The 1,153,433-nt window shown below is 45.1% G+C and overlaps 7 protein-coding genes, 1 long non-coding RNA gene and 1 other non-coding gene across 9 annotated transcripts; 5 read left to right on the plus strand and 4 right to left on the minus strand.

The window, feature by feature from the left end:
* Positions 1-101,733: 101,733 nt before the first annotated feature.
* LOC133762414 (large ribosomal subunit protein eL6-like) lies at positions 101,734-102,649 on the minus strand. The gene has a single exon (XM_062195412.1). It carries the CDS (start codon positions 102,634-102,636, stop codon positions 101,764-101,766), a length of 873 nt encoding a protein of 290 aa, XP_062051396.1. The 5' UTR covers positions 102,637-102,649; the 3' UTR covers positions 101,734-101,763.
* Positions 102,650-166,540: 63,891 nt separating this feature from the next.
* Positions 166,541-166,644, plus strand: LOC133762633 (U6 spliceosomal RNA). Its single transcript, XR_009866305.1, has one exon. It is a non-coding gene; the product is annotated as a U6 spliceosomal RNA (small nuclear RNA).
* A 9,412-nt stretch (positions 166,645-176,056) lies between these two features.
* AMER2 (APC membrane recruitment protein 2) lies at positions 176,057-178,117 on the minus strand. The gene has a single exon (XM_062195413.1). The coding sequence runs from the start codon at positions 178,115-178,117 to the stop codon at positions 176,057-176,059; it is 2,061 nt and encodes a 686-aa protein (XP_062051397.1).
* Positions 178,118-247,526: 69,409 nt separating this feature from the next.
* Positions 247,527-251,987, plus strand: LOC133762142 (large ribosomal subunit protein eL30-like). The gene is made up of 2 exons (XM_062195191.1): positions 247,527-247,872; positions 251,866-251,987. The coding sequence occupies exons 1-2, from the start codon at positions 247,527-247,529 to the stop codon at positions 251,985-251,987; spliced, it is 468 nt and encodes a 155-aa protein (XP_062051175.1).
* Positions 251,988-254,112: 2,125 nt separating this feature from the next.
* On the minus strand, positions 254,113-297,738 carry MTMR6 (myotubularin related protein 6). The gene is made up of 14 exons (XM_062194565.1): positions 297,560-297,738; positions 283,417-283,533; positions 277,488-277,650; positions 275,686-275,843; positions 275,100-275,228; positions 269,497-269,631; positions 266,352-266,484; positions 265,083-265,192; positions 264,166-264,291; positions 261,888-261,937; positions 261,273-261,473; positions 257,965-258,096; positions 257,757-257,883; positions 254,113-254,885 (listed from the first exon to the last, which is right to left on the minus strand). Exons 1-14 carry the CDS (start codon positions 297,581-297,583, stop codon positions 254,625-254,627), a joined length of 1,866 nt encoding a protein of 621 aa, XP_062050549.1. The 5' UTR covers positions 297,584-297,738; the 3' UTR covers positions 254,113-254,624.
* Positions 297,739-314,144: 16,406 nt separating this feature from the next.
* Positions 314,145-354,394, plus strand: NUP58 (nucleoporin 58). The gene is made up of 16 exons (XM_062194566.1): positions 314,145-314,427; positions 320,565-320,704; positions 323,101-323,136; positions 326,304-326,453; positions 328,130-328,267; positions 328,682-328,792; positions 331,065-331,089; positions 332,689-332,754; positions 335,082-335,256; positions 336,909-336,988; positions 339,758-339,876; positions 340,282-340,364; positions 343,907-344,108; positions 349,356-349,454; positions 351,043-351,138; positions 352,269-354,394. Exons 1-16 carry the CDS (start codon positions 314,321-314,323, stop codon positions 352,436-352,438), a joined length of 1,797 nt encoding a protein of 598 aa, XP_062050550.1. The 5' UTR covers positions 314,145-314,320; the 3' UTR covers positions 352,439-354,394.
* A 44,222-nt stretch (positions 354,395-398,616) lies between these two features.
* Positions 398,617-914,032, plus strand: ATP8A2 (ATPase phospholipid transporting 8A2). Its single transcript, XM_062195192.1, has 34 exons — positions 398,617-398,692; positions 504,863-505,004; positions 568,093-568,192; positions 568,652-568,750; positions 569,574-569,619; positions 570,228-570,268; positions 575,042-575,115; positions 577,593-577,662; positions 578,678-578,805; positions 580,005-580,116; positions 587,770-587,935; positions 591,501-591,628; positions 592,337-592,414; positions 593,985-594,073; positions 594,331-594,375; positions 596,228-596,303; positions 600,598-600,703; positions 601,354-601,436; positions 604,977-605,026; positions 607,186-607,255; positions 609,143-609,227; positions 610,553-610,692; positions 612,587-612,725; positions 621,939-622,003; positions 717,156-717,328; positions 803,546-803,729; positions 808,755-808,865; positions 882,190-882,264; positions 886,144-886,266; positions 889,396-889,474; positions 907,353-907,414; positions 907,878-907,934; positions 913,042-913,149; positions 913,922-914,032. Exons 1-34 carry the CDS (start codon positions 398,617-398,619, stop codon positions 914,030-914,032), a joined length of 3,291 nt encoding a protein of 1,096 aa, XP_062051176.1.
* Positions 914,033-1,087,045: 173,013 nt separating this feature from the next.
* SHISA2 (shisa family member 2) lies at positions 1,087,046-1,093,066 on the minus strand. Its single transcript, XM_062195414.1, has 2 exons — positions 1,092,730-1,093,066; positions 1,087,046-1,089,162 (listed from the first exon to the last, which is right to left on the minus strand). The coding sequence occupies exons 1-2, from the start codon at positions 1,093,064-1,093,066 to the stop codon at positions 1,088,609-1,088,611; spliced, it is 891 nt and encodes a 296-aa protein (XP_062051398.1). The 3' UTR covers positions 1,087,046-1,088,608.
* A 40,355-nt stretch (positions 1,093,067-1,133,421) lies between these two features.
* Positions 1,133,422-1,139,623, plus strand: LOC133762419 (uncharacterized). Its single transcript, XR_009866275.1, has 4 exons — positions 1,133,422-1,133,496; positions 1,134,074-1,134,220; positions 1,135,291-1,135,403; positions 1,139,586-1,139,623. It is a non-coding gene; the product is annotated as an uncharacterized LOC133762419 (long non-coding RNA).
* Positions 1,139,624-1,153,433: the final 13,810 nt, after the last annotated feature.

The raw sequence follows: 1,153,433 nt of genomic DNA on the forward strand, positions 1-1,153,433 counted from the left end.
GGAAAGCCTTTCTCTGTGTCTCTTCTTCTCTCTGTCTGTAGCTCTGCCTCTCAAATAAATAAATAAATAAATCTTTTTTTAAAAAAAAGGTAAAAATTATGAATGAAAAGATGATATGACAACAGTATAATGTAAAAAAGGCAAAAGCATAGTATAATCAAGTTGTTTAAAGTATGTGTTTGAGAAAATACATACAAGAAGAACTCTTAAGTCTTAAATGCAAGGGCCCAAGCACTTGGGCCATCTTCTACCACTTTCCCAGGTGCATTAGCAGAGAGCTGGATCCTATAAAGAAAACCACTGATTACATTAATGACATCTGTTCATCAAGATGCTATAAAAATAGGTAGAAAATGGAGTCACACACTGAAGAGAAGATATTTGCAACCATATAAACAACAAAGAATTAGTATCCAGTATACATGAATAAGCAACTCAATTAAAAAACAGGCAAAGGCTATAGTCAGGTATTTCAAGAAGAGAAATGTGAATGATGGGAAAAGGTGCCTGGCCTCAACAGAAACCACAAAAAGGAAAATTTTATTTTTTATTTTATTTTTTTAACAGCCCCCCAGAAGCTTTGCGGGCAGCCTGGGAGGCCCGCGAGCTCTAGAGCAGGGCCTAGGGCAGTGAGTTAGGTGTCGGGTGGGAGGCACACACGCACAGTGCTGCGCAGCCCAAGACGGCACGTTGGGGACAGGGCTGAGCTCAGGTGCCCGGCCGAATGCAGGGCAGAATGCAGGCCGCAGCTTGAGAGAGGCCCGCGGTGAGGCCAGTAGGCCTGGCTGGCCACGCTGGTCTTGGTCTGCCTCTCGCCCGCCCCAGGGCACGCAAGAGCCAGCTGGGCACTCCAAACAGGCCCCAAGTCCTATCTAGAGGCTGAGGCCAGCCTCTGGGCGCCTCAGGCACACTAAAAAAAGGAAAATTTTAAATCACAATATGAACTATTTAATGTTCACCAACCTGGGAGAAATTTGAAAACTGGGTAATTATGGTAAGGATTTTTAAACTAGTACAACTACTTTGGTAAACAGTTAAAGATTTTTTTTTTTAAGATTTACTTATTTATTTAAAAGGCAAAGTTACAAAGAGGCAGAGGCAGAGAGAGAGAGGTCTTCCATTCGCTGGTTCACTACCCAGATGGCCACAATGGCTGGAGCTGCTTTGATCCAAAGCCAGGAGCCAGGAGCTTCCTCTAGGTCTCTCATGTGGATGCAGGGGCCCAAGGACTTGGGCCATATTCTACTGCTTTCCCAGGCCATAGCAGAGAGTTGGATTGGAAGTGGAGCAGCCAGGACTTAAACCAGCACCCATATGGATTAATGGCACTGCAGGTGGTGGCTTTACCTGCTACACCACAGCACTGGCCCGAGGACTATTATTTAAAGCATAACATTCTATCACATTACAATTACATACTATTATAATAATTTTTAATACATTTTTTCATGAGCCTTCTAAGTATCCCCATATGTACATAGGTTTGTAAAATGCATAACTGTATGTTGTTCAAACTCATATATAAATGATTTTGATCCTTAAAAAAAGGTCATGGAAAAATGGAATTAAAAAGATGAGTTTATGTTGGCACCAAGGAAGTTTGAAATCCATGCCCAATTTTTTTCATAATATGAATTTCCATAAACTTTTTGAAGATCTCTTCTTACATGCATGGATTTAAAAATAAATTCACCAAAATAAACTTGTCTTTCAACTCCACTTTCCATGACTTTTTTGAAGTGTCTTCATATTATGCCAATGCCAATTTTTCAGTTTTGACAAAGTCAACATTGGTTACAGTGGCTGTTAACATTAGAGAAGGTTGAATGAAGGGCAAATAGGGTCTTTGTATTTATCTTGGCAACTTCTCTGTAAATCTAAAATTATTCCAGAATTTATTTTTTGAAATATTAAAAATATAATCAGTCAAGGGTTAAAAAAAATACTCTCCCCCTCCTAAGCAAAAACCCTAAACAAGATTGTGCTAGCAGGTACATGCAGACTGTTCCCAGGAGGCGAGATTTTTAACTGGAAACAGGCTGGCATCGGGGTGCAGTGGGATAAGCTGCTGCTTCTGAGGCCTGCATCCCACACAGGAGTGCTCGTTCAAGCCCTGGTTGTTCCGCTTCCCATCCAGCCTCCTGCTAATGGTCTAGAAAGGGAGTGGAAGAGTACTTGGGCCCCTGCCACCTGTGTGCAAGACCCAGATGGAGTTCCTGTCTCCTGGCTTTGGCCTGGTCTAGCCACGGCTATTGTGGAGAATTTGGGGAGTGAACTGGCAGGTGGAAAAGTTCTATGTCTTCATCACTCCCTCTCTCTCTGTCACTCTGCCTTTCAAATAAAAAAACAAAAAAACCTGAATGTCCATTTATAGGAGAATATACCCACATATACAATCATTTTGGTGTACAATTACAACAAAACACTTTAGAGCAATTGAAATGAATAAACTCTAACCCTAAGCATAAAGATAGCTAACTTTTTTAGGAAAAAAAGAATGCATATACTATGATACAATTTTCACAAATTTTATTTAAAAATAAGTAAAAGTAGAACTAATCTTTGACAAATGAGCTAAAATCATTCACTGGAGAAGGAACAAATGGTGTTAGAGAACTGAATTTCCACATGCAGAAGACCCATACCTTAAACCCTCCACAAAAATCAGCTCCAAATGGATCAAGGATTTAAACTGAAGACCTGAAACCATCAAACTACTAGAGGAAAAACTAGGGGAAATCCTTCAAGACACAGGCCTAGGCAAAGACGCCACAGATAAGACCCCAAAAGCACAGGCATTAAAAGAAAAAAACAGACAAACGGGATTCCATCAAGCTGCGAATCTTCTGCACAGCAAAGGAAGCATGCAACAAAGTGAAGAGGCAACCAACGGAATGGGAGAAAATATTTGCAAACCATTATTCTGCTTATTATCACGCACGAAACATCCTTCATTGTTTCCCCATTTTCTCTTAAAACACACACACACAAAATATTAGTCACATTTCCCATTCTTCAAAGAAAGGAATTCGCTAAGTAGTGCCTTAATTTAAGGTCTACAGCCTTTATAGAGGATCCAAGTATATTTCAACAGGGTCCATGTGGTTTTTCCCAATAATAATTGCAGTAATTGTTCAGCATGTTAGTGTTCCTTTGCTATCAGAGCCTCCACTGTGCATTTCACTTGAGGTGAATTCCAGGAAAACTATCTGGGTAGGTGCCTTCAACCCTGAAAATGATGGGGCCCAGGGAGCTACCCCCTTGCTTGGGTGTCAGAAAACACAGAGGGAAATTCTTTCCTCGGTCTCTGGATAGTTTCTTTTCTGTCTTAGCTTGGAAAATATTCTCACTTAATTTTTAAAAATTACTGTGAAAAAATCATTTAAACTTTACGGTGTTAACCATTTTCAAGTGTGCAGTGCAGTCACATTAAGTAGATTTCCTTCATGATGAGAGAGTTCCAGAACTTTCCATCTTTCAAGGCAAAAGCTCTGGACCCATGAAACATCATTATTCAAAAGCAGTAAGGCTACCACCAATGCTCTAAGCAGTAGTCTTTTCCAATTTCATAAAGAAAAAGAAAATGACTTCCAACAATTTTTGAAGATTTTACAGAGACTCTATCAGGTTCAGGATAGCACCTTTATGAATGGGAACTGTCTGCATTACCACTTCACAATTTTTGTTTTGTAAATTTAAACTATTGTGAAATAAAATGTTTATCTTTTTTTAAAAAAGAACCATTAAGATTTTCTAAAAACCTTCACATCACATGAATTCGATAAGACTTTTGCTGGATGGTACCCAATGCACAGAGTGTGAGATGGAGTCTTCTCTATTAGCGACCCCTTGGAACACTGTGAATTTGTTTTGGCTTTGAGGCCCAACGCTGTCCCCAGAAACCACAGATCACAGAGAGTTTGCTTCCCACTCACAGGTCTGCATCCTCAGGTTGAGGAGTCATAAGGACAACTTTGGAAATTCCCAGCACTTGGGAATCATAAGCCAAACCCGGGGGTGTTTAGGCACCCGTCGCCCTGCAGCCCCATCCACATTTTCTGCCAGACTTCCCGTCATCACCTTCAGTACCTGAGCTTCGAGCATTGTTCAGGGCTCTGCAAGCCTCCCTTGCCTCTGCTGTGCCCTGCACCCATCCGTCTCTCCTCCAGGTGTCCAGCTCCCAGAAGCTCTCCAGCCTGTCCACCACCTGCCTCCTCCCGCCTGTCCCAGTGCTTTCTCCCTCTCTGGATACTCTACTTATTTTCTCTCCTGTTTCTCTTAACAGTGTGCCCTCTTTTGTAACACAAATGTACACACACACACACAGATACACACATGTTGACAAGCCACTAGAATTATTTTGTCTCTTCTTTTAGAATAAAGTGCCTTAATACGTGCTCAGAAGTATTCGTTGCCTCTAACTGCCGTAATCTCTTACTGATCTGCACACCTTTTGTTTTACTAGGAATGAAATCTATGCTATTGTTCATGATATCGCAAATTAGATTTTGTTGGCCAGATTATCTGAATAGTTTACCCCAAGATGTACTGTTCAAATACGCTTAGTTTAAAGTCAACCAGCTCCCTCTTGTGGCCTCTGAGAGAAACTGGGTTTGTGAGCCCTGAGCCTTCAGAATTTCAATTTATTTTAGAACTTAAATTTGCATTGGCTTTCAACCAATGCCCATTTTTGAAATTTCAAACCAATTGCCACTGAATGAAAAATTTCATTTAGCACAGAAATAATATTTTTACACCAAGGATAAATATAAGAAGTTATTTAAAAATTCAAGCCAATCATTTTCCATCACAAATGACTGCAGATCCACTTTTAAAATATTAACATATTTTCAGTGCTAATAGAATATTTTTTATGGCTAAAGGTCACATATACCTTTTCAGAGCTCAAAAGTGAATGCATAAGTACTTAAAAAGTTCATGGAAAATAAAATTAAAAGATGCGTTCATTTTGATACAAAAATATTTTATATCCATGTATAGTTTATTCATAATATGTATATTCAACTAACTCCTTGAAGATCCCCCATATGCATGGGTTTTAAAAATCCTCTAAACCTATCTTCCCTTGATCTTAGCCAAAAGGCCAAGAAGCAATAAATAAACCTATCTTTAAATTCCATTTTCCATGAGTATAAAGCTGTCAATCTGCAGACAGACTCACAGAAGGAAGGAGGAGAGGCCACGAAGCCATTCTTACCAGGTCTGGAGCGCTGGCTACTCTGGGAGACACAATCTGGAAAGGAGGAAAAAGAAGTGCTGTTAGGGCACAGAGGTGTGAAAACAGGTTATCAGAAATGAAATTGGGATGACCTGAAAAACACATATAAAGATCAAATACATCCATACATGTGTGCATATCTTACATACACATACACCTGTACATTTCAGAAATAAATGGCATCTGTACTGTACATGGACAGACACGTCATCATTTCCTGCACAATATAGCACATCGATGATTTACCCATCCTTCACATGGAAGTCATTAGAAGTCATCTGAACATGTTGTAAAGCCTATGCTCCCATGCAAATAGGAAGTTCTGTGCAAACACTACAGCATTTTATACAAGGGACTTCCACTTCCACAGATTTTGGTATCTACGAGGGTCCTGGAACCAATCACACACACATGCAGATTTTCATAGCCTGACATTGGGACCACACGTGAGCCCCACAGTTAGGCTGCGCACTGATGACCATGAGCCCTGCGTTTGAAACCCACTGGGTTCCGGCTGTGCACACGTTCTAAAGCGGCACTACCTGGGCTCACATCCCAGCAGGCCACGTGCTGCCCCACCCCGGGCAAGTTATCCGAGGATTTCTCTGATGGGGATAACAGAGAAGTGTAAGGACTGCCTGAGTTCATGCACGTGCGCTGTGAGCACATGTGAACGTGTGTTGTTATTCAATGGGGAATTTCTTCCCGGTGGGTGAAAACTCAGACAATTTCTCAGGAATATTCCAGATGTTTGGCTCTTTCCCAGGACACTGCTGTCCCACCCCCACCCCCACCCCCACTCAGCCCCAGACTCCCTCTCGCCTCGCGATGCCTGCACCTTCAGGACACACACCTCTGCAGAGTCCCAAAGCAGTGCAGTGTACCACGTTGGTGTGGGGTTCGTGAGAGACAGCAAAACTGGCTTTTATAACAGACCCACTCTGCTGATGACCCATTAATCTGTTTATCCATGAATGCAGAGACAGGCGTTCGGTAAAGCAGTTAAGCCACTGCTTGGAACACACGTATCCCATATCAGCAGAATGTCCGAGTTCAAGTCCCAGCTCCACTCCTGCTCCCAGCTTCCTGCGAATGCACACCCTGCAAAGCAGCAGGCAATGGCTCAAGCAGCTGAGCCCCTGCCACTCAAGACCCAGACTGAGCTCCTGGCTCCGACCTGGCCAGCTGGTTGCTGGGGGCATTTGGGGGAGTGAACCAGTGCATGGAAGATCTCTCTTTGTTTTGCATTCTCTCTCTCTTTCTCTGCATTTTAAATAAAATAGCTAAATATTTTAAGAAACACATCTCTGAGTCACCTGCTAATAAAATAGAGATTTCAGGGAAAGAGATGTGCTTGGAGGCGGGGTCATTCCTTACATTTCTGATTTATTGAAGAGAGGTTCTCCTTAAAACCTACGCTCCACCAGTACCTCTCTGGGAAAGATAAATTCATAAGGCTTTACTGATACTCCCATAATATTTTGGGAAAGGATCACTGTCGTGTGTCTATTTTTAGAGTAAGCGCTCCCTCTCAGCAGACTGATTGATTGATTGATTTTGTCTCCCAAGGCCTGTCTGGTTAAGACTCATAGAGGTTATTATTTAGAAGTGACAGGCCTCATTCTGTCGAGAAAGCATTGCTGTTACCATAAAAATCCAGAAATGTCCAAAAAGGAAAGTGTCCCAGAATTGCAATAGTCCCATGGAAGCATTCAGCTGAGAGGGAGGCAACACGAGGCTAAGCCGAGGAGTGGGAAGCACAGTCTTAACCAACCGGGACAGTAAGGCTTTCCCAACCTGCAATAACCAAGTTTCAGGGGGAAGACACACACAATTTTGTTCCAAACTAAGAAACCAAGGAAACAGCTAAACAGGCTGTCAAAATATTTTGCTACGAAAATAAGAAAAAAGGAGACCTTGTGGTCAGGAGAACCCCTCAGAGAAAATGAACTAATTAAATGTTTCACAGAAATGCACTGAAAAAACTGTTTATAGGAAGTGAAAATTTCTAAATATATTCAAAAGTAAGAGCCCAATAAAACACTGTTGCACACCCACAATCTGCACATTTTCCTATTCTCATTTATTTTCATTTATACAATTATTTTATATATTTATTTTCTTTATACTAGATTTTTTTAAGATTTATTTATTTATTTGAAAGTTAGAGTTACAGAGAGAGAGAAGAGAGATAGAGAGAGAGAGATCTTCCATCCACTGGTTCACTCCTTAAATGGCTGCAACAACTGGGGCTGGACCAGGCCAAAGCCAGGGGCCAGAAGCTTCTTCCGGGTCTCCCATGTGGCTGCAGGGGCCCCAGGCCTTGGGCCATCTTCTGCTGCTTTCCCAGGCCATTTGCAGGGAGTTGGATCAGAAGCAGAGCAGCTGAGACTTGAGCAGAAGCCCATACAGGACGCCAACACTGCAGACAGCAGCTTACCCCAGTGCGCCACACAGCCGGCCCCTGTGCTGGATCTTTTCTTTTTTCAATTTTTATTTTACTTATTTGAAAGACAGAGTTACAGAGAGAAGTAGAGACAGAGACAGAGATCGTCCATCCACTGGTTCACTCTCCAAATGGCCACAGGAACTCCACCAGATCTCTCAGGGACTTGGGACTTGGACTTCTGCTGCTTTCCCAGGTGCATTCGCAGGGAGCTGGAGCAGACCTGGAGCAGCCGGGACTCAAACCAGCACACTGGCATGGGATGCTGGTGTTGCAGGCCACGGCTTAACCCTCTGTATCACGATGCTGGCCCGTCTCCCTATTTTAAATCACTGCTCAGGACAAATTCTCATCCTAAGTGAACTTCGTGAATATTGAAGATCATAGGAATCTTGACTCCTGCTACCCACCTCCTTTCCAGAAAGTGCTAGAAACCTGCAACTTTTGCACCTGAGCACTGGAATCACTGAGCATCTCATTTGAGTGCAAATTCTGCTTCAGGAGGGTGTGGGGAAAGGCTCCCAGGCCATGAGGATATGCCCGGCAAATGTTGAACTGTGTCCCCCAAAACTCCTATGTTGAAATCCTAAATGCCAGCTACTCAGAATGTGGCCATCTTTGTAAACAAGGTTGCTGCAGATGGCACTAGCTGGGATGTGGTCGTTAGGGTGGAGCCTGACCCAGCATGACTGTGTCCTAGCAAAGGGAGACTGTGGACATAGACACGAGCATGAGCAGACCCCACTGTGGACAGAACTTAATGCTAGCAGAAGTCACGAGTGCGGCCTGGAGCAAACTCCTCCCTGACACCTTCCGAGGGCAGGAGCGTGGCCCAGCCTACACCATGACCCAGACTGCACCTCCAGAACTGAGCGACGCTGAATTTCTGCTGCGTGAGCCACCACTGCGTTTGATACGGCGACGGCAATGCTAGCAAAGGAATCCAGCCCATCTTGTGCAGGCCGGAGTTTGGAGGATTCTCTAAACACACACCACCTGGCGTAAGTGGAGCATCTCTGCAATGCGACCTGCTCTGAAAACCACATAAGCGACTTAAAACAAGCTGACCCTTGATTTCCCCCTGGGTGAAATATTCATGACCTCATACACACACACACACACACAGTTCCTGCCCCAAAGATTTTGCAAGGATTAAATGCAGTCATGCAGCAGACAACCCTAACACTGTGCATGTCAGCGAGAGGCATTTCAGGGACAAAGAAGAGGAGGAACACAAGAGATGGGGAAGGAACCAAGTAGCAAGCAGGTGGTAAGGAGTGAAAGCAGTGTGTGCACATCCCACTTGCCAATCTTTGTGGCCACTGGCAGATTTGGGATAAAGAAGATCACGAAAGACTTGCAAAGTCAAGGAGAAAGTACCTTTCTGGGCTAAGCAGAACCTAAGCTCGCATCTAAGGATCTTGTCCCTGTCATAAGAACAGGTGGAATCCGGGGCACCGTCCCATAGCATTGTCCCAAAAGGGAAGCAGGGTAGCAAGTGGGATGGAGCCGCTCATCTAAAGGGGTCAGCAGGGGGAGGGCAAGCCAGGTGGAAGGAGTAGGATGCTAGGGATATCAGGCAATTCACAGGTGAGGGGTTTCCATTCCAGGGCTTGGATGTGGGATCTAGAGAAATCCACAGAGAGAAGCGTGTGTGGCATGAACAGGGAGAAAACCCAGGCTCAGGTGCTGTTGCTTGCGCAGGATCACAGAACAGTAAGGCAGGAGTTTCTCCAGGTCGGCAAAGATTTGCTGCCCACCTTTGTACCAGCCTCCCACTCTGGCTCTAGGTGCAGCCACAGGGCCTGTGGCCCAGGGCGCATCAGCAAACAGGACTCAGCACGGGCTTGGAGAGTACTTGTATGGTTTGGACTTGCCCGCTCTTCCCTCTGCCAGCTGGCCTGCTGGGTGAGGAGAGACAGTTGGCCAGGTGCACCAGCCCTGCAGCCCACGGCCAGGTGTCGGGGAGCCCAGACAAGGGCAGCAGAATCACCAGCCTAGGGGCTGGTGAGCTGAATGAACACTATTGTCTCCAGCCACTGGGAACTGGGGTGGGGTGTTATGTGGTATTACTGGGACAGTACTGATGGATGTAGTGCCCATGGCGGCTCCTCTCCCTGTATGATCCCCAGGAAGGCAGCTACAGAGATGATCCTGTTTCAGTTTAAGCTCCTCCCTGGTACACATGCTGGTCACGGGAGACAGCGAGGGAGCAGACTCTAGGAGTTTCTGGAGCAGAGCAGATGGACCACGGGAGCCATGGAGGTTGATCATATGGGCCAAGTTGAAGGGTTGGGAATCGAAATCCAAGAGGAAGCTGTCAGACCTTTCCACGTGGTCATCCTCCTTGGAGCCAGTGGGTGCAGCCAGCTCTGGGTATCCCTGAGGGATGTGTTCTGGGACTCTCCACGCAGAGCAAAATCCACATATGCTAGGGCCCCTGCTACTGAATGGCATGGTGTTTCCAGAGAGCCTGCACACACCCTCCTGGACACTGTGACTCACATCTAGATGACTCACAACACCCAGTGCAAGGTAAGCAGTGGCTACACTGCGTCGATTAGGTAATACTGACAGGAAGAGGAGTCTGGACAAACAGCGTAGGTGTACTTTTCCCCCAGTATTTTCAATCTGTGCTTGGTTGAATCTGCAGATCTGTAGCTCACGGATGGGGGAACCACTGCAAAGTCTTTGTCTCTGTCCCAGGTGTCACGGAAATGTCAGGGCATTTCTGGACAGCCTACAAGGACATCTGCAGTACTTGTCCTCCTGCCAGGACAGAAGGACTTTAGAAGGACAGATCAGAACTTTGTCCAGGAGCTGCAGTGTCTGTTTGCCCTGGAAGGGCTACTAGGTCCCCCTGCCATGACGGAGGGTCCAGTTGTGATGCCAGGATGCCCCCGGCCCATGATTGGCTCCTCTCACTGGGCTTGTTGGCTGTGGGTGTGCCAGCGACATGGGTGTGCCCTTGCCTCCCTGCTGGGCCCCCTGGTCAGAGACAAGGGCACCAAGAAAGCATTGCAAGACCTCAACATGGTGCCCTTCTCCTTGAGTCTGCGTTTCATTTGGGGAAGTGACAGTAAGCAAGACAGGTCACTGTTCTGTGACTTTCCATCCCTGGTGTGGTGAAGCCGGTCTGAGAGCGCCGGGTGAGAGAGTTCAGGACGGGCAGCTGCCAGGCTCTGGATAGCTCTTCCCCCATGATGTCCCTGAGGCCTTCTCCAATCTGTTTGAGACCCTCCAGTTGCAGCTGCTCAGCCCAGAAGGGCACTCCCAGGTGCCTAGATCCCTGGCTGCTTGGCCAGGGAAGCAAGCGCCTGGACACTCGCTCTGCTGGTAGTTAGCATCTAGTGTTTTCGGCCACAGATGAAGAAGGCGGCAAGGCAGGGTCAGTCCCTTATTTGCACATCTGAAGACGCTGCTGAACTAGCCAGCACACCTGCTCCATCGTGGGTCTGAGCCGTATGTGCAGGCCACAGCTGGGACACCCTGGATGGGGCAAGGAGGCAGAAGCAGGAGTCCAGGGTTTGTCCTCACCAGCAGCTATGCTCAGGCACCACAGGCTGGGTGTCCATGCTCCCCAGGGAAGGGGCAGCAGCAGCAGATCCCCTGGGGACTATCTTGGGGAATCCTGAGCAGGGAGTAGCCGCTGGGCCTGGGTGCACTGCAGAATGGTCAGAGCGGGAAGCAACAGAGACAAAGACAAAAAAGAAAGTGGTTCCTGCGGAGAGGGAGGTTCCTCCAGGAAAATCCAAGCTGTCTCTATCCCTGAGGATAGAGCAAATCTTTGGGGAGCTGTTTGCAGAGGATGCACTAGCCAGGCTGTGGGTGGCGTTAAGTGACACCAGCCAGGCACACAAAGACAAATCCAATATGATCTCACTCGTACATGTGGAATTTAAAAATGTGGAATTAAAAAAAAACAGAAAAGGACTTAACTTGGAATGGTGATGATTAGATGCTGGGAAGGGTGGGCGTGGTAAAAGGAGGCGGGATAACGACAGGAAAGCAGTCAGATGAAGTAACAGGCTCCAATGTTGCACAGCACAGTGAGGTGCCACAGTTCACAGTAACATGTTCTGTCCTGTGTGAAGAACTGGAAGAGAACACGGGGTAGGCTCCAAGCTCAAGAAAAGATAACGCTAATGTTGCTAAACGCCTGGTTTGATCAGTTCATCCAGTGCCATTTGTTGAAATCATGCACCGTGTCCCATAAAAAATGTGCAAGTGTTACATGTTGTCCAACCGTTAAAGAAAAATAAATGAGCAAGCAATCAAGACAAAGCGACAGCAGAATCACGGCTCCACCCCTCCTGACCCCAGTGAGTACTGAGCTGAATGTGTCTGCTCCTACAGGAACTGGGGCCAGATCTGGGAGGAAGAGGGTGTGCCAGCTGCGGTGTGCCCAGCACCTACGGCAAAGTCAGCTCCAGGAGCTCCCCTACGACCCCCGGGCGGGCTAGTTCGGCTACCTCTGATTGTTTTTCTGCTGTGGGAGAAGCCTGCCTGCCCCAAGGACAGCATGGGAGGCAGCATGGGAGGAGGGGGAAGGAAGGAGGCCTTTGCTCCTCTTGGGCTGACCCCAGCCTGCCCCTCACCCCCATGCGGATCCGTGTTCTTTTCCCTTCGCACAGAGCCCAGCTCCATCCCACAGTTTGTCCAGAAACCTTCTTGGCGCTCGCCTATTGCCTCCTTGACAGGTGCGCTTATCAGGACAATGGAAAGAAGATCTCTTCAGCCTGCAGACCTCAGGAGTTCATCCAGACGCGTTTTGCGCCGCCACAAGACAGTGACCAAGGCCGTACGGCACTGGGATGTTCCTCCCCAGCATAGGATAACGTCAGTCCAGGCGGCACCGGCTCAGTTTGCGCAGCCGCACTTCCGTTCATTCAACAGCCCTGAAAGGCTGAAGAGGCGCGGGAACAACCAAGGCTCCGGGAACCGATCATTCCCAACCTTCTCCTTGGCGAGAGGGACTCCTGTCCGATACCTCAGCTCCTCCAGCGCAGGAGCCCAGGCACGAATGGTTGGGGCTCAGCACACCCTCCCAGGCTGGTGCGCGTGCTGGCGATGTGACCTGGACAACATGGGGGGGCCTCAGAGTCTCCTTATGACCTAATCCTGCCTCTTCCTCCTGCTCCTCCTTTGCCCCCAAGGTGGCTCACAGAAACCAGAATTCCTCCTCCCCAAAATGGGTCATAGAAACCAGAACCAGCCAGCACCATGGCTTAGTGGGTAAAGGCACCACCTACAACTCGCATCCCATATGGCCTCTGGATTGAGTGCCGGCTGCTCCACTTCCCAGCCAGCTCCCTCTTCATGGCCTGGGAAAGCAGTAGAAGATGGCCCAACTCCTTGGGCCCCTGCACCACGTGGGAGACCTGGAAGAAGCTCCTGGCTCTTGTGTCCATCTGGGGAGTGAACCAGCAAATGGAAGATTCTCTCTCTCTTTCTCTCTCTGTCTCTGTAAATTTTCCAAATAAATAAACAAATCTTAAATTAAAAAAAAAAAAAAAAAGCTAGACCCCATTCCTGCCAAAGCCAGCCATGAAACCTAGACACACCACTCTACCTTTCCCTGCCTTTCTGCCTCAGAGGTGGCCAAGAAGGAGTCCTCTGACCACCTGTGGGCAGCAGATCCTGAGCTCCTGGCTTCAGAAGGGACCTGCACCACAGAGGCCAGGAATCCCAGCAGACCAGCCTTGCCAAGTGGGGAACTGGACGTCCAGCTCATGGGCCGTGTAGGGCTCACAAAATCATTTGGTCTAGCCCTGCCAAGCCAACGGCAGGTGGGACCCAAATTCAATACATCTATAGCAGGCTAATTTTTGAGCTGATCATTTTCTATGGCATATGAGTGATGTTACAAACATCCAAATTGGTCCTTGGCAAAAAAAAAAAAAAAGGTTCTCTAGCCCTGGGCCATACCTTTTGTCCCATCCCATCTCTTAGGTTGTCCATACTTCATCCAACCCAAGCTTCAAAATGGCCAGGTCTCCATAGTTCTTTTGAGTCACCTAACACTCGGACTAAATAAATCTGTTAGGCTCCCCACTCATTAATTTACCATCTGAGGACTTTCCACTTATACTTCATGACTTCAAGGAGAAGTACTGTTTGCCCTTTCTGGAAGGATACGCACACACAGATGGTGATAATAAAAAAGTTCAATAAGTCTTCATATGATATTGATGTCACACACATGTAATATTTCATTTAATCCCCACAATGAACATATGATGTAAGTAGTACTATCATTCTTCCATTTAAAACTAAAAACCACTGGGGCCAGCGCTGTGGTGTAGCAGGTAAAGCCATTGCCTGCAGTGCCAGCATCCCATATGGGTACCTGTTCAAGTCCTGACTGATGCACTTCCAATCCAGCTCCTTACTAATAGCCTGGAAAGCAGTGGAAGATGGCCTAAGTCCTGGGGCCTCTCCACCCATGTGGGAGACCTGGATAAAGCTCCCGGCTCCTGGCTTCGGTTTGGCCCAGCTCCAACTATTGCAGCCATTCGGGAAATGAACCAGTGGATGGAAGACCTCTCTCTCTCTCTCGTTCTGCCTCTGCCTCTCTGTAACTCTGACTTTCAAATAAATAAATAAATAAATTGTTAAAAAAACCAAAAACTAAAACTAAAAACTCCAGAGCCTTAAAAACATCCCCAAGATCACACAGCTTAGTCTTAGGAGTTTGATCCCTGCAGAGGGCCATCTCCTCACCCCAGCTACTGATTACAGGCGCAACAGCCTCACACAGCCCCCGCTGTCTCCACCAGCAGGCGTCCTGCAGACAGAGACAGCAAGACCTGGCCAGGTGGTTCCTTTGATCAGAGCCCGGCCCCAGCCTCAACTCTGCTGCAGGGCTACCAGGCAGCCAGGCACTAGCCCTTGACAGGTTCAGTGTCAGATGAAGGTCAAAGGAAGGGACAAGAACATGGGAGGGGCAGCTAAGAGCCAGGCAGGAAGATCACTGTTAGCCACCGGGAAGTGAGCGAGGTTTCTCTCCAAGGCAGAAAATGATGGAACTGGATGCAGAAGGAAAGGTGGGCTTTGGTATATAGGGATGGAGCAGGTGCAGGGGAGGCAGCCTTCTCCAACAGGCTCAGCAGGGAGAAAGCAAGCTCAGGCCAATGCTGCACCTTGGCACCAGCTTTTCAAGAGGCAGCTTTGTGTTTGTCACACAGCAAAGGAGTCATTCCTTTACAGCCACTTACACGGCTTCCCTTAGCTTTTGGAATAAAATCCTAGAAGAGCGTCCCTCATCGGGAGCTGACAAGGCAGGACACAGTGGCAGTAGTGTTTGGCATTGGAGCCATTTGTCCCGATTGCTCTGCTGGCCTCACCGCGTGACTGTGGGGCCAAGATTGCAGTAACTCAATTCCACGGCTGTAAAACGGGATCATATTGTACACATCTCAGGGATTACTGTCATGTTCACCTAAGCTGATTCATGTCAAGAGTTTAGATGAACAACTCTTACAGTCAGAACTCACTGAATGATGGCTGCTATCATTATTACTATGAATTAGCATGAGAGCCACCTGGCCTAGCCCTTCTGCCCTATGTTGCTCCCCCAAGCGCCCTCAGTTGCTGAGTTCCCTTCTGTCATCTTCTGGGCCCTTCACAGATCACAGTTCAGGCCAGGGGAACCTGCTGGGGCGCCTTTGTTGTACATTGTCGGAAACCGTGGCTCATTCATATCACTTACAGATTTCCTTCTGCCTTCTTTGCAGTCTAAGGCAAAGTGCTGAAATGCTGAAGGGCCTGTGAAGACCCTGTGTGTCCCATTTCCCTGCCAATCAATTAATCAATCTCTCAGGGACTCAAGGAGGACAGCTCCTACGCACACTGGGAACATGAACCCCTTTACTACAAGGAAACAGCTCCTAAGGACGTTAAAGCCGCCCTCTATCTCTGCCAGATCCACTGCCATCCGTTATTTTTTCACCTTCACCTAAGAACAAAATTATGAGGGGGTCTTCAAAACATTCGTGGAAAATGCAATTTATGAGAAACTATGCATGGATTTAAAATATTTTTTTGCACCAAAAGAAACATCTTTTAATTCCATCTTTCCGTGAACCTTTTGAGGCCCCCTCGCTTGAACGTTTATGCACGAAATCTCTGTCTTTTCTCTGCGGTTCACACTGCAAACCTTTTGTGTCTACTGCTGTGATGCCGGGTTTCTCAGGGGAAAGTCTTCTGTCCAGAAGTGCAAGTGCACACGGGGCCATTGTGTAGCCGAGCAGGTGAGGATTATGCAAGAACCAGTGCGCTGCCCTTGAGAAGGTCAGCTCTAAAGGTCAGGGGGTGGAAGTCTTCATTAAGGAGGGGGAAAATGTCAGCTATGCTGCTGTGTGCAGGAAAAGGAATCCACTCCTCCATTGGCAAAAATGCCTCGGCTGCCTCTTGCTGAGCCTGGGATCCCAGTGTTATGGTTTGTTGGCAGATCAGAAAGAATGCGCTTTCTTGGGGAAATGCCCTCTACAAAACATTCACCAACTGTTCTTCTTCACATTGATTTTATTTGAAAGTCACTTTCATGAGCTAAACTTTCTCATCCCTCTTCTATCACTATACCAAGATGGCCAAAACTACTGTTTTCACTGTATTATTATTTTTTCCAGAATTTATTTCATTTATTTGAAAGGCAGAGTGACAGAGATAGAAAGAGATCTTCCATCCACTGGCTCACTCCCCAAATGGCCACAACATCTAAGGGAGCAAGGAACTCCGTCTGGGTCTCCCACATGAGTGGCAGGGTCCCAAATACTTGGGTCATTTTCTATTGCTTTCCCATGTGCATTAGCAGGGGGCTGGATTGGAAATGGAGCAGCCAGGACTCAAACCCGTGCTCCACTATGGGAGTATCACAAGCAGTGATTTAACTCACTGCGCCACAACGTTGGCCCCTACTGTTTTCACTTTGTATGTGCACCCACTCTTTCTCTCCCATACTTCAATATGCCCTCCCGCCCCAGGCCTACCCTGCTGAGCTACACATGAAACACCACTGAGATCTGCTTCCATGGTCTAAGATGCTGGGCAAATGGCCGGCGCCGCGGCTCACTAGGCTAATCCTAGGCCATTGTGAACCAACGGAAAAAGGAAGACCTTTCTCTCTGTCTCTCTCTCTCTCTCTCACTGTCCACTCTGCCTGTAAAAAAAAAAAAAAAAAAAAGATGATGGGCAAATGCCCCAGGCCATCTGAGATCCCTGGTTGTTATCTCTAAACAGATGCACATCTTTTCGGGATATGGTTTCATCCACACACCCAGATGTAGCAAGCATTGTAAAAATCTAAGAATGAAAACACTCGTGAAATATGAATACTGTATACAAGCTTTGAATTTATTTGAAAGGAAATGATGATGTCCTCTTCTGTAATGCGTTAACTCCTCCCCTACTGAGTCAGAAAAGGCAGAGTTCTTTGAAATTAAGAAATTATTTACTTTGAGAAACTCTTGGAACTTTAACATTGAAAACAACTTGGCAAAACTAAATTATACCTCATTAAAAGGTAGTGGCCGGTCCCGCGGCTCACTAGGCTAATCCTCTGCCTGCGGCACCGGCACACCGGGTTCTAGTCCCAGTTGGAGCGCCTGATTCTGTCCCGGTTGCCCCTCTTCCAGGCCAGCTCTCTGCTGTGGCCCAGGAAGGCAGTGGAGGATGGCCCAAGTGCTTGGGCCCTGCACCTGCATGGGAGACCAGGAGAAGCACCTGGCTCCTGGTTTCGGATCAGCACAGTGCGCCGGCCGCAGCGGCCATTAGAGGGTGACCCAATGGCAAAGGAAGACCTTTCTCTCTGTCTCTCTCTCTCACTGTCCACTCTGCCTGTCAAAAAAAAAAAAAGTTAGTAATATATGGGGCAAGCACTGTGGTGCAGGTGGTTAAGCTGCCACTTGGGACATCTGCATCCCCTCCTCTACTCCCAATCCAGCTTCCTGCTAATGTGCATCCTAGGAGGCAGCAGATGATGGCTTGAGTTTTTGAGTCCCTGTCACCCACATGGGAAACCCAGATGGAGTTCCTGGCTCCTGGCTTCAGCCTGGCCCAGCCAGCTGGTGCAGGCATTTAGAGAGTGCAGCGACAGATGGAAAAGCTCATACATGTCTCTCTCTTGGCTTTCAAATAAAGAAAAAAAATTTTTTTAAAAGCAGTAATATAAAATGGAAGGTAGGTGCATTTTCAAATATTTATCAATTGATTTGATTTATCCTCACATGTAGTAGATTATCATATGACCAAAAAAGCTAGAGCCAGGAGATGAACTTTAAGTTTTCCCTGCAAAGCTAATGGTAGGAGGTGTTTCTTGTCTAATTTGAAGATCTCTGTGTACTTGGCAATTTGTCCTCTGAGCACCCATTTGTGTTCTGCTTGTAGTCTTTTCTTACAATAGACTCTGATAGGCTCCACTGATCATTTGACTGAACATAATTGGAGAGGTTAGAGGATAGAAAGTGAATTTGAGTCCTGTGTACACGGTAGTCCTGGAGTTATTGGATAAACTGATCCGTTCCAGGGTCTTTTGTGGACAATGTTTACCTTGCCCACTATCCATTCCAGGAGGAGGCAAATGTGGACATTTATATTTAAAAACTTTAGTGATAATAATTAAGACCACTTATGTACACACAGTAGAGGACTCATCACAAAGTTCATGGAGAACGAACTAGGCACAGTTTTCAGACATTTTTTTCACCCAAATAAACATATCTTTTAATTCCATTTCCCATGACCTTTTTGAAGTCCCCTTATATCTGTGGTAAATGCAAAAAATGATGCCTGGGAGAGTGGGGAGAGGGGTTAGTGTGACTACAGTGGGACCTCAACTGCACTGGGTCTGCTTTAATGGGCTTTGTGTTCACAGATGTAGCCTGTGGTTTTTCTCATGTATCTCCACATGTCACTAACATTCTATTAAATGTGTAAATTACATTATATGTAGAACTAAAAAGATATTTTTAAAAATCTTTAATATAATGGCTAGTGTATAATATATATAAAATATAGAATGGATAGTATATAATATAAAAACATATGTAAAACATAGAAAAATATAACAATAAATATTTTCCAAATATTTTACATTAGAAAAAATAGACTTAGCTTCTACAGTCATGTTATTAGTAATTAATATTCTGCCTCAATCCAAAATTGCATGAAATGGAATGAAACCCATGTTACCTAATTACCACTGTGGCATGTTAAGACCTGATTACATAATGAAGATTCTAACCTTAACTCTGTTTTTTTTTAAATCCTAGGTTTTCTCAAAACCAAAGCCCCTTCATGCTTCCCCAGAAAAATTATACAGTGACGCACAGCACTGCAGCCTGCTTAATCCGGGTTCCTCATGGAGACGCCCGCCACTCTGTCTTTTCTGTTTCATTACTGGAACTATCGATCTTCCTTAATGTCTGATTGCCCCCTTTTGCTTGTAAACCCCCTGCCATCTCAAAGCTCCATAATGAAGTCGTTAGCAGTATGCTTAGTTTGGTATGTCCATTGCTGAAACAGCAAAATGACTTAATGAGATGTTTCCCTTGAGTTATCTGATACAGGTAGTCCAGGTACTTCTAAGTATCTATCCGTAGACACACACACACACACACATGCACATGTATTTATGCATTTATAGACAGTATGGGGGAAATGCTATAAACAGAGCAATCTAAACCCAGGCAAGTGGGACTTTTGAATGACTCTGCAAAATCTGCTGTTGTTAGGACTAAAACCAACAGACACAGGGAATGAAAGCTGCCCACACATCCCTGGTTGGAGTTCACAGGGAGAATCAACAGAAGAAGAAACGGCAGCAATTTTCCCTGCTTACTCCCACATCCAGAAAAATAGTTAGCTGTGCTGCTTCTGGGACCATCAGAAGCAGAAGTTCCACTAGGGCCCGATCACGGTGCCTTTCCTGCCCTCACCACCCTGCTTACGGCTGAGGAATCAAGCACTGTGGAGCTGTAGCAAGTTCCCTGAGCCAAGAGCAGGCAGCCTTGCTTGGCGGAATGGAATGCAGAAGTATTAGGGACTCTTCACCGTCTGCAGGAAGCAGGCAAGACTCGGGGTGGGCTTCCTTCAGGGACCCTCGGGGGAAACTGACACATTGGCTGAACGTTTTGCTTTGTAACCAGTTTAACATGGAGAGGTTGAGGAATGCCAAGGGGGCAACACAACAGGCCCTCTGTCCATGCCTGCAGCCACTGAGGCTGCTCCCATGTTTTCCAAAGCCCAGAATGTTTTCCTGCAAAATCCATTCCCCCGCCCTCAGTATGTCACTCTTTTCTCTCTCTCTCTCTCTCTCTCTCTCTCTCTCTCTCTCCCTCTCCCTCTCCCTCTCCCTCTCCCTCTCCCTTAGCACTAGTCCTATGAACACCTAGAGAAGGGAAACCAGCCAGAGTGTGACACACACTAGCCATGCAATATATTCAGTACATGTTTGGAAGACTGCTCGATCAGGGGCACAGTGCTAGGGTGGGTTATTGAACGGAAGGTTGCTTTAACCATAGTGATCTCTTCTTATAAGCAACCTCACAGGACAGGAAGCAAGCTATGTGCACTGCTTGTTTGAAGCTCATGCACCTGACCCCTAGCTCCTCCCTCTCAGCATCTGGCTCAGCCACCCCTGATCCCACCATCCCCTTGGGTGAGTTCACCGTCTCCACAAATAATCATTTGGGCTGCTCTGCCCCCTCGTCACCACACCTCCCATGATCTTCTATTTATCCCAACATCCTAGGCCTCATCTTCTTCCAAAATCAATGCTCTAATCTCCAGAATGAGCATCTGTAGCCCTCCCCCAGCTGCGTGTGCAGCTTTCCAGCTGTTCCCTGCACCATGCTGTTCCTGCCTCCCTGCCTCCAGCTCACCTGCCCTCTCCTTTCCTCATTCCCCTCCCTATCCTTGGGCTGTTGCTTCAACAACAACCTTGCCCTGTCCCGACAGCCTGGCCCTCGGAAGGGTAAATGTGTGGACAGCCAGCTCTGGAGGGATGGGCTTGCTTCAAAATCAGCCTTTCAAAGCCTTTAACCCTCCTGCCCTTCTGAAGCAAGCCCTTCTGTCTTCTCAATAACCTAGGCAATTATTTTTCCTCTTTGCTTTGTGCTTGTGACAACATCCTTTCATCTCCAATGTTCCCATCGGCATCGGCACAGACTAAAATCTCTCCTAGCTTAAAAAAAATTTTTTTAGGAGATAGCGAGCAAGATAGAGTGTGAGAAAGCGCGCGCTTCCATCCACTGGTTCACTCAAATACTCACAGTGATTGAGGATGAGCCAGGAGCCAGGAATTCCATCAGTTTCCCACCTGAGTATAGCAGACACTTGGCTACTTGAGTGACACCTGCTACCTCCCAGGGTGCACATTAGCAGGGAGCTAGAATGGGGAGCAGAACTGGATCTTGAACCCAGGTATTTTGGTATGGAATGAACCTGTATCTTAACCACTAGGCCAAAAGCTCACTCCTCTTCCATTTTCACAAGGCTTTCCAGGGTGAGCATTTGACCTAGTGGTTAAGATACTGGTAGGGATATCTGCAAAGCACACTGGAGAACCTGGGTTCAGTGCCCAAATCCAGCTCCTGACTCCAGCTTCCTGCTAGTGCAGACCAGGAGAGGCAGCAGGTGATGGCTCAAGTATTGTGTGAGAAATGGATAGAGTTCCTGGTTCCTGGCTTTGGCCGGACATAGTTCTAGCCGTTGCAAGCATTTATGGAGTGAATTAGCGAAAGTGAACTCTCTCTCTGCCTCTGTGTGTCTCTGCCTCTCAAATAAGTAAATAATTTTAAAAACAAAACAAAACAGCAACTCCTCCCCGAACCCCATGTGCTCCCTGGCTACCAGCCTGCCCCCTTGAATAGCTGGGGTATGACACAGAGCCTGCCTCCCTTTCTTCTCTTCTTCTTCATTCTCCACCTGGGTTCAACTGTCATCCCCAAACAGCTCCTGAAAAGGGCACTGATGCTGGTTGTGCTGTGCAATAAGCATGAATTGTAGCCCTCAAGCTACAGCAAAATGCTTGCCCTTTCAACAGCATTAAAACCCACTGCTCAGAGCTCCTCCACCAGCCTCCTCTGCCTTTTGTTCCAGGACTCCAGACTCTGCCTGGCCTCCTCCTTGACCACCCCTCCCTCTTCTTTTCCGGCTCCTCTCCCCTCTCCCTCATTTGTCAGGTGTGGTCCCTGAGCCTCTTCTCTTCTTACCCACACTCTCTCCCGAGGGGGTTTTACCTGGGGTTACAGCCGCTTCACCATTTGCTAAGGATTGAATGATGCCCCCCAAAAGAGGCTGACGTCCTAATAAGGGCTTTGCAGGTGATACAGTTAAGATCAGGTGATTTGGGCAGCCCCTAGTGCAGCCCAACTGTGTCCTTCTACAAGTGGAAAACCTGGGCAGAGGCCCACGGGGAAGGAAGGTGACAGGGAAAGAAGGGCTATCTGCAGGCCCAGGCGTGCTGGAAGCCGCCAGCCGCTAGGGGGGCGCTAAGGAGCAGATTCTCCCCGCAGCCTGCAGAAGACATCTGCCTGTTGACTCTAGCCTCCAGAACCGTGAAACCCCACTGTATTCCAGGGCCTAGCACATTGACACGTTAGTAATATTTGTTCAGTGAAGGAATGAAGAGATTATTCCCCCAAAGTCACATAAACCTTGTGCGTGGTGCATATGCAAAATGGATTGCACATCAAAAATGTGCAAAACATGTATGCACAATTTGTCTTTTAAAGGTATTTCGCCCCACTTTACCTGAACGTCAAGGAAATAGAGAAAGGCAGATAGAGAGAGCTTGCGTCTGCTGCTTCCTTCCCCAAATGGCCACAATGACAAGGACTGGGCCAGGTGGAAGCCAAGAGCTGGGAACTTAATCCAGGCCTCCCACATGAGTGGTAGGGATCCAACTACTTAAGCCATCACCTGCTGCCTCCCAGGGTATATCTTAGTAGGAATCTGAAATCGGGAATGTAGCAGGACTCAAACCAGGCATTCCGATATGGGATGCAGGCATCACAAGCAATGTCTCAACCACTGCACCAAACTCTCATCACTATCCATACAATTTAAAGAAAAAAAAATCCCATCTCTCAGTTTCCAAAATAAAATATCACTGTTACCTGTGAAGCTTCCTGAATGCCTCTCGCCAGTGGCACTCACTCCCTGCTCCCAAAAGTAGCAGCCATTCAAACAGACTAACTAACTATGGGTTGTGCTTTTTGTTACAAGTACATGTAAGGGAACTTCAAAAAGTTCATGGAAAATTGCATTAAAAAGATATGTTTATTTTTGTGCAAAAACTTTTGAAATCCACATACAGTCTTTTCATAATAAGCATCTCAATGAGCTTTTTGATGTACCCTCAAATCTCTAAATAATATATTACTTAAGTGAGTGTGTTTTTACTCTATACAGATACAACCATACTGTGCATGTTCTGCAAGTTGTCTTATCTCATTGTTGCTTAATATTATGTGATTGATTCATTATTTATTCATTTATTTTAGAGAGCTTCCATTGGTTGGTCCTCTCCACAAATGCAATGACTGGGGATGCCCAGGGGCCAAAGCCAAGGGCCAGGAAAACAAGCTGGGTCTCTCACATGGTGGCAGGAAGCCAATTACTTGAGCCATCACCCAGGATTTTCATCAGCAAGAAGCTGGAGTCAAATGCTAGAGGCAGGAATTGAACCCAATTACTCCGATGTGGGACGTGAGCATCCTAACTGCTAAAGGCCTGCCCCTTACAATCGCATGTCTGAGGTTCACTCACAGTGACGAATGTAGTTGGAGGTCACTTTCACTACTGCAGAGCTAGACCACTTTATGAATACACCACAATCTCTCTATGCCTTTAACTGTTTCTGATTTGTGACCATTATGAGCAGTAGCGCCCTGAGCATCCTGTACTTATCTCTTGGAGTCTATGTGTGTTTCTGTGGGTCTAGACCTAAGACTAGCTAGGGTCCACCTAGGCTAGCTCATCAGACACCTCTTTGTGACAGCTCAGATATTCTCAGCCTCACCCAACTCCAGGAACCCTGGCCATATGTTTTGCCCTGTCCATTCCTGGAGCAGTCGGCTCTGTGGGTCTCAGTTGCACCTGTGGGGCCAATTTTACACAGTACTGGAGGCATCATGATGCCACCTTGCCAGCTGTTGAATAGACCAGAGTTAACCTGAAAGTGCAGGGGAGTCCGTAGTTAACGGGGGGGAGGCCAGGAGGGGAGAGAGAACCAGCTGGGAAGTCCTCTCTCCATGCCCAGCAGGACCACACAGGCCTCCCTCCAACATGCAACACTCTCCTCACTCTCCCTTCCCCTCTATCTTTCTTCCTGGGTCTGTGCCACCCTCAGAGAAATGGGAACAAAGGAGCTTTGCCCAGGCTCCATTTTTTGATGAATCTGGATTAAGCCTCCAGGTAACACCAAGGTCTTTCTGCCATGGTTGTACCAATTTTCACCTTTCAGCAGCAGTGAATGAAGCTCATCCTCTTCAACACTTGGTATTATTCAATATAATTTTATGCCAATCTGGAATGTGGGGGAGTGCCATCTTTTTGTGGTTTTAATTTGCACTCGGTGATTACTAACGAGGGTTAGCATCATTTTTTGTATTTATAGAGTGACTCATTGTTGAACACGTTCTCTACCACAGTGCCTGCACTGTCTGCCTTCTAACCTTGGCAGACTGACTGAGTAGTGCTGTTACAAGGCAGATATTTGGTCCAGGACAATTAACAGCAACAGAGCTGCTTTGGATTTGCTTTGTGTAAATACCAACACAGAGGAGAGTCTGCCATTTGAAGTGCAAAGAAGGAGCTCTGGGAGGAAAGTGGAGTCATAGAAACCAAATTTGCTTCCATCTGAAAAAACTAGAAGCAACCTAAATATATAAAAGGACAGTTTTCAAATGTAAAACACCTACCAACACCTGACAATGACCCTAAGAACAAATGAGGCCAGCCCTTAGGTCAGCCCCCAGTTATTGCCTGCAGGGAGTTTCCTGGCCACAGCTCAAGAAAGAGAAATCCAGCCAGAACCCAGAGATTGCTCTACTCGAGATGGAGCCAGGAGGCCAGGAGGGACAAGTTCTGTACACTTCAAACCTCCAAATCCTGCTGAGACAAAATGAAATGAGAGATACACTGTGCTGATGAGTTGGAAGTTTCGGCAGTGTCAATACCGTATGTCAAGCCTCCCCAAGTGGATCTATTATATTTTTTTTTAAATAAAATATTTATGTGAAAGAGTTACAGAGAAAGAGAGAGAGAGAGAGTCTTCCACCAGCTGGTTCACTCCCCAGATGGTCAGAATGACCAAGACTGAACCAAGCTGAAGCCAGGAGCCAGGAGCTTCACACAGGTCTTCCATGTGGGTGGCAGGGGATCAAGGGCCATCTTCCAGTGTTTTTCCCAAGCCATTAGCAGGGAGCTGGATCAGAAGTGGAATTCCAACAGACTTTTTTTTGGAGGCAGGAAATGAGAATCTGTTCCTAAAATACATGGAAATGTAAAATATCTAGAATAGCCAAAACAATCTTTAAAAAAAAGTTGGAGAACCTGTAGTATCTGAGTTTAAGAGTTACAAAGCTACAATTGTCAAGATAGTCTGGTATTGGTGGAAAGATGAAAAACTGATTGCTGAAAAGAATGATCTAGAAATAGACTACAAACACATGGTCAATTGATTTTCAACTGAAGTGCAAAGGCAATTCAATGGAGATGGATTTTTTTCCCCAACAAACGGTACTGGAACAGAGGATATTTATGTGCAAAAAAAAGAACAATAATTCATATTTCTGAATGTCTATAAAATTAACCCAAATTGTATCATAGTCCTAAATGTAAAATCTGCATATATACAACTTTTGTAAGAACACATAAGAAAAAGGTCATTGTGACGCTGGGTTCAGTCAAGATTTCATAAACACAACCACAAAAAGCATAATTCATAACAGCAAACATCTCATAAACAACAATTATAGATTTTATAAAAATTAAGAACTTCTGCTCTTGGAAAGACTTTATTAAGAAAAGAGAAGCAGGGCCTGCACTGTGGTGTAGCAGGTTAAGCCACTGCCTGCAGTGCAGGCATCCCACATGAATACCTGTTTTGAGTCCCAGCTGCTCCACTTCTGATCCAGCTCCCTGCAAATGCACCATGCTTGGGCCCCTGCACCCATGTGGAAGACCAGAGAAGCTCCTGGCTCCTGGCTTCAGCCTGACCCAGCCCCAGCTATTGTGGCCATTTGGGAAGTGAACCAGCAGATGGAAAATCTCTCCATCTCTCTGCCTCTCTCCCTCCCTCTCTCTGTAGCTCTGCCTTTCAAATAAATAAAATAAATCTTAAAAAAAGAAAAAGAAAAGAGAAGCATCAGACTGGGAGGGGACACATAATTGACAGGAACTTATTCTAAAAACTCTGAAACACAATAATATGAAAGCAAACTGATAAAAATGATCACAAGATTTGCACAGACGTTTCATGAAAGAAGGTACACAGATGGCAAATAAAAACATGGAAAAGCTCCACATCTTAGTCATGAAGGAAGAGCAAATAGTATGAAGAAAAAAAAAAAAAAAAACACTGTTCCTCAACAGAAGAGACAAGGTCTGTAAACAATCATCGAATCTCAAAATGTCCATTTCATTCCAATGCATTACATTTTAGGTACTCTATTAGTTACTTCAGATCAGAGGAAACATACAGTATCTGTCTCTTGGGGACTGGCTTACTTCACTAAATATTCCAGTTGCATCCATTTTGTTGCAAAAGACAAGATTTCATTTTTTTTTACAGCTGAATAGTACTCCATAGTGTATATATACCATAATTTCTTTATCCAGTCAACAGTTCATGGACATCTGGGTTGATTCCATATCTTAGCTATCGTGAATTATGCTACAGTGAACATGGGGGTACAGATATGCTTTCATATGTTGATTTCCTTTGGTTTGGGTAAATTCCCAGGAGTAGGGTGTCTGGATCATATTCAGATTTCTGAGGTATCTCCATACTGTCTTCCACAGTGGCTCTACCAGTTTAGACTCCCACCAACAGTGGATTAGGGTATCTTTTTCCTCACATTGTTGCTTGTTGATTTCTGATGAGAGCCATTCTAACTGCAGTGAGCTGAAATTTCATTGTGGTTTTGATTTGCATTTCCCTGATGGCTAGTGATCCTGAGCATTTTTTCAAGAGTCAGTTGGACAAATGGCTAAAATTTTTAAAACTGGGAATACCAAATATTGAGAATGCAGAGTAACTGGAACATTCATTCCTTGCTGGTGAGAAAAGGAGATATTACAAAGTCTTTGGGGGAAAGTGGCAGTTTCTTAATGAGTTAAAACATGTCACAAAAGCTTACACCCACATAGAGACTTGTCCATACTCACAAGAGACCTAAACAGAAAATAACCCAAATGTCCTTTCACAGGTGTCTGGATAAACAACAAACTAGGAAAATAAAGCAATAAAGAGGCATGAACTAGTGATACACAGGACAAAACAGATGAATCGCAAAGGAATTATGTTGGATGAAAGGAATCAAACCAAAGAAAAAAAGATTTCACACTGTATGTGTCCTTTTATGTAAAATTCTAGAAAATACAGACTGATCTACAGGGATGAGAGGCAGATCAGCACTTGCCCAAGACTGGGGGTATCACAAGAGGGTATGAGTTCTGCTTGTGGTGGTGCTTGTGGCTTGTGGCCATCACTGGGGCGGTTGCTGCATGGGTGCAAACATTTGTCAAAACTGACCCAATGTTCATGTTAAATATGTGCAGTGACTGTGTGTCCATTATACCTCAACAAACAAAGAACAGCAAAGAGAAAACAAAAGTGGAGGCCATTTCTGTTCACGATATTTTTGGTTTAAGTCAATGGTTGTAATAAATAGGAGAAATTCATTTTTAAGAACTCAAGATTTTTGTATTAATTAAGACTGATCCTTCCAAGGGAGCTTAGAACTCGGAAGAAACGTGTGTTCCTTAGCACATTTTACCTTTCAGACACAACTTCTATCACAATTAGAAAGAAACAGTTGTCAGATATATGTTTAGATTAAGATTAGTCCTAAAAAAAACAAATCTAATCAAAATGTGGTAAATAGCAGTCAAAAAGAACATAATAATCATTTTACATTACTTAATTTGTTCAATTAGTGTCCCTTATCAAAGCAATTTCTTTGATATTACTTGGCTATTAAATAAAGAAAAATTGGATGAAAGACAATGGAGGAACTACTTAAAACTAAACAGGAGTATCCTTTGTTCTTAAATTGGGATGTGTCCAGCAACTGAACCGAATGTCCATAATGTCTAAAGGTAGAATGTGAATATTGCCACAAAGTTCATTGCTCTCAGTATAAGATTTTACTTTATTAATGCAAAAGGAATATGGATATATTTCTTTAACTCTGCAAATTTTTTATTATGGTGCAGCTTTTTTTGAATTATGTTTTTAAAATTATACAAATGAAAAAATATGCCATTTCATGAAATCGGGATTTCCATCAGCCTTCTGAAACACATTGGTGCTTTCATCACTGGAGGTCAAGTCGTTCAGATAATTATTCAGTTAACTTGCCAAACACTTTTCATGGTTCTCAGTGTAGCCTGTAAGATTCTTCTATTTGACACAGCCTTGGAAAGGTTTTCATTCCTCTCAGTTTTTCACTTTTGTTTTAGGATGACTGTTACAGTTTTTATTTGGCTGTTTGAAGCCAGATTCAGCTATTGAATTATGATTTCATGGTCACTGTTGGGCAATGTGCAGTGTATGGTGTGCTTACCTGTCCACTTTAGAGCATTGCTTACAGGTGTTTTTTTTTTTTTTTTTAAGATGCTGTGCTGTAAAATACTGTCAGATTTGCTATTTCCTGGTACAGTGTAGTTTTTCCCCTTTCATTTGAATAAAAGCATGGCACCAAAAAAAAAAAAAAGAAAGAAACGTGTGTTCCTCCATTATTCACCATCCTTAACAGGAATGGGGCACTGGAAACAGCAAGGACTCTGCACTGTGCTTTCCCACCCATATGATGGGAATAACAGCACTGTCCTAGAGATGATCTGGGTGGGGCCAGAGCAATCACACGGCTCTGTCTGAGGGAGCAAGGGAGGCAGGAAAGTCAGAGATGTGATGGCAGAAGCAGAAGCTGGGGTGATTAGGTTGCACACTGCAAAGACAGAGGAAGGGCCACAGGGATGAGGTCCCCTCTAGTAGGTAGAAAAGGTACCAAAGCTGAGGCTCCTCCCCTAGTGCCCCCAGAAGGATCACAACTCCACCCACTCCTCAAATTTAGCCCAGTGACACCCAGTTTGGACTTCTGACACCTAGAATGGTGAGATGATAAATCTGTGTTGGAGGCCACTGATACACATCCCACCCATGAACCCTTCATTTCCTTGAAGACTGCCAGTAGGGTCTGTTCATGGTCCCCATGCTGACTTCCGTGTGTCCCCCAGGCACATTTCCAATCTGCTCGGTTATCTTTGTCCCTCTCCCCACACTTCAAGTCCTTCTCTAGAAAGCAAGCTTTCAGCGGTGGACGTCACACACAGCAGTTACCATGCTGCCTCCCATATTTGAGAAACTGGGTTCAATTATTGGGCTTCATCCTGATTCCAGTTTTCCTGCTAAAGTTCACCCTGGAAGGCAGCAGGTGATAGCTCAAGAAATTGGGTTCCCAGGGCTGGCGCTGTGACTTAGTGGGCAAAGCCGTCACCTGCAGTGCCAGCATCCTATATGGGCGCCGGTTCCAGTCCCAGCTGCTCCACTTCCAATCCAGCTCTCTGCTGTGGCCTGGGAAAGCAGTAGAAGATGGCCCAAGTTCTTGGGCCCCTGCACCTGCGCCGGAGACCCAGAAGAAGCTCCTGACTCTTGGCTTTGGATTGGCTCAGCCCTGGCCGTTGCAGCCATTTGGGGAGTAAACCAGCAGATGGAAGACCTCTCTCTCTCTACCGCTCTTCTCTCTCTGTGTGTGTAACTCTGACTTTCACGTAAATAAATAAATATTAAAAAAAAAAAAAAAGAAATTGGGTTCCCGCTGACCATGTGAGAGACCTGGATCAAATTTCCACTCCCTGGCTTTGGCTCCAGTTCAACCCCAGCCATTGTAGGCACTTAGGGAGTGCATCGGGGAGCTCTCTTGCTCTCTTGGCTGTTCTCTCTCTCTCTGTCTTCTTGTCAAAAAATTAAAAAGTAAAATAAAATAAAAATGAAACTCAAGAGTTGGATAGAGCATTAGTATGCAACCACTGCTCAGAGTTATGGACCACTTCCTCCTCCTCCCAGTTCAAGTCAGGCTCCCCTGGCCCCTGTCTCACTACCAAGGGTCTGAACACTTGAGCATTTCCATCTTGGGACAACCAAGTGCCCTATTTGAATCTCTATGCCCTTCTCACCATCCTCTACACTTCTCAAAGACTTAAGCCCTCTGATCTCAGTTGCAAATTAATGCACAGATTAATAGCATTTCTGTAGTTCTCTGCCCTTTGTGATTTTTTTCAGCAACTGTCTGGATCACAAAAGCCAGTTGATTATACACATGAAAATATATATCAGATAAAGATGCAAATACATGACCTCTTTTTATGCTGAAGGTAAAACCTCAGTTGGCAAAATTTCAAGATTTCATCTCTTTTGAGTTGAAAATTGTGGCCTTCAGAGGACTTCAAAGGGCCACCTGCCAAAGCTGACCACTCTCCATCAACCCATCTGTGCGTAATTCAGAATCTAGTTAGCTGTATGAGCAGTGGTCTAAAAAAAGCTCAGAAATAATAACGAGTTCAGAAACTAGAGGACTGGTGATGCTGATGTTAACATCAAATCCAGTTCAATGGGATTCGTGGGGATAGTATTGTAGCTCAGTGGGTTAAGCTGCCACCTGTGACCCTGGCCTCCCACATAGGCACTGGTTCAAGCTCTGGCTGCTCTGCTTCTGATCCAGTACCCTGATAATGCACCTAGGAAAGCAGCAGCAGATGGCCCAAGTGTTTGGGCCCCTGATAGCCGCATGGAAGACTCAGATGAAACTCCTTGTTCCTGGTTTAGGCATGGACCAGCACTAGCCATTGCAGCCATCTGGGGAGTGAAAGAGCCAATGGAAAAATCTCTCTCTCTCTCTCTCTCTCTCTCTCTCTCTCCCCCCTGTCCTCTGTAACTTTTACTTATTTTTTAAGATTTATTTATTTATTTGGAAGTCAAAGTTACACAGAGAGAGAAGGAGAGGCAGGGAGGGAGGGAGGAAGGGAGAGAGAGAGAGAGAGGTCTTCCATCCGCTGGTTCACTCTCGAACTGGCCGCAATGGCAGGGACCATGCCGATCCGAGGCCAGGATCCAGGAGCTTCTTCCGGGTCTCCCATGTGGGTGCAGGGGCCCAAGGACTTGGGCCATCTTCTACTGCTTTCCCAGGCCATAGCAGAGAGCTGGATTGGAAGTGGAGCAGTCAGGATTCAAACCAGCGCCCATATGGGATGCCTGCACCGCAGGTGGCAGCTTTACCTGCTAAATCACAGAGCCAGTCCCAACTTTGACTTTCAATAAAAATAAATAAAACTTTAAAACTAAATAAATAAATACACTTTAAAAATGAGATTCCTCACAAAATGACACTGAACTTTAGCTTAAGTGGATCCACTTAAGCTAAACTCAAAAAAATAAAATGATCTTTGATTTATATGTGTACAAAGCTCACACCTTTCTTCATGTTCCTAAGGATAAAAATATGAAGATCAGTTGCATCTGATAAATAATTTCAACATATGACTTCTTGGTAGTTTTCTGTAAACAAAGAAAGAGATTGCCATATATTTTCAGGATTCCAAAGCTACTGAGGTTTCTCAACCTTGGCGATGTTGAACTTGAGACAAAGCAGTTCTGTGTCTGGGGGCCAGCGGGCCTGTGCACTGCAGGGTGTTAAGTGGCATCCCTAGCCTCCACCCCTTCACCAGGTGCCGGCAGCACCTTCACATATACAGTGTGACAATCAAACCCCTCTACACATTGCCAAATGTCTCCTGGGAGACAAAGTCATCTCCAGTTGAGAACACCTAGCTACACAAACCCATTTAGTTAACAGATAAGGCAAATACTTTGTAATGGTATTCTGATATAATCTTAATTTTTCATCTACCTTTGTCTTTTTTTAAGATTTATTTATTTATTTGAAAGTCAGAGTTACACAGAGAGAGGAGAGGCAGAGAGAGAGAGGTCTTCCATCCAAAGGTTCACTCCCCAGATGGCTGCAATAGCCTGAGCTGTGCTGTTCGGAAGCCAGGAGCCAGGAGCTTCTTCCAGGTCTCCCACATGGGTGCAGGGGCCCAAGGACTTGGGACATCTTATACTGCTTTCCCAGGCCATAGCAACATCTACCTTTGTCTGTCTTTCTGTCTGTCTTTCTTTCTTTCTCTCTCTCTCTCTTTTTTTTTTTTTTTTTTCAGACAGTGGACAGTGAGAGAGAGAGAGAGAGAGAAAGAAAGGTCTTCCTTTTCCGTTGGTTCACCCTCCAATGGCTGCTGTGGCCGGTGCACTGCGGCCGGCGCACTGCGCTGGTCCGAAGGCAGGAGCCAGGTGCTTCTCCTGGTCTCCCATGCGGGTGCAGGGCCCAAGCACTTGGGCCATCCTCCACTGCACTCCTGGGCCATAGCAGAGAGCTGGCCTGGAAGAGGGGCAACTGGGACAGAATCCAGCGCCCCGACCGGGACTAGAACCCGGAGTGCCGGCGCCGCAGGTGGAGGATTAGCCTATTAAGCCGCGGCACCGGCCTCTACCTTTGTCTTAAGATGCAGGGCTTGGTTACCAGTTATTTGCTCCATGTCTCCATGGAGCTGTGGAGCAGGAAAAATCTATTGCCTATTAAAACCTGCTCTTCTCTTTACAAAAACTTGTGCTATTTATATCTTTATACTCTGAGACTTCAATTTTGCAAAGCTGATAAAGAAAAAAAATCTCTGTATTCACTTTACCACTCTCACTATTGTAACTCACTGAATGAAGAACAGGAAACATAAACATTTTCCACCTGCAGTCATTAAAGACAGAGTTGCAATCAAGGATGAGAGGGACATAGCCACCACTTAGGGGGGTACCCAGGAGTCAGAACCAACAGAATGAGATTAGTCAGTCCCACCCATGACTCTCCTCTACCAAGATATATTTTAGTTCTAACAGGAAGCTCTGGCTTTATTAAAGAAGACTGCATGGCCAGCTTGCACCCTAATTCTGCCCATGGGCACAGCGGTAGGATAGGTCTAATTCCTCCTTTACACAATAATTCTTCAAGACACTGAAGTTCCCTTCATTCTACCCTAATACATGCATCATATTCTTGACTTTTAAAAATTTATTTATTTATTGGAAGGGTAATTAGAGAGATAGAGGGAGAGGTCTTCCTTCTGCTGATTCACTCCCCAAACAGTCAGAGCTGGGCCAAGCTGAAACCAGGAGCCAGAAACTCCATCCAGGTCTCCCATATAAGTAGCAGGGGCCCAAGCACTTATACCATCTTCTGCTGTCTTCCCAGGTACCTTAGTAGGAAGCTGGATTGGAAGTGAAGCAGGTGGGACTCTAAAAGGCGCTCTCAAATGGGATGCCCGTGTAGCAGGCAGTAGCTTAACCTGCTGCGCCACAGTGGCAGCCCCTTGCTTCACTTTCTCAACAAATGACACGAGTTCTCACCAGAGCCTTTTTAGCTGTCATTTTCCATAGGTTTTTGTCAAAGGTGCTTTTGTGGCCTAGAAAGCTCTGAATACAAGGGAACTTCAAAAATCTCATGGAAAAATGGAATTTGAAATCTGAGCTTATTTTTGTGCAAAAGAAATTGGAAATAGTTTTTTATAACATGTTTTCAACACAGTATGAAAAGATTTTTTGCACCAAAGTTTCTGAGTTTTAACTCCATTTTCCACGAACTTTTTTTGAAGTATCCTCATTTCCATTAGAAAATTTTTCTGAGTAGGAATTTAGATGGATGCCAGGAATGCATCTCTTTTACCCCAAAACTGCAAGAATGACAAAAACACCCTAGCTTGGCAAGAATGGGTTCTGACTCCAAGTCTGGCAGTCACTTCGTATTTGAGAAGAGAACATTTCGTTCTAAGTCCCTTGGTACTTGAAAAGAAAGAAAAGAAAAGAAAAACCGAAGAAGCCTGAAATAGTCTGTGGGGCAGGCATCCCTGACCCCCTCCCACCTCCAGGATGTCTGTCCCCTCACACACTGTTTGAACACAACAGGCGAGTTCAGTTTCCCAGCTAAATCTGTTGTTCACATATCCAGTGCCTGAATTCAGGTGCCTGAATCCCTACTGCTGTGGGTAGGGTTGGTCTGTGGCTTTCTCTCTAGGAAAGCACCTTAGATGCTCTTAAAAAGTCAGCCCCTCTGCTCTCGCCCTCTCCAGCTGAACAATAGGCTCTTCTAGGTAAATTCTGACTCATCTCAGCCTGTAGGTGACGCGGCCGGGCTGACCAGGGCAAGGCACCTGATTTTTTGCATGGCACATGGTGAGGAAGCATCACACTTTAATGCCAAGTGTACATCAATCACAGACTGGTAGTAGTGGATCAGCTAAAACCGTGAATGAACATGTAGTCATCTACATGAATAAAACCGTTGAACGGTGCCGTTCAACTTAAGCTGCAGAAGTGAGCTGATCCACATGTAGTGATCAGCCGCAATTCTGCGGGTTCCAGGAAGCCGAGACAACCTCCTGGACCAAGCTCAGGGACTCTACTCAGGGCCCTGCATGGGCCCTGCAGGAGAGTGGATGCATTACTCTCTTGTGGGCAACACAGACCACTGCCTTTTTAAACCCGACCTTTTGGGGCTGATGTGGCATAGCAGGTAAATCCATGGCCTGCGATGCCAGCATCCCATATGGGCACCAGTTCGAGTCCTGGCTACTCAGTTCCGATCCAGTTCCCTGCTAATGTGCCTGGGAAATGCAGCAGAAGATGGCACAAGTACTTGGGACCCCTGCCACCCACGTGGGAGACCCAGATCAAGCTCCTGGCTCCTAGCTTCAGCATGGCTCAGCCCACCGCAGCCACTTGGGACATGAACCAACAGATGGAAGATGTCTTTCTGCCTGTTTCTCCCTCTCTGCAACTATACCTTTCAAATAAATAAATAAAATCTTTAAAAAATAAATTGAAAAATAATAAACCCTATGTTTGCAGATGCTTCCATCCTATCCTGAAAGCTCAGGGGCTGTAACACCCCATCCACCCACCAACACCTACCCTGCCCCAGAACATGTTACAGTGCCTGGAGCATGTTAGAGAAAATGGTAATGATAAGAAGCTGTCAGAGTGGCCGGCGCCACAGCTCAATAGGCTAATCCTCCACCTGCAGCACAGGCACTCCGGGTTCTAGTCCCGGTCGGGGCGCTGGATTCTGTCTCGGTTGCTCCTCTTCCAGGCCAGCTCTCTGCTATGGCCCAGGAGTGCAGTGGAGGATGGCCCAAGTGCTTGGGCCCTGCACCCGCATGGGAGACCAGGAGAAGCACCTGGCTCCTGCCTTCGGATCAGCGCAGTGCGCCGGCCGCAGTGCACCGGCCACAGCAGCCATTGGAGGGTGAACCAACGGAAAAGGAAGACCTTTCTCTCTCTCTCTCTCTCACTGTCCACGCTGCCTGTCAAAAAAAAAAAAAAAAAGCTGTCAGAGCAGCTGGTCTCCATGGAATTCTCCAGCTACCGTTTTTAGCTCTTGCCTCTGGCAGGGCACTGTCAGAAGCAATTTGGGGCCAGGTGGTTCTGACCACCAGCAGTCTTTTTTCTTTTTAAGATTTATTTATTTATTTGAAAGGCAGAGTTACAGAGGCAGAGAGAGAGAAGTCTTCCATCTGCTGGTTCACTCCCCAAATGACCAGAATGGCCAGAGCTGAGCCGATCCAAAGCCAGGAGCCTGGAGTTACTTCCGGGTCTCCCACGTGGGTCCAGGAACCCAAGATTTGGAGACATTCTCCTGCTTTCCCAGGCCATAGCAGGGAGCTGGATCAGAAGTAGAGCAATTGGGATTCCACCCAGCACCCATATGGGATGCAGGCACTGCAAGCGGCGGCTTCACCCACTACCACAGTGCCGGCCCCTCGCCAGCTGTCTTCTAACTCAGGGACTCCAGAAAATGTTTTCCAGCACCCTGCAGCCAAACGTGGCCATGTCCTCAAGGGAACATGACCTTCAGAGGTGAGTTTGCCATGAGGCTAAGGAAACTTGAGCTGCATGATCCCACCTCTGCAGAGTCCCTGCCAAGCCCTAGGAAGGGGTGCAGTCCTCTAGCAGCCCTCCTTGTATTTTTTTTTAAGATTTATTTACTGGGGCCAGTGCTGTGGCATAGTAGGTTAAGCCTCTGCCTGCGGAACTGGCATCCCATATAGGCACAAGGTTCAAGTTCTGACTGCTCCACTTTTTATCCAGCTCTCTGTGAATGGCCTGAAAAAGCAATGGAACATGGTTCAAGTGCTTGGGCCCCTGCACCCATGCGGCAGACCCCAAAGAAGTTCCTAGCTCCTGGCTTCGGATGAGCAGAGTGATTGAGAGAGAGAGAGAGAGAGAGAGAGCTCCTCCACCTGCTGGTTCCCTCTCCAAATGGCTGCAATGGCCTGGGCTGGGCCAAGCTGAACTTGGAGCCTGGAACTCCATCTGGGTCTCCCATATGGGTAGCAGAGTCCAAAGCATTTGGACCATCCTTCATTGCTTTCCCAGGCACATTAGTAGCAAGCTGGATCAGAAGTGGAGCAACTGGGACCTGAACCAGCAGCCACAGGGGATGCCGGTGTTAATAGGCAGCAGCTTAACCCACTAGGGCACAAGGTATACCCTCACCCCCACCTCATCACACCAGTATTCTTTTCTTAAACAGCACCCCTACATTGCATTCTCTTCAGGACTCAGCATACCTGAACCACCCCTATAATTCTTCCTGGCCTTGGAGGTGGGATCTCAGGGCCCCAGTGGGCCCTGAAGATGCAAAGCCTATATTAGCCTGGATGCCTGCAGAGAGCCAAGCCATTCACATTGCTGCTGGCACCTGTCACCTGCACTAGGCTATGAGCAAGTGATAAACAACTGTGTTAATCCACAGAAATGTTGCACCTTGTTTATTACAGTGCCAGTGTTACCTTAACATACATGGCCTCATTATTTTACTTAATGTTCACAACAACTCTGAGTGCCTCATGTTACTCTGAAACACAGTTTACACACAAGGTTGCACAGCTCTCAAGAACAGAGCTGAAGGCTGGTGCCGTGGCAGAGCAGGTAAAGCCACTGCCCGCAGTGCTAGCATTCCATATGGACACTGGTTCAAGTCCCAGCTGCTCCACTGCTGATCCAGCTCTCTGCTATGGCCTGGGAAAGCAGTAGAAGATGGCCCAAGTCTTTGGGCCCCTGTACACTCATGGGAGACCCAGCAGAAGTTCTTGGCTCCTAGCTTCGGATCGGCCCAGCTCCAGCCATTGTGGCCATTTTGGGGAGTGAACCAGTGGATGAAAGACCTCTCTTTCTCTGTCTCTGCTCTTTGTAACACTGCCTTTCAAATAAATAAATAAATCTTAAAAAAAGAAAAAAGAACAGAGCTGAACTTATTTCTCCTGGACCAACATAGGCAGCACACCTGCAGTTAAGAGACCATGGCTGAGGAGACCTTCTCTGAAACGCTTAGGGCCAGAAACATTTTACATTTTGGATTTTTTCGGATTTTAGAATGTTTGTATATACAAAATGAAATATCTAACAGATGGGTCCCAAGCCAAAATATGAAATTCATTTATGCTTCTTTTACACCTAGATCATAGTCAGAAAGTACTTCCATACACATTTTTTGTGCACCTGTGTTTTGACTGCAACCCATCACATGAGGTCAGGTGTGGAATTTTCCACTTGTGGCACCAGTTGTGTTGGCATTCAAAAAGTATCCAATTTTGGAGGCTTGGGGATTTTGGGACTCAGATTTGAGGGATGTCAGGGAGCATTCTGGGCATCAGTAATCTCACCGTAAATGGAGCTAATTATCCTACCGACATCATGGGTTGTTGTAAAGGTTAAATAGAATGAGCTACGTAAATGCTTAGCAGAGTGCTGGGCATCTAGGGAACACTCAGTGAAGAGCAGTTCCTACCATTACCCTAACCCTTACAGTAACCCCGTGATCATCATCATTGCTTCTTCTCCCTGCTTGGTAGCTTTCCACCAAAGCCTTCCTTCCAGGGGTTGGTGCTGTGGCACAGTGGACTAGGCTGCCACTGGGGACACCTGCATCCCTGAACAGAGTACTTGGTTCAAGTCCCAGCTACTCCACTTCAGATCCAGCTTCCTGCCAATGCATTTGGTGGCAGTAGATAATGGCTCAAATACTGGGACCCCTACTGCCCACGTGGAGTTCCTTGGTTTCTGGCTGTTGCGGGCATTTGGCATGGGGCGGGGGGTGGTGGTGGTGAACCACTGGGTGGAAGATCTCTCTGTGTCTATGCCTTTCAAATAAATAAATCTTTTTTTTTTTTTTTAAGATTTCATTCTGAGTAAAGTTTCTTATTTACTATCATTCTCCATGGAAAGATTTTCTTCTCAAAACAAAACAAAACAAAAAACTAGTCTACCCTTCCCCCCCTAAAGTCTCCCTGGTCTGATTTTCTATAAAGAGATCATGGAGGGAGAAATCATTCATTTTCTTGGTGCTCTAGGCTGAGAAGCGTATTTACTCTTGAACAGTTTTTCTTAGTGGACATTGTCTTTGGTAACACAAACAACACACATTATCCTGGCACTTCTAGCCCTTGCCTTTTCCTTCTTGACCTTGCTATGAAAACTCGTCTTATCCAGAGCTGGAGGGAGAAAACACAGTTATACTGCAAAGGCAACTGATCGGGGGGTGCCTGACCTTACTCAGTTTGCCTTGTGACGATCAACAGCAGAAGAGAACTTTCTCAGGACCATGGTAGTCACCGTAAATTCCCAAGGACAAAAGTGCATGAAAGGAAGCCATCTGGGTGTGACTCAAGTTCAAGGGTTCTTTGCTTACTTTAGCAAAGGTCTACTCAAAATGTGGCCTTCATATTGTTGGTGTATTCCACACTGATTAGACCCTAAGTCCAAAACTGATGACTGCATTTTGCAAATATATGATTTCCACCCTGGATCAACCCCAAACTATGTTCCCAACTCAAAGTGAGGAACACAAATGTATCAAAGAGAAGAGGTTCTCTGATGTCCTTTGAAGGCAGTTTTGACGCATGTAGAAAGGTGGCCAGCAAGGAGCAGAGGTCGCTGGCACCTCCCTGCAGCTCCACCTGCACTGCCCCGACCCACCCCCTAATAGGATCTTAAGCTCATTGTAATATCAGTTAAATTGCCATGCCTGGCAGTCCCACTGCCATCATGCACCTGACACATGACAGGTCAGATTTCCAAAAGAGGACAAGCCCCCTCCCAAACTCCACCCAACTCTGAATATTCAGTTAAGCTCTGCCCCACACACTGTCTCCCCTGCCTCCAGATTATGCAAAGGGATGGCCCCAGACTCTGCTGAGTGCAGTTCTCCCATGAACATGCCCTACTCCTTCCCAAGTGAGTATTTTCGATTTGCATGTCAATAAACCTTGCTTCTCTGCTGATCGTCCCTAAATCCAGTCCTTAATTCCTTCTGAGACAAAAGCCTGGACCAAGCCCCGCCTCAATAATTTGAGTGGTGTTGAGCCCAAAACCTGTACCTGCACCACTGATCCCGACCATACACTGCCTGAAACTTACATCCCATGGCTGTCCTGAGAGAGCTCCTGGCCTTTCTGGGACTTTGTCAAGACTGTTAGCAGGTGGCTGCTGTTTTTGCAATGCCTGGTCTTAACCTTGAGCAAACCATGTCTTTCTCAGAGGTTAGTGGAAAAGCAAGCAAGTAAAACTACAGCCAAATTATTCCTCTCTTCTTGCCATACAGAGTTCAGGAAAGACACTGAGGATCTTAACCTGGGACTCTCACTACGTAATATTCTCACAACCCACACATAGGCAGCAATTTCCCCTTTCCAGGAGACATCCTCCTTCAGTTCTCCATCATAGTTTACCAAATGTTCATCAACGGGTGTTTATAAGTAATCAATATCTTAGGTGCTGGGAAGATCATGGGAAACACTGTGGTTGTGTCCATGCTTGCTCAATACATACAGTCCTGTAGCAGGTCACTGTTTGGACAAGAAGACAGGCAGTCACAGAACAGGGGGAATTGTGTAAGATGAGAGAAGCCACTGGGGATTGTTGGGCAAGACTTGCTAGAGGAAGAGTGAGTATGAGTTGTCCAGGTGAAGAGGGTGAGTGGAACAATCCAGAAACAAAGATAGATTCAAAAGTTTTGAAACAAGACTGTACACCCTGTTTCAGGAATTGAAAGGTCGCTACGGGAACAGCTGGGTATAGGAGGAGTGGTAAGCAATGAAACAGTGTAAGTGTGGCCAGGGCATGCTGGCCTCAGTGGCTACGTCAGGGAGTTTAAGCTTTAGCCCAAGGAAACGGGCATTTTATAAACTGCTCTTGGTGACAGATCAGAGAAGCATTGAAAGAACCGGTCTGGAGGCAAAGGATGGGTTGGAGGTGATTGAACTAATCCAGAAGCACTTGGAGGGGGGTCTGGACGAGGCAGCAGTAAGGGGTGCAGGGACACTGGAAGGAAGGTTAGTAAACAGAACTGTCGTCATCTGTTCAGGCAGCTACAGCAAAATACCATCAACTGGGAGGCTGATGAACAACAGAGATGCATGTTTCAGAGTTCAAGAGGCTGGAAAGACCAAGATCAAGGCTTTGGTAGGTTTAAGGTCTGTGAGCGTGAGCTTTTGGGTCTTAGCTGGCGCCATCTCACTGTGACCTCGCAGGCTGGCAGGGGCAAAGCAGCTTTCTAGGACCTCTTCCAAAAGGACATTGACCCCACTCATGAGGTCTCTGTTCTCATGAGCTCATCACCCCAAAGGCCCGCCTCTAACACCATCCTCTTGGGGGTTAGGGTCCAGCATATGAATGTGGGGGAGCACAGAATTCAGACCCCAGCAGTGACACAGTGCATGTGGGGAACAATGGAGAGAGATGGTGGCAAGTCAAGACAGCGACGTCAGGTACTGGGGAGCTGCGCTGTGAGTCAAAGCACACGTTCAGAGCTGGCCACGCTGACTGAGGTTTCCAGAACATAGTTAGCTATATTGGCTTAGCAAAACAAAATTTCATGATATTCTACTTTGGGGTTTGTTTTTAGTTCATACCGTGTTTGCTATCTTGGACTTAGACATCCAACAGAATAGAAATTTTTATAATAGTCTCACAAAGACATCTTTTCTTATTCTGAATCTAATCACTTCAGTAAACCTCCTCACATCAGACCAGCCCCTTAAGAAAATGAACTGTCACTGAGCCAGGACTTGATCAATGGTGTTGAAAGCAGGTTTGACTATTCTCAGACAAAGCTCCCGTTACACAGGCGAGCTCAAAAAGACTCCCACAGGCTGTGTTAAGGATGCCAAACAAAAGCACATTTTTCAGCAAGAGCCAATTTAAAGAAGAAGGAGGGGGAAAACCCAGTAGTCCAACTGAGAAATGAATACAGGAAATGAATGGTTAGTCACAGCGAAAGAAATACAATGGCCCCAGAACACTCAGAGTTCACTCCAAGTGAGAGAAATATAGATTAAATCTATCCTGAGACACATTTTCTGCCATTGAGATGAGCAAGACTGAAGGAATTGGTCAATATACTGTATTAATGAAGGGTAGGGAAACAGGAGGCAGAAATCGACATAATCACCAGAGATGGCAATTTAGCAACATCCCCAAATGTGGCATGCCCCAAACACTTTCTTTCAGCAAATCCATATCAAGAAATTTGACTAACAAATATATTTGTACATAAGTGAAATGGTTTAAGATCATACTTATTCACTGAAGTATGGAAAAAATCTGAAGGTCCGTCAATAAGGAACTGGCTTACATCATACATGTGTTATAACTGTAGAACAGAGCACTACATAGGCATTTAAAACTATGAAAAGGGGACAGCACTGTGGAGCAGCAGGTTAAGCTGCCACCTGCAAAACCAGTATCCCTTATGAGCACTAATTCAAGTCCCAGCTGCTCTATTTCTGACTTCCTGTTAACATACCTGAAAAAGCAGCAAAAGATGACCCAAGTACTTGGGTCTCTGCGACCCACGTGGGAGACCTAGATGGAGTTCTATCTAGCTCCTGGCCTCAGCCTGTCCCACTGTGGCCATGCAGAGAGTGAACCAGCATACGGACAAACTCTCTCACTCTCTCTCTCTCTGTCTCTCCCTCCCTCTCTCCAACTCTGCCTTTCAAATGAATAATATGTATCTTTTAATAAAACTATGAAAAAATGTAGAAATAACCCAAATGTCCATCAACAGATGAATGGATAAACATAATGCCGTATTTTCATACAATGGAATGTTATTCACCCATAAAAAAAATGTTCTGGGGCCATTGTATTTCTTTTGTTTGGGGCTAGTGCTGTGGCGTGAGCAGGTGAGACCACCTCCTAAAGTGCCGGATCCCATATGAGCCCTGGTCGAATCCCAGCTGCTCCACTTCTGATCCAGCTCTCTGCTATGGCCTGGGAAAGCACTGGAACATGGCCCAAATCCTTGGGCCCCTGCACCCAAGTGGGAGACCTGGAGGAAGCTCCTGGCTCCTGACTTCAGATCAGTATGGCTCCGACCATTGTGGCCAATTGGGGAGTGACCAGCGGATAAAAGACCACTCTCTCTCTCTGTCTCGACTTCTCTCTGTGTGTGGCTCTGACTTTCAAATAAATAAATCTTTTTAAAAAAATGAAATTGACACTAGTCCCGGTTGGGGCGCCGGGTACTAGTCCCGGTTGCTCCTCTTCCAGTCCAGCTCTCTGTTGTGGCCCAGGAAGGCAGTGGAGAATGGCCCAAGTACTTGGGCCCTGCACCCGCATGGGAGACCAGGAGGAAGCACCTGGCTCTTGGCTTCGGATTGGCACAGTGCTCCAGCCGTGGCAGCCATTTTGGGGGTGAACCAAAGGAAGGAAGACCTTTCTCTCTGTCTCTCTCACTGTCTAACTCTGCCTGTCAAAAAAAAAAAAAAAATGAAATTGACAGGCACTGCAACATGTATAAACTTGAGGACATTATACTAAGTGAAATTAGCTAGACACAGAAAGACAATGAGTGATCCCACTCATATGAAGCACCTGGAGTAGTCAAATTCCCTAGAGACAGGAAGTAGAATGGTGGGTGCCAGGGGCTGGGGGGGAGGAAGCTTGGAGTTAGTGTTTAGTAGACATGGAATTACCATTTTGCAATGAAAAGAGTTCTGGGAAATGAATGGTGGTGATGGCCACAAGACAATGTGAATGTGCTTATGCCACTTAGAAATGCTAAACAAGATAACCAGACTTTCCAGGACCTTCATCTCTTAATTTGGTGCCATCAAATTCTCACTGGCCAAATCAAGTCTTTTACAGAAAAAATAAAAATGTTTAATGTGGTGACTTACTACCTGAGTTGGCTAAACATAAACATAGGAAAAATGATTTATCTGGGCAGATTCCAGTGCTAACAGTAATGACTATAACAACCTTAAACTTTTCTCCAAAGAGTATGTTCCCACAACCAGGGGAACTGCTGATTTTCACACCTTTCAAATGATAGATATATTCTGAGAGCTGGACATGAAAAAATATCCTACACCACTACATTTAATGTGTAAATAGAGAAATAACCATTAAAAGGTATTTGATCAACAAGATCCTAAGATTATGCATTCAGTAAGCTAAGAGAACTGCTTTCAAAAATGAATGTTTCATTTTACTAACAAGTTCAGTTAAATTTCAGCTAGTTCAATCCCCTAGTTCATTTCTAATATAAATCCAAATACTCCAAATCAGAACCTTTCAAGATTTATGTATAATTTTAAGTGATGGATAATTGTGTGTTACTTTATGTGTGTTTGTGATTCATTGTACAAGGGAATGCTGCTCTGTTTCCAATCAAAGGAAGCTATAGGCATTTGGGTCAGAGATGGCCATTGTTTTCTGATGCTTTCCTAAAATACCTGAGAACAAGTCACTTACACAGAACAGTGATTTATTTACTTAGCTCCGGGTTCTGGAGGCTGGGAAGTCCAAGTGCACAGCACTGGACTTCGGTGAGGATGTTCCAGTTGTATCATAACGTGGCAGAGGGCTCCACATGGTGAGACAGAGCAAGTATGTGTCCGCTCGGATCTCTCTTTCTCTTCTTGCAAGGCCATAAATGCCAACATGGGGTTCTACCCTCATGACCTATAATCCTTATTGCCTCGGATGCTCCCATTTCCAAATACCATCAAGCCATGAATTTGGGGCTTAAGTTTTCAATACATGAAATTCGGTCGACATATTCAAACCATAGCCAGAGGTCATCCTGTGATATTCAACTTGAGACAGAACGCAGCCACACCAAAACCTGCCTGGAGAGATGAGCACACTCTTGTGCCAACCTGACTTGCTGTAGGGTCCTCATTTCTCAAGACCGAAAAAAGCTCACAGTCAAGACACTAAAGCCAGCGGCATCTGAAGACAACTCTACATGACCCAGGCAAGGGCCAAGAGAACAAACGAAGAAAATCTGAGAAATCCTCTCCTCTGAAAATGTTCGGAGGCTTTCTCAGTCTCGTGCAAGCCAACAGGGAGGTAACCCTGATCCTTACAGCTTCACGGGGAGCCCAGAAGGCTCATCAATCAAAGGCAAAGACATTGAGATTTGAGAAACATTGAGATTTTTAGAGAAGGCATGTTCTATTTCAGTCTGGTTTTTAGAAAGAATAGAATTCAAAAAACACTGTGGGACCTAAGCAAATATCTCCTTTTGCAGATAACACATCTAAATCTCCAGGAATTTGGCTTGCTAAGCATATGTTAATTTGTGCTAGAGTCAAGACTTGCATATAGTCCTCTCCAGTCTATGCCAACCAAATAAAACTCTCAGTTGGTTTCATCTTCAAGTTACCAAGGCTTTGTGAAGCAAAAATATATTTCACTTCTTCGAAAATTGGCATACATTTTCCTTAAAAACAAGATAGATAATGAATAGGCTAACTCCAAATACCTGATATATGCTCATGAAACAGTAGCGCGCGCACACACACACACACACCCTGCAAACCTAACACCCCAGAACGGAGTTTATCTGTCCATCTAGAAACACCAGGAAGGATGGAATAAGAGACAAGATACAACCTTCTGGGGATTCCTCTAGGTGCAAATTCTTATGGGAGCTGAACTCCATGATACTTCCATACTCCAGGACAGGTTTCCTGGTCACTATATATTTCCCTCCATCAGTCTCACGATATAGGCAATTGGCTGTTGCCTTGTCTTTTGTAGCCATCTGAGGTTACTTTACTTTTTAATTTGAAAGAGAGGCAGATACTTGAGAGCTGCCATTCGCTGGTTCACTCTCACAGAAGTCCTGGCTCAGGCTGAAGCTGGGAGTCTGGAACTCAATCCAGGTCTCCCATGTATGTGGCAGGGACACAATCACTTGAGCTATCACCACTGCCTCTCAGGGTCGCCATCAGAAGGAAACTGGAGTCGGGCATCAGAACCTGGTTACCCTAATATGGGACACAAATAACTAAAATATCTGTTCCACATTCTGGAATTTCAGACCAGTATTTTTCTCCTCTCTGCCTTGCTGTCGTCCTCAACACAATACAGGTTATTTTGTTACCTAAACACCCTCTGTCCTAAAAATAAACACTTACCCAGTCTTTTTGTGGTTTTCCAGCGATTCATAGCTATTATCAGAAATGCAGAAAGAGAGTAAAAAGGACTCTCTCTCTCTCTCTCTCTCTTCTGCTCCCTCAGACAAGCCCCTTCCTTTATTTCCTTCACATGGAGGAATTCCTTCAGGAAGGTAAAGACTTCCAGTCCTACAGTCTGCTTCACCTTGGTTCACAGAGGCAGAAGTAAGATTTCTTGACCCATCCTCACTGGATCAGGTAGGATGCTGCACTGAAAAGCAGGACAGGACCTGGTCTGGGGGCACTGGGGTCATGAAAACATGCAGGGGGCCGACATCAGGAAAGCAGCCTCATCACGGAGGGGAATGTGGTGCCTTGGCTTGCTCCAGGACACTGGGGCATCTCAGGGAGTATGTACTGGACTTGGTCTTTCACTGTGCACTCCTGTGTTCACATCCATCTACCACGAATCTGATGACAAACTACACAAGGAGAGCATCCATGATGTACCTTCTCATGCCCCCGTTGGCACAGAGAGTAAGAAGTGTCTTCAAAAAGTTGGTGGGAAAGTAGAATTAAGGGCTAAGTTTATTTTGGTGGAGGAAAAATACTGAAATTCTCATGCATGCATGATCTTCAAAAAATTCATGGAAACTGTGTATTATGAAGAAACTAAGTGTGTATTTCCAATTGTTTTCTTGAACCAGAATAAATGTACCTCTTAATCCCATTTCCCCATGAACTTCTTAAAGTACTCCTGGCATTGTAAGTGATTGACAAATCCATGCCGAGTGTAAGAGAACCTGCAAGCCACTCCAGTGCCATCACCTTCTCCAGCAGCTCATGGACACGAGGAGTGTGAAGTCCTCAACAGCCAGGAGCAGTCAGTTTTCCTTGCTCTTTCTCCATTTGCGTTTGGTTCTTCCATTCCTTCATCTCAGGGGCGTGCAATGAGGTGAGCATTTAATTAAAAGGTGTTCGAGAAGCAGCTACTGAACAGCCAACCCACACCTCCACGTGTGCCAGCTGATCTGCAAAACTGACCTCTTAGACAAATGTCTGGCTCAGCTCCAAAGGAGCAAGCTAGCGTTCTACCGTTCAGGGATTTGCACTAACCCCAAAACTGACTTCTCAAACTCCAGGTGCTGGCACCAATCCCTGCACTAATTAAGTATGCACTGCTCTAAGAACTAAGCATTCTTTTCTGGCTGGTATCACAATAGCTGCTCCCACAGAGCCTGTTTCTGATTCCACCCATCCAGGGGAGCTGTTGGATTATGTCCAAAGAGCACATTTTGAAAGCTTTTGAGATTCTTTGGGGGGAAAAAAGCCCACCAAATGGATGGGCCCCACATTCCTTAGTGGAGACCTTTCAGAATAGACTCCAAGGCCTTTTACTTAGAAGCAAAGAGGAATGGCCACAAAAACAAAAATTAAAAATCCACAATTCGAGATGGTGGAGAGTAGGCTTTGTGAGACTGAAGTAAAAATCAATGCCTAAAACCATGGGCAGAATTTGAATTCAGCTTGCAGGAAGGGCCATGAAGTGGCATCTTAAACCTCTCAGCAAATGGCAAGATGTGAAATGAAAAAGAGTAGACCACTCCATCTTTTCTGCAGCAGATACGAAGTCTCAAAGGAAGTTAAGGAGATAAACTCAAGCATTTTGAGATTCAAAGATTTATGGAAACTTTTATCGTGGAAGTCTCTAGAACCTTCTTCTTTGGCCGTGAAACAAAGTATTGATTCCTACGCTGACTAAGCAGGTTCTGTGCAGTCCAGCCAAGGGCCAAACACTGGCCACAGATTTGCTGCCTTCTCTCCAGACCCTGCTATTTTATGATCACATATTTTAACAATTTGAATATTTGTTTAACACATTCCAATTATAAGCTTGTTACTCAACACCTCAGAGAAAACCTCCCAAGTCTTAGAGCTACCTTTCCCAGTCGGAAACACTCCGCCGAACATAGCTCATGATAAGCAAGCCTGGAAAACGCCATCCGGGTAGAGTCTGCCCTCACTCATCCTCATGGCTATGATGCTCATAAAATCTGTGCTCCGTTGTGCCTAGGGCACTGCAGTTCCATTTCTATCAGACTTCTCACACTGCACAGGCAGTGACTACGCAGCAAATCACCTCACAGTGCCAAAAAGGCAGAAGGACAGGTGGGGCCTGGCTGGAAATGGGACCGTCATCAGTTTCATCTTCCTTGTCAAAAAGTGACAAGGTCTGGAAAGGTGAGAGCAAAATGTAAGGAGCAAGTTAATTATAGAATTCGCTTCCAGATATCCATTTTAAAAATATACATCCAGTGGAATATACGGATGTAAACAATGGCCACAATTCACTCAACCATTTAATGTGCTAGGAGAGAATATTAATAGGAACAACAAAGCAATTGTGATCAGATCTTGTCTTCAAAATTGTAGACCACTGTGACCTTCCTTATTCTCTATTATGGACTCAATGTTCACATTCAAATCCCAACCCCCAGCATCTCAGAATGTGACTGCATGTGGAGCCAGAGCCTTTAAAAGGGTAATGGAGATAAAATGAGGTCATCAGGGTGGGCGCTGCTGTTCACTATGACTGGTGTTCTTATAAGAGATTAGGAGACAGGACGGCCTCTCGAGGACTAGGGAGAAGGCGGTCATTGAGAGAGAAGCCTCAGAAGGAACCAACGCGGTCAATCCTTGGTCTTGGATTTCCAGCCCTCCCAAAGTGTAAAACAAAAACAACCTGTTATTTAAGCCCCCACACCAGGAGCTGTGTTAGGGCAACCACAGCTGACTAATCCACTTGGCCTCTTCCCTCTTTCCTGTTTTTGAACATCAACTTTTTTTTTTTTAAATCAACTTCATTCTCTCCTGATTTGTTTTCTTTGGCTCCACTGAGCCCTGCTCCAACTCCTCCTGTCTGCTGGCCTCCTCTTTCTTTATTTGTCTTTTTTGTTGTTGTTGTTAAATATTTATTTATTTGAGAAGCAGTTAGAGAGAGAGGGAGAGACACAGAGAGAGGTCTTCCATCTGCTGGTTCACTCCCCAAAATGGCCGCAACAGCCAGGGCTGGGCTGATCCGAAGCCAGGAGCCTGGAGCTTCCTCTAGGTCTCCCACGCAGGTGTAGGGGCCCAAGGGCTCCGGCCATCTTCTACTGCCTTCCTGGGCCACAGCAGAGCTGGATCAGAAGAGGTGCAACCAGGACACGAACTGGCACCTCAGGCAGATGCTCAGCCCCTTTACTTGTCTTTCAAAAGAAGTTCTTCACATTCTTCCCAGCCAGAGGTGGAGCTTTGGGAAGGTGAGAGGGAAAGGAGCCATCTGCACCCAGCACCCTAGGTCTGATGAGAGACCCAGTCTGCCAGAGCTCACAAGGGTGTCTGGTTTGTAACAGTACAACACAGAACTGTTTGACCTTATCAGAAGGTGTGTTTCTCCCTTTCTGGATGACCCTGACCAAGTCACTCAGCTTCCCTGAATTTCTGTTTCCTCAGATATGGAAAAATAATAGTAAAATAATACGGTGGGCATTTGGTGCAGCGGTTGTCAATGCCTGGGACACCTCGATCCCATATCAGCGTTCCTGGTTTGTGTTCAGGCTACTCTGCTTCCAATCCAGCTTCCTGCCAAGATGTACTGTGGGAGTCAGCAGATGATGATTCAAGTACTTGGGTCTTTACTGACTAGGTGGGAGATCTGTTCCAGGCTCCTGGGTTTGACCTGGTCCAGCTCTGCTTTTACAGCCATTTGGGGAGTGAACTAGCAGATGGGAGATCCCATTGCTGAGTGCTTGAGTTGAATCCTGGCTACTGCATGCTTCTGATCCAGATTCCTGCTAAGGTACCTGGAAGGCAGCAGATGATGGTCCAAGTAGTTGGTGTTCCTGCCACCCGCACAGGAGACCAAGATGGAGTTCCTGGTTCTTGGCTTCAGCCTGCCCCAGCTCCGGCTGTTGCAGGCATTAGGGGAGTGAACTAGAGAATGGAAGATTCTCTCTCTCTCTCTTTCTCCCCCTTTGTTACTCCCTTTCAAATAAATAACTAAATTTTAAAAATAGAAAGCACTAACTGGTAATGTTTCATCAATGTCTTTGTAAAACACTAACTCTGGAAAAACAAATTACAAACACCAAAAGAGGAGAAGGCATTACACACAGCAGTTAAGTCGCTCCTTGGGACACCCTCGTCCCATACCTGAGGGCCAGCTACTCTGTTCTGGAAGGCAACAGGTGATGATTCAAAGACTTGGGTCCCTGTCACTCTTACAGGAAACTTGGGCTGGTCCAGACTCCTGGCTTTGGCCTGGCCCAAGCCAGGCCATTGTGGGCATTTGGGGAGTGAACCTACAGATAGAAGATCTTTCTCTCAAGTAAATTAAAAATAAATAAGTCAATTTTTAAGATGTCATCTAAAAAAAACACCAAAAGTTGTCTTTAGTTATAGGAAAAGAAAAAGAAAAAGCGGGTTGGGTGAGGGGGCGGTGAATATTATCACGGCCACCAATCATTGCACTGGAAAAGATAATTCAAAGTCCTTGCCATCTTTTCCCTGTAGTTTGCGGCTGAAGCAAACAGGCTGGCATATTTACATGTAACAGAATTCCCAGTGGATTCTCCCACCCTTGTGAAAAGCACATCTTAAACACTCTAACGGAACTGTGTGGCTTATTGTACAATGCCTGCTACTCGCTGCATGTACTTTTCCAAAAATTCGGTAAATACGTGGGACAGCTTAAGACCAGTTTGCATTCACGGATGCAAACACGGCTTTGTATTTTTTCTGATACCAATTCAGGAATGGCCTGTCAGCAAACGCTGCCTTGAAAACAAGGAAGTGGAGTATCTTTTTTTCCTAACTTTAGAAAAGCTGCCTTCTTTTCCATCTCTCTCGTCAGACGGTAATCCAAATACTTTTCCAGAAAGCACAGCATCATGGCGGCAACGAGGCGGTAGTCGGGACGCCCTAATCTCTAAACAAGGGACAAGCCGCTTGCCAGCACCCAGCGGCGCGTGAGGAAACCGCCGGCCACCGAACGCCGGCCCCGCCCCCGCGCCCGCGCGCCCTCGGTCGCCTGGCAACCCCGGCACGCCGCGCTCGGCCCGCCCCCGTTGCCAGGGCAATGCGGCCGCGCCGCCACGCCGGCTTTGTGTTGGTCCGCGCGCTCAGCCTCGGCACCTGCTGGGGCGCCGCCACTTTTCAAACGCTCGCGCCGCCGGCTCCTCGGTTCCTTCTCTGACCCGCAGCCGCCGAGCCGCGAACCTAGGATTTCGGCCACGCGCTGCTTAGGTGTCCCTGCTGCAGATGTGCAGGAAGGGTGACCGGCGGCAACGCGTGGACACCACTGACCTTGCCCAGCATTCCTCTCACGTTCGCGGCGCGGTCCTGGAGGGGGACGGGACAACCCCGCGCACAGCCCGCCGCAGGAGAGTCACGGCGCGGCGGACCCGGCGCTCAGCCCTGGCCGCGCGCCGTCCCGACAGCTCGGAGAGCTCCTCATGTGCACCACACAGGCGGGGACCTCCTGGCCCCGGGCGGCGCGGTGCTAAGTCCCTCGGGCCGCCGCCTGCCCGGCTCAGGAGTGCCGTTCGGACGCCACCGGCCCCAGGCGAGGAGCGGCTCCGCGGCCAGAGCGGCGGGCGAGACCCGGGCCCTTACTGCTGTCTGTCGCTGTTCGAAGGACGCGGGGCAGGCGGCGGCGGCCGGGCAGACTCGGCTAGTTTCTTCAGGGTGTTCTCTCGGACTGCCTCCCAGCCCCCTTGCTGTTCCATATTCATGAGAAGGCGGAGTCGCTTTGCAACTCTTTGGCGTCGCCTAGAGTTGAGCCAGCAGAGGAAAAGAACTGGGAAACAAGGCTAAGAGGAAAACGGGAGAAGAGTCTTGACGCCAGCGAACCTAAGTCTTCCCCAGCTTCAGGCGGTGAGAACTCCCACGCACGCACGCACACGCACCGTGTCTTAAGGTCCGATTGCGCAAAGAAAATTTCAAACAAGTCCTGACCAACCTCTCCGGTTTTGATTACAGTATTAGACTTAAATTGAGAGAGGTTTAAAAAGTTGATTTGTTTTATTTGAAAGGCAGAATGACAGAGGAAGACAGAGGAACACAGAGAATCTTCCATCCACTGGTTCACTCCCCAAATGGCTGCAACAGCCAAGGCTGGGCCAGGCCAAAGCCAGGATTCCATCCTGGTCTCCCAACAGGGGAGGCAGGAACCTCAGAAAGCCAAGTACTTGGGCCATCTCCTTCCACCTTCCCAGGCACGTTAGGGAGCTGGAAGGGAAACATAGCAGCCAGAACGGAATCAATGCCTGTAACATGCATCTGCTTAACCCACTGTGCTATACCCAGTCCCTTGCCCGTTTTTGGTTTTTTGTTTTGTTTTGTTTTGTTTTTTAGATTTATTTATTTATTTGAAAGAGTTACACACAGAAAGAAGGAGAGACAGAAAGAGAAGTCTTCCATCGGCTGGTTCACTCCTCACCCAAATGGCTGCAACAGCTAAAGCTGAGCTGATCCAAAGCCAGGAACCAGGAGCTTCCTCCAGGTCTTCCCACTCAGGCAGGGGCACAAGGACTTGGGCTATCTTCTACTGCTTTCCCAGGCCATAGCAGAGAGCAGGATTGAAAGTGGAGCAGCCAGGACTCGAACCGGAATCCCTATGGGATGCTGGCCTTGCTGGAGGCAGCTTTACTCACTACACCACAGTGCCAGTCCCTTGCACATTATTTTTAAGCACAATTTGAACCAAGTCTCCTCATATGTAAAGCAGTTTAAAAAGTATACATGCAGGCCGGTGCTGCAGCTCACAAGGCTAATCCTCTGCCTTGCGGCGCCGGCACACCGGGTTCTAGTCCCGGTCGGGGCGCTGGATTCTGTCCCGGTTGCCCCCCTTCCAGGCCAGCTCTCTGCTGTGGCCAGGGAGTGCAGTGGAGGATGGCCCAAGTGATTGGGCCCTGCACCCCATGGGAGACCAGGAGAAGCACCTGGCTCCTGGCTTTGGATCAGCGCGGTGCTGTGGCCGCAGCGCGCCGGCCACGGCGGCCATTGGAGGGTGAACCAACAGCAAAGGAAGACCTTTCTGTCTCTCTCTCTCACTGTCCACTCTGCCTGTCAAAAAATTTAAAAAAAAAAATTGAAAAAAGTATATATTCAGACCTCACTAATAGCAGTGACTCTATTGATTTTCATTTTTAGAAATAGTTCTTTTTACTTGAAAGGGAAAAAGACAAAGACCTCCCATCTGCTGGTTCACTCCATAGATGCCTGGAAAGGCCAGGGCTGGGCCTGGGAAGGAGCCAGAGTTGGTAATAATCCAGGTCTCCAAGTGGATGGCAGGGACCCACCTGCTGGAGCCGTCACCACTGCCGACTGAAGTCTGCATTAGCAGGAAGCTGCGGTTAGGAGCTGGAGCCAGAAATTACACCCAGACACTCTGATGTGGGCCTTCGGCACCTTAACCCCCCACCAAATGCCAAATGCCTACTCCCCTATTGAATTCTATAATTCAATTGAATTTTAATTTTTAATGTGATCCTGCCCTCCACCATTCCCAAGTAACCCAGGATTGAGGTTTTTAAACAGTCAAGCTGCTACTGGAAACTCATTTTTAAAAAATAACAAGAAACTGGTGTACGAAAAACGACAGGCCTAAGGAAGTTCACGGAGGGAACCAGGTGAGTCTGACTGAAAAGCACAGGCAGCCGCTGCCCTGAGCCAGGCCCCCCAATTGTAACACGTGCTCCCATAGAATGTGCTCATCCAGGATGGGTTCTTTCCCCTCCTTGAAAACTCCCACATTAAAGACATCGCTAGGTGACACCGTGCAATGCAGTTGCATACTGTCACCTGCAGTTCACCTGAGAAGGCGATCTGCAGGGCTGCAAAGATGCTTCTATCCAACACCCTACAAACAACCCACCATGGCTCCCACTGTATTAAAGTCCTACAGAGGGGCCGGCACTATGGCATAGTGGGTAAAGCCACTGCCTGCAGTGCTGGTGCTGGCATCCCAGATGGGCACGCTGGTCCCAGTCTCAGCTGTTCCATTTCCAATCTGGCTCTCTGCTAATGTGCCTGGGAAATCAGCAGAAGATGGCCCAAGTGCTTGGGCCCCTGCACCCACATGGGAGACCCAGAGGAAGCTCCTGGCTCCTGGCTTTGGATAGGCCCAGGTCTGGCCATTGCAACCATTTGGGGAGTGAACCAGCAGATGGAAGATCTCTCTTAGTTTCTCTCCCTCCCCACTCTCTGTATCTCTGCCTTTCAAATAAATAAATAAATCTTTTAAGAAAAGTCCTACAGAAATGTCCCTGCCAAGATACAAATGTATTAACCAGAGAGGTGAACCACCCTCACACTCACAGGGGTTAGCCTTATGGACTAGAAAAATCCATTCATTGGACAAATCCTTAGAGGTGCCAGGAAATGTTGGTACTGGGGTGACAAAGAGCAGAGCAATACCCCATGGCACTTCCCTTCTAGTTAGGAGCAGACCACAAACAAAAAGTCAGTAATCACTATCACAAAGAAAGTTAAAGGCTATCACATTTAACATGGCAAGTGCATGAAGCCCCAGGGATGTAGAGGAGCCATGATCTCCCTGACACAATCTATTGGACCAAGTCCAAATTTTCTAACTGGGTTTTAAGTCCCATTGTACGGTCTTTGGTCGTGTGACCTTAGGTGTGTGGTGTCCACCTGGGTTTCTTTTCCCTCATCAAACAGAGGAATTGGGTTACATATTGCAGCTGTGTTGAGATTGGACAGGAAAAGTTTAGTGTCTGTTATGTGCACAGGGAGGCCCAGAGCAACCCACTTGTGGCTCAGTGATCAGTTGTAAGTGCTGATGTGAGCTTAGGTTCCAATGACCTTGGCTGGGTGGTTCTCAGCTTAGTCTCCTGAGCTATCAACATGGGTGCTAATTCCTACCCCAGGGTTGCTGGGAATGCTAAATGAGATAATATACAAAAATCACAGTACTGGCTGTTGCAATCATCTCTCTCAATTTTATTTGATAAGCAGAGAGACTTTTCAGAAGTAGACTGAGACAAAGATGAGAGAGATCTACCAGCCCACCCCTGAATTGCCCCCCAACAGCTGGAAACTGCCAGCTAGCCAGGAACTCAATCTAGGTTTCCCATATGCCTGGCAGGGACCTAACTACTTCAGCCATCACCTGCTGTGTCCCAGAGCATGCACCAGGTGTGCACCAACAGGAAGCAGGGCTGGAGCCCAGAGCCAGACCCAGGCCTTCTGACATGGGATGAGGGCATCCCAAGCAGGGACTTAACCTCTATGCCATCACCATCATCAGGTATTCTGGAAGGCAGCCACAGGGCAGGATTCTTTGATAGTTTTGGTGACTGGATTATGGGGACTAACTTTGCTTTCTAAGCTCACTACTCACCTGTAATTCTTTCCTACAAAAGGCCGTAGAGAGGGAGTTTAATGTCTATGAGACAGAGTTGGCCCTCTGCCTATGTTATCTCACCATGGAAACTACCAGGAGAGCCATTTACAGGTCTGAGATCAATGACATGCCACATATTGCACGGGGACTAGGATCCACAGGCCTCTGTCCCAGCACCTCGCTGTTTCTTACCACCCTTCTTCAGGGCATCTGCAACTTTTGGCAACAGCAACTCTCTTCAGAGCATTTGGGAAAGATCCCTGTCTTTGGGGCTGGCATTGTGGCACAGTGGGTTAAGCTGCCACCTGCAACACTGGCATCCCATATGAGCACCAGCTCCATTTCCAATCAAACTCCCTGTTAATGCAACTGGGAAAGCAGCAGAAGATGGTTCAAGTGCTTTGGTCCCTGCCCCCTAACATGAGAGACCCAGATGGAATTCCAGGCTCCTGGCTTCAGCCTGGCTCAGTCCAGAGGCCATGACTCTCCCTCTCTGCAGTGCTGGTGCTGTGTAACTCTGCCTTTCAAAAAATTTTTTAAAATCTTAAAAACAAAAAACAATGAAACCCATTGTTTTCTGAGTCTTTGGTCATGGCCTAGTAGCAAGCACTTCATTCTTCTCTTACACAAAATGAAGAGGGAGTACGTCCTGTAGCTCCTGGGCTCAGGCCTGGTGTGTCTCTTAGTTACTGCAGGGACACAGAGAAGAGAAGAGCTGTGTGGAGCCACCTGCCTCCTTGGCCAGGGCCTCCCGATTGTGCAGGGAGAGATACACTTCTCCCCAGAGCTGGAGCCAGTGTTGGAAACGAGTGCTGAGGAGGGCCTCCCCTAGTGCCACCTCCTTCCCATCCCACCCTTTCTCACGGCAAACTTACTCCCCAAGAAGGTCCTGGCCAGTTGTCTAGCAGAAAGTCCCTGCACTGTGGAGGTTCCAGCCCCACACAACAGCTCCACCCACCCTGCCACTTCCCAAATGCAAAAAACCCAGAAGCCACCAGATGTCTTTATATAGACACTACCAGGTTCTAAGGCCTTTAGGTCTTCCTGAATGAGAACTTACAAGGAGCAATCATTAAAATATTCCAAGGTTCCGAAGGCAATTTTTAGAGCAATCTCACTCTATGAAATATGCTGTACAATGCATAACAGTAGCTGAGCATGGACGCCTTGGAGGACCAGGAACAATAAACTGTAGGCCCTGAAAAGAAGGGGAAGAACAGTTTGGAGGCTGGACTTGTGCAGACCCCAGCGTTAGTCTCTGAGGTTCCCCTTGGATTGAGAAAGGATAGAATTTGCTGCCTTTTTTTTCTGGAATCCAGATCTGTAGGCTCACGTCTAAAAAGACCCATTCTGAGTCCTCTGGGAGATTTTATTGAAGGTGCATAATTTTATCCTGAGCATATCAGAACTCATTTGTACTTTCAATTGTTTGGAAGTGCTAATACTCCGTGTCATCAAAATTTCATAAATATGCTTATTTTATTGAAATCATACTTTGGTATGGGAAAGTTTTAGATGACGTTTATAAATACATTCCACTCAGTAGCAAGAAAGAAATCCAAATAGGCAGACTAGGGAAGTAAGAGACAGGGAAATGAGGACAGAAAGACTAGGAAACATTTACATATTTGTATTTAAGTAAATTCACACGTTTATGTGCATAAAGACCCTCTTAGGACTAATTCTGAAAGAAATGTAATCAAATAAAAAATCTTCAGTGCAGCTGAAATATTTTAAAAATATTTTATTTATTTGAGAGGCAGAGTTACGAGAGGTCTTCCACCTGCTGGTTCATTCCACAAATGGCTGAGCTGATCTGAAGCTAAGAGACAGGACTTTCTTCCAGGTGTTTGACGTGGGTGGAAGGGTCAGAGCACTTGGGCTGCCTTCTACCGCTTTCTCAGGGAATAAGCAGAAAGCTGGATCAGAAGAGGAGCAGCCGGGACACAAACTGGTACCCATATAGGATGCTGGCACTGCAGGCAGAAACTTAGCCTACTATGCTGCAACATGGATCCTGTGCATTTGAAATTTTTAAATGGTGTATTTCATGTAAGGATATATTGTGTGTAAAGGCAAAGGGTGGCATTATGTGAGAAACAAAAACAGCATTTTACTTCGCAGGCCATTTTACAAAGTTAAATAATCCATGGAAACACAATTTTGCAGGAATAATCACTGAAGTATACTAACAAAAATCATGTGTGTATAGTGTAATAATGAGCATATAAACTATATTCACAATCAGGTCAAAAGTGAAATGTATAAATGCATATCACCATGGTTGGTGATTTTGTGCACCCAGCTTTATAATTGTGATCATCTGGGGCTGGTGTTGTAACATAGTGAGTAAAGCCACCACTGCAGTGCTGGCATTCCATATGGGTGCCGGTTTGAGTCCTGGCTGCTCCACTTCCAATCCAGTTCTTTGCTATGGCCTGGGAAAGCAGTAGAAGATGGCGCAAATCCTTGGGCCCTTGGACCTGCATGGGAGACCCAGAAGAAGCTCCTGGTTTCAGATCAGCCCAGCTCCGGCCATTGCAGCCATTTGGGAAGTGAAACAGCAGATGGAAGACCGGCGCTGCGGTTCACTTGGCTAGTCCTCCGCCTGCGGCGCCGGCACACTGGGATCTAGTCCGGGTTGGGACACTGGATTCTGTCCCAGTTGCTCCTCTTCCAGGCCAGCTCTCTGCTGTGGCCCAGGAGTGCAGTGGAGGATGGCCCAAATCTTTGGGCCCTGCACCCGCATGGGAGACCAGGAGAAGCACCTGGCTCCTGGCTTTGGATCAGCACAGTGCGCCGGCCGCAGCGGCCATTAGGGGGTGAACCAACGGAAAAGGAAGACCTTTCTGTCTGTCTCTCTCTCTCACTGTCTAACTCTGCCAGTCAAAAAATAAAAAAGAAGACCTCTCTCTCTCTCTCTCTCTCTCTGCCTCTGCATAACTCTTTCAAACTCTCTGCCTCTGCATAACTCTTTCAAATAAATAAATAATTTTTAAATTTTTAAAAATAATTGTGATAATTTGAAATACCACAACATATATGTGTTTTGAGAATGTATGTCTTTTGAGAAAACTGATCAAAAATTACCATTAACTGGACAAACGTTGTGGTGTAGTGGTGTAGCTGCCTGTGATGCCAGCATTCCATATGGGTACCAGTTTGTATCCCAGTTGCTCCATTTCCAATCCAGTTTGCTGCTAATGAGACTGGGAAAGCAGCACAAGATAGCCTGAGTGTTTGGGCCCTTGCCACCCAATTAGGATATCCAGAAGAAGCTCCAGGCTCCTGGCTTTCGCCTGGCCCAACCCTGGTTGTTGTGGCCATTTAGAGAGTGAACCAGCATGTGGAAGATCTCTCTCTGTCTCTTCCTCTTTCTCTAACTCTTCTTTCAAAAATATTATCTTTTTTTAAAAAAATTTGCCTTGAGTTCCCACTACATATGGAGTCCTCAAAGAACTGAGAACTGGAGAAGTCTTATCTTTCCAAGTGCAGATGTACAAAAGGACGTCTTTTCATATTGAGGAAGTCTCAACATCCTTTGTAGATGCACAACAATTACACCCAAGTCAGTGTCATGATAATGCAGTTTCTTAAAATCTAATTTGCTGGCCGGCACCACGGCTCACTAGGCTAATCCTCTGCCTACGGCGCTGGCACCCCAGGTTCTAGTCCCGGTCAGGGAGCCAGATTCTGTCCCGGTTGCCCCTCTTCCAGTCCAGCTCTCTGCTGTGGCCGGGAAGGCAGTGGAGGATGGCCCAAGTGCTTGGGCCCTGCACCCGCATGGGAGAGCAGGAGGAAGCACCTGGCTCCTGGCTTCGGATCAGTGCAGTGCGCTGGCCACAGTGGCCATTGTGGGGGTGAACCAATGGCAAAGGAAGACCTTTCTCTCTGTCTCTCTCTCTCACTGTCCACTCTGCCTGTCAAAATAAATAAATAAATATTTTTAAAAATCTAATTTGCAAAAAATTCATAAAACGAACTAGAAATCCTTAAACAATTTATACTTCCAGTACTGGAAATGATACAAAAATAAAATACTTAGCATAGTGCTGACGTGTTAGTAGTGTACACATTACCAAAAAAATCTATTCAAATCCACATATAAAATATTCATTTGAAATTCTACCAGAAAGTCAAGATTTGTTGTTAGGAATAAAATGAGGAAAAGAGCAGAGATGAGGCATTCTCCTTCATGGAGACTATAGTTCAGAGGAAAGACGAAAGGGTCAGACTAACGCCATCACAAAGATAAATACATCATCACAACCCATGATGAACCCCGTAAAGAAGAATTGCAGGTTGCAAAAGGGTTGTAAAATATAAGAACTGGCCTGCACATTAACGTTACAGCAGTAAAATGTTTTCATAAATTATCTACTTCATTTTCTTCAGATTTTCTATTCCCCTAAATTCACATCAGTGTGCATCATAAATACAAAAATAGTGATTTAAGTTTCTCATGTCAGTTGAAGAATACATTTTAAGTGACTTCTTTTGTTAAGATTTTTGTCTTTATGACAAAGTACATAATAAAAATTTACTCAGATAAATTGCCGTGGTGCCAGTCATCATCCTGAAAGACTTTATCCCAAAGATTAGCCCTTATTCCCATGGAAATTGTAGGATTGCTTTTAAAGATGTATGTATGTATTTATTTATTTGAAAGGCAGAGTTCCAGAGAGAGAGAGGGAGAGACAGAGAGAGATATTTTTCACTAACTGAGTCACTCCCCAAATGGCCATAACAGCCAGGGCTAGGCCAGGTGGAAGCCAGGAACCTATAACTCTATCTGGGTCTCCCACTTGGGTGGCAGGGGCCCAGGGACTTGAGCCATCTTCTGCTGCTTTCCCAGGTGCATTAACAGGGAGATGGATGAGAAACAGAGCAGCCAGAACTCAAAGTGGTGCCCATATGGGATGCCAGCATTATAGGCAGTGGCTTAATTCACTATGCCACAATGCTGGCTCCCAAAACTGTAATTTTTAAATTTTAGCTATTAGAATTTCAACATTTGGCATTTTAATCATTCCATATTGCGACTGGATCTTTGGGGATGTCAGTATTTGGAATTGTGTCATTGGGGACTGTGATCAGCCCCAGACTCTTATAAGTGTTTTCTGGATACAAGTTTCCCCCTGGCCCAACAGAACTAACTTTAAGAATGCATTGAGAAACAGGTCTGATGTTGGTCATGAATTTGTCTTTGAACACATTTAGATAGTGCTTCTGGGTTTAGTATCAACCTTCACGCAAAGAGCAAAAGACTGAAGCAGAAGAAGAGGAAGAGGTGAGAGTGGGGGGAAACCTGGCCCTAGTGAGTTGGCAGTGCGGGAGTGGGGGAGCACAGCCCCATGCCTCAGGATGCCAGAAGGGGTGATGGACCCTACTACTCCTTCCCAAGCAGTCATCTCACAAAGCCTGGCTGATCACTAGTCATGCCTCTCACTGATCTGAGGAGCTCATGGAAAGTGTAATTACAAGATAAATTTGGGGCTGGTGTCGTGGCACAGTGGGTTAAGTTGCCATTTGCAAGACTAGCATCCCATAGAAGAGCAGTGGCTGAGTCCTGGCTGCACCACTTCCCATCCAGCTTCCTGCTTATGAACTTGGGACAGCTGCAGAAGTTGGCTGAAGTGCATGGGCTCCTGCCGCCCATGAGAGGGACCCAGATGGAATTCCTGGCTCCTGAACTTGGCCTGGCCTCAACCTGGCTGCTGCAGCCATTTGGTGAGTGAACCAGCAGATGGAAGCTCTCTCTCGCCCACTGTAACTCTGCCTTTCATATAAATAAACCTTTAAAATATAATTTTATTTTGGTGCAAAAAGAAGTTAGAATCCATGCATATGAAGGATCTTCAAAAAGTCTATGGAAAAATATGTATTATGAAAAAGCTGAACAGATTTAAACATTCTTTGCACCAAAATAACTTATCTTTTAATAACATTATCCATGAGTTTTTGAAGTACTCTCTTATAGTACAACATTTGTTCTCTGCTCTGGAGATTTAAGAATTTCATTATAAGGGTGGGCATTTGGCACAGTGGTTAATACATCACTTTGGATGCTTGCATCCCATACTGGAGTACCTGAGTTTGAGTCCTGGCTCCGCTTCTGATTCCAGCTTCCTGCTAATGTGCACCCTGTGAAGCAAAAGGTGATGGTTCAAATAGTTGGGTCCCTGTCACCCCTGAGTTCTTGGCTCCTGACTTCAACCTGGCCCAGCTTCAGCTGTTGTGGGTATTTCGGAGGCAGACTAGAGGATAGAAGAATCTCTCTGTCTCCTTCAAATAAATTTTTAAAAATTAAGGAAAAGAATCTTGTTATAGACATATTACTTTATTAGATATTGCTGTCCATAAGGTTTAATTCAGGTACCACTATGGCTAACCCTGTTCTCAGTTTTTGTATTACCCTCTAGTTAACTAATTTGGATAAAAAATTTCTTGTGCATTTGAAATACACATAAATACATTCTATCCCCTTCCTGGGTCCCAATTAAACACACACCAGAAAATTAGGCTAATTATGTGGGAAGTTTTTCAATCCAGGTAGTACAGACACAAATATTTACTTCAAAATATTCCTCTATTTCCAAATGTAATATTATTTCCATGAATTTCTCTCATGTGTCACTTGGCCTTGAATTACATGAAAGAAAATTAAGAAGGTGGGTGGTAGAGACTCACTCATGTCTACAGCACTAAATTCTTCTAAGCATCAAACTAGTGTTTCACCTTGGGACCCTAATTAAAGTCACCTTCTATCATTTTCACTGTGTATCTCAGAGAAATAGGCATTTAAACAAAACTGACACAAGCTGACAGCCTTATTAACTGCCAGCATCAAGCCTGATGACCCCAACCCAGAATCCCCTCTCAATCTGCTGCTGCATAAAAAAAACCTCCTGGCCTGTGATTGACTAGATAGCTATAGAGGGAGGAGAAGGGAAATTGAAATCGAGGTTTTGTAGTAAATTTGCCTCTTCCTAAGCCCTTGAGAGTGAGTCAGATTCCTCCCCACCAAGCATTAGTTGTAGCCAGCTGTGCACATTGCTCTATCATTGTTGAAGTTGTACCAAACTGTTATCCCTCATTTTGACTTCTGTTCATGCATTCAGTTATTTACCACTAAAAATTATGCAGGGCCCTTTATTCAGGACTTTTACAACAGGTGTCAATGGGTGAGAGATTGGGCTCAACTCTGAATATGGGAATTTCCAGGCAGCAACCACAGGAAGAGGATCGGGAAGCAAAAAATTGCCAAGAGGAGTTCAAGGGTAGGGGACTCCTGTTCATCTGACTTCACAGGCTTCCTGCTGAAGGCCGGCCAGCGTGATCAGATGTCAAGAGTGAGCAGATTCATGCTACAAGTATACTAGGCAAGACAAAGATTATGCCCAAAGAGGAGGCCTAATCAAAAAGAGGCTCAGTGGTGGGGTTGGCGTTGTGGCACTAGGAGTTAAACCTTGCTGTGACACTGCATCCCAAATGAGCATCAGTTTGAGCCCCAGCTGCTTCATTTCTGAGTAAGCTCCCTGCTAGTGCGCCTGGGAGAGCAGCAGAAGATGGCCCAAGTGCTTGGGTCCCTACCACTCCCATGGGAGACCTGGATGGAGTTCCAGACTCCTGGCCTTAGCCTGGCCTGGCACTGGCCTTTGTGACCATTTAGGGGCAGAACCAGGGAATGGAAGATCTCTCTGTCTCACTGAAACTCTGCCTTTCAGATAAATGAATGAATAAATCTTAAAGAGAAGAACAGGCTTGGGAGAGGCTGCTGACTACATATTGGTCAAGCAGAGAACATTTTTCCACTCAGCAACTATCTATTATCCATGTATGAGGTATTATGCTGGACACCTGGAGAGTAAAAAACAGAACAGGATCCATAAGGACATTAAGGTGCAATGGAAGATAACATGTATGTATACATTGAATTCCTGTAAACTAAGTTATTGTTTAAATGTGGCTTCAAATGACATGATTTAAACATATTACTATTGCTTCTATTTACTTATATTTTAAAAATTTTATTTATTTGCAAGGCAGAGAGAAAGAGAGAGGGTAAGAGAAAGCCAACCAGTCAGATAGATAGACAAAGCTTCCATATGCTGGTTCATTCCCCCTAAATACAGCCAGTTCTGGGCCAGGCTGAGGCCAGGAGACAGGAATTCAGTCCAGGACTCATGTGAGTGGCAGGGACTCAAGTACTTGAGCCATAACCTATTTCCTCCCAGAGTATGCTTTAGCAGGAAGCTGAAATCAAGAGAGGAGCTAGAAATCAAACCAATCAAACTCCAGGATGGGATGTAGGATTTCAAAAGGGTCTTAACCACTACACCAAATGCTCACTCCCTCCCCCAAGACACAACTTGAAGACTATTGTGGCACATTCTCATTTAAAGCCAACAATGCCATTGTGATACAAATAACAGCTTTGGTTTGTTGCTGTGGATTCCTTCTGAGAAGAGGATCCTGGTGGGGGCAAGAAGTACAGAGTCACCACACAGACCCTGGGAGCCAGGTGAAAGCGGTCCAGAGGCGAGCAGCCCGCAGACTCGTTTATTTCAGTTGGTATAGCAGCTTATGTAGCAGAGGCAGTCAATCCAGTCAAGGGGCGGTTTATGCCCTAACCAATCACAACCTGTTGCCAGGCAGACTCCATTGCCAGGTGGTTTCCCAGAGGTTTCCAAAGCCATTCCTGAGTAACTGATGCTCACTTGCCAGCAACCATCTTGACATGGCCTTCTCATTCCACCACATTGGTTAATGTGTAGATGGAAATTTGGGGAGAACACAAGTAGTGGGGAGGGTGCATTGGGTCAAGTCACTGGTTGTGTTACCAAAACCTTGGTCCCAGTCCCTGGTGCTGAATCTTGTTAGCACAGGTTTGAAGGTAGAGGAACTGGAGAGCTAATCTATTCGTGCATGAGGAGGTAACACTTCTCAGTCTTGAAAGCTACAGTCCTGCTCAGTGAGGATGGTCTTTGTTTTTTGAGGAGACTGAGCTGCCACACCAATGCTGAAGTCAATTTGATAACAGTATCTCGGACTCTCGGACAACAGCACAGTTCCCTGGGAAACTTGGTTTTTGGCTTGACTTTATCATGAAGAGAACATAGCAGGATATTCTATACAAGTAAGTAGCTACAAAACATTATTTGGATAAGATATCTGGTCAGCCAAGCTTGTTATAGAATTGCTGCTCAGTCCTTGAGAAGGCTGCTAGGTGGAGAGGTTAACCCTTTCTCTGCAGGATTGCTCTGCTCTGGCTGCCTGTAGGAGAAATGGCAATAAGGATTAAAGCATTCTCAGGACATGATCAAAATGGAAACCCAATGACTAAGCCTTGAAGCTAAGTCATTAGATTTATAAAAGTGGCCTGAGAAACATCATTTGGCTTGAATTAATGAGAATATGGCTATATACTGTGGGAAGTTACCACCTTATATTTGATCATGGCAAGAACCAATTTTTGTAATTTTTATATCACCCTGTACCCAGTTACACTTGGGATGCCTGCATCCCATATTGGACTGGTGATTTGAGTCTTAGCTCCTCTGCTTCCAATCCAGCTTCCTCCTAATACATCTGGGGGGGGGGGGGGGCAGCAAGTAATGGCCCAAACACTTGGGCCCCTTCCATTCACTTAGGAGATCCTGATGGAGTTTGAGCTCTCTCTCGCTCTCTTTCTCTCTCCCTTCCCAACCTCCCCCGTCTCTCCTTTCAATAGATAAACACAAATAAATAAACATAAAAAAGAATGCAAGTTGCTACAGTTGAAGGTCCACTGAGGAATGGTGGATTTTGTTGTGAGGTGCTTTGATGATGTAAGTGGTGAGGAAGATGTTGAATACAGCAAGTTTGTAGAACGGGCAAACATTGTTGCTCAGTGGGTAAAGCAGCCACCTGGGACTCTCACATCCCATATGAGAGAGCTGGTTGGAGTCCTGGTCCAGCTTCCTGCTAATGTGTATCATGGAAGGCAGCAGGTGATGGCTCAAATACTTGGATTCCTGACACCCATGTGGGAAACCCAAATGGAGTCCCTAGCTCTGGTTTCAGCCTGACCTAGCCCTGGTTATGCTGTTGTTCTGCATTTGGGGAAACAAGTGTATGTCTCTCTCTCTCTCTCTCTCTCTCTCTCTCTCTATCACTTTGCCTTTCAAATAAATTTTTGTAATGCATGGAAAAAATGGAGTTTAAAGATTAGTTTATTTTGGTGCCAAAAAAATTTTACATCCGTGCATGGTTGTTAAATAATGCACATTTTGCAATGAACTTTTTGAAGTTCCCTTGTATGTTAATGACATAATTTATCTTTTCTGTTCATAGTTGCCTTCAAATAATCCTTTGGGGAAGCCATCACCCATTAGCTAATTAAAATCTTTTCTGAACAAGGTCTTTTTTTAGCCTGCACGTATCCTTGAGAATGATGAGTGGCATCTATTTTGCACCGGTTTTGAAACAGCACTTTTGTTGTGCCTGCTTTGCCACGGGGCATACCCTCCGTTCAGTGCTTTTTGTTCACCACAGCCCTTCACTCACTCATTTGCTCACTGAACTTCGATTCAGTACAAATCTTGAACTAGGCTCTGTGCTGTCACAGGAGATCCAAACAGCAAGCTGCCTACCCTTGAGGAAGTCACAGTCTAATGGGAAAAACAGGCTGGACAGCATGATGCTGTAGCTGGAAGGCAGGGAAAGTCTCTGAGCAAAGTGTTCTAGAAGCACCCAAGGAGAATGCCCACTCACATAGGTGGAATGCTCCTGGAGTTTGCTTATCACTTCCATTTTTATAGAATTCTATAGATTTTGTAAATCTGGTAGTCCTCCTTTGTAGTCTTACCTTTTCAAATTAAATGGTCATTTTCTTTTTTTAAAAAAGATTTATTTATTTATTTGAAAGTCAGAGTTACACACAGAGGAGAGGCAGAGAAAGAGAGAGTTTTCCATCCCATGGTTTACTCCCCAGTTGGCCACAACGGCTGGAGCTGCGCTGATCTGAAGCCAAGAGCCAGGAGCTTCTTCTGGGTCTCCCATGTGGGTGCAGGGGCCCAAGGGCTTGAGCCATCTACTACTGCTTTCCTAGGCCCTAGCAGAGAGCTGGATAGGAACTGGTGCCCATATGAGATGCTGGCGCTTCAGGCCAGGGCATTAACCCATTGCGCCACAGCGCCGGCCCCAAATTCTTGAGTTTTTTTTTTTTTTTTTTTTTTTTAATTTAAGATTCTTTTACATCCTTCTTGGCATTTGGTCTAAATTTAAAGAATGTTTCAAACTTGCATACAATATTATAAATAGTTAAGATTATGCCCTAAGACTAAACACCCACACCACTCTCTCTCTCTCTCTCTCTCTCTCTGCCTCTCCTCTCTCTGTGTAACTCTGACTTTCAAATAAATAAATCTTTAAAAAAAAGTCAAGAATCTGAGGTGTGGGGGTTTATCTTATTGTTAGATGTCAATATAATAAATTATATAAACCTTAGCAACATGTGCTTTAGAAAAAAATGTTTTACTTTTAAAAGCCACTTTAGGGGCCAGCATTGTAGTACAGTGGGTCAAGTCACCAGTTACCATGCTAGCATCCCATGTTGGCACTGGTTACAATCCTAGCTGCTCCATTTTTGATCCACCTCCCCGCTAAAGCACCGGGTAAGGCAGCAGAAGATGACAAAGTACTTGGACCTTTGCCACCCATGTGGGAGACCAGAATGGAATTCCTAGAACTTGGCCTAGCCCTTTATGTTGCAGCCATTTAGAGTGAACCAGCAGGTGGAAGATCTCTCTCTCCCTGCCCCCCCCCCTCTTTCTCTGTCTTCGCTCTGCCTTTCAAATGAATAAATAAATGAATCTTTAAAAATACACTTTAATCGTGTTAACAGCTTCCCACTCCACAAGAGGCTGTTCTCATGATGAACTGTGTTTGTTTTTCATTTGCTGAAACTGAAGTTACTTAGATTCTTCCACAAGTACTAAGCCTTCTGTCCCGAACACACAGTGCTACGATGTAGTCCACGACAGCCAGTTGTTCCCAAGAGATATTAATGTTTCCACATAAGAGATCTGAGTAGATAGAAAGAACATTCATGGCAGTGCCAGTGAGAAAAATCCTTGGCCTGCCCATAGCCAACTGAGTGCCTCCAACTTTAGAAAGTGCCAATTACTTTGGGGTTTGCCACCCCGGGTGTTGAACATCTAATGCTCCTTGGTTTCCCTGGTGGGAGGAAGCTTCACAAGTGCCTTGAGTCCCTGGATCAGAAGGTAGGGAAGCCTGAGGTGCTTTGCCTGCCATGGCCTGTGAAGGTATTATGGTTTCCTTTTGGAAACTGATAAACCACATGTGAGGGGCCGGTGCTGTGGCATAGCCAGTAAAGCCACTGCCTGCAGTGCCGGCATCCTATAGGGGCGCCGGTTTCAGTCCCAGCTGCTCCACTTCCCATCCAGCTCTCTGCTATGGCCTGGGATATCAGTAAAGGATGGCCCAAGTCCTTAGGCCCCTGCACCTGTGTGGGAGACCCAGAGGAAGCTCCTCGCTCCTGGCTTCAGATCAGCACAGTTCTAGCTGTTGCAGCCAATTCAGGAGTGAACCAGTGGATGGAAGAATTCTCTCTCTCTCTCTCTCTCTCTCTCTCTCTCTCTCTCTGCCTTTCCTTTCTCTGTGTAACTCGGACTTTCAAATAAATAAATAAATCTTAAAAAAAAAATCACATGCAAGAAATCTGCCCTCACACCTTGACAGGGAACTCTACAAAATCTCACAGCACAGAGGAGAATGGACTCAGTTCAGAAGTGTTTGTGTCCTAAAGAAAGACAAGGCAATGAAAATATAAAACTTAAAACTGTTGTGCAAACTGTTGAAATCTTTACTTAATATATGCTAAATGATCTTCTGTATATAAAGATAATTGAAAATCAATCTTGATGTGAATGTAAGGGGAGAGGGAGTGGGAGAGGTGAGGGTTGCAGGTGGGAGGGAAGTTATGGGGGGGGGGGGAGCCATTGTAATCCATAAGCTGTACACTGGAAATTTATATTCATTAAATAAAAGTTAAAAAAAAAAACTAGGGCCGATACTGTGGTATAGTAGATTAAGCCTCAACCTGCCACCTGCAGTGCTAGCATCCCATGTGGGCACTGGTTTGAGTCCCACTGCTCCTCTAATGATCCAGTTTTCTGCTTATGGCCTGGAAAAGCAGTGGAAGGTGGCCTAAGTGCTTGGGCCTCTGCACCCACATGGGAGACCCAGAAGAAGCTCCTGGCTTCAGATTGGCCCAGCTCTGGCTGTTGTGGCCATTTTGGTAGTGAAACAGCAGATGGAAGATCTCTCTCTCTCTCTCTCTTTTTCTCTGTGTGTATGTGTGTGTGTGTTTCTCTCTGTGTGTGTCTGTAACTCTGCCTTTCAAATAAATAAATGAATCTTAAAAAAAAGACACTAAAACTGTCTTAAACTGGATGTCATACAGACAACAGGAGTTTGTTGCTCACAATTCTGGAGGCCTGGGAGTCTGAGGACTAGGTACGGGCCAATGGAGTGTCGGCAAGGGCCTGCTTCCTGGCTGGCTGCATCCTCCCACGGTGGAAGAGAAGAGCTTGGACTTCTTGAGCCCCTTGAAATGACACCAGTCCTGCCCCAAGAGCTCCAGCTGCATGACCCAATAACTTCCCAAAGGCCCAGTCGTCTTCTTCTCCCCCCGCCCCGACTTCTTCCTTTTTAAAGATTTATTTATTTATTTGAAAGGCAGAGGGAAAGAGAGAGAGAGAGAGGTCTTTCATCTGCTGCTTCACTCCCCAGATGGCTGCAATGGCCAGAGCTGCACCGGTCCAAAACCAGGAGCCAGGAGCTTTCCATGTATCTCCCACTTGGGTGCATGGTCCAAGGACTTAGGCCGTCTTCCACTATTCTCCCAGACCACAGCAGAGAGCTGGATCAGACAGGAGCAGACAGGACTCAAACCGTGCCCATGTGGAATGCTGGCACTGCAGGCGACAGCATTACTTACTATGCCACAGAGCCAGCCCCAAAGGCCCAGTCTTCTAATTCATCACCTTAGGGTGATGTAGTCTGGTGGGGGAGGTGGGGAGGGACCCAGTAATTCAGTCCATGACAAATACATCAATTTATATGCTTTAACTAGCAACCTGGGTGCTTGTAATTGACTGACCTGTTTACTTCCAGCCTCACAGTCTGTGCACCTTCTGGCTCTACCCACAAAGAGGCCAGAGTCCTATTTCACTGCCTCCAGACCTGAGGACTCTGATTAACCAGTGTACAAATAGCAACAGAGGGGCTGACATTGTGGCATAACAGGTTAAGCTGCCACCTGCAACACCAGTATCCCTCATGGGCACCAGTTTGACTCCTGGCTGTTCCACTTCTGATCCAGCTCTCTTTAATGTATTTGAGAAAATAGAACAAGTTTCCATGGGCCCCTGAACCCATGTGGGAGACCCTGAAGTTCCTGAATCCTGGCTTCAGCCTGGCTCAGCTCCATTTGTGGCCATTTGGGGAGTGAACCAGTGGATGGAAAATCTCTCTCTCTCTCTCTCTCTCTTTCTCTCTCTCCCTCTTTCTCTAACTTTGCCTTTTAAGTAAATAAAACAAATCTTTAAAAAAAGATTTTTTTCACACATTCACACATGCTTTCACACACATACATGCTCAAACACACACTCAAGCACACCCACACCCTCTCACACACAACCATAAACATGCTAACACACACAAACACGTGCTCACACAACCCACAAACATGCTTACACACTCCAACACACATGCACACATAGTGTCCCACATGCTCACATATACATCACATGCATAATGTTTGCATATATTTTTCTCCCCATCTGTTTCACTCTGTTTTGTGTTATCATAATAAAATACCTGAGGTTACGTAATTTCACAAAGAAAATAGGTTTATTTCGTTCACAGCTCTAGATGTTCTTGCTGGAAGAGGCCTGAGGCAGGACAGGGACTGCACCTGGGTGTGTGTCCTTCAGCATCTCTGTCTCTCCTCTTACAGATTACCAGGATTCAGTAACCTCATCATCTCCTACAGACGCCGCCTGTAGGCTCTGGAGTCCTATTAAGTTTCCAGCCTCTTAGTGCCTCACAACGGGACTTACATTTGAACACATGAATCCAGGCAGCCCTCTAACCACATGCAGACCACAGCTGCACCTTGCACATCTTAGGATCCCTTTTTGCCCAAGGCTTCTCCCCTCCAGTAGAACCTAAGCTTCCTACAGGCCAAGTTCTTGTCGTTTCAGTCTCTGTTACGTCCGCAGCAGACAAAGAACTCAGAACGTGGGATGCACTCCTCTGCGCTGAGTCTCAGAAGCTGGTGAAGAGCAATGCTCTGTGCCAGAGCCTGGCTCCTGGTGAGGTCACCTCAGATGACAGCAAGTCCTTGGAGGAAGTGGGGATAATGGGTCCATGTGTTTATGGTCAGAAAGCGATAACATTGTAGGGAGTGGGAGGGGAGGGATGTTAGGTGGAGCAGATTTCTCTGCCTTTGAATGCTATGATTTGAATTTGCACATCAAATGCCCTCAGCTCCCACCCAGTGACCTGGGGCCCCTCAGCCCCACCCCCACTACCGCTCCCCTCCCAGGACCTGCAGTTATGAAGTCCCCTGGCTCAGCACTGGGGAGACTGGCAGAGTGGCCATCGCGGTCACAGTGTCTCCCATTCCCTCCTAGCCCATGTGGGAGGTGCCACCTCCAGGGAGGCCAACAAAGGGGCTGGCGAGGAGTGAAGCTAGGTGCAGCTGTAAGGTATCAAGTCTGCTGCTGTCCCCATGCTTTGGTGTAGACAACCTGAGAGCCATCCTGTGTCCCAGGGTGTGGCAGGAAACGGATGGAACCAAGAAAAGCATGAGTCTACCTGATGGGTTTCTGCAGGATTTGAGTGGCCATGGGTTCTGGCCACATCTTCCTCACTGCCCCAAGCAAGAGTCCCCTAAGGGAGCTAGCTGGTCCCCCTAATCTCCCCTGCCCAGCAGTGCTCCCCATCCCCACCTGCTTCTCAGCCAGGGGGAGCACTGGATGGCCTTGGCCTCCTGCTCTCTGGAGGTCTCCATCCTGAGTGAGGCTCCATGAGGTCAGCCCATGCCAGTTGCTGCCACACAAGCCAGACTCTGCAGTGAATACACAGCTGAGGAGCTCACCCTGACCTCTCCCTGTGCTGACTTTGCTGCAATTCCCCAAACCTCTTGGCCTGGGAGTCGCAAATCTTCATCCAAGAAAACCTTTCAGTTCTACAACCACTGACTTGGCTGAGCTTGAACGCATATAAAGCAACACCTCCTCCAGGAAGCCTTCTTGGGCCTCCTCAGCCTGGGACCTCCTGTGCACTCAGTGCACCTGTCCAGAGCTCCAACTTAGCACTGCCCCCATTGGATACAATCTGTTGGCTCAGTTGTCCAGCTCCTCAGATGTGAACCACTTTCTTTCTGTTTTTAAGATTCATTCCCTTATTTGAAAGGCAGAGTGAAAGAGAGACAGAGAGAGAGAGAGATCTTCCATCCACTGGTTCGCTCTCCAAATGGCTGTAACAGTCAGGACTGGGCCAGGCAGAAGCCAAGGGCCAGGAACTCAAGCCTGGTTTCCTGCTAGGGAGCCAAGGACTTGGCCCATCTTCTGCTGCCTTCCCAAGTGCATTAGCAGGGAGATGAATCAGAAGCAGAGCAGCCAGAACTTAAAACTAGCCCTCTGAAATTGGATGCCAGCATTGCAAGCAATGGCTTATCCCACTGTGCCACAACACCAGCCCCTGGGAGCCACTTTCAGGCTACCCAGGGGTCACAGGTCTGAAACACATCAGGGACCTTGAAAGGGTAAGTGGAAAGGGAAAGAGATGGGTACAGGAAGTGATGGGGAAATGCAGGAAAAAAAAAGAGGCTCGTGTTTCTGCTAGCGTTTCTCAAAAGGAAAATATGTTTGAACTACGCCAGGCCAGGTAAGATTTAGCTTAAGCAGGTGGAAACTGGACATCCCCTCCTCTGAAGGAGGGGATGGTGGAAGAGACAGGAAGGTGGAAATGCAGAACACAGACCCTGCCTGCTGCCACCTGCCAGCTGTGTGTGTCCTTGAGCGAGTCCCCTTAGCCCTGTGCGAACGGGAAGACTCAGCACCTGTTTCCTCCTCGAATCCGTGTGAGCCCAGGGCTCGGAACAGTGCTCGGTGTATGCAGTACGTTACTAACACTGCTGCTCTAAGGTCCAGTAAGAAATGGAGCAGAAATTCAGAGTCAGAGGAGTGGAAAGGGAGCAGCCAGACCTTTGTTTTGAATGCACCTATTCCCATCCCAGAATTCCCTGGCACTGTCAAGTAGGGCCTTCCAGTGTTCCAGTGTGAAACTTTGTTGAACAATAGAGTAGCCTCAAAAACTCACTAAACCTCTTCATTCAAGTGTCTAAAATGATTTGTATTTTGACAATGAGTAAGATTCCTGTCAATTTCATTCTTGATTGAAAAAAAAAATACAGAGCATAGATAAACTATATAAGCAGTGAAAATACATACACAGAACCACAAACGCTCAAGAAGGGATGCCAAATCATATTTCTTTGAAAATGGTAGCTACATAAGATGTATAAGCTGGCTAATTAAAATGTTCACATCTATTTATCTGGTGTTTATTCTCTCTGGCTTTGCTGATTGAAGTAAGCTTTATTTGAGTTTACATTGTCATAAAATCACAGAGAAAAATATTAATATGGAGAGACATAAGTATATAGGATTAAAATATACAATAGTATGTCTGTGTTGAAATTACTTGCCTTTAATTTCTGTTAGTCATTTATGTATCAATGTCTCACCTTCTTCTTTGGTTGTTTTTTCTTTTCAAAAATAAAAATAGGGACCAGCATTGTGATATAGCGGGTAAAGCTACCATCTGTGATACCAGTATCCCATATGAGCACCAATTCATGTCCCGATCCAGCTGCCTGCTAATGGCCTGGGAAAAGCAGCAGCAGATGACCCTGCCACCCATGTGGGAACCCCAGATGAAGCTCCTGGCTCCTGACATCAGCTTAGCCCAGCCCTGGTCGTTACAGCCATCTGGGGAGTGAATCAGTGGATGGGTGATCTCTCTCTCTCTCTCTCTCTCTGTTTCTCCCTTTCTCTCTCTCTCTGTAACTTTGACTTTTAAATAAATAAGTAAATATTTTTTAGAAAAATTAAAAAGGAGCAGGTCCTTGGTGCAGCAGTTAAGACGCTGCTCGGGACATCTGCATCCTCTACTCCAGCTGAGCGCCTAGATTTGAACACCAGCTCCACTTCCAATTCTAAAGTCTTTTGATGTGAACCCCAGGAAGCATCAGGTGGTGGCTCAAAAACTTGGGTCCCCAATACCCATATAGGAGACCCAGATGGAGTTCCTGCCTCCTGGCTTCAGCCTGGCCCAGCCCTGGCTGTTGTGGACATTTGGGGAGTGAACCAGCAGATGGAGGATATTCTCTCTCTCTCTCTCTCTCTCTCTCTCTCTCTCTCTCTCTCTCCCTTTCAAACAAATATAAATACATATTTTTTGAAGTTTGTGAGGAATTGAATTAAAAGATAAGTATAAAAATACTAAAGTTAAGCCACATAGAAAAGAGTTGCCACTAAAACTCTTCCTGTGTTTGTTGAACCCTCTAGAGTCTCACTGGTGGCCCCCCAGACTCACATAGATGATGAACCTAAAGCCCAGAAAAAGGAGAGGAAAGGATGCCACAGGCTGACCCAAAGCAGGAGGCTCAAGAAGGCATCTTCCAAGTTGACCATGTCCAGGTGGTCCCCAAGTGTCCAGGTCTCCTCCTCCCACACCAGGGTGGAGACTTCCCCTCTTCTCTCACTTCTCTTCTCACCCTCTGTGTGCTGCTGTGGGGTGTGTGTCCACCAAGATCAGCAAGTTAGTCTGTCATTTACATTTGAGACTTGGAGCATTCCTTTGGCTATGGAGCCTCAGTTTCCCTTTTTCTAACCACAATGCATGTAGAAAGTATCTTATGGGTGTCTTCCACTAAAATGGGGAAGTAAACTAGAAAAAACTGGGGTCCAGAGATCTGGAGATCCAAAGGAAAAGCACAGCAAATGAGCTCTCCAGGGTGGCTGAAGGGGGTGCAGGATGACAATTGGGCACAAGAGCAGCCAGTCCAGCCAGGAGAACAAGCCTCAGAGACAGGAGTGGCAGGCATGGGGTGGGCCAGCAGGGAGGTGGGGGGAAATCTATGTCCCAGTCTCTGTGAATCAGAAAGAACATCTGAAGGATGAGCTCCTGCAAAACAAGGGAGTAAACCAAGGAAGAGGAAGATATAGGAACAGGGAAGTCACATGGGGAAAGGGTAGAAGACCACAGATGACAGCTGCAGCAGCCCAGACAGTAGCCACCCCAACAGGAAGAAACGAGACCCCAGAAGGGACTCACCTAGAGAATCTGGATCTGCCTGGCCTTGGGAGGGGTGGCTGCAGGGTATGTGGGTAGTCAGGAATTTATTTATAAGCAAATGGTAGAATAACAGAATTACTGACTTTAAGAAAACAGTAGGGGCCAGCATTGTGGCACAGCTGGTAAAGCCACCGCCTGTGATGCTGGCATCCCATATGGGCTCCCATTAGCGCTCAGCTACCCTACTCCCAATCCAGCTCTTTGCTAATGTGCCTGGAAAAAGCAGCAGAAGATGGCCCATGTGTTTGGGCCCCTGCCACCTACATGGGATACCTGGATGAAGATCCTGGCTCCTGGGTCCTGGCCCCTGGCCCTTGGCTCCTGGCTTTGGCCTGACCCAGCTCTGGCTGTTGCAGTCATTTGGGGAGTGAACCAGAGGATTGAAAATAAGTCTCTCTGTCTCTCCCTCTCTCTCTTTGTAACTCTGACTTTCAAAATAAATGAATATCTTTTTTTAAAAAAAAAAAGGAAAGAAAGCAGAAAGTAAGAAAACCATCACAGTGCATGAAATTCTTACCTGCAAATGATGCTTGCATCAGCAGGATAATGTGAACAGGGAAACTGGGTTTATCGAAATATTACACTCTGGGGAAGGGAACAAGAAGAAAGGGCAGACAATGTGATGATGGATGAGAAGGGTAGGACGTCAATAAATAGTGCTTAAGTCGATAAGGTGACATGAAAACAGCATCAGCACATAGTTTAGAACCACGAACTTATTGAAATGCCAACAGGAACAACAACGAGAGCTGAAAGTAGTGGCCTCTGAAAAGGGCAAGGACAGGAAAGGGGTAGGCTGGGCACAGGGAACTGCTGTGCTTTGTGCTTCCACACTTGAATCATTAAGCTTTGTGTATTTACTATTTTGATAAAATGCAAATACACATAGGGCCAAGTATTGTGGCACAGTGGGTCATGCTACTATTTGCAATGCTGGTAACCCATATCAGAGTGCTGGTTTGAGTCCTGGCTGCTCCACTTCCAATCCAGATTCCTGTTAATGTGGCTGGAAAGGCAGCAGGAGATGGCTCAAGTACTTGGGCCCCTGCCACCCATGTGGGAGACCCAGATGGAGTTTCTGGCTCTTGGCTTCAGCCTGGTCCAGTCCTGGCTGTTGCGGCCATTTAGGGAGAAAACCAGTGGCTGGAAAATCTCTCCCTTCTCTGTCTATCTGCCTTTCCCTCTCTCTCTCTCTGTCTCTCTTACTCTGCCTTTCAAATAAATAAATACGTTTAATAAATAAATAAAAACAAAAATTGCAGTAGTGAATATATTGATATTGTAAGTTCTGTATATTGCAACAAGAGTACAAAATGTCTCAGAATTGTACACTGTAAGAAGATCCACTTGTGATATGGCTCTACTTATGTAACATATTTCCATAAATCTACTTCTTTCTGGGTCACACAACAAAGAGAAGCTAATAAAGGCAGCTTTTCTTAGCAGGAGTATTAAGTAAAGAATGAGAAAATCCCAGACACTCACAGCTCCTATAAAGAAAGAAATTCATAAAAAAAAGTAGCATTTGTTCACGTCCATGAGCGTGGACAAATGACGGGAGTAGAGGGGAAAGCAAAGAAGGGAGAAGAGAGGAGATGAAAAGCATTTAAAATCGCTTAAATCCCAGATTTTAATTCTTCCCAACCTTTTCATCTTCTATTTAAATATCTGCCCTTTCTCAGACAGATGAATGTTCATTTATTCTAAAAAATCTTTTGTCTGCTTTTTCCAGATTCTCTTAGGATTCTTTCTCCACCCATCAGTGTCAGAATCTTCACCCCAATGTAGTTGACCTTTCATGCCCCAAACAAATTGTGGTACAAAATCCAAGGCGGCCCTCATCCAACAAATACGCAGGAGGCACTGCACATATGCTAGGCATGACCGTAGGAGCCAAGGATTCCATGTGGACCAGGAACAGTCGTGGTTTCCACTTACAGTTCCTGGCAAAGGCAGCAGTGGCTCAACCAGTCAAACAGCTGTGACATCACACGTGTGAGAAATGCAGGAATCCGGGCTGAGCAGGTGCTCAGCATGCGTGATGCTCCGGCCAAAGAGGAGGACAGGGTGTGTGTGCCCAGGCCTGCGGCTCGTGCCAGGCGCTGAGCATTGGTGCTGAACCCTCATTGCTTTGGCGAAGTTCAGTGACGTGGGGGAAGGGGGAGTATTTAGCCTCCTGGCGAACACAACAGCCAGGCAGGCCATGGAGGGCGGGTCTCAGGGCCGAGGGGGATGTCAGGGCTGGGGGCCCGAGCCCTTACCGCAGCTCCCAGGGCGGGGAACGCACGAGGGGCGAGGTGGTGGCCCAGGCTCGCACGCTGAGCTACCCCGAGGCGGGGCCTCGACGACTTCCTGTCCACGTGACTGTTGACGCAAATGGTTTGGCGTCCTCTCCAGTCCGCCCAGCGCTCTGGCGTGGGCCAGGGTCCACGGCAGTTCCGTGGACCGTTGTGTACATGGGACGGTATCGACTGACAGGAATCAAAAGAGCGAGGAGAAGCAGGAGAGGCGGGCAGGCCCAGCCCAGCCCACCCGTGCGCAGGGCCGCGGCCCCGGGGCCTCTCTGAAGAGGAGCCCGCGGAGAGGGAGGCAGCCGGACATTTTGCAGTTCGAAAGGGACAGTCCGGCAGCCGTGGGGAGAGGGGCCGGAGGGTTGAACGAGGCCGCTGAGGAGGCTTTGAAGCAGTCAGCGAGAGAGAAAATGGCACCCCCACACCAGGAGGGCTCAGCAGTCCGAGGCGACAGCTCCGTGAGAGGACCGGGTGTCCGTGTCTGTGTGCGCAGCCCCTCCTGAAGCCTCGCAGGACCTTTCGGGGCCCAGCCGCTGCCTTTGGGAGGTGAGGAGTCACGCAGTGTGGCCGCTCCTCCCAGGCCCGGGATTCCCGTCACCTGTGTGACACTGGGGCGCCGCTTGCCGTCTCTGGTTCACTCCTAAGACAACCAGCTCTCTGGACGGGTCAGTGGAGGTGGTGACCAGGTTCGCGCAACTGGTTGAAACTGGCCGGCCTCCCTCCAAACTTGTGAATTTTTCCTGCTTCCTGTGAAGGTGAGTAGTGGTAAGATACAGTAAGCAGAAATTTCTGTGGGAGGAAAAGTTGGCTAGTAAGCCTGAGATTCCCAGAGGAAGCCTGGAAGCAATGAAGTTATCATATTAAAAAAAAAAAAAAAATCCTGGGATAGTTACATAGATAAACACACAGGTTTTTTCTTTTTTTGTTTTAAAGATTTATTTATTTATTTGAAAGGCGGAGTTACAGAGAGGCAGAGGCAGAGAGAGAAAGACAGAGGGAGAGAATCAGCCGGTCTTCCATCTGCTGGTTCACTCCCCAAAAGGCTGCAATGGCCAGGGCTGAGCTGATTCAAAGCCAGGAGCCAGGAGCTTCTTCTGGGTCTCCCACATGAGTGCAGGGGCCAAAGCACTTGGGCCATCTTCCACTGCTTTCTCAGGCCATAGGAAGGAGCTGGATCGGAAGAGGAGCAGCCGGGACTCGAACCAGCACCCATGTGGAATGCTGGCACTGCAGGCGGCAGCTTCATGTTACTGGCCCCAACACACAGGTCGTATAAGTACAGTTCAATAAGCTCTGAAAATAGAAGGTACCCATGCACTTAGCACCTTGATACAGAACATTTCTCTCATTTTAGAAAGTTCCCTCCTGGCCACTCCCAGGATGTCCTCCTCCCCCACCCAGAGGCAGCCTCTCTTTTGGTTTTTTCTTTTTTCTTTCTTCCTTTCTTTTCTTTTTCTTTCTTTCTTTTTTTTTTTTTTTGTACTTATTTTAATTTTTTTAATTAGAAAGGCAGGCTGGGGACACACACATCTTTCAACTGCTGCCTTGCTACACAATCTGATAGATCTCTCACCTTGGAGGCAGGGAGCTGAGCACTTGAACCATCTTCCACTGCTTTCCCAGGCCATGAAGAGGGCGCACGATTGAAAGTGCAGCAGCTGGGACTTGAACCTGAGCTCACATGGGTTGCAAGCATTGCAGGCAGTGGCTTAACCCACTGCACTAGTATGCTGGACCCATTTCTTTTGATTTCTGTTCCCATGGATTAGTGTTGATTATTGTTGGGCTTCATAAAAATGGAATCCCATGGTATGTGTTCCTATGTGTCTGGCCGAGTGGGACATTTCTGAGATTCATCCACACTGTGTCTGTGTTGGGACCTTGCTCCATCCTTTTGCTGAGTGGTAGCCACTTTTAAGTGGATGATTACTGTGGTTTCTCAGGCTTTGCCATATTGTCAGTAATATCTTATGGATTGAAAGAATATATTTTAAAATTTAAATCTCATGGGTTTGCTGTGATCTTATTTCTCTTATACAACAAGGGCGTTAGAACTGAGAGAGAAAATATCTCTTTCTCCAAGTCACACATCAATAAACTGACAACGTCCAAGACCAGAATTTCTGACAGTAATTGGTGGATTCCACTCCCAATGTTGATAATTAAGGCCATCTGCTTCCAAGTGTCACCTCAGAGGGAAACGAAATCCCCATGGCAAGGTAAAGTTTCTACAGGCTTAGCTGATGTTGACAGATTGTGGAAGTGAGGAAATATTTTTGTGGAATTGCAAATGAAGAAGACACACTGAGGAAAATGAAATGGTTTTCCCTCAAAAGAGAAGGAAATGTGTTTTCTGAAAGTAAATGTACACGTAGTCGTTTAAAAGGGCGTTTGACCCCTGAAAATGGTATGGCCACGTAGAAACACTGACCGCCACCCAGGTGCCAAGTGAAGATGAAGTTGCAGAAGACTGAGTGGGCAGGAAGACAGGACAGAAGCTCCAGGGTAACGCAGAGATGGAAGAGTAGAAATCATAGTCTCATCCTCACACATCCTGAGGATGTGGACACAAATGAGTGCCCCTACCCTTTCTGTGAATTTTGATTTCACAAAAAACATGAGTACGTTCAGAGGAAATGAAAGAGAAAATGCTCTGAGTTGGCCAAACATGCATGAGTTCTAGGAGTGTGAGTAATTAGGGTTGTGAGTGACGAACAAGTTTCCTGTACAAGCCCCTTCAGAAAATCTCAGCTCTCTAATACAAACATTGCTACTGTATAGTTCCTGAACATTTGACTAAACATTATAATTTAATTTTATAATTTAAATTTAAAACCACCCAACATCCATTTTCAGCAGATTTAGTGGCAGATAATCTCTGTGTATTCCAACAAAAGAGTTTTAGAGCGACTGAAACAGCTGGCATTGGGCCAAAGCATCCTGCGAGGGACAAAGAAAGGAGGCAGAGAGTGGTCACCAGGCCCTGCAGCCACAGAAAGCAGGTGGAGCACAGAGTTCCAGCCCTTCTGAGCAGCCGTATCTGCAAGGGCTGTCAGCAGAAGCCTTTTTGTGGAACTGGTTTGATTTACAGAAGCAGGGTAGGCAAGGGTCCCTGAGAAGCCCACAGATGAGCCATATTTGCAAGCAGGAAAGCCGGTCTCCATGACAACAGAGAAAGAGCCCGGATTGTGAGTCCTGAAAGGTTTCTCTGGCCCTTTTCCTACTCCCCTCCACAGGAACCTCTGAAAATGCCCCATCCTTCAAGTGCCTCGCCTAGGACAATTCAGTGTATTCCATGATGAGTGAGGCTAAGAAAAGAAAAACAGGAGAAGGCTTGACCCAGTTGCAATACAAAGATGCTGTTTAAACCATGTGGGAAAAGCATCAAAACTTATCAACAAATGAAAAATGTGAATTTAATGACCCTGAAAATATATATATGGAGCTAATTCAATTATGACTAAGCAACAGCATGAATTCAGAAAACTGATGTCACAGCCGGGAAAGTCACACAGTAAATGTCATCTAAATTCGTCTTACTTCCAGCAGATAATCACAAGTACACAACTAAACACCAAAAAATATAATGCTATAGACTTAAAAACTGGTGGATACTATCATTAATGCAAAATTTCACATAGTAAGAAACTAATATATATCATCCAAAAAATCAAGGAAATGGGGTATTATTATATAAGCTGATCATTTTAAAGTTATTTCTAGAATAGAAACAAACTTTCTTGAATTTTATTAGAAACCCACAGAATACAAAATAAATAAAACAACTTCGTGAAAGATTTTCAAAAATTATGAAAAGATAAAAGAATTGGCATAGAAACTCCATATAAATACAGATAAAAGAAGATCAGGGCTACAAACTTCATAGCCATATGATGGAGTTCAGGTGAAAAGTGTTACCCAAGAACTAAAGGGGCAGTTTGTGATACAGAGAGTACAATTCACAAGTTAGTTATTGGTTTGTAAAAGAAAAACAGCTTTGGATCGTGCATTGTGATTAAGCTGCCACTTGGGATTCCCACATCCCATATCGGAGTACCAGTTTGAGTCCCAGCTGCTCTGATTCCAATCTGGATCCCCACTAGTGTGACTGCGGAAGCAGAAGATGGCCCTAGTGCTTGGTTTACAGCTACCCACGAGGGAGGCCCAGATGAACTTCTTGGCTTCTGGCTATGGACTGGCCCAGCCCTGGTTGTTGCAGCCATTTGGGGAGTGAACCAGAGGATGGAAAATCTCTCTCTTTCTCACTCTGCCTTTCAAATAAATAAATAAATGCTTTTAAAATCCCTAGTGTAAATAAACATATATATATATATCTTTTTTCAACTAAAATTTAAAAAAAATTCTCAGAAGTGCTTTCATTAAGAGTAAATAGAAGCCACCATTGAAGAATTTTGAGAAAACAAAAATGAGTTTGCTATACAGGTATATTAGAGTCTGGCTGTAGGGTTGAACCAAAGCAGAATCCAGAATAAAATCCATAATTTTATATCAAAATAAATTTAAACAAAAGTAAGAATAAAAGTACTCAAAATGTTAAAAATAAAGAATTTCAAGGAAACTCAAAGGACTAAAGATAAAAATTAATGAACTTGAAAGCAGAAAAACAAAAATAAATAAATCTAGAGGTTGATACTTTTTTTTAAGAATTTTTTTTTATTTGACAGATAGAATTAAACAGTGAGACAGAGAGACAGAGAGAAAGGTCTTCCTTCTGTTGGTTCACCCCCAAAATGGCCACTACGGCCGGAGCTACGCTGATCTGAAGCCAGGAGCCAGGTGCTTCCTCCTAGTCTCCCATGCGGGTGCAGGGGCCCAAGCACTTGGGCCATCCTCCACTGCCTTCCCGGGCCACAGCAGAGAGCTGGACTGGAAGAGGAGCAACCAGGACTAGAACCTGACGCCCATGTGGGATGCCAGCGCCATAGGTGGAGGATTAATCAAGTGAGCCACAGCGCTGGCCCCAGAGGTTGATACTTTTAAACAAACTAGTACAATAAACAAATCACTAACTGACCTAACCAAAAAAAAAGAAGAGGAAGAAGCAAATACACAAAAATAAGAAAAAAGGAAAAAATAAGCAAATACGATGCTGAAATCTGAAAACACTACACGAAAGAGAAAAATTACACAAAAATATTTATAAATATTGACTTTTTTTAAAGATTTATTTATTTACTTGAAATTCAGAGTTACACAGAGGATAAGAAGAGGCAGAGAGGGAGAGAAAGAGAGAGATCTTCCATCTGCTGGTTCACTCCCCAGTTGGCCACAACGGCCAGAGCTGGGCTGATCCGAAGCCAGGAGCCAGGTACAGGGGCCCAAGGACTTGGGCCATCTTCTACTGCTTTCCTAGGCCATAGCTGAGAGCTGGATCGGAAGTGGAGCAGCCAGAACTCGAACTGGCGCCCATATGGGATGCCAGCACTGCAGGCGGTGGCTTTACCCGCTGCTCCACAGAGCTGGCCCCATAAATATTGACTTTAAAAATTTTAAATAAGAGCTTAATAGAAAAGTCTAGCATTATATTAAAAGAGTTACAACAACCTATTGGAGTTTACTTCAGCATCAGGATGGTTCAATAGTGGAAACATTTTAATGTAATAATTAACAAACCATGTAATTATCTTAATGGATCCAGAAAATTGTTTCAAAATAATTGGCATTTTTTTAATTTAAAAATATTAAAACATAAATAAGTATGTATTTTTAACATGACAAAATGTATTTCTCCCTCAGCTCAAAAACAGTATCAGGTTGTTTTTGGAGACAATCCCCACCAAGGTCAAGGTAAGTTGAGAATGCCTACACTTTCTGGGGTTATTTTCTGGGAATTTTAATGCATTTAGACAAGAAAAAGAAATCAAAGATATAGAAACTTTAAGGTTGGTGCCTTAATCTATTTTGTGCTGCTATAACATAGTATCACAGACTGGTTTATAAACAATAGAAGCCTATTTCTCACAGTTCTGGAACCTGGGGATGTCCAAGGTTGAGGGGTTGACATCTGACATGGCCAAATCATCCCATGGCCAAAGGTGGAAGGGAAAAAAGGATGAGAGGGAACACAGAAAGGGGCAAGCTGTGTTTTTTTCTTTACAAGGAATCAACTCGTGCAACAACAAACCACACCCATATGACAGCATTGTTCATTCACACAGATGGTCCCCCCATGACCCACAGACTCTCATTAGGCTCTCTTCTCAGCGTCATCATCTTGGGATCACGTTTCCAGCACGTGAACTTTGGGGGACCCATTCAGCAGAAGGCAAAATTATCACTTTTTTTTAAAAAAGATTTATTTATTTATTTGAAAATCAGTGTTATACAGAGAGAGGAGAGGCAGAGAGAGAGAGGTCTCCTATCCACTCCCCAATTGGCCACAATGGCTAGAGCTGCGCTCATCCATAAGCCAGGAGCCAGAAGCCTCCTTTGGGTCTCCCATGCAGGTGCAGGGGCCCAAAGACTTGGGCCATCTTCTACTGCTTTCCCAGGCCATAACAGAGAGCTGGATCAGAAGAGGAGCAGCTGGGACTCGAACCAACTACCATTTGGGATGCCAGCACCGCAGGCGGCGGCCTTACCTGCTACGCCACAGCACTGGCCCCAAAACTATCACTCTTACAAGATAAGGTGATTACCCCAGAGGATTCATTGTTAACCTCTTAGAAACAATAAAGGGCATTCAGTAGATAACAGTGTATAAAATTAATAGACAGAGAAGGACATATTTCTGGTGATGGAGACATAAAAAGGATAGCAACGCCTTCCCCAGAAAATGACCAAAAACTGAACAAAGTGATGAAACACAACCACTCGTGAGCATTAAAAATGTTGAGAAGCGTTTACAATAACAAGGGAAAAGTGGGCTTGGTAGCAGGAAAAGGTGGTAGGGAAATTAATAAATAAGCCTAAATGAGTGAAGTGAGTATGCAACAATGTCAAGAGGCTAACGTACATGTAACTGGAATTTTAGGAAAATATGGATGATGGACAGAAAGATAGATGATAGAATATTTGAGGAAATAAATAACATAAAGAAATCCAAAATTTTATTTAAAAAAGTCAACAAAACCATGAATTTGCAATGGTACCTGTTGTTACCCACATTGTGAGCTGAGCCTCCCCCACCCCCGCCACCCTTGTTTCCTCTTTCCCAGCATGGCCAATGGGATGTGGTGATGCTTGCTGCCTTTTCAGCTCCCTGGCGGTCTTGCAGGACTCTGATCAGTGAAAACTGCCCCAAGTGTGATGCTCTGTAATGTCTGAGTTCCCATGTACCTTGATGCTGATAGTCTCAAAACTGTGTGATTTGTGTCCTTCTCTATTTGGACAAGTACAAAAGTATAATTTTTGTCTTTCTATCTATTTGGATGAGTTAATATATGCAATTGTATCATTTATAACCTCACCATACAATTCAGCATTATCACCCACAATAATGTACCATCAGGTTAGCTGGACAGCCTGTGTTTAATACTACCCATTTTTAATTCTTTTGTAACATATGAACCTACTTTATTCTGCCTTGTCTGTAAGATTGCCTTAAGTGGGGCATCCCACATGGGTGCCAATTCAAGTTGGCTGCTCCACTTCTGATCCAGCTCTCCGCTATGGCCTGGGAAAGCAGAAGAGGTCCCAAGTCCTTGGGCCCCTTTACCAGCATGAGAGACCTGGAAGAAGTTCCTGTCTCCTTGCTTTGGATCTGCCTAGCTCTGGCCATTGCAGCCATTTGGGGAGTGAACCAGCAGGTGGAAGACTGACTCTCTCTCTCTCTCTCTCTCTCAATCTCTCTCTCTCTCTGTCTCTCTCTGCCTCTCTGTAACTCTGCCTTTCAAATAGATATGTAAATCTAAAAAAAAAAAAAAAAAAGAAAAGACTGCCTTAAGTTTTATATGCAGACAAACCTAAGACTTGTTGTTGTTCATGGATTACTGGCTCTCCACAGATGAGAATTCAAATGTTTAATGGAGAAATTCATGAAGCGGAAACACTGGGGCAATTGTTTAACCTAGCAGTTAAGATGCCCCATCCTCCACTGGACACAGCTCCAGCTCCTGACTCCACTTCCTGCTGATTCAGACCTTGGGAGGCAGCAGTGATAGCTGCCTAAGTCCTTGCCACCTACATGGGAGACCTGGATGGCGTTCCCCTCACTGGCATTTTAGGATTGAACCAGTGAATAGGAGCATTTTCTCTTTGTGTGTGTGCACGTGAGTGTGCCTGCTTCTCAAATAAGTAAAACTTAAGGAAAAAAAAGAAAGAAAATACCACAAAAGGAAATGAGAAAGAAGTAAAATTAGACATGTGAATTTATTTTCCCTTTTATTTTGGAAACCATGGTGACTGAGATCTCCGAATGAACCATGGAATATGCCAACACAGACCCAGATGCCTCTCTGAAGGAACAAATCCCTTTGATGTATTCGGTTCCTTTTCCTACAGGATGGTTTTTCCACACAATTTGTTTGCCAACTGCAATTAAGGTTTCGTATAAACCATAATACAATGAACAGACTGGTTGTCCAGTGGAAATGACCTTCTAATGTATGGTCTAGCCTTTGTCCAAATGCCTGGCTGTTGCTGGGTTTGGGATTACAATCCTCAAAACTTCAAAATTAGAATGATAGGCCTCGAAGAAGCTCAGAGTTTTGGCCAATCCCTCCCAATTCTAGTCCCCCCAAGTGTGTATTTTGCGGGCACCATCTGTAAGGAACAAGACCCAAGTCTGCACCCCCACTTTTCTGCATCTGCTTTCCTGTGCATCTACTCATGGAAATGGTTTTGTTGTGGTGCCTTTCTTCACAGAGCTTTTTGCAGTTGTTAATGAGGCAGAAAATTCATCACACATTTCAAAGAAATCACACCCATCTTAGCACTTGCTTTTTACAAGCCACATCCTTGAAATAATGGATGTGTTCCTAAAAAGCTATCACTTTAATTTTTGAATCCTGAACTGATTTTGTATTAGTGAAGAACACTACTTAAAGGAGGCCCAGTGTGAATTATTTGTCATTGATTTTTTTCTGTAGGCTTGTACTTATAAAAGGATTTTCTTAAACAGGATTAATTCAGATTGCCCCAACAACATTTACAAGGAAGATGTTTTTACCATAAAAAGATGATAAATATTTGAGGAGATGGATATGTTTAGCCTGATTTGAACTTTATACACAATGTACATATCTATCAAAATTTCACACAGTACCCTATAAATATATACAATTTTTATGTGTCAGTTAAAAACTTATAAAAATACATGTGAAAAATAATTATTTCAAATTGTGAATTACTTAGAAATGTAGATTTCAGCATTAAAGTTGTGTACCAATAGTATAAAACTGTTGTTTAACATATGAACTCAACTTGAGAGTATATCATAGATAAGATTAAATTATATTAACATATATTTATTATTTATATTTCATATGATTATCTTACCTCATAATTATATACTCATATATAACTATAACAGAAAATAGAAATATAAAATCTAAAAGTAGAATATATTTATACATAAATACATGCAGTATGTATTATTAAAGTAGAAAGGAAATTTTTCATTCTATTTAAATTTTCCTAGACATTTTAAATTTGAACTCTGAAAACTATCTTAGAAAAATCATTAATTTTACCTGTCCCTTTCTCTACTTTTTCTGAACTGTTTGTACCTCCCAATATAATTCAAATATGAAAATTAGTTTTTCCACTGAAAATTTCAGGCCTTCATATAATAATGTCTATTTTTAATATTCCTAACCTATTGATATAATAGTCATTATAAATTCAGCAGCATTTTTAAGGTGGTAAAATCATCATTATTGAGCTAGCATTGTGGTGCAGCAGACTATGTTGTGGCTTGCAATGCTAGCATCCCATATCTAAGTGCCAGTTTGATTCCCAGCTGCTCCATTTCCATTCCCGCTCCTTGTTAATGCTGCTGGCAAGGCAGTGGACCCCTTACACCCAAGTCAGAGACGCAGATTGAGCTCCTGACTCCTAGCTTTGGCCTGGCCTGGAACTGGTTGTTTTAGCCGTTTGGGGAGTGACTAGCAATAGAAGATTTCTCTATCTCCTTCCTTTCTTTATCACTCTATCTTTCAAATAAATAAATACATTTTTAAAAAGTAATTATAGCTTGGCCGGCGCCGCGGCTCACTAGGCTAATCCTCCGCCTGCGGCGCCGGCACACCGGGTTCTAGTCCCGGTTGGGGTGCCGGATTCTGTCCCGGTTGCCCCTCTTCCAGGCCAGCTCTCTGCTGTGACCAGGGAGTGCAGTGGAGGATGGCTCAAGTGCTTGGGCCCTGCACCCGCATGGGAGACCAGCAGAAGCACCTGGATCCTGCCATCGGATCAGCGCGGTGCGCCGGCCGCAGCACGCCAGCTGCGGCAGCCATTGGAGGGTAAACCAACGGCAAAGGAAGACCTTTCTCTCTGTCTCTCTCTCACTGTCCACTCTGCCTGTCAAAAAAAAAAAAAAAGTAATTATAGCTTTTAAATGATTTTTTAAAAGGAAAATGCACATACAGTTTTAAAAATCTAATTGCAGAACCCCTGGTTCTGATCACAGAGGTAGTCACCTTTAACAATTTGTTCTTAGTGGTTTTGGTATGTGGTTTCCCTGCAAGCATAATTGTACTCAATTATTTCACTGTTGACTTCCCGCTATGATAGATGAAGATGCGTTTTTATTTACCTCTTCTCACCACCCTTTTCCTCTTCCCAGTATAACATATCACTACTTTTAATGTGTTCTGGTTCACTCCCCAAATGGGAATTCACTCTGGGTCTCTCCCTTGAATATAAGGGCTGCAATTACTTAAGCCATCACCAGTGGCCTCTCATTACATATTTTAGAGGTAAGGGAACAGATTAGAACATGGCAGTTACTCAACCAAGGAAGAATGGGAACCCAGATCCTCTCTCCAGGGACAAGCGCTGGAGAACTCAGATCCTCTCTCCAGTGGCACAGTGGGTTAAACTGCCGCCTGTGACACCAGCATCCCATATGAGCACCATTTGGAATCCCACCTGCTCTACTTCCCATCCAGCTCCGTGCTAATGTGCCTGGGAAAGCTGCAAAAAATGGCTCAAGTGCTTGGGTCTCTGTCACCCACATGGAAGATTCAGATGAAGCTTTTGTGTCCTAGCTTTGACCTGGCCCAGCCCTGGCTGCAGGGGCCATTTGGGGAGTGAACCAGTAAGTGGAAGATCTCTATCTCTCTCTCTCTCTATCTCTGTCTTTTTTTTTTTTTCTCTCTCCCTGTGGTTTTGCCTTTCAAATAAACAAGTAAATAAAACATTTTGTAAAAAAAAAAAAAAAAAAAAAAAAAAAAAAAGCCCTCTTTCCTGAGTCATCCCTCAGAGCTCTCTACAGTACCCCATTATCCACATGCATACCACAGAAACGGATCAGGAGATGAGAAGTTCATTTTAATGCCTTTGCCCTCTACCGTTCAACCCTGGGTTTCCCATGGTTGGCTTCTCCCATCAGATACAAATGCAATTCTTCCTCTTGCCCCTGAGTGCAGGAGCCAAGCGAAATTCTATGTGAGGACTATTTTGGTCTTAATGAAGACAGCCAGGTAGGTTGAGAAGTTACGTCCTGTTCTGATACGCGATTAATGAACTTGAATAAGGGTATAGTTAGTTGTTCATCTGGTCCTGACCAGACAGTTTGGCTGTGCAGCAGAATTTTAATCAGGTCTACGGATTGTGCCAATGTAATAAAAATGGGCCAACTTTGCAGGTTAGATGTTTTCCTAGGTGTCATCAGTCAGCAAGGAGTTCTCAGATGGAATGTGCTAAATCAACGAGGCACAGAAAAGAAGAAGAGTTCAACTCTCTGGGGCCCCGGTGCTGTGGCGTAGTGGGTAAGGCCACCGCCTACAATGCCGACATCCCATATGGGCACCGGTTCGAGTCCCAGCTGCTCCACTTCCATCCAGCTCTCTGCTGTGGCCTGGGAAAGCAGTAGAAGTTCTTGGGCCCCTGCACCCGCATGGGAGACCTGGAAGAGGCTCCTGGCTCCTGGCTTCAGATCAGTGCAGCTCTGGCCATTGAGGCCAATTAGGGAGTGAACCAGCGGATGGAAGACCTCTGCCTCTCCTTCTCTGTGTAACTCCAACTTTCAAATAAATAAATAAAACCTAAAAAAAAGAGTTCAGTTCTCCTCCTGCTCACCTCCATACCAAAAGACTCAGGGAAGAGGATGGGTCAAATATCTAATAACAACAATAAGCAACAAATCTAGAGAGTCTTTTTTTCTAGTGAAGCATATACCTATGTCTTAAGGATTTTTTTTTTGCAGTGATTAAGAATAGCTTTTAAAAAAAGAACCCTATGTGTTTGAAGTACATATTGAGGTAGTTACAATGAAAATATATAATGTGTGGATTTGCTTTAGAATAATCCACCAAAATGTGAAGCGACATGCATATATGAAACAAGACTGAAGGAAAATTGATCATGGTTTAAGTTGGTCTAAGAAATTTATTATATTTTTTGTTTTGTGTATGTTCAAACTTTTCCATGATAAATATATGGTTTTTTTTTTTTTTTTTTGGACAGGCAGTTAGGCAGTTAGACAGAGAGAGAGACAGAGAGAAGAAAAAAATATGTTTTAATGTAGCTACAGATTAAAGAGTATGCCTTCAAGTTAGCCCTTTGTTGGTACTGTATTTATATATTATTTTTTAAGACTTATTTATTTGTTTGAAAGGCAGTTACAGAGAGGCAGAGAGAGAGAGAGAGAGAGGTCTTCCATTCGATGGTCCACTCCCCAGATAGCTGCAATGGCCGGAGCTGGGCCGATCTGAAGCCAGGAACCAGGAGCTCCCTCTGGGTCTCCCACACAGGTGCAGGGGCCCAAGGACTCGAGCCATCTTCTACTGATTTCCCAGGCCATAGCAGAGAGCTGGATTGGAAGTGGAGCAGCCGGGACCCAAACCAGAGCCCATATAGGATGCCGGCATTGCAGGCAGCGGCTTTACCTGCTATTGCACAGCACCGGCCCCCGTATATTATTCTTTAAAAAAAATCCCTCTACCCCCTTGTGCCATACCTATCAGTTCATATATTCACCATCCATTCAGGACAGGATCTGCCAACCTCAGCACTACTGATATTGGAAGCTGAATAATTCATTGCTGTCTCGTGTACTATACAGGGGTCTTCAAAAAGTCTGTGGAAAATGGAAATAAAATGTTTATTTTGGTACAAAAATATTTTTATTTCTCTCTCTCTCTCTCTTTTTTTTTTTTTTTTGACATGCAGAGTGGACAGTGAGAGAGAGAGACAGAGAGAAAGGTCTTCCTTTGCCGTTGGTTCACCCTCCAATGGCCGCCGCGGCCGGCACACTGCAGCCGGTGTACCGCGCTGATCCAAATGCAGGATCCAGGTGTTTATCCTGGTCTCCCATGGGGTGCAGGGCCCAAGCACTTGGGCCATCCTCCTCTGCACTCCCGGGCCATAGCAGAGAGCTGGCCTGGAAGAGGGGCAACCGGGACAGAATCCAGCGCCCCGACCGGGACTAGAACCCGGTGTGCCGGCGCCGCAAGGCGGAGGATTAGCCTAGTGAGCTGTGGCGCCAGCTGATTTGGTACAAAAATATTTTTAAATTCATGCATTTGTTTTTCCTTGAGACTTGTTTTATTTATTTGAAAGACAGAGAGACCAAGAGAGAGAGAGAGAGACAGGGAGAGATCCTCCATCCTCTGATTTGCCAGCTAATTGCCTGCAACATCTAGGGCTGGGCCACACCAAAGCCAGGAACCGGGAACTCCATCCAGGCATTCCATGTGGGTGGTAGAAACCCAAATACTTAGGTCATTATCTGCTGCCTCCCAGGTGCATTTGCAGGAAGTTTAATCAAAAGTGCAGAGTATACATAATTTTTCTGTGTCCAACTTATTCCAGTCCACATGATGTCTTCCAGTTGCATCCATTTTTATGTAAATGGTAGAATTTCATTCTTTTTTATAGCTGAATAATATTCCATATCACATTTTATTAATCCATTCATCTGATTATGGACAACTTGGTTGATTCTACATCTTGATTATTGTTGTTTTTTTTTTATTTTTTTATTTTTTTGACAGGCAGAGTTAGACAGAGAGAGAGAGAGAGAGAGAGAGAGAGAGAAAGGTCTTCCGCTGCGCCGATCCGAAGCCAGGAGCCAGGTGTTTCCTCCTGGTCTCCCATGCGAGTGCAGGGCCCAAGGACTTGGGCCATCCTCCACTGCCCTCCTGGGCCACAGCAGAGAGCTGGGCTGGAAGAGGAGCAACCAAGACAGAATCCAGTGCCCCAACCGGGACTAGAACCTGGTGTGCCAGGGCCACAGGCAGAGGATTAGCCTAGTGAGCCACAGCACCGGCCTACATCTTGATTATTATAAACAGTGCTGCTATAAACATGGTGGTGCAGGTATCTCTTTGATACAACATGTTTATGTCTTTTGGTTATATACCAGTAGTGGGATTGCTGGATCATATGACTATTTCTAGTTTTTAAGAAACCTCCATACTGTTCTCCACAGTGATTGCACTAATTTACATTCCCACCAACAGTATACAAGTTTTCCCCTTTCTCCACATCCCCATCCATCAGTGTTTGTCACTCTCTGACTTTTGGATAATAGAGGTTCTAATGGGGGTGAAGTGATATCTTGTGGTTTTGATTTGTATTTCCCTGATGGCTAGTGATGTTGAACTTTTTTAAAAAATATTTATTTTATTTATTTGAAAATTAGAGTTACAGAGAGAGAGGTAGAGACAGAGAGAGAGAGAGGTTTTCCATATGCAGGTTCACTCCCCCAGATGGTCACAACGGCTGGAGCTGTGCCGATCGAAGCCCAGGAGCCAGGAGCTTCTTCTGGGTCTCCCACATGGGTACAGGGACCCACGGACTTGGGCCATCCTCTACTGCTTTCCCAGGCCATAGCAGAGAGCTGAATTGGAAGAGGAGCAGCTAGGACTAGAACTGGTGCCCATATGGGATGCCTGCGTTTCAGACCAGGGCTTTAACCCAAACTTTTTAAATTTTTTTTTACACATTTGTTGGCTATTTGTATTTCTTTTGAGAACTGTCTATTGAGGTCTTTTGCCCATTTATTTTTCTTAATTTATGTTTTTAAAGATTTATTTATGTTTTATTTGTAAGACAGAGTTACAGAGGAAGAGAGGGAGACACACACACACACACAGATCTTTCATCCGCTGGTTTGCTTCCCCAAATGGTTGTTAATGTCTGAAGTTAAGCTGATCCGAAGCCAGGAGCAAGGAGCTTCCTCTGGGTCCTTCATGTGGGTGCAGGGGCCAAGCATTTGAGCTATCTTCTGCTGCTTTCCCAAGCACACGAGTAGGGAGCTGGATCAGAAGTGGAGCAGCTGGCCCTCAAACCGGTGCCCATATGAGATGCGAGCACCACAGATGGTGGCCTAACCCACTACATCACAGTGTTGGCCCCTTTGCCCATTTCTTAACTGGATTGGTTGTTTTTTTTTTTTTTTTTTTTGGTTTTTTGTTTGTTTGTTTGTTTTGAGTTGCTGACATATTCTGGATATTAAGCTTCTGTCAGATAGGTAGCTGGCAAATAATTTTTTCCATTTTCTTGGATGTCTTTTCACTCTATTGATCATTTCCTTTGCTGTTTAGAAGCTTCTGAATTTTATATAATCCCTTTTGTTTAGTTTTGCTTTTGTTGCCTGTGCTTTGGGGCTCTTATCTGAGAAGTCATCATCTAGAGCAATGCCTTGGAGTGCTTCCCCTATATTTTCTTCCAGGAACATCATAGTCTCAGATCTTAAATTTAAATCTTTGACCCATCTTGAGTTGATTTTTTATATAGTGAGAAGTGTGGATCTAATTTCATTCTTCTACCTATATACATTCAGTTTTATCAGTGTCATTTATTGAAGAGATTATTGTTACTCCAGTGTATAATCTGGATACTTTTGTCAAAAATCAGTTGGCTGTGTGTACATGGATTAACTTTTGGGCTCTCTATTCTGTTCCACTGATCTATGTGTCAGTTTTTATATCAGTACCATGGTGTTTTAATTACTATAGCTTTCTTGTATGCCTTGAAATCAGGTATTGTGATGCCTCCAGCATTTTTTTTTTTTTTCCTCCTCAGGACCACTTTGGCTATTCTGGGTTGTATGTCATTCTTGTGAATTTTAGGATTGCTCTTTCTAATTCTGTAAAGAATGTCATTGGTATTTTGATAGGGATTGCATTGAATCTGTAGATTGCTTAGGTAGTATAGACATTTTAATGATATCGATTCTTCCAATCCATGACCAAGGAATATCTTTCCATTTTTTTGTGTCCTTGCTGATTTCTTTCATCAATAGTTTATAATTTTCAATGTAGAGATCTTTCACTTCTTTGGTTAAATTTATTCCTAAATATTTGATTATTTTTGTAGCTATCATGAATGGACTTTCTTAATTTCTCTTTCAATGAGTTTATCATCAGCATATTAAAAAATCTGGTTTTTGTACACTTATTTTGCAACCTGCAACTTTACTGAATCATTTTATCAGTTCTAACAGCTCCACATGTTCTCCCTTATATGTGGGAGCTAAAAATAAAAATGAAAAAAATTTAAAAATGAAAGCAAAACAAAAAAGAAATGAATGTGTATCAATATTGCAAATATATTTTTGTCAAACCTTATTTTATATCTTTGTCAAATCAATGGTTAAGAATTTTATACTACTGTGGTTTTAATGATTTGTGATTACTTTAAAATTCACTGTATATGTGTCAAATGGTCATCTTTTCAGTTGATTATTGTTTATATTACCCTTGCCTCTTATTACCACTGAACTACAGTATTTTTACTTTTTATTTGTTGATTTCTTTGTTTAGTGGAGAATTAAGTCCTTAATTGTAAAGTTAATACTATGTTATCTCAAAAGCTAAGAAAGAATGAAAGAGAGTTAGAGGGAGAGAGAGTGGGAGGGAGGAAGGGAATATCATTATATTCTTAGAATTGTATCTGTAAGGGCCGGCGCTGCGGCTCAATAGGCTAATCCTCCACCTTGCGGCGCCGGCACACTGGGTTCTAGTCCCGGTCAGGGCGCTGGATTCTGTCCTGGTTGCCCCTCTTCCAGGCCAGCTCTCTGCTGTGGCCGGGGAGTGCAGTGGAGGATGGCCCAAGTGCTTGGGCTGCAGGGAGACCAGGAGAAGCACTTGGCTCCTGCCTTCGGATCAGTGCGGTGCGTCGGCCACAGCACGCCGGCCGCGGCGGCCATTGGAGGGTGAACCAATGGCAAAGGAAGACCTTTCTCTCTCTCTCTCTCTCTCTCTCTCACTGTCCACTCTGCCTGTCAAAAAAAAAAAAAAAAAAAAAAAAAGAATTGTATCTGTAAGGCTGGTGCCACGGCTCACTAGGGTAATCCTCTGCCTGCGGCGCCCGCACCCTGGGTTCTAGTCCCGGTTGGGGTGCCGGATTCTGTCCTGGTTGCTCCTCTTCCAGTCCAGCTCTCTGCTGTGGCCCGGCAGGGCAGTGGAGGATGGACCAAGTGCTTGGGTCCTGCACCTGCATGGGAGACCAGGAGGAAGCACCTGGCTTCTGGCTTCAGATTGGCGCAGCGCGCCGATCGTAGCAGCCATTGGGGGGTGAACCAACGGAAAAAGGAAGACCTTTCTCTCTGTCTCTCTCACTGTCTAACTCTGCCTGTCAAAAATAAACAAATAAAAGAACTGTATCTGTGAACTACATTGAATCTATTCTCTTTGTATTAATATTACATTAACATGAAAATAAAATATCATTTAAAAAGTACAGAATAGCCAGGACTCCAACTGGGCATTCTGATGTGAGATGTGGGCATCCGAAGCAGCACCTTAACTCACTGTGCCACAATGCCCGCTTCACCATGCAGCTTTTCAGAACATGAATTTTCCATGAACCTTTTGGCGTACCCTTGTAGAATGTTTAAAAGCACCCCTTGATGACAGGAGCACACATAAGCCTTCTTCTTTCCCACTTATGATAACCAAAAGTATATGCAGACATTGCCAAAGGTTCCCAGGGGAGAAGAGAGCACACAAAATCACCCAGATGTGAGCCAATGAATTAGACGGAACTCTTGAAGAGTGTTTTCTGTGTTATGTTCCTGGTAACAAAAACAAGGACTGGGACATTTGCAGTTAGTGTTTAATGAAAGTTTGGTGAATGATTAGGTTGGAAACCTTCCCAGTAGCTGTAAGTAAGGCAAAGTACAAAGGAAAACAAACTTACAAAGAAAGCAAAGCAAGGTGATAGCTCAGTTTGGTGACAAAGGCATAGTAGTTTATTCTTGAGAAACTGTATTTTTTAAAAAAATCTTTCTAACTAATGCAATGTGTTGTTATAAGTAGATTTATTAACTGAATTCATACACTATAGTTTTATGTATTAAATGTTGATGTCTTAATTATAATTTTTTTGAGATTTATTTTTTATTTATTTGAAAGGCAGAGGTACAGCAAGAGGAGGAGAGACAGAGAGAGATCTTCCATTCACTGGTTTATTCCCCAAGTGGCCTCAACGGCCAGAGCTAGGCCAGGCTGAAGCCAGGAGCCAGGAGCTTCTTCTAGGTCTCTCATGTGGGTGCAGGGGCCCAAGGATTTGTGCCGTTTTTCACCACTTTCCCAGGCCGTTAGCAGGGAGCTGGATTGGAAGTGGAGTAGCTGGGACTCAAATCAGCAACCATAAGGGATGCCAGTGTTGCAGGTGGAAGCTTAAGCTATTACGCCACAGCACGAGTCCTATTACAAATGTTTTTATATGAAATTTATATCCTACTATGTTCTGCTAAAACATTATTATTTTAATTGGTCAAGCATGAATTAAGTCCCACCTGCCTGGTCAGTGACATGTTAAAATGCCGTAATACTTATTTATCTAACAATCACTGAGTAGCTTATAATCAACAGAAATCTATTTCTCACAGTTCTGGGGGCTGGGCAGCCCAAGCTCAAGGTCAAGGTGGATTCAGTGTCTGGTGAGGGTCCACTTTCCAGTTCATAGACAGCTGTCTTCTCATTGTGTCCTCGTACAGTGGAAGGGCTCAGGGAGCTCTCTGGAGCCTCTTCTATCGGGGCACTGATTGCATTCATGGAGAAACTGCAGCCATGGCCTAATCAGCTCCCAGAGGTCTCACCTCCTGATAACATACTGGGAGTCTGAATTTCAAACTATGAGAGTAGGCATTTGGAACAATGGTTAAGGTGCCGTTTGGAGCATCTGCATCCCATTTCAGAGTGCCTAGGTTTGAGTACCAATTTTCTTCCACTCCCAGCTTCTTGGTAGGCAGTAGGTTATGGTCCAAGCACTTGGGATCCTGCCATACACATGGAACAACTGGACTGATTTCCAGGCTCCTCGCTTGGGCCTGACCCAGCTCCATTGGTTGCAGACACTGAGGGTATAAACCAGTGGATGGAAGTTCCCTCTCTCTGCCTGTCTCTGTCACTCTGCCTTTCAAATAAAGTGAAAATAAGTAAATAAATATATTTTTTAAAATTATAATAATTACAATTTAAATATAATTTATGTATTATATTTTAGTGTAAATAGTATAATTTAAAATCATAATATAAATTTGAGAGAACATAAATATTTAGTTCATTGCATCCACTATCTAACACAAAATGGCAAACATGTACATAAGCAAACAAGGGCCTTAAGCAGCCAGAATGAGTACTACAATGGTCAAGACTCTTTTCCTTTTAGAAGTATCAAATGTGCTCTCGGTTAGAACCAAGTCACTCTTAATGTACATTCAAATCTCACCAAGTTAGTCAGCTGTTTCCTTCTTATTAGAAAATCAAATTGAGAGAAAGAAAGATGACCAGAACAAGTACACTAAAAGCAGCAAGCAATAATATTTGGTATGCAGTTGGCAAAAAATAGGAAAAAATGTAATTATTCATCAAAAATACCATCAGCAGCAGCAGTGAAAATTAGAGTGTGCAGTTATTGAACATTTTTAACCCTCTAGCACATTCTTATCAGCAGCCATTATTTTATCAGTCACAGCACAGAATAGAAGTACCTGCGTGACCTCTGTGACAATGATAGCCCTGAGTCAATAGGAAGAAAATGCCACTGCTTTTAGTGTATTATGATTGAAGGGCATAATATCACATGAAACAGTTTAGAAATAGCCCTCCCCACCCCACCCATATGGGATGCTGGCGCCACAGATGGAGGATTAACCTACTGTGTCACAGCACTAACTCCTAAAACATATTTTTAAAACTTTACATACTTCTCTCTCTTTAGGGCGATCCTTTTCGGCTACTTTCCAAAAAGTGTATTTTTTCTATAAATACCCTCTGCTGCTACATTAGAAACTTTGATAGCCTAACAACTTGCAGTTTTGTTTTTTTTTTTTTTAAGGTTTAGAGAAGGAACTTCATCCACAGTGAGCTTCCTGTCACTGTGAGTCAGTGACAAAGATGGACTGTGGTAGTGGCTTGGAGTCCCTGTGATGCTCCATTACAACTGGAGCTCAAATGAAGTAGAAAGACGCTCACAGTGCTAGAAGATCTGATGTGGGAGGCCTGTCTCCCTGGACGTCAATGTGAATGTGAAGGGTTCTTTTCTGTTCCTGTTTATAGGGAGAGGTCCTTGGAGGCCAAGGCCACATGCTTGTGTTCACCATGGGTCTTCCTGTCAGGCTCCAGCATGGGTCTCAGTCCTGGGTGCCAAGGGCACTCATGTTGAGCAGGTGCATGTCTGTGTGTTATAGGATTGGAACATGCCTGCTTACTCTAAAAAATTGGTGTCAGGTTAAATTTAAGTTTAGAAGAAAGAAATCTGAATCCATGTTATGAACAGTGTTCAATCCTGAGGGTCGTTGATGTGCTGCTCTGGAAGTGAGGGGTGGCCTTTGAGCCGTCAGGTTATGGTGACCTGTCATAAGTGGCACTGCCCTTCCCCACGTGTATTTCCTGTTTGTCACGTGCCTCTTCTCACTCCCCTTCCCTTAGCCAGCACAGTTTTTTTTTTTTTCATGCATATGACGACTCTTTAGTGTCAGTTATATAATTTTCACTGTATTACATTTATATATAAAAAAGTATATTTGTAGGACTGATGTTGTGGTGCAGTGGGCTAAGCAATGATGACATGCCACACTGGAGTGACAGTTCAAGTCCTGGCTGCTCTGCTTCCAAACCAGCTCCCTGCTAATGTGCCTGGGAAAGCAGCAGAGAATGGCCCAAATACTTGGCCCCTGCCACCCTCATGGGAGTACTTTTTGTTTTTGAAAGATTTTTTTTCATTATTTGCAAGGCAGCGATGGTGGGATGGGGGGGTGGGGAGAGATATCTTAGACCTGCTGGTTCACTCCCCAAAGTTGTAGTCAGGGCTGGGTAAGGCCAAAGTTAGGAGCTAGGTCCGCCATCTGGATCTCCCACTTGGGTGGCAGAGACTCAAGTACATGAGCCATCACCTGCTGCTTCCTAGGTGCATAAGCAGGGAGCTGGACTGAAAGCAGAGTAGCCGGGAATCACACCAGCACTCTGATAAGGGATGTGGGCATGCCGAGTGGCAGCTTAACTCAATGCACTGTGGTGCCCCCTCCACCCCTGCTGCCATGAACTTTTTCAACACTCCTTGTATAGAACAGTATTTTCAAGAGAATGGATAGATGAAGAATTTTAAATTTTAAAAAAACAGGACACAAAGATAATAGCTATAGCAAAAAATATTAATAAATCAATCTTCATTAAAATTAAGAACTTTTGTTCAACAAAAGGCCACATTGAAAGCACAAAGGCATGTCAAGGACTGGAAGGAGATATACGCAATCCATGCATCTGGCAAAGGATTCACTCCAGATGTCTAAAGAACTGCAAAACAACAATTGCAAAACTCTACTCAGTGTGAATCAATTTTTATTTTATTTTTTGCTAAATGGAAAAAGGGCTCATACAGGAAGTTAACAAATGAGGATAACCATATAGGCAGTAAACATGGCAAAGGCGTTGAGGATCCTTAGTTACTAGCACAGCACAGTGAGGTGCTCTGGTGTGGATGCGGGCATCCACACACGTCTTAACAATTAGGCCAAATGCTCACCTAGGTGTGTGTACTTTTATACCAGTTTTATAGAGATATAATTTACTTACTGTGAGCTTCTCCCTTTTAAAGTATACAATGCAATGATTGTTTTAGTCTATTCTAAGAGCTGTACAACCATCTTCACTATCTAATTCTAGAACATTTCCATCACTACAGAAAGAAACCCTACTCATGAAAAACCACTGCTCATCCCCTCCTCCCCTCGGTCCCTGGCAATCACTGATCAACTTTGTTTCTCTATGGAGATGCCTATTCTGGACATTTCATGTATATAGAGTCATAGAATGCAGCCTTCATAACTAACTTCTTCCATATGACTCAGTGTTCTCAAGATCCATCTTTGTTGTAGCATGAATTAGTATTTCTCAATCCTCTCTAATGCTGAATATTCCACTATACAGATACACCACATTTTTTCTATTTATTTATTTTTAACATCTTATTTCAGAATAGTTTTAAATTTATAAGGCAAAAATTGCAAAGTGTTCCTATAGATCCCTCACCCCACTTTCCTTATTATTAACATCTCATATTAGGATATTTGTCACAATTTATGAACCACACCCAGTTCCCCTACTTTTTATCTAAACTCCTCTGTCCCTTCCAGCCTCTAGTACTCAATATTATGTCTTCAGATTGAGGTTTTTCTTATGTTTTAACTCCCACTATGAGGGAGTTAATATATAATATATGTCCTTCTGTGTCTGGCATATTTCACACAATATTATGTCTCCAATTCCACTCATTTTGCTGCAAACGTCAGTATTTCATCATTTTTATGGCTGAATAGTATTCCATTGTGTGTGTGTGTGTGTTCATTCCATTTTCTTTATCCATTCATCTGATGATGGATGGATCTTGGGCACGTCCATATTTTAGTTACTGTGAACAGTGCTGTGATAACCATCGTGATACAATGATTTCATGTCTTTTGGAGATATACCTAGTAGTGGGATTGCTGGATCATATGGTAGTTTCATTTCTAGGTTTTAAAGAAACTTCATACTGCTTTTCACAGTGCCTGCAATAATTTTCATTCCCATCAACAATGTATAAGGCTTCTGCTTTCTCCACATCCTCACCAACATCCATTACTCTCTGTTTTTTTATTATAAGAATCAATATTTCGCCAGCGCTGCGGCTCACTAGGCTAATCCTCCGCCTTGCGGCGCCGGCACACCGGGTTCTAGTCCCGGTCGGGGCGCCAGATTCTGTCCCGGTTGCCCCTCTTCCAGGCCAGCTCTCTGCTGTGGCCAGGGAGTACAGTGGAGGATGGCCCAAGTGCTTGGGTCCTGCACCCCATGGGAGACCAGGAGAAGCACCTGGCTCCTGCCATCGAATCAGTGCGGTGTGCAGGCCACAGCGCGCCAGCCGTGGCGGCCATTGGAGGGTGAACCAATGGCAAAAGGAAGACCTTTCTCTCTGTCTCTCTCTCTCTCACTGTCCACTCTGCCTGTCAAAAAAAAATAAATAAATAAAATAAAATAAAAAGAATCAATATTTCATTATGGTTTTGATTTGCATTACCTGATAGAGATGTAAAGCATTTTTTCATGTATTCAATGGCCATTTATTTCTTCTTTTCCCATTTCTTTACTGGATTAGTTGGGCTTTTTTCGTGTTTTTGTTGTTGTTGTTCTTGATATGTTCTGGATATTAGTCCTTTGTCATATAAGAGGCTTGCAAACATTTTCCTCCCATTTTGGGGGTGTTTCTTCACCTATTGATGGTTTCCTTTACTGTGCAGAAGCTTCTCAGTTTGGTATAATCCCATTTGTCTAGTTTTGCTTTTGATGCCTGCACTTTTGGGGTTTTATCCAAGAAGTCATCACCTACACCAATGTTTTGAAGGGTTTCACTCATAATATCGTCTAGGAATTTTGTAGTTTCAGGTCTTATATTTAAGTCTTAAATCCATCTTGAGTTGATTTTTGTATGTGGTGAGAGGTAGGATTCTACTGACATTCTTCTGTAATAAGTCCAGTTTTACCAGCACCATTTATTCAAAAATCTGTCTTTTTCCAACATATGTTCTTGGCACCTTTGTCAAAAATTAGTTGGCTATATGTATATGAATTAATTTCTTGTTTCTGTGTTATGTTCCACTGATTTTTGTGTCAGTTTTTATGCCAATATCCTGCTATTTTAATTACTGTAGTTTTATAGTATGTTTTGAAATTTGAAATCAGCTATTAGGATGCCTCCAGCTTTTTCTTCCTTTTATTCCCTCAATCAGGATTGCTTTGCCTATTCTTGGTCTTTTGTGGTTTCACATGAGTTTTGGGAGTGTTTTTTCTAACTTTGTAAACAATCTTATTGGTATTTTGATAAAGATTATGTTGAATCTGTAGATTGCTTTAGGTAGTATGAGTATTTTAATGATTCTTCAAATTTATGAGCAAGGAATAACTTTCCATTTTTGTATCCTTAATGATTTATTTCATCAATTTTTATAATTTTCTTTGTGCATATCTTTCACTTTTTCAGTTGTATTTATTGCTAAATATTTTATTTATATACCTAATGTGAATAGGATTTCTTCTTGATTTCTCTTTTAGCAAGATCATTTTTGGTGTATAAAAATGCTACTGTCTTTTGTATGTTGATTTTGTATCCTGCAACTTTACTGAAGTGGTTTATCGGTTCCGCCAACTTTTTGGTCGAATGTATAGGTTTTTCCAGATACCTCATCATGTCATCTGCAAACATAGATATTTTAATGCCCGTTATTTTTTCTCCTCCTTAATTGCTCTTGCTAATGCTTCCAATACTATATTTAATAATAGTACTGAGATGTGTTCCAGATCTAAAGAGAAATCCTTTCTACTTTCTACACTGTTAATGAATTTGGTGCTATCATGTGTTTACATGATGACTACTTCTAATCTAGGACCCCCTTCAGGATTTTGTGTAAGGCTGGTCTGATGGTGATGAATGAACTCAGTTTTTGCTTGTCTAAGAAACACTTTATTTCTCCTTCACTTCTAAAGGATGGTTTCAGTGGACACAATATTCTTGATTGGAATCTTTTCTCTCTCTCTCTTTTTTTTTTTTGTTGTTGTTGTTGTTCGTTATTTAATGAGTTTCCCCTCCGAAATCAGAACACCAGTTTGTGAGGGTAAATTCCGTTCGTTAGAGCAAAGACAGATCGCAGGTATCCCTGGAGCTGCGGCACAGCCTTGATCTTCGGCAGTATCTGCGAATCCACAGCTTTCTGATCGACCTTGCGCTGCTCTGTTATCTCGCATTTCTCCTTCTCTGTGTGGAAGATCTCGCCTTCTTGGTGTCTGGGTTTCCGCAGCTTCTTCTTCTTGAAATAAGCATCGGTGAGATGCTTCGGGATTTTCACACCGCTGATGTCAATTTTCGTGGAGGTGGCGATGACAAATTTCTGGTGTGCTCTACGCAGAGGAACCCCATTCAGGGAAAGAGGCCCAGCCACAAGCAGCAAACCACTGCTCAGCTGCTTCAGGAAAACCACCCTCTTGCCCCTGTGGCGCCCCGTGAGGATGACGAGGATGGTCCCAGGGGTGATGCTGGCCCGCAGCTTCCTCACGTGCTGACTGAAGGGCTTTTTGCCGTGGCTCAACAGCTTCCGAGGGACATCTTCGGTGGGATAGTATCGTGGCATTTTGCGGAGCTTGACCACCCTGGTGCCACCATTCTTGTCGCCACCAACTGGTTTCGTGACGGTAGCCAGCACCTTCTCCCTCTTCTTCCTTTCAATCCTGGACTTGGGAGCCGCGTGCTTCCTCTTGTACAGGGCTTTCCTGGAGGACATGGCGGACCGGGAGTACCTGCCAATCCCTCTCACCAGGACGGGGTTCCGGCTGCAGTGGGGCTTCCCCTTCTTGGGCTTCTTATCGGTGAGGGTCTTCTTCTTCGCCTTGCCGCGGGCATGATCGGCTTTCTTGGCTGGAGATTTCTTCCCAGCGTCCGGCTTTGGGGCTGGAGCTTTTTCACCCGCCATCTTGCAAGACGGGAAAAAGTCTCTTTTAAGACCTTGAAAACATCACCCCACTCTCTTTTGGTCTATATGGTTTCTGCTGAGAAATCTGATGCTAGCCTAATTAATTTTTTCTTACATGTGAGTTGACATTTTTCTCTCACTCTCTTTAGGATTCTCTCTTTGTCTTTAACTTTTGACAATTTGACTATAATATCATTGGAAAATATCTTTTTTGGTTGATTCTGCTGGGGTCTCCAGGGTCTCCATGTCCATATCTTTCTCAAGACTTGGGAAATTGTCAACTATTATTTCATTTAGCAGGTTCTCAATGCCTTTTTCTTCCTCTTCTCCTTCAGGCATCCCCATAATGCAAATATTTGTTTGCTTAATGGTATCCCATATGTTATTCTTTCTTCATTCTTTTTAATTATTTTCTGTTTACTTTTGTCTGGGTTATTTCAAGTTTGATCCTTCAGATCAGAAACTCTGTGTTCTGTTTAATCTATTGTTTAGGCTCTCAATTGTATTTTGTCTTTCACCGACGTAAGTTTTCAGCTCCAAAATTTCTGCTGGATTCTTTTTAATGATTTCTATCTCTTTGTTGATTTTTTCATTCATATCATGTATTGTTTCCCTCATGTCTTTAAGTTGGGTACCTGTATTCTCTTGCACATCATTGAATTTCCTTGAGATAATTATTTTGAATTTTATTTCATGCATTTCATAGATTTACTTCAGATCAGGATTTTCTTCTAGAAAATTATTGTGTTCTCTTGGCTATGTCATGCTTCTTTACTTCTTCATGTTTCTTGTGTCTGTATGTTGATGTCTTTATATCTGGTATAAAAGCTCCTTCTTTTTATGGAGTAGGTTTCACTGGGAAAGACTTTTTGTCTAGATGGAATGTGTAGTGTCCATTGGGTTGTTTGGCTTTGATTCTAGGTGAGCCCAGAAATGTAACCTCTGAGTGATTTCTTTAGTGTTAATCCATGTAAGCAGTATCTACAAGTTCCATAGTTGTGTAGTCTGCAGAAGTTTGTAGAGGTAGTCACATGACTTTGAAATGGATGTGAGCTTGCTAGTTCCTTCAGGACATGCAAGGGTGAAGCTGAGGTTTGCACCTTGGTAACCCAGAATCCTGTGCTAAGAGCTGCAGAAAGGACTGCCTCAGGTTGGGTCCTCTGGCATTGTGTATGGGCTTCTGCTGGAACTAGCTCTAAGTCAAGGGTGTCTCTCTTAGGTGGCACAGAGTGAGCAAGCACAGTTCTAGGGCTATGCTCAGAATTCCCACAGCTACAGGATTCAGAAGGGCCTTATCTCTGCCCTGGGAAGAGCCTTTGCTCTGTCTGGAGGCTTCAGGTAGTGACAGGGCTGCTTGCTGCCCCCTAACACAGGTGGAGTTCAGCAGCTTCTCTGTAGCAGCTTAGGTCTGGGGCTTGGGGAATGGAAGGAGGCAATATGGGTTCTTTTGTTGCAGCAGAGTAGTCATTTGGACCCCAGTCGGCCCTCTAGACTTGATTTAAAGTCGGTGAGGACTCGAATTCTCCCACAGTTAGGGCTGCCCATCTGCAGCAGTGTCAGGGGTTGCAGCACTTCCTGCCTCCCTCTTCCTGGCAAGATGGTGTTTACGGCCCAGCGAGCCACGGTAGGAGTGGTGGGCAGCAGGTGACAGTGGCAGCGTGCTTTGTTCCTCTCTTCCTACTGTCCCTCAGAGTCACCATGCTGTTTGCAGTTCCCATCACTTCTTTACTGAAGTTTTCCTCCAGTCATTTTCCTGGAAATGCTGCTACTCTCTTGTTCTGAAACTTTTCTCTAGCTGAAGTGGATGCCATCTTGAACTTAGAAGCACACCATGTTATCTTTTTATCCATTTATCAGTTGATGAACATTTGGGTTGTTTCCACTTTCTATTATAAGTAATGCTGATATGATGTACAGGTTATTGTGTGGATGTGTTTTCAGTTTGTTAGCAGTAGAATTGCTGTGTCAGATGGTAAACCTGTTTAGCTTTTTGAGGAACTGCCAAACTAGTTCCCAAATGGTTGATAAGGCTTCAGTCTCTCCATAACCTCATCAACACTTGTCATTGTCTTTTCTTTTAGCTTTTTTTATTAAAAGGTTGTTTTATTTATTTGAAAATCATAGTGACTGAGAGAGAGAGAGAGAGAGAGAGAGAGAGCTCTTCCATCCACTGGTTTACTCCCAAAATGACCACAACATCCAGGGTTGAGCCAAGCTGAAGCCAAGAGCCAGAAACCCCAGCCTGGTCTCCCATGTGGGTGGTAGGAACCCAGGCATCTTCCTCTGCTTTTCCAGTCATATTATCAAGGAGTTGGATAAGAAGCAGAACAGCAGAGACTCAAACCAGCATTCCAGTATGGGACGCTGGCTTTGCAGGTTGCTTAACCTGCTGTGCTGCTATTATTGCTAGTCCCTGTACTTTTAACTCTAGTTTCATGGTTCTATGATATGTGGTGCTTCATTGTGATTTTGATTTACATTCCTTTAAAGTCATTGAGCATCTTTTTATGTACTTATTGGTCATTTGCATATCTCCTTTGGAGAAAGATCTACTCAAATCTTTGTTGTTACAGGACCTGCGCTGTGGCACAGTGGGTTAAAGCCCTGGCCTGTGCGCTGGCATCCCATAGGCGCACCGGTTCTACTCTCGGCTGCTCCTCTTCTTATCCAGCTCTCTGCTATGGCCTGGGAAAGCAGTAGAAGATAGCCCAAGTCCTTGCACCCCTGTAACCACAGGGAGACCCAGAGGAAACTCCTGGCTCCTGGCTTCGGATTGGCGCAGCTCCAGCTGTTGCGGCCATCTGGGGAGTGAACCAGTGGGTGGAAGACCTCTCTCTCTGTCTTTACCTCCTTCTGTAACTCTGTCTTTCAAATAAATAAAAATGAATCTTTAAAAAAAAATCTTTATTGTTTCATTATAAACATTCTTTGCATATTTTAACACAAGTCCATATCAGATATCATTCTAAAATATTTTCTTCCATTCTATAAATTCTGTTCATTTTTAAATTATATTTATTGAAGCACAACTTTTTTGCTTTTGATGAAATCCCATGTATCTACTTCTCTCTTTTGTTGCTTGGAAGTTTTTGTGTCATCTCTAAAAACTATTGCTTAATTCAAGGTAACAAGATTGACTCTGGAGTTTTCTCCTAAAAATTTTAGTTCTTACATGTAGGTCTATGATTCATTTTGAGTTAATTTTTTAAAATGCTTATTTTTTATTTGAAAGGAAGAATTACATAGAGAGAGAGAGACAGACAGACAGAAAGAGAGAAATCTTCTATCTGCTGATTTACCCTCCAACTGGCCACAATAGCTAAACCCCAGCCAGGCTGAAGACACATGGGTGGCAGGGGCCCAAGTACATGGGCCATCTTCCATTACTTTCCCAGGAATGTTAGTAGAAAGTTGTATTGAAAGTGGGTCAGCTGGGACTCAAACCAGCATTCTATGGGATGCTGGCATCACAGCTGGTGACATGACCTGTTAATGCCACAATGCCAGCACCTTGATTTAATTGTTGTCTATAATGTGAAGCAGCAGTCAAACCTTTTGTACGTGTATGGATATCCAGTTATCCCACCACCATTTGTTGAAAAGCCTATTGTTTCCCATGGAGGTGTTTTTGAACTTTTGTCAAAAATCAATTGATTGGGACCATTTCTGTGACACAGCAGATAAAGCTGTGGCCTACAGTGCTTGCATTCCCTATGGGCGCTGATTCAAGCCCTGGCTGCTCCACTTCCAATCCAGCTCTCTGCTGTGGCCTGGGAAAGCAGTAGAGGATGGCCCAAGGACTTGGGCCCCTGCACCCACCTGGGAGGCCCGGAAGAAGCTCCTGGCACCTGGTTTTGGATCAGTGTAGCTTGAGCTATTACAGCCATCTGGGAAGTGAACCAACAGATGGAAGACTTCTCTCTGCCTCTCTTCTGTAACTCTCTTTCTGTAACTCTGCTTTTCAAATAAATACATCTTGAAAAACAAAAAAGGAATTATCTAACAATGAATTATTTTTAAAAAATGCATCATAAATGTACAGCTTCATTTATTTTTATTAAGATTTATTTATTTACTTATTTGAAAGTCAGAATTACAAAGAGAGAGAGACAGAGGCAGAGAGAGATCTTCCATCTGCTGGTTAACTCCCTAAATGGCCACAGTGGTGGGAGCTGGCTGAAGCCAGGAGCCAGGAGCTAGAAGCCAGGAGCTTCATCTGGATCTCCCACATGAGTGGGAGATCCTGGGCCATCCTCCGCTGCTTTCCCAGGCCATTAGCAGAGAGCTGATTTGGAAGTGGAGCGGCTGGGACTTGAACTGGCATCCATATGGGATGCCAGCTCTGCAGATGGCAGCTTAACCTGCTGTGCCACAGCACTGGCCCCAGAGTTTCATTTCTAAAATCCCTATTCAATTCCACTAACCTATATGTCTCCTCTTAGTCTAGGCCTGTAATGTATTGGTTATTGGTGCTTTAAAATAAGTTTTGGAATCAAAATATGAGAGTCCTTCAATTTTGTTCTTCTTTTTCAAGATTGTTTTGACTATTTCGAGTCTTAAAAATTTCCATACAGATTTTCGGATGAAGTTGTCAATTTGCAAAGTAAAGCAGCTGGGATTTTGGTAGGTCGTGTTAAATTTGTGGATCAATTTAGAAAGAATTGCCATTTTAATAATATCATGTTTTTTAATCCATGAGCATAGGTGCCTTTCCTCTTTCTTAAGAGGATTCTTAAGGTATTCTTTGAATTTTTTAAAATGGTTTTATAGTTATCATGTACCTGTCTTAACTTCTAAAACTTACGGATAAGGGTTAGATGCTTAGTCTAGCAGTTAAGACATTGGGTAAGAGAACTATCTCCCACATCAGAGTATCTGGGATTGATTCCCAAGCCTGGCTCCTGACTCCAGATTCCTTCTACTTTAATAGAGAGGCATCAGTGATGGCTGTATTCCTATCACCCACGTGGTAGACTTAGACAGCATTCCTGGCTCCTGGTATTGGCCACTCATCTGCTAGTGAACTAGTAGATAGGGACTCTCAAATGAATAAATTTTTTAAATCATTAATCAAATTTTATTTATAAATTTTTATTACTTTTGATGTTATTGCGAATTGAGCTGTTTAATTTTCTTTGCAGTTTTTCAGTTGCTGGCATGTAGAAATTCAGTTGATTTTTATATATTCATCTTGCATCCTACATAATTACATACATTTTGTTGGAAGGCATTGAATGCACTTAAGTGCATTTCCCAGCTTGTAAAGTTTCTCTCCATAAGAAAGTAATGTGTGGTTTAGAAAAATAAGCAGGGCTAGTTATTCTTAGAATGTGACTGTTTTAATAACTGCTTTTTAATAACTGTTTTAATAACTGAAAATACTACAGGTTAGTGTGACTGGACCGCTGTATCCTTAAGCAAGGTCCCGCTCAGAGAGAAAGGTGTGGTAGTGCTCAACAGAGCATAGCTAATGGGAATAAATGGAAAAATTATAACATTTGGTGTTTGACACCCCGAAGAGTTAAGACAAGTCACTACATCAGTAACTATGGTGAGAGAGGATGGCGTGGGCTGTAACTTGTGTTACCCTGACATTTACTGTCAGAGCAATCCTGCAAACAAAACAGCACTTGTTTCTGTTTCTGAAAGAATCCCGTGTCTTTGTCAAATGCTCACTGAATTGGCATGTCATGATCAATGAGTACCCAAATGTCCCATCCTTGGGGTTGGCGTTTCTCTCTGTTGTTCACATCTGGACCCAGCTGAGGGTAAGCAGGGCTCTCTGCTGTCTCAGAAATCCCCTCCCAGCAGCAGAGCATCTGCTCTGTGGGACATACCAAGAAAAGCCTCAGTTGTCAGCAAAGAGATAAGGCTCAGCTTGGGGACAACTTCTTGTGAAAGTGTAACAATGCCTGGCAAGTTTCCCTAGCTCCTGGGGCAGGCAGGCCTGTCCCTGGCAGAAGTAAAGCAATTTCTACCACTAGAGAGTTCATGCCAGGAATAAACCTAGGGAACAGTTGTGTGCTACCTGCCAAGATTCCCCATAACTTCCAGAGTTCACAAGGACAGTTTCAGAACCAAAGCCTCCTGAAGACATTGCTCTTTGAGCTTTTTATACCCCACAAATGATGTTATAAATATCCAAATGGCCTTTGCCAGAAAGAAAGTTGGCCACCCCTGAACTCTAGTAGTTGACATCGGCATCCCACATTGGTGTACCTGGGATCAGTTCCAACTCCAGGTCCTGACTCCACCTTCCTGTTAATGCAGACTCTGGGAGGGAGCGCTGATGGCTCAAGTACCTGGGTCCCTGCTACCCATGTGGGAGACCTGGATTGTGTTCTAGTTCCCAACCTTGGTCCTGGTCATAGGGCTGTTGTGGGCATTTGAAAAGTGAACCAATGAATGCTAGTGTTCTCTTTTTTTCTCCCTCTTCTCACTGACAGAATGATTCAACTCCAAAGCTTCTAGGTATCACCAGACCCTGGCTTGAGAAAACCCTGAGTGAAATTCACCCACATTCTTTAAAGACAATGTGCTTCTCTTTAGTATCTATGTTTGAGCTGCTATCATGGAAATAATCTAGATGTTCCTGAGATGATTCTAAATAATCACCTTTCAAGTGCACGCTGTAAAAAGTGGTATTAACATTTGCTGAGTGACAGCTCCACGCACTGCTCTGAAACATTTACACACCAACCTCAAGTTAATTAAATTTGTTAGGAAGAATTTTAAAAATCACTTTGCCTCCCAAATCGATTCAATACATTGTGTTCATTAAACAGATAAGGAAAACATCATTCATATACAATAATACTTCAAAAAATTTGTAAAGATGGAATTAAAAGTATGAGTTTATTTTAACTCAAAAAATTCATACAATTCTTTTTTCCAGTGTGTGGAGAATGTAAATTGTGAAAAAAAAACTATGCATGAATTTCAAAAAAGTTTTGGCATCAAAGTAAACTCACTTTTAATTCCATTTTTCCACACACTTTTTAAAACACTCCCATATATATTTTTTCTCCAATTTGTTTTCCTAACATTGTTCTGAGCTTTCCTTTTCCAAAGTGACCACAAAGGCATCACGACCCACTATCACAGTTCTGTCCTTCTGATTTTCCCACTGTAGGACTAGAGAAACAAAGTCCCAATCTGTCATCTCTACTCTATTAGGAACGACTTTGGCTCAGCCTTGAGTCTGAGACATCACATATCAATTGCACAGCACCGGGCTGGCATTTGTTTCTGCCAGCAACAATGCACACAGATCCAGAGAACTGCTCTTCTGGATGTAGCTGCAAGAAAATACAAGCTCTCTCGTTGTGGGGGTCTGAGGCTTAAGAAGCTAGAACTAAAAGCTGCCCAGGAGTGCATGGTCCCCAAAGCGCGTCTATCATAATGTGCAGGCACAAAGAGAATGTCTGTCTCTCTCTCTCTCTCTCTCTACTCGCTCTCTCTCTCTACTCTCTCTCTCTCTCTCTTGCTTTCACTCTCGTTCTCTTAGTCTCATAAATAATAAATAAACAGCAAAATATAAAATTTTTAAAAAGTTTCTGGGAAAGTGAAACTTGAAAGTTTATTTTGGTACAACAGTTTTTTGAAATCCATGCATACTTCAAAGTGTCTTCAAAGTGTTCATGTCAAATGTGCATCATGAAAAAACTCATCCTGGATTTCAAAAATGTGGGGGGGGGGCATCAAAATAAGTAGATGTTAGCTCCGTGTTTTCAACAAAAGTTCTAGGAGGCCCTCATCCTGACACCCACCAGGACAGACCACAGATAGACACCACTACACAGCTTAGCACCACAGAGAGTGGGAACATGTTGAACCCTGAGAACAGCTGGTCCTGTCCACCACAGGCTCTGGGGAAGGCTGGGTACCTCCAAATGAGCAGGCATCATCCTGAGTGCCAACACAAGGTGCCCTGTGCTTCAGAGTCGGCTTCAGGCTCTCCCAGTTCAAACAGCTACACACAGACTGGCTTGCTTTAAAGTACCACTTAGCAGGGCCAATGTTGTGGCATAGCCAGTAAAGCCGCAGTCTGTGACACCCGGAACATACACAGATGCTAGTTCATATCCCAGTTGCTCCACTTCTAATCCAACTCCCTGCTCGTGGCCTGAGAAAAGCAGTAGAAGATGGCCCAAGTGTTTGACTCCTGGTTCCTGGCTTTGGCCCGGCTCCGCCCTGGCTGTTGCAGCCACCTGGCAAGTGAACCAGCAGATGGAAGATCTTTCTCTTTCTCTGTCTCTCTCTTTCTCCCTGACCTTCTCTGACCTTTCTGACCTTCAAAATAAATAAATAAGTCTCTTTAAAAATTAGAAAATAAAATGCCACTTAGCTAAAGCAAAGACCTCAGCATGCAGCTTACAGAACTTTTCCACTATGTAGGAATGGGATCCATATATATGCATCACAGGTTTGTAGAAGATAAACGAGTCTGTGTAAACAGGTACCTAAGAAAATTCTTAGTAAATGCATGTTGTGAAGAAAAAAAACTGTGCATGGATTTCAAAATGTTTTTGCGCTAAAATAAAGGTTCAATTCCATTTTTTTCACAAACTTTTTAAAGTGCCCTCATAGATATAGATGCTTATCTTAAAAATTCCTAAATAGAAAAATATTTAAGCTATAAACACATACATTTACAAATATGTGTGCTCATATGCACATGTATTTAAGGAACTTTGCATTTCTTATTGTATAGTAATTAGGTTACTTCAGTCTGTTTATACGAAGAGCATATGCAACCCTCCAGAATGACATTTTTCTAGGAATAAAACTAATTCTTAAATTATCACTAAAACAACTAAGTTCACTCTTCCCCATGAAAAGACTGATGTCCTTTCAGAGATGCACAAACTGCTGGCAGCCACTCCTTCCTACCAGAAGTCGACATTAGGTAGGAGAAACTCCAAATTTCATATCTCCAGCTCTGTAGCAACAGCAGATTTTGAAACAACAGATCCTATTCCTGATTGAGGTTAAGAGATCCAATAGCACATACAATAATTATTCTCTGGAAGTAAAAGTGCTCTTTCCTACTTCTCCACCATATGATTCAACAACACTGAAAGGAAGGCTTATCCTGTTATTTATATTCCATGTATAGTGAATATTTTACTAGTAGTGCAAAGTAATACAGGTTCCACTAAGAGGAACTGGTAGCCTCAACCTATGAATGTTGGCAGTGCAATGTCCATCATTACTATGGTGCTAATGTCTCACTGCTGCCACCTTCTGGGGATCCCAGTCTCAGCAGTGTTGATCAGATTATGTTAAAATGCAGCTTATCTCCAAAAACTTAACCCCACTTATTGACAAGGCCTGCGCTGTTAATGTGTGTCTAGGTGTGGTCACCCAAGAAAGAGGTTTGGTTTTCTGAAATGGGAAGATGGTAGGAGGGAAGGCATCGTGCGTGCCTTGTCTGGACTGAAGACTATCATACGCAATGAGTAGATCCCATCCTAAGATGTCAAAACACTGCACAGTCTCCCCCTTTCCTTTGGCCATGGTAAATCTGGACACAGAGTCCACAGAATCCATCCCCAGGGACAGTAGTCTGCCAATCTCCTTGATGGATCAGTTTCAGAACCACCAGCAGATCCTAAAATTCATGACTTTCATTCATCCCTCAATTATCACATCTAATACAATGTAAATAGAATGTATAAATTCCAACAAATACAATGTAAATGTTATGGAAGTTGTTGTACTGTATTGTTTAGGAATAATGACGAGAAAAAAATGCCTATACATGTGTGATACAGATAGCTTTTTCCAATATTTTCCATCTGTGGGAGGTTGAATCCTCAGAGCTGGAATCCACAGACACAGAGGGCAAGCTATGCAATTACTGAAACAAGTGGCCCCTGCCCATCAGCCATAAGGGAGAGTGTGCTATACACCCTACACCTTGGCAGGAACAGAGTCTGTTCCTTGTAAGATTGTGTCTTCCACAGCTCTCATGACGTCAGAGTGCTTTACAGAATTCTATTGCCAAGTAAATGAACAATAAAAATAGTCACCAGTGCTGCTCCCTTTTCTTCCCTCTTTCGGGGCTCATTTACCATGAGCTCACTGGGCAAGGATTTTGTGGCCTCCTCCAGAGGCTAACCCTGACAGTTGCCTTCTCTGTCTGGCTTCTCTTAATTCAGTGATGCCACAGCAGATGTCACCCTCAGGGGTCCAGCAAGTGATGCCTAATTGGCCTTGTGAACCCTGGACAGTGACTGAAGGCAGCTCTCTCACCAAAGGTAAACACTGGGTAGAATTTCCATCACAAGAGGCCACAGCAGTGCTCTGGAAAGAAACAGAAATGCTTCTTGATCTATCAAGTCATCATTCTCAAGGCTCACAAGACCTCAGTGACCTGAATAAATCCCAAGGGGGTAAGTATGTGAGAAGGGCAGAGCTTGTTTGTTGACCTCACTCAATCCCCTTGTCCAGTCTAGTCGCATCCCCCTTGCAGCCACTCACCACAAATATCCATGTGCACACACACACACACACATCTCAGCTTTCTCTCTGCCTTCAAGTCAAATGCATGAGTCCTCAAATGCCAAACAAAGGGTTTATCCACAGGGAACAGAAATGTTTGTTTATTTACGTACAGAGTTACATGAAAGGGAGACAGAGAGAAACAGAAAGAAAGTTCTTTTTTTTTTTAAAGATTTTTTATTTATTTAACAGGTAGAGTTATGGACAGAGAGAGAGAGAGAGAGAGAGAAAGATCTTCCTTCCGTTGGTTCATCCCCCAAATGGCCGCTATGGCCAGCGTGCTGCGCTGATGCAAAGCCAGGAGCCAGGTGCTTCCTCCTGGTCTCTCATGCAGGTACAGGGGCCCAAGCACCTGGGCCATCCTCCACTGCCCTCCTGGGCCACAGCAGAGAGCTGGACTGGAAGAGGAGCAACCAGGACTAGAACCCGATGCCCATATGGGATGCCGGCGCTGCAGGCAGAGGATCAACTAAGTGAGCCACGGCGCCGGGCCCAGAGAGAAAGTTATTAATCCCCTATTTACTCCCCCAAATAACTACAATGACCAGGACAGGGCCAGGCTGAAGCCAGGAACCCCAGACTCAGGTCAGGAATCTCACATGCGTGGTAGGGACTCAATTACTCGAGCCGTCCCCTGCTGCCTCCAGAGTGCACATTAGCAGAAAGCTGGAATTAAAAACAGAGACAGGACTTGAACCTGGGCACCCTGATAGGGGATGCAGGTGTCCATACCCAGCGTCTTAACTACTAGGTCAAATGCTCACCCCCAGAAAAACAAAATTTTGAAGAAGGGAATCATCTGAAAGTATGAAATACTCATGAAAGCTCAATAGACTGGATGAGCAGCAGCAGAGATTGGAGAAAGGCCTAGTTGGTGTCTATTCATGCTTCTCCTCCAGCTAACATCCAGTTAGCCTGTCTGGAGAGCCTTCTCTGTGCCAACAACTTTGCCAGACACTGGGGAACATTCATACTTTTTCCCTGACTTCTGGTTACTCATCCTCTAGTGGTGTTTCCAAAGGAGTGGCCTCTTTCTTCCATCATTTCTCCCAACATATATTTGCCTGTTGACACTGTGACTTGCCAACCATGAGGAAAAGAAAGAGCCTGAATCCTTGAGACAATTTGGTTTCAAGAAGGAAAAAATCTATTTGGAAAGGGAAGTTTTACAGGATCAGGTGTTGTGGTTTGAACAGGGTCCGTCCTTCCCAAAATTTATCTTGAGGCTTGGTCCTCGATGTCACGGTGTGGAGAGGTGGTAGGAATTTTAAGAGGCACTTGTATCATAAGGGATCCTCCCTTACAAAGAAGTTGAATGAGTTCTTACTCTAGCAGGTCTGGGTAAGTTACTGCAAGAGTCAGTTATTTCAAAGGAGAAAATTACCACAGTTTAGTGTAGTGATCTCCATGGGCCTTCTTCTAGAATCAGCCCACTCTTCATTCCATAAAATGGAGGAAATGTTCAGATGGGATGAGCAGAAAAGATTGTTTTTTAAGACAGAGAAAGGCGAAGAAAGCAGAAACAAAACAGCAAAAAGCGCCGGCACCGTGGCTTAACAGGCTAATCCTCCACCTTGCGGCGCCAGCACACCGGGTTCTAGTCCCGGTTGGAGCGCTGGATTCTATCCCGGTTGCCCTTCTTCCAGTCAAGCTCTCTGCTATGGCCCGGGAAGGCAGTGGAGGATGGCCCAAGTGCTTGGGCCCTGCACCCGCATGGGAGACCAGGAGAAGCACCTGGCTCCTGGCTTCGGATCAGCGATATGCGCCGGCCGCAGTGGCCATTGGAGGGTGAACCAACGGCAAAAAGGAAGACCTTTCTCTCTGTCTCTCTCTCTCACTATCCACTCTGCCTGTCCAAAAAAAAAAAAAAAAAAAAAAAAACAGCAAAAGGTGAGCTGGTCATTTCAAAGTAGGGACAAAGTGATAGAAGAATCCTCACAGGTTAACATCAAGTTACTCCAGCTTATCTCTTTTGTACAAGGATTAATGCAGAGCCAACTGTGTGTCCATGTCAACTGAAACTGGCATGTTTGAATCATTTGGCTATTACCTCTCTAATCTTGGTTTCTCTGAAGGTCACAGGAGTGGCTTAGCTTCAGATTGGTGACATGTAACTGTAGCCTGGGTGTCTCCATTTTCATTTTCAGCCTGATCTGCAGGGACCCAGTACAGGAGCTTAGTCCAAAGCAACATCCTTGTGGTTTTTACTGACTTGTCATAAAGGAAGGCCATCCTTCATGTCTCCTCTCGTTCACATGCCCCGGCTTCCCCTCGATTTCCCTTCCATGAGGCCCTCAATAAAAGTGGCCTTCGGATCTTGCACTTCTCAGCCTCCACAATTGTGGTGCACCCTAAACCTCTTTTCTTTTTAAAGATTCCAGTCTCAGGTGTCCTATTGTAGAAACAGAAAATGGACAAAGCCACCAACTAACCAAGAAACATGCTAAGTTACAAGGAAAGAGAGAATAGAAAATTATCTATCAGTGCAGACCTAGATGACTTGGAGAATAAGGATGGCTGTGTATGGGAGGAAAAACCATTTCCCCCTCTTCCCTTAATGGTTCCTTAGCCAGGACTCCCTGTAACAAAAGACAGACTAACAAGAGAAAAATTAGCAGTAGTTTATAGGCAATAACCCAGAGAAATAATATATTATATTATATAATATATATTATATATTATTATTATATATAATATATAAATAATATATTATATTATATTATATTATATTATAATAATATAATAGATCTCAAAGATGCCATTTAAACTTTAAGCTTAACAACCATCTTTGTTTCTCTGAAGCAAAGAAGAGGCTGTTTATTAAGAGGTGTTATTAAGTGTCAAACAAGGTCAGGTTAGTTATGCAGATTTAAGTCAGGGTCTTCCTCATGGACAAAAGTCTCCAGTGATCCCTGCTAGAGAGCACGCAGTCATGGAGATTTCCTTCACAGAGGTAGTAACTTTCTCTTACACGAGAGTCACTTCTCAGAACTTCTCAGAATAATCCTTAAGCCAAAGTGGCGTATTTGGGGGTAGTGTGTTCTGGTTTCCTACAGTCATATTTTGGGGCAGTGTGCCCCAAGCCCCTATCACTGTAGTGGAAATAGAGAAGTCAGCATTGTTCATTCGGTGAAGGTAGTGGTGCCTTCACATTGAAGCCCAGGATGTCATGTGGCAGGGAGAGGTGGTGTAATTGGGCTGCAGGCCGTGAGACATGAGGACTGGGTCTGGGTCAAGAGGGAAAGGCGAGACTAGAGATGCCCAATTGAGAATAGTCTTCACAGATGTGAATTAAAGCCAGGGAAGATAAGGAGATCAGAAAAGACGCACCAGGACTGCATTTGGTGGCGAATATCACAGAGTATCATAAAGTAAATCGCGGGACCAAACCCCTTCCTTCCGAGCCACCGGCACAGGAGAGAAGGCTGGAGAAGAAGGAGGTGAGCATGCAAAGTCTGGGAAAGTTCTGGCAAAAACTGGGGCACCTTCTCAGCCGAGTGCAGGAGGGAAAATCTGTGGGCCTCTCTCCTGAGTCCCCCTGTCCTCCCCGCCCACACAACTAATGTAGTTTTGCTTTCTTCATCTTCCTCTCCTGGGAGCTCTCAGCCAGCCTCATTCTCCGTGTTACAGTTTAGAGGCCTTGTGAACTGAGACCAAGCACTTCAAAGGCAGAGAGAGAGCAGTCTTCCATCCACCAGTTCACTCCCCAGATGGCTGCAATGGCCAGAGCTGAGCTGATCCAAAGCCAGGAGCCAGGAGCTTCTTCTGGGTCTCCCACGTGGGTGCAGAGGTCCAAGGCATTTGGCCATCTTCTGCTGCTATCCCAGGCCATAGCAGAGAGCTGGATCAGAAGAGGAGCAGCTGGGACTCGAACTGGTGCCCGTATGGGATGCCGGCACTGCAGGCGGAAGCTTTACCTGCTACGCCACAGTGCTGGCCCCTTGTTTCTATATTTTTAATGCAAAATCAGAACTTTAGTGCCTTTTCCCATTCTCGTGCCCCTGTTTTGCCAATGTCCCAGTGAAGAGCCCCATCTGCCTCCTGGAAAGCCCAGTGCCACCTTTGCAGCATGGCACCGTTTCTCTTGCTTTCCCTGAGACTCCCGAGTGCTGCGCTTGGCTTTCCCCTGTCACCTCAGGCTAGCCCTCATGTTTTCATTACAGGGTCAGGCATCATGGGTTCCGTGTTTCCATCCAATGCAATCAGTGCTACCTGAATGCCTGAGTGGTCTCAGCATGCAGGGCAAGACACCAGGCCATGCCTTCGTGTGACATCGCTGGCTGCTACAGACAAGCCATGACCCTGCTGCCCCAGCTTACACCACCCCCAGGCACTCTGGGACAGGTTTGCTGGAGTGGCTCAGGCCTTTTGTTCAGTGCAACTGCACGTTGCTCAGCAGAGCTGAGTGTGGGCCCCCTATTGCCCAGATGACGTTTGCCTTTGCACTGCCCATGGATTCCTCATGGTCGTAAGTCCTAACTCAGCTGGCTGTCTGTACCCACTGATTCCACCAACCCCAGACCAAACATAGTTGGAGAAAAAATTGTACTGTAACTGTGGAGATGTTTTTTCTTTCATTGTTCTCTATAACTACTATCTATGTAGCATTTACCTTGTTGTATGTATAATAGATTAACTGGAGATGAAAGTATATAGGAAGGGGGCCAGCGTTGTGGCATAGCAGGTGAAGCCGCTGCCTGCAGTGCCGGCATCCCATATGGGCACCAATTCAAGACCTGGCTGCTCCACTTCCAATCCAGCTCTCTGATGTGGCCTGGGAAAGCAGTAGAAGATGGCCCAAGTCCTTGAGCCCCTGTACCCACGTGGGAGATCCGGAAGAAGCTCCTGGCTCCTGCCTTCAAATCGGCACAGCTCGTTGTCACGGCCAAGTGGGGAGTGAACCAGAGAATGGAAGACCTCTCTCTCTCTCTCTCTCTCTCTCTCTCTCTGCCTCTCCTTCTCTCTCTGTGTAACTCTTTCAAATAAATAAATAAAATCTAAAAAAAGTATACAGGGGGGCTGGCGCAGTGGCTCACTTGGTTAATCCTCTGCCTGTGGCACCAGCATCCCATATGGGCGCTGGTCCTAGTCCTGGTTGCTCCTCTTCCAGTCCAGCTCTCTGCTGTGGCCTGGGAAAGCAGTAGAGGATGGCCTAGGTTCTTGGGCCCCTGCACCTGCAAGGGAGGCCCGGAGGAGGCTTCTGGCTCCTGGCTTCGGATCAGCGCAGTTCCGGCCACTGCGGCCATTTGGGGAGTGAACCAACGGAAGGAAGACCTTTCTCTCTCTCTCACTGTCTATAACTCTATCTGTCAAATTAAAAAAAAAAAAGTATACAAGAAGAAAATGTGTAAGTTCTTTGGAATACCATGATGTTTTATATAAGGGACTTAAGCATCCTTGGATTTTCATGACTGCAAGGGATTCTGGAACCAATCCTTCCTGGATGCCAAGGGAAACTGTTCTCCTTCCCAGGGAAGTCTTCCATTCTCTGTTAAATGCTCCACAGGCACTTCTCAGATCCTGAGCCAGTCCTTATGCTTCACAGCCTGCTGTCCCCTTACCTTGTATCTCCCTGTCACTTGACATCATGGGCTTCAAAGGGAGTGCACCACTTCCCCAGTGGACAAGTTCTATGTCAGACTGAATCTTTCCAGTGGGGGACTCTGCTCCTATAAATGCTGATGCCTTCATGGAAGCAAACATTACTCTTTTTTTAAAGATTTATTTTATTTAGTTTAAAGAGTGACATACAGAGAGAGAAAGAGATTTCCCTCCGCTGGTTCACTCCCCCAAATGGAAGCAGTGGCCAGAACTGGAGCTGAAGCCAGGAGCCTGGAACTCCATTCAGATCTCTAACATGGGTGACAGGGGTTTAAGAACCTGGACTATCTTGTGCTGCTTTTCCAGGAGCATTAGCAGGCAGCTGGATTGGAAACAGATCACCCAGAACTCAAACTGGTGCTCTGATACGGGATGCCAGCATTGCAAGCAGTGGCTTACCACCCCGTGCCACAATGCCGGTGACAGCAAACTCTATTAAGTGTAATTTGTAAGCAAAAATATAGAAAGTCTCAATTATGGGGGCTTTAAATTTAAATTATGGGAATGTCTGGACACATATTTACAAGTCATAAGGTACATATTTTCCTATACAACTTACTCAGGAGAAGCAACAAAACAGAAAGAAGCCCACACTGGGGCTTCTAGTATTACCTCCACCCTCTAACTACAGGGCCTTTCCACATCTCTGCTTCCTCCTCTGAAGATGAGAGGTTGGACTAGATTTTTCATGAAGGTTCCCTTAAGTTCTACCCCATTGGCATTTTTTTAAATTGCTACCTTCTTAGGTGATGTGGATTAGCAAGTAAGAATGCCCAAGGTCCTCGTTGCCACTGGTGTCTGAAATGTGAGTAATGGAACCCATCCCCCTCAGACCATCTTTGCAGATAGCTTGCGAGTCATGGAGAGACATCGTGCGTGTCACAGAGACATCAAAACTGGAAGTGCTGTGCTGGAATATTTGCCAACGGTTGCCATCTCTTTTTGCACAATCATGATGTTCTGCATGCTCCTGGGGCCTCTTTCACATCTGTAGGAGTTTTATTTGGGGGCTGGTGCTGTGGCACAGTGGGTTAACCCACCACTTCTGACATCAGCATCCCATATCGGAACGCTGTTTCAGGTCCTTGTTGCTCTGCTTTCAATCGGGATCCCTGCTAATGCACCTGGAAAAGCAGTGACTGATGGCCCAAGTGCTTGTGTCCTTGTCATCCACGTGGACAACCCAGAGGGAGTTCTGGGCTCCCTCTCTCTCTCTCTGTCACTCTGCCTCTCAAATAAATAAATAAACCTTTCCAAAGCATTTTATTTGTGTTTATTAACCTAGCAGAGGTGGGGAAATGTCTGGTCCATGGACTATATAAGGCCTGCAAAATCATTTAGTCTGGCCCTGCCAAGGCAACCACAGGTGGGACTCAAAATTCAATAAATCTATAGCAGATTCATTTTCCCCCCAAAGAAACCTTTTATTTAAGGAATGCAAACCTCATGCATTTCATAAGTACAACTTTAGGAATACAGTGATTCTTCCCACCATACCTGCCCTCCCACCTACTCTCCCATGCCTCCTCCTCCTCTCTCTCCCATTCCCAGTCCCATTCTCCACTAAGATCCATTTTCGATTAACTTTATACACAGAAGACCAACTCTATACTAAGTAAAGCGTTCAACAATTTGCATGAAAAAAAAAAAAAAACTGTTCCTCAACAGTGGAGACAAGGGCTGTTCAAAGTCATTGCATCTTGAAGTTAATTTTGCTTTTAATAAAAATTTAACTTTAAAGAAGCACCCAAGAATGATATGTCTTTTTCGAGCACCTAGACATAATTATAATACAGCTCTTTGAGGACAGAGGTCCTGCATGGGAAGTTAGTACACAGTGACTCTTGTTAATTTAACAATTAACACTTCTATGTATGATGTCAGTAATCACCCAAGGCTCTTGACATGAGCTGCCTAGGCTATGGAAGCCTTTTGAATCCTCAAACTCTGTCAGTATTTAGACAAGGTCATAAGCAAAGTGGAAGTTCTCTCCTCCCTTCTGAGAAAGATACCTCCTTCTTTGATGACTACTTCTTTCCACTGGGATATCACCCACCAAGGTCCTTCATGTAGGACATTTTTTTGCCACAGTGTCTTGGCTTTCCACTCCTGAAATGCTCTCGTGGGCTTTTCAGCCAGACTAGAATGCCTTAAGGGCTGATTCTGAGGTCAGAATAGCAGGCTAATTTTTAAGTTGATAATTTTATATGGCCCCTGAATGATGTTATAAATATCCATTTAAATATAAATATTTAATATATTTATATTTAAATGTTAAATATAAGTATGGCCCTTGGCAGAAAAAAAAAGGTTCCCCAACCCTGACCTGGGGTAATGTGGTAAACTCACTTCTGAGTTAAATGTTTTGATTCCATGCTGCTTCCTTCCTCAGCAAACTCTCTACATGTGGATTTTGAGAGATGTTTAAGAATTAAAAGCAGGACTGTAAGTGAATTCCAGACCCAAGAGAGGGAGTGTCTACCCCAGCTCCCACAGTGGGAAGGGGAGTCTCTGTGAATCCTCCCCAGAACCACCATGAGTGGGAGCCCAATCTGGCAGGGACAGACGTCACCCATCCTGTGTTCCTGGGCCAATGTGCCAAGCAGCAGCTTCTAGACCAGGTGTTGACAAGGGCACTGTAGCATGTCCTTTTTCCAAAAAGTCTGTCTTGATCAGTTTTCTGTTACTATATCTGACAGATACTGTATGATTTATGAAGGAAAAAAGTTTATCTTGGCTCTTTATTTATTTAAAAATATTTACTTATTTGAAAGACAAAGTTACAAACAAAGAAGAAGAAACAAGAGAGATCTTACATATGCTGGTTCACTCCTCAAATGACTTGCAGTGGCCAGGGCTGGGCCAGGCCAAAACCAGGAGCCAGGAGCTTCTTCCAGGTCTCCCTTGTGGGCGGCAATGGCCAAGCACTTGGGCCACCTTCCACTGCTTTCCCAGGCACATTAGCAGGAAACTGGACTGGAAGTGGAGCAGCCATGATTCAGATCAGCACACATACGGGATGCCATTGCAGCAAGCAGCGGCTTAACCTGCTATACCACAGCACTGATCCCGTTGGTTCAGTCTTTGAGGATGTGAAGTCCAAGAGCATTGTGCTGGCATTTCTTGGTTCCTGGTGTTGGCCTCTTGCTGCTTCAACTCATGGTGAAAAGCAGAAGGGCAAGTAAGCATGTACAAAAGAGGCCAAACACGGAGGACAGCCTTGATGTAGAACAACCCTCCCCTCATGTCAACTAACCTAATCCTGCAAGAATGAGAACTCATGTGAAAAATGTGGGAACCCAAGAGAACTCTACCCTGTGACTCAAACACCTCCCAACACTGCTGCATTGAAGACCAAGTCTTAACATGAGCTTTGGTGGGTACAAACCCTGTTCAAACCCCAGCACAGTCCTGCTGGCTCCTGTGCGGGGACAAACACTGACACCCAGGATCTTGCTCAGAATTGGTGCAGGCCTCAACCATGCCTCTCTCCTTATCTCCTCATCATTTCTCAGTTTGGAATCACTTCTGTTTTTGGAACCATATTCACCTTCCTGGTCAAGAGAGATTCTGACCTACCCACCACCTTCCTGCTACAGGTTCTTCCTTCAAGGCCTTCTTAGGACACCTCCTTCTCTATATCAAGAAATAAAATCCACACATTTAATTTCTACTTTTTAAAATATTTATTTATTTACTTGGAAGGTGGAGTTACAAGAGACAGGGAGAAACAAAAAGAGGCCCAAGTACTTGGACCATCTTCCTTTGCCTTCCCAGGCATATTAGCAAGGAGCTGGATTGAAAGTGGAACATCCAGGACCTGAACCAGTGATTAACCTGCTGCACCACGATGCCAGCCTCCAAAGAATAACTTCTAAATACTCAGAATTTTGGCACCAGTAATGCAGAATGTGAACAACATTTAAAAACTTCATCATCCAAGCATAAAAAAATACATCCTAGGACCTGTTGAAGGTGGTATTTGTGTCCATTTATTCATTCAACAAACATTGACTGAACTACGACTGTATGTCAGACTTTGAGGTTTAAAAGAGAAGAGTTAATAATGGTGAAAGAGTAAGGCATAAAAATTAATTCTACCATGTAAGGAATGAAGCGCTAATTGTTCTCTGTTCTCTCTATTACTAGTTAGTGTTTTGTGCTCTGTACTCATTCTGAAATGGGAATGTAGGTCCATTGCACATGATAGCAGCAGGTGGACATGTTCAGGAGTATTTGAAAAAACTTCACTGGAAAATGGAATTAGAAGTTAAGTTTATTTGGGTGCAAAATATTTTGAAATCCATGAAAGATATTTTTTTCATAGCATGCATTTTTGTGAGCTTTCTGAAGATTTCCCAAATGCATGGATTTCAAAACTTTTCACATCAAAATTTATCCCTTAATTCCCTTTTCCACAAACTCTTTGAAATATCCTCATATGAGCTCAGAGATGAGGTTACCTGACTAGTTTTTCTGGCTATTTGAATATCCAGGCAGCTTGAGGAGTTTTCAGTGGGAGGATGACGTGGGGCGAGCTTGTGACTCTGATGACTCACATGTAACGTGTGGGGAGGCACAGAGAATGCCCACCTTGACCTGCTGCGACTTCAGACTGAATGTGACCAAAACTCAAAGAACCGGGAAAGCAACTCAGAGATGTATTGTGCTGGAGAAATCAGAACACCCGGCTTCCCTGGGACTCGGGGGCTATTGTGCATGCCACCATTCCTTGTCTCTCCCAACTTAGTTGATATTCAAGTGTCCTGAGTTTGTTAGCAAAATTGGGAGACTACATAACTTTTTAAGTTAAGACCACTAAACAAGATCAAAGAAAGGGAGGGAAGCCAGAGGAAAGAGTGCGAAGGAGACTGCTCTCAGACCAGCCTGCACACAGTTATCCCCTCGAATGGTCAATGCTGTGGGCGCCATCTTGGCCAGCCTGAGTTCCTGCACTGTTTTTTGGTTTTTTATTGTTGTTGTTGTTTTGTTTTTAACAAGGGCTGTTTGTTGCTGGATGCTTTGCACACAGGAAGGAGGCTCAGGGCTGTCACAGTTCTGCTGTTTCAGTAACAGCAAATAATGTTCAAGCACAAGTCTTGGCCCAACTAAAGCAGCTCCTTGTTTAATTAGACTCATTAAAACTGATGCACATTTGGGACCTTTCAAATCGCTCGGTCGGTGTGCCGTGCTTCTGTTTCACCGGAGCTCTGGAAAATTTCTTAGTGGCAAGGGAGAGAAATTCCATTAAACACAGGTAATCCAATTCAAACAGTGAGTGCGGGCCGGTGGGACCCCAGCGTGCTACCTTTATTACAGGTGAATTCATTTTCCACTCCTGGGGAATGCTGTGTCTGTGGTAGGCTGGCCTCCTTAGGCCTGACCCCCGAGAGACAGCTGTGCTCGCCCTGTTAGAACTGGCCCCAGGAGCCTCTCTCCTGAGTGACCTGCTCTGAGTGCCCCTCTGAGCCAGCACGTCCCCCAGGGAGCCAGCCATCAAGGCGGGAAGAGACAGGGCTGCACTGCTGCTCCCCAAGTCACTTACCAGGGGCTTTTGTAAAGTGCATTCTCCCAGTAGTCTGCTTTTCTTGCCTTGGCTGAGTGCCACCCACCCGGTAACTTAGAAATAAGAAGCGTTCTTGGGATCATGGCTCGAGTCAAGGTCTGCATCTGTGGAGGCCTTCTTGCTGGGGGCGCAGTGCGCTGTGAGACCAGAGAAAGCCTGTCCCACCCTAGTCTCCATCCCCAAAGCACCCCCCCACCCGCTTCCAAATACCATTAACATATGAATTTGAGGATTAAGTTTTAGTATGAATTCTGGTGGGAATGTTCAAAGCATAGCACCCATGTAGGAGGGGCCTTCAAAAAGTGCATGGAAATATATATTATGAAAAGACTAAGTGGGACTTCCAATTTTTTGCACCAAAATAAACTTACCTTTTTTAAATAAAATATTTTTTAAATTTATTTATTTTATTTGAAAGATAGAGTCACAGAGAGGCTGAGACAGAGAGAGGTCTTCCATCAGCTGGTTCACTCCCCAACTGGCCGCAACGGCAGGAGATGTGCTGATCCACAGCCAGGAGCCAGGAGCCTCCTCCAGGTCTCCCATGTGGGTGCAGGGGCCCAAGGACTCGGGCCATCCTCCACAGCTTTCCCAGGCCATAGCAGAGAGTGGATCAGAAGAGGAGCATCCGGAACTAGAACTGGTGTCCATATGGGATGCCAGCGCCACAGGTGGAAGCTTATCCTGCTATGTCATAACTATGTCAGTTTCATAGGGGCAGCAAGTGCTCCACTTGGAATGCACTGCTCACCTCTGTGTCTGGCCAGTGCCTTGCTTCTTGTGGCGAAAGACAGCCAAGAGATCTGGCTTCTGGTGCATCACTTGGCAAAGCCACAGGGGCCTTTCAGTGTGAACACGTTTCTCTTAGGAGTCACTCATCTACTACCTAGGAGCTGAGAAACCCCCAGAATCCTGCTCCCTAGGAAAGAGGTGTTCCTGATAGGATGAAAGTTCCTAACAGGTGTCTCAGAAACTCCACAGTGCGTGTGGGATGGTGATGAGTGCCAGCCTTAGTGAGACACAGAGGGCTTAGTGAGAGGGAGCTGGGCCAGAAGAGTGGTGTCCCAGGCTTCGCTCCACACTTGTGCGTGTGTAAGTGTGTGAGTGTGTGAACATCTGTGTGCACAAGCATTGCGAAGGTGTGTGGTATGTATGTTTGAGGGTGTGTGTGCATGAATGCCTGTGTGTGAGCCTTGTGAATATGTGTACATTGTATGTGTGTGAGCACATGTGTGTAAGCATGTGAGTGTGTGTGTGTGTAAGCATGAGCGTGTGAGCATGTGTGTTAGGGTGTTATGTGTGTGAATGTGATATGTGTAAGCATGTGTGCGTAAGCATGTGAGTGTGTGTGAATGTGTGTGTGAGCATGTGTGTTAGGGTGTTGTATGTATGTGAATGTGTGTGTATGTGTATGTGAACGTGATGTGTGTGAGCGTGCATGTAGAAGTAGGGGCAATTCTAGACAAGTTCCTTAACCTCTGGAGCTGGCAGTTCTAACTCAAGTGTGTTAATAATTCACGCCAATCCCTCTGCAGCAATGACTTCCTCAAGGAAATGTGTATGGAGACATGCCACTGTGCACCTGCTATGGTGTGAATGTGGTTATCCCCTCTGAACTAAAATTGAAGCGTGACTCCTAGTGAAGCAGTGAAGAGAGGGAGTGGCACCTTTAGGAGGCAACTGGGTGGATAAGAGGAACTTACGTAGTTCTCTTGATACTGGGCTAGTTACTGCCAGAGCTGATTGTAGTAAAGGGAAGCCACATCTCAGGTTTTTTGTCTTCCGTGCACCATGCTATTTTCCCAACGTGGTGCAACACCACACGCAGCCCCTGCCAGAAGCCGAGCAGATGCTGCTGCCCTGCCCTGGGACCATCCAGCCTCCAGCACCAGCAGCCAAAGCAAATCTCTGTTCATTGTACATCGCCCAGTTTCAGATGCTCTACTGTTGCGACAGGAAATGGACTAAGGCAACACCTTCAATGCACAACTTTTACTTGTCAATTAGTCCTCAATAAAGATAAAAGAAATAGTCAAATTAGAAATATTTTTCTAAACTCCATCCCAGCAATTCTGATTCCATGGGGCTGATTTTCAAATAAATCCTCCCTCTGTGACTCTGATGTGGTGATCAATGGACCACGATATGAGAAAAACTGGGATTGGTTCCTCATGAGTAAACTTACAATAATTCCTCCCCGTGTTCCTCCGAGTGCCTCAAAGGGCAGGGCAGAGAGAATCTGGTTAAAATCACATTCTGTTGAAGATAGGATACACCTGCAGGATCACTCTCTAAATAACATACATTGTTCCCATAAAACCTTCCATATCCCCTACTAAAACAATCTAGATTCTTCACTAGGTAGCATCTTTTATTATTTCTAGGTCACACTCTGCATTCTAATTTTCACCATCTTCTCCCTGCCTTTGTCCCTCCATTTCTTCCTCAAAGTCCAAGGTTCCCCTGCGTTCAGGTTTTATGAGAGGTTGTCAGTCAATCTCCATCCAGTTGCATTTCTCTGGTGATAGATTCTTTCCAGCATCTGTACTGTCAATCTCGTCATGAAAATCATCACTCACAGGCTCAGAGCTATCAGGAGCACATGTTTGCAACAGATTTGGGACATTGCAGCCACACAGTGTCCACTGGAACTTCCCAGGCCCCAGAACTTGTTCCAACTTTGGTTGGTGTCACTTTTATTTCTGAATTCACAGGTGCTATACTCAGTGCCACAACACTCTCCTACCCTGGGCTAACAGTCCCTCAACACATGGCAAGAGACTATGCCTACAAGCTGGTCCTCTTGGAGGCACTGCCCCGAGGGTCTGGCTGGGGAGTGGGATTCCTAAAACCCTCATTTTTGTCCTTCCCAAACTCCCCAACACCTCTCACACAAGTCACCTGTGTTTTACTGAGTTGTCATCCTGTCCTCCTGCGCAGACTTGGACAGGCTGCACAGCTCCATCTGTTCTGGCATATCCGTGAGCAGGCTGAAAAGAATTTGAGTCTATGTATACATGACACAGCTAGGAGAGAGTCACTGTGTGGTAGCCAATTCCTGAAGCTGTGTGGGGCAGGGGTGAGGGTGCAGCCGTCGAGGGTGCCCGTGGCCCTAACAGCAATGCAAGTGGCACCAGGACCAATTTACATGGGGACATTGAAGAGCTGTGTAACACTGCTGTGTTTAAGTTACTATCACTTTTCCATTTAAAAATATATATTCAAAGATGATTCTTTTCTTTAATCATACAGTTCTTCCTCTGCATCCATGAGGAATTCATTCCAGGATCCCCCAGAGACACCAAAATCTGCAGAGGTTCAAGTTCCTTACATCAAATGGCTCAGTACTTGCATAGAACACACACAGAGAATCCTCCCACATACTTTGAAACATCTCTAGATGACTTATAATACCTAATACAATGTACATGCTCTGTAGATGGTTCTTCTGTTTTATTGCTTAGAGAATAATAGCAATGGGAAAAAAAAGTATACACATGTTCAGAACACACACAATTTTTTCCTGACTATTTTTGCTCTTTCTCTTTGGTTGAATCTGTGTATGGAACCCACAGACATGAAGGGCCTGCTGTACTAGCTTCTGCTCCTTGAGGCTGGGATGCCTGCCAGCCGATCAGTTGGTGCAACATACAGAGAGAGCTAATGTTCCCAATTTCCTGGATTTTAGGAGGGATTTGAGTCAGAAGAATTGCAACATCCTCATACATGAATGGGATATCTATGACTTTGTCATCTTGGAACAAAAGTGAGGTGTGGAGCTTGGCCAGTGTGACAGTGTGTATATTGCATCCTTCTACAGTGACATTTTAAAAAAAGGTGTCTTTACTTATTAGAAAAGCAGAGTTACAGAGAGAGACAGAGAAGGAGACATACACACACACACACACACAGAGAGAGAGAGAGAGAGAGAGATATCTTCCATCTGCTGATTCACTCCCCCAAATGGCAAAACAGTCATGGAAGGATCAGAATAAAGCCAGGAGCCTAGAACTCCATCTGGGTCTCCCACATTGGTGGCAGGAACCCAAGCACTTGGGCCATCCTTCATTGTTTTCCCAGGCACGTTAGGAGGGAGCTGGATTGGAAGTGAAGCAGCCAGGACTCAAACCAGTGCTTAAACGTTGCAGGCGATGGCTTAACCCAATGTGCTGCTTCTGCAGTGATTGAGGATGGACTACACTCAGGGGTATAACAGAGCCAGAGTGAAGAGGGTTCAACTGTGAGGAAAGCTCTCTTGCCTTTGTAAGGTTATTGTCTTATGAAAAAGGTAGATGAGTCAATAGGAAAATACAATAACTTAAAACAAGAGGTTCCATTTTGTTGTGTTTTAGTGTTGGTGTTGTGAAACTGGAAAATGATTTTGGAAACTTTGCATTTTGTGCACTTACTAGAACACTCCCAAGGGAGGATGTGCATTCCTAAGTCACAGGGAATGCAAGGAGGCAGGTAGAACTGAGAACAAGAACTGCAATATGCCGTGAGTGCAGGACCCCCTCTTCATCACTGCCACGTGGTGGGGCATATACTTTACAAAGCAAGGTTTCAAGACTGGCACTGTGGCACATCAGATTAAGTCACTGCCTGCAATGCTGATATCCCATATGGATGCCAGTTCAAATCCTGGCTGCTCCACTTCTAATCCAGCTCCCTGCTAATGTGTCTGGGAGGTCAGTGGAAGATGCCTCAAGTGCCTGGGCCCCTACAAATCACTTGGGAGATCTGGTGAAGCTCCTGGCCCCTGGCTTCAGCCTGGCCTGTCCCTAGTCCTTGAAGCCATTTGGGTAGTGAAACAGTAGATGGAAGAGCTCTCTCTCACTCTATCTCTATCTCTCTTTCTGTCCCTCCTCCTCTCTCTCCCTGTAACTTTGCCTTTTAAATAAATAAATCTTTTAAAAAAGCAAAATTTGGCATAGCAATTGCTTTGGAAGAGCATGTTCAGGAAGCAAGTTCTTTAGTTTCTAGCTCTTCAAAGTTGACAAAACCTGGAGGGCTTGTTAGAACTGCCAAATCTGGGGGATAAATTCCGGAATTACAGGATTAGGATACGCATTTCAGCAACATCTGCAGTTGATTCACATGCACATAACAGGTGTGGATCTAGACCTGTGGGGAGATACAGCCTAGGATGGAAGCTGGAGTTGGAGGAGAAAGAATGCGAGCACCATTCAAGGGTGCTCTCCCTATCCCTCTCCCTCACCCTCTCCTTCCCTGTCTCCCTCTCCTTCTTTTTCACCATGCATAGATATCAAGTTCATGAAGGTACTGCCACTGAGGACTGTCCAGAGAATGAGCCCTTCTTGTGCCAAGCAAATTTCCTAATTTCTTTTCTGGGTTCCTTCTTTAGAGTCTGATAGGGTTTGAATGGTTCCCCCCTCCAAATCCTAGTGCTGGAAACTTAATCTCCAAATTTGTATGACATTGATACTTGGAAATGAAGCCTTTGGAAGGTGCTATAGTTTGAATATGATTTGGCTCCTGAACCCATGCAGGCATTTAAGCTCTAGAATCATAGTTCTAAGTACTAGGTCATAGTTCATGGTACTAAGAGGGTAGAAATTTAATCCAATCATAATGTTTATCAGGTGGACCTATTTGGAAGCCTTAGGTCACTGAAAGCCCACCCTTGGAAAATAGTTCTTTAAAAAAAAAGATGTATTTATTTTTATTTGAAAGTCAAAGTTACACAGAGAGAGGAGAGGTAGAGAGAGAGAGAGAGAGAGAGAGAGATATCCTCCATCCGATAGTTCACTCCCCAATTGGCCACAATGGCCAGAACTGCACCAATCTGAAGCCAGGAGTCAGGAGCTTCTCCCAGGTCTCCCACGCAGGTGCAGGGGCCCAAGGAAATGGGCCATCTTCTACTGCTTTCCCAGGCTATAGCAGAGAGCTAGATCGGAAGAGGAGCATCCAGGACTCAAACTGGTGCCCATATGGGATGCCAGCACCTCAGGTGGTGGATTAACCCGCTGCACCACAACACCAGCCCCTAGAAAATAGTTCTTGAGGGAGGGTTGACTGTAAAAGCCTGAGTTAGGCCCAGCCACTCTCTGCTTCTTGGCTCGCTGTGATCTTCCTCTGCACGTGCTCTGCTCTTGCCATCCACTGCCTTCATCAGTGGTCAAACCAGTGGGGCCCTCTGCTATTGGACTTGACTCCCCAAAACTATGAGCTAAGTTAGCCTTTTCTCTTTATAAAAATAGTTGCTCTAGGCATTCACAGTAGTAATGAAAAGCTGGCTTGTAGAGGAGATGCTCAGCATTAGGTGGGGCCCTGAGGGTGGGACCCCTTTGATGGCACTGGTGAGTTACAAGAAGAGGAATAGAGAGGTTGATGATGTGGCCTGGTAGGTTAAGCTGCCATTTGCATTGTTGGCATCTGATATGAATACCAGTTGGAGTCCCGGCTGTTCCACTTTCAATCCAGCTCCCTGCTAATGCTCCTGGGAAAGCAGTGGAAGATGGCCCAAGTCATTGGGCCCGTGCTGCCCACATGGGAGACCCAAATGGAGTACCAGGCTTCTGACTTTAGCCAGGCCTAGTCCTGCAATTTAGGCCATTTGGAGAGAGAACCAGCAGATGGACTCTGCCTTTCAAATAAATTTTTTAAAAAGTATTATAAAAGGGGCTGGCACTGTGGTGTAATAGGTAAAGCCACTGCCTCCAGTGTCATTATCCCATGTAAGTATCTGTTCAACTTATGATCCAGCTCTCTGCTATAGCCTGGGAAAGCAGGTAGAAGATGGCCCAAGTCCTCAGGCCCCTGTACCCACGTGTAAGACCTGGAAGGAGCTCCTGGCTCCTGGCTTCGGATTGTTGTGGCCATTTGGGGGGTACACCAGTGGATGGAAGACCTCTCTCTCTGTCACTGCCTCTCTGTAACTCTGCCTTTCAAATAAATAAATATATCTTTTTAAAAAATCTTTATTAAAAAATAAAAGGAAGTCAGACCTTAGCAGCACACTTGTTCTGTCTCCCCAAGTGGTGCCCAGTGCAGTATAGTGATGTAGCATGGGGCCCTCAACAGAGGTCAGTGTTATGCTCTGTACTTCCTAGCCTCCAGATCTGGGATCCCAATACATTTCTGCTGTTTGCAGCTTCCCAGTATGTGATATTCCATTAAAGCAGTGTAGAAGGGACTGAGACAGTCTGGAATCAATGATCTTTAATAAACCCAAGAGTTGCTGACACATATGATACCCAGCACTTTACCTATATCAACTCATTTAATCCTCCCAAGACCTACATGGTGGTTGCTAGGACCCCACATTCCACAAGTGAGAAAACCAAGGCTCTGAGAGTGAAGTGACTGCCCCTAAGGCCACACAGCCAGACAGAATCAGAACTGGGATTCAGACCCAGCAGGACCGTGCCCATTCCACAGTCTTCATCACCGTGCTCTTATGGCCTCTGGAATCTTTTTCTTTTTTAAATTTTATTTGAAAGGCATAGAGACATAGAGACACACAGAAAGAGAGCTTCCATCTATAGGTTCACTCTCAAAATGCCCCCAACAGCCAGGGCTGAATCAAAACAAGGAGCCAGGAACTTCAACTAGGTCTCTGCCATGGGAGCAGGGACCCAAGTAATTGAGTCATCGTCTGCTGCCTCCCGGGATGTACCTTAACAGAAAGTCGGATTGGAAACGGGGGAGCTGGGACTTGAAGCAGGTGTGGTGATGTGGAACGTGGATGTCCCGAGTGGTGACTTAGCCCCTGCCCAAGTGCCCGCCTCACCTTACAGAATCTTAACCTGCTCCTGTTTGCCTTTTGCACTCCCTGTTTCCTCGGAGTGCCTGGTTTTTTCGTTTTGGTGACATTACAACATCCTGACCCTACAGATTCAGAGAGTAATGAGGGAAGGGGCAGGTGTAGCCAGTGCTACCCTCTGCCCCGACCTCTTGTCCTCTCACCTGTCACTGGGATGTGCAAAGTGGCAGCCTGGGGGCCGAAGTGAGCCTATGATGTGTTTCCAACCTTTGAAAAATCAGAAATTTCAGCGTCAAAATCTGCTGATCTCCTCAGCTTGTTGCAGTGCCCACCACTTCCTGGGGTCTTATTTCTGGCCTCTCTACTTGTCGACACTGTGCCTCTATCACATAATGGTCTCTTTCTCCCATTTGTTTCCTCTTCTAAACTATGGGCTCCAGATGACTTCGTGTCCCCTTTTGTCATCGATGTCACCCCTGAGGCTGGCACCGTGCCTAGAACTGCAGTCGATCATGCTGTGCATGCTGCAGTAGGAGCAAAACGCAGAGTAAGAAGCCGTGGCCCCGAGCAATGGCAAAACATGCGCGCTTGAAAACGCTCATGGAAAATCTGTAGTAAGAAAAAAAATGCGTGGATTTCCAAAATTTTGCAACAGAATAAACTTATCTTTCAACTCCATCTTCTACCGACTTTTTGAAGCCCCGCCGTGGTTGCCGTGAAGGAGACTTTTGTAAAATCTCTGTAAATCATGGCGATCCAAAGACAAGTCCTTCCTTCAGAGCAAGCTGTTGGGAAATCCCTCTGCTCCATGAGTCAGATCCCCTGTACTATGCCGTGGAAACTTGCCACGTTCTATCCATTAGTTGATTTCTTAATAAGCTAATTCATCTCCTTTTCTACTGAAGCGTTCTCTCGCCTTCATTCACCATCTGTCCTTTTGAGTATATATTAATGGATCTCTTCCAAGACATTTGCAAGCTCTGATGTGGGATAAATATGTGCAAAAGCTCTCTGCTGCCAGAAAGACTGTTTGGTTCCCCACCTGCCCCCTGCCAATAAAGATGCTCTCCCCGTTCTCTGTGTCTCAGGAATGGAAGCGCTTGTGACTCACTGGTGCCACACAACGTCATCTTTTTTTGTAAAGATTTATTTATTTATTTGAAAGGCAGAGTTATATAGAGAGAGGAGAGACAGAGAGAGAGAGAGAGAGAGAGGGAGAAAGAGAGAGAGAGAGCTTTCATCTGTTGGTTTACTCCCCAAATGGCTGCAATGAGCAAGCTGGGCCAGGCTGAAGCCAGGAGCCTGGAGCTTCTTCCGGGTCTCCAACAGGGGTGCAGGGGCCCAAGGACTTGAGCCACCCTCTTTTCCCAGGCCCATTAGCAGGGAGCTGAATCGGAAGTGGAGCAGCTGGGACTAAAACTGCTGCCCATATGGGATACTGGCACTGCAGGCCATGGCTTTAATCCACTGTGCCACAGCTCCAGCTCCACAAAGTCAACTTTTCAGGAGAAGAGAGTTGTGCCTTCTTAAAGGACAATACCAATGCAGTTGGCTGCACCACGACTTGCTCTTGGGAAGACAGAGAACTCCTTATTGTCCTCTAGTCATTGTGATCCTGGAATACAATTATGACAGGGAAGGATTTAATGTTATTGGCAACTAGTTCAAAAAACAAATTTCCATTTAAAGAAAGCCATTATTTTAGTTCACATGAGAGAATTTTATATTCTTGCAGCTTTTTTTATCTACTAGGAAAATCTCCAAAGGGAAAATCAGTCAGGCTATCACTTGTGAAATGAAGAAAAATAGACCCCTGTTTTGAACACATTGAGCCTAAAATATGAATATGAAATCTATCAATTTTGTCTATCATTCTCCTCCCTCTCCCCCCTTACTCCCTCCTTTCTCTCTCAAGCACATCTTGCTAAGTTTTAAACCTTGGATTTGGTAACATTCATGCTATTAAATTTTATCTTCTTTCCAAGTTCTTCCAGTGTGGCTTTACCATTCATTCTATCTACACACAGTCTTGCTTCCCACGGTTTCAGTTACCTGCAGCCAACCACATTATGAAAACATTACATGGAAAATTCCAGAAATAAGCTATCCATAGGTTTTAAATCGCACACCCTCTTGCTTAGCATGATGAAACCATACGCTGTCCCACTCTGTCCTGTGCTGGACATCCTGTTGTCCAGCACATCCACACTGTATACACTACCTGCCCGTTACTAGTAGCCATCTTGGGTATCAGATCAGCTGTCACAGCATCATCATGGTGGTGTTCAAGTTAATTCTCACATAGCAGTCTAATGGCTATGTGCCAGCACCTACATCATTCACCTCACTGCATTGTGCCATTCTACATCACCACGAGAAGGGTGAGGATAGCACACTGAAATATTTTGAGAGAAAGTAAGATGCCACAATCACACTTTAACATTTTTTTATTATTTCATTTTATTTGAAAAGCAGAGAGACATAAAGAGAGAAAGACAGCTAGAAAGAGAATCTTCCGTCTCTTGGTTCACCCCCAAATGCCTGCAACTGCCTGGGCTGGGTTGGGCTGGGCTGAAATCAGGAGCTTAGAACTCCATCTAAGACTTCCATGTAAGTGGCAGGGATTCAAGTACTTGAGCCATCATCGCTACCTCCTGGGTGAACATTAGCAGGAATCTGGGCCAGAAGCAGAGTAACTGGGGGCTCCAACTGGGCATTCCAACATGGGTTGTGGGCATCCCAAATGGTGACTTAAATGCTGCATCAAATGCCTGCCCCTCACATAAGTTTAACTACAGTATATTGTTATAATTGTTCTATTTTATTATTAATTATTGTTAACCTATTCATCATGGTTATGTGTATATAGTATAAAGCATAGTAAGAGATTAGCAATTTATATTAAAAATAAAAATTACAATAATTATTGTAGAAAAATTGTCAGCATCACTACCCTTGCACTTGGAGTCATTAAGTTAAAAAAAGAATGACTTGAACACAAGCACTGCAATACATCAGCAATCAATCTGGTGACATCCAAGACAGCTGCTAAGTGAGTAACAGGCAAGTAGCACACGCAGTGTGGGTACCTGGACCAAGGGATGATTCACTTCCCAGGCAGGTGCAACAAGAGAGTGGCACAGCAGAAGACTTCAACCATGCTATTCAGGATGGCGTGCAATTTAAAACTTACAACTAGTTCATCTCTAGAGTTTCCCATTAAATATTTTCAGCCTGTGATTAACTGCAGGTAACTGGAACCCCAGAGAGGTTAGTACTGTGCACAGTTTCAGACATCCACTGTAGGGTCTTGGAGTGTATCTCCATGGGTAAAGGGGACTAGTAATTCCCTTTCCATATCTTCCTAAATGCCAATGACTTAGTCATCCCATTCTTGCCTTCACAAGGCCCCATCAAAGGCCTCAGTTGTTTGACCACTGGTTTGTTTCTCTTACTCTAGTAGTTTACAAGGATATAGAAAGGAATTGAAGTTTGTTTTCTTTTTCTCTCTCTCTCTCTTTTTTTTTTTTTTTTTTGACAGGCAGAGTTAGCTAATGAGAGAGAGAGAGAGACAGAGAGAAAGGTCTTCCTTCCGTTGGTTCACCCCCCAAATGACCGCTACGGCTGGTGAGCCGCGCTGATCCGAAGCCAGGAGCCAGGTGCTTCCTCCTGGTCTCCCAGGTGGGTGCAGGACTCAAGCACTTGGGCCATCCTCCACTGCCTTCCCGGGGCCACAGCAGAGAGCTGGACTGGAAGAAGAGCAACCAGGACAGAACCGGTGCCCCAACCAGGACTAGATCCCAGGGTGCCGGCGCCGCAGGCGGAGGATTAGCCTAGTGAGCCGCGGCGCCAGCCGAAGGTTGTTTTCTTAAGTGACAGGTTGCATTAATTCCTCTGGAAAAAGACTGATGTTGTCAAACAAGACAGTGACAGTGCAAGACTCTGTCTTAAATGTGTCATACTTGTTCTTGAACAAGTGTTTTACAAGCTAATTCAGCAAGAACGCTATTTGGAAATGTGTGAGTTTTACTCACACAGTTCTGAAGAACTGAATGATTGCATAGTCATTTGTTTCAGTGCATCTTAGGGAGGTGTATCTGTCATTACTCCTCTGCCTTTGCAGCTGCCACATCGTCCCTGCTGTCATCCTCGTGCACACACTAGCATGGCATTGGAGAGGCTCCACCCAGCTCTCCTGGGCTTCAGCCCATGTCATCCCCTGAAGCAGTCTGGGAAACAGGAAACTGACATGCAGTAAGATCAAAGGTTTGTATGGAACAAATGGTGGGCTTGAGCTTTGACACCCTGAGCTTTCTTCCATGGTGGAGCATTGTGCTATGAGCAGGGCTCTGCACTAAGACTCCCTAGATGTGAATGCTGGCCCTGCCATCCACCACCCAGGTAACCTTGGGCCAGTTACTTACCTCTCTTGTCTTGGTTTATTCATCTGCAAAATGGAAATAGAATAGCTGAGTCAGAGTCATTGTAATTATAGAGTAAGTGGGCCGGCGCCGGTGGCTTAACAGGCTAATCCTCCGCCTTGCGGCGCCGGCACACCGGGTTCTAGTCCCGGTTGGGGCGCCGGATTCTATCCCGGTTGCCCCTCTTCCAGGCCAGCTCTCTGCTGTGGCCCGGGAAGGCAGTGGAGGATGGCCCAAGTGCTTGGGCCCTGCACCCCATGGGAGACCAGGAGAAGCACCTGGCTCCTGGCTTCGGATCAGCACGATGCGCCGACCGCAGCGGCCATTGGAGGGTGAACCAACGGCAAAAAGGAAGACCTTTCTCTCTGTCTCTCTCTCAGTATCCACTCTGCCTGTCAAAAAAAAAAAAATTATAGAGTAAGTGAACACACATAAAGTGCACAAAGCGACGTGGAAAGCACTGTGCATTAGCCTTGATACCAAATGAGGGCTTGCTGTTCAATTTGGGAGGCCAGTCAGCAAGGAGACAGGAGCCAAAGCTCAGGTCCGATCCCTGATCGGAATCTGGGGTGGGTTTTGTGGTTTAGGGAAGAAGACAGGCTGGTATGCCGCTGATAAGGTGAGTTCTGCCTGGGGGTGTTCAGCACTGGCTCTTCCTATTCAATGGAGCCACCATCCCTGCTCCTGGTGCCCATCATGCTCTGGACTGCAAGGCTCTGTGGTGATGAAACATTGGTTATTTAAGGTCAAACGCAGCTTGCTCCTACAGGCATGCCCAGGTTCTGTTGGCTAGAGGCCCATCACCTGTGTTAAGATCTTTGCCAACAATTAAACATGGCTCAAGTGCTTAGCCACACCCCCTCTCCCGTGTTTCCAGTCCATGAGGATTGAAGCTGGAGGTGCTTCAGATCCAGGTGAAACCACACAGAGAAGAATCTTATTCCAAATCTCAGCCTGGGAATCCTTCGACCGCATAGAGTATGCTCCAGACATTCCAACCCAGGCACACTCTCTGGAACCCAGAGCACCCTGAGCTGAGCTCCATCCAAGCTGGGGGAGCCCCCTCCACCTGTTACTGACAGAGCAGGCCCAGTTTGAGCTGGTTCTGTGGTCACAGCCTTAGTGAGAGCATAACACACTGCCTCTCCCCTGTCTCTCCCGACCATGTCTCCCAGGGAGTGTTCGGCATGAAAACTAAGGGACTGCTCAGAAAAGTCACATGATCGGGGCCAGATTTAACAACAAGGGAAGACGTCTCAGCGGTAATTCTGGGTACCAGTTTTCTTACGCTGTCTTTAAAACGCCACCCAGGCTAGAAGTAGTGCTGGTTTGGCATTCAAGTGTTTAAGAAAGCTGGTGAGGGTCTCCTGTCGACTGTGCATGGGAACAACGCACAGATGGAAAAGCGTCCATTACTGCCGGCTCTTATCTCTGGCAGAGCTTGGAAGCTCTCTGCCTCCCCTGGTCTCGTCATTAGTCACGGAATAAAAGGCAACAATGGATTATATTTCCATTTCAACCTTCCCACAAAAAAAAAAAAAATTAAATCTGATAAGACAAAGCGCTAACATATTTCAAAGATCCCATTACATAATTCAAGGAGAGTTTAGAAGCTTACTTTATTTCTCTTAAATTATTCATCACATAAATCTTTAAAATATTTAAACTCCTTTCTCTAGTAGTCAAAGGCGAATGCTGATGGAAAGCTCTCTGTGCATGGCTGAGACAGGATCGATGCTGGGGGCTTGGGGGAGGGACTGGAGCCTGGAGGTGAATGGCCTCCCCATAGGAGCTTCAAAGGATTGCATTCTGCATGCTCTACTTTCCGGAACGGGAGCATTTCTCTTTTGAGATCAGGGTTTTTCCAAATGGGATTTACTTTGTCGAATGTTGCTCCCAAGGAGGAGCCTTTAGCAAAACACAAGCAAAGATGTGAAGATGTGGAAATGTCCTCCCACAGCAGATGGAAAGTCGCTCATTAGCAAAACACCGGGGTGCTACTATCGAGACACTGGTGCAGCTGACACTAATTCTGAGAGAAGGATGATTCATTCCCATGGTTACTGATGCCAGAAATATTACCTTCTGCAATCGGCACACACAGAGATCCTTTAAAGGGAGTGTAAAAATTAGAGCACTGTAAACAATTCGTGAAAATTGCCAGCAGCACAGGGGCTGGCTTTACACAATGCTGCTTTCAGGGCATTTAAAGCAGAGAGAAAGCACCGTTGCAGCACCAGCGAATCTCGCCGAGGGCAAAAAACAAGGAACAGCCATGCTCAGAGCTGTGCAAGTTTGTTGTCTGTCACATGGACAATGCCAGAGCAAGACCCCTCTTTTGGTAATATTTGCATGGTCAAGTTCTTGTTCATTAAACCCACAGACAGCCTCTGCAAAGGGTCTTGGAAAATGCTGCATATTATATAGGACTGGAGCCCAACACTGTTTCTTCTCAGAAGCAAGCTAGGGAAAAAGGAGTTCAAGGGGAGAAAGTTTAATTAAGTGACATGTAGTTATTTTAAAAATTGGAAAACATCCCATTTATGAATGCATGACATTTCTTTTAAAAGTTTTTGATGAAATTGCAATATTTACATATTGTTATGAGTACAGTGCACTATTTCAACACACATGGACAACATAAGCTGATCGAATCAAGCAATTAGCTGTTTTATTTCCTTCTCTCTCCTTTATGTTTGCAACCTACCAGCTCCACCCTTCCATATCTTTGTACCACGTAAAATACATTACTGTGAGCACTGTGCTGTGCAACACTAGATTCTATTAATTCTATCTAATTCAGAGTCATTATGTTAAGTGAAATAAGCCAGACACAGAAAGACAAATACCACATGTTCTCTTGTAGGTTGAAATTTTTTTTAAGAAGTGTTTGAGATGAACTTAGAATTAGTAGTTACTAGAGTTTGTGAAGGTGGATAGAGGGAGGTGGAACATGAAGTTTTTATTTTTATTTTTTTGACAGGCAGAGTTAGAGAGAGAGAGAGAGACAGAGAGAGAGAAAGGCCTTCCTTCAGTTGGTTCACCCCTAAATGGCCACTACGGCCGACGCACTGCGCCGATCCGAAACCAGGAGCCAGGTGCTTCCTCCTGGTCTCCCAGGCGGGTGCAGGACCCAAGCACTTGGGCCATCCTCCACTGCCTTCCCGGGCCACAGCAGAGAGCTAGACTAGAAGAGGAGCAACTGGGACAGAATCTGGCGCCCTAACCGAGACTAGAACCTAGGGTGCTGGCACTGCAGGCAGAGGATTAGCCTAGTGAGCTGTGGAGCTGGCTGAAGTTTTTATTTTTTACAAAAAATATATTTATTTATTTGTAAAACAGAGCGACAGAGAGAAAGAGGGAGAAGGAAAGAGAGAGAGAGAGAGGGCACTTTAATTCACTGCTTCACTCCCCAAATGGCCTCAACAGCCAAGGCTGGGCCAGCACAAAGCCAGGAGCCAGGAACTCCATCCAGGTCTCCCAGATGAGTGGCAAGGACTTGAGTACTTGAGCCGTCACCCGCTGCTTCCCAGGAACATTGGCATGTAGCTGGGTCAGGAGCAGAGTAGCAGGGACTCCCACTGGTGTTCCACTATGGGATGTGAATATTCCAAGCCGCAGCTTAACCCACTGCACTGCAAAGCCCACCTGACCCGCAGTTTCGAATTTTGTCTTCAGTGGGAGATTTCCCAAGTTTTGAAATAGGAAACCAGGTGAATGTCCATGAGAAGGTTTTGACTGCATAAATGAGTCATTTATATACATAGTTTCTTCTTTTTTAAAAAACAATGTCAGTGCCTTGAGGCAATCCATAATAAACCTTCATAAACTCAGGTCCAAACTCAGAAAATCCTGCAGAAAATGACCTCAGCAAAACCTGTCATTCAATCTTCTCTCATTTCTAAGTCATGATCACTTGAGTGCACATGAGCTGAAGTTTACCTTCTGCAGCATAATTTCAGAACCAAAAGGTTGCTAAATCAATTAGTGCTATAAACAAGATAATAGTAGGGGATGGCTCATCTGCTTACAAGGAGAAAGTGCTTCTGCACTTTACAACATAGTTTGCAAAGAGCATGAAAATACTATAGCCTTCATGTTCATCATCTGTTCTTTAAAGAAAGACTAGCAGTTTACCGGGACCCTACCAGCCACAGTATGGGTTCAAGTGGGTGAAATTTAATAAATACATACATAAAAAGTAGAGATGTCAATACAGATATAATGTGATCTCTACACGAGCATTTTTTTTATATATATTATTCTACTGTTTATCCCAAACACCTAGAAAAATGCCAGCACATCAGTCACTAAGCTTTGTTTTCTCTGTTTAAAGAAGTCCAGTTCTTCTTGAGATTCACAGGCCTGAGGACAGGCTTGTGTTTGGACTCCAAGGCAGACAGGCTGAGAAGCACTGTAGGAATCACAAGGAACTCCATGAGACAGACTAGCACCTGGGGTCTGCCATCCCCGCAGAATGAAGCTGGGGTGAACCCTCTGTTAGGACCCTTCCTTCTCTGCCTGGGTAGAGTACCCACCTCTGTCCAGCAGAGAACACATCATCCTGCTCTTCCTCCATCGTGGGCAGGTTGATGTCACCGGTAGAGCCCTGGCTTGCAGCCCATCTCACAGGGACTTTCTGCTTTACTCTGCTGCTTCCCACCTACTTGATCTTGGGGAAGGAGCATAACTTCTTTGAGCTTTGGTTCCCATAACTAAAATGGCAAAGGTAACCACCTACCTCATGAGCTATGATGAGAACTGGTTGCCAATAAGCGTGGAGTATCTGGTACGTGGGAAGATCCAGGTGATTCTGTCCTGACTCTTGTGATTATTTCAACAGCTCAGATGGGCCAGCTCATATCCTATCACCATGACCAGCCACCTCTGCTCACTCCTGTGCCCACCCTGAGCAGGCTTTGCCCTTGAACTCACCTCCAGTAGCTGACCCAAGTCCATGACGCAATCATGGGGAAGGCATGTGATACTCAAGATGTCTTGAGGATTCAGTAGAGAAGACACTGAACCTAACACACAGGAAGCAGTGAAGTTCCCCGGTAAACATCTCAGTTCTTTCTTCCAAAGTTTCTCTTGCCTCCTATCAACCCTACTCTTTCCATGCAACACAGAATCTAAAGGTCTTGCTTGATGCCCTGGGCAATCAAGTCCCCACCTCCACTGGACCCCACACTGTAAAGCACAAGTAGAGGTCAGTAGATGACCGCCTCACCCACGGCTGGGTGCCCCATGGCTCTGGCCAGACCATGTCTCTCTGAGCTTCTCCTGTCACCACTGGCCTCAGGAAAGGACCAAAGACAAGGCAATCCCAGTGTGAGAAGTGGCAGTGTCACTCATTTACAGTTTGTCTTGGGCAGTTGTGATTCACACATCCAGGAGGTTCAGGGACCTCTGGCTCCAGGTCTTCCCTCCCTCAGCCCTCCCCCTGTATTGCTCCTGTACTTTAAGGGGATGACTGGGGGGTTCTGACCTGCTCTGCCTTGGTGCAGTTTCACAAGTGTATGGGAGATGCCCAGGTAAACCCCCTGCACAGTCATGATGTAAAGTGGGCTGGACTAGGAAGCCCTCGACACCCTTGCAGTAAATGAACCAAAGCCTGACTTCCTGGTAGAACAGAACTCCCCTCCTCCAGCCTCCTTCCTCCCTGAGGGTGGACAGGTGTGGGCCCCACTCCCGCCTGCAGATCTGGAACACACATAGCCCTTCTCTGTATAGTAGTAATAGGTAGAATAGGAGCTTCCCTGTCCTACTGCTCAGAGTTTGAATCTTGGATTCCCCCTTCCCAATGGGCAATTTGCCTACTTTTCCTGGGCCTCAGTTTCTCTGTCTGTAGCATATGGATAATAATACTGTCCTCAGGGGATTGTGGTTAAGATCCAGAGCCTGGCACAACATTCCTGAGAGAGACAAATGAACTCATCTTGAGTGTGCAGAGCAGAGTGTGGGGCTCCTGTACCTGCCTTTCACTTCATTCTGAGGACAGCTCTCAGAAGGCCTGCATGTCCTCCCCCAGAGGCTGACACTCCTGCAACCTGGAGCCAACCCCTTCCTCTTCCTGCCTGGGCCATGGGATTGCATTCTCATATGCTTTCCTAAAATACGACAAACATCAACCTGTGGTCCTCATCTGGACCCACCGTGGGGTGACATTTAGCAATGCCTGGAGGTGTTTTGGTTGTTACAGCTGGGGAGGGGGCTACAGCTGGCATCTAGAAGATAGAAGCCAAGGATGCTATTGAACATCGACAGTGCACAGAACAGCCCACTACAATGAAGAAATATCCACCCCAAAATGTTGGCAGAGCTGAGGTTGTGGTGAGACTTAAATAAGATGTGGCTCCCAATATCATGCTGATGATTGAATCCTGGGGTCACAAGTCGTACTACAAGGGTGAAAACTTACTCAAGTTATATGGTATGTCAGGTGGGCCTAGTGGGCAGTCCTTGGGCCATGGGGGTGTGCCTTTGGAAGGTAGCTCTCCCAAGAGGGGTGATTATAAAAGCCTGAGGTAGGCCCCGCCTCCTGCTTCTGATCACCATGTGGCGCCTCTTCTGTACACGCGCCCCCATTGCCATCGCCAGCCTCCCCAGACCACCGCACCAGAACTTTGACTCTCCAAAAACCTGGATCCAAAATAAACTGTCCTCCATACACAGCTTGTCCCACGTGTTTGGTGGTAGTGATGAAAGGCTAGCACAGGTCACAAGCCCAGAACTCGCCAAGCAGGGGCTTTGGTTTTCCCTGTATCCGCAGCATCTGTATTCATGGATCAGTGGGCATTGTTTAGTAAGTGGGGGAAAGAAGCTGTTACAGGAAACCATGCCAGAGGTGTGCTTGTGGACAGATTGTCTGCCTAGAGACTAAGAATGGTTTCGGGAGAGTAAGAGCTCAGATGAGTGTTCTTATATTTTAAATCTTCCTGTAATGTTATTCAGGCAACAGATAAAGAAAAAGAAATGAGTGATTCTAAGATTCAGCTGGTAATGTAAACATGCCAACGAGCACTTGGAGAAACTCCCTCCATTTACCCAAATGGGCCAATCTGCCCACACCCAGTGCACTTTGAAGATGCATGGGATAGAATTACACCAAGAGAAATCAGCATTTGGAAGAGTCTGAAAATCCATCCATGTGAAAATAATTTAAGTTGGGTTTTTATATTCATTTAATTTTCACTTCATTGTTCATTAAACCAGAAAATGACAGCAACCATCGGGTAAGCCAAGACAAAAAAAAAAAAAAAAAAAAAAAAGACTGGTTTGACTGGTTGATAATTTTTAAAAAGTATTTTTTGCCAGAAATGACCTGCTAGGTCATTCCAAATTGCCAAATCAATGTGTGTATATAAACAGAGCTGAGAGGAAACAGTAGGGCAGAGGGTACAAAAAGGGGTCACTCAACTATAAGACCAGTACCTTCCATAATAACAAAGGAAAAATACATTCGTAATGAAATGAAGTGGCTGCATATCAGAAGACGTAATGAAAATGAGGCAGAAAAGACTCCAATGAATAACACAAAAGGTTCATTGGGGCGAGACGCCTAACTGTCCTGCTTATTGGAGGCCAGAGAATGGCTTAGACTCTGAAATACTATTAAAGAACTAGTTGCTTCCACATTTCTTGTTAGCTGAACATGTGAGATACAATAAATGCTTTTAAGTCACTGTCAGCACAGAGGGGATAATTTGCATATGATTTACATATAATCTTTTTTTTCCAGGCAGATTATAGTGTTCACAAATCTAAGCTTTATTTTTCCCAAAGAGTAGGATCCATTGACTAATGGATTTCTTTCAGATGTGTCAGAGTTATATCAGCTTTTGTTGTTTCTGCCTCTAACCACTGAATATTCCCAAGCTCATAAAGTGTCCCTTTGATTTATGTATGAACACTCTGATCAAGACAAGGCGCCATGACCATCTCACCTTTACCCTTTGAAGTGGTTAGATAGTGTGGGGTTGAGCTTCATTCCCGAGTAATAAATGCCAATTATGAAATTATAATTTCCGTTATTTATGAAAAGGAAATGTGTCTTGACAGAAATTAGTTTAAAGGCAGAATTTTGTAACGAGGACAGCTTATTTCATCTGTCCATTCTACTCTGTCTAGTCTTGCTCTAATCATTTGTTTACTCATTGATGCATTTATGCTGCAATCCCCAAATGCTTTAGAAAGCATTCATGTCAGAGCACACACACACACAGTGGAAGCTCAAGAGAAAAGAAGCAGGAGAGATTAACACACAAAATACAGCTATACAGAGCTACAAACCTACCAGAATAAGCTATAGATTTGGTGCCTAGCTTCTTAGCAGCCCAAGCAAAAAAGTATACCCCCAATTATTACCAAGTTTATAGGCAGAAAAAAGTTGTTCAAAAATGAACATTTTTTGAGATGACCTGAGAGAAAGTTCTCTACCATGTCTGGTGAAGGCAAATTTTCAGGGATTTGTGAAGTTACAGTGGAATTTGTGTTTTCTGATTCATTACCTTCTGTACTTCTCTGTATTGTTTCCAAAATTTGAGAAGAGAACATAATTTCACTAAAAATGCCTTAGAGAAACTCACATACATGCATAAGGAAGCAAGCACTAAGGTATCTGTTACAGCAGCATTCATCAGTAGAAGAATGGATCCATAAATTTTGATAAGTTGTGATTTTGGAATGTAATATAGCAGGATAAACTAAATGAATCACATCTAATTATCATAGTGGGTAAATTTCAAACATTAAATAAAAAGAAAAAAGTGAGTTGTGATACATATAGAATGATTTGAATGATATGGAAGTTTAATCTTCTCAAATAGTACTATATATTATCCATATACAAATGTACTATTAAAAAGACAAAATTACAACTCTAGTTTTGCAGATCTTGATTGGCCTTTATTTGTGATGCTAGAATAAGGAGGCAGCTCTCAAAGCAACAACATGTTTAGGCATTCCACTGCATGACTGGGAAGCATTTATGGACAGAAAATAGAGAAGAGGTATAGAATGGAAATGAAGGGCAGATATAGGCCAGTTGGTTACCACTCCACACTTGCCATATTTGAACATTGTTTTTATTTAAAAAAAAAAATATTTAACCACTTGGAAGGCAGAGTTTCAGACAGGCAGAAAGAGAGAGAGAGAGAGAGGTCTTCCATCTGCTAGTTCACTCCCCCAAATGGCTGCAATGGCCAGTGCTGAGCCGATCTGAAGCCAGCAGCCCGGAGCTTCTTCTGGATCTCCAACATGGGTGCAGGGGTCCAAGAAATTGGGCCATCTTCTACTGCCTTCCCAGGCCATAGCAGAGAGCTAGATTAGAAGTGGAGCAGCTGGGACTCAAACCAGCGCCCATATGGGATGCTGGCACTACAGGCAACAGCTTTACCTGCTACACCACAGTGCTAGCCCCTGAACATTGTGGTTTTTTTTTTTTTTTAAAGATTTATTTATTTATTTGAAAGTCAGAATTACACAGAGAGAGGAGAGGCAGAGAGAGAGAGAGGTTTTCCACTTGATGGTTCACTCCCCAATTGGCCACAACAGCCTGAACTGCGCCAATCCGAAGCCAAGAGCCAGGAGCTTCTTCAGGGTCATGTGGGTGCAGAGGCCCCAGGACTTGGGCCATCTTCTACTGCTATCCCAGGCCATAGTAGAGAGCTGGATAGGAAAAGGAGCAGCCGGGACTAGAACCGGCGCCCATATGAGATGCCAGCACTTCAGGCCAGGGTGTTAACCCACTGAGCCACAGCGCCGGCCCCATGAACATTGTTTTTAAACATTTGTCCACTTGCAATTGACTAAAGTTCGGTAACTGTAATTGGCTAAGCCTGTTATTTGTTACAAGAGAAGACTCTTTATTAAATTACTTTTTAGATTTATTTACTTATTTATTTGAGAGGCAGAAAGAGAGAGTGTACTTCTACCCACTGGTTCACAAATACCCACAACTTCTGGGGGATCAAAGCTGAGAGCTGGGAATTCAATCCAGGTCTCCCACGGAGCAAGCAGGAACCCAACCACGTGAGCCATCACTGCTGCCTCTCGGGGGCTGTGTTAGCAGAAGCTGGAACCAGGAGCAGGAGCAGGAGCAGGAGCAGGGAATCACATCTAGGCGCAGGAGTATGCTCTCGGGCTTCCAGCTGGACTGCGTAGTAAGATAGGTCGCAACTCATTACATAAGGACTCAAGTGTGGGGACATCCTCAGGCCAAATCTAGTTAGATTTAGCACTATAATTAACAAATACACATAAACATGGATGGAAAGATGTCTCACGATAGTGACTCCCTCTAGGGCAGCAACGACAGGAATGCATGGCCATGACATTATTTGACTCCAGATGGGGGTGCAGGGTAGCAGCAAGCTTCCACCAGGCCTTGAAGACTTTCTCTAAATAAAGATACGAAACACATGGCAAATCAGTTAACAGTATAATCTCAGTTGTAGAAACTTGGATGTCTACAATACTCTTCCCAGAACTTCTCAATGCATTCGAATCTTTTATATTATTTTTAAACAGAAAGAAAACAATGAAAAGGAAGCTTACCAGCAGGTTTTGAAAGATCTAGAAGACCATGGATTCAGACTCCCTGGGCAGTGGGAGTCTTTGAGCAAGGTGCATCCTTCTCAGAGAAACTTCTCTCCCCTAGCTTGGGATGGATAGGAATTAGGATACATTCAATGGGCACAGCTGACCCAAGACATTGCTTAGAGGGCTCTGCTAGAAGTATAGCACAACTGGCCAGCGCCGTGGCTTAACAGGCTAATCCTCCGCCTTGCGGCACCGGCACACCGGGTTCTAGTCCCGGTCGGGGTGCCGGATTCTGTCCCGGTTGCCCCTCTTCCAGGCCAGCTCTCTGCTGTGGCCCGGGAAGGCAGTGGAGGATAGCCCAAGTGGTTGGGCCGTGCACCCGCATGGGAGACCAGGAGAAGCATCTGGCTCCTGCCATCGGATCAGCGCCGTGCACCAGTCGCGCCACGCCGGCCATTGGAGGGTGAACCAACGGCAAAAAGGAAGACCTTTCTCTCTGTCTCTCTCTCTCTCACTATCCACTCTGCCTGTCCAAAAAAAGAGAGAAGTATAGCACAACCAGTGATATTAGTTAGGGAAAACACTCACAGCTGTTTAAAGAATATTAAGTGAATCTCTCACTGCTTGGTTCCTGTGAGATGTAATTAACCACGTCTCTACTCCCCAGAGTCATAGTCTCAAAAGCTGTCCCGAGGGGATCATTGTAGCCCTCACTGTCCATTCCCCTCACCGGGCTCAATGTTTCTTCTGTTTCAACTACAGATTTGTGGTAGAGAGCCCTTTGACCAGTGTAGAGAATAAATGAAGATGGGGCTGTGGGTGGGGAGGGTCAGGAATCTAGAAACATTTCTATTGCTATTAAGAACACCCTCCAGGGAGCAACACAAAATTAAAAGTAGGAGCAGATTTCATGCAACTCACATGCCAATTCACTGGCAGCCCATCTATTTTAAGCACTGGCTTGGTTACATGTGATTAACATGAGCACATCAAATCCAAGAAGGCACACCACTCGCAGCCCCTCCCAGCCATGTGCTGTGTTCCTGCCTGTTTGGGGATTATCCCAAAGCATGCTGTCCCATTTTCCCAGGAGACAATCTGCCTGCATGAAGAGCCTGGGACCGAGTCTGCCCCTGGACGGTGGCCTGCAGATGCTCTGAATCTGCCCCATCCAAGTGCCCTCGGGATGTCAGGAATTCCCCATGAAGCAGTGCGCTGACACAGCACCCTCAATCCGGGCCACAACTCCCATCTGCAGCAGAGAAAGGCATATGGAGAGTCACGCTTCTGCTTCCCCTCCTCACACGTCAGGGCTGGCTCCCAAATGCTTCTCAAGTAAATAAATAATAGATAGACAAATAACTCAAGCCTCACGACAGTGCTGACTCAGTTATGGAGCTGTGCTATCCAACCTCAGCTGGTCCTCCGCATAATCTTTCCTTCCTATTTCATGGCCTCCTCTTCTGGGTCTCCCCGGGGCCATTTCAGACTTTGCCCCTCCCACACGACTGTTGCACCCTCCTCTTCCTGAAGCTATGCCTATAGCCCCCAAGTATCCCCTGAGCCTGCCCCGCATCAATTTCCTCATCTTCCTTCTGCACTGGGGAAATCAAGTGAGGGGTTCAGGTGACCCAGATCTGGCTCTTCAACACTGGGAAATGCCCCCATGTTTGGGCACAATGATTGGGTCAGAAGCAACCATGGGTCTGAGGAACTGGCCAATCAGAATCATTCAAATCCCTGATGGCATGGTTGGTCCAAGGATGAGCTTAAGGAGGCAGGTGCTGTCGCATGGTGCATTAAGATGCCACTTGTGGCTGCCCGCCGTATTGGAGTGCCAAGTCAAGTCCCAGCTCTTCAGCTTCCTACCCAGCTTCTTGCTAATGTGCTCAGGAAAGCAGCCAGTGGTTAGGCCCTAGCCACCCACGTGAGTGACTCAGATGGAGCTCCTGACTCCAGCCTCTGGCCTGGCCTAGCCCTGGCTATTGAAGAGCTTTTGGGAAGCCAGCCTGCAGGTGGAAGAGATCTCTGTTTATGTGTCTCTCTACTCTCTGCATTTTAAATAAATAATACATAAATCAATCTCTTTTTTTAAGTGATGCACTCAAGACCAGACTGGGGGCGGGGGGCGGCGCTGTGGCATGGTAGGCTAAACCTCCTTCTGTGGCTCCAGTATCCCGTATGGGCGCTGGTTCATGTCCTGGCTGCTCCACTTCCAATCCAGCAGTGGAAGATGACTCACGTGGGGGAACTGAAAGAAACTCCTGGCTCCTGGCTTTGGTCTTGTCCAGCTCTGGCTGTTGCAGCCATTTGGGGAGTGAACCAGTGGATGGAAGACCTTTCTCTCTGTCCCTCTCTCTCTCTCTCTCTCTCTCTCTCTCTGGAACTCTGCCTCTCAAATAAATAAATAAATCTAAAAAAAGAAAAAAAAAAAAAACCAGAATGAGTCTAGCCCAGGTCATGACCCACAGAAGGGAACCTTCCTCCCTTTTCACTGTCCCCCTGCCCTTACCCACAGAGACTGCATTCCAAGGAACTCCACAGATGCCCGAAACCATGTCTAGTGCCAGCCTGGAGCCTATGTTTCCTATATATCTATATACACTTACAATAAAGTCACAATCTATAAACTAGGCAGAGTAAGAGATTAGTGACAAGAACAATAAAACAGAGTAACTGCAACAATGTACGGTGAAAAGAGTTAGTGGAAACACGAATTGTTTATTTCTGAAATTCTCCATGTAACACTTGTGGACCACAACGGACTGCTGGGAACCAAAGCCACACAAGGCAAACCAGGAACAAAGGGGGACTTCTGTATTGATCCTAAGAGGCTGACACAGTGGTTGCCAGGGATTGGGCTTGAGAACTGGAGCCAACAGGACAGAGAGAGGAAAGAAATCAAGTTCCAAGGACGTTGTTTGAACCCCTAGATGCAGCCCTGCCCTTGACTTCTCTCTACAGGAACACTGAATTGCAGTGGTTCTGAGCAGGGTTTTTGTTCCCTAGTGTTGGGAAGTCTGAGTTATCCAGTGTGCACTCTCATTCTCCAAAGCAGCTTCAGCCATCCTCCTCCTCCTCCAGGCGGCACAGGGACCCTGTAGTAAGTAGGGGAGACAGATTAAAAAAAAAAAAAAAAAAAGAAACATTGGCTCTTCTGGAAAATTACTCTTCCATCCTCTTCTCTCTGTGGCTTCACAACTTGTTCTGTGCCTAAATAATCTGTATCTGCTGCATTTTCTCATTGTTCACTCGCTCCGCAGCCTGCTGCAATTAGGGTTAAGCCCCTCCACTCTCTGGAATCTGCCAAGTGCAGTAGCCTGCTTTCAGCATCCACTCCCCTTTCACAGTTGGTTCTGCTGATTTATCCTCATCCTAACAGCCTGGCAAATGCTCCCCTCATAGATCTTTCTGTGCCTTTTCTCTTTTTTTAAAGATACTTATTTATTTATTTATTTGAGAGGTAGAGCTACAGACAGTGAGAGGGAGAGACAGAAAGAAAGGTCCTCCATCCGTTGGCTCACTCCCCAGTGACCGCAAAGGCCAGAGCTGTGTCAATCCAAAGCCAGGAGCCAGGCGCCTCTTCCTGGTCTCCCATGCGGGTGCAGGGTTCCAAGGACCCAGGAAATCCTCCACTGCTTTCCCAGGCCATAGCAGAGAGCTGGATCGGAAGAGGAGCAGCCGAGATAGAACCGGCGCCCACATGGGATGCCAGCATTGCAGGCGGAGAATTAACCCGCGGCACCGGCCCCTCTGTGCCTTTTCAGTGGTTCTTGCTTCGCTTTCCATTCCTTAAGTCAACAATGCATAGTCTTTTTCAGATTACAGGACCTGGTCAAAGTTTGATGATGTCAGTGATCTGTTGACCTAGAAACATGCTGTTTGCATGGTACTGGTCGAGGTTGTCAGTGACAGATGCAAAATATACTCCAGCACATTTGATGGGCAGTTCACATAACAGTGGGGAGGGCAGAGCACTCAGAACAAGAGAACTGTCCAGGCTTCATCCAGGAAGGATAAAAGAAAAGCCACCACCCAGCTATTGGCACAAACAGATCTGCCTTTACTTGGGTCTGTGTACCCCAGACTTCTCACCTCCTCTGTGACTCCATCCCAGGTCAACTCTCACCTGACATTCACTCTCTTCAGGTGACCTGATTTCTGATGAAGTCTCTTGGGAGCTCATCTTATGGGCACAACCTGAATCTCATCCAGAAACAGCTTCCGAGGGGCTTGGGAATGTCCTGTCCACCTTCTTCATTCCAGAGAGGGGTTGGCATTGGAGTTATCAGTTATTCAATTCCATCATCACATGTAGGTCAACACAGAATGCAGACTGAAGTTATAGAGAACCACATCTCAAATTTTTACTGTGATGTAAATTTTTTAAAGATTTATTTATTTTATTTGAAAGAGTTACACAGAGAGAGGAGAGGCAGAGAGAGAGAGAGAGAGAGATGTTTTCCATCCTCTGGTTCATTCCCCAATTGGCCACAATGGCTGGAGCTGCACCGATCCGAAGCCAGGAGCCAGGAGCTTCTCCCGGGTCTCCCATGTCAGTGCAGGGACCCAAGGACTTAGGCCATCTTCTACTGCTTTCCCAGGCCATAGCAGAGAGCTGGATGGAAAGAGGAGCAGCCGGTACTCGAATTGGCACCCATATGGGATGCTGTCACTGCAGATGTCGGCTTTACCCACTATACCACAGTGCCAGCCCCACTGTGATGTAAATTTAAAATATGTTATCTCAAAAACTAAAAAATAAAGAATGGGAGAAGGAGGAGGGGTGTGAGGGGGGGAGGAAAAGAATACTAGTATGTTCTTAGCATTGTGTGTACAAATCACCTTGAATCTGTTAAAGACTAACAGAAAAGAAAATAAAATGAAAAATTTAAATAAAAAAATTTAAAAAGCCAACATTCCCAAGTGTGTTAGTTTTTTTGTTACTGTAATGAAATACCTGAGGCAACCAACCTGGTAGAGAAAGGGTTTATTCAGCTCACAAGTTCACAGTCCAAGGCCAGGTGATGATGATGACCCTGTTACTGGTAGAGTCTAGAAGTAGCACAGGGCATCACTTGGCAAGAGACAGGGAAACCAGGTGTCTGTCTACGTCTGTTTGTCTGTGTCTGTGTGGTTTGCAATAAATCATCAGAATTTAATCATCGGGCTCCACACTAATGACCCAATCCAATCACCACCAAAAGCCCCACCTTTAAACACCATAACTGGATTTACTTTCCACTCTCTCAATTCCATTAACATAAGACTTTAAGGACCAAGCCTGTAACACATGAGCCTTTGGGGAACATACAACATCCAAACCAACATCCAAATCATAGCAGCAGGAGAGGGAGCTTATTGATTCAGACAGTTGGAAAGTCCAAGAACTAAGCTGCCTTTGTCACTGTGTTCATGAGAGTGGGCTTCAGGGTTGGCTCCCTCAGGGTCTCTGCACCCACACAACTTTGCTTACCACCTCTCCCCTCTCAGACAGGATCTCTCTGCAGTGACTAGATGAACAAAGGCAATTTCCAGTTCTTATTCCTACCAGGACAGCAACCCCAGCAGACAAATATTTTTAGCAAAAGACCCCGGGAGATGGCTCATTGGGCCAATGGCTCGGGTGCCCCTCCTTTGAATCAGCCATGGTGGTCAACAGGTTGCTGGGCTCTGATGCACTGTAACTGAGTTGTGTGCCCAGCCCAGTTGTGTGCCCACAATAAGGGGCTGTGCCTACGCAAACAAGGTAGGCAGAGGGGGTACAAGCGAAGGTGTCCCCCGGTGAAAACACTGTTGTTACTTAAGGAGAGGGACGGGGTGCTGAGAAGGCAGATTCAAGACTGTGCATGACTCCAGGGTTTCTCTCTCTTACCTCTTCCTCCACGGATTGCCCCTGCACAATCTCAACAACTTGGTGATTTCGACAGCTGCTTTGGCTTACCCCTTCTCCAGGGTTAATCTCTCTTGATTATTTGCATCCCGTGAAACAGAAATCTCGGGCCACCAAAAGACATCCAGTTGAAAGGGATTTTTAGTAAGAGGAGGGGAGCTGTCCGTTTTATTCCTTATTCAAGACAAATGTAGAGAATGTTCTAGGCAGCTCTGGGTGCCCTGGCTCTTCTGCTGAAGACAGAATTGTTCATCATGGGATAACCCGGCTCATGTTCTCAGAATGATGGACACAGACATGCTTGTCCACAAAGTGGGATTTTAAGGAAGATACCTTTATTATTGCTCCCCCGGGCACAGAACTGGGAATCCTTGCAATTTTCTATTGAGATGTTTCCACAACTCACTCATCTCATTTAAGGAAGACTCAGTGTTCACATCTAATCCCAATTCTGTTAGTCCCAGGCAAGCATGATTTTGAGCAGTTTTGAGGCCTTGTGTTTCTCCTCCCTTTGTGTAGTTTATCTTCTGGGATATCTTCCTAAACATGGTCTGTGCTACACCCACATTTGCTTATCTTTAAAGGATATTTTATCTCAAAGTTATCTCAAAGTTCTAAAATATTGCAACTCAGCATATTCTAATTTTCCTTCCAACATTGGCTTTCTATTCAGTATTACCTATTTGTACTTAATCACTCTTTGCCCTAATTAGAAACATCTGCCACTCTCTCTCCCTCTCCCCTCTCCCCTCTCCCATACTGTTTTTCTGCCAGTTGATCTGCTATTGTCACTAGCTTCTAAATCTCTCCCAAACTGCATCTTCACCTCCTCCTTGGCACCTGCCTTAATTAATAAGGCCTTCTCAGGAATTATGGACATTTCACCTGGTGTGACAGCAAAAGCAAACTGATGTCCCATCCCCAGTGGCCCTTCTCATCCAACCCATTGCTGGAAAGAGAACCAGACAAGGACCTGACTGTAGGCTCATCCCCTCACTCACTGTGTCGTCTTGAGAAAAAAAAAATCCTCTCATCCTTGAACCTTAGTTTGTTTTTTTTTTTTTTTTTTTTGAAATGAAGTGTTTGGAGGACACAATCTCCAGGGCCCCTTCCAGCTCCAAATCTCTGGAATTCTAGTTCCAAAAATCCTACCCTGCCTTACCTGTCTCATAGGGCTACTGTGAATATCAAGAGCTACTGCGTGTGACCATGCTAGGACCTTTAACTTACCAGGTTTTCTATCTCTAGATATAGGATTAATTCCCAGTCATTTATCAGTGTCATCCCCAACAGTTATCATATATTGAGCACTTACTGTGTGTCTGGCATTGTGCTAAGCCTTTCGCACTCATTGTCTCATTTAATTCACCAGCATAAAAGAGGGAGCCCAGTATCCCTTCCCAGCTCCTGGACTGTGTTTTACCCATTACCTAACAAGCCGGGTTTGCGGTACTGGCTCTCCGGGTGAGTGGAGCAGATGAAATGAACACAGCCAGGGAAATGTCCTCCGCAGGGGACAACGGAGGCGGGCAAGTCTCCCTGGCATGTGACTCACAGAAACCAGGGCTTCAGGAGGCAAAGCCGCAGCCCCAGATGCTAAGGTGAAAGCCTAACCCCAGCATCTCCAGGTCCCATCAGAGGTCGTGGGCTCAGGAACCCACCCACCCATGGTCTTGCTCACCAGTGTTCTTCTACCCGCCCAGAGGCACAGCATACACTGCTCACAACTTCCTGCTGCTCTCTCCTCTCTGTGCACAGTGGCCACTCCCAAGTCAAGACCCTCGCTCCCATTCACATGGACCCACCAGCCTCATCACCCCCTTTCTTCTTGTCCCCCTATTCTGAGTCTTAGAAATCTCAAGCTCAGGGTCAAGTTGGGCTCCCTGGAAGCAGAGCCGAGGTGGGCACTCCTGGGCCAGTGTCCTGTTAGAGGAGCAGCCTGTAGGGAAGGACAGGATGAATGGAAGGCAGGAGGACAGCTGAGCAGGGCTGTGGTGTCGGGGACAGCTGCCCTTGGCCTGGTGCCACAAGGGGCTGGGGAATGCAGTTCTCCTCTACACCTGTCTCACTGTCAGCCCAGGGGGCAGGGCTTCTGCAACCCCTCCAGACACACCTGGAGGGAGGGCTCCCTCCAGGAGCAGAAGTTTCCAGAAGGGTGCAGTGGTCCCTGGGTATCCATGGGGGATGGCTCTAAGACCCCACCCCCAAGTCCACCGATGCTCTTATATGCAATGGTGTAGGACTTACATAGAACCGACTCGCATCCTCCTGCCTACTTGACATCATCTTTGAATGATGTATCATGCCTAAGACAATATAAACGCTGTGTAAACAGGTATGATCCTGTATTGTTTAGGGAATAATGACAAGAAGATAAGCCTGTTCACATTCAGTAGAGATGCAAATAGGGGGATCTGCAGACATGAATCCTGCAGCTTTGGAGCACTGGCTGTCTTAGCAGCAGCATCTGAACGTCCAGTGACACCCTCCCTGGAGACCTGGGCAGGCCTCCAGTGGCTTCTGCAGCCACTTTCCTTCTTCACTCCACTCCATTTATCTTGCCTGTTTTCTCTTTTGTTTGATTGCTTGGGGAACAAGCATGGAGAAGTTTTCTTAATAGCTGGTACCAGATTTCCTCTAGGAAAACACCTGACTTGGCTTGTCATCTGGGCAGGCTGAGAGCAGGGGCAGTAAGGCGATGGGTGAAAGCGGGGAAAGTAGAAACAGGAGTGCACAGTGCAGAAACCCAAGTGGCCAGTACAGAAAAGATGCTCAGCCTCATGGCTCCTGGCTGATGGGAGGAGATCCAAAGTCCTGCTGCCTGAAGTCTTGCAGATGAGACAAGTTCACCAGTGTCCCCAAACCACATCTCTGGCATTGGAAAGATGGGGGAGAGGGGACATTGTCTTAGCAGGTGAAGCCACTGTCTGTGATGCTGGCATCCCATGTGGATGCTGGTTCATGCTTTAGCTGCTCCACTCCCTATCCAGTTCACTACTAAATGCAGCAGAAGATGGCCCAAGTGTTTGGGCTCCTGCACCGACATAGGAGACCTGGATGAAGCTCCTGGTTCCTGGCTTCAGCCTGGCCCAGCCCTGGCCTTTGCAGCCATCAAGGGAATGAACCAGCAGTTGGAAGATTCTCTCTCTCTCTCTCTCTCTCTCTCCAACTCTGAATTTTAAATAAATAAATTAATTTTTTAAAAAAACCTAGAAGGATGGTATGACCCGAACTGTCACTCATGTTGCACTATTCACACAACACCGCTGCATTTCTTTCTGGCTTCCTACACCATGTATTCAACCTGTGTATTGATCTGTGTTCACTAATGCATCTCATTCTAGAATCCACTGAGACTGTCTATTTTACAGCTCTTGGGATGGGGAATGAGAGGTTTTTCCAATGTAAACCAGGGAGGATAACTGCAGCAGAGAGCACTGTGGAGGCTCTTGTGGAGCCACCTATGGAGCGAGCCTCCACAGTGGAGCATCCCTAAAATATGAGGGAAGTCCACCTGAGTCTGGGGACATCATAACCGTGATGGGAGCAGGGCTGGCCAAGCTTTTCCTGCTGCAGTCCTCATAGAAAATAGAGATCTGTGCAGAAACCCACGAGGCAAAGTGTAGGGGACCTGGGAAGAGGTACATGCATGTGTCGCTGAATGACTGGGATGCTGCCTGACAGCTGAATTGTTGGGCAGGTCTGCCACTGTGCAAGCATCCAAGAGGGTTAGACACCAAGCTAGACAGCCGAGAAACAAGGTAATCATGCGATGGGGGAGACTGCTTCTGGCTTAACACAGCAGACTGCTTTACGGTCAGCTTGGTTCTGTGTGAGTAGAAGCAGTAAACTCTGACACTGATAAGAAGTGTAGTAAATACATAGGTCAGTAACACAGTCATTTATTATTATTATTATCAAGTACTGTGTTCTGTACGTAGTCATGCGTGCTGTGCTTTCACACAACTGGCAGTGCAGTAGGTGAGTTTATCCCACCACTACCCTACACATGAGAAATGTGTTGTACTGTGGCATTAGGATGGCTGTGACATCCCTAGGAGATAGGAAATTTTTCAGTCTCATTATAATCTTATGGGACCATCATATGTGTGGTCCACTTTTTACCAAAATGTTGCTTTGTAGCACATGACTATATGATGGGACTTCAAAAATTCATGGAAGATGAGGATTATTTTTTTTTTTGACAGGCAGAGTGGACAGTGAGAGAGACAGAGATAAAGGTCTTCCTTTGCCGTTGGTTCACCCTCCAATGGCCGCCGCGGCCAGCACGCTGCAGCCAGCGCACTGTGCTGATCCGAAGCCAGGAGCCGGGTGCTTCTCCTGGTCTCCCACAGGGTGCAGGGCCCAAGTACTTGGGCCATCCTCCACTGCACTCCCAGGCAACAGCAGAGAGCTGGCCTGGAAGAGGGGCAACCAGGACAGAATCCGACGCCCTGACCAGGACTAGAACCGGGTGTGCCGGTGCCGCAAGGTAGAGGATTAGCCTATTGAGCCTCGGCACCGGCCTGAGGATTATCTTTTAATACAATTTGCCCATGAACTTCCTTTTGACATACAGAGTCAGAGAGACAGAGAGAGCCTCCACAAGTGGTTCACTCCTCAAATGCCCACAAAATCTGGTGCTGGGCCAAGCCAAAGCCAGGAGCCTGGAACTCTTTCTGGATCTTTCATGCATGTGGCAAGGATCCAGTCACTTGAGCCATCACTTGCTGCCTTCCAGGGTCATATTAAGAGAAAACTGGATTGGAAGCAGAGCTGGACTTTAACCAGGCACTCTGATATGGGGTATGGTATCTTATCCAGTGTTCCAAACAGGTACACCTGTGTCTTATTTTTCTTGGCATAATGATGTAATATGAAGAAAATGTAATATTATTTGTCAGGTTTCATACATGAGGGGGCTTCAGAAAGTTTGTGGAGAGGTTGGCCCAGCAGTTAAGATGCCACTTGGGATGCACTTGAGTTCTGGGCTCCTGGCTTTAGCCTGGCCCAGCCCTGGCTGTTATGGGTTGTGAGAAGTAAGCATTTGGTTCATTTTTCAAAGTAAAATATTTAGCTGTGAGTAGACTACTAGCTAGCATGACAGCTAGGTTACATGCACCTGAAAGTTCTCAAACAGAATGTTAGTGGCCGAAACAGCTGAAGCAAATGCTGGGAAGATTGTAACCCCGTAGTCACTCAGCCAATAAGGAACTGGAAGAGGGACTTGCATGCTAGGAAATAAATAACTTGCTGTAATCTCCCCCGGGTTTGCTGTCCACCAGATACCCATCTTGCAAGATCGTTATTAAAGTCTTGCTTTCATTGCACATCATGAGTCTGAGTCCATTCTTTGAGTGGACTAGTAAGGCTGTTTCTCACAGGTATTTGGAGAGTGAACCAGTGGATGGAAGATCTCTCTCTCTCTCTCTCTCTCTCTCTCTGCCTGCCTCTCCTCTCTCTGCCTCTCCTCTCTCTGTGTAACTCTGACTTTCAAATGAATAAATAATTCTTTAAAAAAATAAAAAGAAGACACAATGTATCAGAGAGAGGACTTAATATGAACTGTCTATAAAACTTTCCAATACAATTGTTCTGAAAATTGTGAAATGTGAGTTGGCTATCCTGGGTGGACCTGTCTTGTTCCTCACAGGTTTCCCACCTGGTGGGGCTCCACCTTTCTGTTCTGGCTCTCCATAGTCACCATCAAGGAAAAAGCATGTTCACATAAATGGATAATAAAAAATTGAAGATCATTTTGCAAATCTTTCAAACATTTATAACAGTTGAAATTAGGTTGAGCAAGTCTTAACAGTTCTTTTCTTTTGTCACTATGAGTTCTTCAAAAAAGGGCAAATGGATTTTGAACCCAACTGGAACTTTGACAGCAAAAATTCCACCAGGGACCATTCTCTTTCACTTTTGCCACGTGTATTAGAGCAATTTCTTGGGAGCAGTGCACATCAGTCAGACCCAACGTGCACATCAGTCAGACCCAGATGAAGCAGGCTGAGGGGAAGGGAGAGATTGGGACTGGACCCACCAGCCTCCTGTGCCCAGCCAAGCCCTCCCCACCCCACATGAGGCTGCTGTTCACTGTGAAAACCTGCTCCTGGGACACATCCAACTCAGGCTGCACCAGCACTTCCAGATCTTGTCCACTGGATGAGCCGCTGGTGGCTGAAGTCAGTCTCCAGATGCTGGATCACTTGGCTTGCCCTTCCTGGTGTTTCTCATCCGTGCTCAAACCTATAGTTACCCTGTTGCCAGCCTAGGCCAAGCCCTGGATTCTCCCCAAACCAGGGTGTTGGACAGCCCCCCTGCCAGGCTTCCCTGGGGGCTGAGGAGATCAGATCCTCAAAGCAGTCAAAGCCATAAACAGGACTGGAAAAGAAACTCAAGGTTCAGAGAGCAGCACCTCATAAAATATTGGGCATGAAAGCTATGAGAAAATAGTCGCAATTTTTATTTTATAGAAAATGGAATAAAATGTATTATATATGTAAATAAAATGTATCTATGAAAATAAAATAAAATGTTTGCTGTTATGTTGGGCCTGAAAATCTAAGCCTCTCTGTCACTGTATCCATGCATATTGCAATTCAGGAGGAACCCCAACCACCCAGAGTTAGCATAGACTCCACAAGGTTAAAGGTGCAGTCCCCAACAAGACTGTGCTCACTTCAGATGCCAGGCACATGTTTTGGGGGCCACAGTTCACCTACCCTTCTGCACTGACTTCAAATTCAAGGGTCCCATGACCTTTTCCAGTTTGATGACTCCTAGAATGACTCTGAGAACTCAGGAAAGCGCCGAACCTACCATGATCATCATTATGAGGGGTACAAGCCCAGTGAAGAGACACACAGAGTGAGACCTGGGAGAGCATTGGTCACAGAGCGTCCCCTGTCAGGCTTGGCCTTGCTGGGTTGATGTGTTGTGGAGGATTCAAACCTGGCTGGGCTTGTTCCAGGTTCCTACCTCCACTCAAGGAAAGAACTCAAGGGGGAGGCATAGAGGTGTGTGGGAAAGCAGGATTTACCTAAAGGGATAGGACACACTGAGACAGGAGTGTGGCAGGCTTGGGAAAGAGAATGAGCTGCAATTTGCAATATTTGGGGTCATCCTTTGATAGGGTAGGGGGTAGTGCCTGGGGTGACCCCTAATTGAATCTATGGATGAGGTAGAGTTTGGAGCAGGGCTGGAATGCACGTGGTGATTTCCAGGAGAGAGTCCTGACATCAGGGGCGTGATGAGAGGTGTGGCTCAGGTACCGATGGAGAGTGATTGTGCTGAGCCTGCAGCCACATTGGATTGTCCTGGCACAGGATGGGTTTGGGCAGTGTGGGGCTACAGCACAGATGCTGCTGACAGTGTCAGTTCCTCATCGGACACTAGCTGCCTGCCTACATCAGATGGGGTTCTCAACTGGAAGAGAAGAAGTCCACCTGCCCTCCAGCAGGCAGCCGCATGCCGCTGGGCAGTCATGCCCCAGGCCCAGTGCATATCCCAGGACTCAGTCAACAAGATGAGGGGCCAGTCTTCTGAAGTGCAATCCCACACGCCCAAGAAAGATTTAGAAACTCATTCAGAAGCAGGCATCCGGCCTGGTGATTGAGATGCCTCCATGAGCTTCAAGTCCCAGCTCTGCTTCCAATTCTGGCTTTCCACTAATGCAGATCCTGGGTGATGTCTCAAGTACTTGACCATCTGCCACCAATGTGTGGGAGACCTGGACTGGGTTCTGGGGTCCTGGCTTCAGCCTGGTCCAGCTCTGGCTGGTTTCAGCATTTGGGGAATAAACCAGTCTCTCTCTCTCTGTCTCTCTCTCTCTCTCTCTCTCTCTGTCTCTCTCTCTCTCTCTCTCTCTCTCTCTCTCTGTCTCTGTCTCTCTCTCTCTTCCTCTATCTCTGTTTCTCTGCTTCTCAAGTAAATAAATTAATGTTTTTACCAACACATAGCTGAGGGCCAGTGTTGTGGCACTTGTGACTCTGGCGTCTTATAGCAGACTGCCAGTGCGAGTCCCAGCTGCCCTGCTTCCCATCCAGCTCCCTGCTAACGTGCAAGGCAAGACAGTTGATGACGATTCAGGTATTTAGACCCCTGCCACCCATGGAGGAAGACCAGGCTGGAATTCCTGGCTCTTGGCTTCAGCCTGGTCCAGACCTGGCTGTTGGAGCCATCTCTTTGTGTGTGTGTGTGTTTATGTTGCTCTGCCTTTCATATTAATAAAGCTTTAGTGCACGCCCCCCCCCCGACACCTCACACATACACCCACTGCCATCTGGAGAGACATACAAGACGTAGATCTCTGAGAAACGGTTGTCTTCCGGGAAACACAGAAGTGCCAGCCACTGGCAGGGAACGATGACAGAGCGGCACCTCACTTTGGCCTGCCAGCCTGGGAGGTCTGCTAGATGGAGACAGGCCAGAGGCAAAGCCATCAAGCACGCAGGCCTTCATCTTCTGCAAAGCGAGACACTTGTAAGATAACCCTGTACACATGGGAGCTTTTCTGGGGCTCGTTTTATGAAAAGCATGCAATTCCACACAAAAGTAAATATCTAACTTTCCTGAAGTCCGCGACCTCAACTGTGCCTGCCTGGCGCATTCCTCACTAATTATTCGTTGCATCCAAATATCTGGACATCTGGTATCTGTAGATCAAAACCTTCTTCTCCCTGGTAGTGAAGAGGAAGAATGTTGCTGTTAAAGAAAACAACAGTGCATCCATTCTAAGTTGTGTATTTTCACAGTTTTACATCTCTGTAATTGGATCTATTTTTTGACCAATGCTGAAATGATCAAGGTCAGCATGTTTTCCTTTCTTTGTTATACCTAAAGGCGGGATGCATTCATAGGAGCCAAGTCACTTTTAAGCATTTTTGTTTTTTGGAATATGTATTTTGTGCCTGCCCATGCTTTAAGATTTATTGGCACTGCCATTTCTAACATTTTAGTTGTACTTTCTGTCTCTCATGTTGCAACTTATGTCACTTCTGTTTTTTTTTTTTTTAACAAGTGTTGGATGTCTTTCAAAAGAATTAATTTTTGTTTTTGTTAATCTACTTTAGGTAATATTTGGTTTCTGCTTTATTACTTTCTACTCTTATCCATGCTCTTTCTTGCTTATATTTTCTATGAGTTTATCCTGTTATTCTTTTTCTAACTTCTTCCATATAATTAAAATTCATTCTTAACACATTAATCCTCAGATTTTTTTAAAGAATTATTTTATTTATTTTAAAGGCAGAATGACAGAAAAAGAGGGAGAGATGGGGTTGGGGGGAGAGAGAATATCTTCCATCCACTGGTTCACTCCACAAATGGCTGCAAAGCTCTGAGCTGAGCCAGCCTAAGCTAGAATCCCAGAACTCAGTCCGGTCTCCCAAGTGGGTAGCAGGGGCCCAAGTACTTGGGCGATATTCTACTGCTTTCTCAGGCACATTAGCAGGAAGCTGGATGGGAAGTGGAGCAGCCAGGACTCAAAGCAACTCTTATATGAGATGCTGGCATTGCAGGCAGTAATTTAACCTGCTGGATCACAATGTCAACCTTAATTCTCAGCTTTTTTATTTTTTGTAATCTAAACACTTGAAACTACAACATTCATTCTTTTTTTCTTAAATATCTGATTTTTTTAAAGATTAATTTATTTATTTCAAAGTCAGAGTTACACAGAGAGAGGGAGGGAAAGACAGAGAGATCTCCATCCACTAGTCCTCTCCCCAAATGACCACAATGATGGGGACGGGGCCAGGCCAAAGCCAGGATCCATGAGCTTCATCCAGGTCTCCTATTGGGCTAACAGGGGCCCAAGCACTTGCTCCATCCTCTGCTTCTTTTCCAGGCCATTGTCATGGAGCTGGATTGGAAGTGGAGCAGCCAGGTCCCGAACAGGCGCTCATATGGGATGCCAGCATTGCAGGGGGCAGTTTTACCTGCTATGCCACAACACTGGCCTCTATAACATTCCTTCCAAATATAGCTTTAGTTACATTCCACAGGTCTTAATAGATAGTACTTTTATAATTGTGCAATTCTAATTATGTTCTAATATCATATTAATTTTTATTCTTTGATCCATAAAAATTCCAATATATAGAATGATTTTAGCTATCTTCTTATTCCTGGAATAGTTGACTTGTGGCAAAAGAACATGTTCTGTGTGGAATTGATTTTTCGAAATGTGTTAAGACTTACTTCATAACCTATGGTATAATCAATTTCCATAAATGATTTACTGGTTCTTTGAAAAGGATGTGGATTCCTAGGTTGTTTGGTCCAGGGTTACATTTGTGTCCAAACATATTGTTCAAAACTTCTTCGTCCTTACTTGCTTTGTGGCTGCTTGACTTAGCAATGACTAAGAAAAGGGATGGAAAAATGTTCTTCCCCTCTGTTTGTGGATTGAACTACCTCTCCTTAAGGATCCCAGCCCGTCTGAGGACCATGATATTTGGCCTACTCAGCTTCTCCTTTCTGCAGTGAACCTGAGACAAGTTACTTGTGGGAGAAACAGAAGTTGCTTTCTCTTACGGTTAGCAACATTCAAGTCCAAGCTCAGGCATCCCCCATTGGATTGGTTTCTGTGAGAGCAGCAGACGGTAATGGTGGAGCAGGTGCAGTGAACAGATCATATAGTGAGCCAGGAAGCGGAGAAAGAGAGGTACTGGTCCAACTCAGGCTTTTAAACCGGGGGTGGGGGAAGGACTATCTTCCCAGGGTAAGCCTCCAGTGACCTCAGGATCTCCAACTAGACCAGCTCCTAAATCCTCATAGCTGGATTAGTTTTCCGTCCTCTCTGTACCATTAACTTAAGACTTTTGGGTTTAAACGTCGGCATGAGGTTGCAGGCTAAGTAATAGAGCGTCACGAGTCCTAGGCCTCCAGTATCAGAACTGCCCCCCAGAGGTTTCTGCTCTCCTTCCTTGGTAGCTCAACTCGGTCTTTAAAAAATTAAATAAGTTTTGTCTGGCATTTTAAAGTGTTCTATACCACAAGTTTTTAAACTGTTTCAAACCTTTTGTAATGCTGCAAATGCTTAACCTCTCTAAGCCTCGTGTTTTCATTGGAAAATGGAAATAACAGTACAACAGTATCTTAGATCCGGGGTTCTCCGGAACATAACACTGAGATAGAAATCTGCCCCAAGACGGTTATGGGGAAGCGTCCGTAGCCTTGGCTGAGGGGTTAATGTCTTACTTCACCTCCCACCTCCCATGCATAGTCCAGAGTTTAATGCACCAACTTCTCCCAGCCAAAAACTGTGAACCTTCGCTGGCTCAGAGTGTGAGCTATCTGAGGACCAGGCCAGTGCCCTTCAACCACCAGAGGCTGAAAACCATTCAAGGGTAGTTTATCATTGCTTTGTTCTATTGGGTTCCATCTGTATCATTAAACTCTCCCTTCTGAGGACGTGCATTTTTCACTCCCTCTGGTTCGTGGTTACTTCCTTAGGACTGTAAACAAGGGTTAATTGTCAGTGCTGTGCTGTAGTGAGTAAAGCCACCACCTGCGACACTGGCAGCCCAGATAGGCAGCAATTCATGTCCGGCTGCTCCACTTCCAATCCAGCTCCCTGCTAATGGCCTGGGAAAGGCAGTGGAAGATGATCCCAGTGTCTGGGCCCCTTTCACCTATATGGGAGACCTGCATAAAGCTCCTAGTTCCTGGTTTTGGCCTGGCCCAGTGCTAGACGTTGCAGCTATCTGGGGGAGTGAACAGGTGGATGGAAGATCTCTCTATGACTCTTTCAAATAACTAAAATAAAATAAAATAAAATATAACTCTAGGGTTAAAGTCATATACACAGCGAAAACAGCATAAGAGGTTCAAAGTATATGGCTCCTTAAGACTTCTCGAGAATGCTCCCGTTGCAGACCGACATCTGTATTAGTCAGGTTTTCATTATACAATGAAATACCCAAGGCAACTAACTTTATGAAGAGAAAAGGTTTATTTAACTCACAGTTTCGACAGTTCAAGTTCAAGAACTGACATCTAGTGAGGGTGGCAAATGGTAATGGTGGAGTGTGTGCAATAACAATCACATGGAGAGCCAGGAGATGGCTGGGGGTGGGGGGGGGTGACAGCTGGGCCTGCACAGTTCTCTCTTGAGAACTACCTTCCAAGGGCAGGCCCCCAAAAACCTGAGGACTTCTCACTAGGTCACCTCCTAAACACCTCATTGGAATCCTTCCACCCCTTAGGATCCCAAGTGTATGGCTTTGCAGTTTAAGCATCTGCATGAGTTCCAGGGACAAATCACGTTTAAGCCATGGGAGCCACCAACCCCTCATAGTCAGAATAGGTGGCATTTCTCTGACAGAGCGGGTGAGGCTGCCTTGAGTTTGTCTCGTAGTACAAAAATGGTCCTGTAATTAAGTTCCAGAGCCCCATATCTCACTTGAGGCTGAGGGATGCTCACTCTGTGAGGCATGCTCAGTGGCTGAGATCAACCGAGGGAGTAATAGATTCACAGAGCAAAGACCTTGCTCATTCATTGCTTAAAGTAACAGAATAAATTACCTTCCCATCTACACTGTTTTCTCTCTCTCAAGCCCATTAAGTTACTCATTTTTCAGGTTAAAGACACCAATGATTTATCTCCACCATACTAAACCCCCCATCTATCTGCCTTTAGTTATGGCTGCATTATATCTCATAGCTCATTTTCAGATTCTGGAAGCATAAACTCCATTCATTCCGATTTGACCACCATTGCTCTTTAAGCTTCCAGCTACCCAGTCAACTCAGCCACTGCCTTCAACTTCTTCCACCAACACTGATCTCTCTGCATTTTCTTCCTTTGAATCTTGCAATAATATGTCTCAGAATAATACACACTTATGACCACTTATACTCCCACTTGCTTCCCTGTTTTAACACAAGCACAATTCACCTCTCTACAACTGCCCTTCCACCAACCAAATCAAGGAATTCTGTGTCTATCTCTACCCTATACTGAAGCAAGTTTCACGCTGAAGATATTTCTACACCAACTTATGAAATTTTGTTTTATAAATGTCCTGTATTTTTTTTATTTGAGAAGCAGAGAGACAGAAACAGGGACAGCTGTCATTCTCTACTTCACTCCCCCAAATGCCTACAACAGCCAATCCTGGGCCTGGTCAAAGCTAGGAGATAGGAAATCAATCCAGGTCTCCCATGTGAGTGGCAGGGACTGAACCATTTAAGTTACCATCTAGTGCATCCCAGGTTGTGGATATGAATGCTATTTTTAAATAAAATAAGCCAAGTTAATGCATATAAAATAAATACCATGTCTTGGAAACATATATTTCTGAACGTTACTAGTGGTACAACCACCCTATAAATTAAATCTCATGGTCTTCATTTTAAACTGTAGGAAATTGTGGTTTACAGAAGTGAAGAAATTTGCTTTGGCTCACAGAGTTGATAAAGTTCAAATCAGGATTCAATTTGAGGTTCTGTTTGGTTCCCCAACGTGGTGCCATGGTTTGGATGTTATTTGTCCCCAGAGGCCCATGTATTGGAGATTTGGTCCCCTTCATGGTGATGTTGAGATGGTGGAAGGGTAATTATATCACAGCCAGGCACCACCCTTGGAAGAGATTAGTGGAATCTCAGGAGACTAGATCAGTTCCCACAAGAATAGATTGTCAGTGCTCACTTCGGCAGCACACATACTAAAATTGCAACAATTCAGAGATTAGCACAGCCCCTGCAGGAGGATGGCAAACAAATTCGTGAAGTGTCCCACTTTTTAAAATACTAGAAATAGGGGCTGGTATGATGGCAAAGCTGGTGCATCCCATATGGGCACTGGTTCAAGTCCTGGCTGCTCCACTTCTGATCCAGCTCCCTGCTAACGTGTCTGGGAAAGCAGAGAAGGATGGCACAAGTCCTTGGGCCCCTGCACCTGTGTGGGAGACCTGGATGGAGTTCAGGTTTCTGGCTTTGGCCTGACCCAGCCCTGGGTGTTGTGGCCATTTGGGGAGTAAACCAATAGATAGAAGACACCTCTCCCTCCCTCCCTCCCTCCCTCTCTCTCCCTCCCTCTCTCTCTCTCTGTCTCTCCCTCTCTCTCTCTCTCTCTCTCTCTCTCTCCATCTTGCCATCTCTCTCTGTATTTCTGCCTTTCAAATAAATAAATCTTTTAAAAAAAGAAAGTTTATCCCCATCATGACCTAATGATAAATATGAATTTTAGTTGATATTTAAGAGAATTGTAAGCAACTACGGTTTGAACAAACCCATTTTAAGGCAGATATACTTCAAAACAATTTATTCAGGCTTTAATTATACATTTTGCATTCGAAAGAAAGAGACAGAGAGACAGAGACAATCTCACCAAATGCCCATAATGTACAGGGCTGGGCCAGACCAAAGCCAGGAGCTAGGAACTCAACCCAGGCCTAACCCCCGGGTGTAAGGGACACAACTACTGAGCCACCACCTGCTGCCCCTCAGGGTGCACATTAGCCGGAAGCTGAAGTGAGGAGCTAGAGCCAGGCATTGTAACCAGGCCCTTCTATATGGAATACTGCCATCCCCAGCAGCTATGCCAAATACCTGTTTCCTAATTCTTATTTTTCAAATAAAAAAGACACAACCTCAATGTTTTTCACATTGAGATTCAGTATACGATGGATCTGAACCTGTTTCATGCAGAAAGTGAAACATACCACAAAAAAACAGGGAATGAGTCTTTAAAAAACTAATCGCCTTCCCGACCTCTCCCCGACAGTCCCAGCAGATTAGCTGGCCTCACGAGGGATTATATGCTATGGAGATTTTCTTAGTAAAGAGCTCAGAAATCAGAGTCAGAATAACAAACAACCTTTTCAAAAGGCAGCTGCTCAAAGCAAACAATCATTTTTCACTTGTTTACTTAGTGTGGAAGGAAATAAGAGCTTCCCTCTGCTCTGCCCACCCAGCAATATACTCACACAGGCACAGATCAAATCACGACACCATTATCCCCATAATTAGTACAATCTATAAAAACTGAAAGGCGACATATGAAATTCATCCTGGAGAAATGACGACCAACAGAATTCACTTTAAATGCAAAGGAGCAACAAAATTTATTGACTGAATTAAACACAACAGGTAAAATGGCAGTGCTGTATTTTCATTTTAAGATGATCAATTGAAACAAGAAAAGTGCTATTAGTCCAAGCTTCTTACATTCATTAAAAGGGTGACTATCAAAAACAGCAACATGCACAGTGGAACGTATGCACAAAATGGAATTATATCAACAAATATACAAAATACCCAAAATAAAATATTTACAGGTTTAAAAATATAAACATTGATTCATCTATCCCGTTAAACCATTGGAGTGGAGAAAGGAGCAAAGACCCTATTGCTATTTAGAACCATTTTTTAAGACAAGTTTTTAAAACATAGAGTTAGTTCTAGGAGACAATTTTTGATGTTTTTCAGGGGTTTAACATTCTATTATAAAAATAATATCTATAAACCTACTAACAATTTTCCTCCTGTGCACAAAAATAATACAGCCAAAAGCTTTCCCCAAAGACACGCCTGACTTTCAGGAAAACTAATTACAGAAATGGAGTTTCTTATTTGTGTTTTCTTTGCGCTATTTTCAAATAACCTGCAATTCTTTATATTATACTGAGATACTTCGTATAAATAATTTGGGCAAAACCTGAAGTTCACAGTGAGCCTGCAAGGGAGCTGGTTACAAGTAAAACTGGCAGGAATATACTTTACCTGTAACACCAAAGCTATTTTCCCTGATATTTTTGATAAATCTACCACTCTCAGATAGTGTTCTGTGAAATTTATCCTGGAAGCAATGGAAATGTTGAATATTACTTTGTTAGAGTTTCTCCTCCTTTATTTCGAAGCAAATGTGTAGGAGGGGAACACATGTTTGTGCTGTGAATATTTGAGAAAATTCATTAACTCTTTCAGGCTACCTGGTTCTGTTGCATGTCATGTGAACAAGTATTTACTTGTGTGTCTATTCCATGCTTCTATGCTACCTGATCAGACAATCCTAGTATTTCTGCCTTAGTGTATTAAATGATCCAAGTGCAATAGTGTCTAAGAAAGTCCATTATGTCTCCAGGAACCTAGGCTATATTTTATTAAACGCTTTATTAAATAGAGTATTACCTCACTCTATCCACTTACTGAATAATTTCCAAAAATTACTCTGGTTTACAATCTGATAGAATAATCACCTGTTATTGAATTCTTCCACTGTATCTCATTAAAATAAGCTCTAAAATTCAGAAAAATTGGACCAAATGTTGGTAATCCATATATTGGCAAAATAATCTCATTAGTTGTGGCAGCAATGAAATTTCAAACTGATTTTCCCTAAATACTGGGAGAGGCATCTTAATAGAATCAGAGTGAAAGAAATCTCAGGTTGCGATCTGTTGGATTTACTATTGAAATTGCTTTTCTGGTTTTTGCTGTTGACGAGGCAGTCTTAGATTATAAAATCCTATGTAGACCCACTAGTATGGAGCTCCAAAATAACTTGTGAATATGGTCCAGATTTGGAAAAGCTAGGGTGAGAGAAAAGCCCGCTAGACTCTGAAATCTGCCTTTTAGACTTGCCTGTAATTTAGATGATAAAACAGCCATCAAGTCATTTTAAGTTCATTTTTAACTAAAATAGTCATCCTCGTCATTTTAATGGTGTCCACAATCATAAAGATCTCACTTAATTCTTGCAGTTCAGAATTTTGATCAGTTTCTTACTTAAAATAAGTTCTACAAAAACTGAGTCTTATGGCTAAAACAGGATTTATAATTAAAACATGAGCAGTAGAGTTAGATTTCTGGTTCAAATTCCATCCCTGTAACTAAATGGGTGGCTTTGGGCAAGGTACTTAATCTTTCTAGAGTAAGAAGCCAGTCCCAACTCTACGTAGTTCTTGTGAACAGTGAAGATCAACAGTATAAAACCAAGCACAGAGCACCACCCCTGGCCCCACAGTAAACCCACAGTCTGTGGTAGTTACTAGAATTAAATGTAAGACACATTCATGGCGACTGACTCATAGAAGATATTCAGTAACTGTGAATTGAATGAATTAGTGAATCAGAAAATACAGGCCAGGAGTCACTGACTATAGCCAGACTAGAGCACTACTTTTGAAAGAGCCTGGTGCTTTTTTATGGAATTCAGAATTCTATCAGGGCAAGGGATAAATCAACTCGCTACCAGTGAAACAACACAGATGCCTACTGTTGCTGAAGACAGGGGAGTATCGGAACTCTTATGCACAGTTGGTGGCAATATAAAATGGTAGAGCTGCTATGGAAAGCCCTAAGGTGATTTCTGCAAAAACACATTTTAAAAGAATTACCCTATGAGACAGCAATCCCACTCCTGGGTATTTATATTGAAATAAAATCTCTGAAGAGGTATGTTCAGCCCCATGTTCATTGCAGCACTGTTCACGATAGCCTACCTGTGGAAACAACCTAAAGTCTGTTGATGGATGATAAAGCAAATGCGGTGTATTCATACAATGGAATATTACTCGGTCTTCAAAAAGGAAGGGAGCCCTGCAGCATGTGACCATATACAAAGACCTGGAGGACATTAAGCTCAGTAAAAAGAGCCTGTCACAGGACAAAGGCTCTGCAGTTCCTCCAATATGAGGCACCGGGAATGGCCTAACCCTCACCAGCGGAGACCAGAGTGGTGGCTGCAGGGGCTGGGGAAGGGGGTTGTGGGGAGTTGCTGTCATGAGAGATGAATGAGTTCTAGAAATCTGCTGTACATCATTGTGCCTGTAGTTAACAACACTGTATTGTGCACTTAAATTTTGTTAAGAGGGCAGGACTCCTGTTAAATGTGCTTACAATTAGAATACACAGCCAGAACACCCAGAACAAGCTGAGACCGGGCATACTCTAGGAAGGCACCCAGTAGATCATGCTCAGAGTGAATGAAACCCTTATCATGGAAGAGGGATGGCCAGGCAGCAGAGGCGACTTCTTCAGTACTTTCAAGGGAGAGGACACCTGGGAAGAAGGCCAGGTGCTTGCCTACCAACTGAACAACATGGCTGCTTTCCCCGGAAGTGATTCTGGGTTCCTCATCTCAGACATAAACCCAGTTTCAGCTGTATTGGCATGGCTCATGTTTTTCTACAAAAGTAAACCATTAATGATATTAAGCAGTTAGCTCTTCCACACAGGTACTTCAACAGTTTTGGGGAATTACAAGATAAATTTAATCTAGTGCAAAAAAAAAAAAAATCCATGCATAGTTTCTTCATAATACATATTTTCAGGAACTTTTGAAGACCTCTCACCTGCATGGGTTTCAAAATTTTTTGCACCAAAATTAACTTATATCTTTTGTCTATGAACATTTTCAAGTCCCAATGCACTGCCATCAATCACTAGAGTTCATACATCTGTCCCAAAGAATAGGAAAAAAAGAGAGCAAGAAAGACAGCAATCAGGAGGGGACAGAACAAACCATGAGGATAAGTTGAAGATGTCACACCAGGGAAATACAATGACCTACTCTAGATGCTGTGAAGAGCAAATATTTGTAAATCTCCTAGCAGAGTCTGGCACATGGTAAGTATTCAACAAATGTTAACCATTATTATAATTGCTATTATTATGTTTAGAGAACTTTGGCCTAATTCATACAACCCGTCTTCAACTTCACTTCATAAACTATAAGTAACAAAACAAGTCACAAAAAAAAACTGAAAATAAAGGTATTTTGAATTAATATTCAGAAAATCCAATTACAGCCCAGCTGTGTGGGCGCTGCAAACAGAATGGCTTTTTATTAACCATTAGATACAGTAGACACCCTGATAAATAAAGTGATGTGCTGTATTCAAGCAAGTAGTAATCATCCGAGAGAGCCAGCTTCAGCTCTGGACGCTTTGTGACTGTGGAAATGTGCCCAGGATTCAGTCTGAGAAGGAACTCCTTTCCATAATCATGAAACTCTCCCTCTGAATCACCCCTTAACCACCGTCTCCACCCTGAGATCAAGACATTCCTCACCGGTGGCTAGTGCTACAACTGGCTTCTGGAAACGAGAGCCACAGGGAAGAAGCTTCTGAGAGGCATTCCACAGCCAGCGGAACATCTGCAGAGCACAACACGGTCACCAAACCAACGGGCACTTGGAGGAGGAGCCGCACTCACACAGTACACCGACAGCGCACCACTCAGCGCTTGCCTCTTGCTTCCCCACCTACCCAACAAGACTGCTCTGCCATACTCTGGGCCCAGATGTTTTATCCATAAGTTGTGTGATGGCCTGGGAATGTCCAAGGCCAAGTTTACATGGTGAAGAATTAAAAGAATTATATGGAGGAGGGAAAAGGAACACTAGGTGAGCTGAGGCCTTTGGGTTCCTCCTCTCATTTCATCCAAGACACTTGTAACTGGCTGTCCACAGTGGTGGGAAGGGCATTGAGATGCTTTTTCCTTAGGGATAAGGAAAAATTCTTGGATTCACATCTTACCAAGGATAAGGTAAGCCGAGTATGATTATATGGGAGTGTACTAAATGTGTCTCAGCAAGAGCCACACATTTCCGTGTACTTGCAGTTCGAGAGAAATTTAGAACAACGAAAAGCAGGGAATGAGTTCGACCATGGTGATGGTCTGAACATACTAACAGCACGTGGAGTGTCCCATCCGTGCTGTCAGAGCGCCAAGCAAAATACGATGAAAGCAAAAGAACAGACAAAAAGCTACAAGCCCATCTCGTCACAGAGAGCAAATGAACTTGATAAAGATGTAAAAGAGTGAAAACTCAACAAAGGTCAAAGCGATCCTGCTACCTGATAACCTCTTTTTGCCTTGACACATGTGTTCAGCAAAGAGCTATCTGCATGTTCATCTAAATGCAAACACTGAAAGGCTACTTCAGAGATTAAGAAATACATCCTTTAAACTCAATAAGTCATCACCTTCATAGATGTTAAGCCATGTACTTAAATAGGCAGAGATTTTATGGAAGTCGTATCAAAAGGAAATCCTTAATATTCTATATCCCATTGTTGTTATTAGGTAAAATAGTAAAAAATATATTTCCTCTTGTAATTATTTAAAATGCTGTCATAAAACTTCTTCCAGTTGTTTCAAATGGAAGAATAAAGGTACTAACTACAATCAGCAGTAGAGCAGAGTGTTTCAAGTAGCATTTATGTGTAATGTTGATTAAAGTCAGGGTGTCTTCGTGCAGAGCTATTAAACTGACTGAGACACTTAAGTCCACTAACTAATTTGGCTTTTTCCTCTCTAATTTGGGCAGCTGTATGACCAAACGGAGTTAACCAACCAAGTGAGTTAGAGTCATACAGACCCAAGAAAGGTATCATTAGCTTATAGCCAATCCTTCCACTAACGATCAACAAATATGGGCCCGTTTAATCCTCACAAACTTATTTGACAATGCATTGATAAAAATCAGAATGTAAATCCATGAATATTCTAAGACACAATCTCTACAACACAAATGAGAAAAAACTAGCCCTTGGCACAAGGAAGCACCTCTAATCCCTTTTCCATGATCGGGAAATGCTGACAGTGATTCCCCATCATATGAATTCATTGCCCAAGTCCTTCCTTTGACTGTTATGGGTGCAATTCCTAAAGGTATAGGGTTTAAAAGGGAAAAAAAAAAAAAAAAGACTGTGTGTGAAAAATACGGCAAAAAGAAAATATCTTACATCTCTAACAACCGGTTAATTGGCAGACCAAAGGAAATTATGGTAAATGTGGCTACCATTTCCTCTTACTTAGAGAAAACACATCACAGTGGTGTGATCCCAAAAATCAGCCCCAAATTGTAAAAGCAAAAATAGTTTCTTCTAGTGTTTAAGAATAAATTGCCTTTACAGTTGCAATAGTCTCATTGGTTCTTCAGATGCTCTTTTTAACTTTTCTGTACAGTTGAACAAAGGAACAAATAAAACTTGGTGATTGAGTCATGCAGAGGAAAAATATAATCTTTGCAGGAAAATGCAAAAGGAAGAAATAAAGATCCTTTGTTTTATAGCTAGGAATGGAATTTATGTTCTTTCCATTCACCAGGGAGAAATGAATCTATTTTGAGTCTAAATAGTACTATCAACATTAAATCAAATTTAACTCCCTTTCTCAAGGAGGGAATAATTTCTAAAATATTTCCAAATCTACAGCAGCTGTCTTTTGTTTTTTAGTTTGTACACCATTGAGTGCATGAGCACATGTGAGTGTGAGATGCTTGTATGAATTTCTGGTAATGTGTTCAGAATGCTTAAGGCTATGTCTGTGTAAAGGACCTCATCTATAGACGTAAGGAAATTAAATATTAAAACCTTACTTTGAAATAACATTAAGGATCAGAGACAATGCAATAAGAGCCATTAATCTGACTAATAAAGGCATTCAACAAATCTCTGCCACCTCTTCTGATCAAATCACAGCACATTTAAAATGGGGAGCAACCTGCTTTATGTTCCTGGCTCGTTTATTTTGTTACTTCCTTCATCTTATTAAAATAAATTTTCATATGTTGAACCTGCCCTCTTCTTCCCGTTACAAAATGGAAAACAAATTTAAGAACAAAATAACACTTCATTAGTTAAGCAGTGTCTCTGGGAAGTGGGAGTTCCACAGAAGCATCGCTGCCATTTACATGCGTGTAGTTTCAGTTGAATGTGTGTCATCTTCCTGCTATGATGAACCAACTCCTAATTAGAAGCCCGGGCCTTTTGATTAAATACACCGAAGTGCACTTCAAAAAAAGGATATTAATTCAATCATGAGATGCTAAAAGCATTCTAGGAACTGCTTCCATTTATCATTCAAATGACCAAGGCATACAATAACTCCTTCTGAAATAAATGTTGCCTCTGAAATACTAGAAAACATACGTATCAGTAAACAACTTGTCAAAAGATTTCTGAGCAAAAAATGTTCACCACACACAAGTTTGCCAAATGTCATATTCTGACTACACCTGTCTAGGAATATAAAGCAAAAGCACAAAGTCAAATGATATGCAAAACTGTATTTTTTATGGTCTTAAGTATTGCTCCTATTGGACTCCCGATATTGAGGAATGACTGGGTCTAGAATTTTATAACCAAGCTCAAAATCACCGAAAAACCAGGGTTTGGAGAGAGAAACAAATAGGCTCTTATCCAAGACACAGCCCAGCCGTTCCTCTGGGACATCAACACAATAGAATTTTTTTTTTTTTTTTTTTGAGAGGGAGAGAGAGTGAAAGCAAGAGAGAGAGCGAGAGAGCGAGAGAGCGAGAGAGAGAGAGAGAGAGCGCCAGAGAACCCAAATAAAACAAAACCAACATCAATGGTTTGGGATAGTCATCAAATCTAGCTCTCAGGCCAGATTTAAAATGCTAGGTTATTAACAGATTATAAAATGTTAACAGTGGGATAAACTGTAAAAGATGCATTATCTACACATGAGAAGGTTACAGCTTGTAAATGCTACAATACTGTATCTGTTGGTATTGAGTGAAATCTTTCCCTGATCCTGATGTCTGTACTGGGTAGGGGAAAAGAAACACCAAGAACCTGCTCTTCTGTGCCTTTCATTTCTCCCCAACCAAACCACAACTCCCCTTTTTCTCTTATTTTCAGCTGCATACCTAGCAACTGAAAGTAGCGAAGTTTTTCTGCCCATCAACAACATCCCCTCTACTCATCAGGTAAATATCTGGCCCTTTCAGCACTGAAGGTGATATAGCAAAGGGTCTCCCCCCACCCCCAATGGAAAAAGGACAGGAAGGGAGGAAGGGAGGAGTCCTGGGAGAGGAGAATTCCTCTGCTTCCGCAACCTAGGCCCTCTGATTCCGGCACAGCCCAACAGCCTGGGGTGACTCTTAGGGTTTGGTTCCATCCTGTTTTCTGCAAAGGCAAGTGAAGGTGACTTAAGAGAAAGAAAAAAAGGGGAAAAAAAAAAAAACATTGTAAAAAGAAAAAGTGCTTGAAAAGAACTCTCAGGGACTTATCTGGGGAGGAGGATGGCAGGTGCACCCTGCCCCTGCCCACAGCACAAGGATCTAGACGGCCCGAGCTCAGGAGCAGGGGCGGTCTTCCACGACTGTCTTTAGGGGAAGCAGGACTTCCTGTAGGGGGTGTCCCGAGCGGAAGTAGTGCTCCTTGACCTCGGTCTGGCCGACCTTACAACTTTTTGGCACTGTCGTGGCACGCGGCCGCCGCGCGGAGAGTGGTCCCAGCCAAGGCCCGGTTGCTCACCCTGCGGACCAGCACTTTGGAAACAGGGATTTTGGTTCTGGGCACCTCGCTCCTGGCTGGTGGCTGGTGCGCCACGGGGTGGCTGGCTGGCAGGTTCGCGAGATGCTTGATGCTAATGGGGATTTTGGAGTCCTTTAGCAGACTGCCCGGCGTTCGCAGCGGGCAGGTGATAGTGCCTGGGGACACGGGCTTCAGGCGGGATGTGCAGGACGTCTCCTCGCTGGCAGGCGCAGCTGCTGGGCTGGCGTCCGGGTCAGCGCAGAGATCGTAGAGGGCATCGCCGCTGTATCTGTCCCGGGGCAGGGCCGCCTTTTGCCCGCTGCCCGCGCCGTCTCCCTCGGAGCCCCGGGTGGTGGAATCCCAGTAGCCCTCGTCGCTGTTGGGGACTCCTTCCTGCGGCGGCTGCTGTGGCTGCTCCTGCGGCTGCTGTGGCTGCGGCTGCTGCGGCGGCTGCTGCTGCTCCTGCTCCGGGCGCTTGGGCTCCTCCTTGGGCTGGAGCTCGGTGGGGATCCGGCTGAGCTTCCTGCGCTTGACGGAGGACGCGTCCTTGGCCGCGTCCACGCCGCCCCGGGCGTCTGGACAGGTGTCGGGCCCCGCCTTGGTCTCCGGCGCAGGTGCCGCCTTGGCCGCCGCCTCGGGGGCCCCTGGCGCTGGCTCCTCCGTCTGGGACAGCATGTCCCAGAATTCCTGCAGGTAGGTGTCGTCCACCTGGTCGGGGCTGGCCATCTCCTCCCCTCCTCCTTGGTAGGCCACCACGCTGGGGGTCTTTCTAGGGAGCACTGGCTTGCCCGGCCCGGGGCCATGCTTGTCGCAGCTGGGACCTGCCTCGTCCTCTTGGTCTGCAATAATATCTCCACAGCCTGTAAGAGAGTCAAAGCTTTTCAGTGAAGTCACGTCAGAAAACATCAAACAAATACGATCGGCCGACGGGTCTGAGGGCGGATCGGCAGAGGAAGGGTCGGGGACGGCGGACGCCCGGCCGCTGCCGCACTCGGAGTCCGCAAGCGGGCCGGTCTTTCCCGGAACGTCACCTGTCCTGGAAGCGTGCTCGGCCGCGTGGACCTCGCCGGTGCCCGGCGAGGCGGGTGCCCCGGGCTTCTGGGCGCGCCGGTGCCCCGCGGCGTCCTCTCCCCGGGCGCTCGTGTCGGCGGGGTCCCCGGGGCTCGGGGCCTCGCGGCAGGGGCGCGCCGGGGCGGGCGCCTGCTCTCCCCCTCCGAGCTCACCTGCTGCGTCCCGCGGGGCGTCCTGGCCCGGGCTCGGCGGCTCGCGCGCCGCCGCCGCTCGGGGCGTTGCCTCCTTGACGCACTCCAGGCTGGCGGTGAGCGAGCCGGGCAGGATGAGGCCGCCGGCGCCGGCCGCGCGCGCCCCCTTCTCCTCCTCCTTGCCGCGTTTGTCCTTCCTGGGCCAGCGCATGCTGCTGAACAGCCCTTTCAGCCCCCTCTTTTGTTTGCCGCCGGCCCTGCTCGCCTCCGCCGGGTCCCCGCGGCCGGGCTCCGACCTGCCGTTCTTCCGCAAGAGGGAGAAAAAGCTGTGCGACTTGGCCACCGAGCTGGGCGCCGCGGAGCCCCCGCCGCCCCCGGCGGCTCTGGGGGGCGCCGGGTTGGGCCGAGCCCCGCCGCGCGGCTCCTCCTTCCTGCCGCCCTCCAGCACCACCACCTCGGCCAAGCCGTCGTGCGTCCTGCTCCGCACCATCCCCGTCGTCGGACCCGAGCTCTTCCCATCCCCTTTGTTTTTGACCCCAAAAATGCTGGGCATGGTGCCACCCGATTTCCTCTTCTTGAATAATTTGAAGGCAGCTTTATTAATCTTGCCCGACGGCTGCTCCGAGGCCGGCGTTTCGGCGGCACAGTCACAATGCAAGTCCATGTCTGTCGCGAGGGTCCCGGCCCCGGCCGCCTCCTTGCTCCTGCAGCCCCCCGCGGACGCGCGGTGCCCGCCGCGCGCGCTGACAGCCCCGCCGCCGCCGCTGCTCCTGCTGGTCTCCATGGCAACCGAGCGGGATAAGCCGCTGTCGTCAGCCGTGGGCCCGCGCCAGGCCACTGTCATCCGCGCTCTAAATCAGCCTGGCCGCTCTGCCGCCGCCGCCGCCGCCGCTGCCGCAACGCGAGCACGCAGGAGGCACCGGCTCCCCGCCCGCTCAGCGCTTATATAATCCCCTAACCCACTTCCACGCCGCGGGGCCGGCCGCCGCGGAGCTGACTCGGGTGTGCGTGGCCGGAGAGGGCGGCAGGGCCTTGAGTTGACCGCACAAAGAGGGATCCTCCTTGCTGAATCCAAATCCCACTGAGTCCTCTTTGAGACCGGCTCCTTCTCGGAGCCCACCCCTGGGGTCCTGGAGGGCCCCCGCAACACACACACACACACACACACACACACGGGCAACGCAATTCAACCCCACACACAGATTCGTACTCCTCCGATCGTGCATCTCGGACTTCACGCATTCTTCATGCGGTTCCAGAGCCCCTCTTGTCTGTCTCCAGCATTTGGGTTCGCATCCCAGAAGGCACGAAGTTGGTCGACTTCCGTGTCTTGTCCAGCGCTGACCACAGGCGGCGGTTGCATCCTTTGTTACTGTAGTTGTGATTCTGGTTACACATGGCAGGTAGCAGCAGTCAGCTCCATGGAGTGGAGGTTGGCTGGTCCTTTGGGACAGCCGTGGCTGGTGTCTTAAGACTCCAATGACAAGGGCTGAAGCCACAGAAGCCGCTGCCTGGCCATCATTGGGCCACAAGAGAGGCGTTGCCAGAGAACATGGTGTGGACAATCAGATTCACTCCACAGGTGGGCCACAGAGTCCCAGGATCTTCTCTGCCCTTTGCCAACCAGCAGGACACTGGCATCCTAACTCCTCCTGCTGCTACCACCAGCCCGAGGGAGGGACTTCCCCAGGGCTGTCCTTCGGTTCTCCCCCTATAGGGCAGGAGAAGCCTGCCAGGGGTCCCTGGGTGCCCCCAGGTCTCTGCCGCTGCTCTGACACCATCCCCCACCCCACCCAGAGAAAAAGAAAAACCTTCTGCCAGGGAAGAGCCCAGTCTGGGGATCTCCTCTGTGTTCTGACTTTGAAGGTGACAGCTCATATTGCACACTTGACCTCTGATGTCATGAACTGGCTGAGGGATCCCCAGCAAAAGAAGAAGCAGGTACAGCCAAGGGGTCTTCAGAAGGTGAAATAATGGAACAGATATTAAGAAAAACCATGCCCGGATTTCAGAATTTGAGAGCGAGACTCAATCCAGGTCACCTGCTGCCTGCCCTGGTGCACACCAGCAGGAAGCTGGAATCCGAAGTGAAGTAGCCTGCAACCCTTGTGCTCCAATATAGGAAGCAGGAGAACCAAGCAGCATCTTAACCACTGTGCCCAATGCCTTCCCCAAAACCTGATTTTTAATTCCATATTCCTGTGGGCTTTCGGAAGTACCCCGTATATAAGTTCTGTTTCATATTAGCTAATAGTATTGTTAAATATTATTTAAGCAGGCCAGCGCCATGGCTTAACAGGCTAATCCTCCGCCTTGTGGCGCCGGCACACCGGGTTCTAGTCCCGGTCGGGGCACCGATCCTGTCCCGGTTGCCCCTCTTCCAGGCCAGCTCTCTGCTGTGGCCAGAGAGTGCAGTGGAGGATGGCCCAAGTGCTTGGGCCCTGCACCCCATGGGAGACCAGGATAAGCACCTGGCTCCTGCCTTCGGAACAGCGCGGTGCGCCGGCCGCAGCGCGCTACCGCGGCGGCCATTAGAGGGTGAACCAACGGCAAAGGAAGACCTTTCTCTCTGTCTCTCTCTCTCTCTCACTGTCCACTCTGCCTGTCAAAAATAAAAAAAAATATATTATTTAAGCATATGTAATATTACATAGACCCATGAATGTCAGTCTATCCCCTACTCATCACAAGCTCCACTTTTATGTGCTTCTTACATTATGCCAAGAAATCACAATTCCCACCCATCTTAACCTGCGGTTTTACTAACAACATGTATTGGCCATTGCAGCATCCGCAGTCAGGAAATACGCTTGGCTTAAATTTAGCCATTGGAGTTAACAGTTGCATTCTTGCCCTTCTTTTTATTTTTATCAAGAACATTGCTTCCCAAAACTAATAAATCACTGAGTTTAGGCTTAGAAGTTTTTATTCCCAGGTTTCTAAGCCCACTCATTCTCTACCTCAATTAACAGGTGTCTCTGCTGTGTGGCAGGAAAAGCTGAGACCAAAGAGAAGCTTCTCCTGAATTTTTTTAATTGAATGCATTTCTCTCTCTCTCTCTCTCTCTCTCTCTCTCTCTCTCTCTCTCAATTTATTTTAAACATTTGAAAGGCACAGTGACAGAGAGAGGGGGAGAGATAGAGAGGCAGAGAGAGATCTTCCATCCACTGGTTCCCTCCCCAAATTCCCACATGGGTCAGACAGAAGCTGGGAGCCCAGAACTCCCTCTGGGTCTCCCATGTGGATGGCAGGGGTGCAAGTACTTGAGTCATCTGCTGCCTTCCCAGGCTACATTAGCAGGGCGCTGAATTGGAAGTAGAACAGCTGAGACCCACAAGTGCACCGACACGGAGATGCCCTTGTCACAGGCTGGGGCTTAACTTGCTAAGCCCACCATGGCCTTAAGTTCTCTTGATTCTAAGTGACTACTGGATGCCAGGACTCAGACTCTCCGCATTGCTTTGCTCAGAGACCAAGTTCGAGGAGCTATGTAGAGAAATCTACTTGTTATTTCCAACAGCCTTCGGGAGAACAACTGGAAGTCTCTTGATTCTTGTAGACAAACAGACACACAAGACTGTGTTAGTCTGAAAGACTTTATGACTGGAATCAAGGCAGGGAGGGTGGGAAATGAAGTAATCTATAAAAACCCTACCTTCTCTGTTGACCTGAGCCTGAGCATGGAGAGCAGGTGACCTGCTTACCCTCAGAGGACAGGCCACAGGTGAGATCTGATTTACATGAGAATCCTTGGGTCCCAGGGACACATTCAGCCAAAGACTTTGGGATAAATATCATTCCCCTGGGAAAATCTGCCCTGGTGACTAGTCATTGACTATGACGTACAAGAACGTGAGGACACCTAGAATCTCTGGAGGAGTTGGCAAGGCACACCTTAAAGCTGTGATGAGAGTGAGGACCTTCCCACTGCCTCCCACCCAAAGTCCTTGCTAGGGGAGCTATTGGGAAAAGGGGAGTGAGGCCGGCTGACGAGGAGCTCAACGGAAACCTCAGACAGGTGCAGGGCGAGCCTCCTCCTCTCCTGCAGGGGAGGGAGACAGGAGTGGGATGGTGTGATGGTCAGAGTCCCAGCCGAGCCAGAGCCACTGGGTGACACATGGAAGTGAAAGAACATTGTGATCAGCCATTGGTCCCTACAGTCACGGGTTGGGGAGATGCGGGTTGGGAAGATGCAGGTTGCATTTGCACAAAATGGGAACTTTTCTTTCCTGAAAGACAGGTGGAGGCACCCCACCTTTCTTTGTGGTTTCTTCTTTCATCCTCCACCGCCCCTCCCCGCCCCAGTTTAGGAAGTGAGCAGAAAGCTAGAGTTGAAAGCAACAGATAACCAGGACTTGGATGGCAGGGGGTGTGGGGGGGGGGTACATTTCAGGACAGAGCTGTTCGAAAACAATGCAACGCTTCACACATGTGAACAGCAAGTGAATTTTGGCTGAGACACACGCATGCTTTTCTTTTTGGGCATAAGAGAATGCTTGTCATTTAGTCAGGGCTTCTTTCTCTGGGCAGCTGTTTTGGAAAAACCCGTTGCACAAGAACTGGCCTCCCACAGCAAAAGGTGCCACCATGAGGTCAAAGAAAGAGGGTGAATCCATGATTACAGAATGCAATTTATTGGGAGAACTCACAGACAGAAGTGTGGTCTTGGGCAGCCATGTGGACCTGGGTGCATGAGGCAGGAGATAAAAGGTTTTAGAGACGAAGGGGGTCTGTGGTTAATCACACTGCACCTGCACTTTCTCAAAAAATATTAGCATTCATAAGACGCATTCCAGAAATCAGATAAGAGGTACTCTGGGCAGCAGATAAGAGCTTTGGAGAAGAGCAATGAATTATTTCAAAGACTTTGTTTATCCCCTAAGGTTTGGGATGACCATTAGGGTCACCTAAAGGACGAGTCGGCAGTTCCATCCAAGATGGCTATGGCCAAGTCAAGATGAATGCCTACATCAGCAGGCCTCTCTGGAGAAGAATATTCAACACACGAAGAAAAGGGAAGAGAAACACACAAGGAGGAGTCATTTGCAGGGTTGAGCTCATTGTCGTGTCCTGGTGAGAGTGTCTTCTAACCTGTCCAGCCCTACCTTTGTTCTCCACTTACCAGTAGTAACGTGGAACTTTCTGTCTTAGGCGAGCTGCCCAGAGGTGACACAGATAGGGCAGGGTGAAGAGTTGCTCTTCCAACCGTCATATGGCTCCTGCTGGGGACTCCCCAAGTCACAGCACTTCCACTTGCAGAGCTTGCTGGCTTTGATTCAAACTTGCCGTGGGGTTAAGGTTAGTCAATGTGATTTGGAAGTGGTACCTGAACTGGGACACTGCCTCCCACCTGCAGACTGCTCCTGGCAGTTCTGGACCCCAACCCAGTTAGGAAGGTCCAGCTCCCTGTTGCTGGTCTTTCTGGCCTGGGGCTATCCCCCAAGGTTAGCTTTCGAAGCTCAGATGCCAGTGAGGATGCTCAGATGCCCAGTGCAAGCCTAGGCTTTACCAGCCCCCATCCTGCCCCTGTCCTCAGCTCTGCCCACAGATCCAAGTCCTATCGTTGTCCTCCTGAAGGTTCTGTGAAACCACAGTGTGGAGCACCCTGGTGCCAGGAGAGGAATGTGGGGTGCTCCTTGCTGGGAGCCTGGCCCAGGGCCACCATGCTACAGGGGCTTCCCTGTGCCTTCCCTGCCTGGAGGACGGGGCCCGGGGTGGGGTCAGCAGGACGAGTCCTGAGCCGGACTGAAGCTCCCAGCTTTTCTTTAGCATACTCTGATTCCTGATTTTTCCTAAACTTCAGCTTCCACAGTGAGTTAATGGTTATTTTGTGTATACATTTGTTCAGAGGAGAAATTTGCTTCTAATTAGTGACGTGCATGAGTAAGAGCCCAGCACAACTCAAAATTTTCCACATTAACCCCGGGGCACACTTGAGGCTGCCAAGGGAAGGGGCTCATCTCAGGACAGCTCCTACGATGGCTGTGCAGTCAGTCATCCAGCAGCTCAGGGAGCGAGGTGTTCTGTGGGCTTAGGATATTGTCTGTTCCCAGCCTGCATGCACCCTCGGTGGGAGAAACCAAGCCAAAGCAAAATGAGCACCGCTCTGGAGCGCTGATGGCACTGGCGTTTGGCAGTCAGTAGAGGACCCCATTTCCTGGAGCTGCGAAAACCAGGTGTCACACACTGGCTGGCATAGTAAAACAAGAGAAACCATTGCCTTACAGCTCCAGAGGCTGGAGGTCCCAAGATCCAGGTGCTGGTTGCCGCCGTTTTGGCCCCAAGGGAGAGTCTGTTCCTTGCCTCCCCGCTGGAGTCTCGCTGTGGCCGGCAGCCCTTGGCTTCGAGACACATCATTCCCATCTTCCTCCATTTCTCTGAGATGTTCTCCTCCAGGCAGTGCTTTTGGATTAAGGCCCACCCTACTCCAATACAACCTCATCCTATCTGACATCCTGGTTTTTTTAAAGATATATTTATTTATTTGAAAGTCAGAGTTATACAGAGAGGAGAGGCAGAGAGAGAGAGAGGTTCACCCCCTAATTGGCCACAACGGCCAGAACTGCGCCGATCTGAAGCCAGGAACCAGGAGCTTCCTCCGGGTCTTCCCATGCAGGTACAGGGGCCCAAGGACTTGGGCCATCTTCTACTGCTTTCCCACACCATAGCAGAGAGCTGGACCGGAAGTGGAACAGCCGGACCTTGAACCGGTGCCCAAGTGGGATGCCGGCACTGCAGGCAGCAACTCTACCCACTACACCACAGCGCTGGCCCCTTAACTGACATCTTAAGTACACCTGCAGTGACCCCATTTCCAAACAAGTCCCACTCACAGGTACCAGGGGGCTGGAATTCAACACATCTTTTGGGGCACACAGTTCAGCTCCCAACAGCATTCGGGGGCAGCATCCACCTGACCATCCTTCCCTCAGTTTGGTCATCCTGGCATGGACAACTGATGCCCTTGGACTCAGGCTTTGGTGGGGCTGGTTCAACCTGGACAGAAGCTGCTCCAGTGAGTAGGGCCCTGGACAGATTTCTGGGTCACAGATGGATTTTCTGGGGCTGCCTGCCACTCAGTCAGTACAACGGCTAGCCAGGGAACCCACGTGGTCTTGGCCAGGAAGAGTGGGCCTTGGCATACATATGTGAGACTATCAGGGAAGAGTGTGACAGGGTGTCAGAGTTCCCACGTAAAGGAGAGGGTGGAGCGAGAGACACGAGGCTGTTGTGTGAGGCCCTGCACATGAGCGAGTAGCCTGAGAAACATGCCACGCCATATGCACCAGTCTGCTGGTGCTGCTAATTCCCTGTGCTCTGCTATTCAGCTAGAGCCATGCTCAGTAAGTATCCTATCCTGTGCTGCAGAACGGGACGGGGGTCTTCAGCTGTTGGCATGGAAGTGAGCACAGTGAAACCGACCGCGGGGCAGAACGAGGTCAGATAGCAGTGGGATGAACGCAGCATCAGGGAGCAGCCAAACTAGCAGTGAGTGTCGTCCCTTCCTAACCGTGATGCAAACAAGAATCTAGAGTCCAAGAGGAGGGCCCAGGGCTGTGAAGGAGGAGGCAAGCAAGGCCCAGGCAGCCAGCACTGGGAGGCTGGAGGGGGCTGCACAAACCATCTGTGCCCCAGCAGAACCTCGACCCAGAGCCAGGCAGATGTGCAGCCGGTGTCCCACCCAGGCCTGGGGCCAGCCGCTCAGCATACAGACAGCAGGCGGGAGCCATCCTGTGAAGCCCAGCTAGGCCCTCTGGCCAGCTTCCCATTCCTCCCAGTCTCCAGCTGAGGGAGCAAGCCACTTTCTGCCCCAGTATCCCCCTCCCCCACAACCCTGAGATCCTCTGGACCACTGGCCCCTTTCCCAGTTCCTTCTACTTCTATCTAAGAGAAGCAGGAAGCTCCTGTGGCTTTGTCATTGCCTCTCTGGACCTGCCCCTGCCCCTTGTCCTCACGTCACCTCCACTGCCCCTGCCATGATGGTAATGGAGACACACACAAAGACATCAGACAGTGGCAGGGGACTCTGCCCTCCCAAAGCTCATGGTGGCAGAGATGCACCATGGTGGAGGGTGCAGAGCCTCTTCCGAAAGACCATGGGCAGGTTCTCAACCTTCTTTCTGTGAGGCATGTTTGCTGTGTGCAGGTATCAATACCAATCAGGGATCCTAAACACTGAGCCAGCCCCATGCACTGGTATCAGTCCACCCACGTGAGCTCAGTAGGAGAACACTCACACAACTTAAGTGCAGTACCCTTATCACTCACAGATGGGCAGCCTGGGATCCAGAGTGGGACAGCACCCCCCACACACACCTGCCAAGACTCAGGAAGGCTGTCCATGGATGAACGACTATCATCAACATGTCTTCCATGTTGCACCATAGCCAGGGGACCCCAAAAGCTCACCTTGCCCTGGGTTTTAGGTCCAGGCCCCCGGAATCTCTGGACTAAAGTGTTGTAAGACATTCTGTTCTAGGAGGGACAGGAAGGTTGAAGACCTCCTGGGCTGTTCCAATCTTATCTGATGGGGCCTCCCAGCAAATTCTGTAGTTACTCTGGAACCTGCAGGAGAGAAAGTGGGAAAAGAGCTGGTTCTCCATCGTGTCCTATACTTTCTTCCTCTACAACTTCTTTTCTCCCATTCCTCAAAGCTGTGGGGTCTTAACTCATCTTCACAAGCAGACAAAATCACATTCAGACCAATTATGTATTCTTTTAAACTTGTTGCTTAGATTGAGATGTTGGATCTTGAAGCTCACATAACTATGGCTTTTACGAAAAAAAAAAAATAAACACTTTTTTTCCCCCAAAGATAATGCCACAAGCTTCAAAATTTTATTTTGAACTCCAAAAGCTAGGGTTTTCCTGAATCTCTGCCTCCCTATTCCATCTAATTTCCAAGCCTTCCCCCATCCCTAACCCACTGCATACAACACACAGATGTACCTGTTGTCAACGTCTGTACTCCAATGATTCTGACCATATTCCCGGACTATGTCCTGGTCCTCTTGTTTTTGTCCACATCACAGCTACTACCAGGGAAACGATTGCCCTATCAGTGCAGCTAGAGGGCTGGGACCCCGGATTCTCCAAGGCCCAGCAGATTCCTATGAATTGTCATAAGCCCTCGGGCCATTTTTTAGATAGTGTCAATCATCAGGGTACCCATCTCAGACTCCCCTCTCATACTTGACCCTGGCATTTAAGAAGGGTTGTGTTGAGGGAAGTGTAGTTCCTCACTCTTGTAACAGGGACAGCTCCATCCTCACCATCAGAGGCAGGGAATTCATTCCCTGGGACCATGATCTTCCCCTTTGAGTCACATGGGAGGGTGGGCCACTTCCCTTGGTGGTTTAACGTGTTACTTAGGACTGTGCTAGCACTGTAATAAGTAGATCCCAAAATATAACGAGTCAACTCAGCAGAGGTGTCTTTCTTACTGTTTTAGTCTACTCAGGCTGCCATAGAACACACAGACAGAGTGGTTTGTAAAAGGCAGAAATGCTTTGCACAGTTCTAGAGGTTGGGAAGTCCAAGATCAAGGCAGCAGTAGATTTGCTTTTTGATCAGGGCTCACTTTATGGTTCATAGCTAGCACCTTCTACCAGCGTCTTCAGGGTGTGAGAGGAGAAACACTCTCCCTTAGGCCTCTATTATAGGGGCCCTAAGCCCATTCACAAGGGCTCCACCCTGGTGACTGCGTCTCCTCCCAAGAGACTCCACTTCCTAATGTCATCCCCTGAGGGGTTAGGAGGACACAAACATGCATCCCATAGCAGTCACCCACCAGTCCTAGGCAAGTACAGAAGGTGGGGGAAGGAGTCTTTTCCATGTGATCGCTCAGGATCTCAGGCTTCATCCCTCTGCATCTCCCCTGGGGTCTTGGTGCCTCCTGCACCTAGTAGTGGAGAGGGAAAGAGATCCTGGAAGGAGCCTGCTCATTCTAAATTTTAACTTTTTTATTGATTTATTTTTGCTTGAAAGAGAGAGAAAGGAAGAGAGAGGTCTTCTATCCACTGGTTCACTCACTAAATGTCTATAGTAACTGAGACTGGGCCAGGCTGAAGCCAGGAGCCTGGAACTCAGTCCAGGTTTCCCACAAGAGTGGCAAGCCCTAAGCCATCACCTGCTGCCTCCCAGGGTGTACATTAACAGGAAGCCAGAAGCAGAAGCAGAACCAGGACTCAAACCAGGCGCTCTGATATGAAATGCAGGTGTCTCAGGCACTGGCTCAAACACTGCACCAGACATCCTGATGGTGAGAATTGGATACACACCCACATCTGGCTACAAGAGAGAAATATGGGAAATATGGCCCCACCAAGTGTTCTCTCCTGCCACGTTCTTAATATGGAAGGAGAGAACAAACAAAAGCAGACAGCTAACAGAACGTGCCACACATCAGCCTACTGCATGACTATGCCAGGAAAGGGGGCATTCTGTATTGCCAGCAGATTCACCTTCCTCAATGCTTCCTCCTCCTACAGGGCGTGTAACAGATCCCAAGATGTCACAAACCAATCTCTACTCCCAGCCATCTCCAGGCTCTCTTCATAGCCTTTAGCCTTCTCCTTAGGTGAAAGGAGTTGGGGTTAAAGCAGAGACTTCAAGTTAATGTTTGAAATAGACTCAATTAAATATTTGACGTAGTTCCTGCCACTCCAGGAAGGACCTCCGTGTTGCCAGCTCAGTTTGTTTGGCACTTATGGAGTGCCTAGTGTGTGCTGGGTGTTGCCAGGACTAAGCCACGGTTCTTGCCCTTGTGGAGGACAAGCAGACTTCATTCCTGGGGAATCCCTCCGGCTCGTCAGGCGACACACTTTTGTTCCTTCCCAGGCACTAAGCCAGCATGCTCGGGCCTTAGTGGCTGGGATGTCAGTGTTTCGTCCTTTGAAAAAACATCACTGTTTTCCTCCATGATGGATTAATCCCCAAATAGCCAGGCTTACTTCTGTCCCAGATCCTAACCACCTACCGGGTTTTCTTCGTGGGCTTTGGGTTAAGTCCCTGATCCGGCTTCGTGCGGCTTTCGTTTCTGGTTCCTTTGCTGTCCACCACAGCAAGGGGACTTGTTTCAAAGGACAGAGATCCCAGCAGATGTATTCATTCTGGGTTGTTTCCTGGACTCACACCAGTGAGCTCATTAGCCCAAGCTAACCATGGGGCTTTCCTTTTCTTTCTTGTTCTTTTTTTTAGTTTGTAGCCAAGAGCGGGATCATGTGCTCTGCTTCTAGCCGCTCTCACTCCTCTGTGCCCAGCGAGCAGTGACTGAAATTCCCCCTAAGAAGGAAGGCTGTGCTTTCTTACCATGCATACTTCTTAGGAGCGTCTGCTTTTGTTTAGCACAAGGCTGAAGCTCAATCAGGAAGTTTCTAGGTCAGCTACAATTTGCTCTAGGAAGGGAAAAAGTCCAGCCAAAAAGAACAGCACAACTATGGCCTAGGCTCTCCGGAGCGTCTTGTCTGATTACCCAATTATTATAGCTCAGATTAGGAAGGGATTAACCCCCAAGGTTGGACAGATGGAGAACACTATTAAAATACCCCATGCAGGGTTTGAGAATGAGTTGCAAAGTGACCACCTGTTCCCATTTCTTGTGCCACTCTGTCCTCATTTGCAGTCCCAAGACCTCTGTCTTGGATGCCTGTGTCTGGAGAGGCTGAGGGACACAGGAAGCAGCCTGGCTGCCCCTCCTGCTCCTTTGTCCCCACTTTGTCCTTTGCCCTAGATTGACCAGGTAACAAACTCTCAGCTGAACTACAAGTGACTTCGGAGTTTTCTCCCAGTGACCTTGAGAACAGGTCTGGGACATTTGATGAGACCATAACAGACAGGAAGTTTCCAATTCCAGATCTCCTTTTAACTGTATAAGAAATGAGCATTGCTTCCTCCTTAAAGCTTCCGCAGTTCCTCAGAGCAGTTTCCTTACACTGTTTTCAGACACTGGAGAGGAGCAAGGTACTCGCCATGACTTTGCACCTGTTTGCTCCTGCATGTTGGGAGGCTGGGACAGTCTTTGCATCACCCTGCTGGGCAGGGAGGGTGAGTGGTTTGGGTCTTGTGTTCCAGTCTTGAATTCACAGACAGAAAGCTGTGATAAGCAGCCTCTTCAATAGTTAATAAACCACTTAGTTCTTCTGCTTCAAGTCCCTTTATCTTACAGAAGGGGTGATACTGTTAGAGATGCTTTAAGGATTGTTCAGGAGCACTAATGGCTGATGAGAAAACATTATGCCAACCAAAATTTGCTGAGTAACCTTGAAATTGCAATGATTGAGCTTTGTGGGCACTTCTTTCCTGTACATCTAACTGAAGTCAATTCTAGAAAAGTGTATCAAGCACACTGAGAGCCTACTCCATCACAGACAAGGCCCTGGCACTAGGGAAACAGAATCTCAAGGTTAGCAGGACCATCGGTTCCCAAAATTCTGTAAGTAGCTATCCACTCATGATAGGAATACTTCCAGGCAAAAGGGACATCACTACAGGCAGAGGCAGCTTACTCCACTGTGCCTGGATAATTCTACTACTTTTTAAAAATAGAGCTGCCTGCACCCCATGGGAGACCAGGATAAGCACCTGGCTCCTGCCATCGGATCAAACGCGGTGCACCGGCCGCAGCGCGCCTACCGCGGCGGCCATTGGAGGGTGAACCAATGGCAAAAAGGAAGACCTTTCTCTCTGTCTCTCTCTCTACTGTCCACTCTGCCTGTCAAAAAAAAAATAAAAATAAATAAAAATAGAGCTGAGTTGACTTTTTTTTTAATCCTCACAGCATCTACTCCTTAGTCCCAGTCCTAGTTATATTCTTGTACTGAGCAGTTTTTATGGACCAGGTACTGTTACAAATTATTTTCGTGCTTCAGTCATTTAATTCCCATGGTAGTCACATGAGGCTGGGTCTCCCCTTTTCACAAATTAAAAAAAAAGCACAACAAAGTTAAATGATCTGCTCAAGATCAACCTACTTAATTAGTTGTTTGATTATCTATTGTCAAGCAATATACCACCCCAAAACTGCTGAACATGATGAAGATGGTGTTGCTCACAAGTCCACAGGTCAGATACTTAGGCAGGGCTCAGCTGGATGGATCTTCTTGTAGACTGCAATGGGATGTCAGTAGCCAGGCCTGTGATGTCCAGAATGGCTTCACTCACACATCTGAACCATGGCAAAGACAGATGGGTGGTTCCACGTGACTCTCCCCCACCAAAGGGCAGCCTTGAGCTTCTTTCCATGACTGCTGACCCCCGAAAGCAAGCATTCCAATCAGCAAAGGGGAATGCTGCCTATCTGATAAGACCCAGCCTCAGAAGTTACACAACTTCACATGCACCAAATTCTACTGGTCTGAATAAGTCACAAAGCCAGCCCAGATTCAAGGGTAGGGGCGCTGAGTCCCCCGTCATTACTGGAGAATGGTCATGTCCCATGCAAAAGTGCATGTGGGATGGGCGATACCAGTGTGGCCATCTGCAGAGACACCATCTCCTGCTACAACACCAAACTGCCCAGCTAGAAAACAAGTGCCCGTGCATTTCGAAATGCACTTCTTCAGATATTTGCAGCTAGTGCTGAAATATTTCTAAGTCTGCAGTTTTTCAGGTTAGCCTCTTTGTCGTCAACTATCCCTTAGGAAATATGGACACTTCTATCCACTCTTCTACTGTGCCTCAGAAATAGATACCATATCAAGAAGGATCCTGGGCTGGTGCAGAACGGAAGGACCAACACTTCTTGACTTCTGGATATGGAGATTGAATCAATGGGAATTTCTGACTGCCAAATAGCTTCTCAAAGAAATTCTATCTCCTAAAACTCTGATTCTCCCCCACCATCCTGCCACTCCCTGTACTTGTGCAGTGGTTTGAAGGGTCTATCACTCTGTCTTAGTCCATCTTCTGCTCCAATGACAGAATAGCTGAGATAGGTCGATGTATCAAAAGCAGGCACTCATTTGGTCAAAAAGCATGGCACTGGCCACAGCTGCTTGGCATCTGGTGCGTCGTCATGCAGCAGAGGGCATCACATGGTGAGACAGAGCAAGTGTGCTAACCCGTGTCTCTCTCCCTCTTCTTCTAAAGACACTGATGTCATCATGAGGTCATGAGCTCCACCTTCATGACTTCCTCTAACCCCAGTGACTTCTGGAAAGCCCTCACCTCCAAATACTATCAACATATGAAGCTGGGGACCACATTTGCAACACATGAACTTTTAGGGAACACATTCAAACAGGAGAACACTTTTATTCATTGATTTTATCTTCACTGCATTCATAGCCTTCCCACCTTTCAGTCAAACCCACACTTGACTCATGACCTACCGACTCGCACTGCTTCTTCCAAGTCACTGATAAGACCATGGGCTCACCCTCTTCCAAGAGCAAAGCTCTGAGGAATGCCACCCAGTGCAAAACCTCTTGCCACATTAAAACCCAGCCTGTGATCTGCAAGTTTCGCAAGTTTGTAGGGCAGTTATTCGATGGTCCTGGATGCCCCAATTTATCTGTGCATCCAATGCACATTTTCACACTTGTCTTAGGAGTGTGATAAGAACCATTTCCAGGGGACCAACACTGTGGCATAGCAGGTAAAGCTGCCACCTGTGGTGCTGGCATCCCATGTAGGCACTGGTTACAATCTTGGATGCTGCACTTCTGATCCAGCTCCCTGATAACGCACCTGGGAAAGCAGCTGAAGATGGCCCAAGTACTTGGGCTCCTGCACCCATGTGGAAGATCCAGAAGAAGCTCCTGGCTTGCTCCTATCATCCCAGCACTGGCTATTGTGACCATCTGGGGAATGAACCAGCAAATGGAATCTCTCTCTCTCTCTCTCTCTCTCTCTCTCTCTCTCTCTCTCTCCCTCTCTCTCTCTCTCTCTCTCTCCCCTCCCCTCCCCTCCCTCTGTATCTCTGCCTTTCGAATAAATAATATAAGAAAAAAGCTGGAGCCAGCACTGTGGCGTAGTAGGCCAAGTCTCCACCTATGGTGCCAGCATCCCATGTGGGCTCCAGTTTGTGTCCTGGCTACTCCTCTTCCAATCCAGCTTCCTGTTAATGGCCTGGGAAAGCAGTGGAAAATGGTCCAAGTCCTTGGGCCCCTGCATGCAAGTGAGAAACCTAGAAGAAGCTCCTGGCTCCTAGCTTTGGATTGGCCCAGCTCCAGCCATTGCAACCATTTGGGGAGTGAACCAGCAGATGGAAGATCTCTCTCTCTCTCTCTCTCTCTCTCTCTCTCTGTGTGTGTGTGTGTGTGTAACTCTGCTTTTCAAATAAATAAATAAATCTTTAAAAGAAAAAAAAAAGTCATTGCCAGCCCACTGATCAGGTTCTAGGGATCTCTGCTCTCTGCATTTCCTCTGTGCCACATCCATGATGCAGCGAAAGAAGTGAAGCTGGTCCGAACATGCCTACTGAGCCCCTGTAGACTACAGGTGGTGACAACTTCCCTTTCCCAGGTCACCATTTAACCCTTTGAGCAGGGCACGCTGGAATCTCACTCCACATCACACACCTTCCCCCAAGCACCATTCACCCATTCCCAGCCTTCTCTGTCCCCCTGAGTGACTTCTCTGTCCCCCTGGATGTGACTTCAGAGGTACAATCACAGCACCTCTTAGAACCTGGCCCCCTGATGAAACCAAGTCAGGAGACAAGAGGCCAGGGCAGCAGGGCTACCCACTCCCTCCAGCAAGCGTGGGCTTCTGCTCTCTAGTGTACAGTAAGTCTCTGATTGGCCCAGCGCCCACCTTCAAGCTGGTTACAGTAGGGTTCAAGGGGGCGGTATGCATGCCAACAGTGGTGAAATACAGTAGAATACCATCACTGTCTTAGGGGAGGGGTGAAAGGGAGACCCTACAGGGTTTGTAACTCAAACTATTTCACTTGGGCACGTCACAACAGGCTTCACAGAGGCCATCGCACATGGATGGAGTAGACCCTAAATTGCAGGTAGATATTGCAAGGATGCAGAGAAATAACTCTCACGACACTGCTCAGGGCCCATAAATTTGCAGGCACTCTTGAATGCACTAAGATAACGAGCTGCGGGCTGGCTCCACGGCTCACTTGGTTAATCCTCTGCCTGCGGCACTGGCATCCCATATGGGCACCGGGTTCTAGTCCCTTTTGCTCCTCTTCCAGTCCAGCTCTCTGCTGTGGCCCAGGAAGGCAGTGGAGGATGGCCCAGGTTCTTGGGCCCTGCACCCACTTGGGAGACCAGGGGGAAGCACCTGGCTCCTGGCTTCGGATCGGCACAGCGCCAGCCTTAGCGGCCATTTGGGGGGTGAGCCAACAGAAAGAAGGCCTTTCTCTCTGTGTGTCTCTCTCTCACTGTCTATAACTCTATCTGCCAAAAAAAAAGGTGATTGGGTCCCTGCCACCCGTGTGGGAGACCCCACCCAAAACACACACACAGACACACACACACACATAAGATAACAAACTGCTTTACGTTCTCAGGCCATGTGGCCTCTGACTCTCAAAGTCCAAGGAAATAATCCAAATTCAAAGTCCTTCCAAGAGCTCTTCAAATACTACTGTGTTTAATGGAATACCGAGACATCATCAAACATCAACCTAATGCCAGCCCGGGGACCTGGGAGGCCTTTCCTGTGGTCTCTTGCATGTCTGATTAACATGCCCTGATTCCTGATTCCACCATTTATAAAAAATGCAAATCTTTCCCATTAATTTTGTAGATTACCAAGAGCTGCTTTCCAAGTGCTTTTCCCTGGCTGTGCCCTGCCCAGGGCTACCCTCCACTCGACGTCTGTCTCCCTCAAGTATTCTGTGACTTGGGGGATTCACTGTAGCTGCAAGGCTCTGCAAAGGGGCTGGGGCTCCATCCTCATGCACCCTGTCACTCACTTGCTCAACGCCCTGGAGCAACCGACAAATTATCCCCCATGCTCTCCCCAGAGTTTTTGTCTCAAAAAAGCCGAGTTTTTCCCTAAAAGGAATTCTTGTATCAGTTGCTAATAATATACATTTTCCCTTCGCTTTATTGTATGAAGAATTTTTTGTGGCATGGGAGAATGCTTATGATAACATGAACTAAGCAGGAAAACAAGCAGAACACACTCTGAAAATTGAACCCAATATAGTCTAGTAGAACAATGTGCATCAGAGAAAATGTAACCAAAAAGTAGCAGCAGGCAGCATTGGTAACAGGCCTTTGGGAGATTTTTGCTTTCCTCCATGACCACAGTGGGTTTACCAAGTCCCGAGAGATAGCACAAGTGTTTGGAGCCCAGGCAACCGGGAGAATGGCATCACCATTTGGAAAAGTAAAAATCTCAAGAAACGGGAGCAGTCAGTGTGGGAAAAAGAAAATGTGGATTTCCTTCCTTCTCAAGGCACCAACAGTGTTGCGCCGAGAACCTCCAGCCTCGAAGTAGAAGCTTGTTGGTGGCAAGGTTTTTAAAAGGCAAGTCTAGTTTTCTGACTTCTCATCCTGCTGCTAGGCTGCCTTTGTGACACACTGACAAGGATCTTAGAAAGATCCTAGGAGCCGGCACTGTGACATAGTCGATAAAGCCGCCGTCTCCAGTGCCGGCATCTCATATGGGCGCAGGTTTGAGTCCCAGCTGCTCCATTCAGCTCTCTGCTAAGGCCTGGGAATGCAGTGGAAGATGGCCCAAGACTTTGGGCCCCTGCACCTGTGTGGGAGACCCAGAGGAGGCTCCTGTCTCCTGACTTTGGATCGGCTCAACTCCAGCCACTGCAGCCATCTAGGGAGTGAACCAGTGGATGGAAGACCTCTCTCTCTCTCTCTCTCTCTCTCTCTCTCTCTCTCTCTGCCTCTCTATAACTCTTTCAGATAAGTAAAAAAGAAAAAGAAAGAAGGAAGGAAGGAAAAGAAAGAGAGAAAGAAAGAAAAGAAAAAAAAAGAAAAGAAAGACACTGAAGGCACTATGTTGGGGGCAGGGAGATGAGGGGGTGACAATCTTGTTGGAGAAGAATGCACACATGGTGTGCACCTGCTGGTTTGGGACCTCAGCACGCCAGTTGACACTCATCTCCAGCGTGTACTTGCTTAGAGGAATGGGGTCTATAATACAGATTGGTTCCTTTCTTTCCTCGGCCCAGCAAAATGAAGAAAATTATCCAGGGAAAGCACTCATCTTATTACCTGTGTTAAACATGTAGACTCTGATGAATCCGAAACCATCACCTTGATGAAAACAACACATATGTGCAGCACACATGCCCTTGTGAGGATGGGGAAGGGGCACTAGTGTTTTAGTCTGAAGCGATTTCTCTGTGTTTTCATGGATGCAATCTGCATGTGCAACATGTGTGCGCACGTGCACACACACACACACACCTTACCATCGAGGCTGTCTCTGAAGCACCCAGCTAATCACAGCTCATCTCAGGACAGGCAGAGAGCTTGTAGGTGGGTTGCACTTGAATAAGCTTCTTTCTTCTCTTCCTCCTTCCATCAGTGTGAAGCATTAGAAGAAAATGTTTTTCCCGTTAATAATGTGCAAGAAATTTCTGGTAGGTGGTGTGGGCGGCCACTATTCTTTAACTTCTTTCAATCATCACAAGAGGTCGGTTCCCTGGGTACGCTGAGATGAGTTTCCCCTTGCCCCGGTGAAAATGATCCATGCTGTCATTCTGACTGCAGAATTGCCTCATTCATGTGTGTGGCGGGTACGCGGAGCACAACCCCCTGATGCTCTCATTTTGTACTTAGAAGGCTGGAGATGCAGACACTCCTGGGTGTGTTTCTGTTTCTCTCCCACTCTCAGCAGGAGCAAAGCCAAGGAAGGGGGATGGGGTAAGGCCTGGGGGCCAGAGATGGAGGGAAAAGATAACCCTATGTCTGGCAGATTTTGAAACAGGGCAATCCAGACCCAGACATGGGCGGCTTCCACCTCCCTTCTTATTCTTCCCACGTAAACACACTCTAGGTGAGAACCAGGCACCGGCAGTGGGCTTTGGGGAACACATCAGCTTCCCTGTCAGCAATTCCAGAACAACTCCAAGTTGTATATACTCTGACCAAGAAGCGGTGTCCTTGGTGGCAAATACAGAGCTAAACAATCCTCCAGGTCTTCCTTTCCAACCTGATTATGACCCTGAGCTCTTCCTTTGTGGAAATTCTAGAAGGTTCTAAACAGAGGGAGGGTGATGAGAATGGGCTGGTATTTTAAGACTGAACCTGGCTGCTGTCTGGGGAGGAGGGGGACACAGGGAACGCAGTTAGGAGGTTCTGATGACCCAGGGAGGGCTTGGGCTGGTGTACGAAGGCTGTGGTAACAGACACAAGGATGGGCTGGGGTGGGGGGTGGCAGAGTGTTCAGGCTACATCATTAGCACGATTTCCTCTCTAAGTTAGCATTAAACACGGTGCTTAGAGTACTGCTTATGAAGCTGGATGTGACATCTAGGACAGCTACTTCCGCATTTCACCACCAATATTCAAAGCGATTTACTGAGCTCAGTGAAGCAGAACACAACATATGCCCTGGATGCACATAGCTTATAAAATCAAGAAAGGGGGCTGGAATGTAACACAGTGGGTTAGGCTGCTGCCTGTGACCCTGGCATCCCATACCAGAGTGTCGGTTCAAGACCTGGCAGCTCTTCTTCCTCTCCAGCTCTCTGCTAATTCACCTGGGAGGGCAATAGATGATGGTCCAAACGCTTGGGTCCCTGCCATCCACATGGGAGACTTGGATGGAGTTCCTAGCTCCAGGATTCAGCCTGGTCCAGCCCCAGACATTGTGGCTATTTGGAGAATGAACCAGCAGATAAAAGATCTCTCCTCTCACCCTCACTCTTGCTCTCTCTCTTTCTCCATTACTTCACCTCTCGAACAAATGAGGATAAATCTTTAAAAAAAAAAAAAAACACCTATAAAGGAGGACTGGCATTGTGGTGTAGCAGGTTAAGCCATATGAGTGCCAGTTCAAGTCACGGCTGCTCTTCTTCCAATCCAGCCCCCTGCTCATGACCTGGGAAAAACAGAATAGGATGGCTCAAGTTTTTGGGCACCTGCTACCCATGTGAGAGACCCAGATGGAGCTCCTGGCTTCAGCCTGGTCCAACCTGGGCTGTTGCAGCCACAGCCACCTGGGTGGTGAACCAGCAGATGGATGATCTCTCTCTCTCTCTCTCTCTCTCTCTCTCTGACTTTCAAATAAATAAATAAAATCTTTCTTCAAAAATTTAAAAAATCAAAAACCTAAAAATGAAAATTCTGTCCATGAGCAGAAGGCACCAATGCCATTTGAATTTGAGGGCTCTACACAGAGGGGTTCAGACCCTCCAGGAAGGAGAGCACTGTCTGGGGGAACCCGGAGTGCCACCATGGGCTGGGTCCTGAGGACTGACCCCCCTAAAGGGTAAACAACATCCTTTGAGGGAATGTAGGTAGTGGGGTCCTTTCCAGACCCAGCAGTGGCACATGGGACAGGACAGACAGCAGTGGGACAGTAGAGTGTGCTCAGAGGTCATGCGTGCTGGCTTGGGCTGGAGGGAGAGACTCACAAAGGAGTCTTGAATTAAGACTTGATTAAGATCGCATAGGGAAGGCCATTAAGGCTCAATGTTGGGGTTTATTGCGTGCTCAGAGTTAAAGGTTTTTGCATAGGAGGGGGATTGGAGCTTAGGCGAGAGGACTGCTGTCTGCATGCAGGTGGATTGGAGAGGTCAAAACTGGGGCTTGGAGATCAGGCGCAGGTGTGGCACTCAACAGGCAGAGAAGCCAACGTGGAGAAACACTGTAGGCCTAGAGCCACGTGGGCACAGGTTGAGTGTGAAGGGCCAGCCGAGTAGAGCAGAGGGCGCTCACTCGGAGAGTGGGGAGTCGCTGTTCATTTCTAACTGAATCTCCGTGCATCTGGCGCACAGAGGTCGAGGGACCCCCCTGGCACAAGGAGACGCTCAGCAAGACCAGGGTGGAATTCCTCCTGAGCCTCGTCATCAGAGTTAACAGCCACTGCAGTGGGAGATTGTGGAATTATCAGGAGAGAATAAAGAGGAGCCGGAGAGGAGGAAAGGAGAGGGAGCAGGGGCCTGAGGTTCATTGGGAAAACACAGAGAAGGGGCTAGAGGGAGAGGGGAAGGTGGGATCTGGAAGGAGGGCCTGGGAAGAGAGCTGACGGCTGTACAACTGTGCGACTGTGCAACTGTGCGCCCCGCACCTTTCACTTGTCTGGGACCCAATGCCTTCTTGGGGAGTGGCTTTGCTAATGCTCCATGCAATCTGGCGGCGTCCTTGTCTCTACTCCCCTGGACACCACAGTGCCAAAGTATCAGAACTGACCATGGCTGAGAAAGACGTGTGACAATATTGCTGTCTCAGAATTTGGTCCATGAACTTGTTTATGTTCAAGTGTTTCATCAGACCGTTGTTCTGCATTTGGAGGCTTCCAGAACTAGAAGTAGTTATGTCTTCCCGGCTGAATATCTAAAAAAGCACTCACGAACACTTGAACCCTAGCCTGGTGGATATGTGGTACTCTTGGTTGGCATTAGTGTACTTCCTCTCGTGCAAAGCCATTTCTAAGGATTACATCGTGCGCTGTATTTCTGGGCATCGAGGTAAGTGAAAAGGCCCCCGCCTGGCAGATGACCCATGCAGGCGTGTGCTGTGTACAGAACCACAGTATCCACAGCTTAGATGGTTAGGTGTGGTTCAGACGGTAGTGCCTGGCCGGCGTCACAGCAGGAGACTCCCAGTTGCACAGGGCCCAGGCTGGGCTAATGACCTGCTGCTGCTTTTTAAACTGCGTAACATTTTTTTTTTTTTGATCAAGGAGCTTTGCATTTTTATTTTGCACTGGGCCCTGCAAATTATGTGGCCAGACCTGCAGCAGAATGGGAACATGTGTCTAAGCAATAATAGAGAAAGGAGAGAGAGTCTCTCCTGGAAATAATGTTTGAAGCAGCTCTAAGGGTCAACACTGGGGCCCCATGGGCTTCCCCCACAGTCCTTCACTGAGGTCAGCCTGGGAGGGGCCAGGGCTTGGTAGACGCAGCACTGGGGGCTACCTTTGAGGCTGGTGCCTGGGCAACAGCTGCTCACTCTGCTTGACCAAAGAATTTAGCTGCAGAAATCTAATTTGGAACTCCCTAATTAAGCTAATGAAGTCAGATCATTTTAATCTGCTCCTGGGCCAGCTCTGTGTCGAATCTCAGAATAAACAGATAATTGTGACTCGGTGGCATATGCGTCCTTTGTGACATGGAAGTCAGGCAACAGCTTTATGTGCCTTTTTTTGTTTTGAAACTTGGGAAGGGAAGTGATTTTGCTCAGCCAAATGAATGTTTGAAATGAGGCCAATGGTAATGCCTTTAAAAAGAATCAACCTCACTCCCACGTCACCAACTCTGACGGACGACCATAGCAAGGGGTGCTCAACAGTCCCTTATTCCTGAAAGATCCTGCTTGAGCCTCCAGTATTCCTTGTTTGAAAGAACGCTTATGAATAATACATGTGATCTCACACAGCCAGCTGCTGACACAGGCTGAGGTTGGAGCAGTGCAAACCCCCTTGTTCCATCCTTGGGCCTCAATTTCCTTAAATTAGGAAAATTTCCTGGAGACACACACATTTCCCTAACAGTGGGGGAGCCTGTGAAATCCACAAATTCAAGGGACAGTTCTGCTGGATGCTTCCATCTTCCAGCCAGTCAGGCCTGCTCCTGTGAGATATTTCCACCTTCCTATCAAATTCCTGAAATGAAGTCACTCTTCTCCCTTTCGGAGTCAATTGATTCATTCCCTGAATCTTTTAAATCCCAATCCAGATGATTGGGAATTATCAAGTGTGACCTATTCCCCTCTTAAGGGGAGAGGGGTTGTTTCTCTCTCTCTGCTTGTAATTTTATTTAAGATTTATTTATTTATTTGAAAAGCAGAGTTACAGAGAGAGGGAGAGACAGAGAGAGAGAGATCTTCCATCTGCTGGTTCATTCCCCAAATGGCTGCAACAGCCAGGGATGGGCCAGGCCAAAGCCAGGAGCCTGGAACTCCGTCCGGGTATCCCACGTGGGTGCAGGGGTCCAGGTATTTGAGCCATCTTCTGCTGCTTTCCCAGGCACATTAGCAGGGAGTAAGATGGGAAGTAGAGCAGCCGGGACTGGAATTGGCGCCCATATGGGATACCGACACTGCAGGCGGTGGCTTAACCTGGTACACACAACGCCGGCCTCTTGTAATTTAACTGCCAAACATTATTTACAAAATCCAGAAATACATCTACGAGTATCCTGTTTGGTTAATAATAGCAATAAGAGGGGCTGGTGCTTGCGGCATAGTTGAACAATGGTTCAACTTTGGAGTTTTGCTCTGCAGGGCTTTTTTTTTCTGTTTTGTTTTTGTTTTTTTTTTTTTTTGAGAGGCAAAGAGAATTTGCATCTGTCTCCTGGTTCACTCCCCAAATGCCCACAATGGCCAGAGGGCTGAAGCTGGGAGCCAGGAAGTCAGTCCGGGTCTCCCACGTCTGGGGCAGGCACACAAGTCCCCGCGCCATTGCCTCCCCAGGGTGCAGATGAGCAGGCCTCATACTGGCATCTTCACTGCCACGCTAGATGCTTGACTTAGAACGGTGCCGCACGGCAGAGTGTTGGTTGTATCCCCCTCATGATGGGGGCGGGGCTGATGGGCTGAGAGAGGACTGGACTAGTATGGCGCTGGCTGGGAAAGATGCAACTTCAACCTTCGGAATTTAGCATAAACAGCCGCTGTGTGCCCACGCTCGCCAGGACAGACACACCTGGGAGACCTTTTTCTCCAAGGCAGATGCTGCAGCCTCCCTCCTGAGAAGCCTTCAGTAGGGTGGAGAGTTGTCGTCACTGCTTGTACAGGAATCCCTGTGAGCGCGAAAGAACAAGAGAAGGACAAACAGCTTTTCTTCACTCTTGTTTTTATTTTGATGTTTGTGGCTGAACAGGCCCTTGTTTATGATCCCGTGGGCATACGTTCAGCACCCCCATGACGATGCCCGTGGCTGAGCCAAAATGTGAAATGAGACTTCATTGTCACCCACAGATGTGCTGCTGGGGTCTGGGAGGGGCCAGGGTGAAGGAGGGGCTGCGTCAGCTGAGCCCACAACAATGGCAAGCCCTGTGTGTTGTTCACAGGCCACTCGAGGACCTCCAGATGGGGCTTCTCACTGGAGGTCCGGCCCCCTCTGCAGAGCAGGTTCCAGGGAGGGAAGAGGCGAAGGCAGGTGCGCTGGGACAGGTGCAGTGGGTTTGAGCTCTATGCTGTTGTCAGCAGCATTTGCTGAGCCAGAGATAAGGACTTGTTGTCGGACAATGGGCGTAGACTGAGGCCATCAGGAGACAACAGATGCCTGAATGGAATTAACACTTAAGCTGATTGCAGATTTCTATTAGCTTGGTTTAAGTGTGTCACTAGAATAACTTCTTTTTAACTTCTATTTTAATTTTGAGGTGGAAATGGGAACAGTCGTGAAAACAAGCATGAAATTAATTCCTCTCTAATCTCTCAGTAGGAATATGACATCAGTGTCCGCATTCATGTTGAAGAGCTATTAGAATAAAAAAAAAAATTGAATGCCTGACACTAAGTTAATCTTACAGAATTAACATAGGATGCGCCTAATAATTTACTACGAATCTCTTAGTGATATAAGCAGTCCATGTCATTTTTATTCAGTTGTCTGCATTGCTAACTGAACTGAAGACTTCAGAATAGGAATCAAATCTCATATGCCTTGCACAGGGTCGAGCAAGCACATAGTAGCCACTAAATAAACACTTGATGAACACCTGAATATGTGCGTGAACATGGTTCATAGGAGGCAGGATTCCTGTTCTTACACTGGATAAACTAATAAAGGAGACAAATACAAATTTTAAAAAATTCATCTAGGGGCCAGATGTGGCGCAGTAGGTTAAGCTGTCACCTGCAAAGCCAGCATCCCGTATCGACAAAGTGCTGATCTGCTGATCCCTGTCCCAGCTGCTCCACTTCCGACCCAGCTCCCAGCTACTGTTCCTGGGAAAGTAGCCACAGAAGACCCAAGTGCTTGGCCCCTGCATCTATGTGGGAGACTCAGATAGAATTTTTGGCTGCTGGCTTTGGCCTGGCCCAGCCCTGACCATCAGGCATTTGAGGAGTGAAGCAGCAGATGGAAGATTTCTGTCTCTCCCTGTGTGTGTGTGTCTGTGTGTGTGTGTGTGTGTGTGTGTGTGTGTGAGAGAGAGAGAGAGAGAGAGAGAGAGAGAAACTCTGCCTTTCAAATAAATAAATAAATCTTTTTTAAAAAAAATAATGACTTGGGCCACCTTCCACTGCTTTTCCAGGCCATAGCAGAGAGCTGGATTGCAAGTAGAGCAACCGGGACATGAAAAGGTGCCCTATGGGGTGCTGGCACCACAGATGGGGGCTTAGCCTACTACACCACAGTGCCAGCTTCAAAAATAAATCTTTTTAAAAAATCATATAAGGCAGACTGAATCAATTGACAGAGGTATTCATTCATGGTCACTCATTTATTCAGTCAACAGACTTTTAAAAATTATTTTTTTATTTGCGTATTTATTTGAAAGACAGAGGGTGTTCCCATCTCCAGGTTCACTCCTCAAATGCCTGCAACAGCTGAGGTTGGGCAGGAACTCAATCCAGGTGTCTGACGTGGGTGGCAGGAACCCCATCACTGGAGCCATCACCACTGCCTCCCAGAGTCTGCATTAGCAGGAAGCTGGAACCAGGGGCCGGGGCAGGGATCAAACCCAGGCGCCCCATTTGGAATGTGGGCCTCTTAATCCACGTCTTAACCAGGAAGCCAAACACCCTCCCTGAAAGTTATAACATTTTAAAATGAAATTACATTTTAAAGATTTAAAAATTAAAACATAATCTGTGGGGCTGGCACTGTGGCATAGCAGGTAAAGCCGCCACCTGCAGTGCTGGCATCCCATATGAGCATGGGTTCAAGTCCCAGCTGCTCCACTTCTGATCCAGCTCTCTGCTGTGGCCTGGGAAAGCAGAAAGAAGATGGTCTAAGTCCTTGGGCCCCTGCACCCACATGGGAGACCTGAAAGAAGCTCCAGTCCTGGCTTCAGATCGGCTCACCCCAGCGGTTGCAGCCATTTGGCGAGTGAACCAGAGGATGGAAGACCTCCCTCTCTCTCTGCCTCTGCCTCCCTGAGACTCTGCCTTTCAAATAAATAAATAAATCTTAAAAAATATAATCTGTGAAAATCAGAATAATAATATTCTAACACTTACTTTCACTGTTCCAAATGTAATCCCCTCAACCCCACAGTAATCACGCTGACACAAACAACTTTTCCCCAAAACACTGATACCAGCCCTCATGGGCCAACCACATTCTCAGGGTTCCCTGCTCGGGGAACCCCCAGGGGAGCCCTCACCTGAGTCCTTGCTTCCTTTGGCCATGGCATGAGCGAGATTTCTGGGTGCTATAAATGGTGGATTACAGGGGCAGACACAGCTTCTAGTAGCTACACTTGCTTGGCATTCGTGTTCAGGGCTCTTTGGACTGGTGCGCAGGACACAGTCAGCTGGGCTCCCCATGGGGAAGGCACATGGTGGGTTGTGGTTTTACAGGGCTTGGACAATAACCAGGCCTCTGTGTCCCACCTGAGCTCCAGATGCCCAGAGCACCTCCCTGGCCCCCACCATGAGCAGGCAGTTCTATCAGAGCAACTTTGTTTCCATCCCTCCCTATGCCATTGCAGCTCCCTGCTATGCGCTGCTCACAGCGCCTGGGGGCTGCATGGACTCGGCTCTGTGCCAGCAAGTCACTCTTTCTCCAATCAGTAGTCCTTCTCCTATCCTTGGCACCATTTAGTTTCAAAGCAAGTGGATCCTCTTCTTGCATCCGTTCTTTCTCTTTCTCACCAGGGCAGAATGTGTTTGCGAATAAACATCTTGATCTTGCCGTTGGCCACTTTGGGCTGTGTGTGCGTGTGCTTCAAAGATCTGTAGCCACCCAGCACATCACCGCAAAACAGAGTGCCCTGAACCATGCCTGATGGTTTCTGTGGTCAGACTGGGTGATGTTTCTCCTGTTCACGCTGTGGGCTGCCTACCTCAGTGCGTCCGTCTGGGTGCTGGGCCTGCCGGGGAAGCCTGTCAGGTCTCTGGTGTGTCTGAGGGCCAGGAGCTGACTCTCCACTGGAATGAATGCCTCAGCTTCCCCCTGCCAGATCCCTCTCTCCATGGGGTATCATCCTGCAGGGCTTCCCTCTGCGGCCCCTCTCTCCAGCACAAGAGCTCGGGCTACCTTAGAACACGACGGCGGGGTCGGCACCGTGACTCACGTGGTTAATCCTCCGCCTGCAGCACCGGCATCCTGTACAGGCACTGGTTCTAGTCCCGGTTGCTCCTCTTCCAGTCCAGCTCTCTGCTGTGGCCCAGGAAGGCAGTGGAGGATCTCCCCATACACCACCGTGTGCCACAGTCCTGTCGTCCAGCCACCAAATTTCCCGTTTCTGGTGTCAGCATGTCTTCCCCAGACACTCCTCCTGTCCTCTCAGGCACTCATAGTCAGGTCAGTGGCAGCTTTGAGAAATTCTACGGGAAGTGCACAGAGTGGGTCTTTGTCAATGCCAACACAGAAGCACCCCAGTTCCTAAGGAACGCCTTGGTGTCTTCCCAGAAGGCTGCTCCTTCAGGGGATCGACAATTTCATCAGCGACAAGGCCCGGGCTCATCCCCAGCTCAGCATGTGTTGGGGCTGGAGAATGGCTGACGTGTTATTGGCTACAGGTGTTCCAGTCACCTTTGCTTGTCCCATAGGGACAATTCCTCTGAGACTCGCGGCTGCCACTCTTGTCACTCCAGGAAGGCCTTGTGATGGTCATAAATTTTTTATTTATTTTTTTAGCTTTTATTTAATAAATACAAATTTCATAAGTACAGCTTTCAGAATATAGTGGTTCTTCCCCCCATACCCACCCTCCCACCCCCACTCGCATCCCATCTCCTACTCCCTCTCCCATCCCATTCTTCATTAAGATTCATTTTTAATTATCTTTATATACAGAAGACCAACTCTATACAAAGTAAAGGTTTCAACTATTTGCACCCACACAGACACACAAAGTATAAAGTACTGGTTTTTTTTTTTAAGATTTATTTATTTACTTGAAAGTTAGAGTTACATAGAGAGAGAAGAGGCAGAGAGAGGTCAGTCTTCCATCCACTGGTTCACTCCCCAATTGGCCACAATGGCCGGAGCTGTGCCGATCCAAAGCCAGGAGCCAGGAGCTTCTTCTGGGTCTCCCACATGGGTGCAGAGGCCCAAGGACTTGGGCCATCTTCTGCTTTCCCAGGCCATAGCTGAGAGCTGGACTGGAAATGGAACAGCCGGAACTCAAACCAGCGCCCACAAGGGATGTTGGCACTGTAGGTAGCGGCTTTACCCGCTATGCCACAGCGCCGGCCCCTAAAGTACTGTTTGAAGACAGGTTTTACTGTTAATTCTCATAGTACAACTCATTAAGGACAGAGGTCCTACATGGGGAGTAAGTTCACAGTGACTCCTATTGTTGATTTAGCAATTGACACGCTTATTTATGACATCAGTGATCACCTGAGGCTCTTGTCAAGGGCTTGAAGACATATTTTAGATGAGATTAATATTGAATTCAGTTGTCTTTGGAGAAAGCAGATGACCGACTACAATGTACATGTCAGTTAAAGCGCCACTGAGAAAAGACTGAGCCCCCTCCCGCCCCACCCCAGCCACAGAGGAAGAGGGAATTCTGCTTCCAGACAGACTTTGGACTTGAGCTACAGCAGCTCTTGCCCGGATTTCCAGACTGCTCTGCAGATTTTGAACTTTTTAACTCTCATAATTAATTTCTTTAAAAAAAAAAACACTCAATTTCTATTCAAGGATGCATGTCATCATGGCACTTCTGTCAGCAACAGAGGACATAAATAAGACTACTTCATAAAGTTCATGGAAATTAAAAGACCAGTATCATTTGATCAGAGAAAAATTTTGAAATCCAGGCCCAGTATTTTCACACCATGCGTTTTCCTGGATTTTAAAGACCCCCTTATATTTTTAGATTTCAAAAATTTTCTCATCAAAATAAACTTATTTTTTTCATTCTACTTTCCAAGAACTTTTTTTTTTTTTTTTTGACAAGCAGAGTGGACAGTGAGAGAGAGAGACAGAGAGAAAGGTCTTCATTCCGTTGGTTCACCCTCCAATGGCCGCTGTGGCCGGCGCGCTGCAGCCAGCGCACCACACTGATCCAAAGGCAGGAGCCAGGTGCTTCTCCTGGTCTCCCATGGGGTGCAGGGCCCAAGCACTTGGGCCATCCTCCACTGCCTTCCCGGGCCATAGCAGAGAGCTGGCCTGGAAGAGGAGCAACTGGGACAGAATCCGGTGCCCCGACCGGGACTAGAACCCAGTGTGCCGGCGCCGCAAGGCGGAGGATTAACCAATTGAGCCGCGGCGCCGGCTCCAAGAACTTTTTGAAGTTCTTTTGGAGGTGAGAAAGCCCTATGGCCTGGTGGTGTGGCAGGGCACATTGCTCACGTGTGTGATAGCGTGATGCTGGCACAGACGCCCTGCTGTGCTGCCAGTCCTAGAAAGGTTCAGCCATGCAATTGATGCAAAGCACATAACCCTTGATGAGGATAACACGTGACTTCCTGGTTTACATGCTTACATATATGTGTTAGCATAATTTTAGAGTGTACTCCCTCTACTTACAAAGACAAGCTGACTGCTGAGTGAGTCAGCTTTTCATTACTTTTTTTTTTTTTACAATTTATTTATTTATTTGAAAGTCAGTTACACAGAGAAGAGGGAGGGAGAGAGAGAGAGAGAGAGAGAGAGAGATCGTCCATCTGCTGGTTCACTCCCCGTTGGCTGTAACAGCTGGAGCTGCGCTGATCTAAAGCCAGGAGCCAGGAGCTTCTTCCGTGTCTCCCACGTGGGTGCAGGGGCCCAAGCACTTGCGCCATCTTCTACTGCTTTCCTAGGCCATAGCAGAGAGCTGATTGGAAGTGGAGCAGCCAGGTCTTGAACCGGCGCCCATATGGGATGCCGGCAGTGCTTTGGGCCAGGGTGTTAACCCACTGCACCACAGCACCGGCCCCAGCTTTTCATTACTTTAACACACCTGAGAGCAGCTTCCTAGGAAGAAAGTTTATTTGGGCTTAAATGAAGCTTTGGAGGTGAGCAGCCCCATTAGCCTTCTGTCTGATGGGTAACCAGTCCTCTCATGAGAAGTACCTTTGCAAAGCAAGCTCCCAATGAACTAAACACCTGCCACTAGGCCCACTCCTAGCAGCCATAATTAAATCAAATCTCCTCCCTTAATCCACTAACCATTAATCCTGTAAGCATTGACGTAAGACTCTGGGGCTCAAACATCTGCATGAGTTTGGGGAGCCAAATCCCATTCGAACCATCACAGCTGTGAAACAGGATGGAGCGTGACACGGCCACTGCCATAGACGTCTCATGTCTACCGCATCGCTCCTGGTTACACGTACGTGAGTCTACGCCGAGTGATGTGTGTAAGTGCTGAAATCAACCGCTGCTGCAGTTCTGAGAACGTGTTCCCGAGCCTGTGCCTCCCACCACTGCCTCTGCTTCTCAGTGCCCAGGCCTGGCAGTGCCGTTCCCATTCCCACCTGGAGAACTGGACTGGAGCGTAAGTCAGAGATATGGCTCCAGGCTGTCCTCCCAAGGCTCTGGCCACCCCAAGGCAGGAGCGCAGACAGTCCTGGCCGGAAAGAGCAGCTCCAGCCAAGAAACTGCCGATGCTAAGGAGAGCCAGAAGGAGGGCGGAGCCTTCAGCATCCCAGGCTTCCTGCCTGAGCATTCTGGCTCCCGTCTCATCCAACGTGCCCAGAGCATCTCTCTTCAGAAAGGAACATTATTTAAAAAAAAAAAAAAAAACTAAAAGGGATTTTTTAAAAAAGAAAGACAAATTATTTGGGACAGATGTGTCTATAAGGAAAATTTGAGTGACTAGAGAAGATATGCTATGTTGGCATCTGTGCTGTATTATTATCTTTAAACAACAACATTTGTTACTATAAGGGCCAGTCCTTGTTCTGCACCATGTCACCTGTCAGGTAGAGCTTTTTTGCTGCAGTAGAGTTTAGTAACAAGCAAGCCTGAACCTCCAGGAGCACCCATTTCTCCCTCTTGATCATGCTCTTAAAAATAAAGATAGCATTGTTGGGGCCAGTGCTGTGGCACAGCGGGTTAATGCCCTGACCTGAAGCGCCAGCATCCCATACGGGTGCTGGTTCAAGACCCGGCTGCTCCACTTCCAATCCAGCTCTCTGCTATGGCCTGGAAAAGTAGTAGAAGATAGCCCAAGTCCTTGGGCCCCTGCAGCTGCATGGGAGACCCAGAGGAAGCTCCTGGCTCCTGGCTTTGGATCGGCACAGTTGCAGCCAACTGGGGAGTGAACCATCGGATAGAAGACCTTTCTCTCTCTCTCTGCCTCTCCTCTCTGTAACTCTGACTTTCAAATAAATAAATAAATCTTTAAAAATTTGTTGTATTTATTTGAAAGTCAGGATGACAGGAAGAGAGGGAGATGAAGAGAAAGACATCTTCCATCTGCTGGTTCACTCTCCTAAATGGCCATAAAGGCCAGGGTGGGTCAGGCCAAAGCCAGGAGCCTGGAACTCCATCCGGGTCTCCCATGTGAGTGAGGAAGGCCCCAAGTACTTGGACCCTCTCCCTCTGCTTTCACAAACGCTTTAGCAGAAAGCTGGCTGGGAAGTGGAGCAGCCAGGACTGGGACCAGTGCGCATCACAGGCAGCAGCTCAACCCACCACACCACACCCGCCCCAACCATACTCTTTCTCATGCAGTTTTTCCTGTGAGAAGATTCCTGGCACTCAAAAGTGCTTTGCATTCCTGGCGGATGTCCCTGGGAAAAGCCAGGAATTTGGCTTCCACTCACTTCCCAGCATGCTCGGGGGTCTCTGAGCAGCTGCGTGCAGCAGCAGCGCAGGAAGTGATGACTGAAATCCCAGCCAAGCTTTCCATGAGGACAGACAGGTGGCGTTCCTCCCTTTTCTCCCATTGCCCGATGCAGTCACATGCTCATTCTCCAAAAGGCTGGCTGCTGTACGGGGAGAGAGGGCCGTGGCAGCAGCTCCTGCACTGGGTTTCTGTGTGATTACTGCAATTAGCACTAATAGCAGTGCGGACATCCGAACGCCTGGCATGCCGTCACATGCTGACTGTCCATCCTGCGGTGCGGGGCGTGCTGCCACGGGGCTGTGCACACGTGTGTGTGTCTACACATCAGCACGTGTACATGGCCAGCCACTGGTTTTGCACCCCCCTACACCCTGTCCCTGTCGTCCTTTTGGATCCCTCCATTCTCTGGTAACTTCCTGTCACCCAGGCCTGGTGTCTGGCAGGGTGGTCTTTGGGTTTCAGAGATAACAGCTCTGACTGCTCCCACCCCCGGGTGAGCTGGTGTTCGAGTAAGACTCTCCGACTTCAACCACCCCCTCCAGCTCATTGAGATCATTTTCAGATGAGAGCACCTGAGGCTAGAAATGCTCATTCAGCTGCCAGGATGTCAGTTCACCTGTCCAGATGTGAGTTGGGGCAGGCACCGTAACCCCTAGCAGCTTTAGAAAAAGGTGTCTTTTCCCCCATTTTAGCTCAGTCTCATTGCTGTCGTTAGAAATAGCCAATTTCATGAATATTAAAGCCCCACATTCATATAGAGTACAATGCTTGTGTGTGTATATAGAGTACAATGCTTGTCCATGCTGATTTGTGCTCTAACCACAGTGTTCCATGGGAAGAAGCCCAGGCACCTTGGAGAAATGACTGATGTCAGAGTTGGGGATAGAAGTGTGTAGGTGCAAGTGAACCTAGGACATCTGGAAATTACGCAACCACGGACAGCTCTCTCGTCAACACAGGACCCAGCCTGGTGCACCAGCCCGCCGAACATGGGACAGCCTGAGCACCCTGACCAGAGGGATGCTCAGTCAGATTACGAAAGCGCGCCAGCATTTGGGCCAGCCGTTAAGATGCCTGAGTCCGTGCCTGAGGGCCTGGGTTCAACTCTCAACTCCGACTCCCAAGTGGGAGGCACTGGTGATGGCTCAAGTAGCTGGGTTCCTGCCACCCATGTGGAAGACCCTGGATTGGGTCTCTGGCTACTGGCTTCAGTCTTCCTGGCCATGGTGAGTATTTAGGGAATGAACCAGCAAATGGAAGTTCTAGCTCCTGTCTATCATGAAAATTATATACATAATACATATACAAATATATGTGTGTAAATATATATATATATTACACACAGAGAGACACATACTTGTTCATGGTAATACTAAATCAAGAAACAAACAGGGGCCAGTACCGTGGCACAGAAGGTTAAGCCACCACCTGCAACACCGGCATGCTATGAGAGCGTTGGTTCGAATCCCAGCTGATTCACTTAAACACCAGCTCCCTGCTCAAGTGCCTGGGAAAGCAGCAGAAGATAACCCAAGTGCCTGGGCCCCTGCCATCCACATAGGAGACCCAGATGGAATTCCAGGCTCCTGGCTTCAGCCTGGCCCCGACCTGCTCTTTGTGGCCATTTGAGGAGCAAACCGTGGATGGAAGATCTTGCCATCTCTGTTTGTCTCTGCCTCTCTCTGTGTAACTCTGCCTTTTAAATAAAAAACTAAACCTTAAAAAATAAAAAACAAGCCAAAAGCCCAGTCCTGTTGGCTCCCATCGCAGACCACTGAGGCACCTGCAGAACCTAGCAGCTACATCCACCGTCTCTCAGAGTAACCAGCCCACGGGGGAAAGTCTCCAGCTAATTAATAGTGGAGTAATTCTACAGCTAGAAAAACACAATTTTGCAGGCCCCCGAAGAAATGGTGGCACTTGCCAACAATCACGAGCGGCTGTTATAAACCATCAGGAGAAGAGGGAAGAGCCCGGAGGCCTATCACCCAGGCAGAAGGTGGGAGAAGTCGGTGTAGATCCTGATGTGGGCAAATCCACTGAAAAATTCACTTTTGAGCCAAGTGGGAAAATGGAATATGGACTGCCTGTTAATCTCTGGTACTACGGGGATGCCATTGGCTTGATTGGATGTGATAGTGGCTTTGTGATTTGCTGTTGGATTTTTTTTTTTTTTTTAATGTCCTTATCTGTTAGAGACACAGACTGAAGTACATACCAGTAAAGTGATACAATGTCTGGGATTGGCTTTAAAATACTTCAAGAAAAATGGGAGGCCGGCACTGCAGCTCACTTGGCTAATCCTCCGCCTGTGGCGCCGGCACCCCAGGTTCTAGTCCCGGTCGGGGCGCTGGTTCTGTCCCAGTTGCTCCTCTTCCAGTCCAGCTGTCTGCTGTGGCCCGGGAAGGCAGTGTAGGATGGCCCAGGTGCTTGGGCCCTGCACCCACATGGGAGACCAGGAGAAGCACCTGGCTCCTGGCTTCGTATCAGGGCAGCACTGGCTGTAGTGGCCATTTGGGGGGTGAACCAACGGAAGGAAGACCTTTCTCTCTGTCTCTCTCTCTCACTGTCTAGCTCTGCCTGTCCAAAAAAAAAAAAAAAAAAAAATGGGAGTGTGAATCCAATAGGCTTAAATGGCAGGCTACTCATAACTGTGAGAGTGGGGGATGAGTGAACGGGGGTTCATTACTCAACTCTTTCCACTTTTGTGCACCTGTGAAATTTCCCATAATACATTTGAAACCTTATTATAAGGTGAAAGCTTTTCCCTCCAGGCAGGTTCTTCTTTTGGGCTCCACAGGTGCAGAGAGAAAAGAGAAGCTCCTCTCCCTCCCCGCTGCTCCTCTCCTGCCGGCTGCCGGCTGGGGAGAAGTGAGCAGGCAGTGGCTCAGCAGCCAGGCGCCCTCGCCACCTGACGTGGGAGTCTCCTGGGACTGGCAGATGTGCAACGCTGATTTCTCTCTGGCACTGGGGCAGATTTCATTTATGTTTTACAGGCTCTCCTTCGCTGGGCTCTCCTATCTACAGGTCCCTTACTGTGGGCCAGGGGTGGGGAACATTTGTTCCTGCCAAGGGTTATTTGGATATTGATGACATCATTCACGGGCCATACAAAATGATCAACATAAAAATAAGCCTGCCACAGATGTATTGAATTTCGAGCCCCGACCTGTGGTTGCCTTGGCAGGGCCAGACTAGATGCAGTCCATGGGCCTTGTATTGCCTGTGGACCGAAAGTTCCCCACCCTTGCTAGTCCTCCCCAAGCTGGCCACTGTAAGCTCTACCTTAGCCCCAGTGCAGTCCCATACACACACACCCAGCGTCCATGCCCATGGCCTTGGCCATGAAGTATGCCTCGGGTGGGGCAGGGGGTCCTCTTCCACCTGGACCACGCCTCATCCTGGCCCAATGCCTCAGCGACAGGATTGACTTCAAGATCTCCTCATTGGTTTCCTTTACAATAGAGACCCTATTTTTAAGATTTTTTTTTTTTTTTTTGGGCCGGTGCTGTGGCTTAACAGGCTAATCCTCCGCCTTGTGGCACTGGCACACCGGGTTCTAGTCCTGGTCGGGACGCCGGATTCTGTCCCGGTTGCCCCTCTTCCAGGCCAGCTCTCTGCTGTGGCCTGGGAAGGCAGTGGAGGATGGCCCAAGTGCTTGGGCCCTGCACCCGCATGGGAGACCAGGAGAAGCACCTGGCTCCTGGCTTCGGATCAGCACAATGTGCCGGCCGCAGTGGCCATTGGAGGGTGAACCAACAGCAAAAAGGAAGACCTTTCTCTCTGTCTCTCTCTCTCACTATCCACTCTGCCTGTCAAAAAAAAAAAAAAAAGATTTTTTTTTTTGGAAAGTCAGAGTTAAAGAGAGGGAAAGACACACACACACACACACACAGATCTTCTATCCACTAGTTCACTCCCTAGATGGTGGCAATGGCCAGGGCTAAACCAGACCAAAGCCAGGGGCCAGGCACTTCTTCCGGGTCTCCCACATGGGTAGTGGGGATCCAAAACTCCATTTTCCACTGCTTTTCCCAGGCCATTAGTGGAGAGGTGGATCAGAAGTGGAGCAGCTGGGACACGAACTGGTGCCCATATGGGATGTCGGCATTGCAGGTGGCGGCTTAACCCACTTGCCACAGTGCCAGCCCCACAAATAGAAACTCTAGTCTGAGTTAGAATCTGGGGTGAGGGTGGACACAAAAGCAGGTCCTGGCATTTCCTGGGAATGCGTGCTGTCTCATCTCCCCTTTCTTCTCTGCCGGCTGTGCCACAAACTCTTCCAGATGAAACCCATCTCTGTGGGCCCCTCGCAGAGGTCCTAAGGCATGTTGGTGTTTGGACATCTGGCAGCAAGTAACAGAATGCCTGACTTAGAGAGGCTTAACAAATGAAGGTTTAATATTACATAGGATGAGCAGGGAGGAAGACGGCCCCATCCCGGCCCAGTGGTTTGATGATATCAGGACTACGAATCAGCTTCTCTGCTTTCTTTGTAGTCCTCCTCCTGATCACAAGATGGCTGCCACAGTTCCAAGCATCACATCATTGTACAATAATAGGCAGATGCAATAAGAAAGGAGTAAATTCTTTTGGTTTGCATTGGAATGGAAAATCTTTCCCAAAATTCTTCAACAGGTTTTCCTTTACAATTCATTGGGCAGAATGGGGCCACATGTCCCTGCTCCAACCAAATTACCAGCAAAGGAGAATTGTGTTATCGAGACTGGCTTAAACTGATGCTGACTCATCCAGTGGAGGTGGTTCCATCTTCCCTTAGTCAGACAACCCTGGAGCAAAATTGGGATTTAATTAGCAAGGCATGGCGGGGGCTGGCTGTTGGTGCGTGTATTAATCTGTTTTTCATCACTATAATAACTACTTGGGAAGAGCTACTTGTAAAGAAAGGAGGTGTGTTTTGGCTTACGGTTTTGGAGGTTCACAGTTCAAGATAAGGGAACCCATTGGTCTGGAGTCTGATGAGGGCAGTGGATGGTGGGAGGGTCCCCTGGTGGGCTGGGAGGCAGAGGGAGACAGGGAACCTGCTCATCCTATGTCTCTGTGGTCCCTCCTTAGAAAGCCACCAGGATTCAATCCTAGCAACTCCACCCTAGTAACCTAAGCTGATCTAATCACTTCCCAAAGCCCCCACCTGCAGACCCCAAAACTGGATCAAGTCTCCATCCATTCAGTATGGTTAACTTCCGACTTTAGTGTTCAAACATCTGCATGAGTCTGGAGCCAAATCCTGTAGCAACCAGAGCAGTGGCCTCTCCACTGTCACCGTAGGTACCAATGACAAACACCGCCTACTTCCACTCCGTGACTCTGCCCAAGGCAAAGTCCACTGAGGTGGTCAGCAGTCCTGACTTGAAACCTGTCACACATGTGAGTGTCCCACAGGGGGACACCCATGTGAGGGCTGCAACGGACAGGCACCTAGCTGAGCTCTCCAGTCTAAGGGGGTTTGTTATGGGGGCGAGCATGCAACTCAGCCGTTACGTCACTGCTTGGGACAACTACATGCCATGTTGGAGTGCCTGATTCACCTCCCAGCTCCAGCTTCCTGCTAACGCACACCCTGGGAGGCAGCAGGGGATGGCTCAAGTGCTTGGATCCCTGCCACTCACATGGGAGACCTGGGTGGAGTTTTAGACTCCTGGGTTCAACTTGGCCCATCCTTGGCTATTCCAGGCATTTGGGGAGTGAACCAGCAGATGGAAGGCTCTCTCTCTCTCTCTCTCTCTTGCTCTCTCTGCTCTCTCTCTCTCTCTGTGTGTCTTTCAAATATATGAAAATAAATAAATTTTTAAGGATGCTCATTCTTACAGCATGCCCCCTGTTGACCCTGAACATGCCGAATCAAAGAGTGGGAACCATGCTAGGGCGCCACACGGGCTGCAGAGGGCCGGGGCCAGCCAAGCAGGCGCCATCCCCTCCCTCTTACGCGGGAGCTGGAACACCCCAGTCCCGCCCCTGGGCAGCCCTGCCAGTGGGACTTCAGTCTTGCCTTGTGACTCCTCCGCCTGGAAGCCTGGGTTTCCTCAGCCAGGGCAGGCACAGGAGTGGGAGGCAGAAGCACAGGGAAGGGCGTAGATGTGATGCAACAGCAAAAATATAAGCTGCATCTAGGGAGTGTGCAGGAGAGAGCAGGAGAGACAGAACGTGAATGTGCACCTGAAGGAAGGTGAAGGGGGCTGGGGTCTTGGCAGCACGAGGCAGGCGTGCAGACAGCGGCGAGAACAGCCGCAAACCCGTCACAAGTGAGAGGGAAAACGAACAGACAGAACAGGAGGGAAATCGGAGAATGAGCCTCTGCGTTTGTAGATTAACTTTTTTGTTGAGAGGCAGGGAGGGGGGCAGGTTGGAAACAGTCAGGGAGAGAGAGAGAGAGAGAGAGAGAGAGAGAGAGAGAGAGAGAGAGGCGTCCATCCTCACTTTACTCCCCAAATGCCCGTTTGGACAGGAACTCAATGCCGTTCTCTCCCCTGGGTAGCACAGCCCCAGCTGCTTGAGCCGTCACCTGCTGCCCAGTCTGAATTCCTAGGAAACCAGCATGGAGTGTAGAGCCAGGACCTGGACCCAGGCACTCTGCTGTAGGACACCCCCATCTTACTGGGTGTCTTCACCACCAGGCTGGGCACCTGCCCCTGGGGATGAACTTAGAGTGACTGTGTTTCTGTTTTCTGTCGGTTTCCGGTTCCTAGTTAACGTGTAAGCAGGTTACAGTGCGGCTTGTGGTAAGTCATGCTCTGGACCTGGGGTTAGTTCTCATCACTGTAACAGGCTGGTCAGAGGCTCCTCTTGCAGAGTCTGAAGGTGAAATACAAGGGGGAGAGAGTTAGCAAACAGCAGAAGTAAAGCGAAAGAGAAGGCTATAGCACAGAGACTAGGAGGCAGCAAGAGCTACACACACAATGCAGGGAGAAGTCACGGCCTTGGACCCAGGGGAAAAGAAGCCACTCCCTGGTGGAGAGGAAGCCGTGGAATCAGGGGCCGAGGGCGGTGCCCCCCTGGATACGGAGGTAGCAGAAGGAAGCCTGGCAGGTGCCTGCAGCTGCGGGAAGGCCCCACGGTCCTGTCCTGAGAGCTGCTTTACATCCGGAATGAAAAGCCCAGCTTTCCCACTCTGTCCCCAGGAGGCCCCTGCCAGGTGTTGCAGCCCTCAGCCTTCGACTTCTGGACTCGCAGACCCCCTAACAAACCCTCCCCACTCAAAGGAACGAGATAGGCACCTTTCCCCTGCACTGAGAGAGTGCCTTAAGAGCCTCAGGTGGGACTTACTGTGCCCTGACTGTCTTCAGTATACTGCTTCTCAAGTTTGATCCTGAACCAAAAGGAGCATATTTCCCACAGTGAAATGTGTTCTAATTCTCAATTCATGAACAACGAGACTGCTGGGGTTTGGGTCTGTGTGAGTGATGTGTGCCCGTGTGGCCACAAGTTAAATGCATTCATGAGCTCATATTTTATATGCTGTCTGTGCCAGGTGAGGAGAGATGACCACGCTGGCCTTAGAATGCTACAGTTCTATCTAGAATTCTTCGAAAGGAGGGTAAGAAAACAGGAACCAAAGTCAGGCAAATTACAGAAGACGAAAGATTAAAATGATGTCCTCTGAGGTTGGTGCTGTGGTGTAGCGGGGTAAGCCAACATGTGGAATGCAGGCATCCTGTATGAGTGCCAGTTTGAGTCCCAACTGCTCCATTTCCAATCCAGTTCCCTGCTAATGCACCTGGGAAAACAACAGAAGATGGCCCAAGTCCTCCACGTGGGAGAGCTGGATGGAGTGCCAGGCTTCAGCTTTACCCTTCCCCAACTGTTGTGGCCATTTGAGGAGTGAACCAGTGAATGGAAGATTCTCTCCGCCCCCCCACCCCGTGTATAACTTTGCCTTTCAAATAAATAAATTTGTTATAAGATGTTCGCTGGCTTAGGGAAAGAGATGGGAGAAAGGAACCCAAGCTCATCTCTCTCCTGTGGGGATGGGAGAGAAATGCAGGGGCCACACAGGCGGGCACGGTGGGTACTTGCCAGCAGATGATGGCTCGTGGCCCTCACAGCCACTTGATCCTTTCCAGGCCAGTGGCCTGTCCTCAAAGGTGACATGAGACTCTCCAGCCAGCACCACAGTGCACAGCCCCTGGTCCCCAGGAGCTTCCCTCTTCGTCTGGAAGCCGACGCCAAGGCCAGCTCTGCCTGCCCCGGGGGTCCTATAAAGCAGATTCCGGTCAGTGCCCACGCTCTGCACAGCGGCTGCTGTGTGCTTGGGTTTTAAAATTGAAAGGTAATAAAAGGTGCGTGAAGCCGAGTGTGATGATCACAGTGTCATAAGCGACTCATCCCAAGGAGCCCTCTGGCGGTGCGCGTGTGCGTGGGCCAGGTCTGCAGCCGTAGTCCAGGGACGGGAAATGGGACTTCTGTGTCAGGCGCCAGCTTGCCTCTAATTAGAGATGGAGCACAAGCAGGCACTGGCTACATTTTGAACAAGGAGGAGAAGGAGACACTGTGGCTAATTGGCTAGCTGGTTCAAGGCCAAGAGCGAAGGCTGCATGCTGAGCTCCTGGGACGACAATTTTTTTTTTTTAAGGAAGTGGCATCCTGCTGAAGTCCAATCCACTCCAGTGTTCTTTCAAAATCCTTCAAAGCTAGATGTGAGAACTGTACTCTAAGCATATTTTTAAAGGAGTCGAGACTGATTTTTCTTACTGATTGCAACAGTTGAACTTCACAAAAATTTATTCTGTGCTCCTGCAAGGGTCCTTCAAAAAGTTCATGGCAAGTGGAATTTAAAACACAAGTTTATTTTGATACAAATAAAAATTGAAATCCATGCATGAGATCTTCAAAACTTCATGGAAAAATGAGTATATCATGATAAAACTATGCGTGGATTTTCTTGAAGTAGTGCTAGCAAAATAGTAAACACACGTTGCGTGGGACCTGCTCGAGGATGGTGGTAAGCACTGGGATACTTTGTGGGACGCTGCACTCTGCGTCTTCCCCAACAACCCCATTCTTGGGGCTGGTGTTTTAGCACAGCAGGTGACATATTTCAGTGCTCATTCGAGTCCTGGTTCCTTGGCTTCCAATCCACCTTCCTTCTGATGCATCCTGGGAGGAAGCAGGTGATGGCTCAAGTGCTCTGGCCCCTGCCACCCACATTGGAAATCTGGATGGAATCCTGGGCTCCTGGCTTTGATCTGGCCCATCCCTTGCAGTTGTGGGAATATGAGAAGAGAACCAGTGCATAGAAGATCTCTCTCTCTCTCTCTGTCTGTCTCTCTCTGTCTGTCTCTCTCTCTCCCTGTCACTCTGCCTTTCGAGTAAATACAAATAAGTAAATAAACATTAAAAAAAAAAACTTTCTTAGTACACATGAGAACAATTATACCCAACTTGAATCCACCTGTGAAGTAGCATGGTCCCTGAAGGGAAAACTCTCAGCAAGAAACAAAGCCTTGACTTTCAACTCGCAAACCAAGGGCCTTAAAGGAAATTAGTCTAATAATGGGATTTTTAAAAAGTACTGAAATGGAACTGTGGGGAAAAGGCGTCATGGAGTTTTGGACTCTCAACACTCTTCTCCTCTTGGTTGAGTTAATTTGGCCTTAGAGTCTGCACTACTTTGCTTCACGTCCTTCCAGAACTTCTATGCAGGTAGAGAGAGGTGTTTCATGGGTGAGGAGGCCAGGGCCAGGGGATTGGCATAGCTCTGTCTCCCTTGATATTTTGGATATTGACTCCCCAAACACTTCTTTGTCAAAAGGAAACAGGTGCTGGTCTTCAGGGACAAGAGCCCCTTTTCCTCTCTGGAATCTCTACTTGATGCCCATAGGTCCCCAACCATGAGAACCTCAACAAGAGCCCCGTCCCCACTGGAGGGTCCAATTATCTGAGTGATGAGCAGGAAACATACTGCCAGCAGTCCACAAAACAGAACTTCCAGCTGATGCTATTGAATGAGCTCCTATCCTTTGCCTGGTTGGACCCATGGCCACGTTCCCAGCCACCATGCCCATCCTAGAGTGTGGGGGAACTTGGCAGGAATGCATGTGTCCAGTGAGCAGCTCACTGTGCATGGTGCTGCTCTCCCACGGGTGGCTGCCTTGGCCCACTGCACCTGCACTGGCTCCTCCAAGTGAGACCGCCTGTACAGAGGGCAGGCTGGGGTGTGGAGGTCCTTGGAGAGGAGTGAGCTGGCATGGGTCACAGGAGCTCCACATAGGCCACCCTGTATCTCCTCTTGGAAATGTTGGGATTTGGAGAATGAAGTCCCTCTCCTGATTAAAATCTTCCAGCAATTTTCCCTTTTCTTAGACCAATCACATCTGAAACCTGTCTACATTCTCCTGATGGCCTGGCTCTAGGATCAGGGTCCTGATCCAGCACCAGCCACTGTCTGCTTCACCCACTGGGCTCCAGCCCCCAGGCCCCTGTTTCCTGCCTTAGCCTCTGCCCCATCTCACCTCCTGCTCCAGCTGGGTCAGGAAGTCCCTCTAAGAGGTCCCTGCCAAGGCCTGCACGCGCCTTCCCTCAGTTAGAAATGAATGCTCTTTGGTGTAGTCCTCTGCCTTTAGATGGTGGGCTCCTAAGCCAAGCTCGTCCGCCTTGTTCACTGTCACCCCAGTCAATCCAGAAAGGAGGAGGCTGCAGGGGAGGGAGGCCTGGAGGGTCAGTGAGCAGAAGGGGACAAACCCCTACACCCAGGTGGCCCCTGCTTCTTGCCACTGACTGCAGGTATCACAGGGGAGCTTCCACAAGGAACAGCCTCCCACAGACGTCTCACTGCATTACAGCCCACGCCTGACAAAGAAATCATCATTTCAGGAATTTTTCTCGTACGACGACTGGTCTTACCACATTTGATACTAGTCCACTTCACTAGAGATGGCTGTTCACAAGGCTCCCCGACCCCTCCACCACCACCTGGCGGTGCCCCGGTGTGGATACCGTTCTACTGAGCATTGAGCGGCTCCTATACCCTCAGCCAGCCCATACCCTGAGCACAACGATGGAGACTCCGGCAGAGGCGAGAGCCGGGCCTGTTGGAACCGATTTTTTGATAGGTGTTTGTTGAGAGACTGCTTCTCATGTGTGCTGGCCAGGGCCTGTTCCAACCCTCCTGGTCTGTGTAGAAGGCGAAAGCTACAAAGACAGCAATAACTGCTGGCACCAGCAGAGGCCGGATGCAACAGGGTGACAGCATCTGTGGCTCTGCTGACCACAGGGGACCTCAGCAAGGACTTCCCCTCCCTGAGTCCCAGCTCCCGCCTTCACAGTGGGAGACTCTGCTGGCACTGATCCCAGAGGGTACGGGTCCGGGGACTGCGGGCATGGCAAGCGCTTGGCTGTGGAAAAGCCTTTCCTGGTAGCTGGCAGTGGACGTGCGCGAGTGGCCTCATGTGTGTGTCTCTGCTTTATTAGTCTCACGGCACAGAGGAGGAGCCTGCGGTCGGGAGTGGGGAGATGCTGAAAGGCAACTCCGAGAAGTCACCCCACTAATGTCAGCTTTCTCCCGCAGGTTGCTTTGTCCTTCAAGCCCACGCTGTCCCTCCCACCACCATCTGGAAGGAGAAACAGCCGCAGCCTACAGAGCTGCTGCAAGCTGGCCTTGGCCCACACAGGGACCCAGGTGTGAGATGCCGCAGCAGAGTCTCAGCCAACCTCTCCCACGACCAGGGGTTACTCCGCTCAGTCCCAAAATGAGCACCATGCGGGGAGCCAGGACTTCAGCACCAGCTCCAAGACTTTGAGCCTTCAAGAACGTCATCTCCTCTCTCTGGAGCTTCAGATGCCTTAATGGTTAAGTGAGAATACAGTCATGGGGCCGGCGCTGTGGCGTAGCAGGTAAAGCTGCTGCCTGCCGTGCTGGCATCCCATACGGGCGCTGGTTCTAGTCCCGGTTTCTCTACTTCTGATCCAGTTCTCTGCTAATAGCCTGAGAAGGCAGTGGAAATGTCCCAAGTCCTTATGCCCCTGCACCCACATGGGAGACCTGGAAGAAGCTCCTGGCTTTGGATTAGCGCAGCTCCTGCCATTGTGGCCATCTGGGGAGTGAACCAGCAGATAGAAGACCTCTCTCTGTCTCTCTCTGTCTCTCTCTCTCTCTCTCTCTTTCTCTGCCTCTCTATAACTCTGCCTTCCAAGTAAAATAAATAAAATCTTAAAAAAAAAACCAGCCATTCCCTCCCCCCTTATCCCTGGGAGATCTGTCCCAAGACCCCAGTGGATGCCTCAACCACAGATAGTCTTGAACCCTGATACTTACTATTCATAACGTACTTACCAACAAGCTTAATTTATAAATTAGGCAGACTAAGAGGTTAACAACTACTGCTACTACTAATAAAATAGAATGAAATAGACATACTCTATATTGTATTGTTTGCAACTCGTGAACTGTTTATTTCTAGAATATTCCATTTAATCTTTTCAAGCTGCAATGACCACAGTAGTTCATGGGAAACAAAAACTTCAGATAAAGAGGAACAACATAATATTTCCTGCTCTATATGGTCTAGACAATTGTGGTGAAGATTGAATGAGATAATAAATGGTATGATTTCTTTTATTTTTTTTAAATTTATTTGACAGGTAGAGTTATATAGACAGTGAGAGAGAGAGAGACACAGAGAAAGGTCTTCCTTCCATTGGTTCACTCCCCAAATGGCCGCCACAGCCAGCGCTGCCCCTATCAAAAGCCAGGAGCCAGGTGCCCCCTCCTGGTCTCCCATGCGGGTGCAGGGGCCCAAGCACTTAGGCCATCCTCCACTGCCTTCCTGGGCCACAGCAGAGAGCTGGACTGGAAGAGGAGCAACCAGGACCAGAACCCGGTGCCCTTATGGGATACCGGCGCCACAGGCGGAGGATTAACCAAGTGAGCCATGGCACCTCTTTTTTTTTTTTTAAAGACAGAGTTACAGAGAGAGGTACAGACAGAGAGAGAGGTCTTCCATCCACTGGTTCACTCCCCAGATGGCCACAGCTGCCGGAGCTGTGCTGATCCGAAGCCAGGAACCAGGAGCTTCTTCTGGGTCTCCCACGTGGGTGCAGGTACCCAAGGACTTGGGCCATCTTCTACTGCTTTCCCAGGTCATAGCAGAGCCGGATTGGAAGAGGAGCAGCCGGGACTAGACCCAGTGCCCATATGGGATTCTGGCCCTTCAGGCCAGGGTTTTAACCCACTGCGCCACAGCGCTGGCCCCAAATGGTATGATTTCTTATAAATTTTGAAGGATTGCACACATAAAGTCTTTGGGAGTTTTGCTTTGTCCAGGGACCTTTGTGTGATCATGGAAGTCCTCAGCAGCAGCCCTGGTTCCCATGCAGTGGCCACAGGACCTTGACACAAACCCTCAGAGCCTCTCAGTGAGGAGTAAGCTCACCTATAGCTGGGCCATTGTGAAGGTTGAATGAGAAGAACCATGAGGAGCTCCATGAACCATAAAGCTCCACCCAAATCTAAAACGTCATTTTTCCCCGCTTAAGGGAGAGTTTTCTGTCTTCCCCCTTCAGGTGGCACTGAGAGTGGCTTCACTGTGGCCCCCAGGGCAAGAGCGAGAAGCAGACCAAGGCCAAGGTCTCGCGTCACCTTTGAATCTTCCCGGCTTCCTGACCTCCATGACAGTCCTCACCCCCTCACCCCTGGGGAACAGAGCAGAAACCTGTTCATCCTGTCCCTTGCAGCTCTCAAGAGCCCTGCCCATGGCTCTTAACAGGATATCCCCGTGCAATCCCACACAGACCTCTGACTGGATGAGGGCCATTGCAGGGAGAGAACATTACGACTGACAAAATATTTCTGGACTAGTGATCTTGCAAATTGGGACATAAAATAACATTTATGAGATAGTCCAGGCTTCGGGTTGAAAGTGAATCATGAGAGTCATGAATATGTCATCACTCTCATTAGGCAAAGCCTTGGTCCTCGGGCTGCCGCAAGCATATCTGTAGCTCTGGGCTCCATTCATCACAGGATTCCGGGATGATCTTCAAGCTAAGTCCTTGGCATAGGGGCGAGGCTGAAAGCTGGCGTTGATAACTTGGAAGTGCAGAAGTTCATCTCTGCTGCCAGTCTGTGAAAGAAGTGCTGGGTACATGAGAACATAGGCAGTTCTCTGCTGGATTTGGCCCAGCAGCTACGGACAGGATAAACGCTGGGAAAGGCGGTGGCGTGTTGGAGCAGGGTCCCGTATATGCCCTTTTCCCCAAGTCAGCAGGAGACCAAGGCTCTGCTTTCCCCATCTGTGAGCAGCTTTTCCCCAGGAGCCCCCAGCACTGCAGGGAAGTGGGGACTGGGATTCGGCCAGTCCGGCCTGATGGGCTCATCTTAGCATTACCATTAGGCATGAGTACAGTCTCGTAGGGCAAAATGCTGGGGCTCTCAGTCAAGCCCCGTCTCCCTGCTCTCCTCCAAGATGACAGTGAGTGTGGGGCAGAGCGGGGTGCTGGGAAGCCTCGTCTCCTGACATCTGCCACAGACCCTTGGAGGAGACGTAGAGTGGCTGGGCTGAGTGGGATGACCCCTGAAGCGCTGGACAGTGAGTGAGCCTGTCTGGAGTTCAGAGGAAGCTCTACCCACGCCTTCTGTGGCATGGGGTCTTGGTTACTACCCTCATGCTCCCCCAGGCTGTTAGGGCTCATCAGGATCTCTGCACACCACAAAGGAGAAGCCAGCACTCCCAAAAGAGCTGCCAGCCGGGCAGTCGCCACAAGGCCACCCCATAAGGGAATGCCTTGGGACTGTCGATAATTACGAAGATAACTTCAAAGCAGAGGCATCTCTCAGCAACCACCCCCGGGAGACTGCCAGTCCACAAGGCACCACCTCCTGCAGCAGATGGTTTATCAATAAACTGCTGCAAATAGGCACAAGCGGGGGGGGGGGGGGGGGGGGGGACACACGACCCTGCTTCACGTCGCAAGTGTGGCCCTTTCACGCGCACAGAGAGGGAAGCCATTGATTTACTGTTAAAAGAACACAGCAGGTGAGAGATTCCAGATAGCAGCTCTCCTGGGAAGCCATCCTCAACCCTGTGGGCAGACAGTGAGAAGCCCCCCTCCCCCTTCCTCTGTGCCCACGGGCCTGGGCTCAGCCGCCTGACACCAGCGCTCAGGGTCCACATGCACCACGAGCCAGCCAGCTAGAAGCCAGGAGCCAGGAACTCCATCTGGGTCTCCCACATGGGTAGCAGGGGCCCCAAGCACTTGGGCCATCTTCTGCTGCTTTCTCGGGTGCATTAGCAGGGAGCTGGATCAGAAGTGGAGCGACCGAGACTCGAACCAGTGCCCATATGGGATGCGGCTTACACAGCACCAGCCCCAGGATCATGTCTGCGTAACAGGTTCAAGACTACCAGGACTCAGTCCCTGAACACCACTGTTTGGTTGTGCTCAGCGTGAGAAGGGCATGGTGGGCAGTCTATCTCCGACCCATGGCGTCAGCTGGGAGCTAGGGCTGCAGGAGGGCAGTCTGTCTCCAACCCATGGTGTCAGCTGGGAACTAGGGCTGCAGGAACTCCTTCCCTCCCACAGCTGGTCCCTTCTGGGCTTTCCAGCATCACTTGCCCTACCTAGCAGCTCACCGTCCAAGGCCTCTCCCCATGTTTTGGCTCCCCCGGCACGGTGGGCTCAGGTATCTCTAAGGCTTCTTATGTGGCCGCTGCTATTCCTGAATGAGCCTCCCAGGAGGGCCAGGAGAAGCGCAACGCTTCCTATGACCTTGACGTAGAAGTCCTACCTGTCATTTCTGCCTCATGCTATTGGTGAAGCTGGACACCTCGGCCAGCGCAGACTCAAGGGCAGGTCCGGCTCCCTCCTTGTGTGACCGGGGAGGGAAGGAATTGTGTCTTGAACCAAAGCCCCTTCTCCTCCTGCTAGTTGCTTAGAGCCTTGTTGGCTTAGGAACTAATCCCCGGGCTATTGGCTTCTCTCTGATTTGCATTTTGAATTTCACAATCATTTTATGTTTTACCTAACAGTAGATGAGTTTTTGCCTTTGTCTACTTTATGTAGCTATAGCCAAATGCTTGAGACTGGAAGTTTGCTTGGCTGGTGGTGCTGCATCTGAGGAGGGCCTCACACTGCATCATCCCACGCAGTCAGCATCCGTGGTGAGAGACAGCAAGGCTGTGCCAGCTCTCTCTCCTCTTACAGCTGCCACTCCCGTGGTAGGGGCTGTACCCTGGCAACCTGACCTAACCCAGTGACCTCCCCAAGACCCCACCTCCAAACACCATCAACAGAAGAATTTGAGGATTTGAGTTCCTACACGGGAAATTTGGGAGACATATTCAAGCCAGAGAGATTTCCAAACTGAAATAACTCCAAGGGCCATAGCTCAAACCATCTGAGCAACAAATCAAATAATACAGTTTTCATTTTGGCTCAGAATCTCAATAAATAACTATGATTCTTTTTTTTTTTTTTTTTTTTACAGGCAGAGTTAGACAGTGACTGAGAAACAGAGAGAAAGATCTTCCTTCCATTGGTTCACCCCCAAAATGGCCACTACGGCCAGTGCACTGCGCCGATCCGAAGCCAGGAGCCAGGTACTTCCTCCTGGTCTCCCATGGGGTGCAGGGCCCAAGCACTTGGGCCATCCTCCACTGCCTTCCTGGGCCACAGCAGAGAGCTGGACTGGAAGAGGAGCAACCAGGACAGAGTCTGGTGTCCCAACCAGGGCTAGAACCCGGAGTGCCGGCGCCACAGGCAGAGGATTAGCCAAGTGAGCCACGGCGCCGGCCAATAACTGTGATTCTTTACTGATATAAATAAATGAATGAATAAACAAGGGAAGAGAAGACAAATAGCTCCGACAAAAGAATTCCAATTATGTAGATCCCATCCCTCAAGGAAGTGGGGTGTGACTCCCCATTCACTGCGTATGAGTTTGCTTAGCGACTTGCTTCCCAAGAGTAAAATGTGAAAAGGAGGGGTGGGTGTTGTGCAGCAATGGGTTAAGCTGCTACTTGCAACACCCGCATTTTATGTTGGAGCACCATTTGAGTCATGGATCCTCTGCTTCTGATCCAGCTCCCTGTTAATGCACCTGAGGAAACAGCAAAAGATGGCTTAAGTACTTGGGCCTCTGCACCCACATAGGAGACCCGGATGAAGCTCCTGGCTACTGGCTTCAGCCTGGCCCAACACTGGTTGTTGTAGCCACTTGTGAAATGAATCAGAGTTTGGAAGATCTCTCTCTCTCTCTCTCTCTCTCTCTCTCTCTCTCTGTTTCTCCCTTTCTCTCTCTGTCACTCTGCCTTTCAAATAAATAAGTAAATATTTTATATATATATATATATATATATATATATATATATATATATATATATATGAGGGGGAAGGAACTTGATGGTGAAGAAACCTGGCGAACAGGACCTCAACATGTAACCAAGGTGCAGAGTACGAGTGGTGAGCCATGTTGATAACACGGGCCCCCAACACAATGGATGAAAAGGGCATTTCTCTCCTTCCCAAGAACTCATAGTCCCAGTGTCATCTTTAAAAAAAAAAAAAAGATTTTATTTATTTATTTGAAAGGCAGAGTTATACAGAGGCAGAGGCAGAGAGAGAGAGAGGTCTTCCATCCGCTAGTTTACTCCCTAGATGGCCGCAATGGCCAGAGCTGTGCTGATCCGAAGCCAGGAGCTTCTTCCAGGTCTCAAGGGCTGGGGCCATCTTATGGTGGAACAACCGAGACTCGAACCGGCACCCACATGGGATGTTGGTTCTGCAGGCGGCGGCTTAACCCGCTATGCCGCAGCACCCCCTTCACACACCCCCAGTGTCATCTTGAGGCATAGCTCCACAGAGGGACAGTCTACAAAACACCTGACCAGTGCTCCTCTAAGCTATCAAGGTCGTGAACCTCAAAGAAAGACTGAGAAATGTCAAAGCCCAGAGGAGGAGGGGTGGGAGCCCGGAGGAGAACAATAGGGAAGCACTGACGCCATGCGAATGAAGAATACAGCTTAGGTAGGAGCACCGTGCCAGCGGCCAGCGCTGTGGCGCAGTAGGCTAACGCCCTGCCTGTGGTGCCGGTATTCCATATGGGTGCTGGTTCGAGTCTTGGCTGCACCGCTTTCTGGTCCAGCTCCCTGCTAATGGTCTGACAGCAATAGAAAATGGCCCAAGTGCTTGGGTCCCTGCCACCCACATGGGAGACCCAGAGCGAGTTCCTGGGTCCTAGCTTCAGACTGACCCAGCACTGGCTTTTGCAGGCATGTGGGGAATGACCCAGCCCATGGAAGCTGTTTCTGTCTTTCTGCCTTTCAAATAAAATGAAAATAAATAAATGAATGAAAACAAATAAATAAAAACTTTTAAATAAATTAAAACTAAAAATTTAACTAAACCAGACGGATGAATCTAAACTCAAACAGAACTAAGACTAAAGAACAGAAAACTGAGAAAAAACAGTCCATGCCTCACACTGAGACCTTGGTAACTTGAAAGAGCAGCTGAGACGACACAAATGGAATCAAGAGTGCATAATGATTTTAGCAAATTGTGATATTCTCAGAGCTGGGATTTAGGAATTGGAAATGATCAGTGCCTATGTGCCGAGTAGCGAATTATAAAAGATTAACCAGACTGTGATTTAATTTAAATTTGGAGTTTCAAATTTGGCTCCCTTTTCTTCTGGGTGATCCCAGCTGAACACATCTCTGAACTGCCATTTGCATTTGCAAGGACAGCAAAGGAATTTGAATCCCAGTGTCCTCCTCCCATATCAGCACTATGGACCCGAAGAGAAGAGAAGCTGGATCACTACCCAGTCCCCCAGTGAAACTTAACCCACCACCGCCAGCAGCAACTGGACCCAGGTGATGGGCCTCCGGGAAGCTTCAACTCCCCAAATGCTGGTAAAGATGTGGCTTGTGATACTGCTGACCCGGCTGCATTTTTCCACCGTTGTTTCAATGGAGATGGCCCTTGGATGCTCACTTGCCCATGGCAACGGGACTGTCATTTGAGTGGCAGCTCAGCGGGAAACCCGCATGAGCACAACGAAGGGTCTGCTCTGGAAGGCCAACTCAGCAATAAACACAGCTCTTTTCCCAGGCCAAGGGCGCTGCGGAACAGCCCTCACTTCCTACACCCCACTGTTTGGTTTCCCTTCGCGGTCTTTTTCAATAAGCCCGCATTCATACACACAACGTGGTGATAGCATGGTTTTGATGGTGTATCTGATTTTGTCTTCCTAAGAAAGGATTCATGAGAAGGACAAAGGTTCCTTTCAGGGTCTTCTAGCATGGCCCACGATGGGAGGCTTGCCGGGGACGGGGATGGGGGCGGGGGCCGGTGATGGCTTTATCCAGGAGCTCTGGGAAGTCACCGAAAGGTGCAGCCACTCATGGACAGTGTGTGCTGGCGAATGCAGGTCACCTGCCTGGCACTGGGGCAAGTCTAACAGCTCTGTCATCACCCTCGTAATGGTAGAAAATTGAGGGGCTGAGGTGGTAGCACATCTGGTTAAGGTGCCTCTTGTGATACCCGTTCAAGTACCAGCTACCCCACTTCTGATCCAGCTGCCTGCTGATGCCTCTGGGAGGCAGCAAATGATGGCCCAAGGCCTAAGGTCCCTGTTACCCATGTGGGAGACCAGGATGGAGCCTGGTCCAGACCTGGCTGTTGCAAGCATTTGAAGAGTGAACCAGCAGATGGAAGATTCTCTCTCTCTCTCTCTCTCTCTCTCTCTCTCTCTGCCATTTGAATAAATAAAGAAATGTCTTTTTATAAAAAAGGTAGAAAATTGGGTTCAAACAAAACAGTTTCCCAAAGTCTTAGTCTCCTGAAAGCATTTCCTTATCATCCTGTGTTCGTGGGATCCCTCCATACAATGGAACCGAGTTTTAACTTGGAAAGGGGAGCTTTGAATCCTGGGCCCTCCGGCGGCCAGTTTCCAGTCGGTAAATTAGTGGACACTTACTTGGCACTGGTGGTGCACAGGCACAGTGCTGGGCACCTGGAGTCGGCCCCTGCCCTGAAGACATTTGCAGCCCCATGTGGGAGAGGCAGGCGGCGGGCACTGGCCAGGGAAATCAGCTCCAATTACAAAAGCTTTTGTAAGCTTTATAAACTCACCCAAATTTTCTACGGTACAGAAAACCTCCAGTCATCTGTGAGATGTGCATGATTTAAGAGCAGCTTTTGTGTTGGCATAGATAAATGTACCAGAGTCAGGAGCCATCTGTTCTAATGCTTGAAAAGTTGGGACTTTGGGCCCGGCGCTGGGCTGTCATGGGGTAAGCCGCTTCCTGCAGTGCCGGCATCCCATGGGTGATGGCTCAAGTCCTAGCTGCTCCACTTCCAATCCAGCTCCCTGCTAATGTGCTTGGGCAAGCTACGGAAGATGACTCAAATGCTTATGGACCTGCACGCACATGGAAGACCCGGATGAAGCTCCTGGCTCCTGGCTTCAGCCTGTTCCAGCCCTGACTTTTTTGGCCATTTGGGGAGTGAGCCAGCAGATGGAAGGTCTCTATTTCTGTCTACCTCTGTCATTCCTGTTTTGTAACTCTGACTTTCAAATAAATAGATCTTGAAAAAAAAAAAAAAAGATCAGACCTTGACAAAGTTGAATTTAGTGGCCTTCTGTTAATTTTTCTATATCCTTTCCAATCTCTTAATCACTCATTCTTCCCACTCAATCCATTCAAGGGGAAACAACAGGGGCCAGCTCTGTGGTGTACAAGGTTAAGCCCCCGTCTGCAGTGCTAGCCAGCATCCCATATGACTACCGGTCATGTGTTCAGTTACCCAGCTTCCCATTTCTGATCCATCTCCCTGCTAATGGGCCTGGGAAAGCAGCCGAAGATGGCTCAAGTGTTTGGGTCTCTGCACCCATTTGGTAGACCTCGAAGAAGCTCTTGGCTCCTAGCATCAGTCTGGCCTAGCTCCCGTCATTGTGGCCATTTCAGGAGTGAACCAGGAGATGGAAGGTCTGTGTGTGTGTGTGTCTGTCTGTCTGTCTCTCTTTCCCTTTCTCTCTAACTCTGCCTTTCAAATAATAAATAAATCCTGAAAAAAAAAAATAAAACTTACCAGCACTTGGGCAGACATTCTGCCTAGTGGTTAAGATAACGATATCTGGGGGCCAATGCTGTGGTGTACCGGGTAAAGCCACCACCTGCAGTGTCAGCATCCCATATGGGCACCGGTTAGAGACCCGGCTGCTCCACTTCCGATCCAGCTCTCTGCTATGGCCTGGGAAAGCAGTAGAAGATGGCCCCTGTACCCACATGGGAGACCTGGAAGAAACTCCTGGCTTTGGATCAGCACAGCTCCAGCCGTTGCACACATTTGGGGAATGAATCAGAGGATGGAAGACCTCTCTGTCTCTCTCTGCTTCTGCCTCTCTGTAACTCTGCTTTTCAAATAAATAAATAAGTATTTTTTTTCTTTTTTTTTTTTTTTTTTTTTTTGACAGGCAGAGTGGACAGTGAGAGAGAGACAGAGAGGAAGGTCTTCCTTTTTGCCGTTGGTTCACCCTCCAATGGCCGCCGCGGTAGCGCGCTGCGGCCGGCGCACCGCGCTGATCCGATGGCGGGAGCCAGGTGCTTCTCCTGGTCTCCCATGGGGTGCAGGGCCCAAGCACTTGGGCCATCCTCCACTGCACTCCCTAGCCACAGCAGAGAGCTGGCCTGGAAGAGGGGCAACCGGGACAGGATCGGTGCCCCGACCGGGACTAGAACCCGGTGTGCCGGCGCCGCAAGGCGGAGGATTAGCCTATTGAGCCGCGGCGCCGGCCAAATAAATAAATAAGTATTTTTTTTTTAAAAAAAGTGCTATCCCACATTGGAGCACCTGGGTCTCAGCCCTAGTTCTGACTCCTGACTTCCTGTGAATGTAGACTCTGAGAGATAGCAGGTAATTGAGTCAAGTAATTGAGCCCCTGCTACCTCTTTGGAAGACCTGGACTGAGCTCCTGGCTCCTGACTTCAGCCTGGTCCAGTCCTGGCTGTTGTGGGCATTTGGGGAGTGAACCAGCAGGTGGAAGATGGCACTCACTCTCGTTCTCGCTCTCTCAGGTTCTCTCTCCCTGGTCTTTCTCTTTCTCCCTTTCTCCCACTAAAATTACAAAATTAAAACTTACCAACACTAAGGTTTAAGCAGCTGATGAAGCCCAGACTTCATCGCTGTTTCAGTGGGTGCAGAGTTGGCTTTATGGTTTTCAGATAAGCTCTACTAACTTTCACTGCAAATGGTTAACTTATGTTGAAGAGAAGGAGTGAATATGCTTAAACAAAAAAAAATAAAATAAAAATGAAAGATAATGCACTGGCCAGCACAAAAGGGGAAATAGAGTTAGGCAGATAACAGAAGGTCACATTTCATTCCTCAAAGCAAGTTCATTCATTGGTCAACAAACAAAAACAAAGGCTATTATAATGGCAAAAGTGTAGCACTGAGCTCTGGGAAGCAAGAGAAGACAGCAACCAGCCTCGCCCATCAGTGCTCGCGGCACTGTCCTTGCTTCTTCAGTTCGCCAAACCTGGCAGAAGTTTAGTGTACCTGAGGCCAGCTGCAGCCCACAGGCCAACTTTGATCTCAAGTCATCAGGCCAGAAAATGACCACACCAGCAGCCACTGTCTCTTTAACTGGAGAGCTGGGAAGTGAGACGCGGAAGTGGTGGAAATTTGCATCCTGGGTGGGCTGCTCTTCCCTGGGGAGCAGAAACCTCTGGGTGGGCATTGTTCACTCCTGTAAGAGACAAGGACCAAGTCCTTGAGCCCCTGCACTCACATCGGAGACCTGGAGGAGGTTCCTGGCTCCTGGCTTTGGATCAGCGCAGCTCCAGCCGTTGCGGCCATCTGGGGAATGAACCAGTGGAAGACCTCTCTCTCTCTCTCTCTGTCTCTCTCTCTCTCTCTCTCTCTGTCTCTCTCTCTATCTATCTCTTCTCAGCCTCTCTGTAACTTTGCCTTTAAAATAAATAAATACATCTTTTAAAAAAAGGGAGACGAGGACCATTAAACCCCTAATGTCCTGGAGCCTTTGTCCAGAAAGAAGGTGCCACCTCCCCTACCTTGATTCTGCCGGTCAAGTCCACTGCCGCTGCTGATGCATTTCTTTCCCGTGATCAATTACCTCTCTATTTCTTTTTCCAAAAAGGAACACTTAAAAGTCTTAAATTATTCACTTCACACAAGTCGATACTGACTCCTTAGATACTTTTCTCAAGCCATCTTTTAAACAGCACACACACACACACACACCTACGTCATCTACATGACTCTGTACTAAGATGCGTTTGAAGTCAAGCTTCCTGCAGACTTCTCTGTGGCTTGGTGCAGTGTGATAGACTCTCCAGAGCAAGGAAGATGAAACCACAATTGATGTGGTAACAGTACTTAGTGAAGGAGGCCCTGGGTCCACCTCCGACTTACAGCAAATTGTGTATTTCAGACCAAGTGGAGAACGCAGCGATGTGGGGGCGAAAGCAGGCTAGCGCGTTCAGGTTTTATCTTGCCTTCAGCCACTTTACTGAATCTTTATCAAATGAACTACTTTCCCAACTGATTATCTCGTGTTTATTTAGGAAGACAGCAATATTGGCTGCAAATTTGGTTCTTCTTTTATTTTTTTTTTAACTTTTATTTAATGAATATAAATTTCCAAAGTATAGCTTATGGGTTACAATGGCTTCCCCCCTCCCATAACTTCCCTCCCGCCCGCAACCCTCCCCTTTCCCGCTCCCTTTCCCCTTCCATTCATGTAAAGATTCATTTTCAATTCTCTTTGTATACAGAAGATCAGTTTAGTATATATTAGGTAAAGATTTCAACATTTTTGGTTCTTCTTTTAAATGTTTACCTCTGTTACTTCTATTTGGTATCTAACAGCATTGCCCGGAGAGTCCCAGAAATGGTGAGGAATCACAGTTGAAGGCATGCAATCCATGGGTCTTCCTCCTAGCACTGCCAGGATTTCACACTGACGCCGGCTTTATTCAGGAGAGTTATAATTCCATCCCAAACATGCACCTTCGTATTCACAGTGTTGTAAGCATTTTTCTGATCCTAATAGGGTTAAAGCCTCAGATTTCATCAATCTCTTCAGGATCTAATGAAAGAATATTTCTTTCCTTTTTGAGTTATTGATTTTATCTATTAATGCATTTAATACAGTTATTTTTGTGTTCCTGTAATAAATCTTACATGATCTTAGCCAATTAGTCTTTATAAAAATTATTTATTCGAAAGGCAGTTACAAAATTATTTATTTATTTGAAAGGCAGAGTTACAGAGAGAAGGGGGAGACAGAGAGAGAGAGAGAGAGAGAGAGAGAGACAGAGAGAGAGAGAGACAGAGAGATCTTCCATCTGCTGGTTCACTCCCCAAATGGGCCACAGCAGCCAAAACCAGGAGACTAGAACTCCATTGGGATCGCTCATGTGGGTACCAGGGACCCAAGCTTTTGGGCCATCTTCTGCTGCTTTCCCAGGTGCATTAGCAGGGAGCTGGATCCCAAGTGGAGCAACAAGAACTTGAATCCCTGCTCATATAGGATGCCCACATTGTAGGCAGTGACTTAACCAACTGCAGCACAGTGCTGGCCCAATCAGTTAGTCTTTAAACATAGTATTAAATTTAAATAGTAGTAATGTTATGTAAGATTTTACCTCTAGGAAGGGAAGGAAGTATGGCTGTCTTCTTAGAAATGTGTTGATGAAATACATGAAATCTGCTCTATTTTAATAAAAAAAAATTTTTTTGACAGGCAGAGTGGATAGTGAGAGAGAGAGAGACAGAGAGAAAGGTCTTCCTTTTTGCCGTTGGTTCACCCTCCAATGGCCGCTGCGGCCGGCGCATCTCGCTGATCCGAAGCCAGGAGCCAGGTGCTTCTCCTGGTCTCCCATGCGGGTGCAGGGCCCAAGGACCTGGGCCATCCTCCACTGCCTTCCCGGGCCATAGCAGAGAGCTGGCCTGGAAGAGGGGCAACCGGGATAGAATCCGGCGCCCCAACCGGGTCTAGAACCCAGTGTGCCAGTGCCGCAAGGCGGAGCATTAGCCTGTTAAGCCACGGCGCTGGCCTAATAAAAAATTTTAAAAACAGATTTTAATATGTTTTATAAATTTATAAATATATAAATATGTTTTAAAAATGAGGCTGATATACAATATTCCAATGAGGAATTTGGTGAAAATAAACCTTTCTCACAATTTTTAAATGAATTTCTTATATATTTGTCTCTTCAAGTTTCCCGTTTTTGTCTAGTTACTAGAATGATTTTTATTTAGTAGCACTGTTGTGTTTTATAATCTTTTACAGCTTCTCTGTACATACTTATTCATTCTTTCCTTCAGTCGGCAAATAGCAACTGAATGTATTTGACTTCGTAAGTTCAATTCACAACAAAGTGTTTACCCTGGAGACTTCACCTCTTAAGGATTTAATCGCTGTGAGTGGAGAAGTCCTATTATCACAAAACCTGCATCTTAGTGGCAGGGAACCAGAGACAAAGAAAAAACAAACGAACAAACTTGATGGTGGGCAGTGGAAAAGGGCCAAGCACGGCTCCCTGGGGCAAGGTGGTGAGGAACAGGGCCTCCCAGAAGACAAGGAGCAGTGTTCCTGGGCTGGAGGACCAGCAGGTGCCAAGATTCCCAAGCCAGAAACAGCGGCGCAGGTTAAAGAACAAAAGTGAGGGCAACAAGAGGAAAACAGGCAGTGATAAAGGAGGCCAGAGAGACAGGCACAGGCGAACTCGGAGGCCTCGGGCGATCGTGCAGAGGTTGGATGTGTTCCATGGGCACCAGGAAGTTGCTGGAGGAGTCTACGAAGGCAGTAGCGTGACCCAGTGTACTCTGGATGGTTAGAGGGTCAGGGCAGTGTCTGTTGAGGCTGCTACAACAAAATACCTTAAACATCAGAAATGTACTGCCCACCGCCCTGGAGTTTGAAGGCACCGGCAGATGCTGTGTCTGGTGAGGGCGCTCTCATCCTCACTGGCGCCTTCTGTGTGCCCCTCCCTCTTCTGTGAGGGTGCGAATCCTGTCCATGCCTTAATCACTCCTCAAAGGCCCCGCCTCTCAACAGCATCACACATGAGGTCATTAGGTTGCAACATACGAGTTTCAAGAGGACACCAACATGCAGCCCAGAGCAAGCTGGGAATGAGAGTGGCAGCTCTTGTTAGGAGGGTTCCGTTGTTACGCAGGAGAGAACTGAAGGTGGGTGGGTGTTTGGTCTGGCAGTTAAAGTGCCCTCATCCCATGTCAGAGAACCTGAGTTCCAGTCCCAGCTCTGAGTCCCAATCCCAGCTTCCTGCTAATGCAGACCCTAGGAGGCAGCAGTGACGGTTCAAGTGGTTGGGTCCCTGCCACCCACATGGGAGACCTGGATTGAGTTCCTGGCTCCTAGATTTGGCCTCAGGCCATTGCAAATAACTGGGGAATGAACCAGCAAATGGGAGCCCATGTGCTGTCTCTCTCATTCTCTGTCTTCCTGTGTGTGTCTGCCTTTCAAAGAAATAAAAACTTAATACATACAAAATTTTAAAACACACATGTAGAGAGTTTGGTATACCCCTAAATCTGATAGGTAACCTGAGTTTCACCAGACATGGCCAGTTTGGGCACTGAAGGCATTGCATCAGTGGCCCATGTGTCCCCAGGGTCAAGGTGCCATGTGAAAGTTGTCATTCCTTTTGAACCCTTTTTATGTTTGAAGCAGTAAAGCAGAAGCTGCTCACCCTGTACTGACGACAGTCCCAGATACTGGTCCAGCTCCCTCGCGTTTGACCTAAATTAGACTCCAATGACAAGAAAAGCCGCTGAGTAGGGGCAGCAAGGGCTATAGCCACACACAGTAGGAGAGGAGCTGTGGCACCTGAAAGCCAACAGCAGGAACAGTTCCATGGGAGAGAGAGAGCAAACGTGCAGATGTCCTAAATGCACTTAGACGAGGGAAGCCACGACAACTGGCTGTGGAAGGTGGCAGCAGGGAGACAGCCAAGAGTGTTTCTCAGTGAACAGGGAAGAAAGGCCTTCACCTGGTGGGGGTGGGCCAAGGGGAGGCTCGAAGTCAAGGGAAAGAATGCTGGGGCACACATTGAAAGACCACTTGGCTGGCGCCGTGGCTCACTAGGCTAATCCTCTGCCTGCGGTGCCAGCACCCTGGGTTCTAGTCCCAGTTGGGGTGCCGGTTCTGTCCCAGTTGCTCCTCTTCCAGTCTAGCTCTCTGCTGTGGCCTGGGAAGGCAGTGGAGGATGGTCCAAGTCCTTGGGCCCTGCACTCACATGGGAGACCTGGAGGAAGAAACTCCTGGCTCCTGGCTTCGGATCGGCGCATCATGCCGGCTGTAGCAGCCATTTGGGGGGTGAACCAACGGAAAAGGAAGACCTTTCTCCCTGTCTCTCTCTCTCACTGTCTAACTCTGCTTGTCAAAAAAAAAAAAAAAAAAAAAAAAAAAAGCTAATGGAGGCTATTTCAAACCTGCTCACTTTTGCCTTCACTGAATAAAACATAACCCCAGCCTCCAGTGAGTTCACACTCTAGTGTTCTCCATTCTCTTATGGCTACACATGCTCCTGTTGCCCGGCTGCGTGGGAAATAAGTGAGGCACATGAATATCTGAGATGGCCAGAGCGGGCTTTCCCTGTCAGAACAACTGGGCTTTGCCTCCCACAGTGAGCCTTTAGCGTGTAAGCCCCACACAACACTTTCCCACCTTGCCTTTTGGCTGCCTCACTACTTTCACTTTTTTTAAAAGCTTTGCTTAATTTAAAGTCTGAATTATGGAAAGACAAAGAGATCTTCCATCCACTGGTTCACTCCCCAAATAGCTAGACCAGATCAAATCCAGGAGCCAGGAGCTTTTTCCAGGTCTCCCACACAGGTGCAGGGGCCCAAGGACTTGGGCCATCCTCTGCTGCTTTCCCAGGTGCGTTAGCAGGAAGGTGGATCAGACGGGGAGCAGCCAGGACACAAACTGGTGCCCACACGGGATGCCAGAGCTGCAGGAGGTGGCTTATTCCCCTAGGCCATAGCTCTGTCTCCTACTTTCACATTTAAAAGAGTAACAGATTCTCCACCTGTGTTCCGTACAATGTTAACTCTCCATGCCAGACCACTAATTGCAGATTGGATTACAAAGGCCCAATTAAAATTATCAATATAAATTGCAAATTAAATTTTTACTTATAAAACACAGATGGTCCCTAACTTACAAGAGTTCAACTTAACAATTTTCTGGCCTTATGCACATTCAAAAGAAACCAAACTTCAAAGTCTGAATTCAAATGCAGTCCAATGCTTTCCCCCAAAATGCTGGGCATCTGTAGCAAGTACAGCTCACAGTCAGCCCCACAGTCACAAGGGACAGCACCGACACTGCAGTGTGCTGTGTGGCTAAGCTGAGATGCTCAGTTGGTGAGGTGTATTAAATGCTTCGTCCATTTCGTGTTGTCAGTTTACAAAGGGTTGGTTGGGATTTTGCCCACCATAAATTGAGGAGTCTCTGTATTACAAAATTTTAAAAATAAATCATAAACTGAATCTATATTACTTTTTTTTAAGATTCATTTACTCGAGAGGCACAGTTACAGAGAGAGGAAGAGACAGAGAGGTCTTCCATCCTCTGGTTCACTCCCTAAATGGCCACAACGGCCAGGAGCTTCTTCTGGGTCTCCTACGTGCGTGCAGGTGCCCAAGCACTTGGACCATTTTCTACTGCTTTCGCAGGGCATCAACAAGGAGCTGGATCAGAAGTGGAGCAGCCGGGACTCAGACCAGTGCCCATATGGGACGCTTAAGCTACTACGCCACAGTGCTGGCCCTTAAACTAAATCTATAAACTTGAACTCTACAAAAACTGTAAATTGAATGCCAAATATCACAAATCCTAAATTAAAGGATTTTTGTTTTAGTATTATTTATAAAAGGATGAGTACCTGACCTTCATTCATTTTCACATCAGTGTTAAATGAGTGACAAGTCCAAAAAAAAAAATTTAAAAAAAAATATGAGTGACATGTAGCCACGGAGAAATTCAGTCCATATTCCAAACAGGAAATGCTGGATTTGACCTTGGACGTGAGGCTGCACTGCTGAGTGAGGATGCTTTCTTTCCTTGGCTGTTTTTGAGCCCTGACACAGGACTCCAGGATAACCCTCTAGCTCATTCCTATTTCCCAAACACACTAGTAAAATCATTGTGGAGAAACACTGGACACTACAGGTCCACTTCTGAGGCACAAATAAATCCGAGATGATAAAAATAAATAAATAAGCACAAATTCTTTATACGCTTCCTTAACAGGGCCATAGGCTCTCAAATCCGGGGACAGAAGCCGCAGGATAGCCTGTTGTGAGTGAAAAATTGACACTGGAAGCTGAGCATGGCTTTCACACAGAAAATGAGGCTTCTGTTCAGTTTGCCTTTTCATACCGACCCATCACCATGGCGGGGCTAGCAGAGCCCAAGGTTCTTTCAGTCTGTATTTCCTTCGTCTCTCTGCTGCCCTGCAGTATGGACCGCTCTCCTTGCCAATGCTTCCCCCACTTGACATCTCATATTCACTCATTCAACAGATCTCCATGGAGCACCTGCTGTGCCCGCCGGGAGCCCCTGAAGAGTTACATCTCCTGCACTTCTGCATGCCCTAACTGGAGAGCACCTGCAGCAGAGAGCAGCCCTGTGAGTGAGGTCCACTCTGGAGACCAAAGCTTCAGTGCCAGGTGTGTCAAAGTGTTGGAAGGCCTTGCCCTAGGCGGGATGAAAGGGTGGTGAACCCCCTTCCCCCAACCCAGTCCACTCTCCTTCCAAAATGTCTCTCTAGAATAAATCTTCAATAAACATGGGAGTGCAGGTGTCTCTTTGAAAGACTGACTTCATTTCCTTTGGATACATACCCAGCAGTGGGATTGCCGGGATATATGGCAGATGTATGAGTCTTCTGAGGAAGCTCCGTACTGGTTTTCCCAACGGCTACACTACTTTACATCGCCAGCAACAGTGTGCATGGGTTCCCTTTTCTCTTTTCTGCAAGTTTTGAGAGTCAATGAAAAATGAACTCCCCGACAAAATAAATAATATATAAAATAGGGAGCAGGTGTTTAGCCCAGTGGTTAAAATGTCTGCATCCCCAAGAGGCGGCAGTAATGGGAGTTCCAGCCTCCCATGTTGGAGACCCAGATGCAGTTCCCGGCTCCTGACTTCAGCCACCTCCGTCCTGGGGCCATTGTGAGCAAGTGGGGAGTGAGCCAGTAGATGGAAAGATGGGAAGACTTACTTATTCTCTAATAAAAATTTTAAAAGAATTTTTAAAAGCCCCCAGCTCACTGAGGCTTGCACCCCAGCACCCACACGTGATGGAAGAAAGTCTGCATATCCGGCCACTGCTTGCTTCCCATCTTCATGGCCTGCCCACTGTCAGAGACCTGCTGCCCCCAGGACTCATCAGGATGTCTCATTCCTTTCCATTGGTCACCGGTCTCTCTTGAATGCTCCCTCTCCCTTCTTCTCCCCCTGGTGAGTTCCTGCTGATCGTCTGAAGCTCAATCCAATGACCCTTTCTCCTGTGGAAGCTTCCTGATTTCCCACACACCCCTCTCCTTCACTGACGCTAGTACTGAAGTCGCCTTCTTTGTCCCCATAGCAAATCATGACAAGGAAATTCGGCAAGTAGAATGAAGTGCACAGCCTATTGTTTTTCTTATATTACATGCCTGTCTCTCTCCTCACTATCTTATGGAACCTTCTAGAAAGTGAGCTACTATATTTAATTTACTTTTACATTTCCAGTGCCTTAACCAATGTTTGACCCATGAGGTCCTTCACTTAATATTTCCTGGATTGATCACTTTCAATGAGCGAGCCACTTTGCTAAGTATGTAATGTGAATATCAGGTGACTGCTTGAAGGAACCAAGAACCTGTCCAAATAAAACAGACCTGAAGCTCTTACAGGTATGCGGTCAGGCAAAGGGGTTAGATGAACACAGAGTAAGATATGAGAAAATGAAGGTTATTCCGATCCCCCACCACTCACTGTTCCCGGCCATAGGGAGCCAATTTCTCTTTTCCTTTCCTCTTTTACTCTTTAAAAATACGATCCTGGAGAGCAACTGCCATAAATGTAACTGGTCCAAGTCAAAACCCCCAGGAACTTGCCAATGGACATGAACCAGAGGATCTGGAGTGAGATGCATCTGGGAAGGGTGAATGGAGACCACGGCAGTTGGGGGTGAGAAACTGGGTCAAAACAGTCACTGGGAATAATCGAGGAAAGCGGCACCAAGCCCCAAGCCTCTGCAAAGAGGAAAGTGCTTCTCTAGCAGCTGCATGGGATGGAGGAGCGTGACGCATTTATTAGCATTGTGCATTTGCAAAAACCAGCTGGCTAACAGCCACCTGGCCTAGCTCCTGGCCATGGCTCAAAGCCTCCCCACCACTCTCCCACCCCTACTCTCACGGCTAGGAAGCCGTGGCAGAGCACGTGGGCCCTGTTAAGTGCAGTCTCCTCTGTCAAACCACTCTTAGCAAGGTTAGAGACATCTCCACCAGGACTGATGTTCTTATTGTTCAGTAGCAACACGCAAAGTTTAAAATCCTAACTCACTTCCGACTCCATAAAGTACTAAAATATTTAAATACTTTCCTGCAATGATGAGGAAGGGAATAGAAAGCATATTGTGTGGGGTGTGTGTGTGTGTGTGTGAGAGAGAGAGACACACACAGAGAGAGAGAGAGAGAGAGAGAGAGAGAGAGAGAGCGCCATTCTAACAAATTGAACAATTACAGGCTATTTGGAAATTTAAAGAATCATCTTGTTAGGTATGACTATTTGAACATGGTTCATTTTAATTCTCTTTTAACTTCATCTGAAACTAGAAAAAAAAATCCTAAAAAGCCTGGAGCTGTATATCCATCCACCCACCCATCCATCCATCCGGTCAATGGCGATCTTCTGAGCAAATGCAGAGTGCTTGGGCCTTGGTCCAAAGCACCAAGCACAAAAAGAAGACACTTGCCGCTACTGAAGAGCTATCGTCCAAGGCAAAATATCTCCCATGAAACACGTCTTTTAATCTATCCTGTCCATAGAATATACTGATTCCGGTTTTTGAATTTGATGATCTTTCACTTATTTCAATACTTTTAATGAAAAGGTTACACCGTTTTTTTTCTTCCTATGAACTAGTCTACACGTGTGGCCTCAACGTACTCTCTGCTCAGAAAGCCACTGGAATCTCATTTCTGACTCTTTTCCTAATCCTGAAACTGCTCATCCAAGTGTCACTGACATGGACAGTTTATGTTCCTTAAGTGACTGTGTGGCAGGTGACATAGCTATGATGTTCTCATCATACTGTCTTCCGGGAGCAGGCAGTTTAGACACCTTTGAGGAATCCACAGCCCACATCTGAGTGTCTGCATGCAAGTGCCAGCCCCGCTCTCCGCTCTGACTCCAGCACCCTGGGAGGCAGCAGGTGACGGCTCAAGTACACGGTCCCTGCTGCCCACGTGGAAGACTGGATGGAGTTCCTGACTCCTGGCGTTGGCCTGGCCCGGCCTCAACTGTTGTTTACTTGGGGAGTAAACTAGTGGATGATTCTCCTCTCTCTAAACAAAACCCACCATTTTTTAAAAAAAATTAAAAGGTAAAAACAAAACAACTTTCTTCCTCAGGGAATCTTAATGTGGGTGATCTTAGATATCAGGATTTCATTCTAAGACCTCTTATATTATTTTAAGACTTCTTAAAATTCTTATACACACCCTTAGCTTAATTCTCCACTACAAATGGATGGCTCTTTAATTGAAGTCTCTCCCCTTAATACCAGCCCCATATTCCAATTTTGGTAATATATATATTTTTAAAATTTTTTTTATTTATTTGAGAGGTAGAGTTACAGACAGTGAGAGGGAGACAGAGAGAAAGGTCTTCCTTCCGTTGGTTCACTCCCCAGATGGCCGCAACGGCTGGAGCTGCACCAATCTGAAGCCAGGAGCCAGGTGCTTCTTCCAGATCTCCCACACAGGTGCAGGGGCCCAAGGACTTGGGCCATCTTTGGCTGCTTTCCCAGGCCATAGCAGAGAGCTGGATTGGAAGTGGAGCAGCCAGGACTAGAACCGGTGCCCATGTGGGATGCTGGTGCTGCAGGTGGAGGAATAACCAAGTGAGCCACGGCGCCAGCCCTGGTAATATATTTCAACTTGTTTGTCCCACAAACATTTCCAGAGAAATACACCTAGAAGCAAAAGCATCTTTCCCCCACATCCCTCTCTTCAATTCCCTCCCTCAGTCAATGGCAGCCCCACCCAACCCAGTGAGAAGTCTAGAAGCCACCACCAGGCTGTGCCTATGCTCACTCCTGAGCTTTCTGAAACACAAATCCAACCTTATCGACTTCTTGCTAAAAACGAAACCTTCAAATTCTCACTCATCTTCTTCAATATAATACCCAATGTCAACTCTTGTGGTACTCTCATCCCACTTTATATTTTGAACTATTCCTAGCCCTCCAAAAGCCACGCCCCCCATATTTCCAAGCCTCCCTCTCCAATCCAAGCGGATGACCCTTCTCCTTTCTTCACTGGGATAAAGCCTACACATTCACCCCAAACTCACTCATCTGAGCCAACAGTTCACATGCATGCTGTTGGGGGCTTTTTCTCATTTTTATTTACTTATATGAAAGGCAAGAAGACAAAGACATTTATTCACTCCTCAAATGCCCACAGTGGTCAGGGTTTGGCCTAGCATAAGCCAGATTCGGGGAACTCAGTCCAGGCCTCCCACGTGGGTGGCAGGGGCCCAAGCACCTGAGCCATCACCTGCTGCCTCCCAGGATGTGCAATCTTAGCAGAAAGCTAGAAAACTGAGAGTGGAGCCAGGACTCAAAGCCAGGCACTCTAACACAGGATGTGGGCACTCCAACCCAGTCTCTTCATCACTATTCCAAATGCCCAATCCCAAATGTAAGCTTTCAGTGAGTCACCACTAGCTAGGAAGTCCTAGACTTCTGTATGCTGGGATAGCATGAATTAGGAACCGCTGTCACAGCAAAATAGAACAGCCACAGGATGTGCGTTTTGGTGCAGCTGGTTGTCACTCGGGATGCCCACATCCCATATCAAAGTGCCAGTTTGAGTCCCAGCTGCTCTGCTTCCAATCCAGCTTCCTGCTAATGCATCCTGGGAGGCAGCAGGTGATGGCTCATTGCTTGGGCCCCTGCCACCCACCCGGGAGACCCAGATGGAGTTTTATGCTCTTGGGGTTAGCCTTGCCCAACCCTGGCCATTGCAGCCACTTGGGGAGTGAACCTATGGATGGCTGTTTCTCTCTAACACACACAACAAATTTTTTTTTTAATTAAAGCCAAATGACTGGAAGAAGTCTGGCAGGAGATAGCAGGGTGGGGGGCAGTATGGCAAATGAGCTATAGGAAAGCTGAGGAAGAAAACTAGTCTGGCCGGCGCCGCGGCTCACTAGGCTAATCCTCCGCCTTGCGGCGCCGGCACACCGGGTTCTAGTCCCAGTCGGGGCACCGATCCTGTCCCGGTTGCCCCTCTTCCAGGCCAGCTCTCTGCTGTGGCCAGGGAGTGCAGTGGAGGATGGCCCAAGTGCTTGGGCCCTGCACCCCATGGGAGACCAGGAGGAAGCACCTGGCTCCTGCCATCGGAACAGCGCAGTGCGCCGGCCACAGCGCGCTACCGCGACGGCCATTGGAGGGTGAACCAACGGCAAAAGGAAGACCTTTCTCTCTGTCTCTCTCTCTCACTGTCCACTCTGCCTGTCCAAAAAAAAAAAAAAAAAAGAAAGAAAGAGAAAACTAGTCTGAGTGAGGGAGGCAGAGAGAGAACAGACAGAACGAGGTGCTCAACACCATGTGTGCACATGTCACACACACACACACATACACACACACGAAGCATCGGGAAGGGCATATATTTGATCCACTAAATGACTGTTGAGAGGGCAGTGGGACAGGAGTGAGGAGAAGTGGAATCTGGAGCAACACTGGGCCTTATGTGAGCTGCAGCTGCTGGACTCAGGACACTTAGCCCCACAGCCTCACTCGGTCGCCCACAGATCCCCTTCCTCATGCTTAGATAGCCCAGGGAAAGTGATAGGAAAGGCCCACTCTCTGACTTCTCCAGCGGTCCCCAAACCGCTGATGTTTTGTGCCCTATCTGCCAGCTGCTCACAACATCACCCTCCTGCTGGCTCCAGTGAGCCTAAAATCCCCGCCCACTCACCCGGGCCCTCACCTGTCACGGCAAGCCTCCTTGCCCGCCCCAGTCGCCAGGCCGGCCTGCCAAGGACTTGCTTCCCACAATCTGTCTGATGCCTGCTATTTCTGGAGAATATAAATAAAAAAAGACTTCAAGGTGTTTGTGTTCCTGCGAGAACAGTGTTGTATACAAGCATACAGTAGGATCAATTAAGAACAGAGGGCACAAAAAACTGACCACTTCTTCTGTCAAGCTTTCAAAAAATTAAGCTGAGGAACAGATAAGGACAAGCAGAATTTAACTGCCTGGCTCTGTGCCACACAAGGCGGTAGGCACGTGTGTCAATTGAACACTCAGAGTGGGCAGGCTCAAACTGAGACAGGCTGTCAGTAAGAAGTTTGCCAGGTTTTGAAAACTTAGTACAAAAAATATGCTAAATACCCCTGGATTTTGCATTGATTCCTCATAGAAATGATATTTCAGATATACTGGGTTAAATAAAGCTATGATTACAATTTTGCTTGTTTCTCTTTACTATTTTTAGTGTGGCTTCCAGAAAAGTTAACCTCACATATATACCTTGTATTACTTTAAAAGAGAACTGGTCTGGACTTTCTCCAACATTGCTTTTCACTCACTGCTTCAATCCCAGAACAACCACTGACAATAATGTCTGTCTGATGATCTGGTAATCTGAATAAGATCTTCTCATTCATACAATTTCATATTCAAGTGTGCTATTGGATTCAAGCATACTTCAAAAAGTTCATGGAAAATGGGATTAAACGATAAGCATTTTGGGGGCTAGTGCTGTGGCGTAGCAGGTGAAGCCGCCGCCTGCAGTGCCAGCATCCCATATGGACACCGGTTCGAGTTCTGGCTGTTTCACTTTTGATCCAGGTCTCTGCTGTGGCCTGGGAAAGCAGTATAAGATGGCCCAAGTGCTTGGGCCCCTGCACCCACATGGCAGACCAGGAGGATGCTCCTGGCTCCTGGCTTTGGATCAGCTCAGCTCCAGCCATTGCAGTCATCTGGGGAATGAACCAGCGGATGGAAGAACTCTCTCTCCCACTGTCTCAGCCTCTCTGTAACTTTGCCTTTCAAATCAAATAAATAAATGTTTTTAAAAAATAAGCATTTTGCTTAATTAGAGCATTCCTATTATAAAAAATTTTATTTAAAAGGCAGAGCCAGAGAGAGAGAGAGAGAGGATGGAGGGATTGAGAGACAGAGAGATCGAGGTCTCTTCCATCCACTGGTTTACTTCCCAAATGCCCAAAAAAGCCAGGGCTGGACCAGGCCGAAGCCAGAAGCCAGGAACTCTACCTGGGTCTCCCAAAGTGAGTAGCAGGGGCCCAGTTACATGAATCCATCTGCTGCCTCCCAGGGTGCACATTAGTTAGGAGGCTGGACTAGAAACAAAAGTGAGGGGCTAGTGTTGTGGCAGAGCAGGTAAACCCACTCATGTTCTGGCCGCTCTATCTGATCCAGCTCCCTGTTAATGGGCTGAGAAAGCAGGGGAAGATGGCCTGAGTGCTTGGGCCCCTGCCACTCATGTGGGAGACATGGATAAATTCCAGGCTCCTGGCTTCAGCCTGGCCCAGACTTGGCCATTGTAGCCATTTAGGGAGTGACTCAGTGGATGGAAGTTCTCTGCCTCTCTCTGTTATCTCCTTCTATCTATAACTCTGCATTTCAAATACATAAAATAAGCCTCTAAAAATACATTAAAATAGTAAATTTCATAAGATACAGATTTTACTATGATGTTAAAAAAACCTATGGGGGCTGGGCAGCCCATCAACAGAAAAGACAAATGCTGTCAGCCCTGACACACACCTGCAGGATAACAGAAAGGTGTGAAGGGTAGGGTCCCATAAGATAAAGGGGGACACAGATTCCTCAGCTCTGCCCAGAAATGCAAATCACCTACCTGGGAAACCATCTTGTACTATAGAAAACTGCCCTAACTAGGGAAATACCACAGTCACAAGTATGCTTCTTGGATTGGGGTCCGTATAGTGACAGATCTCCCTGGCTGTCCCACCCTCTGCTCCCTTGCTAAGCATATGGGCACAGTCACCCTAAGGGAGAAGGGACTGCCGCCACAGGTAAGCACCCAAGATGACAACAGTGTGAACCCCTGACTGGCTTACCTGCGCTTTGCTTCCTTCCAGTGTGTTCAATCAATGCAGCTTTTGTGTTCCCTGGTGGATCCTTTCACTGCCTGGGACACTGGACTAAAAAGAATCGTTCTGAGTGAAGACATTGATCAAAAGGAGAAGTAAGGAAAGGTAGAGGTAATGGGAGAGAAAAAAAAATGGTTAAAGGTAAGCATCCTACTGAGATAGGACAGCGTCATCAAATCAGGAGCCAGACAGCAAAGGAACCACCTGCTGCTACTCCCACCAGGGAAATACAACACAAAAAGGAACAAAAAATGAAAAAACAACCAAACAAGCATCCCTGTGAAGTTATTATAGGAAAATAAAAAATGGATAACTGAAACTTTTCACTAGATGAAACCCAAAAGAGAAAGGTTTCAAGCAAAGGCAAACAGCAAGAAAAATAAAACATGTGTAAAAATGTATGTAAAAGGTGAAGGCATTTGAGCTAGCGGTTAAGTCACTGGTTGGGACACCCACACGCTCCATGGGAGTGTCAGCACAATGCCGGCTCCAGTGCCTGGCTCCAGTTTCCACTTGGCTCACACATGCCACCTATGTGGAAGGCCTGGTGTGAGTGCCTGGGTCCTGGCTTTGGCCTTGGTCCAGCGCCGGCCATCACGGATATTTGGAATGAACAAGCAGGTGGGAGCTCTGCTCTCAGATAAATAAAGTTTAAATAAATTAATTAAATATAAGTAAAGAACCAAGCGCTGTAATGATAATCCATCACTAATCCTAAGTACAAAAGCTCAGAACAGAAATGGACAAAAAGAGGTGGAACAAGAACTCCTGAACTCAAAGAAACCTGCAGCCGCCTTTTCCTTTCTCATTGCCGGGCCATCTTTGCCGCTGCACTTGGTTGGAGGCCGTCCCATACCTAAGGCAGGAAGATGGTGACCGCAAAGGCCAACAGGTCGCTGGAGTCCATGAACTCTACACTCCAGCTTGTGACGAAGAGGGGAGAACACGTGCTGGGACGCGAGCTGTCTCTGAAGGCGATCAGACAAGGCAAAGCGAAACTGGTCATCCAAGCCAACAACTGCCCAGCTCTGCGGAAATCTGAAATAGGGCATTACACTACGTTGGCCAAAACTGGTGTCCATCATGACAGTGGCAGTAATATTGAACTGGCTACAACGTGTGGAAAATACTGCAGAGTATGTACTCTTTCTATCACTGATCCAGGTGATTCTGGTATTATCAGAAGCATGCCAGGGCAGGTGAAAACCAAATCATGCAATGTTTTCTTTAATAAAACTTGCCAGAGCTTGTTCCAAAAAGGGCGGGGGGGGGGGGGGGAGGAGAAAACACAAGCAAAAGAAAAATCTCAGAAATAAAGATTAAATTTTAAGCTTTCAAGTAGAGAGATGAATATGAGAAAATACAAGAAGTACAGAGAAAAGAAATAAAAAGCATCAAAAGAAATCAATGGGGCAGGTATTGTGAAACAGTGGGTTAAGTCGCGGATAGGTACGCAGGTACCCCATGCGGGAGTGCTAGTTTCAGTCCTGGCTGTTCTTTTTTTTTAATTTTTTTTTTTATTTGACAGATAGAGTTAGACAGTGAGAGAGACAGAGAGAAAGGTCTTCCTTCTGTTGGTTCACCCCCTAAATGGCCGCTATGGCCAGAGCTACGCCAATCCGAAGCCAGGAGCCAGGTGCTTCTTTCTGGTCTCCCACGCGGGTGCAGGGCCCAAGCACTTGGGCCATCCTCCACTGCCTTCCCGGGCCACAGCAGGGAGCTGGACTGGAAGAGGAGTAACTGGGACTAGAACCTGGCACCCATATGGGATGCCGGCGCCACAGGTGGAGGATTACTCAAGTGAGCCACAGCGCCAGCCCCCTGGCTGTTCTACTTCCTTTCCAGCCTCTTGCCAATGCGCCTGGGAGGCAGCGGGTGACGACCCAACTGCTTGGACCCCTGCCACCCACGGCGGAGATCCAGATGGAGTCTGGGAAATGAACTAGAGGATGGGAGATCTTTGTCTGACAGATCCTCCCTCTCTCTCTCTCTCTCTCTCTCTCTGCCTTTCAAATAGAGTGAAAACTTCATAACGTAGATTTTCAAAAAGACAAGACTGGACAGGGAGAATGCAAGATGCTCTGGAGACAGAAAACAAAGACCTGCTCCAAACTAAGAGGGGCATATAAAAAGTCATGGAAGGAAGTGCAGGGGTTCCCGTGACCAGGTCTGGAATAGTTGCAGCATAAGGGCACTTATTATAATTGATTATGAAAATCCATATCCCTGAAGAAAAACAGAGAAAACTAGTATTTGGAGGGGATTCTTACAATCCTTGATTCTAAAAATTAGTGATTAGATCAGTAGTAAGCATTTTCCATGTCTTCATGTTCTCAATTGACAAGAAAGCTCTTCCTTATAAAATGCTGGCAAGTAAATGTAAAACAGAAGAAAGAATTAGGAAATCACTATTTTATAATACCTGCTGAAATAACTGATTAGTGGAAAGGTTGTATGGGGATGAGACACTCAATTTGATGTCAAAATGCTACCCCACAGAGCATTTTCTAAGCCCTAAGGGGAAAGATGTACCCTTGTAATGGAGATCACCATGGGATGAAGCAGCCTCACTACCAGTGGAACAAACCAACAGGATACCCTTAAGTGCACAGCTCAACCTTAATCTCATCTAGTGCCTGCTCCATAGCAGCTACAGCAGACAGAGGAATGAGCTAACGTGCTCCACAAGGGAACAATCACAACCGCAGTAAGTGGGATAACTACAACGGTCGGGCTCTAAAGTTAACACCGGGAGGAAAGGTGGAGGACCTACAAGCCAAAGCCAATGCATGAACCTAGGCTGGACACGAAGTCGGTAAGGAGACAGCCAAGGATCAGAGAAAGAGCAGGAGGAACTATGTCACTACACCCTCCCAGAGAGTTGCTGCTCCCAAGGCCGGCAACCTGAAGTCATTATTATAGCAAAGCTGCTGCCCAGAACCAGCAACAGCTGAATTTATCCAACATGGCTGCCGACCGCATCCCTGCAATGACCTATAAACTATTACATCATTGCAATAACATTACTGTGGCTGACACTTCCATTCCCACCATGCACCTGACACCATGACACTTCCGAGACTTCCTTAAAAGGCCAGAAAATGGGCCATCAGCAAACTCCTGGAAATCTCTGCTCTTTCCTGAAAAACTCTGCCCCAACCACAGCCCCTAATGCCTCCAGATTACATCCAAGGGATGTTTCTGAATCTTGGGAGTTCCAGCTCACCTTCAAGCATGCCTGGCTTTCATTTTGCCAATAAATCTTTTTTAAAAATTAATTTGAAAGGCAGAGGGATATGAGGGGTAGGGGAAAAAGAGATTGTACAGCTGCTGGTTCACTCCCCCAGATGGTCACAGCAACCAAGGGCTGGTCCACGACAAAGCCACGAGCCAGGAACCCCATCTGGTCTCCCATGTGAGTAGTAGGGGCCCGAGCACATGGGCCATCATCCACTGCTTTCCCAGGCACATTAACAGGGAGCTGGATCAGAAGCAGAGCATCCAGGACTCAAACAAGTACTCCAATATGGGATGTTGGCATCCCAGGTGGTGGCTTAACCCACTGCACCACAATGCTGGCCTGCTAATACATCTTACTCTTCCTGCTAACCTTTCTCAAATTCTTTCACACACTGGAGACAAAAAGCTGGACCCCTGCCCCGGCCAACAGTACTAGTACAAAATAGCAGGTCAAAGATGATTCAGGGACAACTTTGTGCCAATGATCTCATTCTTCAGGATGAAGTTATGTTGCCGAACAAAGATGCCAAATCTTATTGGCTTAAAACAAAGATTAATTTCTCTCTCCCATTTGTCTGGTAGAAGTGTGATGCTCTCCAATTTGATGCTCTCTGTATTAAAGTAATTCTGCATTCCTTTAGAATGAGAGGTTTGCTGATCTCATGAATGGTTGAGGGCAGTGTTTCTCAAAGTGATTCTCTGACCATCTGAATCACAAAATTTCTCAAAAATGTTGATAAATGCAAATGCTTTATTGCTATGCAAACACTTCTGTAACTCCAGAATTACAGCCCATAACTTCAGAAACTTAAGACCAAGGCTTTAGAGTCTGATACAAGCTTCTAGAAATTGCTTTTAGTTATGCATGCCACCATTTTATAAAAGTTGCCATGCCAAGGGACAGTTACTATAACTCCCTTAGGGGGCAGTGCTGCAGTGCAGGTTAAACCACTGCTTGCAGGGCTGGCATCCCATATGGGCACTGGTTCCAGGCCTGGCTGCTCCATTTGCAATCCAGCTCCCTGCTAATGCACCTGGGAAAGCAGGAGAAGATGGCCCAAGTCCTAAGTCCCTGCACCCCCATGGGAGACCTGGATGAAGCTTCTGGCTCCTGGTTTCAGCCTGACCCAGCTCCTGTTAATGCAGCTATTTGGGAAGTAAACCAGTAGATGAAGATCTCTCTCTCCCCTCCTCTCTCTGTAACTCTGCCTTTCAAATCATAAATAAATAAATCTTTAAAAAAAACTAGAATAGCATTATAGTGCTTATTAAAATTATATAATTTCATATATCAATACAATGGCATATATACTCTTTTGAGATGGTAGTCTAGATTCTAGCTAACTTTCTTACACATGTGAGTAAGCTTTAAAAACTTAAATCTAAATGCAGCCTAGAATCTTTTTATATTTTCGTACTTACATTTACAGGCTTCACAGTTTAATTAGTCAAGGGATGCTAATGCCTCTTGGACTTCTACACAGTAAAGGCAACAGAATAAAAACTGGCTAATGAGAATGGGTCAATGTCACCAATAAAAGTCCACAGCTATCCTATAGTTTTGTAGATGATCAGCACTTAATCCAATTTAGAATGACAAGTGGCAATTTTTCAATATTCTAAACCTGGCCTTCCACAAAAAAATTTTCAAGGAAAGTTAGACTAGCACCATCCTATTCTGCTATTCTACCAAATAAACATAATAGTAATCTTTTTAAAAAGCACCCTTCACTTTCATTAACTTGAGAATCTCTGAGCTTCTTCTAGCCTACCTGTCCCATTCAAAATATCTTTAACAATAATAATAACAAGAAAATTTTCTTTTTTATATATCCAGATCTACCTTGCTTGGAAAGACATTTTGATGTGGGATAGGCAGGGAGTCAGGTAGAGAACAATGGAGTGTGGTTTCCCAGTTTCCATTTCAGACCCTGAACCCTAACTCCACCCCCTTGTGTGCCAATTCAGCGCACTCTCCCATGGTACAGCTAAGTCCCCTCCATGACAAAGATACCACCGTGACGAACACATGTACACTGAGCTCCAAGCTGAGATACCATGACAACCTTCTCAGACATCACCAGCACTGAACTCTGCCCAAATCCCACTCCATTTGTATATTCAATTAAGGCACCACCCTCTATGCAACAAAGGGGACCACTGACCTGGGGGGACAATTCTTGCTCCCCCTCCCCATGGCATGCATCTCTCCTGGTGGTGGCCTGTATTCATGTCTGAATGTGTATTCTCACTCTTTCTTAATAAATCCCACTGTCTCTCTTGCAAGTTACTTGTATTTCTGCTTTAAATTATCGTGCACAGGAGCAAGAACCTGGAATACAACAGCCAGGGAACAATAATTTCACCTGGAATGTATGTACTCATTAGAACCTCCCTTCTATCAACAAGTTGGCAAAGGCACAAAAAATACTGGTTATACAGTTATCAGCAAAAGGAAATTTTAATGACCATTATTAACTACAACTGCTGAACCTTTTAGCCCACTATGCCTATTTTAAATATTCTAGAAACTGTTTTTATATACAAAAGTTACTATTTATCAACAATCTTTTGGAAAATGAACTGTTCAAAGCTTATGCTGCTATACTAATGTAATGCACAGGTCTCTTTGCCTAGGTAAGGGGAAAAATTTATAATCATTTATAACAAATGATCCCATTTGTTTTTCCCAAAAGAAAAACATTCAAAGTAAAACATGAACATTTAATTACCTTTAAATAATATATGAAATAATTTACATGCTATACGTATCCAACACATTGAACATAAATCCATTTCTGTAACACATATACATTATACAACCTGCTTTTTTGCCAACATGTACTCTGTAGGTCATTTAGGATGCTAACTGATTTCTCAGTACATGTGTGAGCACAGAGACATAAATATATATATATATATATATATATATATATATATATATATATACACTTAAAGGTGAAGATTATGATAATAATGCAAAGAGTAGAATATTAGTAGCCTGCCCATGGAAGATTCTAAAGCCATGGTCAACATCTAGAACCAAGGCACAAAAGCTTCTCTTCCTGGTCATGGAGATTAAGTTTCCCTTCCCAGTGTTTAAATATGGAAATAGGATTGATTAATCACATACTATTTTGTATAGTACATTTCTGTAACTACTTAAAAAGAAGCATTCTTTCTTATTACGAATGTATTTCAGAAAAACACTGGAAAAATAAACAAGATTAGATAAGCTCTCATACAGTAAAAGCTTTTTTTTCCACTTGAAAAGATGTTTATGTTCAAAAGTAATGTAAAAGACTTAGGTATAATAAAGAGAAGCATGAGGGATCCTATGCAGATTTCCTACAACCCTTGGATTGTTCCTCACGCCACCCATGCTACTCCAAAATTTTCAATTTTAAAGCCAGCTGGGTGATACTGCCAATTACAAGTTATCTCTTTTTTTGTAATTAAAAGATATTTATTCATACATAGAGTAGACAGTTCAGATAGCATGGCAAAGTGAAACCCCTCCTGGAGTTTAAGTAGCTTTTAGTAAACATTAACTAGGTACTATACCCTCTGTAATTTCCTTTTTTTCTTCTATATTTAACAGAGAAGGAAAAAAAAAAAGTTCCACATAGAAATGACTGCTTTAAAATTCATGCATTCGAGCAAAATCTAAACTATCAGTACTTCCCTTTTTATTGTACTGTACTCAAAAGTTTCTGGGTAAACAGAAAGTCAGAAATTCTAGGGACAGCAATGCACTGAGAGATAAGGCAGTTTAAAACATACATATATATATATATAAAATATATATTATATATATATGAAAATGTACTATTGTTATTAAAAAGTTTTAGAGCTTTAGCACTTTAAACTTACACAGTTTTCAAAGAAATAAAGCCAACCACAAGAATCAATAGAATGCAGTACTCCATATAAAAATACAGTCGAATGTGCTATACATATTCAAGAAATCAATAATCTGTTCAAGCTGCAAGTCCTCAAATGTAGCACTAAACTATAATCAGAATAAAACCTTGAATTTCATTAATTCTGAATATGTACATGGGGCCAGCTGAACATGAACAGCGTACTTCTGCAACTGTTGTACCAGAGTGTTGAAGCATGCAACCCGGCACTAATGACAGCGCATTCTTTCCAAAGTTGATCAAAGAAAAAAACAAAACAAAATCTTTTTCCAGACTATATAAAACGTAAGGGTAAAGAATAAACTGACAATTTATTTTAAGGCTTTCTTAGAAATGTTTCATGGCACTTCAACATTAAACAGCACTAAAAGGCAAAATATGTAAATATTCAGTTACAGTTACATAATTGAAAGTACATGCCATGTCAATTATTAAGGGACCATTTTGTCAAGTTTTGTTTTCCTGTAGTAAAATTATACTTAAAGAAGGCGATTCATGTTAGGCTGTAATTAACATACAAATCACACAGAAATGTCAGCTCACTAAGTTATACAGTGCAAATTGTGTTTTGAGTAAACTCACCAAATACCACTCATTTCTTGCAAAACTGAATGTCATTCCTTGCTACAATACAATTACATGGACTTATTTCTCTCACAAGGGCAGTTATCCTTTCTTTAATAATTAACCTACTGTTAAACCTAAGATCATTATTCAACAAATCCCTTTTGGCCATACACACAGACCAGCCTCACAATAATCCATTTCTTGCACTAGGGCCAGTTCAGAAAATACTCAACAAGTCTAACAAGTCATTCTTGCCACACCATACTCCAAGCTGACCACAGCAGGTTCTGCTTTGGAAAACTCTTCGGCATAGTCACTGTAACGATTGTCCGTGGGGTTGCTGCCCTCTATAGTTCGAAGAGCATCATTCACAGGAAGCAGAGTCTGCTCTTTAAAACAGAGGGAAGTTTTCAGAGTCGGGGATTCCGGACGAATTGAATGTAGTAACTCCTTGGTGAGGATATCATCTGTTTGCTTATTTTTGCATTGCTTAATTTTCTAGAACAAATAAAAATTGAAAGAAAAACTACTTAATGGCACATATTACATGGTCAATATGTGATAGGTTAAAAAACCATGACTGAAAATGTTTGCTTTATGTATGATACAAATTAAATCTCAAAAAACTAACAAAACCTAGTGCACATGACATAGCTGAAAATCCTATTTAAACTTTTTCAGAGAAAAAGGTTAAGCTTTCAATCTCGTAAACAAACAATCCAGTCCCACTTGAGTGCAGAAGATCACTAGGCCTTCACCTTTGACAATGGCACACCTTACCTAGAAAGTATAACACACATTTTATAATGAAGGAAGTCTGTGAGATGCTCACCCTGAAATTGTACCTGTGTAATGTAACATCCCCAACAGTCTTACTCACTATGAAGAGTTTTTTTTTTACTAGGTTTTCCTACAATGATTTGCTAGGTAAACTAACAGGATTTAGAACACAACAGAACTTTTTCTTTTTCTAACAGAACAGAAAATAATTTTTTAAAAAGATTTTATTTATTTATTAGAGAGACAGAGTTACAGAGAGAGGCAGAGACAAAGAGAAAGGTCTTCCATTTGCTGGTTCAGTTCCCAAATGGCTGCAATGGCCGAAGCTGGGCTGATCCAAAGCCAGGAGCCAGAAGCTTCCTCCAGGTCTCCCATGTGGGTGCAGGGGTCCAAGCACTTGGGCCATCTTCCACTGCTTTCCCAGGCCATAAGCAGAGAGATGGTTCAGAAGAGAAGCAGCTGGGGCACAAACCAGTGCCCATATGGGATGCTGGTGCCACAGGCAGAGTCTACTACACTACAGCGCTGGCCCCAGAACAGAAAATTTAAAAAGTGTTTTTTCCAGATCACCACATAGTCTTCTACTACCAATATCTTGGATTTAACTCTCTTTGACATATCTTCCCTACAGTTCACTTAAGCAGTCCCTTTATCTAAGCATGACTAAGGGGCACTCCAGCCTGAGACAGACAAGACAGTCTTCCTGAGTGATAGCAACTGTTTAGGATTCTTAAAAACATACACGTACTCCTGATACTTTTGGTTATGCAGGATGGCAAAGAAAAGATTAAACAAAGACTTAGGGGAGGAGAGGAATTTCTTAGTACACAAAGAAAAAACAAAATATTAATACTGATTATTTGACTATACAAAAATTCAGAACATCAATATAAAAAACATTCCATAAAGAAGAAAAGATAAAAACAGGCTCAAAAGAGCCATTTGCAAAATATATAACTAACAAAGCATGTCTTGTATATAAAGAGCTCTCAAAAATGATTTTTTTTAAAAAAGCAAATCTATCAATAGATAAATGAACAAAAATCAAACAGTCAACTAACAGAAAGGGAAAATTAAATGGTCAACAAATATATGAAAAGTCACTGAACTTCACTTGTAATCAGGGAAATCGCAACTGAAAATCATTTAAATATTCACCAGCAGCTGTCTAGATAGATATATTCATACAATAAAAAGTTATACAATAGTCATTAATAAAACCAATGAATTAAAGTTACATGTATCAACATGAATAGATTACAAAACAATGTCACATAAAATGACAACCTTTATATAATTTTTAAAAATGCAGTTTTTTAGGGACCAGTGCTGTGGTGCAGTGGGTTAAAGCCCTGGTATACAATATGGGCATCAGTTCAAGTCCTGGCTGTTCCACTTCCGATCCAACTCCACTAATGCACGTGGGAAGGCAGCAGAGGATGGCCCAAGTCCTTGGGCCCCTGCACCTGTACATGTGGGAGACTTGGAAGCAGCTCCTGGCTCTTGGCTTCGGAGTGGCTCAGCTCCAGCTGTTGTAGCTATTTGGGGAGTGAACCAGTGGATTGAAGACCTTTCTCTCTCCCTCTGTCTCTACCTCTCTCTGTAACTCTGTCTTTCAGATAAATAAAATAAATTTAAAAAAATAATAACGCAGTTTAAGCAGAGTGAAGGGTATATGTGCATATACGTTGCTTGATACTCTTATTTTGGTAGTTTTTCAATATAAACAAAAGTAATATTTTAAATCATGGAAAAAAAACTGCTTGTGGAAATAAACATATAGTAAAAGTATTAATAATAGCTACAAGGATGATTAACACAAAATTCAGCACAGTGAATCTGCCCACCTCAAAACTGATGGGAAAAGGCCAACCAAGAGTACAAAAAGTCTTAAAATACGCTTATGTTTTATTTTTAAAACAAGCACAAGAAGGGCCCACGTTGTGGCGCAGCGGGTTAACACCCTGGCCTGAAGCGCTGACATCCCATATGGGCGCCAGTTCTAGTCCTGGCTGCTCCACTTCCAATTCAGCTCTCTGCTATGGCCTGGGATAGCAGTAGAAGATGGCCCAAGTCCTTGGGCCCCTGCACCCGTGTGGGAGACCCGGAAGAAGCTCCTGGCTTCGGATCGGCGCAGCTCCAGCCGTTGCGGCCAATTGGGGAGTGAACCAGCGGATGGAAGATCTCTCTCTCTCTCTCTCTGCCTCTCCTCTCTCTGTATAACTCCTTCAAATAAATAAATAAATCTTAAAAAAAAAAAAAAAAAACAAGCACAAGAAAGATCTAAAGCACATATGGTAAATGTAAAAAATCTACAAACCTAAGTGTTGGGTACCCAGATATTTACTATGCTTATCTCTTCACTTTGCAATATACTTCAGATACTTTGATATTTAAAAAATATTAAAATTCAAACTAATCTATTCAATCAAAGTAGAAGAGATCCAATTTTGAAGCAACCATTGTGTACTTAATAAGTTTTCATTATGTACTAATTTACAATGACCACACACATATTATTGGTTTAATAGTAAATCAAACTAATTTAATATTCCAAATATATTACATTAGATACTTCATAATACTTACAGATTCTAGCTCTTTAATATCTTTCTCCAATTGTTTATTTTGTTCATTCATATTCATAATTATATTAAATACAGACTGCCTAGGATGCAATGTTCGATCAAACTGGTGGTACATGTTTCTCCAAAACCTTTATGACAAAAAGAAAAAAGTTTCAATAAATTGTGTTGGAGACAAAGCACAAAAAAATAATTCAATGATGCCAACTTACTTAAAATTGAATGATACTGTATTTGGCTCCAAAACTGTGAATCTCTGAGACTGGGAATTGTAGATAGGATTTAAGTACTTCTTTAGGTCATCCAAAAGAAATGGCCACAGGGAGTAAGTCTTCTCCTTCAGCCTTAATGCAATAAGAAAAACATAAAGATGTTTCTTAGAGATACAAAGTATTACTGCTAACACTCTTTTTTACAAATTAGGCAATTGCTTCCAAAGTAGCTATAAGCATTTTTGTCTATTCAGTCTAACCTCTTGTCTCTGAATTCTGTATTCTCTCTTTCCTTTTTCATTCATGATCATGTCCTAAAGGCATGTCACTTGAAGACAATACAAATATGCCATTTTCGCTCACAACCATATACTTTTTAAAAAATATATTTTTTATTTGAAAGGCAGAGTTACAGAGTGAGAGGGAGAAACAGAGAGAAATAACTTCCATCTCAGCCGGCACTGCAGCTCCCTAGGCTAATCCTCCGCCTGCGGTGCCAGCATTCCAGATGCTAGTCCCAGTTGGGGCGCTGGTTCTGTCCCGGTTGCTCCTCTTCCAGTCCAGCTCTCTGCTGTGGCCCGGGAAGGCAGTGGAGGATGGCCCAAGTACTTGGGCCCTGCAACCCGCATAGGAGACCAGGAGGAAGCGCCTGGCTCCTGGCTTCGGATTGGCACAGCGCTGGCGTAGCGGCCATTTAGGGGGGTGAACCAACGGAAGGAAGACCTTTCTCTCTATCTCTCTCTCTCTCTCTCACTGTCTAACTCTGCCTGTCAAAAACAAACAAACAAAAAACAAAAAACAAAAAACTTCCATCTTGATTCACTTCCCAAATGGCTGCAACAACCAAAGCTGGGCCAGACCAAATCCAAGAGCCAGGCACATCTTCTACATGGGGACAGAGGCCCAAGCACTTCAGCCATTCCTGGCTGCTATCCCAGGTGCATTAGCAGGGAGGTGGATCAGAAGTGGAGCAGCAGGGCATCGAACCAGTGCCCATGAGATGCCAGCACTGCAGGCAGAGGCTTAACCCTCTGTGCCACAGTGCTGGCCCAACAGTCACACACTTTTAAGGGATTCCTCTCATTCAATTCACACAATTTAAAAACTCTGATTCTACAGCCAACATTGTGGTGTAGTGGGCTAAATCCACCACTTGGGACACCAGTATCCCATATCAGTGACAATTCGAGTACTGGTTGCTCAGCTTCAATCCAGCTCCTGGATGATGCATGTGGGAAAACAGAAGATGACCCAAATATCTGGGCCCCTGCCACTCAGGTTGGGGAACCAGTTGGGGTTCCAGGCTCCTGGCTTTGGCCTGGGTCAGCCCTGGCTGTGGCAGCCATTTGAGAATGAACCTGTGAGTACACAATCTCTCTCTTCCTTTCTCTCTCTCTATCTCTCTCTCTCTCAGTGAATGGACAATCTCTTTCTCTCATTCTGCCTTTGCCTTTCAAATAGATCAATCAATCTTAAGAGCAAAACCTGACCTCGAGGGTCAGTGCTGTGGTGTGGCAGGTAAAGCTGCCACCTGCAGTGCTGGCATCCCATGTGGGCACCAGTTCCAGCCCCAGCTGCTCCACTTATGATCCAGCTCTCTGCCATGGCCTGGCAAAGCAGTGGAGGATGGCCCAAGTACTTGGACCTCTGCACCTGCATGGGAGACCCGGAGAAAGCTCCTGGCTCCTGTCTTCAGATGGGTGCAGCTCTGGCCATCGCAGCCATTTGGGGAGTGAACCAGAGGATGGAAGACCTCTCTCTCTGCCTCCCCTTCTGTCTCTGTGTAATTCTTTCAAATAAATAAATAAATCTTTAAAAACAAAACAAGTAAACAAAAATAAACCTGACCTCTGTTCCATCTATTTCAAATCACCACATACATATGTACACAGAACAAGATACCTAATGTATCTGGTTATGCTATCTTACCCCCTTATCTGGACTATGGTAGCAAGTATTACAGGGCAGGAAGGACCACATCTAAGGGTGCACGGGAACAAAGGTGGAAAGGCACAAAACCAAGACAATTATGTAAGAGTTTTAAATGCCAGTTACATCGCAAATCTACAAGTAGATGGGTAAAGGATAGAAATGGTTTTGGATAATATTTACCAAGTGGGCATAACGATAGGGATCCATGGGAAAAGAGGAGATGCCACTCATTTTCCTTGATGCCCAAAGATGACCCACTCCTAGGAAATATCTATTTTTATTTCCATCTTGTCATTTTTGAGGATGCGTGGCACTGAGAACAATGTTTCCTATTCGTCCTATAGCTCTGTCCTCTAAGAAAGAAAGTCACCTGCTACAAATTATGATAAACTACTGTGAATTCTGTAGCACAAAGCTAAAGTCTTTTTTATTTTTTCATTGTCCATTTCTGCAGTACTGTTTACTTGTTACTCCCTTTATATACCTTTAGGAGTTCCCACATGCTCTCAGTTCTGTGTCATCTCTGTTGGGAGGGTGAGTATGTGGCTGTCTTCCAAGTACTACTAGATCTAGCTTCTCTAGAATGGCACGTGGGTGATTAAGAATCTGTAACAGCTCTTTATTGCCTACTGTAAGAAATCTAAACTCAGAAGCCCAACCTAAACATTTTTATAGGCCCTCTCAGCCTCACTTCAGATCTCCCTTACATCAGAATTCAGGCAAAATTCTTCTCCCCTGAAGTCTGGTTAGGAAAGAACCAGTGAATTAAGATCATGCATAGTATCTCTGCTTATCTGAGATTCTGCCTTAGGAACACAGGACAGACACATTGTAGCCAACAGATTTTCCCCACAGAGATGTCTGTTTAGAAATGTGAGGAAAGCTGAAAGGCTCTCTCTTACGTTAAAACAAATGAGCAGTTTAAAATCTTTTACCACACTTTAAAACTACTGATCAGTATTTTCTGGGAAACAAAATAATGTGAAAACTTCTCTGTTCCACGACGTGTATTCAGACTGAGAAGAAGCAGGAAGTGAGGTTCCAGGATGCTGGCAATGTTTCCTGTCCTGGGTGCTGCTTACAAGATGTGCAAGGCAGGTACGATTCACCTGACTTCACACTTGTTGTATATACACTTTTCTGGATCTATACTACACTTCAAAGCACATTTAAAATGCATTTCTACTATTACCTTGAATGGCTGGGGGCTGTCACAAGGCTACTTATTTTGAGAAATACAGACAATAAGATATTTATAATAAAATTCAATTATATTTCATATTGTTAAGACATTTTATTAGTAAGTTCAACCATAATTTATGTTAGACCTCAGCTAAACAGAAAAATAAGAGCCCATTTGAATAAGATCATCTTACTTGAGTTCTTCTCTTTCCTTCTGACAATTTCCAAGGAAGTTTCCAAATTGGCATGAATGAATATGTTCATGGATCTGAAGAAGAAATGCTTCATTGAATTCAAAGGCTTGTGGGAACTGTTCAGTCAAATGCCATACACATTCCAAGAACTGAGTAAACACTGGTGAGACTTCCTTTGGATCACCATCCAAATGGCCACACCTAACCCCCCAGAAAGCAGAGCTATTAAAAATGCCTCTGAAAGAAATCTATTGTTCAGGTATCCTGAAACTTGAACACAATGACAAAAAAATCATCCTAAAACACTGTTAAACTAACACAAAAAAAGATATTTTACTAAAGCCATTTACACCTGTGAGTTTTTAAACTATATTTTAAAGGGTTTGTTATGCTCTAAATACTATAGTCCAGCTCAAACGAAAGATAATAAGTAGCCATCAAAATTAACTAAGGTATTAAAATTGAAAGAAATGACAAAAAATAAATGAATTTTCATACAAAATACAGGATTCTCACCTTCCATCAGACATTTGAAATCAGGAGAAAAGAAACATTTTGGTACCCTCATTTATTAATTTTACTTAATATATAATTGAATGAGTAAGTGTGACTCACCTCTCTGAAAATTTATGTCCAAAAGAGATCCAATCTTTTTCTATTAAAACCTTAATGAGAAAAAGTAAAATCCACTTTATATCTACTTTTCAATGTTTTTATTTAAAATGGACTAAACCCTATTAGCCTTAATTTATACTTTTAATACAAACAAAATAAAAACAAAACCCAAGAGCTAAAGGCAAAAAGTCAGCCAGAACCTTGACTAGAGGTGGCTTAAGGAAGAGTGAAAAGTACATAAAAAGGAAGAGTAGTTTTGCAACTTAAATGATTTTGGTTGTAACTATTACATTTTCGATTGAAAAGTTCATATTATTAAAGCAGTATTACATTAAAATTTGTGTATGTATAAAGATGATATGTCAGAGAAAAAACACAAGGAAAATACACATCAAAGGCTAGAGATGGTTAACTCTGGGAGACTAGAGTGGATGTTTTAATCTTCCAGTTTACTTGTTTATTACTTATGTGATACTTTTTTCAAGAAAAAAATAATGATGAGAACAATGGAATTCTATTCAGACCCAAATGTTGCTATCTATCGTCTTGAATGGACTGTCTGTCTGTATCTATCTTCTTTGTCATAGCTTCTCTATTTACCAACTCCACTAAAATAACAGCTTTCTAATTTTTTCATTCTAATCTTCTAGTACTTAGTATATTTTATATCTTCTAGTAGAATAGAATATCTTCTAGTACTTAGTATATTTTATAATTTCATCTACAATCTTAAGAACATTCTTTTCACAGTGTCAAAATTGCCACTTTTAGTATCTCTGATTTTGTCTTAAATCTCTGATTTGGGCAGAAGGTCATATATCCTAATAGTTAAGGAAGCAGTTTCTAGACTGCATGCAAGGGCTAAATCCTGGCCTTAGGCAACCTTGAGCAAGTGATCTTAAGGCCAGAGCCATGGATTTTAATCAGGACTCTTTATCCTTCTTTTATATACCGTATCTAAAGCTTAACATCTTTCTCACCAAACGTGTTCCTTGGCTTAGCTCAGTGAGGAACAAGAGAGACAGCACCATCCTCTCTGGGAACCAATTTGGAAATGTGGAAATTCTCTTAAAGAAGGACCCCCTCATTCTTATGAACCCTACTTTCTCTATACCCACTAGAAAGAACCCCTTATCCACTCCCTGCCCCCATCTACTTGTGTGTTGCTGCCTTAGTTCTGGACCTCTTTGCTCTCTTTGATTATCCTAACTGTTTCTACACTGGCCTCCTGACCCCCATTCCCACTCCCCTGCTACCTTCAAGATGGCACAGTATTTAATAATTCTCAACTAATGAAAACTTTCTAACAACTTTTACTTGTCATGGGTTAAAACGTAAATTTTGAAAACCCAAGTTAATCTGATCTTATATTAACAAGCAAACAAAACAAAAACCAGGAATCAGGGCTTATCTTCACAAAGCAAAAAAAATGGTCAATTAGAAATTTATCATATATAAAACATGCCTAATACATTATCATCAAACTTAAATGAAAGTATTTTAAATAGGAAGTTCCTCAAGAATATAGTTTTATGTACTCTTATTTGTGTCTTGTTTTACCATATTACAGCTGTTAGCTAAAAATCAGAGAAAATACTGAATATTCTAATTATAACATTTTAGAAAAAAAAATCACTTTCAATTCGAAGCCTTTTGTCCAAGAGGAAACACAGAAGAAATCAGTCTAACTCAAGGTCTCTCAACCTCAGTATGACATTTTGAGCCAGACAATTCCTTGTGGCTGCTGCCCTTTGTACCACGGGCTGTTCAGCAATATCCCCGGCCTCTACCAGCTAGATGGCAGTCACACCATTTGCTTTAGTGCTGAACTGTCTCCTAACATTGCCAAATGTCCCCTGGGGAGACAAATTATTTATACTTAAGAACCACTGGTTGGGGCCGGCACTGTGGCATAGCGGGTAAAGCAGCCAACTATAGTGCCAGCATCTCATATGGGCAGCAGTTCGAGTCCCAGCTGCTCCACTTCCAATCTAGCTTTCTGCTATGGCCTGGGAAGGCATTAGGATATGGCCCAAGTCCTTGGACCCCTGCACCCATGTGGAAGACCCAGAGGAAGCTTCTGGCTCCTGGCTTCAGATCAGCGCACCTCCAGCCATCCTGGCCAATTGAGTAGTGAATCAGTGGATAGAAGACCTCTCTTTCCCTCTCTCTCTCTGCCTCTCCTTCTCTCTGTGTAACTTTGACTTTCAAATAAATAAATAAATCCTTAAAAAAAAAAAAAAAAAAAAAAGAACCACTGGTCTAACTAAGTTCTTACCATGAATCCTTTGACTGTGCGGTAGTAGGAATCCAACAGAAGAGAGCCAAGGGAACACACCTGGGAAGTCCTATCCCAACCATCAGAACAGTGTACCAACACACTTGCATTTTCAACCATTATTGCCTGAAGAGAAGATTACATACTTAGAGCCCAGCAGGATACATTTCAGGTTAATCAGTAAGTTCTAGTTACCAGCAGACAGCACACACTGTAAAGAAGAGCTATGCCTACAACGGTAACATTATCACAGCACAATTTAAAAGGAAACCCAGAAAAACACAAAGCAAACAAACAATTTAAAATGTTTCAATGAATTTAAGAACTTTCTTTTAAAGTCTTTACATCAAGCACTACAAGATAGTTTTGAACCTCAAGTTAAAGCGATCCTTATTTAAAAAGTAAAACATTAAGGGGCCAGCACTGTGGCACAGCAGGTTAAGCCGCTGTCTGCAGCTCTGGGATCCCATATGGGTGCCAGTTCAAGTCCCAGCTGCTCCACTTCTGATCCACCTCTCTGCTAATGTGCCTGGGAAAGCAGTGGAGGATGGCCCAGATGTTTGAGCCCCTGCACTCATGTGAGAAATCTGGAAGAAGCTCTTGGCTCCTAGCTTTGGCCTGGCCCAGGCCCAGCCATTGCAACCATCTGGGGAGTGAATCAGCAGATGGAAGAACTCGACCTCTCTCTCTCTCTCTCTTACTTTCTCTCTCTCTCTCTCTGTAATTCTGACTTACAAATAAATAAATACATCTTTAAACAAAATACTTCCTGGAAGTCCAGGGACAAACTCTTAAAAAAAAAAAAAGTGTTAATAAAAGTTATGTGATTGGAATAGATAACTAGCACCCAATGGAATAAGTCCACTCCTCCCCTACCATTATGATCCCCAAGCCAAATATAAGAGAGAAAGAGTTACCTTGGCTAAGAAGATTGCAGCATCCATAACAGCTTTGATATGGCGAAGCCAGCCTGAGCTCTCCAAACCAGAGTAGAAATCATTGACAGAAAGTCCTTTGGTACCATTGACTGAAACAGAAGAAAAGACATTCCAGTTAGAATGGGGCTACTGTCTCCATGCTTTGTTTTCAAGATTTCTGCATGTGAGTGAATTCTGAGAAACAAGAGGACAAAATAAGTGGGCAAGACTCTATAAATGAAAAAGATGCTCAATAAAGGATTTGGGGGTACATTTCTCTATTAATTCCTTGCGCTTAAAAAAAATACTCCAATCTCCTTTAAAATACTGTAGCAGATGGCCGGCGCCACGGCTCAATAGGCTAATCCTCTGCCTTGCGGCGCCAGCACACCAGGTTCTAGGCACACCGGGTTCTAGTCCCAGTCGGGACGCCGGATTCTGTCCCGGTTGCCCCTCTTCCAGGCCAGCCCTCTGCTATGGCCCGGGAGTGCAGTGGAGGATGGCCAAAGTCCTTGGCCCCTGCACCCGCATGAGAGACCCAGAAAAAGCTCCTGGCTCCTGGCTTCGGATTAGAACAGCTCAAGCCACTGCGGCCAATTGGGTAGTGAACCAGCAGATAAAAGACTCTCTCTCTCTCTCTGCCTCTCCTTCTCTCTCTGTGTAACTCTGACTTCCAAATAAATAATCTTTAAAAAAAAAAAAAAAGTATGACTACTAGAAAATTCTAAATTACATGTGATTAGCATTTTATTTCTATTTTATTTTATTTTATTTTATTTTATTTTATTTTATTTTATTTTATTTTATTTTATTTTTTGACAGGCAGAGTGGACAGTGAGAGAGAGAGACAGAGAGAAAGGTCTTCCTTTTTGCCGTTGGTTCACCCTCCAATGGCCGCCGCGCTGCGGCCGGCGCACCGCGCTAATCCGATGGCACGAGCCTGGTGCTTCTCCTGGTCTCCCAAGCGGGTGCAGGGCCCAAGCACTTGGGCCATCCTCCACTGCACTCCCTGTGGCCAGGTGCTTCCTCCTGGTCTCCCATGTGGGTGCAGGACCCAAGCACTTGGGCCATCCTCCACTGCCTTCCCAGGCCACAGCAGAGAGCTGGCCTGGAAGAGGGGCAACCGGGACAGAATCCGGCGCCCCGACCGGGACCAGAACCCGGTGTGCCGGCGCCGCAAGGCGGAGGATTAGCCTAGTGAGCCGCGGCACTGGCCAGCATTTTATTTCTATTGGACAAAACTGCTGACAAGGTAATCAATAATCATACCTTCCAATAATTTCTGAAGACTGGATCTCATGACATGAATATTTTCAATTCCAACAAACTGAAATCTAATGTTAGAATAGTTGTCTTCATTTTCATAACCTTTTCCAGCTGCTCTGTTGGCCATGGCATTCAGCTAAAATTAGAAATTTTAGAAACTTAGAGACAAACTATATTTATCTCTTACATTAATATGGCGAAATGTCAAGAAAACACTAACTAAGCCATCTTTTAGCTAGGAGAGAGCTTAAATGAACTCATCAAAATCTAATTAGCTACAGTCCTTCAACAGTAAAACGCCGCCCATGTTATTAACACTGAAGAAGGGTACTACAAAGCAACACTACTATTGCTGTATAATGGAAAGGTCCACACAGACTGTCCCCATAAGTACTTCATGAAGGTACTTCATTTATGTTTTTAGTCAGTTTTCCATATGTTTGTAATATTTCAAAATTAAAAAGAAAGAAATATTTCCTGTCTAAATCCCAAATTCAGAAGGGAGCAAAGCTGGTGGCTTTTCTTTCACAGAATCAAACTCCTGGAGATTCACTTCAGAACAAGCCCCGAGAACCTGCTCACTCAGAAAGCCACAGTGGCCCTGAAAATCAGACATGAAGTATCCTCAGATTACTTGGTCCTCCATACTAGAGATTCTGGAGACCCCTAACTGCACAATATGGCATATAGTCCACTATCCTGCTACACCTCTAGGAATCAGTCCCAAAATCAACTAGGGGAAAATAAAAGACTGTCCACAGCCCATGGTCTTTGGTTATTGATCAAATTTTAATGCAGCTTCACTTAGATTTTCGCATGCTTAACTCTTCAGACCAGGATTTCATACAGTATATTACTATACTAAGTATTCTTATGAATTTGGATAAAACAGAATCTAAGTGGAAAGAAAAAGTGGCTTTTCATTCAATGGACTGGGACCCCAAAGTAACAGCAAATACACTTTAAGTCCACTGGTGTATAGGACCTATGAGGACTACAGTAAAATTAAAATTCAGATATTAAAAACACTTCCACATTATTACTACCTGATTTTAAGTTTAACTAGTAGCAATCAAAGAAAACAAACATTTTCTGTGTAGAGGACAACTATACACATAAGAGCTGTTAGGCCCTGAAAAATAAATTACTAGCACAGCTCATTTTCAGAACGTCTCATTATTAAAATTATCTTTCATGTCTAATATTACTTAAAAAGAATTCTATCCAATTAATTAACCCAGATTACACAGCAAAGTAGAACGAAATTTTTCTTATAGGAGACAACACCAGCACTAGTGACTCCTAATGGAAAGTCTGTTATTTTTAACAAAATATTATGAAATTTTCAATTTTTAGTTTTTAAATGTTTCTCCATTTACTCAAATTAACATCTTTTGGTTTTCTCCATTATCTTTTATGAGACTGCATAATGATGAGAATTACTTCAGAAAGAGCTACCATTTCTTTCACAAAGCTGCCTGAATTGCTTGTGTTCTATAGTGCTCACTCGCTTTTTCTCATCGCTTTCTGTTATTCTCTCATCACTCCAGATTTTTGAAGAAATCCTCACTATAATTCTGCCAATGTCCTTTTGTGTATCCCACCAGCTCTGCATGCGATGCTATAATAAAAATTAAAAGTAATGTTAGCTATTACCATTGAGGATTTTAATTATTTTAGCTTCAGGATCCTACATGAACTGGTTAAATGCTTATTAAAAAAAAAAGGATTCTAGCATTTGAATGATAAAAATTTAGCTTTGTACTACAGATGCATGAAAGAACAGTTTTTTGTTTATGATTTATACATGTTGAATATCACTTATCAAAAATACTTGGGACCAGAGTGTTTCAGATTTTTATGATATTTGGAATGTTTGCATATATACCTTGGCAGAAGGACTCAAGTCTAAGCATGAAATTAGTTTATGTTTCATCTATACCTTACACATATGACCAAAGGTTAATTTTATACAAGATTTTAATAATTTCATACAAGAAAAAAAGTTTTATGGTATGGAATTTTCCACTTGCGGTGGTGTCATATCAGTACCCAAAAGGTTTTTGGATTTCAGATTTTCAGAATAGAGATGCTGAAAGTATAACTCCCTAGTGAATGTTTCCTAAATTAACTTAGTTTAGTTTTCCTTATTTTCTTGAATATTTGAAATTAAGATCCATTATTTTAACACAAAATGTTTTGCCAATTTAAACTTCTAAAAAGAGTAATAACAATTTCTAATTTTTTACAACACACAATTTAGTATTTCTTCATAACAGACTTACATACCATCAAGATTTTTCAATATAAAATTCAGCTTTCCTGGGGCAGGCATTTGGCATAACAGTTAAAAGCAGACTAAGAGACCTGTGTCCCATATCAGAGTGCCTAGTTTAGATTCCCAGCTACGGTTCCTGTTCCCAGCTCCTAGCTCTAGGCCAGCGCCAGCTCCAGCTCCAGCCCCAGCCATTGTGGGCATTTGGGGAGTGAACCAGGGTACTACAGTACTCTCTCATTCCCTCTCTTTTGTTCTCAGCCTCTCAAATAAACAAATTTAAGAAAAAGCAACAAAAAAATTTAATTTTCTTAAATTTTCTTACATATCAGAAGACAAAAGAAATCACCAACTGGGGCCAGCATTGTGGCATAAAGGGTTAAGCTGCCTCATGCAATGCTGGCATCCCACATGGATACTAGTTCCTATCCTCACTGCTCCACTTCTGATCGAGCTCTCTGATGATGCACCTGGAAAAGCAGTGGAAAATGGCCCAAGGACTTGGGTCCCTGAACCCACATGGTAGACCTGGGAGAAGTTCCTGGCTCCTGGCTTTGGCCTGGTTCAGTGCCAGTCATTGCGGTCATTTCGGGAGTGAACCAGCAGATGAAAAGTCTCTCTCTCTCTCTCTCTGTAACTCCGCTTTTCAAATAAATAAAATAAATCTTTCGAAAGAAAAATGAAATGAAATCACCATCTGTGTTACTGGGTAAATGGTCTTCTAAGTTGACACACATTAAAGAATGATTTCCTTAGTATGATGAGCCTTGGCTACTTTAAAATTAGGATTCCTGTATCTTAAACATGGGCAAATTTATTAACTCCCATTAATTAAAGCAAAAAAATGTACTAGACTGTATTTAAGACACATACTTTGGGCCTGGTGTCCATGACATACATATAGCGATTGACTGGGTTGGCTTTACTAATGGCTTGAAGCAAATGTTCATCCTCCAGACACCTGGCACTGAATCCGGACAGTGGCTGACTACATCGACAAATGGCAGCCTAAATTTAAAAAGACAGAAAACAGATGATGCAAAGATCTTTGAAACTGTCTCAAAAATCTGTTTAAAAGAAAGAAAACCAAAAACATTAAAATCAAATATTCAATCTTTAAAAGTTGGCAAGACCATTAGAAGGCATTAACTTTGAAATCCTACTTGAATTAAATACTATTTCAATATCTTGCTCTACAAATTTTCTCAATATTTACTTCTTCCAAGAAAACTAAAAGAATCCTTACCTAATTAATGAAAAAAACTTGGGTCCTAAGAAGCAATATTCAGTCAACTCTCTATGAAGTAATCTACTATTAAATACCTACATTCTGTGCTCTAGATTTTGGGGTACTTTCAATTCAAATTCAAGTAAAGAATTAGTCAAAACATGAAGAATAGGATTTTTAAAATAGTGACATTTGAACTTTTACTTTCCAAAGGCTTTCAGATCTCTAAATGGAAATCAGCAAGATTTATAGAAAATGAGACAAACTAAAAAAAAAAAAAAAAAAATGAATTTCAATTGAAGTATAGATTAAAATATAGTGATTCTTGGTGCCGGCACTATGGCACAGCAGGTTAACATCCTGGCCTGAAGCGCCAGTATCCCATATGGGTGCCAGTTCAAGTCCTGGCTGCTCCACTTCCCATCCAGCTCTCTGCTATGGCCTGGGAAAGCAGTAGAAGATGGCCCAAGTCCTTGAGCCCCTGCACCCGTGTAGGAGACCTGGAGGAAGCTCCTGTCTCCAGATTGGCGCAGCTCCAATTGTTGCAGCCCATTGGGGAGTGAACCATCTGATGGAAAACCTCTCTCTCTCTGCCTCTCTTCTCTCTGTGTAACTCTTTCAAATAAATAAATAAATAAATCTTAAAATATATATATATATAGTGAATCTAAGAAGGCAAGAATATCTCTGAGAAGTAGTGAAGGATGAGGCCAGCGCCGCGGTTCAATAGGCTAATCCTCTGCCTGCGGCACCGGCAGCCCGGGTTCTAGTCCCGGTCGGGGCGCCGGATTCTGTCCCAGTTGCTCCTCTTCCAGTTCAGCTCTCTGCTGTGTACCGGGAAGGCAGTGGAGGATGGCCCAAGTCCTTGGGCCCTGCACCCACATGGGAGACCAGGAAAAGCACCTGGCTCCTTGCTTCAGATCAGCGTGGTGCACCGGCTGCAGTGCACCGGATGCAGCGGCCACTGGGAGGTGAACAAACGGAAAAAAGGAAGACCTTCCTCTCTGTCTCTCTCTCTCACTGTCCACCCTGCCTGTCAAAAAACAAAAAAAAAAAAGAAGAAGAAGTAGTGAAGGATGGCTAAATATTTTCTATTAAGTTGTGAAAAAGATAAAAAGACTTAGACCAGTATACTTTTTCTCCAATCTCATCCATGCCAACTCCAGTTTAACTCTACTCAAACACCCCAACTACAATATCATTAAGGGGAAAAAGGCATATATAAATTCAGTTATACATTTTAAATTCACACATATAATAAAACCATGAAAACTTACCAAAATAGAATAGTAAAAGGAGTACTGACTTATTAAAATCTTGTTAGAACTATTTTGTGATTTCTTAAACTGGGCACTGAATGTCTATTTTCAGCCCAGCTTTCCAATAAACAATGTCCACAAACATGGGTGTGTCAGAACCCATAACCAGGTAACCCTCCTATGACTTAGCATATGAAACTTCTGTTTAACTTCTACGTCTGCTCCATTCCAAAACTCAACTAGAGTTGCAATAAATAAATTTAAAATATATAAGACCACAGGGATAAGAAAATGGGAAAGGAAACAATGGAAATGTCAATAAAATTTGGGGTGGTGACAGCAGATTGGCAAATGATAGTAAATTTAACAGAGTAAAGCAAACTGACAACTCCCTAAATCAACAAGAAGCAAGGAATTTTGAGCAGAAAAATTCCAGGAAGGTTCAGGAATTAGTACCTCTGAAGGCCTAAGTGAGGATTTTCACTGAAAGAAGAACTCACTCGAATGCCATTTTAAAGAGTAGTTAAGACCCTTCATATCCCCCCTCACTCTAATGATACCCTTTGAAGAGGATTAACCTGAATACTCCAGGCAACAGGCACCACTGTGGGCAGGATGAAGCCCTATACCCATAAAAACAGAAGGATTAAAAAAGTAAAGCCTATCTAACAAAACATGAGACCCTCTCCTCCCACAGCCAGAGTTACATACACATTATCATGAAAATCAGAACATTCCTCTTCAATGAAACCAACCTACACAACAGAAAGAATCCAAAGATACAGACTACTCATGCACATAAACCTCTAAACAGCTTCAATATGAGAGGCCAGCCAAGGATCAGATATTTAAAAGACATGAAAAACAAAACAGACAAAAAAGAATTCTGAGCAAAAAAGAAGGCTAAGTATTCTTTACCAAAAACAAAACAAGCAAACAAAAAAACTTAATATAAAGAACTAAGACATTGCTTCTGAGAAAACTGTCTAAAATATTTTTGGAAAATAGGAAAGAGCTCTTGAACACAAGAAAAATTATCACAAAAATGGATTATTCCTGAGATAGACTAGAGATAAGGTTGAGGAAATTGACCAGAAAACAGAGAAATGGGAAATAGAGAAAGCTAAGGCAAATGGAGGTTCATGCTAGGAAGCCCAACTGTCAATCCACACAAGTTACCATACAAAGAAAAGTAATAAAAAGAAAGGAGATTACCACAGAAATAGAGAAGACATTTCCAAAGCTGAAATCTAGTTTCTAGATAAAATTTAAAGATATGCCAATGCACATCATCGTGAAACTTCAGAAAACTAGGGAGAAAGAAGATTCTAAAGCTTTCCAGAGGGAAAATAAAAACCAAGCCACAAAGGATGAGGAGTCAGAAATGGCATTAAACTGCTCAATCTGCTTGCTATAAGACACAGGGAAAGTGATCTGCTCCTCTGAACTTGTTTTCCCATAAGACAATTACAGGGTGGGGCAGGCATTTGGCCCAGAGATTAAAGATGACAGTGTCCCACATTAGAGTACCTGAGTTCAGTATCAGGCTCTGGTTCCTGATTCCCACTTCCTGCTAATGCAGACTTTGGCAGGCAGCAGTGGAGACTCAAGTAACTGGGCTCCTGCCACCCATAAGGGAGACCCAGATTGAATTTCCAGCTTTCGACTCTGGCATGCACTCTCTCTCTCACATACCATGTCCTTCTGCCTCTCAAAAAAAAAAAAAAAAGACCACACACAAAAACAACAATTGTAAACAAGAAAGGCCTAAGTAATTAGCAGAGCCAATCTTTTTTTCTTTTTTTTTTTAATAATTTCCAAAGTACAGCTTTTGGATTACAGTGGCTTTCTCCCCCTATAACCTTCTCACCTGCAACCATCCCATCTCTCGCTCCCTCTCCTATCCCATTCACATCAAGATTCATTTTCAATTATTTTTATATACAGAAGATCAATTTAGTATATACTAAGAAAAGATTTCAACAGTTTGCACCCACACAGAAACACAAAGTGTAAAGTACTGTTTGAGTACTAGTTATACCATTAATTCACATAGTACAACACATTAAGGACAGAGATCCTACATGGGGAGTAAGTGCACAGTGACTCCTATTGTTGATTTAACAAATGACACTCTTGTTTATGGTGTCAGTAATCTCCTTAGGCTCTAGTCATGAGTTGCCAAGGCTATGGAAGCCTTTTGAGTTCGCCAACTCCGATCTTATTTAGACAAGGCATAGTCAAAGTGGAAGTTCTTTTCTTCCTTCAGAGAAAGGTACCTCCTTCTTTGATGGCCTGTTCTTTCCGCTGGAATCTCACTCACAGAGATCTTTCATTTAGGTTTTGTTTTGTTTTTTGTTTTGTTGTTTTTTTTTTTGCCACAGTGTCTTGTCTTTCCATGCCTAAAATACTCTCATGGGCTTTTTAGCCAGATACGAATGCCTTAAGGGCTGATTCTGAGGCCAGAGTGCTGTTTAGGACATCTGCCATTCTATGAGTCTGCTGTGTATCCCGCTTCTCATGTTGGATCATTCTCTCCTTTTGAATTCTATCAGTTAGTATTAGCAGACACTAGTCTTGTTTATGTGATCCCTTTGACTCTTAATCCTATCATTATGATCAATTATGAACTGAAACTGATCACTTTGACTAGTGAGATGGCATTGGTACATGCCACCTTGATGGGACTGAATTGGAATCCCTTGGTACGTTTCTAACTCTACCATTTGGGGCAAGTCCAATTGAGCATGTGCCGAACTGTACATCTCCTCCCTCTCTTATTCCCACAGAGCCAATCTTAAATATGAAGATATGCATGTAAAGCACTATACATGGGCCGGTGTTGTGTTGTAGTAGGTTAAGCCTCACATGCAATGCTGGTACCCTATATGATGCTGGATCAAGACCCAGCTGCAGCTGGCGCCGCAGCTCAATAGGCTAATCCTCCACCTTGCGGCGCCGGCACACCAGGTTCTAGTCCCGGTCGGGGCACCAGATTCTGTCCCAGTTGCTCCTCTTCCAGGCCAGCTCTCTGCTATGGCCCGGGAAGGCAGTGGAGGATGGCCTAAGTGCTTGGGCCCTGCACCCCATGGGAGACCAGGAGAAGCACCTGGCTCCTGCCTTCGGATCAGTGCAGTGCGCTGGCCCCAGCGGCCATTAAGGGGAGAACCAACGGAAAAGGAAGACCTTTCTGTCTCTCTCTCTCTCACACTATCCACTCTGCCTGTCAAAAAAAAAAAAAAGACCCAGCTGCTCCACTTCCAATACCAGCTCCCTGCTAATGTGCCTGGGAAAGCAGCAGAAGATGACCCAAGTGCTTAGGTTCCTGCATCCAACTGAAAGACCGAGAAGAAACTCCAGGCTCCTGGCTTCAGCCTGGCCCAGCCCAGGGAATGAACTAACAGATGAAAGATCTCTCTGTCTCTCCTCCTTTCTGACTCTGCCTTTCAAATAAATAAGAAATAAATCTTAAAAGAAAAGAAAAAGCACTACACTCACAGACACAGACCTTCCCGGTCTATTTGTTAGGCTACAAAAGTTAAGTTTTATTGTAATTAGCAATCTCTATAAGTATGTCAGTATGAAGATTCATGTTCTACCTCCTCATATTGCAGAATCTTGAAGAGCAATGATAATGGGAGCCTGAAATGCCCTTGGTTCCCTCTCTCAACAGTTGGCTTGTCAAACTCTACTATCCCAAAATATAAGCAGAATCAAAAGAGAAGTACAAGGGGAAAAAAACAGTACTTGTTTTCAAGCCACTACTGGAAGGAAAGGAGGGATGGAAAAGGAAAATGAAAAGAAGAAAGTTTCTATGTTTCAAAATAGTTTTGTTTAAAAATTTCAAAAATGCAATTAGTGAAAAGCCAGCACATCTCTACTAGCAACATTAAAATAATGACCTACGTAAAATTTAGCGTTATTTTGGATATCTAAATCTAAAGTGGAGTTAAAATTATATTTTTAAATTCAAAAGAAAAGCTTCTTACCTCCTTATCTTGATGATAATAGGAAAGAACTGGGAATCTTCCCTTGCTCCGGAACTTGGAACTACCAACAATTATTGGTTTGCTTGCTATCCGAGGAACATAAAGCTCTCTGGGGTAAGTTTCACAAATCTGTAAATATCAAATTAAACATAAACAGTCTACTCATAATTTAAAAATCATGACATAGAGCCAGCATCATGGCAGAGACTGGGGCATCAGTTGAAGTCCCCACTGCTCTGCTTCCAATCTAGGTTCTCCCTAATGAGCGTGCAAAGGCAATGGATGATGGCCCAAGTACTTGTGTCCCTGCCATCCAATTGGGAGACAAGGATGGAGTTCCTGGTTCCTGGCTTTAGCCTGACCCAGTCTTGTCTGTTATATCCATTTGTGGAGTAAACCAGTGGATGGAAGACCTTTCTCTCTGATCTCTCTCTCTCTCTCTCTCTGCCTTTCAAATTAAAAAAAAAAAACTTTAAACTTACTGCAGGCAAGCACATTGCAATACACAGACAATTCTCTACCATAAAACTCTCTGACACTCTGATACTAACATTTTCTCAGTTTCTCCAAAAGATGGCTAAGTTACCTTGTATTCTCGGTTGGCATCAGACAGCTGCCAGTTTGAATTTGGCACTCCCATCCTCTTATATTCCTCAGCGAGGTCAATGAGCTGCCAACCTTGTAGTCGTTCTGAGTCATTTTGTTTAGGATTATAAGAGAATGCATAGAGATCTTCATATTTTGCTATAGAATACAAAACACAAAAATGTTAAAAAGCAATTTATAAAACTTCATTTGCTACAACTAAAAGCAGTTTTTCAGTTTTCCTCCATTTTTTTTCTTTAAAATCTTCAGAGATGGCTAATACTGAACATATTTGAACTTAATCTTTTCTAAGTTCTTTGGTGCAAATGACTAGATCTGAAGACAGATCTATTAATCTGAGATTCAATTTATGCCATCAACAAGCTATTTATTTTTATTTTCTTATTATTAAATAAACAAACATATATGTTAAATCATATTAAAATACTTTTTCTTAAAAGTAAAATTTAGGGGCCAGCGCTGTGGTGTAGAAGGTTAAGCCTCTACCTGCAGTGCCAGCATCCCATGTGGGCACCGGCTCAAGTCCGAGCTGCTCCACTTCTGATCCAGCTCCCTGCTAATGCTCCTAGGAAATAAGCAGAAGATGGCCCAAATACTTGGGCCCCTGTACCCAACATGGGAAACCCAGAAGCAGCTCCTGGCTCCTGGCTTAAGCCTGGTCCAGCCCTGGCCATTGCAGCCACTGGAGAACGAACCAAGAAATGGATGATCTCTCTCTCTCAGCCATTTGGAGAATGAACGGAAAATCAATGGATCTCTCTCTCTTGCTCTCTCTCCCTTTCTCTTTCTGTATTTCTGCCTTTCAAATAAATAAATCTTTTTTAAAAAAGTAAAATTTAAAAAACAGAAATAGGTATCTTCTCTAACTCATCACCTTTCCCAAATGAGATGTAAAGTGGAAAGACTAATGTTATAATGATAAACTACAGAAGACACATAGAACATGAATGCTTATTCCTACAGAACATCAATGACCAAACTGGCAGTGGTGGCACAGAACTCTGGAAAGCACTTACTTCTGAACAATGAAGAGACCTGGAGTCACAGAACCATGTTTATTACAAGCTCTGGCTTAACTTGGTACAATGGGACATTACAGTCTCTGGGTGCCGAGAGAAAAGAATGAACACAGACAGACCTGGTCTAGACAAACTCATACAGGCTGCAATCCAGGTTGTACAACTGAAATGCAATTCAACAGATAATCCTAGCTCTGCTAGGGAAGGAAGCCTCAGATCCTCAGGGTATAAGCAGCGAGGACACCTCTTTGCAGGCTGTATCCTTTTCAACTCTACCTCTAGTAAAACAGATTCACTCTGTCCTTCTGTTTAACTTCCACACTTCTCATCAGAATCCATTAAATATTTTAGTCCTACTGCCACTGGAGGGACTTCAGCTTCCTTCATTTTTCACATAGTAGCATCAATATCCATGTCATTCCCCTTGATTGTGGAATATTCACTTTTAAAAAATGTTAAGCTGCTAAAAAAATTAAAACATTAATAAAACTCTGTGCTTGCTTAAGTTTGACTGAATGTTTTACTTTTCCCTTATTATTACCCCTTACTTGGACACCATTCTTAAAATTCAGACCACTAGTTTCTAATTATTTCTAAACCAATGTTTGGGAGCATAGAACCTGACTATAAGAGTAAGAACCATAGTAAGAATATAAGAACTTGACTTCAAGAGCAACCTGATGTATACAGTATCAATAAAGAGTCATTATGTAAAACAGCCATCTCAGACTGAGCCTTTAATTTTGGTTTCTAAGAACAATACCTTGTTTTGACAGCTGTAGCAAAGAGTTGTAAATATCATGGCAATCTCTTTCTCTGGGAACAATGAAATGCACAATCCTGAAGTTCTTGCATTGAATGACAAGCGGACATCCAGAAGTAGTCAAAGCGAGTTTCTCTACTGAGGCAATATGGTGGTGCAATATCTACAGTATAAAAAAAATTCAAATCAGCAATCTAGACAGCACTAAATATGTATTCTCTTCCACAACGCGTAGATGTTAGGAATGTTGGCCTCAAAGTCTAAATGTAAAATACCACATGCTCAAACTTAAGTTTTAAATGACTGCATGCCTGAAGCAGAATAAGGGTGTGACTTCAACCCTTCCTCCCTTACCTCACATATTCAATACATCATCAAACTCTGAAGATTGCATCTCCCAAAAAAATCAGTATAACTTGTCTATTTCTCTCCATCTCAATTGTCATTTCCATAGTTGCAATGTCCCCATTGTTCTTCACCTGAACTACTCTAAATAGCCTCCTAAATTCTATGTATCTACTATGATTCCTTTAATCTATCTCCTACACGAGAGTCATATGAACATTAAAAAGCAACCTTAAAAAAAATAAACCAACCTAGTCACATTTTTTTAAAAGATTTATTTATTTACTTTGCAAGTCAGCATTACAGAGACAGAGAGAGATCTTTCCATCCACTAGTTCACTTCCCAAATGGCAGCAATGGCTAGCACTGGGCCAGGCTGAAGCCAGGAGCCAGAAGCTTCATTCAGATCTCTCCCATGGGTGGCATGGGCCCAAACACTTGGGCCATCTTATACTGCTTTTCCCAGACCATTAGCAGGGAGCTGGATTGGAAGTGGAGCAGCTGGGACATGAATGAGCACCTGAGATGCTGGCATCTCAGGCAATGGCTCTACCTGCTATGCTATAGTGCCAGCCCTCTATTTACTATTTCTGTGGCCTCATTTCAAATCCCTCAGCCTATCACTGCCTATGTTCTAGTGATAACAGCTCTCTTCTGGCTCCTAGTATGTTCCAAAATCCTTAGCATTACACATGCTAAGTTACTCCCATTAACTGGGATACTGCAGCTCTACTTCTTCACCCAGGAATTTTGAGTCATATTTCCAACCCTTGCTTAAAACTCACAGTATCACCAACACACCTGACATCTTCCACAATCCTTCCCAAGTAAGTTTTCTCCATTTTTGTACTGTATTTCCACTTATACTTTACCTCCATAGCATTCACTACAAGAGTAGTTAGTTGTGTGGTGAATGTCTACTTCTCCAGCTAGATTGTGGGCACTACTTAAGGAACAAGAATAGATTTCAGATAATCAACATTATACCTTCAGAACCTAACACAATACCTGAACCATTATAATTGCCCTCCTCAAATTAAAAAACCTATAAATATTATATATTACACATTCCAACCTAAAAATAAAAAAACTACTGAATGCCCAAATCAGAAATTAAGTGCCATCCCTGACTTCTCCTCCCCATCCCTGACTCCTCCTCCACAATAAAGGTTTACTGAACAAATGAATTTTTTTTTTTTTTTTGACAGGCAGAGTGGACAGTGAGAGAGACAGAGAGAAAGGTCTTCCTTTTTGCCGTTGGTTCACCCTCCAATGGCCGCCGCGGCTGGCGCGCTGCGGCCAGCCCACCGCGCTGATCCGATGGCAGGAGCCAGGTGCTTCTCCTGGTCTCCTATGGGGTGCAGGGCCCAAGCACTTGGGCCATCCTCCACTGCACTCCCTGACCACAGCAGAGAGCTGGCCTGGAAGAGGGGCAACCGGGACAGGATCGGTGCCCCGACCAGGACTAGAACCCGGTGTGCCGGCACTGCAAGGCAGAGGATTAGCCTGTTGAGCCGCGGTGCTGGCCTGAACAAATGAATTTGAAAGTCCTACTATAGACTCAATATCTGATAGCATTTAAAACACATGATTATTACTTTCACCTGCTACCAATATTTTGTTTGCTACTAAAAAAGTCTACCTTTTCTCAATACCATTTCTATTAATGTAAAATATTTATAGAAATTTTTGGCATAGAACAGAAGATCTTAAGTTCCTGATTTGGGCCAGCGCTGCGGCTCACTAGGCTAATCCTTCGCCTGCGTTGCCGGCACACTGGGTTCTAGTCCCGGTCGGGGCACCGGCTTCTGTCCCAGTTGCCCCTCTTCCAGGCCAGCTCTCTGCTGTGGCCCGGGAAGGCAGTAGAGGATGGCCCAAGTGCTTGGGCCCTGCACCCCATGAGAGACCAGGAGAAGCACCTGGCTCCTGCCTTCGGATCAGCACCATGCCTGGCCGCAGTGCGCCGGCCACGGCAGCCATTGGAGGGTGAACCAACGGCAAAAGGAAGACCTTTCTCTCTGTCTCTCTCTCTCACTGCCTGTCAAAAAAAAAAAACAAAGTTCCTGATTTAGAAATCAATCATGACAAGAGATCAATACACCCAATTAATCTAAAAATTTAACAAAAATTTCAGTAAAAAATTCCAACCTACTTTTTGGTATTTTGTGGCAGGGAGAGAAATGAATGATAATTCTATAAATGTATTATATAATTATGATATGTTAACATTATCAATTATAAATTCTAAAGTTCTCATACAAGATTAAATACATATAAATAATCATGAAAAGCTCTAAAAAGAAGCGTAATGAGAGAACTTACCCTTTGGAAATTAAAACTATATGTAGCATAGGCGATTAACACCCACCTACATAGTCAGAGCTAAGATCTAGCATCATTAACTTTTATACTAGTGAGTCTGTACCCAGGTACTCAAAAGTGATCTAATAGTGATATCTAAATAGAGAGTGAAAGACAATTTTAACTGTAATAGTGTATCATTATTATAATTCTAACTAAAATTATTTGCAACAAGGAAATGATGAAGGGACCCAGGTCTACCTCTAACTAGTTATGGGATCCTGAAATAATAATCATCTGTAAAAAAGAGAATAAAGATCATTTGGTAAGGTCCCTACTGGATCTAAAATGTTTATTTCTGTGGCTCTAGAATACAGACTTCATTCAGGAGAGACATATGGGAATAGACTGATAAGAAAGCATTTTAAAGCTAGGAGAGAAGAGACAACATAATGTTTTTTTTAAGATTTATTTATTTATTTATTTAAAAGGCAGAGTTAGAAAGGCAAAGGCAGAGAGAGATCTTCCATGTGCTGGTTCACTCCCCAAATAGCCACAAAGGCCAGAGCTGGGCCAATCCGAAGCCAGGAGCCTGGAACTTCATCCAGGTCCCCCACATGGATGCAGTGGCCCAAGGACTTGGGCCATCTTCTACTGCTTTCTCAGGCCATCACCGAGAGCTGAATGGGAAGTGGAGCAGTTGGAACTCGAACTGGCGCCCATACGGTATGCTTTATCCACTACACCTCAGAGCAAGCCCCAAACATAATAGTCTTTTTTTAAAAAAAGATTTCATTTATTTGAAAGTCAGAGAGGAAGAGACAGAGAGAGAGATCTTCCATCCACTAGTTCTTTCCCCATATGGCTGCAACAGCCACAGCTGGGCCAGGCTGAAGCTTGGTTCCTGCACCAGGAAACAGGAGCTTCCTCCAGAGCTCCCATGTGGGTAGCAGTAGCACAAACACTCAAGCCATCTTTTGCTGCTTCTCCCAGGCCATTAGTAGACAGCTGGATGAGAAGCGGAACAGCTAGAACTCAAACTGGCACACATATGGGATGCCAGCATTGCAAGTGGCAGCTTTACCTGTTACACCACAATGCCAGCCTCCACAGTAATCTTACTGCACCCAAACTACATTCCAAACCTCAGAAAAGAAATTGTCATTTGTATCTCTAGGAGATGGGTAAGATGCGGAGAAGACATGAAGGTAGAAGGACAAAGAAGGGAAGATACCGTGGATGATAATGTGACTAATAAATTTACAAGGCATTGTGAGGTAAAACTCCTGGCAGCTCTTGGACAAGCACTGGGTGAGAAGGGGGTCCAGCTCCTCCAAAATCAATGTCACAGCTGACTACTTTCACCTCCTTGCTGCAATCACACATCAACTAGACGGCCTTCCTGGGGAAATCAAAAGAATACAATCAAGAGAGAAAGAGAAGAACGCAGCATGTGCCAGAAGGGGTGTACCCAGAGCAACAGGACTCCCTAGACTGGGTGGCATAACCATCTCCAATCTTGATTCTATTGCTGAGAAAAGTAGCAAGAGCAGCTGCGTTGTACTGAATTGCTACTATGCTTTAGGCACAGACACTTCTCCTATTTTCTCTCATTTAAGAGTCACAAAAGCCCAACTTGAAACAGATGTTATACTCATTTTATGTTGGTACTAAGCTCAAAAACCGCACACCTGGATAGAAGATACTGATCTGATTCCTCTCCACCTGCACTACTTGCAACATCATTTCCCTCAACAGTCCAAAAATGCCAGACATCTTCCCTCCCTATCTCTTTGTAAACACGGGTAGCCAAGTGTTCCAATGTCCAAACAATTAGATATTTAGAAAGAATCAGGAAAGATTCCTCTCCCTAACAAAAGAGAGGTGGGTAGTGAGGAGAGCCCACCCAGCCCTCCTGCTCTGGGAGGTTTGGCACCACCTTCAATCAGGTATTTGTCTATTTACAGCAGACAGTAGACAGAACCCTGACAGTCACCCAACAGGAAGCAGTACAGTGAGCACCTGAAGCCAAAGTTTCCCACCAACATGCCTGAAGTTCCCTTTACTACTTACTCTGCGCTGCCTGCGTTGTCACTAAACAGGCCCACCACCCACTGGGCTCCAACTTCTTCATCTACAGATTGAGGGATGAACTCTAGCATGGCCGATGGCACAGAAACAGGCCCAATTCTCTCAAGTACCCAGACTCAAACACCATTTTCTATTCCCCCCTTTCCTACTTAATTTCTGCTAAATATTATGTATTTTATTTATTTATCCTGTATATTCTCTATCTCTTCTCTCCCCCCCGGGATGTGGGCTCTCTGAGGACAGAATTTTTATGTCATTATTGGTCACTGCTTCCAAAAGAGAAAAATACAGCATATAGTAACTGCTCAATAAATGTGTAGCAAATGAAACTGTGAAAAAATAAGTGAAGAGCCGGCGCCATGGCTCAACAGGCTAATCCTCCATCTTGTGGCGCCGGCACACCAGGTTCTAGTCCCGGTCGGGGCGCCGGATTCTGTCCCAGTTGCCTCTCTTCCAGGCCAGCTCTCTGCTATGGCCTGGGAAGGCAGTGGAGGATGGCCCAAGTCCTTGGGCCCTGCACCCCATGGGACACCAGGAGAAGCACCTGGCTCCTAGCTTCGGATCAGCGCGGTGCGCTGGCTGTGATGGCCATTTGGGGAATGAACCAACAGTAGGAAAACCTTTCTCTTTGTCTCTCTCTCTCTCACAGTCTATAACTCCACCTGTCAAATAAATTAAAAAAAAAAAAAAAGGAAGAAGGAGAAGAAGGAGAAGAAGGAGAAGAAGGAGAAGGAGAAGGAGAAGGGAGGCCAAGGGCAGATACTTGGCACAGTTATTAGGTTTCTACTTGGGACACATTCCATTTCACAATTCTTGGTCCCAGCTATTCCACTTCCTGCTAATGCTCACTCTGGGAGGTAGCAAAGGATGGCTCAAGTACTGGGTCCCTGCCTCCCACGCGGGAGACCCGGATTGAGTTCTGGACTCCAGGTTAGCCTAGCCCAGCTCCAGTTGTTACAGGAATTTGGGCAGTAAAACAATGGACATCTGTCTCTAGCTGTCAAATAAAATGAAAATAAATATTAAAGAAAAAAAAGAGAAGGGAGGCAGGAGTGATCTGATAACTGAAAATGACTTGGTGGAGAAAGGTAACCAAGAATTAAGAGCTCTGTTACACGTGTAAAATATAAAACACAGTGAAAGGCCAAGTTCATTACTAGCATGTAAACAGCGCAGCTACAGTCCTGCTTACCCAGGTCTCTTTTTGATGAGAGTCTATGAATAATAGATGTGTGGCCGTAAGATACAATGTTCCTGTTAATGACTTGTTGTTGGTACTGAATCGGTCAAGTAATTTCACTTGCTCAACCTAAAAAAGAAAAAGATGTTATTTCTCATTTCAAAAGCAGTATAAATTCTCTTTCTGTTATCCCAGGATGCACATGTACCATTTTCAATTGTTCCCTCCTTCTGTCCCTAAAGTTAAGAGCTTATTTAATATTGAATAGTAACTTCATATATCTTTTGGGAGAACATGTAAGTCACAGAGTAGGTATTACTAATAGTGTCAAATATATCCAACAGAAAAGATTTAAAAACATTAGCACAAATATTAAGGCAAGCAAGTTGGGGGTGTAGTACAAATAAGTAAAAACATTTTGCAAACCCAAAAGTTACCCTTTTGTTCTAAAGCTGGAAAATCAAATGATAAATATATAAGGTTATTATCTAGAGTTATAGAAGCAAACTACCAGAAAAATTAAACCAGGAAGCAGTTAAATAGTTGCAAACTCCAATTTCATCTCTATATTCTCCTCACAATCCCATGCCAGGACAATGGTTGTTTTGTGTCCAGCTCTGTGCTTTTCCTCACACTGCTCTCGCTTAAAAAGGGTTTCCTCTGTTTAGTTGAGTGCAAAGCGTCCTTCAAAGCTCACTGATACCTGCCTCCCTAATATGAAGCCTTCTCAGAAATTCATTCTTCACTTAGGTCTTAGCTTTGTAGTCCTTTCTAACTGAATTCCCTGGCATGGATGATGCCCTTCGATGCCTGGGCCTCCTCCAGTGCCTAAGGCAGTGAGGAACACGGAATATCTTCATTAATATGCATAGACACACACATACACAGAGCTGCCTGGAGAGGGATTAGAGTTGGGTGGGAATGTGCAAAGACCAACTGCTTTGAAATTCAGTGATTCACCCTCATGGGGGGAAAAATGTAACAATGTAACATAACTACTACCTACCTTAAAATATTTATTTTACAGCTATAGCAGCAAGGTGGTAAGTAGTTCTTTAAAATTGGGTAGATCATCAAAATCAGAGAAATATGTCATTCATTCTATAGTTTGCTCCATAAACAATACAGTTCCCCTTGCTAATCATAGAAAGAATGCCCCATTATAAAATTATAACTTCCCAAGTAATCAATAATCACTGCTTAAAAGGCTGATTAGCTTCTTCTTCCCTTTCCCACTCCCAGAAAAGTACTTCCAAGGAGTTTATGCTTATTACAGCATTAGGTCAGATGTTAAACTTTAATGTAAAATTTTAAAATATTTTTGCTATGAAACTTTATTTGTGAGAAAAAGACAAATTCAATTTTTAAATATTTCTTATTTATTTATTTGACAGGGAAAGTTACAGATAGAGAGACAGAGAGAAAGATCTTCCTTCCATTGGTTCACTCCCCAAATGGCCACCACGGCCAGCATTGTACCGATCTGAAACCAGGAGCCAGGCACCTCCTCCTGGTCTCCCATGCCCTCCCAGGCCACAGCAGAGAGCTGGACTGGAAGAGGAGCAACCGGGACCAGAACCCTGTGCCCATATGGGATGCCGGTGCCGCAGGCAGAGGACCAACCAAGTGAACCACAGCGCCGTGCCCAACAAATTCAGTCTTAACGTTAAACTAATTTATATCGTTAGTCTGACAGCTGATTTGATATACAAAAGCTGATCATTATACACAGTCCTTCAAAAAAATTGGAAGATTTCCCATAAACCTGAATGAAGATGTCTCTTGGACACCAACATTGATTTCATTGTTTAGGATATTCGCTCCATAATTAAATATCTAATTTCTTTATAGCACATACTGTCAATCAAAACATAAATTTGAACACATTTTTAAGAGAAATGAGATTAACTACCATTTACTTCTCTTTAACTGCGCTAGACCCAGCTAGAAAAGTACACCATAAGGCTGGCGCCGTGGCTCAATAGGCTAATCCTCCGCCTTGCAGCGCTGGCACACGGGGTTCTAGTCCCGGTTGGGGCACCAATCCTGTCCCGGTTGCTCCTCTTCCAGGCCAGTTCTCTGCTGTGGCCAGGGAGTGCAGTGGAGGATGGCCCAAGTTCTTGGTCCCTGCACCCCATGGGAGACCAGGAGAAGCACCTGGCGCCTGCCATCGGAACAGCGCGGTGTGCCGGCTGCAGTGTGCCTACCGCGGCGGCCATTGGAGGGTGAACCAACGGCAAAAAGGAAGACCTTTCTCTCTGTCTCCCTCTACTGTCCATTCTGCCTGTCAAAAAAAAAAAAAAGAAAGAAAGAAAAAAAAAGAAAAGTACACCATAGCCAACCACAATAAAGAGTTCATCTACCTTATTCCTTATGCAATTCAATCAAAGTTTTTAAGAAGAAAAATTTTATTTAGAAGAAACCTAATGAGTATATATGGAAATACAGGTTACCATAAAGTATCAACACTAGAGCCTACTTCATTTTGTAGCACTTCAGAGAAAAAAAAAAAAAACATATCTGTAAGTAAATGAAAAGGGTTGCAGTATTAATTAAATAGAAAGTTCGTTTAAAAAAATTACAAAGTATCTAAATATAAATGTTTCTAGTTGTGTTCCAATCATAAGCCTTATAATTCCTCTACAAGGCACAATTATCTACAAAGCTTGTAAATATACATGGAAAACTATGACAACAGTTTTCATTTGGATTTTAATCTTCCTCTGCCTGTCCCCTGTTCACTACTACACTTTCTCAGGGTCTACCCTCTTTAAGAATTCAATCCACAGGGGCTGGTGCCGTGGTTCATTTGGTTAATCCTCTACCTGTGGTGCTGGCATCCCATATGGGCACCGGGTTCTAGTCCTGGTTGCTCCTCTTACAGTCCAGCTGTCTGCTATGGCCCGGGAAGACAGTGGAGGATGGCCCAAGTGCTTGGGCCCCTGCACCCGCATGGGAGACCAAGAGGAAGCACCTGGCTCCTGGCTTCAGATCGGCATAGCTCTGGCCATAGCGGCCATTTGGAGGGTGAACCAACGGAAGGAAGACCTTTCTCTGTCTCTCTCTCACTAACTCTGTCAAATAAATTTTAAAAAAAAAATTGTTAAAAAAAAAAAAAGAATTCTATCCACTAACACTATTTCAGACTATATAAATATTAATGACTCACAAACTATACATCTAGCTATGATTTCTCCTGAGTTCTCACTGTCTGCTGTACATACAAATACAGTAATAATTCCCAACATACTACTGAGGTCTTATTTATATTACAGTACTATGCTAAATGCATTCTTTCTCTTAATTTTCACAACTTCTATTGATAGATACTATTATAATCCTCGTAGAAACTGAGCCTAAGAGAGGTTAAGTAATCATTCCAAAGTCCGATAGCAACTCCTAAGTGGTATAGCACAGTTATAACCCCAAGTAGTTTGACTACAGAGCTGGAACACCTTACCACAATATTATACTGCCTCCTCTTGGATGTCTTTGAGTAATGTTGAAGAAAAGGAAAACAGACTTCCCCTTTCATCCCTCACAGATATGTCCCTAATTCTGTATTTTGGAAATGAGTTCATACTACTCCACCCTCATCAAATCACTCACATTGGAAATCTGGGAATCATCCTATGACTTCGTTTTTTATTATTTATTTATTTGATAGGTAGAGTTACAGACAGTGAGAGAGACAGACAGAGAGAAAGATCTTCCTTCCATTGGTTCACCCTGCAAATGGCCGCTACAGCCGGAACTGCGCCAATCCGAAGCCAGGAGCCAGGTGCTTCCTCCTGGTCTCCCATGCGGGTGCAGGGACCCAAGCACTTGGGCCACCCTCTACAGCTTTCCCAGGCCACAGCAGAGAGCTGGACTGGAAGAGGAGCAACTGGGACTAGAACCGGCGCCAATATAGAATGCCAGCGCCACAGGCAGAGGATTAACCAAGTAAGCCACGTGCTGGCCCCATCCTATGACTTCTTGACCCCCAACATTCAATCACCAACTTGTACCCATTTTATCACCTAAATATTTTTAAATCTTCCCCTTCCACCACTATTAAGTAACTCCTAATTATAATGGAAGATTATAACATATCCCAGGGTAAGGTCTATCTATTATTTATGACTGAGTATCTTCTAATGGTTAGTATTGTGTCTGCCACAGCAAATGTTTGCTGAACTAAGATGAATTGACACAAAGAAATTATTTCCCACAGAAGTGAAGCAGAAGGTGATCACAATTTGCCAATAATCCCTTTTACTGAAGTCATCTGAGGGATGTATTAACCCTTTACACAGTCTTTTACCCATCACATTAGTTCTCATTTCTCTCTGCTACTTTTTTCCTACACAGTGAAGGACAGGCAATTAGTAATTCATGAATAAATGAGCAACACATAAAAACCAGTAGACAAACTAGAATACACAGTTACAGTTCAGCTTTAATTTTTTAGAAGTACATTTCTAGACTTTCAGTCCTGTATCCCCATCCCATCTCACAGTCAAGGCAAAAAAAAAAAAAAAAAAATCCCTCTTCCTCTAGAACTGTATAATACTACAATATCAGGATGGAAAATTTGAGTTGAAAATACTCTTTCCAATGTTCAAAGGCTATTTCCTAATTTCCCCTAGTTTTGGATCCAAAATTATATGAAATTCCCTCGGTCAGAACTTCTAATTTTGGTCGACTACAGAAGAAATGCAAAGTCCAAGCTGTTCATCTGAATCATTTCCAAAATGAGGCTAAAATACAAATCTTGAGGCTCTTCTCAACTCCACTCTGTCATCAGAGGAAATGGAGATGAAGGAGTTGTTAGGAACTCCCCTTGTCCATTCCTACGTACTGATATTCCTTCTAAAATTCTAAATTAATTCCTCTCACACTTACTTAAGCTAGCTTCCTTCTCTACCTTTTGGTTCTTTTCCCAGGCAATTAAAGCCCTAGTTTGTCTGGATCTCCCATCTTGAAAAGGAGTTTATTAGAACTTTGACCCTTTAAAATATACAAATGCATTGCAAACATGTATACACATACACACAAACACACACACACACATCTTTGACGAGCATGCACATAAATACACAGTGTCAGGAAAGAATCTACTAATTCACTCAACACAAGTTTACTGGCTGTCAACTGAAGGCCACCCTGTCCGGGTCTCATGTCCTCATCTGTAAAATAAGGACAATAATCTCTCCCTCAGAGGGATAATGTATGTCACAAATTTTGCCTCCATTTTCCTGAAAAATATAAATAATGTGCTCAAATTAATATCTCAAAAATTACTATAGTTAGGGATGGGCACAGTAGTTACAAAGCCACTTTAACCACCCGTATCCCATACCAAAGAGCCGGGGTTTGACTCCCAGCTTCACTTCCAATTCCAGCTTCTAATGGCAGCAGATGATGGCTAAAGTATTCGAGTCCCTGCCACCCATGTGGGTGACCTGGATTGAGTTCTGAGCTGGCTTTGCCCTGGCCCAGCCCTAGCTGTTGCAGGCATTTGAGGTGTGAAATCAATGGAAAAAAGCTCTCTCAAGTAAATAAAAATAATACTATAGTTAGTAATCTGGTAAAGCAGGGTGAGCCCTGATAGTCCTCTGTGCTAAGATAATGTCCTGTTACGTTCAAGTGGAGAAGATGTATGTGAAGTTCAAAAAGAAAATTCAAATTTCTAATGCACTCTAGAGTTGGAAAAAAACACTATTTTCTAATATAAAAGTTGAAAGAAGAATCAATAAAATTTTCACCACTAACAGAGAAATTACAGAATTTTCAATCAAGATATAATACCATGTATCAGTAGAAGAGGAACAACATTTTATTTAATAAAAAAAAAAAAAAAACACGTTAAGGTAGAGAATCTGTGCTGTAGATAAAAGGATACAAATAGAGGTTTTCAGCACAGTAGTCCATGACCAAGCAGTTTTTTTTCTGTTTTGTTTTTAAAGATTGACTTATTAATTTGAAAGGCAGAGTTTAGAAGGGGAGAGAGAGAAAGAAATCTTCCATCCGCTGGTTCACTCCCCAAGTGGTCACAATGATCGGAGCTGGGCCAGTCCAAACCCAGGAGCCAGGAGCTTCTTCCAGATCTCCCATGTGGGTCCAAGTGGTCAGGCACTTGGGCCATCCTCTGCTACTTTCCCAGGCACATTAGCAGCGAGCTGGAAGGGAAGTGCAGCAGCCAGGACTCAAACCAGCACCCATATGGGATGGGTGTTGCAGCCTGTGGCTTTACCCTGCCATGCCACAATGCAGTCCACAACCTGGTAGTTTTTAAGATCATGCCAGTTTCAGTGCTGGGTTGGTAAGGGAAACCAGGTAAGAGCCTAGTGAAGTAATCTAGAGGTGACTGGGAGAGTCAGTAGGGTCGGCCATAAGCTGTGGCAGAGAGGAAGCTCATCTGGAGGTAATCATAAAACTGAAGGAAGGAAGAAATTAGGAAAAAGAAAGTTTTCTTAAAAATATAAAGTTTGGGGGCCAGCACTGTGGCGCAGTGGGTAAAGCTGTTCCCTGTAGTGCTGGCATCCCATATGGGCACTGGTTCCAGTCCCAGCTGCTCCACTTCCAATGCAGCTCTCTGTTATGGCCTGGGAAGGCAAAGGAAAATGGCCCAAGTCCTTGGGCCCCTGCACCCGCATGGGAGACCCAGAAGAAACTCCTGGCTTCGGATCAGCTCAGCTCCAGCCATTCTGGCCATCTGGGGAGTGAACCAGTGAATGGAAGACCTCTCTCTCTCTCTCTCTCTCTCTGCCTCTCCTTCTCTCTTGTGTAACTCTGACTTTCAAATAAATAAATAATAAATCTTTAAAAAATATATAAAGTTTGTCAGACTAGTTGTCATTCACTAAAGTGACAGAGAAGGAAAAGTCTGAGAAAAAAGAAAGTTATGTCTTTAATATAACAAACTGAGGATTATTCATTGCCTTAGTAAATGTAAAAAGACATTCAAATCAAGAAAAATATAGTAGAAGATCATTATAGGGACCGGTGTTGTGCCGTAGTAGGCTAAGCCTCCACCTGCAGTGCTAGCATCCCATATGGGTGCTGGTTCATGTCCTAGAGGCTCCTCTTCCAATCCAGACTCTGATTATGGACTGATAAAGCGACAGAAGATGAACCAAGCGCTTGGGCCCTTGAACCCATGTGGGAGACCCAGAAGAAGCTCCTGGCTCCTGATCTGCCCAGCTCCAGCCATTGTGGCCATTTGGGTAGTAAACCAACAGATGGAAGACCTTTCTCTCTGTCTCTCCCTCTCTCTGTCTGTAACTCTGCCTCTCAAATTTAAAAAAAAAAATTTTTTTTAATATTATTATATAATTGCTTCAATACTGCAATCTCTACATGGATACATCATATAATAAAATTAACCTGAAGTTATTACAGAACATTTATTTAGTACTTAAACTAAGGTTCTGGAGAAAATAAAGAGAATTTCTAAAATGAATCTGCTTTTTGCTACAAGTCTCCCCTCCTTAAAAAAAAAAAAAAAATGGGAAATGAGATGCTTCCCTTTGTTAAAATCATTAGCACATAAATTTCAAGCCACAGACTTAGCCAATTTCTAAAAACCACCTGCTTTTTTGATAGTTCCCCTTTTCACCAAGGAACCAAAAGTACTTAGCAACAGATTTTCCCCTGACTTTTCTTGGAAATGTTTTAAGTCAGATGCTTAGGAAGCAACTCCAATCCTTCAAGTCACTATCACAGAGGCACTGAGTATCATTAAGATTCCCAAAATCAGGTCTTTGGGGCAGGCATGCAACATAGCGGTTAGGCAGCCTCTTGGAACACACATTGCCTGTCGGATGCCTGAGTTCAAGTCCTGGCTCCACTCTCAATTCCAGTTTCTTGCTACTGTGAACCCTGGTGGGAGCAGGTGGTGGCGCAGGTATTTGGGTTGCCACCACCCACACAGGAGACCCCCAGCTTGCACTGCTGTCTCCTGACTTCAAGCTGGAAGCACTGAAGATATCTGAGAAGTGAACCAGAGGATAGGAGCATGTTTCTTTCTCTGTCTCTGTGTGTGAATGTGTGTCTACCTTCCAAATAAATAAAATAAAATAAATTTAATTGACTTTAAAAAAAAAAAGAAAGAAAACTATAAGTCTCAGCACAGGAAAAAAGTAAGTGGGGAAGGGGAAAGGGCTTTGGAAAAAGAATAAATCATGGCTGGCGCTGCAGCTCAGTAGGCTAATCCTCCACCTGCGGTGCTGGCACCCTGGGTTCTAGTCCTGGTTGGGGCGCCGGATTCTGTCCCGGTTGCCCCTCTTCCAGTCCAGATCTCTGCTGTGGCCAGGGAGTGCAGTGGAGGATGGCCCAAGTGCTTGGGCCCTGCACCCGCATGCGAGACCAGGAGGAAGCACCCAACTCCTGGCTTCAGATCAGCGTGCTGCGGCCATTTGGAGGGTGAACCAACAGAAAAAGGAAGACCTTTCTCTCTCTCTCTCTCTCCCACTGTCTAACTCTGCCTGTCAAAAATAAATAAATAAATAAATGAAGGGGGAAATTGGGTTGAGGAGAAAGGAATTGAAAAGCATGGTCACTCTGGTGTGGGATGGTAAATTCCAGTATACTATATAGACTTTTCAGTCAAACTGCTGTCGGCCGTGAGTCTACACTAAAAGGTACCCTAATGGTCTATATAAAAAGCTCAAATTTCAGCTGATTACAAAATTGGAGATGGAAAAACAGGGAATCACACATACAGAACATTTATTCCCAGGAGGGAAAAGTGACCTCTGGGACAGAAAGTGACCAATGCCCTTCTTCAATCAAGCTGTGACCGACTTGCAGCAAAGCACCCATTTGGGACACCTAGAATCATTATTGCCACTGGTATTCTGCCAATAATAAATTATCTGCACATCAAGTTGCCATTCAGAGGTGGGAGGGCAGAGATTATCTTGTTCATGCATCCCCAGTTCCTAGAACAGTGTCTGGCTATAAAATATCAAAGGAAACTGTCATGGACTTGTTAAGAGGGAAACAGAGTAACCAAACCCAGCTCATAAATTCAACAGACATTTTTCACTTTGCTTTTCTGCAACACTGAATACAGCTGACTTCCTATCTCAGAGCAACTGCGAAGATTTTACAATGGCCTTCAAGTATCTACAGTAACTTTCTCCTGTCTCCCAACTTTTACTTGTATCCCCGCTCTCTTTCTAACCTTGCTGGTTCTTAGCAACCAGGACTGCCCTGGGAAAGGATTTCATACCTCACTGGGCCCTGTATTCAAGGTGAGCATGTTTCAAGCCTGTGTTCAAGAGTAACTTTCTGCCAGCGCCGTGGCTCAACAGGCTAATCCTCCGCCTAGCGGCGCCAGCACACCGGGTTCTAGTCCCAGTCAAGGCGCCGGATTCTGTCCCAGTTGCCCCTCTTCCAGGCCAGCTCTCTGCTATGGCCCGGGAGTGCAGTGGAAGATGGCCCAAGTGCTTGGGCCCTGCACCCCATGGGAGACCAGGATAAGCACCTGGCTCCTGCCTGCGGATCAGCGCGGTGCACCGGCTGTGGCGGCCATTGGAGGGTGAACCAACGGCAAAGGAAGACCTTTCTCTCTGTCTCTCTCACTATCCACTCTGCCTGTCAAAAATTTAAAAAATTTAAAAAAAAAAAAAAAGAGTAACTTTCTAAAAAAGAAAAAGTCATCTATCAGACATGTAACTATTGCCTCCAACCCCATTCTGAGAGGCCCTGTTTGTTTGCTTGCTTTATTTTGTTTTATATGAAAGGCAGAGAGAGAGACAGAGAGATCTCTCATCAGCTAGTTCACTCCCAAAATGCCTGTAACATCAGAGGGTGGGCCAGGCCAAAGCCAGGAACACAATACAGGCCTCACTTGTGGTAGCAGGGACCCAAGTACTTGAATCATCATCTAGTGCACTTTGGATACTCCATTATGAGATGGGGGCATCCCCAGTGGTATCTTAACTACTGCACCAAATGTCCACGTTTGTTTGCTTTATTTTTATCCATGGCATTTACCATCATCTAACATATATTGGACTGTTTTGTTTATTATATATTTTCTCCAACTAGAAAATAAGTTTGACACAGGAAGGAGTTAGTGTCTGATTTGTTTACCTCCACTTCCCTAGACCCTAGAACAGCACCCAGCCAGTGAGAGGGAAGAAGCAGAGTAGATGAGGGTGCAGGGAAGGGAATTAGGACATGGAAGACCATTCCCTCTCATTCATGACTTACCTCTATCAATTTAGCCACACTACTCTTTCTCAGAGCTCCTCTCCCTCACCTGCCCCCTTTTAAAGGTTACCAAAGCCCTAATACACACACTGTTCTCTATAGATTCAACACGTTCTCCTTGCACAAAGTCATCCACAATAGAAAATGCCAATGACCACCTAAATCTGGACCACTTCCAAATCAACTTTTGTGGGTCGGACCTTTTCCTTGGCTGTAGATCTTATACTTAGCCCACTATTAGACAAAACCTTAGCATCTACGTTTCTCTCAACCATTCCCTCCTCTTCTGTCTCTACCTCATCTATTCAAATATTTTGATTACATAATTATTCTGTGAAGCAAAAGAGAACAAGGTTCTGTTTTCAGAAAGACCTGGATCCAAGTTCCCAGTTCTACTTTTTCCTCAGTAGAGCTGGCTGAGTGGGCCAGGGCAAGTTATTTTAGTTCAGTTAGTTCAGCAGGCTTCAGTTTTCTCACCTGTAAAATGGGACAATATCAGCAATAGTCAAAATAGCACATTACTTGGGGAAAAGCTTTCAGATATTCCTGAAAACTTACTGGCACTTATTCCCAAGAAAATTAAAACAAAATCAGTTTCTCTTTAATTTTATATCTCTTTCCTTCTTCATAAAAGAAAACATATATTTAGATACGATCTCATCTTCTAATGAGAAAAAGGAGTAGCAAGCAACAGATTGAGTCTGGCAACACTTTTGGAATAACATAGTTTGAGCCCTAGAAAGATGATTTTTACAGGATTTTCCAGTCTATAACAAAGTCTAGAAAACAATCTTTAATTTACAGCTCAGGGAAATGTTTTCCATTTCATAAAGTTCCACTCACAGACAGTACAATATCATTCAACATCAATATATGATGTCAGCCAAAGTCCTGCAGCCTGGCAGGGAAAGGAGCAAGAGCATAAAGAAGAACTGTCTGCACATTTCTCGTCGTTTCTTGGCAAGACTATCTCATTATGGCAAAATCAGAACTCAAAGTGACAGGCAGTAGCTACACAGCTGGTAAGTATAGCTGTGTGCTCAAAGAATATACTATACTCTGAGAAATTCTAATTCCAGGACTTGACATATCTATTGATGCTATACAGTCAGTAAACCAATTGTGACCAAAACAGGATGTGATCTATCTGTTCTTCAAGTTTAGAACTAATTACTAATCAGCTAAATTACTTAATCTGGTTAGAAAGCCATAAAACAGTGACTCTCAACAATACAAAAAACAATAATAGCACATAAATATTACCTACTTTTGACAAGACAAGGCTTGGAGAAGAAAATGATCTTGGAATTATTACAAGAATTTATTTCTGAATTAATATTAATACAAATTTAACCATTAGATTAAAACTGGAGAGGCACTGGAAAACATATACATAGTCTTTGGAGTTAGACAAAACTTAGTTTTAAACCCTGACTACCGTGCATGAGTTAATTAGGCAGGCTACTCCCTAAGCCAGGGATGGGGGATCTTTTTTCTGCCACCTGGATACTTACAACATCATTTGCAAGCCATACAAAACTATCAACCTAAAAATCAGCCTGCTATAGATGCACTGAATTTCAACTCCTGACTGTGGGTTGCCTTGGCAGGACCAGAACAAGTGATTCTGTCGGCCTTCCCCGTTCCTGCTCTAGGCCTATTTCCTCCTCATCTGTCAATGGAGATAAGAATACCCAACTGACAGCATTATTTAACATATTAATGATAATACTGTATTACTGGGAAATCATAATATTGTATTACTGGTTATATTGACACCTAAATTGCTCAACAAATGGTAATGATTAGTTCTCAAAAACAACTGTCTGCAAACAGAACACGTTACTAAGTAGTCATATCACATTACACAGGCAATCCTTGACCCAACTACACAGAATTCAAAAAGGTAATAAAGCTAAAGCAATTCATTTTGGGTTTTGAAATACTTACAATTATTTCTGCAGCAAATAACTATGTCCAGGTGAAGGTTAGGTGTAATGGAAACAAAAAGTTGACTAGCTTCAGCTCAGTATTTTAAGAATAAGTTATTTTCCCAACAGATCAACTTTTTAAGGAAAAAAGTTACAGACCACACAATTATCAGAATGCATTAGGAGGTCCACACCCTAACTTGCTGTAGACCCAGTGTCTGTACAGTACCTGACACATAACTGGTACCTTTCCAATATTTGTTTAATTGTAGTCTACACACACCCACATGAGATTATTCCAGAGTAGCGATCTAATGCTAGAGAAACTACCCACAGTAATAAAGGAGTACACTTGAAGATTTTAAAAGAAAATTAATTTAAAAATCTCTTAATCTTTATAAAGGTACAGAAGAGCCTCCCTAAAGCACCAACATGGGCCCCCTGGAAAAAGACAAGGACAAATCAGAGTTGACTGAAGAAAAATCCAACAATTGGTACTTAAAGAGGAACATCCGACCCATGGAAAGTCACCAGTGACCATCTTCAAGGAGTTGCTAAGAGGCCACAACTATCAAAATAAAAACAAAGATATATTTTCCTCAGAAGTTGAGGGAGGAAAGATTCAATAAGGGGGCCTAAAGATTTCCCAGCAGTCTGGGCTCTCATATCATTCACCTAGGAATAGGCTCTGTTGAAGTTGACTGCATTCAATTCACTTTTGTTGGCTTTCTATTGTGTGCTGTGCACTGCAGCAAGCACATGAGAGATGCAAAGACGAGGTTCAGACAGACAGATGAAAATCAGCGGCACACAGCTACTGCAAGACGCACACCTGCAATCCTGAGACCAGGATGCCGACTTGATCCGGGCTCACTCTATCTAGTCTTCATTTCCACCTTCTCACTCTCTACTGGTTTGGTCGCTTACTCAATCACTCTGCTACCTTCAAATTTTAAGTGCTAGCAACTTGAATGCTAAAGTTACTTTATCTTGCTTCTCTTAAAAACAAAGCTTTTTAATGGGGGGGAGGGGAATTCGTTTGGGGCATCTAATTTTACTAGGTATAGTATACTCAACGTTGAAAACAAGCCCTAATAAAACTCCATACACACCTTAGAGTAGAAGAGTTTCTGAAGATACAGATTTCAGATTCTCCTTGGAACAACGAAGACAGCCTACGCCCGCTAGTTCCCTGAACGCAAGCTAACTGTAAGATGCGCAGCACCCGACGGCCAGTTCGGGCTTTGGCGACACACGGAGAGTCCAGCACTCGGGCTGCGTCCTCCGCCGCATTTTGTCACGCTCCCTGCCATCTTACAATAATGACATTCAATTCTTCTGCCTTTGATGTCTGTGTTTCTCCCTCCCAAGGCTGAAGCGCATCTTAAAACGTTGCTGGAAAAAGAAATCGGGTCATATTCTGACGCTATTTCCTTCGAAAGGAATCACAACGAAGACTCGCTCGGTCTCGACAAATGCACGTTTCACACACAAAAGTTGAGCGTGGGATTTAATGAGCTCCACGGAGTAACACTGTCCCCTCCTGCGTAACCCCCACTGCGGACACCAAGGGCGACGGCTGAAGTTCGCAGCACAAGACACGGGGACACCAGACCTGAACGACCCGAGACCGAGGCACGAGAGCGAGGTGCGGCGCAGAGCTGCTCCTGGCTCCGCCGAAACGCACAGCACCACCCATCTGTGACACGGGACAAAGAGACGGGCAAGCACAGGCTCTCTCCCGGCACCGTGAGGCTGATTCGGGGACCCACTGGGTCTTCCGGTACCGAAGGCGGCGAACGGCGGAAAGCCCCCAAAGCTGAGGCGGACCCAGCTCCGCCCAGGAGACTGTAAAAGCCAAGAAGGTGGCGACCGATTTTCTCGCCGGAGTGCTGAAAAACAGCCCTCCGCACCTCCTCGGCCCAAGCTGACCCCGTCCTCCCGCACCAGGCCCCGCCGACTCCGGCCAGGCCCCCGGCCGTGTCAGCCTGGTCAGACCTGGGGCAGCGGCCAGTTACCTTGGTCGTCCGGATGTGCTCCATCTCGAGGCGACGTCTGCCGGCAGCGGGCCTCACAGGTGCACCATGAGCCGACAGAAACCGGGCGGCAACAGCTACCCAGGGCCAGCAGGAACTCGCTCAGCCGGCCAGCGCCTACATCCGTCAACCCGCCCGGGGCGGGGTACACGGCGCAGGCGCGGTCGGCGAGCGCCGTCTCCTAGTAACGCTTCCCCATACCAGGCGGCCGCCGAAGAGACCGCGGGGCGGGAGGGCGGAGCGGCCGCTGGAAGAGAGCGACGCGCTGGGTCGTTGGGGGCTTCAGCAGATTCCACAGCGCCCCCTTGGCTCGTGGAGGACTGACACGCTCTGCAACCCCTCCCGGGGTGTGGTTCGTTGTCTGGCCGGAGAAGCCCCCGCCAGGACCCACGCTTCTCCCGGTTCGAGGATGGATCCGGAGGGAAGGGCATCGGGGACATGAGGACGAGGCTGGATGTCTCTGAAATCCGTCACCGTGCCAGCGGGCAGCACCAAACGGAGAAGCTTTAGTTCGAGTTGCGCTTCTACTCACTGGCATTTATTTGAAGGCAAATCAGGTTCAACAAATGCTCCCATGTGATAGGATTAATTACGTAAGGCTGTATTCATTCAGTAGTAATAGCATCCCATAAAGATCATCCTACAGGACTATCCCTTAAAAAACGCTGGGGCTGTATTAGTGGGGGATGGGGGCCTCTCGGCTACAGTGTGATGGCACTTGGTAAAGTTTACGTTTTGAGATGGTAGGATGGACTGTACATGACTGCTGTAATTCCTCTAACAAAGTGTTTCTCGGCCTGCAGCAAGATCTGAGGACAGTTCTGGTTGTCACATGGTGGGGTGGGTGCGGCCAGACCTGCTGCCGAGCACAGAGCAACGCCCCGGACCCAGAGCTGTCCTGCCCAGGAGGTGACCGGTGCAGACGTGGGCGATCCCTGCTGCGGACTTCCTGGGTGTTCTGCACCCAGCAGTTTCACTTTTGTGATTTCAAAATGTGAGGAAGGATGTTACCACACCATCTTTCTTTTTTAAAAAAGAAAAAGTTTATTTATTTATTTGAAATTCAGAGTTACACAGAAAGGAGGAGAGGCAGAAAGAGGTCTTCCACCTGCTGGTTCACGCCCCATTTGGCCACAATGGCTGGAGCTGTGCCCTGTACTGATCGGAAGCTAGGAGCCAGAAGCTTCTTCTGGGTCTTCCACGCAGGTGCAGGGGCCCAAAGACTTGGGCCATCTTCTACTGCTTTCCCAGGCTACAACAGAGAGCTGATGGGAAGCGGAGCAGCCGGGACTCAAACCAGTGTCCATGTAAGGATGCCGGTACTGCAGGCCATGGCTTTAGCCACTACACTACAGCAAAGGCCCCTACCCCATATTTCTTACTATAGTTGGTGTTACCAACACCTCTCTAATTTTTACATTCTAGGTAAAAAAGATTTTTTTGTTTCATTTTACACCAAGTGTTCTTGGTATTGTCTTGTTTTGAGTACCTCCATGGAGATGCCTGATAAACACAACAGGTTTTTTGGTGGTCTAGCTGACCCCTGTAAGGTAAATGTGTAACAAGGATAAGACTGAACTACCTACAGTTTCTGCCTAGTATCACATCTAAAACATACACACACACACACACACAAATCCTGCTTGGTGGAGGGTCAAGAGAAACACTGAAAAATAATCTTTTCAGAAACAAAATGACATGAATTCTATTGTATAACATAGAGAGTTCTTTGATAAAATCTCTCCCAAAAATCTGTATGTTCCTTTTGCCATGTATGTCATATATGCCAGGCTCCTCTTTCTCATCTTTTGCTGTTCTGTTGGTTTCCTTCCTCTGACCAGTTCTCACAGAGAGGTAATGATAACTTGGTTCGCTAACAACAAGTGATTATCAAGTGACGATAAGAGTACCAATGCATATGAGGAAATACCATTATTTTCCTCACTTTAAAGACGAGAAAAGTGAAAGGCAATGGAGTTAAGTAACTTGCACAAAGCCTAGATCCATGATATGAAAACAGACAATCTGACTCTAGAATCTGTATTTTTTTAAGACTTAATATAGTATTTATTTTCTTGATACGACCAGAGGTTTATATTTTATGACAAATCAGCTCCATACTGTTTTGCTGGGTGGCCCCTAAATGCATGATGTGTGAATTTTCCCAAGCAAGCTTTTGCATAATACTCACTTGTGATTCATGTGTGTTTCTTAATTTTTTAAAATTTTATTTGATAGGTTATAGACAATGAAATAGAGAGTTATAGACAGTGAAAGAGAGAGACAGAGAGAAAGGTCTTCCTTCCGTTGGTTCACTCTCCAAATGGCCCCTACGGTGGGCACTGCGCCAATCTGAAGTCAGGAGCCAGGTACTTCTTCCCGGTCTCCCATGTAGGTGCAACGACCCAAGCACTTGGGCCATCCTCCACTGCCCTCCCAGGCCACAACAGAGAGCTGGACTGGAAGAGGAGCAACCGGGACCAGAACCCGGCACCCATTTGGGATGCAGGCACCGCAGGCAGAGGATTAACCAAGTGAGCCACAGCGCCGGCCCCAAATGCTTTTTTTAAAATTTTTATTCATTGCAGGCAGAACTGTAAATTTCTTGTTAGAGATGCCCCCTGCCTTTACCTGGCCAGCTCTCCTCCAAGGCCAGCCAAGTAATGAAAGTCAACAGAGTGCCTTCCCCTAGGAGGTTCACACCTCCCTTAGGATATACCCCATGTGAAGAGATAGATAGGTCTGGGCCTCTTAACTTACAAGGCCTCAAGCCCAACAGATTATTATCAAGCCCCTTCTGTCAGGTTCTATTTGCCTCTCAATCAGAAAACTTAATTGTAGCTTAGACAGCACCTTTCTTAGCTCCTCTAATAATGACTCTGTCCTTTGTTCTAGACCCTGTCTAGCGCACTTGGGCCTCATTCCTTTGTAATCATAACCTCTACTCTACCACCAATGGCTCTACTCCCAACCTGTGTGTACTGATGGTCCTCTTCCCCACTTCATGCTATATAATTGTTCAAACCTGGTAAATGCCACTCTTAGAATCATTGGTTACTATCCTCACTCTGTCTTTTATGACCTTGTCTAAATATGATCAGAGTCGGCAAACTTGGAAGGCTTCCATAGCCTTGGCAACTCATGACAACAGCCTAGGGTGGTTACTGGCGTCATAAACTAGAGTGTCAATTTGTTGGGTCAACAACAGGAGCCACTGTGCACTTGCTCCTCATGTGGGATCTCTGTCCTTAATGTGCTGTACATTTTGATTTAATGCTATAACTAGTACTCAAACAGTATGTTTCACTTTGTGTTTCTATGTGGGTGCAAACTGTTGAAATCTTTATACTAAATTGATCTTCTGTATATAAAGAGAATTGAAAATGAATCTTGATGTGAATGGAAGGGGAGAGGGAGCGGGAGAGGGGAGGGTTGCGGGTGGGAGGGAAGTTGTGGGAGGGGGAAGCCATTATAATCCATAAGCTGTACACTGGAAATTTATATTCATTAAATAAAAGTTTAAAAAAAATTTTTATTCAATAAATATAAATTTCCAAAGTATAACTTTTGGATTATAGTGGCTTTTCCCATCATAACCTCCCTCCCACCCGCAACCATCCCATCTCCCACTCCCTCTCCCATCCCATTCTTCATCAAGATTCATTTTCAATTATCTTTACATACAGAAGATCAACTTGGTATATACTGAGTAAAGATTTCAACAGTTTGCCCACACACAGATAAACAAAGTATAAGTACTGTTTGAGCAGTAGTTTTATCATTAATTCACATAGTACAACACATTAAGGACAGAGATCCTACTTGAGGAGCAAGTGTACAGTGACTCCCATTGGTGATTTAACAATTGACACTCTTATTTATGACGTCAGTAACCAACCAAGACTCTTGTCATGAGTTGCCAAGGCTATGAAAGCCTCATGAGTTCACACATTCCGACCTTATATAGACAAGGCCATAATCAAAGTGGAAGTTCTCCTCCCTTCAGAGAAAGGTACTGCCTTCTTTGATGGCCTGTTCTTTCCGCTGGGATCTCACAGATCTTTCATTTAGGGTTTTGTTGTGTTTTTTTTTTTTTTTTTTGCCAGAGTGTCTTGGCTTTCCATGCCTGAGAAACTCTCATGGGCTTTTTAGCTGGATCTGAATGTCTTAAGGGCTGATAGAATCTGTATCCTTAAGAACCATTCTGTTTGATTTGCTTTCCAAAATCCATACCAAAGTTCCATTTATGGTACTATGGTAAACCAGGAAATCTCTCTGCCTTCATGAAAACTAAAATAATGGGCAATATGTAAATCAATCAATTCTATAAGCATCAAATAACTGACAAGATAGTGAACAATTGCAGGTGCAAAATAAAAAGGAAAGCATATGCCCAGAGATTAAGCAAGCACAAAGCAGAAGCTGATGCTTTAAGTGGGCCATTTCCAAGTCAGGTGAACTTATTCTTTTTTTTTTTCCAAGATTTATCTATTTATTTGAAAGGCAGAGTTACAGAGAGGTAGAGGCAAAGAGAGAGAGAGAGAGAGAGAGGTCTTCCATCTGCTGGTTCACTCCCCAGCTGCAATAGCTGGAGCTGTGCCGATCCAGAGCCAGGAGCCAGGAGCCTCCTCCGGGTCACCCACATGGTTGCAGGGACCCAAGGACTTGAGCCATGCTCCACTGCTTTCCCAGGCCACAGCAGAGAGCTGGATCAGAAGTGGAGCACCCAGGATCTGAACCGGAGCACAAATGGGACCCTGGCACTGCAGGCGGCAGTTTACCCAATACGCCACAGCGCCGGCCTCTCCTGTCTTGATACCAATCTGGGATACGAAGTTCAGAAGTCAAAGTCATGGAGAATCCAATGGGAGATCCCTCCCACACATGGCCAGAGCCAGAAGGAAACTCAGCCAATCAGATCCCACCTGGTAAGATGGCAATGAAGTCAGCCTTGATATTGAGAAAAGTGGGATGTCTAGGAGATTTTACAATCCTGAAGAGGCCTGTAGACAGATTTGCAACCTGGAGTCTTACCTGTGTAATCTCAAAACCTCAATCTGGAAATGTGGTTTATGTGGTTGGGATTAATCTTTCCTAGCTACTTTACAGCAGCAAATACAAATCCTTTTTGGTAGAGTATGCTTTTATAATAGGCCTCAAATAACTCTCACAATTAATTTTCTAAGGAAAATTAAAATTAAGTCACAAAACTAACCAGCACAAAAGGAAGCAATTCTTAAGAGACAGTCAGCAGGAATGATATGATAACAATAGAGATTTTATAATTATGAAGCTTAGTTTATAGAACAACCTTGCTTGTGATCTTTAAAGAAATAAATGACAATCAAAATACCTGCAATGTACAGGGAAATTTTTAAAAATGATTTATCAGATATAAAGAGGACCCAAATAGAATTTTATAAATGAAAATATAGTCAGCCGGTGCTGTGGCTTACTAGGCTAATCCTCCACCTGCGGCGCCAGCATCCCAGGTTCTAGTCCCAGCTGGGGCACTGGATTCTGTCCCAGTTGCTCCTCTTCCAGTCCAGCTCTCTGCTGTGGCCCGGGAAGGCAGTGGAGGATGGCCCAAGTCCTTGGGCCCTGCACCCACATGGGAGACAAGGAAGAAGCACCTGGCTCCTGGCTTCGGATCAGCGCCACTGCGCTGGCCATAGCAACCATTTGGGGAGTGAACCAATGGAAGGAAGACCTTTCTCTCTGTCTCTCTCTCTACTGTCTAACTCTTCCTGTCAAAAAAAGAAAAAAAGAAAAGAAAAGAAAATATAGTCAGCACTCTGCCTTTGTGGGTTCCACATCCAAAAATATTCAGAAAAAATTCTGTTTCTACTGAACACGTGGAGTCTTTCTTGTTCATTATTCCCTAAACAGTACAGTGTAACAACCATTTCCATAGCATTTGCCTTGTTATTAGATATTATAAGTAATCTAGAGCTTATTAAAGTATATGGGAGGGGTCAGCGCTGTGGCGCAGCATGTTAACACCCTGGCCTGAAGCGCCAGCATCCCATATGGGTACCGGTTTGAGACACAGCTTCTCCACTTCTGATCTAGCTCTCTGCTATGGCCTGGGAAAGCAGTAGAAGATGGTCCAAGGCCTTGGGCACCTGCACCAAGAGTCTCCCCTACATGGGAGACTCGGAGGAGGCTCCTGGCTTCAGATCGGCACAGCTCCAGCCATTGTGGCCAATTGGGGAGTGAACCATTGAATGGAAGACCTTTCTCTCTCTATGTAAATATGACTTTCAAATGAATAAATAAAATCTAAAAACAAATAAAAATAAAGTATATGGGAGGCTTTGTGTTGGTTCTATGCAAATTCTATGCTGTTTTATATAAGGGACTTGAGCACCTATGGATTTTGGTTATATGCAGTGTCCTGAAACAAATTCCCCCATGAATACTGAGACAAAAGTACAAAAATGGAAATGGAAAACATTCATTGGATAGGCTTAGCAAATTAGACATAGTTGGAAAAGGAATTTAAAAACCCAAAGTTACTAAGAAAAAAGTCATGCAGATAATAATATAGAGAGACTAAAGACTGGAAAGATGGCAAATAGACTACAAGAAATGGAGGCTACAGTCTAAAGGTCTAATATAAATCTAATCACAGTTTCACGAACATAGGAGAGGTGAGAAGAGACTGGGATTAAGATAATAGTTTTAATAGTTTGAGGAGCTGGCACTGTGGCGCAGCGGGTTAAAGCCCTGGTCTGAAGTGCTGGCATCTCATATGGGTGCTGGTTCTAGTCCTGGCTGCTCCTCTTCCAATCTAGCTCTCTGTGATGGCCTTGGGAAGAAGTAGAAGATAGCCCAAGTCCTTGGGCCCCTGCACCCACTTAGGAGATCGGGAGGAGGCTCCTGGCTCCTGGCTTCGGGTCAGCACAGCTCTGGCCATTGTGGCCATTTGAGTGTGAACCAGCAGATTGAAGACCTCTATAATTCCTGAGACAAATCTACTGGTTTACTGCCCAAATGGCTCCAATATCTGGAGCTGGGCAGGTTAGAGCCAGGAACTCCATCTTGGTCTCCGAAATGGGTGACAGGAGCCCAGTTACTTGGGACGTCATCCGCTGTCTTCCTGGGGACATTAGCAGGGGGCTGAATCAGAAGGGGAGAAAGCAAGGCTCAAAATGGCACTCTGACCTGGGATGCTGGTGTTGCAAGCAGTGGCTCAACATGCTGTGCCCAATGCTGGACTCTGGAATGATATTTTTAATATGTAGAAAGAAAACAATATGCAGCTCAGTTCACAATAGCTAAGATATGGAATTAACCCAGATATCCATCAACTGAAGACTGGATAAAGAAATTATGGTATGTGTACACTATGGAGTACTACTCAGCTATAAAAAAAACCAAAATCCTGTCTTTTGCAACAAAATGGATGCGACTGGAAACTATTGTACTTAGTGAAATAAACCAGTCCTAAAAAGATAGATATCATATGTTTTCCCTGATCAGGGGTAACTAGTAGAATACCTAAAATGTAATGTATTGGAGTGAAATGGAAATTGTTTACAGCCCTTGTCTCTTTTGTTGAGGAACACTGTTTTTTTTCTTCATACTATCTGTTGAACTCTTTTACTTAGCGTAAACCTTATGATCATTAAGTAGACTGAACGTAGATCTCTGTAAAAATTAAGAGTGGGAATGGGAGAAGGAGGAGGAAGAAGGGTTGAAACATAGGCGGGAGGGAGGGAAGTATCACTATATTCCTAAAGTTGTATAAATGAAATACACGAAACTTGTATAACTACATAAAATAAAAAAAATAGAAATGGCTCCAGAACATACAGGAAGAAAAAAAAAAGAAAAAGAAAAAGCTAAAAAATTTTTCAAGAAAAAAAGAGTTGGGAAAATAAATTTTTTTAAAAAGGAAAGGAAATTTAAAAGAAAAAAAAAAAAACAGAGTTTCCCATGACTTATATTAAAGAAATTCTAAAAGCATAGGTCAGAATAAGGAAAGTGATCACAATGGAAGACCTAACATACAAAAATAATGAAGCTTTTTAAGATGGAAGGTAATTATTAAATGTAAGCAAATATTGACTGCATAAAGCAATAACAAGGTTTTGCAAGGTTTGGGAAAAAAGAACTCAAATATACAAGTCTAGAGTGAGATAAAATTTCCATAAAATTTCCTGGGATCCTTGTTGGTCCTGGAGGAGAGCAGGAGTGCTGGTTAATTGTCACCTTTATGGCGCTGCGGCTCAATAGGCTAATCCTCTGCCTGTGGTGCCGGCACACTGGGTTCTAGTCACGGTCGGGGCGCCCGATTATGTCCCGGTTGCTCCTCTTCCTGTCCAGCTCTCTGCTGTGGCCCGGGAGTACAGTGGAGGATGGCCCAAGTCCTTGGGCCCTGCACCCGCATGCGAGACCAGGAGAAGCACCTGGCTCCTGCCTTCGGATCAGCACACTGCGCCGGCTGCAGCGCGCCAGCTGCAGCAGCCATTGGAGGGTGAGCCAACGGAAAAGGAAGACCTTTCTCTCTGTCTCTCTCTTTCTCACTGTCCACTCTGCCTGTCAAAAAAAAAATTGTCACCTTTAAATGTTATGTTTACATTTTAAGACAACCACTAAAATAATATAAACAGCACATAAATTCCAAGTCAGTAGAGGGGTGAATTTTGAAAAGATATATTTGCCAAAGCATAAAAATATTATCCAATGTCAATGACTAAGCTTAACAAAATATGTGGAAGATCTTTATAGAGCATGTTATAAAAGCAGATAGTAGATGGATTGGTAAAACCTACACAAACGTAAAGAGATATATACTTTGTGAACTGGAAATTATTTTTAAGGGCAACTGTGCTCCTGGGACAGAACTGAAAGTGTAGAAATTGAAACACATGTAATGGGTATTTGATTTATGAAAATGGTGGCATTTCCAGCCAGTTGGGAGAAATTTTCAGTAAGTGGTGCTGAGGCGGTTTGGTATGTGTATGTGGGAAAAAAATGAAATGATTCTTACTCCACACTGTGCATTTCCGTGTTGATTAAAGACCCAAACATGCAAGGTAGTTAATTAAAACTTTTGAATAATATGTGAAAATCCTCATAACTGCTTTACAGGAAAATATTTAAAACCAGCCATTAAAAACATTAGACATAGTAAATTGAATTATATTTAAGTTGTGAATTGCTAATCCTCAAGAAGGGGTGGGCACTGTAGCCCAACAGGTTAAACTAAGGGGACGCCTTTATGGTATATCAGAGTGCCAGTTTGAGTCCTGTCTATACTGCTTCTGATCTAGCTTCCTGCTAATGTGCCTGGGAATCATCAGATGATGGCTCAAGTACATGAGTTCCTGTCACTCACATGGGAAACTCAGATGGAGCTTCTGGCTCCTGGCTTCAGCCTTGCCCAACTCAGGCTGTTCTGGTCATTTGGGGAGTAAACCAGCAGATAGAAGAATCTCTCTCTCTCTCTCTCTCTCTCTCTCTCTGTTACTCGCCTTTCAAATAAAATAAAACAAAAATACAACAGTCAGTCAGTCAAAATTTAAGCCACAAAGTGTAAGACATTTTTTTTTTCTTTTTTTGATAGGCAGAGTGGATAGTGAGAGAGAGAGAGACAGAGAGAAAGGTCTTCCTTTTTGCCGTTGGTTCACCCTCCAATGGCCGCTGTGGCCAGCGCATCTTGCTGATCCGAAGGCAGGAGCCAGGTGCTTCTCCTGGTCTCGCATGCGGGTGCAGGGCCCAAGCATTTGGGCCATCCTCCACTGCACTCCCAGGCCATAGCAGAGAGCTGGCCTGGAAGAGGGGCAACCGGGATAGAATCCGGCGCCCCAACCGGGACTAGAGCCCGGTGTGCCGGCGCCACAAGGCGGAGGATTAGCCTGTTAAGCCACGGCGCCAGCCGAAAGTGTAAGACATTTTTAACACATGTAATACAAGAAGTAGGCATATTCAGAACCTATAAAGAATTCCTACAAATCCAAAAAAAAGGAAAGACTCAACAGAAAAATAAGTAAAACACTTGCACAGGGACTTTAGAAAAGAGGATATCCAAAAGTCTAATCAATATATTGAAAAGTATTTAACTTCACTCTTCATCAAGAAAATGGAAAATGTTAACAGTTAACAGGTAAGGATGTGTATCAACACAGACCACCCGACATTGCTGGTGGGAATGTAAATTGCTAGAATGTCTTTGGACAGCAGTTTGTAATCATCTGATAAACTTGAATATGCACACATCCTGTAAACTTACTATTAAATGTGTCCTCTGGAGCATCCTATACATCTGTACATCAGGACACATATGTAAGTATGTTTAGAGCAGCCCTGCTTGTAATAAAGACTAGAAACAAAGAAATATCAACAATAGAATGAATACATTGATACAAGGGGAGACTATGCAGTAATGAAAAGCTCTTAATCACTTGTAACAATGGAGATAAACCTCATATAACTAAAAGATACAAGACACAAAACAATACATATGGTGAAACTGCACTTACATTATACTCCAAAGTAGGCAAAACCCAAGTGTAATGTTTAGTGGTGAACATGTACATACGAAAACTATAAAGAAAGGTAAAGAGTGCATCCTTCCAGTTGTCAGGTAACAGTTATTTTGGGGTAAAAAGAGGAGTCTGGGATTGAGGAGAGCTCTACAGGGTACTTCCAAGGGGCTTTAAAAAAGATTTATTTATTTGCTTGAAAGTCAGGGTTATACACAGAGAGAAGGAGAGGCAGAGAGAGAGAGAGAGAGAGGTCTTCCATCTGCTGGTTCACTCCCCAACTGGCCACAACGGCTGGAGCTGTGCCGATCTTAAGCCAGGACCCAGGAGCTTCTTCTGGGTCTCCATGTTGGTGCAGAGGCCCAAGGACTTAGGGCATCTTCTACTGCTTTCCCAGGCCATAGTAGAGAGCTGGATGGGAAGTGGAACAGCTGGGACTCGAACTGGCATCTATAAGGGATGCCAGCACTGCAGGTGGCGGCTTTACCCACTTGGCCACAGTGTCGGACCCCCAAGGGCTTTTAATGTTAGTTTTCCTGACTTGGGTGGTGGTTACAACTCTTCTTTTCATGCTTAGCTTATTATATAGTTCACCAGTCTGTCATTTATTAGTTTAGTAGTAGTAACTAGATACTTTATATATTTATTTCCAAGTATACTTCTGCAATTGAGAAACCTCTTTGAAGCAGGACAATTTTGACTTCTTACTAAAGTAATACCTAATAGTTTAAAAACTTACACGGTGGTATAAGACTTATCACAGAATTCAGGTAGGCTCTGCTCCACTCCATTCCTCCTTTTTTTTTTTTTTTTTAAGATTTATTTATTTATCTGAAAGTCAGAGTTACACAGACAAAGAGAGGCAGAGAGAGAGAGAGAGAGAGAGAGAGAGTGAGAGAGAGAGAGGTCTTCCATTGGATGGTTCACTCACCAGTTGGCCACAATGCCTGGAGCTGCGCTCTGTGCTGATCCGAAGCCAGGAGCCAGGAGCTTCTTCCGGGTCTCCCTGTGGATGCAGGGGCCCAAGGACTCGGGCCATCTTCTACAGCTTTCCCAGGCCATAGCAGAGAGCTGGATCAGAAGTGGAGCAGCCGGGACTCAAACCGGTGCCAGCTTTAGCCGCTACACCAGAGTGCTGGCCACCCCCCCACCCCCATTCCTCCTTGTGAAAAGCAGTCCTTTTGCCTTTTGTTTCTGCATTTGCTTCTAGGTATCTAAACAACATGGTCATACTGCTGTTTCCTGATTTACTTTTTAGTTTTTGATCATTTCTGTTCACGCCCCTCATTGCTGGTCAGGATTTAGCTTTTATTTATTTATTTTTTAACATTATTCCTACTCCCAAACTATTTTATTTCTTTTTTTTTTCAAACTATTTTCTAATCCTTTCTCTAAAGAGAGTTTTCTAACACATTTAATAATAAGCAAATGAGCACCCAATGTTTTCAAAGAAAAATTTATTTATTTATTTGAAAAAGTTACAATGAGAGAGAGAGAGAGACAGAGAGAGAGACAGAGAGAGAGAGAGAGAGAGATGCTGGTTCACTCCCTAGATGCCCACAATGAAGCCAGGAGCCAGGAGCCTTATCCAAGTCTCCAACGTGGGTGCAGGGGCCCTGAGCTCTTGGGCCATCTTTAGCTGCTTTCCCAGACCATCAGCAGGGAGCTGGATCTGAAGCAGAACAGCAGGGACCCAACATGGCGCCCATCTGGGATGCCAGTGTCACAGGCAGTGGCCTTACCTGCTACTCCTCCTCTTCATTATTCTTACCACTGAACCAAATAAAGTATTTTACTTAGATTTTCTTTTTCATGTTTTTTTTTTTTTAATTTCAGGATCTGTTGCTTTGAATTATTCGCCCTGCCTTGGATTCTCAAGTTACATACTTCACACGAGGAAGAGAGAGGAAGGGAGGAAGGGGATATTATTATTATGTTCTTAGAATTGTATATGTGAACTATATTGCTTGTTAAAAACTAAAATACCTAAAAATAAAAGAAAAAAGCCAACTGAGTAAAGACTAAAACCTAATAGGGCTTTCTCACACTTTCTTTTTTGAAACTTTTTTATTAATATAAAGAGAACAGATCGCACGTATTTCAAAGATGCAATTTTCAGCACATAAGGATACTTCCCCTCCTTCACCACTTTTTTTTTTTTTTATCTTTATCTACTGTTGATTTAGTTAAGATCAGCCCTGCCAGGTCATTTCCTAGCTTCATTTTGCCAAGCAGCTGAAGGACAGTGTAAAATTATCTGATGTGAAAAATTTTAATGTCTTCACTGATTTAAGAAATTTAAAATTCTTCCAAAGGAAAAAAAAAAAGCAAAATACATCACCCTGGAACCAATCTTCCTCTTAAATTATTTAAATGCAAAAACAAACTAGAATTTAAGTTCTGTTGTCTTTTAGATAACTAGATTTGATCATGACACTAACAACCTCATCCCACTAGCAAAAAAAGGAATTTCTGAACAGAATTTTCATAATATATTCTAGAAACAAGGGGAAACAAACCGGCTTGCCACAAAATTCAGCACCTGCTTCCTCCTGGGAAAGCATTAATTCAAAGAGAACAAGTGAGTTCAGGGCCCACAATGTTAAAAAAAAGAGTAATATTTGGGGGATCCTTTAGAATAGCATGTGTTACACACACTAGACTTGGTAAGAAAGGTTAAGTTAAGCTGAACCGAGGTGCTCCGGGGTTCTGCCTGTCTGGTGGAGTGGCTTGAGGCCCAGTTTAGGTAGGCATGATGCTTGAGTTGTTGTCACTTTACTGTCAAGTTTTCAGTTGACTAACCAAACAATCAAGCTTGTTGAAATTGTTTCCTTTGTAGTTCCATTTCCACAAAGCTTAGGGATGTAAACTGTTTTACTTTCTTTCCTTTTTGCCATTAGGAAAAACAGAAAAAAGACATCCAAGATGAGAAAGTGCCTTTGAAGTCCAACCTTACACTTGATTCCTCTGGAGGCATGGGAGGCGACAATGCCCCTCATCAAATACTCCAGAATTTCTCTCTGCAGTGCTCCTCCCTGTGGGACTTTGGGTTTATTTGTTACTGCAGCATAACCTAAACTACTGTGTCAGACACAAGGCAGAAATATCATACCAATATTTTTATGAAACAAAGTTGAAAGAGTAGTTTGCTTGTCAATCTGAATGGCTCCTCAACAACCCAACTCTCTCTCTTTTTTTTTAACTCTAAAATTTATTTCTCTTAGAAATTTCTTACTTCAAAATAATCAGAGTTACAAAATTCTTACAGGTTGTTCCATAGACCACACACTCAATTTCCCTTATTAACATCTTACATGAGTCCTGCATACATCTCTTTCTTGTCCAGCAAATCTTATGTCTCTTTAATTAACGTACATTTCTTAAGTGCCAGATACTTTGTTCTTCATTTTTGTTGGTATTCTTCAAAAGTTTTCAAAAGCATACACTAGGGAGTGAAGACATACAGAGCTGCCTTATAGCTTCCTTCCCAAAGTCACTGGTGTTTTAGTTGAAAAGAAATCCTCTGGGGTTACTACCCCTTGCTGGCGCCGTGGCTCAGTAGGCTAATCCTCTGCCTGTGGCACTGGCACCCCGGGTTCTAGTCCTGGTTGGGGCGCTGGTTCTATCCCAGTTGCTCCTCTTCCAGGCCAGCTCTCTGCTGTGGCCCGGGGAAGGCAGTGGAGGATGGCCCAGGTGCTTGGGCCCTGCATCCGCATGGGAGACCAGGAGGATGCACCTGGCTCTTGGCGGCCATTTAGGGGGTGAGCCAACGGAAGGAAGACCTTTCTCTCTGTCTCACTTTCTCTCACTGTCTAACTCTGCCTGTCAAAAAACAAAACAAAACAAAAACAGTACTATCCCGCAGTCATCATTGAAAATAGCATTCTTTAGATCACTGAAGCTTGAGACCCTACAATAATTTTTATTTTTCTCCTCCTGTTCAGGAACTGTAAAATTTCCCTTTATGTACAGTTCAGATATGCCCCTTTTCTGTCATTTCCATTGTGCCTTCTACATTGTTTAAAATGCTGTTTACTTAGTTTTAATTATTAAAGCAAGCAGATGGTGTATGAGCTGTTGTCACAAAACTCCTCAATCCACTACAATAAACACTTATTTCGCACAGTTGCAGAGGGTGGCAAGACCAAGATCAAGGCGCCTGCAGATAAGGTTTGGGACGTTCAGAGGCCCCTTGGTGCTATGTCCTCAGGCAGTGGACAGAACAAGAACACTAATCTCACCTTGGGGAACCCACTTTCCTGAACTCTGTTGCCAGTCTCGGAGGGGAGGGTGGATGCTGGAGGGAGTTGCATGCATGGGTTCTTTTCCTCAGCTCAGTATAGAAATAAAAAGCCAGGAAACAATTGCAAAGGAGCAGACACTTTTATTTGATGGGCAAGCGACAGAAAAGCATCCGGTCCAAGAGGAGACCAGATGGAGTGCCCAATTGGACACCGGCTTTTGTGAAGTGTCCGGGGTTTTTAAGGCATTACCATCTGTTCATTGGGTCATTCTATTGGGGGTGCCCATTGGATGGGGGGTTTCACATACTATGTTGATTGGCTTGGGGCTCACGGAGACAGCAGGGGTCTCCTGGAGACAGTCTGGCTCTCCCCAGGGGCTCAGCCTCTTCCTCTGCCAGTTCTGGGTGGAAGATGGCAACCACCCTGAAAATGTGACTTAAAACCACAGGGTCACACATGCAGCACATGAAGCTATTCGTGGGGGAGATGCCGGCTGGTCTGGAAACAAGCGTTTTAGCCACAGCTTGGCAGCCTGCTTGTGAAGGACATTCTACCTGCGTCTGAGGGGTCCACAGACCCCCCAGCCCCACTGGACGGCCTCAAACTCACCTAAGTTTAATTATCCTCCAGGGTCCCATGGTTGGGGGGGCAGGTAGGACTTCAACATATGCATGTGGGGAGGGTTATAATTGAGTCCATAGCCCGTGGCAACCTACAAGCTCAGCAGCAACCACTGTTGAACTAAGGGGAGCACCCAGATGTGCCATTATCAAGATCGCTCCTGTTGAGGTCGTCTTTGGAGCTACGGGGTTTGGGTCAAGGCACTGCCTTGGCGGGAATTACGTTGTAGGAGAACAAACCCAGGCGATGCTCACAGGATGGATTTTCCTGAAAGAGACCATAGGCAGGGAAAGCATTCGAGAGACTCCCTCACTCATCTCCGACATAAAAATAAAATGCAGGCCCACCTTATGACCGCAGCCTCGCAAGGCACCCAAGGCAGGACGCCCTTCCTGATGCCCAATGGGATCGCTTCTTCTAACTGCGCGGTGTTCTAATGCTGCTCACGGAACCCTCACATTTCTCCGCACAGAGTACTTAGTGTCATACCGGAAATAAAAATTCCCTTCCACTTGGCAGTTCCCGGGCACCAGCAGCGGGTGTGGGCGCCGCGCACCGCAGCGGCCGAGGGGGATCCCCGCGCGCAGGCCCCGGGTCCCGCACTCCTTCGCCTTCGGTCCTGTTTGTTCACTCAGCCACAAGTCAGGACTCGGCCCCGGGGACGCCGCAGCCACCGCCGAGCGCCCCGGCTCGCGCGCCGGACGCTCCTCAGAGGTCGCTCCCCTGTGCGGCGCGGCGGCTTCCGCAGGTCCCGGAGCGCAGAGAGCGGCGCACGTCGTGGGACCGAGGAAGGAACTGTTAGCGACTGAGTTCCCAGCCGTCAGGAAGCTGACCAGCTCCGCTTCTCTCTCGGGGCTGTGGCTGCAACGCCCCGAAGCCAGAGCCGCAAGCTGCCCTAATCCTGGGATTCTGCGCCATCATGTTTGGCAGGAGGCAGGCTAGAAGCAGCACTGAGAGTCATCAACCATAAAGTATAGAGTTCGTCAGCACGAATACAAAGAGAGAAGAACTAAAAAAGAGAGAGAAATGGTTTTGTGACGTGTGGTGTGATTTTTTTTTTTTTAAACTCTAGGCGCCTACCCCTTTAAGACAGCCGGCGGTGCCTCCACCCCACCGCATCCCAGGGTGCCTTGCGCGGCGCGGCCAGCCCGCTCCCGTCCCAGGGTTCCCTGCGCGCGGCGCGCTCGCTTCCGGCGGCTACGGGCGCGCGGCGAGCGTCCGGCGTGCCTGCCCCACCCCCCTCGGCCTCGGTCTCGCAGTGGCTGGGGTTGAAGTTCCCGCCAGGTCAGGGCTGGGCAAAGACGATGCTGCCTGGCCCGCCCTGGCTTTGAGGCTGAGAAAAACGCCCATCTCGAGCTTGCTGACAGCTTCCAGCCCCGGCAGCCATGTCCACAGGGTTCTCCTTCGGGTCGGGGACGCTGGGCTCCACCACCGTCGCGGCCGGCGGGACCAGCACCGGCGGCGGTTTCACCTTCGGGACCGGGGCGTCTAGGTAACCGCGCTTTCTCGCCTGTCCGGGCCCGGCCCTCGTCCGCTAGGCTCCCTGGTGCCCCTGCCCTCTCTCTCTCCTGGGTAGGCCTGGAGACGAGCATTTGCGGAGCCGGAGGCCTGCCGCTCCCCCACGCGCCCGGGCCGTGCCGGCGGCCGTGGTGGGGAGGAGGGCGGATGCTCTGTGTGCCGGGAGGACCCCAGACTCCACGTTTGGGTCATTGTTCCTGCTGCGTGGAATCTCATTCCCGAGCCTCAGCGGTGTCAGTCTAAGGCGTGGGAAGAATGTTGAGCGAATGAATGAAATGGTTGCATATTGTGGGGTTTTAGAGACCAACAGCTAGTAGAAAATCCAAAGGACAAATAATAGCTCCTTCCCCCCTGATAATTCGGATTCCATTGTATTTTACGGCTTTGAACATGACCGTGTTTTGCAGATCTCTTAGTTATTTTTAAGGAGCTCTCATACCTTCGTGCCGCATGGGAGCCTGCTTATCTGGTTTGTTTTGTTTTAAACAAACAGCTTGAACAGCGTGTGTTGTGGTAACTTCCTGGCGAATGGGTACGTTCGTGTGTCCTAGGTCCGAATGTTGTGTTGTGAGGAATCACATTGCTACCTAAATTACCAAATGTAGATAGCCCGTTCACCCGTTTGCTCAAGTGGTGACAGAAGTAACTAGCGGAGCTCCTAACAGACTGGTGAGAGATCATTAACGAGAGACTTAATCTTTAGGACTCTTGTCTTTTGACAAGAGAAGCTCAGAAAATCAAGAAGGGTGCATCCCATGGGCAAGATGGCTCCTGAGGCTTGTGGGAGGTCATTGTAGATTAAAAAGGCACACATATCGTCTGCTCTGCTTGTGTTTTAAAGGGGAGGGGAGAGGAAGGGCGGACTACACAGTCCCGGCCAAAATCTGTTTCACTCTTCACACTTAATCCGCAAGCCCTGATCATCCTCTGCGTGTGCCACCTGTGCCCGTTTCCGTGCCACCACACCTGGCTTCAAGCTGTTGTAATTTATGTAGGTTAAATTCCTGCGTGTTAGGCTCTGTTTTTGAAGGTGGGGTAAATGAGAGACCTGCCCTCCTGACGCATTCTTGGAAAAATAGTGATTCTTGTTAAGCTTGCAACCTGCCGTCTTGTGAGGGACGAAAACTGCTCCCGTAAAGCCGTACTTAGATCAGTTCAGGGGACTAACTGCCGTCTCAGAACCTGCTGTTACAGTAATCTTTTCTAACACATTGGTAGATGTTGTAAAAACGTCCATGCTTCACATTTCGGTCATTTCCCACTGGCTTAAAAAGAAGTAAAAAATGAAAAAATTTTCCCAGTGGTTCCCCAGGCCCAGTATATTCTAGAACTTCTCCAGCTCATCTTGGGTCTTCTCATTTCCACTGTTAAAGGTAACATTGACATTACCAGCCAGTAGGTGCCCAAGAATAAATACTTGAAACAAAATTTCAGAGAAAGATACTATACCCTTGCTTGATGGATGGGCTTTGATGTTTTCTGTTCTGTTCCATTTCCTTAAAGAAAATGCTGCTTGTAACTTGCTATACTCCGCCCCTAGAGCACTCACCACAGTTTTAATCAGTTGATTATGTTTGTTGTTTTCTTGTTTGGTGTCTGATCCCAGTTCTAAAACATAAGTTCCTTGATGCAGCCGGCACCGCGGCTCAATGGGCTAATGCTCCGCCTGCAGTGCCAGCACACTGGGTTCTAGTCCCGGTTGGGGTGCCGGATTCTGTCCCGGTTGCCCCTCTTCCAGGCCAACTCTCTGCTGTGGCCCGGGAGTGCAGTGGAGGATGGCCCAAGTGCTTGGGCCTGGCACCCCATGGGAGACCAGGAGAAGCACCTGGCTCCTGGCTTTGGATCAGCGCAGTGCACCGGCCACGGCGGCCATTGGAGGGTGAACCAACGGCAAAGGAAGACCTTTCTCTCACTCTCTCACTCTCACTCTCTCTCTGTCCACTCTGCCTGTCAAAAAAAATTTTTTAAATAAATAAATAAGTTCCTTGATGCTAGAGACCTTTTCATAGTGTTTTTCCAGTAAACACAGTGACTGGAGCTTGAATAAATGAGCACTTAGCATCTGTGCCTCCTCCTGATGAAACCTCCTGAGGGCAGGATCTGGGCCTTGATTTACACTCCATCATCAGTCCTTTGGACAGTGCCTGGCATAGAAAAGGGGCTTTGATAAATACTGGTTCAATGACTGAATTATTAGCAACAGACTCAAAAATGTACTCAAGTTGTCGAAAGGCTTGCATAGATTAGTTAAAGAAGACAGTTCTAACAACTGCTTATTAAAGTGCTGCTGGAAGGCCCGATGGCCTCGTGCCTCCTGGGGACTTGGTCTCTCAAGGTTGCTTCCCAAGCTTCAGATCCCACGTCTGGAAGAGGGCTATACTAACATTCATCTCAGAGTTGTTGAATGAGAAGAAATGAAACAAGCAAGGTATTTAGCATCATGTCTGCCACTTGCTCACTGCTTTTGTGTGTTAGCTCCCAGGCCCACATTAAAGCCAACTGGGGTGACAATGCTTACATGATGGAATCAGCTGCTCCCCTCCCCTCCCCTCCCCTCTCTGTCCTCTCTCCCCCGCCTGCTTTGTAATTTTATTTATTTTCAAGGCAGAATGACAGACAGATCTCATATTTGCTGATTCACTCCAGAAGTGCCCACAGTAGCTGAGGCTGGGCTAGACCAAATCCAGGAGCCAGGAACTCAATCCAGTCTTCACTGGGTGGCAGGGGCCCATGTACTTGAGCCATCACCTGGTGCCTCCCAGTGCATATTAGCAGGAAGCTGGAGTCAGAAGCGGAGCTGTGACTGGAACCCAAGCACTCTAGAGCACGTGGGAGTCCAGGAGGTGTCATAAATGGCTGCCCTAACTTTTGCTTTTCTATAACAGACCTAAAGGAGTCCTTGGATAAAGTAATAATTGGTCAGGCCTAGGCTGCCTTTTCTTTTTCTTAAAGTAGGTTAATTTCACTCCTTAGGGAAATTCTCCTCCTATGGTGGAGTAAGATTTCATTTTGATGTATTTGTTTAGTAGTATTTTCAACTTCAATTGTATAACACTTAATAGTGTCTTCAGTTATCTTAAGTTGTAAAGAAATTTTAAATGTTTTAGTTCATTATCTAAAAACACTTTGTTCTTCCTTTGTCTTTAACAGCAGCTAAAAACAATGGAATCACTGCTTTGGTAGTAAAGGGAGCATAATAATTATTTTCCTGGAGCTGGCCCCTGGCCTGCAGCGCCAATTCTAGTCCCGACTGCTCCTCTTCCGATCCAGCTTTCTGCTATGGCCTGGGATAGCAGTAAAAAATTGCCCAAGTCCTTGGGCCCCTGCACCCACGTGGGAGACCCAGAGGAAGCTCCTGGCTCCTGGCTTCGGGTCTGTGCAGCTCTGGCCGTTGCGGCCATCTGGGGAGTGAACCAGCGGATGGAAGACCTCTCTCTCCGTCTCTACCTCTCTCTAACTCTTTCAGACAAATAAAAAAAAAAATCTTTAAAAATAATTTTTAAAAATTAAAAAAATTATTTTCCTAACTGAATGTCTTCAAATTTTATTAATTTAAAAAAATCCTAAAAATACTAATTTATTCTATACCATATTATACACCTAGCAATCCTAAAATAAAACCAGATTACCTTGGGCTAAGCCAAATATCATCCTTTTTCTCCCTCTTTAGTTCTACTACCATGTCTGGACATGTATATTCTGTACTTTCTTTTAACTCTCATTTAGTTTTTTTTGTTTGTTTTATTGTTTCTCACTTGGTTTTGATTGTAGCTAATAATGTTTCTAAAATGCCATTTTAATTCAGCTAATTGAATGTTGAATGATTTGTGCTTTAGTTGTCAGTAAGACCTTGCAGCCCTGCTCTGCTTCCCCCCTGCCTTTCATATGCCCAGAGGCTCACATACACGTTTTTAAAATTAGTGGTCAACTAGGACAGGATTAGAGTACCCCCTGTCCTTTTGCTACTCAGGGTTGGTGACCCATCTCAAGTTCTGCCTCGTTAATAAGCCATTCTGTCACTTTGCCCCTCACAACAATCAGCTCTTTGCCTCAGATTTATGCCTCACTTGGTATTTAGTTATAATTGGCCCTACAGTGGTTATAAATCTTTTGAAGGCATACATTTGTACTGCTTGAATCAACCCCTCTCCCAAGGCCTCAAATGTATGCAGAATGGCTCTTTGGGCTGATACAGAATTGATGCCTGGACCTGTGTGACTTGGAGAACTATTCTAGCCTGGATTCCAGGTGTCATTTTATCCCCTGGTAAACAACATATTTCTTGAATAGCCGCTTAGTGGTAGTTCTGTCCCTTTGCTGTTCTGGCATAAAGCCCTGTATATAATGTGTTCAGTTGAATTTGTAACTATTCTTAATGATAACAGTAGCTATAACATTTACTGAAGCCCATGTGCCCTGGCTAACTTTATTTTTAAAAACTCTCTGAAGTTGTGTATACTGTTATTCCCATTTTACAGATGAGGAAACAAAGGCTCAGAAAGGATAAGTAACAATAAACAGGTATGAGGACATGAGAGAGCTGATACTGGAGCCCATCCACACACTGTTGCCATACACAGGACTGGCCCTGTGGCACAACTGGTTAAGCCAGACAGCTTGCAGCCAGCTGCTCCATTCCAATCCAGCTCCCTGCTAATGTGCCTAGAAAAGAAGCAGAAGAGGCCCAAGTCCTGGGTCCCTGTACCTACACGGGAGACCCGGAAGAAGCTCCAGGTTCCTGGCTTCTGCCTGGCCCAGCCCTGGTTGTTGTGTCCATTTGGGGAGTAAGCCAGTAGTTGAAAGATCCTTGTCTCTTTGTCCTTCCTTTTCTTGCTCTGTAACCCTGCTTCAAACAAATATATCTTTAAAAACATTTTTTAAATGCTTTCTCACATGATGATTATGTTTTTATGAGGGAAACAGTGAGTCTTCCCGTTATATTATGTATGTTTTTATACTCTCTCTGGACTCTTCTGTAATTCTGGAAGTATCACCTTGTCAGATTTTTTTGTTATATTTGTGATTTGTCCTCAGCAAATCTGAGCCCCTGAGATTTGATGATAACAGTTGAAAAGTGGTGAACTTTGTTCACATTTACTTGTTTTTAATCAGTTGCTCTTTTTAGGTTTTTCAAAACTCTCTGAAGAGGTTTCTACTGATGAATACATGGATAGAAGATAATGTCACTTAACCTTTAACTTTTGTCAGTATGTACACCCCATACACACCAATTCTATTTTGCCTTTTTTTTTTTTTCCTGTCAGGATACCACACTCCCTTCTGTCAATCTGATTATATATAGCAAACAAGAGGTGTTGAAGACGTCTTAGAATAGCATTTCTGTTTTTGGGTATGTCTTTTTTAGAATTTGTTTATTTGAGAAAGAAAGAGAACGTGCATTCACGTGTGTCCACGTGTGTTCCCATCTACTGGTTCACTCTCCTAATGTCCACAGGTACCAGAGCCAGCCTAAAGTCAGGAGTTGGGAACTCACTCCAGGTCTCCCACATGGTGGCGGGAACCCAACAACTCCAGCCATTCCTGCTACCTCTCAAGGTCTGCATCAGCAGGAAACCTGAGTGGGGAGCCATCGCTAGGGATCAAACCCAGTCATTGTGATACGAACGCAGGCTTCCTAACTCATTGTAACCACTAGGCCAAATATCCACCCTTGTCTTTTCTTTATATTAGCAACTGGGAAAGAGCAGTTGAGTTTAGTGTGAACTGTGCTTTAATTGTTCACGAGGAAGGTGATCCACATTAATAGGATTTCCTTATGTCCTTTAAAAATAGGTTTTATATAAAAATGAGGAATGCAGAATATGTGTGCTCCCTGTTTCTGATTACCTTGAGGTCTGAAGTTCTGACTGTTCTTTTCTGATTCCCTGGTTGTGTATTTTTAAAGCTAATTTTACATGCAGATTTGATTTTTAGGGGGATAGAAAAAATATTTGAGCTTGGTTAAAATTTAATTTATTGTGGGATCCTCTTGGATCCTAGGAACATGCGTTAGATATGTTAGACAAAAGGAAATAACCCTGAAGAATTTCTATTTTTTTTTTAAGTAATATTGGCTCTAGTAGACCGTGTTTTATGTTTTTCACAAACAAGCAACCCTTCTGTGGGACTCAATTTTGGAACTCTCGGAAGCACTGCGACTCCAGCAACTACATCTGCTACAGGTGGTTTTGGAACTGGGCTCTTTGGATCTAAACCTGCCACTGGGTTCACTCTAGGAGGATCAAACACAGGTAAGGAGTGATCACATTTTGAGAGAGTATACTTGGGACATTTATTTTTTACTGGGTTCTCTGATGTTTCTCCCTTTATAAGGGTTATCATTGGTAGCAGACCTTAAAAAATGGTAAATACTGGGGCCAGCGCCGTGGCACACTAGGTTAATCCTCTGCCTGTGGCACCGGCATCCCATATGGGTGCTGGGGTGTAGTCGTGGTTGCTCCTCTTCCAGTCCAGCTCTCTGCTGTGGCCTGGGTGGGCAGTGGAGGATGGCCCAGGTGCTTGGGTCCCTGTACCTGCATGGGAGACCAGGAAGAGGCACCTGGCTCCTGGCTTTGGATCGGCCCAGCTCCGGCTGTTGCAGCCATTTGGAGAGTGAACCAACAGAAGGAAGACCTCTTTCTCTCTCTCTCTCTCTCACTGTCTGTAACTCTACCTATCAAATAAATAAATAAGAAATGTGGGAATTTGGAAATAAGGGCTAGTAATAGCTCCAGTCATTGGCTGTGATCTAGTGTAAGGAAGGTTATCACAGTCTCTTTACTCTCCTTCACTTTTATTCATTCTCTCAAAGGGTTGAAGATCTTTTTAAATATAATGAATTAAGATAATTTAAATTTGCAGAGTAATTATATTATGCAGTGTCTCATCTTAGTAAAGATTGCTGTTTAAGCCAATTTCACCCATTTGGAAGTAATTAATGTAACGTGGACAATCAGCATCTTTTGCTATAACATAATTTGCATTCTTTTTTTTTTTTTTTTTGACAGGCAAAGTGGACAGTGAGAGAGAGACAGAGAGAAAGGTCTTCCTTTGCCGTTGGTTCACCCCTCAATGGCTGCTGCGGCTGGTGCACCGCGCTGATCCGAAGCCAGGAGCCAGGTGCTTCTCTTGGTCTGCCATGCGGGTGCAGGGCCCAAGGACTTGGGCCATCCTCCACTGCCTTCCCGGGCCACAGCAGAGAGCTGGACTGCAAGAGGAGCAACTGGGACAGAATCTGGCGCCCCAACTGGGACTAGACCTGGTGTGCTGGCGCCGCAGGTGGAGGATTAGCCTAGTGAGCCATGGCGTCGGCATAATTTGCATTCTTAAGTGTATCAGTTTTTGTATTATTAAAACTGGTTTCGGCCGGCGCCGTGGCTCAACAGGCTAATCCTCCGCCTTGCGGCGCCGGCACACCGGGTTCTAGTCCCGGTCGGGGCACCGATCCTGTCCCGGTTGCCCCTCTTCAGGCCAGCTCTCTGCTGTGGCCAGGGAGTGCAGTGGAGGATGGCCCAAGTGTTTGGGCTCTGCACCCCATGGGAGACCAGGATAGGCACCTGGCTCCTGCCATCGGAACAGCGCGGTGCGCCGGCCGCCGCGCACTACCGCGGCGGCCATTAGAGGGTGAACCAACGGCAAAGGAAGACCTTTCTCTCTGTCTCTCTCTCTCTCACTGTCCACTCTGCCTGTCAAAAAAAAAAAAAACTGGTTTCGGCCAGTGCCATGGTTCACCAGGCTAATCCTCCGCCTGCAGCGCCGGCACCCTGGGTTCTAGTCCCGGTTGGGGTGCTGGATTCTGCCCCAGTTGCTCCTCTTCCAGTCCAGCTCTCTGCTATGGCCCGGGAGGGCAGTGGAGGATGGCCCAAGTGCTTGGGCCCTGCACCCGCATGGGAGACCAGGAGGAAACACCTGGCTCCTGGCTTCAGATCGGCGCAGCACGCCAGCTGTAGCAGCCATTTGGGGGGCGAACCAATGGAAGGAAGACTTTTCTCTCTCTCTCTCTCTCAATGTCTAACTCTGCCTGTCAAAAATAAATAAATAAATAAAATAGTTTCAGTGGAAAAAATAAAAGAAGTAAAGGACCTGAAGGTTTATGGTAGACATTGCAGTAATGGAAAGTGTTTTTTTTTTTTTTTTTTAAATACAGCTTAAAAAAATAATGTCTCATTGGTGCTGACAATTTAAAAAGTTTCTTATTTCCATTTTGTTTCTTCTCTATCCTCAGAGTCTCTTGTTGGTCTTTGTTACTACCCTTTGTACCTACCTTCCAACTTTGAGGGCAGCACATTTCAAGCCTCCTAGAAAATGAAAGAATGGGGATCGGTGAATGCTAGTTCTTAAGTCAGTTCTGTGTGCCAGTGTTTAGCTTGGAATAACATTTTTCTCCTTGTTTAATTTTGTAATAAGCAATAACTATTTGTATTTTACGAATTTTATATTCCCTGATTAAATTACACACAACCCATAATGCCGGTGTCTTGGGAAAAATGTCGGGTTACTGGTTGTGATAACAGCTTTTGTATGTATTGGTCTTAATAGAAGTATTATCACTTCCTTAGAGGATTCCAAGTCTATCCTTGTGAGAAATAAACCATTAGAAATGCCATCTTCATTTTTAATTGAATTTTATTTCTCTTTTTGTCCCCAGGAATAGCAACAACTTTAACTACAGGATTAACTCTGGGTAAGAATTTTTGAGGAAAGATCCCAAATGTGTGATTTTTTTAATAAGCTAAATAAATAGAGTGGTATTTCTAGTCTTTTCTGCTGTCTCACAGAGCGGGGGTACCGAGGAACACATATAAATGTTAAAAATAGATCACAGATACTGACATATCAAAAAACCCTTCCAGTATTTGAACATTTAAAAAAGTGGATAACTTTAGATAATGTTTGTCAATTCAGAAAAGTATTTTAAATACCAAAATGAATTTTAGTGTGGAAATTTATTTCTTATTACTTTCTAGTCATCTCATTTCCTTTAGTTGAAAAAGTATAAGCCAGAGGTCTTGGAATTAAGCCCTGGTTGTACCTGTACATAATTGTGAGGCCATCGACAATGGGTTTAAGGTCTTGAAGGTGAGGATGTTGGACTAAAAACTTTTTTGGTTCTCTTCCAGCTCAAAAACCTGATAGTGTCTATAGTGGTTTGCTGAAGGGAATGTGAATGGCTAGTGTTTCAGCCTGCGTGGAATCTGGATGACAGAGAATACTCCCTAAAAATAAAGTGAAAGGAAATGAAAGATGAAAGGATGTTGAAAAGCCCTTAAATTGAGATTCAGTTAAGGATTGACAGACTTGATGCTCTTACTAGTTAGCAGCAGAAGAGGTAGCATGTCTGTTTACCACCAAAGTCTTGGACAGGGCTGGTTATAAGGGCAAGCAGTTGAGTCCTCTTGTTTTCTAAAGTTGTAGAGTCCATGCTCCTTCCTGACTGTGTGGCCTTGTGTGTACATAGTGCGTTGCACATTCAGTATTAGGAGCTGGTGCTGAGGATGCGGTAAGGAACCACGGAATGCCCCAGCAGAACATTCAGTCTGTTGTGAGGTGAAGGAGGAGTGTCGGTATTTTAACATGTCTTTGTGTAATCTGATAAATATTAGGACAGATGTGGGAAGGCACCGAAAAGGCAGAGAAAGAAGAGTAGGATGTATTTGGAGGCCAGGTTACATTATTCCCGACAGAGGAGTGGAAGGGGCAAATGCCCAAGCATAAAAAGTCCTAGGAAGATATGAAAGATACTTTGTTCTTAAAGCTGAGGATTCAGAGATGGGAATGGTAAAGGAGGTTCAAGGAGCCTGTTGGGAGCAGATAGGAAAAGGATATTATGTGCCAAGTCTTCAGACTGTTTTATTTTATTTTTAAACTTTTTTTTTTTTTTTTGACAGGTAGAGATATATATATATAGAGAGAGAGAGAGAAAGGTCCTCCTTCCGTTGGTTCACTCCCCAAATGGCCGCCATGGCCGGCACTGTGCCAATCTGAAGCCAGGAGCCAGGTGCTTCCTCCCGGTCTCCCATGCGGGTGCAGGGGCCCAAGCACTTGGGCCATCCTCTACTGCCCTCCCGGGCCACAGCAGAGAGCTGGACTGGAAGAGGAGCAACCAGGACTAGAATCCGGTGCCCATATGGGATGCCGGCGCCACAGGGAGGATTAACCAAGTGAGCCATGGCACCGGTCCCTCAGACTATTTTATAAATAGTCTAGAGCTAATAGGAACCCTAAGTTGAGCAAAATCTCCAGGATATCAGCTGTTTTTAAAGTAATGGACATAACTCTAAGAGTAGATTAGAGGTTAAGAGAGACCAGTGTCATAGAAGTAAATTAAGAGGTTGTTGTAATAATTCTTGAGAGAGATGGCTTGAACTAAGGTTTTTGAAGATGCCTATTATCAGGGATATTTCTGATATAGAATTGACCGGATTTGTGACAAAAGGCTAGACTAAAGAAAGGGATGTCAGGGAGACTAATTTCTAGTGTCAGTGATTGAATTGGCCAAGATGAAGAATTTAGCAAAGTTTTGTGAAGTTGTTTCTTTACTTAAGTATTTATTTATTTTTAAAAGACTTATTTATTTGAAAGTCAGAGGTATATATAGAGAGAAGGAGAGGCAGAGAGAGAGAGAGAGAGAGGTCCTCCATCTGCTGGTTCACTCCCTAGTTGGCTGCAATGGCCAGAGCTGCACCAATCCGAAGCCAGGAGCCAGGAGCTTCTTCGGGGTCTCCTATGTGGGTGCAAGGGCCCAAGGCCTTGGGCCATCTTCTGCTTTCCCAGGCCATAGCAGAGAGCCGGATTGGAAGTGGAGCAGCTGGGACTTGAACCGGCGCCCATATGGGATATTGCACCGCAGGCAATGGATTTCCCCGCCAAGCCACAGTGCCAGCCCCTTAAGTATTTTTTTTTTTTTAAAGATTTATTTTATTTATTTGAAAGAGTTACATAGAGAGGTAGAGACAGAGAGGCCTTCCAGCCGCTGGTTCACTCCCCAGATGGCCGCAATGGCTGGAGCTGTGCTGATTCCAAGCCAGGAGCTTCTTCTGGGTTTCCCATGTGGGTGCAGGGGCCCAAGGACTTGGGCCATCTTCTGCTATCCCAGGCCTTAGCAGAGAGGTGGATTGGAAGAGGAGCAGCTGGGACTAGAATGGGCACCCGTATGGGATGCTACGGTTTCAGGCCAGGGTGTTAACCCGGCGCACCGCAGCGCCAGCCCCCCCTTAAGTATTTTTGTGCAAAAATATGTAGAAGTCCAAAGAGACAACATGGTAGAGCTAGCCATTGGGGATTCAGGTAGATACACTTTAGATTAATGTTCTTGTAGAAATGTTGAAAATGAGTAAGAGCATCTGGGATGTGAGGACGCAGGAATGGAACCATAGGGAGGATCGTTTAAGACTTGAACAGAAGAAGGAGAGCTGAAAAGAGAACTGAAAAGGAGTAGGAAGAGAGCTGAGAGCTGTCAGAGACTCAGGAGGCAGCAAGCGGAGGATTCTCAGAGTAGAGAATGATTGTCGCCGTGGTCATAGAGAGAAGGGACTGTTTGTCCTGAGAATTAAGGGAAGGAAGAAGCAGCAGCAGCATTTGCTGTTCTTGATAAATCTAGGGGAATTGCGATTGACTGTTGTCTTGTATTGATTGTGCTTTCTTTTGCTTCTCTTAACCAAAGAGTTATCTGTCTCTTCTGTATTCACGACTTAGTCCCAGATTCTGTATTTTTTCTCTCACACGTACTTCTGCCTTCTGTCAATAAAAAGTAGGGTCACAAATATTTAGGGATCCTGTATAAAATCAGTACAACATGCTATGTATACACTCAGGTAAAAAGGGATTTTATTTATTTGTCTTTTAAAACAGGAACACCAGCCACTACATCTGCAGCTACCACAGGCTTTAGTTTAGGATTCAATAAGCCTGCAGCATCTGCCACACCATTTGCTCTGCCTGTTACATCTACCTCAGCCAGTGGTCTCACTCTCTCATCTGCTTTGACGGCAACTCCAGCAGGTGAGGCGGGATGGAAGAAAATTTGTATTTATGGTTAAGTTTAAATTTTATTTGCTTAGAAAACACAGATATTTTCCTTTATTAAACACGACTCAGTTTTGGAAATTTTCATTTTAAGCGTTCAGCATTTAAAAATTTTTTTTCTTGTTTTCATTTTATTTGAAAGGCAGAGAGATACATATAGACAGACAGGTAGGTAAAACTTCTCTCTGGTTCATTCCTCAAATGCCATCAGCAGACAGGCTGGACCAGGCTGATGCCAGAAACCCAGAGCTCAAGCCAGGTTGCCCACATGGGTGCCAGAGACCCAAGTACTTGAGCCATCACCTGTTGCCTCTCAGGGCGCACATTAGCAGGAAGCTGGATCAAGAATGGAGGACCTATGGGGCTGGCGCTGTGGCGCAGTGGGTTGAGCCACCAGCTGCAGTTCCAGCATCCCATGTGAACACCTGTTTCAGTCCTGGCTGCTCTGCTTCCGACCCAGCTCCCTGCTAAATGGCGCCTGAGAAAGCAGCAGAAAATGGCCCAATTCCTCCTGTGCAAGCACGTGGGAGACCTGGAGAAAGCTCCTGGCTTCTGGCTTTGACGTGGCCCTGCCCTGGCTGTTGCAGCCATTTGGGGAGTGAACCAGCATATAGAAGATCTCTCTCTGTAACTCTGCCTTTCAAATAAATAAATAAATCTTGCTGGCTCTGTGGCGCAGCGGGTTAATGCTCTGGCCCAAAGCGCCAGCATCCCATATGTGCACCGGTTCAAGACTCAGCTGCTCCACTTCCGATCCAGCTCTCTGCTATGGCCTGGGAAAGCTGTAGAAGATGGCCCAAGTCATTGGGCCCCTGCACCCACATGGGAGACCTGGAAGAAGCTCCTGGCTCCTGGCTTAGGATCGGCACAGCTCCAGCCATTGTGGCCAATTGGGAGTGGACCAGTGGATGGAAGACCTCTCTCTCTCTGTCTCTCTGTCTCGCTCTCTCCCTGCCTCCCTGCCTGCCTCTCCTCTCTATGTAACTCTGACTTTCAAATAAATAAATAAGTCTAAAAAAAAAATCTTAAAATATTTTCTGTAAAATTGAAGGAGGTGGAATTTGAACCAGGTATTCCAAAGTGGGATATGGGTATCCTAAATGGCAACTTTACTACTGTACCATATACCCACTCCTGTTCAGCAATTTTGACCTACTTAATTGTTGATTTGTAAGGGTCAGAAGTCAGCACTAGGCATTAAAGCAGCAGACCCAATGGTCTCCATAGTTAGAGTACAGCAGGGCAGGAGAGGGTCAGAGAGATAAAATGTAAAGCTACTGATGTCTTGTTTTCAAGGAGCCATTTGGTGACAGAAGGATAAACACTTTGCATAAGCCTTGCCTGCTTTAAGATTCATTTAATTTTGAAGATGAAGGTGGTGATCTGAATTGAAACATTTTTTTACTGCTTTCTGGAATCAGCTATTTGGTACCATTCTAATAACGATCCAAAGCCTTTATTTCTGCCAGTGATTTTTGCTGTGAAGTTACTATTTCTCTTTATTCTTACAAGTATGTATAATTTTATTTTTAGCAAGCAGTTTTTCCAAAGTCAGTTCTTACAGAAATAATTTTTTGTTTTGTTTCTTGGATTTTTCTATGGTATTCTTAAATACTGTTGCCTGTGGAAGGCTTATTATTTCAATTTTGTAGCATCCACAGGGTTTACTCTGAATAGTTTGAGTGGAACAGCAGCCACAACTACAACTGCATCCACAGGCCTTTCTCTAGGCGGCGGCTTAACTGGTTTGGGAGGTTCGCTTTTCCAGGGCACAAACACAGCAACATCAGGTAATTGATGGTACTTATTCTTCAGAATGGTAAATTTTTATATTTAAGTTTACTTTATCCTTCTCTTGGCCTTTTGTGCAGATTGCTTGTTCTTTTTACTGAGTTATGAAAATGTTTTTCATATATAATTCAACATCTTTGCTGTATTTTAGAAATACATTTTACTGTTTTCTTAGTATTCTCTGATTGATTAGGAAGTGAAAAGAGCCTGTTTAATAGGGAGCCTGTAAACTGTTCCAGAGAATCTTGTCTTATATATTAAAATAAGTGGCAGTTAAATAATCTTGGTACATTTACAGCCTAACTCCCTTGTCAGGCAGCTTGCTTTTAAGCCCCAGATCTAGGAATGGCTTTCCATTATGGATGTTTTAGATCTTTCAGTGAAACTGGAAATGATGTCTGTTTCATGTGTAGGACTTGGACAGAATGCTTTAGGCTTGACTTTGGGAACTTCAACAGCTACTTCAACTGCAGGCAATGAAGGCCTTGGTGGAATAGATTTTAGCAGTTCATCAGATAAAAAGAGTAAGTAATTTTATGTTCTAACAGTTTGGGAACTTCTAGGTTACTAAAAATTCCTGTTTTGAAGAACATTTGTTATTCAGTAGTACAAGTTTTACATTATCTTCATGTGTCACAGATTGTGTGTTGACTGTTTAAGGTTTTATGTTTATAGATAACTTAGATTTGTATGTACATGTGGTCTTTTAGCTATCATAATATGTATATTAATGTATATTTTAAATAAGGATCATAGTATATATATTGATATGTAATCTATTCTTTCTCATATAGTATATTAGAAGCATTTGTCCATGTCAGTAATTCACTTAGGTGTTTGTTCCTATTTTTTTTTTACTTTGTAGAAAAGTAAGAGAAATGAAGAAATTAAGCTCCCTCTCTTTCTTCCCTGACATCATCGTCCTGTACTCATAGCGTGCCTTCGGTGGTGTTGAACAAAGAGAATACATAGGATTGGATGGTCCCAGTTCTCCTTAATCTGTTACTCATGTCAGGGAATTCTCTTCCTTTTCTCTCTTCTCTTTTTCCATAATATAAACAGTTCCTCTTTTTCTCTAGTAGCTCTGTGTTAATCAGTTAGCTTTGGATGGCAGTTATCATTGGGATTTAATCAGTAAACAGTGGTAGGAAGCAGCATTAGAGGTGAGAATTGTGGGTGTGTCCAGGGACCAGAAAGGTCACTTTCCAGAAGTCCTGAAGAGCTTTGTGTGGTAGTTCAGTTTTGTCATTATAATGAGGGCATTTGGAATCTACTAAAGGGTTTTTATATTGTTTTATTTGAAAGGCAGAGAGAGAGAAAGAGGCAGGCTAGAATATCTCATTTGCTGCTTGATTCCCCTTATGTCCACACAAGAGCCACGCTGAAGTCAGGAGCCAGGAACTCGATCTGGTCCCTCACATGGGTGACAAGGACCTAACTACTTGATTCATCACCTGTTGTTTTCCAGGGTCTGCATTAGTAGAACGCTGGAATTGGGCAGCTGGGACTAGAACCCAGACACACCGATAGAGGATTTGGGGGTCTTAAATGATATCGTAACTGCTATATACCAAATGCCTATCCCTACTCAAGGATTTTAAAGAGATTTATATTTTAAGATTAAGAATGTTGTGATAGTCATGTAGAAAAATGTACAGGAAGGCAAGAATAGATGTGGGGAACTATTAAAAAGTTTTGTAGTAGTTCATGTGTGTTACTGAGGCAAAACTAGATTAAGTTCTATTAATCCAGAAACAGGCCCAAATTTTATATATACATACTGTGAGCACATACATTTATAAAGTATAATAAACAATATTAAGCAATACATTAATTTAGAAAATGATGAATTATTTTGAAAAAATTAAATATTTTTATTACTGTGTCTTATCAAATCTAAAACATTGCTTATAAAAGATGGCTGCCAGTTTCAGAAATATAGAAAAAAACATTAAAATATAAAATACAGAAAAATAAATTATAGTCAGCTGAAAGAGGTAAAAACATGAAATTTCACATACAAAGGTGAAACGTAAAAGATTGAAAGTAAAATGCTTTATTTTTTTATCCATGTTAGCATTGCTGAAGTCAAGATGTTATTAGTCTATTTTAGAAATTACAAATATATGAAATTGATATCTGAGAGAATTAATCTGTTGAAGTAGTTCATGGAAATCAATAATAAAAACTTAAAAGTCATGTGAGTAGGCAGTTCACAAAAGGAGAAATATATTTGCCTAATAAGCATTTGAAGATAATGTTTTACTTTACTGGCACCATAAAAATATGAATTATGATTATGTTGAAGTGACATTTTTTACCTACATGACCAGCAAAGTTGTTTTTTCTTAAATATGTGCATTTTTGTTCAGGTTGTGATGCAAAAGATACTCTTACTCAAGACAAATGAGAAAGGTTCATTGGGACAATTGTTTAAATAAATTGTCAGGTTGGAGCAGTTCGGTATACAGATATGGTATTCTGTTCTAAAAGGACCTTAAAAATTGTCAGGTAAACCTACCAGGAGTTCAACTGGGAGTCAAGGCTGTTTCTTCATGGAGTATAGTTGAGAAAGGAAGATTCTTGCCCTTAAAAGTAGTAGATGCAAATGAGTTATACAGCCTGTCTGCTTATGTGGACAGTTACCACCATATTATGCTATATTCTTGGTTGATGGCAAGTCAGGACATTGCATGATGCATAAGAGGCTAGGTAGGAAATAGTTAATAGTTTATACCTTAATTTAAAACTTGTATTTGGAATACTTCGTTAATATGAAACTTTTGAATTTTCTAGGTGATAAAACAGGAACAAGACCAGAGTAAGTTTACATTTTAAGATATTTTAATTAAACAGTTTGAAAGTTTTATTTATCATATTGTAGGCAGATGGTATATTTGTAAGTAAATGTAACTGTGCATACATGTAGGAAAAAACATTTTAATCAGTGTTTGTCAAAAATAAAATAATAAACATTTGCCATGGAAAGATTATAACTTGCAACCATTTCTTTCTAGAAAGGTGGTTGCTGTTTCCCCAAATAATTCAAATAAATGAAATATGTGTGTTTATAATTTTGACTTACTAAATATTAGGCAAGTCAAGGAACTTTCCTCTTGGAATATATATATATATTTTTTAATTTAAATTTACTGTGCCAGTGCCTTTTTATTTCATGGTATTTTCAGCAAAGGGGGAAGAGTAGCCTCCATATTCATTACATATGTTTGAAGATAATCATTATTTTTATTACCAATCATATTTTCTCATTTAGTTTGTATTAACATTAAATAAAGCATTTGTAAATAAATGATCAGATTCACTCCTCACAGATAGCCTCTGTGTGTGTTGGCCTGTTACAGGTTGACCTTCAGATTTTGGGTATGGGAATATTTGCATGGAATCTACCAGTCAAGCATCTCTGATCTGAAAAAGTTCCAGCATTTCACATTTCAATTTTTCAGACTAGGGATGCTCAACTTGCTTGTAATTGAAGACTCTAAGGGAGACTGAGATCTGCCTAGGGATATGAAGTGGAGCTCATGATTCCATTATACCATGCTACATTGTTCCTGTCCTCATTAAATATTTGTAGATTCCCATAAGCTATTAATTACTAGGTCTTATTTTCTCATTCTAGTACATATTGAAGAACAGATTAAAGTTGTAAAATAGTGAAGTATTGGCCGGCGCTGCGGCTCACTAGGCTAATCCTCCACCTGTGGCGCCAGTACTCCGGGTTCTAGTCCCGGTTGAGGCGCCGGTTCTGTCCCGGTTGTTCCTCTTCCAGTCCAGCTGTCTGCTGTGGCCCAGGAAGGCAGTGGAGGATGGCCCAAGTGCTTGGGTCTTGCACCCGCATGGGAGACCAGGAGGAAGCACCTGGCTCCTGGCTTCGGATCGGCACATCGCCAACCGTGGCGGCCATTTGGAAGTAAACCAACGGAAGGAAGACCTTTCTCTCTGTCTCTCTTCTCACTGTCTAACTCTGCCTGTCCAAAAAAAAAAAGTGAAGTATTTTGAACGACTCATGAGAAGTTTTATAGCCTTTGTTTAATGAATCCTTTAGTATTTTTGAACTATATAAAATGATAGTCGTCTCTGAGTCAGAAGGAACTTAGTTCAGTGTATCTTCCAGTCTAGTAATTTTGGATTTCCTTTCTTAGACATTTAGTTAAATGTTTTTATGCATATTTATAATAGATGCCAGTCTTCTAGACAAGGAATTTCCATATCAATGAATTACTAAATCTTCTTATAAGAAATTTATTATTCTTAATAGAGAATTTTGAAGTCATCCAAAGAAGCTATGAGGGGGGAACATTTGCTGTTTTTTTGTATCTTGACACATTCTGTGGTAAAACTCAGTTGTCAGCTATTAAAGATCCCAGTGGTTTTAACACATTTGTGGCATTTTTCCTAGGGACAGTAAAGCACTGAAGGATGAAAATCTGCCTCCTGTCATCTGCCAGGATGTTGAAAATCTCCAGTAAGTGTCAAATATGATTAGATAAGAAATACTTGATGAATTCTAGAATACATTTTAGGGGGGACACCTCTTCCTCCTAAACATTTTAACTCAAAAATTCAGTGCTAGATCTGGTGTTGTATTGCAGCAGATTAAACTGCTGCCTGTGACCCCACTTCCCATATAGGCACTGGTTTGAGTCCTGACTGCTCCACCTCTAATTCAGGTCTCTGCTAATGTGCCTGGGAAAGCAGTGGAGAATGGTCCACGTGCTTGGGCCCCTGCTACCCATGGGGGAGATCAGGATGGGATTCTTTTTTTTTTTTGACAGAGTGGACAGTGAGAGAGAGACAGAGAGAAAGGTCTTCCTTTTGCCGTTGGTTCACCCTCCAATGGCCGCCACGGTAGCGTGCTGCGGCCAGTGCACCGCGCTGATCCGATGGCAGGAGCCAGGTGCTTCTCCTGGTCTCCCATGGGTGCAGGGCCCAAGGACCTGGGCCATCCTCCACTGCACTCCTGGGCCACAGCAGAGAGCTGGCCTGGAAGAGGGGCAACCAGGACAGGATCGGTGCCCCGACCGGGACTAGAACCCGGTGTGCCGGCGCCGCAAGGCGGAGGATTAGCCTAGTGAGCCGCGGCGCCAGCCAGGATGGGATTCTTGACTCCTGGCTTTGGCCTGGTCTAGTCCTGTCTCTTGCAGCTATCTGGGGAGTGAACTAGTGGATAGAAGATCCTCTCTATCTATCTCTCCCTCTCTCTAACTCTGCCTTTCAAATAAATAAATAAGTAAATCATTAAATAAATAAATTTAATGCTTTTTAAGGAGGCCAGTGCTGTGGCGCAGTGGATTAACCTGTCATCAGTAGTTCCAGCATCCCATGTGGGCACAAGTTTGAGTCCCAGCTGGTCCACTTCTGATCCAATTCCCTGCTCATACACCTGGGAAAGCAGCAGAAAATGACCCAAGTCATTGGGCCCCTGTACCCATGTGGAAGCCTGGAAGAAGCTCCTGGCTTCCGCCTGGCCCAGCCCTGACTGTTGCACCATTTGGGGAGTAAGCAGTGGATGGAAGCCTCTTTTTCTGTGTATCTCTCTCTCTCTCTCTGTAACTTTGTCTTTCAAATAAATAAATTATTTTTTAAAAACAAATTTAGGCCGGCTCTGCGGCTCACTAGGCTAATCTCTGCCTGCGGTGCCAGTACTCCAGTTCTAGTCCCGGTTGAGGTGCTGGTTCTGTCCCGGTTGCTCCTCTTCCAGTCCAGCTCTCTGCTGTGGCCCAGGAAGGCAGTGGAGGATGTCCCAAGTGCTTGGACCCTGCACCTGCATGGGAGACCAGGAAGAAGCACATGGCTCCTGGTTTTGAATTGGCGCCGCTGCGCCGGCCATAGTGGCCATTTTGTGGGTGAACCAACGGAAGGAAGACCTTTCTCTCTCTCTCTCTGTCTAACTCTGCCTGTCAGAAAAAAAAATAAAATTAAATTAAAAAAAAAAACAAATTTAAAAGTCAGAATAAAAGCACTGGAGGAATTGAAATTCTGTCCTTATATAAAAAGTGTTGGGAACTGTTAACAGATTTTTAGTTTTTGTTTATTAAAATACTTGAACTCTCATCAGCATTTTTTCTTAAGATTTATTTATTTGAGGGGCTAGTGTTGTGGCGCAGTGGGTTAAAGCCCTGGCCTGAAGTGCCGGCATCCCATATGGGTGCCGGTTCGAGACCCAGCTGCTCCTCTTCCGATCCAGCTCTCTGCTATGGCCTGGGATAGCAGAAGACGACCCAAGTCCTTGGGCCCCTGTACCAACATGGGAGATATGGAAGAAGCTCCTGGCTTCAGATCAGCGCAGCTCTGGTTGTTGCTGCCATCTGGGGGGTGAACCAGCAGATTGAAGACCTATATCTCTCTACCTCTCTCTGTAACTCTGTCTTTCAGATAAATAAAATAAATCTTTAAAAAAAAAGATTGGTTGATTTGAAAGGCAGATATACAGAGAGAAGGAGAGAGAGAGAGAGAGAGAGCTTCCATCCACTCCCCAAATGACTGCAACATCCAGGGCTAGGGCAGGCCAGAGCCAGGAGTCAGGAGCTTCTTCCAGGACTCCCATGTGGGTGCAAGGGCCCAAAGGCCATCTTCCACTGCTTTCCCAAGCACATTTAGCAGGGAGCTGGATCAGAAGTGGAGCAGCTGGGACTCGAACCTACACTCACAATGGGTTGCCAGCACTACAGTTTAGTTTCTGCGCTGGCCCCCTGACCAGCCTGTTTTAAATATCCTTTATTCCCCTGTTGGAAACCCAAAGATATATATATATATATATATATTTTAATCAATTTTATGTGTTTTTTAAAGGAAATTTGTGAAGGAACAAAAACAAGTCCAAGAAGAAATTAGTAGAATGTCTTCGAAAGCAATGCTTAAAGTCCAAGAAGATATTAAAGCTCTGAAGCAGCTTCTGTCATTGGCTGCTAGTGGATTACAAAGAAATACTCTGAATATTGACAAATTAAAAGTAGAAACTGCTCAGGTATACTAACTTACAGCCATTTTACCATAAGATATTTAGTTTTTACAGAATGGAAATGGAAGTTTGTTTTGTCACAAAGTTTTATATAGATATAGTATAAGAAAACCATATAGTTCAAACACTTTAAATTACCATAATGATTATTTTTATTGTTTACTCTGTACAAAACAGTCTCCTAAGCAATTTGTATTTTCTAATCCAGTTTAATTTTCATGATAGCCCTGTGAGGTAGGTGTTGTCTTCGTTATATAACTAAGAAAACAGGCTTAAAGTTTTATCAGTAAGTTGAAGAGCCTAGATTTAGACCCAGGTAATCCAATTCAGAGCTTATGTACTTAACTACTTTTTTTCTATTAGAGAAATTTAAATTAAGAATATTCTTACAGTTACAGACTTAATAGCTTGGCAATTTGATGAAGGAAAGGTTGCTACAGGGAATGAAGTTAAGGTACTTTTTTTTTTAAAAAAAAATGAAGGAATATTCAGGTAGAGTTTGTAAAAAGAGTGAAAAGGATTTAACTGGAAGTAATAACAATGTTTATCTTCAGAAACTCTTGGCTAGAAAATAGAAATGGCATTGAGGAATAGTAGAAGGCAATATAAGAATGGTTAAGTGTGTATTAGCTTTAAAAGAATTGGACTCCTAGATTCAATTCTCAGGTCGTCTAGCAACATGGCTTTGGGCAAGTTACTTAATGTCTCCATTCCACCATTTCTTTTTCTGTTAAAAGAAGAACACTACTTACTTTATATAGTTAGATTGAGCTTGTAACCAAGATGATACGAGTGTAAGTGTAAAGCCTTTAGCATAGTGTTTGGTGTATAGGAAGCACCCAGGTTTTTTTTAATAACCTTTATTTTTTCAAAGCTAATACATGCATTACAGGAAACTGAAAAACACAAGAAGCAAAGAACAGAGTCAACCACAATCACAAGCAGTTCAACATGTCCTGGGTCCTGTGCATGCACACTCATCTACTTGTACACCACTGAAATCGTATGGAATGTGCGGATCATGCTTTTTCACAATTAATGTTTACTGATTCATGATCCCACAACCGTATGAGTATTTTGATAACAAAGTATACACTACACCAAGTTAGTCTGTTAGGGAAAAAATGTAATTCTGGTTTTCTTGGGGACAAAAATTTTGTAAAAGAAAAGACATCAACAGGCCTTTAAATACAAATTTTGGCTGAGTTACAGTTAAAAAGTTGCACTCTCTTACTGCCTGACTTCAAGTAACACACATACAACAGGGAAGCACCCAGATGTTAATTGTTGCCAACATCAGCTTCAACTTTATATTTTGCCTTTTTGTAAAATGGTATTTTTCGCATTGGTGTATTGAAAATTTTTAAATAGTAGCATAACCTCACTGTGAATAAATAAACTTTATGGATCCTATACATGAGTCCTGCAGAAATCTGTAGTTCTTAAAATAGATCAGCATCTTGTTAGGATTTTATCACAAAGTTTGTTTTTTATGTTTTCTCAGAAGAAATTTCAACAGTTTGTTGAGCAGCAGCTTCATCCATAGTTAAGTTCTTTCAGTGTGAACCTCCAGCAGGGGCACTGTTTGAAGTTCCAACCCAGAGATATTTGGTAATTTTAGCCTCGCTCTAAATTGGCCTCTTTTTTCCCCTCTTTAGGAGTTAAAGAATGCTGAAATAGCTTTAAGAACCCAGAAAACACCTCCTGGACTTCAACATGAAAACACAGCTCCTGCTGAGTAAGTTACTGGAGTTTCTTAAATCATTCTTGCTTTAAGAAGGCAGAAATGCAAGTTAAGGATTTTTCACCATATTCCTAAAGTTGTATTTATGAAATACATGAAGTTTTTATTCCTTAAATAAAAAGTTTCTGGGAAAAAAAATTAGGTGAACCAGTGGGACAACTTAAGACACAAACTCAAATTTGAGGATATTTCTGTGCTACAGCTTCCTCACCAGGTGCAAATGTGCTACGAGTTAAAATAATGAAGCAAATGGAATTATTAAAAAAAGAATTCTAGGGGCCAATGCTGTGGCTCATTTGGTTAATCCTCCACCTGTGGCGCTGGCATCCCATATGGGCACCAGGTTCTAGTCCTGGTTGCTCCTCTTCCAGTGCAGCTCTCTGCTGTGGCCTGGGAAGGTGGTGGAGGATGGCCCAGGTGCTTGGGCCCCTGTACCCACATGGGAGACCAGGAGGAAGCTCCTGGCTTCAGATTGGCGCAGCATGCTGGCCATTGCGGCCATTTGGGGGTTTAACCAACGGAAGGAAGACCTTTCTCTCTGTCTCACTCTCTCTCACTGTGTAACTCTGCCTGTCTAATAAAAAAGAATTTTAGTCTCATAAAAATGTCAGGTTAATAAGTACTTTGCATAGATTTTTAAATTTGTGACTCATAATAACCCTAAGGGGATAGTTATTGCCATTTTACTGAAGAGTAAGTAAAGGCTAAAATATGAATTTAACTACTAATATGCAGTTACACTTCATGTAAATGTTACTTTAATAAATTTTACAGGTAGTAGTAACTTAATTTTTACCCATTAGGACTTTTTAAATTAAAAATAATCTTGTGATAGTCTTATCTTTAAACAGGTCATCATGCTACATATAGACTAAGCTTTTTATTTATTTGCATAGCTTTTAATTATTTATATAGGTATTTTTTTCAGGAAGGAAAAAGAAAATGTGGAGACATAAAAACCTACCTAAGTAACTGCATCACTCAGCTTGTCCATCTAGTTTCCATAATGTGATATGAATCTTGACTCTATTTTTCCATGTTAATAAAGATAAAATGGCTAACGTTTAGCAAGTGCTAACTAATTGCCAAGCAGTATGCTCAGTGCTGTATATGCTCTCACTCATATTTTTTATAAAACCCCAATAGCTGCTTTTGTTGGCAGTTGCATTTTAAGAAGTGAGGAGCCCGAGGTGCACAGAGGTGAACCAACGATGTAAGTTGGAACTGTGTGACTCCTGCTCCCTCACTTTACTTTTCCCATTAACTTTCTGTCAGGATATCATCTCAGACTTCCCAAACATTTCCAATGCTAGAGCAAAAAATTCTTACCTACTTTTCATCTGGATTTCCTACATATTAACATTTGTATCATGAATGTTTTGTTTGCTTTTCTTTATGTTTTTTTTTCCAGTGCAGTTTATTTACGGTCGGGATACTTGTTTTGCATACTTTAGTGTATGTATTTAAAGATAAGGATATTCTCTTATAAAACCACAATAGTATCAAAAATCAGGCAATTAACATTGATATTCTTAATATGTTAGAATATGTTAGTTGGATGGCTTTCTTCCCAGACTTCCTCTAGTATTTTATGCCTCTGGCCTGTTCTTCACACTGCCAGCACAACTCATATTGCAGAAAGCTTTCGTAATTGCCCATATCTTAGACAAAAACAGTTGGATGTCTTTATGTGCTTTTCAAGGTCCCTTTCTATCTTTTGTTTGTTTGATAGGCAGAGTTAGACAGAGAGAGAGAAAGGTCTTCCATTGGTTCACCCCCCCAAATGGCTGCTACCGCCGGCGCGCTGCGCCAATCCGAAGCCAGGAGCCAGGTGCTTCCTCCTGGTCTCCCATGTGGGTGCAGGGCCCAAGCACTTGGGCCATCCTCCACTGCACTCCCGGGCCACAGCAGAGAGCTGGACTGGAAGAGGAGCAACCGGGACAGAACCAGCACCCCAACTGGGACTGAAACTCGGAGTACTGGCGCCACAGGCGGAAGATTAGCCTAGTGAGCCGCAGCGCTGGCCGGTCCCTTTCTATCTATGCACCACTCTTGTAATTAAATTTGTCAGAATGGTACTAGTAATTACATGTATTTTCTGAGTACTCATACACAACTCCTGGTGTTCTTGGAATTATAACTTTTATTAATGTAAAAACTGTAAATACTTGGTTATAAAATTTGGATAACAGTTGTACTTTTTTTAAACTTTATTTTAAATTTATTTTATACCTACAGAAAATTTACAAAAACAATAGTACTAAGGATTTCCTTATGTCCTTTACCCTATTTCCACTAATATGGAAATATATATGTTCATATATTGTATAACTATTGCATAATTATCATTAATAGGAAACTAACACTGCTGTAATATTAACTACAGCGCTTACTGGAATTTTGTTGATTTTTCCACTTCTGTATTTTTTCTGTTCTAGGATCCTTTTTGGGATTCATGTCGCACTTAGTCTCCCTAATCTCTTCTCATCTCTAGTAGTTATTCAAGTTTCCTTGCCTCAGATGACCATCATGCTTTTGAAGATTATTAATCTATTTCATAGATTACTTAATCCTTTATTGTGAGTTTGTCAAATATGACTGGAATAATGATACCTTTATAATTTGTTATATTTGGGTTTTTGTTATCAATTATAATATCTCAAACTAATTAAAAAACCCTCTTCAAGAGGAGATTATATATATAGTATTTTGGATATAAGAAAATGTTTTTCTAAATTTTACTTTAAATTTTTTTTTTAATAGCTACTTCAGAATCTTGGTTCAACAGTTTGAGGTACAGCTTCAACAATACAGACAGCAGATTGAAGAACTAGAAAACCATCTTGCCACTCAGGCAAATAATTCACATATAACCCCACAAGGTAACGTTCTTTCTGTGGTAATTTTTTGATAGCTCTATTTTATTGTCAGGAAAGAAATTAAACTGTGGTTGTATAGTAGATATTTTAGATTATTAGTAGTTATCTGAAGCTGCTTTTAGAAAATTTCCCATGAAGTCCTTATTTATATCTTTATTGCCTGTAAACATAAGATGCTTTATTGTGAATTGTTGCTATGCTAACAAGGACAGAAATCTTCCTCGTTGTTCCCCAGATGCTTGGGTAGATGTCCTCTGCCTAGTCCCCACAGCCCGCCACCTTCTGTAGCCATGAGAACACTGATAGAGTCATTTTCTTCTACACATTAACCATACCAAACTTTAGACTCAAATAATAAAAAATTGGTTATGTTACCTATTTGTATGATACTTTAATTTTCTTTTATAGATTTGTCAATGGCAATGCTGAAAATTTATCAAACATTTGTAGCTTTAGCTGCACAACTTCAGTCTATTCATGAAAATGTAAAGGTAAGTTTTCATTGCCAGTAAATCTATCTGGATGCCTAGTCTCAACTATTAGTATTTGTTGCTTTGGAGATAAATGTGTCCGTACTTATTATAGAAATAGCTCACATTACAAATAAATTTAATTAAAACTACTAAAATTCATCATCATTCCCAGATACAACTGTTGACAGTATCTGTTCTCTTTAAAGACCTAGGTGCCCTCTACAATCTGTTGTTTTACTTTTTTCTCATCAGGATATTGTAAATAACTTCCTTTTTAATATATGTGTTTCCTCAACATCATTTTTAGTTGTTAAAATAGGAGTTCATGGCCGGCATGGCGGCTCGATAGGCTAATCCTCTGCCTGTGGCGCCGGCATACCAGGTTCTAGTCCCGGTCGGGGTGCCAGAGTCTGTCCCGGTTGCTCCTTCCAGGCCAGCTTTCTGCTGTGGCCCGGGAGTGCAGTGGAGGATGGCCCTTCACCCACATGGGAGACCAGGAGAAGCACCTGTCTCCTGGCTTCGGATCAGCGTGGTGCGCCGGCTGCAGCGGCCATTGGGGGGTGAACCAAAGGAAAAGGAAGACCTTTCTCTCTGTCTCTCTCTCTCTCTCACTGTCCACTCTGTCAAAAAAAAAAAAAAAATATATATATATATATATAGGAGTTCATTATCTGTACATGGTGTCCCCAGCCCATCCTCTGGTGAGGGACATCGAGGGTGTTTCCATCTCTTTACCCCATACACAGCACTACCAGAAGGTAACCATTCTTAATAGCAAGGTAATTTTGCACAGCCTTAATTTTACATGTTATTTTAAATATCTATTGGCAACAGCATTAAAAAAAGCTTTCTTGTAACATTCTAAATGCAAGCAACTTTATTAATTAATGTAAATAAAATAAATTAGTGATGAAATTCTTAGAATTATGTAGACTTCTAACAGATACCTTTAAAATCCAAAGTAGCCAAACCAGTAAAAATAAATTGAATTAAATCAAGATTACCAGTAGTTTCACTTTTAATCTTCCATTAAAAAAGTTTTTTAATTCAGCTAAGCTTTTTAATAGAATTTACATTTTTTTTTTTTTTTTTGACAGGCAGAGTGGACAGTGAGAGAGAGACAGAGAGAAAGGTCTTCCCTTTTGCCGTTGGTTCACCCTCCAATGGCCGCCGCGGTAGCGCGCTGCGGCCGGCGCACTGCGCTGATCCGATGGCAGGAGCCAGGTGCTTCTGGTCTCCCATGGGGTGCAGAGCCCAAGCACTTGGGCCATCCTCCACTGCACTCCCTGGCCACAGCAGAGAGCTGGCCTGGAAGAGGGGCAACCGGGACAGGATCGGTGCCCCGACCGGGACTAGAACCCGGTGTGCTGGCGCCGCAAGGCGGAGGATTAGCCTGTTGAGCCACGGCGCCGGCCTAGAATTTACATTTTTTTTAAAAAGTTAAATGACACCATTTTTGAAATGATAGTGTACACTTTAGACCTTCTGCTTTAAAATATTGTTTTAAAGGAGGGATTTTTATCAGATTTTCTGAAAAATTTAGTCTAATAAATGGTACTTTAATTTTCCAGTTGTTAGAGATGATTCTGTGTTGGCCCTTTGAAGTCTGCTGTGTGAATATTTTTCCTCCTTAATTTCTGTTGTGATGTTTTTCAAATATACACAAAAGTAGAACACTATTGTAATGAATGCCCAGGTGCCACCACCTAACTTCAACCATTATCAAGACCCTGCTGAGTCTGTCTTATTATCCATTCTTCACCCTGGGATGCCTTAGTTCTCCTGAAGTATTTTAACGCAAATTGCAGGTGTAAATGTGTAAATACACATGTTTATCCAATGATACTCTCTTCTCTGGTTTTAAAAAAATACCATTTTTTGGTAATGTAAATAACTGTAAAATCATGAGGTTGAGAGTCTCATAAAACAATCTCAGATTATGTTGAATAAATTTAACATGAAATTTTGACCTACTTTTTATTAATAGCTTCTCAAGAATCAAAGATGTTCTGTGATCCGATTTAATAGTTGTCATTTGTTTTCACCTCGATTTAGTAAGCAAACTAAGTTTTTTTTTTTTTTATTTTAAGATCTATTTTATTTATTTGAAAGAGTTACAGAGAGAGGTAGAGACAGAGAGAGAGTTCTTCCATCCGCTGGTTCACTTCCCAGATGGCTGCAACAGCCGGAGCTGCGCCAATCTGAAGCCAGGAGCCAGGAGCTTCTTCCAGATCTCCCACGTTGGTACAGAGGCCCAAGGGCTTGGGCCATCTTCTGCTATCCCAGGCCATAGCAGAGAGCTGGATCGGAAGTGAAGCAGCCAGGACTAGAACCAGCGCCCATATGGTATGCTGGTGCTTCAGGCCAGGGCTTTAACCCCCTGTGCCACAGCGCAGACTAAGTTCTAGGCTTGTTCAGTTTTAAAAGAAACCTCGGGGTCTGCGCTGTGGCACAGTAGACTAAGCCTCCATATGGGTGCCGGTTTGTGTCCCGGCTGCTCCTCTTATAATCCAGCTCACTGCTTATGGCCTGGGAAAGCAGTAAATGATGACCCAAGTGCTTGGGCCCCTGCACCATGTAGGAGACCTGGAGGAAGCTCCTGGCTCCTGGCTTCAAATTGGCCGAGCTCTGGCTGTTGTGGCTATGTGGGGAGTGAACCAGAGGATGGAAGACCGCTCTCTCTCTCCTTCCTCTGTCTAACTGTGCCTCTCAAATAAATGAATAAAAAAACTTAAAACTCACAAGAAATATTTTTTTGTTGTTTTGTTTTGTTTCTCACTAGATAATCTGTTTAGATAGCCAGACCTCAGTAACATTAACAAATTTGTTAATTTTATCAACTAGTTATAATAATCATGGCTGGTATCAGGTCTTTTTAATAGTTTATCTTTTTTGAGTCAGTAAAGTAGTTCTTTATTTCCCATTATGTGAAGTGGAGCTAAAATTAAAGTGGATGGGATACTGATGCCAAACAGTGTATAACTGCGGCATGGAATTGCACAGGAGAAGGTAGGATGGATTTGAGACAGAACAATATGTTTTAGATTTTTTTTCTTACATTGTGTATCCTGTTTCTGACTCCACACTTTCCTCAGTTTTCAGTCCGTGGCAAGCTCACTTAGTTTATTATAATGGTAGCAAAATTTGGAGCTGAAACACCAAATACTGACATCCACACCAAAGGATAAAATAGCTTTTAATTATAAGTTTCTTCTAAGAAAGGTAGGAAATATGAAGACGCTGTATCTCTTGAAAAAAAGTTGCATGAAACTTGTCTAAATTAGACTAAATAAAGTATTTAACAATTCTGGTTTAAAACAGAATAATTCTTGCTAATACTTTAATCAAGGCAGATATTGTCTTGTATAAACCAGACCTCTTTATGAACCTGTGATTCTTCCTGCTGTGGAACTATAAACTTTGTTTATATAATATTGACAGTGTCTTTTCTGTCTTTGATAACTTATTTCATAGTTATATTACAAAAGTCAACAGAGAACTTGATTGGCCATTTTTTGATGTTGTTGTTTATTTATTTACTTATTTTTGCTTTCCTTTAGGTGCTTAAAGAACAGTACCTTGGCTACAGGAAAATGTTCTTGGGAGATTCAGTAGATGTGTTTGAAGCCAGGCGAGCAGAAGCCAAGAAGTGGCAGAATGCACCCAGAGTTACTACTGGACCCACCCCTTTCAGCACCATGCCAAATGCAGCAGCCGTTGCCATGGCTGCAACACTTACACAGCAGCAACAGCCTGCTACAGGTCTGAATGCATTCAAGTTATAGCTTCTTACCATTCAAATGCAGAACATTTATGTGCATTTTCATAAGTCTTCCTTTTGTGTGAGCACTGAAGAAATTTCTATGAATAGAGATTCCAATACAATCTAGAAATTGTGATGGACACAATTAGAAACATACCTGATAAAAACCACAGGGTAGTTTAGCAATAATTATACATCAATTAGATATTGAATATTGTGAACTAAATGTTATTTGCTGTATTGCTATAAATGCCCTTTAGAATATGGTGTTTCACTACTGAATTACATTTAAGAATATCAGATTCTAAAATCGTGATTGTATCATTTACTGTTTTAAAGTCAGAGATCATCAGTCCAAACATTGCATTTTTCATATATGATACTGATAGATGGTGCATTCTCATTTTCTTCATATATAAAAATTACAAAGTACCCTCTTTCAGGATGTAGTAGGTTTTTATTGACTAAAGGTACGTTGAAGATCAGTAGGTTTGTTTGTGTATTGACCAAAAACAGTATACAGGCCCTCTTAACAATTTGAAGAAGACGCATGCTAAAGTTGTTTGTACCTTCTCAAAACAAACCAGTAGCAAGAGCAGAAACAAGATATTTTGAGATGTGGGAGCTGAAAATATTTGGTGAAATACTGGAAAGCAGATCCTTTTAGTCACCTGTGTAATTCCACTTCTAATCAAAGGAACATTTTTGAGGTCTAGTTCTATAGTATTTCCTGAGGTATTTCCAAGCTTATGCCTTGGCATCTTACTCATCTAGTACCTTTATCAGGCTTGAGATTTGTCATAGAAAAGGATAGCCTTAATGGATATAGATTTTTGTTTAGTCATTTGTAAATTTTTGAGTGATGCTTATTGGTTATGCTATAGCATGTGTTTTTTTCTGAGAGTTCCATATAGTCCAGTAGTAAATTATAGTACACAAAAAGGGAAAAAGTTTGTATTTAGATTGCATTTAGGCTGCTTTTATTAGGGAAGCAATCTGTGTTTCCCTATCGGCAGTTTAAAAAATTATTCTTCACATTTGGAGATGACGGAATTGACTTTCTGTCCGTAAAGAATTGATGGATTTATGCCAAACCAGCCATAATCCATGGCTGGAGCCATGTGACTGGTGGCTCACATAAGCACTGTCTAGCAGCCTTTGAGCTGGCTGGAGTATAGGGTTGCAATCTCAAGTTATAGAGGGGAAAAGTCATGAGTTGGATTCCTCTGAAGAATCAATCCTGTGATACAACCATTTGTTCTCATGATTATTTAACCAGCTGATCAAACCAATCATGGTGCCAGTTTACTTTTTAGAGCCAGTGTTAATCCTAAAGAAGTAGCTCAGATAAATGTGGGTGTGGTTAAGTATTCTTTAAGTATAGTTGATTTCCACTGTAATAAATAAAACTTGAAAAAAGTCAGTTACCTAAGATGTTCACTGTAAGTGAGTATGGTAAATAAGTAAACTTGAAGCAAAGCTACCTGTTTTGTTTTGTTTTACTTTCTTAATGTAGACAGTCTTATCTTGAGAAGTTGTGGACTTTCATGTATTTTGGGATCATGGACATGTGATAATATATGTTCATTCTATAAATAAGAGCTCCTACTATGTGCTGTGTTTGAGAGGATACAATGATAGACAACCTAGATTTGGTCTTTGACCTCTGATTGTCAAGAACATTAACTTAACTTGGAGTCATCAAGCCAAGGAGCCCTTTTGCTCATGTGCTTTGTCTGACTTCTGCCAGGCCTTTATTGCCAGGGGAAATTTTGGTTGCTTTTAGTGTTCCTTGCAGTTTTTGAAGTCCACATAAGGGTTTTCTAACCAAGCGGCAGGTTGCGATTTATGTCTAAGCAATCTTACAGTGTTTTCATTTGGAGTAGTATGAATTTTTAAAACTGAGAAGTTAGCCAATAGTCATAACAATTTTGCATTGTCTTCTCTTTTCCACTTTGTTTCTTGAAAGGTCTCTTGTGCTCTGTAGTCCATTTCTTTCTGCCCTCTCAGAATCTTTAGTATTTTAGTCTTTAGTTATCATCATGAATGTGACATTTATGAGTTCTGTTATATACATATGTAATGATTTCACAAGTTACTGCTGGGCAAACAGGCTAACAGTGTCCCTATTTATTGCATTGTTTTGTACTCGGCGAGTTATCCCTTATGCTCTGTAACATGAAATCTTTTTAAAGTGCTAATAATTAATAATAAGTTTTATACCATCTATAAGAAGCTAGATACTGTACATTACTTTTACACTTCACTGTTGACTTGTACAGATTTCGGTGTTTTGCTTTTATGTGTGTATAGATTCTTGACTGTGTTTACATAAATATGGGCACAGACCAGCTAGCTTCTTAGATTGCTGCCTTCTGAAGGTGGTTTCTATATTGTCTTTCTTGGAGGTGGAGGAATGGACCTAAATGCTGAAGAGAATTGTTGAAAAACCTTGTGTATGAAATGAATGTCGTGCATGGATCATTTCTGTTCTGGCAGAGCTTGAGTACACTTTTCCACCAGTGCTTCCCATGCTTCCTAAAAATTTAGTGTAGGTTTTTAGGTTTTTTCTTTTTCTTTCTTGCTCTTTTTCTTGCTTTCTTTTTTTTTTTTTTTTTTTTTTTGATCAGTGTTTTGGTATTGAGTTTTGCTGCTGTGTTTTGACACTTAAGTTAAAGTTGTTGATGTTTACATAGTAAGACTTTTCTCATGTGACTTGGCTGCTGTTTTAAAGGAGAGCCTAGACATTTGTTAGGAATTCCTCTTTTGTAGCTTTTAGTGTAGGTTTGGACATTTAAGATGTAGTGTTAAATAGGAAACCTTAAGTATTTTTTCTCAGTTTCTTGTGGTTCTGTGATTCTGTGTATTTAATAACCAAAGGAACATTCCCCCATTAAATCAGTATAAGTAAAATTTTTCAGTCTGGGGAAAAGGCATTTTTTGTTTTTCTTTTTTTTAAATCATCACTTTAAAATATGATTTAGGAGTTAACCATACTAATTACATTAGGCATTTTGAGTGATCATGGAAAATTATAAAAACTTTAGCACTTTAGTCCTTTTCCTGTGAATACAGTTTTACTTTTTAAAAAGTAGAATTTATTCTGGTAAATATGAATTACAGTGCTAAACTTGATTTTTGTTTTGTGTGAACATATCATATGATAACTTTTGTAAAATGTTACTCAACATGAAGATTTCACTCTGGCAATCATTGGTATCTATTACAACGAACTTGTTTTTATTTATGGAACTAAGCCTCTCATTGAATTCATGAAGATTTCAAAGCAGACTTCTTGAATTGTTTACGTAACTTTGCCTGAAGGGTTTAGATTCTGCTTTCTAACCGTGAAACTAATATATATGGTGGCCAGAGTGTAATATGGTAATACTTTGGCATGGGAGATATTTATCATGAGTTTTTACTATTTAAAAATGTTATACATTTGCCTACTAGTTTTATAAATGATATTACCTTCAGAATTTGTGTGAAGGTACAAAACTCAAATTATGTATCTGTTGTGCAATGGAAAGTCTTGTCATTATTAGATAATGAGTTCTTGGTTACATATATCCTGAAGATTGATGATTAGAGAAATTATGTTCTGTTGCTCTTTTAAAACAGACCCACACACAACAAAAAACATGCTATTTGAGTAAACTCTTATGACTTAGAAGGCTGAGGGCTGTGGTGTGCATTATTATTTTGGGTCTTCCACCAGCAGTGCCTCCTATTAACATGTAACACTTAAGTCTCTCAATGTTAAAGAAACTGGATATGTGTTTTTTAAATATTTTTGTTAGAAGTAAGAAAGTAATATGCTTAGTTTCTTTTTCCTATGGTAACATTTTACAAAAGAGCTGCTAGGCAGATATTTTATTCTCAAATTGATCTCAAACTGGATATAAAATTGTAAATCCTTTTTTAACTTATTTTTATTTTGATAATAGTATAAGAACTCTGGCTGCTATTAGTTATGTCCTTTATTTTCTGGGTAGAAACTATTTGAAAAGTCCAGTTTCTTTCCCAGTGTAGCAGAATGTAGTTCCTCAGCTTTTTTTTTAAAATGTTTTATTATAATTTTACACTACCATTTGAATATACAAACCTCATTCTTCATTGGACAATTTGAAGGCTTTGATTTCTTTGCAAATTTAAATTTTAATATGTATATTACTTTTTCCCTCAATTTTGAGATGCACTGATCACTGTGCTTGAAAAAGACAAGACTGAAGATTGTACTATGAAATTTATTAATTTTCATAAATTATTTATCAAATGAGAGATTTTTAGATTTTTGTATTCTACTTAGTTTAAAAAAAATAGGTGATAGAGAGGCTAGTAAGTTTGATGCTATTCTTGCCAAACAAACTCAGCCAAAATCTTTAAAGTATCAATGGGAAAAGGATGACTAATCATTTTGCATCTGAATACATTTTCCAAAATGTTGGGAAGAAATTTCTGAATTGAAATCTTGAATGTATTGAATCTGTCAAGGTACACAGCGGTGCCTTTGTAAATGTTCATTATCTATCTTATTTAATCAGGTGATAAGTGGTGTAATGTAGCAGAGCTTAAGAAGAGAACTCAATTATCACTTTTTGTGAACAAGTTGGAATTGTCATGTTACTGTGTAATTGGTTTGCTTTAAAATGAACAATAAATTTAATAAAATAAAACATTGTCTTGTTTTTTATCTATTTATTGTATATATCATTTATATTTCATAAAAAAATAAGTTTTTTGGGTATTAACTCTTATGAAGTAACATGATAGTTTTCCCGTGTTAGTCTCAGTCTCTTTTGATCAATTGAGACTTGACTCTAACAACTAAGAAGTTTTTTTTTTTTTTTTTTAAAGTAAACCCCTTTACTCATTGCACCAAACAGTTTTATTCAGGAAACAAGTGGGGAGATCTAAAATAAGTCTAGAAGTAAATCTAAAAGAAATAGCATTTATGATACATTAAAGATTTCAAATTACTTAGTAGGTTTAACTAATATCTTTCACTGTGGTAAGCCTCTTTTAACGTCTAGTTCTGAAAAGGTTAATTAAAAAATTTTTCTTACTGGTTAGGTAAATCATTTGGGACAGATTAGTCTGGAGAGATATCCTGAAAACAGTTTTAATAAATGGAATTTGTTAAAAGTAATCACTGTTCATTTAAAATAATTTCATAAAGAAACTTTAATCTTGAAAGAGTAAGGCAAATTTGTTTTTTTCCCCCCATTTTTTTTTTATACCAGGGCCACAGCCATCTCTGGGAGTTAGTTTTGGAACGCCATTCGGCTCAGGTATTGGCACTGGCTTGCAATCAAGTGGCTTAGGTTCTTCAAACCTTGGAGGTACACTTTAACTTTTCTAATATTTCATTGAACTCTTAATACACTTGAACTGATACTAGGCTTTAAAAAGATTTCTAAGAGGATCTGCTGCTCTTTTGGAAAGTGAAGTTCCCATCTGGCAAAAATGATTCTCCAAACACAGTCATTGCTTTCTCATATTAGATTTCAAACTTGAAAGGATCATTCCTTCTGTGAATAGTAAATATAAAAAGTATTAAAAAATAAGTGGTAGGGATATTCATCTTTTCAAAGCAATATACTGAAATATGAACTTGAGAATTACTTAGTTTTAACAAGTTTGATTTAAAGTATAAAAAGTGGCAGTCTTAATATTAGTTTGGAATCCAAACTGTTCCATGGATAATAATATTTTTATCTGAAAATAAGCACGTTAAATGGGGAAATGATTTTATTATAAATTAAACACCTTCTGTCCATTTCTAAGTATTTTTGGCCTATTTACCTATATTTATACTTGTATCCATAAGCAATTAAGCTTATTTTAATAGCTTCAAAGTTAACTGTAATTGGTAAGGTAAGTCCTCTGCAGAAAACACCGTGCTAAATACTAATGCATTCACAATCCTTTGGTATGGATAATTGCGAGTTGGTTATATTTTGCCAAGCACCTTATAGCATGATGAGTAAGACTTTCTTATTTATTTCCACTAAAAGAAGAAGGAAGCATATAAAGTATTTTGGTTATTTAATATAGAGTTTGTTCTTCACTAAGAGTTACAAGAATCATGGCAGACAGTATAACTCCTGCAATCTGTAATCCAGTTTGCCATGTATTCCTCAGTAACAGGCTATGACCAACAAACTCAGTAATTTTAGATAAGCTGTTGCAAAGCAACATTCTAAAATGAATTTCACCTTTATTTCAAGAGCATCTTGGATACCAGTCATCAAGCACTGAGAATTATCTTTATGAACTCTGTGTGATGAAAAATACTTCTGTTTTTTTTTCAATTGTGAAAATTTGTTAAGAGGAAAGACAACACCTCAGTCCCGATATTTCATTGTTGCATTGGCTGGTAGTGTAGTGGGAATCTACTGTTATTGAGTAGTTTAAAAGAAATTGACCATTATGTGGTTATGCAGTTTTTCAGTGGTAGAGATTTTTGATTAGCCAAAAATGGTTTAGTAAAGAGCAGAATAAAATTACTTTTTGTATGTTTCTATTGTACCTTGCTGTACATGTCATGTTTATTAATTAACCTAGTGAATCTTTGTTTTGTAAAATGAAATACTCCTCAAGTAGATCTGCTTATAATTTTTTCAAATTTGTTCTTGAATGGTCAATAAAATTTTACATTTGGGAGAGACACTGCTATTATCGTCTTATTTTTATATGGCCTTCTTTAAAAATTGCTGAAGGGTCATAAACTTAGTTTAAATACTTATGTTTTACTTCAGAATTAATCTTGTTCTTATAGAAGTCTTATGCAACAGGACAAATAGATTTCATTAATAAGGTCATGTTGTTCAACACTGTTTTTCTTATACCTTTGATAAATTTGATGTAAGCATCCTTTAACCTGTGTTTTATGTACCATTGTATATTTCTCTATTACCCTTCCACTAGGATTTGGAACTAGCTCTGGTTTTGGATGCAGCACCACAGGGGCCTCAACATTTGGATTTGGAACAACAAATAAACCCTCAGGAAGTCTTAGTGCAGGTTTGTGTGTTTCTGCCTGAATTTCAGGCAAATTTAAAGTTGCAAGTTATTTAATTTGAAAGTATAAGTGTTATTATTCCAGTAACTCAAAAAGATTCCTACTTCAGTTTATATTTCCTGGATGAAGCATGCAAACCTACATAATCATACAGTTTTTATATCTTCTCTTAACTAGTAGAGATTCATTTTGAACCCAGTGATTAACTTCATGGTTCAATGTTTTCTTCCTTATTGGAAAAATGAACCCATTATGATGAACATTTAACCCAGATTTTATCACTACTGATGCAGGAGAACCTTTTCTGTTCCAAACAAACACTCTTCAACTATAAGTTCCTCTGGCTTTAAGAATTCCACAGCCTTACAAGTGATGATTAATTGAGTCCTTGTTTAATTTTTGAAATAGGCATTGTCTTTTGACTCCTCTAGGAGAAAATTCCAGATTCTGTCTCTGCTTGCATTTGTTTTATTTATAGATAACAGCTTATTTTAATATGCAATGTTTAAGGATAGGTAGCATGTCTGAAATGATGTAATATTGTTAAGATATGTTTAAATTTAGGGAATTAATATTAAATGAAAACCAACATTTCCAGAAAACAGAATTCAATGATACTAGGATTATAATCTAAATATTGTATTAGTTAAGTAGGATTTGATCTTAATTTTGCAAGTGCTTTTACGAATTCAAAACAGGAAGTGCTGCTCTTTGTGCCCTCTGCCCAGAGCCTGGCAAGCTGAGGCTTTTTGGAGGAACTGGGATTGCAGGACTGGGTCCAGGATGTCTTGAGAGTATCTTCTGCTTGTTGCTAAGATCTTTTGATAGGGCTGAGGAGGAAGGTGCCTTGACATGGAGCAAAGCTCCTGGTAACTTGAAGTTCATTGCAGATTTATTTGTACTAATGTATCTCTCTGTGCCTACATCACTAAACTTCTTTCAAGGTGCCACTTGATTGCTGGATAAATTATTTTCCTGTAAAATTCCATGTTAGAAATTCAGGAACCTGAGATACTTGCTAGTCTTACACATTATGTATTCTTTCAGATAGAATTTTACCACTCAGCCCAGTTTTTGTATTTGTTTCTGTGATTTAACTTCTGATATGAATATTTTCTTCCCTAATCATAAGGCTTTGGCAGCTCAAGTACATCTGGGTTTAACTTCAGCAATCCTGGCATCACGGCATCAGCTGGTTTGACATTTGGGGTGTCCAATCCTGCCTCTGCAGGTTTTGGAACAGGAGGACAACTCCTTCAGTTGAAGAAACCTCCAGCTGGAAACAAAAGAGGAAAAAGATAAACATATGGGTTGAAATATTGAGAGAATCCATAGCAGTGCTGTTAATTTGATGAGTCTATTTTTCTAGTGATGCGGTAATTAAACTGCATCCCAAGAGATTTATAAAGTTTTGATATTTTTCCCTACTCTGGAATTTGAACTTTGTTCATGTTTGCCATACTTAGTATCTTTTTTTCTTGTGAATTTAAGACTCAGTTGTGTTTTTTTCATTATTTTGATTCTCAGTGTTAGAAATGTTCTAATTCCATCACTGATTGATAATAGAAGAAACCATTAACCTAAAACCTATTTAACCTAGTGTTAATAGAAATGTTTTTGTTGATAAGGTTTACATTATGTGAATATATGCACATTTGTTTCTTACACAGGTGGTATGAACTCTAGGGCCTATATTAGAAACTGATCCTTGATAAAGGCCTTTTGAACTACACTGCAGGGCATCTTGTGAATATGAATGTAAATATATACAGAATAATACACACAATTGTGTGTACACATAAAACATATTTACAGATCTACAATTTTTGCCTCAGACTGTTCCCTTTTAGGGGTATTCAATTTTTCACCTTTTAAAAGCTTCAGATCCTCAGTTCTTGTAGAATAAAAAGTTAGAGGAACTAGATATTTGCAGCTATTTGTTTAAAAACTTAGGGAAATGGTTATTTGACCGGCTCAACTTCATTGCCCCTACTCTTTCCCATTTTTTACTCCATTTTAACCTTTAGCAGCTACTCCACATGAGGAATGTTTTAAGATTCATCAAACAGATTTAACCAACTTTATTATCCTATATATCCTTAGATGGCTTCTGTGAAATATTTTTTTCGTAGCTGAGATGGACCTCCAGGAGCGCATTTGAACTCCAGACTGGTGTTCTGGGGGGCAAAGAGCGATTGAGCCAAATGGATTCTATGCAGGTGAAGGATGCACTATTACTTTAGTGAGAACTTTTCTAGCTATTCCAACACAGAATTCTTTGTTATAGGGCTATTCATAGTGACACCAAATGGAGTGGCTTCTTAGCCTCTTATTGTCTTAAGTGCTTAATTTGGAATAGAGAAACTGTATATTTTAAGAAAGAAAAATATTCTTTGTAGCACAACAATAAACTCTCCCCTCTTTTAACAGTGAACAGAGCTCCAGGAAATAATGCTTAGGCATGTCAGGCTGCATCTGTGTAGTGTTTGTCTCTACTGGTTAGTATTAGTGATGTTGCGTGGGTAGAACCCTTGGAAAGAACTGCCTTAGCCATGATTTCAGAAAGAAACCATTAGGTAGACCTATTTATCTTTCAAGTACAGTTTTCAGGTGGATGTGAACATGAGATTTCATTGAAAATAGTTTAATTTTTTATATAGAAGGGTTTGTACATAATGTGCATCCATGAATATTTTCAGTCATTTTCACTAAGTCACCTTTTTTTAAAAATAGGTATTGCATATATAAATACACACACACACACATGTATTTATAGTATAATGTTGGATTTTGTTATGAAAGTATTGCTGAATCTCTTATTTATCTGCATATGGTAATGATTGGCTTTTTTTAATTGAAATTTTTGCACCTTGATGCATTAAAATAAGGAAAATTATTTGTCTCTGAGCACTAAGCTTATTTTTGCATATTTCTTTAATACTACAGTCCTCACATCCAGATCGTAGGGAAGGTTAGGAGAAAGGTGTGATTTTTGTGTTTTGAATTACTGTCAGAATTACAGAAACAGTTATGACAAACTTTTTTTTAGAAAACATTGTGTTGTGCTATAAAAATCTGAATATTTATATTTCTTGTGTTTTTCTTTATGTATTTTACATTTACTATGTTGAACCACTGGAAATATGTGAGATTAATTTGTGACAGGAGTTTACATGTGTTGTCATTGTGCCCATTTTCTTCACCTTGTCCAGAGTATTATTATGGAAACAATAAATTTATTGCATCAGTTGAGTTGAACGTAGGTGTCAGTGGTTATTCTTAATTTGTAACATTCTTAGTACTGCTCTTTCATTCTCTGGTTGTTCTTTAGTGTTTTTCCTTCATTTATTTACCCATCTTGCTCTTTTTCTAAACAAAAGACTAAACATAAGATAGTGACTTTGACACTTGCATTTGCGTTCTCAAAATTACAAAAGCACTGCACATTTTTACAGAAAACTATTAACTAAAATGCAGATGTCTGCGTCAACTCATAGGCCCCAATCCCACTTCCACCCCTGGAATGTCCACTCTATAAAAACTGTCTTTTTCCAATATGTGTATTTGCATGTTCATTTCCCTTTCTCATTTTCTTTTGTATTCTTTTGACATTCAACTTTAGATACTCCCTCTCTTTTACCAAATGAATATTTTAAACCTATGGATTCTGTAACTTCTTTCCCCCCCCTTGAATGGTATGCCATCAACATCTTCCAAGTCAGTTCTTATTGATTTCCTTTTCATATACTTTATAAATGGATGTACAGTGATCTATTCCAGTGACTCTCCCTGTTGATGAACAGTTAAGTTCTTACCATTATTTTGATTTTGTGGAAGAGCTTGGAGTGAGTAGTCATGTATGTGACTTTTTGTGCTAAGGGTTCAGTGTTTAGAGGAAGAATTGCTGGAAAGATATATAGATCTTAGGTTTTGATATCAGATTGTCTTCCAAAAATGCTTTGTAAAGGTATATTCTTATCAGCATGTGTGAATATCATTTCCTAGCATTCTCTATAGTCCTACTTATTAACATCCTAATAGTAAGTACTTGTAAGGTTGAGCTTTTTAATGTATGTATAAACTGTTTGCATATTAATGTATTTGCATGTTACATACTTCCTCCATTTTTATACCAGGTATTTTAGGTTTTTTTTTTTTAATATACCTATCATTTTTAAAGAGGTTTATTTATTTGATAAGGCAGAATTAGACACACAGATATTCTGTCCATCCACTGCTTCATTCCCCAAATGGCAACAATTGCTAGGGCTGGGCCAAGCAAAGCCAGGAATCTGGAATTCCATCTGGTCTCCCATGTGGTTGGCAGGGGACCTAGGACTTGGGCCATCTTCTGTTTTGTTAAGCACATTAGCAGTTAGCTGGATTGGAAGTAGACTAGCCAGCGCTTGAACCCAGGCTCATAAGGGATGCTAGTGTTGCAAGCACCAGCTTAGCCTGCTGTGCTGCAGTGCCAGTCCCGGGTTCTTTGTTAATGCTGTATAGGAACTCTGTCAGTAATGAGCATTACTGTTTGTTCAGGGAGATAAGTCTGGAGTCAGCTGGGCTTAGAACCCTGCCTTGGCCATATTTGGCCTGGGCAGTTTACTTACCTTTTAAAATCTTGGTGTCATCATCCCCAAACAGGATAAGATACATGGATAGGAACAGATATTTGACACGTTGGTTAAGATACTATTTGGGAGACCTGCATTCCCATATCAGACTCTGAGTTTGAGGCCCGTCTCTGCTTCCAGTACAGCTTCCTGCTAATGTGTATCCTGGGTGGCAGCAGGTGATAGCTCCATTGAGTTCCAGGCTCCTGGCTTTGGCCTCGCCCAACCCTGGCTGGTGCAGACATGAGCAGTGAACCAACAAATAGAAGACGTTCTCTCTCATAATTTTTAAAATGTTACATGGGGAGTTGTATTGATAATACCATCTACTGTAAGGCACTTGGATAGCATGACCCTGAACACACTACAGCATCTGCTAGTCCTGTACCAGTGCTCCACTGCTTTAATCATTGTAGCCAGTTGCTTATTTTGGTACCTGAGAGGGAAGCTACTGTATCTTATTTTGTTTTGTGTAAGGCGGTGGTTCTAGGACTTTTGCTCTTTTTTTTTTTTTTTTTTTAAGATGTATTTATTTGAGAGGCAGAGAGAAGGAGAGACAGAGAAAGGTCTTCCACTGGTTCACTCCCAAAATGGCTGCACTGACTGGAGCTGGGCCAATCAGAAGCCAGGATCCAGGAGCTTCTTCCAGGTCTCCCACATGGATGCAGGGTCACTTGAGCCATCTGCTGCTGTTCTCCCAGGCCATTAGCAGAGAGCTGAATCAGAAGTGGAGCATCTGGAACTCAAACTGTTGCCCATATGGGATGCTGGTGTTGCAGGTGGAGGCTTAACCTACTGCACCACAGGGCCAGCACCAGGACTCTTACTCTTTAAGGTGAATTTTAGTATCTATTTTATGAAGTTTGATTTTCTTTTTTAAAAAAAACTTGTGGGGACCCTGATTGCATTTTCTTACAAAACAGTGTGATCTGTAGAAAGCTGACATTTTAGGCCGGTGCCGCGGCTCACTAGGCTAATCCTCCGCCTTGCGGCGCCGGCACACCGGGTTCTAGTCCCGGTCGGGGCACCGGTCCTGTCCCGGATGCTCCTCTTCCAGGCCAGCTCTCTGCTGTGGCCAGGGAGTGCAGTGGAGGATGGCCCAAGTGCTTGGGCCTTGCACCCCATGGGAGACCAGGAGAAGCACCTGGCTCCTGCCATCGGATCAGCGCGGTGCGCCGGCCGCAGCGCGCCTACCGCGCCGGCCATTGGAGGGTGAACCAACGGCAAAGGAAGACCTTTCTCTCTGTCTCTCTCTCTCACTGTCCACTCTGCCTGTCAAAAAAAGTAAAAAAAAAAGAAAGCTGACATTTTAAAAAATAACTTACTTTTCATTTGCTTGAAAGGGTGAAAGAGATCTTCATCCACTAGTTCACTTCCCAAATTCCCACAACAGCCAGGCCTCATGCAAATTGAAGCTAGGAGCCAGGAACTCTGGTTCTCAAGCCCTTGAGCCATCATCTCTTGCCTTCCCAGACTCATTAGCAGGAAGCTGGATATGAAGTAGAGTAGCCAGGACTTGAACCTGCACACTGATGTGGGATGTGGGCATCCCAAGCAGTGGCTTAACCTGCTCTGCCAGAATTCCCACCTTGAGAGTTGACATTTTAAAAACATATAGCATGGTACATCTTAGGTGTTTTATTCTCAGGGTTTTGTGGCTTCTATTTTTTTTTTTTTTCTTTGTCCTAGCAGCATTTGGTTTTATTTCTGAGTGTGGATCTTTATCCTGCAGTAGATACATGCTCATTTGCATTATTACAAATGCCAATTAATTGTCCTTTTGTGATAATAGAGGAAGTACAAGTTAATCTAATCCCGAATATCTTTTGCAAGAAGAGAACTTGAATGGTACCTTTGTAAATACTGATACAGCATGTGTGTTTTTTGAAATACTTGGGTTTGAGTGGTCTATCAAGATATTTGCTTCAGGGGCTTGTGCTGTGGCATAGTGGGTAAAGCCACCGCATGCGGTGCCGGCATCCTGTGTAGACACTGGTTTGAGTCCCAGCTGCACCACTTTTGATCCAGCTCTCTGCTATGGCCTGGGAAAGCAATAGAAGATGGGCCAAGTCCTTGGGCCCCTGCACCCACGTGAGAGACCCGGAAGAAGCTCCAGGCTCCTGGCTTCGGATCAGCACAGCTCCGGCCGTTGCAGTCAATTGGGGAGTGAACCAGTGGATGGAAGACCTCTCTCTCTCTCTGCTTCTCTTTCTCTGTCTGTGTAACTCTGACTTTCAAATAAGTAAATAAATCTTTAAAAAAAATATTCTGCTTCGGCATTCCTGTTTCTCTGTTGACACCCCAATCTCTTACTGTGAATAAACTTGGTTGCACTGCACTCTGGGAAGCACACACCAAGACAGGCCTATTGGGTAACAAGACCCTGAGGCTCGCCAACACTGACCAGTGTTTGGAAAATCAGGTGAACAACCTATTTCTGTCTCTCACTATCCACTCTGCCTGTCAAAAAAAAAAAAAAGAAGTCCCTAATTTATGGGTGAAATAACTGAGGCTTAGGTTAAACAGCTACTCAAGGTCATTTGGTTGGTAAATCACAGAACTGAGTTTGAACCCACATCTGCCAATGTGCAGTTAGACTGTCTGCCTGTGATACAGGAACAGCACACTGATTTTCTTTCATGTGACTACAAAGGCTCTGAGGACAGTGCGGTTGCAGTTTTTATGGGGGAGTAAATACACAATAGACCACAGAGCAGGGCAAGGGAAAGTAAGTACCAAGAGCTATGGGGCATCAAAGGAGGGAAAGTAATGTTGACAGCGTAAAGGAATTTATGAAGAAGTAAGAGCCAGATGGTGCAACTTGTCTTTGACCTTCTACTGTTGACAACCACTCATCTCAGCAAGTGGGGTTGGGGAGTGTCCGTCCCTGTGCTAGAAAGAATAAGGCAGGAATCTTAGGAACTGTTTAACAAGCCTTCCTAGGAAGGTTTGCCTAAATTCTGTAACTCTGGGACTACCCTTTGCTCAGGCTCAGTGAGACCAGATCTTTTTCTTTCCAGCACACAGAGAGGAAACCGACCAGTCCCTTAAAGAGCCCAAGAAAACCGTGGAACAGAGGCAAGAAGCTTCAGGTGCTGAGAAACAGCAGAGAGGAAAGAACAGGGGTTATAGGAAAATTTGGTCAGGGTCCAGAATGGTTTTGCCTTTTCCCACTCATTCAATCTAATGCATTTTTTTTACTCTTCTAATTTATTTGTCGATTAATAACCAAAAACCTGTCAGGCTCACAATGGTTTTACTTGAAGACAACTACTTGTCATTCCCATTCCCCTTTGCAACCCATTAGCAAGTCAGTTGAGTTCAGCAAACGTTCTTTAATCATTTGCTGTATGCAAGCCACCACTGGACACTTAGGAGAATATAAATATGGGCAGGATGTTGTCTGCATTCGATAATGTTAGCTAGCACTTAGTGCTAACCTAGAGCCAGGAGTTACTCATTTTTTTTTTTTAATTGTATTTATAAACATGGCTACTCACAAAACCAGACTTGTAAATTCATGAATTTAATAAACATGACCTCTGTCAAAATTTTACTTAGAAATAACATTGTATCCTATGTTATTAAAACTGTAAGTAGAAGGCCGGCGCTGCGGCTCCCTTGGCTAATCCTCCACCTGCAGCACTGGCAGTTCTAGTCCCAGTTGGGGCGCCGGATTCTGTCCCGGTTGCTCCTCTTCCAGTCCAGCTCTCTGCTGTGGCCTGGGAAGGCAGTGGAGGATGGCCCAAGTGCTTGGGCCCTGCACCCGCATGGGAGACCAGGAGGAAGCACCTGGCTCCTGGCTTCGGATCGGCACTTGAGGGGTGACCAACGGAAGGAAGACCTTTCTCTCTGTCTCTCTCTCACTGTTTAACTCTGCCTGTTTAAAAAAAAAAAAAAAAACTAAGTAAATTAGATATACATGGGCAAAAATTGATAGATACTATGGAACTGAAGATCAGTTGTTGTGGAGTCTTTCATTTATAAAACTTTCATTATTTCCATTATTTTTTTCTTTTTTTATTTAATGAATACATTTTTACATAGATATTTTAGGAATATAGTCATTCTTTCCCCATGCTCCCCACCCCCAGCTCCCTTCCCACTTCCCATTCCCTCTCATCTCCTTCATTATGGATCATTTTTAGTATATATACAGAGGACTATGCTAATCATAGATTTCAACAGTTTGCCCCCACACCCACACACAACATATAGAGTACAGTTTGGGGAGAGAATTTGCAATTGATTCTCATATTACAAATCAGTAGGAACAGAGGTGCTATCTGGGGAGCAAGTGCACAGTGACTACCGTTGTCAGGACTTACTCTTAAGAACTTTCCATGTGAACTCATTTAACTCTCAGTTGTGGGAGGTGGGTACTTTTTTACTCATTTTTTACAGAGAGAAAATAGGCACAGAGATGTTAAGGAACATAATAGCCCTTCACATAGTTAGTGGATGGATGCAGATTCAAGCAAGGCCATCTAAATAGAAGCCAGGCTTTTAACTCTTCCCAAATGCAGATTAGAAGGTGAGAGTTCTTGTTTACTGATGTGATGAACATACATTGGAAATTCTTGAATGTACAAGGAAAAATTAATTTGACAGAAAAATTTAAAAATAGGCAGTTGTTATAAATATGAACATGACTTTTATGAAGAGCCACTTATTTAATTTTTAAAACATCTTAAATTTTAAGCCTAGACTTCTAACAGTGTTGATTGTCTATTCTCAGAGTTATGTCCTTATCTGAATGACCGGGTGTATTTGCATTCTAGCTCACAGAAAGAAGGAACATCCAGAAGTTGCATACTTCATTTCTCCTTATATCATGTTGGCCAGAACCAAGTCCTAAACTTCAAGTAGGGCTGGGAAATGCCTTTTTGACAGATATTATGTACTCTTCTATAACGTATAGTGCAAAGAAGGAGAGAGTTTTTACTAGAACTGGCCCAGGAGCCTGGATCTTGGCTGATCTTCAAAGCACCTCCTGGAACATCTAAGCCTTTGATTACTAGCAGCCACTAGTCTCAGTGTCCTGCCTTCCTCACACTTTCACCTCCTTTTTGGCTTCCAAGAATTTATCTTTTTTTGCTAACTCAGATATGCATTTAAAAAGTGTTTTTACAAATTGTAATCATCATCTTCAGGTGTTTTGTAGCAGGGCTGTACTCTAATACAAATATAGCTTTAAATAGAAGCCTTTAATTAAAGTTCTATAATGGGGCTACAGTGGGGTGTATTTATAAGTGCATTAATACAAAGAGAATTACCTCTGAATTCACTGAACAAAGAATCTATCTCAAGAATAATATTCTTTCAGTAACTCAGCCAAAACTAATAATGCACCTGGCACCTATTCCTCTGGTCTCAGGAGTTCCTTTTGCTCCTATATCTTATGTTTTATTTGCAGTTGGTTTAGAATTAGTGACTCCCTACTTTTAAAATCCCATGCCCACTGATAATTGCACACATACTGAAAGGATACCCATCGTGAGCCAGCCAGGGGTGTTTGGGCAGTCTTTCTTCCTTAGCTGGATGGTGGTGCAGTCTGCTCTGTCCAACATGGCAGCCACTAGCTGCATGTAGTGACTGGGCATATAAAATATGTCAATTTAAATTTAAAAACTGATAAATATTGGGCAACATTTATGGGTGTTTGGAACAACATGGTGTGTAAGACTACATCTTCAATTGTTATAAAATCTAAGTCATGTAGTTTCAAGGAAAATTTAGCATTCAAAATGAGAATTGTTTATTTATAACATTTACTCTGGATTTCAAAGATTTAGTGTGCAAGAAAAAATGCAAAATAATTATTATTTTTATGTTTATGTCATGTTGGAATGATAACATATTTTTTAAGTAAAATAAAATTAATTTCACAAGTTTCTTTCACTTGTTTGAATGGGATTAGTATAAAACTTGAAATTTTATATGTGGCTCTCTGATGGTACGGCTTTTGATGGTGCTGTCCATGGTCCTGAAACCATTTATGGCTTATCTAAATAAATTGCAGATTTTTAAAAAATATTTATTTTATTTATTTTAAAGACAGAGTTACAGAGAGAGGTAGAGACAGAGAGAGGAGTCTTCCAGCTGCTGGTTCACTCCCCAAATGGCTGCAGTGGCCAGAGCTGGACCTATCCAAAGCCAGGAGCCAGGCGTTTCTTCCTGGTCTCCCACGTGGGTGCAGGGGCCCAAGGACTTGGGCCATATTTTACTGCTTCCCAAGCCATAGCAGAGAGCTGGATTGGAAGAGGAGCAGCCGGGACTAGTACCGGAGCCCATATGGGATGCCGGCGCTTAACCCACAGCACCGGCCCCAGAAACTACAGATATTTAATTTGCCGCTGCTTCAAAAAAATCTCGTGTCATTTGTTGAGACAGCCTCTTATCTGGTATTTCAGATTTCATTGTCTCTACTGATGCATCATCAGCGTTCTTGTAGTTATCTTTTCAAAATGCAAATAGGGTCATATTAAGCCCATACTTATTAGAGTTCTTTGTTCCAAACTCCTTAGCATAATATAGAAGGCAACTCATAGTCTGGTTTCTAGTATTCCTATCCACTCCTGATATTTCACACTCCAAGGCCATCTGGAATACTACCCCCATTCATACCACATTGCTTTCTTCTCATACCACAGATTTTTCTCCTTTTATAAAAAATATTTTTACTTATTTTATTTGGAAAGCAGAGAGAGGGAGAGTCAGAGACTGAGAGATCTTCCATCCACTGGTTCACTCCCCAGTGGCCACAACAGCCAAGGGTGGGCCTGATCCAAAGCCAGGAGCCAGGAACTTCTTCCAAGTCTCCCATGTGGGTCCAAGTGGGTCTCCCATTTGGGCTACCTACTGCTGTTTTCCCAGGTCATCAACAGGGGCTGGATGGGAAATAGAGCAGCTGGGACTCAAACTGGTGCCCATATGGAATGCTGGCTCCACAGGCGGAGGTCCAACTTACGATGCCACAGTGACAACCCCTTGTCTGACACTTTTACCATTCTTTCCTCATCCTCTAATTCCTCCATCAAAGTTAGTGTGCACCTCTTCACTCAAATTGTACTTGAGACCTTATGATACTTACCATTGTTGTTGGATTTATTATTTGATGGTACATTTGTCTCCCCTACTAGACTGTGTAGTCCCAGGACAGAAGTCCTATTTTGTTCTTGTATCCTCAATTCTTAGCAACATATTGAGTTCTATAAATATTTCTTAATTGAATAATTAAAAGCAGTGAGAGAAGGGTTAATTTGGTACGTCCCTACCTCACTGCCCCACTGACCTTCTTCTATATGGGCAATGAAGTGATTTCAGTTTTACCACTCTGTAACTGTTTGACCTTAGGCAAGTTATTTAACATTATTGTTCCTCATTAGTAAAGTGGAGATCACAATATCTATGTTTTAGTTGACTGAAATTTAAAACAAGTTAGCATATGCAAGATATTTAAATATGTGCTTTGTGCAAGCTAAGCATGCACTAAATATGAACTATTATAATTATCATATAGTAATACAGTATAAACTATTTTTCTCTTTCAGGGCACAAATCACAGGTTTTAACTGGATTTCGAAAACCTAGTGTTACAGAAACCAATGAAGTAGGAAGAAAAATCCAGTTCTGAGTAGGCATTGAAGCAGCAAACATCTGCTTTGCAAGGAACCTCTGATGCTTATTTTGTGAATCTCATTATTTATGAAGACCATTATAAGACTGATAGTGAGTTTGATCAAGATGTTTAGAATTCAGAAGAAAACTTGGCCTTGATGTTTAGGGATGTTCTAATAATGAATATACCAGATCCTGGGCTTGTTTAAAGGAACTAGGAAGTAGATCACTAATTCAGGGTATATAACAAGTTGTGGAGAATTCACAAATGGAGTAGGAAAAGTTAATAAAAAATAAAATTGACCAAATATACTAAATTAAACATTTGTTTGTTTTAATTATACAATTCACTTTAAAATAGGTTTATTGAGATATAATTTGCAAACCATGCAGTTCACTCATTTGAAGTATACAATGGTTTTAAATATCTTCATAAAGTTCTATATATACAGTCTCCACAGTTTAGGTTTAAAATGTTTTTATCACCCCCAAGGAAATTGTATGCATTGGCAGTCACTCCCTGTTCCTTATCACTACCACTCTAAGTCGTAGGTAACCATTAATCTGCCCTCTTTCTCTACTGATTTTCCCACTATGGGTATTTCATATGACTGTGCCTGCTTCTTTTACTTAGCATAATGAGCTCAAGGGTCGTCCATGTTGCAGCATGTAACAGCGCTTTGTTTTATTAATTTATCCATTCACCAGCTCATGCACATTTCCATTGCTCCCACTTTTTGGCTCTTGTAAGTAATGTTGCTGTGTGCAGGTTTTCGTATGTTCAAGTTATTTCGGTTATCTTGGGGTATATACTCAGGAATAGAATTGCTGCATCAGATGACAACTCCATATTTAACATTTTGAGGAGCTGCCAATGGTTCCTGAAGTGGCTGCTGCATGTTACATTCTTGCCAGTCATATATGAATGTTCGAACTTGTCCATGTCTTGATTTTGGATCTATTTTATTATAGCCATCTTAGAAGGTACAAAGTAGTATCTCATTGTGGTTTGCATTTCCCTAATGACTAACAATTTTAAATATTCTTTTCCTATCGTATGCTTTTTGCCCATTTGAAGTTGGAGTTGATGGAAATTGTTGATATGAAATGTAAGAGAAGGTTCAGTGATGATTTCGAGGACATTTGTCTAATTGTTAAGAAAAAACGGAGTTGGGATTAATTGAAAAGGGTTAAAATGAAGGAGGAATCAGTGGAGAGAAGCCTGCAGAATCATGGGTGTGATCAGACACGTGAAGTTTAAGGTATCTTTAGACATACAAGTGGGCATGTTGAGTACTGCATTTCAGAAAAAGGTAGTGATAAAAATTTGGGAATCTCATTAGGTAAGATGATAAACAAAGGAGGGACTTAGCAAAGTTCTGGGACTTTCCATCATGGGGAAATCAGGGCCATGAGGAGACTTAAACCATCCAAGGAGAAAGAAACAGAATGGAGTTCACTGTCAAGTAGGAGAGAACCTCTTACTGGTCACCTTGAGAAGTGTAGCTGGCTGCAGTGCTGAGATGGGAGACCTGGCTACAGAGCAGTATCAGGAGAGTGAGAGACTCTCAGTCTGTTCCCCGCAGTAGTCCATCCCTCCTGCTGATTACAAATATAAATTCTGGACAAAACACAAAAACAACTAATTGAGGATTTTGAAAAATGTCTTACCAGGCAGCTTGTGGAAGACAGTCAAAATTTACAGAACTCCACAGGGGCTATTTCCCACATTTTTGTGGGGATGTTTTTTCCTTGCCTTTACACTTTTTTCCCTCAATGTTTTGCCCCAAGGCCAATCCTCAATGCCTGACTGGTGCAACTCAGTTGACCAAAAGTCCAACAGGGGCCTGGCATAGCAGGTAAAGCTGCTGTCTGCAGTGCCGGCACCCTATGTGGGCACCAGTTCAAGTCCAAGCTGCTCCACTTCTGATCTAGCTCTCTGCTAATGGCCTAGGAAAGCAGTGGAAGATGGCCCAAGTGGTTGGGCCCCTGCACCCACATGGAAGACCTGGAAGAAGCTCCTGGCTCCTGGCTCCTGGCTTCGACCTAGCCCAGCCCTGGCCATTGCAGCCATTTGAGGAATAAAGAAGCTGACAGAAGATTTCTCTCTCTTTGTCTCCCTCTCCCTTTCTGCAACGCTGCCTTCAAATAAATAAATAAATATTTTTTAAAAAATAAAAATATAAGTCCAATAGATACTTATCAGTCTTTCTGGCCAGAGGAACCAGATAAAGAGCCCCTTTGGCCTACAGATTGTGTATGGGGGTAGGGAGAGTATCTAAAAGGGTATAAAACCAGAGAAGGGAATTCTGTAATTCTGTGTATGCACACATGTAAGTCTCAGATTAGCCCTGAACCATGTATGTGCAGCACAGACCCAAATCAGGGCAGCAAATGCTTGGAAAACTGAACTGAGACTTGAAGTCCTGAAGGCAAAACAGAGCTTCTAGTCTAAATTTAACCAGAGGGGCCAGCACTGTGGCACAGCGGGTTAAAGCCCTGGCCTGAAGCGTCGGCATCCCATATGGGTGCCGGTTCAAGTCCCAGCTGCTCCTCTTCTGATCCAGCTCTCTGCTGTGGCCTGGGAATGCAGTAGAAGATGACCCAAGTCCTTGGGACCCTACACCAGCATGGGAGACTCAGAAGACACTCCTGATTCCTGGCTTCGGATTGGCTCAGATCCAGCCGTTGTGGCTATCTGGGGAGTGAACCAGCGGATGGAAGACTCTCTCTCTGCCTCTCCTTTTCTCTCTGTGTAACTCTGACTTTCAAATAAACAAAATAACTCTTTAATACATACATACATACATACATACATACATACATAAATTTAACCAGAGTGATTATATACTAAAACAAAATCATCAACATTGTCTAAGGATTAGAACAGAATCCAGAATCTATATGACTTAACACTGACAATGTCTAGGCCACAATAATAATTAAAAAAATAATTGCATGACATACACAGAACCAAGAAACTATAAATCCTTCTCAAGGATGCTCTGGGAAGTAAAAGAAAACCAAACTGAGATGACAAAACAATCAAATGACAGGACTGTACTGAAGAGTTAAATGAACATTTCAGAACTGAAAACTACAATATCTAAAATTTTTAAATTCACTGAATTAAATAATAAAATAGTAATGACAGAGGAGTCAGTGATGATCGAATCTGGGATGGGCGTTATGACACAGTAGGGCTAAGCCACCCCTTACAAGTCCCACATCCCATATCAGAGTGCCTATTCGAGCCCTAGCTGTTCCAGTTCCAATTCAGCTCCCGGCTATGTGTCCCGCGAAAGCAGCAGATGATGGGTCAAGTACTTGAGTTCCTGCCACCCATGTGAAAGATCCAGATGGAGTCTCTGGCTGGTAACTTCAGTCTAGCCCTGCTCCAACTGTTGTAGCCGTTTGGAGAGGGAAACAGCAGATGGAAGATATATCTCTCTCTGTCACTGTGCTTTTCAAATCAATCAATAAATGTTTTAAAAATTATCAAATCTAAAGAACAGACAGAATAAAGATGGAATAAAATGAGTATAATTTTAGGGTCCTCTAATATAACATCAAAAGTCCCTTGGGGTGGTTGTTTGGTATAGCAGTTATGACAACACTTGGGATCCCCCATCCCATATTGGAGTGCCTGGGTTTGAATCCCAGATCGCTTCCAATTCCAGCTTCCTACTTCTTGCTAGTGTTCATTCTTGGAGGGATCAGATGATGGCTCATGTCCTTGGGTCCTTGCCATCCACACAGGAGACCCAGATGGAGTTTCAGACTCTTAGCTTCCACCTGGCACAGCCCCAGGCTAGTGTGGGCATTTGGGGAGTAAACTACAGAATGGTTGAAGATCTCTTTGTCTCTGTCTCTTTCTTTGCCTCTCAAATAAAATGAAAATGAGGATAAATAATGAATAGGTATCTTTTTTAAAAAATCCAAGGCATAGTATGTATAAGAATCCTAGACAGAGTGGAGGTAGGTACTGAGTCAGAGACAACATCTGAAGAATAAAATAGCCAGACATTTTCCAAATTGGGTGAAAGTTACACCTTTACATATTCAAAAGGACCACTGAACTCCAAGCAGAACAAATTCAAAGATACCATGCCCAGATATATTATAATCAAGTTTCATAAGACCAGACATAAAGGAAAACAATATTTGGGATTAGTGTCATGGCGTAGTGGGTAAAGCCGCCACCACTTGCAACACTGGCATCCCTTATGGGCACCAGTTTGAATCCCCACTGCCTCACTTCCCATCCAGCTGCCTGCTAAAGTACCTGGGAAAGCAGCAGAAGGTGGCCCAAGTGCTTGGGTCTCTGCACCCTCGTAGGAGACCCAGAAAAAGCTCCTGGCTCCTGGCTCCTGGCTCCTGGATTCCATCTGGCCCAGACTGTTGTGGCCATTTGGGGAACAAACAAGTGGAGGAAAGATCCCTCTCTCCTTTTCTCTCTGTCTGTAACTATGCCTTTCCAATCAATAAAAATAAATCTTAAAAAATAAAAAAATTTGAAATTACCACAGAATAATGACAAATTGTGCTGAGGGGAAAACAGTTGGAACAATCATAGAATGTTCATCATAAACCTTGGAAGACAGTGGAGCAACATCTTTCAAGTGCTAAAAGGAAAACGTATCTGTTGGTCCAGAGTCCTATAACCTGTAAAAATACACTTTCAGGAATGAAAGTGAAGTATAAAACATTGTCACATAAAGGAAAACTAAAAGGATTCATCTCCAGAAGACCTCTGTAAGCAATGCTGAAGGAATTGCTTCAGGATGGAAAGAACATGATGTCCAATGACATCATTTCAATTAAGCCAAATTATAACATACCTTGTAAGATTTTCCAAGTAGATAACTTGTCTCAAAGGGCATTTGGGGAAGAGTAAAGGGGCCTCTATGGTTTCAGAGTCCCTAAGGTTTATGAAGCCGAAGTAGATTTGAAAGTTTAAGTGTGTAGACTGTAATCACGCCCCACCAGCAACAGTAAAAATACAGACACATGTGTAAAAATGCCAATAGATGAATTAAAGTGTAATTCTGCGTATGTTCAAAGAATCTAGGACAGAAAGGGGAGCAGAGCAAAACTCTGGACATGAAGTAAATGCATATCTTTGTTGTGATTATGAGGTTTATACATATGCCAAGTCTTACCACATTGGAACTTTGCTACACCAATTTTGCCTTTAAAAAGTGTATTTTTTTTTAAGAGAGTAAAGGGAAGAGATAAACTGAGGCAGCCAGTAAAGGCATCTCTTCTGAAGAGATTGTCAAAAAGTGGGGTAGGTAAAGGATGGCAAATAAGAATGAAGTTTTTTTTCTCGGGATGAAAGGAATGATGGTTTGTTGGTATGTTGATAAGTGGTCCAAGGGAGAAGGAAAAACTGACGATGCAAGAAAAAGGAGAGAGTTGCTGGAGTGATATCTTTGGATGGAGGAAAAATTAAATAGAAAAGAAGGTATTTATTTGAAAGGCAGAGTTACAGAGAGAGAGAGAGAGAGAGAGATCTTTCATCTGCTGGTTCACTCCCCAGATGGCCGCAATGGCCAGGGCTGGACCATGCCAAAGCCAGGAGCCAGGAGCTTCTTGCGGGTCTTCTACATGGGTTAAGGTGCCCAAGGGCTTGGGTCATCTTTCACTGCTTTCCCAGGCACATTAGCAGGGAGCTGGATTGGAAGTGGAGCAACCAGGACTCAAACTAGCTCCCATATGGGATGCTGGCATTGCAGGTGGCAGCTTAACCCACTATGCTACAAGGCTGGCCCCAGTAAATATATTTTTAAAAAATATTTATTTACTTGAGAGGCAGAGAGAGACAAAGAGAGAGATAGCCAGGATCCTATCTTCTGGTTTACTCTTCAAATGCCTGCAAGTTGGGAGTCAGGAACTCAATCCAGTTCTCCTATCACTTGAGCCATCACCTGCTGCCTCCCAGGATCTGCATTAGCAGGAAGCTGGAGCTGGGGACAGAGTCAGGACTAGGACCCAGGTACTCCCACATCCCGCAAAAGCATCCTCACATGCATCTTAACCACTCGGCCAAAGGCCCACCCCTGAAAAAGGGTTGTTTTGTTTTGTTTTTCCAAGATGGAAGGAATAACGGTATACTCATATGCTCACGGAAAAGAGCCAACAGAGAAGGGGAAAAATGGCTATGCAAGAGGAAGAAGAGAGAATTGTTGGAGATGGCTTTGGGTAAGTGAGGGGTGGTGCGATCTTTAAAACAGGGCTGGTCATTAGGAGCAGAGACAGTTGCTCTGTAAGAACAGAGAGAGTGCAATGAGACATGGAAGGTGAGAGATGTGGTGGGAGCCTGTGGGAGCAGAGAGGGGCGGTGCCCTGGAGAAGCGGAGGCCTGAAAAGAGGGAAGACACAAACTGGGGACCCTGCGGCAGCGGGAGAGTGAGGTCAGTTTGCCCAGCAACGGCAAACGCCCTCTTGAGGCGGATAGTCCTGATTGCAAGGAAGATAGGCGAGCTGTGGGTTTTTCTTCTCGCTCAGATAGGCAACTTTCAGCACGCAGGTGGCAACCCCTTAGCTCAAATCAGCTTTCAGGTTTTGCCAAGCGAGACAGCGAAAATAGGAAAGGACAAGGAGTTTGAGATTATAGATTTCGAACTGCGTAAGGAAGGAAATGAGAATTTGAAGAGCACTGAAATGGTTGAAGAATCGTGTGTTTTGGGTCCAACATGGATGGAAGGATCATTAGAAGTTGACATTTGAAAGAATGTGGTGGCAGAGGTGGGCGTTTGGCCTAGAAGTTAGCTGTTGCTTGCAATGCCCACACCTCATTTCAAAGTCTTGGGGTTCGAGTCTCAGCTCCACGGTGACTCCAGATACCTGCTAATGCGCACCTTGGGAGGTGGCAGGTGACAGCTACCTGACTGGGTTCCTGCCGCTCGCAGGAGAAACCTGGATTGAATTCCCAGCTCCCAGCTTTCAAGCTGTGTCATCTGTCCCTTTCTCTCTGCCTCTCCCTCTCTCTCTCCTTCAGAAAGAAAAAGAGCAAGCATGCTGGCAGTAGAGTGGGATGACTGGTGCTGAGGGTGGGAGAGGAGCTTCCCAGATATCGATAATGACAAAGACTAGACCTGTGCTTTCCAGCACAGTGGCCCACAATAGCCTTGGGCAGCCATTACGATTTAAATGAACAGAAAAGTAAATCAAAATTTTAAAATTCCATTTCTCAGTCCCAGTAGCCACATGTTAAAAGCCCCAAGTGACAAGTGGCTGTCTTAGAGAACCCCACATATATGGAACATCTGTATCATCACAGAAGGCCCCACTGTACAGTACCGGCCGTATGACCCTGGGGATGAATGCAAAGGTAGTGGGAAGATAAAAATCAGTGGAGAAAAGGAGGCATGGCCTGGAAGCAGCAGGCAGAATAAGAAGGACATCTCCATGCCAGGTGTGGGAGGGACACGAGGGAAAAAGCAGCGAGCTCCTGAGAAGGCTGCAAGGGAAGCAGCACCCTCAGGGGAGAGCGGGTTTCCAGGGCAGTGAGAAAAGGTGGGAGACACAGCAGCTCTGCAGGCGACAGAACTTGGATCCCAGGACCCAAGCAGTGGGAGATGTCACAGAGAGGTCTGTGTGCAAAGGTTTAAGGGATCCGCGCCAGATGAGTGGTCAATGGGGAGCCCTGGGGATCTTGGGGTTTGAAGGTGAAGAATATGATGAGCCCAGTTTCTGACGGCTTTGGGACTCTGGAGTTGGGAGGGAGCTAGGCTGGGAATCTTGCCTGAACAGGGCGAACCCCAGTGCCTCCTTTTAGGAACTGCTAACGGAGATTTAGGGCTCAGGACAAAGTTGTTCCTAATTTGAGCTCATGGAGTGTTCTCTTGACTCTAGCATGGGGAAACTTGAACCCAGTTTGCAGTTTCTTTCACTTTAAAAATGTAGTGCATGGTATCTGATATATATACAAAGAAGGAAGTAAAAAAATGCAGGATAATAAAAGTATTGGTATAATGCAAGTGTACTTTTATAATAATAAAAAGCATAGAAACAATAACAAGCACATAAAATATGCAACTACAAATTACAAGGAATGCTGATAAACACTTGTGAAGTCACTAGCCAATGTGAAAACCAGAACATGATCAATATTGTTGAAGACACCTGTGTGTTATTATCTAATCTCTTCTCCCTGGCTTCCCACAGAAGTGAACACTGTCTTAAATTCTATTTTCTTCTTTTACTTGATGTTTTAAAAATAGTTCTATTGCAATGCATAGTTCCCTAAACATTTTTTGTTGTTTTTGACTCTTAAAAAAAAATGGCATGTTGTGCATGTCTTCTACAAACTGCTTATTGCATCTCCACATCGCACTTTTTTTTTTTTTGTAATTTTTTTTTTATTTGACAGGTAAGAGTTACAGGCAGTGAGAGAGTTGCAGAGAGAAAGATCTTCCTTCTGTTGGTTCACTCCCCAAATGGCCACCACGGCCAGAGCTATGCCGATCTGAAGCCAGGAGCCAGGAGCTTCTTTCCTGGTTTCCCATGTGGGTGCAGGGACCCAAGCACCTGGGCCATCCTCCACTGCCTTCCCGGGCCACAGCAGAGAGCTGGACTGGAAGAGGAGCAACCGAAACAAGAACCCAGCGCCCATATGGGATGCCGGTGCTGCAGGCTGAAGATTAACCTAGTGCACCGCCCTGCTGGCCCCTACATCGTACTTCTAAGATGTGTCTGTGTTGTGTCTGGCTGTGGCACGGCAGTTTTCACGACAGTGTAGTCATTCGGTGGATTCCACTTGGTTTCCCAATATGAACGAAAGAGCCGTCACGAGTATTTTTGCACGTGTTTCCTGATGCATGATCTAAGAAGTTCTCTCAGAGCTCTTTTCAAACTCTTGGTCACAGGTCATTAGTGATAAAGCCGGTAGACTACAGCCAGCATCCCTAAGGGAAACCAGGGTGGGAGTGGGGTGCGAGGGAGGGACGGGAGAGAGAGAAAGGGTCAAGGGAAAAGCATATTTTTGATTATCACCAGAATGGTGAATGGCAGTGGAAGAAGAAAGGCCCCATGCCATTTTGTAGGCCCTTTTTTTGCTGTTGTTAAAAACATGGAGCTGTCCCCCTGGCTCCCTAATGGGAGTCCATGAGGAAGTGATGTAGTCATCAAGAGTGTGATGTGAACCTCACAGACGTTACCATGGCAAAGCTGGAGAGACTTCTAGAAGGTCAAACAGCATGCTGCTGAAGCCGTGGGAGCTGGGAGCCACTCGCCAGGAGCATCCGTGTGCAATCTGAGTGCGTGAGCCACTGTCATGAACTGAGAGAGCCTCCTGAGCCGTCAAGAAAAATGACAGGAGGAACACGGAAGTCAAAGAAGAAAGACTTCCGCGTTCACCGGAAACACCAGTGTGCTGGCCCCTGTAAATGTTCCCTCCTGAAGCCCCAAGGTAAGGGAGTCTGAGCTGCAAGGCCTGACTCTATAAAAGTCTATGCAGGATTGGTATACAAGAAATGAGACTTTATTATAAAAATCGGAGAATGGCACGCATCTCACGTAGTGAGAGCAAGCGCTATTTCTTTAAGTGAATTTCATGTAGAAGCATGTTGGTGTTCCGGAGTGGGCTGTAGGGCATATTTCATATTGTGGCCAATGATCCAAAAGTTTAAAGCCACTCCTCAAGAGTATTTGAGGGGACGGTGCTGTGGTGTAGTGGGTGAGGTCACGGCCTGCAGTACCGGTGTTCCATGTGGGCACCAGTTCAGGTCCCAGCTGCTCCACTTCCAATCTGACTCTCTACCATGGCCTGGGAGAGCAATGGAGGATGGCCCAACTCAGTCCTTGGGCCCCTGCACCCATGTGGGAGACCTGGAAGAAGCTCCTGGCTCCTGGCTTCCAATCGGCGCAGCTCTGGTCGTTGCAGCCAGCTGAGGAGTGAATCAGTGGGTGGAAGACCTCTCTCTCTCTCTCTCTCTCTCTCCCCCCTCCTCTGGTTCTCCATCTCTCTCTGTGTGACTCTGACTTTCAAATAAATAAATAAATTTTTGAAAAAAAAGTATTTGAGTATGCAGATGTTCAAATTGTTTTTCTTTTCTCTTTTGGTCAGGTTGTTTTTTCTATTTTTGTTATTACTTTTAAATAATTATTTTTGTATCCATTATTTATTTGAAGAGAGAGAGACAGACAGACAGAGTAAGATTGTCCAACCATTGGTTCACTCTCCAGATGTCTTCAACAGCCAGGACTGGGCCAGGTTGAAACCAGGACCCAGGAACTTCATCAGGGTGTCCCAGGTGGGTGACAGGGACCCAACTACTTGAGCCATCACCTGCTGCCTCCCGGCATGCACAGGAGCAGGAGGTTGGGTAGGAAGCAGAGTTGAGATTCAAACCCAGGCACTATGGTGATGGGATGTGGGTGTTAACCCCTGTGCCACACATCCAGGCCTCAAATTGTTCTTCATAGTATAAGCTGACACTCTGGCCATCCGTACATGTGAGTTTCTAGTCTTCTTTATCTTCACCAGTGTTAGCAATGAGAAATTCCTTAATTTTTGTCAGTCGAATTGGTATTAAGCGATATCTCCTGGTGGTTTGAGTTTTCAGTTATTAAATGGCTTAGTTACTAAAAGGTTGAGAATATTTTCATATGCTTTTGGCAATTTATGTTTTCTTTTCGCTATATACTTGTGATATCTTTTGCTCATTTTATTACATCATTTTTTCCTACGAACTCAAAAATGTTGGCTCTTCATCTTTTATTGGTTATCTACATTACAAACATTTAATCCCACATTATGGTTTGTTTTTTTCTACCTGTGATATCATTTTAGGGGCATAAGTTCTTGGTTTTAATGTCATTCAACCTAATCATTTTTTCCTCTGTAGTTTACATGGATCTTATTTATTGTTTAGGTATTTATTTATTTATTGCACTAGGTTCTCATACCTAGAAGTTATAAGGTATTCGCTCATATTGCACCATTAGTAGTTTTGGTCTTTCCAGCTGGAATTGGCTCTCGTTCCTTGCTTTAAGTGAACCCTGCTTTCCAGTACTCCTTGAATTTCTCCCGCCATCTTGAATTCTTTCACTTGTGGAGGGACGAGCCTGGAGTGGGTCCAGCCAGTGGCTCCACTGCCCACAGTACCTCGACATAGACCCTGAAAGAGCTGGGCCTTCTATGTGCGTGTGTCCCACATATCAGCAAAAGGAGCTGCCACTTTTGGTTCTCTCAGGTTGTCATGAATTTTGCCACTTTGAAGTAATTTGCTGAATGTTTCCAGCAACCAACAGTCATTATCTGGGGATCTTCCTTGTGAACTGATGACTTCTGACCCGCCATATTCCTTTTAGTACATTTCGTACTACTAAAATATTTCTTTGTGAAATAAACAGAAGGAATTAAATATCTCCCTTTAAAAAGGCTGAGTGGGGCCATTTCTAGTGCAGGTGCCAAATGGTCCAGTACTTGTTCCCCAGGAACCGTGTGACCTTGAGTGTAGGAGAGGGTGCTATACTACACGTCTGATACATCGGAGGGTCCAGGTGTGCACTGCGATTCGGATTCTCTGTGGTTAGAAGGTGAAGATTTAGACCCTGGTTTATCTATTTTCTTAGTCTTTAGAGAATAAATAAATTTGTTGATCCTCTGTATCTTTTGTCATATCTCTTTAATTTCTGTTCTCATCTTCCATATCCTCTGTATTCTTTGGATTTATTCTGTGACTCTTTAATTTCTAGAAATGGACATTTAACCAATTAAATTTTTGACTTCTTTTTCTTTCTCTTTTCCCTAATAATAACATGAGACCTGGGCCGGCGCCGTGGCTCAACAGGCTAATCCTCCGCCTTGCGGCGCCTACACACCGGGTTCTAGTCCCAGTCGGGGCGCCGGATTCTGTCCCGGTTGCCCCTCTTCCAGGCCAGCTCTCTGCTGTGGCCCGGGAGTGCAGTGGAGGATGGCCCAAGTGCTTGGGCCCTGCACCCCATGGGAGACCAGGAAAAGTACCTGGCTCCTGCCTTCGGATCAGCGCGGTGTGCCGGCCGCAGCGCGCCGGCCACGGCGGCCATTGGAGGGTGAACCAATGGCAAAGGAAAACCTTTCTCTCTGTCTTTCTCTCTCTCACTGTCCACTCTGCCTGTCAAAAAGAAAAAAAAAATATGAAAAAAAATGTAGTTTCTATGGTGTCCTGCTTTATCAAAGTGACTGATATATTTTTTGGTGTGTATATATTCGTAACAGTGTTTTTAATTACGGCTTTTAGAATTATAAAATGAACTGCTTTGTCACATTGGGTTGAAATACTACTTTGATATATTCTCAATATTTGCTTTTTTACTGTTTTAATGTACCCCTCCCTTTTTGTTTAACATTTCTGGGTCACCATATGTTATCATAGCATGTGGTTGTTTCTGCTACAAAGCAGAAACAAAAAGCCAAATTAAGAGTCCTTTTTCAATATATTAAATTGGACCCATCACATTTGTTGATATGATTAATATATTTCATTGTAAGTCATAGTTATTATGAATATTTTTTCTATTTCTCTGCATATTTTTAGTTATGCTTTCATTTTCAAAAAATGAAAATTTTATTTAAGGTATATGAACTTCATGCATTTCATAAATACAACTTTAAGAACATAGTGATTCTTCCCACTGTACCTACCCTCCCACCCTTCTTCATTTTCAGATTTTGAAGGAAGGAGGATGTAAGGGAGAGAGGAAAAGAGAGGGAGGGAGGGAATATCATTGTGTTCTCACACTTGGATCTACAAATCACATTGATTCTGTTAACTAATTAAAAATAAAAAATTTTTAAAAATTACATATAAAAAGGATTTTAATTCCTGGTCCAGTGTATTACCCATTTTCTTAAATTTTTATTGTCTTTTTATTTTTATTTTTTATTGTCTTTGGTCTTTGTTTGCTCACTTAACCCTTTACTATCTGATTTGTTGATTTTTTAAAAAAATATTTATTTATTTGAAAGGCAGAGTTATGGAGAGAGAGAGAGAGAGAGAGAGAGAGAGAGGTTTTCCATCTGCTAGTTCACTCCCCAAATGGCCGCAACGGGCGGAGCTGCACCGATTGGAAGCCAGGAGCCAGGAGCTTCTTCCAGGTCTCCCACAGGGGTGTGGGTGCCCAAGCACCTGGGCCATCTTCCACTGCTTTCTCAGGCCATAGCAGAGAGCTGCATCAGAAGTAGAGCAACCGGAACTCAAACCAGTGCCCATATGGGATGCTGGAGCTGCAAGCTGTGGCTTTCCCCGCTAAGCCACAGTGCCGGCCCTGGTTCATTGATTTCTAATGATATCCTTTGGTTCCCACCAACTGCTTGTATAATAATCAATGAACAGGCTGGCTCCGCGGCTCACTAGGCTAATCCTCCGCCTAGCGGCGCCGGCACACCGGGTTCTAGTCCCGGTCGGGGCACCGATCCTGTCCCGGTTGCCCCTCTTCCAGGCCAGCTCTCTGCTGTGGCCAGGGAGTGCAGTGGAGGATGGCCCAAGTCCTTGGGCCCTGCACCCGCATGGGAGACCAGGAGAAGCACCTGGCTCCTGCCATCGGATCAGCGCGGTGCGCCGGCCGCAGCGCGCTACCGCGGCGGCCATTGGAGGGTGAACCAACGGCAAAAGGAAGACCTTTCTCTCTGTCTCTCTCTCACTGTCCACTCTGCCTGTCAAAAAAAAAAAAAAATCAATGAACACATCCTTCTTCTCTTTTCCTGCTTGTAGTTTTTCACTGCAATTATTTCTACCTAGAGAAAGCATACTGTTTATATACTATTCTTCTACCCTAATCACATTTTTGTTTTAGTCTGCGATTTGCCTGTAAGCATATTCAATATTCACCACCAGTCTTTTTGCTTTTGACTGGGATGAGTTCGTCCTCCAGCATCCTCCTCCCGAAGGACTTGTGAGCACCGCATTCCCTGCGCTGTTGCACATTTCAAACTGCTTGTCTGTAGCTTTTGTCTTGGAAGAGCTTGGCTGTCTCATTCTTGGTTCATGTTCCCTTTCTCCTATATTTTGGTTCCTTCTGTTTCTTGAACATGTTGTCCTGTTACTGCTTTGCTTTGCTTGTTGGTTTTAGTGAGTCGTCTGATTTCTTGACCTTGTAAGTAGGTTTTTTTTTTTGTTTTATCTTTTGGCCTGGAGATGCTGAAGGTTTTCCCCTTCTATCTTTAAAGTCTAATAGTTTTCCCAGGCTATGTCAATTTTTCCAGGTATCTAGCTGACATTTTCAACACATATACTCAGATTTTCTGATACTTCAAGAGAATTTTCTTGGATTATGACTTATGTGTTAGTTCCATTATACTGTTTGCTTCTCTTACTCCCCCTCTGTCTTTTCTTTATATTCCTACTGTTTATTTTTCTCTTCCTTCCATTCTTCCTCCTGCATTTCCTTGTTTTTCTGCAGGAGTTCTATGTGTGATACTATGAGATCTAATATATATATAAGTTTTCACCCATGGTTCCTGGCTCCTAATTCCCATAGCCCTTTTCTTTTCTGAGTCACTAGAACAATGAGGTGAAAACGTTTGGCCTTTTGAACTTGATCCCTGCAGAAGCTCTGGAAGAGCCTTGGCGTGATAAAGGTGAGAGGCAGTCTTTTGGGACCACATCAGAGGCCTCAGAAGCGCCCCGGAAAGCAACGCCTCTTTCTGTCTCCCCCCCCACACACCCACTTCACCTGCTCCTTTCTCTCTCTAAGAAAGTCTAGAGAAGCTAGAATGCACTCACCCAAGGCAGGTCATCGTCTCCTCCCCTGCCTTTCTGTCTTGGAGCCAGCCATAAGGAACATCTGTGACCCACCCATCTGCTAGTAGGTCAGAAGACCCCATTTCAGAAAAGGCGCTGCCCCCAAACCTGGGAGGAAGAGAGGCCGAGAAGAACCTGGGCACACAGGTCTTGCTGCTTTTGCTACTCTGTTAGCATAGGCTCAGACGTTTTTGTCCAATCTCATATCTACCTGGTTTTCCATGTGTATGTGTCAGCTGGCGCCGTGGCTCACTAGGCTAATCCTCTGCCTGTGGCACTAGTACATCTGGGTTCTAGTCCCAGTTGGGGTGCTGGTTCTGTCCCGGTTGCTCTTCTTCCAGTCCAGCTCTCTGCTGTGGCCTGGGAAGGCAGTGGAGTCCTGCACCCACATGGGAGACCAGGAGGAAGCACCTGGCTCCTGGCTTCGGATCAGCGCATCACGCCGGCTGTAGCAGCCATTTGGGGGGGTGAACCAATGGAAGGAAGACCTTTCTCTCTGTCTCTCTTTCTCACTGTCTAACTCTGCCTGTAAAAAAAAAAAAAAAAAAGCACCATGTGTATGTGTTGACGTTTCCTTAACTTAAGTGTCCCAAAGCACAGGGTTTGGAGAGGTCCCAGGCAGCTCAACAGTGACTTCATCCAGGTGCGGGGAAGGAGCGCCCCCCCCCCCCCCCGCCCCGCTCCCTGGGGACAGAAGCTCCTGTGCTTGGACCTTTCTGGACGTCTGTTTCTCTCTTCCTCCAGCCACTTGTGTCCTTCAGAATATCCTCGTGGTCAGCCAGTGAGCAAGTTTCCCGGAGTTCTCTGAGGTCCTCCAGCAACTTGGTGGACGCTGAGCAGGGTTGGCGGGGGCCTCGGGGTGCAGCTGGTCAGTCAGAAATTCTGGAGGCCTGCGCTTGACTGGCGTCTGGAGGGGGAGGCAGTTCTGTGGGCCTGAGCCCTCCGCACAAGGGGTCTGAGTTGTGTGAATGAGAAGACCCCCTGCTGGTGCTGCTTGCCCAGGCAGGATAATGCCCTCTGACCTTTGGGGTCGCAGAAGCCATCTGTGTTGAGTGTGGAATAGGAGAAACCACGCTGGAGTTAGTTTCTCCTTCGATAGCCTCCATTTCTTTGTTTTTGTTAATCTGTTTTATTTTATTTGTTCCCCCCCCCCCCCACATTTATTTGACATCCCTTATTAATTTTTTTTTTTTTGACAGGCAGAGTGGACAGTGAGAGAGAGACAGAGAGAAAGGTCTTCCTTTTGCCGTTGGTTCACCCTCCAATGGCCGCCGCAGTAGCGTGCTGCGGCCGGCGCACCGCGCTGATCCGATGGCAGGAGCCAGGTGCTTCTCCTGGTCTCCCATAGGGTGCAGGGCCCAAGGACTTGGGTCATCCTCCACTGCACTCCCGGGCCACAGCAGAGAGCTGGCCTGGAAGAGGGGCAACCGGGACAGGACCGGTGCCCCGACCGGGACTAGAACCCGGTGTGCTGGCGCCGCAAGGCGGAGGATTAGCCTAGTGAGCCGCGGCGCCGGCCATCCCTTATTAAATTTTAGTTTGAGTCTATTCTTTCTTAGGCATCTGGAAATCTTCATGTTTTATATGATTATATCATTTTACTATAATTTCTTTCCACATTTTTGTATTTTATTTCTCCCTGTTTAGGTCCTTTTCTGTTTTTGTTTTTTAAATAATAAGATCTCATAAAAGATCTTTTTGGTTTTGTTTTCTGGTTTTTTCCCCCCTTTTAAAAAACATATGCCTCAATGCTTGTTTGAGAATATTGAATTCTGTTTGGAAAATCATTGTGAGTTTTCTTGTACTGTTCGTTGGGGTGGGAGTTCATCAAGTCCATCAGTTGAAATGTTTTGCTTCTTATTTTCCATTTTTAGGTTTGTTTGTTTCTTTCTTTTAGTAGCTTTGTGTGGATGAATACCCATACAAGTGGGGTCTGCATTGAGCTAAATTAGAATGACACTGCTAGTAGCTCTTGCTTTTGACAGTCTGTGCATTTTGAGGGCACAGCTACTTGTCGTATGTATCAGTTATCTGGCTTTTTTTTTTTTTTTAATTTGGATTTTTTAAAATTTTCTTTTTATTTGGAAGACAAAAAAACATATAGATGGAGATCTTTCATCCACTGGTTCACTCTCCAAATGCCCTCAACAGCCAGGGCTGGGCCAGCCGAAGCCAGGAATCAGGACCTGCATCAGGTCTCCCCTGTGAGTGGCGGTAGCTGAGATGTTACTGCTGTCTCCCAGGGTGTGCATTTGCACATCCGCTGGATCAGAAGCAGAGGATGTGGAACTTGAACCAGGCAGCACCTTAACCACTGCACCAAACACCTGCCCCTAGCTACCTATTTTTGCACAACAAACCACCGTAACACTCACTGGCTTTGAACAGAAGCTCAGTGGCCTATAAAGTGTGTATCAGCCAGGTGGTTCTCCAGCCGCCTCGGCTGGGTTCGTTCACGAAGCTACATTCATCTGGAGCGTTGGCTGGGGATGGGCCCAGCTGAGGCGGACAACTTGGACTCTCTGCTATCAGGTTTTCATGCTCAAGGCGATGATCCGGTGGGGTAATGGTGGAAGCTGCAAAGACACTTGAGGCCTGGGCTACTTGCACTGCAGGCTATCCATCCAAGGAGATAATAGGATTCACCCAGGTTCAAGGGGCGGGAAAAGAGTGTACAGGATCATTTTACAAAGGGGTGTGTGGACAGGCAAGGGGGTCATTGATCAGTGTTTGTGAATCATCTACCACATGGAAAATCCTAGTTTAAGAGCACACTATTCTGTCTGGTAGCCTAGTGGATGTATGATAAACAATGTTTGTTTTTTTTAAAAGATTATTATTTACTTATTTGATTATTTATTTATTTGAGAGGAAAGTTACAGGGAAAGGGAGAGACAGAGAGAGAGGTCTTCCATTCGTTGGTTCACTCCCCAGATGGCTGCAATGGCCGGAGCTTGGCCAGACCAAAGCCAGGAGCCTGGAGCTTCTTGCAGGTCTCCCACGTGGGTGCAGGGGCTCAAGCACTTGGGCCATCCTCCACTACTTTCCCAGGTGCATTAGCAGGGAGCTGGATTGTAAGTGGAGCAGCCGGTACACAAACCGGCGCCCGTATGGGATGCTGGTGCCACAGGTGGAGGCTTAGCCTTCTACTCTTCAGCACAGGCCCCGCAGCTGTTTCTTATCTGTTGTTGTTGTTGTTGTTGTTTTTTTTTTTTTGAAGGATGCGAGGGAATTTGGAGTCATGTGCCCCTCGACTTTTGCTTCTCTTTTGTTGTTGAGGATTCTAATTTTCCCCATGCACTTCATCCCCAAGTCTCAAAGTGGATCTTGCTTATCTTTCTTTTTTTTTCTTTTTTTTTTTTTAAGATTTATTCATTTATTTTAAAGTCAGAGTTACACAGAGAGATAAAGAGAGGCAGAGAGAGACACAGAGAGAGAGATCTTCCATCTGCTGGTTCACTCCCCAGATGGCTGCAACTGCTGGTTCACTCCCCAGATGGCTGCAATGGCCGGAGCTGCGCCAATCCGAAGCCAGGAGCCAGGAGCTTCCTCCGGGTCTCCCACGCGGGTGCAGGGGCCCAAGCACTTGGGCCATATTCTACTGCTTTCCCAGGACATAGCAGAGAGCTGGACAGGAAGTGGAGCAGCTGGGACTTGAACCGGCTCCCATATGGGATGCCAGCACTGCAGGCGACAGCTTTACCTGCTATGCCACAACACTGGCCCCTTTTGTAAATTTTTAAAAAGATTTATTCGTTTATTTGAAAGTCAGAGTTACACAGATAGAGAAGGAGAGGCAGAGAGTTGCTTGTCTTTCAAAGCCTCTCTTCCTTCAGGATACTTTTATGTGACTACACCCACTTCAGGCCCTGAACACTTTTTTTTTTTTTTTTAAAGATTTATTTATTTACTTGAAAGTCAGAATTACACAGAGAGAGGAGAGGCAGAGAGAGAAATCTTCTATCCACTGGTTCACTCCCCAGTTGGCTGCAACAGCTGGAGATGTGCCGATCTGAAGCCAGGAGCCAGGCACCTACTGCGGGTCTCCCACGTGGGTACAGGGGCCCAAGGACTTGGGCCATCTTCTACTGCTTTCCCAGGCCATAGCAGAGAGATGGATCAGAAGTGGAGCAGCTTGGATTTGAACTGGTGCCCATATGGGATGCCAGCACTGCAGGCGGTGGCTTTATCTGCTACACCACAGCACTGGCCCCCCGTCCTTGAAGTTGGTACTTTGATGTAATGAGGGACCTCAAGAAGTTCCTGGGGAAATAGAATTAAAATATAAATTTACTTTGGTACAAAACATTTTTTTAAGTCCATGCATAGTTTTTTCATAATGTGCATTTTCCATGAGTTTTTTTTTTTTTTTAAAGGTTTATTTATTTGAAAGGCAGAGTGAGAGAGGGAACAAGCAAGGGGTGGGGGAGAGAGCAATCTTTCATTGTTGGTTCACTCCCCATAAGGCTGCAATGGCCAGGTCTAGGCCAGGTCTAGGCCAGGTCTGGGCAAGCCAAAGCCAAGAATCAAGAACTCCACCTGGTTCTCCCACATGTGTGGCAGGGGCCCAAGTACTTGGGCTGTAATTTGCTGCTTTTTCAGGTGCATTAACAGGGAGCTGGATCGGAAGCAGAGCTGCTGGGAGTTGAACCAATACTCTGATATGGGATGCGGGCATCACAAGTGGTCACTTAACCGGCTATGCCACAGCGCTGGCCCCTCTGTGAATTTCTGAAAGACCCCTTATAAGTATGGAATTTGGTTTTGCACTGAAATCAATTTATGTTTTAATTCCATTTTCCATGAACTTTTGAAGTTCCCTTGTATGAGGACTCTCTTCCAACATTTTCACTCTTAAAGGGGAGTTTTCTTCCTTGAGCTGCTTTTAGGCAAAACGCACACCCTTTCTTCCTTTATGTTCTCCTCTGTGGCGCTCTCCCCAAAGACGGGTCACGGGAGTTTGGGGTGTGCCTTCTCCTGGGCTCCCTGTTTATTTTCCCTGGCAGGTGATTTGAGGACGGCAGCCTCCGCCGTCTTCTGGCCACGGTGAGAGCACCTGCTGCAATTGTGCTCTTCTCGTTGAGCTGTGGGTTTCAGCTGAGGATGTGCGGGGCCACGAGTGTGTGCCCAGTGACCTGGGGCTCTGCTCTGTGCATGGCCCCATGACCATTTCTTTCCACCTCCTTCTCTCCATGATGCATGCTATTTGGGACCTTTTCTTCCCACCCAGACATGTGCATTCATTGCTTTCTTAGCTGAAGTTGCCATTTGCCCTGCAAGTTTAATTTTCTCTTTGAAGGGCTCAGCTCATTGGTGGTGGTGGACGCATTTAAGGTTCAACTCTTCTACTTTGGATTGGATTTGAGGATGCCAGGTTACCTCCAGAGAAAAATCTGTCTTAGAAGTTTTCTTGGGGCTGGTGCTGTGGCGTAGTGGGTAAAGCCTCTGCCTACAGTGCTGGCATCTCATATGGGTGCCGGTTCGAGTCCCAGCTGCTCCACTTCCAATCCAGCTCTCTACTATAGCCTGGGAAAGCAGTAGAAGATGGCCCAAGTCCTTGGGCCGCTGTACCCACATGGGAGACCTGGAAGAAGCTCTTGTCTCCTGGATTCAGACTGGCACAGCTCTGGCCATTGTGGCCAATTAGGGAGTGAACCATCAGATGAAAGACCTCTCTCTCTCTCTCCCTCTCTCTCTCTCTCTCTCTGCCTCTCCTTTTCTCTCTGTGTAACTCAAATTTCAAATAAATCTTTTTTTTTTAAAAGTAGTTTTGTTGCTAACTATGCCCATTTCAGCATACTGTTCTTTTTTATTTTGCATAAACTTTCCCTCTGTCCACCCTACCTCCCCCCAACAAGGGCTTTGGAGACAGACTTTAGCTATTCCTGGGAGTCTTTCTGCAAGTGTGGCCTGTGACACAAGGCTGCGGGGGAGGGGGGCAGGGAGGGGCTCCAATGAGGACTGGAAGATGTGCCCTGGGGCGTTGTCTCTGCGAAGCAGCAGCACGCGGAGATCAGGTCTGGGAAGATGGAAGGGCTTTCCTTACTCTGTGCATTTGTTTTCTTGATACCTGAGGCTGGTGAGGAGCACAAAGCTTCATCCTTGACTCCGAACTTCTGTGTAGCGGTGATGGCGCCTTGTGACTCCAGCGTTCACATCTCCAGCCTGGGTCCCCGGAGGCTGTCCTTTGGAGTGCAGCCATTGTGCTGAGTCATGCTGACACAGCGCCAGCTTCCTACCTGTCTCCATGACTCGATGCCGTCTCCTCCTGCGTTTCAGGCCACGCTGGGAGTCCTTTCTCTTCCACTGGGTGGGTAGGGCCCCTGCTTGTTCCCACCGTCCTTGATTTCCGACTTTGCTCCTTCTTTCACGGATATTGATAATTTACCTTTTTGATATTACTGTTATATTCATGATTTAAATCAATTTGCCTTCAGGATGGATCATTCTTGCTTTGACCGGAAGTGGAATTCAATGACTTGTCTCAGTTTGCTAGCTGCTTTTCCATCAAGGTCTTTCACTGAGATTAAATGGGAAGCTTCTGTCTTTGGAACCACTCTGTGTGTTTGCAAAAACACCCTTTCTGTGGTATGGAGGAGGGAGAAGAAGGGACAAGATATAGAAAATGCAAAAACAGTCTCTTATCTTAAGGATGCTTCCAGAAAGAGGCAAAACAGGGCAACAGAAATGTAGAGTGGGGGTTGCCAGACTGCCTGGGAGCCATCCCCAGGCCAGCTTTCAGCGAATGCACCTGTCTTCTGGCTGCTTGAGCTATCTCCAGCCAGAGGAAGGCGGCCACTGAGTAAAAGTCAAAGCACTCCGGGTGGAGGAGCTGCTGTAACTCACTCTACCTGGCTGAGGGGCTCACTCCAACTTTAGTTTAATGCTGACAGAGAGCAGGGCTGCCTGTGCTGAATTGTTTTCCAGGAAGGTCAGACCCACTGGCCACTGAGAAGGCCAAATGCACATTTCAGATGCAGGTATTTGGCCTGGCACTTAAGACACCTGCATTTCACATCCCGATATCTGGGTTTCACCCGTGATGTCAGCTCCTAACTGCAGCTTCCTGCTAATGCAGACCTGGGAGGATGAGATGATGGCTCAAGCCATTGGGTTCCTGCCACCATGTGGGAGACCTGGATTGAGTTTCTAGTTCCTGGGTTCAGCCCCTGGGCTGTTGTGGACATTTTGGCATGAACCAATGAACGGAAGCTTCTCTTTGTCTATTGCCTTCTTTCTCACTGTTTCTGTTTCTCAAATAAATAAAATAAAAAGCAAATAATATTTCTCTTTTGAAAAGACTGGTTTCTGGTAGCTAGTGGTAGTTAACACTGCTGAGTGTTAGAGAGACTGGAATTTTCAAGGAATTATTTCTGGAATTAAAAGACATTTATTTTGGTGCAAGAATTTTCTGGGGGCCGGCGCTGCGGGACAGCAGGTAAGTCCGCTGCCTGCAGTGATGGCATCTCATATGGGCACCAGTTCAAGTCCTGGCTGCTCCACTTCTGACCCTGTTCTCTGCTATGGCTTGGGAAAGCAGTAGAAGATGGCCCAAGTTATTTGGTCCTGCACCCAAGTAGGAGACCCAGAAGCAGCTCCTGGTTCCTGGCTTTGGATTGGCCCAGCTCCAGCTATTGTGGCCATCTGGGGAGTGAACCAGCGGATGGAAGACCTCTCTCTCTCTCTTTCTGTCTCTCTGTTGCACCCACATGGGAGACCAAGCACTTGGGCCATCCTCCACTGCACTCCTGGGCCATAGCAGAGAGCTAGCCTGGAAGAGGGGCAACCGGGACAGAATCCGGTGCCCCGACCGGAAATAGAACCCGGGGTGCCGGGCAGGCGGAGGATTAGCCTATTGAGCCACAGCGCCGGCCTTCCATGAACATTTTCTGTACCCTCATATTTTTACTGCACAACTCAACTAGGAGCAATGGTTTTTGCCTTTGTCTTGAAGGAACCATAGAGAGTGAATAATTTCCATCTCATTTCTCCCACTTCCCTGTTTTCCATTCCCAGTTTGTGTTAGCTGTATTGTTTCTACTTTGACATGGTTTATGTCACCAATTTTTCTAGAACAATCTTTATCTAGTGACACAGTTGTAACTCTAATCTGTAAGCTACAGATGGAGTATGACGCCAAAGCCAGACCAGGTGCATTCAGAAGAACAAAGCCTGGGAGGGGCTCACTCCCAGGTGAACGCACAGCAGAGTTGCCAGCGAACACCTGGCGGAGAGAGCGAGAGCACTGCCCTTCCAGACTAGCATTTTATGCAGTACAAAGTGGCGGCAAGGGACTTGGCGGGTCTGAGCTAAAGCTGAGCTTCCAAGATAGACGGAGAGCTCAGGCTACTTCTAAAGGTCCTGCGAGATCACAGTGTGGGCTGGGAGGAGTTTGGGCTGAGGCTGCAGCTGTACTCTGAGGCTAAGCTGCCGAGCTGGGGGAAGGGCTCAGGCTGGTGGCTGGACTCTTCAGATAGGGGTGTGTCCAGCAGTCCAGGCAGGGTGGAGCTGGTCAAGGCAGGGTGGAGCTGTAGTAGCAGGCCAGAGAAATGGGGGACTGCTTGCTGTATGTAGCTGAGAGGTCAATCTGGATCCAAGGCTTTTTGTCTTTGCTCCATCACCTACAGTCATTCAAATTCCAGTCTTACCACCAGTCTTTGGTAGTGTACATTCCATTTTGATCCCACATTGGTTGGCGGGATTGCATCTCTAGAATGTTTTTCCAGAAGACTCTGTTGGCTCCATGTTACCAAGTTCCTTTTCTTTATATTTTTATTTTTTTGACAGGCAGAATGGACAGTGAGAGAGACAGAGAGAAAGGTCTTCCTTTTCCGTTGGTTCACCCTGCAATGGCCGCTACGGCCGGCGCACTGCGGCCGGCGCACGGCGCTGATCCAAAGGCAGGAGCCAGGTGCTTCTCCTGGTCTCCTTTGTGGGTGCAGGGCCCAAGCACTTGGGCCATCCTCCACAGCACTCCCGGACCACAGCAGAGAGCTGGACTGAAGAGGGGCAACCGCGGCAGAATCCGGCGCCCCGACTGGGACTAGAACCCGGGTGCTGGTGCCGCAGGTGGAGGATTAGCCTATTGAGCCATGGCACTGGCCGCCAAGTTCCTTTATGTTAATTGCCTTATTTTTCTTTAAACTGTATGCCTTTATTGCTTCCATATGCTTTTTTCAATTTCCCAGTTGCTCCCACAGGCATCCCTCCTGAAGCATCTACCCAGTGGCCATAACTATGGAATTAGTCCACAGTGTGCTCACTCAGTGTGCGCCTGGTGGTGCAAATCAGGTGGCTACCACGTGGTCAAGGGTGCATGTATTCAGTGTGTCCACTGGGTGGCGATCTTCTTCCAGGTGTATTTTCGGTGCATTATGATAGAGTGTAATTTACCTGGTTATGTGGAGGTGCTGATGTTATCGTCTAAATTTAACTACGATAACCCTCATGAAGTTAAACGAGTTACGTTAAAAACAGGGTCAGGATCAGGGAATCACCTGTAAGCGGAGAGATGATGGTGGGAGTCAATTACCAGTGTCTGTGCCAACTGCTCCAAAATCCACATCAATCTCCATCCATGGCAATCTCTCCTGGCTGCTGGCCACCCAGGCTTTCCTTTGTGCTGCACATGAAGGCGGAGGGAACTGCTCGTATTCCCGAGAGGAAGCCAGTGACGACACAGTGGGGGAAAATTGCCGCCCAGGCTGTGTGTGTAGACAGGCGGGCGGATGGCATGGGGAGGCAGCTTCTTTCCCAAGTCTGTTTTCCAGGGGCCTGTGCTGTGATTGACAGGTGTTTTAGCCCAATCCCTCCTCTCGTGGCCTCTAGGGCTTGGCGCACTGCAGTGAGTGTGGGAGCCAAGAAGATGCCCTCTGCTCTGCCACCTGTCCCGTCAGTTTAGGGGCACCGTGCTGGAAGCAGGCGTGGGTTCAAGATGCTGCCCATTCTTGGGCACACACGTGCCTCACAGTGCTCCCCTCCCCCACCTGGATGCTCTCCCTTCCCTGTGTCTGCACACACCCCCAGCCTCGTGGTTGCCCTGAGGTTCTTTCTGCCCACGCCCATGTGTGGCAGTTTTGACTCTCAGGTCACTGGGTAACAGAACTATGACCACACAGGTGGCAATCCATCCATCTGGGGGCCCATTCTGGCTGGATCAATGAAATGCAAGTTCCCTGCTCTCTTCTTACGCAAAACATGCAGGATTGGACTGAACCTAAGGCAGTTTTCCCAGCATGGATCATGCATATTAGCATCAACTTGAATTCTTACAAAGATTCAGATATCCTTGGTCATCTAAGACTTACCAAATCAGGTGAGGACAAGGAGTGGAGGACCTGCAGTTCAATAAATGCCCCGTTTAATTTTGGAGAAACTTCTCTTACCCTTGATATTTGGCAACTTCTGGTCCAGGAAACAGAAGGGAAGGCTGTGTGTGTGCTCCTGCAACACTGCATATTTTGTAGCAAATGGACTTGGTTGTTTTTGTCATCATTGAATTTCAGAGTTCCGAGGGACCTACTTGCTCATTTACATATGGGAAAAATAAGGCCAAGAGATGTGTAGTGATTGGACAGGATGTGTGTGTGTGTGTGTGTGTGTGTGGCTCCTTGGATCACATGATCACCTCTAGATACAACAGGCCTCTGGGTAGACTTACTCTGATTGGTCAGCTTGGCTCCCTGGCTACTCCTTGGTAGGAGAGGCGGGAACTGTGATACTACTAGGCTCCTCCCCCAAATCACAGGGAGTGGAGGGAGAAGTTCATAAAAGATGAACTAGGAACAGCTGTCCGGTGACCAGGGGCTTGATGAGAAACGTCATAATTTAGGACCACACGGGTGGTTATTCAGTTGGTGTAGGAGAGTTCATGTGTAGAGTGTAATTGCCTTTGTTGGTCTTGGGCCAGCAGGTGTGAGAGAAAATGCAGAGGTTTTATGAAAGCCTTGCGTTTTGTTGATATAAACGTGTGCCTCTTGGTTTGCGCAGCTTTGTGCAGAAATACTTTTGTTTCTTTGACCCCTACTACTCTGTTGAGAGACCTTTGTGGAGATGTTGAGTACCTTGATTACATCATGGTCACTGATGGGCTCACATCCTGACTCCACTTAACCTACCTGTGGGTTCTTGGACAAATTCTTTAGCTTCTCTGATCCTGAATTTCCTCACCCATCAAACAGAGATAATAAGGTACTCATGCCTTTGCATTGTTTTGGGAATTAAAGGAGAAAATGCAAGAAATGCAGTTAGGTGATTTCGTGACACAGAGTAAGCAATCTAAATGTTAGCTGTTCTAATCATGCTTATAAGACTGGTTCATCTGCTTTAGACCTGTTGGTTTGTCGTCAGGTGGCTGCGTGGGTTGTTGAATGTCCCAGTGCTCTGCATCTGTACTACATTTGCTGAAAAGGTGTTTTATTCTGCTATTAGCCATCGCTCTTCCTCTCCCAGTTCAGCTTGTCAACCTACACTTGCCTTGGTCCCTTGCTGTTGTCCATCCTCTGGACATATTCAGCAAACCAGTGTTAGATCAAAGAAATAAGTTTGAGCTGTTGGACTCACTATATTCCAACACTTCATTTAAGAACATAGGGGTTTTTATTGTATTGTAAAATATTTGAAAGATCCCAACAAAAGTATAAAGGAGGAGATAGAAATCACCATCCAGAAATAATTACTGTAAACATTTTAATATTGCCCTCTAGATACAAATACATACATGAGGGGACTTCAAAAAGTTTGTGGAAAATGAAATTAAAAGAGTGAACATAGAAATATAAACCTTATTTCTCTCTCTTTTTTTTTTTTAAGATTTATTTTATTTATTTGAAAGAGTTACAGAGAAAGGTAGAGACAGAGAGAGAAGTCTTCCATCTGCTGGTTCACTCCCCAAATGGCTGCAGTGGCCAGAGCTGGTACCTATCCGAAGTCAGGAGCCAAGTGCTTCTTCTGGGTCTCCCATGTGGGTGCAGGGGCTCAAGGACTTGGGCCATCTTCTACTGCTATCCCAGGCCTTAACAGAGAGCTGGATTGAAAGAGGAGCAGCCGGAACTAGAACCAGCGCCCATATGGGATGCGGGCGCTTCAGGCTAGGGCTTTAACTTGCTGTGCCACAGCGCTGGCCCCTAAACCTTATTTCTCAACATAAACTCCATCAAGTCTGAGACAGTTTTGTAAGCGGTAGTATTATTCATTTAGTCCATCTCTGAAGTACCTGAGGATCACGGGAGTTTATCAGGAAGGAGATATTTTGTTCAGAAATGTGCCTAGAGGGACACCATGGGAAAGGGAGGTAAACATAAGACTGGGCCGATCTCCATGGTCTGTTTGGGTGGAAGACAGGTCAGGCTCTTGGGCTCTCTTACCCAGATGCCAACAAGAACAAAGATATCACTTGAAGAAGGAACACTCTGATGGAGCAGCCAGGTCTCAAACCGGTGCCCATATAGGATGCTGGCACTACGCGGTGGCTTTACCTGCTACACCACAGCACTGCCCCAATATTGCCTACTTTTAAGTTGGATTATTGTATTGAGGTGTGGAGATTAGCTCCGGCCGTTGCAGCCATTTGGGGAGTTAACCAGTAGATGGAAGACCTTTCTTTTTGTCTCTACCTTTCACTGTCTGTAACTCTACTTCTCAAATAAATGAATAAAATCTTTAAAAAAAGACATGTATTACCATAATCAGTCACCTACAAGGTACTGAAATACAATATTCTTTCAAGTTTAAAGTACCTCTCCTAAGAACTGCACTATAGGTGGCTCTTTAGTTCAACTGAAATAAAACTGTAAAAGTAGTATTTTCCATTATATTATAGCTATATGACTCAGAATTCAATAAATATTGAGAATTCAAACTTTAATCAAATCCTAATAACCACTACTATTTAAGTGTAAATTATCATATAAAAAACCTGTTCTGATTAATGTATCTTAATAGTAAGGGAAAGAACACAAAGAAATAGACTACGAAGAGATCTGGTAAGTGCCTTTATTTTACAGTTTAGGGACTGACTCTCAAGCTTGAATATCCACTTCTTTATCAAGAAGTAAACTATTTCCATTGCCCTAGAGAGTTCTCTTAAGTCTCTCCTTTTTTTAATTGAATGACTTTTAAAAAATTATTTACTTATTTGGAAGGCAGAACGATGAGAGAGAGAGAGTCAGAAAGATCTATATCTATATCTATATCTATCTATCTATATCTATATCTATATCTATATCTATATCTATATCTATATCTATATCTATAGAGAGAGAGAATCTTCCATCTGCTGCTTTACTCTCCAAATGGCCACAACTGTGGTTGGGTCAGGCTGAAGCTAGGAGCCAGGAGCTTCTTTGGGGTCTCCCATGTGGCTGCAGGGGCCCAAGCATTTGGGTCATCTTCTGCTTCTTTCCTAGGTGCACTAGCAGGGAGCTGGATCAGAAGTGGAGCAGCTGGTACTTGAACCAGCACTCATATGGGATGCCAGTGTTGCAGGCAGAGGTTTAACCTACTATGCCACAGCGTTGGCCCCAAAGTGGTGTCTTTTCATGAGTGGAAGTCTTATTTTTGATCATATATAATTTATAAATATTTTCTTTTATGGTTAGTGCTTTTGTATCCTGTGCATGAAATCTTTTCTCCAATGTTTTCTTTTAGAAGCTTTATATGCTTAGTTTTTTTCACATTTATGTTTATGGCCCTTTTTGAGTTAATTATTGTGTTATAGTTAAGGGGTCAAAGCTTATTTTTTTCCCATACGGACATCGAGCTGTTGCAGCACCATTTATTGGAAAATTTTTCATTTTCCTATTGAATTCTTTAGTGCCTTTGTCAAAAGGATTTAACCATGTGTGCGTGGGTCTATTTCTGGGCTCTGTTCTGTTGCAATGATCTGTTTGTTTATTCATAAGCCTACAACACACTTTTTTTTTAAGATTTATTTATTTTTTTGAAAGGCAGAGTAAGAGAGAGGCAGAGAGAGAGAGAGAGAGAGAGAGAGAGGGAGAGATTGAGAGATTGAGAGTCTTTCATCTGCTGGTTCACTCCCCAAAGGGCTGCAACAGCTGGAGCTGGGCTGACCCGAAGCCAGGAGCCAGGAGTTTCTTCCAGGTCTTCCACATTGATGCAGGGGCCCAAGGACTTGGGCCATCTCCTACTGCTTTCCCAGGCCATAGCAGAGAGCTGGATCAGAAGTGGAGCAGCTGGGACTTGAACAGGTGCCCATACGGGATGCCAGCACTGCAGGCAGCGGCTTTACTGGCTACGCCACAGCGCCCCAACACACGGATGAGTCTTTTTTTTTTTTTTTTTTTTTTTTTTTTTGACAGGCAGAGTGGACAGTGAGAGAGAGAAAGACAGAGAGAAAGGTATTCCTTTGCCGTTGGTTCACCCTCCAATGGCCGCTGTGGCTGGCGCGCTGCGGCCGGCGCACCGCGCTGATCCAATGGCAGGAGCCAGGTGCTTCTCCTGGTCTCCCATGGGGTGCAGGGCCCAAGCACTTGGGCCATCCTCCACTGCACTTCCTGGCCACAGCAGAGAGCTGGCCTGGAAGAGGGGCAACCGGGACAGAATCCGGTGCCCCGACCGGGACTAGAACCTGGTGTGCCGGTGCCGCTAGGTGGAGGATTAGCCTAGTGAGCCGCGGCGCCGGCATGGATGAGTCTTGATTAGTAGTTGGATACTAGAAGACTTGAAACCCAGCAAGACTTTCTTTCACCTGTATACTTTGGGAGCCCAAATGCCTTGTTTCCAGTGTGGAAGTCTTATACAGCATTCACTAATTTTTTCATAAATAGTATACAATGAGAGGGTAATTAAAAATCATATTTTTTTAAAACTGATTGTTGCTATTGCTAATGGACTGTATTATAGCTGCAGCAATATTTCCAGCTCTCCAGCTCTTCCAGAAAACTTCCAGTTTCCCATCAGGAGATGGAGTCTACTCCTTTCCTGTTGGACAGACGGGGCCTTTATGACTGCTTCAACCAATAGGATATGGCGGAAGTGACGCTGTATACTTTGCAAGGCTGGGTTAGAAAAGGAGATACAGCTCCCACCTGGCACTCCCTCTAGGGACATTGACCCTTGGACCTCAGCCTAGGTGAGGAAGTGCAGGTGGAGAGGGCAGCTGCCAGCTGGCATCCAATGCCAGGTGTTCATCCCACACTTGTTAATAAATGAGTGAGATAATGGAGGGGGAGGTGGCCTGGGACAACCGTGACTTTGGTCATGAGGAAGATGGAGATTCACAGTGCTGCTGAATATTTCTTCAATGTCCAGTCTGGCAAACTGCTCTCTAAGAGCAGTATGTAGAAATGATAACAATTCAGAGATGGGGCCAGTGTTGTAGTGCAGGTTAAGCTACTACTTGGGACACTGCCATCCCATATTGGAGTGCTGGATTGAGCTTCCTGCTAATGTGCCTGGAAAGACAGTGGATGATGGCCCAAGTACTTGGGCCCCAGCCACTTGTGAGGGAGGTCAGGAAGGAGTTCCTCTCTCTCGGCTTCAGTCTGGCTCAGCCACAGCCATTGTAGCCATTTGGGAAGTGAACCAGTGGATGAATGATCTCTCTCTCTCTCTCTCTCTCTCTCTCTCTGTGTATGTCTCCTCTGCCACTCCTTCTGCCTCTGTCACTTTACCTTTCAAATAAATAAATTTTTAAGAAAACTGAGAAGAATTAAAAGTCATCAAAATGCACTTATGGAATATTTAATAAGAACCCCATAGAGGAATAAAGATTTCCATTAAGTTATCTTCCATCTTGGATCCCTTGCCAAATATTGTCAGGGTTGATTTTTCACTTGTTAGTTTGTAAATAATAACAGTGGTACAAGAAAGAAGCTCTATGTCTCTGGGGAGTAGGGACATGGATGATTGCTGTATAGTCATCTCTACTTTTTTTTTTTTAAGATTTATTTTATTTGAAAGGCAGAGTTACAGAGCGAGGAAGAGACACAGAGAGATCGTCCATTTGCTGATTGACTCCCCAGATGGCCACAATGGCCAGGGATGGACCAGGCTGAAATCAGGAGTCAGGAGCTTCTTCTGCATCTCCCATGTGGGTCAGTGGCCCAAGCATTTGGGCCATCTTCTGCTGCTTTCCCAGATGCATTAGCAGGGAGCTGGATTGGAAGAGGAGCATTTGGGAATGGAACCAGTGCCCATATGGGATGCTGGTGTTGCAGGTGGTGGCTTAACCTGCTGTGCCACAGTGCCAGCCCCACTCATCTCTCTTTTGACAGGCCATTTCCGTTAATTAAAAAATATTTTATTTATTTATTTGAAAGACAGAGTTACAGAGAGTGGTAGAGACAGAGAGAGAGGTTTTCTATCCACTGGTTCACTCCCCAAATGGTTGCAATGGTGGAGTTGAGCCAATCTGAAGCCAGGAGTCTCTTCTGGGTCTCTCAGCTGGGTGCAGTAGCCCAAGCACTTGGGCCATCTTCCACTGCTTTCCCAGATGCATTAGCAAGAAACAGGATTGGAGGTGGAGCAGCCAGGAATTGAACCAGTGCCCATAGGGTATGCTGGTGTTGCAGGAAGAGGCTTAACCTGCAATTTCTTTTTTAAAATGTCTATGTATGTACATATGTATGAGATGCCTTCAAAAAGTTCATGGAAAATGTATATTATGAGAAACTATACATGGATTTCAAAATTTTTGCACCAAAGTCAGCTTATATTTTTATTTTTATTATTTTTAAAGATTTATTTATTTGAAAGTCAAAGTTACCCAGAGAGAGAAGGAGAGGCAGAAAGAGAGAGGGAGAGAGATCCTCCATTCACCGGTTCACTCCCCAACTGCCCACAACGGCTGGAGCTGTGCCGATCTGAAGCCAGGAGAAAGATTCCTCCAGGTCTCCTGTGTGGGTGCAGGGATCCAAGGACTTGGGCCATTCTCCACTGCCTTCCCAGGCCATAGCAGAGTGCTGGATTGAAAGAGGAGCAGCAGGACTAGAACCGGTGCCCATATGGGATGCTGGCACTACAGGCAGTGGCTTTACCTGCTAAACCACAGTGCTGGCCCCAGCTTATGGTTTTGTTTTTTTGACAGAGTTAATGAGAGAGAGAGAGAGAGAGAGAGAGAGAGAGAGAGAGAGAGAGAGACAGGCAGAGTTAAACAGTGAGAGAGGGACAGAGAGAAAGGTCTTCCTTCCATTGGTTCACCCCCCAAATGGCTGCTATGGCCGGTGTGCCATGCCGATCCGAAGCCAGGAGCCAGGTGCTTCCTCCTGGTCTCCCATGCGGGTGCAGGGCCCAAGCACTTGGGCCATCCTCCACTGCCTTCCCGGGCCACAGCAGAGAGCTGGACTGGAAGAAGAGCAACCGGGACAGAACAGGTGCCCCAACCAGGATTAGAACCTGGAGTGCCGGCGTCGCAGGCGGATGATTAGCCTAGTGAGCCGCGGCGCCGGCCCCCAGCTTATGTTTTAATTCCATTTTCCCATAAACTTTTTGAAGTATACCTTCATATATATGAAGTACCCACTCTCTCACTATCCACTCTGCCTGTCAAAAAAAAAAAAAAAAAAAGAAAAAGAAAAAGAAAAAAAGAAGTACCTAAAGTATGAATACAGTATATATGTGTGTGTGTGTGTGTGTGAGTGTGTATACATATGCACACATAAGTGTAATAAAGAGGATATGGGGCTGCTTTAGTTTGAGGAAGATGAAGGTTAAGAGAAGGCAGAAAGCCATTTTTGGTATAAAAGAATTTCTTGGGAAGGCGTCTGGCTAGGACTATGAAAACTAAACAAGGAAGAATGGGCTTGTGATTAAACAGAAGATTAAGGTGGCCACAGGAAGAACGGCTGGCAAACCCTAGCCATAGATATGGGGGCAGGCTGCCAAGGACAGCCCTGCAGCCTGGCTCCTTGGAAATCTCAGAGCAGAGCAGAGCGAGACTCTGTGTAGCCATAGTGCGAGGTGGGGGCTCCAGCACTCTCGGGAGGCTGGCCTGTCTCTGTTGAACTCATTGCTCAGGGTGGAGACAGGTGGCTTCCAGCCTGTGGCCCCCCCCACTTCATCTCCAAGGGCAAAAGGGCTGCCATGGCTTAGTTAGTGCAATGTTGACCTCTGTCCTCGTGGGACCGTCCTCGAGGGACCCGTTCTCCCTCTGCAGGCTGCTTCCTGACTTGTGAGCACCTGCTGGCTTTCACAAAGCTAGACAGAAAACCTCTTTCTCCAAGTGGCCCTGCTGCTCTGCGTTTTGCATCTATTTGTTCTTCCTTCTTCTTGTCGGGCATCTTTGTCCCCTTTGGTTCTCACGTTCGCTGCCTCCAGCGAGGGTGACAGGATTTCTCCCCAGAGCCAGGTGTAGGTCACAGGGTGATGTGACCAGCACTTGGAGGCTAAGTCTAACAATAAACACCAGTCATTGCCAGCTGCTGTGCCTTTGGAACCTCAAGGTGGCCTGGGCTCTGTGCCCAGTGTCAGTCTAACCCCTCCAACTTCCCGAGAGGCCGACAGATCAGGAGCATTAACTGAGGCAAACGAGGAGGTAACACAGGTTCAAGGAAATGCCTGTCTATTGCTCCTTGCTGTCCACACCGAGATCTTCAAGGTGTGCCAACTGAATTACCTCAACCCTCCAAACAAGCTGTCAGACCAGCTGCGGTGACCGGAGGGGAAACATGCAGAGCAATGCAGCAGTCCCATTCACGACTGGGTTCCATGCCATCGAGCAGGACCTGGGGAGGGGTTGGGTCTTCGGTGGTCAAGGCACAAGTTCCATACTCAACATTAAACATCGAGACAGAGACAGGCACTGTGGCACGGTGGATCGGGCTGCTGGCTGGGATACCCACATCCCACACTGGAATGCCTGGGATCCTGCCTCTGCTTCCTATCCAGCTTCCTGCTACTGTGCCTGGGAAGGCAACAAATGATGGCCCAGGCACCTGGGTCCCTGCCACTCTCATGGCAGACATGGACAAAGTTCCTGTCTCTTGGCTTCAGCCTGGCCCAACCTGTTATTGTGGATATTTGGGAAGTGAACCAGCAGGTGGAAGATCTTTCTCTCTGACACTCTGGATTTCAAACAAAACTTAAATTTTTTTTAAAATTGAAAACAACTTTTATCTACTTTTTCCATTCTTGTCTCATAGTTGTGGCCAAAAAATAGTTTCCTATTTGCCTTAAAGTTCGGGATGGAAAAAAATCCTTATTTTCTCTTTAAGTTCCTTTCAAAATTCTGCTAAGGTCCTCAATGAATTTCTACAGATAGAAGTTAGGAATCCTCCTTAAAGCTGAAATTTACTGTACTTGTGCCAGCCGGGTTTTCCATGCTCATCCTGTCTGGATTCTCCGCGAACATTTGCAGCAGAGGCTGGCCGTGAGGAGCCCATGGTCTCCTCCCCCCACCCGGTGCTGTTTCAGCTGGCCTCTCTCCTTGCCAGTCCCTCATGTTTAATTTAACAGGGAGATAATGATCGCAGCGGTCAGTGCGGAGTCAGGCTGTAATGTGAACCCATTCTGTATTTTTATTCTACTCTGCGGTCAGAATTGCATCAGATATGATAAAGATTTAGCTTCTATTCTTCTCTATGGGACTGTGCCACAGAACCAAGCAGCCGGTGAACATGACCTGACAAGCAGACAAAAATAGATGGAGTGACCTTGGATAAGTCACCTTACCTCTCAATGATGTTGCGAAAGTGTGTGTGTGTGTGTGGGGGATGGTTCCAAGCATTCCCCGGGGTTTTAGATAGATGACAGAGACAGTCTATATTCTGGTTCATTCCCCAAACACCAGCAACAGTCAGGACCGGGCCAGGTCCAAGCAAGGAGCCTGGAACTCAAATGGATCTCCCACGTGCATAGCAGGGAACCCAATACTTGCACCATCACTTGCTGCCTCATGGGATGTATCTGGAATCAGGGCCAGCATTCGAACCCACGCAGGAGGGTTCTGACAGCATTAAGACACACCTAGGTAGGATTCTAGAGAGGTGGTGGGGCGTAGGGGGCAGAGGCCAAGGACCTGGGACGTCTGTGTGTTCCAGGCCACGCGTCTGCCAGCCTGGAAATCCCTGTTTGGTGAAGCGGCTTCGCCAGCCCCCACCTGAGAGTCAGGAGTCCCGGAAGGTTCACAATGCCTCGGTTTGTACACACGACGCGCGCCAGGCGGGTAAACAGGAAGCCCGCGCGTCTTGCAGGGCACGCAGCGAGCCCCGGAAAAGCAGCTGTCCAGCCCCCACGCGCCGCCGCCGCCGCTTCCCAGCCTCGCGGGCCCGCTCCTCCTCCTGCGGGGCTCCCCCGCCGCAGGCCGCCCCCCCACGCCGCAGCCCGGCCCGCGGGGCCCGGCGCGCCGGCGTTCGCGGGCGCTGCCGCATTGGCCGCTGCGGCACGGACGGCGCAGCCACGCGCGCGGCGGGCACAGGCGCCGGCGGCCCCGGGCAGCCCGCAGCGCGGCCAGGCGGCGGCCCACACATGGCCCTGGCGCCGCCGCGGCCCCAGCGCCTAGTGCTGCGCGCAGCCTCCGCCGCTCGCCGCGGGCCGCCGAGCCCCCCAGACGGGCGCGATGCTGAGCGGCGCAGGCCTGGACAAGGCGCTTAGGATGTCCCTGCCGCGGAGGGCGCGGATCGGCTCGTCCGTGGGTGAGCGGGGAGGGTGGGCCGGCGGGGCGGGGGGAGGGCGCGCCCCTGGTTATGTGACACCGCCCCGCTCTCTGCGCGCTGCTCCCCATCTCCGGGCTCCTGGGGCTGCTGGAGCCGTGGACGCCAGGGGCCGCCTGTGCCTGGGGGCACCTGCCGGGCCAGAAGGCCGGTGTCCCCGGCGAGGGTCCGAGACCCCCCCGCTCTGCCCCCTACCCACCGTACACGTGTGCGCGCGTGCGCGCGCGCGTGAGTGTGTGCTCCACGCGCATGTCCGTGCGCCTCTATGCGGCGGTGAGGTGGGGGCACGCGACCCGCGGTGGGCACAGTTGGCTGGGCGCGGAGGACTTCTCCCTTTCTTCGGCTGTCGGCGCGCTTCGGCCTGTGAGGCGCTGCTGCAGGGCTCAGAGGGAGCCAGGGGGTCTTCCTCGCGTTTCTGGTCCCCTCAGGCCCTGCGAGAGCACAGTAGCGACACTAGCTGAAGGCCACCTGCGCTGCCTCCGCTTAGAGAACACACACACACACACACATGCTGCCTGCAGGTGCAAGTGCTTGGGACCAGAACCCATGCAATACGTTCCCTCCCCCCACTCCTTTCCCAGGGTTTCAAATGCGCCACCCCCAGCATTGTGGTCTGTGGAAGCCCGCGGTGCGTCCTAGGAGGTATTTAGGAACCAGGTTCGAGTTGAGCCGGGTGTTTATGTGGTTATGACGTATGTTGGGTTCCCTAGACTCTTAGGTGGTGCGGAAGTGAAAGATGTGTTTCTGGAACGGGCTGAATTCTTCACTATTTCAGAACTCCAGGGAAGTCTGTAGGAAGATCTATGACTCGAGGATGGTTTTGGCTTTGTAGTTTAGAGCTGGGTCCACTTGCCATCTCGTGTGATTTTTTGCATGTCTGTGTTGAAAAATACGAGCATAAAATTATGACTTTGACATTTCTGCAGTTGAGTAATGCGACAGGGAAATGGGCTTCTCAGAGGAGTAGTTTAGGCCACTGTTTGGTAAAGTTGGGTCACGTGGGGCTTCTTCATATTCACTGAAGGGGGGACTCCTTTGTGTCGCGGTGAAGACAAGGTGGTGGGAGCAGAGCTCCAGCAAGGAGACAGTCGGGGTGCAGCAGTAATTCAGGTGTGTGTTGGGGGGGCAGGGTAGCCTGCCAAGGTGGGAGTGGTGGGCAGAGGAGTGGGCAGGCAGATCCTCCTTTGCCTGAAGTTAGATCAAAGGTTTTCACTCATGCCTTTTGGAAATGGGGCATAGGGAAACAAAGGAAATAAAATGTGGCAAGGTTATTGGTCTGAGAAACTGGAAGAATGCACCTGCCTTGCAGGATTCTCTCAGAGGGAGAGGGGGGCCTGAGACATTGCAGCTCTGACCTCATGGAGGTTGAGGTGCTTTCTGGAGAGCACCGTGGAGACGTGGAGACGTTTGGTAGAGAGCTGGGTATTTGAGCCTGGGGCGTGCCAGGGCGGTGTTCAAGGTCAGAGATCTAAATTCAAGAGCTGTGCTCAGGACTCCCTCCAGGGGCAGGTGCACTGCAATGGCGCAGGGCCCCACTCTTAGAGGAGGCCTGTGCTTGCTTGACCACTTGGCCGTCGCTGTCTTGGGAATCTTAATCACTAAAAGTGTTTTTAATTTTTTGTTTATTTGAGAGGCAGAAAGAACATTCCCGTCGTAGTCTGCCCTGCCTTGCTTTAACTAAAATACCTGGGAGGAATGTCACGGGAAAGAGGAGGTTTATTTCAGCTCACAGTTTGGAGTTCACAGTGTAGGATCGGGTGGTCCCATAGATCGGCGTTGCCAGAGGTCGGGCGTGGTGAGTACATAGGTATAATAACAAAGTGAGCCAGGGAGAGCATCGAGGCAGAACAGGGACTCAAACCTCAAGCTCCTTGTGAGAAATACCCTCCCAGGATACGCCCCCAATGGCCTAAAACCCTCCCACCAGACCCACCCCTCAGATGCCATCATAGATCAATGTCTCTACCCTTGATCCATCAAGCATTAAACATCAGAGTTTGAACATCTGAGTAAGCGTTGGGGAGACAAATCCTACCCAACCCCTAACAGCTCTCCTTCAGCTGTTCACTTCCTAGATGCTTGCATTGGCCAGGAATGGGCCGTACCAAAGCCAGGAGTCAGGGATGCAATCCGAGTCTCCTATGTGAGTGGCAGGAACCCAATCGCATGAGCTATCCGTGCTGCCTCCCAGGATCTGCGATGGCAAGAAGCTGGAGTTAGGAGCTGCAGCCAGACGTGGAACCCGGGCCCTGATGAGCAATGTAGCATTCTTAACCAGGCTAGGAATCTTACCAATGTACGAATCTTAACCATTTAGCTGGGCTAAATGCCCACCCCAAGTCTTAATTTTTGAATAAGGGGCCCGCATTATCATTTTACTCTGGGCCTAAAGATTATGTCACCACTCCTGGCCGTCAGTGTTTACAGATGTGGCCTAGAAAAGAGAGTCCCCAGTGGAGTCCCGAGCACATTTGGGTGCTGGGAGATTAATGGGCAACAGAAAGGGCCGGAGTTTGGCTCGTGAAGCCATTGGCAAACCACAAGAGATGCTGGGAGGCCCAGTGGGGCAGACATTCAGGAATGGAGGGCTGTTTAGTTGTGTCGAATGCCGCCAGGGCTTGGGAACCATGAGGCGTGGGCCCTGACCTTCAGTTCAGCCGTGTGGAGGTTACTGGTGACCTGAAAGGAGCTGTTATTATGTGCTTGTGGGGAAGAACGTCTTCACTGGCAGCTTGGTATTAAATATATTATTAAGCTTTTCAGAATTATATTGACTATTATAAAATCTGAACACATAGACACATAAGTGATAGGGCAGGTGCAGGAGTGACCAAGTGGACAGGAATTGGAAGACAGCAAGTGCAGAACTCTTGGGGGTGACCTTTGCAGAAAAGACAGGGAGGGGAAGGAGGGTGTGAGCTCCTGAGAGGTGGTTTGGCTTTGATCTTCCAGGTGTCAAATCTGATGGCAGGAAGGACAGGCTCAGGGAGTTTTAGGGGTAGGGAGGGCAGGGTCATCAGCAGTGCAGGTAAGGCATGGAGGTCCAGGAGTAGTGGGAGAGGTGCGGGCCTGGGGGTCCTGCTGCTGACAGGCTGAACTCCCAGAAGACAGTGGCAGATTTGATCGGGAGGGGGTCTGTTTGGAGTGTTCATATGATGGCTGGGGAAGAGGGAGGGCCTGGGTAGTGAAGGTTTCCAGGTCTCACTCATGTCCACCTGGGGAAAGGGCGCGGTTGGCCCCACCCATAAACATTTTCAACACAGGTGTGTGCTTTTTCAGTGCATCTACTGCTTCTCATGATTTTGTAGACTAATAGTCCAAGAGTAGGAGATTACCGCCTGCTTCAAGATGATGTGCTCAATGGTGTGTAGTATTTGGTAAGACAATTCTGGGGCTACTATGGCTCCCCAGAGACTTCTTTCTTAATCTGGATATCCTTCGTCAGTTCTGTTACTCTCCAAAGACCAGTTGTCTTTCAGTGCATCTCAGACATTCGATCTAATGGTGGAAATCTAAAAGACTTGTCAGAGAAGGGAAGTCTTCCTGCCCTGGTTGGGCTTACACTCTGCTCAAGGTGGAGCCTGTTAGTCTAGTGAGGGAGAGAGAGCAGAGACAGTGACGGATTTCACACGTAGACCCCAGGTACCTACCGTGTGCCAGGCTGTGTTCTGGCTGCTAGAGATGGAAAAGTGTGCAGCGCAGGTATGCTGCGGTGGAGCTCCTGGTGTAGGGCTTGATTCCAGCGCATGCAGTGAGGACTGTCAACTCTGGTATCCAACCTGCAACCTCAGACTCACACACAGGCAGTGCACACTGGGCAACAGGGAGATTAAGCAGATGTGTGGGTGTACACACATCAGAAAGGAATGGGGAGTTGTTTTCTGCAGTCTGTGACATCATTACTATCTAGGGCAGAATGTTCCTCTATATCTTACTGAATTTCTGGATGTAGCTAGATAAATGATGAGCAATAAAGAGTGAGCAGGCAGTAAATGCACAGACCAGATACAGAACCCGGACAACTATAGATCTCCTAAGAGCTATCCCTGGAGTTCTGTTCCAAATCCCACACCTGAGCCTTTTATCCCTCCAGGCTTCTCCTGCTCATCAAAGGTTTTTTTTTTTTGTTTTTTGTTTAATGGATTCCTACATGGACCTAGTTTTGCCATAACAAACAGCCTAAAGTTTCAAGGAGAATTAGGACAGCTGAAAATACTAGGAGCTCAATGTTAGAATATAAAAGCTGAAAGATAGCTCAGAGGTGGTTTAACCCTGCCCCCCCTCCACTTCACAGATGAAGAAGCCAGAGAAATTCTTTGATTAGTGGTGAATTTCCAGCAGTACCAGCTAACGCCCAAGTCCAGTGTGCTTCCTACCATCTCCAACCTGCAGAGTTTGGTAGTAGATCTAAATTGAACAGAACAAGTTCATGCTTCCTGTTACTTTCTTTTTCTTGTTAGGAAGTAAAAAAAAAAAAAAAAAAGGACATGGGTTGAATTCCTTGTGCTTCCATTTATGTAATACTTTGTGGGTACTCAATAAGTAAAGATTTGACTGAGCTCTGATATGGGTCATTTTTTGACTTTGTATAATGGACTAGATTATGCTTAGATATTTCTTAGAGGCAGTAGTTGTAAAAGTTAAAACACTAGACTTTATAGGGTAAGAGAATTGGATTCAGATTTTGACATTGTCTTTTGTTACCCATATGACATTCAAAAAGCTCCTTTATTTCTGTTACAGATGAGGAAGAAAATAAAACTTTTGTATGTCATGGAGTTCTTATATTAGTTTCTAATGTGCATGGAAATGTATGCATTAATTATTCATTCTTGGTGAAGCTCATATAGACAATATGCTCTCATTCGTACACATCATCATCCAAGGCAGACTCTTCCACCTTATTACGTTCATTACATTTATCCTCCATTAGAGTAGACTTTGCAAAGACATCAGTTGTCATTATTTCCCTTCTGAATCTAATGATGGAGACCAAGTGTATTAATCTCTTTTCCATTTCCATAACAAAATGCCCGAGATTGAGAACTTTATAAAGAGAAGAGATTTATTTAGCTCACAGTTTCAGAGGCTGAAAGTCCAAACAGCATAGCGCCGGCGTTGATGAGGGTTCTGTTGACTGTGTCATCTCATAGCGGATGGCGTCATGGCAGGCCGCAGGTGAAAGAGGGAAAGAGAGAGAGCGAGCGAGGGAGCACACGGTGGGTGCCACAGGAAGCCAGGCAGCAGAGGGGGGCTCCTTTATCACAGCTCGCTCTCGTGAGAACTCATGGTCCTACGAGAACTACTTTAATCCCTTCCGAGAGCAGCATCCCCAATGACCTAAGGACCTCCCACTAGGCCCCACCCCTTAAAGGTCCCACAACCTCTCAACACCACCCTCCTGGGGACCCAGTTTCCAGCACATGAATTTTGCAGGATTCATTCAAGCCATATCCAGACTATGACACCTGACTAGGAGATGACTGCATAGGTTATTATAGAAGAATCAAGCATTCCTTGAGTGCCGTTGTCCAGTTGTGTACGATTACACCATGGACTCTGATTCTAGAGAGAGTGTGCATCCTCTATGACCTTCTGTTGGAAGTAGTCCTGCTTTAGGGCCATCTTCTACCCTGCAGCTGGCCAATATGCACCTCAGTTGATGACTTCAGTTGTTTAATAATTGATTTTATTTTTACAACAGATGCTTTGTCTTAAACTTCCATCTGACAGAGGTGCCAGCTAGACAAATGGATGAAATTAAAATTATTCTCCCCAAAATGTTTTCAAACATTTATGAGAGGATGTGTGCAGGGCGTCTCTTGAAGACACGTCCTACCCTTGCTTCTTGGATCTTTATATCCACCAGATATAGCCGCTGGTCAATACCACACTGGATACAAGATGTTATTTACATCCATTTAGGCCGATAAAAGTGCTTAGAGCAAATGTTAACAACCATTAAGAAAGGCTAAAAATAAAAGTGATCTCATATTCCTGCCCTGGAGTTTCTCCCCATCATGGTCAAGGACAAACAGAGAGACAGGGCATGCTGCAGGCCCCGAGAGGGCCCTTGAGAGGAGAGCGCAGCTCTGAAGTGGGGAATGCTTGGGTCCTTCTGCTGCCTGGGTCTCCCTGTCCAGGTGTGCTCATCAGCATGCATGACTAATATTTGCTCACCAGCCTGGCAGGTGGAGACTCACCTTGTTGACTGTAAATGGGCCTGGGGGCTGTTGATGCTCTGACAGTTCATCTCTTAGCTCTGGCCCTGCCTCTCTGTAAGAATCATAATCTGTCGTCATAGTTCATCCTCAGAAATGATCTCATTCTCATTAGTTTTGGTTCAGAGGTTTTGCATTTACAAGTAAGTTTTCCAGTCTTGTAATCTATGTCAGACCACCAGCAAATGGGCCAGTGGACATTTCCCACGTTTCAGAGAAGTATGTGGGTGCTCCTTGTCCCTGCCCTGCCTCTGGGATCCTTGTGCCGGCCGTCTGCAGCCATGAGCATCCCAGGATTACTGTCACTATTTTAAGCCTGTTACCCAGACTGGTTATGTGGGAAACTAGGGTAAGCAAATGTGAGGGCGTGTCTGTGCTGATATTAGGCATCTCAGTCCAGATATGAAGTTCAAAGACAGTTGCTGTTTTTCATGGTCATGATGCTGTAACAGCAGAGAGCAGCTTGTTCAATTCAAAGGCCAAAACAGAGCACGGCCTGCTGCAGGAGTCTGTGTGCTCGCCAGAGGATCAGGCTTCTTAGCAGCTATTTTTAGCTCCGTGCTGATTATCCTTATTTAAGACTCCTTTCCATTTTCCTTACTCGAATGCATTAAGGAAATGTAACTTTGGCTTTACAACTGCAGAAATTTTGCCCTTGAATCCCCCACAGCAGTAATTACTGGATAGGGAGCTGATGGACTAAGCCATCTTGGCCCCTCTGGACCAAGCTCAGGACCCTCTCAGCAGCCGGGTTTGAGCTGTGCAGGTATTGGGGAAGTGTCTGTGCATTGGACTTCCCACGGTTACTCAGATGTGCATTTGTGCTGGGGAGAATCACAGGAGTAGACATTCCAGGTGCACCTGAGGTTCACATCCATGTCGCCCCTTGCTGATACTTGGAACTACATGTCTCTTACGTTCTGTGAAGCTCTTAACATTGTCTGATTTTGTGATGGGTGGATTGGGGCACAGTTTTTGGAAGGCTAGACCCTAGTGTGGACAGGCAACTGAGGCAGGTCCTCAGGGAGGAATATCTGAGCTGGATGCAAACACACGGGGTAGGGGAAAATTGTGAATGCAGCACACTGTGAGGATCTAGAAATAATGCAGCCAGAACGAGGGCAACGTTGGGGAAAACGGTGGTTATGGGAAACAGCTGGGTTGGAGTGGGCAGGCCACAGAGAGGGAGATCAGGGAGACGAGATGAGAGAGGAGCATTGCCTGATCACAGGCCAGTGGAGAAGTGGTATTTATACCTCCTTGTCTAACATCTGCCCTTTCGAAAGGCCGAGGTCCTTAGTCCAGAGCAGGCAGTATATTGCAGTCAGAAATGAGGCAGTGCTTTCTTGAGTCAGACACTGTCCAGGTTGAAGGTGACTTTATTTTATTTTATTTTTTGACAGGCAGAGTGGATAGTGAGAGAGAGAGAGACAGAGAGAAAGGTCTTCCTTTTTACCGTTGGTTCACCCTCCAATGGCCGCTGCAGCCGGCGCATCATGCTGATCCGAAGCCAGGAGCCAGGTGCTTCTCCTGGTCTCCCATGCGGGTGCAGGGCCCAAGCACTTGGACCATCCTCCACTGCCTTCCCGGGCCATAGCAGAGAGCTGGCCTGGAAGAGGGGCAACCAGGATAGAATCCGGCGCCCCAACCGGGACTAGAACCTGGGGTGCCGGCGCCGCAAGGCAGAGGATTAGCCTGTTAAGCCATGGCGCCGGCCTGAAGGTAACTTTATTATAGATCTGTGCCATTGAGCATGGTGGCCCTGAGCTGTGTGACTTGCAGAATGGTGAGTCTGAATCCAGTTGTGCCATAATGGTAGGATACACACTGGATTTCTTGGACTAAAGGAATGTGAAATAGTTCATTAATAATGTTTTATGTTTATTACATATTGGAGTAATATTATTTTGGGTCTATCAGGTTAATAGGATGTATTTTTAAAAATATTTATTTATTTACTTGAGTTACACAGAGAAAGAGAGAGAGAGAGAGAGAGAGAGAGAGAGAGAGAGAGAAAGGTCTTCCATCTGATGTTTCACTCCTCAATTGGTCGCAGTGGCCAGAGCTGTGCCAATCCAAAGCTAGGAGTTTCTTTTGGGTCTACCACGCAGGTGCAGGGGCCCAAGGACTTGGACCATCTTACACTGTTTTCCCAGGCTATAGCAGAGAGCTGGATTGGAAGTGGAGCGGCCGGAACTGACGCCCATATGGGATGCCAGCACTTCAGGCCGGGGCATTAACCCCTTGTGCCACAGCACTGGCCCCAATAGGATATATTATTAAAATTATTTTCTGGGGCCAGTGCCATGGCTCACTTGGTTAATCCTCCACCTGCGGCACCGGCATCCCATATGGGCACTGGTTCTAGTCCTGGTTGCCCCTCTTCCAGTCCAGCTCTCTGCTATGGCCCGGCAGGGCAGTGGAGGATGGCCCAGGTGCTTGGGCCCCTGCACCCGCATGGGAGACCAGGAGGAAGCACCTGGCTCCTGGTTTCAGACTGACATAGTTCCGGCCTGAGTTGCCATTTGTGGGGTGAACCAACAGAAAGAAGACCTTTCTCTCTGTCTCTCTCTCTCACTGTCCATAACTCTACCTGTCAAATAAGTAAAAAAATAAAAAATTATTTTCTGTATTTGTCTCAGGTGTCACTGCTAGAAAATTTAAAATTATATTCATGCTTTGCATTCTATGACTGTATGTCAAAAAGTCCATGGAACAATGGAAGTAAAAGGTAATTTCATGTTGGTGCAATTGTATTTTTTTTTAGAAATTCATACAAAGGTTTTTTTTAAAATCTATAATATGTGTTTTTCCTGAACTTTTTGAAGTACTCTCGCGTAGAGATCACATAGTACAGACGGCTTTGATTGTGTCCCATGGAATTGCAGACTTTCACAAATATCTGATGAGAGTCAGCGTCTCCATTTCTAGGTGGGGAAACCAAGGCTGTGAAAAGTTACGTTCTGAGGAGCTGCTTTTTGTTCTAAGGACAGTACAGAGAGAAAGGAACTAGAGCCTGTGCCTTTTACCTTCCTCCAGGATTCTTTCTAGAGCTTTGTGTTCCTGTTTCCTTGAATGAAAAGCTCTCTTGAGGTCCAGCTAAGAAACCCAGCTTCACCTTGATAAGGAACGAGGTCGTCATGGTACTATGATACTCAACTCTGTTTCTTTGAACATAGTCTCTAATAAAGTCTGCTTGTTGAGTCTTTGATTATTGTTGATGTCATTGGTCAATATTTGTGGAGAGGGCCTTCAAATAACAGTATATGATTAAATAAAAATTTTAAAAAGTTTTTTTTTTTTTAAATTCAATTCAGGAAGAGAGCGCTAGACATAGATAGTGAGATAGATGATAGATAAATATGTATCTAGATGATACATAGATAGAAAGGAACAGATATGTCTACTGGTTTATTCACCTATTGCCAACAACAGCCAGGACTGGGTCCAGGAACAAAGCCAGGAGTCAGGAACTCAGTTCAGGTCTACCACTTGGTAACTGGGGTCCAATAACTTGCACCATCACCTTTGCCTCTTATGGACTGTGTTAGCAGGAAGATGGCATCAGGAGTAGAGCTGGAACTCAAACCTAGCTACTCAGATATGGGAAGTAGACGTCTCAGTGGGCATCTGAAATGCTGGGCCAAGCACCCTCTATGAACTTTGAGTTGCATGCTGTGAAGTCCAGGGGATAACAATGCTAAGCCTTAATGACCTGGGCACCAAACTTCTTCAAGAATCAGTAGCATCTCAGCAACACTTTCTCATTCTCAGAGGCCAGTCATTAATTGGAGTTGAACTGATGTGAGTTGTTTTTTTTAAAAGGAATATTTAAAACTGCATCCCTTTTCATGTATATTTCTCTGTAACGTATTGCAGTCTGAAATCAGTGTGTCAGAGAAATGGAAGAAGTACAAAAGAAAATGCCTGGGCTGGTGTTGTGGCACAGTGGGTTTCGGGTGCTGCTTGCCACACTCGCATCCCATTTCAGAGCTCTGGTTCATGTCCTGATGTTCCACTTCCAATCCAGCTTCCTGCTAATGTGCCTGGAAAGCCAGCAGAGGCTGGCCCCAGTTCTTGGGCCCCTGCCATCCATGTGGGAGACACAGAAAATGTGTCTGGCTTTGGCCTGGCCTAGCCCTGCCACTGAGGGCATTTGGGGAGGGAACCAGCAAATGGAAGTTCTCTCTCTGTGTCTCTCCCTCTCTGTCCCTCACTCTGCCTTTCAAAGTAAATAAGTAAGTAAGTAAATCTTAAAGGAGGAAAAATCCTGTAGTGTCATTGCATTGTTAGTAACCCTGAGTCTCATTGAGGAGACACAGGTTTTATTTCCAGGATAACGGTAGACTCCTTTAAACTGTCCTGACTTTGATATTTTAAAACATTGATAAAATGTTGGGCTATGTTGGTAAATACATGATGGTAGCCAAGATGATAGTTGTGTAACTGGTAGTAATCTGATGCTTTATATCAGGAATCATGGTTACATGGGTTTCTCTCACAGTCTGTGCATCCATGTGTGGTGAAGAGCTAGGCCATCTGTAGGCTGTGATATTTCCAATGGAGACCTTGGCTTTGAGTGCAGGGATAGCGTGTGACTGAATAGGGCAGGAGAGCTAGTGAGCTAGTCCCTGGTTCTAAGTCCATCCTAGACAGGGAATGCGATGACAAAATACACCCAGCAGAGCCGGCAGAATTACACGGCGGTGGTGGGGCTGGCATCTCGGGTAACATCTCCGTGTTGCACTTTGATTTCAGCTCTGTAGTGTCCCACCATGGGAGTCTCATGCAGGAGCATCTCACTGCCCTAAAAATCCCCTGCACTCCACTGACTCATCTTTTCCTTCCTGCCCAACCCCTGCTAACCCACGGATCTTCTTTTACCGTCTCCATAGTTTGTTTTTCCTGAGTGTCATACAGTTGGAATCATACAGTTTGTAGCCTTTGCAGATTGGCTTCTTATACTTAGCTTTGCATTTCAGGTTTCTCTGGGTCTTTTCTTGGCTTGGTGGCTCATTTCTTTTAAATTTGAGTGAATGGATTTTAATCTGTTTGGAAGACAGAGAGTCAGAGACAGACAGAGAGTGCCTATCCCATGGATTATTCCCCAGATCCCTTTTACACTTGGGGCTGGAACTGGGAGCTAGGAGCCTGGGATTCAATCCAGGTTATCTGTATGTGGGTGGCAGGAACTTAGGTACCTGAGCTGTCTCCTACTCTGATAGAGTATGCATTTGCAGGAAGCTGGAATTGGGAGCAAATCTGGGATTCAAACCCAAGTTAGTCTATGTACATGAATTTAAGAGAAAATGGGCAGAGGTTTGGCACAGCATTAAGATACCATATTTGGATACCCATATCCCAGAGTGCTTGGGACACCATCAAACTATCTTCCAAAATGACTGTGCCATTTGACATTCCCACGAGCAATGAATGAGAGTTTTTATTGCTCCATGCCTCATCAGCATTTGGCGTTGTCTGCTTTGGGTGTTGGCCATTCTAATACATGTGTAGTGGGTTTGTATCCACTACACTGTTGTTTTAATTTGCAGTTTTCTGATGACATATGATGTTGAGCATATTTTCATGCTTAATTGGCTTAATTGCCATCTCTCTGTCTTTGGTGACATATCTGTGCAGATATTTTGTCATTTTTAAATTGAGTTGTTTTCCTTTTATTGAGTTTTAAGAGTTTTTTGTATATTTGAGATATAAGTCCTTTATCAGAGTTGTGTTTTCCAAATATTTTATCCCAGACTTTTGTTCTTTTGTGCATCAGGAGTTTTTAATTTTGGCAAAACCCAACGTATCAATATTTTCTTTAATGGATTGTATTTTTGGTGTTTCAAGTTTTCCTTGATAATTTTTTCATAACCTTTTGAAATTTGTAAATGTACACTTATTCTTCTAGAGTGTACTTTTCAATTATAAATGCACATAATCACTTCTTTTTGCCTCTAACAATGCATCAAGTTAATTACTGTAGATGCAAGAGAACTTTAAAAAGTTGTTAGGAAAATGGAATTAAAAATTAATTTTGATGTAAGAAATATCAAAATCCTTGCATATGAGTGGTTTCATGAAAAATGCACATCATTATGGGAACTTTCGGGGTGCTCCATGTGTCTTTTCTGTCTCCAGAGTGACCACTCCCAAGCATAAAGGAGACAAAAGCCTTGGTACAGTTTCACTCTCTGCTCCCCACTCTCCTCTCTCTCTTTTTTCTTTTCATGATCACCCCCAGGGAGCAGCTTTCTGGCCTTGAGGTTAAGATGCTGGTTGCCATTCCTGGCTCTAGATCCCAATTCCGCTCTCCCACCACTGCAGCCCCTGGAGGCGGCAGGTGATGGCTCAAGGGAGACCTGGACTGAGTTCCTAGTTCCTGATACACCTGGGCCCAGTCCCGGCCATTGTGGGTATTTGGGGAGTGCCATAGTAAATGGGAATTCTGTCTCTCAAATAAGTAAATAGAAAGTTTTAAAAAAGTCATCCGAGTTAGTTCTGAGAGTAATTTTTTCCCCATGAGCTGATAACTACAAATTTCTTTGTATCTGTTCTTCCTTGTGTTTCATTCCTCTTCGTGGATCATCAAGGGAGCATCCGATTTTTCTTTTTGTCCTTGACAATGTTTCCATGTCATCTTCATGGTGAAGCAGTCGTTTTGCTGACTGTGGAATCCTAGATTCTAAATTCCTTTCCTTCAGCACTTTAAAGATACTGCTTTGTTTTCTTCCTGTATCCAGATTTGCTGATAAGCGTTGATGTCAATCTGATTCTTGTTCCCTTGCAGCTGAACTATTTTTTGTTTTGACTGGTTTTTAATGACATAGTCATCCTGGATGGTCTAGGTATTTTTTTCACCGTTAGTTATCTGCCCAGCACTGGACATCCCCTTCAGTTTGAGAACTGTGCCTTTCTTTCCCCTCTGCAGTAGGAATAATTCTCCAGTGTGATACCTTCAGCCTGGCCTCCCCTGGCCTCTCTTCCTTCTCACTACAACTCTGGAATGGGACTGCTCTTGCCATTGCTGTCTTTCCTGGCAATTCTCTTATTTTCCTTTTATACATTCTTCTCCTTATGCCCTATTTTTTGGGTCAGTTTCTTCACATTGTCTTCTAATGCTGCCGTTCACTCTCTTTTTTTTTTTTTTTTTTTGATATGCAGAGTTAGCGAGAGAGAGAGAAAGACGGAGAGAAAGGTCTTTCTTCCGTTGGTTCACCCCCCAAATGGCCACTACGTCCAGCACACTGGGCTGATCCGAAGCCAGGAGCCAGGTGCTTCCTCCTGGTCTCCCACGCTGGTGCAGGGCCCAAGCACTTGGGCCATCCTCCACTGCCTTCCCGGGCCACAGCAGAGAGCTGGACTGGAAGAGGAGCAACCGGGACAGAATCCAGGGTGCTGGTGCCACAAGGCGGAGGATTAGCCTAGTGAGCCGTGGCGCCGGCCGCCGTTCACTCTTGAACTTTGGTTTGTTTGCTTTTTTTTTTTTTCCTTCAGTTTTTAGACTCCATGGAGTTGGATCAGTATTTTCACACTTGTGTGTTTTTTTTTTTTTTTTTTTTTGACAGGCAGAGTGGACAGTGAGAGAGAGAGACAGAGAGAAAGGTCCTCCTTTTGCCGTTGGTTCACCCTCCAATGGCCGCCGCGGTAGCGCGCTGCGGCCGGCGCACCGCGCTGTTCCGATGGCAGGAGCCAGGTGCTTCTCCTGGTCTCCCATGGGGTGCAGGACCCAAGGACCTGGGCCATCCTCCACTGCACTCCCTAGCCACTGCAGAGAGCTGGCCTGGAAGAGGGGCAACCGGGACAGGATCGGTGCCCCAACCGGGACTAGAACCCGGTGTGCTGGTGCCGCAAGGCGGAGGATTAGCCTGTTGAGCCACGGCGCCGGCCCACACTTGTGTTTTTATTTGAAATATCTCCGCTTCTTTCTGTAACAGTCTAGTGTTGCCTTGCATGCTGAGTACTCACTCATTTCCTGGAGCACGTGGATTACACCATTTAGAAGTCTTTTTCTGATTGCTTTGTTGTTTGAGTGTGAGTTCTGTTCGCTTTGTCCTTTTCATGTCTTAGATTCCAGAATTATCCTTTTCTTTTCCTCCTCACAGTTAAGAGTAAAGCTGTAGGGACTGTGCATACTGCCTTTGGTGAGCACAGGGCTGGGAGGGACATGCCACCTGTTGGGCTGTGCTAGTGGCTATTGTGCAACATCTCTGCCAACTAAAGAGCTCTCTGTGCCCATGAACAAAGGGAAACTGTTGGTGGTTGGACCCTTACCTGGTGTTGGTAGAGACTGTATCTTTAAAAGAACCTTTTGATGCATAGCAGTTGTACATGTATATGGGATGCAGCACAATGATTCAATACAGGTATATAATGTCTTGGTTAAATTAGGTAATTAGCATTTCCATCTCCTTAAACATTTTTCATTTATTTCTACTTGGAGCCTTTGAACTTCTTTCCTCTAGTTCTTTATAAAATATATAATAATAAACTCTTGTAAATCACAATCACCATACAGTGCTGTACAACATCAGTCCTTATTATTCCTATCTAACTGCATCTTGGTACCTGTTCCCCAACCTCTATCCCTCCTTCTTCTCCTCTTCCCAGTGGTGACCATTATTCTACTCCCTAATTCTGCTAAATAAACTTCTTTAGCTTCCACATAAGAGAGAGAACATGTGGTATTCATCTTTTTGTGTGTTGCTTATTTCATTTAACATAATGATCTCCAGTTCCATCCGTATTACTGCAAATTTCGGGTTTGTTTTCATTTATTTTTTATGGCTGAATAGTATTCTATTTTGTATTTGTACCACATTTTCCTTATCCACTCTTCCATTAATGGACACTCCTGTTGCATCCCTGTTGTAGCTATTGTGAATGGAGCTGCAATATACATGGGTGTGCAGGAATCTCTATGATACACGGATTTCATTTCCATTGGATTTGGATTTCATTTATTTTGGCTATCCAATATGGAATAGCTGCATCACGTGGCACTTCTACTTTTAGTTTTTTGTTTTTTTTTTTAGGAAACATGGGTACTATATTAGCCATACAGGAGGTTTAACTTTCTCTTTCCATCCCATTGCTGAGATTCATGCAAGCTGGTCGAGAAGGGGAATCCAAACAAGCTATGTTATTTTCATTTGATTTGTGCTACATTTTGGTCTGAAATCAACCTTTTCTTTAGGCAAAGATATAGCCCAGAGGACACAAGTCTGACCTATTTTTTGAGTTTTGACCCTTGACACTTGCTACCTAGATATCCTGGGGAAAATTACCTAATTCTCTGAGCTTCAATTTTTTCATCTATAAAATGTAGGTGACAATACCTCCATCACTAAATAATTGAAACTTAAACAAGATAACATATATAAGCACTTCACAGTACCTGAATAGGTAATTAAAGAATTACCTATTACAAAATCAATACTTAAAGCAGGAGCAGTTACTATGCTCACGATAATTGTTTCCATAATAATATATAGGGATATCAGGACATGGGTCATCTCATTTTATTTGTCTATAACTGGATTGGCAGCTTCTCTCTGTTTAATTTGCTTCATATGGATACAGTGTCTTCGGGCAGTCTGCTGGCCACCATAGAGAGTTTACGTTTTAAAGAGCATTGGGAAAGTCTGCTCACAGCAGTGAGTGCAGAGGAAAATTTATTATGATGCCTTGTTAAACGTAGAGGAACACAGCGGTTATGCAGGGTCCTGTTAACCAGTCCTCCCACCCCAGTCACTGAGTGGGCCATTAAGGCAGGCTGAGTTGGCACCTATTGCAAACTTGCACGTCAGCAGAACTGCCGTGTGGTGGTTTGAGCATTAATAGGGAGATATCTTTCTCCCTTTGGGATCCAAATTGTCATTTCCTCTCCTCATTAAGAATGAAAGCCATGACCACTACATTAACTCCAGATTCTAACAATTTAGTGGTATCACTTTTTTTTCCCCTGCCAAAACACATAGGGATCTTCTGCCTTGTCAGCTTATTCCATAAATACAGGATTCAACCTCTCTCTCCCTGGACTGTCACAGGGATAATTTTCCCCCTCCTTTAGCCTTGGAAATAAAGAGAACACAGCTCATTCTGTGCTTGAGGCTAAGGCACTAAATTACTGGAGAAAACATTACCGAGGTAGCTCTGTCTAGAAAATGATGGAGGATTTCCAGGGCGAGGGGAGGGGCCAGGCGCTTCAAAGTGCAAACTCGAGCTGGAATGAAAATGGCACTCTTTGGGGCCTGCAGTGCCGGCATCCCCTATGGGGCGCTCCCGGTTCGAATCCCGGCTGCTCCACTTCCAATCCACCTCTCTGCTATGGCCTGGGAAAGCAGCAGAAGATGGACCAAGTCCTTGGGCCCCTGCACCTGCGTGGGAGACCTGGAAGAAGCTCCTGGCTCCTGGCTTTGGATCGGCACAGCTCCAGCCATTGTGGCCATCTGGGGAGTGAACTAGCAGATGGAAGACCTCTTTTTTTCTCTCAATCCAGTTTTCCCACGCTGGAGACAGGAACCCCATTACTGGAACCATCACTGCTACCTCCCATGGTCTGTATTAGCAGGAACCTGGAATCAGGAGCTGGAGCTAGAGCCAGAGTTGAGTATTAAACCTAAGAACTCTGATGTGAGACACGGGTGTCCTAATGCTGACTTAACCGCCACTCGGCCAGATGCCTACTCCATAATGGGAGTTTGTAATGTTAAAGCAGGGATGTGATTTTTGTTGAGTCTGATGAGCTGTCCTGTTTTCCCCTAACATACAAAAACTCTGGGCTTAATGAGGCCAGTAGTCGTCAGCAGCGGGAACAGCGCAACAGACTCAGCAAGTTGTCAGCACAGATGCAGTCTTAGCGCTTTCCTTGAGCTGTGTTGAGCTGCTCTAGGCTGATTTGGATATCTGCACCTCATCTCCTCTGTCAGTGATAAATCAACCAGAGAGGCAATAACCGAGGGCGAGATGTGTGAATACTTCCCTTAGACAACCCAGGGGGCTTTGGGCAAAGCTGAGTGTGGTGACAAGTGGAAAGAGACATTTGTGAGCATGTTGATCACTCCGGCATTGGATTGAGGAAATATAACATCTTTGCTTGGCTGTCCTGAGTCAAATCCACAGATATTTGCTGAGCTCTCCTCATGTCTAATGGTCAAGCAGTGACCTGCCCACGTAATATGGATAAAGGATGCACAGTACCACGTAGTTCCTGTTTCCATTCAGTTTACCATCTGTTTGGGGAGATAAGACTGAGGCAAATGAAATGGAAATAACAGAAAATAAATGATAATCTCAGACAACAATAGAAGAGTTGCCCACAAGGCATAATTAATTGCTCAGGGAGGAGTTATAAAGATGATAAATGAATGCTTCAAGCAGAGAGTGGTCATGGTGCACTTTTAAGAGGAGGATTTAAGATAGATTTTTTTTTTTTAGTCTTAAAAAAGTGGTTAAGATGGAATTTACATACAGTGAAATTTGTTCTTTTTTAGGTACATAGTATGGCTTGATGATTTTGACTAACATACTCAGCTATGTGCCATCAAGCCTTGAAACATTTCCATCACCCCAAGAGCTCTCCTGTGTCCTTTTGTGGTCAGTTGCCTTTTCCCCTGTTAGCCCCTGATAACAGATCCTCTGACTTCTGCCCCTGTAGTTTTCCTGTTCCAGAATGTCATTCAGACAGAATCAGGCAGTGTATAATCTTTTCAGTTTGGCTTCTTCCGCTTACCATACTGCTATTAAGATGTTAAATTATAAATATTGCTTGTCTGAATCACACCATTTTAATGACAATACAATATTGTTTCCCCACATTATGGTCATTGTTTTGAATCCCTCACTCTGTGACATTAATATCTGTTTTCAAGAAAAAAAATAGTATATATATATGTAAATAATGTTTGCATTTGAAGTAAATGTGACAAAATGTTAGACAATTATAAAGCTAAAAATTTAAAAGGATATTCATGTCATAGCATCTTTTGGTAGTTTTTTTTTTAAAGATTTATTTATTTATTTGAGAGGCAGTGTTACAGACAGAGATGAAGAGACAGAGAGAGAGATCTTCTATCTGTTGGTTCACTTCCCAGATGGCTACAATGGCCAGAGCTGGGCCAATCCAAAGCCAGGAGTTTTTTCTGGATCTCCCACGTGGGCGCAGGGGACCAGGGACTTGAACTGTCTTCCACTGCTTTTCCATGCCATTAGCAGGGAACTGGATAGGAAGTGGAGCAACTGGGACTTGAACTGGCGTCCATATGGGATGCTGGTTCGGCAGGCAGAGGCTTAGTCCCCTACACCACAGCGCTGGCCCCTGTTGGTAGTTTCATTCCTTGGTATTGCTAAGTGTGTTCCATTGTGTGGCTGCCTTTTGCTTATCCATTCATGTGGGCCTTTGAGTTAAGTTTGAAAGGATGTAGTTCTAGATTGAGGTGGTGGTGGTGGGGATGAGGCAATTGGGAGGAAAAGTGGCCTGAGTTAGACTAGAATGAGCCACTGAACTCTATGCTGATGCTGGGAAGAACCAGAAAAGCAGCAGGGAGGACTCCTGGATATGAGACTTTATCTGCTTTTTATTATAGATGAATCCAGCTGAAGTCTTATCTCCTCCTTTATACTCCAACTCGCAGTAATCTCTCCCTTCTCGGAACTCCTGTTCGTCTGTCCCTCCTTTGCCTGTCTATTCATCTGCTCACCCATCATTCTTCCATCATCTATTTATTTTATTTATTCATCATTTAGCAACAGCCCTGATTAGCTTAAACAAGTCAAAATTCATAATCCTGTGTCCCCCAAAATTCTTAGGAGCTTAATGGACAGAATAGCAGGAAAGTCAACAATGAACACAACAGTTCCATGTCGTAATAACTGCTCTACATAATTATTTCACTTTGCAAGTGGGTTCTTGTGGGCAGGAAACTCACCTTGCCCTGTTTCAGAATATTGTAAGAATTCAGCAAGTACCAAAAAAATTGCTTGAGAGTTGAAGACTGATAGAATCATTTTGGGGAAGAAAGGGAACTCATTTGTATGGATATTGAGGATTTGCTCTTGCAGAATGCTGTATGAAAGTTGTTCAGAAATTTCTTGGAAGGGCAGGCCTCCGGCACAGTGGTTGAGACATTGCCTGAGTTTGTGTCCCGGCTCTGCTTCTGATTCCAGCTCCCTGCTGATGCACACCCTGGGAGGCAGAGGGTGATTACTCAAGTAGTTTGGTCTCTGCAACTCATGTGGGAGACCCAGATTGCATTCCAGGTTCCTAGCATCAGTCTGGCCCAATCCCAGCTGTGGTGGGCATTTGGGGAGTGAGCCAGTAGATGGAAGATCAATCTCTTCTGTTTGTCTCTGTGCCTTTAAAATAAGAATTTAAACATTAATCAAGGAGCCAGCACTGTGGCATAGTAGGCTAAGCTTCTACCTGCAGCACCCACACCTAGCTGCTCCTCTTTCTATCCAGCTTCCTGCTAATGGCCTGTGAAAGTAGCAGAAGATAGCCCAAGTCCTTGGACCCCTGCACCCATGTGGGAGACCCAGAAGAAGCTCCTGGCTCATGGCTTTGGCCTGGCCCAGCCACGGCCATTGCAGCCATTGCGGCCATTTGGGGCCATTTGGGGAGTGAACCAGTGGATAGAAGATCTCTCTCTCTCTCTCCCTCTCTCTCACTCTGTTTCCTTCTCTCTCTGTACCTCTGCCTTTCAAATACATTTTTTTTTTATTTGACAGGTAGAGTTATAGACAGTGAGAAAGAGACAGAGAGAAAGGTCTTCGTTCCGTTGGTTCACTCCCCAGTTGGCTGCTATAGCTGGCACTGCACCGATCCGAAGCCAGGAGCCAGGTGCTTCCTTCTGATCTCCCATGCGGGTGCAGACCTCAAGCACTTGGGCCATCCTCCACTGCCCTGCCGGGCCACAGCAGAGAGCCGGACTGGAAGAGGAGCAACCGGGACTAGAACTCGGCGCACATATGGGATGCCGGCGCCGCAGGCGGAGGATTAACCAAGAGAGCCACAGCGACGGGCCTCAAATAAATCTTAAAATAAGAATAAGACATAGTGATCTGCACCCTAGCATGTGCCCCAGGCCCTAGAAAAGTGTTTCTTTCCCATGAACCATACCTTTCCTTTGCACAGCAGCACACGTGCCTCCTTTCTTTGGTGCGAACCTTCATGGCTGCTCAGGATGGATGAGCTGTTCTTTCTGAGCACTGTAGCACTTTGTGCTGCTTCTTAGTTCACGTTTTAAAAACTCATCTAAAAGTTGTTTCCATACTTTGACACTTCTGTGTGACTCTCATTATCTTGAGGGAAGAATCTGAGAATTATTCATTGTGTACATGTCTTGACTGTAACACAGGCTCTATACATATTCATTGACAACTTTACATAAAGCAGTGGGGTTAACTGGGAAGAGTCTAGGCAGTCACATGAAGCAGACTGAGGTTGAAATCCCGGATGCTGGTTATGAGATCTTGGGAAAATTGAAACTTCTCAAAGACTGACTGCATCAACCTATGAAACAGGAATGCAGTCTCAGGATCATTGGGAAAAACTAGACCGTCTGCAAATTGCCTAGCTTTTAAAATTTAAACTGGTTTACAAATTTTTATTTATTTTACATGGAGAGAAAGAGAGAGAGAGAGAATGAGAATGAATGCTTGCTCCTGTTCACAGTTTCACTCCCCCAAATACCCACAATGACTGAATCAAAGCCTAAACTGGAGCTGGGAGCCAGTTCAGTCTGCGTCTTTCACGCTGGTGTCAGGAGCCCAGCTGCTTGATCCCACACTGCTGCCTCTCAGGGTCTGCACTGGCAGGAAGCTGGAACCAAGAGCTGGAGCTGGAGATCCAGTGAAGGCATCCCAGTGTGCAATCAGGTGTCTTAACCATTAAGCCAACGCCTGTCCCTTTCCTAGCTTTCGATAGCTAGGCCATACATACTGTTTTTATTATGTAGGTTGTTGTCAAATAGCTAAGGGAATTAACAGTGTTAACTGTCAGCACCTGAACCCAACAAAACTCAATCTTAACGTAGAAGAGTAGTTACTAGAGGCTAGCAGGGGAGAACAGTGGGAGGTTGGATAGTGGGAAGTAAATCAGGTAGAAGGACTAAGTTCTTGCTTACACAGCATAGTGGGGTGACTATAGTTCACGTTAACCTTTTATATGTTTTCTGAGCAAACAAAAGAGAGGAGTGCCACGGTTCCGATCATAAAGACCAAAAGGGTGAAGGGTTAATCACCCCTATTTTATTAGTTTGCATTTTATACTGCTATTAAAATGTTGCACCATACTCCATAAATATATACAATTATTGTTACTCAAAACAAGTTTATTGTTTTAAAAAGTCAGTATATTAATTTTTTTAAGATTTATTTTATTTATTTGAAAGACAGAGTTACAGAGAGACGTAGAGAGAGAGGTCTTTCATCTGTGGGTTCGCTCCCCAAATGGCCACAATGGCCAGAGATAAGTCAATCTGAAGCCAGGAGCCAGGGGCTTCTTCTGGGTCTCCCACACAGGTGCAGGGGCCTAAGGACTTGGGTTATCTTCTGCTTTCCCAGGCACATTAGCAGGGAGCCGGATTGGAAGTGGAGCAGCTGGGATTTGAACCACCCCCCATATGGCATGCTGGCACTTCAGGCCAGGGCTTTAACCCGCTGCACCAGTGCCAGCCCCAATACAATAAAATTTTAAAACAAGAAAATAAAACAAAAAGGGCAGGTTACAGAGATTCTGGTGGATGGCTTCACTTCTCTAGGTCTGCTTTATATTGGCTTACAATTTGGCCAGGCTTGCTGTCCACAGTGTGGCCAGATGTGACTTGTGCTTGTTCTGGTCATTGGGTGGTGAGAATGAAGTGGGATTGGTACAGGGGCAGGAGAGCTCAGTGGAGGTTGGCAGTGATGCAGAGAAGTTGGGCTTAGGCAGGCATCAACAAGGCTGTTGCTTTAGGATAATTCATTAAGCCACACATTTGCCTTTTGGAGTTTTTTCTGTGTTTCATTTTACAGTGAAAAACAAAAGTTAAAAAAAAAAGTAAAGCAAAAACCAAAACAAGGTAAAAATCCAAGTCTGACCAGGATGCAGGAAGCTTAATCTATGCTATGCCCTCGGAGCCCGGGGGTCACATTTAGAACAGGCAGGGGAAGGGAAGATGGGAGGCTGCAGAGACCAATGGCTGTTGTTTCTAGGCTTGCCAAGTCTGTGGAGGAGATTGGAATAGGCCACACTAAAATATGCCTCTTTGGCATAAAGAGTATTTTGAATTGAAAGCGATTAAGAAACAGCGACAGCGGGGAAAAAAGCTGTCTGGCCTCCCCTTACCTGGCTGACACAAGACATAAATTTCCAGTTGTCAGTGTGTCTTCCTTTTGCACTGGGAAGTCCTGAGAGGACTCTAGATTTAACAGCCCAGAGCACTGAGCGGAATCTGCAACCAAGCCTTACTCAGCAGCCCTGTCTTCCATTGGTCTCCCCATGTGCTTACATTCCCACAGTTTACTGCCCCTGGAAATCCTCCCTTTCCCTTTTTCTTTTCATAGCTCCACAATTTATCATTCTTTGTTGAAACAGTATAGAAGCTCTCTGCCTGTGCACTTCTTTGGGTCTTCATTTTTTGGCTTTTGTATGGAATTTTTTATATAAACATTAACATAGAATAACCTTTGTATGTCTTTTTTTTTTTTTCTGTCAGTTTCTCATTCTTTCATTAATTTAATTGGCAGGGCCCCCGAGTTGCTGAACCCAGATGGGTAGAGGAGCAGTGTTTTTCCTGCCTTACACTTGGCATTCTTTTGGCCACCTCTCGGTCAGCTCCTGGCTCACCTGTCAGGTGTCCACTCCAGCCCAAGCCAGAGGCCCTGTCTCAGGCCTGAGGGACTTCATCTTCTAGAAGAAAGCTTTGGTGCCCTGCTGTCTTCCTCATCCTTAGCTCTGTGGCTGCTTCTTTGGCTTCTGCCTGGAGGAACATGGGTTAATTTGCCCTTGACCCCACGAGGAGGAGCCGTGAGAGTGCTCTTGGACACGTGATTGCCTTCCTGTCCCCTTGTCTTTGCTCTTTACTAACTCTGCCTTGGGGCTTACATTTTGGTGTTTTGAACACAACTCTGCTGTATGGGTGAAAGCCTGCTCTGTTTTCTTTCTTTTTTTCTTTCTTTCTCTCTCTCTCTCTCTTTCTTTCTTTCTTTTTAAGATTTATTTCATTTATTTGAAAGAGTTACAGAGAGAGGTAGAGACACAGAGAGAGGTCTTCCATCTGCTGGTTCACTCCCCAGATGGCTGCAAAGGCCAGAGCTGAGCCAATCCAAAGCCAGGAGCCAGGAGCTTCTTCTGAGTCTCCCACATGGGTGCAGGTGCCGAAGCACTTGGGCCATCTTCTGTTGCTTCCCCAGGCCATAGCAGAGAGCTGGATCAGAAGAGGAGCAGCCAGGACACAAACTGGTGCCCATATGGGATGCCAACGCTGCAGGCCAGGGCTTTAACCTGCTGCGCCACAGCACTGACCCCTAATGTACATGTTTAGCCAGCTCCCAGAGCCACCCCAGAGACCGCCAGATGGGGGCCCTGCTGGTGCACAGCGGTCATTCTCAAACTGAACCCTAAACCAAGCATTCACTCCGAGTCTTATTGAAATGCGTATGGCTGGGCTTCAGGGCGTCTGGGGTGGGACTGAACATTTGGCATTTTCTAGCACAAATATTTTGTCAAACATGAAAGTTTCTTTGAATTTTCTGCAACTCAATGGTCTCTTTTGTGAGGTGGCTCATCTCTGGCCCTCTTGAGGGATATAAAATAATGAAAGAATGTCACTGGATGCAGCTAAGAATTTCAGCTAAGGGCAAAGAGGAAGTTAAAGATATTTTCGTGGCCGGCGCTGTGGCTTAACAGGCTAATCCTCCGCCTTGCGGCGCCGGCACACCGGGTTCTAGTCCCGGTTGGGGCACCGGATCCTATCCCGGTTGCCCCTCTTCCAGGCCAGCTCTCTGCTAAGGCCCAGGAAGGCAGTGGAGGATGGCCCAGGTCCTTGGGCCCTGCACCCGCATGGGAGACCAGGAGAAGCACCTGGCTCCTGGCTTCGGATCAGCGCGATGCGCCGGCTGCAGCGGCCATTGAAGGGTGAACCAATGGCAAAAAGGAAGGCCTTTCTCTCTGTCTCTCTCTCTCTCACTATCCACTCTGCCTGTCAAAAACAAAAAAAAAAAGAGATATTTTCGTAAGAACACCCCAAGGTGACAGTCAGAAGAAGCAGGTGCTGCATGGTCAGACGGTCTTGCTGGAAGAACCAGAGCTGAAGCCGAAGCTGGGGAGCAGGTTGGGGGAGCGCAGTGCCAGAGCTGGCTTTGGCATCACCTAGGTAACCCCTATTGTTTGTCAGAGGTGACTGTGATAATAGTGCTGCTGTTAGCAGATGCAGCGGTCTGTTGGCCCATAGTCAACCTCAAGTGAGAGTGGCTCAGGGGGAAGCACTATCATCTCCTGCGTGGCAGGTGGAGGAGACGCTGGAAAGGTAGGATTCTCTAAAGAAACTGTCTCCCTGAGAAGCACTTGGCCAGGGCTTTCCCGGCAAGGTCAGGGGTGAGACCAGGAGGTAGGAAGAGGGGAGTGGGAGGGCCTTACCTGGTTGCCAGGTGCTGCCCTATACACTGTGCGAAGGCAGGCCTCTGGCTGGTCCCCTGCAGCTGTAGCTTTTCCTTGTCTGGGGCCCTCTGGCCTCCTGAGTACAGTGTTCCAAGACAGGCTTTCCAGGAACAGCCTCTGGAAACCGGACGCCATGGGAGTGAATCCTCTCAGGTCCCTGCCCTGATCCACTGCCCTCCTGTTGGCCTAAATCCTGCACTGCTGGCCACACCACTGGTGCAAAACCAACTGAGACATCCCTGGTGCGGCTGCTGGCGAACGACCACGCTTCGAGAATCCCTGCTGGCGATTCGGAGCTGGTCGTGACAAAAGGGCTAACAGCAGCAGGGTTCCGAAGAGGGGGGGCCTCGGTTCCTTTTAGATTTTGATTTCTTGGCAGGCTGGAAACACACAGTGCTCCACATCATGTCTTACCCAGGTAACTAGAGCTCATCTCCCCCTATGCTAAGCCTTTGCTTCTTAAAATCTTATTAAGGAACGTGTTCCAAGAGGAATTTTCTGGAGGATTTGGAGCATCATCACATCCTTTCTCAATGACTCAGAAGTATCCTAATGGATAGCATGTGGGGTGATATTCAGACTGGTTAACACCAGGCAACCTGAGGCTGTGCCACCCAGCACTCCCTCCTGCGGCAACAGTGTAAGAAGGTCCTGGGGACCTTGCAGTTGCTGGCTTGTGTGAAGACCCTGGGAGTCCTGGGAGTGGATGGATCTAAGGAGGCCAGGCCAGGCCAGGCCACATGAGACCATGGCCGTGCACGGGTGGGTGCAGGGGGTGTCTCAGTATTTCAGCAACACCAGACTGTACTGTGCCTGTCAGCCCTGAACGCACACTGGAGTGTGTTGCCCAGTTGAATAACGGGTGATATTTTGTTGTTTTAGTCTTGCTTCCTTGCTTGTTGTCAACCTCTGAGCTTTTGCTTTTAAAGATTTATTTTATTTATTTGGAAGGCAGAGTTATAGAGGGAGAGGGAGAGGAAGAGGGAGGGGGAGGGAAGGAGGGAAGGAGGGAAGGAGGGAGGGAGAGAGAGAGGTCAATCTTCCATTCGTTGGTTCGTTCCCTAAATGGCTGCAGTAACCAGGGCTGGGCCAGGAACTCAATGCAGGTCTCCCGTGTGGGAGGCCCGGGTAATTTTCTGCTGCTTTCCCAGGCTCATTAGCAGGGGTTGGATGGGAAGAGCAGCACTTGAGACTTACATGGGCGCCCATATGGGATGTTGGTGTCACAGGCTGTGACTCAACCCACGGTGCCACAATGCTGGCTCCCCATTTATTGTTGACTTTTATTCATTCAGCAGCTGACTGCCAAACAGCCTGTGTATACAGAGATGGATCAGGCTTATAGTGAGTGTGCTGCCCGCTGGGAAATGAGGCAGGGTCCTCAGTGACCCAGGACTATCTGGGTATTTGGATACATTTTTGCCTTTCCATATTGCAGAATAGTGAGGATAAAAATGAAAAAAAAAAAAAGTCTGTAAAAGCATGTTACAGTGGTTCAGTATGACATACACCAGAGGGATTGTTGTTCTTTTTCCTAAAAGTGCCAACAGGAAGTGGCATTTCTGAGATATTGTCATCCTGGGATACTATTGCAAATGCTTGTATCTTTCAAGGTATAAACTGAATCTGAAAAAAAGGCTAGCAGCAATATTCCTGATAAAGGAGGTTCTAGTGTTAGGTGGCAGCTGAAAACCTTTTTTTTTTCTCTCCCAAAATAACGGCTTGTCATCACTGTTTTCTGGCTTCAGGCTGTTCTTTTAGCGGTGAATACAATTTTAGGGAGATTGTGAGTGGCAGAGATAAGTGCTACTTGGTTCAGGGGAAGAGTGCAGTGGATGTGTGTGTAAAAGCAAGGTGTCAGCCACAGGCAGATGTCACTGTGGTTGGCCCTGTGTGCGCCGGGCTGTGGCTCTCTTTCTCGCATGGGAGGAAGCACAGGGCTTCTCCTCTTTGCTTCTGTGCCGGTTTGCCACAGCCCCCAGACAAGCCTTACGCTTCTGGTTCCATCTGATTCTTTCTTTGGCTGTTCAGTAGGATGTGGCCGAGTCTGGCCAGGTGCCAGTGCAGAAGGCCCTATGACCATGTGGTGGCTACGGTTGGAGTGTTTTTGTCTCTAAAATTCATGGAGAAAATTAGCCCCCAGTGCAGGCAGAGTAAGATGTGCAGCATTCGGGACATGATTGAGTCATGAGGACAGAGCGAATTTACCCCATCTCCGTCCGGTCAGGCTGCTGTGACACAGTACCGCAGACTGGGTAATTTATAAATAACAGAGATTAATTTCTCATAGTTGTGGGGGCTGGAAAGTACCAGATCAAGGTGCCTGCAGATTCAGTGCCTGCTGACTGCTTCCAGGATGGTACCCTGCTGCTTTGTCAGGATGGGACACGAGGCACAAGGGATGGAAGGGAGGGGGTGTGGCCCTTGCTTCTGTAGCCCCTTCTATGAAGGCACCAATGCCATCCATGAGGGTGACACTTTGTGACCCACACAACCCCTGCCTGCTCCACCTCTCTCTCTCTTTTAAATCAACAACCTTTAAGAAGTGATTTATTTTATTAATTTGAAAGGCAGAATGACAGAGAAAGGGAGCTACAGAGAGATTTTCCATCTGCTGGTTCAATCTCCAACTAGCTGCAATGGCTGGGGCCTGGCCTCGGCTGAAGCCAGGAGCCAAGAGCTCCATCCAGTCTCCCATGTGGGTGGTAGTGGGACACCCTCTACTGCTTTTCCAGCTGCATTAGCAGGGAGCTGGACCAGAAACAGAGCAGCTGGGACTGGAACTGGTGCTCTGATACGGAATGCTGGGGTTGCCAGTGGAGGTTTAGCACTCAGTACCGCGTCGGCTCCAGGCCCACCTCCTAATATAGTTGCCCTGGGGATGAAGTTTCAACATGAATTTTGGAGAGGGCACAGATATTCAAACCATAGGATCCCCTTTCTGCCCCACCCATTTTTATTAAGATGCAGCAACAAGGCATGGTTTTGGAAGCAGAGAGCTCTTCCCCAGACAGTCAGGGTGCTTTGATCTTAGACTTCCCTGCCTCCAGCACTTTGAGAAATAAGTTTCTATTATTTGCAAATTACTTGGCCTTTGGGGTTTTGTTACAAGAGCAGGAACAAGTCTGTTGGGGAACTTTGGGGTGCCAGTACTGTTTTTATTTTAGTGGCTTTTGGACAATGAAGCAGTGATGCAGCTCTGGGGAGTGTGTGTGGGGGGGGGGGTGAAAGGAGGGAAGCATTCTCAGGTGGAGCTGCAGACTGCAGGAGCTGGGAGTCTTTTTATTTTTATTTTATTTTATTTTATTTTTTGACAGGCAGAGTGGATAGTGAGAGAGAGGCAGAGAGAAAGGTCTTCCTTTTTACCGTTGGTTCACCCTCCAATGGCCACTGCGGCCGGCTCATCGCACTGATCCGTAGCCAGGAGCCAGGTGCTTCTCCTGGTCTCCCATGCGGGTGCAGGGCCCAAGTACTTGGGCCATCCTCCACTGCCTTCCTGGGCCATAGCAGAGAGCTGGCCTGGAAGAGGGGCAACCGGGATAGAATCCGGCACCCCAACCGGGACTAGAACCCGGCGTGCCGGCGCCGCAAGGCAGAGGATTAGCCTGTTAAGCCACGGCGCCGGCCGAGTTTTTTTTTTTAATTTTTTTAAAGATTTATTTATTTATTTGAAAGTCAGAGTTACACAGTGAAAGGAGAGGCAGAGAGAGAGAGAGAGGTCTTCCATCCGATCCATCACTCCCCAGATGGTTGCAACGGCTGGAGTTGTGCTGATCCGAAGCCAGGAGCCAGGAGCTTCTTCCTGGTCTCCCAACTGACTTGGTGCAGGGGCCCAAGGACTTGGGCCATTTTGTACTGCTTTCCCAGGCCATAGCAGAGAGCTGGACAGGAAGTGGAGCAGCTGGGTCTCGAACAGGCGCCCATATGGGATGCTGGCGCTTCAGGCCAGGGCGTTAACCTGCTGTGCCACAGTGCTGGTCCCCCCAGTACTGGTGAAAGTGGAATGTACTACCATAACTACAGCCATGGTGGCTTAGTAATACAGAACGAGAGACAGTGTAGTGCCGGAGACATCCCCAGATAGATAAGAAAAAAGAGCAGTTGGGTGTATATGTTTCTCCTAGAGACTCAAAGCCTCATTTGTTCAAGATTACAGTCAAGGTCAAGAGAAAGGAAACAAAAGTCAGATAAGGACGGAAGTAAACAGGAGCCGGAGCAGAAGCAAAGAGTCTGCTGGTGTGGGAGGAGACAGCTGAAGGCTCTGCAGACTCAGATAGGAAATGCATAAGCCTACCTCTTGATAACAAAGTTAATCTTGAATAAGAAGAAATACCATGGCCCATTTCAGGAAACAAGTGTCCTGTTTTGGTGGAGAAGTGGTGACTGGGGCATCAGAAGAACATGGAGTTGAGATCCAGCTCAGTTGCCATATAGTTTCATGACTTTAGATCTTAGTTTAATTGTACATAAAGTAAAGGAGGTAAATTAGAGAAAAAGAGTTTCCTTCCGGATTTACATTTTAGTGATCCTCCGATATTCAGGACTTTTAAGCTTTAACTACGAGATGGATTTGACAGATCTTCATGTAGGGAAATATAATGCTTAGTATTTCCTGCTTTGGTATGAGTGACAGGATGGAGACTTGGTTATACAGTTAATTTTAGCTAAGTCTCTAAACGCGTATGTTGTGACAGCCTTGGTTTTAATCTTTCAAAGTATGTATTGTGTGATGGTATAGGGCTTGACTATGTTATCCTTAGTTAGATTTCTGAAAAATTAAAATAGAGACAGCTCCCATTTGCTACCCTAGATACGTGGTGGGAAATTACAAAATGATAAGTAATTCCTTTATAGCTTAGACGAATGGCTGAACAATTGTAAACCTTTTTTTAGAGAGGATGTGGCAGGTAGGATATTTGTAAAAGGGGCACTGCCATTTTGCATACTTTGAAATTGCAGAAAATATTAATGTTCAGTAAAATTATTTATACTAGCTACCTAATTTGAAAATTTTTTCCTGAGGCATTTCTTTCTGTATTATCTCTATTGTATTTACTTTTTTTTTTTTAAAAGATTTATTTATTTGAAAGGCAGCATTACAGAGGCAGAGGCAGAGATAGAGAGAGAGAGAGAGATCTTCCATCTGCTTGCTCACTCCCCAGATGGCCACAAAAGCTGGAGCTGTGCCGATCCGAAGCCAGGAGCCAGGAGCTTCTTCTGGGTCCCCCATGTGGGTGCAGGGGCCCAAGGACTTGGATTATCAGAAGATGTAGAAGCAGTAAAAACTGCTTTCCCAGGCCATAGCAGAGAGCTGGAAAGGAAGTGGAGCAGCCGGGACTTGAACTGGTACCCATATGGGATGCTGCACTACAGGCAGCAGCTTTACCCACTATACCATAGTGCCAGTGTCAGGAGCACCACTTGTCATGCAGTTCGACAAGGCTAATTCGATGTGTTGGAGCACAGGGAAGAATCACACAGAATTGTGATAGCCTTTTCAATATAATTTATTATTCAATATTCAGTGTCACTCAATATATATATATATATATATATATATATATATATATATATTCAATACGCACATTTAAAGGTCAATACCACTCAATATGTCATTAGTCCTCAGGTCATAACACATCTAGGAGTAAGGCAACTTCCAGAAGTATTCAGCAATAGTAATAAGTATAACACATACAAAGCACATAAGCATAAAAGCATATCCAATCTAAACACTTGTGGCTAAGGGATGTAATATGAATGCTGCATTCTCAAAGTTCATATCACGGTCATGAAAAGTCAAAGTCCAGAGTCCAAAGTCTCCGTTACCACTCGGAGAGACGGATCTCAGAATAGTCACTCACGGGTAGGAGTCGTGGGATGACTGGCACTCTGGGCAGTAGCTCAGAGTTCCAAGTCAGACGGTGAGGTGAAGGGTTGGAGAGATCACCTGATGAGAGGTCCATTCCGGCTTCCATGTCAGGTCTGGCAGCAGCTAGGGTGTCCAGGCGAGGTTGGCTCCAGCGGAGTGGAGAGCAGAGCTTCAGCCCGTGAAGACTCGGGCTGAGTTTCACTTGCACTGAGTCATGGTCCCCCAGGAGATGAAGAGCAGTTGTAGTATCCGATAGAGTACATATCCCATGGTTTCTTTATCCAGTCTTACGCTGATGGACATTTAGGTTGATTCCGTGTCTTGGCTGTTGTGAATTGAGCTGCAACAAACATGGAGGCGCAGATGACTTTTTTATTTGCTGATTTAATTTCCTTTGGGTAAATTCTGAGGAGTGGGATGGCTGGGTCGTATGGTAGGACTGTATTCAGATTTCTGAGGTATCTCCAAACTGTCTTCCATAGTGGCCTTACCAGTTTGCATTCCCACCAACAGTGGATTAGGGTACCTTTTTCCCCACATCCTCACCAGCATTTGTTGCTTGTTGATTTCTGTATGAAAGCCATTCTAACTGGGATGAGGTGAAACTTCTTTGTGGTTTTGATTTGCATCTCCCTGATGGCTATTGATCCTGAGTATTTTTTCATGTGTCTGTAGGCCATTTGGATTTCCTTTTTTGAGAAATGTCTGTTTAAGTCCTTTGCCCACTTCTTGACTGGGTTGTTTGCTTTGCTATTGTTGAGTTTTTGATCACTTTACATATTCTGGTTATTAATCCTTTTCAGTTGCATGGTTTGCAAATAATTTCTCCCATTCTTTACTTTCCTGACTGTTTCTTTTGCTGTACAGAAGCTTCTCAATTTGATGAAATCCCACTTGATAATCTTGGTTAATCTTGCCTGTGCCTCTGGGATCTTTTCCAGGAACTCTGTGCCTGGGCTGATATCTTGCAGGGTTTCCCCAATCCTCTCTAGTAATTTGATGGCATTGGGTCATAGATTTAGGTCTTTAATCCATTTTGAATGGATTTTTGTGTAAAATGTAAGGTAGGGTCTTGCATATTTCTGCATGTGGAAATCCAGTTTTCTCAGCACCATTTGTTAAAGAGACTCTCCTTGCTTCAGAGAATGGTTTTAGCTCCTTAGTAGAATCTAAGTTGGTTGTAGATGGTTGGATTGATTTCTGGCGTTTCTATTCTGTTTCATTGGTCTATCCATCTGTTTTTGTAGCAGTACCAAGCTGTTTTGATTATAACTACCTTGTAGTATGCCTTGAAATCTGGTATTGTTATGTTTTATTGTATAAGAGGCAATAGAACTTTTCCAGCTCCATTGCAACCTTATGGGATCCTTGTACCTGTGACCCATTGTTGACTGAAATGTCATTATGTGGTACATGACTATTACAAAGGAAGTGTTAGGACATAGCATTACATGCACTGTTGTGTTGTGTTTTAAGGCTGGGCAGTACCTTGTTCTTCAAAATGCACATTCTGGGCAGAGAACACTCTGGGACAAACCGCAGAAAAGGCAACTTCTTCATAGGTAACAGCCTTCCCCACTTTCTCTTTATTTATTATCTTCATACTAAATTAAAGCTTTAAGGAATAAAGAACACTCCAGAGCACATGATCTGATGGAGTGAAGCTGAACACGACAGTAGTTTAACATGGAATGTCAAACAAATTAATATTTTTTCATTGTACAAACTGTTTATGTAGCTGATGTGCAGGAAGAAAAGTATGATTCTTAGCATTTTTACCAATTATCTGTGATGACATCCTTTTAAAGCTCTGCCCCATTCTGAAAGTTTGGGATTTTTTTTTTTTGTTCTTGCTGCAATGGATTATTAAGTCCTTATTTATTGGCAAGATATTTGTAGAAAATGGTAAATATCTTAAGCATATAGTGCAAATAAATTAGTTACATGTATATTACTGAAATCTCTTTCAACCACCCTTGCATTCCAAGTAAAATCTTATTGAGGACTTTGATATTGCTGGTCACTCCCATAGACTGTCAAACTCAGGTAGTAGGATACGAGTTCTTTTCCCTCCTCCACAGTTGTGTGGCTTCTTGATGCTTAAGCCTGCATCTGGATTGCCAGGTCGTCAGGCTGAGATCTGCTGCCCACATCACGTGGACTGCTTCCTCTCTTGCCCTGCTGAAAAAGCCATCTTCGTTATCTTCAGACTGGTGGTATTCTTGGTGTCTCTTGCCTTGAGTATCATGCAGCTCTCCTATGTCTTCTTCAGGAGTGTTAAGGATCATGTGAAGGGGAAGAGTGATTCTTACCATGTCACCAGTGGCCCACTGAGCCCCTTCAAAGACCGTGGATCTCCAAAATATCCTTATTTCAGTGACTGCTCTTCACCAACTGCTCCCCTCTTGCCCATGTCTCCTCCCAGGTATAGGCTGGTCACCTGCGACAAAAACAATTCTTGCTACAATTACAACAAACAAGCAAGTGGGCAAAACTGGGCTAATTACAGTGCGGAACAAAACCGAAGAGGGCAGGCAGGCATCTTCAGTTCCCAAACACTGCCTTTTTTGGCTTCTCAGATGATAGCCAGAATTTGTAAAAAAAAAAAAAATAATAATAATTTCTGGACGTGAACTATAGCACTAGCCATTGTGCCTTCAGTCACAGCCAGTGGTCATGCCAACAGCAGACCATATATTTTTTTTTTTTTTAGCTGCTCTTACTTCCCCTGTCCTATGGCTTCTCTCCACCTGCCTTTTGGCTTGTCAAGGCATTGCCTGGGTAGCGACAATACGACCAATGCTATAACAGGATCACGTACGCATGACCGTGGAGGCTTCAAAGAAGGCATTAATGCAAGAGCAGTGTGTGTGTGTGGGGGAGGTGCACAAAGGACAAGAAAAGTTCATAGAGGCAGTGTCATTCAAGTTTAGTCTGGAGTCGGCTTTCTCCAGCTGATTGCTGTTGAGACCATGTTGAGACCATACTGGAGTCTTCTGCTTTGCCCATATCCTCTTCTTGCTCTGCACCTGTCTCTTTCACTGGGGCCAGGTTCTGGGGCAAAGAGTTGAGGAACCAGTTTTGTCATGCTTTACGGAAAAATATACCATCCTTTCCAGGTAAAATGTTTTTTATTAAGCCATGTCTAATGCCTCAACCCAAGTAGTGGCTTCAATGTGGGCTGTGTGGCCAGCCTACCCAGTGATCGTGCCCTTCAGGTAGTCATGCCACTAATGCAGCCACCCTTCCCACAGGGTCTGCCCGTTCTGCTGTTCTCAGATTCTGGACACAACCCTGGCATGGTTGAGAAGAGACTCTTGCCTGGCTGTGGCGATTTTAAGGCCCACTTAAAGATACAATGATTGGGTTGAGTTAATAATTGCAGAAGAGACTGCCTAACTCATAGATGTCATGCTGATAATATCAATATCAAGGCAAAGTTTCACTCTAGAAAATATTCCATCACTGAATATAAACTGTTGACTTGGGAAGAGAGTTGATGTCCCATCATCCTGAACACATGGCATTTTTCTTTATGAGGTAATTTAAAGAGAAAACCAAACAGGATCATTGTTTCTGGAAGGCTTCTTTCAGAGAAAAGGAAGAAGGTCTTTGAATTCTGTTACAAGTTTTTGTTTCTAGAATGTTAGTTTCAATGAGGTGAGAAATGTATTTTCTTTTGCAAAGGGTAATTTGTAAGCCATGCTATTGCCTGTGCCTGTGTGGATTCCAGGGCACACAGACACATGTAAATACTTGTTAACTAAATGAGAGAATGCATGAATAGAAGATTCTCTCTGATTGCAACAGCCGAACTATTGAGAAAGTTGGAGGTTATTGTAGCTATCACAGTTTTCCGCTTTTGAGTTAAGGCTGGGGACTGTCTGCCCGGTTGCTATTTACAGAAGTACAATAAATAAACCCCACAGCTGCTCCTCATTTCCCCTTTTCTTCAATCTTAACTGTTCTCATTTTAGGACATTGCAGGAAGGATTAATTATTTGCACCATGCAGAGCTATGTGGAAATCATACATCCTTGAGTGATTGTAGGAAACTCTCCAGGGAGAAATCCAGAATATTTTTCCATCCACTTATTTTTCCTTCTTTCAGGCTGTAATTGCTTGGTATGTACTCTGATCCTTTAGGAACTGGTCACTAGGGCTAAAGGCAACACTTTTCCTCCCCACGAGCTTTGGGGAGCCTGGATGTCCAGACAAGGCCAATATCACGATCAGGCAGTGGTGTGTGTTGAGTGGGAAGACTGGGGCTCATCTCCTCACCCCCTTAGGTCCAAGGTTCTCTATGAAAATGCAAGCTCTTGTGAAAGAATCAGTCCTATCTTAGCAGAGACCAGTGAGCTCTGACTTGGAGGACTCTGTGGGAATATGTCGCTGACTATCCAAAACATGCTTTCCCTGCTAATCAACCTATACCTATGGCACCATGTGCATTTACGGACGGCAACAAGTCACTGTTTGGAATAGTGATCAAATCCTCAACAGAAAAAGATAAGATCCATGTAGAACCCCATGGGGGATCAGTACAGTTGGGAAAAATAAGGGCAATAGTCAAGGTTCTACTCCTTAGCCAGGATGGGCTGGTAAATATATTTTCGGACAGCAAATACTCAGTACAGGTAGCAAAGACAATCCCTTTTGCAGTCTTTCCAAGGCAACAAAAAGGTTGATCGTCTTATCTCCTGCAACACGGCTTCCATTGGACACCTAGAACAAGCCCGTATTCTACACCAAAAATGTCATATGTCAGCAAGAAACATAAAATTGCTTTTCCCAGAGCTAACAATGAGCCAATGCAAACACCTAGTGCACTCTTGCAAGAATTGTGCACCCCTCTCCCCGTTAGGCCCATGCAACAAGCAGGAGTGAACCCGCAAGGCCTTACTCCTAATAAGCTCTGGCAAGTGAACGTCACCCACATGAACTCCTTTGGTAAACTTAAGTTTGTCCATGTGGTGGTAGGTACTTATTCAAAGGCTGTATTTGCAACGCCCAATCCGGAGAAAAGGCTAGCAATGTGAAAAAGGAGGTTAAGTCAGCCATGCTGGTCCTTAGTGTCCCCTGGACTATAAAGACTGGTAACGGGCCAGCGTATACATCACAGGAATTTAATTCCTTCCTGAAATCCTGGAACATACTGGCTGCCACAGGTATCCCATACAACCCATAGGGACAGGCAATCATTGAAAGAACTCAGAGGACAATTAAAGATATCTTACAAAGACAGAAAAACAATCATATGTCCCCAGACCCACAGCTTGCTTTGACTGAGGTCCTTTTCACTATCAGTTTTCTTTTTTGATTCCCAAGGGATCAGCCCAGCTTATAAACACTGAGGATCCTTTCCATCCCAGACCCCAGCCCCTATGGTTAGGTGGGAAGATCTCCTGACAGGAGAATGGAAGGAACCACACCCTCTGCTAACCAAGGGTCGAGGATATGCTTGTGTCTTCCCAGAGAATGCAGGACAGCCCATTTGGGTACCAGCCAGAAACATCAAGCCTGCAACTGACAGTCAACCAGAACCAGCTGAACAAGACTGAGAGCCCACCTTGTTAGCAGATGCACCTGCCCTATCATCCTACCCTGAGAAACTGCCCATAGCCACATCCGTTACTGTTTTATACCCCACTAGCTCCGGTCAGCCGCTTGAACGGCCCACAGCCTGTGTGCGGTCATGCCATTCCTGATTACCATTGTTCCTCATTCCTACCCCTAGCTGAGCAAGCACTCCTGTGGTCTCCCATTTTGAGCGCTGGTTAGTCAACGACGGGTAAGATCCCCTGGGGGACAACCTAAGACAGGCACAGCCATGTATGGAGACCACATGGAAACGGGGTCAACAATGGTATGGCCAAGAATCATGCCTGCCATTGCTCAAAAATAAACGAAAAGGGGGAAATGTGGTGGAATGAGAAGGCCATGCCAAGATGGCCACTGGCAAGCGAGCATCAGTTATTCAGGAATGGCTTTGAAACCCACCTGGCAACGGAGCCTGACTGGTGACAGGCTATGATTGGATGGCTTTGGAAACCACGTGGCAATGGAGCCTGCCTGGCAACAGTGTTTATAAGCTGGGCTGATCCCTTGGGAATCAAAAGTAAGATTGGATGGCTTTGATACCGCCTGGCAACAGGCTGTGATTGGTTAGGGCATAAACCGCCCCTTGACCGGATTGGCTGCCTTGGCTATTTAAGCTGCTGTACCAACTGAAATAAACGAGTCTGTGGGCTGCTTGCGTCTGGCCTTTCTTCCGACTCCCAGGGTCTGTGTGGTGACTCCGCACCTCTTGCCCCACCACGCTCCTCCTCTCAGAATGAATCCACAGCAACAGCTGACAAGTACCGGCAGCCACCAGGAAGGAACAGAACCATGAAGTTTGAGGACACAAGAAAAAGGAGCTCTTCGAGCACCATCATTTTGCTTCCTCCCCAACCTGTTTCCAGAGTATGGAGGGAGAAGAAGGCTGATGGAATTTATGATCCCTGGAAGACACTGCCTCATTATTAAGAGTTAAAACTCAGCAAGCAATGGAATAGTTTTAAAAAGCCAAATGTTTCCAGTTGTTTATTTTTTGGAAGTGCGATTTGCACTAGTTAGGGTTCAGGCTAGTGTTGCATAGTCTATGAGTTTTGACAGATGGATAGTGACATGTATCCATCATTGTAGCATCATACAGAATAGTTGCACCGTTAAAAAATTCCCTGTGCTTTAGCAGTTCATCCCTTTCCCCCTCTCCCCTAACTCCTGAAAACCACTGAGAGTTTTATTGTCTCCATTCTCCAGAATGTCATGTAGTTGGAATCAAACCATAAATAACATTTTACATTGGCTTCTCTCACTTAGTAATAGCCATTTAAGTTTCTTCCATGTCTTATTTATTTATTTGAGGAGAGTAGAAAGAGGGAGAGAGGGAGAAAAGGAGAGAGAGAAAGTTTCCATTTACTGGTTCATTTTCCAAATGCTTGCAGTGGCATGAGGCCAAAGCCAGGAGCTAGAAACTCAATCCAGGTTGGTGGCAGGGACCCAGCTACTTGAGTCATCCATGCTGCCTTCCAGTGTCTGCATGGACAGGGAGCTGGAGCCAGGACCCAGAGCTGGGAATTGAACCCAGGCACTCTGATGGGGTATGTGGGCATCATAACCACTAAGGTTAAAGACCGACTTCTTCTCCATGTTTGTTCATCGCTTCATAACTCAGGTGCAAAATAATACTACAATCTCCTTTTCACATACTTCACAGTTCTCAGAGTTAGAAGCAAAGGAAATATGGCTCTGTGCAGAGGTTCTGTGGCTTCTGGACGTGAATTGGAGCGAGTCAGTAGCTTTCTGACATTTTGAGAATTTCATTCTGATAGTTTGGGATTTTTTTTTGTTTGTTTGCTCTTGCTGCAATGGGTAGATTAAGTCCTTATTTATTGGCAAGATTGCATTGCCCTTCCTGTGCAGAAACCTGGGGACAGTTTCCTCCTTTGAAACTCTGAACATTCAAGAACAGAAGGTTTGGGACATTGTGATGCAGTGGGTTAAGCCTCCACTTAACAGTGTAGGTATCCCATATGCACACTGGTTCAAGTCCTGGCCACTCTGCTTCCAGTCCAGCTCATGAAAATATACTTGGGAAAGCAGTGGAAGATGGCCCAAGTGCTTAGGCCTGTGCCACCCAATGGGAGACCCAGATGGAGTTCTTGGCTCCTGGCTTGAGTCCTTCAGTCTGGTCCAGAACTGGTTGTTGGCAGCCATTGGGGACATTAACCAGCAGATAGAAGATCTCTCTCTTTGTTTCTGTCTTGTCTTTCCCTCTCTTTCTGTCACTGTCCATTTCAAATAAATACATTTTTTTTTCTAAAAAAGAGAAGGATTGCAGCTTGCTCCAACTCTAGCCTCTCCCCCAGGCCCCTTCCTTCCCCAAACCCCATTTTCTGCATCGTCTGCTCACATTTCCGTGCAGCACTGCCACTTCCACTCTGCCACACTGTGCAGCTGTCCCAGGAGATGTACCATCACATCAGGTGGGGTGCGCTGGCTTGGTGTGGGCCGGTTTTGTTGCTGCAGGTTTGGTAAAATCAGTTTAATTTTCAAAGATCTAGAGTTGGTATTCCTCCTAGACAAATACCATGCTTTCCTTGAAGCAAGAGAGGGCCCTGTCTCGTATATTGTTAGAACATTGCTCAGGATCCCAAATATGTTGGCCCTGTCCACCGATTCCTACAGGACAGGCTGGAGAACACTGGGGGCTCCTGCACCAGTTGCTGTGACAGGGTCACCCACATTGTGTTAATCTTGTTGAAAGGCATTTTTCTTTGATCATCTGTCCATGGCTATATACTTGGTAATGAGGTTTTGGAATAGCAAAGTAAGAATTTGCAAACATTGTATGAATGTCTTATTAATGAGTTCTATTTTTTATCTATACTAAGCCATTAACTTAAACTTTTTCCTATCTACAACTACTTTTGGCCTTATTTTCAAAGACTGTTTAATTAGGGAATCCTCATTTCTCTTGTGTTCTGGGATTGATCTCTTGGTTCTTTGATCAGATAGTTCAAGGAAACTAATTTTACATTGAGTGATTTTAATTTCTGATTATACATGCAGAGAAGTACTTGATCCTCCTGGAGTGCTTCAAAAGAACAGCTTAAATATAGAAATAATGGGCTTTCTGTAAACATGCAAAGAATTATAATCCTTTGAGAGGAAAAGCATTGTTGTCATGTTTGGATTAGAACCTTTAATTATAGGTTGCGAATTCATGTATCATTTCATGGAGTTGTAACTTGAAAATCTTTCTCCTTTGTTTTCTTGTTCTCTAGTGTATGCTCCTTTATATTTTGATCTTCCTGTAAAGATCCCTTTTTCTGCGAACAGCGATTTCTGGTAATCACACGGCCAGCTAGACTGGGGGGCAGACTTTTCCTCTTTTCTGGGCTATGACACACGCTGTCGGCTCAAGTAGTGACTTAAAGTCTGCAGGCTTAGTACTAATGTGTGTTGTATCAGTTTACAGAAAAGAAATTTGCTGGACCTCATTTCCTTTTAGGGAGGAAGGGGATGGCTGTGGACATTTGTATGTCACCCTGAGCATAACTGTATTGAAGTGTGAAAACTTGAAAACAAAAGGGTAAAACCTTGGATGTCAAGGACTGACGATCTAAGATATAAAATTCCAAGCATTCAAGCAAATATCTACACTGATAGAAGAGAGCAATGGTAACATAGATAACCTGGAAGAACACATGGAAAAAGTATTTCACAAGAACAGTCATGTCATAGTTTAAATTCTCATATGGACTCATCATGTGCTGTAGAAAGATATGCAATGCCAGAGTAGGCGCCGTGAGGCTTGGTCAAATGTGGTGCCCCCCTGAGGCAGAGAGGAGACTGAAGAGGAAAAATGGGGGGAAAAAGCAAACGTGCATCACTGCAAGACAGAATGTACTATCTCCCAATCAGCAAGAACCGCCGGCCTTTGATGTTTGCCTGGTAGACATATTAGATTTGTTTGCATCATACCAATGCCTAATTTTATGACAAGTAGTGGGACTAAGGTATAGTCTAACTCCAATTAATCACCGAGAGTCAACCCATTAGTACAGTGATTTTACAAGAGAAATGAAATACAATATGGAATCAACCTGCATGGCTCTGGCTGCAGTGATTCGCTTTACAACAAACAGGGTAGCTTCTCCAGTTGGTCACGACCAGGTGCAAGTGCATTTGTGTGGACGGTTCTTACTGGGTTTTCTCCTCTAAGTATAAAACATTCTCCTTCCTGTTTCTCATGAATTCATGTTTGTCTTCCAGACCTTGGTGAAATGCTGTTTCGTCTGCTAAGCTTTTCTTTTGCCCTGTCAGAATGGATGTAACTTTTTCGGAAAGCCCTGTGGCACTGCTGTGTCTTTTTCTTTCTTTCTCTTTCTTTTTTTTTTTTTTTTTTTTGAAGATTTATTTATTTGAGAGGTAAAGTTACAGACAGAGAGAGGCAGAGACAGAGAGAGAGGTCTCCATTGCTGGTTCACTCCCAAATGGCTGCAACGGCTGGAGCTGAGCTGATCTGAAGCCAGGAGTCAGGCGCTTCTTTCAGGTCTCTCATATGGGTGGAGGGGCTCAGGCCCTTGGGCCATCTTCCACTGTTTCCCCAGGCTGTTAGCAGGGAGATGAATTGGAAGAGGAGCAGCCGGAACACAAACCGGCATCCATATGGGATGCTGGTGCCACAGGTAGAGGCATAGCCTACTACGCCACAGCGTCAGCCCCTGTTGTGTCTACTTCTCACAGAGGTTATGTCACTGTCTTATGTTATCATTTACACACTTGCAATTCCTATTGGATTTTAAGTTACTTGAACCCAACGACCATATCTTGTTCTCATTTGTAGTCTCAATGCCCAACATGGTGCATGCAGATTCCTTCCAAACTAAGTGAAAGGATTGGTGCCTTGAATGTTAAGTCAGCATAGGTTTTCAGTGTCTCCTGTGAGCGAGAAAGCTGTGCTCTGCTAAGCCTTGCAGTAAGGGCTGGGAGGGAGTGCATGGTGGGCTTTGTCATCTGATAAGTGGGGTGGTCCTAGATCCTAGATTGCTGGAAGACGGAGTCATTTGTGTGTTCAGCACGTGACTCAAGACAGGTGCTCAGTCTTGTTGTGACTGTCATTTGGGAATTTCTCTCCTGGCAGTAGGCTAAGTTGACATCCCCCTGGGAATGCCACTTTGGAAATTTCCCTGAACTGACTCCAACTCCCTTCTGGGTCTATTGCTTACTTCCAGGTTTGGCCGACCACTCCCGCCATCATCTTCCTTTGTTCTTTCTGTGAACACTTTCTTGTATCCAATGCTGCAAGAGCATCTGCTGTTCTCTGTAGCATCTCTATTCTCCTCCTGAGCCTGTCCTGCAAGAGTTCAGGGCTCCTATTCTCGCAGGTAGATTCTTCCCTCTTCCTGTCTCCAGAAAGGAACCAATTCGGCAAGATCAGCAAAAGACAATGGCTTGTTTATAACAGGATCAAACTTACAATTTTTTAAAAAAGATTTATTTATTGATTGATTGATTTACGGAGAGGCAGAGTCAGAGAGAGAGAGAGGAGAGAAGTCTTCCATCCGCTGGTTCACTCCCAAAATGGCTACAGTGGCTCAGCTGGAGCTGAGACGATCCAAAGCCTGGAACCAGGAGCTTCTTTTGGGTTTCCCACACTCGTACAGGGACCAAGGACTTGGGCCATCTTCCACTGCTTTCCCAGGCCATAGCTGGATCAGAAGTGGAGCAGCTGGGACTTGAACTGGTGCCCATATGGGATGCTGGCACTGCATGTGGTGGCTTTACCTGCCATGCCATGGCACCATTATTTTTTATTTATGACATTATTTTTTATTTATGACAGGGAGGGGTGTGAGGGTATGGAAAGAGAGGGAGACAGAGAGAGAGAAACATACAAGAGAAAGAACACTAGATCTCCCCAAATGCCTGCAGCTGCCAGGGCTGAGCCAGGCAGAAGCTGGGAGCCAGAAACTCAATCCAGGTCTCACATGGTGGCAGGGACCAAAGTATCTGGGCTGTCACCTGCTGCCTTCCAGGGTCTGCATTAGCAGGAAGCTGGAGTCAGGTGCTCCAGTGCAAGAAGTGGGCATCTCACCTACCAAGCCAAACACATACTTCTTTTGTACGTTTAAAACAAACTTATACAAAGAGCTGCCAGTCCTCCTGCCCAAACTGTTCCTTTGCTAGGGAAATAAAGGTGAAGTGTTTGTTTCATGTAACAGACCAAAATGGGCACGCGAGTTTCTTTTTAGCTAAATCTCCTGGCATTGTCAGCAATGATCTGATTAAAATACAGACTACTTTGTAACTTGCAAGTTCCTTTGGCAGGCCTGGCTGGGTCGGTGCACCTCACAGGACAGGTGGTCATCCTCCAAGGTGGGGGCAGGTCAAGGTTGGGCCAACCTGCTTGAAACATGCGGGTGGACAACGCTCTATAAACCGAGTACCAGGTAGGTATCAGGGTGACACCAGGGAACCATTTCATGATGGATAGCAGTTTCCCTAATAACTCCTGCAGGACAGTGAGTCTACTCTAAAGCAGCATTCAAAAGTGAGGAATTGTTTTTTATTACAAAAACTATAGCTTAAGCCACCATATTTGGGGACTGGTGGCTAAAGAGATTTGTCGTTGAAGCTGTGACTTGTTTGTGATGGAGCCATGCATTTGCTGGTTTACAGATCATCTGTCTTCCACAGTCCCAGGCTGTGCTGAAAAATCTGTGAGTTTTCAAAGTAATGGGCTTCAGGGAAGCAGAATGCAAAACAGTTAACTACTCCTGAAACCGTGGCCAGGTGGTGCTGAAGGGCGTGTGAGAGGGGCTTCAGGCTTCTTAGAAGACTGGAGAGCATGGCTGGCGCCGTGGCTCAACAGGCTAATTCTCTGCCTTGCAGCGCAGGCACCCTGGGTTCTAGTCCCGGTCGGGGCACCGGATTCTGTCCCGGTTGCCCCTCTTCCAGGCCAGCTCTCTGCTGTGGCCCGGGAGTGCAGTGGAGGATGGCCCAAGTCCTTGGGCCCTGCACCCCATGGGAGACCAGGAGAAGCACCTGGCTCCTGCCTCAGTGCGGCGCGCCAGCCGCGGCAGCCATTGGAGGGTGAACCAACGGCAAAAGAAGACCTTTCTCTTTCTCTCTCTCACTGTCCACTCTGCCTGTCAAAAAAAGACTTGAGAGCAGAAGGCAGAGACACCCGCTCAGGTCTAGCGCGTCTAGTTACAATGGTGAAGACAAGGCAGAGGCCCAGGGAGTGGGGAATCACAGACTGGAGGGGCAGCAAAACCAGCAGGTCATCCAATGGACTGTCCTCTGTCCAGCCCCACAGTGTCCAGGTGGGACACATGTGGGGGTACTCCCAGCATGCCGAAGGGGTCAATTTGTTAATTCAGCAAACAGAAACAGAAATCTAACATATATCCCAGCTTTTTGTCACTATAAAAAATACCCAAGAGAAGCTACTTGTAAAGGAGGATTAGCCTGTTGAGCTACGGCGCCGGCCATTACTTGTAAAGGAGGAATACTTGGGAGGTTCCTAGTCCAAGATCAGGTGGCCCCAGTTGGTGTCTGATAAGGGTTGTGGGTGTTGGAATGGGGATGTGGGAAGGATCCCATGGAGATCCAGGAACCAGAGACAGGGTGCACTCATTTTTATGTCCATGTCTCCCTCTTTATAAAGCAACATGATTCCATCATGGGCTTCATGCCAGCCATGTAATCAAATCCAGTCGCTTCCTGCAGGCTCCACCTGCAGTCACCACAGTTGAATGAACCATTAACATAAGACTTTGCGTCCCTAGCCCTGAACATATGGGCCTCCAGGAGCAGTCAGACTAATATCAAACAATACCAACTAACTTTATACTTTATGTATTTTATGAATTACTCAAGTAGAGTCATTAGTAGTTGTGGTGAGAGTAACTTTTGTGACACTTTTTAAATATTATTTTAGTTTTCACATTTTTATTCATGTGTAATAATTGTATGTATAGTGTGATTTTCTCAAGTCATGTATACACTGTGTACTGATCAAATCACACGGTCTTAGATTTGGAAGACTTACAGCCTCATTTGATGATGTGAAGTGAAGGGTGAGCATTTGGCCTGGTGGTTATGACACCAGTTAGGATGCCTGTTGTCATACATTGGAGGACCTAGATTCAATTCCTGGCTCTGCCTCCTGAATCCAGCTTCCTGCTATTGCAGATTTTGGTAGGCTGCAGTGGTGTTCAAGTAGCTGGGTTCCTATCACCCATGTAGGAGTCCTGGATTGATTTCTCAGATCCTGGCTTTGGCACAGTCTCCTACCCAACTAATGTGGGCATTTGGGGGAGTGAATCAGTGCAATAGTTTTCCTATCTGTCTGTGCTTCTCAAAAAATTTTGAAAAGAATCTCAGTGAATCTAGTTATTCTTTGATTCTGATTTAAGGTAGAATGCAGTGTGGGGTTCAAGCCAAATTAATGAAAGGCATTGGAGGCTAGAAAGGTTTAGTCTTCAACAATCTAGAGACCCTGCAGGAACAGGGGGAAAAGGAGTCTCTCCTGGGATCTTTCTGCTCTGTCACTGATCAAAGGTGTAATCATCATTTCAGAATAAAGGACTCTTTATTTTCTGGAAGGCTGTTCTAATGTTATTACTCAGTAAGTCCCTGTTTTATTGAATGCTGATGAAGTTTATAATTTCACTAATGAGGTTTATCAGCCTTGTAAAGAGTAATTGAAAGTTTTAAGAGGGTGGCTCTTTTCTTGCCTTGGTGCAATGGTCTGAGCAAGGATTGGCTCCCTACTCGTGTTGACCTTTAAGTCCCAGCATTGTGGACTGAAGGTGCTGACGAGGGAGGACTTGATGGGGCCGTGTTCTCTGAAGTGAAGCCTTTGGGAGCTGATTGGTTGGGATTGAGTTGCTGGGGTGGAGTCCAGCCCTCTGGTCAAGTCGTGATGAGTTTATAAGGAGAGAACACTGTTGGTGAGCTCCTTATCTCTCTGCTTCCTGGCTGTCAGTGTGATCGTCCCTCCACTGTCCTTGAGTTTCACCAGATGCCTGAACCAAAGGGGCTGGCTGATCTTGGGCTGTGAACCTCCAAAACTGTGAGGCAGAGCACAGCTTCTCCCTTCCTAGATAGCATCTCACAGGCGTCTTAGTTACATTGATGGGAAGCTGATGAATGCATTCAGTGAAGGTAGGGAGGAGACTGGAGGGTTGGGCAGTGGCTTCCAGGAGGGATGACCGTGGTCACATGGTCCACAGACTGTCAGAACTGGAGGATCATGGTGATCACGGAGCCTGTCTTTCACTCTCAAGCTAGCAAACAGAGACCAAATGATAACCAAAACTCAGAGCTGTGATTGGACCCTGACTCTCAACTCTCTCTTATTACAAGGAAAGTGTTTCTAAGTGTTAGCCAGGATGGCTGGAATAAGTTCTTTTTTTAAAATTAATTAATTTATTTGAAAGGCAGAGTTACAAAGAGGTAGAGGCAGAGAGAAAGAGAGAGGTCTTCCATCCTCTGGTTCACTCCCCTGATGGCCATAACGGCTGAAGCTGCGCCAATTTGAAGCCAAGAGGCAGGAAATTCTTCCACCTCTCCCACAGGGGTACAGGGCCCAAGCACTTGGGCAATCTTCCATTGCTTTCCCAGGCCATAGCAGAGAGCTGGATCAGAAGTAGAGCAGCCGGGTCTCGAACCGGCACCCATACGGGATGCCAGCACTGCAGGTGGCTGCTCTACCTGCTACACCACAGCTCCGGCCCCTGGCATCTTATTTACTAACTACCCTGTTCATTATGATAATTCCATCCTGCAGAGTCTCAGAATACAAACGATGCTGCATGTCATTGCTTGGTTTGTGGTTAATGACCTCAAGTACATTTTGTTCTTAGAGAATTGCTCAGTGGCTTTTTATGCGTTTTCCCTTCCTTTGGTGCTCTTATACTCTCCAGCTGTTATTTCATCTCTTCACCAGTTCTTCTGTCAGGTGCTGGTGGCCCAGGGTCGTGGCAACCAGGAACTGTGTAAATAGTTAACCAGGAGAGCAGACCTAGGTCATGTTGGCCCGGGGAGTTGCAGGAGAACGTGGAGCTTCTGTGGGTCAAGGATGCAGTCGAGAGCTGAGGTTTTGGAGACAACTGGTGTGTAGGCAAATGGAGACTCTGACAGCTGTGAGGGCTTTTGAGCTTTGTCTCTGCTTGCGCGTCTTCACCACTGTAGACGCATTTTTATCTGGGACCCTGTTGGACTCATTGGCTGTCTCGTGGGTGAGTTAACTGTAACATATCCATGCCTCCTTGTGGCCCTGTCACCTGACAAGAGTTCCAGTTGTGGAACCCGTAGACTGGGAGCAAGGCTTGACCGTCCTTTGTCTCACACTCCACGTCTGATCTGTTAGTGAGTCCTTCTGTCTCTGCCTTCTAAGTATGGGTCTAAGCCAGGCTCTAAACCACGTCACTGTCATCACCCACCTTAGATCTGTATGGGTCCTCTAACTTGCTCCTTTCCCCAGTTGTTTATTCTCTACCCTACAGCCAGATTGAGACCTTCGTGATTTAATCAGACCAAACACGACTCCTGCTGGAATCCTCAAGTGGCTCTGTAGTCCTACTTGGATCCAGTCCAAAGCTTGTGGGGGTCAAGTCCCTAGTGTCAGGCCCCGGGTCCCTTGCTGATTTCGTTCTACCAGTATCACCCTCCAGCCCTGCACCAACGCACAGGCCTCCTGGCTGCCCCACGTTGGACCCTTGCTCTTGCTCTTCTCTCCATGCCAGATGCTCTCCTCTCATTGGACACACTCCCTCATTGCATTCAGTTGTCTGATCAGTGTCACCCCTTAACCACCCCATCTAAAGCTGAACTCCTTGGAGCCCCCCTCTCTCTTCTTACCCTTGATCTTTCATTGTTGAATGTATTATACATGCATTTGTTGGTCATGCCTTCCCCTGACTGGACTGCAGGCTCCATAGACGGGCAGTTTGGTTCACGGTTATACTGTGTTGCAAAATTCCTACTGAGGGCAAAAGCTTTGCTCCCTATCAGGACTGAAGGGGCACTGCCCACCTGAAAATGGTAAAGCACCAGGGTTTTCCCCTCATTGTCACTGTTTTATGAACTCTTATCTGTGTATTTCCTGTAGAATTCTTGGTGCCAGGGTTAGGAGGTGAGAGCCTTGTGTGTGTTTTCTTTTCGGGCAGCAAACACAGTGTGCATTGATTCTGGGCAGCTTTGATGTCTGTTTATCTCCTTGACAGCACCGTAAGCATAGGTATTCTGCCCCAGCCCTCTGGAAATCAATGGATTCCAAAGCCCTCAGGAAACATTAGCTATTGACCGTTGTTGTTATTTGGTTAATTTGTTGTCTCAGTACGACTTATAAATTGCCCAGGAGAAGGATGAATTGTCAATAGCTTCTCCAGAATGACTGACTTTATGAATATTTATGATTTAGACTAGTCTCTGATTTCTTTTAGCTTTTCTGTTATTCATGGGAAATCCTAAAAGCAACTGTCTTTTCTGGATGAAAATATTCAGGCAGACATAAATGAAAGATACTGGAATGAAGCGATAAACCGAACCAAATTTCGCCCTTGTAACTTGCACTTCTTGTGTAAGCAGTCTAAGGTCTTGCAAGCTTTTGCTGCTTGGGATTGCCTTGCGGTTATAAAAGGAGGCTGCTGAGAGGGATAGTTAGGACACTGGATTCCAGATTAAGTAAAACCACTGATCAGTACTTTAATTAAAAAGTGTTAAGAGATCTAGTTTATTTGCACTTGTGTCAAGAGCCAGTCTTTACTTCCTTGGACCTTGCTTTATCCTCAATTTCTCATATACTCATGGCTGTTTATGGGAGTGGATGTGATTTAGTGTCCCCTAATTTAGGCCAAACCAATAGTTTCTTTCCATCTAGATTCTGTTGGTGTAACTGAGTCTCTGAGTTCTGTGAAGCTGAATTATGGCTCCCCAGGATCCTTAGCTCTGTTTTATCTTCTCCTTGTCCTCCTAGACGCATGGCTCCTAAGTCCTGCCTTCTTGATGGAGGCAAGATTTTTGATAATATCTCTCTCTGTGATCTTGGCCGAGTTACATTGCCATTTTGTCACCCAGTTTCTTCATCCTAAAATGACCAGTTGTATTAGACAACCTGTAAGTGTATTCATTTACCAACTGATATTTATGGACTAATCATCTTCTTAGATGTGGTTAGCTTTTCTTTATTCATTAATTAAGGCAGAGAGAGAGAGAGAGAGACAAAGATCTTCATCTGCTGGCTCACTCCCCAGATGCCTCTACCGGACAGAATTGGGGCAGGCCAAAACCAGGAACGTAGAAGTCAATCAAGGTTCTCATGTGGCTTGAAGGACCCTAGTACTGCTGTCTCCCAGCATGCACATTAGCAGGAAGATGGAATTGGAAGCAGAGTTGGGATTCAAACCCAGGAACTCCATATGGAATGCAGGCATCCCAGTGTGGCATATTTTTCCCCCAGAAGCATTTTATTTAAGGAATATAAACTTCATGCATTTCATAATTACAACTTTAAGAACATGGTGATTGTTCTCATCGTACCCAGTGTGGCATCTTGACTGCTGTGCCAAATGCCTGACCCATTGGTTAGCATTTTCATTGACTCATTTAATCATTGACTCATATGTTGTAATTTGATTCAGAAAGAATTTAAGGCATCTGGGCAAAACTTGTATTTGCTATCATAAGCATGCAAAGCACTTTCACATATGTTATCCCACTGGATACAGCTGGTGATACAGGTATTATCAACACCATGGTACAGATGGGGTGAAATCTCCTTCCAGCATCCCAGCTTTGGTGATGCTGTGGTCCAGGGCTCAGCTTGGTCTCACGATTCTGTTGCAGTGACTTTCAACCTTCAGTGCACTGTTTACAGTGGGGGTTTTTGATTCACTGTGTTGGGATAGGGCCTGAGAGTCTGCATTCCTGACAGCAGTAGCAATGATGCTGAGTCAAGTCCTGCTCATGGTGCAAGTCTTTGTACTCATGTGGTGGCTGGCACAGAGAGCACAGGTGTTCATCGAATGTTTATTGACTAATTTATGGTCAACGAACTTCAAATCTCTAGTCAATAAAAACGGACTGAAAATTTCAAGAACAGGTTGGTGACAATATATATGATGGATGTAACGAGCAGCTCAGTTTTATTGTGGAGTCAGTTAAGTGGCACTTGGAGTGCCTGAAGGTAAAGTTAACTGGTGCTCTGTGTACTGTTCTCCCTAGTCTCTTTGCTCATGCCCTTAGCCTTTTGGTTTTGCCTCATACGCCTCTCAAACCAATCACACCATTGATAAGTAATCATTTCTGCCTGTTCACAGGCTCATCTCATCCTCTTTCTCCGTGGCTGGCCTGTTTCAAGAAGTCTATGAATTCTCCCACTAGCAACCAGGGAGCAGGTGTGCAAATGTGTGCTCATGAGCAAGTGCATTGAAAGGTCTTGAGCCCCTGAAGTGACACCTGTACCATGTGCCCAGTATGGGGCCCCCTGTTAAAGACGCTTCAGCTGAAGTTTCTAGGGATAAATGGCAGTAGTGCTGGACAGAGGTTAATAAGCAGATTTTAAAGCCTTGTAGTTATGGGACTTCCATTGAGAACTGTGCTTGCCTTTGAGACAAGCCTGCCGTATTTCCTCTTGATCTAGCACTGCACTTTGTAAAGGATAATTTATTTATTGTTCACTTTTAATCTAGTCAAGAGGCAGACAGAATGAGAGAGAGAGAGAGAGAGAGAGAGAGGCAGAGGGAGTTTTTATCTGCTGGCTCACTTCCCAAATGCCTGCCAGGACTGAGCCCAGCCAAAGCCAGGAGCCAGGAACTTAATCCAGGTCTCCCACGTGGGTGGCAAGGACCATCACTGTGGTCTCCCAGGGTTTGCATTAGCAGGAAACTAGAGTAAGGAGCTGGAGTCAGGGATCAAACCCAGGCACTCTGATAGTTGAAGCGAGCATTTTCTAATCATTAGGCCAAACATCTGCTCCAGGGACGTTTTTCTTTAAGCTAACTCACACTTCTCATTGAGGTTGTGTTAAAGAAGGAACTGTAAGATGTTCTAATTTGCTCAAAGCAGAATCTAAAGAACAGATGCATATTGAATGTATGTGTCAGGAATATTGAAATGAATGTGCAGATAGGAGCCAAGCTAGTATCTGCCAGAGAACAGGGTGAGGGGACAATAGATGGCACTGCCACCTGATGGTATTTCCATGTCTTTAGGTCAAGTGATTTTTGCTTTGCCTTCCATTATCCTCCATTCACAGAGCTCATAGGCAAGGAACACTAGATTCAAATAACCTGGAAGGGCGTGAGCTCAACAATTCACCATTCTTTATTGAAGCACCCGAGTTTCTCTACCTTGGCTTTTTTTGTACTTTGAACAGTCAGCCCGAGGGAATTCATCCAGAATCAGCTCTCCTGAGATTTCTCACCCAGGCCCCTGTGTCAGACAGGACCGCATCCTCCAATGAAGTGTGAGGGGGAGGGGATGGAGGGAGAGGAGAGGAAGGACGTGCTGGAGTCACCTGTAGGTGTGAGCGTGTGTGTGCGTGTGTGTGTGTGTGTGCTGGAAAAGCTTTCCACAGTCTTACAGCTGCTCTAGACTCTTAGGTCCCCATTGTTCTCAGTCACTGCAGTGAGTTGTCGAAGAGGATTTGAATTTTATTCTTGGCCAATGCCTTGCACCCCCTTGGGGCCCTGTTCCAATCACAACTCCAGATACTTTCATCTAAACAGGGGTGGGGAAACTTTTTTTCTGCCAGGGGCCATTGGGATATTTGTAACATCATTCACGGACCATGCAAAATTATCATCTTAAAAATTAGCCTACTGTAGACCTCCTGTATTTCAAGATCCATCTGCAACTGCCTTGGCAGGGCCAGAACAAATGCTTGCATGGGCCTTATATGGCCCACGGGCCAGATGTTCCCCTCCCCTGAAAGCATGAAAAAATACCTGCATGGCTGAGGCCCCCCCCCCCCCCGACAAAGCACAGATGAACAAGGGAGAAGCATATGCATTTATTTAACGCAAGTTTGACATGGTGTAGGAACTTCAGAAATGAGAGTCTGAAGAAGCAGAGAAACCTGTGTGTTTTTGATGCTAGGTTTGACGAAGAAGCAGATAGTCTCAGCGAAGTCTAATTGGATAAAAAGCATTACAGGTCATAAACCGGGGTGGGTGGGGGGATGTAATAAGGCCTGTTGCTCAGGCTCCTCCCTGATGGATCCAGTGATAAGGATGTCCCCTTCCACTGAGTAGTGTGTGGGCACTTCTCCCATGAGGGGCTTCCTGCTTCAGGCGAGAAGGGTGGGCAAAGGTAAATGTGACCTTCTTGCTCCTGCTGTTTTCTCAAGTTCCCTGGTTCTGTATTTTGGGGTAGTGTGTCTTGAACTCCATTACTGTCTTAGAAGGTTTTGTGGAGGATTGCCCGAGATCGTGCATAGAGAAGCATTTGCTATGTCGTAGTGTGCCGCGTGTGTGTACAGTGTTCTTGTCCTTGTCACTGTGTGGGTTGTTGAGTACTGGACTGCCTTTGTCTTTGCTGTTGACGTTGGCCTTTCTCTTCTGTCCCCTCACTGAGTAGGAGAGCTGAAGGGGCAAGGGTCTGGAGCTGGACATCACTGTCATGCCTAGCTGTCCTGTCTATGAGCTGTGTGAACGTGCACTGATTATTTAACTTCGGAGCTAACACTATCTCTCTCCTAGGTTCTTGTGAAGTGGGTGAAATGATGTGTGAAGTAGCTGCCGCCTAGTAGGTCCTGCCCAGAGATGAGTTTGCTTCCATTCTACCTTCTGTTTCTCCTGGATCTGCTGGCTTTATGCTCATCTGTCAGGGAGCGGGGATTCAGGAACATATACCTACAAAATGTCCACATCTCAAAGCTACCATAAGGTTTAACACCCAGCGTCCTCTTCCCTGGGCAATCTGAGTTGTGAGTAGTGGAACAGGTGCTATGATTCAAACAGGGAACAGCCCTTGGGAACCCGCAGTGAGGTTTTTGTTTTTCCCCAGCAGCCATAATGTATTTAGAATAAGCACCGAGCCTGTGCAGGCCTCAAAAGAATTAAAAGATGTAATCCCGTGCCTTGGAGCACTTAGTTTTAATTGGAACTATAAGATGAATGGGTAAGAAACAGTAAATGCAAGAGTAAAACATAACTGAATGTGTGACGAAATGGTAAATTCTGTAGGGGGTCAGGAAAGTGTGCTCTGCAAAGAGCCTGGCTCTTTATTTATATTTATGGCAAACCACATAGGCTGAGATTCAGCTGACAGTGGGAAGAAGTGAAGAATTGAGACAGGTGTGTGAATAGTTCTAGAGGGGAATACGACAGATCACCCATGGGGAAGTGTGCACATCTGTCGTGAAGAAATTATCTCCCCTGAGTGCAGCCCTTTTTTTTTTTTTTTAATTGAAGGAAGCAGGCTTCAAAAGAGGCCAGTGGGGTAGTGAGTCCAGCCATTGTTTGTAATGCCAGTATCCCATACTGAGTGCTGGTTTGAGGCCCAGCTGCTCCACTTCTGAACTGGCTTCCTGCTGATGCACCTGGGGAGGCAGCTGGTAATGGCTCCAGTACTTGGGTCCCTGTCAAACACATGGGAGACCCAAATGGAGTTCATGACTCCTGACGTTGGCCTGGCCGAGACCATGCTGGAGGATGGTAGCAACAGCAGATGGAAAGATGGAAGATTCTCTCTCTTTCTCTCTCTCTCATTCTGCTTTTCAAATAAATAAATATAATTCAACATCATTTTGAGAGATGAGATATGAGAGAATGAGGTTCCTCTTTTTCCTCTCAGCCTTATTCTTTTTCTTTCCTTATTCATTGGCTAGAAAAGGTTAGTGAAGGTGTGAAGGTGGCCCACCTGACCAAGGGGGCATCCAAGACCATGAGAAGTGGGATCAGGTGGCCAGGAATGGATTTGACTGGGACAGAGCTGTGACCTTGGGAGCTTGGGAAGACACAGCTCTGTGGCAGCATTAGAAAAACCTGTTTTCACACAATATGAGGTCCCCAAGACTGGTGCGTTGAAGAAGAGACACACTGTTGGATGGGGTCTTGTGGATTCAGGATAAAGTGTTTGGTGATAATGGATGTGGAGTAAGTAATGTGTAGAGTTGAATGCTTACATTAACACGGCCAGCAGTAATTCTCTGTAAATGTTTGTGGTGTATTGATGGTGGGGACGGATCTCCAGGTTGACAACATGAGCACAAGCTTCCAATGACAATTTGAAGTTTGAGGATTCAACTGGTTTAGCTCTGAACATCTCTGAACAAACACCTTTTGCTTTCTAATTACCTTCGTGGCATGTCTTCCTGAGGTTCTTTAGTTTCCATCCTGCCTCCCCTTTATTTGTGAAACCTTGATTCATGTTCCAAGACAGTGAATGAAATATTTAGGATTGCATCTATTATGGAAAGTGTGACATGCCCCAGGTGGACAGGGAGCGCCAGTTCTTCAGAAAGGTTATGATTAAGCATCAGACATTTGTGTCGTGTAAGAATTCCCTTCATGGTTCTGCGTTGTGTGTAGTAGATGACCAGATAATTTCTTATGAGCAGGGTCCTTCTGGAACTCTATTCTTTACTGGGTATGAGACATGACAATTTTTTTTTTTACATTTTTAAATGTGTTTCTCCATCACTTATGGTCTCTCCTCTCCTCTTTTAAAAGAGGAATAAACATTATGGCTGCTGGAAGCTGACCCTGGTGGTTATTACTGTTCTCTTGCACATAACTGGAAGTACACTGAGTAGAAAAATAGAATGGAAATTGATCCTTGTAGCCTGATACTACCTCTCCTGGGTGCCATACCGAGCTCTGGAGACAAAGCGATTGTGTGGAGACATTCACTGCTCTGTTGTGGCACCAGGTGCGTCTCCCACAGGCAGCATCTGACTCACGGTTCATTGGAGGGTACTGGAGTATCTTTCTGTTTTATTTATTTTTTTGCTCTTTGGAAAATTATCACCATTTTCCCATATCACATAGAACTGATCCTCTCATTATGTCCTCCCTCTGCCAGCCCCACAAGTTCTAAAATGGTGAAAGGAACAGTTATTGGAAAGTGATGGCAACAGGTATACAGTTCAGTTCTTGAGTTTTGTTTTCAGAAAACAGAATATTATTGCCTTTCTTTTCTGGTCTGTCCCTTAACTGTAGTACCGCCTACATAGATAAAACACTCATGAATGGAGAAGAGTAATATAACGGCTTCCTTAAGGACTTAATAAATACATACAGAGGCATCTTTGAGAGCATGTATTATTGATCTCAGTAGTGTATTTTGACATAAGGATTTGATCAGTTAGACTAAGGGATCTTTATCTGGACAGCATAGTCTTGTTTGCTGTCTTCCTTGTGGGGGTACAGGTGAGGTCTGAGAACAGGCACTTTGTAGGCTACACTGACTCTCCTAAGATACATCTTTTTTAACATCTTCATCAGAACAGTGAGTTAAAATTGTTATTGTAGACCTTGGTCAGTGTACAACCTTGCTTTTCCTGCTTGGCTGTTGGTACAACTTCTTTTTTAGTTACTAAAGGATGCTTGACTATATTGTAATAAATAGTTTCAATTAGTGTTCATGCTTTTGATAAAGCTGTGAATCTGACCTTCCTACAGCTTCCTTCACTCTTCTGCCCCCAAAACAAATGTATCACCTCTCTCACTCCCCAGCTCATCTGTGACTCTGGGACAGGTGAGCTCTGTGCCGTAAGTGAGTTTCACTTCCAGAATTTATCTGTGCCTTTTCCTTTATGCACAGCTTCCCTCCCCTCTCCTCCCCTCCCCTCCCCTCCCCTTCCTTCCCTGAATTGGATCAAATTAGATGTATTTGCTACTTGCCTTTTCTCTTAATTTATCTTTGATATCCTTCCTTATTTGTACATGTCTACACTATTTTAAGTGCTCTGATATTTATTTATATTATTTTGGACATATCATCCTCTTTATGCAAATGTATGTGTGTGGAAATGTTGAAAAATGGTTTCCTCGCAGATACACTTTTACAATATCTGACTTTTTACAAAGCTTCCTGAGTGATCCTTGGCCATATGTGTTTTCATGTACATTTTTTAATGTTTTTGTATGCTAGCATCCCAAAGGTGGAATTTTTTAATTTATTAATAGAAAACTTTTATTTAATAAATTTTGAAAGTACAACTGTTGGATTATAGCAGTTCTTCCCCCCATAACCACCCTCTCACCCGCAAACCATCCCATCTCCTACTCCCTCTCCCATCCCATTATTCATTAAGGTTCATTTTTAATTATCTTTATATACATAAGATAAACTCTATACTAAGTAAAGATTCTAACAGTTTGTACCCACACAGACACACAAAGTATAAAGTACAGTTTGAAGATTAGTTTTACCATTAATTCTCATAGTAAACACATTAAGGACAGAAGGAACAAGTGCACAGTGACTCCTGTTGTTGATTTAACAATTACGTCCTGACTTTTGTTGTTTAATTCCAGATTATTTTTTCTCAAGGCTGTAGCATTCTGTATGTACATGACCATTCCTGAAACTGTATTTTTCTGTGGTCGTAGCAAGACTGCATATGATCGTGTATTTAGGTTGTGCCAATGTAAAGGATGTTAAACATATTCCCATTCTTATAGTTTGTGTATCACTACTGTTGAGCTGAGCAGCTTTTTCTGTGCTCATGGGTCACTTGCATTAGTGAGCGATCAGTTGTTTGGCTTAGCTATTTCCTTTCACCAAGATAATTTCAGGCCTACAGGTAGCTGAGGTCCAAGCAGGTTTTGCGTGCCCAGGGTCCTTCTCAGGTTGCCAAGTTTGTTTGCTTCCACTGGGGAAGGAGGAAGAGAAGCAGAGGCAGCCCAGAGGCTTGCTGGCTTTGGCCCAGTGGATGCATGCCATTCTGTCCAAGTTCACCTTGGAAGAGCCCATGCCATGACTTGCCAGCAGGACTGGGGACATCTCCAGTGAGGCAGCTGGTGAGGACTCCAGGTTGTGGAGAGGGACACACAGAGTCGATAGATGGTGACTTCTTGCTGCCGTCTCGGGGGATGTAGGGGGTGATGATCGAAAGAGGACATCTAGCACATGCATTCTTTGGAAGGAATCCCTCAGCTGTGGGAAGAAAATGGGTACCTGGATTGATAGGTGGAGGGAAGACCGTTCTTCCTGCTACTGCGTCTGCACTCCTTGAATGTTTCCCATTTGAGTGTATTAACTGTTAAGAGATGAGTGACTTTAATAGACTTCAGATGCCACACGTGAAACCCTGTAGTTACACAGATGATGCACACATTCCCCACTTGCTGGGCTGAGGTTATTTGGTGAGGCAGGAGATGTTACTTGTCTGACTTGCCCAGGTGGTGGGATGCTTCTTGTGGGCCAGGTGGAGCCAGGGTGTTAGGGAGCCTTCATCAGGGCCTAGGGCAAGGAGTCAGGTGTTGGGATGGGGCAGGCCGACCGGGCAGGAGTCAGCTGGTGTGCGAGAGTCCAGCAGAGAGGCCGAGACCCTGAAGGAGAGGGATAGCTGCAAGGCTGGTCTTCTAGAGAGTTAGGAGGTGAAGTTAGGGGACACAAAAATATCACAATGTGAAGGCCCAATTGGCTTTTTACATTTTATTTATTTATTTGCAATTCTAGAATCAGGCAGCACTTCATTCTATAAAATGGAACAAATTGGGCCTATTAACAGATAAAAGGGCAAAGGATGCAGAAACTGTGGAAAGCCAACAGGTCATTTCAAGATTACTTTCCTTACTAGGTTAAAACAGTGGGGACTTCCTTATTTCACTGGCTTAGCTAGACTGGCACCTACCCCCTCTTCCTTCCTTCCTTCCTTTATTCCTCTATTTTTTTTTTTAAATTTATTTGAAAGAGAGAGAGAGAGAGAGAGAGAGAGAGAGAAAGAAAGAGAAAGAGTGCTTCCATTAACTGGCTCATTCCCCAAATGGCTGCAATGGCTGAACCTGGTCCAGGTCTCCCACATGGGTGCTGGGGCCGAAGCACTTGGGCCATCTTCTGCTATTTTCCCAGGTGCACTAGCAGGGAGCTGGGTAGGCTGGGATGCTAGTGTTGCAGGTCGCAGCTTAACCCTCTGTGCAACACTGGCCCCTCCTTTCTTTCGTAAACTGGCCCATTTAAAAGTTTAGCTTCATTCTGTGAAACATGAGTAACTCCATTCTTTTTTTTAAAAAAAGATTTATTACTTTATTATTTAAAAAAAGGTTATTTTATTTATTTAAAAGCAGAGTGACAAAGAGAGAGGGAGAGACAGAGAGAGAGAGAAATCTTCCATCTGCTGGTTCACTTTCCTGTTGGCTGCAATGGTTGGGGCTGGATCTGACTGAGCCAGGAGCCGGGAACTGCATCCAGGTTTCCCACTTGGACCAGCGTCTGCTGGTTTCCCAAGCACATTAGCAGGGAGTTGGGTCAGAAGCAAAGCACTGGGACCTGAACTGGTGCTCCAGTAATGGATGCCAGAGTCACAGGTGGCAGTGTAGCCACTATGCCACAGCACCACAGCGCCAGCTCCAGTCTTGTTTTGTCTGGTCTTCTGAGGTCTAGTGCAGGAGGCTGGCCCCAGACAGCCATAACCAATGAGCTGCATATTTGATGAGGAAGGATAAAGGATTCTGTTCTGGAATTTGAGACAGTGTCGAGAAGCATGTGGGACCTCCAGGTGGCAATGTCTGGTAAACAGCTAGAAATGTGGGCTCATGTCCATGACCAAGGTCCTGGACCAAGGCTGAGTGGGAAAAGGCCATCACCTCAGGTGCATGTACCACCTGCGGAGAGAACTGAAAATGGGGCCATGGGATCATTCATGTAAGGGATGATGGGATATTGCATGGAAAGAAAGAAAATATCAACCATAAAGAGAATTCCTAGCAGCCCAGCTAGAGATTGTTGCAAGAATGGGGAATGCTCAATGCCATTGAGAGATTTTGTTAGAACAGGAGTTGTGCAGTGTGGATTTGGTAAAGACTTCCCATTGATCTTGGAAAGAATGATTTCAGGAGATTGTAGCAGGAGGCCAAAGTCATAGGTTCAGGAATGAATGGTAGTCACAGGTGAGGAGGGATTGAGGTGTTCTGGGCGACAACACAGTAGCACATGGTGGAGACTTACACATGCTTTAAGGTCAAAGCGAAGAACTGGTTAATGTTGCTTCTACTTGCTTGTGTGGATAGTCCTTCTTGAAATGTGTTTTACAAGTATGTAATAGTGGTGTGTGCATATACAAGTATGTAGATCGTCTCGGTTATTTTGATAATGTTTCATTTGGATGGACTCAATATTAGGCTATACATACTTTTTAAAAAAGATTTATTTTTATTTATTTGAAAAACAGAGTTACAAAGAGAGGTAGAGACATATATATATAGAGAGATCTTCTATCCATTGGTTCACTCCCCAAATGGCCACAATGGCTGGAGCTGAGCTGATCTGAAGTCAGGGGCCAGGAGCTTCTTCCAGGTTTCCCACATGGGTGCAGGGGCCCAAAGACCTGGGCCATCTTTTACTGCTCTCCCAGACCTCAGCAGAGAGCTGAATCAGAAGTGGAGCAGCCAGCACTCAAACCAGCACCCATATGGGATGCCAGCACTTCAGGCTGGGGCTTTAACCCTCTGCGCCACAGCGCCTGCCTCTATATATACTTTCTCTAAAAAGATTTTAATTGATGAATTATAATAGCAACTTTTTCTTTGAAAAGAAATTTCCATATACATGGAATGGAAGGAGAATTAATTTTTTTCTGAACTCCACAAAACAGCCTGAAGTTATCTGGGATGCACTTTTAGTACCAAATTGATTTATTTTAACTAAGCAATAATTTTGCTTTAATATGAAATACTCCTTAGTAAAATGTGAGCTTGTATTACTTTTTAAAGTTTAGCTCTTTATTGAAATATAATCTCCATACAGAAAAGTATAAGAATTAGAAAGCATTTTGTTGTTATTTAATAAACATGAGCCGTAAGTCACAAGTGTTAAATTCACAGCGGGTTTTTATATTTTCACAGTCATGCAACTGTCATCATTACCTAATTCCATCCTCCCCGACCCAGTAACCCCCAGAAGTCACTCCCCATCATGCTGCTCCTGCAGCCCCAGCAATCACTGATCAACTTTCTGTCCCCAGTATTTGCCTATTCTGGGCATGTCCTGTGAATGGAGTCATATAATGTTTATCTTTTTGTGTCCAATTTCTTTTGCTTAGCATGTATTTAGGAATCTTCCATGCTGTAGGTTGTATGAGGACCTGATTCTTTGGTTTACTGCTGAATAACCTTCCATTGTATGGATAGCCCATGTTTTATTTACCTGTGCATCAAGTGATGACCATGATTGCTTTCTAGAATATTTTTATTTTATAGCTTTGGGGCTTGCTTTGTTCATGAAGAACAAATGTAGGTGCCCAGCCAACATTCCATGGCCTGCGAGATAGGGCAGGTGGCCATGAGCTTCCTTGGCTGAGGGACACAGGAGCCCTGTGTGTCCATATGCTTGCGTTCTCTGCTGAGGAATGGGGTATTTCTGGGGACTCGGGGATAGAGCAGAACCGCCAAGTACGCGTCAGTTTTTTCTCTTGAGATTCCTATGATTTGCATACACATGCCATGGGTCTTTTCACCCAAACTACTTGAGTTTGGCGCCTTTGGTGATCCCCAGCAAAATCCTAGGGATGCAGCTTGTTACGTGCTCCCTGGAGGTCAGGGGCCTGAATGCAGCCCCTGACAGGAATCTGCCAGCTGTGGGCTGCACTCCTGGGAGCCAAGGTGATGCCAACCTGCACGCCTGCTGCTGACATCAGCTTCTCTGTGGATGAGGTGACCATGTCTGTGCTTCTCAAGAGGAAGCGCTTGCAGGACGATCCCCTGAGGACGCAGAACTAAGAGGACTTCTGGGTATTTGGTTCTTAAATGATAGGCATTATTTCATGGTGCCTAACTTTTGTTTGATGTACATGTTTTATTTCTTTATTATTTCATTTTTATGTGTGTATGTATCTATTTGACAGAGAGAGAGAGAGAGAGAGAGAGAGAGAGAGAGAGAGAGAGAGAGAGAGAATCTATCCCCTGGTTTACTCTCCAAATGGCTGAAGCAGCCAGGACTGGGCCAAGGCAAAACCAGGAGCCAAGAGCTTCATCCAGGTCTCCCATGTGGTTGGCAGGGGTCTAGGAACTTGGGCCATCTTTCACTGCTTTCCCAGGAGCATTAGCAGGGAGCAACTCATAGGCAACAGCTTAACCTGTTACATTACAGGGGCAGCCCTGACACTGGGTTTTCTTGGCTGTATTTGGAATGGGGAGTTGTGAGCTTTGGGGAGGCTTCTCAGGTTTGGAGAAATCTGTTAGTCGGGGAACAACTTCTCTTTTTCCTTTCACTCTGCTATTTTGAGTTATGTCTGAGCCCCTGTGCCTTGGCCCTGTAGTTTCATTGATCACAGGGACAAAGCATTTTCCAAGACGTTTCTTCCTATACGTGGGTGAGAAGGCGCGGGCAGGCGGCAGGAGGTGGCATGGACTTTCCTTGCAGTTCACATGGTTTTGTCTGCTTTTCCGCGTGTTGTTTACATCTGTGAAAATAGGGTGCACATACTTGGTTCTTGTGTTTGGGCCGAAATGTTTAGTTCCACAGAACTACGCTGACTTAGACTTAGGTGCTTGGCAGGAGTGGAAGCGTTAGGATGGTCAGCCCTGCTGTGTGCAAGAACTCTGCCAGAGGCAGGCGAGCCTGGGGCTCTTGATGTGGTTTGTCCTCCAGGTGGTCATGTGCTTGGGCCAGTATGGCTGTGTTGGGAGGTGGTGGGACCTTCAAGAGGTGGGCCTAGGTGGTTAGGTCACTGGGGGTATCCCCCTAGGAAGGGGCTAATGTAGTTCTTAAGGGACCCTGGTTACTTCTCAAGAAATTGAGCTGTTATGAGGTGAGGCCAGCCCACCTGTCTGGTACTTTCTGCCTGTGGCTGATTCCTTTTCTGCTTGTCTGGGACATAGCAGGGGTGTCCTTACCAGAGGCTGAACAGGTTTAAGGGGGATACCAGATCTTGAATTTTTAGACTCCAATACTATGAACCAAATACTTATCCTTATAACTATCCAACTTTTTTGATAGCAACAGAAAACAGACTAATATGCTGTCTAATATGCTGTGGTTATGAGAACCACAAAAACCCAGCCCCATCTGTTTTGTCCAACGTTTGTCTCCCATTCCTTTATTTTTTTTTTCTCCTATTTGAGGTGTGTGTGGGGAGAGAGAGAGAGAGAGAGAGAGAGAGTGCGCGAGAGAGCGTGAGCTCCCGTCCTTTGTTCACTCCTCAAATGCTCACAGTTGTCCCTGATGGGGACTGACCCTGAGAGCTGGGAACCTAATTCAGGGCTCCCACATGAGTGGCAGGAACCCTATTGCTTGAGTCATCCCCGATGCCTCCTAGGGTCTGCAAGCAGGAAGCTGGAGTCAGGAGTGAGAGCCAGGAATTGGCCCTGGGCACTGTGACATGAATACAGATGTCTCAAGTGGCAACTGCTAGGCCAAATACCCATGCCCTCACTCCTTTATTTTTATTCCTGCATTGAAATAGCAAGGGGTAGGCATTTTGGTGCAGCAGTTAGGTCTCTACTTGGAACACCTGCATCTCATTTCAGAGTGCCTGGATTTGAGACGCGACTCTACTTTCAATTCCATGTTCCTGCTAATGTACAACCAGGGAGGCAGCAGGTGATGGCTCAAGTATGTGGGTCCTTACCACCCATGTGAGAGACACAAACTGGGTCTCAGGTTCCTGGCTTTGACTTGGCCCAGCCTGAGCTATTGCTTACGTTTGGGGAATGAGCCAGCAAGTGGAAGCTCTCTCAGTGCCTGTCTCTGCTTCTCTCTACCTTTCAAATAAATAAATATTTTTAAAAATGCCATGGTGGGCCTGGCATCGTGGCTCACTAGGTTAATCCTCTGCCTGTGGCACCGGCAACCCATATGGGCGCCAGGTTCTAGTCCCAGTTGCTCCTCTTCCAGTCCAGCTCTCTGCTGTGGCCCGGGAAGGCAGTGGAGGATGTTCCAAGTGCTTGGGCCCTGCACCTGCATGGGAGACCAGGAGGAAGCACCTGGCTCCTGGCTTCGGATCGGTACAGGCGCCGGCTGTGGCGGGCATTTGGGGGGTGAACCAACGGAAGGAAGACCTTTCTCTCAGTCTCGCTCTCTCTCTCTCACTGTCTATAACTTTCTCTCTGTCTCTTTGTCAAATTAAAAACTCTGTCAAATTAAAAAAAAAAAATGCCATGGTATTGAAGGCATGAAGTACAAAAAGGCAAGCCCCCTCCCCATACTATTGTCTCCAACATGAATGTGTTCGACTGATACAAATCAGTCACTTCATTGCTAATGCAAGCATGGGATGATGGGAATTTTGAGGAGCGCAACCACAAAAACCATTCTTGGATTACTCTTCTTCGGACCTACCCACCTATTCCATGCTGGGCACCTTGAATTCTTGTGCATTAATCTGCTGGATCCTGGCAGAAATTTTTTCTCACCTAAACGTGAAGACTTCTGAACTGTGGGAGTTTCTGTGTGTAGGATGTTGCATCTGCTGAGAGAGAAAGCCAGTGAGGTTTGTTTTGTTTTGATCATCAGCATAATCTTCCTAGCACCTGTCTTCTGGAATCATCTACCCTCAAGCTCGATGCAGTATCTGTCAGGTTTAAATGTCACAGAATTGATGGAGGAGGTTATTTTTTGTTGTCTTGGACATTCTGTTCCTTTTGAGCCTTATTTGCACAGTTAATGGGTCTTGTGGGTTTTTTTTTTTTTTTCGGTCCCTACTGGAACATTACACTTATTGTATTATATTGATTTGTGTCTCTGCTTTTCTTTAAGAGTTCTACCTACATTAGGAAAACATAATGTAGGCTATTAATTTTAGGAACTACCACTGGACAAGAGTCTTATTTATGTCTCTCGCAATTTTATCTTAAACCATAGGCTGAAACAATTTCATGAAAAGCTTTGTACAATTAAATAAAAGCAGCCTATGTGTGTGTATTTGCATGTGTGTGCCTTTTGTGACTAAGGCACACTAAGTTTAAGCTGTTGGTGGGGCCTGGGGCTGTAGTGTAGTGGGTAAAGCTGCTACCTGCAGTGGCAGCATCCCATATGGTCGCCAGTTTGAGTCCCGGAGGCTCCATTTCCGGTCTAGCTCTCTGCTATGGCCTGAGAAAGCAGTGGAAGATGGTCCAAGTCCTTGGGCCTCTGCACCCAAGTGGGAGATGCAGAAGAAGCTCCCGGCTCTTGGTTTTGGATTGGAGCAACTCTGGCTGTTGTGGCCACTTGGAGAGTGAACCAACATATGGAAGACCTTTCTCTCTGCCTCTCCTTCTCTTTCTGTGTAACTCTGACTTTCAAGTAAATAAATAAATCTTTAAAAAAAATTGGCAATTTTAAAATTTAAAATTTTTTAAAATTGGCAATAATAAAATTGGCAATTTTATTATTATTATTATTATTACTACTACTATTATTTGAGAGGCAGAGAGAGTACTCTTATCTGCTAGATAAATACTCACAGTGGCTGTGACTGGTTGGGCCAAAGCTGGGAACTGGGAACTCAATCTAGGTCTCCCATATTGGTGGCATGGGCCCAGCCACTTGAGCCAGCACCTGATGCTCCCACAGTGTGCACTAGCAGGGAACTGGAGTTAGGAATGGAACCAGTTATCAATCCAAGGCACCCCAGCATGGGATGCAGGCCGCCTAAGCAGCATCTTAACCAAGGTCAAAAGACTGCCCCATTGGTGATGTTTGTATTGATTTGTGGCCATAAAGCTTGGTCTTAAGACTGGTGATTTTGCTGGCACCGCGGCTCAATAGGCTAATCCTCCGCCTTGCAGTGCCGGCACCCCGGGTTCTAGTCCCGGTCGGGGCACCAGATTCTGTCCCGGTTGCCCCTCTTCCAGGCCAGCTCTCTGCTGTGGCCCGGAAGTGCAGTGGAGGATGGCCCAAGTGCTTGGGCCCTGCACCCGCATGGGAGACCAGGAGAAGCACCTGGCTCCCGGCTTTAGATCAGTGCAGTGCGCCGGCCGCAGCTGCCACTGGAGGGTGAACCAACGGTAAAGGAAGACCTTTCTCTCTGTCTCTCTCTCTCACTGTCCACTCTGCCTGCCAAAAAAAAAAAAAAAAAAAAAAAAGACTGGTAATTTCAACTTTGTTTAAAGTCATGTTGTGCTAACTTTACTTGGAAGATGTGTCCAAAACCTACCTTCCCAATACAGATCAGGATTGGTGGATTCAGAACAATATTTTAGTAGTCTGGATATTGCTGTCAACCACTGCCTTAATTTGAATAAAAACCCTGATGTTCATATGAGATCTAATTATATTTTTTTAAAATATTTATATTTTATTTATTTGAAAGACAGAGTTACAGAGAGAGCTAGAGACAGAGAGAGAGGTCTTCCATCCGCTGGTTCACTCCCCAGATGCCACAATGGCTGGAGCTGTGCCGATCCGAAGCCAGGAGTCAGGAGCTTCTTCCGGGTCTTCCACATGGATGCAGGGGCCCAAGGCTTTGTGCCATCTTTCACTGCTTTCCCAGACCATAGCAGAGAGCTGAGTCGGAAGAGGAGCAGCCAGGACTGGAACTGGTACCCATATGGGATGCCGGCACTTCAGGCCAGGGTGTTAACCCGCTGCACCATAGCGCCAGCCCCCATCTAATTGTATTTTAACAAATCAAAGCCCAGTAAGATCAGCCATCAAAGTTTTTGAAACTGTGGCACATTCAGGAAGTAAGCATGAATAAAACCATACTACTATTTTAAAGTGAAACTTTTTCTGTTATCTCTGGAGATTGTATTTAGCTTTCTAAGAGATTCTTGATGGTAGAAACCTTATCATCAAACAGGATTAGAGAGTTATATGTCTTTAAAAAAAATTGTATTTATTTATTTGAGAGATAGAGCTACAGACAGAAAGGTCTTCCATCAGCTGGGTCACTCCCCAAATGGCCTCAATGGCTGGAGCTGCACCGATCTGAAGCCAAGAGCCAGGAGCTTCTTCCAGGTCTCCCACGTGGGTGCAGGTGCCCAAGCACTTGGACCATCTTCCACTGCTTTCCTAGGCCACAGCAGAGAGCTGGATCAGAAGTGGAGCAGTGGGGACGTGAACTGGTAGAGGCTCAGCCCATTATGCCACAGCGCCAGCTGCAGCCATGTGTCTTTTAAAGTCAGCATTAAAAATAGATTTTTAAAGAAAATACTTTAAGGAAGTTAGTGTTTTTAGCTAAACAGTGAATAAGTAGAGAGAGGACTGGGGAGTGTCTACTCTGCTTTAGAGAGGAAGGAAGACAGATTTTAAAGAAGACAAATGTTACCGATATATATATATATATATATATATATATATATATATATATATAGTTGATTTCCTGTAATGAATCCTATAGAAGGATTTTTGCTTTCTACAAATTGATCAAAGACAGTAAGGGATAAGTTAGAAAATACAAAGTCTATCTCCCAGCTTTGAACCAAAGTTGTTAGCAAATTCATCTCCGTGTATGCAGGGTTTTTATTTCTGTGTCGCTAATTTCTTATTTTATTTGTCTGTAGTCCCATTTGTGGAAGAATTATTTACCTCACAGATTCTGCATGCTATGTCAGAATTGGGAATAAGTAAGGAAGCAGGGGATCAGAGAAAATAAGAGGAAGGAAAAGTCAGATGAAATCCAAGGTAAAGAAGAAAAGTCATTTGACTTGGAGCCCTCAAGCAGCCAAAAGCAGAAGCAGGCGTGACCCCGGTTGAGAATTAGTGCCCACTGTAGGAGAATTCTGCTCCAGAGACAGGGAGCGGTGGGCATCCAGAACTGAGTTTCTCTGTCAGGAATTCCTGAAGGTGCTGTGACCTGAACCACATCCCCCAGCATCCCTAAAGGAGATTGAACGATGGGTTGCCTGGGGGTGTGCCGGGCTGGCGGCAGGTGCTCCTCTGTCTCTGGTGTGCAGTACCATTGCAGGGCCAAGTTCCTGGCAATTCCACAAACATTTCAACATGGGCAGGAAGCCAGACCGTGGTCCTGGAGGCAGGAGATGCTTTGGAGTGGAGAAAATGTCAATGCAGAGTGGAGAAAGAGTCAATGCTGTCTGTCTTGTTGTCTCAGTGTCTCTGTAGGGCTCTGCACTCGCCAGGGCCGAATTACATGGGAAAGAGTGTTGCTTAGCTATCAGGTTCAGAGATAACATTTGCTGTTTCCTGTGCACACCTTTGCTACTTGACAGGTTTGAACATGTCACAGATTTCTGACTTCCTGTCATTTGTTTTGTGTTTTAACTGAACACATTTCCCACATACGATTTTGTTAAATATATTGGAGCCGCTGTTGTGGCGTAGTTGGTAAAGCTGTCGCCTGCAATGCCGGCATCCCATATAGGCTCTGGCTCATGTCCTGGCTGCTCCAGTTCTGATCCAAGTCTCTGCTAATGGCTTGAGAAAGCAGTGGAAGATGGCCCAAGTGTTTGGGCCCCTGCACCTGTGTGGGAGACCTGGATGAAGCTCCTGGCTCCTGGCTTTGGCCTGACCCAGCAGCGGCTGTTGTGGAGTGAACCAGCAGATGGAAGATCTCTCTCTCTCTCTCTCTCTCTCTCTCTCTGTCTCTTCTTCTTTCTGTAATTCCGACTTTCCAATAAAGAAATCTTAAATATGGTGAGTTCAGGGCTTACTCAAAGGGTAAAATTCCGTGGAAAATTATGAAAAAACTATTTATGGGTTTCAAATTTTTTTGCACCAAAATAAAGTTATCTTTTAACCCCATTTTCTGTGAACTTTGCAAAGTGCTTTCATATATCTTTTCTTTATCTTGTTTTCTACATGAATATCAACCAGAAGCTGTCCGCTTGCGGGATCTTTGCTGTTGGTGGGGTTTGCATGTTAAAAGCCAAGTGCCTGTTTGGGTGAGGAGGTTAAGGAGGGGAGGAGTTCCATGCCCTGGTGCCAATGCCTGCGTGAACCTGCTATGAAATGGAAGCAGCCCCACAGCGGCGCCAGTGAATCCTGGGCCTCACCTGCCTGAGTGGATCGCAGCTCTTACTAGGAAGTGAAGCAAGCCAAGGAGATTTCCTGGTTGTTTAGACACTTCATGTTCCTTTTCCAGGGAATGTCCCTGGGAATTATTTTCCATTTGTTAATTTAATTTGGTAGGTGTTTAAATTTTAACTGAAAAGTGATCCCGGTTAAATTTAAGAGTGGGAATAAGAGAGGGAGGAGATGTACAATTTGGGACATGCACAATCTGACTTGCCGCAAATGATGGAGTTAGAAATGTACCAGGGGATTCCAATACAATCCCATCAAGGTGGCATGTACCAATGCCATCTCACTAGTCCAAGTGATTAATTTCAGTTCACAACTGATGGCTCTGATAGGTCTAAGAATCAAAGGGATCACACAAACAAGACAAGTGTCTGCTAATACTAACTGATAGAATCAAAAAGGGAGAGAAAGATCCAACATGGGAAATGGGATACACAGCAGACTCATAGAATGGCAGACGTCCTAAACAACACTCTGGCCTCAGAATCAGCCCGTAAGGCATTCGGATCTGTCTGAAGAGCCCATGAGAGTATTGTAGGCATGGAAAGCCAAGACACCATGGAAAAGAAAAAAAAAAGAAGAAGACCTAAATGAAAGATCTTTGTTAGTGAGATCCCAGTGGAAAGAACGGGGCCATCAAAGAAGGAAGTACCTTTCTCCGAAGGGAGGAGAGAACTTCCACTTTGACTATGACCCTAGCGGAATAAGATCAAAGTCAGCGAACTCTAAAGGCTTCCATAGCCCTGGCAACTCATGACTAGAGCCTAGGGAGATTACTGACGCCATGAACAGGAGTGTCAAATTGTTAAGTCAGCAACAGGAGTCACTGTGTACTTACATCCCATGTGGGATCTGTCCTTAATGTGTTATCTAATGTGCAGTGATGCTATAACTAGTACTGAAACAGTATTTTTACACTTTGTGTTTCTGCGTGGGTACAAACTGATGTGATCTTTACTAATTATATACTGAATCGATCTTCTGTATATAAAGGTAATTGGAAATGAAAAAAAAAAAAAAAACCCTGGTGTTAAATTGGAAATGGCATAGAAAATTAATTAATTTTTTTAAAAAAATATTATGTAGGATCTCTGTCTTTAATGTGCTGTACACTCTTATTTAACGCTATAACTAGTACTCCAACAGTATTTTTTTTTTTCACTATGTGATGCTATATGGTGGGAAACTGTTGAAATCGTTACCTAATATATACTAAACTGATCTTCTGTATATAAAGAGAATTGAAAATGAATCATGATGTGATTGGAAGGGGAGAGGGAACGGGAAAGGGGAGGGTTGCGGGTGGGAGGGAAGTTTTGGGAGGGGGAAGCCATTGTAACCCATAAGCAGTACTTTGGAAATTTATATTCATTAAATAAAAGTTTAATTTAAAAAAAATAAAAAAAATAAAAATTGGCAGATCTAAACAGACAAAAAAAATAATTTTTTTTTATTAAATTAGAACTGTGATCACTAGAAAGTAGGAAGGAAGTAGGGTAGAGGAAGGTAGGATGCTGGATTCTAAAATATACAGTTACAGAGGCGGAATAAGTTGTCAGGTTCCACAGCGCTTGAGTGAGTGCACTTTTCAATGTAGTATGTATTTCCTAAAGGCTCAGAAGAGAAGAGTTTGAAGTTTTAAAGTACAAATAAATGGTAGATGTTGAAGGAGAGGAAAATGCTAATTTCCCTGATTTGACCGTTACACCTTGAGGTGGACATGCATTGGACCCCACAAATAAGCACAGTTATTGCATGTCAAAGACAATGAAGTGCTCCCCTTTGTCCTTTGTCTCTACTACCTGCCGTGAGTTTCTTGTCCTCAAGAGCTCTGTAACTAGAACAGCACAGTTGCAGGCGTAATATAATTCTCCCAGATTATCACAGGATCAGCCTTGAGCTCTCTTAATGCTTGGCAGCATGAACGCACCTGCTGCCTTTGTCTTCCTGGAGCGGGTGTGAAAGGACAGAGCCCCATGCCTCTCACCTGCACCTGGAGAAGGTGTTGCGCCATAGGTAATGGACACCACCTACAACATTTTCAGAAAGCCTGGGTGTAGCTTGCATGGTGCAGGGGTAAAAGAAGATGCTGGGAAGAGCAGCCATTGTTTAAGCAAATGCTCAGCCTGTAGCGCACAATTCTTCAGTTCTTTGCCTTGCAGGTAGAGATTGTAGGTTCCATAGCTTAAAATGAAGATCAACAGTCTAGATGATTATCTAGGGCATTCTTGTTCCGTTTGTAAATGTTAGCCAGATATATTTTAAATGCATTGAGACCCTTGAAATAGCTTTATGCATTACAAGTTTTTGTTTGGGATGAAAACTTAAGATGAATTCAAAGGTGTGCAGTTAACAAGAAGTCCAGGAGTTACATGTGATAGTGGTCTGGTAATGTTCTGTGGTCTTGAATAGGTTGCCTGCCTCAGTGGTCTTCCAATTGAAACTGACAAGCTCCTGATTGGAGATCATGATACTCATATTACTTTGAGAGTTACCTTTCCTCCTCTCACATTTGTGTTCAGACTCTTACGAATCCCAACACTATGGTGAATTATTGCTAAGTGTTTAATTCTCAGTGTTTTAATGGCCACTAAAATATAAAAATCCAAACAACATGAGTTGAATTCTGAATTTCTGGGAAATTTCTTTTGATTGGTAAAAGTTATAACTGATAAAAATGCTAGTTAGGAGAAGAATCCAAAGCAATATTTATCAAGCTATATTGCTTTTGACAAGTGAATGTTTTTGTCCCTGCCTTACAACTGGAACAATGATATCAGGAAGTTGAGCTTGAAAGAACTGACAGTGAGTTCTGGCAAATCCATCTGAAGAGAGAATGGATGGAGGAAGTCAGGACAGCATGTGCTGTGAAGTATTCAGGATCCTTTTTAACCTGTCTGGTCTTCTCATGGCCTGTCCATCTTGTCAGTCAACCTATAACTTGGGGTTCAAGTTTTTGCAGCCTTAGATAGAAATGATGATTCTTTCAGACATATTTTATATATTATTGGATTATAAAAAAAATTGCCATAGTAAACAAACACCCAAAACTATATAATGTCTTCCTTTAAATATATACTTTTTAAAAATAGTCTATGTTTTTTCCTAGTATTTTTTATTGCAATAAAGTACACATAGCAAAATTTGCCATCTTAACCATTTTCATTAATGTGGTTTGCTGGCAATATGTACATTTGTACATCCACCTCTGTATCTCTTTTCATCTTGTAAAATGGGAACTCTAGCACTCATTAAACACTAACTGTATATTCCCTCTTCCGCCAGACCCTGACCACCACCATTACGCTTTCTGTTTCTATGTATCTGACTACCCTAAGTGACTCATATCTGTGTAATCATACGATATTTGTCTTTCTGTGACTGGTTTATTTCATTTAGTATAATGTCCTCAAAGTCCAAGAATATTGTGGCAAGTATCAGAATGTCTTTCCCTGTTGAAGCTGAATAATTTTCCACTGTGTGGATAGACCAGTTTGCTTGTCATTCATCCATCAGTGGGCATGTGAGTTGCTTCCACTCTGTGGCTGTTGTGAATAATCTTACTGTGAACATGGATGTACACATACCTTGTGAAAACCTTGTTTGCATTTCTTTTGGATATGTACCCAGAAGTGGAATTGCTGGATCATATGGTAAATATATATATATATATATAATATTTATTTATTTATTTAAAAGTCAGAGTTACACAGAGAGAGAAGGAGAGACAGAGAGGGAGAGAGAGGGAGGTCTTCCATCCGCTGGTTCACTCCCCAGTTGGCTGCAACTGCCGGAGCTGCACTGATCCAAAGCCAGGAGCCAGGAGCTTCTTCCAGGTCTCCCACGCAGGTGCAGGGGCCCAAGGACTTGGGCCATCCTCCACTGCTTTCCCAGGCCATAGCAGAGAGCGGGATTGGAAGAGGCGCAGCCAGGACTCAAACTGGCACCTATATGGGATGCCGGCGCTGCAGATGGCAGCCTTACCAGCTACACCACAGCGCTGGTCCTGGTAATTATATTTTTGATGTTTTGAGGAACTGCCATGCTGTTTTCCATAGCAGCTACACACTTTGTATTCCCACCAACAGTGCACACAGGTTCTTGTTTTTCCACATCCTTGTCATCCTTGTTATTTTCTGTTTTTGACAGTCACCATCCTAATGGGTGGGAGGTGATAACTTGTTGTAGTTTTGTTTTGCATTTTCCTGATGATTAGTGATGTTGAGCATCTTTTTCATGTGCTTGCAAGACATTTGCATCTCTTCTTTGGAGAAATGTCTCTTCAATTCTTGTGCTCATTTTTGAATCAGATTGTTACTGTTGTCATTAAGTTTTAGGAATTCTCTTTATATTCTGGATAGTAATCACTTATCAGATTTATAATTTACAAATATTTTCTCCCAGTCTATGGGTTGTCGTTTTGCTCTGTTGATAGTGTCTTTCAGTGCACGATATTTTCTAATTTTCATAAAGTCTAGTTTGTCTGCTTTTCCTTTTATTTCTTGTGCCTTTGGTGTCATATCCAAGGAATCATCATCAAGTCTAATGGACTGCATTCTTTTACAGTTTAGTTTCACCCTTACAACACTGAGGTAGATTGATTTTTTTGTTTTACCATTCTGTGCAGCAGACAATACCGCCTGAATGAAAATTTAGAATTTCAAGTTACAATAACAGTGATTAACCTGAACTAAAGATAGAACTTAATATTTACTTTAACATGAAAATTTTTTTAGGGAGAAATTCTGCTATTTTCTTGGGATATATTGAAGGGCACATAAGGATTTTATTGGATTGCCTCCTTTGAGTACTTTACAAATAATAGAAACTCTGCCTTACAAAGTGGAAAAGAAAGAAGGAACGTACATTCATTTTAGGGAAAGGTAATCTGCCGGGACAGAGAGCTGCTGTTCTAAGTACAGAGTGTGGATGAGTCGTCTTTTGTGCTCAGATGGAAATGCAGTTGCAAAAACAAACCGCGGATGGCACTTATTGGAAGTGTCTCGCCATCATGATTTACGCAGCAATTTAAGGGGTCCTTGCTAAGATTGTAGTGCATGCCTCCACATTCCCTGTCCTCATTCTCTTCTTAAATATTGAGTTGCCTTACCTTTCTCTTTATGAAGTGCTGTGTAATCTATTTGTTTATTGTCTCCCTTTCCCCCTTGAAACCCAAGCTACTGGGACTTCTGTTTTGTTCCTGTGCTCAGTAGGGTGTGTGGCACCTGGTGGACCTCAGGAGGTCTTGATGAAGTGATGGAACGCTGTCATGAGACACCGTGCACCTGCACCCCTGTGTCACTCTCTTGTAGTAATGGCCTCTGTTGCTCATGCCGAATCGTGGTATTCCTGGCTCCGGTTTCTCCTCTCCGGGAATTGCCCTGTTAATTCCAGCGACTTACTGTTTCTCTGATGAAACTTTCTACTTCCTTCAGTTCTGCGCTACCTCAGTGCAGGCCCCTGTGGCTCCCCTGTCTTGTCACCAGGATGTCGTAACCTTTTCTCCCTCTAACCAGCCAGTCTGATCTCAGTCCTTTGTCGTCCTTGGAAGTCTTTGATATCTTTCCGATAGTTTATAAAATCTGAATTGCTGGGGCGGGTGTTGTGGTGCAGTGAGTTAAGCTGCTGCTTAGGATGCGCACATCGCACATCCGAGAACCTGGTTCAAGTCCCGGACCCTCTGCTTCCTACCAAGCTCCCTGCTCATGTTCCTGAGAGGCAGCTGATGATGGCTCAAGTACTTGGGTACCTGACACTCATGTAGGAGTCTAGGGTGGAGTTCTTGGCTCCTGGATTCAGCCTAATTCCATCCCTGGCTGTTGCAGGCATTTAGAGAGTAAAACAATGCATACAAGATTCTCTCTGTCTCTCTCTGTCTCCCTTTCTCTCCCTCACTCTGTGTTTCAAATAAATAAATAATTTTAAAAAGTAATCTGAATTGCTTCACATGAGGTTTTTTTTTTTAAGATTTGTTTATTTATTTATTTGAAAATCAGAGTTACACAGAGAGAGAAGAGAGAGAGAGGGCTTCCATCTGCTGGTTCTCTCCCCAGTTGGCTGCAATAGCCGGAGCTGCGCCAATCTGAAGCCAGGAACCAGGAGCTTCTTCCAGGTCTCCCACACGGGTACAGGGGCCCAAGGACTTGGGCCATCTTTCACTGCTTTCCCAGGCCATAGCAGAGGGCTGGATCGGAAGTGGAGCAGCCCGGTCTCAAACTGCTGCTCATATGGGATGCCGGGCTACAGCAGCAGCTTCACCCGCTACACCACAGCACTGGCTCTGAGTATTTTTTTTTTGTTTGTTTGTTTGTTTTAAAGATTTACTTCACATGAATTTTTTTTAAATTTATTTATTTGAAAGGGATGGGTGGTGGGGAGAGAAACAGAGGGAGAGATTTTCCATTGCTGGCTCATTCCTCAAATGGCCACAACAGCTACGTTTGGGTCAGGCCAAAGCCAGGAGCCAGGATCTCCATGTAAGTCTCCTACATGTGTGTCAGGAGCCACCCTCTGCTGCCTCCCTAGGCACAGTAGCAGGGAACTGGGTTGGAAGCGGAGCAGCTGAGACTCGAACCAGCCCTACGATATGGGATGCCAGCATTGCAGGTGGCAGCCTAGCTCATGTTGCCACAGCGCCGGCCCTTCCCATGTAGTTTGAAGCCCTTCAGGTATGATCTCTACCATGTAAGGCTGCAGGTTCATTATTGCCTTGGGAACTTTACATATATTGTTGCCTTTATCCAAGTGCCTTTTTGCAGTTTCTCCATGCCTTCTTTGCTCTTAAAGTGGGGGCCTCACCACCGGAGTCCTAAGTGAATCCTTTCTCCTTGTTGGGAGGCCACCTGCTGTGCCTCCATGGACCCCAAAACCTGACTGCTGATAGCGCTTGTCGTTCTCTTTGGAAATGACTCCTGTCTTTGTCTCCTTCACCCCTGCACTGGGAGTTGTGGGAAGGGCAGCAGCTGCCTCATTCATCTTTGTCCTGAGTGTCCTACGCTATTCCTGGCACAAAGTGGGCACTGGCTTCATCGACCGAATTGAGGTGTGCTGACTGTAGTCAAGTATTGATTTAAAGAAAAATTTTAGCTGAAATGTACATCACCATGCCCTGGTATAAACTCCTCTAAGCTTCTTACATAGCGACTTTGTAGGAAAAAAACAATTTGGATTCTGAAAGAACTGCACGGAAGGTTATAGAGGAGGAATCATTGGTCTCAAAAAGCAAACAAGATTCAAACAGATTGGCAGGGGATGGGGAGAGGCATTTAGGTAAGGGAGGAGCAGAAGCATGGATGTGCTTGGTGGATTCGTGGAAGGCCAGGAACCGGACAGGGCAAGACCGGGGGACACTGGAGCTGAGACCTGAGTGATGGGTATTCAGTGAGGCTGTGAGGTAGCAGCTTGGATTCTGATTCCCTTCCCTACGACTTACTGTGAACCGGAACCAGTTGATCAGTCTGTACAATTCTTGTCTGTAGAATGAAGTGAATTAAGGCCACCTCATGGAATTTCTGTAAATGAGTGAGAAAGAGGGGGAGAGAGAGAGAGAGGGAAAGGGAGAGGGAGAAGGAGAGAGAGAGAGAGAGAGAGAGAGAGAGAGAGAGAGAACACCTGCCTGCCTGCCAGTCCAGTGCAGGCTTTGCTCCTCCACAAGGCAGTGCTGGTCTTTCTTCCCTTGGGGTCTTATCACTGAACTGGCTCCTCATTCTTCCCTCCCTTATCTCTGCCTCCAGGCTGCTCCTGTCTTTCCTTACCATCCGTCCCCCTACTCACAGAAAGGCTATTTCTGCCTGTCTATTTCGTAACTCTTACAGCTAGAAGGTATATTTATATTTATCATGTATTTTTCACCTAAAGAACCTCAACAAAAATGGGGGCAGAACTTGTTTGAAATATCTTTGCCTATCTGCTTCTCAGACCACTGTCTTCTTCCCACTCTCCTCCCCAAATTAAAACCTTACTTTCCTAACTGTACTAGGCATTTGCATATGTTGAACCAAATTAACTTGTAAATTGGGTGGCTGGTCGGAACAAAATGATTTTGCTCAGGGTGCAGAAGCCTAGAGCCATATTCATGGTTCATTGGGACTGTTGTGTTCATTCCATTATCTTCTTGTGGAAATAAATCCCTTTGCCAACCTCAGGTCTTCTGATGAGACTGCAGCATTGAGTCACTTGGGGTTTTTAAGAGGTTTCTCATTGAACGAAATATTTATTGTGGGAAGAACATTACAGATCCAAAATTTACCCAAAATAAATCTGTCCAACTACAGATGAACAAAATATATTTGCTAAGCAGAAAAGAATAATAAAATTTCCATCTTAAATGTCAGGCAGAAATCCGAGAGGCTTATACAAGGTAGCTTACATTTTCTTAAACCTACTTCTAAGGAACGCTGGGACATAGAAAGTTCCTAAGCAATTGCATTTAAATATTAACTTCAAACAGATTTTCATACTAAGTAAACAAACTGGAATTTCAATCTTTGTTCTAACTAGCATCTTTCCTTCTTGTTAACATGTAGAGAAACTTAGGTTTTTGTAAAGAGTTGTTTGTTTTTCAAGTTAACCTGGAATTTGTTTATTATACCTCTTCACTTTAGTTGTTAATTAAGAATTATTATTATTATTATTATTATTATTTTTGACAGGCAGAGTGGACAGTGAGAGAGAGAGACAGAGAGAAAGGTCCCCCCTTTTGCCGCTGGTTCACCCTCCAATGGCCGCCGCGGCCGGTGCACCACGCTGATCCGAAGCCAGGAGCCAGGCGTCTCCCCCGGTCTCCCATGCGGGTGCAGGGCCCAAGGACCTGGGCCATCCTCCACTGCCTTCCTGGGCCACAGCAGAGAGCTGGCCTGGAAGAGGGGCAACAGGGACAGAATTCGGCGCCCCAACTGGGACTAGAACTCGGTGTGCTGGCGCCGCAAGGCGGAGGATTAGTCTGTTAAGCCACGGCGCCGGCCAATTAAGAATTATTTTAATATAATATATTTTAGAGGGATATTTAAATATTAGGGAGATCAGGGCTTTCTGGAAGAATTTTGACTGACAGATTAAAATTGATTAGAAATGGCTAAAAAAAATGAAAAGGTATGACTAAAGAAAGTAAATAACTTTTCCCCCTTCATTTGAGAGGCAGAGAGTATGGGTGGTGGTGGGGAGTTGTGAGAGAGATATCTCATTCATGGGTCACTCCCCGAATGTCTGCACTGGTGGGAATGGTCAGGCTGCAGCCAGATGCTGGGAACACAATCCAGGTCTTCCACATGATGGCAACAACCAAATCCTTGAGCCATCATCTCTGCCTCCCAAGGTCCATATTGGCAGGAAGCTGGAATCAGGAGCAGAGCTGGGTCTTGAACCAAGGCACTCCCACATGAGATACGGGCATCTTATTCAGTGTCTTACTGCTATGCCACATGCCTGTCCCATAAATTCTGCTTTTTCTGATGTTAAATTTTGACTTTCTTTTTGTACATGGTATTTTTTCCAACTACCTTTTAGCCTGTCTATGTTTTATGTTTAAAGTGGGTTTCTTGTGGACAGCATTTGATTGGGTCTTACTTTTTTATCCAATCTAGCAATCTCCTTTCCTTTTAAAATTTTTAATTAATAAACCTGTTTTTTTTTTTAAAGACAGGCTGAGAGAACTTCTATTTGCTGATTCAGTCACTTCCCAAATGCCTACAACAGCCAGGCTTGTGTCAGGCCAAAGTTGGGAGCCTGGAACTCCGTCTGGTTCTCCCACCTGAGTGGTAGAAGCCGTTACCTCCTGTTTCCCCGAATGACATTAACAGGAAGCTGAAATCAGAAGTGGAGCCAAGGCTCAAACCCCGGGACTGTTGACACGAGTGGGATGCAGGTGGCCCAAGTGGCTACTAAGAACCACACTTAGTGCCTGCCTCCAATCTGTTTTTAAATGAGAGTTTTTGGATTATTTGCAGTTGGACAGGATTGTCATTATGGCTGTTTTAATGGACCACCTTGCTACTTGTTTTCTGCTTGTGTACTCCCTTCTCTGTTACTTCACTTCCTCTTTCCTTGCCCTTTTCAAAGTGTGAATGAAGTGTTTTAGGTGTCCTACTTTATCTCTTCCCTGGGTTTAGCCATAGTTTTTTTTTTTTTTTTAATGGTTGGTCCATTATTTTCTATATGGATTTTCTATATAGATCTTTTGATTTATCACTTTCTACCTTCAAGTAATAATGTATTATTTTGTGTCATGTATTAAAACCTTATTGCAATATTTTTAAAGAAAAGTTTATTTGTTTTCATTTAATTGAAAGGCAAAGCAAAAGAGAGAGAGGAGGAGGGAGAAGGAGAGGGAGAGGGAGAGGGGGAGAGAGAGACAGAGAGAGAGAGAGGGAGAGAGAGAGACAAGATACTTTCCTTTCACTGGTTCACTCTCTAAATGCCTGCAACAGCCAGGGCTGGGCTCTCGGCATGTAGTTCCCTTGTCTTCTGTGGCCTCTGATGAGAAAGCTGGTGCGGTCCCCCCATGCTGTGCGATAGTTCACTAAAATGTGGTCCTCCCAAGCGGGAAGTCTGATAGCATTCTTGACCTTGTTCCTCAGTTTGTGACATGTCATCTCTGGCTACCATTAAGGGTCTTTTCTTAACCAGTGGTTTTGTCTGTTTGAATGTGGTACACTTTGGTGTGTTCTTTATATTTATGTTCCTTGATTGTCGAGCTTCTAGACCTTTGGGTTTATAGTCTTCATCCAAGTTGTAACTGATTTTCCACATTACATCATCAAGCATTTATTTCCCTTCCCTCTCGTCCCCATGCCCTTTCCCCCAGAACTCCCAATTATGTATACACATTAGACCCCCTTGAGACCTCTCAGAGGTCCCTGATGCCTTGTGGTTTTCTCCCTTGCTTCATTTCCTGTTGCTGTATCTTCGGATTCATGAACCTTTTTTTTTTTTTGCAGCATCTCATCTACTATTCATTCCATCCAGTGTCGTTTTCACTTCAGTTAGGTTTCATTTTGAAAATTTTCACTTGTTTCATATATAGCCCCCAATCCTCCTTTACTATATACATTTTTCTTAATCATTGAACATATTTAATTAGCTTACATTAATTGTTTTAAAATTACTTTCTGATAATTCCACATCTTTTCAATTGTGAGTCTATTACTGAATTATCACCTGGTTTTGGATCACCTGTTTTGTGTGGGGTTCCTGCTTCTTTTCAAGTTATTTGTTTTTCTGTTTTTTAAAAGAAAGGTTTTATTTAATAAATATAAATTTCATAAGTACAACTTTTGGATTATAATGGTTCTTCCCCCCATACCTGCCCTCCCACCCCCAACTCCCTTTCCCATTTCATTCTTCATTAAGATTCATTTTTAATTATCTTTATATACAGAAGATCAATTCTATACTAAGTAAAGATTTCAACAGTTTGCACCCACACAGACACAGAAAGTATAAAGTACTGTTTGAAGACTAGTTTTACCGTTAATTCTCATAGTGGAACACATTAAGGACAGAGGTCCTAGATGGGGAGCAAGTGCACAGTGACTCCTGTTGTTGATTTAACAATTGACACTCTTAATTGTGATGTCAGTGATCACCCGAGGCTCTTGTCATGAGCTGCCAGGGCTATAGAAGCCTCTTGAGTCCACAAACTCCAATATTTTGAATGCCACACATTGTGGATCGAGTGTTAAGCTTTGTAGATGTCTTCTCAGTGTTTTTGGATTTTTTTCTGGCCTAAAGACTAATAGACCACTTGGTTCTGGTTGAGGTTAGTTTATGCTATTATACAGTGGGTCTATAGCAGCTTTTCCCTTAGTTTCTTTTTTTTTTTTAAAAGATTTATTTTATTTATTTGAAGGACAGAGTTACAGAGAGAGGTAGATACAGTAAGAGAGGTCTTCCATCCATTGGTTCGCTCCTCAAATGGCCACTATGGCTGGAGCTGGGCCAACCCAAAGCCAGGAGCCAGGAGCTTCTTCCAAGGCTCCCACCTGGGTGCAGGGACCCAGGGACTTGGACCATCTTTTCCTGCCTTCCCAGGCCATAGCAGAGAGCTGGATCGGAAGAGGAGCAACCGGGACTAGAACTGGCGCCTGTATGGGGTTCCGGCGGTGCTGCAGGCCAGGGCTTTAACCCACTGCGTCACAGCACCTGGCCCCATCCCTTAGTTCCTTCGTAGCCGCACAGCTAAGGCATGGTTGCCAGTGTTTTCAGTGAGGTCTCTCCACTCTGGCCCCTGCCATCTCGAGCAATGTCCTGGCTGTGCGAAATGTTTCCTCTGACTTCTCCTTGGTAACCACCCTTTCTTTGGCTTTCATAAGTTTGCCCGGTACATGGCAGTTTGAAATTTAGCCAGAGATTCACAGTGCTCCCTGGGCATATTTCTGCAGCTACTGTTTTGTGTGGCTTCCTCATCTCTAGTTCTCTGTTCTGAAAATTCTTGGCATTTTTGTCCTCTTCCCACTGACACCACCCTGTCCTCAGTTCACTGAGACTGCCAGCGTTTTGTTTAGCTTATTCCTTATTGTACTTGGGTCCTGCAGCTCACTCCAGCTAGGAAGATGCTGTGGCCCTAGGGCTCACCTTCTTTGTTTCCTCTCTCTCAGCGATTGCTTTCCTACACTGCCTGTTGTTTGATATCAGAAAATAGTTGTTTTCTGTGTTTTTTTTCCAAACACTTGAATATTTATTTGAAAAGCACAGAGAGAGAGAAAGAAAGGGAAAGAGAGAGAGAGAGAATCTTCCATCCACTGGTTCACTTCCCAAATGACCCAACAGCTAGGTCTCAGCTAGGCCAATGTTAGGTGCCAGGAACTCCATCCTGGTCCTTCACATGGGTAGCAGGGGCCCAAGCACCGGGGCCATCTTCTGCTGTCTTCCCAGGTGCGTTAGCAAACTGGATCAGAAGTGAAGCAGACAAGACTCCAACCAGCTGCCTGTTCTGGGATATCTGTGTCACAAGCTGTGGCTTAACCTGCTGCACCACAATTCTGGCCCATTTTCCATTTTTAAAAAAAAAATTTTTTTTAATTTCCAGTTTTCTGTTTGTTGTAGTTGAAGGGCTAGCCTGGATCTCCACATATCCTCATAGTCACAAACAGAAATCTCATGTTTTAAACATTGCCAATTTGTGAGGTAAGATAATCTGATTTTAATTTGTATTTCTTTGGTTATAGATGCATACCTTTTTGTTTTCTGAAGTTTAGACTTTGTTGGATCACCATGGCACAGTTTGAGGGATCTAGATGCTTGGTTGCCATCTAACCTGGACTTTATTTTTTAAAGCAGGCAGAGTTACAGAGAGGCAGAGAGAGAAAGAGAAAGAGAGAGAGGGAGAGAGGGAGAGAGATCTTCCATCTGCTGGTTCACTCCCCAGAGGGCTGCAACGACCAGAGCTGCACCAATCCAAAGCCAGCAGCCAAGAACTTCTTCTGGGTCTCCCACATGGGTGCAGGGGCCCAAGGACTTGGGCCATCTTCCACTGCTTTCTGGGTTGTTTTTACAGTAAAACAAAGTCACCAAAAGCACAGATATCATCTCCAATTCCATTGTAAAAACCTCAGCACAGAGTTTAAAAGGAATAAAGGTGTATACTTTTTGTAAGTAACCATAAGTGCACACATTTAAGTTAGAAAACTTTGGGAGCAGTGGTTCCTAACCTCACCCAGATGTTAGTCGCAGGAGAGAAAGGGAGTGGAAAAGTGGGCGACCATTTCACATCTGCCTCTGGCATCTTTCCCACCTCCAAGTGTTAAAGGCACACAAGAGGATGTGATAGTCTGTTCTTTAAGTAGCATGTCAATTCTCTATTCACTATAATAATTCTATTCTATTTAGGTGCTTTTTGTTTTTACATCCACTTGGCTGTGATGTTTTTGCATAAGGCTTATGCCAAGTGGGTGTGCTTGAGAAAGATGCTATTAAAGATTGATATCCTATTTGAGCTGTATTAAGTATATGGTAGTAATTCATTGGCTATAGAGGCATTGAGAGGCACAGACGTATAGAGATTCACCACTGTATGTTTAAAACTTTCATGGTTCCAGGGAGATCTCAAATATTTAAAAAATAAAAATATGTTCTTTAGCTTGATCAATAGATACCAAGTTAAATATGGAAAGTTGAGGCTTGAAAATGCGGTTTTGACAAATTAAACATTAAGTTTATCAATGTAATAGGAAACTTTTGAATTAAAATAACTGAGGAGGGCATAATAAGAGGGCAGCTGACCGAGAGGCTCCAGTAGTTATCTCCCTATAGAGGTACCAGATTGAGTAGCTCTTCATGCACCAGGCCACCTTTACAAGAGCTTAAGCCACAGTACGTGGTTGCACTATAATAATAAGGAAAGACACATTGAAGAAGGCAGGCAGGAAGGAGCTGCCCATTTCACCCTTGCCCCAACTTCAAACAACACTGCTTGAAGAGACTCCATCCTCATATTTGGAGGAAATAAAGAGAATTAAGTCTAGGCCTTGGAAATCCAGTACCAGGCCCACCACTATAAAGTTCTGGGCTGGACGGGACCCCACCGTCCCTGTCCCCAGACGAGTACTTGAGGATTGACTCTTTGGACCCTGCGTAGCCAAGCAGCCAAGGATCTGCACCTCCATCATTCTTCCCATCCTCTGGCAAACAGCAGAGCAAGACTCCACACTGAGGAGAAGGGTAGGAGAGTCAGTACATTGCTTTGCCTCGGAGCTCAGTGCCAGGCCTTGCTGTGGTGAGACCCAAGGCCAGATAAAGCCCAATGCCTGTGTGCTCAGGCCAGTGCTCAAAAAGAGCCTCCGGATCTGCCCCAGTGTTAAGTGGAGACCTGTGTCTCAGTAGGACATACTCCTTTTGTCCTGTGTCACCATCACCAGCAAGACTGTGCAGAGCCCTGCAGCTGCTAAGCTCATGTGTCATCAAGCTGAGTGTCACCCTAGACAGCCAAGAGATTGCCTTCACTACCCCTCCCCCAAGCTTTGGGCATACAGCAAGGAGGAAGACTTCAGCCACTGGGGTGACACCAACCTTAGTGTGAGACTGTGTCTTAGAAAACCCAATGCTGGGCAGATCCCAGTGGTTCCTGTCAGTAGGCTAATGGCTGCAGATGAGGACCTCTGGATCTGCCCCAGTTCCAAGTGGAGACCCATGGGCCCAGTCAGTTGGATTTCTGTCCTATGGCTGGTTACAGTGGCTTCAGGCCATGATTCCACTTAAGCAGCAGGCAGCCAAGATAAGATTCTAATTCTGTGCTGCATTGGACTCAGAAGGCTTTGGGCACCAATTGTGACACTGGTGGCCACAGTGCTTCCCATCTTATTCCTTGTCCAACCCCAGGCAGCATGGCACAGCATAAGTGCCTTCTGGGCACTTACATTGAGGCTCGGAGCCAGCAGAATTCCATGGTACCTGGTCATAGGCTGGTAACCATGGATAAGGCATCTTGGCCCACCCTGGTCCCAAAAAGAGACTTTCGTGGATGGGCTACCCCCTTTTAGATACTTCCACAGGTTGTTCTGAGCAACACAGCAACTATAGATTTGGGGCAAACCTGGGTCAGTGTCGCCCTCTAGTGCTGAAATGACAACAATACACCATCAGCAGACTGCAGACCTTGTCAAGGGTGCAACTAGTGCTGAGGTAACAGAAGTGTCCAAGCTCAGAGAAAATAAGCAGATGGCATAGAATTTCTGAAAGGCAGGGACAAACAAAGCCAGATTAGGAAGACTAGAAAATTTTCCTAGTCCTTCAGTGTGCATGTGACATTGTATTTTGGTTAGCATCAGGGACTTTCAGGGAACCATGATCTCACCTAATGAACAGAAACTTACTGGTAGCCACTGATTTCTTGGATGCAAAATTCAAAATAGCTGTTTTAAGGAAACTCAGTAAGCTTCAGGAAAACATAGAGAAATGATTCATCACTCTAACAGGAACATTTAATGGAGAGATGGAAGTAACTCTAAAAAATCAAACGGAAGTGGGCATTTGACCTAGCTATTATGACACCCACGTCCCATATCTCAGTGCCTGAGTTTTATACCTAGCTCTGGCTCCTGACTCCTGCTTTCTGCTGATGCAGGTCAGAGGTGGCAGTGGAGATGGCTCACGTGATGGAGCTGTTTCCACCAATGTGGGAGACCTGGATTAAGTTCACAGCTCCCTCGGCCGGGGGTTGTTGCAGGCATTTGTGAAGTGAACCAGCAGATGGGAGTATATTCTTTCTTAATTTCTCTCTGTTTCTCAAAGAAAAAAAAAAGAAATCCTTGAGCTTGAAAGTACACTAAGTGAAATTAAAAGCACCATAGAAAGCATCAATAGCAAAGTATATGTCAGGAAAAAAAAATAGTGAGCTTGAAAGCAGCTTTCTGAATATATAGAGTCAGAGGAGGAAAAAAGAAGAGGAATGAACAAAGTTAGTGGGAGCTTTAGGACAGCAGTTAAAGATAAAAATATCTGACTTACTGGAGTCCAGGAGGGACTGGAGAAGTCCGAAGGGATGGAAAGCATATTCAAACAGGCAGCAACAGAAAGATGCAACTGTTCAGATGCAGGAAGGTCAGAGGTCACCGGTCAGATTCATGTCAGCCAAGTCTGCTTCAAGACATAATTAAATTCTCTCAGGTTAAAGATAGAGGATTCCCAGAGCCCCAAGAGAATAGAGACAAATAACACATAAGCTGTCCCACTTTTTCTAACTGAAGACTTCTTAACAGAAACTCTGTGGGCCAGAAGAGAGTAGACTGAGACTTTCATGGTAGTGAAAGGAAATAATTGCCAACCAGGACTGCTATCCTTAGAAAAACTTTCCTTTAGATATGAAAGAGAGAGGCACACAGTTCCAGATAACCAAAAGCTGAGAGAATTTATCACTGCCTGTTCTGTAAGATATGCTAAAGGGAGTTCTTCAGACTCAAAGAGATACTAACAATAAAAAGAAAGAATCAAAAGGTAGAAAACTCAGTAAAGAGCACAGAAGTAAACACATGCATTTATAGTCAGCTGTTGTTTGACAGAGGTGCTTAGGAGGCCACATTTTACTTAGTGGTGTTGAGAAAGTTGGATTTACACATGCAGAAGAATAGAACTAGACCCCCTATGTTTAACCATATGTAAACATAAATTCAAATGGATCACACACCTAGGTATATGACCTGAAAATACGAAACTTTTTGAATAAAACAGGGGTAAAATTTCAGAACTTTGGGATAAACAAGGCTTTTCTGGATCAGACTCCAAAAGCACAGGAAACAAAAGTAAAAATAGACATACATGTTTCCATCAAACTAAAAAGCTTCTGTGCCACAAAGTAAACAAACCATAGAGCACAGCAAAGGAAACAGTCAAAGACTAAGGAGATATTCTACAGAACGGGAGAAAATATTTGCAAACTATACATTTGACAGGGGGCTAACAACCAGTATATATGTAAACTCAACTAAACAACACAGGAAAAATGATCCAATTATTTAGTACATCTGAATGAACATTTTTCATAGGGAGACAAAAGGCACATGAGGAAATGCTCAACATTATTAATCAAAATCACAATCTCACCTACTCATTAGAGTGTCTACTACCAGAAAGACAAAAAGAGGGGCAGGTGTTTGGCCTAGCAGTGAAGATGCCGGTTTGATCCTAGCAGTTAAGATCCTGTATGCCCTATCAGAGTACCTAGGTCTAGGTCCAGGCTCTCTTGGATTCCAGCTTCCTGCTAACATGCCCCCTTGCAGGCAACAGGTGATGGTTCAGGTAGGGTTCTTGCCTCTGTATGGCAGAGTGGGATTGAGTTCCCAGCTCCCAGCATCAGCCTTTGGTCAGGAACTAGTATGGGTATTTGGGGAGTGGACCAGCAGATGGGAGATCTTGTGTGTGTCTGTCTATCTCTCTGCCTCTCAAAAACAAAAAAAAAAAATAAAGAAAGAAAACACAAAATATATACCCAATGTTAGTGATGATGTGGAGAGAGGGAAACCCTTGTTTGTATACTGTTAGTGGCAATGTAAATTGGTACAGCCATTTTGGGAAACAGTATGGAGATTTCTCAACAGCTAACAATTGAACAACAATGTGATCCAGCAATCTCATTCCTGATTTTTTATCTAAAGAAATGAAATCAGTTGGTTGAAGAGACATCTGTACTCCCATGTTTATTGCAGCTCTGTTCACAGTAGCCAAGAAATGGAAGTAAGCTAAGTGTCCATCAACTGATAATTAGATAAAGAAAGTGTGGGATGGGCATTTGGCATAATAATTTATATGTCACTTGGGATGCCTGCATCTCATGTGGGAGTGCCTAGGTGTGGGTATGTGCTTTGCTCCCAATTCCAGCTTCTTGCTAATGCACACCGTGGGAGGCAGCAGGTGATGGCTCAGGTAATTGGGTTCCTTCTGCCCATGTGGGGACCCAGATTGAGCTCTCAGCTCTCCTGGTGTCAGCCTGGCTCAACTCCAGCTATTGCAGACATGTGAGGACTCAACCAGTGAAATAGAAGTTCCTATCTCTCTCTCTCTCTCTCTTTCTCTTCCTCCCATGTAAATAAAAATAAATTTTTTAAAAATGAAGAAAAATGTGATACATATATATAGAATAAAATACTATATACATATATAGCCATTAAAAGGATGAAATTCTATCATTTATGATAATGTGGAGGTTATTATAAAGTAAAATAAGCTAGACAAAGAAAAACAAGTACTGCATTATCTTTCTTTTTTTTTAAATTTTTTTTTTGACAGGCAGAGTGGACAGTGAGAGATAGAGACAGAGAGAAAGGTCTTCCGTTGCCGTTGGTTCACCCTCCAATGGCCGCTGCGGCCGGCGCACCGCGCTGATCCAATGGCAGGAGCCAGGTGCTTCTCCTGGTCTCCCATGGGGTGCAGGGCCCAAGCACTTGGGCCATCCTCCACTGCACTCCTGGGCCACAGCAGAGAGCTGACCTGGAAGAGGGGCAACCGGAACAGAATCCAGCACCCCGACCGGGACTAGAACCCGGTGTGCCGGCGCTGCAGGTGGAGGATTAGCCTATTGAGCCACGGCACCGGCCTGCATTATCTTTCACATATGCATAATCTAGAAAACTTGCCTAAAAGGAGTTGAGAGTAGAATGGTGCTTACAGAGGCTGGGGAGAGTAGAAGAAGGGAAGGTGGGGAAGAGATTGATTAGCAGGTACTAAGTTATAGTTAGATCAAAGAAGTTCTGGTGTTCTGTTACACAGCAGGGTGAGCATAGGTATTAATAGTGAACTATGTGTGTGTCTGTGTGTGTGTATACACTAGAAGAGAGGATTTTAAATATTTTCACTAAAAAGAGACCATACTGTTTGGGGATATAGTTATTTCACTCTGAGTTGAGCATTGTGTAATGTATACATTATCAGGACATGTGATACTCCATGTATCTATAACACATGATTGTTATGGGTCATTTAAAAATAAAAATTAAAAAAGCAATTTGGGCAAAGCCTCAAGACCCCTGGGAAAGCATTATATGAACCTTTCTTTTTGGAAATTTTAAAAAATTCATTTTAAATGCAGAGTTACAGAGAGAGGGGCATCACTTCTCGGCCTTTTGGCTAAGATCAAGTCTACAGAGAGAGAAAGAGAGAGAGAGAGAGAGAGAGTTCACTGGTTCACTTCCCAGATGGCTGCTACAACCAGGGCTGTGCCAGGCAAAAGCCAGTAGCTTGGAACTCCATCCAGGTCTCCCATGTGGGTGGTAGGGGCCCAAGTATTTGTACTATCTTCTGCTGCTTTCCCAGGCACACTGGCAGGGAGGTGGACTGGAGGTGGCACAGCCAGGACATAAGCTATTGCCCATATGGGATGCCAGCATCACAGGCAGTGGCTTAATCCACTTGTACACAATACTGGCTCCTTATGTGAACCCATAGCATGGAGCTTTAGAATGCAGTGATTTGGGGTACAGATCTGTCTTCACTGTTGGATTTTCCTAAAGCTAATATTGAGGTTATCTTCACTCCTTTGGATGCAAGCTGTTGGTTTCGTTGAGGAGCAGGGAGGGCTTACGCTCTGTGCAGAGGAACAGAACTGCCTTAGAGGTTGACACGCAAGAAGCGGATGGGGGATAAGATACAGGACTAGTAATGAAGTTGTAACTGCTAAACTAGCACTGTCAGATAAAAAATAAGTAAGCATCTTTTAATGTAATAATATACTGATTTATTCATATGCATCTTTCTATATTTATTTGAAAGGCAGAAACACACACACACACAGAGATAGAGAGAGAGATGTCTTCCAGCTACTGGTTCACTCCTCAGATGACCATAATAACCTGGGTTGGGCTGGGATGAATCCAGGAGTCCAGTACCTAAATGTGGGTCTTCTGTGTGAGTGGTAGGGACCCAACTACTGGAGCCATCATCTGTTGCCTCCCAGGGTGTCCATCAGCAGGAAGCTGGACTCAGAAAGGGAGTGAGAAAATATATCCTAAATATTATTTTGATAGGTAATAAATATAAAAAATTATTGAGGAATAAGCATTGGGACACATGGGTTAAGCCACTGCTTGGGATACCTGTAACACATACAGTGTGCCTGATTGGAGTCCTGGATATTCTACTTGGAACACAGCTTCCTGCTAATGCACCTGGGAGAAGCAGATGATGGCTCAAGTGCTTGAGTCCCTGCCACCCCCAGGGCACCCATTGGAGTTCCTGGATCTTGACATTTGAAAGGAGTAAACCAATGGATGGAAGATCTCTCTCTCTCTCTCCCTACTGCCCCCTTATTCTGGCTTTCAAATAAATAAATAAATGACTCTTAAAAAATCCTGAGCCATTTTACCTTCTTTCTGTCATGTCAAGTCCTTAAAATCCAGTGTGCATTCTACACGTAGACCATATCTCACTGACATTCTTTAAAATGCCCAGTAGATACAACTGGTCAGTGGCTACCAGATTGGACAGATCATCAGTGTTTTTTATATTCAAAATATGTACAGAAACACACAAATAGCAGTCTGAAGTGTTGATAGCTGACAGTAACCATTTCATGCATTTTGGACAGCTATAATGAAATGGCTTACAGGTTTTGGTCTTTTTTATTATATATAACTTTATTTACCAATGTTCTAGTCCAGGTGCTTGTACCAATTTGGCTGGTTGACCAAGGACCTTTGGAATGCAGTGCATCCCTGAAATTTGATGACCTCCTTAAATATAGGAAATATTTTCAACCTGGACTGTGCAACACAGTAGGAAAAGAAGAGTTCATTGGGTTGTTAATATAACATGCAAGGGATTTTTTTTTTTTTTGTGCAAGGAAAATACAGGATTCAATTTAGAGTTCTGAAGCCCAGGAGTAATATGGCTGAAAGGGAATTGTGAACACAGATATGCCCCTTGTAGTCTGAAACACAAAATTGAGCCTCATAAGGGGTCTGGATGGGATATACAGTAAGTACTCACAGAGCAATTCTTGGGAAAGTAACTCTGGATACAAAGAGGGTTATAGAAACCTTGGGTTGAATATGGTAGTTGATTTTAGATATTTATCCAGTGCCTTTTCGGTGTTGTAACTTTTTCATTTGACCACTATATCAGGTTAATAGAATCTTTAAAAACTTCATACTTATGAAATTATGTAAGTAAGTTATGTAAGTTAGTAATTTCCAGTTCTTTCAGGAGCATACCAGTGCTTGGGGTCAGGAAGATTAATAGATTTGTTCCTAGTTTCATCAAACTGGAGGTGGAATTGTGACTCTGGATTAGATGGATTCATTGTGACATCTGGTGCAGGGTCTCTTCTGTTGACAGTGCCAGGTGTGTGACTTTTCCATAGAGTCTGGTATCTTTATATTGATTGTGAGTCTGTGACCTAAGGGTGTTTCCATTTGACAGATGTGTACCCTCTGTGGTGAGGACACTGACTTAGGCAAATGCACTTCCTAGAGCAGTGCCCTATGTATATTGAGTTGATGTCCTTACCTCATAGTTTCAGCTTATACAGATGCTCTCAGCTAATGATGATAGGGTCATGTTCTGATTCTCAGAAATGTAGCTATGAGATACTTGAAATCTGGTCTGTTTATACTGATAGATAAAAATAATATAAAAATAAATAGTCCAAATAGTAGAAAATATCAAATAGATGACTATGATGTAAAATCAGTAAGCTTTTTACATTTATTAATATTAAATGTCAATAGAACCCCCCAAATGCATTTAATACCCCATGAATGCACTCTGAAGTTAAAACTGGAGAAAGGAGTCCTAGCTGAGGTTACCGTAAGCAGGAGGAAGAGTTAACCACAGTTAACTTTAAAGCCCTGGGGTGAGAACGAGCTAGACGCTAGTGAGGGATGGAAGAGAAGGCCGCAGATGGCTGCAACAGCTGGGGCTTGGCCAGACAGAAGTCAGGAGCCAGGAACTCCGTCCCACTCTTCCAAAGGGGTGGTTGGAGCCCAGGTAGTTGGGTTGCTGCTTTGCCAGCTGAATTAGCAGGGAGCTGGATTGGAAGTCAGACAACCAGGACGCACACAGGTATGAAGGAGGCTTAATCCGTTCCACAACACCAGTCCCAGTGGTAGTCTGTTTTACCAACAGAAAACAGACTAAGTCAGTGGGGAAATTGTTCTCTACTCAAAATACGGTGGAAAACCATTGGACGGTTTTGAACAGGTGATTGATCAGATCTGGTTTCACGTCTGCAAAGTGTGACTGTGGCTTCTGCGTGGGCCACAGGCTCTGGAGAGGTCGGGGTACGAGGAGACTGTGGTAGGAAGGTACTGTGATATCCAGGGGAGGGGTGATGGGGAAGAGTCCAGGGTCCAGGGGGAGTGGGGTGGTCACATTCAGAATCAATTTCAGGGGTGGGGGGAGGGAACTCTTGGGCGTTCCTGAAGGATTAGATGTGGGATATTTGCAAGGGAGGATATTGAGCTATTCTTAACTCAGGTTAACCAGTAATGAGAGGATTTGCAGGGCTAGGGAACCATTTTTCTGCTAAGGGCCATTGGGATATTTATAACATCATTCATGGGCCACATGAAATGATCAATGTAAAAAGGAGCCTGCTAGTGGCCGGCGCCGTGGCTTAACAGGCTAATCCTCTGCCTTGCGGCGCCGGCACACCGGGTTCTAGTCCCAGTTGGGGCACCGGATTCTATCCCGGTTGCCCTCTTCCAGGCCAGCTCTCTGCTATGGCCCGGGAAGGCAGTGGAGGATGGCCCAAGTCCTTGGGCCCTGTACCCCATGGGAGACCAGGAGAAGCACCTGGCTCCTGCCATCAGATCAGCGAGATGCGCCAGCTGCAGCGGCCATTGGAGGGTGAACCAGTGGCAAAAAGGAAGACCTTTCTCTCTGTCTCTCTCTTTCACTATCCACTCTGCCTGTCAAAAAAAAAAAAAAAAAAAAAAAAAAAAGCCTGCTATAGATGTATTGAATTTCGAGTCTCACCTGCAGTTGCTTCGGCAGGGTCAGACCAGATGAATTCGCTGGCCTAATTTGACCCACGGGCCAGGTGTTCCTCACTGCTGCTCTACAGTGTCGGAACAACAATCCATCAAGGGATTCTAGGGAGATGGGATAGTTTCTGATTCAGGGACTCGAGAGGAAGGAAATAGTGAAGGGACTTTAGTTAGTCTAATTAAGAGGAGGGAGAGAACCGAAGCCAGAGGATGGGGAGCTTCCGGCAGGGCAAATAGGAAGACAGAGAATAGGAACCACAGTGCATGCTGCTGCACTTAATGGATGGTCTCCCCTCTCGTCCACGGAGTGCGGAGTGGAGTTGTTTTATTCGTAACCATCGTCATCATCATTGCCTATTCAAAGTGCGTGTCTGCAAATATGATACCAGTGCAGGCTTGAATTCCACAGGTGGTGATAATCCTAAGAGGGGTGAACGCAGGGAGAAAGGCACTACCAGTTGCCACAGAGTTTCTGTATGCTTCAAAATGCTGTGGAAAAATGAAATCAAGAGGTGTTTTGGGGCTGTGGTGTAGCAGGTAAAGCCACTGCCTGCAGTGCCAGCATCTCATAAGGGCACCGGTTCGAGTCCTGGCTGCTCCACTTCCGATCCAGCTTTCTGCTGTGGCCTGGGAAAGCAGTAGAAGATGGCCCAAGTGCTTGAGCCCCTGAACCCGTGTGGGAGACCCAGAGGAAGCTCCTGGCTCCTGGCTTCAGATAGGTGCAGCTCTGGCCGTTGTGGCTGATCGAGGAGTGAACCAATGGATGGAAGACCTCTCTCTCTCTCTCTCTCTCTCTCTCTCTGTGCCTCTTCTCCATGTAACTCTGACTTTCAAATAAAAAAATCAACCTTTAACAACAACAAAAAGAGGTGTTTCTTTTGGTGCAAGAAAAGTTTGAAATCCACATAACGGTTTTTTTCACAAGAGACATTTTCATTAACTTTTGAAGACCTCTCAGATGTATGGATTTCAATTTTTTTTGGCTCTAAAATAAACTTACTTTCTAATTCCATTTGTCACAAACGTTTTGAGGTCTCCACATGTATGCTGCGGCCACAGTGATGTGTCTAGTGGGCTGGCCGAAAAGAAAGATGTATGAATGAAACCAAAACTGTAAATATCCTCAATGATGATTTTGAAATAAAAAATCTCTGCTTGTGAAGACTTAGAGGCAATCATAGAAACCATGTGCTTGCAAAGCATGTGTACTTTATTTGCATTTTTCCTAAGGAATTTGTCTTGAAATAAATTCAAATAATCTCATCCCTTTCACTCTGCCAACTATTTTGATATTTTAGGCTGAAGTGGGTGATTTTCATGTTTCTAAAAGGATGGAATATGTACTTATTTTTTTGAAATTTATAGAATTATTTGAGATGAGAAGCAGATATATATTATTTCTATTATTTATTATCTATCTATCTAGATATCTATCAAGAGATAGAACTCTCACCTACTAGTTCACTTTTTTTTTTTTTTTTGACATGCAGAGTGGTTAGTGAGAGAGACAGAGAGAAAGGTCTTCCTTTTTGCCGTTGGTTCACCCTCCAATGCCCGCTGATCCGAAGCCAGGAGCCAGGTGCTTCTCCTGGTCTCCCACGCAGGGGCAGGGCCCAAGGACTTGGGCCATCCTCCACTGCCTTCCCGGGCCATAGCAGAGAGCTGGCCTGGAAGAGGGGCAACCGGGATAGAATCCGGTGCCCCAACCGGGACTAGAACCCGGTGTGCTGGCGCTGCAAGGCAGAGGATTAGCCTGTTAAGCCACGGCGCCGGCCTTTTTTTTTTTTTTTTTTTTTTTTTTGACAGGCAGAGTGGACAGTGAGAGATAGAGACAGAGAGAAAGGTCTTCCGTTGCCGTTGGTTCACCCTCCAATGGCCGCTGCGGCCGGCACACCATGCTGATCCGAAGGCAGGAGCCAGGTGCTTCTCCTGGTCTCCCATGGGGTGCAGGGCCCAAACACTTGGGCCATCCTCCACTGCACTCCCGGGCCACAGCAGAGAGCTGGACTGAAAGAGGAGCAACCGGGACAGAATCCGGCGCCCTGACAGGGACTAGAACCCGGTGTGCCGGCGCTGCAGGCAGAGGATTAGCCTATTGAGCCGCGGCGCTGGCCTTTTTTTTTTTTTTTTTTTTTTTTGACTACTAGTTCACTCTTCAGATGCCTGCAGCACCCAGGACTGTCCTGGGCTGAAGCTGGAAGCCATGAACCCAATCCAGGACTCCCATATAGGTGGCAGGGACCCAGTTATTGGAACTATCACTGCTGCCTCCCAGGGTCTCAAGATCCTGAGTCAAGAGTGCAAGCTGAGGATGGAACCCAGGCACCCGGATGGATGCGAGAAGTGGGCATCTTAACTGATGTCTTAGCTGACAGGCTACATGTTTGCTCCTGGAATGTGTATTTCTGATAGGGATCTCGCTAAGCATTGGAAGAGCTTTGCTGCTGGTTTACCTTTTGATTCCTGGGCTGCACTCTGGAATGTGTCCCTCTGGGGCTGAATTGTATGGTCCTTTGTGGCTTGGCTGTCTTATTTCAAGTGCTATGTGTATTTTGCTTGCTTTTCCATTGGTATGTCCCTCATTGGCCCATGACATAACAATTGTTCAAGTGCTTTTGTCATTTAAATTATAACTAGATGCTGTTCTTTGATGAGTGTGAAAATGTAAGTTGGAACTGGAGGGGAGATTTCAATCCAGGTCCTTTATTTATTTACTTTTTAGTTTATTTGAAAGGCCAAGAAGCTAGTGATGTGGTGTAAAGGGTTAAGACACCACCTGTGGAGCAGGTGCCACCGCCTGATAGGCTAAGCCTCCACCTGCAGCGCTGGCATCCCATATGGGTGCTGGTTTGTGTCCCGGATGCTCCTCTTCTGCTCCAGCTCTCTGCTATTGGCTTGGTAAGGCAGTGGAAGATGGCCCAAGTGCTTGGGCCCCTGTGCTGGCATTGGAGGCCTGGAGGAAGCTCCTGGCTCTGGATTGGCCCAGCTCTGCCCATTGCAGTCGTTTGAGGAGTGAACCAGTGGTTGGAAGACCTTTCTGTCTCTCTCTCTCTCTCTCTCTCTCTCTCTCTCTCTCTCTCTGGCTCCACCTCTCAAATAAATAAAATCTTAAAAAAAAAAAAAAGACACCACCTCTGATGCCGGCATCCCATATAGGTGCCAGTTTGAGGCCCTGCTGTTCCACTTCCAATCCAGCTCCTTGATAGTGAGCCTGGGAAGGCAGCGGAGGTGCTTGGTCTCCTGCACCCATGTCGGAGACCCAGAGGAAGCTCCAGACTCCTGGCTTTGGCCCTGAGGGTGGCCATTTGGGGGGTGAACCAGCAGATGGAAGATCTCTTTCTCTGTCTCTCCCCCCAACTCTTCCTTTCAAATAAATAAAAAAGTTTTTTCATTTTTTAAAAAGGCCATGACACACACACACATGCACACACACACAGAGAGAGAGAGAGAGAGAGAGAGAGAGAGAGTTCTATTCTCTGGTCATTCCCTAAGTGCCTGCAACAGCTAGGACCAGGCCATATCAAAGTCAGAGGCATGGAGCTGTATCCAGGTCTCCCACGTGGGTGCATGGACCCAAGCACCTGAGCTTTCCAGGATGTATCAACAAGAAGCTGGATTGGAACCAGAGGAGCAGGGACTTAAGCTAACCATTCAGATATGGAATGTGGGTGTCCCAAACAGCTATATAACCACTGATCCAAATGCCTGTCCCAACCCAGGTCCTCTATTTAATCAACACTGTGATGGATTTAGAATTAGGGAGGTTTACTGGGAGCAACACCTCTGAGAAGTGAAGATAGGGAGGGTGTGGGATTGGGCCAAGAAAGCTTTCTGTGGCCTCTCTGATCTGATACCTGTGACCAGAAAAAAGAGGAGGGAGCAGAGCTGGGCTGGGAGGCCGCTGGTGCAGTAACAACCCAATGAGAACCTCTCTGCCTGGTGTTGGAAAATTACAGCTTGCATGCAGCCTGGCTGCCATCTTAGCAATGGCTTTGACTAATTGTAGAATTTTAAGAGATGCTCTGGTTTTAGGAGCATCATATTTAGTAATTTTTCTTTTCGAAAGGCTGATTTTTTTTTCACTGTCTGAATAAATCCATTTTGTCTGCATTTGCATGGAGTTGTGAGGTGTCACTAACCTCTTTAGGAGGGTGATGTGATTTGGGAGTTGGAGCATCCTTATTCCAGAGAGACTGGGTACCACTTCCATAAACTTTTCCAACTATTCTAAGCTCCAAACAAAACTGGATAGTTCCATTCTTCTTCCAGCTATCTGTTGGGTGATGTCACAGGAGATAGGCTGCATTTAGTTGCAGATTAGATTTAAGGGGTGGAACAGGCATGTGTAGCAGTGGTTTAGTTGCCACTCAAGATGCCTACATCCTATATCAGAGTGCCTGGTTCGAGTCTCAGCTCCTCTGCTCCTTTCCAACTTCTTGCTAATGTGTCTGGGGAGGCAACAGATAATGGCCCAAGTGCTTGGGTCCCTGCCACCCATATAAGAAACCTAGATAAAGTTCTGAGCTCCCGGTTTTGGCCTTATCCAGCTCTGACTATTGTGGGCATTTGGGGAGTGAACTGGTGGAAGGAAATCTCTCTCTGTATCTCTGGCTTTCAAATAGAAATGAAAAGAGAGAAAGAGAGAGAGAGAGAAAGAGAGAGAGAGAGAAAAGAAAGAGGAAGGAAGGAAGGAAGGAAGGAAGGAGGGAAGGAAGGAAGGAAGGAAGGAAGAAAGGGAAGTTAAAAAAATAGATAACAACAACGAAAAACCCTTACAACATTTTAAGGAGCCGTGTTTCTCTCCATCTCCTAGGACAGAATGTGAAGTCTTGGGCTCGCCTTGTGATTCACACGACGAACCCATTAGTGAATGCTGTCATTGGGAAGGCAGAGATGATTAAGATGAGAATGAGCTCTGAAAGAATGGATGTTCGGGACACCTGAGGGGGGAATGCTGCAGATAGGATGGTGGCCGGCGAGTGCTTCTCCAGAGGAGCAATACTTCAAGTGAGGCCTGAGTGACAGCAGGAGGTGGAAGGGAAGGTGGGAACCAAGCCTCTGGAATGGAACAGTCCATGTCTTTGAGGAGTGGGAAGAGGCACGTATGGACAGAGCTTCAAGAGCGAGGGTGGGAGAGGTGACTAACGATGCTGGTCATGCAGCCAGCTGTGGTAAATCCCTGTGCCTTTGGCCAAAGCATCACAGTCTTCAGAAATGCTGAGGGCAGGCAGATCACAACTTCAAAGGCGACTGTGCATCTCCTAGGATTAACTGTTAAAGACCGTGCAGTCAGCCCTCTGTATTCACAGGTTCTGCATCTGCAGACCCAACCAACTGCCAGTGGAAACTATTTGAAAACAAAACCCCAATACAAAGCAACAAAGCAACAATAAAAAAAAAAAAACCACACAAGTAATACAGTATTAGAAACAACATGTATCACAGCAATTTACGTAGCATTTGCATTGCATTAGGGAGGATAACTTAAAGCATAGGGAAGCGTGTGCTTGACTTATATGCAAATATTGTGCCATTTTATGTAAGGTACTCGAGCATCCTCAGATTTTGGTATCCATAAGGGTCCTAGAACAAAGCCCCCTTAGATATCTAGAGACAACTGTTTGCAAGCATATTGAATTGGCAATGGGATTTTATAGCTGATGTCCCTGCCTTGAGCCCAGATTTGAGTTCCTAGGAACAATGAAGAATATCCATTTTAGCAATAGAGGTAGTAGGTGCAGAGAAGTCCCTGGACTTGTATTTTAAGCCAGAGTCAAGAAAAACCCTTTGAATTGGGTATTTGAAACATAAGGAGGATGGGTGGGCAAGAGTGTGACTCTTTTTTTTTTTTTAATTATTTGACAGGTAGAGTTATAGACAGTGAGAGAGAGAGAGAGAGAGAGAGAGAGACAGAGAGAAAAGTCTTCCTTCCATTGGTTCACTCCCCAAATGGCCGCTATGGTCGGCGCTGTGCCGATCCAAAGCCAGGAGCTAGGTGCTTCTTCCTGGTCTGCCATGCGGGTGCAGGGGCCCAAGCACCTGGGCCACAGCAGAGAGCTGGACTGGAAGAGGAACAACTGGGACTAGAACCCGGTGCCCATATGGGATGCCAGCACTGCAGGTGGAGGACCAACCAAGTGAGTCACAGCGCTGGCCCCAGGAGTATGAATCGAGGTTCCTGCTTCATTGCTTTGAATCCTGCTTCCTGCTGATGTGTACCATTGGAGGCAGCAGATGATGGCTCAAGTACCTAGCTCCCTGCCATGCACATAGGAGACCTGAATGGAGTTCTGGGCTCCAAGCTTCAGCCTGGCCCAACCGTGGCTGTTGCAGGCTTTTTAGGGAGTGAACCAGCAGGTGGAAGATCTCTTCTCTGTCCTTTTATGTCTACCTTTCAAATAAAGTAAAAATAAAAAAAAAATTAAAAACAAAAAAGAACATAGCTTTTCTTGTTTTGGTGTTTTTGGTTTTCTATATGGAATACATTTCTTTTGAAGTACATTTGTCTTCACCTGTTTTTCATGATGATTTTGATATAGTTAAAGTAGAAATGAGTTTTTGGGTACAGAAGGCCAATTTGTTTTGCTGTATTTATTGGAAACAAGGCTTCAGATTACCATGACTCCACTTTCCCCAGCATGTCTGGAGCCAAGTAGGTTTAAATAAAGTATTACCAGCCAATAACACCTTCAGTGCCCTTTCTCTGCACAGCCTGTTTGTTTGGCCCCATTTGAGATTGACAGCCTTCTTTGTGCTTTGACTTCCTATACTTCTTCGTCTCTCTCTTGTCACTAAAATGTTAAGCCTGGGCCTTATGCTGTGTATCTCTCCCTTCCCACTGCCTAACAAAATGTCTTCTATCTAGGAGGTGTTTAATGGCTGTTTGAATGAATTCAATACTAAGCAATATTTCAAATAATAAATAGTCCATGTCCTGTTACTTCCCTTTGCTTCTTCTCTTTGTCTATAAAAAGAGACAAGAGAGCCAGTAAGTGTTGGCAGTGCTAAGAAATTCTAACCCATCGTGTCATTTTCCCTTTGTGTTTCTTTCTTTTGAATTCTTGTGTAGAAGTGGATCATAGATGCTATATTTGGAGCGACGTCATTTGTGCAAAGTTGAGTCTTGAAAAAGGCTTCCAATATGTGTGTGCCAGGGCTAAAATAATCACATTCTGCATTCGCACAGCATTTTCATTGTGTCTGTCTGATTAGGAGAAATAAGCAGCCCCAGTGCCTCCCCAGTGGCTGCGCTGCCTTTGATGTGTCTGTGTTCTGAAGGATTATGAAACGTCTTTGTAAATATGGGGCAGAGGCCAGAAGTGAACCAGAAACTCTTTTGGGGGAGGGAAACGTGTGTGCGCCCATGCACATGCCTCATGTTAAAAAGCTCTATAATAATTTTGTTTTATTTTTTTAAGATTTATTTTATTTATTTGAAAGAGTTACAGAGAGAGGTAGAGACAGAGAGAGTCTTCCATCCTATGGTTCACTCCCCAGATGGCCGCAACAGCTGGAGCTGCACTGATCCGAAGTCAGGAGCCAGGAGCTTCCTCTGGGTCTCCCACATGGGTGCAGGGGCCCAAGGGCTTGGACTATCTTCTGCTGCTTCCCCAGGCCATAGCAGAGAGCTGGACAGGAAGAAGAGCAGCTGGGACTCGAACTGGCGCCCATATGGGATGCCAGCACTTCAGGTCAGGGCTTTAACCCGCTGCGCTACAGCTCTGGCCCCAAGCTCTATCATTATTGCACAAGAGAAGTTCCTGGAGGCAGAGAACCAACCACCTTACACACATTTCAAGTACATAGAAATATGCAAATTCGTAACCAGCTTCTTAGCTCACATAGTAAAAGTTTGAGCTAAGAAATGTCATCTGTAAGCTGATAGATATTTAAGCTGTTCTTTCGTGGACGTGGGAGTTGGGATATAATCAGGATGTTAACTGTGAAAGAACAAGAGTTATGTAGTCTCAGCACACTATGGCCTGTGCGGGAAGAATGGTGTTGACATTTGTGAGGTATTTGTGCTAAAAACTAAATGATAAGAAAAAGGATGAGGAGGAAGAGGTGAGGAAGAACAAGAGGAGGAGAAGGAGAAGGAAAAGAATATGGGTTAGAGACATTATGGCACTTCCAAAGTTTAAAATATTTACTAACTGATCCTTTACAAAAAGATTGGCTGGGGCCATTGGTGTGATGCTGGAATCTCATATGGGTGCTGGTTCGTGTCCCTACTGCCTCTGATCCAGGTCCCTGCTCATGGCCTGGGAAAAGCAGTGAAAGATGGCACAAATGCTTGAGCCTCTGCCACCCACATGGGAGACCCAGATGATGCTCCTGCCAGGAGGACCATCCTTGCTTAGACACTGGATGTGAGATCTGGGGTTCCCCAGCCATCGACACTGTAACCAAGTGTCTCACATGCACCAGTTTCCACTCCTGCTCAGAGAACTAAAGAACAGGTTGTAGTCAAAGTCACAGTCTTATATGAAGGTTACAGCTGAGGGCCAGCCAAATGGAGAGACACTTAGAGCAAGGTCTGAGATGGTCACAAACCTGACCTGGCACACTGACATGAGTCACCAATCTGGGAAGTTCTTCTGAGTTTTGGTGTCCAGGGTTTTTACTGGGTTTCAGTATGTGGCCGTTATTGGTTGGATCTTTGGCCGTATTACTGAAATCCATCTCTAGCTCCCCTGCCTTCTCTTGGAGGTCAGCATGATTCACCTGGCTCAGGCCCTGACCTCTAATCACATGGCTGGTCTTTCTGGTATGGCCAGCTGGAGACCCATCCTGAGTCATGTTAGTGTAACTCAGGTGTGGACCAGGGCACCCACCATGTATATGGCAAAGATGCTCGCATCATACAGAAAATCCCACAGGTGTCGAGGCCTCCTTCCAGGTACCAGGACAAAGACCAGGCAAATTCTTTCTTATGTGGTAATGTTGAAGCCAGGTCTGACTCTACTTGTGTTTTGCTGTCCTCTGTATGATGAACACAGAGCTAACTACGGAGGCTGTGTAGAAAGGCATCCCACTTTAACAGGTCTTAGAAAGGCTGGTGTTTTTCTTTCCCCAGGATCTCTAGTTTGAGATAGTGAAGTCTTTTGCAAGGGAAATGGGATTAGGTGGGTCTATTGGAGTGTTGAGCATTTTGAGTTGAATTGAGGGAAACATACTTCAGTTTGTAGTGCAGGTTTTTGTTTCTGTGTTATTATTATTTTTTTGACAGGCAGAGTTAGACAGTGAGAGAGAGAGAGAGAGAGAGAGAGAGAGAGAGAGAGAGAGAGAGAGGGAAAGGTCTTTCTTCCGTTGGTTCACTCCCCAAATGGCCACTACAGCCGGTGCACTGTGCTGATTGAAGCCAGGAGCCACATGCCTCCTCCTGGTCTCCCATGAGGGTTCAGGGCCCAAGCACTTGGGCCATCCTCCACTGTCTTCCCAGGCCACAGCAGAGAGCTGGATTGGAAGAGGAGCAACCGGGACAGAATCCGGCGCCCCAACAGGGACTAGAACTCGGGGTACTGGCGCCGCAGGCGGATGATTAGCCTAGTGAGCCGCAGTGCTGTCCTGTTTCTGTGTTATTTAACAGCAATGAAATGCTTGGTGATAATTTACCTTGGGGCTGGTGCTTTGGTGCAGTGGGTTAAAGCCCTGGCCTGCAGTGTCGGCATCCCATATGGATGCCAGTTGAGTCCTGGTTGCTCCACTTCTGACCCAGCTCCCTGCTAATGCACCTGGGAAAGCAGTGGAGGATGGCCCAGGTCCTTGGGACCTTGCACCCATATGGGAGACCCAGATGAAGCTCCTGACTCCTGGCTTTGGATCGGCTCAGCTCTGGCTGTTGTGGCTTTTGGGGAGTGAACCAGCAGATGGAAGATCTCTCTCTCTCTCTCTCTCTCTCTACCTCTCTCTGTGACTCTGTCTTTCAAATAAATAAAATAAATCTTAAAAAAGGAATTTACCTTAACTCTTTTTTTATGTTTAATTCCTTTCTTGAAGTTCTTAGTTCCCTTACCCTATTTAATTTCTGTTACTGTATGCATATTATACAAGTTTTAAAATAGTAATGAAATAATAAGCCAGATAATATATTATATGACACTGCTTCAGAAAGGTTGTAGAAGTGAGATGGACAGTTGGCTTAGTGGTTAAGAAGCCCGTGTCCCATGTTGGAGTGCTTGTGTCAATCCCTGGCTCTGGCTCCTGACTCCAGCTTCCTGCTAATTATAGACCCAGGGAGGCAGCACTGATGGCTCAAGGAATGAGCTCCTGTCACCTGTGTGGGAGACCTGGATTGAGTTTCTAACTTTCACTGTTGCAGGTATTTGAAGAGTGAACTAGGAGACGGGCACTCTCTTTTTCTCTGTCTCTCTCTAAAAAAAAAAGTGGAGAAATTGAATTAAAAGACGTTTATTTTGGTGCAAAAAAAATGAAACCTATGTATAGCTTTTCCATAATGTAAAATGCACATGACTGTTTTCCATGACTATTTGAAGGCCTCTTGTATATTGTTGTTATGTTTATTACATACGAACAAATTTCAAAATCTTGTTTTCTTTTGAAAAACAGTCTCCATGCATTGAGTTGATGTCACAGATAGACATGAGATGTTGTCCTCGTTTCTACCTGCTCACCTGCAAATGCCAGGTCTGTCGTCCATGCTTGCCTACCTAGTGACTTCTGTGTCTTTGTTGCCACAGATGTGTTAAATGGTGAGGACTTTGGGTCCTCCAGTAAAATGAAAATACTACTCCAGCTCTGACATGAGCAAAGAGAGCAGGGAAGAGATACACAGGAGAGCCAGGGCTGAGGGGGTGGGTTCCGGAAGGTTCCAGAACAGCAGGGTGGTGTCCTTGTCCTTCAGGCCCCCATTGGCTTCTGTGTGTTGCTAGCAAGTCTGCTGTAAGTAGTCTCCTCTTCTTTGTCCCTTTCCCCAGTCCTCACCCATCCATTGCTGCAGAGTCCCCTGGTGGACATTCTCTGTCTCTTGTTTCCTAACACTCTGTTCCTTCTCCAAGCCTGGCAGAAATTCTGAAGGGCGAGGAGGATGGGGGCTTCTTTCTTTAGCCGTTCACCTTCCAGCCATGTCTGTGATCCATCATAGCAAGTGGTGCAGATGTGGCCTCTGGTGGCTCCTCTGTTGGATCTGGACTTCCTAGGTGTGGAAAGTGACACTGAGCAGCACCTGTGCCAGAGGCATCAGCATCTGGGGCATCTTGGGTGATCAATAAATGAATGGGAGTTTGTCCTTTATCCTTAACCTTCCTTGCTTTTCTATCTTAATAGAGCAAACTAGGTTCTCTGTGTGTTCTTTTACTGCATTAGTTGAGATATGTGGTTATGAATAATTTGTAGAATGTTCAGGGAGTGGCTTGTGGAACCAGAGAGCAGCTGGAGTTGAGAAGAGTGTGGGGCCCAGAACTCAGAATACTTTGTGGACTGTTCTGCTGCTTCTTTATTTCAAGAGAAGTTCTTCCTCTGCCTGGTGGTCCACTGGGTGGGAGAAGATGGCCCTCTACGCCAAGCATGTGTGCTACTTGACAGCACATGCAGAGGTGGCCTCTGCTAGTTTCCTGTCCGAGTTCCCAGAAGAGAGACTCTTACTGACCCAACCTGAACCAGAAGCTGTTGTATGTGGGTGGGACAGCTCAGTGCAGAGAGGTTGTGGGGCTTCCTGACCTGCATATGGGCAACTCAGTTACCAGATGACTGAGAAGTTGATGGCTTGGCAGTGGCTATGGAGCTTCCAAAGGCACCCACTGCATCAGCCTCTTAGCTTTTGATCCATTTAACACATACTTACAGACTGCTTCCTGTGTGTTAGGCATCCTTCAGGGTACCTGGGATAGAGCTGTGAACACGACATTGTCCCTGCCCTTGTGGCCTTGGCTGCCAACTGGTCTGCATTTCCACTTTGCAGGGGGCAAGCAGTGTTTGTCCATTTGCCTTTTCTTGTTTTCCTAATTCTTTCCCTTCACTTTGGTTTCTTTCTCAACAAATAGATATTTATTGAATTCCCACTATCTGCTGACTCTGTGCCTATGTACATGGGGGAGTGCTGTAAGCAAATACTCTGATTTTGTATGGAGATATTTGCAAAATGCATTAACTCAGAATTAATCTCATAAGTCTGAATTTGAAACCGTGGTCACAATGCACTTTGCTATCTACGGTGTAGGGTTTTCTTAGTCAATACATTTTTTAAACAAAATTATGTTATTTTGAAAATATTGATGTTTTCCTGCAATGCACGGTTAGGTCAAGATGAAGCCACTGAAATGGAAAGCTATCAGAGTTTAGGGGTGTGTGTGTGTGTGTGTGTGTAAACTCTGTTTCTACCTAGAATACAATTCCCAGGTTGTGGTATAGAAAGGTGACTATTGATGCATGTTAGGTACTTGGGAGATACTAATCCACGTCATTCTGTTACCACTACTTGTTTGTGTCAATAATTTTTCCAGGGCTGGAGCTGTGGTGTAGTAGGTTAAGCATCCACCTGCAGCGCCAGCATCCCATATGGGTGCCGGTTTGAGCCCCCCTGCTCCACTTCTGATCCAGCTCCCTGCTGATGGCCCATGACTTCCTGTGACCTGCAGCATGAGGTCAACTTGTTTGCCTGCTCTTTGCCAGCCAGCACCTGGCCATAGGCTATTTCCTCTGTGCTTCCTTTCTACTCTTCCAATTTGGAAGAGTTCTTTTTCAGTTGGCTCCTGGTACAATTTTGTCTACTTGAGCCTTTGCTTAGACTCTTGCCCTTACTCACAATATCTTCTCCTTTCCTCATAGAAACCTCGCCTATACTATAAGGCTTTTATATCTATCCTCGGAAGCAGTTCCCATCACCTCTCCACCTGAAGCAACACAGTGCCTGCTAACCTGCCACCCACCCTTCTTAGCACCTGCAGGGTCCACTCTGTCTCTTGGTTATAAATGGTCCTGCCCTGTGTACATAACCGCAACTATAACCATGGGTATAACTTGGTACCTTAAGCTAGCTAACATTTTTGAGGGTGGGAGACAGATCTTTTGTTTTTCAGTTTGCAGCAGCTAGATGCTAGTGGATCTCAACTGTGGCTCCCATCAGTGTCATTTAAGGAACTTAAAACACAAAAACAAAGCAATAGCATTCAGAATCTCCTAGGGTGGGCCCAGGAACTAGTAAGCTGTGAGCACTCCCTGGGCGATATTCATGTGCGATGGAGTTGAAAGCTGCTGGGTAAACAACATCGGTGCAGTGAGCTATTTTGATCCCACTCCTGTCTGTGGCTTGAGCCCTCAGCACACCACTGCATCTCTCCCTGTGCAAGTCGAGACACTCTTTTCAGTAAAAGCCATGTGTTTCTGCCAGCACGCATGAGTGCCTCTGATGTGCCAGGCACTGTTGTGGATGCTGAGGTCACTGCCATGAACAAAGCATGTCCCTGCCAGCCGATGCTCCTGGGTGTGTGAACCAGACCATACATCAACAATGTCAGGCACGGATGCTTACTGCTGTGGGGGAAAACAAAGCAGCATAAGTGGGCAGAGAGTAAAGCAAGATTGTTTTTCTCCATCTGCCTTAAGTCAGCAACTGCTCTATCTAAAACCTACCCTGCCCTGGTTGAAGTCCGGGAGTCCTGGCTCTATAGTAGTCCTGCCACTCTGGATGTAGGCAGGCTTGCTGTCTGCTGCCCCTTGTTGGCAGGGAGCGGGCTGAGCAATGTGTAGCGGTGTCAGAGGGACCCCAGGTAGTGGAAGGCCGTCAGGAAGAAGGTGGGGGATTGGGTCTCTCATTGAGAAACAGCCAGGGTGCTGTGGATGCACCCTGGAGGCCAGGAGGAAAGCTGGACTGTGCTTGGCCTGGGACCAGGGACCCCACCTGTCGACTTTCACTTGAATGAGCAGATTAGCCTGGGGTGACTTCATACTTAACCCGTCGTTAATATTCAGGGTAGTATATTGGCGTTCAGTAACTGATTGGGTTACCATCCTTATAATCACTTTAAAAGATAATTTAGGGGGCCTGTGTTTCATCTAGTGGTTAAGCCTCTGGTCGGGATGCTGCATCCCATATGGGAGTGCCTGGCTTCTGTTCCAGCTTCCTATTAATGCAGTCCCTGGGAGGCAGCAGGTGATGGCTCAAGTACCAGTGTCCCTGCTTCCCCTGTGGGAAGACTGAGTTCCTGGCTCCTGGCTTCCACCTGGCCCAGCCCCAGCCCTTTGGGGCATTTGGGGAGTGAACCAAAAGATGGGAGCGCTCTCCATGGGTCTCTGCCACTCACTCACACACACACACACACACTCACACACAAAAGCCACAACCTTCTGTTCCCAATTATCTCTATGACAACCAACTGTATTCTTTGTAGCTGGGATGAGGTTTATTCAAAGAAGATGTCAGTGTTTAAAACGAGAAGCCAACTTCATTTCTTTGATAGGTGGGAAACACTACAGGTATTAGAACGAATGTATATTTAAGGGGGAAGGGGGAGATCAGGTTCGTCCTTGGGCGTTTATTTTTCTGCCATCCTTTGCCTCAGACGCCGGACCGCGAAGGTCAGGTCTCAAGGAGGGTCGCTCCTTCTGTGGAGGGACATTGTCCAGCGGCAGACGATCAGGGTCGTGTGTGCGTGCGCGCGGCCAGCAGTTGGAGTCCTGGGTGTACCTTTCTCCACGCTGCCACCTCCTCGGGTGAAGGTTATGGGATGGGGATGCGGGCTTAGCTCACCCAGAGCGCCTCGCCTGTAGGACCGAAATCAGATCTGAAGGGGACAGGCTGATTTGTGTCCTAAACCAAACAGTAAGTTGAAACACAAGCTCGCGCGTCGGTCCGCTAGCCCGGGGCTGGTGAAGCTACCGCGCCCACCTAGGGAGGGCAGCAGCTGGCCCCTGCAGGGTCACGGAGGGAGCCAGCCCTTCCTCCCCTGGCTGCTGCGGGGCTGTTGGTTCTCGGTGCCCAAGACGCCCAGAAAAGCCCATTCCGCAGCTCGGACCCTGGGGACCGGCGGGGGCGCTCGGCCGCGTGGGGCTGTGCTTTGCGCCCCGCCCGCCTCCCTCAGCGTCCATTCCCGCCATCGCCCGGCAGCCGGCAGCCCGCAGCCGCGCGCCCGCGCCCTCCCCGGCCCCGCACGCAGCCTGCGCGCGCCCCAGCGGGGCCCCAGCCCCGGGGCGGCGGCCTCGGCGGTCCCCGCGGCGGGGCGGGGCGGGACGCGGGGCGGGGCCGGCGGCGGCGTCTCCAGGGGCCGCCGAGGTACATAGGCGGCCCCGGCCTCGCCAGAGCATCCTTTCCCTCAGGTCCCCGCCTGCCGCCGCCGCCGCCGCCGCCGCGCGCGCTCGCCGCCCCCTGCCTGGCGGCTGACTTCTTCCTTTGTGTTTCCTTGTCCGCCCTGCGCCTCGTCTCTGCAGGACCCGTTCGCTCTTCGGGCTACAAGAAGGCAGAGGATGAGATGTCCCGGGCCACGTCTGTGGGAGACCAGCTGGAGGCACCGGCCCGCACCATTTACCTCAACCAACCGCATCTCAACAAATTCCGCGACAACCAGATCAGGTAGGTAGGAGAAGGCGGCCGAGAGACGCCCGGGGCAGGGTCTTCCGGAGTCAGCTTCTCCCTGCGTCCTCCCGCGCCCGCCCCGCCCCTCCCCCACCCACTGCCTGGCCGAGGCTACCTGCGACCCCTGCCCGCCGGGGTCCCGCGACTGCAGCCTCTTCTTCCTTCCTCCTCGTCCCATCCCGTGCCGTGCCCGCTTATCTGTGAACCCTGGGAGGTGTGGACTGTCAAGGACAAGAATGAGGTCTCTTCTCTCCATCTCGGGGCTCCCTTCCAATAACCTTCCTCCCCCCGCCCCCAGCCTCATTTTAAGCCTGTTGGTAGTCCTCTTAAGCAGTTTGCAGACCATAATTGGGGGGGGGGGTGGAGCGGGGGAGTGCTTTCTAAGGGAATCCCACGGCTCACGGGGACTCGGATTCGGCTCCCTGTGGTCCACAGCATTTGCTGAAGAGGGCTTTCTTTGCTGGGAAACTTTGCCCGGAGTTAGCAGAAAGATGGGTGGAAGCTAGCGTTTGAAGAGGCTGCCTTTTGCTGGCGGCTCTGCTCGTTTGATGAATCCTCATAACTTCTTGGGGACAGGCATTATGAATTTCCTTCAGATCAGGAAACGGGATTATAAAGATGCTACATAATGCACCTGTGGCCATACAGATCCCAAATGGCAGAACTGGAAATTGAACCTGCCCATCTGACCCGCAGATCCAGGCTGCTGTGCAAGGCTGGTTCTTTATCTGGGGGTGTTAGTACGTTTTCAAGTGTCATTAAGCTCTCTGGCTTACGCAGCTTCATGTCTGGGAGTAACTGCAGAGCACGTAGATCTGTGAGCTGCTCAAGAACATCTAGCTGAGATGTAGGGAGAAGTTCCGTGATCGATCAGGTTATGCATAGATTATTGACAAATCTGAATTCTAATTCACCTTTCTTTCTTCCTTCCTTTTTTTTTTCCCTGAAAGCCCTGGCTGAAACTGTTGTTGTTGTATGTTGAAGTATTTCAGCAGTGCGTCTGCACTTGTCCAGGCTGTTTGACCTGACAGTTTTGTTTTAAAAAGGTCTCACTGTTGGACACTGTTGTAGTTTGATGGGATTTGGGGTAGAGTAATGGTGCCTGTTATGTGGAAGCTGGCTTTATTTTGGATTTTAAGAATAACCGGTACGTGTATGACTTTCTTTTAAAGTGTAGCATGGAAGAATAGCTGAGTCCATCGTTCCAGAATGAGTGGGCTTGTTTTAAGATGCAGAACATTAATCATGATGGATTACCATTTCGCACACTGGGATGTCTAATACAAAAGACAGATAACAAATGTTAGCAAGGAAGTGGCGAAATTGAAGCCCACATACATAGCTAATAGGAGAGAAATGGTGCAGCTGCTTAAAAAACCAGTTTAGTAGCTCCTCAAAAGGTTCAAGGTAAAATTACCAAATGAGCCAGCAGTGTTCCCCCTAGAAGTATATAACCAAGAAAAATGAAAGTGTATGTCCACATGAAAACTTGTACATAGATGTTCACAGCAGCCTTCTCCATAGTAGCCAGGAAAGTAGGAACTCCAAATGTCCATCGGCCGATGTCTGGATACATTAAATGTGGTCTCTCCAGACAATGGAATAGTACCTGGCCATAAAAAGGAATGGAGCACTGTCCCCACTACGATGTTGGTGAACCTTGAGAAGACGGTGCCACATGAGGGAACCAGTCACAACAGGCCTCACTGTAGGATTCTGTTGATGTGGAACCCTCCAGAGGAGACGGATCTACAGAGGCATAATGTCGATGAGCAGTTTCTAGGGAGGCTGGAGGGCCTGGAGCAAATGGGGAGTGAACACTAATGTGCATGGGGTTTCATTGTGGGGTGATGGCTGCACAACTTTGTGACTATCCTCGAAACCTTTTGGGATCCTGCACTGCTACTACAAGTGTAGTTGCATTTCTCCACACCTTCTCATATGTGTTTCTACCGAGTAACTTTTTAAAAGATAACTTACAAAAATGTGTAAGAAAGATGAGAGTTAAACGTTTTTCTTTTTAAACTTTACTGTGAGTTCAAATTGTATTTTTGCTTGGTTCCTATTGATTTATTTAATTTTGATATCCTTTTGTGCATGCCTAAAGCTGGGAGAATAAAATAGGTTTTTGTTTTTGTTTAAATTCCCTAGTTTTGTGAAAGGTGAAGATTTTTAAGAACTTTGGTAATGGGGCCTCAGTACCTGTTCAATCAACACTGAGAGCTGACTTTTGAGACTTATTGTATTATTAATTAGAGGGATTCCAAGCAGCTACCTGTTGTACAGTTTCATTTGTACTTTTTTGGGGGATAAGAGAGGAATAAGTATAGGAATGTACAGTGAGTTGGCTAAGTATAAAGTAGGTAGATATCAGCTAAGAGCTGATAGGTTATATATAAGTGTAAATTGATTTAATTTGAATGAATTATTTAAATATATTTTTAAAAGATTTATTTATTTATTTGGAAGTCAGAGTCACAGAGAGAGAGAGGGAGAGACAGAGAGAAAGCTCTTTCATCTGCTGGTTCACTCTCCAGATGGCTGCAATGGCTAGAGCTGAGCCAGGCCGAAGCAAGGAGCCAGGAGCCTGGAGCTTCATCCATGTCTCCCACTTGGTGGCAGAGACCCAAACACTTGGACCATCTTCCACTGCTTTTCCCAGGCCATTAGCAGAGATCTGGACTGGAAGTAGAGCAGCCAGGACACAAACCAGTGTCCATGTGGGATGCTGATGTTGTGGGCAGCCACTTTACCTGCTACGCCACAATGCTGGCCACATAAATATTAAAATATATAGAATTTTTAAGTTCATGGCTTTTACTGTGAGCATACATTTCTAAATGTACTGGATAGGGTCTGAGATATTAAAATGTGTCCCCAAATGTTCTATAAAATGTCCTCTGAGTATTTGATTCATCTTGACTATTTAGGAATAACTAGTGGTTATTAGTGACATATAGTTCTTTATGGAATTCATTGCAGATCTTCTTAGCTTTCTAGTGTAAGCATTTTAGAAAACACTGACCTGTGCTATTTTAGCATTTTAATGTTGGTAAAAGTCAAGTTTTATTTTTGAAATATTGATTTTTTTAAAATATTTATTTATTTATTTGAAAGGCAGAGTTACAGAGAGGCATAGGCAGAGACGGAGAGGTCTCCCATCCGCTGGTTCACTCCCCAGATTGCCGCAGTGACTGGAGCTGCACTGATCTGAAGCCAGGAGCCAGGAGCCTCTTCTGGGTCTCCCACGCAGGTGCAGGGGCCCAAGCTCTACTGTTTGAATATTGTACACCACAAGAGGCCCGCCTCTCTGCAACAGAGTTCTCTCACTCACTTTCCCCCAAGCCAAGCCCTTGTGGATCATCACCTTTGCTCTATGTTTGCCTCTGTGGGCAACTGGCTTTTTGGTGTCAGTGCAGGAACTGGAAGTTTGACAGGGAGGGAGGGAGGTTGTTTGGGCGGTGGGGGATGTTGGTGAAGGGCAATATGGTACAATTCAGGATGAGGATTGCATGGTCCAGTGTTAACATTTGGCATTTGTGTGATTCAGGAAAGAGGCTGGGCTGGTGGAAAGGCCTGGAGAACTAGAGTGAGAAGGTTACTTCTGGGTTTGATTGTGGCTTGTGTCCCTTCTCCCTCACCCGGGGAAATGTACCACATGGAAACTCCAAATTCCAGACAATTTCTAGGAGGGACAGAGTCCATATACATCAATATCTCGTCAAATCTTTTCTGTTTTCTTTTTTAAATATTTGACAGGCCGAGTGTCAGAGAAAGAAAGGAGAGAGAGAGAGAGAGAGAGAGAGAGAGAGAGAAGCTTCCATTCAATGGTTCATTGTCTAAATGCCCACAATAGCCAGGGCTGGGGTATCTGAAACCAGGAGCCAGGAACTCCATCCAGAGCTCCAGAGCTCCATTGTGGATGGCAGGAGCCTAAGTACTTGGGCCATTTTCTACTGCCTGGCGTGGTGCATTCAAAGGAAGCTGAATTAGCGTTGGAGTAGTCACTCTGATATGGGATGCCAGTGTCAGAAGCAGTAGATTGACCTGCATTGTCACCACGCCAACCCCTTGTTCTTGTTCTTGACACTAGAAATAGCACCAGTGTTTGACCTGAAGTCTGTGCTAGGTTTATTGAAGCCATTGATTTCATTATTATAATGGTGGAGAATTATGAAATAGTCTTTTTTTCCTAGGCAATGATTTTCCAGGGCCTTAACCATGAGGACTCTAATATCACCCTTTAGGAGTGAATAATAATGATGAGTGGATCTTGCAGTGCTCACATGTGTATGTTGGATTGTCTGTGTCCATCTAAGAAGATCCTCTTATTCTGAAGTATACACTCATACCTCCTTTTAAACGCTTTTTTAAAAAGGTGTTATTTATTTATTTATTTGAAAGGCAAAGTTACAGAGAGAGAGGCAGAGGCAGAGAGAGAGAGAGGGAAAGGTCTTCCATCCGTTGGTTCACTCCCTAGATGGGCTCAATGGCTGGAGCTGCTCTGATCCAAAGCCAGGAGCCAGGAGTTTCTTCCTGGTCTCCCATGCAGGTGCAGGGGCCCCAGGACTTGGGCCATATTCTACTGCTTTCCCAGGCCATAGCAGAGAGCTGGATTGGAAGTGCAGTAGCTGGCACTCAAACTGGCGCCCTATGGGATGCCATCACTGCAGGTGGCAGCTTTACCTGCTACGCCACAGCGCTGACCCCTTAGATGCATCATTTAATCATCTGAAGTGTGCAGTTCAGTGGTTTGTAGAATATTCAGAGTTGAGCAGCCATCACCACAGTTGATATTAGGACATTTTCATCACTTCCTAGAAACTCTGTACCTTTTAACTCTCATCTCCCTATTTTTTCCTCCCACCAGTCCTAAGCAGCCACCAGTCTGCTTTATGGCTTCATAGACTTCCCTGTGCTGGCCCCCATATCCATTCATATGTTTTATATTAAATATTAAATACTTATAACATCTTACTATTTAAAGGAACCTTATGGTGAATCTTTAATTTTGTATATCTAAATTTTCAAAAGTATTTAAAGTTAAATGCCTCCCCCCACAAATATCTTGAGATAATTTACAAACCAAAAAAATGAACAATATTGATGTCACCGTGATCAGGCATCTATAATCTTTCTCTGTGATTACCAGGATGCCATCTGAAGTGCTGGATTTCAAAACTGTAAAGGTGTTTTTTTCAATAATTGCGATGAGAGCCTCAAACCAAGTTAAAAAAGTTGATAGATACTCAGTTTTGAATGACTCATTCATTTTAGGTGGGTGTTTTAGCTAGCAGAAATCTTCATTAAATAACTTTAGCTTTGTCAGGTTACTGCATTTCTTCAGGTTGCTTTGTCTTAAAGGGAAATTGCTTTATATAAATATTTTGTTGGCTGTGCCTTGGTAAGTTTAAAATGGAATATTACCTCTACAGAAAAGGAAAAGGAGCACTGTGTGCTAGGTTTGTACAGGATCATTTTTTAAAAATATTGGCTGAGCATCTTTAGTCTGAAAATATGAAATCCAGAATGTTCCAGAATCCAAAAATTCCACATTTGACCTCATGTGACAGCTTGCAGTCACAACATAGGTGCACTAAAAATACTGTATAAAAATATCTTTAGGCTGTGTGTATAAGGTGTATATAAAACATCAGTGAATTTCATATTTAGATTTTGATCTTATGCACAATATTACAAAGGAGTTTCAGAACGTTTCCTAACGTCTGTGGAAAACTTGCATTATTTTTTAAATTACTTTATCCCATAAGCTTTCTGAAGCCTCCTCTTATATCTGGGTATGTACTTCAAAATGTGAAATCCAAAATACTTGGTCTTAAGCATTTAAGATAAGCAGTCCTCAACTTGTAATATTATGCTGGAATGTGAGTGTCTCGGAGGATATTTTTGTCTTAAGCAAAGGGGAGAACGACATAACCTTCAGCACACCATTTTAGGTGGGTAATGGGCAGAGATGTTGTATATGGTACGGGATCCAACGTTGAGTACGCCAAGGATGAAGGATTCTCTTATAAATGTTTTAAAGCTACAGAATTCAGGTAGGGTCTGATCTTAATGCATATGTTGCTTACAATTTTAAAAAGAAGCAATAACAAGATCCTAGGCAGAATCGTAACTTCCTTTGATCATTGTCTGGAATGCTGAGGTTTTCATATTTCTGATTTGAGAGAGCAGTCCTTGTCAAGTTTGGCAAAACTTCAAGTATTCCTTATCAAGAGTGATTGCCTATGTTGCTACCTAAAAATAGCTGTGTATGCGGTCTTTGATTTAGAAGCAGATCTGGTTTCCAAGCCAGGCAGTTTTCTGGACATGAATGTCACAGCATATGAGTCCTTATGTTACTCATTCTGTAGCTATTAATGCCATAGAAGGCTTGTAGTTAGACTTGCTACCAGGCGTACAGTCCTGGACAAGGTTTTGGAGGCATCTTAAAGAGGAAGATACTTAAATAGGGGGACCGTTGGAACCATGCATTTCAGGTAACCATTCAGTGTTGTGAGCTTTCTTGAACTGCATTTTTAGAAACAAAAAAGCATGTCAGTTTGGGGCCAGTTTTGTATTCAGTGTTTCTAAGGAAACAGCAAATGTGTGGCAGGACAGATTTTCCCGGTGAATTCTTTATCAAGTTGACCTTTGTTGTGGATGGATAACAGAGCCTGGTGTGAATTTGACCACAGAGACATCTCTGCCCATTTTCAAAAATACATGGAGGCAGTTCATTTGAGAATCTGGGTCAAATTCTGTTAACTCTTGTTGTCTTCCATGAACTTGGGATTTATTTCTGATTCTTACTGATAAAAAGAATTAAGCATCAGAATTTGTGCGACAGCAGTTAAACTTGAAGCAGAATAGGAGGCACTTAAGAAAACATGGAAACTAAACTCCCTGTGTGTCCCTGAATCAGATCCCGGAACAGAAAGGTATGTTGTTGGGAAAGGCTGGTGAACCGTGAATGAAGTCTGTAGTTGGATGAGCATTGTGCAGTGTTATTTTGTTAGGTTTTATATAGGTTGAGCATCCCTAATCCCTGCATTCTGTGAAATCTGAAGCTTTGTTTGGATCTGACTTAGTTTCAGATTTTTGCGCTTTTTGGATTTCAAATTTTTGGGGTTAGGCACGCTCAACTTGGCAAAGTCTCCACAAATACTCCAAATCCTGGAACTTTGTAATCAAACACTTCAGATCCTAAGCATTTTGGCTAAGGGATACTTAACCTCTAAATGTATTGCGATGTGCTAAAGGTGTAAGGGAAACTGGATGATGGGTAGATAGCAACTCTCTGGTATTTTTACAACTCTTCTGTAAGTGTATAATTTTCTCCAAAAAACCCACAAAATCATAATGGCTCAAGTGTGTGGGTTCCTGCCACCCATATGTAAAACCCAGATTGAGTTCCTGGATCCTGACTTCAGCCTGGCCCAACCTCAACTGTTGCAAGTATCTTAGGTGTGAACCAGTGGATGGAAGAGCTTTCTCTCTATTTCTGCTTTTCAAATACATAATAATCTTAAAATTAACCAGATGTATCTGGGAGAGTAGGAACTAAATGCTAAACTCTTTTCTTACTTTGATGAAAGTTTGTGTGTTTTATTTGATCAGACAAGATTTTGAAGAGATGGTTGTCAGAGGAGAAAAGGACCACCATCACCCAATTTGTTCTGCTGAGTAGATGGGAAAACACTCTCCTCATGGGTGTCAAAGAACATTCTCCAAGCTCACCAACAACACTAAGAGTTTGCATGATATTTGATCTAGTTGTATAGAAGTTGAAAGAGTTGGCAGCAAAGTGGGTTGCAGAGAATTCTCTTTCTGCTCAGATTTAGTCATGGGAGCTTCTGTGGCCCTACTGAGAAAGTAGCGTCTAGGTGTTTGTTCTCTTGCCTGTGTCACTCAATGGACAGCAAAAGCTTGCTCAGAAATGCCAATCAGCAGCCCTTTCAAGGGGGACAATGCTTAGAGAGAACAAAAGGGGAGGTCTGACCATTGTTGGGATGCAGGGGTGTTTTACAAAGAATGTTCCTGAAATCCATGAGGTTGGGTATGATCATTTACATGCTGACCCACTCTTTTCTCTTAAATGGAATCCAGCGCTTCAAAATGTGAAGCATGGGTTTTTATCTACCTTTGCTATTTTACATTAGACGCAGTTCAGAAGGATTTGGGGTGGAGTTTGGGGCAATGTTCGCCATTCTGATGGATTATTCTCTACATCTTTGGCATTTGTTACACAACCATCATCCATAGGCTACTGGAGACTGTTGGCAGGTGCTCTCAGCCCTGCCTCAGAGGATGCCAGCGTGAGAGTGGAACCATAATTCTTTAGGTTTGATAACTTTAGTCTGAAATAAATTGACAATGGATCAACAGAAAAAAATGCATGAAAGATTTATTTATATGCACAACATAAGAGCTATATGCAAAATCTGAGACTCATAGGAGGGGTAATATGGCTGAGCATTATGGAGAGCTAAACAGAGGGATAGGGGCTTGGGCTGCTGGGGTCAAAGGAGGTGGTGCAGGCTATGGAGGATTGGAGGTGGAATGGGTACAGCAAACAGGGGCTGTCTTGTTATGCAGATGAACTCCCCAAGTCAGGGCCACCTGTGGTCATTTCTGCGTGGGCCAGATGGTCTGACCCCAATCTGTTCTTCCTGTGGAAAATCTTTCCTGAACAGAAAAGGGGCTATCAGGTGGAAAGCCTGTTTGTATGCACTGGCTCACTTCACTAAGGTGAATTTCCTTTCCAGATGTAAATTTCCTTTACAAAAGGGCAACCTTTCAGAATTAATGCTGTCTGCAGTGTCTGAGGGGAGCCATCTTAATGTAGGTCAGACATATATTTCAGGGTGACATATTTTGGGGTCCTACCCTGTCGTGTAAGTTCCCTATCTATACCAGTGATCTTGAAAATTGATTACCAGTAAAACATTTAACATGTACTTTTAAATATACATGCTTAAATATCTATGTTCATGTACTATCATCATGAGTTAGTAGCTCAAGACCTGATATGCTGCCTAGAGGCTCAGTAGAGAATTGTGGATCTAAGTACACTTCGTTAATCTTAATTATTTTGAATATATTTGACCAACTTACCAGATTTTATGAAATTGCCCTAAGAATTAACTTAGTAAAGTGGTTTTGGGGAGCTTTTTTAGGAACGAAAGAGTCCATTCTGCTGGGTTTTTTGGTTTACTTGCTTGCTTGTAATTCTTTCATTAGTATTGTTTTCAACCTGTGGTTTCAATTGCATGATTCCTAAGTGATTTGTTGGTTTCATTGAAATTAGAAAAAGTGATCCATAGAAAAAAGCAGAGACAGATACAGAAGGGCACCATTCTCTGAATTCAGACTGCCATTGCAAAATGTCACAGTTGGTTCTGGAGACTGGAAGTCCAAGATCAGGATGGTGTAGCAAGATGGGTTCCGGTGAAGGCTCTGTGCCTGGGTCACAGATGACTGCCTTCTAGTGAGGCTAGGAGAGCTCTCTGTGTCTGGTGAGGGCCTAATCCCATCATGAGGGCTGCCTTCCATTCCACCCCCCCCCCCCCCCCGGCCTTGATGTCATCTAATCTCCATTATCTCCCAAAGTTCCCAACACCAGCTACCATCATACTGGTGGTTAGGGGCTCAGCACATGGATTTTTGGGGGCATGTGATTCAGTGTATAGTACTCCCTCCCCAATGAGGGGCTTTCCCCCATTCACATTACAGAAGACCATTTGGAGCACAAATGTCAATTCCTTAAGTGTTACTAAAGCTTGATATTTTAAAGGAGGAGGTACCTGTAAATATAATCTCCAGTAACCACTTGTCAAACCCCACTTTGGAGCCAGCAGTTTTAGATATCTGTCCAGGAAGGCTTCTCCTCTTGCTTGGAGAAAATCTATCTGGTCAAATCTAGTCTGATTTTGACTTAAGACCTCAGCAACACTGATCATGGTAATGAGCCCCAAGTATTGTTTGTAATCCCACATTTGCAACACTGTCATGCACTGCTTCACGATGGAATCTGTCCTGAGAAATGTATGGTTACTGCGAACATCACAGAGTGCATCCTGGCAACCTAGCCGGTGTTGAGATCAGGAGATGTGGTGAGCTTGAGATGGATGGGGCTTCTGCCAGTGCCACACAGCACCTATTTGACAGCCAACTTTGGTTTATAAGTAGAAAAAGTACACTCTAAAATAACAATTAAGTGCTGGTATTGTGGCACTGTTGGTTAAGCTGCCTATGATGCCAGCATTCCTTATAAATGCTGGCTCTAGTCCTGGATTCTCCACATTTTTTTTAAAGATTTTTTTATTTTATTTGAAAGACAGAGCTACAGAGAGAGGTAGAGCCAGAGAGAGAAAGAGAGAGAGAGAGAGAGAGAGCGAGCATCCTCTGGTTCATTCCCCAAATGGCTGCAATGGCTGGAGCTGCACCAATCTGAAGCCGGGATCTTGGAGCCTCTTCCAGGTCTCCCATGTGGGTGCAGGGGCCCAAGTACTTGGACCATCTTCCACTGCTTTCCCAGGCCATAGCAGAGAGCTGGATCAGAAGTGGAGCAGCTAGGACTAGAACCGGCACCCATATGGGATGCTGGTACTGCAGGCGGTGGCTTTACCCGCTACGCCACAGCATCAGCCCTAAAGCATTATGTTTTGTAAATAATTGTATGTGCTATACTTAAAAATTTTAATTATTTACTATATATTTGATAGGCAGAGTGACAGAAATTTGGTGAGAGAGACAGATTGGCAGAGAGATTGAGGGGGGTGGGGAGAGAGAGAGAGAGAGACAGACAGACAGACAGACAGACATAGACATACACACATTGAGGTCTTCCATCCACTGGTTCACTCCTCACATGCCTGCAACAGCCAGGACCGGGCCATCCAGGAGCTGGAAACCCAATCCAGGTCTCCTACATGGGTGGCAGGGATGCTAGTAGTTGCCTCACAGGGTGTGCATTAGCAGAGGGCTGGAGTCAGAAGCAGAGCTGGGACTTGAAACCAGGCATGCAGCCATGGGACGTGGGCATGCAAAGTGGTGTCTTAACTGGTGTGCCATACTCCTAGCAGTAGGTGTATCTACAGCTTCACTACACACATGTGAGGAATGCATTGCAGTAGGATGTCACAATGGCTAAAATGCCCAGGCCATAGGAATTTTTCAGTTCCACCATGGTAAATGTAACCTGTTGTTGACTGCAATGTCATTGTGTGGTGTGTGGTTGAGGTAAGAGAGGTAAGCATTTCAGTCCCCCTCTAAAATAAAAACAAAGAATTGGGACAGGTGCTTAGTTTTAACACTATGGGGTAGGGTCATAGAGGCCAGAGTAAGGCTGCTGGTAGGTGACCGTGAGCTGGGTTTGAAAGATGAGTGTCAGCCTGAAAGTTCTGGTGGGGTTCCTGTGGGGAGGCACGTGGCTAGGTCCGGAGAGTGGTGTGTCCAGAGGTACAGCATTGTAACGACTGAGTTGTGTGTATTTCGAGGAAGATATGGGTGAAATAGAAATGACACGGAGTGCTGGCAGTGGCCAAGCTACTGGAGAACGTGACAAAGAGATGCTTTGGTGTGGGGACCTTGGCTGTAGTATGTGTGCATCTGCATTTAGAAGCACATCGGGCCACTGTCATTGTGAGGCAGAAGTGTTGGAGGAGAAGAAAGAATCCCTAGGGATGGTCAGCAATGGGCAGGAGAACAGACAAGCCTCATTCCCTGGGTTCTAGCTGTCATAGCAAGGAAGGTGTGGACATTTTGTCTTGTGTTCTTGAGTTTTGTTTGGAACTGTTTTGAACAGTAGATTGGAGCGAGGTGATTGACCTCAGAATAGCAACAACTAACCCGCCCCAGCCTTTCACCTCAGGATGAGACCACCCCCAGAGGCAAGACCATCGCTGTGTCAGCTGTGTCCTGGGGAGCCCCCCTGCCTTGTCTCCTTCCTCCTGCAAATGAAACAGCTCAGCTGTGATCGGGAGTTGCCCCGACTTTCCCCATCTCTGGATACGTCTGATTTCAGGGCACTCCACTTAGTAAGGAGGAGCTGGAGTGATGTCGTGCCTTCCAGCATGGTAAGAGTTAGGTGACAATATGTCTGTACCCCAAGGTGAACTATCAGTCGACCTGTGTAAGAACTCAGACAGTAGCAGCTCGCCTACATAACTTGTCACTGTCGTTTCTTTTCAGTGCCAGTCATGTTGCTCACTGTTGAATTCTTTGAAGCCAAAACCATCAGTTGGTAAACCATAACTGGGGGAGGAGGAAAGCAGATTTGAATCTTACTCTGTGCAAGGAGCTTGGGTTGCCTAGAGAATAAATACGCAGGCATGGTCTGCGTGGTCACACGTCAAAGGGTCACAAGGTACAAGTGGATTTTTGGCCTAATGGCTAAGATGCCTGCGTTCCACATCAGACTGCCTGGGTTCTAGATCCAGCCCTGGCTCTCGATTCCAGTTTCCTGTTAATGCAGACCTTAGGAGGCAGCAGGTCATAACTTAATTGGGTTTCTGCCACTCAGGTGGAAGACCCAGATTGAGTTCATTTCAGTATATTGACAGAACAAAGTTGCATGTAAGGTCACATTAAATTCAGGGTTAGCTCTCCTTACAGCCAACTACCAGCTGATTCTCTGCCATAGAGTAGTTAAGGTCTTCAACTTTGTCCAAGTGGCTAACTAGAATTTTATTGAATTGTGGATGTGGAATTTGTGTCTTTCTCTCCTCTCCTTCCCCTTTCTTCCTTGCTTTGGACAATCACCTCATTGGGCATTTGGACCCTAAGGAGCTTGGTGCCATGAATAGTATTTAATCTGAATTCTTCATTGTAGATTAAATTATATAAAGGAATGTTCTATAAATTTTTGAATCCAAAATACTACACTTTTGTTTTTGTTACAGTACAGGATGGAAGTTTTGAAAGTATGACTGTCTAGCATATGAAATATGTTACCAGGTTCTGACAATTTAAAAATAGAGTGCTTTATTTTAAAACAGGCTATTTGCTGAGTAGAGTCATAATAACTTTCCAGTATTCTGTCTTTGTTATAACTGCTTCATATTAATTTTTAATGTTACCTTTACAAATTAGAGTTCATTAATCATTCTAGTGTAATGTGCCCAGAAATTAAATTATTTCCTGGAATGACAGTGCCAAGGGGAGGCAGAAACACTAACTTCTTTCATTGTCTCTGTTTTGCCTGCCAACTATCATGTGGCTTCATCACCATACCTATTTCAGTAAGTTTTGTTCACTGTAGAAGCTTAGCCATAGCAGGAAGAGTAATTTTAAGTTCAGAACAGCAGTGTGCATGTGTGTATATTTTTGTGAGTTACTCTCTATAATCAGGTCTTGACATGGGATAGCTAGATTTCTAAGCCACACATTGCCATGTTGTAAGACCAGGGAACTCCAAAACAAAAAGATTATCATAGTGGAAAATTCCTACTGATAGTTTACCAACCTTCTTTCAGATATGCACAAGCACCAGCTCTTACTTAACGCCTTTAATTCACCATGCTTACCCGTGAACATCTGTCTCCCTGGGGACTGTCTTAATCCACCTGGCAAACCCTTCTAGCCCAGGGCGAGCTGTTGATGAAAGTTCTTCCTCTACGTTGAGACTTCCTGTGGCTCCCAGAGGTTGGTCCTAGATTGTGGTTTACACATCAGCAGCAGTTGGTCCATGTTTAGTCCTTATAACTGATATTAACATTGATAAGGTGGAATATCTCATCCAAAATGCATGGGATCAGAAATATTGGGGATTTTGGAGGTTTTTTTTTTTTTAAATTTTGTAATATTTAACACAGGCCATTGGTTGAACACCCCTAATCTGAAATAGTCCAAAATTTGAAATGTTTTTGAGCAGTAGCTTATTTAAAAACTTTCAGATTTTTAATTCTGGATTTTTGATAGAGGTGACTTTTTAGTATTGTCCCAGGGCACATATGTGGGTTTCTTCATGTTGTGTCTGCTAATACATCCTTGGGGAAGAGGGAGTTTTCCTTTTTTACCAAGTTAATTGATGACTTCTTAAATTTCCCTTGCTCCCATACTCAACGAGAATTTAAATGAGGGCTGGAAGAGCTTTCAGTTTTTGGCCATTGAAATTGTACCCTAAAACTCCAAATGACATGTTAACATGCAAGAACTTTGAGGGAATTCTGAGAAAGCTGGAGATAGTCTGTATCTACTGACAATCTTCTCCTGTGTTTCTGTTTCACTTTCTAAGGACCATGTATTTCTAGTTAGTCTTTGGATGGTTCATGGGCACCGACATGGACCCTTCCAAAAGCGTGGTACTTTTTTTTTTTTTTTTAATCAAATGTCATCCACTTAACCAGATAAGAAGCTATTTCATTCCCATACTGTTGTTTGCAATAAAGTGAAATAAGTGTGGACATTGGGGCCAGTGCCATGGTGTAGCAGGTAAAGCTGGCATCCCATACAGATGCCAGTTTGAGTCCCAGCTGCTCTACTTCCAATTCAACTCTGATATGGCCTGGGAAAGCAGTAGAGGATGGCCCAAGTCCTTGGGCCCCTGCACCCATGTGGGAGACCTGGAAGAAGCTCCTAGCTCCTGGCTTCAGATCAGCGCAGCTCCAACCATTGTGGCCATCTTGGGAGTGAACCAGTGGATGGATGGAAGACCTCTCTCTCTCTCTCTCTCTTTCTCTCTCTCTCTGCCTCTCCTTCTCTCTGTGTGTGTAACTCTGACTTTCAAATAAATAAATAAATATTTAAAAAATGTAAGTGTGGACATCAACCTGTGTTTTGGAATTGGGATTGCTTCACAAGAAAGTTATCGACAGCTTGAAAATCTTGAGTTAACATTTTTCAGAGCCAAGTATATTGTGACACATAATAGTCTAAAGATAAATTAATCTTGCAACATATTGTTCGGGAACAATTGTGCTAAGGGGCATCACTACAATTAGAAAAAAATGAGTACATTAAGAATATCTTTTAAAGAAACTTGTATGCTGTTTACTTTTTGAGATCCACTGAATATTTTAAAATCAGGACAGCATGAGCTTGGATCCACTGACACCCACAGGATAATAATTTTTGTAAAATCATGATGAGAGCTGTGGCTGAGTTCTACAGAGCTGGCAGAACTGTGGAGGAACTTCTAAGGTATATCCACTGCTTAATAGGACCTTAAAGATAGTCTCTGAATTGTTTTGTCTTCAAAACCTTTCTATCAAAGCTTATGCGATTTTGTGGAATCTTTGCAAAAATGGTCTCAGTGCTGACATTGACTTTTGCCTCTGTTTCTGTTTCTTGGAATGTTTATATTCCACAGGCTGAGATGTCCCTCTCATTTCTTGTTCCATGAATATAAAGGAAACCTGGTTGGTTAGTCCATGTTACAGAGATCAGATATTTTATTTTCAATATCATGTTGCTTAAGGAAAAGCTAGGCCTATTTGGTGTGGGTGGGACTCTGATTGCTATGTGAAACTAGCACATTTGGTGATTTTGTTGCCGATGGTCCTCATTTGTTGTCACCCCCCCACCCAACAGTAGTACATATGTAGGGACTTGAACAAGTTCATGGAAAAATGGGATTGAAAGATATATTTATTTTTGTGAAAAAAATTTAAATCCATGCATAGCTTTTTCATAATACGCATTTCCATGAACTGTTTGAAGACCCCTGTTGTGCATGGATTTCAACATTTTTTTTTTTTTTACCCAAAGAAACATCCTTTAATTCAGTTTTCTACATACCTTAGAAGTACTCTTGTATTTCATAAGGTGACTGTGAGGATTGAATGAATTGATTTAACCGGTGCCTGGCTGAGTGCTTTATAGATTTTAGTATTGTTCTTGCTTGTTTGTGTTTGGCAGTAATCCTTCCAACAATTTCAGTACACATCACTTGAGTTTACAAAACAAGCAGATTTTGAATTGCACTAACAGATTAAAAGGTAATGTGCTAATTGAGTTGGATGAGTGTACTTAAAGAACAAACTGTAAACATTTTCTTTTCGCAGTAATCTGATTTTGGTGATTAATCCTAATATTTGCTTGGGTTATCAAGGAGAGCTTTAAATGATTAAGTATGTAACGGGAAACACTTGCAGTGAAAAGTGTCTTGGTTTTTGGAGTAGCCAGCGCGAGAGAGTAATTAGATAAAAAGGGGTAAGACATAACTGCATTTTATAAACCTTGGTTTTACCTCTACAGGCGACTGGCTGAATGACCTTTTGTCAATTCCTGTGATTTCTCTGAGCCTGAGTTTCCCCATTTTTTTTGGAGGCAAGGCATATAGTAGCGCCTCCTGCTCACCCTTTCCCCCCATTTTCCTTTTCCATAGTTCAGTTACATGGGGTCAGTTGGGGCCTAAAAACATTAACTTGAAAATTTCAGAAACACGTCAAAAGATTTAGATTGCATGCTATTTTGAGTAGTGGGTTGGACTCTTGCAAGGTGCACTTCTTCTCATCTGGGATGTGAATCACCCTTTGGTCATACGTATCCACACCGTGTATGCTGCCTGTCAGGGAGCTGCCGAGTAGCCACCTCAGATGTCAGATCACTGTCCTGATATCACCATGCTTGTGTGCTAGTGACCCTCATTTCACTCAATAGGAGCCCCAAAGCCCAAGAGTCATTATGCTGGCAATTCATACATGCCAAAAATAAGCTGTAAAGGGCTTCCATTAAGTAAAATGGTGAAATTGCAATAATTTAACATTTTCTTGAAAAGCATAAATATGTTTGATTGGAAATTATACAATACATACATGTAATGAAATATTATGTAGTATCCCATAAATATGTGCAACTATTATATGTCGTTTTTTTAAAAACTAAAAAATAAAGTTAAATGTATGATAAAAAAGGAAATACGAGGGGCTGGTGCTGTGGTGCAGCAGGTTAAAGCCTTGGCCTGGAGCGCCGGCATCCCATATGAGCGCCGGTTCTAGTCCCGACTGCTCCATTTCCAGTCCAGTTCTCTGCTATGGCCTGGAAAGCAGTAGAAGATGGCCCAAGTCCTTGGGCCCCTGCACCCACATGGGAGACACGGAGGAGGCTCCTGGTTCCTGGCTTTGGATCTGCGCAGCTCTGGCCATTGCAGCCATCTGGGGAGTGGGCTGGTGGATGGAAGACCTCTCTGTTTGTCTCTACCTCTCTCTGTAACTCTGTTTTTCAAATGAATAAAATGAATCTTTAATAAAAAAATAAAAAGGAAATATGAAAGATAAAACAATGAAGTTTTAAAACTGAAATTTCTTGACTTAAGAAACTCATATGCTGAGGTCGCCAAGGTCTATGGTGAATCATTGTAAATCTTTTACAGTGCCAGTTTATAAATAAGACTCTACTGTAGGTACATACCTGTGTAAAGGAAGCAGCATACTATAGACAGGGCTTGATACTATCAGTGGTTTCAGGTGAGACCTCAAGTGTCAGGGGTGCCTCTCTGAGGACTGTGGAGAAAATGTCAGAGCCTTAGTGCATATGGATCCTGTGCATCCCAGCCTGCCCCACAGGGTAGATGTGCTTCCTCCTATCTCTCCACCTCCACTCCTTTTTTTCTTTTTAATTGTGGTAAAATATACTTAATGTAAAACCTAGTGTCTGGGGCTGGTGCTGTGGTGTGGCTGGTGAAGCTGCCGCCTGCAGTGCCGACATCCCATGTGGGTGCTGGTTCAAGTCCTGGCTGTTCCTGTTCAGATCCAGCTCTCTGCAATGGCCTAGGAAAGCAATGGAAGATAGCCCAAGTGCTTGGGCCCCTGCACCCCTGTGGGAGACCTGGAAGAAGCTCCTGTCTCCTGGCTTTGGATTGGCCTAGCTCTGGCCATTGCAGCCATTTGGGGGTTGAACCAGTGGATGGAGGATCTCTCTCTCTCTCTCTCTCTCTCTCTCTTTGTCCCCCTCCCTCCCCCTGCCTCCCTCCCTCTGCCTATCTGTAAGTCCGCCTTTCCAATAAATAAATAAATCTTAAAAAACAAGAAACCTGGTGGCTGGCGCTGTGGTGTAGTGGGTAAAGCCGCCGTCTGCAGTGTTGGTGTTCCATATGGGCACCGGTTCGAGTCCTGGCTGCTGCATTTCCTATCCAGCTCTCTGCTATGGCCTGGGAAAGCAGTGGAAGATGGCCCAAGTCCTCGGGCCCCTGCACCCGTGTGGGAGACCCAGAGGAAGCTCCTGGTTTCGGATTGGCACAGCTCCTGCCGTTGCGGCCAATCGAGCCAACCAGTGGATGGAAGACCTCTCTCTCTCTCTCTGCCTCTCCTCTCTGTGTAATTCAGACTTTCAAATAAATAAATCTTTAAAAAACAACCTGGTGTTTTCATCATTTTTCAGCTTGTCAGTGTTGAGTACAAACATGTTGTTGTGCAGCGCATCCTCAGAACTCTTTCCATCTTGCAGAACTGAAATTCTGTGCCTTTTCCCCTCCTCATAGCTTCCGGCAGCCACAGCACTGCTTTGTGAATTTGGCCTCTCCTGGCTCCTCACAGAATGGTCTTGCTGCTCTTTGAAACCGTGCTACTCACTGTGACAAGGAGCTGCAGTATACCTCCCCTGTCAGGTTTCCTGGCAGCTCCGTCCTGTGTCCCTACTATGCCTTATCACACGACTTGCTGTGCACAGCAGGCATCACTTTGGAAAACAGGTATCAAAGTTGAAAGGCGGTTTAGATGGCCCTCTGCCTGCTCTGCAGTGTGGTTGGCTCTCCCATCCCCAGCCTTCCCTAATGCTCTGGGAAGGGTGGAGCACCCAGGGTTCTTCACCAGGTCTGCTTTGGGGTCAGGTAGGTTGCTTTCAGCGCACTGGTCCTGGTTCGGGCTCCAATGTCTCTGCTCCAAATGGGACATCTGTCTCTGCAGATTTCCCTCCCACCATGCCGGTGACCATCAGTCTTAAAACAGCTCTGGTTCCCCTGTTAAGGACTGTTGGAACTTCTCTGTTTTATCTACCCTAAGATACACACAAGGCCTCTCGTGTTCTGTCCCCTGCTTGACCCTCCGTCTCCCCACGCTCCATCTCTTCCTGTGTTATGGCTGTAGCCCTAATCATGCTGGTATGCTGTCTCCTTCTCTCCAGAGTGTTTCCTCCTGATGAACTCTGTCTCCTAAGGCTCGGTTCTCACATTTGTCTCCTAAGAAGCATCACTTTCCTTGTCCCAGCCTTTGCGGGTCCAGATGCCTGTGGCTGGGCACCACAGCATTTGACAGCCCCTTCTGCTGGGAAGCCTAGCAGCCTGCACCACGTCTGTCTGTGTGTCCGGTCTCTCCTGTGTCATCATTAGTGACGAAGCCTGCCTAGGGAAGTTCAGGGCCCTTGCTGAAGGACTCTGCTCTGCAGGCAAAGGTCAGAGTTCTACAGAAAACAGGAATTGGCTTAACACAGTGCGCTAAGACTTCCTTCACATTTAATTGCTTATTGAACAAAGCAGAACCCCCACAACGATGCGCAGTTACTTAAGCCTCCAAACGGATGTATTATGCGGTTTTGATGTTGGGCTTTCTTGTACAAGCACAAACTATTCCTAACGGGGTGAGTTAAATGCTTTTAATGCCAGTTCTTCAGTCTTAACAGATTGATGTCTACCCTGAAATGCAGGTTCTTTGGGGGATTTGATGTGATAGCTGGCATCCTTAGTCATTTGTAGTGGTTGAGGTTGAAAAATCTGTTTGTTCAACAAATTTATTTTTGGTACCAGATATATAGCAGTTACTGTGCAGGGCATTGGGGACACAGTGGTGGAAAAGAAAGCCCTCATTTGACCCTAGTGGTTCTGATCTCGTTGCTCTTGAGCCTTTGGGTATGTTTGAGGACATGAGCACACACATTGGGTTACCCATCTTTGTAGCTAAGTTTGTTTTCTCCCTTTTTTCCCTCTCTGGTTTTCAGCTCGTGTCTTCTGCCTCTTAAAAGTGGAACAGTAGGAGAGAAAGATTTGGAGTAGTTGTTGCGATGTATTATTCCTGGGCCGTGGGTCATACCATCCCTCACGGGGTTGCCCCCCTTATAATCTACACTCCCATGACCTTTGATCTTTATTTTTTCTAAGATTTGATTTATTTATTTGAAGGACAGAGTTACGGAGAGGTAGAGGCAAAGAGAGAGAGAGAGAGAGAGAGAGAGATCTTCCATCTGCTGGTTCACTCCCCAAATGGCTGCAACGGCTGGAGCTGGGCTGATCCGAAGCCAGGAGCCAAGAGCTTCTTCTGGTCTTCCATGTGGATGCAGGGGCCCCAGGACTTTGGCCATCTTCTACTGCTTTCCCAAGCCATAGCAGAGTGCTGGATGGGAAATGGAGCAGCTAGGACTCCAAGCAGTGCCCATATGGGGTGTGGGCACTGCAGGCAGCGGCTTTATCCACCAGGCTACAGCGCCGGCCACTCCCTTTGATCTTAAGCTGTCCTTGGGAGCAGACCACCCATAGGCCAGGACTCAGGGATCCCATGCACCAGCTTGCAGTCCTCAAGGAGCCCTCAGAGCGAGGCAGTGCTTCCTGCCACTGGTGTCCCATTTCCCAGATGAGGAAACAGCAGCCCATCCACATTCCCTAGCCGGTGGAGAACCAAGGGCAGTGCAAGGCACAAGGGGAGCAATCTGCCCCGAGGTGTGGGCAGTTGCAGGGTGGAAGAAACAAAACTCGAGCCGGCGCTGTGTTGTAGTAGGTAAAGCTGCCACCTGTAGTGATGGCATCCCATATGGCCCCAGTTCAAGTCCCAGCTGCTCCACTTCCGATCCAGCTCTCTGCTGTTGCCTGGGAAAGCAGTAGAAGATGGCTCAAGTCCTTGGGCCCCTGCACCCGTTCTCTCTCTTTGCCTCTCCTCCTCTCTCTGTGTAACTCTGAATTTCAAATAAATAAATAAATCTTTTTTTTTTTGACAGGCAGAGTTAGACAGTGAGAGAGAGAGAGAGACAGAGAGAAAGGTCTTCCTTCTGTTGGTTCACCCCCCAAATGGCCAGGAGCCAGGTGCTTCTTCCTGGTCTCCCATGCGGGTGCAGGGCCCAAGCACTTGGGCCATCCTCCACTGCCTTCCAGGGCCACAGCAGAGAGCTGGACTGGAAGAGGAGTGACCAGGACAGAATCCGGCCCCCTGACCGGGACTAGAACCCGGGGTGCCGGCACCACAGGTGGAGTATTAACCTAGTGAGCCGCGGCGCCGGCAATAAATAAATCTTAAAAAAAAAAAAAAAAAACCTCTCTCTCCATCACTCTGCCTTTCAAATAAATTAATAAATGAAACTTTAATATGCATGTATACATATATTTTTTATTAAACTTTTATTTAATGAATATAAATTTCCAAAGTACAGCTTATGGGTTACAATGACTTCCCCCTCCCAAAACTTCCCTCCCACCCACAACCCTCCCCTTTCCCGCTCCCTCTCCCCTTCCAATCACATCATGATTCATTTTCAATTCTCTTTATATACAGAAGATCAATTTGGTATATATTAGGTAACGATTTCAACAGTTTGCCCCCATATAGCAATATATAGCAATGTAATACTTTATCCTTTTTAGTATTTGTTGTTGTTGTTGTTCTAGTACTAGTGGTTGAACTCTGTAATTAACACACAATTATTCTTAGGTGTTTAAATTTTAACTGAAAAGTGATCCCTGTTAAATTTAAGAGTGGAAAAAGAGAGGGAGGAGATGTACAATTTGGGACATGCACAATCAGACTTGCCCCAAATGATGGAGTTAGAAATGTACCAGGGGATTCCAATACAATCCCATCAAGGTGGCATGTACCAATGCCATCTCATTAGTCCAAGTGATCAATTTCAGTTCACAATCGATGGCTCTGATAGGTCTAAGAATCAAAGGGATCACACAAACAAGACAAGTGTCTGCTAATACTAACTGATAGAATCAAAAAGGGAGAGAAGGATCCAACATGGGAAGTGGGATATACAGCAGACTCATAGAATGGCAGACGTCCTAAACAACACTCTGGCCTCAGAATCAGCCCTTAAGGCATTCGGATCTGGCTGAAGAGCCCATGAGAGTATTGTAGGCATGGAAAGCCAAGATACCATGGAAAAAAAAAAAAAAGAAGAAGACCTAAATGAAAGATCTCTGTGAGTGAGATCCCAGTGGAAAGAACGGGGCCATCAAAGAAGGAGGTACCTTTCTCTGAAGGGAGGAGAGAACTTCCACTTTGACTATGACCCTATCGGAATAAGATCAAAGTCAGCGAACTCTAAAGGCTTCCATAGCCCTGGCAACTCATGACTAGAGCCTAGGGAGATTACTGACGCCATGAACAGGAGTGTCAAATTGTTAAGTCAGCAACAGGAGTCACTGTGTACTTACATCCCATGTGGGAACTGTCCTTAATGTGTTGTCTAATGTGCAGTGATGCTATATAACTAGTACTGAAACAGTATTTTTACACTTTGTGTTTCTGCGTGGGTACAAACTGATGAGATCTTTACTAATTATATACAGAATCAATCTTCTGTATATAAAGATAATTGGAAATGAAAAAAAAAACCTGGTGTTAAATTGGAAATGGCATAGAAAATTAATTTTTTAAAAAAATATTATGTAGGATCTCTGTCTTTAATGTGCTGTACACTCTTATTTAATGCTATAACTAGTACTCCAACAGTATTTTTTTTCACTTTGTGTTGCTATATGGGGGCAATATGCATGTATATTTAAAGAAAAAGAAATAAAACTCACTGGAAAGCCATCTGCTGTTGGTCGTCTGCGTGCACCAGTAGTTTTGCTCAGTGTTGGTGGTAGGAGCCTCCTCTGGGAGAAGGTCTGCGGTGGGCTCAGTCCTTACCAGTGCTGTGATGTCGTATACATAGAAAATATCCAGACAAGCTCTGCACTGTTCCAAATGAGCACATTGGGTTTATGTGGTGGCAGTCAATTAGGAGTACTCCCACTTGGCCCCTGGTCCCTGGCATCCATGATGGAGTTGTGTGTGTGTGTGTATGTGTGTGTCTGTGCATTATGAGAGCGAAGTCCTAAGATTTGGGGCAGGTTCTAGAACTCGCTCTGGTCACAGTTCTGTCTCCACAAGCCTGTAGTGCAGGTGTAATCCTGAGTTTGAACGGAAGACACAAAGTCAATACCAACAGTGCAGCATTTGCAAACACTTAGAAAATAGATCTTGAGTTACTTTGATTCTGTCGCTTTGTAGGACCAACCAAGAGTTTCTTTTTTTGTATAATTAGAAAAATATTTATTTTATTCATTTGAAGGAAGAGTTACAGAGAGAGAGAGAGACAGAAAGGAGAGACAGAGGTCTTCCATGCACTGGTTCACTCCCCAGATGACTGCAACATCCAGCGCTGGGCCAGGCCAAAGCCAGGAGCTTCACCTGGGTCTCCCACGTGGATAGCAGGCGGCCAAGCACTTGGGCCATCCTCCATTGCTTTCTCAGGCCATTAGCAGGGAGCTGGATTGGAAATGGAACAGCCTGCTGTGCCACAAAGCTGGCCCATGTCTAAAAAATTTTTTTTAAATTTAAAAGTGAAACAATATGAGCTGAGGTTCAAGTGCAGACCTGAGTGCACTTTAGTAGAACTTTACAACTTTAGTAGAGTTCATAACATTCTGAAAATTGAAAGTTGTTGATAATAATTCATTATTTAAAATTGAAGACCAAAATCAAGAAACTAAACTGCAGTGTGATTTTAGTAGTTGTCCAAATTAAACCTTTTGCAGATATGTTGGTTTTGTTTAGTTTCACTTAATGGTTATCTACAATTACTGAAATAAGCATTTTATCAGCCTGTAATCAAAGGATCAAACTTTTGTGTAGGTAGAGAAACTATTGAATATTAAAAACTACTTAATATAATATTAAATATTACCTATTAAAATTATTTAATAATCATTTCCTTTTTATTGTGATAGTTTTATTGTTAACTTTAATTATGGGTATGATTACATACAATTTAATAAAGAAAACTTTTGATGTTTCCCTTCTGGGCAGCTTTACATGTTTTTATTTCATAATCATGTGATAACTTTTCCAGTCATTTCAAAAATTATTTCATTAAAAAAGCATAACAGACATAAAAATTGTACAAATTAATGGGGTGCTGTGTGATGTTTCATTATGTGTATACATTGTGTAATGTCTAAACAGCGTAAATATATTTATCTCTTCAAGCATTTACCATTTTTTCTAGTGAAAACATCCAAAATCCTATCTTCTAGTTTTCTTTTTATAAAAAAAATGTACACTATATGAGAATTATTAGCAGTCACTCTCCTGGCAATAGAACCCCCAAAGTTCTTACTTCTGTCTGACTATAGCCAAGTACCCATCCATCAACCTTTCCCCAACTCTGTATTCTCTCTTCCCTCTCCTGTTTCCGGTAACCATCATTATATTTTTAACTTCTATGAGATCACCTCTTTTTTAGATTCCAAATATGAGTGAGATCATGAGATACTTGTCTGTCTTGGCTCATTTCACTTAACATTACCTTCCAGTTATGTCCACGTTGTTGTAAATGACAATATTTTGTCCTTTTTTATGACTGAGCAGTATTCCGTTGTGTGTATTTGCTAATTTTCTTTACCATTTTTCAGTGGATGGACACTTGTAGGTGATTACGAATAGGACTACAGTAAACATGGGAGTGCAGGTGTCTTTTTGACAGATGGATTCATTTCCCTCTACCCAGGAATGGGATTGCTGGGTCATGTGGTAGTTCTGTTTCTAGTTTTTGAGGAACCTCCATAATATTTTTCGCAGTGGCTGTTCTAATTTGCATTGCATCAGCAGTGTGCAAGGGTTCCCTTTTTTCTATATCCTCACCAATACTGCCATCTTTTTGTGTTGTTGTTTTGTTTTTTTTTTTTAGAAATATCTCATGGTATTTTTTTTAATGAAGTGACAATTGTCTCCTATGCAAGAGGCTCATTTATGAGGTTGGATTTTTAAAAATTTTTAAAATTTATTTGAATCAGAGTTACACAGAGAGAGGAGAGGCAGAGAGAGAGAGAGAGAGAGAGAGAGAGAGAGAGAGAGGGGTCTTCCATCTGTTGGTTCACTCCCCAACTGGCCATAATGGCCGGAGCTGCGCAGATCTGAAGCCAGGAGCCAAGAACTTCTTCTAGGCCTCCCATGCGGGTGCAGGGGCCCAAAGACTTGGGCCGTCTTCTACTGCTTTCCCAAGCCATAGCAGAGAGCTGGATCTGAAGTGGAGCAGCCAGGTCTTGAACCAGCACCCATATGGGATGCCGGTGCTTCAGGACAGGGCATTAACCTGCTGCGCCACAGTGTCAGCCCGAGGTTGGGTTTTAAAATTTGAAGATTTTGGAAGTCAATTTTATTTATTTATTTATTTATTTTTTAAAGATTATTTATTTGAGAGACAGAGAGAAAGAGAGACAGAGAGAGAGAGAGAAATCTTCCATCTGCTGTTCACTCCTCAAATGGCCATACATCCAGTGCTGGGCTAGGCCAAGGGCAGGAGCCAGGAACCAGGAGCTTCATCTGGGTCTTCCACATGGGTGCAGAAGCTCAAGCATTTGTGCTGTCCTCCACTGCTTTCCCAGGTCACAAGCAGAGAACTGGATTGGAAGTGGAGCACCTGGGACACGAACCAGCCGCGACCTTTCATCTTTTTGATACTAGCCAGTCTAACTGGAGTGAGGTGATATCTCATTGTATTTTTTAAAAAAGATTTATTTATTTATTGAAAAGGCAGTATTACAGAGAGGCAGAGGCAGAGGCAGAGAGAGAGAGAGTCTTCCATCTGCTGGATTACTCCCCAGATGGCCGCCAACAGCTGAAGCTGTGCCCATCTGAAGCCAGGAGCCAGGAGCTTCCTCCAAGTCTCCCACGTGGGTTCAGGGACCCAAGGCCTTGGGCCATTTTCTGCTGCTTTCCCAGGCCATAGCAGAGAGCTGGATCAGAAGTGGAGCAGCCCGGACACGAACTGAATCAGCGCCCATATGGGATGCTGGCACTGCAGGCGGTGGCTTTATCTACTATGCCACAGTGCTGGCCCTTCGCATTGTATTTTGATTTGAATTTCTCTGATGATTTAGTGATGCTGAGAATTTTTTTTATGTACTTGTTGGACATTGGTATGTATTTTAAGAAATGCCTGTTTAGGGGCTGGCGCTGTGGCACAGTGGGTTAACGCCCTGGCCTGAAGCGCCGGTGTCCCATATGGGCACCGGGTTGAGACCTGGCTGCTTCACTTCTCATACAGCCCTCTGCTATGGCCTGGGAAAGCAGTGGAAGATGGCCCAACTCCTTGGGCCTCTGCAGCTGCGTGGGAGACCCGAAAGAAGCTCCTGGCTCCTGGCTTTGGATTGGCTCAGCTTTGGCTGTTGTGGCCAATTGGGGAGTGAACCAGTGGATGGAAGACTCTCTCTCTCTCTGCCTCCCCTCTCTCTGTGTAACTCTGACTTTCAAATAAATAAATCAATCTTTTTTTAAAAAAAGAAATGCCTGTTTAGATCTATTGTCCATTTAAAAATTAATTTTTTTGTTATTAACTTGCTTGGTTTCCTTATATATTCTGGAATTAACCCCTTGTCAGATGTTTAGCTTGCAAATATTTTCTCCCATTCTGAAGGTTGTGTCACCACTCTGTTGTTTCCTTTGACATCTAGAAGCTCTGTAGTTTGATGAAATCCAGTTTGTCTATTTTTCCTTTTCTTACATTTTTGGTGTTTTGTCCTGAAAATCTTTGACTATTCCAGTGTCCTGTGGCATTTTCCCTATGTTTTCTCCCTGTACTTTCAAGTCTTACATTGATGTCTTTATTATGTTTTGAGTTGGTTTTTGTGCACAGTGAGGGATAGATGTATAAGTTTTGTTTTACATATGGATATTCAATTTTCCCGGCCCTGTTTTATTGAGAAGAGTGTCCTTTATCCAATGCATATTTTAGCCTCTTTGTCAAAATCAGTTGGCTACAGATGTTTGAGTTCACATCTAGGGTCTCAGATTGGTCTTTGGCCCCCCCCCCTTTTTTTTTTAAAGATTTTATTTACTTACTTGAGAGGTCGCAGACAGAGAGAGGGAGAGGCAGAGAGGAAGGTCTTCTATCCGCTGCTTCACTTTCCAAATGGTCACAACAGCCAGAGCTGGACTGATCTGAAGCCAGGAGCTTCTTCCGAAGTCTCCCACGCAGTTGCAGGGGCTCAAGCACTTGGGCCATCTTCTAGTGCTTTCCCAGGCCATAGCAGAGAGCTGGTTTGGAGGAGGAGCAGCCAGGACATGAACCGGTGCCCATATGGGATTCTGCTGCTGCAGGTGGAGACTTAGCCCACTGTGTTGTGACACTGTGACAGCACTGTGGTGCTGGCCCCGGGCCTGTTTTATGCCTACACCATGGTGTGTTAATTATTGTAGTTTTGTAATGTATTTAAAGTCAGGTAGTGGTGACTGGGGCTGTGGCACAGAGGGTTAACGCCCTGGCCTGAAGTGCCGGCATCCCATACGCTCCACATCCGATCCAGCTCTCTGCTATAACCTGGGAAAGCAGTGGAGGATGGCTCAAGTCCTTGGATCCCTGCAACCGTGTGGGAGACCTGGAAGAAGCTGCTGGCTCCTGGCTTCGGATCGGTACAACTCCAGCTGCTGCAGCCAATTGGGGAGTGAACCATTGGACGGAAGACCTCTTTCTTTCTCTGACTCTGCCTCTCCTCTCTCTGTGTAACTCTGACTTTGAAATAAAAAAAAAAAAAATTAAATCAGTGGGTCTTGCATTGTGGTGCAGTGGGTTAAGCTGCTGCCTGCGATGTGGGCACTGGTTTGAGACCCAGCTGCTCCATTTCTTATCTAGCTCCATGCTAGAAGATGGCCCAAGTGCTTGGGCCCCTGCCTCCGTGTAGGAGACCCAGAAGAAGCTCTGGCTCCTGGCTTCAGCCTGGCACAGCCCTGGCTGTTGCAGCTACTTGGGGAGTAAGCCAGCAGATGGAAGAGATTTCTTTCTCTCTCCCTCTTTCTGTAACTGTGCCTTGTAAATAAATAAAAAATAAATATATAAAAAAGAACTTACTGCATTAAAAAATAAAGTCAGGTAGCATTAAAAATAAAATCAAATAGTATAATGCCTCTTGCTTTGTTGTTTTTTTTTCTCAAGATTACTTTGGTTTTTCAGGGACTCTTTCATGGTTCCATTTTAGTAGTGTATTTTCTAGTTCTGTGAAAAATATCATTGGAATTTTGATTGGGATTTCATTGAACCTGTAAATCACTTTGGGTGCTATGCATACTTTGATGGTTTGGTTATTCCATTGTATGAACCTGGGATGTCTTTCCATTCCTTTGTGTCCTCTTTCTTTCTTTTGTTTATAGTTTTCATCGTGTAGATCTTTCATTTCTTAGGATTATTTATTTATTTAATTTTGTAGCTACTGGAAATGGATTTACTTTCTTAATTTCTTTTTCAGTTGGCTCAATACTTCTGAATTTTGTGCATTAACTCTGTGTCTTACAATGTAGCTGAATTGGTTTATTCTAATTGCTTTTTGGTTGAATCTTTGGAGTTTTCTATATATAAGATCATGTCATCTGCAAACAGTGACAGTTTGACTTCTTCCTTTCCAATTTGGATGCAAACATTAATGACAAAAAAGAGAGTTAGACTCCAGTACAGTAATAGGGGAATTTAATGTCTTGGTGTCAGAAATGAGCAGGTCATCCAGACAAGGTCAGCAGAGAAACGCGTGCGTTGAAGAGCACTCTGAGTCAGTTGGACTTCTGTAGAAGACTCCACTCAGCAGCCTCAGAATACAGACTCTTCTCAGTAGCACATGCTGCCAGCCGGGTGCAGTGTTGCTGGCTGGCATTGTTTTCCTTCAGTGCTGCAGAGTATCATTGCATTACCTCCGACCTGTAAGGGTTCTGCTGAGAAGTCTGCAGTCAGCGGAGTTGGAATCCTCTCAGGAGTTTCTTCTTTTTCTGCTGCAGCTTTGAGAATCTTGTTCTTTTCTTTCTTTCTTTTTTTTTAATTTGACAAGTAGAGTTATAGACAGTGAGAGAGAGAGAGAGAGACAGAGAAAAAGTTCTTCCTTCCGTTGTTTTGCTCCCCAAATGGCCGCTACGGCGGTGCTGCGCTGATCCGAAGCCAGGAGCCAGGTACTTCTTCCTGGTCTCCCATGCAGGGGCCCAAGCACTTGGGTCATCCTCCGCTGCCTTCCTGGGCCACAGCAGAGAGCTGGACTGGAAGAGGAGCAGCCGCAGGACTAGAACCCGGCGCCTATGTGGCATGCTGGCACTGCAGGTGGAGGATTAACCAAGTGAGCCACGGCGCCAGCACCTGAGAATCTTTTTCTTTAACCTTGGAGAACTTGACCATAACATGTCTTGGGTTAGACTTGGTTGGGTTGAACCTGCCTGGTGACTGTTGACCTTCCTGTAGCTAATAGTTGTATCTTTCTCTGGGAAGTTTTCAGTCATTATTTTTTTTGAATATGCTTTCCACCCCTTGGTATTCTTAAGTCCCTCTTGTTCCTCACCCAGTAACTCAGATATCTACTCTTTTCATGCTCCCATAGTTTCTGTAGACTTCATTGCTCTTGATTCTTTTTTCTCCTCCAATTGTGTATTTTCAAATAGCCTGTCTTTGAGTTCACTGATTCTTTCTTTGATCTGCTATTGGTGTCTTCTGTGACATTCATAATTTCACTTAGTGTAGATGTCAAGTTGAAGGATTTCTGCTTGATTTTGTGTAATTCTCTCTCTTTATCAAATCTCAGAGTACTAAATTGTTTCTCTGTGTTCTCTTAAATTTCATTGGGTTTTTTAAATCAGCTGCTTTGAAATCTTCAAACATTTGGGAAATTTCAACTCGTAGATGGTTGGTTTCTGGCATCTCATTTTGCTCTTTAGGTGAGGTCGTGGTTCCCTGGAAGTTCTGGGTGCTTGTTGGTGTAAACGCCGTCCCTGCACTGAGGGATTAGTAGTAGTAATCTGACTTCATTTTTTTTTTTCTTTTTCGACAGGCAGAATGGACAGTGAGAGAGAGACAGAGAGAAAGGTCTTCCTTTGCCGTTGGTTCACCCTCCAATGGCCGCCGCAGTAGTGCGCTGCGGCCGGCGCACCGCGCTGATCCGATGGCAGGAGCCAGGTGCTTCTCCTGGTCTCCCATGGGGTGCAGGGCCCAAGGACTTGGGTCATCCTTCACTGCACTCCCTGGCCACAGCAGAGAGCTGGCCTAGAAGAGGGGCAACCGGGACAGGATCGGTGCCCCGACCGGGGCTAGAACCCGGTGTGCCGGCGCCGCAAGGCGGAGGATTAGCCTAGTGAGCCGCGGCGCCGGCCATCATTTGTGTCTGTCCTAGAAATTCTAAGCACTTTGTTTTCTCTGAGCCTATGGACACTTCAGCTGTTGGAACACTAGATAGCACCCTAAGTAGTAGTTTGCTCAAGGTCTTTTGTTGATGTTTTTACTGCTTAAGTCCTATGCTACTTAACAAAGCTCAAATTTCTCCTAAATCTGCAGTTGATGTGTTGCTCAGAATAAACTAGAAAACTGCCTAGAAAGCACTGGGCTATCCCTACCTCTTCCTAGTCCTGTGGTAGGCTCAGAGTCCTTGGCCTGTGTCTGCCAATGCTGCTATGTTAGATTACACCTGTAGCCCACAGCCCACCAAGGCCAATGCAGCCTGGGAGTATGACAAATGCTCATTGCTGTGTTCTGTCTGCCTGAAGTGGCTCACCTACTGCTGCACCTTCCAGCCACTGGTGATGCTGGTTCGGGCATAAGACTGCTTAACCAGGACCACAGAGTTCACTTGGCATTGAAGCAGGCCTAGAGGCTCTGTCTGCAGGCAGTGCCCTGGGGACAGAGACCTTTAGGATCTGCTCAGTGCTAGGTTTTATCAGTCTGGCACTGAGTCTGGGTCCTGTGATTCCTCACTGTCTGCCAAGGATGTAGGAATGGTGATAAACGCAGCCCCACAGGTACTCAGGCAGGACCTAGGTGGCTCTCAATCAAGAATGCACAGACCCTGTGCATTCTTGGGGGTGCACACCAGCACCATGTGATGCTGGTGGTGACACCGACAGAAAGAAGTCTGTCTCACCACAGTGCAGGTCCCTGTGCCTGGTGCAGGGGCAAGTCCAGAGAGCCTGTCCACAAGCACTTGCCCCCAGATGGAAGCCATTAAGATCTGCCCAGTATGGGGCCTTACCATCCCAGCACTGAATCCCAAGACACAGCACAGTCCTGTGGCCCCTTGCTATGTGCCCAAGGTGATAAAGTTGGCCCTCTGACTTCTCAGTGGGCCCAGGCTTGATACACTTAGGCCCCACAGTCTCTGGGCCCCACCAAGTCTCAGGAGCATCCATCAATCTTGCCTGGGGCCAGCAGTGGCACATGCCAAGGTGAGTCTGACCCCTGAGAGCACAGGTGCCTGTGCCATGCGATTCAGCACCCCCAGTCTCTGAGCACTGTCCAGGGTGTACGGGGCTTGGGGCTTTCTCAGGTGCTGGATCTCAGCATGGTAGGCTGGGCTCTGATCTCAGAAGAGCATCTTAAACTCCTTCTCCTGACCTCTCAGTGGGGTTGGAGTTTTGCTCTCCGCTGGCGGCTAAGGGAGAGGTGATGGAATCCACCTGGCCATGGAGGGTCCAAACTCAGTCTGCAGGTATGGGCCTAGAAGCATGGGCTACGGGGCTTAGTCTGACTCTGAAATTTTTCACTGTGGGCCTGGCCTTGGGATCTGTTTCCTTCAGGCCAGCATCTCTCCACACCGTGCTCCTCAGTGCTAGGGGAGGGATGATACGGGCCAGTCTTTCCTTTTTGGTTTTCTTCTGTGTGATTTCCTTATGATTCCACAATGAGGCACTATGGTCTCTCACAAATCAATGAAAATAAATAATAAAAGTACATAAATAAATAGAAATATGAAAAAAAAATACTAAGAGGAGTCCTGAGGATGTCTCTAGGCTGAGAGCACAGCAGCACCGTGTACATGGCCAGGTAGAGGTGGACAGTTCAGACACTGGGCACCAGGCAGTGGGTGACCCCAGACCCCGAGGAAGTTCCTGGCTCTGCGCAGAGTGTGTGGATGTGGAAGGATATGTGTGTGTGTGTGTGTGTGTGTGAGAGAGAGAGAGAGAGAGAGAGAGAGAGAGAGAGACTGTGCTGTGGGTGCAAAGGTGAATCGAGCCAACCACAAGCCTCACTGATCCTGTGAGATGCAGAGAGGGAGGAGGAGAGTGCTCAAAGTGATGGAAGGGGCTGCAGCAGGTGCAGGCGTTGTGGGAACTGCAGGGCTGGCACTGCCAACTGGGTGCTTGGGAGAGGGAGCTGTCCAAGGTCTGTGCCGTAGAGAACCTGGGAAACACTTGGGGCAATGCATGGTGGAAGATCTCCTAGCAGTGCTGGGTTGAATAACATACTTGACTTTTTAATCTTTTGGTGATTAAAAAAAACCAAAGTGCCATACCGAGATGAGTGTGGTATTTTCGTGTGTAGTGGGCTTTCGTGTGTAGTGGACCTGCTCTCCAGCTGTGGTGTGGGTGGGGGAGCTTTGACCTTCCCTCCCCTGTGGAGGACTCCTGCTGTCAGCACTGAGGCATTCATTAATGTTTTATTAGGTTCCCTGGGAGCAAAACCATGCTGCCAAGGGTATGAAAGCTTGTTTGGCAGGGATGAGTGTGGGGAGGATTATGTGAGAAGAGAGAAGTTATAGGAAACACAATCTGTTTTTCATGGCTTGTTTGTTTTCTCAAGGGGGAGGGAGCAGGACCCTTGGTGTCTGCATACATATTTTAAAAGAATTTTTCTGTTCTGATAGTCACTGGACCTTTACCCGTGTTTAAAAAATTGAAAATATAAGCATGAGAACTGATTCTGAAATTTAAAAAAAATTTTTTAAAGATTCATTTATTTATTTGAAAGGTAGAGTTACAGAGGCAGAGAGAGAGAGAGAGAGAGAGAGAGAGAGAGAGAGAGAAAAGTCTTCTATCCACTGGTTCATTCCCCAAATGGCCCAACAGCCAGAGCTGGGCTGATCTGAAGCCAGGAGCCTGGAGCTTCTTCCAGGTCTCACATGCAGCTGCAGGGGCCCAAGGACTTGGGCCATCTTCTACTGCTTTCTCAGGCCACAGCAGAGAGCTGGACTGGAAGTGGAGCAGTCAAGACTTGAACAAGCACCCATATGGGATGCTGGTGCTGCAGGCAGGGGCTTTACCCACTATGCCAGAGCACTGGCCCTTAGGTTTGGACATTTTTTAAAAAGACTTATTTATTTATTTGGAAGGCAGAGTTACAGAGAGATAGAGGAAGAGAGAGAGAGAGAGAGAGAGAGAGAGAGAGAGGGAGAGAGAGAGAGAGAGAGAAAGTCTTCCATCCGTTGGTTCACTCCCTAAATGGCCGCAACTGCCAGAGCTGAGCCAATCCAAAGTCCCAGAGCTTCTTCCAGGTCTCCCATGAGAGTGTGGGGGCCCAAGCACTTGGGCTATTTTCTTCTGCTTTCCCAGGCCACAGCAGAGAGCTGGATCAGAACTGGCACCCATATGGGATGCCTGTGCTGCAGGTGAACGCTTAGCCCACTGCGCCACAGAGCTGGCCCCGGACATTTTTATAATTATTTTGAAATGCTGTTAACATTGTCTTGCTGTTTGTCGGTTTGGGGACCTGTCCAGAACCTTGTAACCTTGAGAGAGTCTGACAGTGTAATGATTTCTTTTGTCACTGTGAGGTCAGCACCTTCATAGGGCTTGTGGGATTAGCTCAGTGACTCCACCATGGGCTTCTCTTCTGAGTGGCCATTGAGTGATTCTTGTATTTTCATCTTTTTTATTTGCCCAGCAGTCACCTCTCATATCTGTTTTAATATGCCCCTTCTTAAACTGTCTGAATGAGGTGTCTGAGTGAGGGGTTGGCTGACTACCTCCCAAACTCAACCCCTGTGTGAGCCCACCTAGCTGGTGTTCGTAAGGACGCTGAGGGAGCACATTGGGCCAACACAGCAAAAATAGAAGTTGCGCATATTCCAGTCCTCATGGAATTCTTCTAATTGGCTTTACCCATTCCGTCATTGTTCGAGAAAAGCCGGAGCGTGCTGTTGTCCTAGAAATAGGTGGGAGGGGGCTTGAGTTGGTCCTGAGAAATGCTGGGATTGGCTTCCGGAAGCGTTGACCAGGGGAAGACATGGGAGTGCAGATGCAGGCTGGGGATTCTTCCCTGTCCCCTCCCATCCTGTCCATTTTCATGACTTGAAGTCACATTTTTGCTTCCCACAGTTACGTTCTAGCCGTTTCCTATGTGTAGACCTTGATGTGAGCTGCACAGCTCAAGCCTCTTGATTTGACTGTTTTCTTTTCCATCTGGACTGAAGCTGTGAGCATGGAGAACATTTTTGTCCGTTTCCACCTCGATCATTAGATCACTGAGCTGTTTATCCACCAGAACTCTCTTCGCCAGGGCTCACGCGCGTGTACTGTCAGGCTGATTGCTCCCAGCGCTGAAAGTCCCTCTGTCTGTCACCCCAGGTCGTGTGCGTGCTGATCTGTGGAGGGAGGTACAAGGTGCATTATTTTACAGGACTGTTTTATCTAGTGTTCGTGTAGGAGGCCAATCCTGCAACTAAGTGCTTCCATGTAATTAGACGGGGCAGGGAAAACGGACTGAAGGCATCCAGGAATAGGAAAGCAGCTCTGTGTCTGCCGGGCTCTGCCCAGTGCTGTCAGTCTCCCCGGGAACGTTAGAGGACCCCTGTTTTCCTGCCGCTTCTGGCGTGTCTGAAAGCCTTGCAGGAAATCTGCATTGAAGGGAAGAAAACAGCTTTCTCCTTTCACACGACCTCCTCACAGGAGCAGTTTTCAGTCAAGGACGTTTGAAAAGAGTAAATGGTGCCTTAATCTCCACGGGCCTCAACTTCCTCGCCAGAGAAAACGAGGAATTTGACAACTTCTGTGAGGGGATTTTTGAAAACTAAATAAATAGTGCAAGAAATAAAATAGACCCTTGCATAGGCATGCACACAGCACAGTGTCTGGGAAACTTTGGGTTTTCTGTTAGTGGTTAGTGTTGTCAGCAAATTGGGAGGTGTCATGGCTTGGTGATTGGTGATTATCAAAATTCTGTGTTTTTTTTTTTTTTTTTTTTTTTTTTTTTTTTTTTATGAGAGGTGGAGTTACAGACCAAGAGAGGGAGACAGAGAGAGAGAGAGGTCTTCCACCCTCTGGTTCACTGACCAAATGGCAGCAACAGCTGGAGTTGGGCCAGGAGCCAGGAGCTTCTTCAGGGTCTCCCACGAGGGCTCAGGGGCCCAAGCCCTTGGGCCATCCTCTATTGCCTTCCCAGGCTGTAGCAGGGAGCTGGATCGAAGTGGAGCAGCTGGGACTTGAACAAGTGCCCCTATGGGATGCCATGCCACAGGTGAAAGCTTACCCTACTACACCACAGCACCGGCCCCAAAATTGCATTTTTGAGAAGCACATTTCTGTCCTTAAAGTAAATGAGAGATGAGGTTTTTAAAAGTTCGTATGGGGGCCAGGCATTGTGGCTCAGCAGGTGTAGCCGCTGTTTGTGGTGCTGGCGTCCCATATTGGGTGCCAATTTGAATCCCTGCTGCCCTTCTGATCCAGCTCCATGCTCATGTACCTGGGAAAACAGTGAAAAATGACCCAAGTACTTGAGCCCCTGCCACCCAAGTAGGACCAGGATGGTGCTCCTGGATCCTGGCTTCAGACTGGCCCAGCCCTGGCTGTGTGGCCACTGAGGGAGTGAACCAGCAGATGCAAGATCTCCCCCTGCTCTGCCTCACCATTCAAATAAATAAATAAATCTTCTGAAAAATCCCTTAGAGGAATAAAAATTTGTTCTCTTAGATAGGAGTTGACCTTTGTATGCAATCACAATTTGGATCAATGTGTTTCTATGCTTTTGTAATAGAATGTTAAATATTCTTACTGGAATATCAGCAGGAGTCTCTAAATCTTGGCATAGTCTTCCCTTGGTATCTGCTGAGGGCTAGTTCCAGGATCTCCTGGGATTCCAACATCTGTGGATGCTCTAGTCCCTTACATAATTTTGCATGGGACTTAAGACACCTTCCCAAAGACTTTAAATCATATGTAGATCACTTATAACTAATGTAATTCAAATGTTATGAAAGTAGTCATTATGCTATATTGTTTATGGAATATTGACAAGAAAAGAAAGTCTTCGTGTTCAGTGCAGATGAAAGTTTTTTCTGTCGTCTCCAATCCTACTTGGATAAATCCACAGACACAGCACCTGTGGATAGGGAAGACGGACTTGTTATCGTCTGCTTGACCGCATGGATGTGTTCATGTATTCGAGCTGCCCTGTGGCACTGTTTAGACTTGACTGGCTCAGTGTAGGAAGCATAGTGCCTAGGAGATCAGGGTGTAGGATGTGACCCCTGCCAGCCAGTTGTGGGTCCCTCTTAGGGCTGCTCACTTCCTGTAGTGTGTTCTTTACACAGAGGGAGGTGGAAGTGGCTACAGTACATGATGGATCAATGCAGATTTGGAGAAATTTTTTGAAGTCTGAGACAGGTTTGTATCAAAAGAAGATGTAAGGAATATTGTGTGAGATCAAAGTCATGGGAAGAGCTTATATTTTGGTGATGCATGTGGGCTTCAGATTTCACTCCAACACACATTTTGGACTGAACTAAACAGAGTAACAAGGAAAAGGTGCTACTTTTTATGTTTTATTTAATCTTCAGAATGCTTAGGTTTAGGATTAATCATTGATAGTTGAATGAAAACTTGAATTAGTACCTAATTTGGTTTGGACAAAGCTTTTTCATATTTAAGGAGAAAATGACTGGTTTCTTTTTTTGCATTTGAATTCCAATGAATATTTATTTTATTCTATTTTTTAAGATTTATTTATTTATTTGAAAGACAGAGTTACACAGAGAGAGGAGAGGCAGAGAGAGAGAGAGAGGTCCTTCATCTGCTGGTTCACTCCTCAATTGGCTGCAATGGCTGGAGCTGAGCTGGTCCAAAGCCAGGAGCTAGGAGCTTCCTCCGTGTTTCTTATTCTGGTGGAGGGGCCCAAGGATTTGAGGCATCTTCCACTGCCCTCCTGGCCATAGCAGAGAGCTGGATCAGAAGTGGAGCGGCTGGGACTCGAACCAGCACCTATGTGGGATGCCAGCACTGCAGGCAGCATTTTTAACTGCTACGCCACAGTGCTGGCCCCTTTATTTGATTCTGAAAAGTTTGTTTTCCCTTTAATGGAGAATTTGTGGGTGTGTCTGGCCAACGTAAGCAATTATCTGTAATTCAGACCATTGATATTTTCCTATTTGACCTCCCATCTTGAAGATAAGTTTATGAAATAAAAATTTTCATGCTCTGGCACTTGTTCACCCCAGGTGTTGCCCATTTTACCTGATCCCTGTGCTGTGGACCCAAGTGGTGAAGAGATTGGGCGATCACCGGGGGGCAGCTCTCACAATTCTGTGTTGGGATCCAAAGGTTGAAAGGGAGGGACTTGCACCAGGTGCTTATCCTACCACCTGATATACAGTGGGTGGAAGGTGTCAGTATTAAGGCAGCAAATACACAAGTCTTCAGAAAGTTCATGGAAAATGTATATGATGAAAATATGTGCCTGGATTTAACCAATATTTTGCACCAAAATAAACTTATCTTTTACTTTCATTTTCCGTGAACTTTTTCAAGTACCCTTGTATAGCATTAGTTTTTGTGCAGCTGCCTCAGTTTTCAGATGGTAGACTGTTGTTACTAGAATTTGAAAGTTTACCTCTAGAATCGCTCATCCTCCAAGTAAGTCAGTAACTCTGTCTTTCGTGAAGGGCCTGTGGTCTTTCCATGACCAAGACCCCGTGAACACACTCTTTATTGCTCACACGGGGATCTGCTTTGGGTCATTGCAGGTTCTCTGTCTAAGAGACAGCTTCCGTCTCTTAGACTTAGGCTGCACTTTCATTGTACTGATGATGGGCTTGATATCCTAGCTTTCTTTTTTGGTTGTACAATTGGCTGATGTAGATAATCCTGGCTTTGTTCTTACCATACCTTGGCCCAGCCCACAAGCTGATGTTGGGTAGCATGAGTCTGGTTTTTAAATGTCATTGTGTTTGCTTGTTTTTGTTTAAATACATGTCAGAGCTAACATTTGTTGAAAACTCACGTGTCAGATGCTATTGGAAACATTTTGTTTCTGTTGATTTAATATTTAACTGCTACTTTATGTGAGGTGCAGACAGATTAAATACCTATACCAGGTGTTGCAGCAAACTCAGCTGTCCAGCCTCAGAGCTCGTGCTTCAGTTACTGTGCTCCCTCTGTGAATGGCACGATACTGAGTCCTGAACCCAGAGACGATTCATATACAGAGGATTGCGCATTTTTGGTTCAGGTCAGTATTATGAGGAAAAAGACACTTTGTCTAAGGAAAGTGAGACTGAGATCCCGTATGTTAACAGTCACAGAGACTCTCCGTATGACATTAGGGTAGCTATCCTCCCGAGCCATCCTCATCCTGATGCTAACTGTTCCCCTTTATTTTTGCCTAGTAGGTTTTATTTCTTACCCAGACTGACCACAGACACAGGCTCTGGTAAAAGGGGACTTCAAAGAGTTTATGCAAAGGAAGTTAAGAGAAATTTATTTTGTTGCAAAAAATTTTGAAATTCATGCCTAGTTTTTTCATAATACACATTTTCCATGAATTCTTTGTGCACATTAATTTAAAAGTTTTTCTGCACCAGAGTAAACTTATTTTTTAATCCCTTTTTCACAAACCTTTTTTTTATTTTAAGATTTATTTACTGGGGCCAGTATTGTGGCATAGCAAGTAAAGCTACCACATGCTATGCTGGCATGCTGTATAGGCACTTATTTATGTCCTGGCTGCTCCACTACCCATCCAGCTCCCTGCTAATACACCTAGAAAAGCAGTAGAAAATGGCCTGAGTGCTTGGGCCCCTGTATCCACATGGGAGACATGGATGAAGCTCTTAGCTCCTGGCTTTGACCTGGCGCAGCCTGACTGTTGGGGCCATTTGGAGAGTGAACCAGCAGATGTACAATCTCTTTGTCTTTCCCTCTCTTTATCTCTCTCTTTGTCCCCCTGTCCTTTCTCTGTGTGACTTTCAAATAAATAAATAAATAAATAAATAAATAAATCTCTTTTAATAGAGAGAGAGAAAGAGATATCTTCCATCCACTGGTTCACTTCCCAAATGACTGCAACAGCCAGGGCTGGGCCAGGCTGAAGCCGGGGACCAGGAACTCCATCTGGGTCTTCCACATGAGTGGCAGGGACCCCAAGCACCCGAGCCATCATCTGGTGCCTCCCACTGTGCATTAGCCAGGTCAGAAGCAGGGGTGCTGGGACTTGAACCAGGCACTGTGATAAGGGATGTGGGCGTCCCAAGCTCCGGCTTATATTGCTGCAACACAACACCCACTCCTCCATGAACTTTTTGAAAGTCGCCCCATGTAGTGATCCTCTCTGAATTTAGTCTGCAACATTTAAGGAAGATTTAGCAAAGCCTGTTTTTTTTTTTTTTTTTTTTTAACACAGAAACAAGTGCAGGGGAGTGTGAGTTTGAATAGCTTGCAGGTAAAGCTTCATGTCCCTACTGTAGACAGAGTTCCTAGTTTCTTCCAGTGCCAGCGGATTGTTTTGAAGTGTGAGATTTGCAGCCAGATGACTTGCGTTTGAATCTTGATGCGGTTACTGCTCAGGCAGAGGTCCCAGCAAGTCAGGTGTCTCGCTTGGTACCGTCTAGCAGATTGCCTTCAAAGCTCATCTGCCCGGCCTCCATTAATTACCAAGCTGGATGACAATGCTGCCTCACCGTGGGCACCACCTTTGGTCTCACTGCTCAGGAACTGTATAGCGATTGTTCCAAGCTCTGCCAGGAAAGGCCTTGATTCTCCTTTGCAGTGTGTATTTTTATTGAATATCTGTTGAGCACTTGAGTTTCTGGTTTAGTCAGGGTTCTCCAGAGAGACAGAACCAATCGAATCTATAAATATTTATGGAAGAGATATGAGAAGGGATTTTTTTTTATTAAGGGGAATTGGCTCACTTGATTACTAAACCTGAGAAGTCCCATGGTTTGCTCTCTGCAGGCCGGAGACCCTGGGACACCTGTGGAACAGCTCAGTGCAGATTTGAAGGCTTTAGAGCCAAGTGATTGACGGTGTAGCTGTCAGCCTGAGAAGCTGGGGACCAGTGGTGCAGGCGCTGGAGTCCAGACAAAGAGAACCTGGAGTTCTGCTATCCAAGGGCGGGCAAGAGAAGGGTGGCTGCTTGGCTCCAGAAGGGAGAGTCAGAAATCACCCTTTCTGCTCCGTTTTGTTCCATGCAGGCCCCCCAGGTGAGCACCTACATAGAGGGCCTGTGTTTTCCACTCAGTGCATGGACTCAAATGCCAGTCCTGTCTGGAAATGCCCTCACAGACACACTGGGGCAGCCTAGTCATGCTCATCAAATGTCAGACCTCCCATGCTTCCTTTCAGCAAAAGAAAGATGGCCTCAGTGCTTACAGAAGCACTGAGAATAATTAAGCATTGAGATAATTAATTAATTAATGGTACCAGCCATCTGAGTATCCATTAGTCTAGTCAAGTTAAAACAGAAGAATTACATAACTAGATTGTAGTAGGAGCTGCTAAGGAAGCCAACAAGGAAAGGTAAAGAGAAGCCACCGTGATGTGCTGGGGCAAGATGAGGGAGCATTGCTGTGGAGGTGACGGTTGCATCGAGACACAAGAAAGAGAAGGAGCCAGGCACTGAGAGCAGAGCAGGCAGAGGAAGACCAAAGGCAGAGGACAGGTGGAGGGTGAGAGTGAGGGGGTCCAGGGGGCACAGGGATCTCACCTGAAGCCTTCCTGACCTGTTACTAGGACTGATGGCTGTCAGCAACTGCCATCACCCTTGGGGACTCTCAGCCCCACAGCCCTGGGGAAGAATGACTGCAACTCCCCTAGCACCTTGATTCCATGGTTTACCAAGGTGTGTGTGTGTGTGTGTGTATTTTAGTGGGGAAAAGTGGATTACTCTCTCACAAAGTTGTCATTTTATTTGTAAAGGTTTATTTATTTGAGATACTGAGTGATAGAAAGTTAGGGGAGAGAGAGAGAGAGAGAGAGAGAGAGAGAGAGAGAGAGAGAGAATATCTTCCATTTGCTGTCTCACTCTGCAAATGCCAGCAATTGCTAGGGCTAGGCTATGTTGAAGACAGGAGCCTGGAACTCCATCCTGTCTCCTACATGGGTGCAGGGACCGAGTACTTGAGCCATCTTCTACTGTCTGCCCAGACACATTAGCAGGAAGCTGTGTTAGAAGCACAGCTGCTAGGCAGCTGGGTTGCCAACCAAGACTTGACTGGCACTCTGGTATGGTGTATGGGCGTCCCAAGTGGTTAGCTTAACTCACTGTGCCACAACACTTGCTTCCAAATGGTGCACTTTAAAGATATTAAAGTGACCTCCAAAAATGTATTGCTTGATCATTTATTAAAATAGATAGAGACAAATATGATTCCTGCTTCCCTGAACTTGAAAGCAAGGCACAGGAGGGTGAGCTAGATGCCACACAGACCCTAAAAAAATTACTAAGAAGAGCACCAACCCCTGTGTTTGCCCTTTAGAAATCAAGTGAACTTAATTATGTTCCAATGATACTTTTGAGATATTCAGGTATAACATCATAGGGTATTCATGGAGCACTTATCTGACTTCAGAAACCTTTAAAATTGCAAAAGGGATTTAAATGGCTTAGTGGACTTAATTACCATTAATGTTCCACTGTGGGCATAGGTCAGCTCCATGGGATTGTGGGTAGTGCTCATGCAATTGCAGATAAATGAGCTAAAGTTAATTTAAAGCAGAATGTAGAAACTATTAGACTCAGTGCTAATATGCGGCTAAATATGGGATCCTGAGTTAAAACTTTTGTGTTTTTTTGAGGCATGTAAATACATTCCCTGTGTACATTTTAAATTTAAATGCCTTATGTATTTGTTTATTAAAAAAAAATTAAACCTTAGGTCCTATTTGCTTAAATTCATGTTTGTGTTTCTTTGGCATGTGTGCTGTATGTATGTGATATGTAGAAGTGTGGTTGGGCAGAAAAGAGATATAACCCTCATGTGTTTTACATATGTTCATTTTATTTGAGAGAGAGAGAGAGAGAAAGAGAGAGAGATCTTCCATCCACTGTTGTCTCCTCCAGTGCTTGCAACAGCTGGGGCTGGGACAAACTGGAGCCAGGAACTTGTGGGTCAATCCAGGTCTCCTGCCTGGTGACAGGAACCCAAGTACTTGAGCCACACCTGCCACCTCTCAGGGTCTGCCTTAGGCAGGAAATGAAATTGGGAACAATGCCAGGACCAGAATCCAGGCATTCCAGAACTCCAGGACGCCATATGGGATGTGGGTGTCCCGAGAGGCACCTTTAACTGTTGCATCCCGTGCATCATCCCCATGTATTTTAAACTGGTACCATGGTTTTTGTCAGATGTAGTTAGAACTGCAGTTATAGAAACGCTGGTTTTGAAGGAAGAAATGTTGTACTTAATGTTCCCTAGAAATGGGGGCCACGGCTCAGCCCTCAGGGCCACTTGGGAGCACCTGGGTCTGTGAGGAGGCAGAGAGGAGCAGGGACAAGGGCGTTTATGGTGGATTCTACGGGAGAGTCAAGGGGCAGGCTGAGGAGGTCAAGGATGCATGGTGTGAGTAGTTTGAGTGGGATCTTGGGTAAAGGGGTTGCCCTTGGCTGTCTGGAGTCCTCCCTAGGATGATTGGGGCAGGCTTGTGGGAGGTTCTTAAAGGGGGTAGTTGAGGAGAATGGGCTTGGATTGGTTGGTTTGCTTATGAAAGATGTATGAAACTCCCCTGTGAGTTATTTGCTGTCTCTAGGATTTGCCTAACCCTGGGAGCAGTCGTCCCTTCCTGGTCAGCAGGGCTCTAGATTCCAGGGCATCCAGGAACCAGAAAGAAGAGAGGATTACTACCAGACTTGATATGTGTTACAGACACTTTCAGTTATTAATCAACAAGTCGAGGAAAGACACATATTCATAGATAATGTATAATGAAAGCTAACATCACACTGTAGTGCTAAAGGCCTGGCTACATCTCAGACTTTAGACATGGGTTGTTTGTCTGGTGGGGCTTGAGATGAGATCCTCACGTGCAGCTGACACTGCCAAGGGTTCTCCAGAGAGGAGTACAAGAAGAGGAAGTGGGGAGGAGTGGGCTGATGCTTTTTAGGAAACAGGGGTGAGTGTGTCTGGGGCAGGGGCTTGTGCTGGAGAGGAGCCAAGGATCAGCAAAAACGAGCCTGGAAGCAGAATGTGGTTTAGTTCGTGGCTGGTTGCCCAGAGAGGCAGTGTGCGTTTGTTAGCTGTGCAAGTCCAGCTTCCATGCCAGGCTCAGCTTCCTGACTCTGTGACCCTGAAATAGTCAGCCAAGTGCTCGACACACAGTAGGTTCTCAACTGCAAGCTGTTATTTGGATTATGGGATGTTTGGGAATATGTTAGGTGACGTCTCAGAAAGCAGTCGGGTGCCAGTGTGTTGAGACGGCTTCAGGGAAATGAATAGGAGGTATGTGGTGGTGAGAAGTTTGAGTGTGGCACTAGGAGACACGTGAACTTTATAGTTTATCTAGAGAAATCCTCACATTTCAGCTTCATTATAACATCATTGGAAAAATGAAATTCTCTCAGAAAACTGATGCTTGGAATGCTGTCTCAGCGTGTGTTCATTTTATTCTCATCTGATTCCCAAAGGGGACTTGAACCTAATAAAAGTGGCTCCAAAGGGGACTGCTGCTGTGGCATAGTGGGCTAAGTCTCCACTTGCGGTGCTGGCATCCCATATAGGTGCCAGTTCAAATCCTGGCTGCTCCTTTCCCGATCCAGCTTTCTGCTTATAGCCTGGAAAGGCAGTGCAAGATGGCCCAAGAGCTTGGGCCCCTGCACCCACTTAGGAGAACTGGAAGAAGCTCCTGGCTCCTGGCTTTGGATTGGCCCAGCTCTCGCCATTGTGGCCATTTGGAGAGTGAACTGGCAGATGGAAGACCTCTCTCTCTGTCTCTCCTTCTGTCTGTCTGTTATCACTACCTCTCAAATAAATAAATAAATAATATCTTAAAAAAGTGGCTCTGAGTCTGGGCTTTGCAGCCGGTTCATTTGAAGCATGCCCCTGCCATTAGGTTTTTGGATGATGAGGACAAAGCAACCCTTCAGTCTGCCAATAGCAGCTACAAGTAGGAACTTTTATGATAATATTCAGTGAAGGGCCTTGGGGATAATGGATGTGCGTGTGTTTGTGTGGGTCTTTGTGGTATGCTCATTCCTCTGCCTAGAACACTGCTTCACTCCCACTTGTCGGATGTCACTTTTGGCATGTTCAGTTGTGCCACATGCTGGTCCTAACCAGAGCTGATCCTTATACAGTGTGGTTGCTTCTCTGTGCTCTCCAGGGTCTTCACGGTCAGCACCTATGTCTTCTTGGCATGTTGTGCAATTGTGTGCAGACAGAGGGGGTATTTCATAGATTCTGCTTTGCTTTTGCATTTTTTTTTTAAAAAAAATTATTTATTTGAGAGGCAGAGTTACAGACAGACAGAGGGAGAGACAGAGAGAAAAGTCTCCCATCTGCTGGTTCACTCCCCAAGTGGCTGCAATGGCCAGAGCTGGGCAGAACCAAAGCCAGGGACCAAGAACTTCCCCCGGGTCTCCCACGTGAGTGCGGGGCCCCAAGCACTTGGGCCATCTTCTACTGCTTTCCCAGACTATTGCAGAAAAGCTTGATTGGAAGAGGAACAGCTGGGACATAAACCAGTGCTCATATGGGATGCTGGTGCTGCAGGTGGATGCTTAACCTCTATGCCACAGCACTGGCCCCTTGTTGTTACACTTAAAGTTACAGAGAGAGAGGGATAGACAGATCTTCTGTCCATTGATTCACTCCCCAAAATGGCCACAATAGCCAGGATGGGGCCAGGCCTCTTCCAGGTCCCTAACATGGACACAGGGGCCCAAGCACTTGGGCCATCGTATTCTGTCTTCCCAGGCCCATTAGCAGAGAACTAGACCAGAAGTGGAACAGCTGGGACTTGAACTGGTGCCCACATGGGATGCTGACATTGCAGGCAGCGGCTTAACCTGCTACACCACATTGCTGGTCCTGGGACTTTGATGTGTTAACTACTAGGCCAAAGGCCTATCTCATGTTGATGCCTTTTTGTTTATTAGCTTGAGAGGAGACTAAGCAGGAAAGACATGACCTCGGTTTTGGACCATGAAGGGTGTGCAGACCAGAGTTTGTCAAGGAGGGGGTGGGGGTTGGGACAGGATGTCCAGGACAATCCAGTGGGATCCGTGTGCTGTCTGGGTGGCAGTGCCTCTCTGATAGTAGGTGTAGGAGAGACCTGAGATGCCATTTCAGTCACCTCCCACCATTCACTGTATGCTTCAAAGAGACTGAGCCAAGGTAGACTGAGTTCCTGAAGTGGCTCAACCAGATGAAGCCTGGGTACTCTGTGAAGCTTCCTGACCCAGTCAGAGGCTCCTCCTAGGACTGTGATGCTGGGGATGGATCCAGAGCTCCCTCGGGGGCTGAACAGGCAGGGAAGCAGCCTCATCAGACGGAAGCTGGAGTGGGAGGCTGCGTGGTGACAAGGACCGCAGCTGGGAGACAGTGTTCGGAAGGAACCTTGGCCCCATAGACTTAGTTTTGATTTCATTGCTACAAACATTTATAAATACCCTCTTAGAATTGTTGATTGCTATGAAAGGTAGAACTGAACAGTCCCCTGTTCGTTCAGAATTCTCCTTTCTCGGAGGTTGGTTCCATGATTTTTTGGCAGTTGTGTGTGTGTGTGTGTGTGTGATTTTCAGACTGAGTCACTTTAAGTTACTGTTGTGGTCTGCATTCCGTAGGTAGGGTGATATGCTGATGGCACTCACCTTACCAAGAATAGTTTGTGTCTTGGTTTCAGAGTGATTTAATTGAATGGATGTGAAATCATCTGCTTTGGCCCCAAGTTAAAGTCTGCAGATGGGAAAACTTTTATTAGGTTTGTTAGGCAGGATTTTTTTGCGGGGGATGTTGGTGGTCACAAGTATTTTCTCATTGTTGGAAGTGGCTGTTAATCAGTCTCTCTTTTTGTTGTCTCTCTCTCCGGGCCTATTGACGTGGGATTTCTCTCCTCCAATTTTTTTTTTCTCAAAACCACAAAAATCCTCTTGATTTAGTTTTCCTTATAAGACCACTATTTTCCTTCTTGGTTTTCATGTAACCTTAGTGTCTGGCAATAGTTATGAAGTCTGAACAGTAAAACCATTTTGTGTTTGCATAACTGCTTATATATGTTGAAGACACCGTTATGCAGATAATTTTACCTTACCCTCACAGACTTCTTAAAACATAGACTGAAAGAAATGCTGTAACTTTTTATCAGATTCTCAACTCTTTATGTGTTTTGTTTTCAGTGTGGATGTCCTAGAGACACTTCTTCTCCAGCTTATGTCTTCCTGACTGTTCTAACAGATCCTTGGGTCTGGTGGGCATCGTGAGAAGAGCCTGCCCATTTATTTTACTTTCAAAACTGCTGCCAGCTGGCTTCATGATGCTGGCCTTACTTGTCTTAACATTATTACATATGATATATACTGTGCCGTCTATGATCATGTTGTTGAAGTAGTCTTATTCATATCAGACATACCTTTGTCTTCCTATATATTCTCCTGTACAGGCATTCTTTCTTGCCATAGATTTATAAATTAGCCATAACTCACAATACCTGAGACAGAGAGGAGAAACCCAGCTTCTGCTTGTGCTTGTAGAATAGAGATATAAAAAAGTCAAGTGGCTTCTATGGTACTGAAGCTGGAATTACAGACCACCTTCCAACACTCCCCGACCAGGCCTTTATCTCTTATTATCTGAGGAAAGTGGATCTAGCGCTTGATTAGTGCTTAATACAAAGGCCAATTGCTTATAGCTTGTTAAAACTGTGATTTTGTGTTTGCCCTGGATAATACGTGATGAGGCTGTCCAGAGGCATTTCTGTCGTCCCTGCTGGAAGTGCAGTGAGGCTCGTTTGAGGCTAGCTGATGAGTGTGCAACTTCCAATTTTTATGTCACCTGTTGTATGGATGCTCTCATGAGCATGCAATGTTGTTTGTCAATGCAGACAGCAATCTGATATTCCCTGATTTCCCACCCCATACTGATTCCCCTACCAGGGATGGACCAGACACAGTTATACCTGGCTAAGCTCCTGCATCTCAGCTGTTCACTTATCTCAGAAGGCATCAAGACAGATACTGCCCACCACTTCCGTCCCAGGTGTGATGCTAGAAATGGCTGTGAGACACAGTGCTGGCCAATGAGACATTTGCTGAGGATACCTGGAGAGGCGCCACTTCCTTGACAGGGGTGTGGAATCTTCCGTCTTCCTGTTTCCTGTGTGGTACCAGTCAGGAACCCAAAGGAATGGCTTCTATGTTGAGACAGTAATGTGACAGAGCCAGATAGTGAGGTTGGTAGAACAGAGAAAGGCCTGGGATGTTGTTAGTTTGTGGATTGCTGGTCTCCAGCAATGGAAAAGGAAGACCTTTCTCTCTGTGTCTCTCTCTCACTGTCCACTCTGCCTGTCAAAAAAAAAAAAAAAAATGCAGTGTCTCAGTTTAGTGGAATGGATAATTGTGCAGGTATCATGTTATTAAATCATATTGCTGTCTGTTAGGGTGAAGACAGAACTGACTCCATCTTTTATCGTAGATAAAAATTCATTCTGATTACAGAGATTAAGAACTCACATTAAAAAAAGAAAGAGAGAATCTTGGAGATTGCTCGTAAAATTGAAGGAGGAAAAAGAATTTCATAATACTAAACTTAGGTGTTAAGCATTTTTTTGCAACATTTGTGTTGTTTAATACCTCTTTGTATTAACTCAATATCCAGATGAGTTGTTAGCAAACTATTTAGTGCAAAATATAGTTAACAGGCAATGCTGAGGCTTACAAATGGACACTGAAAAGACCAACAGACCAATGGGAAAATGGGCAAAAAATATGAAGAGGTGATAATGGAGCAAGGCCATTAGGCCCACAAATACATGAGAATATGGTCAACTTTATCAGTTATCAAGGAAAAGCAAATTGCTGTACCCATTATGTACTACTTTTAATACCTGATGTAAGACTCAGTACTGAGTCTGAGTATTGAGTACTGATAATTGCCTACTGCTGGCAGGTATTCCCACACATTGCTGGTAGAGATGTCGGTGTTTGTAAACCCCTTTTGGGAAATTATCTGCTCTCTGTTGAAAATAAAAATTTATAATCATCAGAACAGAAAAAAAGACACTGGTTAAAAACTTGGACTTTAGGTAATACTTTTTTTTTTTTTTTTAAATTTTTGACAGGCAGAGTGGACAGTGAGAGAGAGAGAGACAGAGAGAAAGGTCTTCCTTTGCCGTTGGTTCACCCTCCAATGGCCGCCGCGGTAGGCGCGCTGCGGCCGGCGCACCGCGCTGTTCCGATGGCAGGAGCCAGGTGCTTCTCCTGGTCTCCCATGGGGTGCAGGGCCCAAGGACTTGGGTCATCCTCCACTGCACTCCCTGGCCACAGCAGAGAGCTGGCCTAGAAGAGGGGCAACCGGGACAGGATCGGTGCCCCAACCGGGACTAGAACCCGGTGTGCCGGCGCCGCAAGGCGGAGGATTAGCCTAGTGAGCCGCGGCGCCGGCCTAATACTTTTTTAAAAAAGAAGAATTATTTTATTTATTTGAAAGACAGAGTTAGAGAGAGAGGTAGAGCCAGAGAAACTCGAGGTCTTCTATCCGCTGTTTCACTCCCCAGTTGACCGCAACAGCCGGAGCTGAGCTTATCCAAAACCAGGAGTCAGGAGCTTCTTCCAGGTCTCCCATGCGGGTGCACTTGGGCCATCTTCTGCTTTCCCAGGCCATAGCAGAGAGCTGGATCAGAAGAGGAGCAGCTGGGACTCGAACCAGCGCCCATATGGGATGCCGCAGCTGCAGGCTGGGGCTTTAACCCACTGGGCACAGCGCCGGCCCCAGGTAATGCTTTTTAAAAAGGACACATGACTCTGAGACTCATTAATCGCACTTTAGATAATCTGTCTCACGGATTAAATTCAACAATACACATGGACATATGTACGTGACTGTTTATTGGGACATGTCTTACAGTTTAAAAAACCTGGGGACGAAGTAAATACTCATCATAGAAGATTGGCTGACTACATTATAGAATTTTGTGGAGCCATTAAAAAGAATGAATTAGAATGATAGCATTGACTTGCAAGGATTTTGCCACATTGTGAGAAAAGTACCAGAAAAAGGAATAAGTTAGTGGAACATTGGCAGCCTTCTGTGTAAATACGAATGCATATCTATGTAAGATTGTGCTAGCTTGGGGGAAAGTATGAGAAGATTAAAAAAAAATGTGCAAATCACTATTTCTATTAGGTCATGTGTGTAGTCAGAGGAGCAGAATTACTGGAAGCTAATGGACACCTGCCTGTTCCATGGTCCTGGGAGGGGCCCTACAATACGTTTACATGGCTGTATGAGTCCATTTTCTGCTGCTGTTGCAAGAGTACAGAACAGAAGTGTATTCGGCTCACAGTTCTGGAGATGGAGAAGTCCATGATCAAGGGACTGCATCTCGTGAGGGCTTTATAGCTGTGTCACAACAAAGTGAAGGGCATCATATGTGAGAGAGTGAGAGCGAGAGCGAGAGAGAGAGAGAGGAGGCTAAAGTAATCCTTCTGTCAGGCACCCACTCCTGTGATATTAACACTCCTGTGATGATTAACTTACTCCTGTTATAATAGCATTAATCTGTCCTTAATCACTTCTTAAAGGTCAATGCTGTTTCATTGGATACTAATTTTCCAACAATGAAATTTGGGGGATGCACTCAAGCCATAGCAATGGTGAGTTATTTTTGTAAAACTTACTTGGTTTGGGGGCTAGTGTCGTGGCGCAGTAGGTTAATCCTCCTCCTGCGGTACCAGCATCCCATACGGACGCCGGTTCTAGTCCCGGATGCTCCTCTTGCAGTCCAGCTCCCTGCTATGGCCTGGGAAAGCAGTAGAAGATTGCCCAAAGTCCCTGCGCCCCTGCACCCATGTGGGAGACCAGGAAGAAGCACCTGGCTCCTGGCTTTTTATCGGCACAGTCCTGGCCTTTGCAAGCCATTTGGGGGGTGAACCAACGGAAGGAAGACCTGTCTGTCTCTCCCTCTCACTGTCTGTATCTCTCTCAAATAAAATAAATTAAAAAAAAAATCTAAAAAAAAAAACCTTACTTGGTTTGAACTTTAATTGGTAAGTTTGCTCTTTCTCTCCCTCCCTCCCTTCCCTCCTCCCTCCCTCCCTTCCTCCTTCCCTTCCTTCCTTTCTCTTGTTCCCTTTCTTTCTTGTGATTTATTTATTTATTTGAAAGGCAGAGAGAAGAGAGATGAAGAGGTTCACTCCACAAATGGCCACAAAATCCAGGGCTGGGTCAGGTTAAAGCCAGGAGCCTGGAACTTCATCGGGGATTTCCCATGTGGGTGTCAGGAGCCAAAGTGCCTGGGCCATCTTCTGCTGCTGTCCCATGTGTATCAGAAGGGAGCTGGATCAGAAGCCGAGCAGCTGGTCCTCCCACTGGCATTCCAATATGGGATGCTGGGTATGTCTGGTTGAAAGGGCAGCTTACCCCAGTGCCACAATGCTGGTCCCTATATTTTTCTGCTTCTTCTTTTTTTTGACAGGCAGAGTGGACAGTGAGAGAGAGACAGAGAGAAAGGTCTTCCTTTTCCATTGGTTCACCCTCCTAATGGCCGCTGTGGCCAGCGTGCTGCAGCCAGTGCACCATCACCGTGCTGATCTAAAGCCAGGAGCCAGGTGCTTCTCCTGGTCTCCCATGCGGGTGCAGGGCCCAAGGACTTGGGCCATCCTCCGCTGCACTCCTGGGCCACAGCAGAGAGCTGGCCTAGAAGAGGGGCAACCGGGACAGAATCTGGCGCCCCAACCGGGACTAGAACCCGGTGTGCTGGTGCTGCAGGCAGAGGATTAGCCTATTGAGCCATGGCGCTGGCCCTATATTTTTCTTAAAGTTCCCAAATTGTATTGTGCCTGAGTGAATGTTGACAGAGGAGCGCCACACACTGATTGCCAGCTGTTGAGAGCAGGCTCATGCCCTAAAGAACTTTTGGCCCCGAAGCTCAAAGCATCAGGGTTTATAAAGGCAAAAACCACAAGGAGGGGAGAGGGACTACATGGTTGCTAGGGTCAAGCTGACCTAAAGCATAAGCAAAATTAATATCAATTACAATCTTGACAGTAACAATTACAGTCTGGACATTAGTCCAGGTACTGACCTAAATCATATGTAGGACATAGACAAATTATAATCTTAACATTAATCCAGGTGCATCCTATCTGTTTTAAGCTTGAGCAGTTGTGCTAGGGGATTTCTGTGTTCTGCCCAGCAGGATGTAATGTACTGTTATTGTCTTAGTTTTAGACCATAGTCTCACGGTGGGGGGTGCTTTCTCAAGATGGAGTCTTGGATGCTCTAAAGTCAGTCCCTACTGTCAGGGTGCCACTTCAATTTGAGTATTGTATCCAAATTGCATAGAAGGTTTTACAAAATCTGGGTATAAAAATTAGTAAGTTAAATGAAAAGATGAGAAAACATTTTAGAATATCTTAGGAATGAATTATAGCACTTTTTTGTTTTGATATTAAATGACCACGAGTGAATATACAAAGACCAAATGCAATAAGACTTTCAAATTCTTCCTTATTCATTATTTCTTTTTTTTTTAATCTTTTAACAGTTTTATTTAGTATTTACCTTTCAAGTTGGTAAAACACATTATCAAAGTATTACATGTAAGCAATGCCTTTTTATATAGATGGTCCCCTGGATTGCTTACCCACACACAAAATCCCACTCGTGCCCCACATTGAACTATATTTGTATCATAGATTGTAAGAATTAGCAAAAGCCAAGATGAATCTTTAGAATTGGAGGAACTCCTTCATAGCTCATCCTTGGGCTTCATTAGGAAAAAAAAAAATACTCCTGTACTGTATTTCACATCTCTTAAAAATAGGAAGTGTTTTAGCAGCTTAAAGCTTTTTAAGTTATATTATAAAACTCATTTCACACTAGGGTTTCCTTTGAAATATAGTTTACATCCAAACTGATCATTACATACACGGTCATTTTAGCACGGGGGCAAACTTTAAAAACATTTCAGACCTTTAAAATTAGGCCATGGTATAAAAAAAGTCCATGGTATTATATTCAGCAAGGAAAACTACCTATGCTACATGATTACATGTATCTACGTGGATCTTTCTTCCTTAGGTGCTCAAAACTTTCACAATTCCTCACTTTAAGTAAGCTTTTCAGGGAAGTTAAGAGGCTAAATCACTGTCAGAATAACTTGTGCAGTGCTGTAATACAAAAGGTGTATTTGAAAGCTATTGAGGGGCCAGCTCTGTGGTGCAGTAAGTTAGTCCTCTGCCTGCAGCACTGGCATCCCATATGGGCACTGGTTCGTGTCCCTGTTGCTCCTCTTCTGATCCAGTTCTCTGCTATGGCGTGGGAAAGCAGTAGAATATGGCCCAAGCACTTGGGTCCCTGCACCCGCATGGAAGAACTGGAAGAAGCTCCTGGCTCCTGGCATTGGATCAGCTCAGCTCTGGCCGTTGAGGTCATTTGGGGAGTGAACCAGTGGATGGAAGACCTTTCTCTCTGTCTCTCCCTATCACTATCTGTAACTCTACCTCTCAAATAAACAAATAAAATCTTTTTTAAAAATGGGCATTGTTTTAAAAAAGCTATTGAGAAAGAAAGCTATTATTTGACTGTTTCTATAAAAAATGGTTTGGGTGCGTTCGTTGGCAGACAGCTATCTATCAGCAGTTAAGAAGACCATTGGGGTATGCAGTGCCTCATTCTAACTCTTGCTTGTCCTTTTCACACTCACCACTGTGTACCTTGCTGAAGTGTGACTTATTGAGGAAAATTCACATTTTATTTTGGCAGCGCATTAGGTTGTTGACATATTACTGATTTGAGTGTTTCTAGAACATGAGCTTTCAAAGGTTCAACTAATTCTCAATCCTTGTCTGTCTTAGGTTATTATTAATCTGATTCACCAACTTTAAACAAGTCAGTCTACTGATCCATGCATGATAATCTTAGCCACTTTCCCCCAACAGACAATAGAAAAATTGTTTTCTTTGCCCCTCCCCAAATCTAAACTTGAATGGGAATCTAAATTTGAATGGTTTCACTTCAAAGTTACTCAGCTGGGGACAGTTGCTATTAAGTACAATTATTCAGTTATTTTAAGTTGTGCTGATACTACCATTCCATCACAAAGCTATTGAGATGTTTGATTACACTCATTGTTTTACACAAGTAGATTAAATTCACTATTCAGATTTGTTTCAGACCAATTTAAATGTTAGGACTTTATCTTTTGTTATACCTCTACTTTAAGGAAGTTTCATGTTGAAATGCCATTGTTTCTTTATTGGAAGGATTAAATGAACCAGGAACTCCGGTGGCTTTGTGGTTTGGGCTCCAGCATAGTTCTGATTAGCTCGTGGCTTAAAAAATCAACTAGGACCTGACAGTTTAGAGTTCCAGTTTTGATTATTTGGAACATTTTTGTTCTTCCCTCCATTTTGCATGGCCTGCCATGCAGCTGCTAATGAGTTATAATTATGTCCTCTTTCTTTCTTTTTTTCTTATGAACAATCTTCATCTAGGAATTCTAATCCTTGTTGTGTTGTTGGTTCTTACTGACATTTCTCGATTGAGGGGCTGGAATGTTACACCTCTCCCCACCACCCAGCGTCAGCTTCTCTGTCGCCTTTCAGTCTGCTTCTCCGTTTGCAGGATGTCCACCACCGGTTCTCTTCCTTGCTGCCAAGCCCATGGTAATAGGTGTTGTTTTCTGATCGATGGTTTCCTTTGTCTCAATATAGAAGTTTTCATGGGCCGATCTGCTGAGTTCAGGGTAGGAGCTGAGGCCCACATCTGTGTCTTCTCAGGACACAAGGGTAAGAGAAGTCCTAGCCACTTCAAGCTCGGAACTACAGTGGCGACTCCTGCCTCTTGTGGTAGAGGCCCTCCCTGCCTTTCCAGGGAAAGACCAGGCATGGATCAGACAAAGCCCACAAGCATCGACAAAGCCAAAAGCTGACCACCTTAGCGTCTCTGACCTCCTGTGTTCATTATTTTTTTTAAGAGAGGAGCTTTTTTTTTTTAATTTATTTTACTTATTTGAAAGAGTTACAGAGAGAGGTATAGGCACAGAGAGAGAGAGAGGTCTTCATCTGGTGGTTCACTCCCCAAATGGCCACAATGGCCAGAGCTGAGCCAATCAGAAGCCAGGAGCCAGGAGCTTTTTCCAGATCTCCCACGTGGGTGCAGAGGCACAAGAACTTGGGCCATCTTCTTCTGCTTTCCCAAGCCATAGCAGAGAGCTGGATCAGAAGTGGAGCAGGACGGAGCTGTGGCTCAATAGGCTAATCCTCTGCCTGCGGCATTGGCACACCAGGTTCTAGTCCCAGTCGGGGCGCCGGATTCTGTCCCAGTTGCCCCCTTCCAGGCCAGCTCTCTGCTGTAGCCTGGGAGTGCAGTGGAGGATGGCCCAAGTCGTTGGGCCCTGCACCCCGTGGGAGACTAGGAGAAGCACCTGGCTTCTGCCTTTGGATCAGCGTGGTGCACCGGCCGCGGCGGCCATTGGAGGGTGAACCAACGGCAAAGGAAGACTTTTCCCTCTGTCTCTCCCTCACTGTCCACTCTGCCTGTCAAAAAAAAAAAAAAAAAAAGTGGAGCAGCCGGGACACAAATTGGTGCCCATATGGGATGCCAGCACTGCAGGCTGAGGCTTTAACCCACTGTGTCACAGCGCCAACCCCCCTGTATTCATTATTACTATGAGGATTTTTGTTAGATAATTTCTGAAAATTTAATTCATTTGGCTGAGACCTGCTGCTCCAAACGTGCTGTGACAACTGGCCAGCAGAGGGCACTGTGCTGTTGGCCTGAGGTGTGCAGAGAGCTTGCAAAGTGTGAGTGTAGAGGTGGTGAAGAAAGTAAACAATTGATGTGGCCAGCTTAGAGTTCACCATATAAGAGAAGACTACTTTCACTCTGTGTCGTTGTCTCTTTCACACACACGCACACAGCATGGAAATGGATGGATGGATGGACTACACACTGTACACTTTGGGTAGACAAGAATAGGGAAAAGCTTGTTAGAGAACATAACCCCTTAGACTATTGGCTCAGGAGAGGAGAAAGATGTGGTTTTATGAGAAGAGAGAAAGATGTTCTGGGAATTTGGCAGAGGATGGAAAGCAACAAGAGTGAAAGCAACAGGGTGAAATCCCATTGTGAAAACCAGGCTGCTCATCTCAAAGGGAAACTCCAAGGAAGGTATTGAAAGTTTGCACCGTGAGTGCTGCACTTAGGCTTGTGTCTTCTTAGTCTCCTGCAGGCACATGAGTTTCTTCTTTATCTGTGGTCTGGGGCTCTGTTGTTGCTGGCAGAAGGAAGCAGTTGTGGGGAGTAATATTAGATATGAGTGGTTACTAGATCTTTTTTTTGGCAGGAAGTAATATAAGAACAGATGGAGTCTGTAGACTAACTCCATGTTCTAATAAACAACTCCTTATGTATAACCTTTCCAAATATAGCTGAAAGAATGGATTGTCCTTGAAAGTTATATCTGGATACTATTCATGTTTATTTAAAATATTAAATTATTTTTAAACTAATACATGTAGGTGGCTAAAAGTTCAAGTACTTTGGAAGGGCTTATCACGAACCTCAGTGATCTCCAGCCCATCCCTCCCAGCCTGGCCCTGTTCCACCAAAGGCAACCACTTTGAAGTCTTTCTGGTTGTAATTCTTTGGTGGTTTCCTCCATATTTCAAACAATTAAACTTAGAAATACGATTTTCACTGTTTTTTAAGTTAAGTGTAGAAACGATCTCTTGGAATTCTCTTGCAGATGAAGATTTAACTTACTTCATTCAGGGCCAAGTAGTGAAGTAGTATATCATGTTTGCCTCTTCCCTGTGGCATTTGCTTTTCCTGCCTCATTTTTCTTTCTTTTTTTTTTTTGACAGGCAGAGTTAGACAGTGAGAGAGAGAGAGAGAGACAGAGAGAAAGGTCTTCCTTCCATTGGTTCACCCCCCAAATGGCCGCTATGGCCGGCACCTGTGCCGATCTGAAGCCAGGATCCTGGTTTCCCATGTGGGTGCAGGGCCCAAGGACTTGGGCCATCCTCCAATGCACTCCCGGGCCACAGCAGAGAGCTGGACTGGGAGAGGAGCAGCCAGGACAGAATCCAGCACCCCAACCAGGACTAGAACATGGGGTGCTGGCACTGCAGGTGGAGGATTAGCCTAGTGAGCCGGGGCGCCAGCCTCCTGCCTTGTTTTTCTATGTAAACAACTCCTTATTAACCCTTATTTGTTTCATCAGATTGGTATTTTGTATCTATCAGTATGTTATGCAACTTCTCTATATGCAAGGGATCTTCGAAATGTTAATGAAAATACATATTACAAAAAAATTTATGGATTTTTTTACAACAAAATACATTTATCTTTTAATTCCATTTCCAAACTTTTTGAAATTCTTTGTGTTTTAAAAGTGTTCTCTCAAGATAACATCTCAATTCTATTTCCCCTTCATCATCTCCCCTAAGATCCCTTCCCCGAGAAATTGGTGGCTCTATGGGTGTGTTTTAAAGCAGTCATGCTGGAACCTTCTTGCTAAGGAGGGTTCTGTGATTTGTGGATACTATATGTCTGTGTGGCTTCTTCTTTTCTTTTTGATTGCTGTCTACTCTTGTTGAAGCACACCTTGCCATAGGGAGCTTCCTTAGAAAGCGTATCTGAAAAGCCAGTTTGAGCGTTTGATAGCTTGGCTGGGTATAGAAATCTAAAATGTTCTAGCTGTTTATGTTGCTACTAAAAAGTTTAATGTCCTATTTTTCCTCTGCATAAATAAACTCATTTTATAGTTTTATGTCTTAAAACATTTGATATACTTTAATTTAAAATTTTTGGCATGGGTCTCTTACTGTTTTGGATACTTGCTGAGCTCTTTCAACAAGAAACTATATATTATGGGTTCAAGGAAATTTTGTTGTATAACTTTTATTTAATATTTATTTATTTGAAAGGCAGAGTTATATATAGAGAGGGAGATACGCAGAGAGAAAGATCTTCCAACCAGTGGTTCACACCCCAAATGATTGCAATGGCTGGGGATGGGCCAAACTGAAGCCAGGAGCTAGGAGCTCCTTCCCAGTCTCCCACATAGGTACAGGGGCCCAAGTACTTGGGTCTTCCTTTGCTCATTTCCCCGACCCATTAGCAGGGAGCTGGATCAGAAGTGGAGCGGCTAGAACTTGAGCTGGAGCCCATATGGGATGCTAGGTCTCAGATGGCGGCTTAACTCGCTGCATCACAACACTGGCCCCTGTTGTATAACTTTTTAATCTCTTTCTCTGTTTTTTTTTTTTTTTTTTGGTGTGTGTGTGTGTGTGTGTATGATTCTTAATGGTTGAATATTGGTTCTAATATTTGTTCTGTTAAGTTTATTTTATTCTCATCTTGATTTTTTAAAAGAGATTTGCCTTTATTTTCCATTCTTTTTATTGAATTATTTTAGTTAGGCTAGCAAACTTCTAATCCCCAATAGCTTTTTTATCCCATTTCTTTTTAGAAATTGTCACTTATGCTTATTTTATATGAATGTGTTATGTATCATCTTGTAAATTTGAGGATGTGCCATTTTAAAAGTACTCTTTTAAGGTTTACTGCACTATTTCCATAAGTCTCCCTTTCCCATGTTTTCATTTTTGGCTGTGTTTTTCATAGTATGTACTGTTTGCACATACCAGGTAGCTTGCAAAGAGAAGACTGATGGGGTGCCATATGGCGGGGGGCTGGTCAGAGAGCAAACCTCACGTCTTGGTGAAGCAATTTCAAGTGTAAGCTGCCTTCTGTCTTCTGTGCTATTTGGATGGTTGGTCCTGCAAGTCCTCGTGGGCCATGGATGTGGCAGTCTGGGCTTGTAAGTTTCCCTGTAGTCGGGAGAAGGGGCCTGCTGAGAGTGGAACGGTGGTGCTTCTTTTGTTGTCTTTTTCATTTATTGCTGTCTGATTTATCCTGTGTGCATTCCCTAGATGCTTACCCCTGAGATCCCTTTGATTTCTTTCTTTGCCCAAGTCCCTTTTCCATTGTTGGCGCTTCCTGCAGCTCGATTTGCAGTTCTGCACCCTGAAAGAGGAGGCTTACCTCTTTGCCATAGGCACTCTCTGCCCTACTCACTGCCCTGCCTAATATGTGGCTGCAGTGCTTGCTTTCAGGAGTCTACTTGCTTGGGCCGCTGGGTGCCCAGGTATATAGTACATAGAACATAATTCTGGGTGTGTCTGTGAGAGTGTTAACATTTGAAGCAGTAGACTTTGGTGAGCAGATGGCCCTCCCTATTGTGAGTGGATCTCATCCAGTTCCTGAAAGTCTGAAGGGGACCAAAAGGCTAATCCCCACCCAGCTCCCCATAAGAATTTCCCCTGCCTGATGATCTTTAAAATGGACATTGATTTTTTTCCTGTCTTTGAACTTGAACTGAAATATTAGTTCTTCTGAGTTTCAAGTTGCCAGTCTTTGGATTGTGGCCACACCATTGACTTCTCTGGGTCTCCAGCTCAGGACGTGCTGGAGGCCATAGTTATGTGAACCAATTCCTTGTGACAGCTCTTTCTTTCTTTCTCTCTTAGACACACACACACACACACACGCAGTTCTGTGCCACTCAGCCATGGGGATATGTTCTAAGTAATGTATCATTAGATGATTTTTGAAAAAGATTTGTTTATTTATTTGAAAGACAGAGTTACAGAAAGGCAGAAGCAGAGACAGAGAAAGGTCCTGCATCCATTGGCTCACTCCCCAAATGGCCACAACGGCTAGAGCTGCACTAATCCAAAGCCAGGAGCCAGGAGCTTCTTCTGGGTCTCTCATGCAGCTGCAGGGGCCCAAGGACTTGGGCCATCCTCCACCACTTTCCCAGACCACAGCAGAGAGCTGGATCAGAAGAGGAGCAGATGGGACTTGAACTGGCGCCCATATGGGATACTGGCACTGCAAATTGTGCCCCCACCCACTATGCCACAGTGCCGGCCCTTAGATGATTTTTGTCATTGTGCAGACAAACCAAGATGGATGTGACATCACTGGGTGATAGAATCTTAGGGGACCACCATGGTAGGTGTGATCTGACACTGGTTGAAACATTGTTATATGGCACATGACTGTATATGATCTTCTTAGGTATAGACAGTGAGAGGGAGAGAGGGAGAGAGAGAGCCATCTGCTGCTTCACTTCAGTGCCCATTTGGGATGCCATGCCATAGGCAGAAGATTAACCTACTGTGCCACAGTGCCGCCCCACCCCCTCCCCGAATAGTTTTGATCCACGATTGGTTGCATCCATGGATGCAAAGCCCATAGCTTTGGAGGGCTGACTGTCTATTATGTATATTTTTTATCCCATATGGATCTCCTGTTGGTTATTAGTAAGGAGAAGCCTTACTAACCCTTATTAGTAAGGAGAACCCTTACTTGTTGTTAGGGCTGGATTACTCTCTTAACCATGCATTGAGGTGTCTTGTCAGGAAACAGTTGAGAAGGCAGAGCCTGTTCCCTGACCAGGCCCTTTTACAGGTAGGAGCCCTGTCCTCCTCTGCGGGTCCCTCTTGCTGCAACTCATACTTGGAAGGCATTACCTTGCCCAGTGCAGAAAGGAGTCTAGTTTAGAAAAAAACCAACCCTTTGCGGGTGATTCATCCCATTCCTAGTGTGGCTGTATGTTTCTACATTGCTTTTTGCTGTGTTAATGGTGTCCCTGCGGGCAGGGATGATAAATGTGCATCTGTTTTACAGTTGTGCATCCAGAGCGAGGTAGTCCTGAAATTAGACCCTATAGAATCCACACGTAAAGATTTACTTTCCTCATGTCCCTATTGTAAATTTCAACTGAACCCAAACTAAGTGGATATCTCTACCATAGGAAACTTTGAGTCAAACGCTTCAATTTTATGTACTTTTCCATATGTGTGTGATAAAATAACAGAATAATTTTAATTAGAGCTAGGCCTTTGAATCAAAATTTGGCGTTTTTGCAAGAAATGAAGAAAAAATGGATAGCTTAGCCTGCCTCACATTTTATTCTGAGTTCTGCAAATTCCTTTGTCTCTTTGCACCACGCAGGACTCGTGGATCTTGCTTTCCACCCAGACCTGAGTCAAACATCCGTGCTTTTCATCCTGGGCAGCCCCGTGAACCGTTCACTATACCTCCTGCTGCTCCCCTAACCGGCCTGCTCCAGTCTCGCTTTCCATCTGCTCCTGCAGTTGCCGCGGCTCCTGACTTGCTTGGCCAGTGTCCCTTCCGATCCATTACATCCTCACCTTACAAGCAGTGACGCTGTGGCCTCCTAAGAGCTGAGACAGAGGCAGCGAGAGCAGGATGGGCGTGGGCACTTATGTTTGGACAGCTCGATTTCACAGCCCTGTCCCTCCATATTTGTGTTCTAACATGTCAACTCATAGGACAGCCTGAAACCCTTTTTTTTGGTAGCTTTTTAAAAATATTTATTTTTTACTTATTTGAGAGGCAGAGACAGAGAGACAGATGCCCAGCTGGGGAAGGCCATGGGCTTTGCTGTCGGTTGGAATGTCCTGTTCGGTGACTGCCAGCATGCAGGTGACATTCATCATCTGTGGATGTTAAGGAGGACCCCTGTGGAGGGCTTTTGCTTTTAATGGTCTCATTTAGCTCTCTTCTCTGAGTTAGTCTTATGCACTCTTGACAGATATGTGAAACCATTAATAAAGACTGAACAGCCTTCTCGGGGCATTCTGTGTTACCTACTTGTTATCTTCAGCTTCCTATAATCCAGAACTCTGTGCTGAGTGAATATTTGGGAGGAAGAAGGTACATGGTATTGTCCAGGCACTGGCTGGAGTTGAAGGCTTCCAGAGCATCGTGGTGGAACTCAGCTGACGAAGGCAGCTTCTTGGGGAGAAGTGTCCATGGGTTCTTGCTGTGTGCTGTGTTCTGGAGGTCGGACTGGTACAGTGCTTGCTGATCGAGCGGTGGTCGAGTGGCCATACACCCATATTTCGCCAGGTCCTATTTTCTAATGGGTTGTTTCCCAAGTCTGCAGAGTCCTAAGAGTGGCCAACAGGAGCGGGTTCTACCTGTGTGGATGAGTTCCACCCTGATGAGTCACATGTTCCTGGGGAGAGATTTGCCCATAGACAGAGTGGTCGGTACTGCTGGAAAGGAATGCATGATATTCTGTTGAACGGCGTCCTCTAAGCTGCGGTTAAAAAATCTTCGCACCGTGAGCTCCGGTGTACATGAGTTGATGTATTTTTCATACTCTGTAACGAGCTTGGCATCAGCTACATTAGTCTGCCTATCAGAATTTATGGTGACATGCTGCTTCCCCACAGGGTTACATAAATGAGGAAGGGTTCCAGGGAAGCACATTTCCAGCTCATTCCGTGATTTCCCTTCAAGTGTCAGACTCTTTGAGAGGAGCTGTTTTAAAGGAGGTTTTCCTTTAATGTGTTGCACATCTTTGGCACTTTACACAGAAGAAGGCTAACACGGTGTCTCTCAGGCAGATTCTCATCCCTGTGTGCTGTTGTACCGTGAGGGTGATTTTCCCTGACGCAGTGGCAGTAAACACCATACCAGGCTGCTTTCTCGTCCCATCAGATGACTTCCGGCTGCTGTCTTTTCTGAGGTGTCAGCTTTGGCTTTGTCATTCCAGAATTGGATGCAGTCAGTTCTTACGGCCGTACACATGCCTCTGGCACGTTCCATCTCCAGAGCCCTTCGACCTGTTTGGTGCTCTCGTTTGCTGTGCATTTGAAACCTGCTAGATAATCTTTCTGGAGTGTATTTCATTGAAGTGGAGGCTTGGAGTCATGCCTTGAGAGAGGAGGAAGAGAGAGATAGAGAGAGAGATAGTTAAATTAGGTAGATGCTTTTCTGGTGCAAATTTGAATAAACCTGTGAGTAGCCAGAGGAGCTTTGGTTCATGCTACCCTTTAGGTTTATGCCTTAGGCTTATTTTGTTGTTCCTCGACTGTCTGTGGGGTGCTATGTGCTGGGAACATAGGGAGTTGATGTGAATGTTCTTGCTCTTCTCATAATCTGTTCTGGGGCTAGGGAAGTGACACAGTTGTCTCTTAATGTTTGTGGAGGATGGGTTCCAGAACCCACGTGGATGACAGCATCTGAGGATGTTCATGTTGTTATGTGTAATGGTGCAGTATTTGCATATAACCTATGCACAGCCTCCTGTATACTTTAACTCACCTCTCGAATACTGATAATACCTAATGCAACGTAGATGCTACTTATATGGGTGTTTCATGGTATTGGTTAGGGGATAACGGTAAGAAAACAATTCCTACCTAGTCAGTACAGATTAAATTTTTTAAAAAAATTAAACCTGATTGTGGAAGCTATGGATACAGAGCAAGGCAGAGACTATATGGCACAAATATAAACATCCTGTGAGCTTGAAGGTAGCAGAATCATTTTAAATTTGCCCTAACTTAATGGAAGATACAGGATATGGGAGGGTAAGAAGGGAAAAACTGATCATGGGGAAGACAGGGAGAGTGTGCGTGAAGGTGGCCAAACAAGGGAGTGTGGAAGGAGTGGAATTTATTCATTGTGGTTGAAGCATAAAACCTCTGTGGCAATCATATGCTCAGGGGCTGTTGAGCTGTTGTTCACCTGCCTGCGGGTCATAGCACACAGCTCCTGGAAGGTGGGTAACTGTGCCTACTTATATAGTGTGACGGACAGCTAAACAGCACATGCAAATCAAAGTTTGAAAACAAAATCACACTGGAGATTTTCTGATCAGACAAGCCTTTTGCAAAATATAGTTCTTGTCCTGAGTTTTGAAGCATTTTGTTTTAAAAATGTTATGTTTTGGAAACTTTGGGTTTTGTTACCGTTTTCGTGGAGTTTGCAGCTGTACCTGATGGTAGTGTTTTTCTTTTGTGTTTCCAGTACAGCCAAGTACAGCGTGTTGACATTTCTACCTCGATTCTTGTACGAGCAGATTAGAAGAGCTGCTAATGCCTTCTTCCTCTTCATTGCCTTATTACAGGTAACGCTTTGTAAAGATTACTTAAAATTCACAACCTTAATTACATGCTCAATTAGGTTTCACTGAGTTGTTGGTAAATTGGAAAAGTGATAGTTAAAATATTCAAATACGGTTTTCTTTTTCTAACTGCATCCCTCATTGTTTGATCATGAACAAACATGATCTTTGCATAGAGACTTTTTTGTACTGCTTTAAGGTTAACTGCAATTACTAAAGGAGGCATTGAAAAATGGCCCCCAGGTCTACTTTGACCTCTTTGTCTGTTCCAGATACATAGCCAGTGTTGGATAAAAAGTTAAAAAAGATGTGAGGTACAAAGCTAGTTTTTATAATAAGGTAATCGTCTTTGTGTCTTAGAAATGAAACAACTGCAAAAGAATGGCTGTGAGTGCTGTGGTTTCTTTTTCTTGGAGAGGGTTCTGACATGTCAACTTCCCTCTCTGGTCTCTTGTCTTGCAGCAAATTCCAGATGTATCTCCAACAGGACGATATACCACCCTGGTGCCATTGATCATTATTTTAACAATTGCAGGCATCAAAGAGATTGTAGAAGATTTTGTAAGTGTTTATTTTGGCGTACAAAAAACGTTCTGTGGGATATAACAGACCCGTGGACTGCTTTGGGTGGCTGGCGTGTTTAGGATGGGAACCAGCCTCTAGACTCCTGGGAATAGGTATGCAGACTATATTAAGTACTAACACAGTGTCACTGAAGCGTTCACAGTTTGTTTTCAAACGTTAGATCTCTGAAACTCCTTTGAGTTCTGTCAAATATCCTGTGTTAGGGCTTGCTAAGTTGGGTAGCCAGTGAAGCAATGTGTTATGGTGTTAGCTAGGACAGCAGCACTGTGCCTGCTCTGCCTGAGGTCTTTTACAGTTGTCTGTCTTACTGCTCTCTCTCACCCTCGTGTATCTGCAAGTTCGTTGAGACAACCCTATTCCTGTTCTTTTTTTTTCCTTTTCCTTCTTTCCGTCTTTCTGTCCCCAGCACACACACAAACACATGCACTTGCTCTTGCAAACCTATGTACATCTTCCTGGGAGTAGGTAGGTAAATGAATGTAATACGAATCAAAAAACAAAGACAGTTTATTAGTAAAGTTAATTCAGTTGTTTGTTGTCGGCTAATCACCCTGAGTAATTTTTAGTCTGCTCTAAAACCAATGAGAAATGAGAAACTTTTTAATCTAGAGTGCCACACCTGAAGTTTAGTCACTGGAACAGGAAAATAAAACCTTTGATCTGAATTTTACAACATGAGTGCTGTTTGACTGTTAGCTTCTTTGTACCCTGTTTTTTCCCCTGGCCTTATTGTTTGATATTTCAATTATTCATTTGGAACTTGTGAGTATAAGAGCTCTTTTTTTTCTTTCTGTAACAGAAGCGACATAAGGCAGACAATGCTGTTAACAAAAAGAAAACAATAGGTAAGGCACCAGGCTGGACTACTCTTTCCATTATAAACTTAAGTATAAGACCTGCAGTTGAGAAATTCTGAATAGTTAATGATACTTAGGCAACATGAGAAAATTATCTATACAACACTTTAAAAATAACAAATCAAAGAATTGTCCTTACAATGAGGATTTGAATAGGATTTGTATATTTTAGGATTTTAGATGTAATTTTTAGGAACTAAAGACTTTTTTTTATGTCCTTACACATTCCAAGTGTGCACATCCTTGGTTTATAATTCCCTACCTCCCTGTTTCTGCTTTTTATACTCTTGATTTCTGTGATACCAGCTCTGTTTTTTGTTTTTTAAAACTTGTTTAACAGCAGGCTCTTTTCCTTCTGGACTGAATGTATATTTAATTTACGTACATACGTAAACATTGATGTGTATATGTTACAGAGGTACAGGGAATGGGGGCTCCATTTTTGGGGGTGATGATGTCATACCTTTCTGTCTAAGGATGAGGTATGTGAGAATTGATCGTGGAATTTTAAAAGGAGCTCTTTGAAGTTTAGAAAGATGATCCCTTTTTGATTATCACCAGTATTAACTGACATGTTGCTTCTTTTTCTTTTTCAGTGTTAAGAAATGGTATGTGGCATACCATTGTGTGGAAAGAGGTAAAAACTGATTTTAAGTATGGGCTTGAACACTTGTAATGAACTGCTGGCCTAGACTGCAGTACAGAGCTGTGCTGAGACGGGGCTCATGTGGCCATGTGCTCCTGTGCAAGAGCTCTGCTTAGATACGAGGCACACTTCCTTGGCCCACACCCCTCTGGAAGGTGCCCCTGGGAGTCAAGCTGGGATTTCTGCGCACCTGGTGGATATTTGTGAATTCTCAGAACACTGCCTAATTTCTACATCTGTATGGATGTAGATTTTTTTTTTTTACCAATTTTGCGTTGTTCTCTTAACCTAAATCTGAATTTTGAATTTTTTTTAATTTTAACTTTTGATATTCTCACTTCTAATGACTTGGGGCAGGGCAGACAAGCCTGAAACACAGAGGGGGAGCAGGGAAGCCAGCTCATCTTGTTCCTGAGGAGCCAGGTGCTTCTCCTGGTCTCCTGTGGGGTGCAGGGCCCAAGCACTTGGGCCATCCTCCACTGCACTCCCGGGCCATAGCAGAGAGCTGGCCTGGAAGAGGGGCAACCGGGACAGAATCCGGTGCCCCGACCGGGACTAGAACGCGGTGTGCCGGCGCTGCTAGGCGGAGGATTAGCCTGTTGAGCCACGGCGCCAACCGCTTGACGTTTATTAAACATGGTTTAATAAACATCTGAGAGAATGCCCACGAGAAGACACCTGCAGCATTCACTTTGTTTTAGGAGAACCAGCCTCCGTTGGTACACAGTTCCCCTGGATGGTGTTTTGCAGCAACTCCGTATCCTCTGTAGCAGTCCGGAAGTCCTGCGCTGCAAACATCCATCGCCTCCCTCTCCCGTGGCAGTGAAGTCAGGTGGTTCTCAGTAAGGAGGCTGGGGATTCTTGACATCATAGAGGGAGAAGTGTTCCCCATGCTGTAGGAATTCAAAGATTTCTACAACACTGGGAATTGCCCTTCTCTTTCCGTAGGGTTCCTCTTGCTGTTCCCTTCCCCAAAGTGCACCTGCAGTGGCTGAAATGAAGCATGATTTGGATTTTACTTGAAAGAGCAGGAAAGAGAGTGGTGGCAGATTTCTGCATCCAGGAGTTGATGGCTTTAATAGCTCCTAAAGCTCAGTATTGTGTCCCCCACACGTGTAGGGGGAAGGCAGCAATAACAAAACACTGGTTACATACCACATGCATTCTTATTTCAATTCCAAAAGTGTTTGGATGGTTTGTTTAAATGGAGCTCTTTGCATGTGCCAGAGACTGTGCCAGGCATGGTAAGAATAGAGCATGTCCTTGCGATGTCCTTGAGAAATCTTGCATGCAGTGGGTCTCTAATTTTAGTAGGTGTCCTAGCCACCCGGAGGGCTGCTCCAACACAGGTCATTAAGCCCAATGGCCAGACTTTCTAATTCAGTGTGTCTCAAGTGGGGCCCTAGAATTTTCATATTTAGCAAGTTCCCACATGAGGTTAATGCTTTTGATCCAGGGAGTACACTGGAGGACCACAGGTGTAGTGGAAGAGACGAGAGCTGACTATATTGCAATGCAGTGACTGAGCTCTGTGCAGGGTGTGTCTCAGGTGCTCTGGGGACATCTGGGAGGGGCAGCTAAGCTGGACCTGCTGATTCAGGTCAGGAAAGGCTATCCTTGGAAGAGTTGTACAAGCCAGAGGGTGCCAATCTGGGAGGTGTCTGGAGAGCCAGGCCTAGCTGCCCCGCTGAATAGGGGGTGTGAGGAAGGGAGTACAGAAGAGGGCAGCAGTACCAGGTGCCAGAGCTGTCAGGCCAGGGCGATTGGCTGCCCTTCAGGGCCCCAGAGCACTAACAATCTAACGTGAAACACTGAAGGTCAAGACAGCCAGCCCCGGGTATCGCCAACCAGTGGGGGAGCACTGAGGGGCAGCTCTCTGGCAGATCTCAGTAGCTTTAATTGATTTTGACCCAATATTTTAGCATCTTAAAATTAAGACGCTTGCACCCTGTGAGGTTTGCAGTGGGTTCAGTCTTTTCCACTTTGCTAATTCTGTCAGATGGCATCAGACATACAAGAGACAGTCACGCATAAGAACATCAAGTAGATAGAGCATTTCAGACAAAATCACAAGAAAGTTGTTTATCTTGTACATGAAACTTCTTAGTATTTGATTACTGGGATCTAAATGTCTCTTTATTTAGGAAGTCAAAGGAAGAGAAAGCCATAATTTGTCTTGTCCTCCCACTTTGAATTAAAAAAAAAACTTCTTTTTCCTTTTGGAAATATGACTAATTTTTCTCTTGCATTTTAAAACTAATTGCTTCTGATTTTTCTATGTAATTAAGTCATTCATATAAAATATTTTTACTTTTAAAAAAACACTTTCAATTTACATCAGTATCCCTAGTTTTTATACTTAGGCTGCTAAAATACTTCTAGTCCTGTAGCATCTGTTTTTTAACTTCTCTTTGTGATGGAATATAATAATATGCTGTTCTTTTGCTTTTAAATTGCATACTAACTTGTGTCTTTAAATTTGGATACTAACTTAGAATATGAAGTGGTTCTACAGATTAATTTTTACTGTTCTTTTCTGTGTTGAACCCAATTTCACAGACTGCCCCATACTGTGATAAGCAGTTCACAGCAACAATAGCACACATTTCAGTACTCCTGCTTTTTTTCCCAACTGAAAATTAAACTAGGCACTTACTAGCTTATAAAACCCAGTAGTTTTCCCACTAGTATCACATCATTTGAAATCTTTGGTTTCTAAGAGATAAGCAACGTGGTTAGAACAGGAAACAGAAAACATAGGAGCCAGTTTTACCGTTTGCAATGACTGCTGCACTGGGAAAGTTGTCTTCCTGTATTGTCAGAGAATGCTGATGTCCTTGACTTTCATACTTGCAGTGTCCATCCAGTTACATGCATGCTGATGGGCTAACCCTTAACCTGCCCTCGTTGTGTGCCAGATACTGCCCGTACTGCCTGAATCACTGCATCCACCAAACGAGGCCAGAAATGTTGATACGGGGAACTAAGCAGGAGTTAGATGGGGGTAGATGTGCTGCGATTTCTTCCAGCCCTGCAGTGCAATGTTACCCCCTCACCTGTCAGATACACCCACCGTCCCTTGATGCACCTGTGTCTCACTTGGGAGCAAGAAGGAAGAGACGCCATGATGGCCATGCAGAAGTTCAACTCCACATGGTGGCACCACGGTGTACACTGTGTACACTGGTGTGTCCAGACTCCACCCTGTTTTTATGTTCAATTAAGGCACCACTCGTTGTCTCATCAAAGAGACTGAGAATGTGAGAGAGGCTCCCTTTTGCCCTTGGCCATGCTTGGGGATCCTTCCCTACCTTCCACTCTCTCTCTGTATAGGCAAGGATCTGGCCCACTCATGATACGTGTCTCTCCAAGTGGAGTGGCCCACACTCACACGTGCATGTATGTCCATTCACTTTTAAATAAATCCTGCTTTCACTTGTGTGCTATGTGGATGCCTCTGCTTTGAGTACGTACCTCTGCGGGGCACTGAACCTGGAATAGAGGTTGATACCTAGACCCATAGTGGCAGTATTTCCCACGTTGGAAGTGAGGGCCCTGGAGCTCCGAGAGGGAATCCGTAGCTGGTGCCCCTCTGTGAAGCTGGGATTCCACCCAGGCTGGCCTGACTTGAAAGCCCTCAATCTCTCCAACCTGGTGCAGTCTGGGACATTATGTAGAGGGTTGTAGACGCTGGGCCACGGTGCTGCTTTGGAGACTATAGCCTGTTTTCTTGGCCTGGGGGCTTCTGCCTAGAGGTCTTTGTTTCCCAAACTGTGATTCTTTTTCTGGCAGTCTTTCGAAGCTTTGCAAATCTCTCTTTGATGCGGTAGATTTTTGGGGACCTTGCAGATGTACTCTTCATGGGTAAATTTGGTAATTACTTTTAATCAGAATACTGGCCTTCTAGTCAGAGTGCCTCGTTTTGAGTCTTGGCTCTAACACTCTGCCTGTGTGACTCTGGTCAAGTTATTTTGCTTTGAGTCTCATTTGCTGCTTGGAAAGCAGAGATCCTCTGTATATGCATTAACTCAGTTGATCCACACGGTAACTGCATGAAATATGCGCAGTTATAATTGAGAAAACTGAGGCAGAGCTTGTTAGTCAGGGGTGTAGTTGGGGACTGGGACCCAGGTTCTTCGGTCGGCTCCACTCAACTCTGCAGTTTTAGAAACAGCCACGCATTGTTAATGGATAGGTCATTGTAAGAAAATGACCTCTTTATGGTTCTGACTCTTCCTCCTTTCTTAGAAACTTGTTTTCATTAAACATCATTGCAAAAAAAGGACAATAGAGTTGTCTCAGTATCTGCGGAGGTATTCCATTATCCCTCTCACTGCCCCCCACCCAGGATGCCCAGGTCCTGGTGTCCTTTGTGCAAATCACCCATGCACATTCTCCCATACACGTTACATCATCTCCAGATCTTGTGTAACACCATGAAAATCACCAAGGAAAATCCATGCGAATGGTTGTTCTGTTGTGCATGGTTTAGGGAGTCATGACAGAAGAAGGAGGCTGTATAGTCCAGATGGGATTTTGCTTCTGAGTGTTTTGGGGCCCTGCCTGGCTGAATCTGTGACTGTGGAACCTGCGGATGTGGAGAGCCGGTGGAAGTACCAGTCGCCCGTGTGTCGTGTTTGGGCTTCTCTGAATTAAGCGTCATGGCTTCGTGGTGTGGTATTTTTTCTGCACATGTCTAACCACCTTGACCACTGTTTGTGCTTCCTTTTCTTCTGTGCCTCTGTCCTTGTCCCCGGTCTCCAGGTGGCAGTGGGCGACATCGTGAAAGTCCTCAATGGGCAGTATCTTCCAGCAGACATGGTCCTGCTCTCCTCCAGGTCAGATGTGCCGCTGGGCACTTTTTTTTTTTTAATAAATGATAAGAACAATAAAATGTTAAATGGCAACGGCAGAAATCCTGGGCCACCTTTTCCCCGTGATTCTGTGCGTGACATCCTTTTCCTTCTTATCCTGTTCCTCTCTAATCAAAAAATCTGAAATTCTATACTTTGGAGCATTTTGGATTTAGGATTTTTAGATAAGGGATGCTCAACTCATGCCTGGATCCTGCATTTTCTTTGTCTCATTCATTCCTTTGGGAGTTTTCTGAATTGTTATATAGACTGACTCATTTTAGTGCCCTGGCTATTTCTTGAAGGGGGGGTGTCTTCACTTATAGGGACACTGATCCCAGAGCAGTGGACCCCTGAGGATTGTAGCATATCTTAATCGTCAGCATCAGCTTCCTGTTGGGTCCAGGCAGCAGCCCTTCACACAGGACCCATTGCCGCCCTTGAATAACTGTTCAGAGTACCATGGGCATTGTCTGTGCATAGGCATATGTATGCTTTTTACTTGTTTGTATTTTTCTCCCTTTCTGTCCAAATATCATTGCCATGTTCTCTGGTAGCTTTGTGCTAGAAATATATCAAATCTATCACCCCTCAGTTATACATGTAGTGGACAGCACAAACCTTGCCTTTTTAATAAAGATTTATTGATTTATTTGAAAGGTAGAGTGGCAAAGAAATGGGGAGAGAGAGAAAGAGAGAATATTTCATTTGCTGGTTCACTCCCCAAATGGTTGTAACAGCCACGTCTGGGACAGGCAGAGTTAGACAGTGAGAGAGAGAGAGAAAAAGAGAGAGAGAAAGGTCTTTGTTCCGTTGGTTCACCCCCCAAATGGCCGCTACAGCTGGCATGCTGCGCCGATCTGAAGCCAGGAGCCAGGTGCTTCCTCCTGGTCTCCCAGGCAGGTGCAGGGCCCAAGGACTTGGGCCATCCTCCACTGTACTCCCGGGCCAAAGCAGAGAGCCTGACTGGAAGAGGGCAACGGGGTGCCGGCGCCACAGGCGGAGGATTAGCTTAGTGAGCTGTGGCACTGGCCAAGGTAGCCTGCTTTTATAATATCCCATTTAATCTTCCCAATAGCCCTTTCTATCTTTCCTTTATACATGAGAAAACAACATACTGTTTAGTCCATAAAGTCACAGAAGTCCATAAAGGCCGCATAAGCCCGTAAAGTTAGCCCTGCAGAATTTTTACTTAGCCTGTGGGTTGCACAGTTCATTCTTGCCACCACTGACTATGCCGACTAATCCAAACTCAAAGATGAGAACTGGGAGAATAGCACCGATGCACTTGGGTTTTTATTCTTGGGATATTCTGGTGCTTCGGGGTGGGCATTTGGCTCAGTGGTGGAGATGCTGCTTGCGATGCCCATAGTCCATATTGGGATGGATACCTGAGTTCCAGACCCAGCTCCACTCCCGATTGCAGCTTCCTGCTGATGGACACAGCCTGAGGCCCTAGGTGGTGGCTCAAGTATTTGGGTCCCTGCCACCCCCATGGGAGACCTGGATTGAGTTCCTGGTTTCTGGCTTTGGCCTGGCCCAGCCCTGGGTGTTGTAGGCATTTGGGGAGTGAACCAGTGGATGGAAGATTTCTATCTATCCTGCCTCTGTCTTTCAAATACATTTAGTAAATGAATCAAAGCTAAAAAACTTTTTTGTTGATCTGATTAAAATTTGCCCTTTGATTTGGTAAAAAATGCAGCCAGGAGCAGGCATTCAGCCTAGTGCCCATGTCCTGTTTTGGAGTATTTGGGTTTGATTTCCCATCTGTCTCCTGACTCCAGCTTTCTGCTGGTGTAGACCTTGGAGGCAACGGGTGATGGCTAAAGTACATGGGTCACTTTTCCCCATATGGGAGACCTGAACTGAGCTTTGGGCTCATGGCTTTAGCCTTGGCCCAGTCCTGACTATTGTGGGCATTTGGGCATATGAATCAGTGGATGGAAATCTGTCTCTCTGCCTTTCAAATAAATACATTAAATTGAAAAAAAAAAACTTAAGAAAATTGCAAAGAATCAAAGGCTATGCCTCAATCCTTCCGTTCAGGCTGTGATTTTCTTCAGATGAGTTGTCCTGACCACGCCTGAGTCACCTCTTTTGGTCGGGGTGAGGCTCAGCCTCAGATTTTGAGGACCACCCCCACCCTGTGTCCGGGTCTTAGCCGGACCATCTCCTGTTTCAGGCCACAGGCCCCTCCCCTTCTCATTCATCCCCATTCCTGTCTGCCGGAGTCCCTGCAGTCGGTAGGTGGGACCTGGGAAGACAGCTGTCTCTTGATGTTGAGCCCCAGAGATGAGTGTGTGCCTTCCTTTGTCAGCAGTGACAACCACTGACATGGCCGTTAATAACAACTTAATTTGAGGGTTTGACCAGCACACATAGTTTCTGTAATAGTGATTTTCTGAACAGTAAATTTGTGGAGAAGACTTCACTAAATTTGGCTTTCTTTCTTTCTTCCCTAGTGAACCTCAGGCAATGTGTTACGTTGAAACAGCAAATCTCGACGGCGAGACAAACCTTAAAATACGTCAGGTAAAATCACTTTTGTGACTCGCACTGTCTTGGGAGCCCAAGTTGCATGCGTGGTCCTCCTACACGTGCCACTCCATGTCTATTCTAGAGAGAAGCATGTTCAGCCACAAAAGGGTGGGCTGTATGGGAAGAGTATGCCTTTTATTTTGAGGGGAATGCGTTGAAAGTGGTGGGAGAGACAAAACATGGGCTCAGCACAGGATCGATTGCAAAGGACGCTGTGCCTTTGTTTCTGTCTTCTGAGCTCTCTGCTGTGATGCCAAAGACAGCACACACTCAGCTAAGATGAGCTGATGACAGAAGGGACAGTGACTGCCTCGGAGAGACAGAGCAGATGAGCCTCGGGTGTCTCAGTGTAGGCTGCTGTTGGAACTTAGACTCTAGTTCTAGAGAGTGGTATAGCAGACACGAAGTGCCCATGCCATAAATATTCTATGTATTTTTAATTCTACAATGAAGAAGTTTTCAATATCTAAAAATTTTAAGCATTTTGATGCTGCTGCATGCAGTTGAATTTAATATTTCTGTCCACTTTTTCTTTTCTACTGTAGGTTTTTGCTTTAGACATTTTTTTTCTGTTTAAAGAAGAGTTAACAAGGTTTGTGGTACTAGACTATTTTGGTGTATATTTCAAAATGTTTAGAAAAATCCATTTATTTTTTTCAAAAAGAAGAGGTGAGTGCTACATAGTGTAAAATATTAAAGAGATACTCAATATTAAGAGTGATGTCATAAAGCTAATAGATTATGCTTTCTGTAAGGTGTGTGAGTATGATAATTAACATGGGTGTTTCTCACCCAGTGGTGGAATCTTCACTTTTGCTTCATTGAAATCTCTGCTACTTTTGCATTAGATTGTTGTGACACAAGCTACTAATAAAGTATATCAGATTTGATTTATCAAATTATTGCACTGTAGACGGCTCATCATTTCCTTGTGATTAAGGAGATGCTGGAAGTTGTTCCTTAAATATGGGAGATTGTGTTCAGCAACCTCTTTTGTTTAACGTTTTAGGGTTTGAGTCACACTGCTGACATGCAAACAAGGGATGTGTTAATGAAGTTATCTGGAACTGTAGAATGTGAAGGGCCCAATCGCCACCTCTATGACTTCACTGGAAACTTGAACTTAGATGGAAAAAGGTATCATTTTTCCTGTTCTTAGTATTTTTTTTTTGTAATATAACTAAGAGTTATTGGAGTTATGGAACATGCATTTGTTTTCTACTTTCATAATATTTTAGAATAGTGAGATTTCTTCATATTAGCTTAGCTATGGCACCCTGAACTTTTCTTGAGCCACCATTTCAATAAATTCAAAATTTCCCGTAAATTGAAGTAAAACCTAATTTTTACGCAAGAAAAGAGTCTGTGGGACTCTGATGAAGTTCATAGCTTGTGGTCTGTTCTTTCTGTGCCCATAACTGCCAAGCAAGATAAATGGTTTTAGCTGTGTGTAGTTGTCCAGAAAAGCAGAAGGCAGGTGTCTGAGGTGCACCGAAGCTGATAGACTCAGGAGAGAAATATATTGTTTGTTTTGCTAGCATTCTCCTAAGTAGCACTCACTTGTTTTTAGAGTCCAGTGAAGGATCGCTCTTTGTCTAGAATGTATTCAGTGCCCTGTTGTCTGTATTCTGTTGTCCTCTTTGGTGTTCATTGTTGAGAGTCCTATGTTGTCATGATGTTGGGGTGCAGTTTCCATCTTCTGCCCATCTGTTGTCTGCATGCTTCTGACCAGCGCTCCCCAGACCTGTTGGACTGTCCTTTATGTTTTGTATAGAATCATGGCTTGGGTCGTCGGACTTGGCCTACAGTAAATATGAAGGCAAAGTGGGCTTGCTTGTGGCTTTTCACTTAGCATGCATACCTATTCTCTTGGCTCCCCATTTTGAATGTCTAAATTATCACTCAGGTATTTATATAATCATTAAATATTCCCTAACAAACTTGATAGCTTAGGTTTACTGCTTTTTACATTTTTTTTTGCCTCACAATAACCTATCAAATAAACTCAATTTCCCAAATGGAGAGGGTTTTGTTGTTGTCTTGGCAGTTTTATTTTGTGTGTTGAATTTCATCACAGGATTATGAGATATAATTATCTCTAATGTTTTATTTTTTAAAAAAGATCCTTTATCTGTAGTGATGAGTGGATAAAATAGATCTTTTATCTGGGTGTTTTTTGGAGTAGAATAGGCCAAAGATAACTTTTGTGTTTCTCCATGAAGTAATTCAAATTTGACTAAAGGAAACATTGAGTTTATCATGGGGTTATGTGTAAGGGGAATTCATTCTCACTTGTCAGACTATCATTAAATGTAAATGTTGTTTCTTATTTTTAGCCCTGTTTCCCTTGGGCCTGACCAGATCTTATTAAGAGGTACACAGCTTAGAAATACCCAGTGGGTCTTTGGCATAGTTGTGTATACTGGACACGACACCAAGCTCATGCAGGTAAAACATTTCTATGCTGAAAAACAATACTGATTTTAGTCTTTTTCTTTCTTTTTATTTTTATTGAATACAGGGTGGAAAATACAGATATTGCATTTAGGAGGCTCAGGTTTGTCTAGGAACCTAAATCTGGAAAGGAAGTGACTTTATTTTAGTTTTGTAGGTAACTTCTTCTAGATCTCTGTTATCAGATATCTGTTACCTCTTACCTGAAATATAAATAAGTAGTCTTATTTTTTAGTTTTAGGGGGGCAATCAGTTCTAAATTATTTGTCTTCTAAACTTCAAAGGGGAATTAGTTCCAATTTTTTCTTCTTTCTCTACTTTTTTCTCTTCAGTTCACTAAGATGTTTCAGTAAATTGTCTTATTTAATTAAATTCTAGGCAATTTAAAATCTGTTATTGTTGAACTAGTATTTATTCTTCATATACCAAAGGAAAAATATTGAGTTAATACGATTTTGCTTTTTCCTTGTTGATTTTTTTGAAAAACTATTGCTTGTGAATTTATAGCTTGCATATATGTTATGATAATATTTTCCAGATATCTTTTGAAATTCTACATGAACCAGTGTCCCTTTGTGCCATTTCTGTTCTTTTGTGTCATTTGCTGTCTTACTTCACTAATGGTAGCTGTTCATGAGAATTGGCTTTTCAGCTCATCTACCCTTTTGTATAACTTCTCAAGCACACATTTGGCTATATTTCCTAATCAAAAAGTATTTAGTGACCACCGTGCCCCAAGTCTTGTGCTGGCTATTTGGTACCATGGTGAAAGGCCCAGGCTTACCCTATGGGAACTGGGTAGACTAAAGAGTAATTCAGTATCACAAAGTAGAGAGATAGTGGTTGTGTTGTGTGTTATTATGAGATGCTGTGATGTTTGTAGAAAGGTCATCCAACCTAAGTTTGGGGGTACAGTTAACGGATACGAAAAATGAGCCCTGGGCAAAAGCAGGCTTTAGAATATTGAGTTGGTGAAGGCAGACTATTGCATTGATCCCTTCTTTGAGGTCAAAGGCTAGGAAGATGAGGGAGGTAAATATTAGACCAGGTCGAGTGTTGGAGCCTGTGACCACGCCAGCTAGTTAATGCAGTGAAGACAGGGAAGGGAGATAGGATTAGAAGGGTTGAGAGACTCGTTGGGGCTGACCAGGATTGGTGGAGTTGTAGAGTGGCTGGATGATCGGCGTGCAGGATACTCGACCTTGAGTGTTTGAAGTGGAAGTATTATAGCCTGGCAAGACTTGAGGGTAAACCATGGGAGGAGGATGCTCGGATAGAGCTACTGAAAAACACTCAGTCTTGGGCATAAGGGACAGAGACTAAGGCATTCAGTGGGATGATGGCTGTGATCATGAAGAAAGCATGGTGAAAAGGCTGGGGCAGAGAACACCATGAGCCAAGTTTAAGTCTTCAGTGAGTGAGGGGGAGTGACTGATGGGTCTTGCTGGGTGGGGAGAGAAGGCACGGATGGTAATTTTTGTCTTTTTTTTTAAGCATGACATTAGACAAAGGTTCAGAAGTATTGCCAAGTCTTGAATAGATATCCAGTAATACAACTTCAGATGCCAAAAGATGTGTCTTTACTGGGGTACCCTCTGCCTGGAGAGGCTTCAGGGAAGACGTAGCCACAGCAGTTAAGGAGGAGGAGGACCTGGCGCAATTTTGGTCCTGGGAGGCTAGGACCCAGGTGCAGAACAGTTGCAAGGGTTGTGTGCTGGGTGAGCAGGCGAGAGGGATCTGTGGTGGTTAGGAGCATGGATAGTTGGTGAGTGCCGAGAGGCTGCTCTTGGGTAGATTGTGATCGTTCACTATGTCTGAGATGTGCTGTCCTCTGCCACATCTCTGTCCATTTACAGGGGCTGATTTGAAGGCCTAAGGTATGTTGTTGCAGAGCAGTCTGTACGGAAGGACTTTATCTTGATGTAGTTTTGTGCTCTACCACCTGCTAAGAAGTCTGGAACTTCTGCTGTCCAGTGTCAGAAACCACTTGCAGATGCTTGGAGCTCTGCTAACCACAGATCAGGCCTTCCATTTCTTAGGATGAAGTGACGAAAGTATCAAGAATGGTTAGCTCAGACTTGGGCAGGACCCCAAGGACAGTTTTCAGATTGCACATATTACAAATTTAGGCACCCTGCAGAATTTCATGGACGCTGGGTATTTTTCTCAGAGTGCTTTTCAAGATTATTGCAGTACAGCTTTGTAGCTAAGGTATAAGAATTAGGTTAAATAAAGGCACTTCAGGTTCATGGAAATGAATTTAAAAAAGTGTATTTTGGTGCAAAAATGTTAAAATCCACATGTAGTTTTTTCATAATACACATTTTCCACAAACTTTCTGGTGATCCCGATGTTTACATGGATTTAAACATTTTTGGCAGCAAAATAATCGAGCTTTAATTCCATTTTGCATGACGTTTAAAAGATGTTTATTTTTTTTTTTTTAAGAGAGAGAGAGAGAGAGAGAGAGAGAGAGATTAAGAGAGAGAAATATCTTTCATCTGCTGGTTCACTGCCCAATTCCACAGCAGCCAAGGCTAGGCCAAACCAGTCAGGTGCCCAGCACTCCATCTGGTCTCCCACATGGGTAGCAGGGATCCAGGCACTTGAACCATCACCTGTTATCTCCCAGGAAGCATTGGCAGGAAGCTGAATCAGAAGTGCAGTAGCCAGGACCTGAACCCCCACCTCCCATACGGGATACAGGCGTTTCAAGTGGCAGCTTAGCCTGTTGCACACCACACCCACCTCCTCCTCCATGATGCTTTTGACGTACCCTTGCACATTCATACGCTTCCATCCTGTCTTCAGTGACAAGGTGTGCGCCAGAGGATCTTGTGCAGTTTGTATCCTGAGTGTGGGAGGCACTTGGCCTTGTCCCTAATGTGATAACTCCCCTGGCAAGGCTTACTGTGGGTTGACTGTTGGAGTTCAGGATGATGGAAAACCCCAGAAACAACTGTGCTAGGCTTGCTGTGCTGTAGGACTGAAAAGAGTAAAAATAATGAGCTTTCTAAAGAAATACAGTGTAGCACACAGAGCTGGAAGCCCTTTCTGTCTATACTCGCACTCCTTGACCACAGACAGGCAACTGGATTGCTGCAGGGTCCTTCTAACCTGGAAGGCTCCCTCCGTTCACATGTGGTGTAGTTACAGCGAGAAATATTTCAATCTACTAGTTCTGTTGGTTGAATTAATGGGAAAGGGATCACCACATTACAGCAAACATAACTGCAAATTGTGCCTTACTCCAAGTGATTAACATATATTAACTCATTTATTGCTCACCATGGCTGTACGAGGAACATACAGATAAGTACTTCTCATTTCCTAGAAGAGGGAATGGAGGCATGGAGTGTCTAAATTCTCCCAATCTTGCAAACCTGGGGAGCGGTAGGGCTGGGATTTGCATGTAGTCAGGCCACACAGAGCAAGTGTTCCCACTCACATTCTTCCACCTGCTTTCTTAGGAGGGAATAAAATGAATCAATTTCAGGTCTGATTTTAGCTTTTTGAAAATCTGACACTTGACCTGTTTCTATTTACAATTCCACTCTGAGGAAATAGCAATATTCTTTAAGAATTTTATACAAGGATATTTCAAAACCTTTGTGAAAAATGAAGTTAAGATGTAAGTTTATTTTGGTGAAAATTAAAAAAATATGTGCATAGTATTTTTCATAATATGCACTTTCCTTGAGCTCTTGGAAGGACCCTCACAGGAGCGCTTATGACTCTTTGAGGAATTTGACATTAAAAACTCATCTCTGCAAGTAGAAATCTTCGTGGCATGGGGTAAGAATGCATAGACAGAACTTGGCTCTCAGTAAGGGCATATATGGAAGCCGGATGTTTTGGGATTGTTTTTGTTCCACTGGATGAAAGATAAATTTTTGTAACCCTGTTAACTGGCCAGAATTCATCTACTGGAAAAGATCAGAAGTCAGTGACTAATGGGGTCAGAGGAATGAAGTTTGTTGTCATTTGTTTTCAATGAATGCTTATTGAAAATGGTAAGATCATCATTCGTTTTTAAAAGAGTAGGATAAATGGTCTTGGAACTGGTCTGCCCGCTCTTGCCCTGAGGCCCGATATAGATGTGTCATTCCTGTTGGCCTTTATATGGTATTTAACAAAGTGGCCTTCCCTAGTGGATTTATTTCCATTAAAATTCAAGAGGAATTTTTTTTTAAGTCTGTATAGTCTGGTTAATTTAAAGAACTTCCCTCTTCCAGCCTCTAATGGTGCCTCCCCCCCGGGCTTGTGGTCCCCTCTCCATCTTCAGAGCCAGCAGTGCTATGTCTATCTGGTTGTTCCTGTGTGGTCACCTGCCCCCCGGCCACAAGTAAGGAAGCCTCTCCCTTTTCATGACCCCTGTGATGAGAGTGGGTCCACTTGGGTAATCCAGGATAATCTCCCCATCACAAAGTCTTTAATTTAATCATAGCTGCACCATCTCTTTTGCTATATAAAATAACACACAGTTTCCAGGGATTGGGAGATGGATATCACTGGTGGGGAATTATTTTGCCCACTACAGCTACCTTCAGAAATCTTTCTTTAGGGGCATATACGTTTTTTTGTTTTGAAAGAAAAAATTGTATTAACAGTAATTGTACATATCTAGGGGCCACAGTGCAACATTTTAATAAATGTGTATATGATGTATACTGACCAAATCAGGATAATCAGTATTTTCTCTTTGACATTGCTTTGTGATTGGAGTGTTGGAGCTTTTCTCTTATTTTTGTTCATTCTAGAAGGTTATTGTGAACTGCATTTTCTCCACTATGCTGTGAAACATTAGGACCTTATTCATTCACTCTCACTCTGATTTGCTACCCATCATCCAAATTCCACTTATCCCCCCATTCCTCCTAGCATCTAGTAATCACCATTCTGTGGTCAGATTGAGTTCTTGTTTTTAACTCCCACATGAGGGAGAATATACAGTATTTGTCTTTCTGTGTCCGGCTTATTTCACTTAAAATGATGTCCTCCAGTTCCATCCATTTTGCTGCAAATGACAGGATTTAATTCCTTTTATGACTGAATAATATTTCATTGTGCATATATATATTTATATGATCACATTTTATTTGTCCAGTCATCTGATAATGGACATCTTGTTCGATTCCATACCTTTGCTATTGTGATAAGTTCTGCAATAAACATGGTGGAGCAGGTATCTCTTTGGTACAGTGATTTCATGTCTTTTGGTATATACTCAGTAGAAGGATTGTTGGATCATAGGACAGTTCTATTTCTAATATTTAAAGAAATCTCCATACTGTTTTCCATAGTGACTGTACTAATTTACTTTTTTACCAATAGTGTTTAAGAGTTCCGCTTTCTCCACATACTCACCAGCATTTATTACTGTCTGTCTTTTTGATAATAGTGATTATGACAGGGGTGAGGTGATACCTCATTGTGGTTTTGATTTGCTTTTTCCTGATGGCTAATTGTGTTGATAATTTTTTCATATATTTGTTGGCCATCTGCGTTTCTTCTTTTGAGAACTGTCTGTTCAGGTCCTTTACTCATTTCTTTATTGGATTGTTTGTTTTTTTGTTGTTGAGTTTTTTTGAGATCTTGACATATTTTTAGATATTAATCCTTTGCCAGATAAGTAGCTTGCACATATTTTCTCTCACTTTTTGGGTGTCTCTTCTCCCTCTTGTTTCCTTTATTGTGCAGAAGCTTCTGAGATTGATTAATCACATTTGCCCAGTTTGCTTTTGTTGCCTATGCTTTAGGGTTTTTATCCAGAAACCATTGCCTATACCAATTTTTTTTTTTTTTTTTGCTTTTGTTTTTGACAGGCAGAGTGGACAGTGAGAGAGAGACAGAGAGAAAGGTCTTCCTTTTGCCGTTGGTTCACCCTCCAATGGCCGCTGCGGTAGGCGTGCTGTGGCCGGCGCACCGTGCTGATCCGAAGGCAGGAGCCAGGTGCTTCTGGTCTCCCATGGGGTGCAGGGCCCAAGCACCTGGGCCATCCTCCACTGCACTCCCGGGCCACAGCAGAGAGCTGGCCTGGAAGAGGGGCAACCGGGACAGAATCTGGCGCCCCGACCTAGACTAGAACGCCGCAGGCAGAGGATTAGCCTAGTGAGCCGCAGCGCCAGCCCTATACCAATTTCTTAATGTGTTTCCTCTGTGTTTTCTTCTAACAGTTTCATAGTTCGAAGTCTTACATTTAGGTCTTTGATCCATATTGAGTTGATTTTTAATATGATCAGAGGTAGGTATCTAATTTAATTTTACTACATATGTAGATCCAGTTTTGCCAGCACCATTTATTGAAAAGACTATCCTTTCTCTAGTGTTTCTTTGCACCTTTGTCAAAAACCAGTTGACTGTATGTATGTGGGTTATTTTCCTCATTCTCTTTTCTGTCTCATTGGCTTTTATGCCAGGAGTATGCTGTTTTAATTACTATAGCTTTGTGTAGTATGTTTTAACGTCAGGAATTGTGGTGCTTCTAATTTTATTTTTTTAAATCAGTTGACACAAGGTGCATAACTGCTTTGCATATACTGTACTCTTGACTTCTCCACTACTGGAGTCTAGTCCTAAATTTTCCACTTGAAAAGCAGTGGTCCTTGAATCTAGTGTTCATGAACCTTTCTGGGGCCGGCGCCATGGCTCAATAGGCTAATCCTCCGCCTGTGGCACCGGCACACCAGGTTCTAATCCTGGTAGAGGCACTGGATTCTGTCCCACTTGCTCCTTTTCCAGTCCAGCTCTCTGCTGTGGCCCGGGAATGCAGAGGAGGATGGCCCAAGTCCTTGGGCCCTGCACCCGCATGGGAAACCAGGAGAAGCACCTGGCTCCTGGCTTCGGATCAGCGAGATGCGCCGGCCGCAGCGGCCATTGTGTGGGTGAACCAACAGAAAAGGAAGACCTTTCTCTATGTCTCTCTCTCTCACTGTCTACTCTGCCTGTAAAAAAAAGTCTTCTCTATTCCGTTGTAACCTTCCTGTTTATATTCTGCCTAAGATTCAGAGCCATTCAGGTTTCTCTTGTCCACAAGGCCCTTCTTGACTTTTGCTGCTCATTTCTTGTTTGGTTTTCCAACTTTTTGTCCATCCATTTATTTTGATACCTATTAATGTTCTATTTGACACTATTGATGTGTATGTGTTCGTGCTTGTCCTTTTTCCTCTAATTTTTTGAGCTAGTTGTGGGAAAATATGTATTTAAAAAATCTCTTTGTATATTTATTGTAATGCCAATTTAGTAATTTTAAGATTCTCCTTAGATTTTTATGGTGTAGAAACTCTGACTTCCTCTTGAATTAACAGTGTTCTGATTTCTTTTAAACTGGACTTAAATTTTTAGAACCTATTATGTTCTAAGATGCTGACAATGACTAAACTAGATCTAATCATAAGTACAGAATTCCATATCATTAGAATTTCTTAAAAAGCTGGTAGAAGGTGTCTCTTTCTTATTTCCTTATGACTGATTGTTGATTTAGGAGCCATGTACAACTTTTAATGTTATTGACTGACCAAAAAAATTAGAAATAAGTAGTCTTTTACTTTTTAGCTGTTTGATTTGGTTATCTTGCCTCCTTTTCTCCCTACCCCTTGTGCTCAAGTCTGTTCTTGACCCTTACTGGTTTTAAATGCTGTTGTACAGAATTCAACCAAAGCACCTCTCAAGAGATCAAATGTTGAGAAAGTGACCAACGTGCAGATCCTGGTATTGTTTGGAATCCTCTTGGTCATGGCGTTGGTGAGCTCAGTGGGGGCTCTGTACTGGAATGGGTCCCATGGTGGAAAAAACTGGTACATCAAGAAGATGGGTAAGTGTTGGGATGGATTGCTTGTTGAAGTTGGGCAAAACCACCCTGGAATGTCCTTCCAAGCACGGCAGATGTGTGAGGGCCATGCTATTCTTTGTTCCCTTGGCTACTATACCCAATGCTAGCCTTTCAAGAGGAGTTAACAGATTGGGAATCATGTAATGAAATGAAGATGGGCACATTCGAGGGATGTTTTATACTCAAATACTATTTTAATTATTTTGAAGATATTTTCTTAGTAGTTGCTTTAGGGATTACAAGCTACATTTTATTTTTTGGAATCTACTTCAGATTCATACTGGCTTAATTCCAGTAAAATACAAAAATTGCACTCCAGTGAACATACTCCATTTCTTCCCTTGTTTATGTTATTATTGTACTATATATTATATTACATGAAGGTACTTGAAAAGGTTCATGGAAAAATGAAATTGATAGCCAAAAAATTGAAATCCATGCATTTCTTTCATAATACACACTTATCATGTTCTTAGAGAAGATCTCTCAAATGCATGCACTTAAGAAATTTTTGCACCAAAAGAAATGTTACCTTTTAATTACATTTTTCCATGAAATTTTTTTCTTTTTATTTATTTAAAAGGCAAAGAGAAAGGGGTGTGGGGAGAGAGAGAGGGAGGGGTGGGGGAGATATTGAGTGTCAGAGTCAGAGATATTCCATCCACTGTTTAAACCCCAAAGTGCCTGTCACAGCTGGGACTGGGCTAGGCTGAAGCCAGGAGCCTGGAACTCAATCTAGGTCTCCCACATATGTGGCAAGAATGAAACCACTTGAGCCATCACTGCTGTCTCCCATGGTGTGCTTAAGCAAGAAGCTTTACAACATAAGACTGGAGTTGAGGGAGATAGGTGCTGCTGGTCTTCATGGTCAGCCCCTACCCTTGCCCAGCACAAAACTTAATCATTGTGTATCCATGAATCTGTGGCTGGGGGTGGGGAAATAGCCTCTGTCTTAAATACCAAAGGCTTCTACTTTGTTTACTGGAATTCAGTAGATTTTCTTGAAATGCATTTGAACTTTTGTGCTCTCTGTGACCCATTTCTAAAAACTTACAGTGTTTGCTTTTAGTGAATTTGTCCAATTTTATTGCACTATTTTTTGGGAGGTGGGAACATGGTGATCTGTTTACACAGCAATTCCAGAAAATAAATAGAATTTGATGACAAAAATATTGAATGAATCTGAATTCTAAAACTTAGAAGTATTGGTTTAGGATTATTCACATCTTTCAATATATTGAAATTAATTGCTTCATGACAGGGATTTGTGAGATATGTGCTAAATGGATCAACAGGTGATTTCATCAATGTGTGAACATCATAGAGTGCACTTCATGAACCAAGATGCCATGGCATCACTTGAAAATATAATATTATGAGACCACTGCCATGGATGTGAACCATCCTTGACCAAAATGCCCTTAGATGGTGCAAGACTGTTAAACTGATTGAAAACCATTTATTTAATGTTCTGATTATTTCAAATGGAAAACTGCAGACACATCTGAGTAACAATGTGGGGAATGTGACTGGAACTTCAGGTGGTGGTTGGATCAAAAGCCCTGGGTTTTGGTTCTTACACTTTGGATTTGGGATCATGTTGCATGTCCAGTTTCAGATGGACACAGATACTTTGTGTGCATGCATAATCAATTGCAGAATGTCACCGGTTAGGTAACTATACAGCGCTGACACCAGCTCAGTGTATGGGAGGCTTTGTGGAAGCAGATGCCTTCTGAAGTACTCAGGTAATGCCAGACTCCAGCGCTAGCTGTACAGCTTACCGAGGAGGCATGGCCTCTGTGTGTCATGCGTACTGCTTTCTGTCCTGATGGTGTAGTTGGGGTAGCTCTGTGTGGCCCTCTGAGTTCACCTTTGCATTTCGCTTTTGGAGCTCTCTCAGTTCCTCTCACATTCAGCCCTTGCTCCCTTCCTCATTATTATTGCTTGGCTGATCCTTTTTACATGGGGCTAAGATTCTCTTTTCTTTCTTTATGGGCCTCTCTCATCTCCTGGTTTGGATCAGAAGTTTCCAGTGTTCCTTTAGCCTTGGTTTTGGCTTTTCCCTGAATGTGTCCTACTTTTTGACATTATATTGAATGATATGAAGCTACTGTGGCCTGTGTTCAAAATTACAAAGTTTTAACCTCTTAATATAAGATTTTAATTCACAGACAGATCTGCTTCTAAACAGATGTACCTCAGGAACATTTGTAGTTGTTGGGATAAAGATCCTATTTAGAAACTCCTTGATTCTTCAGAAGAGCAAGATAACAAAAGCTTACATTAGGAAGAAAAGACATCAGCAGGAAACTTGGAAGCTGTAGTGTAATGAGTAAAAACATGGAGGAATGGAGGAAAGTGAAACTTCTGGCCAGCTTGCACCTGCTTGCCTTCTTACTTCTCAGCACCCTGTCTTTCCATCACTACCATTCTCCAGAACTCCAAATCTGAACCAGACTGCCATCATGTGACCCCATGTTTGAGCCAATACAAATCCCTAATCTCCAGTCCTGTTCTTTTGTGGTCTTCAGGCTATCCTTGATACTAGTCAATCCCTTAGCCTGCTATAGCCTCCCCCTGCCTCTTGCCAAGGTGAGAAGATCTCCTTTCTTTTTCCTGCTGTCAGTATATCCTGGCCGTCAAGGCAAGGCCTTCCTCTCTGATGCACCCTCTCCCTCTTTGCCTCTCCTGGTTTCTCTTCCTGTCCAGGCTGACCCTGCCCCTACTTTGGACTTCAGTGCTTGGGCTCTTGTTCCATCAAGACGTTCCTTTTTGTTCTTGTCTGTAGTAAGTCAGCTCAGGCCTTCTCGTGTGCCTCTCCCTCGTCGCCTGCTTCTCTTGCTCAGACTTCATTACATCTTGCCAGCCCTTTGGAGTGCCCAAGACACTTGTACCTGAGTTGTAGGTGTTCTTTACAACCATTTAAAAATTTACTTATTATTTTTATGATTGATTTTGTTTAAGGAATAAAACTTCATGCATTTAATATATAAAGCTTTGGGAACATGATGCTTCTTCCCCCCACCTCCCTCCCACGCATACTCCTGCCCTTCTTCCTCCTCCCCCTTTAAAGGCCTGTCCTCTTCTCTGTGTTCTTGTGTGTTGCCTGTGTTTTCTCTGTTCATCAAATCTGACTCAAGCATCTGTTTTTCTGGATTATCTCTAGTGACCTTGCTTTTCTGTTAAAAAACAAACAAACAAACAAACCCAACCCTCCTCACTTGCTTCATGCAATGCCCTATGAGCTCCACTTCAGTGGCTGTGTGCTGCTGTGTGATCACATCTGGATACGTGGCTGCCTCTGCCCTGTCTCCTTGCCTAATGTCTGAGGAGCAGCCAGCTGTTTGTTAGCAGGGACCTTTGTATTCACAGCTACTCAGATGTAGCAGGTGCTCTACAACAACTCTTTTACCTCGGATGTCTTTTAGCTCATTTAATTGAATATTGTTGTGAAGATCTTTTAGAAAAGTTCCAAAATAAGCAAGTAGAAGAGCTGAGTGGGGACTGTAACTAAAGCTGTAGGCCTCCTGGTTTTCTTCCACAGACGTGAGCTCGGACAACTTTGGATACAATCTGTTGACGTTCATCATTTTGTACAACAACCTCATTCCCATCAGTCTGTTGGTGACCCTTGAGGTTGTGAAATACACACAAGCCCTCTTTATAAATTGGGTGAGTAGTTTTAAAGTTGGGATTAAAAGCTGAGTGCCTGGGAAATGTGGACCCCTGTTTTCTCATCAGGGTTTTGTCACTGAATTGGGCTTCCAGGAGAGCACTGGTGGAGGTCATTCGTGTTTGGGTCCTGGGTTAAGCTGGCCAGAGAGCTGAGAAAGGATGTCGATGAGTGTGTCTTTGAGAAATGGGGAGGATAATGTACCTATTCAAGGGTTGGTGTGAAGATTGAGATGATGGAGGTAGAATGCTTAGCAGGTACTTGTCTTCTGGTTGTAATTGCTGCTGATGCGTTTTAAGTTTTGTCAATGCTGAACAAAATGCCTCTTGGCTGTTCATTGTAGCATTCATGAAATATCAAAGTTCACCGTGACAGTAACTTGGATTCAGTTGTGCAGGAGGGGTTGCAGTTCTAAGGAACTGCTATGGCCTTTAGCATGGCCTTCAGCAACCAGTATTTGCAGAGAGCATGCTTTTATATGTATTTTTATCCGATCTTCACAGCAATCCTCTGAACAGGTTACTAACCAGGCTGAGTCATGAGTTACTTCACATCTTGATCCCAATAGTTGCTTTATTGTTACCCCAAATTTAAAGATTAGCTTTACATTAAAATTCAAGTCTTAAGCTACCTCTTCGGTATTAATGAGAATGGATGGCTGGTACATGTGTTTTCTAAACTTCTCACTGTCTCTCTGTCCATCCCAGGACACAGATATGTATTATCTAGGAAATGACACTCCTGCAATGGCCAGGACCTCAAACCTTAATGAAGAGCTTGGCCAGGTGAGATCCTCTTCAGGAACTTTGGTAATTTGACACTGGCAAGAAGGGAGATGAGTGCCAGCAGAAGAACTATGGGGGATTTGGCAAAAATAGTTCTCCATGAACGTGGTTATGGGGTCTGAATGTGTTATTAAGCACAGATGTGATTTGGTTTTGACTTCCTCTTGGAAATAGCTATGTCTTATCACCTAGAAGGTAGTTATAAAAGAATTCAGTAAAAAAACTGTGGTTCATCATCATTTTCAACCCTTTAAAAGATGTTTATCCGGGGCAAATGACAAGGAAGACAATGGTTATGGTATGCAGATGTGGAGTAACCCCACAAAACATGTGGGGCCTAGTCTGAAGGACCAGTGTCCCTCACATGTTCCAGATTTTCTTTCTGGAATATTCCAGGGATGCAGTGTTTTTTCACTTTCACCCTCACAACTCCACTTCACTGAGTTGGACTTTGCATTATGTCTTCATCTTACATTGAAATTACTACAAGGAACAGCATATTCTGAATGCTTTATAATTAAAGGTTGTGGCTTCTTCGTTGTTAAAGATTTATTCATTTATTTGAAAGAGTTACAGAGAGGGAGGAGACAGAGAGAGAGAGAGAGAGAAAGATTTTCCATCAGCTGGTTCACTCATCAATGGTCCTAATGCCCAGTGCTGGGTCAAGCTCATTTGGGTACCCTGTGTGGGTGGCAGGGGCCCAAGTGCTTGAAACATCTTCCACTGCTTTCCAGGCCATTAGCAGAGGGCTCGATTGCAAGCGGAGCAGCCAAGACACAGACCAGTACTGTTATGAGATGTATCTCAGGTGTGGCTCATGTCAAAGGTGGTGGCTTTACCTACTATGGCACAACACTGGCCCCGATTGATTGAATGGATTTCTTTCTTTTTTAAGATTTATTTTTTTTTTGAAAGAGTTAGAAAGAGAGAGAGAGACAGACAGACAGACAGACAACAGACTGACCTTCCATCTGCTGTTCACTTTCCAAATGGTCATAATGGTCAGGGCTTGGCCAGGCTGATGTCTTGAGCCAGGGGCTTCATCCAGGTCTCCCACAGAGGCAGGAACCCAGTCACTTGAGCCATCCCCTCTGCTTCCCATAATCTGCGTTAGCAGGAAGCTGGGGTCAGGAGCCATAGCTTGGAATTGAACCCAGGCACTCTGATGGGTGTCTTAACCTCTAGGCAAAATGCCTGCATTGGAGGTCAATACTTGAAAAGAATGCACATTGTATGAGACCATGCAGTATCATGAGTAATGTTGTGCAGCACTGAGATGTCTCATGACAGAACTTATTACTCAGAACTGACAGACTTGATATGAGGGCCATGACTGAAGCTTCCTTTGCACATTTTTGTGCAGTTGGACTAAGAATTAGTTATGGAAATAGACTGGTAAGTTGTCTCAGCCTTAAGGTATACTTTTTTGTGATTGATGTGCTTGCTTTAAAGCAATCTATTTGTTTAAATTTAATACAGATTTTGAAAAAGACAGAAGGAAAGACTTCATTTAATTGGTCTTTGCATCTTACTACATTCTGATGTATACTCATTTTCTTCCCTGATTTAGGTAAAATACCTATTTTCCGACAAGACTGGAACTCTTACATGCAATATCATGAACTTCAAGAAGTGCAGCATTGCTGGAGTAACCTATGGGTAAGTGTATGTATTTTTTGCTGAAAGTCTCACCTGTCTTCTTCTAATCAGATAGTTTATTTTTAGCTAGTCCGATATCTTCCATAGGTAGTCACTGCTGAATATGTTTAAAATTTAATAGATCCTAAAGGAAACCTTACAAACAGTTATAACTTGTTTGTTTCTGCCAGTATTGACCTGGAGATCCCAGGCTCCCTGTCATTATGTTTCTTGCTGGTGTTTGATTGCGGTCTGTGACCTCTCTGTTCTCTCCGCAGTCATTTCCCGGAGCTGGCGAGAGAGCCGTCCTCTGATGACTTCTGGTAAGACACTTCTGGTGCTTCTTGATGCATTAGTGGAAAGGACTTCAGAATAATTTCCTGTTGGCATTTCTCACCTAAATGTTTTTATATATAAATTAAAGTTGCATACGTCTAATTTTGAAAGAGAATCAGGATAAGATTTGAACACAAACGTGGTTTTGAAAGTCCGTGCTTCAACGCTTTTAGCAAAAAATCACCTGCGCTGGGTTCCATGCTTCCACTTCCCTGAAGCAGCCACCATAGACGTTGTGACTTGCATTTTTATCCCTGTGTTTCACATAATATGTCAAGGCTGATTTTAAAAATTGTAGACATTGTTAAATTTCCTGCTGTGGCAGAGGGGGGTTTAGCATCTGCTTGGTGAGTGTGACCCCTTCCTTCTCCTTGTAATTACATTGTTACTTGTGAATTTTTTTAACCTTTATTTTATTTATTTGAAAGATAGAGTTAGAGAGAGAGGTAAAGACAGAGAGAGAGGTCTTCCATCTGCTGGTTTGCTCCCTAGATGGCCACAGTGGCCGGAGCTGAGCTGATCCGAAGCCAGGAGCCAGGAGTTTCTTCTGGGTCTCCCTCGCATGTACAGCAGCCCAAGGACTTGGGCCATCTTCCACTGCTTTCCTGGGCCATAGCAGAGAGCTGGATTGGAAGAGGAGCAGCCAGGACTAGAATCAGCACCCATAAGGGATGCCAGAGGATTAACCTACTGTGCCACAGTGCCGGCTCCAGTCCTTCACATTTTAATTTAGTGTGGTAGCACGCAGCCAGCATGTAAAGTTGCCTTTCTTGTAATTATATCTTTAAACCATTTACTTATTAGGGAGATATAGATATAGATACAGAGATAGAGATAGAGATAGATAGATAGATAGATAGAGTGTGAGAACACTCCCATCTGCTGATTCATTCCCCAAGTGCCCACAACAGCACGGCTGGGATGGAGTCAAAGGCAAGACCTAGGAACTCAGTGGCAGGGCCAGCTACCTGAGCCCTCACTGCTGTCCTCCAGGGCGTGCACTGGCAGGGAGCTGGAGTCAGGAGCCAGAGGCACAGCAAACCCAGGCACTCTGAAGTGGGATGCAGGTGTCCTAACTGCTGGACCAAACACCCACTTCCCTTTCTGGTAATTTTTTGCTGCTTTCTCTCTCTCCTGTATGATGTCCAGCTACAAATGAGTGTGCAGATAAAATGCGGTGATCCTTCTTACTTTACCAACTTTGAGCAGACAGTACTGGAAGTTTTCCTTGGTAGAAGTTACACAAGGACCAAACAAAATGACAAAGTCATGCTATTAATCTTTGGCCTTTGTTTCTTCTCCTTGTAATTACGTTGTTACTTGTTATCACTTACAAAACATTTATTTATAATAGGGTTAAGGATTTGTCATTTTAAGACATGAAATGATATAGATTATCCTAAATCTTTAATTTTAAATATAGGCATAGGTGTTTTGCCCCTAGCAGTTAAGCCACTGGTTAGGACACTTGCATTTCCACCTTGAGTACCTGGGTTCAATTCCTGGTTCTGGCTTCTGACTTCAGCTTCCTGCTAATACAGACCCTGGGAGGCAGCAGGGATGGTTCAGGTAGCTGGGCTCCTGCTGCTCATGTAGACGACCCGGATACAGTTCTTGGTTCAAAGCTGTGATCTCCCCTAGTCGTTGTGGGCATTTGCAGAGTGAGCCAGCAGACAGGAGCTCATTCTTTCTCTGTCTCTCAGATACATAATAACTAAAAAATAAATATAATATGGTATAGTAGGCCTTTTAGGTATGATTCTTCTTGAAGCAGATTTTTACTAGGTTTATAAGATAGGAACTTTTAATCGTGTAAATATTTTATATTCTATTTTTCAGTCGTATACCACCTCCCCCTAGTGATTCCTGTGACTTTAATGATCCCCGGCTGTTGAAGAACATTGAAGATCACCACGTGAGTCCAGAATTTTCTTCTAAGACATTGGATAGCTGCTGGTGCACTTTTTTCCTGCTTTATGTTTATTTTTAATTAATACAGACTACTTCTACAAATGTAAGGGATACAGTGTTCTGCTTTGATACATGCACGCATTGGGTTTAGGATCAGATCAGGATAATTAGCATTTGTCCAGTTCATTAAATCTTTCCAAACCTTGTTCAGTGAAGACTCTCACAGATGCTCTTTGCAAAATGCCTTGCGTGGTGCGTGCTGGGATGCATCCCTCACGTGCTCTTCCCAAGCCTGTTCTCTGCGCGCGTTTCCCTGGGGGCCTGAGCAGGGTTGAGGTGCTCTCCCTTAAACACCACTTCTTCTTGGTGTCGCCTCTGTGGCCACGGGGAAGGGCAGGCATTTTAGGAAGAACCCCCCTGGTTACAGAAGTAGGGATCCATCCTCTTCCTTCTTGCGCTCCTCCCCTTCCACCCTCTTGAGCCAAATTTTCTTTTATGTTAATGGAAAGGCCAGTGGGCAGAGGGGCGCATGTGGCCCATGGGTCCCTGACTTGGGGATATTCTCAGCATCAAGACACAGGGGAACTTCAACCATCTGCATGCACCCAAAGTGTAACAGGGCTATGAAAGCTTATTTTCTATTTTTTAGTAAAAGCCTACTGGCCTGTGTGTGACATTTTTAAACTTTCTTATATCCTTGAAGCCTTCTGAGGTCATTTTTTTAAGGTTTATTTATTTATTTGAAAGGCAGAGTTACAGAGAGAGAGAGAGAGAGAAGGGAGGGAGAAAGTCTTCCATCTACTGGTTCACTCCCCAAAATAGCCACAATGGCTGGAGCTGGGCCAAGGAGCCAGGAGCCAGGAGCCAGGAGCTTCTTCCATGGCTCCCATGTGGGTTCAGGGGCCCAAGGACTTGAGCCATCTTCTGTTGCTTTTCCAGGCCATAGCAGAGAGCTAGATCAGAACTGGAGCAGCCAGGACTCGAACCTGGTGCCCATATGGGATGCCAGCACTGCAGGTGGTGGCTTTACTCACTTCTCCACAGTTCCAGCCCCACTGAGGTCATCTTGATCCAGGCTACTTCGTTAACTAAGCCTTTTAATAATTCACAATCAAGTCCACTATAGATGGTGGGGCAGGGGTTCTAACCATTTGGTTTGTGAAGATGTGGGATTGGATGAAATGTACTCAGTGTATGTATGTAAGCTGTTGAAGTACAGGCCCTATTAGATCACTTGTTCATTTTGTTAAAATATGGTGGGGTAGAGGGAAGGTTTTGTTTGAGGGTTTTAGGCTGTGGCTGTATTCATGTCTAAATTATCTTGGGACCATTGACTAAAATTAAAGCATTTGACCCAAGAAGACATTTGCTTTCCTCCCAAAGGAGTGCATCCATCTGCTACAGAATTTTCTTTTTTCCTGGGTCATCATTGCTGGCTCTCAGGGTCCTTTAGAACTGCTTTAGCTTTTTGTGGGCTGATAGCCAGGATGGAATTTGGCTCTTAGTCAAAGAATCAACCTATGGAAAATTTCAAAGGACATTTCATGCAATCCCTTGATTACATTGCTAAGCAGTGACTTTGTGGGATAAATTCCCAAAGATTTGCCAAGGAGTAAGAGGTAACTTTCTTTCGAATCATTATGCCTTGGAATTTTGAGCTTGAGTCTTCCAGAAAAATTCATATGTCTGTGTCTATGTATATGTCTCTGTGTGTTATTCAGATAACATAGAGACAGAAAACAAAATAGAAGTAACTAAGGGGTACGGCAGAGAGAGTTCATGTTTAACAAAATTTGGGGATGATGAAAAGTTTTGGGTTTAGTTAGTGGTGATGGGTGTACAGCATTGTGAGTGTATTTTATGCCACTGAATAGAGTACTTACAAATGTATAAGATGAAAAATATTACATATGTATTTTATCACAATTAAAATCTTAGAAAAAGAAATATATACACACATTCTGTAGCTACAAATATATATACACATACATACAAACATCTAATCCTTAGGCTTCAGATTAATTTTATCTCTTTCCCCTGATTTATTATAGAATACTAAGTTAGGTAGAAGGCCAAAGGCAGAGTAATTTTGTTTTAGTCCTATTTTTTTTCAAATTTTCATTACTTTTGTCTGGTCTGCCATTCAAGTTAGAAACTCAAAAGCTAAGATTTCTATTCAGGTCTCCCATGTGGGTAATAGGAACCCAAGTAATTGGGCCATCATCTGCTGTCTTCCCAGGTGTTGGGAAGCTGGATGGAAGCAGAGCAAGGAATGGCTTAACCTGTTGCTTCACGAAACCTACCCACATATCATGCTTGAAGTGGCAGCCCATGCAGACAGTTGCAGCTGAGCAAGTGTATCCACCGTAAGGAAGGATGTAGTTTTTGGCCTTGAAAACCCACAAGAGTCAGTTGAAACTCTGAGAGCTATTAAGAGCAATATTTTTACTTTCATTCCAACAATAAACCATTAAAATACAATGGAAGTCAAATTGCATTCATTATATTAAAAGCAAAAATAAAATGCCTCATATGGTTATTAAAGAAAAAATTCCTTAGGGGCAGGCATTTGGTGAAATGGTTAGATTCTTGGCGGATTCTCTCTCTCCCCCCCTTCAATCTTCCTTTCTAAAAATAAAAATAAATTTAAAAATACATTTTTTAAAAAAGGAAAATTTCTCTGAGCAATTAAACTTAGTAGGCTGTCCGAGAAAAAGCAAGCAAACCAAGCAAAGCAAGAAAACAATTTGAGAATCAGGCAGCCCCCAAACCAGAGCAGGGTCTAAGAACTCCAACTAACAACAGAGCTGGCCAGCCTTTCCAGAGAAGTGTAGGCAGGACACATACATAAAAGACTAACTGGCTACATGTTCGTTAATCGACCAGCCAATCAACTACAGCTGAACTAGTTGATTGGTTACAGCTTGAGTCATTAGCTGGCCATAGCACATCCTGTACCCAATCAGAGCTCAGTTACCGTGACTCAGCCCTGCTTTGGTTTGGTCTGTCAGTGTTGTATGCAGGATCCTGGTCCAGAGCCATGGACTCCCACAAATTTTGTTGAACACAATGTTTCGCATGCATAAATCACTCAAGTATTTTTAAGCAAATACAAAACTTAGTAAGGCGGATGCCAGGTCCTGTGTTTAGAAGCCTTTAGTGAATGGTGAGATGTTATACTCTTAGATGGGAAAATAGTATTGAGGGGTCATTTCCCCACTAACTGTAAATGTGGTCTGATCTCAATTAAAATTATGGAATTTTTTTTTCAGGGGAGATGGGAGAAATTGATTAAAACATATTTAGGGCAATTTGGTTTTTTTTTATTTTTTATTTTTATTTCAGGCAGAGTGGATAGTGAGAGAGAGACAGAGAAAGGTCTTCCTTTTTGCCGTTGGTTCACCCTCCAATGGCTGCTGCGGCCGGCGCATCGTGCTGATCCGAAGCCAGGAGCCAGGTGCTTCTCCTGGTCTCCCATGCGGGTGCAGGGCCCAAGCACTTGGGCCATCCTCCACTGCCTTACTGGGCCACAGCAGAGAGCTGTCCTGGAAGAGGGGCAACCGGGACAGAATCCGGCGCCCCAACCAGGACTAGAACCTGGTGTGCCGGCGCTGCAAGGCGGAGGATTAGCCTGTTAAACCACGGCGCCGGCTTGCAATTTGGGTTTTTGCTGGTTTTTAATAGTAAGGGGTGAGGGATACCCACTGCTTCACACATATGCAGAGATTATAAAGTTAAAGATCAGACACAGTATGGAATAAACACCATACTGTAGTCAGAAAGACTAGGCCCGCATGGGACTGTATGATTCCATGATGGGGGCAGCACCTTCTCTTTGCTGGGATGGGGGTGCACCCATGAGCCAGGACCCGTGAGCTCACCCACCTGGATCTAGAGTGGGGAGGAAGCCCTTGAGAGTTCAGGAAGCAAGGCCTCTCCTGGGTGTTCCCTGACTGCATGGACCAGTGTGCAGGAGCCACATTCCAAGAGAAGCTGGATGATGGGCTTCTCGGGTGAAGCAGCTGTGGCCCTGAAGACCAGGGGATGAGTGAGGAGGGAGAGGACCTGCTGTGAGCAGGTCAGGGTTGGTGGAGGGGACACTGGAAAGGATGTGCCTTGTTTGAGGAACTGAAGAAAGACCAAAGAGGTGGGATAGGTGGGGGTGCAGGTGGAGTCCAACTGTTGGAAAGGCAAGAGGAGCCCATCAGTGGATTGGAAGTAACTGATTGCAGGCACTTTAGTGCTGGTGCATGTCACAGGATTGTAACTGACAGGCTAACTCGGTCTCCTGTTTGCAGCCCACAGCCCCTTGCATTCAAGAGTTCCTCACCCTGCTGGCGGTGTGCCACACTGTGGTCCCCGAGAAGGATGGCGATAACATCATCTACCAGGCCTCTTCCCCAGGTGAGGGCTCTCGCCAGGTGCACGCTGCTGGCCCCTTCCCTGGAGACTCCGGTGTCTGCAGATATGGGTGGGAGAAGGGGTGGGGTGGGCTGCCTTGTGGGAGCCCCTGTCTCTTCCTCTGGCTTCACACCATTTGCAGGTTGCAGTGACAGATGCTAAAGCCATAGGCAGCAGGTGTTGAGCCCCTCTGACTTCTCAGGTAGCATTGCAATGCCTGCAGAAGCTACGGTGCTATGCAGAGCTCCCAGGAGAGAACAGCATTGGTGTCTGCTCACTCTCATGCCTCCTGGATTTTCCAACTGCCGGGCGACTGTGTCTGGGAGCAGGGACTCTATCCACTCACTCCTTGGTGCTGTGAAGCCCCCTGTCCTGTGACTAAGACCTGGCCTTGCTCCTGGGGACATTAGATAGGTTAATTAGAGAGAAGTTGATCCTAAGTGAGAGCAGTGGGAGTGTGAATTGTTGCTGTCCCGGTGAGTCACCTTGAGCCCTGGGTCCTCCCGCCCAGGAGACACACTCGTCTCAGGCCCTTGGATATAGGAAGAGCGAGTGCTGTGTACCCCACGTGTGTACCCCACTCCTGTGTCGTGACGCCAGGCCTCTCGCAGTGCAGTGGGTGAGTCAGCGTTTTCCCGCCTCCTTGTTGACAGATGAAGCTGCGCTGGTGAAGGGAGCCAGGAAGCTGGGCTTCGTCTTCACGGCCAGGACACCCTACTCCGTCATCATCGAGGCGGTAAGGGATGCGCCCCCTGCACCCCGGTCACGTGTGTGAACCACTATGGCTGCCAGCGTGGTCGCTGAGCTTCTGTTTTTCTTCCTGTGGAAAAACAGACCTATTGGAAGGCCCATGTAAGAAGGATCCTCTTAGCTCACACCTGCTCTTTCGCATGGTAGTGGTGGTTCCCTCTGCCAGTGGCTTTCCCACAGGCCTTCCGTATGCTGATGGCAAATCCTTGGTAGCAAAGAGCTTCATAGCCTCCTCTTTGCTCTATGGAAGTTGGGAAAGTAACCTCATAGCCCTCTCATCTCTGAGGGGCAGGCCTGCATTGCTCTGTGGCCTCAGCAGCTGCCCCTTCTTCTTGCACAGGGAGCCCTCACGGCCTGCTGGACTTCAGTCTTGCTAGCTGGGAGAGAGAGGAGTTACAGCTCAACTCTCTTCTTTCTGTCTTAGGGTCACCCTCCTCACCCTGAAGTCAAGGGGTTACATGTTTTCTGATGCTTTTTTGAGTTTCTTTCCCACTGGCCAGAAGAGTAAATTTAGTGATAGCGAAATACTTACATGGGTTGAACATCTCTCACTTGCAGTGCCTGGGACTAGAAGTGTCTCAGGTCTTGGATTTTTGTGGATGTTGGAATATTTGCATCTACATAGTGAGATATCTTGGGGATGGGACCAAAATCCAAACATGCGATTCGTTTGTTTCACATGTACCTTCTATATACATAGACTGAAGGTCATTTTATACACTATTTTTATTGCACCTGTGTTGTGACTGCAACTTGTCATATGAAGTCAGGCATATAATTCCACTTGTGGCATCAGCTTGGTGCTCAAAAAGTTTTGGATTTGGGGACATTATAGATTAGGGATGCTCAGCCTATACACAGGGATTCCTGAGTTGAGGAACAGGGGGAAATGGTTGTTAGGACTGGCAAGGCACTGCTGTTGTGCAGTCAGTCACTACCATGTAGAAGACTGCATTTTACTGTCTGAATTGATATGGGCCTGAAGGTGGTCACTGCCTCCCATGACCCCTGCCTTTCCCCAGCCCTTAACTTGGGGAAAGCTTTATGGCTCCTTGAATCCCTAGCACGCTTTAATACATTTGAAGTTCACTTACAAATACTGTAATAACTTGATAGTATTCCTGTCAGCTTTTACTTTTCCTTATGTGCAAAACCTGTAAAATACCATACCTTATACAAAGTGCCCATTTCTTGACATTTTCAGTTTCTTTTCTTATAGGGTACAGAGATAAGATCTTGGTTTTTTGTTTTGTTTTGATTTTTTTTTTTTTTTTTTTTTGCTTCGGTCAACAGAGGAAATTTAGCTTAGGGAAACGTGCAGTCATGACAAGCTGAACAAAGTGCTGATCGAGTCTAGAAATTTCCTCCACAGGAGCTTCAGAAAAACGAGGTCGTCTTTTCCTTCAGTTGGAGGAAAATTTAACCTTAGCGGTGGGATTTCCAGTGCTCGGTGCTGCTGTGTTCCACTCCTCTGCAGTGACACCCAAGGCTCGGGTTCAGGGAGCGGGGTGTGGAGTGGCTGGCACTGGCCGGTGGCAGGAGAGAACAGCCACTTCTGCACTGCTCATGATGCCAGGTCAATGCTTGGAGTTAGCAAGCCTTTTGGTGTTGTCCTCACAGTGTCAGAGGCCAGCAGTCATGTTTCAGGGAGTAAGGGAAGATCACACTGTAGTTAGCACTTGTCAGTAATCATCATTTTATCATTCCTCTTCAACCAGTAATACTGGGATATCTGTCATCGAACCACAGATTCTCAAATTGGCCACCAGGTGTTTACGTGGAGTGTCCTTGCTGCTCCTCTGACAGCTGAGTGCACCAGTCACCAGTGGAAGTGGCTGGTGTAGCAGCAGTGCTGAGGGGAGGTGGCACCTGGCAGGTAGGGCAGTGGTGCTAGGGGCCTCACCAGTGGGGGCCTTCCTGAACAGGTTGCTGGGACACAGGAGGAGGGGAGCTGTTGAGTTCAGACTGAGGCAGGCCCAGGCAGGTGGATCATTAGTTGAGTTTTAGGAAGCAAAGAGGGCAGTGGCAAGTTGTGGGTGGGAAGATGATAATTATTCACTCAGGGACTCGGTAATTTGATTAGGTTTAATTACTTGTCTGAAACCTAAGGTCTTGCCATTCAGAAGACCATTCGGAAACTGGACCCAAACTCCTATCTGTTGGGCTCTGAAAGCTGTGTTTTCTTTTTCTTTTCTTTTTTTAAAGATTTATTTTATTTATTTGAAAGAGTTACAGTGACAGGTAGAGACAGAGAGAGAGGTCTTCCATCCAATGGTTCACTCCTCAGATGGTTGCAACTGAAGCCAGAAGCCAGGAGCTTCTTCCGGGTCTCCCACACGGGTTCAGGGGCCCAAGGACTTGTGCCATATTCTACTGCTTTCCCAGGCCATAGCAGAGAGCTGGATTGGAAGAGGAGCAGCTGGGACTAGAACTGGTGCCCATATGGGATGCTGTCGCTTCAGGCCAGGGCTTTAACCTGCTGCGCCAGTTTTCTACACTGTGATATATTGGGGAAATAGAGTACAGATTAGATTTTTTAAAAAGATTTATTTTTTTATTTGAAAGTCAGAGTTACACAGAGAGAAGAGAGGCGGAGGGGAAGGGGGGGTCTTCCATCTGCTGGTGCAGTCCCCAGTTGGCCGCAATGGCTGGAGCTGCGCTGATCAGGAGCCAGGAGCTTCCTCCAGGTTTCCCACGTGGGTGCAGGGGCCCAAAGACTTAGGCCATTCTGTACTGCTTTCCCAGGCCATAGCAGAGAGCTGGATCAGAAGTGGAGCAGCTGGGTCTCGAACTGGAGCCCATATTGGATGCCAGCGCTTCAGGCTAGGGTGTTAACCCGCTGCGTCACAGTGCTGGCCCCTACAGATTAGATTAAAACGTTAAAAAAGGCAAGCACACAATCTGGAATTTTTGATATTAAAAAAACATAGTGAACATTGACCTTATAATTTGAAAGAACCCAGATAAAAAGGACATTTGATTGACTGTCCTAAAACCAGATATAGATTCATAATCATCCCATATCTGCAAATCCAAAGGCCATGGAGTCCCCAAAGTCTTTTCTTGTGTTTGGGGGAATAGTCATTTGCCAGCAGATGACGTTCACTGTGTGATTCCCATATTTTGCTGCACAAAATGGAAACGTTGCAACACAGTGTGTTAGACTGGACCATGCTGGGGACATTATGATGTGTAATCTGTGCATGTACTGTTCTAAAATGTAATATCCTGAACTCAGGAGCACAGTTGGCTCCAGGGTTTCTGATGGACCTGTATAACTTGCATCTGTACCGTTAGGACACCAGGTACCTGAAGGAAAATGAGACACTTCTACCAGAAGAGGGAGCTCTGACCCCACCAAATTGGACAGAATAGTCCATGTTGAAAGGCATATGAAAAGCACGTGTGTGTGTGTGTGTCTCTGTGTGTGTGATATGTACATGTTGATGATCGTGATACAGTTGCTTTGAGATTTTCATACTTTGGACCTCAGGTGAAAACCTATGTTTTTTTTTTTTCCCTTTAGATGGGACAAGAGCAGACATTTGGAATCCTTAATGTTCTGGAATTTTCTAGGTATGTTTCTCTTTTCTACCCTTGAAACAAAATACTTCAGTATATTTAACAGCTTCATCAGAGTGCATGATTGTGTTGTATGATTAGATACAGTCAGTCCTTCAGTATTAAACATGGGAAATAGATCTGCACAGACCCTCTTCTTGGAATTTGTGGCTTTCATTAGAGACGGTGAAGTAGGTTGGTTTTCTTTGTGTTTTTTTTTTTTTTTTTTTCCCTAAAAGAAATGTTATACGTCCATGTCCTCCTCTTTCTTAAGCTCTGCAGAGCCTGGTGTTCTTGCGTCAGCAGCTACAGATGCGTCTGCGTAGTTTGGAGTATGTGATGAGGGCACTGTTTTCATTGGTGTTTTCCACGTCCCGTGAGGTCACACCTCTTGCACCATCCGACACTCCCCTGGAGCTGTCAGAAACCGACAGATGATGTCAGAGTCCCTCAGTTTGTCCCACCAGAGGCCTGGGCTATGCAGGGCAATTGTCTTGGACTTATTTGGACTCATTCTTACCCTGTGCAGTTTCTTTAATGTAAGACCAGGAATGTTTGCTGGATTCTTTGTTCCCCCATATCAGTACCATTCAGAGTGTATTACAAGGAAACATTTTAATGTTTTATTTCCTTCCCTCTTTATAATGTTGAGCTATCAATACTGGAGCAAGAATACAAAAGTATTCTTTCTTGTTGTTGAAAGTGGATTTTCAATGACTTTTGTGAAATGATTCACAAATTGTTTGCTCTGTCTGCCTTATAAGCTGTTTGATGAAAGTCAGATTTGTATCCTTTTGTAGGAAATAGTTTCCAGCCCTAGTCTGGTGTGTGAGGACTTTAAACTTGATTTTGTTGGGTTGGATGCCCCTGGGGTTGTCTTAGGTGGGAGAGATGGGGGATTGTTGGGGACAGTAGCACTTACAGGGTAGGAGACAGTGTTCCTGTGGGTCTTGGACAGGGACGCTTTGGACATATTTCTGGACCTTTTTTATGCCCCCTTAGAAACTGCTTTGGGGTTGAATTAACTAAGATCAGCAGTTAATGGACATACAAGGGAGAGAAAAGAATTACATAAAAACAGGTGACAATGGGTGAAGACATAAGGATTTATTTTTAAGTTACAAGAGAAGAAGAGTAGACAGATAATTTGTGGGTACAATTTTGGTTCTATTTATTTTCAATTGACTCACCTTTCTCCTGATACCACATAATGCTAAAAATATTCCTTTGAAGCCATTGGCGGTAATCCTTCTTTACACATTGAGAAACCATTGAGAAACTGAAACACAGGTTAACTTTTCTAAGAAGAGCCAGCTGCTGGACAGCTGAGAGAGAGTGGAAAACCAGATCAGAGAGAATACTGCGAGCCAGGATGCTAAATAGATAATGTCCCCCGTAAGAGTTGGGATGATCTCTTGCCTGACCGTTTGTCTACGTGTGAAAGGCTCTTGCAGGCCCACTGTAAGGTTCACTCAAGATGCTGGGGATTCAAGACTGCGTGGCTAAGCTGGTTGGTGGAAAGCTTGCTTGTCGCCAAGGGTTGGTTTCAGAAACAACAGGCGTGGATCAGCATTAAGGAAGAGGAGGGCAGGGAGTTTCCTGTGTGCTTGAAGCCCTGCGTGCCTGGGAGGGTTGTGGAAGGGGAGGCTGCAGGGAGGGGTGCAGAGCAAAGAGGAAGAGGAATTTATGGGTACTGGGGAGTCACTGAAACTCATCAGTTGCAGGTGGGCTGTGAGTAGGGAGGTGTTGCAGTGAGGAGAGCAGGGAGGAAGACTACACACAATGAGGAGGCGTTTAGGTGATTCTAAATCTACTTGGCTAATTACTGGGCTGTTAGCAATCAGGTTAATATTTTGAGCTGTAAAATGGAGATGAATTTGGAGAATATTGTCAGAGTCAATTAGATATACTTTGGCAGTGCTCAAATTCTGTCCCTCCTACTGCAAATAGGAGTGCTAGTGCGTTTTTATGGCAGGGAAAGAAATAGGTTGATGTGCGTTAGATAGAAATTAGAAGAGTGGATTTGTGATTTTGTGTGTTCGAGGGAAAAGCTAAGGAAAATGGAACTTTGCCATTCTGAAGACTTTCGCCTTTTGTTTTGGTTATTGTTCCCGTCATGGGACGTGAGCCCTGGAAAAACAGTGACAGCTTTTTTTTTTTTTTAACCCATGCAGTGACAGGAAAAGAATGTCGGTGATCGTTCGAACTCCTTCAGGACAACTTCGGCTCTACTGTAAAGGGGCTGTGAGTATCGGAAAAGTGCCCAGTGCTACAGAGAGTTCTTGGGGCTACTTTGTTCTGTGGCAGCCTCTGACCGTTTGTCCAAGTGTGGAAGGCTCTTGCGGGTCCACTGTAAGGTTCACTCAAGATACTGGAGGTTCAAGGCTGCGTGGCAAAGCTGGCTGGTGGAAAGCTTGCTTGTCACCAAGGGTTGGTTTCAGAAACAGCAGGTCCGTGTGCTGCGGAAATCTTGGAGTATGGTTTCTGATTCTACATTTCCCTTACTGTGTTGTGACTTTGGGAAGATGATTTGTGTAAGCTTGTGATAATCTTCCTGTACTCTGATCTGTGAGGAAACTTCAGACATTTGTGGAAAAAGGTAACTGTTTTGGTGCAAAAACCTTTGGGATCTATCCATGCATGGGCTTTTTCTAACTACATACTTTCCCTGAACTTTTTGAAGCCTCATCTGTTGGTTCTCTAATGTGTTTCTTTACTTGTCACAGAGAACTAGGGTGCAGGTCCCTTGGCCATGTTCATGGGTGGCCACGTTAGTACTGCCCCTTCTGGTTGGTGTCCTTTCTGTTCTGTCTTCCCCTCCTGCTAACCAAATCTAAAAGTATTATCTCGAAGGAAAGGTGTTACTGGTTATGGGTTGTACTTGTAAAGCTAAATCCTGTTAAGTTATGGTCCCGTGTATTGAGGGACAGAATTATTTAAGCTTGTTTTATGAGACCATTTCAAATACATGAACCTACATTGGAATCAGTGATTTGTTGAAAATCTTAGCTTTACCAAATTGTCAGAAGACGAGTGGTTTCACTTGAGTATGCTCTGACTAGGGATTTTAATAATGAGTAATGCATGGGAATTCTAATAGAATTATTTCAGGACCCATGAAAGAATTGTGTGTTTATAGAAACAACAGCTTAAATTGAGGTCATCTGGGTTATATACTCACATGGTTTTCTTTTTTAACTTTCTATTTGTTTATTTGCCATTGTGCGCTGAGTACCACAGTGAATGAAAAAGGGTCAATGTGAGGTGCTGGGGAGAGAAAGGCTGAATGCACAGCACTGTAAATCTGAAAATGCTGCCAAGTATATTTTATTTTCATGGAATTTAATCCTCTTCAAACATGACCTCCCTTAAACCAGACTAGATTTCATTAAAAAAAAAATCTAATGTCCTGATATAATCAGATTTATAGTATATGAGAAGTCTCCAAAAACTTCTTGAAAAAATGCACATTATGAAAATTCTATGCATGGACTTCCAGGTTTTCTTATGCTGAAATTTAGTGTTTAATTCCATTTTCCCATGGATTCTCTGAAGTCCCCTTCTAGCTGATTGGCTATCAACTAAGAGGGGACTTCATCTAGTCCCCCAGTCCTGCTTGTCAGACATGGCCATCACCACGAGGTAGTGAGCTGCGTTCACCCGTGCGCCTCTTGGCAGAACTGGCTTCAGCATCGCATGGGTTGCACCCTCTGCTTCAGAGCCGCTGCACTATCAGCAGGCGGGGTTGTACTTGAGTTAGTTAGGATGTGCATTTTACCTTTCCCACTTGCACACGGGCCTCTTGTAAATTTTGAGTGTGAGTTTTCCAAGTTCGGTTGGATGTTATCATCGGGACTCGCATGCCCCTGATTACTCCTCTGGCTCCTTGCCATGTTTTTGTTTGGGTTTTACAGTACATACCAGGCTTTGGTTTTGTTGGACACATTCGTACCCAATTTGTTTTCCAAAGCTTCTGCCTGAACCCAGCCAAGAACTCTATTCCTACTTGCCCACTCAAGTATTCTCATGCGCATTTGATAAACACTAACCAGACAAAGCCCTGATTATTAGCAACCCCTCTGGAAGATTTGCTTAAGGAATTACCAGTCACAGTGTTTTCCTATTTTATAGGATAATGTAATTTTTGAGAGACTCTCCAAAGACTCAAAATACATGGAGGAAACATTATGCCATCTGGAATATTTTGCCACAGAAGGTAAGTGAAGTTTGGAAATGTTTCTTGTGACTATTGAAATTGAACTTCCAAGTGTGTTTGGCTGGTGCTTGGGTAAGGAGTCCTGGTCTGAATAGGCGTGGCCTTTTTGTGCCGTACACGGCTTGTTTCGTAGGAATACATTCTTCAGGTGCCTACCCGAGTCCCCTCCCGTTCCCACATTCTGTGCCTGTGGCAGAAATGAGGTGCATGGCAAACTCTGAACTCAGTGACTTGTATGTGACTCTGCTGACTCCTAACTGATAGTGTAGAGGAAGGCAGAGTAACTCATAGTATGGGGACTTGCTTTCTCAGAAAAAGCATGTGGTTAAATCCCTGTCCCTCACTTGTTGTCTTTTTTTAAAATTTTTATTTGACAGATAGAGTTAGACAGTGAGAGAGAGAGACAGAAAAGTCTTCCTTCTGTTGGTTCACCCCACAAATGGCCACCACAGCCAGTCTGCGCTGATCCGAAGCCAGGAGCCAGGTGCTTCCTCCTGGTCTCTCATGCGAGTGCAAGGGCCCAAGCACCTGGGCCATCCTCCACTGCCTTCCCGGGCCACAGCAGAGAGCCAGACTGGAAGAGGAGCAACTGGGACTAGAACCTGGTGCCCATATGGGATGCCGGCGCTGCAGGTGGAGGATTAACCTAGTGAGCCATGGCACCGGCCCCTCTCTTGTTGTCTTTATGACACTGGCTTACCTTTGACTTAGGAAATAATTCAGTGAGCCCATTGTGAGCAATCAAGGCTTTGCATACCGCTGATGTCAGACATTGCCCCCAGAAAATGTGATCATAGCTGAACCCACATTTAAATGCTGACTGCTGCTTTCTTGCCATAGGGCATTCCTAGGGCTACATATGAACACATATGCAAGTGTGCTTACACACACACACACACACACATACATGCATGAGCATGGCTGCTTCAAAGCCTGGGTCTTTCAGGTGCTAGCACACTGGGCTTTTTACTGCTTTCTAGAAACATATTTCCTGCCTGTTCTATTTGTTGACTCCTGCTTGCTGCACCTGTGCCATGGATGCTGCACAGCACCTCTGCCTCTCTGCTGTGCTGAATTCCCTCTTAGGAATTCGTGTTTATGCTCAGATTCACAGAACAGATTTTTTTCATTAGAATTTGGTAGAATTGTTTTTTGATGTCCCTGTGTAGATGTGTGAATGCTGAAGTTCGGATGACCCGAAAAGCAGATGGTTTCTTTTAATTTTTTTGAGCATGCATATATAAAAGGGAAGCACGGGATGTCCCCCCGGAGGGGGGTGGTGTCAGCACTCTGCTTGTCCCCATTCACTAGTGGCTGTTTTGCAGGCTTGAGGACCCTATGTGTGGCTTACGCTGATCTCTCTGAGCATGATTATGAAGAATGGCTGAAAGTCTATCAGGAAGCCAGTACCATACTGAAGGACAGAGCCCAGCGGCTGGAAGAGTGTTACGAGATCATCGAGAAGGTAATCACACAGGATGCGGCCTCTACATGCTCACCGGATGACTTAACCACCTGCTGAATGCAGTCTTTGATCAGGAGATCATTCACTATAGAGTCATGTTCTGCTTCCTTGTATCTTAATGAACCATTAGTTTAAGATCATTTCTTTCTTTGCTTTAAGCACTTAGTTTTCATGGATTATCTGGAAGATCTACTCACTCTCAGCTAACATTAATAATATCAGAAGAAATATCAGGTCAGAACAGCACCAATGGCTTTCTGGGTTGCCTAAGATTAAGCTTCATGAGGTTGTTGTACCATGTTGTGTTACATGTGCACCCAGAATGCTGTAGGCTGGTTAGACATCGTGCACACTAAGAATTTTCACACTTACTTATTCTAATGATATTTAAGCTCCATCATAGCTACTTACTGTTGTGGATTTTCATTTTTATATGTTGTTGTTACCCTTTGAGTGTACCCATGGCTTTGAGAAGCTTTCTAGTTACTAGATTTCTCCAAATCTGGGTGCTGGGTTTCAGCTTTTTTTCTGTTTCATGTGAGCAAATACTGGCCATCCATTTTTCAGTTTCTATAACTTTGAAACTATCACCTGTTCAGTTTTTCCAGTCCTTTATTGGTTTTTTTAAATTCCCCTTTGCTTTTTTATTCTCAGTTTTCATTTGAGTTTTATCTTCAGTCATTTCAGTGGAATTTAAATAGGAGCAGAACTGAATTTAAGCCTTCATTAATCCTTGCTTTATTGGTATTTAAGGAGAAAAAGACCCTGAGTCAGGTTACTTTTAACAAAATTTACTTGAGCTAGGAAAAGGTCTTGAACAGAGCAGCAGTCCTGTGGGAAGATGGTTCTTAATGCCCCACTTCACCACATGTGCAGGTTCTGTTTACAGCCAGCGTACAGGAAGTGACTACAGACACAAGCTGATTGGCTGCTGTCAGGGTCTCCTTTATGTGGTCCTGTTTTGGCAGCTCTTAGCCCTTTAATTGGCTGGAAGTTCAGCACCTATGACAGGCTGAGATGCAGTTGCTTGGTTACAAGAGTATCTTTTAGATTGGATTATAGTTTATTTGCACATCCATATAAGACATGGTTTGCTGTGTACACAGGGTGTGTGGACTACACTTTATCACCCAAGCATGGAGACAAGGTTAGGCCAAACACTGGAAATATACAAAATTTCTTCCAGAATAATTTTGAAAAAGTGACTAAATCGGTAACATGCCCATGTGGTCTGGGTGGATGCTCAGGAGGTAGCTGAGTTTTCTCATCATCTGGGGGCTACATGGTAAGAGGCACATGTGCAGAGGCTCCGGAATCTCCCAGACCAGCAGGCAGAGTGCAGGCGCCAGGGCAGCTACACATCCACACCCATGCTCAGCGTGAGCTGACCCATCCTGGGTCTTGAAGTGGACGACCAGGGGCAGCACTCTGCAGCTCCTCAGTGTTAATAAGCTGCTTGGGTGTCTTCTTCTCCAGTCGTTAAATTCTTAGACTCACAAGTCCCTTCCTCCTGAACCAGTTCTCCAGTGTTAAATGTAGCACAGTGCTTGACTCGTTAGCTGAGCAAGAGGGGTGACCTCATGGGATTACTGTTCTCTGGAAATTGTGTCATAGGCTCTGCTGCCTGCGTGTTCCATACTAATAAGCCCATGTGCCATGACACCAATGATGGGTGCTGGGCTGCCCCTGTGGGTGGAGTGGTTCTAACCCCAGGGGTCATTTAGAAAGGCCCCATGCTAAGATGTCTTGATCATCTGCAGACCCAGGGTTCCTGTGGAGACAATAAGATGACTGTTTCAGGTCACTGTCATTGCCTTTCTTTTGTCAGCATTCTGTTGTTAATGCTGTTCTTCAGAATGAACCCATCATTAACTGAAGATGCTTTTCAATCTAGAATTTACTGTTACTCGGAGCCACAGCCATAGAAGACCGCCTTCAGGCCGGGGTGCCAGAAACCATAGCAACTCTGCTGAAGGCAGAAATTAAAATATGGGTGTTGACAGGAGACAAACAAGAAACTGCAATTAACATTGGTAATTAATTTTAAAAATTATTTGCTGATGCTGGTTTTTGTAAAGTGTTTTTGAAGTGTCTTGTGGATATGTCTGTGAGTTTCTCAAATACATTGACAGATGATGATTTTTAGAACTGTTGGTTTGCAAGGCCAAGAAAAGTTTGCTTGTGAAGATGGTCTTAGGGGCATCCTCTACCTGTTATAAACATTAAAATTATCCCATATGCCTGGAAAGAATCAAACACACTTACACATTCCATGGAATTCAAGAGTTGACCGTTGTGGTTTTCTCACTCTTTTCTTCACAATACATAAGTCTAAGAGACATTTTTTCTACTGGACTTAAATATGCATTGTTATTTTATGTAATTATAGACATTTTGATGATTTCACTAATTAATGACATTTTCTAAGAGCCTTGCCTTCTTTTCTTTCCCCATCTTGGTTGAAAGTCTCCTTTCTTGCTAAGAATCACAGGGATGAAAATTGAAGAATGGGAATTTAAGTCAAAATGGCTTTGTCGGGGCTGGTGTTGTGGTGTAGAAGGTAAAGCTGCTGCATCCCATATGGGCACTGGGTTAAGTCTCGACTGCTCCACTTCTGATCCAACTCCCGGCTAATGCACCTGAGAAAGCAGCAGCAGATGGCCCACAAGCTTGGGTTTCTATACCCATGTGAAAGACTGAGATGAAGCTCCTGGCTTCTGGCTTTGGCCTTGACCAGCACTGGCCATTACAACCATTTGGGGAGTGAACCAGTGGGTGGAAGATCTCTCTATTTCTCTCTGTCTCTCTGTGTATGTGTGTGTGTATGAATGTGCATGTGTGCTTCTCTCTATAGTGCTTCCATTTAAATGCATTGATCAATCTTTAAAAGTCAGCTCTGTTAAGGTTAAAGAGATGCATTTTTATAAATGAAGAATAACACGTGTTGTTATAAATAGTGTTTGTCTGTATTTACATATAGACTTGCTCTTCTGGAATAACTTCTCATACAATTTGACCTAAAACACCTGCTGGTAATCAGTGGCCCTATTGTTCAAGTTGATTATTGCTCAGAAATACTTACGTAAAATTTAGATGTTGTGCTTTCTGCCCTATTGGAGTGGTAGGAAAATGGGCAACCTCTCAAGTTAAAATTGAACTGCAGCGAGAACGCCGTCTCTGGGATCTCAGGTGTTCTGATGGACTAATGACCTGTGCACGCTGCCAGCCGCAGACTCCTGCTGTTCCTTACTTTTTGTGTCTGCTATTGGAGCTGACAGCACACAGGTGGGAAAGGTGTCGCCCCTCTCTTGTAGGTGCTCTCAGCTGCGGCTGCTCCAAGGCTTACAAAATAATTAATACCTAGACAACAATTTTTTTTTGAAAATAGTGATTGTATTATTTTGTATTATTTTCAGAGAAGGTGTGCTGACATGTTTAGTGTCAGTACTGGAAGCACTTACTCTTTTTCTTTAATGCGAAATGTCTATTCTTTAATATACTTTAAAAATAAATATTTTATTTATTATTTTATTTATTTGAAAGGCACAGAGAATGTGAAACAGAGAGCTCCCATCCATGGTTTCCTCCCAAGATATGCACAATTGCCTAAAGTCAGGAGACCAAATCTAGATCTCCCACATGAGTGGCAGGGACCAAGTACCTAAGCCATTGCCTGCTGCCTCCCAGGGTGTGCACTAGCAGTAAGCTGGATCAGCGGCAGAGCTGGGACTCGATCCTAGGAACTCATATGAAACGCACATGTCCCAGGAAGCACCTTAATCTCTGCACCAAATACCTGCCTCATTAGATGTTTCTTTTTTTTTGGACAGGCAGAATTAGACAGCGAGAGAGAGAGAGAGACAGAGGAGATAAAGGTCTTCCTTCCGTTGGTTCACCCCACAAATGGCCACTACGGCCGGTGCGCTGCGCCGATCCGAAGCCAGGAGCCAGGTGCTTTCTCCTGGTTTCCCATGCGGGTGCAGGGCCCAAGCACTTGGGCCATCTTCCATTGCCTTCCTGGGCCACAGCAGAGAGCTGGACTGGAAGAGGAGCAACTGGGACAGAATCCAGCACCCCGACCGGAACTAGAACCCAGGGTACCGGCACTGCAGGTGGAGGATTAACCAGCCCATTGGATGTTTCTTAATTGGTCTTCGCAAATACTCCTCAAGACCACTAGACGATGATGCCTCCTACTTACAAGCTGATGACTTTGGACTGTCTTAGGATGAGTGATGCTTTTTTTTTTTTAAGGTTTATTTTATTTATTTGAAAGAGTTATAGAGAGAGGTAGAGCCAGACAGAGAGGTCTTCCATCTGCTGATTCACTCCCGAAATGACTGCAATGGCCAGAGCTGAGTTGATCCGAAGCCAGGAGCTTCTTCCAGGTCCCACGCAAGTGCAGGGGCCCAAGAATTTGGGCCATCTTCCACTGCTTTCCCCGGCCCCAGTAGAGAGCTGCTTTGGAAGAGGAGTAGCTGGAATCAAACCGGTGCTCATATGGGATGCTGGCGCTGCAGGCTGGGACTTGAACCCACTGTGCCCACAGCACTGGCCTCAGGATGATTGATTCTTATATATTTCAGTGTTTTCTTAGTGGCACATACCACAAGAGCTCATCTTTAGATTTTGTGACATTTGTTAGGTTTGGGATGTGGGTTGTTGGCTCTCTCTAGCATTTGACTTCTTTTTTTTTTTTTTACCTAAGTGTCAGAGTTTGAGAATTTATTTTTATAGGGTAACTTTCCACTCATACCTTGGAAATAAATATGCTTAGTCAAGTTAAATTCCAAGACACTTGAGTCTGATGAGCCAATAGCTTTGTATAGATAGATGGGTCATCTTGCATGTGGGTTTTGCTCGTTTGAATCTGGCAAGTGGTCAGAACCCTGCAGTGCAGTGCTGGAGTTTATGCTAATTAGCTGTGTCAGTGGAGGGGGAGTTGGCAGCTTTCTTAGTTTAAAAATTTGGCATGCACCAGTCTAAAGTGAAATTTCAGATGTGGCCTTTGTGAACACAGTCATCATTTCCTCATTGCCACTGGATGAAACATCTACTAAGTAGTTACACAGTAGATGGGGGAGTTTTCAGTCTCTAATCCTATTCTAAAGGGTGTGGGATGAGTGAGAACAGAGTCATGATATGTATTCCAGTTTCGAGTCATCCAGTCACAAACTGCTTTCATCTCAAACCATTTCTGAGATAGACATCTGAATCTTCCCGGGCCCCCTGCATTTTGTTATCTGTTGTTTGATATTTTAAAACTACTTAAAAAATAGATTGTACTGTGAATATTCAAGTTACACAACATGCTGTAATGGGATTGACTTAGAAGCTAATTTTCCAAAACGAGTAAATGTGTTGCTTGTCCTGTTGTTGCCTGTACAGCGCCTTGCTCATTGAAAGGAAGACACATCCCCGTTCCCAGGGGGAGCTTGCTGGGCTGTGGCAGTTACAGCCCTGCTGGTGGTCTAAGTCTTCGCATTATTTTTCCTCAGAAAATTCAGATTTGCATTTCTTGATTTCTGGAAGCTGGTGTTGCGGCAAGGTGCTCCTCTATAGGCCTGGGGAAGTTACATTCCTGTTTGGGGCATGGATTAGCTATGAGACAAATAAGAGACACATAAGCTATGGGACGAATGGCACAGATGAGAAGGTACTAACTGCAGTTCTGTACCAGTTCCCAGTAAACGCTATCTCTTGGGCTAAGTCCGTCACGTCTGCCTTATGTTAAATCTCCTTACAGGTAGGATCTCCCTTTTGAAGCTCAAGCTGGGACACAGGGAGATGTAATGACTTAGCCCAGGTGACAGGGGTGAGGGTGCTGAATCCAGGGTGCTTCCCCGTACCGCACAATGTTCACTTCCCACAGGAAAAAAAATGAGAATTGCAGAAGGCCTCATGAGCAAACAGATTTAAACATGAGCCTTTTAGAATTTGTAGGAAGCAAAACAGCAGCAGAACACCATAGTGCCTATGCAGCAGGTCAGAGTGGCCTGGTGTGGGGAGGTGGAGAAGCGAAGACCGAGGCTGCTCCTTAGAAGGTGGAGAGCTTGCAGGAAAAGGTGCTCAGGAGCGTGGTTCTGTGGACAAGGCCTCAGCTCACGGGTGCTGAGTGATGAAGGACCCTGGGCTGCGACACTCTGATCCCACCTGGAGAAGCCCCAGGGCTCATGTTCGTTGCCTGTTTATGGGGTCTGTCAGTGTTGCTTATGCACGCACACTGAAGTGCTGGCCAGGTTCCCCATGGAAACACTTAGAACCAGCAGGACACCTTTTGTTGTGGGTTGGCACTGTGTTTTATCTCAGTGTTGGGCAGTTAGGTTTAAGTGATCCCAGGACGCATGGTGGTGAGGATAACACGGTTCCAGGGTCAGGATTTGGTCTAGTGCTTAAGACAACAGATGGGACCCCCTCTGGTACTTGGGTTCCATTCCTGCTCTGCTCCTGATTCCAGCTCCCTGCTAATGTGTATCCTGGGAGGCAGCAGGTGATGGCTCAAGTACTCGGGTCCTTACTACCACATGTGAGACTTGGGTCAAGTTTCTGGCTCCTGGGTGTAGCCTGGCCCAGACCTGGCTGTTAGGCATTTGAGGAGTAAACCAGCAAATGAGAGCTCACTGTCTGTCTCTCAAATAAAAAAAAAAATTGTAAAGAGAATTTAAATTTTTAAAATTGTCTCCAGAGAAAATGGAATGTGCATATCATCAATATGATCTTACCTTTTTTTTTTTTTTTAAAGATTTTGTTTATTTGAAAACTAGAGTTACAGAGAGAGGAAGAGACAGAGAGAGAGGTCCTCCATCTACTGGTTCACTCCCTAAAATGGCTGCAATGGCCGGAGCTGCGCCGATCTGAAACCAGGAGCCAGGAGGCTCTTCTGGGTCTCCCACGCGGGTGCAGGGGCCCAAGGACTTGGGCCATCTTCCACTGCTTTTCCAGGCCATTGCACAGATCTGGATCAGAAGTAGAGCAGCTGGGACTCGAACCGGCACCCATTTGGGATGCTGGTGCCACAGGAGGAGGAGGCCTAACCTACTACGCCACAGCGCCAGCTCTACGATCTTACCTTTAAAAATAGAAAAGGAACACTGGTTGAGATACCTGAGGGATTTGGTTTGGTCACATTTTCTAGTGTGAAGTATTATTTTATTGTCTTAAAAGCTAGTCTTGCTCTAAGTGCTGCAGACTCTGAAATGTTTGGGTTTCTTTGAATGTTGATTATACTCTCGCAGCAGAAAGACCAAATGCCTTTGTAGTGTGCTGTTAATTTCAGCTGCAGTAAAAATGAAATCCCCAAGGGTTCTCCTCGGGGTCATTTTATGGCTGTCCTGTGAGACTGCGAGATTGAAGAAGGAGGCCTCAGTTTACAAGTGTGGATTGACATTCCGTGGCTGGCTCTTCTCCAGGAGTTGATCTCATTTTATCCAAAAACATTAGAAATCAGGCACACCAAACCTGGATTGACATAATTGAGTTTACTACATTAGCTAAGTCACAATTAACTGGGTTAAACTTCCATGGTCTGTCTAGTGCAAGTGTTCTGTGTGATAATTCTCTAAGCAAGATCTCACCTCATTTTCCAAATTAAAAACAAAAAACAAAAAAGATCCCTTAATCTGTTTCTTCTCGGAAGCCTTTAGTTTTGTATATTTAACTTTATGAAAATGTCAGTCATTTTATTTATTGCTCTGCCCCTAACCCAGCTAGAAAAAAATACTTGAGACTTTCTCTGGAATATTTTTGTGTAGCTTCAGTTGTCAAGTGGCATTTTGCTTAAAGTGAAAAATATAAAATAAAGCAGTAAGCGAGAGCTTAAAAATTACAGCTTGCTTCTGCAGCTGTTGTTCAAATAAAAACAACCTGCCAGGAATCCTTTTGCATTAGTTATAGAGAATTTGTAACAGCCCCTGCTGCTGAAGTTGCTGGGATCCCTGAGGTTGCAGAGGAGTAACCTGACATAGAGGGAAATGATTAAAGTTGCAGTACCCTCGTTGTAACTGAAGAGAAAATGTAGACCTCCCTTCTGAACCTAATCTAGAAACTTACAGGAAGAAAGAACATATTTGTAAACTTTTAAAGGAAATGAAGAAAACAGTTTTCCCAATCCTATTAAGCAGAACTTTGGAGTAGTAAGACTTGGAGTAGTTTTAAAATGCTTATTAAAATTTATTTATTTATTTGAAAGCCATGGAGACAGAAAAGGAGAGCTGGGAAGACAGAGAGACACCTTCCATTGGCTTCCATCTCCCGTCTTCCATCAAATGCCTGCAACATGCAGGGCTGGGCCAGGCCTAAGCAAGGAACCAGGAATACAGTTCAGGCCTCTTCCGTGAGTGACAGGGACACAGCTACTTGAGCCATCACTTGCTGCCTCCCAGTATGTGCATCAGCGAGAGGCTGAAATTCAGAGTGGAGCCAGGTCATGAATCCGGGGAAGTGATGTGTGTTGTGGACATCCCAAGTGATGTCTTCACAAGCCCATCTCTATTCACAATGTTTATTGGCATTTGGAAGTCTAGCTTTTACCCATTGCTGTTGTTAAAAGTAAGACTTGGAGTAATTTTAAAATGTTTTAAAAAATGTTTCTTATTCACTGTCCGCTCCCCTCTTTTTGGTTTTGGGCATTTGCCTGTGTGATATTGAAATGTTATTCAGTTTTGAAGTGATTGTCTGGCCTCATGGTTAAGACACCTGCACCCCCCATCAGAGTAACTGGGTTCAATTCCTGGATCTACTCCTGCTGATGTGGACCCTGGGAGGCAGCAGGTGATGGCTCCAGTAATTGGGTTCTTGCCATCCTTACATGTAAGACACCTGTATTGTATTCTTGGCTCCTGGCTCTGGTCCCTGCCCAGTCTCAGCTGTTGTTGGCATTTGAGGAGTGAACCAGCAGATGGGAGCTCTCTCTGACTCTCAAGTAAATAAAATAAATTGTTATCAAATTTGTTTTAGTTTTTAAAAAATAATCTCATTCCTTTAAGAAAAATCTTATTAATAACCTGGATTGTATCTTTTATGGTATTGTTAAAGATGACATTTGAATTGAAAGCCATAATTTTGTGCCTTAAGATTTGTGTTCTGAAGTGCTTTACAAATTATTCTTTCCAAATGGCAATTGTTAGTGAAGGTTATGTTTGTTCATTGCCAAAATAAACAAAAATATTTATTTCGCAGCCTCTCCCCCAAAACAGAGCATTTTCTTGGTCTTAAGTTTTGTCTGTGTTGAATTGCATCTTATGCCTGATGCTAGAGTTTCTTAAGAATGAGCAGACCATGCTGAGTAAGGCCACACACATGGGTTTGGCAGTCCTGTTTCTGGCCCAGTCTCTTTTCTTTGATATATGGAGCATCTGTGAGAACGGGTTTTGTGTTCTGCCTGGAGAATCCAGGGCACCCCATTGAGGGGACTTCACAAGCTCATGGAAAATGGAATTAAAAGATGAATTTGACTGCAAAAAATGTGAAATGTGTGCAGTCTTTCACAGGATGCATTTTTCCTGAACTTTTTGAAGTATTTGTGTACTTGCTAGAAGGTTGAAATTCTGTGTGATGCTTTGCTTCATTTTCCTATAATCATTGACCCATTATCTGAAGATGCTGGACAAAAAGTTGGTTGTGAGGGCCATTTTTCTAAGTGAGAACTTTCTTCCTTGCCTTTTCCCAATGGGATGGATGGAGATGGGGGTGGTGAAAGGTGTGTGGTGATGCAAGCCGTCTGTAGAACACTGAGAGGGTGCAGCTGATTTGAAGCAAAAATTGGAGCCCTGGCTATTGCCAGTAGAGGTTACTGGAGCTTCCTCCCCACAGGGCATGTGGACCTGGGTGGGAAGAATCCGGAGGCTCTTGTGTGGGACTCTGTGTGGTCACTGAGCAGTCAGTCATCTAGTTCAGAGCCTGAGGAGGAAGGAGCTTCTAGAACAAATGTTCCCCGTACTGAGAAAAAAAGTAGAAAAGAATATCTCATTTAACCTACGGGACAACTTTTTAAAAAAACTGAGATGGAAATTGCAAGGTGTCTTGCGCATAACAAATCTTCCCAGCCAGATGATCAATTAATTTACAAGCTTTTATTGGAATTCTGCTCCCCGGTGAGGTTCACCAGTGCTAACAGAGCGGGGCCAGGGAAGTTGCGTGTCAGAGGTTGGGAGGGCTCCTTTTGAAGATACAGGGCATGAGGGTTAAAGGCTGAGGTGGGTCTGATCCTCATGGTTGACCTTTAGGCACCCGTGGGGACCTTGACAAGGACTTTTCATTCCTGGAAGTGCAGGTAGGGACTCTCCATTCCCAGAAGTGTGGGCCTCCTCTCTTGTGGATCCCGAAGCCACCAGAAAATGTTTAAAGAGTTAGGGATACTTTTGTTCCAAACATTGTTTTACATTTCATTGTTATTGTTGTTGTTAAATGCAACGCAGGGTTTAAATATTTTTTTAAATAAAGATTTATTTATTTATTTATTTGAAAGGCAGAGATCTATCTATCTATCTATCTATCTATCTATCTATCTGCTGGTTCACTCCCCAAATGGCTACAATGGCCAGAGCTGGGCTGATCCAAAGCCAGGAGCCAGGAGCTTCTTCTGGGTCTCCCACGTGTGCCATCCTCTGCTGCTTTCCCAGGCGCATTAGCAGGGAGTGGGATTGGAAGTGGAGCAGCCAGGACTTGAACCGGAGCCCATATGTGGTGCCTGTGCACAGGCAGCGGCTTTACCCGCTAAGCCACTGCACCAGTCCCAGGATTTAATTCTTGAAATGGCGGTTACTTTTGTCAGGAAAAGTGACTCCCAAATTGTGCAGTAGTACCCCCTTGAAACCTGTTGTGAGAACTGCCTACTTTTTAGAAAGGCGCTGAGGGATCTGGGTATTCCAGTAGGCACATTTATGCTGATTTAGGAGCACTGTTAAATTCCATTTGTCTTCCTAAAGTGTTTGCTGTTACTTTAGATAATCCAAGGCTTATCCTAATGTTTTACAAGGATGACAAGCATAAAGAAAAATCCACAGAAAATTGACAAGTATTTATTTTAGCCTTTAGTTTTAAAGACCTTCCCAGGAGTTCTATTCAAGCTGTCTTCGAGAATCAAAATCTTTTCCTATCCCTCACTTTGCCCTATTCCTCTGTGTCAACCAATAGACTTAAAACAGTACTAAGGTGAAAGAGAAGAGGTTGAATTTAAATAACCTCAGAAAACCGATGAGCCCATGGAAGGAACGATAAATTTACATGTTGTCTCTTCCCCGCTTTAGGATATTCCTGCCGATTGGTGTCACAGAATATGGCTCTTATCCTACTAAAGGAGGATTCTCTGGATGTGAGTAGTTTTTTAAACATTGCAATTGTTTTGTTTCTATTATGCTAATCTGGGTTTATTTTTTCTACAAAACAATCATAAGACTACCCTGTGTTTTCTGTTTGTAATTTTGAGTGGACGTTATAAAGCCTTATCTTTAAATATCAATATAATCTTAGAATGTTGCTTCATGGTAATACTTTATTGTACTCACCTATAATTGTGCATTTAAAATGTGATAGTTTTCATCTGGTTGAGCTTCAGACATTAACTATGAAGTATTAACGACACCTCTTATAATTTACGTTAAGTGGTGATGGTAAACTACAATGTAAATGGCTAAAGAAATTTGTTGGATTTTCTTGATAAAGATCATACCTAAGTGTTGGGAGCTGTTTACATTTCCATAGTAGTAGGATACATGTGCACTTAATTCCTCGACATCCCAAAGCCACCAGCTCCTGGGGAATTGAACACCGTGGTTTCCTGAGTATTTCATGGACATGTGCCCACCCCATCACAGCCGAAAGGCACTGAGGAGACCAGGTTGGAGCTGACTCTTGCGTAACCAGTGACCTGTGATGTGGTTTTGTTTGAAAATAGGAGCTGAACAAATTCCATTTCTGAGAACCTTTAACAAGGGCCCAGTTAAGGGCAGGCACCCAGGGGCAGTGAGATAATAACAGATGACGGGTCTAAGTACACTTATAAAGGGAGAAGTTGTAGTACAGCGACTTACAACCCCGGGAGGACATGAATCCTGCTGTGTAGACAAAGACATTCTCTGCCCTCACAGCTCCATGGTCAGCAGTCAGGGAGCCTGCAGTATTTCCAGGGTGCCCCTTTTTGTGTGAATGCTTCTGCATTCATCTTATTGAGCCTCCTGCCTTTGTTTGTGTGCCACCTGCAAGAAGCCCTGCAACTCAGGTCCTGCTCAACTCTGGACTCTGACTCGCACATGCTCCGAGGTACTAAGGAAAGCTCCCTTGTGCTGTGGATTCCACTTTTCCAAGTATTCCCATTGCGCCTTAATTTTCTTCGTAGAATTTTTCTGCATTGGAAATTATGTGTGTGTGTGTGTGTGTGTGTGTGTGAACTGTGGCAAAGGTTATAATTCAGTGGCACTGTTCTGTAACCATCAGCAGCATCTGTCCAGAGAACTCCTTTTGTCCCCATTAAACACAACCTCCGTCTTCCCTATCACAGCCCCTGGCAACCAGCATTCTACTTTGTGCCTAGGAATTTGACTACCTTAGGGATCCCTCAAAGTGGAATCTTACAGTATTGTGATTTTTGTGACTGGTTTATTTCACTTAGCAGAAGGTCTTCAAGGCTCATCCATGCTGCAGCATGTGCTGGAATCTTCCCTTCTTAAAGCTAACAGCCCATGTGCATATTTTGTTGATCCATACAGTTGCAGATGGACACTAGGATGACTTACAACTTTTGGCTGTTGTGAATAAAGCTGCTATGAATACTGATGTGTCAACATCTTTTAGAGATCCTGCTTCAATTCTTTTGGATTAACAAGGGTGCTTCAAAAGTTTGTGGGAGGGGCTGGCGCTGTGGCATAGCAGGTAAAACTGCCACCTGCAGTGCTGGCATTCCATATGGGCACCAGTTTCGAGTCTTGGCTGTTCCACTTCCTATATAGCTTCTTGCTGATGTGCCCGGGAAAGCAGCAGAGATGGTCCAAGTCCTTGGGCCCCTGTACCTACATTGAGGAAGCTCCTGGCTCCTGGCTTCGGATCTACCCAGCTGTGGCCATTTGAGGAGTGAACCAGCGAATGGAAGATCTCTCTCTCTCTCTCTCTGCTTCTGCCTCTCTATATCTCTGCTTTTCCAATAGATAAAGAAATTTTAAAAAATATTTATGGAAAATGGGATTAAAATATGTTGATTTTGGTGCAAAAAATGTTCACGTAGTGTTTTTTTTTTTGCAGAATATGCATTTTTCTGTGAATTTTTTGAAGATCCCACCACCACTATAAGCATGGATTGCAAATTTTTTTAAAGGATTTATTTATTTGAAAGGCAGTTGGTTACAAAGAGAGAGAGAGAGAGAGAAGGATCTTCCATCTTCTGGTTCACTCCCCAAATGGCTGCAATGTTTGAGCTGGGCCAGGCTGAAGTCAGGAGCCAGAAGCTTCTTCCAGATCTCCCACTTGGGTGGCAGGGTCCCAAGCATTTGGGCCATCTTCCACTGCTTTCTCAGGCACGTCAGCAGGGAGCTGGGTCAGAAGTGAAGCATCCGGGACTCGAACTGGCATCCACATGGAATGCTGATGTTGGCAGGCAGTGGCTTTACCAAAACGAACTTATTTTTTCTTTTTAAGATTCATTTATTTGAAAGCAAGAATTACAGAGAGGAGAGGGAGAGAGAGAAGTCTTCCATCTGCTGGTTCACTCCCCAAATGGCTGCAATGGCTGGAGCTGTGCCGATCTGAAGCCAGGAACCAGGAGCTTCTTCTAAGTCTCCCAAGTGGATGCAGGGGCCCAAGCACTTGGGCCATCTTCTACTATTTTCCCAGACCATAGCAGAGAGCTGGATCAGAAGTGGAGCAGCTCAGTCTTGAACTGGCGTGCATATGGTATGCCGGCACTGCAGGCGTTGGCATTACCTGCTATGCCACAGTGCCATCCCCGGACATATTTTTAAATTTCGTTTTCCATAAGCTTTCTGAAGTATCCTTTTATATCCAGAAGTGCCGTTTTTGAATCATACAGTACTTTTATGTTTCAGTTTTTGAGGAACTGCTTTACTGTTTTCATTAATAGCTAAACCATTTTATGTTCCTACCAAGAGAGGACAAGGCTTCTGATCTCTCTACATTCTTGTCAACGCTTGTGGTTTTTTTTTTTTTTTTTTTTTATAATAACCATTCTAATGGGTATAAGGTGTTACCTCCTTGTGAAGAATTATTTTATTTGAAAGTCAGAGTTATACACAGAGAGAAGGAGAGGCAGAGAGGAGAGAGAGAGAGAGAGAGAGAGAGAGAGAGAGAGAGAGGTCTTCCATTCTGCTGGTTCACTCCCCAAACGACTGCAATGGCCAGAGCTGAGCTGATCCAAAGCCAGGAGCCAGGAGCTTCCTCCAGGTCTCCCATGGGGGTGCAGGGACCCAAGGAGTTGGACCATCCTCTACTATTTTTTCCAGACCACAGCAGAGAACTGGATCGGAAGAGAAGCAGCCGGGACTTGAACTGGTGCTGATATGGGTGCTGGTGCTGCAGGCTGGAGCTTTAACCTGCTGTGCCACAGCGCCGACTCCCTTTCCTTGTGGTTTTGATTTACATATCCCTGATAATTAGTGATGTTGAGTATCTTTTTGAATGGATGACGATACTTAAGCTAATGTTTGGTTTTCAATCAGAATTGCTATTTGTAAGACACACAGGAAGTAATGATAAGGGTAGCCATGATGGACCAAATGTGGCCTCACAATGCTGGGGAGTAGACACTGAGTAGGCTGTAGCAGCACATCAGAGGAGAGGGACCAAGAGCTGCTGCAGAAATTCCCAGACCCCGACAGGGAACAGGTCCACACAACCTGTGAGTACATCCAGGTGCCTGTTTGCTGATGCCTTCCCAGCTTCATGGCATCCAAAACCTTACTAAACAAGCGAAAGTAAGTCCTGTTGGCGTCTGGTATAGCAGGTAGGTACTTAGGACGTCCGGATCAAATGTCCAAGTGAATGGATTCAAGTCCTGGTTCTGCTTCCAATCCAGTTTTCTGATAATGTGCCCCCATGGGAGGCAGCGGGTGATGGCTTAAGTGCTTGGCACCCTGCCACCCACATGGGAGACTTGGGTTGAGTACTTGGCTCCTGGCCTCAGCCTGACCCACCACTGACTATTGCAGGCATTTGGTAAGTGAACCACTGAATGGGAGATATCTCTCTCTCTCTCTCTCTCTGCCTTTTAGATAAATAAAAAGAATTTTAAAAAATTTTAAGGTCTCCTTTTCTAGAGGTACCTTGGAAATGAGCCTGTATTTTCCCTTTGTATCAGTGCTGTCTGGAATCCAGGTGATGGACTGTACTTCAACAAAACATGGTAAGACTCAGACCTGTGCTTTACCTAGACCAAAGGGTGGTTTTGTGATGCCAAACAAAAGATGTTTTGGCTGTGTGCCTGACTGCCTTTAATGTAACCTGTAAAGAATGATTCCTCTTAACCCATTTTGGACTGACGTAGTTGGATCACGTTAAAGCGTTCAGTATCTGCTGAGAAGAGGCCCATATTTTTCTTGTTCGCTTGTCAATGGGAGGCTCCGTGTTTCTGACTACTGACTACAGGGGGATTGTCCTTTCCCTTGTCTTCCTTCTTTTTCTTCTTCTTCTTCTTCTTCTTCTTTTTTTTTTTTTTTTTTTGAGAGGCAGAGTTAGACAGAGAGAGAGACAGAGAGAATGTCTTTCTTCTGTTGGTTCACCCCCAAAATGGCTGCTACGGCTGGCGCGCTGCGCTGATCCGAAGCCAGGAGCCAGGTGCTTCTTCCTGGTCTCCCATGCGGGGCAGGGTCCAAGCACTTGGGCCATCCTCCAATGCCTTCCTGGGCCACAGCAGAGAGCTGGACTGGAAGAGGAGCAACCGGAACAGAACTGGCGCCCCAACCAGGACTAGAACCCAGAGTACTGGCGCCGCAGGTGGAGGATTAGCCTAGTGAGCCCCAGCGCCGGCCATTCCTTCTTGTTCTTGAGTTGAATTAAAGGCATTTCTAACCCCATCAAAACCTCATTTAGGAGGTGAGGAATAGAAGCGGACACACTGGCTGTTCCCAGGACAATAGATTCTGCGCACATTAGATCCCTAGTGGAATACCCGTGTTGGGCTTTTACAGTCCCAGACCACTGATAGGAAGCAGACGAGACACAGACGAAGAAAATGGTCCAGAAATTGGAAGTATTAGGCCTGGCTTCTCTTCATCTCCCACATGAGGGTGAGGATTAAAGGGTTTCCCTCAAAAACAGAGCTGGCTTCTATCTCCTTTACTTGGGCAGTATGTCTAGGCTGAGATCCCAGGTGCTCTAAATGATTAGGGTTCATATCTGTATTTTGAGTTTTTCAGTTGATGTTAAAACAACACCTAGGATCTGTAATATAGACAAAATCAGTGCTTTGAAACCAGGTGAGTAGAATGGCTGTGACGAAACTGATTGGCATTACAAGTCCTGGTGAGGACTGGATTGCCATAGCACTGAGAGCTCTCAGATACCATTAGCCAGTGTGTGAAATGGAAAACGTTTGGCGCCTTCAAGTTGCCATTATGAGTCTGCCTTTTGATGCTCCTCACCCACACTTATCCCCGTGTTCCCACCACCCCATTCCAGATACTGAACTTTTCCATCTTCCCCAAAAGTTCCGTGGTAGTCAACTCTCTCCTCTCCCAGGCGCCCACTCACCTGCTTTCCAAAAAGATGGGTGAATTGTGCTTATGTTAGAATTACATTAGAATGAAACTGAACAGTCAGATGTGTTTTGTCTGGCTCCTTTCATACAGGTTGCTGTGTGTATCATTAAAAACTCAGTTCTTTTTTATGGCTGTGTAAGTATTTCGTTGTATGGCTATAACTCACTTCCTTTACCCATTATTTATTGATATCTTTATCATTTCTACTTGGTGACTATTACAAATAAAGATGCTTTGAGCATTTCTGTACATGTTTTGGTAGACTAATCTTTTGGTTTCTCTTGGGTAAATACCTAGAAGTGGAATTACTGGGTTTCAGGGAAGATACCTAGCTCTGGGAGACATTGCCCAACAGGTTCCATTTTACTCTTTCACCGAGAGTCTCTGAGAGTTCTCGTTGTTCCACATCTTCATCAGTATTTGCTATTGTTATTTATTTTAATGTTAGCATTAAATTATTGTTAACATAATTAATGTTAACATTTTACTGGATGTGTAATGATAGCTCAGTGTGGTTTTAGTTTTCATTTCTCTGATGACTGATCATGTTGTTTACCTTTTCCTGTGCTAATTGGCCATTTAAAAATCTTACTTTGTTGAATTCTCTGTCAAACTTTTGCCCTTTTTAAAACAGTACTTTAGGGGCTGGTGTTGTGGTGCAGTGGGTTAAGCTGCCTCTTGCAATGCCAGCCCAGTTTGAGTCCTGGCAGCTCCACTTCAATCCAGCTTCCTGCTAATGTGCCTGGAAAAGCAGTGGATGCTGGCCCAAGTACTTGGGCCCCTGCCACTCATGTGGGAGATCCAGATGGAATTCCTGGTTCTTGGCTTTGTTCTGGCCCAGTAATGACCATTGAGATCCACTGGGGAGTGAATCAGCAGATGAAAGATCTCTTTGTCTTTTTTTTTTTTTTTAAGATTTATTTATTTATTTGAAAGAGTTACACACAGAGAGAAGGAGAGACAGAGAGAGAGAGATACAGGTCTTCCATCCACTGGTTCACTCTCCAATTGGCCACAACCGCTGGAGATGTGCCAATCTGTAGCCAGAAGCCAGAAGCTTCTTCCAGGTCTCCCACGTGGGTACAGGGGCCCAAGGACTAGGGCCATCCTCTACTTCTCTCCCAGGCCATAGCAGAGAGCTGGATGAGAAGTGGAGCAGCCAGGACTTGAACCAGAGCCCATATGGGATGCCAGCACTGCAGGCAGCAGCTTTACTCGCTACACCACAGCACTGGACCCCTGTCTGTCTCTTTCTCTGTCACTCTTCCTCTCAAATAAATAAATAAATAAATAAAAAGATTTTATTCATGAGAGAGAGAGAGAGAGAGAGGGAGACAGAGAGAGAATAATGATAAAAAGAGATGCCATTCACAGAGGCAGGAGCTGAGAATGCAGTCCAGGTTTCCACATGGGTGGCAGCATTGCACTTACTTGAGCCATCACTGCCGCCTCCCAAGGTCTGCATTGATGAGAAGCTGGAGTGAGGACCTCGGGCTGGAGATTGAAGCTAGGCATTCTTATGTGGGATCTGTGCTGGGCTAAATGTCTGCTCCTTGCCTCTTTAAACAATTGAGTATTGCATGGAATTTTAAATTAATGGTTTCAACAGTTCTTTATGTATTCTGGATACAAACCCTGCTTCAGAGATGTGTGTGGAAATATTATCTACCTTTTCCTAGGCCGGTGCCCTGGCTCACTAGGCTAATCCTCTGCCTACAGCGCCGGTACTCTGGGTTCTAGTCCCAGTTGGGGCGCCAGTTCTGTCCTGGTTGCTCCTCTTCCAGTCCAGCTCTTTGCTGTGGCCCAGGAAGGCATTGGAGGATGGCCCAAGTGCTTGGACCCTGCCCCGCATGGGAGACCAGGAGAAAGCACCTGGCTCCTGGCTTCGAATCAGCGCAGCGCGCCAGCTGTAGCAGCCATTTTGGGGGTGAACCAACGGAAGGAAGACCTTTCTGTCTCTCTCTCTCTCATTGTCTAACTCTGCTTGTCAAAAAAAATATTATCTACCTTTTCCTTGCCTAGCCATTTTCTTACCAGTGTTAGAGAAACTATGCCTAGAATGACCCTTAGGAATCTCTGTCTCCTGTCTCCACACCATTTCCTAGTAGAGTCACCCTTTGAGTGTGTGTGGAGCCTACAACATAATTTCCATCAGCAGAATCCAGCAAAAGTGAGGGACTGTCACCCCCTTGATTATAGTGCTTTGTATAAGTTTCCTTCCTAAGAGACTGAAGGGAGAGGCTTTGCTCTGATGGTGGCCTTAAATAGCAAACCACCGTGGGAGCTGAGGGACTGGGCTGTGTGCTGACAAGCTGCCTGTTGAGAGTGGCCGTAGCCTACAGCCTGTAAGAAAATGAGAATCCTGCAACCACAAGGAGGTGGGTTCTGCCAGGAACCTGAGGAAGACAGGATGCGGGTCCTTCCCCAGCTACACCTTCAGGTGAGTTCCCTCCTTGGCCAAATCCCTGCTTATGTTCTTTTTTATTTATTTATTTTTATTTGGCAGATAGAATTAGACAGTGAGAGAGAGAGAGACAGAGAGAAAGGTCTTCCTTCCATTGGTTCACCCCCCCAAATGGCCGCTATAGCCGGAGCTACGCCGATCCAAAGCCAGGAGTCTGGTGCCTCCCCCTGGTCTCCCATGCAGGTGCAGGGCCCAAGCACTCAGGCTCTCCTCCATTGCCTTCCTGGACCACAGCAGAGAGCTGGACTGGAAGAGGAGCAACCGGGACTAGAACCCGGCGCCCATATGGGATGCCGGCGCCGCAGGTGGAGGATTAACCTAGTGAACCAGGGCGTTGGCCCCGCTTATGGTCTTTTGAGACCCTAAGCAACAGATTGAACTAAACTGAGCATGGACTGTTGATAACGGATGTGTGCAGTGTTCTGTGCTGAATTTGGGTTAGTGTGTACCATAGCGTTGGGAAATGAATGCAGGTATCTTTTGAAGTGCATATCTTTCTTATTTTGTTGAAGTCTAGTTTTTTGGTATTATTATTGCTTTGATGCTCCAGAATTGGGAAGATTTCCCCCTATGTTTTCTTCCAGGAGTTTTATAGTTTCAACTTTTAAGTCTATGATCCGGTTTTGTTTGTGGTATGGGGTAAAGATGGAGGTATAACATAACCCATATAGGGAATCTCGTTTTGCTAGCACCATTTGTGACAGATACTTTTATTTCCACCTGGAATTACCTGGTACTTTTGTTGTAAATCCATTGACCAATATATGTGATTCTATTTTTGCCAGTTTATTCCATTCATGTATGTATCTCTTCTGATGTCCAATTCCACATTGCGTAATTATGGTAGCTTTGTAACAGGTTGTGAAGTTCTCCAACTTTGTTGTTTGTCAAGATTGTTCTGTTTATTGCAGGACCTTTATACTTCTGCTACATTCTGGAGTCAGGTTGTGAATTTCTCCAGCTGCTGGGATTTTTATGGATATATATAGATTATGGATATACATAAATTTTGGAATTTTAACATTTTAAAGGTATTGATATTTCAAATTCATGAACATGGGATATTCTTGTTTACTTAAGTCTTAATTTATATCACTCTATGTAATGGTTCTATTTAGTTCTTTCTTTTTTCATTATGTTAATGTGTTCTGTTAAGTCTTTCAATAAGTTTATGATAATTTAAAATCCTCTTCTACTAATTCCACTTCTCTGTCATTTATGGGCCTGTTTCTATTTGCCATTTTTTAAAAATCTAGGTTTTAGACCATATTTTTCTGTCATTTTGTATGTCTATTAATTTTTTGATGGGTGCTGGTTATTGTTTTGTTGCTGAATATCTGAATTCTGTTATTTTCATTAAAGTTTTGGCAGGCAGGTACTTGTGAGTCTGTGGCGGCCTTTACTCTTGTACTATTTCAGTTTTTCTACCAAAGCATAATCCACTGGGGCTACCACTTAAGAATCTACAGTTTTTCCACTATGGATAGTTGAAACTTAAATATCTTCCAATTATTTGAGCCCTTGGAATTTATTCATCACACAGCCTTGGTAGTTATTATTTCTTTTATATACAGATGTTCTCCTACTTACTATGGTTTGACTTCTGATTATGCAAAAGGTGATGTGTATTCAGTAGAAACTGTACTTTGAATTTTGCATTTTCATCTTCTCCTGGGCTGGTGATTTGCATTATACTATACTCTTGTGATACTTGGCAATGCTGGCTGCCGTAAGCGACAGATACGCTGTATAGTTTCCTGTGTTACTAAGCTAGGATGTTTTTTAGGTTATGTATATTAGATACATTTTTGGTTTATTTTCAACCTACAGTGGATTTTTCAGCATGTAACCTTCCCTCCCCACCTTGTAAGTTGAGGAGCATTGTTCAAACAAAATGCAATTATAGGAAATGTGCATGTTCATTGACATTTTGAAGTCCTCTCAAATGAAAGCATATGAGGTTTTTTTTTTTTTCCAGATCGCACTCATGTGCGTAACTTGGTGTTTGTTCAAAGATACAAGGGGACCCTTTCAGATCTCTCAAGCTCTTTCTCTGTGTGGTAGTTCCTTCATTTCCCATCAGCATTCTCTAGCTGCAGTCTGCCTCCTGTATCAGTGAGAATTGTACTCTGGATTGTTCTTCCCTGAATCACAGTTGGGCCAGGTACCTCCAGTCACAAACCTCAGCTGTCATATTGCTAACCTCATTAACTTTTCCTTCAGAGATCAGTGCTGCCTGTTGTTTACTATCTAAAATGGCTGTTTCATATCCTTTTCCTCGTAGTCCAATTGTTTACCAATTTATCATCCCTAAATGCAGGATTTGAGCAGTCCATGGGTGCCTCTGACAGATCATCTTTGATAAATACTAATTTTAAGTTTGAAGGTCTCTATTACTTGAGTTATTTTGCAATAATATGCTGCCCCTGGAGTTGTCCCAGTTGCCTCTGGTCTTGAGAACTGCAGGGAGACAGCTGGATCAGGAAAATAGAATGCCAGAGTATAGTGCCAGTTTCACCTCCGGGTTCTGGAAGAGAATGGGATTACACATGAAAAGGCAGAGCAAGAATATCAGGGACAATCATTTTACAATTTTGGTACTGTTCACAATGGACAACCAGCATCTCTCCTAGACTAATGATTAGGTTATCAGTGCCTTCCAGTAAAATAGTCAGTGCCACTTTCCTACCTTTGAACTGTTACCTGGGACCACTTCTGATATCAGTGGTAGGAATAGGAGAGTTCAGTGCTGGAATGGAGATAAAGTCTGATGAGAAAAGCTTCGAGCCGGCGCCGCGGCTCACTAGGCTAATCCTCCGCCTTGCGGCGCCGGCACACCGGGTTCTAGTCCTGGTCGGGGCACCGATCCTGTCCCGGTTGCCCCTCTTCCAGGCCAGCTCTCTGCTGTGGCTAGGGAGTGCAGTGGAGGATGGCCCAAGTGCTTGGGCCCTGCACCCCATGGGAGACCAGGAGAAGCACCTGGCTCCTGCCATCGGAACAGCGCGGTGCGCCGGCCGCAGCGTGCCAACCGCAGCGGCCATTGGAGGGTGAACCAACGGCAAAAGGAAGACCTTTCTCTCTGTCTCTCTCTCTCACTGTCCACTCTGCCTGTCAAAAAAAAAAAAAAAAAAAAAAAAAGCTTCGATTACTTGAGCAGTGTGGTTTTAATGTGAAGAATGGTTAATTAAGTTTAGAGACTGCTAACTTGGTAATGAAAGTGTAAAAATGAAAACTAGGGCAGGGGTAGACCAGCTAAAAGCATCAGGAGCAATTTGACCCAACACCTGTTTCTGCAAGTGAAATTTTATTGAACACAGCCATCCCCACTGCCAGGATGAAGAAGGGACTCTCACATGCGTTGCAATCACACAGGAAAATACTTCTTTTCTCGCTCCAGACTTGCGGCCTCTTTGTTCCCCTCTTCCTGCTGCTGGCAGAGGCTATTAGAGAGCCAGCTGCAGATCAGAAATATGAGTTGGGTACTCCACACTCCAGTACCACAAGCAGAACTTTAGAAGGGTAGGTTCCAGGCTGAGAGATGTTAATAACACACAGCTACTAATTTCAGGCGTGAAGGTATTGAAGACAGGAAATGAGGTGCTTGCAAAATTATTGGAAAAGCTGAAGAATCAGAAGTCAGCCAAGTCCTAGCTGGGCTTCAAGTTCATGCCTCTGCAGCTTTGCTTCTGAGATCGGAGCGCTGTTGCTACCCAGGAGACTTGGGAGGTCATTGCTGATTTCCCAGCTTTGTTGTATCTAAGAAGTTGGGGCAAGATAGAATGTGGAGCACTTCTCCTGTATGGAAAGCAACAGCTCTGTCTCCTTTCTGACTTTCTCATGCTAAGTAAATGCTTCTTATTGGCGAAATCTACCCAGAGTCCTAGTTATAAGGGAGTCTGAGAAGTGTTCTAGTCCCTGCAATGTAGGGGAAAGCATGGAAGATGAAAATAGCTACTAAGTCACATGGTAGCTAGTAGCTAGCTCTGGCTCACTGATAGGCAGAAAGTGGGAATCCTGGGAACAGGGACCATTACAGATCTTATCGATGGGGTTGGTTCCTTTACCATTCAGTAGATGCTTTGTAGTACTCTTTTTTTTTTTTTTTTTTTTTTTTTTACAGGCAGAGTGGACAGTGAGAGAGAGAGACAGAGAGAAAGGTCTTCCTTTGCTGTTGGTTCACCTTCCAATGGCCGCTGCAGCTGGCGCGCTGCTGCCGGCACACCGTGCTGATCCGATGGCAGGAGCCAGGTGCTTCTCCTGGTCTCCCATGGGGTGCAGGGCCCAAGCACTTGGGCCACCCTCCACTGCACTCTCCGGCCACAGCAGAGAGCTGGCCTGGAAGAGGGGCAACCGGGACAGAATCTGGCGCCCTGACCGGGACTAGAACCCGGTGTGTCGGCGCCGCAAGGCGGAGGATTAGCCTATTGAGCTGTGGCGCTGGCGCTTTGTAGTACTTTGTTATGGTATGTAGAGAGGCTCTGAGCATCTTATGGACCACAGAGAGGTTTGCTGTTTTGTTTCTGTTGTAGTTCTCATGGCAAAGAACTTAACAACTTATCTTACAGGTGATGAAGGATAGCAGAGTGAGTTCAGAGACTCCAGGGTACCTGGCAGGGTTCAAGTCTAGTGCACTCTTATTAGAAAAGTCTGACCCATGGAAAATTCTCATTGTAAGTCACAGTAGAGTGCTATTTTTTTTTTTAAATCTTTTTCTCTCATGTTAGGTGACTCCCTACTAAGCTATCTAAAATATGCTTAAAATACATGAACACACAAATATATGCACAAGCAGGCACACTACTGTTACTTGTTGTTTTGAGACCAAAGTGATTTTTTAAAAAAGATACTTAAGAGGCAGAGGATAGCAGGTGGGGACAGAAAAAGAGTGCTTCCCCCAGCTACTGGTTTACTCCCCAAATGTCTACAACCTCTGAGGCTGGGCTGGAGCTGACACTGGGAACTAGGGACACAAGCGAGGTCTCCCACGTGGGAGGCAGGAGCCCAGTTACTTCAGCCATCACCTGCTGTCTCCCAGGGTCTTTATTAGAAGGAACCTGGAGTCAGGAGTCAGGAACCAGAGCCAGGTATTGAACCCAGGTATGCCAGTATGGGACAGGGGTACCTTAACTAACACTAAACTGCCAGACTAAAATGCCTGTTTTGAAAGTGATGTTTTAGGGGCTGGCACCGTGGCATAGCTGCTGAGGCCACTGCCTGCAGTGCCAGCATCCCATGTGGACACCCGTTCGAGTCCTGGCTGCTCCACTTCCAATCCAGCTCTCTGCTGTGGCCTGGGAAAGTAGTACAAGATGGCCCAAGTCCTTGGGCCCCTGTCCACACATGGGAGACCTGGAGGAGGCTCCTGGCTCCTGGCTCCTGGCTTCAGACTGGCACAGCTGTGGCCATTGGGGCTGATTGGGGAGTGAACCAGCAGATGGAACACCCACCCCCTGCCACCTCTTCTTCTCTCTCTGTGTAACTCTGACTTTCAAATAAATAAATCTTTTTTTAAAAAAAGAAAGTGATGTTTTAATAAGGATGGTTTTGGGTATGGAGGAAACACTTTGCAAATATATGTTTGGAAATGCTTTTATTGTGCGATTTCAGTGCAGAAGATGTGGGCCACCTATTTTACCCGGTAGGCTGAGCAGCCTCTGTAGTAGCAAAGCCTTGCGTGTTATTCCTGAGCACCCAGCCCTTCACATTTCTGTCTGTTAATCCTTCTAACAACAGTCAAAGGTAGTGACGTTTTCCTTTTTAGGGATTTTGCTAACATATTTGCTAGACAATTTCTGTTTTTTTTTTTTTTTCCACTGCCTTCCTGACTATTTATATTTCTCAGTAATTTTTTTAGGGGGTCCTAAATTGTGGTATAGTAGAAATGCTTCTTGAGTGATTTCTCTTTCTTGATTTGTTTTTAGGCATGCCCAGTTTTAATGCTTTGAAGATGCTTAGGTTTAATGGGCAGATAAATTGCTGAGGCATTGTTGTTCTTTTCTGTTGGTGGTACATGTTGGGAAGCATAAAGCAGGATGAGAGGGACGTATGTAGGCAGGAGGGAATAAATGACTAAGTTCTGTAGCGTGGTTAGTGAAATATGCTCTAATTGGCCAGTGTTTCAGCAGACTTACAGGGAGGAAGCTCTGGGATGTCTGGGTAGGAGACTGCACATCCTATTTTGCTTGGGGCAGTCTTTGTTTACACCTGTTGTATGGGCATAATTTTATTCCCTGAAGTGCCCTGGTTTGGGTGGCAAATTCTATCATCCCCTGTATCTGGAGGATGCCTCTTTCAGGCAGGTGTTTCAGCAAGTGCAAGGTCAGTAGCTGTTGTACTGTCCATGTCAGAGAGCATGGAGAGTGTAGGGTCAGGGCAGTGACAGCACTGGGGGTGGGAGGTGGTAGGATTCTGAGCATGGAGTAAGGTCATGAGCCACATAATGACATTTTGGCCAGCGGCAGACTGCATGCACAAGATGACATCACCTCTATAAGTTCATCAATGATGTTCACATGACCTGAAATTGCTTAGTAACCCATTTCTCAGAACACGTCCCTGTCACTAAATGTGATGCATAACAGTGTTTTGACTGCAAGGCGATAGGATTGCTCACATACTGAATGCATGATGGAAGGAGGATAGGAATCCAAGTGTTTGGGTCTGAGCAGCTGTAAAGGTCAAATTTCCACTTCTGCGAGGAGAAAGAGGATAGGAGGAGCAGGCATGGTGTGGGAATCAGGGATCTTTATTGGACACTTTGAAGTTGAGGTTACTCTTCTGTGTCCCCAGGACAGATGAATATGTGTGACTGAGAGTTGAGAGGCAATGTCCAGGATGGAGAGAAACACATAGGAGCAGTCGGAGTGGCGTTATAAAAGCTGGAGACACGATGAGACCCTACGATTAATTTGAGACAGCAGAAAGTTGGAGAGAGTTCAACCCTTGGACTTCTTCATTGTGTAAATGTTTGGGAGGGGGGAGCCAGCAGAGGAGACCAAGAAGATACGGTAGCTCACTTGGGTAGGGAAAAAAGTGAGGTTGGTATTCTGGAAACCAACAAGAGCACAGTCTTAGGAAGTAGGGGAGGAGCAGCTGTGTTAAAGGCTGTTTATGTGTTCCCTGAGATGAGGGCTAAGACGTTAACCACTGGGTTAGCAACATGTGGTCATTGGTGAGCGTGTCCAGCCGTTTCAGGGACATCTGGAGCGGGCTCCAGGGATTGTTGGGTAGAGAACTGGAGATACGAACAAAGTTTTCAATGGGTTTTGCTGAAACTCCTTGTAGGTCTTAGGTTATCATGGTAACAGATTTCCTTATGCAATGCACAAATTAATGGGTAACCTTATTCTTCTTTATTACATATAAAATGATTTTTAAGATAATTCAGGCCTTAAAGTGAATATTCTTTCATTAACATTTTCTCTCTTTGGTTGAAAGCGGTAGATATTTAACTTGAATTAGTCAGCACTTTAAACTTTATGTACCAAGCTCCTGCTCATCAGACAATCACGTTTGGTTATGCTTTTCACAAGCAGAGGTGAGTGATACTCCTTCATTCTTGTGTGGCAACTGAACTCATCATTCCCTCTCAGTGTGTTTATTTGCGATAGATAAACCAGATCTATGGAATCCAATTTTGGGAGGGAGGCGAGGATGAACTCAGAAGTGTTTGTTGACTTCTGGGGCTAATGGTGTCCTTGAAAGCACCCAAATCATTGAGGGAGACAGGCTTGGGTAACCTGCCAGGGAGCCTGACAGCTCTTGACTTACCACTCTTGGCCTCCAAGTGAAGAAAATCAGTAATTACATGGTGTACCATGAAGATAGATCATTGAAATGTTTTGTGTCAACAATGATGGGGATTCTGAGGCTGAGATAACAGCCTGCTTTGCTGTGAAAATGGAGCCAGGATATTGTAAGGGAAAGATTATCATATCGGAAGCTTAAATCTGTCAGATTCCTTCATCGGGAAGCTTTTTCCATGATCAAGTTTCTGAGCATGTTGTTCCTGTGTAAGGTAGCACCATAGGCCTGGATGCGTTTCATTTAGAGTGAGTCCAAGATGTCGCTGAGATAGAACCTTTGATGGAATTCATTTGATGAATGGGATTCTAACCACCAAACTTTGTTCAGAGGATTTTTTTTCTGGCAATCTGATAGTTTTAAACCCGTTTACTCCATCTAAAAGTTGCCCCGGTTAATGTTGAAAAATAAATATAAATAAGAGAAAAGAAAAATAAGTATTACTTGGAAGCACACCACCCAGAGAACTATAATTAAAAATTTGGCAAAGTGCAGGAACTTTTTTCTGGCTCAAGTAGAAGCATATGGTTGATGTATGTTTTGAGGCTCTTTGGTTCCTTCATTCACTAACAGTAAAATAAATATGTATATTCAGTATGTGCATATATATGTATATGTATACACTTACATATGTACATATGCATGCATATGTATAGTCATTTATTTAAAAATAGGATTATACACTATAAATATTATTCTTAACCTAGAATTCTTAACTGTTAATCTCTAGGTCAAAAACATGTTGTGATAGCCCCATTTTAGAGAACTATGTAGATTTTGTTAAATATATAACACCTCAGTATACAATATTATGGTTGTTTTCAACCACTCATATGTAGGACCATATGTTACTTTGTATTATACTATAAATTCCTATGAGACTCTGAGGTCACAAGAGATTTGCCCTCTCAGATGATCTATGTACCTGTGCCTGGACATCACACACACATACACACACACACACACTCACATGTATCTGTGTTTTCCTCCTTTCCCTCTGGGTTAGCTCTTTCAATTTTTAAAAAAGATAGATTGAGTTATTTAAAAGGCAGAGGTTGAGGGGGAGATCAATCTTTGATCCTCTGATTCACTCCCTAAGTGGCCACAACTGCTAGGGCTGAGCCAGGCTCAAGTCCGGAGCCTGTGACTCCATCCACGTCTCCCATGTGGATGGCAGGGGCCCAAGCATTGAGCCATCTCCCACTGTTTTCCCAGCTGCATTAGCAGGGAGCTGGATCAGAAGTGGAGCAGCAGGAGCTCAATCCAGTGCCCATGTGAGATGCTGGCATAGCAGGTGATGGCTTAGCCTGCTGCATCACAATGTCAGCCCCAGCTCTGTCTTCCAAATTAATTGTAATTTATTTGTTGGAGAATGAAAAGGACTTACCACCACTTTGTACAGATAAGATAACAAATAAATGTTGTATATGTAAATACCTTTATGGTTTCACTCATGTGGAATCTAAAAAAGCTGACCTCAAAGAAAGAGAGAGCAGAACAATGAAGCTTTTGAAGTGTTCTCATATTTAATACACCCTGAATGTGATGCTGTCTCAGCAAAAATTAATTCTTAATAGGTAGCTATATTGCTTATAACTTCAAATGCTAATGAACTTTCCATTTGTGTAGATCTTCTCTGCTTTTTCTTTTTGGGATGTGGTGCTAGGTGAACCATGGAAAGTAATAATAACATACAGATTCTGTTTCTGTTTAAATAATTTTTCTTTTAAATCTTTCAGTATGAGAATAATGTTAATTGCATGATTTAAGAGCATGTTGAAGAGTAGTAGTTCATTGGTAAATAAAAACCAAAACCTACTCTATAGTTGGAACGTGATTATTATCCCTTAGAGATTAACTCTCTGCTCTCCTTCCTGCAGGGAAGTTCTTGATTAATCAAGGTGCAGTAGTCTCCATCCAGCTGAAGGGTTAAGTTTTACTTAAATTTGAATTATGTGTTGGCCAATGCCACAGCTCACTAGGCTAATCCTCCGCCTGCGGCGCTGGCACCCCGGATTCTAGTCCTGGTTGGGGCTCCAGGTTCTGTCCCGGTTGCTCCTCTTCCAGGCCAGCTCTCTGCTGTGGCCCGGGGGTGCAGTGGAGGATGGCCCAAGTGCTTGGGCCCTGCACCCGCATGGGAGACCAGGAGGAGGCACCTGGCTCCTGGCTTTGGATTGGCGAAACGCACCGGCCATAGTGGCCACTTGGGGGGTTAACCAGTGGAAAAAGGAAGACCTTTATCTCTGTCTCACTTTCTCTATCACTAACTCTGCCTGTCAAAAAAAAAAATTTGAAGTGTGTGTGAGTGTATGTTTGTGTATTTATCCCCCCACTCTCCCAAGTACAAAAAAAAGGAAAGTATTTTGCTCCCATTGAGCTTATTCATTTGGCCTTAACATTGCTTCACATTCATTCATACTGATACTTTCTACACTTTATTACCAGGAACTTAAATTTAAAAGTAGTGTGAAACAGAATGGTTGCTGTATTGAAAAAAAAAGAAAGAAAAAGCACATTTTCTATAAGACATTATTGAGAGGTAAAATGTTTTCTGTGTCATTCATTACAATGGGTGCTAGTTGTATGTGGTTATTAGTCACTTGACACACTAGTTTGGATAAAGAAGAATCAATTTAAAGTCAATTAAGTTTAAGTAGCCACATGTGGCTCGTGGGTGCTGTGTTGGACAGCACAGTGTAGATAATCTTAGTTGCTAGTGCAGTGGTCAGCAAGCTCTGACCATTAGACCAAAACTAGTTCACCACCAAACTTTTCATCCTTGAAGGGGAGTGGACTTTTTAATCTGTGAGATTCATTTACCAAAACCTGTATCACCCATCATACTTGATGGTAGAGTGACAAAATTGTCCTTTTAAAGGAAGGATGAGGCAAGAATGTTCCCTGTAAGTACATTTAAATTTATCTTGCAGTGTGACAAGGCAAGGAAACAAAAGATAAAAGTTATGAGTGAAATGGAAGAAAGGCAGCTGTAATGAATAATGTGATCATGATTTTCGACATAGAAACTTCAAGACAGTCTGCAGATGAATTGTAATTAGGAGTTGGGACTGCTCGCTGGGTATTTTAAAAGAAACAAAGCATTATAGATAATGATGCTCCCTTTGTTTGCTTCCTTTGTCCCACTGCTCTCAAGAAATCCACTGTCCTGCTTTTATGCCTTTATCATAAATGTGTATGTATTCAGAAGCTATATATAAGCTTGCTTGGGATTTTTCATTTATACATTAATGAAATCGTACTTTTCTTTTTAAAATAAATTTGAAATTTTTAAATATGTATTTTTACTTTATGTCAAAGGAAGAGACAGAAAAAAATCTTCAATCTGCTAGTTCATTCCCCAGATGAGCCAGGAATCCAATCCCAGTTCCCCAGGTTGGGGGCAGGGACCCAGTACTTGAGCCATCACCTGTTGCCTCTCAGAGTGCAGCTAAGCAGGAAGCTGGAAGTGGAGCGAGGACTCAAACCCATGCACTTTGATGTGGCCTGAGGGCATCCCGAGTGGCGCCTTTACTGCTGCACCAAACACCCTCTAGTGCAGCTTGCGTATGATACCTGGCTGCAGCAGGTGACTGCACCCTGATGTCTGCTAGGACCTGGGTGAAGAATTAGGCTATCAATATCTGAACCATGATTTCCATCTTAAGAATCATGGACCCAGTATGTCCCATCAACCTTTAGGTGGCCCGACCCTTTGCTTTTTCTTTGTGGGTGAAGTAGTTTCTAGGGCAGTTCTTTTTCTCCCACATACACGAACATGAGTCATTTTCTTATGTCCCTTCTGTAATGATCATGTAATGAAATCTAAATTTTACGGGTATTATTTGTATAGTTCAGTCTGTCCAGTTCTCCAAGTCCCTAATAGTTTCCTGTTTGGGGATCTAAAGGGAAGGTATTATATGTTGGATGCTACCTTTCTGGAACATGTATTTTCTGTTTCTGAATCGTGAGTGCCAGGAATTGCCCTTGGTTCACCAAAAAAAAAAAAAAAAAAAAGCAAAATCTGATAGATTGGATTAGGTCATAGGGTACAAGTTGTTGCGGCAGACAAGTACATGTGGCTCCCATTGAGCATAATAACAACCCTTTGACATGTGTGGCAGTTGCTGCCAGAGCCTCCAGCCAGGATTTGGGCCAGAGGGCGGTGCAGGTGTAATTTAAGCAATAACATACAGATTAAATATATAATTGGAAATGATTTTGCCGAATAAAACTGAAGTCTGGTTTATCTTGAAAAGGAAATTGTTGCAGGCATATAAATAGCTTACTGTACAGTTTAATCATAGTTTTAGTAGTAGACAAGACTCAATTGATAAATCTCCACAAGGAGGACTTACGGGGGACTGAAAATCCTGCTGTGTCTGTATGGAAATAACAGGCTCGAATGCCAAGATGAATGCTATAGTGGTTAATTTCTTTAAGGTTCATTGTTTTGACTATCATCATTTGGAAAGTTATTATGTAATGGTCATCTATAGTTTCTTTATCATTATCTAATAGATTAATTTGAAGGTCTTTTCCTTGTTATTTGGGTGGCATATTACAGAAGTTAAATATTAGTTTCTAGTTTTAGGGGCTGATTATTTTTATATCTCTATTTATTTAAATTTAGGGGCTTGCTTTTCCATTGAACGCTTGAGTTATATTTGGCGTTTCGGTTGTCTCCACTGAGAATTGGCAGGATGGTTTTGTTGTTGGGGGAAATGATGGTTTGGCAAGTTTGGTAGAAAAAAAAAACAAAACTTGATTGATCTTCTGTATATAAAGATAATTGGAAATGAAAAAAAACAACCTGGTGTTAAATTGGAAATGGCATAGAAAATTAATTAATTTTAAAAAAATATTATGTAGGATCTCTGTCTTTAATGTGCTGTACACTGTTATTTAATGCTATAACTAGTACTCCAACGGTAGTTTTTTCACTTTGTGTTGCTATATGGGGCAAACTGTTGAAATCTTTACCTAATATATACTAAACTGATCTTCTGTATATAAAGAGAATTGAAAATGAATCTTGATGTGAATGGAAAGGGAGAGGGAGCGGGAAAGGGGAGGGATGCGGGTGGGAGGGAAGTTATGGGGGGGAAGCCATTGTAATCCATAAGCTGTACTTTGGAAATTTATATTCATTAAATAAAAGTTTAATAAATGAAAAAAAAAGAAAAAAAAAACTAAAATTGCGCCTGCTAAACTCTTAAGTTAGGTTCAGAGATGAAGACTTGATGCTCACCTTGCTAACCTGATTATTACCTGGAGTCTCATCAAATAGTATGTTTAGTGCACTTATCATGTGATTTATGAGTTTCTTGAATTCATCAGTTTTTGTTACATTTTCATCATGAAATTGAAATTTTTTTCCACGTTTTTCTTCATTAATTCAGGGTGGGAAAGTAAGAGCAATTCCAGGGAGACTGCTTTAAGAAGCACTCCTTCCCCTCTTACTCTGAGCTTCCCCTCTTCATTCTTTTTTTTGACAGGCGGAGTTAGACAGTGTGAGAGACAGAAAGGTCTTCCTTCAGTTGGTTCACTCCCCTAATGGCCGCTACGGCCAGCGCTGCTTCGATCCGAAGCCAGGAGCCAGGTGCTTCCTCCTGGTCTCCCATGCGGGTGCAGGGCCCAAGCACTTGGGCCATCCTCCACTGCCTTCCCGGGGCTACAGCAGAGAGCTGGACTGGAAGAGGAGCAACCGGGACAGAACCTGGAGCCCCAACCGGGACTAGAACCTGGTGTGCTGGCGCCGCAGGCGGAGGATTAGCCCCGTGAGCCACGGCGCTGGCCCCCTCTTCATTCTTAATGTCTACCCTTAAAACATACATACCTGCCATAGATAAGAACTAATAGATGGGGGGAAGGGAGCTTCTTAGTATTTTGTGAAATAGAAATTGAAATGTGGTGTATATATCCATTTAGAATCCAATGTGCTAAGTCTTTTCTGTCCATTCTGCCTAATGACATTGTTTATGTTAGCTGGTCTATGCATTTCTATGTTTTATGAGTTTAGACAGCATAGAATTGATTTTTGATTTGTATATTATAAGCACGTTTCCAACCTATGAGCGTGTTGTTGTCATGAAAGCTATGATGGATTTTATGGGTAGTGCCCATCTTCTAAAAATATATTTAGGAGCTAAAAAGACCATATGAACACAGATGGGAATTGTGGTGGAAATTTTAAAGATTTTTGTATGTACTCAAGAACTTAAGGTATTGATGGCTTAAGTCTTCTTCTTGGTTTTACTTAGATTTCTGGCTTTGCTTCCTCTTGGTTTATGGTATTACTGGCACTACCATATAGGCTCTCAGTCTTCAGTATGTTTTTTATTTTTTTTAAGTTAAAATCAGATGACAAGTTTGAAAGTGACTTACTGGCTGGCGCTGCAGCTCAATAGGCTAATCTTCCGCCTTGCGGCGCCGGCACACCGGGTTCTAGTCCCAGTCAGGGCACCGGATTCTGTCCCGGTTGCCCCTCTTCCAGGCCAGCTCTCTGCTATGGCCAGGGAGTGCAGTGGAGGATGGCCCAAGTGCTTGGGCCCTGCACCCCATGGGAGACCAGGAGAAGCACCTGGCTCCTGCCATCGGATCAGCACGGTGCGCCGGCCGCAGCGGCCATTGGAGGGTGAACCAACGGCAAAGGAAGACCTTTCTCTCTATCTCTCTCTCTCACTGTCCACTCTGCCTGTCAAAAAAAAAAAAAAGATTCTATTAGTAATTAAAATTTGCTTTCTCAGCAGGGCCCCGTGTTGTAGGAAGATTTCATGCCTCTGATGGAAAGATGATGCCTCATACTAGTTGAGGATCCCTTATCTAAACTTCTTTAGACCATATGTGTTTCAGACTTTGATATTTTTCAGATTTGAATTATTTGCATAGACTTTTCCAGTTGAGCACTCCTAACCTGAAAATCCAGAATCCAGATTCCCCCAAATCTGAAACTTTGAGCATCACATTGTGGCTAAACCTATGTTAGTAGTCAGTAGATGCCATAGCCTTTTTAGGAAAAGTATACTCATAGACCACACCCAACCAGTGATGTATTAGGTTCTTGGACCATGGGAAAGAGCTCACCTAATCAGCATCTTAGTATTGAAATGAAAAGTACTCCCAGTTCTCCAGATGGGAACAATGCAATTAAAAATCTTGAACTTGGGTTTCTGCTTTCCAGTGATGGTAGGTGAGGTTACTCTAACCTGCCTTGCTACTGAAAACAAGACTGTTCAGTATTCTAAAAGCATTGAAAAGAAGACTGAAGGGTGAAGGGTCCTCAGGTAAAACTGAAGGCAGAGGGGGTACCTGTAGAGGGCAAGAGGAAGCTTGGATGCTGATGGTGTGGTGCTGAGGGCAGCTTTGGTGTTGACAGATCTTCAGGGTGGTGGGGACAGAAGCCACAGCCCTGGGATTTTCCTCATGATGGTTGGGGTGGAGTTGGAGGCAGGGAGTGTTTAAAGGATAAGGTAAGCCAGGAGTAAAACTGGCTTCCTGAGGACTTGAGACCTATTTTCTCCTCACCTGTGTTACAGTCCAAGGAGCCTCCAACTCAGAAGTAAATACAGATTCCCTTTGAGGGAGAGCAGTTTGATTCTAAGTGCTAACACTGAATTCCCTTTCAAAGATGATCAAGTACAGGAAAGTAGATATCTCAAGCCAGGAGAATTACAGAAAAAGACACTGGAAATTAAGTGCAGTGGTTGAAGCTAATAGAAAGAAACCATGCTGCCTGTGCTTAAAAACAATAGGAAACTTCAGGTGCAGCTCAGCAGATGTGAGACATGACTGTGTAGAATTTCTGGAGTTGAAAAATATCACACAACAAATTAAAAACTCTAAGAAACAGTTGAACAATATAGGGAGGGGGTCCCCAAAACATTCATGGCAAATACATGTTATAAAGAAAAATGTATGAGTTTCAAAGCTTTTTCACACCAAAAATAAGCAAATTCCATTTTTTCCCCATGGCCTTTTAAAATTCTCTCATGTCAAATACCACTGTAGAAAGAATTGGTAAACCAAAATATAGGCGAGAAGAAATGATCTAGAGGAATGGCCGACAAACTTTTTCTGCAGAGGGTCTGATGGTGGATGTTTTGGGCTTTGTGGGCTATTGGGCTTTGTGGTCTTCATTGTGTAATCATTCATGTTTAATCATGTTTCTACAAGCCATTAACAATGTGAAAATCATTCTTAGATTACAGGCCTTACAAAGCGTGGCTGGGCTTGGCCCAGGGGCCAGAGTTTGCTGACCCCATTCTGGATTGACAGCATATAGAGTGTAGTAACAAGAGACAGTATGGAAGAGAGGCTGATGCACGCAGGGTAGAATGAGAGCATTTACCATAAGCTTACTCAGAGTCTTAGAAGAACAGAGATAAAATAGCGGACGCAAAGTAGAGTTTTGTAAATGTGATAAAAAGATAACAATTTATACATTCAGAAATCCCAATAATCTGAACAGGATCAGTAATAACATCTTCACCAAGATACATCATGGTGAAACTTAGTGACACCAGAACAAAGAAGAAGTTTTGAGACTGGATGGGGAGTAGGGGACAGGTGTAGATGACTTCCTCAGAGAGACAGGTGATTTCTCACTAGTAACAGTAGAGACAGAACATAGCAGAATCACACCTGAAGGTTGGAAGAAAATACCAGACAACCTAGAGTCTTGGAGAATAATCTTTGAAGAATGAGATTAAAATCAAAACATAGAAAGAAGTGCTGGCAGTTTGCCACTGGTCCACCCTTTCTCCAGGAAATTTTTAAATGTGAGTGTTGAACTGAAGAAAATGATCTTTGGAGGAAGCTATAAGCTGCCCAAAGGGCTGAAAAGCAAAGAATATGGGATATAAGTGACAAAACCTAGATGAATATGAATATACTTCACAGTGTCTTAAAGGGTTTCACAAAACGGACTTAAAATTTAATACAACAGTTGTCTTTAAGTTGAGAAAAGTAGGAAGTAGATACCCATTGCTTAAAACCCTCAGGTGGTCTCTGAAAATAATTTTCAAGCACAGCTTTACCATTGATAGAAAACTTAGACGGGGTGCCGGGCCTGTAGCACAGTAGGTTAATCCTCCACCTGTGGTGCTGAAATCCTATATGGGCACTGGTTCTAGTCCCTGCTGCTCCTTTTCCGATCCAGCTCTCACATGGCCTGGAAAAGCAGTAGAAGAAGGCCCATGTGCTCAGGCCCCTGCACCTACATGAGAGACCTGGAATAAGATCCTGGCTCCTGGCTTCAGAAAGGCCCAGCTCCGGCCATTTGGGGAATGAACCAGTAGATGGAAGACCTTTCTCTCTGTCTCTTCCTCTCACTGTCTGTAACTCTGGCTCTCAAATAAATAAATAAAATCTTAAAAAAAACAAACCTTAAGACAGGAAACCCCATTTGTTCCATTTTTGGTGAAATAACAGAACCTAAAGTTAGAAGTAGGTATGATGACGCATACTGCTTGATTCCTGTAGCAAGGGAGAAAATGGAAATCAGTGAACTCATGGTGGTGCTTTACTTTTTTTCCAGTAAAACTGTGTGAAGTCACAGACATCTAAAATAACGTGAAGAACCTCTACCAACCTATGATCGTTTGATGGGGTTAACCTGAGAGAAGTTGAGGATGGGGCTGGAAGATGACTGGTGTTGCCGTTTGGCCTCCGGGATGTTACTTCCCAGGCTGAGTTAGGTTTACTGGGCTAAGCATCCTCCTCACTAGGCTCAGCATCCCCAAGGATGTCATTCTTCCCTGGAAACCTTTGTCTTCCATGCACAACAGTGGGCCTTGAAATGCATCAGAAATGGTTATTGAATAATTCGGACAGATGTTCTTATTGTAACTTGCTTTGTGAAGTAATCTAATGTGAAATCCCTTTGGCGTGCCAAATGGTTGAGTTTTGATCATTCAGGCTGAGTGTTGGTGGAAACATTAGAAATTTGTCCCATTTTTGATTATATATGTTTTCCTCAACCTTTTTTGCTACTTAAGTACTCTTTTGTCATTGTCTTAGATTTTTAAGAATCAAATGCACTTACTTTATAATGTGTGTTCTATTCAACTAAAAGTATTATTTAAAGAGAGTTTCCCAATTTGAGGGGAGGGAGCATAAGACTGAAAGCCATCCTACCTCTTTAGAGTGAGCTCATTTTTCTTCACTCTAACTATTGTTAATATTTATCAAATCCAGTCTTCATCCATAAGTAAGGTACCATCACTAAGGAAACCAGGGAGAAAAAAATAGGATTTGTTCTGAGACTAATAGATTCCTCTTAAGGGATGGGATACCTATTCTTCTCTTTGTAACTCTGCCTTTCATGTAAATAAATCTTTAAAAAATTTAACAATCATATAAAAAGTTTCTTCTAAAGTCTGAATTGCAGTCCAACAGAGTTAAGCCACTGCTTGCAATGCCGGTTCTTATATCAGAGTGACAGTTCAAGTCTTGGCTGCTCCACTTCCAATCCAGGTTCCTGCTAATGTGCCTGGGAAAGTGGCAGAGGATGGTCCAAGTACTTGGACCCCTGCCATGGGGCATGTAGAAGACCAGAGTTCCAGGTTTCTGGCTTCTGCCTGGCTCAGTCCTGGCTATTGTGGCCATTTGGGGAGTGAACCAGGGATGGAAGCTTGATCTCTCTCTCCCTATCTCTCTCTCTCTTGCTCTGCCTTTCAAATACATAAATACCTCTTAAAGCTAAAGAAAAAGAAAGTTTTGTCTTAGTGTCAACTCAGAAGTGATGAAAGATTTTCCCTTGTTTTTATTTGTGTTTTTTAAAGGAAAGATATAGAGAGGCAAATAAAAAATTCCAATATATTCATTAAATAAGTATTTTTCTAACTAATTAGTCTTGTTTTCTGATTCTGTCGTTATAACAAATCTCTCTTTGCTGGCTGGCGCTGCAGCTCAATAGGCTAATCCTCCGCCTTGCGGCGCCGGCACACCAGGTTCTGGTCCCGGTCTGGGTGCTGGATTCTATCCTGGTTCCCCCTCTTCCAGGCCAGCTCTCTGCTGTGGCCCGGGAGTGCAGTGGAGGGTGGCCCAAGTGCTTGGGCCCTGCACCCACATGGGAGACCAGGAGAAGCACCTGGCTCCTGCCATCGGATTAGCGTGGTGCGCTGGCCACAGTGCGCTGCCCGCGGCGGCCATTGGAGGGTGAACCAATGTCAAAGGAAGACCTTTCTCTCTGTCTCTCTCTCTCTCACTGTCCACTCTGCCTGTAAAAAAAAAAAAAAAAAAAACTCTTTGCTCTGGATTCATTAACTTTTGGACACTGGATCTTTTTGTTAATTTTTGAATTTTCTTATTTATTTGAGAGAGTGCACATGCTCCCATGAGCAATGGACAAGACTGAGCAGGAACTCAATCAGGGTCTCCCATGTGGCAGGAATCCAATCACTGGAGTCATCATTGCTGCCTCCCAGGAGCTCTGTTAGCAAGAGGCTGGAGTAAGGAACTGAAGCCAAGAGTTAAACCCATATACTTTGATGGAGGTCCTTGGACAAGGGAGGTTTTTCACTTTGAAAGAAATAAAACTGTTCTGACCTTTCTTGTGTTATAAAAATTGACCAGAAGATGTTCTAAACCCATCTTCCCTTACCTTGTCTCTATAATTCTGCCTCGTTGATTCACTGAGCCAGCCCTTTCATGTTATATCCTTGACATTAGAGCACAGTTCCCAACTGTATGTGTGATAGATGCTCAACGTATTGAAAGTCAATTTCTTGCTTTATAAATTCTCTTCTGGGGCTGCCAGTGTTATGCAATGGGTTAAGCCGCCACTTGTTGGTATCCCATGTGAGTGCTGGTTCAATCCTATCTGCTCCACTTCTGATTCAGCTTCCTGCTATTGCTCCTGGGAAAGCATCAGAAGATGGCTCAAATCCTTGGGCCCTGCCACCTGCATGGGAGACCCAAATGGAGTTTCAGCCTCTTGGCTTTGGCCTGGCCCAGCCCTGACTATTGCAACTATTGAGGGAGAGAACCAGCTAATGGAACATCTCTCTCTTCCTCTTTCTCTCTCTCTCCCTCTCTAACTCTGCCTCTTAAATAATCTTTAAAAAATGAATAAATAAATAAGCTCTCTTCCCTATCCCTGCTCAGGAAAAATATCATTTCTTCCTGACTTTTCTCAAACTAGACTTAGATCTTCATGTACTTAATTGTGTATAATAATGGCATATTTGACATGCTTTTCTTTGACCTCTTTCCAGGGCAATAACTTATTTGCTCAGATGTTATTTTGTGTTGGTAGTGACCTTTTGTACTCATCTTTTTCTTTCTTCCTGGTAAATATTTATTTGAAAGGCAGAGTTAGAGAGAGAGAGAGAGAGAGAGAGAGAGAGAGAGAAAGATCTTCCATCAAATGACCAAGTGGCTACAATGGCCAGGGCTGGGCCAAAATGAAGGCAAGAGTGAGGACCTTCCCCGGGGTCCCCTATGTGGGTGCAGGGGCCCAAGGACTTGGGCCATTCTCCTCCGCTTTCCCCCCCACACCATACAGGTAACTGGATCGCAAGTGGAGCAGCCAAGACACGAACCAGAGCCCACACAGGATGCCAGCGCTGCAGGCAGTGGTTTAACACACTGCACCACAGCGTTGGCTCCTTTTGTACTCATCTCTAAGATATTTTGCATGTATGTGGTACTTCGGACAAATTCATAGGAATGGTATTGTCTAACAGAAAACTGCGTTGCCTTTTTCATTTTATTGTTTCTTTTCTGCTTGACTGGTTGACCTAGTCTTTCAGGACAAGGGCTGTAGGTTTTTCTTTCCTTTGCTGGCCTGTTCAAATCCCTGATATATGGCTTTCATGACTTTAGAAGATTGTAGGTTAAGCCAAGGGGCTGGAGTGCCTTGATTGTCTACGGATAGCTTGTGGTTTAGAAATACAGAAGAGAAAAGGAGACAAATTTGGAGGAAACTAAATTATAAGATACTGCCTCCGGTTGATTGAGTCATAACCTTAACTCTCTAATTTTTATAACTGTGGGCAAATGCTTTACCCTTTGTTAAATCTCAGTGTAATTTGTATTTTGCTAAGTTGTTAGGTATGACCTGGTTAACCTTAACAAGATATTAATTTAATGTTAAATAGTCTTTCTATATGTTTTCAGTGGTATACTGTATAGTATTGTGTGAAGATTGAACAGCATACTTACCAAGCACAAATTACAGTATTTCCCCAAATTATATGTTCTGTAAAGGCAGTTGAGATGTGTCTGCAATTATGTGTTTATCAAGTTGGTGATTTGCTGTTAGTCTGGAAAGTACAAGTTGCGTGAATTATGCCTGCCCAGGGGTGGTCTTCTCTCTGAGCTGCTTTTCAGAAAAAGTCAATTTACCCAAATAAAGTGATTAGTACAATTTTCCTGATGACCAACCCTCCATATTTTTTCACTTCTACTTCAGCTCCTGTAGATTTAACAAACATAGCATTTTAAAAGCAATTCCTTCCATCTGCAGCAGTGTGCTACTTCTGGAATACTTGAATCAGTTGAGATCTATAGAGTTTCGCATATGGATTATAGCTAAATACACTCAAGTGTTGTTGTTATTGTTATTTAATTGTATAAGAAGACTTGAGAACAACCAGTGGATGTGTATGGTTGATCTTAGGTAGTCTCATTTGGGAGGAAGAGAATTGTGAGAAGCTAAGATCGTGCGATAAGAAAATGTAGATTTAGTTGTGGAAGGAAAAAGAGATGATTAGTTGGATATAAGGCTTGTTCTTTTTTTTTTTTTTTTTTTTTTGGCAGGCAGAGTGGACAGTGAGAGAGAGAGACAGAGAGAAAGGTCTTCCTTTTGCCGTTGGTTCACCCTCCAATGGCCGCCGCGGTAGCGCGCTGCAGCCAGCGCACCGCGCTGATCCGATGGCAGGAGCCAGGTGCTTCTCCTGGTCTCCCATGGGGTGCAGGGCCCAAGCACTTGGGCCATCCTCCACTGCACTCCCTAGCCACAGCAGAGAGCTGGCCTGGAAGAGGGGCAACCGGGACAGGATCGGTGCCCCGACCGGGACTAGAACCCGGTGTGCCGGCGCCGCAAGGCGGAGGATTAGCCTAGTGAGCCGCGGCGCCGGCCGGATATAAGGCTTGTTCTTGCCTCAGTGGGTGGAGAGTTAGAGACACTTTTCATTAGGATTGACATGCCAGTGTGAGTCCAGCAATCAGGAGACACGAGGAATGTTATTTAAGAAGGGAAAACCCTTTACCTTCTCAGATCCCTTTTTTGAGGAAGAACAAATGCAGTCTGCGAAAACAGCAAGTGTTTAGCAAAGGGTGCAGAAAGGCAGTGGAGCAAATGCGCCTTCATGTATATAGCTTTTTAGATCCAACGTTTCTACACAGCGCAGAATAACTGTCTAAAATTACAAGAGCTACTGCCGTGATTGAACGCCAGCTGCTAATTCAGCCTTCAGGTTTAAAATACACAGGCCTCAGCAATTCAAAGATTATTAAATTACACCTTCTTGTGGGAACCAGCTTCAGTGCATCTGGGCAGTGAGTGTGAAGGTCTTGCAGGGAGGGGTGGGAGGTGGCCTGGGGTCTCATTACATCTGCTGCTGTGGAACACTTGTGGGCTGGCTGTCACTCCTGCCAGTGTCGCGAGAGTTTGGTAACACTTGACTCCATCGGATGTTTTAAAAAAAATCACTTGACAGTGATTTTGAGTGTTATGTTCATGTCTGAATAACTAGCTAGCTGACTAAAATTACTTACAAACCAAAAGGTACATGTTGGTGTATATAACTTAGTGATTTTGATGTAACCCTTTACAACAGCCTGTGTGTCACAGACGGAGCTCTTAGCCTCAGAAATGACTGATCACAGGTCACATAGCTGAGAGGAACTGCTGAGGCTGCACCTCCTGGAGTTCCTCTCAATCTTAGATGCTTTGATGTTTAAACATTTTGCAGTTACAGTTGAATCTGAAGTGATTTTGATGGGTGAGGTGGACACACATTTCTCTAGCCATTTGTTCTTGGGTTCAACAAATTTGTGTAACACCCAATGGGTGCTGCTATAGTTTGCATATGGTTTGAGTTAAGCCCCAAGGCTCCCTCTGTTGAAATTTAATCTCCACTGTGACGTACTAAGAAGGTGGAAAGTTAATCCATCTGTGATGTTTAGGGTAAGGCCTTTTGGACATGATCGGGATTATTTAAGGTCATCACGTTGTAGCCCCCATGAATGAAACCTGGTGGCTTTATAAGCACAGGGAGAGCCATGCAGACACATATGTGCTCTTGTCTCTTGCCTTGTGATGCCCTGTGCCACCTCAGGACTCTCCTAGCAAGAAGGTTGTCACCAGATGTGATTTTTTGAACCTCTAGAGCTGTGAGCCAAATAAACCTCTTTATTAAGTTAGCCTGCTTCAGTTATTTCATTACAGTAATGCAAAATAGGACAGTACAGGTACTAAGCACGATTTTAGACAACTAGGAATACCCTGTTAAAACGGTTGTAGAAGGTTCCTTAGGGAGAACTTCACAGTTTAGTTGGCAGAAGGGATACAACTAAATCAGGTTTCTTAATGCCTTGAAGGACAAGTAAGAAGATGATGTAATAAAGAGTGGCTTGGGGGACAGCTTTAGAGGGTGAGCATTTGGCCTAGTAGTTAAGAAGCCCCTGGGGACACCTGTGTCTCAGAGTGTTTGGGTGTTAGGCCTGGCTGTACTCTTGATTTTAGCCTTTTGCCTTCCTGGGAGGCAGCAGATGATGGTTCAAGTGATTGGGTTCCTGCCACCAATGTGGGAGTCCCAGATTGAGCTCTGGGCTTCTGCTTTTGGCCTGGCCCAGCCTCAACTATTGGAAGTATTTAGAGAGTGAATCAGCAGATAGGAGGAACCCATGTCTTCTTTCTATCTCCCTATCAAATAAATTTTCTTTCATTTTGCTTTTTTTTTTTAAAGAGGGCATCTTTATAGGATGGCCAGTAATGGCCTTTGTGAGGAGGATTTTCGGCTCAATACCTAAAAACGTTGAGATGGGGCCAGGGAAGGTGCTTGCCAGACAGCAGAAGTAGTAGATGCAAATCCCCCAGAGTGGGGCACTGGCAGGACACTCAGGAGGACACACAGAAGGCTGCGGGGCAGAGCCTCTTAGCACATGTTCTCAATGAGGACAAGAAGCAGAGTCTGGTAGAATATGGAAAGGAGCAGGGTTATTCTAGGTGCAGCGAGACTCCAGTGAAGGTGCTGTGGACTGAATTGTGTCCCCCACAATTCACATGTTGAATTCTTAACCCTTGGTGTGGCTATATTTGGAGGAAGGAAGTAATTAAAGTTAAATGTAGTCATAAGGGTAGAGTTCTGGGTCTGCATTGTGGTGCAATGGGTTAAGCCACCTGCAACACCAGATCTCATATCAAGAGCATTGGTTTGAATTCCAGGCTTCTCTATTTCCTGTTCAGCTCCCTGCTAATGCTCCTGGGAAGTCAATGGAAGATGGGCAAAGTACTTGGACCCCTTTCACCCACGTGAGAGACCCAGATGGAGTTTCAGGCTCCTAGCTTTAGCCTGGTTCAGCCCTGGCTGATGTGGCCAATTGGGGAGTGAGCCAGTGGATGGAAGATAGTTCCCTCTCTCTCTCTCTTTGTAACTCTGCCTTTCAAATAAATAGATAAATTTTGTTAGAAAATAAGGGCAGAGTCCTGAAGCCCTCTCTTTTTATCTCCCCATCGTGAGGAGACAATGCTGTTACAGTAACTGAATTGGGCAGCACTTTGCTCTTTGACATTTAGCCTTAGAGCACTGTAAGAAATGTATGTCTGTTAATTAAGTAACTCAATCTGTGGCATTTTGTTTGGCAGCTTGAGCAGATCAAGACATGCCATGGACTGAGGTGGGGCAGCCTGGAGCAAATATAACCATTCCTTGACAAGGCCACTGTGGTTGAATGTCCAGATCTCACCATGTTGGTACACACTCAGCCTGGTTGGATTCAGACAGAATCGTGGTTAGTGATGCCAACGATCAGTGCTGTGGCTCACTAGTTCTATGAGCCAGGGTAAAAGGGCATTCCTTGTTGATGAAAGTTGTATCTTCCAGGTGAACTGCATGTATGGCTCGAACTGACCCCATTGTCTGAGAATCCATCTTAGCAGAAGGTTGCTTGGTGAACCTGGACTCAGGACAGAATGGTGCTTTGTTCTACCATTTAAATACTCAATGGCATCAGGCTGAGTCTCTGTGATAGACTGCCACACAGCCTGGCTGGCTGTTCCCAGACTGCCAACTTAGAAACCTGGGATAGGGAGCTAGCCATGTTTAGCCTAGTGATTAAGACATGCCCTAGTGACTTCATCTCAACTCAATGAGCTCTTCAAATAAGGTCACATTCTGAGAGTCCTGGAAATTATTTATTGTGGGACATAATTCAACCCATAAATAACACTGCCCCAGTCACATAGCTTAGTGCCAGCACTGAATCAAAAACATCCAAAGCCCTGTTTGGTACTGGGTGATCATCCCTTGTAGGAGAACAGGATTAGCCACCTGTTAGCTTAATAGGTCTATTAGTCACCGTCTCTTTATGCTGCTCTCATGTCTGTTTTCTGACTTGTCTTTCACTCTCAGTAGAGCACTGAAGCCTCCCCCAGGCACTCAAGGGTCCCCAGGGTCTCATCACATGAACACATTGGCTGTAGGTTGTTGGAGCCTCCTCAGTCTGGGCATGATTTGACTCAACAAAAAAGTTTTAGAAGGAATAATATAGATACTAAGATGTAGTTAGATAGAAGAAATAAGTTCTGGTGTTCTGTTGCACAGTCAGGCGACTGCCTAGTTCAAAAAAGCTGGAAGGAAGGACAAATGTTTCACCACAAAGAAATGATCAGTGTTTGAGATCGATACGCTTCCCTTGACTTGAACACTGCATAATGTATACATATATTGAAATGGGTGCCCCATCAATATGTACAATTTTATGTGCCAATTAAAAAATCCAAAGGGCAGGCATTTGGCCTAGCAGTTAAGATTCTGGGTAGGCTGTCTGCATCCCACATGTGAGCAGTAGAGTTTGATATCAGGCCCCATTCCTAAGTCCTACTTCCTGCCAATACAGACCATGGAAGGCGCTGGAGGAGAACTCAAGTAACTGAGTCCTTTCCACCCACTTTGGGAGACCCAGACTGGGTTTCCAGCTCCCATTTTGACTCCATTGTTGGCCCATGGTGAGTGTCTGGGGAGTAGGCTAGCAGATGGGAGCACGTGTTCTCTCTTTCAAGTAAATGAAAATGTAAAAAAAAATTTAAAACTTAAAAAGGGAAATAAGATAGCAAATCATATAATTGAATAATATGCAAGCTTAATTTTTTTTAAATCAAGACTAGTTAAAACACTATAAAGAAGGCACAGATTCCATGAAATCTATTTTCCTGGCATAAAAATGTGACAAGTAAATTGTTTCCTTTAACCAGTTATTTGACTTTCTAGACGATCTTCTTAAATTCTTTCCACCCAAGTTTCTTTAAGAATATTCTTTGATTTTTGAAACAACAGTTCAAAGTGTGTCTCTGTTCTATCCATTGGTATTGGAAGAGCTGACAAATAATTTGCTGTAGACAAGGTGATGCATAGAGTGTGTTGCAGTTTGCCGAAGCTTTGGGGGAGACCATCCTTTTATGGAGGAGATATTAGAAACTAGCTACAGGGCCCTCAGAATGTTGTCTTCGCTCTTTCTCTTCTTTCTCTCCATGGTCACCCACCCCTCTCCCACCCACCAACCTTGTCTCTGCTTTTTCACTTTATTTAGACCAGTGTGCCTTCTATTTCCCAGCATAAAACCCCTCTCCTCGAAAGAAGCAATGCCGGTTCCACCCGCAGCATAAATCGTCCTGCTTTCGACGAACTTTATACCATTATTTGTATTATTTTGCTATCTGAGAGAGAACTGGAGCTGTGGGGGAAGGAGTAATATAATATTGCAGTTCGTATGGCAGCCACAGTTTAATTTCATGGCAAAGCCAATGACTCTTGCAATGGTGAAGTATTTATAGGATGGAAAGCTTTGTGTTGGCTGTTTCAAAGAAAGTGACTCTTATTCCTGCATCCTGGACGTGCATACCACTGTCAGTTACAGAGCAAGGGACTGGGAGGGAAAACCAGGCCTCGGGATTCTGTGTGCTTGCTTCTAATGTTTTATTTCTAGGTGAATTGAGACCATATGGTCACATAAACCCAAAAGCTAGGTGGTGCAGGGCGTGCATTTTGCACCTTGACGTCCTTCTAGTTTGGCTTGCAATTAATTGGAAATATGCATCCCTAGAACAATGCATAAAACTCACGCAGGCCTGCTGGCAAAGAAGTCCTCCCCGGGTGCTGTCGTGTGTCCTAGGGAAGTGGCAGCCTAGTCTCAGCAGAGATGACTAATCGGCTGAGACTAAGCCCTTTCCCTCCTCCATGCGACAACATTTATTTGTTGTGACACTAATTTCACAGTGTCAGTTTTCCCTGCCAACGTGCCCCTGCCCTAATCCTCATTTCACATGCATCGCTGTTCCTCTCCTCATTGATGAAACTTGGCTGGAGGCGAACAATTTTGCGAGATGGAGCTCTGGTTTGCTCAATGCAACTAGCCACTGTTCACATAGTCTTCTGAATAGAAAGATCTTCCGAATATTTCCTGGAGGGAATGGTTCTGCAGGAAATCTCGAGACAGCCCTGATGTCGAAAGACGCAAAATGTGCTTCTTAGTAGTCCGTGTTGGTTATAATCAGGTAAATGGAGTGTGGACTGAGAACGTGGGCAATGTGATTGGCTAGCAAGCAGGATGTTTATTGTCTGTGAATACTCTGGGCGTACAGAAGGCGACTGCATCATCTATTGAAAGGAAAATTCGTGGAGTCCTATTTCTCACCCTTTATTTTAATTTACAAGAGCAGTAACTGCTTCTGGGACTGACACGGAGTATTTTCTGGGGATTAAATCTGGTTCAAAGGCCCTTGGCTGTGCCGGAGGCCATAGGCTTCATGTGTGGAAATAAATGCCCTGCTGCCTCCACTGTCATAGCTTAATTACAGTATTTGCATCCGCAGCTCCTAGCCCTGGGTTTTCTAAGACATTGAGGTGCTAAGTGTGATTTTTCTTTCCAGTTTCTGGCCTGGCCAGCAAATAGCTTTTCCCAGGTAATTGCTAAATAAAGGAAAAACATAGCTGTGATTTTTGCGAGGGTGGGAGTGGGGTTGAGAGGAGGTGGGACGGTGGGAGTATCTGCCTTCCAAAGAGCCAACTCTGTCCAAAAGGGACATCTCTGTCCGCAGGGATAGCGGTGCTCCTCCGTGCTGGCTGAAGCAACCACCTCACGTCAACACATGGCTAGCACCACTGGGGAACTGCATGTTTAATTTTATTTAATTTTAATGTACATGTAATTAACCAATTTGCAGCCATATTGGACCCTGCAGACTCAGAATATTTTTGAAAGGCTGACGACGCTTATGCCAGATGGTTCAGAATCATTTTAATGAAATTAAGTCTACTTCGGGAGAGAGCCATATTTTTGGTCCAAAGTGATTTGAGAAGAGGCTTATATTTTTGAAATCATGGGAACTTTGTGTTTGTGCAACACTGTTCTGTCAAGTACTGGGTTATGATTCTGTTTACTCTAAAATAAAATGCTTGACTGTCTCTGTGTGACAAGTGAGATTTGGTGGCTCCTGCTTCACTCACAAGGACAGATGTTGTACCTGTACCAGGTACCATCTTTTCTTAGTAGATGCTAATTTACCGTTTAGTGACCCATGGGACATCATTGCAGCACGGTAGTGCATTGTTTAAATGCTGCTGCCATCAACACAGGTATCATACCCTCACTTCTTTCAGCTTTATATGAAGGGTCTTCTGAAAATTGTTGGGAAAATGCATGCTAAGAAAGAAAATATGCATGGATTCAAAAATTTGTCTATACCAAAATTAACTTTTCATTCCATTTTCCCATGCACTTTTTGACGGACCTACTCATGTTCTGAGGAAGAACACACTTTGGCTTTTTTCTACTCTTACTCATGGAATCAATATGACACTTTTGTGTGGAGATGTTTCCCACCCACCCGCCAGGCAGTTCTCCAGTAGGACTCCAACTGGGAGTCCCAGAATTTAACTCAGTTCTGACATTGTCCACGTGGGGTTACTCAGGTCCCATAGGTGGAAGGCTTTCTCCCACAAGACCGCCATGCTTCAGATGCCAATCAAAAGCCACAGTCACAGGTCCAGACCTGTGCTTCTGACCTGCTGGCCATCAACCAGCATCCCAGGACCTTCTCCTTGGGTTTGGCTGATTTGTTAGAATGACTCACAGAACTCAGGGAAACAAAAAGAATACCAGTAAGCACCAGATACAGAGATGCACAGGGTAACTTATCGGGGGGGAGGGGCGTGGAGTGTCCATACCCTCGCCAAGTGCCACCCTCCAGGCACCTCCACATGTTCAGCTCTCTGCAAATTCCAAAACCCCCGCCCTTTTGCATTTCTTTGGAGGCCTCATTACATAGCCATGGCTGATTAAATCACTGAACATTGGTACCTAATTCAACCTTCAGCCATGCTCCTCTCCCTGGGTGGGTGTGGGGGGAGGGGATTAGAGCTCAGAGTCCTAACCCTGTTAGTCTTTCCATGATCAGCTCCATCCTGAAGCTACCTAGGAGCCCCCAGCCACCACTCATCTCATTAGCACCCAAAAGACACTCTTAATACCTGGGAGATTCCAAGGGTTTTAGGAGCTATTTGATAGGAAATGGAGATAAAACGCAAACGTAAGTTCCACCCATAGATATTCTTACACAGTGCCCCTCACTTCTGCCAGAGGGCACCTATCCTTCCCCTCAGTCTACCTTCCACTTGTGATTTCTACAGGCCTTGAGTGAAATCTGTGCAAAGAGTAGCTCCTTGGGAAAGGTGGGCATGAGATGAAAGGGAGAATCCTGAGCTGCCCTGTGGGCTTCCCCGCCCTCTGGGAGTATCTTTAGTTTCCTAGAGATTCTTAGGGCGATTCAGAGTCTGTCTTGAGGGTGCCTTGGAATTGAAAACTCAGCTGGGAAGCAGCTGCCTTCCATGGGAGGAGTGCTCTGCTCAGGCCTGCAAGGTCTGTATCCTTTCCCCAGGAATGAGACTCTGGGAGGATCTTTCAGAGCCACACAACTGTTTTACTCCTGGTGGTTTGTGCTTTTATGCTTAAGTGACAAACTGCTTGCAATTTAACTGTCTGCGTCAGCATCCTGAGTCACAGGAGTGTGTTTGGCGTCTGAGAATGTTTCATTCTCCAAGTTTTGAGAAAGGAGGTCCTGCTGCTGTGTTTTGAAGTTAGGTTTCTCCTCTGCTTGATAATATCCTTTACTGTAGCTTTTAGAGATGCAGACAGATCTGGCCAACTACCCTCCATTTACAAGTAGACTCACGATTTTGGTATTTTATGTGTCTATGCCAGGTTAGTAACTTCTTTTTCAGAATGGCACATGAGGGAATTTCTTCCCTCCTGGAGTGTTCTTATGTATTCCACATGCACTACCCAGGAGTCTGCTTTTAAGGAAGCTCATTTTATATAGTAGTGTGATTTCCAAGGCTATCAGAGTGGATAATACACATCATCAGTCTTCTGGTAGCTTATGTGAATTCCAGGCTGGGCCTCCTTTCCAAAGAGAGAGAGAACAAGAGAAAGCATGAGAATAGAAATCTTATTTGTGGGTATTACAGTTAACTTAGCATTTCTTACTATGCTCTTTCAGTAACAGTGACTAAATAATTTCAGTGATAATAGTGATGAAGATGCATTAGCAGCCACTTCGTGTGTTGCTCAGCAATGAGTTGTTCCTACCCGTGGACCTCATACTCCCCTCAAACACACCAGGAGCTGCGTCTTCTGAGAAACACATTTTGTTTTCATAGCAATTAAGGAGATGGAGAATGAAACCTAAATCCATCTCCCTGTTCAAAAGCGGTTTAGGAATTCATTTATTTATTTTGACAGGGAGAGGGCGAGACAGAGCAAGTGGGCTCCCATCCACTGGTTCACTCCCCAAATGCTCACAACAGCTGGGGCTGGGGCTAGGCTAGGGCTGAAGTCAGGAGTCTGGAACTCCAACCGGGTCTCCCATGGGAATGTCACTTGAAACTGCTGCCTCCTAGGGTCTACTGTAGCAGGAAGCTGGAATCAAGAGGGGTGTCAGTGCCGGCGCCGTGGCTTAACAGGCTAATCATCCGCCTTGCGGCACCGGCACACCGGGTTCTAGTCCTGGTCGGGGCGCCGGATTCTATCCTGGTTGCCCCTCTTCCAGGCCAGCTCCCTGCTATGGCTCGGGAAGGCAGTGGAGGATGGCCCAAGTCCTTGGGCCCTGCACCTGCATGGGAGACCAGGAGAAGCACCTGGCTCCTGGCTTTGGATCAGCGAGATGCGCCGGTCGCAGCGGCCATTGGAGGGTGAACCAACGGCAAAAAGGAAGACCTTTCTCTCTGTCTCTCTCACTATCCACTCTGCCTGTCAAAAAAACCAAAACAAAACAAAACAAAAAAAAACACAGTGGTGTCAGGACTTGCACCCTGGTGCTCTGGATCTGCAGTGCAGGTGTCCCAAGAAGCATCTTAACTGCTAGGCCAAAGGTCTGCCCCAGAGTTTGGGAGTTTATGGTTTTAGAGTAGGTGGGGTGTAAGTAGGTGAAACTAAAGTAAAAGAATAGGTGAGCAGGGAGGGGTGTGGAAAGCCCCCTGAGCATGACATTAACAAATCCTGCTTTTACATGTCCAGTGATGGCTGCTGAAAAGTCACTGGAGATGTGGCCTTTAACATAACCAGAGGGTACTCCGAAGCCTGAGTTGGTCTGTGCAGACTCCAGTCACAGCTGTGGCCGTAGCTGTAGTTCTGTCTGGTTTTATCAGGAAGCCTACAAAAAACAGCTCAGCAGATTTTAGCAGAGAAAACTATTAAGTTACTATGCAACAGGCAGATGAATGACTATTATGGGCTGTTAGCTTGTTAGGCAGCTGAGGGAAGCTTTGCTGTTAAGCAAGGGGAGGGAGAACCTTTTCGTCCACGGATTCACATGTGATTCTGTGGGAAAGCCCTACACCCCAGGAAGTTAGGTGTGAGCTCAGTTGGATGTCATAGAAGATTAACTAAATCAAGATCATGGGGAAGTAAAGACTACCTTGCAAATATATTTTGTTGATGGGAAAACCACCTAAATATTTCAAGTGATTGGGGGAAAAAAAGGCAACCTGACTTTATTGGCGTGGCTAAAATCAAATGAAAACTTCACCAGAAATTGTGTGAATTTAAAGTAGATTAACTCTGTCAAGCCTGACACAGACGTGAGCCATCGACTTTCAGGTAGCAGCTGTTTTTGGAGACAGCATCTCTGAGTGAGATGTCAGAAGAGCCGTCAGGTTTCCTCGGAGGACTGAGCGGCAAGTGGGAATTGCACTCCTGATGGAGCAGGCATCAGATAAATTGGTCTCATGAATATTAATAATTTCTTAAAAGTAAACACACAAACTCCAAATCACCAAATCCTTTAAAATGGGGACTTTTATGCTCTAATTGCCATAAATGCTGTTAGGGTACATGTTATAATCAGTCCCACAAAATGATCATTCAGCCCAAAAGTAAGCTATAAAAAATACAAAATTTAGGAAGTAATAGTTTGCCTTTTAAATTATGACTTAAATGGTCTCTTAAGGCCCTCCTAGGAAGTTTGAACTAATGAAGGTTTCTTTTAAGTTCTCCTTTACTGAGCAGTGGCATTGGAAATAAACCTGGGTGCCTTTGTTTGCCTTTCCCATTGCCTTGTGCTGTTGTGTTTTGTGTGTGTGTGTGTTTTTTTAAGATTTATGTATTTATTTGAAAGTCAGAGTTACACAGAGAGAAGGAGAGGCAGAGAGAGAGAAAGAGAGAGAGAGAGAGAGAGGTCTTCCATCCGCTGGTGCACTCCCCAATTGGGTGCAACGGCCAGAGCTATGCCCTGTGCTGATCCGAAGCCAGGAGCCAAGAGCCTCTTCCGGGTCTCCCACGCGGGTGCAGGGGCCCAAGGACTTGGGCCATCTTCCACTGCCTTCCCAGGCCATAGCAGACAGCTGGATTGGAAGTGGAGCAGCTGAGACTCGATCCGGCGCCCATATGGGATGCTGGTGCTTCAGGCCAGGGCTTTAACCTGCTGCATCACAGCACAGGCCCCTGTGTTTTTTAAGTGAGAAATGATGGAGAAACCTGTGCCAAACATTTCTGCCATTTGCCTCTTCCTCGCTGCAGTTTTGACCTCTGACCTTGCCAGTGCCAACCCGGGGCAGTGAAGGACTGCAGTGGTTTAGTCCTGCTGACACTTACCTGGCGTTTAGCAGTTGGTTTGGAAGTGAAGTGTTGAACAATTACAGGAGTGGAGTGTTGCTGCTGGTGACACCGCATCCCACATCGGAGTGCCTGGGTTAGAGTCCTGCCTCCATTTCCCATTCCAGCTTCTGCAAATGAGCATCCTGGGAGGTCGTGGGTGATGGCTCAAGTACTTGGATCCCTACCACCCACATGGAGACCTGGCTGGAGTTCCTGGCTCTTGGTTTCAGTCTGGCCCCAGCCCTGGCTGTTGCAGGCATTTGCGGGAGTGAATCAGGAGATCTCTGACTATCTCTATCTCTCTGCCTTTCAGATAAATAAAAAATATTACATTTAATAATCATAAATAAACAATTACTAGATTATTAGCAAGACTTTTTTTTGGGGGGATGGGGGGCTGCAGAATACAAGTATCTCCTGAAATTGCTCTGAGAAATAGTCCAATTTCAAAAAGTAAAGGAGGAAATCTAATGGAAAAAATGAATTTGCATTAATGTGTTTGTATAATCTCAGTTTAACCAGCTTGTGTTGATCTTATATTATGTGCCAGAAACTCTCCAGGTTGAGGATGCAAGACCAGAATTACCATGTGCACGGACTTCAATTGCTTGAAGGATGATGCACATAATATTGTAAATACTTAGATATGTATTTATTTGAGAGGCAGAGACAGACATAGAGCTTACATCCGTTGGTTCATCCCCCAAATGTCCACAGCAACCAGGGCTATGCTACACTGAAGCTGAGAGCCAGGAACTGAATCCTGCTCTCCAACATGGGTGGCAGGAACCCAGATACTTGAGCCTTTGCCGATACCTCCCAGGTTGTGCATTGGCAGGAAGCTGCATCAGAACTGCGGTGGAGACTCTGTTATGGGATATGGGCATCTCAACCAGAGTCCTAACCACGGAACCAAATTCCCGCCCCCACATAATGTGTTATAAGTGGAAACTCATAAATACACATCCAGAGTGTTGTGGAAATTAGGAGCAGTTTAGAAATGGAGCAGGCTAAAGTTGGGATGGTTTAACCTGAAAAATGAGTGGAGAGGAAGCATGTGGTGGGAGCAGGAGAGAGAGTAGGAGGGGTAGGGATTAGTCATGAAATACTCTTCCTTCAGGGAGATCGCCAGCGTTTGGGGGATGTCTGCTAAATATTTGCACTGCAGGCTGTGTAAGTCGGTGTTCCCAGTGAAGGGAGAATTGTGGCCGAGTGAGTTTCGGGGTGTGGTGTCTTAAACCTTCCTTTTTGGAGCTTCTCAAATCGTAACCATAATGAAGTGGCTGAAGTGTCCTCCCGCTAAGAGACACACTTAAGCCAGGTTAATGCAGGGTTTTCCAAGTTTAGTTGAGCATGGAATCCTTGTAATATTCCATACAAGGATTCCTGTTAAATGGTTTGGGAAGTGCTGTCTGCTGGGGGCCGAAGAGCAGCTGGGAAACTTGGCCGAGGCCAGGCCTTAGGAAGTCGTACAGGCAACGCTTGAAATTTGAATTTTTCCTCTGTGTCTTCACACCCCCTGTGGGAAATGGAATGGCTGTAATTACACTGAGCTCTCTGCTTTGGAGAGACATAAAAGGAAGAGCTGGACTGTATCCTCCAGGGGTTCAGAGCTTAACGAGGAGACAGAAATGCAAACTCTCATGATGCCTGGGATGACTGTTTAATCGGAGCTCCTGCAGAATGCTTTCAACAGGGAGCAAATGCTCCCTGCCCTCCTGAGGGGATTCTGTGAGATTTCCTGTCCTGATTTGCATGCCTGGAGGGTGAATGAGGATGGCTCAGCCATGCCAGGACCCAGGACCCATGGAGGTCCAAGGCTGGCGTTGGCTTGAGATGGGGAAGGTGGGGCTGACAGGGTTTGGCGAATGGATTTTGAAGATGGGAAGGAATCTTCAAATTTTGGAAGCTACTATCAGATACCCTCCCTGTGGGCAGGGAATTCTGCTATGGAGTATTTGGCTTGGCAGTCGGAACTCCACGTGAGATGCTCAACCTCATGTCACAGTGCCTGGGTTTGGTACCCAGCTACACTCCTGACTCCATCTTCCTGATAACGTGCATCCTGGCGGGAAGCAGAGATGCTGAAGTAATTGGGTCCTGATACCCGCATTGGAGAGCTGGACTGAATTTTTGGCTCCTGGCTTTGGCTTTTGACCGGGACTGTTGTGAGCATTTGGAGAGTGGACCAATGGGTAGGTGCTCACTCACTCTGTGTGTGTGTGTTTGTATTTCCCTCTCTTGGTCTCTAATTAATTTATCAAGTTCTTAAAATCTACTTTGAATCTTACTAGGTCTAGAGCAGACATCAAGAAACATGATTGATGGATTAGGTTATGTTTTACAATGTGCAGAATCCTTAAGCTGCTAAATGTTAATCTCTACGTTTTGCTCCCACAAATAATCTCACAGTGTTTTATATACATGTGGGAACCTCATGACAGAACCCCATGATGAGTACTGTCCCTGATACCAACAAACCACACACAGGTTTGTGTATATTGCTTTTTTGGTATCTGCTTTCTCTGATTTTTCAAGGATTCTTAGTTTTCCTGAAGCTATCATATTTTTTTTAAATCTAGTATCTGCATAAAATAGATGTGGTATGTGTGATGCATCAACAGCCATGAACTTAGCGCCCAACTTGGGGATTTGTGTGTGGTTTTTCCTGCCACCATCTCTTTCTCCTTCACTCCTATTTCACATGTTGGGTTTATTTATTTATTATTTAAAGATTTATTTATTCATTTGAAAGGCAGAGTTACAGAGAGAGAGAGAGACAGAGAGATACAGAGAAACATAGAGACAGAGAGAGACAGAGATCTTGCATCTACAGGTTCACTTCCCAAATAGGGCTGGGCCAATCTGAAGCCAGGAACCCAGAACTCCATCCTGGTCTCCCACATGGGTGCAGGGGCCCAAGCACTTGGGCCATCCTCTTCTGCTTTCCCAGGAGCATTAGCAGGGAACAGAATCAGAAGCAGAGCAGCTGGGACTCAAACCAGTGCTCAGAGTTTCTGGATTCAAAAGGATTCCGTAGCCTAGGCAGCTTATGTCAAGAGCCTCAGGTGATCACTGACGTCATACATAAGAGTGTTAATTGTTAAATCCACAACAGGAGTAACTATGCACTGATTTCTCATGCAGGACCTCTGTCCTCAAAGAGTTGTATTATATGGCCAGCACCGCGGCTCAATAGGCTAATCCTCAGCCTGCGGCCCTGGCACACCGGGTGCTAGTCCCGGTTGGGGTGCTGGATTCTGTCCTGGTAGCTCTTTTTCTTGTCCAGCTCTCTGCTGAGGCCCGGGAGTGCAGTGGAGGATGGCCTGGGTCCTTAGGCCCTGTGCCTGCATGGGAGACCAGGAGAAGCACCTGGCTCCTGGCTTCAGATCAGTGTGGTGCACCAACCACAGCGGCCATTGGGGGGTGAACCAACGGAAAAGGAAGACCTCTCTCACTGTCCACTCTGCCTGTCAAAAAAAAAAAAAAAAAAAAAAAAGAGTTGTATTATAATTATGTCTAAGTGCTCGCAAAAGATGTATCATCTTGGGTGCTTGTTTAAAGTTAATTAAACTTAAAAAAAAAAAAAAAGAAAAGAAAAGAAGTGAAATTGACTTTGAGATGCAATGACTTTGAACGGCCCTTGTCTGGACTGTTGAGGAACAGTTTTTTTTTTTTTTTTTGTGCAAATTGTTGAACTCTTTACTTAGTATAGAGTTGGTCTTCTGTGTATGAAGTTTACTGAAGATGGATCTTAGTGGAGAATGGGACTGGGAATGGGAGAGGGAGGAGGAAGAGGGGTGGGAGAGTGGGTGGGAGGGCAGGTATGGTGGGAAGAATCACTGTATTCCTAAAGCCTATACTTCTGAAATGCATGAAGTTTGTATTCCCTAAATAAAAGGTTTCTTTGTTAGTGGAGTGGGGTAAGAATTGCATCTATTTAAAAAAAAAGTTCTCATAAGAGATGCTGGGGTCACAGGTGGCAGCTCAACCCACTGCGGCACAATGCTGGCCCCAATGTGTTGGGTTTATTATTCCCCGGTTTTTATAAACAATTGTACCCTACATGGATATGTTTTTCCAAACAAGGTATAATTTAGTTTTACATGTTTTTGAGCTTTAAAAAAGTGTTGTATATGGGAGCTGGTGACTGGTGAAGTTGCTTCTTGGGACACCCACATGCTGAATCAGAGTGCCTGGTTTGAGTCCCAGCTTCTTCACTTTTTAAAAAATATTTATTTGGGCCGGCGCCGCAGCTCACTAGGCTAATCCTCTGCCTTGCGGCGCCGGCACACCAGGTTCTAGTCCCGGTTGGGGCACCGGATTCTGTCCCGGTTGCCCCTCTTCCAGGCCAGCTCTCTGCTGTGGCCAGGGAGTGCAGTGGAGGATGGCCCAAGTGCTTGGGCCCTGCACCCCATGGGAGACCAGGAGAAGCACCTGGCTCCTGCCATCGGATCAGTGCGGTGCGCCAGCCGCAGCGCGCCAGCCGCAGTGGCCATTGGAGGGTGAACCAACGCCAAAAAGGAAGACCTTTCTTTCTGTCTCTCTCTCTCACTGTCCACTCTGCCTGTCAAAAAAAAAAATTATTTGTTTATTTGAAAGTCAGAGGTCAGAGTTACAGAGAGAGAGGGAGATATAGAGACAGAGAGAGAGAAAGAGAGAGAGAAAGAGAGAGAGAGAGAGAGAGAGAGAGAAAGTCTTCCATCTACTGGTTCATTCCCCAAATGACTGCAATGGCTAGTTGTGGGCCAGACTGAAGCTGGGAGCCAGGGGCTTCTTCTGGGTCTCCCATGCGAATGGCAGGGGCTCAAGCATTTAGACCATCTTCCACTGCTTTCCCAGGTGTATTGGCAGGGAGCTGAATTGGAAGTGGAGCAGCTGGGACTCAAACCAGCATCCATAAATGATGCCAGCATTGCAGGTGGCAGCCTAACCTGTTATATCACAGTGCCAGCCCCGCAACTTCTCCACTTCTGACCCAGCTTCCTGCCAGTGTGCACTGTGGGAAGCAGCAGGTGTTGGCTCCAGTAGTTGGGTCCCTGACACTCACATGGGGTACCTGGATTGAGGAGATCTGTGTTGAGTTTCCAGCTTCTGGCTCCGGCGTGGCTCAGACCCAGCTGTTGCCTGCATTTGAAGAGTGAACCAGTGGATGGAATGTCTCTCTCCATCGACGTCTGTCTCTTTGTCTCTGCTGTTCAAATAAAATGAAAATTAAATCAATATGTGTGTGTGATCTTCTGTTTTTTGTTTGAGATGCACCCAACAATATGTTGAAAAATAATGTTAACATAGGTGTGGGTCTTTTCACTACCTTGTATTGTTGCACTATAAGATTGCATCTTCATCCTTCATTCTCTTGGCAGACATTTGGGTTGCTTGCAGCTTTTCACCGCTCTGGCCAGGGTCTTTTTGCACATTCTTACAGGTGACCCCTGCTGCATGAGGGTTTCTGCAAGGCATTTACTGAGGAGTGGAGTTGTCAGGTCCCCAGGTCATCAACTTAGCATAATCATGTCAGCTGCTTGTTAACGTGGTTGTAGCAACGAATATAATTGCCAGTGGCATGAGAATTTCTGCTGCTCTGCCTCCTCTTCAGCATTGGTACTGTCAGACTTCTTCAATCTTACCCATCTGCCTGTAGATGAGGCCTCTTTATGGCCTCACTTGCATTTCGCTTTATCTTAGTGAAGTGCCTGTTGATGATTTTGCTGGTTTTTCTCTTGGGCTGTTGGTAATTTTCTTACTGATAGGTAGGAATTCTTGGTATATTCTGAATATTGAGATGTGTGACAGCTATCTTCTCCCAGTCTGCGACTTTTCTCAATGACTCTGCTTTCCTTGAATGAAGGAAATTTGTGATCTTAATGTGTGAATTGGTTGTTTTCCCTTTTATGGCTTGTGCTTTCTGTGACTTTTCTTTTCTTTTTTTTTTTTTTTTAAAGATTGATTTATTGGCTGGCACCGTGGCTCAACAGGCTAATCCTCCGCCTAGCAGCGCCGGCACACCAGGTTCTAGTCCCGGTCGGGGTGCCAGATTCTGTCCCGGTTGCCCCTCTTCCAGGCCAGCTCTCTGCTGTGGCCCGGGAGTGAAGGATGGCGCAGCGCGCCGGCCGTGACAGCCATTGGAGGGTAAACCAACGGCAAAGGAAGACCTTTCTCTCTCTCTCTCTCACTGTCCACTTTGCCTGTCAAAAAAAAAAAAAAGATTTATTTATTTATTTGAAGGGCAAGATACAGAATGAGATATATATATATATATATATATATATATATATATATATATATATCTTTCATGTTCACTCCCCAAATGGCTGCAATGGCCAGGCAGCTGTGGTGATCCAAAGCCAGGAGCCAGGAGCTTCTTCCAGGTCTCCTGTGAGGGTGCAGGGGCCCAGAGACTTGGGCCATCTTCTACTGCTTTCCCAGGCCATAGCAGGAATGTGGAGAAGCCAGGACTCTAGCCAGTGCCCATATGGGATGCCAGCACTGCAGACGGAGGTTTAACCTTCTACACTACAGCGTCAGCCCCTCTATGTGTTTTTAGATTTTTTTAAAAAAAAATGTATTAAGGGGAACAAATTTCATGTATTTCATATACCCAGTTCTAAGAGCATGATGATACTTCTCACCCTACCTTAAAAAGGCCTTTTCTTGAGATTGTAAAGATAGTTTTCCACATATTTTCTAAGTTGTCTACATGGTTTTTGGTGTTTGTGTTTTCCACATCAAAATTTGAATTGACTTGTTCAGGATGTGAAGCACTGGGCTCATTGTACGTTGTGCTGTGGGCCTGAGTCATTGTTTGAGTGGTTGGCCCTCCTGCCCTTGGTCGGTTCTTTTCTCCATCAAGTGCCTCCGATGTGGCTTTGCTGTTCGTGTCCCTGTCGGTCTGTTAATCCCTGCACCCAGGGCACACCACCTCATTTGCCGTTTTTTTGTGGGAGATTGTGAGCTCCTCCTGGCCTGCCTCACCTCTTCTTCGGGAACGGCATCTCTGTTCTTTGATATAAATACTCTGTAGAGATTTCAGATATAATTGCATCAAATGTATGAGTCATTTTCTGAAGAAAACCCAGACATTTCTATGATATTAAGTCACATGACCCATGAACATGAAAAATTTAGTATTTCCTCAATGTCTGCCAAATAAAATGTTGTAATTCTTCCTTAAAAGTCTCTCATAATAAGCTTAGATTTGTATGGAGGTACCTTATGCTTTTTTATGCTATCATAAATGACTTAAATTTTTTTTTTATTTTCTTCCTACACACAGCTGGCATTTCTAAATGGAATTTATTTTAGCACATTATTTTGTAGTCTTAAGAAACTTGTTAAAATTGTATCTGATATGCAGATCCTTTTGGGTTTTTAAATGTAACTAATGAGAACACCTTTGTATCAAGCTGGAATCATTTCTCCCTTCAGTGTTTAATAGAACTCACCCTGAATTGTGTGTGTGTGTGTGTGCGGGAGAGGATTTAAACTATTGAGTCATTTTCTTTATTCAGTATAAGATTTTTCAGTTTATTTATTTATTTATTTATTTATTTTATTTGAGAGTAAGAATTACAGGGAGAGAGAGAGAGAGATCTTCCATCCAGTGGTTCACCCCCTAAATGGCAACAATGGTCAGGACTGGGCCAGGCTGAAGCCAAGGAACCATGAGCTTCCCCTGGCTCTCCCACGTGGGTGCAGGGGCCCAAGCACTTGGGCCATTCCTCTGGTGCTTTCCCAGGCCATAGCAGAGAGCTGGGTTGGAAGTGGAGCAGCCGGAACTCGAACTGGTGCCCATATGTGATGCCAGCACTGTTGGCGGCAGCTTAACCCGCTGCTCCACAGCACCAGCCCCGGCTTCTTTTTTTCTTTGGAAGTCAGTCTATTTGATAATTTTTACTTGAAGATTTATTCATTTTATTGAATTTTCAGATTTATTGGCCTAACGTTGTCCAAGACTCTGATCCTCTTATCTTTATGACTACAGCACCTCTCATTTTTATTCCATTTGTTGTTTATTTCATATCTTATTTACTAGAGCAATACCAGTGGAAGAATTTATTAGCTTTTTCAAAGTACAAACTTTTGATTTTGTGATAGACATTTTTAACTATGCAAATTGCACACATCTGTTTGTCATCTTAGTATTTGCTTATCAATTTCTTTTTAAGTTGTGTTTTCATACATTAAAGGTATTCATCATTTAACTGGCATCTTGATTGTAAATAATTAATTCTGGTTTCCTTTAATTTTGATGTTAGTTAATTTGTTTATAATTTGTTCTGTTGCTTTTAAACTTAGAAGGTCATCTTCTGTCTAGAAGTTAAAAATGTTACAACTTCTAACTTTAATTTTTCTTGTATCTCTCAGTCTAATCAGACTCTCATTTGTCTCAAATCTGGAATTGTATTCTGACTTATGGCATGAAATAAGACTCCCACATAAGTGGTTTCCAAATTCCAGCTTCATGACCAAGTTTCCTGAAACACTTCTCAGAGACGCCACTGTCCAGGCCCCTGACACACTTGTTGAACCCTACATTTAAGGGCGAAGTGGCTAGGGGTGCAACCTCAAAATGTTTGCTTTTCAGAAACATTACAGGGCGTTCTTGAGTGGAGACCAGGGTCAGGAACCACTGGCTCAGAGGTATTTATTTTTCAGAGTAGCTACCTGATTGTTCCAGCATCATCTTCTGAGCTATCTTTTCTCTCCTTGGTAGTTTGAGATTGCTCCTTTACCCTGTGTTAGACACCGGGGCACCCCAGGAGCAGTTGCATGGCTCTTTGGTTCTGTGGGCAGCTGCTTCTTGTACCACTTCATCCACTTCATGATTATAGTTTCCCAGCATGTGCTACCATCTGATGATGCTTGTCCTTGCTCTTCTCTACTCTCATTTTTTTCTTTTTAAAGTATCTTATCTTTCTCTTCAGAAAACATAGGTTGTTTGTCCTTTTAAGCGTGTCATTTAAAGCAAGATCTGTTACACATTTTCACCGTTTCCATGCCATCGTAATTTCTATCCCTTTATTGTAAAGGTAACATACAGTAGTTCTTCAGAAGTGCAAGGGAAATGTGTATGATGAAGCAGGTGTACATTTGTTTCAAAACCTTTGTGCCAAAATAAAATGTGTTTTTTAAAGATTTCACGAAGTTTTTTGAAAGAGAGAGAAAGAGATCTTCCCATCTGATGGTTTACTCCCCAAATGGCCGCAATGGCTGGAGCTGGGCCAGGCTGAAATCAGGAGCCTGGAAGTCCATCTGGGTCTTCCATGTGGGTGGCAGGGCCCCAGGCATTTGGGCCACCCTCCACTGCTCTCTCAGGTACACTAGCAGAAGGAGCTGGACTGGAAGTGGAGTGGAGCAGCCAGCAGCAGTTGGACTGGCATCCACTTGGGATGCTGGCATTGCAGGCTGCGGCTTAACCCACCGTGCCACAATGATGGCCCCAAATTTACTTTTTAATTCCATTTTTTTCGTACGTAACTTTTTGAAGGCCCCCTCCACCATAGTTCTTCTGGATATAGATTTTCATTGTTAAGGTCATTTTCTGGTTTTTAGTCTTTGAAAAGGCTGTGTGTTCTTGCTTTCCTCCCTGTCCAGCATTCTACGTAGGGAAGTTACTGGTTTCCTTCCAGTAGACCTGTGAAAGCAGACTCTGCCTTTTGGTCCTGTTGAAAGGTCTAGTTCTTGGATGGGGTCCCTGTGATACTGCCTGTGACACTGTTTCTCTGGGATGCTGTCCATTACTCCCTCCATGACCATCTCACTTTGGAGACTTTAACTTTGATCCCTTGACTAGTTGTGGGCTCCTGTATATTCCATAGCAATCTGCCTCTTCTATGACAATGCTACTTCAGTGTGGTTACACTTCCCTGTTGGGCTAGAAGCCAGGATGGTTTTGGTGAGTTGTTTTCTAAGTTTTGGTTTTGGTTGCTCTGCTGTCTCCACAACCAGGAAAGCAGGACACATGATAGATAGTGGGGAAGTTGGTGACATGCATACTTGTAATTTCTGTTTAGCAGCATTGTTTTGGCAGTAAGGAGACTGGTAGACATAGAGAAACCAATTGAAAGGTGCTACAATCTTCATTGCAGAGGAGGATGAGTATCAACTAAAGAAGACTTAGGGTAGAGAGTAAGATCTCGATTTCAAAGTGAAGGGTGGGATTGGTGTGGCTGAGGTGTGTGAGAGAACCTGGTGGGTGGGGTACCTGTGGAAGAGCTGTAGGTGTGGGAAGGTGTGGTGACCTTTTCTTTTTCCTTATACACATTGAATGTGATGGATGAGGGAGTGGTCTGCTTCAAAATCCAGCAAAATGGTTTCGGGTGTGCATAGCGAGCAAGTCTGTTTTGCTCATTCACACTTTCCAGTGAATTGATGCTAAGCTCTGTAGCGGCGTTCTGGAGTAGCTCTGTGAAGCCACTGCCCTGAATCACTAAGCCATCCTTTGGCCTTACAGAACAGACAGTGTGGCCGTTCTGTCTGGTGGCTGCTATGAGGTTTTCTCTTGGAGAGGCGGTCTTTCTACTGGGACAGTTCATCTCTGTTCTTAGTCTCTGCATGTTGTCTGCAGACATAGAGGGTCACCTTTCCTAGTTTTGGCCTTCTGCCTTCTTTGTCTTTAGGGAGACACACTCCTCAAATCTGTCTGCATGTCACACTGTATAGAGAGTGCAGTGAAATACTTGCATACTATGTGTTTTGATGACACTGTGATCCTGAGACTTTTTGTTCAGATATGTGTTCTCTCTGGGGGTACTTCTTGGCACCTGCCCCCGGCCCCCCCGCGTTTAAAAGAAACCTCCAAAATTGGCACCAGTCTAGTTACATTAAATACCTGGCTTACTGAAGGGTGATGTGCACAGGTAGAAAAAAGCTGGGGTTAATCTCTCAGTGAACCAGAGTGTTTTCTAAGTGGTGTCTGAGAGTTGGAAGAGCTGCAAGAACTTTAGAGTCTACATTAATTAAATGAGCACTCACCCACGGTGAATGTCTCATTTCCTTGCTTCCTCACTGGAGCTCCTAATGTCACTCCGAATGTTGTTATTGTTGCAGTTGAGTGCCATGAGGGAGCTGAAGTGGAGATGGTGGGAGACAGTGACTTTTGCACTTGCTGAGATGAAGTGTTCCCCCAGCTGCAGTTACACCTGCGCAGTAGAGAGATTAAGGCACAACAGGGGAGTTGTTGAATGAGCGGCTGTCAAATGTCTCGAACCTGGAACAGGACCATCAGATTCCTAAGAACTGAATTTAAGCATCAGAATGTTGCTTCCCAAGCTCATGGCCTCAAAACTAAATCTTTAAAAGGAAATAGCATACTACTAGATCTTCCAGCATAATTATTTGACCATCTTCTGTAGTTTAAATGTAACATTTTTAAACCATTATTGCACTGAATGTGGTATGGTACCTCATATAATTTATATTTTATTTTAAAAATATTTGTGTATAGAAGTTAAAGAAGGCTGGAGTTAATCTCTCAATGAACCAAATGGCAGATGTGATGGCTCTATCGGCAAATGAAATGGGTTAATATAGAATACCCTAAAGATTCTATCAACAAAGCCTGTTAAAAGTGATGGAAGTGTTCAGTAACGTTGCATGATACAAAAAATAAATCAATAGAATTCTAAATTTATCCGTAGATCCAGGGCAATTTGTGTCAAAATTCAAATGACATTTTTCACAGATAGAAAAAAAATATCTAGCCGGCGCCGCGGCTCACTAGGCTAATCCTCCACCTTGCGGCGCCGGCACACCGGGTTCTAGTCCCGGTCGGGGCACCGATCCTGTCCCGGTTGCCCCTCTTCCAGGCCAGCTCTCTGCTGTGGCCAGGGAGTGCAGTGGAGGATGGCCCAAGTGCTTGGGCCCTGCACCCCATGGGAGACCAGGAGAAGCACCTGGCTCCTGCCATCGGATCAGCGCGGTGCGCCGGCCGCAGTGCGCCTACCACGGCGGCCATTGGAGGGTGAACCAGCGGCAAAAAGGAAGACCTTTCTCTCTGTCTCTCTCTCACTGTCCACTCTGCCTGTCAAAAAAAAAAAAAAAAATCTTAAAATTCTTATGGCGGCCCAGTGCTGTGGCTCAGTAGATTAATCCTCTGCCTGCAGCGCCAGCATCCCATATGGGCACCAGTTCTAGTCCTGGCTGCTCCTCTTCTGATCCAGCTCTCTGATATGGCCTTGGAAAGCAGTAGAAGATGGCCAAGTCCTTGGGCCCCTGAACCTGCGTGGGAGACCTGGAAGAAGCTCCTGGCTGCTGGCTTCACATTGGCCCAGCTCCAGCCATTGCAGCCATTTGGGGAGTGAACCGGTGGATGGAAGACCTTTCTCTCTGTCTCTGCTACTCACTGTCTATAGCTCTACCTGTCAAAGAAATAAATTAAAAAATCTAAAAAAAATTCTTATGGAACCTCAACAGACCGTGAATAGCCAAAGCAATCTTAGGCAAAAAGAACAAAAGCTGGAGGCACCACACTGCTTATCTCAAAATTTACTAGAAAGCTATAGGAATTGAAATGTTATGGTACTGGCATAAAAACACATACACAAACCAATGGAACCCAGCAGAGAGCTCAGAAATAAATCCAGGCTCTTCTTGCTAAACACAGCAGCTCTTGCAAGAAACTCACAGCAGAGTCACGATCCCTGGGCTGCAACTGACCCCATCCTGTGGAGCCTAGAGTGCAATATTTACTCTCTCTGTGCCTCAGTTTCCTGATTTATATGGTAGGGATAAAGGTGGAGCTTTAGGAAAGTCTAGACTCACAGGTGTGAATACACCAAGAACAGTGAGAATCAGTGCATAGAGACTCCAGGCTGGTGTGCATCATTATAAAGTAGTTCCTACAGTGCAATTTTACTTTATGATCAGAATGCTAACTGAAATTAGGGGAATCTTAGTGCATTCTACCTTTCTTTAGAGCTTGATTATCTTTTTTTTTTATTAAAAATCCCAAAGGGTTCAAATCACTGAGATTTATAATCTGTTATTCAAGTGTGTTTTCTTCATTCAGGATATCGTTTGTCCAAAGAAATTGGAGAAAAGCCTAGACGTGGGAGCTGGGCTTGCTTTCTTCTTCTAAAAGCCGTATCAAATGAGCTGGGGACCGATCTCTGGTGTTCATGTCAGGAAACCCAAGTATGAAATAAGAGGAGGAGAAGTCTGTGTCCCCCGGTGCCTGTCTAGCGGCATGGGGGGGCTGAGAAAGGTGGCGTCCTGGGAGCAGTGTTGTTAATGAGCACACCCAGTGCGCCAGAGAATCTCTCTCATCCTGTCCTGGAAACTGGCTTTGTGCCCCTGTGTCTTGTTCTCGGAATCAGGAGTTACAGGCTCGTGCTGGGAGGGGTGGACATGCTGCCCTGCCTGTTGCAGGCCAGATGCAGCCAACCACGGAGACTGTCCCCTTCGGGGGGATTAGGCACTCTGCAGTGCCAGCCACGTGTCGCCTAGAGGAGTCAGGCCCAGCCTGATTGTTTTTCAGAAGAGGTGGAAATCTAGATTTGTGTACTATTTGCCAGTTTGGGCATGGTGGAAACCAATTCCGATATTAAAGTCTGCTTTGTAGCCCAAGTGAGTCATTGGTCCAGGCTGAGGCCACCAGGTTGTGGTGCACATATTTATTGTGCACATAGCACATAAATGTTGAGTATGACAGGTATTGTTACTAGAATGTAGAGTAAAATCCTGTAATGCCGGCTTTTTAAAAAAAATTGTTTATTTATTTGAGAGGTAAACTTACAGACAGATAGAGGGGAGAGACAGTTCTTCCATCCGCTGCTTCACTCCCCAGATGGCTGCAATGGCTGGAACTGAGCTGATCCAAAGCCAGGAGCCAGGAGCTTCTTCTGTGTCTCACTCATGGGTGGAAGGGCCCAAGCACTTGGGTCATCTTCCACTGCCTTCCCAGGCCATAACCACTTAGCTGTATCAGAAGAGGAGCAGCCGGGATGTGAACTGGTGCCCGTATGGGAAACTGGTGCTGCAGGCAGAGGCTTCGCCTCAGATTGGTCTTCTGTCTTCTGGTTCGTTATGAAGATGTACAATCATAGATTTGTCTCTGATTTCAGGTGCCACCAAAATCCATAGTAAAACCATGCTACTTCCAAAATCCACCTTCCTGGCCCAGATCTCTAACAAGGGCCCCCTACTCTTTTTCTTTGAGACCCATTCCATGGTTGCTATAACTTGCTGGCTCCCTGTTTGCAGAGACAAGAAATCCAACTTGGATTTACTTCAGTCTCCTCCCAGTGGTGACCTGTGGCTGAGGGCTATTGATACCTTAACCTGTGTACAATTTTGTGATATTATTACATCACTATTCATTTTTTGTGTTTATGAAGAGTTAAAGGTAGCAGGATCTATTATAGGAGCAAAGTTTATAAAGAAAGCTTGGGGGCCGGCGTAGCTGGTAAAGCTGCTGCCTGCAGTGCCAGTATCCCATAAAGGTGCTGGTTTGAGTCCCGGCTGCTCCACTTCTGATCCAGCTCTCTGCTATGGCCTGGGAAAACAGTAGAAGATGGCCCAACTCATTGAGCCCCTGCACCTGCATGGGAGACCTGGAAGAGGGTCCTGCCTCCTGGCTCCGACCGTTGAGGCCATCTAGGGAGTGAACCATCGGATGGGAGACATCTCTTTGTGCCTCTGCCTCTCTGTAGCTCTGACTTTCAAATAAATAAATAAAATCTATAAAAGGAAAAAAAAAGCTTGATGGTAACAACAGAATGCCACTTTTCAGAACAAACGCCATTTAGCAAATTGTCCCCTTAGGAAGGCTGTGTATGTGCTGCCCCTTCTGTGTAGGGGAAGTCACTCGAGGCAGATTTGCCGACATAGTGGCCTTCACACTGCAGATGGAAAGAGATGATCCTTTGAAACCTAGTTAGAAAGTGTGCTTTCACAAAGCTATCGATTCTGCTGATTGCAATCACTGCAGGTTTCAACCTGCAGTCCGACTCTGGAACTTGAGACAAGTTAAGATCAACAGGCATTCTGGGATCAGGTTTCATTTAATTGGAGTTTGTTGCCAAGTCATGATTCTGAGGCCAACTTTCATGCCAGGTGCCTTTCAGCAGTGGCTGGTCTGTGCCAGGGAGAAGCTGCAGGGATGCTGTGCCTTTCGGTCAGGGGTAGTCTTCCACTGAGACCCAGGGGCTGGCCCTAAGATAAGCCGCCGGTAGAAAGATCTGCTGGTGCAGCAAGGTAGACAAAAGACGGAAGGCGGTGAAGGTGGGAGAGCCAGCTTTCTAAGCTTTTCCCTACAGCAAGACCAACACATTGGGAGTCCTTTATCAGGATAGTGGGGGAGGGAGAAGAAAGAGTAAGCTGACTTATTTTTTGAGGTCACTTTTCTAGGAAACATACAAGAGCTTCTCTCAGGCACTGTCTCCTTTTGTAAGGCAAACTTGAAGCTTTCCCTTGCCAACTTTATTATGTCATTGAATTAATAATGTTGTAAAGACTAGATCAGAAGTCAATTTGGCAGCTGCGCCTTTGGGGAAATTTTTGGGAGAGTGACCTTCCATTTCTAATAAGCATGTTATTACATTTAGAATTAAATTACTGAGAGCCAAGCTACCCTCTTGAATTTGCTATTAGCCATTTTTTTCCCTTTTATTTTTAATGAAGTAGAACAAGTTGAAGCCAGTTGTTTCTTACAGTGTGTGGTATAGAACGGAACTCAAAGGCTTTTACTATCAGGCTCTTTAGTTTGAATAATTTAAACTCTTTTAAATCTTAGAATTTGTAAAAGTCTCCCACAAAGTACTTCTCTCTATATCTTTTTTTAATTAAAGTGCAATGGGAGAAGATATTACACTCAGCAGTTTTATGTTTGGATGTGTTTTCATGCCAGAATTTTCTTCCTTAACATAAAACATGTCCTCATCGTCGAAGCGTTCCTGTGATTCTAAAAATCATGTGGAAGATTTCTGGGCCAAAAAGTCTACTGGTGTGTTCCGTGACACAAGACTTGAGAAAAGGTTTAACCCATCAATTAGTAGAACCCAATTGAAAACACTCTTCTTTAATGCAGTGTGGTGCTGGCGCTGATGCAGTAGAAACAAGAGGGAAGTTGAGAAATAGCTAACTAGTGGGAGCTGCTTTAATATCAAGTAACACTGCCATTGGCCACGTCCCATATTGGAATGGCTGAATTCAATCCCAGCTCTTCTCCGGATTTCAGCTTCGAAAGCAGCAGGTGATGGCTCAAGTGACTGGGTCCCTGCCTGCCACACAGAAGACCATGACTGAGTTCTTGACTCCCAGGCATTCAGGGAGTAAACCAGCAGATGGGAGCTCTCTCTGTTTCTCTCTCTGTCCGTCTATGTCTTCTGCCACTTAAATAACAAAGCACAACAATCCTCCCAAAAAAGACAGAAGATGTGAATGATGTTGGCATAGAGAGATGGTAATTTGGAGCTAAAAATTTAGATCCCAAACTGAAAACTTCAAACAAACAAAAAAGGGTGCTCCAGATGAATGACAAATTATCAGATTGTAGAAAGCGTTGTAGAAAAAAATAAAAGAGTATGATCAAATGGGAGGCAATAACCCAAGTGGCTAGTTGGGCATATTGTCTTATTAGAAGAAGACCTCCTGGGGAGCAGGCCTGGTGAGTAATCTTTTGGTTTCTGGCACCTAACACTCCTCCTTAGAGAAACCTCACATATTTGCTAAAGCAGGCTACTGAATGCTAGAAATGCCAGTGTGTGTGTGAGCAGACACCTGTGCATGTATAAAAGAATTTACACAAGTATGTTAGGGGGAGGATATCATTGTTATATGTTTAGAAAAATCTCTTTAGCATATTTTCAGAAAATTAGTTACTAATATTATGTATGCTTTTTAACTGAAATAAGTTTTTTTTTACCCAGTATTAGATAAATAAGGGTACTTTAGAAAGTTTGTGCAAAGTGTAAATAAAAGATGAGTTTATTTCAGCACAGAAAATTTTGAAATCTGTGAATATGAAGGGGTCTTCAATAAGTTTGAGAAATACATATGATGGAAACTGTGCATGGATTTAAAAATTTTTGCACAAAAACTTCTTTTAATTCCATTTTTCCCACAGACTTTTTAAAGTTCCCTTGTATTGCTTTGTTTGTCATACATCATGACGTCATGATAATTACAGAAATGATTTGATGAGTGCTTACTATGTGCTGTACATTGTAAAAATAATTTTTAGTTCTGATATCTATCATATGAAATGTGTTTGCATTATTTGAACATATTTAGACAGTAAATCTGTGGTGCTAGCTCATTTGTGCATGTCCGCATGAGTCTGTGAGAGACAGAGACTTTCATGTGGATGAGTGTTTAGATTCCTTTGTTGCAATGTGATTTCCTTGAAGTTCAAAAAGTGACACAATCACTGACTTAGGAACATACCGTGGCATATCTACTAGATACTGAGTATGGGAACCAATTTTCCACCCTTCGTATCCATAAAAGATTCCTTAGCTTAGAAAAATGTGTAGTCTTAAAGATCAAAATTACTTATTTGTATCTTTATCGATTCTTTTTTTTTTTTTTTTTTTTTTTTGACAGGCAGAGTGGACAGTGAGAGAAAGAGACCAAGAGAAAGGTCTTCCTTTTTGCCGCTGTGGCCAGTGCATCACGCTGATCCGAAGCCAGGAGCCAGGTGCTTCTCCTGGTCTCCCATGCGGGTGCAGGGCCCAAGGACTTGGGCCATCCTCCACTGCCTTCCCGGGCCATAGCAGAGAGCTGGCCTGGAAGAGGGGCAACTGGGATAGAATCCAGCGCCCCGACTGGGACTAGAACCTGGTGTGCCGGCGCCGCAAGGCGGAGGGTTAGCCTGTTAAGCCATGGCGCTGGCCCCTTTATCGATTCTTAATGACACTCAGTTATTTTGCTTATTGATATATTGACTGGTCTTTTAATCTTGGTTAGAATAGCTACACAATTTTTGTTTTGACTAAGATTCAAATAGACCTGTGAGAAGAACCTAGCATTTGTCTTTCTTTTGCTCATTAACTTGTGATGTCTCAATTAAATGAAGTAAAAAAAATGATTAGAGGCCGGTGCCACGGCTCACTTGGCTAATCCTCCACCTGAGGTGTCGGCACCCCAGGTTCTAGTCCTGGTTGGGGTGCAGGATTCTGTCCCGGTTGCGCCTCTTCCAGGCCAGCTCTCTGCTGTGGCCCGGGAAGGCAGTGGGGGATGGCCCAAGTGCTTGGACCCTGCACCCACATGGGAGACCAGGAGAAGCACCTGGCTCCTGGCTTCGGATGGGCGCAGCGTGCTGGCCGTAGTGGCCATTTTGGGGGGTGAACCAACGGCACTGTCTCACTGTCTAACTCTGCCTGTCAAAAAAAAAAAATGATTAGAAACTTAAGAAGGAAAGATTAAACCAATTTGCAAACTTCTAGAGAGATCCTCTTTCCTTGTATCATTGGAGTAAAACAAAACTTAAGATGTGAGATCTAATATCTGAATCATGAATAGTATGACCTACCCATAATACCTATTTCTGACACCCCAGTGGGCTCTGAAATTTGATCAGCACATTCTTGGGGAATAGTGAATACATTTGCTGCTTTTATAAAGATATTTTGAAAATAAGGTACCAGATTTAAATGTCACAGGAAAGGATGAGATGCTACTAGCAGTAATTTATACACATGTAATCTTTCATTGGAAATGTGTGTTGAGAACAATGAAGATTTTATGCATTGAATATCTTTGTTTCCCCGGACACTAGAAACAGCATGAGGTAGTGATTAACTCAAGAGCTCAGCAGTCAGACTGTCTGGATTTGCATCCTGATTCTACTGCTTCCTGGCTCTCTGATGAGGGGCAAATGACTTAAACTGTCTGTGCCTTGATTTCCTATCTATAAAATTGTGTCAATTATGACACCCCGTGGGATTAATATGGGGGTTAAAGTGAGTCAATACGTACACATTTCCTTTTTTTTTTTTTGAAGATTTAGATTTATTTACTTAGCGTTACAGAGAGAGAGAGAAAGATAGAGAGTTCTTCCATCCAATGGTTCACTCCCCTAAGGACCGCAACAGCCAGGGCTGGACCTGTCTGAAGCCAAGAGCCAGTAGCTTCATCCAGGTCTCCCACATGGGTACAGGGGCACAAGGACTTGAGCCATCTTTGCTGCTTTCCCAGGTGCATCAGCAGGGGGCTGGGACAGCCAGATGGATGACTCTGGATGCTGGAGTTGCAGGCAGGCGGTTTGTCCCACAAAGCTGGCCTCTGCATGCACCTTTTTAGAGGAGTGCATAGCATGCTGTTAGCACTGTTATACTTGTTTGCTCTCACTATTTGCTATGATTAATGGGCCAAGGTTAAGTAAGACACAAAGGAGCGTAGCACCAGAGATGAAGTTATTGTGGGATCTATATCCTGGTGAATAGGGTCCAAAGTTAGTTTCCTTATAATTTTAGGAAGAAAAAATTCACAGACTGCTAATGTCAATGCTGAACATGATGTTGACTGGTTCTGTATGGGATTCTAGTTCCCTAATTAACTTTGATGTTCTAGCTTCACTTTGGAAGCATCTTTTATTTCTTAATTTTACCAGACAGGGGGAAGGTCTTGTTAATTTTTGCATTCTTTGGAATAAACTTAAGTGTGTTCTTGAAATGTTCTGTGTGATTGAGAAACTATGAGCCAGTACAGACTGAAACACTTATTCAGGGAAGCATGAATTCATCAGGCCTAAAGTGAATTAGCAACTAATCTAACCTGGAAAAATGAAGCGAGCCCTTGGCAGCAAATACACCTCACTCTGCAGGATACATGTGGGATATTTTTGTTTATGCTGCAAATGGTCCTTGACCCTGTTAGCTGGCGGATCTGAGAAGGTGCACTTGGAGGGTTTGAGAACCCTGAGTGTGTGTTGCAAGGGTCTTTGTGCAAGCTGTCATCTGTATGCCGCTCCCTTCACAACACCAAGGAACATTCTTATAGGCAGAAGTTGGCTCGTTTTGCAGCACTCTGGGAGTGGACTGGTGGATACCAACAGCCCAACACAAAGGAAAAGGATCTTGTAGAACAGGGCTGGGGAACTTTGTTTCTGCCAAGGGCCATGTGGATATTTATGGCATTATTTGTATCCCATGCAGAATGATCAGCCTAAAAATTAGTGTGCTATAGATTTATTGAATTTCAAGTTCCACCAGCAATTGCCTTGGCAGGCCAGACCAAATGATTTGCAGGCTTTAAATGGCCCGTGGCCTGAATGTTCCCCACCTCTGCTCTAGAACTTCAGTGGCTGGAAGGGAGTGAGGAAATGGGCATTGAGCTATGCATCCTGTGCTTGTGCTGGGCATTGCTAGGTGATCCTCACCATGAATGCGTATAGGCGTCTGGAATAGGACATGGTTGTTCCATTCTGCAGGTCAAGGACAGTAAGACTCAGAGAGGGTGAGTGTCTTGATCAAGTGTCAAAATCACTCACATAGTAAATGTCAAGACTCAAATCAGTTTTTTAAAATTATTTATCTTATTTGAAAGAGAAACTGAGATGAGAAAGGACTCCTGTCCACTGATTGACTCCCCAAATGCCCACAACAGCTTAGGGATGGGCCAGGCTGAAGTTGGGAGCCAGGAACTCAACCCTGGTCTCCCTTGTGGGTGGCAGTGATTCAACTACTTAAGCCACCATCTGTTGTCTCCCAGGGCTCACATTAACTGGAAGGTGGAATCAGGAGCACAGTTGGGATTCACACCGGGACATTTGATATGGGATGCAAGTATTGCCAGTGGTGAGAGAGAGAGACAGAGAGAAAGGTCTTCCTTTTTGCCGTTGGTTCACCCTCCAATGGCCGCCACGGCCAGCACGCTGTGACCAGCACACCGCGCTGATCCGAAGGCAGGAGCCAGGTGCTTCTCCTGGTCTCCCATGGAGTGCAGGGCCCAAGCACTTGGGCCATCCTCCACTGCACTCCCTGGCCACAGCAGAGAGCTGGCCTGGAAGAGGGGCAACTGGGACAGAATCGGTGCCCGGACCAGGAGTAGAACCCGGTGTGCCGGCGCCACAAGGTGGAGGATTAGCCTAGTGAGCCGTGTTGCCGGCGCCAGTGGTGTCTTAACCACTGGGTCAGACACCTGTCCCCAAATACAGCTTTGAATAATCCCAAAGCTGCTACAGCTTCTGAATGTGTAGGCTTAATACAATCCAATTGAATGCTCCTAAAAACCAGTTCAGTGCAGGGGTGACTTTCGTATCACTATTAATTCAGTTTTCTTCTTATAACTTATTCCAGGTTCTTGAAGTTTGGGTCAAGTTTTTTATTTTATTACTAGGCAGGTCTCATTTATAAGTTTGCAGATTGGAATAGTTTCCTTCAAGTCAGTTTTACCATTTAGACTGAGTAACCAAGTAGGAATGTCTTAATCTAACCTTATGTTATCTGATGTAATATAAATGGCCTCATAATCCGTCTCCACTGGAGGTCATTTGGGCTACTGAATTTTATCTCATCATCTCTGAAATTCCATCTCAAATTCTCTATTTCAGGGATCACAAGCCAACTGCTTAATTTTTTTCCAGAACTAGGATCTTCTTTGTTTTAACTCTGAAATGTAAAAAGAAAAAAAAGAAAAAAAAAAAAAAGCCTTTCCTGTGGCAGAATGAAGAGACAATATCTGAAATTTCATTAGAAACTATAGAGGCTAGAAGATGAATAATTATAATAGAAATTACCATCTGGTTATTGAATAAAAGGCCTTAAACTGATGAGGTTGTAGGAGAGAATACAAGGTTAGATCAAGTGGTGTTGAGATCTGAAGTTTTATTCTTGATCTTCTCCCCCCCCCCCCCCCCCCGCCTCTCTTCTGGAGTGGCCGGTGGGTTATGTGACCTTGCTATGCTGGCTGGAGTTGGAAAGCCAAGGAAGTTGGGCTGGGTTTGGCTGTGATGGGTCATGGGTAGCTGAAACTGGGTAGGCAGAGCCAGTTGATTGAGAAGATGTAGAAGGACCCCTAGTGAGAGGCAGCGATGCCTTCCAAGCAGTGTGAAAGGTCTGTCCACATCCCGTTGACTGCCACCCAGTCCTGGCTTCCTGACACTTGGTTTTCATTTTCCCCTGCATTTCAGTGACTTTACACCTTTTTTCTTGAAGTTGCATGTGACATAACCGATATTCTTGGATGATAAAGAGCTTTATCTGGAAGTCAAAAGACTTTTTTCATTTATTTTTTGTTTATTTGAAAGAGAGAAATGGACATATAAAGATCTCCCATCTGCTGGCCCATGCCCAAAGTGCCCATGATACCCAGGGCTAGGCTAGGGTGCAGTGAGGAGCCTGGAATTCCATCTGGGTGCCAGGGACCCACGTGCTTGAGCCATTGCTTCTGCCTCCCAGGGTTTGCATTAGTAGAAAGCTGGAATTGCGAGCAGAGCCTAGACTCGAGGTGAGGGACTCTGGTATTGGATGTGGGTATCTCAGGCAGCATCTTCATTCTTGGGCTAAACACCCACCTGGAGAATGATGTAAAACAAAACAAAAATATCTCTTGTGTTCAGACAGAAAGGTCCACATTTGGGTCCAAATGTTTTAGAATTAAGAAAATAGTTTCCTAGCCGGCGCTGCAGCTCAATAGGCTAATCCTCCACCTAGTGGCGCCGGCACACCGGATTCTAGCCCCGGTCGAGGCACCAGATTCTGTCCCGGTTGCCCCTCTTCCAGGCCAGCTCTCTGCTGTGGCCAGGGAGTGCAGTGGAGGATGGCCCAAGTCTTTGGGCCCTGCACCCCATGGGAGACCAGGAGAAGCACCTGGCTCCTGGCTTCGGATCAGCACGGTGCGCCGGCCGCGGCGGCCATTGGAGGGTGAACCAACAGCAAAGGAAGACCTTTCTCTCTCTCTCTCTCTGTCTCTCTCTCACACTGTCCACTCTGCCTGTCAAAAATAAAATAAAGAAAAATAAATTAAAAAAAAAAAAAGAAAATAGTTTCCTTTGGCCCAAGACATAACCAAGGCCTTTGGGACCACAGCACCAGTGTGTCTGTAAATTCTTCCAGAACTTGGATGAACAAGACTGGTAAGGACGGCAAAGGAGGTGTGGCCAGCAGGGCCCCAGGTAAATGGAAGCCCTGCGCCCAGTGTGGTGAACAGCAACTGCAGCATCTTCCCTTGCAGGGCAGGGGAACCCTTTCCTGATGAGCACTGCCGTTCAGGTTAATGTCCACTTATCACAATTATGTCAGCCTTCCTGAAGGCAAGATCAGTTCATGACTCAGCACTTTTGGGTATCTCGGAACTCTTCGGTCAGAATTGGGTTTGGCTACATAAAGTGAACACAATTTACCATTTTCAGAAGACTATGGGTTACCCTTTTTTTTTTGGCTGGCACATTAAAATAGTTAACACAAATGTGATTTTAAATTTAAATGAATTTGCTGAGCCTGGTTAGAGGAGCCATTATCTTGGTTTCCTTTGACTTTCTGGGAGAAAAATAGATAGCAATACTCTGGGTGTTAGAGGATGCTCCTACTGATGCCTTAATTAGGAACTTGTACATATCATTGCAGTTTAGCAATGTGTTTATGTGCACTGTTTTGCCTAAAGGCTTTGCCCGAAGTCACAAATCGGTTGTCTACCTCTTGTTGGATCACTAACACTGAAGGCTAGGTCCATACGTGCAGGCATGGCACTGGTTATTCATCAGTTTCATTACTGAAAAGTTTGCTTACTTAATTTCCTGTGCTCAGCTCTGTTAGGTAGGTGTCTTACCTCAGCTGTGCCTGCACCCTCTGTAAAGATCTGGAGTAGCTGGGTACTATTTTTGCCCGGGGCTGCTTTAGGCTATCAAGTTCCCTTTGTATGAGAACCAACTTGGAGTTGTGTCTGCCTCTCTGTCTCTCCTATCCTTATGCCTCTTTCTTTCTTTTTTAAAGATTCATTTATTATTATTTATTTTTTAAGTCAGAGTTACACAGAGATAGGGAGAGAGAGAAAGAGAGAGCAAGAGAGAGAATCTTCCATCTGCTGGTTCACTCCCCAGATGACCACAACAGCCAGTGCTGGGCTGGGCTGAAGCCATGAGCCAGGAACTCCATCTTAGTCTCCCATGTGGGTATCAGGGACCCAAGCACTTGGACAATCTTTCCAGTGCTTTTCGGAGACCATTAGCAGTGGAGCAACCGGGACAGAAACCAGCGCCCATATGGGATCCCAGCGTTGCAGGCCGGCTTTTCCCTCTACACCACAGCGCTGGCCCAGCCTGTTTATATTCTTTAGATATTTGGAGGTTTCACTGTTTTTCCAGAAGGACCATGCAGGATAGCCAAAGGTAGGCTGATCTGTTCCTGCTCATCCTTACAACATACCTTAGAGAAGGGATCTTGGGTCTTGACTTTTTCCAGACTTTAGCATTGTCAGCTTTTCTCTAAAGTGTTGGACGCCTCATTTGACATCACCACAGTGGACTATTGTGTTAGCAGAATCTTTCTATTTCTTTTTAGGATGGAACTGAGGGTGAGAAGATATTCTTTTCCAACATATTTGGTAAAGGGAATTCAGTTCAAAACTCTGAAGGAGTTGATTTTCCTGACTTATGTCTTCTTTTTCAAAAAAAGAAGGGGGGGGGCATTTAATTTTCTTAATTTTCAAACTCTAATTCAGGCTTCCAGTTGTTTTCTTCATTCTATAAAAGCAGTTGCAGGGCACTGATTTGACTCCTGTTGGAGCAAAGATAAATTTGACCTTAGGACAGGCTCTAAATGTGTACAGTAGACTCCAGTTCTGCTTGTGGAGCTAATGTATTCAATCTAATTTCCCTTGCATATGATAGCTATTAAAACATTTTAAGACTGTGAACATGCTTATTTAACACCGGAAGAGACTGGGTTACAGAGGAAGGAGGAGGCAATTACAGAGTGGGAGTGGACAGGCTTGAGTGGTTTGGGAGACTTTGGAAGACATGAATAATAATAGGCAGCGGTGGAAGAGAGCAAAGGAGCAAGACGAGACAAAAGCTCTCGCTCAGCTGTCATTTTTACGGTCGCTATTCCCTTGAAATAATTTCCCCTTCTTCAGGATGAAAATCAGACCTGTGTACTAGATTGAAAAGTCACAGGATACTCTATTTAGTGGGAGTCTCCATTCAACCATTGCCGCTGTCCTACAAGGCTAGAAGGGTAGAATACTTTCTGCTACGTCTGTTGTTGTTTTGTGATTTCCAGATGGCACTCTTATTAGCAGAGTTGTATTGAAGTTATAACAGTACCTGCTGCTGATCTCCTATGAATTTATGTGGGATTCTACTTGGTTCTATTTGATTATTCTTGTTTAAGTTCACAGAGATTCAGGAGAGGTTACAAGACGGCTCTCCAAGATGCAGCAAATGAGACCAGTTTGTGTAGCCCTAAAGCCATGTCTCTGATTTTTGTATACCACACAGGAAACTGAGCCTCATTACTCCAATTCTGTCATATGTAAAACCAAGGTCATTATAAGAATAAGAGTCCAAAATATTTTGACAAGTGTGATACTGAAAATCCTGCTACTGTAACAACCCATTTACATTAACTCCATGATATTTTACAAATTGGTATTTACTGTTGCCATTCAGACACTAACCAGGCCTGGCCCTACTCCACTTCTAGGATTATAAACCCCTGTCTATCCACTGTTCCTCCAGTAAACTTGCTTTTTCCTACCCCAGATTGGATTATTATCTTCCATATATCTCACCAGAATTGATATTGATGAATAGGGAAAGTGGTTTAAGTTGAGAGAGGATGATTCATAACAGTGGGATTCAAAGACAGTCAGGTTGGCACTAAATGACCTTACAAGAAAAACCCTATAATTCAATTGATGTATTTATAATTGCTTTGACCCCTGTTTCTAGCTGTAGTTGGTCCCATATGAGACAGCAGGAACAATAATCTTAGGGAAGGGGCAGGAGTGGTGGCATTAGGTTAAGCTGCTGCTTGTGGGACTCCTCTACCTGTACTGGAGCACCTGTTTGAGTTGTGGTTACCCTGCTTCTGATCGGGCTCCCTGCTAATGCACCTGGGAGGCATCAGATGGTGGCTCAAGTGAACAGTCCCTGCCACCCACATAGGAGACCCAGAAGATGGAGTTCCTGGCTCTCGGCTCCAGTCTGGACCAACTCCAACTGTTGCAGGCACTTGAGGAGTGAACCAGTAGATAGAAGATTTTTCTCTCTCTGTCACTTTGCCTTTCATATAAATAAATAAATTTAAAATAATAATAATCTTAAGGGAACTATGTGAAAGATGGCACAGAATGGTGAAAATTATATAGTCCATATCCTGTTTTGTCATAACGAAGCTAAATGTTACAGGCTGGTTTTTTTGTTTGTTTGTTTGTTTTGTTTTGTTTTGTTTTGTTTTTCTGTAAGGATTTATTTGGTTATTTGAAATACAGAGAGTTAAAGAGAGGCAGAGGCAGAGAAAGAGAGAGAAGTCTTCCATCCGCTGGTTCACTCCCCAAATGGCCGCAACGGCTGGAACTGCGCAGATCTGAAGCCAGGAGCCAAGAGTTTCTTCCGGGTCTCCCACATGGCTTGGGCCATCTTCTGCCTCTTTCCTAGGCCATAGCAGAGAGCTGGATCAGAAGTGGAGCAGCTGGGACTCAAACTGGTGCCTATTTGGGATGCCGACACTGCAGGCAGTGGCTTTACCCGCTGTGCTACAGCGCTGGCTCCTATTGGCTGTTTTTTATATTAAGCAAAGAAAACTCTGAAGGACCATTGTGATTATGAAATTGTATTTGGTTTTGGTTCCACCATGGCTTCCACCATGGCTACATTCTGCTATAAGACTGAGACTTACAATTGGTCTAGGGATTTTTATGATGTTAGTGCCTTCAGTTTCAAACCAACCATTCAAGGATCTGCATTCCATAACCCAAAGTAACACTCTGTGCTCAGAGAAGCCATCACATCTCTCTTCTGGATTAGTGTGAACAGACTCATCCTGGCTATGGCATCTTCCAGGATGCCTGTTGGGGGTCCATCCTTGTGCCCTGTACAAACTAATGTTCCATGAGAACTCAAGGCACCCTTTTCACTGTTGTTGATTTATTTATTTAGGTCTTTGACCATGTATGGGGATAATTATGCAAATTAGGGTTTTTTAATATGTTATGGTCCCTAAGTGGTAGGCTGTTTCTATTCCAGTTAGATCATTGCAAGTCTGGGGTCAGCTGAGAGAAGCAGCATGGAAAGGTCGGAATGGGTTCCCTTCCCTTTCCACATTTGCCATCCTGAGTAGGTGGGGTGTGTATCACCAGCCCTGCAACCAGACTCGGAGAGCTCAATGAGATTGAAAATTCAAGGGAAAGCCTGGTCCTCAGCATGTTCTCCTCACCCCCAGATCCTCCACCGTACATTTGCCCCCATTTCTTCGCCATCAAGAGAGTAATTTGAATCACTTTTCACAGTTATAGTGTGATGACAATGTAACTAGGGTAGAATCAGGAGTGATAGCAAAGAGAAAAGTTGCTTCTAGGAGCCAGCCACGCCCAAACCATTTCCCACTTGCCCCAGAAGAGACTTTCCCCTGGTGAGCTTTTGAAAGGCTGAAGAGTTTGAAAGCAAATTCCAGAGACCAAATTATATAAGGCCGTCATAGAAGAATCCTTATTTTTTCTCTTGATTTTCTGTTTCCATGATAGCACTCTGGAACCCAAAGGGGGCAAGCCTGCTTTATCTCATTCCCTTTGCCCCTAAATTCCAATTGCTTGCCTGAGTATACTGCCAGATTCTTAGCATTCCGATTTTGTAAAGGTGAACATGGTAGAGCCTTGAGCCCAAGCAGGACAGAATTTTTGGAATGGCAGCCATGTCACCATCTGTAAGGTGGGCTTTGTTCTTTGGATTTGCGTTGTGTGACCTGCACTGCCAGGTGGCTGGGTGGGAGCCATGGTGAATTTCTGGGGACTTCTGCATGGCAGGTGTCAGTCTTTCAGTGCATAGAAGCGCCCAGCGTTCTTCCTCTCCTGCCAACAGTCTGTGTTTACACACGGATCCCGGTACAATAGAGCCTGGTTGATAGAAGGCCAGACAGAAGCCAATGAAATGCCTGCCAATAGGGGCACATTGGAAATTTTAATCTAGTAGTTTTTCATTTTAGTATTTCAGAAAATGTGATGACACACTTTTTCTCGTCCATGTCTTGTGTGCTTTTGATAGAATGTGGAATTGTTACTGTAAGTAGGAAAAGACTGAAAGAGGAATATCATATATAGACAGTCTGGCAGATATGGTCATTAATTTGGTTGTGGTGAGTATTTCAGGGAGTGAAGGTTTAGGAAGAATACTGAATTAGTTGAATTAAGTATGAGTATGTGTGTGTGTGTGTGTGTATATATACATATATATATATATATATATATTTAAAATCAGTAGTGCCTTGAAGGATAAGTATTCTGACAGGTATAGATAATGGTTATAAGCAAATGGTAGGATTGGTGATAGAGAGCAGAGAATTGGAATTAAATTAGGGAATGTGCTTCTGACTTGCAGATGCATTTAAAATGTCCTTAGCTTTCACAGGTATAGAATGAGCCAGCTTCTTTTTCTTCCTGTCTGCCCTTTGACATCTACATATTTGCTGTGCTCAGTAGCTCTAGCCCTGACTTGAGTTGTACTAGGAAGTTGCAGACCTTTGAGAGAAGTGGAAGGTGGGGAGGCAATAACCAGGCCACTCCAGGGCCCTGTGCACAAGGATTGGATCTGGTAGAGTTCAGAGTTCCCATCTGAACTCTGCCTGAGGGCCCTCTGGTCACTGGCAGCACCTGTTGCTTCCTGTGAGCCTATTCTACTATCCCTCCACTACCAGCCTCACCGTGCTCCATTGGAAACTGGAGAACTTATGTGTGTCTCAGAAGTTTTGATTTTGCCAAAGAGGGAAGTACAAGATGACTACTTTAGAAAGAGATTATTTTACATTTTGTGTGTTCTTTCTGGACTCCATAAAGGTATAATTATGTTAGCAGGGGGTCAGAATCTCTTGTTGGCAGTTATTCCACAGGAAACTCCCAAGCTGACAAGTTAAGGCTACCAAATAAAAGGGTACCCTACGTTCTGTGTAGTCCTGTTCTTGAAGGGATTTAGTAGACCCCTGACTCCTTTTTGTTTGTCTTCTCCCAGTGCCCCTGTGACAGAGCAGAGTGCTCTTTGTTCTCCTTTCCAGAGAAAGGGAAACCTGCCCAGATCGCTGCCAGATCTCTGCCTCTATTGGGATAACAATGTATTTTTGTTTTTAAGTTTTCTAAGTTCTTCTTCTTCTTCTTTTTTTTTTTTTTTTTGGCCTGACCAAAAGATTTCCAAAGATTTGTCTTCTAGCTCAGATATTCTTTTTTCTGCCTTGCCAAGTCTGTTGTTAAGGCTTTCCACTGCATTTTTAATTTGATCTATTAAAATTTTCTTTTGTAATATTTTATTTTGATTTATCTTTTTTTTTTTTCTGACAGGCAGAGTGGATAGTGAGAGAGAGACAGAGAGAAAGGTCTTCCTTTTTGCCGTTGGTTCACCATCCAGTGGCCACTGCGGCTGGCGCACTGCGGCTGGTGCATCGCGCTGATCCGAAGGCAGGACCAGGTGCTTCTCCTGGTCTCCCATGTGGATGCAGGGCCCAAGGACTTGGGCCATCCTCCACTGCCTTCCCGGGCCATAGCAGAGAGCTGGCCTGGAAGAGGGGCAACCGGGATAGAATCCGGCGCCCCAACCAGGACTAGAACCCGGTGTGCCGGTGCTGCAAGGCGGAGGAGTAGCCTGTTGAGCCATGGCGCTGGCCTTGATTTCTCTTTAAACTATCAATTTCATGGGAAAAATTTTCATTCACGTCATGTATGGTTTTCTGTAGTTCATGGATTTCCTTCTGATTGCTTTTGATTAATTCTTTGAATTCTGTTTCTGGCATTTTCTCAATCTCTTCATCTTGACATTCTAATATTGAAATGTTGTTGTGTTCCTTTGAAGAGATCATGATGTCTTCCTTATTCTTGTTTCTTGAATTTCTGCATTTATTTTTAGGCATTTGTGGAATTGATTGTTGTTTTTTTCCTCTGATGGCTTTTATCTTTGAGCTATGCCTCTGTGAGTTAGTGGATGTCTGCACTTTCAGTGAATACCAACAGGTGTGTGGTGGGTATGGCCAGGGAGCTTTAGTTAGTGCTCCAGAGTGGGCCAGTATCCAGGGTAACATCCAAGTTAGGTGGGGTAGATCTCTTGCTTTCAGAAGTGGGGGATGGTCGCCTCTGTTGGTGCGATCACCCCCTCACCTCCTCTCCTCCAAGCTGAGCAGTGCTCGGTTTTAGCCCTCAGTGAGTTCAACACTCATTCACGCCACCTTATGAACTGCACAAATGATCTGTGCAATCCTCACTGTGAGCACACTGCAATGACCCACCCCAGACAACCAAAGAGCCTCAAGCATGTGGAGCTGCTCCCAGTGATTGCCCAGAGACCCAGCTACACCCTGCACCTTGTCATATAACCTCATAGTCCCCACGGCCTCAGCACACAAGGCTCTCACAGTTGCTGGGTGCAGCTTTTGCTCTGCCTTGACAGTCTGTCCAGTCAACAGAGAGGTAATGTTCCCTGGGCAAGCTCCACCTAAGTGTCTTGATCCTGGGAGGCTGGGGGCACCTTCCAGTCCTACGTGGGTTCCCTGTCATCCCTCCACCAGGCTCAATATCAGTGGGGACTGCAGATTTTTCCCTCCACTAGACTCTCTGGATCACATGCATACACAAGAGCCACCAGCTGAATGTTGCTCTCTCCTCACTGCTGCTGCCGCCGGTACTGCTGAGAAGTTGGCATCTGTCTCAGCCAGTTGCTGGATGGGTGCACAAAGTCTTCTGCAGCTGCCACCCAAACCCAAACCCAAACCCAAACCCAGACCTACACCCGCACCCACACCCAAACCCAAAATGGTGCCCGCCCTGTCTCAGCCAGGCAGCAGGTGCTCTTGAGGGGAAGTTGGAGTGAGATAAACGTGCCCCCTCTACTCCCACTGGGTCCATGAGCAACCACTAGCAACTGCCAGCCCCTAGGGCTCCGGTCCTGATTCAGGCCACGCTCTCTCTCCTGCTGTATCACCATGGTTTGCTGCAGTCTGGTCTCACCTCCGTCTCCAAGCTGCCGCCCGCTCTGCCTCTCGGCTGCTGCAATCCTGTGTTGTATTTGTGTTTGTGCTGCACATCCACACACTCCAGACACAGGTTCCAAGGTGTTCCTCTTCCTCTTATAGGATTTCCAGTGTGGATTTCTCTCCAGTTCTCTGCTGAGAGTGCACTTCCTACACTTTAAAAAAAAAAAAAAAAAAAAACTGTTTATCCCTAGCCTAGCACAGTATGTCATTCCCTAATCCACTATCTTGGAATCTCTCTGGTTTCTGGTGTTTTTAAGACATCAAACATGAGCTCCTTAGCTTGGCTTCTAAGCCTCCTCAGGTCTTGCCACCTGCACAGATTGAATATATTAGAAGGAAAGATCTAGAAGGTAGTTGGGAGAATCTGTGGGAGACTTGGGTGGTGGTGGAGAGACGTGTAATGCCTTTCACACAAGCGGATGATGCTGCAGCAGGCAGGAGGTGGTGGAGGGCGTTTTGGGAAAATGTGTGACTCTAGGAAGTGTGGAAGAGCTGGGTCTTGTGAAATGCTTGGTGAGTGAAGGGCAACAGTAGAAAGACACGTGCCTGGGTCCTCTGCAAAGGTGTTATGTAGTAAGTGTCTTCTCTCGTGGTCTTCAGCCAATGTTTGAATTCTGGCACCTTCAGTCTCCCCTGTCCTCAAACAGAGAATAAAATATGAATAAGAAAATTCAGTAATTTTAAAGATGGGAACAAGAGAGTAAGTGAATTCTGTGGACTTTGGAGGGAAGAGATGATGATGATGATGATGATGATGATGATGATGATGATGATGATGATAGAAATGAAGGGTTGAGGAGGGAGGAAAGAAGGGGAGACAGAGACAAAAGGACAGGGAGAATTACAGTGGGCTATAAGGCAGATTATATCTTTAGAGAGTCAGATTTTAGTGGTGGCAAAAATGCAAAAGTTCAAGGTGAGTGGAGGATTACACATGATACTCGATAATCCACTGGAATACAGAGGGTAGGGTAATAGAAGCACAAATAGTTTCTGGTAACTTGGCCTTCAGTCTGTGTCCTTAGCACCTGCAAAGCATTGATGACTCGTGGACTCCTATTAAATGTTGTTGATTGCTTGGAGGGAAGTACTTGGGCTTACCAACCAGAAAGGTTGTGGAGTTTGGTGCTGAACAGATTACATTGCATCAGGTGGGAATTGTAGCAGTGAATGAAGGAGGTAGACAGACTTCTGGTGAGAAAGGTAGGGGTACTTAGTGACTGGGTTGCATGCAGGTAGAGGATGAGGCCAGGAGTGTTTCTGGATTTATAAGTTAAACAGCCCCACTGGGGAGCTGCTGGATTGACCGGATAACCTGGACCCAATGTTGCCAAAGTAAATGCCACTGGCTCACCTTCCTGTACCTTCCTTCCAGCCTGGCTTTGTCCTGAGAGTAGTCCTGCAGGTGGGGTTCTTCAGAGTAGAGGGGTAGGGCTGGTGGACAACGGAGGAGCTGCCATAACAGCCAAACAGGTCCTTGCTTTCCAGCACATGTGTTGTACGCAGAGACCTCATATTTAATGCACCCTTTGGGAAGGTGGCCTTGGCATCAGTGTAGCCATGAGCTCTGTATTTGAAATCAGACATAGCACTGAATTGTACCTCTGTTTGCTTTTTGACTTTAGATAAGTACCTTATAACCTCTAAGGGTGTTACGTTTTCATAAAAATGAGAATAATTCTGTCACTGTGGGGATGAAAAATGAGGCTTATTGGGGCATTTAATTAGCTATAGCATGCTATAAAATGCAAGTTGTTTGTAGGTGTGGTTGTTCTGGGCAGAGATTTGCAGAAAGAACCTATATTTACAGTAATCAACTGTGAGTTAATGAGAACAAGGCTACCATAATGGGGAATTAGAGAGACAGCAAATTGAAAGGTTTCTAATCTGAATTATAGGATTACACTTGGAGTGGTTGACATTGTAGCACAGCAGGGTAAGCCACCACTTGGGATAGTAGCGTCCCATATCAGAGTGACAGATCAAGTCCTTGCTACTCTGATTCTGATCCAGCTTCCTGCTACTGCCCCTAGGAAAGGAGCAGGTGATGCTGCCTATGTGGGAGACCAGGACAGAGTTCTTGGTTCCTAGTTTCAGCCTGGCCCAGACCTGGGTATTGTGGTCACTTGGGGAGTGAACCTATGGATGGAAGATATGTGTGTGTGTGTGTATGTATATCTTGTTCTCTCTCTTTATTTCTCTTTCAAATAAATAAATATTTAAAAATTATACTTGGAAAGCAAATAAGTGATAGAAGGGAGATCAGTAGGACAAAGAGGAACGGATGAGGGAGATAACAGGAATCTGAGTTTGTCAATGACTGAGGGGGTGGTAGAAGATTAACAGAGCAGGGGCTACATGGAGAGAATGGAATCAAGGTGCTGGTCTTTGTTTTGGACTTACTGAATTCTAGATATTGTCACATCTTGATGGCAGTCGGCAAGAAAAAATTCTGTTTGTGAAGTAGAGAGAAAAAGTTGAGAGCCAACCTCCAGAAGCATTGCTATCACTAAGACATGAGAAGCATAGTAGCATAAGGAGAAGGCCAGGGGCAGATGGTACAATTCACCTCCTCTGGTGCTTGTTCTTCCTCCATGCATCCAAGTTCTGAAACTGCCTGTTTCATGGCCAGGGTACTTGCCACAGCTAGCCCTGCATGTTTACTTGTTCGTGTTCCCAACACATTCTTGATTCTGAGTGTTTAGGGTTATTTTTGAGCTCCATAGAATGCTGAACATAAGCCAGATGCCTCTTAGTGCTGAGGAAGTGTTTGTAAATACTCTTTGGAAAGAATGGCTCTGTGCTCTAAAGCTGAGGTGGTTGTTGTGAAACAGGATCAGGGTCAAGATGACCATTCTGGACCTAGTCCAGGTCAAGTGACAGTTGACAGGTCAAGAAACCAGTTGGCATGATCTGTGTCTTTCTCCTTTGAAGCTCTATAGATTGAGAACATGAACTGAGAATATGGATAATGGATTAGGAAAAATAGAAATACCAGAAGACCAAAGGGTTTAGGGCAGAATCAGGATCCATAGAGAGTCTATGGTGATTGGAGAGGGTAGACCAAGCCAAGAAAGGTGCAGTTAGACATCAAGCAGTCAGTGCTTTAAGAAATAAAACACATTTGCAAAATAAGGCAGGTGGTATTGAAAGGGGCTGGAAATTGAGCGAGGGAGAAATGCTATTGGTTCTCAGATGTGACTTTGCTACTTGTATGACCTTGGTGGGTTGAATTATGTCCCCAAAAGATATAACCCCTAGTACCTTACATGTGACATTATTTGGAAATAGGGTCTTTGCAGATTTTTAAGATGAGGTTGTCCTGGAACAAGATGGGTCTTTAATCCATGACTGCTGTCCTTATAAGAGGGAAGGGACACACATAGGGAGCCCACTGTGTGATGGTGGAGGCAGAGATTGAAGTTAGCTGCAGCTGTACACTAAGGACTTGCTGTAACCAACCAGGAGTGAGGATGGAGATGGGGTGGGTCAGCTTCCACGTGTTTCAGAGGAAGCAAGGTCCTGCTGATGCCTCGAACCCAGACTTCCAGCACTAAGAGCTGTGACAGAATAATCTGTTGCTCTAAGCCACTCTGCTTGTGGTACTTAGTTATGGCAGCCTGATACCCTGGCTCAAGGGAAGTGGAAGTGAAGATCATGGAGACCAGGGAAGTAAAAGTCATTGAGGCAGTGCTGGAGCTTCAGAGAACGCCCTGCAGAGATGGGTATGGGCAGTAGCAGGGGGTGCGAGGGGAGTGTTCTGGAGCCTCCATAGCTGGCTGGGCACATCCTCATCGGGCTCTCTGCATCTCCGTCTCTGAAGGTGAATCAAGGAGCCTCTGCCATCATCTTGAAGGATCCTTCTGCCCTCGTGGCTTTATTTATCTGTTTGCCAAGCCTGTCAGTTCCTGGTATTTGGGTTTAAGTTGCACTGGATATGTGTGCATGGTTCCTTCTTGAGTATTGTTATAGAGATTCTGGGTAACTAAATAGGACTGAGGGCATCCAGTTGAACTGGTTCAATATTCCTCCTACTCTCTACTTAAAATGACTCTCATTGCAGAAAGCCCAATAAAACAGCACACCTCAGTGTGAAGAGGGGGAAACAGTTGTGTGTTTTTTTTTTTTTTTACAGGCAGAGTGGACAGTGAGAGAGAGAGACAGAGAGAAAGGTCTTCCTTTGCCATTGGTTCACCCTCCAATGGCCGCTGCGGCTGGCCACCACACTGATCTGAAGCCAGGAACCAGGTGCTTCTCCTGGTCTCCGATGTGGGTGCAGGGCCCAAGGACTTGGGCCATCCTCCACTGCACTCCCAGGCCACAGCAGAGAGCTGGCCTGGAAGAGGGGCAACCGGGATAGAATCCAGTGCCCCGACCGGGACTAGAACCCGGTGTGCCGGCGCTGCAAGGTGGAGGATTAGCCTATTGAGCCGCAGCACCGGCCAACAGTTGGTATTGAAGTGGCTACTTCCTCTTGTGAGTCCTCTAGGAAAACTGGACATTCTAGACTGGCTCTCTAGAGAACAAGGTCTTCGGGGGAAAAAAACGCTAAAAAGAAAAATCTATGTCCAAAGAAGCTGAGCTTGAGGATAGGATATAGGAGGTATCTCAGCTCCCTCTGTGGCTCATTGCCTTCTCTCCCAGACTCCAATGATTTAGGAACGATAAAAATGAATCTCTTGGGGCCAGTGCTGTGGCATAGTGGACTGATCCTTTGCCTGTGGTGCTGGCATCCTCTAGGGGCACCAGTTCAAGTCCTGGCTGCTCTTCTTCCGATCCAGCTCTCTCCTATGGCCTGGGAAAGCAGCAGAAGATGGCCCAAGTTCTTGGGCACCTGCACACACATGGGAAACCTGGAAGAAACTCCTGCCTGCTGATGTCGAAACAGCCCAGCTCTGGCCATGTGGCCATTTGGGGAGTGAACCAGTGGATGGAAGACTTTTCTCTCTGTCTCCTCCTCCCTCTCTCTCTGGCTCTACAGCTCAAATAAATAAATAAATGAATAAAATCCAAAAAAAAAAGTGGAGGAAACAGATTAAAAAATAATAAAGTGAATCTCTAATTTTTTATCTGGAGTTCCAGCTTGGAAAATGAACTTGGATTCATGCTAATGTTTTGGATGATTTTTCCCTTACTGAGAGCAGAATTCGATGTCTGTGCACCCTCCAGCACCTTCACTTCCAGAGGCGGACAGGTTTTGTTTCAGGTGGCAGCATAAGCCTGGGTGTGCTGCTCCTATCCTGATCACTGCAGGGTCCCAGGCTGTGGCCCCTCTTGTTCAGTCTTCTCAGCAGAGTGGCTCACAGAGAGCCACTCTGAGCAGCTCCCAGGGCCATTTACAGGATCAGCAGCTGGCTTCTGGTGGACCGAGAGGAACAGCCAGAATGAATGAGAAGACAAGTACCAGGAGTCACTTCTTTTATGTCCCTTCTACCCTGTACCAACATCAAACTCACAATTCTCTGTAAACATCCCCCAAGTGATTGATTTGCCCAAATTGCGGTGAAAACAGTGATCTTGAATGTTTAAAAAAAAAAAAAAGGAAAGAAAAGAAAAGAAGGCTCAGTGGCCTGTTGCCTTCTTGTGCATATTTTAAAGGAGATGGGGGCGGGGAGCCTTGGGTCTGCCTGCCTTGCCTTGCATGTGGTCTGCTTCACCCTGTGATGGTGAGAGGTGATCCTTACCGAGTGACTGTGTTGGAATATCATCCAAGCCACAAAGAACACACTAGTCCTTGGCTGAGATGCAGAAGAAAACCATGTCAAATAGAAGCAGAATTGCTACATATCAGTTACTGTGCATCACTAAAGCTGAAGAAAAACAAAATTAAAAAGAAAAAAAAAAAACGAAATTGCCATTCTTTGTAATGTAGATGCTTTACCGAAATAGGAGGTGCCTTATAGCCATGGTGAAGCTGCTGGTATCAGGTAGCCATGCAGAATCCAGAGTCTGTCTTCTCAACCCGTCCACTGTTCCCGTGGGCTCCCATTGTTAACTGGATCCTGCCTCTAGGCTCCTCTGCAAATACCTTATCGTTTGAAGAGATGGCAATCAGGAATAAGATCCTTTGCCTGCGTCTGGCGCTGGGACCCCAGTCACCTCCCCGGCTGCGAGAGCACAGCAGCCTGGCACGCCCTCGGGCAGTTGTTTTTCTTCGTTGTATTGCTGCTTTAATTGGCCACAGTTCTCCTCATCTGTCACGAACACTCTGAAAATCATACGAGAGTCATTTTCCCCACTTTCTTTGTTGAGGGCGTTTTTCTGTGGACAGGGGCACACCGCGGGCTCCTTGGCGTGCTTTCTTCAGAAAGCTGTCATTCGGTGAGCTTCTGCAGGCTGACCGATTGAGTTACAGCCTGAGGAATGTTGAACTTGGTTCTCAGCTGCAGGATGTCTTTCCCGAAAGTTCTCGTCCTGCCAGGCCTGCCCTGAGGATTCACACGTGTGTATTGGTTTACAAGAACATTAAAGCGTTCTCCCCACAGACGGTGGGTGAATTACTTTAGGACTATGAGGTAGGACTCTCCCAGGGCTCCGGGCTCAGGGTTGGCCTGCGGTATGAGCCAGTTCCCTTCTGGCTGGTTTCACATGTATTTATGACTTACTTTTACACCTAATAGCCTTACTTTGGATTTTTAAGAAGAAATTCTTCATGCAATTAGAGGGAGATTCTGTGGCGGATTGCCATAAAGGGTTGAATGCTCTACTAATGGAAAACATAAAACAATCCAGGCAAGCATTGCATAGGGAGTGTGATTTTAACACATGAAATGGATCCCTAAGTATTGCATTTGAGAGTGAGCAGAAGACCATAAACAGAAAAATGCTTTGTTCATTTTAGGACTGAGGTTCTTTTAGTAGTGGGGTACATGATAAAATAGACTAGAAAATAATCTAGAAGAAGGGAAGCTCATGGTAACACACTGCTGGGAGGCATTAAGCTCGTGGCAGCTGCAGCATCCAAGGTGAGGTCCTGGGTGAGACTGCAGGTGAGCGACTTTTATGTGCCTTCTACATGGGCACTGTCTCTCTGGGATGCTAGCAGTTGGTCCCTTTGGCTGTAGGTATTCTGGACACAAAGCACTCTCAAAATGTTTATTTGGTGGTAGAGTAGCATACTTGTGAGTACCTGTGTGTGTGTGTGTGTGTGAATATATCTGTGGTTTTGCTCAGTGTTTCACTCTACACATTCATATCTTCTTTGTGTCACGTACTGTGGTTTGGATATGGTTTGAGTACGTCTCCCAAGGACTTGCGTGTTGGAGGCTTGATGGGGGAGCTTTTATGAGAAAGGGCTATGTGCAAGGTCATTAGGTCACTGGGGGCGCTGCTCCAGATGCGGTGAACATTGTTCTGGTGGGACTCCCGTCAGCTGTTCTTGGACTAATATCCATCATTAGCGCCCTCACTCGGTTGAGTTCTCAGCTCACCTGAAACGCCTCCAAGGCCATTGCATTCCTCTCACCAGCAGAGTGTGGAGGAAGGGGATGGGAGCAAAGTGGAATTACAGATGGTGCTTCTATGAAAGTGAGTTGAAATGCTAGTCAATTGTTTTTCTAATGCTGTATGAATCCTAATTTCCTATTTTATAGGTGTCTCTGATTATGCTCGATTTTGTGGCAAATTGATGTTCAACAAACTAACTTTAGCCTGTGGTGGTGTTTTGTTGGATAGTGCTGTGGATATTGTTGGGTGAGTTAGGCACTTGTAGTTGACTCCAGACCATGCTACTCCTTCGTGTCTTGGTCATTCCTTTATGACCAGATAATAGAGGTGTTTCAAGGTCACCCCAAGGACATTTTCGTATTTTTTTCCCAAAGAGAAGCAGCTAAATAATAAAGCAGGCTTGTAATTTTTCTTTTCTTAAAAGATTTATTTGAAAGCCAGAGTTAGAAGAAGGAGAGACAGAGAAGGAGAGAGAGAGAAACAGAGAGAGAGAGAGAGAGAGAGAGACCTTCCATCTGCTGGTTCACTCCCAAAATGACCACTATGGCCAGGGCTGGGCCAGGCCAAAACCAGGAGCAAGAGCTTCTTCCAGATCTCCCATATGGGTACTGGGGCCCAAGGACTTGGGCCATCCTCTGCTGCTTTCCCAGGCACATTAGCAGGGAGTGGTGCAGCTGGGACTGGAACCAGTGCCCAAATGAGATGCCATTGCTGCAAGAGGTGGCTTTACCTGCTATGCCACAATGCCCGCCTCAGCAGGCTGAGATTTGATTTATATTCTTATCAGTGTCTTCTGATGATGATTTTAAATGAACGTTGAAATGCTCCAAAGGCTTAAGAGGAAACAAAATTGCTAAAGAATAAACAAAAACGGCTTAAGTCCAGGATAATATATTCCCTGGCTGATTAGCCTTGGAGCCCATGGCATTGATCTTAATGACTGCATTTAGCCGAATGGCAAGTTTGTGTGTTTTCAAGTTTACAGAGGGAACAATTCAAGTTGTTGAATGATTCTGGTTTAACCTTTGTTCAGTCTTACTGGAAACATTTTTGCTGCTAATTGTCATGTTGCTAAATTAACACAGGCCTTGGAAAGCCCTGGAAAGTCATCTGCCTTTCACAGAGCTCTCTTCTTTTTCCATTGAAAATGTTGCTCTCCAGGCAACTGCATTGATCTGATTGATTCCGTCGTGTGCTCTGCTCTTTGGCCACGGCTGCCTTCTGGAAAGACCGTATCGAGTTCGTCCACTGTTGTGAATGAAAATAATCAGTTGGTGAAAGCACAAAATTAGAAACCTCTCGGTATATTTATTTCTGTGTCTCAAGAATCCTGATTTAAAGCAGACTTTATTTCAAGTGATGTGAACAGTAGGTCGTTCAGGAGTCTCAGATGAATCAATGTTTTCTTCCCTCCACTCCAAGAAAATCTATTTAAAGCAAAGGTCAAATCTGTGCTGGATTTGGAACCTATTAAATGTAAGTTTGGAGCACAGAGCCACTTTTTTGTGTTTCTCCATAGTTGCATGCACTGGGGACAGCCCGGGTGTTTGAGACTTTTCTTTTGTTCTGGAGGATGGAATGTTGCCTGTAGTGTACCTATCTGCTGAACTTTGAGGTCTGGGGAGTCTTTGCATTATTAAATTTAGGAATAATTTTAGACCTTGAAAATTATCTCACCAGAGTTTAGTTGGCTTTGAAATATATGACAGTCCTGGCAGAAGTTCATGGAAAGGAGTGAGCATTTGGTGTAGCGGTTAACATGCCCATATCCCACATTGGAGTACCTGGGTTTGAGTCCCCGGCTCAGTTCCTATAAAATTTCTCCCTCAGAGTAAGTTTCCTGTCTTCTCTCAAACATTGTAGTGCTAATGCTTGGGAGCCCCAAATTCTGTATATGAAGAAAGAAGCTCTCGGTAGGCACCCTAAAAGATGCTAACTCCATTCCATGTGACCTCCTAATCAAAGTTTTAAATGATACAGCTGAAACTTTATTTTTCCCCATAGTAATGTTAGCTTTCTGGAAAGTGTGTGTGTGTATACATATGTGTGTGCATTGCAGTTATATGTGTGTTTATGTACATGTGTATGTATCTGAGTGTGTATTAATGCATTTGGGTGTGTACATGTGTGTACATGCATGTTTGTGTGCACATGTATGTGCGTGTGTGTATTAGATGGGAGGTGAAATCCCTGCAGGCAACTATTTGAGAAACTTTAGAGACCCTATTCCCCTGCACACATTTTTAGTTTTTAAATATGGGAGTCTGTACGTTCTCAAAATTACTTGTTTAATTTTGAAAGCTGACCCTTCGCCTGCTGGGTGGAATGAAGGATCTGACACTGTGCCTGTACTGGAAACAGCCCGTGGCGGCCCTCAGGAGAAGCCGGGCAGAGGCCCAGTGAGCGCCGGGTTCGGGACTCCTTGTATCCCATTGGACATTAATAGAGTGATGCACACCAAAGCTTGCGAGCCAGCAACACAGTGGCATGCTCCAAGTGGCTGTGTCTGCAAACCAAAAATGGATGACTCCCTGGGGAGCCATGTCCAACAGCAGCTGAGACCACGTGTTCCAGCAGCAGAGGGGGTGGGGAACACGTGGCCACCAGCATGTGCAAGTGCTTCTAAGAGCTTCATTGGCTGCTGCACACCGGGGCCAGATGCTGGCATTATTCCCAAGAAGCTGGATATTGGGATTTTCATGTGAAATCTCCAAGTGTTCAAATTTTGGCTTAAAATATTGTTTAACAAAGGATGAATTAATTAACTTCTAATCAGCCTATTGAGTCTGTCTCCTAGTCACTCATATCAACTACTGAGTCTTTTAAGCATAAATTGTCATATTTCTGCCCTTAGTTCAGTCTCAGTCATCCTGACCATGGCTCCTAATGCCACCCTTCCGATGGGCTCCCGCTTACTAAGCCCCACTTGAACTTCCTCCATGGTACATGCAGTGTGTCGGTTGGTGGGAGTTCGCGTGGCACCTGTCCCCTCACTGATGTGTGAGCCCCTTGAAAGCAGGGCCTGTGGACTTTGGTTCTTTTCTGGGCCCTGCAGTCAGGATGCCTTAACTATTTGCTGGCTACCTGAATGGCCCCGTCAGGCTCATATCTCAAACCTTTTTCAGAATTTCAGGAGTAGGACGTTGTCGCAAGAGAAGGGCATTGTCACCACACAGATGCAGAAGGGAGTCGGCCGGGGAGGGAACACGTGGCTCACAGTGCTGGGAGCGGTGGCTGTGGCCAGGGCCAGGAGCTCAGGAAGCCGCGAATATTCCCTGAAGGAGACATGGCGAGTTGTTCAGCACCTGCTGTTGGTTGGGTGCTTTGTTCTTTTTACTCCTGCATAGTTGGAACAATGCAAATGGGTCCCTTTTCCGTTCTTCAACGATGATTAGGTGCTTGTATGATCCACGAGGAGCAAATGATACCTGCTGGGTGTACACCTGGAACTTACAGACTTGTAAGTTCCCCACCCCTCCCTTAGTTCTGGTTTCCATCTATTGATTGGCCAAGTTCATCCGCCTGGCTAGGTTCTTGCTCCTTATCCCCGTTTCCTCCCCAGGGCTCTGACCATTCACCAAGCATGATAATTCTCTTCAAGATGTCTGCTGGTTTTTTCTTTGTTATCACAGTCAAAGGTCAGGCTGTCAGCTTCGGAAGCTTTGTTTACTGGTCTCCATGTCCTTATCCCGGTCTGTCTTCCATGCTGTGGGTGGGTGAGCTGCAGAGAAAAACCCGAGTGCGGTATTTTTATGTATAAAAGCCTTTCCAAGACTTCCTGTAGGCTCTGGGATGAAATCCAAGTGCTCCCCCCGGCCTACCAGACTCTTCACGTCTAGTGCCTTCCTGTGCAGATCCTGCAGTTCCCCACATCTTCCCGGCTTCTAGTATTTGCCACCCATACGTGCCACATACAGCAGGATCCTTGACTGTTTTGTGCCTTTATATTGCTCTTTCTCTCTGTGACACTCTAGGCCCTAGATTCTTGTGCACATAATAGGCCCCCACTGGTTCAAGGTTAAATCTAGGATTTTGTTTGTCTTGCTATATATTTTAGTGTCAACTTTGGACTTCATGACCTTGACTCCCTGCCAGTCTGTATAGAAAAATGAATGGTGAGGAGTGTCCCAGCCCGCCCCAGAGGCCATCCCAGCTCCCCCAGTTGGATATGGCTTCCACACTCTCAGAGAAGCCTTCTCTCTGCTGTTTGATGGGGCCCATGAGACTTCCCCTAGCTGCAGAGGCCTTCTGAGGAAATGAGACCTTTTCTGTACTTTTTGCTGATTCATTGGGCTGTATTTACTTATTTTTATAGTTTGTGTATAATAGGGTATATCCCTACCTTTATGAACTAGAATCTTTTATTTAGAAAGAATAGTAGTCCTCTCTTATCTGAGGACTTGCTTTCTGTGGTTTCAATTACCCAAGGCCCTAAAATATTACATTGAAAATTCTAGAAACAAGCAATTCATGAACTTGAAATTATGCACCATCTGGAATAGTATAATGAAATCTCACATGACCCCATCAAGATGTGAATTTTGTCCTGTGGATCCATACTGTATACACTACTTGCCTGTTAGTCTCTCTCTTTTTTTAAAGATTTACTTATTATTTACTTGAAAGTCAGAGTTACACAGAGAGAGAAGGAGAGGGAGAGAGAGAGAGAGGTCCTCTGTCTGCTGGTTCACTCCCCAGATGGCCGCAACAGCTGGAGCTGTGCTGATCCGAAACCAGGAGCCAGGAGCCAGTAGCTTCGTCTGGGTCTCCCACGCGGGTGCAGGGGCCCAAAGACTTGGGCCGTCCCGCACTGCTTTCCCAGGCCATAGCAGAAAGCTAGATCGGAAGTGTAGCAGCTGGGACACGAACTGGCGCCCACATGGAATGCCGGCACTGCAGGCAGCGGCTTTACCCACCACACCACAGCACCGGCTCCATCCTGTTAGTCTCTTAACAGTGTTCCCTGTAAATGTGAGACATTTTCTTGACACAGCAGAGGATTTCTACCCAGCAGTCCTTTCCTGTACCGTAACTCTCCCTGTACCCAACCCCTGCTGACTCAGGGAACATTGAAGAGGTCCCAGGCAGGTGCATACCATAACTGGGCCCACACTGGTTCAACTCAACCTCAAGCAGTGTGGGTGGCACACCAAATCCTTCTGTCCTGAGCCTCCGCATCAGTAGGTGCCCACTCTGCACACCCATGTTTCCATGTTCTTCACATGTGGTTGTAATCTTCACCGTCTGTTCACACAATCTGCAGCTGTCACATGTGCCTTTGGGAAATTTTATGATCTCTCTTCACCCTTCCTCTTTCAGAATGTTTTGCTGCATTCATTTGCTATTTGCACAGACAAAGAAACACAGCCTAGGTGCTTCATGGTTCCCCCAAGAGCCAAGGACACATTACAAAGCATTGCATGCCATGGCTGTGTCTTCAAAATATTGAAGTTAATAGTTTAAGTCCTCAAGGCTGTGGAAATTAAATAATCCAGTTAAGATGGCTGTGTTCATTTTCTTACATGACAGCTGTGATGTTTGTTCAAAGAGTTAGCCTGTGTTTTTAAGAAAAATCAAAGTATGTCAAGCTTTGAAATAGCATTGCGCCACTTGTAACAGATATTACCATTTATCTTTGTGAACCCAGTGTGGTTCTTCATGAGATTTAATAATATGCTCTGTCTTCCTTTGCTGAAATTCACCTGACATACTTACGGAGTTCATTAAAATCACCATCTGCAAACAGTCATGATCTAGAAGTTAAGGTCTGCAGTAGGTTCTATACTAACTTAAGAGTTCAGTCCTCGTTGTATTTGGTTTAGGCACTTTATAATTCCTGTACAAATCAAGTAGGCTTACGAAAGTGCCATGGCTATATCATTGATATGTTAACATTAGCAGTTTTAACAGCAAAAGTTCAAGAAATTAAGTAATTAAGCTAAGATTGTCATGTGTGATGATACTGAACGTGGCAGTGAGTTGTGGTGTCTGAAAGTGTGCAATAGGAGTGACCTCCAGAGATCCAGGCTTGGCAAATGCGTGACAAGCACCTGTTCCCTGGACTTAAAGGAGGTCATTTCATACCTAGCCCAGCGACAGCTACAAGTGCGGGCTTCGCATTCTTCTTGCAGGGTGGTCACACTTCAAAAGAATTTTCCTGCAGAGAAAAGGTTTGTCTACTGTGAGAGGAATCACACGTTTTCAAAAATTACAAAAAGGATCCACAGTTGAGGTCCAAACAACAAATGCTTCTTAAAGCATGTATGTTATTCTTGAGATTTTAGTATACACAGCTATTCAAGAATATATTTGTTTAGCATGTCAGAGAGTTCTTTGTACTACAGGGAAAATACAGTTTTAGGGAAGAAAATAAATTAAACATATTAGATTTGCCATTGAATATCCTTTGAGAAGTGAACAGAAGTATGCATTACACAGATTTCTTTTTAACCTCAAGGATTTGAACTCTGTCACAACTGTTGGTCACATATTCTTTCAATAAATAGTAGGATTGGTTGTTTTCAAACTTTATAGACTCTGAGGCCTTAAGTGAAAAACTGGTCTCTTATAAATGGGACCAACCAACTCCTTAACAGCCCCTGCTAGTTTTCTTTCCTTCACCCAACTTCCTGAATCTGTCCTCTAACCTCGGACGCCTTTTCAGAAAAGCATGAATATTTTAAATATTTTTGATGTACAAAAAACAGAAGAAGAAACTAAAGAGCAGCATATCCCAGCCTCCCTGTGGAGAGATTCTTAGATGGAGAGATGTGTGCACAATGGTTATGTACCCACACAAACAGACCACCAGTGTACTCCGTGTACTTTGTGAATGATCTTTCCTTACTTCATTTGGATGTCTTGAAATCTCAGCAAACTGAAGTTCATTTAATTCAATAACAATAAAAGATGTTCAGTAATGCCTATGTGTTAATTAACTTAATTTAGTCATTTGTTTTATAGATATATGTTTCAGAACATTGTGTTGTACACAATAAATACATACAGTTTATTTGTCAGCCATAAAAACTTTTATATGCTCAACACTACTAGTCATTTAGGAAATACAAATTAAAACTACTGACTCTAATACTATATATATCCATCAGCCAGGCTTAAAGTAAAAAGATTGAGCATTTAAGTTTTGGAAGGATGAAGAAAACTGGAAAACTCACATAACTGCTGGAAACCCAGAATGGCACAACTAATTAGGAAGACAATTTCACAGTTTCTACAAAGTTACATATTCATTTGTTCTGTATGTGCTTGTTTTGTGGTATAACTGGGTAATTCTGATCTTGAATTTCTGCCCAAAAGAAATAAAAATGTATATTCACACAAATACTAGTATGCAAATATTCATAGTAGTCATAATATCCCCAAGCTGTAAGCAACCTAAATATTCAATAAAGGATGAATGGGTATGCAGATTATAGTATATGAAGGTAGTCCAGAAAGTTTGTGGAAAGATGAAATTGAAAGATAAATTTATTCTGATGCCCCCAAAAAAGTTTGAAATCATGCATAACTTTTGCACATTGCACATTTTCCGTGAACTTTTTGAAGACCTGCTTATATTCCTACTACTCAGCAGCAAAAAGGAATGAACTATGAATATGTGTGAAAACACTGGCTGGATCTCCAAACAGTAGGCCAAGTGAATAGACAAGACAGAAAAGAATACAAACTGATTCTACGTGACTTTCCCAAAGGGGCAAAACTAGAGTGATGGGAATCAGTGTTGGGGGTGAAGGGAGGAGATTGTCGGAGGGGAACTTGGGAGTCATGGAAGTGTTGTCTGTCTTGATTGAGAGGGTTCCATGATTGTATACCTTTGGCAGATTTTATTGGATTGTACACTTAAAATGTGATCGTTCTTTTGCATATTAATTGAACCTGAAGAGGCTTGGGTACTAGTGTTAATTCAATAAATTTGGGTTGGTTTTGTCCGAAATGATAAGAATTGTTCATCAGGAATAGATGCCTTTTGTGGGAGGGAAGGATGACTAGTGTAGAGAAACTCATGATGGCTGCCAGGGTCAAGCCCACGGAAACCAGAAGGACACCTGGTGCTTGCAGGCGGGAGACCAGGTATCTCTTGAAATGTTTGTTTAACACCTGGAAGATACTGCCCAGTCCTTTGAAGTTATTATGGGAAGTCCTTGAAAGGTTATATGTTCTACAGTGATGCCTCTTATCTACTTCCACACTGTAACTATAGAGATATTCGTAGATTGGAACAAGGCAGGCATCCAGCACTAAGAGGTATCTGCTCTGCCTGCCACCCACAGCTGCTGGTTGAGGCCTTGTGTAACTCTTGGTTTCAGCCTTGCTGGTCTTAGTTAGCCTGTAATGGATTTGCTGTGTTTGTGCAAATTTTTACACACCCATTGCTTCCTATAAATGCAAAAAACATGCAGAACATTCATGCTGTCAAGAAAAAGGTGTGATTGTATTGGAAATGGAAATAATATTGTAAAAAAGGGGGGGGTACAAGAAAATGGTGAATGTAGCTTTTCTGCGTCTGAGGCTGAATGCTGGGAATGACTGGAAGAACAGGAGTCAGTAATGATGAGTTAAGATGCCGCTAACAACCAGTAACACATAGGGGGAAAAAAAAACCCGACCTGGACAAACTGAGCATACAGACGAAAGGATGAGTGTGATCATTTGATGCTTCTTTGCCCAGGGGTAATTCAGTCTGCTTTCGAACTTGGAGGCACAGAGTTGTTTGGTAGAAGTGCTGCTCATGAAACTTGAACCATCCAGGCTTTCAGCATGGTCAGCTCCAAGCCTGATGGAATTTGCAGAACATCAAAGTGAAGGCGGAGGCAGCTGCTGCCACCATGGCGTCTAAGAAATCCCTCATGGCACACACCGAGCTCCTGGAGGAGGAGGGCTCCTGTCTGAGCGGATGTCAGGGTTACTGGAACTGCTGGAGTTTGAAGAAAGATTCCTGCCATCTGCAAGTTGGCAGAAATGCATCAAGGTTCTAGAAGTTTCCGTCTCTCCTGGTTTGTTTATGTAATCCGAGGTGCTTAGCAGTGGAACCGCCTTTCGTACCCTGTCTGCACCTTAGCTGTACTCCAGGGTCCCTCAGAGGAACCGCTCAGGGGCCTCTGTAAATCACTAGATCCACAGCCATCTCCTGGGAACACAGGGTGGCGCTGACTGTGGCGTTTATATGATCGTATTCTAACAACTGCAGGTGCAAAGCCAAGGGCTGGCCTTGCTGATAACAAATGCAAGATTCTCCATGGAGCTCGCCAGGGAAGGAGGCAGACCTTGGTTCAGCATAGCTGAGGGGAGAGTCGTCAGTGCAGCTGCGTGTTTTGGGCATTAAATCACGTGTGACTGTAATGGTGAGGGAGGGTGGAAATGTAGAGTGTGAAATCTACAGTTCAACATTCACACCTACAGGGAAAATTCCAATTTAGAATTCTGTAATGTTTCTTATCTTTCTGGGAATGGAGCCCCTGGCCTCAACTCCCTCTGCCCCTCGTAACAGCTAAGTCTATTATAACTTTCAGTAATTGGCTTTTTTTTTATTATTATTAAAATAAGAGGCTGCAGTATAAATTTTAGCAACTGGGCTAAATAGGCATTAACAGGCCCCGGGATCCAACCACAATTTGTAACATCATTCCTTTGGGAGAATGGATTCTAAGTGCCCAGTAACTACCTTACAAACAGACTCTTCAATCATAGTGCATTTGAGAATAAGGGACTGTTTGTAAGGGTAATGCCTTCCATCGGCTCGCCGGGGAACTGCACAGAAGGGACCTATATCCTCCACACATGTGTGGCGAGCCCAGCCCGTCTGGGTTTGATCAAAGAATATTGCTGAGTAGGCGTGGAAGGTGTAGGAATTAAAACCAAAGTAGAGGCTGAGACTAATCAAGGTCGGAGCTAGAGGGTTGGATCTGGAGAGGTGCTAGTGGCCGGAAAGGTTTCCCACCTCCAAGGCAAAGGTGGGGTTCTAAGCAGATGAGGGAAAGGGAGAACAGGATGGAAAATAAGGAAGGGGGAAGGAGGCAAGATGAAAGGAAGTTGAAGGCAAAAAGGCCAAGAGATAGGAAGCAAAAAGGATTGAGAACCAATCGTTTTCAAGGAAAATGCAATTCAGAATGTACCAGGAAGGCTGAGTAGCCCACGAAGAGGTCCGATGAAGAGATGGCCACGCTCCCACCCCAGACCTGCAGACCCATACATGATCCCTTATAGGTTGTGCAGTGGAATTTTTAGATTTTAGGTTTTTTTAAATTTTGTTTTAATAAAATTAAAAATACTTGAAAGGCAGGCAGAGACAGAGATGGAGAGAGATCCGCAGTTGTCAACAGGACCAGGTCCAAGCCAGGAACCCAGAACTCAGTCCAGGGCTCCTGTGTGGGTGGCAGAGACCCAAGCACTTGAGCCATTACTGCTGCCTCCCAGGTTGTGCATTCGCAGGGAGCTGGAACTGGGAGCAGAACTGGGCCTCGAAGCCAGGCATTCTGATAGGGAATGTAGATGTCCCAGCCGGCAGCCCCACTGCTGTGCCAGATGCTCACGTTTCCAGTGGAGTGTTTAGAATCTAGATTTAGACGTGTCAATTCATTTATGAACTCAATACATTTGTTGTGTATCACGCACCTGTTGTGGGTTAGCATGAGGGTCGCGAAGTGAGTTGCTGCCCTCATCACATGTACACATGAGTGTAATTGTAGCCAACCACAAAAATGAAGCAAAGCAAGCTAGGGTATAATGGTGGCGATATGTAGAATCTGCCCATAAGTTTGCCTTATTTCATCCTTAATTTTGTGTGTTGGTCATCTTGATTATATACTCCAGTAACTACATCTGGATAATAAGCTTGACTCACAGAACTGCTTAATTAAACCCATTTTACCTTGAGAAAGCTATTAATGTAGAGGACCCTTCACCAATGGTTCATTAAACACAAGGTCAAAAGAATATAAATGTGGGGCCGGTGGTATAGCAGGTAAAGCCTGGCATCCCACATGGGCACCGGTTCGAGTCCCGACTGCTCCACTTCCAATCCAGCTCTCTGCTATAGCCTGGGAAAGCAGTGGAAGATGGCCTAAGTCTTTGGACTCCTGCACCCACATGGGAGACCCAGAAGTTGTTCCTGGCTCCTGGCTTTGCAGTCAGTTGGGGAGTGAACCAGCAGATGGAAGACCTCTCTCTCTCTCTCTCTCTCTCTCTCTCTCTCTACCTCTCCTCTCTCTATGTGTAACTCTGACTTTCAAATGAATAAATAAATCTTTTTTAAAAAAAAATATAAAGTTTCTTAAATTACTGTGGTGTAACAAGTAGTGTTTGCTGCTGTCTTAGAAAGTGGAATGGATGGCTACGCTATCGCTACAGTTTGCAGTTCAACCCAGCCAGGATGTTGTCATGTGTCATGTTGACACCGAGAGAGAGCGAGAGAGAGAGAGAGAGAGAGAGAGAGAGAGAGAAAGATCATTCTCTTTTTTCATGCAAGGACACCAATTCTATCATGAGTTCTCTATTCTCAGGACCCAATTACCTTCACCTTCCAAAGGCCTCACCTCCTGATACTGGAGATTAGTGTGTTGATTGCAGATTGTGGGGGGTGGGGGGGCCTTAAACATTTAGGCCATGGTTAAATTTCAAGATTTCAACTTGGATGATCTGTTTCCCAGACCATATGAGGTAGTGATGCACTCTGGAGGAAGAGTGGCCACATCTTCCTCTGTGGCCCCTCCCCACCCTTGTGCTGTTAATGCTCCAGCTCCCTTTTGGGTCCTTTTCCTACAAGGGTCAGGAGGGGGTAGAGCCAGGGCTATTGTACAGATCTCAGAAACTGTTTCCTTCGGTTGACACTCCTGCCACTTGTCTTCCTAGACCCTCAAACATGGATGGGCGGTCAGCACCCTCCCCACTCTCCTCCAGCTGAGGATGAGGAGCCATCAGTGTCCATCCAGCAGGGCCTCATGCACGCTCTAGAGTCAGCCAGGCTGAGAAAGTGCCCTCTTACTGCCACTTTCTCCTTATGTCCCCACTGATGCCATGCCTTCTTTGAAAAGAAAAGGAAAGAAAAAAGCCCCAGGCTGTGATTTCCATGTCTCAGGAATTTTTCCCCTCCAAACTTTTTTCTTCGTTGGATCCAGGCCAAAGGCCACTGGGGAGGCCAGCAGGGGCAGAAGACATGGGGTTGTACCAGGCCTCTGCTGCAGCTGCCTGGGAACCAAATTTGTGTGCTATGCCCCATCCTTTTGGTGAAATATGTCTTGGGTTTCTCTTTCCTTGTCCTGATCCCTTTTCTGTTGCTGTAATAGACTGCCTGAGGCTGGATAACTTACAAAGAAAAGGGGTTAATTTTGGTTCATTGTTATGGAAGTTGGGAGGTCAAGGTCAGGGCGTGGGATCTGACAAGGACCTCCCTCTGCATCCTGGCCGAAGGAAAAGCAGAGGGGAGCAACCGTGTGCAGAGGAAGCAGAACAGGAGGTACAGCCTTGCTTCCTAACAACCTGCTCTCGAGGTAATTTATCAGACGTGGAGTGAGAACTCCCTCCTGTGAGAATGAACCATCTCCCTGGAGCAGAAGCCATCTTTTCGTGGGAGGGCTGCCCCCTGGCCTAATGACCATCTCAGTTCTGCCACACTAGGGACCAGTTTTCCAACTTGTGTGTTACTGGGGACATAATTCAAACTGTAGGGGCCCTCCACACATGAACCCCTGGCAAATACACCATCCAGAATTACCGAGACCTGTGTGAGTTCCCTGCAGAGCACATGCAAGCTGGGGTCACCCAAATGGAGGAATTTTCTTCTCTCTCCTCAACTTCTAAAAGACAGGCTGATTTCATAGGGAAGGTAAGCATAGGGGTGGTGTTTCCCACAGTGAACACCCCAGAGAAGACACCCACATTCCATATCAGAGTTCCTGATTCAGATACCAGCTCTCTTCCTCCTAATGGGCACCCTAGGAGGCAGCAAGTAATGGCATTTATTCACTGCCTCAAGTGGAAGAAATGTGTGTTTTCTTAGGTATAGGAAAGTCTTAACGGTTACGTACTAAGAGGAAGGAGATGAGTTTACCATATACCAAGCTCAGTGCTGTGCTGTTTCATTAGCTCACTGTTCATAGCAAAAAGGCAATGAAGGGTTCCCAGCTCCATTTTACACATGAGAAAATAGCAGTTTAAGCAGGCTCAGCATCTTGCCTAAGGTGGCAGAGGTGTAAGAAGTGAGCAGTTGGACCCAGCACAGAACTGTGGATCACATCTCTCTGATAATGACAGGAGTGTCTTTGAGCGTGAAAACGGAGCAGTTAATGGCAGAAGCTGCTTCTCCGTCTGTAACAGCAGCTGATCCTCCACTTAACTCAGGGTGGGAAGAGTCCTCCTCATTAAACATATTTCCTTAAGACTATAATTTATGTTATCAAATGATAAATTGCATGTAAATGTAACTTAATAACCAAAGGGCCATCATCCAGACAATAATTTCAGCAGACTTTTGTGCTTCCTGATGAACTCAAACCAGATTTTATTTTATGATCCTGAAGTTGCGTTCTTATACCTGAGCCAGTTTTGCTATTCAAGGTCATAAACTCACCGGGATGATCAGAACGTCATTTTTCATCATCTTAAAGGTGAATGATTCTGTGGTTTAATCCCATGTGATGAAGGAGCTCATAGCATGGTGCTTATTTAGGCTGGTAGTAATGTTTTGGGAGTTTAATTTGATTAGACATTTTCTGAAATGTGAAAATGATCAGCTTAATTTCTTATCCTGATGGTACATGGAGAGAAAGGTTCAATCTGAAGATCTCCGCAGGAATAGAAATTAATCTTTTGTGTTATTTTTATAGTCTTCTTTATATTTTGGATGCTCTTACTGGGGTGGGGAATGTCCAGCTCATGGGCTGTATAAGGTCCATGGAATCCTTTGGTCTGGTCCTGCCAAGGCAATCACAGGCAGGACTTAAAATTCAGTAAATCTGTAGCAGTCTAATTTTTCAGTCGATAATTTTGTATGGCCTGCGAATGATATTACAAATATCCATGGGGCCGGCCCTGTGGCACAGTGGGTTAACGCCTGGCCTGAAGCACCGACATCTCATATGGGTGCTGGTTCAAGACCCGGCTGCTCCACTTCCGATCCAGCTCTCTGCTGTGCCTGGGAAAGCAAGAGAATATGGCCTAAGTCCTTGGGCCCCTGCACCCGCATGGGAAACTTGGAAGAATCCCCTGGCTCCTGGCTTTGGATTGGCGGAGTCTGGCTGTTGCAGCCAATTGGGGGTTGAACCATCAGATGAAAGACCTCTCTCTCTCTCTCTGCCTCTCCTCTCTCTGTGTAACTCTGACTTTCAAATAAATAAATAAATCTTAAAAAAAAAAAATATCCAAATGGCCCTTGACAGAAAACAGGCTCCCAAGTCCTGTAAGAATTAACTTGTGCAAACTGAGAAATGTTAGTATTAGTGATTTGGGTTCCAATAAGGCTGTCTTTCCCCCTAAAACCACCTTTGTTTATGTGGCGTTTCCTGTTTTGAGGGTACCAAGAATAAAGTGGATGCAGTGGAAGGAGAGAGACACAGTCACTGGAACCTCAGCAGTTGAAGTTCCAGCAGATAAGGGTTTGGATATTCCAGATCAGCCACAGACCCCTACCAGAGTGGGTTCTTGTAAATATGAGGGTGCTTCAAAGCATTCATGGGAAACTGAATTAAAAAATAAGTTTATGATGACAGCATTTGGCCTAGCGGTTAAGATTCTTATCAAAGTGGTAGGGTTCAAGTTCTGATCCACTGCCGATTGCAGCTTTCTGCCAGTGTACACCCTGAAAGGGCACAGGTGATGGCTGTATTACCAACCACATGGGAGACCTGAATTGAATTTTGGGTTCCTGTCATTGACCTGGCCAAACTCTGACTGTTGTGAGCATCTAGGGAATGAACCAGTGGGTAGAAGATCTCTGTGTGCCTCTCTGCCTTTCAAATAAATTAAATACAAATTTTTTTCAAAGATAAGTTTATTTTGGTGCAAAAAGTTTTGAAATCCATGTATAGCTTTCTTTTTTTTTTTTAAGATTTTTATTTATCTTTTTGAAAGTCAGAGTTACACAGAGAGAAGAGAGGCAGAGAGAGAGAGATCTTCCATCAGCTGGTTCACTCCCCAGTTGGCCACAACGGCCGGAGCTTCGCTGATCTGAAGCCAGGAGCCAGGAGCTTCTTCAGGGTCTCCGATGTGGGTGCAGGGGCCCAAGGATTTGGGCTATCTTCTCCTGCTTTCCTAGGCTATAGCAGAGAGCTGAATGGGAAGTGGAGCAGCCGGGTCTCGAACCGGCGCCCACATGGGATGCCAGCGCCTCAGGCCAGGGAATTAACCCGTTGCACCACAGCACCAGCCCCCATAGTTTTCTTCATAATATCTTTTTCCCAGAAACTTTTTGAAGTCCCTTTGTATCAAACAGATTGCCCTATGAGGATGTTTTCACATAAAAGTCAGACCTAGACAGCATTCCAATGAATTTTAATGTATGAAGATGAACTCTATGTCTTTTACATCACAATGTTTCAATTCAAAAAACTTTTGAATTTTTAAAAATTCTAAGCACCAGCAAATGTGACTCCCCACTCTGTCTTGTTTCAGGCAACGAGGGCGGCCATCACGCAGCACTGTGCTGACCTGGGCAGCCTGCTGGGCAGGGAAAACGACGTAGCCCTCATCATCGACGGCCACACGCTGAAGTACGCGCTGTCCTTCGAAGTCCGGAGAAGCTTCCTGGATCTGGCGCTGTCGTGTAAAGCGGTCATCTGCTGCAGGTAGGGGTGTGGAGGGCGGGCACAAGTCCTGGGCCACTGCTGTGTCTGTGTCCTGTGTGTCTGTGGAAGAAGCTGGGGTGTGGAAGATCCTAGGCCTAAGGTCTTAGATCTGAAAAAGGCAAAGCAAAAGTAGGAATTTATCTTTCACTGCTGCGTCACAGATTTTATGGAAAGGGGTTAGAGATTTTACATTTTTGTTTCCTCTAGCCTTTTCAGAGGAGATCAAAAGAAATAGGAACCAGGGCTTCCCAGCCATCTCCCCAATGTGAGGTAAATTGGAGAAACTCTGTCTCCAGCCCGTGTGGCAAGCCCTGGAGGTCATACCTCCTTTGTGCCGCCTTCTGGGTTTCTGAGCTCAACTTCCAAGACTGGTAGAGCTTTGATGCCTCTTTTCCGGTGTTCACTGGGCATTCCTCTTTGGTCAGTAAACAGCTTTGGTTGCATTCATGTGATAACCAAGTTTTGTGTTAACATGTAACCAGAAGTCTTTACTGGTTCCCCAAATGTTCTTCAGGCTGGCTATTGTCACGTGCCATTGATGGCTGGTCCCTAGGGGATCCATTTCTGATAGAGGTTTGAAAGACCAATGGAATTTTAAAGCAAATGAATTGCTAGAAAGATTGAATGGCCAACGTAGGGCCACAAGAATGGGTGTGATGGCTGGTAGGGCCTCCAGAGTGGACAAGCAGGTAGGTGTCCTGCCTGGCGTTATAGGACATTCAAGGACCGTGAAGAACAAATTCAAGTGTGTTTGGGACAGCAAATGAGATCTCTGTTTTACTGGAGACAGGAAACCTAGTGCAGCTGTGAGGGACCTATGAGGGATAGTGAGGGATGACCAGAATGCCATGAGATGAAATCCTGTTGGAGGGGTTTATGATGGACACTTGAGCTTGCTTTCTTTCTTAAACAGTCTTATTGTGATACAGTTCACACAACGTGTGGTTCTCCCACTTAAAGCATATAGGTCAGTAGTGTTCAGTAGAGCTGTTTAACTATCACAACGAAATGTAGTCGGTTTTCATCACTCTGAAACAAAGCCCTGTATCCATTATGTGTTAATCCCACCCTCGTCCCCCCGTCCCACCACCCTCCACTAGTGTAATTTCTTGTCTCTGTCAGTTTGCCTAGAGAGGGCATTTCTTATGAATGGAGTAATACAAGATGTTGCCTTTTTCTGACTGGCTTCTATCACTTAGTGTGGTTTCAGGTTTAATTGTATCAGCACTTCTTTTTGTGAACAGATAATGTTTCATTGTTGGATTTATCACATGTTGCTTACCCTCCTACCAGCTGATAAGCATTTGGTTTCTTTACATTTTCTGACTATTACGCACAATGCTGTCGTGGACATTGATGTGTGAGTTGTCATATGGGCTAGGTTTTGGGTGTGTACCTGGCATTTCTAGATCCCTGGGGGGAGCTCTTTGCTTATCCCTTTGAGGAACTGCCCAACTGCTTGCCCCAGTGGCCATGCCCTTTTGTGTTCTCACTAGCAGTGTGCATGAGTGTCATTTGCTCCACCTCAGAGCAGACACTCAGCATTATCTATATTTTTTGATTAGCGAGTTTAGTGAATATAAAGTAGCGTCTTACTAGTCTCACTGTAGCTTTCATTTGAGTTTCTCTCGTGATGAACGACGCTGAGCATCTTTTCATATGCTGTTTAGCCATTTGTGTATCTTCTTTGGAGAAATGTCTATTCAAACCCTTATTCCTTTTTCTAATGGAATATTTTCTTTATATTGAGTCACAAGAGTTCTGTATGTGCTCTAGATACAGGTATCTTAACAGATAAATGATTGGTGGATATTTCCTCCCATTTTGTAAGCTGGGTTTTTTTTTTTTTTACCTTCTTAATATTATTTGCAATACAAAATATTTTAATTTTAGTGAAGTCCAATTTTTCTATTTTTTAAAAATTTTCCTTGGTGCTTTTGGTGTTTTATCTAATGAGCTCCCTTTTAAGCAACTATGGTCCTCTCTTTCCTGGATTCTGTTTGAGCCCTTTAGATTAAGGACATGCATGTTCTAATGGTAGGAAGGTGGCAAAATTATTTTTTCCCCCATAATTTTTTCTTTGTGCCTGCATTCTAAATTTGCTCAATAGCAAGTAGCTGATTTCCAAGAATTCCTCAACACTGGAACTTGTCACTTCTGCATAATTTCCATGTTGGTCAAGGAACCGTCTCCCTCACTTGTTGGTGGACAGAGACCAACAACAAAAGCCAGCGTTGTGGTGCCGTAGGTTCTGATCCAGCTGCCTGCTGATGTGCCTGAGAAAGCAGTGGAAAATGGCCCAAGCTGGCCACTCACGTAGGAGACCCAGCTGGAGTTCCAGGCTCCTGGTGTCATCCTGGCCTTGCCAGGGCTATTGCGGCATTTGGGGAATGAACCTGTAGATGGAAGATCTCTCTCTCTCTCTCTCTCTCTCTGTGTCTCTCCCTCTCTGTAATGCTGCCTTTCAAATTAAAAAAAAAAAAAAATTAAAGAAAGAAAGAAAGAACTCAACAACAGCACCAGAAACAATGTGGGAAAGCCCAGTGCAGTGTGAGTCCAAGCACGCGTGCTAAAGACATGTGAGGGCTTTCAAAGGGACATCAAAGTGAGTCCGGTTGGAGTCTCGGGGGAGAGCGGGAAGGCTTCTGAGGCTTTACAGGAACATGCTCTTTGCCTGCCAGGTGCTTCATACCAAAGAAAAACATCTTTCTCCCCGTCTCGCTTTGGCTGCTTTCACGGGTCTTTGTGGGCCACACAAGGCTGCGTGCCTAAATACGTTGCAGGAAGGAGTTCAAGCTGGAATTGGCTCAGAAAGAGGAAATTTCAAATTAAATGCTGTTACTGTCTGCAAAATAGCAGTGTTAATTGGAAAAAGGGACCTAGGATCGAGCACTGCCTTCCTATGCCACAAGACATTTCTTGGCTGATCTCACATGTAGGATTAAAAAAAAAAAAAACACACACACACACAAAACTCAGTGCATACTTTAACAAAAAGCACTCACGTACTTCAAATAGACCTACTATCATGGAGAATGTAAACTTAAGATCAAATTAATATGTGGCTTTGAACGTAAAGCCCAACCTGAATTCTCAGTTTTCCTCTTTAAAATTTAATACTTCTAAGAGTTACCCTGTTCTGTTCTAATAGAAGACATTTTTTTTTTCCTGAAAATATCTTTTCTAGGCATTCTCTTACTAACCCTGATTCAGAGGTGGCTGAATTTTTGTGCAAAAGTGAATAAAACCCTTAAACTAAAATAATACTAATATTTAGCAGCAAAAAGAGGAAAAATGCAAGAGTTTGTTACATATTTTGCTGTAATTAGAATGAGACTATCTCGCTAATTATACGTGGCTACACAGATATTTTCCGCATAGTTAAAATCCTAGAAAAGCGATGATAAACTCTTTAAGCTAGTTAGCAGTAAGTATTATATCGCAGATGCATTATATCTGGCAGGGGTCTGCAGCACTAGTTGTTTAGTAAACTGCTCAGACCAAGAAGGTTTTTATTGTGGGCTCGATGTTAGCATTGTGTGTTTCTACGTGTTGTGGGAGAATGAAAGCATAAGATAGGGTCACTGGCCTCGAAATCCAACTAATGAATGATGGTATGTCTCCAGTTCTTTGTGTCTCCTATCTGAAAGTACGTCAGAAAGTTCATGGACAGTGCAACTAGAAGATAACTTGATTTTGATGCACAATATTTTGAAATCCATGCAAAGGATGGGTGTTCAAAAAGTTCATGGAAAATGTGTATTAGGAAAATATATCTCAAAATTGCTTTGCATTGAAATATACTTACCTTTTGATTCCATTTTCCATGAACTTGTCCTTGTTATTTATTTATTTTTGGATTGATGAGGTCACACGTATTTACTGGGGTACAGTGTGCCAGTGCGGCGTGTGAATGCTGCGTAATGATCTGCAGGAACTTTCTGAAGCACCTTTGTGCATCCCAGTTTCCTGAATTCAGGCCCTTAGTGCAAGTCTCCATCTAGCCACATGCAGCGGACTCTTTCAGTTTGCTTGTTTGCTTCTTTCTTTCTTTCAAATTTAGTTTTATTCACTTGAAAAACAGAGTGACAGAGAGAGAGAGAAAGTCTTCCATTAGCTGGTTCAGCCCTCAAATGGTTATGGCAGTTGGGGCTAGTCCAGGTCAATGCCAGGAGAACTGGAACTCCTTCCGGGTCTCCCACGTGGGTGCAGGGCCCAAAGCACTTGGGCCGTCTTCTGCTGCTTTCCCAGGCACATTAGCAAAGAGCTGGATCGGAAACGAGCCAGCTCCCATATAGGATACCAGCATCACAAGCTGGGTTTAACCCACTGTGCCACAACAGCAGCCCCTCAGTTCCTTTCTTGCTTTTCTGTTCTTTTAGTCCTTGTTGGCGGTTCCTACCTGCTGTGACACCTCCCTCTTTTCCCTGTTGTCTGTCTCCTTCATGGACCCTTTTCTGGTAGCTCTGAAATGCTGTTTTCCCAAGGTTTTGCCCTATCATATTCTATTCTAGGTTTCCTCCCTAGGTTCCTCTCATCCTTTCAAACAGCCTCATCCATAACTTCAGGGGTCGGCATTGTGGCATAGAGAGGTAAACCACTGCCTGCAATGCCAGCATCCCATATGAATGCTGGTTTGTATCCTGGCTACTCCACTTCCTATCCAGCTTCATGCTCATGTTCCTGGGAAACCAGTGGAAGATAGCTCAAGTGCCACCTGTATGGGAGACCTGGGAGAACCTCTTGGTTCCTGTTACTCTGCCTTTCAAATAAATAAGTACTTTTTGTTTTTGAAAGAGGCACTTCAAAAGGATCATGCAAAATGGAATTAAGAGTTGTTTATTTTGGTATGAAAATAGTTTGAAGTCCATGCATATATGAGGTCTTTAAGAAAGTTCATGAAGAGGGGCCTGAGCTGTGGCATAGCAGGTAAAGCCGCTGCCTGCAGTGCCAGCTTCCCATGTGGGCAACAGTTTGAGTCCTGGCTGCTCCAATTCTGATCCAGCTCTCTGCTGATGGCTTGGTAAAGCATCAGAAGATGGCCCAAGTGCTTGGGCCCCTGCACCCATGTGGGAGACCTGAAAGACGCTCCTGTCTTCAGACCAGCCCAGCTCAGGCTGTTGCGGCCATTTGGGGAGAGAACAACAGATGGAAGACCTCTCTCTCTCTCTCTGATTCTTTCTCTCTCCCTCTCTTTCTGTAACCCTTTCAAATAAATAAATAAATCTTTAAAAAAGAAAGAAAGGAAAGAGAGAGAGGAAGGAAGGAAGGAAGGAAGGAAGGAAGGAAGGAAGGAAGGAAGGAAGGAAGGAAAAAGAAAGAAGAAAGAAAGAAAGAGAGAAAGAAAGAAGAAAGAAAGAAAGAAAGTTCATGGAGAACACATGATGAAAAATGCATGGATTTTTTTTCTTCACCAAATAAACTTTTTTTAAAGATTTATTTATTTATTTGAAAGGCAGAGTTACAGAGAAGCAGAGGAAGAGAAAGAGAGACAGAGAGAGAAGTCTTCAATCCACTGGTTCATTCCCCAGATAGCTGCAATGGCCGGAGCTGCACTGATCCAAAGCCAGGAGCCAGGAGCTTCTTCGAGATTTTCCATGCAGGTGCAGGGGCCCAAGTCCTTGGGCCATCTTCTGCTGCTTCTCAGGCCATAGCAGAGAGCTGGATTGGAAGTGGGGCAGCTGGGATTCGGATATATGGGATGCCTGCACTGCAGGCGGCAGCTTCATCCGCTACGCCACAGCGCTGCCCCCCCAAATAAACTTCTTTCCTAAGTTTTCTATGAATTTTTTGAGGTCCCCATGTACACTAGTGATTCTCATTACTTGTTTCACATTGAATCAACTGGAGAACATTGAAAGAAAATAATTCTCCTCAAAAAGCTAAATGTAGAAGTACCTGTGACCAAGCCATCCCATGTCTAGATGTATACACAAAAGAATTAAAAACAGGAACTCAGATTCTTGAAGGCACATGTTCATTACGACCAGTTCACACTGGCCCACAAGCTAAATGCCCACTGATTCTTGAATGGATCACAAGATGTGGCATCGGTCCATACACTGGAATGGTAGTGGATGAAGCAGTGACACATGCTGCACCAAGGGTGAACCCTGAACTCATGCTCAGGAAAGAAGCCAGTCACAAACGCTCACATGTTACATGATTCCATTCAATATGAAATATTCAGGGTAGCAAATCCATAGGGCCAGAAAGCGTGTTAGTGGTTGCCAGGGGCTCTGGGTGAGCAGGGTGAGGGAGGAATCGGGAGAGGCTACTTCATGTGTCTGGGATTCCCTTTTGAGGATGGCAAGGTGCTTTGGAACTAGATACAGGTGCTGGTTGTACAACCCTGTGATTATACCAGTGCTGCTGAAACAATCAGTTTTATGTTATGTGAATTTTATCACAACAAAATATAAGCAAGTGAATGAAATAATTCATTTATTTAAATGAAATGTTTGTTGAACTTAAAAAGTACCAAAGTTCGAATGAAAGTTTCATTCATTTGAGTGAAATGTGCATTCCAAGAAAATAAAACAAAAATATTCTGATGCTCAGAGAATTCCCTAGAGCAGTTCAGAACTCTGGGCATTTTGCAAACTTCCTGGGTGATTCCAGTGAGCCACCCGTGTGGAGAATGCTGACTTGCCCCGTCTCTGTCCAGCAGGGCCACTCAGTTGGACTCCACACCCGGAGCTCAGTCTCTGTTGAGGGCTTTTCCTTTGTGCTCCTTCTACCTAGCTGCTCCTCCCCACTCCCTGAGCCCTCTGGTCTCGTAACTTCAGCATCTCAGTGGATGGTGCCACACCCTTCCAATAGACAAACTTTTGATGGAAGGAACCTTTAGCGGGACTAACCCATACAGGCAAGTTATGACATTGCCTGAGAGATTCGTCTTGGTTTGTTGCTGCTTGGAAAAGATTGCCTTTGTTTTTACAAAGGGGAAAACAAAGGCCTCAGAAAAATTAGATCCTCTTGCCTAGGGTCTCAGTTGGTAATGGAAGAGTTAACATTTTATCCTCAACCTGAATGATACCAGGGCCTGGACCCTTCAGTGATGAAGTTGCCTGTGTCAGCTAATTTGAGCTCCTGTGTGTCACTGTTCACACGTGTATTTTTGTACTAAAGTTTGCACTTTTATCATCTGCTTCAAGCTTGTAGAATTCTGAGATCCACTCAGCCTAAAGCCCTATAGGATTTGTCATTCTCCAAAGGAATATAAACGTCGTATAGAAAATGTGTTAACCATTTTCAAGATGTCCAAGAAAGAGTTCTCTGTTCTCTCCTTCCCCCTCTCTCATTTTCCCTTCTTCTTTTGAAGCTCTTTTTATTTTTGTCAAAATGGAGATAAATTTTGCCTCAGAGACTCTGGGGAGCTGGGGGATGAACTTTGACCTCCTGAGAACATTCCGAAATCTGAAAAGTGATTGTGTCTGTCAGGAAAAGAGTCATGAAAGAATCCTCAGTGGCCCCCACGCAAGGAAGTCGGCGATAGTCCCACCACAGTCGCCTGCAAACACAGGTGGCGCATGCCCCGCCCCATCAGCGGATGTGATTTACGGCGTCACAGCTCTGGCAGAAGATGGAGTGGAAGGAAAACCCCACAGCAGGGATTTCCACTGGATGTGTGAATTAAGAGCTTCAGAAGGCATCATTTATTTTCTCGGATATGTTTACACTTCTGTCTCTCAGGATAGATCCGAAGATAAACGTGTGTGAACCTGAGATACCGTGGACTTCAAGACAGTCGAGCGAAAAGGGAGAGTGAGCACACGGAATGTTTTTAAAACCATGTGGGGTTTATTTTCCTAACTCTAAGACTGATTTCTATTCCTTGTTGAAGAAACTTAGAAAATGCAGATAAACAAGAAGAAAGGAAATGGCATTTATGATCCTGCTGACTAGAGAGCTGCACTCTTAGCAACTCATCCTTAAATCTCCATCTCTTTCTGTGTGAATTCTTTCATGGGCATAGTGATCACTCTGCTCACAGCACACAAGATGTAAGGTTATGACCAATTTCTGGATCCAATACTAATAGAAAATATGTTTTTAAAAAGTTTAAAAGGATTCTGTTCTATGAAAACAATAATCAGTTTAATGTATTGTCAGTGACAGATATTTGGGTAGCAATTCTTCACTTTTAGGAAGAGTTCTGCAAAGAAGTTTTCCATAGTTAAATCTCTGCAATAACACCTGTTGAGGTCCATAAAACAATCATGGACACAAGAGTAAGAAACAGGGAAATCTGGCCGGCGCCGTGGCTTAACAGGCTAATCCCCCGCCTTGCGGCGCCGGCACTCCGGGTTCTAGTCCCGGTTGGGGCGCCGGATTCTATCCTGGTTGCCCCTCTTCCAGGCCAGCTCTCTGCTATGGCCCGGGAAGGCAGTGGAGGATGGCCCAAGTGCTTGGGCCCTGCACCTGCATGGGAGACCAGGATAAGCACCTGGCTCCTGGCTTCGGATCAGCGAGATGCGCCGGCCGCAGCGGCCATTGGAGGGTGCACCAACGGCAAAAAGGAAGACCTTTCTCTCTGTCTCTCTCTCTCGCTATCCACTCTGCCTGTCAAAAAAAAAAAAAAAAAAGAAAAGAAAAGAAAAAAAAAGAAACAGGGAAATCTGCAAAGAGGTTTGTACCCTTCGTCTTGGAAAGTGAAATGATTTCACTCAGATTAAGAGAGATGTGGCCAACAGCTTAGTCCCTGCTGGAACCAATGCATTTCCCTCTGTTTATTAAGTGCAGGCTGGACTCCAAGCCCCAACATGGATTTTGTTAGCCTCACTAAGAAGGAGAAACAGCTGAAATTATTTTTATGAAAGGTTATATTTACGAACAGGAACGAAGAAGGAAAAAATACAGCACAATAGTTATAGTCTCAACATGGGCTGCCCTACTGAACAGTGCTGCCCAACATGTTGAGACACTGGCAGTGTGTCATGCCCACAGCCAGCTCAGTCTTCTACAGAACTTCCTGGCTCTGTTAAGCTTATCACTCACTTAGCCTGCCTCCCCAAACCTGTCCATCTGTACGTCCTGTCTTTAGATAACTTAGTGTAGAAAAGAACTGGGCTCTAATAATTTGGTCTCTTCCCCAGCTTGGCTTTTCACACTAATGAGGCAGGATGAATACTAGGAAATCAGAATGTTCTGCATTTTGTGGGTGGTATCTTTCAGGCTGTGAACTGCACCCAGAATTATGTCAAAACAAAGTTCAGACACAGTAATTAGAGTTCTACCACCAGTTGTGTTTTGGTTGGCCTCCATATTGGGAGGGATCCAGTCATACACTTGCAAAAATAAAACTTCTCTTTAGTTTCTTTCATGATGTGATTTCTCAGCATCATGGATGTTTAGTTACAAGCCAGCTTCCTACTTTGACATTTTATTTCAGACAGCATTATTAAGTTGTCGAGATTGTAAGCCTATCCTTGGATTGTTTGTATTATGGCTTAACATATATTTGCCCACTTGTTGATTAAATGCAATTAAGGTAGAGTTCATTTCTGGACAGTTTTTTTTCACTTAGTTCTAAAATGAATGCTATTGTTTGAATGATGACAGCAGTTTTATGTGGTACTAACTGGCTTGTTACTCTGCAAAGAATAGGTATGCTCAGATGTAATAGACTTGAGTAAAAAGAATTTTTAAACATCTAAAGATTAAAAAGTATTTTTCCACCCACAGATTTTACCCATATTTCTTAAGAATGAAAATTAAGTTGATGTAAATTTTGTAGCATATAAAAAATAGCTCATATGAACCATTGTTGCAGCTGGACTGTGTGGAGATTTTAGTGTTTTAAAGGCAAGGTACAATATGGATATTATTTCTAAGTGATTATTTCTAGTTTAGGGAAAAATACATTTTATTAAACTTTTTAAGATCAGTGCTAATTCTGGTGATGATGTGTTCAGAAATGAAGGATTGTTTTCATCTTAAATAACTATTGCAGCAAATCGTTTATGCCAATCACTCTACAAGATCAATTTTCAAGTAGTAGGGATTTCTGATGTTTTGATTCCCCTCCAACTAAAAGTTATATATTATCACTTTAAAAAATAATGCTTTCAAGTGACCAATAGAAAATAACTTAACCTATTGGCTTTTTAAGAAAGAGATTTATATATTTATTTTAAAGGCAGAGATACACAGAAAGAGAACTAGAGAGAAATAGAGAGATCTTCTATCTACTGGTTCACTCCCCAAATGGCCACAATGACTTGGATTGGGCCAAGCTGAAGCAAGGAGCCAGGAACTTCTTCTGGTCACCCACATGGGTGGTAGGGGCACAAGCACTTGGGCCATCCTCTTGCTGTTTTTTCAGGCATATTATCAGGGAGCTGGATTAGAAGTGGAGCAGCCAGGACTCAAATTGGTGCCCATATGGGAAGCCAGCACTGTAGGTGGTTGCTCAACCTTCTACACCACAGTGCCAGTCCCAGTCTGTTGGTTTGTTCCTTCTGTCCTGCATAGATCAAATAATTTGCTGGGGAAGATAGACTGCATGTGACAAAAATGTGAACAAATATTTAATATGAGATTGAGACCACAAGAAGCTCTTTTGTAAGAAAATCTGCCAAGATCAGTGCAAATAAAAGGACATGGCAGTTCAATAGGTGTGATGTACAGTAGTAATGTGCTAGGTTGTTGGGAGCACATGTCTTAGGAGATTTTTGTTTTGCTGGTAGAATTGTTATCATATCACTTTCCTTTCTGGTTCTGAAATGTGATTGGTATGGCAGAAGTTCCCTTCAACTGACTCTTTTTACTCAAGTGTTTCTACACAGAAGCTCAACTTCAAACCGGAAAAATGGAAGTTGAAAGATGTTTCTTCTTTGTGCAGTAGTCTAAGAATTATGGTGCTATGGTCTGTGCGATCTCCCTTCCATCTGCTTGGCTGCTTTCAACACACTGGGACCCATGTAAGATGCCAGAAGAGCTCACAGACACATCACTTTTCAAGATTCTCTTCCTGTGTTTTTTTCCCTCCTTCCTCGTTTTCATGAATGATTAATTCATTGGTGCATGTCATTTTTGACAACAGTGCTTGCCAAATGAAACAAGGTGATATGAGGGCAAACTGTGGTCCAAAATTCTGAAGTAGAAACTCATAATATTTGGCATCTTTCCTACTAGGAAAACAAGCCAGCAAAATAGAGTCATGAACAGAGCTTAATTAAACATGTGGAATATGTCATGAATATTTATGCTCCCATGTCTTGCCTTGTGATGGTATTTGTACTTAGAATGCTTTTTCTTCCCCTTCCTGTGAAGTAGTTCACAATGTGTTTCATTAATACAAGAAAGTGTCTTGTTAACTTTCATTGGAAAAAAATCCCACTTCTCCTGACAACACTGATACCTTTTTGATTGAGAGTATGCAAAGTAGTTCTTACGTTAATTGGTCCCAAAGAAAATTATGTTTTCCGTTTTCTTGTCCATACATCTGACACTTTCCCTCAGTTATCACCTCCTGAATTATCGATGTTTTCTCTTTCCTGAGGATGACAGCCAGGATTCCTCCTAGGACTTTGAAAACAGTAAGGAAGGCTCCATCCCAGAAGGTTTGCTGTGCCCGGATGAAACGGGCAAGGTGCAGCCAGTGCAGCATGCGAGCTGCCAACCTCTTAAGCTTCTCTGATTTAGTGTCTCGCTTGTTGGACACTAGAGAGGAAATGAATGCCAAGAGAGGAAGATGTTAAGTCTTCTGTTTCTCAGAGTTCTCGATGCTTTACATTTAGTCCCATTGAGGAAGCACAGGTCAGTCGTCCACATGAGCGATGTCAGCTTGTTGGAGCTAGCAGAGCCTGCTGAATGTTGGAAGGCTGTGCTCGATTTGAGCTCTATGATGGACCTTCTCTATGCATTATTACCTTTGTCATCTGTAAGACCTTGCTGGGTCAGCAGAGGCTGGGAGCATCTGCTGAATGATTTGCTTTCTGTTGTGCCTTGTTATTCAGTTAACTGAGCTCTGAATTGTCTCCAGTGGGGTAGCTCCTGACAGGCCTGCAAACAGAGAAGGAGACAGAGAGAAACACACAGACAGCTCCCCCACCCCACCCCGTCCCATCAAATTCTTGATGCCTGGGTCATCTGAGAAACACAGAGCAAGCACTTTTTTCCACCCTCCTACTAAGCAAGTATTCATAGTAGTGTCCTTTCAACACTTGGACTCACCAATCATTAAAAGCTAAAGTAAATATACCAGCTTGAAGATAATCCTTCCACAAATATACAAGTGCCAAGTTAAAACCGCCTGTCAATCGTTTGTGCATTTTTCCTTACTTTTATTTGTTTTCATGGATGGGTGTTGTTTGAAGATATTAGAGCTTGAGAAATTAGGAGTCCTGTGTTGTCACAATATTTTGCTTACTTACAGATAAATGAACCATAAGTTCTTATTTTCTCTTTGGGAAATCATGATGAATATAGGTTGAATTTTTTCTCTGAAACAGAAAATAACAACAATAAAGGAATGAAGTATACACAGGAGTATACATTTAAGTTCAGTGTTTTCTCAAGTTCTGTTACCTTACATTAAAATATAAATTGTGGGGCTGGCATTGTGGCATAGTGAGTAAAGCCGCCAACTGCAACCCCAGCATCACATGTGGGTGCCGGTTCAAGTCCTGGGAGCTCCCTGCTAATGGCCCAGGAAAAGCAGTGAAGATGGCCCAAGTGTTTGGGCCCCGGCCACCCATGTGGGAAACCTGGAAGAAGCTCCAGGCTCCTGGCTATGGCTTAGGCCAGACCCTGTGGTTACGGCCATGGGGGAAACAGCAGATGGAGGATCTCTTGCTCAGTGTCTCTCCCTCTCTGTAATTTTGATCTTAGAAAAAACTGTACCTTTGACCTCAGAAAAAATAAAAGAAAGAAAAGAAAAGATATAAATTGTGAGCTATCAAACGTAGGAATAAATTAGATTATGTAGAAATAAATGGAGCCTTATATTGAAAAGGAAAAAAGTGCTGAAGTTAATTAATTTTTTTCAAATTTTTATTTTATGTATTTGAAAGGCACATACAGAGAGATAGAACTCTCCCATCTGCTGGTTCGCTCTGCGAATGCCTACCACAGCCAGGGCTGAGCCAGAAGCCAGGAGCTCAGTCTGGGTCTCCCACATGGACGACAGGAAACCAACTGCTTTACCCATCATCTGCTGCTTCCCTTCCTGAATTTACAGGAAGCTGAAATTGGGAGCAGAGCTATGACTGAAACCCAGACATTCTGAGGTGGAGCATGGGTATTCCAAGCAGAGTCTCAAACACTATGCCAAATGCATACCCTGTATTTAAAAAAATTTTGATTACTACTTAATTATACATATTTATGGGGCACAGTATGATAATGTCATCCATGTGTATAATGTATAGTGTTCAGATCAAGGTAATTAACATTTCCATGGCCTTAAATGTTTATCATTTCTATGTTTTTGGAACCTCAGATTCTTTCAGATTTTGAACTAGCACAAATTATTGTGCTATATCACCCTATTGTGCCACAGAACAGTAAAACTAATTCTCCCTCTCTAGCTATATTTCTGTAGCCTTTCTTTGACTTCTGTATCTCTCTCCACTTCCCCCCTCAACACCTTTCCAAATCTCTAGCCATTACTGTTCTTCATCTTCTAGGGGAGCAGCTGTTCGAGCTCCCACAAATGAGTGAGAACGTGTATTATTTGTCATTTTGTGTCTGGCTTATTTCACTGAACGTAATGTCCTCCAGTCCCATCCATGTTGCTGTAAATGTCAGGGTTTCATTCTTTTTTTTTTTAATAGTTAAATAGTATTCCATTGTGTGTGTGTGTGTATATATATATATATATATGTGTGTGTGTGTGTATACACTATATATACACTATATATATATACACTATACATATATATATACACTATATATATACACTATACATATACATATATATACACTATATATATACATATATATATATACACTATACATATATATATACATATATATACACTATATATATACACTATTTTGCAGCTATCTCTTCAACATACTGATTTTGTTTACTTTGGAATGCCCAGTAGTGGCATGGCTGGATCAATTGGTGGTTCATTTTTAGTTTTTGAGGAACCGCCACTCTTTTTTCTATAAGGAATATACTGACTTACATTCCTACCAACAGTGTATAAGAGCTACTCTTTCTCCCCTTCTTCCCCAGTATTTTATTTTATTTTTGTCTTTTTGATAATAGCCTTTCTAACTGGAGTGAGATGATGTCCCATTGTGGTTTTGTTAATGTGATAACATTTAGACTCTGAATTTATGTAACTGTATTCCTGCTTGTATACTAACCTATGCAAATGTAAATGTAGCTACTTAAGAATAATAAATAGTGTGTGAGGGCTTAGGAAATTTTAAAGTATTTATAATTAGGGAAATGAGAAATAAGGCAAAACTTTTCTGTGATCATATTTGTGTTTGCTTTATTTGAAAATGGGTACCAAGAGTCTTCAGTGTGATTCCGTCTTGGATGTCTGGCCTTTCTGCGTCGCTGTTGAAATTCCTCTTAAGCTAAAGATTGCTCAGGCTTGAGTGTTGTGTTTTTGGACAATGTGGTAGAGAAGAGGACTTTAACTACCTTTTAGACCTATTCATGATCTATGAAGTATTTTATCTTACTATATTGTGGGCTTGTCTTGCGAGGCCCACACTGTCAGGATGGTGGGGCAATGGTGTTCTTTGACAAGAAGCACTGAAGACAGTTTTGGTGAACACATCTGTTTATTAACAATCAGGCACAAGCTTTAAAGGGCAGACAAGGAGGAGAGTAGCTAGTTCAGGGCAACACTGATTCTATGGAATAAAGCCGATATTGGCGCTGTTATGCTTCTCCAATCAGCTTGAAGGTTATGTAGCCTAGGTAGCTTCCAAGTGGTCCTTATGGGTCTGGGCCACTCCCGGGAGCTTTGTACCTGGTTGACAATTACAGGTCCCTTCAACAAGAAGCCGGGGTGGGGGAAATGTGCCTGGGGCTCTCGCTCTCAGTGTGCCTGAGCCCCTGACCAAAATCTCTCCCTGGAGGCATGGTGTGCCATGTCCTCTTAACCTCCAAGTCTCCCAGCCAGGCCTTTTTTCAGTGTAGTTGAAGAGATCACTACACTGCCATCAGATCAGCTTCTAGGACCAGCCAGGCCCAATGGAGAAAATGCCTACTGATTAAGGTTAGTGAATAAACACAAATGACCCAAACTTTGCCTACCAAAAGGGCTGAATCTAGGGATATGGTGGGAGGGCTGATCCAGATATGGCAAATGTACCCCCAGTTCACAATATGAGGTGCTAGGAACATTGGCTATGAAGGTGAAGGAGTCCAGTTAGCTCCAAAAGATGCATGTCTGGTTTGAAATAGTAAAGACACACTAATGTTCTCGATCAAGTGATCACAATGGCTAGACGCTCAGTTAAACATTTACCATTCCATCCCTGAGAATCCTTAGTCAGTCCCATTGAGGAAACTTAGGTTGTTTTATTTTATAGTTGAGAGAACTGATGCACGGACATTTCCCTGAGGTTCTGTAGGTATTAATGAGCTGTTTCAGGATTTCGGTCCGGGCAGTGCAATCCCAGAGTCCATGCTGGAAGATAATAGCCAGGAGTTGAACTTTTTTGAGCAGGTGAACATAGCTCACGTGTTCTAGGAGAAGACAACAATCCAAAGGTCAAGGTAGAGTATACATGCAATTTATGAGGCCCTTATCACACTTCAGTTTGGCAACAATAGCATCTCCCTTGGCTGGTGGTAGGCAGGTTTCTGGTACAGGGTATGTATTGTTGAAAAAGGTTACATTAAATTTTCCATATTCTCTGGAATGGCTTATGATCCAGATTCATACTTCGTGACTGATTCCATGTTGTTGGTTTTTGGAGGATGGGAGGAGAAGTTGAGAACTGCAGTGAGACAGGCCATGCCAGAGGGGAGAAGAGGAGCTCTTCGCAGCATTGTGAGGTGCTGCGTGATCGCCAGGAGCTGCAGGGTATTCAGGTCAGGTGTGCGTAGGAATCTGCCCAATCCATGTTCTCCCAGTTGCAGTCTTCCTGTGGCTATGGAAAGTACCTCCTTCTTTACTTCATATCTAGCATCTAAGGATTGTCCATTTTTGGCCAGTTGCTGCAGTGTGTGTGGTGCTGCAGGGTGAAAAGGAGAGGGGGACAAAGACTGGAGGGAGGTGTCTCACTCCTGCACCCACATGCTTTGCATCAATCATGTGCATTTGTGAGACCGCTCTTAGACCTTAAGGTTGCGAGTGAGGCTCATCGAAGGACTTCTCTCCATTTGCATGGCACCATGAGGGTCGTGATCTTTGACGTCTGGAGGTGGTCTGTGTTGCTCAGTGCTGCCACCTCTGCGACCCCGAGGGCCATGTCAAAAATCCTTCTGTCTAGGTGCACACTCAAGAACAAGGGAAAATGTAGAGGAAGTTAGCAAATTCTCCAAAAACTCAGTTCTCAGGAAGATGCCTGGGAGGTAGGGCTTTGAATGAGGCCACACTTGAAACATCCTTTATGACTAACAAGCCGGTTTAGTATAGGATCCATGTGTCACATTTGATGATCTCTAAAGCATGTAAGGAATCAGATGAGACCTAAGTAGTGTATAAGCAACTCCACTAGTGCTTAGCACACAATGAAAGTCACTGTGAAAGTAAGCATGATCCCAAGCTTAGGTTTCCACACTGCTCAGCCTAATCAATAAAATCCTTAGTTATTTTTTCATCATATAGAGCCCTTACTAAGCTCTATTTCCATACGTAAAGGGGTTGGAAAGTGGGATGGGGAGTGATGGGTGGAGACAGTTGCATGAGTTGGAGATCATTGCCTTAAAAATATTTCGTTGTGGGGCCAGGATTGTGGCAAAACAATATAAGCCACCACCTGCAATGCCAATATCCAACCTGGGTGCCAGTTTGTGATCTGGGTGCTCTATTTCTGATCAAGCTCCCTGCACCTGAGAAAGCATTGGAGGATGGCCCAGGTGCTTGGGCCCCTGCCCCCATGTGGGAGACCAGGAAGAAGCTCTGGGCTCCTGGCTTCGGATTGGCCCAGCCCCAGCCATTGAGGCCATTTGGGGAGTGAACCAGTGGATGGAAGACCTCCCTCTCTCTATCTCTTCTCTCTGAAACTTTGCCTTTCAAATAAATAAAATAATCTCTTTTAAACAATTTCCTTGTAAAACACAAGATATTTTGAAAAAGTGGGAGAAAAGTTTATTATGAAAAAACTGTATACAAAACTGTTTGCAACAAAATAAACTTTAAATTTCAATTTTTTACAAAATTTTTAAGTGCCCTTGTGCACCTGGTAATTCTTTGTTTTCAGTATTTATTTTTTTTAAAAAAAGATTTATTTATTTATTTGAAAAAGTTACAGAGACAAAGGGAGACACATACAGAAGGAAAGAGTTCTTCCATCTGCTCATTCACTCCCCACATGGCTGTAATGGCCAGCACTGGGCCAGGCCGAAGCCATGAGGTAAGAACTTTATCTGAGTCTTGCATGTGGATGGAAGATGCCCAAGCACTTGGGCCATCCTCTGCTGCTTTTTCCATGTTATTAGCAGAGAGCTGGATCAGAAGTGGAGCAGCTGGGACATGAACTGGTGCTCATGTGGGATGCTGGCACTGCAGGCACTGGCTTAACCTGCTGAATTGTTTGCTTTAAACTGTGCCATGCCAATAAAGATGAAATATTTTATTTGATAAAATAAAAAAGAATAACCTTATGAAACCAAAAACTTATTGCACTTGGTCTACTGTACTACATCTTTCATTAACACTATCTTAAGATTAACTTGATTTATTTTGATTTAGCGTAAGTAACAATTTCATTCTTAAAAATAAGTAGTGCTCATTGTATAGAATCCTCTCCTTCTTCAAAACGATAAATATTTCTCTTTTACTAAATCTCCAGCTGTGTTTTTCCAGTCCACATTTCTGTTGTGATACAAATGTTAAAAAGCAGAAATTGCTGCTTTTTTCTAACTTGAAAGGCATTTTCAGAATTCTGTGTAACCAATTTCATCATTCTCAGCAAGTCTGTTGTTTCTGATAGGAACTAAGCGACGCATTTTATTGGCTTAGAAATGTCCAGTTTATATGCATTATATTCAAACTTTTATGTGTATGAAAGATATTGATTGAGAATGAGTTTATACTTTTCAAAATCCCTTAGTTAATCAGCCTTATGCCTAGTGCCACAACTGCCTTGTAGATATTTTGTTGTGGGGGAGGGACTCTCTCACTGCCCTGAATGGAGCTGCTCCGTCAGAATTCTGGAGAAGTCCAACCTGAGTCTAACAGGAATTCTTGCTTCTTAAGGGTTTCTTGTTTATCAGTCAGTTCTTCTGCTGCAGTTTCCAGGAGATTTTTCAAAGGTCTCCTAAGGGTTATATCAGGTGTAGGTCACACTACGTTTCTTGAGATAATTTTGCAATCTGTCTCTATATGTCTTGAATGAATAGTGTGTGTGTGTGTGTGTGTGTGTGAGTGAGAAAAGGCATTTCCTGCCCAACATCATGCCCTGGGGTCCTGGGGCTACCACACTTACTGTGGTGGACGTGATCAGAATGGCCCCTGGCTCTGCAGGACTCAGGGCCGGAAGAAGAGCCGGACAGTGAGTGTCACTCGGACGACACGGTCATGAATTTGATGTTCTGTCTGTCGGAGTTCAATGTGCAGAATATTTTGATCTCAGCACATTGAATACTGGAGTTGAGTTCTCTCCTGCCATGTGCTCATGGGGATTTCTGTGGCTGTCCTTGAAGATCAGCTTGGATCAGCCCAGAGTTTGGTGTTCATAGAGAAGCCGTCCCTGCTCGCTAACCTTTCAGTGACTTCTCAGCTCTGTCGACACAGAGCTGGAAGGCCGGGCGGGATGCCGCTGCTTCTCTCGCTTTCCATGCTCTGGAGACTCCTCTCTGTTCCTCCGACTCTAAAGCAGACTTCGTGCTCAGGACTGTCACAGAATCTCACTGCAGGTGCCACGGGGCAACCTGCTTGAATGCAGTCTCTGCTCAGATGTTACCTGCTGAGCGAGACTGTCCTCCAGTACCTTAGCCACGTTACTGTCACTTTCCTTTGCCTGTTGTGACTTTATAGCACTCCTCACTACCTTTGTCTAATTATGGATAAACTGTGTCCATGCAACAAAATATACATTTCACTGGAGTAGGGATTTTGTTTTGTTTGCCCTCTGATCGATCCCGGGACCCTACAATGACATCAGATGCATGGTGAGTACTCAGTAAATATGTATGAAGAAATGAACAGTGTGATTCCTTACTCAAGCCTTGATTTTCTGGGAGGGAGGTGATGCCCTTCTCGTGACAGTAACCGAAGTTATGCTGAGAACAGTAACGATTGTGATGATGGAAATGAAAATGTTAATGGTGTCAGTCAACATTTTTCTGTTTTTACTGTTCTTCCAATTCAGGGTGCACCTGCTTAGCTGCTATGTCTGTGTTCTGCTGTCTACATAGAGGAGGTGGACTCCCTGTAAGAGAATATAGTCCTTGGAGGAACTACAGAGCCTTTTGTGTCTGAGTTAACATGTAATTCTGAGTGCTAGGTGCCCCTAGGATCTCCACTTGGATACCAGAAATAGAGAAAAAAAGCATTGACAGAAATTTGGGTAGATGTGTCCTTTGAAAATGTATGCCTTGTTGTTTCCCTTCTCATTCTCATGCCACTGCTTAAGGGTAAGGTTGGCTTCATTTACAGCTAGTGCTGTTGAATTATATTATAACTCAGCTTACTAAGTTAGCATTGACTGAGCAACTGCTGGGTGAATGCACTGTGCTGTGAAGAGTGATACAGGACAAGGCTGAAGAAATAAGCTGGGTCCCAAGCACACAGGACTGTAGGTCTAATTGGAACTTGGACTTGATGCTCAGCAGGCACGCTATGAAACCTTTGAAAAATTTAATCCAATGAATGGTGTGGTCAGATACATATTCTTCAAATAACAGTGTTATTAAGATGATAATTCGTGTACCATGCAATTCACACACTTGAAATATCTATTTCAGTATATTTGAGTATATTCATAGAGTTGTGTGGTGTAACCCATTTTAGAACATTTCATCACCCCCAAAAGAAGCCCTGTACCCATGTTCACTCCCAGTGCCCCCCTCCTTCTACCCACTGCCAAACCCTAGGCAACAGTAATCTGCTCTGTCTCTAGATTTTCCTATTCTGAGCATTTTGTATAAATGGAATTATACACTATGTGGTCTTTGTCACTGACCTTTTTCACTTAGTATAAGATTTTCAAGGGTCATGCATATTGTAGTATTTCATTTGTTTTTATTGCTAAAAAAGTATCCGTGGTATGTGGATATACCATGTGTCATTTATCGATGAATCAGCAGGTGAAATTTGGTTTGTTTCCACTTTTATGATGTTATAAATAATTTTGCTATGAACATTCATGTACAAGTTTTTGTGTAGATATACATTTTCAATTTTCTTGGGGCTATAACAACGTGTGGAATTGCTGGGGTATATGGTAATTCCATGTTTAACCATTTGAGGGACTGCCATACTATTTTCCAAAGTTGCTACTCCAGTTGACATTCTCACTAGCAATACATCAGGGTTCCAGTTTCACAACACTCTTGCCAAAACTGTCTTTTTAAAGTTATAGCTGTCCAGTAATGTGAAGTAGTATCTGATTGTGGTTTTGGTTTGCATTTCCCTGATTTTTATTGAAGGTGAACAACTTTTCATGTGTTTATTGACCATTTGTGTATCTTTCTTAAGAAATGTCTCTTCAAATCCTTTACCCATTTTTTTTTAATTTAGCTATCTTTTTATTATGGAGTTGTAGGAGTTTTTTCTATAGTCTAGATGCAAGTATCTTATCAAATATATGATTTGCAAATACTTTTCCCTTTCAATGTGTTATATTTCCACTTTCTTGATAGTATTGCTTGCAGCAGAAAAGCTTTTAATTTTGATGTTGTCGAGTTTAATCTATTTTTTATTTGTGGCTTATGCTTTTGTTATCATATTTAAGAAGAAATTGCCTGATCTAAGATCAAGAACATTTATTCATATGTTTTCTTCAAAGAGTTTTATGGCTTAGATTTTATGTTTAACTCTTTGATCCATTTTGAGGTAGTTTTTTTAAAAATATGGTATAAGGTAAGGTTCCACCTACCTTCTTTTGTACATGGATGGCCAGTTGTCCCAGCACCATTTTTTGAAGAGACTTTCCTTTCCCTGTTGAATGGTTTCTATTTCTAAAACATTACTCTTGCTGCAGCATAGAGTAAGGTTTAAAGGAACGATGGGGCTGGTACTGTGGCATAGTGGGTAAAACTGCCGCCTGCTGTGCTAGTATCCCAGTTGGGCACCAGTTTGAGTCCTGGCTGCTCCACTTCTGATCCAATTCTCTGCTAATGTGCCTGGGAAAGCAGCAGAGGATGGTCCTAGTGCTTGGGCCCCTGCACCCACGTGGAAGACCCAGATGAAGCTCCTGGCTCTTGGCTTCAGCCTGGCCCAGCCCTGGTTATTGCAACCATCTGGGGAGGGAACCAGTGGATGGAAAATCTCTCTGTCTCTATAACTCTGCCTTTCAAATAAATAAATAAATCTTTAAAAATAAAAATAAAATAGAACTTCAGCATCAATTCCTCCCAAGGCTCCAGATTAAAAAGAAAAAGTTAAAAGAAGGATAAGTGTGAGGGAGAGAAGATTAATTGGACAAATATTTATTTAGCTCTTAGCCTGTGTTAAACATTATTCTAAGCTGCAGAACAGTGGTGATAAACTAGTCAGACGTAGCGAAAGTCACACTCTGGTACTGAGGACGAGGGCTGCAGATCTCTTAGGAAAAAATAAAAAGGAAATGAGGTGACTACAGATTGTGAGGGTGGGGAAACAGTGTCATTATAATATATAAAACAGTGTTATTATAATATATAAATCATGAATTAACTTGTTCAGTTTTTTAAAAATAGTTCCCATGTGTCTGCACACCAGAGTTGAACATGCTCAGGCCCCACTCAAGTCGCATAGAATGGAAGAATGGAGCCAGGTGAAGAGGCTCCTCTGGAGAGGAAGGTGTCACCAATCATGATTGCCACATCCATGCTGCTTTTACCAGTGAACTTTCACTGAAGAGGTGCGCCCATCTGTTAACAGCATTGTGGAGAGTGACGCAGTGGCAGAATGGCCACTCTTCCATTCGTTGAGACTTCAGGTCATGGTAGTTTGGGTTAAGGAGATAAGGAAGGTGGTCTTGACAGAGAATGGAGAGGACTTTGTAATCAGGTATGAAAGATGAGTCAGGAAGGGGAGGTCATCAGCGATGGAAACCAAGATTCAGGATTTTGTTGGCAATGGTAGCTACTGAGAGCAGAGAATGAGTGAGGCTCTCTACTGAACGCTGTCCAAAACTTTTTCTTGCTGTCCAAAACTTTTTCTTGTGATGCTGAAAGAAAAAAGCACAAACGTCCAAGATAGGCACCATTGGTACCACTGCTGCCACGACAGACAAAACCAAGGTTTAGGGAGATAAAATCACTTACTCTAGATCATAAAACTCTGAAACTTAAATAAATGATAATGCCTTCTACCAACTTTTTGAATTCTTTTACTTTGTTAGTTTTTTTTTTCTTTTCAAACTGTTCAGAGATCGAATGAAATATTATACAATAGTTCCAAATAAATATTTAATGAAGAAAATTTGGAGGGAAAAATAGGCAAAAAAATAAAATAATTTTCCCATGTAATGACTGTTTCCTTTTTTTTTTTTTTCCGAGAAATAAATCCCAATTGGAACACTACCTTTGGTATAATCAGAGGATCCTGGCCCTGTAGTATGTGCTCAACTTCCAGTTCCTAATGGTACAACAACTGCCTAATGCTCACAGGTCAAGTTAAGAACTGAGGTTAAGCTGCTTGCTTACCATTCGCACTTTAATTTCCTTCCTCCTACTCCCTGATGTGTTTTTTTATGATTGTGCTTAAAAGGAAAGGAAACAATGTTGTATGAGAGTACCTGGGGGTTAGGAGAACAGATGGCAGCAGGGGTTAGGGCAGAAGGTGTGTTGTTTGCTGTGAGATCAGTCATTGTTAGCCCAGAACTGTATTCCCTAGATGTCAGCTGGGCGTAGGTTGCTGATTTTAATTTGTGTGACGTTGTGGTGCTCTTAGAGTAGGATGGTAGCGTTGGGTAGAGGTTACTTTATTGTCATAATAAAATAGAGCAGATATTTCAAACCTGAGTTGTTCATATACATTCCTTGAGTTGGAGTAGGTCTTGAGTTATAAAGTTTATTAAGGAGCATCCTTTTTTCGGCATGAACCAAACAACTTTTAATTTCTAAAAAGAAGAAAATTGAACTCTCTTGGAATGGTGAAATTCCATCAGTGATAGCTGATTTTCCTAGTAAAACTGTATTCTTTTTAGGCAAGACAAAGAGTTCCACCAACAATCAGTGTGATTCTATTTCCATAAACAGGTTTTTTAAAAAATCAAATTATATTTATTTGCTATGCTTTATTTAAGAGATGATTCAATGATATATTTTATTCAGGAAAGGCTTAATTTTTTTTCTTAAGAAACAAAGGACATCTTAATATCTCAGAGATCCAGTGTCAGAAAAATTTAAATAGCTAGACATAAAATAAGTGGAGTTTTTTTGTTTATTCTGCATTTTTAATTTGTTTCTTTATATTGCCCTTTTAATGTGAATCTCTTGGCTCTTGCTTGCCTGTCTGTTTTTGGTTATGGATGCCAGCTGGTATACAAAACCAGGAGCCTATTTGCTGTGATGTTGCTGCCGTTCTATTGTGTCTAGGAAAATATTGATTTTTTCCCCTCAATGAGCTATACAGGTCAGTATTGCACTGAAAAAAAAAAAAATAGAGAATGCTAAAGAGGCAGCCACAATCTAGGAAACATCGCCAAGAACACCTCCTGATTCAGATAGTGAATCAGGTCAAGGAAAACAGGCTACTTAGCCAAGAATAGCAAAGGAAGAGTCAAACACGTAGTAATTGTTTTAAATTGATTTTTTTAAAAGCTGGTCTGAAGTAAAGGTTCATGAATGTGTATTGTTTTATTGAGTGGCAAGTGGAGCTGGGGTATATTTCTTCTGCTATCACTGGCTTTTGGTTGATTAAAACTAGACAGACAGGCAGGCAATGGTACTGCAAAAATGACAGGACATGAAAGGGAATTCGTGGGTCAAAACATCCCTCCAAGCCTGCGGACCCCCAGGGATATTTTAGGGTGGTTAAGGGTTCCCGAAGACTCTTGCCTTGTCTCTGCTCCCTTGAGTCAGAAATTGTGCTGTTGGTTGCTCCCAATGTGTCACTCCCTGGGCTCCCTCAGCCACACGTTTAGGACCCATGGAGTTCAACTCCGTGCCAAGGGAAGACTTCATGGAGGGGCTCTGGGCTTTCGTTTTGAATGTCTTCCCTTTGCATTCCTTCAAGCGGTTCCTCAGCATCACCGCCCCAGATTTTCTGGGCAGTCTCCTTCAGGGGTTGTCTGCTTTAATGAGTGCATGCACGGGGAGAAGGAAAGCCAGAATGCTGGATGCTTTAGCACTTTGACCTTCTGAGACCCGATGAGCAGACTTAAGGACACTGGGCCACAACCCGTGAGATTCATCCCCCCATCAGGTCGACTGCTTCTCACTCAAGTGGCCTCTCCCTTTGCATAGGAAGGCAATTCGCGAACATTGGCTGGTGGCAGTCACATTTTCCCAGTCCCTTGGGTATATAAATCCTTAGACTCTTTTGCTTTTCTCCTGTTTGGCCCCCTTAACCGTTCCCCACTGCCGCTTTTTGCTTCTTCATTGTTTGCTTTAAGTCTAACTTTTCATTCAGCCTTCAGCATACTTTGCACTATGGTCTCTGTGAAGAAATTTATGGTGCTTCCTCTTACTAAATTTATGTAAAAACCCTGGGCTGGTAGGCCCCAGGGCTTAACTCTTTTGCTGAAACTAGGAGTAGGGGGAGCCAGCTCCAACTACCCAAGCCATGGTGCTGTATTTATTTTTAAGATTCATTTATTTGAAAAGCGGAGTGACAAACACACACAGAAACACACACAGGCACAGAGGGAGAAAGAGAGTGGGGGGTGGAAAGAGAGAGAGCGAGCTCTTCTGTCTACTAGTTTTTTCTCCAAATGAACACAACAGCCAGGTTTGGGCTAGGCTGGAGCCAGAAGCCAGGACCTCCATCCTGGACTCCTACATGAGTAGTGGGAACTCAGGTACTTCAGTCATCACCTGCTGCTTCCCAGATGCATTAGCAAGGAGCTGAGTCAGAAGTGGAGTAGGTGGGATTCGAACTGCCATTCTGATGTGGGTTGCCAGCATTGCAAATAGTGGCTTCACCTCCTGTGCTACAGTGCTATCCCCGACCCTTTTAAAAAATAACACCTTTATTGAGAGGTACTTCATGGGCCATACAACTCAGTCATTTAGGTGTACAACTCAGTGGTTTTTTTCTATATCCAGACAGATACAACCATCTTTAGAGTCAATTTTAGAATATGTTCCTAACCTCGGAAAGAAACCCTGTAGACATTAGAAGGCCAGGCCCCACCCCTATGCAGCCATTGATCTACCTTCTGTCTCTATGGATTTGTCTGTCCTGGCCATTTTCTCTGAATGGAATTGGGTAACATGACTTTGTGATTGGCTTTGTGCACTTAGTGTTATGTTTTTGAGCTTCATTTGATCCGCAGCCTGTGGATACTCATAGCATAGTGCGTACTCAGTGGCCGAGTGGTGTTCCATTGTAGAGATGGACTATATGTTGTTTATCTATTCATCAGCTGATGGGCGTTTGGGTTGTTTCCATCCTGTGTTGGCTATGATGAGTCATTCTGCTATGCACAGTTTTTTGGGGAGAATATCGGTTTTCATTTATCCTGAACATTGACCTAGGAGAATGGAATTACAGGCTTAATGGTAATTGTACGCCTAACTTTTGGAGGAACCGCCAAACTCTTCTCCTCAGTGGCCGTCCCACTTTGCATTCTCACCGGCCATGTATAAGGATTCCAATTTGTCACATCCTCACCAACACTTTGTGGGGTTAGCTGTTTTCATGTGATGTCTTATTCCTGACTTTGTGATGATGGCCATCTTGGGGGGTATGCAGTGGTGTGTCACTGCAGGAGTCACACTCTCAACCCCCTTGCAGTGATACTGGCTTTCCTCAGTGGGTGTATGCCACCCCCCTTCTTTTGTTCCGGGGCCTGCATCATCAGACCAGTTGCCCTCCATCCCCAGTCATCCTGAGCCTTATCAAAGTTGTATGTCGTCCTAGGGCTTCCTTGATGAAGGCCCTAAAGAGGTCCCAACTTCTTGTAGGGCAGATTCTGCATTTTGCTTGGGTAACAGCCCCCCTCATTGGCCTCAGTCTTGTACTCCACTTTTCTCTTACACGTCCTGACTGATGAGACTGGTGTATGTTTTCTATGCTGCACATGGCATGCACTGGGACACCTCAGCGTCTTTGTTGTGACAATTCTTTTTCTCTCTCCTGAGACCCGTTCTTCTCATGCCTGTTAGAAGGGCCATCACCCCTGCTCTTATAGCATTTATTATTTTCAAGATTTATTTATTTATTAGAAAGAGTTACACAGAGAAAGGAGAGGCAGAGAGAGAGAGAGAGAAGTGTCTTCCATCTGCTGGTTCACTCCCCAAATGGCTGCAACAGCTGGTGCAACACCAATCAGAAGCCAGGAGCCAGGAGCTTATTCCGGGTTTCCCACGCGGGTGCAGGGCACAAGGACTTGGGCCATCTTCTACTGCTTTCCCAGGCAATAGCAGAGAGCTGGATCGGAAGTGGAGCAGCCAGGACTTGAACAGGTGACCATATGGGAATGCCGGCTCTGCAGGCGGTGACTTTTATCTGCTATGCCACAGTGCCGGCCAAAGCATTTATTATTATTATTATTATTATTATTATTTTATTTTTTGACAGGCAGAGTTAGACAGTGAGAGAGAGAGAAAGGTCTTCCTTCCATTGGTTCACCCCCCAAATGGCTGCTATGGCCCGTGCGCTGCACTGATCCGAAGCCAGGAGCCAGGTGCTTCCTCCTGGTCTCCCATGCGGGTGCAGCACCCAAGCACTTGGGCCATCCTCCACTGCCTTCCTGGGCCACAGCAGAGAGCTGGACTGGAAGAGGAACAACCGGGACAGAACCAGCGCCCCAACGGGGACTAGAACCCGGAGTGCCGACGCCGCAGGTGGAGGATTAGCCTAGTGAGCCGTGGCGCCGGCCCAAAGCATTTATTATTAATAGCACACACTTGGTACCAGTTTGTTGCTTTGTGGTTAATTATCTATTTTTTACTTTTGTCTGTATGTACCAAAAATACATGTAATGTATAAGTGTGGGGAACCACAGGCTGGCCACCTGTGAGAACCTCCTCATCTGCATAGCTTGCAGCAATCAGTCAACCACAAGGCCTATGAAAACAACCAGGTGAAACAGATGAAACAGAATGGACTCTGCATAAACTAGGAGGAACCAGGTGAAACAGATGAACTTTTGACCTGAGGCTATACGCGCCCTTTCATCTGATTGGACGATATCAGCATAAAGGGACATTGGGATCTGGGCGGGCTGGCGCGGCAGCCGTCAGCACGGCTGCCGCTGCTGGCAGCCGCCGCCGCAGCCCCTCCTCTTCTTTTCTCCTCTCCCCACTTTCCTTTTACCTCCACAAGTAAAAGTTCCTTGAGAACCGATGAACAGTGACCATGTCGTGACTGTGTTGGACCTTCGCTGGCGAGGGTCCGACATATAAGAACAACAATCAAAGAAATATTCCTCCCTCCGTGGCTAAGAAACCCAATATTATCGAGGCTGTTGAACACCCTCGTGTGCCTAAGATTGCATTGTTTTAAAGGTGACCACTCTCGTTAATTTGATCATTCACCAACTTTCATATCATTTCTACCTGTTTGACTCTTGCTGATTTCTATCTGCTCCAGATCCAAACACATGTATTTGAATATGGGCGAGTCATATTCTACCATTTTCTACAATGTGGCTTCAAGGTTATGTGAGTTTAATACATTTTATTTTATGTAGCTAGAAGGTACTGATTCTCAGCACTGCATAAAGACTGTTGTAGCAATATCACCCTGATGTATTTTATTCTCTCAGTAGACATTTGGCTTATAGCCAGATGTTGACTAGTACACACATGTGGCTATCAAATTGTAAAGACTGTACACAAATATTTTTCTAGGTGTGCTACTTGGGAGTAGAATTGCTTAGTAGTGGGGAATGTGCATTTTGAACCTCACTACATAATGCAAAACTATATTCTGAGGCAATTTTTGAGAGTTTATTGAAGTTTTGTTAGGTCTACATCATTGCCCAAACTTGTATTTTTAGGGTTTACTATTTTAATGTTTACTATTATGATATGGTATCTCCTTGTTCTGTTTCTATATTCCCCTCCTTGCTAATGAGATTGCATTATTTTTGTTTCAAAGATTTATTTATTTATTCTAAAAGTCAGAGTTACAGGGAGAGAGGGAGAGATAGAGATAGAGAGAGAGAGAGAGAGAGAGAGTTCTTCCACTTACTGTTTCACTCCTCAGATGATCACATTGGCTGCGGCTGGGCCAGGTTGAAGTCAGGAGCTAGGATCTTCATTTAGGTCTCCTAGATAGGTGACAGAAGGCCAAACCCTTGGTCCATCTTCTAATGCATTTCCCAGGTGCTGGATCAGAAGTGGAGCAGCTGCGACACAAACCAGTGCCCATATGGGATGCTGGCATTGCAGGCAGTGTCTTTACCTGCTATACCACAGCATCTACCCAAGATGACATTCGTTATCTTTAGCCATGTATTTGTATCTTGGAGTCTTCTATCAGTCTGAATTTGGGTTTAGTGGGTTTCTTGTATTTAACATCTGCCTAACAAATCTTTTTCAACACCTTTGACATTTCTACATTCCTTTTAAGCATCATCTGTCTGGATTTTATTGGCCTGTTGTCTTTTGTTCCCCTCGGAAGCCTGTGCAGCTGGAGCTCTTTGCTCATTATTGTGGAGCTGTGGTGATGGTTGGTGCTTGCTTGCCATGGGTGAAGAATTAGAGAGATGTGTTTGCTTGCAGTCAATCAACACTCCAAGAGGGCACCAGGATTTCTGCCCTCTGATGGATACCATCTGCGTAACCCCAGACAGTGAATTGTTGGAGTTTACCTCTGTAATTGTTTTTTTTTTCATGGCACAGTGACTTTAAGAAAGGGAGATAACCCGGATGGGCCTGACCTATTTCATGAGTGTTTAAAATCTGGGGTGACTCTTAGTGGTTTCAGGAAGGAACGGACTGAGTGGTAAGGAATTCAGGTGATCACAAGAAGTCAAAAGTGGCCCCCAAATGGCATCCAGCATGAGAAGTAGGGCCTCATTCCCCAAACCAGGAAGGGCTGAATTCTACTCCTGCTCTGTGAGCTTGGAAGAGGATCCCACCAAGCTCCAGATGAGGTCCTAGCCTGGCCAGTCTCTTGCTTTTATACTTGGGAGACCCTAAGAAGGAGACCGAGCCACATTCTGACCTGCCCTGCTGAGGACTAATAAATGGGTGCCATTTTAAGCCACTGAGTTTGTAAAAACTTTTTATGCAGCTGCAGAAAGTGAGTACAGTCGTGTTGTGTTTAAAAGTCTTTATGACAATATTCAGGCATTTCCAGATGGTAATTGGGCATAAATACCCAGCATTCAAGAGAAGGATGTAGCCTGGGGATAGACTGGCTATGGCGTTCACTACATGAGCTGTAGAAATGTGGCATGTGGATGAGGTTGGTCAGAGAAAGAGTGAACGGGGAACCTGGGGCAGCGTTAACCAATGTTGAATGCGAATGAGGGCCTGAGGGGCTGAAAAGTTATAGCTCAGGGCAATGTAAGTCAAGAAATCTGTAATTTCTTATTATATACTAACTGCTCGCTGAATTACCCAATGGCGTTGTCTGCCATTCTTTCTGCATTCTAAAAATTCACACCGACTTATGGCTTCACAGTGCATGCAGGCTGCTGTCTAGCTCTTAAGTTGTTTCCTGGGTGTGGGGAAGAGAACCAAACAGCTGTGATTTTCACCTTCTAGTAGGAATGTCTTATGTTAGGAATAGGAAGGTGAGTGAAAACCGGACTCACATTGCCGGTAAAATAGGACCGAAGACTGCAGGCAGGTTCCACGGAGGGTCTGGCCAGTCTGATGGGAGGATGAGTATAAAGTCCAGGCTGACTTCATCCTGCACTAGTTCAGGATACCATTGGCCACTGCTGTTTCTCGGTGTCTTAAGCAAGTGTTCTTAGAATAAATGAATGAAGTATTGATTCTGTGCCACGCCTTCTGTGTGAGAATGGGGAGAGTAAATGTCATTCACTGTGGGCATATTCCCTGCCCTTCCAGAACCTTCTGTCTGCTGGGGAGGGCAGTATTAGAATGAGCACTCTGAAGAAGCCTCAGTGGGTGCTGACTTCCCTCTTCCTGTCCCTCCAGTGGCCATTGTTAACCCGGAGGCCATTGCTGACCTCTTCCAAGAGCAGGAAATACCATAGAAACAAAAACAGCCTAACAGAACATTTTCCTTTAATTCTTCCAGTTTTTCTTAACTGTTTTTTTTTCACTTTCAGTCCTCTCTGGACACATGTCTGTAAGTGAGGGGTCACAAGCCCGCCCCCACAGATCAGGGCTAAGAAAGAGTGATAGTTGACCAAGGTGGCATCTAAGGTCCTCATCAGTCCCGGGGTTCAGGCTCTAGACCCTCTGAGTGAGTATTGCCAGATCCTAGTGAGTGTGTGGGTCAGCAGCAAGGGCACCAGGGAGCTCTGTCTCATGAGGATACTGGGGTGGAGATGGAAGTGAGCTGGGGTCTTCTTGGCGCTCAGGTCACTTCATGCTGTGGGTATAAAATTATGTGTCTGGTTGAGGTAGCGAGCCTTGTGGGAATCACTCCCAGGCCAGTCAGGGTAGACCAGCATGGTGGTGCCCCCTGTGCTGACCAGATGCTGTCAGAGGGCTTGGGTACCCTCACCTGCCTTAGCTGTGGACATTCCAACCCCACTTTGCTAGCTGCTTTGCAGATACTTTCCTGAGTTTTCTCTGGAGCTTTGCTTTGTTGCCTACTTACCTGCCGGGCATTGCTTTTGACATGGGTTTCTCTTTGTCCTTTCTGTTGCTTCCTTTGACCAGGTTTTGTTCCTGTTGTTCACATAACAACAGTTCATCATTCCTGCTTCAGTTCTTATGTGTGAATTACTTTATTATGTCTGATATCCAGCCGTGGTCCCCTAATATTGGTGTTATCCAATCAAGAAGTAGCTAGACAATGGGGGAGATGAGCCTAAATACACATGGGTACACACTAGAGATAAATCATACTGTTTTCTTTTAAGCTTGTAGGTCATCTCTTTTAAGTCATGGCTTTTAAGTCATCTCTCCATAAGGACCACAGAGGATCAGTCTGATGACCTTGTATCTAGACGTTGTATGCTGTGGCAGTAACACTAATACCAGCAGACATTGAACATTGTTTATATCCCCAAAATGTTACCATTAGTTTTATATGTGCTCCTTGTTTCATTCACAAGGCAACACCACTTTTCTGGTAAAAAACTGAAACTTAGAAAGGATGAGTAACTTGACAAGCAAATGCTCTTGGTGAATACACTCAGTGTCGCTTAATGGGGTTAGTCTCCGAGAAATGCATCATTAAGCAGTTTATGCCACCGACCAGTAATAACACACAAACTATGAAGTGTCCTCCGGCAACAAAAACACATGGGATGTTTTTCTATATAATATTTCACGTTTGTTGTGTGATCATGCTACGGTGAGTCACACAAACCTAGTTGGTAAGAATCAATCCCTGGATGAAGTCTCTTGGTGAGATCAGCAGATACAGTAAACCCACCGATGAAAGGCTCTGGGCTGCTGCTGTGGTGCAGGGGGTTAAGCTGCTGCATGGGACATGGACATCTCAATGAGTGCCAGTTCAAGTTCCGGCTGCTCCTTTTCTGATCCAGCTCCCTGCTGATGTGCCTGGGAAAGCAGTGGAAGATGGCACAGGTACGTGGTCTCTTGCCACCCATGGGGAAGACCAGGATGGAGCTCCTGGCTCCTGGTTTCATTCTGGCCCAGCCCTGGCCTTTATGGCCATTTGGGGAGTGAAACACCAGATGGAAAATGTCGTCCTCTTTTTTTTTTCCTTCTTCCCTCTCTCTCTCTGTTGCTCCATCTTTCAAATAAATAAATAAATAAATAAACCTTTAAAGAGAAATGCAGGAGACAGCTGGCAGCATAAGACAACACACCGTTTTACAGTCCACATTGGTTTTTGTTTGTTTGTTTTGTTTTCAGAATGATAACTTTTTTATTTGTTTGTTTCATCCATTCATTTTTTTCATTTATTAAACTTTTATTGAATGAATATAAATTTCCAAAGTACAGCTTATGGGTTACAATGGCTTCCCCCCTCCCATAACTTCCCTCCCACCCGCATCCCTCCCCTTTCCCGCTCCCTCTCCCCTTCCATTCACATCAAGATTCATTTTCAATTCTCTTTATATATAGAAGATCAGTTTAGTATATATTAGGTAAAGATTTCAACAGTTTGCCCCCATATAGCAACACAAAGTGAAAAAAAATACTGTTTGAGTACTAGTTATAGCATTAAATAACAGTGTATAGCACATTAAAGACAGAGATCCTACATAATTTTTTTTTAAATTAATTAATTTTCTATGCCATTTCCAATTTAACACCAGGGTTTTTTTTTTTTTCATTTTCAATTATCTTTATATACAGAAGATCGATTCAGTATATAATTAGTATAGATCTCATCAGTTTGCACCCACAGAGACACACAAACTGTAAAAATACTGTTTCAGTACTATTTATAGCATCACTGCACGTTAGACAACACATTAAGGACAGATCCCACATGGGATGTAAGTACACAGTGACTCCTGTTGCTGACTTAACAATTTGACACTCCTGTTCATGGCGTCAGTAATCTCCCTAGGCTCTAGTCATGAGTTGCCAGGGCTATGGAAGCCTTTAGAGTTCACTGACTTTGATCTTACTCCGCTAGGGTCATAGTCAAAGTGGAAGTTCTCTCCTCCCTTCAGAGAAAGGTACCTCCTTCTTTGATGGCCCCGTTCTTTCCACTAGGATCACACTCACAGAGATCTTTCATTTAGGTCTTCTTTTTTTTCTTTTCCATGGTATCTTGGCTTTCCATGCCTACTATACTCTCATGGGCTCTTCAGCCATATCCAAATGCCTTAAGGGCTGATTCTGAGGCCAGAGTGTTGTTTAGGACATCTGCCATTCTATGAGTCTGCTGTGTATCCTGCTTCCCATGTTGGATCCTTCTCTCCCTTTTTGATTCTATCAGTTAGTATTAGCAGACACTAGTCTTGTTTGTGTGATCCCTTTGACTCTTAGACCTATCAGAGTGATCAGTTATGAACTGAAATTGATCACTTGGACTAGTGAGATGGCATTGGTAGATGCCACCTTGATGGGATTGTATTGGAGTGCCCTGGCACATTTCTTTTTTTTTATTTTATTTTTTATTTTTTTTAACTTTTATTTAATGAATATAAATTTCCAGTGTACAGCTTATGGATTACAATGGCTTCCCCCCTCCCATAACTTCCCTCCCACCCGCAACCCTCCCCTTTCCCGCTCCCTCTCCCCTTCCATTTGCATCAAGATTCATTTTCAATTCTCTTTATATACAGAAGATCAATTTAGTATAAAGATTTCAACAGTTTGCACCCACATAGAAACACAAAGTGAAACATACTGTTTGAGTACTAGTTATAGCATTAAATAATAGTGTATAGCACATTAAGGACAGAGATCCCACAGGAGGAGCAAGTGCACAGTGGCTTTTGTTGTTGACCCAACAAATTGACACTCTAGTTTATGGCGCCAGTAACCACCCTAGGCTGTCGTCATGAGTTGCCAAGGGCCTGGCACATTCCTAACTCTACCATTTGGGGCAAGTCCGATTGAGCATGTCCCAAATTGTACATCTCCTCCCTCTCTTTTTCCACTCTGAAATTTAACAGGGATCACTTTTCAGTTAAAATTTAAACACCTAAGAATAATTGTGTGTTAATTACAGAGTTCAACCACTAGTACTAGAACAACAACAACAAATACTAAACAGGATAAAGTGTTACATTGTACATCTAGAGTCAGGACAAGAGCTGATCAGGTCATTGTTTCTTATAGTGTCCATTTCACTTCAACAGGTTTCCCCTTTGGTGCTCAGTTGTCGCCGATCAGGGAAAACAAATGATATTTGTCTCTTTGGGACTGGCTTAATTCACTCAGCATGATGTTTTCCAGATTCCTCCATCTTGTTGCAAATGACCGGGTTTCATTGTTTCTTACTGCTGTATAGTATTCTATGGAGTACATGTCCCATAATTTCTTTATCCAGTCTACTGTTGATAGGCATTTGGGTTGGTTCCAGGTCTTAGCTATTGTGAATTGAGCTGCAATAAACATTAATGTGCAGATGGCTTTTTTATTTGCCAAATTAATTACCTTTGGGTAAATTCCAAGGAGTGGGATGGCAGAAACACGGTCACCAATATGAAAGAAGGTAAAGGAAGGAAACCTCACAGCAAAAGATCACAGGACTCTCAAACCATATATTAGAAAATATCTTTGGCAAATGACAGGGCAAAGTTACTCCTTCTCAATAGTCACATTGAATGTTAATGGCTTGAACTGTCCAGTTAAAAGACACCGATTGGCTGATTGGGTTAAGGAACAAAACCTATCTTTTTGCTGCTTACAAGAAACTCATCTTTCCAACAATGATGCATACAGACTGAAAGTGAAAGGCTGGAAAAATATATACCATGCCAACAGAAATGAAAAAAGAGCGGGCATAGCCATCTTAATATCGGACAACATAAACTTTACCACAAAAACTGTTAGGAGAGGCCGGCGCTGCGGCTCACTAGGCTAATCCTCCGCCTTGCGGTGCCAGCACACCGGGTTCTAGTCCCAGTTGGGGCAACGGATTCTGTCCCGGTTGCCCATCTTCCAGGCCAGCTCTCTGCTGTGGCCAGGGAGTGCAGTGGAGGATGGCCCAAGTGCTTGGGCCTTGCACCCCATGGGAGAGCATGAGAAGCACCTGGCTCCTGCCATCAGATCAGCGCGAGCGCTGGCCACAGCGCGCCAACCGTGGCGGCCATTGGAGGGTGAACCAACGGCAAAAGAAGACCTTTCTCTCTCTCTCTCTCTCTCTCTCGCTGTCCACTCTGCCTGTCAAAAAAAAAAAAAAACTGTTAGGAGAGACCAAGAGGGGCACTATTTAATGATTAAGGGATCCATTCAACAGGAAGATATAACGATTATCAATGTTTATGCACCTAATTACAGGGCACCAGTTTATTTAAAAGACTTGTTAAGGGACTTAAAGGGAGACTTAGACCCCAATACAATAGTTCTGGGGGACTTCAATACTCCACTCTCAGAGATAGACAGATCAACAGGACAGAAGATCAACAAGGAGACAGTAGATTTGAATGACACTATAGCCGAAATGGATCTAACAGATATCTACAGAACATTTCATCCTACATCTAAAGACTTTACATTCTTCTCAGCAGTACATGGAACCTTCTCTAGGATTGACCACATACTAGGCCATAAAGCAAGTCTCAGCAAATTCAAAAGAATTAGAATCATACCATGCAGCTTCTCAGACCACAAAGGAATGAAATTGGAAATTAGCAACTCAGGAATCCCTAGAGCACGTGCAAACACATGGAGATTGAACAACATGCTCCTGAATGAACAATGGGTCATAGAAGAAATTAAAAGAGAAATCAAAAATTTTCTGGAAGTAAATGAGGATAACAGCACAACATACCAAAACCTATGGGATACAACAAAAGCAGTGTTAAGAGGAAAGTTTATATCAATAGGTGCCTACATCAAGAAATTGGAAGCTCATCTCAAGGATCTAGAAAATCTGCAGCAAACCAAACCCAAACCCAGTAGGAGAAGAGAAATAATTAAAATCAAAGAAGAAATCAACAGGATTGAATCCAAAAAAACATTACAAAAAATCAGCCAAACGAAGAGCTGGTTTTTTGAAAAAATAAACAAAATTGACAGCCCATTGGCCCAACTAACTAAAAAAAGAAGAGAAAAGACCCAAATCAATAGGATCAGAGATGAAAATGGAAACGTAACAACAGACACCACAGAAATAAAAAGAATCATCAGAAATTACTACAAGGACTTGTATGCCAGCAAACAGGGAAATCTATCAGAAATGGACAGATTCGTGGACACATACAACCTACCTAAATTGAGCCAGGAAGACATAGAAAACCTAAACAGACCAATAACTGATACAGAAATTGAAACAGTAATAAAGGCCCTCCCAACAAAGAAAAGCCCAGGACCAGATGGATCCACTGCTGATTTCTACCAGACATTTAGAGAAGAACTAACTCCAATTATTCTCAAACTATTCAGAGCAATCGAAAAAGAGGGTATCCTCCCAAATTCTTTCTATGAAGCCAGCATCACCTTAATTCCTAAGCCAGAAAAAGATGCAGCATTGAAAGAGAATTACAGACCAATATCCCTGATGAACATAGATGCAAAAATACTCAATAAAATTCTGGCCAATAGAATGCAACAACACTTCAGAAAGATCATCCACCCAGACCAAGTGGGATTTATCCCTGGTATGCAGGGATGGTTCAACATTCGCAAAACAATCAACGTAATACACTACATTAACAGACTGCAGAATAAAAACCGTATGATTCTCTCAATAGATGCAGAGAAAGCATTTGATAAAATACAACACCCTTTCATGATGAAAACTCTAAGCAAACTGGGTATGGAAGGAACATTCCTCAATACAATCAAAGCAATATATGAAAAACTCACGGCCAACATCCTATTGAATGGGGAAAAGTTGGATGCATTTCCGCTGAGATCTGGTACCAGACAGGGATGCCCACTCTCACCACTGCTATTCAATATAGTTCTGGAAGTTTTAGCCAGAGGTATTAGGCAAGAAAAAGAAATTAAAGGGATACAAATTGGGAAGGAAGAACTCAAACTTTCCCTCTTTGCAGATGATATGATTCTTGATTTAGGGGACCCAAAGAACTCTACTAAGAGACTGCTGGAACTCATCGAAGAGTTTGGCAAAGTAGCAGGATATAAAATCAATGCACAAAAATCAACAGCCTTTGTATACACAGGTAATGCCACGGCTGAGGGAGAACTTCTAAGATCAATCCCATTCACAATAGCTACAAAAACAATCAAGTACCTTGGAATAAACTTAACCAAGGACATTAAAGATCTCTACGATGAAAACTACAAAACCTTACAGAAAGAAATAGAAGAGGATACCAAAAAATGGAGAAATCTTCCATGCTCATGGATTGGAAGAATTAATATCATCAAAATGTCTATTCTCCCAAAAGCAATTTATACATTCAATGCAATACCAATCAAGATACCGAAGACATTCTTCTCAGATCTGGAAAAAATGATGCTGAAATTCATATGGAGACACAGAAGACCTTGAATAGCCAAAGCAATTTTGTACAACAAAAACAAAGCCAGAGGCATCACAATACCAGATTTCAGGACATACTACAGGGCAGTTGTTATCAAAACAGCATGGTACTGGTACAGAAACAGATGGATAGACCAATGGAACAGAATAGAAACACCAGAAATCAATCCAAACATCTACAGCCAACTTATATTTGATCAAAAATCCAAAACTAATCCCTGGAATAAGGACAGTCTATTCAATAAATGGTACTGGGAAAATTGGATTTCCACGTGCAGAAGTATGAAGCAAGACCCCTTACCTTTCACCTTACACAAAAATTCACTCAACATGGATTAAAGACTTAAACCTATGACCCGAAACCATCAAATTATTAGAGAGCATTGGAGAAACCCTGCAAGATATAGGCACAGGCAAAGACTTCTTGGAAAAGACCCCAGGAGCACAGGCAGTCAAAACCAAAATTAACATTTGGGATTGCATCAAATTGAGAAGTTTCTGTACTTCAAAAGAAACAGTCAGGAAAGTGAAGAGGCAACCGACAGAATGGGAAAAATATTTGCAAACTATACTACAGATAAAGGGTTGATAACCAGAATCTACAAAGAAATCAAGAAAATCCACAACAACAAAACAAACAACCCACTTAAGAGATGGGCCAAGGACTTCAATAGACATTTTTCAAAAGAGGAAATCCAAATGGCCAACAGACACATGGAAAAATGTTCAAGATCACTAGCAATCAGAGAAACGCAAATCAAAACCACAATGAGGTTCCATCTCACCCCGGTGAGAATGGCTCACATTCAGAAATCTACCAACAATAGATGCTGGAGAGGATGTGTAGAAAAAGGGACACTAACCCACTGTTGGTGGGAATGCAAACTGGTTAAGCCACTATGGAAGTCTGTCTGGAGATTCCTCAGAAACCTGAACATAACCCTACCATACAGTCCACATTGTTTTTATAAGTAGCCCTACACTAACACAATGATAAAAAGTATAGTATAGCAAACACATCAACCAGTAATACTGTCAGCTGTGGTCATTCTCAAGTGTAATGGAGTGTCCATCCTCGTGCTCTGCTTTTATTTGACCGCCAGCACAGGAGCTGTGTTTATGTCACGTACATATGAGGAATGAATGGCACCTCCACTTTGTGGTCACCACTTTACTAGGTGATAGGAATTTTTCAGCTCCATTATAATCTTTTGGGCCCACATCGTTACGATGTTCATCACTGACCGAGATATTGTTTCCAAATACATGACTGCGTGTTTACCTTCCGTGTGTAGGTAGACACGCATTTCGTAGAACACTAAGGTGACATATATTGGACCTATTTATTTCAAATGTGTCGGTGGTGTTCATTGTTTAAAGGAATCTTTTACTGAGAATTATTTTGTGAAGAGAGTAGTTTTCTAATTTGTGTAAAATAGATGGTGGTGTTTCATTGTACATGGGCTAGAGTACAGTGTGGTTGAGAAGGTGGAAAGGACCCATACATATAAACCTTGTGGGGCTTGTCAGAGGGGCTGGAGAGCTAGACCTGGGAGGGGGTGTTTGGTTCCTGTTGCCGCTACAGTAGATTCCCGCCATCTCAGTGGCTCCCAGCAACACACACTTATACTTGTAACGTTCTGGAGGCTCCAAGCAAGGATCCTTTCCCTTGCCTTTTCTTTTCTTTTTTTTTTTTTTTCTTTTTTTTTTTTTTTTCTTTTTCTTTTTTTTTCTTTACAGGCAGAGTGGACAGTGATAGAGAGAGACACAGAGAAAGGTCTTCCTTTTGCCGTTGGTTCACCCTCCAATGGCCACCGCGGTAGCGCGCTGCGGCCGGCGCACCGCACTGATCTGATGGCAGGAGCCAGGTACTTATCCTGGTCTCCCATGGGGTGCAGGGCCCAAGGACTTGGGCCATCCTCCACTGCACTCCCTGGCCACAGCAGAGAGCTGGCCTGGAAGAGGGGCAACCGGAACAGGATCGGTGCCCCGACCAGGACTAGAACCCGGTGTGCCGGTGCCGCAAGGCGGAGGATTACCCTAGTGAGCCGCGGCGCCGGCCATCTTTTTTTTTTCTTTAAAGATTTATTTTATTTATTTGAAGGAGTTAGAGAGGGGGGTACAGACAGGGAGAGAGGCCTTCCATCTGCTAGTTCACTCCCCAAATGGCCACAATGGCTGGAACTGAGCCAATCCAAAGTCAGGAGCCAGGAGCTTCTTCCAGGTGCAGGGGCCCAAGGACTTGGCCCATCCTCCGCTGCTCTCCCAGCATTAGCAGGGAGCCGGACATGAACTGACACCCATATGGGTTGCTGGCACTGCAGGTCAGGGCTTTAACCTGCTACGCCACAGCGCCAGCCCCCTCTCTTGCCTTTTTCAACTTCTGGTGGATGCTTGAATCCTGAAGGAACTTTTTGTTAAATAATAAGTTCCTTGGCTGGTGGCTCATTTGTCCACCTTCAAAATACCTTTCTCCAATCTGCTTCCATCATCCCATTCTCCTCTTTCGTACTCAAATCTCCCTCTTTGGGAATTTGTGATTCCATTTAGAGTCCTCCCAAGTAGTCCCTAATCATTCTCCCTTCTGACGCCTTCATTTTATCCGCAGAATTCTGTTTTGCCATATGCGGTAACATGTAAGGTTTCAGGGCTTACGACGTGGACTTCTTTAGGGGTATGAGTCAGCCTACCATAGTGGGCTTGAAAGGACATAGGAATTATCCCATCAATTCCAGGGAGAAGAGTGCTAGGTTTTTCAGGATCTGGAGGGAAAATATCCAACAATAGTGCAGGAATGCTGCATGGGGAAAAGCAGTTGAGAATTACCCTGAGGACAGAAGGGGCTGGGGAGACACATACCCTTTCTCTTGGTTTTGGTGATCTCTAAAATCAAAGCCCCATGATTACCCAATAGGGTATGGGTGCATGTGTAATGTAGAGTGGGGTGAGCAAAGCCACAGAGAAAACCTGGAGCATTTTAGGCGTGTATTTTTCTCAGATCTTAGCATCTATATGCTAATTAACCTGATTTTAGGAGAAATCATGAAACGTGTTATTCAACCTTACCCTTTTGTGGCAAACTTTGGTAGTCTTACAACTATTTCTTAACGTATTGGAGCATTAGAGGGATGGGGTTGCGAGCTTCGTTGGTAGTGTTTGGTTTCACAAAATATGAGATTCTGCGAGATTCTGCACACAACCATAAAGGTGATTTTGGCAGCATCACTGTTTGCGTTCTCTTAGTGTCAAGGCCAGAGGAGCCGCCACAGGGCACAGCTGCCTTTGCAATACCAGAAGAGTAAATATTGCAAGCCTTTGGACAACATGATACACCCTCACATGCCCATGAGAACCTGTATCCGAGAGGGCTGGAAATCCTCGTGGCTAAGGTCAGCCATTATCCAGAATCAGCTTCCCCAAGGGGAACTTCTCAGAATCATGCCGCGGACCAGTAATAACACACAAACTATGAAGTGTCCTCCGGCAACAAAAACACATGGGATGTTTTTCTATATAATATTTCACATTAAATGTAATTGTAGATTAACTTTTATAGGGAAAATATTTATTCAAGCCAGTTATGCCTAAATCCTTTCATTTCCTCAAGGATGACAAAGCACTGGGAATATGCTCCCCCTCTGTAATTTCCTTCCGATTTGCCCCAGTTATGGACAGAACATTAACTCCGCAAAATCCACAGATGGGAAAGTGCCCCAGACGGAAGTCTTAAATTGGCCAGAACCCTGCCTCTGCAGTCGAGGCCTGTGCTCTGGCCTCACCCAAGAGTCACATGACCTCGCTCACCTGCAGGAAGGGCCCTCCCCGTTCTCATGGCTCCAGAGGGTGATGATTATTGGGTCACCTGCAAGACCCCTTCCTGCTCTCAGCTTGCAAACAGCTCATCTTTCAAAGAACCACATACTGTGTCCGATTTAGTAAAAACCAAAACCTGTTTTTACGGTCTTTATCAAATATCGAAATTCAGAATAAATTTAAGAGCATCGGTTCTTTGCATGGACAAACTTTGAGGCTATAGTGATGAAAGGAACAGGTGTTGAAGCAAAACACCTGGCTTTAAATCCTCCCTCCTCCACTTGCCAGCTATGGGGATTTCATCACAGTATTGACTGGACGTGCGTGTTTTCTCATGGATGATGTGGGCACACCTCATAGGCATGTCCATGCAGATGTAAGGTGCTCAGAAGGATACCTGGCCAGTAATGTTACCTGCTTAGAGCATGCAGGTTAAAGCAGCAGCAATGCTGTGTCTCCATGTCTAGTGTAGAAGCCATGAGCAAAGGTCGTGTTGCTTTGCATGATTGCTGAGGATGCCTGATCCATGAGATGTGTCTGCCTTCGAGAGAAAACAGACTCTGAAGGTGGCCAGGATCGCAGCACACAATTAGTAGGCAGGTGAGATGGTTGCCTAACAACCGTGCAGATGCAGCGTCTGATCTCGGGGCTGCACTGTGACTAGGACCAGCCCATGCTCTCCACCTCGTGCTGTTCCACAACCATGGGCTTTCCACTTCATGGTTTCACTGCATCCCAAGCACGTACATGTGCCTGTAGCAGTGCATGCCTGATGCTGTTGCACAGTTAGTTTCTAATCGTGTTCTTGGAGCTTGACGGCATTTAATACTGGCTATGACAGCCTTGCTTTTCACAATGCAAACCTAACTTCCTTGTAGGCCCTAATAAGAGAGTGTTTTTCCTGTGTCATTCGTCAAAACGAGCTAACCTTAGAGAATTATCTTCCTTCTCTCTTTCCTGTCTTGTGCAAGATTTCCCTCAGTTTACTTGGTCCCCCTTACATGACCTACGCTTGAACTGCCTCTGTTGTGCACCCTATGCTTTTCCCCATTTCTCTACGTCTTTTAGGACTGCAGACTTAGGACCTCGTGAGACAGAACCAAGAAGACCTAGCTTAGATATCTGACTTTCTCATCCCCCACTTCCTCCCTGCTTCTTTGCCCTGAGGAGCACCAGGGAGGGATGGACATCTGACTTTCTCATCCCCCACTTCCTCCCTGCTTCTTTGCCCTGAGGAGCACCAGGGAGGGATGGACAGGACCTGGGCAAATGGGATGCCTGCAGCATGGCCAGACCAGCTAGTGTGGCCAGGGCATACTGCTGTTGTCTCTTTGGGCCCTGTTGGAGTTGTAAGGGAGTTGAGGAACCTGTCTGGCGTGCATCTGGGAAATTTATCATGAGGATTCTGTTCTGAGCCCTACTGTAACATCATGTACATGCACTGATGTGGCTCTGTGTCTTCTTCTTCTTGTTTTTAAGACTTATGTATTTATTTGAAAGTCAGAGTTACACAGAGAGAGGAGAGGCAGAGAGGGGGAGGGGGAGGGGGAGAAGGAGAGGAGAGAGAGAGAGAGAGAGAGAGAGAGAGAGAGATCTTCCATCCAATGGTTCACTCCCCAATTGGCCGCAACAGCTGAAGCTGCACCGATCCAAAGCCAGGAGCCAGGAGCTTCTTCCGGGTCTCCCACATGGGTTGCAGGGGCCCAAAGACTTGGGCCATCTTCCACCGTTTTCTCAGGCCATAGCAGAGAGCTGGACAAGAAGTAGAGCAGCCGGCACTAGAACTGGCACCCACATGGGATGCTGGCACTGCAGGCCAGGGCATTAACCCACTGTGCCAAAGCACTGGCCCCGGCCCTGTGTCATCTTCTTGGTCTGGCATCACTCTTGTTCCCCTAGCCAGGCTGGCATGAAATCAGTCCTTCCTGCACTTTGGTTTGATTTGTGTGTTTTCCCTTTGATTTTCAATGGCTTTGGAAAAAAAAAAAGCAACGGTGAGGAGTCTTGGAGAGGTGGAATCTCTGTAGGAGGCAGGTGCTCATCCCCTTCTGTTCTTTATGTAGGGCAGTTAAGGGTGCTGTGCTCAGGATGCCAATGGAATGGTAAAGGAAGTTTCCTGCACAGATAAGTATGCACTGCTGTTAAATGTGATTGCTTTTCTCTGGTTCTTTAACATGCCAATAAACATTTTGTTAGAATGTTGTAAACAGCACCTCCCAAACTTGTTTCTGTTCACATCTGACTTGGTTTGTTAGAAATCAAACATCAGATTAAGACAGGCTTCTCAGGCTGGCGCCGTAGCCCAATAGGCTAATCCTCTGCCTGCGGTGCCGGCACCCCTGGTTCTAGTCCCGGTCAGGGCACCGGATTCTGTCCCGGTTGCCCCTCTTCCAGGCCAGCTCTCTGCTGTGGCCCAGGAGTGCAGTGGAGGATGGCCCAAGTCCTTGGGTCCTACACCCACTTGGGAGACCAGGAGAAGCACCTGGCTCCTGGCTTCGGATCAGTGTGGTGCGCTGGCCATGGCGGCCATTGGAGGGTGAACCAACGGTAAAGGAAGACCTTTCTCTCTGTCTGTCTCTCTCTCTCACTGTCCACTCTGCCTGTCAAAAAAAAAAAAAAAAAAAAAAAAAAGGACAGGTTTGTCTTCAGCGTCTTACTAAGGACGAGTGGCTGGGCAGTTAAGCAGTTGGAGGACCGCCTGATATTGTGTGGTGTCCTCCTGCTTTTATGATGCTGTTTGTGATGTCGTAAACACGGGGAAGGGGCTTCCCAGGGGAGCTGCTGCCCCTTTTAGAGTTTGTGGCCTCAGATGTGATAATGTCTGTCACACTCCCAAGTACATATTGCTGATGTCTCCTTATGGATTGAAGCTGCTTTATTTTGTTCTGTATTCTTTGTTTATCATTTTCCATGCTTAACAGATCTGCAGTGAATGCCATAAACAGAACCCAAATGTAGAATCTATTCCATGCTCATCTATGCCCAGTAGATTTATTCTGGAAAAACTTCTTATGTGAAGATGTGGCATTTGAGAATTCTCACATTTTTATGTATTTTTTATTTTTATTTTTTTGAAAGGTAGAGTGACAGAGAGAAAGAGAGGGAGAGAGAGAAAAACAGAGAGACAGAGAGATTTTTTATGTTAGTTCACTCCCCAAATGACTGCAACAGCCAGAGCTGGGCCAGGCCAAAACCAGGAGTCAGGAACTCCATCCAGCTCTCCTACTTGGGTGGTCAGGGCCCGAGTATTTGGCCCAACTTTCATTGTTTTCCCAGGCTCATTAGCGGGGATCTGCATTGGAAGCAGAGCACCCAGCACTGGAACCAGCACACTTATACGAGGTGCCTGTATCACAGGCAGCAGCTTAACCCGCTGCACCGCAGTGTCAGTCCTTGGATTTTTATTATTCAATTTAATCATTTAAAGGAGGGAATAGAGGTACTAAAAATAAAGCCATAAGAACTAAAATGTTGACAAGCTGAATCCTTGTGCCTATAATTTTCCCATCCCCTTCCCAAACTATTTTAGTCAGAGAATGCTTGTGGTTTGTGAGAACTGTGTCCAGTCTTTTATTTTCATTTTTCTGGGTAAAGGTCCTGAGTCTTCAGGTGCTGACGTAAGATAGTCAGGATCACCCAGCTGGTTACCGGTAATCTACTGGGGTAATCCAGTTCACAGAATGTTGTTCCCAGAAACAACAAAATGTGGCGGAATCCATGGCAGAATGCCACTAACACAGACATGCACTGGGCACGAGAGGGACTGACATAGACCTGTCACCTAAAACGAGGTGAGGAAGTTTAAGAGTCTGGTACAAAACTTGCAGACATCCACATCGGAGCTTTATTTCCATTCTGTCCAGGGTTAGGAGAAGCTTAGACCCAGAAGTGGTTGATTTGAAGGTGACAACATAAAACCTGGGACAACAGACTTTTTCATAAGTGACAATGTAGGAGAGGTTTTCAAAATGGGAAACTCGTTTTATCAAATAGGTATACCTGGATTTCAAAATTCATTGCACCAAAATAAACTTACAATTCCGTTTTCCCATGGACTTTCTGAAGTCCCCTCGTGTTCCCTTTTGCGGGACTCTGGTGTCCCTAGCAGTCCAACACGCTCCATGCTCCAGCTTCCTCCTGGCCTGTTGATGTTTCCTCCTGTGCTCGCTTTTCTGTCTCCCTCATGTCAGAGGAAACCCAGGCTTTTCTCTCCCTGTCCCTGAGTGGCCTTTCCCTACATGCTCACCCCCTAACCAATGTTGGGAGGCTGGAAGTACTGAGAAGCCTCTCCAGGCTGTGGTTGGTGATGACCTTGCTAGGTGAGCCGTGCTACATGATGGGAAGAGTCAGTACCAGAATTCAGATGTGGGTTGTGGCCATGGAGGCGTTGTATTACCAACCAGCTCGGTTGCTAGAGCAAACTGTTTCCACGCCAGGCCTCTGTTTCCTGTTTGTGAAATAAGTAGGAGGGGCTACTTGATTGCCAAGGTGTTACTTGTTGTTCTAAAATTCTACATATTATTAAAATTTTACTCCCTCTGACAAAATAAATGAATTTATTTATTAATCTATCTGAAGGTTTTATTCATTTATTTGAGAGGTAGAGTTACAGACAGAGATGGGGAGGGACAGAGAGAGAGAGGGGTCTTCCATCCACTGGTTCACTTCCCAAATGAGTGAACTTTGAAGCTGAGCAGATCTGAAGCCAGGAGCCAGCAGCTTCTTCCAGGTCTCCCACATGGGTACAGGGGTGCAGGAGCCTAAGCACTTGGGTCATGTTCCAGTGCCTTCCCAGGCCATAAGCAGAGAGCTGGATCAGAAGAGGAGCAGGCGGGACACTAACTGGGCGTGCCATACAGGATGCTGGTGATGCAGGCAGAGGCTTAGCCACAGCGCTGGCTCCTCCTGAATTTATTTATTTATTTATTTCTGAATTTATTTTTAATATAGAGTTCATGGCCAAGGGTATTCACTGATGTAAATGAGTCATTTAAAGAAGCACTTGGGGCCGGCACTGTGGCACAGCTGGTTAACGCCCTGGCCTGAAGCGCCTGCATCCCATATGGGCACCGGTTCTAGTCCCGGCTGCTCCACTTCCAATCCAGCTTTCTGCTATGGCCTGGGAAAGCAGAAGATGGCCCAAGTCCTTGGGCCCCTGCAGCCGCGTGGGAGACCCAGAGGAAGTTCCTGGCCCCCAGCTTTGGATCAGTACGGCTCCAGCCATTGCAGCCAATTGGGGGATGAACCACCAGATGGAAGACCTCTCTCTCTCTGGCTCTCCTCTCTCTGTGTAACTCTGACTTTCAAATAAATAAATAAATCTTTTTAAAAAATTAAAAATAAAGAAGCACTTAAAAAAAAAAAAAGCAGTGGGAATTTGGGACATGCTCAATCGGACTTGCCCCAAATGGTGGAGTTAGAAATGTGCCAGGGGATTCCAATACAATCCCATCAAGGTGGCATGTACCAATGCTATCTCACTAGTCCAAGTGATCAATTTCAGTTCATAACTGATCACTCTGATAGGTCTAAGAGTCAAAGGGATCACACAAACAAGACAAGTGTCTGCTAATACTAACTGAGAGAACCATAAAGGGAAAAAATGATCCAACATGGGAAGCAGGATACACAGCAGACTCATAGAATGGCAGATGTCCTAAATAGCACTCTGGCCTCAGAATCAGCCCTTAAGGCATTCAGAGCTGGCTGAAGAGCCCATGAGAGTATTGTAGGCATGGAAAGCCAAGATACCATGGAAAAAAAAAAAAAAAAGAAGAAGACCTAAATGAAAGATCTCTGCGAGTGAGATCCCAGTGGAAAGAATGGGACCATCAAAGAAGGAGGTACTTTTCTCTGAAGGGAGGAGAGAACTTCCACTTTGACTATGACCCTATCGGAATAAGATCAAAGTCGGCGAACCGTAAAGGCTTCCATAGCCTTGGCAACTCATGACTAGAGCCTAAGGAGATTACTGACGCCATGAACAGGAATGTCAAATTGTTAAATCAACAACAAGAGTCACTGTGTACTTATGTCCCATGTGGGATCTGTCCTTAATGTGTTGTCCAATGTGAAGTGATACTATAACTAGTACTAAAACAGTATTTTTACACTTTGTGTGTCTGTGTGGGTGCAAACTGATGAAATCTTTACTTAGCATATACTGAATCGATCTTCTGTATATAGATAATTGAAAATGAAAAAAAAAACCAAACCTGGTGTTAAATTGGAAATTGCCTACAAAATTAATCAATTTTTAAAAAAATATCATGTAGGATCTCTGTCTTTAATGTGCTGTACACTGTTATTTAATGCTATAACTAGTACTCCAACAGTATTTTTTCACTTTGTGTTGTTATGTGGGGGCAAACTGTTGAAATCTTTACTTAATATATACTAAACTGATCTTCTGTATATAAAGAGAATTGAAAATGAATCTTGATGTGAATGGAAGGGGAGAGGGAGCGGGAAAGGGGAGGGTTGCGGGTGGGAGGGAAGTTATGGGGGGGGGGAGCCATTGTAATCCATAAGCTGTACTTTGGAAATTTATATTCATTAAATAAAAGTTTTTTAAAAAAGGTGGGATTTGGCTGGCGCCGCGGCTCACTAGGCTAATCCTCCGCCTTGCGGCGCCGGCACACCGGGTTCTAGTCCCGGTCGGGGCACCGATCCTGTCCCGGTTGCCCCTCTTCCAGGCCAGCTCTCTGCTGTGGCCAGGGAGTGCAGTGGAGGATGGCCCAAGTGCTTGGGCCCTGCACCCCATGGGAGACCAGGAGAAGCACCTGGCTCCTGCCATCGGATCAGCACGGTGCGCCGGCCGCAGCGCGCTACCGCGGCGGCCATTGGAGGGTGAACCAACGGCAAAAGGAAGACCTTTCTCTCTGTCTCTCTCTCACTATCCACTCTGCCTGTCAAAAAAAAAAAAAAAAAAAAAAGGTGGGATTTTATTTTGGTTAAAATGCCTTTGTTATATTGTATCTTTTGTAGTGTTTTTCAGCCTGTTCATGAATTATGTTGGCCTAAAACTCTGCTTGATAACAAAATGGATTCTGTTTTATGAATTGATTAGCCAACTCTCAAAAGGATAAAAATTATGAAAAAATTACAAAATTTATTCCAGTAAAAGAACTAACCTATGGCATAACAGAATTTTTCTGCGCACTATATTGTTGCTGTTTTTGTCCCCCAGGTGTGAATAAACCTGGAGAGCATAAACATTTGGAAGTTATTGAAAGTTTATTGAAAATGTAGTTACAAAACTCCCACCCTTCCTTTGTTCTCTCCCAAAATACAAAATTATTGTAGTTGGCTAGGGTTTTTCTTACCTCTCAATGGTGCAATTTCCCAACAAGTAAGAAAATTGAGTGGGTAGGATCTAAGAGCGCGAGGCTGTTAAACAGCGTTTTCCATGCCTTTGTGATGAAGTACAGGAGGTGGCCGCTGTGTGTCATGGAAATCTTCAGTGTCTAATAAGGAAACCACCTGACTGACAGCAGGCGCTCTGATTAGCAGAGAGCTTCGTTTATAGCATCATAAAGAATGGCATGAGGGACTATATTGTCTAAAACACCAAGCCAGATTTTTTGATGAAAAGAGACAACTTCTCCTCCCACCCCATACCCACGTATAAGAGTAATAGAAGCTTTATTGTAGAGTCTGAAAAGCAAACAAACAAAACTGATCTAGCAGTCATGGATGATGTCATTCACCCTCCTGAGATGACTATTTCTGGATATGTCTTGTTTGTGCAAATCTGCAGTTATGTGCATTTGTCTTTCTGTGCACGTGTGTCGGGTTTTTCATAGTGTGGTCTGAGTGTAGCACTCATTTTCTACAAGCTCAAAGAGGTCATGAGTAGCCAAGAGGATGTAGGGAAACCTCAGTCATCAGGATTTCAAAGTTACATTTTTTTTAATTTGGTCCCAGTTTGGTAGTCATTTCTTCTTTCTTCTTTTCATTTATCATTCCTCTCACATGCTGGGTTTTAATAGTTACTCCAAAGGAGTTGAAAGTGTTGAGTCTCTTAGTGTATTTTATATGTAGGCTCACATAAAAAACAAAAAAAAATCTAGTCCGTCGTGGTCGAAAGAGGCACCTTGAGAATTGCTGTTCTGTTCCCTTCCTTATAAAGAACTGCCCACAGCGTCTCAAACTGCGTAAGGACCTCCTGCGAACAAAACTGTAAACCACAAGTAGGGCTCAACGCCCTTTGATGTCAGCAACTTATTTCTTCTACTCAACTTCAGTACCTTATGGCACAGCTTAGCCCCACTTCCTTTTGGTTTTTCTCCATTGACGATGAGGAACAGCTGGTTACGTCTTCTGTAAATTACCTTTTCCCAATATACAAACAAGATCGAATTACCCTTTAACTTTCTCCCCATGTGAAATTTCTTGTTTTCATGCTTTTCTTTTGCCATGCAAAGCTTGCCATGAACACTACAATCATTGTGCCATGTGTGTGTGGCATACATTCGATAAATGAGTTTGAATAAACTTTTGGTATGGCTTAATTGCTGTGTATAAATAAAGTACCACCTTCCTTCCAAATTACCTTCTCCACATCCCCATTCCCATCGCTGTCCTGTTAGGACTCTTGAGCAAGACTCCTGTGTCCAGCTGAGAGTAGGAAATAGGCCCTTTACTGAGGACCACCCTTGGAAAGGCCATTTGTAAGGAGTGCCCGGAGTGGTAGGCCGATGGCTGCTCTCATCTTCAGTTCATGTCTGGGAAATTGGAGGTCGGTGGGAAACTGGACATGCAACACTAGGTAGCATAGGCTTTTCTCATTTCAAAGCATTTATTCTCTTAAACATGTATTGAGTGCCCACTGTATGCTATGCAGTGGGCAGGGTGCTAAAGCACCCCAGTGTTCAAACAGCCCTTGCTCTGATAGCTTTAAAGAGGGGACAGCATGTAACAGAGAGGTGGCTGAGGCCAGTCCAGCAGGTTATGCTGCTGCTTGTAGAGGCAGTAGGATGGGATGGTGAAGAGATTTGGAAAGTAGGAGGTAGGATTTACCTAACTTTGTCACAAACGGATGTGGTAGAAGGTTCTGTCTGGGACAAAACCATCACTTCCGGGTGGGGATCACGTTCCCATTAACTATGACTGTAACGCCAGGGGAAGATGATCATGTGAGAAGTGTTGGCTGTCAGACATTTCAGAGGGGCCTGGGACACAAGGTTGGCAGGATTAGTTGGAACAAAAAGACAAGTTGACTTGGGACACAGGTCTGCATCCAAGCTTGGCAAGATATTTTCAGTAAAGAGTCAGTATTTCAGGCTTCGTGATTTCTCTGCTGTGACACAGAAGCAGCCATAGATGATACTCACAAGAATGAATGCATCCCTGTTCCAATAAAACTTTATTGACCAAAATGGGCAGTGGGCCACAGCTGATCCACTGTAGGTTTGTTTTGACCCCTGGTCTAGATGGTTATCCACAGATAGGCTGCAGTTGATCGTAGGAGCAGCTGAGAGGATGAACTCTGTGTATGTCTCTGCACAAAAAGAATACCAGCAATTGTAAAGTAGGACGAGCCAATGACCGGCAAAAAAGGATGTGGTAACTGTCAGCTGGAGAAAGACCCCAATCTGCAGAGGTTTTCAGTGTAGGAGTGTGTGCACTGAAGTCTTCTGTGGCAGAGGTGGTTTCTCTGTCCCTCACGGGATTTGTCTGTCAGACAGGAGGGGAGTTTTAGTGGAGGTGGTGGTGGGGGGAGGGAGAAGTAGTTTGAAGAATAAGGAGAAAGTGAGGCAGTGACAATAGCAGTTCCAGAGCAGGTGTCATGTGTGTGATCTCGTGTAGAGCTCATTACAACTTTGTGGTGGGGGAGGACTGGGGATATTTATCCCGGGTTTATGCAGGAGGAGATGGACCCTCACAAAGATAAAGTTCAGATGTGTGTATCCTAATTTCTGATGTTATTGTCACTATGATTATTTTTTATTCTCCTGGTGACTCGAGAAATGCCTCTGAGGACCCGTGTTGCTCTACAGAGGCAGTGGTGGGCTGGGCATAAACCTCACATCCCATGAGCTTCTCACAAGCAGAGTGATGCTGATGGCAAATTCTAGTAGCCAGTTTGATCACATTGTCTCTGCCTTTTTGTCCCTCCACTCTCACCCCTGTGTTTTCTGGTACTTGCTGTCTTGTTCCCAAGGTTGTAGGGCTAAGGAATTTTGTTACATCCTGTATTCTCATTCTGAGGTCTACCACCATGGCTGGGCATGTGAACTCAGCCAGTAGTAAATGATAAAAATGTGCTGTGATCCAGGGGGAGGAAGGGAGGCAAGCAGAGTAGGAAGTAGAAAGGGAATTGTGGTGAAGGGTGGGAAGGGGCCCAGGCCTGGAGGGCCCCACCAATGTGTCTGTGTGCCCTAAACACTTCTGTTTTCAGCTGGCTTGCTTCTGCTCACAGCTTCTCGATTTACATGTGTAAGAACTACAGGCAAAATGACTGGGTTCGAGGGCACATACCACTTGGAGCATTGCCAGCATTTATTTCAGCCTGACAACTTTCTGGATGTAATACAAGATTTATAGTTGTTTGTTTCTTCTAATGAGGTGGCAAGATACGGCTGCATCTGTTACAGCTGTTGGGCACGGGATAGCTGGATCTTGATTCATTTTTAAAAGAAACATGAAAACTTAAAACTCTGAAGCTTCGTTATTGAGCTGGGAACTGGACTTAATGTAATTAAACTTCTCCTGCCTTGTTGGAGTGTGAGTGGAAGACAAGATCGAAAGGTACACTAGTATGTGAAGTTGGTGGTTTAAAGCTCCTCTTCTGTTCTTGAACTTTTTGGTGGGGAGAGGTGTCACATCATGCATCTGACCCTGGCCACAGAATGAAAATGCTGGAGCTCCAATGCACCGCCACCTCTGTGGTGCTTGCTAAGGCTGGTCGCAAGGATAGTGTGGGTTACAGGTGGTGGGTACAGGAGGAGCTGCTGTTTGCTCATCAGAGGACCTGAGTGTATTCCACTTTCTTAGTCTCATAAATTGAGCGTGTTGACTTTGGACCCTTATTTGCAGGAGAAATTCTTTTCTAAACAGGAGCACAAACATGATGGAGATGAAAGGCTTAAACAATGAAACCTGTGAATTTTAACTTATTTCATGGTAACTAAGTCAACTGAGAAATGAGAGCAGCCTTGATAGAGTGTATAGAGAGGTTTTCTTCTTTCTTTCTCAAAAATTTTTGAGCCTGTTCCATCACAAAATAAATTCAACTTGGTTTGGAGAAGAGCCACACAGATGGAAACTAGTGGAAAGACAGTAAATAAAATGTAACATAAATGGCAGGATAACTACCTGTAGCTTGATGTTATGGGAGTTTGTGTGATGCATCCTATTTTATTGAGGGAGGAATAAACTTCACATTAATGAAGTTGGCAGATGATCTTGAATCAGGGGAGATTTGAAAAATCTGGAAGGACACAAATATTCTAATTATACCTTAAGGAGATTAAAAATATAGGCAGGAAATAACAAAATGAGATACAGCTTGGAAAATGCACACGAATCCAAGAGGGGAAAGATAATGTAAAACACAGAACCTAAGAGAACAGAAGAAATGTGTACAAAAATGCTGAAGAAGAACAATATTTGGAAGTACACATTTGACCATTACACATTCCAATAGGCTGGCCATTAGGGGCCACCTACATTGCTCATCCTCAGTAGAGAAAAAGATGATTATTTCTGCAAAAGGATAACCAGCAGTGCTTATTTTAGTTTCTTTAATTTCACTCTTTAAGAGATAAAGATTCTAAGCCAGTCCTTGGAGGATGTTGGCATAACCACAGGGACAATAGGACTAAGACAATAGGGTTTATGCAGGTCTGAAGAGAGACAGTGACCATGGCGTAAGCCAAAATAGATGGACTTGAATGAAACATCAGAGGCAAAAATCAATAGAGTGAAAATCCAAGGAGGAAAACTTGAAGGTGACTCCACCATGACGGCTCGGTGGAGTGGGTAGTGATTGGCACAACCTACGAGAGGGATTATCTGTGGAAATTCAGATTTGGCAGAAGTAATGAATTTCGTATTGGTTGACTTGAAGGATATTCAGCTGTAGGATGTATGTAAATGGATGTTAAGGTTCAGCTGGATAGTGTGTATAAGCGAATTTGCTGTGTTAGTGATAGTAAAAGGTTTAAGTAATTATGCTTATAGACCTTCAGTATTTTACTCCAAAATGCTGAAAAAGGTAGGGGAATCTCAGCTACCTTGACCAGGCAATGGAAGTCAATCATTTAAGCATTTTCTTCTTTTTATAAGACTGTGTTCATCTTTTTAAAATATAACAGCTATAATAGACAAAACTATTTTAGCAGTCAGACAATTAAAAACACATATCTACTGACACCAGGAAGTTTTTAAGAAAACTTATAATCCTCAAAGTTAGTTTTATGGGAAAGTCTTTTGTATGAAAGAAATAGTTTAAAAATTATCAACCAGTTATCAAAAATAATGCAAAATTTTGATGAGTACTAGATGTAAGTCTAACAACGTGAGGATGCTAATGATGTGGAAGGTTGAAATCAATCAGATTGTCGCTTAGTTTCTGAAAGCGTTGGAATCGATCATCTCCCTGGACAGTAATCAGCAGGTAATGAGTACAGCAGCAAGCCTAGAAGTGCTGCTCAGATAGCTGAAACACACACAAGCCAGATATTGGTTGAATTACTGATCTTCAACTAAAATAAAAACAATATAAAACTAAACATAAAACATAAACTAAAATAAAAAAATAACAAAATGAGAATGCAGTGTCATGGAGCTTCCAGGGAGGGTGCTGGACTCAGAAATCCAAGAAATGGGGTCCAGGGCTGGCGGCCTGTGCCCGCTCTGGACCTGTGAGCTCTGCTCAGGCTCTTGAGTAGGTGATGCCTGAGGACAGGCTCTCATGCCTCCCCCACCATGCTCTCAGGAGGCATAGATGTTGATTGACAGAAGTCGCAGCAGCTTCTCTTATAGGTGTTTGTGAGACCCAAATGCCCCTACGAGCATGTGAGACACAGGAGAGGGTGTCCATGTGTAACCTGTATCGATGCCAACAAAGTCCTTGTGTCCAAGAGAAAAATCAGGGACACCCATGGGTGTCGATGTCAAGTTAGGGAGTCAGAGTGAGGCTCTGTGCTTTCCGAGTGTTTTATGCTTCCTGTGCATCGTCATTCAAACATCTTACCTAGGGGCATTGTTTAATTTTAATTTTCAGAAGGGGGATTTGTAGTATGGATTGATACCCAATCACATGTGGTTGGCTGGATGTCCCTCCCCCCTTTCTTTTGGTGATGACTCTTTTGGGTCATTTCCTCAGTGCAGTGTGTGGCAGGAACTCATCACCCAGAGGCTTTAAGGAGGAGGTGTCAGTGATGCATAAGGGCCTTTGGAGGTCTGGGAGAAGCCACCACACCTTGGCTCTGTAGAATATGGAATGTGGGGCAGGATAATTCACACAAGTTGTAGGGGAGGTAGTCTGATAGCACAGCCTGGGGGGCAGGTTTGGGAGGTGAGAAGTCCGAAGAGGTGGAAGATACACCAGTGTACCCCAGTCTTATCCACAAGTTTGCCGTCTGAGGTTTCAGTTACCTGCAGTCAACTGCACGCAGTACAGTATGGTGAGTTCTTCTGAAAGACACTACATTCACATGCCTTTGATTACAAAATGTTGCAATTATTCTTTATTAGTTATTGTTGTTAATCTCTTACTGTGCCTAATTTATAAATTATTGGTAGGTGTATAGAGGAGAAAACATTCCATAGTTGCTCCTCAGCTTACAAGAGGGTATGTCCCAATAATCCCATCATAAGTGAAAATGTAAGTCTAAAATGTGTTTAGTATACCCAACCTTCTCACCATCATCGCTTAGCCTTGCCTACCTTAAACGTGCTCAGAACACTTAGCTAAGCTCACAGCTAGACCTAATCATGTAACACCAGCCCATTTTATAATAAAGTGTTGAATATCTCATGTAGGTTATTGAATACTGTACTAAAAGTGGAAAAAATCCATAACAGTTATGTGGCTGTGTTTTCTCACCATTGTAATGTTGAAAAATAGTAGCCAGTCACTGAAAGTCCAGGATAGCCTATGCATGTAGGATTTGATACTATCCATGGCTTCAGGCACCCAAGGGGTCTTGCAACATATCCCTTGTGGATAAGGGAGACTAGTATATAAGGATGTTATGGACTGACCTATACCCACTGCTAGTTCTTAGGTTGAAGTGCTAACCTCTGAGTACCACAGAATATGAGCTTATTTGAAAGTAGAGCAGTCTGAGATGCAGTTTGTTCAAATGAGGTCATTGGGGTGAATTCCAATCCAGTATGACCGACATCCCTATAAAAAGGGGAAATTTAGATGCAGGCCATGGGGAGAACACCATGGGGCTCAGAGTGTGGCTTCTGCCAGGAAGCGCTCTGGAAGGCCCAACATGGCCAGCAGTCTGCCAGGAGCCAGGAACTCATTGCACCAATGCCTTGACCTACGACGTCCAACTGTGAGACACTAGATTTCTGGGGTTCAAGCCACCCAGTTTTTGCTATTTTGTTATGGAAGCCCTGGAAAACTAGAACAAGTGGAGATGGCATCATGCAGACGAACTGCAGCCGAATTCTAGCAGAGGGGTGGATAATTCTGGTCAAGGGCCAGGAAGGAGATACAGGGAGGGGCTCCGTGGTGGGTGGTCACAGAAGGCTGCGAGCACAGCTTCACTTTCCCATCTGGAATGTACCAGCCACATTTTTCATCTGTAATGGTAGATGTGACATCAGGTTCTGGCATATGTTGGACAGGAAAAGCTTAAGGAAATATTAGACAAATGTGTCCTGAGCTGTGAGGCAGCACCGGCGAGCGAGCTCTGCAGTGATTTGGTCTGAAGCTTTCAACAACTTGATCAATTTCATCCACTTCACCTGTTGCTGGGTTTTTCTTAACCTTGGCAGAATGCTAATTAGTTATGAAAACCTATATTGATGAATGAGGTGAGGGCCCTCTGAGGAACCTATGTGCTATTGGTTAACAGTTGATTTATTCATTGATGGACTGTTCTCAGAAAGAGTAGTTCAGGTTTTAAGAAAGGTATTTTGAAATGTTGTAGTCTGCATGTTAATCTAATGACTACATCTATTACTTAGGAAAGAAAAAGTATGTACTGTCATTTGATATAATATAAACATCTAATGGGGCCTGTGTTGTGACGTAGTGGGTTAAGTCACTGCCTGCAATACTGGCATCTCATATCAGCATATCAGCAGTTCATGTCCCGGCTGCTCCACTTCCGATCCAGCTAATGGGCCTGGAGAAGCAGCTGAAGACGGCCCAAGTGGCTGGGCCCCTGTACCCATGTGGGAGACCAGAAGATACTCCAGGCTCCTGACTTTAGCCTGGCCCAGCCCTGGCTGTTGCAGCCATTTGGGGGGTGAACCAGCAGATGGAAGACCTCTCTGTGTCTGTCTGTCTGTCTGAATATTTCTCTCTCTTTCTCTTTTTCTAATTCTGCCTTTCGAATACATAAATAAATCTTTAAAACATATAAATATAGACATCTAAAATCATTCATTGTCTTATATCATGGATCTGGTTTAGTAATTTTTTACAAACTCTCATCTTCTAGTATGTGCTTAATTTGCATTAAGGGAGACGCTGAGAGCCATTTAACCAGAATATGAATTTTCTTTTAGAAAATTGCCCAATTCTTTTTTAGTTTCTCAAGTGTGAATGCAATGGACTTGTTTAACATTGAAACTGTAGGTAGAGTGGCATTTTGTCACTGACTTCTGTTTTGTCACTAGGAAGATAAATGCTGATCTGATGGTTGCACGCACCATCTGGCTTGTCCTCCTTCCCATGATGGGCATGGGAATCGCTCTCTGTGAGGCAGGGGTTCATGCAGCCCGCTGGGGCAGGTCTGTGGGACAGGGAGGCAGTGGGGAAGAGGAGAAAGGGCATTGTCTTTCACACGTTTCACTGAAGTGTGCACTTCCTTCAGTTCTTTTGAAACAGCTAAAATGGGGAAATGGAGAACTTAGTTTTTATACTCATGGCTCCATATTGTGGAATGATGACAGCAGTTCAGTTACATCAGTGAGATTAATAATTAGGAAGCAAGAGTGGGTTGAGAATTAGATGGGCAGTCAAGATGCTGCTGCTGGTCCTGGCTCAGCTCTGCCCTTGATTGCATGGTATTGGTTGCAAATTTCAGAGGCTACCCTGGTGGCGGTTACCTGCCCTGGGTGGTGTTTGTGTAAGAAGCTCATTAGAAGCATGCTGTGAAGTTACAGTCCATTCATCCAGAGAGAAATACTGGAGTCTCTTATCTTTGCCCATTAGACACAGGCTGTATTTTCAGAGGAAGGAACCTTAAGTATGTTTTCACAGGATATGACCCCTTGTCATGCAGACAATAGAAAGAAAATTAACGCTATTGGTGAAAATTACTGTGTTTTTGTAGTTGTGTGTCACGACTGAGGGGAAATATAGGTGGGCACTAGAGCAGCGGGCCAGCTATTCTGGTTTGGTGTTGGCGTCTGAGATATAGGGCACCGATGACGTATAGTTCACCTTTCCACTTGTTTCCCTGGAGCTGATATGACAAGCCATGTGCATTTGTTACACTGCAGGCCAGTTGGTACCAGTGGGAAGCTGCATGCTCCGTGAATCTAAAGTCAATTTAGGATGAACTTATCTTTATTGATATCCAGTTTTGCCTTCAGAAACTGGCATGAACATTTGATTTGGCATCATTTTCAGCATTATTTCATGAGGACTCTTGGAAGATCATTTGCTTGGTCTACATCCATCTGTGTTCTGGACTATGTAACCGCTTTGTGAACAAAAATGGAATTTTTCTAGTGACTGGGGATGCGCTGGAGTGTTTACATGTAGAGTAAATATGGATTCTGCCAAGCTGCGATTGATACAAAGAGAGGGTAGCACTTAAGGAATGAAATGAATATTACATGAATGAAATAAGTGCCAGTATTAATTTCTGGTGCTAGTGGAACTTTGATTGCTTGTTCTTTTTTTAAAGACTATTTTTAAGCAAGCAAACAAAAAACACCTGAGCTTTTGGAAACATCCCCTAGTTCAGTTTCCTAGGAATGCAGTATTTTTTGGTGCCAAAAACGGTATTTTAGTAAAAGAGAAATAGTGTAAGAGTAGATCCTGGATCTGACAGCGGGCCAGGCTGACTAAATCCTCCTTGTTTGTGCACAGCGATGTTTTCACAGCACTCTGCTGGGACTGACTTCCCGTTGCTCTACAGCAACCTTTGTAAACGTGCTCTTCAATACTCAGACGATCCCCCTTAGCAAATTGTGCTTTTCAGAAAAGAATTAATCTCCTGGTCAATGCCATTCATAGTAATCATTCTGCAGCTGATGTCATTCCCAGTGACTGATGATTAAGTCAACTCAGGACCAGAACAACCTAAACACAAACAAAGGCTCCGGTGATAAGAAGGAAGTCTAGTTCAGAGCTTTCAGGCTATCTGTAGGAATTTATGCACTGACATGCACCTAAAGCAGGGCAGATGGCAAGGCCTGCGCATCTCAGTGGTTATTTAATTTGGGAAATGAGAAGAGTGAATGCAGCAGGTAGGCAGATAATGTTCTGCAGGGTGAAGCTGACTGGAAAATTTGAATTTGGATGGTCTTTTAGGATCCTGTTTTTGTATGTGATGATCTTTTAAAAATTTTTTTGAGGTTTATTTATTTGAGGCACAGAGTTACAGAGAGACTGGGGGGAGAGAGAGAAAGAGAGAGATGGATCTTTTATCTGTTGCTTCACTCCCCAAATGGTCGCCATGGCCAGAGCTGGGTCAGACCCAAGCCAGGAGCCTGGAATTCCATCTGGTCGGCCACGTTGGTGCAGGAACACAAGTACTTGGTCCGACTTCTCCTTTCCCAGGTACATTAGCCGGGAGCAGGATGGGAAGTGGAGCAGCCTCTGGACTCAAGCTGACACCAGCATGGGATGCTGGTGTCACAGGTGGGAGCTTTACCTACTATGCCACAACGCCAGTCCCTATTTCAGTCTTTTTGTAGGAAAATGTTTGTGTTCACTCTGTGTAATAATAGTTGTTTACGTACAGTCATACTTCACTTAATGATAGGGATGCCTTGGGAGAAATGGGTCTTTAGGCCACTTCATTGTTATGGGACCGTCCTAGGGTATACCTGCACACACCTACGTGCTGTAGCCTACTACACCCACCCCTAGGCTATGTTGTAATCTAATGGGACCACCGTCTCATATGTGGTGTGTTGTTGACCACAATGTCATTATACAGCTGATGATTGTGAAATTGAATTAAAGTTAAAACCGATTAACCCAGATTGAGGCTATCATGTTCCCCGCTCATTTCTTAGAGAGCTAGTTATTGTGTGCTGAAACGAAACCTCACCAGCACCTGCTCTCGCGTGGACAGACACTGTTTGTGCCACAACAACACAGTGTTTCAACAGCTGAACACCTGACCCTTCCCGTTGAATAGTGGAAGTGGGGAGAAGTGCACTACAGTTTGAACTGGATGAACAGCTCAGCGTGAAAGCCAGTTTGTGACAAGCAGAGTCACAATCTGTGTAGAATAATTCACATATCTTCCTTTTATACAGCAAACACCGAAGTATCTTCTCCAGCCTTTCAGCCCTGTGCTTGAAAAGCAGCCCTGGGACTGGAGCTTCTGAGCCCCGAGTTAAGGGGTCACACTGATGCTCACTGATGCTCACGATCATTCTTCCCCACATTCCTCTGCCTCCTCCCGAGAAAACGAGAGCCCCCCTCCCTTGTGTTTCCCAATCTTAGCCAAGAGTTTTCAAATTATTTTTTTAATGAAGTTAGGTTTTGTCATCCTTGAAAAGATTTGAAATAAGCAGATTTCTGTCCTTTGACATCTGTAGAAGAAAATCAAAAGTAGGGATCTGCAGAGACTTCTGTTCACCTCCTCTGTCACCCATTTGTTGTATCCCGTAGTAGGAGAGGAGGTTGGAGCCTGGGGGTGTGACAGTGTGACAGCAGGTGCACACGCCTGCTGTGGATGCTGTCCAGCTCCTGCAGCTTCAGAAGCAGGGCAGTATTGTGCAGGGCAGGAAAGAGTCAGTTTCCAGTTCTGCATTTGCACATCTGTGGGCTTTCACGTGAAAGTTTTGAAATATAAAGGGATTCCATTTGAATTGACAAAGGACATCATGTGAGTCCTTTTATTTCTGTTTGTTTAATGTGTCCATGTACCTGATAACCCTTGAAGAGTAACCTCTGCCCTTAAAAGTTTCTGGTGAAGTCACCTTTGGGTGTCGATGTGCTAGCATGTGCTAGTGAGGCTCAAGGTGGTGGGGAGGAGTCAGCACATGTGGAATGTGAGCTGGGCGGCAGAGTGCTCTGCAGGCAGCCCAGCATGCACTGGGCCCGTGGTGGATCGTGAGGGCAGGCACAGATACAGCACAGCCTGCGGATCTATGCTTTGTAGGACTATCTGTTGTAAGCTTTAAAATGCTACCAAGCATCTGTCACCGTCTGTTTTACAGGTCCAAGCAGAGTAACAGTGAGCAGCCCCGAGACTTGCCAGTGCATGTTTATAATAACATTGAGTACCCTAAGAAATGCTTTTTAGGACCATAAGCTGAACAATTTTTGACTTTTTAGTAAGGTGACATTTTTAGCTGACTTCTTCAGATATTTTTCTACACATAGATATTTTTTCTTATTACAAAGCAATTCACTGAATTTTTAAAAACTAATTCAGAGCTATCAATTGTGAGCTGAAATTGATCACTTGGACTAGTGCGATGGCATTGGTACATGCCATCTTGATGGGATTGTGTTGGAATCCCCTGGCACATTTCTAACTCCACCATTTGCGGCCAGACCGATTGAGCATGTTCCAAATTGTTCATCTCCTCCCTCTCTTTTTCCACTCTTAGATTTAACAGGGATCACTTTTCAGTTAAAATTTAAACACCTAAGAATAATTGTGTGTTAATTACTGAGTTCAACCAATAGTATTAGAACAACAACAACAACAACAAATACTAAAAAGGATAAAGTATTACATTGTACATCTAAAGTCAGGACAGGAGCTGATCAGTTCATTGTTGCTTATAGTGTCCATTTCACTTAACAGGTTTCCCCTTTGGCGCTCAGTTGTCACCGATCAGGGAAAACAAATGATATTTTTCTCTTTGGGACTGGCTTAATTCACTCAGCATGATGTTTTCCAGATTGCTCCATCTTGTTGCAAATGACTGGGTTTCGTTGTTTCTTACTGCTGTATAGTATTCTATGGAGTACTGATAGAATCAAAAAGGGAGAGAAAGATCCAACATGGGAAGTGGGATACACAGCAGACTCATAGGATGGCAGATGTCCTAAACAACACTCTGGCCTCAGAATCAGCCTTCAAGTCATTCAGATCTGGCTGAAGAGCCCATGAGAGTATAGCAGGCATGGAAAGCCAAGATATCATGGAAAAAAAAAAAAGACCTAAATGAATGATCTCTGTGAGTGAGATCCCAGTGGAAAGAACGGGGCCATCAAAGAAGGAGGTACCCTTCTCCGAAGTGGGGAGAGAACCTCCACTTTGACTATGACCCTATCGGAATAAGATCAAAGTCAGCAAACTCTAAAGGCTTCCATAGCCCTGGCAACTCATGACTAGAGCCTAGGGAGATTACTGACGCCATGAACAGGAGTGTCAAATTGTTAAGTCAGCAACAGGAGTCACTGTGTACTTACACCCCATGTGGGATCTGTCCCTAATGTGTCGTCTAAAGCCAAGTGATGCTATGACTGGTACTGAAACAGTATTTTTATACTTTGCGTTTCTGTGTGGGCGCAGACTGATGAGGTCTTTGCTAATTATATACTGAAGTGATCTTTTGTATAGAAAGAGAATTGGAAATGAAAAAAAAAAAAACAACCTGGTGTTAAAATGGAAATGACATAGAAAATTAATTAATTTGAAAAAAAATTATGTAGGATCTCTGTCTTTAATGTGCTGTACATTGCTATTTAATGCTATAATTAGTAATCCAACGGTAGTTTTTTCACTTGATGTTGCTATATGGGCAAAATGTTGAAATCTTTACCTAATATACACTAAACTGATCTTCTGTATACAAAGAGAATTGAAAATGAATCTTTACATGAATGGAAGGGGAAAGGGAGCGGGAAAGGGAAGGGTTGCAGGCGGGAGGGAAGTTATGGGAGGGGGGAAGCCATTGTAACCCATAAGCTATACTTTGGAAATTTATATTCATTAAATAAAAGTTTAATAAAAAAAATAAATAAAGGGGAAGACTATAAAAAAAAAACTAATTCAGCTAATTGTTCACATAACCTATGAGGATTAGTTCATAACACATTTATAATTCATTCTGATTTGAGAATAACAGTATGTTTTTTTAAGATTTTATTTATTTATTTGAAATGCAGAATTACAGAGGGGGAGAGACAGAGAGAAAGGTCTTCTATCCAGTGGTTCACTCCCCAGATGGCCACAATGGCCAGAGCTGAGCCAATCTGAAGCCAGGAGTGGAGCTTCTTCCAGGTCTTCCACGTGGGTGCAGGGGTCCAAGCAATTGGGCCATCTTCCACTGCTTTCTCAGTCCATGCTTGGAGCTGGATCAGAAGAGGAGCAGCTAGGACAAGAATTGGTGCCCATATGAGATGCTGGCACCACAGAAGGAAGCTTAGCCTACTATGCTACAGTGTCAGCCCCTCACAGTATGGTTTAAATTCTAATTTGCAAAAAAGAAATTACCAAGTGGAGATCTATTTGAACAACTACATTTGATTTAGCTCTGTTTTCAAAGCAGTATGTTTATATAGGATAGCACCGAACATTGTGCATGGGTGAAACAGTTGAAGAAAAGTTCACTCATAGTAGAAAATGATTTTTCAATGAAAGGCGGTGATAAGACCGCTTCCCCATGCTGTTTCATGTTGGAGATATTTCAGCAGACTAATGCGAGTCCCGCCCAACTGTTTTGAATGACCCGATTTTTCCTTTCTTGACACATCTGAATTTTCTTAAGCTTTTCAGAACTTTTTTTTTCTACTTTAAATGTTATATAAACTCTTTGGTTGGACCACTGAATGAAATGTTATGACATTTAAGGGGAAAATCCTATAAGCATTAATCAATGTAAGATATTTGTTGCTTTTTTCATTCGACCCCATCCAGCTTTCATCCTGACGGGCACCATACTGGAGGCACGGCTGCTTGTTTAATTGTTTAGTGCAGAACGTGGTTTGATCTCTTTCTGGTGCTTTCAGTCCTGGTAAATTAATCAAAAGAAGTTACTGCTCTGCTGGGCATTAGCATGGGTTCAGATGTTTCTGCCTCAGGGCCTGTTCATCAACTGAAATGCTTTTAAGCCCCAAATGGAGAGTAAACAGTTTTGCTGTGGCCGCTTTGAGGTGAGCCATTACTTGTGACCCGCTTACATTTGGGAAGGGGCCTGTTTGTATTAGCAGTTATTCTGGTTTGGGTTACAGCATTTTCAAAATGTTTCTTTCTCCATCTTATTTTTAATGCTTCTAGTATTTGTGAAGAGCCACCCCATCCTCTCTCCACCCAGCCATTCCATAAGCGTTCCAATAGCAATACAAGCAGCTTAAAATAAGCAAACACTTCTATGAAGTTTGAAAGCTGAAATATGTCAAGTAGCCGGTGCTTGTCATTAGAGGACAATGAAGTCACAACACCAAATGAGATGCCAGTTACCAGAATAGTTTTGATTAATATGAATGAAGGGTCCTTAGGTTTCTTTTTTGGACTTCTCTTAGATAAAATTTGACACTTTTGTAAAAGTTGATGCTGTGGATGCTAAAGGAGGTGATGTTTGCTTTGCAGGAATTAGTCCCCTCGGAAGATAGGCACAAAAATGGTGGTTTTAGGGCTGGTGGGGGAGGGTTTGGATCGGGGAGGGAGGAGGCTTGGAATGGGGAGAAGCAGCAGGAGGAGGGGGTGACATTGGAAATGGTCTTCAAAGTGGAGCAGTGAAGGGAGACCAGGAACTAGGGAGTCGGAGCTAGAGATTAGATCAGGAGAGAAAGCAGCGTGGCAGGAATATGGGAGGGTGGGATACCACCAGCAGGCAGTTCTGGACATGTGCCTTGACAGAGGACAGAGAGAACCGGGGGTGGAGGGCAGTGCGTGGTCATGGGGCCCCTGCAGTGGGGATCTCCCAAGTTTAGGCTGTTCATGAAGAATTTAAGAAAGAGTACAGTGGGCAGCTTCGCTTCATCAACAGATCATACTGCAGTGTAGACAAAGGAGTGGAGAGCAGCTAACTCACTGTGTTCAGCAGATTTTCTTAGAAATGGAAAAGAGGGGCCAGCACTGTGGCATAGTGGGTTAAGCCACTGCCTGCAATGCTGGCATCCCATGTGGATGCTAGTTCGAGTCCCAGCTTATCCACTTTTGAGTTGTCTCCCTACTAATGCATTTGGGAAAGCAGCAAAGGATAGCCCAAGTATTTGGGCCCCTGCACCCACATGGGAGATCTGGAAGAAGCTCCTGGCTTCTGACTTCAGCCTGGCCCAGCCCTGGCCGTTGCGGCCATTTGGGAAGTGAACCAATGGATGGAAGATTCTCTCTCTCTCTCTCTGCCTCTGCCTTTCAAGTACATATTTTAAAAAATGGAAAGAAAATTTAATGGGACTTTTTGGTTATTATTGAGTGGAATGAATGACTTAAAGTAACTGCCATTGTCTCTTTAGTTTCTGATCATCGACATCTAAGTCCACTTTAAAAATAATATTTGCATGTATGTGAGCTGCCAGTTATATGTTCAACAATCAAATCCATCTTTAGAGAGAGTCTCACTGCAGCAGGATGTATTGACTTGTCTGTGTCATTATCAAGCCATGGTAAGAAGACCTCAGTGATGTCCTTTCCAAAGGGTTAGCCCATGTCAGCAGACAGGGTCTGCCACGGTAGGCAGTGTCTGTAACCCAGGCAGAGCAGGCTCTGCTTCTCAGAGTATGGGTCATCACTGGGCTTTTCCTGAAACCCAGTAGGGTAACGCTCTAGCTAAGGAGTTAAAGGCCCTGCATGGAAAAGGTGCCCCTTGCTAGGAGCTCCTCCCTTCTTTTGCTCCTCCTGCAGCTCCAGGTGCCGCTCCTGTCAGGCTCCGTAGGACCATCCCTAGCACCAAGCGATAGGATTGCAGAACTAGCAGGAAGAGGGTGTTGGGAGCCCCCGCCTTCCTGTTAGCAGTTGCCTCGTGCATGTAGTGTTGGCATCAAGGATGTATGGGCACAGAAAGATCCGGAAATGTAGGTAGGAAAATCCTCCTTGGCTCTGTGAATGTAAAATGTCTATTTTGAAAAAGTGGCTTGGGGGAAAAAAGAGTCTTATGGAATTTCTTGATAGTTGAGTAAAGATGTTCCTGGTGACAACATAGCTGTTTTTTAGACCTGAGAATTTGCTGATCTGTTCTTGTTGTGTTGTGTTTTCCTGCATCCCAAGATATTGGCAAACTGATACAGAACTCAGGAGTGTCAACTGCAGAGGCACCAATAGGCTCACAGTTCAGCTGTCTTCAAAGCACAAAGGCTCCATTTTCCTGGAAAAATGTAGCTGACTGTGTAAATCTGATTTATTTGGTGGGTTTCCTGATTCTCCTACAACCTTCTCTGTGGTTATTCGAAAGTAACTAAGTTAACCTCCCACACCTTTGGCTTATTTTGAATTCGATCTCATCAACAGATGTTCAGTGAGAATGTTCTGGAAAAAAATGCATCTGTACTGAACATGTACAGACTTTTTTTTTCTTGTCCTTGTCCCTAAACCATGCAGCAGAACAACTAGTTACACAGTACTTCCATTGTAGGAGCTCTCACAAGTGATCTGCAGATAATGCAGAGCACGGCCATCCCTCCATGTCCTTGTGGGATTGGTTCCGATGGAGAGCAAGGGGTGGTGTTATGAGCGTACTTCAAAAAGTTTGTGGAGGGGCCGGCACTGTGGCATAGCGGGTAAAGCCACCACCTGCAGTGCCAGCATCCCATATAGGCACTTGTTTGAGTCCCAGCTGCTCCACTTCCAATCCAGCTCTCTGCTATGGCCTGAAAGCAGTAGAAGATGGCCCAAGTCCTTGGGGCCTGCACCTGCGTGGGAGACCCGGAAGAAGCTCCTGGCTCCTGGCTTTGGTTCGGTGCAGCTCCAGGCATTGTGGGCAATTGGGGAGTGAACCAACGGATGGAATTCCCCCCACCCCCCGCCTCTCCTTCTCTCTCTGTGTGTAACGCTTTCAAATAAATAAATCTTAAAAAAAAAAAAAAAAGATTTGTGGAAAGGCGGAATTACCAAATCAATTAATTGGGGGCCAGAAATTGACAAACTTTGCACCATGTTTCCGTAATCCACATTATTTTGAAGACTGGTGCATGTGTCTGTTGGTCGTGTGTGAGGGTGGTTGCCAAACCGTGTGAAGTGTTCCCGCCACCTGAGCTTTTCTCTTGTCAGTTTTGCCTTGCGTGTCTGTCCATTCTTGCAGAGCTAGCACGGAGAATGGAGTCTATGCTTCTTTTTTGTAGCTTTTTTTTTTTTTTTTTTGACAGGCGGAGTGGACAGTGAGAGAGAGAGAGAGAGAGAGAGACAGAGAGAAAGGTCTTCCTTTTGCCGTTGGTTCACCCTCCAATGGCCGCCACGGCCGGCGCACTGCGCTGATCCGATGGCAGGAGCCAGGTGCTTCTCCTGGTCTCCCATGGGGTGCAGGACCCAAGCACTTGGGCCATCCTCCACTGCACTCCCTGGCCATAGCAGAGAGCTGGCCTGGAAGAGGGGCAACCGGGACAGAATCCAGCGCCCCGACCGGGACTAGAACCCGGTGTGCCAGCGCCGCAAGGCGGAGTATTAGCCTGTTGAGCCGCGGCGCCGACCTCTTTTTTGTAGCTTTGTGCCTCCCCTCCAGCTTGTCTTGGCTGAGCTGTGTGTCACAATAGCCTTCAGCTTCAGCCAGCAGGAGTGACCCTAAGCAAGTCCTATCTCCCCACCTTGAAGCATGGACTACTGATGCCTTCCACTGTTTCTGGTTTCTGTGGGGTCTTTAGGCCCTCCCCTGGTATCCTTCACCACTCTGAGCCAGGAGCTCATTTGCCAAGAGGAGGGATGGGACAGGCAGGGTGTAGTGGACCAAGTGGAGAAAGGCTAGCCCACCGACCACAGGACTGGATGAGCATAAAAGGGCATCTGAGTCCAGGAAGTGGAGGCAGAGCGAGGGCTAACACACACGGGGTGTGGTCCCCTAGCTGCCATTTGGGCTGACCCACACACATTCATAAGCCATCTCCAGCTTCCTCCCAGCCCCAGCTCGGAGCGGATTCACGGGAATGTTGGCCCGATGCTCTGGGCTCTGTGGTTACTGGCAGCTTCCTTCTTCTCGATGCATACAGCGCTCTGTCTGCCTTTCTACAGGCCAGTGCCACGCCTGGCTGTCCACATGGACACTCTCATTCTAGTGCGGGACATCCAAAGGAAGCCAACACTGGGGCTGTGAAGACGTTGGATGTGGGGCCACCCTTTGTGGGGGGTCCCAGACGGACGACTGTCTTCAGCCTGAAGCAGCAGCCTCTTGAGTTCTGTGAGGTCATTCCCCAGTGTCTGTCTTGGAGATGTTTTTGTCATCAGAGCTGGCAGCCCTGAGAGTCAGGCGATGATACACCCTCACTGTGTGAAGGGTCTCCATACACCGTGTGCTTGCGGTGCACGCTAAAGACAGATGCCTCCTGCCCCGAAACACAGGAAGAGCTAACTCCCCAGCGGAAAGGCAAAGTCTCTTTTTGCTTCACTCACTTAGCATCTGGAAGAAATAGAAAATGGCTCTTTGCTAATTACCGTTAAAATACTGTAAGCCAGCATTCCTGTGTATTTTTCTCTCCTTCATTCACTCAAGAAACTGAAAAGAAATTGCCCCCCTTGCACTCGGCGTGGCGTCAGTGTGACTTGCACTGGGCTCTCTGCAGATACCGGATGGCCCCGCCTTATCTCTGCACAGCGCCTCGGGAGCACGAGGCCATCTCTACCCATCGCCCTTAATTGCCTGGTGCGTTTGTGTCTGCTGACGAGCGTGTTGCAAGGCTGCAGAGCTGGGTTGTTTAATATATTTTTTTCTTTGTTCTAATGACCCAAGCTTCATCCCATGCTGATAAAGAGTCCCGAAATAAACAAAGAAAACTGTCAAAGAGTATCAGCTCCTTCTAAAACTAAACTAACCGACCGCAGCTGCTGGGAATATCAGTGAGAATGGGCTTGTTACCACCGGTCCCCTGCTTATCAGACACTCATTTCCAGGAAGCAGTGGCCTTTACTGTGCATCTAAGGAAGAGGATGACTTTCCAACATTTCAGATGGAAAAAAGACCTGTGTTGTTTTAAAAAAATTGATTTTAAGTTTTCTCTGATGTGACTTAATGGACTATATCTAGCTTCTTGGAAGCAAATCAAAACTCTCTCTCCAATAATGCTGAGACATCTTTCTGTCTGATTGAAAATTAATACCTTTGGGTTTAGGAGAAGTCAAGTTAGAGACTTGCAACTCAGATACAGCCCCCGCATAAATGAGAGCGTTCTGGGGAATTTCCTGAGGTCCAAAAACAACCAGAGGGACCAGGCAAATATAGGAACAAATTCAAATTCTAATTTAGTTTCTTTTATGTGCGCTAATAATTTCAGAGAAGAGCTATTTTTTAAAAAAAAATTATTTGAGATACAGAGAAAGAGAGAGAGAAAGAGAAGAATGATCAAAGAGACTTGTAAAGAGCTCCCATTTGCTGGTTCACTCCCCAGACACCTGCAGTGGCTGGGGTTGCTAAAGCCGGGAGCCAGACCTCAATCCAAGGCTCCCATGTGAGTGGCAGAACCTGACTACTTGAGCCATCACCACTACCTCTCAGGGCCTACATTGGCAGATCAGAGTGGTGCTGGGACTTGAACCCACATGCTCAAGTATAGGAAATGAGCATCTTAACTGCTAGCCAAACAGCTGTCCCAAAGTGCTTTTTAGATTCTGTTACTTCTTAATATAGCAATAGTCAAAATACGATGTAAGGGAATAATTATAGATTTCATTTGGATATTAGGTTAATAGCCAAAATGGTTATCTGCTGGAGTTGAGTGGTTCTGTTTTTCACTTGTTTGTTGTCTCCTGTTATTTTACATAGGTTTTTTTTTAAAAAAATAAAATAACAAAACAAAAAATCCACTACAGCCAGTTTCTGATGCTTTTCCCAGGCCCTCAACAGGGATCTGGATTGGAAGTGGAGCAGCTGGGATTGGAACCAGCACCCATAAGGGGTGCCGGCATCACAGGCAGTAGCTTTATCCACTGTGCTACAATGCCGGCCCCTGAAAGTTGCTTAATATAAACTTTATTCATTTTATTTTATTTATTTATTTATTTTATTTTTGACAGGCAGAGTGGACAGTGAGAGAGAGACAGAAAGAAAGGTCTTCCTTTTGCCATTGGTTCATCCTCCAATGGCCGCCGCGGTAGGCGCGTTGTGGCCGGCACACCGCGCTGATCCGATGGCAGGAGCCAGGTGCTTCTCCTGGTCTCCCATGGGGTGCAGGGCCCAAGGACGTGGGCCATCCTCCACTGCACTCCCTGGCCACAGCAGAGAGCTGGCCTGGAAGAGGGGCAACCGGGACAGGATCGTGCCCCGACCGGGACTAGAACCCGGTGTGCCGGCGCCGCAAGGCGGAGGATTAGCCTAGTGAGCCGTGGCGCCGGCCTATTCATTTTATTTTTTAAAGACTTATTTATTTGAAAGTTAGAGTTACACAGAGAGAGAAGGAGAGGCAGAGAGAGAGAGGCCTTCCTTCCGCTGGTTCACTCCCCAGATGGCCACAATGGCCGGATCTGCGCCGATCCGAAGCCAGGAACCAGGAGACTCTTCTGGGTCTCCCACATGGATGTTGGAGCCCAAGGACTTGGGCCATCTTCCTCTGCTTTCCCAGGCCATAGCAGAGAGCTGGATGGGAAGTGGAGCAGCCAGGACTTGAACCAGCACCCATATGGGATGCCAGCACTGAAGGCGGTGGTCTCATCCACTGCACCATAGTACCAGCTCCAATATTCATTTTCTTAGAAAGAGAAAAATTGTATATAGTCTCCCATTTGTATTAACTGCATTCTGGTTGTTTATTGACTGAAAGTTTTTTGCTTTGTTTTAGTTAGGGTTTTTTTTTTTTTTTTTTTTTTTTTAGTTTTGCTTTCATAAAGGTGCCAATAAGAAGAAAACCCATCCTAGTATTTGTTTCACTTTGCTGCGGTATGGATGTTGCTGGAGAGACAACGCTTATGAGGCTGGCACAGTTTTCATATGTTTGCAGTTTATTCTGGTGAACAGCTGATGTTGTTTGAAGGCATGAAGACAGACTGAGCTGATGGCACGGTTCTAATTGTTAAAGGAAAACTGTGATATAATTAGTGTGTGAGCTCCAGACGCAAGCCATCCCCATTTTGGCTCTCCGCTTCACCCAGGGACACAGCTACTGAAAAAGAATCTGCTGACAAGGCGAGAGTCCTCTCTTTATTCATAAGTTACTTCGAGCTCCAAGTCTACATGTGTGCTGTTTCCCTCTCTCCTCACTGCCGCAGCCTGATCCACCCAGGCATCATGTGCAAAAGATGGAGTGGGCTCGTGGGCAGGAACAGAATGAGGTTGTACTTTGTTATTCTGTGAGAACTCACAACCTTGTTTGTGTTAATTCTTATTAAGGTGTGAGACTATTACAGATTTAGTATCACTCTTCCAAAATACTTGGGACTATAAGTGTTTCAGACTCTTTTTTTTTCTGATTTGGGAATATTTGCATATATATAATGAGATATCCTGGGAAGGTACCCAAGTCTAACCACAAAATGCATCTATGTTTTATACACGGAGCCCAAAAGTAATTTTATGCAGTTTTTTAGAAGATTTATTTATTTATTTATTTGAAAGTCACAGTTAGACAGAGATAGGAGAGGCAGAGAGAGAGAGAGAGAAGTCTTCCATCCTCTGGTTCACTCCCCAATTGACTGCAAAGGCCGGAGCTATGCCAATCTGAAACCAGAAGCGCTTCTTCCGGGTCTCCCACTTGGGTAAAGGGGTCCAAGGACTTGGGCTGTCTTCTGTTGCTTTCCCAGGCCACAGCAGAGAGCTGGATTGGAAGTAGAGCAGCCGGAACACGAACTGGCACCCATATGGAGTGCTGGCACTGCAGGCAGCAGCCCTACCCGCTAAGCCACAGCTCTGGCCTCGCAATATTTTTAATAAATTGGTGCATGAAGCAGTTTCATGGTGTGGAATTTGCTACTGAGGGTATTGTGGTGGTGCTTAAAAACTTTCAAATTTGGGGACAGTTTGGATTTTGAAATTTCAGGTTAGGGTTGTTCAACCTGTAGTATGACAATTTTACGTAATGTAGTAGATTGGTGTGTAAAGAAACTCTGCAAAAGTATATAAGGGGAGAAGCTAATACCAGACTGAAAGAGAAGGGAGATGAATTCCAACAGCCACTCTGCTCCCCACCATAGTGCCGCTTTCCTTGGGCAGAGAGAGAGCCTCTGCCTTGCCTATGATGTGTGGTTTTGTGGGAGCTGCTGCTTGCCATACTTCTTATGTAAAGAAACTCCAGTGGGTTTAGGAACATTCACCACGTTGGATGGAGCCCTATCAGCATAGAAAGAAAGGGCATGGGCTGGAAGCAGAAGTGTTTGTAGCACAGGCTGGATGGATGAATAGCAGGAAGACATGCCATTTTCAACTAAGTTACTTGTACCCCCTCTCCTCAGCTGTGACAACGAGCACCCTAAAAACCTGTGGGGAAGAGAATGTGCTGATTCCCTGGAGGTGGATGGAGGGCACCTGTCCTGCTGACCAGCCTCCCCTAGAGCAGCTGCAGCCGGTGTTGGCAGCATCCACCTGCCCATCAAACCTCATCATTGGCAAACTCAAATTTCAGGTGGTGCCTGTTGGTTACAAAAGGTACTACCCTGATAGACATGGCTACGTGCGTATTAATTTACTCTGAAAAGTGTAGCCACCAGGTGGAGGTTTGGGCTTCCCTGAACAGGGGTTATAATAAACCCTGAGCCTACATCTTTGGCTTTTTTTAATCAAAATGCTCATTACTCATTTGTTATGATAAGTGTGCCATTGAATATGAAATGGAAACAATTATAATTAAGAAAGAGGAGAGAAAGAAAAGAGAGCTGTGTTCAAAGTCCAAAAAGCCATTAGAAGAGCAAAGGTAATTCCACAAACATTTTTTTTACCTTTTGTGTTTGGTACTAAAGAATATAACGATATATAAAACACAAATTTGTACAGCAAGTAAATTGTAGCCTCATTGTGGGCACAGAACCGACCGCATTTCAGATCAGACTTTGCCCAAGGAAGCGCTCTCATTATGCTATGAATCATTTATAGGAGCAAGTTGCAAATTACGCTTGGCAGTGCATTATGCTAACTAATATTACAAGGGCACTTCAGAAAGTCCATGCAGAAATGGAGTTAAAAGGTAAGTTTATTTTTGCATGCAAAAAATCTTGAAATCCGCACAATAATTTTTTTCATAATATGTATTTCCATGAACTTTTTGAAGACTCCTTGTGTGCAAGGATTTCACATTTCTTTCCACAAAAATAAAGTTATCTTTTAATGCCATTTCTCTGTGAAATTTTTAAAACCTCTTATACAGTTGGCTATTATAATTTATTTCTTCTGTGGGTACACAGTGGCTGGGGGCTCTGTATGTCCCTTGTGTATGCAGACCTCATATGATTGATCATTCTCCTCACCAGCACCACAAATCCCTACACCATCTACTTGATTGATGGCTGTCTGTCTCTTGTCATCCTCTAGGATGTTAGAAGATGTGTAGAATCAATAGGTTTCAGTTTCAGTTTATGAATGTGGACTAGCAGAATGCTACTGTGTGCTCTTTGAAACAGTTTTACATATACAAGGGTACTTCCGAAAGTTAATGGAAAATGGAATTAAAAGATAAGCTTATTTTGGTGTGGAAAAATAGAGGCAAAGTTTTTCCTACACATTGACCTTTACCTTTGGTAAGACCCTTCATGTGGTCATGGAAAAGGAAAGCATTATAATTTCTTGCTACTGAGATCAGAATTAGTGACTTGTGGCGCCAGTGCTGTGGTGTAGCGGGTAAAGCCACCTCCTGCAGTGCCGGCATCCTATATGGGCGCTGGTTCTGAGATCCAGCTCCTCCACTTCTGACCCAGCTTCCTGCTCATCTTCCTGGGAAAGAGCAGAGAATGACCCGAGTGCTCGGTCCTTTGCACCTATGTGAGAGATCAGGATGGAGTTCCAGGCTCCTGGCTTTGGCCTGGCCCAGCTCTGTCCATTGTGGCCATCTGGAGAGTGAATCAGTGGAAAAAAGACCTCTCTCTCTTTTTCTCTCTCTCTCTCTGCCTTTCAAATAAATAAACAAATCTTTAAAAAATAAAAAAGAATTAGTGACTCATTAAATATAGGCTTTGGGTTTTAGGAGGTGTGCGTGATATTTGGAAGAAGGAGTTTTGTGTAATTTACTTCCATTTCCAGCTAGCAAATAACACTCTCAAACTGAAAAAAAAAGAAAAAGAAAAGAAAAAAATCAGAAAGCAGAGGGACACATTAATCTGTGAACTAACCACTCCTGGTGTGAAGCACATGTGGCGTTGGCCACTGCCATCCTGGGGTACAAGAGACCCTGGAAGAGGGAGACAGGCTGCCCCAGTGTTTGCAGGGGACGGGTAGTTACAGGTGGGTGTGTACACTGGATGGCAAGTCCAGAGGACCTTCTGTTGCAGGCACAGGTGACGGGGTGAAGGGCAGGTCTAATTACAATCATGCTGCCAAGCATCTTGGTCGTTGCGAATTTTTGTGGTGTATGAGCTCACGAAGCCTGGTCCTGCAGGAGCCTTAGGCATGCTCTGAAATGTCAGAACTCCCGTGCTTCTCAGCTTTCCCGGCGGCTCTGTTTCCTATTCCCACCTTCCCCACGGCGGAGGTCAGGCACACTGTTTTGAAATACTAGAGAAATTCGCAGTGGAGAACAATACATGTATGTTAACTTCAAGGAAGACAGACACTGCTGAGAGGGTCTTGGGGACTTTCATAAAGCATTTCAAGGAAGCAGAGTATCGAATTAATGCTTTTTGTGCTAAAAACATTAAGGTATTTAAATGTGTTATTCTAATCCCTCTTTCAGCCTGGGAACAGAAGGATCTAATGTCTTTTGTTTAAATCCCAGTCTTGCTAGACTGTTCCATGCCTTTCAGCCTTGTGGAAGAGGCAGACTATTACCGATTGACTTCAGTGTATATAAAACTGGTGTGATTCACAACATGCAGCCCCTTCCGTTGTTGACCTGAAATGCAGTTGCCTGGATCTGAACAAACTCCACACCGTTGCATGGAGATGTTGGTTTTCAGGAGCTAGACTCCTGTATGAGTGCCACTTGAATTCTTGTGTTTCCTGGACATGTGATAAAATTGTCCCAGACACAAGGGCAGATGCATAAATTCTGAAGCCCCGAGCAGAGGATACTTGTTTCAAAGGGCGCTCTTTCTCAGGCACAGGGTAAATTGATCTCCGGCAGACAAGGTGTCCTCCCTTTTTCTGAGAGCTGCTCTGTGGCGTTCACGGCTGTAGCGTGGGATCGAGTTATAAAGGTTTTGTTCAGTTAATGAAGAATATCAGGTTGCCCTTGCGGCTCTCCAAGGTTCGATGGCTGATCTGTAACTTCTCGGTTGCAGAGAAGAGAGTGCATATATAGGATGTGGAGAGCAGTCACCCCTCATGTCATCATTAGGATCAGTATGAAATACAAATGAAGGGGGCTTGAAGAAGTGTGTGGAAGGTGGGATTATAAGGAGATTTTTTTGGAGCAAAAATATTTTTTAATCCCTGCATAATTTTTTCATAATATACATTTTCTATGAACTTCTTGAAGACTGTGTGTTTGTGTGTGTGTTGGGGGGCTCATTCCTAAGTTCATTATTAGGGTTTCTTCCCTTTAAAATTCTTTTTTTTTTTAAGGAAACTAGAGCGTGGAGTCAGGATGTAGATGCTATGTAAGGGTAACTACAGGTGACCAGAAGTAGTCTTAGAATTCTTCATGGGGCAGGTGTTGAGCCTAGCAGTAAGACAGTAAGACAGCTTTCAGGACATCTTCATACCCGAGTGCCTGGGTTTGTGTCCTAGCTTTGTTTCTCTGATTCTAGTTTTTTGCTAATGTGCACCTGGGGAGGCGGCAAGTAATGCCTCAAGTGATTGGGTCTCTGCTACTCACATGGGATATCCAGATTGAGTTCCTGGCTTCAGCCTGGTCCAGCTCTGACTGTTGCAGGTATTTGGGGAGGGAACCAGTAGCTGGGAGATACCTATCTATCTATCTCTAACAAATAAAATAAATATGTTAAAAATAAAAAAACTTTATATTTATGCTCTGATATCCCTTCCAAAGGGAGAGACACAATCTACTTTAAGATACTAGTAAAGGCCGGTGCCGCGGCTCACTAGGCTAATCCTCCGCCTTGTGGCACCGGCACACCGGGTTCTAGTCCCGGTCGGGGCACCGGATTCTGTCCTGGTTGCCCCTCTTCCAGGCCAGCTCTCTGCTGTGGCCAGGGAGTGCAGTGGAGGATGGCCCAAGTCCTTGGGCCCTGCACCCCATGGGAGACCAGGAGAAGCACCTGGCTCCTGCCATCGGATCAGCGTGGTGCGCTGGCCACAGCACGCCAACCGTGGCGGCCATTGGAGGGTGAACCAACGGCAAAGGAAGACCTTTCTCTCTGTCTCTCTCTGTCACTGTCCACTCTGCCTGTCCAAAAAAAAGATGCTAGTAAAAGACTGGTTAGTGATAACAATGCATGGTGAAACCATCATTAAGAAAGGAAAATGTTTTATGGACCATCTTTGTTTTGTTTTGTGGGTATGTGCATGGCAGAAAGATTTATTTATTTATTTGAAAGGCAGAGCCAGAGAGAGAGAGAGAGATCTTCCATCCACTGGTTCACTCCCCAAATGGCCGCAATGGCCAGGGATGGGCCAGGCTGAAGCCAGGAGCCAGGAGCTTCTTCCAGGTCTCCCATGTGGATGGCAGGGGCCCAGGCACTTGGACCATCCTCCACTCCTTTCCCATGCACATTAGCAGGGAGCTGGATCAGAAGAGGAGCAGCCAGGATTCGAACCGGCACGCATATGGGATGCTGGCACCACAGGCTGAAGCTTAACCTACTATACCACAGTGCTGGCCACTGAGCACCTGTTTTTAAAGTTTAATTATACCCAAAGTCTATCCCGAAATATGAAAATTTTTAACTTTTGTGTTTTTAAAAATGGATACTTATTCTCTGTTGAAAGTAATCTTTGCACTTACAGGATGCTATGGAGATTTTAATCTTTCTATAGTTTGGATTTGGTATAAGCCAAAATACATATGTTAAATTTCTAACATTTCTATGGAACTGCAGCACCAAGTAGAATGCAGCAAACAAGTAAGATGCCTGCACACCTGTTTGCTCCTCTCCTGGCCTTTGCACAGACCATATTATTGCTATTGCAGCACCTATTCCACTGTCAGTGTCATCTAAGGGAAAGGACGTTAGAGCTGAAACAGGCGAAATATGGGGAGTGTTATCAAAACACATATGTTTCAGCCATACCAAAACAAATAATGCCTTCAACACATCTGGGTTCTTAGCTTACTTGCTCCACAAATCCTGAAGTGTGTTGATCTGTATTTCACAAGGGTAGCTGGATTGTCTTGGGGCTCATAGCTGTTCATGCAAAATGTTATCATTCTAATGAGATAGATTCATCATTTTATTCAATCAGCAAGTGAAACGCTTGTTCTACTAGGCACTGTGCTGAACAATTATTAATAGTCAGAGGTACTAGCAAGGCACACAAGGGTGTGACAGAATGTGACTCTAGGCTTAAGTCATTGTGCCAAGAGTAAATTTGTGATAAGGTGCTTAAGTGTGGAGACATTGTCTGGATGATTTGCATCACCCAACACTGCAGAAACCATTTGCTAAGATTTGGTAAGCCACTATCTGTTAAGCCCTCATAGTGCTTATGGAAGCTGCTACGTGGGGGCTAACTGTTGGTTTGTAATAGTCAAAGCATTATGATCTCACGAGGCAAGGGGGAGGGAAAGACTCCTGTGTCAGCCTGTTCCCAGGAGAGCCGTTTGTGAAGCCCTTTGCCAGCCCTTTGTTGTTAGGAGCTGTTGCAAAAAGAATGTTTGTAAGGATGTTAGCAAAAACAATCAAGATCACTGGCATGTTAGCCCCAGGTTTGCAAATGGCATCTATCCCTAGACCATGGGAGAAATGCGGTGTTTTTATCTGCTTTCCGTGAATGATGAATTTAGGTCATATAGATATGACCTACATTTAGGTCGTATGGATATGACCCATGTTGTCATTTCTGTATTCCCTCATTCTCTCCAGCTCTGAGAATGAGTAACCTTTCACAGTTGCACATCAGTAACATGTGCCTAGATCTGTTATCTGTGTGGAAGTTAATATAATTTTCTATGAATAGATCCATGTTTTTTCCCATTCCTCATCGTTACGGTTGGAGATGTAATTAGTCTTGGAATTCTGAATTTGGTAATCAGTCACCATTTGTTGAATGTCCACTGTACAAATTCTTAATGGGAGAGTGGGAGGAGAGACACACAGATGGAAAGGAATGAAATACCACCCCCGTCCTTTTATAAGGTAGAGAAACAAACTTGCAGATTATTTCTGTAGGTCTATATTTATTTGAGAGGAAGAGAGACAAAGAGAAAGAGTGAATTCTCATCTGCTGGTGTATTCTGCAAATGCCTCAAACCAGCAGCTGAGCTGGGTGACGGGGACCCAGTTATGGAGTCATCGCTGCTGCCTCTCAGGGTCAGCATTAGCAGGAAGATGAGTGAGGAGCTGGAGCCAGAGCTGGGAGTTGGCCCCAGGTGTTACTGAATTTAGATGTCTTCACCATCAGCCCCAGGGCCACCCCTCAACCTGAGGGAAATCCTGCCATGGGAGGGGCTGTGTGACGCCATGATCATTAGAGGAATTTCTGGAATCTGATGGAACCTTTTACTGATGAAGCAACCAAAGCCAGAAATGCTCAAACCTGGAAGTCGGCATGTGTAGCCATTTAAAACGTAGGTGCATGGTGTTCACTCAGGACTTGTTCTTTTCAGTGGAGGCACTCCCCTGCTTTGCAGCATATGCTGCGAGCTAGCCCCTGCCCTTTGAGCCTGCCTCTTGGTCAGGCACTGCCTGAAATAAGAACTGAACCGCTTCCACCTTCCTTTAGATGTTGCATCTGCCTGCAGCACACAGCTTCCTTATTTATAATAGGGCTCCTCCCTGCCCTCACTAGTAATCCAAGAAATGCAGATCAAGCTGCTTTATCCAGCTTTGCAAAGTCCATCAGATTAACACCACAGCACCAGCTTGACCACTTTTCCAAAGGAAATCTGATAAGTTGGAAGCGCTTGGTTTTATGATTAATCATGTATTTTAGGCTTGGTATAGATATACTGGTTTATGAATCATTTAAAAAAAACCTTTTGGGGCTGGTGCTGTGGCATAGCAGGTAAAGCCACTGCCTACAATGCTGGCATCCCATGTGGGTGCTGGTTTGAGTTCCGGCTCTCCGCTATGGCCTGGGATAGCAGCAGAAGGTGGCCTAAGTCCTTGGGCCCCTGCACCCGCGTGGGAGACCCAGAAGAAGCTTCTGGCTCCTGGCTTCAGATGGGTGCAGTTCTAGCCGTTGTAGCACTGGGGAGTGAACCAGTGGATGGAAGACACTTCTCTCTCTCTCTCTCTCTCTGCCTTTCAAATAAATAAATCTTAAAAAAAAAAAAAAAGCTTATGAAGTCCTATATATCTCATTTTTTTTTTTTTTTGACAGGCAGAGTGGGTAGTGAGAGAGAGAGACAGAGAGAAAGGTCTTCCTTTTGCCGTTGGTTCACCCTCCAATGGCCGCTGCGGCCAGCACATCGCGCTGATCCGAAGCCAGGAGCCAGGTGCTTCTCCTGGTCTCCCATGGGGTGCAGGGCCCAAGGACTTGGGCCATCCTCCACTGCCTTCCCGGGCCATAGCAGAGAGCTGGCCTGGAAGAGGGGCAACCGGGATAGAATCCAGCGCCCTGACCAGGACTAGAACCCGGTGTGCCGGCGCCACAAGGCGGAGGATTAGCCTTTTAAGCCATGGCGCTGGCCTATATCTCATTTCTAATAGTGTTTTCTCCTACCGCCTTATATGAGACCCTTAGGTTGGAAGAATATTTTAAATGAAATATCATCCTAAACTTACTGTTTTGGTTTGAGAGCAAAGAAGAGGGGCTGGCTCTGTGGCACAGCAGGTTAAGCCATCACAGCATCCTGTATGGGTGCTAGTTCAAATCTTGGCTGCTCCACTTTGATCCAGCTCCCTGCTAATGGCCTGGGAAAAGCAGCGGAAGATGGCCCAAGTGCTTGGGACCCTGCTACCCACTTTGGAGACCTGGATAAAGCTCCTGGCTCCTGGCTTTGGGCTCACCCAGCCCCAGTGGTTGCAGCCATTTGGGGAGTGAACTGGCGGATGGAAGATGGCTCTCTCTCTGTCTACCTCTTTGTCTGTGACTCTGCCTTTCAAATGAAATAAATGTTAAAGAAAAAGAAGAGAAAGAAAGAAAGGAAAGAAGGAAGGAAGGAAGGGAAAGAGGAAAAGAAGAGAGAAAGAACCTTTGGATGCAAAGTTTAAAACAAAAAAAAAAGAGAATGAGATGCAGTGTTTCTGTTAGATGTCATTCTAGGGAAATTTCGTGTGTATCTTGCACTACGGATTTTTTTTTTTTTTTTTTTGACAGGCAGAGTGGACAGTAGAAGGAGACAGAGAGAAAGGTCTTCCTTTTTGCCGTTGGTTCACCCTCCAATGGCCGCCGCGGTAGGCGCGCTGCGGCCGGCGCACCGCGCTGTTCCGATGGCAGGAGCCAGGTGCTTCTCCTGGTCTCCCATGGGGTGCAGGGCCCAAGGACTTGGGCCATCCTCCACTGCACTCCCTGGCCACAGCAGAGAGCTGGCCTGGAAGAGGGGCAACCGGGACAGGATCGGTGCCCCGACTGGGACTAGAACCCGGTGTGCCGGCGCCGCAAGGCGGAGGATTAGCCTACTGAGCCGCGGCGCCGGCGCACTAGGGATTCTAAGCTCTGCTAGAAAACGTGCACACTGGAAAACCTGGGCCAGAGCTGGCGGCTTCTGTGCAGCCCTCAGCCCTGCACCATCAGCATCTCCTGGTCACTGCTCAGACGTCCCCACCCCAGAGTTTGTAAACCAGAGTCCTCTTTCCTGCTCTCTAGAGATTCGGGTGTTCACCGAGTATTTGCCCGGTGTTCATCAATCTAGGCTAGTGATCTTCCGACTTCCTTTTCATCATGGCACTGTCTATATGGGATAAAACAGTGGAAAGTCCAGTCAGTGAAAATGTGTCATGACTAGCTAATGAGTATTTTGGGTCTGGCTGATGTTCTCTTGGGTGTTCCTAGGTGAAGTCCTTTGTGATTTCCCTGGGTTAGCTGAGGTCTGTGTACAAATCTGCAGTCTAAGTCCTGCCTGTTTTTTGACAGAAGGAGCAGCTGAGGTCTGAGAAAAGTAAGAGATTTGCTTAAGTTTGTGCCAATGTCATCAGAATTTAAAAACTCTGAGAATGGTGCTTTCATAGGTCAGATAAACTAATGCATGAACAGTAATACTCTAAAAGCAGATTAAAAAAAAGATTTACTTATTTATTTGAAAATTAGAACCACAGAGGGAGAGGGAGAGACAAGAGAGAGATCTCCCATCCGCTGCTTCACTCCCCCAGTGGCTGCCATGGCCACGGCTGAGCCAGGCTGAAGCTCCTGGAATGAACCAGGAGCTTCTTCCAGGTCTACCACATAGGTAGCAGGGACCCAAGCACTTGGGCCATCCTCTGCTGCTTTTCCTAGGTCATCAGCAGGGAGCTGGATCAGAAGTGGAGAAGCGAGGACATGAACTGGTGCCTATATAGGATGCTGACATCAACTGCTTTGCCACAACACCAGACCTTAAAAGTATTTTTTAATATTATAAAACTAAGATTTTACTTAATTATATTTGAAATAACTTCAAAACACTAGTTTTAAGTTTTTGGGAGCACCTATCCCATAAAACAAGATACTGCAGGATACTATTCTTTTTTAACTCTCAGAAAGAAAGTCCTCATTTTAGAATCTATTGTGTCAGCCAAAAACGTAGATAGAATACCTCTTCAGTTGATTTAACTCTTTGATTTTATATTTTTATTCAAAGTGCACCAAAATGGGTTTTAGAAGTGCCCCAAGTACCTAGTTTGGCTCAGATGTGTACTGGAATTTTTATTTTATGGCTTGAATATGTTATATGCTGGGAATACTTATTAAGTGTGGCATATGATTCCAGGTTACAAATTAAGATTAAGAAATAGCTGGTTTGTGCTTCATTGTACTTGGCACACTAAAATACTGCACATGGCTGAAGTGTAATGGTGCCTATTCAGGTCTGTAGAAATTAGCTGTTTGACATCTGTTTTGAACCCCTAGTGTGTGCTAGAATTATGTTTTCTCAAGGCATTACAGCTGAGGGCATAATAAATCCTTGATGAGAATTTCATGCTCCTATGACTTGCTTTATGTTACCCAGTCAAGTTTCCCCTTTGCTTTTGCTCTTTGGGAAAAGGCAGCTGTTGAGTGTTCAGAGAGTGTACTGTAAGGCATTGGAATTAAGGCTTGACTTACGTGAGATGCAGATCCCAGAGCATGGCAAGCCGCGTGAGTCTGTTTGACTTGCTGCTCATCTCCCTTTTGTTGGCTTATCACAAACTCCCCAGTAGCAAATCAACAACCTGAACCTCAAAGAATGCCTTGGATCTACTTTGCTTCTTACCTGTTCTACTTCCACCATTCTTCCCACCTCTCACAGTGCAGAGAGAGTAAACCTCCTGCCTGGTGGGCTTCCTTTCACTCCACAGCACTAAAGATTCACTGATAACAGAGGCCAACTTCCTTGGTTCCTTGAGTGGCACATAGACACTTGAGGCATGGCAGCCTCTGGCCTGTTGCAGAGCTGTTGAAGTTTCTGTTCCATGCTCTCTTGGAACGTCTTCACAGATGCAGAAGATGACTTGAAGACTTGGTGATGGGCTCATTAGGTGAAGTTCCATATCAATGGGAGAATAAGTACACTTAGAGTCGTTAGTGTTTGCTGGGTAGACATGGTTAGTACACAGGTAATGCAGACTCTTTGGATTCACAGGGTCCTGTTTGTCTCAGTAATTGCTTCCTTTGTAGAGCTCCTAGGCCAAAAGAAAAGCTGAGCAGCTTCTAACTAACCTAAAAAGTCTCTATGACCTGACAATGTTGCAGACATTTGCAACCAAGATTGGGAGCATGGGGGGACGGGAGGGGGCTTCAAAAAGCTCATGGAAAATATGTATTATTAAAAAAAAAAAAACTATGTATGAGGGTTTCCAAATTTTTTTATATTGAAATAAATTTACCATTTCCATTTTCCATGAAGTTTTTGAAGTTGCTTTTTACATTGAAAGAAATAATCTTTACTTCTTCCGTCCTTGAGTAATCATCACCATTTGCCAAGTGGTATGTTATCACGTGCTGTTGAACTCTGCGCAGCTTCTCAAATTTCGCTGCAATAGTACATGCTGCCTCCCTTGTTTGCTCTTCCACACTGATTTTCATTTGCTTTTTGGTATCACAATCACAGTGTCCCAGCTTCACAAAGTTGTATCGTGAACTGATATTGAAGCTGTTAGCTACTTCCAGCTAGGATTTTGCACTATTGCCTGAGAGATGTTGCTGTGTTTTCCTTGGAAATCGAAGATTTCCTTGTATGGCACCTTCAGACACAGCTTGGAAACTGTGGGTCACATGGCATGCAACTCTTGGATGTGTCCAACTTTTCTTTTTTAACATCAGAGGTTTTGCAGAGAGCCCGTTAGGTGGAGTGGAGGGTAGCATTTGTTTGTTACTTCATATTAATGGATTACAACCATCTTAGGAAGCGGGTGGTTCTCATTTCCCCAGCCCATTAATGAAAAGTCAGAGACCTATAGAATTCCTTTTCCTGTGTAAAAAGTTAGCATGGGCATAGGAAAAGCTCATGTTTGGTAATTTAGCTCTGATTTCCAGGTTGTTCTTTTTTTTTTTTTTTTTTTTTTTTTTTTGATAGGCAGAGTTAGACAGTGAGAGAGAGACAGACAGAGAGAAAGGTCTTCCTTCCGTTGGCTCACCCCCCTAAATGGTTGTCGTGGCTGGCAGCACTGATCCAAAGCCAGGAGCCAGATGCTTCCTCCTGGTCTCCCATGCAGGTGCAGGGCCCAAGCACTTGGGCCATCCTCCACTGCCTTCCTGGTCCACAACATAGAGCTGGACTGGAAGAGGAGCAACCGGGACAGAATCCGGCGCCCCAACCAAGACTAGAACCCGGGATGCCAGCGCCGCAGGTGGAGGATTAGCTTAGTGAGCCGTGGTGCCGGCCTCCAGGTTGTTCTGTTCGTACCGTATTTCCATATATGATCTTAGATTCAACTGAGCTCAAAAATAAAGGACATTATCTTTGTGTAGCAAATTACGATTTGTATATGGCAACATGTTCAGCCCTTGGCTTCCAAGAGTAGTTGCACAAATTTGGAATGGACACACACAGCTTAATATTCCTATATGATAAAAATTGCTTATGTTAAGATAAATAAAGGCTCTATGATAATCAACAGTAAGGCTTCCTGTAACTTCATTTTAGGCTCCATTATGGCAAGTCTAGTGTGGCAAGGGAAATGGTGATTCTCTTCTATTCTGCTCTAAGCTGCCTGGGAGATCATCCTTGGAGTCTGTTTTTTAACTTGGGAAGCATGCCTGTAACATCATGTTTGAAGAAGCTGAGACCGTTTAGCCAGCAGAAGCTGAGCTTGAGGAGGAGGGATGTGACAGGTGTCTTTATATTTCAGCCTTCCGAATATTTGAAAGAGGATATTATACTTGATCTGCTCTAGCCAAAGGGCAGAATTAGTGCTGTTAAGTAAATTCAATAACAACAGCAAAATAATAATAGTAATTTATAGTTGTCCCCACTCTAGGAGGCATCACGTTCCTGTCATTGTAAACCACTGTGAAAATGATGAAAGTGACGACGTGTGGTAGAAAGCATGACCTCTAAGCCCCTTCAAGATTCTGTTTTCCTAACTTCCTGGTTTATCTTTGTTGCTGAATACAGAAAAGACTGTGCTCTGTATTCAGCCGTCTCACCAAACACACTTCTTTCCAGAGTTGGTAAATTGAATGTAAAGTAGCTTTTAAGTATTCTGCTGGAAACTGGTATCTTTATTTAATTGAAAGACACAGAGAGAGAAACAGACACAGATATTCCATCTGCGAGTTTACATGCCTGCAACAGCTAGAGCTGGGTTCTGCCAAAGCTGGGAGCAAGGAACTCAATCCAGGTCTCCATGTGGGTGGCAGGTACCAACTACTTCTCAGGGTGCACATCCGCAGGAAGCTGGGATTAGAAGTGGAGCCCGGAGTTGAATCCAGGTACTCTATACAGGATGTGAGCATCCCAACTGGTGGCTTAACCACCAAGGCCAAACACCCAACCAGGAACAGGTATCTTTGTGGACAGAAGCCATAGAAGGAGTTCATGGTTCTTACTGAGGAAGTCTTTTCTAGTTTGCGTGTATAGTCCCTATGTGGTATACAATCAGTCCACCTCTGGGAGGCCTGGAAAAGCCTTGAATTTTATGTTTACTCTATGTGTGTGTGCGTGCGTAAGCGTGTGTGTGTTTGTGTTTTCATGTGTTTAAGCAATTGAAGCATTTACCTGTAAATTTCTCAAATCAACTATCAGTTTATCAATTCAGTGTTTAAAATAAATCAGCCCTGAGACTCCAGTAGCTTTTCTTATGCTGCTGTATTGTCTACATAAACACATCGTTACAGTTAATAGGGCTGTGCCTTTGACCCTGTAGATGAGTTGAGGCATATGAAAACTCACCCACTGCGTCCGTTCCTAGTGGGAACAGCCCTTTAGGGTTCCTCTTCTCAGCCCTCCTGGGCTGTGCTTCTGCAGAGGTCAGCTAAGGCAGACCTTTCACCCCAGGACTCCCACTCCTCACTCCTGCCTGGCTCCTTACAAACAGATCCGTTGGACGGGGTGCCTTACAGACAGGTCTGTACCTCTTGGGTGGGGAAGGAGAAGTCTTTCTTCTTTGCTCTTACTCTGGCCTTTTTTTCTGCCTTTTCTCAAGCCCTGCCAATTCTCTTTCCCTTCTGTGAAAGCAGATTTTACAGAAAATTCCCCGGCCAGCCTTAGGTTGTGTACAGTGTACAGAAAAGCAAAAATGGGGTCTGCGCTAGTGTTCTGATTTATTGGGAAGACATTCCCAAAGAGCCCTGCAGCCAGCTTAGCTGCCTTTATCGTTCAGCAGGGCACACGCACCCCACAAGAGCTGCTCGCATGGTTCCCGCAGAGCGGTGTGATTACTGATACACTGTGTTTTAAGTTAGTTTTGAGTTGTGTATTTCATCTGTGAAGTTGGCAAACACTTGAAAGCCACAAGCTACTGGTTTTTGAAAGCTTCTTTGCACATGAGCATAAAACGTATGGATTGGATTTGGAGGTTGTCCAATAACTGCCCTTTTAACACAGCTGAATGTACATTGCAGCTGTTTCCCCTGGAAAGACACGTCTGGTCATAATCTCTCTTTCTGCTGTCCACAGAGTTTCTCCTCTGCAGAAGTCCGAGATAGTGGACGTGGTGAAGAAGCGGGTGAAGGCCATCACCCTGGCCATCGGGGATGGTGCCAACGACGTGGGCATGATCCAGACGGCACACGTGGGAGTGGGCATCAGCGGGAACGAGGGCATGCAGGCCACCAACAACTCGGATTACGCCATCGCACAGGTCAGCCGTGGGGGTGACCAGCTGTCTTGTCCTGATGACAGTGATGGCAGCCGGGCTGGCAAGCCTGGCGCTTGATCTGCAGTCCTGCCCCTGAGAACTCTCCCATGCCTTTTGAGGTCACCATCTGCATGAAACTGCCAGCATATTCAGATGTCTCTGTCGTTTTGATCTCGTGCAGTCTGGAGCCCCGGTCTTGTGATTGGGTTTCTTCTGACCAGCTGTGGGGCTGGCCACACTGCACCGTCAGCAGGCGAGGTGCCCATCCCGACAGAGAGATCCTTGGTCCTGCTAATAATAACCTCTCACCCTCCATTTCTGCGTCTGCTATGTGTGCTTTCCCACATGCCTCCTCTGCTGAAGAACAGCTGTACTCAAAACACCCTTGTTCTACCATCCCTGCCTGGTGCATCTCCTGTTTCAGAAGGCACTGGACACTCCTTGGCCATTTGGCCTGATGGTTAGGAGGCCCACATCCTATGTCGGAGTGCCTGAATTTGATGTCCACCCCCAGCTTCCTGTTAATGCAGACCCTGGGGGGTAGCAGTAATGGCTCAAATATTTGGGTTCCTACCACCCAGGTGGGAGATGCAGATTGCATTTCCAGCTGCTGACCAGTGCATCTGGGGGGATGAATCAGTGTGCCGAAGAGTGGGGTGGTGAGAGGTTCTCTCTCCTTCTCCCAAATAAAGGAGAGAAGGAAAGAGAGGGAGGGGAAGGGCAGAGAGGGAGGGGAAGGATGGATCGTGGAAAAGCAGCGATTTATAGCCGTCCCTCTGTCTGAAGTGGACACTGGGCAGTGCCCAGAACCCCTGCTGCAAGATGAATTGCTGAGAGCCTGAGCCAGTTTGGGCCACAATGATCCCATAGTTAGTAGCAAGCAGCCCTCTACAGTCAGGCCAGGTTCCTGCCTTTCCTCTCTGAACTGAGCTTTGCATTGCATTACTGCACAGGTGGCTTTAGCATGAAAGAAGGAATATCTGTTCCTTAACAACAGTCCAGAGGTGAAGGAAAGTGGCCCACTCCTGACCCCTAAGCGCGTGTTTAGACCATTTGGGCTGCTGGGTCATCCAGAGAACCGAGCCATCCCGGGGAGTACACACCCATTCCTGCTGTCCCCAGATTTCTAAATGCCTGTCCATTCACCAACCAACTAGGGAGAGCCCCCTGGTGCTTCTGTGTTGCGCAGGCTTTTGATGGCTGTGTTAGCCATTGTCGCATGAACACAAGGCATCATGGCTTTGTCCCCCTTCACACTGAAACAAGGCACTGCGAATAGAATGTGACTGAGCTTCCTGCAGCCCCAGGGCTGCCGGCTGGTCCTCTGCAGGCTTGGGCTTCCCCTCCCCAAGCAGGCTCTGCATTAGATCACCTCTCAGCTTCCTCCCCAGCTCTTGGTTCTGCAAATACGTGGAGGAATTACTGACTCCACGTGGCTCTGCAAAGTGCGTGAAATCAATCTTGGTCCTTGATTGACTTCAAATAAATCCTCCAGATAATTCCCAAAGTAGGTAGAAGGAGTTCTGACTTTAAAGGTGGGAAAACCAGGGTTCCCTCACATTGGTGACCAGTCTTGGGTCCGAGCGAGCACCTGGGGTCGGGGAACAACAGACCCTTGAATGAACCTGGGGGCTGGCCTTGCGCACCTGCCCATTTACTTTCCCCAGTAAACTGCTCCAAGGCCTGTGGGACTTGAGCTTCCTGTAGTCTGTCAGCAACTGTAGATGTTATACACCCCAGCGTTATTAAATACTTGAGTTATAACATCATGTGGCTGGAAGGGATCTTAAGAGGTTTCCTAGGAGTTCCAGGCAAATATTTGTCTGTCTTTTTCTTTAAAATGTCTAGGGAAGGGAGATCCCATGACCTGCTTTATTGAAACTGCATACTAATAGGATGTGCAGTGCGGAGCCATTGCTTTCTCCAAGTTCAAAGCTGCAGCAGAGAAGGGTGGTGCAGGGAGTAAAGCTTCCTTGCCCCTTTAGTGCAATAGCTGCCCTTGCCCGGGGAACTGCTGGTGGCTGGGTGTGTCTGAGAGCCCTTGTTTCTCCTGTCCATGGTCCTGTTCTTGATTTACAGAGGTGAGGCTGCTGTTACTTCAGGGCCCTGTGTATGCCCACCTGACATGCTCTTCTCTCTGAATTACTATGCTGGGAATGTCACCATGGGCTGGATTCCTCTGCTTCTGCTGCAGTGACAGGCATCTGTGGTTGACCACACACTGTGCCTTTTAATTTGGATGAGTGCATTGTTGATGGAGTTTTCCAGGCAGCAGGAGAAGGACGTGGAGCTCAAAGACTTATCCCTGGGAAGGCTGTAAAGCGGGCAAAGCTCTGGGTCCATTTCTTTCCTGCCTGCCTTATACAAGGGAACTTCACAAAGCTCGTGCCTAAGTGAACTTAAAAGATAAGTTTATTTTGCTGGAAAGGATTTTTGAGCTCGACACCTAGTTTTTTTTCATAATAGGTATTTTCCATGGATGTTCTCAAGACCCCTCACATGCATGGGTTTGAAAATGTTTTTTTCTTTAAAGATTTTTTTTTTATTTATTTGAAAGTCAGAATTATAGAAAGAGGTAGAGACAGAGAGAGAGGGAGGTCTTCAATCCTCTGGTTCACTTCCCAGATGGCCGCAAGAGCCAGAGGTGTGCCAGTCCAAAGCCAGGAGCCAGGAACTTCTTCCGGGTCTCCCACGTGAGTGCAGGGGCCCAAGGACTTGGGCCATCTCCTGCTGCTTTCCCAGGCTATAGCAGAGAGCTGGATCAGAAGTGGAGCAGGCAGGACTCAAACTGGCGTAATTTTTAAGTTGATAATTGTGAATGGCCTGTAAATCCTGTTATCAATATTCAAATAGCCCTTGGCAGAAAAAAAAATAGATTCTCAAGCCTTGCTTCAAATCCACAGACTTTCTGAAGTCCCCTTGTGTGTTTATGCACAGGGGCTGCCTTGGGCCTGACTGCTGTCCTCAGTTTTGCTAGCTCTGCCCTGGGCGGCAGTCTTGGCTGCCTCGGTGTGATATTGCTGTGCCTGCAGCCCTCTGCTTCCTGTTCTCCTTGGGAGAGAATCACTCCTGCCCCCTACCTTCGTAATGCTCTCTGAATAGCCTCATGAAGACAGCATTTTGATTTAGAATATACATTTTTCTCCTGAAAACAAATCATTGTAGCGCTCCAGTTGAGGATTCGGGATGACTGGAGCAGATGTGCTCTGTGCCCATTGAAGTTAAACTTCAAGGGGTCCGGGTCAAATGCAAACTTCCTTTTTGTTCGTTTAGTGAGTTATTTTATGATTTCCCCATTCCCCTTAGGAATCCTTAATGAGCCTTTATGGGAGTTTTATTTTTCCATATGCACCTACTTCTGCCATTTTGAAGCTGTCATTTAAGATTTTCCAGGATGTGGATGAGCCCCCGTGCTTTCCCCTGGTCTCCTGCAGGAACTCATTGAAACCTGGCCTCTCAGAGGACACAGTCCTCCTCCTTAGTGTGAGTGGGAACCAGTGCGCACCCCCTCTTTAAAAGGAACTTCTTAAAACAAAGATGCTGTAGTTTTAGAGTCTTTCAAGTTTAATTTCAAAAGTCATCTGAAATCACAGGAGATTTCCAACAGCAGAAGAATTTCCAGTGCGTGAAGATGCCCTCAGAACACCTGCTGGTCACTCCTCGCAGCATCAGAGGGCTAACGCTGTGGCTTGCCCAGCAACAGTAGTAAGGGCTTGCTGACACTGTCCCTGGAAGCAGACAGGACTGAGTGTTCACTCAAGGTAACACTTTTAGTCCGTTACCATGACAAAGTACCTGAGGCTGGATATTTTATCAGGAAAAGAGGTTTCTTTGGCTCACAGTTGTGGAGATCTGAGAGCATAGTTCTGGCATCTGCTGGCTCGAGCGAGGGCCTCTGGCTCCATCACAAACACGGCAGGCGGCTGGATGATGGGAGTGCATTCAAAAGGGAGAGAACGGTCAGGAGGCAGGACTGAAGCCAGCGAGCAGGGAGCGGCCCAGCTTGCTGTCTGTAACAACCTTCTCCCAGGGACTAACTGAGACTCCATGAGAACAAATTCCTTCCAAGCTCAGCACCCCCAACAATCCCAAGGTCTTCCACCAGGCAGCACCTTGTATGGGTCTCATTGCCTCCTAGCCCCACCACGGTGGGGACCACACCTTCAATACACAGGAGCCCTTGGCAGACAAGCCACATCCCAGTGGCAGCATTGGCCAAGGGGGAATCTTGACCCAATGCAAGGCAGATTGGATGTAAAGAAACCGTGAATTCAAACAGGATTGTCCCAAAGCATGTGTTCATGCCAGAGCGTATCGGTGTTCACACACACACACACACACACACGTACACACTCACCTAATTCCCCCCCCCCCCCCCCCCCCCGCTCAGGAGTCGCACTTTGAGGGACCTTTGTGAAATAGGACACAGAAGGCCAAGCCAGGCTAAGGGGAGGCTGAGGAGATAGAATGTGATGCCGAATCCTGCCTCAGGGCCATTCTCTCACCCTCAGCTCTGTTCCTGACTGCACAGTGTTCTGACTGCAGGTGCTCTGGACTTGTTGGGGAGAACAAAGAAAGCAAAATGGATGTAGAAGTGGATGTAGAAGAAAGCAAAATGGATGTGTAGCAGTGTGTGTGTGTGTGTGTGTTGTGTGCAGGCATTTTACATGTACACATAGGAACCTTTTTAAAACAAGGAACTGGTACCCAAGCATCCCTGCCCCTTGCTCCTGTTTGTAAGAAAATCTGGGATTGGCTAAAGCATCTGTTTCCCACTGCACTTTTCTGCCAGTTCAAGTAGTCATCTTCTAATTAATTCCTAGGACCCTATAAAGAGCACTAGCATACGTAGAATTTTAAGAGAGTAACAACTAGAAGTCCAGCAGCACGTTTAGAGGGAATAATCACGGAGTTGCTCAAGCCATTCCTGGGGAGGGGTTTCCTCTCCCTGACCCGTCCGTCTCCGCTCCTGAGGGCATTTATTTCTCAAGGAGAGGCTCTTCTGAACTTGTTCTTTTCCTATTTCAGTTTTCCTACTTAGAGAAGCTTTTGCTGGTTCATGGAGCCTGGAGCTACAACCGTGTGACGAAGTGCATACTGTACTGCTTCTACAAGAATGTGGTCCTGTACATCATTGAGGTAAGGAAGTCCCTTGCGTCCACAAGGAGGAGGCTCTTTCCAGAGGGCATCTGTAGGCATTTAAAGCCATTTCAAGACAGAGTTTTTTCATGTAAAATTGAAGACAAGATGCTGCTGTGACTTGTGTATACCAGGTCACACTTAACCCGCTTTGACACCAGGTCTAAGATCCCAGTCTAGAGCCTCGTGTTCAATAACCAAAGCCAAGAGGAGCCTGCAGCCTTTTTCTCTCTACCCCAACGTGTCTCCCCCACCCTTGCCCCATCCATCTCCATGCCTGTGTTCCTCCTTCCCTGCCTGTTTTTGTGTCCTTGGCACTCACACTCCCTTCTTCCAGGCTGGTCAGAGCCTGGGTAGCAGGTGTTCACGCTTTTCTTGGTGGGCACTGAGATGTTTCTAGGCAGCACAGTCACCGTTTGCTTTCCTAGGGTCTGACTCTCACTGTGGTTCTCATGGGATCTGCCAAGTGCCCTGAGCAAGAGCATTCATCCCCTGCTCGTGGGGCATTGGGATGTGGGGACCTTTATGGGAAAGGTGCAGGAATGAGTGGAGGAGTGGAGCATAAACAAACCAGGTACTTAAGAATATTGCCACGAGCATGTACTCTGTTGTCCAGCAGTTTTCCAAGATGTAAATTCCATTGCCAAACACCCATCTTGCTCTCTTGATGGGCCCAAGAATCAGTGTTGGGTACCAGTGAGGGTACAGGCCATCCTCATTATTCCTTGGGAAGGGCAGCTCTGCTACAAAGGCTTTTGGAGAACCTCTTGATTAGATTTCCCAGTGTGTTTAGCAAAGAGGAAGCAGGCAGTGGTGGATTAGAAAAACTATATTGTTTATGGTGTTTTAATATCTCATTCTAGTATGGGTAATGTTTTGTCTGACTTCTCAACTCTTTAACAAAAATAATAACCAAGGCAGAGATCAACTTTTTCTGGTGTAATCCCTTAAAATACTTAGTTCAGATCATTTAACATGGGCCTTGCTCTTGTAACTGTGACAAACAACTCCTTTATGAGGTTGTCTAATGATTCATACAGGTCACATTTATAGACTCATATTAGTCCTCTGGAACTCAATTAATACTGATTTTCCCGAGTTACACAAGTTGTTTACCTCCCAGGTCTACCCAGCCAGAGGCATAAACGGGGCAGAAACATAGCCGTGTGTCTTTGTCCCTCCAGCTGCATGGGGCCTACCTGGAAACAGCTGTGCGTTTCTCTGATCTGCACGGAGGGTAACCTACTCAGGATGCGTCCCTGTGTTGCAGCTGTTTCTGCAGAGAGAATGCCTCTTCCAGTTCGTACAAAAGCTCCTGATAGGCTAGGGAGCAGCCCTAATTCTCAAGGAATGTTAGGGCAATCAAAGAAGATCTGGTTAAAATCCTGAAAGATGGCCAGTTTGGCCTAGTTTGAATCTTTTGTGTGCTTTTGTTAAATAAGTATTATTGTTCTAGGAAGAAAATATGTAGCAGCGTCTTGAGCGCTTTGGAGATGCAGTTGTCATTTATTCAGTGTAATGAGGTTAAAGTCAGTCATCTTTAAAAGCCTCCATAATCTTTCTACTTGTCTTGTGCTGCAATAGTCAACCCCTCAACTCTGTTTAAGAACTCATAGATGTTAGTAGAATGGATTTTGAAATTTCTGTCTTCCTCCAGCTGTCATCTTTGCAGTTTCCTTGTGGCACTTTAAGATCTTTGTTCCCGCCACTCTGCCTCAGTTTTTTTCATTCATGATAGGAGTCACTGGTACATGTCACTTGGGTCATAGATAAGTTGGTGCGGGGATGTCTGTCCCTATGTGCTCTCCCAGCTTCCCAGCGTGGCGCGCTCCTGTAGCTGCTGGCCTCAGAAGGTTTCGCAATAATCTGGTTTTCCTCACCATCGGCAAATTACAGATAGTCCACACTCCTTATCGAGACGTTCCGCTTGGGGCTCCTGCTCCCTGACTCGCCGGGGCACCCCCAGGGCCCTCCTGAATCATTCACACCCACTATCATGCCGATTCTTGGGAGCGTGGGCGGTGTTAGCCTGTCTGAAAAACTATTCAGACCGGGCCCTGAAAGTGCCATGTGAACATCTCAGATGGATCTTTCAGTAGTAGCTGAGCCGCAGCTGTTAAATGGTCTTCTGTAAACTGCCTTTTCAGATGGTCTTCATAAAGTTACCAAATGCAAACACTCTCTGCCACCCGGTGCCCAGTTTTCCACTTAGTATTTCTAGGAGACATTAATTTGAAAACCCAGAAAGCAGGATCCTGGACTGAGCCCAGATGGTTAGATCGTTACTCAGTGTCTGCCATTGCCAGGTCATTTCCTTGGCAAAATCCTGCACTTCAAATAGGAAAGGACCGCTTGCCTGCTGTTTTAGTGTTTTTTGAACTGCAAAGTCAGAAATTGTTGTGGGTTGACTTGCTCATTTGCAAGGAGTAGTTTTTCATCCTAAAGGTAAGCTTCTAATCAGTTACTTAAGTGAGAACAAATTATAAAGGTAATTCTTAGTATGGTGAGAATAAAGTAATTGTGGTACTTATTTGTCGTAAGCGGTTTCATTGTAACTGCGAGATCCTGTGTAGTAGCCATTATGTTCTCATCTCAGATGTCCTCTGATACATGTGAGTGAGTACCAGTCAATTCAAAGTGGAGTCCAGGGGCTGGCGTTGTGGCAGAACAGGTTAAGCTGCTGCCCATGAGACTGATATCCTATGCAGGCACCTGTTTGTGTCCTGGCTGTTCCACTTCCCATCTAGCTCCCTGCTAATGGCCTGGGAAAGCAGCAAAAGAAGGCCCAGGTGCTTGGACCTCTGCTACCCATGTAGGAGGCCCAGAAGAAGCTTCTGGCTTCTGGCTTTAGCCTGCCTAAGCCCTGGCTGTTGTGGCTGTTTGGGGAGTGAACCAGCAGATGGAAGATTGATCTCTTCTCCCCACGGCCCCACACCCAGCCCTTGTAACTCTGTCTTTCAAATAAACAAATAAATCTTACAAAATAAAAAGAATCCAAAAGCAGTTTGGCAAATCGAACACACACACACGTGTATGCACACACAGAATTTATGGTCTTAGCCTATATTACAAGGACCATTATATGTTTTGGATTAGCAGTCAAAACTGTAGGGAAGAGCTGTATGCCTATGATGTAATGCGATTTACTCACTTGGTATCCTAACCTATAAAAGTGATTTTTCTGGACAATGAATACACACATGTGTTCTTGCCATATGGAACTCAGACTGAAAGTTCCCTCCCCTCTCACTTCTATCCCCTGTTATATATTATCTGCCCTGATCTTTCACTCTGTAGTTACAGAAATATTTGTATATACAAACAGACTGCTGTTTTCAGATAAACGTATTCATGCCATACAATATGTTTCAGTTCCTAGTTCACGGTGTGTTTTGGAAGTCATTCCTTGTTACTACATATAGATTGCATGGCATTTCACAATATGATTTTTGTACAAACTGTTTAACCATTTCCTGCATTAATAAACATATATCTCATCTCCGGTTTCATCCACAAAATGTCTTGTGGAATAACAGACTTCCTTCTATGCAGGCCATAAATTTTCCACCAAAATGATACTGATCTAACCTGAACATTTTTACCACAGTACCTTGAATGTAATAATGCATGCTCAATTTATGTATTTTTATCTGTACAACAGGTTCTCTGCTGCTGACAGATCTCACGTAATGCTTGTTGAGTGTACCACATAAATCTTACTCAGGCTCAGTTATCGTTGAATAAAGTAATTAAAAAAATAGCAGCACAATGATAGAATCCTTGGTTTTGTGGTACCCTGTGCATGCACCCTTTGCCCCCGTGCTCCCTAGTGCAGCATTTATTTAGTTTGGTTTCACCTGGGCAATTATAAAAGCCACTAGTAGGCTTCCATCTCTAATGCAGGCAGTGTGCGATGTCTGAAAATGACATTTGATCTTTTACAATGGTTGAAACAGATCTGCTTAAAAGTGTTGACAATGAGTAAATGGATGAATACCACCCTCGCATCAAACCCTCCAGAGGTGCCTCATTTTTTCTGATGAAGTCTCCTCTGCTCACCTGCTGTTCTGTGTTCTGGGTCCTGGTCATCACCAGCCTCGTGTACCACTGCATCCCCTTCACTTTGAGTTTATTAGTGTTATTGAAGCTTCATTAACATGTAGCAACAAAACCCTCTTAAAATGCATTTTCTTGAATGAAAACTGGATTTTTGTCATAAGGAACAAAACTAGCAGTTTTTTCTCTGCCTCCCACAGACCATGAGAAGAATGTCCCCAGGGCGTTTGGGGGTGGACATTGGCGAGGGTTGCACAGTGGTGTGGATGGGCTGGAGCTGCAGGATAAGTGTGAATCACTAGAAACATGCACTTGATAATGGCTGAAGTTGTAGAGTCTATGTTATGTATTCTTTAGCACAATAAAAAAAAAAAAGATGCTGAACACAAGGAAAAAATAGAAAAGAATTCCACAAGATTGTTGTGCTTTCATCACCTTGAGAGACAAAATATTTGAAGGAAGATTGTGTGTTTGAAAAATACATTTTACCTATAGTTTTTTTTTTTAAAGATTTATTTATTTACTTGCAAGGCAGAATTACAGAGAGAGAGAGAGAGAGAGAGAGACAGAGAGAGAGGTCTTCCATCCACTGGCTCACTCCCCAGATGGCAGCAACTGCCAGAGCTGCTCTGATCCAGAGCCAGGAGCCAGGAGCTTCTTCCAGGTCTCCCACGTGGGTGCAGGGACCCAAGGATTGAGCCATCCTCTATTGCTTTCCCAGGCCATAGTAGAGAGCTGGATCGGAAGTAGAGCAACAGGGACTCGAACTGGTGACCATATGGGATGCTGGCACTGCAGGCAGCGGCCTCACCCGCTACGCCACAATGCCAGCCCCTAGTTCTTCATTATTATCATTATTATTAATCTAATTAAGTGCTCAATTTCATGTCCCCAGCCAGATGGTCCCCTTTCTCAGAAGGTGAAATCCTGTGTGGGGCTAGAATTCTTGGATCTCTGGATCCTTGCAGGGGGCACTCCTATCAGCCGGTTAGAGGAGTGCTTTCCCTGTGTGCCTGCAGCCGGGGAAGGATGGGTGGGAATGGGAGTCCCATCAACAAAGGCAAGGAGATAGGACTGGATAATGCAGGATGTGAGTGGCCAGGGACGGGGATCTGAGACTTGACAGGAGTTTGGTTGGTGATAGGAACTGTGATTCCCTTTCTCATTTTGGAATAGGCACGCTCCATAGCAAAAGTGATTTCAGAATGTTCATCTGTCAGTACGTTGGGTAGATGGTAAGCAGAGACCTTAAATGTAATTTTAAGTCTGGGGCATAAATCATGATCCTTATGTAACTGTCTCCCCCATGGAATTTATAAGCGGAAAGCAAAGACTGATTTTTAAAAATTCTTTGATTTTGACAATGGGAGGAATCTGCCTTAAATGCAAGGATTAAGGTTGAAGAAGTTAGGGAAAGCGTCCTATAAATTTTTGAAGTCCTGATGCTATCACCGAAGTAGGAGGGTTGAGTAAATTCTTTTAAAGTTCCCATACTGTTTAACAGTCTACAAGTGAAGTTCAAAAAGATTGTGAAAATAAATTAGAGAGCTTTTTTGGGGGGTGCAAAGCAAATTTAAATCTGTGCATAGTTTTTGTTTTTTTTTTTTTCAAAATTGCATTTTCATGAGCTTTCATAAGATCCTCCATGGGAGTGAGTTATTCTGAGGTTCCTAAACAGAGTAAACTTTGAAAACACTGCAGCATCAGCATTGTAAGCATGTAGTGGGTACGCCTTTGTCCCTGAACTTTCTCTACCCTTGGGAAAATGTTATTTGAAATAGAAAAAGGAATTAGTGATAGTAAGAGTCAAAAGAGAAAAGTGATGGAAACATTACTTGAATTTAACCTGTATTTCAAAAAAATTGTGACCTAGACCTCTTGTAAGCTGCACTATCATGTAAAGAAAGTGTGTCAAATTACCTCTGAAATAGAGGTAATGATGGCTAGTTGGTGATTCCTAAAATGGAGAATAACCACAATTTGTGGAGATTGATGTGAAAAAAATGGGAATTATATATTACTTTGGGTGTCTTTTTTATTTTTGGCAACAAATAAATGAAATTTAATGTTTTCTTTCATTAAGCTTGTATAGGATAGAGGCCAGGAAATGGGACACATATTTAGCCTGAGGGCTGGAAATATTGTCACTGATTGAAAAAATAAGGATTCTGTAGACCATAGCAATTTAGGACCAAATGAAACCTAACCAACAGAACTTGATTGACAACTAGTTAAGATTTGTCAATATCTGACAAACTTAAACCAAGCAAACAACAAAAAAGCTCTTCTCCATAGGACTACAGAATATGAGAAAAGACTTCCCAGCATTTCATTTTCTGTGTCTTCAAATTTAAAAGGTAAAATGAATTACGGTTCATGTGGAAAATGTCTTTCTAATCCCTCAAACGTCTCAGTAGATGAGTACTTTGAATTTTTTATTTTTTCTGAAAACATATGCACATTCCCTTTAGCTGTTTTACGGCTTTGAAAAGTCACTGGCTTTGGGGCAGATTTTGCTTTAAGTGTTGGAATCCATAGAGAGTACATGTTTTAAACCAGGATCAAAAATGCATCCAATGACTTTTCCTCCTCTTGGATCTGATGCTTGGCTTAGATACACTTTGAAAAGATGTATTTCATTCTTGACACACAAGAAACTTCATTGTTGTAGAAGACAAAATTCCTGATAGCTAAGCTCTCCTCCTCTGGCAGGTGCCTCTGTCTTAGGAGGGCTGGCTTGACAGTTCCTGATACAGACTCTTCATTTGAGGGGCTAGCTTAGCAGCTGTGAGTTTAATGTTAACATATTAAAGGGTAAAAAAACAAATTGAAAAGTACAGAGTCCACACGTGGCCCTGACTGTCAAGGCCATGACCTTGTCAAGTATGAGACCGGGCATTTTCTATTAACAGCTTTAATTAAGTGTTTACCACCTACTCTATGGCAGTCAGAGTGCTAAGACCAGGGGTACTAAGACAAGCCTCCCAAAGTTCCCAACTAGTAGGGGTTGGGGAGAGGCGATGACAGTTTGGGTGTTCCCATGGTTGTGTGCATAGGGAATTCTGTCTGTGCACAGGCACGGTGCCTCCACCACCCTCAAAAACATCCCCAGTTGTAGGGCCCGCGATTAGCTGAATGCTTCCTGTGTTGTGCTGATGATCATAGTATGTAGGTGGGACTTCCCATGGAGCAATTGAGAAAAGGGAATTCAGTAGAAATCGCATTCTGAATTCTTTCCTTGCCTCATGCCTCCTCATTTTCCAAGTCAGGCACTCTCGATTGGGTCATGGGGACAAGATGAACTAGACAGAGTCGCTGTTCTTGGATGGAGTAGGGAATGCTGAGGAGACGTCCTGTGGTCACAATACAGCATGGCAGGCACTGGCTTAGTGCAAAACAACTTGCAAGAAAGTTCTTAGAAGTTGTGTTTCACAGTGCTGATGGCTTGGGGCCTTGGGGTCCCAGGGTTAAATGAGTTAAAAGCTGAGGGAAGAATAGGGACTGATCAGGTGAAGAGGAAAGAGGGGTGGGAGGAGAGGGTCAGGTCAGTATGCCAAAGAGAGGCCAGCACCTGTCTTTCCCATTCCATGCTCCCGGTCTATTCCAGTGCTATGATAAATGTCAGAAGTGAGCCGAGCCATTAGTAAACAGCAGGGCAGAAGTGCAGGGTGGTGGGGTTTTATATTTCAGTCGGAAGGATGGCTGCTGAACGAGTTAGACATGTGCTCAGGAATGTTCTCTCAAAGGCCAGTTGGTCCCTGTAGTTCATACAGCTGGGAGTTTATTGGCAAAGGAGGAGAGTGGGTGAGGGGACAGGGAGGGGTCGATATAAAGCCAGAGAAATATTTGCAGTCTGCAGGGATGGATTTTCCTACGTGATAAACACTCACTTTGAAGTTTATAAAAATAGACACTCTCTGCCTTTTACATGTGACAATACTCGTGTATGTTTTTTTATGATGTTTTTGCAGCTGCCTTACCTAAAAGGATCATTATAAAGATCCAGCATTTTAAAGGTATATTTAAGCATTGATGGTTTAAAAATTGAGTCTTTAAAACTCTGTAAAATGTTGAAATCCCCTTGGAATTTAAAAAAAAAAAGCTCAGGTCTAAAAACAAAAGCTGAAGCAAAGAACTTACAGGGCTGGGGTGGACTTTGAGAGGTTGGCGTGGCTGGAGCTGTGCTTTGGCACCAGGATGCCCATGCTCCCTCCTACTCTGTTACTGTGGCAGAAACAAAATAAAATCGCAGCCTGGGCATCCAGCTCAGTGCCCACACGGTCCAGCTTGCATCCCTCCCTCGCAGTCCTATTGCATTCAGAGGCAGCAATCAGTAACGTCATACCGATCGCTTATAAGGATTCATGGTATTTTTATTTTCCAAATTGGAGAGGATTCCCTAAGGGCAGGGGCCTTCAGTGCTTTGCTCTCTCCAGGACTAGACCCTGCATTCCATAAACAGATCATCCATTACCCACATTTCAGGAGGTGCAAGCATGTGAGAATTGATTGAATGTTTTGTTTCTTTTCTTTCTTTTCCTTTTTTTTTTTTTTTTGTTTTGTTTTAGAATATAAGGTTACTTGTGGACCATATTGTTTGGCTTTCCTTTTAGGAAATGCCTTTCTGACCTCACTTACATCTCTCCTGGTATAGTTTTCATTTTGTACAGAAAGTACTAGAAGAAAAATGTTACTGCATTTTGTGTCACCTTGTCTTTGGGAAGAATAAAGTACAATATTGGCTGAAAACTCTCAATGGATTTTCATTCTTGTGAAGTTACCTTCACTTACTAGGATGTTTCTTACTGGTTTTTCTTGCCAGTTTAGTTTGTGTTGTGTTGCTTTCCTGTACATGATTCTTCTCATCCGACCTTATGCCAGTAGAGACCTACTTGCCTCAAATTTTTGAAATCATGTTTCTATTTTTTTTTTTTTTTTTGACAGGCAGAGTGGACAGTGAGAGAGACAGAGAGAAAGATCTTCCTTTTGCCGTTGGTTCACCCTCCAATGGCCGCCGCGGTAGCGCACTGCGGCCGGCGCACCGCGCTGTTCCGATGGCAGGAGCCAGGTGCTTCTCCTGGTCTCCCATGGGGTGCAGAGCCCAAACACTTGGGCCATCCTCCACTGCACTCCCTGGCCACAGCAGAGAGCTGGCCTGGAAGAGGGGCAACCGGGACAGGATCGGTGCCCCGACCGGGACTAGAACCTGGTGTGCCGGCGCCGCAAGGCGGAGGATTAGCCTGTTGAGCCACGGCGCCGGCCTGAAATCATGTTTTTATTAATTTTTTAAATAAGTTATATGAGGAACCAGTGCTGTGGCTTAGTGGTTGAAGCTGCTGCCTGCAGTGCCAGCATTCCATATGGGCACTGGTTCAAGACTCGGCTGTTCTACTTCTAGTCCAGCTCTCTGCTATGGCCTGGGAGAGCAGTAGAAGATGGTCCAAGTGCTTGGACCCCTGCACCCATATGGGAGACTGGAGGAAGCTCCTGGCTCCTGGCTTCGATTCGGCCCATCACTGGCTGTTGTAGGCATTTGGGAAGTGAACCAGCAGATGGAAGCTCTATCTCTCTCTGCCTCTGCCTCACTGTAACTCTGCCTTTCAAATAAATAAATAAATCTTTGGAATAAATAAATTAGTTCTATGACAGTACTAAACACCAGTTCACAGATTGTCCCTGTCTATCCATTTTTATCTCTGTTTGCCTAAAGAGTACCATTCTGAGCAAGTGGATTTCAGGGATATTTGATTGAACCCCTCAGCTCTAGACTGTTAGAAAAGCCTGTTTGACAAGAAAAAGAACACCTTATGCAGCAGGTGACACAGGAAATCAAGGGAGTTCATGACGCGTCCCTCCAGTAATGAAAGAATGACACCTCAGCTTGCAAGTGTGCATTTAACTAGAGAGGCTGCGAATTTTTGAAACATCCTTATGTTTGCAAATGAAAAGTGATGATTCACACTAATGCAATTCATCTTTCTCTTTGACTTTAGAGTTTGTTCTCTTTGACCTTCAGTGCAAACTGTTTGTATTTTAAATAGCATATTGGGAAGCACATCCTCCCATATCCCCAGTGGTAAAATCTCCATTCCACTCTGACGGCTCTTTGGAGTCACTCTCTTGGTGTTTCAGCAGATGTCCTGGGAACATCTCTATTCCACTTCTCTTTTCTGTTCACTGTCCTGGCAGACCACATGTACTGTTTTAAAGAGACTCAGGAATAGGAATGATATGGGGCAGCTGTTGGGCTTATCGTTTAACTTGCCAGTTGGGATGTCCCCATCCATACAGAGTGTCTGGGTTTGAGTTGCATATCTGCTTCCTTTTCCAGCTTCCAGCTAATGTGCACCCTGGGAAGCTGCAGATGACAGTCCATGTAGTTGGATCTCTGCCACCTACATGGGAGACCTGGATTGAGTTCCCAGCTCCTAGCTTCAGCCTAGCCCAGTCCCAACTGTTGGGAGCATTTAAGGAGTAAACCAGCAGATGAGAGATCTCTGTCTCTCTCTGCCTTCCAAATAAAATGAAAACTAACAAATAAATAATTTTTAAGGTGAATATGTTTGAGAAAAAAAGAATAGGAGTAATATATATACTTTGTTTCCTGGTCCTTCAAACTTATGCAAGGCAAAGTAGATCCATGCTATTAAATATTACTTATGCCCCTGGAGCTTGCCAGTAGAATATTGATTAAAATATTGGCTTCTTTTATCCAGGGATTCCAGGATGAAGTTCATTGTTCTTTTAACTAAGCTGCATGCTGTTTAGATAATTTTTTTGTCTGCCTCTTGCCAATTCAAAAGTTGCTTTTTCATGATACTGGCTATTAACCAGAAGTTTTTACCTCCTTGTAAGCCTTACCTTAAAGTTTCCTTCGTTCTTTGGAAGGTATTTATATCTATGGCACACTGCTTCTTCTAATTTTTTTTCTAAAGTGTAATTTACATGCAGTAAAATGATCCCTTTTCCTTGTGCAGTTCCTTAAGTCTTGATAAACGCACAGTGTTGTGTCGTCACCACTGCACGCAGATACAGAACCAAATGCCCCAGTCCCCATTGTGGTCAGCCCTCACCGTACACCCAGGGCCTGCCAACGAATGCTGTTTTCTGATCCTGTAGTTTCGCCTTTCTCAGGACATCCTGTGAATGGGATTGTGCAGCCTCTGACCTTTCCTTCTGAGTCCTTCACCTCACAGAATGCTTTTGAGCTGTGCTTAGACAGTGGGGAGCATCGGGGTCTGCAAGTTTCAGTTGCTGAACAGTATTCCACTGTCGGGTGCCCCACAGTTTGCCGTTCACCTGCTGAAGGATGTCAACCATTTCTCACCTGTGCCAGTTCTGAGGAGCACCTGTCTAACTCCCATTAGGTTGTAGTAGAAACTCGAGTTTCCATTTCCCTCAGTAAATACCTAACCTAAGGTGAAGTGTCTTTTTTGTTTCTCTGTTGAGCATCTCTTCATTGGTGTCATTGTCATCTGCAGATCTCCTTTGGTGAAGTTGCTGCTCAAGTCTTTTCTAGTATTGCATATTTTTGACAGTGTGTTCATTCATTAGCAAGTCTAGAATTTCCCCAAAGAAAGTCGTTTCTATAGCATATGAATGACTAATAGATCCTCACATTTAACCTTCCCAGGATATTTGCTTGTTAAACCAAATGTTCCTTTGTAGTCAAGCCTGCTACCCTATCCCATCTCCACACAAGTCTCAGGAAACCACTGGTTGTGAGTTAAACCCGATGGATATCCGTTTTCATCACAGGCAGCCAAGGACATATTTTTGGGTATCTGCAGTGTTCTTGTGGCCATATTGGAACTTTCTGAAACAAGTGGATGTCTATTGAGAATATAGGAGGATAAAGGTGCACATTATTTCTCCCCGTACTGTCCAGTTTCCCATCCCCTCACATTGGCTACACAAGTGAAAACCAGTTACGTGAGGGAAACCACCAAGCAAGAACTTGGCCCCAAGGGTCTCTGTTTCCATAATACATTGGCTCCTACCTCTTGGGCATGGGTTTCTCATGGTTGGTCAATTCTGAAAGCCCAAACCCACAGAACTGGGGACCAGGTACCAGGAATTTTATGGTGGCTTAATAAAAGGCATGAGGCCAGTATTGTGGCGTAATGGGTTAAGCCACCACCAGCAGCACACTAGCATCCTGTTTGAGTGCTGATTTGAGTCCTGGCTGCTCTGCTTCTGATTCAGCTCCCTGCTAAAGCACCTGGGGAAGCAGTGGAAGATGCCCAAGTGCTTGGGCCCCTGCCCCAACTTGGGAGACCTGGATGGAGTTCCAGGCTCCAGGCTCCTAGCCCCGCTTCATTTGGGGAGTGAACCTGTGGATGGAAGACCTCTCTTTCTCCTTCTCACTCTGTAACTCTGCCTTTCAAATAAATAAATAAATGAATATTTTCAAAAAGAAAAAGCTTTAGTAAAATTTGTCTAGAGAGTAACATTGAAAATAACAAAGCAAGGTACAGGTGCTGAAGGATGAGCTGACCTGTGCCCAGCTCCTGCCAGTCTTTGCAATGGAGAAGAAATACAAAGATGCTTTTCCATTTGCCATGACACTGTTGGCTGCCATTAGCAGAGAACTGTAGGGCGTTGGTTGTGTCGGCTGGTGACCACACTGCTGCTGATGATTGTGACGACAGCTTGAGAGAGCATCAGATCACATAATGCTAGCCCGGGAAAAGATTCAAATTCTGCGTTCAAAGTGTGGTAACTCTGATGCATTGCACTTTGGAGCCATATTAGTCCATTTTCTATTGCTATAATGAAATACCTGAGGCTGGGTAATGTATGATGAGAGGAGGTTCATGTAGATTGCAGTTCTAGAGATTGAAAGGGCTTGGCACTGATGTTAGCTCAGCTCTTATGAAGACCTCACAGCAGAGGGCATCCTGGTGCTGGATGGGCATTTGATGATGGTGAGAAAGGAAGCCAGAGAACAACTGGGGTCCCCTGAGAATGACGCTAATCCCTTCCAAGGGGACCATCCCACTTGGCTCCGCCTCTTAAAGGTCCCACTACTTCATAACAGCACCACCTTGAGGACCAAGCTTCCAAAACAATAACCTTTGGTGGACAGAGCACAGCCAGATCATAGTTCGCAGCATCGTAAAGTTGAAAAAGTCAAAGCATTGCAAGGTGAGGGCTATCTGTATAGCCTGAAAGTATCCAGGCGTTCTGTCAGCCACACCTGCCTGAACAGTGCCTTGGAGGTGGGCACTTAAGCCAGCAGTTAAAATACCATTTATGTTCCCTGAATCCCATATCAGAGACCTGAGTTCCATACATGGCTCTGCCCCTGTCTCCAGTTTCCTGGAGAAGGAAGTGGTGCTGCCTGAAGTACTTGGGATTCTGCCATCCATGTGGCTTCTAGCTTAGGACCAGCCCATACCCAGCTGTTGTAGGCATGTGGGTAGTGAACCAGTGGATGGAAATTTTCTTTCTCTCTGTGTTTCTGTACATCTCCAATAAATAAATAAAAATTTTTCACAAAGAAGTCCCTTCCACCATAAGACGAGGCAGTGATGAGCTGTATCCCAGCCAGCAGTGCTTATAATATGAAGATGGAAAACAACTTTTCCTAGGCACTGATTGCTGTTCTGGTTGCTGAGCATATTATAAACCTGGATGCATTTGTATATGCTGACTTCGTGTGTGTAGGGGGCGGTGGGGGGGGGGGGGAGCTGGGGAGGAAGGCCTTCAAGGACAGCCAACCCAAAAAGCCAACCTAGCTACAGTCTATTTGCAGAAACAAAGCAAAAGTCATCTTTTGGATTAATTGATGCACCAGAAACCTAAATTGTTAATAACCTTTTCAGAGTGATGTCTAGAGTCCTCTTTATTTATGTACATAACTAAAATAAATAAACCTAATTTTAAGAAGAGGAAATAAAATAAATTAGCCATCACCCTTGAGCTATGAAAGCTGCCAGTTGCCAGTGTCACGTAACCAGTGCACTAACATCAGACACTGATTATGGTCTCTGTTACACTTCCTGTATAGTCCATCCAGGTATGAAAACTTTAGTTTTTGTGGCAGCCCAAATAATCAAAATAACAAAATAATGCTGCTTGTTTCCTCCTGGCAGCCGTTGCCATGGAACATATGCAGCTGACCTCACCATATTTACCACAGAAGCAGAAATCACTCTCTCCAAGCAGCTTCTTGTTTTGAGTACAAATATGTCCCCTGTGTTCTTCAAGGCCAAGGTCAAGAGGCTTGGCCTTCTTGAAGCCTTCAGAGGCCCTCTTGCCCTTGATCTCTTTGTTCCTCTGAACGGTTTACAATCAACGTGGTAAAGTGTACCACTTCTCTGAGACCTTTTCAAGGTGCTTCTTAATCCCTCTACCTGGATTGGAAATTTTACCCTTAGGGCCAGAGCCAAATCTTTGGTTTATTTCAATTTGTTTCAAAGCAATCAGGAAAGTGGCAATCAGTAACCAACACTCCACGTGCTTGGTTGGTCTTTGTTTATCTAACTGCTCCGTGGCATGTCTGGCAGTCCTTGGAAGAATCCTGCACCTCTTTAACCAGTTTCTACTATGCTATGAAGGGGACCCTCTTGAGACACTACTGTATCTGCATAGCAGAGAGAGAGAGTGAGAGAGAGAGAGAGAGAGAGTGAGAGAGACTCCTCCATTTGCTGGCTTGCTCCCCAAATGCCTGCAACTGCCAGAGCGGGGCCAAGCCAAAGCCAGGAACCAAGAGCTCAGTGCAGGTCTCCCATACGGATGGCAGGGACCCAAGTACTTGAGCATCGTGTGCTGCACCCCGGGGTGCACATTAGCAGCAATGTGGACCAGCAGTGGAAGCAGGACTTGATCCTAGGCATTCCAGTTGGCACATGCGGTCATCTCAAGCAGAGACTTAATGCTCTGTGCTACAATGCCTGTCCTGGGCCTTCGGTTCTGACTTAATATTTTAAGCTGTCTCCACAGGCTACATACAAATATGTGACTCTTCCAAGTAGCCATCACACAAATGCTTCTCTTTTTTAAAAGATTTATTTATTTCAAAGGCAGAGTGACAGAAAAGGAGAGATGGAAAGAAAGAGATCTTCCATCCATTGGCTCATTCCCTAAATGACCACAGAGATAAAAATTGTATTTATTAATCAAAATACTGGTGTATGTTGCTTTCAATACAGTGGGTTGCCCATATTTTATCTTTATATTGTGTTTGTGTGTGTGTACACACGTGTATTTAAGAATATGCATGCATACGTGTATGTACAGAGTGTGTTTGCCTCCATACAAATACAACATGTGCTGTCAGGGTTTCATGGAGGACACTCAGTATCCTTTTCTGAGTCTCTTTTCTTTTTTTGCAGGAAGATTTGTTGGTAATATGAAAGATACTTTGTGTTACTGTTAATGAGGGGATGCTATAAAAATTCCTTTGTTATGTGACACCAGGGGGAAGGCCAGTTTTATCTCCCCTATTCCTGATCTATTCATAGTGACATTATCTGTTGCAAAATATGCGTTTGACTTAATAATTCTTGCTGGAAATGTTCAAAGCTGACATCACGCATTCCTGGTATCTCGTTACTTTAACCTTGAATGTCTCTGAAAAGATTGGTGGGCAAGTCACTTCAAAGAAGTTCTGTGTTACCATATGGTAACATAGGTGGCCTGTGTTTTCACATTAGTGTCTTGGGCCCATCTTTCTTTTTTTTTTTAACTTTTATTTAATGAATATAAATTTCCAGTGTACAGCTTATGGATTACAATGGCTTCCCCCTCCCATAACTTCCCTCCCACCCGCAACCCTCCCCTCTCCCGCTCCCTCTCCCCTTCCATTCACATCAAGATTCATTTTCAATTCTCTTTATATACAGAAGATCAATTTAGTATAAAGATTTCAACAGTTTGCACCCACATAGAAACACAAAATGAAACATACTGTTTGAGTACTAGTTATAGCATTAAATCAAAATGTACAGTACATTAAGGGCAGAGATCCCACATGAGGAGCAAGTGCACAGTGGCTCCTGTTGTTGACCCAACAAATTGACACTCTAGTTTATGGTGCCAGTAACCACCCTAGGCTGTCGTCATGAGTTGCCAAGGCTATGGAAGCCTTCCAAGTTCCCCGACTCTGATCATATTTAGACAAGGTCATAAAAGACAGAGTGAGGATAGTAACCAATGATCCCAAGAGTGGCATTTACCAGGTTTGAACAATTATACAGCATTAAGTGGGGAAGAGGACCATCAGTACACACAGATTGGGAGTAGAGCCATTGGTGGTAGAGTAGAGGTTATGATTACAAAGCAATGAGGCCCAAGTGCACTAGATAGGGTCTAGAACAAAGGACAGTCATTATTAGAGGAGCTAAGAAAGGTGCTGTCTAAGCTACAATTAAGTTTTCTGATTGAGAGGCAAATAGAACCTGATAGAAGGGGCTTGATAATAATCTGGTGGGCTTTAGGCCTTGTAAGTTAAGAGGCCCAGACCTATCTATCTCTTCACATGGGGTATATCCTAAGGGAGGTGTGAACCTCCTAGGGGAAGGCACTCTGTTGACTTTCATTACTTGGCTGGCCTGGGAGGAGAGCTGGCCAGGTAAAGGCAGGTGGCATCTCTAACAAGAAATTTACAGTTCTGCCTGCAAAGTTGCTGACCCTACTTGACCATACCCTCAGCTGCAGTGGTCACTTTGGAAGTTGGGCTGAGTGAAGGGCTTTTCAGCTTAGAGCCAATAAGATCTGTGGCTCTGACCTGGGCATCCTTCGACTCCAGGGCAGGTCCATTTCCAGTGATCCAACTCTAGGCAGAGCTGCCAGGGCTCTTCACAAGCTGACTTCTGCTGAAGCCCAGGCTTACCACATTGAAAGCCACTGCAGTGGACTGGCCTGTTAGGTCTCCTTGAGGGCAGATCACTGTACAGATCAGCCATTAATAGGCCTGCCACCCATTGCTTCTGATGCCTAGCTTTCTTTTCCTCCTGGTTTGTGTTAAAGCAGACCAGAGGATGCAAGTCAAGGGAGTGCCCAAGTCCTATCTCTAATCTTCGGTGGCCTGAACTACAAGTCTATATTCACAGGCATGTTCTGTAGTAGTTTTTCTAAGGTAGACAATGCCCATGAGGAAAATTATATTCTCACTTTAAAACTTTCTTTCCCTTTGGTCTGAAAGGGAGGTTTTTTCTACTTACTGTATACTTTGCTGATGGTGAAGTGAATCTAGCTATGAGATTATTATTTAAGTTCTTATTGTGGCTATGCTATTACAGAAAAATGTTAGCCATCTCTTTTATAAGGTCTAAAGATTAAATTGTGCATCCTACAGATTCCTTCATAATAGAATTAGTTTCCTACCTTGAAGAAAGTAGAGAAATGAAAGAACAAGTTGGGCTTAGAATAGAGAAATGAGGGAGCAAGTCCTAGATCGCTTGCTGACAATAGCAAAATCACATGAATACTTAGCAAACAGTTTTAACCATTAGATAACAACTTAAGAAAACATTTCCCAGAAGGTCCAATGCCTTCTATAAATTTTAAGAATCATGTATTTGAAAACACCTCTGAAATATCTAACATGGTGTAGTTTGTTTAGCCAGTAAACTTAAGCACAACCATCTAAAATGTTTTTAGTTTCTTTCTACCAACACGTTTAAAACATATGATACACAGATTCAGGTCACACAAATTAAAATGTATCTTTGATTGATTTTAGCAGCTTAAATTTATGGACAATCTTATCTATAAGCCATTTAAAATAAAACTCTTAATAAAATTTCCCCATGTGGACATACAATATGTACACACATATAACATAGTATAATAGACCAATATAGCAATTTTAATAATAGCTTTTAAAATCTTTAACTCTTTTTGTCGATTGCCAATTGATTGCATTGCTTTTTGTTTTTAGTAACCTCAGTTAACCATACTTTCTCTCAGTTGGTACTGTTAATACATTATTGGCTTCATCTGTTTACAGAGCCATCCCAAAGTACTGAATACAATAGAAGTGGCTGGAAAAAGTCCATAGGAACCTATAGGAGGACAGCTAAACACAGAACCAACAATGCTTTAGTTTTATGAGCAGCACATCATATATAACTGTGGATGACAAAAGACTTTAAATTGCCATGTTTAAAATCATAAACTCATCAACCAACAAGAGGCACTTGCTTACTTCACAGTATTTTTGAAAGCACCTGTAGGATTTTACAAGTATTTAACCCTTTAGGCCTCTGGGGCTTTCTCATGAAGATAACTATCATGTCTAGTCACAAGATCATTAGACTTTTTAATTCTCAAACATTTGTATTAATAGCATTTTCCATTATAGAAACTTAAAGTTTGGTACCACATCACATCTCGACAGTACTTCTAATATAATCCAAATAGCCTGATTAGTTGGTGTCTCTATAAGATGAGAGACATAGGTCCTTCGATTTTTTCAGTTGGGCCCAAACTGGAAAAACCAAAGTCCAGGATTTACTGGAAATTTTAGAGTCCAGATTGTTTGAAACTTTGATTTTTTGAATGCCTGTCAAGAATGCCAAGAAGGCTCAAAATCCAAAATATCTGGTTGAAATAAGATTCCTTAAAATCATGACATCACATAGACCAAATTTGATCATTGTTACAAGGTGATTATTCAAATCTTTGAAAATAAGCACATATTTCAATAACCCATAGCTCTTAATAAAAATTCAGCTGTTTTTGAACAATTAGAATTTAACAGACATCAAGAGAACATAATAGATTACTTTAACACATTGCTTTAACAGAGCATCAGAGTTTAATTCTATGTCAAAGAGAAATTGAGCTTCCTGTGATCTTTTGCTGTGAGGTTTCCTTCCTTCTTTCATATTGGTGACCGTGTTTCTGTGTTTCTGTGTGTAACACATCTTTAAGCATCTTTTGCAGGGCAGGATGAGTGGCAACAAATTCTTTCAGTTTCTGTTTGCTATGAAAAGTCTTAATTTCACCTTCATTCACAAATGAGAGCTTTGCAGGATATAATATTCTGGGCTGGCAGTTTTTCTCTTGGGCCCATCTTTCTGGTGCTGCCTCTTGGGATGAGCACTGCTGTGTACTGATGAGAACCATGTAAATACACATGCTTTGGAGATTTTGTTTTTCTTTGACCTTTCTGTCGGTGTGGTGTGATAGAAATCTGTGGTGGAAATCACTTGGCATGCCTCCTGCAGAATGTCACATCTTCTTAGCTGCACTGATGGCTCCTCTTTGCAGGTGCTTCCTGCTTGCACCCATCGCATGGCTCACCTGCCTTCAGCTGGATTCTCTACACTAAGAGTCATGGTTGACAATTCTGCTTCTTTTTACCTACTTTTTCTGCAGCATTTTCCACAGTATTAATTTTATAAGAGATCCTTAGCCCATATCAAGAAATACTAATCAGTGGTTTCTAAAAACTAAGCATAAATGGAAAAAGAAAACCTAAAGTGTACTTAAAAGAACGAAACATTTTTATTGTTGCTAATTAGATTTGTGGAATGGATTCTTTTGCTATTCCCATTCCCTAGTTCACTTCCCAAATGCCTGCGATAGCTGGAGCCAGGCAAAGTTCAAACACGAGCACTGGGAGCTCACTCCAGGTCTCCCATGTGGATGACAGGAATCCAGTTACTGGAACCTTTAGCACTGCTTCTCAGGATCTGCATTAGCAGGAAGCTAGAGCCAAGAGCTGGGGCTAGGAATCAAACCCAGACACTCCAAAATAGGGTGCAAGCATCTTACCCACTACGCCACATTGCCACCCCTGGTGGCATGAATGCTAAGACTTTAAATTCTAGAACTGAGATTTTCAATCCTATTTAAAATAATGTTTTTCTGCCAACAAACAATACCAAGTTTTAAGCTACTAAATGTTAACTCAAAACAGGTAGTATGAGTATAATTTAAATGTGCTAAAGTTATAGTAAGAAAGCCATTACTTTAAAGATGTATTTATTTATTTGAAAGTCAGAGTTACACACAGAGAGAGAAGGAGAGGCAAAGAGAGTGGTCTTCCATCGCTGGCCCACTCCCCAAATGACTACAACGGCTGGAGCTGCGCCGATCAGGATCCAGGAGCCAGGAGCTTCCTCTGGGTCTCCCACATGAGTGCTGGGGCCCAAGGACTTGGGCCATTTTCCACTGCTTTCCCAGGCCACAGCAGAGAGCTAGATCGGAAGTGGAGCAGCCAGGACTCAAACCTCCACCCATATGGGATGCTGGCACTGCAGGCAGCAGCTTTACCCACTACACCACAGCGCAGGTCCCAAAAACCGTTACTACAAAAGTAAATGTGAATAAATAGACCTAGCCCATTCCTGGGTGGTGAGAACTGAGTACATGCACTTGTGAGTACTTTGACGTGCACACGCTTACAGAAACATAACACATGTCATAAAAGTGTCCGATAGATTCCTCGATGAAACAAGGAAATGATGACAATCACAAAAAATATAAATAAGAGAAAATGGCCTGGAAATCTTGAAAATAAAAGTGTTAAGGGGGATTTGACATACCAGATGTTAAAGAGTCCAAAACTGTAGTACTAAAAGCAATTTGGGACTGGTGCAAGGACGGAGGAAAGGAATGAAATGGAGAATCCAAAAACAGATCCAACTCCAACTGGATTTTTGGTTGATGATCTGAAATGAGTGGGTAAAAGATATTTTACACATGTGGTGATGGGACAACAGAGAGTCATTTGGAGAAAATAGAACTTGGATACATAATACCCCCCTTCCCTGTTTTCACCAAAAGTAATTCCAAATGTCTTTGAGGACTGTTTGTTTTAAACACCATATGGTAATGCATTTACATGGTGCAGAATTTTAAAACGCCATTCAATTTCAACATGATAAAGTCTAGCTGTGTCCACGTCCTTGTCTGGGAGTCCTGGCATGTCCTCTAAGTGTCTGCAGAACAGGCTGGTGGAGCGGGAAGCCATATGCCCTCCTTCCTTGCAGCAGGTGCCTAGAGCAGACCCCTCCTGTGCAGGACTTTTTGGTGACAGCACATCGCAGCCGTCTTACCATTGGATATAGGGGCCCTCCTCAGTCTTCTCCAGTTGCAGAGTCCACTTAGGTAGGGAGGGAGTTGAACCAGTCTCCTGGATTGATGGACATGTGGGTTTTCTCTAGCTTCAGCTTTTCCCCGTTACTAGTGTTGGATAAATAATCATAAGTAGGACCTCCATGTCAAAGGGTAATTGCGTGAATCATTTTGATAAATAAATCCCATTTTCCATTTTTTAGAATATGTAGCCACCAAATATTTATTTTTTGAAAGGCAGAGTTAGAGAAGGAGAGACAGAGGTAGAGGGCTAACATCCACTGCTTCCTTCCCCCAAGTGGCTGCAATGGCCAGGGCTGAGCCAGCTGAAGCCCAGGTCTCCTGCATGGATACAGGGGTCCAAACACTTGGACCTTCTTCCACTGCCTTGCACAGGCCATTAGGAGGGAGCTAGAGTGGAAGTGGAGCAGACAGGACATGAACTGGTGCCCATACGGGGTGCTGGTCTCACAGGCGTTAGCTTTACCCACTATGCCACAGTGCACAGTGGAAATTAGCCCATTGGTTAGGGACATGAATTGCATCCATTTAAAAAAATTATGGTGAAGGATTTAAGTTATCCTAAAGTATTCTTTGCAGTTTGGGTTCCTGGGGGTAGAAACTCCAAGATGGAGTTTAGCATGAGATGTTGTTTATTAGGGAGCACCTTTGAGATCAGCCTCAGTGGAGGCAAGGGACAGAACATGAAGGACCTGCCATTTACCAGGGTAAATGGAGTAAAACCCTGGGTCAGACAGTTGTCCCAAATGAGCACACGGGCTCCTGCTCCTGGCGCTGCACCCTGCGAACTGCTGCCTGCAGGGAGATCATTCCAGAGTAGCCACACCTCAGGAGAAGTGATGCTTGAAGACAAGCCTGGGAATAAGCAGAGAAAAGCAAGGACAAAGGCTTCTGCACGAAGGAGGTGTAGGAGTGAGCCTGGGAAATTGCAGGCAACTCTGGACAGCTGGAAGGTCAGGTAGGAGGGAAGTGTCTAGAAAGGGCGTGAGAAAGAAAACAGGGGTGAGGGCAGTTAGGCCCTGGATGTGTGAGCATGGAGTATGAGGCATGGTTTTCAAGTAGGAGAGTCCGGATACCATGCACATTTGCACTTCAGAAAAGCAATTCTGGGACTGGGTCATCTCCATGGCATACTCTGTCTTCCAAGGGTGTGTAATAAGCCCCTTGGTCTTCATACATTCCAGAATTCCATTATGGCTGCCCGCATCCTTAGGTACTCCTCAAGGCCTGCTCCCTCCCCTTGAGTCTGTCTGTGTAGATCTTTGTAGCAGCTGCAAGCAGTAGAGCCCCAGGACTTTCACGCCTAGGGCTTAAAAGGGACACCCACCCTTAGAGCCCGACTGTGCCATGGTAGGAAGCCTGGTCCACCTGGAGAAGCCACGTCTAGTTGTCAGGCCAATGCTCTTGGGGCTCAGCTGTCAGCCGTGAGAGTGAGTGAGCTTCGAGGGACCCCCTGGAGCAAAGCCTCAGGATCCTTACTGAACCCTGTCCCCTGATAGATTTGTGAGCAGAATTAATATTGTCCTTGTTTTGAATCACCAAGTTTTGAGAGTCACTTGTGAAGCAGCCAGTCACTAGAACAGCTCTGTTGATTTTGATGTTTAAAAGTGAATGCGCCGTCACACCAGGTTTCTTTATCTGTTGGTTCCCGTTGCTTGGAGCCAGTCAGTGTTGGGGATACAGAGGTGTTTTGTACAAGACGATGAATTCATGCTAAAGAAACCCAGTTTTGGAGGGTCTTTAATAACCAGGCACCCAATGCCATCGTCACCCTCTGCTCCCGGTTCTCCGGTGTCCTGTTCGCCTGGATGGGACCGTGGCACTAACATGTAGTTTCACAGTGACAGAAAGGTGCCAGCCTTTTCTGCTGCTCGTGTTCAGTAAGCATTGTCTGCCTTCTGGGCCATCACTGGAAAACTGAAAATGGGCCTGCATTGAGAAGCATGGAGGTGACAGCACTCTGAGTTCTCCCTACGTTTAAAAACAGTTGCGTTCTGGGGCTCTTTACGTGAAATTGGCATTTGAACACTGTCCCGTTCACCTGCTTTCCCATGGCCCTGAGCCTCAGGGGAGTCATTTCTGGTGCCTGGAAGAGCACAGACCGGGAGAAGGAGGCAGTCCTCGTGCCTGCACATTTCCATGGTGCTTGCCTTTGAGATGAGGGATACTGTGGGGAGAGGACAGGCTCTGGAGGAATCCGTGGTTTTGGAGGGGACCTGACAGCTGTGAACAACCTGTTCTCAATGAGGAAGAGGTGGAAGTTCATGGTGCAGCCATCATGGTGAACAGTTGGTAGCCTCCCCTACAGCTAAGTACACACTTACCTACATCCTACTAATTCCTGCAGAAACCTAGGACCTGGAGGAAGTGTTAGTGTGGCTTTATTTCTAATCTCCCCAAAGTGGGAACGGTGAGGGAGGAGGGCCCTAGGGAGATGTCAGTCAACAGGTGCCATGTTAGTCAAGTAACCATGGCCCAGCTGGGTGAATGCAAGTCACAGTAATGCACTGTATATCCCAGAATAGTGCTCTCCATAAAGAAATGATGGAAGAAGATGTGCTAGTTACCATACTGGGTTGCTAGATACCCAATGCAGGCATGATCAGAATGTCACATTGCACCTCAGCAATGTGTGCAAATGTTATATGTTGGTCAAAACAATTTTTAATAGTTTTAGTAAGTGGAAACCGCTCATATGTCCTACCCCTGAGAAGTGGATACAGAAATTGTGGCACCACCCTACAGTGGAAACCACTCAGCACTGAAAAGGAGCGGTGTGCTCATGCACAGACCGAAATCCTGAGTGTGCAGATGAATTATGCCTAAGGAAAGAACCCAGAAACACACAGCGACACACTCATGTTTGATTCTGTGTGAGTGCATGGTATCCTTTATCCACATTCTGAGAAAGACAAAACTATGGGGACAAAAACGCATTGATAATTTCCAGGAACTGAGGCTGGGAAAAAGGTGACTACAAAGGGGCATGAGGGGACACTGGGGGCAGTGGAACTATTCTATGTCTCTATTAGGAGGATACACATGTGATTTCAGTTGCACAGTCTCGGAACTGTGCACTAAATAAGATGAGTTTTATGGCTTGCAAATTATATCTAAAAATAAATGAGAGGCCGGCATTGTGATGCACTTAGTTAAACCACTGCCTGCAATGCCAGCATCCCATATCAGAGTTCCAGTTTGAGTCCCAACTGCTATACTTCGGATCCAGCTTCCTGCTAATGCACCTAGAAAGATAGCAGAAGATGGCCCAAAGTGGTTGGAGTTCCTGGCTCCTGGCTTCCACCTGGCCCCACTCCAACCATTGCAGCCATTTGGGGAATGAAATAGCAAATAGAAACTCAATCCCTCTCTCTCTCTCTCTCTCTCTGCCTTTCAAATAAATAAATCTTAAAAAAATAAGAAACAGAGATAGTCCAGAGAGATTACATCTTGATATTTGAACTGGGCCAGAAGACCTATCAGAAAGGTCTTTGATTTTTATTGAACTTCTCCCTCCACTTCCTTCCCCCTCCTTCTCTTCCACACACATGCACCATCATCCCTTGGCATCCACAGCTGGTTGGTTCCAGAATTCCATATGGCTGCCCGCATCCTTAGATGCTTACATTCCTTGCATACAGTGGTGTAGAATTTGCCTAGCACCTGCACACATTCTTCTGTGTACTTTATTATTTTTTAAAAATTGCTTGAAAGGGAGAGAGAGAGAGAGAGAGAGAGCATGCTCCCATCCACTGGCTCCCCCCCTCAAATGCCTGAAATGGTCAGGGCTTGGCCAGGCCAAGGCCAGGAGCCATGGAACTCAATCCAGTCACTTGAGCCATCATCACTGCTTCCCAGCGTCTACATGAGAGGGAGACTGGAATCAGCAGCCAGAACCTAGACTCAAGGCTGTACACACTGATATGGAATACAGGCATCTTAACCACCAGGCCAAATGCCTGATCCCTACCATGTGCTCTAAATCATCTCTGTAGATGACCCACATTACCTAATACAGTGTAAATGCTATTTGAATAGTTGTTATGCTGCATTGGTTAGGGAACAATGGCAAGAAAAATAATCTGTCGTGTTGAGTACAAATGCCATTTTCTTTTCCAAATACTTTGAATCCGTGGTTGGTGGACTCCACAGATGCAGAACCCATGACTATGAAAGGGCTAAGTATATTCTCTCTCATTATCCCATACAATTTCTTACCATCATTGTTATGGGATTTATTGGGTGTTTCCAACTCCTTATTTTTCCGTCTCCTTGCTTGCAGTCTTTGTGGGTAGGCATGCCGGGGGTGAGCCATCTGTCCATGGCATAGTTTTGATGCAGTACACCTGTGACCAAGCTGCTGGTTCTGTACCTTGCACACCTGGGGAACATGTGTAGGAAAGAAAAGCTGAATTTCATCAGAACAACTTGAACCTGTAAATGCTGTGCACATACTTTACATAGTTAGCGGCCTGTTTTCTCTTCCTGGGAGGTGAGATGGCTCAAGGGCGTCAGGGCAGGTATTGTCTTTTGTGCCATTGGGCTGTCAGAGTTTCACATTCCTCATTATTTTTGAGTCGTAAGAGGCTGATAGTTAAAATGTTCCTGTTTCTATACATTTCCTTAACCTTTAGATATGAATATTACAGTAAATCATAAACCAGACTTCGCAAACGCAAAGACCTTCTCTGCCCACTTTTAGCTACTCAGTCATTTTTCCCCCATATTCTCTCAGTGACAGCTGAAGGAATTTCCCTAGGATGACAGATTGTCACCACCTTGACACAGATTGTCTTAGATGTATATTTTTAGTGGGAATGAATGATTTTTAAGTGAGCTTTTCTCAGAAATATATAATAGGGGGAAGAATTGTTATTCCATGTGTCAAGCTTCAAAATTCTTTTTTCCTTTTTGGGTTATGGTCAACCTACTTATTAACAAGTACCTCACAAAATGAAGAGGAAATTTAGAGTTTGCTGGAAAGATTCTCACATGTATTAGCATAGAGCAGTTGATAGACGGCAAAGAAATGAGTCTCAAATCGTTCTGACCCAATATAGAGAAAAATTAGTCTAGAAATTTTTTGCTTTATTGCATTTTGTTAGTTAGATAATCATCCCTTAGAGAAAGAACTTGTCAAAATCTGATAGATGGAGAGGGCTTTTCTTTATTTATGAAATTAAACTACTATCTGGAGTTGTCAGGGCCATAGTTTCCTACCACATCTATGTTTAAAACTATGATCACTTTGCTTTTTTATATAAAAAAATTTTTTTTATTTATTTGAAAGGCAGAGTTTCAGAGAGAGGGACAGAGAGAGACAGAGAGAGATCTTCCATCTGCTGGTTCACTCCCCATGTGGCCATAACCACTGGGGCTGGCCCAGGCAAGGGCAGGAGCTAGGAGCTTCTTCTGGGTCTCCCATGTGGGTGAAGGGGCCCAAGCACTTGGGCCATCCTCCAGTGCTTTCCAAGGCCATAGCAGAGAGCTGGACTGGAAATGGAGCAGCCCATGCTGCAGGTTGTGCCTTTAACTGGCTGCACCACAGCACCAGCCCTATGGTCACTTTGCTGGATCCTGGTTTTTTAAGCAGACTATATTGTTAGGATTAATATAAGGCTAATTTGTGTGGCGATGACCTGGCTACTGCTGGAAGCACTGGAAATCATTCAGTGAGGAGGCTGTGTGTGTTATTTTCCACCTCTGAATGTCTGGGATGCTGGTCCCTGATGTTCTTCCCTGATGTGTAAGAACCATGAGATTGGAGCTCAGAAAGGAAAGGAGAGAGAGACACCTGTAAAATCTCTTTGCATGTAAGGCGTGCCCATGCTGGTTCCCCAGAGGATGGAATTGGGCAGGGATCTCACTGGGAAGGGCTGTTGAGCAGGGCTGGCTTTATAAGGAGCTGTCCTAAATCTTCTGTTGTGGCCCACAGGGCTGTATCTCTTTGCAGTCATTTGAAATATGTTTGCACGAGACAGAAAGCATTACCTGCCAGAACCCATAACCCCAAGTCCTTCTAACCTACAAGGATGCAGGATCCAGGGAGATGAAAACAGATAAAAAATTGATGGAAGTCAGTTTTAGTGTCTCCCTGGAAAATAATTAACAGGGACCAGGACTCCTCCCCACCAGCCACCTGCAAGCAGCATTGGTGAGATCCTAACTGAGTGAATCCACAAATCCCTAAGAAACAGACCTACTCCACACACAGACTCTGGCCCTGGGTGCCCCACACCATCCTGATCTTCACCTGGCTGCAGACAAGAGGGGTGTTCCTCCTCTGTAATGGGCAGAGGCCCCCAAGTGTTAGCACCACACCACTAGCAAGAATAAAGGGTGTCTGGAGTGGTAATTTAAAAAAAAAAGAAGAAAATATTAATCCTAAAATAATAAAAAATAAAATTAAATATATTCGCAGATGCAAATGCTGTTCACAGCTACACTTCTGACCCCAAATCTATACCCCTTGACCGGCATGTACCCTTATTAGTCTTAGCCTGCCTTGGAGTCCTTCTTATTGTGATGGAGGTGGGCCGCACTTTGAAACTTTATTTGCAGTTATTGAGCACCCAGCAGAAACCTTTGTTAAAGTACTTAATGGCCATTTTTATAGCATAAGCTCAGCTATGTAAATGTATGTACATGTGAAAGAGACAAGAAGGACAAAAAAGAATATATTACCATACATTTAATATTTGGATAGTGAATCTATACACAATTTATTTCTTTAAATATTCTATAGGTTTTTTTAAATATTCTAAAATTATACATTGACTTTATAACCAGAAAAATAGCATACAATAATTCATATGTTTCTGTGAATGGATGTAGTAATGAACAGGGCTAGAAAAAATACACTCAGAATTTATAGCTGACATGCATATGAAAAGTCACCAAAACCGCCATAGAAATTAACGAGGACATTACACAATAAAATAGGACGTTGTAGAAAAGAAAATCACTTACAGAATCTTAAATTATTAAAAATATTTTCTGCTGTCAAGAATACTCAACATCTTTCAATAAGATGAATATTATGAAGCAGTTTTTCAAAATGGGGGCCCACTTCAGTAGGACTTCATGAGTCTCTAGTGGACATGGGGTGGTTATTATCTTTGTGGGACTTAGATTTTAAAGTATCAAAAAATTAAAAACTTAACTTGATGCAGGATAAACAAGAGAGCTCTGTTGCAAAATCTATTTTAATTGTTCTGCTCATTTGACTTTTTTTTAAGTTTCAGGTGCATTATTTAGGTATATTGTGTTTTTGAGTTATTCTATACTAATTAATTTTGGACTTAAAAATGTGATTGGCTATTTAAATTACACTTACAGAGTGATAGATGTATTTAAGTGATGCTTTAATCCAAAAAGTTTTGCATCAACTAATCTGACTTGAAGAAAACAATTTTATCTGCAGCCATATAATCAGGGGCATACATAAATTCTTCTAGGAAGTTGATGGATAGGTTGTGTTATTACTATAAAGTATGAACTGTTTTTCTTGGGATGGCTACCTTGGTTAATTCTGACCAGCTTAAGGATGAGTAAGTCTTAGATGCTTAGAGAGTTTACACAAGTTGGATTTGCATCTAACAGGAATCCCCCCCCCTTTTTTTTATTTAGTAAATGTAAATTTCCAAAGTACAGTTTATGAATTACAATGGCTTCCCCCCCATAATTTCCCTCCCACTCGCACCCCTCCCATCTCCCACTTCCTCTCCCATTCCATTCACATCAAGATTCATTTTCAATTATCTTTATATACAGAAGATCAATTTAGTATATATTAAGTAAAGATTTCATCAGTTTGCACCCACACAGAAACACAAAGTGTAAAATACTGTTTCAGTACTAGTTATAGCATTACTTCAGATTGGACAACACTTTAAGGACAGATCCCACATGAGATGTAAGTATACAGTGACTCCTGTTGTTGACTTAACAATTTGACACTCTTGTTTATGGCATCAGTAATCTCCCTAGGCTCTAGTCATGAGTTGCCAAGGCTATGGAAGCCTTTTGAGTTTGCCGACTTTGATTTTATTCTGACAGGGTCATAGTCAAAGTGGAAGTTCTTTCCTCCCTTCAGAGAAAGGTACCTCCATCTTTGATGGCCCCGTTCTTTCCACTGGGATCTCACTCGCAGAGATCTTTCATTTAGGTCTTCTTCTTCTTCTTTTTTTTTTTTTCCAGAGTGTCTTGGCTTCCCATGCCTACAATACTCTCATGGGCTCTTCAGCCATATCCAAATGCCTTAAGGGCTGATTCTGAGGCCAGAGTGCTGTTTAGGACATCTGCCGTTCTATGAGTCTGCTGTGTATCCTGCTTCCCATGTTGGATCGTTCTCTCCCTTTATGCTTCTATCAGTTAGTATTAGCAGACACTAGTCTTGTTTGTGTGATCCCTTTGACTCTTAGACCTATCAGTGTGATCAGTTGTGAACTGAAATTGATCACTTGGACTAGTGAGATGGCATTGGTACATGCCACCTTGATGGGATTGTATTGGAATCCTCTGGCACGTTTCTAACTCCACCATTTGGGGCAAGTCCAATTGAGCATGCCCCAAATTGTACATCTCCTCCCTCTCTTATTCCCACTCTTATATTTAACAGGGATCACTTTTCAGTTAAAATTTAAACACCTAAGAATAGTTGTGTGTTAATTACAGAGTTCAACCGATAGTACTAGAACAAAAAAAAATACTAAAATGAATAAAGCATTACATTGTACATCAACAGTCAGGACGAGAGCTGATCAAGTCACTGTTTCTCATAGTGTCCATTTCACACTATGAGGAATCCCTTTTATATCCGTTGTTAATTGCGTTTCAAGAAGTCTGAATGCTTTTGTTATTTTCCCTGTATAATTTCCCTGTGACTTCCTCCATGCAGAGTTCTTTCGCCCTTGAGAATCCCCTACATTTCTAATGGCCACCATGTACTTTATATAATGAGCTTCCAGACTGAAATCAAACCAAGTTTGTTTCATTTGCACTGCAAGAAACTGTAGTTATCCTACTGGGAAGACACTCATAAAATGATCAATGATTCACGCAACTCTGAAAATCCCCCCGGGAGACATCTATTATTCTAAGAGCGTCCTCAGCTTTTCTGTATGTGTTGGGGGAGGGACACAGGAACATAGTGGGGTGATGTCCTCCCGTGGCGACGTGGCACACACTGCTGTCGACAGTCGTGACCCGTGATGAAACCCTTTTGTCCAGCTGACCTATCACAGCAGATTTCTCTTTTTGTAAACAGCTTCTCTCATAGCTGGGTATCCTGTCCTCCATGGGGAAGGACTGTTTGAAACAGTTTTAACTGCTTGGTAGGAAAACAGTATCAAATGGCTTTGCATGAAGACCATCCTGGAGGGGAGGGCGTTCTATAGGTTGATGCTTAGAAAGAAAGCACAGGGGCCCTGACTTCTGTGGTGCAGAGCAACGGGAGCTTCAGGTTTTCATCTTGCTGCACTTAGAGCCAAATTCTAAAGTGGGACTTCACTGACCTCCTGGGGTAGCTGAGGCAGTTAAAGACACAGGGGTTGGGGGGAGAAACTCTGCCTCCATCCTCTTAGGGTCTCCACTGGATCTGAGAATTAGATTGATCAAAGACAAATTAACAGAAGAAAAGTGTAGAAATGCACATAGTACAAGTATTCTGTGGCATAGGAGCCCTCATAAGCAAAGGGAGACCCTGCAGTTAGTCAATAATTTGTATACTGAGTTGGACCAAGAACAGTGACGAATGGGGCAACGTGCAGGGCTTGGGCTAGGCTAGCTAATGGGTGGAGAAGTGGCTGGGGAGCCGGCGCCTTGGCTCACTAGGCTAATCCTCCACCTATAGTGCCGGCACACCAGGTTCTAGTCCCGGTTGGGGCTCTGGATTCTGTCCCGGTTGCCCCTCTTCCAGGCCAGCTCTCTGCTGTGGCCCGGGAGTGCAGTGGAGGATGGCCCAAGTGCTTGGGGCCTGCACCCCATGGGAGACCAGGAGAAGCACCTGGCTCCTGGCTTCCGATCAGTGCGGTGCGCCGGCCACAGCTCGCCAGCCGCAGCGGCCATTGGAGGGTGAACCAACGGCCAAGGAAGACCTTTCTCTCTGTCTCTCTCTCTCACTGTCCACTCTGCCTGTCAAAAAAACAAACAAAAAAACAAACAAACAAAAAAAGAAGTGGCTGGGGAGCTGCAGGTTACTGTCATGAGGTTTATGCATACAGACTTCCCTCAACCCCCACCCCGTTCTGCTGACATGACTCCTGCCTGTCCTTGTACCGGGAGGAAGTCTTTCACGTGGGAGTCGTGGCTCCTGCTTTTGAGAAACAGAAGGAAGGTCAGAGCCCTCTTCCTGCACCTGCAGTTTTCTTCAGTGCTTTGATTCAAAACAGTCCGTGTGCTGGAGCAGCATATTTTAGGGTAGCATTTTTGTAAAAGATTTATTTATCTGAAAGGTAGATCTACAGAGAAAGAGGAAGGGGCGGTATATCTACTGGGGTTCACTCCCCAAATGGCTGAAGCCAGGAATAAGGAACTCCATCCTTGTCTCCCTCGTGGGTGGCAGAGCCCCAAGCACTTGGGCCATCATCTGCTGCCTTCCCAAGAGCATTAGCAGGGAGCCGGACAAGAAACAGAGCAACTGGGACTTGCACCAGCATCCCAAGCTGAGTCTTAGCCTGCTGCACCACAATGCCAGCCCCAGGATGGCGTGATTTTTAACTCCTTCAATGGCATTAACCTATGAGCTCGCGCCCACCAGAGTAGAAGTATCTTCAAGCACCCCCTCTCCAAACACAGAGTCAATCTGGTGCATAGTTATTGGGGCCTGACAAAAGCTTATTGCTTGAAAATAATTCTACATCGGATTGCAGATGTGGGCTGGGTTGGGAGTGGGGGAGCCTGCAGAGAGGTGGCTGTGCAAGCCTTGCTCCCAGGCACAGCTCTGTTCAGAACAAAGGGCCCCCCGCCTGCATGCGCTTTCTCTGTATTTGTGTTTAAGGACTGCTTCTCTGGACACAGGCTTCAGATTTGGGCATTTTGAGTGTGCCTGCCATTTTAAGTCAGGAGTGATGTCATGAAGCAATGTATCACCACTTTTCTCCTTTGACCTAGGAGAAAAACCAGTGACCTTCTCCATGAAATACAGTGTAGCTATTTGCAGTACAGCTTCCAGGTCTTTGCAGTACAGCTTCCAGGTCTTGGGGACAGTGTTACACCCATCCTAAGGGAAGTTACAAAGGTGAGACCTTTTTCGGATGTCTCAGTGTATTCTATAATAATCATAATAAAAACAGTGGCCCACATTTATTGAGCCCCATGTTCAAGCGCTGTGCACCTATTAATTTTTTTAATACCCAACCCCTAAACTCCTGTTAGATGATCTCTACTATTTTCACCATTTTTCATGTAAAAACCAAGGAACCCAGAGTAAAATACCCATGGTCAAGCAGTGGCCAGTCCCGCATTTTAAACTGGACGTCCTGAGTTTTGGAACAGTAACTGTGTATAATGCATCTCTAGAGAATGCTTGTGAGAACAGTGGGAACCAGGACAGGGGATTTTTGCAGACCTGTTCAGAGGAAAGCTCAAGTCAGTTGAGTCCTGAGCACCATTACAAACACAGGTCCATCATTATAAAAATCTCAAATTCAATAACAGGTCCCTCCTGACAAGCCAAGCAAATGATGCTCACACCAGAAGTTAATTCATGGTATCTGACTCAGGCCTGCATGCCTAACATAAGCCCATTTGCAGTGATGTTCAAGAATCGTGCAAATGATTTAAGGTGCAGCAACTTATTTGACTTTAAAGGAGTTGCATGGCAGTTTCCTGAACCCCTGGAGGCATTGTATGAATTTTTGCCTAAAAATTGTCCCTTGAGAATAGATTTGCTAAACTGAGAAACTGAGCGACTCGCAAGGAAGACGTGTGTCTCAATGCTAAGAAATGATACCCCAGAGATCGCAGTTGTATAGAGCTTTTCCACCTCCAAGCCCGGCTGCAGCCTGCCTCTCCACCTCCATCCTTGCTTGGGAAATTTAACCTTCGTTAAATCACCAGTAAACAGCAGCAAGAACAACTGTAGGGGGTGGTAGAGAGGGAGGGGTAGTTAACATGAGATGGTCTCAGAAGCCAGAAGGAGCTCATGATCCTAAGATCTTCAGGACATTCTGTCGCTCATCCCAGTATTAACCTTGGGCAGGAGCCGCAGAACACATCTTTCAGGGTCAAGAATTCCTGAGATCTCCAACGTTTTCTCAATATCTGCTCTCGTGTCTAGACATGCTCATCTCGAATGGGTTACAGTCTGGTCCAAATGAAAAATGCCCTTGTTTCTTACCTTCAAGCCAAATTCTCTAAGGTTTCAGTGTTGCCCTATAGCCTACAGATAAACTTCAGCTCGTACTGCTTCCAGAAGCTCACTCTCACATCCCTCTCTGTGGGTGGTGCTCTCCCAAAGATGGCAAGACTTTTCAGCATGATCAGGGAGGAGTTGCTTTGGCTGGTCTACATAACTGAGGGCCTGAATTTGCTATTAGAGAATCTGTGGTGTGAAGACGATGAAGCGATTGGGTGTGAACAAATGTTGCCTGACTGTTCTAAGATGAACAGTGTGATCTATTGGTAACCTACATTAATTAGAGACTTTGTAAGAATAGAGAACCTTAATCAGTTTTGCCTTGGGGAAGACCCTTTCTTATATTCTTAAAAATAAGCATGCATCGGGGCTGGCACCGTAGCACAGTAGATTAATCCTCCCCCTGTGGCACCAGCATCCCATATGGGCACCAGTTCTAGTCCTGGCTGCTCCTCTTCCAATCCCGCTCTCTGCTGTGGCCTGAGAAAGCAGTGGAAGATGGCCTGAGTCCTTGGGCCCCTGCACCCGCATGGGAGACTAGGAAGAAACTCCTGGCTCTTGGCTCTGGATCGGCGCAGCTCCAGCCGTTGCAGCCATTTGGGGAGTGAACCAATGGAAGGAAGAACTTTCTCTCGGTCTCTTCCTTTCACTGTCTGTAACTCTATCTCTCAAATAAATGAATAAAATATTTTTTAAAAATAAGCACGCATCTTCTTAGAACTTGTCTTTACAAATATGCAAGTGGGTAATTGCAGTGCAACAAGTGATTAAGATTCAGTGATTGAAGAGCTGTCTCCATGGTGGCGACCTCACAGAGCCCTCAAAGATTGCAGCTATGGCGCTCATGCTGGGCATCCCAAGGGAGGCAGAAGCATTGACAGAGTGATTAATGCTGATTAAAGCTTGCCAACTTACAAAGTGAATAAGCAAATTGACTTTATTTAGTGTTTTGAGGTGTATGGATTGGATGTTTTAATTAGAAAATGCTATAACCCTAGATGAGCCTCTTTTTTCTAAACAATGTAAGGAGGCAGTAAATGTTGATTGTACTTGAGAGCATTTTCTCAAATTGAATGGAAAAGGCAGCCCAGGAAGCATTAGGAAATTGAGCCCCACGAATTCTGTGGTCAGTATGTGTCTGTTCTGATTGACAGTAGTCATGAACCAGAGGGTTTAAATGCCTGATGTTAATGTAGCAAGAGAAAAAAAAAAAGAATAGAAAACTGATCTTCAATTTCCTTGTTAAAGTAAACTTCCCACCTTCCATGTTGAAACTTTTCGTGTCCTCTCCTTTGGGAACAAAGGAAATTAAGTTCTATTTCCCTTTTATTCCATGTGCCCCATCCGTGGTTACCGCCTCACCACTGGTGCAAGTTGTTAGAACTAATGAACTATTATGTAGAGTGATGAAATGCAAAGACTCAAAGGTGAGTTGCTTTGTTTTTTTAAAGCTAATTAAATATGGGGAAGACAATTGTGAATAACTTGGAGGATTGAACAATTCATGAAAGATTTACACTCAAAATGCCTTGCATGTTTGTATAAAGAGAACCTAAAGCTGGACATTTTATAATTGAAATAGCACTGCTTCCTTGTGCTTTCCATGTGTGATATGCAACAGCAACCCGGAAAGCAGTTCTTGGCTGTAGAACCGAGTGTTGGTGAATAAATCACATTAATAGATTCTAAGTACAATATTTATGTATCAGATTTTACTGCTTTTTCAGTGAACTGACTTATTGCAGATCTCAACTAAATCAGATGACAGGATTACAACAGACTTACAAAATGAGATTAATAGAAATGCATCAATGTGTTGCAACTGGATTTCAAAATTATAATCTCTGTGTTTAGGGGACACATCTACAACATAGTAATTTAGTAGAGGTTCATGCTTGTTTGTTTTTAAAGATTTTTATTTCTTTATTTGAGAGGTAGAGTTACAGACAGAGGGAGAGACAAAGATCTTCTGTCCACTGGCTCACTCCCCAAATGGCTGCACAGATGGAGCTGAGCCAATTGGAAGCCAGGAGCCAGGAGCTTCTTCCGGGTGTCCAACGTAGGTGCAGGGGCCCAAGTACGTGGGCCATCTTCCACTGCTTTCCCAGGCCATAGCAGAGAGCTGGATCAGAAAAGGACATGAACCAGCACCCATATGGGATGCTGGTGCTGCAGAAAGAGGCATAGCCTACTATGCCACAGCACCAGCCCCAGATGTTCATGTTTTTTTTTTTTTTTAACTTTTATTTAATGAATATAAATTTCCAGTGTACAGCTTATGGATTACAATGGCTTCCCCCTCCCACAACTTCCCTCCCACCCGCAACCCTCCCCTCTCCCGCTCCCTCTCCCCTTCCATTCACATCAAGATTCATTTTCAATTCTCTTTATATACAGAAGATCAATTTAGTATAAAGATTTCAACAGTTTGCACCCACATAGAAACACAAAGTGAAACATACTGTTTGAGTACTAGTTATAGCATTAAATCAAAATGTACAGTACATTAAGGACAGAGATCCCACATGAGGAGCAAGTGCACAGTAGCTCTTGTTGTTGACCCAACAAATTGACATTCTAGTTTATGGGCCAGTAACCACCCTAGGCTGTCGTCATGAGTTGCCAAGGCTATGGAAGCCTTCCAAGTTTGCCGACTCTGATCATATTTAGACAAGGTCATAAAAGACAGAGTGAGGATAGTAACCAATGATCCTAAGAGTGGCATTTACCAGGTTTGAACAATTATACAGCATTAAGTGGGGAAGAGGACCATCAGTACACACAGGTTGGGAGTAGAGCCATTGGTGGTAGAGTAGAGGTTATGATTACAAAGGAATGAGGCCCAAGTGCGCTAGATAGGGTCTAGAACAAAGGACAGAGTCATTATTAGAGGAGCTAAGAAAGGTGCTGTCTAAGCTACAATTAAGTTTTCTGATTGAGAGGCAAATAGAACCTGATAGAAGGGGCTTGATAAGAATCTGGTGGGCTTTAGGCCTTGTAAGTTAAGAGGCCCAGACCTATCTATCTCTTCACATGGGGTATATCCTAAGGGAGGTGTGAACCTCCTAGGGGAAGGCACTCTGTTGACTTTCATTACTTGGCTGGCCTGGGAAGAGAGCTGGCCAGGTAAAGGCAGGTGGCATCTCTAACAAGAAATTTACAGTTCTGCCTGCAAAGTTGCTGACCCTACTTGACCATACCCTCAGCTGCAGTGGTCACTTTGGAAATTGGGCTGAGTGAAGGGCTTTTCAGCTTAGAGCCAATAAGATCTGTAGCTCTGACCTGGGCATCCTTCGACTCCAGGGCAGGTCCATTTCCAGTGATCCAACTCTTGGCAGAGCTGCCAGGGCTCTTCACAAGCTGACTTCTGCTGAAGCCCAGGCTTACCACATTGAAAGCCACTGCAGTGGACTGGCCTGTAGGGTCTCCTTGAGGGCAGATCACTGTACAGATCAGCCATTAATAGGCCTACCACCCATTGCTTCTGATGCCTAGCTTTCTTTTCCTCCTGGTTTGTGTTAAAGCAGACCAGAGGATGCAAGTCAAGGGAGTGCCCATGTCCCATCTCTAATCTTCGGTGGCCTGTCTATAGTCACAGGCATGTTCTGTAGTAGTTTTTCTAAGGTAGACAATGCCCATGAGGAAAATTATCTTCTCACTTTCAAACTTTCTTTCCCTTTGGTCTGAAAGGGAGGTTTTTTCTACTTACTGCTTACTTCGCTGATGGCGAAGTGAATCTAGCTATGAGATTATTATTTAAGTTCTTATTTTGGCTATGCTATTACAGAAAAATGTTAGCCATCTCTTTTATAAGGTCTGAAGATTAAATTGTGCGTCCTACAGATTCCTTCATAATAGAATTAGTTTCCTACCTTGAAGAGAATAGAGAAATGAAAGAACAAGTTGGGCTTAGAATAGAGAAATGAGGGAGCAAGTCCTAGATCACTTGCTAACAATAGCAATATTACATGAATACTTAGCAAACCATCTCAACCATTAGATAACAACTTAAGAAAACATTTCCCAGAAGGTCCAATGCCTTCTATAAATTTTAAGAATCATGTATTTGAAAACACCTCTGAAATATCTAACATGGTGTAGTTTGTTTAGCCAGTAAACTTAAGCACAACCATCTAAAATGTTTTTAGTTTCTTTCTACCAACACGTTTAAAACATATGATACACAGATTCAGGTCACACAAATTAAAATGTATCTTTGATTGATTTTAGCAGCTTAAATTTATGGACAATCTTATCTATAAGCCATTTAAAATAAAACTCTTAATAAAATTTCCCCATGTGAACATACAATATGTACACACATATAACATAGTATAATAGACCAATATAGCAATTTTAATAATAGCTTTTAAAATCTTTAACTCTTTTTGTCGATTGCCAATTGATTGGCATTGCTTTTTGTTTTTAGTAACCTCAGTTAACCATACTTTCTCTCAGTTGGTCCTGTTAATACATTATTGGCTTCATCTGTGTGCAGAGCCATCCCAGAGTACTGAATACAATAGAAGTGGCTGGGAAAAGTCCATAGGAACCTATAGGAGGACAGCTAAACACAGAACCAACAATGCTTTAGTTTTATGAGCAGCACATCATATATAACTGTGGATGACAAAAGACTTTAAATTGCCATGTTTAAAATTATAAACTCATCAACCTACAAGAGGCACTTGCTTACTTCACAGTATTTTTGAAAGCACCTGTAGGATTTTACAAGTATTTAACCCTTTAGGCCTCTGGGGCTTTCTCATGAAGATAACTATCATGTCTAGTCACAAGATCATTAGACTTTTTAATTCTCAAACATTTGTATTAATAGCATTTTCCATTATAGAAACTTAAAGTTTGGTACCACATCACATCTCGACAGTACTTCTAATATAATCCAAATAGCCTGATTAGTTGGTGTCTCTATAAGATGAGAGACATAGGTCCTTCGATTTTTTCAGTTGGGCCCAAACTGGAAAAACCAAAGTCCAGGATTTACTGGCAATTTTAGAGTCCAGATTGTTTGAAACTTTGATTTTTTGAATGCCTGTCAAGAATGCCAAGAAGGCTCAAAATCCAAAATATCTGGTTGAAATAAGATTCCTTAAAACCATGACATCACATAGACCAAATTTGATCATTGTTACAAGGTGATTATTCAAATCTTTGAAAATAAGCACATATTTCAATAACCCATAGCTCTTAATAAAAATTCAGCTGTTTTTGAACAATTAGAATTTAACAGACATCAAGAGAACATAATAGATTACTTTAACACATTGCTTTAACAGAGCATCAGAGTTTAATTCTATGTCAAAGAGAAATTGAGCTTCCTGTGATCTTTTGCTGTGAGGTTTCCTTCCTTCTTTCATATTGGTGACCATGTTTCTGTGTTTCTGTGTGTAACACATCTTTAAGCATCTTTTGCAGGGCAGGATGAGTGGCAACAAATTCTTTCAGTTTCTGTTTGCTATGAAAAGTCTTAATTTCACCTTCATTCACAAATGAGAGCTTTGCAGGATATAGTATTCTGGGCTGGCAGTTTTTCTCTCTTAGTACCTGGGCTATGTCTCGCCATTCCCTTCTAGCTTGTAGGGTTTCTGAGGAGAAGTCTGCTGTGAGTCTAATTGGAGATCCTCTGAGAGTAATCTGGCGTTTCTCCCTTGTGCATTTTAGGATCTTTTCTTTATGTTTCACTGTGGTGAGTTTGATTACAATGTGTCGTGGTGAGGATCTCTTTTGGTTATGTTTATTAGGGGTTCTATAAGCTTCCTGTCCTTCTCCAAACCTGGAAAATTTTCTGCTAGTATCTCACTGAAAATGCCTTTTAATCCTTTCTCCCTCTCCATGCCTTCAGGAACTCCTAGAACCCGAATGTTGGGTTTTTTAAGAGTATCCTGTAGATTCCCGACAATATTTTTTAGATTTCTAATTTCTTCTTCTTTTCTTTGGTTTGCCTGTTTCCTTTCCTGTTCTCTGTCTTCTAAGTCTGATATTCTCTCTTCTGCTTCACCCATTCTGTTTTTAAGGCTCTCTAATGTGTTTGTCATTTGATCTATTGAATTCTTCATTTCATTATGATTTCTCGTCACTATCAGAGTTTCTTGTTCTACTAGTTGTTTCATTTCATTTTGATTCCTCCTTAATATTTCATTTTCACGAGAGAGATTTTCTATCTTGTCCATTAAAGATTTCTGTAGTTCAAGAATTTGTTTTTGAGAACTTCTTAATGTTCTTATCAATTTTTTGAGATCCGCTTCTTGCATTTCTTCGATCTCATCATCTTCATAATCTTGAATTGGGGTGTCTTTTTCATTTGGGGGTGTCATAGTGTCTTCCTTGTTCTTGTTACCTCGGTTTTTGCATTTGTTGTTTGGCATGTTGGAGATATTTGGTTTCTTCACTGTGGTGTTTTTTCTTGTTACACTATGGCTCTATATTAAGTGGACTGTCTGCTTTCGGTGGAGCCTTAGAGGCTTGAGATGAGTGTGGCCTGAGAGCTGTGTTTGGTTCCTCAGGGTTGAGGGTGTGTCAAAGATGACACTCCCAGGTTAGGCGTGGTAAATCTCTCTTTCTTTCTTTCTTTTTTTTTTTGATTCAAAAGGGAAGTAATTCCACACAGCTGAACGTAATTGGAGGTAGTTAGCAGGCAAATGATATACCCACAGGAGCCAGAGATCGGAAGCTCTTTCCCAAGGACCACACAGGGAATCTCTGCTGCCCTCGGTGTGGGCTCCAATTCTCCTGCAGTCTCCCACTGGGTTGCCAAGTTAGATCCTAATCTCCTGTTATTTCACCCCTCCCCCCAGAGTCAGGTTTTTCTGCTAGGCTCAGGGCTGGTGCAGACCTGAGGTTGCCCTGCTTATGACGTATGTCCAAAATGGCACCTGCTCTTTGTCTTGCTCACCTTTGAGGGATGAGCGGAGAGAGAGAAACTCGTGTCCGTATCGGTCACTTTTTTTTTTCCCCTCTCTCTCTTCTATTAGCCTGGTGAACTTTTCCCCATGGAGTTTCAAGCCTAATTCCCTCTAGTCTCCTCTTTCCGCTTGCCCGCTGGTGTCTCGGGCTATTGATGTTCGGCTCACCTCGCGTTCCAGCGCTGGTGTGTTGAGTCTGCCACTGGTGTCCCGAACTTGGGCTCCCACGCTCTCCACGCAGGTCCACTGTGAATCACTAGTTCCGGAAGAGTTTCCTCTGCTGTTTCATCCCCTACTCTTCCTTGACCCTGCAGTATCTCCAATTTTATTAACCTGTGTCTTACCGAACTACCAATGTGCTCCTTTCCTATTCTGCCATCTTGCCACTCTTCTCCAGGTTCATGTTTTTAATTCAAGAAACATCCCACCATATTCACATATTTTATATATATATGTATATTATTAAACAGGACATTAGTAAAGGTGCTGCCCACATGTAAATTATTCAGCTCCAGTCATTTAACAGATAATAATCACACAAGTGGTTTGTGCCACCACACTTTTGTTTTGGACAGCTTAATTGTCTGAACCCAAAGTGCCACACCCCTGTTCCCCATGTATTCATGTTGAAATTCTGCCCTTCCTTCAAACCTGACTCAGCCGTTCACGTTCCTTCAAAACCAACTTTATCTCCAGGTACAGAGGTTGCCTTATCTGACGGCCTTCCTAGGTTTTCCAGGTGGAATTGTGGTTTGCTCATGAACCTTGTCTTTAATGATGCGTTGGGTTAGCACCTGCAGCTTGCCTTAGTTAGATTCGGTGCTTAATGCGGTGATGCTGGGAATTGTGGGGCTGAAGGACACCTGGTTGCTGTTCCTGCACTTGGGTCTGTGTGTGTCTACACCCAGTACCAGCCCCTAGTTTTTCTGAAACACCATCTTGGGCTTAACTTCCTTAAGAGGCTGCAATACCATGAAGAGCAGCAAGGACTTTTTTCACATTTCAGAGGAGATAGAAAACAGTTCTCCACCACAAGCTCAAGCAATTGGATTTATAGAGTAAAAGTACATGAATAATAATATTCTGAGGGGGCAGGGCTACCTGTGCATATAGTTTATTATATACTTTGGCAAGATACTTTGTTTAAAGTTGAGTCTTTTGGTTTTTGCCAGTGTGTATATAAAAAGCTGCTCTTACTTGCTTTTCATGTTTTGTGGGTATGGGGAATGGCCTTGCTGGTGATACTAACGTCCAGCAGGCTCTTGGCTTCAAGAAGTGTTCCTGAAGAATAGAACTGACGTGAAAAAGTGTGAAGGTTGACATAAGTGATGCCCGCTTGAAAAGCTGCAAAATGTGGATGCCTCCGTGCTCTGAGAGGGGTCAGGAAAGCAAATTTTAATTCTGAAATGTGAGCCACACGTGTTGTGCAGTTTAATTTTCTATGACATTCACCGATTTCACAGGCTGTGTTGTGTGGCTTTGTGAGTGCATTGATGTAGCAATTACAGAGGCAGTTGTTTCCACGTCAGGAGCTGTGTGTGTGTGTGTGTGTGTGTGGCTGGGTGCTCTGTTATTATCGGGTCCCAGTCTCTGTTGAGAGCTTCCTGTAAACACATTGAAAATCTCAAAGCGGCTCTACAAAACACACTTTTTTCTCTCAAGACAGGGTTTCAATTGGCTGCCGTTTTGTTGACTCTGAGGGGGCTCCCTAGGGAACGATGGCTATGAACCTCCCCTGGCCTCGCTCCGAGCTGCCGTGAGCAGGCTCCACGGCCCTCCTAGATGACTTAGTGGGCAGAAAAATGAATCCTGTGAACCTAAAGTCACAGCCCCTGCCCAAGGGGACTGCCAGCACAAAGAAGAGACAGAAGCTAACTGAGGTTTAAGAGGTTTGTTGCAGAGAAAAATGAGGTGTTAAAGAGTCCGACCCTGCCAGCAGATTTTTAGCATTATTTAATAGTTTTAAATGATTGAGGTCTTAGGTCCAGAGTGTAACAGTTATCCAGAGCACCGACATTAAACATTCATCAGCCAGCTTCTGTTTTCCTCGTTGTTAGTGTGCAGTCCATGCATTGTAGATGCATTGCTAAGGATTTTGGATGAAATCTCTTTTCTTGTTTTTGTTCCCATTTCTTGAGAATCCTGACTGTGCTTTGGGATGCACCCAAAAATAGGTACTCAGAGTTGGCTTACTTGTTCCTAGTCGCCTTTGTTTGAGGGTAATGGGAACAGTTGATTTGGGGCAGGTCATAAAAGCTGTAATGCAAGTAATTTACCCGAAAGACAGGTTGCTTTTAAAATCTCCACGTGCTTGAAATGTAAAGTTATGTATATGGATATAGTCTCTGTATATACCCCATACTGAAAACCATAGTAGCATTCATGGAATTAAATATGAAGAGTTTTTTATAAAATGACACACGGGGCTGGCGCTGTAGTGTAGTGGGTAAAGCCTCCACCTGCAGTGCCAGCATCCCATATGGGTGCTGGTTCGAGTCCCAGCTGTTCCACTCTGATCCAGCAGAGCTATGGCCTGGGAATGCAGTGGAGGATGGCAAAGTCCTTGGGCCCCTGCACCTGCCTGGGAGACCCGGTGGAGGCTCCTGGCTCCTGGCTTCAGATCAGTGCAGCTCCAGCCATTGTGGCCAACTGGGGAGTGAACCAGTAGATGGAAGACTTTTTCTCTCTCTGCCTCTTCTCTCTCTGTGTAACTCTGACTTTCAAATAAAGAAATAAATCTTAAATAAAAAGACACCTAACTCTCTTTTTTGGCTGTTGTTTTATTTTGTTTTAAAGATTTATTTTATTTATTTGAAGGGCTGAGTGAGAGAGAGAGAGAGAGAGAGAGAGAGAGAGAGAAAGGTCTTCCATCCTCTGGTTCACTCCAAGTGGTTTCAGTGACTTGTGCTGGGCCAAACTGAAGCCAGGAGCTAGGCATTTCATCCGAGTCTGCCACGTGGGTGCCGGGGCCCAAGCACTTGGGCCATTCTGCTCTGCTTTCCCAGGCCATCAGCAGGAGCTGGATCGGAAGTAGGGCAGCTGGGACTCAATCGGTGCCCACGTGGGATGCCAGCATCGCTGGCAGCAGCATTACTTGTTATGCCTCAATGCTGGCCCCAACACATAACTTTTAATTTTATAACTTTAAAAATATTTAGACTACTGATATTGGTGATGTATCTCATAAGACTAAGTTCTTACATTGGCCGGCACCCTGGCTCAACAGACTAATCCTCTGCCTTGTGGCGCTGGCACACCCGGTTCTAGTCCAGGTCAGGGCACTGGATTCTGTCCCGGTTGCCCCTCTTCCAGGCCAGCTCTCTGCTGTGGCCAGGGAGTGCAGATGGAGGATGGCCCAAGTGCTTGGGCCCTGCACCCCATGGGAGACCAGGATAAACACCTGGCTCCTGCCTTCGGATCAGCGCGGTGTGCCAGCCGCAGCGCACTGGCCGCAGCGGCCATTGGAGGGTGAACCAATGGCAAAGGAAGACCTTCCTCTCTGTCTCTCTCTCTCACTGTCCACTCTGCCTGTCAAAAAAAAAAGTTCTTACATTGATTTGAACCCCCTCATAGGTGCTAAATAATTCTATATTTTAATTCACTGTAGATATACCTAATTTATTTAAAAAGTTACAAACGTTTTAACCTCAAGACAATAGCATTATGCACTGTCACAATACACCTGCTACACTGTGGGGGGGATCCATCAAGCTCCTGGTGCTGCAATGGGAAGCAGGTCATTACTCATCTATTGAAAGACTGATTTTATGTCAGGCGCTGGAGATACTATACTTGCTCTACAAGGACAGGTAGGGCAAGTTCCCTGCTTGACATAAATCTTATGATTTACAATGGATCAGAACAGCAACGTAGTGTGAAGGTACTGACAGCACAAAAGACAGCACAGAGTGAATGGATGAGAAGAGAGTGAGGGAATTCAATTCAAGAGAACATTGAATTCAAGATTTTAAGTCTTCATGTGTGGGCAATCAGAGAGAAATCCAGGTAGGTGAAAAGTGGCAAGTTGCTTTTGGAGAAGTTAAAATCAATGGAGTACAGGCCAGGGGATTTTTAGGACAGAAATGACTCTGTGTGGCAATGTGCTTTTGTCAACAGCTACAGAACTGTGGTCTCCTGTGTGGAGACCCAGATGTAGCTCCTGGCCTCAGCCTGGCCCAGCCCCAGCCGCTGAGGTCATTTGGAGAGTGAACCAGCAGGTGGAAGATCTCTTTTTCTCTCTGTCTCTCCTCCTGTCAATCTGCCTTTCAAATAAAGTAAATCTTTAAGTAAAGTCTGCTAATTATTTTCACATTGCAGTACTACATGATTATGAAGATCTGCAGTAGCCTGGGAGTGATGAAGTGTTGGTGGTAGAAGTGTGTATTAAGAGGCTGTGAAGTTTCGGCAGTGGTAGATGAGCTCTGAGTGGGAGAGCCATGACAGGGAGCGGATGAAGGCCAGTACTGAGCCTCCGAGGATTCCCACAGAGGGCTCGGCTCAGGTCGGGATGAAGATGACAAGTGTCACATCACCTCACAGCAGCCTGGGGAGAGGAATTTGAAAGAGGCTTCATCAGCATTGCTGCTGCAGAAGGATGAAAAACACTGAGGTCTTGAGATGTTTAGCCCAGCTGTTAAGGTGCCTGCTTCCCATGTTGAGGTGCCTGGGTTTGATACCCAGCTCCTGACTCCAGCTTCCTGTAGATGCAGACCCTGGGAAGCAGTGACGATGACTCAAGTGATTGGGCTCCTGCTACCCACGTGGGAGACCTGAGTTTCTGATTCCAATCTTCAGTCCTGGACTGGCCCTGACCTCTGGGGCTTTTTGGGTAGTGAACCAGTGGATGGGAGTCTTTCTCTCACAAAAAATGTACTCCGATGTTTTCTTCTGGGTGTTATATCTGTTCTGCTCTTAAGTTTAGAAGTACTATCCATTTCAAGTTATTTTTTCTTCCACAGTGTGAAGTAGGTGCCCAACTTCGCTCCGTTGCATGTGGCTATCCAGTTATGCTAGCACCATTTATAGAAAAGACCGTTCTTTCTTCCACTGAATCATCTTGGCACTCTTGTTGAAAAATTAAATGACCATAAATGAGAGAGTTTATTCCTGAACTTTCCGCTCTATTCCATTGATATAGATGTCTGTCCTCAAAGTTTTCTTTTCAATAAAAACAGTGAGCTCATTCATTTTGTCACATTACTAAATTCATGTGGAAAACGCAAAGAGTGGAAACATATCTATAATCCTGTCACTGTAAATGTTTTGCTATATTTCCCTAAGGTGACACTTAGACCATTTAATTCCTTTACGTTGTTATGCCCGACTGTTTTCTTAGTGCACTCTGCTCGTGTTGCTCATGGCTTCAGCTGTGCACTGGAGAAGACAAAGCAGACAACACCTCCAGGCACTTGTCTCACTCACAGGCACCCATGGGAAAGGGGCATGGAGGACATTTCCATTTAATATTTTACATTTTTCTCTTTTTCTGCTGTAAGCTGTGTGCTTGCTGGTACAGAACTGTGACTCTACAACAGCTGTACACTTTAGTCTGTTTCTTAATAGAGCTTTAGAGATATTTTCATTATACTTTGATTCACAAGTTTCCCCAATTTAAGGGCAAGAAATGAGAGTACTCAGAACAAAGCATAAACGTTTTGAACTCAAGTTCAAACTAGTTTCTTTGTTTCCCAAAACTTTCTTGTACTTGAAATATCTTTTTAAGCTGTATTTCTACTTAAGAATTTTAAAGTAAATCTTTAAGATAACTGTGCTTTAATAACATAGGACTTAACCTGTAGAAACCTCTGTGACCTTATAAACAGAGATCACTTGAGAACTAAACTGGGGATCCGTGTTTTCAGAGAGCTGAGAGATTTCCCAAAGAGTTGGAAGAGACCTAAGGAGTACACATCTCTGAAGATTGTATCCTACTTCCGAGCTAGACATGAAATGCACATATAATACTTAAAGAAACTCATTGTGCTGTTGAGTATTCACATGCTACACTTAACATGACCTGATTTTTTTGAAACATTTATTTATTTGAAAGGAAGAGATGGGGGGGCGGGGAGACAGACAGAGAAAAAGATATCTTCCATCCATTGGTTCACTCCCCAAATGGCCACAACTGCCGGGATAGGGCCAGGCCGAAGCCAGGAGCCAGGAGCTTCCTCTGGGTCTCCACGTGGGTGCGTGGGCCCAAGCGCTTTTGCCATCCTCCATTACTGTCCCAGGCATATTAGCAGGGAGTTGGATCAGAAGCGGAACAGCCAGGACTCGAACCGGTGACCATATGGGATGCCTTTGCTGCAGGCCAGGGCCTTAACCCACAGCAGCACAGCGCCGGACCCCACATGATCTGATTTTGACAGTGATTGGATTGCCTGTGAAATAACATTAACTTAAAGTGATCAGGCAGTGAACATGCTGCTTTTAAGAATGAAGTGTCTCATGTTTCATTGAAAGTGAAAATCTGTGCTGTTTTCCCCTCTCGTACATAATATGTGTGGAGGAAAGCTGTGGATTCTTTCATCTCAGAGCCTGGTTCTTGCTGCTGCATCTCTCTGTGTCCCTTCCCCTCTGTTTCTTGGTCTGCCTGGTGGCTTTACAACCCTTTGCTCCACTCTCCTGGTTACCAGTTATACCGCAGCTGTGTTGCTCTCCCCACTGTTCCCAGAAGAGGCAAAAGTCTTCTCTAGGGGGCTTGCTCCCAAAGGCTCTGTCCTGCTGTGAAAGGTGGGCTCTCCCCACCTCCAGCTCCTTCTGTCCTCCCTGCCCAGAGAAGTGTATCCGTTTGCTCCTCCGTTGCCTGTGAACCCATTGAGTCTGCAGTCCCCTATCCTTCCCCCTGCGTCTCCAGTGTCTGAAGCAGAGCCTAGCCCACGGTTGGTATGCCATATGTTTGTGCTCAAGAAAAGATCAAACAAGTTATAAAGTGTGCACATGTGTGGCACCACAGTTAACATGTGAGCCCGTGCATACATGTGGCACCACAGTTAGTGGGGCTGCAGAGTGCACCCTATCAGCCGCTCACCTTCAGTCTGGCACCTTGATCCATTTGAAGGCAGTCAAGCAGAAATATTTCAGTTTTGTTTGTTTTTGTTTTTCCACTGTCTTTTTAACCCCAGAAAAGTGACTGTCATCACAGCTTCCTGTACCCTTCCTCCCTGTCCCCCTCCACTCCCCCCAAAGCCTGCGACCCTCACTGGATATTGACTGTTGTAGGAACAGGCACTTTGTCTGAATCAGGCTGCTTGCTGTGTCTGAATCTGCCCACACTCCCATCTCGTTGCTGAGATTATACAGGTGTCTGTTTCTCCAGATGGCAAGGCGAAGATTGTGCTCTGAATATAAAGTGCTGACCCTGCTGTCCATCCACGCAGCTGACCCCTACTTACCTGGAAAAATCGCAGCCAGTGTGGCCTTTGCTCTGGGAACCTCTCCTCTGGCCCTCCACCTCCTTGGCTGACCTGAAGAGCAGTGGTCACATCCAGGATTAAAAAAAAAAAAAATCAGTTGTATAGTCTGTTTGTCAGCCCCAGCCATAGTCAATCTCCTGGAGGGCAGAGAACATTTTTTTAAAAAATTCTGGCACCTGATATATAGCAAATATTCAACAAAAATGAGTTGAATTTATTAATCCTTTCCAACTTTAAAGCTCTGCTATCTCCTCCTCGTGCATGTGTTTTCCAGTAGCAATGTTATAAGAGTACTTTGCATGGAAAATTGAGTTAAAAGATAGGCTTATTTTGGATGAAACAAAGATTTTGAAATCTAGCCATAGTATCTTCATAATACACATTTTCCATGATTTTTAAAAGGTTTACTTATTTATTTGAAAGGCAGAGCTACAGAGAGGCAGAGGCAGAGAGAGAGAGTCTTCCATCTGCTGGTTGACTCCTCAGATGGCCGCAACGGCCAGAGCTGTGCCAATCCGAAGCCAGGAGCCAGGAGCTTCTTCTGGGTCTCCCACATGGATGCAGGGGGCTAAGGACTTGGGCTTCTTCTGCTGCTTCCCAAGGTCATAGCAGAGAGCTGGAGCGGAAGTGGAGCACTAGGATTTGAACCGGTGCCCATATGGGATACTGGCACTGCAGGCAGCAGCTTTACCCACTACACCACAGTGCTGGCCCCTTCCATAATTTTTTTTAAAGATCTTTCATGTGTATGGGTTGTCATTTTTTTGCCCCAAAATCAACTTATTTTCCATTTTTCCATGAATCATAAAACTGCCTTGTTTGTGAATGTGTGTGTAATATTAAGTTTCTAGAAAGCTCAAATACAGAGACATTAATAACTCAGTGAAAGGAATAGGGTATTGAGAAAGAAGGAGAGGGGAGGGAGCAGGAGTAGCCAGAATTAGCTGCAGATCAGTCTCTTGCTTCTTGGGTAGACCATTGGCTCCTTGTAGTTATCAGTGTGTTTTTGGAGGGTATTAATTTATATCATCAAATCATTGAACTTGGCCAGTTTTTTAGAAAGTAAATATTAAAGGATAGAATTATGATCATGTTTACATTTTACTTCATCATTTTGTTTTCCACTTCCCCTGTAAATTTTGTTCATGTTGTTATGATTAAGGATCTTAAAGGATAAATCTAATGGAAAGTTACAGAAAATTTTTGTGATATGCTTTCCCTAAGAGGAGAATATTGCTGTAAGTGTATCAACAGACCCTGTCATCTCAATTAAGAGGCAGTTGTTTTCCTGTGGGTTTTCCCTGTTAATTATATAAACTATGCTGCCTGGGATGCAGTAACATGATTTGAAATTGGTAATTAGTGTGTGGAATGCACTTGGCAGTAAAGTTCACACCAATATCTGTGGCATAATTTTGGCAACAGAAGAATACTAAATACAATCCAAATGTCAGTGGAGAAATAAAAGCAGTACTAGGTAGTCAATAACTTATATAACGTCTTTAAGAAACGGCGCTGTGGTGTAGTAGGTAAAGCTGCTGCCTGCAGTGCTGGCATCCCATATGGGCTCCACTTGTGATCCAGCTCTCTGCTATGGCCTGGGAAAGCAGTAGAAGATGGCCCAAGTCCTTAGGCTCCTGCACTCATGTGGGAGAAGCTCCTGGCTCCTGGCTTCAGATAAGTGGAGCTCTGGCCGTTGTGGCCATCTAGGGAGTGAACCAGCGGATGGAAGACCTCTCTCTCTCTCTCTCTCTCTCTCTCTCTCTCTGCCTATGCTCTCTGCCTTTGAAATAAATAAAACAAATCTTAAAAAAAATAGTTATCACTTCTCGGCCTTTTGGCTAAGATCAAGTGTAAAAAAATAATTGTATAAAATTGTGTAATCAAAATGAAACATGTAATTTATTTAAAAGTCATGGTACCTGGAGGAATAGTGTTTGTGTATGTATTTATCTATACATAGATTGTGTTTGTATGTACTAATATACACTTAAAATGAAAACAAATGCCTCTACTTATGCTTTTCTTTTAGTCATAATCACCAAAGGAAACCTCCTTCAGAGATCTCTTGTGGAAGTTATCTTCACATCTATAAATAATATGCTTGTTCTGCTCTGTACAGATTTGTCCATTGGTAGACTTCCTTTGACTCCTGTTTCAATGCATAAGGATTTCCTTCTTACATGCTACTGCTTTATACCCCTTCCGATACCGTTACAACCTCTAATTTTTATTAATTGAATGGTCCATGTTAAATTCTTTAACATTGTGTGAATAGTGTTCATTGTAGAGCCAGACAGTAGATTATTTCTCCTTCTTGTTCAGGCTTCAGTTTTTCCTGTAGTTTCTAGTTGCCTTGCTTTTTCTCTCTGAATTCCAGTATGTTTACTGCTCTCCATGTGTTCCACTGTAGTATGTTTTTCTGAATCTCCCATATACCTTCTCCTGCCTTCTAAAGCTTCCTTCTCTCCAGTCCCCACCCCTCACTGCTTGTTCTCTAGGCCTTTGCCTGCTGCTCAACTTTGCTCTCTCCTTGATACTCTCCAAGTCAGCACTGATTCCTGGATTTCTTGCCTTTCTTAGTCTCAGTTTTGCTACTCACGTTCCTGGAGTAAATGCAAGATTATTTCAAAGAATTTGTAGAAAATTGAATTAAAAGATAGGTTTATTTATTTATTTATTTATTTTTATTTTTGACAGGCAGAGTGGACAGTGAGAGAGAGAGACAGAGAGAAAGGTCTTCCTTTTGTTGTTGGTTCACCCTACAATGGCCGCCAAGGCTGGCGCGCTGCGGCCGGTGCACCACGCTGATCTGAAGGCAGGAGCCAGGTGCTTCTCCTGGTCTCCCATGGGGTGCAGGACCCAAGGACTTGGGCCATCCTCCACTGCACTCCCGGGCCACAGCAGAGAGCTGGCCTGGAAGAGGGGCAACCGGGACAGAATCCAGCGCCCCAACCGGGACTATAACCCGGTGTGTCGGCGCCACAAGGCGGAGGATTAGCCTATTGAGCTGTGGCACCAGCTAAAAGATAGGTTTATTTTTATTCAGGAAGTTTGAAGTCTATGCGTAGTGTTTTGGTAATAAACATTTTCTATGAAATATCCTCATGTATTCTTAAGAAATGTTTTTTTTTAACTTTTATTTAATGAATATAAATTTCCAGTGTACAGCTTATGGATTACAATGGCTTCCCCCCCCCATAACTTCCCTCCCACCCGCAACCCTCCCCTCTCCCGCTCCCTCTCCCCTTCCATTCGCATCAAGATTCATTTTCAATTCTCTTTATATACAGAAGATCAATTTAGTATAAAGATTTCAACAGTTTGCACCCACATAGAAACACAAAGTGAAACATACTGTTTGAGTACTAGTTATAGCATTAAATCAAAATGTACAGTACATTAAGGACAGAGATCCCACATGAGGAGCAAGTGCACAGTGGCTCCTGTTGTTGACCCAAGAAATTGACACTCTAGTTTATGGCGCCAGTAACCATCCTAGGCTGTCGTCATGAGTTGCCAAGGCTATGGAAGCCTTCCAAGTTTGCCGACTCTGATCATATTTAGACAAGGTCATAAAAGACAGAGTGAGGATAGTAACCAATGATCCTAAGAGTGGCATTTACCAGGTTTGAACAATTATACAGCATTAAGTGGGGAAGAGGACCATCGGTACACACAGGTTGGGAGTAGAGCCATTGGTGGTAGAGTAGAGGTTATGATTACAAAGGAATGAGGCCCAAGTGCACTAGACAGGGTCTAGAACAAAGGACAGAGTCATTATTAGAGGGGCTAAGAAAGGTGCTGTCTAAGCTACAATGAAGTTTTCTGATTGAGAGGCAAACAGAACCTGATAGAAGGGGCTTGATAATAATCTGTTGGGCTTTAGACCTTGTAAGTTAAGAGGCCCAGACCTATCTATCTCTTCACATGGAATACATTCTAAGGGAGGTGTGAACCTCCTAGGGGAAGGCACTCTGTTGACTTTCATTACTTGGCTGGCCTGGGAGGAGAGCTGGCCAGGTAAAGGCAGGTGGCATCTCTAACAAGAAATTTACAGTTCTGCCTGCAATGTTGCTGACCCTACTTGACCATACCCTCAGCTGCAGTGGTCACTTTGGAAGTTGGGCTGAGTGAAGGGCTTTTCAGCTTAGAGCCAATAAGATCTGTGGCTCTGACCTGGGCATCCTTCGACTCCAGGGCAGGTCCATTTCCAGTGATCCAACTCTTGGCAGAGCTGCCAGGGCTCTTCACAAGCTGACTTCTGCTGAAGCCCAGGCTTACCACTTTGAAAGCCACTGCAGTGGACTGGCCTGTTGGGTCTCCTTGAGGGCAGATCACTGTACAGATCAGCCATTAATAGGCCTGCCACCCATTGCTTCTGATGCCTAGCTTTCTTTTCCTCCTGGTTTGTGTTAAAGCAGACCAGAGGATGCAAGTCAAGGGAGTGCCTGTGTCCCATCTCTAATCTTCGGTGGCCTGAACTACAAGTCTATAGTCACAGGCATGTTCTGTAGTAGTTTTTCTAAGGCAGACAATGCCCATGAGGAAAATTATATTCTCACTTTAAAACTTTCTTTCCCTTTGGTCTGAAAGGGAGGTTTTTTTTCTACTTACTGTATACTTCGCTGATGGCGATGTGAATCTAGCTATGAGATTATTAGTTAAGTTCTTATTTTGGCTATGCTATTACAGAAAAATGTTAGCCATCTCTTTTATAAGGTCTAAAGATTAAATTGTGCATCCTACAGATTCCTTCATAATAGAATTAGTTCCCTACCTTGAAGAGAATAGAGAAATGAAAGAACAAGTTGGGCTTAGAATAGAGAAATGAGGGAGCAAGTCCTAGATCGCTTGCTGACAATAGCATTATTACATGAATACTTAGCAAACCGTTTCAACCATTAGACAAGAACTTAAGAAAACATTTACCAGAAGGTCCAATGCCTTCTATAAATGTTAAGAATCATGTATTTGAAAACACCTCTTAAATATCTAACATGGTGTAGTTTGTTTAACCAGTAAACTTAAGCACAACCATCTAAAATGTTTTTAGTTTCTTTCTACCAACAAGTCTAAAACATATGATACACAGATTCAGGTCACACAAATTAAAATGTATCTTTGATTGATTTTAGCAGCTTAAATTTATGGACAATCTTATCTATAAGCCATTTAAAATAAAACTCTTAATAAAATTTCCCCATGTGGACATACAATATGTATGCACATATAACATAGCATAATAGACCAATATCAAAATCCAAAATATCTGGTTGAAATAAGATTCCTTAAAATCATGACATAACATAGACCAAATTTGATCATTGTTACAAGGTGGTTATTCAAATCTTTGAAAATAAGCACATATTTCAATAACTCATAGCTCTTAATAAAAATTCAGCTGTTAACAATTAGAATTTAACAGACATCAAGAGAACATAATAGATTACTTTAACACATTGCTCTAACAGAGCATCAGAGTTTAATTCTATGTCAAAGAGAAATTGGGCTTCCTGTGATCTTTTGCTGTGAGGTTTCCTTCCTTCTTTCATATTGGTGACCATGTTTCTGTGTTTCTGTGTGTAACACATCTTTAAGCATCTTTTGCAGGGCAGGATGAGTGGCAACAAATTCTTTCAGTTTCTGTTTGCTATGAAAAGTCTTAATTTCACCTTCATTCACAAATGAGAGCTTTGCAGGATATAATATTCTGGGCTGGCAGTTTTTCTCTCTTAGTACCTGGGCTATGTCTCGCCATTCCCTTCTAGCTTGAAGGGTTTCTGCTGAGAAGTCTGCTGTGAGTCTAATTGGAGATCCTCTGAGAGTAATCTGGCGTTTCTCCCTTGTGCATTTTAGAATCTTTTCTTTATGTTTCACTGTGGTGAGTTTGATTACAACGTGTCGTGGTGAGGATCTCTTTTGGTCATGTTTATTAGGGGTTCTATAAGCTTCCTGTACTACGATGCCTCTGTCCTTCTCCAAACCTGGGAAATTTTCTGCTAGTATCTCACTAAAAAGGCCTTCTAATCCTTTCTCCCTCTCCATGCCTTCAGGAACTCCTAGAACCCGAATGTTAGATTTTTTAATAGTATCCTGTAGCTTCCCGACAATATTTTTTAGATTTCTAATTTCTTCTTCTTTTCTTTGGTTTGCCTGTTTCCTTTCCTGTTCTCTGTCTTCTAAGTCTGATATTCTCTCTTCTGCTTCGCCCATTCTGTTTTTAAGGCTCTCTAATGTGTTTGTCATTTGATCTATTGAACTCTTCATTTCATTATGATTTCTAGTCACTATCAGAGTTTCTTGTTCCACTAGTTGTTTCATTTCATTTTGATTCCTCCTTAATATTTCATTTTCACGAGAGAGATTTTCTATCTTGTCCATTAAGGATTTCTGTAGTTCAAGAATTTGTTTTTGAGAACTTCTTAATGTTCTTATCAATTTTTTGATATCCGCTTCTTGCATTTCTTCGATCTCATCATCTTCATAATCTTGAGTTGGGGTGTCTTTTTCATTTGGGGGTGTCATAGTGTCTTCCTTGTTCTTGTTACCTCGGTTTTTGCATTTGTTGTTTGGCATGTTGGAGATATTTGGTTTCTTCACTGTGGTGTTTTTTCTTGTTACACTATGGCTCTATATTAAGTGGACTGTCTGCTTTTGGTGGAGCCTTAGAGGCTTGAGATGGGTGTGGACTGAGAGCTGTGTTTGGTTCCTCAGGGTTGAGGGTGTGTCAAGATGACACTCCCAGGTTAGGTGTGGTAAATCTCTCTTTCTTTCTTTTTTTTTTTTGATTCAAAAGGGAAGTAATTCCACACAGCTGAACGTAATTGGAGGTAGTTAGCAGGCAAATGATATACCCACAGGAGCCAGAGATCGGAAGCTCTTTCCCAAGGACCACACAGGGAATCTCTGCTGTCCTCGGTGTGGGCTCCAATTCTCCTGCAATCTCCCACTGGGTTGCCAAGTTAGATGCTAATCTCCTGTTATTTCACCCCTCCCCCCAGAGTCAGGTTTTTCTGCTAGGCTCAGGGCCGGTGCAGACCTGAGGTCGCCCTGCTTATGACGTATGTCCAAAATGGCACCTGCTGTTTGTCTTGTTAGCCCTTGAGGGGTGATCGGACAGAGAGAAACTCGTGTCCGTTTCAGTCACTTTTTTTTTTCCCTCTCTCTCTTCTAGTTAGCCTGGTGAACTTTTCCCCACGGAGTTTCAAGCCTCATTCCCTCTAGTCTCCTCTTTCCACTTGCCCGCTGGTGTCTCGGGCTATTGCGGTTCAGCTCACCTCGCGTTCCAGCGCTGGTGCGTTGAGTCTGCCGCTGGTGTCCCGAACTTGGGCTCCCACGCTCTCCACGCAGGTCCACTGTGAATCACTAGTTCCGGAAGAGTTTCCTCTGCTGTTTCTTCCCCTACTCTTCCTTGACCCTGCAGTATCTCCACTTTTATTAACCTGTGTCTTGCCGAAGAATATCAATGTGCTCCCTTCCTATTCCGCCATCTTGCTTATCTCCTCTTAAGAAATGTTACATAAGAAGTATATTTCTGAGGCATTAGAAAATAGAAAATAACTTTATGATTGCATTTGAATGCTAGATTAGCTGGGTATAAAATTCTAGGGGGAAATTATTTTCTCTCAGAATGCTATGTGTCATTTAGCTTATTTTTCGTTGACTCAAGAGAAATACAATGCAATTTTCTTTCTCAATACTTTATATTTAGACCTTAGATATTTTCTTTGTCTTCCCTTTATGATGAGTGTTCTGAGATTTATAAAGATGTGTGTGTTTGTGTAGTTCTACTTTCTTCAATATATCCTTTCAACCTATAGACTGGTTTCCTTTAGAGCAAACAATTTTCTTATATCATTTTTTAGTAATGTTTTCCATTTTCTTCATTCTTTCTACAACTTAATTAAATATTGAACTTTCTGGATTTCTATCCAAAGGTGCTTATATCTTATCTAAAGCATTTCTTTATCTTATTCTTTTCCTCTCTTGGATATTTGCTTTGCTTTCTCTCCAACCAACTACTCAGATTTGTGTTTCAAAAACCAATCTTTTTATTTATTTTTATTGGAAATGTTTTAAAGTTTTTCTGTTACTTTATAGCTACTTTCTGATCTTGATACATTCCTCATCTCTCTTTTTTATGTTTAAAAAAACATTTATTTGAAAGGTAAATTTACAGACAGAGAGAGGGAAAGACAGAGAAAGGTCTTCCAACCTCAGGTTCACTCCCCAAATGGCAGCAACGGCCAGATCTGGGCCATCTTCTATAGCTTTCCTAGACCATAACAGAGAGCTGAATGAAAAATGGAGCAACCAGGACACAAACCAGCAATCATATGGGATGCTGGTACTGCATGCAGTGGCTTTACCCACTTCGTCACAGTGCTCTCCCTGTGCTCTTTTATTTCTTAATTACATAGTTTAACATTCTCTAATAATTCAAACAGTGAAGCACTGAATATTTAATACAATTTGGATGCAAATAAAATAAACATATGCTCAAAATAATTTGTCCCTGTGATAAAACATGACAATTTTTCCATTGTTTATCACATTTATTTTCCTTTTCTTTAAGAATTCCCAGAAGAATCATGAAAATAACAAAGAACAAACTTTTTAGCAAGTATAAATAATGACAAATACCATGCCTGCTCTTTCTTTTTTTTTTTTTTTTTAACTTATTTATTTGACAGAGTTAGACAGAGACAGAGAGAAAGGTCTTCCTTCTGTTAGTTCACCCCTAGATGGCCGCTATGTCCGGAGCTACGTCAATCCGAAGCCAGGAAACAGGTGCTTCCTCCTGGTCTCCCATATGGGTGCAGGGACCCAAGCACTTGGGCCATCCTCCACTGTGTTCCCGGGCCACAGCAGAGAGCCAGACTGGAAGAGGAGCAACTGGGACTAGAACCGGTGCCCATATGGGATGCCGGCACCGCAGGCAGAGGATTAACCAAGTGAGCCACGGCGCCAGCCTCATGCCTGCTCTTTCAAGTACTATTGTGAAAATGGGCTTTACATTGTGCAAGTACCAAAAAAAATGCATCATTATAACAGTATATGTTCATATATAGTTGGATGGTAATCAAGCAGATCTTCTATGGAATAGATTCCAGGTATTTTCCCAGGTATGAATTATGTAATAAATCCAGACTAACTTTTGCATTAGCTTTGTTAGCAGAAGTCTAATATACAAGTATCTGCACTAAGAAAGGATATTTTAAAAATTGAACTCTCATAAAACACAATCTCCCTCTTTTTTTTTAAAGCAGTTATTTTTATTTATTTGAAAGATGAGGAGGCAGACAGATCCTCCATCTACTGGTTCACTTTCCAAATGTCTGCAGAAGCTAAAGCTAAGCCAGGCCAAAGCCAGGAGCCTGTGGGATTCAACCCAAGTTTCCCACATGGGTGGCAGGCACCCAAGTACTTGAGCCATCACCTGCTGTGTCCCAGGGTACACATTAGCAGGAATCTAGAATCAGAAGTTGAGCCAGGACTTAAACCTAGCCTCTCCAGTACGGGATGCAGGCAAACCAAGCAGCCATTCTCGGCAATTGCTCTGGAGGAGGCTGTGTGTACTTGTTTTGACCAGTCCTGTGTAAGTGGAAGTGTCTGCCCACGGGTAAGCATTAACTTAGGGTTAAAATAAATAAGCTATAAACATTAAGTACCATTTGTAAAATTTACTGAAAAGTGCCTTTTCTTTGCCTCTGTCTTTGGTCTTGACCTGTGAATGTTGCTGTCACCTTGAGCAACACCTGGGTTTCTTCCTGCCTCCTTGCACAACTTCCCTGACCTATTGATGTGATTACTGTTGCTGACGTCACAAACAATCTTCCTATCTGAAACCCCCCTGTGCATCTGTCTGGCACCTGGAGTTTCTTCCTGGGGACCCACATTAGACTTGGCCCCAGAGTAAACTTGTCTTCCACTGGGCCCTCTCCCTGTGGACTGCACGTGAAAGAATTCAAAGGTAGAGGCTTAAAGGTGTACATGGAAGCAGGGTTTATTTAGAGCAAAGAGAAAGTGCAGCTAGAAACAGGGAGAGAGAGTGTATAACAAACAGCCAAAATGCAAAAAGACCCCAAAGAAAAACTGCTTGCCAGGGAAAAACTTTGAATGAGCTAAATCTGCAACCTTAGAATTTGGAGGAATACATAAAACATATAAGTGACTATCATGTACCCTCTAGAGAACCTTAGTAACAGAATATGTGATAAGAGATAACTTTTATTCAGGTATTTATCTATTTATTTGTTTATTTTAAAGGCAGAGACAGACAAATGGACAGAGATCTTCTGTCTGCGTGTCCACTCCCCCAAATGGCTGTAGCAGCTGTAAACTCAATCAAGGTCTTCCACATGGCAGGCAGGAACCCAACCACTTGAGCCATCACCTGCTGCCTCCCAGGGTGCCCATTTTAGGAAGCTGGAATTGGGAATAGAGTTGGCACTCAACCTAGGCACATAGTTTGTAGATGTCCCAAGAAGTGTCTTCACCCCTAGACCAATTCCACCCTGAAACACCTGTTTTACCAAATGGTAATGTGGTAGCAAAAGCTTGAGTTGTTTTTTATTTTCCTCAAACCATTCTGAATGTATTGGGTGAAAAAAATGCCTACAAATTAGGATCTGGTTGGGGGTGATTCCTTACAAGTTATTTGAAACTTCTTTGTATAGCCTCTAGGTAGATGTTTCAGAAGTTCAGGAAGTAAATAGTTCTCATCACTAATTACTGTTGCAAGTCACTGGTTTCTATTTCATTGGTTTCATAGAACTTTAAAATGATCTAATCACAATGTCAGCAGATAGATGATTTCAAATACCTTTACCATTAGAACACATATTATATTTGGCACAAGGTTTGGAATTCCAAAGTATTGATGGATCTGATCTTTATATTCTCATTCATGTGAACTGGATTTCAAGGTGTAGATATCTAAAAATGAGTAATAGGAACAGAAGTGATACTGAACTCTGTCAGTAGAACAGTAGGTAATATTTGTCACCATTTACATGAACAGTAACCCAGCTCCATCACTCTCTCTAAAAGATGTGTTCCTTGGTTGGGTGTTTGATGCAGCAGTTTAAGACATCAGCTGGGACACGTGCATCCCATATGAGAGGGCCCTGTTTCCAGCTTCCTAGTACTGTGCACCGTGGGAGACAGTGTTGATGGCTTAACCAGTAAGGTCTCTGCCACCTGTGTGAGAGACCTGGGTTGGGTTCCCAGCTCCTGGCTTCATCCTGGCCTAGCCTTGGCTATTGGGAGCAATTGGGGTGTGAACCAGTGGATGGAGAAGAGGGGAAGATTTCTTTCTCTCTCTCTCTCTCTCTCTCTCTCTTTCAGTCTCTCTCTCTCTCTGTCTTTCTGCCTTTCAAATAAAATAAAGTAATTCTTTTAAAAACATGAATTTCTAATAAAATTTTACTTCTGTTTAATAACTGTCAAAGTACATTATTTTTTGCCAGTTGTGTACCACTAATTTTAATGAAAACTCAATCCAGAACAACTTTTTAATACTTAGAGTCATGTAGCCACAGGAAATTAAAAGAATTTAATTTTGATTTCCATTCACTGTTTTTGTGAAATATGATAGGGTGCCAATAAAAGACATTCAAGCAAAAAATACATTCAACTGGTTTAAAAGCATATGAATTGAGTAGTATAGAAAACAAGATTAAGGTGAAATTTCTCACTACTCAAGGAGAATTTATTCATATCTTTGTTAAACTGTGTTATTGTACATGTCTGTGATATGTAGAAACTACTGGCTCCATTAAAAATGGATGTAAATTATTTTAAAGTCTCTGTGTTTTCAGTGTGTCAGAAATTGTATCCTTTGCAACTACTTAATTTTGTCATCAAAAATTTTTGATGTTATCTTAAAAACATGTTCAGTCCAAAACTATCTTGAGAGTCAAGGAAATCTCTGTCAAAAGTTCTATTAATTTTTACAGAAACAGAAAAACCAACCCTAAAATTCAGATGGAGTTTCAGTGGATACCCTAACAGCCAACATAATCTTGAAAGAAAGAACAAGATTGGAAGACTCACATTTCATGATTTCAAAGCTTACTGCAAAGCTACATTAATCACAATAGAGTAATACCGCCTTAAAAAAGACATAGAGACCAATAGAATAGAACAGAAAGCTCAGAAATAAATCTTCAAACATATGAATGAATGATTTTCAACAAGGGGCATTTGATTAGGAAAAGACAGTCTTTTTAACAAACAATGCTGGGAAAGCTGACTGTCCCCATAAAAGAGTGAAGGAGGATCCTTACCTAGCTACATACACAAAAATTAGCTCCAGATGGGTTAAGGTGAGAGGGCATTTGGCACAACCATGAAGTTTTCCAAAACTTAGGATGCCCATATCAGAGGCCTGGTTCATTCTGGCTCCCCTGCTTCTGATCCAGCTTCTGTTAATGTGCATTTTGAGAGGCAGCAGATAATAGCTCAAGTATTGGGTCTCTACCACCCATGTGGGAGACTCTGATAGAATTCTAACCTGCTGTCCTCTGCCTGGCCCAGTCTGCCTGTGGATATTTAGGAAGTGAACCAAGGAATAAAAGATCTTTTCCTGTGTGAGTTTGTGTGTATATGCATGTGTTTATTTGCCTCCCAAATAAAAGGAAAAAAAAAAGAATTAAAGAGCTAAAACAATAAAACTCTTAGAAGAAAACAGGAGTAAAGTTTCATGACATTGGACTTGACAATGGTTTCTTAATTATGACACCAAACGCACAAGCAACAAGAGAAAATAAATTGGGCTTTGTTAAAATGAAACATTTTTGTATGTCAAAGTACACTATGAACAGATTGAAAAGAAAATCTATGGACGGGGCTGGTGCCGTGGCATAGCAGGTGAAGCTGCCACCTGCAGTGCTGGCATCCCCTATGGGCGCTGGTTCGAGTCCCAGCTGCTCCACTTCCGATCCAGCTCTCTGCTATGGTCTGGGAAAGCAACATAAGATGGCCCAACTCCTTGGGCCCTTGCACCCGCATGGGAGACCTGGAAGAAGCTCCTGGATCCTGGCTATGGATGGGCACAGCTCCGGCTGTTGCAGCCAACTGGGGAGTTAGCCAGCAGATGGAAGGCACCCCCCCTCCCCCCGTCCTTCTCTCTCTGTGTAACTTTGACTTGCAAATAAATAAATAAGTTGAAAGAAAGGGGGAGGGGGGAAGGAAGGAAGGAAGAAAGAAAGAAAGAGAAAGAAAAAATATATGGAATAGAATAGGAGAAAATGAACAGTATGTATCTCATGATAGATTAGTATCCAGTATAAAATATTTTTTAAAAACTCCTGAAACTCTCAACAATGCAAAACCAAAATTAATAATTAGCAAAGGACATGAATAGACATTTTTCCAAAGAAATATGCAGATATCCAATAAGCATATGAAAACATGTCCTACCTTACTAACCATTTAAGGAAATGCAAATCCAAATCATAGTGAGATACCTCTTCATACCTATTAACTATCTCCAAAACAACAGAAAATAACAAGTGTTGCTGAGGAGGAGAAATTGGAACCCTTGTGCATTGGCTGTGAAAAAGTAAAATGATGCAGCCACTGTGGAAGACAGTGTGGCAATTGCTAAAACTGTTAATAGAATTCCATCTCACCCAGCAGTTCTGCTTTTGGTATGTACCCAAAAGAATCAAAAGCAAGAACTGGAACAGATTTTTTTTTACAACAACATTTATAGAAACATTATTCACAATAGCCAAAAGGTGGGGACAGCCCAAATGTCCCTCTGTGGATGAATGGATAAACGAGATGTGCTATATACATACAATGGGATACAATCCAACCTGTAAAATACGGAAATGCTGATGCCTCCTACAATGATGCATGAACAAAATGCAAGCTAAGTGATATAAACCAGACCAAGAAAGGGAAAAAATGAGGGTACTTCATAAACTTTAGGGAAAATGGTTTTGAAAAGTAAATTTAATTTGATGTAAAAAAAATTGAAATCCAGGCATTTTTTCGTAATAGGTACTTCCTTTGAACCTTTGAAGTACCCTCTTATTGTGCAATTCCACTTGCTTGGAGTAACTGAAAGAGCCAGATTCACAAAGAAAATATGCGATAAGTGGTTCCAGGGACTGGAGGGAGGGGGTTCAATGGGAGCAGAGTTTCTGTTTAAGGTGATGAAAAAGTCCTGCTGATAGATGCAGATGTTGGTGATGGGTGCACAACACTTTGAATTTTTTTAAAAAATATTTCTTTATTTGAGACAGAATTACAGAGAGAAGTAGAGACAGAGAGAAAGAGAGAGAGAGAGAGAGAGAGAGAGAGAGAGAGAGAGAGAGAGAGAGAAAGGTCTTCTATTCGTTGGTTCACTCCCTGGATGGCCACAAGGGCTGCAGCTGAGCCAATCAGAAGCCAGGAACCAGAAGCCTTCTCTGAGTCTCCCACATTGGTGCAGGGGCCCAAGGACCTGGACCATCCTCTGCTGCTTTCCCAGGCACATTAACAAGGAGTTGAATTATAAGTGGAGCAGCCGGCACTGGAACCAGCGCCCATATGGGATGCCCGGGCTTCAGGTCAGGGCTTTAACCCACTGCACCACAGCACCGGCCCCGACTTTGAATGTTTTTAATGCCACTGACCTTCACACTTGTAAATGGTCATAAGATAAATCCAATGCTGTGTGTTTCTTACCATAGCAAATAAATAATTAAAACATATTGGAATGGTTTTTCAGATTTGTGGCTGCACACATTTTCAGATTTTTCCTTGGTGAATATATGTACAGATGTTCGCATATTTGGAGGCCACCTCTGATGTCCTTCAAGGTCTGAATCAGCCCTGTTTTCTCACCTCATTCTCACTACTGCAGCCGCCTGGCAATCCACTCCTGCTACATACTCCTCTGCTGTTGGTGAAAGGAACCTGACACTTCAAAACCCAGCCCCAAAGCCCACCACTTCAGGACAGGTTATGCTGTCTCCTCTAGACAAAACCCATTTCTCTGTGTACTAGAAGTTCCCAGTGAACCTTTCCCATGCCTCTGACACATCCCAGCCTGCCCCTTGCCAGACTGAATTTCTGTAGCACAGGCCATAATCTGAAGCAGCCTCTTAGTAAATAGTTCAATAATGGAATTTTTGAAAAGCTCAGTTGAGTCTTATGTCACAGTCCTTCTTTGAGAGAGCAGACGGACCTTTCCCTCTACTTTCCAGAACAAGAAAATAAGACACAAAGAAAAGTGCACACCTTGCGGGGCCGGCGCTATGCGTAGCAGCGCAGTGGGTTAACGCCCTGGCCTGAGGCGCTGGCATCCCATGTGGGCACAGGTTTGAGACCTGGCTGCTCCACTTCCCATCCAGCTCTCTGCTATGGCCTGGGAAAGCAGTGGAAGATGGCCCAAGTCCTTGGGCCCCTGCACCTGCATGGGAGACCTGGAAGAAGCTCCTGGCTCTTGGCTTCGGATTGGCACAGCTCTGACCGTTGTGGCCAATTGGGCAGTGAACCATCAGATGGAAGACCTCTCTCTCTCTCTCTCTCTCCCTCTTCTCTCTCTGTGTAACTCTGACATTCAAATAAATAAATTAATTTAAAAAAAAAAGAAAAGTGCACACCTTACCCAGGCTATAGCTGCTCATGATGGCTGAGGATAGAAGGACAGCATCAGGATCATGCTGTCCTCTGACAGCCCTGGTGTGTGGCATTAAATCTTGATGTCAATAAGTTAAGAGCATTGCTTTATTGGTTATAAAACACGTGTTCTCAAATACTCGCCATAGGTCCTTCCTGTAAATGAAATGATCTTACATATATTTCTGCTACCCCTTCCATAATAAACCCCCTGCCACTCGTCCAGCACCAGGAGGCTGCAAACAGCTGTGCCATTAATGAACAATAGCAGAGCCTAACCAATGACCTCCAGATGAAAGGCTCATTATTTCCTTACTGGTCCCAAGAGCTATGTGATCCCCTAGCATGCCACGTGGGATTTGGACTGAAGAGTCTAAGCCTTGAACTATAAAAAAAATTTACGTAGTCCTTGACACAATTTGGAGCGATTGCATTATATTGTGCCAAGAATTCCTTATTAAAAATCAATTTAATTGTGCATACCCCATCTGGTCGGTATTATAGTCTTTTATGGGGAGGGGGAAGGGAGCAGGATTTTGTATTTACCTGATGTCCCATAGTATAAGCATGTAATTTTTGCAGAAATGAGCATTTGGTAGCACTGAGAAATTAGTAAAATGCCCTGTACTAACTTTGGTGACTTTGAGCAATAATATTCAACTTCTTGCATCATTTGGGATTTTAATGCAAAAGAACTCAAAAACTAAAGTAAGAAACACATATGTGCACATTACATGCTACATTTATTTGCATGTAGCATTTTCTGTGTTAAGCTTTTATGATTCAAATTTGAGTCCTTTGAAACATAACCTAGATTATTTGTTAGTATTAACTGGGTTTTTTTGTTGTTGTTCAAGGAATTTGGATAATGAAAAGTAAGAAATTTACTTTTGATCATCTATTTCTCAGTCTCAACCCTATTTGCAAAATATTGAAATATTTTACCTCAAAATATTGCAGGAAAACTTTTTGAACTCCGGTAATTAGATTTTGTTGGGCAAAATGGTGATTTCTATAGCCTGCTTTTCAGACCAGTTATACACTAATGTAAAAGGGACCCATCAGCTTTCTTGACATGACATTCAAGAATGGAGGTCTGATCATTTTCTTTTTTCTAAGATTTATTTCATTGAAAGGCAGAGTTACAGAGAGAGAGCAAGAGAGAGAAAGGTAGAGTGACAGAGACAGAGAGATTTGATTTTCCAACCGTTGGTTACTCCCCAAACAGCCCCAATGACTGAGGCTGGGCTAAGTAGAAGCCAGGAACCAGGAGCTTCATCCAGGTCTCCCACTTGGGTGCAGGAGCCCAAGCATTTGGGCCATCTTCTACTGCCTTCTCGGGTGCATTGGCGGAGAGCTGAGTCGGGAGAAGAGCAGCAGTTAAGAGCATGAACCCTCTGGTCCTAGGCTCTCACTTTTATGTGGGGTTTCCTCTTCAATGTTAGATACTAATATTCTACAAGCATTCGTCTACTCAGCATTTTGCATGTGCCCAGCACTGTGCTAGACCCTGTTTGTGCAATCATGAGTGGACTCAGTATAATCTCTGACCACATGGGGCAGGTACGTTATGATCCAGCAAAAATTACAGACTTGTGACAAGCAAAAGGAAAATGCCCATTGTGCAGAAAGAATAGCAAGTTCTTTTCTCCGACACAATTTTTTTAAAGTTGAAGTCATGCATATTTCTTGTAATAACAATAGAAATGTACAAGGAAACATAACTGCTCCTCATGTCTCTCCATTTCTGCTCAGGTTATCAATGCAAACAGTTTGGCCAATGTTACATATTTTTCTTGCACTATGCACTCATGTAGGCCTATATGATTTTTGTTGTGGTTTTACAAAAAAAATTGTATCCCATATACATTAGTCTGTAACTTTTTGTTTGTTTGTGTATCTTGAGAAATCCTTAGAAGTTTCATGAGGATGAGATGTCTGCTGCTAGCAATGCTACCTGAGACTAACTCAGAAAAATCCCCAGATTCTATGAAGGAGATTCTGCCCAGATATTACAGCATCTTCTCTGCTCTCTTTAATTATGGTCCCTCCATCCCATAATGTATTGGACAAAAAATACTTGAGGGACAAGTTTCCAGGTATCTTACTACTATGGCTGTGATTTCTGACAATGCTTCCTATAGAATAGCATCCATGATTTCTTTTCCCTTAATTTTCCTCTCTATCCATCTCCCTGCCCACCTACCTACCTGCTACTCATTTATTTGTTTTTCTTCTTCTTTTGTCAAACTCTGGCATTTTTTGACAAACCTGAACATTCCTCCTTTCCATGTATATGGATTTAACATTTTCAAAGATAAGTGCTTAATATTTCATAGATTAGCAACAATCGTGCTCAGTAAAGAATTGGAAATATTTTCCCTATACTTGTTTATTTTTATTTTGCTTTTCTCTACCAGCATTGTTATGAAACAAGATAATGTTTTCGTATACTACTTTTTATTGATGAAAATGAATTTTCCAAAATAGAATTTCTGGGCAGCGTTATCTATTTTTTTTTTTTTATCAGAATACTGTGACCAGATCAAAGTTCAGAAAAGGTTGTCACACTTTGAAGCAGATATTTTTCATGCCGGTTCGTCAGCTCAGACCTGATGTGTGAATTAGTAAATCGTGATGTTATTGCCACTCCAGTGAGAAACCATATGGCTAATTTATTTAATTATTCTCCTTGGGGTATTTTTCCACTTCATTCCTGGAGCAGGGATCCGGGAAGAATAGTAAATAAAGGAGCAGGTTGTTCCTTCCCCAGTAAAGCCGTCATCCGTTAAGTATGTTGGCTGTTAGCTCAGAACTTAGAGTGGCGGCAGGTACGACCCGCCGAGGCCATGCAGAGTCGCTGGGACCTCCAGACGGGAGCCTGTGCAATTAGCCAAGATGGTTACTGCGTTTTTGGCAGTCAGGCAGCAGTTCAAGCAAAGAAGGATATTTTTCCAAGAAGGAAAAGCCTTTTAATAAGTTTGGGTCAGTTTGCTCGTAACACTGCATTTGAGGACCAAACACCCCAGGAGCTTGGCAGGCTGCAGTGCTTGGCAGCCTCCCCACCGACCCACCAAGTCTGAGGCCGATCAGCCAGAGCCTCAGCGTTGTGACCGTGTTCATTCCACTGCATTCGCAGTGAAGAAAGTAAAGGCAGAGGGATCTTTTCCTCCATTACTCCAGAAGAGCAAAATGTGGAGGCTGCAGCCGGCCGCCTGGCAAGCCGGTGCACGTCAGAGGGAAGAAGGGGCCGTCTGTTCGCACTGAGCGCTGTGTGTTTGGGGTCTGCAGCTGGAAACTATGGCCCACCCAAAATGACATTCGTGATTAGGAATAGGGCAGTGCTATCCTTTTTTTTTTTGTATGTGAATTAACACTTGTATGTGACTAGTGTGAAACCTGATTTTTATAGTGTGTCAGAGAGCCATCCTGTACCTGTCTCATGAATAAATAAAATAAAAACTAAGTGCGTTTGTATAAATATTTGAAAATACGGTGCATTCTCATATTTTTTCCATTTCACCTATGGAAATCTTGCCAAAATGAAATCAAGTTTGAGTGTTTACAGTGTAAGAGAAAACCAGCTCATGCATTTTGAAATTACATGGTGGAAATTTTGTATTTGTTTTGTTTATTTGGGTTTTAATTATTTTTTGCTCTCGACCAAATCAATAGTTCTAATGAAATAAACAGGACTGATCACCTAATGATGGATTATTTGAGTGCAGATGGGGATTGAATTGGAAATGCTGAAAATGGTGTTGTCGGGACTTTTCCAAATGCTGCAGCACCTGCAACTGATAAAAATTAGTACACACACATCAGAAGACTTAGAGGAAACATGGTTATGCCAGTGCCAACTGGGAGGAAATCAGAGTCCTGGCTGCTTGGAGGAAAAACCCCAGCATGCTGATAGTCAAAGCCCTGGATCTAACATGAAGAGCAAACATTTTTACATGGTTCAGGATTGCTTGCCACAATGTCAGTGTCAACGAGGGAAATTCCGGGAAAGAGATGCTAGTTTTACTTTTTTTTTTTTTTCTCATTACATATTTTCAATAACTTGAGAGATTTAGTTATACAAATTTCCGTTTCAGTCTTCAATCTCTTATTTTAGTAATGTATAAAGATACATTGCCGTTCTCAGGTTCTCAATGTGTGAAGTTACTGAACTCACGTCCAACATTGTGACCTTCGCCTCTGAAGAATGGGGTCCGAGCTTCTACGTGTGAGGCCAGGCTACAGCGGAGTCATTCACAAAGGGCGATGCTCTCAGAACCCACACCCCTCTCACACATAAACACATCACAGCTTCAGACAACGGTCCGTGTCATTATTTCACTTATAACAAACATCTGTTACAACAAGATTTCTCAGTTTTGTCTGGTTGACCTAGCACATTTATTTCTTTAATCCTGGGTTTCTCAGCAGTGGCACGATTGACATTTTGAATTGATACCTCTTTGTTATAGGGCCCTTCCTTGGGGATCCTTACAACACTGTAGAATGTTTAGCAAGTCTTTGGGCTATACCTGCGTTCCATGCCAATAGCACCTTCTTCCCACTAGTCATGATGATAAAAAATATGTCCAGACATTATGAGATGGCTCCATACAGGCAAAAACCCATCTTAGTTGAAAAATACTGCTTGAGACAGTAAAACATGAATGCATTTTTAAAAGTTAAAAACAGTATATGAGATACAAGCAAGTCCCTCTCCCCCCCCCCCCACCCCCTCTCTTTCTCTCTCCTCCCACCCCGGGAACATTTCTTGTATCTAGAGATAGTGAATATTCATGATCTCATATGTGTTCCAGAAAGTTGTCATGCACATAGGAATATATGCATTTATCCTGCACTTCCATAACCATTCATGCTATACCTTTATTGTCATTATAATAACATGTTTAAGATTTTTGTAGTACATTTGCATATGAATTTAGTCTTTTTTTTAATAAGGACATTGTGAAACATGTATTCAGAGAAATAGATTAAAGATAACACAAATTTAGTCTTTTTAACATCTGTATAATATTTCATGATTTCATAGTGTTTTCATTAACCAATGTACATGCATGTTCTACTTTTTATTTTTCCAAATAATGCCACTGTAAACACGCCTTATATTTTCATGTGGAATACTAGGTGATTACAGCTATAAGATATAATTTCAAGTATGTCCTTAAAAGTAGAATCACTGAGTCCAAGGAAATACATTAAATGTATTTGTACACAATGCTGCATCACCATGGAGGTATCAGTGTAACTGTTTCCCCAGGTCATCATTATTTTGTCTGTAAGAAAAGTAAAAGCTGGTACCTCCCTGAGTGTGCATTTAAAACAAATGAGATTTCATATATTTCTGAGTGTGTTTTCGTCCATGATCACACTGCATGGATTGTTTGCCTATTTTTCTAGCAGCTTGTAGGGTGGTTTCTTTCTGATTTATAAGAACTCTTCATATACAAGGGTACTTCAGAGAGTTGGTGGAAAATAAAATTAATGGATATGTTTATTTTGGTGCAAAAAATGTGCAATTCATGCATATGAGGGGTCTTGGAAAAGTTCATGCAAAATGCATATTATGAAAATAGTATTTGGCACAGTAGTTACAAACCTCTTAGGACAACTGCATCCTATATTGGAGTGTATGGGTTTGAGTCCAGGCTGTAGTCCTGATTTCAGGTTCCCGCTAATGTACACAGCAGTGATGGCCCACATACTTGGGTATCAGGGTATCAGACACTGACAAGGGTTTGGGCTCCTGTCTTCAGCCTGACCCAGCACTGGCTGTTGGAGACACTGGGGAGAGGATGTAAGATTCTCATTCTCTCTCTCTCTCTCTCTTTCTCTCTCTCTCTCTCCCTCCAATACATAAAACATAAATTTAAAACTTGAAAAAAAAATCTTTAAAAGAGAATTAGGCCTGCGCCGTGGCTCAGTAGGCTAATCCTCTGCCTTGCGGCACCAGCACACCAGGTTCTAGTCCCGGTTGGGGCTCCGGACTCTGTCCCGGTTGCCCCTCTTCCAGGTCAGCTCTCTGCTGTGGCCCGGGAGTGCAGTGGAGGATGGCCCTAGTGCTTGGGACCTGCACCCCATGGGAGACCAGGAGAAGCACCTGGCTCCTGCCTTCGGATCAGCGCGGTGCACCGGCCACAGCGCGCCGGCCGCAGCGGCCATTGGAGGGTGAACCAATGGCAAAGGAAGACCTTTCTCTCCGTCTCTCTCTCACTGTCACTCTGCCTGTCAAAAAATAAAAAAAAGAGAGAGAGAGAGAGAGAGTTAACTGGTAACATTTAAAAAGAACTGTGGCATGAATTTCAAAAAATAATTTTGCACAAAATAAATGTCTTTTAATTTTATTTACCTATGAACTTTCAAAAATATTTTCATTTTTACTATCCTATCATATTTTATGTTATATTGTCAGCTTTTGATGTTCCTTTGGTTTCTATTTTTTCACACTTTATTTTCCTAGTGACTTGTGAATATTTACTACTGACTTCTGATGTGGTTTACTGCTGGAGAGAAGTGTGAAGCCAGCTTGATTCTTGTAGGCTAATTGCTTTTTCTGCCTCAATATACTTAACAACTAATCTTATACAATTTTAAAACTCATTAATTCTAATAACAGGATATATATGGGTGTTCCTCTTGCTGTATTTGTTTTATGTTCTGTTTTCTAGGTTTAAAAAAATGTCTCCTCTATTGGCTGAGGGAGGTTTTAGAATATTTCAGAAATTTTTCTTCTGTTATATCTTTCAGTGCTTTCTTTCCAGTTGTACTTGTTCTTTATTTAAAAAATGCCATTTTTGGAGAAGGCTTCTTATTCTCTCAGTGTCTCTAAACATCAGCACTGCCCTTCGGTTCTCTGCGGACACATTTCTCCAGGCCACCCCAGCTCTCCCTCACTGCTTCCAGCAATGCCAGGTCTGGTTTTATTTCCCTTCATGTGACTTTTAATCTAAGACCTTGATTTTTTTTTCTATTTGCCTCCTTCTTCGATGTCTTATACATCGTATTTTATCACTTGTTTGGAAGGAAAGTACTTTTTCTTTAGCTCTTTTAGGCTCACCCAAATATTAGAAATTTTCTTCCTTCCCAGATGCCAGATTCATCTGTGGTGATAATTTCATATGCTTTTATCATATTCCTATATGTTTTTCTGTATTATTCCTTGACGATGTCTGGGGAGAAGGGCTTCCAAGCTGTCTCAGAGCACTTCCTTGTTGAATTTTCTGTCTGTTCTCCACTGGTCACCTGTCACCTTGCAATAATAAACACTTTTGTTGCTAACCATTTCATATTCTTGGTAGAAAAATCCTTAATTCTTCACAGAAAATTCTTGTGTGTTACGAATTTTCTCTTGTATCTTTTTTCTCTTCAGTTTATCTTGATCAGCGCCTGCCAGGTTGGCTTTCACTTAGTTTTCTGCCATTCTGTCTACTTCATTCTTGGCAGGGGATGGGGGAGATGTGGGGAGGAGGGATGTGTGTGCATGCATTGCCCTTAGCTTCAAGGTGTCTGCTCCATTAAATCCATAAAAGAACCTCAGGCACGGCTTGCCCCTACCTCTGTATTTTATCCTCTAAATAAGAGCAGTTCAGCTATTTCTTGGAAAACATTAAATTCTATTTCATTCTACAAATTTTTGTCTGCTATTGGCAGTCTCCCTTGATTTGATCTGGTCTTATATTTATCAACATCATTCTATGTCGTACATAGTTTTGATAAAGGCTGTTTCATTGTTATTGAAAATAGTATACCCTCCTTTTTTCTTTTTGTTTTCAATTTTTTGGACTGTTTTCAATTGATGAGAGGGAGGAGAAAACAGTAGAAATATTTCTATTGTATCACCTTCCACATGGCAAATTAACTGGAATATGCAATTAAATAAAATTCTCACTGGCTGTCAGTGTGCTTTCAATTGTTTGAATGGGAAAATTCAGATATATCATACAGTTGTGGGAAAATTAAGTTAAAACATTTGAGGGGCCGAAGCTGTGGTGCAGCAGTTTAAAGCCCTGGCCTGAAGTGCCAGCATCCCATATGGGTGCCGGTTCTAGTCCCGGCTGCTCCTCTTCTGATCCAGCTCTCTGCTATGGCCTGGGAAAGCAGTAGTAGATGGCCCAAGTTCTTGGGCTGCTGCACTCGCATGGGAGACCCAGAAGAAGCTCCTGGCTCCTGGCTTCGAATCGGTGCAGCTCTGGCCATTGCGGCCATCTGGGGAGTAAACCAGAAGATGGAAGACCTCTCTCTCTGTCTCTACCTCTACCTCTCTGTAACTCTGTCTTTCAAATAAAGAAAATAAATCTTAAAAAAATTGAAACAATTTACAAACACACTTGAATCTAGGCCCTCATTGCATTGTTAGTTTGGTTCAAGTGTTAATTGCTGAGATCTCAAGTAGTAAGAAGCAGGTGAGTTGAGATTGTGGCTTTGGGGAAGCTTACTACTTGAACAGATGTTGTAAGAGTGCAGAACGCTGCACAAACCTCTGGTTCTTAGTTGCCCTCCAGTATTTCTTCACTCAGTAGCCAGGCCTCTTTGGAACCCCATGGGAGGATAATTGAAATTTAAAATGAATAGGGAGGATCTCTGAAAGCGAACATGCTTATCTTGGATTCAGGAGGGAGCACTAGTAGTTTATGGAATTGGGGATTGAAATGATGAAAGCTCTATTTAAGGAAAACTTCCATCTAGCAATTGAATTGACACGTTTAATTTGATCCTGCTGGGACGTGGTGAGTCTCTGTACTGAGTATCACACTAGATATAGTTGTGTACAGAGCAGCATAGAGAACAATTCCTGTCTCAAGAAGCTTGGACTGGTGGAGTTAAGAAACTGATTTTGAAAAACCTGACACAGTTCATTGCAATGCCAGCGTTGATTTCAACCCGGTGTTATCCTGGTGTAGCTTTCTCCATTGCCAATTATTTTCTACCACAGAAACTGATTTAGTCTGTCATTGTATATACCATGAGAGTTGATTCTGTGATTTGTATGGAGTATGTTAAAGTTTACCCCATATCACTGGAATTCTGTCTCGTTGTATGCAAGCACCAGTGTTTTGTATTTCTTGTTTCCATATTTGCCCACTTCTAAGGTTTCTGTCCATCCTCCTCATTGCTCACCCCCATTCTACTCCCTCTTACTGCTTCCATGGCTTCTCCTGATTATACCTGAGTGAAATGTTATTCTCTAAAATTGTTTTACTCCCCTGTCATTTGGCACTCATTATGATCTTGGCAACTTTGCTCTGTAGCCATTTTTATGTCAGTCTTGCCTAAGCAAGTAGAATTATAGACTGCTTGAAAGTATGAATAGTAGTCTAACATTTTATTTTTCTATTCATCCTATCTACTCCAAAAGGTGACTTGAGTATGTTTCTTTCATGCTAGTGTGTTGGGACCTTCACAGACCTCCAGTCAAAGAGGGTCAATACTTCGTGACCTTAAAACACACTTGACCAACAGATGAGTTGTTGTTGTTGTCGACTTCATATTTTTATTTATTTGGAAGCCCTACAAAGACAAATAATATTTCTCAAATCAACTTTATGGAACAAATGTGCATTGATCTTCCAATCAATGAGAAAGTGTTGACGCAAAGCATATTTGAGAAAAATCAAGTTGCTTTTGTGTAAACATATGCATATTACCTCTTAAAATTGATGTGCCTTAAATATAAATTTTCTGTCCTGTATTGATGTTTGTGATATCAGGCACTTAACATCCTACAAAAGAATAACTGCTCTCTATGGTCCTGTGGCTCACTATTCCTTAGCAGCTGTGTCCAGCTGGTCGGCCACATTCCCCATGACTTTTTTCAGTGAATGGCAACACTGAGGTCAATATTGATATAAAGCTTCATGAACTTTCTTCTCTTTCAGCTCTGGTTCGCCTTTGTTAATGGATTTTCTGGGCAGATTTTATTCGAACGTTGGTGCATCGGCTTGTACAATGTGGTAAGCCTTCTCCCTCTCTATCTGATGGCATGCAGAACTTCAGGGACATTCCTTCACTGTTTATGTCTGGGAAGTGTGTGTAAGTCAATCATCTGTGTACTTAGCAGGCAGCACAAATACATCTTTAGGGCCTTTGTTGCTGCGACACATCCTGCAGAAGCCCAAACGCTCCACACATGGTTTCAATCATAGCAGATCATTCTTGAATAACCCCATGAAATTATTAACCCATATATCTTGATAATAGACCCTTGTTACCCCTTTACTAAATGCTTGCACAACATTTTCATGTTTTTAGCTCAAGTAAAAATTTCTGAATTACATCTGAACTCATTGCACTTCATATTTTGACTTTTGAATTCTTAAACATAGATACAAATGTGCAGCATGGGATCGAGTGTCATTTTTGTCCTCCTTAAAAGAAGCATCTGTCCTTGTGGAAGAATGTGTTCTTCCACTGGTAGTGCTAAAATAATGAATTCTGACTTCCAGCCACCGTGGAGAATGGTAATCAGCTTATTTGGTATTTTTCATGATTTTCAAGTTCTTTTTTCATTACTTGACTGTAATGAATTCACAGGCTAGGAATATATATAAACTATAAGCTAAAGTGACTCAGGAGCTGCTTAGCGTCCCTGCATCTGGTTTCACTGACAGGAACAACTGATGAGCTTGTAGCAGAATACCTTGGAGACCTCAGAATGGCCTCTTGAGCTGTGCACTACCCCGTGCTTCAGACCCTGACTCCAGCAGCCTCTGCCCTGTGGGGTTTTTCTTTCTGAAGCAGCCATCATGGATCGGATTATCCGTGTTATACTATGCTATAACAAGCAATGAGGCTGTGTACACATTAGTAACTAGATATCCAAAGCACCCACATATTCAGCCCTCTTTGATGAGCAGCCAGGATGCTGCATGCTGGGGATTGAACGCAGCAGCCTGTCCTTGGCCCTGTGTGCCTTTCAGGTTAAGAAGGTCAAACATGTGCCCTTGGATGCCTCTGAGGCTGCGTTGGTCAGCCAGGACCTGCATCACTCACGGCCGTGTGCCTGTCACCTTCCTATGGATGCTGGTGCCCTGGAAGTGAGTGGTGGTGAATCAATGAGCTGGAGAAGCCCCTCTAACCCCCCCACCTCAGGGACAGGGGCTCTGCAGCCTCACCTTCATAGAACAAAGGGAGACCAGAAATTGTTGACTTGCAGGCTTTGAAGTTTTCCTGAGTAGGTCAGAGTTACGCGGTTGTTTGGGATAAATATGCAGACTGCTCTACAATGATTGAGCACATACTACGTGTGCGTTTCAGGGAATGGAAACTTCTGAAACTGTGGCTGGACACTCAGAAGTTATCCTTCACCATTTAAAAATTTAAAACTTTCATACAGCAAAAGAAGCCATTAAAAAAAAACTGATAGACAAAGAGGGCTCTTGGATGAAATTCTATAACACAAACCAAGTAGACATCTGTTCTAATCCACAAAGTCTTGGAAAGTGGGTAAAGCATGAACAGTAAGTGGACAAAGGACCTGATAAGAGGTTTCATGAATAACCAATAAATATGTGAAAACATGGTCGCATTCACCAATGGCCAGGGAAGTGCACATTTTTAAAAGTATGAGTTAATATCTTTAACTTTTCAGACTGAGTAATAACCAAGACCAGTATAACTCTGACTCCTAGGAAACTAGGCTGATGTTACTATTCCTTTGTGAGGGGAGAGGTAAATGATTTAAACCTTTTTTGAAAGCAACCACACAGTGTCTAGTACAAGTAAAACTACATGAATTCTTTGACCAAACTACCCCACAGAAATTTTTTTTAAAAAGTACATTTATTGTAATATATTATAGATGTTTATTCCATAGTGTTTGTGGTAATGAAGAATTGGAACCAAAATGTGTGTTAGTGCAGTGGGCAAGTGACTGGGTCCATCCATACTATGAATTATTATGTGGACATCAGAAAGACCACATTAATGTTGAGACCAGTGAGCTCAGAAGGCTTTCCATGACGGACAGTTTAGCAGGCAGAGTATGATGAAGAAACATGCATGTAATATCCCCTCTTCTGCAAAACAGATGCTCCTGCACCAATCAGTGTTTGTGCGTACAGGGTGCCGTAAGCAGGGGGAAAGATGGTAGAGCCTACTTCACTGTCAGCCCAGAGATGCTGGGTGGGGGTGGATGGGGAGTGGGTGGAAGGAGAGAGTCAAGTTCTTCAAAAAGGAAAAGAAAAAAGCCAGCACATGTATGCACCAATGCAGAGCAACGGAGGCGAGGGCATGAGCTCAAAAAGCGTGTGGAACTTCTGATCTGTTCGATGGGGCGCCTCCTTCTTGCCGTAGAACACCCAGCTTCTGTGACTGGGAGGGAAGCGAGTACAACAGCTCCGCGTCGATTTCTTCCTGAAATCTGTGCAGCTTGTGGAAATCCCAGGGCTGCTTCCTGTCTGCCCGGGGCTGAAGTGGGTGCGGGAGAGCTTCCCTGGCCTCAATCACCACGTCTCTGCTAGCTAGATCCTTGCAGACTTGGGAAGGCGTGTTTCTCTGGCCAGATACTCACTCTCCAAATAAGTGGTGTGAGTTCAAGGTTCTCTTTGAGAGGCACATCTGATTCCCACAGGCTTTGCAAGCTTGCTGGGTTTGTGGATCTGGATTTGATGGGTGCTCAGAGCAGTGAGTGGTCCAGGCCCTGGGAACTGTGCCCAGAACCAAATTGGAGGACGACCCCCAGGGCCACACAGCAGTTAGGAGGGTTAGGTTCTAGTGCTCTGTGGCACAGCAGGGTGACTCTTAGGTAACCATCATGTATTGTGAATTTTAAAACCCCTAGAAGAAAGGACTTAGGATGTTTCTAGTACAAAGAAATGATAAATATCTGAGCTGATTATCCTGATTTGCTCATTGTACATTATATACATATATTGAAATATCAACCATACCCATGAATATATGCAATGGCATGTCAATTAAAAATAAATAAATAAAACGTTTCAATGTCAAAAAATAGTCCAAGTCATAGAAGGCACTTTGTGTCCAAGAATGCAGTTGTCATGGAAGATTATCCAGTCTCTCACCTATCCTTGGCTCGCGCCAGGCTCTCCTCCAGCTGCCATCTTGTGTGTCTTAGAACCCCGCCCTCCAGCCACCAAAAAAAAATGTATATATGTGTGTGTGTGTGTGTGTGTGTGGTCATAAGTGCCTGGAGCTTTGTGAGGGGTGGTCCTTTGTCAGGGCATGCTTCCTCGCACACGTGTCCGTCATCACTACCAAATCCTAGAGGTCACGTGCCTTGGTGACGGTCTTTCTCTTCTCCACCTTGCCTGCCCTCCCCCATGAATAATTTTGCAGTGCACTGTGTTTCTATTTATTCATTTTATTTTTTTTATCTACTGATAAACCTGTTGCCCTGCTGGCCCCTGTCCCGGCCTTGCAGTTCCCAGAGGCCAAAGCCCTGCTTCCTTTGCTTCTTCCCTCTCGAGTTTATAAAGATCTCTGTTCCTGGTACTCATCACAGTGCCTGGCCCATCCCTCCTTCACCTTGAATAGGAAAATCAGGATGGGAGGCTCCGCTAACGGAGCACAGCATCACCACCCGAAACCCACCACTGCCCCTTTTACAAAGGAAGGTACTTGTTCATTTACCAAGAGTTCTTGGCTCATCAGAAATGTATGATGTTGGCTTTAGTGGCCGTGTATTCGTTCTGCACTGATGAACGGTAAGAAAAGGTCTTTCATTTGTTTTCTTTGTCTGGGGAGTTGTGAATCACTGAGTCTCAGGTTCGGACTTGACTGGAAATGAAGTCATCGTTCCTCGGGCCTGAGACACTGGAGCTGTGTGGCTCGGAAGGGCCTCACTTAATAGCTCATTGTTCTCCACGCAGATTTTCACCGCCCTGCCGCCCTTCACCCTGGGGATCTTCGAGAGGTCTTGCACTCAGGAGAGCATGCTCAGGTTTCCACAGCTCTACAAAATCACCCAGAACGCCGAAGGCTTCAACACAAAGGTATCCACAGGGGCTACAGAGCGGCCCCCCGAGAAGGGTGTATGCGGCTGTCTTTTGTGGGTCAGCTCCAGTCATCCGACTGTGAGGAGCATTTTAGAAGCAGTGTGCACCCCCTTCCAGGCAGCAAGCCCAGGGAGTCAGTGATGCATTTCTGGGGAAAGGGGTCCCGGATGTGGGGCTGGCTCTCCCAGCTCCAGTCAGTCAGCTCCTGCCCTCTTCTTGGCTTTGGCTGCCAGACCCTGTGAGGGCAGCAACACCCATAGCCTGGTTCCTTTAAGATCAGCCCGTAGAGACCCCATATGCTTTCAGACAGCAGACCTGAGGCCGGCTGGGAGCTTATCTGTTGCTGGAATTGCACCTTAAAGAAAGGATTTCAAGGGCAGGTGTTCGACACAGCACGTAAGATGCCATGTGGTGGTGGCATCCCATATCACACTGCCTGAGTTCAAGTCCCGGCTTCACTCCCAATTCCTGCTTCCCTAGGAGGCAATAGGTGATGGCTCAAGTACGTGGGTCCCTGACACCCATGTGGGAGACCCAAATCCAGCCTAGTCCAGCCCTGGCAGTTGCAGGCATTGGTGAGTTAATCAGCAAATGGAAGACCTCTCTCTCTCTCTCTCTCTTTCTCTCCCTCCCTCCCTCCCCCTCCCCTCCCCCTACCCCCTCCCTCTCCCTTTCCTTCAAAAAAGATGTTTCTCAAAGTAGTAAAATTGAATAGATAAAACCACAAGGATCAATGATGCCAGTCATGCAGGTTTTTTTTGTTGTTGTTGTTGTTTTGTTTTTTTTTTGTTTTGTTTTTTTCTGATGAGAGTAGGAAAAGAGAAAGCATCTAGACAAAACAGGTGTGCAAGTTCAGCATCTCCTATCCAAAATACTTAGGACCAAAAGTATTTTGGATTTCAGATTTTTTTTTCAGATTTGGGAATATCTGCATTTATATACATAGTGAGGTATCTTGGAGATGGGACCAAAGTCTAAACACAAAATCCCTTTATGTTCATGTACACCTTGTACATGAAAGTCCAAAGGTAATTGTGTGCAGAACTTTGAAGAATTTTGTGCGTGAAATAAAGTTTCATGGAATATAATTTTCTACTTATGGCATCATGTCAGCCCTCAGAAAGTTTAAGAGTTTGGAGTATTTTGAATTTTGGCATCTGGGATGCTCTACCTTGTACAGGCAATCCCGAGAAGACCCAAGCAGAAGCTGGGTTGTGTGTGAAAGGGGCTCACTCAGTCTCTCACATGGCAAAGGGGTCCTGTCGCAGAGCCCCCAAAGAGCTCAGGGCCACCTGCTCAAAGGGAAGTCGTGTGGCTCACCTGCAAAAGAGTCCAGATGTGAGAACAGCTGCATGACCATGTTTCTGTCTTAGGTTTATGTGCAGGAGAGAATTAGGCGGTTTAAACACAGGTCCATTGCCAAGTTCAGTTACAAGACTGGTTGTGTTCACCATGTGCTGGAGCTTAGGAGTGATGACGTTGGGAGACAGCTCGCAGGTCCACAGCAAACACAATCTCTGAAGCCTTCCTTCCAAGCCAGATATTACCGACAGTCATCCTTCCCAGCCACCTTATCCTTAGGCAGGTGCAATAAGCATATCTGAGACTGGGAAAAATAAATAAATAAAAGGGACCCATCCTAATGGTTCCACCATCTTCCACACACAAACTATTAACAAGATCCATTTTCTCTGCATAATTTACATAAATCTGTTGTCTATAGAGTTTGAATTCAAAGACCATTTGGACCAATGCCAAAGGAAGCAGAACCAAGTCTACCAAGACTTATTTGCAGGCACTTTGAAGATTTTGTTTTGTTTTGTTTTAGTAGAGAGATCAGGAAATAGGTGGGGAGAAATGGATGTTTAAAATGGAAGAATATTGCATTGTCTTATCATAATGTTTCTTATTATTTTCCCCTATCCCACTTCTCCTTAGGATTAGATGTGTGATAACTCCCAGAACCATCTGAAAAATTCACAATACATGAAATCTAGTTGTAACAGTTTTGTCATCTCAGTGGCTAAACAGATGATTGAAATGCATTAATGAAACCTTAGAGTAAACTAAAGTTTGTGTTCTTTAGTTACTTTCAAGCATTAAAATAAAAAAAAGAATTTTAATGTGAATAATATTAACCCAAATCTCCAAAATTAATGGAATAAATGAATAAAAAATTTTTAAAGATTTGTTTTATTTATTTGAAAGACAGAGTTACAGAGAGGTCTTCCATCTGCTTGTTCACTCCCCAAATGTCTGCAATGGCCAGAGCTGAGCCAATCTGAAGTCAGGAGCCAGGAGCTTCCTCCAGGTCTCCCATATGGGTGCAGGGGCCCAAGGAGTTGGGCCATCATCTGCTGCTTTCCCAGGTGCATTAGCAGGGAGCTGGAGCAGAAGGGGAGCAACCGGGACTCAAACAGGCACCCATATGGGATGTCAATGCTTCAAGCCAGGGCTTTAACCCGCTACGCCATAGTGCCAGCCTCTGAATAAAGAGATTTTCAAAGATAAAAGAGAATGCTATTGAGAATTTATATGTGACAGTTTCAATCTCTTATTAACAGTTTGGACCTAATGCCACTTTTGGATGACTATAAAATGTTGTCTCTCATGATGATAAAGAAAACTAATAGCTTGTTTTTCAGATGTGGATAGATTGTGTGTTGTACTACATATACTCAGTTGTGTATATATTTGAGGGTACTTCAAAATGTTCATGAGAAAATGGAATGAAAAGATGTTTGCTTCGGTGCAAAAAAGATTTTGAAGTCCATACTTACAAAAGGGTTCGTGAAAAATGTACATTTTGAAAAATCTATGCATGGATTTCAGAATTTTTTTACACCAAAATAAATTTATTTTTGAGTGCCATTTTTCCATGAATTTTTTTGATATACCCTGGTGTTTTGGTCTTTGCACTGAAGTAATATTATCTGGTGTAAGTCCAATCATTTGTTTGTAAAAATGGAGAAAGAGTTGGATTTTATTTTAAAATTCAAAAACGATGTGCTCCTCACAGAACTGTGCACCCGCTGCCAGCACCTTCACAATGCCGCGTCTGTTGAGAGCTACACAGAGGTCGCGAGTTCCGGGCGCTCCTGACTCCCTGGGTTTGTTTTCCTGCAGGTTTTCTGGGGTCACTGCATCAACGCCTTGGTCCACTCCCTCATCCTCTTCTGGTTTCCCATGAAAGCGCTGGAGCACGGTAACGGCTTCGTGATTTCAACTGTCAGCAAGTAGCTTTGCAGCCCCTCTGGTGCCAGTGTGTTCACAACTTTTTTTCTTTTTTTAGTTCTGCAGAATGAGAGATCACAAGAACACATTTCAGAGGAAAAATAAACCTAACAGCTAAACAGAGCTAGCCCCAGCTTTATAGCTTTTAGGTTTCGTCAGTTCTGGCTTTGAGAACCCATTTTCTTTCCAGTTGACTGGGTAGTTTAAGTACTGGGAATTCTAAACTCAATTTTTAATAACTCTTTGAGTCAGAAATCAGGGGGAAAAAAAGCACTATGTTATAATGAAATGTTGATGTGACTCTTGTCCTTGAGTTTGAAAATCTCTGTTAATTACTAGGGCTTTCATTTCCCCAAGCCTTGCAAACCGAAATTCAGAATAACTAAATCTTGCAAGTTTAATCTTCTTCTGAGTTTTCTCCAAGAGTCTCCTTCTGTTGATGCATCTCTTCTGAAGTGGTGGTTTGTTGGGGTACTCATTCTCCACGTGAGTGTTGTTAGTCTATCTCTGCAGTGGAGAGAGGCTCTGTGAGAACGGAGGCAGTCTCCTTGTTTGCTCACACTTCTTAATACATCCAGAATGTGGCCTCCTGAAGTGACGTCTCTCTAGTCTCAGCAAAGGAAAATGTATCATGAGAATGCTACTCTTTCATCCCTCTAAAATAGTAATAATCCCCCTGGGAAAGATTACTCCAAATGTTGACTAGACAAGGCCTTTTATTGTTCAAAGAATATGAAGTTTCCAAGCGTCTTTGTTTCTGTGTCAATGTGTTTTATGCCTCAAACAGAAATGATTCATCCTCGTGGCTATCTTTAACCTATTAAGTACTGATTGAGAGAAAATGCATGCACAGACAGTTGCTTATGCCCTATGACCTGTCCTTCTAACTCCATCAGAACTGTTCTTCCTTGGAGGATCCCTGAGTCTTTAGATCAGAAAATACAATTTTGGACCCCGGGAACTTCCCCCAAGAAGGGCATGGTTTGGAAATCATTTTCTTTTAACTCTAAAGCTTCCTGTGACTCATCTTTACTCATAGTGGGTTTAATGTGTTGTCAAACGGTTTGGTAAGTACAGGCTTACAAGTACTTGTTGGATGTGATTTTATTTCAGAAACCATGGCATTTTAGTGACAGAAGCATCATCATAGCAGGATAGAAAAGCGATGGGACAATACATCTCACGAGCATAGGAGCTATGAGACAACTTTGGCAATCGTCTTCTTGTCCCCAAGGCTGTATTTTCAGAAATTAGGAAGAAGCAGTGGATTACACAGACCTGCCACGGTTCCACCTCCGGGCCCCTGACCCTTCTTATCCAGACAGTGGACTGTTTCTAACTCAGAAGCGTTTGCCTTTGGACTCCAGAAGTCTTACAAGATGTCCGTTTACTTGCTTGCTTCAAAAAGAAGTGATGTGATACCTTCGCAGTAGACACAGTGGCTTTCTCTTCCTAGAGCTGTGGTCCTGTGCTTTGAGTATGTGGCTTGTGGTTTATGGTGGGATTGCTCTCATTTGCCTACTCTGCCATGTAAATCCATTCCTTCACTTAACGTGGTCTGTGTTGAACAGGAAGTAGACTCAACAACTGCTCATTTATTGAGTAGAAATCACCAAGTGAATTTTAAGTTAGGTTCTGCCACCCTTATCTATTTCTTCCAAATTTTGCAATTTGTTTAACAGCCAACCAATAGGGTGATTATCTCCTATTTCTATTAACACCATCATCATCAATTTCACCATTTCACTATTTTTCTTGAGCATTTAATATAGGAGTTTTCTTTTCATCACCCTGCAAACAATAATCTATTAAGTAAAACTCTTTAAGGGGAAATAAATTGCAAATAAATTGGCCTAAAACAACAGATGGCCACTGGTATTGTTGATTAGTTGGCTTCCTCTAACAAATCAAATGTTTTAGAATGAATATCTAAATTCTTCCAATGAGTGCAATAAAAAAGAGTACATTAGTGCTTATTAGCCTTATTCTTTCATATAATATTTTTGTTTAACACTGGTGGGTACCACGGGTGACAGTTACACCAGTGTGGGTCTTACCTTCCAGGAGTGTATAGTGTGGTCAAGAATATTACATTTGCACAAAGTAGCAGGAGGCAGAAACTTAACTCTCTCCAGATAGATACAGGTTAAATGTCACTGGAATTCAGAAAGCTGAGAGATTCCTTTCATTTGGAATTACTGCTGGCTTCTAAGAAGAGGTACCCATGAAGTCCAATGAGGAAAAATCCAAAAAAAATGTGGAAATTCAGGGCAGGTGGAAAATGGTGGACAGATAGGCACTTGGACCAAAGATGAGAAAAATTTGAGAAGGGTGGTGAAAGCTGAATTGTAGACAGCTTTGAAGATGAGAGTAAGAAATTGTGACTTAATTGCATACTTGTTGGAGAGTCAATATAAAATTTAGATCTAGAAGGAATTTTGGGATCACAACAGTTTTGGAAAATGAGCCTGCAGTGTCCTGTAAGGTGAATGGAGAAGGAAAACTGGTAGCAGGACACTTGTTGGGGCAGAGGTTCCAGGTAAATGCTTCGGCAGGGTTAAACCAGAAAATGGGATTGTGTCAGAGAAGGGAATATGGAGAAAAACTGGGGCAAACCTGGGGTGTGCCAAGCACTCAGAGAATGCGGTGGATACAGACAGAGGCAAGCCAGATGCTGCCTCTCTTGCCCTCCTGGTGTCCACCCAAGTTCAGAGTTGATGACCAAGAACTATTGCTCAATAGCCAGCAAGTAGACTCCTGCCGGCTAAGGGTAGAGATTACAGTACAGGGCCACAACCCCCGCTAGTGAGTCAAGGAGAGTCTTCTCCAAGGAAGTGATATTTAAGTTCTTAAAAGAGGAGGAAGGCGTGGTCAGGTGGAGCAGGGGACATGTGGGAAAAGGAGCATCCCTAACCAGAACCAAGCGGGTGCACAGACCTGAGCTGCTGAGAAACTGGAAGAGACTTTTGGAGGGCCTGGGCCATGCACTGTCCTTTGTTGGAATCTGATGATCATTTCAAGATCAAAGAGCATCTCTGGCCCTGGACAGTAACTGTGGTGACCTCCTGCCATGGACTGAATGTTTGTGTCTCCCTTAAGTAAAATGTTGAACCCTAATCCCAGGGTGATGGTATCAGGAAGTGAGATTTTGGGAAAGTAATTAAGTCATAAGGATGGGGCTCCATGGTAAGATTAGTGCCCTTATAAATAAGGGACCCCAGAGAGCTCCCTGGCCCCTTCTACCACTTACAGGTGCAGTGAGAAGTTGCCCTCTGTAAGAGGTGGGCCCTCACCAGACACCGAATCTGCCACCACCTTGATCTTAGACTTCCCAGCCTCCAGAACTGTAAGAGGGAAATTTCTGATGCTTAGAAGCATTCAGGCTATGGTGCTCTGTCAGGGCAGCACAGATGGACAAGGACACCTGCCTACCCCTCCTCTGTTCTCATGGCAGCTGTGAATCAGCGCATGTCTTTGTGCATTTACAGTGTGGTGGGCAGCACCACCACCAGCTGAGACCACTGCAGCCTAGACAGGGGGCAGTGCCTGGAGAAGGGGACAAAGAAGTGGAGACTGGGAGCCGAGGGCTGGCAGCTGGGGTTCTTCTCCTGGAAGGGTTGGAGGTAGAAGAGGTGCCAGCTGGGATTTGCCTGTGAAGATGAGCCAGTTCTGCAGAGAAGCACAAAGGATTTGGTGAGAGTGTGGCAAGTTGTTTTTTGGAAGAGTGACAGGAAGTCAGTGGTGGAAATCAAGAAAGGTGGAAGTTCACAAGAGGTGCAGGGTATGTCAGCTGATCTGATTATTACTTGTTTATATGAACTGATTTACTGTCCTACAAGGGTTTCTTTCCTTTTTTTTTTAAGAATTCTCAAATTGTTTTTAAAGATTTATTTATTTACTTGAGAGTCAGAGTTACACAAAGAGAGGAGAGGCAGAGAGCTGGAGCTGTGCCGATCCAAAACCAGGAGCCAGGAGCTTCTTCTGGGTCTCCCACACAGTTACAGGGCCCAAGGACTAGGGCCACCTTCTACTGCTTTCCCAGGCCACAGCAGAGAGCTGGATTGAAAGTGGAGCAGCCAGGACTAGAACCAGCGCCCATATGGGATGCCGGCACTGCAGGCAATGGCTTTTACCCGCTATGCCACAGTGCCAGCCTCATACAAGGGTTTCTTAACTGTCATTCAGGAGGATGTATACACCCCACACCCCAAGAGGCAGAGGAACATGGCGCCAGCTTGAGATACACAAAGTCTTCTCAAAGCAGGAGGACCCAAGTCTAACAGAAAAGAGCACCATCCGATCCCCTCCATTGTCCCAAGTGCTGCCCGACCTGCCCACGCCCAGAACCCTGAGCTGGACCAGGCACTCAGGTGCCTAAACTAGCTTCACACCTTCCTCCATGCTGTGTGGATTATGTCCTCAAGACAGTGAGTTTTCTAGGAAATTTTCTCTCCACTCTCCCTGAAGAGAGGCTTAGGTGTATCAGTGCTATTCACTTTGGGGAAGGTGTGGGCACATTGTTCATTCCCTAGAATGCTTCCAAAAATTTAGCTTCGCTTATTTTTTTTAAAGATTTATTTATTTATTTGATAAGGCAGAGTTACACAGAGTGGGGGGGGGGACAGAAAGAGAGAGAGAGGGGTCTTCCATCCGATGGTTCACTCCCCAATTGGCCGCAACAGCCAGAGCTGCACGGATCTGAAGTCAGGAGCCAGGAGCTTCTTCTGCATCCCACGTGGATGCAGGGGCCCAAGGACCTGGGCCATCTTCTACTGCTTTCCCAGGCCATAGCAGAGAGCTGGATTGGAAGTGGAGCAGCCAGGTCTCGAACCGGCGCCCATATGGGATGCTGGCGCTTCAGGCCAGGGCTTTAACCCACTGCGCCACAGCACTGGCCCCAACTTTGCTTATTTTTGCATGGTTTTAGAGAGACTTTTCAATGCACTCCTTTGCTGTTGGAGTTCACATTGATTCATTTCAAATTTCAAAATAAATTTTTCCACTTGAGCAGTTCACTAAATCAGATTTCTTCCAACCATCACCTTACATTTATACCCTTTGATGTGAAAAAAAGTGATTGTAGCTTAAGACCGGGGATGTCACCTTCCCAGGGACTGGAAGTTGTCCAGAGCCTTGGATTTCCATTGGTGCATCCAGTCTGCACAGCTGTGCAAACCTTTCTGCAGTGGAGTGTGATTATGGGCAAAAGAAGGAAAAAGCAGCTTTGATTTTTTTTTTTTAGAAAAACAAAATTTAAGATTTTTCCTGATGAAATTTAAGAGGGATGGGAAAGAGAATATATCAGCAGAGAGAGGTTCCTAGGGAAATATGTTGATTTCTCAGGGTCCACACTGTGAAAGCCATTCCCTCACCTCTTAGGAAGAATAAGTACCATACAGGTACTGGGGTATTGGCACTAATTAAGCAAAAATACCTTTCAGCGTTTTTGGAGGCTGTTTTATACATTTTAATAAATATGTTACTGTAAGATCAAATAGGTTTTACTCCCTAAAACAATAGTGCAGATGAATAAAATAAAACTTAGCATTCCTCTCCCTGCTCATGGCATTGTTGTGTCATATTATCTTAAACTCTTTATGACCTATACCTTATTATTATACACTTGCATATTTTATATCATGTAAATCCTGGTACTTCCATTGTTTCACATTAACCTAAGTATGAGCAAGACTGCCAGTGAGATTGCACATCTGAAACTTAATTATTCACTCATTAAAAAAAAAAAAATCCATGGGTATGCACTCTGTTCTACACTTTGCGGGGTTTTGGGTGTCGGACCCTCGCCAGTGAGGGTCCAACGTAGTCACGACACGGTCACTGTTCATCGGTTCTCAAGGAACTTTTACTTGTGGGGGCAGAAGGAAAGCAGGGAGAGGAGAAAAGGAGGGCCCACCCAGATCCCAATGTCCCTTTATGCTAATATCGTCCAATCAGATGAAAGGGCGCGTATAGCCTCAGGTCAAAAGTTCATCTGTTTCACTTGGTTCTTCCTGGTTGTTTATGCAGAGTCCGTCCTGCCTCAACTTCATCTGTTTCACCTGGTTGTTTTCGTAGGACTTGTGGTCGACCGATTGCTGCAAGCTATGCAGATGAGGAGGTTCTCACAGGTGGCCAGCCTGCGGTTCCCCACATTGGGAATGAAGTGGTAAACCCTGCACATGAGTTCCCTGCCCTCATGGAACTTAAACCTAGAGAAGACAGGACTTGAGCAAGAAGTGTTAACAGGTTTAGGCATTTAGCCTAGTGGCAAAGATGCCAATTAGGGAGCCAGTGTTTATAGCACAGTGAGTTAAACCACTGCCTGCAATGCAGGCATCCCAAATGAGCTGGTTTGAGTCCTGGCTACTCCACTCCTCATGCAGCTCCTTGCTAATACACCTGAAAAAGTGGCAGAAGATGGTCCAAGTTCTTTGGGTCCCTACAACCCATGTGAAAGATCTTGATAGAGTTACAGGCTCCTGGCTCAACCCCAGCTGTTTTGGCTATTTGGGAAGTGAACCAGCAGATAGAAAATCTCTCTGTGTGTCTGTTTGTCTCTCTTTTTCTCTCTCTCTTCATTCCTTCCTCCCTCCCTCCCTCTCTCCTCTCTCTCTAATTAAAATCTTACCCCCCCCAAAAAAAAAAAGGACACCAGTTAAGACACCATCAGAATACCTTGGTTTGATACCAAGTTCCAGCTTCAATTCCTGCTAATGTAGACCTTGGGAGAAAGCAGAAGTAACTCAAGTAAATGGGATCCTGCCTCCAGCAGACCAGGAAGACCTGGATTAAATGCCCAGCTCCTGACTTTGGTCACCCCAGCCCTGGCCATTGTGTGCATTTAGAGAATGAATCAGCAGATAGAAGATCTCTCTTCTCTGTCTATCAAATCAATAAATCTGACCCTCCCAAAAAATATTACCAAAGGGGAAAATCAAGGTCAAATAGGATGTATTCCAAGGAAGGCTAGCCTGGGTGGGGCTTTAAGGGCCACTTCCGGGAGGATAAAGATGTTTTGAAGGAAAAGTGGGGAAGAGGGTGGAGCAGCGGCTCACTTGGCGAATCCTCCGCCTTGCGGCGCCGGCACACCGGGTTCTAGTCCCAGTTGGGGTGCCAGATTCTGTCCCGGTTGCCCCTCTTCCAGTCCAGCTCTCTGCTGTGGCCCGGGAAGGCAGTGGAGGATGGCCCAAGTGCTTGGGCCCTGCACCCGCATGGGAGACCAGGAGGAAGCACCTGGCTCCTGGCTTTGGATCTGTGCGGTGTGCTGGCCGTGGTGCGTCGGCCATAGCAGCCATTTGGGGAGTGAACCAACAGAAAAGGAAGACCTTTCTCTCTGTCTCTCTGTCTCTCTCTCTCTGTCTAACTCTGCCTGTCAAAAAAAAAAAAAAAAGAGTGGGGAAGAGTCAGGAAAAGGGTAGGGAGAAAGGGGGAGTTGGGAGTGAAAGGCTGGAAACTGTGTTGTGAGACAGAGATTGCCTTGGGATAATGAAGATGGGCAACAGAGATGCGACCTTTCTCGACCTTTTGGAATAAGTGAGCTTTTCAGAGTGTAGGTATAATGGAAGCCGTTGGCAGGTTTTAAGCAGGGAGCTGTAGGATCTGATTTCTTTTGGTATAATCACACTGAGTGGATGATGGTTGGAGCCCAGTGGGCAGCAGCAGCATGATGTAGCATAGCCTAAAGATGATGGAGAGAAATGGAGAAATTGAAGGCAGAACTGGGAAGATCTAGAATTGCATCAGTTACTACTTCCCTGCTGTGCCTGATTGCACCGTGTCCTAACCCTGTCAGAAGAGTGAGCTATCACATTCACAACAAATACCCTGTGCATGACTCGATACAGTGACATTTGAAAGTCACTGACAGGGGCCAGCATTGTGGTGCAGTGATTTAAACTGTCACTTGCAAGACTAGCATCCCATACCAGAGTACTGGTTTCAGTCCCAGCTGCTCCACTTCCGATCCAGCTCCCTGCTACTGTGACTCAGAAGGTGGTAGATATACTTGGGTCCCTGCCACCTATGTAGGAAACCAGGATAGAGTCCTGGCCCCTGCCTTCAGCTTGGCCCAGACTTGTCTGTTGTGGCCACTTGGGGAGTGAACCACCAGGTGGAAGATCTCCCTCTCTCTAGCTCTCCCTCTATGTGTATGTTTATGTCCCTCTGACTTTTGAGTAAGTAAACGAATAAACTTATTTATTTATTTGAAAGAGTTACAGGGAGAGAGGAGAGACAGAGATCTTCCATCCCGATTCACTTCCCAAATGGCCATAACAACCAGGGATGTACCAGGCTGAAGCCAGAACCAGGAGCTTCCTCTGGGTCTCCCTTGTGGGTGATGGGGCCCAAGGACCCAGGACATCTTCCACTGCCCTTCCAGGTGCAGTAGAAGGGAGCTGGATCAGAAATGGAGCAGCCTGGACTCAAACTGGTGCCCATATGGGATGCCGGCACTGTAGGCCTCAGCCTAACACCCTGTGCCACAGTGCCAGCCCCCAAATAAATGAATCTTTAAAAAAAATCCAAATAAATAAAAATCACTGATAATGCAAAGTTTAGAAAAACTCTAAACTAAATGCAGAAGATTCAGAGATGGGCTTTCAGTGTTAAGTAAGACTGAAAAGGGGATCCGCCTTCTGGGGACACCTGCCCAGAGGACTCGGGGTGGTGGACATTCATAAAAGCCTGCAGTTACATGCAGTGAGTGGAACTTGCTTACTCAGGACTAGTGAGACAAAACATCCTGGAAGCCTTTAGAGGTGTACAGTGGAAGTGCAGCTTATGAATCCATGTCAGTCAAGGCCAACCCGGTCATCATGCTTTAGAATGCAACCAGGTTTCCAAATGCAAGTGCAAGGGCTTTTTGCTATTCTGGTTTGCTTCAAGCACTGTCATGAAGGGGCTCTGGTAAGCCCTGACTTTCAAGATTGCTTTTCTAGGTATAGGAAGCGCATCTCCTGAAGCCCAGAATGGAGCCGTAAGAACTGTTGCTTTCATTTCAATATCTCCCTTAGTGCAGTCTGGGTTTCACGTGTTTTGAACGGTTGTGTTTGGCATGCTGTGTGAAGACGCCTGAGCCTGCATCCCTGGAGTCGCCGTGAGAACCGCAGCCACAGTTCACGGGGTACTCGCTGCCTGCAGTGAGCTAGCACTGCAGGAAACGGCCCGGCCTCTCGGGCACTCAGACCAGTGAAGGCTCATTTCTCAGCCCAGCCACTGTCCAGTGGCCGAGTGCACTGTTCCTGGGGAGAACTGACCGCATTTCTCTCATGTTCTGTATTCTTGATGCTCTGGCATCTGGGGTCCTGATCCAGGAGAAATTACCCCCTACTCTTTCCTAAAGAAAGCAAGACTCTTTCCACAAACCAACCCTGGCAATGTCCTTTATCAAACTCACACACCAAGCCAATTATCCCCAGAACCACTGTAGGACCAAGGACCCGACAACAAGGAACCAACCCAAAAGCCTGAGCCCACTAAATTATTCAAACTAGTCAACTCTGTGCTTAGTGCACCTGCCCTACTGGCCCACTCATTTTTGCAAGAAACCAATAACAGTTTTGGCCTAGGCTCTGCCTTCTCCCCATCCTGCTTCACGATCAGTCTTAGAGCTTTCCCATGAGGCTCTGCAAGGCAGGCCTTGCCTCTGGTTCTAGGTGTAGGGATTCTGCGTTCCCTTAATTTGAGTCTGTCAAATAAGCTGACAGTAGACAACTAATGGGAAAGAGAACATCTAGGTTTTATTACACAGCTAAGCATGGACGTGTGAGACTTAAAAAGGGCCACGGATGGTGAGCTTTAGAGAGAGCTTCACAAAGGCACAGGGGCTTGGGCTGCTGGACAGAAGGGAGGTAGCTCAGAGTGGGAGCAGGAGAGGCACAGCCACGGGGGCTGTCCTGTTATGCAGATGAAGCCTCCCAGGTAATAGCCCTGTGGGGTCATCTCTGGACCAGGTGTCAGATCCTCCATCTCTTCTTCCTGTGGAAGGATCATTTCCACACAGAAAGAAGCAGAGACAGCAGACAGAAAAGCCAGCATCTGGACCTATTGTTTACTGATGTGGATAGATGTAAATTTATTTTTTGCAAAAGGACAGCTTCTTAGGGTAATTCCTGTGTCTCTAGAGGTCTTCGATTTTCCTGAGTGATGAGTTTGAAATATGCCAAAGAGATACTGTTTGTATCATACCCGGTGAAAACAAACCTGTGGGACAGGCTGTTGTGGAGTGGTGAGTTAAACCACAACTGCGGATGCCCACATCCCATATCAAAGTGCTTGGTTTGAGTCCCACCTCTGCTTCCAGTCAGCTTCCTGCTAATGCAGCTGGAAGGCAGCAGATGATGGCCCAAGTACTTGGATTCCTACCACCCGTTTGGGAGCTCCAGATTAAGTTCCGGGCTCCTGGCTTCCATCTGACCCAGCCTCAGCTATTGCATGCATTTAGAGAGTGAATTGACAGATGGGATATCCCCCTCCCCCATCTCTGCCTTTCAAATAAATAAATAAATCTTTTAAGAAACAAACAGACAAACCCTGGCCCACTGCAACGCAGTGGGGCTCCACTAAGCACGCAGCCCCTCAGTCTACTCTCAGCCTTAACACTGGGAAGGGAGAGAGCCAAGAAAAGGGTGGTTGGCTCGCACCTGTCTCTGGCAGGAAGCGATCCATCACTTCTGCTCACATCTGTCTGGCAAGAAGGAGTCCCAGGGCCCCGCTTAGGTGCAAGAGGCTGGGAATGTCACTTTACTGTGCACCCATGGATAAGAAACACACTTGTGACCTCACTTACTGATTGCCTATTTGGCATTGACAATCCATCATTTGTACTTCCTGTTTCAAATCTATTTTTAGTAAACAAAGCTGAAAAAGGGGAAAGACTGCAACTCCAGTTTCACACCCTTCTCTTTATCCAGCAAAAACGATGTAGAAAAGAGAAAGGCCAGCAAAAGGCTTATATAACTAGGAACTTAATCCAGCACTGGTTACGGATGTCATTATAATCGCTAACACTTGGGTAAACCCTAGCTTTATTTATAAAGCACTTTCCAATAATTTTGTACCATTCTTTACAGAGAAGGAACAAAATGAATGCTCTTTGCATAAATACAAAGTATCAGAATCAGAAAGAATTGTTTCAAGTTGTAGCACAGGCACAACAGACACAAGCCAGGTATTGGTAAATTGGTTATCTGAAACTAGGACTACATCTTTGCTCTTCACACAAACCTTGTAATCGGAGACTAGTTGGTGTTGTACCTCCTCTGAACCTAGCTCAGAGGCCCAGGGAGTGAAATGGGCAAGGGGAGCTTGTTTAATATTCTGGAATTCGGGCTGGTTCTGAAAGAGTGCAGCTGGAAATTCTTGAAGTAAAGAGGTGAGAGTGGGAAAGCAGGAACTTGGCACCTGCTCTCTGACCAGGATTCCTTGGCAAATGCCTTCATGGCGAGGGAACAGTGCCACCTCCACCTACCAAGTTCTGTGCAAGTGAAATGCCTGAGATTTTCAGTTCAGCTGCTCTGCTGATTCTGACTCCATTTCAGTTACAAAAATTCACCCCATCTGTTTTCATGATTATTAAGCCCTGTCTTTTCTGACTGTGTAGTGCTATGCTGTAACTTTGTCATCAGATTTTTTGCCTTTTGTCAGGGCCATTTCTGAATACATTTTGTGGTTTTGCTGGGTAATGATGTAATGTTTTTAATGAGCATTTAATTGAAACGGCATCTTTATAAAAATGTCATCATCATAGCCCTGTGGAATATTCTGAAATAAGTTCCTTGATCATTCTGTCTGTTTAGAAAATGAGACATACTTTTCTTACAAATTGTGGCTTTTTCCTACAAATATTTTCAAAGAGGTTTTTGCATGCTGCATTTTTGGGCTGTTACTAGCAATGTGGAGGGCCCGTGTGGTTTTTATCCCAGTTGTTCACAACAGTCTGTTTTAGCGACTGTGTTTCCAGGCCCCATTCGGCTAATCCTATGTAAGGTCCATCCCTGGCCCCAGCCACATTTTGCAAAGAGATTAAGTCTGGAAGAAGAGTCTCGGTGGCTGCCTCGGGTTAGTGGAGACTGAAGCCACAAGCCTGTATTGTCTGTAAGAGAACGTGATGGCTGTCCGGGGCAGGGTTCTCTGGCTCTCATTTCATGACACTTTTCACGACTATAATGATAACCTTCATTCTATGAGGGCTTACGTGCAAACCACATGCAACCGCAGATCATTCTAAATGTGACTCCATGTTTTATCAAACCAAACAGATGGGAAAGATGTCCTATCCTTTTTTTTTTCTTGGTGGAAATCCTCTGCTGGACTTTGGGGCCAGATAATGCCCTCCTTACAGGTGTAACTGATCTTGGATTTGCAAAAGGCTAACTGATCTCAGACCCTTCCATAAATGCCAGCTGTTGTGATGCAACCCGCAGCTTAATCCTTCTCACCTTCCCCCTGGCTGTTTCAGGCCTTTGTGTGCTAATGACAGGTTTCTGTTAGGAAGTACACAGCTCTGCACTGGTTAGAGGAGGGAAACAAAGGTTGGGTGAGATCACCTCTTTCCATGCATGCTCTTGATGGGTCTCTTTCATAGGGACCTTTTCAGAGCCTCGCTTGCCTTGACCCCTGCTGACCTCACTGCTGTGGCTCCCACCTTTGTGGCCCCACCCCCACCTCATCAGCTCCCCATTCCACCCCAAGCCACCATTTTGCCTGCAAAGCCTCTTCCGCTCTCACTAGTCCCTCACGCCCCCAAGTATCACTACAGGCTGCAATCTTGGAAAGAATGGTCTGCCTGTGGTTTCCACAGTCGGGTGCATCAAGAAGGTCCTGCAAGGCCTGCCTGGGGACCCCAGCTGTCCACTGGGTTTGGGGAGGGATCCCCACCTTCAAAAAGCTTCACTTGAGATTTCCACTGCAGTGACAGCAGGGATGTGTTCCTGAGAGCGGTAATAGCCTTGCGGCGGCGCTGTGCAAATTCAGCCAAGTGGCAGGAAATATTTGGTCGGCAGCCTGCCTCAGGAGCTAAGTGGGCGATGGAATTGGGCTCTTCCAGCCTTGGATGGTCAGTGAGCAAGCGCTCTTGACCGTGCTCCTCCGCCTGCAGGTCCTCTGGGCATCTTTTCCACAGAAGCCTATCAGCAGGGCTCAGGGAGGAGCAGCACCCGCAGGTGTTTGCCTCTGAGACAAGTGCACTCAGCCACCATTCCCTGGCAGCTTCCCCATCAGGGTGTGCAGGGGGAAGACCAGGACTTGCTTGGTTGACGTTGTTGACCAGTGCCAGAATCTCCCATTGGCTCAGGAGTATCTCCTTCAAGACAGTAAATTACTTCCAGATGGTATTAGCTCTGCCTGGGAGCAGGGGGTCCTCTTTAGGAAGCTGAAAACACTCAAATGCAGTGTTGGCTTATCTCACCAAAATGATGATCTGAATGATCAGGTTTGTCCTAGCTTCACTCCAGTAGCTTCAGCGTAAACATGCTGTGGAGTGCCAGTAGCGTCCATTATGAGGACAGGCCGAGAATTAATGCTTTGTGAAACTCTACAAGCTGCAGTTGCAAAATGTCCTCTGAGTCTTGCCGGCTGTTGCTTCTGCTGCCAGGTTGCCATACCACGCTCTGTAGTCTCAAGGGTCCCCTCACCTGGAGGTGCCACCCTCCTAACTTAGCACTCAGTCCCAGGGTAGTCAGTTTGCCCTTTGTGGAGGCTGTGTGGCTTTGTGAACCGCATCACTTTGTGCCAACCCCGACACTGCGTCTCTCTGCTGCTCGTGTGGATGATGTTGTCCGAGCACATCCCTCCCCCCCAGCCTGACTTGGAGATGGGCAAGTTGGGCTGCCCCTCTCCCGTGACATTCTCATGGCTGCAGAGTGTCTGCTCTGTGATTACCCCGACTCCTCTTTTGTCTTTCCTCTTATCCAAGGGTTCCCAGCCAGGGGCGACTTTGCCTCTCAGGGGACATTGGGTATTGTCAGATATTTTCATCACCCCAGAAGAACCCCTAAGCCCAAAAGCATTCATTTCCCATTATCCCCAAACACCCTCTGCTGCTGGTGACCACTGATCTGCATTCTGTCACCATAGATTTGCCTGTTCCGAATATTTTAGAATCTGCAATATGTGTCCTTTTGTGTCTGATTTCCTTTACTTAGCCTAAGGTTTTCAAGGTCCATGCAGTTGGAGCATGTATCAGTACTTCATTCCTTTTTATTTCCTACTTATATTCTATTGGATCGATAGGAAGGTGCTTCAAATAGATCATGGTCATGGGCAATGGAACTGAAAACAGCAGGAATTTTTGAGGTCCATGCATACGTATATACCACATTCACCAGTTGATGGGCATTTGAGTTATGAATAGGCTTTGATGAATTCATTATGAATAATTGTTGTGACGCTGCTGTGAACATTCACGTATTGTTTTTTTGTTGTGTGTGTGTGTGTGTGTTTCATTCCTGGGTCTTCACTGTTCTTGGTATGTAGGAGTGAGTGGCATTGCTAGGTCATGTGGTAACTGTGTGTAACCTGTTGAGGAACGACCCTTCGTTTTCCTCGTGTACGCCCTTTCTCTTTGCCATCAGCAGTGGGTGAGGGATCCAATTTCTCCATATCCTGGCCAGCTTTTGCCGTTGTTTGGTTTGGTTTGGTTTTATAGCTATCCTAGTGGGTGTTAAGTGAAATCTCGTTGTGGTTTTGGTTTTGTGTTTCCTGATGGCTAATGATGCTGAACTTCATGCATTTATTGGCCACTGGCATACATTCTTTGCAAAAATGTCTATTTAGCTCACTTTCTCATTCTAAATTTGGTGTTTTTTTTTTTTTGTCTTTTTATTTTGGCACTGTAAAAGTTCTTTATCTGGATATAAATTTCTTATCAGGCATATTATTTGTGAGTATTTTCTCCTTTCTTCAGCTTGTCTTTTCATTTTCTTGATGATGTCCTTTGAAGCACAAAAGTTCTCATTTTAAAAAAGTCAAATTGGACTTTTTACTTTTGTCCCTGTGCTTTTGGTGTCACATCTAAGAACTCATTGCCAAATCTGAGGCCATAAAAATGGGCTTTATCTGAAACTTTTACAGTTTCAACCCTATGATCCAATTTTTACTACATTTTTATCATTGTGTTTTATATACATATGTATATATGTGTATCCTGGTTATATATGTAGATTTAAATATAACAGACTTCAACACTGTAATAATTTTAAATGTATAGTTCAGAGGTATTAATTACATCCAGAATGCTGTACAACCATCACTGCCATTTCCACAAATTTTTCATCACCCAAAACAGAAAATCTGTACCCATGAAGCAGTCACTCCTCACCTTCCCCTGCTCCCTAGTCCATAGCTGGAACTAAATTTTTTTATTGCGGTTTATCTTAATGCTTTTAAATGTTAATAGCTACATGCAGCCAGGAGTTACCATATTAGATGCCCAACTCTAATACCACCAATATCACCCTCAGGAAAGGATTGCTACCATAGCTACGTTTATTATTATTGCATTCTCAGTCACCCAAGATCTGTTCTCCCATAAAAATTGAACTATTTATTTAAGAGGGTAACTCAAACTGTTTCACTTCCAGCTCAGAATTCTGCTGAGGTCACTGATCACAGTCAACAAATCCAGAGTCTTCTCGGGGCTTGTGTTTGCCCTCTGAATGTCTCAGCATTCTCTTCTTGCTTTTCGCCGTGTCTCCAGCCAGCCTGCTCTCCCTGATGGTCTTTGAGCTCATCTAAGGCTGTGTATGTTCAGACTCTTGGCAGCTTCTCCTCTCCCTGCCTGGAGCACTCTCCCTCCGGCTGTTCATTTAGTTGGCTCCCACAAACCATTCAGATTTGCTCAAATGTCACCTCCCTATCTGAAACAGCAGCCCCGTCACTCTGTGTTCTATTACTCTGCTTGCCATTTCGTTATAGCTCCTATTACACCTGACATTTTATCCTCTATCTCTTTGTTTATGTGTTTGTGTTCTGTCTCCCTCGCCATAATGCAACCCTCATGGGGAAGGGCCCTTCTTTATCTACTTCCTATAATACCTGATCCAGTAGACTTTAAGAAAATATTTACTGAGTACATAATTGAATAATGTTATGTTTTTCAAGGCTGTAATCTATGTCAGAATCAGAGAATGTGTTTCTTTATGGTGGTGTGCCTTTAAATGCATTGTATTTGCCATTAAAACAATCTTAGGACCCACTACTGACAAGCAACCCCCACCATATTGAATAGCTCTTTGCCAGTACATCAAATTTGTTGCTTTCCTGACGTTGATTTAGCTTCTCTAATGTTACTCTTCATTTTCCCCTTTCCTTCCCTTCTTTTTTTTTTCATTTTTTTTTAACTTTTATTTAATGAATATAAATTTCCAGTGTACAGCTTATGGATTACAATGGCTCCCCCCCCCATAACTTCCCTCCCACCCGCAACCCTCCCCTCTCCCGTTCCCTCTCCCCTTCCATTTGCATCAAGATTCATTTTCAATTCTCTTTATATACAGAAGATCAATTTAGTATAAAGATTTCAACAGTTTGCACCCACATAGAAACACAAAGTGAAACATACTGTTTGAGTACTAGTTATAGCATTAAATCACAATGTACAGCACAGGACTTCTAATGAAGTCCTGCTCAAGTGTCCATCTGTCTTGACCATCCCTCCTCTAAGCTTTGATACTGTCTGGTTTTAATTCAATATCCCCATGTCTGTTCTCCAGGGGGACTCTTATGTTCCCTAGGAGCGATCTCCCAGTTTAGGGCTGTTGTCAATGCAGCTCTGATGTCACTGTGCACATTGCTCTCCACTTCTCCACAGATTTACCTTTCTAGAATAAAAAGCAAAAAATGTATGCCCTCGAGCTGGACCCAGGGGCCTACAATGACCAGATTCCTCCCATGATTCCACTTGGTCATTTTGCTGTCTGAGGAAAACAAACAGATCTCGATTCTCTGTTCAGAGCGGGATTCTTCAACATACAGCTGCATAAACCAGTGAGCCCCATATGTCTGGATATCAGCCACAGGGTTGCAGATTTGAACGTAAAATCCCCATAGACACAGTACGCGGGCCCCAGATCTAGATGTGGGTGTGCAAGAGAGTAAAAGGCAGTTGGCAGTGTCATCAAGGAAAGCTTAGGTCTTGACTTTCTCAGAACCAGCCGCGCACTTCTCAGAGCAGGGCTGACGTAACTCAGGTGATTCTGTTCGAGTTCTGCTGCAGGGATTTGGTGTACACATCGTAGTAGTCGTCCTTGAAAAAAGGAAAAGGAAGAGGCTGGAAAACTGCACCCTCGAAATCCTAGCTGCATTTCCTCAACATCACTCACCGGCTTCCTTGCTTCCTCCTAATGTTAAACCCCAGAAGTCAACGTTGTTGCAAATAAAGAGTAGTGGATGTCCCCCCAAGTAGAGTGCAGGCAGTGTAATTTGGTTTTGTATTCTTCTTTTATTGATCCTTAACTCTAATTTAACCAAAATTCAAGATGAATAGGAAATGAACACTTGAAAAAGTTTAGTACTGGCCCTTAATAAAGATAAATTAATTTTATAAATAAAGGGTCCCGGTTTTTTTTAAGCTAGACAAAGAGACATTTTAATCTTTATAAAAATATGAATTTAATGCATATCAAACGTTCAGCTGTTTTGTTGAAAACCTGATTTTGTTTGTTTCCTCTAAAGAGAATATGATGAAAAAAGTGCAGTTAGAGAAAGAGGCATTAGAATCACACAAGATGCAATTCTGTAATGCTTCATGTTTTGATAGGTATTTTTCAAGTTCCAGTTTTATGTTCTAAATAAAATAGATGGCCATGCCCATCCTTCTGGAAGTTAGCAGCAGCTTCTCTGTTTTTCAGATACTCCATTGACCAGTGGACATGCTACCGACTATTTGTTTGTTGGAAACATTGTTTACACGGTAAGTGCTTCCGTTTATTGGGTGTTATACCTGCCTACACCCTGTATGCCAGGCTTTCCTCATTGTCATCATTTAAGCTCTTTATAGTTCTTAGATCCCTTGAAGCTCAGGAAATGCTTTGACAGGTGGGTTTCCTCATTCTTCAAATGATCGTTCACCCCCACCCCCCATAAGAGAAAATAACACTCTGGAATATGATTTCTGCCAACCCATGCAACCAAAGAAAAGGATAAAACCATTATTTGGGAGAAGACGATCACTAGAATGAGGGCTTTGTTGGAAGGGTATCTGCCCACCTGCTCCCTAAAAGTGACCACGAGAGAGTTAGCCCCTAAGAGGGTACTATGCATTGTGGCATCTTTGGATGAACTGGTTCTGGAGCAGAGATCTGGGATTTCTCATGGGAAGGGAAAATAACTCACTGAGAATAATCTATTTCCCAAACTCCTCTTTGTTTCCACAGTACGTAGTTGTTACTGTCTGTCTGAAAGCTGGTTTGGAGACTACAGCTTGGACTAAAGTAAGTTTACCCTGGAATGGGGTTCTCTGTCCAGTGCATGTACTTTTTTTTTTTTTTTTTTTTTTTTTTTGACAGGCAGAGTTAGACAGTGAGAGAGAGACAGAGAGAAAGGTCTTCCTTCCATTGGTTCACCCCCCCAAATGGCCGCCAGAGCCGGCGTGCTGCACTGATCCAAAGCCAGGGGCCAGGCGCCCCCTACTGGTCTCCCATGCGGGAGCAGGGGCCCAAGCACCTGGGCCATCCTCCACTACGTTCCCCCGCCACAGCAGAGAGCTGGACTGGAGGAGGAGCAGCCGGGACTAGAACCTGGTACCCATATGGGATGCCGGCGCCGCAGGCGGATGATTAACCAAGTGAGCCACAGCGCCGGTCCCCAGCGCATGTACTTTTAATGATACGATTTCTGTTTTAAACCTTGGAAAAGCAGTAAGCATTATCTAGCTATCTTATTTTAAATTTTGCATGTGAAAATTGCGACTTGATCTCTGTCAAGGCACATCTGCAATTCCGTTTCCTGGTTATTCATATGCCCAGAACCTAATAGAGCTCTAAGTCAATAATAGTCACCTTATTTAAGTGTATATGCAGATTTTAATTACATATGCAGGGATGGTGGTTTGGTACACTGGGTTAAGCTTCTGCTCAGGATACCCTTTATGAGAGTGCCTGGTTCAAGTCCCAGCTATGCTATGCTTCTAATGCAGCTTCCTGCTAGTGTACCTGAGAGGCAGCAGGTGATGGCCCAAGTACTTGAATTCCTACCAGATGAAGTTCTGGGCTTCTGGCTTTAGCTTGGCCTAGGCCCAGCAGTTTTGGGAATTTGGGGAGTAAACGAGTGAATGGAAAGTCTCTCTCTCTCTCTCTCTGTCTCCCTCTCTGTCTTTCTTCCTCTCTCTCTCCTTCTTTTCCTTCTCTGCCTTTTCAAATGATTAAATAATAGTTAGTCTTTTCTAAAAATGAATTTTATGCATATGAGAGCATTTAAAATATTCCATAGAAAAATGGAATTCCAAGATGTTTGTTTTAGTACAAAAATTACAATTCACATAGTTTTTACATTACTCTTTTTAAAAAAAATAAAGATTATTTAAAAGTTAGTTACACAGAGAAGATCTTCCATCCATTGGTTCACTCCCCAAATGGCCACAAAACCCAGGACTGGGCAAGGCAAAAGCCAGGAGCCAGGAGCTTCTTTCAAGCCTCTCACGTGGGTGCAGGGGCCCAAGCACTTGGGCCATCCTCAGCTGCTTTCTCAGGCACATTAGCAGGGAGCTGGATTGGAAGTAAAGCAGTCGGGACACAAACAGACACCCATATGGGATGTCATCATTGCAGGTGACTGCTTTACCCGCTATACCACAGCCCCAGAGCCACATTATACATTTTTATGCGGTTTTTGGAGAATGCTTCATGAATACACACACATACACATGGAAGGGTAAACAAATATTTTCATAATTTTATATCCAAGAGGTAATCGCTGTTAGCACTTGGCTTCACAGCCTTTTGTACTGTGTTCTGCGTGCACGCACATACATCTTTTTAAGAAGCTGCCTCAATATACAATATACAGCTTTGGAATTGTTTTTTCCTAAAAGTATATCAGGAATATTTTCCATGTTTGTAAAATATACTTCTGCAGCATCATTGTTATATACAACATATGGTTTTAGACTCTTTTTTTCCTAAAATTATATCAGGAGTATCAGGAGCATTTTCCATGCCTTTAAAATAAAATATGCTTCTACAAGATCGTTGTTCATGATTACAGAATATTGTGTTTTATGGATGTCCCTCATTTGTTTGATCAGTCCACCATTTTAGGTATTTTGGTTATTTCGCATGTCACAGATTATAACCAACGCTGCATGTCTGCCTCTCCTGAGTGTCATGGCCCAGTTCCTGCTTAAGTAGACTCACTGATACTCTACTGAGAAGATGGGCTTGGGGGGCAGGAGATCAGGGTTGAGACACCATGGCAGTTTTTCCATGTGAGAGGTGACAGTGACTTAGCCTGGAATGCCAGAGCAGTAGGTGGTGAGAAGTAACCAGATTCTGGGTGTTTGTATTCCAGAAAGCTACCAGGACTCAGTGATGGATTGTATTGTGGGGTGTGGAAGGAAGGAAAAAGTCAAGGATCATCGGCTTAAGAGGATAAGGGAGATTAACAACTCAATAGATGTCTGAAGGAGCATTAGGGAGTAGAATAGTGGTTACCAGAACCAGAAGGAGTGGAGTGGAGGATAGAGAAAGATGGTCAATGGGTACAGGAGTACAGATGAATAAGAGGAATAACTTCTAATGTTCTGTAGCACAGTGGGCTAACAGAAACTAATGGAATGTTTCAAACATTAATGGAATATTTTTTTAAGAACTGATGTGTTTATTTGAAAGGCAGAGTTAAGGAGAGACAGGAGAGAGATCTTCCATCCCCTGGTTCACTGCCAAAGTGGTCACGTTGGCTGGGGCCAGGCACTCCATCCAGGTCACCAGCGTGGGTGGGGCCCACATACTTGGGCCATCTTCTGCAGCTTTCCTAGGCCTAACCCACTGTGCCACAATGCTGGCCTCCAATGGAATATTTCAAAATAGCTAGTAAAGAGGATTTTGAATGCTTGCCACACAAAGAAATGATAAGTGTCAGGGGTGAGAGATCAGCCAGTTACCTTGATCTGAACATCATGCATTGTATATGGATATTGAAATGTTACACTGCACCCCCATAAATCTATATAATCATTATATGTTGATTTAAAATAGAAAGAAAAACACTGTGTTCATCGTGTCTGTTCTGCTGCCCTCGTACTAGATTGATGGGTGCTCGTCTCACACAGCTCCAAGTTGGAGCAAACACTCGTGATGCGCTGAGAGGTGCTGCTGTCTCTCGGGGTTGGGTCTTGGAGGAAGCTTAGCTGTGATGGCAAAAGCACCCTCATCTTCGGGGTAGTTTGGGGCCAGTAGTGACTTGAGTTCGTTGTTACAAACTCTGAGAAGGAGTAAGCGTTTGATTCAGCACTGAAGACACCACTTGGAATGACTTGTTCCATTGTGGAGTTCCTGATTTGTGTCTGCCTCCAATGCAGCTTCCTGCTAATGGGCATCCTGGGAGGCAGGAGGTGGTGATGCAAATAATTCAAATAATTACCGCTCATGGGAGATCCAGCTTGGGTTCTTGGTTCCTGGCTTCTACCTGGCCCAACCCCACTTATTGGGGCCATTTGAGGAATGAGCCAGCAGATGGAAAATCAATCTCTCTCTCTCTTTCTCTCTTTCTTTACCTGTCAAGTGAACTGAAAATGAATAAATAAAAATTAGAAAACAAAACTGTAAGACAATTAAATTTTTAAAATTTAAAAGTAATATAGGGAACTTTGAAGAACTGGATTCATTTGCCAAAAACCTGCTGCTTAGTGAACTATGAAAAGTGGTTTACAAAAATCATTAGAGGGACCGGAGCTGTCCACAGCAGGTTAAAGCCCTGGCCTGAGGCGTCGGCATCCCATATGGGCCCCGGTTCGAGACCTGGATGCTCCACTTCCAATCCAGCTCTCTGCTGTGGCCTGGGAAAGCAGTGGAAAATGGCTCCAGTCTTTGGACCCCTGAACCCACATGGGATACCCGGAAGAAGTTTCTGGCTCCTGGCTTTGGAGGGGCGCAGTTCCGGTCGTTGTGGCTAATTGGGGAGTGAGCCATCGGATGGAAGACCTCTCTCTCTCTCTGTCTCTCTCTCTCTCTCTCTCTCTCTCTGTCTCTCTCTCTGCTTCCCCTCTCTCCCTCTGTGTAACTGACTTTCAAATAAATAATCTTTAAAAAATTTTAATATAATTAAGCACATGACATTAGCAATTAGGATCAAGAAAAGCTGAGGAACAGAGAAACATAAAGATAACACTGTTTTTAAAAAGACAGAAAATTAAGATGATGAGATCATATGCATTGTAAAAATATTTGTTTTAACCTAGCAAATTTTAAAAAGAGAAAAATAGCTCAGTGGTGACAAGGATGCAATACTGGCAAATAATATAAAAAAGAGGCTATAATATCACAATGATAAAGCAAAGATTTACTACATTATGAATAAAAATATCCTGCACCATTAACATAACATACATTAATATTGTAGCACACTTCCATTGTTGGTAGCTACTTTCTATGGCTATTTGTGGGGGTTAGGGGCAGGGCTGTGGATATCTGTTATGTTCTTTCTGCATTATATGTTTTTAAATTTGGTAAATACATTTTATGTAGAGAAACAAGAAAAATTAAAATAGATTTCCCCCCATCCCCGCCAAATTCACTACATATGAAAACAATTGGTACGTTAGATTTTTTTCCTTGTCTGTGAAATCATTGCTGAGTAGTCATAGTTCATTGTTAAATGACTTAATTACTAAAAAGAGATAGGAGGGCCAGGGCTGTGGCTTAGCAGGTAAAGTCGCTGCCTACAGTGTTGGTATCCCATATGGGCACCAGTTTGAGTCCTGGCTGCTCCACTTCCAATCCAGCTCTCTGCTATGGCCTGGGAAAGCAGTAGAAGATGGCCCAAGTCCTTGGGCTCCTGCACCCGCATGGGAGAGTGGGAAGAAGCTCCTGGCTTCAAATTGGCCTAGCTCTGGCCATTGCACCCATTTTGGGGAGTGAACCAGTAGGGAAGACCTCTCTCTCTCTCTGCCTCTGCCTCACTGCAATTATGCCTTTCAGATAAACAAATAATCTTTAAAGGAGAGAGAGAGAGAGAAAGGAGGGAAAGAGGGAAGGAAGGAAGGCAGGGAGGGAGGGAGGGAGGGAGGGAAAGAAGGAAGGAAGGAAGGAAGGAAAAAGGGAAGGAAGGAGGGAAGGAGGGTGGAGGAAAGGAAGAAAGGAAGGAAGGCAGGCAGGAGGGCAGGAAGGAAGGAAGGAAGGAAGGAAGGAAGGAAGGAAGGCAGGAAGGAAGGAATCCTGAAACAGGAGAGCTAGAAAGATAAAAACTTTCTGGTAACTGGGAAGCTATAGGATCTTGCCACCAGGAAAGGCAACTTGCATGTGGCATCCTGCAGCAGCTGGAGTGTGCTTGCACGTGGGGATTCTGCAGCCAGAGTCCCTATCTGAGTGTCTCTTTTCTTTGCAGTTCAGTCATCTGGCCGTCTGGGGAAGCATGCTGACCTGGCTGGTGTTTTTTGGAGTCTACTCAACCATCTGGCCCACCATCCCCATTGCTCCTGACATGAAAGGGCAGGTTAGTGCTGCTGGCTGTCCTAGGATACTGATGTTGTTCCAGGTGTGAGCTGAGCAGGCTTTGTGTGTCTTCTCACAACCGTGATCCAGAGGAAAGGCTGGTGTCACCTGCTTCCGTTAAAATTATTAGGAGATAATTGAAATTTTAACTGTTGTGCAAATTGTTAACACAGATCCTCCAACTCACCCAGCGGGTTCCCATTTCCATAATAAATTATGGGTTTGTTATAGACAGTATTGACATGAACAGTTTGGAGCTCCTGGAAAATTGTAGCCGTTTTAAGTCACTGCTAATCTACCTGTGATTAAGTGTGCGACTCTACGCTGATGTGTGGGTAGCTGGTCACCTATAAAAGGCAAAGCTAACAGCACTGCTAACCATATCATCTCATTAGAGTGATTTTATGTTTTATTTTCTTGTGTACGGTCCGGGTCTGGTATTTGAAACTGAGCCATCAGCTGTGACAACCTGGATCATGGAGCCCCACTGTATCGCAGAGGAAGGAACTTGACAATCCTGTGGTCTAGCCCTGCTCAGTTTGTAAATGAAGCCATGGAGGTCCAAGTGCTAGCCCTGAGGCCCACCCCACAGCCAACACTGCCCATGGAACCCCGTGCTTTAGGTCCCTGAGTGCTGGGCCTGGCTGGCTGGGTGTGCTTCTCTTCCCAGAGTGGAAAGCTCTGGTGCACAGAGCCAGCCCTCCCACACCTAGTCCCTTCTTGTGGCTCCCTGAGGCTCCTTCAGAAGTCCAGTGTCTGGGTCCTCTGCCCAGATCCAGGCCGGTGTGTGCACACCCGGGCCCAACAGGCAGACCGTCTGCGAGGTTTCTGCACTGAGGAGGTTGGATGTTTGTGCATCACCCACATTAGCAGGACGACACTAGCACCAGAGAGCAGGGGACAGAGCCTGTATGCGAAGCAGACCGTGGGTAGAAGCTTCTGTTGGTGCCCTGCCCCAGGACGCATACTGCAGGTACAGGCTCTGTGTGGCACACCTGACTGACTTGGAAGAAACAAACAGAAACACCTGGGTCTATCCAAGTCCGGGTACATATTCAGCAGCTGTTTCCTGTGAGTAGCTCTGTGGTGGTGTCATTCCCCTTCCCACCTGATGAGTCATGGAATATTACCTGTCTGGGTGTCCAGGGCGACCACGAGTGCGGGTGCTGAGCAGGTCCAGCCTGTCCTGTGGTGCAGCTCTGTGTTTCCTCGAATGCATCTTTGTTTTCTGTAAGGAAAGAGGACCCTTCCTTTCCAAATCTGTGTAGTAGAGGAAATTAACAGGACATTGAGTTAACCCAGATGGTTGCTATTTAGCAAAAGGAGCATTTCCCAACAGAGATAACTTTGTGCAGCTAAAGAATTCAGTTCTGCTGTCAATCAATATGGTTCATCCTTACAAAAGAAGCCAGGGAGAGGACCTCCTACCACAGCCACAGGAGCGATGGCTAAGGTGTGGATGGTTAGAACACCTGCTGTGGAATCTCTGCATTCTGGGTCAGGGTGGGTCTGCTCTGATTGCATTTGGGGAGGTTTATGGAGCAGTACGGGGGCCCATGGCTGGTGGCTGTGCACAGTTTTCTAAATTAGAGGAGAGTGACAGCTGACAGGAGGGGGACTGGCAGACAGACCCTTTCCTGTGAAAGCCCCTCGAGTATCCTGCCAGAACTGCTCTGTGTACATTTGCTGTAGAGAGTCGGGTTCCAAAGTGCAGGAATTAGGCTGACCGCCGCCTGCTCCTGCAAGAGGTTGACTTTCAAACTGCAGAGAGACCAAACTTCTCATGCAGCTCCTAACATACCCACGCCAGGACGAGGCATGCAAACGTGCTGTCCGACTGGTTCCAAGGTTGTGCAAAGGTTCACGTGCCAGACAATGACATGTCCAGCAGCCAAAGCTCACGTGCACACAGTGGTCCCAGAACACTGTATGGTCTACTGACACAATGCACTCTGTGATGGTTGCGTAAGTATGACAGCGTGTGATAACCCAGCCCGCAGAAGGTGGCCCTGTCTCTGAGTGAGGCAAGTCTGTGTTTTCAGTTAGAACTTTGGTCAGCTGCTCCATCCAAGAACAAAGAAGTGATCCTATTAAATCACAGTTCACCTTTGGATGAAACCTTCCATTGTTTTACTTATGCCGTGTCATTTTAGTCTGTGCTGGCGGGATGGTTTCCATGGGGCACACGGAGCACAGCTGGGGACCTGAGGTGTCCATTAAGCGCCAAGTGAGAGGATGCAGGTGGTAACTGGCTCTCTGGGACTGTACCAAAAATGAACCTAAGCCACATCAACCCACTGGGGTGATGGATGCTAAGGAGCGAGCCGTGTCCTGGGGAAAGACTTGTTTACCCAAGAATGCCAATTTTAAGACTGTTTCTGATGATTTTGGTAAACCACTTTTTGTAGCTCACTGAGCAGCAGGTTTTTGGCGAATGAACCCAGTTCTTCAAAGTCCTGGAATGAAGCGGGTGTCTAGTAGCAAACGGCATCACCCCCCACCACCACCAAGAGCCAGGGATGGGTGGACTTGACTCAGAATGTCTGGGTACTCATCACATCTTCAGCCCTCGAAAAGGTGCATTGTTTTGCCAGGGTTCCCTAAACTCATCTGATTCAATATTTCTTTGTCTGGTCCATTGTTGTTGGAGTTTTTCTCACGGGGGCGATGCAAGTTTTTCCCGGAGGGCAAGGGAAGGCGAGCGAGGTAGAATCGGAGAGTTGTTCTCCCCTGTCAAAGCCGCTTTATCTGCCCGAAGACCCGGCGTGATCTGGAATGTGAGTTCCCACCAGACGCCGGCCAGGAAGTCCCAGTGGTAGTTTCTGAAATCAAAGAAGTCGCCGGCGTACTTCCTGTCCTGGAAATAGGCAGTGTTTGTAGGATCTTAAGGGGGTACCCTGTTTTTGCAGCTTTCTAAGCCCAAGCTAGATCTGTTGTGAATTTAAAACTCAGGTTGTGTCGCTCGCTCTGGGTAGTGCCAAAGCCCTCAGCTACAGAAAGCAGGCGGCGATGTTTTTCCATGGGGGTGGGGTGGGAACGTGTGTTTTTCTTTCCCCTGATAGCATCACCATGAGCAGCAGCTTCTCTGTAACCGGCGCCCCCAGCAAATGTGCAGAGGGGTAAAAGACAAAGTTTCCTTAGCTCTCAGCTTCCCCCAGTTGCTGCTTCGAATCGGATGAGGAAAACTTGACTAAAACTTAATCAGGAAATGCATTTAGGTTTTCTTCCTGCATTTCCAAAGCCTTTTGGCTCTTGCAGTATTTGAGGTGCGCCTTCCTACTTGACCTGCGCTCAGGAGTCAGGAGACCTGGGTTCCCGGCCCAGCTCCAGCTCCGTAACCTTTGCCAAATCACTTAACCTCCGTTGATTTCCCCATCAGCCAAAGCAGAGCGAGACTGCCTGCCCTAATTACTGCAGGGGAGTGTGCTGAAGATACAATAAGATAACCTGCAAGAAACCTAAACCACACATGCTCTTCTTGTTCCTGGGGGGGATGAATGATTCTTGAACTTTTGTTAACAGAAATATTGCTATGATTTAAACTCCCAATGTTTTTGGCCAAAGAATTTTAATGTCTTAAATAAGGGTCTAAATAGGATATTTCTTAGAACGGGCCACTGAATACTGCATCTGAATCATCTGGGTTGCTGGTTAAAATGAGAAACCCCCCAGCCCATGCCCCCCAAAGACCAGTGTGGTGGCACAGTGGGCTAAGCTGCTGCCTGTGACACCAAAATCCCACATCAGGGTATGCGTTCAAGTCCCAGTTGCTCCACTTCTGATCCAGATCCCTGCTAACGCACCTTGGAAAGCAGTGGGATGATGACCCGAATTCCTGGATCCTGGCTTTAGCCCAGACTAGCCTCAGCTGTTGCAGCCAATTAAGGAGTGAACCAGTGGATGGAAGATCTCTTCCTCTGTCTCCCTTTCTCTCTGTGTCACTCTGCCTTTGAAATAAATAAACCTTAAAAAAAGAGAGAGAGAGACCGCCCCCAAATAAGCACTCATACACACATGTTCTTTTACACACTAGCAGACTCTCTTACACACTCATACTGAATCAGCACCTCAGGGTAGGGCCTCAGGATGTGAGCTTTAATAAGTCTCCAGGCAGTTCTTCCCTTCAAAGTTTGAGAACCACTGCTCTCAAATGCCCAAAATACGACTGCTTTACAATGTTTGCACTGGACTGGGTGTCACACGAGAAGGTGGGACGCCGAATGCATTCACAACCGGTGGGTCCTCCTGTGCAGTGGTTCCAGGCGCAAGCCATGGCCCGTGGTGCCAATCAGCCCTGTGAGGCAGTTAGCTTTCTAAATAGGGAATTATTCCAAAAGACATTACATCGCTCTCCATGGAAAAACACTCCTCCCCGACGTTAGTGCTTTTCCTTTAAAGAACTTTTCATTGCTAGTAAAAGAAGGGAAAAAACCCTTTTACTTCAAAGCTTACAAACTGCTAACTCTGTCTGCCGTGCCAAGCTCTGGGCCTCAGCCGGTTTCTGGCACATGACAGGCCTTTTTATACAGGAACAGGCGTACTCCTGGGTTTTAAAGACACACTCATGTATGCACAATGCAACTCCCAGTGGGCTAGACATAAACCAGGAGGAGCTTTGACTCCTGCCTCATCCTCCCTGCCTAACCATCTCCCCCGGGTCCTGCAGCCAGCAGTCGGAAAGGGTGATGGCTGTTCACAGGCTGCATGTGCTCCAGGAGGCAGGTGCAGAGGTGAGAGTGACGTCACGTTCACAGCTCAGGTCTGCCTCCATGGTGTGAGGCGGGGGTGCTTGCCTCCGGCTTCCCTCGCCCTTCCCCGGGGATCCTGGTTGGTGTCTCATGTGTACTGCGACTTGCTCAAAAGGCCCAGTGCTTTAGGGAGTCATTTTTTCCACCCTGCCCTCCAGGGGAGAGCTTACTCTGAGGAGACACAGGAAATGTGTGCTGGGGGGGATGAAGGGTCCTGGGGTGCAAGTGATCTGTCCCCCAGATGCCTCACAGAGATGACCTCTCCTTCTCAATGGTGTGGCTGCCGCTGTGACACTGTCTGATTTTCCTGAGTAGTAAACTCGGCCAAATGATTTGTGCCAGTCCAGTTTACATCTTGGTTTTCAGACATGCCAGGGTTTTCAGAATAGTAAGACAAGAAGGAACACACCGTGTATCTGGATAACATCATCTGAACAAGCAGCAAGATGAGCAAAATTAAGAGGGCACGGCCTATCTGTGCCTCCCATCCCCAAGACTCTCGTCACCTGCATCCAGGTCTCTCCCTGGTGTGTGTCTACCAGTCCCCACCTAAGGGAGTCACCAGAATTTTCTTTTTAAATATTTATTTATTTATTTGAAAGGCAGAGTTACAGAGAGGCAGAGGCAGAGAGAAAGAGAGAGAGAGAGAGAGAGAGAGAGAGGTCTTCCATCCACTGGTTCATTCGCCAGATGGCCCCAATGGTCAGAGCTGTGCCGATCTGAAGCCAGGAGTGAGGACTCCCTCTGAGTCTCCTACGTGGGTGCAGGGACCCAAGGACTTGGGCCATCTTCTACTGCTTTCCCAGGCCATAGCAGAGAGCTGGACCGCAAGTAGAGCAGCTGGGATTCAAACCGGTGCCCATATGGGATGCCAGAACTGCAGATGGCGGCTTTACCTGCTACGCCACAGCACCAGGCCCCACAAGAACTTTTTAAGAAAACTAAACTAGCAAAATAACTCTTCACTGATGGTAGAAAAGGAAGTCAGAAGGCTGCGCTTGATGAGCGCTCCAGGTGGGGCTTCACAGGCCTATCGATGTTTGCGCCCCAAAGTCTGAAAATTCAGGCATCTGTCCAACAAGCATTTGGTTGGAAAAGGACTTTTGCAGTTGTCACATGGAATGCCAGTGGCTTGTTGGTTTTTTTTTTTTTTCTTGGTGAACAAACAAGGAAGAAAATATGAAGATACTTTAAAAAGTTTGTGGAAATAGAATTAAAGGAGAGGAGCTCATTTCCTAGTATGCATGTTTCGTGTATACACAGATTTCAAAGTCTTTTTTGCATGAAAAGAAAACTTGGTAGTGCCGAGGTTGCTGTTGGGGTTCAGTGGGTTACTGCCTGTGACACCGGCATCCCCTATCGGAGTACCTGTTTGAGTGCCAGCTGCTCTGCTCCACTCCCTGCTTATGCTCCTGGGAAAGCAGAGGTGGCCCAAGTACTTGGACACTGCCACGCACCTGAGAGACCCTAATGCAGTTCCAGGCTCCCCTCAAGTCTGTGAGTCTCCACACTGTGTTGCTATGGAAAGCAGCCGTGGCGACGATGAAACAGGCGTCTGATAAATGTCAATCATGTAATCGCCATAAAAGCAACATACCCTGCCATGTGATAGAGGCTTTTTAAAAAGATTTATCTATTTATTTGAAAGTCAGAGTTAACACAGAGGAGAGACAGAGAGAGAGAGAGAGAGAGAGGTCTTCCATCCGCTGGTTCACTCCCCAGTTGGCCGCAACAGCTGGAGCTGCACCGATCCGAAGCCAGGAGCCAAGAGCTTCCTCTGGGTCTTTCCTCATGGGTGCTGGGGCCCAAGGACCTGGGCCATCTTCTGCTGCTTTTCCAGGCCACAGCAGAGAGCTGGATCGGAAGTGGAGCAGCTGGGACTCAAACCGGTGCCCATATGGGATGCTGGCACTACAGGCAGTGGCTTTACGCACTACGCCACAGCACCAGCCCGTGATAGTTTTTAAAAATATAACTGTTGACTTGGAAGGCATCAGTAGTAGATGGTGTGTGGGCAACAATCTCCTATGAACCCTCAGCGTTTCTGCACTAAAGCAGGCATCAAGCCACAATAGTTTATAGGTACATTTGGAAAGCCCTGAGCTGCTAATTCCCCGGTTTCTTCCCCACCTCCTTCCCATCCCAAGTTCTCTCCAGTCTGGCTGATTGTTGTGTTTTGCCCTCTTCTTCCCAGGATGCTGTGTTCATTAGTGGCCAGGAGACTTTGATTGTGAGCTTTTATCTCTCTCTTCTGTTAGAGGTTTTTTTGTGGTGTTGGCATTTGCCGTTCATTCTGATGGTAATTTTTTAAATATCTGTCAGCAAATTAAAGTGCGTATTACATGCTGATTTTGTTTGTTTGTAATATTTATGCTCAGTGGCCACAGAGTATGTCTGATGTGGCTTTGAACTTTTCCTTTCTTCCCACACGTGGAAGTGTGTATTTGGGCCACTCTTGCTGAGATTCTATGCATGGCTTATTTCTCCAGCATCTGCAGAGGGAGGTGGCCTGGTCTGACTACTAGATACCATCAACGCGGGTCCCTACCCCGAGGCAGCAGGGGTCTTTAGATTTGTCCTATTCAAAAGGTAGAGACCTGTGTGAGTGAGGCCTCCAGATAAAGAAAAAGTGATGGGACGGGGTGGGGGCTGTGGGTGGCACCGTGGCATAGAGGTAAAGCTACTGCTTCGACGCCAGCATCCCATATGGGTGCTGCTCCATTTTGCATCCAAATCCCTGCTAATGCTCCTAGGAAAGCATCAGATGGCCCAAGTACTTGGAGATCTGGATGAAGCACCTGGCTCCTGGCTTCTGTTTGGTTCAGCCCTAGCCGTTGTGGCCATTTTAGGAGTGAACCAGCACTTGGAAGATCTCTGTCTCTCCCTCTTTCTCTCTGCAACTCTGCCTTTCAGCCTTTCAAATATGTAAATACATCTTTTTTTTTTTTTGACAGGCAGAGTAGATAGTGAGAGAGAGAGAGAGACAGGGCCAATAAAGTATCATTGCTGGGATTAGAGTCCTGGCTGCTCCTCTTCTGATCCAGCTTCCCACTCATGCACCTATGAAGGCAACAAATGAAGACCCAAGTGCTTGGGCCCCTACCATCCCTGAGGGAGATGCAGGTGGAGTTCCAGGCTCCTGGTTTCAGTCTGGCCCATCCCAGCTGTTGTGGCCATTTGGAGAGTGAACTAGTGGATGGAAGATCTGTCTTCTCTCTCTCGCTCTCGCTCTCGCTCTCGCTCTCGCTCTGTCTTTCAAATAAATAAATAAATGGGTTTTAATGTGCAGATCTTTCGGAGCCTGCCTTGGAGGTAAGCCCCAACCACACTGCCCAGCAGCAGTACAGATGCCCCTTGCCTGCAGAGAGGAGTGACGTCAGGCCATCCACTGCTCATCCGATACCCATTTCCCCTCTCATCACAGCCGCTAAACCCTTCTCCTCTTTGCAAGCTTGGCATTCAGATCATTCAGATGTTGCTGGTTCTACCCCTGCTCCACCTCTTGTGGTCAGGATCTGCATACCAACCCCCATCAACCAGCCCTTGCATCTCATTGATCACAGTGATTGACTCAGGAGTGGACATGGCGTCCTCTGCTGGGCCTATTGGAAATAATTCAAGAACGTTTTATAGGGGAGGAAGGTCTTTTGTTATTCAAGCCTGATGTCAGAATGGAGCTGGCGGGAGCCACTGCTAGGAGAGTGCCTGGCTGAGGATGAAGTGACCACAGAGAAAAACCCAACAGCTCTGGCAGCATCAGGTTCATCCCTGGATCCAACTCTTCTCAAAGTGAGAGCCATCTCAGAACTGTTAGATACCCACAAACCAATACAGTCTCATTTTTGCATTAGACAATTCAGGTTGGGTTTCTGTTATTTCTGAAAAGCACCCTACTTAATGGAAAAATTAATAACTCACGTTATAGACATAAAAGGTAAAATTGTCTGGCTCTGGTTACGATGGAGAGAACTCTCCCGTCGCTTCTGGAAAATTGGCATTCATATGATGTAGCAGAAAAGCAGCTGGTTAACTTTTCTCCAAGTTACTGTGTTGGAGTATGGAGAGACTTCAGCTACTTTCTGTGGTCTTCGTTGTATCCCTCCCTTGGCTCCCACATCTAAAAAGCATAGATAGAGGGGCCAGCGCTGTGGCACAGCAGGTTAATGCCCTGGCCTGAAGCGCCGGCATCCCATATGGGCGCCGGTTCGAGACCCGGCTGTTCCACTTCCGATCTGGCTCTCTACTGTGGCTTGGGAAAGCAGTAGAAGATGGCCCAAGTCCTTGGGCCCCTGCACCCACGTTGGAGACCCGGAAGAGGTCTGGCTCCTGGGTTCGGATCCGAGCAGCTCCAGCCCTTGCAGTCAATTGGGGAATGAACCATCGGATGGAAGACTTCTCTCTATCTCTCTCTACCTCTCCTCTCTCTGTGTAACTCTGACTTTCAAATAAATAAATAAATCTTTTAAAAAAAAGCATAGGGAGAAGTTAATTGTTTCAACTAGAGATAGAAGCAAATAGAGATGGAAGCTCATCTCTTTGTTTTGGCAGCCAGTGATTCAAATTGGCTTAGTGCCAAACCATCCTGAGTGGTGCTGTCCAGAAGGTGCTTCCAAAAGTTCATGGGAAAAAAATGTGTATTATTTTAAAAATGCATCAATTTCAAACATTTTTACATCAAAATAAACATCTTTCTATTCCATTTGTACACAAGCTTTTTTAATTACTCTAATATAATAGGAGATGTGTATAATTTTAGCAGTGTTCCTCTGTTTAAAAAGGAAAAAGAAATAGGTGAAATTAGTTTTATTAACACACCCTGTTTGGAAAAAAAAATCCAAAATAGTATTACTTCAAGAATAATCAACATAAAAAGAAGTTGATAATGAGCTGTCTTGCGTTTTTCTTTTTTGTGCTGAGTCTCTGAAATCCAGAGTGTGTGTTACTGTCATAGCACATGGCAGGTTGGACTCTGTGTATTTCAGTTGCTCAGTAGCCACATCTAGCCAGTGGCCACTGAATTGGAGAGCATAGCTGTTGACCAATAGAGTTCTGGGAATGTCAACTGATTCCCCAAAAACTAAATGTACTGCAAGCAAATTCAAGAGGTGGGAAAACCACTTTGGGTGACGTTGGGAAGATGGAGAAGCCTGGTCCTCCTGGATAGAGCCATCAGGGTGTGCACTGCCTGACTTCTGTTTCAGGCACTGGCAGTGGAAAGGACTTTGGCTCACACACAAGACTTTCCCTAAAAGTAAAATCTGGGAACAGCTGAGCTGTTAATCTATGAACTTATTAATTGCTTTAAGCAGAGTTTATAAACCAAGATTTATAAAGTGTGGATCTGACTTCAAATATTTTATCCTAAATATTGGATGAGATCCTAACCATTTTCTCACAAATAGTAGAAGGAAGCAGTCAGGACCTAGGGCTTGGGTCACATTTATGTCTTGCTGCAACCAGCTGAAAAGTAAGAATCTAAGCCACTGAAAATAGGTACAGTTTACTCTTTCCATATGGTCAGCTTAGTCCATATGTGGCCATTTCCTGTTTTTAATGTTTATTTATTTTTATCTACTTAATGGCAGAGTGAGAACGAGAGAAAGAGCAAGAGTGAGAGAGAGAAAGAGAAAGTGAGATCTTACACCCATTAGTTCACTTTCCAAATGCCTGCAACAGGCAGAGCTGGATCAAGCCACAGCCAGGAGCTATGAACTCCAATCTACATCCACCACACTGGGGGCAGGAGCCCAAGCAATTGAACCATCACCTGCTGCCTCCTAGGCTGCATTAGCAGGAAGCTGGATTAGAAGTGGAACAACTGGGGCATGAACTAGCACTCCAATCTGGTATGCAGATGTCTCAAGTGGTAGCTTAGCCTGCTGTGACATCCGTGCCCATAAGTGACCACTTCTAAGCAGGATTATTATTTAATTACTAAGATTATGTGAAGCCCTCATCCTTTTGTCTGTCTTGAAGTTCAGACCTCCCTACCCCATTTGGACAAGTCTAAGCCCTATCTTTTTTTTTCCCCTCCTAAATATATCTCCCTCCATCCAGATGTAGTTGTATCTAGTTAGTTTATGCTGTGACATTTCTTACCTGGACTCTTGCAGTGTCCCCATAAAGAAACTGGATGTTTCTTAGCATCCAGTGGGGTTCCAATCCTCTGCTGTAGCCAGAGTGGTCTTTCAAAAACACAGATCAGATATTATTGTTCTCTGGCTTCCTTTTGCCCTCAGGATAAAGTTTGATGTCATTTACCTGTTCTGGTGTGAATATTTGGAAGTGGACGAGGGTGGGATCTGCATGAAATGAGTGATTGATGATGCATTACTGAATCTGGCATTTTTCTTTTTGTAAGATTATTTATTTATTCATTCATTCATTCATTCATTCAAAAAGGCAGAGTGACAGAGGGAGAGAGACAGAGAGAAATAGCTTCCCTCTACTGGTTCACTCCCCAAATGTGTGCAACAGCCATGACTGGGCCAAGCCAGAGTCAGGAGTCAGGAACTCCATCCTGGTCTCCTACATGTGTGGCAGGGACCCAAGCACCCAGGTTATTTTCTTCTGTATTCCCGGGCACATTAGCAAAAAGGTAAAGCAAGTAAAGCAACCACTTGAACTTGCCCTCAGATTCGGGATGTGGGTGTTGCAAGTAGTCGCTTAACCTGCTGCACCACAGAGCCAGCCCCTAGCATGTTTCTTAAGAGAAGTGTGCTAAAGAAACCAGTGGGATGAACCATACATTTTTCCTATTCAAAGAATGATGGAACATCTCCAGCTAAAGAATTATAACCAAATTGTTTTAGCTTCATGAGCAATACCTGTGGAGTAGTTTTCAAGAAGTATCTGGAAAAAACTAAGAGTCACGTTTCCTTCCTTCATGGGAATGCTTTACAGTTGATGTTAAAGAAAAGGCAAAAATATAATCAAGATGTGCTTTTGAATAGCTAAATCCATGAGATACTAAGTTCATCATTATCATTATTAGAGGTTTTATGATGAGTAATAAAACTAAGGAAGGTAGCAGGTCCCAGACAGCACTAATAGAAGCTTCCATACCCCAAGGCAACACGTCGTTGGGAAGCATTTTTATGATGATATTCAGGGGATTGGAATTTTAAAATTAATAAATGTAAGCCTGTAGTTGGAGAGGTTTTTGGCAAAGAAAATGTTGGGCATGGAATTTAGTTAGCAGCTAGTCTGTGATGACTTCATGGAAAAAATAGAAAACTCAGGGAGATTGTTCATTAGTAGGTCAGGTGTGGAGGCGACAGGGGTGCAGGTGGAGCTGTGATCCAAGATTACAGATTGCCTTGGAAGACACTTAAAGGGATGGGGAGACTCTGGCCCTGAGAGCTGATTTAGAGCGAAGGATTTAGTGTCAAAATGATATTACAGGAGAAGAAAATGTTTAAGGTTTGAAAAGTCTGTCCCCAACCCAGCAGCTTAAATCAAGGAAAGAAAAGTAATAATAAAAGTAGTGATGATGTGGTTGTGTGTCCAGCAAAACCAGTAGAAGCGGGAGTGGGGGAAGGGGAAGAGGAGGAGGCTCCATTGTCAGCATGGAGGAGAGGCCTGGGAATGTGATGGGGAAGGCTGACAGGGAGAGCTTGACACCCGGGCAGAGAAGCCGTGGGCATCTCACTGCAGGAAGTGACAGGTGCAAGGAGCTTTCCTAGGTGCTGTTGGGGAAAGAGTGTGATTGACTAAAAAGGTCCTGGCACAGAGTTAAGTTAGAGTTCTGCCTTTTGGTGATTAATGGGGAAAAAGGAATTCTTAGAAATGAAAGGAAGTCGATGGAGTATGAGTGTTGTTTTGTGCTGTCTTTCTTACTGCTAAATACTTTAATAAGATTAGAAAAAAAAAGCCTTCGTCTGGCTGCAAAAACAATGAAAATTCACAAACAATTCTTTCCACTGTTCAAAGGAAATTAAATATCGCACTGGGGTATTCTAATAGTTTTCTATTACATAAACTCATTGATTCTAAATGAGATATAAAAATTTAAGATGAGCATGATTTTGGAAAATAGCACAATATTGCGAGACTATTTTTTTTTTTTTTTTGACAAGCAGAGTGGACAGTGAGAGAGAGACAGAGAGAAAGGTCTTCCTTCCATTGGTTCACCCTCCAATGGCCGCTGCGGCCGGCGCGCTGCGGCCAGTGCACCGCGCTCATCCGAAGGCAGGAACCAGGTGCTTATCCTGGTCTCCCTTGGGGTGCAGGGCCCAAGCACTTGGGCCATCCTCCACTGCACTCCCTGGCCACAGCAGAGAGCTGGCCTGGAAGAGGGGTAACCGGGACAGAATCCGGCGCCCCGACCGGGCCAAGAACCCAGTGTGCCGGCGCTGCAGGTGGAGGTTTAGCCTATTGAGCCGCGATGCCGTCCCAGACTATTTTGTTTTGAACAGGAAATATAAAATCGAGAAGCAACTTCAGGTAATTAACAAAATTGTCTGCTTGAGGATTTGTTCGTTAGAAAGAAAAACGAATCCTTTCTTACTTTTCCAATGTTTTTAGTGCTTCAAACTTAGTGGAGGAACCTCAGTGAAGCAGTGTTCTTGTATGCAGTAGAAAGGCAGTTTGATTTGAGCCTCTTGTGGGGTTCTTCCAACATTGGTCATCTTTTTTTTTTTTTTTTGACAGGCAGAGTGGACAGTGAGAGAGAGAGAGACAGAGAGAAAGGTCTTCCTTTGCCGTTGGCTCACCCTCCAATGGCTGCCGCGGCTGGCGCACCGCGGCTGGCGCGCTGCGGCCGGCGCACTGCGCTGATCAGATGGCAGGAGCCAGGTGCCTATCCTGGTCTCCCATGGGGTGCAGGGCCGAAGCACTTGGTGCACTTTTTCCCCAAAATCACTTTTTTTCTGGTCATCTTGGTGCACTTTTTCCCCCAAATCACTTTTTTTCTCCCTAGAAAACCAATCACTCTTCATTCCTCAGTGTCTTTTATGTAACTCCCAGAATTGGGAATTGTCTTTCTATAAAATTGTGATTTGGCTCCTAGTGGGTTACAGAGCCCATCTGTTTGTCTTCTAAGCTTCTCGTAGGGTGAAATGAACTTCCCAACCTTTAAACTAAGTAGTGGATTTGACTCCTGACTAATCAAGTGTTGTACCTGAAGCTGTGCCGTGAGCAAATTCTGGAAACTGACTTCCGGTTTCGAAGAGAGCTGACCATATGCACTCATCGGGTGTGCACTTTGCCTTCTTTAAAATTAGTTCTCTGTTGTCCTTCCTTTGACGCCTCCTGTCCTTTCCACAGCCTGCTGCTTCTTCTGATTCTAGCTCCCACGTTGGGAGAGCAGGTGCCTTTCTAAGCATCTGTGTGCATGGCTTCAGTTTCAATTTCAGTTGATCAAACCCATTTTGCCAACAGACCCCTCCCTAGCTGTTCACTACCCGAATCACCATCACTGTGAATTGTAAAGCTGTTTTATAAGTCCCTCCAAAACCCTCCAGACATGGCTTGGAAACTGGCTGGCTTCATTAAGAACTCATGAAGGATGTCGCTCACTATGTTCAATTGCTGATGGAGGGAAAATGCTCCTTTCTTAGCTACTTGCTAACAGAGCCCGTACTGTAAACAGAAAGAACACCTCAAAGACCTGAAATGCATAGATCAACCTGGGCGTGGCCCAAGAAAATAACCAAAATGATAAATTGATTGCAAACAAAGGTTAACAGTTTAAACACTCACTAAGTGCTAGGGAAAAAATTGGATTTCAGGGGTACCTTCTAGATGGGACACACCTTGTGCTAAAGACAATCCAGGAAATGTTTAGGGAAGGGAGGTAGGAGGAAGTGGTGGGCTAGAATGAGACCCCCCAAGTCGTCACCAATCAGTCCCTTCAGACCTGCTGGCTCCTTGTGAGTTGTCTAACTTTTATCAACCTTGATGACTAAGATTATGATCTAGTGACCATAGGGCAAATCTGATTAATTTTGACTAATTCCATGCCATCCACATGCTTGGCCCCTCAGGACCTCTGAATCCGAACCCTGAAGCACAGCTTCTGTCTTCCTCTCACCCTAAGGCTCTCCACTCCTGTCCCCTCTCTGCTCCTCACTGTCACCTCCCCATTCACAATTGCTTGGAACCTGAAGCTATACCCCTTCCCCTATCACCCACATCCAGACGGCGAGCCAACAGCATTAATGTCCATGTCTGCAGCTGTGGTGTCTCCACGTGCACTACAGCACTTACATCATTATCCCCCAGCCTGCACACATGCTGGGTGCAGGGGAAGTGGCAGAGAGGGAGACAGCCTATGGCACTGAGGATGACAGCTTGAGTATTGCCTTTGTTGGAGTTCTTGAGTATTGCCTTTGTTGGAGCTCATTTACAAGAAAGGATATCCTAACACTTAAGCGTTTGAACTGTACTAGTGGGTCCTTTTGAGAAATTTGCTTTACTGAGCACAGAGGACTGCAACTCCAGGGGTGGCACTCAATGAAGGCTGCGGAGCAATAGCAGGATGCTGAATTGGCTGTTGACCTTGATCTTACAAGTTTGGGCTATGAACTAAATATGCTAAACCTTATTAGCTCTGTCATTCAGGATCCTTGGCTGCAAAGAACCAAAACACTGGCTTTGGCTTAATAAGCAGAAAGAGAATACATAGGTTTTTATGGAGCCCACACAATGTGCATAAAGGCGGAAGAACAAGACTCAGGGAGTTGGTTGGACTTAAGGAGGCTTCTGCAGGCACTGGGTGTGCACCTCTGCTAGTGATGGGTTCTGAACTTCACCATTGCCACTCATCTTTGGGGTACCCAATGCAGAAAGGAGCATGTGATGAGCAAGGCTAGGTCTCCGGCCAGGCCCAGCTATTTTCTCTCTGCAGCGCTTCTTCTAGCAGATTTATGTGAACTGACCCAAAGGTGTCGCAGGAAGGTCCTGGCAATGCCCCCATTCACCTCAAAGTAACATGAAGAAGTCTTTTTCCCTTTGGCTTTTACAGAGAGAAGAAGTTAGGAGGAAAATCCTATTTTCTTGCTCTCAAGGAGAAGATAGATTTGCTTAACTCAACAGATGACATAAAGTCAACAATACAGTAAAAAAATTAATAATGCACAAAGGCAAAGCAAGAGTCTTCTGTGTAAGAAAAAAGTAAGAGGAATGGAGTTTTGTGGGAGACAGACTAGAACTTGGTATCCTCAAAACAGATAGATGATAAAGAGGAGGTAGCATTCTGGGTAGACACCACAGGGCACAGGCCTGATCATGGGACACAGGGCTGGCCATGGGATCTCCTGCAAATTAGACATCCTGCACCTGGGTCAGCCTGCCCATGGCATGTCCTCCTCGTAGGACAGCCTGTTCTGGGACAGCTTGGCCATGAGACATCCTGCCCATGGCATGTCCTGCCCCTGGGACAGCCTGCCCATGGGATGCAGAAGGAAATTGATGGATTACCAGATATCAGATAATCCTAAAATTTAAAAAAAAACCCTACATATAAATATTCATAATTTGTTCATGTCTAAAGCAACTTAAACACAATTTTTCATTTATTTGTGCTTCCAGAGAAATCCAGCAGTCAACACATCGAGGGCCATCTTTTGGCAAATGTGCTTTATGTGAAGTAGCCAGACATTCCATCTAATGAAACAGTGTCATTGCTCTCTTTTCTCAGGATGCTATAAAGTCAGAAGCAACCAACAAAAAAGAGAAGAGGGAAAACATAATTAGCATTATTTCATGGTATGAATGCAAACAACTGGCATTTTCAACTTAAGTGAATACAGCATCAAGGGCAGTTGCTCCCCCGTCCCTAATCCTGAGTGTGAGGCCTTCAGGAAGAATGAAAGGTTCCAGATGAGTTCTGGCTTCACAGTGGCATTTAGGCCTTGTGAGACTCTTCGTAGATTTTTCTGTTCTTTCTTAAATGGCCAGCCAATTCCTGTAAACCTGCTGGAGCCACTTTTACAGTAAGGAAATGGTATTGATAAGCCCCCGTTTTTCCATTCCTAGGAGCTGGTGTTTATTGTTGCAAGTTGTGTACCCCTAAATGGAAAAGGCAGTTTCACCTGTGGTTGTGTGTCCCCAGAGCTGTTCAGCAGAAGTTAATCTTTTCGACAGAAGCAGCCAACTTTTCTGGCGAAAGAATTTGCAGTCTTTGTGGTTTGGGTAAAAAGGTGGTTCATTTTTCCGGTTTCTTGATGAAATATATTTCATGATAAATTCAATCTTTCCTCAAAAAAAAAATTCTTAAATCTACTTTTCTGTGCAAAATTCAGCATGAAAGCCTTTATTGAAACAGCCAAAGATTGAGCTTGTGTAGACCTGGGCAAACAGTTTCGGGTCCAAGGTTAAGGACATTTACTGCTGGAAATATTACATGTGTTCCTGTCCAGGCAGAACAAACTCCAGCACATTGACACTGCATTTCAAATATATTAATTTACTCTGCTTTGTTTTAGGAGAGATTTTTTTTCCTGCCCTCTTTTTAATCCTTTTCCATACTTGGTAGAATCTGGAAGGATTTCTGGCAGGGAAAACTAGCAAAGGCATACAATGTGTTAATACACAGGAGATCTATCGATTTCATTGCACTGACTTCAGAGAAAGTTGCCTGCACTCTTAACTTTGGCATAGCACACAGGAAATTCCTCGTTGGTCTGCCCAATGCAATAAACAGACCTCCTGCATCTCACCACATCCATGCCGAAGTTTCTCATGTGGGGTTACTTTAACTTTTTGTGTAAAAGTTAAGGGTCCCAGAATTCCTATTCCACACTTTCTTTAGCTTCCAGGCTTGGGAATTCATGTAGGACTCTGTGTAGGGGTTTATAGGACGTAGGGTTTGGCTTTTCTGTGTTCTTTAAGTATACAGCAAAGGTAGACAAGGTAATCACAGCCCCTAGGGAGAGAGCGAAATACATATATATTTATATAAAACTTTTATATAAAGTCGGCCTTCCATGTCCTTGAGTTCCCCATCTACAGATTCAAGCAACTACAGATCAGGTATTTGGAGGAAAATGTATCTGTTCTGAATGTGAGCATACTGGTTTGTGTGTGTGTGTGTGCTCATCCAGTAAACAATACAGCATAACAGTGATTTACACAGCACTTACATTGTGTTAGAGTTTTTAAGTAATGTCGAGATGACGCAGGGTACACAGGACGATGTGCGTGGGTTTTATGTCAGCTCTATGCCTTTTTATATAAGGGACCTGAGCATTTACAGATTTTGGTAGTAGGGGCTGGAGAGAGTCCTGGAGCCAATCCCCTGGGGAGACCAAGGAACCGTACCTTACCTGACATCAGCTCGATCAGAAAACAGAAGTAACCATTTGCCTGTTCTCTAAGGATGCTGTTTACTATGTCCACTGCAGGTGAGTTCTTCAACAAATCTGCTACTCGAAGTGTGGTCCCCACATGCGCAGTCACAGCATCAGGTAGTTGGAAATGCTGAGTCTCCGGTCCAACCCAGAGCTGCTGGACGACAGCCTGCACTTTAGCCAGAGCCCTGGGTATTCATAGAACACTAAAGGTGGAAAGGTCCCACGTTGCATGCCAGCCCACGGGCACGCCTGAGCCCATTGCAGGAAGAACACCCTGGGAGGGTATGAGGGAGAAAGCAAGGCGGCCACGGGGGCAGAAAGAAAGGAGAGCCGGGAACACATCGCCTGAGTTAAATTATGCTCATTAATTCAATTTGAGGCAGGAATGTGTGTAAATAAACGCTGGCAGCTGCAGTGGCTCCGCTTCCTGCAGGGCTGGGGCAGGAATGCAGGGGCCAGGGGACGTGAAGACCTGAGTGCCGTCCATTGGACAGATAGCTCTGCAGCCAGGAGATAATGATGGAGAAGATGGTATTATCATTATCGTATTAGGAAGGTTTTAAATGCAGCACTGGGGCCAAACCGAGTGCAACTGGAGAGGCTGCCTTAGCACAGATAAAATCTTCATTATTTGAACAGATTAAGCTTAGTTGACTCTCTCCTCTTTTTTTTTTTTTTTTTTAAATCTATACAGATCGGATTTCACTGGGGTTGAAATGAATAGGACACTTCCATGGTCATCCACAGCCCCTGCAGCATTTCCAAATAACCTATGCCTATCTGCTTTTTCCCACACGAAACTGTGTCCAGGAGAGACAGGAATGTAATGGGTTCAGAACAATTCCATGTACCAACAACCTATAAAAAGCTGATAAGTTTCATTTTGGGCACATCAGGTTCATTAACTGTTTTGGGGGTGAGTGATTATCACCAGATAATACAAGGGAGCCTTCAAAGAGATCATAGAAAATGCATATTATGAAAAAACTGGATGGATTTAAAAGAACTATTTTTTGAGCACCAAAATAAACTGTCCTTTAATTCCATTTTCCATTAACTTTTTGAATTACCCTCATATTTATTAAATATCATGTGGCATGCCGGGCAGAGGTGTCTGGTTAACCTTTAGAACATGGTTCTTGGGGAGCTGGTGCCATGGCTCACTTGGTTAATCCTCCGCCTGCGGCGCCAGCATCCCATATGGGCGCCGGTTCTAGTCCCGGTTGCTCCTCTTCCGATCCAGCTCTGTGCTGTGGCTCGGGAAAGCAGTGGAGGATGGCCTAAGTGCTTGGGCCCCTGCACCCGCAAGGGAGACCAGGAGGAGGTGCCTGACTCCCGGCTTTGGATCGGCGCAGCTGTGGCTGAGGCGGGCATTTGGGGAGTGAACCAGTGGAGGGAAGACCTTTCTCTCTGTCTCTCTCTCTCACTGTGTATGACTCTACCTGTCAAATAAAAAAAATAAAATAAAAAAAGAACATGGTTCTCATCAGCTCTCAGTTTCAGGAGCTCATTGAATATAATTTACTCTAAAGAGATGTCTGTTTCCCAGCTTAAAAACTAGCCACTAGGCTGGCGCCACGGCTCAATAAGCTAATCCTCTGCCTGCGGCGCCAGCACACCGGGTTCTAGTCCCCGTCGGGGCGCTGGATTCTGTCCTGGTTGCCCCTCTTCCAGGCCAGCTCTCTGCTTTGGCCCGGGAGTACAGTGGCCCTGCACCCCAAGGGAGACCAGGATAAGCACCTGGCTCCTGGCTTCGGATCAGTGCACCGGCCGTGGCAGCCATTGGGGGGTGAACCAACGGCAAAAGGAAGACCTTTGTCTCTGTCTCTCTCTCTCACTGTACACTCTGCCTGTCAAAAAAAAAACAAAAAAACTAGCCACAAGTCCCTTGTCCCTACTCACTCTGGGATGGCTGTGAAATAGACATATTCTCCTTTCGTTTTATCCAGAAATGTTTTCCTGAATGCATGCCTGGGATGATGATGGTGGTTGTGGTGATGGTGCTGATGTTGACGATTGCTAACCAAGTCTGGACATTTCATTGACTGCTTTATACATTGAATCCACTCTATAATTCCTATTCTGTCCAAGAAACAAAGCCCTAGTGATGTTAACAAACCTTGTTCATGGTCACACGGCCAGGAGGGCAGCTGCAATGTGAGCTGGGGCTGCTCCAGGTCCTGGAACAGCAGCCCTTCCCCCTCAATGCCCAGCAATACCTTCTCTTAGAATCAGCCCCCACCCCACAGCATGCAGCATGCCTTCATGGGGCCCAAAGAGCCTACTGCACAATGTTATTATGAGAAGCGATTTTTATTGAAGATGCATGTGTGTACGGGTCGCTCACCCATTGGGTTTGTCAGTAGTTTTATTAGAGAAGGCACTGGCATGAGACAGGTCCTCAATGGACAGCAACTCATCGCTTCCATGTGCTGACCGGCCAGCATCCTCATTCCCATGCCTTATGTCGGGGAGAGGTGACCTGACTCTGCCAACACAGAGCGGAAGTCTGGGGACAAGTGGAGACCGCTTGTCGCTTGGCCTTCTCCCAGCTTCTGCAAACAGCTGGAGAAAGGCCTCTCCTGCAGGTACCAGCAGAGGAAACATCCCCACTGCACAGTCTGCTCAGCCCTGTGAAACTCCCGTGGGTGTGGGTGTGTATGTCCCGAGCACACCCGGAAGGGCTTTTTGGATCTCTGAGGTCTTGATGGACCTTTGTGGTGGACTTGCTGCTCTCTGCCTAAAAGAGGTGATTTACGATCTGGCCAAAAATGGCAGGAAGCAGAGAAAGGCATTTGGGGCTCTGGTTATTTTATTCATTTTGTGTGTGTGGCCTTTCCCTTTGGAGAGAGTGAGTTCCAGGGGGTCAGAGATGAGGAGCAGAGTTCTTGAGCTCAGCCACGGAGCCCACCCTCTCTCCGCCCTTGCCACAACATCTTGGGAAGGTTGAGGAGGCACAGTGGGGCCTCTCACTCCTGTCCCCCATGAATGCCCGCCTTCGGGAACGTCTGTAGCCTTAGCAAGCCACGGTAGATCTTTGCTCCATTCTCCATGACAGCGGTGCTGTACAGAACTCCACAAACACACAGCATTGCGTAAGGAGCTAGCATGGTGGCTGTACTGGTATTGGGGGGGTAGGGTAGTCAAGTCAGGATTTCACTCTTGTCACTCACCACCCACATGCTGACTCCTGGGTATTCAGGGACAGTCATTTGTTGATAATGCAGTCCTTGCCCTTGCTCCCGCTGGTGTCTTCCAGCTTTATCTGCTCATCAGCAGGCCATCAGCAGGCAGCCTAGGAGAGGAAACAAGATCATTCTAGAATCAGAGTCTGCGTTGGCTGCTGCTTCACATTTGCTTCCTTAGCAAGAGGGGGGTTCTGTACCCTAATCTCTCGAGCTGGCCATGAGTCCTCCCTGCCTCGTGGTCTTTTCTCTGGTGCATCAGGCCTGGCTGTGTAGAGTTCTGCAGTTGTAGCCCCCTGCCCCAATCCCAGACCTTTCTAAGCAAGCTTTGAAAATTAGAGTGAGGAAGGGGCCTAAACCCGAGTGTCCAAGAGAACAGAACCTGATTTCCTTATTGCTACTGCTCCTGTCTCACCTAGAGGCCTCGGAGACCTGGTCTCCTGTCTTGAGCCTTCTTCCCAAATGCGTAGAGCCCCTTCCTCATCGCCTCCTCTTTCCTCTGCTGACTGTATCAGGGTATCACAGGGTATCAGAGACCTCTGCAGAGACGGAAGGGGCTTGCTCTGTGGCCTTCTGCTGGGTGGCCTTGCTGGGACATCACAGGCAGCTGCTGTGCCCTGCACGTGTGTCCCTCGCTTCCTCACTGCAGTCTGAGGATCTGTCTGCTCTTTTCCTTCGCTGCTCCTCTGCTGGTCCTTGCTCCTTTGCCGCTCCAGCTGCCGTGACTGGCATGCCGCTTGAAGAGGCGACTGTGAAGGCTCAGGGTCGGGTCTGGGGATGTCTGAGGAATATCGCTTCCCTTCCCAAGTCTGGGGATGTCTGAGGAATAGCACTTCCCTTCCCAGCTCTCTCAGTATCAGAGGTGGCTGGGGTCACGTGTCACCAAGCAGCCTCAGTAGATGGGTCCTGAGCCAGAACGTGCCCGCTGTACTGATTGTGCTGCTTCCTTCCTTGTCTTCCTGTGCAACTCTGCAGTCCTGTTTCTCTTCTACGGAAACCATCATAACCTGATATTAAGGGAATTCAATCAGAGCAGGGTATTTGTGGAGCCAGGGTGCTTTTCCTCTCTTAAAATTGGCCTTTTACACAGCCCTCGTGGTGGTTGTTTGCATGCATTACTTCTTAATGGTGTGTTTATTTACCTTGACTCACAATGCTCTCTTGCCCTGGGTAATCCAATATCAGTGTAGAGCAACCAGGATTCCCACTGAAGGAAGGGATCGTCCAAAGAAAAGCAAAGGGAACTGCAGCTTCAGAATTTCAGAGAGGAACTGAGTAAAACTCTACCCAAGAGGAGGTGGGGAATCAACGGAGAAAGGGCTCTGCTGGGGTTGGGGGACTGCTGGCTGCCCCCACTGAGCTTCCAGTGTTTTAAAGTCACATCTGGTTTAAGGGAAGACTTCCCCTCCAGTACTACGGTAGCCAATTCTGAAACTGGCAGGAATGTTATGTCACCTCTCAGAGGAAGTGTATGTTTTTATATATCTGTGACTCATCAGTGATGACATTATAAGTTTTCCAAATTACCTATTATGGTTCCTGTCCCCACACCACCTTGAAAGAAAAATTGGAATGGAAGAATAGTAGTGATGGTGGAATCAAGTACGGAGTTCCTTCAGTAAAGTCCTTGGAAAAATGGAGTTAAGAGGTAGCTTTATTTTGGTGCAAAAAAAAAAAAAAGAAAGAAAGAAAGAAAAAGAAACCCATGCATAGTTTCTTGGGGCTTTTTGAAGATACCTGTATGCATGGATATCTAAAACATTTTGCACCCAAATACTTTATCTTTTAATTCTATTTGCCATGCGCTTTTTAAAGTATTCTTGTATTTGTTGCCGGGTTGGGATGGTAAATCCAAATTACCCCTGGTTCTGGGCGATGCTCAGTGTGGCAGTGGTGGCACTTGGCTCTCGCTGGGTTCGGCTGCGTGTGTTTTGAGTGTTTTTGTCATTAGAAGGGGATCGTGTGCCTGTTTCATACACAATGCCTGCTGTTGGCTGGCCTCCCTGTTTTTGCTCACATCTGCAAGTGTAGTATGCATAAACAGGTCACTAAATCCAGACAAGGGGTGTGAAGAACAGCTGCCACCACACACGGCCTTATGCATCCCACCTGTGCTGGCTGCCAGCCCTAAGAAGTGCTTGACTCTGGGGCAGAGCCTCTCCCGAGGCCATTCTGAGGAGGTCCGCTCCAAGTGGCAGCCCAGTGCCATCTGGTAGCTGCCCAGTAGCAGATAGGAAAAAACTGTTCTGAGGTTCTGGGTCCTCTCTCTGGAGAGGGCATTCAGAGATTTTCTGCATGAGAGTAGGATAGTGTGAGGAAAACATGATAAGGCTTGCAACGTCCAGCCCCTTCCTGTTGCATGGATTTTACTGGTATTGCTAGTTGTCATTCGTAGATTTTGCAGATTTGCAAAGAAAAGCGTCAAGTCAAGCACACCGATGGCAGCTGGTCAGCTAGCAGACCTTAAATGGTTTTCTGCACTCCAATCAAAGATCCTTTACGTCCAAGTGGTGTCTGGAAACATCCATGCTGTATGATTCGCTTGTTCTAAAACTTGCAGAGCTAACTGACGGTGTTAGAGGGCAGCATGGCAGTCACCCCTGGTGGAGGGAAGGTGAGTGAGAAAGGGAAGGGGCTCGAGGAAGCTTCTGCTAAGTTTCTGGGATTCTTGATCTCAGTATTGTGTCCAGCACTGTTCATCTTGCGAGAAGGAAAAATCACTTGAGATACACAGGTACGGTCTGTGTGCTTTATGCATGAGGCAGCTTCAGCAAAAATTTAAGGACAGCAGAATTAAAAGGTAAGTTTGTTTGGTGCAAAGAAATGTTGAGGGGGGCTGGCTCTGTGGTGCGCTAGGTTAATCCTCTACCTGTGGCGCCGGCATCCCATATGGATACCGGTTCTAGTCCCGGCTGCTGCTCTTCCAGTCCAGCTCTCTGCTATGGCCTGGGAAAGCAGTGAAAGATGCCCCAAGTCCTTAGGCCCCTGCACCTGCGTGGGAGACCTGGAGGAAGCTCCTAGCTCCTGGCTTCAGATCAGCCCAGCTCCGACTGTTGAGGCCATCTGGGGAGTAAACCAGTGAATGGAAGCCCTCTCTCTCTGTCTCTCCCTCTCACTGTCTGTAACTCTACCTCTCAAATAAATAAATAAATAAAATATTTTTTAAAATGTTGAAATCCATCCATAGGAGGGATCTTCAAAGAGTTCATGGACAGTGTGTGTTATGCAAAAACTATGCATGGATTTCAATACTTTTGCATCAATATAAACTTTGAATCTTTCAATTCCATTTTTTTTATAAACTTCTCACAGGATCATGGTAGGTATATTATTCTTTGTATAAAGCTTATGTTAAAATGTATGACATAAGGGGTGGGCATTTAACCTAATGTTACCCACGTACCTGGGTTCCATACCTGGTTCCAGCTCCTGACTCCAGCTTCCTGCTAAAGCAGACCCTGACAAGCAGTAGGCGTTGGCTCAAATAACTGGGTTCCTGCCTCCCACCCACAGGGGTGACCTAGATTACATTCCTAGTTTGAGGCTGTGGCCTAGCCCAGCCCCAGCTGTTGCAGGCATTTGGATTGTGATCCAGTAGATAGAACTCTCTCTCTCAGTCCGTCTTTCAAACATACAGACGTAAGAGTACAAATTTCATTAGTAAGTTCTGCCTTACTACTGTTGTTGTTGCTTCAATCTTGATCTTTTCCCCCATCCTTTAAGAGGAACCAGTGTCTATTATTTGCTGTTCAGTTTGCTTAGCCATCATTTGTCATGTATGTAATTTCAATGACCTTTAAAAATAAAGCAGGGATGAGCATTGTCATAAAGCAGATTAAGCTGCCACTTGGGAGGTCCACACCCCTTATCCAAGTGCGAGTTTGAGTCCTGGCTCCTCTGATTCCCATCTGGCTTTCTGCTGATGCACTTTGGAGGCAACAGATGATGACTCAAGTACTTCAATTCCTGCCACCCAGGTGGGAGACCCAGATGGAGTTCCAGGCTCTTGGCTCAAGCCCCAACTGTTGTGGGCATTCAGAGTGTGAATCAACAGATGGGAGGTCGTTCTCCCTCTCTTCCTCTCTCCCCCTCTCCCACCCCGCCCTGATCATTGTCTTTCAGGTAGGTACAAATAAATCAATAAATAAATTTAACATAATTTTAAAAACAGAAGCACGTGTTTGGTGCAGAGGTAAAGTTCCCACTTGGGATACCTACATCCCCTATCAGAGGTACCTGGTTTGCATCCCAGCTTTCTGCTAATGTGCATCCCAGAAGGCAGCAAGTGACTGGTCGTGTGGTTAGGTCCCTGCCACTCACAGGGGCGACCCAGATTTAGTTCCTGTTACCTGACTTCAGCCTGATCCAGCCCTGGCTGTTGGAGGGAGTGAACCAGTGTTTGGAAGATCTCTCTCTCTCTCTCTGTGTGTGTGTGTGTGTCTGTGTGTGTGTATGTGTCTACCTTTTCAAAAAGAAAAAAAATGAAAACAAGCATTTTAAGAAAAGTAAGAAAAAAAGATTTCATGATATAAGGAAGTTGAAAATCTTCTAGGAGGACAGTCTGAATACGTTTTGTTTCTATCACTGTTTCTCTACTTCTTTGCCAGAGGACTCTGTAAGAAATAATTCCACATTGTTAAGCAAGACATGGAAATGTAAGCTGAACATAACTCTGTTCACACTTGCTTGAGGCCCAGTAGTGGATGAGTGAAGGATTCTTTAAGAAAGACTATTATTTTTGGCTTGATGTGGGTTTTTCTGAAAACCTGCGCTCTCTTCCTGTTGGCTGTTCTCAGTATCACTCTGCTGCACCCTCCCAAGTGTGGTGGCCTCTCCTTCCCCTTCATGGTTGATCTCCTGCCACAGCCCTTGTCCTCCTGACCATTCATGCCTTCTAGAAATCAAGTCTTTTCTTCTGAAACGTAGCTCTTTTCTGGCTCTCTTGACTCTTTCTTTACTTTTATATCTTGGTTTATTCTGCACGGTGGCCCATCCTTTAAATGTAACCAGTCTGAAGAATCCTTTCCTCAGAAACCTTTTTTTTTTTTAGTCTTTCGTTTTTACATTCTCTTCAGGTTATATCATATCTACCAATTGTTTTGATTCCAGCTAAAAATCAGCAATTTCCAAATAAATATCTTAAGGTCCATACTTTATAGTTGCTTGTAGCTGGACTGACTTTAAAAGTTGAGATGGATCCTTTACATCTTTTGTGTCTCTCTAAACACCTAGCAGAGCACTTGGTACATAATTAATAGCAGGTGGATGGGAAACCTGCCCACACTGGTTAAAGTTTCTCAGTCATTTGCAATGGGTGTTGGGTACCATGGTTAAGACTCCACTTGGGATGCTGGCATCACGTGGCAGGAGTGCCTGAGCTTGAGTCCTGGTTCTGTTTGTGATTCTCACTTCCTGCTAACATGTACTGTGGGAGGCAGCAGGCCATGGCTCAAGGACGTGGGTCCTGGGCACCCACGTGGGAGTCCTAGATTGAGTTCCTGGTTCCTGTCTTTGGCGTGGCCCAGCCCTTGTTGTTGAAGGAGTTTGAGGACTGAAACAATGGAAGAGCGTTTCGTCTTCACCCCTACATTCTCTTGCTTTCTCCAACCTTCTTCTCACTCTGTCCTTTCCCACATCTGTCTGCCTTTCAAATAAATAAAATAGGTACATAACATTTTAAGATGGTGATAATGTCTGCATCAGTCCTAGGATCTTACACTGATGAAAAATGCACCCAGGCTATGCTGGAGGAAGGCTGTGGGTGTCTCCTCTCTCTGAAACCTATCGTGCTTTGTTGCAGTGACTCCAAGGCCACCCTCCCAGCGTCCAGTTTTAATTGAAGCCCTCCCTCAGACTTCCTGGAAAAGTGCTTTCTGGGAAATTAGATGTCACTTTTTCGGGATAACTTTATCTTTCTTCTTGCTGGACAGATCGTTTTGAGCACTCGCCCGTGGAGTAGAAATGCTGCAACATTTGAGAACTGCCTTTTATTGGCAGAAGTGGCTATCCCATCGAGCTGAAGAAAGGCCTATGAAATGCAGCCTTTGAAAACTAAGCCGTGTTTAAGTGCTGTGGAAACAGGAGGCATCGTTTACAAAGGACATGGCACATGTTAGGAAATTTGTTATAAAGCGTTACTCCGGGGCTAAGTCATGTTTGCCAAGTTACAAGCTGGAACATGCTTGTACAGCTCCACACAGCTCTGAGATGCTGGGTCCACAGTGCCCCTGGGCCATGAACATACTCCCTGCTTCTCGGCTTGGGCTGCCAGGGCCAAGGTCAAGCTGAAAACACAGGCGACAGTGGCCCTGACTGACGGACACTGTCCATGGCGCTCACTCAGTTTTAGTTATCTGTGGTTTTCTTCCATGTGTGTTTTATGTTTCTTTAGCAAGAGTGGGCAGCATCTGGCTGTATTAGCCCTACAAAATCATTTGGTCTGACCCTGCCAAGGCAACTACAGGTGGGACTTGACATTCAATAAATCTACAGCAGGCTGGTTTTTTAAGGTTTATTTATTTATTTAAAAAATGAAGTTATACAGAGAGAGAAGGAGAGGGAGAAAGTGACATCCTCCCTCTGTTGGTTCACTCCCTAAATAGCCACAACAACCAGGACTGGGTCAAGCTGAAGCCAGGAGCCAAGAACTTCATCTGGGCCTCCTACACAGGTACAAGGGCCCAAGCACTTGGGCCATCCTCTGCCGCTTTCCTAGGTGCATTAGCACAGAGCTGGATTAGAAGTAGGGCCGGCGCCGTGGCTCAGTAGGCTAATCCTCCGCCTTGCGGCGCCGGCACACCGGGTTCTAGTCCCGGTTGGGGCGCCGGATCCTGTCCCGGTTGCCCCTCTTCCAGGCCAGCTCTCTGCTGTGGCCAGGGAGTGCAGTGGAGGATGGCCCAAGTACTTGGGCCCTGCACCCCATGGGAGACCAGGAGAAGCACCTGGCTCCTGCCATCGGATCAGCGCGGTGCACCGGCCGCAGCGCGCCTACTGCGGCGGCCATTGGAGGGTGAACCAACGGCAAAAAGGAAGACCTTTCTCTCTGTCTCCCTCTACTGTCCACTCTGCCTGTCAAAAAAAAAAAATTAAAAAAAAAAAAGAAAGAAAAAGTAGAGCAGCCAGGACTGGAACGGTGCTCAGACAGGGTGCTGGTGTTGCAGGCAACAGTATATCACCGGCACCACAGTGCAGGCCGCCGCAGGTTGATAATTTTGTATGGCCTGCACATGATGTTGTAAATAGCCAAATGGCCCTTGGCAGAGAAAAGGATGACCACCTCTGTCCCTGCTTTAGAGCGAAGCTATGTCACTTGGAATGGGATGGAAGACTGCAGCATGAGTTGCTTCTTAGATCTGAGCCATCCTCTCTTGGCCTTCCTCCTAGTGAACTGAAATACACACGTGCTGGGGGGTCTTGTGAAGTGGGTTCTGGTGCTAGCAGGTACGTGTTTCAGTGTCTGCACTTACAGTGTGTATCTGTGTTTCTGCAGGCATGGCCAAAGGGTCCCACTCTGAACACAGGACAAAAAAAACCAGAAAGACCAAAGAAGGTTTTCTTTTGTCTGATGCATTGAAAAACAATCCAAAATAACAGATTTAACATATTGACTGGGCCTGGTGTTGTTGTTTGCTTAGTTTTGTGACTTTATAATTCTCTATTAAGTCGAGTTGTGTGACCTTCACCGTCTTCTCACTTTTATTGTTAGGTGGTGTCAGCTTGGGTGCTTGTGGTGCAGAACCTGCCCTGGCACAGGGTGGCATCTCTGGTTATGAGACACTCAGTTTAGCTTTAGGGTGCAGTTGTTTTTTTATGCCTATGAGAAATAAGTTAAAAGGCAGTGGAACAGCAAGAGGAAACTTCCTTCTTCATCTCTCTCTCTCTCTCTCTCTCTCTCTCACACACAGACACACACGCACACACACACACATACACACGCACGCACAGCGTTCAGTGACTTCTTATTTCTTCCACCGCTCTCTTTCAGCTATTCCTGGGTGCTCTGGGCATGCGGAGTGTCGTTTTCCCTTGCAGTCTTGCCTGAGAGCTTCTTCCTGCCTCTCCCTGCTCTGCTGTGGCTTATTTCATGGTATAGGTGATTTGTCTAAGACCACAGGCTACATTGCCTTCGTGTGAAGCACAGAGGTTTTATTTTGTGTGTTTGATTGCTGTTTGCATAAACATGAGGATGGGATGATTTGATGATTCCTGATAGAAAATACTCTTCAAAGATTACCCAGGGCTAAGAACATTAAAAGTTAGCCTAAAGTGCTAAGCAATGGGTAATATTAGACAGGCTCAGGTTTTGGCCTGTTTCCATCAAACATATTGGACATATCAGTCAAATGCTGTCTTAATGTAGGTCCAGGGAAGGTTGTTCCTGGCAAGCATAGATGCACACAGGCCTTGGCTCCCTTGCTGCGGCTCCACGGAGCCAAGACAGCTCAGGATGGACCACCAACGTGATACGGGGATCCTGCCTTCAGAGGGGCTGGAGTGACTGCCCCCTGTGGTGTGACATGCTACAACTCATTTAACTTTAGCCTGGGCATGTCTGGCAAGTGGAGAGTATAGGACCTGATTTATTAGGTTTTGTCAGATCCTGTTTGAAGAGGTCTGATATGCTTATTCATCTCATAGTTGCTTACTAAAGGGCACTTTCAGGATTCATGCTGTCAACCGGTCTGCAATAGTTAGGGGGCATCTTTTATCAAAAACTCTGTTTATAGAGTTCAACACAAACCCACGCATGCCCATGAGGCAACAAGCACTGTGCTAGCCCCTGGGAATATAGCTAGACAAAGGCTGAGGCATCCATTCTCATGAGGCGCCATGTCCTTGTGACGTCAGACTGAAACAGATGAAAAATATGCAGATAGGAGAAGCAAACAGTACATTGGGCTCATGCAGAGAATTACAATAAGCGGTGACTAGGAAGGAGCCTCTGCAAGATGGCATGGTGATGGTGGCATCTCAGGGGAGGCGCCCTCTTGGCTGAGATGTAGTGGGGAACAGACAGGACGCAGAGTGTGTGAGCAGGCAGGCAGGAGTGTGTGCAGGAAGGAGAGAGCATGAAGGTGGGGTGTACAGTGGCTAGACTGTGGACGGTTTTATTAAGGGCAGAGTAAGCCACTTGCATTTTACTCTAAACAGGATGGAAAGCCTTTGGAGAGATTTTCTTCTTCTTTTTTCTTTTCTATTTTTTTTGAAAGGCAGAGACAGAAACAAATAGATCTTTTTTAAAAAAAAGATTTATTTATTTGAGAGGTAGAGTCACAGAGAGAGGGAGAGAGAGAGAGAGATCTTCCATCCGCTGGTTGATTCCCCAAATGGCCACAATGACTGGAACTAAGCTGATCTGAAGCCAGGAGCCAGGAGCTTCTTCCAGGTCTCCCACACAAGGGCAGGGGCCCAAGCACTTGGGCCATCTTCTGCTGCTTTCCTAGACCATAAGCAGAGAGCTGGATCAGAAGAGAAGCAGCCAGGACACAAACCAGTGCCCATATGGGATAGCAGCACTGCAGGCAGAGGCTTAGCCTACTATACCACAGCATCAGCTTCAATAAACAGATCTTCTACCCACTGGTTCACTCTGCTTGATGAAGCCAGGAGCCAGGTTCACTCCATGATGAAGCCAGGAGCCCAGAACTGAATCCAGGTCTCCCACGTGGGTAACAGGAAGCCAAGTACTTGAGCTGTCATGTGTTGTCTCCCAGAGCCTACGTTTGCAGGAAGTTGACTTGGAAATGGAACTGTGACTTGAACCTAGGCACTCTGATATGGTTGTGATCATCCCACCTGGCATATTAAAGGTTAGGCCAAATGCCCATCCTTGGAGAATTTTAAACAGGAAAATTACTAGAACTCATCTACATTTGAGAAGATCACTCTGCTGCTGTGTGTGAAACAGATGGTACAGTGGAGAGGATGAAGACAAGGAGAGCCGGGTAGAGAATGACGATTTGGAGTGGAGGAGCAGGTGGAAGTGAAGGGATGTTTGTGTTCCGAATGCACAGAACCTGCACAAGGATTGCATCAAGAGCCTAATGAAGGGAAGCTCTAATGGCCTGAGCAAAGGGGTCGAGAGGAGGTGGAAAACCCTGGGAGAGGCGGGGTTTGTGGGGCGGCACCTCTATTCCAACCATGGCACGTGCTAATGCGGGAGAGCCACAGAAGCCAGAGGACCAGCGAGTGTCTCCATGGAGTTTTCTTGTAGCTGGGAGGAAAGACCAACTCCCCATTTGATATAAGGCAGTGTCCCAGGCATGACTCGTCTCAGAAGCCAATGACTTGTCTGAACCCATTTTCTGTTGCAGTAGCTAACACCTGTTTTTTAAAGAGGTGTGTTTTGTGTATTTGAAAGGTAGAATGACAGAGAGAGGCGGAGAGAGAAAGATCTTCCACCCTTTGGTTCACTTCCCAAATGACTGGGGTGGTCAGGGCTGGGCCATGCCAAAGCCAGGATCCCAGAACTCCATTCAGACCTCTCTCGTGGGTGTCAGGGGCCCAAGCACTTGAGCCATCTTCTGCTGCTTTCCCAGGTGCATTAGCAAGGAGCTAGATAGAAAGTGGAGCAGCCAAGGACTCCAATCAGTGCTCATATGTTGTGCCAGACTCACAGGCAGTTACTTAACCCACAACACCACAGCTCTGGCTCCCAGGTAATTTGTTTGAAAAACAGAAGTTTGGGTGGCCCACAGTTCTGGAGGCTGTTGCTTGTTTCTTCGTGGCATGCAGAAATTAATAACCCAGTGCAGGGTGTCCCATGAGGAGACGGAGCTAGTGTGTTAGCTCATGTCTCTTCCTTCCCTAATGGACCCACTGATGCTGTTGTGGGGGCCCACAACCTCATGGCCTCATCTCATCCTAATCACCTCCCAAAGGCCCCCCTCCAAATACCCCTAACATAGAAACCCATGAACTTGGTGGGGAGGGAAAATTCAAAGTACAGCAGTAACGTAACTAGGGTTGAGAGCTGGGGCCCTGGCAGTGACTCTCCGTTGGTCTGTTGAGGAAGGAGAAGCCAGAGGCCGAGGGAGGGTGGTAGGGATGATGCTGGGATTGCACAGCAGCCGGCTCTAGGGGTGCTGCTTGAGGCTGGTGGCTGTCACTACAAAGGCCACCCTGGAGAAGAAACAGCGCCTCTGAGGGCTTCTGCCAGCAGCCTGGTGGGTACTGGAAGTGGCTGATGGATAACGTCAGGTCAACGGGATTTCCTTTGTTTTAATTTGTGTGCTTGAGAAGCAGAGAGGCAGGTAGAGCTCCTATCTGCTGGTTCACTCCCTAAATTCCCACAATGGCCGAGACTGGACTGGGCCAAAGTGGGGAACCACTCACTCAACTCAGGCCTGTCACGTGGGCGGCAGGAACCAACACTGAGCCATCATTGCTGCATCCCAGGGTCTGTACTGGCAGGGAGCCGGAGTCAGGAGCAGAGCTGGAGTTGAACCCAAGCACTCCAATATGGGGTAGGGCTATTCTAACCTGAGTCCTAACCACTAGGCTGAATGCCCACCCCAGGTCAAGGGTAAGTGGAATTTGGAGTAAAGGAAGTAGAAAATTAGTATGAAGAGAAGGAAAAGGAAATAAGTAGCCTGAACTGAAAGAACCTGGGGAGTTTTGGGGGTTGGAGAACTTTTGTAAATAAGAATCCCCAGTATCATTTATGTTTGTGTAAGAGAAAAATGGCATGTGGTACTTAGATCTGGCAAGTTTCTCTTTGCTTTGTATATACCTGAATTTTATACCTGATGGAGGTAGATTTTAATACGAAAATATGTCATAGCTGTGAGTATCAATTCATAGCTGTATTATAAACACATCATTCAAATTGTGACTTTTAAGGAGAAATGAAATCAAATAGAAAAGACTGAATACATTTTTAAGTTATCTGTCCATCTTTGCATTCTCTTTCTGTGCAAATCTTAAAAACAGGAGCAGAGTATTTCAGAGGTTACTTTCGGAGAGGAGTAAATAGGCGTGCTTTACATGAATGTTCCTAACAAAGAAACTGCTGTGGATGGCTGCGGTTTCAAAGTTAGGTTAGATTTCACTCCAGAGCTTATTAGCTGAGCTAAGAATGCAGCGGAGGCTTCTTCTAACCTTTTGGCTGGGAAATTATCTCCAAACAGGATACGGTGATTATTTGTAAGCAGTCATTGCTCATTCTGACAGTAGATCATCACTGGTCTCTCATGGGAACGTCTCCTTTTAAACATGCATGGAAAGATGATTTGAATGAAAATATCATACATCCAGTATATACATACTAACTGACCTCCCAAATCTGAAGAGGCCCAAGGAAAGATAATTCACAATAATTTAGGTCTATTAACCTAGATTTAGGATCTATTAGGTAACTAGCCTTGTAGTTATAGAAAAGGATAAGAAAAAAAATTTTTTTGGCAGCCAAATGGATAAGAGCATGGGATTTAAAAAGGACAGTGAAAACCTTCATTGATTAGGAGGGGAATGGAAGATTGTTCAACAGATTTGCAGGAAACCATTTCCCCCACCATCATCTCCACGTTTCAAAAGCAAATGCAACTCCTGTCAGAAGAAATTATCTGACTGCAGAGTGACAGGCTAAAAGCCTGTGTGTGTGTGTGTGTGTGTTTCAACTCATACAGTTAAAGCTTTAATTATACCTTCTTACCTCCCTTCTCAAAGTCTTGGGGGATACTGGACATTTTTCATGTGAGCATACTGGGTTATTCGTCCAAATAACTGTTCTTTTTAAACTAGGACGTCCAGCTGCTCTCCATAGGAAGCCCCATATCCAAAAGATGAAGACGAGAGGGAAAATACATATTACATGTCTTACATTCTTTGGATCATGGCATCTGAAACAATCAGTGATGTCCATTTGTGTGAAATATTTCACACGTCATAGCACCAGCAATTGTTTGTTAAAAAAGAATCGTTCAGTAGTGTTCACTCAACGGGTCCGTGTGTCCATGTGTAGGATTTTTTTTTATTTTTTTATTTCTTTTTTCTTTTTTTTTTAACAAGCAGAGTGGATAGTGAGAGAGAGAGAGACAGAGAGAAAGGTCTTCCTTTTTGCCGTTGGTTCACCCTCCAATGGTCGCTGCGGCCAGCGCATCTCGCTGACCCGAAGCCAGGAACCAGGTGCTTCTCCTGGTCTCCCATGCGGGTGCAGGGCCCAAGCACTTGGGCCATCCTCCACTGCCTTCCCGGGCCATAGCAGAGAGCTGGCCTGGAAGAGGGGCAACCGGGATAGAATCCAGCGCCCCGACCGGGACTAGAACCCGGTGTGCCGGCGCCGCAAGGCGGAGGATTAGCCTGTTAAGCCACGGCGCCGGCCCATGTGTAGGATTTTTTTTTTCTTTTTTTTTTTTATTTTTGACAGGCAGAGTGGGCAGTGAGAGAGAGACAGAGAGAAAGGTCTTCCTTTTGCCGTTGGTTCACCCTCCAATGGCCGCCGCAGTAGGCGCACTGCGGCCGGCGCAGCGCGCCGATCCGATGGCAGGAGCCAGGTGCTTCTCCTGGTCTCCCATGGGGTGCTCCAGTGCACTCCCTGGCCACAGCAGAGAGCTGGCCTGGAAGAGGGGCAACCGGGACAGGATCGGTGCCCTGACCGGGACTAGAACCCGGTGTGCCGGCGCCGCAAGGCGGAGGATTAGCCTAGTGAGCCGCGGCGCCGGCAATGTGTAGGATTTTTACACCATGCTAAAATGTAGCTCCTCTCCCTCCAATTGCTTTTGAATGTGATGTGCCCCAGCATAGGCCTTGGGCCTCTCTTCCCCTGCTTGTTCCCAAGCTTTCAACCTCGACTGCACAATTCCATGTGTACAGCCCAGACCTGCCCCTGAACCTTGGGCCCATAGCTGTTAAATGAATTTCCAGTTTTTTCAACAGTGAATTGAACGTCTGTGGCCTCCAGGTCTCCGATACGGCTGAGTGCGTATCACACACACACACACACACACACACACACCATATGCACAGGCAGGGACCACATAGACAAAATCTTGTTTCTCCTGCTCTCAATCCTGTCTTGGTTTCAAATTACTCATTCTTGACTTCTCCCACACTCTCGATGTGCAAAGGGTCTCCCAGTCTGACCATTTCAGTCCTGCTGTTGCCTTCCCCGGCCTGTCCCTCAGCCGTAGCAGTAGCCTCCCGCCTGCTCTGGCTGCCACTCTCCTTGGCTTCACCTCGACCCTCCCTGCAATGGGTATCCAGGCTCCCTGGCTTCCCACTCACCCCTCCTGGTCTCTGTACCTCCACCCTGACCCCTCTAAGTCTATGCTCAAAAATGAAGCGTTTGGAACCTAAAGAACCCGTGCTGTTCACTCCTCTTCAGAAACCTGCAGCAGGCACCCAGCCTCAGGGAGAATGTGAGGTTAAATCCTCGCAGGGAGCCAGACCTTGGCCTTAGCTGCAGCTGCACTTTCCTCTCTACCGTGCGATTTCAGTGGATTCAGTCCCCAGGCATCTAACTTAACTGCTCACTTCGCTTTCAGCCCTCAGTCTCAGAAATCTGTCTGGCACCCGTACCTCCTCCAGGTTGTTACTCAGATTCTCAGCACGCCCCCGCCCGAGAGGGTCCTCACTCCACCACCCCACCATCCACACCCAATCCTGTGTCCATGGCACTCTGCCTTCTGATACACTGATTGAGAATCCCTCATCCCAAACGTTTGGGACCACAATTGTTTCCGATTTTCTTTGTCTTCACGTTTGAGAATACTTATACCTATGTGCTGCAAGATCTTGAGCATAGGACCCAAGTCTGAACACTAAATTCATTTATGTTTCACATAAACCTTTACACAAATGGTCTAAAGTGATTTTATACACTATTTTTAATGGTTTGCGCATAAAACAAAGCTTCATGGTATAGAATTTTCCACTTGTACCATCATGTCAGCACTCAAAGTTTTGGTTTTTGGAGCATTTCAGATTTCAAGTTTTCACATTAGGGATGCTTAACCTGCCATGCAATTTGCTTATTTCTTTGGTTTGTTTCCCACATATATTCACAAAATGTATAAGGTCTATGAAAATGCAGGTTTTGTCTATTTTTTGTCCAGTTCTCATTGTCTCCAGTAATAATAGAAATAGTTGTAACATATGAGATAGCCAGAGAGAAAGGAATAGTTTTAACATGAGTGAGAATCATCTGGGAAGCATTTAAAAAACACGACTGTGCAAATCCAACCTCAGGCCTGTTGACTCGGCTGCAGGATGTGGGGTCCCAGGTAATGCACTGCCCAGCCCAGGTGGGGAGACATAGTCCCCAGAGAATTTGTAGACCACAGACATCGTCATCCCAGCCTCCTCCCTTCATCAGAGCCCGAGATTCTCAGGGAGCTGTGCCCAGTCTCTTTTCAGTGATGTGCAGGACCAGCACTGATTGCACCCCTGGGGGAACCGGTCCCTGCTCAGCTGTGCCCTGCCCTTCTTGCCCTGTGGAAGCACTAATGCCTTGCCTGCTGTGTTAGTTGTCCTGTGCCCTGGCCAGCCACTCCCTGGGCCATTTCTCTGCCTGCACTTCTTCCTTCTCACTCTCTGTGGGGCGGATTGCTCGTGGATGAAACTTTGGTTTGAAAGTCAATGTTTAATCATGTTCCCCTGCACCTTCTTTTCCTACACACACACCCCCGTAACAAATGGTTGCTTTTTAGCACCTTGATGTCCCATCCATATCCTATCAGTGAAATTCACCGTTTCCCAATCTGCTCCTCTTGAGCCCCTCAATTCCCAAAGAGGACTTCCCATCATTTTATCCTTAACATCTATCAAATTTCTCAGCACTGTTCTTTAGCTAATGTACAGAACAAAAAATATCTAATGATACACAATAATTTTATTGAATTTGTTGAGTGTTCAGGAGCTATATATGCACCCAGATGGGTGTACACACAGGTGCACACACACACATGTCTCCTCCAGGGTGTGTGTGTGTGTGTGTGTGTGTGTCCAGGCCTGGCCCTTTGGTCCAGAAGACAGAGCACATGTTGCCCATCGCTGTAAGATTGCTATTTCATCTTTTCTTCACCTGGAGACGTTGCCCACTATTCAGGTTCATTCTTCCTGGTGCTCCCTTCCCCCTCCCCCCCACTCCTGTCCAAGCCTCTGCAGGCCTCCTCCTGCTGCCGTCTCTGCCACCTCTTCACTGCCAGCAGTTTCTGTTCACAGCCTCCTCTCTCTCTCACCGGTCTCCCCACAAGCCCCCGGACTCGGGCCTCTCTCAGTTGCCCCCTGAACCCTAGCCTCTGTGCCCCTTCTCAGAGCTGGCTTTCCTCTGCCTGCAGACAGACGGACACCCACCACTGACTTCTGAGTCTCTGAGGGTCATCGTGGGCTGCTGGCACTTTGTACTTCCCTGAGTCTCCTTCCTGCCTCTTCGGTGGTCTTGCCTCTTCCAGCTCCTTCTCTGCTTGTCTGCTAAATGGGGGAACTTCCAGAAAGCCTCTGGCTCCTTGAGCACTCACCATGTACTCGTGTCTCCTTCCCAAGGGGTCATTGGCTCTTCTGCTCCCTCTCTCTAAAGGTTACTCTAGTCCCACCTCAGTCTCTGCAATTTTTGTTCTAGCATTGATCTGTATTTACCTCTTGTGTACCTAGTGTGTCCTGTCCTTACCTTCAATTTTGCATGCCTAACGCTCTTCTTGTCTTTCTCAGCTCTTTAAAAAATCGCTTTCTTCCAAATCGCTCTCTCATCATGGGCGGTGAGCCCGAGTCCTTAGGCTCGCGTCGCCTCTCTGCTCCTACCCCTCATTGGCCTGATGTTCCGTTGGTCTTTGCCTCCTGTCCTAGCATGAGCCTTCACTGCTTCCCGCCTTCCAGCCTGCAAACCTTTTGTGTGAAAACCACAGCCTTGACCTTTGTAAAAGTCCACGACGCTTTCATCGCTCGTTTCAGAGTCTAGGGGACAAGCTTCTCCCCAAGTCTTCCTGGCTTCTTCCTTGGGGACACCCAACACTGGGGGTCTTGCCCAGCACTGGTGTCTCCTCAACCCTGCCTCTCTCTCTCTTTCTTTTTTTTAAGATTTATTTGTTTATTTGAAAGTAAGAGTTACACAGAGAGGAGAGGTAGGGAGAGAGAGGTCTTCCATCTTCTGATTCACTCCCCAAATCGGCCATAATTGCCAGAGCTGGGCCAATCCGAAGCCTGGAGCCAGGAGCTTCTTCTGGGTCTCTCATGCATGTGCAGGGGCCCAAAGACTTGGGTCATCTTCTACTGCTTTCCCAGGACATAGCAGAGAGCTGGATCAGAAGTGGAGCAGCCAGGACTCAAACTGGCGCCCATATGGGATGCCAGCACTGCAGGCGGCGGCTTTACCCACTATGCCACAGCACCAGCCCCTCAACCATGCATCTTGATGCGTGCTTTTCTTGGTCCTGTGTAAAAGGCACCGCCCCTACTTTCTCTCTTCTCCTCTTCCTATCTCCCTTTTCTTCCTGTTCTTTTTCCTCTGTGAGTACATCCTCCATGGTTCCCTGCTTCTCTGGTGCTTCCTCTGCGTAAGTATGGAGATGACAGAGTAAGAGCCTTCGTGTGGGAAATCGCCCTGCCTAATGTTACTTGAAGCCTAGCACTTTTTTAAGTCTGCCAACGGGGCTCTATCATTTGAGCCCCTGACCGGTCATCTGTCTCTCCCTATTGCCTGATCCTGAGCACAGCACTGTGAGTGTTTTATTGATGAAATGGCAGATCTGAGCCATAAACATTCCAGGAACCGGTATATCATATCCAGTGCACTGTAGCTCATAAGAGGAGCTAAATTAGGAACAAGTACCCATTCTGATAACCATTCACTAATCCTTAGGGATCTTAATGGAGACAGAGAGCAGCACCCCAAAGGTGAACAGTGGCAGGGGCTGGGCCAGGCTGAAGCTGGGAGCTGGGAAGCCATCCAGGTCTCCCATGTGGGAGAGTAGGAGACCAATTACTTGAGCCATCACGGCTGCCTCCCAGGGTCTACCTTAGCAGGAAGCTGGATTCAGGAGCTGTAGCTGGGAATTGAACCCAAGAACTAATGTGGAAGTCGACATCCCAATGGGCTTCTTAAACTTTAGGCCAAACACCCGCCCCTCTTCCAGCATTTTTGAAATGTGCATGATTGTGACCTGGAGCCCCCTTGTTGTGCTTTAGAACAGAGAAGCCCCGTTTGTAGAGTGAAGGGGTCGCCTGAGCCAGCTGCTCGAGAACAGTTTCATGAATGCCTGCTCGTGTTGGACTTAAGGGCCCTTTCAAGGGTGAAATAGCAAATCCCGAAGACACAAGATTGAAGACCACCTGATTAGCAGGCCAGTTGGGAATTCTGTTTGTTTTCTTTCTCCATTAGAGGTTTTCTCATGCCTCCTCACCCTGCCCCTCACAGTTCTCTGTCTTAACTCTGTGTTGACTCCAGTGCTTGGTCCCTGTGCTTTCAACTGTCAAACATTGCACACTCTTAAAAATAAACGGCAAGGCCAGGTATTGGAAGAACAGTTAAGTCAACTCCGGGATATCTGTATCCCATATCAGAAAGCCTGCTTTGAGTCCTTGTTACTTTGCTTCTCACTCAGCTTCCTCTGATGCTGTTCTTGGGAGGCAGCAGACGTTGGCTCAAGTAGCTGAGCCCCTGCCACCTGTCTGGGAGACCTGATTGGAGTTCAAGCTCCTGGCTTCAGCCTGGCTCAGTCTTGGCTGTTGAGGTGTTTGAGGAAAGAACCAGCAGATGGACGATCTCTCTCTCTCTCTCTCTCTCTCTCTCTCTCACTCTCTCTCTCTTTCTGCCTCTTCCTCTGGCTCTCTGTAACTCTGCCTTTCAAATAAATAAGTAAATCTTTTTAAAAAAAGAATTTTATTTATTTTTTAGATAAGGGCTCTCTGATGAAAACTGAACTCTGCCATGTGGCTTGCCCCCTATCAGACTATCAAAGTTACAGTAATTAATGTAAACATCGTGATTGGAGGCATACTTGGGCCAGGAGTTGGGGCACACTCTCATATTGGAGTGCCTGGGGTTAGGACCCACCTCCACCTCTGCTTCTAATCAAGCTTCCTGCAAGTGCACCTGGGGGAAAGTGGATAGTGGCTCAACACTGGGTCCCTGCTACTCTTGTGGGAGACCCAGATTGAATTCCTGACTCCTGGCTTTGGCTTGGTCCAGGCCTGGCTGTTGCAGGCATTTGAGTAGTGAGCACCACAGAGGAAGGATCTCTCTGCCTCTCTCTATCTCTCTCCACCACTCTGCCCTTCCAGGAAATAAAATTGAATCAATGCACATTTTTTTTAAATAATGAAAAAATTAAGAATTTCCTTGAAAGTTGGCCTTTTGCTGCCTGCTGTGTTCTCTTGGGACACACTCTCTTTGCTCGTGCACCGTTAAAGCAGCTTTGGATAGCTGCTGAAATCAGCAATGCTCGTGTGCTCTCGGTGGGCACAGCTCTGTCCTGAGCAGCTGAGGTGTGCGGCAACAGTTCAATACAGTCTCACCGCTCCGGTCATCCCGTTTAGCTGGGATTATAGAGGGACCGGGGGTCTCCCAGTTAGTCCTTAGACTGCTCTCGGATGCTTTAATCTTTGTAGGTTCTAGTCTTGCAAGGAGGTAATGAGGCAGTGATTGTCCTCGCGCTTCAGAGCAGACCAGGGGGTCCGTGAGGCCTCAGGTCCCCGGAGCTGCCTTGGAACCGCATTCCACACAGCTGTTCCGTTTTAAGGCTCAGTGCAAATTCCAGACACCCCATGGCTGCTGCAGTGCTGAATGGTGCCTTCAGGCTTCAGTTGGTTCAGGCCTCAAGGGAGCTGAGCCAAAGCTGACATGACTTACTGTTCAGGCAACAAGTTCCGAACAGAGAAAACATTTCAAATTCCAACAGACTACTGCTTTCTTCAAAAGAAATGGACTTCAGAGGGGAGACGCCTCCATGTGCTCATGACCCTGGCTCCACTTCCTTCACCGTTTTTAGTTGCCTAACGCTTTTGTAGTGGGGACAGTTGACCCCATGATTTTGAAGAATCTGGTGTGAGATGCTTAGCTTTGAAATCACGAGCCAATTAAGCAGAAAATAGCCAACGGGTGATAAGAGAAGCGAACAGCATGAAAGTATATAAACCTAGTTATGCATGGCTTCACATTGAATTACGGCACTACATCTTTACATTGTGCAACAAGCACTTTGAACTTCGAGGGTCCTTATTTACCAATAATACCCATCTATTAAATCTTTATATAAACTGGATATGTTTTAGCTGAGTCTGAAAGCTCTGCCCATCTAGGTGGAACTGTTGATTTATTGATTTTTCCTGTAACTGGTTACTCCCTTGAAAAGGAAATCTCAAGTATGCATTGAAATTACTATAGTAATAATTAAAATTATTCCATGGGAATGCAGGGGGTGACATGCTATAACTGATTTTAACCATGGAATATTTATTTTATATTCATTTTTCATCATTTTAGTTATTTCTAAGTGTACACTTCAATGACACCAAGTACGTTCGTAATGTGCAACCCTCAGCATCTGTGGAACTTTTTCCACCATCCTTAAAAGAAAACCTGCACACACTTCACAATGATGCTCCTCCCTTATAACCTCTGTCGTACTTTCTGTGTCTATGCATTCGCCTATTCTAAGTGTTCATGTAAGTGAAATCATGTAAATGTTCCTCTGTGTGGCTGGCTTATTTCACAAAGAAGGTTTTCTGTGTTCATCTGTGTCGCAATGTGTACATCGTAATTTCATTCCTTTTTGTGGCTTAATAATAAGTACTCCATCATGTGTATAGACAGCATTTCTTTTGTCCATTCATCTGGTGATAGACATCCACAGTTTGGCTATTGTAAAGAGTTGCTGTTATTAACATTGTTGGATAATGTCTGTCTTCATGTTGGTTTATTTTACAAGTGCCTCACCATCTCTTATGATAGGAAGGACATCTTTGACAAGAAATACTAAATATTCTTCCAAAAGTTGTCCAGGATCAGCGTTTTGCTGTTGTCAAGTGGGATCGTATTTTAATGGACATCAGTCACCTATTGACAGTTCTGGGTTGAGTAGAGAATTCATTAGACGCACCATCTTAACACAATAACGAGGCCATTCCCAGCACCTGTGATGATTACAGAACTGTAACTGGAAGACTTGCCCTTTAGGTGAGGCTGGGAGATTTCTGAGGTGTTTGTGTCCCTGTGAAATTTTATAAGTGAGTGAATAGAGGATCCCAGTGACTTCCAGGAAGATTGACTTCTAGGCCCCTCATTACCCACCCAAAACTCAGAGCCCGCTTCCTGGTGAGCTCTAAGAAAAGCATCAAGAGGAGCTGTCACACAAAGTAATTTATTTGTGGCAAATAAAGGAGACCATGGAGGGATAATTTCCAAAGCCATTGTTGCAGGAACATGTTTCCCAGATTTTATTTCAAGTCTTTGCCCTCGCGTGAGATAAGAATTCCAAGCAGAGGCCTATGTAAGGCGATAAATGAAAGCAGGATTTATTTAAAGTGAGAGAGTGAGAATACATTAAGGTGCAAAAGCCGATGACTCCAGGAGGAGAGATACTCGCCATGAGAGCTACCCATGAGTAGAGATCAGAAGGCAAAGAAGGGAGAGGCCAAAAATGCCCAGCATTCCCCTCGTGGGGTAGGGTGTTGCCCTAGTTGAATATACAGTAGGGGCAGATTTGGGTGTGGGGTTTTCTGAGAGCTTTGTGGTGTCTCCATATGGAGCTCAGCTTACGTGTGTTTATCATGGCATCTCCTCCTTTCCAGTCCCAGAGAAGATGCACATGCATCATGGGAAAGTGGCTGTACTGGATTGCCACATGAGGGGGTGGAGTTACAGTACAAGGCTGAGACACAGGAATTGTGGGAAGATCTTCCAGCTCATTTTTTCTCTAATGAACTTCCTTGCCTCGTTCTTCCCACATATCACCATGACTCCAGAAGCAAGGGTAATGAGTGTTTTTATGCTAGAAGAAGAAGGGATGTTCTTGACATCACAGGGAGAGGTGGATACAAGTTTATGAGGGCACAGTTCAGAAACATGCGCCATCATAGGCTTACATTCCTCCTGGGGTGGAAAGGAAGTGAAAGGTGACCTGTGGGTGCTTTTTGACCCATCTGCACAGGTGTTGCTCTTGTAGTAGGATCTGGACCAGTCCAGGGTGGGTGGCTAGTAACTGCATCTGTCCCCATGATGTGATGTGACCAGGTAGATAGTTCAGGCGTGGGTGAGGTTGGAAGTCCCTGCGAGCCCCAAGTATAATTCTATCCTCCCATTTGTCAATCCAAATGCCCTTTTCCTGGGTTGCACCTGCTTCTTCCAGGACCTAAGGGAGGATGCCTTGAAAATATGGAAATTAATCTCCACCTGGAACTTTGTCTGGAGGTTCCGTAAAATCCTCAGGTGGCTTCATACCCTATAGACACCACTCCCTACCCCTGCCTCAGAAGAGTGCCCAACATCAAGGGAAGCACATGTTCTCTCTGTGTGTCTCTGATGCTGGGGACCACGGCTGGAGGTGCTGCTCAGGTGCCCTCTCTCTCTCCTCCCTCTGGCCCACTGCCCACTCTTGACAGGTAGCTCTCCGTGTAGGACGGCCCACACTCAGCTGTGAAATAGATCCTGTTCCTGTTTGTACACTTTATAAACGTCTGCACTTTGAATGCTTGTCTTTGTGTGAGTCAAGGACCTGGAATAAAGACAAATGCACCCTTGTCCACATGACCTGGGATTCGACTGGAAACCTGAAGGATAGCTTTGCATGTGCTTTTGGGGTCTTGAATTTTAGAAGTGAGTCCGAGTGAAGGCTTCTGAGCTACTCAGGGCGTTAGCCAGACAGCTTGTCAACCACGAATCTCCCCCTGGCCTTAGTCACTTGAAGCACGGAGTCCAGGCTGTGGTGCCCTACACTCAGTTGGCCACCCCTGGCCCACATGCGTGGCTTCGGAAGTTAAGTCCCCGGCAGACTGTGGTCTTGCCCGAGGCTGGGCTCTTCCAACCTTCTGTGTGAGCCTGGCAGGTGTCAGGTGGAGAGCAGGAGGGGGAGTCAGCAGATTGGATTTTCCTCATAATTCCTCTATGTGAGAACCAGGGAACAAAGAGTGTCTTACATTTAGCTGATGCCCAGGTCTGTATCCAGGACCTGATGAAAAGTGTTTATGTTTTCCTGTTAGGGAAACACTGTTTTGCTGTCGAGTTGAATGAAGGCAGTGATCTTTGCTCCATATCAGCGAATATGAATACATTAATAACCAGGGAGCTTATCATACAGAATTGTGACCTTTCAAATGATCGGAGCTGTCTGCTATATGTCACATTTTCCCTTTTCAGAGAAGTGCTAATTCATGTTAAGTCCGCCTGAGAGATTTGTTTAATGAGCAGATTAAACGGATGATTATCCCTCTCTTAATTTTTTTTTTTTTTTTTAAGGAAGGGCCTCTTGCGATGCCCCTCTGCTATTTGGCACAGGAACACAGAAGGGTCTTTGAAAATTGCCCCTGCGGGGTCACTCGGACCCAAGCTGTTTGCTTCATTAAACCCTGGTGGCTCCTACAGAGCCCGCCCCTCCACACAGCCCTGACACAATTGTATCTAAATTAGCATCTGACTGACCCCCCTCTTTCTCCTCTTTTCAAGCCCCTGCTGACAGGGATTGGCAAAAGACGTTAATTGGTTGGGCCTGCCTTAGAACAATAGACTTGCCAAGTTGACAAAAGGACTAATGTTTCTTTCAATGTGCGTCCAGGTTCACATAAGTACCCCTTTTAATGACCAGGTCTTATTGTAATGCCTGCTCAATGGAATAATTGACCCTCAACAGCTAGCGCTTATGCCATAATAAATAATGGCACAGGCCTAGACCCAGTAGCAGGTAGGGCCATGACGTGCAGAGGCTGAAAAGAGATTTTCCCAGCCAGCGTCCTGTGATGTACCCAAGGGAGCCCAGTGGGGGTCCAGGAGGGGACTGATTTGGGCTTCACTGGGAGCAAATGTGCTGAGAGCTGCTGGAAGCTATCCGCAGAATTCTGAAGGACTTGCATAAAGGAGTGAGTTAAGAGTTTGACAAGAGTGAGTGAGTAGCTCACAGGGTAGAACTGCACAGTGATAGGCTTGAGTCCAAGGGCTCTAACACAAGCAGAAAGTTCCAAAGCATTTGCTTCCGCCTGCGGAAACAAGAGGTTCATATAGAGCCCGGCCCTCAGCCGGCCATTGGTAAAAAGAGGCATTTGTATTTCTGACATTGGGTTACATGAGCTCCCAAACCTAGGCTCACCTCACTGTTGATGACCGACCACCCCAGGAGATAGCTTACACGCCGCCCGCCGTTTCGCATGATGTTGAGGCTCTTGCAGATTTGGTTTCTTAGAAGTTACCTGTGGAGAAAAGGGAACTCTGGTACACTGTTGGTGGGAATTTAAATTAATCGGAGTAGGTTTTATTGGGGATATTTAGATGACAGCATGATACAGGATACATACAGAGGGCAAAATGGCTGCTCTAGCGAGGCAGATTAGAATTAACTGGCATCAAAAATAACTACCTCTTTTGGTAACAAAGGCTGCTAAAATCTCTTTATTGGACAAATATCCTGATACAGTTTTGGTCATTGCTGTCCTCTTGTTGCACGTTTAGATCTCTAGACTTGTTCATCTGTCTGTCTGTCTGTCTATCATCTATCTAACTGCTGTTTTGTATCCTCTCCTCTCACCCCCACAGTAGCCTCTGTTTCAGTCTCTCTTCTGTTTGAGCACTTTTTTTCTGTTTGTATTCCCTCATGTGAGTGAGATCAGGCAGGCTCTTTGCTTTCTCCGTGTGGGTTCTCTCACTTAGCATAATGTACTCCGTGTCCATCCATGTTTTGACACAGGGGAGAATCTCCTGCTTTCCTGGGGCTGTACAATATTTTCTTGGTCCATCCATCAGTGGGCTTTTGGGTTATTTCTAGATCATGACTTTTTGTGAATGATGCTGCAATGACTTTACAAGGTGATGTAATCTCCTTTGCGTATAGACTCAGAAGAGGGATGGCTGGTCATACAGTAGATCTGTCTTTAACTTCTGTAAGAATTTCTGTACTGTTTTCCATCAATGGCTGTAAGAACCTCAGTTAGTTATAACTCATTAAGGGACAACTATTCCAAAGTTCCTCAAATAACTGAAAATAGAACTACCATGCTGTGTGGCAATCCCACTTCTGGATACGTACCCCTAAGATTTGAAATCCACGAGTGGGAAAGCTATCTGCACTCCTGTGTTCATTGCAACATTATTTGCAACAGCCACATTATAGACTCAACCTAGATGTATGTGAATGAACAAAGGAAGAAAATGTGGTATATATACACAATGTAGTACTATTCAGTCTTAAAAAAGAAATTTTGGCAACAACACTGATGAAATTCGATAACATTAAGTTAAATGAAATAAGCCAGGCACAGAAAGACAAATATACTACATGTTCTCCCTTATGTGTGGAATCTGAAATAGTGGAATTCAAAGAATCAGAGAGTACAATGGTGATTACAAAGGCAGGGGGTTGGGAAATAAGAAGATGATACCCAAGAGGTACAAAGCCTCAGTAGCAGAAATAGTTTTTTTTTTTCCCTTTGCACATAAATAGAGTAAAAAAATAATGTACATTTCAAATGTTCTCACCAAAAATACTTGCATATTGGAGGAGGTGAATAAGTTGATTTACTTGATTTAATCCATGTATATTCTTGATCATAACATCATTTTGTACCCTATAAGTGTATACAAATACAGTTTATCAGTTTACAAGTTTAACAAGTGCTTAACCAACTGTGTTAGTCTGGTATGTGCTACTGGTGTATACTAAGATTTGATTTGGAGGTTTAGGTTCTAATTCTTTATCTTTTTTTTTTAAAGATGCATTTATTATTTGAAAGGCAGAGAGTTACAGAGAGGCAGAGGCAGAGAGAGAGAGAGAGAGAAAGAGAAAGAGAAAGTCTTACATCTTCTGGTTCACTCCCCAAATGGCCACAATGGCCAGAGCTGGGCTGTTCTGAAGCCAGGAGCCAGAAACTTCTTCCTGGTCTCCCACATGGATGCAGGGACCCAAGCACTTGGGCCATCCTCCACTGCCCTCTCAGGCCATAGCAGAGAGCTGGATCGGAAGTGGAGCAGCTGGGACTCAAATGGGCACCCTTATGGGATGCCAGCACTGCAGGAGGTGGCTTTACCTGTTATGCCAAGCAGCGGGCCCCTTAGGTTCTAATTCTAATCAGCCCCTCTCTTGTCTCATTATAATAATGTTGGAGCACTCCAGGTGCTTAATATTTCATGTGGAGCATTCATTAAAAGATTCTAAGAACCCAGTTAAATAAGAGGTGTTGGTGCATTGGTGACAGCGTGGCCTCCATCCTAGCTTAGCTACCCATATGATCTTAAGCAAATTATTAAAATGCCTAAGCTTAAGGTTCTGCTTCCAAAAAGGGATAAGAAATTCACCACATCAACTTCATCCAGTAACTGTGGAGAGAAATAAAATTAGTTCATCTAATATTTTATTCAGTACAATGCCAGGTCTGTGGTAGTGTTTGTTATGCCAGCTATTGGGACGATTGCCCCCAGGTCACTACCCAGAAAGAATGGCAGATACACTCTATGCACTGAACACCATTTCATGCCAAAGCCGGTGCTTTGCCAGGATGCTACCTTGGTCACTCATCCATAGAGCTTAAGGGAAAATATAAATACTCCTCAAAAAGTTCTGAAAAACATGTTTATTTCCATCTTTTAAAACAGCAAGGGATGAAAATGTCAGTTAAATATAACTAAGTTTATAAGCACCATTCTGATCTTCTTTTCCCTGAAGTCATTTTCCTTTTATAAAACTAGGATTGTTTATTTTCAGCAGGGGAAAAGGATCCTTTGAGTGAGATAATGATTGTTAGTTCTCAAGCCTATTAATTGTTTTCCTGCAAAGAAAAAGTAGAGCATATAAACTAGAATGCAGGGTACATGCTTTGTTGGAACTGGGTGTAAGGGATGCCTTAGCCTCCAAATGTCTCCATCAGAGCCCAGCCTGGGTTTATTTGGGCCAGTCTTTAAGAATGAAGTTCTCTTCGGTTAATGTGAATAAATACACAGAAGGACTGGTACAGAAAGCTCGTTTGGAAGTAGCCTGAGTTAGGGAATTGCTGCAGAGAACTGTGTCTCCCTGCCTCTGTGCAGAATGCTGGGTCTTACCTTGGAGAGTGGGGTTCATGGAGGTGTCCCCCAGGAGGAGCCAAAGGCCTAAGCCAGCATCACTATTAAGCACTTGTGAACCCTTGGTTGGCCTCATTTCCTGTGAAATGAGGGAGTAGAACCAGTGAGTGGGCTGATGTGAGTCCTCAGCATCAGACCAGAAGCCTCCTGCCTCGCTGTGTTTCCTTCTGCCTGTCCCTTTCTGTCCTGTGTGCAGGCTCTTCCCTCCCCGTCTGCCCTGCCAGTGTGCTGCTCCTTCGAGTCCAGATCTCTAGTCCCGACCTCTGTCTTGAGCAGCACACTTGCTCCTCTAAGAACCCCTCCCACTTTCCACCTGTACACTTGCATACACACCTAAGATCTGAGGCCTCCTCAACACCCAGACACATCGTCTACCACGTGCACGTCTGTCAGCATCAGCCCTCATCTCCATGCTCCAACACGGAGGTTGGAAGTTTTCCTTTGCTACCCCCTAACCTGCACACCCATCTGTTTCCAGTCCTGTCCTGACCTTCATCAAGATGTCTCACGGATCCACTGTGGCCCCGTTGCCTCCTGCTCAGCTATAAGCAGTTACTCAGAATGAATCCTGAGCCGTGATCTCTGTCACCCAATGCGTCCCCTTACAGTACAACCCTGTCACTGCTTAGACACTTGGCCAGAGTTACAGCTACCTGCAGAGCAAATCCAGTCTCACTGGAGAGATCTATGACATTGCCTCTGTCTGCCCCTCCCCCACCCAGCCACCCTGTGCTGCACACCATGCAGCAGAACACACTCCCCCTCGCCTTTCACACACCCATCCCTCATTCTTCACCAGGCTTCGCCATGAAAGGTGTTACTACCTTTGGGACATCTTCCCAGCAAAAGGCACCCTTCTGGCCTTTGTCCACACAGAGCTCTTAAGTGTGTTTGTTCAGACCACTCGAGGAGCATCTAACATCCTGTTATCATCAGTGGGTTGGATCTCCGCCATGATTTAACCAGGGATGAGAAGTCCAGGTTAGTTATTTAAAATAGTGTCCGTTTATTCAAGGACTTGGTTGCTGAGGCGCTAGAGGAGGGGAGAGAGACTCCAAAGGTGAATGACATCAGAAAGTCACCACCACCGTAGGCGGACAGGATGAGAGAAGCGGCAGTGTCATCAGTGCCTGGTAGCTGGGGTGCTGGAGACCTCGAGGCAGAGGCCTCTCCCTTCTTCTCACCCTCTAATCCCTTGCCAGAACCTCCCACTGGCAGAACCCAGTTGGAAGTTAACTGTGCAAGTTGGCCCCGCAGGGCCGGCTCAGGGCAGCCTTGTTGCGAGGGAAGCCAAGGGCAGACACAGATTGTATCTGCCTCCCTCCTGCATTGGCAGCTGCCTAAAAACAAGAACTTCGTCGTATTTCCCTTTGCAACCACAGCACCTAGCACCAAGGGAGGTGTAATGAATGTTTAGTAGATTGAAATGAACTCTAAGGTTTTCTTCCAAGGCTAAAATTATGTTGTTTTTCACCAGTGTCTCTGCTCCATTTATCATCATGTTGAAACAAAATTGTGAAACGTGTCCACGAAAGTTTTTTCTTTATAAAAATCATAGATTTGTGCAGTTATTTACTTAAACCCGTGCGTTAGTTCAATCTCGCCCCTTTTCCTTTATTAACATTAAGCCAGAACTATTTATCAGCCCTGGGTTGGTTTTGAAAACAGTTTGCACCAACTGTGGGTCAGATTAAATACAGGAAGGGAAATGGAGACGTTGATTTAATAAAAGCTAACAATGGGCGGGGGGATGATACTGGAAGCAGTTTTCACATAATTCATCCTAAATATGCCTTGGAACAGGCCCCTTTCCCAGGCTGTGGCCACCCTCTCCTTTACCCCTCAGGAGTGTAGCTGGCCCTGCCCTGGGCAGAACACAGCAGGTGCCAGGCCACAGGCTGCATAGCTGCTGCTCCCAGCGTCCCCCTCCACACTGTCTTGCTTTCCCTCAGCAGGGACATTTCAGAGAAGAAAGGCTGGCACCACAGCAGGCACACTTGGCACGCTTGCAACATCCAGCTGCACGCACTGTCACAGCTTGCTCCCTGGCTCGGGAGTCAGCGTCCAGCCTTACTCTCCTCACGGCCTCTGGCTGCTGCAAATCCTGCAGATTGCAGCAATCAGACACAGGCTACCAGGTAAAATGCGCCACGGGAGCTGATGCTTGGGGCATGTGGTCCAGGAAACTTGGAGGAAATCTCAGAGAACATCCCAACGGCTTCATTTCCACGGGCAGAGAAGTGAAGCCAGGGAAAAGGTGACAGAGGAGCTTAGGGCCCGTGCTTAAGAGCAACACCCCTGGCCCAGAACCCGCCCTGCGCATTCCTAACCCTTGTCCACTCGTGTTTTGCTACCCAGGTCCAGAAGGTGTTTGAAGCCTTGCTTTGAACAGACTCTTGCTTGTTTTTCTTAGCCATGCTAGTGAATTCGTTACTTTTCCTGTTTCCTCTTGTCTCTCATTTGTAGGTATCAGTTTTTTGACTCTTTTATTACCTTATGTTAAACATGAATTCAGAAATCACCTGTGGGACACTGGCTGAGTCCCGTGCGAGGTCCACCGTCCGTGTTCCTCCTCCTGTCGTGCCGGTTGCTGCCTCTCCAGAGTCCGTCAGTGTTACACTTCTTTTGACTCCTGAGTGTAGGAGCAGATTGTGCTCAACAGGAAAATAGTACATCTGGTCACCCACCTCTCTGCGTGTGGGGAGATGTCCAGAGTCTTTGGGGTCATCCTTCAGTTTGGCTCCTGGCCAGAGCCGTGGTCCCCCCTGTCCTGGGTGCCATCATGGAGTAGTAGTTATCAAAGCCGACCTCAGTGTTAAGCGTAATGATGGTATCCTAGTTTGTTTTTTTTTTTTTCTTTCCTTCCTTCTCTGCTTTGTTCCCATTTAAAGACTTCCTAAATGGGCAGAGAAGAAATTTTAACCTACTTCTGCGAGTCAGCTTGGCGGATGCCTACTTGCAGCCAGGTACTAGATGTTTCACATAGGTTCTGTCTATGGCTCATGGGAACCTTCAAGCGCTAGCTTTTACTGCCTGCGGTCTGCAAGGAAAGGAGAAAGAGAAGGCTTAGCTTACCCAGTGTCACAGAGCTGGTCAGCTACAAAGCTGGGATTCAGGCCAGAATTTGCCTGATCCAGACAGGCCCACTATTAGTGCTACTCACTGTACTGCCTTACCCTCTCCGCTGCATTGCTCACTTTGCAATGTCACGCCCTGTACTGCTTCATTGGCTGCACTGTTACTCCATACTATGTTACTATGTGTACTATCTCACTGCACTGTGCTACTATCCTAGGTTAGGGTATGCAAAATCAACTGGTGGCTATACCAATTAGAATTCATATAAATACCTATAATTTCAGGAACATTGCTCGCTAATGTCCACTGACTGATTTACTAGGAAATCCTACCTTAGTGAAGTTGAAAAATAGCATGGCTTTCACTGTGCTGATAAATATTTGAAGAGAAACATAAGCTTTTGTTTTTCACTTGCAAGTATAACACAGTTTCTTTATACTTTGATGTGTTATTTTAAAATATAAATAGATGTATCCTGTAGTAGGATAAGAGAGCCTATCCAGTTCCAAAAAGTCTGAAGTACTGGAGAATATATTTTTCTTCCTTGAATATTAAAAGCCCCAAAAGATTGCTGACCATGAAGGAAGATGAGGGAAAATAAGAGACAGCGGATGTTTGAAGAGAGTAATTATCTGTAGGGCGACATATGTTTTTGGATTCAGCAAATACATCTTTTATGAAGTGGAAATCCTGGCCAAACCACATAAATGGACTTGAACTGACTGCCAGATAAGGAGCAGTTTAGAAATAAAAGGGTAGTGGTGCAGCCTGTAGGGTAGGCTTCCCAAAGTGTTCTGATACAAGACAAAATAGTGCAGGATGCTAGAGGTGCATGGGCGAGAGACCTGAGACTTCCCTGGGAAGACACCAGTCCCCGAAGTGGGAGGGAGGGAAATTTGTAACAGGAAATGAGGAAGCCAGAATGTTATAGCTGTTGATTGAACTGCTTGCCCCTCCAACTCTGAGACCTAGTTACAGAGTTACTGTGTGCCACCAGCAGAGAGCCAGCTCTAGGCTAAATCCAACAGAAAGACCAATATGGAGCAGAGCATCCAACCTGTTGAATGTTACCCTGTGGCACCAAAGAACTCCACAGTCTAAAGAGGCTTTCTGTTCCGAAGGGAATGAGCAGAAGTTTATGTGATAAAATATTACAGTTGTGGGCAGGCATTGTGGTGCAGCAGGTTACGGGGAGTTGGGCTCCCCGTATTCCAGGTTGGAGATACTGCTCCAAGCATCAGCTACTGTGCTTCCTATCCAGGTTCCCTAATGAGATCCCGGGAGGCAGCAGGTGACTTCTCAAGTAGTTGAGACCTGGTTGGAATTCCTGGCTCAGCCAGGCTCCTGGCTTCAGCCTGGCACAGCCCTGGCTGCTGCAGAATTGTGGGTAATAAACCAGCAGAAGGAAGATCTCTCACAGATAGGAGGGCAGATCAGACCAACACCACAGATGCTGAATGTTCAGGCTAAGAAAGAAAATTCATTGTTCTTTCCAGAGATGAAGCTACCTGTGCATCCGTCCGTATATTCTCTTCCAGTGCTTTTTTTTTTTTTTTTTTTTTTTTTTTTTTTTTTTTTTTTTTTTTTTGCTGAGAGTGTGCAGGTGAGCTCATAGGTAAGATCCAGACCTAAGGGGAAACAGCACATGTTCATCTGGGAAAAGCATGCAAGGTCTGGGCCAAAGCTTTCAGTGTGTGGCAGATGAACCATTGCTCTCTTTACCTTGATTCCTTATACTCTTGAATCTTGAGTTAAAGTTAGGGAGACGCTTGAGAATACTTTTCAAGAGTAAACTGTAGAATTTCGTACCATAGCATGTCGTGATGTTGGTGAATGCTCCATCTATCATCTGATGTGATCCATACATACTATATGTAGTTGATGTGATTCACACACACACACACACACAATGTATGGAGGAGAGAGAAATCCTAGTCCATCTCCTGGGAGCAGGGATGCCTTTGCAGGTCATGATCAAAGGTTGCTGCTCCCCGGAGTTTGCATCCTGCACCCGCAGGACATCCTGCTCCCCCAGCCTACTGGGCTGACAATTGAAATAGCTGGAGGACTCAGCACCTTGAGCAGAATTCATCGATGGTGTCCAAACTGTACCTCAACAGATGCTTATTTACTGAGTATACTTTGCAGGGTTTATCTGCTGATTACTTGTGTTGTCCCCATGGCTATGCTCCTGAGCACAGCCTTTTTCTGTATTTTGAATTTGGACTTTAAAATGCTTTTCATGCAAATACTCGTACATCGTACTATACATTACACATACAATTGTATTGCACTGATGCCCTTAGCCAGAGAGAACAACTTTGAACCCAGAGCAAGACGTGATTCTTCTCTGAGCATTGTGCCACTTCTGTCATACCATCCTATCTGCACCAGATCACCACACCCAAAAGCCTCACAGCACTTGGGCTGATAGTACTTGTATCTAGGATGTGAGCAGATTTACTTTATTTCTGTGCCGAGGTGAGTGGGACAGCAGTGCAGGGAGCAGTGATCGTGTCCTAAGCTGTGAGGCAGGTGCCTTAGCCCTCTGGATTCCCTCCCCCACTCTAGCCCCATACTAAGATGCTGCACAGCTACACTTTCCAGGGACGTCTGCTCCTCCCCAACTCCTTCTTCACTTCCAGGGCAGCCCCAAACCAGGGAGAGCTGCCTGCTGCTCCCATCTTTCCTCTGAGACCAATCTGCCTGAATCTGCAGCCAGCTCTTCATTCCAAGTCCAGAGATCCCCCCCTTCTCTCTCCATCTCCATCTCCATCTCCATAGGATTTAGTTACTTGGAAGTCAGAGTTGGGGGGCCAGCGCTGTGGCATAGTAGACTAAGCCTCTGCCTGCAGCGTCAGCATACCGTATGGTCACCGGTTCGTGTCCTGGCTGCTCCTCTACCAATCCAGCTCTCTGCTTATGACCTGGGAAAGCAGTGGAAGATGGCCCAAGTACTTAAGCCCCTGTACCTACATGGAAGACCTAGAAGTTGTTCCTGGCTCCTGGCTTTGGATCAGCCCAGCTCTGGCCTTTGTGGCCATTTGGGGAATGAATGACTTCTCTCTCTCTGTCCCTCTCTCTGTCTGTAACTCTATCAAATAAATAAATAAAATCTCTTTTAATAAAGGAGTTACAGAGAGGGAAAGAGAGATGGAGAGGGGAGAGAGAGAGAGATCTTCCATCTGCTCGTTCATTCCCCCAAATGACTGAAACAGTCATGGCTTGACCAGGCTGAATCCAGGAGCCAAGAGCTTTGTCTGAGTCTTCCATGTGGGTGCAGGGGCACAAGCACCTGGGCTTTCTTCTGCTACTCTCCCAGGCCATTAGCAGGGAGCTCGATCAGAAGTGGAACAGCTGGGACAAGAACCAGTGCTCATATGGGATGCCAGTGTCACAGGTGGCAGCTTTACCTGCTATGCCACAATGCCAGTCCCAGGATTCTGTTTCTTACAGACTTCTCTGTGGCTTTGTTTCATTTTTTAATTCACTCCCTCCTTTGCTTCTTTAAAATTCTGCTTGTGCAATCCTTCCCCTATTCCTGCTGGCCCTTCTCAGCTCTGCCCTCTGGACCTACCGACCAATGCCCCTCGAGGTTTGTCCTTAGCCACCAGCTCTCTCTTCCTGAATGATCTTCCCCACGCTTGTGGTTTCCCCTGCACCTGCATGCCAGTGACCTCACATATCAATCTCAGATAGCTTGAGTCACTCTTGTACGTACCAGATGCAGTGGCCCAGGGCCTTCCAGACGTCACAGCACAGGTGACAGCTGCATCCCCAGCTCAGCATTTGTGGCAGCCTTGTCTCCTTGTTCCCCTGCGCACCTCTTCATCCGTTTATGTTTCTGCCACGGAAAGTAGCTCCACTGTCCACAACTTACAGAGCCTGGAGCAGAGTCCTCTCTCCCATCAGACTGGCCAATCACTGTGCCTGTCATTGGCCAGTTTCCCACTCACTGCTCAGCCAGACCCCAGCAGAAGCCAGAGGCTCTTGGCACAGTGGCCACAGAATCCCATCCTGCACTTTGCAATTCACCCAATGCTCTCGAACCCTCCATGCTTCCTCTGCCCTTAGCAGTCACTGTTCCCTGAGTGTTCCCAGCATTTTCTTAATCTACTTATTTGTGCTCTAGGAAAAACTCAGTGCATCCAAAGGGTGAAAGCCGCACTTTTCTCTCCTGTATCCTATGAAGCAACGCGGCCCTTTCTTCCCCACACTGTGAAAGTCATGACTTAGGAAGGAGAGAGAAGCAAAATTAAACAGCGAGCCTGAAAGATCTTCACTACAACACAGTAAGCTACTTTGAGTGTCAAGGAGAACATATCATTAAATCTTCGTCCTCCTTAAATTATGTAAAAGATTAGCAGATGTTAGAAAAAAAAAACAAACAGGCCGGCGCCGTGGCTCAACAGGCTAATCCTCCGCCTTGCGGCGCCGGCACACCGGGTTCTAGTCCCGGTCGGGGCACCGATCCTGTCCCGGTTGCCCCTCTTCCAGGCCAGCTCTCTGCTGTGGCCAGGGAGTGCAGTGGAGGATGGCCCAAGTCCTTGGGCCCTGCACCCCATGGGAGACCAGGATAAGCACCTGGCTCCTGCCATCGGAACAGCGCGGTGCGCCGGCCGCAGCGCGCTACTGCGGCGGCCATTAGAGGGTGAACCAACGGCAAAGGAAGACCTTTCTCTCTGTCTCTCTCTCTCACTGTCCACTCTGCCTGTCAAAAAAAAAAAAAAAAAGAAAAAAAAAACAAACCAAAAGTCAATCCATATTTGTGTTGTGTTACGTGTGTTCACCCATACCTTCTTGGGCTGGCATGAGAGACAGAAGCCTAACAGTCAGCACGTGGGTTGTGTGATGTATTGTACTGCAGTGCAATATTTATGCTTTTGAAGCCTGGTGTATGGTGTTTATTTGTTCAAATGTGTATCAAAGTGAAAAGTAGATTGACATGTATTTGTGAACCAGAAGCGAGTAAATAATTGATTGAAGCAGCAACTATTCTTCCTTCTCTAGTTTATTTAGTTTATTTCTCAGGCTTTTGAAATGTGAAAACAGGCCTGCGCCACGGCTCAAGCTAATGCTCTGCCTGCGGCGCCGGCACACCAGGTTCTAGTCCTGGTCGGGGCGCAGGATTCTGTCCCGGTTGCTCCAGTCCAGCTCTCTGCTGTGGCCCAGGAGTGCAGTGGAGGATGGCCCAAGTGCTTGGGCCCTGCACCCGCATGGGAGACCAGGAGAAGCACCTGGTCCTGGCTTCAGATCAGCGCGGTGCGCCGGCCACAGCGTGCTGGCCTCAGCGGCCATTGGGGGGTGAACCAATGGAAAAAGGAAGACCTTTCTCTCTGTCTCTCTCTCTCACTGTCCACTCTGCCTGTCAAAAAAAAAAAAAAAAGGAAAAAATGTGAAAACAGTGACACTTTTGTGAACTGTACAGTGTAGGAATTAGCTGCGTTTTTGGAACTTTAGAATGGAATGAGGATCCTGGCAGAGGGAGTGTCTGTATCCTCCTAGGGGGCTTTCAGAAAGAACAGATGCCTGTTTTCTAGGAACTTTTTGACACCCTGTCATCTGATGAACGAGGAGGTGGAAGTGAGGGTTCACCCCTCTCCAAGCTTCCACACTGGGAGCGTGCAAGGTAGGAGTTTTTATTCTAAAGTCACTTTCAGCATCTGTGCAGTCTGAGTGAGCCTGGCAGAGCCCGGAAGGGTGTGAGAAGTGCCCCTCGTCTTGCTATTGTTTGAGGCACTACCAGCATCTGGTGGCAGGATGATGACGAGGTCTGTGGATCCCAAAGTTGCCGTGAACCCCAAATGGAAGGAAGGAAGTTAGCAGCTAGCGCGTTGTGGAATGGCAGCTATGTTGCCCAGATGACAGAAAGGGACATGTGTTTGCAGTCTGTGGGCAGGGCAGTGGGTTTCCTGCAGGCAGCTGCCTGCCCCTTCCGTGGAAGGCCACCAAGTGCTCAGGGGTTATAAATAAGCCAGGAGGGGAGCCCTCCAGAGAGCGGCGAGCACAAGGGTGAGCGACTCTCCCGCATTCTTTTCCAGGCACGTTTTTAGAATGAGTAGGCCACATCTAATATGCCTGCATGTGTTCACATATCCTGCTCAGGGGTGTGGGTTCCCAAATAAGGGGGGAGGGAGGCTGGCAGCTACACACATTTGTTGCTCATCTGTTACCGTCTAAGGCGACTGTGAGCCAGCCACGCTTTCCAGTGGTGACAGGCGTTAATTCTAATCCTTGTAGCCTCGTTTCCGTAATTGGACCCAGAGCCTGGCCTGCTAGGAAGCCGGGGAACGCCTGCCTTTATGGGGCACCGGTCTCAGACCTTGGCCCATGTTGCTCCAGATTATGGAGCAGATTCTTTCCTCCTCCTTTTTTTTTTTTTTTTTTAAATCTACTTGAAGGGAAAAGGACAGGTGTTTGCCTTAGGAAGCAACAGAACCACTAGCGATGGGACACAGAGTAAGGGGGAGCAGCCTCTTCACATCACGCCGGGTTCAACAATTCGCAGGTTTGGCTGAGCAGTGAGAATAGCAATGTTTTCCCAGAACCAGATCCACCAGCACAGCCCTGCCAAGAGCAGCAGCGATGTCCTTGCCAGCTCTTGAAGCCCAGCTAAAATAGGCTTTTATTAAAGTGTTTTATTTCACTTTCGGCAAACGTGTATTGTTTGCCTACCACAAGCCAGCAGTGCGTGAGGCCCCTGGGACAGGCGGCAGAGGCCCTGGGCCGTAGCCCCAGAGGGCCAGGCTAAGTGCTAAGGAGCAGGAAGCACACCTGCTGGGAAATCTGTGTCTGCTTTTTGCTGCTCTTGTTCAACTGAAAGAAAAATACTCACTTTTAAAAATAAATGTTGTATTTATTTTCATTTGTATTTGAAAGGCAGAGTGAGAGAGAGACAGAGGTTTTTCCATCTGTTGCTTCACTCTCCAGACGCCCACAATAATCAGGGCTAGGCCAAGACGAAGCCAGGAGCAAGGAACTCAATCCAGGTCTCCCACATGGGTGGCAGGGACCCAAACCCTAGAACCGTCATCTGCTGCCTCCTAGAGTGTGCACTAGCGGGAAGCTGGATCAGAAGCAGAGGAGCCAGGGTTCAAATCAGGCACTTTGGTATGAGAAGTGAGCATCGCAACGACTTAACCCCTGCACAAAAGCCCACCTCAGAAATACTACTCTCTTAAGATCGACACCATCCAGCCAGTGTTGATTTTTGCAAATTGTCAAAAATACGATTGTTGCAGATCCAATTACTAAGGTGAAATTAAATAACTAGGACAGGTCTTAATCCAATAAACCCATTGTCCCTATTCGAAGGGGAAGTTTGTCCAAGACACACATACAGGGAGTAACCCACGTGAGCATGAAGGCAGGGATGAGGTTGATGCTTCTACAAGCCAAGGCAGGACAAAGACAGCAAGCAGGCCGGCGCCGTGGCTCACTAGGCTAATCCTCCGCCTGCGGCGCTGGCACTCTGAGTTCTAGTCCCGATTGGGGCGCCAGTTCTGTCCTGGTTGCTCCTCTTCCAGTCCAGCTCTCTGTGGAGGATGGCCCAAGTGTTTGGGCCCTGCACCCGCATGGGAGACCAGGAGGAAGCACCTGACTCCTGGCTTCGGATCAGCACAGTGCATTGGCCATAGCAGCCATTTGGGGGGTGAACCAATGGAAGGAAGACCTTTCTCTCTCTCTCTCTCTCTCTCTCTCACTGTCTAACTCTGCCTGTCAAAAAGAAAAGAAAAGAAAAAAAGACAGCAAGCAAACACCCGGAACCGTGGGGGATCCTGGGACAGACCCTCCCTCAGCTCTCACAGGGACCCAACCCTGCCCACACCTTGGTCTCAGACTCCCAGCCCTATTTTTGACTAAGTTCATATTCAGAGATATGAGGAGGTGGGTAGGGAGACTAGGACTTCAACATATGAATGTTAAGGGGATAAAATTCAACCTATACCAACATCTTATAAATTGATTTTTTTTTTCTACAATGTATTTATTTGGAAGACAGAGTGAGAGAGAGAGAGAGAGAAATCTTCCATCTGCTGGTTCACTCCCTGAATGACTGCAACAGCCAGGGCTGGGCCAAGCTGCAGCTAGGAGCCAGGCACTCCATCTGCATCTCCCACATGAGTGACAGAAGCCCAAGTACTTGGGCCATCATCTGCTGCTTTCCCAGGCGCATTAACAGTCAGCTGGATCAGAAGCAGAGCAGCCAGGACTCAAACTTGCACTCCAATATGGAATGCTAACATCACAAATGCCATTAACACCAACCCCGTAAATTGCCATACGTTGATATTTTCATTGCAGTGTTTTGAGTTCCACTGAGGACTAACCAGGTAAAAGACTACACTGTGATTTGGGTTTTTGGTTTTTGGTTTTTTCTTTTTGTAAATGGCGTGTTACTACTATTTCACAGAAAAAGCATCACTCAACTAGGTTGGGAAATCACAAGGACTTTTACCTGCTTGCTGGTTTTGTTTGTTTGTTTGTTTGTTTGTTTTTACCAAATTCGGGTTAAACAATGCTGAGTCGCTCTTCCGCCTGCATTAAGTCAGGTGCTGACACTGTAAAAGCAAACGGGTCGCCATGGCCTTCCCTGAGCTACTGGAGGGGAGGAAAATAGATGTCCCTCTCCTCACCCCGTGTGTGTAGATGGCAGCACAGATGCATGGGAAGAACCAGAGACAGTTAGGGAAGGGAGTAGCTCTTGGCAAGACACGGAAGAGAAAGAAGTGGAATCAGGAATTTTACACAAAAAGGGAACTTTGGACAAGGTGAGAAATGCCTGCTCTGAGATTATAAGGAAAGCAATGTGAATATGATTATGGGTGCATTTGTATGTATAAAAACCTTACATGTGTACATTTATAAGTTTCCAGTTGAAGATCTCAGGCTGCAGTTCTCATTTTTTTTCTGGGAAATTTCCATCTTCAAAGCATCTGTCTGGGATGTCAACCTGAGCATGTCATTTTGCTGTTTGCAACCCTGCAGTGCTTGGACTGGAAGTTAGCAGATAGTCCAGGATTCCCAACGCACCACAAAGACCCTCACAGTCTTGCAGCTTACCCTTGCACTCTGCGTTCTGCCAGATTAGTTTCTGGAACATTCCAGGCTCTCCACAGCTTCTAAGGTTGCCAGCACCCCTTGATCAGGGCCCTCTAGTCCTGCTGACCACATGAGTGCCCTCCGCATCTTGATTGCTGCCTCCTCATCCTCCAAGCTTCTGGATGTGGAGTGGCTTTCCTAATTGCCCCCCGCTCCTCCCCTACCTACCATCAACTCCCAGGGCTCCCCACTCTGTAGCCTTCATGGTGTAATGTCTTTGCTTTTCTGTGGACATAAGGCTCTGGAGGGCCAGACTGTGTCTTGCAATCCAGTGTATGTCTGTCTGTGTGTCTGGCATGCAGTAGGTATGCAGTGGCTATTTCCCTAAGTGAATGAATGAGGGACACATAATAGATGGATTATGTCTCAAAGTCTTAGTTTGAAAATAGAAATCAGTGGCATTGCCAGCCATGACGGAGGTTACATTTTAAATTACCACATAGGTAACGTTGTTAGCGCTCAGAAATATTAGAATGAATGAGTGAACAGGAAAGGACGAGGTGGTAGCTTCTCTCAGTGCCTGGGCAGTGGGAAGACCACAGGAACAACAGACAGCTGGCTTCCTCTGCATTCTCCAGGGCTGCCTCCCCTCCTGTCCCCGCTCTCCCCTGCCTGCTGGATTTGTGTTTTCTTTCCTTCTTGCTTGCTCTCCACTCTTTCACTTTCTTCCCTTTCTGTGGCTCACATGCCTGGTTGGTTACAGTACAGGTGCACACCGCTGGCTCAATATTACCCTCCCCTCCGCACCCACCCTGACCCTGGGAACCTCCCTGCCATCAGATTTCATCTCCTAGGCTGCTCACTGCACTGGAAAAGGCATTTAATAAAAAAGGGAAGAATCATCTTGTTGAACAAAAGTGTATGGTTTCTGGCAAGCTTTAGCTCCTAAAAAATCAGTCAGGTTTGGGGTTGGGCATCTGGTCTAGCGCTGACGATGCTGGCTAAGGCACTGTGTCCCGTATCAGAGAACCTGGGTTTGACTCCCTGCTCAGTTCCTGACTCCAGCTTCCAGCTGATGTGCACCCTGCAAGGCAGCAGTGATGGGTCAAAGTAGTTGGGTTCCTGCCACCCAAGTAAGAAACCCGGACTGACTTCCCGACTCCCACCTTCAGCTTCAGCTCAGCCCAGCCTCAGCCATGGAAAGCATTTGGGGAGAGAACCAGCAGATGGGCGCTCTCCCTGTCTGTCTGTCTCTGCGTCTCAAATAAATAAGTGAATAATAGTTAAATAATAAAAAATCAAGCAGCGTTGATTTTTGGGGTGCCCCGAGCCATTCCCAGTCCTCCATGCTCTGTCAGCCTCCTGAACCCCCTTTGTTCCATAGTGCCCGTCAGTGATTCTCAAATCGAGGGGCTGCTGTTGGGCCAGCAGTTGGAAAAGAAATAATAGCATGTGTGTGGGAGTTAGACGAGGCTGTGCTGAGAAATGTGTTTCCACACAGAGAGATTTATAAGGTTTGAATATTCATAAGCTCTTATCTGAGCCACTCACTAGTTATTAGTTCTTCCTATTAAGTTAAAGATATGTAAATCCTCAGAGGTTCATGCTATATCCAGGCCGAATGAATCTGAACCTTTTAACAAGCGTGGGCGCCTGAGTCACCAGCCCCTGCGTGCAGCTCCCTCCCCGCTGTCATGGCCATGACCACGCTGCCCGCCGACACACGTGTGAGCCCTGCGTCCCCCACACTGTGCTTGATTTAACTTTCTGTTTATCCCATTTGTCTTCCTGCGCCTCGGACCTTTTGGGTGAAGCCCGCTTCGCAAGCAGAACACCCACGACTGGTACCACTGCACTCATTTGTTTTGGCTTCCATTACAGTGCTTTTAATATTCATGAAGTTTGAACAAATAAACATCCGAGACTACTTCCTCTGAATGAGAATGTTATGGTTTCGGACCCCAGAGAAAACAACTGGTGAGCTCTCTACAAGCCCATGTTTTCTTGCTGTCAGTGGGAAGTGGCCCCCGCCTGCAGGTCCAACCTCTCGACCCTGAGGGTGTCCCAGAGCAGAGGGCCAGGGAAGAGGAAGACAGTGAGCTGGCTTGCGTATTCAGAGGATCCCGTCAGCTGATCCACAATGATGTTACTTCTGTCCTTGAAGAATGTAGAATTACTCAGTTTTCTGTGTTCCAATGAGTATCACTTAAAACCATCTCCCAGTGCTTACACTGGCCCTGCACTGGTCACCATCCTTGCTGAAATTAGTTCATGGTCACTTAAATATACTTTTTAAAAGATGTATTTATTTATTTATTTGGAAGGCACAGAGAGAGAGAGAGAGATTTCTTCTATCTGCTAGTTTACCCCCCCCCCCCCAAGCTGGTCACAACTGCCAAAGCTGGACCAGTCCAAAGCCAGGAGCCAGGAGCTCCATCTGAGTCTCCCATGTGGGTGGCAGAGACTCAAGGACTCGAGCCATCACCTGTGGCCTTCTAGATGCATTAGGAAGCTGGGTTGGAAGTGGAGCAGCCAGGACTTGAACCAAGCACTTAGATATGGGATGCAGGTATCACCAGCAGTGGTTCAACCCACTGTGCCACAACTCCTGCTCCTGGGTCCCTCAAATATTTTAAGAAACCTAGAGCAAGAACTTTCCCAGAAATTGGAAAGCCAACCTTCTGAATAATGAAAACTTGATCTTCAAAGGGGTCTTTCATTCCTGGAACATTGTTCTGAGATTCCTCTGCTGTGGTCAGCTGCAGTGAGCACCTGTCTTGTTGATGTTCTCTTGCGTCACCCCAGGTGACATTCCCAAGTGCACCAGCATGTGTCCTCTCCCAGAGGATGGCCCTGTGTCCCATGCTGATGGCAGAGCTGTTTCACACACCCTCAGTGTCATGCTCCTCCTTCTAAGAACTTCTCTGTGTGGCGCATCTTCTCTTTCCCAGGAGCTAAGTTATTTCTCCCTGTGCTTAAGGCCGACGACCTCTTCCTGAGATTGTATTCTGCATCTCTGTGGCCAACTCAGAAGCTGCCACAACCTCTCCCCTTCCTACCACTTATCACTAAGGTTCTGGGAAAGACTGACATTGGCATCTCCATCCTCCCCCAGGGTTGTAAGCCGCACGGCAGAACTGACCAGTGAGCACCAGCGGGGCAATCAGCTGGAACTTCCAGCCTGAGAGTGGGGCAGAGTGGGGCCCCCTTTTCCTTCCTGGGAGACAGGTGCAGTGCCTACTGCCATGGCAGCTTTCCTGGGCCTGTGAGGACACAGGTAAGAGGAAAGAACGCCCACACCAAGCATGGTGATGCCTAATGACCAAAACAGCTTGGGTGCTTGGTAACACTGAGAAGTAAATCCTTACTTCCGTAACTATTTGGGGGAGAAAAACCAGCTACTTGTTTCAGCAACTATAATTAAGTTGTTAGTTGCACACAGGCAAACTCAACCTAATGGATACTCCTTCCCCTGCAGCCCCGGGGGGGGGGGGGGGGGGGAACAGATCAGAACCTTGATATAGATCAGAACCTGAGAATGCTTGCACATTTTAAAATTTTTATTTGTTCATTCATTTTCATTTTATTTGAAAGGCAGAGAGACAGAGACAGAGATCTGTCATCTGCTGGTCCACTCCCCAAATGTCTGCAACAGTTGGGGCTGGGCCACGCCCAATAAGGCTCAATGACTTGAGGGGACCCAGGAGCAGGGACACTGTCAACATGGGTGTAAATGAAACCATTGTCAGATGCTGCAGAGAATCCTCCTACCTGAGTGGCAGGGCCCCAGCACTTGAACCATCACCTGCTGCCTCCAAAGATGTGCATTAGCAGGAAGCTGGAATCAGGAGTGGAGCTGGGACTAGAACCCAGGCTCTCTATATGGGATATGGCATCCCAAGCGACATTTTTAAAAAAATATTTATTTATTAATTTGAAAGATGGAGTTACAGAGAGAGAGAATATCTTCCATCCACTGGTTCACTTTCCAAATGGCCACAACAGCCAGGGCTGGGCCAGGCTGAAGCCAGGAGCCCAGAGCCTCTTCCGGGTCTCCTACATGGGTGCAGTGGCCCAAGCAATTGGGCCATCTTCCACCGCTTTTCCCTGGCATATGAGCAGGGAGCTGGATCAGAAGTGAAGCAGCTGGGACTCAAACCAGTACCCATATGGGGTGGCGCACTGCACGCAGAGGCTTAACCTACGCCATAGCACTGGTATTTTTTCCTATGTGCGTAGTTCCCAGATCTGTGCCACTCTGGTCAAGGGTTAAAACTTATCTGTTTCCAGCTGCTGGATTATAATTCCTTCCTCCAGTTCCCCTTGACTCCTCTGCACCCTCCTTCCTCAAACTCTGCATCCAAGCATCAGACCCCAGGAGGCTTTCCCCAGCAGAAATCCTCACACCTGCCCCACGACGTCGGACTCCAGCTCTGCCCCTCCAGGGCTGGGCAAGTGTGGAAATACCGCTTGTTTTTCCCATTTCAGCTTCTTCTGGTACTGATGACCACCTTGGCACCCCTCCCTCCACCTCGCACACCCATCCCTCACAAGGCCCTGCCCACCATTCCTCCTGGTCATCTCACAGTCCCCCCCTCCCCCACTGTCTCCTTTGCTGTCACCCCTGCACAGGCTGCCACCACTGCTGGAGAAGGGGTCTTTGAAAAGCTCATCATGATTGCGCATAGGAAAAAAACTGCGTGGATTTCAATTTTTTGCACCAAAAGAAAGTTATCACGGCATTGCACTCTTCCACAGCTTTTTGAAGTACTCTTGTGTTGTTACTCTCTAACTTGGCTGTCTGCTTCTTTTCTTGTTTGACACTTTCTCTGTGCTCTATGCTGCATCTGGAATAGTCTTTGCACAGTGTGCATCAAATTTTCCTTCCTTTTCTCATCTTTAGTGATGGAGAATTTTATTTAGAATACAGATCTTTGCACAGCACACCAATGCCAGCCTGGTCTAGCCCCGTCCTCTTGTCGGCTTTGTTGCCAAGCACCACGCAGCCCACTGTCCAGACCCACCACAGTCTCCCATGCGGGGCCTTGGCTCGTGCTGTTCACTCTGTGTGCAGCACCCTAAGCCCCCTGCCCAAACTCTTGCCAATGTCTGTGCTCTTTTTTTTTTTTTTTTTTAGACAGGCAGAGTGGACAGTGAGAGAGAGAGACAGAGAGAAAGGTCTTCCTTTGCCGTTGGTTCACCCTCCAATGGCCGCCTCGGTAGGCACGCTGCGGCCGGCGCACCGCGCTGATCCGATGGCAGGAGCCAGGAGCTTCTCCTGGTCTCCCATGGGGTGCAGGGCCCAAGCACTTGGGCCATCCTCCACTGCACTCCCTGGCCACAGCAGAGAGCTGGCCTGGAAGGGGGGCAACCGGGACAGGATCGGTGCCCCGACCGGGACTAGAACCCGGTGTGCCGGCGCCGCCAGGCGGAGGATTAGCCTGTTGAGCCGCGGCGCCGGCCTGTCTGTGCTCTTTTGTAGGCTTAGTTTAGGGCCTACTTTGGAATAGAAGCCCTAGGCCCTCTGGTTATTGTCTGTCATGGCAACACCACATTGTTCTCCTTCAGCGCTGCAAGTGACAGGAATGTTAATTCTGTTCCTTCGTGTTTCGTTCCTCTCTCCTCTAAAATGTGAGCACCTTGAAATGAGGCATCCTATGTAGCCTTTCCTTCAGCGTGTGCCCACTGCCTAGCTCAGTGTCTTACACAGCACATGGTCTCAAAAATATTTTTGAGGGGCTGGCATTGTGGCACAGCATGTTAAGCTGCCTCCTACAATGCCAGCATCTTATATGTGCACCAGTTTCAGTTCTAGCTGCTCCACTTCCGGTCCAGCTCCCTGCTAATGCAACTGGGAAAGCAGTGGGAGATGGCTCATGTACTTGGGCCCTTGCCACCCAAGTGGGCCTGGTTGGAATTCCAAGAGCCCAGCCCTACATAGCCTTGAGGCCATTTGGGGAGTGATCCAGTGAATGGAAGCGCTCTCTCTCTCTCTCTGTGTGTGTATATATAACTCTGCCTTTCAAATAAATAAATAAATCTGAAGTATTTGGGGGATAAATAACAAGTGAAAATTTGATGCTGCTGACTTATTGTCCATCAGGTAGAATCTCAGCCCCTTGGCCTGAGGTTCAGGGGCTTCTAGGGTCTGGCTTCAAGCCAGCTCTCCTGCCTGCTTTCTGTCAGCCCCCCCTGTCTGTGATGTGTTACTGAGCCAAGTGGAACAGTTCATCATTGCCACCTGCATACCTTTGTTGCTGCTGGTCCTCCCATTGCTATTTTTTTAAATTTTTTAAAATATTTATTTATTCATTTGAAAGGCAGAGTTACAGAGAGGCAGCGAAAGAGGTCTTCCATTTGCTGGTTCATTCCCCATATGGCTGCAACAGCTAGAGCTGGGCTGATCCGAAGCCAGGAGCCAGGAGCTTCCTCTGGGTCTCCCACACAGGTGCAGGGGCCCAAGGACTTGGGCCTTCTTCTGCTTTCCCTGGCCATAGCAGAGAGCTGGATCGGAAGTGGAGCAGCCAGGACTCGAATAGGCACCCATATAGGATGCTGGCACTGTATGCATCAGCCTCAACAGCTACGTCACAGCGCCCCCCTCCCAATTGGTATTTTTAACATTAAAATCTTACCCGTTCTTTCCAGGACCAATTCATATTACTGTATGATGCATTCTGGATTTGTATTAGTCTGCTTTTTGTTACAAAATACCTGAACCTGGATAACTATATGAAGAAAAGATTATTTAGCTAACAGTTTTGGTTGCTGAACACCCAGGATCAGGTGGCCTCATTGGATCAGTTTCTGATGAGGGCCTCCTAGTGGATGACCTTGTGAGAGTGAGAGCTCACTTGGTCAGACAGGAGCAACAGCAAGGGAAGAGGGCAGGCCTCATGAGAGCTCACACCGGGGACCCAGGAGAACTACATTCATCCCTTCCCAGGGCAGGACCCCCAGCAACCCAAGTACCTCCCCCGGGCCCCGCCTCCTGATGGCCTCACCACTATCTCCCTGACACCCTAGGGAGCACACTGCATCTGTGTCATGTCCACACCATAGCAGTCCCCAGCCCCAGTTGGTCCTGCCCCACCCCACACCATTCTTCCATACTATGTTAATATTATAATACTCGGCTGTGTTTTCACTATGGCCCTTGTCTTACGCCGTCTGGAATTTCTGGATGCCTTGTTTGTGCTAAACTAGAATGTGTGATGCTGGATAAGCGGTTGTGTTCTGCTGTCTTGGGACCCCTCCCCATCCTGCTAGGTGCAGAGCCTTGTGTGGTGGACATGTTGCAAGAGCAGGTGGGCGAGACAATTGGTTCTCTGCATTCTGTGGGTGCTGGGAGAGAGAAGGAAAATTAGAAAGAGCTTGAATTGGCAGCAGACTCTTGCAGCTCTTGGCTGATCTCAGGGGAGAAAGTGCTTGATTGGAAGTGCAGAGCGGCATCCTAGAAAGCCTGCGAGTTGAGGTTTGGGGACCTATACTATACATCCCCCACACACACAAACACACAGGGTGGGCCTGACATGACTTCCTGCCCTTAAAGTAGAAATGAAGTAGCACAGAAGAATATGTCTGGCTCGGCCAGCTGAGCTGAGCTGCTGTGTTGAATGAGGGGCTCAGAGAGGAACAAAGGCCTCTGGTGTGCTTATTGGAGAAGAGATCCTGCCTCAGGCTCCTGGGCGGAGAAACACCAGGGAGCACTGCATTTGGGGATTCCTTGGTGCCTATTTGGTTGCAGCTTCCCACCAGAAAGAAGCCTTTTCATCCCTGGGGTAATCACTGCCCCCTCCCTGCAGAGGAAAATAAACAGAAAAATGTCCCCTTGGGTCGACTCTGCGCATCAACTGTAGCTGTTGCAGCAGCAGATCAGCCTGGGATGCTCTCACCTTGTGGTCATTGGCATCAAAGGCTGCAGGTTTTCTTCCCACCTCATTTTCATATGCTTGTGAGCCTTGGGAGGCTTAATTAAAACTGCAAGAGAGCCAAAGTAAGCATATAAAGGAACTGTTTTGATGCTTCAAAAACCCAAGCAAACAGAATCTGGATGATTCAATTAGGTATGCTTATGGGATTTGTCTTGGGTGTTTAGATTGCTCCAAGCCTGCTGGGGAAGTCAGTCACGGGGTTTAGACCTGAAAGGAACCGTAGTTAATGCCTGCCCCCACCGCCCCCAATTTCATTTTTCATCTTATTATTTAGGCTTCCTGTTACTGGTGCATTGTTGTGAGCTGTACATGAACTTGTACTCCGACTTCTGTTTACTCAGCTTCTCCTTGAGCTGATACCAGATTACCTGCAGGGCCAGCCCAGATTTCCTGCCTGTGTGGTGGCCATGTTCTTGGATTCTCTTCCTCCTTCTCTCTGATGGTCTTTGCTGTAATAAGACACAGCTTGAGAGAGAGCATGACAGAGTGCTTCAGCACATAGGGTCTTCCACCTGGACCTCCTCTTGTCATCTTGGCCTTAGACAAGTCCCCCGATCTCTTTATGTCTCCTATACCTCTTCTCATCTGGAGATCAGAGTAGTGGAAATGTCCCTGACATCATATAGTTTACTCGGTTAGTCCAAGCTTTTAGAAATGTGTGCCCAAGCACTCAGCACAGTGCCTGCCTCAGGATGAGCACTCAGTAAGTGGCACCTGTGATCATGGCTACCCCAGGACACAGGTGCATCCCTGTCAGCTGCAGCCAGGGGGCTAGGGTCAACTTGGAGGGCTCTGCATGGTGTAGAACTCCAGCTTCAGTGCTATGCACAAGCCCTGTCTAAGGCGGCCTCAAATGTCACAGGGCAGACTGCACACATAAGCTGAGGTCCCTGGTGTATCTGTCCATGTGACTGGCTTAGCCAACAAGCATCTTAAGCAGCAAGGATTCTTGTAATAGGTTTGACTGTATCCAGGTTGTGCTTATGTCATGTGACTCTCACTCTGAAGATGTGAGAGGAATTGTTTCGCCTGGGTCATGACCACAGCAAGACCTAAAGGCAAGCAGCTGTATCTCTTGGTTCTAGCCTAACTCAGCATATTGCAGACCCCTCCCAAAGTGTATGCTTGTGACTAATCAGCTCAAAATAGACCCATGCATAGGCCTAACCTGATCTCCAACTGCTGAAAAGCCAACCAAGGGGAAAGACCTACGGGATGCCGACTCAAGAATCCAAACAAAATACTTAATGCTGGTTGCTAAAACTTCAGGATGCTGTTGGTCTGATGAAGAAGTATGGCACTGAGCATCATACAAAGTCACAGGGCATGGTGGCAAGAGCTATGGACCCAAATTAGATGGCGGTTCTTCCTGCTAACCAACAGTATGAGCTTGGAAGATTATTTGATTTCTCTGAACCAAACTGTCCTAATCTATCAAATGGAAGATGACACTATGGTTTCAGGAACATCTATGTGTATTAAGTGAGGGAAAGGCAAATAATAAGCCACTGCCTAACATGTTCTGTGTCAGTTATGCAACAGATGGTAGCTGTAGAATTGTTGTCATAGAGGAAGCACCTGGTTCTGCCTGGAGAACTGAGTCATGAAGGACAAAGAGGACTTCTCAACGTTACAGCAATGGCAGATTGGAGCACCTCAGCTGAGTGCAGAACAAGACAGGCAAAGGCAGGAAGGCAGGAAGGAAGAAAGGAAGACAGGGAAGGAAGGAGGGAGAGAGGAGGGAGGGAGGGAGGGAGGGAAGGAAGGAAGGAAGGAAGGAAGGAAGGAAGGAAGGAAGGAAGGAAGGAAGGGAGGAAGGACCTATTCAGACAGTTCAGCATGACTAGAGCACAGGCTACTGGTGATAGAGGGGCCAAGAGTGGGATCCTAAATGGTCAGGCTGGACCATGAGTGGTCTCCAACACCATTCTACAGAGTTAGAATTTACTTTGTTGGTAAGATGTACTAAAAATCTCAGCTACTGTTTATTGAATGGCAAATACTCTACTAAACTATTTGTATATTATTGGATGCTCAAAAACTCCACTTTACAGATGGTAAACCCTGGCTCGTGGACATAAAGTCACATAATCATTAAACTCACAGTGGACTATACTGGCTGCCTACCTCAAGGACAAAGCCTTTCATTTGGTATTTTATGTCAAATTTTGTCTATTTTTTGTTTCATATTTATTCACTGTTATTCTGCCTTGGAAACATTCAGAAAAAATGCAACAAATAAATAAATCCTCTCTGATATCAAACTTGCATGAGTTTGGTCACTTTCCTCTTCTGGTCCATTTGTTGGGTAGAAATAGACATGTGGCATCATTTGCTGATACAAAAAATTCCCATTTATTTGGGGTCATATCATTTTCTTTCAGTAAATCAAGCATTATATTAAAAACTGCACACTTTAATTTTTCATGATAATTGTTAAGGTTGTCCCATATTAAGGTAATGTGGGACATTTGGTTCAAGTTAAAGTCATGGATTTTATGAAATTTCATCTGTCATCCAAAAGGAGTAAGACCCAAAACAACCTCAAACAATAAAACCCAAAAGAACTTTAGATGGACCTTCCTCAAACAAAAGATTGGATGCATGTTAGCATCATCCCTTAGGGATCTGGGGTATGAAATGCACTCAAGAACCCGGAGTTCCTTCACCTGAACTGCTACCAACCCTGACTCCTCAAAACAGTCAACGCGTGTTTATTAAGGCTAGGTTCTAAACAGGTGTTTCCTCTGTGTCACAAATGGTATAAACCGGAGCCTCGCTTGTGTTCCAGCGTGCTCAGCTGCAATCCCAGCCCAGCTGACGCTCCGCGAGCATTTGCTCATCTGACAGCCAGTCCCGCCGATTCCCCTGCTGATCAGCAGTGGACACAGAACAGATGTCAAGGATTATAGGGAGGGTTTCAGGGAGGCCATGGGCCCAAGCGTCTGTGGAAGTAATTCATTGTGGAGTCGCAGACAGGCCCTGCCGAAACTTTAGTTAGAAGTTCAATGAAATAAGACCTGCATACCTGGACTCAAAACAGATTCTTTCTTGGCATTCTTTAATCGAAAGAAAAATAATAAATCATCATCTAAAGGTCACACTGAACAAAAATGAGGGGAAAATCCAAATTCCCCATATTTTTATTCGATTCCTAATCTGTGAGCTAATTAGTGGGATCATGGCACTTGGGTGCCCTGGGAGAGTCCTCTGACTTATTACAGGGCGTGTCACTGAATGAAGTTCGCAGAGCACTGATGGTAGACTGCAAACTGGGAAAATTCTCTAAGGCTGGCTCCTTCCTCCCAGCACAACCCAGGACTGTTGCCTCCTGGCCATCCCTGGTTGTCTGGAAGCTGCTTTGCCAAGCTGTTCCACCCATGGTACAAAGTTTCTCCATAAAGTTTGTGGGAAATAGAATTAAAAGATCAATTTATTTTGATGCAAAAAAAAAATTTGAAATTCAAGCATAGCTTTCATAATAAGTACTTTTCCGTGACCTTTCTAAAGATCTTTCATAGGCATGGACTTCAAACATTTTTTGCACCCAAATAAACTTATCATTTCATTGCGCTTTCACTGCATTTGTTGAAACGCCCTCCTACTGCCGACCGCTCAGCTCCCTGTTGGAACACACTGGCAGTTAGAAGTCTGAATCCTGGAACTCTGCAGGGTCTGGCAGAGTTTTACTGTCTGCTCAGCAACCCGCCTGCCACCCTCCGCACTCCACCCTTGTGGAGCAATGCTCTTTGGAAAGCTACCCAGAGAAGGCTTCCTGTTTCCCTAAGTGTTTCTGAGCAGCTCTCTATAGGCTCAACAAACCTAAGCTTTATGCCCCTCATAGCCATCCAAGTGTATCAGATAGTAGTACATTTCAAGAAATGCGATTGGTATAAACGTGCAATTAAAAAGCCATCAAGAAAAGGATGAGGAGAATATTTTTTTACCTGTAATGATCAGCTAAAACAGTTTAGAATTAAGGCCAAGTGTTTAAATAGGGTTTCTAAGAGGAATAGAATTAAGAAAATGTGCTTTTGTGATCTTTCTCTTCGATTGGCTCCATTGTCAACATATTTAATAGTCCGTTAAGGATTTCAGTAGGAAGCGTGGCAAGTAAAGACACATGTTCAACTGTCACTGCCATAAAGTTGATTTGATTTTGGTTTTTGCCCCCAAGAATACATAATAGATACATCTTTTGTTGCTAAGGAGGAAGCAAGTTGCTAATAAGGAGAATAAAGTAACTAATAATAGTTTATTAATGCTTTTAAAGAAAAAAGGATAAAAAGAAATATGGAAAATTCTACATCGTGGGCATTGAATGGCAGGCAAAAATAGGAGGAAAAACGCATTACCTTTACAATGAATTTTCTATGAACCAAGATGTCAAGACAGTAGCAGAATTAATCCATTCAACCATTGAATTAGCTGGGAGTTTTCTTTCTCTCTTCCTTCTTAGTTTTTGAACAGCCTTCAAAAGAAAAAGTCACTTTATTGGTTTTGTTTTTGGAAAATGGGGTAAAAGGCTAATTATTGTATTTTGCTTCTCTTTCTCTGAAAACCTTTTAGTTCTGGAAAATTAATAGAGAAATATAAGAAGACAGTTCTCTAAAAGCAAAGGAAATACCTTGGAGCCCTTAACAATATTAAAGGCAGCAAAGGTACAAGAAAGAAAGTGTGGGTGACTGTGAAGCGCATATGATGTCAAATGCTTTTTGCATATTAATCCAGTTTTAATATGGGGCTGCCACCAACACAGAAGGATCATTCAAAGGCAGCCACGTTTGGTCATCTCAGCGAACTTTAAGCCTGGGGATACTGTATGGAAGAGATGAATTGAAATAGATTGGAAAGGAAAATGTAGCCAAAGTGTTTCCGTTGGGGTATGATGAAAAAAACTGGATCTGTCTTATGTAAATTTTAACAGTGACCTGGTAAAGAAAGTCAAATGTACATTAATTAAATTTACAGAGCCAGGAAAGGTGAAGACCCAGGAGATTAGATGTAAAATATACAGATGGACTAAGAGAGATGAGAGGAAATGGACAGACTTTTACAACATGATACTCAGCTTGGAAATATGCACGCTAATACGATGGGGAATTCTAGCCAAGAGAGAGATAGCTGGTTTAAAGGAAAAGTTAATAAAATGTTGAGACTGAAAAACTGTGCAGACCAAAGCCAGGAAATTACAACATTATGGATCCCGCAGTAACTATAAATTAACCCCATTGCACATACGTAGTATTTCATGTTGCTGTCTATGGTGTTAACTTTCACGCCTAAACATACGTGTGTGTATGTTTTGCCTGAATTACAGTTGTAATGGGAGCAGAGGTGCAAACAGGACGTGGGAATAGATTGCCTGTTCCTTTTAACGGGTCACCCAGGAGCCTGCAAGCCCAAGCTCCTTCTGTGCTTGGGACAGAGTGAGCAGGGAGACAGGCTTTGGCTCGACGTCGGATTGCTCGCCAGAGGAGCTGGGAAGAGATGTGCACTTCTTGATCACTGTAAAGAAGTCATGAGCGTTGTGGGTAGACATGGAAGGAAAGTTCTACCATGTTCCAGGACAATACATTTGTTTAAAATGAGTTCTTAGTCCCAGTCACTCCTTCGCTTTACTTGCCTCCTGTGAACTACTCCATCTTAACGTTCCTTTTTTAAAAAAGCTTCTTCTTCATTGGGTTACTTGAGAGACAGAGAGAGCCCACGTTCCTGTCCACTGGTTGGTTCACTTCCCAGATTCCAACAATAGATCTAGGCTGGGCAGTACTGAAATTGGGAGCCAAGAACTCCATCCAGGTCTCCCACATGGGTGGCAGGAACCCAATGACTTGAGCCATCTCTGTAGCCTTCCAGGGTTTGCATTAGCGGGAAGCTCAAGAGAGAAGACGAGCCAGGAATTGAATCCAGGGACTCCAGTGTGACACGTGGGCATCTTGACTTCTGATTTTTTGCCTAGTTACCGTATTATTTTTCCTCTCTGAAGACCCATTTCTCTTAGTGGGCTCACTTATGGGATCTAAAATAAAGTGGCTTTTTGTTGTTGTTTTGGTTTTTTTTTTAAGTCAAAGCTGCTGATCTGGTCATTTCCTCATTTGTTTCTAGTTTTGTTATAAATATTTTTCAGTCAACTTACACAGTACACTAGGCTACTTCAAAAAGTTCGTGTAAGATGGAAATGGAAGCTTATTTTGGTGCAGAGAAATTAGAAATCCATGTATACAAGGAGTCTTCAAAAAGCTCATATAAAATGCATATTATGGTAAACTACAAATGAGTTTCATTTTTTTCTTCCTTCCTCCTTCCTTTCTTTCCTTTTTTTTCCCCCTTTGAGAGGCAGAGTGACAGAGAAAGGCAAAGGGATAAAGTACACTCCCATTCACTGATTCACTCCCTCCCCCCGAAAGCCTACAATGGCTGGGGTTGAGCCAAGGCCAAAGCCATTAGCCAGGAACTTGACCCAGGTCTCCCCATGGGTGGCAGGTACTCAACTATTTGAGCCCTCATTGCTGCCTCCCAGGGAGCCAGGCACCGAAGCTGGGTATCAACCCCAGTTACTCCCCCCAGGTACTCCAATGTGGGATGCAAATGTCTTTTTTTTTTAAAGATTTATTTTATTTATTTGAAAGACAGAATTACAGAGAGAGGTAGAGACAGAGAAAGAGGTCTTTCATCTGATCGTTCACTCCCCAGATGGCCGCAACAGCCGAAGCTGTGCTGATCCGAAGCCGGGAGCCAGGAACTTCTGGGTCTTCCACACGGGTGCAGGGGCCCAAGGACTTGGGTCATCTGCTCTCCCAGGCCATAGCAGAGAGCTAGGTCAGAAGAGGAGCAACCGGGACTAGAACCGACACGCATATGGGATTCCAGCACTTCAGGACAGGGCTTTAACCCACTGTGCCACAGTGCGGGCCCTGCGAATGTCGCAACCAACATCTTAACCATTAGGCCAAACAGCTGCCCCTGGATTTCAAAAATTTTTTGCACCAAACCAGGCTTATCTTTTAATTCCATTTCCAAGAACTTTCAGAAGTGCCCGTGTATGTTCCAACATGTCCTTCATTGCAGGGTGCATCAGGGTGCAGGAGTCCGCTGACTTCCTTCCCTGTCAGTCACTCCCGCCATGTCTCCCTGGTTTGTGTGTCTGCCTACAGCGTCTTCTCCCCTTCCTTGTCACAGCAAAGCCCTGGCTTTCACCACGTTATTGGAGGCTTTTCTTCCTGTGTAGATCACCCCTCTGTTATCATGTCTCCCTAATCCTTTGATCCCTCAGCTTCTGTGAGCTTCTTTCTCCCCTGGTGAGGCTGCCCCTGCCTGTCCTGGCCGCTTGGATCTGCGTCTTCTACCAGATCTTAGCAACAGTTCTTGGCTCGCAACAACGCTTTGGCCATCTGCAGACCCTTGCTGTCACTCAACCTGCACTTGACCTTCACCTTCATCATCATCTTCTCATCCTTCTAGCCGGCGTCTGATAAATACAAAGACACCCTCACCAGTTCTCCCAGCCTTCATCTCCTTTTTCCACCTGGGCTCCAAAATCAATCATTAAGGGTTTTTTCACTCTCGTCCTTAACTCCCTTGCCCTTTTGGTTCTGATATTTCTACCCTACCCTGTTCTTTGATCACTTGGTTCTGTGCTCTTAGGCTGGGCAACATTTTTAGGGGAAGTCAGATGATTTGGATCCTGAATGCAGCCGTCTGTTCTTGTGAGCAGTTGTGTTGTCTGAAGTGCCATCCTCCAAGTAGCAGTTTCTGGTGACCTCATCTTCTACTCACCCACAGCCGTTGGGCTCACCTTCCCATCCGTTTCTTCAGCACCCTGCTGTCTTCTCGGTGTCACCTACTGATGCTGGCTCCTCCCACCTCTTGAGTTATCACACCGTCCCTCCCACTCTTCCCCAGTCCCCTGTTGATTTTGAGCAATTAAGAGAGAGAAAGACAAAGACACCATACACATGGGGAAACAGAGCTCCCATCCACTGGTTCATGCCTCAAATGCTCTCAGTGGCCAGGACTAGGCTGGAGCCAAACCTAGGAACTGAGAACACAAAGCAGGTCACACGCGGGTGGCAGGGGTGCGATTACGTGAGCCGTCACTGCTGCCTCCTGGCATGTGCATCGACAGGAAGTTGGAGTCGGGAGCTGGTGCTGGGGCAGCCCTGTCCCTCAGGTTCCCTGGGCAGCCATGGCGGCAGCATTGTGGGACCAGGTCTTGATGATTCTGTACCTATGGCCCGTCTTTGAATCCTGGCATCTCCTCCTGGGCCTCCCTGTGACATGTGTCAGGGCTGAATGATAGAATTTATCAAAATTGTGCAGATTTCACAGTAGAGATAAATGACAAGGAATTAAATATTCAGCCTATTCAATTTTTAAAAAAAGACTTTTTATTTATGTGAAAGGCAGAGACAGAGAGAGACACAGGAGAGAGAGCCTCCATCTGCTGGTTTATTCCCTAAATGCCTGCAATGGCCCAGAGTGGGCCAGGCTGGAGCAGGAGCCAGGAATTCCATCCAGGTCTCCCATATGGGTAGTAGGGATTCAAGTCCTTGAGCCATCATCTGCTGCCTCACAGGTGCATTATCAGGAAGCTGGATCAAAACAGAGTAGCCAGGATTTGAACCAGGCACTTTGATATATATGGCATACAAGCATCCCATGTAGCAACTTAACCCAATGCACCACAACACGTGTCCCTCAATTTTTTGTTTGCTTGCTTGCTTGTTTAGAAACAGAGGCAGACAGAAAGAGAGAGCTCTCATCTGCTGCTTCACTCCCCAAATGTTCACCATGCCCAGGGCTGGGTAAACCAAAGCCAGGAACCAGGAACTCAATCTGGTTCTCCCATGTGGATGGCAGGGGGCCATCACTACTCGAGCCATCACCAGGATGTTCATCAGCAGAAAGCTGGACTCAGGAGCTGGAGTCAGGACTTGAATCCAGGTACCCTGATACGGGCTGTGGTTATCCTAATTGGCAGCTTACCCACCAAGACAGACACCTCCCTCCCACTGAAATATCAGCATCTGTCTTAAAATAAAGAAAATGTTGACCACACTGTTGAGTCCCCCTGGTTGCCTTCCCCACTCTCACTACCCTCTCATTACTTTAATGTTGACTATTTCCATGCATATTTTCCATTTGTAGAAACGTGTAGAAGATGTGAACTACAAGCAGGGTTGATTTTTCAGGGTTTTGGAATTTCATACAGATCTTATCCTATATACTCCTCTTCCTAACAATGGTTGTTTTGTGTTTTTTTTTTTAAACTCTTGAAGTTTATCCATAGTGATAGAATTATAGTCCATTCATTTTAATGCTATTTTTGGGTTCTCTAAATATGCCAAAATTTATTTATTTATCCTATTGATAAACATTTAAGTTTCTTCTTTTTTTGTTTTTGTTTTTTACAACTACAAAAAATGTTGTAGTGAACATTCGTGAACATATCTGTTTGTGGACATGAGTGATTTTCCCAAGAGTATATAAGCAGGAGTGGAATGCACACTGGAAATCTCTGAATCTGTGACTTCTTTAACTTTGTTTATGGTATCTTTTTGTGCAAAAAGTTTTTCATGTTAGTGCAGTCAAACTCATCTATTTTCTTTCCTGGCATTTGCTGTATGTATAAGGATATTTCAAAAAGTATGTGGGAAAATGGAATTTAATACGTTTATTTTGATGCAAAACAATTTTGAAATCCATGCGTAGGCTTTTGAAAATATGCATTTTTCATGAACTTTTTTGCATGAATTTCAAAAGTTTTTGCACAAAAATAAGCTTATCTTTGAGTTTATTTCTCCACAAGTTTTTTGAAATAACCTGGTATATTTTCTAAAAGGTGTTCAAAGTCATAAAGATAATCACATTTATACCATGGGCCTTGGGTCCCCCCAGAGGGGATGTCCACTTGTATGAAGCAGGGGCTAATTGGATGTTTTCTGGCGAGATGAGTACCAAGCATTGTGTAGCCTTCCTTCCTCACCCGATGCCCAGGACTCTTGGCAGCTAGATTTCCAGCGTTGTCAAGTGGATTTTTCATGTCCAGGCTGAGTCTCGAGCATTGCATCTGAAAGAAGAGTCCTGGTAGAGGGACCTTGGGGTGCTCTGTTGCTACGTTGAGAGGAGTGGGCGTGTTTGAGGCTGACAGCGTCTGAGACGGTCCGTGATGCCCATGGGGGAGGCCAGGACTCTCAAGAGAGCGTCTGAAGGTCGTACCTTCAGGAGGAGGAGCGTGGTCATGCCTGGGGAGCCCTGCCTGTCCTCATGCTGAATGTCTCCCTTTTACACACATGATTGCTTTGTAATCCATCAGTGTCCTCTGGGACGACTTGAAGACTCAGAAGTCATTTTTGCTTCATAGACACTACCTTCTACAGGGCCTGCCTTGTGAGGAATAGCAAGGACCCACAAAAGCCGATCAAACCCCACAGCCTCTTTAGATTCTAGCTGTCTGTTAGTGGGTGAGCACCGTGTAGTTCATTAACTGAGCACGGAGTTGAAGCAGTCCTTGCCTTGTTCAGTAATGATGCACGTGACTGCCTGCACGTGAGCACCGCTGCAGTGCTCTTGGGAATAAGGCCCCTCCCTGGAAATAGTCCAGGTTACACTTTAGGCAGGAGAGAGAGACAAAGACAAGGGTCAGAAATGTAGTAAAAGAATTAATATTTGGGGGTGGGTGTCTGGTGCAGAGATCAAGCTCTGTCACTGTAACTCTGACTTTCCAGTAAATAAATTGATCTTTAAAAAAGAAGAGTAGGGGCCAGCGCTGTGGTGTAGAAGGTTAAGCATCTGCCTGCGGCACCGGCAACCCATATGGGCGCCAGTTCGAGACCTGGCTGCTCCACTTTTTTTTTTTTTTTTTTTAAGATTTATGTATTTATTTGAAAGTCAGAGAGTTACACAGAGGAGAGGCAGAGAGAAAGGGGTCTTCCATCTGCTGGTTCACTCTCCAAATTGCCACAAGGGCCAGAGCTGCACCAATCCAGAGCCAGGAGCCTCCTCCAAGTCTCCCATGCGGGTGCAGGGGCCCAAGGGCTTGGGCCATCTTCCGTTGCCTTCCCAGGCCATAGCAGAGAGCGGGATCGGAAGCGGAGCAGCCGGGACTTGAATCGGCACCCATATGGGATGCAGGCACTGTAGGTGGCGGCTTTACCCACTACGCCACAGTGCTGGCACTGTTCCACTTCTGAGCCAGCTCCCTGCTATGGCCGGGGAAAGCAGTGGAAGATGACCCAGTGCTTGGGTCCCTGCATCCAAGTGGGAGACCAGGAGAAGCTTCTGGCTCTTGGCTTCAGATCGGCCCAGCTCTGGACATTGGCAGACATTAGGGGAGTGAACCAGCGGATGGAAGACATCTATCTCTGCCTCTTCATCTCTCTGTCTGTAACTGCCTCTCAAATTAAAAAAAAAAAAAATCTAAAACAAAAAAGAAGAGTAAAGACCTCTGAGGCACTGACTCTAGATTTGGAGAGATCTGGATTCAAATCCTGACTCAGGGCTTTACTATGTGACCTTGACCTTGATTGGCTCATTTGTAAAATGGGAACAATTAGTATCTCCCACATGGGGCTTCTGTGGGGCTTGGAAACAGTGTATATGGAAGTACCCAGCAAAGCGCCATTTGACAGAGCAGAAGCTAAAACCAAGACTTACCTCTCACTTGTGCCTGTAGCCACGGTGTCATTGCTAGAAATAGGAACCTGTAGGAAAGGGGCTGGAGGAGGTGAGGATGCTTTATCTGTGCGTTTCTGGGATGCCCTTGTCAGGAGTTTGGAGTTACTGCAGATGAGCTGACGAATGCTTGTGCGTGTATGTAGATGAGTAATTCCTCTGAACCTGTGACCACGCTGCAGCAGAGGGGTTGTGGTCTTGGGGGCTGTGCTTCCTTCCTCTCTGCGTCTCTCCTGAGTAACCAAGACTTAGGCCTGGGCCGGGTGCTCAAAACCTGCTGTTGGAAGGAGCGTGCATGGGTGATGGTTGTGAAGTTCTCAGTTCCCTGAAAGAGAGAAAACTTTAAAAGGAGAAAGCATTGTTGCCGTTTCTTAACTTGGTGCTCTGGCTAGGTTTTGCAGTCTTCATTGGGTTATCATGAAATCTTTATGAGGTCAAGTCTGTTCTCCCCAAGAACAATTTGCTATTTAAAAAAAAAAAAAAAAAAGGAAGCAGGCACTTTGGTGCGGAGGAACAGTAAAAAGGGTAACAAACAGTGAGAGTGAAACAGATAGCGCGCCAGGCAGGAGGAGTCCCTGGGGCGGGGGCTACAAGCCACTGCGAAATTTCAGTTGCAGTTGTCAGAGTTAAAGAAAACATTGGAGAAAATGTCTCATCGAGGGGTCCCCGGATTGTTCTGCTCCGGGAAGGCTGGCTGAGCGATGGATCGGGGCCAGCTGGCAGGGTTCAGATGCCTGGTACCCTGCGCCAGCCACTGAACTCATTTGCTCCAGCAAAGTCATTTCACAGACAGAGCTGTTTCCAGATCAGCACGAGGCACCGAACAGATGTGTGGGGGAAGGGAGGCCAGCAGAGTCCGGGGAAGGAAGCAGGATATGTTTAAACCTTTGAGGTTTAACCCCAGGGTTCCTTAGGATTCTGGTGGGGTGGAGTGGACGGGAGTGTGAGCACAGCTCACTGTGTGCTTGGCACGGCAGCCTGCAGGGAGAGCTCTGCTGCTCCCTGCGCTTTGCCGAGGGAGAAACTGAGGCACGGAGAGGATAATTACCTTGTGTAAGTATCGCAATCTCAGGTTCAGAGGTGCGAGTCCATCCCAGATCCTTCTGAATCCAAAGTCCCGAGCTGCTGGCTGTGGGTCCCATGACTGCTCCTGCAATGCCAAGTGCACTGTCACTTAGTGAGGCCAGGCAGCCTTTTGGGACTGTGTCCCCAAGAGAATGGCTCTCCTCTTGTGCATGTCCTTACCTGAGAACTCAATTCTGGCATGCGGATTGAGGAGCACACCAAGAAATCCGGCTGGATGGAAAGCTGAATTGCCTTGGTCTGCACTTGTGACCCAGAGCCCACGTAAGCTGGATTAGAGCAGAATGGTGATATAGTCCAAGGTTGCTGGTTCAAGGCCTCCCCATGTCCTCCCCAGCATGTCCTACCACAGCTGATTGGCCACCTGACGTGTAAATCATTTTCAAACCCGGATGCTCATTCGTGACCATGAATCCCATGCTCCTCCAGTGTGGACAAGGTCCAGGCAGGCATCCTGCATCTCAAAAATGATGCATAGTTGAACACTGTGGCTTTAGATAAAAAGAAATCGTTGAGCTGTATTGTGAGAATGTTAGTGGTTTTCATATGAACTGATCCATTTTCCAAGTCTTTGGGTGAGACTGAAAATCCAGGGAGAAGCGTTTTATTTACCACATGGTTTGATGTGAATGCCAACATGTTGCTATGCAAATTTAGGATGCATGAATCTTCCAGATTACATGGCGGTACTTCAGAAAGTTTGCAGAAAATAGAATGAAAAGATGACTTTATTTTGATGCAAAATAATTTTGAAATGCATTCACACAAGGCATCTTCAGAAATTCATGGGGAATACATATTATGAAGAAACTACACGACTTCCAAAATTTTTTGCAGCAAAATCAATGGAAACATTTAATTTCATTTCCATGAACTTCATGAAGTACCTTCGTGTTTGCGTCCTTAAGAGTCTTCAGAATGTCCAAAGCAGTGAGTGATGGGGACTTCTCAATGAGATAAAATGTCTCAGGGGCAGGCGTTTGCCCAAGTATCTCAGGCACCTGTGTGCTATGTTAGACTGCCTGGGTTTGATGGCTGGCCCCAGCTCTGGCCCCTGAGTTCAGCAGCGCAGACTGTAGGAGGCAGCAGTGGGCTCTTGTCCTTCAACACCGTAGACCTGGATTGAGTTCCCAGCTCCTATCTTCTGCCCTACCAGTCCCTGGCTGTTGTTGGCATTTGGGGAGTGGATCAGTTGGTGGGAGCTCTACATCTGTGTGTGTGTGTGTGTGTGTGTGAGAGAGAGAGAGAGAGAGAGACCTCTCAGAGACATCTAGGGAGGATCTCATATGTAGGCTATGTTTGTATATGCATTCTATTAATTATGTGATTTCCATCATGAACTTCATGTATTCTAACTGAAAAAGTAGAGACCTGGGTGGGGGGGTCTTTCTCAGGGCTCCTGTTGTCAGGACGTGCTGGTGGCTGTTGGCCTAGAGTACCCACAAGGCTAGTTCTAGGGCGGGAGAAGCCTTTGTCATCATCAGAGGGGTTTGCTGTCTGTCTCCTGTCATGGCTCCTGCCACCAAGGAGGCCACTGGGAAGCCTGAAGCTTGTGGTCTCCACCCCCTGAAAAGGATGAGCTAATAAGCACACGTCCCTGGGCTCGCCCTTGAAGGGTGGATGGAAGAGACCTCATTACTCCTCGGCCCCTAGGAAGCAGCTCAGCTCTGGACCCCAATTCCAGCTGGAAATGTCCTTTGTCTTCTGTGGCTATGACTCAGACACCCCATTCAGCCTGTGTCACCAGACAGCTACTTGGACCATGTTTGTCCTAAGTGTTTATCACCTCTTTTTTTCCTGCTCTGTGTGGCACAAAGCTATTGGACATCCATTAGCAGGAAAGAGCAACATCTGTGTGTGTATTCCAGTTTGCTCAGTAGAGGCAAGAGAGCGCTTGCTCCGTGCATTGGCAGGACATCCATCTTAACCATTGAATGACAGTAGGAGGCAGCAGATCCACCCAGCACAAACGAATGGTGCTCACCCTCGAGTCTAAAGAAGAGGTTTCAGCTTTCCATCTATGCCCACTATTCACAGCCGCTGCCTGTCACCAGTAAGCCACTTGTTGGTGTTGTGAATTGGGAATTCTGTGGCATGCAGCCCAGCCCTTCCACCCATCTTTTGAGCCCATTACCTCCCTCAAAGCTCATTCAGGAATTATTGTATATCCCTGTTGACCACTTGTAGGATGTCTCAATATGATTTGTGGTCATGTTTAATAGTGTACAAGAATTCGGTTAGTTATAGGTAACATCTGTGGCACTGCCTATGTGCCAAGCACTTCTTATGCGGCTTTCATTTATTAATTCATTTCAGCCTCAGGGTAATCCAGTGAGGTAACGCAAGGATACTTCGAAAGTCTCATGGACAAGGGCCAGTGCTGTGGCATAGCGGGTAAAGACACTGCCTGCAGTGCCAGTGTCCCATATGGGTGCTGGTTTGAGTCCTGGCTACTCCATTTCCAATCCAGCTCTTTGCTATGGCCTGGAAAAGCAGTAGAAGATGGCCCAAGTCCTTGGGCCCCTGCACCTGCATGGGAGACCTGGAATAAGCTCCTGACTCCTGGCTTTGCATCGGCCCAGCTCTGGCTGTTACAGCCATTTGGGGAGTGAACCAGCAGATGGAAGACCTCTCTCTCTGTTTCCTTTGCATCTGCCTCTCTGTAACTCTGCCTTTAAATGAACAAACAAACCATTAAAAAGAAAAGTTTCATGGACAGTAAAATTAAAAGGTATATTCATTTTTTGTGCAGCAAAAAATGAAATCCACACATATAAGGGGTATTCAAAAAGCTAACGGAAAATGAGTATGATGATAAAGAACACTGCATAGGTTTCAAAGTTTTGGAGACCAAAATAAATTTATTTTTTAATTCCACTTTTTCACAGACTTTTCAAAGTACCCTTGTGTTGTATATTTCCAATTTGAAGGGAGAAGAAACTGATGCGTGGTGGTTAAGTGACAAGTAGGTGACAGAGCTGGGAGTGGTGCCTGGGCAGTCTGTCCATGCTTGCTGTGAACTGAATGCTTGTGTCCCTCTCAGATGCAAGTGCTGAAGTGCTGGCCTCCAGTGCCATGGTGCTAAGAGAGGAGAGTTAGATGAAGTCATAGGGAGGAGCCCCAGGTGGTGCCCTTATAAAAAAGCTCATTTTCCTCCTCCCTGCTCATGAGCTCATGGTGAGATGGAGCCATCTGCAAGCCAGGGACAGGCCCTTCCCAGGGCCCAACCAAGCTGCCACCCGGGTCGGGCTGCCAGGGAAGCTCTGCTGTTTGCGCTCCAGAGGCCCACGAAGGCAGACTGAGCTCTGAAAGGCTCTCACAAGCACCCCTCCTCCCACCCCTCCCAAAAGCACCTCCCCCCACCCCTCCCACAAGCACTCCTCTCCCTCTGCCCCTCCCACAAGCTTTCCTCCCCCTCTGCCCTTCCCAAAGCACTGGCCCTCACTCTCTTTGGCACCCTTTCTCAGCCGTGACCCACTAAACTTCTGATGCGGGACCTTGACTTCATCCCCTCGGTGGGAGGAGAAGGTTGGCAAAGTACCTCCCCCTCCAGCATGGGAAGTGTGGGCCGCCCACGCCGGGACCTCAGCATGCTGTTCCAGTCCTCCAGCCACCAATAAGTGACTGAGACTAAAGTGGTTCTATGTCTTCCAGCCTGGGCTCTGGGGGCAAAAGAACAAACTCAGCTGTGTCTTGGCCCATCCTGTGTCCCGGGACCTTCAGCACACAGTGAGTAGTACCCACTGTCTTCTCCAGGCTCAGACACAGAGGATGACAAGGCAAGACCCCCATCTGCCCTGTTTTTCCTGGTATCTGTTGAACCTGATATTCCAAATTATCCAGGTTTTGTGACAATTAGGAGGGTGGATAAGTATTGTGCCAGAAAGGTATCCCTTTGGGCTTTCTGAATAACCACACAAAGATTGCAACCCAGAAACAGCGGTGGTTGAAACTGCCCATAAGCACACAAGGTAAACAGCATGCCACAGGCACACAGACCCCAGCATAAGCTCTGGAAGCCCCAGTCTCACCCTTGCTGGCAGAGTCAGAGTTAGTATTGCAGCCTGGTGGCCATGGTCTCAGCCACCCCCAGGGCGAGGCAGCTAGGAAGACAGAGACTACACAGGTGTCTTCCCTGAGCTCTGCCTTTCTAAAATGTTGTTTCCCAAAGGGAAAGAGAATCGAGATGACTTGTTTTTGACCTACACAGTACTGATTTTAAACTTGTCCATCTCATTTTCATTTTGGAAATAAGGGCCACACATCCCTGGGGTAGCAGTAGGCTCCATCTGGCTCTCGTTTGCGCAGCACCCCCCATGCCGAAGGGAAGAAGTTTTACCATCTTTATGTCCACATAACAGTTCCAGAAAGTTCCTGGAAAGCGTAGCACAGTGGTTGCTATGGATGTTATAATACAGCTCTTTGGCCAGAACAACCATTTGGTGTCTACAATCAGGTGCTAAAGAGAAAAATGGGAAACGGAGATGACCACTGCCTATGAACGTAAAGGTCAGCTAATCATCTGAGGGATTTCAGAGGCTCACCCTTCCTGCTGATAAGCAGGCAAATTACAGTGACTGCACTCCACAACCTCACTCCCTGTTTGGGAAAAGTGGGACATATCTTCTGCCAGGCCTGGGGAAGAAGTGTGAGTTTGTTAATGACCAATGAACAATAAAAGCACACCCCATCTTGTATGCCTTGGGTAGGGGGGTAGTTCTTACTTGCTTCAGGGTTTTTTTTTTTCCCCTGAAACTGGGGAATGGTCCTCTCTCGCGCACCTTCTGTCCTAAATAGCTCCTGGGTTGCTGATACCATGGGTCATATAAGTGGCTGAAAGCAAAGACTGGCAACACCCAACGCTGGTGAGAGTCTGGAGCAACCAGGATGCTCGTGGGTTTGTTTTGCTCAAACACACGCCATAAAGAACTCTCTGGCTGTTCCCTATCATGTTAATCGTACACTTTCCTTGTGACAGAGCAACCCCACGCCCAGCTGTTTACCTAAGAGAAATGGAAACACATGTCCAAAAAAAAGAGAGAGTTGTTCAAGCATGTGCAGAGCAGCCTCATTCCTTAGCATAGGCCGAAACTGCAGATCACCCAGAGTCTGCCAGTGGGAGGCTGAGGGAGACAAACTGGGCCAGGCACACAGAATACCATTTGGAAACGAAAAAGCGTAAGTCACAGATCCATGCACCAACATGGATCAATCTTGCATTGAGTGAAAAAAGCCAGATTCAAATCATTCATACGCTGTCATTTGTTTAAACCAGGTTCTAGAATAACAATATCTTAGCTATGGTGACAGAAATCAGGGCAGTAATTACCTTTTGGGGGTGGGTATTGAAGGAAAAGGGCCAAAGAGGGCCCTTGGATGATGGAAGCATCCTATGTCTCCTGTTGGATGGTGATTACATAGTTGTTAAAAGTCTTCAGACAGATTATTCAGGATTTAGCATTTCGGTGTATTTAAATTATAACCACCCCCAATGGGAAACATGCGCGTGAAGAGCCTGAAAGAATGGTGCAGAGAAACCTTTATGTTGTTAATGAACCACCACTATCTTTCAGGGGCTCAACACAGCAAGGTCCAAAGCTCCCTTATGCTTTGGTGGACAAAAGGCATCAATAAAGGCCCCTGCTGAAAAGAATGTGTTTGTTACATCTTTGCTTTGAATGACAGAGCTTTGTAGGAATAGTATTTGTAGTGGCACTTTAAGCTCACCCACCTTTTGTTGCAGGTGGTAGGGAGGTAGAGTAGGCAGAAGTTTGGGCTAGAAGCTGTGCGTTCAGATCCATGTAGTTGTACCTAGACATGTGCGCTAAACTTGCATTGCTGTATACATGTTAGGATTGGGATTGGGGGGGGGGGGGTCCCAGGTGCTCCTGTGATCTCTTGGTTGTATATAAAAGTTCATTTGCGTTCACAAGGGGTTGCTGAATTCAGTGCCTGGGAGGATCCTCTTCAAAGGATGCTCCAAAGTATTCATTTCAATGTCTTCCCCCTTTGCAGTAAATCAAAGTTTAAAATTGGCACCACAATAGGGCAGGCATTTTGTCTGGCAGTTAAGCCTCCTGTTAAAATGCCCACGTCCTACATGGGAGTGCTTGGGTTTGACAGCTCCTGCCAGTACAGAGAGACAGCAATGATGGCTCAAGTACCTGGGCCCCTGCCACCCATGTGGGAGACCTGGATGAGGCTCCAGGCTTTGGCCCCTCTCATTCCAGCTGTTGCAGATATTTAGGGAGTGAACCAGTGAGTGAGATCTCTGGTTCTCCCTCTCCTTCCCCCCTCCCCCCACTTCCCACCTCTCAAATTAAGAATAAATTGGCAGCAGGCTGTAGGCAATATGGATGGAGGGAGAGTGGGCATGAATGATGGCAGGAAACCAGAAGTTAGATTTCAGCCCAGACTTTGTGTCCTCCTCCTGTGGTGAGTCAGTGTGTTTTCTCCAAGTGCCTCAGCTGGCCATGGTATTTTCTGTTGGAAGTGCTACATGGCAGAGTTAGGGCCAATCTGTCATTCCTGTGGCACTGAGCATTTTGCATTTGGGCACAGCACACCTGCCCCGGAGCCAAGCCCTTTAAGGGGTGCACAGCGCCTAACTGGGAGCCGCCACACAGCCCTCCCAAGCAGATAGATTTGGAACCTACATTGCCATCTTCCTTAAAATGACTTGCAGTAGACCGAGAGGGGCACTCACTCAGCCTTCTGCAAGAGGTGTAAAACGGGTTTCCAGGAAGCCAAACCTCAAAGCCAAAATGGAGGCTCCCTTGTCCTCTGCAAACAAAGTTTAGGAGAGACAGGTGAGGGGTAGGGAGGGTGAAGGAGACACAGATGACACTTAGAAGTGTTCTTAAAAATGAATTATCTTTACGGACGTGGTTTTGTTTTGCTACATAGGGATTTTTTTTTTTCTCCTCTATTTCTTTTTGCTTTTGTAACCACACAAATTCTCCAAATTTTCTTTTACTTAAAATTTGAAGTTGGTGCCCTGTATTTGTGGTGTTAAACAGAAGCTTAAGTTTCTCCGTGGGTCTGTCCCAGACACAGGTGGGCAGAGTGAGGCTGATCTGATTCTTCCTCACACTTAGAGGAGGGAGCAGGGCTCAGGGCCCCTTCCGTCCATATGAGAAACCAGGGTGGAGTTCCTGGCTCCTGGTTTCAGCTTTGCCCGGCTCTAGCTGTTGTGGGCATTGGGGGAATGGACAAGTTGATGGAAGATTCCTCCCTCTCCCTCTCCCCTCACAAGTCTGTCACTCTGTCTTTCAAGTAGATGAAAATGAAAGCATTTAAAACAATAGGTAAAAGACCTAGATAGACATTTCTTAAAAGAAGACATACAAGGCCAGCACCGCGGCTCACTAGGCTAATCCTCCGCCTGCGGCGCCGGCACACCAGGTTCTAGTCCCGGTCGGGGCGCCAGATTCTGTCCCGGTTGCCCCTCTTCCAGTCCAGCTCTCTGCTGTGGCCCGGGAATGCAGTGGAGGATGGCCCAAGTGCTTGGGCCCTGCACCCCATGGGAGACCAGGAGAAGCACCTGGTTCCTGCCTTTGGATCAGCGTGGTGCGCCGGCTGCAGTGGCCATTGGAGGGTGAACCAACGGCAAAGGAAGACCTTTCTCTTTGTCTCTCTCTCACTGTCCACTCTGCCTATCAAAAAAAAAAGAAGAAGAAGAAGAAGAAGAAGAAGAAGATATACAAATGACCTCCTTTCTTAAATCTTCTCTACTCTGTCATTGTGTTTATGGTCATGATTGGTCCTGGGGCACTGTGGGTAGGTGTATGTCATTAATAGCAAGCCTGGAGCTAATGAGTTCACCAATGCTGGTCTCCAAGTTCATGGGTGTCCCTGGTAATTAGTCCTAATCTAACCCAGGACAGTTCACAGCTCAGACAAGCCTTCAGTCCTGTGCCCCATTCTTGCCAGCCACTGTCCTAATTTAGCACACTCTCCCACTCACCTGAGCCTCATTTCCCTCTGATTCATTGCAGTCAGTCCCCCCAAGTTTGACAGCTAAGTAGTTGGTAAGTTGCTAGCTAAAGATGTGTTAATGGAAGAGTGAATTCTTCCCATGGGATTGCTGACACATTGCAAGGTAGTTTCTAAAACCCCACTCAGTCACATTTGGTGTGGGGGAGGGAGGCAGTACTAATTAAGCACTATTGGTCACCTAAACATTTTAACGCTGCAGCCTTAGGATTTCAAGACTTCAGATCTCAGTCAGTCTGTGAAAATCAGGACAGCAGAGCCCTTTCTGAGCCGTACCTGTAAAGTGAATATAATATGTGCTGTTATCACAGAGCCTAGTTCTTTTTATTTTTTTAAATATTTATCTATTTATTTGAAAGTCAGAGTTGCCCACAGAGAGTAGGAGAGGCAGAGAGAGAGGTCTTCCATCTGCTGGTTCACTCCCTAGTTGGCCGCAATGGCCAGAGCTGCACCGTTCTGAAGCCAGGAGCTTCTTCTGGGTCTCCCACGTGGGTGCAGGAGCCCAGGGACTTGGGCCATCCTCCACTGCTTTCCCAGGCCATAGCAGAGAGCTGGATTGGAAGAGGAGCAGCTGGAACTCGAACTGTGCCCATATGGGATGCCAGCACTGCAGGTAGTGGCTTTACCCACTATGCCACAGCACCGGCCCCAACACAGTGCCTAGTTCTAAACACAGCAGGGGCAGGTGTTCGCTGCTGCAGTTAAGACACCATTTGGGACCGCGCCTCCTGCATCAGAGTGACTAACTCTGCTCCTAGTGCCAGCTTCCTGCGAATGTGCACCCTGGAAGGCAGCAGGTGATGGCTCACGTGCCTGGGTCACTGCCACCCATCTGGGAGACTCACATTGAGTTTGCAGCTCCTGGCTTCAGCCTGGCCCAGCTCTGGTTGTTAATCTCTCTGTCTGCCTTTCAAATAAGTAAAATAAATTTTAAAAGACTTCTAAGTCTCTTATAATCTTTGTTAGTTTGGGAGGGGGTTTCGTATTTGTGGTAGAGTATTTCAGAGTTCCTTTTCCTCTTTTTCCTTCTGCACCTGATATTCTTACTGAGTTTCATAAGCTACCTCGAATAGTACATTATTACTGTGAAATGACTGTGTTCTTGGATAGAGAGACCTGGTGGATGGTTTTGTATCTTTTGTCACACATGCGGCTTGCACAAGTATACCTCCCATGGGTCACACACCGCCCTGGGCATTTGGAGAGAAAATGAAATCTCAGGTTCCACTGGGCTCCCAAGCACCTGCCCACCAAGGAAGCAAGACAGCAGCAGGTGAAAGGAACTAGCTAATCCAGCCCCCTCCTTGCCGTCTTAACAGTTGAGATGGGGGAGCTGAGTTTGGCAGTTGTGTAAGTATTACCTGTTCTCTATAGAAGAAACAGGGAGGAGAGTTAGACAAAGAGATATGAAAATACAGATCACTAATTGTGCCACTCATGGTTTTGCTTGCTGTATTGCTCCATGCGTGTATCCTGACCACAAGCATCATAAACATGAGGGCGAAGGTACTCTCAAGTCCAAACCCGAACCACCCCACTGTTTCTGAAGCCCTGGAATGCTTTTTTGTTTTTAAAAAGTTTTATTTATTTATTTATTTATTTATTTATTTATTTGACAAGCAGTGACAGAAGAGGAGGAGACAGCTTCCATCTGCTGGTTCACCTCCCAAATGGCTGTAACGACCTGGGCTGGACCAGACCAAAGCCAGGAGCTCAGAACTCCATCCAAGTCTCCCTCATAGGTGGCAGAGACTTAAGCACTTGGACCATCTTCTGCTACTTTCCCAGGTGCATTAACCAGGAGATGGATTAGAAGCAGAGCAGCTAAGACTGGAACCCTGGCACCCCAATATGGAATGCCAGCATTGCAAGAGACACCTTAACCCACTACACCACAACAGCAACCCCCCGAGTATGCTTCTTAAAGATGAAGAAGTTCCAAACCAAGACCACGCCACGTGTGGATATATTGATTGACATCAATCAATGGGATGTGAGGCTTCTAGTCTGCTGAAATAGGCTGGCAGTAGGCAGATGAATGGGAGAAGCAGCAAACTCATGTACTTATGTGCACTGGGTCATCATAGGAAAATATAGATACCTAGCCTTGTTCATGCAGAAGCCTACAGGGCCTTCTTCATAAAGGAGTGTAGAGTAGGGGAGGTAGGCAGTTTAGAGGGGAATAAATTATTGGGTGGGGAATGAATTGGTCCAAAGAACAGACAGCGATCTGGGACAGAGTTCCCCGGGCTTTGGGTGTGGTGTTTGACTTTCAGTCTGTCCCTCTGTGACATGAGTTTAATGTTCCTGGCTCGTGGCATTTCAGGAAGAAGACTGGAGGCAGTTGGATTCCTCTTTGGTGAATCCAGCCTTCAAGTGAGTAAAGCAACTTCCGGGTTAAGCGGCATCCACGTCTACTATCCCCTAGGGCAGTTACTTTGAAATAAGCAGCATGCCCAGGCACCCTGTTTGGGAGTGACAATCCCTGGGCCCCTTCAACTGCATGAGGAGATAACTTCTCAAATTCAATTTTATGGCTTGAACCCATTGCACTTCTTTTTCCATAAAGAGCCCTATTTCTCATGGGCATCTCTCTATGTCAGCATATATAATTCTATATCCTTTTCAGTGTTGTGCAGAAATCCAGTGTATGTAGGTTCAATGATGTATTTAGCAAGTAATTCCCTTGAAAATTTGTTTTAAATTTCTTTGATTGTATAGTATTGTTATTTTTAAAAAAAATTTTAGAGGCTGGCGCTGTGGCATAGTAGATTCAGCTTCTGCCTGTGGTGCCAGTATCCCTTATGGGCGCCGGTTTGAGTCCTGGCTGCTCTACTTAAGATCCAGCTCTCTGCTACAGCCTGGGAGAGCAGTAGAAGATGACCCAAGTCCTTGGGCCCCTGCACCTACATGGGGGAGCTGGAAGAAGCTCCTGGCTGCTGGCTTCAGATGGGCCCAGCTCTGGCTGTTGCAGCCATTGCGGGACTGAACCAGTGGGTAGAAGACCTCTTTCTCTGTCTCTCCCTCTCTGTAACTCTGCCTCTCAAATAAATAAATTTTTTTAAAGTTTTTTAAATTTATTTTTAATTTATTGAAAGACAGAGAGATCTTTAACCCACTGCTTCTCTCCCCAAATGCCCACAACAGATAGGGCTGGGCCAGACTCCATTCAGGTCTTCCATGTGGGCAGCAAGAACTGAAGTTCTGGAGCCATCACCTGCTGCCTCCCAGGGGGCTTAGCAGGAAGCTGGATTGGAAGTGGAGCAGCTGGAAGTCACACCAGGCGTTCTGATAGGGCATGCAGAAGTCCCAAACATGTGCCTGCCACCACCCCTGTCCCTGCTGTGAATACGTCTACACTGGCTTCTTTAGATTTTCTTACTCCCTTAGGGTGAATTCTGAGAGGTGTCATTGATGGGCATAATGTACTCACAAATTCTTAAGGCTTTAAATTTTTCTTTCAAAACCTCATTGTCTCGTTTTTAGCAAAGGAAAGCTAGCCTTCCCTTGCCCGGGCTAGAGTTGGGCTCTTTTACCCCAAACCTCATTGCTTCTCAGCCAAATACCACAAAAAAGGCTAAGTGATGGAATTCAGAGGTGAGAGGGCTGTCGCCCCAAGTGGGATAGGCCAGGTGGGCGAGCTGGGTGCCTGGGGTTGAGGGGCAGGGACCCCATGCAGGGCAGATGCAGCAACCAGGCTGCTGTATGTGTGGCTGTCTGGTGGGAACAGAAGGTGGACCCCACCCTTGTTATCCTGCACACAGGGAGGTACCCCAGGCTGCCCCGGTTCTCAGCACCTCCAGGTCCCGGCCAGGGTCCCCCATCTGTGTTGTGCCTCAGCTCCTTTGCTCTTACTCCAGCCTAAAGCCTCACTCCGCAGTGTCGCGGGTTCTAGCAAATACACATTCCATAGGCATCAAATGCTTGAAGATTCTTCGGAAGAAAATCCAACTGGGCCTGCTCCCAGTTTGACTGCTGTCACTTTCCCAGGCCACTGTCATTCTCAATCAGCTCCCTGCCCCTGCTGCTTGCTCACTCAAAATCTCATTTAAATCATTCGTACTCCTGGGCCCTCCCATTTCTGTCCAGAGCAGATCCCCCTTCCCTCTGCCGTGCCCTAAGTGCTCTGTCCAGCTCCTCACCCCACCAGCTTTGCCTAGTTCCTTGCAAGCTACCCCCGACTCAGCATGCTATGAACAAGGAAGTCTCATGGAAAGCTGTCCCCCTTACTGGCCTCCTCTTGGAGGCTCTCTCCCACTGCCTTTCTGTCTGTTGAAATTCTGTCCATCTTTCCAGACACACCCCAGGTGCTATCTTCTACCAAAGTCATTCCGGAAACCTCAGAGGGTATTTTCACAGTGCATTCTCCCATGTAGTATAGGTGAGGGGGCACATAATGGTAAGGTCTTTGAAGGCAAAGGCTGCCCCCAAGGCCTCTTCTCTCCTGGGCGGGGAGAATCCCTGTGCCTTGGGCTGAGTTGCTGTGACATGGGTGCTGCTTCCGGGAATGAATGAGCAAAAAAATGAGCTGATGGAGAAGGAAATGAGCAGAACCCAGAGGAGCAAAGTCCGCGCTGTGGGAGTCTGGGGGACTGACATTTCCCTTTGGGAAGGATTTAGGACAGCATTCTGATGGAAGAGGGACTTAGGGCACTGTATAAAAGAGGTGTCAACACGTGTCTAGGACTAAAAGAATGGAAGTGGATGCAGCAGAGATCCAGGGAGGAACTTAGTCCTCACTCCCTCTTGGCAGTCCCCACAGGTGCCTGTTACCTTCTGCTGAATTTCATATTCCCCATGGTTCTGTGTTGTGGGGCGTTCTGCGTTGGTCAAGTTATGCCTCCCTGCTTTGGGTAGGAAGAGTGTTAATAAGTGCAACACGTCTGTCTCTTGCAGGCAACCATGGTCCTGAGCTCTGCACACTTCTGGCTGGGATTGTTTCTGGTCCCCACTGCCTGTTTGATGGAAGACGTGGCGTGGAGAGCGTAAGTGGAAGAACGAAGCGGCAGCCCCCGGTCTTGCTCCTCTGTCCTTGCCGTTGTCTTTCACATGAGCCCTACTGCAGAGAACTGAAGGCTGTGGGCCTTTGGGAGGAGCAGGTGTCCTGCCACCTGCCACTGAGGGACTTCTGTCATTCTATTTTTATTTATTTATTTTTGAAAGGTTCATTTTATTTAGTTGTAAGGCAGAGTGACCAAAGGAGAAAGAGAGACAGTAATAGAGAGAGATACCTTCCATCTGCTGGTTCACTCCTCAAATGGCCACCATGGCCAGGGCAGGGCCAGGCTGAAGCCAGGAGCCAGGAACTTCCTCCTGGTCTTCCATGTGGGTGGCCGGAGCAGAAGAACTTGGGTCATCTTCCCAGGCATCTTAGCAGGGAGTTAGATCAGAAGTGAAGCAGCTGAAACTCAAAATGCTGGTGTCACAGGTGCCTGCTTTACCTACTACACCACAACGTGGGTCCTTGTTTTATTTTAAATTTGTGCTTCATCTTGATATGAAAATGTACACAACACGGAGCTCGGAGAGCGAGCATGTGACAGTCACTAGGAAGGTTGCCTTGAGCACAGACCTGGTCCATTGAATTAGGCAGGAGTGCCTACAAACTCATTTCTCCTCAGTATCTGAAACTCAGTGCTGCTTGGCACAGCCTGGCACTCAGTCCCACTCATCTAGGAAAACTGTGTATCTCTAGGTCATCCCAGAGGACAAGAAGAAAGTATTCTTCCTTTTTTCAATTGGAATCCTTCCAATAAAATTCTTAGACAGTTAGTTTATAACTCTATAAGAAAATCAACCGCAAAGATGGAATCTTATGTTTAATAGGAAATACTACATACAATGTAATAAGGCATCACATAGTACCCCATAAATATGTACAATGCTTATGTATGTCAAGTCTTTTTTAATTAATTAATTAATTAATTTGAAAGTCATAGTTTCAGAGAGAGAGAGGGAGAGACAGAGAGAGAGATCTTCCATCCACTGGTTCACTCCCCAGATGGCCACCATGGCCAGGGTTAGGACAAGCCGAAGCCAGGAGTCAAGAGCTTCTTCCAGGTCTTCCACGTGGGTGCAGGAGCCCAAGTACCCCAGCCATCGTCTGCTGCTTTCCCAGGCCTTTAGCAGGGAGCTGGATTGGAAGTGGGGCAGCTGGGATACAAACCGGGCTCCGATGGGATGCTGGTGTCACAGGCGGCAGCCTAACCTGTTATGCCACAATTTCAGGACCCGATTTCTTGTTAAAAAAATAAATAAGAATAAATTATAAAAGGAAAAATAGGAAATAATTCCTAATTGATTTTTCTTCCGTATTTTAAACTGTGTTTCCAAAATGTCTTGCAAAAACAGCATCAAAGAAACAACGAAGGTCCGAAATAATGTGAACTCTAATTTCATCCTTAAGCAAAGAAATGGGTGCTCCAAATGAGATAATATTGGGTTTTGTTTTGGGTGAGCCTGGTTCTTCCCACCAACAGTTGCCATCTTCCCTGCAAATTGAGACTCTTCGCTCAGCATTATGCTTGGCATTAATTATCTCAGGGCCCTGAGGTAGAAAATGGAGACTTTAATCCAAACCTTCCAGGAAAAGACATCACTTTGCATTTTTATCTCTCCATTCCTCCCACACTCCCTGAGAATTATTCTTGCCTGACAGTTAAGGGTGGCTTTTGAAAAAGTCTCCACTTCGACATTATCTTGACAACCAACAATACTTAGTGCAGGGGGAAGGGAGAATTTTATAGCACATATTAGTGCTCCTTCTGTTCACTGAGTTTTTCAACTGTTAGCAAAAATTAATTCTGACTTTTTAATTGCTTTGATTTATCACTGAGTCAATTGTGTTTGCTAAAAACTGTGTTCTGTAAATGACAGAATCAGAACATTCAGACAGGAAAAGATGACAGCTAAAAAAGATATTTTCTTAATCTAATTAGATGTGCTATGAGAAAACATTAGTTCTGTTATTTTTTCTTTTAAAGGCCAGTAGTCTTTTTCAGAATTTGTTCAGTTTTGCAAAGGTAAGTTTGGTTAAGGTAAAGATAGCGTGGCCATGGCTGTATCAGATGACTTTTTCAATTTATAGTGATGGAGAAGCAGTTACACGTTTCTACATTAGTCTCAGACTACTTTAATTCAGCTCTCTTCGTGTCATGAAAAGCAGTTTATGGACACTAGATGCCAAGTTTCAGCAAAAGCCTCTTCCATTTCACAGAGATATTACAAACCCTTGCAGTGTCCGTTTTCTGACTCATTCCCAACGTGTCCCACGTACAAGTGCACAGTTACTGGGAAGCAAGTAATCCAGCCCCTGCAACAGGCCTTGGTTGGTCCTATTTGTAGGACCTCACGTTGTAAAATTAGCACCACTGCCATTTGAACAAGGATCCAGCAAATGAGCCTGCTTCCAGCTCCGCCATAGGCAGGGTAAAAAGTCAGCTGCTTTCCGAGGAGCTTGCCGGCGGTGTTGGAGTAGGGATCCCGCCGAGGGGGTACTGCTCATGGTGGCAGTGTGCTGTTCCGCCACAGCTGTTGTAGCTTTGCCCGGGATCACCAGTGGCTCAGCTCAGGACCGAGCAGGCAAGGCCACTCCTGAGTTCCATAGATGCTTCCCAAAATGCGTTTTTGTTTTGTTTCATTTCGGTGAGTAGAGAGGATAGCCTGTGGGGGTTGTCATTGCCCCAATGCTCAGTTTGCATCATGCGTTTAAGGTATCATCTGTAGTCACCTCCATCTTCAAAGACATGGATTTTGTGAGTTTTTTTGGGCATTTGCCTTCTGATTATTATATCTCATATTATACTCCAAGACTGAAATGTTTGTTGTCAAGGCAAGTTCAGTTAGGAGACTTTGTGACAAGAAAAAGCATACTGGAGCATTTCAGAACATTTATGGAGGCGAACGTTTGGCAATTAAAATGCCTGCGTCACACAGTAGAGTGCCTGGGTTTAAATCCTGGCTACAGTTTCTGACTCACCCCATTGGGTTCCTTGCTATCACGTCAGAAACCTGGATTGAGATCCAAGCGGCTGGCTCTGGACCCAGCCCAGCCCCAGCTATTTTGGGCATTTAGGAAATGAACCAGCAGATGGGCATCCAATGTCTCTCTTGTCTCCCCCCCCCCCTCAAATAAATAAATACTCATGAAAAATCAGTTTGAAAGGTAACTTTACACTGTTGCAAAAACTTTTGAAATCCATGTGTAGTGTTTTCATAATCCATGTTTTCTGTGAACTTTTAAAAGATCCCTCATATGTATAAATTTCAGAGTTTTTGCATAAAAATAAACTTATCCTGTCATTCCATTTCCATGAACTTTTAAAAAATCAAGTTTTCTAAATTTATTTAAAAGGTAGAGCAACAGAGACAGACAGACAGATCTCCCCTCCATTGGTATACTCCCCAAATGCCTATAACGGCCAGGGCCGGGCCAGGCTGAAGCCAGGAGCCCAGAACTCAATCTGGGTCTCCCACATGAGTGACGGGCCCACGCACTTGAGCCGTCCTCCGATGCCTTCCACGTGCCTCAGCGGGGAGCTGGATTGGAAGCAGAGAAGCTGGGACTTGACCTGGCATTCCCGTCTGGGTTGTGGGTTATTCCTGTCTGGTGTGTCCCACACCAGAGCTTCGCCTGCTGCACCTCAGTGCCCACCTCTGCTGAACTTTTAGAAGCACCACCTGCTGTCAGATGCTCACCTCTGATGAGACTCCAGGACTTAGCTGGGATTCCTGTCTCTGAACTGCAGCTTTAGAAAACATGTTCTGTTCTTTGTCTTCCCCCATACTGAGCAAACACCTTAATCCTGGTTCCCCACAGCCACCCCTCTTCTGATTTCAGTTGGCAGATATTTGTGGGGACCTGAGATGCTAGGATATACCTCGAGCTGCCAAGAAGAATTTTAAGTGAGCGGCTAGGAGTTGAGGTACACCTGCCTGCCTTGTTGTGCACGGACAGCATCTGGCAGTGAGAGGAACCTTCTGTGTGCTGGGTTCCTGACTCTTGCCTCGGGCCAGTCTTAAGGGCTTGATTTGGTTTGGTTTGGTTTGGTTTTCCCTTTGGGTGCTTAGCTTTTGAAAGAGCCTTTAAATTATAGCACTAGGCAGGCTTGCCTTTTCAAATGTATTCCTAAAAAATGAGTAGCTCTGTCTTCCTGTGGTTTCCCTCTTGCTTTGCCTGGTCTCTCATTTCCATTTCAGGACCTGGGCTGTTAAGAATCAGAAGAGAATGAGGTAATGCAGTCAGTCTTTCCATGAAGTCTGTCAACCTTAGGGATGGAGATTCTTTATTAGGCTATCCTAAGTCAGATTTGGAACGCCTTAGCGTGCCTGCATGATTACCCTGTTCACCAGAGTTTTCATGAGGCACCAAACTAACCTATCTTTTATTAAAACAATTGATTGATTATATGTGATACCTGGCTAATGAATATTTTTATTAGAAGCATGAAGTTTAAATTGCCCAGAACTGTTTTAATATCCGTCAGCTTACTCTGGTCCAAAATGTTTACCTACGACAGCACGCTAAGGTAAGCTATCACATACGGATTCTCATCTAGGAGAAACTGGTTAGTGTCATCTTATAACAATAATGCAAAGCTCAAGGCCACTGAGCACAGAGAAACGAGTTTCCTTTTATCTACCTGCATCTCCTGTATTTTACCAGGCATCACACAATACATTCCCCAGTTCCAGAATGACTTCATTTCCTTATTCTAATCCCAGATAGGCAGTTAAATGGAAATAAAAGGTAATAAGCAATTTCTGTATCCAAGTGGCCTTGATTTTTTTATTAACCCTCTAACTATGCTCTCTTCTTTTGGAGCTCTTTGTATTTGCATTTTGATCCGCATTTAAAAATGGACATTTCCTTTCGACTCACTGTCTTTTCCGGGCAAAAGAAAAAGTCCAGGAGAAAAATTGTAGGAACAAAAAGATGTCAGTGTCAACATCCAAAGCCAATCTGTTTCTTTTGAAAATCTCTGAGAACCTGTAGATCCAGCCTTGGTTAAATCTGAAAGCTCACAGACCAGTCTCACAGCCGCCACTATCAGTAGCCAGACACCCCCACTCAGTGCCTTCTGTAGGCCTCTGGTCTCCTGATGTTCAGTGTGGTGAAGCCAGACCTGCATCTGAGGGCATGAGCACGGTACAGACAGGTGGGTTCACTCTGTCAAAGCTGTGGCTCAGAACACGCCAAGCCCCAGCTCATGGTGAGACCTGAATATTCGCCAGTGGCTGGCACTTGGTAACCTTGAAGTGCCGAGTTTTAGTGCGTCACATGTAGACTTTGACAGGGAGACTTAAGAATCGGTTTTCTAACTCAGGCCTTATTTGGAAAGGTGCTGGAAGAAATAGTTTTAAATCACTGGCATTGCTTCTACTCCTGAGCCACCTGCAGAAAGTGTGGCCAAGGGGCTGAGGTTTGGTGCAGAAGCTGAACCACTGCCTGGTGCTCCAGCCTCGCATATTGGAGTCAAGCCCTGGCTCCACTCCCAATTCCAGCTTCCTACTAAAGTGCACCCTGGGAGGCAGCAGGTGACTATTAAAGGAGTTGAGACCCTGCCACCCCTATGGAAAATCCAGATAGAGTTCCTGGATCCAGGCTTAAGCTTGGCCCAGCCCTGGCTGTTACAGGCATTCGAGAAGTGAAGCAGCCAGGAGATACTCTCATTCTGTCTCTGTCTTTCTCTCTCATTCTCTGTATCCCTCCTCCCTCACCCTCTGTCAGCCCCGCTCTCTCTGTCTCTCTGCCTTTCATGTAAATAAATATTATTTTAAGAAGAGAGGAGCCAAATCCTCCGCCATGTTGCATTTTGGGATCCTCATGGGGCACTGAGTTCCCCAGGAAACACCATCAAATTGCCTGGGAGCTCCTGGACGTGCCAGGGGCCTGGAGCTGCTCCGACCGCTGTCCTGAGGCCTGTTGTGAAAGAGAAGGAGAACTGGAAGCTCCAGCGTGGTGGGTCAGGTCCTTTGTTTTCCTGACCTAAGCCGTAGATTTGGAGCACCTGTGGCTGCCCGCCAGCCCCGGCTTCTTGCTTTCAGCCTCCTTCTCCCCAACCCTCCCTTTTCTCCAGCCCAAAAGATAGCAGTGGGGGCTGTTGTAGACCGTGTGTGTGCACGTGTGTGTGTGTGTGTTGGGGGATGGGACGTTATGCGGGTCCCGAGAGAGTGAGAGGACTAGACAGATGCATTCTCCTGCATATTGTATACACCTGTGCTGTATACAAGGCGACTGTAAGCAGATGGGTAGACCATGCAGTCAGCTTCTTCCCAGTAGAGCCCCAAAAGCTTATGAGATAAAGGTCAAGTTTAGGGCCAGCCATGGACAGCAGTGTGGAGCCATATGCTACCTTCTTTCCAGCAGAACGTTGGACATTCTCTCATTTATTGTCTAAATTAAGATTGCACAGTTTCTGCTTTGAACTGCGGTATTTATCAATACTGGGTCTCAGGACCGTGTTTGAAGCAAGGAAGATATTGTGTGTTAAAGTCAGTGTGGTTTTCTCCTGTTTACTTTGTGGAAAGGAACGAGAGCCACGTAGATAGCGTCTCAGGGCTGGTACTCCAGGACAGGTTAAGTCGGAGTGTTAGGGGAGTGGGCATGGCCAACAGGCTTCCTTCCTTGAAGGTGGAAGGTGGGCGGGAGCACGTGACTCTGCTGAGCTGGCCCCCATCAGCAGAGGAGTCCCAGGACACTGTTTTCACTTCCATGCAAACGTGCTCAATTTTGCTCTTTTTGTGTTTAACAGTGTTTAATTTTTGAAATGTATTTGAGAGGCAGAGAGAAACAGAAATCTTCCATCTACCGGTTCACTCCCCAGATGCCCTCAACTGCGGAGACTGGTCCAGGCCCAAGCCAGAATCTGGAAGTAAATCCAGGTCCTTTGCGTGCATGGTAGGGACCCAAGCGCTTTGAGCCATCACCTGCTGCCTCCCAGGGTATGCATTAGCAGGAAGCTGGAACTGGAAGCAGAGCCAGGCCTGGAACTCAAGTACCTCAGTATGGGTTGCAGGCATTCTGAGCAGGATCTGAACTTCTGCGCCAAACACATTGACTCCCGGTACCTGGCAGGATCCCGAGACATATTTATACTGAAATGAAACTGATACAGTGCTTTTCAAAATAAGGAAACCTGTGTGTGTGGCTAATGTTTGAGCCTTTTCTTTTTACATTTTCCCATTTCCCTTATCTAACCTGTATTTGTTAAACATTTTCCTCACCTAGATTGTTTCCAACCAGTAGCTCGATTTTAGCTTTGTTTACTCTCAATTTTTTTAAAAGATTTATTTATTTACTTGAAAGGCAGAGTTACAGAGAGACAGAGAGACAGAGTTACAGAGAGACAGAAGCAGAGAGAGAGAGAGAAGTGTCTTCCATCTGCTGGTGCACTCCCCAAATGGCCTCAACAGCCAGAGCTGAGCCCATCTGAAGCCAGAAGCCAGGAGCTTTTTCCCGGTCTCCATAGTAGAGAGCTGGATTTGAAGTGGAGCAGCCAGGACTCGAACCAGTGCCCATATGGGATGCTGGCACTGCAAGCAGTGGCTTTTACCTGCTATGCCACAGTACCAGCCTCTATCTCAATTTTTTCAAAAATTTTTTAAATGCAGAGATACAAAAGTTACTTAATGAGGAAATAGAAGGTAGTATAATTTTTAAAAATATCATTGAGTCAAATGCTACTTTTTATCTTACTACTTTGAGGCGAGATCTTCAAAATTTTTTTTCTAGTTTCAGGGTACTTTCTGTTTTCTTTCTACCTGACATATAACTGCATGAGGTGCATTTTGATGATTCCATGCGTGCTTTCTTGTACAATATGTAATTTTTCAGTTTCAATTTTAGGAAGGCCCTGAGGTCAGCCAGTTATGTTAACATGGGGAGGTGCTCTTAGTTGAAGTGAAAAAGATTTCAGGTTACTCTCCTATACTTAGACAAATGACACAGGCAAGCTGAGGTTCAAACTGGGCTTAAAAAAAAAAAAGCTAACTTGCTCTTGTTAGTTCATAGCTGTATAATGCCACCGAGGCCACATCCTTGGGAGAAGGAGAGAAGAGCTGTGCTTGAATATTTTGTTGACTCCAAATGTCAGGTCAAGGGCATGGCATCCAGAACTTGAACCTCGGGCATCACATACTCCATCTCTGCCATGGTGGTGGCTCTTTTCACACTAAAGAGAGGGGAGGAGATTGCTGGCTCCCAGGCTCGTGGGCGTCAGTCAGTCCTGTGGTCACTGGGTCTTCAGGAACCCCACTGAGCCTTTGCACACCTCTTGGGGAGACTCCCGCTGTCCACAGTCTGGGCCTGGTCTGCAGCACCTGGCATGTTTCTGAGCCATGCAGATGGAGCCGGTGTGATGCAGGGAGACTGCCAACACTGCACGATGCATCCCAGGCCTTGGCCTCAGCCTTGTGTGACCTGAGAGAGGAGCGCGTGGTCCTCACAGCTATGTCAAGTTCATGTGCCGTGTTCTGTTTGTCCTTTCCTCCTTACACAGGGCCAAGCACACCTGCAAAAAGACGTTGCTGGAGGAAGTACAGGAGCTGGAAACCAAGGCCAGGAGGATGGGGAAAGAGATGCTGCAGGACAGCAATGGAAAGAGGTGAGCAGCTGCATGGGGGTTCAGGAGCGTGGGTCTCCCTGCCCCTCCTGCTCCTGTTCTCTCTTCAGTGAGAGCACCAATGCTCCAGTCGAAGCATTTGGGTTATCCTCTAAGAATGTCATCAGAGTGGGATTTAAATGGCCTCGTGAAATCCGACTTCCTGGGTCCTTTGGGCCTGTCCTTAGGTCCAAGTTGGAGGTTTTTATTGGGTCTGCATGCAAACAGGACAACCAGGTACTAAAAACTGGCACGCACACTGCAGCCATGTTATCTGAAAGTGGAGGATTTAGCAGTGTTAGCGGGAAGGATGTGGAAGCCAGGCCTTGGAATTTCAGGCCCAGTGACAGTACCCAAGGGTGAGTGTCTACAGAGAAAGTTTGCATGCCGAATAACACGTGTGGAGGGTTATTCCTGTAAATCCTGTTACAGCCCACTCCAGTATACCTGGAGCAGGGGTGTTTATAGCGAATCATGGTTTTCTACTGGGATTGAGAAACAACACATGAATTCTTGGCACACATGAGGCTGCTGGCTGGCATTTCCCATAGAGCGCCAGCCCCGTGCTGAGGGCATAGGAGTCATGTTTGCTTTATCAGGTGTGTTAAAAGCTCACTGGAGTGTCTTTGGTTAACATCCATGCACAGGTGAAATATTCCATATCTGTGACCCTTGAGACCCAAAATATTTTGAATTTCAGATTTTTATGAATTTAGGGTCATTTGCATACACATGGGTATCTTGGGCACGGGAGCCAGGTTTCAACTTGAAACTCATTTATTTTTCATGCACCCTTTCTACTGAAGGTAGTTTTACAGGATGTTTTAATAATTCTGTGCATGAAAAAAGGTTTTTGTGGTAGAGAATTTTTCCCTCATGGTGTCGGTGCTTGAAAAGCTTTGGGACTTAGAGAATTTCACGATTTTGAGTGCCCGGATTAGGGATGTGCTGCCTGTGCTAGCAAAGGAAATTTCCCCGGGTCCAGGACAGTTTACAGAATAATAGGAAGCCCTGGCTGTGTTAGGACTGTGGGATTTCCAGCCTATGCAAAGGCCCAAGTCAGGGGGCCCGGAGGACCACATGCACTCCCTGGAGATCTGGAGCCTGCATTGGAATTATGGCTGAACCACTTCTCTGCGTGACCTTGGGCAAGATAATCCTGTGTGAGAGTGCCTCTTCATCTGTTTTAGATGAAAGTGAATACGTTGGGGCAGGGTTAGGGCTTATGGAGTAATGTGTGCACCGCAGTACAAGGCCGAAGCCCTTGTGCGAATGCAAAGTGTCAGCCGCTGGTCTCCAGCGTGGCCACGATGCGTGGCAGGGAAGGGAGTCATGGGCTGTGACCTTGAAAAGCTCCTATATTTGCTTGCTGATAAAAAAACACATGATTTACAAAACCTACTTATCCTGTTCACAATTCACTTTTAAGTGTCCAAGTGGGTATCAGAAGTTAGAGTTTAAATGTGGCTCTCTACATTTAAAAATATCTGTAGGTCTGCAACTTTCCCCACTTTGTAGTCGATACCACAGTGTGTGTAGGCATGCATGTGTGTTCATGTATTTACACGTGCGTGCAGGTGTTTCTGTGTGTGCACTCATTAGGCGTGTGTGTCTCTGAGTACATGTGCAAGTGCAGTGCGTGCTCATGTGCACACAGGAGTGTGTTTGCATTGGCGTGCACACATGCATGAGTGTGTATGCACGCACGTGCTCTCTCACTTGGTAATTCTGTTCTCTCCTCATCCCCACCCGGGTGCTGCAGTACTGTGGGATTATTCCTAGCCAGAAGACTGGGGGGCTCCAGGACACCCTGCCCCCCGTTTGTTTTTCTCTGTGCTAATTGCTCGGGCTTCCCTGGTGGTCCATCTGCAACCTAGATAATGGAGGCGTGCTGCTCTCTGCAGGGGCGGTTTGTCCTGCCTGGCCTCCCCAGAGCTGCCTCACAATGGCTCCATTATCACCTTTGTGTGCTGCTTTCACACCTGCGTGGATGCCCGTGCACCCCTGGGTCCAAGGCTAGAGGCTTCTTCTGCTCCCTCTTCTTTCTCCAGGGGATTTTCCAGCCCTGAGATCCTGAATGTTTTTGTCCCTTCTCGCACTTCCCCGCCCCACATCGGTATCTGGGTTCCCTCGGTATCTGTTAGGCAGGCGCCCAGCGGAAGCACTGTCGCTGCTTGTTGACTCACTGGCTAGGAATGCGGAAGTCCAGGGAGGAGGCTGTGAAGAAAGCTAAGGGGAGCTGACACCTGGTCGCTGGTGCTTATAGGTAGTGGCCATAGAGGGATGCTGGCAGTCAGGAGGCCTCCTCTTTATCTCCTGGCTTAGTATTCGAGCTAACACCGGATCACAGGTAGGGTGGCATTTAGGAAGTCAGCGCCGTCCTGCCCCCTGAGCCCACCCCATAGCTGTCCCTCAGCATCCTAACCCCAGGTGAGTGACTCAGCTTGGTTCTGCGAGCATTCCTCAGGGCCCCTTCAGGGACATTCTGCCAAGTCATAAAGTCCAGATCCAAGTCGCTGGCAAACATTCTAGCAGTATTACTTAGGAATGTGCTTGTAGGAAATTGAGCAAAAATCATCATGCATTAATCGTAAAAAAAAAAAAAACCCTCTTGTGCCAAATTTACAATTACAATTTTGGAATGGTGACTAGGGATTTAAAGGTTCCTGCTATGCCTTTTCTGCATTTGATAAAATAACTTGGCATTTTATGGCACTTGTCTGAGCCCACACTTTTACACACTTTTTCAGTAACCGTTAAATTCTCATTATGGTGTTTCTGCACTTTCTCACTAGTAAATCCGGCCTTCCTGAATTACCTGTGGCATTTATGCATAAACAAGTCTGTTCTCAGATAAGACAAGGAAGGGTGAGATGAGACTTACATATCTGGAAAGTGTAGTGAAGTCAGAAGGTGCTTCAGGTAGCGAATAAAAATGTTTGTCTTGATTTTAATTTGCCCTTCTTGAAGAGCGGTTTTTTTTTTTTTTTGGATGCAGTATTTATGTGCTTTGCAGACCTGAGACTTGTTAATACTGGGGTTGGTCCAAGTCCCTTTCTGCCAGCTGTCTCCCCTGGAAATCCTTTCTAGGCACAGTCGGGGATGTGCTGCAGTATGCAGAATGGTCTACCCTGTGCATTGCTGAATTTCCAGAACGTCTACAAGATGAGGAGCTGAACAGAACTGCTTTGATCAGTGTTTGGGGGATAACTTTTCCCTCTTTATTCCAAAAGTATAACTCATGAAATTTTTTTTTCTGGTGGAAAAAAAATCTACCCATGGCCACTTACAGAGATACACAAATACCTCAATCTTCATATCAGTGACAAACTTTGTTCCCTTCATTGTTTTCTTCTCTCTGTGTGTAGAAGAGGCTTTTCTGGCATGTTCTAGGTATTAAGGCAAGCAAGATAAAAAGATGAATATATTTAGTGCCAGCATCTAGTATTCAGATTATTCTTAGGAGACCCTTGTTTAATCCAGATTATCTGTCTGCTTGTCACAGGTGATGAGGTTGGGTGGGATGATTAGGGGCTGAGTTCCTCCAGTTTCAAAGTCAAGCGATGGTGGTAGCTGCCCCAGTGGATTCTCTTTCCCTTAAGTGCTTTGGGCCTGAAGAGGGGGCAGCTGTGTCACTGGCCTGGAGTCTCTTTGTTGTGCGTGGCAGTATGGCTACACTAAGGCTGTTGAGCACTGGGGATCCAGGCAGCCCAGCGGCCACAGGAGGGGAACCCAGTTCCCTCCCTGGCGGGCCAGGCCTTAGCCAGTGCTGCTCCAAGCTTGCATTGCATCAAGACCGGCTGCAGACAGGCAGAGCCCTGGTCCCTGCTGCAGACAGTGGCTGGCTGGGAATCTCATGGGAGATTTCTGTTGACAAACAGGAGACAGAGCCAGACAAGCCAGCTTCTTCCTCCACTCCAGACAGCACCCACCAAACTGCTTAAAAAAAAGATAAAGTTCATGGAAAATGAAATTAAGTTTATTTTGTTCCAAAAATTTTGAAATCCATGCATAGTGTTTTCATGATATGCACTTCCCATGAACTTCCTATGCACAGATTTCAAAACAATGTTTGCATCAAAATAAGCTTTACGCTTCCATGAACTTTTTGAAGTACCCTTGTATATTTTGGAAACAAACAGATCCTATTTTTATTTTTCAGGTGTTAAAAATTTACTTGAAAGGCAGAGTGGCAGAGGGGAGGGGGAGAGAGAGAGAGAGATTTTCTATTTGCTGATTTACTCCCAAATGTTTGCAACAGCCAGGCCTAGGCCAGCCCAAAGCCAGGAACTCCATCCGGGGTTCCCACATGGGTGGCAGGGGTGCAAGTACTTGGTCCATTTTCTGCTGCCTCTCAGGCACATTAACCAAAAGCTGGATTAGAAGTACAGTGTAGCCAGACCTCAAACCTGGCACTCCACAATGGGATGAGCGCTTTCTAAGCAGCAGCTTAAACCACTGCACCACAATGGCCACTCAACCCACGACTCAACTCAGAAACACCCATTACCTTGTTTTCTTTAAGCAGAAATCCTTTGGGGGAGGGGGACTTGTTTGTCTCCCGGTTAACACCTGCATTCCATATCAGAGTCCTTGGGTTCAAGTCCTGACCCTGGCTCCTGACTCCAGCTTCTTGCCAACACACAACAGTGATGGCTCAAGTAATTGGGTGTCCGCTGAGTTCTTTCTCAGCTCCCAATTCAACCCCTGCCTAGCCCCAGCCTCTGCCACCATTTAGGGAGTGAACGAACAAATGGAAGATCTCTCTCTTCCTCCAGCCCTCCCCTCACCCCGTGTGTGTGTGTGTGTGTGTGTGGTGTCATCATGGCTGTCAGGCCTGGTACAGCTGCTGAGACAGGCGTGAGCATCAGCAGGCCTCCGAGGTGACACACAGGGACCTTACTGCACAGATTCACCAAGGGTTGACTTTCTGTCATCTCAGGAAAGGTGCTGTTTTTCTGAGTATCCGCTATTGGCCTCGCATGTCTTTCTCTTCCCTTGGTTTTCTCTCCTACCCTACCCATATTTTTCTCCAAAAATGTCTTTCCAGTTTTTTTTTATTGGCCAAAAGGATAGGAAATTATGGCATCATTTCAAATCTCTCCAGGCCAGGTGGCAAATGTCTGCTCCCAACACCTGGTTGAGATTTATTTCTCTTCCAGCTGCATTTTTTCCATGGCTGTGTCATGAAGCAGAGGCACACAGGCTGACCGTGAAGTCGGCAGACCAGAACTGAGCTCCAAGCTCTGCCACTCACTTTGCTGTGTGACCTTGGCAGGTTTATTAACTTCTCTGAACTTTCATTTGCTCTTCCTAAGTTTGCCTCAAGGGTAAATCTGCAGCATATGTAGATGGTCAGAAAGTGTTAGCACTGATCTCATCCCCTAACTTGAAAGCCGGACAGCAGATAAATTTCCCTGACATTTTCGAACATCTCTGGATTTGTGACTACAGCAGGCACCTCTGGTTTGCATCTTTGCTCCCTTGTCTGGGGTAGAAGGCAGAAATCTAGCTGAGCCCCGGGAACTCAGAGGAATGTGGGCAGCCAGAGCAAGTTTGCTGGGGAGAAGAAGGGGTAGCTTGGGGCAGGGGGAAGGGGAGGGCAAACAAATTCCAATCTCAAGGCAGCCTTTGGACCACTGCTTCCAGAAACGGTTCCTTTTGGAGAAGAGGGTGCGCCCAGCAGGGCTGTGTCAACAAGCTGTCCTTGGCTCCTCCCAAGGTCTCTCCCAAGTGCCTTCCATCCACAGTGCCCCACCAGCTTCCTCCAGGACCAGCCCCCTGCCTTCAGCATCCTCCACTCCACGCATGGTGAACCTTTCCCATCCACAGACTCCCTCTTTGTCCTTGCATCCTGTGGTCCCAAGCCCCCCAATTGTCCCCTCAGTGGGCCAATGCCCTGTCTGTGGGGCCACTCGACCTCGGCAGGGTGCTCCTAACTGGGTCCCTCTCCACAACACTTTGCTTCTGAAGCACAGCCCTGCTGGGACCTCCTCGGGCTGCAGCCCCTGCTGGTTCCACAGCAGCCCTTGCACCAAGTGCAGACCAGGCCTTCTCAGCACCTGATCCCTGCCTGCCCCATGCTCTGCTTCTCTGTGGCTGGCACTGCCCTTGGCCTTTCTGTGTCCACGTCCACTGGTTTTAGACCTCGGTCTCATGGGGACAGCCCTTGTCCTGGAGGTACTCAGCCCAGGGGACAGACGTTGCCCATTTCAAGACGCACCGCCCCACCTCACCCACGCGTTTCCAGTTTTTCCCTTCCATGATCTGGTCAGCCCCGGTTTTCTTTGACACATCCATTTAACATCCTTTAAATTAATCAAATATTTGAGTATTTGAGGGCAAATTCAGAAAGTTCCTGGAAAATAGAATAAAAAGATAAATTTATTTTGCTGCAAAAAATTGAAATCCATGCATGTTTGTTTCATAGTACTCATTTCACATGTATTATGGAAAAACATTTTTTGCACCAAAATAAACTCATACTTTTAATTCCATCTTTCCATGAATGAATTACCCTCATAGATTATAACCTCTGTTATGATGCATATACTTGTTTAGCTATTAAATAGAAATATTATAACATCGGTTCCCACAAGCACATCTAATAACAATGTCAGTCAAATACCCAGTCTGTAAGCAGACTCTCTGTACAGGGTTAGCTGGCTTCAGTTAGTATCTAGGTAAGACCCACTCTTAGGGTTTGGTTTCTGATTTTCTGAAATCTCATATGGAGTAGTTCTCCCTTGCTTAGTTGTAATGCAAGGGACTTCACAGACCCTATGCTCCATCTTACTTTTTAAAAAAAGATTTATTTTTATTTATTTGAAAAACAGAGTTACAGAGAGAGAGAGAGAGAGAGAGAGGTCTTCCACCCGCTGGTTCACTCCTCAAATGGCCACAACAGCCGGAGCTGGGCTGATCTGAAGCCAGGAGCTTTTTCTGAGTCTTCCACATGGGTGCAGGGGCCCTGGGACTTGGGCCATCTTCTGCTGCTTTCCTAGGCCATAGCAGAGAGCTAGATTGGAAGTGAAGCAGCCGGACTGGAACCGGTACCCATATGGGATGCCAGCACTGCAGGCCATGGCTTTTAACTCTTATTTTTATCTAACACCAATCAGCATACGCTACAATTGCAAGTTTCCTCAGTGCAGAAGAAGGAGCTCAGCTGAGTCTGGGGGTGACATCCCCTCTGCCCTGTGTCATCCAGCTCCAGGCCTCTTTCCACAAAGCCAGGGTAGCAAGTCAAGCGAATATGTCTGAGTCATCTTCCTTCCAGGGCCTGCAAAGCCTTGGAGCCCCCAGAGCGCCGGAGGGGCACCTGCCTGCAAGCGGGGGCTGACGGAGAGGGTCAGAGTCTGCGGGGCAGGTGTGCAGAACAGCAAGGAAGCTGGGGAGTAAAGGTTGCAGGTTGCCTGTCAGATCTCTGCATGGAGCAAGCCCAGGAACCGCGCCCTCCCCCGCAGGAATGCAGGAGCCAGAGGATCTGACAAGCTCTGAGCTAACAAAGGTGAAGGAGTTCAGGAAAGCTGTTAACCGTTTTGCCAGGGTTCAGAAAAAGACGCCTTCCTGGGGAAGATGATTCTCATCTAGGATCTAAGGAAGAAATTAGTTAAATGCGTTTAAGCTTGTCGAGGGGAGACGCTTGAGCAAGGCCTAAAGCTGGGCAAACGTTTTAGCTTAATCAACAGGGCAAGAGTTCTTAGGAGAACAATAGGGGAATCAGCAACACTCCAGTTTAAGCTCTAGCCTGGCTGACAGATACTCAGACCAGGTGAGGAAATGCATCTGTCAATCAAAGGGAGTAATTGGTCCAGGAAATTACAGAAAGGCCCAGGGATTACCCACATGGGGCTTGCTGGGAACTGGATCCCGGGCACAGGAAGGAGAGGAGGAGGAAAGTAAACTCTTAGGAAAGTAAAAACCTCATTAGCATTTAGTTAATGCCTAAGCTGTCTGTGTCAACGGAGCATAATTGCTTCTCTGTTATTTTATGGATGTGAAGTCCCAAGAGTGGTTCATTGTTGTTGTTATGGTCTGATGCTGAATAATGTTTTCAGAATTTGTACCTAAGAGAGCACTTCAAAAAGTCCACAGAAAAGTGGAAGGGAAAGAGTTTTATCTTGATGCCAACACTTTTTGGAATCCACGCATAATTTTTTCACAGTACCTGTTTGCTGTGAATCTGTTGAAGATGCTGGGTGTGCGTGGACTCCAGAATGTCGTGGCACCAAAATAAACTTGACCTTTGATTCCATTTTCCACGAGGCTTTTGAAGGTTTCTCGTCCCAGTTGTCACTGATTATGAAGCAAAGAAGGGACTTCGTGTTCATCTTGACCATGTTGGGAGGAGCTCAGCTACTGCTGGGACAAAGAGGAGCGCACTTGCAGAAACTTTCTGAAGAGAACGGGAAGAAGAAACTCGTTTCCTTGTGATGCCGGAGGTGGGTTGGAGGGAGGAGGCCAGGGTTCACGGGCCGTTTGCTGGCATCAGGATGACCCCTTAGCTGACACTTAGTTTTGGAATGATGACCTCAGTTTGCCTTCTGTCAGCTATGTATATTTGCTGACATGACTCTTTTCAAGAGTTATCTTAACTGATGAATTTAATGTCAGGATCAAATTTGACTAGTGCTGATGGCTCCTGGCACCCCTTATATAGTAGTAATGAAATGTTTTTAAAATGTTTATTTTTCTCATGATGCATTAGCAGGACTGGAAGCAGAGTAGCTGGAACTCAAACCCCAGCGGCAGCTTAACCTGCTGTGTGCCACAAGGCCCACCCCAGTAAATGAAACATTTCAATCCTTTGCATACAGGAAAGTGGATTTTGTTTAACCCAGGCGAGCATCAATAGAAACGTTTGAAGACAAATTTGCTTCACCCCAAAATTGTTTTTTGTGGTGGAAACTTGTTGCAGTAGTAAAGGTGCCACCTGGGATGCCCACATCCCATAGCAGAGTCCCTGGTTCCTGATTCTGCTTACAGATCTAGCTTCCAGCCAATGCACACCCTGGAAGGAAGGAGTTGATGGCTCAAGTATTTTGGGTCCCTGCCACCCACGTGGAAGACTCTGATTGAATTCCAGGCTCCTAGCTTTGGCCTGGCCCAGCTTTTGCTATTGTAGGCATTTGGGAAGTAAACCAGAGCACTGAAACATCTGTCTCTCTGCCTTTCAAATAAATAAAAAACAATTACATAAAAACATTTTAAAGTCGCTTTTCATTATATAGGTCATATCACTTGAATAGAGATGTTGCACATTCCAGCGGAGGATTAGTTCTTCAAGAGGTCCTCAGAAGAATTTTGCTAATTGCTTTCCTGCTTCATTTATCAGTGAGTTGTTTGCTTTTCCATTTGACTCCCCTTTACTCTCTCCTGACTGCAGTAGCTCTGAGAGCAACACATTCCAGCCAGCTGAAAACAGAGGACCAGGTGCACCCATTCTGAAACTGAGCTACAGTCGCAGAGTTGGCTGGGAAGAACCAGATTCTGCTGTCCCATGCTGTCTGGGAAAGCCAGTGGAGGGCTAAGTCCTTAGGGAGGGTGAGAAAAGAAGTGTGGCCTCTCTTGCATCCAGGAGTCCAGGAGTCAGTTGATGTTGGTTGTGCATTCAAGAGAATTTCTTAATCTCCTGGATGCCTTGGAGTATCAGAGGGAACAGAACTATAAGGAGAAGTGCTACACATTTTTTGGTTTGTGTTTGATGGATGCTTTTGCACCCTCCACAACAGAGCATGTCTGCCCAGGCTTTAGCACACTCTTTGCTGTAGGATGCTGTACTTCCATGTCCGTGGCTGTCACTTGGAAAGCCATCAAAGGCCCAGTTTGGACACTGTTTAATATGATATCGTTGACTTTGTGGTTGAGAGGAACTTGGAGAATATGTAAAAATAATCATAGGAGATACTTATTGTAGCAGAAATCACCGTATTTGGCAATAGAGTCACTGGACTTTTGGAGAGATTTCTCTATTGGTAGAAGCAAATAAAAACCCTTCTTGGGTCTAAGGAAAAGCTAGCAGGAGAGCCCTTCTGTCGATCAGGAGGCAGGACTGACTGCTTATCACAGAGTGAGGGCCTTTAGCTGTTCAGCAGTCCCAAGTAAATACTCCCTTTCTAACATGGCAATGATAATGCCATTATCAGTGTTTATTCTTTTTCTCTGGCAATTCGGATGAGCTCCAGGCACCTTAGGTGATGATCATTGGTAATTCACAGTTACTAATGAGTAAACCTGTTGGTTTCCCAGCTGATGTAATCAGTGATTGACCTAATGAATGAGTCATTTATTCATCCACAAAGTTGGAATTTACTGAACAGCGAGGAAGCTAAGCCCGGGTGTGGCTTGCAACCAGAGAGACAGATTCCCTGCAGGCTAATGGGGGGTCATGACAGTGAGTGACAGGATAGGAAGTGACGATTCATGGGAAGAAAATGAAGGGAAGGGTGAAGGGTTGCACTGGGTAGGAAATCACTAGGTCAGCTGGTCAGGGCACCCTCTCAAGACTGTAGCGAGGGCAAGGCACTCTCATGTCCTCACCCATTGCAAGAATCATGCCTGCTACCCTGTAGCAGAAGAATGAAAATCCAACAGATTTATAATCAAAGTTTTGCTTGACATAGGAGCTTCAGAAGAGGTGCACTTTTATGCATAGGTTAAATGAATGGGCAGTCACAGAGAAATATGATTGGACCAAAAAAAGGGCATGGCCTAATATGACCGGTGAGGGAAACCCAGCAAGGCCCAGTGTTCAGATTGTTCTTGGTCTCTCTAAGCAACATTTCCTCCCCCCAGGTGTTGGGGAGGAACCCTTCTGCCGTGAAAGCTGATGACCCATTTTCAGGCGAGGACAGTCAGACAATTCTTTATTCCATATTACAGCAGAAAGCAGGGATGGTCAGAGTGACCTCCTCCCGAGTCCTCCTTGCCTCCTTCAGTTCAGAGTGCTCTTGGAGAGCATCTGTGAGCCTTGACAGCACTTCAGCTAGGTCCTTAGTGAGACATGCGGCCAACCAAGGCCAGATCTGGGGAAGCAGCATCCCAGGCAGCAGAAACAGTTGGTGGGGAAACCCACCCAGATCTTTTGTCCTCCTCTCTGTGTCCTGCCTATACAGAAAGCATTGCTTTTCAAAAAAAGGACTGAGGACAGGAACTTGCTGAAAACACTTCTGTTGTAAGGAACTTGGAGCTCATGGTCTAAGCTCTCATCTTTGCACTGTCCTCATAGATCCATTGAAAATGAAGAAATGCCCAAGTTGTCACCTGCTGGAGACAAAATCCTTGTGCACTTGCCCAGCCTATATGCTCAGTGACTTTTGCAGGCTGCAGAGGATGGGAGGCCCCAAAGCACAAGGTTGGGTCTAAGCCTGCTGCCCTGAAGCCAGACAAATTGGTTGGTCCATGACCAAACATCTAAGATAGGATGGGACTTCCAACTGTTCATGGGAAAATTCAATTAAAAGCTAAAAATGAAAGCCATGGACTTCATTTCTCAACATAAGTTCCGTCAAGTTCAAGACACTTTCGTAAGTGATGATACCCGCCATTTAGTCCATCCCTGAAGGATTGTGTGTCCTGGGAATATAATCATGTCAGAACGATTGTTTACATTATTAACTAAAGAAAAGTGAGTTTCCTTGAAATTTGTTTAAAATTTGGAAACAAAGAAGGAGCCATATCAGGACTTGAAATTCAATGCCTAACGATCTCCCATCAAAACTCTCATCAGATTGACCTTGTTTGATGAGAGTAATGAGCAGGAGCATTGTCAAAGTGGAGAAGGACCCTGGGTGAGGATTTCCCAGGCATTTTTCTGCAAAAGCTTGGGATAATTTTCTCAAAACACTCTCCTTAGAAGCAGATGCTATCATTCTTTGGGCCTCCAGAAAGGCAAGATTGCTAGGTGTTCGGTGTGTTTTGTGGTGGCCTTACAAAGATGCCTTGAGCACCTCAAAAACCTGCTGCTGTGTCCTTTGCTCTGACCAATCCAGTTTTTCTTTCACTGGATCCCCTTCACCTTTTGGTAGCCATTGCTTTGATTGTACTTGGTCTTCGGGATCATACTGGTAAAGACATGTTTCATTTCCTGTTACAGTTCATCAAAGAAAGGTTTAAGGATCTTGCTCCCACTTGGAAACTTTCCATTGAAAGCTCTGCTCTTGTCTGCGCTGATCTGGCAGAATAGTTTTGGTGTCCGTGGAGCTGGAAGTTTGCTCCACTGCTAATTTTTCAGGCAGAATTGTGCAGACTGAACCAACTGAGTTGTCTATGGTGTTGGCTATTGTTTCTGCTATTGTCAGACCTCTTCCATTAAGGCACCAAGGAGATTCATTTATTTTCAACTTGAAGATTGATGTGGATGGCCTACTGCTGGGGGCGTCATCTTCAACATGGATCACCCCATCTCTTCATGAAACCATAAATTGCTGATTTCTTTGGGGCATTGTCCCCATCAGCTTTTCATAAAGCAGCGATGATTTCACCATTCTTCCATTCAAGCTTCCCATCAATCTTGATGTTTTTTCTGGCTTCAATTTTAGCAGAACTCTTTTCAAACTAATGTCTGATTCTCCTTAGTGCCTCAAACTAGATCCTGTTCAGACATGTTGGAATAAGTTAGTACAAGTTAATCTTGCAAAAATAATTAAAATCCATGCATAGTTTTCACTCTATGTATTTTCCATGAATGGTTTGCAGAACATGCTAGTCTGTATCCTCAAGAATCTTGAGATACTGACTTTGCAAAATGAAATACAAGCAAGCTTTTTGTTTGATAACATAGAAATACAGCAGCCACACATTTCTGCTGCATTGTAGTCTTTGCTGCTAAGACCCAAGAACCATGCAATTGAAATACAACTGGTGAAGACAGCATTTTTGTTCCTTGAAGTTTTTCACTTCAGTTTCTGCAATAATTGGAAATGAAAATCCACTTACATCCTGCTATTTTGCAAGGAATGTCTCCATGAAAAGTATACCATCTGATCCCAGATAAAGACATTTCTTGAGAATCTTCAGGGAATTCTTCCATTAGGCGGGGCCGACATCTGTGTGGTTTAGTTCGGCGCTTCTGACTGTTCATATAGGAATGACTTTCTCTTCTTCCTTTTAATGTAATAGTCTCAAAGGATGTAACCATATCATCCCGTCACCTTGACTTCACAGTTTGTATCACTGCTTTATTCTTTCATTTGTTTGTTTCCTGAACACAGAAGCTTATTTCTTGTGTAAGTTTCATGTTTTTTGACTTTTGTTTTTTTATGGCTCTGTTGGAACCTATCCAACTGATGACATCATTAGCCGCATTACATGGTTCCCGGGATGCACCTCTGTCCATTCTGATTTTCAGTTACTTTCATGCTAGTGTCATCAGAAAACAATTTCACCTTTCTAATGATGGATAGATAGATAGCAGCACTTTGATCTACTTCTATCATTATCGAGAATAACAAGAAAATGCAGTAACAACAGCAAAAGAAAAACTAAATCCTTGAGTTAGCTATGAGCTTATCATCTCCCTACTCTCTCCCCTAATTTGCATTCTCAGTTCTTTAAAGTCCAACTTCAGACCAGTGCTTCTTAATTATCTTGGAATAAGGACTCTTGTGTCACTAGAGGGTACTTCCAGTTGCAAATAGCAGAGACTCCCATTCCAACAGATCTTCAGGATGTGAGAAGCAGCTGGCTCATTCCCTCGCAGGTGGGCAGCCACATGGATCATCCCCAGCCAGAATGTCACCAAAGACCCACGAGTCCTTTGCATCTTCTTACTTTGCCTGCAGTGCTTTATAGGAGGTTCCCCACCCCCTTCCCCTGCCCTGATCACAGAGAGGTTGTCCAGTGTGCTGGGCACCTTGTCCACCAAGGGGACGGGAGGGAGAGCTTCCTGGTGAGACCATCCGAGGCAGTCCCTACAGACTCTCTTAGGCCTGCATGACTAGCACCCACCTGTGACGGAAGGTTGGGTAGGCGTGTCACTCTGACTACAAGTGTTCCTCAGTGGGACAGGGGCGATGTGGGTGTTGGGAGAACATTACCATGTCTGCTGATTCAGGCCTCTGGTAGTTAGATGAAAGCTATGATCATCTCCACAGATAGCAATTCTGCATGAAGTGTTGGGGGATGCACTCACTCCCCGAGGGCCACTGCTCTTTTTATTCTTTTCAGCTTTACTGAGATATAATTGAGAAGCAAAAAACTGTATGTTCAAGGTGTACAATGAGATTCTTTGATATACATACCCACAGTCCAGCTAATTAACGCATTCAACACTCCGTGTGTGTGTGTGTGTGTGAGAGAGAGAGAGAGAGTGCACGCGCATGTAACAATGCTTGAGATCTACTCTCAACAAATTTCCTCTGTGTGTTACTAACTTTGGTCAGCATGCTGTACACTAGAACAGAACTCATCCGTGCTGCAGCTGAAAACGAATGCTCTTTGGCCAGCTTCCTCGCCGTTCCCCCAGCCCCTGGCCCCTAGTAACCTCTCTTCCCCCTGTTTTAGAATTGCATATTTTTAGATTGCACATACAAGTGATATCCTTCAGTGTTTGTCTTTCTGTGCCTGGTTTATCTCCCTTAGCATCTTCTCCTGCGGGTTCATCCATGTTGTCACAAATGCCCGGAATTCCCTCTTCCAGGCTCAGTACATTCCATTATGTATGTAGACAACATCTCTATCCATTCACCTATCATGGGACACTCAGTTGATTCCATATCTCAGTTATTGTGCATTAAGCTGCAATGAAAATACTTGGGAGTGAAGATAATCTCTCCAACATACTGTTAAATTCCTTTGCATACAGTCCTAAGAAGTGGGATAGCTGGATGACATGGTGATACTATTTTTAGTTTTTTTGAAGAACTCTTAATAGTGTTTTCCATGATAGATTCACCATGTTACATTCGCAGCAACACGGTGTGGGGCCTTTCTTTTTCATAGAAAAAATTACATTACTTCCAACAGGCAGAGGTGCGTCTGACTCCTAGATTTCCATATTCTCCTGTAGTGTTCGATCTGTTCAGGAAGGAGTCAGCAGACACTGGAGACAAACTTCTCTTCATTCGTATTTTTTGAATGATCTAAAAAAGAGGCCAGGTAATGATATATGAATAATTAAGTCCAACTATTCAATTCATCCTTTTGAAAGTTTCATAACCCAAAGGTCTTTGTCCCTCCATTGGAAAAGAAATTTTTTTCCTCTCCTGTGCCCCCCCCCATACTCTTATTTTTAATTTTTATTTATTTGAGAGGTAGAAAGAGAGACACAGAATTTCCATCCTTTGGTTCACTCCCCAATGCTGACAGCAGCCAAGGGGTTTAGAGGTAAGGCTGGGAGCCGGGCAGGAACCCAACCACATGAGCCATCACCACTGCTGCCTAGGGTGTGTATGAGTAGGAAGCTGGAATCCGGGGCTAGAGCCAGCGTCAAATCCAGGCACTCAAGGTGGGATGCAGGCCCTTAGCCACTAGTCCAAATGCTCACCAACCTACCATGATCTCTGACCCTGTCTCCCATGATGCCATCTCATCCTTAGCTGCCATGAATCTTTCTGCAGACTGCGAGGCACCAAGGGTAAGGTAATGCAGCAGACCTGTCGGGCAGCCTCGCCCTGGCAGGGGGCACGGGTGAGGCTTTTCGATGAGAACTCTTCTCCCAGCTGGAAAACATGAGAAGCAGTCATGCCAACAGTCATCTTGGTTTGAAATTTTAAAGGAATGGGTTTGTGAGAGATCCTGGGCAGGGTTAGCAGCTGCTGTACCCTGGAGGAAGGCAGCAGCCTTCCTCTGAAAAGCCTTTGAGCCTTGTCTGTCCTGTGCTGATCAGTTCTACACAATCCTGTCTTTAAAAGCAGTGAAAGAAGCAGCTGGCACCACCGGCATGCTATTGACTCACTCCCCATCAACACCTGGAAGCCTCTTTTTTTAAACACGAGACCCAGAGAGGAGTCAAGATGTTGCCAAGACCACCCATAGCCCCCAACCATGCAGGGCTTGGGTTATGTTTCTTGGCCCACTGCAACCCAGCTCCAGGCCCAGTTCATCTGAAGAAGCTTCTTAAGCCCCAGATAACTGAAGCTAATTCTCCCTGCCCCTTACCTTCCATCTCAGCAGTAACACATCTGGAAATTAAAGAAACAGCCAGGGAGTTGGTGTTCTAGTGCAGCAGGTTAAGCCACTGCTTACGGTGCCAGCACCACATATCAGGAGAACCAGTTCAAGTCCTGGCTGCTCCACTTCTGAGCCAGCTCACTGCTAATGGCCTAGGAAAGCAATGGAAGATGGCCCAAGTGCTTGGGCCCCTGCCGGATCCAGTTCCAGCTCCTGGCTCCTGCCTTCAGCCTGGGCCAGGCCAGTCCTAGCCATTGTGGCCATTCAGGGAGTGAACTAGCAGATGGAAGATCTCTTTGTCTCTCTCTCTCTCTCTCTCTCTCTCTCTCTCTCTCTCTCTCTCTGTCTCCCTCTCTCTCTCTCTCTCACTCTGCCTTTCAAATAAGCAAAATGAATCTTAAAAAAAAATAATAAGAGGCAGCCATGGTGTGGGTCCTGCTTGTTCCATAGGGAGCCTTTCCCCAGTTGTGGCCTCATTTGGAAAGTTGCCATTTGCTCTCTGCACGTTGCTGGCAAAAACCCACCTCACCTTCACCTTCACCTTCACCTTTGGGTGTTTGTGGTTTGTTTTGTTTTGATGACGCAGACATTTTTCAAGGGAAGTTTTCAGATTCTTAATCCAACTGCTTGGCCACAGGAAGCAAAGTCCTAAGTATCAGTGCAGAGCGATGGAAAATGAAATCTCACCTCCAACCACAGTGCACCTCAGCGGGTGTGGAGACCGGTCACAGGCTAGGACTCGGGAGGCCCAGCTGAAGCCCACGCAGTGTCCAGCTGTGCCTCGCGTGGGCATCAGCCCAGCTGGAGAGGGTGACCGTCTGGTCCCGGCATCCTCCGTGACGTCTTTGCTCTGACGTAAGGGCGCTGGGCGCCTGCACCTGCCCCTGGGAACCGGCGGAGAGGCCTTGCACTGCAGATGATGAGGATGGCAGCCACATGTTTTTTATTCGTCTGGCTCAGCTTCAAACCTACAGCACATAACTGTGACACGTGGGGATGTCTGGGTCCCGGGCCACCCCCTAGAGAGAGAAGCCCAGCTGCCCACAAATTACTTTCTATAGCTTCTTGGGCGTCTGCCCGGGCCTGAATTGCTCCTGCTGCCTCCTTCCAACGGGAGGAGGTGGCAAGGCTTCCAGTTTGCAGTGGCCCTGCCAGACTCCAGCATGCTCAGGCTCTCCGATGGGTTCACCCGCTGCTCATGACTTATTTCCCCACACCCAACCCGATGCTAGAAAAGGCCCTGAGAACTTGAATGCAGGGGCAGATCTTAGAAGACAGTTTCTCAGAGTCCTCTGGCTCACGTTTGAAGTCTAATGAAGAGATACCTCGACTGAGACCTGCAAAATGCCCTGTCTGTGCTTCCCTTGGGGAGAGTGCTATACCCTCTCTCCCCAGACAGTGGGTCTTCCCAGGGAGCCCGCACGAAGCAGGCACCTGCATCCACTTTATGCTTTTCTTCTCTGTGCATCTTGCACAGGCTGTCAGCCTGCTCATGAACTCCAGCAGGACACGGAGGTCAGGCTGTGCCAAGCACCTTGAACCCTCATTATATTTAATGAGTGTTTAGGAGGTTAATCGGTGGCAAAGCTCATTTTTCTTTAATTACTTCAACAATTGAATCAGGGAATCCTTGCAGGCTTCGTTTGGAATTACTCTGTTTGTTCATATGCCTGTTTGAATTTACCAAGTTTTACTTTGTCAATTTGTAAAGATGTTTACTGCCCAGACCTAAACCTGGTGTGCACTGAAGGGACAGAGGAGAGATGGCACATGGGGACAGATATTTGTGTTGCAATTCACTTGCAGCTTCACAGGCCTAGAAAGCTTCCTATTTTCTTTTTTTTTTATAAATTTTTCTTAAAGATTCTATGTATTTATTTGAGAGGTAGAGTTATAGACAGGGAGAGGGAGAAACAGAGAGAAAGGTTTTCCATTCACTGGTTCACTCCTCAAATGGCTGCAACAGCCAGAGCCGAGCCAATCTGAAGCCAGGAGTCAGGAGCTTCTTCCGGGTCTCCAACATGGGTTCAGGAGCCCAAGCACTTGGGCCATCTTCTACTGCTTTTCCAGACCACAGCAGAGAGCTGGATCAGAAGAGGAACAGCTGGGACTAGAACCAGCGCCTATATGAGATGCTGGTACTGAAGGCAGAGGCTTAGCCCACTACACCGCAGTGCAGGCCCTAAGTTTGCTATTTTAAAAAGACATGGTTGGGACCAAAGCTGTGGCATAGCAAGCAAGTAAATCCACCTTCTGCAGTGCCAGCATCCCATATGGGCATAGGTTCACGTTCCAGTTGCTCCACTTCTGAGCCAGCTCCCTGCTTATGGCCTGGGAAAGCAGCAGAGGATGTCCCAAGTCCTTGGGCCTCTGCACTCGAGAGGGAGACCCAGAGGAAGCTCCTGGCTCCTGGCTTTGGATCAGCCCAGCTGCAGCCATTGTGGCTATGTTGTGCCTAGATCGTCGGATCCCCAAATGCCACCAGAGACTTGAACACACTGAAATGCAAGAGCAAGGTTTATTTCGGAAGTACAAGCTGCAGCAGGGACCCCGTCTACTCAACCGTGCAGCAGAGGGCAGAGGAAGGCCCTGAGCCGTGCTTGGGAGCCTCTTTTAAAGTTGGGTTACGTCATTGAGGGGTGCGAGGTAACAGTGGATTGGCTGGGGTCACCTCTGGTACTTCCTGATTGAACGCGGTTGTTCCTGATTGGGTCAGACCCAGGAGATTTCCTTATATGGTGAACGCTAGCAAGCTGTTCCCTTGTAACTTTCAGTTTCCCCCAGAGTGAGGCTGCTTTTATGGGAAGTGGGCCTGCCTCTCCGAATGGAGGGGCTTTTTCGAAACATAGTTACTCTGGCCCTTCAGCCATTTGGGGGGGGTGAACCAGCAGATGCAAGCCACCTCTCTCTCTCTCTCTCTCTCCCTCTCTCTCTGCCTCTCTGCTTCTCTATAATTCTGCCTTTCCAGTAAATAAATAAATCTTTAAAAAAAAAAAAAAAAGTGGTCATGAGAGAGAGAAAGCAACATATGCAAAGTTGACCTGCACCTTCTGAAGCTCCAATAAGCAAATAAGGGCAAGTTCACAATCAAATAATGTAATGGATTAAAAGGTACCATTATGTCCTTATGCCATGCCTTTACCTTTGCATGGTAGCTGCTGCTTCAGGTCACGTTTAATTGTCAGTACTGCACGTGAGGCAGCTGCCAGCTGGACCCTTGGGAAGCTAGAGTGCAGCCCAGTCGGCTTTGTGGCCCCAGAGCTGTTCTTCCTGTGTGCCTGGTGACTGGGGCTACCTCTTCCCTACTTGTGATGGGTGGCCGTCAGACACTCTAAGATTATCTCTACTGTTTCCTAAACATCTTTCCACCTTCCTGAGCTCTTTGCTTTCCTTTCTCCTCACGTCTGTATCTGTGTCCCCTAAACACGGCCGTTGTTCTCAACTTCAAGTGAGCGTGAGCCTCAAACCTGCGCTGAAGTCCCTGTCCTCCGAGCGGGAAAGCCGCGCAGCCAGCCCGCGTGCCGCTTGGGGGAGCGTCCCTTCCTGTCCGGCGCTGTTAAGATACACACTTGGTAGCAACATGACTGTGAAAAGTCTCTTTTTGAAGGAGCAGCTCCCTTAGACCAGATGTTGGCAGGTGGACTCCTCCCAACCCACACCAGGACAAGGCTGAATCCAGGCCGCGGTTCTGAGGATGTCTGCAGAGGCAGACCGCGTCCCAGGCAGCCTGGCCGTCTCCGTCCTTAGCCCAGGCTGCATCTGTCTATTCCTGCAGCTCTTCACTTCCTCAAGTCTTTTGTTTTAAAGATTTATTTATTTATTTGAAAGGCAGAGTTATAGGGAGGCAGAGGCAGTGAGAGGGGAGAAGGTCCTCCATCTGCTGGTTCACTCCCCAGATGGCTACAACAGCCAGAGCTGAGTCCATCTGAAGCCAGGAGCTAAGAGCTTCTTCCAGGTCTCCCACGTGGGTGCAGGGGCTCAAGGACTTGGGCCATCCTCCACTGCTTTTCCAGGCCACACAGAGAGCTGGATCGGAAGAGGAGCAGCTGGAACTCTAACCAGCGCCCATATGGGATGCTGGAACTGCAGGTGGCAGCTTTAATCCTCTACGCCACAGCGCCGGCCCTAGACTTCTTCAAGTCTTTAACAAGCATCTGCTTCCTACCAGGCATTGCTTCTGATGCCGGCCATCAGACTGAAGACAGAATTCTTCCTTCATGGAACTTCCAGTAGGAAAGCACATACAATAAAGGCAGGCGATGCAGTGGAAAAGAGTGTGAAACAGGAAAATAAGGTCAGGTGTGGGTTTGGGGAGAATGAAGAGGAGGGCGGGCTGGTCTGAGTGAACTGAGCCATGTCTGTGGAAGGAACATCCCAAGCAGAGAGAAGGGAGGTGCAAAGGCCCTGCTGAGGTAGGAAAACCTTGAGAGTGTTCCAGAAGCTGCAAAGAAGGCCATGTGACCGGCTGGAGTGAGGGATGCGTAGCTGGAGATTGTGTTTGAGAGGAAGCCGAGTTCTTTGCATTTATTGTAAGACTTTTGCATAGGCAAATGGGCTGCTCCTACTTGTGAATACAGAATTTTATCCGAAGAACTTTCAGCTTGTTGATCAAGCTGCATCTTCGTGGTTAACTTAGGGCTTCAGCTTTGGCCTTTCCCCCAAATGCACGGAGCTGGAGCTTCGATGCTCCCTCCTTCCCTGCATGACAGCACAGCCTTCCCAACCCACCGCACAGCGTTTTGCCTGGGGCCTCTCCGGGTCAGCCAGGTGCCCTGCTAATTTATCTGTTCCTAACAGCCCGGTGACTCCGACCTGACCTCCTAGGCTTGCCGGCTGGACGGGGGAGCGCAGGCTCCATTGAGAGGAGCCCCGCTACCTCACTGCAAGGCCTGGAATGGGGTAATGGCTTCCATATGTGCCAGGGCTGTCACTCAAATGCTGCTTTGCCTGCTCAGCTAATGAGGTCAGGACGGCTCTGCTGGGTGGACAGCCTCTCCCTGGGGCAGTGCGCCTGCGGGACATGGAGGAGTGAGGCGCCCCGCCCCCACCAAACGGGGCTCTGCCGGAGAGCGCTTCTTAGCAAGGCTCGGAAGGGCTAACTGCAGAGGCAATAGAAGGGACCAGGTCGGAGGAGATAGCATTTCGTTTTTGATGTTAACTTTGTGTTAAAAGATCATTGTAGCTTCACGTGCAGTTGTAAGAAGTAAGAGAGAAGTCTCGGTTACCCTCTACCCAGTTTCCTCAAGCGGTAAGCATCTTAGGAAGCTACGGTGCCAGGAAATCAGCCTTGATCCAGGCCCCCCAGAAAATGCTTCCAGCAGCCAAGAGTCCCCGTGTCGGCCCATAGCCATCCCCACTTCCTACCCCTCCCTTAACTCTTGGCAACCATTAAGCTGTTGTGTGTTTCTCTTGTGTTGTCTGGTATAGACACGGAATTATACTATCTGTCATCTTTGGATGGAGATCTTTTTTCACGGAGCTGACTTGTCTGGAGGGTCACCAGACTGTTGGAGCATCAGCAGCTTCCTCCTCTTCACTGCCCAGCAGTAGCCCTCGGTGTGGACGTGCCCCAGGGCGCTTCACCATAGCCTGATGGAGGAGATCGGAGTTTCCAGTTTAGGGCTCCGGTGAATTAAGCTCTTAGAAACACTGCTATCTAGGTTTTTGTGTAAAGATTATATCTTCATTTCTTCTTCTTTTTTTAAAAAATATTTATTTATTTATTTGAAAGTCAGAGTTACACAGAGAGAGAAGGAGAGGCAGACAGAGAGAGACAGGTCTTCCATTCACCGGTTCACTCCCCAAATGGCCACAATGGCCAGAGCTGAGCTGATCCAAAGCCAGGAGCTTCTTCCGGTCTCCCATGTGGGTACAGGAGCCCAAGGACTTGGACCATCTTCCACTGCCTTCCCAGGCACAATAGCTGGGAGCTGGATTGGAAGTGGAGCAGCCAGGACTTGAACCAGTGCCCATATGGGATGCTGGCACTGCAAATGCTGGCTTAACCCACTGGGCACAGCATTTTATTTTGTAGAATAAAAAAAAAAAAAATCCAAGAGTACAATGGCTAGATTTATAGAAGTTGTGTATTTAGTGTTTTGTTTTTGAATGACAACCATTTGTTTTGCTCCTGATGCTGTGGGTTGGAAGTTTGGGTTGTGTGTTAACCTGGGTTTATCTGAGTTACACACATGCACACACATATTTCTTTTTTTGAGGTGTTATGCAAAAGTACTTTCCAGCAGGTTTTATTTAATATTTTCACATGGCTGCAGTATAGGTATTTTCAAAGACTTATTTATTTATTTTTTAGAGTCAAGTATTAGAAAGAGAGAGAGAGAGAGAGATCTTCCATCCTCTCGTTCACTTCTCAAATTGCCACAATAGCCAGGGCTGAACCAGGCTGAAGCCAGGAGCCAGGAGCTTCTTCCAGGTCTCCCGCTTGGGTGGCAAGGGCCCAAACATCTGGGCCATCTTCCCCTTCTTTTCCCTGGCAAAAAGCAAGGAGCTAGATCAGAAGTGGAGCAGCTGGGACTCAAACCAGTGACCATATGGGATGCCAGCACTGTAGGCCACAGCTTTAACCCCTTGAGCCACAGCTCTGACCCCGTAGGTGTTTGCTCTTCCATCAATACCACGCTATCTTGATTACTGCACGTGTATCTTCAGTCTTGAAATCAGATGGACTGATTCCTTCCATTTTATTTTTGTTTTCCAAAATTGTTTTAGCAATTGTTCTGTTGCCTTCATATAATATATATATATACACACATATATATATAAAATATATACACACACATATATATTAGAATAATCTTGTCTGTAGCTGTAAAACATCTTCTTGGGATCTTGATTTTGACAGAAATTGCATTAAACCTTTATATCAATTTGGGAAGAGTTAACATTATTACTATGGTCTTCCAATTCATGAAAATGGCAAGCTTCTGTTTCATTTAGATTTTTAAAAAATTTCTTTCATCAGAGTTGTGTTTTCAGCTTAAAAATTTTTGTAAATCTTTCAAATATCCATATCCAAATATTTCATACATTTCTTTGCGCAGTTGGGAGTTGCATTGTACTTTTAAGGTCAGAATCCATCTGTTCATTACTAGTGTATGGAAATGCAATGGTCTTTGTATGTTGATCTCCTACAGTGCAGTCTTGCTGAACTTATTTAATAGTGTTATAGGTGTGTATATACTTCTCAAAAAGTTTGTGAGAAGTGGAATTAAAAGAAATTTATTATGGTATAAAAATTGTAATCTAGGTCTCCCACATACATCTTGAATAATTCTTATGTATTGCTGAGTTTTGTTTACTACTATTTTGTTCCAGTTTTTTGCAACCATATTCATGAAGGATATCAGACTGTGGTTTGCTTTTCTTATTTGTTTTTGTATGGTTTGGTGTTAAAGTAATACTAGCTTCATAAATGACTTGGGAAGTATCTTTTCCTCTTCTGTTTTCTGAAAGAGAGTATGTAGAGTTAGTGGCAAGTCTTCTTCCATCATTTGGTAGAGTTCTGCAGTGAAGCCATGCAAATTTAGTTTCCTTAATAGTTGTTGAATGGTAACTTATTTCAGGGAGAGCACTTAGGCTAATGGTTAAGAAGCTAGATAAGACAGCTGCATCCCGCTTAGAGTATCTAGGCTCAATACCAACCTCTGGGTCCTGATTCCAGCTTCCTGCTAATGCAAACCCCTAAGAGGTTTGTTGATTCCCTGCCACCCACATAGGAGACCCAGACTGAGTTCCAAGCTCCTCGCTTCAGTCTGGCCCCAGCACTGATCATCATAGGTATTTAGGGAGTAAACAAATGGATGAGAGCATTCATTCATTATGTCTTTCCCGCTCTCATAAATAAATTTAAAGTTTTTTTTGTTTTGTTTTGTTTTTTGTTTTTGTTTTTTTTTTTGGACAGGCAGAGTGGACAGTGAGAGAGAGAGAGAGAGACAGAAAAAAAGGTCTTCCTTTTGCCGTTGGTTCACCCTCCAATGGCTGCCGTGGCTGGCGCACCGTGCTGATCCGAAGGCAGGAGCCAGGTGCTTCTCCTGGTCTCCCATGGGGTACAGTGCCCAAGCACTTGGGCCATCCTCCACTGCACCCCTGGGCCATAGCAGAGAGCTGGCCTGGAAGAGGGGCAACCAGGACAGAATCCGGCGCCCCGACCGGGACTAGAACCTGTGTGCCAGCACCGCAAGGCGGAGGATTAGCCTATTGAGCCGCGGCACCGGCTTAAATTTAAAGTTTTAAGAATTATTTCAAATGCATTTTGGTAGGCTGTTTTTACTGTGTTAAGGAATTGGTTCATTTCAGCCAAGTTGCCAGATTCACAAATGTAGTCCTTTATAGTATGCCTCAAGCATCCTTTTGTTGTCTGCAGGATCTGTGGTGATATTCCATTTCACTCCTAACATTGGTAACCTATGTCTTCTCTCTTTTTCTTTGTAAGTTTTACTAGAAGTTTGTTAATCGTATTGTTCTTTTTGAATAAGAAGCTCTTATCTCACTGATATTTCTCTACTGGTTTTCTGTTTTTAACTTGTTAATTTCTACATTTATTCCCTTCCTTCACTTTCTTTGGTGTATTTTGCTCTTCTTTCATAGTTTCTTCCTGTGGGAACTTACATTATTGACTGAGACTTTACACTTTGCTAATATATGCATTTACTGCTACGAATTTCTCTCAGCACTGTTTTAGTTGTATTCCCAAATTTTGATGTATTTTTATTTTCACTTAGTTCAATACTTTTTATATTTTTCTTCAGACTCTTTCTTTTATTTTTTGGATTATTTAGAAGTGTGATGTTAATTCCCAAATGTTTAGAAATGTCCCTATTATCTTTGTTATGGATTTCTAGTTTGATTCCATTGTGGTGGGAGAATGAAGTCTGTATCATTTTAATGTTTTAAACTTTATTGAAATTTATTGTGTAGTTTAGAATATGGTCTTCCTGGTATATACTACATATACATTAGGAAACAATGTACAATCTATTGTCACTGGGTTGAGGGTTCTTACAAATGTTGATTAGAGCCTGTTGGTTGATGGTGTCTTTTTTTTTAGATTTAATCGAAAGGCAGAGTTACAGAGAGAGAAGGATAGACAGACAGAGAGAGAAAGAGAAAGATCTTCCATCTGCTGGTTCACTCCCCAGATGGCTGCAACAACCAGGCTGGGCCAGGCCAAAGCCAGAAGCCCAGAGCATCTTTTGGGTCTCCCACATGGGTACAAGGCCCAAAGACTCGGGCCATCTTCCACTGCTTTCTCAGAGGCATTAGTGGAGAGCTGAATCAGAATTGGAGCAGCCGGGTCTCAAACCGGTGCCTAGCTGAGATGCCGACACCAGCCCCTGCTTGATGATGTCTTTTAATTCTGTAATTTCCTTGAGAATTTTCTGACTGTGGTATGCCATGCCGAATGAGGAATGAAGAATCCATTGTGTAATTGTGGATTTCACCACTTTTTTCTTTCAAAGCTGTCAGTTTTGGCTTCACATATTTTGCAGCTTGATGCTTGCTACATAGATATTTAGGGTTGCTATGTATTCTGAGTAGATTGACCTTTTCTACATTATATAATATCTGCTAATTTTCTTTGTTCTAAATTCTGCTTTATCTAATATTATTGTAGTTACTCATGTTTTCTCTTGATTAAGGTCTTTTTCTACCTTTTTTCTATTTGCCTATATCATTAATTTGAAGTAAGTTTTTTTAAATAAAATTTATTTTATTTGTTTGAAAAATAGAGTTAAAGAGAAAGGTAGAGACAGAGAGAGAGAGAGAGAGAGAGAGAGAGAGAGGTCTTCCATCCTCTAGTTCACTCCCCAAATAGCCGCCATGGCTGGAGCTTAGCCGATCTGAAGTCAGAAGCCAGGGGCTTCTTCTGGGTCTTCCACTTAGGTGCAGGGGCCCAGGGACTTGGGCCATCCTCTGCTGCTTTCCCAAGTGCATTAGCAGGGAGCTGGATGGGAAGTGGAGAAGCCAGGACTCCAACTGGCGCCTATATAGGACGTTGGCACTGTATGCCTGGACTTTAATCCGCTGCACCACAGTGCCGGTCCCTGAAGTTTCTTAGAGACAACATGTAATTGGATCATTTTTTATATCAATTCTGTCAGTCTATGTATTAATTGACACAGTTATACCTGTTAAGTTTAATGTGTTATTGATATGTTGGGACTTAAGTCTGCATTTTATGTTTTGCTTTCTGTTTGTCTTTTCATTTCATTTGTCTTTCATTTCATTTTTGCTGCCTTTCTATGAATTATGTGGGCATTTTTTAGAATTGCATTTTGATTGTCTATTGTGCTTGCCAGTGTATCCTTAGTATAGCTTTTTTTAATAAGTCACTCTAGGTATTACATTGTACATTCATACTTTATCACAGTCCATTGGTGATGTCATTTTACCAACTTGAGTGAGATAAGAAACATTAACTCTTGTCATTCTCCACTCCTATTTATAATTGTCACAAGTATTTTCTCTACATACTTAAAAAAATTAGATACTGCTTTAACTCATCAAACATAATTTAGAGAATTCAGAAGAACAGAATAGCATTCCACTGAATGATAGCATCCCATTGAACAGGATAGCATCCCATTGTTTGTACTCATATTTTTGCTTCCCCTGTCCCATACAATGCAGTTTCTTAGGAAAATAACAGTGCCCCATCTCTGAGAAGCTGCATACTTTTGCTCACAACATCTTCTAGAGTTTGGTTCTCTCCCTGGAAGGAAACAGGGGTGATGGTCGTGTTCTGTCAATTTCTAAAGAATCACATGGCAGAACTTTTCTCAGTCACTTTTCTCAGTTAGAAAACTCACTGTGTCCTGAGATTAGTGCTGAGCTTTGTGGGCAGATGCAAATACGAACAATGACATCATCATGCTGTGGAGACATAACTGAGTCATGGCACCTATCAGTAAATACAAAGTGTAAGTGCAGTTTTATCTATTTAAACATGTACTCTGTTTCAGTCCAAGATAGGCACCATGAAAAATTCAGAGAAAGTGCAAGGCTTGGCTCCAGCCTGAGAGACCAAGCTCTCTAGTAGTAGGTTGTGCAGAGGAAATACTGGTGTCTCCCCACAATCACCAGGCACAGTGCCTCCTCCTCACTCTACCGAGTCTCCATGGATTTCTATCACTGAACCCAAAGCAGCGTCCTTAGCGTGGCCCTCTTTTCAGACGCCAGAGTCCCAGCTTCCTGAAGCCTCAGAGACTGCGTGAGGGCCTCAAGTTTAAAACTAGACTCATCGGCCGGCACCGCGGCTCACTTGGCTAATCCTCCACCTGCGGCGCCGGCACCTCAGGTTCTAGTCCTGGTTGGGGTGCCGGATTCTGTCCCGGTTGCCCCTCTTCCAGGCCAGCTCTCTGCTGTGGCCTGGGAAGGCAGTGGAGGATGGCCCAAGTGCTTGGGCCTGTACCCACATGGACGACCAGGAGAAGCACCTGGCTCCTGGCTTTGGATCTGCACAGCGCGCCAGCCGTAGCAGCCATTGGGGGGTGAACCAACGGAAAGAAGACCCTTCTCTGTCTCTCTCTCTCTGTCTAACTCTGCCTGTCCAAAAAAAAAAAAAACCAAAAAACTAGACTCATCATCGTTCCTGTTAAACCTGTTCTTCCTCCGGTGTTTGCATCTGGATGATCAGCAGAGAAGCAGCTATTGTTCAGGACTCAACTTCAGTGGCAGTTCCTCTGGAAGCCTTCCCAGCCCCTCTCCAGGTTCTTCACTGCTCCTTCTCACTGCTGAGCCAGCACAGTCTCCAGTAGGGCACTCACTGCCTTGCATCAGGGTATTTGCACAATAAAGGTCTTTGGAGACCTTGACCTTCAGGAAGGCAGAAACTGAAGGCAGAAGGGAACTTCTGCATAAACAGTGAATGAGAGGTCAGGAAGTCAAGTTTTTAAAATGGGACGCATGAAGGCCTGCACTGTGGTGTAGTGGGTTAAGCTGCTGCCTGCAGTGCTGGCATCCCATATGGACACCGGTTCGAGTCCTGGCTGCTCCACTTCTGATCCAACTCTCTGCTATGGCCTGGGAAAGCAGTGGAAGATGGCTCAAGTCCTTTGGCCCCTGCACCTGTATGGGAGACCCAGAAAAAGCTCCTGGTTCCTGGCTTCGCATGGGCCCAGCTCCAACCAACCAATGCAGCCATTTGAGGAGTGAACCAGCGGATAGAAGATTCTCATTCTCATTCTCTCTCTCTCTCTCTCTCGCTCTCGCTCTCGCTCTTGCTCTCGCTCTCTCTCATTCTGCCTTCCAAATAAATAAGTCTTTAAGAAAATTGGGATGCATGTGGACCAAGAAAGAGTGAAAGAGAATCATTTACTACCATCTAATAGAGCAGGATACCTGCAGGGTTTCCAGTTCTGGTGTATATGCAATAGGTGTAACTCTTACTGACTGCAGTCTTAAGCAGGAAAGCCTATAGTTTTCCCCATTACCCAAGTCTGTTTGACCAAGGTTGGGCTTTTGACTACAGAGGTCCAGGTAGGCCTGAAATACACTTGAACCCAAATGTTCTCCTTTCCTAACGTTTGAATTTTAATGAGTAAAATAAGTGACCAATTGAGGCTGTAAAATGCCATTCTTCAAGGATCCTTAAAAACAAGTTGGAATTTCAACAACCTAGCGGCTTGGTAGATGTTGGACCTTTGCCGAAAGAAGGGAGCTTTGGGCTAGCTTATTTCTTGAAAGACCTGTCACATCTATGTTTTGAGGACTGTTCAGCAGCTAATTTAAAAATAAGTTTCCAGGAATACCTATTTGTTTTGGCTTTGTTGTGGAGTCAGCTGTGATCCCTATCAGCTAAAGGAACTGCAGACAAGGGCTAAAGCTCAGATTTGCCAATCTTTGCTAGATACTCCATGAGCCTGCTCTGTAGCAGTTACACATGTATGATTTTTGCAGGCTTTGCTTCCTAACAGAAATGTGGAAATAAGAGTTTATTTTTCCCCAACACAAACCTTCTCACTTCTCCACTCCTTCCTAAGGCTGCTTCTTTTCTTTTAAGAAAACTTTTATTTAATGAATACAATTTTTATAGGTATAGCTTTAGGAATATAGTGGTTCTTCCCCCCATACCCACCTTCCCACCCCGACTCCCATCACACCTCCTACTCCCTCTCCCATCCCATTCTTCATTAAGATGTGTTTTTAATTAACTTTATATACAGAAGACCAACTCCATACTAAGTAAAGATTTCAGCAGTTGCACCCACACAGACACAAAGTATAGTACTGTTTGAAAATAAGTTGTACAGTTAATTCTCATTTCTTATTTTCTATGACAAGGATATAACTCCTCCTTTAGTTTAAGTCAGCTTATAAAAAGAGCCTGTTTGTAAGGACCAGTGTGAGATCAGGTTTCAGGGCCATTATCAGGGAGGCACTAAGACTGGTGAATTTTCATTTACATGACACTTCTGATATCATAGATCCCAGCTAGCTACTTGCTTAAGCCAGCAAGGGGAAAAAAAAAAAAAAAAAAAAAAGAAAGAAAACACTTTAACTCCAACATCCTCCAAACACTGGAGAAATAAACTATGAAGATGGCTTTATTACCAGCAGTTCAGGTGATTGGAGAGGATTTGTCTTGATTTGGGACCCATTCCTCCTCTTTAAAAAAAAAGTAGAATTTGGGAGGCAGAGAAATGGTGCACAGAGTTCTTACCCACCAGTTCATTCCCCAAATCCAGTGAACTCAATCCAGGTCTCTTATGTGGGTGTCAGGACTCAACTATTAGAGCCATCACTGCTCCCTTCCAGGTCTGCATTTGTAGGAATATGGAGCCAGGCACTGGAGGGTAGCCATGCACCCCAGGTACTCTGCTATGGGACGCAGGTGTCTTAGCCGCTACGCCAAACACCTTCCTCCCTCTTTAGTTTTTTAACTGAATCTTCTCCTTTAAAAAAAATTGAGTAAAATTCACATAGCATAAAATTCACAGAGCAGGCATTTGGCTAGTGGTTAAGATACCTATTAAGACTCCTTTGTAGCACATCAGAGTGCCTAGGTGCCATACCTAGCTCCTGACTCCAGCCTCCTGCTACTGTGCAGTCTGGGAGGCAGCAGGTGATACTCAAATACTTGGGTCCCTGCCACCCACATGGCAAACTTGCATTGAGCTCCTAGCTCTTGATTTCAGCCCCAGCCCTGTCCTAGCTTTAGCCGGCATTTGGGAAGAGAACCAGCAAACCGGATGGATCTCTCTCTCTCTCTCTCTAATAAATAAAATCCATTTTTTATTCTTAATTGTGCACCTTAAAATGCTCACTTCAAGGGCTTTTGTCACATTTTACAATGTTGTACAATCAGAATCCCTTTCCAGTTCCAGAACACTTTCACCTCCCCAAAGGGAACCCCATTTTGCTTTTGTTAGTCACACTCCTCGTTCCCCTTCCTCACCTTCCTGTCCTCTATGAATTTGCCTGTTTGGACTTCCTACAGTGATCAGTAGGCAGCTTTTTGGTTGGACTTCTGTGATGTAGTGTTATATTTTCATAGTTTATCCATATTGTAACATGTATCGGTATCGAATTATTATGGCTGAGTAATATCAGATTGTGTGGAATATATTTTTTAATGCTTTCTTCTATTGGTGGACATTTGGGTTATTTCCACTTTGTGTCTTTTATGAGCAGAGTCACCATGGATTTTGTTGTACAAATATCTGTTTGAGTCCATTTTCAGTTTGGGGGTATATGCTGAGGATTGGCATTACTAGGTAGTAGGTAATGATGTGTTTAACTTACTTAGAAAGAGAGGCTGCACCATTGAACAGTCCCCTCCTGGAAGTTAAGACGTTTCCAGTTTTCCAAATCCTCTCCAGCACTTGTCATTTTCTGGGTTCTTTTTGTTTGGTTTGGTTTGGTTTGGGGTTTTTAAATAGCCATACTGGTAAGTGGTTATGAGGTATTACACTGTGATTTTGATTTGCATTTTCCTAATAACCAATGATGTTGATATCTTTCCATGTGTTTATTATGTATCTTCTTTGGATAAATATCAATTCAACTCCTTTGCCCATTTTTTAATTGGATTTTTGTCTTGTTGCTGTTGAGTTATAAGGGTAATTTATATATTCTCGGTACTAGATTCTTATCAGATAAGATTTGCAAATATTTTCTCCCAATTTTGGTTGTCTTTTCATTCTTTGATAATCTCCTTTAATACACAAAAGCTTTTACTTATAAGGAAATCCAATTTATCTACTTTTTTCTTGTGTTTTAGATGCTAAGAAAACATTTTCAGATCCAAAGGAATAAAAATTTACCCCAGCCCTATACTTTTTTCTAAAATTTATGTGGTTTTAATGCTTAGGTGTTTGCCTTAATGTTATTTAATTAACAAATCATAAATGTGTACATTTATGGAATATAAAATTTTTTTATTTTAAAAAATATTTTCATCCACTTGAAAGAATGGGAGAGAAAGAGAGACATAAAAACATGGAAAGGTATTCTATCCACTGCTTCACTTCCCAAATGCTTATAAAATCAGGGACTAGATCAAGGCAAAACCAGAAGCCAGGGTCTTCCACATGGTTGTAGGAATCCAAGTACTTGGGCCATCATCTGCTGTCTCCCAGGTGCATTAACAGGAAGCTGGATCAGAAGCAGAGGTGGGACTCAATCCCAGGCACTCCAGATGCGGTAAAGGCATCCCAAGCAGTGGCTTGACCTGCTGCACCACAATGCTCACCCTTTAAATAAGCAAAGTGTTCTTAAAATCCTGTCATCTACAAATTGAAATAATTTTACTTCCTTCTATATATGGATGTCTTTTGGATGTCTTTTATTTTCCTTGCCTACTTATCTTGGTTAGAACTCCCAATAAATTGATTGAACAGAAGTGGAGAAAGTAGGCATCCTTGTCTTGTTCTTGTTCATCAAAGATACCTTTCAGTCTTTCATCACTGAGTATGATGCTAGCTCTGGGTTTTTCATAAATGCCCCTTAGCATATTTTTTTTTGACAGGCAGAGTTAGAGAGAGAGAGCGACAGAGAGAAAAGTCTTCCTTTTTCCGTTGGTTCACCCCCCAAGTGGCAGCTACGGCCAGTGCACTGCGGCCTGCGCACTGTGGCCGGCGCACTGCGCTGATCCTAAGCCAGGAGCCAGGTGCTTCCTCCTGGTCTCCCATGCGGGTGCAGGGCCCTAGCACTTGGGCCATGCTCCGCTGTACTCCCGGGCCACAGCAGAGAGCTGGACTGGAAGAGGAGCAACCGGCACAGAACCGACGCCCCAACCGTGACTAGAGGATTAGCCTAGTGAGCCACGGCGCCGGCCCCCTTAGCATCTTAAGGATTTTCCTTATAGTCTTACTTTGCTGGTTGCTTTTATCATGAAGGAGTATTTGATTTTGTCAAATGCTTTTCTTCATTGATGAAGGTGACCATATGATATTTTTCTTTCCTACTAAAGTGATGCATTATACTGATTGATTTTCTTATGTCGAACTTTCCTTGCATTCTGGGATAAATCATCTTGTTTGGTTATAGAATATAATCCTGCTAATGTGCTGTTGACCTTGTTTTCCTAGTATTTTGTTGAGAATTCTGTCTTTTTAAAAATGTTTTTGAGGAAGAGAAACAGAGATGAAGTTTTCTGGTTCACTCCCCAAATGCCTGCAACATTTAGGACTGGGCCAGGGCCATAGCTGGGATCTGGGACAATCCAGATCTCCCACACAGATGGCAGGAAACTAGCTGCTTCAGCTGTTGCCTGCTGCCTCCCAGGGTATGCATTAGGGTGAAGTCGTAATTGAGAGCAGAGCTGGAGCCTGACCCAAAATGGGGACTGGTGTCCTGGTGTGCGGCTTCACTGCTAGGCCAGAAACCCACCCTGAAAATTCTGTCTTAAAAGAAAAAATCCCATAGATTTAAATCATCCTTCCCTGTGTTAATTTGTGCTCCTTTTTATTTTCTGATTATTCAGAATTAGCCAAAGCAAACACCTGGTGTCTTTTCTTCCTCTTTTTCCCCTCGTCTTTGTGAGCAGGTAACCTCCAAGATACACAAGATGATATAATACCATACATGTTGTCATCCCAGTTTCTACCCCTTTCTGTCTTGAACTTTTCCAACATTATGGTTCATGAGAAATTTTATTAATTTCCACTCACAATGATCCTTTCTCCTCTAAAGAAGAAAAGTAATTGGGAAAACGGTGTTCTCCAGCGTTTCAACACTGGAGTCCACGAAGAAGTCAGTGCCTCTGATAGCTCCAGCGCAGCACAAAGTTATAATCTCTCAGGCTCTTTTCATAACCTAAGGCTTTGTCATATCCATGGATACTTTAAAAGACTGTAGGAAAAGATTGTTCCTAAGGACAGCCATGGTATGTTCCAGTAGCTGGGTTGGGGGAATACAGATTACGTATGGAAACCGAATAGCATCAACAGAGTGGGCTGAGCTAACTCAGAAAGACTTTGTCAAACACGTGCAAATGCTGGGTGAAATATAAACAAAGGCAGACTTTCAGCACATAATAGCACTCAGAAGGAAGTCCAGGTACTAGAAACAGAGCGGCATCGAGGCTAGCAGGGTCAGAGGACACTGCCTAGAGATATGAGACCTCCGAATGGGCTCAAAGGCAGGAGGCTCAGGGACTAACACGGGGAGAGAACAAAAGACCTCAGGTCTCTGTGACATAGGATGGACCTTGTGCCTAGAAGAGCACCTTTCTGTAGAGCTGCCACTACAGAGCAACAGAAACTAGAGTATTTGTACTCGTTAGACTGACAGAGAAGTCACACGTCATACTATGCGACCAGGAAAATGGGTCCAAGAAAGAACGACCCATTGGAAACTGGAGGCTCACGCTTAACGTTTGAGGTCCGATTTGAGAAGAGCGTTGATGCCAGAACTATTGATGTAGCCGTTGACGTGACCCATGCAGCCCTGACACAGCCAAGGAAAGTCATTCTGAAGAACTGGGGCACACGTGGGAAAGGAACCCCAATAACGGAGAGCATTCAGTCTCACGGCTGGAAAAATTAGCTCAGCAAGACCTGGAGATGCAGGGAGAGTCGGAAAGAGCCTGTCACACACTGAGGAAAGAAGACCCAGAAATCAAAAGGCAAGAGAAGAATAGTGTGTAAGGCCAGGTGGATTTGGTAGAAAAAAATGTGTAGACATGAAAAGGTCAGAAATTTAAATTACGACATTGGACAGTTTTAAAGCGATTTGAATAAAGCTGAAGGAAGAAGGAATTGGAAAGCATGGAGGAGATTTGGGGATGTGAAAGACAGAATGAGGTTGATCCATCTAATAGAAGCTCCGGAACAAGCAAACAGAGAGAACGAGGGAGGGAGTATTTGTGGCGTTCTGCGTACATGAAAATGAACAGACCTTTGAGTTATTGCAGTTTCCCAGGCCCGAGCAGCCAGAGTATGAGAACAACTCTGGGCCTCGTCGTAGGTGTGTTGTGATGAGACTACAATATGTCGGGCTCCGGGGGAATTGTTATAAGAACAACCGGGAGGAAAAGAGTGACAACAGAACTAGGCAAGCTTCAGTGCCGATGACAAAAAGCGATGGAGAAATCAACTGTCTGTTCTAAAACCTTCTCAGTTCTCAAACAGTGGGCTCAGAAAACTTTTGGTTTTCTAAGATATGCAGGTTAGAGACTTAAGGGTGAACACAAAAATAAGAATGTAGTCTTCGAAACCAGTAGACAAAAGAAGAAGTGGAAAAAAATAATGAGCAAAGAAAACACGCAATCACTGGAAACATAAAATCAATGGCACTGTTGATGCATATTTTAAAACAACTGTCTGTTGAGGCTACATAAATATGGAGCAAAAGTACAAACCCAGGACTGGTAGATTATTTCCAGCATTTTTAATAGGAAGGACAAGGATAGGATCAGAGAGGAGTATGAGGGGCTCTATACTTGGAGTCGTATATATTTTTTTCTTTTTCAGATTTGTTTATTTATTTGAAAGTCAGAGTTACACAGCGAGAGAAGGAGAGGCAGAGAGAGAGAGAGAGAGGTCTTCCATATGCTGGTTCACTTCCCAATAGGCCACAACAGCCGGAGCTGCGCTGATTCAAACCCAGGACCAGGAGCCTTCTCCGGGTCTTCCCACATGGGTGCAGGGGCCCAAGGACTTGGGCCATCTTCTACTGCTTTCCCAGGCCACAGCAGAGAGCTGGATCGGAAATGGAGCAGTCGAGACTCAAACCAGAGCCCATATGGGATGCGGGTGCTGTAGGCCAGGGTTTTACCTGCTAAACAGCACCAGCCCCAAGAGTTGTATAGTTTTTTAAGGTCTGAAGTGTTTGTTACAGCCAGGCAACCTCCTTTCTTTCCATCACAGAGGGAGACCTAATACCCCCACTGAGGCTATGAGTTAGCAAGCAGCTCCGCTCCCGGAGTGCGAGGCTGCAGTACCTTGGTCGGGCCTCTCCGAAGGTGTGAGCTGAAGGACATCAGCACAGGGAGCCGCTAGTTCCCTCTTCTCGGCCCCAGCTATGTTTTGCAGGTTGTGGGCATTTGCACACACAGGTGTGGACTCGCCGTCTTCCTTCCGCATGTGCGCATCTACGTCCTCCTCTCCTCTGCCTGTAGGGAAGTCAGCCGTCCGGGAATCAGGCCCAGCCTCATTTTTAACCTTAGTCACCCTTTTTCAGACCCTGCCTCCAAATACAGCCCAGTCTGCAGCACCAGGGTTAAGGATTTCTGTGTCTGGGTTGGCAGGGTGGGGTGGGAGTGGGGGGGCAGGGAGGGAGACACACAGGATTCAGGCTTAACAGAGGGCATCAGCAAACTCTGCAGACCAGCAAGAAAATCCCAGCACCCTTCAGGCACTCCCTGGCGGCTCATAGGATAAACAGCAGCCCCCGACCCCCACCCAGTCCTCCAGGACAGCCCCGTGGTTCCTCACAGCAGTGGCAGCCACAGAGGGAATATTCAGGGCTCCGCATCCTTGGGTCTTAGAAGAACACTCGCCTTGATTTCCATGCCGGTTCAAAATAAACACCAGGTCTGGGAAGCTGAGACTGTGTGTAGGGCTCCCTTACCCTGCCTGGTGTCACTGGCTGCAGGTGGCAGTGAGGCTTGGGCTCATTTTCCTTGGACACAGATCACTACTCTCAGGGGTGTGAGCAGCCCGGGTTGTGCCTGGCATGACTGTGACCCATCAGTGGGAGGAAGGCTGCTCAGAGGTACCGAGGACAGGAGGGGCTGAAAACAGGATGCCATTTATTTATTTATTTCAAAACATTTGCTTATTTATTTGAAAAGCAGAGTTACAGAGAGAGAGAGAGAGATCTTCCATCTGCTAGTTCACTCTCCATATGGCTGGGGCTGGGCCAGGATGAAACAAAGAGCCAGGAGCTTCATCCAGGGCTCCTATAAGGGTGCAGAGGCCTAAGCACTTGGGCCACCTTCTACTGCTTTCCCAGGCGAATTAGCAGGGAGCTGGATTGGAAGTGAAGCAGCTGGGACTCCAACCCGCAGCCATATGGGACACTGTTGCAGGCAGCGGCTTAACCCACGGTGCTACGATGCCAGCCCCCGGTTGGTGCTTTGATATGGGATGCCAGTGAGGCAGGCAGCAGCCTAACCCACCGCACCACAATGCCAGCTCCAGGGTGCCCTTTAGAAGAGGAAGCCGTGTACTCAACAGGCTGCGATAGCATCTACTGTAAATACTGGGTCCACTTGAGAAACAGGAACCCCTTCCTGGCTGTGGGCAGCCCTCCCCCAAACCTGCGCCTTTCTCTCTAATTTTACAACCTGAGATTCTTTATTGAGCCTCTTTGAGTTGTGTTGGGGTAAACCTGGAGACTGACCATGTTTGCTTTCCCTGCAGGATGAATGAACGGGACCGCCTGATAAAGAGGCTGAGCAGGAAGACGCCCCCCACCCTGTTCCGAGGCAGCTCTGTCTCCCAGAGCGTCCCCCGTAAGTAGCTGATGCAGGGCGGGGGAGGGCAGTGCTCGTAGGGACAGGGACAGCAGCTGCCTAGCGGGAGACACACTTCTGGAAGTGGGGGCTCCCGTGTTTGGCCCCAGGCAGGAGCAGCCTGACAGAGGCTCTTTCCACTCAAATGGCATGAATGACAAAATCCTGAAACGGCGACGATGCTTCTCGAAGCCTCCCCAAAGGAGTTTGTTAAGGATACTTTTGAACTGATATTGCTTTGAAATTATTGCTCCCAGGGCCAGCCATGTGAACTGTTTCGTTTGTTTAGTGTTAGCATATTCATTGCTATCATGACAATCCCGGGGGAAAATCCACAGGCTGTCCCACGTGAAGGCTCATTACCCTACCCAGCACCCACAAACCCGGTCACCGGGCTGGACAGTGAGCAGCCATGAGCGCCATCTGCTTGGGAGCTCCATGGGCTCCCGGGGCGGGGGGAATCCAGGCTGCCTTCCCAGGCAGAGCCCCTCAGCATCTCTGGGTCCCCCTATCTCTGCCGTACCCCACATACCCACTGTCCAGGTCAGTGGAGCTCCCATCAGCAGGTTATTTGCAGACTTTCTCATCTTTCAGCCGCACACTCGGTCGCCACGCCGGCCCACATGGAACATCTGTATTGTGGGGGGGCAGCTCCGTGGCAGGGCCTAACCCACTTCCTGTCCTGTAGTCCTCCCACTGACCCCGCTGAGGGGCACAAAGCAGGACCTGGGAGCGAGAAACCCTGATCTTGGCAGTGCTTTCAGCTCCCCGGGAGCCACCGCGGCTCGAATCTGAGATCCACGCTTCCTACACATTCTCATTCCCATGGCTGCAGGAAGCTTTGTCCAGACAGGAAACTGCTACTTTCATTAAGATGCTATTAGAACCCAGGTTCGAGGGGCTGCTGCTTAAGGAGAGGCTCATTCTAGAATAATGGGGGAGGGGAATGACATGATGTCATGACCGTCACTGAATGTCCTACCTGGAGAAGATAAACCAACTAAGAGACCCCCCTCCCCTCCCATCTCCCTCCGCCTCTCTGACTCTGTCCCCAGCCTGGGTACTGAGGAAGCCCATGGGCCAAGTGCAGGCCCCCGTGGTGACGTTCTGGCTGTCAGGACTTCCTGGAAGATGAATGAACGTGGGAAATGGGAAGAGCCAGAGGCTCCCCCTGAATCCTCCGACTGGACGCAGAGGCAGTTAAATGTTCATCAGGCAGGGCCTGGGGAGCCGACCGTGCGTCTGTGTCAGCCTGGGGCCGAGGCTGGGCAGGTGGAGGGCAGTGGCGAGGTCCTGGTGCCTGTTGTTCCACTAGAACGTCTCCTGTGACAGCTTCACCCCCACTGGGCCTGCTTCTGGAAGGAAATATTTTGTCTGAACCAGGGAGGACTCCCCCACCACCCCCAGGTTAAACCCATGAGGCCACCTACCTTTCATTCCTTTTTAAAGCTTTATTTATTTTTTCATGTAAGAAGAGAGAGACAGAAAGACAGACAGATTTTTCTTCCTGCTGGTTTATTCCCCAGATGCCCACAACAGGCAGGACTGGTCTGGGACCAAAGCTGGGAGCCAGGAACACAACCCTGGTTTGCCATGTGCGTTGCAAGAACCCAATCCCTTGAGCTGTGGCTGCTTCCCAGGGTGTACATTAGTAAGAAGCTGGAGCCAGAGCCAGGTGCCAAACCCAGGTGCTCCAGCACGGGACATAGACATCTCCACTGCCATCTTACCTGCTTGGCTAAATGCCCACCCCTTTACATTTTTTGGGGAAAAAAAAATGTTTATTAAGGAGATACAAGGAGAGAGGGAACAACGTTTATTTTAATGTTTCAAGAAGTCCTCTTCATTCCATCCCCCAAAAATGCCAAAAAAGACAGGCAGAGCAGGCCCCCCTCCACATCCATGCCCAGGGTTCCATAGCCCTGGGTCCTGCACCCATGGATTCAGTCAACTGCAGATCGAAACCACTCAAAAAAGTGCGTCATAGTGAGTATATAAAGACTATTTTTTTTTCATTCTTCCCTAACCCATATACTATAGCAACCATTCACATTGTACTAGGTGTGATAAGTCTAGTGGTATTTCAAGTATTGGTGTTCATAGGTTGTGTGCAAAGGCGACTCCAGTTTATGTGGGGCACTTGAGCATCTGTGGGTTTGGGGACCCACAGGGGTCCTGGACTGATCTGCAGTTGTTCTATTTGAACTGACAGTTGAGACAGGTGCTCTTCTCTCCTGACATGGCTAGAGGCCCTTCCCTTGGGTGCACAGTGCAGACAAGACTCTGCAGCCTGGGTGTGGTTAGCCTAGGAGGTGCCCGGGGGCTGCAGTCAGGGCCGGAGCTGCAAGAGAACTTGGCCTTTCCTGGACCAGCCTGTTTCTTTCTACAGAAACCAACAGCCGGAGAGCTTAAGGTATCCAAAATCACAGGGCCAGTGCTTCAGCCTCTGAAGCACCAAAGTGGTATTCGGGTGGGGAGCTCAGGACGCCCCTGTCTGCCAGTGTCAGTGTCCTTGCACAGCCGGCCTGGTGATCCGAACCCCTCTGTCGGACCCAGGAGTAGCTCTGGCATCAGAGGCCGGACTGCCCCTCCCGCAGGTCATCCCATCCAGACGTGGCCACCTCAGAATCCATCAGATGTTTGGTAGAAGTGTTCCTTTTTCCAACGCTGAGAGCGAAAGCGTCCAAGTCGACCACAGTGCCCAGCCTTGTTCTCGGGGGAGACAGTGGTGTTTGCTGAATCTTGCTTTGAAACATCTCAGGGAACACGGTCTCCTCCTGGACTGAAGTAAAAAGGCCTCACAAAGAGCACCTTGTGTGGGCTGGGCCAGGGCACTCTGGGCAGAGGCCGGAGGCTGGGAGCAGCCGCTTCAGAGCCGAGCAGTGGTGCTTTCCCGTGCCCGGTGCTCTCTGAACAGGCAACATGGCAAAAATCCAACGCTGTTAGGGAGCAGAGGTGAGAGGCAGCATTTGCCGCTCAGGAGTGGGTCCTGGGAAGACTGTCAAGCCAGGAGCATCAAAGCAGAGCCAGCGTAAGGAAGTTCAAGTGCATCGGCTGTGGCCCTGACTGGAGCAGCTGAGCAAGCACGTCCAGCCCCCGCAGGAGCCACCCTGTCCAGGCTGGCTTCTGCCTTCCTGCTCCAGGACCTCATGCTCTTGTGCTCAAGCCACCTGGGAACACTGCTCTGGGAGCTGCCTCAGCCTGGCTGCCACGTGATGGGATTTTTCTGGTTTGTGGGTTGGTTGGTTACGAGTGGAGCGCCTGTGGAAGATTCCTCTCTGTCTTGGCTCACTCTGCCTTCGCTCTGGCCCCTTCTCGCTCCCACCCCTGGCCTCCTAGGTCTGGGCCCTCCTCCCTGCTGCTGAGCCCCGCTGTCCTTAGCTGACCCCAGGCCACCTCTGCAGACGAGCCTTGCCTCCCAGGGCAGCCCACCCCAGCCTTCGGGTTTTCTCGGGAGGTGGCTGGAGAGCTACTGTCCTGAGGAGCAGGGAGGCCAACCCAGCGAGCGCAGGGAGCAGCCTGGGCATCCCGTGAAGTCTCCTCCCCCTCTACATCCCCACCCTGCTACCGTGTGTCTCTGTGCCTCTGCACCGTGTGTGTCTGGGTCCTTGTGTGCAGGCACACGCTGTGTCTCCAAACACCCCAGCAGCTTGACTCTTGAAGCCAGGTATCTGGGGAAATCAACCAGCAATCCAGGAGCTGACACCTGGGCATGAATTCTGGTTTCTTTTTCTCCTTTTAAAGTGTGCATCAGGAGTGTGCATAACAGCTCCCTTGATAAACCGTGAAGCTGCCAGAGTGGGAGTCACCACTGCTAGGCTTTTCAGTGTTGCTTTTAACCAGAATGGCTAATAGAACTGCAGGCCCTCTCCCCTGACACGGAAGGGTTAGCCCAAGGGAGAGTCTTACCAAGAGTCTTTCCATGTGAGGAGCCAGCGGAAGCAAAGACCAGCCTTGGGTTTATGCCCCCTAAGTCACTTTAAACCTGGAGACGCAGAACAACATGGGTTCCTCACTCATTCTACTGAGGGTTTGCTTCCCAGTTCTGCCACCCTATCTTGATCTGTGACCTTAGGCTAGTAATAAAAAATGTCTAAGCCTCAGTTTTCCCATCTGTGAAGTGGGAAGACGATGTTCATGTATCTACTAGCATTGCTGAGAGGATTAAAAGAGCTGTTTGTAGACAGATGTAGTCATACGCATAGCATCTAATAAGTGTTGACTGTTACTTATTGTTAGTTTATGAGCTGATTATAAGAACCATTCTTCCTGTGGCCACAGAGTCAAACATTCAATTCCTCTTGATTTGGTTGTGTGATCTTTCTCTTTATCCGGAAATAAACTCACTTCAGTTACTTAGGAGCAGTTTTAATCAAGCCAATTTAAAAACAGGAACGCTCCAAGCCTCACGTGCTCTTTGCCAGCTTTCACTGTTAGCGTCGTGTGTGTTTTCCCTGACAAGTTTACAGCATCATAAATTCGCTGGGCAGCCTGCAGCAGCAGGCATAACAAGGCATTTCTCTTGATTGGCAGTGGAACGAAAAGCCCAAGGCCAGTGACCATTGCTACCCACACTGAGCTCCGCCATGGCCCCTCAGAAATGTGAGAGAAACTGCCAAAAGTTTCTGCAAAGTGGTACATTTATTTTGGTGCAAAAAAAGGAATGTTTGAAATGGGCGAGTGGGCGTTTGGCACAACAGGTAAGCGACAGCCTGGGGTGCCCACATCCTATGCCCAAGTGCCTGCATGGAGTTCCAGCTTCGCTCTCTGCCTCTCTGCTCCAGCTTTGTTCTAATGCGCACCTGGGAGGCAGCAGGAGATGATTCAAGTGTTGGGTTTCTGCCACACACATGGAAGACCTAGACGGTACTCCTGGCTCCTGACGCTGGCCTGACCCAGCCCTGGCTGTTGTGGGTATTTGGGAAGTGAGTGGGTCAGCACATGGGAGATCTCTGTCTCTATGCCTTTCAAATAAAATTAAATAACTAGCTTTAAAATTTCTTAAATCATATATGAAAAGTCTTCAAAATCTTTATGGAAAATGCATACTATGAATTCAATTCCATGTATAGATTTTGAAATTTTTGCACCAAAATAAACCTACTGTGTTTTTTTGTTTGTTTGTTTGTTTGTTTTTTTTAGATTTATCTATTTGAAAGGCAGAGTGACAGAGAGGGAGAGAGAGAAAGAGATCTTCCATCCACTGGTTCACTCCCTAAATGGCTGTAGTGGCCAGGACTGGGCCAGGCCAAAACCAGGAGCCAGGGACACCATCTGTGTCTCCCACGTGGGGACGGAGGGGACAAGCACTTGGGCCATCCTCTGCTGCTTTCCCAGGCGCATTAGCAGGGAGCTGCATCAGAAGTGGAGCAGCGGGACTCAAACTGGTAGCGCCCATATGGAACTCTGGCGGCACAGGCAGCAGCTTAACCTCCAGGCCACAGCACCAGCCCCTAAGCTCATCTTTCCAACCCAAAGTTGCAGAAACTTTTGGAAGTCCCCTTGGAAGGAGACCTACCCCTCAGAGCCTTCCCCGCTAACAGCTTCAGCTAACCAGCCCTTCCGGTGTGCTGCTCTTGTAGATGGCTACGCCTTTTCTCAAGAAGAGCACGGAGCTGTTACTCAGGAAGAAATAGTCCGTGCGTACGACACCACCAAGAAGAAAGCGAGAAAGAAGTAAGATGCGCGTTCTCCCAACGGATCCGAGGAGACACTCGGTTGGTTGCACCCGGTGTTAACACGTCTTGGCCAGAGGAGACTGGCGGCAGCCGCCGAAACACCGGACACACATTTCTGTGGCCTTAGCCAACCAGTTGGTTAGTTATATACCCCCTCGCACACCCGGAGTAGAGCCCGCTGGGGAAGCCATGTCGTTCCCTCCCCTCTGTCTGCAGTGCTTGGCCTGACTTCTGTTTACATTGTTATGAAGCATTCCGCTGTGCTCTGTGAGGTGTGAAATTAAAAACATTATGTTTCACCAATAGCTAAACCCCAGGACCAGTTGCGGGAGAACAGGAAGGGGGTTTTATGTTGCGTGAGAGGCCCATCTCGCGTGACTGCGGCGGGCGCACCCGCTTCCTGTTGGGGCCCTCACAGATGACCCTGGAAGTGTCACCCTGGACGGCTGACGCTGGCGCCTTGGGTCCTGTTTTGTGTGTATGGAGTTGGCATGAACTTCCCGATGGCGATGAAATCACAAAAAGCCAATCTTGGGGTGGTAAATCGGAGAACATTTATTCGATGCTCAGCTACAGTCGCGGGTGGGCAGACCCCGGCGACCCGTCCCTGTGCGCCCGCGCCAGGTGCCTGCCAGCGTCGACCACCCGACCACCGCTGTGCAGGCGCCCCCCATGCTCAGGCCTTCTGCGTGGCTGGCCACTGTGCTCAGTGCATGGCAGCTGCAGCCCACCAGCCCCGTCTGCACCTCTCGCTGTCCCACTGCGGACTCCTAGGGATGCCGGAAGTCCCTTCTCCCAACACTCTTTTCGGTCTATATAAGGAAGAGGAACAGCTATTCCACCTGTATTCCAAACGTTTACCTGCTCCCCTCTGGCTGGGAAGTCTCCGGTCAGGTGGAGGAACCCCCAGGATCCATTTCCCAAGCTCCAGACCACAGGCCTTTGACAGCCGCTTGCATTAGAAGGCGCGTTTGTGGTGGGAGTTGAGAGCGCATCTTGGATTTTCACTGTAGGGAATGAGCGGCTCTGTCGTGGACCAGTGGATCACTCCTGTCCCTCTGTAGCTTTGGGGTCGCGGATGAGGCAGTGCAAAGGGAGATTCCGAGACATGGAGAGCGGCCAGGAACATTCAGAAAGAGAAGGAAAGGCAGGGGAGAGCCAGGGAGGGGCGCCCGGGACAGTTTCCGCCAGATGTCTCCTCAAGTCAAACCCTGAGTTGCAGAAGATCCTTGTCGTCAGCCTCCTGTGCGTAGAAGCTCAAACAAGACCTTGACTCGCAGTCATCCTGGAGGAGAACTCCAGCCATTTCAAGGGAACACCCGTTCTTAATATCGACCTGGGGACCTTTCCGGGTATCAGTGTCCTGTGTTCCGAGACAAGGCAGCGGTGTGCTGAGTCTCTGGCTTCCCCAGCTGCACAGCCGCCTGTTCTAAATTTGGATCGAAGCTGGATGCCTTCGGGCATGAACGTGAGCACCTGGAGCCCTAATAAGTGACCCGCCTGCAGGCATGTTCTCTCCTCTTTGCTTTGGTTGCCAAGGAAGATTTTTGGATGGCTTAAAGTAAATACTTCTGGGCAGCTGTTACTGGTTAAAATGGCACAGTTCCTCTGGGAACGGTTGTGCTAAATTGGGAAATAAAACAATAGTGCACTTTGCTTCCTAGCCCTTTTATTTTCAGAACTTCCACAGTGTCTTGGCATTGGAAATCAGCTAGAATGTGATTTGCATCTTGTGCTGTGGCTGGGGTGCAGGAAGGGATAATGGGGAAGTGGAGCAATACAACTTGCAGGTGAGACTCAGAAAATCACCCTTCCTTCCCCAGAGGTGCGTAAGAGGTGTTTAAACACTAGAGCAGCCAGCAGGCTGAATCAGTGAGGGACTGCGGTGTGGTGCAGAAAGTTTGCAACAAAAAGTGTACCTGGGTGTAACACAACACCCCAAGGTTTGTGTCTTCCCTGCACATCAAAAGGTAATGGTCAAAACCCAGAGCACAAGTGAACATGGGAATTGGTTGTGTGTTAGGCATTTTCACTATGTGGGGACGTCACAAAGTCCATGGGGAAAAAAATCAAGAGATAAGTTTATTTTGGTGCAAATGACTTGAATCCAGGCATCCTTTTTTTTTTTTTTTTCATAATAGTATTTTTCATCAACTTTTTGAAGACCTGCCTCATGTGTGGTTTCATCTGGGATCTAAGCCTGTTTGAAAAGAGTGAATTAAAACTGAGTTTTCTGTCACACACTTAGCTCTTTCTGGAACTTGCAGCCTTCCAAATCGTGTTTGTGAATTAAACTGTGTGTTTGTGTCTGTTTGGAGTTTTTTGTTTGTTTGTTTTATTTTCTTGGTTAAAGCTCAGTTCACATTTTCTGGGATTTATGTGTATTTTCCTTTTCTTTGGAGAAGCAGACTAAACAGTCTTTGCGATAATGAAATATGCACGCGGAGGAAGAGACTTCGGAGGCATGCCTTTCTATTTATCTTCCCCTGTGATGAAGCTTTCTTACAGCTAGGGTCTAGATAGGGTTTCGAGGAGGAACAGCTGTGACTACGTGTGATGTAGAATATTCAGCCAGGGCGACTTGGGGCTGTGTCATGTGTCCTATCTTTAAATTGAGGTCAGAATGTCACACAAATCCCTTCCCCAGGGAAGCGGGTGGATGGGACCAGGTTGCATGCCCTGGCTGTCAGCTCAGTGGAAATGCCACCTGGGACTTGTCAGTCTGCCTCGCAGCAAGTGACTCACAGGCTGGTAGGTCATGCTCGGTCAGCACTCCGGGGCCTGCCTATGGATAGTCTAAGCTGGCAGAACCATTCAGGTCAACGCTTCCACCAGTGCTGCCTGTAGCCAGCCGGCTCTCTCAATTGAGGCCGCTGGGCTGACAGCAGGGAGAGGCCTGCTACTGTGTGAATTTAGTTCTCAGTCCACTGCTCAAGCACCCATGCCCGCAAGGGTAGCTGTGAGAAGACACACTGCAAAGGGGGGAGGGAGAGCAGAAGGCATTAGAACCCATGGCTGCTCAGAGTCCTGCCTCTATGTGGAGTATCCCAGGCTGCCTGCTTGGCATCATGGTCCCATCTCCCAACCCAACAGGGACACACACACACACACACATACTCACACGGAAAAACAAGTGACCACTTTTGGAGATCATTGTAGCATACAAAACCTGTGCTTTGGAGAAAGAAAGGGGATGGTGTTGCTTTAACACTCATCGTAAAAAGGGAGCCAGGGTTGGAGCAGAGATCAGCCAAGAACTGTGTTGACGTTTGCTTTTCCTTGACAAGGCTTCGGGTTTTGCTATAGGGAGCTGGCAGTGAAAACCAGTAATAACTTGTCAAGAAGCAGTGAATAATGGAAAGACAGGGAATCTGGGGAGCTAATGTTTGAAAATGCAGATGGACACACTCTTTCAGGTGAATTTTTTAGGAAGAAGGCTACAGCTCTGATCTCCACTTGTTGTAGCAGTGACCCTTTATCTTGTTTATCTGAACCACAAGGTTTTCCAGCAGATCAACTCGTTCCCAGGGATTTATGTCTCAGACCCTAGCTTGAATAGAATGTTTGCAAAATGCTGCCATGGGAGAAGGCAGGTCTTTAGCTTTGAACATGTGAAAACAGTGCACACATTTCAGCCCCGGTTTGAATTACTGCTCAGGGTCATTGTCCCAAAGTAATTCAAGGAGTGATTTAGCTCCAGCATTTGAAATGTAGCCTCCATCTCCTGGGATCCATAAAAAAAATGTGAGCAGGCAAACTGCGGCTCAGCAGAGCCTGCAACAGTGACTTGGCAGAGGGTTTAAGTGAAGTCCGAAGGTGGCACCCCTGACATATTCATCAGGCACTTCTCTCATGCAAACGCTAAAGTTACCAAATACAGTCTTGGAGGGGGGGCATTCACCAAGGCTGCCCTGCTGAAGATAAATAAATAAAAGTGCACACTAGTTGGTTTTATTGTTGGTTTTCATTAGCTCAAGGCAGGTATCTGTCCCGGTTAGTACTACCTTGAGGGAGTTCAGTGAACCTCCCACTAAGCCTTTTTTCCATCTTGAAGGACAGAAGGATTTCCAAAGGGTCATAGAAGTGGGGACTGAAGACCTCTGTAACGACGTTAATATGTATGCATGGAAGGAGTAGACCAGGAATATTCAACTTGATGTGTTCTTCCTTTATTTTTCCCCTCCGCATCCCAAACCATCCAACATTACCCATTCTCATTCCCCTTCAACCTCCATGAGTTGCTTCGTTTGATCCCATACCTGCCATACCTGCTGGTTCTGGGTGTCTCGCAGCGTTTGGGGTGTGATTTGTGAATGTGGGACTCAGGCTCGAGTGGGAAGTGAAGGTACTGAGTCGACATCAGCCCAAGTGGTCAGAAACCGCAAACAACTGGGATCCGCAAGGAGAACTGAGCTCGCCCCCGCCCCGCGTGGGATCCATAGCCGCTGACCTCGGCAGAACACCTCTGCTCTCCCAACAAAAGACTGATTCTTTTTTGCACCCGGCCTGGCTCATTGTCAAATGACAATCTCTGGCCCGGGTTGCCTTTGAGATATCTGCTCTGCTCCTTCTCCCAGGCGTCGGACCAAGAAAAACAGGCTCACACGATTGGCCCACAGGCGCCGCTGCTGACCTGGCTGCAGAAAGGAGACGTGTTTGTTTGAAAAGTCAGGAACGAAATGTCAGGCGGCTTTGATTTTATGACAGAAATAGGAAGAAGAAAGCTGAAGGAACAGCACTATCCAAATAACCCTGCCCAGGAAACTTAGGGGTCAAGAGAGCTTATCACGAGCCTTTTATAGGTGAGCTCTTCCGTGCGGAAGAGAAGAGGCCGGAAAGAGGCAGAGGCCGCCAGAGCAGCTGTGAACGCACTGGCCATGGCTCAGAGCAGGCCAGGGGTGAGATCCGGTTGTGCTGCCAGAGATGGTGTAGTGTGCAGTTCCAGGTGAGATACCAGCTGCCAACACTACCACCAATCACAAAACAAAACAAAAAAATCTTCCTGCTCCTGGAGTTCCTCGCCCTCCGACAAGCACCGCCATAAATAGAGGCGCTCATCCTGTGTCAATTAAAACAAAAATCCCGGCACCGAGAAAGTCTGGGATCTGTCACTAACAAACTCATATGGGTAGGACTGAAGCCAACTCTGGCTGTCCTCCCTGGCGCCCTCTCCCATGTCTCCAGTGATGGCAGAGCTCAGAGGCCAGCCAGGCTGCACCCCTGCAGCACCCACACACACAGCCCCCCTCCCCCATCCCTGACCATCAAGGGCAATGCCAGGGCTGTGGTGGGGCCAGCTGCAGGGGCGGGGCGTCGTTCCTGCGGGTCCCTCAGTGGCCGTTTGAACGCAGCATCTTCGTGGCGTCTTTCTCTCCTGTGAGCAGAGCCATGTGCTCTCCTGTCTGCTGTCACATCTGTGCTCAGATTGCTTAAATATTGTTTGTGATGGGAGATTTTCATCTGGTTATGCAGGGGGAAGCGGGCTGTGGGGCACATTTAATTGGCTCCCAGCAGAGCGGTGAGGCTTCTGAGGCATGTGGGGATTTTGTTCCCTCCCTCTAGAAGTGTTAGCGTTTTCACGTCCTATTAATGTCCTCTGATTGTTAAATTACAGCAGCACATTCTAGTGGAGCTGGGTTCTGTCCTGGAGTGAATACAAATGAAGAGCATCTACTTGTATGTTTAGAGGTTTTTGGAGAATTTAGTGATTTGTGGCTTTGATCAAACCTGTTGACTGGTGTATGTCTACACAAACCTGTTTCAAATAAATCTTTTGGTAAAGTAAGTGATTGAATCGTGTTTTATTTTGAAATTTTCTTTGCCACTAATAAGCAATTTCTGCCATGGGGACTTAGGACTGTAACACAGGGCTTTGTCAGCAGGTGCACGCTCTGCCTGCAGAGCTGGCTGTGGCCAAGGCGGTGCTAGTGACTGGCAGCCATGCCGGAGAGACTGAACGAGAGTGCCTGCTCCGCGGCCGGGCTCCCTCCAGGAGAACTGGGTCCCAAAGGTCACTCTGAGCTTGGATTTGGTCACTCAAGGAAGACTTTTCTTCCCCTGCTCAGTTCCCTCCTGGTTCATCTCAGATCCCTGCAGACAGATGGGGACAATTCAAAGTATATTGTTCCACATCAAATCATGCAGTTATTCTAGAGGGGAAAGACACTTTCGCTCACTTCCTGGACAGGTTGAGGATTCCCTAAACCCAAAACTGGAAATCTGAAATGCTCCAAAATCTGAAACTTCTAGACACCAGGATGATGCCACAAATGGAGAATTTCATACCTCACCTCATGGGAGAGAGAGCTTCAGTCAAAATGCAGGTACACTAAAACCAGTGTGTAAAATTAACCTCTCTGTGTATAACTTGTCCATGAAACTTAATTGAATTTCGTGTTTAGACTCGTGCCCCATCCCCAAGATATCTTGCTATGGATAAGCAAATACTCTAAACAGCACAGAAATCTAAAATCAGACATTTCTGGTCCCTGGCATTTTGGATGAAGGATACTGAGGATGAACAAGGAATTGCATTCAGGTAGGCATCTGTTGCCTTGAGGTTCCTTGTGATGCCTCACACCAAGGAAGCCACCTTGAACCCAGGCAAGGTGGGAGCTGCAAGTGGCTAGGGGTCTGGATCCCAGAAGCCCCCTGCACTGCCTCTCTGAATGAACTCAAGTTTCCCAGAACTCACGTTGACTCTGCACCCGTGCCTTGTGAGACCTGCACTTGGCCAGCTCTCTGTGCTCGTGGCCTCAGCAATGGCCTCTCCCCAGACGGTGGGGGGGTGGGTGGGTAGGCATGCGGGAGGCCTGAGCAGTAGACACAGTTCTGTAGCCCAGACCAGGCCAGAGAAGTACTTCCTCTTGCTCTACACAAGCTGAGCCTTTTTTTTTTTTTTTTCCAGTAGTGAAAAACTGAAACTGACTTAATACAATCAATGGCAAAATGTTAAATTCCGACCTTTGCCATTTCAAGGTTGTATCTTTACAACATCTGCCTTGGCTGCTACAGTAGGTTTTCTGAAATGTCATTCTTCACTGGTGCTCAGCAGAATAAACTTGAACTCACACAAGCCAAGGTCAGGTGCAGACCCTGCAACCATTCCTAAAGCAACGCTCTTGGTGTCCTCACTGAAAAAGACCCAGGATATTTGGGGAACTCACATTCTATTTACTTTCAAAATGTTTCTGTTAGAGACATATGTAATATGGTTGCAATATATAGCAAAGCAGCAAGGCATCTGATAGGGGCCCTCTCTAGCCTCTGTCTTCGAGTTTGTGTTTGCATGAATATGCGTGTGTATGCATGTGTATGGGTATGTGTGTAGGTGTATCCATGTGTATGAGTGTATGCATGTATGTATAGATGTTTATATGTGTATGCATGTGTATCTATGTGTGTATGTGTGAGTGTCCCAAGCTTCTTTTTTTTTTCTTTTTAAAGATTTTATTTAGTGGGGCCAGGGCTGTGGCATAGCAGGTTAATGCCCTGGTCTGAAGCGCCGGCATCCCATATGGGCGCCGGTTCGAGGAGGCCTAGCTGTTCCACTTCCAATCCAGCTCTCTGCTATGGCCTGGGAAGGCAGTGGAAGATGGCCCAGGTCCTTGGGTCCCTGTACCTGCATGGGAGATCTGGAGGAGGCTCCTGGCTCTTGGTTTCGGATTAGTACAGCTCCGGTCATTGCGGCCAATTGGGGAGTAAGCCATCGGATTGAAGACGTCTCTCTCTCTCTCTTTCTCTCTCTGCCACTTCTCTCTCTGTGTAACTCTGACTTTCAAATAAATAATCTTTTTTAAAAATTTTATTTATTTATTTGAGAGGTAGAGCCACAGTGAGAGGGAGAGACTGAGAGAAAGGTCTTCCTTCCATTGGTTCACTCCCCAAATGGCTGCTACAGCCGGAGCTGAGCCAATCCAAAGCCAGGAGCCAGGAGCCTCCTCCCAGTCTCCCATGCAGGCACAGGAGCCCAAGCACTTGTGCCATCTTCTACTGCTTTCCCAGGCCATAGCAGAGAGCTGGATTGGAAGAGGGTCAGCTGGGACTAGAACCAACGCCCACATGGGATGCCAGCACCGCAGGCAGAGGATTAACCTACTGTGCCATGGACAATAGATGATGGATTGAAATCCAGACTCTCATTTACCTTCACTTTCTCTCCAACCAGTCTCCCCAAACTCCTCGCCACACTTTGTGTTTCCAGTTCCTCATGAATGGAGAACTTGATCCCAACAGCTTTGGGGTAGGGGCCAGAGCTGTGGTTTAGCTGTTTGAACCATTGCTTGCAACACTGGCATCCCATACAGAGCACTGGTTCAAGTCCTGGGGGGAGGCAGGGGAAGATCATGGGAGAGCTGGTGGCGTTCTGGGTCCCTGACTTTGGCAGCTGTTTGGGGAGTGAACCAGAGGGTGGAAGATTCTTTTCCTTTCACTCTCTCTCCCCCTCTTCCTTTGTCACTGTTTCAAATAAATAAAATACACCATTTTTTATTAAAAAAATTCCAAAAGCCCTTGGGTAGACTCCAGCTTCCCTTTCCTTTGCTTCTCCCCTTTCCTCTGCCCACTCCCACTCCTGGTTAGGACAGGCACCTCTGCTAGAATGCAAGGGAGAGCGCAGAGTGGGCCAGAGACCGAGAGTCTCCACGCTCCAGCAAAGGGACTGATGAGTGCGGCGTAGAGAAGCCTGGAGCGCGAAAAGGGGCTCCTGGTGCAGAGGAAGGGGTCCAGGTGCCCCGAGGAGAGCCCCAGCAGCCTACAGTTCTCTAGGTGGAGTATCACCACTTGATCGTCTGTCTTGCTAGCGATGGTTACAGAACCAAGCTCAGAGCCTGTGCCTCTGCAACCCTAGCCGCTGGGCAGTGCAGCAGGTGGGGCAGGGTGGGTTGTGGACATGGCAGGAACGTGCTCTCCAGGTTGTGTCACTCACTTCTTCACACTCACTTACTTTCCCTTTCTTTTTTTTTTTTTTTAACTTTTATTTAATGAATATAAATTTCCAAAGTACAGCTCATGGGTTACAATGGCTTCCCCCTCCCAAAACTTCCCTCCCACCCACAACCCTCCCCTTTCCCGCTCCCTCTCCCCTTCCAATCACATCATGATTCATTTTCAATTCTCTTTATATACAAAAGATCAGTTTAGTATAAATTAGGTAACGATTTCGACAGTTTGCCCCCATATAGCAACTCAAAGTGAAAAAAAAAAAAAATACTGTTGGAGTACTTACTTTCCCTTTCATTGCAACCAGCTTCCTCCCCCAACTTCTGCAGCAAGGGCCTCCACCTACACCTGTTCTTGACGCTAAGCTGCAAAGGCTCAAATTGGCAGAAAGTCACTTGGCTGGACCCCGACCCTAAGGTCCCACACCTGCAGGGTGCATCCCAGAGCTGGGCACTGGCTCCACTGCTTCCTCTGGAGTTTGGATGGCCTGGACTCCCCAGGTTTGATTCCAGCTTCACAGCGCCAATGGAAGCAGCACAGGGCTGGGGGAGGCCCCTCTGCAGGTGCTCCCACCTTGCTCTCAGGCTGAGGTCTCTGGCTGCTTTGAGACTCGATGCTCTCTCCATTAGCCCATGTGAGAGAGAGCCATAAGGGCTAGCCCTCCAATAGCACTCATCTGGTGGGGAGCACAGGGGAACCCCCCGCCTCTGAGCCTGGCCCATTCCTGGCCCACTAAGAGGGAGGTTGAGCCAGGTCCCCAAGGGTCAACCCCACCTTGCCCTGGCCCTACTAGCTCATTTGAAAGCGAAGTCTAAAGCCAGGTGTCTCATCAGAGGAATGAGGGTGCCCCAAGCCTGGCCTGGTAAAACGCTCCAGGCTCTGATGCCTTGTGCCCTAAGGGGTCTTCGAAAAGTTCATGGAAAATAGGTATTGTGAAAAAAAAAATGCATGGATTTTTAAAAAAATGCAGCAAAACAAACTGATGTTTTCATTCTGTTTCTCCATGGAGGTTTTGAAATAATCTCATATGAATCTTTCAAGGGGACTTTGCATCATTTGTTGAAATATCAAGCAGTGCTTACAATTAGAATGAGAGCTGAGGTCCTGGAACTTTATATACAGGTTGAACATCCCTAAATGCACAAATTCAAAATCCAAAGTGCTGCAAAATGCAAACCCTTTTGAGTACCTACATGATGCCACAAGAGGAATATTCTGCCCAGAGCAGGCCATTTGGCATTGTGATTATGACAAAAGAGGCGTGCCTCCCTATCAGGTCCTGGCTCTGCCTCAATCCATGTGGGAGACCTGGATTGTGCTTCTGGTCCCAGCTCTGGCCTGGCCCAGCCCTAGCCATTGCAAGCATTTCCATGAGCTTTCCATGTCTGTCTGTCTCTTTCTCTGTCTCTCTGCTTCTCGAATAAATAAAAATTAAAAATAGAAAATTCTGCTCCATGAAACTTGGTTTTATGCACATTGTATAAATTACCTTCAGCTATGTGTACAAAATATATATGAAAAATGATACATTTTGTGTTTAGACTTGGGTCTGGTAAGATATCTCATTATGGATATGCAGATAGTACACAATGCAGCAAATCCCAAAATCTGAAATGCTTCGGAGAAGGATTACCCAGCCTGTATTACCAAGCATTTCAAATCAGGGAGACTTATTCTGTGTGACCGAAGGAGGAAAAAATAAAATCCCTGCACCTACCAAAGCGCCAAGCATTAAACCCATCAGTCGAGCTCACAAGCATTAAGCTTTCATTATGAAAAGAGGGCCACACACAAATAAAATGATTTGAACTACTCTCAAAGCTCTGTCTTTAGCTGCTTGTGTCTTTCCGTAATTAACTGTCCTCAACTTGGGATTCAGGAGCAGTGGCTATTTAAAGGAAGGCTATTTGGAGAACCACAACCTTGGCTGGGGCCTTGAACTTGAATGTCAGTTCCAAGGAGTTTCTATATCATTTGTTGCTATCCAGTTCCTGACTCCAGCTTCCTGCTAATGCAGCTTGGGGCAGGGTTGGGGAGGCAGCAGGTGATGGTTCCAGGAGTGTCAGAGTACGCTGACAGCTAGTTAAGAGCGGAGCCCAGATGTCCTGGCCAGGGAAGCTCAAGGTCTTTCCCATACCGTACCATAAAACTCAGAAACTGCAGCGTTGGCAAATGTCCCAGAAAAGGCAGCCATACTGTCAGCCGTCTCATTCCCTTAATTAACCTAAGACTCATTATAATATCATTAGCATTGAAGTTTCCACTGAGACTCACTTCCAAAATCACCACTACAGATCCAAAAAGACCCTATTAGGAAAGAAAATAGGGGGCACCCCGATTGCAGGACAATCCCACCTTATCCCTAGACTCCCCCTCCCCGGCCCATGGATATTCCTGCCGCACCACTGCAAGATAAAGAGAAAAGAGAAACCTCCTGGGCCCACTGCCCTGCCCTTGGTGTCTACTTTGACGTGCAATAAAGTCTGCTTGCTTAGTAAAAACCTAACCCTGGTGATTCCTAGAATTCATTCTCACAGCAGCATCAAGAATGTGGACATCCATTTTCCAGGAACATTTCAGTACCTTACAACTCACTTGTGAGCTCTGGATTGAGTTCCCAGCTCTTGGCTTTGGCCTGGCCCAGCCCTGGCTGTTGTAGGCATTTGAGGAGTGAATCAGTGAATGGAAGATCTCTCTCCCTCTCTCCCTCTCTCCCTCTCTCTCCTCTCACTCCTCTCTCTCCTTGTTTCTCTATCTCTTAAATTAATAAATGAGTGATTCTAAAAACAAACCCTTATTCTGCCCTAACACATCTCTGCCCATGGCCAGGAGGACAGTGGCCACTGCTATTGCTTGCCAGGTGGCCTTGCACGCCAGCTCTGGCTAGATACTCTAAGCAGCGGAAGAACAGCGCATCAGCCACAAACAGAGCTGTTAAACTCACTTGATTCCATTCTCAGTGTCCTTCAGAAGAGCTACCTGCAAATTACTTACAAAGATGACTGCAGGAAAAGCCCTTGAATTTATTTCAATATTGCATTTACATTGTAATATTACATTCACAACCACATTCGTTTCAATATTACATTTAAAATTGGATGAGGGTGCCAGAAGTGGGATTGGTAGAGCCCCTTATTCATCCATAAAAGAAACTGCCTCCAAGCAAATGTGCTTAATACTTCGGCTGGAAAATGTCTCCATGCACTCCCACTTTCCAATTTGTGTGGTAAAAAACTCCTATGCAGAACCAAGAGCCAAGAGGATGCTACACAAAATCACCTGCTCTTGTGTTATCACCTTGAACTTGAACTGGAATAACTGAGTCGTTACGGTACGGTATGGGATTCAGACAGATCAGTTGCTTTCGCAATTGTGTGCACATAAGTATACACATACATTTGTGAGAAAATGGATTAAAAATGTTTATTTTGGTGCAAAGAAATGAAATCCATGCATAATCTTTTCATCATAGGCATCTTCTATAATTTTTGAATACATATTTTCTTATTTCATAGTCCAGAAGTTTTTGAAATACTCGCATATAGGCATATCTGTCCATTCTGTGAGAGAAAATGAAGTAGAAACAAATATGTATGAACAAAAAAGAGAAATTCATTTTTTTTAGATTTACTTATTTATTGAAAGGCAGAGCATCCGACAGCGAGACCGTCCATCCACTGGTTTCACTCCCCAAATAGCCAGATCTGTACCAGGTCAAAGCCAGGAGCCAGGAACTTCATCTTGGTCTCCCACTTGGGAGGGTTGCAGGGGCCCAAGCACCTGGGCCATCTTCTGCTGCTTTCCCAGGCATATGAGCAGGGAGCTGGGTCAGAAGTGGAGCAGCCAGGAGTGAACCAGAGCCCTGATAAGGGATGCCAGTCATGCAAGCAGAAGCTTAACCTGCTGTGCCACAATGCCCATCCCCAAACTAAAAACTCACTTTTAACCTTGTGAATTTGGCAAAGCAGCTCTGGCAGTGCTGTGGAATGCACGCTTGGGCTGAATGCATTTCTTATTTTTGGAGACAAAGGAAAATTATGCAATTATGTGTGCTAAAGGGAGCGTACGTACAACTGAGCAGACAGAGGCTTCAGGGCCTTTCTGCTGCAACTCTGAGGCCCCTACTCCCAAGAGGAGGCTGCACCTGGTGGTCATAGGTGGCCAGCGCGGCGCCTTGCAATGAGAGGGAGCTCCCGTCCTCACAGCAGCCAGCCGTAAGACCTGCTCCTGCATCTCAGTCCTGCCGCCCTGGGGAGCTGTAGCACTGAGGGCTGTCAGACGGCTCTCTACTGAACGTGAGACATTCTCCAGACACAGGACGTGCCATGAGACCCAAAGTTCTTCCCTCCTGGATCTCACATTTGAGTGGAATCGACAGACAATAGAGGGATACACGAATAAGGTCTGATACCATGTCCTACAGTGTAGACGGGAGTTTAGATGCTGGCTTTGGGTCAGAGCCCATGCTCCCTGGTGGGTGGTCAGTCTGACTCAACACATGCCATCATCCTTGTCTTGTCAAAAGAACCTCTCATAACATCGCTGTGTCCTGAACTGCTCCTGTTGGCCACACAAATAAATGATAAGGGACAGAAACACCAGAGCCTCTTTTGTGTCCCGGGTGATGGTGGTCCCTTTGCTCACCAAAGACAAGCTCTGCCAGAATCTAGGGTCTACTAAGGCCTCGGGCCCATCCTCCCCTCTCAGATTTGCTGCTCACTCATCTTTGCCTACTGCCCGATGGCTTACATCCTACCTGTCCTGGAGGCTTGGGTCTAGTCTACTTGCTCCATGAAACGTTCTCAGAGAACAGTGTTTGCTTCTCTACTCTCTGATAGCTTTGCCTGCAGCATCTGGACCCTCAGGCATGCATATATATCATATATGTTGCAGTTTACATGTGTAAGCCTTATACCTCCGGGAAAAAGTACTGCTGTCTGCGTGAGGATCTGTTACCACACATGCACAGCATAGCCTGTGTAATGAAGGAACACCAGACTGAGAATCAAGGCACTTGGGTTAAAACATTCATTTGCTCAGTCCTTAGCCTCATGACCTTGAAGAAATCACCTCTGTACACCTCATTTTCTTCCCCTACAAGACTGGGAGCAGAACTACCTCTTACAAGGCTGTATGCATCTGTTCTAGTACAACTACACTACTTGGTAAAGTATTCGAACATGTCCACTCCAGTTGACCAGTAGCCTTTTCTCTTGTTGGTAAAGGGGCAATGGGTATCCACCACTATAGCATCTAAGCCTGTTCCCATTCCAGCAGGTAAAAGGTAATGCCAGCCACTTGGGGCCTCCTGACCAAGCAACACTTTGGCCCCTGTCCAGTATAACTGGTGCCTACAGTCGTTCAGATTGAAAAGTGTTTCTAGTGTCCCCTTCAGTCGAGAGAATCTGCATTCACGCACTACATGACTGGGTCCCAGATGCTCTATTATATGCTAATGATACAGAAAATAAGGCCCCAAAGAGCTTAGCCCAGTAGGGAGACTGACAGGTAAATATGTAAACATAGCCAAAGAGAATTTCAGTTATCTGTTATTAGGCAACACATCACCCAAACCATAAACAACAGATTCTCAAAAAATTAACATGGAATTACCACATGATCCAATAATCCTATGTCTGGGAATATACCCAAAAGAATTGAAAGCAGGGTCTTGAAGAGATATATTTATGCACCTATGTTCATGCCAGCATTATTCACAACAACCAAAAGACGGAAGCAACCCAGACACCCGTCAGCTGTATGAACGGATGAACAAAATGTTGTCCATGGAGACAATGGAACAATACTCAGCCTTTAAAACAGGGAAATTCTGACACTCCCTACAATACGGATGAACCCTACAGATATGATGCTAAGTGCAATAGGCCAGACACAAAAAGATAAATACAGTGTGATTCCCACGAATCTGAGGTGACTAAGCGTGGTCAAATGCATAGAGGTAAAGTGGAAAGATGGTTACCAGGCACTGGGAGGAGGATCGCTGGGCAGTCAGTATTGAATGGGCACAGAGTTTCAGTTGGGAAAATGGGAAAGCCCTAGAGATGGGTGATGCTGATGGTAGCACAACAGCTACTTAACGCGCTGAATTGCACATCATGGTTAAACTTTTATTATGTATAATATAATGTAATATATACTTATATATTGTTTGATATTATGTATAACATATATTATTTATAGTACATAATTTGTAATATATTATTTGTTACACATTGTATATTACTTATATTTGTTGTATATTATATATTATTTATGCATCTTACTATATATAGCATATATTTTATTATATATATAGCCAACATTTTACAAACAGGAAATAAACAGTGATTTCTTCTCCTTCCAAATCTATGATTTGGACAGGGCCCAGCAGAGACGTGACGGCTGGAACCTCAATGGGGATGACTTAAATGGCAGGATGTTTATTTCCCCCCAAAATCCACAGGTTGCAACCATGATCCTCCAAAGGATGGCATCTGGAGACGGGGCCTTTTGGGGGACGATTGGATGATGGGGGTGGGGCCCTCACTAGTCCCTTCCTAAGAAAAAAGATGGCAGCCACCTGTGAACCAGGAAGACAGCTCCCACCAGCCCAGGACCAGGCTGGCTCCTGAGCTCAGACTTGAAGCCCGCAGTTGGCGGTGTTCCACTGTAGGTTCGGGGCAGACTGATCGGCTGCCTGCCGCTCGCTATCTCTACATGTCCCCTCAGAACTTTCCTGTCACCTCTTCCCATCATCTCTCCACCATGGTGACCTCAGGTGCAGCAGTTAGGGCTCTGAGTCGAAGTGTCCCAAGACACAGGAGGTAGAAGTCACCGAGCTGTAAGGCCTGGGCCAGGAGACAGCCCAGCGCCACTTCCCGAATGCTACTGGTACAGAGCTGCAGAGCCCGCCCACGGTCAAGGGGAGGGACCTGCACTTCCACTTCTTCCTGGAAGAAGCTTTGAGGTACTTGTGGCTGTCTCTACCGTGAAGTGGGTACAAGGTACAAAGGTGATGGTGGAGAGAAGACAGCTCTCTGGGGATTCAGAGAGCCCTCTGGGGAAAGGCTGCATCTACACCGAGGGAACTGATAGGAAAAGATCTCACAAAGTGAAGCCATGGAATACATGTCACGGATGCGCTATCAATGATAATGACAGAGCATACTGAATTCATGCAAGGTTTTACAGTTATTTCCCAACCAGTAAGATGTAAGCTGCAATAAAATGTGGACCTCACCCTACTAAATTCATTCTGCGATTCTGCACTGCTGACCCGGGAGTGCCTGCATTTCAGGCACTGAGTGCCCCGTGGATGATGTCTGAGCAGAGGATCTCCCTCTGCATTTCACTCCAAGGCAAGTCAAGGCCACAGACACATGTTGAACGGTGTTGTATGCAATATACACCCAGGTGAATCTCAGCCGTGAGGTTCCAACATAGCCAACTCATTTTCTATGGTCACTGTAAAGCGCAGGTTTTGCTAATAAATACATTGTGAAGAAGTTACTGAATCAAATGAAGTTCTGATGTGGCTCAGTAAATGGCTGTTGAGTTTATATTAATCCTTACATACTCAACAAGGAGTCTTTGTTCCAATATAACTTTCATTAGATAAAACAACTCCTTTTTTAAAAAATTATTTAAGAAGCGGGGCGGGGGGGGGGGGGGGGGCGCGCGCTTCCGTTCACTGGCTCATTTCACAAATCCCCAGGGAACTTGGAACCAAATCCAGGAAGCTGGAGTCAGGAACCAGAGCCAGGCATTGAACTTGGGTACTTCTGTATGGAATATAGGCATGTTAACTAGTGTCTTAACCACTAGGTTAAATGCACAACCCAAAATCCAATTTCTTAAAACCAAAACTAGTATAGAAATACTGTCCTGGTTAAAAAAGAAGAAAATGAAAACTCAAAAATAATAGCTAGAGGGGCCGGCACTGTGGCTCAGTGTTAAGCCCCAGTCTATAGTGCCAGCATGCCTTATGTGTGCTTTATCAAGTCCCGGCTGCTCCACTTCCAATCCAGCTCCCTGCTGGTGCACCTGGGAGAGCAGTGGAGGATGGCCCAAGTGCTTGGAGGGAGACCTGGAGGAAGCTCCTGGTTCCTGGCTTTGGCCTGGCCTAGCCCCAGTCATTGTGGCCATTTGGGGAGTGAACCAGCAGTTAGAACTCACACACTCTCTCTCTACCTCTCTCTACCTCTCTGTAACTCATCCTTTTAAATAAATAAAGTCTTAAAAAAAAAATAAAAGCTAGAAAAAAGAAATTTACTCCAAATATGGCTTAGCCTTACCAGTTAATAATAGGAAAAATTATTTAAGGTGGCCCTGCTGATTTCAAATCTTTGCAATGCTCACAATATGTGTGTGTGTGTGTTTAAGATTTATTTATTTATTTGAAAGGTGGAGTTACAGAGGCAGAGACACAGAGAGAGAGAGGTCTTCCATCCACTGGTTCACTCCTCAAATGGCTGCAATGACCTGAGCTAGGCCCATCCAAAGCCAGGAGCCTAGAGTTTCTTCCAGGTCTCCATGTGCGTGCAGGGGCCCAAGGACTTGGGCCATCTTCTACTGCTTTTCTAGGCCATAGCAGAAAGCTGAATCAGAAGAGGAGCAGCCGGGACTCAAACAGGAGCCCATATGGGATGCTGGCACTGCAGGTGGCGGCTTTACCCTCTATGCCACAGCCCTGGCTCCCCTCACTTTGTTTAAAGACCCAATGTTATAGGGCCGGTGCTGTGGCATAGCGGGTTAAGCTGCTGCCTGCAGTGCTAAGTATCCAATATGGGTGGTGGTTCAAAACCTGGCTGCTCCACTTCCAGTCTTGCTTTCTGCTATGGCATGGGAAAGCAGTAGAAGATGGCCCAAGTCCTTGGGTCCCTGTACCTGTGTGGGAAACCCAGAAGAAGCTCCTGGATCCTGGCTTCAGATCAGCACAATTCAAGCCACTGTGGCCAATTAGGGAGTGAACCATCTGATGGAAGACCTCTCTCTCTCTCTCTCTCTCTCTCTCTGCCTCTCTTTCTCTTTGTGTGTAACTCTGACTTTTAAATAAATAAATAAATCTTTTTTTAAAAAGACCCAATGTTTGGAGTCAACCAGTGATTAAAATCTAGAAAGAAGCAGCAGTATATCATCATTCACACAAAAATCACTTACAAAGGGTCCTAGAATAAAGCAGAAGAACTAATGCTCCCTTTCTATTTCAAGCCTTGCTAACTGACAAGCTTTTTGAAAATTTTTATAATCCTGGGGTTGGTGCAGTGATGTAGCGGGTAGAGCTGCTGCCACCTGTAGTGCTGGCATCCCATATGGGTGCCAGTTCGAGTCCCGGCTGCCCCACTTCTGATCCAGCTCTCTGCTATGGCCTGGGAAAGCAGTGAAAGATGGCCCAAGTGCTTGGGCCTCTGCACCCATGTGGGAGACTTGGAAGAAGCTCCTGGCACCTGACTTTGGATCCGTGCAGCTCTGGCCATGTGGCCACTTGGGAGTGAACCAGAGGATAGAAGACCTCTCTCTCTCTCTGCCTTTCCTCTTTCTGTGTAACTCTGACTTTCAAGTAAATAAATAAATCTTTAAAAAAAATTTATAATTTGGCTGGCGCCGCAGCTCAATAGGCTAATCCTCCGCCTGCGGCGCCGGCACCCCGAGTTCTAGTCCCGGTCGGGGTGCCAGATTCTGTCCCAGTTGCTCCTCTTCCAGTCCAGCTCTCTGCTGAGTGCAGTGGACAATGGCCCAAGTGCTTGGGCCCTGCACCTGCATGGGAGACCAGGAGAAGCACCTGGCTCCTGGCTTCAGATCAGCGTGGCGCGCTGGCCGCAGCGGCCACTGAGGGGGTAAACCAACAGAAAAGGAAGACCTTTCTCTCTGTCTCTCTCTCTCTCACTGTCCACTCTGCCTGTCAAAAAAAATTTACAATCCAAGAAAAATCTGTATGATAGTCTTTGCAATTCTTAGTTATTTGGGACATGATGTTTAAATAAATCTGTTATTGCATTGACCTAAGGATACCTCTTAGGAAATTTCTTTTGAAATACTTAAAATCTTCATTTCTCAGTCTTCACTAATATTAACTGCAAGAGCCTGTATGCGGACACATACCAGGGGCTAAGTCACTTAGAGATGAAGAAGTCTTCGTCTGTACCATAAGGAACTTGCCACCTAAGGGGTCATGCACACAGTAGATTTAGTCCCAGGCGGGGTAAAATAAGGGCCCAGGCAAGTGCTATGGGAACAGGAAATAAAGAGGAATTACACCCAGTGCATGTGAAAGACACAGAGAGCCAGAACGAACCCTACTCACTGCTACTGCTTCTCATCCCTGCAGCTGATTTCCACAAATTGTTGAGTGACATGAAAACAGAGGGGAAAGGGGAGGGTACCCTTCAATTGTGGCTGTGTGAGGTTTTAAATATGGCTTAAAATTGAACCAAAAAAAAAACTCCACCACTTACAACCTGCAAAATCAAAGCCATCATGGCATACATATATCAAAAACATGACATTGCAGCCCCTAAATATGTACGATCATTCAATAAATGCCAATGAAAAAGGCAGTGGCCCATGAGGAGACACGGTGTTCAGCAGAGACTGTTATATTATCTCACTCAACAGACACACCCGCCTCTCCCCTCGGGGAGCTGGGACTGTGCGGCCCATTTTTAACAAGTGAAGCTCAGAGCGGGTCTCCTGAACTGTCCCAGCTTTGTCAGGGGAGGCGGGGCTTGAAGCCAACTCTCGCATCCTCCAAAGACTGCGTAAGGCAGCACGCCTCAAAAAGACACCTGCCAAGTCGGCACCAGTGTGACTGTGCAGGAATGCGCTTAAACCCGGTTCTGGTGGGGTATTCAAGGATTACTCTTGGCACTGCAGTGGCAAGTTCAAGTTCAAGCACTGACTTTGCCCACACCAATGGTGAGGTTAATACACATCAGAACGAAGAGGAAAACCACAATGCTTGTTCGAGTCTAAAGGCATAGGCACGACTGGAAGGTGGCACTGGGCCTGCGTACCTGCAGAGCCAGGCTCACCATTGTCTGGGGCAAGGGCGGGCTCTGCCTGTAGGGGGCGGTCACGAGAGCCTGTGTACCTGCCTCGGGGAACAGGCTGGCTCTGGGACCTCTGAGCGTGGCTTGCATCACAGCCTCAGTGTCCACCCCAGCGGCCCTTTCTCGGGCTCTTTCCGGGACTCTCAGACCCAGCATCATTGTGTGTAGCACGCCCAGTCCCTAGGCGCCCTTTGTTCAAGTTGCTAGGTTCTGATACCCGTGCTGTCTTTTCTTTCAGCCCTGGCAGGGGTCGAAACTGCTTCTAGCAGGTACCTTCTCTGTGTCACCCTTGCTAATGAAGTTCTCCAACACCTGTCTCACCAATTCCTTATACAGATTTTCTTTTAAAAGAACCAGTGTGACTACAGCCATAGCTAAGGCCAATACACAAATATCCCAGGACATAGCAATTCCACTCCTGGAATTCCACCCTGGACCACCGAGCACTCCCAGTCGCCAATAGCCATGTTTCGAAAAGGCCCTGAAAGCATAAAACTGAAAACAACCCAAATGTGGAACAGCAGAGTGGATCCATAATTACAGTACCGTCCTACCGTGGGATACTACACAGCAATGAAAAGAGCAAACAGCTGCTCCATTTGCAATGGTCATCACACTGAGTTGAAACACCACACAAAAAAATCACTTACACTTCTATGAAGTTCAAAACCAGGCAGAGCTCATCTGTGGCAGTGATGAGCACTTACCTTAGAGGCAGCTTCCAACCCACTGGATCTTGCCCAACTCTGGGTGGTGACTTATTGAACTATAGGCGGGCCCTTCAGAAAACCCATGGGAAATGTATATTCTGAAAAGCTTATGTACAGATTTCAATTTTTGCACCCAAGTAAGCTTACTTTTTAATTTCATTTCCTTATAGACTTTGAAAAAAATATATTTATTTGAGAGTCAGAGAGAGAGACGGAGCTCCCATCCATTGATTCACTACCCATATGCCACAATGATCAGAACTAGGCCAGCAGAAGCCAGGAGCCAGGAAGTCAATCCAGGTTTCCCACATGGGAGGCAGGGACCCAACCACTTGAGACATTATCTATTTCCTCCCAGGGTATGCATGGGCAGAAAGATGGAGTCAGGAGATGGAGCCAGGGCTGGGATGTAAGTGTCCCAAGTAGCATTTAAAAAAAAAAATTATTTATTTATTTGAAAGTCAGTTACATGGAGAGAAAGGAGAGGCAGAGAGAGGGAGAGAGAGGGGTCTTCTATCTGCTGGTTCACTCCCCAGTTGGCCACAACAGCTGGAGCTGTGTCTATCTGAAGCCAGGAGCTGGGAGCTTCCTTTGGGTCTCCCAGGTGGGTGCAGGGGCCCAAGGACTTGGGCCATCCTCCACTGCTTTCCCAGGCCACAGCAGAGAGCTGGATCGGAAGTGGAGCAGCCAGGAAGCCAGGATTTGAACTGGCACTGCAGGCAGCAGCTTTACCTCCTACGCCACAGTGCCGGCCTCCCAAGTAGCATCTCAATCCTTGGGCTAAACGCTGCCATGAACATTTTGAGGCACCCTGGATATTAAGATTCATGTGCTTTACTGTGTGTAAGTTATAATTAATTCAATAGAAAATAAAAACAAAATGATTCTGACTGAACCTTGCCCTATTCAGAGACACCAGCATGTGGCCATGCCCAGTAGAGACACGAAAGAACCCTTAGAATTTACAAAACACAGGTGCAGAGAATACAACAGGGCCACTTCGGGCATCACAAGGAGTGGTAGCAACTGAAGGACCAGAGGAAGGCAATTATGTCTCCTAGGCAGACTGCAAGCTCAAGAAATGTAGACTGTGTCATACAAAATTCTATTGAGTCATTACTGAGACCAACATAAAAGGCATCTCCTAACAGTTTTGGTATGATGGTCTGTCTGCACTTGACATATTTGGTCAACGTAAATGTACACATCTCTACATATTGAAAAATTAGGTTTAAAATATCTGAAGTTAAATTATAGGAAGGCACTTCAAAACATTTTTGGGAAGTTGCAATTGAAGATAGCGCTCTGGAGTGGATGCTGAGCCTCTCACATCCCCCAGCACAATACCTGTGTTCAGTTCCTGACCCCATCTTCCTGCCAGTGCACACCCTGGGAGGGAGCAGTGACAGCTGCAGTAGCTGGATCTGTGCTGGTCGCGTGGCAGCTTGTTAAGCTACTCCTGTGGCATCGTCATTCTATATCAGAGTGCCGGTCTGAGAACTGTTGCACTTCCGACCTGGCTTCATGCTGAAGTGCCTGGGAAGGCAGCCGATGATGGCTCAAGTACCTGAGTCCCTGCCACCCATGTGGGAGATCAGAATGGAGTTCTTAGGTTCGGCCTGGCCCAGATCTGGTTGGAGATGGTAGCAGATGGAAAATCTCCCTCTCTCTCTCTCTCTCTTCTTCTTCTTCTTCTCTCTCTCCCCCCGCCCCTCAAATAAGCACAAATAGATTTTTTTAAAAAAACATTATGCTCGGGCCGGCACTGCAGCTCACTAGGCTAATCCTCAGCCTGCGGCGCCAGTACTCTGGGTTCTAGTCCTGGTTGGGGCGCCGGATTCGGTCCCGGTTGCTCCTCTTCCAGTCCAGCTCTCTGCTGTGGCCTGGGAGTGCAGTGGAAGATGGTCCAAGTGCTTGGGCCCTGCACCCACATGGGAGACTCAGAAGAAGTGCCTGGCTCCTGGCTTCAGATCGGCAGAGCGCGCCGGCCATAGTGGCCATTTGGGGGGTGAACCAATGGAAGGAAGACCTTTCTCTCTGTCTCTCTCTCTCACTGTCTAACTCTGCCTATCAAAAAAAAATTATGCTCATTTTTCAAGAACTTTTTGCAGGACCTCATATTCATTATGAAAACCCATAGGATGCCACTGGCACCTTGCTATATCACCTGCTTTTATGCTCACAGCAGACCCAGGTGGTAGGTATTATTAATCCCCTTTTAAAACAGAAAGCACTGGGGTTCAGCCCACAAGCTCACGTCAGAAGCCAGTACCTAAGCGTCGGAAAAGCGCCTCATGCAGGTGCATCCAAGTCTGGAGGAGGGTGGGGAGGGCCAGCAAGACAAGCCAAGCGGAGCACGCAAGCCGACTCTACAGCAAAATCCCCATCAAAAATTAGGAACAGAGTTTTGGATGCGATCGCCTGATCTAATAAGTTCTCTCTGTTCTGAATTTTCCTGTGATCATTCTGTACACGTATGTACACACACGTGGTGATTTTATATCCATGTTGCAGATGGCAATCAGCCTTCTCCAGCTGTTCGGTCTCCTGGGTAGATAGTGCATTGTGTAAACCATGAGTTTTCTAAATGGAAAGGACTGTGCTTCAAGATGACTGAGATTAAGTGCAAGTTTGCATGTGTGAGATCAGTCTGAAGGTTGCTGTCATAATGCTCCATCCCCTTTTACTATCTCCAACTTAGGGTTTTTAAAAGTAAAAGTATTAATTTTTGACTTTTTGTTCTTGTGCGTAGATTCTGAATATCAATGTCTGAATGTCTGAAAAATTGAACAGTGAATGGCAAAATGACCCTCTCAGCCAAATCCTTACTTAAAACTCAGCATCCCAAGTCGTCCTGTCACTCGTGGTGATGTGAGGCTCTAGTTAATATCCAAAAACCCCTCACCTCCCTGATAGGTGGAGCCCAGGGTTTTCCCAGAGCTGCGCTCTTATGTTTTTCACTAATCACTGATTTTATTCAGAAGGGCAAAGGAAAGCAAAGGCGAATCAATGTGCTAAAACGCACTCAGGGAGTTCAGTGCCATCGCTTTAAGGAACAGTCAACAATTCCTCCATCTTTGGCATCTTGTGCCTACAAGGCACTTGAATCAGAATAACATTCATGGCTTCAATTAATTAAGAAAGAAAAACCTCAGAAGGCAAATTTACTATGCAGGCTTTTCTGATTGAATGGAGATGGCCCATCTCTCTGGCAGACAGAGACAAAAACAGAAAGAGAGAGAGGGAGAAAGGGGTGGGGGAGAGACAGTGCTCCAGGTTATCCCATCTCAGCACGTAGAAGAGGCGAGCTACAGGTCCGTGAAGAGGAAAGCGCAGGTTTTACCCCTCCCTGCAATACATACACTGCCCCTTTTAACCACGAAAGATGAAGAGTAAGTGTGTGCCTTCCCCAGCACAGCCCACGGGTCTCCAGATCTCCGGGGTCAGCACACCTGCTGCACTCACAGTGGCTGCCGTGAACACACCTCCAGGCCTTGAGAGTCCTCGCTCACGTGGAGCACTTCCGGAACATTACACAGCTTCCTCACAGGCTCTGCTTGTTTCCTTGCTCAAGAGGCAAGAACATCAGGCACAATGGTGAAGCAACTGCATTTTAAAAAGTCCTCAATGAGGGCAGGCGCTGTGGTGTAGTGGGCTAAGCCTCCTCCTGTGGCGCTGAGATGCCCAAACAGGTGCTGGTTTGAGTCCCAGCTGCTCCTCTTCCAATCCAGCTCTCTGCTATGGCCTGGGAAAGCAGTAGGAGATGGCCCAAGTCCTTGGACCTTTGCACCTGCATGGGAGACCTGGAAGAAGCTCCTGGCTCCTGGCATGGGTTGGTCATTTGAATTCATGACCTCTGTTTCTGTCTCTCGCTCTCTCTGTCTGCAACTCTACCTCTGAAATAAATAAAATAAGATCTTTTAAAAAAAATCCTTGGAAATTCATTGATCCAAAACCTGGGCTGGGCTGTTTGCTGAACAGGAAGTCCTGTTTGGTAGGCAGGTGTCTGAGGGCTTGTTTTGAAGGAGGTCCGGCCAATCCAGCTCCTCCCTCTGCCCACCGCTGCCCCTCTCTGCAGATGACCAGGTGCTCCCTTGTGACCTACAGTGTCCTAAAATACACATTACAACCCGACTGACTGCAAAAAGACTGGGTTTGGAAAATAGGTCCAAGCTGATGTCTGGTGAAAATGAGGCAAACCTACGTCTTCCGGCACTTGGGAAAGGCAAGCATGGGAGCGAGCAGTTTGCTGCCCCATCCTAGACACTCAGTGACACAAAGCAAACACCCCTGAGAGAGGCAAAGGCCTGAGCCCCAGGTGCTGTCACTGGGCAGGCACTGCCCTCAGCACACCTGATTCACAGCGGCTTCCCTCTGACCCGTGAGCACAGCCCAGGCTTACTCGCTGCTGCTCTGGCCACCTGTACGCATCCGCCGGACCACCACCGGGTTTCTTCCCGCGATGCCTCAGAAGGACTCTCAAGTCCTAATTTGTAACAACACAAAGACCAATTAGGGGCTGCAGAACTGGCAACACGAAACCGCTGTCTTGCAAGAATGAGCTGGAGGTCACTTTAAGAGATGAAATGGTTGCTCAGCCAAGCAGGTGGCCACCGAGTCGGAAACGGAAGGTGCCACGAAGTAGACACGTGCTAACCCAAACCACGCTGGTCTTAGTGGTACACTCGCCACTCTGCATTCCCGCTCAGCTTTACCGTCCCCAGGGGCTGCGCAGGTGAGAGGAGATGTGGCACTTCCACCCCTCAAGTCCTCCTCCCTACAATCCAGGGTCTGACTTTCCCACAGCGGGAGCAGAATCCCCTGGAAACATCATGGGAATGTGCTGCTGTACGTAGATTTGTACAGCGGCGAGCTATCTTTCTCGCTGTAAATGCCTTTTCCCCTGCCACACTTTAATTCTACTGGGGGTAGATCACACCTTATAGGGGCCGATCTTTCTATTTCGTGACAGCAAGAAAGACAGGTGAGTACTTAAACCAAGGAAACCTCTTTGGCTCTTCCCCCAGTGACGGAGGTCTGGGGGCTACTAAGGATGTGGGAACTTTGCACCCAGTGGAAAGCTCATTTCATTTATTAAAGGGCATTTTTACTTCCATCCTGGTATTTAATTACCATGCAGAACAAGAGGGGAAAATTAGACAACCTCGTGTAAGGAGCCAGCATTGTGGCACAGCGGGTTAAGCCCCTGCTTGCAATGCCAGCATCCCGTATCAGAGCACTAGTTCGAGTTCCAGCTGCTCCACTTCCAACCCAGCTCCCTGCTAGTGCACCTGGGAAAGCAGCAGAGGATGGATTGAGTCACTGGGTCTCCGCCATCCATGTGGGAGACTGAGATGGAGCTCCAAGCTCCAGGCTTCTGCCTAGCCCAGCTTTGCTGTTGTGGCCATTTGGGGAGTGAACCAGTAGATACATGATCTTTCTCTCTCTGTCTCTGTCCCACCCCACCCCCTTCACTCTGCCTTTCTTTCTTTCTTTCTTTCTTTCTTTCTTTTTTTTTTTTGACAGGCAGAGTGGACAGTGAGAGAGAGACAGAGAGAAAGGTCTTCCTTTTGCCGTTGGTTCACCCTCCAATGGCCGCTGCGGTAGGCGCGCTGCGGCCGGCGCACCGCGCTGATCCGATGGCAGGAGCCAGGTGCTTCTCCTGGCCTCCCATGGGGTGCAGGGCCCAAGGACCTGGGCCATCCTCCACTGCACTCCCTGGCCACAGCAGAGAGCTGGACAGGAAGAGGGGAAACTGGGAGAGGATCGGTGCCCCGACCGGGACTAGAACCTGGTGTGCCGGCGCCGCAAGGCGGAGGATTAACCTAGTGAGCCGCAGCGCTGGCCCACTCTGCCTTTCAAATGAATAAATTAATTAAACAGATCCTGAAAAATAAAAGCAAGAATTCTCCATCCTTCTGTGTTTAAAAACAGGCTGCCAAGAATGGCACAGGTGACTCCTACATGGGTTAAGGAATTGATGGGGCTGACACTGTGGTGCAGAGCCGGCATCCCATATGGGCACCAGTCTGAGTCCTGGCTGCTCCGCTTCCAATCCAGCTCTCTGCTATGGCCTGGGAAAGCAGCAGAAGATGGCCCAAGTCCTTGGGCCCCTGCACCTGCATGGGAAACCTGGAGGAAGCTCCTGGTTCCTGGCTTTGGATTAGCGCAGCTCCAGCCATTGTGGCCAATTGGGGAGTGAACCAGTGGATGAAAAACCTCTTTCTCGGCCAGCCGGCGCCGTGGCTTAACAGGCTAATCCTCCGCCTTGCGGCGCCAGCACACTGGGCTCTAGTCCCGGTTGGGACGCCAGATTCTATCCTGGTTGCCCCTCTTCCAGGCCAGCTCTCTGCTATTGCCCGGGAAGGCAGTGGAGGATGGCCCAAGTCCTTGGGCCCTGCACCCGTATGGGAGACCAGGGGAAGCACCTGGCTCCTGGCTTCGGATCAGCAAGATGCGCCGGCCACAGCGGCCATTGGAGGGTGAACCAATGGCAAAAAGGAAGACCTTTCTCTCTGTCTCTCTCTCTCTCACTATCCACTCTGCCTGAAAAAAAAAAAAAAAAAAACAACCTATTTCTCTCTGCCTGTGCTTCTCTGTAACTCTGCCTTTCAAGTAAATAAATAAATCTTAAAAAAAAAAGAAATGGCAATCTATAACCCCTGGTCAGATCAGCCTCACTGTGTTTTTGTGCAGCCCTGGAGCTTATGGCTGGGGGAAAGAACTGAAAGAATATTTCATGGCAGGTGAAAATTATATGAAATTCAAATTTCAGCCTGCGTAAACGGGGTCTTACAGGAACACTGCCTTGCTCATTTGTTTCCGTGTCATCTCTGGCTTTTGCACTTGACTGCAGAATTGTGCCGCTGCAAGGGACCAGGTGACTTGCAGAGCCTGATCCACTCATTCTCTGCTCGTTACCAAAAATGCCTGCCAAACCCTAGGCTGGGGAATTTCTAGGGTCTCTTTCAACTCGAAGGTTCTAGGGTCTCTTTCAACTCAAAGGTTGTAGGAATTTTACTGGAAAACCTACACTCAAGACAACTTGGGAACACAGATTAGCTTGATGAAATGATTGCAAAAACAGGCTCTTTTGCGTTGCTGTCAGCATTTCCTGTGGAGTATTTAAGCTTTAACACTCCAGACTCCCGGAGCACCCATGGGCACTACCCACACACTGGTTACTTTTGAGAGTATGCTTGTGGTTCTAAAAGGCAACATTTATGATTTTTTCGCAATTTTTTTTTCAAATATTTATTTTATTTATTTGAAAGAGTTACATAGAGAGGTAGAGTCATGGAGAGAGGTCTTTCATCTGCTGGTTCAGTCCCCAAATGGCCAGAGCTGAGCTGATCCAAAGCCAGGAGCCAGGAGCTTCTTCCGGGTCTCCCATGTGGGTGCAGGGGCCCAAGGACTTGGGCCATCTTCTGCTGCTTTCCCAGGCCATAGCAGAGAGCTGGATCGGAAGTGAAGCAGCCAGGATTTGAACCGGCACCCATATGGGATGCCGGCGCCACAGGCCGGGGCTTTAAGCCAGTGCGCCACAGTGCCGGCCCTGGGAATTTTATTCTGTAACAAATTTACTAGACCATCTGAGAAGTTACCAAATACACTGAAAACAACCAAAAAACAACACTCAACTCCTCTGGGAATTCACACAGTAAAATATTTATTAATAAGTAGAATGATTTTCCCCTGCCTTTGGTTATTAAAAATCACTTGTTGACATCACTTGCTGCCAATGGTTTTACAGTGTTCAGTGATGAGAAGTAAAGATGGAACAGAGATGCTAGATCCTCGTGGGTGGACATGGGCATGGGAAAGACCATACCGCACAACGATGATTTAATCACACATCTTGGTTTCGCTAGCAGTTGGAAATCTACTGGCATATACTTAAATGTATCTTTTTTTTATACGTAAACAGTACACAAATGAACTCACTTCAGTCTGATAGCTTGGAAGGTTGCTAAGGGAGAGAATGCTTGCTGAGGCCTGGAGGAGAGAAAACAAGACCTGTGGGGGAAGAAAGGCTGTGTCCCCTTCGCAAAGCTTTTCTCTCTCACCTGAATAGCTGATAGCACCTGGAAATCAAGCCACTTTGAGAACAAGAATGCAAAAAGCCTACGGTTTGCAAAGGAACTCGCCTCTGCGGTTCACATGTCCGCCCGCGTCTTGGGTCTGTGTGGCTGAGGAGCGCTTACTAAGTGTCTCTGCCACACATTTCTTTGAATTTTTACAACTGAAACAAGAAAATGTACTACTGGATCTGAGCGGAGACACCGATCATCATTAAAACTGTGGTCATTCCTGGCCCTCGGTGTTAAACATAGCCACGAGGGCCTGAAAACCGCAGACGCAAAGGCCGAGGCGTCCGCCCGGTACAGTTAGAAGGGACTCAAAGTTTACGATCTCAAAGTCAAAAATTCTCCTTACTTCTCAGATGTCATTGTAAAGCCAGAAAGTGAAGATTTAATCAAGGGGATGAGAGATTTTCTTACTATACCACCTACGACTTCAAGATTAAAACAACCGCAGAGTTCTGAAATGTCTTCATTGGCTAAGTGACTTTACAATTTTTTCAGTCTCTTTTTAATGTAGAAAATCACTTTGTAATAAGACCTCTACACAAGGTTAAAAAAAAAAAAAACCAAACCCAAAAGCACAAAATAAGCCCCAAAAGCACAAAAATAGACAAAATAGATATATCTTTTTACAATGAAATTAAGATGTGCCCGTGGAATACTGAGACCCAAGACTAATCTCATGGATTCCAACTGGTTTCTTTTTATAATAATCATGTTATTTACAGCTTCCCTTCAACCTTAGATGCTTAACACAGGCCTGGGTGAAAAGGAGACAACAGGTGTCCCACAATAGCACAACTGAGGAAAAAAATGAAAAAAAAAAAATAATAATAATCATGACATAATAAAATCCCTTCATCTACAGTTTACAAAATTCTTCTGAAAAACCACAGCTCAAGGGCACTTAAGGGCTGGGGCATCTGCCACACACTCGGTGCTGTCTTTCCTTCCTCCGTCAGTGGGATGAAACGCACCCAGAAATGCTCATCCAGGAACGTGCTCCAGATGGTCTGGGGGCCGCCGAAGCCATCCCAAGGACGCATGCCACAAACGCCACCCACAGGTGGGGGCTTCCACCCTGACATTCCGCTCCCGTTTGTTCTCAGTCTCGGGCAGGAAGCTGGCAGGTGCCGCCAGCTATACGGTCACCGTAGGGTACATCTTCTGCTCGCCGTTGGTGTGGGGAAAGGAGGGCTGGATCTGCCGGTAGCCGGGCTGCAGGCCGTCCATGAAAGGGGGCACTGGCGTCATAGGCACAGAATCGTGCTGCACGGTGTAGCCCACGTACGGGGGGTGCAGGTACTGCCCTTGGTGCGGCACGATCTGGGTGGCCTGCTGACAGTTCAGCACGGAGAAATTCGTGGGCATATTCACGTACACGTTGTTCATGGTGCCCTCCGGCAAGCAACAGTTGGTCTGTGACCTTGTGGGTGGTGCCCGGGCCCCTGAGTTGGCGCTGGAGCTGGAGCTGGCGGCCGTGCTGGACTGGCGGGAGGAGGAGCCCCGCGAAGTGCTGGCACTGGGAATCATGGGGATGGTCTCCATCAGGCGGTTGCCAGCCGGCGCTCGGCTCTGCTGGGGTTCCTGCTTCGGCCTCAGGCACCTGCAGCAACAGGCTGCCACGAGGGAGCCCAGGATGATGAAGGCGACGAACACGGAGCCGACGATGAGGAAGGGCACATAAATGGGCACTGAAACGAAGGGCAGAAGCAAAACATTAGGATGCGCCGTGGGAGTGTAGGAGACCTCGGTGACTGGCAGCGGCCCCGGGCAGGTGAGCGGCAGGGCCGCCTAAAATCCGGGAGCCTGGCAGGGCTGGTTGGTTCAAAGGAGATGCACCACGCCCTATGGGCCAAGACTCAGAGGTGTGGCCTGTCAGCCCCAGAAGGCGAACTGTTAGTATGGAGTTAGATTCACCAACTGTAATACTGATTGCGGCAGATACCCAGGTCAGCCCAAGGTGGGCTTATTAATGTGTGAAGACAGCGATACCTCTCAAATTCCTACAGTAACAGAACCACCCAAACGGAAGTCTTGCCCTGAACAAAACATTGTAGGATCCGCATTGTTATGAGTTAAACTATTGAAAAAAAGTCTTTTTTTCCCACCCCCAGGAAGTGAACTACATTCCTTGCAAATTTCTTTTTGACCTTTTATAGCAACTTCTTTGGACTTGGGCAGACAAGAATAAAAAATGTAAGTGAGCCTCTGAGCCATGAAGCTCAAAGTGTGGAAGGCACAGGAGAGCAGAGAAGGGAAAAGACCTCCACGTGCCCTTGACAGGCCTGCCCAGGGAAAGCAGCGGTCCTGGAGCGGGACTCTGTATGATGGAAAGTGACAGGAGGAGTGTAGAGGAAGTTATCCCAGGCAGCCGGCCAGCAAGAAAACATACAGGGGCAGGCACTGGGTGCAGCAGTTAAAATGCCGCTTCGATGTTTGCAGCCCATATTGGAGTGCCTGGGTTCAAATCCCAGCTCCACTTCCAATGCCAGCTTCCTGCTGGTGCACACTCTTGGAGGCAGCAGGTGATACTGGCTCAAGTGGGAGACCTGGGTGGAGTTCCCAGTTCCTGGCTTCAACCTGACCCAGCCCTGGCTATTGTGGGCATTTCGGGGAATGAACCAGTGGATGGAGGATCTCTCTCTCTTTCAAACAGATAACATTTTCAAGAGCATACTTTAAAAAAAGAAAAGAAAAAGGAGCAATGTTCTAAGAAGAACAAATGCCGGGAGCAATAAGACATCTGTTCCAGGAAGAAGGGGCACACAGGGAGGGAGAGGTGCCTGATACAGTGAAGCCCCCAGTGGTGTGCAGACAACTTCATGAAAAGTCTCAGAGCATAAAGTGATGGTCATCACAGTTAACAAGCAAAGCTGAGTCTCCAAAACTAAAACAGCAGGGCCGCTGTTGTGGTGCAGCAGGTTCAGCCACCCCTTGCAAGGCCAGCGTTCTATATCGAAGCACCCATTTCGTTCCTAACTGCTCCACTTCCCATACAGCTTCCTGCTAATGCACCTAGGAAAGCCACGTGGGCGACCAGCCTGGAATCCCTGGCTCCTGGCTTTGTCCTGGACCAGCCCCAGCTGTTGTGGCCATCTGGGGAGTGAGCCAGCGGATGGAAAATTCTCTTTCTGTCTGTCACTCTGCTTTCCAAATAAAAAGATCTTTAAACAAATAAAAACTGTCAACAAAAGCCTTTTGTTAACACCAGTAGCCAACTTCATTTTAAAACTGTTTTCTTTAAAAGAAACTGTGGGGGAGCCAGGGATGGCACTGCAAGCTCTGGAAACTGGATGGATGGGATCGGAGGAGCAGCTTCTGTGGCGTTCCGTGCCATGGTGTTGCCCTGTGCCATCTCCCCAACACCTGGACTGGATGGCCTGGTCTTAGGGGTCCCGGCGAGGCTTGGTGCCAGTGCTGAGTCAGACGGGGCGGGCGGCAAGTTTGGAAGGAGCCCGCCTCTGAGCCTCTCTGTCTTTGACAGCAGCAGGCTTTCTAACCACAGTCCTTTTCACCATTCTAGTCCTCCCGGAGAGCCAGTGGTTTTAGAATACAGTACCATTCGGAATCACGGAGAAAATAATGCCTTCTAAGTAAAACATGTGTATAGGTATTTAACCAAAGGCAGAGTTTCAGTGCTGAGCAGAGCAAATTCTATATATAGCGCCCGTCAGCAGGTGCAGACACTGCTACAGTCTCCAGCACAGCTGGGTCTGGACGTAGTCCTGCCTAATTATACCATCACTGCAGGCTAACTACAGAAGTGGAGCAGGGGAGGGAGGGAGGGTGGGCAGCTTATTTCTACAACGTACTATAAATATTTTATCCTCTAAATTAAGATACCAGTCCTAAATAGGTTATCAAGAGGTTAAAAAACAAATAGTGAAACAAGAAAAAAAATTTTTTTTATCACAAACATGACAGCAAAAAACTAGCTGAAACCAGTCTCAGTTCACATAATGAGTTTTGGGGGAGAAATAACTGTTCTCTTTCCAGGATTTTTAATTGGGAGTGTAAATAACTACACAGAGGTAAAGAATGCGGAGCTACCATACGCCTTGGGCAGGCTTAATCAGGCTAGTCCTTTCTTAGAGAGGAAAAGTGAAAGGCTCAGGGTTTGTAGAGAAAGAAGTTGCAAAGTAAAACGAAGAAGGCATCCACGCCCAACGCCCAGCCTCATGAGAAGCCTGCTGATCTGTCCAAGGCCATCCCAACTTTTTAGGGACCATTAAGGAGACACCACTTGGCAGACACCTCCTCCCAGGAGTTGAGGCTCTGGCTCACTTCTCCAGGTTTTGTGCCTCGGCCACACACCCTGCCAGGCTGAGCTGCTTGTGGTTTAACATGGCATCTTTTCCGGGATCACCCTCAGTTCTCCACTTTGCATCCCAGGCAGCGGAACAATAGGAGCTGCCTGCTGATCCAATGCTTGGCTGCCAAAAAGGCACTGCACACAGCTTCCCCTGAGCAGGCCCCAGGAGCCAGCCCTGGCTCATTCAGGCCCATACTCAGGCCGCTGAACCCTGGACTCACCCGTAAAAAGTCCTCCAGTGCATGCCACCGGCTGCATGAGGAGGAGGAGCCGACCCCTCTGGGACACACTCACCATTTTTCCTTGTACCCCTGCCCACCCGGGAATTACTGGTGCAGGGCCTCCAGGGAGGCGTGGAGAAGGCACAACCCACCAGGCTCTTTCCTGAGTATATTTATTTTCCAATCCTGGCTTTGACGATTTGGAAAAAAAAAAAAAAATGAAAAAAATTTCAAAGCCACAAACAGCCAAGGCTGGGCACAGCGCCGATGTCACACCTAGTTAAGGCTGGCGGAGGAAGGAGGCTCCTACCGATGCCTGAGGGCTCGGCCGCGGCAGGGCGCGGGACCCGGAGGGCTCGAGCCGCCGGAGCTCTGGCACAAGTGCATCACCCACGGGAAAGCCTCGAAGAGCCCTCCTGGAAGTGTCCCTGTCAGCCCCTCTCGGGAGAGGGCGCACCCTCGCCGTTTCATTGCGTGCCCCAAGATCTTAAGGAGGCAGGTGACCCCGGACTGAAGGACTGGGATCCACACTGCCCAAGTGTGTGGTTTCCTCCGGAAGAATTCACGCTCGCCACCTTTAGGCGCCAGGGCTGGACACCGATCCCCCAGCCCCAACTTGGCACACACACTAATGCGAGCATCGGAAGGCCCTTTCCCGGGATTCCATAGCCTCCAGCTCCATTGCCCTCCCGCGCGACTCCCAGGCCCCTGCCGGCCGTCTTTACCTGCCGAGCCGTCGGGGCCGTCTTTGTCCGCCCGGCCAGGCTCGCCGGCGCCCTGCTGCCGGTCGTTGTCGCAGCCGCCCTGGTCCAGGCGCGCCTCGGCGCTGGAGCAGCAGTAGCGCAGCGCGCAGCTGCCGCAGCAGATGGTGGCGTCGCCGCCGTCGAAGCGCTCGGGGCACTGGAAGCCGATGCGCCAGACGCCCTGCGCGTCCAGCCAGCCGTGGCAGTACTCGCCGCTGGCCCGCGCCCCCGCCGCCAGCAGCGCGGCCAGCAGCAGCTGCAGCAGCGAAGCGGCGTTCCGGGAGGAGGCGGCGGCCGAGCGGCGGCGTCCGCCCCACATGGCACCACCCTGGGCGCGGGCGGCGCGTCTCCAGAGGGCGCGCGGGGGGGCTCTCCAAGAAGTCGCCGCACCTCGGGGCTGCGAGGCTCTTCCGCGCCGCTGTCTGCGGGAGCCACCCTCCTCGGCCTCCTCGACGTCAGGCTGTAGGGCCAGGGGGGCTCCTAAGCCATGCTCTGCTTCAGCCGGGTGGCCGGGTCCCCGCTCCGGGCTGCCTTAGGAGCGGCACTCGCCGATGGAACCTTCGGGCTGCAGTCACAGGGTCCTGGGGGCTGCCATCCCGCAGCCCCTGGAGGCTTCCCAGGGGACAGGACCGAGCCGACGACCGCCGGACCTGGGCTTAGGTCGCTGGCGCGAGGCTTAAGCCTCTGGGACGCGTCTTCGCTCCTTTATTCCCCTCTCGGGCGGCGAGCAGCGGCGAAGGCAGCGGGCAGCGCGCGCAGGGCTGCAGGCAGCAAGTGCAGCGGGCAGCAGCGCCCAGGCTCCCCAGCCGCGAGCTCGGTCCGCATGGCTCCGGTCGCGCCGCCCGGGCAGCCCTCGGGGCTACAGTCCCGACGCTCGGTTCGGCGGGGCCGACGGTCGATCCTCCCAGCGCGCGCCGCCTGGAGACGTCCGGCGCGCACCCCGCCGCAGTCCCAGGAGCTGCCCGGCTGGCGGCGGTCGCTGCTGCTGCTGCTGCTGCTGGGCGCGGGTCCAGGCGGGCTGCGTTCCCCGGCTCCGCTCCTCCGCCTCGCCGGCTGCAGCGTGGTCCCACGGGCGCCGGGCAGCCTGCGTCTGGCTTCGCCTCTGCCCCTCGCTGCTGCGCCCTCGGGAGGCGCGCACCGCGGGGAGCCTCCCACGAAAGTTTCAGTCCTCGGGGCTACGGGAGAAGCCTTCGCTGCAGGCGCCCGCACAGCGTCCTCCCGGCGCCGGGTCAGCTCCCACTCCGCTCGCAGCCGCGCCGCGCCGCGCTCTTAAGAGGAGGCCGGCGGCTCCCCGGCGCGCATGCGTGCTGCGCGGGCTTCCCTCCGCCCCTGGACGCCCCGAGACGCCCCGGAGCCTGGAGCTGTCGGTCGCTGATCCAGGAGAGAGGAGTGGCCACAGCTGCGGGCTGGAGTAGGCGCGGGAGAAAACGCAGTTCTTGCCATCCAAGCCTTGGTGGACAATGACAATAATAGAAGCGAAGTAAACTTGACCGCTGGGTTTGATTGCCACAGAATTCTTCATTGCATATTCCCGAGAAAGAAGTGGCCACGCGGTGCATCGTCTCTCTCAGTGTCCAGCCGTGGGTGGCCTGGCCACAGTGCGCCCCAGGCCCCCCCACGAGGTGGAAGGCAGGGGGTTCGGCGGGGATATTGCAGATTTGTCCGCTGTCCCGCTGGTGGGTGTCACTCTTGTCTCGGTGTTTGGGTGTGGCGGTGTAGCAGAGTCCAGGGCAAAGGTGCCTGCGTCCAACATTTGGTCTTAGTGGTTTAGACAGCTGCAGTCAGGAAGCAAACACGGTTCAGACAGACCAGAAATTCAGCTTTGATGAAGGAGAAATTAATAGCTTTTCTCTCGCGGAAGCGGAAACAACAGGTGCTAGCGCGATGAAAGCAGTGGTGGTTATTTTTAAAGGAATGGGTGCCCCTTCGCGCCCGGTCTGAGAGTGAGCAGCTCCCTCAGGGAAGAGTCCTGGTGTTTTGCTGATATCAGGTTTTTGGTTTTTTTTTTTTTTTCATCCATAAAGTGGAGCCCTGGATGTGATGAGCAGCGCGATCCCTTCCAAGTCCACCACACAGAACACAAGGTGGTTTTATTCACAGCAAAGTGACTCCTCTTCAGAGAATCACTGGGCACTTGTGTCTGCCTAGCCAGTGGAAAGGCGTGGGTATTGTAGCCATTCACTCTCCCCAACAGTGGCAAGTCAAGGACATCCTTAGCCTGCTTCCTCCCTCTCCCACCAACACCTGATTCTTTTCATTAAAGTATTGCACTTTATTTACCTGCAGTTTTTTTTTCTTATTTTTAGCTACATAAAATTCTGTAAACACACCATTCACCAACTTTCCTTAAAATCGCTAACAAAAGTTCAATACCAATGAGTTATGTGCTCAGCAAACACATGCTAAACACTTAGACCATCCCATGCTCTGTTTCGGATGCTGAGAATCCATCAAGAAGCCCAGCATCATGGCCATTGCCGTCCAGCATAACCTGAAGTCTCTGGGGTATAGCACAGAAGCTGGACAGAAAGGCAAAGAAGTGAGCATAAGCCCAGGCTGGGCAAAGCTCTCGCCGTCATCTCCAGGATCAGCTGCGGTATGCAGTCTGGGGTCAGAGTGAGGAGAGACGGTAGAAGAATCAGTAGAGCAGTGCTTACAGTTAGTACAGGAGAACTCGAGGGAGGACTCCATTTATCAGATGGAATCATTTTCTTAGAAGATACTATTAGCTGACATTCATTGAGGGCTTGGCATGAGCTGGCCCTGTGTGAAGAGTTTCACATGCATAGTTTTCTTTCATCCTTGCAGCAACCCTGTAAAGAAGACATAATTACTATCCTCGTTTTACTGGCGAGGCTAACTTGGCAGATCCACATGGAAGGTGTCAGTTCACCTGGACTGCACCCAGTTCTCCCTGACTCCAAAGCCAGCCCAGCGTGCTGTTAGTCACCAGTCTTCACTACAGAGGGCCCTGGATTAGCTATGAGCTGTGCACCAGTCGCTAGATAGTTAGGTGGCACTGGGTGGTGTTCAGAGAGTGAACGCTTACAGTTGTTTTTTTTTTTTTTTTCTTATTTTAAAGATTTATTTTTGTTCGCTTGAAACACAGAGTGACAGAAAGAGGGAGAGACAGAGACAGAGCTGTATCCACTGGTTCACTCCCTGACTGGACCAGACTGAAGCCAGGAGCCTGGAACACCATCCAGGTCTCCCACGTGAGCACTTGGGCCATCTTCCATTGCTTTCCCAGGCATGTTAGCAGGGAGCCAGATCAAAAGTGGAGCAGCCAGGACTTTAACCTGCACCCATATGGGGTGCAGGCACTGCAGGTCGTGGTTTAATCTGCTGCGCCACAATGCCATTCCCTTAATTTTTTTCCTTTCTTTTGGGCAGAAGCCCAACAAATTCAGGAGATTTGTCTTAGTTCTGGCAGTGTCTATGCCGTACTCTCCTTCCACGATCCATTTATCCTCATCTCCAAAATTCCCACACTTTGTCAGAGTTTATGAAGAAAGAAATTGTTGAATGCTTCATATTGAAGTTGATTCAGTGACCTGGTAATGCTGCTGTTTAAATACAATAGCCTTTCTCAAGTAGTCTACAGCTTAGACTGTAAGTGGTGACCTTGGAAGTATGAAGCTTTGAGAAAATTAAATGTCTTTTGTTATGTTTTATTGGGTGTCCTTTATTCCTTAAAAGTTAAAGAGAGGGGGCCAGCACTGTGGCATAGCGGGTAAAGCCGCCACCTCAGTGCCCGCATCCCATATAGGTGCTGGTTTGAGTCCCAGCTGCTCCACTTCAGATCCAGCTCTCTGCTATGGCCTGGGAAAGCAGTAGAGGATGGCCCAAGTCCTTGGGCCCCTGTGCCCTCGTGGAAGACCTGGAAGAAACTCCTGGCTTTGGATCAGCTCAGCTCCGGCCATTTTGGCCATTTGGGGAGTAATCAAACAGATGGAAGATCTCTTCCTCTTTGCCTCTGCCTCTCTGTAACTCTGTATTTCAAATAAATAAATAAATAAGTAAATAGTTTTAAAAAAAGTTAGAGATCTGTTTCGCTGTCACTTTGATTATTGATTAATGTGATTGCGATTGGTTGATTGTCTCAATGTTCAAAGGTTCTCTGTGCCTTCCTCTAAATTCTGTTTATTTTTATTTTGTGTCTCTAGGATGTTGCATGGGAATTTCATGAAATAATTGTCAATAAGAACTTATGAGCTTCTGTATGGGAGGTGCTACTGGGAGATGATAAGGTGGTCTTGTTCCCTCCAGAGGAGATAAAAGAAATTCCCTCAATGTCCTTAACAGGCAGCCTACACTATTTTACTAGTCTCTTCTGAGAACCTATAACTAGTAATCATAACATATAGGCAGTAGTAGTAATAATTTATTATAATCAAAACTAAATGTCAGGCAATCTGCCAAAATACATTAGACACGTATGAAAGTGTGCCCTGTCTCGTTTAAAAAGTTGAATTCTATACACGTTAACTGCAAAAGTATATTTTCAGGTTATTTTGCCTTTCAGTAGGTGCCTACATGTATGAATAAAATACAAATGATTTAAAATGAAGTTTTGACACGTCTTTTCTAGTACAAGTATAAAGTCACATAACTAAAGAAATAGTTATAGCTTTGCTAAGTGGCGTGGATACAAATCATATGGAGGTAATCATATTTCATTTGGCTGCCAGTTCTAAAAAGTGCAAGATCTAGTGTGTTTTCTGCAAGTTTCATCAAGCTTGGAAGGTTCTTGCCTTCTGCACTCTGGTCAGCAGTCTGTTTAAGGAGAATGGCTTTCACTAGATCCATTCATATATTTCCCTCCTCTCTCCCAAATAGGGGTGAGTGCTGAAAATTCACATTTGGTTTACCAAGAGCTCTTTTAAGTTAAAGTGTTTGTGTTGCCACATGAGATGTCAAACGCAAACAAATATGTCAATTGATATTTCTTTTCATTCTGTGTTGGGGTCACCTAAGCTCAGCTAAAAATAAAGATGGTCATAAAGTAAAATTACCATTGCTTTCGAAGTTTTCATTTTTATTCCCCTTTTTTTCCTGTGATTAATATACTGACTTCTAGAAAAGTAATTACCTTATTTTGAATTTTTTTCATCTACTAGTAACTGTAAACATTTGACATACTTCTCTCCTTCCCATGCATACATACCTGCTACCCTGTTGTTTTAGTGAACGTCTATTTTGATGTTTACTGCAGTTATGCTTCTTTTTGGAGATATAGAGTTATAAAAATGGTCCGGGGGGGTCAGCACTGTGGCATAGGAGACTAAGCCTCTGCCTGTGGAGCCAGCATCCCATATGAGCACTGGTTCAAGTCCTGGCTGCTCCTCTTCCAATCCAGCTCTCTGCTATGGCCTGGGAGAGCAGTAAAAGATAGCCCGAGTGCTTGGGCCTCTGCACCCATGTGGGAGACTCCAAAGAAGCTCCTGCCTCCTGGCTTCAAATTGGCCCAGCTCCAACCTTTGCGGCCATTTGGGGAGTGAACCAGCAGATGGCAGACATTTGTGTCTCTTCCTCTTTGTCTGTAACTCCAACTCTCAAAAAATAAATAAAATATTAAAAAAAAAAATTATCCAGGGCCTCTTCTGATAATGCTTGCATAACTAAAAGAAAGGCATAAACAAAACCAGCATGTGACACCACAAAGCCACAGAAAATATTCACAAATCACTCATATAAGGAATCTAATACCCAGAATATATAAGGATGTTTCAAAAAGATCGTGGGGCCCAGCGCTGTGGCACAGCTCGTTAAAACTGTGGCCTGCAGGGCCAGCATCCCATGTGGGCACCAGTTCGAGTCCCAACTTCTCATCAACTTCCCATCAAGCTCTCTGCTAATGGACTGGGAAAGCACTGGAAGATGGCCTATGCGCTTGGGCCCCTACACCTGCATGGGAAACCTGGAAGAAGCTCCTGGTTCTTGGCTTCAAATTGACCCAGCTCTGGCCATTGTGGCCATTTGGGAAATGAATTAGTCGATGGAAGATCTCTCTCTCTGTCTCTATCTCTCTCTATAATTCTGCCTTTCAAACAAATAAAATAAATATTAAAAAAAAAAGATTGTGGAAAATGGGATTAAAAGATAAGCTTATTTTGGGTTAAGTTCCTGGCTCCTGGCTCTTTCCCAGCCTAGACCTAGCTGTTGCAGGCATTTAAGGAGTGAACCAGCAGATGGGAGTGTGCTCTCTCTCCATCTCTTTGTCTTTCTTACACACATTTTTAATTAAAAAATAGCTTGTATAGATATTTTCTGAGGAAAACCAACAAATACAGGAGAAGACATTCAGCTAGCTCTTAGGGAAATACCAAGCAAAACCACTTGCTACTTGCTGCTTTTTTCCAACTGTGGTGATAACAACAAGAATAATACTAATGGGAAATAGTGTTGGGGAGAAATTGGAGCCCTCAAACATTGCTATTGGGAAGGTAAAATGGTTGAGACTGGCAAATCAGTTTAGCAATCCCTTGCATAGTTAGATACAGAATTACTCTGACTCTGCCATGCCATGCCAAGATCTGTATACCAAAGAGTTGAAAGCTTATGTCCATACAAAAACTTCCAACAGCTCCTAACGTATGTTCATAGCAGCACTAGTCCCCATAAGCAAAGTGTAGAAACAATTGAAATATCTGTCCACTGATCCATGGATAAACCAAATGTAGTCTAGCCTTACAATTAGAATATTATTCGGGCCAGCGCTGTGGCTCACTAAGCTAATCCTCCGCCTGTGGCACTGGCACCCCAGATTCTAGTCCCAGTTGGGGCACCGTTTCTGTCCCGGTCGCTCCTCTTCCAGTCCAGCTCTCTGCTGTTGCCCAGGAGGGCAGTAGAGGATGGCCCAAGTGCTTGGGCCCTGTACCCGCATGGGAGACCAGGAGGAAGCATCTGGCTCCTGGCTTCAGATCAGTGCAGCGCGCTGGCTGTAGTGGCCATTTGGGAGGTGAACCAACAGAAGAAACACCTTTCTCTCTGTTTCTCTCTCTCACTGTCTAACTCTGCCTGTCAAAAAACAAAACAAAACAAAACAAAACAAAAACCAATATTTGGCCACAAAAAGGAGTGAGGCACAAATTCATGGTATACCACAGAGGAGCCTTGAAATTGTTGTACTAGGGGCCATCTCTGTGGCACAGTGGGTTAACGCCCTGGCCTGAAGCATCAGCATCCCATGTGGGTGCTGGTTCTAGTCCCAGCTGCTCCTCTTCCCATCCAGCTCTCTGCTATGACCTGGGAAAGCAGTAGAAGATGGCCCAAGTCCTTGGGCCCCTGCAGCTGCGTGGGAGACCCAGAAGCAGCTCCTGGCTCCTGGCTTCAGATCAGCGCAGCTCTGGCTGTTGCGGCCATCTGGGGAGGTGAGCCAACGGATGGAAGACCTCTCTCTCTCTCTGCCTCTCCTCTCTCTGTAACTCTAACTTTCAAATAAATAATAAAATAATAAAAATAAATATAATAAAATACATAAATATAAACAATAATAAATAATATAATAAAATAATAAATGATAATATGATAAAATAATAAAATAAAAATAATAAAATAATAAAAACGAAATTGTTGTACTAAGCTAAAGAAATCGGACACGAAAGGCATATGTTATGTGATTCCATTTATAAGAGAGCACTTTAGAATGCTCATGGAAAATGAAAGATATTTTGGTACACATTTTTTTAAATCAACGCATACTTGAGGACTTAAAAAGTTCATGAAAAATGTATATTATTAAAAACTGCAGGAATTTTAATTTTTCTTTTGCATGACAACGTTCAGAATAGATGTAAATCCCTAGAGATACAAAGTAGATCACCACAGAGGTCAAGTATCTGAGGGAAAGAAGAAGGACAATGATTTTTTAAAATTTATTTATTATTTATTTGAAAGGCAAAGTTATAGAGAGGCAGAGGCAGAGAGAGAGAGAAAGGGAGAGAGAGAGAGAGAGAGAGAGAGAGGTCCTCTACCCACTGGTTCACTCCCCAGATGGCTGCAATGGCCAGAGCTGGGCCAATCCTAAGCCAAGAACCAGGAGCTTCTTCTGGGTCTCCCACGTGGCTGCAGGGGCCCAAGCACTTGGGCCATCTTCTACTGCTTTCCCAGGCCATAGCAGAGGGCTGGATGGGAAGAGGAGCAGCCAGGACTCTAACAAGCACCTATATGGGATGTCGGCACTGTAGGTGGCGGCTTTACCCACTATGCCACAGCACCAGCCCTACGCGATGACTTCTTAATGGGACCAGGGTTTCCTTGTGGCTGGAAATGCCCTGGCCCCAGAGGGGTGATGGGTGCACACACCATAAAGGAACCAAACGTCACTGGTGGGAGATGCTGTATCGTGTGTGCCTAGCCCCTGTGCAGATGTGGGAAGAAAACAAACTCATGGCTCCTGTGCTCTCACAGCTTCTGGGACCGTAACAGACCAACCCCACCTCCGACTCTGGCCCCAAGAGCCAGTTTTTCACCTGTGCTTTTGACTGATGGACTACAAACAGGGGTCCCCATGCCTCCCCACCTCCCTGGGTCAGTTTGTCAGAGTGGCTCGCAGCACGTTTACTGGAGCATTATAAAGTGTATGACACAGATGAAGAGGTGCCCAGGACATGTGGGAAGGGACATAGAGTTTCCCTGGCCTCTTCTCCATAGGCAACACCCTCCAGGGACCTCCACGTGACCAGTTATTTGGAGCCCTTTTTGAGTTTTTATAGAAGCTTCATTATGTAGGCACGATTGAGCTCTTTACTGGCCATGCGTGGTCGCCTTAACCTTCAACCCCCTCTCCTGTGCCCTTAGGTTGAGGTGGGGATTGGGGAGGTGGGGGTGGGGGGGGTTGTGTGCATGGGACTGAAAGCCCCAATCATCTGGACACATAATTGGTCCCCCTGGCAACCAGCATCCACCCTGTGGTTATCCAGGGACTTACCAAAAATTGCTTCCTTCATATAGCTCAGGTGTGTTTGCAAAGAATAATAACAAAAGATCATCTTTCCCCCTTTGTAGCTCTGAAGCTCTCGCAGGAACAAAGGACAAAAGTCCAAATATCTCAACAGCAGATACCCTGATTTCTCTAATCACCTAGACAGTTCCAAGGGCTATGGAAGCTGTGAGCCAGGAACCACGGTGGAAAAAAAAAATACAGAATAGCATTCCATCAGGACCATGCACCGAAAACAGAATCTGGAAAGCAACAAAAGGTTCTGGGCGTGCCTGACACCTCCTGAGGAAATGGCGAATGGGAGAGATCCTTATGGGGAACTTTGCTGTTGGTTAGATTATGGTGGTCACAGGTGTGGCCCCAGCTGGGCAAGGCCCAGTGTCAGAATGTTCCAGAAGGCAGAGCCTGGTTAGTGTGTCGGCCATTGTCATTACCATGGTTGTTCTCCCTGCACAGGTGTCAACCACCCAGTTCCAGCTCGAGTTCTTGGGTGCACAGCTGGGTGGTGGTGCTCAGGAGGGTGAAGTGGTGCCCCATTAAGGGTGAGGGTGTCCCATTAAGGCTCCCACCACCAGCAGGTCTGGGCAGGGATGGGGAGCACCCAGGAGATGCCCCTGGTTTCCACGGTTGTTTAAAGTGCAGGCATTTGATGCGTGCAGGATATCTGCAGCCTGTATCAGAAAGACATCTCCACTTCCAATCCAGCTTCCCTCCTGATGCACACCCTGGGAGGCAGCAGGCGATGGCTCAAGTACTTATACCCAGTGGGAGTCCCGGATTGAGTCCTGGGCCCACAGCTTTGGCCTGCCTCAGCCCTGGCTGTTGCAGGCATCTGGGCTGTTGCAGGCAGTGGCTGGCAGATCTCTCTTATCTAGAAGTAAATAAAAAAACTATAAAAATAAAAATTAAAAAAAGAACCCTGGCATACAGCCAGAGGCCTCTGAGCACACTTCCAAGGCCCCATGCTCAGCGTTACAATCATCTGTCAAGGACTGATTTGTGTCTACCTCCAAACCCGTGTGTGGAAGCCCTGCGACTGACCCCAATGTAACTTTATTTGGAAATAGGGTCTCCTCAGATGTCGTTAAAGTTAAATGAGGTCCTGGGGCCAGTGCTGTGGCATAATGGGTAAAACTGCCACCTGCAGTGCGGGCATCCCACATGGGTGCCAGTTCGAGTCCTGGCTGCTCCACTTCCGATTCAGCTCTCTGCTATGGCCTGAGAAAGCAGTGGAAGATGGCCCAAGTGCTTGGGCCCCTGTACCTCCCTGGGAGACCTGGAGGAAGCTTCAGTTCTTGGCTTCAGATCAGCCCAGTGTTGGCCCTGTGTCCACTGCAGCCATCTGGAGAGTGAACCAGTGGATGGAAGACCTCTCTCTCTCTGCTTCTCCTTCTCTCTGTGTAACTCTGCCTTTCAAATAAATAAGTAAATCTTAAAAAAAAAGTTAAGTGAGGTCCTAAGTATGAGGCCCTAATCCAACAGGACTGGTGTCTTCATCAAAAGGAGAGGAGACCCCAGGCAGGTGGCTACAGAGAGGAAATGCCATGTGAACACACAGAGAAAAGTCACCGTACAAGCCAAGGAGAGAGACCTCAGCAGAAGCCAAACCCACTGGCCCCTTGGTCTCAAGCTCCCAGCCTCAAGAGCTGTGAGAAGCAAATGTCTGTTGTGTAAGCCACCCAGGCTGTGGTCTTGTTCCGACTAAGCTGACCAGTTCATGCTCCCTCTCTGTATTCTGTTCCAAGCCACTAACATCAGGAATGCCTTGAGGCCCAGTGGAGAGGCCTGCCTTGCCCATGGTTCTGGAATTCCAGGCGGCTTTGGGCCTCAGCTCCATCCGTGGACCATGGAGCGATGATTGGAAGTGAAAGGTGCTGTGACTAGAGACTGGGTCAGAAAAGTAGATCTCCACCTAGAGTAAGCCACAGTACATTTATGCTTGTCGGAAATGGGTGGAGAATGGAAAGTGGCCAGCTGGCGGCTAAGAGCTAAATAGCGCACATTTCCAGGCTTGGCTCCCCCAGAACATTTTCTTCCTGTCTCTGTGGGATTTTGATTATTTTTAAAAAAAATATTTATTTTGTTTATTTGAAAGGCAGAGCTACAGAGGGAAGTAGAAAGAGAGAGAGAGAGAGAGAGAGAGGTCTTCCATCTGTTGGTTCACTCCTCAAATGGTCTCAATGGCCAGAGCTGGGTTGATCCGAAGCCAGGAGCCTGGATCTTCTTCCAGGTCTCCCATGTGGGTACAGGGGTCCAAGGACTTGGGCCATCTTCTACTGCTTTCCCAGGCCAGAGCAGAGAGCAGCCGGGACTCGAACCGGTGCCCATAGGGGATGCCAGCACTGCAGGCTGCAGCTTTACCTGCTACACCACAGTGTCGGCCTTAGATTTTGATTCTTTAGTTTCCTTTGTCTCTCTCCTTGAAGCCAGACACCAAATCTTGGTCATCCTTGGGTCCTCACAGTGTTGGATAAAGAGGAGACTCAGTTAATTCATTCAGCAAGTACTTGCTGAACATGTACTACATGCCAGCCACCAGACCACTGAAAACTGAATTGTACTGAATTAATTTCAGAGAATTTTGAAATCAATATAAAAACTTGGCTAAACAGTGAAGTCATTCTGAGTATAGTAGCTTGAATACAAGCTATCTACTAAGACTACGGTAAAACAACAACAACAACAACAACAACAGACTGATGCTTTCAAGAAGTCCTTAGGCAGTGGCTTCAGAGGGAAGGGGATTCCTTGCCCACAGGGACTGCATCCCAGACCCCCCAGCAAATGCCTAAAGACATAGATAGCACTGAACTCTCTTGCTGGACCAGCTAGGGATGCTGGTTTCCCCATACCTGGTGACAATTTCAACCTCAAGGATTACCATTTTTCCAAGCATGATGGGTCCTTTTACCCTTTAATCAGATGACAAGCCAAATAAGGCAAAGAGAGTTCCCAAATTAATCAGTTAATTGCAATGCTCACAGAAGCAAAAGGAATGTATGAGAAGATAGGCAAAAATAGGTTAAAGAAAAATTTTTTAAAGATTTACTTATTTATTTGAAAGACAGAGTTACAGAGAGAGAGACAGACAGAGAGAGATCTTCTATCTGCTTGTTCACTCCCCAGATAGCTGCAATGATCTGGGCTGGACCAGGTGGAAGCCAGGAGCCAGGAGCTTCTTCCTGTTTTCCTATGTGAGTGGCAGGGTCCCAAGCACTTGGGTCATCCTCCACTGCTTTCTCAGGCACATTAGCAGGGAGCTGGACCAGAAGTGGGTTAGCCAGGACACGAACTGGCACCTGTATGGGATGATGGTGTCCCAGGCAGCAGTTTAAACTGTTACGCCACAGTGCTGGCATATCCCTAAAGAAAATCTCTTGAACACAGAGTATTAGTTATGAGCCAAACACCATGCAACCTTGGAGAAAGCTTTCCAAATGGCCCAGAAAAGCACACTGCTTCAAAATGATGCTAGAATGTGTTCAGATTACGTCAGGTACCAACACTGACTTTCGGGGCTGTCTCTGGTAGCCGATGCCTCTTCAGAGTGGAGTCACAGCCAGATGTGCTTCCAATGGCAGTCCAAAGGCACTGCGATTTACTGCCCCAGAAGATGAATTATCTTGGCTTCCAGATGTCCATGTCACAGGAAAAAATCCTGGATCCAAACCATCTTATTTGCATATGGACGCACAGCTGTACGAGTGGCAGATCCGTTAGCCAGAGTAAAGTAACTGCTGCCTTGCTACAGCAAGCTGCTTGGCTGTTTCTGCTTATGTTATAGGGAAAGCTCAACGTGGAGTTAGTGCTGTCAAAGCACAGCCATGCGAATCCTAAGTAATACACCAATTTACTTAGAATCATAACAGGGCAAAACGCACATTGCAACGCAAGCCCTGTGTATGCTCCATTTTTTCCCACACACCCATAGACCATGACAAAGTTTAATTGATAAGGTAGGCACTGTAAGGGATTAACAACAATAACAGAAGAAAATAGAACAGTAATAGCAGTAGACTGTAAGGAAATTGCCAGCATCTCTGCTTTCGTGCTTCGGGGTCGTTATTAAGGACGATAAAGCTGCCTGAACACAATAACTGCAGGTATCATCCAGTTCCTTTGATGACCACTACGGCTACTCAGCAACTACGGGGAAGGTGTTGGAGAATGCCTAGAACCCGGATCTGCTCGCTGGACATGCAGCAAACCCATCGCTGACCATGCAGGTGGCAGAAGAGGGGCAGGTATTGGAGAATCCCAGGCAGGTGGTGGTGGAAGATTGTAGGTGTTGCTTGCAGAGCATAGAGCAAGGAGCCAGGCAGGAGCTGGGCTCGGGTGCCTACAGGGCCAAGTTAGAGTTGAGAGGGTGTGTGTTCAGCTCGGCTCCGACTCCCTGGTTGGTCTGTAGTGCTCCAGCTTTCTGTTGTTGGTCAGCAGCATCTTGTTTTGGGAATTTTTGATGATGGCTAAGTGGGCTCTCCAGGGAGTCAGGAGGTTTTTTTTTTTTTTTTTTTTTAATTTTTGACAGGCAGAGTGGACAATGAGAGAGAGACAGAGAGAAAGGTCTTCCTTTTGCCGTTGGTTCACCCTCCAATGGCCGCCGCGGTAGGCGCGCTGCGGCCGGCGCACCGCGCAGATCCGATGGCAGGAGCCAGGTGCTTCTCCTGGTCTCCCATGGGGTGCAGGGCCCAAGGACTTGGGCCATCCTCCACTGCACTCCCTGGCCACAGCAGAGAGCTGGCCTGGAAGAGGGGCAACCGGGACAGGATCGGTGCCCCGACCGGGACTAGAACCCGGTGTGCCGGCGCCACATCAGGAGGTTTTTACTCCTTGCTCAAGGCCTTGGTTTCCTGGAAAAACCTTCAAGCCAAGACCAAATATCAAGATGTCATCTACAGGGAAGGTGAATGACCTTGTGAGCCTTGTGTGCAGGGACCCTGTGGGGGCAGGCTGCACCACTCCTGTAGTTTAGTGAGTGAGTTTTAGTAAGAGGTTTATTGCCAAAGAAGCGTTTCATTCAGAGGGTGTCAGACGAGGGTCTGGCCATATCCAGGGTCTGTATTAAAGGCACAAGGGACAGGGGCTCAGTTTCATCCATAGCATGGATACTCTGGACAGAGGGATGATCCATGTCCTGGGCTACAGGGGGGATGGGATGGGGCAAACACAATTCAAAACTTAGGGATTGCTTATATCTAGAATTTTCCATGAAGTATTTTTGGGCCACCATTGACCATGGGTAATTTGGAAACACGGAAAGCAAAATGGTAGATTACTGTATAGAGCCTCCCATGGTCTTGCCCCCACAGGCCAATATTTGGAGCATAAGGCAGGAAAGGTTGGCAATGAAAGGAGATGCTACTTCCTGATTGCCACTGGAAAGTCAAATGTAAGCCACTCACAGACCAGTGCCAGCGGCTTCACTGGCAGCAGGAGATGGGTCCTGTGCGTTGCCATCACCAGTCTTGTCTGTGGCCACCTGCTGCCCGGGAGCCAGGTATTGGTGGCAACCGACATGAGCCCCATCACTGGGGCTTTTGCCCTGGGTAGAAGAGACACTCTGAGAGCCAGAGTTGCAGCAAGGAAACTTCCAGCTTCCTGGTGACAGGAAGATGCATTTGGGAAGCGTGTAGGGATCCTCTGAGGATTCCAGGTGGGAGGAGGTTCTGGGTGGCTGGGGCTGTTCCCTGTTGAGAGCAGGTGCAGGAATGTTGGATGTGCAGTATGAGATGGTGCTGTCTTACATCCAGGCTGAGAAACCAGGTTGCTTGAATAGAAACTCTTTTTTTTTCAAGGTTTATTTGTTTGTTTGAAAGGCAGAGTGACAGACAGGGAGAGACAAAAAAGGAGAGAGATCTTCTATCTGTGGGATCTCTACCCAAGTGGCCACAACTGCTGGGGATAGGCCATGCCAAAGCCTCCCGTGGGTGGCAGGAGTCCAGCTACTTGGACCATCTTCTGCTGCTTTCCCAGGTGCATTTGCAGGGAGCTGGATTGGAAGTGAAGCAGCCAGGACTTGACCTGGCGCCCATACAGGACACCAGCATTGCAAGTGACAGTTAAACCTGCTGGGCCACAATACAGGCCTGTCATATTTTTATTAAAATAATTCAGAGATTACTTTTGGATCACAGGTTCTTTGAGAGCTCTCATCATTAAGGTCGTTTATTATGACCAGATCATAAGAAAAAAAAATACTATCATTTATCTTGGTGTTTAGATTTGATATAAATAGGAATTTCCTTCATAAAAACTGCCTCCACATTCTCCTGGTCAAAGCATAACTGGATAAAAGAACCATTGTGCTTAGCAGAAGCAGAGTGATAGCATTCACGCCTGGCCTCGCAGGGGTCGTAATTATCCCTGTGCAAACATGAAGCGCACCCCCCTCCCACCCCAACCCCTGCTTTGTGGTCTCGGCCTTATTTTTTGTACCTTTTGGATTAGGAAAAGATTTTCTTTGGCTTTTGCAAGAAGTCAATCTCTCAGGAAACAACTGAATTGACTTCGTGTTTGTTTAAAGTGTCCTTGGGTAGCGACTTAACATCTGCATTTCCTCAAGACCAGGGAAGGAATGAAGAGGGAGAGTTCTGCATTGTGTGTTATTCAGATGAGCAGGAGAACGTTTGCGTCCTCCATCCTGAAAAACGGTCCTCTCCCAATAATACCTTAAGACCTGTTAAGGAGTTCAGAGCATTTTGCAGCTTTGCAGCGCTCGGGACACTTCTTGCTTCCCGGTGCACATTCTTACATAGCAGTTATCTGGAGAGCCTCCAGCCAACTAGCCCTCATTACCTAATTAGAGGAAAGGTTTCCTGTTTTTCATGTTTTATGTTAGAAAAAAATACACTTGAATAGACTGAAGCGCAATCAGTTAATAATGGCCTTTTATTAAGCATCTGGTATGTGCTGGGCATTGTACTAAATTCTTTGAAATCATTATAGTGTCTCTTCTAATAAGCATGCTATTAGGTAAGCTAAAAAAAAGTTTTAAATTCACCCACCCTCCTAAAATTTCCTAGTGAGTTAAAAAGAAATTTCCAACTCGTGCAGAATGCCATCCAAGCAATTTTAACACAAGTAAGTATTCCTACTATTCCTTTCCCAGTTTTGATTTTCAATCAACTACTTCCTAATGTTACACAAATGAGATGAGATATCTTATCAGGAAAAGTAAGCAGTTTGCGGGCATGCTTGATTTCTGTATCCCCTCTCTTTTTTGGTGCACAGCAGTTTAGTTTTATGTGGCACACATATCTATAGTTATTTTATTCTTTGAAGTGGGTCAATTTGTTTTGGAAATGTAAGGCCCAGAATACTAGGAAAATAGAAAGCTGAAAAATATAGAAGAATGTAAGATGATTATTTTTGGGCATAAAGAATACAAGAGTGTGGAGAGGCTACTTCAAAATTATCTTGTTTAAACAATTACTGATTTGAAAGACAGAGACTGAGAGAGAGTGAGAGATCACACACCTGTTGTTTCTTTTCCCAAATATTCAAAAGAACCAGGGCTGGGCCAGGCCAAACTCCAGGAGCAGAGAACTCAGTCTGGGTCTCCCACGTGGGTAGCAGGGACCCAAGGACTTGGGCCCTCACAAAGCACATGCCAGGGTGTGCATTAGCAGGAAGCCAGACTTGAGAATGAGCAGTTCGAAATGGGGTGTGGGCGCCCCAGGCAGCATCTTAGCCTCTGTGCCAAACGCCTGTCCATCCAAAATGATCTTTGAACAATGTGAAGGAATATTTTAGGAGATGCATAGTTGTCTATCACCCAGTACAGGGAAGACAGGGTAGAGCAAGAGCAGTTAGATGTAGAGGACTCTAACCAATGCAGAGAAGCCGTGGAGTCCGTGAAGCCCTGTGAATCCCTCCAGACTTGGAGAAGGAGGGGAGAAGGGCAGGTAACCACACCAGGAGACAAGGCCAGTACTGCTTAAATGCTTGAGCCTTCTTACTTGAATAGCACTATGCAATGGAGGATGTTTAGTCTAGTAATAAAGAAAAATAGCAAATAGGATTCCTATTTGATCTGTTTCAATTTTAATTGATTTTCATTTTATTTGAAAGGCAGAGAGACAGAGCTAGAGAGAGAGATCTTCCATCTTCTGGTTCACTTCCGAAATGCCCTTAACAGTCGGATCCAGGCCTGGCTGAAGCAAGGAGCCTGGAACCTAGTCCAGGTCTCCCGTGCGGGTAGGAGGGGCCCATGTACTTCACCTCCCAGGTGCACACTAGCAGGAAGCTGAACTCAGAACAGAGTTAGGACTCAAACCCAGGCACTCTGATATGGGATGCCGGTGGCCCCAGTGGGAGTCTTAACCACCACAACAAATGCCCTCCCTCTATTTGTTCTTTTAGCATTGATCAAACAAGACATAACTGTTACCTCTCTTCAGTGTGTCACTGAAATTAAGGTTTCAGAGTAACATGCATGTATGTTCCTTTTGAGATCGGGGAGAAAAGAAATCACACAGTAACTTGCTGCCTGGGAGCTTCCTGGAGCCCCGGCAGGTGCTGCAGGAGACCCAGGTCTGTGGAAGTAACGTAATTCCCGCTCACACGCACTCCAAAGTCATGCAGAGTCAGTTTCAAAAGTGAGCAATTTACATTTATGGACTGGGTCAAGCACAGTGGACAGCTTAAGCGAGCACCGAATAAATGGGAACATAAAGATGTTGGGGCCAATAAATGGTCATATTTATGGAGTGCAGTAAAACCTCTATCTCTTTCCACTTGGAGAAATCTTGCCAAGTGTATCGAATGCAGTGGCCATGATATTGAGTGCTGAAACCACAGGCAAGGTGAACTCAGCTCTTGAAATTGAACTTCCAACTTCTGTAGTGCTATTTCAGATGCATTTGAATAGTCACTAACTCCATAGCAGTGAATAGACAATAGATGGGAACACACACAAAAAACAACCAAAAACAACAAGCAACCCCCCCTGGGTCTTTTTGAACTCATACATACATTTCCAGAATCTGTGTGGAGCTGCCAAACTCAGCCTAAGTTTTGAGAAAACATTCTCCGTATGTAGCTTGATCGGAAGAGAAGGATTAAGACAGACTTCAAGAATAAAAAAACAGGGAAGCCATTCCACGGCACAGCACTCACTTCTGTTTTGTTCATTCCAGTGGATTCTGCTTCGGTAGTCTTGGAGGTGCGGGAAAGGTAGCTGTTTGGTTTTACTTTCGCTTAGTCTCCCAAATGCAGGACGTACAACCCTCCAGCGTGCTCTGGTGCACATGGCCAGGCTTGCACTGCCAAGGTGGAATTGTAAACAGCAGCAAGTTAACCAAGCTAGAGAATTCTTAAGTCGACAAGAGACATCCAAGGGTAGGTTCTTCTCAGCCTTTCCACGGTCACAGTAAGTGAACACCACTTCTCCAGGGATTTTAAGTCTTCTGTCTTTTTAATTAATTGATTGGAATTTGAAAGGCACAGAGACAGACACAGAGAGATCTTCCTTCCACTGGGTAAAATGTGCAGGACATCCAGAGCTGGGCCAGGTGAAAGCCAGGATACTGGAACTCCTACACGGGGTGTGTGTGTGTGTGTGTGTGGTGTGTAGAGGGGTGGGGGTGGGGCAGCAGGTGGCGGGGCAGTGCGGGGTGGACAGGGACCTGCCGTCTAGCGCCTCCCGGTGTGCACTGTAGCAGACAGCTGGAACTGGGAGCAGGAGCTCAAGCCAGGGGAATCTAATAGGAGATGTGAGGAGCCCAATACTGGCTTAACAGCCACACCACATGCCTGCTCCTGGAAATACATCTAAAATTTTAAACATTTACTTGAAGGGTAGAGAAAGGGAGAGCTCCCAAATGCCTGGGAATGGCAGGACTGAAGCTGGATTCCAGGAACTCACTCCATCTAGGTGGCAGCAAGTCAACAGGGCCTTGTTTTTGTTTTTTTTTTTTTTTCTTTTTTCTTTTTTTTCGTTTGTTGTTTGCACAGGCACAGTTAGAGAGAGAAAGGTCTTTCTTTCTTCCTGGGTTCACCTCCCAAATGGCTGCTTCGGCCTGATCCGAAGCCAGGAGCCAGGTGCTTCTTCCTGGTCTCCCAAGCAGGTGCAGGGCCCAAGCACTTGGGCCATCCTCCACTGCACTCCCAGGCCACAGCAGAGAGCTGGACTGGAAGAGGAGCAACCGGGACAGAACCCGGCGCCCCAACCGGGACTAGAACCCGGGGTGCCGGCGCCGCAGGCGGAGGATTAGCCTAGTGAGCTCCGTGGCCCTCAAGCAGGACCTTGAACCTGACACTCTGATGTGGGATGCAAGTGTCTCAACCAGCATCTTAACTGATAGGCTAAATGCCTCCCCCTTTTGGAAATATTTTGACATTGTTTCCCACATCTCCAGCTCACTAGAGATTCTAAAATTCCTAGGAAAAATAAAATGAGATTCTGATAATTCATGTATATCAAATCTCACACTTTCCTTATTAATGCCAATTGTGTTTAATTTCACAATGATAGATCTCAGCAAACTTCAACATTTACTTTTCCACCCCTAAGAAATAGATGAAAGGCTCTAGTTTTTAGCAATTAATTAAATACTATCATATCTGATTGATCAAAGCAAACTAGGAAATAATTTTTGTTAACTTGCAACTAATTTCAAATTGGGGAAAGTTGCAAGAATTTGAATACTAATTAATTCTAGAAGGGGTGGAGTTGCCTGGAATGCTACATCCCATTTAGTAGTGCAGGTTTAAGTCCCAACACTCAGCTTTCAATCCAACTCCCTGCCATTGCACCTGGAAAAGCAGTGGATGGTAGCCTAAGTACTTGGGCCCCTGCCACCCACATGGAAGACCTGGATAGAGTTCCTGGCTCCTGGCTTTGGCCTGGCCCAATTCCTGTTGCAATCGTTTGGGGAGTGAACCAGTGCAGGAAAGATCTGCCTCCCTGCTCCCCTCATCACTCTGCCTTTCAAATAATTAAATCTAAAAAAAAAAGAATATGAACAGTATAAATAACTCCTTTATGTGCCTTTACCAGGTTTATCAATTGTTAACATTTTGGGCAGTTGGTTTTAGGTCCACACAATGACTCATAAAAAATGGATTAACCTGGTTCCTTCTGATTTGGGACTTTCTGTCATACAGAGATGTAGACCAAAGCACCTGCATTAGTAGTTACACATGTTTGGTAGACTACAACCAAAACCACTTCTGCTCATGTTATTGATTTATGCTTTCCCCCTGTTTTCAACAAATTATTAAATCTAAATCATATGCTTGTTAAAACATTGCCTGGGTAGTCCACTCCCAACAGCTTGGCTAACTTTACACATATTACAAGGCTGAACTTTGGGCTCTAAGTGCCAAATTGAAAAATAAAATTCCAGGCCTTTCAATACAGAAGAAAATATATGAAAGCCGTAAACTTCCCCAGATTTCCCAGCTTTGGCTCTTGCACTCCCTCTTCTGGCTAAAAGTTGCCCTGTAGACAGTTCAATTAAACATGATGGGATGGGAGAGGGAGTAGGAGATGGGGTGGTTTGTGGGTGGGAGGGTGGGCAAGGAGGAAAAACTGCTATGATCCAAAAGTTCTACTTTTGAAATTTACATTTATTAAATAAAAGTTTTCTAAAAAAATAAAAACAAACAAAAAATCATGACTATTAAAACCAATTATGTGGGGTGGCGCTGTGGGATCACGGATGCAGTGCCAGCATCCCATATAGGCGCTGGTTTGGGTCCCTGCTGCTCTACTTCTGATCCAGCTCTCTGCTGTGGCCTGGGAAAGCAGTAGAAGATGGCCCAAGTCCTTGGGCCCCTGCACCCTCCTGGGAGACCTGGAATAAGCTCCTGGCTCCTGGCTTCAGTTCAGCACAGCTCCAGTTGTTGTGGCCATCTGAGTAGTGAACCAGCGGATAGAAGACCTCTCTCTCTCTCTCTCTCTCTCTCTCTCTCTCTCTGCCTATCCTTCTCTCTCTGTGTAACTCTGACTTTCAAATAAATAAATAAATCTTTAAAAAATAAAATTATGTGATACAGAACCAACAGAACACCACTGTAGATTTAAACAAAAGGAAGAAGGGCATTGAGATTACGCCAGTGCAAATGTCCTGCATCCACAGGAGAAGGCGATGTACGAGATTAGAAAAAGACAATGACTGAGGAGGCGGCAAGATGGCGGAATAGGCAGGAAGCACACTTAGTCCCGGGGGGAGAGAAAGTTTAATATAAGTGGAGATACTGCAGTGTCAAGGAAGAGTAGGGGATGAAACAGCAGAGGAAACTCTTCCGGAACTAGTGATTCACAGTGGACCTGCGTGGAGAGCGTGGGAGCCCAAGTTCGGGACACCAGCGGCAGACTCAACGCACCAGCGCTGGAACGCGAGGTGAGCCGAACCTCAATAGCCCGAGATACCAGCAGGCAAGCGGAAAGAGGAGGCTAGAGGGAACGAGGCTTGAAACTCCGTGGGGAAAAGTTCACCAGGCTAACTAGAAGAGAGAGAAAAAAATAAAAAAAGTGACTGATACGGACACAAGTTTCTCTCTCTCCGCTCACCTCTCACAGGCGAGCAAGACAGAGCAGGCGCCATTTTGGACATACGTCATAAGCAGGGCGACCTCAGGTCTGCACCAGCCCTGAGCCTAGCAGAAAAACCTGACTCTGTGGGGAGGGGTGAAATAACAGGAGATTAGCATCTAACTTGGCAACCCAGTGGGAGACTGCAGGAGAATTGGAGCCCACACTGAGGGCAGCAGAGATTCCCTGTGTGGTCCTTGGGAAAGAGCTTCCGATCTCTGGCTCCTGTGGGTATATCATTTGCCTGCTAACTACCTCCAATTACGTTCAGCTGTGCGGAATTACTTCCCTTTTAAATCAAAAAAAAGAAAGAGAGATTTACCACACCTAACCTGGGAGTGTCATCCTTGACACACCCTCAACCCTGAGGAACCAAACACAGCTCTCAGTCCACACTCATCTCAAGCCTCTAAGGCTCCACTGAAAGCAGACAGTCCACTTAATATAGAGCCATAGTGTAACAAGAAAAAACACCACAGTGAAGAAACCAAATATCTCCAACATGCCAAACAACAAACGCAAAAACCAAGCTAACAAGAACAAGGAAGAAACTATGACGCCCCCAAATGAAAAAGACACCCCAATTCAAGATTATGAAGATGATGAGATCGAAGAAATGCAAGAAGCGGATCTCAAAAAATTGATAAGAACATTAAGAAGTTCTCAAAAACAAATTCTTGAACTACAGAAATCCTTCATGGACAAGATAGAAAATCTCTCTCGTGAAAGTGAAATATTAAGGAGGAATCAAAATGAAATGAAACAACTAGTGGAACAAGAAACTCTGATAGTGACTAGAAATCATAATGAAATGAAGAGTTCAATAGATCAAATGACAAACACATTAGAGAGCCTTAAAAACAGAATGGGCGAAGCAGAAGAGAGAATATCAGACTTAGAAGACAGAGAACAGGAAAGGAAACAGGCAAACCAAAGAAAAGAAGAAGAAATTAGAAATCTAAAAAATATTGTCGGGAATCTACAGGATACTATTAAAAAACCCAACATTCGGGTTCTAGGAGTTCCTGAAGGCATGGAGAGGGAGAAAGGATTAGAAGGCATTTTCAGTGAGATACTAGCAGAAAATTTCCCAGGTTTGGAGAAGGACAGAGGCATCTTAGTACAGGAAGCTTATAGAACCCCTAATAAACATGACCAAAAGAGATCCTCACCACGACATGTTGTAATCAAACTCACCACAGTGAAACATAAAGAAAAGATCCTAAAAGGTGCAAGAGAGAAACGTCGGATCACTCTTAGAGGATCTCCAATTAGACTCACAGCAGACTTCTCATCAGAAACCCTACAAGCTAGAAGGGAATGGCGAGACATAGCCCAGGTACTAAGAGAGAAAAACTGCCAGCCCAGAATACTATATCCTGCAAAGCTCTCATTTGTGAATGAAGGTGAAATTAAGACTTTTCACAGCAAACAGAAACTGAAAGAATTTGTTGCCACTCATCCTGCCCTGCAAAAGATGCTTAAAGATGTGTTACACACAGAAACACAGAAACATGGTCACCAATATGAAAGAAGGTAAAGGAAGGACACCTCACAGCAAAAGATCACAGGAAGCTCAATTTCTCTTTGACATAGAATTAAACTCTGATGCTCTGTTAAAGCAATGTGTTAAAGTAATCTATTATGTTCTCTTGATGTCTGTTAAATTCTAATTGTTCAAAAACAGCTGAATTTTTATTAAGAGCTATGGGTTATTTAAATATGTGCTTTTTTCAAAAATTTGAATATCTGCTGCTCATAAAACTAAAGCGTTGTTGGTTCTGTGTTTAGCTGTCCTCCTATAGGTTCCTATGGACTTTTTCCAGCCACTTTTATTGTATTCAGTACTTTGGGATGGCTCTGTAAACAGATGAAGCTAATAATGTATTAACAGTACCAACTGAGAGAAAGTATGGTTAACTGAGGTTACTAAAAAGAAAAAGCAATTCAAATCAATTGGCAATCTACAAAAAGAGTTAAAGATTTTAAAAGCTATTATTAAAATTGATGTATTGGTCTATTATGCTATATTATATGTGTGTACATATTGTATGTCCACATGGGGAAATTTTATTAAGAGTTTTATTTTAAATGGCTTATAGATAAGATTGTCCATAAATTTAAGCTGCTAAAATCAATCAAAGATACATTTTAATTTGTGGGACCTGAATCTGTGTATCATATATTTTAGACTTGTTGGTAGAAAGAAACTAAAAACATTTTAGATGGTTGTGCTTAAGTTTACTGGCTAAACAAACTACACCATGTTAGATATTTAAGAGGTGTTTTCAAATACATGATTCTTAAAATTTATAGAAGGCATTGGACCTTCTGGTAAATGTTTTCTTAAGTTGTTATCTAATGGTTGAAACGGTTTGCTAAGTATTCATGTGATATTGCTATTGTCAGCAAGCGATCTAGGACTTGCTCCCTCATTTCTCTATTCTAAGCCCAACTTGTTCTTTCATTTCTCTATTCTCTTCAAGGTAGGAAACTAATTCTATTATGAAGGAATCTGTAGGATGCACAATTTAATCTTTAGACCTTATAAAAGACATGGCTAACATTTTTCTGCAATAGCATAGCCAAAATAAGAACTCAAATAATAATCTCATAGCTAGATTTACTTCGCCATCAGCGAAGTATACAGTAAGTAGAAAAAACCTCCCTTTCAGACCAAAGGGAAAGAAAGTTTTAAAGTGAGAATATAATTTTCCTCATGGGCATTGTCTACCTTAGAAAAACTACTACAGAACATGCCTGTGACTGTAGACTTGTAGTTCAGGCCACCGAAGATTAGAGATGGGACACGGGCACTCCCTTGACTTGCATCCTCTGGTCTGCTTTAACACAAACCAGGAGGAAAAGAAAGCTCGGCATCAGAAGCAATGGGTGGCAGGCCTATTAATGGCTGATCTGTACAGTGATCTGCCCTCAAGGAGACCCAACAGGCCAGTCCACTGCAGTGGCTTTCAATGTGGTAAGCCTGGGCTTCAGCAGAAGTCAGCTTGTGAAGAGCCCTGGCAGCTCTGCCAAGAGTTGGATCACTGGAAATGGACCTGCCCTGGAGTCGAAGGATGCCCAGGTCAGAGCCACAGATCTTATTGGCTCTAAGCTGAAAAGCCCTTCACTCAGCCCAACTTCCAAAGTGACCACTGCAGCTGAGGGGATGGTCAAGTAGGGTCAGCAACATTGCAGGCAGAACTGTAAATTTCTTGTTAGAGATGCCACCTGCCTTTACCTGGCCAGCTCTCCTCCCAGGCCAGCCAAGTAATGAAAGTCAACAGAGTGCCTTCCCCTAGGAGGTTCACACCTCCCTTAGGATATACCCCATGTGAAGAGATAGATAGGTCTGGGCCTCTGAATTTACAAGGCCTAAAGCCCACCAGATTATTATCAAGCCCCTTCTATCAGGTTCTATTTGCCTCTCAATCAGAAAACTTAATTGTAGCTTAGACAGCACCTTTCTTAGCTCCTCTAATAATGACTCTGTCCTTTGTTCTAGGCCCTGTCTAGTGCACTTGGGCCTCATTCCTTTGTAATCATAACCTCTACTCTACCACCAATGGCTCTACTCCCAACATGTGTGTACTGATGGTCCTCTTCCCCACTTAATGCTGTATAATTGTTCAAACCTGGTAAATGCCACTCTTAGGATGATTGGTTACTATCCTCACTCTGTCTTTTATGACCTTGTCTAAATATGATCAGAGTCGGTGAACTTGGAAGGCTTCCATAGCCTTGGCAACTCATGACGACAGCCTAGGATGGTTACTGGCGCCATAAACTAGAGTGTCAATTTGTTGGGTCAACAACAGGAGCCACTGTGCACTTGCTCCTCATGTGGGATCTCTGTCCTTAATGTGCTATACATTGTGATTTAATCCTATAACTAGTACTCAAACAGTATGTTTCACTTTGTGTTTCTATGTGGGTGCAAACTGTTGAAATCTTTATACTAAATTGATCTTCTATATATAAAGAGAATTGAAAATGAATCTTGATGCAAATGGAAGGGGAGAGGGAGCGGGAGGGGGGAGGGTTGCGGGTGGGAGGGAAGTTATTGGGGGGGGGAAGCCATTGTAATCCATAAGATGTACACTGGAAATTTATATTCATTAAATAAAAGTTAAAAAAAAAATTAAAAAAAAAAATAAAAAAAAAATAAAAAAAAAAAGAAAAAGACAATGACTGCAAAGCTGGGAGGACATCTGCTTACCTAGAATGTCCACCCAAGAAGCCCACATCAAGGTCATATGGCCGGTTGACGGAGACGAGGGAGAAAGAGGTGGGGATGAAGAATGGGAGGGAGGTATCAGGGAGTAATCACCTGATACTGCTGATCCTGCTTTAAAACTTAGGAAACCTTTGCTCAAGTAGTCACCTCTGGGATCCAGGTTCCTTGAAGGCAGGAACTGAGTCCAGTTTATCTTAGTGGCATGCGTAGGCTGCACAGTTTCTTATTCAATGAATTGAGAGTGACTGGGCCGTCATTGTGGCCCAGTGGTTAAGCCACCGCTTGGGGACGCCGGCATCCCATTTTGGAGTGACTGGGATTGAGTCCCGCCTCTGCTTCTGACCCAGCTTCCTGCTACTGCCTGCTCTGGGAGGCAGCAGATGGTGGCTCAAGTCCTTGGGCCCTGCCACCACTGGGGGAGACCGGGATGGAGTTCCTGCTTTCTGGCTTGGACCTGGTCCAGCCTTGGCTGTTCTGGGCATTTAGCGAGTAAACCAGTGGATAGAAGATCTCTCTCTCTCCCTTATCCTCTCTCTCTCTCTCTGCCTTTCAAAAAAAAAAAAGAACAATTACCACATGAAGTCTGCTGGTAAGAAAAATTGTATTCTATATGAGTTTCATACTAAATGAGTAGATTTTAGTGGCTTTTGCCACAAAACAAAACAAAAAAAAAAAGGGTGACTATGTGAGATAATGGGCATGTTAGTTTGCTTCGATAACCATTTTTCCCCCAAAGAAGTCTTTTATTTAAGGAATACAAACTTCATTCATTTTATGAGTACAACTTTAGGAATATAGTGATTCTTCCCACCATACTCCTCTCCACTCACACTCTCACCCCTCCTCCTCCTCCCTCTCCCATTCTTAGTCTCATTCTCTACTAAGATCCATTTTAGACTAACTTTATACACAGAAGACCAACTCTATACAAAGTAGAGAGTTCAACAATTTGCACAAGAAAACAAAAGCAAAAACAAAAACAACAAAAAAAACCTGTTCCTCAACAGTCAAGACAAGGGCTGTTCAAAGTCACTGCATCTCAAAGTTAATTTCACTTTTTTTAAAGAAACTTAATTAACTTTAAAGAAGCACCCAAGAATGATACACCTTTTGCAAGCACTTAGACATAATTATAATACAACTCTTTGAGGTCCTGCATGGGAAGTTAGTGCACATTGACTCCTGTTGTTGATTTAACAACTAACACTCTTATGTATGATGTCAGTGATCGCCCGAGCTCTTGACATGAGCTGCCTAGACTATGGAAGCCTTTTGAATCTACAAACTGTCAGTATTTAGACAAGGCCATAAGCAAAGTGGAAGTTCTCTCCTCCCTTCTTTGATGACCGCTTCTTTCCTTCAGTAACCATATTACTATCTGTATATATCTGTACCATTATGTTGTATACCTTAAGTAAACGCAATACAATTTATTTTTTTTTTATTTGACAGGTAGAGTTATGGACAGTGACAGAGAAAGACAGAGAGAAAGGTCTTCCTTCCATTGGCTCACCCCCAAATGGCCACTGCAGCTGGTGCTGCGCCGATCCAAAGCCAGGAGCCAGGTGCCTCCTCCTGGTCTCCCATGTGGGTGCAGGGGCCCAAGCACTTGGGACATCCTCCACTGCCTTCCCGGGCCACAGCAGAGAGCTGGATTGGAAGAGGAGCAAGCAGGACTAGAACTCGGTGCCCATATGGGATGCTGGCGCTGCAGGCAGAGGATTAACCAAATGAGCCACGGCGCCGGCCTCAATACAATTTATTTTATTTTTATTTTTATTTTTTCTGACAGGCAGAGTTAGACAGTGAGAGAGAGAGACAGAGAGAAAGGTCTTCCTTCTGTTGGTTCACCCCCCAAAATGGCCGCCATGGCCGGTGTGCTGCGCTGATCCGAAGCCAGGAGCCAGGAGCTTTCTCCTGGTCTGCTATGCAGGTGCAGGGCCCAAGAACTTGGGCCATCCTCCACTGCACTCCCGGGCCACAGTAGAGAGCTGGACTGGAAGAGGAGCAACCAGGACAGAATCCGGTGCCCTAACCAGGACTAGAACCCGGAGTGCCGGCACCACAGGCGGAGGATTAGCCTAGTGAGCTGCGGCGCCAGCCACAATTTATTTTTAAAAATAGGTGAACAAAAAGAAGAATAGGTGACTAATATATTTGATTTTGTTTAATGTGTGCACATATGCTGTTTGTTTCAATCTGAAATACAAATACTAAAGTAATACATTATAGTAAACAAATATTAAAGTATCTAGGAGCTAATAGCTTTTCAGTAACCAAAATTATTCACATCCCTCTATGTAGATGCATTTTTCCATTTGTTCCTGAAACCCACCTGCTTGCAGAAATGAATTTTTTAAAAGAATCATACTATTCTAGACCTAGAATGGGCTACAGGAGGTATCTATTTTAAAGCCCAAATCAATAGTCACCCGTTTAGTGTTTGAACATCATCATACACAGTTCTACAGATTCCATCCCCTTTCACCTGTCCTGGGCTTAATCATATTTGCTACATACCCTAAAAGGGTAAATAGTTGTGGTGTTGCCAGGGCAGCGAGAGCCTCAGCAGAGTGGGATGGGGAGGTTTTGGATCGAAGAGGCCACAGGGCAGGGCGACATCTGCTGCCCAGCGTGGAATTCCATCTTCTCCATGGCACAGACTTCCCCGTCCATCCCCTCATCCTGCCTTTGGAGGAGCTTCGCTGGGTTTCCCTAGGGGTCAAAGCGCAATGCGAGATCATCATTAATTCAGATCAAAGGCAACAGTAGTGAAAATTAATAACTGCCATTTATCAAAGGCCAACTGGGTGTGTATATTCTCTCTCTCTTGCCTGTTGCAGAATTCTATCATCTGGGATCACAGGGGCATGGGGAGCTCAGCTTTGGCCTCACAGTTCCACTGAAATCCTGCCTCTTGCCTTGGCTTCAGCTGTGGGCGCCCGCTTCCATGCTCTTTCTGGCCTCGCTGAACTTGTGCAGAATCAAGGTTCAGTGGCTTGCTGAGCTTACTGTTGCATCAGATTATTGCAACATCAGTAAGACAAACTTGCAGATTTGGTGTTAACAGTGGAATACGAGTGGTCCCTGATTTACGACAGTCCAATTTATGATTTTTTTTTTTTACTTTATGGTGGTGCAAAAGTGATATGCATTCAGTGAAAACCACATTTGGAATTTTGAATTTGCATCTTTTCCAGGCCTTGTTCTGTGAGGTCCCAGGCTTTCTTGCACACTGAGTGGTGGCAGCCCCACCATCACCAGGGGCCACGACCCACACTCCACAGAGTGCTCTGGGGTGAAGCTAGGGTGTGCAGTAGGTTAAATGTACTCCAATGTATTTTCCACTTTGAATATTTTCAATATCATTGGGATGCAATCCTGTTGTAAGTGGAGGCCCATCTGTACAGGACTCACTTTCAAATAAAGGCAAGCATTCTATATGAATCATTGAGTGCAAGGCTGCCTCTTTGTATTTAGAAACTGGAATTCTGTGAGTCAGCAGAGAGTGAATCTATATTTATTATTGTAAGACTGTGGTGAATGTGAAATCCATTAATTTTTTGTAAAATAAGGCATGCTAGCTTTTGGATACATATCCTTTTTTGAGTCAACAAATGCTCGTGCACATTTAAATAACAACAGATGGCAGAACTATGCAGATTAGTAGATGGAATCCCCATTTCAGACTTCGCAGAATTGTTTGATATACTGGCATCTTTAGCATTAATAAAGTGGCATTTGATGACTGTATTTATTGTTTTTTCTTTTAATTTTTCTTAAGCCATGATCCTCTAATGGAAAAATACCCTTTTGAAATTCTTCAACGTTTATAATCAGTATGTTTTTTTTTTCCACTTAAAATGTCACAGGAGGACATGAATGTCAAGTCATTCTCCCACAAGTTCCCTGGTAAATCATCTTTGATCCACATATGAGAAGACTAAATGCAGAAAAGTGGAATATTTCTTTTTTAAAAAATTATTTCTTTGAAAGGCAAAGAGAACAACAGAAAACTTGAACCTAAGGTTCACTCCCCAGATGCCCACAGCAACTGGGGCTAAACTGGGCCTAAACTGGGCCAATGTGAAGCCAGAAGTTGAGAACTGAATCTAGATCACCCACATAGGTGGCAGGGACCCAACTCCTCGCGCCATTACCTCTGCATCCCAGGGTCTGTGTTGGCAAGAAGCTAGAACTGGGAGGGGGCCAGCACTGTGGCATAGCAGGTAAAGCCACCGCCTGCAGTGCTGACATCCCATATGGGTGCCGGTTCGAGTCTGGGCTGCTCCACTTCTGATCCAGCTCTCTGCTATGGCCTGGGAAAGCAGAGCTGGAACTGGGAGCAGAGCCAGGACTTACAGCGAGGTGCTCCTGAGCGCAATGCGGGCACCCCGAGTGCCATCCTGCTCGCTGCACCCAATGCTCATCCCAAATATTTCTTTTTTAAGTGAGCTACTCAAATACCTTGCTTCTCTTCCTATAACAGTCAAAAGTGGGCTCTACTTATTAACAGGGAGGTAGCTACCAAAGGAAAAATCTAGCCACTGATAGTGGAGAATTTATTTCTCTTCCATATAACGTTAAACATATAACATTTCACTGATAAAACTTTCAGGGTAAAATCACGTTAATGTGGTAGGTTAACTGAAGAAACAGCTCCAATGCTCTATCCCCACGCGAGTATCCATAGCTTGGCAATGGCTTTGCAGTTCTTCCTACCACTAGGTGGCGTCTATTTCCCACTCTGGATCTGGGCAGCCTTGTAACTTAATCCAGCTAACAGAAGGCAGCAGAAGAGACTGCTGCACAGGCCCTGAGCCCAGCTCTCAAGAGCTTGTGCATGCTTCTGCTCTCACTCCCTACACCCTCCACACCTGCAGAGCGAGCTCAGTCATCTGCAGGACGAGCAGATGACACGGTGGCAGCTGAGGGCATCCCACCCTGGCCAGTCCCAGCCCACCTACCCAGTGACTGCAGCCACAGGAGCTGAGTAGTTCAGCTGCGATCTGTGAGAGCAGGACTCCCCGGCTGCCTGCAGAATGGCGGAAAGACAACTGATAGAGTTAATGAGTGCTTATTTCTATCAGTATCAGGCTTATTCTTTTATCCCAGGGGGCTCTGTCACTTTACAACTTGGCCACTTAGAATTAAGGTGAGGATTACCACCCCCAATGTGTAAGGAACCACACAATAGAGCCTCATTATGGTCTGGAGCTTTCTCAGGTGCTAGTCCACGTCTATTTCACCCTAGAGCTGTGTGCATAACCACTGAGCTACATCTTTCCTCCAACACACAGTCTGGGATGAGCTCCAGCAAGAACAGAGAAGTCCCTCTTGAATATATGTGATGATTTCTTCTGGATAGGAAATGAAGAAAGCTGCTCCCATGTGAAAACTACTGCCTTGTATTAAATGCACCAAATTTCCTGGAAAAGGGGTTAGTATAGCAGGGAGTGTCATAATCTCATTGCAAACTGGCGGCCAGGAGAGCAATAAAAGTTTTGTAGGGTAGATGTTTGCCCTTGCATCAAGATTTCCATGTCAGGGCCGGCTCTGGGGGTAAAGCTACCACCTACAGTGCTGGCATCCCATATGGGCACCAGTTCAAGTCCCAGCTGCTCCACTCCTGATCTAGCTCCCTGCTAATACACCTGGGAAAGCAGTGGAAGATGGCTTATGTGGGAGACTCAGACGGAGTTTCATGTTCCTGGCTTCGCAGCTGTGAGGGCCATTTGGAAAGTGAATCAGCAGGTATAAGATCTCTGCTTGGGGCCGGCGCTGTGGTGTAGTGGGTTAAGCCTCCACCTGCGGCACCAGCTTCCCATATGGGTACTGGTTCCAGTCCTGGCTGTTCCTCTTCTGATCCAGCTCTCTGCTATGGCCTGGAAAGCAGCATAAGATGACCCAAGTGCTTGGGCCTCTGCACCCACCTGGGAGACCTGGAAGAAGCTCCTGGCTCCTGGCTTTGGATCTGCCCAGCTCCAGCTGTTGTGGCCATTTGGGGAATGAACCAGAACCAGCAGATGGAAGACCTCTCTCTCTCTCTCTCTCCCTCTGTCTGCAACTCTACCTCTCAACAAAATAAAATAAAGAGAGAAAGAAAACTTGGAACTTTAACAAAAAAAGATCTCTGCTCTGTCTCTCTGTAACTCTGCCTTTCAAATAAATAAATCAAATCTTTTTTTTTTTTTTTTAATTTGAGAGCCAGCGAGAGAGTCTCAGAAACAGAAAGACCTTCCATCCACTGGTTCACATCTGGCATCCCCCTCCCCCAATGCTTGCAACAGGTAGAGCTGGGCTAGGCTGAAGTTGGGCGCAGGGAGCTCAACCTTGGGTTTCCCATGTGGGTAGCAGGGATTCAATTACCTGAGCCATCACCAGCTGTCTCCCAAGGTGTCCCCTGGCAGGAAGCTCCAACTGGGACTAAAGCCAGCTGTAGAAGCCAGGTTCTGCGACACAGGCCCTGGGCATTTTAACTGCCCTGCAATCCATTTTTAATACATCCCCTCCGTGATTCTCACGGCTGCTAAAGGCTGAGAGCCATGAGGCCAAAGGAGGCCTTTTTTAAAGCCACTTTAAGTTCAGATCTTGTTCTCAGTCCAGAAAGGGGGAGAGAGGCGGCTCTTATCATCTTAGCTCTCTGCTCATGGCGGGGTCCTGTGGGAAGCCGGGGTTCCCTTGCTCCCTGGCTCAGTTTGGTAAATGAAAGCAGACAGAGGTAAGTCACAGGAGAAGGGAGCTGGGAGACCTGAATGAAGCTCCTGGCTCCAGCCTGGCCCAGCCCTGGCCACTACAGCTATTTGGGGGGTGAACCAGTAGATAGAAGATCTCTCTCTCTCTCTCTCTCTCTCTCTCTCTGTGTGTGTGTGTGTGTGTGAGTCCGTCTGTCTGTCTCTCTAACTCTTACTTCCAAGTAAGAATAAACAAATATTAAAAAAAAAAAAAAAGATTAGGGGCCAGTATCGTGGCACAGTGGGTTAAGCTGCTGCTTCCAGTGCAGATGTCCCATATTGGAGCTGCTATGCTTTCAACCCAGCTCCCTGCTGATGTGCCTAGGAAAGCAGCAGAAGATGGCCCAAGTGCCTGGGCTCCTGCTACCCATTTGGGAGACCACGATGGAATTCCTGGCTCCTGGCTTTGGTCTGGCTCCACCCGGCAGTTACAGCTATTTAGGAAGTCAACCACTAGATGGAAGCTCTCTGTCTCTCCCTCTTTGTCTCCTCCCAATGCATTTCAGGTAAATAAGATTAATCTTAAAAAAAAAAAAATCAGGGTGGGCATTGTGGCACAGAGGGTTAAGCCTCAGCTTGTGACCCCTGCACTCCATATCGGACAGAACTTGGGTTCCAGTCCTGACCTCACTCCTAATGCCATCTTTCTGCTAATGCCCACCCTATGAGGCAGTGGTGATGGCTCCAGTAGTTGGGCCCTTGCCACCCGTGTGGGAGACCTGGATTGGGTTCCCAGCTCCCAGCTTTACTCTGGCCCAGCCCCAGCCACTGCAGCCTTTTCGGGAATGAGCTCACTCTCCGTCTTTCTGCTTCATGACTTATTCAAAAGAAAAGATAAGTTTATTATGGCACAAAAAGTTTTGAAACACAATTCTGATTTTTTCTCAGTATACATTTTTCATGAATTTTTGAAGACTCCACATGTAAAAGCCTGGTGGGGTTTAGGGCTCAGTGACTCTGTCCTCAGACAGAGGCGGCTTCCAGTGCTGGGGCTAATTCACATGTGCCAAGTGAAAGAACAAAGCAATGAGTGAGTGAAGGAATGAGTGCTTACCTCTGCCTGAAGAGCCAGGAGGCCAGCCATAGCCCCAGTCCCAGATGGCACTGGTTTCCCTGCAGAAATCAAAGCCAGCAAACCCTAAGTCATCGCATTTCCTGGCGCCATCTTTTGGTTGAACCCTTCCCACTGCCTGGGCTTTCTTGCACATTTCCCATGACTGCCAGGCCACAGCAATACCCACAGGGAAAGACAGCCACAGTTGGGAGTTGGTAATGTGAATGGTAGCATACAACTTCACAAACAGGATGTGTGTTTCGTTGCTTGTGGTTTTGACTTGTGATAGTAGAAGAACTGTTGGGCTTAACCCTTTTATCTGCTGGTAGCCAGAGCTGCCTGCAGCCATGCCCCCCTTCCAGAGTGTAAAAATCGTGTTCCATGGACATTCTAGTGTGATGTAGGCCCTTGGGCAGGCAGGGCCGGGGTTGCAGTTGGCAGCAGAAGCAGCAAAGCTAGCAGGCTTCTTGATCTTTGCCTCTAGCTCGTCATCCTGGCTGCTCGCTGCTCTGGCCAGGCTGTCTCCTCTCAGGAGTCTGTATAACGTCCACTGGCACTCTGCGAACAGCCTGAGGCTCAGACTCAGAAGACCTGGGCTGGTCTACCTCCTCTGTCACCCGCACCCGGCCCTGTAAGGAGCGCGTGTCCCCGTCTGGGAAAGGAAGCTCCTCGCCACACTGGTCGTGTTGCCCACTAGCCATGTGAAAGCATCAGGCTGGGCACACTGCAGCCATGCAAGAACATTTACCTGGAGCTTTGTCAGGGCCAGGCGCTGTGCAGGTGGCTCACGTGTGTGAGGGGGCTTAGAAAAGTTTCTGGAAAAATGGAATGAAACATACAAGTTTATTTTTGTGCAAAACAATTTTTTTTCATAACACAAGGAAGATGCATGTTGTGAAAAAAACAGGCCTTCGGTCCATGCTCACTCAACACACAATTCCCACACAACAGCCTTGGAGGCCACATGATTCCCTGCTTTGCAGAGGCAAGGTTTTGGCCCCGGTCACACAGGTAGTGAGTAGTGAGTGCAGGGCTAAGCCTGCAGCCTCAGAGCCCGCCTTTCAGGTGCTCACAGTTGAATGGAGACTTGCATTTCTTCCTTTTGGTCTTCACCACCACCGTAGTCAACATTGACCTCCCAGTCGTGAGTGTTCCTGTTTGTGTTTAAAGAGGCAGCCTAGGAGCATTAAGATCCTGGGTTCCAGAGCAAAACTGTGTGGTTTGAGTGCCAGCTCTCTGTGACCTTGGGCCAATGAATTGAGGTTCCTGTGCCTTGAGGTTTTTTTAATCAGTAAACATGGTACAGTCAGGGACACATCCTGGGGGCTGTGTCCTTAGGTGATTTTGCCACCATGAGAACGTCGTACTATGTACTTACACAGACACAGATGGTGTACATTCGTCACTCCCTGTGATCTCTTGATACATTCAAGAGACTTGGTCCACATGCGCTATGTGAGGCTGCTGTCTGCCCATGGGCATACTGTCTTATAATGAATTCTTTTGTAAGTAGAAGGAATATAGTCTTTTTTTGAAAAAAAAAAAAGCCTTGTTTTTTAAAAAATATTTATTTATTTATTTATTTGAAAGGCAGAGTTACACAGAGAGAGAAGGAGAGGCAGAGAGAGAGACAGATCTTCCATCCACTGGTTCACTCCCTAGTTGGCCATAACAGTTGCAGCTGGCCAATCTGAAGCCAGGAGCCACGAGCTTCTTTCGGGTCTCCCACACAAGTGCAGGGGCCCAAGGACTTGGGCATTTTCTACTGCTTTCTCAGGCCATAGCAGAGAGTTGAATGGGAAGTGGAGCAGCTGAGAGTCGAACTAGCGCCCATATGAGATGCCAGCACTGCAGAAGGCGGCTTTACCTGCTACACCTCAGCATAGCAGACCCCTGGTTCCTATTTTAATCTTCCACTTTTTTTCTCTTCGTGGTTTTAATTGAGCATTTTATGTGATTCAATTTTCTCTCTTTCTCTTTTTTTAAAGATTTATTTATTTACTTGAAAGAGTTACAGAGAGAGAGAGAGAGAGAGAGAGGTCTTCCATTCGCTGGTTCACTCCCCAGTTGGCTGCAATCGCTAGAGTTGTGCCAGTCAGAAGCCAGGAGCCTGGAGATTCTTCCTGGTCTCCCACGTGGGGGCACCATAGCAGAGAGCTGGTGCCCATATGGGATGTTGGCACTGCAGGTGGCAGCTTTACCAGCTAGGTGACAGCTCTAGCCCCAGAAATATACTCTTAAAGAAGCAACAAATGTATAGTAAAGCAAATGCATAAACCAAAAAGAATCATTTACTAGCAGTATCAAGTACTACGTACTGTACACAATTGTGCTATACTTTTATATTTTTAATATTTATTTATGTGAGAGACAGAGCAAGCTCCCATCTACTGGTCCCCAAAATGGCTAAAGGAGTCAGAATTTCAATCCAGATCTCCCACATAGGTGGCAGGAAGCAAATTTCTTGAGCCACCACTGCTGCCTCCCAGGGTCAGCATTAGCAGGAAGCTAGAATGAAGAACAGAGCCCAGAATCAAACCCAGGTGTTCTGATGTGGGACACAGCATCGGAACCAGCATCCTAACTTCTAGGCTACACCCCCACTGCTGTGCTATTCTTTTAGATGACTGGCAGTGCAGTAAGTATGTCTACACTGGCGTCACCACAGATAGGGAGTAATACGTTGTGCCAACATCACTAGGCACCTGCCCTCAAAATGAAATCACTTAGAATTCCTTTTGTTGGCCCTAGCCTCCATATTTCTAAATGCACCGATAGTGTTAATTTTCAATTTATCAATTTTAGGCATTATCTACAATAGATAAAAACTAACAGGGGCAGGCCTTTGGTGCAGCAGTTAAGATACCACTCGGGACACCTGCATCCCATATCAGAGTGGCTGGGATTGAGTCCTGGCTTTGCTCTGATTCTGGCTTCCTGCTCCTGCATACCTGGGAGGCAGTGGGTATGACTCGAATACTTGAGTACTGGCTTTCTTGTGGCCAAACCCTATTTTAGGAATTTGGAGAGTGAACCAGTGGATGTGATCTCTCTCTCTCTCTCTCTCTCTCTCTCTCTCTCTCTCTGCCTTTCAAATCAAAAAGTAAAAACTTCAAATAAATTAAAACTTTTTAAATAGAAAACTACATTAACTGTTACCACTTCTTACCTCTGCTATATCATCACCAACTAAATCAATAATCAGCATTTATATTTTTATAACAAGTAAGTAATCTTCATGACTAAGGCAAGTGTATTTCTTCTATACAGCTAGCTTAGACTTTTCTTTCAGATTTGTCACACTTTTTTTCCTCAATTAACAGATATGAGGAGTCTTCAGAATGTTCAAGGAAAATGCATGTTTCTTTTAAATGGTTATTTATTTACTTTGAAAGGTAAAGAGATATACAGATGTCCCATCCACTGACTGAGTCTCCAAATGCCTGCAACAGTTGGGGCTGGGCCAGGCCAAAGTCAAGAACCCAGAACTCACTCCATCCACATCTCCCATGTGGGTGGCAGGGACCCAAGTACTTGCATCATCACCTGCTGCCTCCCAGGCTGCATACTAGCAGGAGCAGAGCCGAGACTTGAACCCAGGCACACCCAGGATGCAGGAGTCCTAAGCCACCTCTCTTTTTTATTTTTTATTTTTTAAAAAATAGTTCGTAAACATAACTTTTAAAAAAGATTTATTTATTTATATGAAAGGCAGAGTTACAGAGAGGCAGAGGCAGAGAATGAGAGAGGTCTTCCATCCACTGGTTCACTCCCCAGATGGCTGCAATGGCCAGAGCTGCATTGATCCAAAGCCAGGAGCCAGGAGCTTCTTCTGGGCATCCCATGTGGGTGCAGGGGCCCAAGGACTTGGGCCATCTTCTACTGCTGTCCCAGGCCATAGCAGAGAGCTGGATGGGAAGAGGAGCAGCCAGGACTTGAACTGGCACCCATATGGGATGCCAGTACTACGGGTGGTGGCTTTACCCGCTATGCCACAGCACCGGTCCCTAAGCCATCTCTTAACCACTGCACGAAGTGCCTGCCCTTCTGGGTTTTTCCCTAAATAATTTCTTCCTCTTTGTTTTTTGTTTTTTCTGTAATATGGTTCTGGAAGTCCAATTAATCATATCTTGTACTTTTTAATTTGATCCTGTAATCATATTTTTCCTATATCTGTTTATATTTGCTCAACTTTTTTTTTTTTTTTTTGACAGGCAGAGTGGACAGTGAGAGAGAGAGAGACAGAGAGAAAGGTCTTCCTTTTGCCGTTGGTTCACCCTCCAATGGCCGCCGCGGTAGCGCGCTGCGGCCGGCGCACCGCGCTGTTCCGATGGCAGGAGCCAGGTGCTTCTCCTGGTCTCCCATGGGGTGCAGGACCCAAGGACTTGGGCCATCCTCCACTGCACTCCCTAGCCACAGCAGAGAGCTGGCCTGGAAGAGGGGCAACCGGGACAGGATCGGTGCCCCGACCGGGACTAGAACCCGGTGTGCCGGCGCCGCAAGGCGGAGGATTAGCCTGTTGAGCCACGGCGCCGGCCGTATTTGCTCAACTTTCAGAGAAAGTGTTCTCAATGTTCATTTCTGTTCTGTGCTTGCTTATTCTTCCATAGTTTCCATGCTGCATTGTCCTCTCAGCTTTGGGAACTGTTTCAATTTTGTTTGATTTAATTTTATTCTGTTCCCAGCAAGATCTTTTGTCTTCTAGGAACATTTTTGAAAATTCTGGTTGTTTTGGGAGTGGGCTTTTGCCTAGCCCTTCAGATGCCTGGTTGGGTCACCCACATCCTACATCCCACATCTGAGTGCCTGGTTTGGAGTCTTGGCTCCATTTTTTATTTTTAAGATATATTTTGCTTATTTATTTGAAAGGCAGTTACAGCACCTGGCTCCTGGCTTCGGATCGGCACAGCGTGCCAGCCACAGAGTGCCGGCCATAGCGGCCATTTGGAGAGTGAACCAATGGAAAAGGAAGACCGTTCTCTCTGTCTCTCTCTCTCTCACACACTAACTCTGCCTGTCAAAAAAAAAAAAAAAAAAAAAAAAAAAAAAGCAATTACAGAGAGGGGGAGAAACAGAGAGATCTTCCATATGCTGATTCATCCCCAAAATGGCCACAATGGGCACAGGTGGGCCACGCTAGAGCCAGGAGCTTCATCCCTGTCTCCCACATGGGTGCAGGAGCCCAAGTACCTGGCCATCTTCTGCTGCTTTCCCAGGAGCTTTAGCAGGGAGCTGGATCAGAAGTGGAGCAGCTGGGACTAAAAACGGTGCCCATATGGGATGCTGGCATTGCAGGCCATAGCTTAACCTGCTATACCATAACATCAGCCCCCTGACTCCACTCTTGATTCCAGCTTCTTGCTAAGACAGACCCTGGGAGCCAGCAGTGATGGTTCAAGTACTTGAGTCCCTGCCACCCCGTGTGGGAAACCTGACTCCTGGCTTCAGCCTGGCCCAACCAGGCCATCGTGGTCATCTTGGGGATAAACCCAGTGAATAGAAGATTGCTTCCTCTGTCTCTGCCTCTCTATAACTCTGCTTTCAAATTAATTAATTAATTAATTAATTATTTTTAAACAGCCAAGCTGTAAAGAAAGGGAGCCATTGATTAACTGGCAGACATTTAGTGCCAGACACCAGACAAATACTTTTTCATGTGACAGGCAATGAGATGGTTCTCTGGCCACTGCTGCCACCCAGATTTCTCCTGTGATCCTCTGGGGATGTCCCATTAGCTGCCTGTCTCTTTCCTTTCATTGTATCAGTGGCATGCCAACACAGCCCACTGTTTGAAATTTTCAACATAGCCCATTGATCAGTGAGATATGGAAAGGAAAAGGCTTCCTAGAGGTACCCCACCATCATCAGCAGCTGCCGCCAGTCCCAAGATCTTCATTCCTGTTTGTATCATTTAACCCTCAACAACATGATCATGTTGGTATGATGATGATTCTAATTTTAAAGTTGAAGAAGTTGAGGCTTGGGGAGACAGCTCAACCCCCAGAGTGTGTGTGTGTGTGTGTGTGTGTTTTCCAAAGTAGGTCAGTTGGCAAACTTAAGCCTAATTGCATTTCCCTAATGTTTGTCATTGGAGCTTCATTGATGTTTGTCATTTGGCTCTCAGATCTCCTCTAAGTTAGAGAGTGAATGTATGTTGCCAAAGCGGGACATGATAAAACATAGTATTGGGACTTCAGTTTCCTCATCTATAAAATGGGCTAAGGACATTACTTATAAATAAATGTGACATGAGAATTAGTGAAATAATATGTGGGAGCATGGCATATGTCAGTGGGGGTGTGACATTGTGGTACAGTGGGTTAAGCCACTGGCTTGCAATGCTGACATCCCCTATTGAGCACTGGTTTGAGCCTCAGCTGTTCAGCTTCTCATCCAGCTCCCTGCTGATGCACCTGGGAAAGCAGTGGAAGATGACGCAAGTACTTGGGCCCCTGCCACCCATGTGAGAGACCCAGATGGAGTTCTTGGTTTGACTTGGCCCAGCCCCAACTACTGCAGCCATTTGGGGAGTAAACCAACAAAGATATTTCTTTCTCTCTCTCTGCCTTTCAAATAAATAAATAAATCTTTGAATACATATATGTGGGAACTTCAAAATTTTATGGAAAAATGGAACTAAAAGATAAGTTTTTAAGTCTTTTTACTTTTATTGACTTGAGAGACACAGAAAGATCTTTCATTTGCTAGTTCATTCCCCAAATGCCTGCAACAAACAAGATTGGACCAGGCTGAAGCCAGGCACCCAGAATTTAGTCTGTGTCTTCCGCATGAGTGGCAGGGACCCAAGCAGCTTGAGCCTGCTGCCTTCCAGGGTGTGCATAGTAAGAAGCCAGAATCAGAAATGGAGCAGGGACTCTGTTTGGGATGCAGGCTTTCCAAGCCATGGCTTTACCACTGTGCCAGATGCCTGCCATCCTCTCTCTGTCTTACAATTTTAAAGTCCCCGGGTCATAACCTTACTCCCTCCTAAAACCCCAGTTCCCTGCTGCCATCCGCTGTGCCTCTTGTCATCCCGGCTCCCCAGTTGGGTGGGATGAGAATGCTGTGAGAAGAGGCCCCTCCCCAGAGCGCCCTCCCGAAGTGCATGGGCATCCCATGAATCCCATTCTTGGAAATGAGCCAGGGCAGAGCTTGGGGCCTGGCACGTGAGTGAAGTTCCTTCCCAGCTGTAATTGCCAACTTTGTTTTCTCCACAGGAGCTAAACTGCACAGTGAAGAATAGTAAGTCATCTTCCCTTGTTCCTCCTGGTGTAGCTGTGCTATAAAGCGATCGCCTCATGCTGAGTTCTGACACGGGCCCCGCCATCCCACCCCGGGGCCCGGCTGTGGCTGCACGCTCCGTGGGAGGCACTGTGGAGAGCCCTGGATGTGTGCACCTGCACTGCCTGCTTGGCAGCCAAAGTCAGGAAATGAGGAATGGAATTGTGGGTTGGATTTGGAGAGGATTCTCTGGGGTGCTGCCCTAGTGCAGCTGTAAGCCAGTTTCAGTCACCACAACTTGCTTGTGGAAAGTCACAGACACCTGTTCTGTTGGTTAGGTTTTGTTTAATTCCAGAAAAGGTACATATTTCAAGTGTCCTGACATACCTCATCCCTCCTGGGCCATATTTCTAACCACTGCTTCATCTAAAAACCAACCTGCATACTATTTCTTGGCTCCTAAAATGCCCTTTAGACATCAGAGCTTTGCAATAACCCCAGGCAAGTACTAGAATAGTGGCAGTGGAGCTCTCTGGACCTGCTGCCGCGCCACCACAGGGCCTCCGCTTCAACTCGGATTCCCGCCTTTCCCTGCAAGGTACCTGCCTGGATGACAGCTGGATCCACCCTCGAAACCTGACCCCCTCATCACCAAAAGATGTCCAGATCCAGCTGCACTTGGCCTACACCCGGTCTGGAGACCTTGTCCCTGTGGTTCACGTCGAATGGATGCTACAGACAGATGGTGAGTGGGCGTATCATGGGATTCTGCCACCTCCATACCACCTGTCCCCTTCTGATTCAGAGTTGGGTTCCCAAGCCTGTGTTCAGACGCAAGGACTCAAATTCAGAGCTGGAAGGCTCCATCGTTGCATGCAGTTAATGCTTTTTCTGCACTGTAGATAGCAACCCCCAGTAATATCTTCTCATCACGCCGTCCTTCATAAAAGGCCTTCCTGCAGTCTGATTATCACTCTGGGGAGAGGGGAGGCAAGTAGTTAATCTTAGGACTACAGTGCCAAATACTTACTGGGAAAACAGTAACACATTGGCCAGTCTGCTTTTTCCCTTCGTTTAGGGGCCAACACTTTTCAAAACACATGCTCTGAACCTCTTCAGAGAGTGAGTTTGTGTTGCAGAACTGGGAGGATAAGGTGCTGTGAGAGCCAGCCCAGATCAGTGAACAGGGCATGGGGGAGGTTCTCCATGTAAAGCCTCAGCCTGAATGCTCCCTGCTGGCTGCAGGTGGGGAAGGCTACATTTGATACCCATGCCATGTTGCCCATGCCCAAGCCACAGATTTGCAAAGCCTGGTGGTTAATATTGCCCATGTCCCAAGTCACAGTGCCTGGGCTCACTTCCCAGCTGTGCTCCTGACTCCAGCTTCCTGCCAATGCACACCCTGGGAGGCAGTGATGAGGACTCAAGTAGATGAGTCTCTGCCACCCATGTGGGAGACCAGGACCAGCCCTGTCTGTTGTGGATGAGAGCTCTTTCTTCCTGCCTCACAATTGAATAAATAAAAGTAAAAGAAGCACACGCTACTCTAGCAAATGTGCTTTAAATATCCTGCTTTTGAAATGTGCAGAGCCTTCACTGAGAGCCCAGTGTGAGGCATCCTTGTCCTTGTCCAGTAGATGTGACTGTCCACACGCAGAGGCTAAGCAAGGCCCCAGAGTGACCTGAGGAACAGGAAGCAGAGAGTTAGGCAAGACGGGCAGTGAGCAAGCATGGCAGAGAGGGAAGTGACACACCCTGTGGTTATGATGGCTGAGCTGCATCTGTTTGTCTCCTCTCCCGCACTCTGACCTTCAGCCAGCATCTTATACCTGGAGGGTGCAGAGCTGTCCATCCTGCAGCTGAACACCAATGAACGATTATGTGTCAAGTTTGAGTTTCTCTCCAGACTGAAGCATCACCACAGGCGGGTAAGGACAGAGCTCGTGAGCGCAGCGTGTGCTCTTCCCTGCCCCAGTATGGACCTGCCCCCGAAGGCGGGCGCAGATTTACCTTGGAGGCTGCCTCCTTTCCCTTTCCACTCTGCGAGGAAGTGGACTTGGCACGTGACCTCCACAGCCCTGCCTCTTGCCATTTTTGTTTGTACCTGGAATTAATCTGGTGATGGCCACCAGGGATAAAACATGCTGTCCAGACCAAAGGGCTGCTGTGGGTGGCACGGAGCTGTGAGTCCAGTGGTGGTTTCACCGCTAGATGGGAGAACGTTCTGCCTATTCAGTTTGCTTAAAGCAGTGGATCTCAGAGTATGTGCCGTGGGGCAGCAGCATCAGCAGCTCCCCAGGATTTGTGTATGTGAATACTTCAAAGAGTGCATGGAAAATAGAATTAAAAGATAAGTTCAGGGATGAGTATTTTATGCAGCAGTTAATACTCTGCTTGAGATTCCCACATTCCATCAGGATACCAGTTTGAATCCTGGCTCCTCAGAGTCTGATCCAGCTTCCTGCTAATGCATCTGGAAGGCAGCAGATGATGGCTCAAGTTCTTGGGCCTCTGCCACACCTGTGGGAGACCTGGAAGGAGTTCTGGACTCCTGGCTTTGGGTCTGGTCCAGCCCTGAGGTCTCTCTGTGTGACCCTCACCTGTCGGGCTGGAAGAGCGACAGTGTCTCTCAACAAGAAACACCAGAGACAAGCCTGATGAGCATGTCCATTTATTAGCAATCAGGCACAGACTTTTATAGGGTAAGAGGGGGAGAAAAAACCTGGGGTAGTAATGGCGATTCTATAGGGCAGAAGGGGCAGCATGCCAAAAGACCCCTAACCAATCGACTTACAGGTCATGTAGGCCACATAGGCCCCTGGCCTCTTTTGTACAACCTGCCCACATCTGGAATGTGGGAGTTGCTTATCGGCTCTCTGTTTATCAATCGTAAAGGCACAGCCATAGGCTTCCAACAGGAAGGAGGGATGGGGGAAATGGGCTGGAGCTCCTGCTGCCTGCCAGCAGCCAGGCTGTGGGGTCCCTCCTAACCTCCCGCATGGGCAGGGCAGGGCAGGCAGTCCCATGGGATCACCCACACAGCTCTAGCTGTTGCAAGCATTTGGGAGTGAACCAGCCAATGGAAGATCTATCTGTCTGTCTGTCTCTCTGCCTTTCAAGTAGTTGAAAATAAATAAATATTTTTTTTTTAAAAAGATAAGTTTAGGGAAGGGTGTTTGGCGTACCAGTTAAGATGCTGCTCGGGGGCCAGCACTGTGGCACATAGTAGGCTGGGCCTCTGCCTGTGGTGCTGGCATCCAATATGGGCACTGGTTTGTGTCCCAGCTGCTCCTCTTCCACTCTAGCTCTCTGCTAACAGCCTTGGAAAGCAGTAGAGGATGGCCCAACAGCTTGGGCCCCTGAACCCATGTGGGAGACTCAGAGGAGGCTCCTGGCTCCCAGCTTTGGATAGGCCCAACTCTAGCTGTTGTGGCCATTTGAGGAGTGAACCATCAGATGGGAGATCTCACTCTCTCTCTGTCTCTGTCTCTCTCTCTTTCTCTATCTCTTTGTAACTCTGCCCTTCAAATAAACAAATTAAAAAAAAAAAAAAAGATGCTGCTTGGGATGCCTGCATCCCATATCAGAGTACCTGGGTTCAAGTCCCACCTCAGCCTCTCAATTCCAGCCTCCTACTAATGCACACTCTGAGGCAGCAGGCGGTGGCATATGTGCTTGGGTCCCTGCCACCCAAATAGGAGACCTGGATTGAGTCCCCACTTCCAGGCTTCATCGTGATCCAGCTGAGGCTATTGTAGGCATTTGTGAAGTGAACCAGTGCATGGGAAGATTCTCTCTCTCCCTCTCTCTCTCTAACACACACTCACTCACTCACTCATTCTCTCTGCCTTTCAAATAAACAAGTCTATTTTGATGTAAAAAATATTTGAAATCCATACATATGAGGAATCTTCAAATGTTTCAGGGAAAAATGCATATTGTGAAAAAACTATGCATGGATTTTAGAATTTTTTGCACCAAAATAAACTCAACTTTTAATTTCATTTTTCACGGACATTTTGAAGTACGCTCTTTTTTAAAGATTTTATTTTTTTACTTGAAAGTCAGAGTTACAGAAAAGCAGAGACAGAGAGTGAGAGAGGTCTTCCATCCATTGGTTCATTCCCCAGATGGCTGCAATGGCCAGAGCTGGGCTGATCCAAAGCCAGGAGCTTCCTCCAGGTCTGCCACATGGGTGCAGGGGCCCAAGTACTTGGACCATCTGCCGCTGCTTTCCCAGGGCATAGCAGAGAGCTGGATCGGAAGAGGAGCAGCCGGGACTAGAACCGGCACCCATGTGGGATGTTGGCATTGCAGGCGGTGGCCTTACCCACTCTGCCACATGTCAGTCCCTACCCTCATATTTTTTATATTGTAAGCCCCACCCAGGCATTCTGAATCAGAAACAGGGGTAAGGCCAGCTCTTGGGGTCCACAGCCCTCCACATGATTCTGGAGCATGCTCTAGTGTGAAAACTCCTGGTTGAAATCTGCAAATAGCCCTCTGCAACAGGCTAGATCTCCCACAAACACAAGTAGCAAGGCAGAGCCTCCCCCAAACTTGGCTGCTGTGTGGAACAGGTTCCTAGCTCTACTCAGAGGAGAGAATGAGAGTTCTTCCAAGCCATCAGGGAAACAACTCAGCACAATTCGGTTAGCTCTGCAGCCCAGGTAGGTGAGGATCTCCTTCTCCCTCTACATTTTCCTGCTCTGGAACATTCTCCTTTTTCTTCTTTTTATATTTATTTGACAGATAGAGTTAGACAGTGAGAGAGAGAGAGAGACAGAGAGAAAGGTCTTCCTTCTATTGGTTCACCTCCCAAATGGCCACTACAGCTGGAGTTATGCTGATCCAAAGCCAGGAGCCAGGTGCTTCCTCCTGGTCTCCCATGCAGGTGCAGGGCTCAAACACTTGGGCCCTCCTCCATTGCCTTCTCGGGCCACAGCAGAGGGCTGGACTGGAAGAGGAGCAACTGGGACTAGAACCCGGCACCCATATGGGATGCTGGAACCGCAGGCAGAGGACTAACCAAGTGTGCCAAGGTGCCAGCCATGGAATGTTTTCAAGAGAACCCTGGCTTTCCCCTTTAAGGAGAGTCATTTAACAAGGAGTTTGTAGCTGCCTCTTATATGCCAGTTCTGACAGTTCCAAGTCCCCTGGTTCAGCCTTTATTCACTTATTCCAGAATTTGAGACAGCTGATGGGAGGGGAATGGCTACTTCCACTTGCCCAATTCTTTTATCTATGACTCCAGTACCCACTGATGAGGTCCACATCTAAGATGTATGAAATAGGGGCCAGCGCTGTGGTGCAGTGGGTTAACACCCTGGCCTGAAGCACCAGCATCCCATATGGGTGCCAGTTTGAGACTTGGCTGCTCCACTTTTGATCCAGCTCTCTGCTATGGGCCTGGGGGAGCAATAGCGGATGGCCCAGGGCCTTGAGCCCCTGCACCCTCGTGGGAGACTGAAGGAAGCTCCTGGCTCCTGGCTTTGGATCAGCATAGCTCCAGCCGTTGTGGCCAATTGGGGAGTGAGCCATTGGATGGAAGACCTCTCTCTCTCTCTTTCTCTCTGCCTCTCCTTTCTCTGTGTAACTCTGACTTTCAAATAAATAAATAAATCTTTAAAAAAATTGGGCATGGGTGTTTGGCATAGCAGTCGAGATGCCCACGTTGCATAGCGGAATATCTGGGTTTGAGTCCCAGCTCTGCTCGTGATCCTAGCTTCCTGCTGATGCACACCATGAGGCCACAGTGATGACTCAAGTGATGAATCGGATCCCTGCCACCTGTGTGTCAGACCCAGGTTGAATTACCAGCTCTTGGCTTCAGCCTGGCCATTGCAGCCATTGGGAAGTGAACTGGTGGATAGGAGAGCTAGCTAACTCCCCCACCCCGTCTTTCAAGTAAATAAAAATTCAATTTTTTTTTCTAAAACTCAAATATATATCTAGAAAAAACAGATATACTGATGCTATCTCAGATTTTTGGATTTTGGAGTTTGTCTTATTTTTGACTGATTTTGGGGAGCAGGTGTGGAAGGGGGTGCTTTGAACCCAAGTGCATGAGAGAGGCGTGCATGTAACCTTTCCAGTCCTTTTCCTTTCAGTGGCGTTTTAACTTCAGTAATTTTGTGGTGGAACCTGGCCAGGAGTACTTAGTTCACCACCTGCCCAAGCCAATCCCCGATGGGGACCCAAACCACCAGTTCAGGAACGTTCTTGTGCCTGGTAAGAGTATCCTGCCCAGCCATTGCCTTCACCATGGGGTTCTGTGGGAGGAAACCAACTGGTGGCTCACCCGAACCCTCAACACACAGCACCCCCAGGAGGCTCAGTCACCAGGCACTGGGAGCTAGCTCCTTGGTGTATGGCTGCAGGCTGTACTCCCCAAAACAGAGCCCCTTCTCTCATGACACAGTCATAGGTACTGGCCCACAATCCCAAGAGTTCTTGAGAGAGAAGCCACATACTTCCTGCCTGGAATGTGTCTGGGAAACAGGCCACTCTCAGGAGGGTGGTAAGCCCTGGCCTCAGGCCAGCCCCAGCCTCCACCATTGTTGACATGTCCCACCTGTGTTTCTCTAACACCCTTCCTGGGGTGACACACCCTCCTCTCCCTCTCCTCCATGCTGCCCATGGTGACTGCTGGGTTACCTTCTAAACCCTCACTTGCTATGTGTGCCTCTTCTCTCTGCCCTCCCCACATCTCAGGTGCTCAAAGCCAGCTACGGGACAAGGTCTGGGTCTTCCCTTTTATGTAATCTTCCTAACCTCTTGCACACAGTAGCTGGTCAGAAGTTATTGTTGAGGGTGGCGATGGGGTGGGCATTGGTGCTGGGATCCAGGTAGTGAAGAGCCAATTAGCAATCACTAGGACAAAGGCAGGTGGTCCATGAGTCAACTCAGATCTGCTGTGTCATCTCCACCAAGGAGCACAAAGAGTCCTTTAGGATAATGGTCGGCAGCAGAACCTGGGCACTGGCATTCTCCCCACCCCCGATGCCTCTGCCTTCCTGCTTCTGTGCCCTTTTCCTGTGCATGCTGGGTTCATCCTCACATGCTGCTCTTCACACACGTGCTGCTCCAAGCACAGGTGTCAACCAAGCACAGTCAGGCTGCTGTGACGGAGGTGACAGGCAGGCAGATGGGGGAACCACCAATACGGCCACGCTGCCTGAGCTACCACCGCCTCGGCCCCGTCCCTGGGCCCCCTGCACTGTCCATGGGTTTGGGGCCTCCTGAAGACACCGGAGAAACTCACCCAAGCAGGAGCCCCGTGCCTTTCCAGGCCCCTCAGCCACCAGCCCTGTCCTTCTGGTTGTTTGAACACTGTGCGTGAATGTGTCACTGTGCAGAGATCATTGGCACGCTGCTCGCAGGGGGCATGGTTGGGGTGGGTCCAAGCATCTGGAAGCCAGGCAGATCTCTGGCCTGTGGCACTGAGGCCCCGGGGGCCCTCAAGAAGCCTAGGGCTTCCGGGCCTCTGGCTCCTCCAGGGAGCTGCCCTCGTTTCCAGCAGACCAGAAGTGGCCCCTGGCTCCAGTCCCTGCAGGACTAGGTCTGCAGAGAGCAGCAGGCACTCCGGTGGGCGCCACCTGAGGATTCCATGCACTGTCCACTGGGCTGCATGGGTTACAGAGCCTCGTGACCAGCAGCACGAGTGTGGAGAGCAGCACATGCAGACTGGATGGGCAGCAGAGATGGCCAGGGCCCTGACAGGCAGAGGCTTGGGCCCCGGGAAGGGGATCCCCTTGGAGGCCACAGCTCCGGTTCTGCCGGTCCCTCCTGGTGATCAGAGTGGAGTGGAAACCTGGAGCTGCGGGGACTCCATCCAAGCCTGAGGGCAAACCCAGGAGCCAGACACGGGATGGGGTCTGTAGTCCCCACTTCCACTTCTCTGCAGCCAAGGCTGTGGTGTGGGGCGAGTTTGCAGGCTTCGCGTTGTTGCTGCTCTGCATTTTGGAGCAGCGTGTGGAGGACTCCACAGCACCAGACCTTTCCCTCCAGGGACACGGCCCTTCCCACCCAGCCAGTCCGTGGCCCACTGAGCTAGAGTCTGCCCTTGGGGCACAGGGCACTGCCAGGCTGGGCTCTGAGAGGGGTGGGTGTGGATGTCAAGCACCCTGGGGCAGCAGGCCCCCACTGGCCCTCGAGTTACCACAGACGCTGATGCTCTGCAAAGCAGTCCCTGGGAGGGAGGGAGGGAGGGAGGGAGGGAGGGAGGGAGGGAGGGAGGGAGGGAAGAGCAGGGCAGTCCAGGCGCTTTCTACTCACGCTGCCAGGACCCAGCATGGGGAGAAGCAGCCTCGCAGGGAGAGGTGCTGCTGACCCCAATGGCCCAGTTCTTCTCCCCCAAGTCCCATGTTCTTCTATTCACCAGGGGAGCATGGCAGCCACCCGAGGGCCTAGGCTGGGCAGTGTTTGTAGGAATCAGGTTCCCAGATTGGTCCCCCATGCTCTGGCTAGTTGACCATTACTACACCCCGGGGCACCAAAGAGCACGCCCTGTTCCAGTGTCTCCCAGGCAATTGGAGTAATCGGACAGGACTGACCAGGAGCCAGGAGGGTGTGTCCAGGCCCAAGGACTGCCAGATGTGCCACCCCGGGGCCTTCTGTGGCAGAACCAGCCTGGCCAAGAACTGGGGGCTTTTGCAGTGGTGCTATTACTGTGGGCCTGGCTCTAGCACCATGGCCCTGGTAAGTGTGAACCCATAGACAGGCCAGGTCCTGCCCTCTGCCTGGCGGAGGCAGAGCAGCCTGGCACAGATGGGCTGAAACGCTTGCAGAGACAGAGCAAGTAGAAACCTGGCCGATGAGGAGACGCTGCAACAGTACAGATGGGGCCCAATGGCTGATGTGCAGGATGCACTGGAAAGGGCTGGCTACAAATACATATGACGTCAGCCAGGAAAAGGCACAGGCGCTGACAGCAGGGCACAGGAGGCAGTGCTGTGCAGGTACCCTGTGCATGCATTAACCAGGGAGAATCCAGGCAAGTGGTGAATTGATAGCCACATCCCAGCAGCAGCCTGGGGCCTGGAATTCCTTGCAACAGCCTCAGGCAGTTTGCATCCATCGGTGGGATCATTCCAGCCTGAGAAAGGACCTGAAAGGGGGAAAGTGTTCCAAATACTTCCAAAGCCACTCAACACAGCTTCCTCAGAGAGGGGCTCAGTGGGCCGAGAAGGGAAGTCAGCGGAAGGCCGGATTTAAAGCCTGGACAGGTCCCTCTTCTTCTAGGAGGGCTCCCCTTTGGTGACCTGTGCTCCTCTGGTCATTACTGCCCTGCTGGCACCAAGGACCCCAGGGAGTGGCCCTGTCTGGCCGGCTCCTGGGAGTGAGATGGGGCCTTCCTTGCTCACCTAGGGTGTTTTGTGCTTTGGAGGGCCAGGCTGGGCTGCCCCTGGGGGTCCCTGTGCACCAGGTAAGGGTGCCTTGGGAAAAGTGCCCAGCAGTCCTGAGGGAGAGGCACACAGAGAGGACCCAGGGCCCATGGCTGTGTGTGTGGATGTGGGGGGAGGCAGACTAGAGGCCAACCAGGGTGGAGAGGGGGTCTGCTCTGCCCCAGCTCCCTAGGCTGAGGGAGGCATGGGGACAGGAATGTTCCCAAGGAAGAGGTTCCTAGCTGCTCAGTTCTTGGGACCACCCCTTGCCTGGGCTCTGAGGAAGGGGCTGAGGGTCCTCTGAGGGCCAGCAGGCTGCCTGAGGAGTGAGCAGTCTGAGGCCACACATGAGAGGTGGGCACTGTCCCGCACCTCCCTGGCCTCCTGTCAGCCTTCCTGACACACAGGGACACGGATGTGCAGCCATGGATTTAAAGGGGCCCCAAGTGATGAATACATTGGCAGCCCCAGAGCCAGACCCCATCATGGCAGCAGGGATGCCCCAGGCCCCGTGGAGGTTGGCCCAAATGGACAGGGCACACAGCAAGGACACAGGTTCAGGCCAGCCCAGGGGCCAGCAGAGTTGCCATGGAAACATGCTAAGCTTTGGGTGGGGCCTAGGGGTGAGCACAGCCTCTTTTTGTCCAGGCCAAGAGACCCACCAGGATACAAATTTGTGTCCCCAGGGCATATTCAGTCACCAGAAGACTGAGGCCAGGCCAGGGCTGTCCCCCATGTCCTGTAGGCGAGGCACTGGAAAGGTCTCCCTGGAGAGAATGGCCTGGGGAAAGCAACTCCCTGGAAAACTCCTACTGGCCCGCCCTGGAGTGTGAGGGTGGGAACCAGCTTCCTAACCACGGGCGATCACTCACCTCAGCTGTCCTGGGGGTCTCTCCCCTTCTAGCCAAGGTGGGAGTTAAATAAGCCAAGGAACTGGGAGGGCAGCAAAGAAACACTGGCCCTGCCAGAGGAGAGTGTGCTCCATGGGCGCTGGGGCTGCTGTGGCATTGGCCACTGAGACTGCGGTCTCTGCAGCTTTCTGTCTCTGCCCCGTTCTCCTGGGATGTCCTCCTGCCACGCAGGTGAGAGGGGAAGCTGGGCTGGGGAAGGCCTGCCTGTGGGCCACCCCTCCTGACCGTGAGAAATGACCATGGCGTGCGTGCTCCCAGAACAGACTTAGCTTAGCCTTCATGCTGCCATGGTAACAGGCTCAGCAGGGTGTAGGATAGAGGGTCCAAACCCAACGGAGGGCAATGGCTGAGCTTGCTTTGCACCCTGAGCACCGCTTGTCATCTCCGTAATACACAGTGCTCTCAGGGCTCAGCTCCTGGAATTGTGTCGGCTTAGGTGAGTACACAGTGTACTGTCCCCCCCCACTCCACACACCAGAGCTGCCCCGCAACACCCACCCATTCCCCTCCCTTGTCCTGCCTTAGGTGCTGTGTGGGGTTTAGATTGTACCTCCTGAGTTTCTCAACCAACGAGAAGACGGGGTAAGGGACCTCTGCATGCAGGGATCACAGGAGCTGAGTCTCTGAGGGCGATGCCTGCTTCCACCCACTGGTCACTGCTCTCGAGACCTGGTATGGATAAAGGCCTCACTTTCTATTTCCTTCAGGCTTGAGTCCATCCTTTGCTGGGGAGGTGGTCTCAGGTGGGTTTATCTCCCACAGTTCACCCCCTGTCTGGCAGGAGCCAAGCCCCCTGCCATGATGGAGGTGTCCCTGAGACTGCAGGGGGCCCTGCTCTCCAGGGCCCTTCCGTCCTGTGGGCACCTTTTCAGATCAGTGAGCTGCTGCCCAGGAATACAGCCCTGGTCCAGAGCTGGCTTTCTCCTGGCTCTCCTCCCATGGACCCACTGACCCACCACGTACCCCAGCCAAGGGGCAGCATGGGCCTCGGAGGGCAGGACACCCACCTGGCCTGAAAAGGCAGAAACCGTCACCATGGTGGGAGAGAGGAGCATGGAAAGAGTGACCGAATGAGGAGCACCCACATGGTCTGCTGGGGGCTGGAGACACACTGCACACCGGGAAAGCAAAGCCACAAGAAGCCCTGTGTCTTGTTTGAGTGCAGACACCTCCTCAATTTTAGGACCCTCCCAAGCCCCAAGAGAGGACAGCCTGGAGCAAGGGGAGAGCTGTGGCGTCCATGGCTGTGGGGCTGTTGGATGCTCTGGTTGTAGCTGCCTGCTCCCAGGGGCTGCGGCCCAGGACATCTTGACCTTGAATTAGGGGTTAAGATGGAAAAGAACAACTACAATCAGGTGCCTGGCTCAGAGGAGACAGGAGCAGAAGGAACGTGCCACGCCTTCCTCAGAGCACCTGCAGAACACTCCTTGGATCCACAGTAAGCAGGAGGCGAGATGGAAAGGCAGCTCTGCCAAGGTGCAGCCGCCCACTCAGCACACCTGCCCGGCACAGGCACCACCTTCCCACCACCCACCCCAACCTGGCCCAAGTCCCAGGTGTCTTTTTCTTTTAAGATTTACTTATTTATAAAGAATGCAGAATGACACGGAGTCAGGGAGGGACAGAGAAACATGAGGGAGAGAGACAGAGAGAGAGAGAGACAGACAGAGAGATTGAGAGAGAGATTGAAAGAGAGAGAGAAATATCCAATTGGCTGGTTAACTCCCCAGATAGCCACAACAGCCAGGTCTGGGCCAGGAGAAGCCAATGGTCAGGAACTCAATCCATGTCTTTCTGTGGAGGAGGGGCACATGGCCAAAGCTGCAGGTTGCACCCCCAAAAGCTCAGAGAACGTGGGACTCTTACCTGGAACTCAAGTCCAGGGTGCCTTGCTCCTAGAGTCTTCTAGCATACCCTGGAGGAGGCTCCTTGCACAGCCCTGTCTGGCCAGCAGGGGGCGGGCGTAGGTAGAGTCCCAGTTCTTCAGGAGTCTGAAAAGTTGGCAAATAGACTTTAAACTGCTCTAGAGATATGTTGCAGAGTTGTGGGTCTTGTATTTTCCAGAAACTTGACCACCATCAAGGACCTTTGTAAACATTCTGTGGCTTTGTGGTCCCCAGGCCCAAAGCCACTCAACCCAGGGTCAAATTTCCCAGCATGGGGAGCTGGGAGTGGCTGTTTCAGCTCAGGGCAAGTTGACCAAGGACCAGCCCTGCAGCAGGGGTGCAGGGACCCCCAGCCACACTGTGCCTCCTGTCCATCCCCTGGAATCAGGGGTCCCCAGGAAGCAGCAGACAGGGCCCCCTCCTCTGAAGCTTCCTTCTCAGGTACTAAGTAAGCCATCCAGGGATGGCTTCTCAGGTCTACTGCAACTCCAGAGTCCCTGACCCAGAGCCTGGACAGCTGCCTGCCCTGCTCCCCCAACCCCAGCCACTGCTGAGAGCAGGAAATCTGACCCAGGCCTCAGGGCCTTGTGACCCAGCTCAGTCTCCATCCTAAGGAGCTCCCCACCTCCATCTCTGTACTTTGCATTTCTAGTCCTGGGCCTGGGTCGCCTGGACGACTCCTGGAACTGCTGTGGGGATGACTGGGCTTGCATCCTATGGAGCTTGGCCTTTGCCCCTGAGCCCACCCCTCCCTGCAGGCTGGTTCTGCGTGTTGGCAGCATGGACTGCCCGCCCCTTCAACCTGGACAACTCCACCAGCACCAATTTCACGTGGCCCACCACAGCCACAAGGGAGACGTGCTCACCAGCTCCTACTGCCCCCAGGGCAGCCCAGAGCTCATGCTCTGCCCACCCAGCTCCTTCTGTGCCACCTCTTGTAAGGAGCCATTGGGCTTCCACCCCTGCCCGACCCCTGGACCCCTAGGAGAAGCAGTATGAGTGCGACTCCCAATGAGTGTCTTCTTTGCAAAATGAGAATCTCTGCCACATAATGGACATCGTTGCCCTCAGTGTGGGCTGTGCACAGGCAGTCACCACAGAGTAGCATGGGGCATGGCCAGGTGGGCAGGTCTCTGTGCAGAAGGGGGACTTGGTGGCACCTTGCTCACCTCCCCTATAAGGCCCTGAGCGCCCACATTTCCCGGAAGCCTATGTGGGCAGACAGCACTGGTCCCTAGGACTCAGGTGTACACTCATTCTCCCTGTTCTAACTGGCGCTCAGTTCCCATAGGGCCTGGGCACTCTGGGACGTTGGGACCCAAGCTGCAGGGAGCTGAACTCTTGCTCCAAATTCAGCTCTGTGACTTTGTGACGATGACCACAGGCTCTCTGTGAACAGCAGTGGTGCCTGTGACACATGGGTGGGCAGGAAGGGGCAGTGAGATGGAACGCTCGACTCAGACTCAGGACAGGCTCAGCACAGGTCAGTCCCAGTCAGGGACCTCAGCCATACTCAAGACCTCTCCAGACTGACAGCCCCAGGGACCCCAGTCTGCCCCATGGCCTCTTCCAGTAAGTCTACTCAGCACCCAGCCTGGCCCCCTCTCTCCCAGGCCTCTCCAAACCCGGTGGTCCTTGCCAGGCTGGCTACTTCTGTGCAGATGGTGCAGCCTCCTCAGCCCAGAGGATGGGGTGATGGGGCCCCCTGGCCCCCAGGATCCTTTTGCTGTGTCTCCTTGAGTACCGCTCTCAGCCCCACCTGCCCATGCCCCAGGACTGCAGACGGACCTGCTGGCTTACCCTGCATAGGGGACTGTGGGGAGGAAGCCAGAGGGAGGGGAGGGAGCACTGGGGGGCGGGCCAATGTGAAGCACCCTGCAGCAGTGCGTGGCTTCAGCACACACTGGGCATCTGCTGTGGTTTCAGTGGTTCTCTGGGGGCAGTGACAGTGGCTTGGTCTCACCGGGAGCAGCTCTAGGTGGTTCAGGCCTGGTGGGTCCCCCAGCTGCAGGTGAAGGGCCTGGGTCTCTGGTGCTCCAGAGGACTCAGGGGTGTGGTGCATGGAGGGTTGGGTAGCCAGAGTCCTACAGGTCCGGGGGTTCCACGGTCATCCGTGCTCTGGCTGCATACACTCCTGCTGCCCACGAGGAAAGTCTATGCCTGGATCCATAGCCCCACTGTGCCCTCAACTTCAGGGTCCTGCAGGCCCGTGCTGGGCCCCACGGGCACCTTCTCCAGCCTCTCCAAGCAGCCAGGGCCCTGAGTGCCAGCACTGCCCACCCAGCTCCTGCTGCAAGGCGGTCAGACTCCAGGCTCCCAGTGGGCAGTGCTCAGCAGGTGAGAGGAGGGAAGATGGGACAGGAAAGGGGAAAGGCTGGGTGAGAGCCCAGGCAGTACTCTGAGATTGGGCTCCATGGCGCAGCCCCAGAACCCCTCAGGATGGGAGACACTGCCAGGACTGTATCTGGGGTGTCCTCATGGGTACTACTGCCCCTGGGCACAACCAAAGCCATAAGTTAGAGCTGCCCAGTGGGCACTTACAGCCCTAGGAAGGGGCTGATGCGCATCACTGAATGCCAGCTGTGCCCTGCGGGGAAATTCTGTGCACTGGCCAGACTCCCAGCACCAACAGGTACAGAGGAACCAGGGTGTTCTGGGGGCAGAGGGAGCCAGGGGCAGGGATGGACTTCAGGGACAGGGCCAGGATGAGGAGGCAGTAAGAATCAGGGCAGAGCGGGCTTCTCAGCTGTTTGCTCTCCACCCCCAAAGACCTCCCCTTGATCACACTGGGAGTCTCTGAGGTCAGACAGTGGCCCAGCCCCCAGTGCAGGGTTGGGCCTTGGTGCCTGGTTCCAGAAAGCTCTGCAGGTGCTTTTGACATTGCCCAGCACTGGGAGCCCTGTCCCTGCCCCTGTACTGAAGCAGAGCTGCCCCGTGACCCCTTTCACCATAAGGAGGAGGTCAGCACAGGTCCAAGCTCTCCCTGGGGAGTCTCAGCATCTGTCCCCATTGAATCCTGAGTCCAGGCGAGGGGACATTTAGGAGACTGCCCTGTGAGAGAGCTGGGAATGTTGTTATCCGTAAGGAAAATGCAGGGCTGGCCATCCTGGGGCTCTGTGGAGGGCGCACCTCAGATTGGGCCAGACTTACCTGCAGTTTCAGGGCCTCCATGCTGACTGACAAGGGGGAAGCAGCGGGCCTGGGTCAGGGAGTCCTGCCGTCCTTGACCAGCCTGTGGGGGAAGCACGAGGCACCCAGACCCCACATGGCAGCCTCGAGAGAGGAGTGTGGGCACCACACTGAGCAGTCCCCTCCCGCAGGGAACTGCACCACAGGGTGCTGCTGCCACTCAGGATGATGATGTGGGAGCTCGGGGGACTCACAGCACACGGGGTTTCCCAAACCCACCGGCACAGGAGCATTCTGTGGGACTGAGACCCCTGGGACCCTATTAGGTGAGACACTCTGGCTGCCAAGACCAAAGCTGCCTCGTGGTCCCCAGTAATGCCCCCCATCCCCTAGAGCTGCCTTGCCCTCCTTGGGGGACAGCCTAGGTCACAGCTACACCCATTTGGAGGAACAGAAGGGTGGTCCCTGGTTTTGGGGTTCTGGCTGGAAGGAGGCAGGGAAGCCTCGAGGGGGAAGCAGCCCCCTCTCTTTGCTTTTCCAGACAACCTCTGTCCCCCTGGACACTTGTGGCTCCCATGCAGTGTGGAGCCCCTGCCCTGCACCACTGGGCAGTTTCAGGATGAACCTGGATGGAGCATCTGTAAGACGCACCCTTGTTGGGAAGTGAGATGCTGTCACCTGGGCTGAAGCCCCGCCTCTCTGTCCTGCGACTTCTGACAGTCCCTGCCACTCTGAGGACAGAAGGGGCCCAGACACATTACAGGGAGCTCATGGACAGTAGCCACCATCCAGCGATATCCTAGCCTTCCGCCCTGCAAAGCCCAGTACAATGACTCCTCCGACACCAATACAGGGCCTCCGTGGGCTGTAGCCTCCTGCCAGTGCTCAGTGGACACATCCCGCTGCCCGTCTGATGTCCATTTCCCCCCACTATGGATGGGCCTTTGGGGTTTTCATGTCTTCCCAAATCCCCGGGGTTCCAGAAGCTCCCTGCCTTCTAGGAAGCCTGTGCATGCAGTCAGTCAAACCCTTACTCCTGACACCCACTGTGTCCACAGGTTCTGTCCCTTTGGGATCCAGGGAGCCCTGCCGTATGGCCAGTGGACTATCCTGCTGGCTACAACTGCCCTCTGGGCACTCCGAGCCCTGCCCAGCACCCATGTCCTTGGGGCTCCTTCTGAGAGAGGCCTGGAGCACGCAGCGTCAAGGACTGCAGACCCTGTCCTGCAGGACTCTGCCACACCGACTCCATGACCAGTGACAACTGTCTGGGATTTTCATTTCCCTGGCTGGCATATGGGCCAACATCCTAGATGCCCTCCCATGTAGTACATGTGAGCTACAGCTCCATGTGGCAGGCTCAGGGTCGGGAGAGAGAGCAGAGGGAGATGGAAGAGACACAGCAGCTGTGCCAAGGCCCACAGGTGGATTTTTGATTTTACCATAAGATAAAATTGAGTTCACTGTAAAGGTAAAAAGGTCATAAAAGACTTTTCAGAATATCATTTATATTATAGCAGAAAATGGCTTTAATACAACTTACAAATGAGGCTTTCAGGAAAATATTTTTGGGAGAAGCATTATTCTTGGGCTCTTTTTTATAAATTTATTTAAGGAATACAAACTTCATGCATTTCATATATATAAATTCAGGAACATAGTGATTCTTCCCACTCTACCTTCCTCCTCCCTACCTACCCATACTCCCACCCTTCTTCCTCCTCTCTCTCCCATTCCCATTCTTATTTTTTTTACAAAGATCTATTTTGAGTTAACTTTATACTCATAAGATTAACCCTACACTAAGTAGAGAGTTCAACAAATAGTATGAAGAAAAAAGAACAAACAAAAATATTGTTCCTCCACAGTCAAGACAAGGGTGTTCAAAATCATCACATCACAAAGTGTCAATTTCACTCCTATACACTACTTTTTAGGTACTCTAGTAGATACCACAGATCAGAAGAACATATAGTATTTGTCTTTTCGGAACTGTCATATTTCACTAAGTATAATGGTTTCCAGTTGCATCCATCTTCTTGCAAAATACAGGATTTTATTATTTTTACTGTTGTGTAGTGTTCCATAGTGTATATATACCATAATTTCTTTATCTAGTCATCAGTTGATAGACATCTGGGTTGATTCCATATCTTAGCTATTGTGAATTGAACTGCAATCAACATGGGAGTACAGATCATTCTTTCATAAATGTTGATTTTATTTTGTTTGGGTAAATTCTCAGGAGTGGGATGGCTGAGCCATATCATAGATCTATTTTCAGATTTCTTCCACAATGGATGTACTAGTTTACATTCCCACCAAAAGTAGATTAGGGTACCTTTCCCCCCACATCCTCATCATCATTTATTGTTTGTTGATTTCTGTATGAGAGCCATTCTAACCAGAGTGATGCGAAACTTCATTGTGGTTTTGATTTGCATTTCCCTGATGCCTAGTGATCCTGAACATTTTTTCATGTGTCTGTTGGCCATTTGGATTTCCTCTTTTGAGAAATGTCTGTTTAAGTCCTTTGCCCATCTCTTAACTGGGTTATTTGTTTTGTTGTTGTGGAGTTTCTTGATCTCTTTGTAGATTTGGTTATTGATCCCTTATCATTTGCATTGTTTGCAAATAATTTCTCCCATTCTGTCGGTTGCCTCTTCACTTTCCTGGGTGTTTCTTTTACAGTGCAGAAACTTCTCAATTTGATGTAATCCCATTTGTTACTTTTGGCTTTGACTGCCTGTGCCTCTGGGTCTTTTCCAAGAACTCTTTGCCTGTGCCAATGTCGTGCAGGGTTTCCCCAAAGTTCTCTAATAATTTGATGGTGTCATGTCATTGATTTAGATCTTTAATCCATTTTGAGTGGATTTTTCTTTAAGGTGTTAGGTAGGGGTCTTGTTTCATACTTCTGCATGTGGAGATGAAGTTTTCCCAGCACTATTTGGTGAAGAGACTGTTTGCCCCAGGTATTGATTTTTGCTGCTTTGTCAAAGATAAGTTGGTTGTTGATGTGCAGATTGATTTCTGGGGTTATTATCCTGTTCCATTGGTCTGCACATCACTTTTTGTGTCAATACCAGGCTGTTTTGATTATAACTGCCCTGTAGTATAACTTGATCCTGGTATTGTGATGCCTTCAGCTTTCTTTTTGTTGTTTAAGATTGCTTTAGCTATTTGGGATTTCTTGTGTTATGAATTTTATTTTATTTTATTTTTGACAGGTAGAGTTATACAGTGACAGAGAGAGATAGAGAGAAAGGTCTTCTTTCCGTTGGTTCACTCCCCAAATGGCTGCTATAGCCAGCACTGTGCCGATCCAAAGCCAGGAGCCAGGTGCTTCTTGCTGGTCTCCCATGCAGGTGCAGGGGCCCAAGCACTTGGGCCATTCTCCACTGCCCTCCCGGGCCACAGTAGAGAGCTGGACTGGAAGAGGAGGAGCCAGCACTAGATTCAGTGCCCATATGGGATGCTGGAGCCACAGGCGGAGGATTAACCAAGTGAGCCATGGCGCTGGCGCCGTGTTATGAATTTTAGCATCATTTTTTCTAGATCTGAGAAGAATGTTTTTGGTATTTTGATTGGGATGGCATTGAATCTATAAACTGCTTAAAGTAATATGGACATTTTGATGTTACTAATTCTTCCAATCCATGAACATGGAAGGTTTTTCCACTTTTTTTTAATGTCTTCTTCAATTTCTTTATATGTTTTATAATTTTCATTGTAGAAATCTTTGACACTCTTGGTTAAATTTATCCCAGGTATTTAATTCTTTTTGCATTTTGTTTTGAGGAAAGTGGAGGTGTTGGAAACCCTCATTACTATTGTATTGGAGTCTATGTCTCCCTTTAGATCCATTAACATTTCTTTTAAGTAGCCAGGTGCCCTATAATTGTTTGCATATACATTTATTGTAGTCACATCTTCCTGTTGAATTGATCCTTTAATCATTACATAGTTCCATTCTTCATTTCTTTGAACCGTTTTTGTGTTAAAGTCTATTTTGTCTGATATTAGGAGGACTACACCTGCTCTTTTTTGCCTTCCCTTGGCATGGAGTATCTTTTTCCATTGTTTTACTTTCAGTCTGCATGTATCTTTGTGGGTGAGATGTGTTCCTTGTAGGCAGCAAATACATGGGTCTTGTTTTTTTAATCCATTTGGACAATCTGTATCTTCTAACTGGAGAGAAGAGGCCATTTACATTCACGGTTACTATTGGTAAGTAACAACTCTGCCCTGCCATTTTTCCATAAATATTCCTATTATTTACTTTGGATTTTTTTTATTCTTTTATTGGGAGACTTTCTGCCTTCACATTCTATCTTTTATAAGAAGCATCTTTAAAAAAAATTTTTTTTTATTTTTGACAGGCAGAGTGGACAGTGAGAGAGAGAGAGAGAGAGAGAGAGAGAGAAAGGTCTTCCTTTGCTGTTGGTTCACCCTCCAATGGCCGCTGTGGCTGGTGCGCTGTGGGCAGTGCACCGCGCTGATCCGAAGGCAGGAGCCAGGTGCTTCTCCTGGTCTCCCATGGGGTGCAGGGCCCAAGCACTTGGGCCATCCTCCACTGCACTCCCGGGCCATAGCAGAGAGCTGGCCTGGAAGAGGGGCAACCGGGACAGGATCCGGCGCCCCGACCG

Source organism: Lepus europaeus, chromosome 6 (assembly GCF_033115175.1).
Source record: "Lepus europaeus isolate LE1 chromosome 6, mLepTim1.pri, whole genome shotgun sequence".
In the NCBI taxonomy this organism is placed as follows: Eukaryota; Metazoa; Chordata; class Mammalia; order Lagomorpha; family Leporidae; genus Lepus; species Lepus europaeus.

Coding starts and splice junctions, on each gene's coding strand:
- LOC133762414 (XM_062195412.1), bottom strand. CDS start 102,636: ATGGCGGGTGAAAAAGCTCCAGCCCCAAAGCCGGACGCTGGGAAGAAA.
- AMER2 (XM_062195413.1), bottom strand. CDS start 178,117: ATGGAGACCAGCAGGAGCAGCGGCGGCGGCGGGGCTGTCAGCGCGCGC.
- LOC133762142 (XM_062195191.1), top strand. CDS start 247,527: ATGGTGACCGCAAAGGCCAACAGGTCGCTGGAGTCCATGAACTCTACA. Junction 247,873..251,865: donor GCAGGTGAAAACCAAATCAT/GCAATGTTTTCT, acceptor GTGCCAATTCAG/CGCACTCTCCCATGGTACAG.
- MTMR6 (XM_062194565.1), bottom strand. CDS start 297,583: ATGGAGCACATCCGGACGACCAAG. Junction 275,229..275,685: donor ATGCCAACCGAGAATACAAG/GTAACTTAGCCA, acceptor TGATATTTACAG/ATTTGTGAAACTTACCCCAG. Junction 261,938..264,165: donor GCACAGTCAAAGGATTCATG/GTAAGAACTTAG, acceptor TTTCTCATTAAG/GTTTTAATAGAAAAAGATTG.
- NUP58 (XM_062194566.1), top strand. CDS start 314,321: ATGTCCACAGGGTTCTCCTTCGGGTCGGGGACGCTGGGCTCCACCACC. Junction 328,793..331,064: donor CAGTTCATCAGATAAAAAGA/GTAAGTAATTTT, acceptor TGAATTTTCTAG/GTGATAAAACAGGAACAAGA. Junction 349,455..351,042: donor AGGTTCTTCAAACCTTGGAG/GTACACTTTAAC, acceptor CCCTTCCACTAG/GATTTGGAACTAGCTCTGGT.
- ATP8A2 (XM_062195192.1), top strand. CDS start 398,617: ATGCTGAGCGGCGCAGGCCTGGACAAGGCGCTTAGGATGTCCCTGCCG. Junction 577,663..578,677: donor CAAACCTTAAAATACGTCAG/GTAAAATCACTT, acceptor TTAACGTTTTAG/GGTTTGAGTCACACTGCTGA. Junction 808,866..882,189: donor TGGTCCTGTACATCATTGAG/GTAAGGAAGTCC, acceptor CTTCTCTTTCAG/CTCTGGTTCGCCTTTGTTAA.
- SHISA2 (XM_062195414.1), bottom strand. CDS start 1,093,066: ATGTGGGGCGGACGCCGCCGCTCGGCCGCCGCCTCCTCCCGGAACGCC. Junction 1,089,163..1,092,729: donor CGGCCCCGACGGCTCGGCAG/GTAAAGACGGCC, acceptor CCTTCGTTTCAG/TGCCCATTTATGTGCCCTTC.